Source organism: Vanessa atalanta, chromosome 10 (assembly GCF_905147765.1).
Source record: "Vanessa atalanta chromosome 10, ilVanAtal1.2, whole genome shotgun sequence".
NCBI lineage: Eukaryota > Metazoa > Arthropoda > Insecta > Lepidoptera > Nymphalidae > Vanessa > Vanessa atalanta.
This window is the reverse complement of record NC_061880.1, coordinates 1,136,938-2,290,370: the sequence shown is the minus strand read 5'-3', so window position 1 is coordinate 2,290,370 and position 1,153,433 is coordinate 1,136,938. Positions and strand designations below refer to the sequence as shown.

General features: G+C 32.8%; 35 protein-coding genes and 1 pseudogene across 63 annotated transcripts; 15 read left to right on the top strand and 21 right to left on the bottom strand.

Moving 5' to 3' along the window:
- Positions 1-30,223: 30,223 nt before the first annotated feature.
- LOC125067050 lies at positions 30,224-31,635 on the bottom strand. The gene is made up of 3 exons (XM_047675428.1): positions 30,986-31,635; positions 30,650-30,882; positions 30,224-30,267 (listed from the first exon to the last, which is right to left on the bottom strand). The coding sequence occupies exons 1-3, from the start codon at positions 31,633-31,635 to the stop codon at positions 30,224-30,226; spliced, it is 927 nt and encodes a 308-aa protein (XP_047531384.1).
- A 76,853-nt stretch (positions 31,636-108,488) lies between these two features.
- LOC125066746 (glutamate receptor ionotropic, kainate 3-like) lies at positions 108,489-125,656 on the top strand. Of its 2 annotated transcripts, none has more exons than XM_047674992.1 (17): positions 108,489-108,671; positions 109,231-109,376; positions 110,411-110,578; positions 111,189-111,346; positions 112,025-112,221; positions 114,839-115,080; positions 115,374-115,478; positions 115,551-115,664; positions 116,140-116,340; positions 117,058-117,219; positions 118,366-118,565; positions 119,554-119,752; positions 120,485-120,573; positions 120,760-120,890; positions 120,959-121,074; positions 124,692-124,838; positions 125,383-125,656. In XM_047674992.1, exons 1-17 carry the CDS (start codon positions 108,599-108,601, stop codon positions 125,647-125,649), a joined length of 2,715 nt encoding a protein of 904 aa, XP_047530948.1. In that variant the 5' UTR covers positions 108,489-108,598; the 3' UTR covers positions 125,650-125,656. The 2 variants fall into 2 exon arrangements, with proteins under 2 accessions (XP_047530948.1, XP_047530949.1); XM_047674993.1 differs by having other exon boundaries at positions 108,518-108,671; positions 109,247-109,376.
- Positions 125,657-129,132: 3,476 nt separating this feature from the next.
- LOC125066944 (glutamate receptor ionotropic, kainate 2-like) lies at positions 129,133-135,723 on the bottom strand. 2 transcript variants are annotated; one of them, XM_047675276.1, is made up of 17 exons: positions 135,358-135,723; positions 134,883-135,043; positions 134,643-134,810; positions 134,410-134,576; positions 134,141-134,337; positions 133,724-133,989; positions 133,417-133,521; positions 133,232-133,348; positions 132,958-133,164; positions 132,655-132,816; positions 132,120-132,319; positions 131,485-131,686; positions 131,310-131,401; positions 130,849-130,985; positions 130,642-130,757; positions 129,849-130,001; positions 129,133-129,512 (listed from the first exon to the last, which is right to left on the bottom strand). In XM_047675276.1, exons 1-17 carry the CDS (start codon positions 135,434-135,436, stop codon positions 129,213-129,215), a joined length of 2,829 nt encoding a protein of 942 aa, XP_047531232.1. In that variant the 5' UTR covers positions 135,437-135,723; the 3' UTR covers positions 129,133-129,212. The 2 variants fall into 2 exon arrangements, with proteins under 2 accessions (XP_047531232.1, XP_047531233.1); XM_047675277.1 differs by lacking the exon at positions 133,232-133,348.
- A 17,847-nt stretch (positions 135,724-153,570) lies between these two features.
- LOC125066812 (glutamate receptor ionotropic, kainate 2) lies at positions 153,571-180,989 on the top strand. 3 transcript variants are annotated; one of them, XM_047675092.1, is made up of 20 exons: positions 153,571-153,876; positions 160,885-160,961; positions 161,896-162,051; positions 162,511-162,695; positions 163,581-163,738; positions 164,406-164,547; positions 167,683-167,850; positions 167,924-167,944; positions 168,654-168,806; positions 169,328-169,546; positions 170,154-170,404; positions 172,697-172,876; positions 173,412-173,543; positions 173,814-173,951; positions 174,926-175,124; positions 175,774-176,005; positions 177,267-177,382; positions 179,349-179,504; positions 179,964-179,972; positions 180,043-180,989. In XM_047675092.1, the coding sequence occupies exons 2-20, from the start codon at positions 160,886-160,888 to the stop codon at positions 180,187-180,189; spliced, it is 2,838 nt and encodes a 945-aa protein (XP_047531048.1). In that variant the 5' UTR covers positions 153,571-153,876; position 160,885; the 3' UTR covers positions 180,190-180,989. The 3 variants fall into 3 exon arrangements, with proteins under 3 accessions (XP_047531048.1, XP_047531049.1, XP_047531050.1); XM_047675093.1 differs by lacking the exon at positions 173,412-173,543; XM_047675094.1 differs by lacking the exon at positions 173,814-173,951.
- A 48,562-nt stretch (positions 180,990-229,551) lies between these two features.
- LOC125066839 (glutamate receptor ionotropic, kainate 2-like) lies at positions 229,552-241,303 on the bottom strand. The gene is made up of 16 exons (XM_047675126.1): positions 241,163-241,303; positions 240,960-241,097; positions 240,041-240,144; positions 239,658-239,820; positions 239,217-239,431; positions 238,417-238,566; positions 236,947-237,147; positions 236,309-236,509; positions 235,867-236,100; positions 235,398-235,621; positions 234,955-235,092; positions 234,687-234,885; positions 233,621-233,849; positions 231,985-232,100; positions 231,546-231,695; positions 229,552-229,817 (listed from the first exon to the last, which is right to left on the bottom strand). The coding sequence occupies exons 1-16, from the start codon at positions 241,245-241,247 to the stop codon at positions 229,620-229,622; spliced, it is 2,745 nt and encodes a 914-aa protein (XP_047531082.1). The 5' UTR covers positions 241,248-241,303; the 3' UTR covers positions 229,552-229,619.
- A 133-nt stretch (positions 241,304-241,436) lies between these two features.
- On the top strand, positions 241,437-253,226 carry LOC125066785 (glutamate receptor ionotropic, kainate 2-like). Its single transcript, XM_047675054.1, has 17 exons — positions 241,437-241,758; positions 242,019-242,123; positions 242,753-242,824; positions 243,016-243,321; positions 244,858-244,949; positions 245,681-245,797; positions 246,757-246,948; positions 247,849-248,007; positions 248,118-248,309; positions 248,939-249,196; positions 249,407-249,630; positions 249,700-249,837; positions 250,175-250,373; positions 250,836-251,064; positions 251,785-251,900; positions 252,457-252,609; positions 252,843-253,226. Exons 1-17 carry the CDS (start codon positions 241,665-241,667, stop codon positions 253,026-253,028), a joined length of 2,832 nt encoding a protein of 943 aa, XP_047531010.1. The 5' UTR covers positions 241,437-241,664; the 3' UTR covers positions 253,029-253,226.
- A 4,227-nt stretch (positions 253,227-257,453) lies between these two features.
- LOC125066759 (PI-PLC X domain-containing protein 3) lies at positions 257,454-275,384 on the top strand. The gene is made up of 7 exons (XM_047675017.1): positions 257,454-257,819; positions 264,341-264,489; positions 266,508-266,752; positions 270,684-270,896; positions 272,193-272,280; positions 272,819-273,053; positions 274,123-275,384. The coding sequence occupies exons 1-7, from the start codon at positions 257,756-257,758 to the stop codon at positions 274,464-274,466; spliced, it is 1,338 nt and encodes a 445-aa protein (XP_047530973.1). The 5' UTR covers positions 257,454-257,755; the 3' UTR covers positions 274,467-275,384.
- Positions 274,883-298,075, bottom strand: LOC125066760 (palmitoleoyl-protein carboxylesterase NOTUM). Of its 2 annotated transcripts, XM_047675019.1 has the most exons (5): positions 298,037-298,075; positions 294,218-294,222; positions 280,557-280,683; positions 276,487-276,587; positions 274,883-276,125 (listed from the first exon to the last, which is right to left on the bottom strand). In XM_047675019.1, the coding sequence occupies exons 3-5, from the start codon at positions 280,611-280,613 to the stop codon at positions 274,982-274,984; spliced, it is 1,302 nt and encodes a 433-aa protein (XP_047530975.1). In that variant the 5' UTR covers positions 280,614-280,683; positions 294,218-294,222; positions 298,037-298,075; the 3' UTR covers positions 274,883-274,981. The 2 variants fall into 2 exon arrangements, with proteins under 2 accessions (XP_047530975.1, XP_047530974.1); XM_047675018.1 differs by lacking the exons at positions 294,218-294,222; positions 298,037-298,075 and having other exon boundaries at positions 280,557-281,078.
- On the bottom strand, positions 287,315-336,132 carry LOC125066756 (protein unc-13 homolog 4B). Of its 6 annotated transcripts, none has more exons than XM_047675009.1 (19): positions 335,156-336,132; positions 306,404-306,671; positions 299,963-300,309; positions 299,629-299,676; positions 299,395-299,554; positions 297,644-297,823; positions 296,998-297,199; positions 296,350-296,782; positions 296,019-296,276; positions 295,286-295,577; positions 294,418-294,668; positions 293,870-293,960; positions 293,231-293,440; positions 292,784-292,870; positions 292,559-292,633; positions 290,914-291,220; positions 290,147-290,270; positions 289,660-289,853; positions 287,315-288,342 (listed from the first exon to the last, which is right to left on the bottom strand). In XM_047675009.1, the coding sequence occupies exons 1-19, from the start codon at positions 336,028-336,030 to the stop codon at positions 288,230-288,232; spliced, it is 4,515 nt and encodes a 1,504-aa protein (XP_047530965.1). In that variant the 5' UTR covers positions 336,031-336,132; the 3' UTR covers positions 287,315-288,229. The 6 variants fall into 6 exon arrangements, with proteins under 6 accessions (XP_047530965.1, XP_047530969.1, XP_047530968.1 ...); XM_047675013.1 differs by lacking the exon at positions 335,156-336,132 and adding an exon at positions 319,140-319,234; XM_047675012.1 differs by lacking the exon at positions 335,156-336,132 and adding an exon at positions 313,319-313,725.
- LOC125066758 (succinate semialdehyde dehydrogenase) lies at positions 307,940-310,138 on the bottom strand. Its single transcript, XM_047675015.1, has one exon. It carries the CDS (start codon positions 309,874-309,876, stop codon positions 308,353-308,355), a length of 1,524 nt encoding a protein of 507 aa, XP_047530971.1. The 5' UTR covers positions 309,877-310,138; the 3' UTR covers positions 307,940-308,352.
- Positions 336,133-345,651: 9,519 nt separating the features above from the next.
- LOC125067049 lies at positions 345,652-348,671 on the bottom strand. Its single transcript, XM_047675427.1, has 3 exons — positions 347,864-348,671; positions 347,003-347,138; positions 345,652-345,706 (listed from the first exon to the last, which is right to left on the bottom strand). Exons 1-3 carry the CDS (start codon positions 348,669-348,671, stop codon positions 345,682-345,684), a joined length of 969 nt encoding a protein of 322 aa, XP_047531383.1. The 3' UTR covers positions 345,652-345,681.
- A 2,324-nt stretch (positions 348,672-350,995) lies between these two features.
- LOC125066848 (ribonuclease H2 subunit A) lies at positions 350,996-354,547 on the bottom strand. Of its 2 annotated transcripts, none has more exons than XM_047675136.1 (5): positions 354,310-354,547; positions 353,860-354,089; positions 352,595-352,738; positions 351,598-351,745; positions 350,996-351,310 (listed from the first exon to the last, which is right to left on the bottom strand). In XM_047675136.1, exons 1-5 carry the CDS (start codon positions 354,452-354,454, stop codon positions 351,042-351,044), a joined length of 936 nt encoding a protein of 311 aa, XP_047531092.1. In that variant the 5' UTR covers positions 354,455-354,547; the 3' UTR covers positions 350,996-351,041. The 2 variants fall into 2 exon arrangements, with proteins under 2 accessions (XP_047531092.1, XP_047531094.1); XM_047675138.1 differs by having other exon boundaries at positions 354,306-354,424.
- Positions 354,548-355,735: 1,188 nt separating this feature from the next.
- Positions 355,736-362,788, top strand: LOC125066864 (protein FRA10AC1 homolog). Of its 2 annotated transcripts, XM_047675162.1 has the most exons (5): positions 355,736-355,926; positions 358,650-358,934; positions 359,980-360,139; positions 361,330-361,560; positions 362,650-362,788. In XM_047675162.1, the coding sequence occupies exons 2-5, from the start codon at positions 358,662-358,664 to the stop codon at positions 362,718-362,720; spliced, it is 735 nt and encodes a 244-aa protein (XP_047531118.1). In that variant the 5' UTR covers positions 355,736-355,926; positions 358,650-358,661; the 3' UTR covers positions 362,721-362,788. The 2 variants fall into 2 exon arrangements, with proteins under 2 accessions (XP_047531118.1, XP_047531117.1); XM_047675161.1 differs by lacking the exons at positions 358,650-358,934; positions 359,980-360,139; positions 361,330-361,560; positions 362,650-362,788 and adding an exon at positions 356,003-358,592 and having other exon boundaries at positions 355,769-355,926.
- Positions 362,789-364,470: 1,682 nt separating this feature from the next.
- LOC125066860 (cytosolic purine 5'-nucleotidase) lies at positions 364,471-404,670 on the bottom strand. 5 transcript variants are annotated; one of them, XM_047675154.1, is made up of 14 exons: positions 404,506-404,670; positions 404,055-404,276; positions 382,955-383,028; positions 379,054-379,171; positions 377,678-377,773; positions 376,910-377,056; positions 375,493-375,769; positions 372,373-372,547; positions 369,953-370,175; positions 366,606-366,753; positions 366,290-366,444; positions 365,747-365,861; positions 365,175-365,283; positions 364,471-364,627 (listed from the first exon to the last, which is right to left on the bottom strand). In XM_047675154.1, the coding sequence occupies exons 2-13, from the start codon at positions 404,249-404,251 to the stop codon at positions 365,182-365,184; spliced, it is 1,827 nt and encodes a 608-aa protein (XP_047531110.1). In that variant the 5' UTR covers positions 404,252-404,276; positions 404,506-404,670; the 3' UTR covers positions 364,471-364,627; positions 365,175-365,181. The 5 variants fall into 5 exon arrangements, with proteins under 5 accessions (XP_047531110.1, XP_047531111.1, XP_047531113.1 ...); XM_047675155.1 differs by lacking the exons at positions 404,055-404,276; positions 404,506-404,670 and adding exons at positions 393,927-394,154; positions 395,108-395,234; XM_047675157.1 differs by lacking the exons at positions 404,055-404,276; positions 404,506-404,670 and adding exons at positions 393,927-394,154; positions 395,131-395,233.
- Positions 404,671-405,243: 573 nt separating this feature from the next.
- Positions 405,244-407,331, top strand: LOC125066863 (BRCA1-A complex subunit Abraxas 1-like). The gene is made up of 3 exons (XM_047675160.1): positions 405,244-405,479; positions 405,558-406,553; positions 406,821-407,331. The coding sequence occupies exons 1-3, from the start codon at positions 405,396-405,398 to the stop codon at positions 406,935-406,937; spliced, it is 1,197 nt and encodes a 398-aa protein (XP_047531116.1). The 5' UTR covers positions 405,244-405,395; the 3' UTR covers positions 406,938-407,331.
- A 1,683-nt stretch (positions 407,332-409,014) lies between these two features.
- On the bottom strand, positions 409,015-416,605 carry LOC125066861 (Hermansky-Pudlak syndrome 1 protein homolog). Of its 2 annotated transcripts, XM_047675158.1 has the most exons (11): positions 416,422-416,605; positions 415,953-416,099; positions 414,907-415,019; positions 414,390-414,611; positions 413,857-413,987; positions 412,621-412,756; positions 412,079-412,202; positions 410,506-410,786; positions 409,976-410,123; positions 409,407-409,606; positions 409,015-409,238 (listed from the first exon to the last, which is right to left on the bottom strand). In XM_047675158.1, exons 1-11 carry the CDS (start codon positions 416,515-416,517, stop codon positions 409,061-409,063), a joined length of 1,776 nt encoding a protein of 591 aa, XP_047531114.1. In that variant the 5' UTR covers positions 416,518-416,605; the 3' UTR covers positions 409,015-409,060. The 2 variants fall into 2 exon arrangements, with proteins under 2 accessions (XP_047531114.1, XP_047531115.1); XM_047675159.1 differs by lacking the exon at positions 409,407-409,606 and having other exon boundaries at positions 409,976-410,134; positions 410,511-410,786.
- A 2,562-nt stretch (positions 416,606-419,167) lies between these two features.
- On the top strand, positions 419,168-427,534 carry LOC125066794 (short/branched chain specific acyl-CoA dehydrogenase, mitochondrial). The gene is made up of 9 exons (XM_047675067.1): positions 419,168-419,317; positions 419,407-419,530; positions 423,300-423,400; positions 424,298-424,504; positions 424,929-425,099; positions 425,872-426,035; positions 426,163-426,307; positions 426,609-426,744; positions 426,884-427,534. The coding sequence occupies exons 1-9, from the start codon at positions 419,288-419,290 to the stop codon at positions 427,060-427,062; spliced, it is 1,257 nt and encodes a 418-aa protein (XP_047531023.1). The 5' UTR covers positions 419,168-419,287; the 3' UTR covers positions 427,063-427,534.
- On the bottom strand, positions 427,324-428,790 carry LOC125066795 (protein FMC1 homolog). Of its 2 annotated transcripts, XM_047675069.1 has the most exons (3): positions 428,648-428,720; positions 428,510-428,573; positions 427,324-427,876 (listed from the first exon to the last, which is right to left on the bottom strand). In XM_047675069.1, the coding sequence occupies exon 3, from the start codon at positions 427,866-427,868 to the stop codon at positions 427,545-427,547; it is 324 nt and encodes a 107-aa protein (XP_047531025.1). In that variant the 5' UTR covers positions 427,869-427,876; positions 428,510-428,573; positions 428,648-428,720; the 3' UTR covers positions 427,324-427,544. The 2 variants fall into 2 exon arrangements, with proteins under 2 accessions (XP_047531025.1, XP_047531024.1); XM_047675068.1 differs by having other exon boundaries at positions 427,750-428,573; positions 428,648-428,790.
- Positions 428,791-433,739: 4,949 nt separating this feature from the next.
- Positions 433,740-525,797, top strand: LOC125066654. 5 transcript variants are annotated; one of them, XM_047674848.1, is made up of 6 exons: positions 433,740-434,163; positions 519,469-521,923; positions 522,281-522,900; positions 523,231-523,543; positions 524,201-524,537; positions 524,771-525,797. In XM_047674848.1, the coding sequence occupies exons 1-6, from the start codon at positions 434,029-434,031 to the stop codon at positions 525,177-525,179; spliced, it is 4,269 nt and encodes a 1,422-aa protein (XP_047530804.1). In that variant the 5' UTR covers positions 433,740-434,028; the 3' UTR covers positions 525,180-525,797. The 5 variants fall into 5 exon arrangements, with proteins under 5 accessions (XP_047530804.1, XP_047530803.1, XP_047530805.1 ...); XM_047674847.1 differs by having other exon boundaries at positions 433,741-434,163; positions 522,278-522,900; XM_047674849.1 differs by lacking the exon at positions 433,740-434,163 and adding an exon at positions 440,520-440,691 and having other exon boundaries at positions 522,278-522,900.
- Positions 458,797-460,425, bottom strand: LOC125066656. Of its 2 annotated transcripts, XM_047674854.1 has the most exons (5): positions 460,135-460,425; positions 459,927-459,989; positions 459,582-459,714; positions 459,028-459,160; positions 458,797-458,944 (listed from the first exon to the last, which is right to left on the bottom strand). In XM_047674854.1, exons 2-5 carry the CDS (start codon positions 459,986-459,988, stop codon positions 458,799-458,801), a joined length of 474 nt encoding a protein of 157 aa, XP_047530810.1. In that variant the 5' UTR covers position 459,989; positions 460,135-460,425; the 3' UTR covers positions 458,797-458,798. The 2 variants fall into 2 exon arrangements, with proteins under 2 accessions (XP_047530810.1, XP_047530809.1); XM_047674853.1 differs by having other exon boundaries at positions 459,927-460,425.
- Positions 525,798-527,947: 2,150 nt separating the features above from the next.
- LOC125066948 (sideroflexin-2) lies at positions 527,948-536,019 on the bottom strand. The gene is made up of 9 exons (XM_047675283.1): positions 535,889-536,019; positions 534,515-534,675; positions 533,696-533,866; positions 531,832-532,033; positions 531,174-531,252; positions 530,291-530,378; positions 529,904-530,029; positions 529,623-529,670; positions 527,948-529,392 (listed from the first exon to the last, which is right to left on the bottom strand). Exons 2-9 carry the CDS (start codon positions 534,670-534,672, stop codon positions 529,281-529,283), a joined length of 984 nt encoding a protein of 327 aa, XP_047531239.1. The 5' UTR covers positions 534,673-534,675; positions 535,889-536,019; the 3' UTR covers positions 527,948-529,280.
- Positions 536,020-536,946: 927 nt separating this feature from the next.
- On the top strand, positions 536,947-542,767 carry LOC125066957 (PWWP domain-containing protein 2A-like). The gene is made up of 3 exons (XM_047675293.1): positions 536,947-537,099; positions 537,188-538,517; positions 540,983-542,767. The coding sequence occupies exons 1-3, from the start codon at positions 536,948-536,950 to the stop codon at positions 541,139-541,141; spliced, it is 1,641 nt and encodes a 546-aa protein (XP_047531249.1). The 5' UTR covers position 536,947; the 3' UTR covers positions 541,142-542,767.
- A 2,644-nt stretch (positions 542,768-545,411) lies between these two features.
- On the top strand, positions 545,412-556,854 carry LOC125066715. 2 transcript variants are annotated; one of them, XM_047674947.1, is made up of 12 exons: positions 545,412-545,819; positions 546,376-546,449; positions 546,530-548,506; positions 548,714-548,796; positions 548,871-548,928; positions 549,889-550,081; positions 550,831-551,007; positions 552,503-552,620; positions 553,796-554,008; positions 555,297-555,392; positions 555,909-556,123; positions 556,339-556,854. In XM_047674947.1, the coding sequence occupies exons 1-12, from the start codon at positions 545,443-545,445 to the stop codon at positions 556,538-556,540; spliced, it is 3,783 nt and encodes a 1,260-aa protein (XP_047530903.1). In that variant the 5' UTR covers positions 545,412-545,442; the 3' UTR covers positions 556,541-556,854. The 2 variants fall into 2 exon arrangements, with proteins under 2 accessions (XP_047530903.1, XP_047530904.1); XM_047674948.1 differs by having other exon boundaries at positions 545,413-545,819; positions 546,530-548,500.
- A 3,894-nt stretch (positions 556,855-560,748) lies between these two features.
- LOC125066771 lies at positions 560,749-567,423 on the top strand. The gene is made up of 8 exons (XM_047675034.1): positions 560,749-560,975; positions 561,054-561,172; positions 561,250-561,330; positions 562,245-562,353; positions 563,045-563,133; positions 563,827-563,974; positions 564,388-564,538; positions 566,240-567,423. Exons 1-8 carry the CDS (start codon positions 560,948-560,950, stop codon positions 566,259-566,261), a joined length of 747 nt encoding a protein of 248 aa, XP_047530990.1. The 5' UTR covers positions 560,749-560,947; the 3' UTR covers positions 566,262-567,423.
- A 360-nt stretch (positions 567,424-567,783) lies between these two features.
- LOC125066695 (max dimerization protein 4-like) lies at positions 567,784-841,570 on the bottom strand. 2 transcript variants are annotated; one of them, XM_047674917.1, is made up of 7 exons: positions 841,403-841,570; positions 841,179-841,287; positions 841,039-841,068; positions 615,110-615,224; positions 588,063-588,297; positions 571,338-571,498; positions 567,784-570,832 (listed from the first exon to the last, which is right to left on the bottom strand). In XM_047674917.1, the coding sequence occupies exons 1-6, from the start codon at positions 841,455-841,457 to the stop codon at positions 571,338-571,340; spliced, it is 705 nt and encodes a 234-aa protein (XP_047530873.1). In that variant the 5' UTR covers positions 841,458-841,570; the 3' UTR covers positions 567,784-570,832. The 2 variants fall into 2 exon arrangements, with proteins under 2 accessions (XP_047530873.1, XP_047530874.1); XM_047674918.1 differs by having other exon boundaries at positions 841,179-841,272.
- Positions 841,571-841,576: 6 nt separating this feature from the next.
- Positions 841,577-845,569, bottom strand: LOC125067048. The gene is made up of 6 exons (XM_047675426.1): positions 844,846-845,569; positions 844,292-844,476; positions 843,948-844,081; positions 843,014-843,184; positions 842,022-842,137; positions 841,577-841,697 (listed from the first exon to the last, which is right to left on the bottom strand). The coding sequence occupies exons 1-6, from the start codon at positions 845,487-845,489 to the stop codon at positions 841,577-841,579; spliced, it is 1,371 nt and encodes a 456-aa protein (XP_047531382.1). The 5' UTR covers positions 845,490-845,569.
- A 413-nt stretch (positions 845,570-845,982) lies between these two features.
- Positions 845,983-847,307, top strand: LOC125066697 (dnaJ homolog subfamily C member 25 homolog). Its single transcript, XM_047674921.1, has one exon. It carries the CDS (start codon positions 846,097-846,099, stop codon positions 847,114-847,116), a length of 1,020 nt encoding a protein of 339 aa, XP_047530877.1. The 5' UTR covers positions 845,983-846,096; the 3' UTR covers positions 847,117-847,307.
- LOC125066696 (blood vessel epicardial substance-like) lies at positions 847,226-906,508 on the bottom strand. 2 transcript variants are annotated; one of them, XM_047674919.1, is made up of 6 exons: positions 905,674-906,508; positions 878,766-878,923; positions 855,793-855,895; positions 855,474-855,614; positions 853,857-853,992; positions 847,226-849,748 (listed from the first exon to the last, which is right to left on the bottom strand). In XM_047674919.1, exons 1-6 carry the CDS (start codon positions 906,157-906,159, stop codon positions 849,684-849,686), a joined length of 1,089 nt encoding a protein of 362 aa, XP_047530875.1. In that variant the 5' UTR covers positions 906,160-906,508; the 3' UTR covers positions 847,226-849,683. The 2 variants fall into 2 exon arrangements, with proteins under 2 accessions (XP_047530875.1, XP_047530876.1); XM_047674920.1 differs by lacking the exon at positions 847,226-849,748 and adding an exon at positions 851,391-852,015.
- Positions 906,509-906,790: 282 nt separating this feature from the next.
- On the top strand, positions 906,791-908,522 carry LOC125066835 (ashwin-like). The gene is made up of 3 exons (XM_047675119.1): positions 906,791-906,929; positions 907,005-907,343; positions 907,700-908,522. The coding sequence occupies exons 1-3, from the start codon at positions 906,855-906,857 to the stop codon at positions 907,760-907,762; spliced, it is 477 nt and encodes a 158-aa protein (XP_047531075.1). The 5' UTR covers positions 906,791-906,854; the 3' UTR covers positions 907,763-908,522.
- Positions 908,523-910,916: 2,394 nt separating this feature from the next.
- LOC125066833 (cAMP and cAMP-inhibited cGMP 3',5'-cyclic phosphodiesterase 10A-like) lies at positions 910,917-919,184 on the top strand. The gene is made up of 15 exons (XM_047675117.1): positions 910,917-911,244; positions 911,751-911,849; positions 912,760-912,962; positions 913,817-913,990; positions 914,161-914,309; positions 914,594-914,763; positions 914,899-915,032; positions 915,243-915,361; positions 915,780-916,017; positions 916,438-916,593; positions 916,828-916,929; positions 917,470-917,547; positions 918,227-918,325; positions 918,557-918,726; positions 919,044-919,184. The coding sequence occupies exons 1-15, from the start codon at positions 910,917-910,919 to the stop codon at positions 919,156-919,158; spliced, it is 2,334 nt and encodes a 777-aa protein (XP_047531073.1). The 3' UTR covers positions 919,159-919,184.
- A 213-nt stretch (positions 919,185-919,397) lies between these two features.
- On the bottom strand, positions 919,398-923,268 carry LOC125066834 (sorting nexin-12). The gene is made up of 4 exons (XM_047675118.1): positions 922,956-923,268; positions 922,690-922,785; positions 922,308-922,410; positions 919,398-920,657 (listed from the first exon to the last, which is right to left on the bottom strand). Exons 1-4 carry the CDS (start codon positions 923,124-923,126, stop codon positions 920,530-920,532), a joined length of 498 nt encoding a protein of 165 aa, XP_047531074.1. The 5' UTR covers positions 923,127-923,268; the 3' UTR covers positions 919,398-920,529.
- Positions 923,269-923,785: 517 nt separating this feature from the next.
- On the bottom strand, positions 923,786-928,925 carry LOC125066887 (pre-mRNA-splicing factor Slu7). Of its 2 annotated transcripts, none has more exons than XM_047675197.1 (12): positions 928,610-928,925; positions 928,040-928,191; positions 927,633-927,725; positions 927,143-927,332; positions 926,644-926,726; positions 926,193-926,338; positions 925,774-925,957; positions 925,542-925,687; positions 925,291-925,396; positions 924,810-924,903; positions 924,470-924,651; positions 923,786-923,995 (listed from the first exon to the last, which is right to left on the bottom strand). In XM_047675197.1, the coding sequence occupies exons 1-12, from the start codon at positions 928,776-928,778 to the stop codon at positions 923,822-923,824; spliced, it is 1,719 nt and encodes a 572-aa protein (XP_047531153.1). In that variant the 5' UTR covers positions 928,779-928,925; the 3' UTR covers positions 923,786-923,821. The 2 variants fall into 2 exon arrangements, with proteins under 2 accessions (XP_047531153.1, XP_047531154.1); XM_047675198.1 differs by having other exon boundaries at positions 924,470-924,645.
- A 966-nt stretch (positions 928,926-929,891) lies between these two features.
- On the bottom strand, positions 929,892-937,626 carry LOC125066886 (kinesin-like protein KIF20B). Its single transcript, XM_047675196.1, has 14 exons — positions 937,177-937,626; positions 936,625-936,879; positions 936,210-936,338; positions 935,861-935,977; positions 935,625-935,775; positions 935,345-935,537; positions 934,640-934,788; positions 934,303-934,432; positions 933,830-933,974; positions 933,392-933,484; positions 933,142-933,177; positions 932,796-932,880; positions 930,478-932,455; positions 929,892-930,202 (listed from the first exon to the last, which is right to left on the bottom strand). The coding sequence occupies exons 1-14, from the start codon at positions 937,528-937,530 to the stop codon at positions 930,061-930,063; spliced, it is 3,957 nt and encodes a 1,318-aa protein (XP_047531152.1). The 5' UTR covers positions 937,531-937,626; the 3' UTR covers positions 929,892-930,060.
- A 325-nt stretch (positions 937,627-937,951) lies between these two features.
- On the top strand, positions 937,952-947,840 carry LOC125067037 (adhesion G protein-coupled receptor A3). The gene is made up of 9 exons (XM_047675414.1): positions 937,952-938,432; positions 938,636-938,701; positions 938,794-939,009; positions 939,608-940,485; positions 940,571-940,719; positions 940,974-941,153; positions 941,369-941,597; positions 941,678-941,809; positions 942,294-947,840. The coding sequence occupies exons 1-9, from the start codon at positions 938,203-938,205 to the stop codon at positions 945,116-945,118; spliced, it is 4,905 nt and encodes a 1,634-aa protein (XP_047531370.1). The 5' UTR covers positions 937,952-938,202; the 3' UTR covers positions 945,119-947,840.
- Positions 947,841-947,899: 59 nt separating this feature from the next.
- On the bottom strand, positions 947,900-953,652 carry LOC125067038 (epoxide hydrolase 4-like). Of its 2 annotated transcripts, none has more exons than XM_047675416.1 (6): positions 953,305-953,652; positions 952,763-953,073; positions 951,092-951,215; positions 950,277-950,385; positions 949,645-949,898; positions 947,900-949,261 (listed from the first exon to the last, which is right to left on the bottom strand). In XM_047675416.1, exons 1-5 carry the CDS (start codon positions 953,518-953,520, stop codon positions 949,663-949,665), a joined length of 996 nt encoding a protein of 331 aa, XP_047531372.1. In that variant the 5' UTR covers positions 953,521-953,652; the 3' UTR covers positions 947,900-949,261; positions 949,645-949,662. The 2 variants fall into 2 exon arrangements, with proteins under 2 accessions (XP_047531372.1, XP_047531371.1); XM_047675415.1 differs by having other exon boundaries at positions 949,645-949,833.
- Positions 953,653-1,128,788: 175,136 nt separating this feature from the next.
- Positions 1,128,789-1,130,373, bottom strand: LOC125067047 (annotated as a pseudogene).
- Between the last annotated feature and the right edge of the window lie 23,060 nt (positions 1,130,374-1,153,433).

Below are 1,153,433 nucleotides of genomic sequence, written 5' to 3'. Positions count from 1 at the left end.
CCATGATATTACTTCTGAACTTCTCAATTCGATACAAATTGATTGGAACAAATGTCTGTTTTAAATCCTTAGCATTATTTTTTATTTGCGAATTACATGAAATTAACTGTCCACAATGATCAGAACTTAACATATTTATAATACATTTATGATTAGGTACACAGTTGGTAAATATGTTGTCAATACATATTGCAGTGGATTCAGTGATTCTAGTAATTGTTTCAAGAAATCGGATATAAATGTGGAAGATTTTCATCCAACATATGCAGGTTACGAATCCTTCGTATCGCATTCATTTAATGTTGAAAAGCGACTTACAGGAATACGCTAATTTAATACCCCCTTTAAATTATACAAACATTGCAGTCAATATCTGACTTGTCTGAGAGTATGTGTTATTGACTTGACTATTGTGTTCTGTGGTGATTTTCTTGTTTGTTGTTCTCTATGCCGAGCACGAAATTAATTATAATCACAAATAAACCACATGGAAATATAATGTGCTTGATTTGAAGTCACGCTCTTCTTTTGATATTCAAGTGTACTATCCACTAGTCATCACGCCTTAAATTCAAATTTGATACACTAAAATGTTTTATAGAACATGGGGAGAATTTAAATAAAATATCATCTGAAATTAAAAGAGCTTGCTCTTTAGCACATTTAATATTAGTAAATTTATTTAGTAAAATAACATACGAATATGATGGACACCCATTTGCATTTATCGTTGTCTATTTTGTCTAAGAGTTGAAATTACTTTTTATTCGTATGGATGTTTTTCGGATATCTTTTTAAATACAATAATCTATTAATTTTCTCTTATTAAGGTATATATATAAATTATATACGTTAAATATAATAGGAAATAAATTATTCAAGTGACAAATCAACATAACATTCTGAGTGTTTTTTTTACATGATTATTGTAAAATGTCAAGGTCAAATTTTAATGCACCATTCCTGAAGCAATTTTGACTTCTATCATGTTCATGCTCTAAGTAGCACCTACTTTTATTTTTTCAAGCTAATAATAATTAATGCTACCTATCAAAATGTAAGGATCAAACCTTCCTACGAAATTGACCTTATAGTTCAAGCCATCGGAGCGAATGTGAATTAAAACCAATTCCAGGCAGGTATCGTAATCTTTAGGAATATTAGTTGTAACCGTAGGAAAGATAAATATAAATGAGCAGTGTTTTTGTATTAGAATAACAAAGATGATTAATTGATGAGGATTTTACTGTCGCTGTGTAAGAATTTGACGTGTGCAAAGACAACATATCATTGATAATATATTACTGCATGCTAAAAATATATGCAGGTCAATAGCTTATAGTCAAGGCAGATATATAGTACATCATACTAGCTTATAGTCGGTATACGAGTAAGACGTCTTAAATATGTTTTGTGAGGGAATTAGGAATCCTAGGCCATATACGATACGTCGATTGTACTGTGCAAGTAACCTTCACGCAAGTCTGTACACTATGAGGATGATTTTTTATAGCATAGGTAAGCAAATGGACCACCTGATGGTAAGTTATCACCAGCGTCGATAGATTTTGGCGTCCTAAGAACTGGTTACTATACCAGTCTCTACATCGCTAATACGTCGAGAATGGCCCAGTCCAATCATATTCAGAAGCAAACTTGAGCAAGCTCGTCTTGGTAAGTACCACCCACGCTTAATCTTAGAATATCTATTCGACCCCCAAATAGTAATACTTGGTATTTATTTGATCCCATATAGCGTAACTATACGGTAAATATCATCTTAGTTCCCAAGGTTGGTGGCGCCTTATTGACGTAAGGAAGTGGTTTATATTTCTTACTATTGTCTATGGACGGTGGTAACAACTTACAATCAGGTGGCCCATACACCCGTACGTCTACCTATATCATAAGAAAAAAAGCTATGGAATCGAGTAATCGGTTATTTTAACCAAAATAGTAAAAGTTCGTCACCAATGATTCTAAGCCAATATTGTTCGCACAGTGTTTGATAATGAGAGGAATTTCGAGACACATAAATCGCAGTTTCCTTTTTATGCATTTGCACGAACGCGGCTAGACAGACAAAGTCTGTCAATTTCAATTTAAATACATTAATAAACAATGGACGATAACTTGTTGTGATGATAATAAATCTAAAAGCAATTCATTTAGTATTGCGGATATTTAGATAGGTTCATGTATTGTACCTAAATAGTTTAAATGAATAAATATTAAATAAATATTGGACAACATCACATACATTACTCTGATCCCAATGTAAGTAGCTAAAGCACTTGTATTACGGAAAATCAGTAGTAACGACGGTACCACAAACACCTAGACCCAAGACAACATAGAAAACTAATGAACTTTTTCTACATCGACTCGGCCGGGAATCGAACCCGGGACCTCGGAGTGGCGTACCCATGGAAACTGGTGTACACACTACTCGACCACGGAGGTCGTCGAGTTTCATGTAATGCACTTAAATAGTTTTACATTACTTAAAATGTAACCTAATTATAACAAATATTCTTGTCTCCAGTTTAAGTATTCTAAGCTTCAGAATTAAGAAGGTCTGTTTTTGTAGCAATTATTTTATTTAAATTTCAAAGTTGTTATTGTAGCTTTATAAAAACATTAAACATGATGTTACTTATCTGAGACAGAGTTAGAGAGATTAGTCTTTGTGAGATGCTGAAATGAGAGACATTTTACAAAGTTCTAGTATATATGTTTTGCTGACGCTCTTCAGATAAGCGTTCGGACCGATCATTTTCGATCCGAACGCTTAACATAATACTTTCACGCCAGTCCTATTGTTGTTTACCTTCGAATCTTGAAACAACAAACTTTTTTTTTCATATTAATATAACTTAACAATTTAATACGGTTCCACTAAAATGTTTAATGTCAGTATTCTCATTTTGTTCAGTAAGTTATCGAAATTTTTTGGTCGACATTTTTGTGGAATGTATTTGACAAAATATGCATTTTTTGTAAAGATTCAACTTTAAAAGAAATGAAAATAATGAATAGATAAAAAAGTGCTTTGTTCAAAACACGTTTATATTTTATTCTACATTTAAATGGATAAAATGTATTAATAAGATTCTTGATGTACAACAACAAAAGTATGAATAACATTTCAGAACGTTCATTTGGGTGTTATAGCATTAAATGCAAGATTAGACAGACATACAGTTCAAGTTAAATAAAAGCTTGTAAAGTACAAAGTATTTATTTTTCTAACAATCCTGAAATTTTTTTTTACCATAAGAAATGTTAATTGTACAGCAAAATTACAGAAAGCTATAGTGACTTATTTAAATTTTTACACAATTCGAGTTAACGTAGCGTGTATAAGTCTTCTTCAGACTAAACAACTTGTTGCAGGCGTATGCTTGAAGGTCATTTACTTCAGCTTGGCAGCAATAAATTCTTAAAAGGTCTCATATTGCCCCTTAATACTACATAAATAAGCCTTTATTTCGGTAAATAAACTTCAAACGCCTAGACGAGGATTTGCATAAATTAACCAATTAATCGTTCTTAATTTGAATTACAATTTTAATCCACATATATATTTAATTCGACGTCCGAGAATAGAAATAGACATAAAAAAAAATTAATGATTTCTGTGAAATGTGAAGGAATGGCTCTTACATATAATATATAATGCGTATGTTTAAAATACTTAGCTAGCGACATATTCTGTATGCCTTTGAATCTATATTAAATTTTGGTCCTCTAAAAGGGCTTGACTCTGATCGCTTCTACGATTTCGTCAGTTAAAATAATAACTTAGATATGACGTTTGACGACTATCTTCTATTTTAGAATTAAGTGAAAAGAAATAAATAATTCCTGTAAATATTTTGGTTAAGACACACACATCCATGTCACTGGCCCGTCTCGGCTCTTTGTTAGCGCCCTGCAATTTTCGGAATCATAATTTATGTCTATGAGAGAGGCATTTAAAATAAATTATACAGAAAATTTTATTTATTAAAGGAATGATTTTTGTTTTTAAGATGTTAGTATAGAAAAACAAGTGAAGTCCGCATTTTAAACATTAACGAACTCAAGTTAAATAATGACATCTTGTTTTAGTATTTTAGGAAGCGGAGAACGTAGAGTATTTTGAATATTGTCTTACCGAATATATTTAATATTTATATTTGCAACGATACTTGAAATATTACAATGTGTCCGTTTTGGCATCGATTCAGAATATTTAAATATTGGCTCATTGGGTTTCATAAATATCATATTTTTAACCATAAAATGTTTAATTTAAAGATAGTTTTCGAAGATTTTAAATAACATGGCATAAATCCTTATAAAGCTGAGCTCAACTATAGCTAAAATTTAAGGACTCACTAAGCCTTACGGGTGATACGCTATTTTGATACGTGGGTCCTTTTAATGTTATAAATATTTAAATAAATTTCCCATATCACTTTCGGACATGTCACGATTCGAATTCGAATATTATAGAATAGTGTTACCTGATCCTTGAAAGATACACTTACACATTTAGTTTTACGATTATTTTTTTCAAACTCTGTTTTTTTTTATTTCATTAACTTTGAATATTATGTATTAATATAACTTTATAATATTTATGTAGCGTTAAGCTCTATCTTTTTTTCTTTCGTCTACATTACGATTGCTCGAAAGAGATCTGTCTTAGCGATAGCCGCCTCTACATCTTCCTTGATTGTATTCTATGTTTACGTTTTATTTGGAGTAAAAAATAATATTTATATTTATTAAAATATAAGATTATTAAAAACTCATCTCCTAAGATATTATTCCAAACAGATAAACTTTGAATAAATAGTCATCAATCATTAAATATTACAAATCATTATCTAAAGACAACCGAATCGATACAAAAGAAACTTCAGGCTCAACGACATTGTTAAAAGTTTGAACGTCAATATTAATCAAATTATTAATCACTTATTATTAATTTCTAGTAATGATTGAATTGCTTATAGCATTTATATAAAAATGACAAGCGAAATTTTGTAGTTGCATTTATTTTTGGGCTACTCTTTCTTGTTATGTTAAGTTCTTTGTTTTCTAATGACCTCTTCTAATCTCATTTATATTATAAATGCGAAAGTAACTCCGTCTATCTGTTGATCTTACACGGCCAAATCATTGAATCGAATTGTATAAAATTGGTGTGTAGTAAATTTGAACTCTAAAGAAGGACATAGGTCTTTTTAGTCCTAACACTTGAAGGCCAATCCCTACAAGGGGAAAAGGAAAACAGGGCCGAATCTATACATTAAAAGTTAAGTATAAGCACATACACTTGCATCGTATTGTACTTATATATCTATGCATCTAAGTAACGGTAGAAAACAATGAGGTTAAGAATAGGTTGGGAATATATATAAATATATTTCAATTTTTTTTTTTTTACATTAGCAGCCCGTAAATGTCCCACTGCTGGGATAAAGGCCTCTTCTCCCTTTGAGGAGAAGGTTGGGAGCATATTCCACCACGCTGCTCCAATGCGGGTTGGCGGAATACACATGTGGCAGAATTTCGTTGAAATTAGACACATGCAGGTTTCCTCACGATGTTTTCCTTCACCGCCGAGCAAGAGATGAATTATAAATACAAATTAAGCACATGAAATTTCAGTGGTGCCTGCCTGGGTTTGAACCCGAAATCATCGGTTAAGATGCACGTGTGAGATTTTATTAAATTAGAGCTATAAAAGGAAACTTTATTTACATAATATTAATAAGTTTTCTTACTCAAGCTGTTCATTTTAAGTAAAATCAAGCTATTTTTCTATAAAAACACAAAGACTTTAAAAATTATCTAAATCAAAAAACAAATGAAACAAATGACAAATGTTACATATTTCATATTTATGAAATATTCTGTTTATTGCAATTTTTAACACACAAAATAACATTATAGGGAAATATTAGTATCATTTTTATACACAAATATTTTAAAATAATAATTTACTAACACTAGCAAAAATAAAAATACATTACTTAACCTACGTATCTCGTAGATGTTGACACTTCAGATCGCCACCAAAAGAGAAGAGAGAGAGGTAAAATACTTACAAGGGGTATTTATACAAAAATTAAGTGTCAAAGTTGTCATATTACGTTTTTTAATTATGTTATTAAAAACTTTTTATCTTAAATAAATACTATACTGAAAATAATATAATTTTAATAATATTAAGTCACAATAATTAATTATATTGATAATTTTATACAACTATCTATCACACGCGTTCTAGCCACTGGGCCATCTCGGCTCAATATAAAATATTTCATATTTTTAACGCTTTTATATTTGTACTCATTCTCTCTATAAGTAAGTAGTTAGTAATATATGTGTTTTCGTTGGTAATAATTTTTCTCAAAATAAATAGTACTTATTTTTCAATTGAAATGGTGTCGTGCCAAATTTTACTATAGTAATTATGTATCTAATCAAGTAATTTTCACTTGATTTATTATCCATTGCGTTTTTGATACAATGCAATAAATGTACAGTATTTATTTTAACAAGCAATGTAAATTAACGTATTTGATACTATCGTGAGTTTAAATCTACACGCGGTACAGATGTTTTTTATCTGTTAACGCGGCAAATAGAGCTGTAAGTTATGGGGACTAGCACTTTCGAGTATCTAAAATTACTCTATGAAAGGTTGACGATGGATCAGAAACAGACGAAAGTTATTTTCCTAGAAGATGGTGTTCCATTGACTTCTTAATTTAATGTGTATATATGTATATATATAAAAAACGTCATTGTATAATAATGCTGTTGATATTCTCATTAAGATATCTAATATCTCATCTCATACTGAAAATAAATTGACATAAATAAAATAAAATACGACACAATCAGAAATGAGATTACGTTTTTAACAAAAAAGAGGAAGATATGATTGATATTTATTGATAAAGTCACATTGGTCAAGTGAGTATATCAAAATATAATAAACATAAATACGCTCATAAAAGCACTTTTGAATCACCATGGCACAGTGTTAAATTAAGTGTAAAGTGCTACTACTGGTTCGGAAAGTAGATTCTATTAAGAATTGGCAAGAAACTCAATAGTTACTCTTTTCTATCATTTTAACTACAGAGCATATCAGTATAGTACAATTAAACTTTTATATATACTGCCTAGAAGTCAACAAACACTCAGTCGAAGATTTTTATCATTAATATAATCTTCTCTTGAGAAAAATGTTTATCAATGTTTAATTTTTGACATGAGCTTTAAGTTTTTTAATAGGCCAAGTTAAAAATAACTGCGTAATCTTATTAAAGACGCGAATAACGTGCCCCAAAAACGATGCATTAACTTTGCGTTGTCGGAAACTTGGTGTTATAAATACTTTGATTATTAATATAAGCACACGCTTGATCAACAAAAAATTCGACGACCTCCGTAGTTGAGTAGTGTGTACACCGGTTTTCATGGGTACGCCACTCCGAGGTCCCGGTTTGGATTCCCGGCCGAGTCGATGTAGAAAAAGTTCATTAGTTTTCTACATTGTCTTGGGTCTGGGTGTTTGTGGTACCGTCGTTAATTCTGATTTTCCATAACACAGGTGCTTTAGCTATTTACATTGGGATCAGAGTAATGTATGTGATGTTGTCCAATATTTATTCTTCCATCACAGTAGGTACTAAAAAGTGGCATGCTTGTTTTTCTTACAAATTCATTCCAGATAGAATGTTATATCTATGTCCCGCGTTCATATTCATGTATAAAAGGAATCTATTTTACTCGCTGGTCCGTAAAATATTTTTAAGCCAAATTCATATTCATCCGCTACGACGTTGCTGTTCGAGAGAAATGCAACATAACCAACCAATAAGCACACTTTCGCTTTTGTAGTACAAATAACTAGTAGAGTTTATACTTCGTAACAAAATACAAAAAAAAAACATCCGTTTGGAACGAATGTTCACAATAAAATAAATTAACATCTTAAATTAATTTAATTACTATGACAAAATTTTAATAAAAATACGTGTGAATTAAAGAATTGACAAAAAAAAATGAATCATTTTATATAAAACTGTACACATATAAAAAATAAAGGAAAAAGAGAGGGATAGGTCGCCTGGAGGGACATCGCCTTTTCCTTGCGTGACCGTCTCTGCCAGTTCACACTACTGTAAGCCAAGTAAAAGAATAGCGTTCTCAGAATTTAACATAGTATATGTGTACTATATTTAAGTAACCTCTCGCAAGCTATAACGTATAATTAATTAAATTTAAATTTTGCCGCGGTACTACAAGAAATCTAAAAGTTCCTATTAAATTATTTTCTGACAATCAAAATAATATGTTGAATAAGTAGGTACGATACATTTTTTGAATATCCTGTAAGAAAAAAAACAAAATCCTAATTAAAAACACTCTCTCTATCTCTATCTGATCTATATAGTTTTTTTATAGAAGCAAACGCAACGCCCAAGATGGGATTGACTTTGGGAAGACGGAAACTTGGTGCTACAATACTCTTTACTTTTCGTTTTCATAGAATGTTCGTCAATGTCGTCAAAAGAAAAAAAACAAAAATGTTGTGGATGTATGTAATATAGGCAAGATAGAATAGACTTTTTAAAAAGAATTAAATGGGCAATGGAATAGATTTGTATGCCAGACATGTAATAAAGCATAAACCATTGAAATAATCTACTTCGCGGAGCGTGTTGTTCCTGGAGATTACTTTGTTAGCAGAAATTGTGTTCTGTGCAATATGACAATATTCTGTCGAACTATCGCAATGTCGTTAAAAACATCCTGAAGTTAGACAGCTTTTATAGCATCAGGTAACGGCCATCCCTGTCCATAGATATTGGAATTGGAAGAAATAAATTAATCACTTAGATCGCCATCGCCAATGTGGCGTCAACTTTTAGAACTAAGATTATATGTCCCGTGTGCCTGTAGTTACATTGACTCATAAACCCTTGAAATTGGAACACAACAAGAACACTAATTATATTAAGTAAAATATATAATAAGTGGTACCTTCCCAGGTGGGTTAAACAAGGCTCTAGGAACAGGTTAATTTAATTGACTCAATGTGTTATCAAAGTCATGTACTATTTATACAAAATAAATAGTTATTCGAAATTCAAAATCACGAACTTCGATTTTATATCAAAAACTTGATTAGAAATGTTACGTAACGTCACGAAGTCACGAAGTTAAATCAGTTAAGTATTAAGTCACGAAGTTAATGTATGCAATAAATATAATATTACACTGATGAAGTTAAGTATGTGAGATGATATAATTACTGACAGAAATTAATAAAAAGAAATTGGTCTGGGTTCAATTAAAGCCCACACGAGCCACTTCCCATTCAAAACCCTCAGAGACAGAATTCATTATATTAAATAGCAAAGACATAGTTATTTTCATTATTTTTAAACTGTTTTCATGTATATTTAAAAAAGACTGTTTACGTTTTAATTGATCCAGTAGTTTTAGAGACTAAAAATGGATAAAAAGTATAAAAATATATTGGATAAAAAGGTTTTTGGTTTGCAAATCATCCAAAAGACTCCGGGTAAAAATCCTCGCAAATACAGTTTTTTTTAACAGTTATTAATAATAGTTGACATAAAAATTATTCCAAAAAAGCCTATTTGTCTTTTAATAAGAATAAAAGAACACGGATATCGCGCTAGTCACGTCAATAGTCCAAATATTAAGGTGATGGAACTATGAAATAAACTGAATAATGAAAAATAAATCTTTATTTAAAACTCAGCCTTATAAAATCCATTGAAATTCTGCCCCCTTAACTAGAAAAGTCCGTCTTAAGGGCCAAACTGCGAAGTTATTTATATAACAATATTATATACTTTAGTATATAATATTGTCATATATGATAACTTCTCTGAATCGCGCTGCAACTTCTGATATTAGGTTTATGTATAACAATATATTATCAGCCTATAGATGTCCCACTGTTGGTCTAAGGCCTCTTCTCCCTTTGAGGAACAGATCTGGCGCTAATTCCACTATGCTTCAGTGAGTTAGTGAATAAACACGTGGATTATTTACGACACATTTAAATTCAGTATAGTTTGCCTGAGCTAGAACACTCAATCATCGGTTAAGATGCACGCGACTAATAGATCATCTCGTATTTTTGTCAGTTCATCATTATTCATTCTCCTGCCCTTATCCCAATTTTACTTGGGGCCGGCGCAGCATGTCTTCTTCTTCCATACTTCTCTGTCGAAAGTCATCCCACAAGTAACATTCTTTCTAACCATATCGTCTTTCACAGAATCCATCCATCGTTTCTTGGGTCGTACCCTACCTCTATATCCATCCACATCCATTCTCAAAACCTTTCTCACAACATGGTCTTCATTCCTCCGCATAACATGCCCATACCAAGACAGCCGGTTTCCAGATAGCTTTTCGGTTACCGGTGCCACATTTTTGTCAGTTAAGTAATATAAATCACCTCCTTTATTAGAAGGTATTTTTTAATTTCTTCATGTTTTCATAATTGCTGTATAGAGTATGGTATTTCATGCAATCGAATAACATTATGATATTTTTCTATATATATAAAACAACTATAAAACAACTATACATAAATAAAAGCTTTCATGAATTCGTGTAATTTATATTGTAATATAATTTCTTGTTAAACAGTAGTTTAGTTACAATTCAGAATCTATTTACAAAGACAAGTATACAATTTGTTTTGATTCGCACAAAATATATACCAAGTAATGTAATATACACAGCATAATAATATAGTCTAAAAATATATTGAAGGCGCCACGAGATATTGTAGAAGATGTCGAGAATGTGTCAATAAGATCGTGTTTAAGATTATATCTGCATGACGTGACACCAAGTCCCTATATAAGCAATTTATCTCCGATGTTCTATATTCAGATTTTTAAAATGAGATATATTTATTTAAAGTAAAATGTTACGAATTAAACTTTACTAGTAATATCGAAAAATATATTTGAATTTTAAAACAGATGCAATTTTTCTGAAAATTAAATAAAATTATCGAGGATTATTATTATTATTAGATTAACAGATTAATACTTATATAATTTAAAATATCAAGTTTATAATAAAAATCAGTGACATTTTATAACAATGTTCCCCCTCAAAAAATTTGTAATAAAACTTTATGTCCACTTTGCATAGCGTTACATTTTAATAAAAATATTTTAGACAAGGCAGGTCTCGCCTTCGAAATACATTCCTACCTATAGAATACAGAAATGATATATGGATTAAGATTTTCGAATAAAGAACTGCCTGTTTTGTCTTTTATATAATCTTTAAAATATCAATAAATCATTATTATTTATCACTATTATTGAGTTCTATGGCAGAATTTCGTTGAAATTAGACACATGCAATTTTCCTCACGATGTTTTCCTTCGCCACCGAGCTCGAGATGAATTATAAACACAAATTAAGCACATGAAAATTCAGTGGTGCTTGCCTGGGTTTGAACTCGAAATCATCGGTTAAGATGCACGCGTTCTAACCACTGGGCCATCTCGGCTTGAACGGTGTCCAGCTCTCCTCGGTAAGACGTAAATGCGTCTTAAGATGAAATTGTTAATGATAAGGTATTTCATTGTTATTAATACACGCCTCAATATCAAATAAATACGATACATCCGGCGTCATAAAGCTGAGTGGTAGTTCATATTATTTATTGCAATACACACTTGTTCCAATTTTCAAAGTGAAAATAACCCTTATAAATTACACGTCGTTAGCGGCAGGCAAATCGCTATTCCCGGGAGTACCGAATAAATCCGTAAATCAAAAAGTGCTGATAAGTAGGAGGCCCTGTTGTGTTTGCGAAATTAGAATTGTTATGTTTACTTATGTCGTGTTTGCTTCAACATAACAGCCTCGACGTTTATTAATATATGTCATGTGGTTATTTGGGGAAGAGCTTAAAATATATTAGTATCATACTCATATGAGTAACAGAAAATATTTGCCTATGTATCTTATATTTAAAGTAATTGTGGTATTCAACCATTAATGAAATATGTAACATTTAACCGTATATTATAAGGTTAATAAATATATGTTTCAATGGTTAAAAACTAAAAACGATCTAACTACTCGTTCATAGAAGATAAACAATATTTTTTTTAATCTATAAAGCAACACCCCCATATCAATAATACCCACACATACACATATATCACAAAAACACACAAGCACTTCACCGTCAATTTAAAAGTTCTTTTTTTGTCGATTTTAATTATACGCGCGAATTATAAGTGGACTATTGTATTGATATAAATATGATATGTATTAAGAAGAAAGAAAAGTGGAGGTTTTACCTTGAAATCCGGGCTCTTACTTTCGAAAACTCTTCTTCTTCCCTTGGCTTAGCACACTTGAAGAACACGAGCTAATATACGGGTGATATTTTTTGCAATAGTTCGTTACACTGGCTAACTTTTAAGCAAGGCGCACTTACGATACACAAGTCGCCGCGTTACACACGGAAGTACGTCATACGTCAAAACCAAACCGTTGACGATTATCAATGTTTCAATATATTAATTATCCTAAATGCACTACAATACATACAATCCGTAGACATTTTTAACTTTGCCGTTTCATAGATTCAAGTCAATTGTAAAAAATATATTGGTAAAGAAGGCATATTATTCGATACAAGATTATATTGATGATAAAAAGCGTGGAGTTAATGTTTGTTGACTTCCAGGCAGGAGACATGACATACTTATATAATTGTATTTAACTAACATGACTGTATTTTTCGATGTTGAAAAAGAATAACTACTGAGTTTTTTGCCGGTTCTTCTCAGTAGAATCTACATTCTTCATGGTGGTAGCTTTACTTTAAATAGTTTGTTAAATGACTATTCAAAAGTGCTTGTAAAAGCCTACTTGAATAAAGTATATTTTGATTTTGATTTTAACATACTATACTATGGAAGAGTTCACTCTGAAATGAGTAAGCCACTTAGACAAGACACCTTAAATATTCTATGTATAGTATGGAGAAAAATTATCACTTTAATTTTATTATTTGATATCTATTTAAGGTACTTCGACGATTATCCGATTACTATGTAAGATGTAGCAAAGATGCGCACATATATATTTCATAGCGGAGGTTATCGTACTCTGTTGTATAACGCTACTGAATATCATTGCACATCATATCAACACATCAATTTCATTACCGTTCGAACGACTACCATTATAATTCGTGCAGGCTATACGTTTGCTTGAAACTATAAAAGCTATTAATATTAACTGCTACTGGTGACCAATACTTGCAATTGTCACTGTATACGTGATTGACATGCAGTGATACATTGATCGTTTAACTCTATTTCAATTGAAGCCATTGTCAATATATCCGACGCATTGACAGCGAATGTCAAAAATTTGATCGATGGAAAAAAGATGTGACGTGCATTGACGTTCATGTGAAGTAACGTTCGTAAATTTTACATTAGTAGCCTGTAAATTTCCCACTGCTGGGCTAAGGCCTCCTCTCCCTTTGAGGAGAACGTTTGCAGCATATTCCACCACGCGGCTCCAATGCGGGTTGGTGAAATACACATGTGGCAGAATTTCGTTGAAATTACACACATGCAGGTGTCAAGATGTTTTCCTTCACCGCCGAGCACGAAAAGAATTATAAACAAAAATTATGCACATGAAAATTCGGCGCATACCTGGACTTGAATCCGAAATCATTGGTTAAGATGCACGCGTTCTAACTGGACCTTCTCGGCTCAAAGTAACATTAATTTATGACAAATGGAAATCATTTTCATAAGGATGTGTGTAAAATATATCTACTTGTCTAACTTTCGATAAATTTGGAATATATAATAGTGTTGATAACGCTGCATTGATTGGAAAAAAGAAAAAGGGACTTAGCCGATTATTTGAAAGAAATATTTAAGAATAAAAGCCTCATTTAACTCCGTGTTATTCGTACTGGAAGTTGACGAAATGGAACTAAAATGATAAAATAGTCAGTCGTAATCGTAGTCAATGCATGGCCAAAACAAGGATTTTCAGAAACTTCATACATTTTTTCCCGAAAAAAAAAACCACTGTTGTCAAATATATCATTATGGAGATATTCGTGATTAACGTAGCGTTCTGTGAACCGCTGTTCAACTCACAACTTTTACTCAGCCACAAATATCAAATTGCGTATTAATTTGATAAAAAATCGTAAATTATTAAACAAATTATTCTTTTCATTATAAATTATAAAATGCGAACAGAAATGACTGGGCATTGACTTTTCTACACGATAATTAACCTTAAAAAAAAGTAGATGTACTGTGGATTTGACCTTATATACATCCTTAAACACTACACTACTAAACGGACATATCCGAAAGCTAACAAGAAAATACTCCTATTTTTCAACTATGCAGAATCATTGATCTCGTAGCTCGAAGATTCGAGATTCACTGTTGTATCAAACGCAACGCAAATTAAGAAAGAAAATAGTAATCTATATTTACTAATATTATGAATATAATGTGTCTGTTTTTCTCTCTGTCCGTCTGTTGTTCTTTCACGGCAAAACTACTGAACCGAATTAAATTTGGTATTAATCAAGCTTGAACTCAAGTCAGGGATATAGGTTTTTTTTTATACGTAACATTTAATTGGTAAAGAATGATACATAATACATTGGTAAAGAAGGCATATTATTCGATACAAGATTATATAGATTATAAAAAAAGTGTTTGTAAAAGCCTACTTGTATAATATATATTTTGATTTGATTTGTTTTAATGACCAAACGCTACAAGGAGAACGAAGCCGCGGGCGTCGACTAATATTTAATACGTAGAAAGTACAAGTAGATGTAGTATGTGGAGATTCAATTAATAATTTAAAAAAAGCAGGCAACGAAGACAGGGTTTGCATTGTAACGGACTATACTATACTATTTACATAAATACGTGAGAATGAATTATTGTTATTTTAATACTTTTTTTTTTTTATATATAAAACATAACATCGGTCGCAGCGCCACCTACCGGGTCCAATATAAGCCGTCCGTAGACTTAGTTAAGCACATATTAAAATTTAATCAAAATTGGTCAAGTTGTTTTGGAGAGTTTACATACATGCATACATACATACATATATAGAATTATATGTCATATATAGAAACATAAAAACATACATACAAATAAATTCATGAGATTGCATAGTAAATGTATACATATACATGGAATAATAAAGGAATGACATTATATCAAGCTTACCTTTTTTCATACGTTTTTGGTGAAATCGTTCGTGTATTCATGGATATGTTCGTGTATTGGCGAAGAAAATGACGTGCCACTTTTTGATAAAAAATCTCGGCGCCAGCCTTTTTCCATACAAAATTCTATAGATTTAAGGCTGACCTGCGCCGAATGTCATACTCTCGTGAAAGCATATATAGGGGTATGATGCTTGGCAGCTCGGTTCAAATTGGACGCGTGGAGTGATGCGCTCGCCGCATCGGCCGCGTGCAATAATGCATATCAAATTACATAATAAGAAATGATACTAGGCGGTGCAGCTGTGCGGGTTATACTGCGAGGCTGCTAGCTATGGTTGATTATTCTAAAATATAGGAGTGGCGCAGATCCGTGTGTCGGTGTAGTGCCTACTCATATATCAATGGTGGATGCATGGCAAAATATAATTATAATGAGAATGTGCTTCGTGCACTTTACCTATAAATAATACAAATGATTATTACAAATGACGGTATGGCAGGCCGTCATATGAATGAGTGTTCTCAATGAGACATTATATTTATTATATAAAAGCGATATAAAGAAGGTCGGGGTTAACCTCGAATAAAATATAATAATGAAATTAATATGATATAGAAACGGTTTGATGGTAGCCGTCTTGCGATAATATCTAATTGCAAAAAAGTATGTACTGGGCGATGCATACTGATAGTAAAGGGTTACCACGGTGACTATTAATTATGAAATTTAAATCAAGTATATTAACAAATAGCAATAAGGCTATAAATAATGATTGAACTTCTTTCAATAATAATTAATTTGTAAAATAACTAAACATATTGCTTGTCAACTTTGTCTTCCATGTTGCAGATTCTTGTAAACCGTAAGCGGAGCAAGTTGTAGCGATATTATATTGTAAAACTGTGACGATCGACGGATGTAAGTTCGTATAGCGGTCGAAATCAATAATCTTCATGTAAAACTGTGACGATCGACGGATGTAAGTTCGTATAGCGGTCGAAATCAATAATCTTCATGTAAAACTATGACGATCGACGGATGTAAGTTCGTATAGCGGTCGAAATAAATACTCTTCATGTAAAACTGTGTCGATCGACGGACGTAAGTTCGTAAACCGGTCGTTCTAAAACTCCACAATTATTATCTGTAAACAGATCCAAGTTTGGTATAACTGTTTGATACGATCACGACGACAACGATCTAATGATGTTGATGTTTTAAGATTTTTATTGTTAAATAACAAAACCTTTATAATATATTTGTACTATGCACATGCAAAATGATCGCGCACGAGTACTGTACTGAATATACTCTGGTGGATTCTTGATGATTCGACGCGTGGTCTGAGGCTGTGTGGCTCGACCGAGAGTCGCTGCATTAGTGTCCCTCGTGGCGATGTCGTCTTGAATTTGCTTAGGTGATGCAGTTGCGAGGTGTGATGTTACTGTATAACGTCTTCGGCGATACGGTAGTGTCCCTCCTTCTGTTACCAATGAGGCTGCCTACGTGAGATAGTTTCGGGGTTTGAGGTTACTGTATAACGTCTTTTGCGATACGGTAATGTCCCTCACTCTGTCTTACCGGGTTACTAGAGTAGTGTATGTGCTATGTGGTACTGAGCTATGGCTGGTTGACGTTACGATGTCGTTATTGATGTCTCTCATCAATCGGTAGTACCAGAATCACGACCGAATGTTGCAGGGCGTTGCGGAGGCTGTAATAATGCTGAAGTGATACGTTCATGCAGTGAAGGACCCAAATAATGGATTTCATCCAGGCTGGCATCACTATACATATATGGCGCACTAATCGCTTTATACGAGAAGTGTCGTTTGTAGCAAAATGTTCGTCCTTTTAGGGACGCCTCCTTAGCCCAGTGTTAAGGATATTATAAGAAATATTGTAGTAGGACACCTAGTTTAGTAATAAGACTGCGTATATCTCTTTGAAGTTGATTATCACATGCAAATAATGATCTGAGTTCAAAGCTGGTTTAAGTAATCGATTGTAGGGTGTGTGCCTGTTGTAGAGTTAAGTATATCCACTGTATAGTTATAGATTTAAGTAAAACGTGATACGCGAAGCGTTTATAAGGTTTATAAGCTAGTTAAGAAAACGTTCGATTTAGTTTTAAGTCTTAGTTATAAGTCTTAGATGTAAGTCTTAGTTATAAGAAAGAATACGATTATACGTATATCATTTATATATTCATATTTTATAACCTACTACGGTAGAAAATATGACAAATTATGTTAAATCCACTTAAATGATTCCTACGCGGTAATCTATGAGTTTAATTGAATATTATTCCACTATGTTTGGAATTAATACGTATTATCTTACGATAAAACGACACTCTGCGACAGTGGATATAGCAACGAATAACGTTGTGCTTGCATTAGGCCGCCTGATGGTCGTGCACTTGAACTGGTATGAGAAACAGTGATTTAATGCAATGATAATCCAGGGTTAAACCCATTGACTACAGATTTCCTCAGCTATGACTGATTGACTATTTATGGGACTTTGATCCTTATTTTTATTATTATTGTTGTAGCATTGGCTACTTTATAAACACCGCAGTTACGACTGTGAAACCCACTGGACCACGGTCTAGTTTGTTGATTTATTTTTAAGTCTAATCGTCGATTTGAATAACATAGTTATTACTGTGCTATCCGCTAGACTACGGTCTTGATTTATTTATAAGACTATTAGTCTTTTATACACCTCAGTTACGGCTGTGATACCTGCTGGACTTTAGTTCTAGTTCATATATTATTTAACAAAGTGTTTGCACACTATAAAATCGCACTTCCCATGTTCGAGGAAGGTTCACCGATCTATGGTTGGAATCTACAGTTGATGGCGGGCGCGGGGCCATTTCAACCTCCTCCCCCTTTTATATTTTTCAAAACAGTTAAATATATAAAGATGGGTAGGAGCGACATCCTTCAGCTACTCGTAAGAGGTGTTAAAGGAAATGGGACCGGTATCTCATACATTCGATTATTATTATTCAAATTAATTAAACAAAATATTTATATTAAAAACGCATTTAAAAGATAAACCTGGTTTTATTTGACTCCTCTATAGTCGATTGAATTTATAATCTCTGACGCTCTAAAAGAACACGGTTATTACACAAAGTCAACGTTATATGGATCCTAACTAACTAGACGAAATCACGAGCCAAACCGATATTTAAATATAAGAAATTTAAATGTAAAATTATATTTTAAGTAAGATAGGCAGGGAATAGTCACAATTTGGTGCCGTGACCAGGATGGTCAAATCGGCTAATTCTTAATTTTAAAAGTAGGCGAAAGCCTACAATTTGTTGTCCGTGAATTGGAAAGAGTCTAAAGAGATTTATATGTTCAAATAGGCTTTATAACCTTTACAGTCTGGGGGTTGTAAAGTTTGAGGAGTCTGGGGGTTGTAATACTTTTCTTTTGTTTTAGGTGCATATCGAGTTTAATGAATATTCAGAGTAATAAGAATTAAAACTACTTGTGTATAGTGACAATTATTAGACTAAAAGTGTTAATAAAAGTGCAAAATACTTATATTGAACGTTACTAGAATAACAATATATTGTTATTGTTATTTAATTTTCTGACTAGCTTAACAACTATATAACAAAATGGTTAGAAAAAGGAATAGACAAAATGACAATGATGATATCAATCAACCACTTGCGCAACGTCGCAAACAAACCCAAGAAAGTGCAAATGATCGTAATTCAGAGAGAATAGAACCCACACAAAGCAGCAATGCTAGAACCATACGACCTTCCGTTGCAAGACGACAAAAACTTGTGACACTTTACAAGTTAATGAAACGTTCAACACGTGTAATGGAGATGAAAATTAATAATTTAGAACGGGAATTACAACAAAGAAATGAGAGGACTGTAGAGTCACAACAACCGGCGTCCTCTTCAAATATAGTAATTGAAAATACTCCTTACAATATTTTAAACATAGCTACAGAGAAACCAAAATTCGATAAAAATAAAAATCATCCCGTCACATTTTTAGAAGATTTAACCGCGTATCTTAGAAAAATTCCAAGTAAAGGAAAAGAATTAGATTTAATTTATGAATGTTTACAAGGTGAAACTAGAGATTGGGCGAGACTATACTCTCCTCAATGGAAGTCTCTAGAAGACTTTAAAACTGACTTTCTTCATACTTACTGGGGAGAGTCAGAACAAAATAAAATAAGAAGAGATATTGTATGTGCAAAATGGAATAAAGTACAACACCCCACCATGCTCGGTCACTTTTTAAGCCTAACTAGCCAAGTTCGAATGCTATCTTTCACCATACCAGAACAACAACTAGTTTCAGACATGATTAGGCATTATCCGAGACATATACAACAAATGTGGGCAATGTCAAAAGGAGATACAGTTATCGAATTAACTGATTTTTTGCGAAATCTCGATGACATCAATAAACAGGACGACGGGTTGACACCACAAAGTTCCAAACCAAAAATTATAAAAGATATGAGTAATAACAGAGAACGTTATATTAATAGAAATGATATTCAGCATCCATATAAAGATCGGCAGAAGCAAGATTACAATAAAAATTACCAGCGACAAATAAAAAATGTCTCAAAGTTTTTTTGAAGAGGGTTTTAGGTTTTTTTTTTTCACCAACGGGCGATGTGGGCAACACCGAAAGGTAAAGTTTTAAAAATGTCAAAGCGATGTGAAGCTAAATTAAAATTAATTCGATTTTTGATTTGATTTATTTAATATTTTGAAAGTATTAATAATTATCAGCATCATAAGCAATCCTTTAAAACATTATTAAATAACAATAATTGTAATGTTCACATGTAAAGTCGATCTACCAATTAAATTTTATATATCCTCATTCCCGCGCTTTTGCGATGTGTGTCAGTCGAGATGACAGATGCATAAATACACAGATAATATATATTTATATAAAATATAAATCTAATGCTAATAAATATATTATTATAGATCTGTGTACACTACAATAATTATTAAGATTATTACATAAATATTAATGGCAGATTTGAAGGGAGACTGATATAATATATTAAATTCATAAAATAACTTATAATTTTGATTGTAAAATCCAATTCCAAATCCACTTAGAGTTTGGGTTTATGTTTAATGATTAGTTTATTTTTGAACAATTTAAATGGTATCTGGTGAAAATTTAGATAATATGGATCTTAGGACGCCTTTAGAGTGGTATTTCTAAAGATTATCGTTTATTTTAATACTAGCGACCAGCCTCGGCTTCGTCCGGGTGCAATGCTGATACCAAATATACTACAGAATATTTTGATATACAACGTTTACAGCTTGTCACTAAACAATACAAACCGCTGCGTCCATGCATTTTAAACCTGTACTATCTTCATAATATTTATTAAATTCCATTTTGTAAAGGGTCTTATTGATATATATTAAATGCACAATGTATTTAAGGTACTTAATTGGATGAGGATTAATTCTATATTGCTTGAAATCGCTTCGAAAATAAGCTATAATTTCTTGTAAAAAGTAAAGGATAAGAAATGGTTGTCGTGGGCTATTCCTAAGAGATAGACATAATTATACCATCACGGACTTTTTTGAAGACTATTTTAAGGTTTACAATACTGTAGAACATTATTTAGATCTATCTCGTAGGGTTCAACCAGCGTTTGCAATGTCAGCGTGTTTATTTACGACATCACTTTAGAAACCTCTATTATTTTGTGCATGTATTATACATACAGACCTTCCTACTACTTCCTACTAAACAGAACCGCATCTAAATCCGTTGTGTAATTTTAAAGATCTAAGCATACACAGAGACAGACAGCGGTAATCGACTTTGTTTTATACTATGTAATGATGTCAGCTTGTCTTTTGTCAGTTTTTTTCTTTCCAATTTTTATTGAAGCTGAATTTGTTAGTAGAGTTAGCATTTAATAATTAGGTTTAGATATATCTGATTTATTACTGTAATTTGTTGGTGCCCTAAATAAATAAATATATTTTGATATAAGCAATATGTCAATTGAATAAACTGCTATAATCTGTACTAGTTATCCCATCAAAAACATAAATGTAAAAATGAGAGCCAAGTTAAATATTATGATATATACCTTGGTTGTTGTCTTCAACGACAAAAGAAGTGAGATCTAAATTTGTGCCAAGTTAAAAAGTCCTTTCTGAAATTTATTTATAACTACATAAAATATCATTTCTTCTTATAACTTGGGATAATATATTGTTGCCTAAGGTCTGACTTGGCTAGTTCTCATATACGAATTATATTATAGCCTTCGTAAGTTCTAAGCCTGTTACAAATGAATTATTAACACAAATTAGGCACGCAAATATTCAATGGTACTTGTCTGGATATGAACTCGCAATATCTGGTTAAGATTCATATTTTCTAGAGACTGGACCATCGCAGCTCTTAATGTACGTATACTAACTAAGCAATACTGACCTGTCCTCCATTCTTCTTAGATGTTCTGAGTTATAATTTGTTATTCTAAACACAAACTACAATTTGTGTTTATAAACATATAAGAACTAGCCAAGTCAGACCTTAGGCAACAATATATTACCCCAAGTTATAAGAAGAAATGATATTTTATGTAGTTATAAATAAATTTCAGAAAGGACTTTTTAACTTGGCACAAATTTAGATCTCACTTCTTTTGTCGTTGAAGACAACAACCAAGGTATATATCATAATATTTAACTTGGCTCTCATTTTTACATTTATGTTTTTGATGGGATATCACTACTTTTTGTATAAATTATTAGTAGGTACTTATTAATAACAAAATTAATACCAAATGGTTTTTGTTAAACTATTCTATTTTCCTATGTTTACGGGGTATAATTGTCTTTTTTTTGATACGTTCTTATTGTTCTTGTAGGTACCTCTGAAATGTTCGAGTGAATTGCCCACTCGGTGACCGGAATTTTTTTACGCGTTTTCTGTTTATACTTAATTTGCCCAAGTAGGGGTGGTATAACGTGCGCAAACGGTTGTACTCTACAATAGAGCTCTCTTGTGTCTTGATTTGACTTGGACCTAAATTGATAAGATGTACTCCATCTAAGTTTTTAACTCTAGAGAGGCCAACGTAAGCCTGCTCTTTACTTAATATAGAGGAGCCTATGTCGAAAAGAGCACCGTCAAGGCGAAGGCCTTATGATTTGTTTATAGTAGTAGAATATGCTAAGCAAATAGAGAATTGTTTCCTTTGAACATATATGTACAATACTTAATATCTGTAACTTGGTTTTGACTTCTAGTTCGCAAATTAAAGTATGTTTAAATTAAACTGTTATTTTACGTGCGCTATTGCTGTTATCGACGTCCCCAATGTATCTTCTCTATTTTTCCATTGAATCCATTCACCAGTCCTTTACTGACATCAGCATGCTTGCTCGATACTGTTCTTCCAAGCAATAAGGATCCCCGTTTGTAGCGCTAGAGTACAAACTTAAATCATTCCAGTTACGATATACATACTCTACTACAGTCTCACGAAACTTATTTTATTGTTGTATACTAGTATACTCAAACAAAAATATGCAGTCGAATAGACTAGGCAGCTTCCATCGGAAGGGATTGAAATAATTCTTATGAGCGCGGTTGCCACTCGCTCAGACACGTCCGCGTTAAGGTTTAATCGCAACGCTCCTATCCCGCTGCTCCGGCTGTGTACCGAAATGCCTATTATTATTTTATTTTTTTTAAGTATAATGATTTTGCGCCATTGATGTGCACTAAATGCTAGTTAATAACGTAATAAATACGAAAGTCGGCTATACTCATAAGTAATAAAACGGAAATATTTGGATTTAAAAAACTTAAGGGTGGTATTCAACTTGTTATATATTCACGTGAAGACCTTAAAATCCACATTAAGACCGGCTGTCATAAGTTTTGATTGCTGGTTCTTACATAATTTTTTTTATTACAGTTATTACAGGAACTAAATATATAAGTGTTCCTAATAGATCCAATAAAAAGAAAAATTATAATAATATGATAAAAAATTACCAGTTTCAGATTTTTTCCTTTATATTGGCGTAATTATCTACCTGCATGCCAAATTTCAACTTTCTAGGTCACCTGGAAGTAGGTTATAATTTTGATCTATAGGTCAGTCAGTGATAAAAATGACGATTTTTAGACGTTAATATCTAAATAACCATTTGAGATGCGTTTATGAAATTTGGAACACATATGTATCTCGCGAGTCTTAATATATGAGCCAAATTTGACACATTTATGTCAAATAGTTTTTGAGTTATGAGGAGGTCAAAAGTGGCTCCAAATGGTTCGTGTAATATTACACACGGTGCTGCACGCCAGTTCTGCTATACTAGAACTTGGCTGACACGCTTCCGCGTGTCTAGATTACTTGGTTATTACTAATTCTTAAGATTATTTATTCCTTTTAGCGCGTATTGCACTAGTTAGTCAGAATATTCTGGTAATGATTCTGTCGGAATGAAACGATTACCTCCAGGCTATTTTTGTCTCAAATACGAAATTGTAAATAATTATAATAGTAAAAAACAACAGAGTTTCTTTTATGGAATCTCCCTAAAGTCTCTCTTTTTAATGACTCTCAATTCCGAACTATTAGTTTATTTACTTGATTGTCGATTAGTGTGATGCATAAATATTAAATAATGAAATTTGAATTTAAAGGAATGATCGAAAAAAAACATAGAGAAAGCCTAATATTTTGAAAACTTTTATAACAAAATTTCCTCAAATATTAGATTTTAAATTTATTAGAAATATTAGTTTTCAAAACAATACATTTTATTTTAAGACTGACAATGGAATGTTAAAGAATAATATATTTAGGCTTTTTCCACGATACGAAATGCGTTACGTAAAGGTTTAAAATATTCGTCTATAATAATTCAAATGCTTAATGGCATTAATGTACAAGGCGTTGAAAATTCTTTTAAAATTTTCAATTTCGTATAATCCTTTATTTAAAATGGAGGACTGGTTCATAATTTATGCGTATATTTTTTATGGTTTGGTTTAATTTTTTTGACAAAGTACGGCTTTCAAATCAAATTAAAAAATTATATCAAAATTTAGTTTTACTACTTGAATGTAGATTCGAACGAGGGGAACCGGCAAGAAACTTTGTAGTTCTTTTTCGACTGTTAAATTACGTAGGTATGTTAACTAAATACAATACAATTAATGTTTATCCTGCGTGATAATCAACGAATCCCAACTCCAAGTTTTTTATCGACTGAAGCCTTTAAATTAAAAACCTATTAAATATACATTCTTCTCAAATAATTAATTTGTTCTCAAAATATCACTACTAACTAGTTGATTTGCCTAAAATATCTTTAAGCGTTATAAAGGTAAGATTTCAAGGTCATATTTTTTTTTTTCATATTTTTTTTTTATATATTGAGTAAATGATGTAAACACAGCTTAACTTTTATAAACTGAATATATTTGCCATCACTATAAGTTCTTAAATCGTTAACGTCTCTAGATATACAACATCCTTGTTTTATTTATTTTTATTGATTATTTGAAGGTTGCAAAGTTTATAACTCCTTCCCCGAAGAGGCAAAGACGAAATTTTCTTCCTAACATTTTACCGGTATTATATGCCAGGGTCTGCGTATAATTCAAATTCAGATCTGACAGGTTATATACAGGTTTTTTAGCGGCGCGATTAACATCTGACCTCAGCGAGCCTTTAAGGGGAGAACCAGTAACACAGGATTAGAATAATTCACTTACGAAGTTGACGACTTTTTGTAAGTTTTTTTACTTTTTTATAAATGTTATTGTTGTAACTTCTTTCTGACGCTTGATAGGGTGAACAGAAAAATATATATTAATTGTACAATATATTTATGAGACAATCAACGAATGCAAAATATTACGCAAATGGATTGGAGGGATATTCGACAGCGGACGTTGATGAGTACAATAATTAGTACAATGTTTGTGGTATATTTTCAACCAACATATGCAACAATCCTTGTATTAATCTACCCTCGCACTCACAATTCACTGACAATCCCTGGCAAACATCCGGGTAATACTTGGATAATATTGGCCAATATTGGCCCACTATGCCATAATATTGGTCCACTAAAACATTGCTAGATTGACAGAAATAGAAAGTGCTAATAAAGTGCTTACAGTCTAAGTAATACGAGTCTTCAGATTTCAAAGTCCTTGGTTCAAATACCAAGCCAAACCAACAAAAGTTATTGAGTTTTCCTTGAATGTATTTCTCAGTAATAGCCTCGAATTAAGAAGTTGATAATCTTTCAGTCCCATACCTCTGAGAGTACTTTGGTCTTATCTGTTTGTCTCTTAAATTTCCGCCTGCAGAGACAATATGGGTGACAAGCTGTTTATATAATAAGGAGTGCGAATATGTTTGCGTAATCGCTTGCTTGATTGTAATATCCCATGTACAAATTACTCTTGTGTTATCGTTCAGAAATAAACTATTTTATGTAACAATTATTGGCATAATAATTATTACATACTAGATAATATATATGATAACAAAAGGATGCAGCTGATACTTGTTGACTTTAAAGATGTATTAAATAAATTTAATTATATTTAACTGATTTTGTATTACAAATTGGGTTGGTTGGTTCTTTTCAGTAGAATCTACATTCTGAACCGTGTAGCTTTACATTAGCAGCCTGTAAATTTCCCACTGCTGGGCTAAGGCCTCCTCTCCCTTTGAGGAGAAGGCTTGGAGCATATTCCACCACGCTGCTCCAATGCGGGTTGGTGGAATACACATGTGGCAGAATTTCGTTGAAATTAGACACATGCAGGTTTCCTCACAATGTTTTCCTTCACCGCCGAGCACGAAATGAATTATATACACAAATTAGGGACATGAAAATGCAGTGGTGCCTGCCTGGGTTTGAACCCAAAATCATCGGTTAAGATGCACGTGTTCTAACCACTGGGCCATCTCGGCTGTAGCTTTATGTTTAATATAATCCTGTAAAACGATGATTCAAATGTGCTTGTCGAACCTGACTTGAATATTGGTTCGATTTGAAATCAATCGGTTAATTTAACATCTGCAACAGATAAATTATTACATCACATAAAGGTCACATGGAAACAAAGGCTGAAACTAGTTCAAAATAATTTACATTGCACTAACATGAGATATGTAAGGTTGTTTGTCAATGGTTTCCCCATTCCTGATGTTTTATGACTTCGATAAAATGCGATTTTGGCCCGAGCGTACCTTCGCATTTATATGTACAAACAGTAAATAAAGCAAGATAACACGTGATACTTCCGGTATAACATGTGAAATGTGTTTCAAATTTCTTTTAAAAATTATACATTATTTTCTCGTATTCTTTATGCCTTATTTGTTAAGACCTTATTAATATCTGCTAAGCTTATTTTTTATATAAAGTATATTAAAAGTGTTCGAAAATAAAATTAACTTATTTTATTTCATGATTCTAAATTTGAAATTATTCTTACCTATTTGTGATTTTTGGTTTGAATTTATATAAGTAAAAAATTTAGCTTGTCAAGCTGTTACAAAATCGATTGACAGGCGAGTATTTATCTCTTGTTTCATTTTAATTCGTAGTTCTTTATGTGGAATATTGAATATTCAATAGAGGTTTCCAATTTTGCCGAAAGTTATATAATATATAAATTTTTTTTTAACTATTATATAAGTTCTGAGAAGTAATGACACACGGCGAACAAAGAAATTTTAATAAACAAATTCAATTTTGTAAGTAATGTCTTTGATACATATTTTACCCAAACCTCGTTCGAAATTATGGTCAATTTTTTTTATAGCGCAGCGGGCGTGCTTTGCAAAATAACTTAACAAAAAATGTTCTAATTTCATTTTTTATTAAGGACGGTTAAAGATATTTAAAGAAAAAAATATGAACAATAAAAATCAGAACGTAAGTTTGTACGTAAATAATTCAGATGAACTCAAAACTTGATGTTAGCCAATGATGTTTTTTCAGTTATTACTCAAAAACTGCATCAAATTTGTCGCAAAAACGGCTTAAAATTCCTCTTTCAACATTCATATTTTTCTCTCAACCTAAGTCCATACGCTAATTCTGGGATTTGTATGCAGCTATCCAACGGCTTTGTACATTTTCATTTATTGGAAATCCGTGCAATATTGCACTTCATCGAAGGGGCTTACTTACAATACATTTTAGTCCACGTTTGTAAAACACGTTGAGGTCAATGACACCAACAAATCGTATTTTCATTTCGTTTCGTCGAAAAACAAATATATGAATGATTATTATTTAAAGTCATCATTTATCGAGGATCGCTCGAGATATTTCGAAAAGACTATATATTCCTCTATTATGAAACGGAAGCGACGGAAAGACATCACATCGCAAACTCCGAATATTTACAACTCATTTTGTAGTATAATATATGCAAGTTTAAATCTCTAGCGAAAGGAACTTGTATCCGACGTCGATTGCAATATCGACTGTATACGTAATACTTCCAACTGGAATCATAAAAGAAAAACCTTTTAAAAAAACAAAGCATTTACGTTAACTAGGCAAATATATATATTTTTAGAAAACTTTTTTATCGCATCACCAATCAACAAAAGAATGTGCAAAATTTCAGCTGGAATCGGTTCGAAATTCCATTCCAATGTTAGAACCTCACATACATAAAATCGTAAGTTAACACATGCTGGTAACGAGATGTGCAAATCCTTAAATTCATTTATTTGATTTATTAAATAGAAATAAAATTTAAAATTCGAATCAAAAAGAAAACTGTAACCTATCCAACCAAGTTATTCACTTTTTGAATATCTTAGAAAGAACTGTTGCGGATTGCGTAAAATTAATAAAATTAATTAACTGTCTAATTTTACATAATTATCTTGTTTATAACTAATCACCGTCGACGTTCCTGCTCTTACTGAGCCTCTTGGAATTCGTCGTGATAATGGTAAGACACCTGATGGACTGATATTGGTTCCCTGGAAACGAGGACGGGCCCTTGGGTGGGAACTCGTCTCATATCCGAGAAACAATGTTAAGAGCTGGTGCCGCTGCGGAAAAACTTCAACCAAAAAAAAACGATCCAAATATTCGTGTCTTATGTCAAATTATATTTTTGTCCTTTTTGCTGTCGAAACACTTGGCCCTTGGAGTAGTAGTGCAAAAAGCTTCATTAAAAATATAACACCTCGCCTTATTGTCTCTACTGGTGACATGGAGGGCTGGTTCGTTTTTTGCCCAGTGGATCGGAATTGCGATTCAACGGGGAAATGCCGCTTGCACTATTGCCACCTTGATCAAGATTTATACAGTAACTATTTTTAATTCATATTTGTATATATTTAAGGGCTTAATGTTAATAGTTCTTATGTCAATAAATAATTATATTATAACTTATTACATACATTTTAATAATGTATATGCATCTGGTTTATTAAATCAGGATATTTTTTATGTATTAGCTGCAATTATATAAAAAATAGAATATGCAAAGGTTTTATAGATAAGTGAATCAATATAGGAAAATCGTGTAATAAATTAAAAAATGGAAAATGAAAAATAATAAATAAGGAAAATCATTTACATCAACTCAAATATGAAAAAATAAATAAATGAAACAATCCCAAATACCTATACCCACACTTTGAACAATCAAATAAATATTTGCAGGTTTTATTACTTCCAACGTGGAACTTTATGCACAAAATCGGTGTATTTAATTACTATTAGTTACTACACCGTTGATTCTAAAAACAATTCATTTTCATCATCATTAGCAGCCCGTAAATGTTCCACTGCTGGGATAAAGGCCTCCTCTCCCTTTTGAGGAGAAGGTTTGGAGTATATTCCACGCTGCTCCAATGCGGGTTGGCGGAATACACATGTGGCAGAATTTCGTTGAAATTAGACACATGCAGGTTTCCTCACGATGTTTTCCTTCACCGCCGAGCACGAGATGAATTATAAACACAAATTAAGCACATGAAATTTCAGTGGTGCCTGTCTGGATTTGAACCCGAAATCATCGGTTAAGACGCACGCGTTCTAACCACTGGGCCATCTCGGCTCTTAATTAGATAATTATTTTTACGATATATTTCGAAAAAAACCTGCATAGTTAAATTTAATGTTACCATTGCAATAATTAACACAATGCTTAAAAACGACTGACAAAATACAGAGAATTTCGATAGTCGATATTTTATATCAATAAGTGCCAATAATCTTATATTTTAATTAAAGTTACATCTGGCAATAATGAATAACATAACTTGGATATGGAATAGTCTGTTAAACAATCACCTTTTACGATAAAATCAGTCAAACAAAAACACTTCTACAATAGCTCCTAGCTTGATGCACCTGAACCACTTTGTTATATTAAACGTCTAATATTATAAAATTGACCTAAATATTTGTACTTCCAGGAAAACACAAAGGTAATGGAAATCCATTATTGTATAAACTAAATTTACATTTCAACTGTTTGAACGAACAGTTCTTTTTTTAAATACAATTATTTTTTTTAATCTGTTAAAAAGTTTCGGAGTCTACGAGAACAAACAGTCAGCCCAATTACGTAAAACGCATAACAAAAATTGGTAAACGTATTTTCACCTTCCATTTTCAGAATATTCACATGCAATCAAGCAAATGGAATAATTCAAATTTGAGTGCAGATTAAATGAGTACGTGGAACTGCAGAGGGACATCTCTTAGTTTCCGACTCATTTTGCTCAATTAGTATAAATACTATCCCAGCCTGCTCTATTTCATTTCGTAATGGTGAAATGTTTAATAATGTGCCTTATGTGATAGTGATAGGATTTAAAATCCTTTTCGGAGACATATCTTGATAAATAAATGCAGTTTAATTTTATATCGGAATTCGTGCATGTACTGTTTGTATTTTCTTTTTCTATAGTGACGTATTTTGATTTGTTTTAGATAATTTAAATTTAACGGAAATATTGTTTGCAAAATAGTTCAGTGTATATAAATTCAAATCAAAATTTGAGCAAATTGCTTAATACTTAATTGTTTTGTATTTTTATTATTTTGATTTTATATTATTACGTTGATTTTATATTCTTAACAATGATTGAATAATTATTTAATCATATATCAACTAAAGCATGAAACATAGTACCGTGTTTACTATGTATTTCTTCTTATCTAAATTGGTATACAAGACAAGAAGTAAAATTACGTAACAAATAATTTAAATACTCACCGTACGTATAAAGCGGTGGAACGCGATATTTAACAGCCGCTGTACATGCTATCGCACCAGTGCCGCCGCCAAGTTGTAAACCATGCGATAAAATTTGAACAATTGTGCCAACGATGGTAATGGTCCATCCCCAACCTCCCTCCGGGTAGTAACGTCTCGCTAATGTAAGAGCAGCGCGGGCGCGTAGTGCTGCTGCCGTCTCAGCACCCACCGTTGCACCTGCGCTTGCGCACCTATTATATAACACGTTTAATAAAAAATACACTTTATCCACCTAAATATTTCAATGAACTGCAACTGATGGTTCATTTAACCTACATTCAACAAGGCACTAACCGGCGGAATTGAGTCACTTCACGTGCAGCCTCATATCCTACACTTTTGGAGCGTCCACGCTCTGCATATTTATTCAAATTGTTCGTGACAATTGGTTGAATAACACCACAAGTGCATAGCATATCATTTGGTTGTGTTTTCGGTACAGGGCGAAACTTCGATGAATATTTAACATTGCAATCGCAATCTGCAGTTTTCCAGGATAGAAGGCGATCGAGTAACGTCTTTCGTCGCACCGAATTAGCCTTCCTATCTGTCGGATATCTCTGAGCCACGTCCAGAGGACATGACGAGGTGCGATCAGCCTCCTGTGCACCGACCGCGATATGTCTGTTATCGTAAGTGATTTTTTTCCGTTCTCTGTTATAGCGCTTAGGTACCGGACTAAATTTGTGGGTAATGGATATTCTTTTATCCGTGCCATGGTCCGAAAGGTCATTCTTTGTAGGAAAACCATTTTTTATATTCTTGACGTCGGTGTGAAGGGATTTCCAAGTGGCGATAACTTCTTCTCGGGCGATATTTTCTTTTAAATTTGGGTCAGTGTTAGAATCGGGTATTTTATTCCTCAAAGGTTGGGTTACTTCGGGGTTAGCGATCGGCGCCTCCCTCAATTTCGCGGGGAGACTGTCACACCGACGGAGTGTCATTGTTATTCACTGATGATTGCATTTTTTTCTTAAAATTTTTCACACAACACTTTTCACATTATATTTTATGTATTTCTAAACACCTTATCTGAAACAAGAGAAATATTATATTAATACAAATCAAGCAACGGACGGACATAACACAGATAATATTTTAACCTAATTTAATTATTATTTTAGTAGATCATTAAGAAAAAATCGGTTTTTGAATTAACCTTGACCGTTAATCCGTACGGATAAGTATTATGTAAAACGTATATAGAAGCAAATTCTACCTGAATAATTCATAAGATCCGATACAAAATGGCTCTTATGTAAATTGAGATTTAAGGTAATTCGTACTATATAATTCCGTATCATAGATATGAATACGGAAATATTTAACTCGATACCAGGAGGGTATATGTTTTATTTAAATTTGGGAGTGAATTTTAAGAATTAAGTATATTAACTGTAAATATATTATATGTATATTAGTAAAGGTTTGCAATTGCACGGTTCTTTCTAAAAATCATGACGCATATTAATAATGAACACGTCGAACAATTATAACCTTCATCTCTTTTGTAGGACAATGTAGATTCGTTTACAATTGAATACATGAAAACATTCATTTTATTAATCCTATTAATATTATAATTGAGTTGAGATATGGTTTATTTTGATATTTATGACTAAATAACGCAACAACGGCCGGATGCATTTATGAAATTTCGAATAGAGATGGTAACCTATCCTATCCTTCTCTTCACATGTGGGAAAAGCCCTATATATTATGTACGTGTGTGTACTTGGGTGTTATGATATGATATCTCATTTATCAAAACTATAAAAAAATATGTCTAAAAGATAGCCTTTGTGTTTTTTCCAAGGTTATTCTTAATATTTAGAAAAAACGAATACAATATATTTTTCCATTCACACCAAATCAAAGAATCTTATGTAATTGAAATGAAGACTAGTATTGCGTGTGTTACTAATTCCCCCAAGTTCTGCACGAAACTCTTCCAATTAGTTGTGCACATGTATAAAATAGAATATATCTTTCTAACTATATAAGTCCTACTTATATAATTTAAAACAAGATACACAAGACTTTACGAATAAACAGGATAATTCCACGCGAAGACGGGATGATTTTTTTAAATAAAGAATATGATAATTTCAATGAGATCGATGCGCCCTTTCTGTGCTAATGTATAAGTACATTTATGGAGTCTCATCGTATATGTTTCGCTTAACGTCTCGTTGCAAATATATTGAAGCATGAAGCAAGAAATTCTATAATATTTATGAGTGAACGTTTATAATATTTTTTTCTTTCAGCGTTGGTTCCGTTCATTTATTAACGGACGAGCAAACCTACTACCTACCTACAGTTCATATTGTTTCTACTAATCAGTTACTTGAGTAGCCGTTCATATCTCAGAAGATTTGTCTTGGCTTGTTATGGCTTTAAAATGAAAATAGTTTTTTTTTTAATTTATTTCATTTTTAACATTTATTTGTTTCATTTTATTAAATAATGCTTACCAACTAGAGTACATACACAAATTGTATTACTAAAATAACATTAGGTATTTTTTTTAGTATTACTCTAACTTAAAGACAAGCACGATGTTTTCTAAGTAGGTATTTTGAAGGTTCGAATATTGAAAGGTATTTTTAGAAGATACGCTTTGCTACAGTGAAAGTATAAATATTAAAAAAATTGAATAACTTTTTTATATCCTATTACATATACATGTGTCATGTGTATATATATATATATTACATACATATATTATATATATATATATTTATTTACCTAATTGCATAATAGTTAATTTAATGCAAATGAACCAAGAAAGCCAAATTTTCGATATTACGTGGAGGGGACCTAAATTGTTGTCAAAAGCCTCGTGAAATTTCCGCCATCTTGAAAAAAGGGTAAAATTTCTATATTTCATAATATCTCGGTTCTCCGTTGATATATGTAAATTTTTGTAGAATACTTTTTAGTTGCTTTTTTACGATCTACAATTATGGTCCTTTGCATTTTCCACGTATCGTTATTAAGATATCGACGGAAAAAACCAAAAAATTGAGGATTGAAATTTCCGGACATATCTACGGGTACAAGCTTGGCTCGGATTTTTTAAAACCCTTAGGAATAGAGTTGGCGCCAGACTAATTACGGACTATTAAAAAGATAATATTATAATAATGAATTTACAAGTGATACATACTCGTCTGTAATACATAGATAATAATAATTCGTATAATATTATATATTAATTATTATAATTAAAACATTCGAATATTATTTTAATTTGATGTATAAATAAATATTAAGTGTTCTACACGTATTTTTTTCATACTGCGTTGCGTCACAGTTATAAATAGAAGGACAGACAGGAACATTAAATATTTGTTTAAATGTAATAGCGATATTTATTAAGTTGCAAATTAGGACACGTAGCTTATAACCAACAATATAAATGTAGATCTAAGAAAAGTTAGAGGCGATTGCATATTTTACCTCAGTCGAGTCGACAGTAACAGATTACCATTTCGAGTATCTATTACGAGATTTGAATTAAAATAAATAGTAAACGAATGAGAAAATTCGGTACGACTAGAAGTTTTCAGACGTCATTCCATTTCGCAGGCCATTCATACTAAGTAATAATTGACGTTGATTCTTTTCGTTCCCTCATTGCTTCGACAGAGATTGAATTTAAAATATTTCATTTTATATTCGGAGATAGTTATCTGACTAAGTTTTATTGCAGCGTTCTTCTCGATATTAACATTTAGCTGTTATTGCTTAATGTTTATTAATATTATGTCTGGACTACGTGGTACGGGCGCTATTTGAGCATGGATTTGTTGTTTCTGATGCGAAACAGACGAATTTTAATAACACCATGTTCTATTTAGTACGATGATATTTTTAGCTTCAAATACTTATGTTTTTGAATTGATTTTTTTTTTCAAATCACAGTATTTGTAATTTAAAGTATAATCATATTTAGTATATCATTGGTTTTGTAGTTAGTTCGCGTGCAGATAATCCCATCAAAACATAAATGTAAAAATGAGAGGCAAGTTAAATATTATGATATGATATGATATGATATATACCTTGGTTGTTGTCTTCAACGACAAAAGAAGTGAGATCTAAATTTGTGCCAAGTTTATTTATATCTTTGGGCTCCAGGACAGGCCCATAAAAGTCATTAGGTTTATCTGTCGAGAAATTCGTAGTAAGAACAATGTGCTATAAAGTTGCCAGAGAGACTCTTCCGTGCTTTGGAATGCAAGTAGAGCCATACAAGTCCATAGCCTGAAATGTTCCTGAAGTCAGAAATATGAGAGTTGATGTATTTAAGGTGCACTTTTATTTGCTCGCATATCTTAATGGTAAAAATCATTCTTGGGTTTAATCAAAGTATTTCAAATTAAGTCTATATAGTACTATATAAAATTCTTCTTAATATGGTACTTAGTACGACTTACGCTTGAATAATTGCTTTTAAATACGATTAACGTGTGTACGCTGTGGCGCATACCTGACACAATAATCCTATTAAAGATTAAGACAGCTGAGGCGAAGCGCTACATCGAACATTGCGATAATGTAAAACGTCTTTTACGATTAGCAACAGTGTATACGAAATGACGCCTTATAAAATGTATGTCGCGTCAGAGATGAAGGCGCCCGTCGTGATGATTTTCATACCTGTCAATCAGCGGGATGAAATCTATATTAAAGAGATTTACACCCGTGAAATGTTCTTGATTTAAAACGAATTTAAATTTCTGTTGGTTGTATAATAACAAAAAATGGAACTCATCGCAGAACATGATCGCGAATGTAATATGCGGGATTGATCATAATATATAATGAGCATAGTATCTAAGGGATATACGCATCAAAATAGCGAATTACTCTAAGTCGACTTACTACATTTTACGAGTGAGACGGCAGTTTTTAAAGAATAGAACTGCAGTAGTGATTGTAGTTTTTGTAACAATACTTTCTTACTTAAGTCTTTTAAACTAGATTATGATTTAAATGAAATATAAGTATTTTCATTTTCACACAATTCTTTACTTCGTGGTCTGTGTAAGTCAATCAACTCATCTACGTATATTCTGCAGGCAAAAAGCAATACTTCGTATTGTGTGTTGCATGAGTAGGCCACCTGATGGTAAGTAGTCAACGCATGCCATAGACATTGGTAGTCTAAGAAATAATAATCATTCCTCATACTAATAATGCGCCACCCACCATATGTCCTTGATCGTACTCGTATTTGCAGTTCTCACTCACCCTTCAAACTGGAACTTAGCAATACTAAGTTGTTTGATGGTAGAATATATGACAAGTAGGTGGTATGCACCTTGCTTGCAAAGAGCCCAAAAATTAAGTACTCCATCGGGTGGTAAATTTGATAGTCCACCTACCCATTTTCAATTACAAAAAGTCTTCAGCCTATCCTAATTCATGTTACTTCGTTTCTCCATTTCAAATATTTGGTGTTTGCTTGAAGCGAATTCAAGAGGACGTGTTTTGATCTTGCATAATCCATTAATCACATATACTAGACATCAATCATGTCTCTGGAATAGAAAGAGTAAATGTAATGAAACCGCCGCTAATTCGTCCGGAGCGGAGATGCTATTTATTATGTGAGTAAAATGGTCTATTTCCCGCAGCGACGGACCAACTGTGATTTATCTTTATAATCAAATAACATTAAGGATAATTTAATACTTTTCGTTCGTCTAAAACTTTGGGACTCTCTCAAATTAACGTAAATATAATGAGACTGAGCTGGTGTGATCGCAAATTCATTTTCTCGAAACATGGAGATGGAGGTTTCATAATAACCCTCGAGAACCCTTTTCATTCTAAATCACCTACAAAAGATTATTTTTTCGTCAAACCGAAAGAGAATTATTCTATAGTGATATCTCAGTATCATTTACTGATTAAAATTTGAGGAAACTGTTGCGTTAGAGAGTCAGTTTATAAAAAAAGGAATGGTGCCGCCTAGCGATTCAAAAAGATGATCGATCGAACGAAGAGGATCGTTCCTGACCCCTTGGGCTACTATCGTCCCCACTACTAAAACAAGTGATAAGGAGGGGTAAATAGGAATATTAGTAATTTCTTAATAAATTTGGGGCATAGCTTCTATTCTTTAATAAAAGAAGGGACATGTCGTCTTAGTTCCCAAGGGTGGTGGCGCATTGATAGTATAAAGAATGGAGAATATTTCTTACAGAGCCGAAATTATTGAACAGTGGTGATCTTTTGTGTACAGCGTACAAATTGACCAGGTAGTCAACGCGGGAAAATCCTCGCGGGCAGCTTCTAACGAATAATATCTTTAGAAAATAAATATCATAACTTTTTTTTTTATGTTAGAGGTGGCAAACGAACAGGAGGCTCACCTGATGGAAAGTGACTACCACCGCCGGACATCTGCAACACCGGGGGGCTTGCAGGTGCGTTGCCAAAATACTAAATTTAAAATTAAAGTTAGGGCCTTGAAATTTGGTAAGTAGGATAGTTTTATTGAGTAGACACCCACTAAGAAAGGAATTTTGGAAATTCAACCCCTATAAGGGTGAAATAAGTGTTAAAAGTTAGTTTGGAAGTCGGTCATTTTTTAAGGTAGAAACATGAATCTTTACAATTTATCTATTTATAATGTCTATAAAATGTTTATTCAAAACAAACATTAGAATATAATGTACTTTTAAAAAGAGATTAATTATAGAAACGTGCAATCACTTCACATTTGCCATGTTTTGTAGGCCGTATATATATAAACAGCCTCTAAATTTCACATGCAGGTTTCCTCACGACGTTTTCATTCACCGCCGAGCACGAGATGAATTATAAACACAAATTAAGCAAATAAAATTTCAGTGGTGCTTGCCTGGTCTTGAACCCGAAATCATCGGTTAAGATGCACGCCTTCTAACCACTGGGCCGTCTCGGCTCTGTGTGCGCTGTTACATGGATTTTATTAATAGACTTTATTGGAGTCGCGCTGTCTGAAGCACCTGGCATTTTTCACTTATATATACACTAGGGAATTTAGTGTTACTATTTCGATCGTGTAATATTCAAATTCACCGTCTCTTTTGTTATGTTTTGTGGCTATTACAATGTTATGTTATGATATATTATACATCCTACATATATATATATATATACTTATATACTTATGCACACACACTTATGCACTGTATATATATATATATACATACAGTGCATAAGTGTTGTGCAATTGTACAACAATGTGTCCAATTTATATTCTCTAATATAGAAATAATAATAATAAATGTTGGACAACTACTCTGATCTCTGACTCAAATTACTCTGATTCAAATGTAGCTACAGCCCTTGTAGTATGGAAAATCAGAAGTAACGACGGTACGAAATAAACCCAGACTCAAGACAACATAGAAAACTAATGAACTTTTTCTACATCGACTCGGCCGGGAATCGAACCCAGGACCTCGGAGTGGCGTATCCCTGAAAACCGGTGTGTACGCACTACTCGACCACGGAGGTCGTCAAAGTCAAAGTCCGATGATACGGTAATTAAAAACACAGCCAACTTACAAAACTATGGCAAAGTATTTTTTTACATTTATTAGAGCCGGGATTGAAATCTAGGACTTCAGGATCTGCGGCCTTACAATCAAGCACCAGATGTTCAACATGGTTTTTGAAAATATTATGTTCATTATCAACCTTGGGAGCTAAGATGTTATGTCCCTTGTGTCTGTAGTTACACTGGCTAACTCACTCTTCAAAATGGAACACAACTATACTAAGTATTGCTGTTTGGTGGTAGAATATCTGATGAGTATATTGGATAGCACCCATAACCATACGCATTGTTGCAGATGATAATTTATGGAGACGTGGAACATAACTGAGGTGGCATCAGTCTATTTTGACAGAAAATATCATACATACATACTTACATATAACTACTGGATTTAGGTATATATTGATGGAACATGTTTTTTTCAGTATAATTTATTTTCCATTTGTCTTGGTATTATAATGTAAGTAACTATAAACCACTTCCTTTAATCTAAACTAGATAATAATAATTGTTTATATGCTTGTGCGTCCAAATGTGTCCAAAACTATTCATACGGTTTTAATGACGCGTTAGTGTGGAGTTCTTTACCCTAAAGCTTCGCCGAAACGTTCTATATCTTCTGGTATAAGTTTCATGTGTATTGGTTCAGGAAGTTAGAAAGAAACTCCTTCATTTTATAATTAGTATAAATACAAATATGTAATTAAATAATATATATTTTTTTATGATATCGGTAGGCGGACGAACAAATGGTCCATCTGATGGTAAGTGGTCATCACCGCCCGTAGACAATGGCGTTGTAAGAAATATTAACCATTCCTTACATCGCCAATGCGCCACCAACCTTGGGAACTAAGATGTTACGTCCCTTGTGCCTGTAGTATGACATAAATATACAATGTAGACCCTTATTCTATCTGAGCGAAGGTGGAATTGGTAGGTAGTATTATATAAATAAAGTTAAAAATTAATTACTTTCCCAATTAACTTGTAATTAACAAGGGTCTCCTTCGGTACGTATAGCAAAATCTAGATTGGTAATATCGGAAGGCAGCCATTTCAACACGAATGAGTAAACTTAACATTTGACTTTAAATATTTATCTACTTTTAAAATACATATATCTCGAATTACTCATCCCAATTAACTGAAATATACTGATAAAAATGATTGACTATATATAGACAAAATTCGACTCATAGTTCAAAGTAGGTTAGATTAGGTTAGCTGATTGTCGGAGCGTTACTGTAGGAAGCGATCATGTGGTTTCCCACAAAGACGGAGAGCTACCGCTTGATTTTAATGGGTAGTCTACTACTCAGAATATATAGTAACTCAGAATGTAGGCCTACATACCTATCTCCAATCTTACGAAGGGGATGCGTAAAGAAAAAAAAAACACCGGGGACTAAGTTAGTTCGTTAGTATCTACTGTATAATATAACGAACCCATATTTGTGGTCTTGTTCTTTAAGATAATCTGATTTAAATTGTAAGAGCTATTGAAATGAGATCCGTTGATTTGTCATGAAAATAATGTTACTAAGGATTTATCTATCGTATCGAATTGTTATTATCGAGTTCGTTTTCTTTAAATTCCACCCACTGTTCGTATAGTTGTATTTTTAGATTTTGCCCTATTAGCGATGTGATACTACATTCACAGGAATTGGTTTGACTTGTGGAAGTGAACTCTAGTTACTAAACAATACTCATTAATATTTATAATTAGAAAAACCTCATAATAACCGACTCAATATTATTTCATTACTACCCATTTAACTTTAACTGAGACCTATTTTATTGAACACAAGTATTATATTTCGTGGTTAAAGGGATTCGGTTGTACAATTTATTAGGTTAAGTTAAGTAATATCTACAAGAGTTCGCAATAATTAAGTTGACTCTTTAAGATCAGAGAGAAACTGTCATTTTTTAAAAATAAGGCTATTCGAAATTTAGGCGTTTTTTAAAAAGTTTTCGGCCAAGCGACGTGAATAGGAAATGATAGATTTTGTGGAAGATCGTTTTTCTGACATTACAACATTTTTCAACATTAACAGCCTGTAAATTTCCCACTGCTGGGCTAAGGCCTCCTCTCCCTTTGAGGAGAAGGTTTGGAAGAATGCGGGTTGGTGGATACGCATGTGGCAGAATTTCATTGAAATTAGACTGCATGTGTCTAACTTCAACGATTTTTTTTCTTTACGTTGGTTTCCTTACGATGTTTTCCATAACCGCCCAGCACGCCGATGAATTCTAAACACAAATTAGGCAGATGAAAATTCAGTGGTTCTTGCCTGGGTTTGAACCCGCAATCATCGGTTAAGATGCACGCGTTCTAACCACTGGACCATCTCGGCTCTTGGGCCATCTCGGCTCTTTTTTCGTTTTTTTCTGAAGCTTTAGATTTCTTTTCGTAAATAATAGTAATTGTGTCAGTATGATTTGGAATATTTGTAATCCTTAACGGTGTTTTGTTGGGTTTTAGCGCTTTCTAGGTGGGTTGTCATTTTTGTATTTAAAAGAGGTTTATATTTTCCACAAACCTTTTTTATTTTTTATTTGTTTACACGGAACTTTAATAATAAAACTCGGAATGTTTCTAAGATGTTGCCGATGGGAAATCTCATCGCGCACACGGTTGTATACAATAAAATGTAGAAATTACTCTATAAGCGTAAACATATAATTTTATAAAGATATATATACATATATATACTATTGTAACAGAGAGCTGTTTTAATCGGCTTTTAGATGTCATATACACCACAACACATAAAAATGGCTTAGCTTAAAATTAGAAAATATTTGAGGTTTTTTCCCTAAAATAACACTTTAATTTAGCTTTATATTTAGGTGGAAAACCGTGTGGTGGCTTCACTAGATAGCATTATCAAGCTCGCTCGTCAAGATAGCAGCGACCCCGAATGTTGACATTCCGAAATGTTGCCAGCGACAACACTTATTTCTAAAATCAACAGGGACAATCAAATAAATGATCTCGTTGGGACGCAAATGAAGGTCTGAACGGTAATTTCAAATTAATTTGAGACTAATGAATAATGAATTTTTAAATGGTTGTAAAGTTGCACAACGCTTGTAATTTATTTGATCTTAGTTTTAATTATTATTATATAAAATGAAAAAAAAATATGGTTAAGTATAAGATGACTCAGTCAGAATAATTCTTTGATTCATTTTGATTTATAATTTAATATAAACTTAGTTAAAAATTGTTACTAGAAATAAAAAAAAATGTTTACTTAACCAACAGTTCTCATTAATTCTCTCATTCTTCAACTCGATCTCACTCTATATTAGCATTGATAGTCATAGCCATGACATTCGAAGGATATACGTATCAAAATTAAAATAAGGTTTGTATTCACCTAAATCGTGATCATGAGTTCTTACTTAAATTTGACAAAGAAGTTAATCTTGACATGACATTATCCGACTTGTGTCATGACGGACTATTTATTTTATTCCAAAATATACTACTTATTTTAAAATAAATGTATTCATATAAATTATTAAAATTGTTGATCCTTTATTCAGTATTTTTGTAATCTATACTAATATTAAAAATGCGAAAGTAGCTCTCTCTGTCTGTTTGTCTGTTACGCTTTTATGGATAAACATCTGACATCATCTTATGAAATTTGATACGAAACAAGTTAGGACCCCCGGTAGATTTTTCACCCAAAACCTACCAATATCATTGAATATCACACTCATAAAAGAACGACTATTACCTACTTAACATACAATCTTTGTTTAGTTCAACTATATAATGAATGGTTAATAATTTAATTGAATTATCAATCAATTTGACGAAGCAACTAAAACGCGCTTATCATATATTTAATGTAAAGCGTAGTGTAATACAAGGCAACATCGGAACCGATCCATCAATCAAATTGGTATTACTGCTTGGATTATTGGATGGCTCCCAAAGTCTGCGGGGCAACCCGCTTAAAATCATCTCAAGTGGTGTTCGTATGCACTTTCTAGTACAATATATGAATACATCGGCCATTTAAATGCGTAAAACATTGTTGCCTTGTCTTTTAGGTATTAACCGTTTATGGCTTTAAATCCGGATAATTCACACTCCTTTTTAGGGTTCCGTAGCCAAATGGCAAAAACCGAAACCCTTATAGATTCGTCATGTCTGTCTGTCTGTCTGTCTGTCCGTCCGCATGTCACAATTATTTTTTTCCGAAACTATAAGAACTATACTATTAAACCTTGGTAAGTAGATGTATTCTATGAACCGCATTAAGATTTTTACACAAAAATAGAAATAAAAACAATAAATTTTGGGGGCTCCCTATACTTAGAACAGAAACTCAAAAAAAAATTTTTCATCAATAACATACGTGTACATCTATGGATAGATTTTCAAAAATGGTATACAGGTTTCTAATATCATTATTTTCTTAATTGCCGCCGCTTTTTTAGGTATTTAAAGAACATTTCAGTCTAGAGATTAAAATAAAAATATCTCGAGGACACTTTAACGACTATAAGTTTATTGACCTTTTACCTAAATTCGGTATATGTATCTAATCCATCAACATACATTAGAACTGTGTGATAGAAAGACCTCTAATCATATTACTTGCTGGTAGGGCTTTGGGCTAGTCCGTCTGGGTAGGTTACTGGGTAGGAATACCCACTCAGATATTCTACAGTCAGACATTAATACTTACTATACTTGTGTTCAGAGCCGAGATGGCCCAGTGGTTAGAACGCGTGCATCTTAACCGATGATTTCGGGTTCAAACCCAGGCAGGCACCACTGAAATTTCATGTGCTTAATTTGTGTTTATTATAAACATCGTGAGGAAGCCTGCATGTGTCTAATTTCAACGAAATTCTGCCACATGTGTATTCCGCCAACCCGCATTGGAGCAGCGTGGTGGAATATGCTCCAAACCTTCTCCTCAAAGGGAGAGGAGGCCTTTATCCCAGCAGTGGGACATTTACGGGTTGCTACTGTACTGTATACTTGTGTTCTAGTTTGACGGGTGAGTGAGCCAGTGTAACTACAGGCAAGGTTGGTAGCGTGATATATGGAATGGTAATTATTTCTTACAGCGCCAACTTGACCACCTAACATTAGGTGGTCCATTTGCCCGTCCTATAAAAAAACCTATCATATAAAAATTAAAAAAATGTCCGTTAGATTTTTTATTCAATATACTTTTGTGTATTTCAAAACCATATATACATATATATAGCAAGTATGATTATGTGAGGTGTTTCGTTCAATAGATAATATATATTTATTTAAGTACATACGTGAGATAGGTTCAAGGCTAAGCAATATCAATCTGTATCGCCTCTTGACTCCTATTATGCCCATAAATTACCCACAACTAACTACGCAGTTTTATCGAACTAAAGCTATCAATCATAGAGTTACGTCGATGGTGATTTTGTCTAGTTTTTGTATTATAATTTTAGAGATAACAGACAAAAATGACAATATTATAGAACAATGTTTTATTACAAATTTATTACAATACAAATTTTTATTAAAAAAAGTTCTTGTTTTTTCTGAAGGAAAGTTGAATTTCTTGGCATTATAATATACATACTATGATCTTTCCTTTTTAATCAATCTCTTTAGTGATAAAAATCGCATAAATATGTTGTTGCAACCAGTGGCGTAGCTATCGTAGGGCCAGGTTTTGCACGAGGGCCCCGGAGCTCAGGGGCACCAACCTAAGCTTTGAAAAGAACGGGTCAGCCAACTCATCAGTTCCTGAAGCTAAAAAATCTCGACACTGCTCACAAGATTTTTTCCTATCTATATTTTTGAAGGCCAATATAAATTAAAATGGGGATGGAAAGAGGCGTAGGCGGTGAGGACCCGATTATTTTCCTATGCACTGAGGCCCTAGCCCACCTAGCTACGACACTGATTACAACAGATTTTTCATCAACTTTTGACCGTTAAAATTTTAAAAGCATTTTATTTAACGAGGTCTTCTTACATACATCATCCGATATTTTATAATTTCTTAATCATATACTTAATTGAGCTAATAATTTGAAGATGTTCTGCAAAATACCATCAGGCTCCATTATGATCCGGGCCATTAGTTCCTTTAAGACTAGATCTACAAAAATATGAGCAGACATACTAGAAGGTCATAATATTCAAAGTATTTAAGTAATTAAATTTTGATACTTTCATGTAAAAAAACGTTTTTACATCAAGATATCAAAATTGTTTAAATAATGTATGCCCAATACTGGCTCTAACAAACACGGCCTTAGGCAAATAAAAAAAATTGCGCTCCTTGAAATAATAAAAAAAAATCGAAACAAAAGTACATTGTGTTTAAATAATTCAAGACAAGAAAGGGACAGATAACATGTTTATTTACGGTGACATAAGAACGAATGCAAATTTTTTATCAACAAGAAAGCTGTGGCTTTATTTTTTAGCATTTATGCGGTTTCCGAGTTGCATAAATTAATTTACCTCTAATCCCCCCTAAACTTGAGCGCCTCAGGCCAATGCTTAAATTACGCATAGCTTATCTCTACTAATATTATAAAGTTGAGTGTTTGTACGTTTAACGATTTCTTAGTTTTTTCTTTTACAAAGCATCGGGACAAGCGACAGACTCGATTCTTCGTATTGAAAAATAGTTTATAAGTCGGAAAGAACCAAATTCAGAAAAAACAAAGACTGACTATCTATTTATTATCTAATCATTAATAATAAATTAAAGTCAGTTAGTTATCGAAAATTATAAAAAAAATCGTAGTATGTATGCTAAAAGACCATTTTTTTAACATTGCGTATTTATTTCATCATAGGAATCAGTTTTATTAAATATTTCTTGAAAAAGTTTTTATTCTGGATAACATCATCAATCATATCAATAAATAGTTTGAATAAACGAATTCTGTTCGTATAAAATGTAAATAAATACGTTAGTGAAATATTTCATCCACAAACTTTGAAAGATATCCGAAAACAAAAATAACTAAACTGCGAAATTTCTGAACTGTGAATAGAACTAATAACGGTGATGGAAACATTGACTCACGTGGATGTTATTGTATAAGAATATTCACTAAGATTGTTTTAATCAAAACAAATTGTTTTAACATATCTTATATCTAGAATATTTAAAATTGATTTCAATTTATTTATCAAAATATAAATAATCCACTGGGTTTATGTCATTTCGCGTTTTTAAGCTATCGGTTTAAAGCCTTTGCAAACATGCTGCTTAATATTGGTGGATTTTTCTCATGATATTTCTCTTAAGCGCACATGAAATTTCAGAGGTGATTGCCCTGGTTTGACGCGAAATCTTTGGTTGGCTTTCGACTTAATATAAATTTTTGGCGACAATTATACATTATTTTAATTTTTTAATTACTAATATTAATTGATTTTTATTTTCGTAATTAATTTTTATAAAAATTTAAATAACTATTCTAGTCCTTATTGCTTCTAATTTGTAATAGATATCAGTGGAAACTTGATTGATTCATGTATTATTTTATTGTTTTTTCATATTACAGATCTATTGTACTGTTTGTTTCCCGAAAATAAATAAATAAATTACAAGGCGGTAGGGCTTACTAAAGCCTCTCTATTTTTTGGACTACTCACTCATATCATCAAAAATCTCTACATCTCGGGCTTTGGAACATTATCCAATTCAATCACATATGTAAACCAGCTCCAACTCAGATGTTTATCTCGATTACTTATTTTTTAATTTTCTATATTTCTACGAGCTACTTTTGAATGATCACTTAATATTTAGTTTATATACTGTGTAACTGCTATTTCTGTTTTAGTTTGAATAATATATTTCTTATTCTTCTTCGGTTTTACATACAAAACATTGTAAAACGTATTTTTGGTCACTGCCGATTTGCTCATATATAATATTTTTTTCAAACATACGTATCAGGTAATAGTAGCCTGGAAACCGACTGATGGGAAAAGGGGCCTTCTGTTAAGGAAAATGATCCAGAATTTAATTCGCCATGTTCCATTTCTGGTTGGATGTACGTGACTCAGAATATCTTGGCAGTACACAGATTCACGATGTTCTCTTTGCAGATAAATTGTCCAAACGACATTTTTAGTTTACGTTATCTGTGGTTAAAAGAATCGTGAGGAGAATCCTTAGAACTCTTAGGTATGTACATAATTTACCTTACTTTTTATTAAAGTTTTTTTTAGGTCATTTAATGAAAGTAATTACACATAACAGCTTGACTATTATGAAATAAACATTAATAGATTATTTTTTGTACACATGAAGCAAAGTCTTGTAACCTCAAGACGAGGCAGATAGACCCTGCTTACATTAGGCCACTTGGATTAACTTTAGGGGCATGATATCATGTTTTTTGGGTTGACTTTCGGATACAGAGGCATCTTAGTATATATGAATAGATGCTAATGATGATAACTAAAACATATTAAGCTTGGAGTTAATACACGTTGATGTTTATATAGGATACATATATATTTATTTATATTTATTAAATGTAATGATATGTGTTATCAACACTCAGAGCCGATGATAAAATGTCAAAAGTGTTTGTAAGTAGTATGAAGTTTATTTTGTAACGAGTTAGTTATTTGATTTAACATAGCAAGAGTGACAAATATAAATATGTTTCCCGTTCTTTGTACAAGAATCTTTCATCTGAGGGGAATTCGTTCTTGATTTATCACAAGGACAGTCCTGTCTGTCAGAAACACGCGAACAAAATTCGGGTCGCCGTCGGCACTTATCAGCCTGTCTCGGGAAATGTAAAAGATTTTTCACATTGTCTAATTAATAGTGGTGTCATTCCGGATCTAATTTCTTGTCACTAATTTTTCTGGGTTTAATTGGATTTCGGTGTGTTACGCATTTCAATTTCTAGCGGCCATTTTGATTTTTATGAACCATGTTGAAGATGAAATGTTGTGTCAAATATTATTAACATTCCGCTCATTTATTTAAGTGTTTCTTATATGCCATTATGTCTTTAATGTCAGTTTTAAATTTCAAACGATAATTTTTTTTCTTTAAGAAATAGTCAGAACTAAACCTTTTCTACCTAAAATTATAAGAAAAAAAAGACATGTGTAGCCTAATAATTGAGGAGACTTTTTTCCTTCGCATTTATGCCTATGAAGTTGGCAAGACTATTGAGCGTAGCCGAAAAGCTGAAGAAAACATATTGTATATTATTAAATCATTAGTATTTTTTGTAATGCCTAACTAAAAAAACTACAACACCAATATCCGTAAAACGTGTACCAAAAGATACAGCGCGTTTTGCAGAAGCTTTCAGTATATAATGTTGTACGCGCGAGAGAAAAGTGGACTGTATTTTGGTATAAAAGGGTGTTACCTCAAAACTCTGGGCTCGGTGAAGACACGTTCTTCTTGGGAGCGCTCCCTTGGTCTTCATACACTCGAAGAACACAGCCAAAGGGATGGGTGATATTATAGGAGAAGGATAAGTCCGTTACACAAGCTAATTTCAAAAGCGCGGCGCACTCACATAACACACGTTACCGCGGCTCACACCAGAAGGGAAGAGAGAAAAGGAAGTACGTCATACGTCAAAATCATTCCATAGACAAAACATAGACGTTTCAACGTACGCATACACCTAAATACGCTACATACCGCCCGCCTTAGAGTCACTCACTCTAATATAAACACTCGGACGGCTTCTACACTACACTATAACTAAACTATACTATTATTGACTAAAATATAAAAATATATTATTCACTGTCCGGGAGCGGACACACTTTAACAACTGCACGCTTGCAAACACCTTGTGCAGTGCGCACAGAAACCACTCGAACCACACCATCCTTGCCGGGATGCGTATTCTCAATAACACCGAGACGCCATTGCAAGGGTGGTAAATTGTCCTCTTTGAGGACCACTAATGAGCCTATCTTAACATTGTTCCGTGACTCTGTCCACTTGGACCTTTGTTGTAACGTATGGAGATACTCTTGACTCCATCGTTGCCAATAATGCTGCACGATATTACAAAAAATATGCAAGACACTAAATTCACATACCATTTTACTCGCTTTCACAAAGTTTTGACCACAATCACAGTACACATCCGTACACACACCTCTACGGTTACAAAATCGTTTTAAAAACAGCAATAAAGGCTTCAGCTGTTAATTCTGACACTAACTATAAGTGGATTGCACGTACACACAAACAAACACACATAGGACTTATAAAGTTTGGCATTTCTATGAGTACCTAGTTTTATCATAAAATGCCCACAATAATCAACACCAACACGTAAAAAAGCACGACACCTATCCACTCGAAAAGAAGGCAAATTACCCATAAGCGATTGCACAGCTTTCGACTTATTCCTAAAACAAGTAATACACTGAAATACTCTTTGTCGAACAATACTACGAGCTGACAGTATCCAATACTTCTGTTGCAATAAATATTGTAATGTTTGTACACCAACATGTAAATAGATTTTATGGTAATAATCAATAATTAATTTTGTAAGATGATTTCTTTTAGGTAAGATAATTTGATTTTTTATATCATTATTCAACGAAGAATTAGACAACCGCCCGCCAACACGCAGTATGCCAGACCTATCTATAAAGGGTTTTAGCCTTTGTATACCAGTTGCACACGGTCTATTTTTTGATAAACAATTAAACACGTCGCTAAACTCATTTCTTTGAACTAACTTAATCAAATTCAATAACGCTAAATTGTACTCCGACCCAGTAATATAATTACACTTAGTTTTTTCAACATTTAAACAATTAACTTTAAACCGTTAACACCACGCCGTAACACACACTAGCTTAGAAAGATCTGAGTACTTATGTAGCAAATCAAAATCAATGTCATTCACACAAACAAAAGCTTTAATAACACGCCTTTCACTATTTATAATATTAACTTCACTATCCCCTATGTCATTAGTCATAGATACAGGCCACTGATCCCGTGACAAACGTAACCAAGGAGGCCCTTGCCACCAAAGGTTGTATGAAAGTAACTCTGAGGGTAACATTCCTCGTGAAGCACCGTCCGCGGGGTTATGAACCGAAGCAATATGAAACCAATTTTCAGGACTAACATTACACTGACACTCACTGGCTCGATTAGCCACAAAAGTTTTATATTGATGAGATGAACTCTTTATCCAGGACAAAGCTATAGTAGAATCAGTCCACGCAAAAACTCTATCGATTTTTATTCTATCTTCGAACACGTTCATAACATATTTTATCAAACGAGATAGAATTACTGCAGCACACAACTCCAACCGTGGTATACTAATCCTTTTAAGAGGTGCAACACGAGATTTCGACATAAGTAAATACGTCTCACTGCGTCCATTAGCAGCAGTAACCCGAAAGTAGACAACAGCAGCGTAACCACGCTCAGAACTATCTGAGAACCCATGAAGCTCAATCGAAGCTGCAGTCGTCGATACAAATCGATTTATTCTCACACTCGACAAGACTGAAAACTCCTTAGTATATTGTAACCACACCCTTTTAAGATCTGGTAAAGGTTCATCCCACGATAAACCACGCACCCACAATTGTTGCATCACACACTTAGCAAACAATGTGACTGGGCTTAACCACCCTAAGGGATCGTAACACTTAGCAATTTGAGATAACACTGCTCGTTTGGTACACTCACACGAATCGAGTCTAACATTATAGTGGAACACATCACTTTGTGGATTCCATTGCACACCCAACACCTTGATGACACTTTCATCTTCTGCTGCAATAAAATTCACACTAAGTTCCTTATCACATTCAGGAATATTAATCAACACAGAAGGAATGAATGAATGTGGAATGTAGTTAGGCCTTCAACGAACATCCAAATTATTTTTAACCAATTCCATGTGACCCGAATCCAAATAATCCTTCATAACATCACTATATGCCCTTTTCAATAATTCATTTTTGTTTAACCTTCCTTCCAAAGCTAATAAACGCCGCAAAGCGATATCCCGCGAATTACCTAAGTCCGGTCGATCAGTTTTAAAAGGCAGTCTAATTCTATATCTCCCATTCTTTTCACGAGTATGAGTTGAAACAAAATGATCTTCACAGCGCCTCTCCTCCAGGCTTAAAAAAGAACCAACAACTGGTTCTGATTCAATCTCCCAGAACCTTTTAAAAATTGAAAGGTTTTCATCAGATATAAAATTAGACATAGATACCTTCTGCAGGTTCTTTAGATTTTTATTTCTCACCTCTCTCATAACCAACCAACCAAACAGACTGTTGATAGCATGGGGACCCCCACACGCACCTACGACACGACCGTCTCTTATGATAGAGGGAAACACCTCAGCGCCCAACAAAATATCAACCTTAGATGGAATATTAAATTTTGAATCGGCAAGCTTTAATGGTTTTAAATGATCCCACTGTTCAATAGGAACATAAACATTAGGTATAAAGTTCGTAATTTTATTTAACACTAAACATGACACAATCTGAGAATTATCATCACTATTCTCAGGTAGTATCTCACACGACACGACACCATTCGCCTTACACACATTAGACATACTGAGACCACACACTGGCACACACACCTGCCGAATCGGTAAGCCTAATCGACGAATGAAACTAGAGGTTACGAACGACGACTGTGAACCGGGATCCAACAACACGCGAGCCACCTCGCAGGAGCCGTCACGTCGCCTCACTCGAACCACGGCAGTGGACAACAAAACTGTTCCCGAGCTCGCACACACAGAGCCTTTAAGGGACACCACAGCCTGTTCTCCGCTGGCATTCACACACTCGCCAGACACTCGCAGTACACCACTTTCGTTTTCACGAACACGAGAACACTCTTTCTCATTCACACTATCTTGTTTAAAGTGCAAGAGTTTATTATGTGACATTACACACTTGTCACATTTAAAGTTTGATTTACACTCAGAGGCAACATGATTACCTGATAAACACAAAAAACACAATTTATTTCGCTTTACCACTTTCGATCTATTATACGGAGACAGATGTAAAAACTTAGGACATTTATACAACTCATGATTAGAATAACACATTACACACTCATTATTATTTTTAAATCCGGTTGTAAAAGAAGAAACATACTTATTCCCGCTAGCACTCTTAACACTCAACACCCTACGCATCGAACCTTGACTCGACGCTTCACAAGCACGTATTTGCTTATCTAAAAAATCTAGAAGTTGAACATATGTCGGATATTCGCGATCATTTTCTAAGGACAATTCAAAGCGACGTCTCGACTCACTATCTAATTTTTTTAACACTAAGTGAAGCAACAAGAAACTCCATTCACCGGTAGGAAAACCTAAAGCCTTCAATGCACTTAAATTTTCTACCAAATTATTTCTTAAACGTTTCATACCTTCGACGTCTATGTCACTACGCAACGAAGTTAAATTCAACAATTCATCCATATATTTATTTGCGATACGACGTTTATCGGAGTATCTTTCTACAAGGGAATTCCAGGCTACAGAAAAATTATCGGATGTTAATGATAAACATTTAATTAAATTGTATGCTTCACCTTTTAAACTTCCACGTAAATATTGAAACTTTTGTATGTCCGATAAACTATTATTACCGATTATGGTTGAATTAAAGAAATCAAAATAACTACACCATTCTGAATACTCACCGGAAAACGTTAACAACGGCAGCTTAGGTAACCTAACACTTGTATTCGGAGCACTACACTTTCCACAATCAGATTTACGCTCAGAATTATTATCACTATCACTATGCTCAATAATTGACTTACGCTTTAAGAATTTATTATATTTCGCACGAATATCGATCACTTTGTCCATAAAATTATCACGGATTTCCTCCTGTTCGGATTCTACAAATAATTTTTGAGATATTAAAGTTGATTCGATTTTAGTCTGTGTTTCTTCAAACTGAGAACGAAGTAAGTCTAAATCACCATAACTCGCGTCGAACTCATCAACTAAATCCGAACTTTCGTAATGCAACATACGGTCTAATTGCTTAACGAGAAATTTTCTATGAAATAATAATTGATTTAAATCCATATTTAACACAATACAATTATTATTTTAAAAAACACGAGACTAGCTAAGGAATAAGATTTATATTCAATTCAAACTAAAAAACAAGTTGTCCTAAGTAAAGAAACACAATTATTATGACACTAAATAATATAATACTAAACCTTTTAACTCGACTGCGTTATAACACGACGCGTCCGGTCTATATTGTGCGGTTGCGCATCGACCGACAATATCACAAAATATGAAGGTACTTCGAAAAATAATCGACTAAATTATTTTTATGTAAAATTACACTTTTCTACAATGCAAATAATACGCAATTAATATAAATTACTTAATGTTGTAAAGCGAAATAAAAATTAACACTATTTTAAATTACACATTAGCTCCTAACGAAAGTATTATCCGTTTCTCCATGGAATGATTTTGAAGTATTAACACGCGATTTAAAACACACAAAATCGCCGATTTACACTAAATTTTAAATCTCAAATTTGGCTACGAAGGACCAAAATGTACGCGCGAGAGAAAAGTGGACTGTATTTTGGTATAAAAGGGTGTTACCTCAAAACTCTGGGCTCGGTGAAGACACGTTCTTCTTGGGAGCGCTCCCTTGGTCTTCATACACTCGAAGAACACAGCCAAAGGGATGGGTGATATTATAGGAGAAGGATAAGTCCGTTACACAAGCTAATTTCAAAAGCGCGGCGCACTCACATAACACACGTTACCGCGGCTCACACCAGAAGGGAAGAGAGAAAAGGAAGTACGTCATACGTCAAAATCATTCCATAGACAAAACATAGACGTTTCAACGTACGCATACACCTAAATACGCTACAAATGTGAATACATAAACAGATGTGCTTCTCAAGTTCACTAACTTTGTATTTAGACTATTGTCGTGTCAAGAGTAAATTCATGATATTTTTTAAGGTTTATTAATAAACATAACCCTAAAACTTTAAACTACTTTCGAGAATAAGATTATATTTATTTATTTAATTATAGCCTTAATACATTGTGACTAAAATATTTCTATGACGTATGTAATGCATTGTACAATAATTAAATTCCTGCATATTATTTATTAAAGCTACGGGACCGTCTTAGTACTTTACAAACACGTATGCATGAAGCTAAATTTAATACAAACATACGAGGTCTATATTGGTAGATATATATTCACTAACTTCAAATACTCTCGCAGTATTACCACCTTTAATATCCCTCGTGTGTTGGTGAAATTGATATGAACTATAATAAAAGCTAACAACTAGTAGAAGGATTTTGTAGAAGTATGTTAAAAATAGAAGGGTTTGGTAAATGCACAGTAAATGTTTTCTTTCACCGGAAAACAAAAGACGGTTGGGTCTTTTGCGTTTTTTTTTTTTAAGAATAATTATAGCTTGTTTTAACCTTATGAGCTGCAATGAGATCCGCGTGAATTGGTGATCCCAAACCCACAAATAAGCTAGCTTTGCCTCGGTATCATGCGCGTTAAATTTGTAACGCTTTCTTGATCCATTTTATTGTGAGTTTTAATTCACTCCTTAGAGACATAGCACAGAGTTAGTCATAAACTTGCTCAATAAACGGGCTATCTAAATAATAATTCAAATCAGTTTAGACCTGTCTTCAATCTCCAATCTTCAGCTTTATAAATAGATTGTAGCAGAACAAATTATCCCACAACACGAATCAAATAAATTAATGCGTACAATTAAAAATGAATACCATTAATTAAACGTTCTGTTTATTTGGTTTAATCTCTAAATGCTAATTAATTTAATCTGTTATCATACCAGAATAGGCATTTTCGTTTCCACGAAAATTCACGATTGAATCCGAAGTGACTTCAGCTTGGCCTCAATTATTTAAAGCTATCGTCTTAATAAAACCCAAGGGTAAGTGGAAATAATTATTATAAATACGAGAGCAGGCTCCAGTCGCAATTGTCATACTAATAATGAACTTAATGGAAGCGGAATGTCTGTAAAAACATTTCAAAACACTTCAGCTAACAATTCCTCTCTTCATAAACTTCGTGCCAGAATTTCGAATTGATTGTCAAAGTTTTCTATTGGACTTGAATTTTCTCTAATATAAGTCATTTAAAGGTAGTATTATTTCATTGGATTATAAATTCGTAAAGTTTGGAAACCAGAACAAGATCCGATACGATAGTTATTTCGACTATTTTTTATGTATTTTCATTTTTATTTTTAGACACTTAAGGCTAACGATTCATTGTAAATACTGCGCGTATTTTCAACCCTACGTATTTATCCTATGACGTAGTCTTAAATCTAATTAACTTTTGAAGTAACAGTAAATCGCGTTTTAGAATAAGAAAACAGTATTTACAAGTGTATATTTATATGTATTATCAGATTTGTTTAAGTATTTTTTGATTTAGTAAACTTTTAAGGTAATTTCAACTTAATGGCATTCGTATTTGATATCGTTAACTTTTTATCTTTGTTTATGGATTTCGAAAATTTGATCGTACTTTGATTGCTGATTACTTTAATATAATTGTTTTAATAATAATTTAAAAGTTTATTATCCTCATGTTCATTACGCAAGCTAAAATGTACTCTATTATCGACTTATCCATAGTACCACAAACAAACATTCTAACCAGATTTAAAGTTACTCAAAGAACGTTGTTTCCGACCATTGGAGCGCTGTTTGGAGCGAAGTAAAATTAAATTTACAGAGTTTTTCCATCAAACTTGACGTTGATCTTACACATCGGTCAACATACCGATCCCATGGCACGCGGACGTCTCGACTTTAAATATCTGGACCGTGGAATGAGCTCAATTCATATCGAGCTAGGAACAAACAAAGTGCTTACTTTTAATGAAGAAATACTTCGAATCTCATATCATTCTCATAAGCGTTGGACATTCTGGTGTCATAATTTTATTAAAATGATAATTGCGAGGGAACTTTTAACCGTAAAGAGCAATTTAAGGGTATATACGAGGATATATATCAGTGTATACACGACTCCTATAATGGTTGTAAGTTTTTTTAATAGTGTTCTAAATAAAAAAATATGAGTCAGAAATTTTTAACTCGAAATTATATACTTCAAGAAACTTTAATTGAAAATAGATTTATGTAATTATATAAGGTATTCTGTTATCGCTCTGAAAATTTCGTTAACTATTAATAATTATTATTTTGCTTTAGCTTAAATTGCATATAAAATATTTATACAAGCTTGTATAGCCTAGGCTTATGATGATTTGTATATAATTATTAAAGCCCTCGTTGTAAATAATTCTTACGTAAAATGCATTGCTTTTTGTTATTTTTTTTACGCGATTTAGAGTCTGAATTGCCAGAAATCCACATAAGGAAAAAGCGTTATGCCTACTCTTTCCTTTATCTATTTCTCTTTCTTTTATATACAATTTTATATAATATTTAAACCTATGTTATGTGTTATGTTCTATATCTGTCCTTATATATTGAAAATCGTTTAATTTTTTAACTAAACTAGCTAAACCTACCTAGCTTTAATCGCGCGAAATTTGTAAAACACCAACTTCCAAGACCCGTTTTACCACCCCCTTAGGGGTGGTTTCGTAAAATCCTTAGCAGATGTCTACGTCCTATAAGGAACCTATCTGCCAAATTAAATATGAAATCTAGGAATAGTATACAATTCCTAGGAAATGTATGTAACTCCTAAAATCGCACGGAAATGTGTAAAATAAATTATATTAGACACGTTTCCTAGGAAATCTAATTAATTAACATAACTTTAATTACTTAAATAACGGACTGATTACTTACCAAACGAAAGTTTGACTTTACAAGAATAATATAAGTCGATTTTGTGATAAATACCTACAATTTAAAAGTTACTAGTGATCGATTCTCGAAGCTTTAATTAGTAAGATAATATGAAGATTATTATATTTTACTATATGTCTATACTATATGTATTACCTGAATGTCGTTGTCTCAACGAGTGCTTTAATAAAAATTATTATTCTCATTTTAAAAACGTGTTTCATTACAGAAAGCATTATTTTATTTATTTCCTAATACGATATTGGATTTATATACAATTCCTAGGAATTGTACACATTTCCTAGGATTTGTATACAATTCCTAGATTTTATATATAAGTAGATTGTATAAATTTTCAATTACATCAACTGTAATTTAGTTTAACAAACGGGGAAACGACTATTATTAGATACGAACCGTAAAGCACATTTAAATATAATCGTATTTAAACTACGTACTGTTAGTAATTATTGGTATAAATTATACCTAGAATTAGAAACAATACAATATTGATAAAATTGCACGTGACTATGCAACACTGTATTGACAATTCGATGCGAATATATGATTACACATTTAAAATTATTTTGGTGGAATATCTATTTCAAAATAAATATACTTTATTCGAGTAGGCTTTTACAAGCAATTTGAATCGTAATTTAACAAACTATATTAAGTGAAGCTACCACCGGTTCGAAATCTAGATCTAGATCTAGATCTAGAGAATCTAGAGAGAAGAACCGGCAAGAAACTCAGTAGTTACTCTTTTTCAACGTTTAAAAATACAGTCATGTTAGTTAAATACAATTATAGATGTATGTAATAATAAATATGGAAGTCAACAACTATTTTTAATGGTATACAATTTATCTATTTGAGTAAATAATTTGTGGTAATCGTTTAAAAGCGTTCAGACCCAAAACCGAGGAGCAAATAGTGTATTCCGTTACAATAAACAAAAGAAAAAGGAAATTATATTTAAAAAAAAAAGAATTATATTTAAAATTTTAAAGTAACACATCCCTGATTCTGATTTCTTGTACGGCTGCAAAGCGTAATGCCCTTTATTGGTATCATTCGGGAAGCACAGAGATACATTGGTTTTGTACTTGATTTCAGAAAATGCTTGTACTATATATTGTATATACATACTTAAGTACTATAGATATATCCAACATAGATTCCCAAGATCTAATAAGGTCGCTGGTTCAAATCCGGGCAAGCACCTCTGAACTTTAACGCTGAATTTGCAATAACGATTCACATCGTGCTCGGCGCTGGAGGAAAACTGTAAATGTTGTCATCAGAGGAAAAATTATGGTCGATTAATTATGTATATTTTTAAATAATTATGTAATTATATTATTTCATTCAACCTTTTAAGTCTTTATATGTTAAGTTCATATTTTTGGTCAAGCTAAAAAAGAAAAAAAAAATTCAAGAGGTACTCAATTATACTTTCAATTGTTCCAGTTTTCGAAAATAAAGTTCAAGTTTAAAATAGGAAAATGTTTACGTCTGTGTCTGTTAAATATCGAGAGAACAACATCATCAAATTACATAAAGTAGATAATTAATGAAGTTCGATAAGTATTATTTAATGTGTGTATATATGTGTTTCAATATTCACATTTTTAATTATATTTAATATACATACCTATGTATATATAAGAAAAAAACCGATATACTGTTTACTTAAAACAGTACTTATTAAAATATAAACACAGAAAATAAAAATTACTTACATTAAGTCTTTAAATATATACAAATATGAATTGAAAATAGTTACTGTATAATTCATGACCGCGTGGAATGGTGGCAAGAATGCTAGCGGCATATCCCCGTTGAATCGCAATTCCGATCTGGGCAAAAAACGAACCAGCCCTCCTGTCACCGGTTGAGAAAATAAGGCGAGGTGTTACACTTTTAATGAAGAAATAAACTATAATGTCAAAAATAATTGAGCATCATTTTAAAAAACATGCTAGTCACGCCCTTGAGATACATATATAAACATTTGCTATAAAAATAACTCAAACTTTATTATGACATTTTATAATTTATAAATTATCATGATTGACTGGCAGAGAATGGCTACAGGCATTAAGTCCGCCTTTTATTCCATTTAGTTTGCGGTGGTCAATAAAGTGTTTAAATAAATACTTGAATGTACACACTGCAAATGAAGTCATAATCACATATAATTTATGTTTAATCTATTGACAAAAAATTGTTTATCTTAGTATAATTTTATCATTTTACTATTTTATAATTAACTAGTTACCTGCGGTTTCGCTCACGTTTTAATTAGTCGTTAGGTGTTAGACTTAAAAAAGTGAATACTTTTTATACTCTCGTCTTGGAGTTCAAGATTGGTACATACCAAAATTTCATCAAATTCGATTCAGTGGTTTGACCGTGAAAGAACAACAGACCGACAGACAGAAGGAGTTACTTCCGCATTGATAATATTGGTATAAATTTAACTGAATAGGTATGACCTACTTATCAGATATTCTATCGCCAAAAAGTAATACTTCGTCTTTATTTGCTCCGGTTTCAAGATTGATTGAGAAACAAGGATTAACGTTAGTGGCAGGTGGTGACCACCATCATTTTATAGTACGAAAATATACTGATGCTTACCTTTATTTTATTGCGAATATTGTTATACCACTTGTGTTGTTGGTGTTAGCAAATGAATAAGCAATTTTAATGTTACAAGACTAAAATAAAAAAGGCGACTGTAAAGGTAGAACCCATGAATAAATAATAAGCACGATGACTTTGGAACAGGCTTTGGAAGTTGTTTCTTGTAGTAACAAAACATCAATTTTCAACGATTTCGAGTTTATTTCCGGATAAACTCGAATACGTTGAAAATCGTTCGCTTCCGCTAAATATTTTTGTGTACTGTTTTCCAGGGTTCATTGTTCTCTATAATAGCTGAGATGGCCCAGTGGTTAGAACTGCATCTTAACCGATAATTGCGGGTTCAAACCAAGGCACTGAACTTTCATGTTTTGTGTTTATATTTTATATCGTGCTCGGCGGCGAAGAAAAACATCGTGAGGAAACTGGCATGTATCTAATTTCAATTAAATTCTGCCAAATTTGTATCTAACAAGCTGCATTGGAGCTTCGTGGTGGAATAAGATCCAAACCTTCTCCTCAAAGTGAGAGGGAGGCCTTAGACCAGCAGTGGGAAATTGACTACTATTATATTCTATTTTGCTGTTTTTGTATTGGGACACTGAATATTGTCTTTTATTTAATGATATTTTATAACCGTACAAAAATGTACAATATTTTTTATGGAAAAATATTTATATATCTCAACGTTTGAAACACTAAGTTTGAATTTTTGGTACTATTCATTTCCTTAGGGTCAAATTTAATGCAACTCGAAACTCGAACTCGAACTATTAGCGACCGCAGGTGAATATATACAAACAGAATTGTCCAACAATTTTGCATTGTAAAGTTAATACTTCCATTGTGACGTTATTAAATAACCAAGTTTGTATTAAATTCAACACTGTTGTTATAAAAATGCCTCGCCTTCCTTTATTGTAAGAGGAAATTCAGGAACAAATTATTCAGAAACTACATTTTCAACTTTAATCATATTTCATTTGTAAAAAAGAGTATTTACTGAGTTTTTTTCGATTTTTTTTAATAGAATCTGTATGTAGGTCGGTTTGCATTTAATTCATTCCTGTAAAGTGACGTGACGTGATCAAAAGTGCTTTAAAAATCCTTAAAAATGTTAATTTTCTTTACGGCTAAAATTTTTAAATAAAGAATATATTAACAGATTCAACATTAATTTTAACAGATTCAAGATTAAAGAATGGGTGTGTTGTGTCAGAGGTGATATAAGTAAAAAAGGAGCAACTGTACATTTGATAGCTGACCGGAAGTAATGGAGGTCGCGTACGTACTGCGCTGACCTCAAGTAAATTAGGAGAAGGTCAAGGGGTAATGACTATGATGCTACATACAAATGCTTTTAAAACTAAAGCTTAAACTAAATATTACCATTATATGTGAATGGGTCATGTTTAAATAATTGTAAATTTCAAAGTGCCAAAATAAGTCTTTTAAATTAAAGTGTCTTGTGGTACTTAATTTGTTTTGTATGTGTTTAAATTATATGTATATATATATTTTTTTACAAATAATAGTTTTTTTTATTCATTTTTGTATATATATTTAAGCACTTATTCACTTAATTACTGTTATCAATTCTTATATTTTGGTATATTTTTTTTAATTAACCGATAATGAATATGAATGATAATTATTTTTGCATAGTTACAAAATCACATTTTATCAATTAGACCAGAAAACAAGAATAAAGATACATAAACTTATAACAAGCTGATAATTAGTAAAGTTGTTAAAAATATAATTATAAATAAAATGATGAATTTCTCCACCATTCCTGTGTATGGATTTTTTTTATTCTAGGTCAAAGGTATAAAAGAGTGTATCGCCATTTTCAGCAAAACGATAAGTTTTTATCATAAAAATACTTCATACAAAAATTGTAGATCATAAAATTGGCTACAAAAAATGTATAAATACTTTTTTCCTACGTAAAGTACTTAAATCATAAGTATTTTAGTCTTTGTTTTTCTCTGAATTCTCGCAAGTTTAATCAAATTCGGTGCAGTAATCTGATCGTGAAAGAGCAACAGGCAGCCAGACAGACAGATTTCCTTTCGCATTTATAATATTAATACAGATTATAGATTACATTGAAATTTATTATGTCTGGTTCGATTTTTATAAATAGTAATTCAATGGAAACACTAATTAGACCAGATGTAATTGATACTCTAATCAAGGCATGTTTCGTATTTTAATATCACCTGTTTTTCTATGAAACTATTACCATATAACATACACATATATGTATGTGTTTCTGAGAACGTTTAATTACAAACCAATACGGAGCCGGCTACCGATCGATGACATATCAATGCGAGATATCAAAAGATAAGGCGTATTCCACAGTAATGTAGTTTACGGTGCAAAAAGTTGTCATTGTGTACATGGCCTACAGGATTTTATGACCATATTAAAACCAGTTAATACAACACAAGAGTTAGTAAAAAAATGTTTGGAGCGAGTTTAATTGCATTATTAAAGACGTATCCAATGTCGGGAGGGGAGCACCAAAATTGGAACGGAAGATGTTTTACGAAAAAATATATATCCAGCTGTTCTGAAATGATACTACAAGCTAAGTATTTTATCTTTTATTTTCATCTATTGTACGACAAAAAAAATTAAGGTCTGAAACTTTGGACAAGATTTATGGTGCTTATGACGAAGCGTATTCTTTATTCATGGTCATGTTCTATAAGCTAATCGAAATTCAAAATAATCAGCCGAAAGTATTTCAAGGGCTTTCAACTAATTGGTTCTTGTTAAGGCTTTAAATATGATGATATTTTCTAGTTATAGTTACGGTCATCAAAACACAAATACAGTTGACGACCAGAAAGAGTTCAGGAGAACAGCTGCTAATGAGGATATCGTCTGACAACAACCTCACGACTTTCCAGTAACTAAACATAAAAATACAGAATCTTAGGATGTCCAGCTTGACAAGTTATTAACCGAACAAACAAGGCCGTTAATATTTCCAAGTTTAAAAACGACCTAACGTTACATTTAAGTGCGATTAGTGAGTGTATTGTCTATATGTTGTATGAGCCGAGATGGCCCAGTGGTTAGAACACGTGCATCTTAACCGATAATTTCGGGCTCAAACCCAGGCAGGAACCACTGAATTTTCATGCGCTTAATTTGTGTTTATAATTCATCTCGTGCTCGGCGGTGAAGGAAAACATCGTGAGGAAACCTGATGTGTCTAATTTCGACGAAATTCAGCCACATGTGTATTTCGCCAAACCGCTTTGGAGCAGCGTGGTGGAATATGCTCCAAACCTTCTCCTCAAAGGGAGAGGAAGCCTTTAGCCCAGCAGTGGGAAAATTTACAGGCTGCTTATGCTTGTCTATATAATGTCATGTATTACAAAAAAACTTACTCCATTACGGTTGGACACGGGCCAACAGTAACCTGATACCGAAACCTTTTGTCGTATATAACAGTAACTACTGTAATGTGTCATGTATAAAAAATGGCTCATATGATTGTACTTGAAGCTGTTTGTGATTTTCTATGTTAAATTTGATATTTACTTACATTATCATAAAGTGAGGAGTAGCTTAGCAACGGTACAATAATCTTGCACAAAGATTTTATAAATTGAATAAATTTATTACCCCACACTCATCTGATATTTTATCGCCAGCAGTACTAAGTGTTGTTGTTAATAAAAAAAATGCTAATACATTATTATAAATTGTATTATTTAATAAAAGAGTTTCTAGCCGTGTCTTCTCACTAGACGCTGCTTTCCGAAACCGTGGTCGAGTTGAAATATTGACGATTCAAAAATGCTTTATTGTAAAGTTTACTTGAATAAAATACAATCAGATTTGATTTAAAACAGTTGAACTGCTTTCACTGGGGTGTAAGGTTTTGTTCAAGCCTATATGGGTAGATACTACGTGTTTTAGTGTTTCGGTTTGAAGAGTGAGTCAGTGTAACAGGCACAATATCCTAGTTCTCAATGTTAGTGACACATTGGCGATGTCTTACGGTGCCAATAACTATGAGCGGTGGTTTTAACTATGACCACCTATGACCTATTTTCCCAACTGCCGGTACAATAAAAAATACATATTAAACTTTCCACTGATTCAATAAAATAGGTATTTGTAAATCATCAAATTATTGCTATGTCAATTCACATGTGACACGATTTCAACTTAAATAATATGCAGGCTTAGTCACTCTGTGTTCTTGCACGAGATGAAATTAAATCAAGAAAACTCTTTCGAGCACTTCGTCATTTTATTTTTATAGGATTAATTTACATTTAAAGCTACCACTGATACGGAATGAAGATTATGCCCAAATAGTACTGATTTCTGAAAATCAGTTACATAGATTGTAAAGCTCAACAATTGAATTACTACTTAACCGGCACGGAAATCAACAAACGAACGTACTTTCTTTATAATCTTTTATCAATTGATACGCTTTATTAATAAAAGTTTTCATACCATACAATTAAATAAATGTATTAGTCAGCGAGCTAAAAGTATTTGATGGATTTTAACACAGAAGTGATAGTGAAGTGAAATGAAGAATGAATTTACTTCGCAAACGCTGAACCTGATGTTTCCAATTTTTTTTATTACTTCTCGAAAACACGTGCTGTTGCTAGTCTAAATTGGAAACCGAAATTCGAATTGAGTCACGTGATATACCACGTGATAGCCACTAGGCTATTGGGCTTAAAAACTAATAATAAAATGCAAAAAAACCTCATCGATTTTTTTTACAAAATACAGCTGATAATTTAATCGGCTATGATAAACTTAAGTGACTGAATTCAATTAATATCGTGCGTGTAACGCGTCAAATGCAACGAACGGGAGAGAAAAATTGTCCTCGAATTAAAATGAGAATTTAAAACGAAACACACAGATTAGTAGGTAGGTAGTGATAATTTTATTAAAGAAACCATTTTAACTTTACTTTTTGTTCGTTGAGAAAATTCTTTTACTATCAATGTGAAATGAATATAGTACATATTACAGATATATGATAAAAATATTTACACCAATATGTACTCCACACTATTTTTAAGGTATTCGGTTTCTATAATAAATTCCTCAGATGTTTTTAACTTTTCCAATTCATAAATAAAAATCATTTGTTAAATATATATTAATAGGGATATTAATTATTCAGCACAAGATTATAGAGATTATTAAAAGGTGTGGAGCTAATGCTGGATATACTGGATATATAGGTCAATATATAGGCCAGTCAATAAAGCCCGTGAAGGACAAGTAATTAGTATCATTATGATTTTTTGATGTGTGGTTTGGGACGTTAAAATAATAACAAATTAAAATTTTCAACCCTCTGGGGTGAACGTTAGGGGGTTGAGAGGGTGAAAAGCGTTTTTGCTTATAACTTTGTTAGGTGGTTGAAAAGTAGGTGTAAATAATTATAACTTACCTTGTATTAAAATTTCAACCTTTTTTGTTTTAGTGCAAAATTAGTTATTAACAAAAAAGAATGTTTTTTGAACGGTCTAAACCTTCCCCTCAAAGGGAGAGGAGGCCTTAGCCCAGCAGTGGGAAATTTACAGGCTGTTAATGTAAACAACACGTCAAATTACGCAAATAGTACAAATCATAGAATTATTTATTAAATATAACACTGTACTTATTAAATATAATACTGTCTAGCGAAGATTATTTTAATTGTTACTAATAATATTGATAGGAATATTTATACATATCGTACACCTATAACAATAGCCCGAATAACATAGTCAGACTTCTATTGATCTAATTCTAATGAAATAAACATTTATTTAATGCTTACGTTATGTCCGAAGTCAAAATAATTAACTCGGACAGTTAATGTCGCTGTAACTTCGAATCAGAATGGACTTATAATAAAATTAATTATTTGCTACTAACTTCCTTATAACAACGGTAAAACAGTCTATTGTCGAGATGGCTTTCTTCTCAAGTTATTATGTCGTATACATTGAAGTATCATTATTCGAATATACTATATTATATTACTTCTAGTTAGGTTAGTTATAAGGCCGAGATAGTCCACTAGTTTTAAACAGGTTTAAAATATGTCGTCTTTGTTCATTTTTTTTTTTTTTTATGTAATTATTCTGTTTTCAGATTTCATCTCGTGGTGGGCGAAGGAAGACTGAAAAGTTTGGATTGCAATGGGAAAACTCTCGACTTCGTTTTGGTGAATTTCATCTAAGAAGTGTGTCTGTAATAGCCGTAACTCTTTATCAACCAAGTTGGTATCATTAGTCCAATTTTTTTTTTTATAAAATATTTCAACTAAAACATACGCATGTCACGTTAGAAAATTTAATTTTTAATTAAAAATAAATAATCTGTTAACTTATTTCTCTCGAAACTTAATTTAATTTAAAATATACAATCACACTTTACAAGAAGGATATATCAATTCAGCAAAGGATATTACTTAGAATAGACAAAAAATCCTCTGAAATATTAAATCACAGAATACAGAAGCCGTGCTTAGTCAAAGCACGGCTGGCAACTGGCATGGTAATTGTATACCAAGGTTTGGTCAAAAGGATCAGAACACATTCTGACATGCCAGTGAAGCGATATGACAGTCCGAAACAAAGGCTGTTTGATACAAGGATTCCATATTTGGAAGCCTATATTGAGATAGTAACTACATTACACTAATACAGACATTTTTAACTTTGCCGTTTCATAAATTAAAATTATCATTTGTAAAAAAATACAAGTGAAGGGTGGTACCTATCCAGACGGGCTTGCACAGAGTCCTACGACCAAGAAAGTTAGTTTATTGGTATAAATACTTGAATAATAATTGATTTAAAGTTGTTTTAATAATGGAAGATGATCATCAGTAAAATTATTGTACTATGTGTGTATTGCTTGTACGATTGTTGTGCACACCGAACTCGTGTTCGATCTAGTGTGAAGTTGTGTTAGCGGAAAAGCAATACTCTCTGAAATCCTCTCATTTCTGGAGGCAACAATTTATTTAACTATAATATATTAAAGCAACCTTGTACAGAAATGAAAAAGTAATTATATTGATGACTAGCTGTGCCCGCGACTTCGTGCGCGTTTGAATTTAATAAAAAAGCGTGACTTTATTATTATTTTACATATAATTTTAAATTAAAGTAGCCTAAGTTACTCCTTATTACATCAGCTATCTGATTGTGAAAGTCCCGTCAAAATCGGTCCAGCCGTTCCAGAGATTAGCCGGAACAAACAGACAGACAGACAAAAATTGTAAAAAAAAATATTTGGGTATATGTACCGTGTATACATCCATATGCATTTAGTAAAACGCGGTTATTTTAATATTACAAACAGACACTTTTTTCAGCCAATTTTATTATATATATATATTTAATTTCCTTAATTTTATATTCCTATCTCGCGACTCTAATTTATTATTAGTAAAATGAGACTTAACATCAAAGACGCATAAGATGCTTTATCTGCTAAAAGGCGTATATGTCTTTATTAAATTTTATCGGAAATTATTTATTGGAAAATTTAGGCCTAATTGAATAAAACTTTATCACTATTAGAACCAAAAAAGGTTCTTGTAATTATGTAAAAATAGTTTTTATTTTTATGCAATAAATTAATTACAATAATATAAATATCTATTTAAAAAAATAAAAAAGTAGCAATAACCCAAACTAATTAAGGAATTACTAATACTCCAATTTACCCCTCCTTTGAAGCTTATCGCTTGTGTTAGGAGCGGGGACGACTATAGCCGAAGGGTTCAGGATCGATCCTGCGACTTTTGACATCGCTAGGCGGCCCGTAAACCATTGCGCTATTGACGCGTAAATAATAATTTCGTTATTGTGATATACGTAATTTCTTATCTTTTACCAACATTATAAAACATACAAATTAAAATATGTAATAAAATAAATATTGTTAAATAAGATGTTGCCTATTTCGTGCAACTTGATACTTAATTTGCGGTATAGCGAGCGACTTCATCGCGTTGTTTCACCTTGCACGCATCATAAAAATTTAATCTTATATATTTTTTTTCATAACATGCTATTTTTTTTTCTTTTTTATTCTGGCTTCTATTTGTGCCAAGAGGGCACAGATTATTTTCGCCAATGTCATAACACGGTAAAAAAAGTATAACTTCAAAACGGAAATGTCAAAAACACGTTTATGGTTTAAGTTTGACATTGAAAGTATAAGCTGTGAATCATGTTCAGCCCGTGTTAGTCCACTGCTGGACACAGGCCTCATCTTCAGCTCTTACTCCGTAACCGCTGCTTTACGCGCAAGCGCCCTACACCACGTTAACTCAGAAGGTTTTATTTAAATTGATCTATATTAATGTCATAAATGCGAAACTAGACAGAGTTAGTTCGTCTGTTGCTCTTTCCCGGTCCAGCTACTAAACCAAATTTGATGAGATTTAGTATGAAGCAAGCTTGAACTCCAAGAAAGGACATAAGTGCCAACTAGTATAATATATGTAACACATATATTTACACTTTATGTTATAACCACACCTTGTGCACAATATACATAATGCACTATAAAAGGGATGCATAGTTTTTTTTTCACGTATTAATATGTAGATTTTATAATATCCCTATGTAAATTAGTAAAAGATTAAAGTTATAATTATGACTTTATTCCTTAAAATCGAAATTAATTAGTCGAGTAGTATCTTAGTAATTAATTAAAATTTGGTATGTAAATTAGATTGAGAAAACATCTAAAAAGAAACTCAATAACTGCTCATTTCGACCAAACAAATTATATAGATATGTTAATTAAATTATCGTAAAAATCAATATAATAGTCTTTACTATCGACACCTGGTGTCGATTACTTGGTGGTAGGGCTTTGTGCTAGCCGGTCTGGGTAGGTACCATCCACTCATCAGATATTCTACCGCCAAATAACAGTACTCTGTATTGTTGTGTTCCGGCTAGAAGGGTGAGTGAGCCAGTGTAATCACAGGCACAAGGGACATAACATCTTAGTTCCCGAGGTTGGTGGCGCATAGGTGATGTAAGGAATGGTTAATATTTCTTACAGCGCCTTTGTCTATGGGCGGTGGTGACCACTTACCATCAGGTCGCCCATATGCTCGTCCGCCAACCAATGCCATTAAAAAAAAAACGTTGCTGCGGATGCTTCATATGTCGAATTATATCGTAATATAATATTTTGATAATAACCTTCACTGAAACGCTGAATATAATGGTACAAATATCATATCAAAATATTCAACGGGTTTATGTTTATTCGTGCGTAAAAACAGCGACCATTTTAAAAATAGAAGGAGATTTATTAATGATTTTATTTGTATTAATCGACAAAGCTAAGTATCTGCTGTGTTTTATAATAGAAGCGAACACGTCGCCCAAGGGAGGATGTATTGACTTTGCTGAGACGGAAACTTGGTGTAACATTTGTGTTTACTGTTCTCGCTCAAACAATATTTGTCACTGTTTCTATGAAAATATTCAATATTATTGTTTATATATATATATTGTTTTAATTATACTGTGACGTCACATACGCTAGAACTGCTTATCATTGTACATTGTACAATTTGTTTATTTGTCTTGTTTTATTGACAATTCTAAATTATTTCTTTCCCTCTTAGGCAAGCGGAAAGGAATCTCTTCAAGATATGTGTTTTATATTATATTATATATGTGTACAAACGTTTTAATAGCTTTTTTTTTTGTTTTTTTCTCTTTTGGTCATTTTTGCGTTTTTTCTTTTTTCACTTTTGTTGTTGTAGCAAGCAATTGTAATTAATAGTTTAAATTAGCATATAGTGTTTGCTTTTAAACGATTTTACATAATCTATGGATGTATATACCTAATTGTGTAAATATAAAATAAATAAATAAATTATTATCTTTGCTATTTTTTGGTACGTTTGCTGTCTGATACGTACCAAAAATTTTCAGTCTATTACAACTTTGTTAAAAACTCATTAACGGATTCAGATAAGTATTATCTCATACGCTGTTCAAGTTAGCTTGATATTTTAGAAAAAGTCTTAAATTTTTCGGATAACGCTTGAATCTTTAGGAACTTTTGTATTATATGTATTTTTGATATTTTTACAATTTTTAAAATCATTTAACTAAGATAATAAAATAATATACGTCATTGCAAAGTTATGTCGTTCAGAAAAATTACATCTGTCAAAAAGATCAAGCTATCTTGTACAGGGTATAATAAATGTAATATTCTTTTGGTATAGATACACGAATTTCTTTTTTTTATATTGTAAAGTACAAAAACCTAACCTTTTTTTTTTAATTAATAGCAATAATAAGTGTGGAATAAAACTAAGGTGTTAAGTTTTGTCAATAAAGTTCTATTTCAATTATGAACTATGTTGTTTTTGTATATTTAGAATAAATTACATTTACATACTATTTCCTTAACCTAAATAACTATATATGGTACAATTATGAGCTACTGATTAACATATTAAATAAAATTATAGTTGGTGGAACTTTAATAATAACTGTTTAAAATTCTTGGCATAAAAGTTATGTGTAGTATTTAATTGGAATAAGGGAAGTGTTGATTTTTCATGTCTCGTCAAAAAATATGTAAATAAGATAAAAATTAAATACGTTTCGAAGATAAAGCGTTGAAAGTTTTACCCTTATTTGTATAAATCTTTTAAATCAAACTTTTGTCCACAAATCTAAAGTTTTTTGGGCTAATTGTGATTAAGTGCCCTCATTATGTTTTGTTTTCTTTTACGTTCCAGGTTTTGCTATAATTTTCATGGCGATTTTATTTCAGCCAGTATTCGAAATTAAACACTCAACACAATTAAGTTTTGTTCCGGTTTGAAGATGAGGTGAGAGTGGGCCAGTGTAACAGAGACATAACAACTTAGCTCCCAAGGATGGTGGCGATGTAGGGTTAAAATTTTAGGGTTAAATGGTCGTGATCACTTTTCATAAGGATTACCGATAGCCGTTATTAAATATTTGAGGAAAATATGAATATAACGTATAATAACTACATTTTTGTCTACTTAAAAAACTGTATATTGTGATTTTTTTTAAAGAAAATGACATCAAAGGCCAAACAAAAAAAAAAGACAGTTGACAAGCAGAGAAGAAGAGGATTCTGTACCATTTTGTAATTATAAACATAAATATTTTAATAAGCAATCGTACTCGCTTGCAGCTCATCTTATGTTAGTTCTCTCTTAAGCTATTGCAGTTTATAAAAAATAATAATAATCATAATCAAAGTTTTTAAAACGCAAACTTTATTAAAATTTGGTAATGAGTGGTTTTTGTGTGTAGCTCGGACGGACAGGCGATTTACAATTTAATTATAATATAGATAGAAGAGGTAGGAAACTTTTTAATAACCAAAATATAATTAAAACTTTATAAATATCTATATTTAGCAACAAACCGTCAGTTAATACTGTTAAGTACGTAGGATGTTCTTTTGGATTATTTTTTAATTAATATAATTATTAAATTATCATATTTATTGTCTTTATTTGTCTACGATTATTCTACAAACAAAATCACTTACAATATAAAACTATAATTATTTAATTAAATTATTTCGTTCAAACTGAATACATTTATTAATAAAACCCCTCCAAGGATGGATATAGAATTATTTGTTTATATATTAGTCATTAACCTAAACTACAAAACTAGATCGCTTGGATGACTTTTTTGAATACTCACTCGGCTTGTAATAAAAATTCTCGCTATTTTAAAAATCTATATATGTAAAATAACTTACCATACAGTTTAAACATATACCAGTGCAATTGACCAATAAAATTTACATGTTGCAAAACGATTTAAACTTCGAATAAATATTATATGACAAAAAATATAACTTAGAACATTCAAAATACGCACTGTTTTTTTCACATTTATATTATAAACATACTCCGGTTCGTTTCATGTTTCGATGTCAACTTACCTCGTAAAGTTACGTTTTGTAAACGTCTTGCGAACGCGGCTCGACACGTTTGCACCGTGCCGCTAGCGGACCGATACTGTCTCAGTCCTGATAAACTGATAGCGCCTCGTGACATTTCAAACAGAAGTGTAGAGTATAAATAAGTTTTATACTTATTAGACTAAGATCAAACGAATTAAAGTATTCTATTTTTAAAATTATAAAAGTCTACATTCGATTCGAGTATCGATTTATATTTCCAATGCTAATACTTGGAATGTATTGATACTTTTCGAAATCAGTAAAATTAACGTAAGTCAGTAAAATTGAAGAATTTATGGTATGTATCTAAATTTTATTTGGAATTTGCGAACATAAAATCTCGTTATCAAATATAGATTCGTCTTTTAGTATCTCTATATCTTTTACTCAAACTAGTCATCTATCCCTACTTCACATGTTTATAATTAAGGCTATGTTTTACTAAATACACAAAACTAGAAAACTCTCAGGTACAACAAATATTAATACTTGTATATATTGTTTAAGAAATATTTTTTTCTGTTAAAGATATAATTTAACCAAAACGTAAGACAATGTTTATTTTAGGAAAAAGAAATAGGAGGTCATTTATTTTTATAAGGATAAAAATAGCATCACCCTGAAATTGTCCCACTATTGGGCCAATGAACCTTGTTCCGATTAACTCGTTAAGGAGTTTTTCCACGACATTGATTCGCGACGCGATCGCTATATTTTCCTTCATTCTCGAACCCGAAATTAACTTTAAAAACGGAACTCTCTAGTCCGGATTTGAATCCACAATTGAATTGATCCACGTGATCTCTGCTGTTAAGAAGCATTATAGGTCTACAATCTACTGTTTTTGTTTTTGGTTGGCACGTGTATACTTTACTTATTAATTCATTACATTGCCAATACGCCACCAATCATGGGAACTAAGATGTTATATGCCTGTAGTTACACGGCTGACTCTTCAAACCGCAATACAACAATTGTTAATACTAATCATTACTTCTTAGCGATGGATTATACGATGAGTGGGTGGTATCTACTAACTAAAGACGGTTGATTTGCTATTTTCGAACAACGATTGTATTGTAAAATATATATATTTTACATCTATATAAATATAAAAAATAACACAACAACGACATAGGAAATATTATTGTACAAACAAGTGGCAAACACAGATACTATCTATATTGTACAAAAAAGTGGCAAACATGGATCTATTCCCGTTTAGTGATTTATTTATAAAAGCACATTGGTAGCATGCACACAAAGCAATTACAAATGAACTACTAAAGCAATAATAAAATATCTATAAACATGTCAATTACAAGTGTACATAGTATTTTCTGATTTATAATTAAAACAAAAAACAATCAACAAATGGTGCGTAAAACCGGTTTTATCGTTTATAGCGAACCCTTACAGACTTTGGTGAAAGAAGTCTTGTTAGAGAACAGGTGAGAGCAAATATGAGAAAGGATATAATGACTATTACATAAGAATAGACACATGTATATTACGTTCAAATTTAGATTTTTTTAAAGAAGGGTTTAGTTTTTTTATTATAAATGTATAATGTAAATGTCTGTGGTGTATCACACTATAAAAGAACTTTTTACATTTACCCGATACATAATACGAATATAAGTAAACAAAAAAAAAAGTAAATTAAAATAATAGAAATCATTAAAAATATTGAATTAGATGGAAAGGAGGGAAAGAGTTTGCCAGTGTGATTTGACAAGGTTGGATAATCCTGTGCGTCAAAAATACGTATAGCTTTCGGTTTTACATAACGTGTACAGTCGTTTTAGATTGGCACCCCATCGGATTATGGGATTTAAGGAATTGAGACTGTAATTCCGTTTACGCACACACAGCACTAGATTTACACTAAGGGCACACATGAGAGAAAAACTTTCGTTGTGTTTTCGAAAATGCTTTCTGATCTTCCAAAAGATATAATTTTTTTTAATAAATAAAACAAAGTTTTATACATTTATTCACTTTAATATAATATCGTATGTATTTTGCGCAGTTGGCTTGTCCAAAATGCATTTAGGGTGAATTACGAAAAGTACACCTTAAGTGATTTAATTATTTTTACGCGAGTACAGAAAAATATACAAAAAAAAAACAAATAATACTGATAATTTTTATGAACGACACATAAAAGACATGTGTGTCAGTACAACATGGATGTGTGTACGGCAAGCGCTTTTTTATTTATTTATTGGAAAAGTTACACCATCAACTTATCACTTTAGTTGCCTCAAGACCGATTTTCAAATTTAGAATTAGAAAAATGACTTATTTCCTTTTTCAAAAAAAAAAAAAAGTAACAACTGTCTTTGACCTATTAACATAAAACTTATTATGCCTATCATAAGAAATGACGAATTTCCATGCAAAAATACATCCTCTTGTTTCATCCGCTTAGGGTATTAATATCAGAATATTTTCTTAGTTAACTACGTTACATAAGAAATTCCTATGCAAATTTTCATCTCGTTAGACCCACAAGATTAGGCTTTGCGTTTTATGTCAGTCAGACAATTTTATTAAGCCGATAATATTATGAAATCCAACGGATAGAAACTCAATATTTTTTGTGATCCTCGTAAATAATATATATATATATATATATATATTACAAATATTCACTTTGTACGTGTTTATGTCACTGAACTCTTCCTAAATGGTCGGACCGTTGATTCATGTTTTTATGTATTTTAAAATTTAGACTGAACCCGCTAAGCAGCGTTGCGATAGTTCCATTCCAACTCAGTCCTTTTTAACAAAATAAATAAAATTCTTATTCCGCTCCTACACAGTCGGGACGGGTAGCCAGTATTTTATAATAAACTACCCACGCGTTTAAGGAGAAAACACTCTTGAAGCATTCAAAATCCACCCTAGCGCAATATCTAGCCTTATACACATCAAAGCAAGCGATGGTGGGTGGGACTCTTGTGGAATGATGGATTTATAAACTCTAAGTTTAGTTGTATTTTCAAATAAGTATACAAGTAATATATAGGTCTTAGGTGGTAAGTTCAAAATTTATTAAAATCTTCAAATGACATATTGTTTTACGCTATTTTGACTCGCCTGATAAATTATATACAAACGTATCAAAATAGCATATTATTGTTAGTTGGTTTTCAATAGTTCAGTGTGAAAGTGAATGTTGATGGTAATACTTACGGAATACCACTGCTGTGATGATTATATTTATTTAGGATAATTGTCAGTCAATTGACGTCCATCTTCCTTAGCGCTATTTCTATTAACAATTAATCTCATTATCGCAATCGAAATGTAATCGTTCAGCTGTTTTCCTATTTTAACACAATGCTCTTACTTTAGCAGGCTATATATTTCCCACTGCTAGGCTGAGGCCTCCTCTCCCTTTAAGGAGAAGGTTTGGAGCATATTCCACCACGCTGCTCCAATACGTTTTGGTGGAATACACATGTGGTAGAATATCATTGAAATTAGACAGGTTTAGTGCAGGTTTCCTCACGATGTTTTTCTTCATCGCCGATTTTCATTCACGAGATTGAAGTGAATTATAAGCACAAATTAAGCACATGAAAATTCAATGGTTCTTGCCTGGGTTTGAACCCGTAATCATCGGTTGAGATGCACGCGTTTTAACCACCTCGGCTCTTGTTGTAGTTGTACAACACAATGCTCTAGGTGTAGTTTTATCGAAGATGGTATTTTATTCGGGATCGTATTATAACCGTTAAATGTCAGCAGAATTGTCCCTTTGGGAGTGCATTTGTTGTTATCGAAATAAAAATAAAGTAAATGTCTTACACATAGCCGAAATCAAAAAATCAAAATACACTTTATTCAAGTATGCTTTTACAAGCACCTTTTGAATCGTCATTTAACAAATTATACGAGTATAAGAGGAGCTACCACCGGTTCGGAATGCAGATTCTACCAAAATAAAAACGGCAAGTATCTCAGCATTTACTCTTTTTCGACATTTTAAAATACAAAGTCATGTTAGTTAAATACAATTACATATACATATAATACATTATTTTTTATCATCTATATAAACTTGTATTGTATAATATGCCTTGATGATTTAACAAATTATTTAAATTTGTGTACCGGCAAAGTTAAATAAAATGTATGTATATATATATATACACTTATTACATATATCCAACATAAGCTAATTTCCGATGTATCTCGCAACGTCCTTTCGACATTATTTATAAACATACAGATTGAGTACACGTAAAATGTTTACTCGTGCTTAAATCCTCGTTTAAGGTTTGCGTGCTCTAACCATCTCGGTTATTTACCTGGTGGCTTGCAGTTACATAACATATCCGTTACCGTGAATAATGTAGGTGTATATTTTTTATTACCGGTTGCAATTCACCCGCGTAGCAAAAATGCTCTTCAAAGTGGCAACGTTCTCTACGTAGGCGTCCTTCTGATCTCAGAGGGCGGAATGTTGGAGTAAGCATTGTACATTTTTCAAACCAATGCTGGACTTGGAAATAAAACAGAGTATTCAATACGATTTCTCTCACAACGAAATCCAATTTTATGCGCTATTCGCACCTACGGATTAAATGTCGAAGCTCAATAGCAATGATTCGAAATAAAAAATAGTTGATTCCCCTAAATTGCTAGGGGTGTTCGATATAAAGCTTGCTCCTAAATCCCTGAATAATCTGATCAATTGAGGGTAACGGCTTAATTTGAGCGAATCTAAAACCGTTGGGATGAATGAAAATTTAAGATATAGAATGGAACATAAACTGACCCCCGTTGGGGACAATTAAATATGCTATCTGAATAAAGCCTTAATATTCTATTAAAAGCATTTTTTTATTTATATTTTATACAGGTTGGACACTTTGGGCAGTTTGCGTATTTTTTTTTTAATTGTAAATTGGATAAGACAGACTATAGTAATATTTTTGATTCGTATGTGAATAAATGTAATACAATTATCCAATATATACGAATAAGGTAATTATCGCCCGCAACGACCGGCACTCCAAATGTACATAAGTGAAATTAATATATTTTTTATAACGCTGATAAACGGACGGCCGCATGCCACTTAATGGTAATTGGTTACCACTGCCAATATACATTGATGCCTTAAGCAATTTTGACCATTCCCTACATCCTCAATGCACCACTAACTTTGTGAACTAAAATGCAATGTCCCTTGTTTCTGTAGTTACACTGGCTTACTCACCTTTTAAACCAGAATACAACAATAATATGCAATGCTGCCTGGCGGTAGAATATTTAATGAATGTGGGACACTTACCAAGTCGGGCTTGAGAGAGGAGGAGCCTGCCTATCGCTGTCGTGTGCGTAAGAAAAAGGGAAGTCAGATTAGCGCCGTAACGCGTTACGTAACGAAACAGTTTACGCTCCCATAAGAAGTTATCACTTCGAAAATCGATTTATAATCATGTGATGAGATTAGGTTATTAGTTATATGTATATAGTTTTTATAATTCAACTGAAATTAATTTTATTAATTTCAATAGATTATAATCCACTATAAAATAATGCGTCGAATTGTTCCTAATAAGTATTGTGTTACATTTCACAATCTACCGACAACTTGAAATCTCGCGAGAGTTTATAATCTTACAGTATTTACAATTTTATGACGTTATATATATTTATTTTAGATTATATAGGTTTAATAATTTGAAAAAAAAATAATTATAATTCACTACATATTCTGCATAGTATAATTTCAATATTATAGACATTTAAATAAATGCAAAAGTAGAATTTGAATAAATACAAAATTAACACTTAAAACGAACATAATACACTTATACCGTAATATGATCCGGTTAATTTAAAATTTTATTGAAATGGTTTAAGTACACTGACCATAATTTACTTGTCAACGACGCTATGGTCCAGTTAATTGAAAATGTTTGTTAAAGCTCGCAATACGAGTATAATGCTTTATCATTATTAATTATCTTCATTAATTAATATGGAAATAAGCAGTGATTAATTTTGTAATAAGGTTTTTAACCGCAGTTACTTGCTGTCGTTTTAATGCAACTATTTTATCTTGATAAAATTATTTGTAAGTTTGCAACTCCTGCTATTCTTCAGAAAGTCACTGACAATTACAATGTTGCGTCATAATTGTTAGAAATTTAAGTTAATTAAAGTTTTTTGTTAGTAACGCGTGTTGTCAACACGAAAGTTTTCAAGTTGTCTTTGGTGAAAATGCAACTTTTTAAAACAGTTCATTTTATAATGGAGCCGAGATTAGCTCAGTGATTAGATTTAACCAACGATTTCGGGTTCAAACCCAGGCAAGCACCACTGAATTTGCATGTGCTTAATTTTTGTTTATAATTCATCTTGTGCTCGGCAGTGAAGGAAAACATCGTGAGTAAACCTGCATGTGTCTAATTTCAACGAAATTCTGCCACATGTGTATTCCACCAACCCGCATTGGAGCAACGTGGTGGAATATGCCCCAAACCTTCTCCTCAAAGGGAGAAGAGGCCTTTCCCAGCAGTGGGAAATTTACAGGTTGTTAATGTATGTATGTGTGTATTTTATAAAGTACGTCTACTGGAATTCAGTTGGTCTATTGTAAGATAGTAATTAAGTTGGAGATTTAATATTATTTCTGAGAAACACACATTCTCTTAGGAGGAATAGAGAAGGGAGGTAGATATGGATTATATTTAAAACACACAAATACAATTAACTGATTAAGATTAATTTATTATAAAACAACGTATTATTAAACAAGGAACAAAAATAGGTATATTTATATGTCGAATGCCTAATGAAAAATACAAACAGAAACATAATTTAGGATCACATGAAGATTACTCTCGAATAGTAATATGAATCGGAAATTAAAATAAATCATTTGATTTATGATCATTTCATGGAAACTATCTGAGGGAGTATGTTTAAGTGGTTAACACCCAGATACATCTCTTTATATTAAAGGTTAAGTGAGCCTTTGTACGTATGATAAATATCAAGAATATTCATAATAAAAGACAAATCGGAACATTTGGGATAACGAAACTTTCTTAAAACGTCCCTTGTGATTTTTATGTGGTATTACGTGACAAGTTGAGTTATGGGGTTGATCTTATAGTATCGCTGCTTTCACCAACATGCTCGTGGTCACCACCACATATAGACATCGGCACTGTAAGAATTATTAACCCATCCTTATATATTTATATCACTTGGTGGTAGGGCTATTTGCAACCCCATCTAGGTAGGTACCACCAGCTCAACATGTATTCTGCCGTCAAACAGCAATACTTAGAACTGTTGTGTTCAAATTTGGAATGTGAGTGAGTCAGTGTAACTACAGGCACAAGAGATATATTACCTTAGTTTTCAATGTTGATGGCGCATTGGCGAAGAAAGGAATGGTGAATATTATATACAGCGCCAATTTATATGGCTTGTTTTGCCCACTTACCTTCAGGTGGTCCATTTGCCCGTCCGTCTAACTATTAAATTAAAACCAACAACCACCAAATTTGACATCTAATTTCAAGTCAAATTTGAGAAGGTAAGCATGGTTTTCTCACCCTTCCACCCGGAACATAACAGTACTAAGTGGTGTTAACAGTAAAATAAGTGGGTACCTAACCAGAAGAGCATTAAGCTCTACCACCAAATAGAAGTCACCTAGTAAATATATAATTCATAGATTCAAGTCATTTGTAAAAAATATAAATAGTCAATAGTAAAGAAGGCATATTATTCGATACAAGATTATATTGATGATAAAAAAGCTTGGAGTTAATGCTTGTTGACTTCCAGGTAGGAGACATAACATACATATATAATTGTATTTAACTAACATGACCGTATTTTTATATGTTGAAAAAGAGTAACTACTGAGTTCCTTGCCAGTTCCTCTCGGTACAATCTACAATCCGAACCGGTGGTAGCTTTACTTTAAATAGTTTGTTTGATTTCATTTGATTTGATTTGATTTGATTATCTAGACCAATTTGAATGATAAATAACTGACAGCGGTTACTGCAAATTGAGACCAATGTAAAATATTAGTCTGCCGTTTTATCTCAGCCGAAAAATCTGTATAATCCTTCGCAATATCTTTGATTATTTGAAACTGCTACTAAAGTAGAATTTACAGTCATTTGTGACATCTGGTTGGGTCCCTTTGAAAGGGTTTAAATTGTACGATCGAATATCAAAAAAAGTATTCATGCTCTCAATAAAGAATGCTCGTGTAAATTGAGGATAAATTTAAGTTTTCCAGAGTCTATTTTGAATTGAATTCCCATAGATAAAATCTCACTTTTCATCTTAATATTATTATTAGGATTTTTAATTGCACCTTATTAATATCTGTAAATAAAATGGTGAAAAAGAGTAACTACTGAGTTTCTTTCCGATTTTTCTCGGTAGAATCTACTTAGAGGAGATAGATCGTTTGAAAATTTAGCAGAGAAAAAGGTAAGGTAACCAAAATTACCGTTGTACGAGTTGGTTAAGTACGAAAAAATTCCGTGTATTTATAAAATCACTAGAATAGTTTTAATATAACAGCTTTGTCAATAATCCTTGCCCGTTATAGTAACTATGGACGTGGATTTCACGGCTTCGCTGTATCACGGCTTCGCTGTTCAAACCCGAAGTGTATATATTTCGTACTGTAGGATTTTATATCTTTAATATTCTTAGCCAGCAGAGCATTATGGGTGTGAGGATAGCCTTTATAACTTTCAATATTATAATTTAATGTATATTTTCGGACAAATTAACAAATTATATTATTATATTAAGTAAATACTTTGTAATAAAATAAATGAACGTCATTAAATGTCGCTATTATTAAATAATATTTAAAAAAGGTACAATTAACAAACTTGGACTTTGTATCTATTGGATATGACCGTACTATATGTAATCTATTATACTTAAAATTATAATAATCAACACAACGAATTCATCCTTTGTTTTTACTAGATTATTTAAATTTAGCAAAGCAACCAAGCTGTAGGTACTTACTTTTACTCATTACTTTCTTTTTCTTAGACAATTTTACTCTAAATTCACATTTCATTAATCTGTCGAAGAAAACGTTGATGAATTTAAATATATATCATCAAGGTTTCTGTGTTTCAAGTTTAAGTATATAAAGTTAAAAATACTTCCAACTTAATCAGTTTCGTGACAGAGAAACGGAGTTCCGATTCAATGAGGAAATGCTATTAGCATCAAAACCGATTTAAATTAAATTTAAGTTAAGGAATATTCGGGAATGAACTTCCATAGAACAGCTGTTCTTTGTTCTAGATGAAGATAAGATGTATAGAGGCCTCATATAGGCTGGTGGTGGTAAATACCGATGATATCCTATAGGAAAGAAAAAAAATCTAAAACAATACAGTTATTAAAAGATTAACTCAGAGCTTAAAATTGATTTATTTTTCATAAGCAAAATGTAGTGACGCGCGTTAATCCAATGAATTACAAGCCATTTACGCTTTCGCGTAATTACGGCAAGTTATAATTCATTTAATTAAAAACACAAAATGAAATCAGACGTTTGTCGATATAATAAAAAATCGTTTACACCTTATCGGTCTAGTAGCTAACTTGTAGGTGCAAATTATGTGTTAATATCAAAAGGTTTTGAATCCGGGACGGACCAATAAAAACGTAGTAGATTTTTGACAGCAGTGGACTGAATGAGGCAGTCGATAGTGTTACTTTTAAAGTGAATTTTAAGACGGATATTAAAAACTGTTTAATCACGACACTTATAATAATGAAAAAAAAAGAAACAAGAAAAAGGTTTTTTTAAACGAGTCAATCACTGGTTCTATGTTAATAAAATTAAATTTAATAGCCAGATTTTTGAGGAAGGTTAAACGATTAAACATCACACTACGCCTACACGGACGGAACAGGAATTTTTGGCGGTGGTGACCATGCGTAGCTAGTCTTTTAAACACAAGTACTAATTAAGGAGTAATACTATTATCGACTAGTACTAGTAATAATAATATTATCGACTGTCACATTCTGTCAAACTTAAAGAAAATTAAACACAAACACAAAGAGTCAACTATACTAAGATAATATCTTTTTTTTATTTTTTTTTTGGCTTTTATTTGTGCTAAAAAGGCTCAGATTATTTCGCCAATGTCACGTGCGATGGACAAGAATAATAACTTATGTAAATCAAAGTTCGTTAAATCAAATAATATGCTAAGTGATTTATCCGGATTCGAGTACAGCGAATAAACTGTTGATAATCGTTTGTTATTCTTGATTTGCATTGTGTTTTGATAACAAATGCTGACGGGCAGTCGACGAAAACGGTTGTGGATATAAAGGTTGAATTATAGGATTTACGTGACAGGATTTGTGTAATTGACATGACAGATTGAAATTGTATTGAATTGAACGATAAAGTCAGTCCGTTTTATACATTATAGGTGTTTTCGGATTATTTTGCCCGACGTTTCGACTAAGTCGCATCTGTAAAGAACACGAAATGAATGACCTCTTGATAAAAAAATAATTTATGATAAAAATGCTTATGTCGGCTATAAAGTCCGAATATGTGGTCACCGTGGACAGAAACTTGATATTCAATGATAACAACTACGATTAGATATTGGCTCTTTCGCTTCCTAACAGCGCTGAAGCCCCACCAATTTCAGGAACAAAAATGTTATGTCCCTTGTTCCTGTGGTCACAATGCCTCACTATTCAAACTGGAACACAGCAATACCAAGTTTTGCTATTAGTCATACATTGTCAGCAATACCAAGTTTGTTTTGGTAATATATATTATGAGTTAATAGATCCAAATGGTCTTTTATCAAGCCTCACCAAGTAAAAACGACGTATAAACATAATATACATGTATACAGATTATATCAGGTATTTTTCATGTCATCTGTGATGACATGTGATGATTCAAATGGATCGACCGATTTTGACATTTTTTTGTATGTAAATGACTGACACAAACGTATTCTTCTTCATGTTCAATGAAAACCGATTCCGAACTCGTTTACAAAGAAATAAATAAATAAATAAATAGTTATTTGAAATGAAAGGTCCCCTTTGAAAGTCTTTGCTTTTATGACGTTACGTTTCCCATTACCCTGGTAACGTTACATAGCGATCCAATTTAACCTATTTTTTTAAAATGAATTAAGTTTTAGACAATGCACCTATCCAAATAAACGACGTACCTATCCAAACTACGAAACGGCAAAAAAACAGCCTAAGCTGAACCCTATTTAATATGCTCGACTACATCAATTAAAGCTCAAATTACATTGGAATTGCTGGTCATTTCAGAATCTCAGAAATTACATTTTTTTTAACTTTGTGTTCACGTTAATGTTTAATCATCAAGGTTTTATAAACTATAATAAACCAAAGTTTCAACCTTATAAAGTTAACTACATTTTCCAATATACATTTAGATGTTTTTTTTTTTTTATATTGACATATATTCATCATTTGTGAACGGATGTTAAACCAAGTTTGCTACAGTACATCAGTAAGGACCGTATTCCTAATCGGGTTGATTAGTTTCTGAGATTAAATATGTTCGTTTTTAGTAATGACGGTTGAATTTACAAACCAAACGATTTATATAAAATAATATATACATAATATCTTAGAAATAAAGGTAGCCAAAGTTTCACGGCTGGGTAAAGGACAGAGCGTACAAGTCTGGCATGATTTAATTCATCATATGCAAGTTTTCTCGCATTGCACGAGAACATGATGAATAATAAACAACTATTAAGTAAATACATGAGAACTTAATAATAATAACGTGAGTTTAAACCCCAATATTTGGTTAAGAATCACGTGGTCTAACTGTCATAGGTGACACTCAAACTTGATTTTGATTGATTGAACTTAAATAGCCTTTCAATTATCAGCCTAGCCTTTTTTTAAGCAACGCTGTCCAATCAGCGGTTAGCTAAAGTTCAATGTGCACTTATATACATTTTAAAACGCACTGAAGGATTATATTTTTGAATTATTTTTTAAATCAAATAATTATTTTTAACCTGATCGTATTGCACGTATGTACCATTCAATACATCATCATCATATATCAATACCGAATTAATGCGTTCTGAATGATATTCAGATAGATCGAAGCCGTTTAGTAAAATGGCTAGACTGTTAATTGAAGGGCTTACTAAAATAGTCGGCTGAATATAATACAAAAACATCGGCGGTTATTGTGGTTTCAATCCATACACAAACTATTCTATATATTAAAAATGTGACTCCGATGAATTAAATCCTTTATCTGCAATAGCTCTGACGTCAACAAAACACATAATCTACTCATTATAAGATTTTAAAAAAAAGTTATGTCTAAATAGTAATTATATTAGTTTAGTTTCAGAGTTTAATGACCTCTATATCGTAGAGGCTTTGTAAATTTATATTCAAATAGCTTCCTTACGTAGGCAGCAAACTAGAAAATTATAGCATCAATTTTCTGGTGTCAGGCAAACCAATCAATGAAGTAGCAATAGTTGTATGTATTAGTATAGTTTATAATATATAATCATTCATTATAACGTATTATGAATGTACCACAAGGAGAAGGATATAAAATAGTTCGATAAAGTGACTCTCTTCTCAGGATTAACTTATGAGTTCTGTGTATTCATTCGATTTGAGAGTCAGTACCGAATTCGTCCTTAACACTGACCCGGGCACAAAAAATGGGCCTCACCTATATCGAGATTTTCCAGAAAGTGTATACGTTACGCTATAGAATTTTGAAATACATAAAATAACACCACCCACCGTCAAACAACAGTACTCAGTATTGTTGTAATCCAGTTAGAAGGGTGAGTGAGCCAGTCTAACTACAGACACACGGTACGTAACATCTTAGTTTCCAAGGTTGATGGCGCATTGGTGATGCAAGGAATGATTAATTTTTTTTACAGCGCCATTGTCTACAGGCGGTAGTGACCACTTACCATCAGGTGGCCCATTTGATCGTCCACTTAACTATATCATAAATAATATGACTGTCTACAAGTTAATATAACCAAAACAAGCATAATTTTTATTTTTGTCTATCGGACTGTTTTTTAAAAAAAATATATTCTTATATCCTTGAGCACGGCACTCAGTTTACGTTTAACAATAATATTATATAAAAAAACTAAAGTTCTTATAAGAGCCTTCTTAACTAAAGTATACAATTCCTATGAATTTGAGTGTAATTGCTTTCACTATCACAATGTAAGTAACATTACGCAAATAATGTTAGTGTAATTGTGAACTTGTATGCAATTGTTAGTTCCGTAATGTTTTCCTCTAGTTTAACAATTTCATAGCTATATTCAGCGACGAGACAACAAGCTCGTTGCACCGTAGATTAAGACAATTGTAGACAAAGACATTTGAATTAATTAATATTATCCTTTGAACACAATAATAGCAATAAAAACTTTATTTTTTTGTCAACGTAAGATATTAATGTTTATGTACTCGTAAGGTTTATGACATAAAACTTTGAAACTACATATATCAATATTTATATATATAATTTAAATAAATAAATAAATATTGGACAACATCACAACATACTCTGATCCCAATGTAAGTAGCTAAAGCACTTGTGTTATAGGAATTATAAGTAACAACGGTACCACAAACACCCAGACCCAAGACAACATAGAAAACTAATGAACTTTTTCTACATCGACTCGGCCGGGAATCGAATCCACTACAATCGGATTCGAATCGGTACACACTCCTCGACAACGGAGGTCGTAAATTTTAAAACTTAATTATTATTTTTTTAAATAAAATATATTTTTTTTATTACTATATTATTTTCTTTATAAAATGATCTAATTTATAATAAATGTTAAATTCTGCTCAAAATAAACTTAAACGTATTTTTCTTTCGCACATAAAACAGAGAACTGTCACATCAACGAATACAATTTGACTTGAATTGTGTTGTATCTCATAAAACATGCGATTTATTTAACATACGAACGGGGCATTATAAAAATGATAAGAATTCTTCATGTAGGTACGTCTGAAAAAGTCATACATTGTTATGCATGGCGGTGTGACTAATGATTTATCGGTATGGTTTGTCGTCGGCTTACAAAGGAATTCGTTGCTTCGGAATTCGAGAAACTTCGCAGAAGTACTTTAAGGAAATTTTAGTACGCACGTTTATGTAAATATGAAATAGAATTGACGATTTATCGCACAATCTACTCGTAACAGTTTGTTTCTGGACTGAGTCACTTTCTACGAATTTTCGATATGGTTTAGGTACTTTATAATTTTGAAACATTTTGCCGGTTCTTAGATTTTGAAATCGGCAATACAAATCATTAGAGAGTTTTAGTGAAAACCTGTGATAGCTGTAGGTACCTGATGGTAGGTGGTCACCACCGCACATAGATATTAGCTCTATAAGAAATATTAAGCATTCCTTATTTGCGCCTCAAACTTAAAACCGAAGATGTTATGTCCTTTGTGCCTGTAGTTATACTGGCTCGCTCACCTTTCAAGCCATCACACAACAATACTAAATAATATTGTTTGATGGTCAGGGCCGGATCTAACATATGGCTTTTTGGGGTTCAGCCCAGGGCCACGTGGATTCAAGGGGGCCCCATCTAAGTCAAGTCAAAGTCAAATAATAGACGATAATGCAAAATAATCCATAATTGTATTAAATAAAACAGATCGTATGGTTTGCAGAATCCTTTCGAATTCTGCAATTAATCAAACCCATTCAATCAATTTAATTCAAGTCTACGTTCAGATATGTCTTAGATGGGCCCCTAAGTGGTGTTAGCCTAGGGCCCCCTAAAACTACACGGTAGCATGCGCAAGCGATCCAGTGGCGCCCGCCGAAAGATGGAGAGGGTAGCGCTGGTTTTTTTGTGGGTAAACCCGGCGTACCTGGGCGCACTCGGCGTCCAGGGCTCCGAGGAGTCCCACAACCCCCCCCCCCCCACTTTCCATCACGTGGGGGAAGCGCGTAACGCGTTCTTCCAGCGAGAAAAACAAAAAAAATAGTGCCCCCTAAACATAGGGTCCGGCCCTGTTGATGGTAGAATACATGATGAGTAGCTGGTATACACCACCAAGTGATACAAATAAAAAATCGAATTGCGTTATATTTCATTACTGTTCCCGTTAATTTTAAAGTCGTCTTTTGTTTTGATAGTGTTCACTAAATACTTTAGTATAGTTGAGTTCGTTTTAAAATAGTTTTGCCTTTGTTTTGAAATTACACCATTAATGAAGATAATATTTTGTGAAAACTCAAACAATTTTTGAATATTTTAACTCATATTAATGATCTGAATATTAATATCATTACATGTTAGCTGACAAGAAATTATGAAGTTCTTTGAAAGTTTTAAGTTAACATTTATAATAGCTACACGCTAAGTACAGCTATTCTGAAAGCACGAACTTAAAACTCACCGAAGAATATGGTCTCGAAATATCAGAGTGAGCATTCAAATCATACATAAAAGAAGCGTATCATTGACAGCCGTTGTCATATTTCACGAGTGAGATTCGTAGTGACTTCTTACATAATAACTGAGAGTATAATTATAACATAACAAGCACCTCGCCATAATTATGACTACACCATGTTTTATTTTATGAATGGTTTAAAAAAATATGTCTAAGTTGATGCATAATTTCTTATATATATTTTTTTATAATTTATTTATGATAAACATTTATTTTTAAGAAGTATTAAAATTAAGAAGCTTCTATAGGTTAAGATGTTGATTTGTTTTCTTAATGTGCATGCTGTTGTCTTTACTTTAAGTAATTGTGACACGTCGAAAATAAACCGTCGAACCCAAGCAAACTCGCTGAATTTTCATCTGCTTAATAAAAATAAGTTTGTAATTCAACTCGTGTTCTGTGTAGGTAAACATCTTCAGGTAGCTTGCATGTATAGGATGAAATTCTCATACATAGATCTATACTCAGCCGCATTGGGATCTTGGTGGAATAAGCTCTTTCTTCAGACAGGCTTTACCCCAGCCGAGGGTCATTTCTTTTCTCTTGTGTAAAATTAAGCGCCTGCAGGATAAAAACTTTTTTGTCGGAAACTTTCAATGTTGCAACAAAATTTGGCCTTGAAATTTTTATAATTTTTGCTCACAAAGAAGTTTCACTTAAAAAACATATATTCAATTGTATGAAGACTATATTTCTAACATGTCGTTTAAGCGGAATTAAGCCATTCCGCTTTATCAGCGTAACACGTCACGACAGTTTCGTGTCTAGCTTAATTACATCAAGTGGACGGCGCTTGATGTAATTAAGCTAGTGTCAGATAGTGATAAAAGCATTCTTGCTATCTTGATATTCGCTGAATACTATGACAACTATGATTTAATTAAAAAATATATAGCATTAGCATTAGCAGCCTGTAAATTTTCCCACAGTTAACCTCTCCCTTTGAGGAGAAGGTTTGGAGCATATTCCACCATGCTGCTCCAATGCGGGTTGGTGGAATAAACATGTGGCAGAATTTCGTTGAAATTAGACACATGCAGGTTTCCTCACGATATTTTCCTTCACCGCCGAGAAATCATATTTTCTTTTTTTTGGCATCTCGTTTTGCCCTTGTTAGCGAGTTGAGGCGCTTAGGCAAGTGTAGTGTAGGATGCCCTGTGGCGAGGAGGATCCATATACGTATGGACGCGGCTTAGCTAAGGTAGGCTTACGTCCAGCAGTGGACGGCAAAAGGAATTTAAAATATATCATAAATGATAAGTTTTAATAATATTTTAAGTTTTATTCTTAGGTATATATTATAATTTTGTTTAAGTAATTGCTGGGTCACGCCAAAACACTAAACCGATTTGATGAGCCATAAAGCGAGCTTGAAGTGCAAGGAAGGATAGGGGTTACTTTTTTCTGCTTTACATCTGACGGCCAAAGTCTATAACGCGAGCGAAGGTGCGGGCGACATGTTGCTTGTAATTTAAACTTACGTTACTGCAATGATTTGTAATTGCTTCATGTTTTATATTTCATAAAACTTTTATACTTTTGTTAGAATTTTTTGGTTTTAAAATAAATAAATACATAGAAGATATATATCTAAATTAGTTTGTAATTTATTTTTTGAGAAAGAATATCTATCAAGCTTATAAGTGGCATACATAAAAGTTCCACTGGTGGGCTAAGACCTCTTTTTGAGCAAAACTTTTTTGAAGCCACTTTTCACCACGCTGTTCCATTGTGAGATGGTGGATACACATACACATAACAGATTTTCACCCAAAACACAAATAAAGCACACGGTTCTTACTTGACTTGGACTTGAACCCATTTCGTTTAAGATTCACGTTCTCCTGCCTCTTTTATTTCGAATGCAATGTCGTACACAATCATTTTAATTACATATCACTATGTTAACAAGTATTTATTTCACAGTGAGGTCATAAACATGCGAACACCACGCTCATAATAATTATAAAAACCAATAATGGTAAATTTCGCTACGGAGGTCCCACGGTTCATTTTCCCGCATTCAAAATGTAATTATACTCGACCATTGATACGGTGCCGGATGCTCCTGATATGCCAATTACCTGTCATTGTGCTCAAATGTAGAGAACGAAAGCCTACCTACCCTATTTACTTCCAATTCACATTGAAACTATGATGTAACGATTCCTGATAAAACGAAGGTACTTTCGTTAAATGTAATTGTAGTACTGTTTGTTGTTTTTGTTATATTTTATTCTTATTATATATGTAATGTATGTTTGTATATCTTATTCAGGTTCATTTTTGATACTATTTGATTAGGGATATAACTTAGGTCATGTGCTTGGCATATATATAGCAGTGCCAGTAGTTATGTGTAAACGTGTTCACAATCAAGAATTGTATTCGTATTTATCCTCAGAAGGAATCAATCTTATATATTAATAGCGTAAGCCGATTTTTTCCCAGTGATTATGGGAGAATAGCTTATAAAAGCTAGCATATAAAAAATCGTCTATGGTTTCATTTTGAAGTCCCGTAGATGTACAGAAAAAAAATATGGCTGATTCTTGATTACAATTTACTACATTTTAGAGAGCGGAAGTTACCGGCCCGTTAGGGAGCGATAATACGCTGTATAAGAAAAAAAAATGTAAAACGTAAACCAATCCTGGGCTTAGAAACAGGTCATATTAAAAATAAAAACATAAGTCTTCGAAATCGAATCAATATGTAAAAATTTAAAAACCGTAAGATAATAGGAAATGGTTCTTATTCAGTGTGGCATATTTTTGAGCAAACTAACAAACATTATTAATTAAAAAATTAATAGCAAAAAATCTTGAAAAAAGTCAGTAAGCCGTGATTCTTATTATATGGCAACGTAAAGACTATTCGTTTGAAGTTATCATAAGGAAATGCCGATAACATTATAGCAACATTTACTATCATACCATAAAATTTAACGAGATTCAGACAACGTTTCCCTCTCAATTTCAAACAAATCCTGATCAGAACTAAACGGATGAAACGATTTTATAAAAAGCCCTTTATTTTCTTTTATTAAAATGTCTGATGAAACTTTTCGGAGTCATAAATTTTTTTTTTTTTTTTCGAACGATTATTTTAGCAATTAAATTTGACATTCGTATTATTTTATTATTTCTTATGAATATTATACAATTTTATTTTAAATTATTAATTTGTAGAAAATATGTATGAGTCCTCATTTAGTTACACACTTTTATATAAAAAGAATTGAACTTATGATATCGTGTACCGTTGACAAAATTTAATAATAATTCGAGGAGTGTCTCGACATCGATATCGTCCGCAATTTGTTCTACTATCACTTCACTTTCAATTTTTCTTGAATAATTCAACGCTCGTCGAAGGTTTTTCGATCTTATTGTTGAAATTGCACGCCTCGTCTGACGTGCGAATTTGACACGTCATGTAGACTGTGAAATGATTTGCGTCTGAATATCAACAAAAAATGCGATAACTACGTGGATTTATCGCTTTGATTTTTGTTAGAAAAGCCACTATATTTTTATAAAAACATTTTATCAGCATTCAATTATTTCATTTTCTTAGATAACATTGAGTTTTATTAGGCTTGAGGCTTAATTTGTGTTCATAGTAATTCTGTTCCCTGAAATTCTGTTTATAACCTTCAATGGGTCCACCATGACGAGTAAGCAACTTCCCTCTCAAGAATATACCGAGACATTTACAAATTTTGACTTTTTAGGTTAAGTAACGATATTATGCAACATAATTATATATCATCATATACTGATATTATAAATGAAAAAGTAACAGTTTGTTACCTCTTCACGCTTAAACGGCTGAACCGATTTAGATGAAATTTTGTATGAAAATAGTTCGACTCCCGTGGAAGGGATCTGACTACTTTTTTAATTTAACTCTCGAGGGGCTAAAATCGAGGGTCACATGTGTGCTATAGGTAAAGTTTTATAATTTTCGCACTCGTAAAACCGTAGGTTCAGCGAATAAATATATGCGCTACGGTGCTGATAGGCAAGGCAACATACATATTTCAATACTAGTCGTGAGCTAATTTATTCTCGGCAAGCTGGAAATGGTTTTAATCTATTTAAAATATATTATTTAACTAGTCTCTCCTTATAAAACCCTCTTGCAGAAACTATCGGATTTTCTAGTATTCTCAGTAGTCTCCTCGAACCGGTAAAGAACTTGGGTATCTTTCTGAAGATGTGCCTTTTACCATTACGTAAAGAAAAACAAAAATATGGTCATAGTTAATAAGAATCCAAGCTTCGGGTTGGTTAAACAAAGAGTTATTGAGTATTTATGGAAGAAACCTGAAATTTGATATTGTTCAAGCTGCTGTGTTTTTTTTTATGTTATCGGTAGGCGGACGAGAAAATGAGCCATCTGATGGTAAGTGGTCACCACCGCCCATAGACAATGGCGCTGTAAGAAATATTAACCATTCCTTACATCACCAATGCGCCACCAACCTTGGGAACTAAGATGTTATGTCCCTTGTGCCTGTAGTTACACTGGCTTACTCACCCTTCAAACCGGAACACAACAGTACTGCGTACTGCTGTATGGCGGTAGAATATCTGATGAGTGGGTGGTACCTACCCAGACGGGCTTGCACAAAGCCCTACCGCCAAGTAAGCTGTGTCTCGGAATGCACGTTATGCAGTCGACGATCCCACGTCAATCTCTCTTTCTCGCCGTGGCAGATTTACGGGCCCATCGAATCGTATTACAAGAGTAAATAAAGGAATATTAACTACAATTATATTTGTGTCTACGCATAAACTGAGATGGCCTAACGGTTAGTGAGCGGTTAGAACGCGTGCACCAACGAATATATCATACTTAACCAATGATTGGGTTCAAGCCCACGCAAGTACCACTGAATTTCCATGTGCTTAAAGTGTTTATAATTTACACAATCTGTGCTTAACTTGTGCTTATAATTTATCACGTGCTTGACGTCTTGCTTGTGGTCGAGTATTGTGTACACCGGTTTTCATGGGTACGCCACTCCGAGGTCCCGGGTTCCAATACCGGCCGAGTCGATGTAGAAAAAGTTCATTAGTTTTCTATGTTGTCTTGGGTATGGGTGTTTGTGGTACCGTCATTACTTCTGATTTTCCATAACACAAGTGCTTTAGCTACTTACATTAGGATCAGAGTAATGTAATGCAGTAATGTGATGTTGTCCAATACTTAAAAAAATATATATGAGGAAATCTGCATGTGTGTTATTTCAATGAAATTCTGCCACATGTGTGTGTGCGTATTATAAAAATAAACTTATTTTGACCTCCCTTTTTTCATAATTAATAAATAATAATAATATATATATCGGAGCGTGGTTACTTTGGTTGTTTTTTTTTTTTGGATTTGGATAATTAATGAATCGAGTAGTTGGCAATAATGTTTGATGGCTGATTTACTTTTAAGAGCGGGTCACCCCGAAAGGAGTTGTAAGTGTCATGGCAACGCGAGTCGTTATGTTTTGACAGGCGATTCGAATGCGATGGTTGCTTGCAAACCCATTTGCTCTTATTCGAGAAGAATTATTGTAATCCTTTGATATTATTGTGGTGTACGATTATTGAATCAATTAATACAGTGATTAGACGATATTAAATACGTTTTATTTTGTGAATATCTCCATTGCAAGGCCACATAGTCTTACAAATGTCGGATCAATCCCCGAACCCAACTGTTCGGCATCCTGCTCCTCCGACATATATATTACAAAACGTATTTTAAACATATATTTAGTATATTATGTAATCAAGAGTTAATTGAAATTATAATCTCTGACGCTATAAAATACTATGGTTATTATAAAAAGACGTAAAACGAGTCCGCACTAGACGAAATGTAACCCTTGTATATTGATTATCATAATTTTATATACCAAGTAGTTTGGAGATAGTCGAAAATTTAACAGCATTTTAAGTGGAATGACGCGTCTCGCAAACTAAATCATAAACCTCATAATAGATTATAAAGTGTCTGTCTGATATCTGCTTACGACATAAATTTAATCTTCTAGACATATATATGTTGTGTATCTGTGCATGTTGGTATATGTAATATGTAAAACTTATTGACTTTTTGATGATGACTTATTCTTTCAAAGATTTATTGCTTCATCATGACCACCACATAGATACCAACGCTATAATTTTTTTTTTCGCTCGAGCCAATCTATCTATGTAACCACACTCAGTTTTTAAACCGAATCACAACAAAAATAAGTAACAACTCGTAATCATTGCTGTTTGGCGGTAGAGTGTATGATGAGTGTGTGATACCTACTCATCAGGTTTACACAAAGTCCTACCACCAAGTCGAGACTCTCATAGCGTTCATTTTGTTGTAACTAGCCACTAGATGGCGTTACAGCACATTAACTTTATTTGTATGCTTCAGAACGAAGAATAACTTAGCTCAATTCCTAATAGATATGTTATTACGGTCGTCGGCCATTATCTAGTTATTAAATTGTGAATATTTACGTTTTAATTACTTTTACTTTACTAGTATCATGGTTATTACCCCCAAATCAGTTATTGTACAGCAAAATTTTATTACTTTGTATTAGTCTTTGCGAGTTAATCAGTGTAATTACAGTCACAAGTCTAGTAGTAATATGTAACTACCTTTTTTGTGCAACTATTGTTGGCACATTAATAGTTTAGGGAGTGGGTTATACTTATTAAAGATGCACTTGTGCACTAGAATATTCTGAGTTGTCCAATATTTCCATAATTGCTAAATGGTTATAGCACGTGAATAACCAATGATTATGGGATTCAAACCCGGGCAAGCACCTCTAAATTATCATGTGTATTAATACAACTACCACATGTATACCAACATGCATTGGAGCAGCGTGTTAAATTTAAGCCAGCGGTAGGACATAGCGCAGGCAATCTCAGAATTGCAAAGTTTGACCTCTTGATATTGACATTTTGTTGACATGACAGTTTTAGTTATCACGTGATCATCAATAATGATAACTGGAATTGTAGATAATTAAAAAAAATAACACATTAATAAATTAAGTTAAAAAAAAAGTTTAATGTTTAAACCGCACTGCAAGCATCGCGTGAGATGTTAGTTTAAGGATGATACATCTAGAGTCCAATCCATCAATGCATAAAAAGATAAAATCAAGTAATTTATTAAACAAAGTAAAAGTTTAATAAGCTCTGTCGCTGATAGTGTAGAAAAACCAAGATTCGCTTCCAATCCATTTAACAAAAGGTGTTTACCTCAAAGTTATAAAAAACTTTTCAGAGTCACGTTTGTTTGACTAGACAATGTTTGCTTAAGATCGATGGCGTATCATCAGGTTACCGTCTGCCAAACATCCATTCAACGAGAAAGGATCAAAGCGTTTACTCATCCCACTTAAAGTGCGTTTTACAATGATTTCGTTGTAAGTTTATTTCTGTAGATTTGAAGAACAAAAGACTTCTTAAAGGTCGCGATGACGTCTAGACTATGAATGTGTACCAATACTAAAAAGGTTAAATGAGTTAATTGAAATGGTATTTTTGAATCAATTGACCAATAAATTTGTTTCAATTTATTTATAAATTAATAAATACTTCTTGCAATTTAATTATTTTTTATGTGACCTATAGAGATTAATAAGCGGTCGCTTTTTTTAAACTTCAATTAATTTTATTACAGATTAAAGAATAATAAAAAAAGGCGGCCGAGTACGAGTCGGACTCGCCCATGAAGGGTTCCGTAGCAGGAAGTAACAAGGTTTATGTTTATGAAATTAAATGTTTTTTTTTTTTAATTTTGAGTTGACGTATTAAAAAAAGCAACTTACAAGATCTCCTTCAAACCAATTTTGGTGGATGTTTGATTGAAAATATATATCATATATTATTTTTAGTTTTTTTATCATTCTCTTACTTTAGAAGTTACAGGGGGGGACACAAATTTTACCGCTTTGAAAGTGTCTCTAGCTCAAACTTTTCAGTTTAGAAATAAATTATATTAGAAATCTCGATATCATTTTTGAAGGTCTTCAATCCATAGATACCCTACACGTATGGGTTCGATGAAAAAAATTTTTTTTGAGTTTTATTTCTAAGTAGGGGGAACTCCAAAATTTATTGTTTGTTTTTTTTCTATTTTTGTGTGAAAATCTTAATGCGGTTCACAGAATACATCTACTTACCGAGTTTCAACAGTATAGTTCTTATAGTTTCGGAAAAAAAGTGGCTGTGACATACGGACGGACAGACAGACATGACGAATCTATAAGGGTTCCGTTTTTGCCATTTGGCCACGGAACCCAAATGATACGTCACTGTAGATACAAACAATGTGATCATCTAACAAAGCGTAAAAAAAAACATCAGTGATATAAAAATTCAAAATACAATTTGAAGAGTTAAATTTGTTGTAATTATTTATGAAATTAAAACCTGTACGTTCAAAATCAATCCGATTATTTTAAATTTTGATTAAAAAGAAAAATGAACTGAACATTCTATCAATACTTGTTGTAAATGTTTTGGAAGTAAACAGACCGAATTAATATTAATATTATTTATTTTCAGTAGATATACTTATAGAGAACACCAGAAAACCAGGGCGTCCAAAGAGTAGATGGAGTGACGATATTCGTCTAACCCTGGGACCATTTTGGACTAGAGTCGCGGAGGATCGAGCTCAATGGAGAGAGCTGGAGGAGGCCTATGCCAAGAGGCACGCCGAACTGCATGACATACTATAAATAAATAAATATTGTATTGTTTGGTATTTGTACTGTGGCTCGGAATAAAAGGGCTTTAATAATAGATATACTTATTTAAATACTCTGCTCTTATACATATGGGTTATACATGCGACAAATTTTTTACTCACTTATCCTTTAAGCCGGAACACAACAATACCAAGGCAATGCTGCATGATGGTAATATATTAAATTGGGTGATATCTACCAAGACGGGCTTGCACAAAACCCTTCCCCCAAGTTAACAAAAATTTCATTCTTAACTAAGTTTTCCTGCACCTTCGTGCTCAAGATGAAAACGGACTTACATCTCGGCTTAATTTGAACAATATTTTTTTTATATTGGCTCAGTTCATCCTTTCATAACCGTGAGCAGATGCATCATAAAGTCGAGTGTGTAAGTAGAAATTTTAGGAGGTTAATAAATATAAATTATTTATGAGCGAGATTTATTTCACTTTTATTACACGGGGGTCACCGACTCTATCAAGCATCGATCAAAATGTATTTGCTTATAAATTTCTATTCTCCAACGCAACGTATCTATCGTAATATATTTAACATACAATTGATTTATCAATATCATATAAATTCTACAGGTTCGTAAAATGATTACGTGTTGAGAAAACGTTTCATTCGTGATATTGAAACGCTGAATTTTTGTTTTGTAGCAACACTAAAAGTTTTACTATTTTATATTATATTGATGTAACCTAACTAAGCAAAATATGCTATCTGTCACTTGTGATATAAAATATAAAAAGTGTTGCCATTTAAAAAACTTACAATGTCATGAGTTATGATATTTTCGTTTATAAATTGAAAGAGTAAAAATATTTATTGGTTTTAATTGAAAATGTTTTTGTAACTGACGTAAAAATAGGTGGTTATGTGGTCGGTGAGTATGTTTTATTTAGCTTTGTAATAGTAGGCAGTTCTATTTTGGACGCATTTTGTTTATTTTGTCTCGGAATGTACATTATTATGTTCAGTGATTTCTCAGAAATGTTTTGACTGATTAGAATGATAAAAAAACCATTATGTTGGTAGATCTCTTGATGGGCCTATACATTTTTCTTTGCTACCGATGAGAAAGTAATACACATATATTGTAATAACTTTTTATTTTTTTATGATCTGATTAGCAGCCTGTAAATTTCCTATTGCTGGGCTAAGGCCTCCTCTCCCTTTGAGCAGCAGGTTTGGAGCATATTCCACCACACTGCTCCAATGCAGGTTGATGGAATACACATGTGGCAGAATTTCGTTGAAATTAGACACATGCCGGTTTCCTCACAATGTTTTCCTTCACCACTGAGCACGAGATGAATTATAAACACAAATTAAGCACATTAAATTCAGTGGTGCTTGTCTGGGTTTGAACCCGAAATCATCGTTTAAGATGTACGCGTTCTAACCACTGGGGATCTAATAATAAAATGAAAATATACTTTATTCTAATGGGCTCTTGAGAGCACTTTTTACGTGATTAAACTAAATTGAAGGCTCAGAATGTAGATTCGGCTGAGAAGAACCGGAAAAAATTCTACAGTCACTCTTTTTCCACAATCAGTGACATAAAATATTAAATACAATAATTGAATTATTTTTTAATCTGCATTGAAATCAACAAATACCAACTTTAAACATTTTTTATCATCCACATAATCCTTTATCGAGTAATACGCCTTATTGGCCTATTTGGCAAAGGAAAAAGTATTCGAGGAATTTGATTATAGTAACGTACATCTTGCCTAACGAAGGATAAATTGACTTTGCGGAAACGGAAACCAGATACTACAAGGTTTTTTCTTCGATATTATTTCATAACATAAAATATTTTACCACCCACTTTCGATATCAATTATTAAAAATGATAATAATATTAAGATTTCTGAAAAATTATCTGATTCCGTTTATATGTTTATTTTTAAACGATACGAGCCTTGATACATGATACGTTATTTTAGTAACGTTCAGAATATAGATCGTAAAATTTTGGAATATATGTTGAAATAAAAATCATATTAATATAATTAGATTTTATTACTTTGGGATCTCTGTGTTCTGTGATTTGTCACTAGACTAAAGTGGTAGTCTATTTATTACCATGTTCGTGTAATATTTTGAATTATGTTCACATGTTTAATCATGATATTTTGTAACTATAACAGTTCCCTGTATTTATTCAACCTTTATAGAAACTTCAATAACATCAAGGATTAACGAACGGCTGCGTGGGCGGAACCTGCAGTGCACCTCTAATGAGGTAAGATTTCTTTAAAAATATTTTTAAAATGAAATGTACTCAGATTTTTTTTTTTTTTACTTAATGACGAAAACTTTACCGGTAAGATTTAAGCGCGAACCTACCTACTTTTTTTCGTTTTATGATTCTTACGACTGCCTTATTGAAAAAAAAAAAAAATTGTTCCAAAATATTTTGTAAGACAAGATAAAAATGTGCATACAATTAAAAACTTATGACAAGCGTGAAATCTGTTAACAGAAATATTGCACTCATGCGTAACGGAGTTGCACTGGAATTTAACCTCGACTAGAATAGACTTTTAGTTTTCCATATACCAGTTTCACATTAAGAATTTAAAACGTCTCACTGCTAGACATACTTTCTTATCTTCAGGGGAAGGTTTCGAGCTTATTTCACTGGTGTGTGGGATCTGGAGCTGGGAATACAAATGGCAATTATTCAGTCAACAAACGCAACTTTCCTAGCGTTATTTTCATCGCTGATACAAGATGAATTAGTAATACAGATGACACATGAACATTTGGTAATGCTCTGTAACCTATTTCAACCACAAGAGGACAAAAGCCAAATAAATAACATTGGCATATATGATATAATTGGTTCAGAACGTGAAAAATCCATGATACTCATTATGAATTTGCAAGTTGTATGCAATACATGAATCTACAGTTTGTTTATCAATATTTAATTTCGATTAATATAGGCTAGACACGAGAAGGAAAGGTAAACTAATACCTAGTTTCCGACTTCGCAAAACTAATACGTCCTTCCTGGAGTACGGTGCTCGTATCGTTTTCTGAGATTATATGAATGATAAAAAGCTTGGATTCAGTGTTTGTTGATTTGCAGACAAGATATGTATAAATTAAATTATACTTTATTGACGTACTCTGTAATTAAAATCGTGGAATGGAGTAACTCTTGAGTTCCTTTCCGGTTCTTCTCAGTAGAATCTACTGCCGAACCGGTGGTACCCTCATATTTAATTCGACACTGTAACATGACGATTCAAAAGTGCTTTTATGAGGTTACATGAATAAAGAAAATTTGGATTAGATTTGATAGAACTTGCCCAGTAGATAGAACGCGTACCTTAACCGATGATCAGGGGTTCAAGCCCAGGCAAGCACCACTGAATTTTCATGTGCTTAAATTGTGTTTATAATTAATAGCGGGGAAGGAAAACATCGTGGGGAAACCTGCATGTATCTAATTTCAATGAAATCCTACCACATGTCCTACACATGTATATTCATGTGTATTCGGCAAACAGCTTCGCTTCAATTTATCGATTCGTTTACTAAATATTATCATCACTTAATGTACTGCCATTTTAATGCTTGAGTTTCTTTTATCTATTTTTAATTATATTAAAAAGCATTTCCTTTCATACGTAGACTTCACGTGGAATTATGTGTGTTAGATTGAAGCGTTAAATATGTCAGACAGACTATGAGATGAGATCGTGAGCAGGATTATTTCAGCCGTAATTAACGTCGTCCATTCATTGCAGCGTTTAATTAAGTTGATGATTTACACTCAAATATTTTTTCCTCGTCCAATACTGTTGAGTATAAAACACATAAATTACGATGGGTTGACTATAAATCTAATTTAATTTAATTAAATGAAAAAATGCTCCGTAATTATTTAAGTAGATTAGCTGCAGACAGATATTTTTAACTTTGCCGTTTCATAAACTCAAATCATTTGTAAAAAATGCATCGGTAAAGAAGGCATATTATTCGATATCAGATTGTATAGATGATAAAAAAGCGTGGAGTTAATGCTTGTTGACTTCCAGGCAGGGGACATAACATACATATATAATTGTATTTAACTAACATGACTGTATTTTTAGATGCTGATAAAGAGTAACTACTGAGTTTCTTGCCGGTTCTTCTCGGTAGAATCTACATTCCGAACCGATGATAGCTTAATTAAAATAGTTTGTTAAATGAAGATTCAAAAGTGCTTGTAAAAACCTACTTGAATAAAGTATATTTTGATTGAAGTTTTTTTTTTGTAAAAAGACGGAACTCTTGTACGATTATTTTGGTGTTGTGTGAGTGACCACATGCATGTGTCTGTTTCTCACGGCGTTCTTCAAATCTTCTCGACAAAAATAGTTGACATTTTGGTAATCATATTAAATAAGTTTTCATTTTTAAAATTGAATTTGGGTCGCCTGTTAGAATTTATATTTATATTTTACAAATGTATTATAATACATATAAATTAGATATTAATTCAAATATTTATAATATATCCGCTATAAAGTAGTTCAGTCAATTGAGTTATATTCTCTGTAAGAGGCGAATATTTCTTTGCCCTATTGAACCAAAACGATAATACTTACTTATTGAGCGTTAGGGAGTCACTCTTTATTGCAAGCGTTCCAAAAACTTCTGTTTATTGAAATAAAACTAGTTTTTTAACGGATTTAATCGCGTATATTAATTATTTTATTTTAACATCCCGACGTTTCGAGCACTTTGCAGTGTTCGTGGTCACGGGCAGACCAGTTTTATTTCAATGTGTAATAATCGCGAAAATCTAAGACAACTTCTGTTTAAATATCCAAAATTGTCTTATATTAGCTGTATAAAGTACCAGAACTTGTAAACAGATAAATTGCAACAAGATTCTTTATATAAAATGACAATAATAGCTGCATCTTAGTACTAACGATGCTCTTACCTCTCGGAAGGTGTTCGTGTAAAATAAAATTGAACGGTCCCCGGCGGTCTCGAGTGGCTTGACCTTAATACGCGAACATTAATGCTACACACTGAAAAGCAACTCAATCACTACTTAAACAGGTTAAAGAATATAAAGAAAATATTTATAATACTTTTTTGGACTTTATAAGGACAATTAGGATGTGCGAAGCGTAATTATCGCTGCTAATTATCTTAACATCTTCTCGAAAAAACAAAACAGTTAGAGATGCAAAAACTATCGTACAGGAAAGCATTTCGCATTATTACGCGCAACCTGACTAATTATGGACAAATAAACGCTAGTAGCGAAATAAATGATTCGCCTATTGTGCACCGTTTAAAAGTTTGCACATTCATGCTCTGCCTTAGCTTGCCAGATAAACTCGCCTTTATTTCGTTAAGTTTTCTTCCTCTATCGAAAATCATTATATTGGAAGGACCGGAAAATGAACCATTAATTGATAAGTGTTCACATCGTTGAGAAATTTTAACCATTCCTTACATTCGAAAGCGCCACCGACCTTCGGAACTAAGTTGTTATGTTGAATCTGTTTCTACACTTGCTTATTCACCCTTCAAACAAGACTACGACAGTACCATTGCTACTTGATGGTATAATTTTGAACTTGCAATCTTCTGCTAAGATTCACATGCTTTAACCACTGAGCCATACCGGCTATCTAGTTTTATAGAGCAGTAGTTAAAACAATACGAATTTAAAATTATCATTCGAAATATGTGTCGTTCGTTTAATTTATGACAAGAATTTTCTTATTGCTAGAAGCCCTTGCCAAGTATGTAGAAACTTAATTTGTGGATGTGTTATTAATCTCTCTTGTGAATATGCCAACTCCAATAGCAAATCAACTTACTCCGGCTTACTTTCGAAACCTTGGTCGTAAACATTTTATAGCGTTTCATCAATTCGGCTATTGTAAATTTACATTTGCAGTCTATTTAGGGCGGACGTAAACGCAATACACGATTCACGTTATTGCCTCACTAAATTGAAGTAGACGTATACGTGTAGGAATACTCTTAATAACTTTATATGATATGTTTAAATCTATCGATTTTATTACCTTCTAGCTATTCGACCCGGCTTCACGCGAACAATAATGGTTATATACAAATCTTAGATGAAAAAACAAACATAAAATTCATTTTTGTTTTATCCGACTAAGTTGAAATTCTCAGCTTGTCTTGACTATAATATACTTAGTGTAAGATGTAATCCTTATTCTAGAATCACTCAATTTTTTCATGAGAACTGTATTAAAATCCGTTGCGTAGTTTTAAAGATCTAAGCGTACAGATGGAGGGGAGCGACTTTGTTTTATACTCAGTAGAGATGTACTTGTACAACAACTAACGATATACGCTAAATATATTTATATGTTGTATTTTAGAGGATAACATAAAGCTGAAAATTTTATTTTTATGATTAAAATATATATATATGGATTGTACGGTGAAGGAAAACATCGTGAGGAAACCTGCATGTGTCTAATTTCAACGAAATTCTGCCACATGTGTATTCCGCCAACCCGCATTGGAGCAGCGTGGTGGAATATGCTCCAAACCTTCTCCTCAAAGGGAGAGGAGGCCTTTATCCCAGCAGTGGGACATTTACGGGCTGCTAATGTAATGTATATGGATTGTATATAGTTGATGATACGATTGACAGTGGTGAAGCAATATTATTTAACGCGGGGGAAACCACAAGGCAGCTACTACTATAGAAATCTTCAGGTATTTTTGAATCGTATTTTGTAACAACATACATTTCGGTTATGCTCGATATAAATCGTAATAATAAGGATATTTATATGTGTAACGTATTATTAATATGTGTAACGTAAACGATAAATACTTTGGGTAGATTTAAAGATATAATCAAGCAATCAAGCAATAATTTTTGATTATCAAGTTATGTGTATTGTTTAAGTGTTATAATAACAATTATAGTCAATGTCGCTTACAACTTTCTAACAGTTGTGTTTCGCTTAGTTTTCGCATAGCTCTACAGACCGAAATTCGACTAGAACTACGCACATATAAAGTTCAAACACATGTGCTCTTTTTATTTCCTCACTTTGAAAATAAAAATATCAATCCGGACGTCGAGAGTTTTATCTCTCAACAGTCGGATTGATATTTTGTTGCTGTTAACACATACAAAAACCAAATATATATTACTAATTGTAATTGACTTATATTGGTTGAACACTTAATAAACTTTTCAAGGCACACTCAGAAACTACAAAAGACAACCGTTGCCCAACGAGCATTGCACTTTAAATAAGGTGTAAGTTTATATTGTCTGTTGTAACATTTATGTTTGATAAAATAACAATAATGTAACATTACATGAATAGATTAGATTATTTATCGTGACGTTTCATAGGGTCATCTTTTTCCACAACTGAACTGTTTGAAGCGCAATTTAAAAATATTTTTTACATGTTTGATTATTTTATTCTGTTATTTGGATGTATTTAATTTTTTGATTTAGTTTTTGGTACTTGTTTGCTTTTCGTGATGTTTCATTAACTTTATTGAGTAACATGCGTTATATTTTGCTTTGGAGAAAATAAATTTTAAAATTGAAACCTCAATATTTGTACATCAAGTCGATTGAATAGTATACATCGCAGAGTAAACACTTATTTATTAATACGGTATCTTACCCTATTTATTAAGTCATAAGTTGGTGTTCCAATTGTGCCAAGGATGTACTTTGACCCGACTGCCTCGTAACTGGTCACTCCTGGATTCAAGCTCAGGATTTTCTACGCCACAAAAACACTGTTTTGTCTTCAGAGAAAAATGAAATCAGTGATCTGTCTTTAGTCTACGATGTGTGTGTTGAATTCTCAGTACCATTCTAAAGCTAGAAAGTGAGTAGTATTACATTTTTTTGCCTTAGCAAACTGCCTTTCAATTGTCATCACTTCAGATTATAACAGTGAGAAATATAAAAATGCACTTATTAATATATTTTCGTCTTTAAATACTGTGAAGAAAAAAAATTTTTTTTTTAAATATTTATGAAGTCGCTAGTTTGCGGACGCCCTTTGTTGCGTAAAGCACGTACTTTGATTCAATACGTGTCCACTCCCTCGCATACCAATTATTTGCAATATTTACTTTTATATCACTCTCACTATATTCGTATCAAAAACTTAGAATGCATATGTCTTTCGGTTCCGGAATCAATAAAATAATAAAAGTAGTTTACACAATATTTTATACTAGCGAACCGCCCCTGTCGCAAGGCGCCATTTATAAATAGAGAAAAATATATAATTATAATTAATACCTTACATCACTAAGCAAGAATAAAGCATTTTCCTTTTAAAAAAAAGTGAGAATTGGTTCATTAGTTCCGGCGATAAGACCCACCTTTTCATATATATATATTCATACAAACATACAAATTTTACGCGTTTATATTATTAGTATAGATACTTACAAATATTACAGTAAGTTCTAAAAGCATTTGTATATATTTAAAATCATTTATTGTATATATCTATAATCTAAACATATTACCTTTCTGTTTCTGTCTGTATATCCACTAACTTTTTCTGAACCTCGCAGTAGATACACAGATTATAGACGTTTTACATAATAGAACTATTATGCTGTTGTATCCTAAAAAACTCTTAGCTTACGCTGGCTAAGCCTTAAGGGGACTGCATGAGCTAAATGCAAGTTTTATAATGCAAAAAAGTATATGATCCAATGCAGTAAACCAAATGAAAAAAATATATGATAATCTTCAGGATACATGCTAAGTATTTGTTATTTTGAAAACATGATGTAATTAATTTGGTACGATAGAAAAAAATCACAAAGTTACCTCTAAAAAGATCTTTTAATCAATAATAACTATACTTATATACGTTCCATAATTCTGATTTTTTGTCAGATTATTCTACAAGCAATATACTATTTAACCTGGGTGTCACTTTTTTAGTAAAATCAATAGATTTTTTTTAAATCCGATATTCTTATTTTCGAACAAAATGCGTACGCATGTGTGCGTAAACGCCGTGTACACTGTACAGACAATGCCGGCCGAGGCCTGATGCTATACAGACGTGTCGATCTTTTCGCCGCATCATTCATTACGTTACGAGATATTTTTTTGTAATTTTAATTGTAAATTCATTGTTTCATGTTTTCTTATAATAAATTTTATTCTTTCTTGTAAATAAATATATTAAGTTAAAATAGTGTAGTAGTAATTAGGCATTTGTTTTTTTATTATATTATTTGTTATAAATTTTAATTGTGTAAATATGGGAAATAAAGTGAAACGCGTGAGGAAAACTAAAAAACGTTTATATAAATCAAGCGCCGAACATACATATGAACGATATTAAAAGGTAAGAGTATTTAATTAGTAAACATATTTTTTTTTATAAATTATGAATATTGAAAACATCTATTAGAAAAATGTGCAATCAGTTCGCATATAATCAGATTTTTCGAGCCTTTGTTAATAATTACGATAGAGTATTTGGTCAAAGGAAGGAAAACATCGATTGACTTTCATGGGGATCAAGTGACTACGGTCGATCCCCATGAACTCGAAGCATTTTTTTTTCATTATAACTACTATGACATATTAAGATACATATTTTTTAAATACATAATTTTATAATTAATAAAAATGTAATTACTAACATATATTTATTTTTTACAGAATAAAGAAAGTCGAAAACAATAACACGGAAGCTATTTACATTGCGTAAGAGTTTAATTTTATCGATTGTTTATAATAAGAATTAAAGTTATGTATGAACTAATTTTAATAATAATAAAAAAAGTAAAGTCGTAACAAAAAAAATGTAATTGTTGTGAACCAGAGAACTAGAATATTTAGAAGTGTCATTTGTACTTAATTCATAAATTTAAATTTTTTTGTAACGTCCGCCATATTGGATTGAATATAGCAGCAATTCATGAATCGTGCATTGTCATCGAGATTAAATATGTGTGCCAACTTTCAGCTGAAAGTGGGTGTAATATTTATTCCAAGATTCGAGGACATATTATGTAATAACATTAATACATATAAGTGAAATTAAATAAAAAAAAATAAAAAAAAATTAACACTAAATGTTTTTTTTTGTAGTACTAAATATAAATAAAGATATTTTAAGTATAATTAAATCAGTTTTATTTTTTAATCATTTTCGAATAACAGTCAAAAGTAATACAAATAATTCTAATATCCTATCTATTTTTATGAGATTTATGATTAAACCTATTATGATTAACCTTTCATTCATCAATGATTCAACCAAATCGAATTGACAACATTTTTTCTAGTAAATATTTAGATTTTTTTTTTTTAAATTGAATATATATTTTTTCTTTATGAACCAATATTAATAAAACGAACAAATACTACGCTATATGTTACCCCACGGTCACTACACTACAGATTTCGAACACTTACGATTTTATTATATAAATAGATCATTAAGCTTTTATAAAATGTTAAAAATTGGTATGTTTCAATATTTAGTATAAAAACTAATTGTGGTATAATAATATAAATAATAGAAAAAAAAGGTTAAAACTAACTGTCTATTTTATTGTATACAAAATATAAATAAAAATATTGTAAGTTTAATTGAATCAGTTTTATTTTAAAATCATTTGTTAACTAACATCGAAAGAAATAAAAATATTTCTGTTGTCCTATCTATTTTTTATGAGATTTATGATTGATCTTACGTCGCTCGGTTTGGCGCCATCTATTAGAATATTTGGGCGTAATCTCGTTACCTCGCTTAACCCTTAGTACACGAGCTTGCCGTTTTTGTCGATTTTGTAAATGTGTGCGTGCGATTCTCAAGGGCACTTAGCTCTTGTAGTCCTCTTAATACATTAAAACAATGTACTAGACATTTATATGTAGATTCGTAAAAAAACTACTGGTTATTAACGAAGCGGTTTATTCGGATTAATTATTAATCCTTATTCAGATAAAAAGCGAGCTTGAGGATTTAACGTACTTTAAAATTGTTTTTCAAACTATTTAATTCGAATGAATACTAAATATCTGTTTTCAAATTATGTGCAACGATAAAATTCGTTCGCTGCGAACAGCTGGTGATAACTGTAACAATAAAATTTTGACCTTGGAAGTTAAAATTATCCAAATTTGAATTTTTAAACCGTAAATACATTTTCGTCAATGTTTCACAATAAAAAATATGATATATAATATTATTGTAGAACGAAAACTGAATGACGTGGTCAAGGAAGTGACGTCGCCTTTGAGACGTACTAAAAGAAATGGGTATCCATCTTGGGTTGTCATGGTGGTAATAAGTTTGTAACCGTCATTTGCATTCTTGATGAATTTCATAATATTTTGTTGATATATAACTTGAAACTTAGTTAATATCAGAGTCCTTCGACATTTATTTTGAATGTTTTAGTAAATGGTCGATTATAATGTATATTTTTTAATTTCTCCTTTACAAACTTATAAATAAATAAACGTTATTAAATAAATACCTACCTAAATATTTTATTATACTTTCTTTGTATTGATTTTTTTTTCTTTCTACACATTCATTTTTTTTTTATTGACTCGTGCAAATCCGGTTCGGCTAGTATCACTACACAGTATATAACAAAGTCGCTTGCCGCTGTCTGTCTGTCCTATTTCATGTCTATTTAAGCTTAGATCTTAAAAACTACGCAACGGAGTTTGATGCGTTTTTTTTTTAAAAGATGAGTATTTTTTATAGAGTGATTCGAGAGGAAGGTTTATGACACAAGCATAATATAGTAGAGAAACACTGATAATTTTAGAGGTTTCTGATGTGATGATGCATTAACCCTTATCCAAATACATTGTGCATTTAATATGGCCCTGAACTGACTGAAAACGCTGTGAGATTATATAAAGACATTATCTAGTATATTTAGTGTCAGCATTGCACTCATGCAAATCCGGGCAGGGTTGCTAGTAAAATGTAGTAACTAAAATGACAGATGGTGTACAATAATAAAAAACTCCATATTTTTATTGCCAGCAAAAATATAATATATTCAAAGATTTCATTAATTTATTACATTAATATTTGTTTAATATCAAATTAATCCACGATTTCTGACAGAGATCTCTTATCTAATTTTTATAATCTAAATAAAGTGTGATATGATAAAACAGTCTCTTTTCATTTAAAACGCTGTTACGATTTGGGATGGTGGAAACAAATGAGGCAGATTTCCATCTGACGCAGTTATACAGCAGTGATACATCGCCGACCTTGGGAACTAAGATGTTATGTCCCGTGTCCAGTGTGCACTGACTCACTTACCCTTCAAACCCGAACACAACAATACTGATATACACTACTGTTTGGCGGTAGAATTTCTGATGAGTTTGTGGTACCTACCCAGACGGTCTCTCACAAAGCCCTACCTCCAAGTAAATCTAATCTTAAAACTGTCAATCACTTCAGATTCACTTGCTCTAAGCACAGGAACATCTCAGCTAGACTAAGCATGTCTATATTTATTTAATAGCTTCTTATCATTAAACTACACAATATAAGATAGACGCCGTGCTCTTCCCTGTGGGGTTTTTTAAGGCAGACAATTCGTCGGGACATTCATTTGATTTATTTCTTATAGTTACGTCAGCGTAAGCCCTGAAGCGCCCTAAAGCGGTTTTAACGACTAGATTACAAAACATTTTTTTTATAATATATATTTTATACACATTACCATTCCAGCTGATATGCCTTTAATAGTTCGAAGATTGTGGGTTCAAATTCTGGGGTGTCATATGTTTAATTTGCGTTTATTACTCATCTAGTAGTTTACGGTGAAGGAATCATGAGGTACCTGTGTAGGATGAAACTATCTGTCACATGTGTGGCACCATCCCGCATTAGAACAGCATGGTGGAAAGCTCCATATCTTCTCCTCGAGAGAGTCTTAAACGTGGGACATATATTTCTGTTTTTATTAAACTTTATATTCTAAAAGTCAATCAATAATATTTTAATTGACACTACCATTTATTACTACTTTGTTTTATAATTTTTAATAGAGCAAAATAAAACTCGATGCATATTAAGTTCATAAGAATTTATCACAGTAAATGACATTTTAAACTGAGCAGACGGCATTCGAGTGAAGTATGTCGTTTGCGGGAAAACTTGTCCTAAATATAGTGTCGAGATTATTTCTGACTTCACGTGTCGCGCTATCCCAAAATCTAAACACATTACGACTATTCTGTATACGATTTGAACGTTTATTGTGTGAATCAAACGGTCCTTAACGAATTAATTACAATAATAATTAAACGAAGTAAAGAGTTTTAAAATGTATATAAAATCTTTTTTGTGCTGTGATAACTTTAATGTGATTTATATATGAATATAAAATGATTGATTTAAAAGTATTATTTACGGTGCTGATGATAGCACAATGTGCTTTATCAAATCAACCAAATGTGGGTAAGTACGTGGTACCAATACTAATCAATTAAGGAAATATATAGTTTTTTTTTACCTAAATACGACGTAGCCACAAGAAAACAGTCGAAGGTATTATATTAAATGTTTTCAGCAAAATGTTTTGGCTTAATAAATTGCTTGGTTGAGTGTAATCTGGCTATAAAAAGTTTCAGTAGAAATTCGTTGAAAAAGGACCATATGATCATATTATTGTTAATATTTGTATAAAATTCAATCTTATATAAATAAATAAATAAATAAATATTAGACAACATCACATACATATGTATGTTGTGTTGTAATTATTGATGACAAATGAATAAGTGAAATTTTGTTTTTATCGTATTTGTTTTTATTTGGCTAAGCTACAAACAACACATGCACGTGATACAATATCCGTGTGTTTTTAGACATTTTAAATACTATATTATTTATACGTTTATAAAAACAGATGTGTCAATTTTAATTAATTTATAACTGTGACATGATTTATTTATAAATTTTCAGTTATGATTTTTTCATTGCGTTAAGCTGCACTAAATACTAACTGAATTTTCAGGTGGTATTTTTTACAGTAACGATGAAGATCTAAAAGTCGCTATGAGTGTGAGCGCAAAATTATTTAACTTGACGGCTATCATAAAAGAGGTCAGCAAACGAGGGGACATCCTTGAGATAACTGGTCACGTCTGCGATCTAGCTGAAGTAAGACACGGTCTGCTATTCCATTTCTTGTATCTGTAAAATAAACATCTCGTTTTATACTTAACTTTGGAATTAAAAAGTATCTTTGAAAAGTAAACCCACTGGAAGACATTCTTAACAGAAGATTACAGTCCTGCCTTAAATCGGTTATATTTCCGACTTTGATGTAAATCAATTCGAGGAAACCTGCATGTGAACAGGAGAAAATGAGTTCGCCCAACATTGAGATATTTAAGGAATTTATTTTACTTTTATAATAACGAAAATTTTGCATCACTTTAATGTCCAATCCACCCAATCCTTAAGCATTATTAATAATATTGGTATATTTTTTTTCATAATTTTACTGTTATAACGTTAAATATACTACGGGCAGTACTTTGGTAAGTCTTTCTGCAAGCCCGTCAGGGTAGGTAGCATCAACGCACATTCCCAAGGTCAACGGCGCATTGGTGATGCGAGGAATGTTTATATGACGTGTCTATTAGTTTTTACAGTACTAAGTCTTTAGTCAATAATGGACACAGAAAGCCTATGATATAAAGAAAGAGACATTGAGAACCAATATTTAGAAATAGTATTCAAAAATCATATCGAGTATACAATAGTGAATCTCAAACATTGAACAATAACCAGCGTTCGCACCGATATTGAAAATTGTGAAAACTTTATTGTACGAAGTTGCACGCTTCGAACATTTTTTTTTGTCTACCCTTATACCAATTTTTTGTATTCATAAATGAACTGTTTTGTATTTGCTTGTTTATACATTTATAGATAACTAGTCTTTGTCCGCGACTTTATGTGCGGTTGAGAGTGGCCATCAAAGGTTTTAGTTGTAAAAAAGGTAACCTATGTCCTTCATTGGGGTTCAAACTTTATCAAATTAGATTCTGTGGGTTAGCTGTGATACCGTAACAAACAGACATAATTACTATTGCAATCAGTATGTTAGTATAGATAACGTAGGAATAGTTCATCGACATTTGGAAAAGATGCCAAAATATAAATCACATCTGGTTTGTTATTTGCAGAAAGGCGTTGTTGGAATTATTGATGGATTAGGTGGCAAAGCGACGGAACACTTACAGGGAATATGTGACATCTTGGAGCTTCCTCTTATTAATATTCAGCACAACGACTTATACGTGAAGAACTGGTCGCTCATCAATCTATACCCAAGCCCGGTAGCTTTCAATATGGTAAGAACATTATAGATCATAAAACTGATTACACATGGTACTTATTATTATTGTCAAGATATTATAATAGTTACAAAAGAATCTACTAGTTTTTATTAGAATTACTTGGTGGTAGGGCTTTATGCGAGCCCGTCTGGGTAGCTACCACTCACCCATCAGATATTCTGCCGCCAAGCGGTACTACTTGATATTGTCGTGTTCCGGTTTGAAAGGTGAGTGAGCCAGTGTAACTACCGACACAGGGGTCATAAAATCTTAATGCCCAAGATTAGTGGGGCATTTGTGAAGTAAGGGATGATCAATATTTCTAACAGTGCCAATGTTAAGTGGTTACCATAGGGGTGGTGGTGACCACTTAACATCAGTTGGCCCATTTGCTGGTTCGCTTACCTATTACATGATAAAAAAAGCAAAAGTCTGGTCTAGTGGCTAGATAAGAACCTGCACATCCAGAGGCCCTGTGGTTAATCACCAGGTCGTGCTGATAAAGCACGTCATGATGAATTTAACCATATTCATCCCTAATAAATATGTTGTCAAAGATATTATTTATATGACAACAAAACATAACTAAGTCGGTACCATAAAATTAATTGTTTTTGCTTTCCAGGCTTTAGAACAATTAATAATAAAAAAGGAGTGGTTAAACTTCACGTTGTTGTACGTTAAGGGCTACAGTCTGTCACAGGTTCAAAGTTTGATGAAAATGGGTCACCCTACCGAGCGGGTTACCGTCACGGTGCGGGAATTGAGTGGCAAGGACTACAGGTACTATTATTAACGCTTGAGATACAAATTGTAATTTGATGCCGTTGCCAATTTCCTTCTTTATTCGATAGTTCCTTTGAAAATTAACTTATCACTCTCTAATTTAATAAGACTCTAAAGAAAACTATAATGCATTTCGTTAACATTGACGTTTCCATTTAAACTATGGAATTGCTTTATTTTAAAGGCTTTATCAAAGTTGCAAACTGGAGGGATTTGTAAAAAAATATAATTAAAAAAGTTCTTTTTTTTTAAATTAGTATTTTTTTTTTTAAATTACTGTTTAAAACATATCTCCCATTCGCTTTATGTAATTTGATAGTGGAGGTAGGCTCAGTACTTAACTCATTAATTACTAGTCAATTATTTTCGGCTTCAGATTTTGATCCCAGGTTCGAATCCGTGATCAACAATAAAGTTATCAAGTTCTTCAGTCCAAAAATTGTTAATATTAGCCTAGAGATAGAATGTTTGTGGTACTGTCATCCTATGCCTCAGAAAATAAGTAAAAGCGTTGGTACTACGTTTTATCTTTCCGGCATATCAGCTGGCCCATCGGAATATTACAGTAAGGAAATTGGGACTGCACGTGTGTTTTGAATACACGTGTGCACTTTAATTGTTCCTACGTTGTTGGCTTTTTTTAGCGTCATAATTATAACCAAATATGTATTTAAGGGAAGTGTTAATAAACACGAAAAAGAGTGGCCACACAAACTTCGTCGTGGACTGCCCGTCAGGTCACTTGGAACAGATCCTGAGGCACGCGCAGCATGTCGGCCTAATGGCGGACGAACATTCATATGTCTTCGTGTCGCCCGATTTGTTTACTCTGGACTTGCATCGGTATAGATATGGTGGTGTTAACATGACAGGTATGAAACATACATTCAATAAACCAGCAACTAGGACAACAATTCCTATCACCGATAGACTTTCTACTTATTTACATAAGAAATAGAATATTTCTCTTTCGACAACGGAGACGTCGCGTCGTTAAAAATAGATTTATCTAGATATTACTTTAGATCTCAAATTTTCAGTATAGGAAGTAGTCCACGATCATAGGAAAGAACTTAATAAAATTATTTTTATTGCTCGATTATTTTGGATTTTTATTTCGATAGCCTCAAGATTATTGTCTTTATTCTAAAATAATCGTAAATTCTCAAACGACCATTATGGAATTTTGTATACACGCTATCAGGGATACAAAAAACCTCATAGGATACTAAATACCTAACCTTACTTTCTCACACGTGAGCGGATAATCATTATTGCAAATTTGAAGAAAACTTGTATTAAATCACGTGCATCGAAAATTTTATATTCTTCTCCTTTTTCTATTTTTTTTTTATTGGTCTACTAAAACTTGTCAATGGCTACCAAACAACAATAAGAAAATAGATTGTCAAACAGACGGGAAAATGTTCTGAACTGTTTTATATATAGATAAATAACAAATGGAACTTATTCTATAAATTTACTTGGCAGGGCTTCCTACAAGCCCTCTGGGTAGGTACCATCTAATAATTATTACTGTTATGTTCCGGTTTGAAAATATGTGATCCAATGTAACAGACACTAGGGACGTAACATCTTAGTTCTCAAGGTTGATGGCGCATTGGTGATGCAAGGAATGGTTAATATTTCTCTCAGCGCCAATATTTATAGGCGTTAGTAAACATTTACTGTCAGTTGGCATATTTGGCAGTCCGCTCTACCTATTACATAAAAAAGTTAAACGTTACAAATAAATAAATAATATTATAAATTAACTGTTGAGTCATTGGCGCATTGACCTTAAAACTGTTAGCAATTTTTATAGTTACCATTGCTTACAATTCCCTAAGAACTCATTAAGGACTAATGTGTCGACAAAAACATAACTTTTGCTTCTTAACAAAAGGATAACGGTCAAGTTTGTTGTCGGGAACACGCGTTTGTGATAAAACTTCCTGTAATTAACTTGAGCCGCAAACAAAAATGTACACATGTGTTAGGTAACTGTTAATTATTTTCTGAACAATCGTAATAGTTCCGAACAAATAATTTTCCAACTATTTTACTAAATATATTGTAAGTACTGAAAAAAATATCTAATAAAATAAAATAATACAATTTAATTTAATTTTATTTTATTTTATATCTAAACATTTTATGTAAATTATAACTGCGACCGTGCCTTAACGTTTTCACTGAGTCAAGTTAAAGTTGATATCGTTCGTGTCTTCTGATTGATAGAGGAGATGAATAATGTTTAGAATTTCCGCAGTGCTGAGTAGTTGGCCGTTGCAACTAAACTCTTGTGAGATTTTTTAACTTTGCCAATTAATCTCAGAAAACAAAACAAAAGGTTGGTTGAGGATATATTGCAATCATCAATTCAGAACTTAAAGGGAAGCAACAGAAGCAAATACAAACGACCGATGATTGCGGGTTCAATCCGAGGGTAGCACAACTGTTTTCATGTGCTTAATTTGTGTTTATAATTCATCTCGTGCTCGGCGGTGAAGGAAAACTTCACATGTGGCTAATTTTAACGAAATTCTATCACATGTGAATTCCACCAACCCGCATTGGAGCAGCGTGGTGGAATATGCTCCATACCTTCTCTTCAAAGGGAGAGGAGGCCTTAGCTCAGCAGTGGTAAATTTACAGGCTGTTAATGTAATATAATGTAAAAATAAATATATATATATATGATATTGAATTTATAGAAAAGATTAACTACCCAGTTTATAGCCAGTTTTTCTCGGTAGAATCTACACTCAGTAGTGACGATAGCTTTTATTTTATATTATATTCCTTAAATGATAATTCTACTGGAAGTTATAAAGAAGTTTGTATTCTATATGATACCTTAACAAAATAAATCTTTATTTGATCGAATCTCTTTCACATGTATCACATTATTGTGTGTTAATTTAATATAAGTTTTAATAAAATATGTACACATGTATGAATATTTTAATGTATTCAGCATTAGAAAGGAAGTCAATTTTAATTAATAATAGACAAAGTTAAAATTAAAATTATATATACCCAAATAATACATTTATAGACTCATAAATTTAGGAATTCTTAGTTATGCTTTTATTTATCCCACATACTATTACAGTTTTTGCACGTCATAAGATTCTGAAGACAATACTAATTCTACTAACGAATTGTCACCTTATCGCAATTGAAGTCGAGCGAACCTCGACAATCGAAACTTTTTCAGATAATTTTAACTTTGCACATTTTTTTAATCTTATGTACGTAAGAACTATAGAGACTCCTTCCCACCCCCTTGTAAGAAAACATAAGACATGGTCGACACCCGCCCCCACCCCTAAATCGTCTTACGTAATAAATGAATGGCCCCATATAAACAATCCAGTAGCGGTTCGGTTGAAATTGGCCCCCAGTAGCGTCAGCACCACCAACACTCAATCTACTTTTAAGAATAATAATATTTAAGTAAATAAATGCCATTGACATTTCCAGGGTTTCAGTTAGTTGATCTACTAAAGAATGAACAGTTAAATGAATTCATTTCATTCTACAATGAGGAGTCAGGGGAATCGTTAGCGCCAGAAAATTTGAAGATTAAGGTTGTACTTATTCACGATGCCATTTTTATGTTATATCAAGCAATGACAAAAGTGACTGTGGTACCGACGAGTCTTAGTTGTGACAGCTACGAATCCTGGACGTACGGCACTACTTTGCTTAACGTTATGAAAACGGTAAGTAAGATAAGTAAATGTAGGTAGATTAATGCTTAAAATATCCTGATAGCTCTTCGATAGATATCTTGGAGTCAACTAGTTTGATTTGAAAAACATATTTTTTTCTGCGTATAGCCCATTCGTTGACAAGAACACGAAATTTACGCTTGTCACATCAAAATTCTTAATTAAAAACGCAATGCAAACAATATATAATAAAGTTTTATATATGCTATAAGTTAGATTACAATAAAATGTTTCCATATATAGATGGAGACATTTTATTGTATATGTCATAAATTTGGTTCCAGAACAAAATTGAAGGTATTACTAGAAATATGATTTTCGATGGTTTCGGTCAAAGAAATAACGTTACAATGGACATATTGGAGTTAACACCGGCTGGTAATCAGACTGTAAGTCTATTTGTCGATTCATTTCTATATTTTGAATATCGAATTCAAATTTATTTATGTAATTTTCATCAGATAGGTACATGGAAATACGACGAGCTTATTATGTCAAGGCCATTCGTAACGGCCGCTGAAATCGCAGCGGAAACGATTATGAGGAATAAAACGTTTAAAGTGTTAATTTCTAAGGTAAATATAATTAAAATATTTTCTTAATGTGTTAGGCATTATTACAGGATGCTATCCTTTGCTTATTTAATTTTAAGTCAAGTAACGTACGACCTCTAAATGTTCCACGGCTGAGCTTTGGCTTCTAGCTTCTTCCGGCTTATTTGAAACTGCTCTATTACTGGTTCGTTCATGTAGATATGGGGCAGACTTTAATTCGCCAATTTGAATTGAACACATAAAACAATCAATTGTGCTTGCCCGGGTTTGAAACGATTCGATTTAAATTACCTTGTTCATCTCGGTTCATTTTGTATTGAATATATCAAATAAATCAAAATCAGAACGGCTACGTAATGTCCCCAAAATTCTGGCAACATTGCCTCGATGTAATTTCATTTCGAATTGTTCATTTGTTTTGTTGGCTGAGTAGGTCATGCTGTGGTATCACTTGGCTCGTTCAACCTTGTCAATATAACAAATATATCTCTTACAGACCGCACCATATGGTTACGAAAAAAAATCCTCCGATCATTTAGAAGGCAATGACAGATATGAAGGATTTACAATAGATCTGATTGAAAAAATCGCCGACATATTGGGTTTTAATTATGACTTTGAACTTGAAGATGACTACGGTGGCTTGAATCCGACTACTCATAAATGGACTGGCATGATAGCAAAGCTAAATGATGAAGTAAGAAAAATTGTCTAAGTATTTAACAAAAATAAATGAAACCTAATAAAAAATCTAACAAATATAGGCCTTGATTGGGAAGTCACTGGACCCTAATTTTTTTTAATGATATATGTAGGGGGATGATCAATTGGGCCACCTGATGGTAAGTGATCAGCGCCACCCATAGACAATGGCGCTGTAAGAAATAAAAATCATTCCTTCCATTGCCAATGCGCGTTATGTCCCTTGTAGGTACACTGGCTCACTTACGCTTCAAGCTGGAACACAAGGTAAAATATCTGATGAGTGAGTTGGTACCTACTTCAACGGGCTTGCATAAAGCCCTACTAGCACGTAATATTTACCACCAAGTAAATGAAAGACTTATTTGGTGGAGTTTCCTAGTTTACAGTTTGTACAGAGCATCTTTCATGTGTGTAACGTATCGTACATCAATAAATAGTGTTATTATATTTTATAAATAACTTGTATATTTTTAATGCAATCAATAGAATATTTACAGAGCTCATGTAAAATCGATAGTCTCAGTTTAGTCTGGCAGATTGGAATAAAGCCGATAGATGATTACAATATTTTTTTAACGCATTATACGCGTCCATCAATATCATTACCCGCTTAACGCCTCAAAGATCCGCATAGGGTCTGGAAACAAATTATTTCTTCGGATATTATATTTTTAAGTGATTTAAACGTAGTTGATTTTTTTTATTACAGAAAGCAGATTTCGCTATTTGTGACTTTACTATAACAGCAGAGAGACAGAGTGCAATTGACTTTTCTACGCCGTTCATGACATTGGGTATTGGTATACTTTATAAAGAACCAAGTAAACAGCCACCTGAAATGTTTTCTTTTATGGCCGTATTTTCTAAGGAGGTGAGGTATTTAAATCATGTCAATGACCTTTTATAATAATTTGTAAATGTGATAAAGCTTAAATTTTGTTGAGCAATTTGGAAGCAATTTATTTTGGGTTGGTTGATTGGACCACTCACGTGGTTAATTTCAATTTACGACACCTACATGCAAGCTCCTTCAAAGTTACTTAAACTAATGAGCGAGAGAGGCATTATAACAACAAGTAATATATTTAATCAAAATAGAGCGTTAAAAAAGAACATACATTCTGCATTTTAAGGTTTATTTTTAAATTTCGAATGTACTCGTATATATGAATGAATAAATTTTAAAAATCGGTACCAATCGTATACTATACCATTAAACCAAACAAAAAAAATGGTTTCTAATTTCGTTAACAAATGACGTAGCTCTGAGGTAACATTTAAAAAAATACCACTTATTTGAGAACCTCAGAAATGCGGTCTCCGGTTTAGACTACACGTTCTATTTACTGAGCATTCTCGGCTCAATTTCTTTCGTCTTGAACTTGTCAATAACTTTTATGATTAAAGACATATTTATCTAATTCATCGTTCAAATTTCTAAAGAAAAGTTTGTGAAAGATTTTGACGTATAGACTCCTTTTTATTATTGATGAGTTGGGTCCATAACTTTTGTATGTCATGTCATATTTAGTTTTGGATACACACTTATTTATAAGAAGGACCTTTATCGAAGTGAAATACTTAAGACAAACTACAAGATAACAAATTGCATTCCTCATTTCAATTCCACCAGAGACTTAACAGTTTATTGTTATTGTAAAAATCACCTAATAATAATTAGTCGCAACCAAATAATATAATTATGTATATATGTAAATCGCGGCAAGATAACCTTGTTGATAAGTTGGCTAGCTCATACTGCTTCAGATCTGGGTTTAAATTCCGATTTTCTGATAAGTATAGTAGTCAGTAGCTCTGATATAGTAAAATTGGCATATTAACATTCCGGTGCGTGACCCACAAAAACCTGTTGATCATTTCTGATTGTCTGATCTTTCCTGTCGTGATACCTGACCTATATGACCTTATAAGATCAAAGGAATAGTTTAGAACACAAATAAAAACGCGAAATAAAAAAAAAAAATTGTAACAAATTTATAACTTTTTATAATTTCAGGTGTGGTATTATATGATGTTCGTACAAATCGGCTTGGGGGTCATTATGATATTCGTGGGTCGGATCTCTAATAAGGAATGGCAGAATCCTGTACCTTGTATAGAACAGCCGGAGGAGTTAAGCAATCAGTTTAGTTTTGCGAACTCAGTGTGGCTTATCATTGGATCTGTTATGCAACAAGGTTCTGAAATCGCTCCCATGTAAGTATAGATTTTTTATGTACAATAAATTGAATAGTATACATTAGTATTTTCCCAGAAATTGTGACGTACATTCTATTATCACTAGGAACAAGAATAAACTTGTTACTCCAAGTACCCGATTACACAGGGTTAGTAACTCTTTTTTGGGGCAATGTATACGTTTTTACAACAGGATCCCAGAAAACGTTCAAAATTATTCAATTATAAAATTCAAAAGAATCGTTAAAGAGCGTTTGTGTTCTAAAGGATATTACAACACTAATGACTTTTCAGTTGAGTGCACACCTTGGAAATGAAATGATCGCCTCCAGGCTGTTTCAAATAACTAAAATATAATTATCATTGTACATACAAAATGGTTAAAAAAATATATATATATCCCGCTGAGTTTCTTCTCAGGTCCGAGGTGTTAAATTCCGAACCGGTGGTAGATTTTTGACAATCAATAAGCAAGTGTAAACACTTCTATATTGAATAAAGATTTTTGACTTTGACTTTGACTATGTACTGAGTTTTTTGTTCAGTTGAATCTTCACTTCTAATCAGTTTTAGATTAATAGTCATTTTAATATGTATAATAACGAATCGTATTTTATAATTACTTGAATGGGATTTTTTTTTTGTAATAGTAATACCGGCAAATGATCCTAATGTTAAGTGGTCAGCACCGCTCATAGACATTGGCACTATGAGAAATATTAACCATCCCTTAAGTCGCCAACACGGCAACAACCTTGGGAACTAAGATGATATGTCTCTTGTGCCTGTAGATACACTGGCTCACTCACCCTTCAAACCGGAACACAACAATACCAAGAATTTTGCTTGGCGGCCGAATATTTGATAAGTGACTGGTACCTAACCAGACAGGCTTGCTCAAAGTTCTACCACCAAGTAACAATATTGTAAAATTTATTTTCGTATAAATTCGTTATCAGTGTTACATAATAAATGACAATTTTACAATAATTGTTTTTTTTTCTAGCGCATTGGCTCCCCGTATAATAACAAGTGTATGGTGGTTCTTCACGATGGTTATGGTTGCTTCTTACGTAGGCACGCTCGTAGCTTTTCTTACCGTCGAAAAGAATGTACTGCCGTTTGAAAATGTTAAAGAACTTTACGAACACAAATCTATTTCCTACGGAGCTAAGAGCAAGGGATCTACAATATCATTTTTCAGGGTTTCGTATATTTTGTTTACCTATTTTTAAAAATATTTAACGAGTACTTATTATATATCACTAACAAATTATTATTTTCCTATAAGTAAACATAATATAGTATAATTGTTACCTCATACATGACTTCGAAACAAAACTTCAGATACTTTTGTTTCGAACGCTTTTTAATTACGCCTCGTAAGCCATTCTATCGCCAGCAAGTGAATCGTTTTTTTCTGGAAGTCATAAAATAAAGAAAAAAAAATCAAGCTTAACACTAAGGCCTGATCTGCGATTGAGGAGAAGGTTAGGAGTTAATTCCACAGCGCTGCTCCAATACGGTTTAATGGTTACACGAGGCAGATTTTCAACCAACTCATTCAGGTTTCCTCACGATTCGTTTTTTATAATACAGGTTGGCGGATATACATCACTAATGTGACACCAACCTTGGGAGCTAAGATTTTATGCCCCATATGGCTTTAGTTACACTGGCTCACTCACCCTTTAAACTGTAACGCAAACATACTATATATTGTTATCTACCTAGGCGGGTTTCCACAAAACTCTACGACCAAGTGGTATTTCTCTTATCGCCAAGCAAATAAATTATACATACAAATTAAGCACATGAATGGGGTGATTCGCCGGGGTTTAACAAATAACCATCGATTGAGATTCAGGAGTTCCATCAACCATATCTTTGTATGTAGTTATCGGACATAATCTTTCTAATTTAATGTAAATTTTAAGAACTCATCTGTTCCTGAGTATAAAAAAATGTACGAAAAAATGGAGAAAAACGGTTGGCTCGTGGCCGATAATGACATAGGAGTTAAATTGTAAGTAGTTTTTGTAATAACTATAAATTAATCATGTAATTTCAATATAAAATGTACACAGACGTGGCTTTCTTTGTATCTTGCCTGGTTATTATTATTTCAATTTTTTTAATTATTTTTATCTTAGCTTATTATTATCGTTATTTTGGAGATTTCATGGGCCATTTTGACTTTGTTATTTTACAGAGCAGAGACAAAGACATATGCATTCTTCATGGAATCTACTTCCATAGAATATACCACGCAGAGACACTGTGATCTACTCCAAGTGGGTGGATTGCTTGACTCCAAGAGTTATGGAATTGGTATGAAAAAAGGTAATAATAATTATTTTATAAAATTCAGTAAATATTTTAACAAGATTATGATAAGTAAATTATTTCAGGGTCCCCTTATAAAAAATACATTGACGAAGCTTTGTTGAAACTTAAAGAGAGCGGTGAGATTAAAAAGTTAAAGGATTTATGGTGGAAAGAAAAAATGGGAGGGGGGAAATGTAGTGTAAGTCCATATTGTCTAATACTAGTAACCCATCCCGGCTTCGCACGGGTGCAATGCTGATAATAAGTATACTACAGAATGTCTTTATAGACAACGTTTACCGGTTTTTCAGTCAGTTCAGGACCATATTGATCTATATTAAATGCACAATTTATTTAAGGTACTTATTTAGGATAAGGATTAATTCTGTATTGCTAAAAACGCTTCGTAAATAAGTCATTATTTTTCGTAAAAAGTAAAGTATAAAAATGTTTATCCCTAAGAGATAGACATATACCATCGCAGACGTTTTTGTAAGCCTTCAATATACCGTAAATACACTCCTGCTAGGCAACGATCTTGTCTCGTCTTCATGAGTACCACACATCTTTCACGCTAATTTCCTGACGACGTGTTACCTTCAATGAGAAGGGATGAATTATGCTTGGTTATTTCCTATTGGTGGCTTTAACATATCTTAAGAAATAGTGTAATTTGAATTTTTCCAACATAGACCAAGTTATACAGATACAAGTTGGATCGGCTTTTTTTTCAAAATATATCAAAGAAATCATAATACCGGGTATTATCTAGTAATATTGAGGGTGGTGGTGTTATAGAATTGGTAGGCGAGTAAATAGGCTACTTGATGGTACCATCGCCCAGAAACATTGGTGCTGTTAGAAGTATTAATCGACAAACATACATCGTCAATGTGCACTCAACCTTGGGAAACCATATATTGTTCCACGACCCATTTGTAATGAGTGGTTGGTACCTACCAAGACAAAGCCCTACCAGTGAAATATTTAGAACGTAATTTATTTTTATTATACACATTTAATCCTTGGATGAGTCAAAAGCAGATGGGATTTAATGACAATTCTCTACATATAAAAATATTTATTACTTTGCAATGTCGATTTTAAGGCTGATTGAAGTAGATGATGATAAATTATATTATTTTGTATATATTATTATGTATATGATGATATTATTTTGTAGAATACTTCTATAGTCATATATTAGTCTACGAAACCATATATCAGTTTACGTAAATCCAAAGTATTGGGGTCCATGAAGGGTTCATCGACCTTAAAAATATAGATTAAAAAAAAATCTACTGCTCATTATATAATTAACTTTAAGAGGACAGTCCTTGCGGAACGCTAAAATAGCGCTTACTATTTTCAAAATACCTTAAAACTGGATCATTGATTATGGATAAAAAAATACATTCAGTATGTGAATAGATATATCTCAAGTTTCACCGGATTATATATATAAAATATATATCAATAACTTAGTAAATTCATCGTCAACATCACTCCAAATACTGAAATCGCCTTTTCTATTAACATTTTTAAGCTATTTAGCGGCTAGTTTATACATGTATTTTTGGTTAAATGGGGACACAAAAGTGTAAATAATAAATTCACCATGTTCAATTTCTATTATATAACACAATATTATAGTAATTTTTATTTAAATATTGCTTACTTTTTGGCATTCGTCGTCCATACTATTTAGTATGAAGAAAATAATTTGACGGTTTTGACTTATTATTCGACATTTCTGTCAATAAATTTTCAGTCCCTCCCCAGAGCCCAAGGTACGGTAAGGAGAGCACGTCAGTTTTTATTTCGAGCTGAGTCTTATAATTACGCGAAACGTCTACGCACACATAGATAAGTTAGCATAAGGGTGGGTGTCGTTTGATGCAATTGTTAATTTTTACTTTTTATAATAGTTTTGGACTTTTTTGTAACAAACTATAATATATTTGTTACACTTAAGTACATAAACTAGGTAAATGCGATAATTAATCACATAGTAAGAAAAATCAAATCTAAAAAGTGTACGAAGGGTAACCTCTTTCCCCTAATGTCGAATTAAAAGTATAAAATTGTAAGAATAAACATAGTGAATACCTGAATATACCTGAATGTAATGTAATGTTTGCACTATCCTGCTTATTTTTTTCTCTAAATTCGAAATTTAAAACAAACGCCAATTCATACTATTACTCATGTCGCTTAGTTCGTCTGGTTAATTTCTAATTATTTAAATGCTTTATTAAAATAGTGCATAGTGCTAAGAAAAAACGGTTGATATACAGTCCATTGTGTATTGTCGCTATACTTAGTACCTTTCATGACCAGATACCGCCAACGGCCCACCCCCCTGATTTTTGTGTAATATAAAATAATTTTAATTGAATTTTTTCATAAAAATACGTAATTAAATTTTTAATAATAAAGACTTGTTTAACCAAGAAAAAGTATTTTGTCTTTAGTTTTTTGTTCGTTAAAAAAAATATTTGATTAATATTTACCTATTTTTATTTATAAAATTTACGTTCTTTACGCCCTAATTCGGTATACCTTCCAACCTTAAAATATCCAGAAAATATTAATTGTTTAGTTAGACAAATGCGGTTGAAACAATAAAAATCATAATGTATATTAAGCATCTTAATGCACTCTGACCGCACCCTATGCAAACAAATAATTTATAATTGTGTTTGTGACAACCTTATAGCTAATACATTTATTAGGATAGTATTTAATTACGAGTAATTAAATGTATTTTTATAAATCCTACGCTATGAACGCGCAATGAAAATTTAATTTATTCGTTGCACCTAAAACAAGCAACTAATTGTCTCCGGGAATGCGTACGATACACTACACAATGCAACTGTATTATTGGAAAGTACCTATGTGTGTGTTGTAAAATAAATTCCCACGCTTACAAACTACGCTTTTAAGTTGTTGATATGATTTTTATTATTCTACTGTTTTTGTTTTTGTTACTAGTTTTTTGTTTTTTTTTTCGTTTATTTTTTTCATAATTGACGTATTTATTATTTTTTACAAATATGTAGGTAATATGTGGAACGCATATGAACGATTTGAGAAATTTTGTAGGTATTTAAAATAGAAGGGTTATGACAATAAACTGGAAATTAATAATATGCTAGTTTATTTATTTAAACATAATATGCTTAGAATAGTTTATATCCGTACTCGTATACTTTAGCAGCCTGTAAATTTCCCACTGCTGGGCCAAGGCCTCCTCTCCCTTTAAGGAGAAGGTTTGGAGCATATTCCGTATATATTGTCGTATACTGAAAATAAACATATTCTAAAGTAATTAAATGTAAAAAAAATAATAATAGTAATTAACGGAGCACCAATTTTTTTTTAACAAAACACCCGAATAGATCATATTTTTAAATTATCTCATTTTTTGTACTGCCATTCGATCGTGTCTATTATAAAAACATGTTTGTGTGTGTGTGTACGCATACTCTTGAAGGTTATCTTCGTTTCGCATATTATGTGCGCAAATGTTACACATTCTAGTACACACTGTATCCTTAACTGATTTGAGAAAGATAAACCTATGGTATACTTTGAGAATAAATGTCACATCTTATTTAGTATCTTCTAATTTATTCCATTAGGACAGATTTTACGAAAAGTAACAAACGTTTATAATTTCCATCCATTTTAGTCTATTCTACAAGACGAATCGACAATCAAAATGAGACTTTATATAGATACACTGTAGGTATAAAATTATTAAAAAATATTTTTCGCTTATTTTTTTTTTTTTTAATTTTATTATTTCAGGAGAAACGAGACGAAGAACAGAAACAATTGGGAATGAAGAATATGTTAGGAGCATTCGTAGTCCTCGGTGTGGGCTGTTTGATTGGCATATTAATTTCAACACTCGATATGTTGTGGGGTGTGTTCAAGAGATCTGTTAAATATAACGTAAGTTTAAATACTGACAATATTTTATATTATAATTTGGGCTCAGTACATTTCAGTGGTACTGTGAAAAACAAAAGTGTTAAAAACGTTGCAAGTCTTCGGACTCAAGTTGGAAATCGATGCAAGGAGTTTTAATACTTTTACCATGAATTTCCAAATGCAAGTCTTTTTTTATCTTGGATTTATTTTTACGAAATTAATTTTAAAATTTCTTCTCTATATACCATATTACAACGTATTTATGTTTATTTTTACAATTGTGATTTCGAATCTTACAAAACATTTTAATGGGACGCTTCTGAATTACGCTTCATACATAATAATAATTTCTTTATATTATAGTAACTTGACGTATGTTTTTCTTCTCTCATTATCTCCTCACTTATAACATAGAATTCTGCAGATTACTAAATTTAAATTATAAATTGATCTATTATATATTACTATTATTATGAAATTAAAAAAAGGAAAAATTAGATCCTGTTATAACATTAAAGTATTAATAATTATGTTCTTTAAAATATTCTTATGTCTTTTTCTCCAGACGACGTTCAAGTATGAGCTGGTAGAAGAGTTAAAATTTGCTCTCAAGTTCAACGGAGACATCAAGCCACTCAAGCGACCGCCTAAGACTGGTAGCGGAAGCGCCGAAGCCCTAGCTGAATTAGAAGGAAAGGATGATATAACATCACTTCGGTCCCTTCGCTCAGCCAAATCCAGCGACTCACACAGGACTCACCATTCTCATAATTCGAAGCATTCCTCTGGAGGCCTGAGCGTAGCATTTGCTCGACGCAGAGATTATTCTTAAAATATAAATAAAGTATATAATAATAATAATTGTAGTAATACAGATATTAAATAATAAACATTTAAATAAGTATATACAAATAAAAATTACAAAAAACGATCATACAAATCTTGACTTTCGCAATTCTGATTTCCTACTGATGCTTTGCTTTGGGTGCCATTTTTTATATATTAAATTCACATTTTTTAATATTTTTTTTTTTATAATTCCACCACTAGCTTATACTTCATGTGCAAATTAACGAATTAATTATTTACTTTTTTTTTCCTGAAACATTTTAAATTTGTTCTTTCATTGCAAACCTATTGATCAATGATAAAATATTTAATAAAAATATATTTATTGCAAAACGAAAAAAAAACGTATTATATATTACGTTGGTTACTTAACTAGGATAATCCGTGACTTTGGGAGTCAAGAATCCATTAGCTGACAATCTGATCTGATTTCGGAGCATTAAAGGGTTTAGCTTCCTTCGGGTGTTTATTTATTAAATTTTATATATGTGTCAGTTTGTCATATATGAGAAATATAAATAATATAAAAATACTGATACGTACTTTGTTCACAGTTTTTGGAAAACCCGTGTAAAATATAACATAAATATATATATATGGATTACATTAAACGAAATAAAAACTTAACTACAAAAAAGTTAAAAAAAACTATTCTTAAATTACCGTCCAAGAATAACAACCTTTCAAGGAGACGTTCCGAAACAATGTAGATGTAGTCTGGAGTTCACGACTTCTTCAGCAGACATACATACATATATATTGCAAATAAATACCAAATATCGATAAAAAAATGTTTTGAAATTACTGTTCAATTACGACTTTTGTGTTATCCCAAGAATTAATCAACACTTGTATCAAATGTGGTCAAATTTCACTTATTTTTCACGTACACAGTAAATTTTCATTCCTATAAATAATTTTATAATAAATATTGTAAAATGTTCGGTAATTTTGTTTAATTTCGTATACAGACAGTTATATTCGCTGTTGTCCGCGACTTGGCTCGCGTATTAGAAGTTGAACGTCAGGTTTATTAGACATAAAAAGTAGCCTCTTAATTTCATAAAATTCAATAGTCAGACAGACAGACAAAAAAACTTTCGCTTTATAATATTAGTACAGATTTATACCTATAAGTTTACTAAATACGTTTCTAATATATTTTAATGGAAATACAAACCCCTGACCTTTATATGTAATGGAAATTTGTTATGAAAGCGTAGAAATGCTATTTGCACGTATAAATATACCTTAAAGGAAGTTTTACTTAACCTAGATAAACGTTTATTATTAAATTATAATTTCGTTTTAAATAAATACTCTTTGATTATCCTACCTCAGTTGTTATTTTAACTTTTTATGTGATTTATTGCTATTAAAAATACATTAGAGAACCATAACAACGGGCGCCATTTTAACAGGACTACAAATTGCTGTCATTGTAAAGTCATAATGATTTTTTAAGAAAGGAGAATAATAGTTTCGTTTTTTTTTTACATAAAAGCGAAATATATAATGAGTTAATTGGAATAAAACATACGAATACGTAATTATTAATAAAATTTGTGTGGTCACGAACATTTACAATGCTAAATTTCCAAGAAAAATAGTTTGTTTTATTAATTGATCTCACATAGATCTTTGTACTATTCTTCTCTTTTCATATTTTACTAAGTACTCCTATTCTCCTCTTAAGGAGATGATTTGGAGCTTTGCTCTGATTTTGGAGATTCTTCCACGCTACGCCAATTGGGACTATCACTATATATACATACCTCTAAATAATTAATACCTCTAAATTAAAACCACAAAACCTTCTCATCTAGGAGACAGGAGGTCTTAGTCTTGCAATGGAAAAATTAGAGGCTGGAACTTTATATGTTTGATTTAAAAAAGTAGGTAATTTAAAAAAGGGGCTAAAATGTAAGTTTATAAAATTAGACGTTTTTATTTAAAGACATTCTATAAATCTTCATACTTCATATTTAAATTATTTTTATCTCAGTAAGCTGAGATAGCCTTTCTTTAGTAGCATTCTATAAATCTGCATAGTATTGGATGATATATACGGTCATTATTTCAGTGTCGCCGCGAAATGGACACCGACCTCGCTGACCACGACCACGATCTTTCACCGAGCTTCCATTAGCAAAACAAATTGCTCCACAGACTTATTACATTATATCTCGTGTCCTTTTATAAAGCTTGTTAATTTTATTGCAGCTTTTCTGTTATTTGTAATATTCGCTCCGTTTTCACTTATAGTAGATATTTTTTTTTTATTTATTACCAGAATCACCAACGGAAATGACAATGGCAAAAATAAATCCTGTTTATTTATTACTTTTTATACGTAATCTCGTGCATCAGATATTACTTAGTAAAACTTATATATATATATAATTTAATTAAAAATAAGATATATTAATTATTATTATTGAAAGAAAAAAGAAATAGAATTAAACTTAAAATTTATTGTTAAAAAATTAAATTTACATTTTGATGCTGTCTGCCAATAAAATGCAATACATTAAAATAATCTTATTAAAAATATAAATATAGTATGACAGACTCACAGACAGCACATGTAGATAACGTAAAATAAATCTATAGACAAAATTAAATGATGTAATTGTTTCATTTGCACTTAAAAGGCTTATAGTTTGGAGCAACAGTGTAAAAACCTTCATTAAAAGTCTAACCTTACCTGGTGACAGGCTTCATTTTTAGCCCAAAGGATCATTTTGCCGCCTTTCCGCGCTATCATGATTTGTTCAGTAACTATTTTCAATTTTTATTAATATAGATTTATGACTTAAATGTAGACTACGATGATGATGATATCGTCCGGCCGATTTCGGTGCGCAAACACAGATGGACTCTCTATTCCGTCACTCTGATAATCCGACGGGACGACAAATCTGATACGACCGGAAAGAGTTCAAAAGCAGGACTAAAGGCTTTGTTCGTGTTCGTTATCCGTGTTCTACCTGACCTGGGGTTTGAACCTAGAAACTCGGAAATTTTGGCCATTTATCAAGCCACTAGACCAAGGAGGCAGGCTAGGCAGTCAATGAGTAGTTTCTATATCATGGATTAGTCATGGTTTCGACATCAAAACTGTAACGCTAATTTAAATGGTCTAGTGTCACGGTTAAAGGCGGGCACATAAATCTGTCATTTCATAGCAAATATAAATTGCAAAAAAAATCTTAAAACTTAACTTAGAATTACAAAAAATTGTTCAGCAGCGACTAATCGATCTATTAGAAATTACGTTCACATTTTATGGCATTTTATTTTACTTACTTTTCTTATTGGTCGTTAACATTAAGTTAATCCATAGAGTAACACTACAACTTCCATAAGTATCCCGGAATAATATAAATATACCTCAGTATCACTGTTTCTAATAGGAGATTATTTTGTAAATAAAACTTATTTTGGTTAAGTCACTAAGTCTATTTGTCTTTCAAAATTGTTACATGTTACAAAGGAACTAAGTGTAATAAATATACATATTTATTTATTTATTTGCTAAGTTTCTTATGTCATATTTGAAAATTGTCGGCTGTACTTGCGCATTTTCGCCATCTGGACTGCATTACTCTGCCGTCTACTGTGAGCTGTATGATGCGAGTGACTAGATCTTTCAGAATGCGGTGTTTGTGCATCAAGTCTATCATCGTCTCTAGTAGATTCGATATCGTCCTCTTCCTTATCATCATCTTTTTTAGAGCCTTTAGATCCGCTTCCTGTCGACTCTCGATGACGAACTGGCTTAACATCTCCACTGAAGCTGAATATGAACTTCAACTCTGCGATCAGTTCTTCTCTGAATGAAACCTAAAAATATCGCAATACACTAATAAAATTACACTTCTAATATTCTGATTTATTTTGACGATCAGTAAATAAATATAGAAATCATTACAAGTACGGTGAGACTAGACATAATTGACCATTGAAAATTTCGCTTATTCGATTTTCGCCATTATTTATGTATTATTTTTATCACTTGACCAACAGACAGCACTTGACGGACGATTAGTTTGGACAAAAGCGTTTCGACAATTAATTATGTCGAATGGACTTTAACCTAGTCCCTCTGGATTATATGTAGGACAATTCGAATCAAACGGATTGAAGTGTCAACACATAAATAAATTTTTATTTTCCCACCTTGACTTTGTGGGAGATCATCCATACATTGATAGTCATTTCTATGAAGGCACAAACGATAGCTAAACCAGAACCCGCTGCCAGGACAATGAACACTCCACCCACATTTGCTAACACCAATGGCTGAGCATCACCGCTGCTTGTATCGTCATCCTGGAAAATTTTATTTAAATTTGATTATTTAGCTTTGAATTGTGAACGCATTTTAGATGAGTCAAACGTCGAATACATTACAAGTATAGAAAGCTTTACCAATGTTTTATTAAAAAAGTATGTATTCGAAATTTAATACCAAAAGAGGCGAATCTATATGAAAACAGTGATCTAGATATATGGAATGATTTTTATTCTTGTGCGTCAATCACGTGAATACTGAACGTATCGGTAAGAGATTATGACCAAACGATGCAGATTCCTCTGTAGATGATTAAAGGCTTTTTATTCATTCCGTTAATCCTTTCCTTTCCTTATACTTAATACACAGCAAATCGAGCGAGTAATTAATAAATACGAGTATCTATACGACAACTATCATACAAGTATTTATACATAATTATGTACATCCATCCGAACTTAATTCGTCACGCTACTCCTTTGCCGTTTTATTAAATATAATATACGTTCTTCAATTTATTTAACCGGCACAAAGGTATCATTATAATATTTCCCTTTATCGCCGAGAACTAGATTAATTATAAATAATAATTAATTAAGTACAAGAAAACTCAGTGACGATGTCCCAAATTTGAGTTTGTAATATTCGTTTAAGATTGGAGTATTTTTATAATATTACCGCACAAGCACCACCCCCTCTTTTTTCCTTCCACCACTTATCCTTCATCCTCATGATCTTTCCTTGTTCCTGTAACTGCAATATTGATTCACTCATCGGTTGTCTATATGGAGAATCTGAAAATAAAAATGGAATAGTTATAAGATCACACATAAACATCATTAATAAATATTAAAAAACAATTAGGTATTAGATAGTTATTCATACTTTTCTTCATTGCAATGCCATATCCTTTGCTATCTAATAGCCCTCCCACTTGAGCAACGTCGCAATTTCTCTCTACCATATACTCGATCGATGTGGACTCCATTAGAAAGGCGTAGTTTTCGTCTTCAGATTTAACTCTAAAACATATATTTTAACGTAAATAATAACCTACTGACAGAATTACAGCCACAGTGGCAAATATCAAAAGCTAGACATAAGCGTAGTAGAAATTAAAGTACACATGTGTACGTAGCCACAGGTACACTTGATATTTCTTTACCCTCATAGTCCTGTTAGATAGTAATCGAATACGACCGGAAAGAGCAGTCCTAAACCAATACGATAAGATGTTTTCCAAGTCACTGTCAGCTGCTACAGAACCGCCGGAAGTTGTACTGCTAGCCCCTACCAAACGGCCGTCGAAGTATATAAAAAAATGTAAATTTATAAGGGTGACTTACCTCTCGAGTCCGATTTCATTCGTTTGTGTCATCAATTCAGGATGTGCGTCCATATACTGATACATTTTTTGATAAAGTATGTTATCTGACTCCTAAAATTATTCGAGAACTTTTATAATATCAACCAAATAGTCGCCCATAATTAAAAAAATATATATTAAGATCAATAAGTCACCTTGAAAAAACTAAAAGTAGCGCCTCCTTTCTTTGCCCCATAGGTTATGCCGTATGGATTGTTTGATAAATCGGATACACTTTTGATCGCATAAAACTTTGACTCAACGGTCAAAAATGCAGCGAGGTTAGCTGTATATGATGATACCATAATTAGAGTAAAGAACCACCACATACTGCCTGCCATCCTTGTCGATACTGCACTAAATAAAAAATCGTAATTAAAAAATTATAAAGTAACGTAAAAAAGATTGCATTTACTCTGTGACGTATATCATGTGATAAATATATAAAGTTATAAAAGAGAAATATTGTTTATTGGTAACCAAAAATATTATAATTTTCTGTCAATATCTGAAATTATCTAAGCAAATTGACAAATATTTCAGCGGAACCGCAACAAGAGACTTGGTGTCATATATTTTTTAACAACTTTTTGACAGTTGCTGACTGTCAATTAGGCCACCTGATGTTAAGTGGTCCCAACTGCCACTAAACATGGCACTGTAAGAAACATTAACCATTAATTACATCGTAAATGCGCCACCAAACTTGGGAACTAAGATTTTATATCCCTTGTACCTGTTGTTAGACTGCCTTATTAAATCATTTTATGATACACACAAAAGTATTTACATGGGTGCTATTTCGGATCCTTGTGTCAGCACACTTCCTAGGGTAAACCAAAATGAATTTGCTATTGTAAATTGATTATCCAAAGTTTCCGGCTCTGCTATACATGGGTATGGATTCTGCCATTCTTCCGGAGCAAATCGTCCAAGTATGAAGAGTAATACCGATACACCAACATACGCCCCAGCTAGCCAACCCCAAACCTTGAAACGGGAGTAATTAGTGACATCTTAATTCAGTAATATATATAATATTCAATCAGATATGGGTATATTATCGACAATAATATTTCCGCTCACGATTCAGGATAGGTTTTATAAGGCAGACTAGTAAAACTGCACTTGTGTGCTCAAGTGTGCGCAAACACAAATCAAACCAATCCATAAACAAAAACGATATTTTTTTTAATATCCCGTCCTAATATTCAAACCTTCTTGGGATCAGCCTACTGAGCAAGTCATTATACAAAATAAGGCATATATTATTATAAGATAGAATACATTTTAAGCTTTAATTTCTGGCTATTTATATAACTAACCTGGTATGAAAATGGGGATATGAAAGAGAACAGGTCAGGGGGTTGCTTCGTTGGTTTTTTATACAAGATAGTTATGCCTAAATTCATAAACGGACTGGTAAAATCTACCACTTTTTGACGCGCTGCTGTTATCGTCAAATCAGTTATTGCAAAATCTGCCCTCTGTAACAGAGAAGAAAATAAAATATATAAAAAAGAGAAACCGAATAATTTAATGCAATAACAATTATTTACCACGTATGACTTAAAATTATTAACATAGCTAAGTATATTTCAGATATTTAGGTAAAGAATCTTATTTACACCGTCCATTATCTTTTCCATCATTCCAGTCCATTTGCGAGTTTTAGAGTCATATGACCCGTAAACGCCGTCGGCTTGGATATCGAATGTATAGTTGAATTCATTCATCTTTGCTAGTTCTTCGATGATTTCTATACCAAAACCTTCGTAACGTTCGTTGCCCTCTAGCTTTTTAGAAGACTCCTTCAGCATTCCATAGGGCGCGCTCTGTAAAATTGTATACATTTTAATGGAGATTAATTTGGATAAGAGCTATTATTTAAGAGTTACGTACCAGCGCAGTTAGAACAATGAAGTGTTTGCCTTTCATGGATTCACTTCCTTCCTGTTCTACTCCTGGAATTATTTTTCTAGCTTCACTGAAACCATCTTCCGTAGTCCAAGTACCGATCTGTTGTTTATATAATAAAAAGTATTTTGGTGTTACAACGTTAAACAAAATATTAAGCATTTATATACCTTTTCAAAACCATGAGCCATGACCTCAAGAACATCAACCTCTATATCAGAACGGAAACCGTCGTCATCAAACTTAATAGTTCCTGTCAAACCATCAACTTCCATCTAAAAGTGTGATAAAAATTACCAATTATAAAAAAAATATATATATAACCAAATGAAATGTATTAAACATGCAATGATTTCCATAAAATCGTTTTTTGTAATCCAATTTTTTTTTTATTTTATTTATGATAAAAAGTATCTTGTTGACAAAAGTTGACAAAAGAAACAAATATTGTATGTAATGTAACAAAAGTTGCCTCACAGTTCTAAGGTGATTAATAATAGTAGAACCGAATGCCCAAGTCTCGCCGCTGTCGCACGTAAAATTTGCGCCTTCCTCCAAACCCATTGCCTTGATGGCCGACGTATACAAAATAACTGAATCATACACTAAAGCCAATTTAAAATTAAGATCACTTTGTTGTATATCATTTTCTATTTTTCCTTCTGAAAGCTCTTTTACTTTTTCATTCAAAGCAGATACGAAGTTTTCAATGTCTTTCAAATTTGAATCAAAAAATCTAATTCCTGCAAAATTTTATATGAACAATTACTTCATATTTATGATACAGCAATAATTTTCCGTTACAGTAAATTAGCTAAAAACGTTAGAAATAGTTAATCCACAATTTTTCTTTCTTTTTTTATGAGAAATATTATTTTTATAAAAATAAAATACCTGTAATATTAGAACCGCCATGTTTATAAGGATTAATGTCAATTGTTTGAAAATCGGGATCCATAATAATATAGCTATGTACATCAGACATTATGCCAACTTGTTGAGCTTGTTCTAAAAATTGAGGTAATTTATCTTTTCCACAACTGACTAAATAATTAACAGAACCAGAAGATTTGATTGTTTTCAATTGCGATCTAAAATATATAAATTTTATTTGCTATAATTAAGTCAACAGTTTCGTTAATTCTATTAACGTTCTCGTTTACCTGTAATCATCACCGTCTGGAAGTTGTACTATCGTCATTAATATGTCTTCCTCTGAATCTAAATCTTGTATTGTAACTATACCGTCCAAAACCGCTAAATGCTCAGAACCTTCGTATATTATTGTGAAATCTGTCCAACTTTTCATTTTAATGATATCAGCGAATATCTACAATTGCATTACATTACTTATTTCATTTTCTTAATCATTTTAAATGTATATTACTTGCAATACCTTTGAATAGGAAACATAATGAGGATATAAATTTATTGCAGACCAGTTTCGGTTTTGTGTTTCAATCGGTTCGACGATTATTTGTGGAATTTCTACAAAGTCCGCAATGCCCTGAATATGTTGTAATGCTATCCTTGTCGTAGGCCCAAATACCGCAAATGTAGAACTCTACAAGAAATTATAATATTTAAAAATTATTATTGGATTTTCAAAATCAAATCTGACAAATGTTGTTATAACCTCCATAAGTGAGCACATGGCATTTTCAGCTTCAAGTAAATCACCAGGCGATGTTTTTATCACATTGCCCACAAAGGGATTCTCTTCATTCTGAGATACTGCATCGATGGCAACGTTAAATGCAGCTTCGTAAAAAAAGCTTCCATCATCAAATATCGCTCCTAAAAAGTTTAAAACTGGTTAAGGCATTTATCGTGACTACCAAGGAGATATTTATATTGACAGACACTTATATTACATATCCTAAAACTTAAATTGTGATGCTGTCTGGTAAAAAATATCATATAGACTCACTATAATAACAATTGAAAACATAAATTTAATATAAGATATACCAAAGACACGTACAACACCTCTGTCGAGATACAAACGTATTAATTAAAAATATATATTTTAGTGTTAATGTTAATAAACAGCTACAGCATATTTAGAAAAGATAATTACCTCTAAGTGAAACAAAGGATACAAAACTTACCTAGAGTTCTTTCTCCTTGTACATAAAACGAACGATTTATTATTATTAAATATATGAACCATTTCAAATTGTTATACATTCTTACTCGCGTTCATTTGATCTAAAATATAATAACACGACGCGTTTACACTGTGTCCAGTTTCAATATATGTCTTAAATTCACATTGGCCATCTCGAATTAATTTACCAGACCATTATGTTATATAGGCTGATTATTTTTGGACCTATTCTACAGTTTGTAACGTACACCTAATTGTGTCACATTTCTAGTTAGTTGGCGTTTGCAGCGTTGGCTCGAAATAGCCAAACCGCCTATTACATTTGTGCATTCGTTGTGCCACAGTACAGCACTGCAGCTGCTGTTAGTTTAAATTTTATGACTAAATTACATGATGCTCAGTAATTATTACTGAAATAACAAAATAAGTTATTATTAGAATAACATACTTGAATTTCGGTATATTACTGTTCATATCTTCGAAATCGTGCAACACAAATAAAAGCATGAACGGATTTCAGGAAAATGATGTCGAGTTTTCCGTACAATAGTCCATCTAATACATACAAATTACGAAAATTTTGCATAGTTCAGCTTGCGTGTCTCCAGCTGATACAGCAATGGAGTTAAAATATTCTAGAACGGGAAAACTGTTAAATTATTTACTGCAATCTAGCTGTTCGGAAATAACAGACTCGAAACTCATCACCGAACACGATTACCAAATATCAAATAAGGACATGCGATATTTACTTTAATAATTATAACACAAGGATACACGCGTAAGTCTCGATAAGTCTAGTATCACATCACCGTGATACGTAAGCACTGATATAAATAATAAATTATTATTATATGAACAATTTTTATATTAATTTGTATATTTGAGCTATAATCTTTACAACTTGGTTAAATAAATTAAACACACGTTCAAAGATCACCTATACAATATACAGAAATGAATATTCATACACTCACACGCAACATATTGTTATGGGATTATTAAAATTAAGATCGCCTTGCAATGTTTTTTTTAATTACTTCCTAGTCAGGGTTGCATTATTAAGATTATCTCAATGTATATTTGCTCTTCCATTCATCTCTTCTAAATATTTGAGTCATAGACAAAAATACGAATAGAAAAATAAATTGTTAACATAAACTTTGTTTAATTATTTTAATATCTATAATTAAATTTACTAAAGAAAGTAATTGATTTTTAACTATTACAGAACAGGAGGTTAGTAAGTTTATTATTATGTCTTATTTTTTTCATTTATGTTCACCAATAATACACTTGGCTCCAACTAGACAATTTTGCAATAACTTTTAATAAAAGAGGATTGAGTTTTTATACAAAGTAACTTCGTTTACTTTTTTTTAATTGCGTATATATCTATGTATAATGTAATAATATCAAATTCATGACAACATTGTAAGTATTGTGTTTCATTGTAATCATTAGGTCAAGCAGTTTTTTTCATTAGCTCCAAAGTGGCATCTTTGTACGAAATCTATGAACTTCAAGCAATAAGGGTCTTCACGGAACTCCAGACTTATTTCTGTACCGCCTCGTTGTCTTTGTACAACAAGCGCCATCTAGCGTATTAAAGCAAAAATGCATTTATACGCTAGATGGCGCTTATTGTTTTTGGTACTAGGTCTTCAGAACATTTTAATTTAACCCGATAAAATAATATAATACAATTGTTTATCGTTTATTATTACAATTATTTTTAATGTAGGTTAAGTGAGCCAATGTAATTACAATGAAAAGGGACATTAACAACTAAAAAAAATTTTTAAAATTCGTTCGAGTTGAAAAATCCACTTTGTGGTGGTGACCACTACAATCACTTGTCCGATTTGATCGTCTGTCTTTCAATTTTTTCTATAATTTTTTGTCGGAAGGGTAAAAAGCTAACGGTAGAATATCTGATGCGTGGGTGATACCCAACCAGACCGGCTTGCACAAAGACCTACCACCAACTAAAGTGATCCCGCCACCCATAGTCATTAAGGTAACTGAAATGTTATCTCACTTGTGCCTGTAATTACAATCAACCTGCAAGCCGGAACGTAAGTGGGACCACGCGCTTATCAGTTTGTGTTCCGGCCATCTGATGGACTTGCACGAAGCCCTACCAATTTATTTTTTTATTAATATAAAAATATAGAAAACAAATCGTATATAATTTTCGAATGGGGTATGGATCACGGGAGTGTTAACACCGCAATATTTCAGACTCCGCACACCTCGTAAGAATTGGCAAACTGGGACAATTCTAGCAGTAGAACCTCGAGTTCGGCGGTCATGTAAGCTACTCGTAGCTATCAGTCTGCCATAGATAATAAATAAAGCACTTTGTATTGAAATTAATAATATTAATAAAATTCATAAAGGCCAACTTTAGACCATATATTAAAATCTTTGTGATCGAAATGGGTTTTATTTTAGCAATTTGATACGTCTGATTGCAGAAACACGAAGTTCAACTCTAATCTATAAATCAATACTTAATTTTGAACTTTAATGGACAACTGTTTCTATTTAAAAATGTTTTCGATCCCATGTTTGTGAGGATATATAAATTGATTGATATGACTATCAAATATGTGTATATGATTCGTGTACAGTGGAAACAATACATGGTGTACAATATACATTCCAAACCAGTGGCATTTTTTAATTGAATAACTCTTACAAAATATTACGAATTAAAATTGCTTTAGAAACCTACTTGCAAAAATATATTTTTTGATTTTCATTATAATGGCAACATATAACTATTATATTGATACTTTATCCAAATGTTTTGTATCCCACGGATTTTTATTTTACCGCTTAAAGATTTAATTAAAGCTACTATCGAAGAAATTCAACTCGTATTTACATTTTAAAAAATTAGGAAGGCAGTTGAGCAAGTGCTCGTGATGGTAAGTCGTCACTATTACTATGAACATAGGTACTGTAAGAAATTTTACACCAACCAAAAGCAGAAACATGATAGGTTTCTTGTGCTGTTACCTTTCATACTTAGTGTAACCATTTTCCACAGACATTGATTCTGTAAACCAAATAAACAACTGCCGTCAACACGCTGTCAACAAATATGACGGCGCATGGTGCGCCATCTTGTTTATTCATACTGGTTGGAGAAGAGTGTCAATGGGAGTTGAACGGCGCTCTAGTGAATCGTCGCGTCGATGGTAGCGTGGCAGCCATCTTGGATCGACAGTGAAATTCAAGATTTCCCGCACCCCACGTATGCGAGGAATCGCTTATTTCCAACATTATCTTTATTCTTTTATAATAGATTCAGTGATTTATGTGTGTTTCTGTATATGATTTATTATAGAATCGATATTGATAACTATTGTGAATATATCTGTGAGATTGATTTGTTTTTTTAAAAACTTACTGAATTAGTGGATCGTTCATATATAAAACCGTTTAAATATTCGCCCACTTATTTTTAATAATCCTGATATTGCCAATAAAATGTCTATAAATGTAATAACCAAACAATGGCCCTTGATTTTAATGCTAGGATAACTAGCTAGAAAATGGGGTCATCCGAATAAGAACCATTACCAAGTTATCGAGGTTACTTGCAAAATAGTAGTAGTAGTAGTAGTAGACTGAAGTGTCAGGAAAAAAAGGGAAAGTTTTTATTCTTATTTTGAACGAGATTACGTTATGAATTATAAACACAAATTAAGCACATGAAAATTCAGTATTGTTAGCCATCTTGGCTCTTGTTTCAGTGAACTTTTCATATATATTGAAGGGTTTTGATTGACGTTGGATTGATACTTGTTGAAGCAGGGCTGTACTTAAGTCGATACCATAGATCGGCAGATTATTCATAGGACACCACTATAGACGGGTTGCCTGATAACCTAGAGTCTGTGTAAAAACAGAATAAAATATGCAAAATAAAAGTATAATTAAATTAAATTTATTAATACATATTTTTTCAAATATAAAAATCATACAGTCGAAAATATAAAGAAAGAAAAATGTCTTAAAACTTTTAATTCGTAATATCTTGTAGTCTCAACAGCGTAATATTTTATAAGCGAGATTTCCAACGGTTGTTATTTTGACTCGGTGCTGAAAATAGGAAATGTTGTTTCCTCGTCACTACTAATCTCATATTTTCTGCTCGCTGTAATAATTATCTCGAGTTGGATGATCCTATAAAATCTTTCTGGCGAAAACATAAAAATGCTTTTAAGAAGTTAATTAATAGCGAAATATTTTCTTTTATAATCAAGTTTAATTAGTAAAGTAAAAACAAATAATTAAACTAAACTAAAGTACTACATTCACCGAACTGCATTCGAGTGGCATGAAGGAATCTACTCCGAACCTTTCCTTAAAATAAGATGCCTTTCTCCAGCTTTGATATATTTACAGGTGTTACTTTTTACTTTTTAATAAAGTAAAATAAAATAAAAACATCTTAGTACAAAGGTGTTGGGCAAAAATTCATATACAGACATTAAGCCGATTAAAACTTCAAAAAGTCCTGTGGCGATGGAGTGGTAATGGGGGAATTAGAGGTACGATGGACTCCGGTTCTAAGTTAGCATCTTGCACATAGCAGGTCAGGTGAAAGTGGTCGATCCTGTTTTGACTGAGGTGGGAAAACGGCTTCGGTAGCACATTTGATGCCTGGCCATATATCTGATTGCTCTGCTTACCTCTGCGGAGAGGAAGAGTCTATAAAATATGCCTTAAACGTAGCACATCTCACCCTCAACCCTGGTGGCAAACCACGGTCACTGGGCCCCATCAAATTGCGGTCGAAAATTGCATAGGTATTTTAGATTGTCTTTTAAGTTCACGACTTGGAATTTTAAAACTTAGATTCTCCTGGACAAAGATAGCAACTTATGCCCAAAACGTGAAATCGCTCTAATTGCATGGGAACTATTTAAGTACGATATCGGTGCCTTAAGTATGACTACGGTAAAAATGCAGAGAGTGTATGTTAGGATCGCGAAGACTAACTTTATTTCTGGTCTATGCTCCAACCATATTCAATAGTATTGGTGACAGCTTGAGTTTTATGATGACCTTAGTCAAGTTTTGAAAAGCGTGCCTTTCAGGGAAAAATTCGTTGCTATGGATATTATCAATGCTTTATCTCCGACCATGTATGACCATGACCATGACCATGTTTCATTCGGAAAGAAGCTGGCCGGCATGATGTTGGCAAGTGTATAACGTGTATAAGTGTATAACGGTGAACTGCTTTCGTCTTTGTATGGTAAATTCCACCTTTACATCAAGGGGATCAAGGAGGTGTCTCCTCTCGCACGGCGAACATTTTTTCTTAGCTTTTATAATAAACAATATTACTATTCCAAACAAAAAACTATAGGGAAAGCAATTTTCTTTTATTGTTGACTTGATTACTTTACCCGTATAGTGTTATACATACATGCATGTGTATTTACATAATTATAATTACATATATACATAATTATACGGAAAAAAAAAATATTTTGTAACAGGTATTTTTTTAGTGAACCTAAGGCGTTCTTGAAAATTTTATACCTAAATTATAAATTTAAAAAATAAGCTTTTGTTAACCTCAAATAAATTAGTGATAAAAAATGAATGATCTGCTCCTTCATCCTTAATAATTAACATTATCATACTTCGTATTGGCATTACATGGAATCCAATTTCCGAAATTTATTTTGTTGCGAGTAATACTTTGTTTTTTATTACTTGTTGTAGTAATATACTTGGGTCGCTTACACCGTCGTAAAGTGTGCGATCCCTTGAGAATAATCTCTTAGCGATTTAATAAAAGTTTTTCTAATAAAAATATCTATCAATTCCATTAAGTATTTCAATTTTTAAAAAAGTATAATTTATTATTTTTATTTATAAATAATTTACTTTAATAATTTAATAGAAATTATTTTCTATTTAAATGTTATTAAAATTCCTTATTTTTAATAAAAAGGGCAAAAGGTTATATACATATGTAGATGTCATAGACTATATTTGCTGAATAGAGAATTTTCAATACATCACGTTTTTGCAAACAATTTCATAATATTTACCTTTTGTTTCCGGCAGCAAATACAGCTACATGCTCTACGATGGCTTGATGATGGCTCATTTTATTCTAACGAAATCTACTAAACACATGTATCAATTAAAATAATGTACAAATTTTGTGACAGGCCTTTGTGTAACCCTAACATTTTAGTTCGCAAGGTTGGCGGAACTGATTAATATTTGACTAACCGTTAAATTACCCACTTGTCAGTCATGACAAAAAAAACTATTCCGAATGTCAATAAAAATCTAAGTATTCATTATTTAAGCAGACACATATAAGCACTTTTGTATCGTTACGTTAAAGTATTGAATTAAACGTATAACCCCCGGTTAGGTATCTAAATTCCACTTAAAAGAACCGACGGGAAATTTAATAGTTACTCTTTTTAACCAATTTACATAGTTAATTAAATAAATCAACGAATATAAACTTCACAGGATTTTATCGTTTATTTTTAGAATGTGATTTAAATTAATTATTAAACAAAGTAAAATACATTTGCCGAATCTTATTAAGGTTCATTGACCTCGCAAATGGTAGCTTGATGTAATAACTTTCATTTACTCTCCGCGGTTATCCATTACAAGGTACCTATTGTTTTTTATGAAAATTTACGTTGTAATTTTTATTTTATGGATAGAAGTGTAAAAAATAACGAAATAAAATTTATCATCTTCCAAAGCATATTCTTGAGCCGTGAATAAAATCTTATTTCGCTGCTGTAAAGCATTATAATATTCACTGCTCATGTCTTTTGCAACCATTCCCTAGAAAGCCATTTCATGTGAGTTATTTCAAGGAGCTCGAGAATTTCATATTATTCTTCAAATTATATCATACAAATTACAACACCTTAGGAAATGCCAGCGAAGGTCCTTATATTGTTTATTTCTCTATGTGTAATAAATGTTTAACTTGGTAGCAATTATATTGTATTTTCGTATGAAAAGACTTATATACTTGGTGGTAGGGCTTTGTGCAAGCCCGTCTTCGTAGGTACCACCCACTTATCAGATATTCTACCGCCAAACAACAGTACTCAGTATTGTTGTGTTCCGGCTTGAAGGGTGAGGCAGGTTCCGCTGCATTTTAGCGGTTTAGTTGGAGAGGTTAAAGTCTAATTATATTTTCTTTTAAAAGTTTTATTTACACTGACAAGCTAAAAACCGACCTAAAAGCTTTGGTTAGTGTTTGCTGGAGACTTGGACGGTACAGTTATTGATGACTATAGAAAATAAAATTTTAGAGACAATTTCAGATTTAGAACAAGAAATATATTATCTAATTTACTATAGCAAATTTAAGTTTTATGTTAAAATTTCATCATGCACGTATAACATTAAACCCGTAAGGTCAATCATCCGTATGTTTCCATTAGATCGTCGATTGTTGCGTGTATTTGGTTAAATTTTACAATTGGCTCCCAGCCTAACGCCAATCCACGTTTTAGTACATACTCTCATGTAAACGCACATCAAGCCCGCGGTATAAATTAACCCAAAAAATTAAACACCTATACTTTAAAAACAATTCCATCATTTTGTTTTATTTTTTAAATAGATATATAAAAATTGTTTTCGAGTGTTCGTATATATTTCGTGAAAATATTATATTTTTTATTCATTGTAATCTGGCTTCGCCGACCTGCAATTTATTCACTTTCATCCGACGTTAATGTTGATCGCAATGACGGAGCGATAAATTCCTTTTGTCGGCGTTTTGATTTTACTCATTCAATTTATTTTTTGAAAATATAAATAAGCCAAAAATGTTGCGGTATTCTTTATTTTCCATTAAGTATTATTTAATTTGCAAGGCCGATGGATACTATCCACTTACCAGTAATACAATCTAATAGTTTGACAGTCGATAAGCGAGCGATATGATATCGGTGGACGAGCAAACGGGTCACCTGATGGTCACCATCGCCCACAGACCATTACGCTGTAAGATATATTAATCACCTTACATCGCCAATACGGCACCAACCTTGGGAACTTAGATGTTATGTCCCTTGTGCCTGTAGTTACACTGGCTCACAACAATACTGAGTACTACTTTTTGGCGGTAGACAATCGTTTCTTTATTGAATAAATATTTTGACTTTGTCTTAAAAATAGGAATATCTTACAGCACTGTACGGCTTTTCCACGCATCCCCCTCTAGGTAAATGGTGACGGCGGTTTCTAGGACCATGCCCTACTGCTGTGTCCTGTTCGCCGTCTGCTACGTGATATAGCGCTGTAATCCGGTTTAAGGCTAAGGAGAGTAACGTAAACATCTTGTTTTTTCCCAGTACTGGGGTAATGCTCTTACTGATCCTATTCTTTTAAGGAGGAGTTTTGTAGCTCTTGTTCTAATCACCCATCAAAGCTCGAAGGTTGATTTTGAAGGTCAGTTTGCCATAATTTTTCCACAATGAAAATAATGCATTTTACGGACATGAAAAATGAGTTGGAACCAGTTGGTTTGCCAGACCATTTTATTACAATATCTGGAAAAGTGCATCAAAATCCATGTTTTTGTTCAAGTAGACTCTTAAAAGCTTGAGCCGAGATGGCCCAGTGGTTTGAACGCGTGCATCTTAACCGATGATTTCGGGTTCAAACCCAGGCAGGCACCACTGAATTTTCATGTGCTTAATTTGTGTTTATAATTCATCTCGTGCTCGGCGGTGAAGGAAAACATCGTGAGGAAACCTGCATGTGTCTAATTTCAACGAAATTCTGCCACATGTGTATTCCGCCAACCCGCATTGGAGCAGCGTGGTGGAATATGCTCCAAACCTTCTCCTCAAAGGAGAGGAGGCCTTTATCCCAGCAGTGGGACATTTACGGGCTGCTAATGCTTAAAAGCTTGGAATCTGATTTGCAACTGGTTGGGAATGCAGATTCCGCTCAATATTTTCTGAAATTATTTACTATATACAATTAAAATCAACGAATACGAACACATACATTTTAATTTAACCGTAATGAACGAAACATTAGAGATAAACTAACAGTACAATTAATGTGCAAGAATGAATTTAAATCCATTAACTCGTATAGTGTGACCACTTCATAATACAAAATGAATTTCTTGTTCACTTAAATAGTCATTCTGTAGAAGGCATGTATGGCGTTAACATTAACAAGATTACGCTTAACAAGTCGGTTCAGTTAAAAATAACGCTTATTCCAGGCATCTCGTAAGAAGGAACTCGAAACTCACCGCAGAACACCAACGTGAAATGTCAGAATTTGATGTTTGACATTGACTATAATAATTATTAAACATACCTTGTGCTAGTTGTTATACTAGCACTGATGGTTTAGGATCAACTTTGAAAATGTTCAGCTATAATTTGTATGAATAATTTTTAACGAATATATATGTATTTTCTATAAAATTCATATATATTCATTATAATATAAAAGCTGACATGATACAGTGTAACTACAGGCACAAGGGACGTGACATCTTAGTTCCCAAGGTTGGTGGCGCATTGGTGATGTAAGGAATGGTTAATATTTCTTACAACGCCATTGTCTATGGGCGGTGGTGACCACTTACCATCAGGTGGCCCATTTGCTCGTCTGCCTACCGATATCATAAAAACAAAAAGAAAAAAAAACATAATTGTGTATTTTTGTTTTTTTTTTTTTATACATATTAGTTGTGTATACGAGTTAAAAGAATAGTTTTTTTTTTGTCATACATTTAAATAGTCATTCCTCATATCGTTAATGTGCCATCAATATTGAGGAGAGAGATGTTATGTCCTTGGTGTCCTTTGTTCTAACTCACTCACCTTACAGATACGAACACAGTGATACTATTTATTGTTGTTTGGTAGTAGAATATACTATATAATAATAATATAAGTACCTACCCAGACATACTTGCAAAAAGCCCTACCCTTTAAACTAGTATTGGTGGTAAAGTTTTGTGTATGTCGTTGCCTATATAGTCTCATCATCATCATCAGCCCACATTCGTCCACAGCTGGACATAGGCCTCTCCAAATGCACGCCACTGTGGTCTTTCTTCGGCAACTCGCGTCCAGCTCCTACCAGCCGTCTTGCGCAAATCTTATGTTGAAAAGTTAAGATATACTTCTATAAATAAGAAGATAAATTGATCCCAAAAATGACTCAATCACGGTCTTCGGACGAATCGGTTATACTAAGTGCGCTCGGTAAAAAAGATAAAAAACACACACTTTATTTGTAACGATTATATCCGCGTTAGCATCTTTTCTATAGCTTTCATATAAGTAACGTTTATAAACAAAATATTACAACAAAAAAAAAAATGAAAAGAACCTGTATATCAATATGTATATAAATATATCTATAGTAACATTTTAAAGAGATACAATTTGTATGTTTTCATGTAAGAGTTTATCACCGGAATTAATGCACCAATTTAAAAAAAAAAAAAATTTTACTGGTAGAAAGAGATCTTGTTCTATAGTATATGTCTTGACCTAAAATAGTACCTTTTTTAAGGTTTCACATGGTATCCAGCAATAGTTGTGATAATAATTTATTGTGCGTTAAAATATTATTTCGCTACGTAATGAACAGTTGAACTGTTTCATACGGTTTTCTAAGCATTAAGAACAGGCAATAACGAAATAAAAAAAAAATAGTAGGAAGACATACAAAAATAGGAATCAGAGAACGTAATAATATACCAACCCTTGTGAACAAAGAAGTTGGTGGCGGGTCAAGCCCTCATTAATTACGAGAAGGGTGGCCTAATACCCGCATCTTGGAACCACGGAATGCCCGGCTTAACTATAGGGTTCACATTACTCCAGAGACAAATACTATCGATCATATTGTTACACGACTTATATGTAACTATATAAGATACAGAAACTTATAAGGCGTTTTAATATGGCAAGTAAAATAATCTTTTTTTTTCTTTTTTTATGATATAGGTAGGGGGGGACGAGCAAATGGGCCACCTGATGGTTAGTGGTCAACACCGCCCTTAGACAATGGCGCTGTACAAAATATTCGTCGTTGTATGGATTTCGATGATTTACAATATATTCGTCGTAAAATTAAAAAATCATCCAAAGACTCGGTCTTAAAAACTCCACCAGCAATTTCTGGTAAGAGAGTAAATCAAGGATTATCAGAAAAAAGATAGATATTTAAGTCCGTTTGATAGTTGTAAAATTATGAATCCTAATAAATAGTTTGGTCAGTAGAATTACATGGGTGGTATTATATATGTATAGATTTATATGGATGTCAAAGTGGTATTATAATACCAGCGAAAATAGAACTAGTACTAGACATTTATAATTTGTAGCATTACCATAATTAACTTTGATTCGGGTAAAGAAATAAAACGGAAATTTAGCATTTCGAAACGAAGCGGTCGCAGATTAAATATTGAACGATCTAATGGTAGCCGGGCTTGTTAGAATTATTAAACGAAGCTGAGAGACTTCAGAGATCCTTCGCAAAATATACAGACGTCACTAAAGCCGAGTCTACACTAGAAAAAAAAACCGCAATTATATATTTTAAGCTGTGATGCAAAAGGGATTTGTCATTATCTTAACCAATTAACATCAACAAAATTAACATTCCTTATAATGGTTGGTTACTGTAATTGCAGATATGGATAACTATTTCAATGGAAGATGCTCCTCCAAAGAAAATAAAAAAGTATTGAAAAATAATTTCCATTATATTGAGGATATTTAATAAAATAAATTTGATAGAGACTAATAAAACATATTAAGTTTATATTTTTGAACAATTAAAACACACATTTTGTTTCTCATTATCGATGTTCTATTAATCTTTAAGATAATCTAAGTTTATTCTTCTGCAGTTTAGCTCAGCGAAGCATTCTTGTTTTCAATTGTAAAAAATAACTATAATCAACTATCTTACACGTTATTTATGTTATTATAACCAAACAATAGGCACATTTGTAACTCCTTCTTTTTAAGATGCTACGTATTAATTAAAGATGGTGTCCAGGTTTGTTTGATTTTTCGAAGGGGCCTTGGATAGAAAGGCGGGATTACTATCGCTGTCTCCTGCGCCATAATCCGTTTATGGTGCCTTGGTGAAATTCGCATCTCCAATAGTCCCTACACTATCCCCTTTTTTCCGAAAACGATATCTATTATTCGTCCTACATTCTTGGTATTAAATAGCCCATTTATTGAGGAAGATAGATAGATAGACTATTATAATTACATCAAGGAAAGAACGTGAAACCGCGCGTAATATAAATCAGCAGGATAATATATAAAGCTAAAAACTTTTCGTTCATGTTGAACTATCAATCTGATTTAAATAATATTTTTGATTTGGATAGTCCTTTTCTTGAAGAATTTTTAATGTTGTATAGCTTATTGCTATATATATTTTTTATGTGACTGAATCCGTGAAACGTATTAGTTGAAATTAGAAGCACAGAAGCGTTACTGTTTTGGTCATCTGGGAATAAGCAAGACAGAATTAATTATCGATAACTCTGGTGTTGTAACTACCGAGTTTCTTCTAAGTAGAATCTGCATTCCAAACCTTTTCGGCGGTAGCTTCACTTAATATAGTTTGTTAAATGACGATTCAAAAGTGCTTGTAAAGGCCTACTTGAATAAAGCATATTTTGATTTTGGTGACCACTATCCCCTAATTTCACCCCATCAGATTTTTTTAAAGTAAACTGCATCAGACTTGTTTTATTAAAAGATGATATGAAAAATAAATTAGTAAATATATACTGGACTCGAGGTTTCTATCTAAATTATAAAAAATATATATTTAACCACAATAATGTATTAATAACTTTATTTTTATCATAAAATAATAAGCGAACAACATCCACATATAATAACCGAAATAAAATAAAAAGACTCCCTTTGAAACATAGTCGCTAGCTCGTTAAATCTCTTCAAAAACAAGGACTTATACTTGTATAGTATTTCTTTATTTGAATATAGAATGATTTTAATTAAATATAAAAAAGATCAATTAAAATAATAGATATAAATGTTGGAATGAGAAAAAAAGGCAATAAAGAATTTTGATTAACCAAAGCTGACCAAAAGTTTTCATTATATTTAATTTGATTTTTAATCTTTCACTACAGCTTCAAACAGACATTATTAAAATTGAGATCCATGATAGCCCAGTGGTTTATAGACGTGAATCTAAACCGTTGATTCCGAATTCAAACCCAGTTAAGTACCACTGAATTTTGTTGTGCTTAATTGTAGTCATTTCGTGTTCGACTGAGAAAGAAAACTTCGTTTGAGAACCAAAGAGAAGATATGTGTAACCAACATTAGAAAAACATGGTGCAATAGGGTCGAAAACTTCTCCTCAGAAAGAAACGAAGCATTAGCCTAGCAATGCGACATGTACAGGCTATTACTTGTTACTAAAGTTATTTTGTTATGTTTAATTATAAAATAATCGGCAGTCATCTCGTAGTTTAGAGTTTTCCTACGATTGGGTTTTCGCTTGAACAAGCACAGCTAACTCAATTTGCATTTATAATTCATCTCATGCTCGGTAATGGAAAACATTGTAAGGAAACCTACATCCTGCTTTCTGCATTCATATATGGATCCACTAACCCGCTTTAGACTATACTTCAAATCTCTCTCTGTAAGTCGAAAGGAAATGTTTGCTTAGAAGTGACACATTTGAACTTACAGTACTTTATAAACGTAATACAGTCTAGGTAAGTAACAGATTCTAGTTCTATTCCTAACCAGCGATTCTTAGTATTGTTGGGATTCAGTTTAAAAAGGGGAGTAAGTGAGTAGGGGGGGGGGGGTAAGTACAAGCATAATGGCAATACCATTAAATTTAGCCAATTTATAAGTGTTGGTCATGTACCATCAGGTCTTCCTTTTGCCAGTCAGTCTATCCATATGTCAAGAAAATGCCACTTGATTAATTTAAGAAACCAAACAAAAATATTGTTACACTATTTCAAACAACTTTTCTGGCATTTGAAGTTAAAGAAACGATTACTTTATAGAATTAGCTGATGTGAAATCTTTTGATTTCTGCATTTCATACTCCATTCTACAAATATTAACTGCATATGGAAACTGATCGCTTCAGAGTGCCCGAAAAATTGATGGCCCTGTATTTCAAGTACGTGTGTCGCGGCGAGCTCGAATTTTATCTGTTGGAGAAAGGCCAGCTCAGGATTGAGTTCAACTTACACAACTCTACTGGCATTTTTGCCACTGAAATTTTGTAAAGGAATACTTTTAAGACGTGCTATGTCTTGGCGCTTTAAAACTTCGAAGTTAGTCAAAGTTAGTCAATATATACAAATATATATGTTTATTATGAAATCTGTATATATTTCTTATATGATATTTAAGTCACCTTAACTTTTAAAGGCGTTATACCTTTCGACTGCCTCATTAATCTAGTAGCTAGATATGACGCGGATCCCAAGGTCTTTTGTTCGAGCCCCAAGTTGGTTCGATAAAAAATCTATCAATTTTATCTCAGTAGCAGCCCGGAGTTGGAAGTTGGAAGTGTTCTCACTCCCGTTCTTTGAAATGCATTTAAAGGCATTGGTCTTGTACCGAAATATTTCAAATCATGTCGGGTTTACTGTCCTGTTGGATTATGGGAGTAAGGAAATAGAGAGTCTACTTGTCTTCCTTAAGATTGGTCGCTGTGATCGAAATCGGTCAGGACTATATTATTAATATTATTACCTAGGTTGAATTAAAGAGTCAGCGATATATATAATTTTATAGTTGTTTTGAAGATAACAATAAAGGCACGATTATACTTTTAATACCTATATGAATATTGGCTTCGATTATATAAAGTCCGCAGACTCAAGGTCCGTCCAAACCTTGATTTGATTCGAACCCAGTCGGGTTGAGAATGGCCATCGAGACTAAAATAGGATCAGGCCTTTCCCATTTCCCACCATTTCACTTGCATGAATATAAAGTCATATGTTTATGCGTTCAAAATAAAATCTCCCCATAACAGTTTTTACGGTCGTTACCGTTTTTAACAGTCCAATACATAATTTTCATTTTAAAAACCCACAATATACACGCATAATAATTTGATGGGGTTAATAAATATCATTAAAATTTTGCTTATTGAGTTAATTTATATTCTAAAAGCAGTTTTAATACAATTTGAAATACATCTTCAATAAATAGACTATACTGGCCAACTCACGGACTTTCTTAAAGCAAATAAATTGAATTCATTTATCACCTGTCGCCACCACGTCTACAGCCAACACGGGGATGTATCTTTCAATCTCTACCGTGGAGCGAATTCTGTTAATCTCAACCGATACAGCGAAACAAATCTTGTTCATGTCGAGTTAGTCATAATTATTTATCCATTAGAAAATTAATCCCAACTGTAGAGTTCCTCAAACATAAATGCTTATGTTCTTTTTTGTTAAAACTGTTGATTCCACATTATTAACACATTCGTTTTAATTATCATTATAAAGTATTTACAAATTAAAAACAAAAAAAAAGCAGTTGCTAATACAAATACAACACAGAAAGTACAAATAATGAGCGTGCGAATTGGTCACAAGAATGCTAGCAGTTTGATACGAAATTTAGATTATCAGGACGAAAAATTAACCAACATGTTAGCCTAGTTAGTTAGTGGAAAACGCACCTCAGACCCATAACGGCGTATTTTAATACATTCATTTGTTTTTTATTTATTTAATTAGTTGGTGGATAGGATTCTGGGCCACCTGATAGTGAGTGGTAGCCATCGCCTAGTGGAGTATACTCTCTTCGGCCATAGATTATCCTCAAAAGGGCAGCATGGGTTTTACCCCAGTACTGGAAAATAGGAGGCTTACTCACTCTTAAACCGAATCACAGCACTATAAAATATTGTTGTTTTAAAGAGAAAATCTTTATTTAATAAAGAAATGTTATGCTTTTTTTATAAGATAGGTGGGACGAGCAAATGAGCTATCTGATACTAAGTGTTCATCACTGCCCATAGACACTGGCGTTGTAAGTTTTTTAACCATTCCCTCCCTACATTGCCAATGCGCCGCCAAACTTTGGTACTAAGATGCTATCTCTTGTGCTTGTAGTTACATTGGCTTACTCAGCTTTAATATCAGAATACAACAATAATAAGTATTATTATTTGGCGATAATATGTCAAATTATACATTGCCCTCCTACTAAATTTATATCTAGGATTTATGACTACAAAAATGATGTCACGGAAGAGCAAAATGTCTGAAGATAGGTGAAAAGTGAGAAATGGTAGATGCGCTGAAAGAACATACTAGAGAAAAAGAACATAATAAAAAGGAGGAAGACTAAGGGAAGACTATATTATTATAAGAGTAGATTATACAATTATACATATCCATTATGTTAATTTATATGGATTTGTGTATTTCTTGTATTGTTTTGCAACCGTATTGCAATTTCTCACCCTTTCGTGCCTTCCTTCTGCAAAGTCTAATATATACTCGTATTTGTTAAATGAAAATATATTTCATCGCTCACGAATAATGCTGTAAATCTCGTGTCTCGTTATTCAACGACTTCATTGAAAAATCCTTACTTCACCGAGATCATGTATACTAATATTATAAATGGGATTATATATCAGTCTGTCTGTTTAAACTAAAAACCACTGAACTTTTTTACCTTACATCTGACCAACCCCTAAAACGCGGGCGCAGCCGCTGGCGACAACTAGTTGTACTATAATTTCTCAAATCCTCCACTCGATATTGGTTTGTAAAACAACTCGTACCTATTGTTTACTGAACTCGAAATAGTTCCAAAACAAATCAGAACAAGTCTTCATTTCCATGTTGGATCTCGGCCAATTTAGTTTGTAGTGTTTTTAAAGAATTTAAAAATTTTCAACGTCTCCAATTTTTATTTCTTTGTAAATTATATTTATGTGTGTATCCTATATACATGTATACACACATAGTATTTTATTTTAATATTTGATCTGAACATTTGTAATTTTATATAATAACGAGCTTCCGATCCGTCTTCGTCCTGGTTAAATGAAATTTTTACTTGCTTTCCGATAGCAATGCCATATACTGGGTTCAATTTAAATCATTTAAAGACCCAAGAAAAACACACACAACATTTCATTGGAATCCGTCTAACCTAACGTCTAAGTGAATTCACCCTAAGTAGGAGGAGTTCACTTACTCCTCCCTGAACTAGCTGAAATTATATTCCAGTGTATAAAAATTATACATACTTTATTATTATTATTATATTTTAAACAAATTCGTGAAAAATATTTTATCTTTGATATAATCTTAATATCTATCTTTTCTCTATACAAAATGAATACGAGTTATGCGAAATGTTTTGATGTGTCATAAGTATTATTATTATTTAAATATCTACGCTTCGTATCACCCGCTTTGAATTTGGAACTTTTAAAATTTAGAAATTGATTTTATTTTGTTTTCATTGTTTTACATTTCGGAAAAGAACATAATTGTCCATCGAATTATCTTCACATCGGTTTGTTTATAATGTATATAGTAAATATCGTATATCATCTATTTATATTTCACGATCGTGTTATGTAGTGAGTTGTGAGTTTTTTTTTTATGGAATAGTCCTTCAGGTTATTCAATTTAGAAATCATTTGAAAATCGTTACAATTTCTCTACTTTTCCAAATGAATTTTTACTCTTTGTAGTCTTTGTTATATCCATCATTTCTCAGTTCTGTATTTCAAAGAGAATATAATCGTCCCATGAATAATGAAAGGACAATTAGCGAAGACAACGGTGGTTCAACGATTGAGTGCGTGAGACCGTCAGACAACACTCTCATAAGATCCATTTATCATCTCCATGATTGAAAATCCGTGAATTTTATCAAATACTATAAAAAAAACTTTCAACAAAAATAAAATTAATTAATTAAATTATTATCATAAATTTTATATTGAATTGCGATTTTTCATTTCAAATGTCTCATATCAAAAATGTTAAATATAATATAATTAAATAAACCCGAAATTCGGTTTTCGTGGATGGTGGTCGGGTAGGGTTCCGCGCATGCTCAGTGAGCTCCTTGCGCTCTACCCCGACGAAGCAGCCTGACGACGCCAAACGCGCGGGCGGCCGGTCGTATCGCGGCCTACACCTACCCTAAACCCCGATTCGATTCAAATATAAATCGATATCCATTCGAACAAATTATCAACAAATTAAATTCTAAAAACAAAATCAGTGTTCGATGTATTACAAAACCTGACGATACCCAATCGTTACTGCCATGATTATAACAACGAAGATTTATTTCTGTGATTCGTGTTTGTGAATTATGTTAACGTGTGCTTAATATAATTAGAGGATTTTTACGAAGACGATAGTTGATATGTTTTGCACTTATTTCTGAAGTCGTTAAACTACTATTATCATCAGGTAAGTATTAAATTATTGTTGAATAATAATATATATCATTGGATACAATGTGATCATCATATTAATATTTTGAACATAGACGTAACAAAATAGTAAAATAAATTTTATTTAATGGCTATCAAATTGGAGATTATTGCTCTGACTATTGCTTATTTATATAAAGGCAAATCAGAACAGTGATTAGACAAATACACAGTTTGAAACAGACTACGATGTCCTATTTAACGCAGTGTCAATAAAATGAGCAATAAAATATAAATTCAATTAATTTAATTGATAGTATTTATATAATAGCATTCTTAAAAGAAAAATAAATAGGCTTACTTCATTTTTAAAATTACTAAGCAATAATTAAAAATTATTAAGAATAGACCCGACAATACACTATTTACAAATAAAATGTTTTCTATTATATGGATATCGTTGACCTAATAGCTTACATGAGTATATATATATCCTTCAGATACTGTTTCCGGCCACGGTAGCGCGTAGAGTAGCTATGCAAGATATATGCAAAGTGCACAAGTGTTACCAAATACAGATAAAGTGCACCTGTATTTGGTATCTGTTTCCTATCTCATGGAACGATAAGCGGATAAGATCGGAGAGAGCTCAGACCAAAAGTTTAACTCGTTTTCCGAGGCACGCAGACCAATATTCAAACTATGCTACTTTTTATTTTTATTTGACGAACGATTTGAAGCTTTTTCAGCTAACGACCGAACTAGCGTAGAATTCATCGTATACATTACATATAAATTGCACATACAAACAGATTCATAGACCTATATCGGAGCTCAAACATAAATTGCCTTTATGTTTTTAAAAAACCTAATACTGGTAATAAATCGAATCAAAGATCAAAGGCAGTTACGCATCGGTATGATTTCAATACGCGATGTATTTTAATCATTAGAGTTGAACGGTTCATTAAGCGATACATTTGGAAGATGTCTTCTAATTGAAGATAACATATTTCATCTCTTGAAAAGTCGCTGTTCCACAAATAATTAATTATAAATAAAAAAAAAGTGATAATATGTGGCAATGAGAATAATTTAAATTTCAATTGGTGGTGGGGTTTTTCGCCCATCTGTAACGGTACCACCCACTCAAAAATTACCAGCTATATTCAATATTGTTGTGTTCCGATTTTAAGAGTGACTGATCCAGTGGCGGAGGCGGTGGCCAGAGGCACACGAGACATAACAGAAGTTACCAAGGTTGGTGCCACATTGGCACAGTGTGGTGTGGTGTTGTGGTGACCAGTAACCATCATTGGTGGCCTATTTCGTCGTTCATCTACCTATATTATAAGACTTATGTATAATGATTCTTTGTCGATAATATCTCGGTAGGTAGTTGTTATTCAAAGATCCTATCTCCGCCGTACAAAATATTTCTCTATAGCTTTATAATTTTTTATTGTTGTCATGTAAAAAAAACTCCACTAAATTGATTCTAAGTTGAATTAATATTAATGTATTTTCTTTTCTTTAACTTTTATTTTATTTGATTATACCATTGCACATAGCATTGGTACAAGGAACAAACACAAACTTGTTACTCCTGTTACTCGACTGCATAGTCAGTAACTCTTTTGCGGGGCAATGTATACGATTCTACAACAGGATCCCAGAAAGCGTTCAAAATGCTTCTGTTGCAAATTTAAAAAAAATGTTAAGGTACCCTTGAGTGCGGAAGTTTATTATACAATTAATGACCTTATGATGCACACCTTGGGAATGAAACGATCGCCTCCTGGCTATTTCTATTCATATTCAATATATGTATTTAATTAGTTTGACAAAAAAACCTGAGTTCTTCTCAGGTCAGGTCAGTTCTTTTTCCGAGCCGATGGTAGTATTTAATTTGACTATCAATAAGTAAATGTAATGCTTCTATATTGAATAAAGGAATTTGCGTTTGAATTGAGTTTGACCCAAAAACATTTTCTACTAATGGTCCATAGATGATAAAATGGATCAATAGTATGAACTGCTTCGTCAACAAAGAATATCGAAGATCAGATGGTATTGCCGGGAAGATACAAAAAGAAGGTTGATGTATTTTATTAAATTAGGCAACCAAGTCTTCTGAGCCCTTTTACCTCGATGATTTTTAGTTGATAGTGATTATACTACGGTTGGTTCTGCTCCTTAATTTTTTTCTCGCTGTAAACACACACGCGTCTCCCGTAATAATTTGGGGGGTATATGGGGCTCACCGGCGCTGAAGGCGTCGGAATACCCACAAAAAAACCAGCGGTACCCACTCCGTCTATTCGGGAGACGTCACGGGACTGCTTGCGCATACTACCGTGACGCCCTGACGATAGACCCAACTTTGCGGGCCTCCAATTACCTCCCTCCACCCCGGTGACACTTATGGCAGGAGGAGAAGGTGTCCATAGCGAAGACACCTTCTCCCCGGTCTTCTTCGGCGAAGCGGGTCGGCAGCACTGTTCTCATGCTCCCGCTCTGCAGGGTTGGTTCTGCTCCTAGACTTACTGCTGTTGTGTCGGATGGTTACTTCATCGAGTAAGGGAATCGAATGAGTACTTTTGTTTGCGCAAACATACCTATGCACTATAAATAACATTTTAATTCCCAAGGTTGGTGGTGATATGAGGAATGACTTATATTTCTTAAAGTACCCATATCTATGGGCAGTGGTGAACATTCACGCATAGTGGTCCATTTTCAAGACAGTTTTCTGGTTCTTCAAGTTCTCAACAAAAAAAAATTGTAATATTACGATTCAAAATTACCTGTTGAGTTTACTTAAATAGAATATTTCGAGTTTGATTTAATAAAAAAACCTGAGTAGCTATAAAATACCACTATACTACTAATATGGACTACCTTGTGAAATATATATATATCTAAATCAAATTAATAAAAACTAGTTTTTTGATATTACGACTCCTATAAAAATATTACTTTAGAATATATAAATAAATAATAATCTTGATATGACATAAGAATATAACGATTACAAATTTTATTTATTTTTTTCGAGTAGCTAACTCGCAAAATCTTAAAATAATCAGTATCAGAGATAAGACAAAAAGACAAGAGAAAAAAGGCGAAAGCTTGTCAACAAGGTCAGCCTAGAAAAGTTCAGACAAAGGTTAAGATCATCGTCTTATTTTATAAAAATAATAATTAGTATATAATAATAAATAAATAAACTGCTGGTCTAAGGCTCCTTAAAAATGTGGGTTGGATAGACATAATTATGGCATATTTTTATTATTTTTATCATCCGGTTTGGAGGGTGTCTGAACCAATCTAACTAAAGGAACAAAAACATGACATTTTATCACCAAGGTTGGTGAGGTACTGGTGATAGGAAGTGTTTAATATTTCTTCAAGCGGAAATTTCTATGGGCGGTGGGGCTCACTTGTCATCTGGTTCATCACAAAATATTTTTCTTCGCCGCTGATTACAAGATGATTTATAAACACAACTTCATCACTATCTACAACACATCTATCTTTTTTATTTCCTATTGATTTATTTTTACTATCAAATCACCACAGACGTCTCGTGTGTATTGTCTTGTGCCCTTGGTGGATTTCCCTACGATTTTGATAAAATTTTCTAGTGTCAAATGCCTGAATCTTTTTTATTTCCAGGCAGTATCAAAATCGAAATTTAAGTACAAATTAAATTTCCACCAGTACTTTTTTTCAGCGATTTATTTATTGATGTATTTCAATTGTTTCCTTGAAACAATAGGCACTGTTCAGCTGTAGAGTTACTACTTTTGAATCTGTGGTGCAACAAATTATCTCAAGCTGACCTTATTTTGTTAATTTTTGTCGTTCGGGATCACATTTTGGTAAAAATATTTTGAGACTATAAATATAATGTAATTCATTTCTTGCTCGGCGGTGACACATCGTTAAGAAACCTAACAAAGTTGAATGAAAATATGACACAGTCACATGTTCATCTATCATGATGTATGTCATGATTTATATAGTAACTATTTTAAATTAATATTAGTATATATATAAGGACTTAATGTCAATAATTTTCATAAATATAATTAATTTTAAAGGGTCAACGGCCGTTCAAAATTTACATATACATACATATATTTATCGTTTAATTATTCAAATGATTATCTGTGTGAAGATTCTAAAACTATCAAAGTTGTGCATGTGCACTGCTGGGCAAGTAATGTCCTCCTCTTAATTAAAATTGGAGTTTGTTTCACCGCGCTGCCTCAATGCGGATAGGTGTTCACCTATCACACATGTGTTCACATGTGTTCACATGACTGTGCCAGATTTCATCCAACTCAGGAAGTTTCTTTCTTGATATATCACCGAGTCAGAAATGAATCAACACAATATTTTAAAACATCTCTAGAATATAAAATCGTATGCACAAATGAGAAATATCATTTCCTACGATATTATAAATGTTGAAACGTGTTATATCAGACACGTATTTACTTTCTGAATATGGTATTTGCGTGTTTGCTTCCGTCGGGAATATCTTATTCGTGTTGACATCTGAGCACGAATCAGTCTTTATGAAGAAATGTAAATGTTTTGACATAACGATTTGTTTATTTAATGAGAAGAAGGTCAATTTGTTATTTGATGATCGATGATATCATCTTTGAGAAATGATTTGTATTTTTTTTTTAATAGAAAGATGATCAAAGAATCCATCTGATGGTAAATGGTCAGCACCGATCATAGACATCGGCACTGTGATAATTACTATTGACAATTAATACAAATTGAGCGAATCAAAAAAGTTTCTAAATTTAATTAAGATTTTCTTACTTAAATATTGGACAACATCACATACATTACTCTGATCCCAATGTAAGTAGCTAAAGCACTTGTGTTATGGAAATCAGAAGTAACGACGGTACCACAAACTCCCAGACCCAAGACAACATAGAAAACTAATGAACTTTTTCTACATCGACTCGGCCGGGAATCGAACCCGGGACCTCAGAGTGGCGTACCCATGAAAACCGGTGAACACACTACTCGACCACGGAGGTCGTCAAAACTTAAACTTTCGATTTTGTATTGGCCTCTAAAAATGGTAACTAAATTGTTCTTGTATTTGCTCACTCACCATCCAATGCATGTTACGTTATGATTTTCTCTAGTATAAATTAAAAAAAAAATGGATTGTATATGTTCAAACATACATTAATAATGTTCATATTAATAAACCACCGTTTTATGGATAACAATGAAAGCTGGCGCATGTATGCGTTTCCATGGATTTTTATTTTATCCACTTCGTTGTAACTTTTTCAACTTGCTTTTTCTAACGGCAAAGCGCTGTAGGCTGTAGCGCATTAACTCCTATAACGGTCGATCGAACGACATGACAATAGACATCAATTTTCGGAGAATACTCTAGAGGTACCCGTACCGGACAATAGTTAACAAACATTAGATACGTAATAGTTGCATGCTATTTAAAACATATAAAATAACGAAATATTAAATAGGGTTTGAAGTATAAGCTTGTTTTTAAATATAAGAAATAATTTTAGATATTAATCTGTAGGAACAATTTCTTTTATCTCACATACATCGCCAAATATTATCGGAATAATTAATCAAAGTAAGTAGTTTTTTGGTAACAATAATATTTGAGACATTATTTCAGGATCGGGTGTTGTTATATATGAGAAATAATTGGATCACGACTTGGTAATGGATGTTCTGATCTTCATCATATGCAATGACCACACAAAGTCTTAAGATTCATTGGATCACTCGGCATTAACATGGAGCGACAACAATATTTAAACTTAAAAATTATTCACTCATAATATATCTAAAAAAATCTGTTATTGTAAATAGGAGGAAAATGCTTTCGTGAAAAGTTTCTGAGATAGAGACATATACATATATACAGAGAGTCGTAGCGAAATTTATCAAATTTAATACATAACAAATATTTACATAATTATTAAGACACTGACTGGTCCATTATCATCATCCATGACATTTTCATCAAGCAATTATTTCTGGTAGAATGTAAAGGATAAAAACTGGTTATTGTGGGTTATCCTTAAGAGATAGACATATAACATTGTAAAATTTCTTGTAGAACTTTTTAATTTGTACAAAACTGTACTACATTATTTTGAGATATCTCGTAAAATTCGGCCAACGTTTGCAATATAAGCGCAAAATATGTGTTTATTTACGACACCACATTAGAAACCTCTAAAATTAAAAGAAACTGTATCAAAATCCGTAGCGTAGTTTTAAAGATCTCAATATATATAAGAACAGACAGACAGTCGGAATCGATGTTGTTTTATACTATTTAGTGATGCGGAATAAAATTATTCTCTTATTTTTTATTTTAAAACTAAAACTAAAATTATTTTTTATTAAAAAAAAAAATGTAGGAAAAACATTGTACAAAAAGGTTGATCGGTATTATTTTTCTCTTAGGGATAGAATATTTCCAACGTTATAGACAAATATTATCATAGCGTTAGCTCATGTACATAAAATATTCATAATTTACTAAGACCTCTTGAATCAAACCGTATTTTCATGAAAAACATAATTAAAATTCATAAAATAGTTCCTAAGATAAGCTCGTACATTCAACAGACATATTGTATTTTTCGGACGTCAGGTCTGCGAATATTAGTCTATTCAAGGAAATAAAAATAGTGTACACTCACAATCTAAAAAACCTCTTTCGTAATTCCGTTTCACACTTGATACCTCTACTAGAAACTGAAATAGAACAAAACGTTTTATAAATCCCAATTCTATATTTAAAAAGTCGAAACCCTATATACATCGGAGTAAACCAAACATAAGCGTGATTCAGAATTGTTTTCTAATTTTAGTATAAAAAAATACTATATTTTTTTACGATTTAACGAACAATACATTTAATTTAACAAGGTACACCTTATTGGATACCGACCGCTGGGTGAAAAAAAAAACCATTTCAAAGTTTAATGTAAATTGTTTTTCGTTGTTACAGGATGAGAGGAACAAATGCTGTCTGCCTCGTTTTATTGTTTGGTCATCTCTCCGCTTTACCAGATACGATACGAATAGGTAAGGAAGAAAAGAGGAATATTTTTTAAATTATGCGTATCTCGCTTTATTATTAATATAGAATATTATAATTAATATAGTTAATGTTAAATCACTTTCTGTTACTTCACGAGCGTGTTCTAAGGCTGGTTTCGAGTGTGTTCCTACAGAATAGCTCTACCGTATTCATACTACACCAATTATAATACATCAAAGGAAGCCGCGTAAAATGTGTACGAAATGCAGTAAAAGCGACGTTCGTTGAAAGAGTGTCTCTTTTACGAGACATTTGGGGCATCTTAGCCTAATAATTTTCGAGCGAGTTGCATTTCATGACATATTTTTTTGTAATCTATACTTGCTCATAAAATCGTTGGCCTCAACGTATACCCAAAACTATTTAAGGTGAAGCTCCAAAGATTCATTTTATAATTCACTAAGAAAGGATTTTTGGAAATTTCAAATGGGGGAAATTGTATATGTAAATTTGTATCTTGCTCGGCAAAGGTATTTAATAAATGTAATTATTATTGAAATTTCGTTCTATTTTGGAACGCAAAAAATCATGATCAATATTATGTGGTGACCATTATGCTCCACAAAAATATACCAAAGCTATTACCTCATAGAGTATGTTTTCAATCACCTGATTTTATCAGATCAGTTCATATACAATCTACGAAAAAAATCACAAAATTTTTTTTGGACACAATGCAACGCATTTAAATATACCAATTTAACATTATAAATGTAAAAAAACAGTTTCGTTTTGTTCCAAAATTAAATAAAGAACAAACTAATACAAATTCCGAATTCAATTTTATGAGAGAAATTACTCTGTCATCATTTAAATTGAATCATTTCGTTGTTTTGGTACTAATAAACTTTCATCTAAGGCGAACGTAAATATGAAATACTATTGTCTACTCGAGTTAAAATTTTCTCTGCACAACAGGGGGTCTTTTCCACCCCGAAGATGACAAACAAGAGGTCGCATTCCGTTACGCTGTGGAGAGGGTTAACGCAGACCGCGCAATACTGCCCCGAGCCAAGTTACTGGCGCAAGTTGAAACTATATCGCCACAAGACAGCTTCCATGCATCGAAACGAGGTTAGTTTCAGGCAGTCGAGATTGAATTCAATTTTGTTATGAACATTTGCTTAATCCTATCATAATTGTTTCGTAGCTCTAAACATATATTGTTTAACGAAGGGTTAGTTATAATATAATTGTCACATATCCTCTTGGGGAGAGGATTTTAGAGTTTATTCAACCACCCTGCTTCAATGCAGGATGGTCACACGTGCAATCCGACCCATACAAGTTTTCTTACGATGTTTTCCTCGTCCCCTAGCCTAACACGAGATAAATTATAAAAACAAATTCGACCCATGAAAAATAAGTAGTACTTGTCTGTGGGTTTGAACCCATATCGATTCAGATTTACGCGTTCTAAACAATATTCATTGATAAACGTTGATTTTATTAAATATTATATATTTAGATTAGTACCATACGATAAAATTTAAACATGATAAATGTTTTTTTATTTGATATCTCTTTGTATAGTATGCCATCTACTTCGAAGCGGCGTGGCAGCCATCTTTGGCCCACAATCGGCTCCTGCAGCGGCTCACGTGCAATCAATTTGCGATACAATGGAACTGCCACACTTAGAAACCAGGTGGGATTATCGTACACGACGAGAATCCTGTCTCGTCAACCTCTATCCCCATCCGGCGGCACTCAGTCGGGTAAGTAGATTGAAGTTAAATCTATTTACTGGGATACATTTCATAGATAATGTATCCCGTATACGCGTAACTGTATAATGGTCTATGCTCGTCTTAGTTCGCTAACGGATCAGTGAAATAGTTGACTGGCATAACAAGAGCTTCAGCAAGGTGATGTAGGAGCTACAAGCTATTTGTACTACCTTTTATATAATAGGAGAAAAGGATTTTATTCAGCGATGAGACGCGCATTCTTGAATCCTATTTTTGACATTAGTATTATATCTATAATCCGAAACATAAAAGATTTCTAAAAACCCAAAATCATTTTTTGACGTTTCACAATCAAAACAAGTGTTTCGTTTAATATTAATTGGAGGTAAGTAATTATAATTATTGTATGCTGCTCACTTTCTAGAACATATTGTTGTAAAAACAAAATTATTACAATGAATAATATACCTATACTTCTACGTAGTCGTTGTCAAGATCGTCCAATAGACCACGGTTAAGCATTAACTTAATTCTTCAGACAAAAAAATCTAATTTACGACATTCACGACGATTGGTCTAATTCTAACGAATTAGTTGATGATTAATTTTGTTTTGAAAGTGTATTAATTAAAATTAAATTTATTCTTAAAAGTGCAATATGTTGAGTTCTTGAAAATTTTGGACCATTTCATTAAACGCTAAAACAGGTAATCATGTAATTTAAAAAAATTACAGTTCCCGTTAAGCGGTGAGGCATTTATAAGGACGCAACGGAAATTGAAAAATAGTTTGAATATAAAACTAAATCACAAAACATCATATTATATATGTGTTGCAATTTATTCAATATACTCGATTGTAACAAAGGATCGTTTTAACGGCAAACGATCTAATACAAATATTTTATTACAGGCTTATGTAGACCTGGTGCGGGCTTGGGGGTGGAAATCGTTTACAATCGTGTACGAGAACAGCGATGGGTTAGTCCGCTTGCAGGAATTATTGAAAGCCCACGGTCCCTCCGAACTGCCCGTAGCTGTCAGACAACTGCCCGATTCACACGATTACAGGTTAAATTCTCATCACTTACATCCGTATCTTATAAATTACGAGCAATAAAGTCTATTTTATAAGGCGTCTGGGGATTTAATGAACGATTTATGACCTTCATATATTTATCGCTTAATAAACATTTCCGTTAGTGTACCTTAATACTAAATTTAAATTAAAACTAGAACATAATCAAGCATTTTGATGGATTAATTATAATAAGGATTTAAATCTAGTTTGGAAGGTTAGTGAAAATAGAAAAAGAAGTAAAGAAAATATCACAAGTAAGGAAAACATCATAAGGTAATGGATAAGTGTGTGATAAAAATTTGTCATGTGAATACCACCGAACGTGAGAACCTTCTCCTTCAAACCTTCGCAGGACTTTGCCCAGTAATAAAAGGATTTACATGCTGCTATTTACATCAAAGCCGATTAAATTTTCGAATAGTATAATGAATTGTTTTCGTCAAATTATTCTTAAACAAGCTTAAAAATAACTACTGAGTATCTTGCCGGTACTTTTCGATAGAATCAACTTTTTGAACCAGTAATAGCTACATTTCATACAATACTGTAACATGACGATTCCGAGCCTGAATAAGCCTGAATAATATATATTTTGATATTGATTTTAAGTACAGAAATGACAAAGAATCTCGTGTTTATATGAGGTGATATTTGCAGGCCGCTTTTAAAACAGATAAAGAACTCAGCAGAGTCTCACATAGTGCTCGACTGCGCCACAGAGAGGATTAGGGACGTTTTGCAGCAAGCGCAACAGATCGGTATGATGTCGGATTACCACAGCTACCTCGTGACATCTTTGGTAAGTCACTTGAACTCACCCAAGTAATAAATAATCTCAAAATTAAATAATAAGTAGTTGGTTTAAATAAGTATTGAAATTCAAAGTTTGAAGAATTAAATCATGATGTTGAAATGATTTGGATCTAAACTAGTTGTTCGATGAGAATTGAATTCGCCCAGTATTTCCAGTAGCTTACTTACTATTTTACACGTTAATTTACAATGAAAATAGATCGGAAACTAGAAGAACTCGGACTTGAAGCATTATTATATTATATTCATAACGTTTTGCAAATTGTAAATAGTATATAAACAGAAGTTCTCTATCTAGACATATTTATGTACTAATATACATATATACATATTTCTCTCTTCTGTTTCTCTTCTGGGAATTCTTAAGTTCACTGGAATACATATAAGTTTAAATATTTTGTTTTCATAAAATTCCCAAGACTCCTTCATGCATTTTTCGATATACTTGTAGCTTCAGACTAGATAGCAGTTTTTACTTTAACTTATTTGAATAGAGAATTTTAAATTCAGATTTGAAAATTACTATGGTGATGGCACACTTGAAAAATTCTTCCGGCATACACTACGTCGAGTTAGTCGTTAAAATATGTAAAGTCCACATGTGTGCTTTGACTATATTTTCCTCTCTCTCATTTCCCTCCACTCTCTTCCACGCGACAAATCTTTAAAGTATAACGTATGTCCTGACATGACCCTTTTAAATTTTTATTACATGAATAGAAGAAAAGTGCCATTCGTTGGATTTGTGTTACTGCAATAAATTCCTAACGTAATATCCCCGAAAATGTAAGTTTTTGGTCCACAAAAGATTTTAGCCTTTTGAAACGAGTTAATTATCCAAATACTCGCTATTTATCATCACTATAGTAAGATTTAAAATAATTTATAGCTACTAATCATAGTTATTAAAGGCTTCCGTTGAAACATGAAAAATATATGACGGCAATTTTCTCTTTGCTCGACTGCTCTCATTCAAATTATAATGCGTATTTACAAACCCAATTTAAATTGCCCTGAATGAAGAGCTTAAATTATTTAACCGCTATTTTGGCTGGGTTCATTGCTGATGAAAAAGCTACGTTAAGAAATATCTATGGCATAGTATACTTACTACTTGGTAGGGCTTTAGTATAGTTGTGTTCCGATTTGAAGGATGAGTAAGCCAAAATTACTACAGTCACAAGGGAAATAACATCTTAGCTCCCAAGATTAGTGGTGCCTTGGCGATGTAAGGAATGGTTAATAATTCTTACAGCGCCATTGTCTATTTCCCATTTACTTGTCCGCCACCCTCTACAATAAAAAAATATATTTTGTGGCATTTAATTTACATTTATTCTGAAATGACAGACTTACTAATTTCAGTAACCGAATGTTTATCAGCCGCTAACCGTGACCAATTACCATATGTTGGTCCATTTGTCCATCCGCAAAGCTTATATTATATACGTCTCTCAATAATTAGCCATTTGCACAAAACGAAAATATGTATGTACATACATAAATGAATTCACAAATACAATGACTGTTATTCTCTCAATTTTTAAATTTAGAGGAAAAATACCATCATGATACACGAGCAGTTTACACATGTCTCATTAACTTTGGGTTACTAATGTTTCGACGGAAATAGGTACTCAATAGCTTCTCGACTAAAGATTTGGACGCAGCTATTTAGGATTTCCCATCTTATAACCTATCCAATTACTAGTATTTATACATTTGTAGCAATAGATATTACTTAAATTTAGGAATCGGTCGAAAGGTTCCCCACGCGTGTCAGATTCCAACAATGTACTCGATTGCGCTACCGAGAGAATTAGGTACGTGCTCAGCATATTTTTGAATATCTATAGTTGTCGCAATATTTGTTACGAGCGCAATCGAAATAATGTATCGCATCTACATTTAAAGCTTGTAGAGCAGCTAGTAGCAGCTGCAAGCGAATAAATAATATCAATAAATATTTTTTTTATATGACGGCGTTCCGTCAGATGTCAGGTTGACAAGCCGTCAGCCTAGCTGTCAGCTGTCAATACCTAATTACTTAACGTCAACGTCGGGAAGATAAAAAGTAAATCGCACGTGACATTGGTGAAATAATCTGTGCTCTCTTGGCACAAATTATAGACTGAAAAAAAAGTAAATGTATATTTTTTTTCTCTCGCACGTGACCTTGGCGAAATAATCTGTGCCCTCTTGGAACAAATAAAAGATAAAAAAGAAAATTCTAAGACTGCTAATGATTGCGATTTATGAAAATAAAATATATATATATTTTTACTAAGTTTTTTTTAAACGATTATTAAATATATTAAAAACATATATTATGTTACAAAAATTAACCCTGTCATTTTCGATTACCATCACAGACTACACAATACTTTACACCACTTCTATTTTGGTCATCATGATTGCACGAGAACAACAGCTATTACAGGTTTTTTTGTAATAAAAATCAATTAAAACCGTCTGAAGAGCAATTCACTCCAGTGGCACAGTTAAACGGATTTGAAAGAAGAAAGAATGTATGGGTGTACACACACATATATATATATTGTGCGTAAAATGCTGACAGTTTGTGGGTCATGGAACGACAGCCAAGCCTCACTACTCAATATTTTTTACGTTGTAAGAAGCATACGAATTTACTTACAAACTGAATTTTTTATACATATTTAATTTGGCATCATAAAACTATTGTTAAACAACATTCACGATATGTACTAAATATAGTTTATACGGCACATAAAAGACAAAGGCAAACTCATAAAAAAATCGCTAGTGATGGATATTTGTGAAAAATGTAAATAAAAATCTGTATGATACGCTCTATATTTACAAGAAAACGTATTTAAATTTGTAATATTACAATTATTGGAATAGTCTTATTTGTCTTGCCTTAACTGTACTTTACTGACATATTCTGTAATTAAAATTGTGGAAAGAAGAGCCGGTTCTACTCGGTAGAAACTACTTTCGTCACCGGTAGTAGCTTTACATTAAATTCTACGCTGCAACAGATTCGATTCTAATGTTCTTTTATAAGCCGACTAGAATAAAGAATATTTTGCATTTGGTATAGATTTGTTCATAAATAAAACAGGGTTTCAATATATAGGACCTTCATAGCGTCGACTTGGAAGAATTCAAATACGGTGGAACAAATATAACGGCTTTGAGACTTCTTGATCCTGAACGAGCTGAAGTTCAGAGAGTCGTTCGAGACTGGGTGTACGATGAAGCGAGAAAGGGACGGAAGCTGCAACTAGGACACACTTCGGTAAAGGTAATCGAAATCCTATACGTCCTTTGGCTTCGACGTTTATGCATTAGCTGCTATACTGTGTTCTTTGTTTCAGGAGAATATGACTTTTATAAAGGTTCGTGACACAACAGACAAAATATGTCAAAACATTGTTTGTAGACATTTATATATTTTAAGTGATCAAACCTTCTATCACATTTGCAGTACTAATTAATAATTATAGCAAACTAAGTCTAATCTCTGTTTATTATTTTGTCAATAACACAATATACCACAACACACAATAAGCACTCGTCCCATACCATAAAATTTTACGTGTTTTCGGTTTTACGTGACCTCGTATTTGAAATTAAAATTTATTGCGCGTGAATAATATTCGATTGAACGTGATCGGCAGACGTGCTATACGTTGAATGTTGTTTTAATTATCTCGGTAATTACATTATTTGTTTCCACTTTATAAAAAAGCAATATATATCAAAACATACATATTAACAAAATATAAATCGCCTAACAATGTGAAAATCGAAGATTCGATTATGAATCAAATCCTAGTTCAATGAACTCGGCAAGATATTCTATAGAGAAAAGGCGATATTCGTTGTAATAATAATAAATATAATAATGAATATTGGACAACATCACATACGTTACTCTGATCCCACTGTAAGTAGATAAAGCACTTGTGTTATGGACCGGTATTGTGTTGTGTTGTAAACCGGTGTACACACAACTCGACCATTGAGGTCGTCAAAATAATCTCTCTATATTAATATATATACTATAATTAGTATCTCAGTTATAAAGGTTAAAAACCTCTGCAGACAGAAACCGCGTTGATGTATGACGCGGTACACTTATTTGCGAAAGCGTTACACGACCTTGACACTTCGCAACAAATCGATGTAAGACCGCTGTCATGCGAAGCCGAAGACACATGGCCCCACGGGTACAGCCTCATTAACTACATGAAAATTGTAAGTAAGATATTTCAGCCTTTGTTGTGTGTGAAACAAGAACTAATATACTGTATTAGTAGAGTAATTTCTCTTATAAATTTGTGCAAGAAAATAGACGAATATAATTGAAAATTAAAAGTTTAAATTGAGCGAATAAATTTACTTATAAAAGAATTGAATTTCTGTCCCAACATTAAAAAATAATATGATATATCAATTTCAGAAGCATAAAACAAGATTTATAAGTACACGCTTTATACATACACTTAAACTTTTAAAATTACCAAATAAATTAATTTCTACAATAAAACGAATTTATTTTCGTAGCAAAATAATTAAAACTTTGAACTCATCTTTTATAGAAGATAAATTACATATACTAAAAAGTTTGGTCTGTCTGGGTGATAAAAAATATCTTTTTACAGCACTGCTTATTACATTCTATAATTTAAAAATCGAATACCAAAATCTTAGCAAGTTTTCAGAAAACATTTCACCAAATACGTCTAAATATCAATTAATGCGGCTCAAATGAACAGGTCGAAATGAAGGGCTTAACGGGAGTTATAAAGTTTGATCATCAAGGATTCAGGAGTGACTTTACTCTCGATATCATCGAACTTACGAGAGAGGGTCTCCAGAAAGCGGGAACTTGGAATTCCTCAGAGGGTGTTAATTATACAAGATCGTATGGAGATAACCAAAAACAAATAGTTGAAATACTTCAGAACAAAACGCTCATCGTTACTACAATTTTGGTAAGTTGTTTCGAAATTCTAAAGAACAACACCCTAGCGAGTCATAGTAAGGAAATTAATAAGACCGTCGAATATATATTTTCCCGTGAAAGTGAACAGGGATTAATATACGTATAGTATGCGTAGAGACCTTTATTGCAAAGAAAATATTTTCCTTTCACAAAGAAAACGTTTAATTTAAACTAGCTATTGTCCGTTCGATCGCGTGGTTTTAATTTTTTTTTTTAAATGTTTGCATTTTTTTTGTCCATATACCAAGTTCTTTCAGTATAATGTACGTATAGAAAGGACTTAATTCGAAACAATTTGATAATTTAATACGATTTAAAAGTACTTGGATCGAGTAGAATGAAATTTATTTTGATTTTGTTTTCTTTTAATGTAACCATCAATATTGATTTTAAAATTTAAGATACGTACGATACGATAAGTACGTTTTATGTATCTATATAATTTTAATAACATACATTATTTTCCCAATGTAACTCATTAATATTCAAGTCATACTTCTATCTATTTTATCTAACCAATAAATTAAATTAGAAATTATAATTCCGGCTTTTAAAAAATTATTATTTTTAATTAAATTCTACCTCTGAACCCTTAGAGCGCGCCATACTGCATGCGTAAGGAGGCTAGCGAGAAATTAACAGGAAACGCACAATTCGAAGGCTATGCCATTGATCTCATACATGAAATATCAAAAATTCTCGGCTTCAATTATACGTTCAAACTTGCGCCTGACGGTCGATACGGGTCCTATAACCGAGAGACGAAAGAGTGGGATGGCATGATACGGGAACTGTTGGAGCAAAGAGCGGATGTGGCGATTGCGGACCTTACTATCACTTATGACAGGCAAGCAGTCTTTGTTTTTAATTCAAGACCATGTATGACAAACATCTAAATATTTACAGCCTAGACTTTTATATAAATACCTACTTTCAAATGTTTTTCGTCGTTTTTTAATAGCAATATATTTCCTTTAGTTTTGGTTTTAAAATATTTGATTTAATCCATAACAATATCTTAAATTCGTAACTTTACAGTATATTTAAAACAAATAATTAATTGTAATCACTCTAAGTTACTTTTTTTAAATAAAGGACCTGCATTATTAATAGTTAGTACTTCTACATTAATCGTTGTTGTAATTATATTTCATTATAAATTTATCCGTTATTATTATACTTGAAATATATTAACGAAGATTAATTAAAGATTATGGTTAGATACTCGGCGCAATTTCCCCCGAGATCGACGCCTACACTTTGACGAGGCTCAAGTCTAGTTTCTTCATGGTATCACGAAATTAAAACATATTTATGCAATAATCAAAGTCAAATTCTTCCTGGTTTTATAATATCTTTAATATTAATTAGCTAACATTTACCGCCAACTTTGCCTATTGTAATTAAAAAAAAATTACATAAACAGATGAGGCTTTTAACAAAATACTTCTTGTATTGTGTAAAAAACCAAATATAGATTATAAAATGTCGTGAAGTCGTTGTCTTGTATTCGTTGGTTTTCATATAATTTTATTCAATTCAACTACATAATGAAGCGTTTTTGACTCGTCGATATTTAAATACTACCACCGTTTCGGAAAGCAGCTTCCAGCGAAAAGAAACGGCATGAAACTCGCATAGTTGCTCTTTTCAAATAAACGGATTTACTAAAATATAATGCTGTTTTTTTCCAATAATGAGTGTCCTGTGATGGAACCGGAGCCTAAACGCCTGTGACTAAATTAATAAGTTTTATTTATTAATCTTGATATATATATAATCTTGATTTATAGTCTTGATAAACCTTTTAAATTTAGTAAATGGTAAATTGTTCATAGTTCCCGGTATCTAATTATATATGCGTATACTATTGCCCAAAAACGTTCTCTAGGAAAGTAACAAGTTTATTCTTATTTCTTGTATTAATAATATGTGTCTGTACTAGTCTATACTTATTTATACTAATATCATAATTGCGGAAGTAACTCTGTCTGTTGCCCTTTCACCGCCAAACTACTGAAACGAATTTGATGAAATTTTAGTATGAGGCAAGCCTAAGCGCCACGGAAGGACAGGCTTTTTACCCATAATACATGACGACCAACCACTAAGTAATAACTTATTGTATATCATTGACGATGTTTTGATTTGATAGAAAGGATATTGAGTTACGTGTCAATTCTCTGTAGAATCTACATTACGAAACTGGTAGGATTACATTCAATTGAATCCTGTATCATGAATATTCAGGGGTGTTTATGAGAGTCAAGTCAAGTCAACTTTAATAAATTACGATTTAGATTCATTTTTGTTATGATGCAAATTAGAAGATAAAAATATATTTGGTATTTGTTAATGACTCGAATCGAACTTATTTTGTATATTTTAAGTAACGATACACGGATAACATTAAGATAGTTCAAAGGATGATGAATTCGTGATGGCGCGAGGAAGGTACACTTTGATTTGACAAGATTCTACGCAATTTGATGAATAAAATCCAAATTATCTATAAAACGCGTACAATAGTGTATATATATAATACATCACATTTTGATTTTGTCGTTTTATGGCGCGTAAATGTTCTCGCTTTGCGCAAAATATTTAGTCATTGTAACGTATGACAAAGAAGACGCAAATATTTTGTTTCGTTTACGATAGCATTTTCTACGAGACTTAATTCATGAGCTTCCCATTAAATAACGCTTCGTTAGTTTTGAACTTGAATGTGACGATGACCATATAAATATTAAACAACCAAAAAAATCTCGTCACGTGATCTGACATAATGAGTGACTATACGTTACGGTAAACATGTACTGTTTGTAATTACAGCCTGGTTGACTTTTGCTATGATTGATGAAGAGAAAAACTGTATTGATATCGTAATCGTAACTTTTAACGTTCATGAAGAAACTAGACTGAACTGAAAAAGTATTTTGTTGATTTGTATGTACATTTAAAACAAAACAATAATAATATTGGCATCAGGTGATTTGATTTATTTTTAACTTCAACCAAATATAACAAACCCTACCCTATAAGAACGTAACTTAACAACCTTCAAATATCAATATCATAATGATAATTGAAATATTTCTTTAGCTGACAGATCAAAAATTAAATTATATTTATACAGGGAGCAGGTCGTGGACTTCACAATGCCTTTCATGAATCTTGGGATTTCGGTACTTTACCGTAAACCTATTAAGCAGCCGCCGAACCTGTTCTCCTTTTTGTCCCCCCTGTCTCTAGATGTATGGATTTATATGGCGACCGCATACTTGGGCGTATCGGTACTGCTCTTTATATTGGCCAGGTAAGTGAGTTTATCTTATTTATGTGGTTTTAACAGCACTAAAGTAGTAAAGCTAGGATTTTAAAAATAAACAATGTACTCTTTTAATTTTGTCATATTTATTAATGTTATATAGTTCATAATGTACAAGGTACATTATCAAGTTCTTTATTTAACTATAAAAAATATTTGATTAATTTTCAAATAATTATCTGTGTAATTTATACTTAAATCAACTATATAGAAGTCTTTAGCAGCTATTAATTCTTATTTCAAGCATATTAATATTTAAAAAACAAAAATACTGTTCTAAAAAATACAACAAAGTATGAAGTGGTCTCGAGTTACGATACTGCGTACATAGTACATTCTTTATTACTTAAACTTAAATTAACATTATAATTGTTATATATCTTATCTAAAAACATTTCAGAGGATCAAATAGATCAATTTCAGAGATCATTTTAGCTTTTAAATAACAGTCACGAAAGATTAAAGTATCAATTATTCAATAGCAATCTTTGAGTATACTATAAACCATCATAATATATGTCAGGTTTACACCATATGAATGGCATCAAACGCATACACCGGACGGTGAAAAATTGGAAAATATCTTCTCTCTATCAAACTGCTTGTGGTTTGCAATCGGATCCTTAATGCAACAAAGCTGTGACTTTCTACCCAAGTAAGATAGCTTGTAACATGTGCCTTCAAGTGTTATACAAATGTATCAGGATGTTAGTGAACTCAGCGAAGTCATTCATTGTAAAACGAGTGGGTAGACCGACAGTCTTGAATCTGTTGCCATCATCTGTAAATAAAGACACTGCAGAAACTTTAGATTTATGCAAAACCTTTGCATAGATTTAAAGTTTACGCCAATTGAATCTGAAATTCAGCAATTAATGGCAATAGTTGCGACGGAAAAAAATTAAATGGGCATATTTGGGCACAGGTTCAGCCCGTACGAGTGGGACAACCCCCGGAACTGTCTAGACGAGCCGCCGGTGCTGGAGAATCAGTTCACACTGTTGAACTCGCTGTGGTTCACTATCGGATCCTTGATGCAGCAAGGTTCGGATATCGCACCGAAGTAAGTCAAAATAACGACGATTATGAGCTCGATCATCAAAATTGCGAACAATTAGATATATCATAAATTCTCAAAGGACTACATATATTGGAAACGCTTAGTTTGTAAACGATTTTTCATATAATATATTAAATCATTGCTATCAATTGCGAAAATCACTTTGACTTCCTCTTGCTAATTAGTTTCAAAACGACCACAGCCCTTTGTGAATTTTAAGCTTCGGTAGTCGCCGGGAGCGACCAATCTAAATAGAAGCGTGTTTGGAATCTGAAATGGGTTCCATTATAGTTAGCTAAAAAGTTTGTGGTTTAGTTGCTAATTTGACATAAGAAAATGATTTTGACAATGCACGTAAAAATTTTGTGCTTTCATAGTATCCATAGCTTGCTGCATCAAGTTTTAAATTTGCGTAGAATTAAATTGAGATCGATTTTACATTGATATCATGCACGAACATGTTTAGTGCAATGTAAAATGGTTCTCTAGTTTCATATGTTTTACTCTGATTAATTAAATTATATTTATTTTAAGAATACGTTGAACGTTTCAACAGATGTGAAACATCTTTGTAAAATTGTATAAATGTTTTGAATGTAAGCAAATTAAATTAAATGTCTTCTTAGGGTGTCATACAATACGTCGTGTTGAAACGCGTTTTAAATGAAACAAAATAATGAATGTATTGCAGGAGATTTCATGTGACATAAACAGTAGCACTTAACGCGACATGCCGTACTTCTAATCAGAAACAACACGTCGAGTACGTGAGATGACTGGTTTCTGAAATAATTGTTCGTGTGTCCCTACAGATAAAGCTTTTGTTTTTGTTTTTGTATACACAATATAACGACATATTTGATAAAACAGTACAACTGAGAAGATTTTACGTCAACATGAAATCTTTTATAATTTGAAAAATAATGGAGAATTTGACATCAACATAATATAAATTTAATCAACGAAATATGATACAGAGCGGTGTCAACTCGGATGGTGGCAGGAATGTGGTGGTTTTTCACATTGATCATGATATCCTCGTACACTGCTAACTTAGCAGCATTCCTGACTGTGGAACGAATGGACTCGCCAATTGAAAGTGCTGAAGATTTGGCCAAACAGACTAAAATTAAATATGGCGCTTTAAAGGGTGGATCGACAGCGGCTTTCTTTAGGGTAACTTTTAAAATTAAATTCTTACCTGTACACTTTTATTTTAATTTCTCAGTAGATGTGTTAAGGTTTCGTGTACATGGCTCTTGCTTTATATAATATGAATAATAACCGCGTACAAAATGCTTGCGGAAATGCTACCACGATGTCAGAATTATTGTCCATTGACACTTGACCACTATTTAACTTTCGAACAATTTCTAAAAATTCTTACTAATATCTTAACTCTTCAAAAACAAACTTGACATTTGACATTATCTTCGGCGCAAGTTTTCACAAGATAGCCGATGTAATCTTTTACTTACCTCCTTTGTTTTTGACGTTGTTCGGACATAATATTAATAACTATTCCTGCTTAGGGTAAAATTGACATCATGCACGATAATTATTTATTGTTTGTTAAAAACAGATGTCGACACAATTAACTTTGCTGTGAGCTGGAATATAGGTAGTATATTTAATTTTTCTTTGTTTTTAGGTCCTTTTTTCAATAGGCAGATCGAAATATTGATAATATTGAGTTTCCACAAGAGCAGTAGCGTCATGTACACGAAGCTTATCTCAATTCTTATGTATCGCAATGTTTTGTAGACTAAGTTACATTTTAATGAATTCGTATCCGTTTTATATATGAAACATTATTGACATTCAGGATTCTAATTTCTCGACCTATCAACGCATGTGGTCCTTCATGGAATCGGCCCGGCCCTCTGTATTCACAAGTAGCAACAAGGAGGGGGAAGAGAGGGTAATGAGGGGCAAAGGAGCTTACGCGTACCTCATGGAGTCCACTACGATTGAATACGTTGTTGAACGGAACTGCGACCTCACGCAAGTGGGAGGAATGTTGGATTCTAAGGGATATGGAATTGCTATGCCGCCAAGTGAGTCTAATTTATTTTGAAAAAATAGTACAATTGCCCTTTTAAAATCGTTAATGTGGCGCCTAATATACTTTCTAAGAGGCGTATACATGAGTCAAACATTGGGCCCAACTACCGACAATTTTCACAAGATTTATTTTTGCAATAAATATTAGGCATCACCGTTTTTACAAACACGAACGACCTTTTGATGGTATTTAGAGTTGCTCTTAATAAATTGTCATAACGATTTTTTCGAAATAAGAATCAAAGAATACGCAAATTAAAATCTTACTTAAAAAACTGAACACGATAAAAGGTTTTTAACTGTCAGAGCAGTTATGGTTGGTTTTATGGAATATTATATGATTCCATAAAACGAAAAACCTATTCGTATATGACTTATTTATTTGCTACCTTGTCTCACTGCTTGCAACTGTTGCCGTTCTTAGAAACACTATTGCCAGTTTACATATTAAAAACGAAATGTAACAAAGATATTATACTATGATATTACTTTGAAAATAGGAAGCATTATAAGAAAATCTGAATATAATGGATACCTAAGTACTAATTACTACTAAAGTACTAAAGCGCCCGATTCGTTTCTAAGACATTATGTCCCCTGGGCCTATAACAAGACTGACTTACTGTATTTTAGATTCCAAAAACAATACAAGGTTTTGACGGTAGACACTTCTATAAATTCACATTTTTGTACCTCGTCGAACAGATATTGTGTTATATGTTTATAAATTTTAATTAATTCATTTAATATCAGTCTCAATATAAAATTAAAAGTTCTCGAAAAATCTAAATATGGTAAATAAATTTTCCGATACGAATCGCGCTCCTATTTTGCGTTAATCGTATTACACTATAAACTCTTCACGCAAGTTCCAACAACAATTGTGCAAACTTTTAACTCAATTGGATGAATAATAACAGATCGCGTATAGTACGAAAAAAACATTTCATTGTCATATCCATCGATCTTATTAATTTCTTGTATTCAGCTCTCATCTGAAAGTTTATTGGTCGCCGATTACGTCATCGTCTGCCACCGACCAATAACCATTCAGCTAATAAAACGAATTAGCTAATCAGCGTTTCAGAAACAAGAAGTTATTATGATATTTATGTTTTTTGTACTCCCATAAAATCAGGTTATAGTCACAGATTTAGACGGACAAAACATAAACTAAAATGTAATGCTAGGAAAAATTATATCACGTATTCACATTATTCCGGTCAGGGCTCTCTAACGTATGATCGTTTGTAGACTCACCATACCGTACTGCCATAAGCGGAGCTGTTTTAAAACTGCAAGAGGAAGGAAAATTACACATATTAAAAACGAAATGGTGGAAAGAAAAACGCGGCGGAGGATCCTGCAGAGTACGTAGATCTTTTTTTCCATTTTCATTGTTATTGTAAATATAATATTATAAATTCAGTTAAAGAAAATATAAAAGGACAACATTGCTACTTGAGCTAAATAATTGGAGCTCATTCTACAACCTTCAATCTTGAAGACACACGGGGCAGAATGTACTTTTAAAAATGTAGGTTTTCTAACGATGCTCTTTACCAATAAATTAAATTTAATAAAAAAATAATTCATAATTCTAATACTATTTACATAAACTCAACCTACATGTAAAATATCAGAAATTCGTTTAAAGATTGGTAATACAGTCAAAGACGGATTGATTGTCTTTGAAAGGTCTTTGGCTACAAAAAAAAAATCTTAAATTTCTTCAGATAGTTTAATAGTAATTTAGGAGATTGATACCTTGTCATATTAATCTTCAAATATCTTTTTAGTAATATGTTAATATTGTTTTTATGTTTGTAACATAAATATATGATAAAGATATGAATGAAAGTAAAAAAGTACGAGAACAAATGCACCGGAAACTATAAAAATAATAGAATTAAAAAAACTAAAAACCTAAAACTTAACTTGCTTATGTAATAGAAGCACATTATATATGTACATACATACCTACATGTAGACTTGTTTATTCGGACAAAATATTAATTTAATCCTTCTCGAGTTTTAAGTGTAATATGTTCTCATCTTTAAAATCTCGAAAGTGAGATTAAAGTGAGTTCTTAAAGATTAAAAATACAGTTTCAAAACAATGAAATAATAATTAGGTACCTACATTTGACAATCATACGGATGTTATAGGAAACTAGTTTATATACAAAAACGGAAAAACATCACCAAAGCAGATAAAAAGCGGAATAGAACTAATGTCTGCTTCAATATCCGGTAGGTGAGGGGGGCGGAGTACAGCGGCGTCAATGCTATGAACGCGTTCGCTTGTATGGCCTTATGGCTACATTCCAAAACATAAAAAATACGAATTACAAAAAATTGCAGCAACATCCGTACGTTGCTGCAACGCGTAATTTTTCGTTACGCGTTTGTATTTTGTATGATGTATGTTATTATCGTACACTTACATTCCAAACAGACCACACCTCCCCTTTTTTAATGAAACATATTAAGCTGATATCTCACGAGAAGCTTTATTTTGTCCAACTTTTCTCACAATTTTTCGATACATTTGACATTCGCACGTGACATTGGCGAAATAATCTGTGCCCTCTGGGCACAAATAAAGGCCAGAATAAAAAATAAAAAAATACATTTGACATGGAAGATACCGTTACGATAATTGTCTAAAATTTATCATGAACGGTTTGTTTTGCAATTTAATTTTGAAATAATTCAATTAAAGACAGTCAATAATTAATTATCTATACTAAAATAACTCAAGCAAATGCCTAAGGCGTATACGACCTTTGGTCTTGTTTTGAAAGCTACATTAAATCAATTGACGCTTTGAAAAAACAATTCGTTTGACTTGCAAATTTTATTTTACAATTATACGTTCCAGGTACAAAATTACTCAGCACAACATTCCGCCACAGAATGGCATACGAATTTCATTTCAATAATGTACACGGGACACTGCCACATTAAACGTGTTTACATTATATATTTACAATAAATTAATTATAATAAAATTTTATACTAACACTATAACTGGATTTATAGTATGTTATTTTAGTTTAAAGTTCTACTACACTCGTATACTGACGTAGTCCAATATAAACCTAAAAGACAAAGTTAGTGGTGTAACGCTCGTAATTGCTAAGATGTCAAGTTAAGCGTGTTAATATAATTTTAGTAAATTAAATTAATAAACTGAATTAGTAAGTAAGCTTTCAATAACACTTTTTGAACCAGGATGAAATACTTATGTCAAGCGCGTCTTTAATGATTTTAAAATATTTTTTTGTATGGCAATACTGTGTAGATAAATTTAAATAACATTTTTTGAACCAGGATGAAACATCGAAATCTTCATCAACCGCGAACGAATTGGGTTTGGCGAACGTGGGGGGCGTTTTTGTAGTATTGATGGGTGGCATGGGCGTCGCCTGCGTCATCGCCGTCTGCGAGTTCGTGTGGAAGTCGAGGAAAGTCGCGGTTGATGAACGGGTATGGAAATACATTGCACTTACCAAATATCATAACAAACAATTAAATGTCGAAATTTTCATTGTATTATTAAAGTTAATAAATTAAATTATTTAAAAAAAGTTACTCACTTTGTATACTTTGTTCTAGGTTTATTTCTAAAAGTTGGTAAAAATTTTTTTAACTCATAGTTTTTCTTAGACGCTAGATAGTAATATAGAAAAATTGCAACACCGCTAGAAAACGTAATTAATTAAAGGAAATTAATATTTTTTTAATTTAGATTTACGTTTAGGTACTAATTTTATTAATATTTTGTGCCAGAATGGTAGTCCCAGGAGCCGATTATCCCAAGACTTCAAAACATAAATGCTTATCTAATAATTGAACTGTGTGAGTAGGAGCTAGTTAATAAATAATTCAATACAAATGATAATTTTAGTAAAAAACATTGTCTTTTTCACCGCTGACGGATCTCAGAAGGAAGAGGTAAATATACCCGAAGCTTTCTTCGTCCTCGAGTGCTGTTTCATATTTTACAATTAATTTGTTTGTTCAGGCCTCGCTTTGTTCGGAAATGGCATCCGAGTTGCGTTCAGCGTTGAAGTGTCCGAGTGGAGGGAGCGGGGGTGCGGGTGGGCCGCGCGAGGGGGCGGACTCCCCGTACTTGCACTATGGGTTCAGTACAAAGAGTCAGCTGCACTAGCGCCCGGACACCGCCTCCTCGCCTCCGAGCGATGTGTAGGCAAAGACTCTACTAGATCTGAGTGTCTAACTCATTCATGTTCCCTTCCCGTCTATAAGGGTTTCTATGCCCCGTGTCTTTGTTATACTTTTGTGAAAATGTCTGTTAATGATGACCAATGAGACGTCGATTTGACAATGTTTTGAACAACGTTGAACTTCACGGTAAATTTCGCAGTTTTAACGTGTAATTAATTTTGTAACGAAGTACTTTTAGGGGCGGTTTCACTGAAATACTCGACAGTTTATTTGTAATTCAATAAGTCACTAACATTTTTAGTTAGTAGACTATTTCAGGTAAATACGAAAACTTTAAGTAACGCGAGTTTGCGATTTTTGTTAATAGAATAGAAGTTATGGTTAATGACGTTCTGAAGAGTTATTGGTACAGAAATTGCCAACTATTTCAGTAGTTGCCTCTCGACTTCATTGACACTATGTACTGACATGAGTCTAGCGTGTAAATACACCATATCGTGTAACGGTTTAAGATACAATAATATTGTTGTGAAAATTTCGTGTCTAAATTTTAGTAATTAATTTTAATTGATTCGCCAAATTGGATAAATGTGCCAATCGTGTGTTTTGTAAATATCTATACCGGTAGTGATATTCATGTTTCTGACTAACTTTTATAAGTAGCGAATTTGATATGTAAACTATTTATCGAAGTGTAAATATGTCATGTCCGTAGAACCGCCATATATTTTGAGGATTAAATGAAACAAAAGAGATTCTCAATACGTCGGTCAATTTTTTTATTCGGAGTATAGCTTTTCTGTAAGAAACTCGAAACTCACTTGCAGATCACGAGCGTGAAATGTACGAATGTGATATGCGACATGGACTTTAATAATTATAAAATTTATAGAATACATTTATCAAAATTGTGGTGATAACCTTCAAGTCGAATGTCAACATTTCACGAGTGAGATACGAAATGAATTCTTACAGAATCGCACTGCAGGTGATTTTTATGTATATTTTTGCGTTAAGTTCAACCTAAACGTTGAGCTCTAATATGATTCTATCTTGATTTCATTTTTATTAGACATTGTTAATTAAAGTTTTTATTTATAAATTTTGTAAGCCATTTTTTTATATTTTAATGTTAATGAAATAGTATGTGATGACGGTATAATTATATTCTCTAAATTAGGAAACATTCATTAAAAACAAAATTGTAATTTATTCTATTATTTATGCGCTAAATGACGCCATTACAAGGTTAATTTATTTTAAGAGTATAATATTTATTGCAATGTTAATAGTAATTATATTTGTTGTATATAGTAATAAATGTTTTTTTTAATTATTTTTATCGATTGAAGTGAAACTTCTTACGTTGCAATTAATCTAAGCACTACGTTTGTATCTGTAACGTTTCAAAGGCAAATAAACAAGAGGTGTAGTCGAACACCCGGTTAGAACGAAGTTTCTTCGTTATATTTAATTTATTAAAGAACAGTCACGATCAAATAAATTATGAACGTATGAGACTTCTATTATTTATATATCTAGACTGAATGACTACAAACTAACTAAAAAAAAAAAGAGTCAGTTATGTTGTTGTGACTGACAGCTAGGCTTGACACTTGTCAAATTTCATTACATTAATTGTGTGCGTGCACCAACTGTTAGCTACTTTTTTTTTGACACGCTCCTAACTTTGGGTGTCCATCTAAGCATATAAATAACAAATGTTTGTCAGTGATTACATGAAAAATATAATTATATATTAATTCGTGAAAACAAAACTTTGCGGACATTTTTAACCATATAGCGCGTACGAAGTGAGTGAGAATTTTGTCATTGGTAAAGTTTATGGAGAGAAGAGCACAGAAAACCACAATTTATACATCATATGTGTTACAAATGAATGAAATATAACCTTCATGGTTTAATATATATAATATGTAACTTAAAAAATCTGTGACCCGTTTTTTGACAACTTTGTTTTTTTTTTTTTAATTTGTGTAAATGACAAGGTATTCTGCTACTCAGCCTTTTATTAACCTTTGAATCAACGCACCTTATTTATTTATTAGTAATGAATTATCGAATTACAACCGATAAGCGACCACTAGTTTAAAGATAATACACATACTATAAAAGTTTTGCGACGATCGAAGTCTTTCCCGTATTTCGGCCTAGCTCTCCTTCGAAAACTATCTGAAGTATTACGTGTGACGAGGAAATGCATTTTAAAAAGTTTCACTTCTTTAACGATCTCTGACATTTATTTATTAAATTGGCGACTTTTTTTAACTACACTAAGATCACAGACAAACGGTCGTATCGTAATAATGGTTTTTAATATATTTATACAAAGGGACTTTTAGACTACGCCAACACCTTCTTAAATTCATTTTAGTATAATATCGCTGGTTCTCGTTTTTGGCTAGCGAAACGTGCCCTAATAGGGATATCTCATAATTATAGTTTGAAAGTCCCTTACGTCAAACTCAATATAGATATAGGTATAAATGTGTAGTGTTAAAATAACATAATAAATTAGTTAAGATACTCAACTAATTCAAATTGACCAGAAATTAGCAATCTTGTACTAAATGTTACCAAGGATAATATTTATATGGAAAACTAAAGCAATGTTGACGTCAGCTCAAAGTGTGCCAAATCTAATTACCCCTCTTTAAAATATTTTGTAAGTTTACATATAAAGGTGATTATAAAAATTACAAGTTGTTTTACTATTTTTTTTATTTTTTGTTTTTCTTCCCTTCCCTTTTAATATAAGCAAGATATACATGTAGAATATACGTTAGCCTACTTATATACTATGGGTTGAGCGACTGCAGATAACGGTCAGGTCCCGGGTTCGAATCCCGTATCGAGCCAAAAAAGTTTTCAGTAGAGTTTCGTAATTGAGAAAAAGTTTAAAATAAAATCAATTATTTCCTAAAGTATAATAAAATATTGCATAAAAAAATAATTAAGTCTGTCTTAGATGTAAACTTTTGAAAGATTGTGAACGCTGTGAAAGTATGAAATTTCGATAGTTTGCAACCTTTCGGTTAGCTTAGACCTTATTTTTATCATTTTAGTCGAAAAATATTGCGTCAAATTGTGAGCAGTATGTTACGTTTCACAATATTTCGACAGTTTACAATCTCGCGAGACCTAACAGTAACTACAATTTTACGGCGACAGTCAAACGTCCATCTCAAAAGTATATAACAACAACACATAAACTCATACACGACAAAAATACGACATGTCAAAAATTACACAGCAAAAAAAAAGCGAATATGAAAAATTTCATAAAAATTGTACGTATTTTATTTTTCTGTCAACAAAACGTCGGATTAATCTACTAAACCGCACGTGAATACCGCAATATAGCTGAGTGGTGTAATGTTGAACGCATTAAAACGCATATTTTTCTTATTACATAACGTCCGTGTTCAAAGCAAGCGACCAGTAATATGACCGCAGTTGGAAGTCACAATCCGAGGGCGACTGTACAAAATAGAATGAGCGTTGTTTTTAACCGGACGGGCTTGTAACGCTTAACTTTGTTTGTGTTATGCTTCCCCACGCTTTATATCAGCAACACGCCATTTTACTTTAATACGAATTGCACATTTCAACTATCAAGACTGCTTATCATGTCTGAACACACTAACATTATTTCTCTCTGCACACACATACATTTTTTAAAAATAAACAGTGCTATTATTTATATTTAAAATATTTCAACAAATCATCTGTCGACGTTATCAATGTACTATCAAATAGGAGTTTAGTTCTTGTATGTTTTTTATGGCATAAGTAGGATATATCTGCCATCTGGTGAGTGGTCACCAATAATCATAGATATTAACCGCACCGTACCGCAATTTTTTTTAACCATTCCTTACATCGCCAATGCACCGTCAACCTTGAGGACTAAGTTGTAATGTCCTTTGTGTCTGTTGTTACACTGGCTCACTGTCTTCAAACTGCAACACAATAATAGTAAGTATTGCTGTTTGGCGATGGAATATCTTGTGAGTGGATGGTACCTACCGGGCGTGTACAAGACCCTGCCATGAAGTAGATGGTATATGTAAGAAATAATCTGAAGACATGAGTCCAATGTCAATCATGTGGCATTGGACATTCGACACAGGTCGTGTAACTACTGGCACAAGGGATATAACAATTTAATTCCCAAGGTTACTTAATCGTGGTTACTGCTTACAATTGACGAGTTAATAAATCTTCCAAATTTAAATCATTGCAATCATCATTACATTTCTGAGGAATTAAACTTCAATTTCCACAAAGAAAAATCGTATTTTTTTTTACTTATTTTTTTGGGGAATTTTCCAAATCCATTGAGTATTAGAAACCATTAAAATTTTCCTTATTTTTTGCCTCGGTATAATTATTCCCGGAAATAGCGAAAAGGGATTTGCAAGAAATTTTAGCAATTGTTTTAGCAAAAACGTCAATAAAAACATCACACACATTTGACTGGTGTAGGGTGATAAACTGACAAATATCCTAATGGTAAGAGGTCGGTTACGTCTATTCATTTATGATGGTATTGTAACAAGGAAAAATGACTCCTGGCACCGTCAACGCGCCGTCAAACAGAGGTCGTCAGGGTTTAAATTATAATATATCATATAACTTTCAATTCAATACTGTTTAGTTTACTGGTAGAATAATGTTGGAATACGCCAATCAGACAGAGCTACAACTACAACTACAAAACTCCACTAGAACGTCAGATACGTTTAAATTGAAGAAGACGAAATCACACCTACCAAAGACCACACATAAAAATCCTATAAACCTTATGATATAATGTTTGTAGCAATTTTATTAGTGATCAATCATTCAATTCTGAAAAACAACTCAACAACCTAGAAATGTCATAGTACTGATCGAAGGATCCTTTCCAAGAAAATGTTTAGTTTCTTATCCGCCACGCTACTCCAGTACGGGTTTTTTCATACATATATGACGAAGACGTATCCAATGAAATTTCCTACAATGCTTTAGATCATTAAAGTAAGAATCAATTCAATAACCCGTAAATGTCTTAATGCTGGCCAAAGGTTCCTTTCAAAGAAAAAGTTTAAAAGTTAATAAATATGACAAATATTTCTGCCATAAAATTTCACTGTATTTTCTAAGCCTTTAAGAGTCTATGTGTTGATTTATTATTAACACTCTCCCTGATTTAAATACTCAGCTTTTAAGATCGTGGATTTTCTTTACACTGCACTATTTCGACTCGGCAATTAATTATTTATTACATTGGAAACCAACCATTTTATATACTCTCAATCATAATGAGTTAATGACGTCTCGATATATACCCTCAGGTAGAACAAAAGGCAGATAGAAACCGCAAAACTCTATAGCGAAGCAACAGAACAATCAAAAGTGCATTCGCTTTAATTATTGACATACTAGCTGAACGTGGCTTTATCCGCGCGAAATTTATATAACTACCATACGTTACTATAGCACACAAACAAACCACCATTTTAAACGCTCGAGGGGCGAATTAAAAATGTCTATCCCCGGGACTCAAACTCCATACCAAATTAATTCTTCATCAGTTCAACGGTTTAGCGTGATGAGGTAACAGACAGAGTTACTTTCGCATTTATAAAATTAGTATAGATCAACAAAAAGACGCTTTGTTTCGCACTATCATGAATTTCTATTCACTTTTGATGCTTCACTATAGTGTTCCGCATGCTTCATCTGTCTTTTGTTTTGTCTGAGGTGATACCATTAATTGTAAGCTCTGTAAGTCTCTAATAGAATCGCAAAAACTGTGACAAATATATACGTTATATAAAAATAAGGAAGTCAGATGAACAGAATCTGTGACAGAGTCTTTCAACAAATATTGGACTGGAATTGATTTATCCCACACAATACAGCGATGGAGGAGATCGACAGGGCAGTATTATCGACTTCAACCAAGCTTCAGGTAAGACAAAAATATTTAAAAAGTATAGTTTTTTTTATTCAGTTGGAAACTTTCCACGTTAGAGGTTACCACTGCCATTTGACATTGCCATGCCATTGGTACTGTAAGAAATATTAATCATTTCTCATACTATCACCAATGCACCACCAATATTGAAAACTAAGATGATCTTTCACCCTTAATACCAAAACACAACAATACAAGTAGTTATTTGGCGGTAAATATATTTTGATTCCGATGAACATCTTAACTTTTATATTCTGATACTTTATAGATTTGGGGCCTATTCTGTAACAACTCATTTCGTATCACACTCGCGAAATTTTGTTCGCCATCTTATGCTCAGATGATATTGATGCGTGTGTCCTTTTAATATAAAAAATATAATAATTACCATAAGTATAAAAGTCACAAATCGATTTTAGACGCTTCGTGATTTAGATTAGATTCGAATTAGTTTTTCCAAAATAGCTAGATTTTTTTCACGTCACGACCGCACTCAACCTCTTAAGAACTAAGTACAAGTAGTAAAGCAAAAAACCAAAACTTTTCTTTTTTTAATTTCAAAGCAAAAATAAAAAAAGTCTCATCTAAATATTATAAATAATAAATTCGCAGCTCTGACATTTTCCCGTCGCAAACTCGATCAAATTTCTTCTCAAGTCAAGATTATTTCACTTCTCGACACCAAAATAAAATCTAATTCGGGCAGTTTTTGATGTCAACATTTTCACATCGACTCATCACTGAAATATCAATTTTTAAATAAAAATTCTCAATTACTTTTCCCTTTGTGGTAGAAGTTCCACTGTACTGAATGAAAATCATCGTTTTAGCTCAAAGTGATTTCAGCCTTACGATTTGCATGATATGTAAGTAAACATTTGATTTTTTGAAAAACCACTCGTAAGTTCAGACTCTTATAGACCTTTGATGATCGTTAACAATAACGTCCGAGCCGATTTATTCCTACATTTAGTTATATACCTACATAATTAATTATGGCTGAACAAAATTCTAACTATCAACGACATTAAAATAAGAACCAATGTCATTTTAACCAGCGATTCTAGAAAGTGAAAAGTCAAGATGACCCAGTGGTTAGAACGCGTGCATCGTAACCAATGATTGCGGGTTCAAGCCCAGTGAATTTTCATGTGCTTAATTTGTGTTTATAATTCATCTCGTGCTCGGCAGTGAAAGAAAATATCGTGAGGAAACCTGCATGTATCTAATATCTATGAAATTCTGCTACATGTGTATCCACCGACCCGCATTGGAAGCAGTGTGGTGGAATATGCCCCAAACCTTTTCCTCAAAGGGAGAGGAGGCCTTAGCAGCAGTGGGAAATTTACAAGCTGTTAATGGTAAATTCACACAATAATTACTATAAAATGACAGATCTCATACATAAGTTAACAAGACGAATGTTAAGCTGGAGACAAGCTAAAATATCACAATGTAACGCAATGTGCGTGACCTCGTTGTGAGCACTGTGCTTACCTACCTTGCATGCTACCGTGCACCTGACGGTCGGCCCGCCTATGCAGGCCTCCAATTCCTAGAGGAGATTCCCAGAGTACTGAGAACCCTCCTAGTCACTGCGGCGCCTATTAAGACGGGCGGAGAAGGTCCCCAGTCGTCTTCGGCGGAGCGGGCAGCAGCATCCACTTCCCGCTCCCGCTACAGTGCTTAACCTTACTCCATTCATTATGAATAATTAATAAAATATATTCGATAGTAAATCTGAGTGATACGTATATGTGCTTCCAGTGACGCGTCAACTTATATTGACTTGACATGACATTTAGCGAGCGACTCGACGCGCTCGCTAAACCGATTAAACGAATGCTCACATTGTAACATGTTCTGTTTAAATAATAGGTACAGATCAGTCGCTAGCTTTAAACAATGTTTAGCTTTTCGTTTACACTACGTCGAAACTGTAATGTTATTCACAGTGCTAGCAAAATGCTATAACGGGAGGCACTTTAAATGCAAATCACGACTGAGTTAAACTCGCGCCGCATTGCAGCCTCGTTATACAGAATTTTAAAAACAACCGATTCACACCTCTGTGACTTTTAGTTTTGATGTTCTTTTAAAATCAGTGGTCTTTTTGTCATTTATGAATTGGTAACGAAATGACGAAAGAACAGAAATTACTATTACGAAGTATTTTACTATTTTACATACGAATTTGGCTCGTTTTTTGTATTCGTATTTTTGAGTCTTAATCTATTATCATCGGAATAAAAAGAATACTTCTTGGTGATTACAAATCAAATCAAAATACTCTTATATTTTACACCAATAAACACATGTAAGTCACATTGAAGAAAGATGCACAAGAGGCGGCCATATCGCTAAAAATCTTTTCTAGGTAAACTTAAAGTAGAGGAAAGAAAAAAAGGTATTAAGCGTTAGTAAACATAATACATAAATTGATCACACTAAAATAATAATATCTTTAAAATAAATTAATGTTACTAAATTAATGTACTTGATATATATATGCACACATATATGCTATTTCTTTGTTATATATATATATATATATTTAATTATAAGCATTAAAAAATAGATATATGTATGTACCAAACCGTTTAATGCACCGGTTCTATTCAAGTCACTATACATATATTTTTCCGAATCGCCTCAAAATATAAAAGTCAAATGCTTTTAATAATCAATTAAATAAATTTTATTATAAACAATGAGTAGGGTCATATGAATGAAGAAAAAAAAATATTGACCTATTGGATCTGTATTGAACAATTAAACTTTCTTTGGGTGTAATATTCAAACCTTATGTAATAAAATTTAAAAAGCAATAAATTCATAGATAAACTCATTGTATTCATAACATAGCCGTTAGAAACAATACCGGATTAGTCGCAAATAAATTACTATGCAGATAAATAGTTAATTATTCTAATGAGTATTAAGAGATGAAGCTCATACGTTCTATTGTAGGTAGATTTATTTGACACCAACGAAACTTGAACTCGCGTCTAGTTAAACAGTGAATAAAATAAAAGATGCTGAAGGTTCCAGATATTTTGGTTTTTCATATCGATTGAAGCTTTGCTCTAACCTAATTAGGATATATTGAGAATTTAAAACGCAAACCTAACTTAAACATCACTTTCTATAATGTATTTAACAAAAAAAAAAACATAATTTTGTTTCTTTCTAAAATAAATGGATCACGTTTTATTAATAAAGTTCTCACATGTTAGAAAAATGTCACTGAATGAGATATTATAATCAATCTTATTAAAATTTTCGTAAAAGTCTTTCGTTTTTCTTAATTTAAAAACTCAGAACGAAACGCCGAAATAGTTTATAATTGTATATATAAATTGTATAATAGTAACAGCCTGTAAATATCCCACTGCTGGGCTAAGGACACCTTTCACTTTGAGGAAAAGGCTTTCCACCACGCTGCTCCAATGCGGTTTGGTGGATTCAAATGTGGCAGAATTTCGTTGAAATCAGACACATCTCACAAACAACACAACACAAATTAAGCACATGAAAATCCAGTGGTGCTTGTACATATTTCATACTTATAAAAGTAATAGAAATCTCGAAATATTTTAAAAAGATTGAAAATAAGAAATTTAAGCGTGTAAAGATATTTATGTCCAGTTTTACGTTCACTAAGGGGTCGTGAGAACAAAAGTTAATCTCTCAGCCGGTGTCAGAGCGAAACATAAATCTTTTCGGACCATTACTTTAGCACAAACGATACCCCGTCACCGATGTCCCTCAACCCTTTGCTTAATAGTTAAAATAATAAGTTTGTACCGTTTCATTTAAACCAAATTAATGATATTTCTATAGCTAATAAACAACTGAACTCTAAATTCGATACAATAAACAGTTGGAGCGAGTTGAATTGTTTGTTAATGAACGCAACGAGTCTAAACCATCCGCCATAGGTGGTTTCAAACAATTTTTTCGTTAATGTTTCAAGTGCACCTGTAGTTATAATATAATAATAATATTTATTTATTTTCTCACTCAATGTAGACGTATCACATTATATAACATAGAGTTAAATGGCATAGGAAGGAAGACAGGAGTACATACTAAGTAAAACTTGTGATGAGTGGTTCCAAGCAAGTTTTACCCAGATTATAAAAAAAAAACAATACATATTAATCATGTATATGTATGTTGAGAACGTTTTAGAATAATGCATACGTGTGTTTTGAAGGTATTATAGTAAATGACCATGGACCAACTAAATATGTATAATGTACCTAGATGCTATATAACGGTGTTGGAAGAACGTTGCTAAGATTTTGCCATATTCGATGCTCTGGGATGAAATATTACCCATATGTACAAAGAATTATCTTACTGATTCCCTTCTTTTCCCACTTCAAGATTATTCTGAAACATGTTATTACTGCTGCTACCCATAGCTAACAAAACGAACTAAACGTAAGGTATAATAAAATGTACTTAAACAACATACATTCAAGTTAATAACACCAACTGAAATGGCATCATGATACGAAAAGTATACTTTAAGGAAAAGCTTATTTTATTAAGTTCACAATTTTGGAATATGAATTTGAAAGTTCGCGTGCACGGCTTCGAGAATCAAGGCACTTACAAATCTCTATGTTGATGGAAGTATGGAAGTGTCTCCTTACCTTAGTCTATATTATACCTATAATATACCTTAGTCTATATAGTGGAAATTATAAAAAAAATTGGAAAATCCAAAAGTGCAACTTCTAAAGTGCATAACCCTCAATGAATAAAATAAACGTTAGTTTGATTAAATGAATTTAAGATTTTAAATACTCATTAAAATTCACAAGAAAACAAAAAAATACAGACAAAATGAAAATGATGACAATTTGGAAGATTCGTCAATAGCAAATGGACCAACAGTTAATGAATGGAATTTATTTAAAAAATTCTCGATCGGTAATTGTTTTCGAAAGATACGTAGTGTTATCAAGTTACACACTTGATTGGCGGGAAAAACAAACCCGATATTTTTTTTTACGTTCGTATCACATTAAATCTATTTTTGAAATGATTTTCATTTGGGCTTATAATTCGTTTTTTCTGCGACAATTTTTATTTATTTTCTCTACAGACAAAACGCGTCTAAGACGTTTTGGTCTGTAATATTTATGTATCTATTTTAATCTATTTTAACTTATTTTTACTCATATAAATTTTTCTATAAAAAAATTAGGTTTTCTGTAAAAAAGGAGGTTGTCAATTCGATCATGTTTTTTTATGATTCGTAGCTGAACCAGTCATTCATTAGTAAATTTTTATCTACCCTTCATTTAAAAAAGAACTTGAGTGTCTTTGATCTTTGATGTTTGTTTTGTGTATTTATTTAGAGCCTTGGGCAATAGGCCTCATAAGAAGGCTCAAAGTCACCCAAAGGGGAATGGAGAGGGCTATGCACGGAGTTTCTCTGCGAGATCGAATCAGAAATGAGGAGATCCGCAGAAGAACTAAGGTCACCGACATAGCCCTAAGAATTGCCACACTTAAGTGGGCGGGGCATATTGCTCGAAGAACCGATGGCCGATGGGGCCGACGAGTTCTCGAATGACGACCATGGACCGGAAGACGCAGCGTGGGTAGCCCCCCCACAAGGTGGTCCGACGACCTGGTGAAGGTTGCGGGAAGCCGCTGGTTGCGGGCTGCACAGGACCGGTCATTGTGGCGATCTTTGGGGGAGGCCTATGTCCAGCAGTGGACGTCCTTCGGCTGACATGATGATGATGATGATTTATTTAGAAATTTATAATTTATTTGCCACTACTACGTACGTAATTTTTTTTTCTGTAGACTATAACTTTGGGAAAAATTGAAAATAGCTCAAAAAATAGTAAGCATCGTAAAAATTACGGTTACTTTGAGCGACAATCGGCTATTATATTTTATTCTGTGTTTATTTTTTTCAATATTAAGTATATTTATATCCAACATATTCTTATTATTTCGACAATTTATTAAGATTCGTATGTTATTTTATTTTCTACACAATTAAAAATAAAACTCATACAGAATATGGAATAAATGACGTTATAGTATCAAGATGCTTTACATCGATTGACTTAACTATAGTTATTGTGATTATACACACATCCGCAATCACCCACACATGCATATACATAAATGACAAAATTGAAAAGCATCAATTGGAATCAACGCACTTAAATATAAATAATTTGCATTCATAAAGATTATACAAATAAATATAATAAACCACAGGAGATAGATGTGTCTGTATCGAATAACTGTTTTCCTATCCTTGTTCTGATTCCAATCACCACTTTTATCTTTGTTCCAATGAGGAAAATAAGCTTATTTGGCGTATTAAGTATACCTAACCAATTCTATAGCGAGTCATTTATTGTCAAAGCTATAAAGATTTTTTGACCTTGCCATAATATCCGATAATCTTAATCCATAGAAAAGTACTATTATAATATGGTGCCATGTGGTTATTTTGTCTACCGTATATTATGTATTGTTTTACCCTTACTATCCCTCTACGTACCAGGCTGAATATAATCCACTACTGGGCTAACGCTTCCTGCACTAATGCATCCGACAAATGCAAGTTTCCTCACGATGTTTTCCTCTAAATTCGCAGGTACTTATCCGAGTTTCACATAATTATCTTCAATAAATAATGCCATCTTTATACAATCGTTTTAATGTCATTTCTTTCTATTTTTAATTCTTCTCATTATGTTTCTGCCATAAATTATGCCTGCAAGAGATTGCTACAAGTGCAAAGACAGACCTTGCACTTTTTTAAATATAATATCGTGTATTCTTTTCTATGACGTTTTGAGTTTGTTTGCGAAAGAAATATATGCTTTATTAGCAATTTTCACGGAACATTTAACCACAGAACATGTTTATATTATAACACTAGCTGACCCGCGCGAAATTTATAAAACACCTACTTCGAACCAACTTTTCACCCCCTTTGGGGTAGAGTTTCGTAAAATCAGTGAGTGGTATTTTGCTTTTATATACATATATTATATAATATAATCATTTTTTTTTATTTTTAGTGCAATAAGTCGTTAGTGAGTCGAGATGGCCCAGTGGTTAGAACGCGTGCATCTTAACCGATGATTTCGGGTTCAAACCCAGGCAGGCACAACTGAAATTTCATGTGCTTAATTTATGTTTATAATTCATCTCGTGCTCGGCGGTGAAGGAAAACATCGTGAGGAAACCTGCATGTGTCTAATTTCAACGAAATTCTGGCACATGTGTATTCCGCCAACCCGCATTGGAGCAGCGTGGTGGAATATGCTCCAAACCTTCTCCTCAAAGGAGAGGAGGCCTTTATCCCAGCAGTGGGACATTTACGGGCTAATGCTAATGCTAGTGCAATAAATTAATTATATTTGCTCACCGATAAATAATTATAACTTAACTTTTATACATAATAATAACAATTACCAAAAAAAACGTGGATTACGTAACTTTGAAATATCAAATATTATTTTTTGTTATATTTCTCGTGATTAAGAAGGACCTGCTGACTGTGTTCATTAAAATTAATCACGTTCCTTCCTACAAACTGTTTTTACGAACATATATTCCTCACTTGGTACTTTGAGAATTTGATTTATAAACATAAAACTAATTGCAATTTCAACTGGAGTAGACCTGAGATATTAATGACGCCAATAACTTTAAGATATATATTGTGGCTTGGTTTCCGAAAAAAATATGGCCGATGTTACACATGTGGACTTTTAAAATGATGCTTCAAAAGTGCTAGTAAGAGCTTACATGAGCAAAGGTTATTGTTATTTTAAGGATACTAGCTGACATCGTTTTTCATTAAAATTTTCTCAGACGTTTTCCCGTTTAGTTCGTGTCGGACGGGAATCATATTAAAAGTATTTTTATAAGATTTTCTTAATTAATTAATATTAATGTAGAATCTTAAGCCATTATCATATTATTATTAGACACCATTAGATCTGTGGTTTAAATTTGATTATCGTATGGATGAAATTCGACCAATTTTTTTGCCCAACTATGTCTTCGAGAATCTTTCAAATTTGTTCAATGGACTACAAATTTGTTTACAAAATTAAATATAAATCTGCTATAGATTTGTATGATTATTGTGTAACGACTGTTTTTGTGTCTTCTTCATTTCTTTTTAAGGTGATATTTTGGGTGGGGGAATAATTTGACCAAGATACATACTCGACAATATATGGTACTGCTAATATTTTAGAAGACTGTTTCTTAGGGCTTGGCAGTATAGCTTATACGGATTCCTTCTTTGTGACTTTCCGCATATCAAAAGATCTTACAAATGATTCAAATTGTCAAAGATCTCGCCGATGGCAAATCTAAGACGGCTGAGCAACGCTCCATTGACTTTACAACACTCTAACACAGCACGAATCTTTTCATGTTTCTGAAATTCTTGATATATCTTCTAACCCAAAGGTTGTCTGGAATAAATCCTTCGCAAGCGAAAAGATCGTCTTTTGTTTCGCAGGTACATATATCTGTATTCATTTATTGGCTGATATTTTTTGTCTTATGTAACACAGGATAGCATAAAATAAATTAGATAAATTATACGTTATAGAGAACGATCTTTAGTGTATATCTTCTTATGGAGTAATCGTTATTGATTTTAAGCATACTATTATTATGGTTATGCTGACATCATTTTTTTGTATAAATTTGTTGAACAAATGTATTATATACAATGGTAAATTACTTGTTGGTATGGCTTTGTTGAAGCCCGTCTGGGCACACTTACTCACCAGATATTCTAGCACGAAACAGCAATATTTGGTATTGTTGTATTCCTGTTTGAAGGGTGACCCCGCGTAAATACAGACTCAAGGACGTAACCTTTTATAACTCTCAAGGTTGCACATTAGTGCTGTAAGAAATGCTTAACATTTCTCACAACGCCATCGTCTTTGAGCCACCAGGTGGCCCAATTGACCGTCCTTACGCTATTATTATAAAAAAGAAATTAAAAATAAATTGGATTCTTGTAAAATAATGTAATAAAATCAAATAAATATCTGAAATTCCGTCTCTCCTTGGAGGCTCTCTGTCATTGTGTACTTTATAGTAGTCTCAATTTCTCATTACTGTTGGAATTTCATCCTCGTCTTCTGTTCCAAGTGTAAGCCGATAGCGATGATCTGACGTTGTAATAAAAAAGTATAAGTATATATATAAGTATATTTTTGCTTATATGTGTGATAGTGATGATATACCTTCACCCTTTTATTTCGTTTTCTTCCCTATATTCGTGTTGTATATCTATAAAACATATTTTTTTCTGTTTGGTCAATTTACCTTGACATATTAAACATATTTTAATGTATTATTCTATAAGCAGATCTTGAGATATCAGATTTTAATATTCCTTTATTATTTTTATTGCCTAAATATGTGCTTGTTTAAAGTCAAAACTTAAAAATTCGTTTCGCCTTTACATTGAAATTCTTAAAAAAAAATATGTCTCCAATTTTTATATAAGAATAGTAACAATTTTAATAGAAATTTCAAATTGAATTATAACACCTAATTATTTTCGTTCTATCGTTTTGATATTTGTTAAGCAAAGATTCAGTATTCGTTTAACGAAATGCAAGAACGTAGTGAAAAGATTTATCTAAGGGCTATCCACTTGATTTCCCTTTGACTTGGATACATGAAGATTGTATCGAAGACTTTCAAAGGCGAACGTAACATTGTTAGATCACCGTCTCTCATATTACATCCTCATCCATAACACGGATAAAATCTCAAAGATATATAGAATAAGATTTGTTGCTCTCTAATATCCTTTATATAACCTTACTGATATAAATTCTAGAAATTTATTTATTTCATATCTTTTAATTTAAGTGGCATTAAATTGTAAACTATAATTTAACTAACTTTGTGATTCTAAATTCAAATTCAAGGTTTCGAAAATGAATTAAAATCAAAATATACTTTGTTAAAGTAAGCTTTTATGAGCACTTTTGAATCGTTATTTTAAAAAAAACTATATGAAGTTGAAACTACCACTATTTCGGAATGTAGATTCTCCTCCGGATCCTTCCGGAAGTCAACAAGTATTAGATCCACGCCATTTTTATTATACATATTATGGATGCTTCTATTTGCTAACTAGTTAACTATTTAACTTCGTATATTTTTTTAGCTCTGAGAGATCTATTGGAACGACTTGAGTTGGGTAAGTTGAGCTCATATGCCGTGACGGCATATAGCATAACTCTCTCTTATGCCCCTCTCTACGGCCACTCTCTATTCCCTTGTCACGCAAACACGCGTTTACTATTTACTTCGTTGTATCGCATGTGTGCGTCTACCAACCCAAATTGGAGCAGCGTGATGAAATAAGCTCCAACCCTTCTCCTGAAAAGGAAAAAAGATCTTAGACCAGTTTTGGCCCACATTGTTAATTTACTCCACTTTTATATCACAGACGCTATACTGAAATGTCCAAGGAATTCTTCCCCGAACATTGCAGTATAAAATCTAATATATTACAATTAATTACTGTACAAATGTAAAGTTCTACTCGTTAGTCCAACGAGATTGTTATATTTGTTAACACCGACGACATTTAGCCAAAATTAATAGGACTTTATACGAGTTAAGCGGTTCCAGGTCAACAGTTTTCAAATATTTAGTATGAGTTATCGTTTTAATTAAATTCATTAAAAATAACATGCTCGTATATTGTTCTCATGATGAATAAAGCATTCTATTACGTATTCATTTATTTTTTAAATTGATAAAATAATTATACAATGTCAGTTTTAAAATCTGATCTTCCAATTAAGACGAATGATTGAGTTCCTTCGGCAAGGTTTTGCTTTAAAATTTGTGCATTTTTGACTGGCTTATAAGGTTTTCTTTTTTTTTTTGTTAATTTGCTCACGGTCATTTTTTTATGGTATCGGTAAGTGGACGAGCATATGGGCCACCTGATGGTAGCCACCGCCCATAGACAATGGTACTGTAAGAAATATTAATCATTCCTTACATCATCAACGCGCCCACAACGTTGGAAACTAAGATGTCATGTCCCTTGTGCCTGTAGTTACACTGGCTCACTCACCCTTCAAACCGGAATATAACAATACCCGAGTACTGCTGTTTGGATATATATTGAGTGGAATATCTGATGAGTGAGTGGTACCTACTCAGACGAGCTTGCACAAAGCCCTACCATTTGCATCTAAGACGAGACTTAACACGATTTAGTCCGATTTCTGTTTCAATGACTGTTGAGTAAATAAACCTCATTCACTATTTTGTCGGTGAATACTGGTTAGTGGATGTTACCCAATCAGACAGGTCTGTTAAGAGTCTTGTTCCCAGGTCTGCATAAAATCCTACCACTGGCAAGAACTAAAACACTAACTGATATATTAAAAAGAAAATTTAATTTTGGAAGCTAAAGTTAAAAACTTTTATTTATTGACGCAGTTAATATTATTTATTAGAATGGCAACGATAAAACTCACCATAAACACCTTGGGGATTGAATTCGAAAAGTTTGGCAGTTCCCGTTTTATTGGTTTTGATAACTTTCTTATGAAACAACTTTTATTTTGGTGTATTTACTTTTAAAATTTAAATCAGTTACGTATAAAATGTTTCCTATTAAACAAATACTTCCTGCTCGTCGTTTATCGTCTTCACTTTTATAACTTCAAATACACATAGACACATCACTTACAAAATTCGAGCTTTGAAAACAAGTATGGAAGAGCTGGGCATGAATGGAATTTTCTTGTGAAAAATGATTGACTTGATAGATATGTACGTCGTTGGGGTAATCACCACCCACTCATCATATATTCTATCTTCAAAAAGCAACACTTAGAGTATCATTGTTGCGTTTTGAAAGGTGGCACATTAACTATTAATATTTCTTACAGTACCAACGTCAAGTATGACTTACAATCATGTGGTCCATTTTCTAGTCTACCTATCTATATGACATAAACAAAAAAAAAATTACCTCTTAACCAATAACATAGTATTATTTTTATTTCAATTGTATTGGGCTCCTATAGCAGTAATATAGAAGGTGCAATGTAGTCATTAAATGTAATTATAATTCTAATAATTATACCTAACATGATCCCCAAACATCGCAGCTGTTAAATGTAAAATATCTAATTAGTTTAGTATAATTGGAGTGACGGAGCCACAAGCTTGAAAATTTGTAAGCGAAATAACCAGCGAAAATTGGACGTTATTCGTAATCAAACCGATCCTACAACTTTGCTTATTAATTGAATCAATACCTATGTGAAGAAATATTAAACTTTGTTACTAAATAGATTTCATTTAATTAAACTAACTACTGTGACAATTTAATTTCCAACTTTTGAGGTAGTTTAATACGTATTCTACCCTAAGTTTTCTTCCGCCAATCATAGATTATAATTTGTTGTGCTGTGCTCCAGTTTATCTGCCCGAAATGGCTCAACGGTTATAATACGTGAATCTTTACTGAGGATTGAGGATACCAAGCAAGAGCCATTGAAATGTCATGTGTGTGTGTTTATAATTCATCTCGTGAAGGAGAATATCGCTAGGAATGCATGTTTTTGTTGAGATTTCCATATATCCACCAGCTCGATTTGGAACTCGAACCGATTATCAAATTGCAAATAAATCAGATAGTTTGTCCAATATTTAATATAAAAATTCATTCTCAATAACGACTACTAAGAGTAAAGCAAAGATAATATACGCTTATCACGAAACAGCAAGGTGCTGTAAGGAAATGTATAAAGTTAGACGATCAATCAAAACTTACTCACCAAGTTTCCATCACAACGTCTCAGCGATCGTTTGAGTTAATTACAAGCAAATAAAACCAATTTAATCATGGATATATTATCCTTTCAAAAACATATTAAAACTAAGAGAATATATTATGATAACTCCTTAACGTTCACATCTTTAATTGTCTTCATTTATCTCAACCTAGATAAAATTTAATTCGATTTTAAATTTTCTTTTTATGTTGTACAAGCTTCCAAGCCTTGTTTTAATCCCCCTCCCCCCATAGAGTTTCGTAAAATCCGTTCTTAGTGGATGTCTAATCCTTATAAGGAACCTTCAAAATTTTGAGTTTGTAGATGTTAATGTTGAGTTTTCGTGATTATCAGGGAGTGGTATTTCGTTTTTATATATACATAGATTAATAAAATGTTCAGTATTCCGCTTTAAAACATTTCGAATTAAAGTGCAATTAATTTATCTAACCACGATTATTCATTAATATCACTTTTAAAATATTGACTAAATACTATGAATATGTCTAAAAAAATACTTTTACCTTTAATATTGCAGAAATATTAAAACAATCACTAATGGAATGGATTTCTTTTATATTCTCGTATAATGCACGAGTTTCCATTCACTAATACATTCATTCATTCAATTGCATTGATGGAATAAATATAAGCGAGCTTAAATAACAACAGGAAAACTTTTTATTATATCTAATGTACCTTGTTTAAGTATTACTTTGTCAATAGAAAGTATATTAAATAATATATTGAAGTCGAAATAGTCGCGGGCTTTTCAAATAACAATCTTGTTCAATAATACAATGATTGAATGATTCATTAAGACGTAAAACGGTTCCGTTTTCGTTCATTTTTCTCTTTCACTCAAAGTTACAGACGTCTAAACAGAACGATTGAAACAAAATTGACAAATGAACTCATTAGTAAAACGATCCAACAATGTTCCATATTGACATTTGAAATGAATATTCACGATGTCTGTGATCACCTTTAGTAAGACGTATACATTGTTATGACAACATTACTAAAATATAGTATTAAAATAATATTATTTTATCTGTAGATGAGAGTCCAATAGTTAGAACACGCGAATCTTATCTGACCATTTTGAGTTCAACCCCCGGCGAACACCACTGAACTATCATGTGCTTAAAGGAGATCATCGTGAGGAAACCTGTATGCCTTGGATAAGAATGTACTGCGTGTATTCACCAACCTGCATTTTAGCAGCGTGGTAGAGAATTCCAAATCTTATCTTAAAAAGAATAGCCACCCTCAATCAAGCAGTGGAATAATTGCAGCCTGTTTACTTTGCTTTTTATTTTGATCTGTGTAACTTAAAAAATACACGTCACAGTTGACAAGGGACAACTCTACCACAGCGGAATTAGATTGAGCTCTAGATTTTTTTAAATTTAAATATTATGTTTCGTACAACACAAAGAAAATGTATCTTAATCGTTATGATCATATAATTTTGGTTATTATTAGAGTTTAGTGTTATTTTAAAATAAAGGTTCCAAATAATGGGGCATAGTTCACGGGATCAGGTTTCCATTATATAGGACACAAAATCAATTTCTATGTGTGCAGTATATCCTTCGCCATAGAAATATGGGGCAGTTAAGAGTCTCCTTATATCTAAAAGATAACCTACGTACAAACATCTACAATCTATTATTAAACTTTCTAAACAATTAAAAATGGTTATTTAAAAAGTTAAAGATTATATATCACAAAAGAAAACTTGGAAGGCAAAATATATATCCGTAATAATTCTTGGAAGCCATTAACATTTATATTAAGCCTTAAATTTATGCGTTGGAGAATAAAAAGAAACCTTTAGGGTGATTGATGAACTTGATTGATATCCTAAAACCCTTTTTAACTTATTTGAGCACGTTAACGGGAAGTAAATATTGTAACGTTACGTTACGCGTTTTTTGCGAATGTGTTTGTAAATTATTTATTACATGAATATTATTTCAAATTACCACCACCGAATGTCATTCGAGTGTGAAACATGGAAAAAATCTCTAACTGTTTTTTTTTTCAAATAATACAATTTTAGAAAACAGAAGCTGAAATTATCCTAACGCTAACGTAATAAAGAAATACGACCGATGTGTACGCGACGGAGGCCCGGATCTAAGTGGGCGCCCGGCGGTCTACCTGCTCTTTTTATAAGCAGTTGTGAGGGTAGTCGTGTCATCGTTGGGGTAATTGCTGATAATATTTAAATTTATGAATAATTGTCACCTACTGCGAATTGCTTTCTTATTCAGTATTTGCTTGGTGGTAGAGCTCTGTGCAAGCAATTTTTTGTCCCATTTGACATCAAACACGAATATTTTGATCGTTCTCATGCCAATATTGCCATAGAACTGACTAAGATAAAGACTTCAACTTCTGTACTGTATTCTGTTCAATCCGTCCTCTCCTTCATATCTAAAAGAACGTTTTCAATTTCTCAGTTCTTCACATAGCCATAATCTTCGTTCTGAAGAGAATTTGGTGCTAAAAATACCTCCCCATACAACATATTTTTATAGTGACTCATTTACAGTCCATTCAATTCGTCTTTGGAACTCTCTTCCACTAGAAGCAAGACGTGCACCAACTATTACTTCTTTTAAAAAAATGATAAAAGAGCACTATCTTGCATGAAGAAATACTGCAATTCAATATTTTATTTATTATGTAAGTATCTATAGTATGTAAATGTATATATTTATAATGTATATGTATATTATATTGTTATATAATTATATATTTATGGAATATTTATTTATGTATCGTATATATACATATATATATATAGTATCTATTTTTTTTATGTATTAAATAATTTGTACACCCCTACCATCCTATCTCTCTCCTCTACCAAAGGTTGCCTGGAAGAGATCGCTGTTTTAGCGATAAGGCCGCCTATTGTACATTTTTCTTTTCTTTGTTTTTGTTGTACTCCTATTATTTTTGTCTATATTGGTGTGCAATAAAGAGTATATAAATAAAATAAAATAAATAAGATAGCCATTAAAACCAAAACCGACTGAGGGAATTTTCCATTTCTGCACTTTGATTGTATAGGACTAAAAGAGAAGTAAGATAACGCGACCGTTACTGAAATTACTAAACGATAAAAAGTAACAAATCAACTAAAAAAAAATATACTTAATTAAAGTAGACTTTTACAAGCACTTTTGAATCGTCATTTAACAAACTATTTAAAGTAAAGTTACCACCGGTTCGGAATGTAGATTCTACCGAGAAGAACCGGCAAGAAACTCAGTAGTTACTCTTTTTCAACATCTAAAAATACAGTCATGTTAGTTAAATACAATCATATATGTATATTATATCTCCTGCCTGGAAGTCAACAAGCATTAACTCCAAGCTTTTTTATCATCTATATAATCTTGTATCGATGAATATGCGTTCTTTAACAATGTATTTTTTACAAGTAGTTTGAATTTATGAAACAGCAAAGTTAAAAATGTCTGCGAAATTTTATTTTTATTCGTTATCCGTAATAAAAAAAATATATAATTCCTTTCATTATTAACACAAATTGATAAGTGCAACGCAAGTTTGCGTTTGAAGTGTTTTTAAAACGTTAACTTATGATTTAATTCCAAAAATAAAAGTTTTAGGAAACGAACTTTTAGCAGAACAGCGTTCTTCGACATACGGACAGGATTAACATATATTTTTCGTTTGAATAGACAGAGATAGATGCTAAAAATGTTTTTAAGAAGAAGCTTACTCGACTTTTATTGGCGTATTACGAATTCATAGCACTTTTTGTATCACTTCTTAGACACAAACGATTTAACGTCTTAAACACTAGTTCGTTGAGTGTATAAAAATTTACATATAAAAGGAAAATCTTTAGAATACGGAAATGAGTCGCCACGTTCTTGCGGAAACGTTTCAGACGGAGGAAATTGACTTCCATCAATTTATATGAAGCAAGAAATATGTATGAGATTTAAAAACATAAACTAACAATAACATTTTATCCGCGATAGACTGTACACCGTCTGTGTGTGTGTGTGTGTCATGGTTCAGCAGCAATACTTTGCAATGCTGTGTTCTGGTTAGTTATGAGCCAGTGTAATAACAGGAACAATGATCATTGCGTTGCTTAAAGGCCGGCAGCGCAGCTGGTGCAAATTTCCATGGGCGGTGGTAGTCACTTTCGATCAGGTGAGGCTCCTGCTGGTTAGCCAACTATGGCATAAAAAAGGTACATGGCGGCGTATCGATTGTGAAAATAATGGTTTATATTTATCTTGGAATGCAGTATCTATGGATGAAGACGATCACTTGAATCTAAAATCCTATCAAGTTGTGCTTTGCCAGATTCGGATATAAAATTCACTTTGATTTTATTTTAAACATGTGTACAAATACGTTGCACAAATATAAATATCACTAGAGTATATATATTACCATCGTAAGCTACAATACATCCATACCAATATTTTGAACAATGCGATATTTATCAAATTCGCATAACGATAGATTTTGTCATAAAAATATTTCGAAAATATTAAAAAGGTAATGATTTATTGCGCACTAGTTGGTCAGACGCCAGCGGTTGTTATTTCAATTCTATCCAACTTACTCAAATATATTATAATATTTAAGGTTTGTTATAAATGGATCGAGATTCCTCAAAAATCAAAATCAATCAAAATCAAAATATACCCTAACCTTAAAATAGTAACCCTAGCCTCCAATACGGTGTTATATCATTTGATTCCATACCATTAATTATATCAAATTATTAGTACATATTATGAATATAACAGAAACTATTATTTAATATAATTTACTTTATCATATATACAATTATTATTGTAATTAATTAATAAATAATTTGTAAAACTTTAACGAATATTATTTTATTTGGCATAACATTTAATACTGGCATATAACACTATTTCCTTTTTTTAAAAAGATTGAGATGTCACTAAAAAAAAACAATTGGATGATTGCGGGAAATTGAAAAAAATATATCAGAGATTGGAGCATTATTATCAAACGTGATTTTATTTTGTCATCTTAAACTACTGAAATTACAATAGTTTAATGTTTTTGCGCAAAAACAAAATCAATCTCTATTCCTTCTCTCATACTCCGACGGGATTGCAAAACCGACACGTCCGGAAACAGTTCAGACAAAGAAGCAAATAATGCACCTATATTTTATAAATATATTATCTAATACTAAGTATACTACGTAATACGTAATCGTTTTAACATTTCATGTTCTATGCCGAAGCGTATCTATTAAACTAAATCCTCTTTAACGAAAGAGCGTATCTGACATTTCGACCAAGTACATCTTGCAACAAATAAATGTTCATATTATAAATAGTACAGAGACCACGATAGCAATAATGATAAAATATTAAAAGCATTATTATTGCACCAAATGCACGATAACGGTTACGAGACTAGAACTCTCATTATTTTACAGCATCCACGAGTGATATTGTGGTAACCGTTTACCAAGTATTAAATGCGATAGATATAGTCATCGTTGTAATTGTCTCTGCTTTTATGAACATGCTTCAGGCTGTGTCACGCGGTTTCATGCGTGTTTTCTTTGATTTATATAATTGACATGTGTGTATCATTCCTGTATGCTCCGTTTTTTAGGATTATATTACATTACATTTTTTTACACTAACAGCCTGTAAATTTCCCACTGCTAGGCTAAGGCCTCCTCTCCCTTTAAGGAGAAGGTTTGCAGCATATTCCACCATGCTGCTCCAATGCTGGTTGGATACACATGTGACAGAATTTCGTTGAAATCAGATGCATGCAGGTTTCCTCATGATATATTCCTTCACCGCCGAGCACGAGATGAAGTATAGCCACAAATTAAGCACATGAAAATTCAGTGGTGCTTGCCTGGGTTCGAACCCGCAATCATCGGTTAAGATACACGCGTTCTAATCGCTGGGCCATCTCGGCTCTTAGCGTTACACTTACGGTTCAGAAAATCAAATGAGAAGAACCGGCGAAAGAAACTCAGCGGATTTTTTTTTTCAATATGTGATTTACATATGTATATTCAATTTCAAAAAAGAAATAGCCATAAGGCGCTCGTTTCATTTAATAACTTTTGTTAATTTCAATTATATAATAACCTTTCGCACACAAGCGTTCTAAAACATTTATTTTTAATTTGGCAACAGAGTCATTTTGTGTGCTTTCTGGGATCCAGTTGTAATCTATATACATAACAGCGAAATACCACCCACTGGTACCTACACCGTTCCTTTTAGGTTGTAGACATCTGCTAAGAATGGATTTAACGAAAATCGACCCCTAAGGGGGTAAAACGGAGTTCGAAGTTTGTATGATAGTCTTATATTTTTGAAATAAGAGACAAGAAATTTAAAATGTATGCTCTATAAATGATGATCTCATCATTCATCATCATCATAGAGGTGTACTAATAATTAATCTTTAGAAATCAACCCCCTTTTGGGATTAAAACAGAGGATGGTAGTTGGTACGAAAGTCCAATCTTATCGAAGTTAAAGTGATTTAAAGTGATGGCAGTAAGATTTTAAATTGTATTTAAGTATAAGACTTATTTAAAACAACTACTTACTATTTATTAAAAGAAGGGAGGTTTTATAATAACAATAAAAAGTATTTTAGCGTGAACCGTGCGGACCGAGTCGTACATAATAATATTACGAATAAAGATTTGTTTGCTTGTAATAGATAAAATCTGAATCCGTTGAACTGATTATTCAGCAATAATATTATATTTCAGTAACAATAAGACACTTACAGTTATAAACTGAAATAACGTCAGATAAATCTACGGGCACAGCTAGTTACCTATAAAGATATCCTCGAATTATCGACGATCAAGCCCTTTCCGATCTACTTGATCCTTTGGCTTTGCGTTGAGATGTTGGATCGCTCTGCATCTTCTACAGAATTTATCACGGGGAATGTTCCAAGGAATTGTTCGGATGAATTACACCTTAGGACATCCCGTCAAAATTCCAAATATCACCCGCACCACCTAGATGTCCGAAAATCCACAACAGCGCGATTTTTAAGACATTTTCTTCCTCGCTCAACCACTCTGTGGAACCAGCTTTCGCCGGCGGTTTTTCCGAACCGATACGACTTGGGAACCTTCAAGAAAAGAACGTACTCTTTCCTGAAAGGCCGGCAACGTACCTGCATGCCCCCCGGTCTTGCAGATATCCATGGGCGGTGGTAGTCACTTTCCATCAGATGAGCCACATGCTCGTTTGCCACCTTTGACAAAAAAAAAATGGACTATCTAGTACAGAAAGTATTATTGAAAACTGACTTTCGAGTTCTTGAAATTAGCTCTTTCAAACATACTCGCCAGCGTTGCAATATGATTAACGTTTGCTTACTTTGTCAGCAAAATGTATCAATTTTCAAATGATTTGCATCAATTATATAGAAATGACTCAATTTTGTTGCCAATTTTGTTAAAAGTTGAAATAACAGAGACATTAAAACTATAGGTTAGTTCTATTACATGTATTGACTGTATCATTGTTTTGGTGTCTAGATATGAGACCGCAGATCTCGGGGTCAGAGCTATTGACATAGGGGTCAGTAAAAAAAGTTATTGGGTTTTTCTATCCAAAAAATCTCAGTAACAGCTCCAAGTCTGGTAGTTGGAAGTGTGTACACTACCTTGTCTTGAAAATCACGTCAAGCCTGTTTCCGGTCGTGTCGAATTTGCCGTCTCATCGAATCATGAGTGATATAATTGAAAGGGATTCTCTTGCACTGATAATTGCAACTATAATATGTCCTGATTAGTTGGCTGGTCTCGTTGCAATGGGCTGTTGGTCAGGATAACCACTCCAACTACAGTCTGACCTTAAACGTAATCCTTCATATATCATAAATCCTATTAGCAAAATCAGAGTACCTATTAATTATTTAATATTTAAATACTTTACTGCACAACACTGTATAGCGCAATTGTGCATGAGAGAAACCAAAAATATTTGACAAATGGTGCGCCAAGGCGGTCTTATCAGTTATAGCGATCTTTCATGGATAATCTTTGGTGATAGAAGCTCAGAACGAAAACATGTAAATGCACATATATGTAGATAGAAAGAGGAGATAATAACTATAATATAAGAACATACATACTACAGTATAATAATAAACTACACACAACTACATTCCAATAATACACACATAATAATATAATATATTATATATCTGTGAGAGAACGGGTGACAAAATAAATAGTAAAACCAATTTATAAGTAAACAATGTATATTTAAAACGATAACAATAAATTATACTTATTCTTCAAGACTAATTACAATGAATTCGATATAATATATAAAATAATTGAGTTTAATTACAGAATAAGTACAAAGATACTCTCACCTGGTTTAATCACCAGATAACAGTTCAGAGCACCGATTGTGTCGTGTTCAACACTGAACCACTTCTGATCTGTTGACATTTGTCGAGCCTTTTTATAGCAAATTGTCCTTTTGAGTCAATAGCACAACCGTATTATAAGATCGGAACTTGATTAAAAATTATTATCTCCCACATATTTATTAATATTTTATTGCGCAATACATTTAAATCCTCTATTATCTAACTCTCCTACTAAATGCGTGATTTCACTAAAACTAATTAAAACCAATTCAATTGCTAGTTCCTAACTTGGATCGAGAGAAGAAAGTTTCTTAACGAGGCTGTTAAGAACATTCTAGAAGTCGTGAGCCGAACGGTCACAACAGTTCTATATTGAACAAACTTCAACTTTTTCAATAAAGATTTCTTCCGTACACAGTATAGTCGCAGAACGAACTACTCACGCTTGAAAGCGGGTTATGAAAATAATATTAAATACTTTAACGACACTGCTAGGAACTTTATATATTTTAAAATGGTTTCATTCTATAAATATATCCCACTCATCAGATATTCTACCGCCAAATAACAGTACACTGTATTGTTGTGTACCGGTTAGAAAGGTGAGTGAGCCAGTGTAATCACAGGCACAAGGGACATAACATCTTAATTCCCAAGGTTGGTGGCGCATAGGTGATGTAAGGAATGGTTAATAATTCTTACACCGCCTTTGTCTATGGGCGGTGGTGACCACTTACCATCAGGTGGCCCATATGCTCGTCCGCAAACCAATGCCATAAAAAAAATATATTTTATTCAGTCAATTTAAATTATCTTATCTGTATTATCTAATTCAGATTTTTAATACCAATTCCATATTTGTGAAGTAGCACCTTGTCAATGCCCATTGCCCAGTGCTGAGCAATGTACTCCTTTTGAGGAAAATTCTTGGAGCTTATTTCATCATATATCTTCAACACTCGTGGCAGCATTTTGTTAGAAACATGCAGGTTTCCTAACGATGTATATTTATCATCGTCGAAGACGAACTTTTCGAACCGTTGGTAGCTTTAAATTTAATTCAAAACTGTAACATGACGATTAGGAAGTGCTTTTATGAGCCTACTACAAAAATTTATTAACATAAGAATTGATAACATTAAGTCCTTAAAAATATACAAATATGAATTAAAAATAGTTAATGTATAAATCTTGACCGCGTCGAATGGAGGCAAGAATGCTGGCAGAATTTTCCCATTGAATCGCAATTCCGATCCTCTGGGCTAAAATCGAACCAGCCCTCCTGTCACCAGTGGAGGCAATAAGGCGAGGTATTATACTATATATGTTAGATATATATATATATATATATATATATATCTAACATATGCGGTGGTGGCTATTTCTCATCGGGTGGTCCTTTTACCGGTACCTATGTATATCATAAAAACATAGGAATTATTAAAAATAGTTCTGTACAAATCACGAACGCGTGGAACGGTGAATGAAAAATGCTTTATTTTTATTATATGTAAATGAACATAGCACCCGTGCGAAACCGGGGCGGGCCGTTAGTATTTCATAGATTAGTGAAATTAGAGTACGTACTTAGTTAATTGTTAGTTTAGAATTTATTTTCCGAACGAGTAGTTTTACATTCTTAGTGGAATTTATATTCGCAGCTTTACATTTAATTAAATCTTGTTAATTTACTTTTTGGATATAAATCCTGCTTACATACCGTTTTATCTACAATATCAGAGCGCTTAAAACTATCGTAGGACTCTGGTGAGTGTAATTGTACTTTAAATTATACTTACAATGAGACTGACGTACCTGTTTAGGACAAAAGTCCCAAAATTAAGAGGGGGCGTGGTCCTGGCGGTATCGCTGGATGTGACAAACGCCTTCCACGGACCTCCCTTTGGACTATAAAGGAAGGACTGCAATAGCATAGAGTGCCTTAGGAGGCTGGTGGGGCCATATCGACCATCGAGGGAATTGTCGTGAAAGAGGGGTTAGTCAGGGCTCTTGCCCAATTCGCCGTTCGGACGTCTTCGACTGAGGTCGTGTTGAATATTGCGATAAAAATTTACGATTTGATGAATTAAAACGACACCTGGCTTGTAAACCGGTTTTCGTTATCTCTGACGCGTAACATCTGGACTTTTTGCTTTGTATATGGACACTTGTTTTGTTTAAGGATTGGTTTTTGTTGTTTTGAATAGGTCTTTTTAGACCTTATATATATATTTTATTGTTTGGTTGTTTTTTTTTTTTTGTTTTGTATTGTTTGTTCTCGGCGATGGAAGTCGACACGGAGTTATCGTCCGACGCCCTAGTTCGCCGAAAGCGGCCATATGGGGGCCTCACTATTTTTAACTTTTGATTCTGACACGGAGACGGAGACGAGAATGGCTGCGAAAAGCAAGCCTGCTATTCGCGGCAAAACTGCCAAAGGTCGTGGCAGTGGCCTCGCTCGGGCTAAGGCTGAGCTGAAGGCTAAGACCAATGAGGCTAGAGAGGAGGCCTTTGAACGATCGCTTCGTAGTCGAGCGTTTCGAAAGGAACCTCCTCAGACTGTTTTGGACTCCGAGGAATCTTCCTCCTCGGATGTCCACGCCGAGGATCCTACGAAAATGGGCGCGGAGGAACTTCGTGCACAGGCGGGCCGAAGCGCAGCCCTCATTTTAGAGGTGGCACAAAAGTCCTCCAACCTAAAAGGAGGATTTGGCAAAAAACTGCGGGAGTCGGCGGCTGCACTACAGGCCATTGTAGATGCCTTAGCGTCTCGGACAGAAGCCGAGGAAACTCGAAAGCTCCGCGCTGATAATGGACGCCTGCGCAAAGAGGTGGACAGCCTTAAGGCTGAGGTGAAGGCTCACCGCCGCGAGTTCGCGGAGATGCGGACCAAGGTCGCTGTGGTAAATGACCAACGCGTCCACCAGCTCCACACAAGATGCTCTCATGGTGGATAATTTAAAGGCCTCCATTATGTCATCGATAGGCGTAATGCTCAACGCCCGATTTGCCGAATTAGAGGAGCGCCTCCCTCCTGCAAAAATACAGCGCCCTCCATTAGCTGCAGATAAGAGGCGGGAATCAGCGCAGCAAATTGTTGTGACCCACGCGCAGGCAGTTCATTCGGCTCCACCGCCGAAGTCCGTACCTATGCGGGTGCCACCAGCTGCTCCACCGGCACCCATCCCTGGCCCTTCAAGCGCCCCGATCGCGCCGGAGATGATTCCGCCACAGATGGCCCAAGAGATGTCCTGGTCCACTGTGGTTAAAAAAGGAAAGAAGGGGAAACAGGCTTCCCCTCCAGTTGGTCCAGCTGGAACCAACCGCCCGTATCGCGGTGTGCGCGGGAAGTTCCGCAACCAAGGCGCCCCCGTCACTGAGACGATGCCGCCGGAACTCCTCCTACGCCTGGTCGGGGAACTCTTCCCCCATCCAGGCGAGCATGTCCCTCCACAGATGGCCCGCTCCGGGATCGAAGACGCAGTGGCTCCACCACTGACCACGGAGCGGGAGATGGAGATGGCCCTCGGTCGCTTGAGGGCCAGGAACTCGGCGCCGGGTCCGGACGGGGTTCCAGGGCGTGTTCTGTGCGACGCCCTGGAATTCCTGGGTGCAAGGCTTCGGGAGCTGTTCGACGAGTGCCTGTGCAGCGGGCAGTTTCCGAAGCCTTGGAAAGAAGGGAAATTGGTCCTGTTTGTGTTTGTGTTTGAAGATCCTCGCAGCCCGTCTTGTTCAGCACCTCGAGGAGGTCGGTCCGGGTCTCTCAGAGGCTCAGTACGGGTTCAGGGCGGGCCGTTCGACGGTCGACGCTCTGAACGCCCTGAAGACTCGGACGACGGAAGCGGTAGCCCGGGGGCAAGTCATCCTGGCGGTGTCACTCGACGTGGCGAACACCTTCAACAGTCTCCCTTTCGAGACGATACGGGAGGCACTCCGATACTATAGGGTGCCGACCTATCTCAGGAGGCTACTGGAGGCGTATCTCCAGGACAGGGAGGTCCTCTGGGCGGGGGTCGATGGGCGGTTGGTCCGGCGTCGGGTAGGTTGCGGCGTTCCACAGGGGTCGGTTCTCGGCCCAATTTTGTGGAATGTCGGTTTCGACTGGCTCCTGCGAGCTCCCGTCCTTCCCGGGATGGGGGTGTTGTGTTACGCTGATGACACCCTCGTCACGGCGACTGGGCGGGACTTTCGGGAGGCAGCTCGCCTCGCCGAGGTCGGAACGGCTCTCACCGTGGACCGTATGGGAATTCTGGGCTTGAGGGTCTCCATAAATAAAACGGAGGCCCTTCTATTCCACGGTCCACGGAAAGGACCCCCACGAGGGGCGAGTATCACCGTCCGGGGGACGGTGATCAAGGTGCAGGCCCAGATGAAGTATCTGGGCCTCATCCTGGGCGGTCGATGGAGCTTCGGGCAGCATTTTGTCCATCTCGGCCCGAGGCTCATCAACGCCGCCGCCGCTCTCGGCCGCCTCCTTCCGAATGTGGGAGGACCGGGATCGCTATGCCGGCGTCTTTATTCCGGCGTAGTGAGATCGATGGCGCTGTACGGTGCTCCGATCTGGGTTGACGCCCTCACCGCTCACAATCGGGCCCTGCTGCGGAAGCCGCAGAGGGTCATAGCGGTGAGAGGCATCAGAGGGTACCGTACGGTGTCATGGACTGCGGCGACACTTCTCGCGGGCGATCCTCCCTGGGAGCTCCAGGCGGAGGTGCTCGCGGAGGTGTACCGGTTCCGGGTCGAATCGAGGAACCGTGGCGACCGTCCAGGGTCGGCGGAGGTCGAGCGGATCAGGGCTCTAGCCCAGAAAGCCCTGATCGTCCGATGGCAGGAGGATCTGGGGTCACCCACGGCGGGCCTGGCGACAGTGGACATCCGTCCCCACTTGAGTCGCTGGGTCGAGGGAAAGAAGGGCACACTCACCTTCAGGATGACACAGGTACTTACCGGGCACGGGTGCTTTGGTAAGTACCTGCACGGAATAGCGCGGCGGGAGGTGTCACCCTCCTGCCACGAGTGTGGTGCGCCAGTCGACACGTCGCACCACACCCTGAGTGAGTGTGTTGCGTGGGGGCCCCAGAGGCACACCCTGGCGGCGACTATGGGCGGAGACCTCTCGCTGCCGAGCATCGTCAACGAAATGCTCAGTAGCGAGACGTGCTGGTCGGAGATGCGCTCCTTCTGCGAAAACGTGATGTCGCAGAAGGAAGCCGCAGAGCGGGAGCGGGAAGAGGATGCCGCTGCAGACCCGCTCCGCCGAAGACGACCAGGGAGGAGGAAGAAGCGCTACGCGCACCTTCTCCCCCCGCCTCAATAGGCGTCGCAGGGACTAGGAGGGTCTCAGTACCCTGAGAACCCCTTCTAGGTGTTGGAGGCCGACCGTCAGGGCGTCACGGTAGCATGCGTAAGCGATCCCGTGGCGCTCGCCGAAAGACGGAGAGGGTACCGCTGGTTTTTTAGTGGGTAAACCCGGCGTACCTGGGCGCACTCCGCGTCCAGGGCTCCGGGGAGTCCCACACACCCCCCCACTTACCATCACGTGGAGGAAGCGCGTAAAGCGTTTTTCCAGCGAGAAAAAAAAAAAAAAAAGAAAGGGCTCTTGCCCAACGAGTCCTGATTCGCAGATAGGACGGAACCTGGAATCAGTATCAGAAAGCCTAATGACACTGCGATTGCCTCATATCGCCCTTCCCCACTTTAAGAGGGGGAAAAGCGTAAGAGCGTTTTTCCAGTTAAAAAATTAAAAAAAAATGTGGTACCTACCCAGCCAGATACTCTTGCACAAAACCAACCAACGTGTGAATTATCCGAATTATGAAAATTTACCGATGAATACGAAATGACTATTCAGTAATTAGCTAAAACTACGCGTTGCGCTAATAAGCAATTTATTTTGGATGGCCAGAAAATTTAATATTATTTATGTTTTTCAAAACCCATTCGTTGAAGCTAAGCCTTCCATGTGAATACAAAATGCAATCAAATCAAAACTCGTAAATTAATCTCTTTATTGAAAACCAAGCTTGTTACCAAATAGCAGACACTAACAATGGAATCATTAAACAAAATAACAATGTTTTTGTCGCATCGATCGTTGCCCGCCATACCGGATTAAACTTCCATTGATATTTATTACAATCCGAAACCCAACCAAGTTTCTTTTTTCATTTATTAATTACTAGTTGTCGCCCGTGGCGTCACTTGCATTTTAGGGTTGCTCGTCAATTGCTATGCAGAAAAGGCCTTTTTTCTTACTTGAGATTCAAACTTCATACAAAATTTCAACAACATGTCATAACAGACAGAGTTACTTTTGCATTTTTATAATATAATTTCGTTCACCTTTTGAAATCGCTATAAAACGCTTATACGTCTTTGAGAAAAACGATGTAAGTTGACTCGTTAATCCAACGTGAGGAACGATCGCAGCAATCTCGAAAGTCTTTAATATTTCCTTTTCATACTAGAAAGTGAATAAAATTTGATATGGAACAACGAACGGCGGAGATACAAGATGTACATTACTTATGTTTGCCCTTTTTGTACATTATTCATGAACTTCAGATACGGTCCGTCCTTTATTTTTGATACGACAAAAGGTATTCTAGTGACACATGGATAGATAAAAAAAAAATACTATGTCAATATTAAATTTCATTTATGAATAATTTTCTTTGTAAAATTCTGAAACAAAATTATAAGCACTTTCAAACGGTGAAAGTAAATACTTTTATCTTAAATGTAATACATACATACGAGTATATAAGCTCCAAATCCACCTCCGTAGTGGTTTGAACGAAGTTCCTTTCTCTATTTACGAATATATTTTGTATCATATAATGGCCATATTGAAATCAATAACGTTTGGGAGACACGCTATCACTATTATAGAAAAAATGCATAGTTTAGTGTCGTAACACACATACACACCAGTCTTACACTTATTTCGTAAATTAACTTCGGAAATTTAACAATTCATTACAAAACGTATTCAAGGCTGAAAAATATAATTATAATTACATTTATAAATTAATTGATCGAACACTGTTGACTTCCAGTCAGGAGACATAATATACATATATAATTGTATTTAACTAACATGACTGTATTTTTAGATGTTGAAAAAGAGTAACTACTGAGTTTCTTGCCAGTTCAAGAATCTACATTCCGAACCGGTGATAGCTTTACTTTAAATAGTTTGTTAAGTGACGATTCAAAAGTGCTTGTAAAAGCCTACTTGAATAAAGTATATTTCGATTAGATTTGAATATAAAAATGTCCCATTATATCTCTAACATTAATCTCTAAGTATATAATATTACCGTTTCTACTTGGGGGCACGGCTTTGTGAAATCTTTGGGTTGTGTATACATTTAAGAAGACGGAGGAACAAATAGGCCACTTGCACCACTGCTAGGCTAATGCATATTTCTTAAGAGAAAACCCCATTAACATCAATTTGCTCAACCCGGAATTCGACCCCAGAACCTCATTAACTGCGGCCATAAAAACTAACCACCGTCTAAGTGCCTCCAGTACCACTTGCTCTCTCACCCTTCAAAGCTGAACACAAAAATGATAATAGAATTAATATTCTTTGGCGGTAGGTTATATGATGAGTGGGTTGTACCTACCTAGACGGACTGGCACAAAGTCCTATCAATGAGAATTTTAATCTGTTACAATTGATTTTGACTTTAAAACTGATGTGCCCAAAATAACTCAAATAAAAATTGGTGCTTAAATTTAGTGAACTGAACACAAATTGAGAATACATAAATGAGCATTGAATGTTTGGTAAAAGAGGGTGTTGACAAAGTTGTTGTGAACGAGCGGATAATAGCTTATTATATCTCGATATTGTACGAAATATATAAAGTAAAATATGTATATGAAAAATATTTGTTTACACATATATGAAAAAACATATCTCGTGATAAAATTTCGGAAAACTCGTGAGACAAAATAGTGTTTTATTAAACAACATGTTGGTAATAATAACATATTATCAAGATTTTAGAAAATTGAGATGTATAATATTTATAGAAATTTAAGAAATTTATAAAAGAACAACCCTAATTACTCACTGTATGGCTCTCGACCCTATTAAGGAGTGTTTGATTTTATTCCACAACGCTACTAAATAAGTTGGTGAAAACACAAGTGTCATAATTTTGTCCGACACTTTTCGTCTTCACGATGTTCTTTTTCACCATCAACGAGATGAATTATAAAATCAAATTTAGAACACGGGGTAATATAGTGGTATTGCCGCAAATTCTACGCCACGATTTTTCCATTGAGATCTACCATGCCATCATGGTTTAAAAAACAATGCAATAACATTAAGCTTGCGAATAAAACAGGCGTTTTATTTCGATATATTTTACTGTGAGGCCAAAGTATGTTTCCTTGTGGTGTGGCTCTCGGGAAGCTTGAAGCTTTCAACGTTTTTTTTCTCTGCGGGATAACGACCACAAAAATGCTGCGGAGCCGAAACTGGGAATATATTTTGCTCGCAATTTTTTGTCTCTCCAAGTTTTAGTAAAACCTCAATAAAAGACGACTTTTCGCGTATTATAAATAATAGAAAAGAGACCATTATTTTCGACTATGATACCGAATATTGCTTTTACCGTTCTAAACATACCAGTTTCTTTATTATTATTAAAATTTCTCACAGCGTCAATTTCTATTAGCGTTGGTGAGCAATATACCATGAGGTGGCCATCAGGTTTGCCAATTGCCAAAATTTTACCCGAAAATCTTAATATTTTTTTTTACGCGAAAGGGCAAATGTGCAATTTAGATGATGACAATTATAGTAAAAAATATTTTTGGAGCTCAGCGAGTAAAGGGTTAAAAGTTTAAACCGATTTAAACATTTGACGTATCGTAGACCTGATAATAAGGATACCGTGGGGTAATTACCGATTAAAGAATTCGTTGGTTTTGGGAAAAATCGTTATACGTTAATATACTTTTTACAAATGACTTTCAATTTTCCGTAACTATCTCCAAGAATAAAAGCTAAAAATCCTTTCGACAGTTATCAAATACATTTCGCAGACGTCTGACGTCACCAGTATTTTTATAACCGTATAAAGTATTATAGAGCAATTTGTCAATATAGTAATTTTAATATTAAAGAGACAAAGACTATTTAAAGAACAATTGTGAGAATTTATTATATATAATAATATTTCTTACCAATAGATAGGCGAGCTTGCCCTATTGGCAACCCTATGATGACGTTTGTCGATAATGTTAAAAAAATCTTACCTACTGAAATCTTCTATAATTGATAAGAAATTAAAGCATGGTGATAATTCCTCTAAAATTGTACAAAAAAAGTCCATGACATATTTGGGCCATCTGACAACCTCCTTGGTCGAGAAGTGTGCCACCCCCAGGCCCGCGTTCGATTCCCGGCCGAGTCGATGTAGAAAAATTTCATTAGTTTTCTATGTTGTCTTGGGTCTGGGTGTTTGTAGTACCGTCGTCAGCTAAGCTACTTATATTGGGATCAGAGTAATGTATGTGATGTTGTCCAATATTTATTATATTATTATTATTATTATCTCGCCATAGAATCTTAATGCTATCAATTCGAAGCTTGGACTAATGCGAACTGACTGCAATATATTTAATTATTACCATTAAATGCTAAACGTATTCAAATAAATATTTAAAGGAGCCATGCCGTCCCAGTGACTAGAACAAACTTAAACGTTAACCGTAGATTTTAGATCAAATATTCCAAATAAAGCACCATCATGGAGTTCCGATATGCTTAATTTTTTTTAAATACATCATCAATTTTATGCCTGTTTTCGTCATATTTACAATAATGCTTACATTTGAATTTCGAACAGAACACTAGTTATTATAATGAATTTCGTAATAAAAAACGTAGTAATTTTATTGTTGTATTGTTATTCTTCAAATTTGTCACGCCCTTGTATTTTACGCTGCAAAATACTTTGAGCGTCCTTTTTTTTACGTTAGTCACATTATTTTTACGGAACCTTTCTAGAGAGACGTAATTAAAATGTTAATTAACGTGAGTGGAATGAATAAAAACGTACGGATATTACATACGGTCTTACTCGTATTGTAAAATGGTATTACATATCAATTAATATCATATCATATCATATCATATCATATCATATCATATCATATCATATCATATCATATCATATCATATCATATCATATCATATCATATCATATCATATCATATCATATCATATCATATCATATCATCATCATCATCAATATAATATGGAGTATAATAATTGTCAATTCAATGATTGCAAAGCTATCACAGTATAAGAATGTAAATTATATTGATAATAATCAACGAGAATCTCAGCAGTTATTAACACTACTTAATGACATCACCAATTATATATATCACTAGCTATCCGCCCGGTTTTACACGGGAATAAAACTCTATTGGTTTACGAGATCTATCCGCAGACATTTTTAATCTTGCCGTTTCATAAATTCAAATCATTTGTAAAAAATACATTGGTAAAGAAGGCATATTATTCGATACAAGATTATATAGATGATAAAGAAGCGTGGAGTTAATGCTTGTTGACTTCCAGGCAGGAGACATAACATACATATATAATTGTATTTAACTAACATTACTGTATTTTTAGATGTTGATAAAGAGTACTACTGAGTTTCTTGCCGGTTCTTCCCGGTAGAATCTACATTCCGAACCGATGATAGCTTAATTAAAATAGTTTGTTAAATGAAGAATCAAAAGTGCTTGTAAAAGCCTACTTGAATAAAGTATATTTTGAATTGATTTGACTTTTTTGATATTGTAAAGGTCCTAGTTGACATAATTTTTCCGCCATCTTAAGCAATCAAATAATACCTAAGCTTTACTGATGAATGCCTCCTTCCATTACTGAAAACCATGTGTCTTAAATCCGTTCCGTAGTTTTTGAGTTTATCGCATTCAGACAGGCAGACACACACACAAAGACGAGGAAGACATTATTTTATAATTTGTAGTGATGCAATCAAATCATCACATTTGAGGGCATCATCACAATTTATCATCCATACTAAAATATGAAATGTTACAATAAAAATAAATATTATCAAAGCAATTGTTTTTTTCCGGCAACATTTGTTTCAAAATGTCATTGTATAAAAAATTAGGTATGCTAATATTGAAAGCACTTTGTGCTAGATAGTTGGCCTGGATTCCTGCCAAATGCTCACATGACCGTGGCGCTGGCGAATTCAGCTCACCTGCTCGCGGTCTGTGAAAGTTTCATGTCAACTAAATACACGACAAACTAAAACTAACTTTATTACGATGTATTAAAATTTGTTTTCGTTTAACATTGATTTCTTTGACCATATCACTATTAGGATACATTCAACCTTAAATATTCATTTATGTTTTATTAAAATTCCGATCTTTTGTGCTGAGCGTAACCCATATTGGCACATCTATTACAAATGCGAAGGTAACGCTGTCTGCTACATCTACCCTACCCTACCCTACCTCACGCTCAAACGGCCGAACCGATTTTATTGAAATTTAGTGTGGATATAGTCTAAGTGCCGGGAAAATATGCTGCTTTTTTTAATTCACCCCTAAAGGGGATAAAATTGGCGTGACGGAATGTGTGCTATAGGTAAAGTTTTATAAACTTCGCGCGGGTACAGACGCAGGTTCAGCTCGTTAAATATATATTTATTTTCCTACGTCGTTATATCGTATTGTGTATAAGATTCGTTGTTAATTACACGACTCATGTGAAGCAACAAAGTGCTTCAGGATCGTAAAAAAAATTATCGCCTCTTTTCGGCGACTAGTTTTATTATTATTCTCTCGTTAGTTCACGGAATCAAAGTAGTTAATGGAGATCAATTATGTACTTTTCACTTACTCCTGGGGGTTGGCACAATATCTTGTAGGCACATGTGGCAGAATAACATGTATGTACCTCATATTTTCCTTAAATTGTTATGAGAATATGAGATGATGATTAACACAAGTTAAGCTCTAAGTTAAATTCAGTGGTTTTATGATCCAGTGGTGCAATGGTTGTGAGTTAAAAAATATTGACACGCGTTCTGACCACTGAACTATCTTGGCTCCTAGGATTTGTTTTAATGTGTCTATTTTTTTCCTTTAAATTTGAGATTCGGCAGTGAACAGAATTGTTCTTTATTCGATTCAGTGTGTGCACTTTTGAATTTTCTTTTTTTTTAATAATAATACCTGCTTGCCCGCCTTAAGTACATACATATATTCAATTATTTAAAAAAAGTAACTATTTTGTGTCTTGCTTGTTCTCGATAGAATACTTATTCTGATAGCAAGGATTGATTCATACTTCTAAAGATCTATTTAAATAAAAATATTTTAATTTATTAAACGTTACAATTCAGCCACCGTAACCACTTAGATGTTTGCCTATTTTTTCAATAAATTACCTTATTTAACGCAAATTTTATAACAAATCAATAAGATAATATAATAATAATGAGTCAATAATAAATAATCTGTACTATTTACTAATAAATTATTATTATAATTGCGAAAGTAACTCTGTCCGTTTGTCTGTTGATCTTTCGCGCCCAGAGCAACACTTGACGACCCCTAAAACGCGAGCGAAGCCAGAACCAGTTCATTATAAATAAATAATTAATCACTACATTTAGCTATTTTAATTTACATATAACTAAATAACTTAGTTAGTAAGCCTAGTAAATAAATAAGTTAATACGGAGCGTCCTACAAACAATGTATTTATTTATTATTGAAAAGTATTTTGATTGTTGAATAAAGTCATATGACTTTCCGTATTAATAATGAATTGGAACGTTCGGGATTATAAAATATACATAAATATAAAGATAGTTGTTGATTTGGATAATTGTTTAGTTTTCGAGTTAATTCTTTCATAATTGTGCAAAATGAAACCGTTAAGTGTTCAGTGGTCTTAAAAAACCGCAATCGCTTCCGGAACCTTTATTTGCATTTAAAAATATTTTAAATGCTTTGATGATACAAAAAATATAAACTAGGATTCTTGAAGTTTCCTTTAAGCTGTTTTAGAAAATCGATGTATGGGTGAAGAAACTTCGTACGATGGGAAAATGCAAAAAATTTGTAAAACCATCAGATTCTCACACTGTGACGTATTTAGTACTCATTTTTTATTGCTTCAGCATAAGAATAATTCATTGGTGATTGCTCAATATTTATTTAACCAAGTGTTTTAGGAATCAGGTATACTTACTGAACTAACAAAGAAAATAATATCTTATATATAATATGAGGTCAAATTGGGCTGTTACAGAGTTCCCATACGGCGGTTAATTTGTCGCGACGCCTTATCAACGACGGACCTCGCCGTTAACGATTACATGTGTGTTTTTTGTCTAAATATACTGTAACAACTATAACAATTACATCCCCGTACTGCAATTTTCGGTTATTACACCCGAACACGTGTATCGTATCATAATAATACGATACGCAAAGACAAAAAAGTTAAGTAACTTTTTGTTCTCTGTCTATCAAGCGATATATTATTTTTGTTTAGTGTATTGCTTTTATTAATAAAAAATATTGGAAACGAGTAAAGAAAAATCAATGTACGACTGTGAAAATTCATATGTTTTCTTTAAATAATAATAATGGTCGTATTTCGACCTACACTATAACTAGTTCCACGAATTTTATAAAAACAGTTGACTTTTTTACATTTCAAAAGCGATCCGTCAACTATTATTACGGAATATTCTACATTCAAATGGTTCAACCGTAGGAACCATTACAAGCAGACAAATAACACGACAGTCAGCGCTGAAATTCGTTGTGAATTCTGCGTTTTTATTCGGAAAAAAAAACTCGCTTTCAAAGAACATCATTTTATATCTTGAACACGGGTATCTTTGTAAGCTCGTATTGGCATGATAAAAAAGAACACTTCGCAATATTTATTTGAAACTAAATCAATTGTGCATATGCCTATGGGATTGGACTGAATACTGGTGTGCCTTTGCTGTCACACTAATATTTCGAAGGCAATATGACACAACTGAGGAGATGAGGCGCATGAAAGTCTTCCGTGCTGTCTAAAAGTAGTGAAGTAAAACGAACACTTTTAATGTTACCTGTGCATCTTCGAATGTAATCGACAAAGACATAATGTTATATAATCTTATGCTGTCATGTATGACTACGAGTAGCGTAACCTTGCTTTTTTTTTAAATAATATATTAGTATAATCATGAAAAGCTACGCGCGAATCCGTGAGTACATGACGGTACGCGTGCCCGCTTTATGAATAAATGCTCTTAAGTTTTTAAACGATTTACAGAGGTGACGTCAGACGCCGTCGTCAAAAATATCGTCAAAACAGTCAAGTAGAACTGCATCACCACCAGTTTCGAAGTTCACATTGTTAAGATTATATTAAATTAGTAAAAAGTAGTAAAATTGTCTACGTCTTAATCGCATTGCCTTTATTATATATATTATTTGATAGTGCGGCAGAATGCTATGTTAGAGTAGGATATGCCGAGGGACTGTAGTATCAGTATATATAGTAACTAAACAAGACTAAGAATTCGTTAGAAAGAAAGGACGGAAGAAAGAAAATGTTTATTTAGGACATGACACAATTGAAAAACGTAATAACATATATTGTCGGCGGAAAATCACATATTTAAGAAAACCATGTGCCCGAAAATAATTATTTTAATAATTGAAACATCAATCTATATATATAAAAATAAATTGCTGTTCGTTAGTCTCGCTAAAACTTGAGACCTGCTGGACCGATTTGGCTAATTTTGGTCTTGAATTATTTGTGGAAGTCCAGGGAAGGTTTAGAAGGTGAGTACGTATGATAATAATGCTAGGAATTTAATAAAAACAACTTTGTTTTTCCATAGAAATAGGGATGGTCGATGATGATGTTAGACAATAAAACATAGATGTTTTAAAATTGATTTTGGTTTATTTAAAACATGGTTACATCTATTTCTCAAATTTAATAATTTCTTCCCTTTAGGACGACGCAAAGTTTACAAAAGAACACCGTTGTCATCAATTAACATCGATGTTTAGTGCTCAATAAACATTGAGTATCAATGCTCGGTATCGATGTCATTATCGACGCCATAATCATATTTTTGCAACATGGTAACCAACAAACCAACCAACAAATAGATCGAACCTTTATTGTCGATTGATTCCTCTTATGACAAAGAGTGCATTCTGCATCCTTCTATCCCCCTATATATTATTATACTCTTTGCTTCTATCTTTGTGAGTGACGGTTACTACTACGTGCGCGAGAACTTTTTTTTACTTCGGTGATCTTTTGCGATGTGCTCTTTTTTTTACTTTTGTGATAATGACACTTTACCGCAAAGTGTGCGAGAAAATTTCTTACTTTGTTTACGATGCTGAGGAGAACATGAGCTGACTTAGGTCGTCGCAGTCAATCAAATATGCGAAGAGCTACTTCACGTGTTAACCGTACTAATGACCAGAAACAGATCGAGAAAATAGTCATATAAAATTAAATGTTAGTAACATAATGAAATTGAGAGATCTCGCAGACTCAGTGCTCCTGTCATTCTGAAACGATCCTGCATTCCACTGTGATCCAGCAATAGATTATTGTGAAGACCAATCGGTAAAAATTGGGGAAATGACAATAATTGGCAAATATTGTAAGATGTTACAATACAGTGGTGAATCTGCTGGAGGCAAAGTAAAATTGCCACAATTGGTCGCACCACCAGATCCCTTACGCTCTTTAGTTTCTGGGATGAGAAATGATTTGATTGATTGATTGACACTTCTTGGCCAACATTCCAAAATAAAACAGCTGTTTCCAGATGACATCACGCCCACTTTCAAGGTATTATACTATAATAGTTTTTTATAATATTCAAGTTGGAATTGTATTGGAATATGTATTAGAAATAATTATATACAAATCTTTAAAAATTACCGATACAAGGACAAGTTTATTCGCTTTCGGGGGCGCTATTACCACTACCAGATGCAGATCATCTATTTTTACAAATTTATTTTATGGGCAATTCAGATGCGGAAGTTGGTAAGCGTTGTGCTCACAATCCAACAGTGAAGAGAAACATTGTCCATGAATTACAATATTTTCTTCATCGGAACAACATTTAGTAAACATGTTCAAAATAGCATTGGATCGAATGCCATCCGAAAGCCATAATATTGTTGTTCGAGCTGATAAAATACCTGCCGATGAGCCGATGCCGATGAGGCCGATGACACACAAGGAGGTTTAATTCGCTCACCATTGACGAAGTGGATGTTGTCATTGTAGGAGAAAATTTACAATCTAGAGATATTGTGCTTCATCGTCGGAATAATGATTTAAAACATGAATCTGAAACACACAGGACTTATGATGTGTTACAATCTCCTTTGATCGTCTGGCAGGGGAAGATGGATGCCATTTTAATATAAAAATGGTTACACAAGTAACAGGCGCTGATGCCAAACAGGTGCCCACAAAAAGTTATTGCTATGAATTTCTATTCATAAAGACTCATGATCCGTGAAGGTGAATCTTATTATTATCATATTCTGAGGTGCTTTTCCATCAGTTTGCAGTTGAAATGCATGTCAAAATTGAGACTGAACGATTGACATACATCCGTTTGAACCAAAGACAGCTTCGATCAGAAAATTACATTAATTATAAATGCTATGTTGACCCAAAATTGCATGCAGTAGTTACCAAACACATGATACCCATGTATCTATCTGTATCTAAACTATAGATCTATACCTTGCAGAGTTTTCAACTGTATGGTCGATGGCAAGTGTTCCAAGTAATTCCCAAGAGACCTGAATGCTGAAACCATCACGGAAAATGATGGATACTCATTGTATGGTCGGCGATCAGTTGCGAACAATGGTCGATTGGTAGTTGTGAGGGTAAAAGGACAAAATGTTGACGTAGACAATCGTTGGATTGTGCCATACTCGCCAATATTGTCCAAAGCTTTTGAAACTCACATTAATGTAGAACATTGTAACTCTGTGAAGTCTAAAGGACATACGTAATGTTAGCGATAAAAATATGGCCGTCTTCGCTAAAACCGATGCAAATTATGAAGTGTCACAGTACCAGATGGGTCGCTATGTAGGTAGCAACAAAGCAATTTGGCGTATCTTTTCATTTGTGATCCATTAAAGACAAATACATTTGTCCAAAAATAAAATATAATAATTAATTATATATTAATTACATGTGTAATATATAATTACACATGTAATTAATTGAAAATAATAATAATAAAAACTCATTTATAACAAGCATTTTTTTTATTAATTACGAATTCCTATTGTTTGTTTGAAAATTTATTTTATACGAAAGTTTAGCTTTTTTATTTATCGATTATGGCAGTACGAAGTCTGCCGGGTCAGCTAGTTAATAATAATAATATCAATTAATAATATTTAGTCAATTTTAAGATGTTAAAATAGTCTGAAATATTTTACCGTCCATAAATAGTTGTTATATTGAGTGAATAGTGCCCCCACCTAATTTTGTTATAAAAGGCTGAACGCCGGCAGGCGTTATCGGGATCGTATCGGGAGGCTTGTTCGAGCCGCCGGAGCGATCGGACCTTCTAAGCTTGGAATAAATAAGAGAAGAATATTTCCTGAGTATAATTTCACACCTTCGAGGATGGATAGAAATCCAAACCCTGACATTCGTGACGTCAGCAATGCTGACGTCATGTTTTTTTAAAACAAGCCGGGACATGCTTCTCCGTCATATATATTAATTAATTTTTACTCATGTATAATAACATTTTTAAATATAAAATACAGAGGCCAACCAGTGGCGGGAACAGGGTCCAAGCCACCGGTGGTCAGGGCCCCAGAGAGAGGAATATAATATATATTAATAAAATAATAAATATATATATATTAATTAATATTATAAATGCAAAAGTAACTTTATTCGTCTATCCGTCTGTCTGTTAATCTTTAAGGACTACCACTGAAACAAATATGATAGAATTTGATGATGTTTAACCCTTAGGAAAAATAAAGGCTACTTTCTATACCAAAAACCAGCCAATCAAGTCGAGCGAAACAGCGGGCACCACCTAGTTCTTGATAATTATACACATATCTGCTAGGAATCCCACGACGACCACTTTTTTTAACACAACGTAATAGCATTTGTTATGAACTAAACGTAACATAAATTGCATGTAACATCGTACAAGCTGGTATTACACCTTTCCGGTGTATCCCCCCCTCGTCCCCCTATAATCCTTTCGGAACACACTGTGCATACTAAATGTTATAATAGTCGCTTATATCACGGCGGCGGTGATAGCGTACCGCTGAATTTGGTAGTGAGCGTGACAGAACATTGTATTGTTAAACATCTTTCTAAATATTAAAAAATAGCCTATTTAGGACAACGTATAAATGAAATTTTCTTGATCTAAAATTACCATAGTGCTTATGAATGGATTTTGGGAAAAAATTGCGTTTTGAATATCAAAGCACTTGGTATCGAAACTTTTTTTGTAAAATTATAATTGCTATAATCAGTAATGAATACTTATTTAAAATATTATTCCATTTAAGAGCTGTTTGTTGTGCATAATATAGCTTTTAATATATTTGTCTAATTACAACTATAACAGTCTGCAAATATCTAACTGCTGGCCTATGACCACACTACTCCAACGCAGGTCGGGGGATACACACGTGGCAATTTCGTTGGAATAAGACACATGCAGGTTTCCTCGCTAACACCGAGCACGAGATGAATTACTAACACAAATTAAGCACAGGGAAATTGAATGGTCTGAACTCAATCATCGACTAAAACGCACCACTGCGCCATCTTGGCTTCTAAGGTTTTCGTATCTTTACAATTGGATTGGAATGGGTTAAAAGTAAACATAGTTTTTAAATTATATTCTGTCTCAAGTATTCTGTACCTTCGATACTTTCACTTTACTTACATTCTGAATTTGATATAATAAAGAATATATTATTATTATTACGTCTTACTATTTTAAATATAACCTAAAAACCTTCGAACATTTTATAAATGTAACCGTCATTATTTTTATATTTGTTAGAACGTTTATTATTATTATTTAAAAATATTATTTGTTCTAAATACAAATAAATTATTATCAATAAATTGTAGTCCTACATGAAACATAAATAAAGAGAGGAATGCAATTTCAGGTAAAAGCCATCCAGTGACGCTGCAAGACTGATTACAGAGTACTCGGGGAGTGCGAAGAGAATTCAAAATAGAAGCGTAAAGGATTGGGCGAGACTCCACCCAGTGCAAAGTCGTTTTACTTTCGAGATCCATTTGTTAAGGACTACAGTATATTTGAGTCAGCGTTCGTAATTCTTTGTAAGAAATGAAAAAGTAACAACTTTAAATTTCCTGTTGGTGTAAGGCCGTTAAAGGAAAGGCTTATTCCACCAGCTTCTCCGATGTGAGGGTAAGTAAGACATGTGTCAAAAATTAATTCGACACATTTTAAACTAGACGCAAGTTTCGTCGCGTTGTTGTCATAATTTCATCAGTTAAATATAATATAATTTTACTTGTAGTAACTGAAACTAAAATTTTCTCGTATTCTGTCTATTGAAAATACTCATTTTTTTCATAATTTCATCTCATAATATAATATTATAAATGTGAACGTGAGTTTGTTTGGTTTCACTGTTTGTAAAGGAAAAAGGAACCCTATAAGATCACATCGTTATGCGTCTCTTTATTATTCCGAAAACATCATTTTATAAAGTTGGAATTAATACCAAATAATGAGCCCCGCAGACCCAGAGAGCTGTGAAAAGATTAAACTTCTAAGTCGACGCAAACAAAAGATATCACCGTTTATGTCAAATTTCCCGTACATTTGCAAAGAGAATCAAAATCTATACAGTGCCTCCAGTTGACGTGACATCTTGAAATTTAGCAAGAAGCATCTTGTAGCAAAAGTATAGGATAAAAACCCGACTCGCACTTGCCCGGTTTTTTTATTAGAACGGAGTTGTTCAGTGAACTGGCAGAAAGTGTCACGTAAGCAAAAAGCGTTATACTCCAGATGACCTTGCCTCTCTTTCTCTCAGTCTTTTTCTATTAAAGTTGTTTTATATAACATAATTTGAACTATTTCTATTTTGTTATTGTTTTAATTCAAACGGGATTCTTAATACTCGTAACAATTTTATTTATCGTCATTTGATTATTCTCAAAACTTTTTAAATTTATTTCATTGTGTCTGTTATTTTTAATACATAATAAATAGAGACAGGAACTTTGTTCCATCCGGGCGTGCCACGTTACGATCAATATGAATTTATACATTACACAAAATTTTGAATACGACACTTTCACCTCTCCAATACGCGGACGCAGCTGCAGGCGAAAACTAGGCTATTAATGCGATATATCTTACCTCTCGCTCTCGCACTCACAAGTGATTTCATGAAACGGGACGGAAGTGTGTAACAGGAAGTCGGGTGCGCGCGTGATGCTAGAGTTGCTTGTCAGATGGTTACCATTTTTGGAGAGCATATAACGTTACTATTGTTTATGACTAAGGAGAGAGGATAGATGTAATACGTGATATTATGCAAGATTTAGGGGAGGGCAACCAAGGCAACTGCCGTGGGGTCTCCACAAGCCAGAGGCCTCCACAATAGAGATTCCGACGAGGTAAAATTTTAATTTAGTATATTTGTAAATATCTAGTCATCGATAAAATATAATAATATTACTAAATACTATTTTAAGAGTTAATAAATTATGTCTTACAGACAAAAATGAAATAGTTCAAATTAATTGGTAAAACAATAATTAGGGCCTACACACCTTTGTGGCCACAGGGCCTCAAATCTGATCCTGATATTATACAACTAATGTAAGTCTCGCTCGTTAATATAAACAAACATAAAACTATTACTATATCACACTTTAATTTCTCAAATGAAATGAATACACAAAAAGTAAAAGGGCATAAATATAGACGGCACTGTCAGGGAGGACGAACGAACTTCAACGTTGAAATAATGGAGTAATCTAATAGCAATTTAACAGCATTGCAAAGTGGAGCGCCAACTCTGGCTTTGTTTATGAAAGCTAAATGAATCGTCAAATCTTTTAAAGAAAAATGGAAAACAGAACGCTCATCATATCTTCAAGTCTGATAGTTTATTGAAGATATCAAACATTGCGATCACGCTGTATACGAATAATATTATTATTTTAGTCGTTAAAGTGCTGCGTTTGAAAATATAACTTTTTTATCTGAGTTAAAATGTCAGAGTAGAAACCACTACTACGAATTCATACAATCAACGATTTAAATTATCATTCGGTCTTCGAAAGAAATTTTATATTTTTGGAATATCAATTTTACTTCACACATGTGATGTTAGGTGTAATTTTTTTTGTTTGGAACGTAATATTTGGTCAATAATAGACAAAACAATTCTTTAATTAGCTTTTTGTGAAAACAAGCATTAAAATCATCAAATACCATTGTGAATAGCCATAAAGTTATGCTACATTGATCATAATTACTACAAGTATATAAAGAGGGATATTTACCACGTTTTTTTTTTAATTTGGTGGAGCTCGATATTTCAACATTATCTACGAATGTCTTGTTCACGAGACTCGTTAAACAACATGATAAATATCCCGTTATATATAATTTTAGTAATAAAAATAACCGTGTTAATTTAAAATCTTATTGATCATAATAATTGTTGCATTTAGATGACACACACAACATAATAGCGTTCCATCGTGAGTCAGCTCTCAACAGCAGGAACTAAGTTCTTACAGTAGGTATCAATACTGGATTAAATATATCGGCCCATAGGCAATTCACATATTGCCCGTTGTCTAACTTCCTAGAATATTTACTATGTTTTTTACTGAATTACAAGACGTCAATAATTTCATTAACAATTCATTTTAGCGCGCGCCTTCGTGAATGTGTAGATAAACAAAATTGGTTAGTAAATATAATACCCATTTCTTTTAAAGACTATCGGTATGTGTGTATTTGTTTAATATTTTTAATAAATCTCATCAAAGTTGATAAATGATGAGGCAGCTCGAAGCACTGAGACGGCACGTGATTGCGAACGCTCTCGTTGCGGGGACGGTGTTGCGGTCGAGGGGGCAGCGGAGCGCGGGGGAGCGGCTGGTTTATGTAAAGCTCTCGGATTTAAGGACGCGCGCCATTCGCTCGCGAGCGCTTCTTTAAATGTCACCTGTAAAATGTTAAATAAAACACTTGTTGTTATTATTAATAATACTTAATATTTACGTTAATAATAATTGTAGAATAAGTTAATTTGGGTCAACATTAAATTATGTATTGAAGGATACAACAAATTGGTGTTGGTTTTTTTTTACTTCGCTGGCGTACATAAAATTCCTCGCCAAGTTTAATCACAAGTGGATGAATAGTTACAGAACTAGAGAATTTATTTTTTTATAAATTAAGAAGAAAATAATAAGTAACAGTCATAAATTTGTTGATTTTGTAATGAAATGTTTTTTTTGCCATAGTGAATATCCTGAGGGCCTAAAAACTGTTATGGGGAGATTTTATTTTGAACGCATGAATATAAGATTTGAAGTGAATGGTGGCCTGACCCGATTTCGGTCTCAAAGGCCATTCTCAACTGGACCGGAAAGCCTAAAAATGTTTATTTTGTCTGAATCAGGGTTTGATGGACCTTGGGTCTGCAGGCTTTATGCAATCATGCCAACGATTTATATATTAAAAGTATAATCGTAGCTTTGTTAACAACAATCTTATATACATATATTTGTATATATAATCTTATATACATATATTATATACATTATATATATTGCTGACTTTTAAATTCAAGGTAATAATAACAGTAATGTCATCCTGACCGATTTTGATCACAGCGACAAATGTCAAGGGAGACCAGACAACATTGCAGGACATATAGTACGCAAGTGTGTGCACAAACTTAGGTGCACTCTCTGTACCCTCTCTCATAATCTTGGGACAGCAAAATCGACAAGAACGGAAAGAGTTCAGGTGCTGGACCAATGGATTTACATGCTTTCCAAATTACGTGAGGTTACACACTCCCAACTTCCAGACTTCTTGCTGATACTGAAAAATTTTCGATAGAAGCCCCAATAACTTTTTATCAGCCCAACCTGGAGCCACTAGACCAACGCTGTCAACCTACGTATAAGAAGGTTATTTGAAGTCGGTATACAGCATGTTTTTCTACCGAACTTCATGATTTAATTGTTAAATTGTGTAACAAAAATAATTTAAAATGTTTAATTCAGATTAAAAGTTCAGACGAACTACCTAATTTTTTTATTTAATAATGATACATTACCGCTGGTCATAGTAAGGTCTACAATCGGCTTGTAAAATAGCCCAAACCTCAGGAAACCAGTAAAAGATACTATGTTCCATTTTGTACATAAAATCTTTTACATTTTTCAATATAAAAGTCTGCAGGGATGCAATGCAAAAATCTTCGTATTTCCAAGATTTTATCATATAAACTTAGTAATATTTCAAAACAACGCTTTATATGGAAAAAGTCCCTTAACATGATTTTTAAGCAACATCTAGCTTGAACATTTTCTGCGATTCTGTTCGAGAAACGTATACATTGCCCCAAAAAAATATTTACTCTTCGTAAAGTCATCGTAATTTCGTCTACAAAATGACCTATTTAAAGCCTATTTGGGTGCAACTTTTATTCCCGCTCATTTCAGCTTTGAAATTGTTATTGTAAACAGTATGTTGCCGTCCGTTTCGGTAAAACCAGTCGTGTCGGATGTCCGCACCTTTGAGTGCGAGGTGATAAAGATTCCACGTGTAATGGCACAATCGATTTTGAACTTTAATATACTTTTCGCAAATGGGTTTAACACGGAACTATTGACTATTAATACATTTGAATATTCCTTTTAAATTTAATAAGTCTTACCTTTTCTTTGACACAAATCTTCTTGGCGTGGAGAAGAAAGTCTATAATGGCCACGAAAAATCCAATGATACCACCCACACCAAGAACCAAAAATATACCGCTGGTGTTTTTCATTTGCAGCGAGTCATCGTCTTTTTCATTTTCAGTTGTCTGTTAATGATATTTTAAACGGTATAATTATTAAGCACTTCAAATAAATAAGGATTTCGGAAAACTAACAATTTTTTATAAATTTTATTTATTTTAAAGTAGTTTTCATGTATGGAAAATATTATAAGGTATGAAAATCTGCGTATTGTATGAAACTCCAGTACGTGACGTCAATTTACTAAGTATAATATCGGAATAAAGGACGTAGAACGTAATAAAAGTTACGCAAGCTTCAGCATAATTCCTTATCATTTTCGGTTCGTTATACTCTATGCTAATATCCTCATACCTTGCAAGTTTTCGAGTTAACTTCCTGCTCCCACCATTTCTTTTTCAATTCCGAAAGTTCTCCTGACTCTTGGAGTGCCAAAATCGCGCTATCGATTAGACTTTTGTAAGGTGAATCTGCGAATGATATTAATATTTTCAAATGTATGCAAAGGTAAACTTTTGTTATGAATTTAAAATGTGTTTTAGATTCTATCGATGGTATTAGCATACTCATTATTCTTCACTTTAATATTATCACATTTACCATAAGGCAATAACACAAGAAAAAGTCGTTCACGCGTACTCCAAATGATTCAGCTTTTTTATGGTATGGTTAAACTAACTAGTAAATAAACCTTATGATAAGTGGTCTGCCCCTAGATATTGACACTTTCAGAAGTCTTAATGATTCCCTACATCGCCAATGCACCAACAACCATAGGAACTGAGATGTGATGCCCTTGTGCAAGTAGTTACACTGACTCACTCATCCTTCGTTTGAAGGATAAGTCACAACAATCCTAAATATTATCCTACTCAGATGGGCTTACGCAAAGCCCTAACACCAAGTAAAAGCTAAGCTAAAATATCTTTAAATCAAAGATGAGTAATCTATGACATTCTGCTTCGTTTTGAAGTTTTGCTATAAATTGCTTTCGATAGATGTATAAGAGTGGCAATGTAAAAGAACAGCATAGAGTGCCATTTGAATAATAATATTATTTAATGCGGAGACGTAGTTTTAACAGAGGTAAACGATTAAATAGGCCAATTTATGTGAAATAGTAACCTCTGCCTAAGGAACGCTTTCAACTATGGGACGTAATGTCTTAAAACCAAAGCTGTATCTATTGTGCTCTCTTGAAACCGGAATACAGTAAATCCAGAGTATGGTTGTTCAGCGATAGAGTAATTGATCCGGTAGAGTGGATCTTTTTTAATACATTTACTATCAATCTTAAATCAATTTTATCCATTAAGCAATTTCCCAATCTTTTGTACCTTGTACCAGTTTCTAACGCATTTTATCTAAAAATTACGCAAACTTGTTTATCGTTTAGTTTATTTTACTATATAAGAAATATATTCTTAGTTTCAATTCACACATAACAATTTAAAGAGCTAATAATTGCATTAGCATTAACAGCCTGTAAATTTTCCCACTGCTGGGTTAAAGGCCGCCTCTCCCTTTGAGGAGAAGGTTTGGAGCATATTCTACCACGCTGCTCCAATGCGGGTTGGCGGAATACACATGTGGCAGAATTTCGTTGAAATTAGACACATGCAGGTTTCCTCACGATGTTTTTCTACACCGCCGAGCACGAGATGAATTATAAACATAAATTAGGCACATGAAAATTCAGTGGTGCCTGCCTAGGTTTGAACCCGAAATCATCGGTTAAGATGCACGCGTTCTAACCACTGGGCCATCTCGGCTCAGCTATAATTACTTAGCAAAAATCATCTGGTATACCGACTTATGCCTTTAATATTATGACTGTATACTTCTTGTAGCAAGGGAACAGAGAATGAAGCCGATATCTTGCACATATACTAGTCTTATTTTGGAAAATATCGTCCGAAATCCTTGCCGCATATAAAATATATATATCATACCAATAATAAATATCAAAACGCTTATCCATAATACTAACTCTTTGGCATTGCAATACCGTAGTCTTTCGAATCTAACTTCCCAATCATTTTGAGATCACAATATTTCTGCATATAATATTCAATGGAAGTGGATTCCATAAAAAAAGCATATTTTGATTTACTCCTCTGCACGCGATCTCGACCCTCGTCATTGCTGCGAGTAAAAACAGTCGGTTTTGTGGATTTCATTACACTCCACAGTTTTTTGTACAAAGTATCGTTTGAAGTCTGAAAAAGAAAATCGAATCAGTACAGATAGAATGTTTAATATTTTGTTATTGATATTCTATTATAGCAGTGAAATACATACTTAAATTCTACCTAGTAAAGAAAATAATGTTAATGTTTTTTAAAGTATCATCATTTTCCTTAAAACGGTATAATATATTTTACAAAGCTCCAACTTCTCAATTCCATTAAGATAAAAGTAATTAAGTAGTTTTTAAAGTACCGTAATCACGATGAAGGTTTTGTTGCGAAATAATTTCAAGAAAGAGAAACATAGCAATTTCACGAATTTGCCTCAAACTAAGGGTAAATTATAACAAATTGTTTATTGACTGTACATCGCTTCTTAATTCCATTTTTTAAGTGGATGTGTCACGGTAACTTTTTACGAAATTGTCTTTTATCTGTCTGTACCCTTAGGGTACGAGCCCACCTCCGATCTCATGACGGCTTTGATATGACAAAACCTAGTGTCCTTTGTTCTTTTTTCACTAACATTTTTTTAAATATAAGAAGTCTGTTTATGTGATGTTGAAAAACATTTTGATAATAACTTTGGTTCATGAGAGCTAAGTTGGTTAAAAAACGTGAAACTTTCCCGAAGATTGCGATTTCAATTTTCGGGAAAGTTTCGGCTGAATCGTGTTTATAATATAATAATATGTACTTAATGATCTCGTAGTCGGTGGAGAAAATGTCGTAAGAATGCGTATTGGAGTAGCGTAATGGAATAGTATCCAAGCCTTTTCCGCGATTAAGAATGGTGGCCGTAGCTCAGTAGTGGGATTTTTACAGACTATTCATTTAGTTTTTAAAAGATCGTACGCTCACGCTCACCTCAAAGAACTTGTAAGTAGATCCGTTATATAGTGTTCCATATGAGATACTGTTTTTGCCAGTGAGATCGTTTATATCCGTTATTTCATTGCTGCGTCTGTTTGCACTGAGAAAGGTGGACATGTTGGCCGTGTACGATGCCGTTACGATCAAAGCGAAGAACCACCACATTCCTGCTACCCAACGGGAACCTGCAGCTCTGTTGGCAACATATAAATAAATAAATATCTATACTGGCATATTTTCATCGAAAGCAGTACAAACTTACCTTGGAAGTATATCACATCCCTGAGTCATAATGGAGCCCATTGTTAACCACATACAATTATAAAGACTCCAGATATTTTGCAAATTTTCAGGGTTCTGGTTACATGGATGTGGATTAACCCAATCTCCTTGGCTCATTCTAAAATAAAATGATATCATCAGTTTGTTGTGTTATTAATAAGAATCCATGACTAAAGTTCGGTTACAGGGGCAAATCTCAGGACTGGACGACTGCTGATGAGAAACAGCACACAGATATGTATGTGCAATACATGCAGGGAGAATTTATTTACAAACAAACTGACCTGACCCAATTTGAAGTCGTAGGCTTAGATCAATTAACCTAAGATATCTACAATAAATAAATTATCAACCAAAAGTGTACTGATAAATTCAATTGACAAATTTTACAAAATTCAAGAGACTTGTATCAAAAATACTTACCGAGCGCAAATTAACAGTACAAAAGATACAATAATGTACGTAGTCGCCAAATACAACCACACGTCTAATGACAAAGGTTTAATAAACGAAAACATATTTGTTGCAACTGGTTCAGGTTCTTTAGTAAGCAAACTAATGCCTAATGACATGAAGGGCGTTGAAAAGTCCACGACGGCGTTACGTTCTGACGTGATCGTCAGATCGCATATTGCCAATTCAGCATTCTGTAAAGTAAACACGTCACATTAGTTAAACTAAACGATAAGTTTGCGTCTTGAATCAAAATATCTTTAGAGAGTTTTAATGTCTAGACATGTATATTTGTAAAATCGTTAATTTTTTAGGAAAAATTATGGAAATTGAAGTTTTTTTACCGTAATTTTTACCAATTGGTTAATGTATTTCAAAATTAGAATATGGTATATGAACGTGTACATTTAAAAAAATAACATAATAAGTCGTAACGTACATGTTCCAAAAGTTCTCCAATAACCCCATCCCATTTCCTGGTCCCAGCGATAGGATTACCATAACTGTCACCTTTTACTCTATAAAATTCATATAGAAATTCTTCTCGATTTTTCGATTTAGTCTGTATATGCTCAAATATTTTCTTCATTAATTCGACGACGTAACCACGTGGCGTCGCAGTTGAATTAGTTTCGTCCATTTCGAAGTAGGGCCTTTCGTTCCTTGATACGATCTGAATTATTAATTTTTTATTAATATTTAAAAAAAACTGAACTATTTTCTTATTTACTCTATGTTTAGGGCGGAAAAAGAAGTAAAATTCAAATGTTACATACTTACTATGCATGTGTATATGTATATATGTCCAAAATATATATAGTATTCGCTACTTATGTTAATTAATCTATGAAATAATTAATAAAATAATTATCGATTATTACCCGTATTACAGACTTCGCAGAGCGAGCGGAAGATCGTTCAGTGACATCATTTTGAGCAACTAACATGTCTGTTCTCGAATCCCAGTAGCCAACATAGTTAAATCGACTGTCGGTACTCAACTTCGAGTAATACAGCACGAAGTCCTTTCTCTTCCCGTATTTATCAAATGAAATGTTTCCAGTGAAGCCTGCAGAACTCGTCTGTTTATCAGGTAACAAATAAATAATATCATTAAGAAAATAAACACGAAATTGACAGTTAAGTATTAATAAACTACACAATTAACAGATTCAGACAATATAACATCTGCCTTTCAAAAATTCGATCAACATAATACAATTCGCGCAATTTTGTCGAATCATGTATGTATATTTTAAAGTAAAAATAATATTTTATGAATATCATTTGTTTGTTTTAATAACAGATCTATATATAACCATTCCTACTTCAAATATCCACAGAATCATATTACCTAACTAAGTTATTCTATCCAAAATATAATATCTAGTTCATTGACTACAATAAAACATATTAAAGCAAAACATAGTCAATTCGATAAAAAGAACTTGATCAATAAGAAAGAAAGAGATAAAATATATTTTGACTAATCTGTTAAAATACACGTATAAACAATTACCCTTATTAAAGCGTCCCTCAGCTTTGTTCCCAAAGGCCAAGCCACTGCTTCGTAATCCATCTTACTGTCTCGGAAGCACATCGATGGAGGATCGTCTATTACTAATTGTGATCTTCTCGAATCATCTATGGTATCTATTCCCAAGCTTCTGATAGCTCTCTCTAAATGGTATAAGGCATCGACCGCCAGTGCTGTTTCTAACTGAAATATTATTTTATTTAGGATTATGAGCATGCGAAACAGTAACCATTAAGATTAACATGTTTGAGTCTAAAGGTAACAGTTGAAAACAATTTGTAACCACGACATGAAAAAGATATACAAAATTACTTAAATAAAAATAAAATATAAATAAAACATTTTTTTTTTAATTTGTGTTTATAATTCATCTCGTGCTCGGCGGTGAAGGAAAACATCGTGAAGAAACCTGCATGTGTCTAATTTCAACGAAATTCTGCCACATGTGTGTTCCACCAACCAGAGAAAAAGAGCAGTGTGGTGGAATATGCTCCAAACCTTCTCCTCAAAGGGAGAGGAGGCCTTAGCCCAGCAGTGGGAAATTTACAGGCTGCTAATGTAATGTAATTAAATAGTACTTTCCTACATTTTTTAGTTAAGTCGTATACTTAGAAACGGTTTTATTGGTAAAGTTATCGTGTGAGATTTAAAAAATTGTAATTACGTTTCGGACATACAGAGTTCGGATTTGGAATGGTTATTTTCGTTTTTTTACCTTCCCACTTCGCTCTCACCGCTAAATTGGCAAACATGCGCCCAAAAACAGCTATTTTGTCAATATAGAAGATGCATGCGTATCTCCGACTCATAAGATGAAAATAACAAATGTAATAATAAAGTACAAAATTATTTTGCAATAAAATAAATCAGAGAAATTTTCCTCGAAATTACGTCTTATCATTTTTTTAGTAAAATAAATCATTTCAGCGTACGAGAGCCGCATACCAACACGCCATAAGCGTAAATCTTACTCGTACGTTAAAGAAAAATATTTTATTATGCAGTGACAACCCCACCTATTACAGCCAGTATGATGTGTCGCAAGTATATAAAGGGACGTATTCCCTTGGCCTTGAAACCCTTTCTATAGAATATCTAGCAAAAGTGTTACATATTTTATCTGTATCATGACTGTGTCTTTCAACAATGCCTATCTCCTTTTCACAGACGTGGATTTATGACTTATAAGGAAGTAACATGTTTTATTTATGAAAAATTAGTGAAACAAAGTAATGAGCGTGACAGAATTTTGTCAGAATTAGTTTTTTTGGTTTCTTAACAATGTTTCCATCATCCCCTAGCAGAAAATGAGTTACTGCTTTGGTAGGCAATCTTATACACAAATTAAACACGAAAAATCAGTGATAGTTATTTGGGATTGAACCCGCAATCTTCGGTCAGAATTTGACCGTTTTAAATATAATATTTAAGTAACGCAGTTTCTGAACATACCCGAACTGAATTGTCTTCTACATTCATATCTAAATCTTTCCAACCTTCGTCGTTGAGCTTAGTTAAGTGCATCGTGGACACGTTCGCCATGAGTTCGGGAATCGCTTTGAGATCCACAGTATAAGCATCAAGAGCGGTCAATATGAAACTCTAAAAATTTGTAAAACATTTATACTTTATGTGATAACGGCTGCCTTGTTAATCTATTGGCTAGTTAAAAATCCAGCATGTCCCGAAGTCCTGTATTCAAATTTCGGATCAGGCTGACGGTATTAGGATTTTTGTCAAGTTTGAAAGCTTGTTTGTGTTAATTGGAACTCTAATCAGTCATTCCATCGGAATATGAGAGTATAGTGATAGAAAGTGCAAGTGTATATGCTGTAAGCTGGTATTTCTTATTGCTGTAACTAAAATAATTCAAGAAGACTCAGCACTAGCCTTAATCTTTAAGATGTATAGTTTGAAAACTTGACATGACTTGAAAAATTGACGTTTTACAGAGAATTATTATGTAATTCATAATTTTTTCTTCATTGCAGTAACGTATCTTTTTCATTGCAGTAATCGTGAGGAAACCTGCATGTGTCTTATTTCAACGAAATCCTGCCACACGTGTATTCCACCAACCCGCATTGGAGCAGCGTGGTGGAATATGCTCCAAACCTTCTTCTCAAAGGGAGAGGAGGCCTTTAGCTCAGCAGTGGGAAAATTTACAGGCTGCTAATGCTAAAAAAAATGCCGTGACGTTTTAGCTAAGAAAGCACCAATAAAATGTATAAGTATTTAATTTTATAACCAACCTGGTATTGGGTTGAATTTTCAACTTTAACTATTTCTTCCATGTATTTGTGAATGTTTTTTACATCGCAATCTAGAACGTGGTAGCTCATGTGAACAACCTTAAATATGTATTTAAAGGTTTCCCGATTATCACCGAGTGGATCCAGTTTTCTAAACAATATCTGATCCTGGTTATATGGCCAGGAATTGATCACTTCTTGAAGACGAATGAAGCCTACAATCATATAGAGAGTCAGTATTTTTTATGGTAAAATTCCAAATCATATGATTAATATAAAAGATTTTGTAATTTTACTTGAATTCCTATACACGTGTATGGGATCAAATGTGGCCTTTTTTGAATGGCAATACCTTCCGAAAGATATAATCGACATCCCCTTCCTTCTACAAGAGAAAATAAAACAATATTCGAAACAAAACAAACGTTTTTATTAACTCACTGCCATCGTCCTCATAAAGAATCGTGAACTTGTCCCATTGGAGTTTTTTGATCAGTGTTGCGTAGGCTTTTGAGATTAACTCCGGTGGAGGGTGGTAGGAAAACGTAAATATATCCTGTTCTAAAGTCGCTGGCGGCTCCCATCCTAGTATCAAATGAGATATCTAAAAATAATAAAAATGAAGGTATTTTGATTTTAGTTTGGCTAAGTCTTATTTACTATTTGTGTAATTAATAGCAATGTCTAAGAAGTAAATAATTTGAATTCGAACTTTATATCAAAATATATTTGTAATGTTTTAGCTAACACCGATTACATCAAACCGAACAAAAAGTTCAAAATTCCTTCTATTTTAAGATCAGCTGAATGAATCTGCTACTTACATTGAGTCTGTTGCATATCAAGCATGTAATATCACAAATTCCATTCGTAGGTCGTGCATCAACAAGCGCCACAAAGCCTTTATTATCCGACGTGAGTGGACACACTGAAGAAAAAATATATATCTATATTTACATACATTAGCAGCCTGTAAATTTCCCACTACTGGACTAAGGCCTCCTCTCCCTTTGAGGAGAAGGTTTGGAGCATGGTTTCCACCACGGTGCTCCAATGCGAGTTGGTGGAATACACATGTGGCAGAATTTCGTTGAAATTAGACACATGCAAGTTTCCTCACGATGTTTTCCTTCACCGCCGAGCAAGAGATGAATTTTAAACACAAATTAAGCACATGGAAATTCAGTGGTACCTGCCTGGGTTTAAACCCGAAATCATCGGTTAAGATGCACGCGTTCTAACCACTGGGCCATCTCGGCTCTATATATATCTACAAGCGATTCTTAAATGTGTAATGTATAGTAAAACTAATATCCTGTAAATTTCCAATTGCTGAGCTTTTTTAGAAGTTTTGAAGCATATTCATCACGATGCTCCACTATTAATAAGATTTTTTTTTATGATATCGGTAGGCGGACGAGCAAATGGGCCATCTGATGGTTAGTGGTCACCGTTACACCGGCTCACTCACCCTTCAAACCGGAACACAACAATACTGAGTACGATACACGTGTGGCGATAGAATATCTGATGAGTGGGTGGTACCTACCCAGGCGGGCTTGCACAAAGCCCTACCACCAAGTAAGATGCGTAAGTTTTAAATATTGTTTAATCACCAGTTATTCACAGTGGTGCTTGCCTAGGTTTGAACCCGTAATCTTTATCTGATTCAAGTTTTCTAATCACTTTCCATCTTGTGTTAAATTACTATTCTTTATTGTTAACTTGTCATTTATTACTTACTTTCAAGAGCTGTTGAATAACTGTCCACAACTTGCGAGTGAATGGCTCTCCCGTGATATACTTTTGTAGTGCCCATATTGACAATGTTCTCGAAAGCTATCTCCGAATTCGGCAAAGTTTTAGAATTAAATAATCCTCCTAAAAAGTAAATAGAATTTCAACATGTTAACTTTTCGTATCAATAATTCTCTTTTGTAACTTACCAATTGGAAATAGTATATTGTGAGCCCCGTGTGTTTCCAGCGAATAAGATACGATTAATACTAAAAACAATTTCAAACTCGCCATGCTGGTCGTTTTGATAGTAAATACAGTCACAAATGTTTATATTATTTAGACGGGCAAGCGGCACGGAAGCCGCCTTCGGACCGTCTGATGTATTTTTGGAAAACAATTTTAGGTCACATCAGCTGCTGAAGGCGACGTAGCGACGAAATCGTCATTATTATCCGTTGATTCACGTTTTTAGCTCGCATTTCTGTAAAATTATTACGATCTCCAGACTAATATTCGAAAGTAATACATCTTAAATCATTATATTATAGTTTTGTTTATAATTAAACTTTTATGTGTATTCTGTAGATATGCGTTTTCAGTGGATTTAAGTAAAGGCCGCTTATCTCATACTAATAAACGTTTAAATGATGCGGTCCGATAAATGTTTTATGTGAATACTGCGTAATTTTATAAATAGTTGTAGACAAAATGTTTTGCCTAATATTTATATTTTGTTTTCTATCGCGAACGACATTTTCGCAAGTTATAGATAAGGAAACTTACACGGTTTTCTTTCAAATAGGTGAGTAGAATTTGAAACTATGTTTTTGAATAGAGTATTTTACCCCCTCCAGTAGTCACTTCCGCCCATAAATATGTTAGATTGTATAGTATTATAAGGAATATGCCCTTGTACGTGTAGTTCCTCTACCTTTTTGTAAGTTAGAGGAACTACACCCATTAAGCCAGACCATAGTTACACAAAGTATCAATGTTTGGAGATTGATAGCTATCCAAACAGGCTTGCATAAATTCCTACTAAACTTAAACGTTTGCTTTCAGCTGGAATTTTTGAAAAAGATTCCATTACGCAGAGACTTGCCTTCAAAGAGAGCATGCGTGATGCCAAATTGGGAATGGGACTAGAGTCTAGTCAGGGCGGAAAAGGTATAAACATTACTCGTAAACTTTAAACCGCATCGTTAATCTAACAACTAGCATATATGTACATTTATTTTATAGAATTATAAACAATTACCGTTTGTATAAATATAAATGTTTATTTATTTAAAATATTTAAATAAGTGCGAGGAAATGTAACCTTAAAACGTACGTATCGTTAAAAAGTATTACAGTATGGAGAGACGATATTGATTCACTCCATACTCATGTATTATATACTATAAATATATATTTACTTATCTTATGTACATATATTTTTGAGAGCCGAGATGGCCCAGAGGTTACGATAACGCGTGCTTCTTAACCAATGATTTCGGGTTCAAACCCAGGCAGGCACCACTGAATTTTGTGGGAAATTTACAGGCTGCTAATGTAATGTAATATATTTTTCACGTACGAAGCCTTGACGAACAACGCAATATTGTGTTTATAAGTTCCTTCTTTTTTCTAGCAGCGCAACGGAGCAAGGGTCGATGTGACGCTTGTGTAGAGATAATTAATGAGCCTGAGAATGACAAAGGCTTACTTTTATCTTGGAAACATTGACAAAATGTATATATATGTAACGTGACTATGAACATTTTTATATATTTTATATTGTATACATGTTCCAGCCCTGGATTGGCGACTGGAACCTGTTATTCTACAGCCCGATAGGACAGACAGTTATTCTGTATGGAAAAACTGTAAGTGATAATCTACTGTGTTGTACGTTAAATTTAGTAATTAAAAAAGCATTTAAACTTCTTGATCAAATAGCTTCACTCAAAAATGATTTAAACAAATCAACCCATGATAAATTAATTAAAATTTCGAAAGTTATACTAAAATATAATATCTTTTGTATAACTTTAGATTGTCTTATTTGTGATTGCAGTATGTTCTAATAAAACAATGCGTCCAATAGCCGTATTTGGTCCTCAAAACCCTATATCAGATGGAACAGTTCGAGACCAATGTGCCTTCGCGAAAATACCCCACATCCAAGCCACATGGAAACCGGTGGACACTGATTTAGGGATAAACGAAGAAGAAGAGCCCATAGAAGATACCGAAGAAATGACGTACAAAAAAATTTCCATTAACTTTTATCCGCGAGCTGAAGAAATTTTGCAAGCATATGCATCGCTGCTAAAGTACTACAAATGGGAAAACTTCGCTGTTCTTTACGAAGATGACTTCGGTAAGGGCTTTAGACAGGAAACTTTGACCATAGACTGTATTTAACACTTTGGAATTTGTTTTGTTTCGCATCTTGAATCTAAAGCAGTACACATACTCGTAAATCGTGTGTGTTCATAAAAATATACACTTAAAATGTTGAATATTTAAATTATTTATCGCACTTATTTAAGCTATATGTATACGTATATTCACGACCGGCATTATCTAGAAGCTAGTAGTTAAAAGATGACATATATTATATCTATATATTTTTAGCATTAGCAGCCCGTAAATGTCCCACTGCTGGGATAAAGGCCTCCTCTCCCTTTGAGGAGAAGGTTTGGAGCATAATTCCACCACGCTGCTCCAATGCGGGTTGGCGGAATACACATGTGGCAGAATTATCTTGTATTTGCCTATTTATATATTATCTATATATAAATAGGCAAATACCAGACGATTCAGTTTATTTTTTTTTCTGTTTTTTTATTTATTTTTTTTTATTTTTAGTTATAAACTAGGTTAGTGTTATTAATAATATAATAATGGGAAAAAAGTGCTATTATGTGTATCGATATGTGTAAACACTTCTATCATGGGCTGATAGGCTGTTACAGTACTGTACTGTATTGTCGGATATTGACAAATTATATTGTCCCGTTTCGGGATTGAATCCCGGTTCGGGTCAAAACATTGGGTTCAATTCATTGGGTTTTTCCATTTAAATTCTCAGTAGCAGCTCGAAGTTAGGAAGTATATCGTGTCTTATTCCCGTTCCTCAAATAGGACGATGGCGGTTGTTCTAGATTCTAAAATCTAAATATCCATTCAACTTTGGTGGCTAATATCAAAATATATTGGCAACGTAAGCTATAATTCCATCAGGTCATCAATTTTATTTATTATTTATAGCTTACCTCGCCTTAACAAAAGGTATAAGTATAAAGTTGAAATTTCCAAGCTCGAAGCACTACCTGGTTATAAACTAAAACTGACTAAAACAATCTAAAACTATATTACACTTTATAGATAGTTTACAAACTAAACCCTTATTTGTATGAGTCAAGTCTTGTTTATTTCATTTAAGCAGTATTAAAATGTAAGACTAAATATTCAAGTAATAACTTAGCTGACGACGATAATTGGTGTTTCATTGACGTAGAGAACGTAAGAGACGATAAAAAATGTCACGATGTCACAATCAAATGTAGAAAGCGACTTTTTATAACAGTAATGACAATAACAACGGCTATACATTGCGTCCCTTTAATCTGAAACACATTTGAAATGCTATTTCTTGATGACCCTTTAATGATGATAAGCCTATAATATGTTGCCGGAAAAGACAAATTACTGCTATCGATTGAATATTGTTTTTTTAAAACGTACAATGGATGTAATTTAATTGAATAAATCTTGAAATAATAGATGAAGATGTCTGAAATAGTTTTCGCTTTTTTCGCTTTTTGTATAATGTGATATCAGTTTTAATTAATTCTATATTCAATAATATTGTTATTTAAATAGTAATCAATTAATCTCTCCTTGTTTGTAGGTCTAATGAGAGTTCAAAAAATTCTGGCCGAGTTTACAGACCATTTTCCTGTTACCGTCAGGAAATTGGATCCTACAGAGGATAATGTTAAAGTAAGTAATCCTAAATGTAAAATGACAAGCGCATTAGATATATATCCAATGAGAAGTCTATGTAAATTCAATTATTCTCTTCGTCATTGGTTTATATGACCTTTTCGCTACATTTGCTTAACGACAAATATTTAAAAATAGTAAAAGCGGATTGTGTTCCTTGTTCAAATCTTTATTTTTCTTTTTTTGTTAGCTCATCGACAGCTATCTTAAATTAGATATATAGATGTGAACAAAGACAGGTGCTATGTGTAAACTTTTTACATTCTCATTTTGTATTTTATCTTTCACCCTTTTAGCATTTCCATAACAACTGCAAACAGACAATTTTTATTGGTCCTTTTAGTAGCTCAATGTGGAGTAAACTAACATGACCTCAACAATGTGTCATTTTTCTGATTTTCCTGATTTTCAGAAACAATTATATTTATATGAACGACAAATAATATATAGAGAATCACTCGATAACGTACTTACATAAATACAGTTTAAGCCATCCAAATTAACAACATTTCAATGATTGAGTTGAAAAGCAATTACATAGATTTATGTAATTGCTATTTTTATATGTAAGTAAATTTAATTTGGGACATGCATCTTAACTCCCAGGATCTTCCAAGTGGGGTGACATTGGGAATTATTTATATTTCTTATAACAAGAATATCTTTGGGCGGTGATTACCATTAACCATCTATAACCATAAATTAAAAATAAAAATTTATTTTTGCAGGTATTTAAAGACCTTAGTGCATATAAAGAAAGTCGTATAATTTTGGATTGTCACGAGGATCGTATCCTGAAATATTTAGAAGAGGCCCGCACTGTTAACATGTGTAATGAATATCAGGTAATTTTCCATATACGAGTACGTATATGTCACCTATGTTTGCGTTTTAAAACTATAATATATGATGTACAAGATCTATTTAGTTCATACAAAGACAAAGATACGATTTTTTGTTATTTGTATAATTATAAATATTTATATATATACAATAAAAATAGTATATTTATGTAAATATTTGGGTGACTACTTACTGTTTGGATTAAATGGAAACTTCAACAACTAATTGTATATAAATAAATTGACCAATAGTCACGGGTACTGTACCATTTCATTATAATTATTGTGCATGATTACACGTAAATCAAGATATTTTATTCAAGTTACGAGCACTTCGACGTACAAATAGTTAATTTATAAACGAATCCATCAAACCCTTATAATAAAATAAGCCCTCAATCCTGCTAGTAAAATCTTTCCTGACATGTCAATTTTGTCATCCATTAATTTATAGTTTCCTTGAGAATGGCCGTTTCTGTAACTAAAATCTGTCAGGGCAACAACTTCATTATATGTATAAGGACCCTCGAAAGGATTTTTTGTATTGCACATACATAAATATGTATATATATAGAGACGAGATGGCCCAGTGATTAGAACGCGTGCATCTTAACCGATGATTTCGGGTTCATGCCCAGGCAAGCACCACTGAATTTTCGTATGCTTAATTTGTATTTATAATTCATCTCGTGCTCGGCGGTGAAGGAAAACATCGTGAGGAAACCTGCATGTGTCTAATTTCTAAGAAAATCTGCCACATGTGAATTCCACCAACCCGCATTCGAGCAGCGTGGTGGAATATGCTCCAAGACCTTCTCCTCAAAGGGGGAGGAGGCCTTAGCCCAGCAGTGGGAAATTTACAGGCTATTAATGTAAATAAAACACATCGTAGTTAATAAACTTAAAGTCAAAATATTTTTGTTCATAAGGCTCAAATGTTATTTAAAACACGTCCTTTGCAGCATTATATTTTAATCAACATGGATACTTCAAAAGTTGCCGATAAATTAACCTATTTCCGCTCAAATATAACGTGGCTTAGTATAGCGGAGTACGATAAATTGCAAGACTCGAAACATTTCCTGGTCTCGAGGGTCGGACGATGGACTAGTGAAACACCGACTTCTTTATCTCCGCCAGTAACACTTTTTAAGGTATATTGTTTTTACATTTTATTTTAAACTTAATTAGTAATCATTAATTAATCAACAAACATAGACCAAACATCAATGACTATCACTATCAGCCATATCTTTGACAGCAGAATTTTAGAACGCGATACGTTTTTCCAATCCTAAAAATATAAATGAAACATTTTTTTTTTTATTGTGTGCTATATAGAATAATACTTTGACCAAATCGAATAGATGTAGTTCAAGCTTAAGAAGAGTAGAACCTCCTTTAAATAAAAATTTCATTAAAAGCTAAGATCATGGTTATCATAGTCTTTGCTGTGCATTGAGAGTTTTATCATACTAATCATAAATGTGAAATATGTGTATGTTTGGATGTTAATTACTCCGTCACGCAAAAACAGCTGGGCGGATTTGGATGAAATTTGTAATAAATACTGATAACTAGTTGTTGCTCGCGGCTTCGATCGCTTTTTAGTTAGGCTGATCGTTTTAGGCATAAAAACACTTGAGGTTGTCACTTGTCAAAGTCAAAGTCAAAAATCTTTATTCAATATAGATGTGTTTACACATGCTTATTGATTGTCAAAAATCTACCACCGGTTCGGAATTTAGCACCTCGGACCTGAGAAGAACCGAAAGAAACTCAGCGGTACATATATTATAATTTTTTTTTTTGCTACAATTTCATGAAATTTGATTCAATACTTTAGCTGACAGGCAGGGTTACTTTCGCATTTATAATTATTATTAGTATAGATAAAATATCAGCAATATGTATTCGTGACAATTCAAATTTCATGTGCGAAGTATAAACAAATTATATCGTAGATATCTACGATACGATATCTACTCTACGATCTTACTAATTCACAATAAGACATTCAACAAAACTATCCATACTTTTTTAATTAATTTCAGGTGGAAACACTTATTATGAACGACGTAGCAAACCATGTACTCAAAGCTTTAAAAGACCTTAAAGCAGATAACGACATAAAAAACCCCTATAACTTTTTGTGTGAATCCGATTCAGAACCATGGCCCTACGGCGCTTTACTGCAGGACAAAATACTTAAAGTAAGTAAATAGCCACAGAGCTAAATATATCCTTTATATCCTAGAAATGAATATTGAATACAATTAAAAGGGTATTGAAAATGATTAATCTAACATATTCCATCTTTCAGACAAAAACTACTGGAGTCACGGGTCAGGTTGAATTTAATGAAAAAGGCGAACGTGTTAATTACACGTTATACATTAATGAAATTCACGAATCAGAATTAGACACGATTGGCAAGTGGGATTCAACCAATGGCCCGGTTATTAAATCTGTATCAAAATCTATAGGATCACAAAAAAATAGTAAACATTTCATAGTAAGTCGCAAATTATATATTTTATATCATATTAGGTAGACAGTGGACACGCAAATCGTCTACTTGATATACCTGATGGTAAGTGGTCTCCACTATCTAATGTCATTGGCGCCATAGAAAAATATAAACCATGCCTTAAACCTCCAATTAGCCACAAACCTTGGGGATTAAGATATGTCTCTTGTGCCTGTAGTTACACTGGCTCACTGACTGTTCAAGCCGGAACACAACAATGCAATGTTGTTTGGCGGTAGAACATGTAATATCATAATATCAATTAAAATTGATATAATTATTTACTGTAGAAAAAAATATTAAATTCTCAAACTAAATTCGAATTAAATAAATAAAATAGTAATTGTAAATAATAGTCGTGCGTAGCAAAAAAGATCGGAACTTCGAAGATCGTTAGATGCTATCACTCTGACACTTAATAAAAATGGAAACTAAATTGGAATCATTGTTAATTTATTATTTTTATAATCTTGCAAGTATCTAGATAACATCATATCGAAAATCATAATGAGATTGTTTATGGTAGATATTATATAACGATATATTATTTTTATCATTATTTGAATAATTTTATCGATTTATTGAATGTAATCGTTATTCTTTTATGTTTTTAGATAATATCTAGGAAAGCAAAACCTTATTTCTATGACAAAATTAAATGCGAAGAAGGAAATAAAACCTGTGTCGAAGAACCTGCTGATGAAAAATACGAAGGTTTTGTAGTAGATCTGGTTGAAAAAATATTCACAACATTACGTAAATATAACTTCAATTACACATACACGTTTCTAGACAAAGAATATAAGGATTACGGTAGTTATGATCAAAAGACGAAAAAGTGGGATGGACTTATTGGTGATCTGTTAGATAAAGTAAGTACGCCTTCATTTTCAGTATAACTTTTCTAAAAGAACGAACTCGAAACTTAACCCAGAACACAAATGTCAATGTTTTTGACGATGATGACAATAATTATTATAAAGTTCAAAGGATACAAGCAACAAAATAAAGTATCGCTATCAGTTTTCAACATTTGACAAATGCTCTATATAGTATATTCGTATTGTATTTATTAATTCCAGAAAGCAGATCTAGCAGTATGCGATTTAACTATAACGGAAAAGAGGAAAAAGGTGGTAGATTTTTCAGTTCCCTTTATGACGCTGGGAATAAGTATTCTTTACACCAAAGAGAAGAAAGTAGCACCGGGGATGTTTTCTTTCTTAAAACCATATACGTTCGATGTATGGATGTACACGGCAACCGCTTATTGCGTCGTATCAATCGTTCTCTTTGTTTGTTCGAGGTGATTAAAAAACAATATTGCTACAATTATCGATTACAGATAATAAAGCAACAATCTATAATTTTTCAGGATATCGCCCGCAGATTGGGAAAATCCGCAACCGTGCGATAAAGATCCAGAAGAATTGGAAAATATTTGGAACTTTAAGAACTGCACTTGGTTGACAATGGGGTCGATTATGACGCAAGGATGTGACATTTTACCTAAGTAGAATACCGATTTATTTTTATGTTTTTTTACTCATTAATTAAAAGACTCATGCCCATTTTATGCGTTAAAATATTATTATCGAAAAGACAAATCTTAAGGAGTTTGTGTGCGTTAACGCATCAGCATTAATTATCTTCTTCATTCGAATGTCAAATTATTGGTGAGAGAAAGAGATGAATATAAATGCAATTATTCAACTGCCTTATTTGTTTTTTGCTCACGTAAAAACTTTCTTCCCTCCACTTCCTGTTTTTTCTTTGTTGTTTAATAGTATTTGTCCTGTTAAACGATACATATTTATTTTTGTTTTGTGTAATAAATAAATGTATTTTAGGGCTATTGGCTCTCGGTGGGTTTGCGCCATGTGGTGGTTTTTTGCGGTAATTGTTTGTCAGACATACATAGCTCAGCTATCAGCATCAATGACTTCAGCCTTGGAAAATGAACCAATCAACAACGTTGAAGATCTTGCAAAACAAACAAAGGTTTTGTATGGAGCTATAAGGACCGGCTCAACCATGGACTTCTTTAAGGTTAAAAACCATTGTTTTTCTAAGTCAAAATCTTTATACAATATATGAAACTTATACTTGCTTATTGATTGTCAAAATACTACCAACGTTTTAGAAATAAATACCTCAGACATTTGAGGAACCAGCGAAAACACAAACAAAACCTTTTAACTAATTGGAAAATTTAACTGTTATATTTAGATTTAGCAATTTAGTAAATAACCTTTTAAACTCTACCCAACGGATCTAATGCGGTTTTCATCAAGAAAGTTGATATGTATCATACATGGACATTATAATAGAGAAAACCGAGACTTTCAACTTTCATAGCCGGAAAATACATGAATTTTTCTTTTTATGTTTGTTCTTCAAACTAAATCTTGTATATAGAACCTTATTGTATCCGTCTGAACAGATACCTAATTAATCATATACATATCATATATATATATATATATATATATATATTTGATCTACTTTCAGTTATCTAAAGATAAAATGTACAGACAGATGTACGATAATATGATGGCCAATCCCGTAGTCCTGGTAAATAGCAACGATGAAGGTGAAAAGAGAGTCATTAATGGAAAAAACAAATACGCATTCTTCATGGAATCAACTTCAATAGAATATAAATTAAAAAGAAATTGTGAACTTAAAAAAGTGGGCGAAGAACTCGACTCTAAGGATTATGGTATAGCTATGCCCGCTAGTACGTATAATTTTTAGTTATTTATTTATCATACATATTACAACAACATATAAAGTTTATCTTCTTTAATAATCATATAAAAATACTCCGTTATTTTCTTTTACCAATCTTTGAAATATACATAATGTAACCCATGAGTATCACCATTCTAAATTAAAGTCTTAATTTAGAATGATGGTAAACCACTTAAAGACGCCTACTTGAAAACTGTATATTTTAATGTGTAGGCGTACGGGCCAATTACCTGATGGTAAATGGTCATTCCTACCCATGGATAAATTCACTCTGCAAAAATATTAACCATTCCTGTAGTTACACTGGCTCACTCACCGTTCAATGTTGTTCATTGATATTTTTATTTTATGATATAGGTTGACGGACAAGTAATTAAGCCACCTGATGGTAAGTAGTCACCACCGCCCATAGGCAATGGCGCTATAGAAATATTAACCATTCCTTACATCGCCAATGCGCCACCAAACTTAGGAACTAAAATGTTATGTCCCTAGTACCTGTAGTTAGACTGGCTCACTCACCCTTCAAACGGGAACACAACAATATCGGGTACTGCTGTTTGGCGGTAGAATATCGGATGAGTGGGCGGAATCAGACAAGCTTGCACAAAGCCCTTCGCCCTTCAAACATAAATACTAAATATTTCTGCTATTGATTTTAAATTATATCGAAAACATTATTGTAGTAATAGTAATTGCATTGCAGACTCTCCGTTCAGAACGCATATAAATAGAGCGATACTGGAATTAAAAGAATTGACGGTGTTGGATGAAGTGAAAAAGAAATGGTGGGAAGAGAAGAACGACGCAAAACAATGTGAAGTGAGTTATTATAACACTAAACATATTTGTATGATAATAAAATACCGTCTATAAAACAATTACTATATCTGCATAGTTAGGTATACACAACATTGAAATAGAGGTAATATTCCAATGACGCTAAGGTCACATATGTAGGTGTATTTTTACGACGATTTTTTCTAACTAATTTTAACTCAGAGATGGACTAGCAAGGATCTGATGACAAGTGTCCACTATCAATAATAATATATATTTAATATAGGCAAAATTAAAAGAAAATTCTTTTATAAACTTATGAAGTCATGGGAGGCCCGCGTTGCCCCTATTCTGAACAGCATGAAACCTTATGAAGAAAATAAAGTTTCAGTAGACCTCCTCCTCTTCCGGCTTCAGGGACATTTATCGTACATTTAAACTTATTGTTCTTATATTTCAACAATTCCACGGATTTCCTTTATTTTGAAATTGTTGGTTCAATTTGAAACATATTATCCAATAACAATGTTAGAATGTATTAAAATAACACGTACATAACTGCTGATATCGTGTCGTAAGCAAAGTCTTATTTCATTAGGACGAGAAAGATGAAAACGACGCAGAAGGTGACTTAGAAATGCAAAACTTAATGGGCGCGTTCATTGTACTTATAGTTGGTCTCGTGTTCAGCTTGTTCATTACCGCTGCGGAGTTTATGAACGAAGTGCGGAACATAGTTGTTCGTGAACAGGTAAATGACACCGGGATAATTAGAGAATCCATCATGCTTTCGAAATTTATGCATTATTACAGTATTATTTATTAAAGTTATGTACCTTTTTTAAATCAAAACTTAATATTACAAAAGTTGTATTTTTTGTGACCACTTTTAAGAAAAACGTTTCATTGAATGTAATAAATAATAATCAGTGTTTCCTTATAAAGAATTATTAATAATTACCAAGTGTCTTGCCTCTGTTCTAGGTATCTCATAAGGAAGTCTTTATCAAAGAACTTAAGTCGTCATTGAACTTCTTTCAAATGCAGAAACCTGTTTTACGTAATCCGAGCCGAGCTTCGTCAATAGCGTCTCCTGACATCAGCGAAAAGGATACCAAACGATTAAATGCGATGGAAAATTTTCTCGCATTTGAAAAAGAAGAACAATAAAAGTTTTATTTAAGAAGATTATCTATTAGCTGCTATAAATTTTAAGGGATAACGGTTTTTTAATATTTATTTATAAAACGAACTGGTTATCGCCCGCCGCTTTGCTCGCGTTTTACGGTTAGGTCTTCTTGTTAGTCATAAAAACGTATCCATTTCATACCCAATTTTATTTAATGGTTTGGTCGTGAAAGAGCAACAGACAGAGAGGCAGAAAAAGTTACTTTTTCATTTATAATATAAATAGAAATATATAAAAGATCGCACTATCTAAATGGACCGCCAGAAATTTGACACTAGTGGAATAACGGTATTTTGCATAGACAGTACAAAGTTTATTCTTTTTTATGCTTAAGAGTGTGAATAATATAAACTTCATCATCAGCATCTACAGTCAGACTGCTGATCTGCTGATATAGTCCTAGTGTGTGCCACTCATCATGGTCCTGCGCTAGTCTGAACCAGGTTCTGTTAACGACTTTTGTTAAGTCATCTTCCCATTTGTTAGAAGGCCGACGTTTCAATATCTAGTAAATAAATAAATAAATATTGGACAACATCACATACATTACTCTGATCCCAATGTAACTAGCTAAAGCACTTGTGTTATGGAAAATCAGAAGTAACGACGGTACCAAAAACACCCAGACCCAAAACAACATAGAAAACTAATGAACTTTTTCTACATCGACTCGACCGGGAATCGAACCCGGGACCTCGGAGTGGCTTACCCATGAAAACCGGTGTACACAATACTCGACCACGGAGGTGGTCGAATCCGGTTCGACACCATACACCTTGTTATATTTCCCCTGAGTCAGGTGTCCTGCTCAGCTACCTTCGTACCTTACCGTATCCGTACCTTAGTTCCTTTATGCGATGCCCAATACCATTTACTTTGGTTCAACGTCGTACCTCGACGTTGGAAGCACGGTATGAGCTTAATGTCAAACATGACACGCTACATTGTTCTCTAAGAAAGCCTCCTTATTTCCAGCACCATAAGTCAGACTGAGGTCATGAAATAGTACTTGTTTTATATAAACGATTTAATTTTGATTCTGTGCATCATCCATCTTAATATATAATATTTAAATCAATATCGTTGTGCCAATCTTTTATATTTTAAAATATGGCTTTACAAAGATTAGATAAAACAAAATGATAATTTTAACGACGTAAATAATAATCGTATTAAAGATAATGATTTGTCAAAATAATTATTATTTTATTTCGATCACGTATTATTAAGTAAGAAAAGAGAATAATATTAATACGGTAGCTAAAATTTCAGTTATATTTACAGATAGGCTTTAGATATGTTGAATACTGACTAATAAAACATTATTACCGTAAATAAATTCTTATGGCTAGAAGATGGCTTCTAATGTCAGTGCTTCAAAGAGCACGAAAAACCGTCCTGCGCCTTGAACTGTCATTGATCGCGTCGGATTATTTTATAGAATTATAAGAAAGTGAGTTCACTTGAACTACACACAATTATGCACTATAAAATGTCCTGTATAGTTAGCTACTCAAAATTTGCATTCCATCAGTTGGTCTCCTGTAAGTACAGCCTTTGTAATCGAAATCAGCCAATAGTATCATCTTGTATAAGACCTATTCCGAGGACATGTTTCAGCAATTTAGAAATCATAAAGGAGCTACATTTTCAAAGCACATCTTAAATTTGTTAAAACACCTCCTAATTTGACGACCTCCGTGGTCGAGTAGTGTGTACACCGGTTTTCATGGGTACGCCACTCCGAGGTCCCGGGTTCGATTCCCGGCCGAGTCGATGTAGAAAAAATTCATTAGTTTTCTATGTTGTCTTGGGTCTGGGTGTTTGTGGTACCGTCGTTACTTCTGATTTCCATAACACAAGTGCTTTAGCTACTTACATTGGGATCAGAGTAATGTATGTGTTGTTGTCCAATATATATTTATATATATTTATTTATATATATTTATATTTATATTTATATATTTATTTATCTCACTTCCTACTAATATTACAAATTGTCCAGTATTTTATTTGTTACTCAATCTCGCTCTGACCGGCCGCCTAACCTGACCGTCCAAAAGAAAAATTGTAGTAGATATAGTGGACATAGGTACTTTTAAACTAACTAAAATGTAATTTACGCCAAACGAAGCGGCTGCTAACTGCCCGTTTAATGTAATTAGTCTTGCAAATCTAATTAAAAAATTCTAAGGTACATTGTGTGGTAAATTTAACCATTTGTTAAAATTAAAAACTTAATATAACGGTGAACTTAATGGACGTTTTATTTGTTATTTATTATTATTGAAAGTTATTTTGGTAGTGCTTTAGTGTTTACTTGAAACCTCATTGGTGTTTTAGGTAGGTATGGCTATACCGTTGGTACCCGAGGTCATGGATTCAAGGCCTGGGTCTGATCATTATTAGGGTTTTCTGTAGAGACAATTTCAATAGGGAGTTTGGAAAGTGGCGGTGTTTACTCTCTCGTGGCTCGGAAAACACGTAATGCATTTGGTCCTGCGCCTGAAAACTTCTGGTCGTATCGGATTTGCCTTTCCATGAGATTGTGAGAATGAATGGAATAGAGAGTGCAGTTCTGTTTACGTAAATGCTTGTTCTCTTTATCTCGTGCAGTCGGCTGGTCTCCCTTGAGAATAGTTGCCCTGGAAAATCGGTCAGGGCATCTGTGTTCAAAGGTGTTTTTTGGGTCTAATCACACTTGGGCTATATATTTATTGGTGCTTACGTATTAACGTCAACGCACCAAAAAATACACCTATATAAATTAGGTTTGGTTTTATTTTTTACTATTTTTTATATATAATAAATAAATTAATAAAACCTAACCTAACCTTGACGGATATATAACTTGACGGATAAAATATTTCTGAAATTAATTTGCCGTTATACAAAATTAAAACCAGTTCCTGTTGTGTAAATAATTAGTACTAAATAACTAACATATTTATTTAAATATTATTGTTAAGTCTTGAAAATCGGTCAGGGCATCTGTGTTCAAAGGTGTTTTTTGGGTCTAATCACACTTGGGCTATATATTTATTGGTGCTTACGTATTAACGTCAACGCACCAAAAAATACACCTATTTAAATTAGTTTTGGTTTTATTTTTTACTATTTTTTATATATATTAAATAAATTAATAAAACCTAACCTAACCTTGACGGATATATAACTTGACGGATAAAATATTTCTGAAATTAATTTGCCGTTATACAAAATTAAAACCAGTTCCTGTTGTGTAAATAATTAGTACTAAATAACTAACATATTTATTTAAATATTATTGTTAAATCTTATTCAGCATTTATCACGATTAAATAATAAATATATATTTTTTATGATTTTTTTATTTTAATCATACACTTTATTCGCCATTTTAAAAATGTTGCCATTTCAATATAATTTTTACCCTTAAAATAAACAAAGAAAATAATAAACGGACGTGAATATTAAATTCATATCAGCTTATTCAGACTTATTATTAGTTTACGATTGCTGTCGACATTCACCTTATCAATATTTACATAATTATACAAAATCAGTTACTCATTAAGCAAAATTATTAGTAAATAAACTAGTTCAAGAGTTAATGTTTAGTCTGCCTGAGGTCTCAATACAATTCTGTGGTTCATTTTCTTTTAATAATTCAATAATCCTAAAAGTGATTAGTGATGTTTATTTTAGTTAAAATAAGGATATACGTATTTAATCTCAAATAATATATAAAGAGATATTCTATGAGAACAATGCAATGGATTAAATATAAAATCAACATATCTTTCAATACAAAAGTTTAATGGTATTTGTTTGCAATGTAGGAATATGTTTACTTAATAAAATATAAATATTTTTTGGGATTTCTCATAATGCACTGAGCGGTTTAATTCTAGAAGTCGAGCTTGTAGTCGTTTGAGTTGTCAAATCTCTCGTCACTATGATAGTTCACGTTCTTTAATGTATTTTCGTTATTGGACGCAAGTTTTCCAGGAAATCAACCATAAGTAAACAAATTACTTATAAAAAGCCCAGACCTCTTGGACTATGACATTCCCTTCTTAGCAGTAGCTTAAAAAAATAGGAAATATTCTGAAAAGTCGTCTGGGAATATAGTACATATACATAGTAGCAGCAATACGTAGTAGTTTTTGGTGGCGCACTGACGGTGATGGCAATAGTAAACATTTCTTACTCATCAGCGCCAATTTCTAAGGCCAGTGGTGATCTCTTGCCATCTGTGGCCCTATCGTCGTGGCACGTCGTCCTATCTATAATCTATAAAAAAAAATTACATAAAAATTTAACATTTTTAATTATTTCTCATATATTTGGTAAAGATTATTTGTAATATCAGTTAATTTATATATTTTAACAGACAAATAACATCCTTACACGTGGATCGCTCTAGTTCAGGTCGCGTGCGTCTCTACATCAGATCAAATCGGAAATGTGGGAACAATCGGAAGCCGCACAATCATTGCGTATAACCCCTAAATCATTTTAGCGGATATAAACATTTTCACAGCATACATTGAAAACTTAGTTTCACTTCCTCAGTCGAATAGAAAGTGTTAACAAGTAATGTACGATGTTCAGTTAGTCGGTTGCTCGATGATTACACAGTATCCTGCGCAACAATCAATTGTGTTTGTGGCGAAGGAATGCCAAATCAAGTCACAATTCAGTGGCGCGGGAGCCACCATCAGTGATGGCCGTCTCGTGGTACGCTGTTGCATTCCTCGCCGCTACGGCTCTTGGTGCCTCTATAGCACGTAAGTTTTCCTCTTTTTTTTTTAATTTGAACGAAGAAAGGCAACAGATTATTTTAGAAGTCACGATGATTACTGATAATTTAAAAAAACATTCATTAATATTTACTTGTGTTTTTTTTTTTTTATATTCAATTTTAGAAAGTCGTAAGTGTTTGTTAACATTTTATTTAAGTATAAATTTTACCTTTTTTTTATTTAGAATGAATTTCCGTTAACAACAGTGACGTAACCATTTACCTACATCCTTCGGAAAAATGCAGATATTTAATTTTTCCTTATTCGGTTATTTTATTGTGCGCAGTTTTGTACTCGTCAATTGAATATAGGAAAAAATTCATCACTTTTTTTAAGAATCATTTATTTATACGTTACGTTTGCCGTAAACAAATATTTACAACTAACTGTTTATATATTTGTACCCGTATATAATATACGTAAATTAAATAATTATTTACGCAGCATGAATTGATCTAATGTAATTAAATATCATTATTTCATTAAACTTAAGAAAAACTTGAATATTTCATCATTTTTATTTATTTTTTATTTTTTACCGACAAATCTTGTCGATAGCTTACTTACTTCATCGTGATGTCATCAATTTGTTATTATAGTATTTATTATATATTATAGCCCGTGGAAATTATCCCACAGCTGGGCTACAACTCATCAGTCACTCTCAACATCTATACTTATTTTAAAAATTTGAAAGTAACTCTGTCTATATGTCTGTTGCTCTTCCACGGCAAAAAAACGAAACCGTATTTGATAAAATTTAGTTTAGTTTTAAAATGCAAGCGTAAAATCCAAGGAAGGAAGTAGGCTTTTTATGGTTAACATTTGTAGTCCGATCCTCAAACACGAGAAAAGCCGCGGGCGACAACTAGTGGATGTCATAAAGTACCTACATATAATGTACTGTAATTTAGAACAATATATTTAAACTTTGACACTTAGCATTTAAAAGGCTTAGAAGAGTTTCTATCGCTTTCAAACGTATACAGAAGAAAGACTAACGATGTTATTAAATTAGAATAATTTAAACCATTCATCGAGTTTAAATTCAAATATCCTTTGGAATACAAAATTTAAATATATTTACATTCATGCTAAAAAATTAAAGGAATTTGTCTTTTCGTGACATCAATGTTAACCCCTAAAATACGACCTGAATGACCTTGATGATTGCATTGCAATCCATAGTTCCGTAAATTTACATCCCGGTAAGATGACCAGGCTTTTTTTTATGTCTTAATACTCTCGGAACTGCCTATTAAAGCATACATACATACATTTTTGCACAATTTTTATAAAACAAAAGTTGTTTTATTAAACTTTCTACGACCAGAAGAACCATGTTTTTAAGATATGTCACTTTTGCTTTCGATACGTAACATCTACGTCAAAATCACACGAAAACAATTCATTCCTGGCGCGTTAAAAACTGCAGCTAATTAGGTAGTAGTCGACTAATTAATTACGCTCTTAGAAACTGTTTTCCCCTCTAGCTAGGAAACCTAGATACGCAAATGTTTTTTTTTTAAATGTACAACAACATTGAATCTAGCAACCGAAATACTCCAGTGGTAAGAAGTCGTAAATCCTAATCGAAGAGCGGGTTCATACCCCGGCAAGCACCGCTATGTTTTTGTGTGCTTCATTCGTAATTAATCGTAGAATTCATGCGTGCTTGCCGGTCTCGTTTCTTACTACGAAGTAAGATGTTACAATATACCAAATGATAGTTTCGTAGGCTATTTTATTTTTAACTATAATATTTAGAGTTTTATACCCATATTATATTTATGTATAAATAAATATGTTTACTATATATGTATGACACGATTTGTAATTATTGATATAATCATAATTGATTATTTGATTATTATTTTTACACCTTATGCAATCGAAACGGATAAAAATTAAAAAAAAAACTTGGAGTTACTTATTTCATGCGCATAATAGCTGAGCTATATTGTGCACTGCAAACAGTTGTGATTTATAAATATTTATTTATTTTACAACACTATTCCATATAACTACTTATACTATATTTAATTTTTCCAAAGTAAAACAATAAACAACTATAACAGTTTCAACGACATTCAAAACGCCATTTTTTCACAAGTCACAAATTTTATTTAAGCTTTCGACCAATGATCAAATTATTAATTGTCTTTTGTTCTCTTGTCTTTGGAATGGACTAAATATACATATTTGAAATAAAACATTCATAGTTTACATTTTTTTTTTATATATAGTTTACATGATACGTACTGCAAATAACAATACACGTCATGTCAAAGTCAAAAATCAAAAACTTTTGACATTTGTTTTTTTAATGTGATAATGACAAGGTATAGTTCAGTTGAGCCTAAATTTATCAATCTTTTAAATCAATGTAACTTATATTTTTATTAACAATGTATGAGATCGCTCATCGATCAAATTTCGAGCAATTAGTGACTACTAGTTTATATTAATATGATGTTTTAATAATAATGATTATAATAGAAATATGTGGTAAAATCAAACATTGAGAGCAAAGTAAAACAAAGCCATAGAAATGAATGTAAACTTATTTCTTTCTAGTACAAGGATATTTTATATATTCTACAAGGTTCATTTATGTAATAGACATCCGACTATAAGGTGAATTTTCCTTCAAACTTGACATAAAGAACAATATATAGTATTGTCTGAAAAAGAAGCTAGTTTATTCTGAGTTAAAACAAACGACCTCTGGTTTTCTAACTAGTCGATTTATCTCAAACGAAATCAACAAAAAATTCACAATTCGAACGACAACAGATAAAGAATACAAGATAAATTATCCATGATATCACCAAATGCTATTGATAAGGGAAAAACAAAATAAAACTTTTAATAAAAAATTTACAATTTCATATTTAATTGGGGCCAAACGGGAAGTATTCCAAAAGAACATAATATACAATTTGGTTAAATTCAAATGACGGTGTGCTGTGGTAACTAACGTTTAAAAAAATACAAACGAATTTACAACCTCTTTATTTTTTCTGAAATTATTTATTCTGTCGGATATAAATGCCAAGTGATCAGTTATTCTACGAAACGGTCTAAATAAGTTGGTCAGTAATATATACATTTTACCAGAGGACGTCTGATCCAAAACATCAAGTACTTTTTTCTTAGAATAGCTAATAGAGTTATTCAAAATAAACTCGAGACTAATCGCAGAACACAATCGAGATATACGAGACATTGATAAGCGACATTGATTATAATAATTATGACAATAAATGAATTTAAGTACCAAAATAGCATATCACCTTAAACGTACTTAAGTTCTATACAAAGTGAGTTTTTACAAAATAGTGCTATTCGTTTTTTACATTTGCAAGTTGTTGAGAAGTTTTTATATATTTTTTTGGATCGACATCTCGGCGGTGAGGCACCTACACATTTGCCTTACGTACCGTGATCTGACTGAGCAGTTAACAAGCAGACAACCCATGATACCTACTTGTATAATTATTTCTAATTGGTTCTTAGACTGGTTTAGGCACTATATACTCATTTTTAATAGAGACCCCAAGCATAAATCCTACACTAACATAGCCTCCATGCGTTCAGTCTAATCTAATCCAAACAGAGACAATATGATTTAGACATAGATAATTTTACTATTTTTTCCTAATATATATTTCTGACATTAATTTAAATATATACTTATACAGACGGTCTTATTTCTGAGTTAAACTAGCAAACCTGCTCTCGTTTAACTAATCACCCTTGAGAAAAGTCTCCTTGGCTGAAATCATAAAGAAGATCATCAACAATTATTCTGGTATTAACAAAATAATAACACACACAAATTAATTGTTATAAATTTGTTAATACGTTTGTAAGCACAAACGCACACATTCAAAGGCCTAGCTCTCATCGCTGTCTTAAGTGTCACGAGCAATAAGGGACTTCGTTCTAAAAGTTTCTGGAATGTATAAAATTATTTAAATTATACAATACGCACGCAGTCAAACTAGCAATAATTAATCGGTGCCCTCGAATTAATCTATTATGTTATGACTTCGTTTCAATAGCTTCATTCTTCTTCATCATTAAAAAAAATATTAGAAACTGTTTAAAAAAAAAAGAAATGTATTTGATTTATTTAGGTCGAATAGTTAACATCCTTATCGTGAAGAGTACCTAAGTGTAACTTATGCAACAGCCGGCCCGCAAAAGGAGTCGCACGCGCATACTACCGTTACGATGTTATGTCATTAATGTTATATAATTTGGACCACAATGACAGTAATACTAGCACAAATTGCAATGTTTCCGAAAAGGCGCGCCTAAAATATTCATCGTGCCAAAATGATTCAATTATAGTTCCACGATTTTATTTCAAAAGTAGAATCGTTATAGAATAAATATATAAATACAATTTTTTTTTTTTTTCATTTTAACTTAATTCATTGAAATTAAAGTTTGTGTAAATTATAAACATATTAAACTTATTTTCGTTTAAAGTATTTCTTAGCATTAGATATAACTATAAAATCAGTGTGGGTGAAAGGCTGTTTAGCTCAGAGCTAGCAAGTCTGACATTCTTTTGAATTTCTGTCGTCTGTTATTCTCAGATCTGAGGTGTTTCTTTTCAAACCACAGTTGACAATCTATAAGGAAGTATATTGCTTCAATTTTTAACAAAGATTTTGCCCCAGAACATATAAAGCAACACTTCGTATTGTAATATGTGACGCAACCACGGTTGTCAAAAACAATGTATTGGTATTTTCATAACTACGGACTTCAAGATTATTCTGTAAGAAACTATTTTGGAAAAGAACAAAAAGAACTTATTATTATTATTACTTTCTTTTCACAATTAAGTCTTATAGTGAGTTTAGACTTTATTCTTTCAGAATAGGACGACTTCAAACAGGAGAATCGCCAGATCAATTTAGACCAAAAAAAAAATGTTCTTTATTCATGCATCATCCATCTTCATAACTTTTGAATCATATTACGGTGTTCAATTAAATGTAAAGCTACTAGCGTTTCGAAAAGTAGATTCCACCGGAAAGAACCGGCAAGAAACTCAGTAGTTACTGACCTTTAAAACGTTTTATATGATTATCACTTACTCCGACAGTAAACGCTTATAGACGTCAAATCAATTACTTAGTTATTGTGACTAGTGTATCCCCCGAGAGCGTTGACAATATAGTAATGTTTTTCTTTTTAATATTTACGTTCAAATGGGATGAAACCCTTTATATTAGACGTTATAAGCCCACGTCACTGTGTATTTCCAATTTGGGGCCAAAAAGTAATCGCGACTTCGCAAATTATATCGTTTCTTTGAAATATTTTGTTTTCTTATATATATTTTTAATTTTAATTAAATTTCTTTTATATATTAGATATATATTTATCGTAACTTTGTTACAAAACTATTTATGAAAATTTTTGCATTTTGTATATTTACGAAATATTTACTTCGTAAAATAAATAAAGTTATACTTTTATTCAAATTTTTATTTATTATTTTAATACTCTTTAATTAAACCTGTTTTGTGAGTTGGGCTGTATAGTTATAGCTCCTTTGTCTTGTTATCTGTAGTTTTGTCTGTTGTCTTGTCTTTATGTTGTTTTGTTTTCTTGTCATTTTCAGTATCATACATGCCATACCCGCTACGGACCCCTTCGTTGGACACGAATATAAAAATAAGCCGAATCATGCGACATTTGATACGTGTATGTACGTAGCAGGGGCTCGCAAGTACAGTCGTAAATAATAAAATTATTATTCACTTTAGATGCACAATTTATTTCCAATATTGTAATTATTTTTTTTATTCGGTGTTGGTAAAGAGTCACCTACGGATAATCGGAAACTTTTGTGTTGTCAACATGCGTCGGTAACAAAAGGATTGCGAACACAGTAATTGCCAACAATATCCATAGAAACGCATAACACATGGTCACCGTACTTAGAAATATCAATGAAAACCTTATTAATATTTCTAAATATTAGCGATTTTTTTATTTTGACTGTACATACGGTGTTGGTATTAACACGGATATTTTCTATGTCATTGTATAAGACTAGCGGGTGGAGGTTGTACATAGGCTACTTAAAGCACACCGCACTACAATAATAATCATTGAATTATCGCTCAAATTACACTGCAATACAAACAAAACACACACACACATCAAAACAAACTATAGCCATTAGTCCAGTTAACACATTAAAGACACAATACATAAATTTTAAGTTTCAGTAACTTTACGGTCTTATGTAACTATTAAATATTATAACATAAAATTATATTTACAATTATTATAAGTCATTTTATACGTTTAGTAATGATAAACTATTTGTATCTATATAATTTAATTATATTAAATTACAACAATAAATAATTCAAAACACGAACTGAACTTAAACAAATATAACTCACTATTTAAAATGAATTATGTATTATACTTAATGTACCAAGTCTTAAATATATTGCCGTAATTTTCAGCGAACCAACAAGTTTTTGAGAAGTCCGCATGTGGAAGGGTGTGGATAACGATACACTCGCCAAGTATTCGCACGTCGGGGGGCGGAAACCTATTGGATGCCATTGAACTTAACTGGGATTTCAGCACCTGTTCTAACGTACCCATGCAGGTACGTTATAAAGTTATTTGTGTATTAAATTACATATTACTGACTCGATCTAGGCTGGCTCGTAATGTGACTCTGTTGTCCTGGATTCAAAGGGTTCATTAAACGTTTCTAGGTTATTCAGTCAGAACATTCTCTGTAACAACCCGGAGTCTGGATATTGACAGCATTAAACCATGCCTCGACGAGCCCGTAAAACCACGTTTCCTTAGCCTGGGGGCTAATTCTACTAATTTATAACGATAGGTTTCCGATTCGACATCGACCGGACCGCGAGTGATTTGTTGTGTTCGTAGAAAAGGTAAACGCTTAAACGTCAACGTTTACGTTTTCGAATGCGATAAAGCAAAAATTAGAAGAATTGACCCCTAATTTCTTTCTGGTCTGGAATGTAAGTTGATGTATTGACATCCTTATCGTCATTCGTTGTACTCGTTCAGAGTAACCAGATTTCCGGTACAAACTCGGACTGATCGTTTTCTTTGTTCTTTGACCGATGAAAAATTCAAAATTCCTAACATTGTAAACACGGGGAAATTTTAAAGTAAATAAAGACATTTATAAGATTTGTTATGTTTATTTTAACTAATATAAGATTAAAAATGTGTAATTACAAAAATGCTTAATTTAAAAAAAGAACAATTTTTTTTTTTTTTAATGTTGAAACTAGATACAATACATTTTAAGGCAATGCCTTTTATATCATTGTACAATAAAACTTAATAGACGCAAAATAATATTTTAAACAATAGGAATATGATAATGATCTTACTTTTAACAAGAAATATATATTTACACCCGATTAGTAATAAATACAATTACTGGAGTTTTATCTAAAATAAATTAAATACACTAAAAATAATATTTTTTTCATTATTTAATTAGAAATTAATAATTCGCGATGACAAACTTACCGTTAAAACATTATTTTCAAACTCATACATTTTCTATCACCCTTCAAAGTGTCCGTTTCGTGTCCGGTTTTTTCAAGTACACCTGGCAACCCTGTACGTGCTTGTTGCGAAACCGATACTCTAACTCTTTTATTCAAACGTCCCGTCGCCTGACGATCGTCATTACAAGCCGTTGTGTGTAAAATTATTACACCGAACGGAAACACACGCATATTATACGTAACGATCGGCTTTATGAAGCAATTCAGTGATTCACATCAAGTATTTAACACATCCGAACTTTGATTGATTTATTTACAAACGATATTTACAGTGTTCAGTACGGGAAGTAGGGCTTGATGTCGATATTTCACGAATTTATAGCATAAATAATGTAAGCGGTTAATATCAAAGAACCAGCCAACTACGCAGAACATATTATGAGGCAGAAGTGTGTAAATAAATATGTACTTTCTGTCCCCCACTCTCATAATCCGATAAGGACCAGTACTTCAGACGCAGCACCAACTTCTTTACGTGTTCCCGAGGCACGAGAATGTACACACTTCCTACTTTTAGACTCCGGGCTATTACTTAGAATTTATGGGCTGAATAATCCAATAACTTTATATTGGCCCGACTCGGAGTTTAAACGCCACAGAACCTTCAGATCTGTTGCCTTATATCTGGCAAACAACGAGGCATATTTATAAGAGCTCGGTGGACTTACAAATAAGCCACTTGTAATTGATCACCACCGCCCATAGACATTGCCACAGTAAAAAAACATAACATCGCCACCAACTTGGGAACTAATATGTAATCAACTAGATAAAATGCCTATAATTATACCTACTGACTTACTAACTAAAATATACTCACTAAAATATAAAATAATACTGAGTAATATTGTTTAATGGTAGAGTAAGTGAGAAGTGGGCGACATCTACTCAGACGAACTTGTAAAAATCCATATAATGCTTATAAAAAAACATAATAATAATCGCAACATCGATAAATTTATTGCGATTAGTTTTTTTAGATATTATATCAAATAAGATACAACAGCACAATAGTCAACTCTCAAATATATACGTTTTACTTATATTATTTTTTATATATTTTCAGATAGGTCTGTTTGACAACAGGCCGCTATTATGGAACAATGCGATAGCGGTATTTTCCATTGACTCAGTAGAGGGTTTCGTTGTAACGAACGTATCGCTGGGCGAGGGCAAGTTGCCAGCTGGTTGGAATACTGGCACTGGTTTCAAAGGCCCTCATTGTCTTTGGCCGTGGGTCGGAGCTGGCGACAGTCACATCGTGGCATACAACTGCCTGAAAATTCAGCCAACATGGATGGAAGATAATTCGTAAGTATCATTACATAAAATAGTAAAATAAAGTCGCTTATCTTTATCTATCTGTCCCTGTGTTTGCTTAGATCTTTAACAATTGCACAACGAATTTTGATGCGGTTTTTTTTTTAATAGATAGAGTGATTCAAGAGTAAGGTTTATATGTATAATAATGTACAATACACAATATAGTAGAGAAACACTGATAATTTTAAAGGTATCTAATGTGATGTCGTAAATTAACACATTTTTTTGCGCTTACATTGCAAACGCTGACTGAACCCTACGAGATATAGATCAAAATAATGATACTCAAGTATTATACACCTTAAATAGATCTTCAAAAAAGTCCGCGATAGTATAATTATGTCTATTCTTAGGGAGAACCCACAATAACTATTTTTTATCCTTTACTTTTTACGAGATATAATGGCGACTTTAAACGATTTTAAGCAATACCGCATTACTTGGTTACAGCGGCTTGTATTGTCTATGACAAAAAGCTATGAACTTTGTATATAATGAAATTCGGTAGTATATTTAGTATCAGTATTGCACCCGTGTAAAATGGGGCGGGTCGCTAGTACAATAAAAAGTATATAATTTATTTTCATATTAGCAGCCTGTAAATTTCCCACTGCTGGGCTAAGGCTTCCTCTCCCTTTGAGGAGAAGGTTTGGAGCATATTCCAGCATGCTGCTCCAATACGGGTTCGTGGAATACACATGTTGCAGAATTTCTTCGAAATTAGACACATGCAGGTTTCCTCACGATGTTTTCCTTCACCACCGAGCACGAGACGAACTATAAACACAAATTAAGCACATGAAAATTCAGTGGTGCTATAAATACAATTTATAATACTACTGAATACAGTAAATCAACAAACCCCATATTCTTTGGAATTATAAGAAACATCAGCCTTACATCCATCAACCAACAATTTTAGGTACTAAGATGTTATGTCTCTCGTGCCTGTAGTTAGTAATTTTGTGCCCAAAATATTCAACTATAGTATGCGTTATAACTCAGCATGTGTGACACCTGCATAAAGCGAAACTAAATTACATTTCAACACTGTTTTGGTGTAGGTAAGCCTACAATTTAGGTGAGCAATTACAATATGTATTAGTGTTTGCAACACAATCCACAGTTTTAATTGTTCGATTACGATAAATTTGTACTGTTAAATTTTCTCTGCTATAATATCGTAGTTTATTTAATAGTAATATATTATATATGTTAATATAAAAGCTCAAACTACGGTAAATCTTAAGATTTTCCAGTAAAACCTAAGATTTACCAATTGCGAATGGTAAATGTCCATAAAACTTTGGGATTGGAACTTTTACCATCATTCACTTGGTTAAATTTGGATTTACATGTTAGGTTATGTTAGGTTGGAATGCTAAAAGTCCGATAAAGTCGTCCCTTTATAATAAATACTCACATTTACCAACTCATGTCGGTTTTACTGGAAAATCTTAAGATTTACCTTAGTTCGAGCTTTTACAGTAACATATATATCTAAATTGTGAAAATAATTATTATATAACACTCATATATAAATTGAACGAGATATTTCTTTTGTTCACAATCTTTTACAACTTTTAGTTTTCAATATCGATTTATAATAACTACGTCAGTAAGATGGTTTGTGTTTAAGTCTTCAAGCTCCGCGGTCTCTGACTCAAATTCCGAATCTTACTAATGGATCTGTCAAAGAATTCCCACTAGCCACTTCGAATTACAAAAATAATCTTCTTCTACGCAACTCTATTGAACCACATTATAAAGCGATTTATAATGTGGTTGGTGGACTTACTACTACCGCCATCTATTATCAAATACATAAAACTTTTAAAATGTAATAATATATTTTTTTACGAATTATTATGCAAGCGACTTAATAAACATCGTATCAAAGATTCGATCCGAAGAACATTATTTTAAAATATTTAAGATAAATATTCAACTATGCATATAAAATTTAATAAAAGCAAATAAATTATGAAACATATCTACATGCCAAGAATAGAAATCAAAATATTAAAATTACCAATTTCGAGCAATAAAAACATCGAAAGGAAACTCAATAAAATATCGTTTACAGTCCATAATCATTTATTAAGGCAATATCCATTATCTTATTTAGTACTTACGAAGAGAGATGAGTAACTTTTCTTTAGTGGTCAAGACAAAGATACAATAATATTCAATCTTTAATCAGAGGATAAGTTTACAAAGTGTCTTGTTACTTTCCTGCCTACGTATTTCCTCACGAGTTTATTGTACCCAACTAACTAACTAGACGGTATAATACTATTGTGTAATAACAAAGAAATTCTATTCTAACAATCCAATTAAATCAACGAATCGAAAAAAACTAATTGACGTTTACAATATATTATTGCAAAACTACTAGTATCTGATGCCGTTATTCATTGCATTTTGATCTTTAAGATGAAAACCAATGATAGCATCCGGATTCCGCCTATCCCTACTGTCCGTAAGCAAAACGCATCGTTATTTGAACAATAGTAACTGGTATTAGGTAATCACTTATATAATTAGTATTTTTATTATTTAAATATTCTATATTACATATATACTGTATATTACATATATAACAAAGAAATTCTATTCTAAATATATATATATATATATATATATATATATATATATATATATATATATAACGTAACTGTATATTCTTAATGCGTCAATATCGACAGTGACCACGTACCACCAGACCACGAATATTTTATTTAAATAAAATCTATAGGTATTTAAGCTATCACCAGTTCGAAATATAGATTCTACCGAGAACCGGCAAGGTATTATTTAGTTATTATTTTTTATCAATCAAAAATCATTCTTTAACCTTATATTTTATGAAAATTTTTTCAACGTTCAACGTGGAGTAAATATGAAATCACTTCTAAGCGTTTACACTCCATTTATCGAATAAATATTTATTTAGTTGTTCCTTCTTTGTACATTTTATATATTACATTATTTAATTTAAAAATGATATATAATGGTCCGATTCCTTCTCCTCAAAGTGAAAGGAGAGGAGAGAAGGACTTTGCCCAGCACTGGGAAATGTACAGGCTCTTACTTTTACTTCACTTTGTTATTCAGCTTCTTCTTGGTTGATTTTTTAATGCTGAAGGTCCTTCCTCTAATGCTATAAATTGTACTAATATCACCAATTTTAACTTCAAAATTTGCTATCATACTGTCTTCTTGTTTAGCTGTCGTGAAGATGGTATACTTCATCATACGTATTGGCGATTTGTTTATTTTAATAATACTTTCTAGTACGTAAAATGCAGCATCGCCTTTTGTATTGTTACTTTCCTCTTCAATTAGCGTAGCGCTAATGTTAGAAGTATATTCGACAGTATCCAAAAATATCGTCAAGATTTTGTCTGTCGCCACCAAACGGCCCATATACCATTCAGCTATTAAAACTTAAAACATAATGCATGTACCTATGTACAGTTGGCAACTAAGTATACAATATTATAAGATTCAAAAACGCTTCGTTGTGAAGTTTACTTGAATAAACTTGATTTGATTTGATTTGAATAATTATTTTTTCGACATCTAAGTTTACTTCTAGGTACTAGGTTTGTACTGGATTGTACAGTGAATGCTTTGCTAGTTCATATAAAGGAAAATCACATCCAGTCCCGTCTTGAGTACACGTACTTAATACTGCAACCTGTGTTCTAGTTAAGTACGCCCTTTCCGTCAAAAAAAATCTTTACATACATTCAGGGGCGCCTTATTTATGATCCAAGAATTGAACAATATGGATGAGGCGACCCATATACCCTGGATTAAGACGGACTTGATCACATCTAGCAAAATTAAACATAACTTTTAATGTAAATAAATTATGTTTAAATAATTAATTATTTTATGAATCCATCAACAGAGATAGAATCAACAAACTGCGAATCGGCGAGCTGGTGATTCCGGGCACGCATAACGCTGGCGCGTGGCGGTTTGACACGGAGATAAGCACCATTTCCAGAGATAGCTTCGTCCTCTGCCAGGACCGGTCCATCTGGGCCCAGCTGGTCCACGGCATCAGATACTTCGACTTCAGAATCGCCTATTATGACTTCTATCCACGGGAAGAAGACAGGTTATTACACTTTTCCAGTTTTTATCTTCATCGTAACAATAAAAACATCCCTATCTCTCCGACTCTGTGTAACTTTGTATAGCCGTAAAACTTCAGAGATAGTCCGAATCTTCTTTTAGTGTTATTTTTAGGGCTAAATAAAAAATCTTATCAACTCTGAACTAGCTAGTCATCTGCCGAAACTAAATATTATTCGATTATTTCATAACCGTCTCTATTGTATATACAATTATATATGCCTTTTTACCATCGTCTTAAAAACCTACTAGCATTTATATTATATCTGTATTTATATCTACAGTTCGTGTTCGTTTTGCTATTTGCTGGTAGAGCATACTCGTGCAATACATTTTGTTGTGTAATAAAGTATAAATAAATAAATCTTTATCGTAATTTTTTTTAGTAGTTAATTATAAAAGGCAGGAAATAAAACTTGTGTAATGTGATTAGTGTTGTCTTATGAAAAAATTATGAATTAAAAAAGGGGGTATTATCGATCAAGAGATCTATGGTCTATTCCAACCACAATGGGATAAAAGTCAAACAAACAACATTTGACAGCGAATTAGCACTGATATCATTTGTCGAGAACTTAAATAATTAATCTATAATATTGATTATGAATTTGCGAAAAAATTATAATCAAATTAATTGTGTAAACTTGTAGAATAAAAACTCTACATAGTGAACAATATAGCTGATCTATTTGCGAATCGCATGAATGACGTAAATTCTATAGTATATATTTTTTTTTTTTACGCGACCATGAAACTATTAAAACGACCTAATATTGATTATTATTATTGATTTTCAATTAAATATTTTGTTCATTTCTTTATGTTAACGTACCGATAATCATTTTAAAAATATAATGAATAATCCTCTAACAGAATTCGCTGTTACAGCAAATAATATAGAAGCAAGTGATTACGTGACTCGGTGATCAACGGTCGCGTTTCGCTTCCTCGATTAGCCAATGTAGTAACAAGACGTAACTTTAATTTACAACAACACTACGTCGTTTGCTTTACGCACGGCTTTGATTTTATCTAAAATTTATTAAAAAAAAAAAGAACAATGTTTATTTCGAAATTAAAAATTTTAATTTAAGATTATACAGATAATAAATAATTACGTTTCATACATAACATGTTACGAATAAAACAAAAATTTGATTTAAATTAATTTAGAAATCTTAATAGTTTGTTTGTTTATTTAAACGTTGAATCTAAGGATCGCAGTAATTTAAATGAAACAAACGTCAACATTTAAATGTACATATATTTTCTTTTCCAGATACTGGTTGAACCATAACTTGATTCGTGTGCGGCCTCTTCTACCACTCTTGAGAGAAATTCGAGCCTTCCTCGACAGTACTAAAGAGGTAAGGTGAAGATAACAATGAACTAGAAATACATTGTGAATTTAAACGAAATTTTAAAAAGTAAATACTCGATTAAACGATTAATATTATCAGAATGTAACTATTCTGATTCCTTTACACAAATGTCAGATAAATAAATATGGACGTTTTGGAAATTAAATTCACAATGTCACCCATTAACCTTTCTCGACTATATGTCTAAAAAGTCTCACAGTAACAGCCAGTAAATACCCCTCTACTGGGCTAAGGCTTCCTCTGCTTTTTGAGCAGAATATTTTTAGCTTTCTCCTTCAGGCCGTTCGGGTTCCAATCCGCATCGGAGCAGCCCATGTTGGCATTGATACACGTGGCAGATTCACATCCGTCAAGTGCAGGTTTCCTCATGATTTTTCCTTCACCACCGAGCACGAGATGAATTCACAAATTCAGAATTATTGGTTATGATTCGACTTTTCTGAGTACAGGGCCACAACGGTTCTTTTATCTATCTGCATAAATTCAGTCAAACGCTAACGACAAGTAACATTTCTTTTTTCAGGTAGTATTTCTCGATGCCCACCATTTCCCGTTGGGTTTTTATCACCAAAACGGCGCTCCTATCCAGGAGGTACATCTCGGCTTACTAAGACTCGTCCAGCTTGAATTAGGACCTCACATAGCCACGGCCTCACAATTCGCTACCGGTTCCGGCACGAGAGGACCAACCTTGCAAACTTTGGTGGACGCTGATAAACGACTTCTATTTAGCTATGTGGACAATAATATAGTCGCTGGTTAGTAAATAAATTTCTTACGAAAATCTTAGGAACTACATGAATCAAATTGAGTAGTATGAGTAGTTAATTTACTTGGTGGTAAGACTTTATTCAAACCCGTCTGGGTAACAACCCCCCTCAAACATTCTATCGCTAAACAACTATATTTTGTGACCCATTTACCCGTTTGCCTGCACATCAAAAAAATATAATAGATACTATCCAATAGTATTCTGATCGATCGCGTACTCCGTGTGTAGATAAAAAAAGCGTATAATTTTTTGCCATTTCTTACAGCGCCATTGTCTGGACAGTGCTGATCACTTACCATCAGATGGCCCATTTGCTCGTCCGCCTACCTATATCATAAAAAATATAATAATAATTAAGTACACGAAAACTTAGTAGTCCTCTTCTGGGTAATAATTTAATACAGTATCCGTATCATATTCTGTCTTTTTATCGGTTAAAAGTCACTTACAATATAAACAAACTACCACGGGACCATCTCGACTATCCGTATTATCAGGAAACTAAATAGATAAAAATACTCACAATTTCCAGTCGATAATAGCACTCGGATTTAGTCATTAAAGAAAATGCTTGAGTAAATTTTAATCGAACAGTTCCACCTCAAATGACCTCTCAGAGTGCTTAAATGCAGACGGCCTGCGTTTCATACAGTCCGACTAGTGTGTCTGGTATCTAATGTACTCGTTTAGCAGAATTAATGTGATCTCCAACCGGCTGTATAAGAATTACTGAGTGCTCTTCTAAAAATAAGGTACATCCAGAGAAAATAGCGTAAAGTAAAATACGAGCTAAATCATTGCTTGTTCTATAATTTATCGTTAGTTCTTCTTAATTTATCTATTCACACGTTAAATTATATTGAAAAGTTTGTATAACTTGAAATAATAATTATGCTAAAAAAATAATAGCGATTTAAACTCTAGAGCGTTGCTGCTAATGTTTTAACATTATACACAGGCGCTGTACCTTCTAGTGGAAGTTTTTTATTATTATTTTTTTCAGCAACCTAAGTAACAATTATTAAAATAAATAGATTTTCTTATTATTGTTTCAGGTAACCGGTGGTTATGGCCAATTTTACCCCATCTTTGGGCGAACACAAATAGCCCTTCAGATTTGTTCCACTACTTAGATCGGATGATCGACATCTCTCCTTTGCCCTCTGCTCGCTCCCCGCTGTTTTCTGCGATGGCTCAAACGACACCTACCGTCTTAGACATTCTCTTCCTCAGAGGCTCGCTTCGAGAAAATGCTGATTCCGTCAATCGTAACGTAACTGCACGTCTCATAAGTCGATGGCGACACAACGCAAACATAATCTCATCCGATTTTTTCCTTGCCAACGATGTAATCGATGTTTCAATAGCTCTTAGCGTCGAACGTTCTAATCGATTATGACAAAGTGGCGTTCGCCTCCGAAATGGCGGGATCATCGTTAACAAATCGTATCGCATTCCAGTGAAAGCCTACGGGCGACTTCCCTCTGGACTACCGCTAACCGAGTACCACCGAAACCGCTCCAAAACTCCTCGTTGATTCAAACTACTTAACCAATTTATTTAATATAATGATTCCCGTTACTGATCGGTCACATACTGTACAGGAATTCATTAAAACTAGTTGACCACAGTGAGATGTATTTAGGTATATTTATATATGTATTTTAAGTGTGAACTAGTCCATAATTACTTGTTAAGATACAATGTAGTTTACAAATGCCAAATAAAGTATATTATTGTATAACGACGACCAAATTTGATAAAATAAAAGAGGGTACATAATGTTTAATTTTTTGCTTATATTAATTTATTATACGTTACAATAAATAGTATGTAAATATTAATAATAATTGTACTTGCAACAAAACGAGGTAGATTAGCCGTGCACGGAGCACGTTACAGTCATATCTTATATCACGTGTGCGGAGCCAACAACGGCAATAGTTCCGCGCGACTCATCCGAGACAAAGCGCGGGCGTCGAGTCCCATCGCAGCCGCTGCGCCGCGGACGTCGAGACCAAAGCTCTGCAAGAGCGCAGCTAGCGCCACTTCCTCGCCGGTCCGAGGATCACGCAGTCGAGGGCAGGAACCGTTGCACTGCGGCCAGGAGCATCGTTCCACAAGCCTTCTTGGCGCGCATCGTGCACGCTCTTTCCTACTACCGTTGCTAAATCGCCTCTCCCAGCACGAGATTGCCCTCGGCAATGACACACCTGACACATTAATCGCCAACCACTCAGGTCGCGCGAGTGCTCCGTGAGCGATGCAAGCGGGTGCAAAAGTGGAACGTACGTTCTTAAGACTTGCCCGAATCGCCGAACCTGTCTCGTGAACGGCATCCCACTGCGCTCTTGTCCGCGGAGCTCGAACTCCCTCTGCGGTAAGTTGTGCAGAATCAAAAAGGTATTGAAAAACGAATAGAGGCGTTCGGATGTGGGGATAGAGCCGATATCCGAAATAACACAGCCACGGCTTATCACGATATTCTCGTACACATGACGTAGGCGGTGAACCTAACCATAGTGAATGACCTAGCCGGGCGATGTTATCAGCAGATGAGGCCCTTCGTGCCTTTTGCGGTCGATCCAGAAACCAGCCAGAATCAGCGATAGCTGCGACGCGAATACCATGAGCTCGAAGACTTCTTCTTGCGCCATCCGCGTGAAACATGACACCTGTTCCACCTGCACTAGAACCGACCAGCAAGAGCCGGCCAGCCAACCCTAGCTGCAGGAGTTCATCGAATACAGAACGTACGATCAGTCTGCCTGCGAAAGCAAAACTACTATTGGAGCGTCGAAGTGTACGTGTTCCCGTCCACATGTCACTGGAACAGTACGGCAGCAAGACGTGATTAGACGCATGCCAGAGTGGATTCGCTTGCGGGTCTGAAGACAGCAAGGCCGGAGCTCGGCGAGCTCGCGGCCATCGCGAGGACGACATGAGACCCGGCCTGCGTCGCCACCGCGCACCACACGACGCCGCATCCCAGCAGTACCCGCCACCCTCTAAATACACCACCCAATGGTGATTATTGTTTCCACGTCGTATATAATATCTGAAATATAAGAAACAAAATTGTTTTATAAATATAAAAGACAACAATTCAAATATAATAATATTGTTTACTACAGTCAAAACCTTTGCCATACTCATGAGTTTGATTTAATTGATTTTTTATCAAAGGCAAAGCTCAAACTCCAATATAATATTCAATAACGGTATCACAGTATAAGTAAATATTTATTTCATTAAAGTAAATACTATAAATAATTATTTTTGTTTTATTAAAAGTCTATATGTAGTATATAATTAATATTATTGTATATTAGACTGAATGTTATTTTTTGTTTTATGTGGAATGGAAACCAATCGTTGAACGACTGAACGATATATTGAACGTTCGTATCAAATCTTACCCCGCTCGTGAACCGTCATTGCACGTAAGCGATGTGTTCGACAACCACACAAGCTTCAAGCTGTCTGGAGTTGCACTCTCACAGGCCACAGTGATAATCACCTGAAAAAAAAAAAAAATAATTCAACAACATAAATAATGTTATAAAGAACACAATCAAAAATATACACTTCGCAGATTATAAAAACGACATACGGCACAATTTTTTTTTTTCATAATATTTATAATCGGACGGACAAATAGTACACCTGATGGTGGTGATGGTAAGTGGTCACCACCATTTGCCTATTGAAACTAGCGCTATAGAATATAACAATTCTAACTATTCTGTAAATGAAGTTCTTTAATTGCATTGTACCTATTCCTTAAATCGCCTTTGTGCCATTAAAAGTGACAGAACTTTTGACGTATTAACAAAAATACGCAATTTTGTATTCACTTTAGTTGCTCCATTGTAATGATCTAGGCACTCCACCAGCTTTGTTTTTTTAATCTAAGGTACACTAACATTTTTTTTTTTTATGTAGAACATTACAGTTTCCGGTTATAAAAAACAACTATCATAATAATATGATATTACGAAGTCTTGTCCATTTTGTAGTATATTTAGTATCAGCATTGCACCCGTGCGAAGCCAGGGTCGCTAGATAACAACCCTTTCTTACAACGCCTCATTGTGAAATGAAGAAATGTACTTTTATAAAGAAGGCTTTTACAAACTCTTTTAGATCGTCAACTTGCAGAACTGTATAGTTAAGCTACCACTGGTTCAAATTGTAGATTATACAGAACCGACGACAAACTCAGTAGTTACTCTTTTCCAACATTAGAAATACGAAGTCATGTCAATTAAAAACAATTAAATTTATGTAATGTATTTTTAAGTTTACAAGTATCAGCTCCACGATTTTTTATCATCTATGTAATCTTTAGTTAAATAAAATGTCTTATGATTTTATTTTTAAGAAAGATTTGACTTTACAAATCGGCAAAGTTAAAAATATATACGGAATATTTTTATAGAAAGGAATACCTTGCTCCGAGAAGGATTTATTGACTTTGCTGTGTCGGAAGCTTGGTGTTATAAGCTTAACCTTACTTCTCGTGTTTATACAATGATGCTATCTAAGTGATCAATATTATTGTGAATACATAACATCGTTCTAAATATAGTATATATACTGTAAGAGCCGAGATGGCCCAGTGGTTAGAACGCGTGCATCTTAACCGATGATTTCGGGTTCAAACCCAGGCAAGCACCACTGAATTTTCATGTGCTTAATTTGTGTTTATAATTCATCTCGTGCTCGGCGGTGAACGAAAACATCGTGAGGAAACCTGCATGTGTCTAATTTCAACGAAATTCTGCCACATGTGTATTCCACCAACCCGCATTGGAGCAGCGTGGTGGAATATGCTAGAAAACCTTCTCCTCAAAGGGAGAGGAGGCCTTTAGCCCAGCAGTGGGAAAATTAACAGGCTGCTAATGCTAATGTTCTAAATATATTGTGACGCAATATAAGTATTAATACTTTATTAAAAACATCCCAAAGACTAGCTCTAAGTTAGGGCATAAAACTGAATCCAGAGAACATACATATAAGACTACGCTAATAAAGTATTTTGAAATTGTAAACTTGTAACTTTGCAAGTATTTTACCCGTACGAAATCGGAACGAGATAATTAACAATAAAACTTATTAAAACTACCGGATAGTGACAAAATGACGATTTCATATTAAACTTAAATCTATAGCGTAATCTAAGCGTATGTGTCATTAAATACAGGAACATTGAAAGTACGAGCATAGGACCAATCTTGGTACTTGCAATGTGTTTATAGAAAAACAATTGAATGTTTAATTATTGTTGTAAAATAGCAAACAAGTTGTCAAACTTACATAGTTTATTCCAATCGTAGAAGCAATAATTATAAACAAACCTTAGATTTATATAAGCCACGAGATTTACTAATGATACTTTAATAACTTTTATTTAACTAACAATGAAACTTGATTGATATATCTTTATTTTTAATAATTATATTTAATTTTACTTCTAAGTTCCGATAACAGCTTCGTCGATTATCAAAACGCCATTTTTTTTGCAAATTCATAATGAATATCATAGATTAATTCAAGCTCTCGACCAATACGGCGTCAATTTGATGTAAAATCTTGTTTATGTTGCTATTTTTCTTTTGTAGTTAAAATAGACTATAGTTAGTCTGTAGTTCGAGCACAAAAAAAAAATTAAATAAAAAAAGTGTAAGTATACATATACTACCTACACTAATTTCGTAAAAAAAAACGTTTATCTTTAATCCAACAGTATCTGCAGTTGAATGGACCAAAGGACCTGATCTCAAGGAGAAGTTCTCACTACACGGTTCCAGTTCAGATTGGTGGATACACACGTGACAGAAACACAGCTTTCCTCGCCTTGTTTTCCTTTGCCGCACACACAAGGTTAATTGTAAACACAGGTTAAGCACATTGTCATTTTTAACACTGATAACCCATAGGTTTTTTGGTGGATTTAAATCCCTTATCTTCCCGGTTTCCCTACTCTATGCCATCACGGTTCATTATTACCGGCTCTTAAGTATGTTTATTAAAGTAATATGTACATTTAAAATATTTCAAAATATTCACGTGATATTCATATGTTTATTTTTCTTATATGTTGAGGGTTTACCTCATAATTACATAAACAATAAAAAAAAAACATTTCTTAGACGATAATGTAAAATAACCCGGAAATAAATGTTATCGACAAGAACATCACAAAAATGCTACACTAAAATATAATTACATTTTTAACTTTGCCGTTTCATAAATTCAAATCAAAATAAAAAGTATATTGGTAAAGAAGGCATATCATTCGATACAAGATTATATAGATGATAAAAAACCATGGAGTTAATGCTTGTTGACTTCCAGGCAGGATATATAACATACATAATATATAATTGTATTTAGCTAACATTACTGTATTTTTAGATGTTGAAAAAGAGTAACTACTGAGTTTTTTGCCGATTCTTCTCGGTAGAATCTACATTCCGAACCGGTGGTAGCTTCACTTAACTTATAGTATGTTAAATGACGATTCAAAAGTGCTTGTCTACTTGATTAAAGTATATTTTGATTTTGATTAAGTTATAGTGAATATTATTCGATTTAATAAATTTAATTTTAAATTACTAATTTCGATACCTGTTTTATTTTTTATTTTAAATATCACACCTATTATTTTGTTCATTGAGAGTGTATTATTGCTAAGTAAAATATAGATTGTTGTGACGAATACATATAGCAATTAACATATAAGTTCTAATTTATGATAAGTATTAAAAACGTGTGTCGCAAATGAAAAACAATTTTCCTGTCATCGAACCTAAATATTAAACTGAGAAAATTGTATAAAATCATCATATCAATGTGTAAAAAGTTCAATAATCAGAATTATTTAAAAATAAAAGTTGGAGACTTCCAGCATTTGCTTATCGCTTTTGTTGTCCTACTGGCTATAACTTACATGTAACTTTTAAATTAGAATGTAAAATTTGCATACCGTACGCCTTCCAAGTTTCTCAATAATAGAAATATTTTATTATTATACTCTGTATAGAAAATACAAAGTCTAAAGTCTAATAAGGTTACTAAAAAGTCCTTAATGCAACCAACCTCTTTGTAGGTATAAGTTAAGAATAATAAATTTTAAATAATCTGTACAATAAGTACAGAAGTGCACTATTCATTTAATTGTCCTAATATAATTGATAATGTCATTTTAAATATATTTTTCTCAATGTTTGACAAAGAGATTTAATCTTAAAATTCTGATACAATACTTTATAATGTTTGATTTGGTTCATTATGTTTCATTTGATATTTAACATAATATAGCGTATTAATAAAAAATCGAAATAAGAATAAATAAATTTACACCAAAACAAACACAAACTTAATTTATCAAAACAAAACACACGTTGCGCGAAATCGTCAAAAACATTCCAAAACAGTCAAAAGGTAACTGAGCCGTCGTGTATAAATAAATATGAATGCGTACACAGAAGGTCCATGTGAGCCAGTAGGAGCGGCAGTGCGGGCCGCGGCTGACACTCATCACTAACGGCTGGCAGCTGGCGGACAGCAGCGCGGCAGGCGACCGCGGCAAGCACACCCCATACTGGCCGCCGCTCGAGCACCACTGGCAGCCGAGCACCGTCGCCGCGGAGCCGGCGCGCGCTCACGGTAGCGCTAACGCTCCCTGTTTACAAAATAAAGCCTCTATTTAGAGCGAGGGCGAAGGGCCTCGTCGCGCGGCGTCGGACCGAATAAAGGTAAGAGGCGGGCGGCTCGTTTGTGAGACAGGGGCAGCGGGACCGGCTCCGGCGGCGAGATCAAACGCGCCGCAGATCAAAGGGGCCGCCGCGCGATCGGCATCCGTCATTATTATTATGCAAGCATTACCAAGCGCGCGTGACTCAGGCGAGTGGGCCACGCGAGCTGCGCGGGCGCCGCGCCGGCTCGCCCCTCCCCTCGCAACCCCAGTGTGCACCCCCCACGACCGCACCTGTCAATGCACCGCCCGTTCTACCCGCTCCGCTTGCTACGTACCGGACGAGCCCTCGGCGGTCGCGGTCCGCGTTCGCGCCTTTTCGCACAAGATTAGCTGCGCTATGTACACACGTGTTTCTTTTGAACATATTTTGCACCATATTTGATTTTATAACTCTCTTTCACGAGCATTCCCGTGAACAGGTGCGCGCCAAAACTCCAGAATTGTTTAATACTTCGAGAATTTATTTGATCTTATTTACTGCGCAGTTAAGACTACAAATTCTTGTATTTATCTCAGCCGCTACCTTTTTGTTTGGCTTTTAAATTGGTGATTGATTGATTAAATTATGTTATTTTTATCTCACAAGCTCCAAAGCTGCGTCGTTCCTCTTAACGACGTATTCTGTAATCATTAAATGTCCTATCTAAATATCTATTAACAAAATGGTCAATAATTTACATTCTCGCTCCATACCGACGTATCTCTAGTATCATATTCGTGGGAAAAAAATATATTTGATAACGATAGAAGTGTTTAAGGAGAGTGAGACTTATCCGTAGATCAGTTGAAGGAATGTGGACACAGAGCTAAGTAGAATATAATTGGCAGGCGGCTCGCCAAGCGCTCAAAGCCTGTACCTGCATGTAAAAATGCCATCATAAAGCAAAGCCGCCACAATGAGCCCTTTGACAGTTGGTACCAACCTTTATGATGCCGACTCTGATATACGACTGAGTCTCATTAAACTTATTTTATCGACTGCTGATACAGCATCTAGCAATCCGTATAATAAATCAGAACATCGAAAAGAAGTGCGCGCTACTACTCATACCGCAGAGCGGAAGAATAAAACATTTACATCATTCAAAATCCTTATGGTTTATTATTCAGCCCCATTATGACTTAGTCGGAACGTTCGTATAAAAGACCTTCAATATAGAAGACTATTATACAGTTCATTTTCCATAACAATGAGCTTAATAAAAAGCTTTTGTAAGCTCCTTTAATAGGGTCTTATTAATTTATTATAGGTAGTAAACAGGAAACTTTAGAATGAGTTACGATACCGCCTTTTGAGCAGCTTTTTCTATAATAAAGCACAAGTTTGTGTTGTATACAATAAAAACATCAACGAAAACGTACATATCTTTATTCCATGTTTAATCCTTTAAAATTACTTTACTATAATAAAGTTTAAACAATTATTATTTTTTACATTTCAAATTCGAAGCAACTTTGATTTAATTTTAAGTACGTCTGTTAATGTTTAAATCGATAGTCACCTTACATAAAGGTAGATAATAATTGTGTAGTTTTTACATAAACCCGCTACCGGAGCACCGGCTACCGGGCCGTGGTACAGCAAAAAACTTAATCGCCATTCTCCATAACGCTTAGACGTACAATCGCTTACATATAGTTGATGTATTCAATACACAATTACGATAATTAATTGATTCAATTTCGCAATGTTACACAAATCGATATTTTATTCTGTATGTTATTATACGACGCGTAATAACATTATTCATGCATTTTAATTGGTAATGATATTATTGTGCAAAACAACGAGAATAATATGAACTGCGCAATTCTCTATGATATTAGATTAATTTATTTTATGGTCTGCGAAAATAATATATCCAATAAAATAAAACTATTTGAGTGAAACGCAAGTTAGTTTTTCAACAGAATAAATTTATCGATTCGAGTTTTACAACGAAATATGTACATTAATTTATATTCCAATCTATTTCCCATTTTATCCGCTGATTTCCACTCGTACAACCGGTATCGAAAGTGGAGCAGATGACACGTGCGGGCTTGCCGCTAATTAGCGTCAGAACACTTTTGCCGGTGACAGTGCACACGCCGCGTGAATAAGCAAGCGAAATACGAATGAGCGAGTTCGAGTAACGTAGTAGTGCGATTCACGCTCAGTCTCCGAATCACAATAAATCTGAGCCGATAAGTAGTGAGGCGGATTGTCGGCGCGGCGCGATCAAAGCGAAGGGAGGCACATGAAAGGCGCCGCCGATGTTCGCTAAGATGTTTCATTTGATACCGCGTTTCCACCACCGCCCGGCACGTCTAATTGCCCTTTGTTCCGTGACATTTTAATTAATTCGAGTTTAAATTTCAAGTGACATGACATATGACAGTGGGATGATGTAGGTCGTTTGATTCGTTGGCTTATTAACTACGTGTTAGTTAATAAGCCAACTTCACTTGACTCGGGATGAAAAATGTGTATGATTAACTACGAGTATAAAGCAACTTACCTTTACGTAATATCTAATATTATTTATTTTAATTTAACAAATTATGTTGGCTGTATAAATTTTATCAGAGCTTTAAAACAGAAGTCAGTACATAAAATATAAATTTAAATAAAAAAGTTAGTTACATATAGATACTATCAACTCGAAATGAAACCCTTGTAGTTTATTTAAAATAAAATCATTAAAATGTATTTATAACGGACATACTTATACAATGAGATAAAATACCAGTAACTGTTGCGTATTGAGACAAGAATGTTTGTTCGTATACAGATCGTATGCAAATACATTAATTATTATGCAGGCAATAGTATAAAACTAGTTGTCATTGCATAGCTCTGATATCTAGTTTTTTTTTTTAATATAACTGCCTTGTTTGTATAAGCTGACAAATACTCAAAACTATTGAACTTTCTGAAAATAATGGATATAACATCGTAATGTTTTTAAAATTTTAAGTCAATTTAATGGAATGTTGACGTATCTTGTATTTTTAATAAAAATACATATACGTTTATATTGTAATACTGTCTGGGAGTGAAAATACCCGCAACGAAAAAAAACGTTAGTCAAAACAAAAGAAAAAATACATCAGAGACACGAACAACAACCTGAAAGAAAGAAAAAATAATTTCACAATATATCGAAAAAATATATAAATTAGTTCGTAATTCTAGGCATTTTAATACAGACAAAATATCCTAATCTTTTAATTATTACTAAAAAATAATAATAATAAAAATATGCGTTTCAAATAAATTTCGTAATACGAAAAAAAAATGCTTCAGGACGCCCGGCAGATGTAGAATGTCTAAATTGACGTTTACCGATAGAATTTACTATAAAAATAAAACAATAAATAAGCACAAACTGAAGTTACTAAAACCATACTAGCTTTAATAAAAAAAAATCGTAAAAAATATAATTTACTTTACACATGCGCGTGGAGAGGCACACGACAGATTTATACTGTTTCCCATCACGGCATACGAAACGGATGTTTGACATATAAAATATTATATAATATTCGTAGAAAGGAATAACGTACCTCGTACAATGGACACATATAATCTTACATAGGTTCAAAGTCGGTAGCAGTTATTATCGCTTTATATGCATGAAGTAATAACGCTGTACCTTTGAGAGACCGTCGGCTACCGCGGTACTGCGTCAGTGGCGTCGTTTAATTAATTTGCTATAAACGATGTCGACTTGCGTTTTCGGTATTATTTACTAAGTCATTTTTTCCAACGAGTTCACATCGAACGAAGTCGATCCTCTTGAATGGAATTACAAATAAAAATATACTGTGATCAGGGATAAGCTTTAAACGATATTTGTCACAGATCAGTGTAACTATTTTTAGATACTTAAAGTATAACTCAAAACTTTCATTTGGAATAGATTAAAGGAATATATAAATCTATACATATAATAAAATTGGAGTGTCTGTTTGTAATATTATAATAACCCATTTTTACTAAATGCATATGTATGTATACATGGTACATATACCTAAATAACATTTTTTACAATTTTGTCTGTCTGATCCGTCTAATTTCTGAACGGCTGAACCGATTTCGACGGGACTTTCAGATAGCGGATGTAATAAGGAGTAACTTAGGCTACTTTTATTTTAGAATTATATATAAAATAAAATAAAATCAAGCTACAATATCCAAATAACTTAAATTTAAACAACGCGTACGAAGTCGCGGGCACAGCTAGTCTAATATAAAACCTGTTAGTCGTGAACTCTTTGCGTGAGAAATTACGTACCAATACAGAGGTCGCGATTTTAATATTTAAAATTGTCATTTGTCATTATTCTCACTTGTTAAATTTATTATATTGAGTGAGAAATGGAATTATCACGTTATCAATTTGATTGATGAAGAGTATCTGTACTACACTACATTTGGGACTAGTGATAACATTAACATAATTGTAAGAGTTTATTCAAAATCCTTTTTTATTTCGATAAGAATAAGAATCGTAATCAAAAACAATATCATAATTATATATTTTTAATAAGAGGTATATGTTTAATAATCAAATTCAAGACACTATAATATATCAAACAACTATTATATATAAACATATGTACTTATATGAATGATAAAAAAAATAATACTAGTATTCCGGCGATTTTCTTTCTAGTAAATAAATTAAAATTGATAATAGATTAAAATTGACTACGATTACAAATTTGTCCGCACGTCTTAACATAGGCATTTAAAAAATACCTAGTTACCTCAGTAGGGGGCAGTGGGTCGCGGCAATTGTTTTTTTAAATGGGGTCGCGCTATGAAAAACGTTTAAAAACATTCGTCTCAGAGAAACAAGACTATGTTTTCAACATATATGTAGCTATTAATATAATTAGGTGATGTAAATTATACGGTAATTTGTAAGTAATTAACTACTGGATATAGTATGTAAATGTATGCTAACATAGTCAGTTTTAATATACAATTAAAACTTCAAAGGAAACAACGCATAACATCAAACATTTCCTTAGCTACTTTTGCTCCCTTTAAGTATGCGAACTTTATTTGATTACCATTAAATTATCTTACAAATTAGTTAATATTTGCATTAAAATAAAATCGGTATTTTTATGCTACAGGTGGCAAACGGACAGGAAACTCATCTGATGGAAAGTGACTACCACCGCACCAGGACATCTGCGAAACCGGGAGTCTTGCAGGTGCGTTGCCGGTTATTTATTTACTTTTTTACAACTTAAAAATGGTAATATATCTGAAATATATATCTCACCGGATTTGGGATTTTTACCCTTTAAAACTGACTGAGGCCTCTATATGCTTTGCGTTGCGTCGTTGCAACGGACGCACTGGGGCCACGCCTGCCATCACGCGTCGTCGTAACGCAAGACGGCAACGCACGCCATCGCAGCGCAGCATCTCAGTGTGGATTTAAATCGATATTTGACAAGCACTGACAGGGCATCCTTTGATCCGTGTGGTATGTCACAAAAAATAGATAAGTAATACTACGCAGCGTTGCCGCAGCGACGACGCAACGCAACGCACTAATGAAACCTTACTCTAACAGCCTCCCTGGATCGCTTGTAGCTCGACGGAACTAATCATCCTGCATCCAGATATATTTGTACTGTACCTTGTGTTATTTTGAAACCTTTATACGTCATATCAAGTCAATTTAAATAAAAAGTAACATTTCGTAGTGGTCACATGAAAAGTCATATGTAATCCAAGATTAATAAAAGTGTTTATGTTACGTATAAATATAATGTAGGTATAGGAAATGGAAAATTCGATGTTGGCACATACATTCGATTCGATTCAATTGCAAGTATGAAGTAGGTAACTGCGTATTTGCTTATGAGGTAATATATTTATATATATGTTAACGCTAACGCCCCACGCATTTTAAATTCAACCACACGCCATACTATGTGTTTCCTTCAATAAAATATACTAAATGTAATATCCCACACCACCACCGCTCTCATTTATCGAATCTAATTTACAATCAATACAGACCCAAAATTGCTGACTGGAAAATTTAAATTTGGAACATAGTTTTTTTCCATAAGAATGGATTTTTATATTATTTCATCTTTAATGAAACATGGAACTATAGTATAAATATTATGTCATTAAAAGTGGTATTTGTCTATGGGATTACCTTAATAACTATACTATATGGTGTGTATATTTGCCAATATGATTGCATATGTGTCAGTAGGCAGTATGTCTGATGTCCTGTCAATAATAAACATTTATACGGAGTATTAAGACATATCCGAGACCGCTTAGTGTGATAATAGCATGTCTTTTTTGATGGACAATTAAACATTCCTACTTTTTATTCAATAAAATTGCTCTATTGCAACTTAAGGAAACGATAAAACAGACGAATAATTATTCAAAACGTACACCATAAGCGTAACTAATTAAGGACATAAAAAATAATGACACACTTGTTTGCATTTAAAACGGCTTTATTGACACGAATAAATAAAAAAAAAAGTAAAGTATTCAACATTGACTAAAGTCTGACGAAACGAGCTAATTTTGAACAAAGACATATAATGTTAATATTTACATAAAATTCCGATAAGACAAAGGAATTAAACAATTTCAAAACACATGTTGTGCGCAAGTGTTATATGTAATATATAAGGCACATATCTTTATCACAGAATACAGCAACTACCGGACAATAACGCTATATATTCAAAACAATTATCTCCATAAAAGCACTAACATTCACACTTTACTTATCAATAAAACTTAACTATTGGCTTAAATACTAGATAGACAGAAACAGCTCACTTGCTTATTAATGTATCAGTATTTATTTTATTTAATAAATAAAAAAATAAACCAAATCGAAATTATTACGACGCGTTTTATATAACTGCTATAATCTCCTTTATAAATAATTATCTTTTGAGATCTTATTTTTAAAGATTTTTGCTCTTTAATAGAGATTCATAAATTAAAAAAAAAAAAAAGAAATATTCTAATATGTATATTCGTAAGAATATCTACACCTAGAAGCCACCTATCAGTCTATTTTTATTGCCAGTTATTAAACGTCAAATCGACATTATTGCCACTTTAAAAAAGTCCTCGAAAAAATTTCTAAGACTTTTAGAATTTTAGATATATATTTTTAAATATAAAAGTATTAATAATTTTCTTATAAGAGCTGGCGAATGCGATATTTCGATATACAATACATTATGAGCTTATTGCTAATAGTGAATTTAAATTACACAAATTTAGTAACGCCTTATTTTTTTACGAGTATATTTTAAAATGTATATTTAAGTAGTATCCTTTTGTACAAATTTTCAGTCGCCTGATTCAAAATTAGCAAGTAAAAATCGTATACAGTTATTCAACCAAGCGAGAAGAATTGTTTACTTGGCATTTTCTGTCTTTGTTTCTTGAGGAACTCACGTGCTTGCTTGTCGCCTTGTCTAGACTCTAAGGCTTTCATTGCATCGCCATCTGGAATAGAATCAAAACTGTGTATTTTATTTCGAAAACATTTACAAGCTTTTATTTAACTTTATCCTGTTTTTGTTTTCATATTGCAACTAAATTGTAAACTATTGCCAAAAAAAGAGCTAAAATTCAGTGTATTTGTGGCTGAAATGCCACAAATACACTGAATTTTATGTTGCATACATTAGAACCCAATTATATTTAATCTATTTATTAAATATAGATTATATAAAATAAAAAAAAACACATCAAATGCATGTTATGAAATTCAAAAATCGAACATGCAGGTAGCAAATCTACTGCGGTTTTCATTATTATCGCAAAAATTTACAAGATTGAAATAAAATATACCTGACATGTTACTTTTATTACAAGTTAAAAAGCCTTCATAGAATAGTAGAGCCTCGAGATTAGTAATTACTATAAATAGTTACTGGGTTGAATGACCTGTTCGTCGTTCAAAACATTATATAACGGTATGTAATTATTTAAAAAGAATCCAAACAATTATTCCGTCACGTCTGATTCTATTGTAGCAGATATTTTTGAATACATTCGTGAATTGTATTTGTGACCGTGTAATCCATCGTAAAAGAGAAGAGACGTGCCGACGGACTACTAAAAACATTTAACGTTTATAAATTGTATTTCTACTCTTTAATATACGACCAAACAGCTCGACGGAGGATCGCTGCGTTCCAGTATGAAGGGTGAGTGAGCTAGTGTAAGTCTTTAGTTTAGCACAAGAGACATAATATCCTAGTTCCTAAGATTTGGCGCATTAACGATGTTATCGATAGTTACTATTTTATACATCACCGATGTCTATGGGCGATAGTGACACTTACCATAGTCTAGTCTACTAGTCAGACCTTTTAAAATAAAAAATATTACTTTCGGTTTTACGAGCACATTTTTTTTAGCATTAGCAGCCCGTAAATGTCCCACCGCTGGGATAAAGGCCTCCTCTCCCTTTGAGGAGAAGGTTTGGAGCATATTCCACCACGCTGCTCCAATGCGGGTTGGCGGAATACACATGTGGCAGAATTTCTTTGAAATTAGACACATGCAGGTTTCCTCACGATGTTTTCCTTCACCGCAGAGCACGAGATGAATTATAAACACAAATTAAGCACATGAAAATTCAGTGGTGCCTGCCTGGGTTTGAACCCGAAATCATCGGTTAAGATGCACGCGTTCTAACCACTGGGCCATCTCGGCTCGACGAGCACGTCGGCTCCGAACCCTCCTCACTAGGCCAGCAAGGCCGGAATAGATCAGAACATCATCATAAACCATAAAAGTCCAAACAGCGGGTACCGATGTTGCTGGGCCGCGAGAGCGGCAGATGCAGCTGCGGCAGGCTGGAGATGGGCGCCGGCGTGGCGGGCACCTCGCTGAAGTGCAGGTAGGCCTCCCCCACGAACGTGTTGCTGACGCTGAACATGTCCTTGTCCTTCACCACGAGCTGCAGCAGCGCGTCCGCCGCGCGCCGCTGCTCGCCCGACAGCTGGCTGCCCACGCGTTACAAAAACATGCTATGACTTGAACGATTAACGAACCGGCAGCAGCGCAAAGTTACGGACCGTCTAGCGATGTAAAAAGTCGCAGGTTCGATCCTGACACCTTGGACTACTGTCGTCCAACTTCTTACACTAACTTTAAGCCTAATTGGAGGGGTAAATAGGAATATTAGTAACTCACTAAAATAAGGCATTTCTACTATAGTTTTCAAAAATATATATCATTCAATACTTGCGTTAACTGTTATTATATTATCTTAGCAAATTAACTTGATAACACTTACATTAGAAACATCTCATCATATAGAGGGAAGAGGTTCTTGCTGTGCGTTTGCGTTTTTGGCTTTTCAACATTAGCAAACGTATCCTCGGGTAGGAGACCCACACGTACGTAGGAATCGCATAGACCTTTAAATAATAAATGGAATTAAATATGTAAGTAATAATTATATATTTTAGTTTTTTATAACATAGGTTGGCAGACAAGCGCGCCATATTATAAAATTTTCAGGGATTTTTGGATATCATAATATGCTTTATTCACGATACTGAAATAAAAATAAACTTCTCTTAAATAGGCTTTTATAAGCACTTTAGTCGCTTTGAAATATTTCCGGCAATTGAATGACATTGGTAACTATTGCTTTTGGGTTACTTAATAGTACTATATTATAAATTAATAATTTTCGATTGATTTGTTGGATAGGGCACACATGACCCCTACCCGTCTACATATGTTTACAACGTCCTTGTTGAGCTAATAACTAAATTACAATGCTATAGATCCCAAAGACCCTAGTTCTAATCGGGCCAATAAAAATATTGATCATTTCTGCCAAAAACAAGGAAAAACTCCCATGCATTGAAGCGTAAAACTTTTTTTGGCTCCTACAGCTGATTTTTCTCCTTATCTTGTAGAATTACACATGCGAACTATGAGTGTTATAAAAAATAAAGTGCATCTGTATTTGCGCAATATTTTACTCGTTATGGAGGACATTTAGTTTGGGAGATATTATTAATATACTTTTATTTATACAAAGTAACTTACCATTTGAATCAGTGGGCATTAGATTCCTAGCGTTCATAATTTCAATTTTTAAATTATCTTCAATGAACTGCGCTCGAACTGTCAGTAGGCCCATCTTAGGTTCAGTGACAGCTTGCTGTTCCTGCCACCTCTCTAAATGATACTGATGGATCAACTCTCTCGTCTCCATTCCGTGGATTTTCAACAAATATTCGACACGTTTCAACGTTTCTGACTCATAAATATCTTTATTGTCTTGTCTGAACGAACGAATCATTATTTTCAGACACTCGTGAAGATTGGAAAAGAATGATGGCGGACGACGTTTCTGTAAAAAACCCATTTTGATGTCAGATATTTTTGTCTTTTGGAAGATATTTCCCATAACCACAATAAGATGATACCGTTACCGTGAATTCCAGTTATATAAATATATTTCATCAAAAAAGTTTTTCTTTTGTCGTATAAGAGTTAGAATAATGATGTCTATATATTTTTATAACTGGATATGTCACTGTTCATGCACATGTAGGCGAAATTATATCTAGATATTTCAATTCACAATATATCTATGGAACATAATATTTCCATGCAAATTTCAAGCCAATCTCTTATTTACGGTCTATCATTTATTTAAAGCTCTTTTACTTAAATAATCTAGGAAAATATGACCAAAATTTTTTTATATGAGCGTGAAAAGACCCGAAATATATGATGTAAGTACACTATGACAAAAAAGAAGACTTGCAATTTCGCTCATTTAAAAAAAAAAAGGTTTTATTTCTAAAAATGGTGGACGTTTGGACAAAAATGCAATTTAATTTTGAAAATCTGTCAGTCACTACGGCATTAACAATTATTGGAATATTGTAAACAATATTCAATATTATATAAGAAACTCATTAAAAAAAATACTTAATCGTAAAGTATTTAATATGCTTTAACAAATACTTTTCTTGTGTACATAATATAAACAAATAATAAAGCGGACGATATCGGCATACATACATAACATACAGTCAAATACACTTCGAAGCTCACATTACAGCATCCTGATGCACCATTTGGATACCAATAGCATTTTCCCTGACTATCTCAACTATAAAATGTTTATTTTTAGAAAGAAAAAACATATTTCGATGTTTTTTTGGTCGAATTATTAGTACCTACCATTTAGAAAGTATAGCCCCGGATCTAAGGTGCCATATTTAACAGGCTACCTGCCCCGAGTTAAGCCCCTAGCAATTTAAAAAATATATTCGATTTTTTTTTATTGATTTTTAATAAATGACCCAAAATTTTCGTCTCAATATATTTCTGTTTTGAGTTTATCATAATAATTATTTTTATATTTTGTAGGTATGCCCAAAAACCTGACCCCGACTCGGTGAGTTAGATCCGGGGCTAAAAAAGACAATGATTACAAAAATGCCCCTAAACTATATGTATCAAATAATTTGTAAGTGTTAAAAATGTAGTCTCTGTAACGCTATGTAAAATTACATTGTACAATTATTATTATTTCACAATGAATTTTATGTTGTTTATTAAAATGAATTATTCTATCGAATCCCGAAATAGTTTGAGGCAGGGTCCATGCTATGTCGAACAGGCTGTAGGGCACAAACAGTAACATACACAGTGCTTTATATAATCTGTGGTTTACCGCATCCAAGATGGCGGCGGCCGATTTTGTCATACGCCTCGGGTCGATATAGCGAGTTATCTTTGCCCTTCGGTGCTATTAAACAAACACTTCTATATTACCAGCGAAAATAAATAAAAAAAGTAAATATCAATCACAAAATAAAATATTTTAACAAAAATGTTGTGCTATCTCTACTCGTAATTGTATGCAAACTGCGTGCGACATATATGCATAGTTATTTACCCGAAAGAATAAAATGTTCGGAGATACTTTGTTTTTGCCAAAATATCTACGCCTAAAAAAGCGGATACGGGTAGCGATTTTTTCTTTCTACAAATTAAAGATTAATATGAGTTAGTTCAAATGATTATTAAAATACAGTTAATATAGAATTGAGGTCCAGTAAAGAAACTACAAAAAAAAACTGAAAAGTTAATATAATTACGTTTATTCACTTTAATTTATTTTTTATTTATTTAATCGACTAATTAAATGTATAGATATTTTTTTGGAAAAAGAAAATAAAATAACTTTATGGTCATGACATGTATGAAAAACTGTATGTATTGATTCCTTTCTGGACCTAGATAGATTATTATAAACAAAAAGTTAATAAATAATTAAATAATATCAATATACCAAGACTATTAGGTGTTAACATGAAATCCAGGATAAAGAAGCCATACATACCTCAAGATTAGCTTGTATTAGTTCATACAAAACTTCTCCAAGCTGTTCCCAAACTATATCCAAAGTTCTAGAGAAGTTTTCATTGTTCAAATGCTGATACAAGGTATCCAAATTGGCTTCCAGGTATCTCATCACTCGGTCCATGCTCGAACAGTCCTGGTGGAGTAACTCCGCACCTTCTATAAGGAAGCGCGTGATGGACGGCATCATCTGGAAAATTATTCATCGCTGTCAATTTTTAACACATTTAAGAATTTATATACCTATAAGTTGTAACGCTCGTTAAATCTAATGGACCATTGTTTGGTTAACGCGTTGAATTTTACTTGAATATTTACGTGCAAGTTATAGACATTTTAATATAATTTCTGCTAATTATTTATTTGCTCTTTTAAGTTAATATATTAAGTGTTTATCTTCGTCTAGTTCACCATAGAATTTTACATAAATAAGGAATTTAATTTTTATTACAAACACAAGGGGAGACTTCGAGGAATTGTTAATATTTTAACAGCTTCAATATTTATACTTTTGCCGTTAACATCCCCCCCCCCGCTTTTAGTTTTAAATGTTAATAGTAAGTAGTTAATAGTAGTAAGGAATTTGTGTATAACGATTAATGTTATAAATAAATTTTACCTTTTTAATCATAATCTCCAGCAAATCTACGATTTTATTCTTAACCGTATCGATCGCGTTCGCGATGACGTTCTCCAGTGTCTCCTTGCACCTGGATAATATTTTATTATTATATTCATGTGTCGAGTCGAGGTAGCCCATTGGTTAGAACACATGACTCCCAACCGGAGACTTATAACTCATCTCGTGCGTGGTTCGTTTGGAAAAACATAGTAAGGTATCCTGTATTTATCAGATGTAATTCTGCTGCTATGTGTATATGGAATGAATCATTACCAGCAAACAATACCAATGTTCTTTACAAAACAGGGAAAGAAAACAGTTCATTTATGCATATGAGGAATAGAAGAGATCTGAGAATTGATCATTTTTCTTAATTATATTGTTAAGAATATAGAAGTCAAAAGGCTTAGCATCGCTTATTCCATAGCGATATACTTTTGTGATCGGTTTTATGCTAAACATAATCGAAGACTTCCGATAAGTCACAGCAAATCCCTAACATCTTAGATAAGCGCATAACATAACATAACAGGAAGTCCTCGCACCTCTGCGCCTCGAGCGGCGAGCGCGCCTCGCACATGCGGCGAATGATGGCGTCCATGTCCAGCTCCTGCACGAAGGGCGGCAGGCTCTGGCGCACGTAGTCGATGTTGTTGATGGCCACGCACCACTCCGTCGTCACCTCGAAGCGCGACTCGAAGGGCGACCGCGCGCCCCCCGCGCCGCCCGCGCCGCCCGCGCCGCCCACGCGCGCCGACATGCGGTCCGAGTAGAACACGCAGCAGCGGCAGATGTCCTGCGCAGGCGGAACTCTTATATGGCCAACTCGAGGGGTAAGGTAATGACGTCCAGCAGATCACGTCTACGTGGATATTTATGTTACTTTCAACTTTAGGAATTATATCGTTCGATTGTAATTTAAAAATTTTACTTGTACACATTATACGAATTGAATAATAATCTTAGTACTAAAAAAAGTGTTTATACAGGGTTATTGGTAATTCGACGTATTCCCGTTAGGCAGTGATTGAGGTGACTATTTGCGATAATTTTAACCCCTATATGCATGATCCAAAAATAAACCATTTTGGAGTTATCCTTATCACGTTTTTAGATTATTTTTTTTTCAAAATTATTTTACACAACCATAATAACACGAGGGTTTACATGAGGTCACGCTATTAAATTATGTAACTTAATTTAAACTGCAGTTTTCCTCCAACGTTATAGATCTACCCAGGCAAAAAGACAAACTATCGGTGTGTATTATTATGAGTAAATGACGCTGGTCACCACCACTGGCACGACAAAACTAAGTATTACTGTTTGGTGACAGAATTATGAATGAGTGGTACCTACCCAAACGGGCTAGCAAAACCTTACTATCAAGTAAAATAGCCATACAATACTTACATCAATAATTTTAGCAACAAAAGTGTAACATCCCTCGACGTCCGGCCACGCCAGTTGCTGCCAGAATATCTTAATCTGGTAGAATATCGCTAAGGTGTCCACTCCAGAGCTGCTGTATTTTACATTAGAATCGACAGGCACTAAGTTATCCAATTCAACGGCTTTTTCAATACGAGTGAGAGCTTTGTACGCCGCTATATCCAGCCATTGAGCGACTCCTCCGAAAAACCAACCGTGAAATTTAGAAATGCTGTAGGAATTCCAGTCCGTCTCATTCAAACCTTGGCCCAACCTGCAAAGGATAATAATAACATATAAGTGATTTATTCAAACCTACGTTTTAAAATATTCTTTCACATAAATAATTTTAACTCTCATCTATTTCTATTAAATAAAGCCGAGGTGAAGTAGAAAACAATAATATTTGTTGGTTTAATCAAATATTGACATTTCAAATGTTATTTTATCCCAACTACCCACCCAAATCCCTACATCTAGTAATCTGTATATTTTTTTACTAATATTATACTTATATCAGAAACCTTTAATTAAAATTTAGATACTGTTAAACTAATCTAAAAACTGATTTCTATGAAGAATTTGTAAAACGATGCTCAATAAAGCTTTTGACACTTACTCCAAGTGTTTCAAGTTAAGTAAAATATTATTTGTCCTCTAATTGTAATTGATGTAATTTCATAGATCAAAAAATATTTATAAAATTTAAACTTACGTCAAAAATCTCTGCAACGCAAGATATAGTTCGAACAGCGTGGTTCCCATCGCCAACGGTTCGGTACCAACATCTGGTGTTCCCAAACCAGTTTCCCCATTAATGCCGCCGGCCAAATGTACGCTATTCGTTGAGCCTTCGCTATACCGTAATCGCTTTAAACTCTTGCAAACTTGTATCACTTCCGGTTCCACCAACGAAGCTATCTTATCTTCATAAACACCATATAGAGTTTTCGAATAGGGAAAACTCATGACTCTGTGAACGGAATAAAAATAAATTACACGTTTATCGGAAAATTTGGGCGAACTTTTTGGAAGAAGATACTTACTCAACAAAAACTCTGTCGAAGTATTCGACAGCTCTTTGGAGATCAGATCTGACCAACTGTATGACTCTGATCAGGTGCTGCAGCCTCGACTCTTCAGTCTTATCTTTGCATTCGTTGTTGTCCAGAATGTGAACGAACCAGTCTGACGCACCTTGTATAGCAGCCTGGTTCAATACTTCCTGAATCGTTAGCTTGCTCCCATCGTCTTTATCTCTCAACCAACCGTATAGATTCACGGGGAACAAATCTATAGACTCTGGCAAGTCTAACGCCGACAGCTTGTAAAGTATCTTCAAAACTTCCCGAAGAGTTTTCATGACGGTCTTATCGCCCGCAGTCTTCTTCCTCAATTTTCTGATATGGCTGAAACATGTCGGAAGCAACTTTTTTGCTCCATCCCAGAAGAGCTTAACATCCTCTTCGTTCACTAGACCTGAAAACATGAAGATACTAATATTACTACAAATCTTAGTGCATTCTAAAATATATAATCATCTTTAAGACAACTATGCAAAACAAAACAAATCAGGCCGGTAAGGATATTGCAAGCAATTTTAATTAAAAAAAAAAACAGTAAAAAGAATTTCTGGACTAAAATAAAAACACAAAAAACTATATACGTCTTATGTGATAAAAGAAAGTACCCACCAGATTGCAAGGGCTTGGTGAGTTTATCGAGCAGGCAGTTGAAGAGGGCGAAGCTCAGCGGATGGTCGGTGGTGACGGCGCAGAACACGGCCCACTGCGCCAGCTGGTTGTCGAGCTGCGTGAGGCCGCTCTGCGCGGCGTGCTGCGTGAGGACGCCCTCCGCCGCCGCGCTGAAGTTGCCGCACCACCAGTAGGGGGCGACCTGGCGGGGACCGACTCATCATTACACGGTTTAGAAATTCGTAATAATTAGCTCTAGTATTCATCTAAAAACTGTGTCGGTTGGGTAGTATAAAATCTACTCAAAACCTATCTGAAACCATGAGTGTCGTATTAGTCGACTAAGATTTTTAAACCCCACTCATCAATAGATCACGTTATCCCGATCCGTATTTTGAAAGGAAATTAACAAGCAAAAGCATTCTAAAGAAAAGTCAGCATAAGGCAGCAAGACTGACAGTTCGCCAAATCTACTTTCGTGCGATTCACACACCGTGCCTTCCCCGAGTATAAACAAGTTTCGATATAGTTCTCATGTTATAGGTTTAATTTTATTACCTTCCGATTCAGAACCACTATAAACATTCAATCGTACCAATAGTTTATTTTCGTGTACCAATTTATCTATTTAACAAAATAAACAAACCTTGGAGCTATCCAGCTCGTGAAGTAAGAGTATTCTTAATAGATGCCTGTGCTCTTGAGCTGCAACCTGCGAGTTCTTCTCTGACGAGAAATTAAAGCGCGCTTTCAATACTCCTTGACGACGTAGTTTGCTCTTTTTACTTAAATTTAACCACATGACCATTCCACCTGCAGGAATCGACTGAAACATAAACATAATTAAATTACGAAAAGTCCTAACCCAACTATGGCCACGGCGACCCACAAATGAGTCGCTCATTACGCAGGAATTATTATAGATCATAGGTGTATATCTCTCATCCCTTTACTCTCCTAATCCATTACGACAAGCCGACGTGAACAGACCCTTTTCAGGAGCACATCTTTATTTAGGGTTTACATACTTTGTGAAAACCGGAAGAGCAGCAATACGTATTTCCTAACTCCATTCATTTGGATTCAGGTCCTCTCAGTAATAAGTTACTTGCCTTTGTGCAAGCCCATCGAATGTGTACTATCAGATATTCTAACGCCAAACCACAATACTTAGTATTGTTGTGTTTCAATTTGAAGAGTAAGTGAACCAGAACTACATGGACAAGGGACATAACAAAGTAGCTCCCAAGGTTGGTGGCGTTTTGGCGATGTATGGAATAGTTAATACTTCTTGCAGCGCCCACCGACAGTATAAAAAAAATAACTACTACTCCAAATGAAGATATTATTTATTATTACTTGTGTTTTCAAAATTTAATTTAACAGCATCGAATTTAACATCCACTATTAACTTTAACTCTAGCTATAACGGTAAGAAGTTATTAAATTTCGCTAATGTTCACATTATATTCGTATATTTTAAACGTCATTCGGTTAGCAGCAACATCGAGTATGGCGAGATATTCAAACAGTTGTTTCAAAGCCTTTTGAAATAGCAACAGCGCGTGATCAAAATCAAAACAAATTATAATAATATTATAGCGATGTAATTTCTTATATTATGAAAAGAAACATCGTTAATTTAATCTTATCAAGTTGTATAAATCGAATTTCTAAAGTAATAACGGAATATGAACCATATAAATATAATATTCAAAACTTTATTACGAAGACGCGGGTTTTCCCAATTCGAAGCTTATGTTTTAGTATGTATTCAATTCAAAAGTAATTCCCAGCAGGTTTAATTAAGTTCAAGATCATTTTACAGAATAATGTCAGTTTTCAAACAGGGAAAATCCCTTGTTTGATTGTATTATGACTTTTACGCAAAACCTTATTAAATAACACAAACTTGCCACACATTTTTTTGCGCCAAACAAGAATAATTTGCGTTGTTACGTTACTTTTACAATAGTGTGTGTACTTAGTATTGCAATGAAATCTAGTTATTACAAGGAGTGTTTGATTATTTTGATGTAGATGATAATAAAGACCATTTTTATGACAGTAACCCTGGTAAGAGCTACTTGTAAAACAGACAGACTATACCAAGATGAAAGAAGAAGTCGCTCTATCCGCATGGTGTGCGTTAATGCTAGTTACAATTTCGTACTTGACGGAGACTGTAATGATTGTATTCGGCTATAATCGCAAAATATTCTTACGAGGTTTTTCTTAGATAAGGTTATAGAGCGACATGGATTGAAATGAACTATTGCAAAGTTTCAAGATAATAATGACGTCAATTTGGTGGTAAATTAAGGGAGAGGGGCGATAGACACACTCTGCTGACTCATTTAAATGTGTACTTTATATAATAAACACAAAAACACTTACTTTTAGCGGTATATTGGCCGTCCCAATCAGTTCGTTGTCATGTTTTCCCGTAGATGCTGTAATAGCTATTTCTTTCATAAGTTTCCGAAGACCTTTCACACCTTTGACTTCAAATATCTTGGTCATTTTCTCCTTAACTGTTTCCGCAGGATCAAAATCCCTAAAACAATCCATAAGTCTAGTAGTCATTCGATAGAAAATTATAGAAATAAAAAAAGCTATCAGAACACTTACCAAACTTCTAAGCAAAGTGAATCTTCCTGAAGGTTACCTGGAATAGGCCTGAAACATTCGGTAATATTTACCATTTTTTTTAAAATAAACCGTTTAAATAGGTGGTAATGATTCTGTGAACATACACTAACAAGATTAAACATATGAATATAGATCTATTCACACACAAAGGCGCTAAGAATTTTTACAGCAAAAGGAAATACAATTTCGATTATATTTATTAATGCACACCGATAATTTATATGTTCTTCTGTACATATAATGTATCGATAAAATACAATGTATCGATAAAATTAAATTTAAGGTTAGGTTTTAGTTATAATAAGATACTTACAATGAAAAATGTTCCTCCCAAACTGGATTAAGGGTGCCCGATTTGACAGACGTATTATATCTGTGAGAAGTGTTGGACATGAGGTAAATCGTAACAAAAGGATCGCTGAGACCACTTGGATCCTTTGAAACGAGATCCTTCCCTTCGATTACTTCTACGTTTAACATTAGTTCTGGCGGTTCTTTTGCTTCAGCTTGTGTTAGGAGTTCTGTGTGTTTATCGTTTGATATTTTGAACGCTTCTTGTACATAGGTCAGCATTGCTTGCTGACCCACTTCACAGCCTATGTCACATCCGCCGACATTGTGTAAAATCTCATAAAGGATCTCCAAATATAATTCATCAACCTGAAAAAAGATAATTTAAGCAATACTTAGTGACAATATTTGACTTTTTAAAACGTTCTATTTCTGCAATTAATCGTTGCTTTCATTTAGTTCATTATTTTCATTTCAAGGAACGAAATATACATTGAAGCTATCAAACAGATTCGTTAGAAATAAAACCGCCTGACCCAGTTTTGTAAATAAAACAATGCATCGATTTTCGACAGTGCTCTATTCATAGAACCGCTATACAAACTATTCCCTTTTACAAAAATGCATCCCTAGCAATGAACAAATATTGAGAAAAAAAAATCATGTTACAGTAAAAAGATTTTCAAAACCCATTTCCAACGGAATAAATGAAAATAATACCCATTTCTTAAATGTGAATAGTAAATTAATATCTTCAGATTTTAATGTATTTGCTTGATTTACATCGTGGATTAAAAAAAAAGCAATACAAATACATTGAGGGCCATAATTTCGTTTAAATAACATAATATATATATCAGTTTTACAGTAAACATACGGATGAGTCGTAGTAATATCGTAAGTTCATGAACTATTAAGGAACTGCGGTCAATTTATCCTTTTACAAAATCCCGTTTCGCACTCTACTCGATGAACCCACTGAATGAGCGCATTGTATGTCATTGTTCGTTACCAAGACACACGCGAACCAAAGTTTATGCGACCAAGTTCAAATGTCACCACGGCTGATACTACTACAATGTTTATCCTGTATTTACATAACGGTGGGGTTACTGCGCCGTCGTGGGAAATATATTGATTGATCTTGATTGAAAAAGCTCAGTGATGTTTTTGATTTACCGCATCGGTGGGTTATTACAAACTGTTTTTATTTTTATTTAAATGTGCAGAAAGAACGTGAAGGTTAGAATCGTAATTGGAGAACAAAGTTCGACTTAATAAAAAACATGTCAACTTTTGAGTTTAGTCGTGTTTTAATTTGTTTTTTTTTTTCTTGTATAAAAATAAAGTCAAAGGCCAAGTTAAATCGACCTTGTGAACGCATTATTTGACAGAAAAATCTCTATTTGAATTTGGCAAATATTTATACCAGATTGAGATAGTTACGTCTAGATTTTCACGAAAAGAAGATCAAAATAAATAAATTTCGACTCAATCAATTTTTGCCACTGAACACCTACCCAAAATTAAAACAGTTTTTATTTTTAACTCTGAAGTCATTTGCATGTCTTTCAATGTCTCAAAGACAAAAAAATTGTGACTAATACCATGGCAACTGACTTTAATTTCTTTAAAGTAACAAAAACCAAAACATATTTCTTTAGTCTAATAATTTACTCTAAAATATGTCATTGTATGACTTTAAAAGGAAAAAATTCAAATATCCTGTTGATACAAAATTAAAACGATACAATTTTCTTGTTGCGAATATATTATACTGTGATGACATTATATTGTGATGCAAATTTAAGCATTTCGACTTAAAACCATTAGGTTTAAATAAACGAATGTTTTCAACGTACTGTCATTGATTGTATAAGCATGCTCGTCTGACGGTCAAGCAGTTCTTTCTTCACGCCTCTGAACTTAGTTCGCAATGTACCCATTCCATTCATGTTCACTTACTATTCACTCACTCTAACATAATATAACGCTAACACATGTTACGGTTTAAGTAATATTTTAAATATACTAAAAACGTCCGAGATGAGTCCGATCGACTCGTAGCTACGCTCAAGTCCGGCCGGGACTCAGGAATCGAGCCGATCTGCCGCCAGATTCTATTTTCGCAAAGCGCTACCATCGGAGACGAATGTGAACTTAACTAAATAACAAAAATTGTAGACATTTTATTTTTAATTCATCGCAATAAGATACTCAAATAATTGTCGAACAATGGCAGTGACCTTTGGCACCGATTTCATTTTAAATTTATTTTTTGATGCCATATATAACGCTTGAGTATTTTTATTACATACTTATAATTATTAGAGGAATATAAAAGGCTTAGTTATCTTAATCTCCTGTCTAACTAATCAATTGAGCAGCCAGCAACATCCGGCTGTATAAACGTCTTATTACTTCGCAACATTATCACTGTGCTAATGGAGAATTAGATTTATGCTTCTGATCCATTACAAAATCTATAAAGCAGTACATTAGGCAAAGGTTTATGATGAATCTGGCAATAAAAATTACGAGCGCACTTGAAATTTTCAATCATAAAACTGTTTTTATATTTACAGAGCGTTTAAAAAGTTAAAAAGAACTGTTGCGGTTCCAAATTTTTCATCAGTGACCAAAGTATACATTATAAATACGTTTAAAAAAATCTTGAAAAATAACTCTTTGTCGAAGAACATTTCATCACTTTGAATTTTGACAAAAATAAATGCATAAAAACAAAAAAAAAACAAAAAAAATAAAATTGAAAATGTAAATAATTCCTTTGCCTCGTTATCTCTTTGGGTCTTTAAAAACTCACGTTCATCCGAACGTGATCCTTCGGCCTAAGTGGGTATAATAGAAGCATTTAGCAATCCATTTACTCGATTGACAGTATCATAGGTTTTCCCCGCAAGGAAATAAGGAAATATTTAGTGGTCTGGTTAATAGAAAAAATAAATATTCATACTTAATAAATCTATACTTTCTAACAAACGAGGAGAACTATTAAAGCAATATAGAACTTATACATATATTAAAATATTTCGGTGAAGGTTTTAATATATGGTATACATATATAAAGCACCCGATATAAATTGAGTTTTTTTTTTTATTTTGCTATTGACATATGAAACGTGAGTTAGATTTTCTTAAACTTTAGTATAATCCTAAAAACTAACGCAATAAGTTCTCTCCATTTAGACTTAAATTAACCCATTTTTAACGTTAATATTATTACTTAGTTTAACGTTTAGAAACATGTGTGAACTAATTATACATATACCTAATTAATATGTATGTGAAATTTATTATTAACAAGGAATCAAAGTTTCGATGTTTCAAAGCGCTGAGGCGAAATCTCCCGTCGAACGATTTATTTGTTATATAAACCATGCAGTTTACATTTACTAACGGAAATTACTGTGTTATGTTAACCAATGTAGTTATTAACAGATTTTTCGGTTTCCATGGCAACGGAATTGTTTAAAAACTTTGCTTTATATCTATATAAAAAATAAACTTCAGAAATTCACATGTACCTACCTAAGTACTAACTAACGAACTAAGCGTACATAATACCTTTTTTTAACTTTTTTTATTAATTTTTTTTTAAATGAATGTTTTAAATTTATGGGTTAATTTTTTTTCTTGAAGTTTGATCAGATAAAATTATTAAGTTTTTTAATCTACTTAAAAAACAAAAAATGTGAACAGTGAATCTAACTATCAAACTATTTAGATGATTTTATTTTAACGCAGTCATTCAAAAAATATTTTATACAAATAGCAAATACATCACTTAGTTTATTACTAAGAGCAAGACTCGACTTACAAAACGTTGAATGTTTTTTTGAAATTAAAACATTTTAAAGAATCAATACTAATATTGTCTCTCTTAAACCGCTGAACCGATTTAGATAAAATTTGGTATTGAGATAGTTTGAGTCTCGAGGAGAGACATCACATATAGGTAAATATTTATAAATTTCAAATCAATAAATGGATCAATAGTAGAAATAAGGTTCATCATAATCAGGTTGAGGACAACACATTCTGATATTCACGTTTCAAGCCTTTCACTGCTATCAAACAGAACATACAAAAAAACAAAAGTCGATTAGCAAACAGGGTAGATTTTCAATGCTACAAAACTATTACAAGATGTGGCTTTTGAAACTGTACAGAGTCTTCAGAGAATTTAACATGATAAAATCCAGACCGCTTATTATCTAGACATTTCCAGATCCAATTGAATATATAATACAATATTTACAACACACTGAACGCTTATCTCAACAGATGCAAATATTATTACATCCTAGACTAGAATAGACTACAATGCACGTATTACGTTTTATAATTTAATCAAAACGGAAAGTAAACTACCTTTGTCTAATTGTTACACAAAATAATGTACATGATATCGAGATGGACCAGTGATTAGTATACGTGAACAGAACCGATTATTTCGGGTTCAAACCCGCGTAAGAACAACTGAATGTGTTTCATCGTGTTTCTTTTTGTGTTATTACCATATATATGTATTCTCATGTAAGCGACTTATTTCTTTTTGAGAATAAATTGTCTATAAACCTAACCTAATCTTATCAGCGGTCAAGAAAACTATAGTGAAGAAAACTGCATTGCTATCCCGCTTTAACACATTTATGTGTGAAATGTATTGGGTAGTCTTTATAAAGGCTACCCAATACAGTTCACACGCGCCAATAATTTATTTAATTTAAAATAAATTAAATATAATATTGCTAAAATTGTTGCTTAGAAATATATTTTATTTTGTTGATATATTTCTTCATTTAATGATATACCTTTTTTAATATCACGTACCAGTCAAGTACAACTTCAATATTTAAGTCTTATCAGCAGACTGTAATCAATACTCGACCACATCATAAAATCTTGATACGTTATTTATATGAAATATTTCAACTATTAGTATATCAACGTACAATGTTAATTGCGACATAGTACTTTATGACATTACACAATTAAATCCTACGTCGAGTTTGAGTTTTGTTTTTTCGCAATAACTTCAAAGATGTAGAATTTTAAATGATAAAACTATTTATATCTTAACTATTTTATTTTAAAAACATTTTATCAATGAATATATATAAATGCATTCTTCAAAGAGGTTCATTGAAAGTAACCTTGGCGTTAAAGTTGACAAAATAAACCATGGATGAAAGAATTGGCTCGTTGCCACGAATGGGGCATTGTGCGTCTGTGCTCACACTGTCAGTATATGGAACACCTATCATGGCCACGAGTATATTTTTAAATGGGCAATGGGCGTCTGCACACATTTGTATACAGTCTACACTACCGCTGCATACAAAGAAAAAATACTAAATTTTGGTACTTATCATTCTAGAGTAACTGAAAATTGCTTTATAAACACGTTTAGTTTGACTATATTTTAATATGAGATGGAGTACTGTTGAATTATTGATACGATGATAGGATAAGTTCTCATTTAACACTTTCATTAATTATATAACTTAAACTATTAGACTTAGTCTAAATTATTTCTTAACAACACAAGTTATATGCTATATTTTATTTATAAAAGATTCTAATTGGAAATCTCAATATTTGCAAATCAAATTGAACGAAAAATTATATCTAATCCAAGTGAGTAAAACCGCGGGGCGCTACAAATAAATACTAAAACGGTTTCAAAAGTACATAGTTAAGTTCAATATAATGATAATATGTCTGGATACGTGCCAATATTTCACGTAACACACTTATGGCGAGATGCCTTATAATTTGAACCACGACATTCCTAATTATATTCCAATGTCTAGTTCAGATGAAAGTAAAACGATAAAAAATATCGACCGACATCCGCTCACCGAGAAATAAACAACATTCAACGATTGCTACACGCTCTTGATACTCTATAAAAGAAACACTGTTTTAAACACGCCGAGTTATTTAAACTATGTTTAGATATCCACCTTGAAAGTACGAATTAATTTAATACTTCGCTTCAGCCTCTTAACAAACACAAATATTTGTATCTATAAATAGACAAAGGCAAAATCAATTTAGTAACTTTTTCTCTGCTTTTTGTCTGTTCCAAACATGCAAATTAATTTAAGGTTTTTTATTGAAAATATAGGTTCAATAAATTCAAGATTTCGACAACTGAGCGAGCACTAGTAAAAAGCTAACAGTCTTAAATGTAAACATTTCTTGGCGGAAGTTTAGTTAAAATCTGACTTGATCCACTTTCAGGCGAAAAGGAACAGCATCGTGTAACTAATGCCCCTTAATAACCCTTTAGATTTATTTACTTCTCTATTTAAAATATTAATTTTTTTTGAGAACTACAACTCAAGGAATAAAATCAAGGTCGGATGTTAGTCACTGAAGACTCTCAAGTCTACATTCTTTATAAGACATACATAATTACTGCAATGGTACTCACATTCCAGCCAACAGCTTCAACGTAAAATTCTACTTTCTCCGGGTCTTCAGGCTCCGAGTCTGTGTCGAGTAAAGTTTCATTGCCGCTGTCCGAGTCACGTGTCACGCTTCGACTCTCAGATACTTCTGTGACGACTTTCTCTCCGTCTTGCTCCTCAACTTCTTTCAATGGAGCTAAAGGTGTAGATTCCTCGAGTGCTGCTTTTTGCGTCGCTTGCTTAAGGATTGAACCAAATTTTTCGAAGAAACTATCGTCCACTTCTTGTATTCTGAAATCAAAGGACATTTTTATTGAAGAACTTAGACATATTGAGGCAGAAACAATTTACTGCTTTAAATACTTTTTTTTTATTATTTTAGTACACCTAATATAATAATAAAAATATATGTCTTTTTTCTATCTTTATGAAGACTAAAAACTTGTTGCAAATTGTTTGTTCGATCCAGCAAAACTGACTTATATTTTAATTATGATACTAATATACATATCTGTAATTATTGTATCATATCACAACAATATTTTATTATCATATATCTACTATTGTTAATTCCACAAGAAATATCTGAGATCCGAATCCGAAAGAGTGCTTTCTGCCGAGGTATTTCCGCTAGTGGACAAAATTGATCACTATTTATCGTGCGTCATGTTTTAACTAAATAAACAATGACAATATTTCTATATTCATATCGTCTGCTATACAACGGACACCTATCCTCATGAAATTATTTATGACAGGACCTTCTGAGTTCACTAATTAGTTAAGTCCAATTCGTCGACTACATCGAAAAAAAAACTTCATAAAAAATGTATTGTATGCATGTAAAATGGTCACGAATTAATATGGTAAATCCTTGATTTATACAATTTCAACTACTATCTTTATTATTTATAACAATAATTCAAAACTTAATGTAAACAAACAAAACAATATTTCATTTAGTTTGGATATTATTTTAAATTAGAACGCGTGCATCTTAACCGATGATTTCGGGTCCAAACCCAGGCAGGCACCACTGAATTTTTATGTGCTTAATTTGTGTTTATAATTCATCTCGTGCTCGGCGGTGAAGGAAAATATCGTGAGGAAACCTGCATGTGTCTAATTTCAACGAAATTCTGCCACATGTGTATTCCGCCAACCCGCATTGGAGCAGCGTGGTGGAATATGCAGCTAATGCTAAAAAAAAAAAAATATTCAAACAAAAAAATGTGCAATAAGAATACTAATTACCTACTGCATTTATTATATTTCAATCAATACATGACTTATGCTACTGAATATTATCTATGATCAAACAATTGAATCATAAATCGTAAGTGTCTATATTAAGTGGATATTAGTGGTATAATAGTTAAGCACACATCTTATCGATACTCGAGTTCTTATCGAAACATGAGATTCAATCAAAAAGGAATTATAATCAAAAACAATTTCGCATATATATTTTATTGAATTTGTATACATTTGATGTACATAAAGTTGATTTTTGCAGAACAAATAATATTATTTAGGACATTTTATATATCAGACAAAGACTTATAAATATTAATATATAATAATTTTAGATACACAGTTGATATATTTTTGTTATGACTGCAACTTATAGGATTCAACCGTTTAAATGCAATTTATATTACAACTAGTATATATTTAGTACATAATGTACTAAAATGCTTATAAAACAGATCTTAATAAACCTATTCTAAAATCACATTTCCTGGAAGACTGGAATGATATAGTCTTATATTTATTAAATTAAAATTTTATATGTTTATTTTTGTCATTATATAATAATATAACTTATTTTTAAATATAAATTAAAATTTGTTTACGCTTAAAAAAAATTATGACTGTAGGAACGATTTAAGCAAAAAATAGTTCCACTTTTTTGGGGGGACTATTTCAAAGTCAAAAAGAGTCACTTTCATTAATGATGATAAAACTTCTTCTATTTGTCCAAAGCTGAAAACAGGGTATATTTTATGTCTGTGTATTCTTCGACACCATGTTTGCTGCCCTCTCTGCCGATTCCCGACTCCTTAATACCTCCAAAAGCAGGCTCAGCAGCGGACAATATTCCATCGTTGATAGCAACCATACCAAAATCTAACTGACGAGACATTCTGAATGCTTGACCGAGATCTTTTGTGAACACATAAGACCCAAGGCCGCTTCTAGTGCCATTGGCAATTGCGACCACCTCTTGCTCCGTTTCAAACTTATGGCATACTGCTACTGGACCAAAAATTTCTTCTGCATATATTTTCATCTCTGGCTTAACATCAGTTAGGATAGTCGACTCATAAAATTTACTTCCTATTTCAACTGCAGGTTTACCGCCAATAAGTGCCTTAGCACCCTTTGACAGTGCATCGTCTACTAGTCCCGTTACCTTTTTAGCTTGTTCTGTGTTAATTAAAGGTCCACAAGTCACACCTTCTTTAGTACCAGGACCCATTATACACCCTTTGGCAATTCTTTTCTTAAAAGCCTGCACAAATGTATCAAAAACATCTTTGTGTATTAAAAATCGATTGGCACCGACACATGCTTGTCCATTATTTCTAAATTTAGCAAGCATAGCATGTTCTGCTGCATGTTCAATGTCAGCACTTGGGAAAACAATAAATGGGGCATTGCCACCTAGCTCGAGGCTAACTCTCTTGATTCCTTTAGATGCCATTCCATATAGTATTTTACCAACATGCGTCGAACCAGTAAAAGATATGCATCCCACATTAGGATCCTCGCACAGAACTTTTCCTATAGCAGGAGCATTTTTTCTGCTTGACGTAACAACGTTGATAACACCTTTGGGTACTCCAGCTTCCTCTGCTAATTTAGCCGCAGCTAGAGCTGTCAAGGGTGTGTCCTCGGCCGGTTTAATAACACATGTACATCCCGCTGCCATTAAAGCACCCACCTTTCGAGTGATCATTGCAAACGGAAAGTTCCATGGTGTTATAACCGACACTACACCTAATGGCTGCCTTGTCAACATAATGGTCTTATTAGGCCAAGGGCTTGGAATAACTTCACCGTTAATGTGACGGGCAGTATCTGCAAACCATTCTAGAAATGAATTTCCATAAACTATTTCTCCTTTAGATTCAGCTAATGGCTTTCCTGATTCAGCAGTTATAATTTGTGCAAGGTGATCTGTATTTTTAGCACACATATCATACCATTTTCTTAATATATAAGATCTTTCTTTTGCTGTTGTATCTTTCCAAGTTTTAAAAGCACTTGAAGCAGCATCAACAGCTGCTTTAGCATCGGCAGCTTCCATATCAGGAACCTCGGTAATAACTTTGTCATCCGCCGGATTAATTACCGGAAATACTGCTTTGCTGCCGGCACTCACCCATTGTCCATTAATGTAAGCATTTTTATTTAATAAATGTAAGCGACGACTTCCTTTCAAAAATAAACTCGGCTTATTCAATAAACTAACAACACAAGAAGAAATCATTTTAAATTATATTCAATAAACTCTAGAACTCCGCAAAATGTCTTCTTAGTTCTTATCAATATAATGTTTATTTAACACAATCATCAATGTCACTTGATAAGATTTATAACTCAAATTACATCTCAAAAACTACTGATTTTAGATGTCGAATATAGTAGAATCTGAATATAGATTTTTAGAAATTGACAGCCGGAGAATTTTGACAAATCATAACACAGAATGAATTTAACGATGCGTTCAGTTCAGTATAACATATGAAGCACAGATAACACCCACAACGACGTTTCGATAAGCATTATATAGCAACCTGACAATGGAACGTAATAAAACGCAGACATTATTTGGTTATAAATGTAGATCATAAAGATATTAAATAGATATTTATTTATATGCATTTTTGCATGTAAAAACAATAATTATTGTACATCTTTGTACGACTAAAAATTCTGTTGTCTTCTGACTGACATTTTCTCAACTATACAAATTGAATGGAACTAAAAATAGGTAGGTTAAGTACCTACCTATTATCTTTTATTCTAATACTATGACTATTAAGAAACATAATTAAGGTAGTTGGAGCAAGCCAATCATGTAATCTCATTTATTCATGCAATTTGATTAAAATTTAATTAATAATGATGTCAAATCAAACACAGAATTCGCTACTTTTAAAAATATGTATATTTTATGTACCTACGTATCTATGGCTTATTTCTACGTTTGAAGATATATCGAGCGTATTAACGTATTACGAAGATTTAAGGGGACTACATGAGCTAAATGCAAGTTTTATAATGCAAAAAAGTATATGATCCAATGCAGTAAACCAAATGAAAAAAATATATGATAATCTTCAGGATACATGCTAAGTATTTGTTATTTTGAAAACATGATGTAATTAATTTGGTACGATAGAAAAAAATCACAAAGTTACCTCTAAAAAGATCTTTTAATCAATAATAACTATACTTATATACGTTCCATAATTTTGGTTTTTTGTCAGATTATTCTACAAGCAATATACTATTTAACCTGGGTGTCACTTTTTTAGTAAAATCAATAGATTTTTTTTAAATCCGATATTCTTATTTTCGAACAAAATGCGTACGCATGTGTGCGTAAACGCCGTGTACAGACAATGCCGGCCGAGGCCTGATGCTATATAGACGTGTCGATCTTTTCGCCGCATCATTCATTACGTTACGAGATATTTTTTTGTAATTTTAATTGTAAATTCATTGTTTCATGTTTTCTTATAATAAATTTTATTCTTTCTTGTAAATAAATATATTAAGTTAAAATAGTGTAGTAGTAATTAGGCATTTGTTTTTTTATTATATTATTTGTTATAAATTTTAATTGTGTAAATATGGGAAATAAAGTGAAACGCGTGAGGAAAACTAAAAAACGTTTATATAAATCAAGCGCCTAACATACACATGAACGATATTAAAAGGTAAGAGTATTTAATTAGTAAACATATTTTTTTTTTTATAAATTATGAATATTGAAAACATCTATTAGAAAAATGTGCAATCAGTTCGCATATAATCAGATTTTTCGAGCCATTCTTAATAATTACGATAGAGTATTTGGTCAAAGGAAGGAAAACATCAATTGACTTTCATGGGGATCAAGTGACTACATTCGATCCCCATGAACTCGAAGCATTTTTTTTTTCATTATAACTACTATGACATATTAAGATACATATTTTTTAAATACATAATTTTATAATCAATAAAAATGTAATTACTAACATATATTTATTTTTTACAGAATAAAGAAAGTCGAAAACAATAACACGGAAGCTATTTATATTGCGTAAGAGTTTAATTTTATCGATTGTTTATAATAAGAATTAAAGTTATGTATGAACTAATTTTAATAATAATACAAAAAAGTAAAGTCGTAACAAAAAAAATGTAATTGTTGTGAACCAGAGAACTAGAATATTTAGAAGTGTCATTTGTACGTAATTCATAAATTTAAATTTTTTTGTAACGTCCGCCATATTGGATTGAATATAGCAGCAATTCATGAATCGTGCATTGTCATCGAGATTAAATATGTGTGCAAACTTTCAGCTGAAAGTGGGTGTAATATTTATTCCAAGATTCCAGGACATATGTAATAACATTAATACATACAAGTGAAATTAAATAAAAAAATTTAAAAAAAAATTAACACTAAATGTTTTTTTTTTGTAGTACTAAATATAAATAAAAATATTTTAAGTTTAATTAAATCAGTTTTATTTTTTAATCATTTTCGAATAACAGTCAAAAGCACTACAAATAATTCTAATATCCTATCTATTTTTATGAGATTTATGATTAAACCTATTATGATTAACCTTTGATTCATCAATGATTCAACCAAATCGATTTGACAAAATTTTTTTCTAGTAAATATTTAGTTTTTTTTTTTTTAAATTGAATATATATTTTTTCTTTATGAACTAATATTAATAAAACGAACAAATACTACGCTATATGTTACCCCACGGTCACTACACTACAGATTTCGAACACTTACGATTTTATTATATAAATAGATCATTAAACTTTTATAAAATGTTAAAAATTGGTATGTTTCAATATTTAGTATAAGAACTAATTGTGGTATAATAGTATAAATAATAGAAAAAAAAAGGTTAAAACTAACTGTCTATTTTATTGTATTCAAAATATAAATAAAAATATTGTAAGTTTAATTGAATCAGTTTTATTTTATAATCATTTGTTAATTAACATCGAAAGTAATAAAAATAATTCTGTTGTCCTATCTATTTTTTATGAGATTTATGATTGATCTTACGTCGCTCGGTTTGGCGCCATCTATTAGAATATTTGGGCGTAATCTCGTCACCTCGCTTAACCCTTAGTACACGGGCTTGCCGTTTTTGTCGATTTTGTAAGTGTGTGCGTGCGATTCTCAAGGGCACTTAGCTCTTGTAGTCCTCTTAATCTTCACGTTCAGTCTGAATTGTTTTAAATTAATGTTACTTATATTTAATTTTATGTGAGTTTTAATTGAAAAGTTGTTTATCAACTTGCACAAATATACTCATATACTATTTCACATGGCAAGGTACAACAATAGCTATTAACTACAGCGCAGACTAAGGAAAAGGGCTGATACGCAGCTACGAAATGGTGTTTCGTAATAATCGTATTGAACATTACTTTGTTAAATTTTAAAACAACAATTACAATTACTTTTATAGTTAGATAAAAAATGTGAATATACCTTTCAACAAAGGGCTTATAATTTTAAATCAAAAATGAAATATACTGATACGAGAACATCAAAAATAGTTGTGCGTGGCGCGGAATAAACATATCATCCATCAAACTCAAAAGCTAGTTTTGAAAAAAGATTTTAGACCTCATTACACACTTAATAATCTTAATACGTAAAAATAAAAGTAGGTACGTACCGGCTATCATGCACTTTTTCTTCTACCGATTTTTGTTGTTGCAATTTTTCATAAAAACCTTTCCACATTGATTCTTCATCCATCTTGCTTATTTATTTACACTAATCTTTTTAATAAATACTGTTTCATTCACAAAACTTCAGCACGACCGACCTTACAGAAACTTTATATAGCCATAATAATATTCCGCTCTATCTGAATCACCAAAACGAACGAGTCATAATAATCTCAAAAGAAAATGACGTAAACACACAGTTAACTTGAGGTTATAAGATTGAATAACCATTAACCACGCAAAGAGAATAATTTTATTTCACTCCGTTCAACATCACAGACTCCAAAACTATTTACTTTCTAAATAACAAATAATATATGACGAATCCAAAAACAATTAATGATATGAGAGATTTCTTCTCAACTTTATCATTATAAACACACGATTTATTTGTTTTGTTTGATTCAAGTAGGCGTATAAAATAAAAGTGACGTAATCCAAGGCGAGGAAGTCGGAGTCACCGTCCAATGCTCAGTGCCGGTGCGCCATGCGGCAACAAAATGATCTACATTAACGCACGGACTGTTAACGACACATAATCAGTATGCAAATATAGTTAGATTATGAAATTTGCATGGCATTTTTTTTCTAAATTAATTACGTACATACGTGACTAATAAAATAACTATCTTACTTATCTCAAGTCAAATATGTAGGAATTGCACGTTTGTATACCTACCCGATTAATTAAAACCATCAATCTGTCATCAACAAGTCTGTACATAATGTTTTGTAATTACTTCGTTGTTTTAAATTTTTTTTATGACATAACCAAAGTAAAGATAAACTTTAACCGTCTAAAGTACCCTACAGAGATTAGGTACTAATTATTTTCTAATAATTTATTTAGTGTTGCATAAAATGTATGATAAATATATTTAGAGGTAATTTGTAGTTACCTACCTAATTACCAATGTAGTTTATACCTACCTTAATCATCAGGCGTAAACGATATTCCTAACAAAACTCGCCGCTATTTTTTTTAAATGTTTAAATTCTCGCTTCAAATTAATGGAAGTGTGATAAATAATTATGTGAAAATGTATAAAAATACATAATTATTTATTTTATGTTACGTTTTTCTGACACAAAATGCAAGGTATGAGGACAACTTGACAGACAAGGCCGCGCCGAGCATTATTTTGATTGTTATCAGCTTTTGTTCAGATTATAATTATTATTACTTGTAATTAAACAAATTACTTTAGTCTCAATACAAAAACAACACTACGCTAATTACCAAATGAATTCAGAATTATATTTTAAATCAATTTTAAGGAATAATTACTAAGTTGATTATTAAACAGGTATTCCATATATCTTATAAAAATTTTTATAAAATAATATGAAACTATAGGAAACCTAGAGGTATCAAGTGGGCACCACTGCCATATATATTGACCATTCCTTACATACGCCACCAACTTGGGAACTAAGATGTCATGATATACTAGCTTAGGTACTCATCGTTAAAATCGGAACAATACAATTAAAAATTGCTGTTTAGCCTGTTTTTAATGTGTGATAAATGATTATTTGTTTTAGCCTTATTCGTTAATATAACTTGCATAAAGCCCTACCACCTAGCCATGCACTTGCAATCTAAATAATGTGACAACTGCCAGTTGAGCTTCTATCTTAATTTTTTTTTCATTGGTGTTTAGAATATTAGGGTGCAATATTGCCGTGAGATATAACATTTTGTTGATACATTGCCTCAACCTTAAAAATAGCGATGTTTTTTCTTTAATTACTCATCAAGTCGCCTGAATAGAACAAAGAATTCGACCAAAGTGAGGCCATTTAAAGCAATTTAGTATTTTGCGCACTTTACTTCGACGCGGAGGCGACGAATAAGTACGGTTTTTTTTTGTATACATTGTGTTTATGAAAGTTTTTTTTATTGTATCTGTATTTATCTTAATAGACTTTTTGTCAAAATTTATCATATAAACCTATTGTGATAATATCCCAAATTAGATGTTTTGAACCACAGAAGTAATATCAGAATACAATAATGTCATTAGTAGTTGCCAGTTGGTAAGAGGTACCTGATTCTTGCAGACTAATGACTGTACACATTTAACACTAAACAGTGTGGTGTTTGACATATTGTACTATACGATAGTAGGTTAATTTTAATTTCAATTGTTGATTTCTCAATTTATTAAATATCGTGGAAACTAAAGAAAATATTGTCCTATTAAATTACTTTGTATAAATATCATTGTATTAGATTAGCTTATTATGTTTAATTTCTATAGTATTGAAATTTGAATTGAAGACCCTGTATGAGTAATGATGCACATTTTTCTAAATCCAAGAAAGTCGCAGAAGTATCTATTGATATTTGTAGAGCTAAAAATGACATTTTGGGCAGGTCTAATAGATAAGGTTAAATCTAAATGATTCATCATCAGCAGTTCATACTTGTCCACTGCTGGACTCTCCAATTGCACTCCACTGTGATCTTTGACTACTCGCATCATCACAATCCTTCAAATAATGCTTTCTCAGTGTGTCTCGAAATTTCGAGCCCTTATGTAAAAGGTATGTATCAATTTCAAAATACAATATATTATTATTTAAATATTTTAACGTTAAACTACGCAAGCTCAGGAAATGGTTTTTACGAAACGTATTATATATACTTAGAGCTACGGTATGTAAAGCTTAAAATATGCATTATCGATTGATTTTATGATTTTTAGACATTAGACAACTACATAAACCTTACATTTTTTTAATAAAATAGCTACTATCTAAATGTAGGTATGTTTTTATTTAAGATTGCATATCTTACATGTATCTTCAAAAACTACGTGACCCTGAAACGAAGTTAACTAATAGGAAACGTTACAACACTAGCTAAGTTGACCTTGATGTTACAGATTGAAACGAACGCCATGTCTGATACGCCTTACGTTTTTTACTCGTTTTTTCTTCTGGGAACGTATCTTAAAATATACAGCCATAAAATTATTTTTGAAGATGAATGATTTAAAGTAGAAGTAGTTTCTATATATTTAAATAATGCATGTTTTTATAATTATATTGATAAATATCATGTATAAATATTAATAATCTTATAGGTATGTATCGGACTAAATGCTACCGGTGTCAACCAGATCAGTCTAGACTAATACAGTTGTGCACTCAATATTTCCTACATCAACTAATAGACTAATCCAATGAAAGGAGGACAAAGATAAATAAACAACTTAGACCTGGATTTGATATTTTATTATTGGGCTAAATCGAGATTTATAGTAATCTGTGGTACTCATTATGGATTTGAAAATAATAATAATGGCTTTTTGAATGTCGGCGGATTTGCTATCAAAACTTTGGAAGTAAAATTAAAGTTGAAAGTTAAGTGCAATAATGTTGTATGATAAATAAATATATACATAAATGAAGAAGTTACACATAACGCATAGTATAATTGTCCAAAGGCAATCTTATGGAATATGTATCAAATAAAATAAAAATAAAATGGGCAAACGATTCGGAGTAAACCAATTCCAATTATAACCAGCCTGTGATTCTCCAAATTTCGATGGATTTTATCTATATCTTAATAACATTAACAGCCTGTAAATTTCCCACTACTGGGCTAAGGCCTCCTCTCCCTTTGGGGAAAAGTTTTTGGAACATATTCCACCTCGCAGCTCCAATGCAGGCTGGTGGATACACATGTGGCAGAATTTCGTTGAAATTAGACACATGCTGGTTTCCTCACGATGTTTTCCTTCACCGCCGAGCACGAGATGAATTATAAACACAACTCGAAAATAAAAATTCAGCCGTGCTTGCCTGCGTTTGAACTCGCAATGATCGGTTAAGATACACGCATCCTAACCGCTGGGCCATCTCGGCTCTTAATAAGTTGTTGTATAAATCATCAATGACCACACAACGATGATCATAATTTCGTTTCAGGGACTCCATTAGTACTAGCGAGGAATTAATGAAATTTGTCTCAGGATGTAAATAGACCACGTGTCTGTTTTACTATGTTTATGAGTTTACATTTTTAGTATATGTATGTACATATTATTTATGCTTTATCATTTAACTTATTCATAATATTGTCCAATTTTCCTCAAGAATCACCTTTTTCTAAAATGGACCCTTAAATAATTAACTCCTCATCTTTTCCTTACAGGAAAGTCCTGTCTCTATGAGGAACTGGCGATACTGATATTTAATTTTGTACAATAAATCCCTTATTTGTATTGAAGTACTCGACTGTTTGGGTCAATTTTTTGATCAAATAAATTGTACTAAAAGAGAGAAAATAATGGTGCAATATAGACGTTAATTTTAACATTGTAAGTTTACAATGTTAAAATTACACGAGTGAAGTGTAAATGATAGAAATAGGTGCTAATAAGGTATTTAATGCGTGTTATTTTAATTAATAAAACTCGTTATCTGTGTGTTTTTTCTTTGTTGAATTTAAATACTTTTCTTATTCCTTTTACTATCGATAAGTAAGAGAATTCCGACAAACAATTTTAGTAAATTTTTTTACAGCTTTTCTGATTTAACTTTACCAACATACAACATAAATGTCGTTGCTGTAGATTATACAAATACTATGAAACAAGAATGCACGAATGAATGGAAACAATAAATAGGGATTTCTATTGTTAATTTAAATAGACAATTGCACAAATGGACAAAGCCCAATGCTAACAAGTGATTATCTTGTTAAAGATCAATTTAGACCGTCAGATAAATACGGCGACAGATGAAAAAGTTCAGAATGCATAAGGAGTGTCATTGACACTACACGTAGGCGCTCTTGATACGGTTATAAATTGATAACTAAAATCCTATTGTAAGTGTGGGTGGTGAAAACAAAAAAGGAATCTATGTATAACTAACTTGTTATAAACATGATTTTATTCTTAATAATATCATTTTTTTATTATAAGAATAATTAGACTGTTTATAGACATCTAATTAATAAAAGTTTTAATTGTCTTTGGGGTTACCTTAATGGGTTTTTGATATGATAATAACTATATATTGATAGTTGGCTGTGTGAGTAGAGTCTATGCCGGATGACAGACAGGAGACAGTGTGGTATAATATAATAATACAAACATTAGCAAGAGTTAAAAATAAAATATGAACAATACATCTACAAGACAAGTTAATCCTTTTCTGACACGCAGTGCAAACAAGATTGCAATTATCTCTTAATCAGAAAGTAAACATAGGTGTTGTCACTTCTTTAAAACTAAACGCATTTTTAACAATGATATATGTCAAAAAAAATGGTCTGTGTTTAATTTATTCAGCCCACTCATTCGATTTCCTTATTTTTACTTTATAAAAAAATGTATACCTTCTAAAAACACTGACCAATTTTAATTTTTCAGAATTTATTTATTTATTTCAGTAAAGTTAAGTATGTAAAAAATAGTCTAATGTTTCTAAATTCTGGTCACAGGCCACGTTTGATGAACACGTTTTAAACACGAGACAAAGTTTAAAACACGGTGATTTTTTTTCAGCTTTTACTTGGTTAGTTCATTAAATAAGTTGTTGAAGCCGGAATAGATACTAATTATTAATGAAACTTTATCATTCGTAAGGTCATATAAGTACATACCTACATGAGCTACATGAGCAATAAAATTGACGAATTTCGACCACACGAGATAAAGAAACAGTAATATTATAACCAATTATCGTTCAGTATTTAAATTAAGATGACGTACGTTTACTTATAAATTATAACGGTATTCTTACTTGCGTTGACTAATAATTTCCTTTTCTTGTAACTTTTTGTACACAAATCCCCATGGATCATCACGAATTTTTTGTTCCATTTTTAAAATTCACTCACACCAATACTTCACTTATGTATAATAATGATTATATAGAACTAAAATTATTTTTATCTGCCCCGTTTGTTGCACGTTAGTAATAAAATTAACATACTCCGTGCAAATTTTCAGGCTTCACGTATCGCGAACGCGGAGTGCCAATGACTGGTTTGTGGCTAACGACACAGCCGACTCAGAGCTTTGTTTGTTGAGGTTTATTACCTACTCCAGTTTTTAGAGACCCAAGGCTGTCACTACTCAGTAGGAAAACCAACCATTGTTATAACAGTACAATCCACGGGAATATTGCCTTTACGCAATTAAAGATAATTGTCTTTAAAAAAAAAAAGTTCTTTCTGTTTTGCTCTGACATTTATTGTTTTACATATTTTTGAATATCGAATGTATACTTAAAAAAAGAATTAAATGATAAAAAAATATATTAAGTGTTAAATCAAGTGAGAATATAAAAAGTATTTGAGTTTTTTAATGTCGTGCACGAGATACATATAAAAAGAGTCGTGTCCGAGATTTTTTTCAATTAACTTGATTTGATAAATAGTATAAATAAAATAACTTAATCAGAATTGTTCATTGGAATAGCCTCGTGTTATTAGTGTATCTATATAAGTAAAAGGTTCCCTACGCGGTGTGCCTAAATCAAATTGCTAGTTTTGATTTTTTCTTTCAATATATTTATTTACAATATTTATTAATATATACTAACATAAAATAGTTTAATTTATACTTTATATTTAATACTTCTATTTTCAGTTAATGTCATAAATATTATTTAGTAAAAGAAATAATTGACATTAACATAACATAGATAAGAAATATAAATGTAAAAAGAAACAAAGTTTTGAAATAGCTAATTAAATATGTAACTTATTTATATGTATAAAAAACATCCAGAGAATGCGTATAATGCGTATTTTTCACAAAGTACAATTAATTGTACATTCTTAGATTTTATGTATACAATAAGCTACAAAAAATCCTATCATATATAGGATTATTGTATTTATAAGTACACGTATCTTATTTAAAAACCATAAATTCTCTTGTTCGTTCGAGCATCGCGCAATGCTAGACTGATTATGATGAAATGGTACATCGCTATGATGAGAGAATTCGGAGATATAAAATTGTTACCACATTTTTTGGCAACAGAAACAATCAATGTGCGGTGCGGTCAATTTTGGATGTCTCTTTCCGTGGAGAGTCAAAAAAACAAAAGAATACAATTGTGAAATAAAATTTTCGAAAGTCGAATGGTTTGAACGCGTGCCTCTTAATTTAAGATTGAAGGTTCAAACCCAGGCGAGCAGTAGTTTAAAATTCATCTTCTGCTCGACAGTAAAGGAAAACATCGTGAGGAAACCTGCATATGACTAATGTGTATTCGACAACCCGCATTGAAGCAGCGTATTGGAATAAGCTTCACACCTTCTCAAAGCGGGATCTTAGCCCAGCAGTGGGGAATTTATAGGCTGTTACTGTACTACACTTTCTACGGTGATGTTGACCTTGAAGGGTTTTCGGGATTGAAAAAATGCTTCTAAGTAATTTGAATCGCAGTGATTTATTTCGCTTACCTACTCTGTTCTAAGCTCCTCAATGTTTCTGTATAAGGGATACGATCCAAATACTTATGTCGTTTCTAACCACATAGGTATAAGAATGTGATCATTACCTTTTAGTACATGGAGTTTTTCTATTATATAAAATAGAATTAGGAAGTAACGATAGTTTTATATTTCAGTATAACATAAAGGCGTTTAGGCTCTAATGAATTTGAAACACAACATTTGAATTTATCGGGTGAAAATGAATCTTTAGCGTATGTTTTATATTGCAAGGTGTAGTCATGCGCGTGGGCAAAATGTGTGCATTGTAAATTGCAAGATGGTCATGACTGTCTCGTCATTGTTATGCTAATAAATAATCGTTGTCAGCACAGCAATTTCCAAGTAATCAAAGACGCATAATCAAGGTTATTTGTGGCTCAATTTTTTTCTATTACCTTGGTATTAGGTTCTACAAATCACCCGGTCGAATTTATTTATTTAAAAGCCCTATTGACTAAATGGTGGCTGAGTTTAATGAAATAGGCATTCCTAATCGTTAATTTTGAGCAAAACAAAAATTTTATGTATGTACAATATCCAACACAATAATTAAATAATTTTATTATGACATAATAGGACGAATATTTTGAGATACCTACTATATAATGTCTGATACTGTCCGAAATCGTATGAAATTGCAAAAATAACTTCCGTAGGACGTGAAAAGTGGCCTAAAAACAAAGTTATTTTTTTTGAACCTGATCAGTCTCCGGTCGTAGTGATAATGGCTGCCATAACAGGACATATGTTTTGTTTTAAGTTATTGAATGATGCGTATAAGAGTCATCATCATCATCCTCCTGACCTTATCCCAATTTTTACCAAATAATCATATATAACCGTCATTTATTTTCTGTAACAGCCCGTCTGGGTAGTATCCACCTATTATACCGCCAAGCAGCAATACTTAGTATCGTAGTGTTCCGGTTTGAAGGGTGACCCCGTGTAAATACAGGCACAAAGATGTACATCTAAGAACTCCCGAGGTTGGTGATGCATTGGCGAAGTAAGGGATGGTTAATATTTCTATTGGCGATGGTGACCACTTAGCACCAGGTGCAGGGCCGGACCGTAAGTTTAGGGGTCCTGGGCTAACAATACTTAGAGGCCCACCTAAGACATATCTGAAGGTAGACTTGAATTAAATTAATTGAATGGGTTTGATTAATTGCAGGACTCACAGGGCTACAAACCATTCGATCTATTTAATGTAATAAAGCTATGGATTCTTTCGCATTATCGTCTATTTTTGACTTTGCCTTGACTTAGAGGGGGGGCCTTGAATCCACGGGGCCCTGGACTGAAGCCCAAAAAGCCATATGGTAGGTCCGGCCCTGACCAGGTGGCTCATTCGCAAAAAAAGCAACTATATGACGTACCTACCGATGCATTTGTTATAAGTTATTTTTAATTTAAACTAGCCCCGGCCCGCAATACAGTCTTATGGCATTTTATTGAGATGACTCGCGCCATCTGTTCTAAATCAGTTGTACTAATTCAGAAACCTACGAGAGCGTGCGCACAACTCTTCAGATATTAACCACTATCAGTCTGATGTCTATCTGATGAGCAGTATCAGAACGTTTACGAGACAAGCAAATAAACATTCATTTTTAAATAATTACTAAAAGTCGGCTCTCGTATTCACTCGCGTTACAGCGCCCTCTGCTTGGACCAGTTTCTGTTATTATCTCTACGAATATAACATAAGGTAAATGTGAGTCATTTTGGTACATAAACATACAATTTGTTTATTTTAGCATAGCCATCGATTTTCTGGACATTGTTATACACATATAATATATAAAATATAATTGATAACACATAAATGATATAAATACCGTCCTTTATCTTTAGAGCTCCAGTTATCTGTAAACTCTGTTACCTTATTGCTGGCGTTGATGGTAGCGACTAGTAGAAGAAAGAAATCGTAGGACGAAGACTATCACCGGATATGACACCACATACTAACAACTACGCGGATAAGCCCACCTTGATATGATAGAAAGAGATAATCACTGGGTCAAATAAGACCCTAGCCTTATTAGCCTTGAAAAACGACGCGACACGCAAAATTGCCGACGGCGAATCGCCCGGGTAATGGGTGAAAATCTGAAGCCAAACTAGCTTAGGTCAGTCAGGAAGACTTCCACTACTAAACAAATAGATTGGTCACATATTTGCTAAACATTGATCAAATCGTATAGAAGTTAGATAATGTAGATTCTACCGAGAAAAACCGTCGAAAACCTCAATAGCAATTACCTACTCTTATCTCAAATGATATTCAGTCTAGTATATAGCGTAACTTGTTTTTGCATTTTTCCCAGCGTTACGTCAGGGTTGCACCTGTGTAGCCAAGACTGACGTCACAGTCAGCTTAGTCATGTTTTATTTTAAATAAGTGGGGTATATTCTGAATAAAGTTTGTAAACTTGGCTGTAGAAAGAAATTTCCGAAGCAACCCATTCGATTACAAAAATAGTTTATCAACAACATAACGAATACTCGAGATGGTCATGGGCTATATTACGGTTCTTCGTGGAAACCACTTGCACAACGTAAGTCGGCGAAAGTTTTTCTTACAAGTGGTAGGAAATGTATGAAGATTTACCGTAGGAAAGAAATAGAGCTTAAAAAATACCTCTATAATAGATTGCGACCACTTATATTCAAATATAACGATTTATTAACACAGTGATAAAACGTGACCAAAAGATATACTTATTTAAAATTAATTTCAATGATTTATTTCCAGATTTTAGGAGTTCTATAATAAAAAAGGTCTGAATACTAACTACTGAGTTTCTTGTCGGTTCTTCTCAATAGAAACTACACTCGGTAGTAGCTACTTGACTTTACTTTACTTTTAATATAGTTTTGATTTTGAAGAGAAATTAATCTATTCTAAATAAAGCGCGTATACAGACGCTTAGGACGTCAATCAAATATGCTAATTTTAAAATTGTATTTTTTTTGGTATCAGTAGGCAGACGAGCAAATGGGCCGACTGATGGTAAGTGGTCACCACCGCGCATAAACAATGGCACTGTAAGAAATATTAACCATTCCTTACATTACCAACGCGCCACCTACCTTGAGAACTATGATGTTATGTCCCTTGTGCCTGTTGTCACACTGGCTCACTCATCCTTCAAACCGGAACACAACAATACTGAGTACTGCTGTTTGGCGGTCGAATATCTGATGAGTGTGTGGTACCTATCCAGACGGGCTTGCACAAAGCCCTACCACCAAGTATGCTACCTAATTACTACCTTTCTACCTAATAATTGCAGAAGTATATTATACGTATATTTCCTGTCCGTACTTACTGTATCTCTATCATTAGCATTATATTGACAGGACAAGAAACGAACATCTTGCGTAATTTATAGTTGTCTAAGATACTGTTACTTCTGATGGACAGGAACAGTTAGTGGACTTCAAGCAAAACATAGTTACTAAGTACATGTACTTTTATGACGATTGACGAGCCTTTTTTAGCGCGTTAATTCATGATTGCCAGTACCTTGTGTTCGAAATTCAAGCAACTGTTTTTATCTGTGGCACCGCACATTTCGATTTGTATGAGATTCATTTCCCTTTAATCATACAACAACATTTTAAGTAACACAATAAACACAGATGTATTTTCAGTAAAATATAAGCGGTCCTCTACTCCTTATATCTGGAACTACTTAAAGTAAAATTTAAAAAATAAATACTGAAATAAAAGTAATATAAGTTTCTATATAACCACAGTAAACGAAATAGCCTAGTGCCCTCTCCACACAAGTCCGGCTCTCACGTTCGATTTAGTTTCGAGAGAAGATAAATTAATACTATTTATGTCGGATGAACCGTATTGATGTAATTTGTGTATTAGACATTATGCGGGTAGGAGTAATGTTCTCTATTTAGCACCATCTTTTTACATTTCCATTCAATTAGTTATACCGTTCCACTTTTAAAAATTGACACATTCTATCCAAACGTCAATACAACCAAAACTATTTTATTACTGGCCAATACCGGTCACATTATAGCCTCCATCGGCTAGACTCCGTCTTGACCAGAAGGCACTTGATTTTCGAGCCGCTCTTCGTTTCACATATACAGTAGAATTCTGCTTATTATTTTGTGGTAAGAGCCGGAACGCAATTGAATGTTCGTGTGCTTAACTAATCTCGTGCTTCACCGTAGTAAAAAACATCACTCCTCTTTCGAATATCTTGGAATAAGTTCCTAACCCTCGCCTAAGGAGAACAGAGGAGACCTAAGCCCAGCTTTGAATTATTTACACGCGAAAAATTTACTTTTTTTATAGATAACTACTAACAACGTAGACGTTAACGGAAATCCTTACATGGATTATTACGTAAAAACTCCTTTTTAATGATCTAATAGATTTTCCTATTAGATACGACAATAGCTATAAACATCGGTAATGACATGATGCAGTGTACGACCTCGGGTTTCTTATACTTATTATTGTTGCAAAGAATAATAATAAAAAGCGAGAGGTGTCGGGGGACACCCGGTTCGTACGAAGTTGCTCTCCCTATGTATTAAATAACACAAATAAATTAACGTTTCAAAGTAATTAGATAATCGTAGCAAAACTGTTATTAAAAATTCCGTGTTAATTAAAAACAATAACAAAATAAAATTGAAATGTCTTATCTCTTTTTCTTATAAAATACAATAGACTGAGAAAGAGACAAAAGAGGGAAAGACCTTCTGGAGGAGGCATAACGCTTTTACAGTACGTGACGATTTCTGCGAGATCACTCCATTATAAGCCGCGTAAAAAAAGTTCGTTCGTTCAAAAAGTACAAAAGAAAAAAGAGCAATAAGAAGTATTCTATTAAATATACAAAGTCATAACCAAATCCCGCCACGGTCGCCATTGTCATAGACAAGTAAACTACACAAGACATATCATTGACATGTAATATTATATAATAATCATCATATAGAAGGCTATTAATTTTTTTTATTTTTTATTTTTTAAAACGATGTTGATTAAATTACATATCATTCCTTTCCTTCGGCCTTGTCCTATTCAAATAATTAAAAAAAAACGACGCAAATCTAAAACATCGACCATCGAAAACATTCGACTATAGACGCTTTTATCTCGATAGTTATTAACATAAATTTTATAATTGCTTGTACCTTGGAAATGAAATGTCGTTAAGTATAATACTATTTGAGATTCGATGCCCGCAAGTTAGGCGATAAAACGACGATAAATGTAATTTCCTCTCACACGGATTATATAACGTCAGTAGGAAGTAAGAAACGCTAAAGCACTAAAGTAACTCTGTCTGTTTGTCTGAATATCATGAATTTTTGTACAAAACAAACTTGAACGTCAAAGGAAAACATAGACTTACTTTATATACCTACCACCCGATGACCAACCTCTCAAAGCGAGCTTAACCACGCAACAACTGGTATAAACATTTGTAACTGTGTTATTATCACTATAAAATTGTTGGTATTATTTAACTACTAATTACATTGTATATGTATAGCCATCTGGCTAACCGTTTTAATATAATAGAAACAAACTAATCAAAGACAATGAGAATTAGATGTATAAATAAGCCGATGAGTTTTCTGTGAAAATAACTACATTAGCAGTACCTAGTTAGAACATCCCGTTTGACGGGCCCGTGTCTCGGAAGGCACCTCAAGACATTGCTGCTGCACCTGATTCCTCTCTTGTGATGTTAGTTTGTGTCTCATCGAACTATGGGAGGTATTGCACCTGTGTTTGCACACACATTCGGCACTTAATTTAGCATTTAATGTCTCCTGCACAGTTGCCGCCATGACCCAGATCGCTCAGGGGGACATCCGGACGTAAAATGTATTTATAACATCTGATTAATTGTCATTTTAGTATACTGTGTATAATATAAGTTATACTTTTATTTAATTTATCTGTATAACATTGACCTATATTTTCTTATGTAAATGTATAATTTTCTCTTTAGATTTCGTTCTTTGTTTAATTTTTGTTTCTTTATCGTATAACACCTCGATATTAGTGTAACGTCACTATGGCGTTCTATGAGATAGTGGTAGTAAGTGCAACAAAGCGTGTCGTGTTATTTCAAAACACAATTAAGTCTTCTACTTACTAGTAACTCGTGGGTTAAATCGTTTTATTTAAATAGCTTACCAACTATTCAATTGTTTAACGTCTAATATATATTTGTATTTAACACATATAATATATGTATACAGTGATTTGCAGATAATAGCCGTGATCGAATGCAACTTCACCACGGGTTGCTTGTTCAAAAAAACATTTTGGGGTCAATTATTATTTGATAATATATTTACGTACATATATCATGTACGTAAATATATTATTAATGAAAAACCAAATTATGAAGTTTGAATCTGAACAATTATATTATTAAATTAAAGATTATATTATAGTTACATATATCAAGGCTCAAGATAAATTGTAACGCCATATATATCAAGCCTCTCTAAGACTTTTAACTAAGTATATTAAAATTAAAATTATTTCACATATACATATAAGGTCCGAAATAAGTGTAAATATTTAACAAATGATAATTTTCTATGGAATCGCCTTTGATGGTAAATGATATAATCTATATATATAAAAATAAATTGCTGTTCGTTAGTCTCGCTAAAACTCGAGACCTGCTGGACCGATTTGGCTAATTTTGGTCTTGAATTATTTGTGGAAGTCCAGGGAAGGTTTAGAAGGTGAGTACGTATGATAATAATGCTAGGAATTTAATAAAAACAACTTTGTTTTTCCATAGAAATAGGGATGGTCGATGATGATGTTAGACAATAAAACATAGATGTTTTAAAATTGATTTTGGTTTATTTAAAACATGGTTACATCTATTTCTCAAATTTAATAATTTCTTCCCTTTAGGACGACGCAAAGTTTACAAAAGAACACCGTTGTCATCAATTAACATCGATGTTTAGTGCTCAATAAACATTGAGTATCAATGCTCGGTATCGATGTCATTATCGACGCCATAATCATATTTTTGCAACATGGTAACCAACAAACCAACCAACAAATAGATCGAACCTTTATTGTCGATTGATTCCTCTTATGACAAAGAGTGCATTCTGCATCCTTCTATCCCCCTATATATTATTATACTCTTTGCTTCTATCTTTGTGAGTGACGGTTACTACTACGTGCGCGAGAACTTTTTTTTACTTCGGTGATCTTTTGCGATGTGCTCTTTTTTTAACTTTTGTGATAATGACACTTTACCGCAAAGTGTGCGAGAAAATTTCTTACTTTGTTTACGATGCTGAGGAGAACATGAGCTGACTTAGGTCGTCGCAGTCAATCAAATATGCGAAGAGCTACTTCACGTGTTAACCGTACTAATGACCAGAAACAGATCGAGAAAATAGTCATATAAAATTAAATGTTAGTAACATAATGAAATTGAGAGATCTCGCAGACTCAGTGCTCCTGTCATTCTGAAACGATCCTGCATTCCACTGTGATCCAGCAATAGATTATTGTGAAGACCAATCGGTAAAAATTGGGGAAATGACAATAATTGGCAAATATTGTAAGATGTTACAATACAGTGGTGAATCTGCTGGAGGCAAAGTAAAATTGCCACAATTGGTCGCACCACCAGATCCCTTACGCTCTTTAGTTTCTGGGATGAGAAATGATTTGATTGATTGATTGACACTTCTTGGCCAACATTCCAAAATAAAACAGCTGTTTCCAGATGACATCACGCCCACTTTCAAGGTATTATACTATAATAGTTTTTTATAATATTCAAGTTGGAATTGTATTGGAATATGTATTAGAAATAATTATATACAAATCTTTAAAAATTACCGATACAAGGACAAGTTTATTCGCTTTCGGGGGCGCTATTACCACTACCAGATGCAGATCATCTATTTTTACAAATTTATTTTATGGGCAATTCAGATGCGGAAGTTGGTAAGCGTTGTGCTCACAATCCAACAGTGAAGAGAAACATTGTCTATGAATTACAATATTTTCTTCATCGGAACAACATTTAGTAAACATGTTCAAAATAGCATTGGATCGAATGCCATCCGAAAGCCATAATATTGTTGTTCGAGCTGATAAAACACCTGCCGATGAGCCGATGCCGATGAGGCCGATGACACACAAGGAGGTTTAATTCGCTCACCATTGACGAAGTGGATGTTGTCATTGTAGGAGAAAATTTACAATCTAGAGATATTGTGCTTCATCGTCGGAATAATGATTTAAAACATGAATCTGAAACACACAGGACTTATGATGTGTTACAATCTCCTTTGATCGTCTGGCAGGGGAAGATGGATGCCATTTTAATATAAAAATGGTTACACAAGTAACAGGCGCTGATGCCAAACAGGTGCCCACAAAAAGTTATTGCTATGAATTTCTATTCATAAAGACTCATGATCCGTGAAGGTGAATCTTATTATTATCATATTCTGAGGTGCTTTTCCATCAGTTTGCAGTTGAAATGCATGTCAAAATTGAGACTGAACGATTGACATACATCCGTTTGAACCAAAGACAGCTTCGATCAGAAAAATACATTAATTATAAATGCTATGTTGACCCAAAATTGCATGCAGTAGTTACCAAACACATGATACCCATGTATCTATCTGTATCTAAACTATAGGTCTATACCTTGCAGAGTTTTCAACTGTATAGTCGATGGCAAGTGTTCCAAGTAATTCCCAAGAGACCTGAATGCTGAAACCATCACGGAAAATGATGGATACTCATTGTATGGTCGGCGATCAGTTGCGAACAATGGTCGATTGGTAGTTGTGAGGGTAAAAGGACAAAATGTTGACGTAGACAATCGTTGGATTGTGCCATACTCGCCAATATTGTCCAAAGCTTTTGAAACTCACATTAATGTAGAACATTGTAACTCTGTGAAGTCTAAAGGACATACGTAATGTTAGCGATAAAAATATGGCCGTCTTCGCTAAAACCGATGCAAATTATGAAGTATCACAGTACCAGATGGGTCGCTATGTAGGTAGCAACAAAGCAATTTGGCGTATCTTTTCATTTGTGATCCATTAAAGACAAATACATTAGTCCAAAAATAAAATATAATAATTAATTATATATTAATTACATGTGTAATATATAATTACACATGTAATTAATTGAAAATAATAATAATAAAAACTCATTTATAACAAGCATTTTTTTTATTAATTACGAATTCCTATTGTTTGTTTGAAAATTTATTTTATACGAAATTAACACGTGTACTTTCATAATATTATCATTATAAATAATTGTTTAAGGTGTCGAAATACATTTATAAAAATTATAATACCTAATGAATAGATATTAAGTAAGTAGGTTAAAATTCTGATTGCTACATTTTTTTTATGTATTGTTCATTCATTTCATTTCAAAAAATTTAGATCGACAGCCATATCTATGGACGGGATCGGACTGAGCCGAAAAGGTCCGGATGGCTCTAAAATAATTGTGCACAGAAATATTTTGAAAGCGTTATTCTCAAAATTAGCGAGAAGTTTTAAATATGGCCTCAGCACAGGGGCAAATATTTTTCAATATTTTCCGATTCATTTCCCTATAAGTATAATCTGGATTATTTTTCATGTAAGCACGGGTTGGCGACCCGTGCAGACTTGGGCCCAGCTGGCGAATACCACATAACACACAACAATAATTATCATTTACCTAGATTCTTACTTATATTCTTGTATTCTGATTTGACAGGCGACTGAGCCAGTGTAACAGACGTAAATGACGTCTGCGCACTAACGATGTAAGGGATGATTAAAATGTCTTACAATGTATGTATATACAGACGGTCACCACCATCCCCTATGCATTGCAATTAGATGGACCATGTGCCAGTTTATCTATACACTATTCCAACCATAACAGGAGAAAAGGCAAATAAACAACATTTGACAGAAAATAGACGCGATATCATTGGTCGAGAGCTTCCTTTATATGAATGATATTCACTATGGATTTGCAAAAATATTTGAACGTCGACGAAACTGTTATCGGAATTTTGGAAGTAAAATTAAAGTGAATATAAGTAGTTAGGTGTAATAGTGTTGTATTATAAATAAAGATATATTAATCATAAACTCTTAGTAGTGCACAATATAGCCGAGTTATTAGCAAATCGCATTAAATACGTAAGTCTAAGGTTTGTGTTAATCTTTATTCCTACCTTGTTTGGAAAAGGCTATACCTATGTTAAATATATGAACAGAAAATAAAACTAATAATGGGTACATCTGGGCTGAAGGTAAACTTGAGTCTTATAGTAACTTACCCTTTCAATAACTTTATGACATATTTGTAATAGCGTATGAATACAATAAAACATTACTTCACGAAGCTATTTAAAATTGTACAAACGAATGCTTCAATGGTTTAATGAATTACACATAATATTTCATTCCGCTTTAAATACTTAAACGATATGTTTCAATGTAGCAACAATTTCGTAACGTTGCCGGTTTGTTAATTGTTGCTTATTAAATATCAACGTTCGTTGAAAACATTATTTAACAAATTAGCGAAACGTATTTGTGTAACGGATGAAAATATAGAATTTTGGTAGCAAGGCTAGGTTACCTTAACGGCAGGACCGGACCGTAAGTTTAGGGGGCCCGGGCTATCACTACTTAGGGGCCCACCTAAGACATATCTGAACGTAGACTTGAATTAAGCAAAGCTGTAAACCATACGATCCGTTTAATTTAATAAATTTATGAATTATTTCGTACTATCGTATATTTTTGACTTTGACTTAACTTAGCTGGGGCTCCTTTGAATCCACGGAGCCCTGGGCTGAAGCACAAAAAGCCATATGGTAGATCCGGCTTACTTAACGGCTTTATTCGAATAGGTTCTAGCACTTTCGAATCAGTAATTTAACATTAAAATTAAAACTACTACCGGTTCACAATGCAGATTCCACTGAGAAGAACCGGCAAGTAATTCAACAGTTACTCGGTTCCGATAATCAGCTATCTATCATTAAATACAACTAATACAATTTATATAAGATTTTAAATTAACATGGTTATTTTTTATTACTATCAGTATTTAAAACTGTATATTTGTTAAATTGTATATTTATGAAGTACCTATTTTGACATAATTTAATTTACACAAGTTTAAATAAATAGTAATTTAAAAAAAAAAAAGTTACCACCGGTTCTTAATGTAGAATCTATCGAGACGAACCGAAAATTAACTCAATTGTTACTCTTTTTCATAAATCATATACATACATAGAATAAACTTACCCATATTCTGAACTTAGAATATTAATTAATCTAGATAGATTGACCCACTACAAAAGAACGAAAACGAACAAGCCAACTTTATTTTCTTGGTGTGCGTGACACGCTTGTTACTCGCCTAACACACACTATTATTATGTGTGTGTATTATTATATTACTTATTAATGCCAACAGTTGGCATTACCGTCTTTACCATAGGGCAGAGAACAGCAAAGCAAGAGCAAGAACTAACAATTTCCTTCACACATTTGTGCTCACGTTGACTGCTATTTATATCTTTGGAAGTGATATATTTGTAAGAAATAACTAACATATTTATCAAAAAAGGCTGTTGACTATAGTTGGTATTAAAAGTAGAAAGACGTGCTCCTCATGATAGATAATAGATATACTATAAAATAGCCATAAGGTTGTACAACCAAACCAACCTACGAATTTACGAAAATTACCGCACCGCACTGTTTATTTGAAACTATACTTAAGGTCTAGCCATAACTAAATTATTTGTATAGTAAATATCTACCAAAAGGGTACTTGGTGGTAGGGCTTGTGCAAGCCCGTCTGGGTAGGTACCACCCACTCATCAGATATTTTACCGCCAAATAACAGTACTCTGTATTATTGTGTTCCGGCTAGAAGGGTGAGTGAGCCAGTGTAATCACAGGCACAAGGGACATAACACCTTAGTTCCCAAGGTTGGGGGTGCATAGGTGATGTAAGGAATGGTTAATATTTCTTACAGCGCCTTTGTCTATGGGCGGTGGTGACCACTTACCATCAGGTGGCCCATATGCTCGTCCGCCAACCATTGCCATAAAAAAGGGTCCCAAATTCATGGGTGCCCCAGCGTAGCTTGAGACGGCTCTGACAGTTAGCCACAATTTTTTTCAACGCGTTCCTTCTTTTTTGACAGTCTGCTTAGACATATAAATAAATAAACGACATAAAAAAAATGCTAACTTTAGCGGTTTTCAACATCTATATCATATTTATTAATATGTTTTTAAACATGAGTTTGAAATGATAATTTATTGACTGGTAAATATTTAATTAAGCGCGGAAATTATCACTTCTAGTAATAATTACTCTAATTATAGGTTTAATAAAATATCAGCAATACTTACAAAATTAGGAAATGTAAATCATATAATTATATATGAAGTACACGTCATTAGATTATTATAAAATTAACATTTTTTTTTTCAATTTATGTTTTTATATTTTAAATTGTTTTTTTTTCTTCATTTTTAAAAGCCAATATCGAAGTAATTGCGTAGAAATATATTGTCATTTTTCCATAGAAATACGCAAGTAATAACTACCCCTTATTTTGTATGTGGTTTTTTTAATTAGTACTTTTTTTTTGACAGATACAATGTTTCCTGAAATTTTGTTCAAAGGGGCAGATTTCTGAATCGTACTATCGTTTGGATCTCCCCAATATATATAGGGTCTCGATTCTGATTTGACTAATGGGCCTCGCGGTTACAGACTTGACCGCCAGATGGTACTATCTCATTTTCGGAGAGCATACATATAATGATTATTTTGCTTATTACCAAGATCCCAAGATGTCACATGATACTCATAATTTACGAGTAGTGTAAACTGGTATTTTTTTTTAATATAGCCGATCCTCGACCAATAAATCCAGTGATGGATACAATCCAAAGTTATTGAATCAAAAAATCAAATACCAATTCATTAAAAAATTATAACACAGAGAAAATATTAATCTAAGTGCCTATACTGTAAATAAAAAAAGTTCCTACCTATGATACATATATCCTCCTATGATAACAAATATCCTGGTCACTTTAAAAAAAAACAGTACACCAAAGAGGTTTTAAATGAGCATTTAACATAGAGATATTCTATATCATCTACGCAGTATCTCAGACCTTAGTGTTAGACTTTAGATCAAACCGCTAGGTTATCTAAACACGCAGAACACGTTTTTCTTCATCATTATTAACATTTTATCACAAGTTAGAAGGAAATGAACATTCTTATTTTTTGCAAAAATCAGTACAGCGTAGTATTTAATATTTAAATGACCGCACTTATGAAGTTTGAATATAAAAGTATAATATTCTAATTTAAAACAAGTTTGTACATTCTTGTTTAATCTAATTAATGTGTTATAAATATTATAATTTATTTTAAAAAAAAGTAGTTATTTATACAGAAATATGCAATAATGAAATACTTGCCACTGTTCGTTTCAATGGTCTTACTAAAATTATTTCGTGTTAATGAACTTTGACTAAGTAATGATCGATTTGTAAAATAATAACAAATTATTCCAATCGGATTCTAAACTGAGGCCGACAATTAACAAATAAACAAAAGATCAAATTTCAAATTTATAAACAACTAGCTAACTTACATAAGTATCAGAAAATGCTTTCGAAGGACGAAAAACGTAAATGTTTTTTTTTTGGGCCTATGCTGTCCGTGGTTTACGCTTTCACTGGCCTATGCAGAACACATTGCCAAAGTCATTATAATCGTATAAATCATTTAGAAAAACAGAGTGGGAGATACCTACCCAAATGGGCTGGCACAAAGCCTTACCACGAAGTGTCATTCAACTTTCAATTTATTAAGAAGAAATAGACCAAACTGACATGTTATGACATGACGTCAATCTCCACCTCTTGTGTATGTATGGTATACGAGAAGTTTTCACGCAATTATCAACGACAACTCTACAGTACAAAGTTTCAAAATCAATCGGTTAATTGATGTGTGAACGCATAGAATAGGAACAAAAACATTATTCCATGTATAATTTATACACATATAATTAGTAGAATACATTTTATTTTCAATTTCGTTTGTGTTTTTCTAACCACACTTAGCGTAAGCCTAAGATTGGAAAATATCAACAATTTTAGACTTTAACGCTTAGAGATAGCGATTAATTTAGATGACATAATTAAATCACGACTTACTTACCTACTTTGATTAGATGGTGGTTTCTTTCCACGCCAACGTAATAAACAGTCAAACGTTCCTTTCCTAAACGGTGGTCTGATTAACTTCCACTTCTTCCGAAAGTCAAGAGTACTTCCTGATTCAACTGACTTCTTCCTAAGAATGTCAGGTTCCGAAGTACCTTTTTTTAAATCACCTTCATTTTTCACGCACCTTTCTAAATCGATCACTGACACTGAATCACCAGGGGGACATGTCTTTCTATTCGATAAGGGAGTCGAAGTAGCGAATTTATTTCTAAATCTAAAGTCAACACCACTGTCACTGAACTCGGATATGTCAGAAGTATCTTCACCAATAACGTGTAGCGTATGCCTCGCGTTTGGAATCGGTTTTGCATTCAAAATGCTATTTTCATCGAAGTTCTTGCTCTTCATAGTGTGGCTAATGTCAACGAATGCAGATATATCCTCACAACTCTTGTTGTTATACTTGGACAAGCTATAACGTGGTTGTTCCTCATTCTCTGCCGTGGGATCAGTAGTGTCCATGACACCGATGTTGACGAGATTGTCTTCACTTCTAGAAGCCTTTATATTGTTACGTAACCTTCTCAGTCTGACTGGACGCACTGGCGGTTCTTCGGGACACTTCTGTAAAGTGAATCGATGCTCATCCGTCCTCTTACTTGGCTTCGAGTACTTTGCGATAATTCTGTTTATTTCAGCGCTGTTTTTGCGTCTGTTTGTATGACGTTTGAAGTGAAGTGGCTGTTGATAAGAGTCCGCCACGCTCGTACCCGCGACCCGAGCTGACCTTTCGCGCCATTCGGTCACTTTGTTTTCGACGAGCCGCTGCAATTCCAGAGCTCGCATTATTGGACCTAATTCTGGCATTGCTTTATCTTCTATTCTTAAAATTGAAGTTGCGTTTTGATTTATCTCTTTAGCTTATGACCTAAGGTTTATATTGTTCTTAATTTAGAGCGCATCTGTCGTCCTCCTTGTGAGTAATAATTCTGGTAAGTCTGTCAGTTACTGAAAATTAAGAAACACGAACATTATTTTCATGAATCTAATTTTATTTATATTCAAATACAAGTTTCGTTCGTATTTTAAAGATATATTTTTTTTTATATTACAATTTATATAATTATTAGTTAAGGCGAGTATTAAACATAATTTGAATTTAACCAATTTGCCGTCAATTATTGGTCTGTCACAGGATGCATAACCGCGATTTCTACGAGGACCAATAAGCGTCCTTCCGAAAACACTTAATGCACGTCCGTATGTATAAACAACGATGCACATTACATACATACGTACCTTACTTCATGTATCAAATACAGAATTACAAACAAACAAAAGAAATATCGTAAACATGCTAAATATATTCCGCTTGGATCTATAATGAGTAAAGATTTTATCTGTGCCGATTTGTATATTTTATACCTTGACTATTTTAATATATAAGATTTAAAAAAAAAAAAAATATATATAATAATTGAATACAAAAGAAAGTATGTTAATATAAATTAAATGAATAAAACAAGAAAGCGCACCGCGGGAGTTACCAACACGGAGGGTTATGTCATCTATCATGGGACGGATACATTTACAAATTCCGTTAAATGAAATAACTTAATAATAATACATATAATTAATAATAAACTATATTATCACGTTCAAACTTGCACTTAAACTAACCACTCGTTTCAAGGTTAAGTTTCTAGAAAAACACTTATTAACTCCGACTAAAACGCACTTCAAACTGAAAACTACTCTAAAGAAAACATACTACAAGCCTTGCATGACAGATAAGATTGATAAACGCTTCATGAGATCAGATAACTTATATATTGCGAAATATATTTTTCACGAAAAATGATCAGATTGTAAACGATTGACAGAAATGAAACAAAAGTTTAGATTTTTTTATTTTATCGTAATTAGCTTCGTGTATATACCATATTAAAATCAATTTTAATTGACATATATATATATATATATATATATATATATATATATATATATATATATATATATATATATATATATATAAGTATCAAACTATATTTTTATATCAGACGTAATTTAAAATATATATATACAATTACATATAGGTAAAGTATCATACCATGATGGCAAGTGGTACCATAATCAGAGAGATCTGTACCGAATGTTACATAATATAGGAATCGCCTGACTGAATATTTAGGTCTTTACGAGTTTCGGAATAGAAATTTAAGCCATTATTCTTTTTCTCACACTAATAGACAATTTAAATCACTTAGAAAATAGGGTATCTATGTGTTGTAGAAAATGGTAGAAAATTCACGAGAAATTAAATATTCCATTCTTATTCCACAATCTTAGTCCACCCATCCGCGCAGGATATTTATTTCGTTTTAAAACTTTAGGTATTCCTGCCTATCATAGTAATTAATAATAAGTGTTACACTATGTTGCCATTGTTAATTAAATCTCTCTATATATATAAACACAGTCGCTTCCCGCCGTCTGTATGCTTAGATCTTTAAAACTGCGCAACGGATTTTGATGCGGCTTTCATCAATAAACAGTGATTCGAGAGGAAGGTTTACATGTATAACACATGTAATTTATTCTGTACTAGCCGGAAACAAACAAGAGTTTTCCTTTAATATTTTATATAGAACGTTAATGTACCCGTGCGAAGCCGGAACTGGCTACCAGCCCAGTAAGTTTAATATAAAAAATATATATAAATTTACGCACGTGTACGCAATCACAAGAGTAAGGGCACTCTCTAAGATCCAAGAAAGATACCGATGAGAGCGACAGCTTTATCATGTGGACTGAGCTGCGACGGTTTCTTTTTTTTTTTGGCTTAATCTCAAAAAACTTTTACCAGCCCTAACTTGGATTCGAACCCAGGAGATAGTCGTGTATGTTATAGCCACTATACTAATGAGGCAGTTATTATTTTAAAGGAAGTAACAATACTTATATGTACATAAGCTTAAATACCAACAAGGAATCTTTAGAATTAAATATGTAATAATAATCGTGATTATAGGAAAATTATTACTTTATCATTATTATAATCGTTCATCTTAACTTATTAAATTAACTATAACTTAGAATAAAAAGATAGATTACACTATGAAAATAAATTAAATCGACTATATCTATATAAATAAAAGAGATATATTTAAAAGCTTTACATTATATGATAATTTTATGTAATGATTATCGTACGATAGTTAAAATAAAAGTTTTAAAGGAAAATGATTCCAGCGATTTTCGTAAATAAAACAAGGAACTCCTTGGAACAATTCATACTACTGTATGTGATAAAACATAAAAATTATAAAAAAAATCCTATACAAAGGATAAGTGTGTAAATTAAAAGAGCCACTACTATAACGGGTATATATTTACGTCGATTTGCTTTTACATTGCTCTATGTACAGTTTTATTCGTAAATAATGTGTACTTCATTAAAAAAAAACTTTAACAAGCTGATATGAGGCGCGACCAGCTAAATATAAATTAGCTTAAGTGTTCGCGCCGCTAATTTGGCCTTCTTGTCACTCCAAGAGTTTGATATAGAAGTTTTATACCTAAAAATCTTATGTTAAACTAACAAAATTAAAAAGCAACGAGAGTTTATGACGATTCTTCTCTGTAGAGTCTACTTTCAAATCCGTTAGCTTTCAATTTGTCTTGTACAATGAAAATGAGCTTGTATTTAAGAATATTTTTTCAAGAACAAACAACAAAAGTTTAGTAAATACTCAAATGTTTTAGTATATGAAAAAAAATTAATTGTAAAAGTGTTATACTTACGTCTAATGAAAAAGTTGTTACATTTCCACAGTCAACAATAAATCCAAACACTAAACGCATCACGAAGAACTGTAAGACAGGTTCACTAGCCCATATAACGAGCTACAAGTAAGGACGTGTACACACTTGACACCCAGCCCTTGCGTAAAAGGTGCGTCAGGCCACACGTGTTGCGAGGCCACGTGCAGATTCCACAGTGAGCCATCCAACGTTCCAGGCGAGCGCTCCTGCACTTGACTCATACATACACCCAGCCCAACCTACTATTACTACAATGGACCAAATAGAGCACCGGTCAATCTGTTTACACGCAAAATCATCACGTTTATATAATTTTATTGTCCTATCGTGGTAGTTTTATCGGATTTATTTCACATTAATCGAAAATTATATCGTAATTGAATAATAATAAATATTAATTTCATTGTGTTTATATCTTTACAAAATACAGAGTCAATTTTCACTATCGTTTAGAGTTGTCAATATAATGCATGCCCTTAATTTTGTTTTTGTAAACAATATTTTTCAATTCAATGTGAATACTCTCTAACGATTTAGTTAAATGAATAGTTTAATCTCAGCTCTCTCGATGCACAATAGTCGAATTTATGCAATTGCAAAACGTAATCGTACATTACATCTACGAAAGCATGTCTGCATCACGTCTTGGGTATGTTGACCTCGAGTACTACTGAGCATAAATTACTTATTTCCGAAATCATTTTGTTTTCGTTGAACAACTGTATACTATCAATTATAAAACGTCCTTGTGCAATACCGAAATATTTCTGTATAAAAATCAATATTTTCACAGTCCTTATGTTTGTTAGGAATATCAATTTAGAAAAAAAAAATTCTTTGTCTAATTTTCTTTGTTCAAAACTCATTGTCTTTGATTAAATCGAATTCTAGTATCTATGATCTATAATTTGTATTTTACAATACGCCAGAAAGACTATGTTAGGATATGTGGAAGGATCCTTTAGTAATAAAAAATATTGTATAAATAACAACTAAACAAGACCAAAGAGTCTATGATATTATACAAAGTTAAGTTCGTAAACTATTTTTTTTTTTCTATTCCCATACTATTCCGGTTTTAGTGATCCACTTCCGAAGCTTGACAGTAATTAGTTTATTATCTATTTTGTTTGTACGAGGCACATTGTGCGGTAGTGCGGGCGTGACAATAGTTTCCGCCAAGTTCATTGTCGTCTGTCCTACATCGTCAAATGTACTTATAGCATGCGTAACCAGGAACTCGGCTTTAAATGTGTCAGTATAAAAATAAAAATTCTTTCTTTTTTTATTTAGAGTAGGTTAGCTGAACTTATAAATAGGCCAACTGATGATAAATAGTCACCAACGCCAATAGATATTGGTGCTGTCAGAAATTTTAACAATTCCTTATATCGCCAACACGGCACCAACCTTGGGGACTAAGAAGAGATGTCCTTTACTCCTGTAATTTAACTGTACATTTAACTTGCACGGGTTATTAATAAAGAAAATGATATTATACTTACAAAATTTACACCCTAAGTGCTATTGGGTACAATGAAATAAGGTAACTGTATACCAGTTTACAAATTTTGTAAGGTCATTAATTAATTAATTTAATTAGAACATTAGTTCCGGTCATTACCACCTACATACAAACAAACATTACCTTTTTATATTATTAGTATAGATATATATAATAAGGTATATATTCATAATTTTAGCTAAATTACTTTATAGCGCGTATTTATTTTACACCTATTGAAAACTAGCTGGTGCCCGCGACTCCGTTCGCCTGATTTTAAGCCTCAAAAGTGGGAGTATTATATGGTTGACATATCTGTGTATCTTGTGTTGAGACTGTCGTGGCGTTGTATTTCCCACAGTGTATATTGCACGATATTAAAGGTAGTGACATGACTTCAAATATGACATGTTAGGGTAAGGTTTAGATTTCAAGGGTGGGTTAATTAAATGGGATCAATTAGGCTCAATTACAACTATATTTATACCTATGATACCTAGTACCTAAGTTACTAACTCAACTAACTAAACACTATAAATACCTTCCTAATATTTATATTTACTTTAAAAAAGACAAAATAAAATTTATAAGGGCACAAAAAAATAACAATAATATTTTAAGCCTATTATAATAATTGTTATCGTCACATGTAATTAGATAATTGTTGGGTTTTAAACGTTATAAACTTTAGCTGTCCCCCAACGCGACGCCCGCTTAAAATATTATTTGTTAATTTTTTGTGTTTATTTTTGTGCCGGGTCTTATTAAAAATTTTATTTTTATTGTCAAATATCTTTCATGTACAGCTTTCGATCACCTACGATTTTATTATATGTATATAATAGATATAAATAGATATAGAAGAAGATTAAACTAAATGTTCACACATTTTTCTAGCAAACAAAGTAAAAATTTAGAAAGCCAATTCACCGACTAAACTTATTATTAAAATCGCAGATTTTAAGAAACAAATTAATAATGAAGTAAGTCTACTTAACTACCCGAGTTAACGAAATTAATACTTATATAAAAGGTTTTCAAACAGATAAAAATTCAAAAAATAAAAATTTGGGTGATTCTATTTCATTAATAAATACAGTACAGTACAATTTTTTTCTCAAATATCTTCTATGTAGTTACGATTTTATTATATGTATAGATAGATGAATTGAAAAAAACTCTAATTTTTTTTTAATATTAAGTAAATTAAAGTAAATGTTCACATTTATGGCCTAGTTTCCATCGTTCAGTTATGTGCCAAATTTGGATTAAAAAAAAAGTGATGCGTCACTTCCAGTATATAAAAATGAAACAAAAACGTTCGAAATACAAAATTTTACATTTAATTCGTACTCTGATTACGGATGAGAAAGCGGCTAGCCTTCCTTTGTTATGTTTTTTCTTTACGAAACAATTAAACTGTTGCATTATTTCCACGGTAACTATTCTAAATGTCTACACCCCTACTACTAAGTATATTGTTATTTATGAAATAAATTACCGCTTAAGCGCTTAAAAATATTTGCGGAAAGTTATTAAAATTAAAAATTAAATATTCTGTAGTAAAATAGGCTGATAAAAGCATTTTTGAATCGTTATGTTGTAGTGTAGATTTGGATGTTGAGCTATCACCGTTTCGGAAAGTAGTTTTTACCCAGAAGAACCGGTAAGAAACTCAGTAGTTGCATTTTCCATCAATATAGAAATGAAAACCATACAATACCAAACCATAGCATACTTTGTAATAATAATTTTATAATACTAATACAAATTTTCCGACATACTTAATTAATTACAATTTTAATTTGAATTATATCTATTTTATTTTTTAAGAAAAAGTAACCTTACGAAACTTAAACGAAATCTTAAAATATCAGTGTTACATTGTTCTTAATGGTTAGTGCCCTGTAGTACCGGCTCCCGCTTCAATTACTTAAATTGACTTAAATTATCCAATGGATGTACATATATAGGTATACTTAGAGGGTCCTCAATTGCAATGAGGATAATTCTAACACTTAAAAATTTACCTACTAGTATTCCAAGAAGTTTAGTTTTAAAATAGACTATATTAGAACACTGTATCACTACCGTTCTTATAAATACCCTTCTGCGTCCTGTCAAACGTAATAGAACTATTCAAAAACAATGAGATTATGTTATACATAATTTTAAATAATGATTTGATACATCTATACAAATATAGACTAATATAATAAATAGTAAAAAGTAATTAATATACGCGATTAAATCCGTTAAAAAACTAGTTTTATTTCAATGTGTAATAATCGCGAAAATCTAAGACAACATAATAAATGCGAAAGTAGCTCTGTCTGTCTGTCTGTTGTTCTCTCACGGCCAAACTACTGAACCAAACTTGAAGAAATTTGAAGTTCTCCTTCATTTGACGATAAACCCCTTGAACGCGAGCGAAGCCGCGGGCGGGTTAATCCTTAATAAATTCTTTGTCTGACATATTCTTTAAATGAAAATTAAAGTCAGTCGTTAAACGACGCACCGCACTGGATTATTCCATTTGACCAATTTTTAGCAGACACATGCAGGTTTCTTTATAATTGAAATCTCACTGTTATATCTTTGGTAATGATTAATATCTATTAATATCTCCACGTCTTGGCTCACCTATAACTATGGCACTTTCGATTATGAGACTTTTTGATGGATTTCATATCGAAAATTTTATTAAAATAAAAAACCTAAAAAAAAATAGATTCCAACGAATTGAGAACCTCCTCCGTTTCTTTAAATCGATTAAAATATAATATATATATTTTTTTTAAATTTAATTTACAACATCCACGTCTCGCAGTTGCCCGTGCCTTTTTGACATTTTAATTTTAGTAAATTTTGGCGTTATTTTATATTTTTACTGAACATCAGCAGATCTTCGAGCTTGTCGTCTTCTTAGAAGACATGGCCCACACTGACATTTTTTTTTCAATTTAAAATAATATTTAAATAATCCATAATAAATAATATATGATAATATATAATAAAATACAATATTACAATATGACGAGCGCATTAATATTTGTTGTAACGACGATGACCTCCTAACCGATATTGGTCGCGCCGGCCATTCTCAACGGGCCCATTGCAAATTAGATAGTGCACAAATTTTTTGCAAACACAGATACCCTCTCTATCCTACCTACCATCACTATCATATGGATAAGGCAGCGAATCGATGCAATTAGAGAGATCTCAAGTTCAAGGCAATCCTGTACTTTCCGATGGAAACTTCCTAACTCCGGGCAGATGCTAAAAAAATCCTTGAGAATAAAACCGGGATTGTAAGTGTCCTCGCTGATCCTACATTGTGATGTACTAGAGTGTACTAAGCTTGCGTTGTGACGCAAGCTTAGTACACTCTAGTGGATGATTTTGTACAATAAATGAATTTAAAAAAAGAATGATTATGACTAATGACTTCGAGAACTGCAGCGTGATAAGCTGGCGACTAAAGCTATAAAACAAATATATTGTCTATTTAAAACCTAAAAAGATTATGAAGGATATAATAACAGTATCTCGTTCCATAATACACAGCTGAGTCATGAAATTAGGAATGTATTTATCGCTTCATTTTCTAATTGAAAATCGTTTAAGTATTGATGTTGTTATTAGTATGCGCGAGGTGTACGTTACGGTACTGTGTGTAGCATTGTAGTGCGGACCTTTGGGCGACGATCCCGAACTTGATAGAGAAAGTTAATTTCACCGAAACATAAGTAACAAGTGAAAACCGTGGTATAAATCATTTTATTTGTGTATTCTCTAACGGCCTCGTATATATAAATATATTTTGGTGGTTGTTTTCGAGAAACGTTGATTTTCTCTGTCTAAAGTCATTGTTTTGACATTTGATAGAAGATTTAGGTTATAGTTGAGCTGTTATGTTTTATGAAAAACATATTTCATATTCTTCATTTTCATAATATTTTTTGTTTCACTGAAAATGGACCTCCTACTTTTTAAATCCGTAAAAAAATTAACTATCAATTTTCATGCTGGTTGTTTTTGACAGATACTACATTACAAACTGACTGTTTTTCGTAAAATTACGATTTAAAACTTCTTTTAAGAGTTTTATTATTATATTATATACGAATGTTGTTAATATACTAATGTAATTTATTACGGAGTCCATCGCCAAAGACTCTTAGATACTCTTGTAGCGTAATGTCAAAATTCAAATATAAATAGATACCAATCAGAGAGAATTAGACATAGACAATTTTCAAACTTATTTATAGAGTAAAAACAACAACAACTTACTTGTTTCATACGCTTTGCTATTGTCGTTAGTAATTACTGATGCGCTTCTTAAAACCGCAGCTTGAAATTTTATAGTAAAAAGATGACAAATCTACACACTATCCTACTTTACCATAATATAGTATTTATTTTAAAACAACTAAGTCTTTTAATTAAAGGTTCTTACTTTTTAATTAGTCTGATTTACACATAATGCAAATTTAATGCCCATTAGAAGTTAACCTTCGTGAACATTTTTTTAAAGCTAGACGAAATAGCAAATACTAAAACTTATTTCACAATTCCTATTACTCAACGTAATACATTAATAAGTAATATTGTAATTTATACATAGATAGTATTTAAACCTGTGTCTTGTCAACACTTTTCGGAGACTTGACGTTGTCAAAAAAAAACGTAATCTTTTAATTATGAGTAGTGACTTATTGAAGAATTACGGATAGTTGGACATAAAAACCCAAGGAAAATAAGCCCAATTGATCAAAATTTGCTAGTATGAATTATAGATGGTAAGTATCTCATCAAAGGTGAGACGTTGCGTTCCCGAAATCAGTAAAGTTGTTGTATCTTAATAGTCTGCACTGTAATTAAACTAAATTTTAACTATGTTAAATAATTGCATGAAATACTGTTAGTAGCGTCAACACAAAAAAAAAATACATTATTAAATTTTGTAAAAATTTTAACCAGTATATATGTAGGTAACTACTATATAACATCTCTTTTCGTTTGTCATGAAGAAACAAATAACAAAACCATATATTACATATCTTTTAATAGATTAACTTATTTACACTAATATAATAAATATTTCAATAAATAGTAGTGACTTCACGTTTACATCTAAATGCTTTAATGGCACGAATTACGCCTTTTCACCTTGCGATCGATTACGACTCTGCGTTGCCGTTGACTCTGAAAACAAAAGCAAATTAATTAATATAAAATTATCAACTTAAGCTTTCAGGACCCGATGACCTAGTGGATAGGTACAGACAAGCATCACAGAATTTTCGCATGCTTAATTTGTGTTTATATAATTCGCATGCTTAATTTGTGTTTATATCACCTGTAGTGTCTTATGTCAACAAAATTCTGTCACATGTGTATCCATCAACGTTTACAGGCACTTATTTTTAAAACTACATTAAAATTTAGCTATGCATTGATAAAAGTTGACACAAAAGACGAACGCTTTAACTACACTCAAAACATAGCGTAAAATGATTCTTGTACTGAAAATTGACCTTGATTTTTTTTTTACTTTCATCGCGTCCAAAATATTTTGATATATCAGCGATCGAATTTCGCTATACGTATAGTGATACACAGCAGAGTACCCAGAGGTTAATTTAATCATCATTACGGTTTCTACATTTAGAAAGTGGAATTTAATTTTATAAATTTCGCCGAGATTTTTACAGTATCTTTTTTATTATGACCGACGCATTTTCGGCTATAAAACGTTTGTTCCAAAACGTTCATTGTAATAAGTATATATATTTAACTTTATTGGAATTGATAACAGGAAATTGTACTTAAGTTTTCTAATTTAGCAAATAAATTACATTAATTAAAATGTTGAAGCTGCTATAAATCTTATAACAATATATATAATTACTTAATTTTTCCTAAAATTATTTGTTAGTTATCATAATATTGACATGCATGTTTCGTTTTTACATAAAAATAAAATAATTGCGAATAAGATTGCATGTTTGATGAACTGTTTATTATAATAATAAATGAAACCGTGTTTTGTAAAATTTTATATGAAATTGATCACAGAGGTAACTCGGGTCCTACATATATAAAAGCCTCCCGTAATAAATTCTATGGAGAAAACAAAAACAACTACAACAGGACAATGAGCAGAAGAGAACAGTTAGTCTAATATTATAAATGTGAAAGCAACTCTGTTATTCTATCTTTTGCTGTTTCACGGCCAAACCACCGAAACTAATTTGATGAAACTTTGTGTAAAGCAAGCTTGAAGTCCAACGAAGGACTTAGGCTATAGAGCGAAACCTCTAGCAACTACTTTAATATATAGATAAAAGTCTGAGTCAACTTTACATCATATTGCAAAAAGTTAAATACAAGATTAGCCAAACAAAAGCATATGCATCAGACATTATCACATCGAATGTTTTGTTTAATGTTCATAACCATAACACTGAAATAGAATAACAAAACTAGATTTTAACTCACCTGAAATAGGGTTGAAAGTCGTAAATGTCGTCAATGACGCTGCGCACGCGACACGTGAGGCCACAATCGGCGCGCTGTCGTCCATACACGTTCATAGCTCTCTCTAACAACTGTTGTGCTGAATTTAATTCCACCACTAAAAATTAAATTCATTAGTCAATAGTCAATTAAATCAAATTGGACTAAATTAAATCCAATATATTATTATATTATTTTGTGATTTAAGGGATGTGACAAAAATATATAAACATGAAATATCGCCTCGACCGAATTTCTCCCGTGTCAGAAAGTCTCAAATCTATTATCTATTATTATTAATTGGATATATAATATATAATTCGTAGCAAGCCCGTCTTAATCAAGGGTGCATGGGGTAGGAGAAACCCTGTCAGCGCATGTTTGGGGCGCCTCATCGATGATGTTCCATTCTTCGACTATCAGTAAGGCACCTCAAAAGATCTCTTAAAAATATTTTTTCTGAGAAAAGGGAGATCGCCTGAACACGGCACCCATATGCTTGTTGTGCTTAAGACAGGTCTGATGCTTAGATATATTTTATTAACAAATATTTATAATATGATGGAACAGCTTTTAAACACAATCGGTTAGAAATCAGACGATATTTTTTTCTGAAGCTCGAAAATTTTATATAACTTTGCCGTATTTCTAACTGAGCGCTCTTTCTGCAAATGACTTGCTAGAAATACACAACAACTTTTAATTACACCCTTATAAGCTAATTACCACTATAATAACGAGGCAAAAACAAAATGACACATTGATTTGCAAATTCAAACATAAAATATAATATAGCATAAATTCGAGAAACAAGCCTAGACGAAAATAATGCACTTAACTCACCATTACGACCACCAAATTTGCGTTCGTCCTCTTCAGTTCCGTCTTTATCTTTTTTGAAAGATATTAACTTGGGGATGACGAGCAACATGCACACCACAGCGATCATAGTGACGATTTTTTTAAATATAAGGAATTTCAGCATCAATTTTGCAATCGTCAAAATATCCAATTTCAATGACAATTTGTCAAAGAAACTTAGTCCTGGGGCTGTGTAAGGGACACCATAGGACGGTTTAAGAGGGGGCCCATAAACTGGGGCAAGTGGTGCAGGTTTGTGAATTGGAGGCCCGTAAACTGGAGCTGGTGGCCCATAAGAGTGCGCAGGAGGTCCGTAACTCTGAGCGGGAGGCCCGTAACTATGCGCTGGAGGTCCATAATTTGAAGCAGGTGGTCCATAAGTATTGGGTGGTGAAGTATACGTAACATCCGATTCAAATTTTACCGGCGGTCCATAACTTGACGGAGGTACATAGCTGTTCGAAGAACCAGAATAGCTAGAAGGTCCAGAATAACTCGGAGATCCAGATGAACTAAAGCTGTCGCTGCTTGAGTACGGAGGTGAATAATCATATCCGGAATTGTAGCTATCATCACGGTTAGATATTTTTTTCTCTCCATCCTTAGCCGTTACGATCACTACACCCTCTTTCGCTTTTTCGGCATCCACTCGAGATTTGGAATAGGCATCGAGGTAAGTGTCTGCTTTCGTTACAATAACAACTTTAGAACTATTCGCTGCTGGACCAACGATGGCCGAAACACACGCGAAAAAAGACAAAAACGCGAAACAGTATCGACAAAGAGCCATTATCGTTTTTCCTGAGCCACTGTGCCAAGGAAGTTATCTTCATCGATTGTGGCTGACGAATGACGAACGACGTCGAGTCCCATTCAGTTTTCACTTTTGAGTTACCGTAAAAGAGCCTAAATATGATAATGGAACACAATTAAATTCTCCAAGTGACCCCAGTGTTCCGCATTGCTCATGGTAAGTAGGCGGAGAGGCGTCCCGTGCATGCTAATGATACAACTAACCTTCTTGGATATACATATGACATACAGCCTTTCGTCGCAAAGTAATCTTTAATAGATCGCAATTTGCTCGAGAAAGTTATATAGTGAAACATATTATGGAGGCCTTACACAATTCATTACTTGAAATGGCTACTCTATGAGACTGTTGAATTCTTTAAATTGTTTAAAATGCAATTTATTCTTATATGGAAATGAGGCTATTGTAATAAAGACGAGGATCTTCTCCTCAAATCACGACTTCTGAACCACGCAAGCACTTAAAATATTGAGCATTACATTATAACAAATATTTGTACTATACGGGTTACTGTCGCTATAAAAAATGATTTCCTTTTTTAAATCTCAATAAAAGTTTTATTTGTTTCTCGTTGGGTTGGAACATTTATGCTCAACGCGTACAATTCATCTCAAGCTCGGAAGTTAAATAAATATCTTAAGGATATATAGCATGTGTCTAATTAATTTCTGTCTCAATTTTTAACCACCGATTTGACTGGAGCAGCATGCAAACTCAAAGAGGATAAAATACTAATGCTCATTGGTGGCACAGTTATGGGTTGTTACTATGAAAATGTGGTCACATTTAACTTGTAATACATAAAAAAGAGTATAAATTAAACGTCATTGAGCAACAAAAAATCCTATTTGGAAGTTTACCAAGATAAAAAATGTAAATACATTTATACAGTAACGGAAACAACAGCAGCATATATTGCATTTAAAGCTGATTTCTACTGCTCAATGCATTTTCACTTGTGAGCTAATCGATATCGGGAGTTAAAGCATGCTTCATTCGTGACGAATTTGTAATTTTAACGAATTTATTACATATTTCATTCACAGGCAGTGATGTATCCACAAGCCTGTATAATTTTCACTAATAAAATCCTAAGAACTAAAGTAACTAAACACAGCCTTCAATCAAAGACAATGAGATTTAGACATAGACAATTTTACAATTTTTTGCTAATATGATATATTCCTCGATGTAACTTTGAGCATACCCCACCATTTAATCATGTCGTACACTCATCGGTGATCAATATGAAGGCCCATAATTGCACTTCAGTCGAATTAAGATGTTAAAGCGCAAATCTTTAACGAGCTTGTCTGTGAGCTATAGACTGTAGCTGGACCATTTGTTGGTCTTAAAAAAGTGATTGCCGCTTCTTTAAGACTTCTCCTTACTCTTCGTACACTCATGTTTACTCCACGAAATTCTAACAGCTCTGGTTTGATGCTGGCAACCTCACTGGCGTGAGGAAATGATTTTGTAGGGAAGTTAAAACAATAAATCAATCGTTACGACAGGTGCTGGTTGGACTTTCGGTATACTCTTGTAATCTTAGACTGGTTTAAATTTAATTTCTAGCAATCGTTGCATGATCATCGATGGCACAATTTGTGCAGCTTGTTCGGATGAAGTATCCATATTTATGCCGTTGAAACTTTTGTTGAGCTTAAGACTAATAAGTAATCAATACTGTTGTTGACAATAATTTAAATCGCAATTGAAAAAAAAATCAACAAAAACATATTTCACACTTGACTCTAATAGCAGACTAATTTCAGATTATAGATAAATTTTATTTTCCCGGCTATATTTTTTCCTTTAACTGCAGTTTTTTTTTAATAATTAACACTCTCGCCTTTTTTTATTTAGTTTAATATGAATTTATCAGACGTGTATATATAATACAAATACATATACTTCTAGATCACTAATATATGTATATATAGGTGTATATTAGATAAATGGGCCACCTGATGGTAAGTGGTGATCGCCGTCCACAAGCTTTTGTACTGTAAGAAATATTAACCATTCCTTACATCTAACTAATATGTAATGGTTAGGAAAAAAACGATTTAAAAACTAGAGCCTTCGCAATAGCCTACTACTGGACCAATGAGGCAATTAAAATTTTAATAATACAATTTAACTGTTTATGTAATATCATTTCATATACTTCACTGAAGTATTAAAAATCTATTGTCATGAAAATATCCACAACTAGATTTTATTTTCGTTTTTATTTTAGTATAATATTTTAAACTAAAAGAAAGACTACACAAAATAAATTCAATAGTAAAACCAAATCGATATCACAATTATTTTATTTTTCATTTGTCAGAATCAAAAAAATTACTCAAAAACATTATTAATAGTCAGATATCTTTCTTCGAAAAATTTATGCCTTTTTCTTTTCTTTTCGTTTTTGGGTGAAAAAAATGTACTGATGGATTTTGTTCCCGCTGACTTCTTTGTTGTTGAATCATCAATTTCTTCAAATGTACATTTAGCGGCTTTCTCTTGAAGCATCAGCTCGGCCGTGGACCAACTAAACCTCACCAAGAGAGGGTATCCAAACACTCTGTCTATTTGATCTCGTATAAACTTCTTGGTTAATGGGTCTGAAAAAAAAGGACATTTTAAATGCAAATGTATAATATATTAAGCGTGAATTAAGAATTTAAATCCAGACAAGCAAATAATAAATGCCAGTGGCAGTTCGGACACAATTGTACCAGATATGTAACCAATGACATGCATGGATAGAATTAGTTTCAATTCTTCCTTAATACCAATGACCTCTTTAAAACAGTATACAATTACACAGGGCTTCTAATAATAATTGTTTATTTTATTTTGTCAATCTCGAAAGAGCTTCTATTTTTCAATTAATTTAACAAAGTTTTACCTCCAGGATAGCCACTGCCAAATTCTTTATGGTTCATTTCCAAGCCTTCGTGGAATTCCCAAACTTTGAGTGCATGATCTCTCGTAACTTTTGCCACAATACTCGCCGCTGATACGATTGGATAAATGGAATCAGCTTTTTTCGCCACCTTAAATTTAAAAAAATATTTTTATTAATTACAAAACTTTATTCTAGCAAATAAAATTAATATATAACATAAATTACTTATTGTAGAAAAAATTATCACTGATAAACATTAAAATTATTTAAGGATTGTGAACAACTAGCTCAGTCGATCCTAAGGATGCTCCACAACACTAACATTTTACTAACAAAACTATAAGTTGCCACTAGTAACCATATTTATTCAAAAAATTCCTAAGTGCTATATGCAAACAATTAGCGAATCTTGCCATGGCAATTTAGAATTGTCTACAATTTGACATAATGCCATCTAGTATTTATAAGTTGAAATATATATGCACATTAATTACGTATACAAATTGAGTTAAGAGTCCAGATGCACTGTGAGCAGAACATGTTGATACTAAAACCCAGGAAAACACTACTGAAATTTAATGTGCTTAATTTTTATTTACAATTCCTATATGAATTATCTATATTTATTGTTCTTCAAACCATTTTTATCATGTTCTAATGTCCAAGAAGAGCAATTAATTCTTTTTCATATATAACAACTATTGATAGTTCTGTCAAATGTTATGTTAAAGGAAACCATTGTTGGAAACATGCATGTATCATATGAAAATCTGCTACACTTATGTCCACCATCCCACATTGGAGCTGGTTGTGGAATAAGATCCAACTCATTTCCATATTAGGTCTACAGCCTGCAGAAGGGCTTTTACTGATCATTACTATTATAAATCAAATTAAAATCAAAAAAATAAAATATAAAATACTATTAATAATACTACAAAAAAAAATAAAATACAAAATACTATTATAAATATAAAAGTATTAAATATCATCTTACAGTAATTTTAATATCAGGGAAAATTTCACTCAGCTTAGCCTGATACTTCTCTGGTGGGCCGACTGTGTCAACATAAACTTCAGTAATATTAGCTCCAAGCTCTATAGCTCTTTTAATCAAACTTATTGCTGAATTCATTGAAACCTGAAATGTGTTAAGACAAATGTATGTTTATTAGATACCAGCCACAAAAAATAATTGCACAATTAAAATGGCAGTAGTGGCTGAAACTGGACAGCGATGAAAGTTTTTACTTGTTCCGGGAAAAGTGAATTAGAACAGAATTCCCTGAAAAACAGAGCCATATAGGCAATTTAAAGCAAAGTAAAGCATTAATTTCTCGCCAATTTACAATTATCATCATTAATATTTATTTTAAATAGTAAGGACTAATCTAATATGAAATAAATATTTTGATATATAAGTTAAACAAAGTATAGATTAGTACATAGAGATACAATAAGAAAAATTGGAAAAAGTAATTTTAAATACCAGTAAATAAATTTATTGCACAATGTAAATGTCATTAAACAGTGATTAATGGATATCTTATTTATTGTATTATGTAGGTATATAATAAGTGCAGGTGCAGGAAACTACTTAATGCATTTTTTTATTTTAATTGCAATAAAGGTTAATAATTAAATATACAATTGATGCGGAAAACACACAATTAATCTATTATTTAAATTATATAAAGAAGGGTTTTCTGTTTAATTGAATCACTATCATATGATCTTGTAATCTGATTTGAGATAACCTTTTTGCATAAGAAAATGCTTTTTACAAAGTAAGAATATACAGAACTTCACACAGCAAGCAGTAAAGTTTAAAATGGGGTAAATTCGCACAGTGCAGCAGTATATATATTCAATTATTATGATACTAATTAAAATATGTAATAAATAAATTTATTAATTTTCATACATTGTTTTACTTGTATTAACTAAATTATTAATATTATCTTTGCCAGCAACATAATTTTTTTTTTATTATGGTTACCTATAATAATATTATAAACACGAAAGAAACTGACCGTTTTGAAATTTAGTATGAAGCAAGCTTGAACCTCAAGGAAGGAAAGGCCTATAGGCCTTTTCTGCCCAACACAAAACCATGTGACATATATAATAACAATGAACATTTACTCCACAATTTAACAATATAACAAAGATTATTATTTTTACTACTAAGTTACAAGATTAAAACACACTTGTATGTAACAGAAACAAATGTAAAAATATATATTTAAAAATAATGATTACCTCATTAAGTGAATGTTTAGCTCGTCTGTACATTGAATTTGAAATGTAGTTTGGAGATATTACTTCGGCAATCCATCCAACATTGTTTAATGCTTCTTCTTCTGAAAACATTTTGAGGAGAATCTCATCTCGCTTCTCTTCTGTTAGCGCTTTTGAATCTGCACATCCTAAAGTTCGTAAAACTTCTTTTTGACTAATAGGGCAGTATGCTATTCCGTATACCATTGGCCCTGAAAGTAAAATATATATTATCAGACATTTTATTTAACTTTGAATAAACTTTATTTTTGTAATTCTTAATACAAATACTTGGGAATTACAAGATTTCTTTCTTCATACTCTGTCTTGTTCTGGCAAGTCTAAACTACACGTAGTAATACTTTACATTAATTAATTTCGTGTAGTGCATTCAAAATTATATATTATGTACATATTTTTTACCTTACCTACCTAAGACAGGACCACGGCCGGCTTCATCAACACCGAGCATGCATGGCTCAGATTTGCAAGTTTGCGGGACTTCGGAACTATTTACAAACTTCGTAAAATTGTTTTTTGATTTAATATAATCGTGCAAAGCTTCAAAAGATGACATTTTCAAAATATTAGAAAATTCTCCTAACTTCTAGTCTTATCTTAAACAGAAAAAAACAAATATCCCTCCAAAATTATATGAATAAAATGTATTTTTGACACTAACTCAAATTTGACAGACACTAAAATGCATTCATGTATTCTGAACAATAATAAATAACGTATAATATGATATATAGATTGTAATTATGATGTATACTGTAAAAGTGTATACTGTTTATTGTTTTTAATTAGTAATTATTATAAAAGTTAGTAGTATTGTACGCCTACTTACTAGTAATACTAAGTCTACTACTACACCCATAGAAACAGTTGGTTGATACTATTTGTAGTTACTAATAAATAATAATCTAAAAACTATTTAAAGAAACCAATTATATTTTTACTTTTAGTTGTAAATAACAATTTTTATATTAAATATAGACTTTGCTTGCGTTTTAAGACTAATTTTCAACTCTTAGTAGTCGTTTATTTCCTTCTAAAGTACAAGGCTGTCCGCCTTCATGATATACTATTATTTAAAACAAATTTAAATTAAAATCAATTTACAATTGACGAAAATATCTATCAATTAATATACACGTAGAATTCCAACTTGTTATAATAAATAACACTAGACATATATATAAGCAAGTTAAAAAAATCTACACGCGAAACAAGTGAAACTTCTTAAACATAGAGCTCCTTTTCTCTTCGTCATCTTTCTTCTCTCTCTTGTAGTGAAATGTTTTTGAGTGAAGAGTGAAGCGTCTTTAAAATTCCCACCTATCGATTTTTGAATTATTGCCTAAGAATTTTCACAAAAAAACAATAAGTACACAATCGACAAATATATCGATACTTTCTTGTAATCGGTAATATTTTTGATAGCTGCTAAAAACTGGTTACAGCAATGTTGTGAATACCAATATGTTTTTCTAACTGGAAAAGTTATTTTTGATTAATATATTAGAAAACGATAATACTTTATTTCATACAAAAGTATAATTAAAATTGAAATACAATTTATGAATAAGAACAATTAGCTAATGACCTGCAGTTAGTTTTACTTGATTTGTTATTAATTTAGTTATTGTAAATAAGTAGCTAATGCTTATTAAGAGTATTAGGATGTTTATCAGTTAATCCAAGCTTAGCTTAATAGTTTAATTACATTTACATACCCTTATGTCAATAAATTAATAAACCATACCATACTATTACATTAAATGATAAAGAAAAACAGATGAAGTATGAACAGAGAGAACATCGTACAATTCATTCATGTGTGAAGCAACGCACACAATAATTGGTTGGTTTTTGCGCTTAACTAAAGCGCTGACACCGCTTCATTATTAGTTGAGTTTCAATTCCATTTCAAACTCAATGACAAAGACGCATCCATATACAGAAGTGCAGTGATAGCATAATATTTTTAGATGTAGAATATAAGTGTCATCTGCTTATTTATTTTCAAAATCGTGCACGTAACAGGTAATTGTTGTTATTTATTTAATAGATTTTTTAGCTTAATATGTTCCTCTTGTAATACTTAAACGCTCGTTTGTAGGTTAGATTAGTGCGATTTAATATGCAGAACAACCCCCAGGAGCTTTCATGGCAGGCGATTCAGGCTATTGTGGGGGTTAAACTTCCACCAAATGTGTTGCGTTTCGATGATATCGGATTCCATTTAGTGAATAATTCCGTTTCGAGTGCTGAAGATTCAGATTCAGATGTAGAAATAGTAGAAAATGGCTGGGAATCAGACAACAACGTATCCTCCAAACCAGAACATTCAGATAACGAGAAGACGACATCGGACCGTGACCAAAGCGTATCGCCCGTTTTACGACTCGTAGAACCAGACAATAATAATTCAGGTAAAGAAATATTAGATTATAGAAATTTCGTAGTTAAAATGGATACCAAAGACATAACAGATAATGATAACGATCAAGTGCCTCAAATTAATAACGACGATGCTGATAGCTCAAATGGAAATGTAATGTCAATAGAAAATTATTTGGAGGTAACTCTATCAACCGATTCAGAGGCTAGTCATATATGTAGCCAGTGTAACCAAATGTTTCCCAGTGAGCAACAGTTGTCTTCACATCAGTGTAGTGCTAAACCCACCGAAGAAAAGAAATATCCTTGTCATGTTTGTGCAGAGAAATTTCCAAGCTATTGGGAATTAAGAAAACATATAAACAGCCATTTCCCTGGTATGTTAGACTCGAAATCCAGTTTCTGTCATCTCTGTCAAAAAGATTATACCAAAACAGGATTTATGAATCACTTGCGAAAACACACTGGAGAACGTCCTTTCGTTTGTGAGCTCTGCCACAAAGCATTCTCACAGTCAAGTTCATTGTCAATACATATGAAGTTCCACCTGAACGTTCGTAAACACGCTTGCACAGTTTGTGAGAAAAAATTTGTAACTAAGAGTGAACTGTCCCGTCACATGACTGTCCACACCAAGCAAAAGTCATATTACTGTGGTGTTTGTGACAAAGCCTTCACTCGATCTGACAATATGAAGAAACATGAGAAGACACATGGATAGTACCAGGCATAGTCTGAGTCGTGTAAAGCGTCACAAACATTGTTAATATAGAAAGTGTTACTACTTTATCTCGAGTTGTTGAGGAATGTTTGTGAAATGTTTTACACAAATACTTTTTTCCAATTCTCTATTTGCCAAAAATTTTAGTCATACGATTGTTAAATAAAATTATGCATTGTTTTATACCAAATTGAAAAATTCACATTCTAGTTCATAATTTAGTCATATTGGTGTGTTATTGTGAGTGTCTCCACTCTTGGTGTGCTGTTGTAGTTGCTTTTGAATAAGGTTTTATATATGCAATTATAAATGCATGTTCGGGATTCTATAGGATATAAAATATATGCCTTCTTAGGTGCTTTAATACAGTGTCACATATCTTGATCCAAAGTTGCCTTTTTAGATATGACAAAGTGATATTTTAAAATGTGGATATAGGTCATGTCCAATAATTTTATGATAGCTACATACGTTGTAGTGTTTGTATAAGATAAAATGAACTAATACTTTAAATTTGAGGCCTTTTACATACTCTGAATTTGTCACAAAACTATTAATAATTGTTCCTGCTTCACTCTAAGAGCTTTAAACAAATATATATTTTTGTAACCCTTTACTATGAAGGTATATTATACCGTATGTAAAGTGTATCTTTGCCAAATTTTAGATAAGTATTTGAAGTGATTTTTATTAAACTGTGTTGTAACCAAAGCAATATTGTCTAATGTGCCTATTCTAATTTATTTAAGTAATAAATATCAAACCAAATATTCTTTAGATATTATAAAGTTCATGGGGAAAGATAAGAAATATACCAAATTTGTATTTATAGCATTTCATATTCATTTTTGTATATGATTCTAATGAGGCATTATTGAAATAAAATTCCTGTTATTTTGGTCTCAGTTTCATAATTTAGTTAAGCCATTGTGAACAATTAGCATTATAATAGATAAGTATATTGTATTTTTAGCTTAATTGAAAAATTATTGGAACAAACATCACAAATGTTAAACAGTGAAGATATATTTAACGAAATAAGGTGTTTATCTTTCTATAAGAGATGACTAAGTCAGATATATTTAAATATATTTGTTTTCTGTATGGAATAGTCAACTTTGTAACTTTTAATTAATTCCAAAGATATAATTGGCTAATAAACCAAAGCTATTTAATTTTTCAATTGTGCCACTCTTACTATTTTTACTGATTGTCAATAGCGTATAAAATAATTATTGACATTTTTTTTTTATATTTAGATTAAGGCAATAATTACATTTTAATATATTTATTGTATTTAATAATTAGAGTTTTAGATGCATGAATAGTTCATAGAGTTAAGAATTTAGATTGAGCCAAATAAAATACACAAAAATCTACAAGACTGACAATAATATTCAGAGTAGATATTAACTTGTGCACAAATGTATCATTATTTATTGACGCCTAACAGCAATTATTAAATATTTATCTAAAATGCACCTTGTTATAACTCAACATGACAATTAGACTAAGATCAGTTTTATGGATTATGAACTGTTTTATAGGAAATGTAATAATTGTCGATTTTATTAAAGAGTTGTTTGTTGCAAATCATGTTTTATTTATTATCTAAATTAAATAGGTCATTTTCCCTCTGTTCTAGGTTACGCTAGCGATGTCGGCAAGGTTACGTAATCTTAATCCGTTTGAGTTACATAAGTATCTAGTTAATGTTTATTGTTTGAATGCCAAGGGTTCCTCTGCATTACTGAAACGAGACACTTCTAGAGATAGAACTGACCTTGACGTTATAAGAGAAAACCACAAGTTTCTCTGGGAGGACGACGAAGTTGCGGATACTTGGGAGAAGCAACTGGCAAAAAAATATTACGATAAGCTTTTTAAAGAATACTGTATATGCGATCTGAGCAGATACAAAGAAAACAAAGTAAGTTGTATATTTAATTGGAGATTACAAGTTTTAGTCGTAACTGTTAAACCGTTGAAGTGAAATATTGTATCAGTTGTATTTGTATAAGCTAACGGTTTTAAAGGCAACATTGATGATAATTTATGTGCATTACTCTCCCCTAAGTATTAAGGATGAGATGGGGACGATCCCCTGTGGAACTCAATTGCCTTTTTTTGCCCCAGAGACCTTCCTTTGTGTGATGTATCGGGGAGCACAACAATAGCCATAGTGCCTTTTCGTAGGCTAAATATAGCACGCCATGGCATTCTCCCGCGCCGGTGCACGGTAGCGCACATCTGCTCGCCACTCCTTGTTTCCCAAATGCATGAATGATACAGATTTTTTTGAAATCGGTTGATTTATTTTGGTCTATTTTAAGTTTCCTTGTTTATAAATGTTATTAGTATAATAAGTACAGATGGAGAATTATCAAAAGTAATTTCTATGAACCTGTCTACTTTTACATTTCATACTTGAGTATTTAAGATTAATTTATCGGACGGTTATCTATAAATGTACACGCTCATGTATATTTTGATACCCAGTGTAAGTTCGACGAAATTTTTGATCGCAATCTACTTCTAAATAAGTAGGTAGTATAAAATAAAATAGCTTCGCGTTGGTCCGTTTGTTTTGTTTACAGTTTTTTTATTTAATTATATATTCAAATTTAAGTAATAATAGTAGCAATTTTTTTAGCTATTATTAACTACTTTTAGGGCGCTAACAATACTTATTGTGAATGTACCATACGACTTAGTATATATATGGTGAAAAAGATGACAAAAATTAAAAAAAAAAAATTTGTTCGATTTATTTGCCACGCAATATTAACCCTTATTATAACATACCGTATTAATTTGAACCGTTTTTTGGTTATCATTAAAAATGTCGCTTATATAATGCAATTGTTAAAATGTATTTTAATTAAATATTTTTTTCAAAGATTTTATTTTCTAAGATTTAATTATGTTTGACCAATAGGCTATTAAAGTATGTAATAAATGTTTAATCTATAAAGGTCGCGTTAAGATGGCGCGTTGAAAGAGAGGTCGTTTTGGGGAAAGGACAATTTCAGTGTGGCGAGAAAACTTGTCACAACGATCGAGATCTCAAATCTTGGGAAGTTAATTTCGCATATTTAGAAGATAATGAAAAGAAGAATGCTCTTGTCAAATTACGTAAGTATTTCTTTCAAGCTTAAATATTTTTAAATACAAGCACAATATCTCAACATAATTATTATTGGTTTTTAAACATTGTAGTTTTTAGTGGTTGATCGCCAATAATCGACTAAAATTGTTCAATTAATATATAAACCAATAGATGGCACGTATATTGACTTGTACGGTGTTCGTGGACCAGTGGTTAGAACGCGTACATATAAATATAAATAAATAAATATTTGACACCATCACATACATTACTCTGATCCCAATGTAAGTAGCTAAAGCACTTGTGTATAACCGATATATTAACCGATGATTGCGGGTTCAAACCCAGGCAAGCATCACTGAATTTTCATTTGCCTAATTTGTGTTTTTAATACATCTCGTGCTCGGCGGTGAAGGAAAACATCGTGAGGAAACCTGCAGCTGTCTAATTTCAACGTAATTCTGCCAACCCTCTCCTCAAAAGCAGAAGAGACCTTAAATTAAAAGTATTTACAGTATTTTACTATTACTCAAAAACCATTCCAGTTTCCACAAATTATAAAAAAACAAATAGAAGTATTCGTGGACTAAAATCAACACCCCACTAAAACGGCCTCTCTTAAGAAGACCAAACATATAGCTGTCTATCCGATACGAACATGATTTCTTACGATGTTTTCATTGCCCTAAACTAGTAGAACTATTGAAACGAATTAAGCACATTTAAAATCCCGGTTTCAACGCCGCGACCTTTAGTTAAGATTGTCGCGTTCTATTCACTAACGGCTTGGCTCTATTTAAATATTCTATTCATTATATTGATGTAAATTTGTACCCCGAGGGGCTTTATAAAATGTCTGCCTCCGTCTTATCGACTCAGAAATGGAATGAAAAATTGTGTGAAGTTCTTATAAGCTGCTTTATGGATTAATGATGTACAACTTAATTAAATTTAAAAAAGGCGGTTAGTAAAAAAAGTTACGATACGCCTGTAAATATCCCTTTGTTGGGTAAATTCGCCGTCTCCATTTGAGGAGTTTGTATCTTGTTTCACCACGCTTCTCCAGGTCTACTGGATACAGATCTGAAATATGCAGGTTACCTCGCAAGAATTTTCTTCGCCGCCGACTACGAAATGAATTATAAATAATAATTAAACACGTTAAGGTGCTAGCCTAGATTAACAAGAAATTTAATAGTACAATGTTTTGTTATAGGTCTTTGTCCAGAATGTTCAAATAAGTTAAATTACAAATCTAAAAAACGTGAAATAAAAAGAATTAAAAAGAACCAAAAGAAAAAGAGAAAACGAACAGATAAGTACGAAGATGACAGTGAAAATGAAGAAGACGAAACAGGCCCGTCTGAATCCGTGGTAGAAGAACCATCTACTTCCGCACAGACGGCTGAGAAGATTGATAATATTGAAGATTCATTATGGAAAAAAGGTAACGAATGCCGTAGGAAATTCATATACAATCCTCTTACTAAAAAGTGTCCCTCTCACCTTCTTTCAAATGTCAAATTAGTTATTACAGAAAGAGATAAAAAAGTAGTACCTATTCGCAATGTTTTATTTTGTGATAAATACGTTTGAAATTACTACCTTGACTTCGTAACTTAACGAACGATAACCATCAATATTAGAACATATATTTTTATGGAGGTTGTTTACTGGACATGACTTCTGTGTCTTTCAACCGATCGTCATCAGTACATTGTTGTACATTGAGTACAAGTTGTTAAATCTTTATTTATATATATTGTTTTTATGTATAACTATCACGTATGCTACCACCTCGGCTTCGCACGGATAGAATGAGGGTTTACATAAAACCTTTTCATTGGTCGGCATTTTTTTCCGACACCTTCAACGATCTTCAATTTCAGCCGATTTACATCAAATCTTAAATTAATATACTTTCACCTAAACCTAATGCATTCATAAAAAACGAATCCCGAAATCCATTAGTAAAAACCGAATAAAAATCCGTTTGGTAATTATTGAGTTTATCGCGGACAGACGCGGCGGGAGGACTTTATTTTATATCTAGTGATAGGATTAATAATCATGTAAAATAGTTTTGACCTTTAATTATTACTAATCTATATATTTTTTTACTATAAATCTAATGTAACATACCTTAACTGTTCTTATTGTATACTCTAATGGCAAGAGGAGTAAATATAATAAACCTTAGATTTAAATATTCGATACGACTTTAGATGGAAACATATTCCGATCAATTCAAACATTTTTTTTTTTATATTGAATACCACGATTTATTTCGACCAGTAATGTCAAGTTAATTTAAAGTCAAAGTGGTTTAATTTTATTTACTTCTCCTGCCATTGGAATCGACTGTAGGAGGTAAAAAAGCTCAGGCACGCCGCAGCCACTCTTAATGGGACAATAAGAGGGAAGTAAAATCGCAGGTCGAGCATAACAATTATGAATTTTCGTGTTTCGAGGCGAGGTCTTGTCTTGTTTTTTTAGTAAAAAAATAGCTTAATAATCAAGTTCTGTCGGTTTTCAGGTGTTCAGGAAGTTGAGGAAAAAACAAGAGAAGAAGAATTTGAAGATTACTTAACAGATCTGCTGCTGTAAAACACTGCTGGACCTGACCGTTGAATATATATAATGCTTAAATGGATTAAGATTAAAAAGATTTTTTCGTTAAATTTTATTTTATTTCATGGCTACATTCCTTTTTGTGTTTGGGTAAAAATTCATAAAAAAATTACTACATTATCAATTACATTTCAATGATTTAAACAATACAAACACATACACATCGAATTAAATCGTATACAGTACTTTGTACCTATAGTCCGTTCTACGAGTCGAACTCCTAGCGAACAAAATACTCGCACCTCATTGGTCAATGGCATCTAACAATGGTTTGGCCGATGGAGGTCACACGCATTAACCAATGAGCGCACAGAAGCAATTTTCTTTGGTAGTTCGATTCATGGAATGGACTTTATATTCCTACATACATAATAGAACTAAAGAACTTCAGTAATTATGCCAACATTATATATTACTAATGCATATAAAATATCAAAACTACCACTTTAACTATTTTGTGAGAATTATAATGTAAAAATAAACATTTTTTTTAAACTAATTATAATTGATACACATTTTCTAATTAATTTTAAATGATTTCACTTCTCTGGAGTAACATTAATGTGGATTAAAGTTATTTAAATCATAAACATTTCAATTGATAACAAAATTAATGAACGTTTACGTTAATCATACATATGGATATAAAATTAACAAAGTGATATGAATCTACGCAAAAATGTTCCACTGCCGTTGGCAATTTCTGTGTTAGCAACTGTTTGCAAGATAGTAAATTGTTAGTATAATGATATATTATCACAACACAATCAATATTTGTTGGTATCTTAGGTTACTTAGAGAAAGTTTTTACCAACAATTAACGTGTTGACAACACAAAAGTTTCCAATTTATATTTAATGGAAACGCAGTCTTACAATAACAACGATAATATCACGTTTTTGATCAGCCTCAAAAGGATGTTCTAACTTGATTTATATAACAACATTTTTCAATTATCTTAACCATCATATAAAAACAATTGCATTTTTGTAATTATTATAATTAATTTAATTTTTACACCCTATATATTACTAGACTAGAGAATAATTGTTATGAATCTCGTTATTTCTGTGTATCTCTCAAATTTAATCGTCAAATCTTTAAAAAAAGGCGATTCAACTTTTTGAGTTTTTAAATTATATTTTTGACTATTAAAATTTGAGCTATGGCAACATTTTAACGTTCCTTATGTTATTAAGAATATTTGTTGACTATAGTAACACTTTAGCTAGAAAACAAATAAATCGTGTTCACAAACTGAATACAAAAATATAATAAGTGTGAAATTGATGTAAAAATTTAAAACGTTATTGCTTTAATATTAAAGACTATTTTAAGTCTCAGAGTTTCCGCTAAGTTCTTTTCTAATACACGATTCACTTAACAATCGATTCATATCTAAAGCAAAATAAATTTTAGTAACTGCAATAAATAAATATAATATGAATATCGTTCTACATTATTCATGATTGTTGTGTCTATGAAGCACTTATACTAATCGCACAGACATACAGACACGCACTGGCACAAACAAAACATTAGTTGATAACAGTACATTCAATGCGATGTCCAGCCTGGTCCGTATATGTGCGTAACGCAACGCGAACATTTAAAATATAATATTTTAATCTGTGGTTGCAAATATCTGTAGATATGAACCCCGCTATGCTTATACAAAACCTTCATAAACAAAAGAAAAGAAATATGTATCAATAATAAATTCAACTTCAACAATAATAGCTTTATTAAAACCAGCGATCGAATTAATTTCTACATTTCAAATACATAATTTGTTAGAACCATCTTCGTAACATTACAAGAACAATGAATTGACCATACATACAGATCGTGTAATAATATACAGATATACAGCCTCATTAAACCTGAAAAGAAAAAAAAGCATATTATAATGATAAATATTTTTTTTTACAAAATTGGGGGGACTGGCAAATGATGGTAAGTGCCACCTGATGGTAAGTGGTCGCAACCGTCATAGACTAGATTGGCGCTGTAAGAAATATTAACCATTCCTTAAGTCGCGTATGCACCATCAACTATCGAAACTAAGAGGTTACGTCCCTTGTGCCTGTAGATACACTGACTCACTCACCCTTCAAACCGGAACACAAAAATACTAAGTTTTGACATGTAAGATATTTGTTTATGAATTAATGTAGAATGTTAAGGGGGGCAAACACATTTTTTTTGGATGCTGATCTCTTTGTCATATTTATATATTTAGTTCTGAAAGAACATTGCGTGGGAAGAAGAGATTGTTTCACTCGAGAGAGAGATTTGAATTAGATACATCGTAAATAATGTTATGAAAATAAGGAACTCTTGTAACATGAGTAATCAAAGTATAAGAGCGTGTTCAGACAAAGTACATTCGGAAAGGAAGTTTGGGGGGGGGGGCGTGGCTGTCTATACCTGCGGTCTACTTGTGCTTGAGGTCGTCGTCGTCGGAGCAGTCCTCGTCGTGCGTGTGCGTGAGGCGCTGCGGCGTCTCGGGCCGCACGTGCGGCACGGAGCGCTCGCCCTGCGGGGGACTCACTACAGACTCCGCGCTACACACTCCCCACACTCGCTACTCACGGGTGCGCGTTACTCATATCGACCACTTTGCTGTTTATTACTATTTTATTTTTGAAATGCTACATTTAAAGAGAGCGACTAATTGTTAAGGCTATTTGTTTATTGGTATTATTATACCTAAAACCAAATACTAACAAATAAGGTCAAATGATCACCTTGTAATTTTATAATTAACAATTTCCAAATTATCGAATATTCGTATCTAAAACTATCCGAAACCGTCGGATAATCCGAAATAATTTCATACCCATAAACGTATTTAAAACTCAAACAATTTTAGTCATATCCAGATACGAAATTATACATCCATAACATGCCTGTAATCTGGGTCTATTGCAGCCCATGACGTGGGCTGAACCATTGTTTCTGAAGAAGAGCTACGTGCGGCAAGTAGAGTGGACACATACCTTGAGGTCGGCGGCGTCGGGCGGGCCCACCGCCTCGTCGGACGACATCTCGGCCACGCACGCCGCGCTCAGCGCGCGCTCGGCGAACGCGCGCTGCGTGCTCGAGTGCCGCGACCTGCGGTTGTCGTGGACCTCTTACTTAACACTCATGAGGGCGCAAATGCAGGAGCAATCTCTATTTCCTTACTCTCATAATCCGGCAGATCCTCCTCGGCCGGAGAGAGTTCCGGCTTTAAGTGTGCACCGTGGTACGGGAGTGTACACACTTCCGACTTTAAACTCTGGGCTGTCACTGAGGAGCTTTCGATTGAAAAACCCAGTGACCGTTATCGGGCCGACCTGGGGTTCGAACCCAGAACCTCGAGATCTGTGGCCTCATATCGAGTCACCTGGACCAGCGAGGCGGTCGGTTCTCATAAGGACACATATATATACATACTGTATAGACAGTAAAACTAGATCCTTACAATGGAACGGCTACAAGTAATTGAGTGTGATACCAAGTTTTCGATGTTTTTTTTTTGCTCGGTGGGGGGTACTCACCGGTCGATGGTGGGCGTGTCGACGGTGAACCGCTGCTCGTGCGCGACGGTGGACTCGTGCGGCATGAGCATGGCCGGCGCGCGGAACATGTAGCAGAACGGGTAGTACATCAGGTTGAGGAACGACGCCGCGTACAGGTCCGCGTACCTCACCACCTGCGGACCACGGTCTCACACATTACGGACTCTGTCAAGAATCCTTGTAACGGTACTTCAGCGCCGGTGGTCAATCTCGTTTGACTACGAGCCGAGCCGGAGTTGAAGCTTGGGACTTTGAGATCAACGAGACATGAGATCAGTTACACTTGTAATATTACCTGCGAAGAGAAGAAAGTTTGTCGGGACCCGGAGCGGAACAGCGAGCCGAGCATGCCGTACGCGAGGTCCATCTTGTGCGTCACGTCACGTATCGCGTTGCGGAGCTTCGATATGTCGGGTTTCTCCTTAGTGCTCGAGTCCAGATCTCTGCGAACAAATGATGAATACGATTATCACTGAGCTTTAGCATTAACAACGTAGAATTTAAATATGAAAAAGTCTATTTAATACAACATAATTTTACAAATAAAAAACATGAATAAAATAACAAAAATTCACTATAAAGGGGCAAATCATTATTAAAGCTACAATGACTGGAGTCGTGTCCCAAATAAGCGTACCATTCTACTCCCAATTCAGGTTTTTAAACCTTACACAGATTTTAAATGATACTCTTTGTAGTTGTGACACTTTAGTACATTATATTTTAAAATAGTCCATATTGTATAGAGTACCTTCACAATCAATAACTCAACAGTTATTCAATCACCAGAATAATTTGCGTTGGGATGGATTTGAAGGGTGAGTCATCAAGTGTAATTAAGAGGTGTAAATAACAGTCAGCAGGGTAAATCTGTACTGCAGGATATTTCTAAACAAGCGTTTTCACGCCAACAATGGACAATTTAAACTTCTTATCGGTCTCGATCCTTAACTTTATTAATATAAACCATGTTTTAGTGAATTCCATAAACGGCTTTCTTCTTACGTATTATGATTTGAGCGAAATTTATATAAATTAATAAATTGTATAATATTGAACTAAATAATGTGTATATGTATATATATATTTGTATTGTTATACTCTGGTTTGAAGGGTGAGTGAGCCGGTGTAACTATAAGCACAAGGGGCATAACTTAGTTCCAATGTTTGTGGCCCATTGGAGATGTAAAGAATGAATAAAACTTCTTTTGGCGCCAATGTCTATAGAACTACTGTGATTAAATGACGCACAAACCGGTCCGCCCACTTATATCATTAAAAAAATTATGTATCTTTTCTAATATAATATACGACGGCGACAGCGATGGCTGAGCGTTAAGCTTGTCCTTTTCTGTGTTCGATGGTACGGGGTCCATCACGATGTATCAAATAAACTCGTAGGTATTAGCAAGGATTTATTACTACGAATTACAAATTAGTTCTAAAGAGCCGAGATGGCCCAGTGGTTAGAACGCGTGCATCTTAATTGTGTGCATTGTTTCGGGTTCAAACCCAGGCAGGCACCACTGAAACTTCATGTGCTTAATTTGTGTTTATAATTCATCTCATGCTCGGCGGTGAAGGAAAGCATCGTGAGGAAACCTGCATGTGTCTAATTTCAACGAAATTTTGCCACATGTGTATTCCACCAACCCGCATTGGAGCAACGTGGTGTATTCCACCACTCCTTTTGGTGTGCTCCAAACCTTCTCCTCAAAGGGAGAGGAGGACAGTTTCGCCTTGGAGGTGTGGGCTGATCGGTTACTTAAACGCGAGTGTCCGTTATACAGTTCACTTACACTCCACGACTCTGTCCACGTGACTACAGCAACAAATGACGTCACCGCGTTTACCCGTTACTACTACGATCATATCAGTGACTTTTAATTACAATTATTCGCTTTCCACGACACATAATAAATCTTTAACAATAAGCATATATTTTGATAGAGGCATAGTTTTTGACCTTTCTATGGAATATAATTTCTATTACAATGAAGTCGTTAAACGTGTAAATAAAATATTTACGGTATCGTAAAATATGAATTTTACGAGCGTTCTTGATTCGTTAATTGCAAAAATAGCAATAAACGTAATGGTTTGTAAACGGTAGTAATGTTTCCTTAAATAAATATTATAACCCTTTAAGTATTGTCTCTAACGTAAATGATAAGGTCAAGTCGAGCTTCTATGAATTGGAGACATATATTTTTGCGTACGATTGTATGTAACTTCTAAACCATTGGACTGATTTCGATGAATTTTGTATGTGTATTTGAATGGATGCTCTGGATCGGACGCGGTTGGTGGCGCTGCGATCGGGGAGTACTTAAATAATCTTAATTCACGCTAGTATCTTTATGTATTTATATATATACGTGTGTATGCCATTGAACTCTTAACTTTATTTATTTTTGCATGTGTTTAAATAGTCATGCTGTAACCGGAATTTTTAAAGAAAATAATCTAGATATGAATATATAATTAATAGAATTTTAACGACATCTAAATCGTTACCCCTTATTGTTATTTTAAATATTTTCTAGTCTGTTATTTTGATAGTAATTGACGTCATTTAATATCTTAGATAACCGTTCCATATTTAAATACCAATCTCAACTGATTTTACTTAACATAGATAGGTAGGATGTGCCTGCAATCGAATTTCCTAGTAAATAATAACCACCCTTGCCCCTATCAACGTGCACGCTTTCATTTAATACACGAGCGAAATTTAATTTGGTCCGCTCACTTGTCAACTCGCGAAATAAATTACATTTTACGTCAGCGGCATTCTATTCATGGAATGAAATTGATGTAATGTGATTCGAATTTAGATCTGTGTGGGCGTTAAAAAAGGATAGCAGGACGTAGAAGCACATTTTACAGAGTCTGTCTGTGTGTACAAGCGCATCACCGATACTACAGAATTTTGTTATATTGAAAGATGTTATCGTTATTTAAAGTAAAAGGGGTGCGTTATAGATGTATCTATCACGCAGAAGAAAGTCGCTCGGGTCAGTTAGTACATAGAATAATTAAGAATATAATATACACACAAACTAGCATATAGTTATGCCGGGACTTCCCGCTACATTTTTTTTTTTTAACTTTAATACGTTGTCAGCGAATGGGCCACGTAATTGTAAGTGGTTACCACCGGCCACATACAATGGCGCTGCAAGAAATATTAACCATTCCTTACATCTCAAAAATGTGGTCCGTGGTCGTAGATTTTAGGTATGAAAACGTAACGTAACGAAAGTTACAGATAGGTAAATTCCGGGTCTGTTTACACGGATACGATTTTTTTCTGGATAGTTTTATTTATGAATATTAGGTTATTTTGATATTGTTAAAGCCAAATCACAAGGTTACAATTTGACTTTATTTGAAGGCTATTTATTATAATATTATAATCACAGAAAAAAAACAGAGTCTTAACAATCAATTAGCCCATAGCCAATCTCTTTAAGTATTCATCATTATTTTTATCAGATTCGGTTGAGTTCTCAGATAGATTTAGATTTCGGATGCCCGGTGGTTTTGGTTACAGAGCTCCACATCTCTTTTAGACTGCGGTTGGGAGATATTTTTTTAATGATTAAGAAAAATAAATATGAATAATTGTTGATTACTCACTTGTACATATCCCCGAGTTGTATGTCCAGGTTCTGTAGTTGAGCGAACAGCTGACACTTGTCGGTCCACACGTGTAGCTCCTGAACTAGTTCCGGCACTATGAGGAAGGTCCGCCAGCCGCCGATCTTCTTTGACTTAAGGATATCACCGAAGATATGGTCGCCGATGTAGAGCACGTCTTTACCCTTTGCCCCTATGAGCTCGGTGAAGACATCGCACGAACCTTGAAGTAGAAGAAAAATAAAATAATGACTTTCTGTGGTTTGAGGAATGTGGATATTAGTGTGATTATTTTGATCAAATTTTAAAATTATTCAATAAGGATTTAAAAGTGTTCGATATCGCACCCTAACCTTACTACACTTTGTTATAGAGTTCACAATTCAATACTTGTACTTCAACCTGCACCTTTATTACTCTATATACAAAAAAAAATAATTAAAATTGTTAGTGCCATCTAGTATTTAATTTATATAAATAAACATATCAACATTGATACACATGCAGGTTTCCTTACGATGTTTTCCTTCACCGCCGAGCACGAGATGAATTATAAACACAAGTCAAGCACAGTAATGCTTGGCTGGGTTTGGACCCGAAATCATCGGTTAAGATGCACGCGTTCTAACCACTGGGCCATCTCTACTTATTTTCCATAATTTCCGTAAGAAGAATATTGCGCTTTTATTGAATAAATATACATTAATCAAGAACTATTTATAGTGTACAATAGCTGAATTATAAGCAAATTGCATGGAATTCGTTAATCTAAGGAGATTTGTTTATCGACGCCTTCTGCAATTGGACTCAAGGTAGTTCCAGCGACTTGATGGTATGCACACTGACATGTAATCTTTTCCTATAAACAATTACATTGATATATTTATCGTATTTGCCGAAACGGAAGTTTCCGTAATGCTGAGGCTGTAAAGATAAGCGATGAATAAGAATAGTGTACTGATAAATGAAATAATTCCACGTATCGAGTGTTATCTTTTCGTAAACGTCATACAAGCTGTTCTTAATGGGCAATAATGAGATATTGGCCAACATCTTGAGTGACACTTTTATATATATTATTGTTGAACGAAAACTGAGTGACGTCACCTTTTACACATGGAAAAATTGATTTGTCAGTTGTGTTCGTGATGAGTTTTAAATTTTGTTGGTATATAATTAAAACTTAGTTAATCGGTTTCTGTCAATATTTATTTTAAATGTTTTAGTAAATGGTCGATTATAAAATATAGCCTATTCCAATGGAAGTAGGAAAAAAGATAAACAAACCTTAGATTCACGTATTTCATGCGATTTGGTTATAATATAGCTATATTGTACACTAATAAGAGTTTATGATTAATATATCTTTATTTTTAATACAACACTATTACAATTAACTACTTAGTTCCGCTTTAATTTTACTTCAAAAATTCCGATAACAGTTTCGTCGACGTTCAAAACGCCCTTTTCGAATCCATAGAGAATATCACGGATAAATGAAGCTCTCGACCAATGACATCGCTTCAATTTGCTATCAAATGTTGTTTATTTGGCTTTTCTCCTCTTATGGTTGGATATATTTTATTGAGTCTCGGTGCGCGGTTAAACTATTTCCGATCGAGTCGGATTTGCCGTCTCATCGGATTTTGAGAGGTCTATAGAAAACGCACGTGTGTTTGTGCACACACTTGTGCACCCCTCCCTTGTCAACGACATATATTTTCATGTTGATACTTATTTTATGTGATAAAACTTATCTCTTTTGGGTATCGTGAAATGATTCAGAAATAACTGATTAACTTTTGAATCATTGAGAAAAATATTTACATTTTAAATTATGATCTTATGTCTTAATCACCATTTTTAAAATAAAAGGCAAATTTTGAGTTAGGTTGATTTCTATTTACGGAGTAATCGTTTCCGGAAAAATATAATAAATTAACCCGACAGCATTTCTTCGTTTCAAAAATAATTAAATACAATTAGAAGTCATTGAATTAAATATTTAGACTACCTTCTGATTTCGTTATTATTCGTTTTTCTTAAGCTATCAGAAGTTCAAAATTAGATGAACCTGCGGCTTTACCCGCGCGAAAGACAAACTTCCAACTCCCGTTTTACCCCCCCCCCCAGGAGTGAATTCGTAACACCTGCCATATTTCAAGTTCGTAGGTTTGATAGTTTCCGAGATTTTGTGATTAATCAGTGAAGTGAGATTTCACTTTTATTTAGATTTAAATCGGCTTATTTTTTTTTCAACTATTTTAATATACGTCGAGACTCTCTGCTACCTGATAAGTGCAGGACGAGACGTGCAAAACGGATCATTGACACTTTTCTCCACAATTACATGGCACAGGTATTTATCGGTAGCACCCAATTGAGCACCTGTTAGTTAGAATAATGTTTAAAAACCATACCTCCAGAATATACAAGTCCCTCGTGCAAGGGTCCGACATGGTGGCCCATTTTCAAAGCACCCGTGCGTGTGTCCACTTGGCGTAGTGTCGTGCCCTCGCCGAAGAACAGTGGTTTCTTTGCGTCAACTACTATCCAATCGAAGTATGTTTTCCAGTTTCTATGGGGCTCGCCGGGCTAGAAATAATAGTTTTTTTAAGAATCTAGACATTGATGCGCCGATTTACCTAGAACTCTGTGCACCTGAAAGGTGGCTTTAAAGCTTATTTTGCGCTTAAGATTTACTTCGTATTATGGCCTCTTTTGGTTTTTCTATACCAAGGAACTTTATAAATATTCAACGCCGTTTTACGCTTAACAAGCGCCCGGTTATATTTTAAGAACCCTTCTGGGGCAGCTCACATATAGTCTCAAACTTGACCATTATCTTTTTATTATATATGTGTAAGCGGATTGGTGAATGGATCACCTGATGAGAGCCCCTCTTAAGCGAGGGTGCAATAAAACTTAGACCGCGACTCTAGGGGCCTTTTCGATACATCCATTTTACTTGGTGATAGGTCTTTGTGCTGGCTCGTCTGGGTAGGTACCACCCTCTCATCAGATATTCTGCCCGCAAGCAACGATACTTGGTATTGTTGTGTTCCGGTTTGAAGGGTGACTGAGCCAGTGTAACTACAGGCACATGGGACATAACATCTTAGTTCCCAAGGTTGGTGGCGCATTGGTGATGTAAGGGATGGTTAATATTTCTTAAAGCGCCAATGTTAATGGGCGATGGTGAGCACTTAGCATCAGGTGGCCCATTTGGCGGTCCGCCTAACTATTACACAATAAGTACTAAGTACTGTTTGGCTATAGAATTTATGACGAGTGGGTGGTACAGAGATACACTGCTCGGTGTTTTTGCACCCTGCCTTAAGACAGTTCTGAATTAGACACAGTATGTATTAAAAATCAGTGATACAGAATCGGACGTCTTAATATAAGTTTTCTTTTGCACAAAATACACCTATACACGTAAAATTGACAAATCTACATATAAAACTTAACAACATTGAACTATAAATAGTATTTACATATGAAATACGATTATGATGTAATGTAGGCGAGATGTAAACACTATTGGCACAGATCTTTGATTTCAAGGACATCGCTCAACGCTTCGTTCCATGAACGTAATTTTTTCGCCTTCATTATAAAAAGCCGATGTGATGTGGACGTGCTATATTTCGATTTATTGAAAGGTTAATCTTTTTTATATGAAACGTCATAGTCGTGGGTTTAGGAATAGATATCACCTATCGCCATTTAATCTACAACACCAACTGACGTAACCGGGTATAAACCTCCCGTACTATACATTACGGTTACGATTTTATAGTCGACGATTTGAACCGAGAGAAACTAAAACTGTATCCCACCATTTTAATTATTTTTGTAATTAAATTGATTGATAACAATGGTAACCTATTTTATATATAAGACTCCCTCGGCTGAAAACCCGAGGTATTGGGTTCAATCCCAGGTCGCGCCGATAAAAACATTATCGAGTTTGTCAAAAAATATCAGCAACAGCCGTTACGACATCATCACCTACATAATAAATATGTAAGTATGTATGTATACATTAATATGTCCACGTCAAAATCTACCCACGTATTTATCGCACATTCATAACTTGCATTTCGTAATTAAATTGAATTCCATGTCCTAGTTAGACGGACTGGCGAATGTGCCACCTGATGGTAAGTGACACCACCCATAGACATTGGTACTGCAAGAAGTACTAATCATTCCTGTATCGCCAATGCACTGCCAACCGTGGTAACTAATATGTTATGTCCCTTATGCCCGAAGTTATACTGGCTCACTTTAAAGAGGAATACAAAAATTGAAATCCTTCAATTGTAATCTAAGTATTACTATTACCGATCCAGATTGTTTGCTCTAAACCCCACCACCATGTAATATTTTTTACATTACATTAGCAGCCTGTAAATTTCCCACTGCAGGGCTAAGGCCCCCTCTCCCTTTGAGGAGAAGGTTTGGAGCATATTCCACCACGCTGCTCCAATGCCGGTAATGCAATGTAATCATTATTATATTGAATACTTTACAATCGACCAGCGATTTTAACAAAATAGTTTTGATGCGCAAAAAAATACGTAGAGTCGGTTGGCAAATGTTAAGAACGGGTTAGCATCCTTATTTACCCGAACGACATTGGGTAGGTATTTATATATTAACGAATGAAATTAACGCAACCTTCGGTGTTTGATAAACAAACTATCGAGAGGTTTTTGTTAAAATAACGCTACTCCGTGACATCGTACCATGCTCGTGTCATTCCTACATAGTATACACGAGGTTTAAATAGCAATGTTGCCAACTTAAAAACAATACTTATATTAACACATATATTGACCATTTGACGAAGCAAAGTTATTATTACGTAAATGTTAGTTAAGATTTCTCTTCGTCGATTTTGAATAATAATATGTCCTCATTACATACCGTTATATCGTACATTCTCAATACGTATACGAGCTTCCCGTCCCGACTTCGCGTGGGTAAAATTATACACACCAATTGATCATGTTTAAAAAACTCATAATATTTACTGCGATAAATTTTATGCATTTTAGGCCATACTTAAAAATATTAATTTCATATTTTTTTTGCAATTGACTCACAAATACAAATAAAAATTTGAAACATATCACCATGTGTACACCATACAATATATAATTAATAAATATATACATAATACGTATATACATTTACTTATAATGTCCCCGTGTCGAGCAATACTTAGTAATATTGAGTTCTGGTTTAAAGGGCAAGTAAGCTACAGGCACAAGGGACATAACATCTTAGAACCCAAGTTCATCATCATTGGTTGTCTCATAGACAAGTTTATCTATTTCATATAAACATAATAATAATATTGATAGAATGGCAACACAACACGACCGAACATAAGGCGCAAGACGAACGCGTTTTCTGACATTGACAACTTCTAGAAAAACTAAATACCTACTTTCATTTGAACACAGAGCATGATTTAAAAATCTTATAAGCGAGACTTTATTAAAACTATAAAGCTAGTATGAACTTACCTTCGCGCCGTATGGAAAATCGAAGAGATAGTTCATAATCTTGTCCGTGAAATTGTAGTCGCTGTTCGTGAGAATGAACAGTTTCGCGCCACTCTCCCTTATCCGCGACAGGAACATTGGTAGTCTGTCGTCTTTCTTCAGGTAGAGATCCAGATTCTCCGTTGTCTTCTTCTTTAGGTCGCCGTGTATGTGCACGTAGTCGACTGCGTTCCTCACATCTTGGAATATAGATTTGAATGACATTGCGAGGTCGCCGCATCTTACGCCTGTCTTTTCTCTGAAATTTTATATGATTCACAAGCCGATCCATATTTCGATGCGGTAGAATATAATCCTTGTCAATGTAACAATATAATACTTTTAGTTGACATATTACATCTCTACAGACAGACAGTTGTGTGCGTGCCGATGCTGTATGATATCTTATATATTAATATGTAGCTTATATATAATTAAGGTCTCATTTTGAAGAGCTCCAGCCGTAGATGTGCGGAAAATTAAAGAAAAATTTTGATTGCAAATTACTAATTTGTAACAATTTAACAAAGAAATAATTTAAGAGAACGGAAAAAGTTACTGGCCGTTTCATTTCATTCCATCTGAACTAATGTATACTATTTGATATAAAAAATTACATCTAAAACAGTTTTCATAATTTTGGCGCCAAATGTGACTAGCAAGTTACAATGAAATGAAATCAGAACAAAACCTGTCTTTGTTTTCGAAATTCTTAAAACATCTCTTGAATAAAAATTCATAATTTTTATTTTATTTATTCTAACATAAAAGCTACGAGCAATTTTCACCTAGTGAATTTTAAAATACAAACGGCCTATATGTTAACCCTGTCAAAGATACGTATACACTTGGATGAGCACAAGGTAGATAAAGATTCAGAATTCATAGTATATACCAAAACACAATATTTCACTAGTTCGCACTAGTGTAACGTAATGAAATAACCTCTAAAACTTTTGCGTCTAAATAAAAACAAGGCTTTAGCCCAGCAGTGGGCCATTTACAGTCAGTTACTTTTTATAACATAATATCTACATATATACTGGTAACCTTCATTTAAAATCACCACTTAAAATTACTGTTAGCCTTCATTCTGAACTTAAGCAACAGTTGTATTAACTCAATAGATATTTTAGAAATTTCAACATAAAATGAATTCAATTAACATGAATGTAATATTTAACTCGACTCGACTCGATTTAATAATAACAATGATTACTATAAATATTTGAAACGGGATATTTACCATACTTTTTATTTTTATTTGGTGGAGCTCGATATTTCGACATGACTCTCCACGAAATAAAAAAAAAAATGGTAAATATCCCGTTTCATAAAGTTATAGTAATAAAAATAGCCATGTTAATTTAAAATCTTAAATAACAATAATCTCTCTCACCTGGCGTACTGCGGGCTGTTTGTGAAGAAGTCTATGAGGCAAGCTATCAGATACGTCTCCGGTAAATTAAATAATGTGTTCAACACATACACTCTTGATTCGTCGAGTGTTAAAAATTTATTTGGATATAATTCATATACCTGTGAGCTGAAAATGGAGACATTATTAACACAGACGTCAAAAGATTAGAAAAACTATAGGTTAATAGGTTTCATAATATTTAATAATGGTCTCCTGATCGATTTAAGCCACGTCATTGGACAAATTTGTGCGAAAAGTGCACCCTCTCGTCTCTAGTTCCCAGAACCCGGTGATACGGCATTCTTCAAAGTGACTGATAATTAGTATTGCCCAAAGGAAATCATATTAGGTTACTATTGGCCGGCCCCAGTTTGAACTCGGGACCTTGGATCCTTATAAGCTAACTAGAGATCAGCGAGGCGCTCATTATGAATCACCTTTTATGCGTTTCCCTCACCGGCTCAAACACATTGAAAAACTACCCGTTCCGTCTTTTAGGGAGACATTATCGTCAGAGGATTGCTTGAGAATACTACCATGCCACTCCTAATTATGAATAAAACTAAATCTATTATGTCGAAAATGTTACTTTAAAAAAGTATTATGTAAATGAAGAAACTAGTAAAAGTCAGTGTAATATCTGAGAGTGTAAAGAATTAGTGTACTTTAATGCGGCGACGTGTTCATTTAAACGAATAACCAAAACTGTAAAGTATAATTTAATTGACACAGATTAAAAATACTTACTGCTTTAAAAATTCAAATCCATGTACGCAGACTAGAATGTTACCATATGCATCTACTTTCAATAAATTACCGTACAGCGTATCGAACCATAGGCCTCTGAAAAAAGAAAACAAAATTAAAAATCATAGTTACGACATCACAGAAAAATATAGATAAAAAATAAAAATGTAATAAATTCAGCATGCATTATCAAATGTTTAATTTAAAATAATAATAATAGAATAGTCCAAAGAATATTATTTATTCATACACAACACTTTTATTTTTAATTTGTTGTACAGCAGAGTTTGGTGAAATTTACTAACTAGGTGCTTCGGTCTACATTCCTACTTCGGTTACGAAATCACTATGATAATTTTATGCTCAACGTGAACATTATCAGAGCCTACCTATAAACTACGCATAAATATAGACGGTTTTTAATTTTTATAAAGTTTTATTTATATTATCTTCAAACAAATCAACTTAGACATTTTATGTTTCCACCAACGAAACTATACAGGAACTAACTCAACAAAAAAATAATACTTATGAAGTAAATAATTTACAACGGTATAATAACAGTGTATAAAAATGTAAACTTATATTAGAAATAGGTAAAATTTGTTTGTTTGTATGTAAGGAATCCGGATAATGACGAAATTTTATATATTTTTTCACTGGAGTTTATAAGTATTTCCTTTATAAATTAAATTTTATATTATATAATATTTTAAATGTATAACATTATCTTTATTATTAAATTTCAAATTGAAGCTGAGGTACAAATTATTCATGATTAAAATTTAAAAATAAATTCTAACCAGCGCACTCCTTGCATAAAAAGCTTTCAAAAGAAAATGTATTTATAATTATATTTGCAAACAGAATGTTGTGTTATATTTTAATGTCATAGGCAACCTTGCCATGTCTCGTACAAGTTGTTGCTACGCTAGATAAATTAATTCAAGGTGAATTATATATACTTTAAAAGATTAACGACTTTGTCTTACATTGTGTCAATACGTTAATTATTATATGTAAAATTAATTGCAACAAAAAATTCACAAAACATAATTATATCTAAAACAAAAACAATAAAATTTTATAACAAATAATCCGTATTCTTGTGGCAGAGCAAAATAGAGCCATGTCACGTCCCGTGCGACTCGTGTATCGTATTATACGAATAAGGAAATCAAGCATTTAAGCGCTTTAATTGTGGCTGGAAATTAATCTATCAAGCACACATTTGATACTCGAGACTTAAGTCAGGCAGAAGACGAATGTAATACTTCTCAGATAATAATTAGTGTAAGCGCAAACAAATGCTAGAAATAAACTATAAATTAAAAAAAAAAGATTATATAATATTTTAGTATTGCAACATCACTCACCTGACAGGGAAGGAGGGATCATATTCGAATTCTAATATTTCCTGTGGGTATCCTTTGTGAACCAACCTTTCTTTAGTTAAATTAAAACCTAAGTTTTCATATTGAGGCGATTTATATTCTGAAAATGAATAATCGTATTTAATATTAGACAAAATAACACAGTCGAATTATATTACCTATTTTTAAATTGACTTCAAAATGAGGTTCGATATTCAAAACGTATTTTTTTCCAAATAGGTCGTATTTAATAGGTTTAACCCGACGTAAGACAGTTCAAATAGGTTTTTTATATTCAATGACCTTGATCTCGTGTTTTATAAAGTTGCTGCGGTTGAGAACCGCGATAACATGATCCTATGTAGTCAAGAGGTGACGAAGCTTTCTTTGTACAAAAGATAACAATGTCGTCAGTGACTACCGAGTAAGTATATATCTAACCTACGGTTTTAAATTTTCATACTTTTGAACGGTAGAAGTAGTGCTGCTGTCATACATGTCACATAAAAGCTTGCCGTTTCTAATTTTATAGATAAAAAAGATCATTCCGAGTGTACCGGATGTTGGCTATAACCAAAATCCAAAAATACTCTTAATATTTACATACACTCTTAGATTTTTTTTTAATTCAAACATGTCACTAAAAGCAGGTCAATGTATCTTGTTTACGTTTCTTAATAGACCTCCTAAATTAGCTGACCGTTTAAATTAACTGTCAGTCTTAATTATGATATTTATTATACTATATAATTATTTAACTACTAGAATTTCGGACATTGACCTTTTTAACTACAGGCAGGGGGTACCCAATTTTAAGGTATTTTTAGTAACAGTGTGAATTTCAATATATTGCGCAATGGTAATATAAATAATAGTAGTTGTCGCCCGCGGCTTTGCTCGCGTTTTAGGAGTTCATCTCGAGTAGGTCGTCTTTACCTACTATATTAAGTTTTATCAAATTCGATTCAGTGGATTAGCCGCAAAAAAGCAACAGACAGATCATTCTAATTTCGAGTTACTTCTCATTTATACTATAGAAATGAAATTACGCCATAAAATTTTTCTTTTTCAGTTTTAACGAAGTATAAATCAATTATCAGTTCCTATGTGAGTGACGTGACCCTGAAGTTGATACCCGAAGCCTTCCGGCGTTTACTTCGCCGTGTGTAGGTGCTTTAGAAGTTTAGAAAAATATAAGTAATTGTCGTATCTTTTTTTAAATTTCTATGTTTTTTTTTAATTTTCTTTCCTTTATAGGCTTAAAACTACATGATTTAAAAAATTGAAATATGTATGTCGTCCAGAAGTAGATGATTCGTGAGTGAGTAAGGGGGTAAATAATTAAATTAGTGAACCGTGACTTTTGATAATTATAAAACTTTTCGTTTAAATATTACATGATTCGTAATTTAATACGTTCTCGCGAAATTCAGCCTTCTAGCTTTGTCTGTTATACATTCACAAGTTCACTCAAATTAATCTACATCATGTCCTCCATCCCGCATCAATCACGCAACCTCAAACACGCTTATGACTCACGATAAACATGATCGGAATTTTACCAGACGAATACATCAAAACAAAAAATCTAAATCACACGATTTTTAACAACAAATACATAACTATACCAGCAGTGACCTATATATCATAGCCTATTTTTATGACTATAATGGTCGTGGATAAATTAGCTCTCTAATGGTGAAAGAATTATGATAATCGATTCGGCGTATCCAGAGTTTATCGCTTACAAATGTTAACGTTGAAAGTTGACATGCATTTTTTATTTATTAATTGAATGAAACTTAATCGAAAGGAAAATCGATCGACCTTATCGAATGAAAAAAAAAACAATGGACAAATTTCATATACTTGTATAAAATAATACAAAACGGTATAGGTTGTTATTATTGGCAAATTGGTTCCGTTACTGTTTATCCAAAAAAATATGTCTGTACTCTTATTTATTTCCGGACTCTTGACGCTGTCTGACCGAACTGTTTTCTAGTGGGCTATAGATGTGTCCTAACTAATATTTAAATGTAAAAGTAGGTTAGGTTGTTACGATTTCACGCCTTAGATACTCGACTGATCATTATAATATTTTTGGACACCCGTCCAAACCCTCACACGCAGGATACTTGTTCAATATATAAAGTTATCGGATTCGCGTGAGTTTTAGGGTTTGATCCGTCAGTTGTTAGGGATAAAAATAGTAGCTCATGTCCGTCCTTTGAGTTCAAGCTTGCTTCAGAATAAACTTCATCGATTCCATTAAGTGATTTGGCCGTAAACAAGCAACAGACAGACAGATTCAATTTCACATTTATAATATTAGAATAGACATATGTATAGTCATTAATAATAATATACAAAATTATAGATTACAAAAACCGTACGACGTTATCCCAGGGTAATATATCCCCAATAGGTACCCAGTCAAAATATACCAAATGGAAATGAGCCAAAACTGGAGGGTTTTCATTCTCGTAAAGAACATCCACGCTCCACGATAAATTATTGGCGTGCATTGGTACGAGTGACGCTCGTGCATACAAAACATGTTAGTGTGCGTGAGATGACTAATTTAAGAATAGAGTCAGCAAAAAAATACAAATGAGATTATATTATTTGTTAGTGCACGCTGATTATTTTACGTGGAGGTATACCTTCGGAACTACCTTCGGATGAAAATTTAATTACAAAGTCGATACCACAAAAACATTATTTCTAGACTAATTTACATAACGACATTATTGGTTACACACACGTGTAGCTAACTTGTAAGCAATACGTATATATAATTAAGTACTGTTTGATCGATTTAAGATTTCATAAACGCACGATAAATAAAACCGAATTCGTTACATTATTTTTGGTTCTCAGTACTACAGAACCCGGCATCGATCGATTAAAAGGTATTGAAGTTGATGTGTTGCAGCTTCATTTAGAAGTATGTTACAAGTGCATAGTATTAAATAATTTATACAGTCCACGGTGATGAAGTTTACCATAATCCAGTTAAACATCTACGTAGTCTAAAACAAACTCGCTTCTCGCCGTCTGTACGCTTAGATCTTCTAAACTACGCAACTGAATTTTATGAAGGTTTCGTCAATAAAAAGAGTGATTCAAGAGGAAGGTTAATATGTATATTACTTGTATGTATATTACAGCAGAGGAATACCGATAAATTTAACCTTCCTAGCCGGACGAAAAACAATTTGATTTCTATGTTCTTCAATATATTTTTTTTATATATAACATTATTGGACCCGTGTGAAGAACTAAGATTTTTTTAAAGACAATGGACCTACACAGAATGTATAGTTATTATTTAATGTAAAGTTTAACCCGCAACGGTGTGAAGGAAAAAGTTCCAAAGCTTTTTCTGAGTACGTTCAGGAGTTCATAACCCAGTAGTAGTGGGTTTTTTTACTTGATGACCAAGTAAAAAAATTGATAAAATCTAGTTACTATTGAGTAAATTATAAATAATTATTGTCATTTCGTCTCGGTGGGAAAAGCATGATCGATGATAGCTTTAAATTTATTTACAATTACGACTCAAGATTTGTAAGTGTGTATTTGGATAAAGTATATTTATGATTTTGATACGTCTTCAAAAATATACAATAATATCAAATAGCAGTACCGAACTCGTTCGTATATATATATACATATACGTATGTATGTATTTTTGCGTGTTCGGATATTTACATTTATAAACAATACCTTTATTGGCGTGAGATTCAGTATTGATCCAAGGTGATGCCATTTCATTTGTAAAGAAAAAGAATTAATTTGAAGCATATATTCCGGAAAATTTTGAAGTCAGTTTATTATCTATGTATTTTTTATTTTTATTTTTTACTAATCTTTTATAACGAAATAAAATAATACTCACCCGCCAATGTATAATCCATATCGAATCCATAAAACTTAACATTTTCTAAATGTAGTGATCTGTTCACGAAAATTCTGTAACAAAAATAAAAATGATTAGTATCGAAATAACGAATTCCAGAGTTGTTAGATCAGCAACATGTACTTATAGAATAAAATAACTACGCAGGTCACCTCCCTATAATTATTATAAACAAAATATATCGTGCGCACTTCGCTCGGACGACTCTTGAACGTCACAAGCTCAGGATAATTTTATTACATAATGCATGAAATAAATAAACCAAATTTATGTTAATCGAAACGAAACGTAATCGTTGCCGTTTAACCGATTCTGTAATAAAATTCCGCAGATATTTTTAACTATGCCGATTCAAAAATTTAAATAATTTGTGAAAAATACATTATTAACAAAAAAACATACTATTCAATACAAGATGCATTGAATATGCATTAGCAGCCCGTAAATGTCCCACTGCTGGGATAAAGGCCTCCTCTCCCTTTGAAAGAAGGTTTGGAGCATATTCCACCACGCTGCTCCAATGCGGGTTGGCGGAATACACATGTGACAGAATTTCGTTGAAATTAGACACATGCAGGTTTCCTCACGATGTTTTCCTTCACCGCCGAGCACGAGATGAATTATAAACACAAATTAAGCACATGAAATTTCAGTGGTGCCTGCCTGGGTTTGAACCCGAAATCATCGGTTAAGATGCACGCGTTCTAACCACTGGGCCATTTCGGCTATATATGCATATATATAATTGTATTCAACTAACACTCCTTTGTATTTTATATGTTGAAAAATAGTAACTACTGAGTTTCTTGCCGGTTCTTCTCTGCAGAAACTACATTCCAAACCGGTGGTAGTTTCACCTAATATAGTTTATAAAATGACGCTTGTAAAATTCTACTTCAATAAAGTAATTTTGATTTTGTTTTTTACCTTTATCCAATTCTACTAAAACATGATCCAGTTGAGATTCGATGGAATCGTATTAGAAGAGGGAATCTATCGTGACCGTTAAACTTATTAAAATGGCACTCTGTTTGGAATAAAATTCTACCGGGTGAAATATACTTCAAAATTTCTCAACAGAACTGAAGGTTTTGATTCAGAATTTAAAAATTTACAGACTATTAATTTAAACTCAGTATAAAATAAAAAAAAGGTTTCATATAATTATAGCCTTTAAAGAATAACAGACATAAAAATAACCACACGTTTTTCAACTTGTTTAAAAAAATCCTACAACGAATCAATATAAATTAAAAGTAGAGCATAATTATTTTTAAAGTATGAAAAGTGAGCACCCGTGCAGAGAGACTCGAAACTCAAAACCGCAAATCACCAACGTGAAATAGAATGTGAGATGCGACATTGACTATACTAATTATAAAATTAACATGACGCACGCATCAAAATGCCGTATCACCGTATAAGTCGATTGTCAACATTTCACGAGTGAGATACCGAGTTAGTTCTTACAGAATCGCACTGCTGTTCTCACATCGTCACAGTCGGCCTTTGTCCGGATGAAGTATAAACACGACACGTACACATAATATTACCCGCGATCCAAATAACTGTCACGTCTTCGTGTACAAACGGTTCGAGAAAAACATATGAACACAAGTGTTTTCCCTTTTCCACCTGTGTTTTGTATTCGCTATCTCTTTCTTAACAAACAGATGTACTCTACGTCTGTAAATATTTATGTTGAGATTTCGAAGTATTTTTTGTTATTATTGAGTCGAATGGACTATATATGTCAATTTACTTTTATACGAATTTTAGGATTTAAAAAAGCAATATTATACTTGGCGGTAGCGCTGTGTAAGCTCGTCTGGGTAGGTACCACTCATCAGATATATTTCGGTTCGACATAACATCAGGCACAAGGAATATAAAATCTTAGCTCCCAAGGTTGGCGGCGCATCGGTGTGATGTAAGGAATATTTATTATTTTTTACAGCACCAATGTCTATGGTTGGTGATCACGACCAACCATCAGGTGGCCTAAATGCCCGTGCAACAATTACATGAAGAAAAAAAAACTTTTATCTGCCCTATATTTCAAAATTGTAAAATAAATAATTTAAAACAACGTTGTATGATTCTACATATACACTATCTAGAGGTACTTCCGTACTACAAATGAGAGAGTAGCTCTGTCGGTCCATCTATCTGTCTGATGCTCTTTCACGGCCAAACTACTAAACCGAATTTGATAAAATTTTGAACCCCACAAGTATAGGCTACTTTTTTTCTTTACACCTAACAACCAACACTTAAAACGCGAGCGAAGGAGCGAAATCTAGTATATTATTAATGTAAAAGTTTGTATGTTTGTAACTCGATCACACTAAAACGGTGGACCGGATTAGGATGAAAGTAATACAAACAGCTTATAATAATGTACTCCCACTGGGGGATTAACCGTTAGGCAGATTTGACGGAAGAATCAAATAAACCTTTATTTGTTTTTTTTACTGAGGCAACCCTAACATCAATTAAGAAATCTGTAAAAGAGATTTCTGATATCTCGCAGAACAGAGAAACCTTTGAAGACAGTTATTGATTGTGATTTTTCCTTCTATCCTGCTATTGTAAATTTGGGACACATACAAACATTTTGCGAAATATTAAACGACACTAATTATGCAGCCTATAGAAAATGTGCTCACCACTGTGCACTCCCTAGGAATAAATCAGGGCGACTTAACATCTGACATACCCTCTAACAAGCGGCAGAAGCGACGAAGAAGCTAAAATGAAAATATTTCTTGGTTAATATTTTCATAGTATCGTTTTATAATTTGAGGTGACACTTCAGAAGTTTAAATATAGAACATTCATTCTAAATTAAAAACTATTTCGGTCATTCACCTTCAGAGTTTTGTTAACAAATTTTGTTTATTTACGATGGCAACAGTAATCAATACTAATATTATCAAAGCGAAAGTAGCTCTTTCTCTCTGTTGCTCTTTGACAACCAAACCTCACAAGCGAATTTTATGAAATTTGATATAAATCAAACTTGAAATCCAAGGAACAACATTATAGGTTACCTTATAACACAAAAGTGTTAAATACCCGATGACCATCGTCTTAAACGCGAGCGAAGTCGCGGACGACAACTATTATTAAATATTTTGATAGAAACAGTGACAAACATTATATAAACACGAGAAGTAAATACGAACTTGTAACAGCAACTTTCGGTCTTAAAGTCAAACACCCTTCCTCGGGCGAGGTTTTCGCTTATATTAAAATTCCGCATACTTTTAGCTTTGCAAATTAATAACTTTTAATAAAAAAAGACATTGATAAATATGGCGTATTACTTAGATAAAAAATATATTTAAGAAAAAAAAAAGCGTGGAGTTATTCGTTGATTTTCATACAGGATATAAATTTATGATATGTAATTAATTAAAATATGTACACATGACATTTAATTAGTGGATAAAATAACTACAGAGTTTCTTGCTGGTTCTTCTCGACACAATTTACATACCAATAGAATGGCAAATTTAAATTAAGTATATTTTAGGAGCGTACTTGAATAAAGTTTTATTGGTTGGAGACGAAAATACGCGTACAGGATCGAACCTTCGACTTTTTAAAACACTAGGCGGCCCTTTAAATTTTGTGATATTGACGTTATTATTGTCAGAGCCTGGCGGAATCGTATAGGTAACCTTTGTCCCTACTGATTACTCAATCATCCTTGACACAGGAAAACACCAATCAAAACAAATGACACTTGAATGCTAATTTAATAAATCCGAAAGTATGTTTCTTTGTTACACCTTCACGTCTTCTACTCAACCTATCATCATGAGTTTGAATATACATTTATATATTTTCATACAATCACGCCACAGAAAAAGACATAGAGTCCCTAATATCTGCCGTGTCTCTCTAACAGCGGGCGGATTTAAGTTTAGATACCTGTCTATACTTATATTATAAATGCGAAGGTAACTTTGTATGTCTGTCTGGGCAAATCACTGAATCGAATTTGATAAAATTTGGTAGGAAGCAAGCATGAATCACAAGAAAGGACAGAGGCTACTTTTGTAAACCTAACACCTGATGTCTAAACCCTAAAACGCGCGAAAACCTGTGGGCGACTAATATAATATTATAAATAATAATTACATACATACATTAGCAGCCTGTAAATTTCCCACTACTGGGCTAAGGCCTGCTCTCCCTTTGAGGAGAAGGTTTGGAGCATATTCCACCACGCTGCTCCAATGCGGGATGGTGGAATACACATGTGGCAGAATTTCGTTGAAATTAAGACACAAGCAGGTTTCCTCACGATGTTTTCTTTCACCGCTGAGCATGAGATGTACATGATGAACACAAATTAAGCACATGAAACTTCAGTGGTGCCTGCCTGGGTTTGAACCCGAAATCATCGGTTAAGATGCACGTGTTCTAACCACTGGGCCATCTCGGCTCTTATAATGTATGCAAAACTTAATCAGATTTATGGATTGATTTCTTAACATGACGTTCGATATTTACTTTCATAACGACGCAAGATTGTATGTAACACTAGGGACGTATTTACCGTCGCGTTGCACTTCAGATATCTATGGTTACACTTTACGGTTAAGCCCATGGGAAAGAACGTACTTGAAAATGAATCATTATCGGCATTGTGTCAGGTGTGATTTTATATTATTTAACTATACTAGCACAAATAATACGCAATAGAAATTATATTTTTTTATGAGCAAATAGTCCACACGATTTTAAGCTGTCACCATGGCCTAGACAATGGCGTTGTAAGAAATATTAACCAACCTTTATATTGCCATAGGCCTGTAGTTACACTGGCTCACTCACCCTTCAATCAGGAATATAACAATACTGAGTAGTGCTGTTTGGCGGTAGAACATCTGAAGAGCCGTGATATTCAGCCAGACGACCAAGACCCAGTAAAACTATATATTTATTAATCGAAAATCTTAAGTTCCAGTTCAGATATGAACTACTGAGTTTTCGTGATTTGTATTTGTTATATCTATCTCGTATGTAAACTGTTTTGATTCTGCTTATTTATATTAATAAATAAGCAGAATCAAAACAGTTTAAAACAGGCTTAAGAATTAGGGATATAAGGGAAAATAAATAATAAAAGAATACAAAGGAAAGTGTTCGCAATGTGCAAGCTTATACCTTTCATCAAGGGCTTATTTTTGAAAACATTGTAGCATTATTGGAGAACTGAATTAAAAAAGTTTTCTACGAAGTGTTAGTGATATAAAAAGTAGTAAAAATGTCGAAGTCTTGCCTTTGGATAATATGTACCTATAACTAGCGACCCGCCCCAGCTTTGCACGGGTGCAATGCTAATACTAAATATACAACGTTCACAGTTTTTCAGTCATAAGACAATACAAAACGCGTTTGCAATAGAAGCGCAAAAAAAGGGTTTATTTACGACATCACTTCAGAAACCTCTAAAATTATTTGTGATTCTCTACTATATTGTGCATGTATTATACATATAAACTTGAATCAATCAATCTATAACAAAAAATCGTATCAAACTCCCTTGTGTACTTTTAAAGATCTAAGCATACATAGGGACAGACAGCGGTAAGGGACTTTGTTTTATACGATGTAATGATATTTGACAGCACGACAGAAGACTTTGTAACGGATGTCGGATGACTGTGTAATAATAATGAGTATATAGTGTAATTAATAATTAAACAACATCTTACTTAATAATGATAACAATACAGGAAGCATTTCTGAACATTTAAAAAGAGTATAGACAGGAAAAAAACATAGTCAAATTCTTATGATTGCCATTTATCTGCTATAATTCTAATCGGTATTTAACCGATTATAACGATATTCGATGATGAAACGATCAATCTGTTATAGAACGGCTTATCGTAAGCCAAAATCGGTTATAATTGCCATGGCACCTGTTTATCACTTTATGACACTACATCGAATAATAATTTATTATGTAAATAATTATTTATCCAAGTTGATAAGTCATAAGGTATTTATGCCACCAAACAGCAAAACGTCGTATTGTTGTGTTCCGGTTTAAATGGTGAGTGAAACAGTGTAACTAGTACAAGGGAAATAATATCTTAGGTATCAAAGTTGGTGGCGCAATGGATATCTACGGAATGGTTAATTTTCTTACAGCGACAATGTCTATAAGCGGTAATGACCACTTACCATCAGGTCAACTTGATTCACCGATTACTTATATTATAAAAAAGAACTCAACAAAACAGCGTATATAAAATATTAGTTTCGGTTTTTAAAAAGTACAAAAATTATAATAATGAACAAAATCCTGACCTATTTTGGTGCCGGCGACCGTTCTTAAGAGACTCCAAATACGAAGGACTTATCAGTGTGGTGGCTTACCTGGAGCATTCGTGTAACAGTTCAGATTCGAACATAGAGAATGAGAAGAACTGATCATTACACTTGGAGAAAATCTGAGTATTACACAGATTCGTCCGACATTTTAAAAAACAACTGACTTGACTCCGTGTTCGAGTAGAGTGTGCACCGGTTTTTATGGGTACGCCACTCCGAGGTCCCGGGTTCGATTCCCGGCCGAATCGATGTAGAAAAAGTTCCAAAACACAAGTGCTTTAGCTACATACATTGAGGTCAGAGTAATGTATGTGATGTTGTCCAATATTTGTTTAAAAAATATTTATTTATTTCACTGCATGCGAATGCTTTAATTCAATCTTAGATCGTTACAGGCGAATACTCAATATGGAATCTTAGTGATACATCACGCACGAGTTTTGCCATTGAAGTACCGTCCTAATATTGCAAAATTGTGTGCGCAAACACTACTCTCATAATCTGATGGGACGAGAAATCCGAAAACATTTAGGGCGCAGGACAAACTTCATCTGCTTTTTTGAGGCACAGGAACGTAAACACTGCCCATTCCCTGATTCTAGCTTGTTACTGAGTATTTAATGGCCTAGAGGCCGTCCCAGAAATTGAAAGGACCAAGATCTCGGGCTCCACGACGTTATCTGCTAGTTACTAGAGTTAGTCAAATGTGATATAAAACTAGTAAAAGGTCAACATATCTAAAAATAGTACTGAAAAAATAACTCTATTGTCATCATAGTAGTACTCCACATTTTATACAATGAGTATGAGTGCTGGTTCAAGAACCCTAGGGAAATCTACGGAAAGAAAAAATAAATATCATATTAGAAAACTTCTTTCGTTTGCGATATTCAAAAGTTTGGATTGTCTACTGGAGCTTCTCCTTCTTTTGTGTCACGTGTCAATACTATCGATAGTATTGCAAAAACCATTACTTTTAACCTAAACTATCGATAGTGTCAATAGTATCGTTACTACCAATAGTATTGCTTACAGAGAGCTAGCGATATTATCGATAGTATAGCCGTAATCAATAGTATTGCTCACGGAGAGCTATCGATACTATCGAAAGTATTGATCAAAACGATGCTATCGATAGTACTATCGATAGTTCTGCAACGCTGGTTAATAATAGCTACTGAGTTCATCTTTAATTCACCGCTTTATATCATTCATTATAAATAAAAACGACGCGATTATATATTATTGAGCAATATTACGCAATTTCGACATCATTTACATCTAAAGAGTAATTAAGTTTTAATGCAGGGGTTCCCAATCTTTGTATAGTTAAGAACACTACACCACTATACACTATAATAGCACAGAACACGTACGTTATAAGATTTGATTTCGAATCGCTGACAAGGGGATAAATTCTACTAACTTATAACGTATACTTTTCCGATTCTATCCCGATTCAAATCCGGCTATGATAACCGCCAAACGGAAAGTATGAATAATTCATAAACAAAAAAAAAACCATATTTATTCATAAATGACAGAGTTCTGAGGTAACAAACATAAAAAGAAATAAGGAATGATGACCTCCTTCTCTATATGAAGTCGGTTAAAAGGGTTGACTACGACTAAAGTTAAGTTAATAAAAAGATAACTCATATAGTTTCGTGATTTCCACGCGGAAAAAATTAAAGTGTTCCACGGATTGAGAGCCACTGCCCTAGTGAGCAATTGCCACGTCCGCGCCGCGTCGGAACTCCGTTATCACGATCGCTTCTATCACTACTGACTCGGTTAACGAGAATGATCACGCAACACGAAACGTTGCATATCGCATCACAACCACACAAATAACGATTCCAGCTAATTTTGCACATATAAACAACGGCTAATCTGAAAATCATTAAATATAATTTAATGATTTGAATAAAAAGATAAAATATCATTTATCATTCATTCAACGTAATGATTGATAAATTATATTTTATTCGATAATTCATAATATTTTCCACGTAATATTAAATTATTGCAAATACGCCATTGTACCGCGATTATAACGACATAATCGGAAAACAGTTCAATTAAACTGAAAAAAAAGCAAAATATTTTTTATTCAAGTAGGCTTATATATTTATAAAGCACCTTTGAATCTTCATGTTACAGTGTTAAATTATATGTAAAACTACCACAGCACCGGTTCGAAAAGTAGATTCTACCCAGAAGAACCGGCAAGAAATTTAATAGTTACTCTATTTCACCATTTTAATAACAGAGTATGTCAATAAAGTACAATTAAACTATTTATTTCTATTTATTTATAATTAAAGGAAACCGAAATAAGAGAATAAGTTACTTTGGAAGGACATCTTTAAAGTATGTTAGTTAGGCAGTCATCAATTAAAAGTTGAGTCCCCATACATTACTGATACAACCGCGCACAAAATTTACCGAACAGCGAAATATGTAAATACAATCCGTTCTGACCTGAATACAACGCAGTAGGCGTACGACTCCAATAACAAATTCTATAGCACAAAGTTTCACTTTAATATTAACTTCAGGTTCAAATAGATATATATATATATATATTGTCGCGGATAAACCGGATATCGTATCTGAATATATGTTTAAAAAAAACTGTCTCAATATTAAAATCAGCATATAAAAGTGTATTTTGTTTTTGAAATTGATGAGTTCTTTATATCGTAGACTGGGAAATGAACTATCTGATACTAAGTGGTCGACGCTGTCCATAGACGTTGGTACTGTAAATATTATTCATTCCTCATATCACCAATGCACCATCCACCTTGGTAACGATGTTATGTTCCTCGTGACTGTATATACTTAGCTCACTCGCCCTTCAAACCAGAACACAACAATATTTATATTGGTATTGCTATTTGGCGGTAGAATATAAGATGAGTAGGTTGTACCTACACAAAGAACTACCACCAAGGATCCAAGATTAATAAATTTAAATTAAAACATCGGTTCGGTGTGTAAATTCTACAGAGAAGAGTCGGCAATGAACTCAGTAGTTACTCTAGTATACAACGCGGATTAAACAAAAATTAATTATGCTTACAAATACACTCTGAAGTCACATCCCGTATGAAATCAACGAATACAAAATTCACGTCTGTTTTGATACCAATGTATTTATGTTGTTTGTTGTTGTATTGTTGTCAAGCGTTTCGCTCATTACACGACGATGAAATAACAAAACGAAAATGGATCGTATAAGACGATCACGGATATAATTGTATTTATATTTGTGTATTGATTTCTTGTTGTAATACTCCGTATATGTATTTATGTGTCGCCAAAAGTCCCTCTTTTTGAAAAAGAATGCATCGTATTCATTTAACTATGTATATGAATAAATCTATGTATATCGAAACCAGAATGTATAAATATCCATTCTTATACTTATCAATAAACTGAAAAATCATCTTTCTATCTTTACACTTTAAGATATCCTGCCCTGGTATTTGCTCATCCCTTACAACTTCATATAACAACTATATTTATTTACTTCATGTCCAAGAATTACCTATATTAATAATAAACAAAATATTATCGTTTCATTTCCGAATAGCCGACACAATAGCTAAACAATAAGCATATATCATATGATTCATATGTGATACTCGGGACAGAGAAAGGGTTAAGACAAGTGAGTCATATAATATTCCTAACAATCTTTATCTTTGCCGATAATAAATAAAATATATCGACGTTGATGTGAAGAAGAATCGTTTATAATAAATGTATGTTTAAATAAACGTTGACCCAAAATCGTCAAATATTTACATTGACTCCAATAAGATAACGCATTAAAGGAAAAACAGATATTTTGGTCTTGACATGAAAATTATTTCTGAATTGGAACACAACATTGCCATGTCATTGGAAGTGCAAGGCAAGTCAGGTGATAATACGAATATAAACGTTGGCGCTAGTAGGTGTAATGTCCCGATTAATAAATAATCTTTAGGAAGATGACAGCCCCGACGTATGTCCATTTCGTATCTAAATACTCGTTTCCTGTACTGAATGTTAGATCATAATCTTGAGGCAAATCAAGTAGGAATAGCAATGTGTCTTCAGCGATCTTTGCTTTCCAGTAATCTTAAAATACTTTCGTCTGGAACGTCAAACTTCGATAAAATATCACAGGCTAATGTGACTGTGTCTTATTTATACACGCGTATATAAATCGTTTTTGATAGTTATTTAAGAAAGAATTTGAATTGAATTGATTCTTTAGGCATGATCAGTCTTACTTCAAGGTGGAATTGAATGCAAAATTTTCATGTAAACTTTTAAAATGAAACTTCTTGGACGAAACAAACTCACTTTTGTCACGCTTTCTTTTAATAACTTAATATAAACACAATTCTTAGACTACGAGTACGAGTAAAAAATTGCCGTTCAATTAAAGCTATATCGATAAAATACTAATCGTGGACCATCGCTAAAACATTTGATTTACACCGCATCGTGTTTTGGCTATGTCCACTTACCGCCGAAAATATCGTGACTTAAGACAAACAAATATTCCAAGAACAAAAATAGACATCTAACTCACTCATTAGGAGCCGCAGTGTATCTATCTCCTTTGCCATATGATGAGCCATTCGTGATCGCAGAGTTGGGAAACAAATCCGACGTTCCATTCGGCATAACTCCCTGGTACCTCATCCTCACTGCACTCACTGTTTTTATTACAAATCCAATTTCGTTCGAAGCGTTTATATATTTAGCAATTCTGATTTATTAATCCGTTTTCCAACATGCACTTCATATACGGTAGATTCTAAATTAGATTGCACAACTAACTATCATTACACAGTTCGATTGTAACATACAGGAAGCGTTTGAGTAGATAGATATCCTTGATTACATTAAAGTTTAAAAGATTTACTCCGACAAAGGCATCCGTATGTCATGCGGGTATTGCGTGTAAGTACATTTTCGTTAAATTTTAACAAGTGCCAATAAAAATGAGGTTAACGACTGTGTTATATATTAATGTCACACGAAAAAACTACAAGGTATGTAGAGTGATGATATATCTATAGATATCGGTATGGATAACGAACTTAGAGAGCGGATGCAGGACCACTGGGGGAATCTGCCAGGAGACGCAGTAATCAATATAAATTCGCCAGACGGTATTACTCAGTTCCAAGTAATTACTCAGAAAATCGTCGATATCCTTGATTTAGATTTTTAACTATGTCTCATAATATGAAGAAAATTAATAACAGATATTATTAATGTGTGGTATTTCCCTAATAGAATGAAATACTCGTCTCACCATTAAGTCGCTAAGTTAACAAAGTTTTAAATACGGACAAGATTAATAGTTTCCTTTGTTTTCACTCGAGTTTTCAAGAACAATTAATGCAACGTCTACGAGTGAGTCATGAGTGTCAAAGTTTTATTATTCAACATACAAAACGAGACATTTTTATTCAAGTAAAAGAGAAATGAAAACTAAATAATTCGTATTTAAAACTTATAAACAAAGCAACAATCAGAAACAGGCGGAACTTGTTAAAATCTTTCACAAAAAACAAAAATGACCTTGACAAAATTACGTATCAGCTTTTGTAATGGCAAAAATCAGATTGATATGTTGAATTTGTTAATCAGCTCAATTAATGCGTTTAGAATTCGCAACATTCGTACGTACGGTCAAACAGATTCATATATAAGTAACTAATTTAACACTTAGAAATCTTTCTATCACTAAAACGTAATCACCATTAAACACACGGCATACATACACTTAACGTTCAAGATCGCGATAAGGAATGTGATAATCAATTGGAATACGAAACAACGGTGTGACGCGACAAGCGTGTTCGCGTATACTGACGCCGTTCACGCCAGCGTCGACCATAGCCCCCACAACAACGATTTCCCCGCGACCGCGCGATGTAACAGCTGATTCACAAGTCAGCCTCAAACAATTGATAAATAATAGCATGTACCGACTAAAACAATATAATCGCTGTAAACGTGCTCTTGTATACATTTTAATTCAAATTTTCCGTTATTTATTGAGCAATTAATTATAATTAAAAAAATAAAAAACAGAGCTTAAATTAAAATTAAGTACAACCGATAATATTCTTATTACAATATATAAAAAGTTACTGTTTAAAATATGTTGAAGTGATTTTTTATGATTAAATTGGCAGTTCGGTATGATAATTTATTTGGCCAGACAGTAATTTGTCAGCTTGTTTGAGTTGTCCTTGAAGGTCCTCCCACCAGTCTCGCCGAGCACACCGTATATTTTCAAAAACATATTTTAGATGTAGGTAATACAAATAATAGAACATTTTTGCTGGTTTACCCAACGCCGTTGCAAAAGTCGTTTTGCGATTGACATTTTTCAATAATAAACAAATAGAGTTTATAAGCGTTATAAATTAGGGTTGCCAATCTTGTTGAGAACTGATACGGGACTTATTAGTGGCAAATAAATAAAAATTCACTCCAATCGTGATAAATTAATCGAAAACCAGTTCAATTTCCGTTGAGAAGAAAAACCAGAAAGAGGTTTCTGTTTCTTCGCCCAGTCGTTCATATACGATGAAAACCGAAAATACGCGCAAAAATGCAAAGTTAAAATTTTGTGAATGTTTACTTGATTTAATGCTAGCAGAATAAGAATACACACTTGTCGCATTTTCCGTAGTATTTCCTTTTTAGATTTTTAATTTAAATTATAGTTATGTATTTTTAAATAATTATAGGAACGCGGAAAAAGACAGCCAGCTAGGTGGACCGATGACCTTAAGAAACATGTCCTTTTCATCATCGCCCCAACCTTTGATCCACCTAAGAATGGCACAGAAAAAACTCATCATTATGTCATTTATAAATATCTAAATGTGAGTAAAGTTTTTAATAAAGAAAATTCCGTATTATACTTAAACTGTTCGAATATTCTTCGATATACTTTAAGGGAGTATAATTTGTACGATACAAGTAATCAACTAATCAGACGTCAAAATATTTTATGCTCATATCACTATAACCTTCGGCTTTACCGGCGGAAAGTTTATAAAGCTATACCTATAGGACACAAATCATCACCCCGCATTTTACCCCTACACCCCTGCACCCCTGTGCATTAAAAATGCAGCCTGTGTCCTTTCCGGAACTGCGGTTCTTTGGTTTAAGCGTGAAGATGTAGCAGAAAGAGTTCCTTTGGCATTTAAAATATTAGTATAGATAATTGGCAACATAAGTGCGGCTACGTTAACCAAAATATATTTTTCAGTATTATTATTACTCTAAGCTAAACTATCCTTGTTAAATTCGATACATTTCTTTGAAAGAAGTAATTATATTAAATCAGTAGGTTTTTTTATGTAACGGGATGGGCGAATGGGCACCCGACCGTAAGTGGTGATCCCCACTGCCCTTACAAATTGACGCTGTAAGAAATAATAACCATTCTTTACATTACACCAATGCGCCACCAACCTTGGGAACTAAGATGTTATGTTCCTTGTGGCTCTAGTAACACGGGCTCACTCACCCTTTAAACCGGAACACAACACTACCAAGTCTTGCTGTTTGGCGGTAGAATATCTTATGAGTGGGTGGTACCTTGCCAGACGGGCTTGCACAAAGGTTTTCCACTAAGTAAAAGGTTATTAAAATACCTAATTTAAATACAATGTAATTGACTGTGTCAAATCGTTAGTGTGTTTTATATTTTACGTATAAAAGAAACTGTTCAATATAACATTTATTATTTTTAACTATTTTAGCACTTAGATAGTAAGCAATTTTAGTGAGGTTTTTATCACTCGATATCTACATATATCTAATTGAATCTTAATGATACGATTCGATAAAATAACTAGAGGTATGTTGTCGTTTGGATTAGTTCTCAGAAACTAATCCAAATGACATAAAAATAACACGAAAGAAAATCATAAACCAACAGGAAAACGTATTACGTGCTGATAAATATGAAAGTATTTATAAAAAAGGACAATAATCTAACATTAATTAGCTTAGGAGTTGAACATTACCAAAAGTATATGATGTTCAACACCTAGTTTGACGGTGATGTCCTCCTGATCGATTCCTAAGGGACTACATACTAGCCAACTACGCAAGTTATGTTATCCATTCTCCATTTCCCCTTTGATGGAACAGGGTAATTTCCGTAGTGGAAAATAAATTAAGAAATTTGATAAAAATTAAAATATATGTATTAATATGTATATGTATATAGTTAAATATTTTGATTTTATTGAAATTAAAAGTAGTAATTTTTAGTCTGTATATCACGTGACCACACGAGCTGCCATGTCAATTTCAATATCACCTGGTATTTTGAGAAACAACTTTGCTGGAGCTTTAATGCTAGTATTTGCACATTACACTCCAATGATAGTGATTGTAATTCATTATTATACAAAAAACACCAAATATTTATAGCTGTTAACGTTGAATTAATGCCAGTCGTACATACAAAACTGTTGTTTTTATCAGTGTGACGTCACCAAAACGACAGCGTTTTTGTGGGAATAAAAGAGGTTTAAAATTTAAATTAAATTTATGTCAAGAAAACGTGTTTATTTTACCTAATTATATTTTTTTATTAGAAAAATCAACATTTTGTACTTTATCAAACATAGTAGAATACCCTACTACGATCAGGTGGAGAAGCAACGAGTGCCTGATATCCAGGGGGCGAGAGAGTGCAACACTGTTAACTTCCTCATCCCGTGCCGCTATTAAGAACTTCTTTACAGAAAAACCCAATGGCATATATTGGCTAGATCCAGCATATTGCAATTTTATTTTCTTTTCCTCGTTATAAAATTAATAAGTCATTTTGATTTAATTTGCAGATTTAAGTAAAACAAGTGTGGATTTCCTATCTTACCAAAACTTTGTCCTGTATGTATTTATATTGTTGAATCAAATACTTCCGAGATTGGTTTGATTCTTCAATATCGTGACGGGTGACAGATCTTAATCTTTGGCAATTAGAATTTGGACTCATGGATAGATTGATATCAAACGCCAACTTTCCTGTTCAGTGTTGCAAATGTTGAAATTCAAACTTTCCAATTGTTCATTGAGGGATTTAAAAATGTATATATATTGTATACATAATAAGTATAATCATTGTAACTCAGTAATGTTGTCTTACAATTAACATTCTAAGCGAAACTGTGGTCAATTATAGGTATTTTTTAAAAACCCAACGTAGTGTATTTAATATAATTACGCGAATTTTCATCCTTAATAAATCACAAGAAACTGGACGATCATTGAGACTTCAAGAACAGTCTTGAAAATAATATCTACAAAAGACATACACGGAGACTTGCGAGAAAAAACTGACGGGTCCCACTAATCGTATTCCATAATTGCGCACTTGCCCTAAGGCGTTAAAGCTGGCCCATAAAGTAACCTGTAAATTTTTTAGAGCCTTCTTTTTTCTTGAAGAGAAGATTTGCGAGATTGATTTTTAATTGAGCTTAATTACACCGCAGCTACTCCTAAAATTATCTTGATAACCAAATCACAATATAAAAACTGACAAAATATTGGGAAATATTGAGTTGATAAGTAACAATCAGATATGCCATGGATCGAACATAAAAAATTTCATGGACGGGTTCTATAAACTGCATATGAAAACGGTATCCGTCCGTTAAATGTTGAAAACGTTAACTAAGAACCAAAATAGTTAAAACATTAAATTCCTAAACGGAAGCAAACTACGAGAATAAGGCCTATTTAATCAAGATAATGTACTAAGCTTAACTTGCGATGTCTAACAGTCAAAAGGTCAAACAAACTACTTGAACTCCCACCCTGTAGTCCAGATGTTTAACCCAGTTTGTGATGTTTAACCACTAACTTTACTTCGGCTTAAGAAATATTAGACAGCGATACGATTGCATTTTTTTTAAAGCAATAATTCATGAATATAAAGAGATATTTTTTTACATACAACCATTGTTTTAACTTCGTGTATAAAATTCCACCACAATTTGATATTCGAGTTGAAACCGTCCATTCTATATTAAAAACATTGACATGCTGGTAATAAATATTTAATATTATTACAGATATCGTCAAACCGTTTTTAGTTACTTAAAAGTATAACAAGTTACTTAAAGAAAATTACGAACAACGTGACTCTCACGTAAAACCTGAAAATAGAGCTTCTAAAAAGCTTTAAGAGTTTAAGTAAGTAGATTTTGAATAAGTTGATGAAAGCACCTTTATTCTGTATTCGAACTTATTATACTTAAATTTTATTTTAAATTACTTTTACTTCAGACGCAAATATAAGATCACGTTTTATATTTTTATTTTTCAATTATATTTGTGAAAGTGACAGTTGATTTTTGTTTCGTGTTTCTTTTATTGTATCAATTTTAGATAACTCAAAATTCTACGCAAGTAAACTCCTGGCTTACTCGTGACTTTTGTTTATAGTTTGGCGATGGAATATTGATATGCCATACCATACACTAAAAATTACAATTAAAATGAACGCAACCTTTTGGTAATTTTTTAAATTATTTGATTTTATGTTAATACCTATTTTATGATAACAAATCAAAGCATATATTAAGTACTGAGTTATATATAAAGAAACATATTGTTGACACTTACGGCTAAATAATAATTTTATTGAAATTCTTAATTAAAAAATATCATATCATATTGTGTTATATAATATATCTATATCCTAGTAACTATTTAAACTAGATCTACAATGCCATAAATAAATTCAATTAGACCTGTACATTTAAATTAGCAGACATTTTAATAGAAACAATATTGGCAGACAGACCTATTGCACGAGAAATAGGCAGGCGTTCGTGTTATAAAAAAATATTATTATGCGTAAATTAAAAAGAAAAAAAAAAAAACAAAAGACGACCATTCGATATTTTAAAAACGTACGCGTTATAATAATTATAATATTCAATATAAAAATGATAATTGCGATTAGACCTGTATCAACAACAAAGTTGGATTATTATCTACAGTACCAACTACGTCAATCTCATAGCATGTTGTTATGCTATGTATTGCTACATTGCCATATCTACTTCATTATATAAATTACATTATTATAATAATACATGTACAATCACAATAAATACAAAAATATTTAAAGAATCATTGTTATTGCAAATGTAAGATGGCTTGTTATTTATTTATAACTGGCCATCTCAATTATATCTTTGATACCAATACACCAAACCCATCAACAAATTTTTGGTTGTCGTTTATTTTGTAGTTTAATTCATAAGATCAGCGATCAGCAGCTTTTTAGGCAGGGTCGTATCTATCATAGAGAACGGCGGTTGCGTGCATTAAGGGCTTTATGGTGATAGAATCCTAACATATTAAACATAAAAAAAACTCTCATGACAAATTTGGGAAATACGCTATTCGTCATTTGTTTTGATGTGTTTGCTTGCACAAACGTGTAAGAAACTGTGTATAACTTCTTATACATCTAATAAATATTATATCTTAGAAATTTCAAACAAGGACCCGATGTATCTCAATACGCAATTTTATCCGGAACTTATTCGACTTGCTACGACTATGCCACTGTCTGGAGGTACTGAATTTAAGCACCGTGTTGGGTTATTAAAATGTTATTGAATTTTACAGACAAGAAATTCTCAGTAACTGTGTAAATTTTAAAAGTTGCCAGAGTTGACATTTCCCATGGTTCAGAATGAACGTAAAGTCGTCTCAACTCGCTTCGGTCGTGTCGGATTTCTATTTCTAGGATTATGTTAGTAACGACATAAAGGGCGAATTACACACACACATTTGTGCACATTACACGCACACACAATCGAATGAGACGATTGGCCGATGTCTCTTGAGAATGACCGCCGTTGAGAAAATCGGTCAGGAGCGCACCATCATCATACCAATAAAGTTACAATATTGAATACTATTCACTCATACAGTGTAAATAACATTTGCCTATCGCCTGCTGCTATTCTACTGTATATTGACAGATTATAGCCTCACAGCCACTTACCATGGATTAGCTTATCTAGTTTCATGGCTAGTTTAACAACAGCTCAGAAAACGGCTCAGTCACATAAGCTGATACGCTAATGGGTCGATACCCGTTCAACACGAATGTTAGGAATTGATAATTGTATATAGTGTTAGGAAATTATAATAGTGAATAATAATAATTTTATATTATTATAATAGTATCCTACTACGTACATAGTATTCATTTATAATAACCATTGGGCTGTGCGTGATTGCGGACGTCCGAAATAGTTTGAATATGTTAGTGGTAACGATGTATGAGAACTTTAATCTTATAATCTTTAGGTATAGTATTTTATCGGACATCTTCATTCTAAAACACTAAATAATATTTCAAAGCGACAGTGGTAGTATATTTTTGCGCTCAACTTTATTTGATAAAAAGATACACCCCAGAAAAGACAAGGAAAAATAAAAAAGGAATTATCTAGGGAAACCCGGTTAGAGCGAAATTTATTTCGCTTTATATTAAATAACAGACTGTTGACAATAATTAAATGACAAAAAATAAACTTGTTATTAATAATCGCGTGTAAATTAAAACACTATTTTTTTTAAATATAAAAAACTTATCTTTGTTAGATAAAGAGAGGGAAAAGTCGCCTGGAGGGGATATAAGTTAAAACGCTGTTTCCACACGCGAGGATTTCTGCCAGTTCACTCTACTATAGGCCACTTCAACGTTACAAATATATTTAAAAAAAAACAACATTTTAACATTAAAAAACACAATTATGCCCTTACAAAAAATGTTCTAAATGTATTGACTGAGATACATAATACACACCTATGCTGCAGTTCCCTTTTATCAAACCATGTACTTTGTATCGTTGTCAGAGATTCAGCGAACGTATCCAACTCCGCTTCAGTTCGGTCACTTCTCATCAAGGGTTTGTCAATGCCAACAACAGATTTATCAGGTATTTCAACAGCAACATCGCCGGCGAGGAACGTCACCGGTTTACGCTTCGTTGACGAATTGGCGCGCGCGCGTATATCTTGCGGGCTCAGTGACGGTGACAGGGGATAAGCTATTTCAAATGCATCCGGCATTTTAATAACAATTTACAAAATAACGATGCGCAATACGAAATCAACCGAACGCCGTTAACGTTCAGCAGTTACTGTGGAACAATTCACCAAACAAGTAAATTGTTATTCATCCTAAACGATAACATTTTGACGGGTCACGGTTCGAATCTGATGTAAATGTTTTTAATAATCATTATCGCGGACAGTTAAAATTACAATACGTATTATAATTTAAATTACGAATTGATATACAGTTTGGGTTAAGATATTCCTTTTTATTCCTATATCAAATCTCTGTTTTGAAATATGTTAAATACCTATTTAACAGCGATGTATTGTATCACTAGTAAGTAGTACTGCAATGCAGAGATCTATGAAATATTCAGTGTGACAGGTCATTACAAGTCTGGTAGTGTGAAAGTGGATTTACTACTCCAAAATTTAAATATATATAACAAAATACCATTAAACTGTAATATAAAACATATTTAAAAAAAGAATGATTATTTATATTTTTTTGTTAAATATTATTATTAATTTCCAGTAAATTAGTTATTGTACGGTGTATAGAACTTATGATAATGCTCATACCGTATTTGACATTTTACAACATACAAAAGATATCTATCCATTCATCAATCTACTTTTTACAGCAGAATGTCGAAAACTTTCATGTCATGCAATGTCATTGCTCCTATATTTGTAAAACTCCAGCTATCAAAAATGCACAGCCTTGAAAATGCCCTCATCATTACACAGAAGTAGAAAGCGATTGTCTAAACATCCAGTTAATTTAGCTTTAAATAAATTGACTAAAACTCAGTAAAGCCTTTAGTTAGTATTGTAAATAAAATTTATTTATTGAATCATTAAAGTCATTAAAAAAACTTAACATAAACTTTGGACTATATTTAATTTAATGATGAAATCTCATTCTGTTAAGTCCAGACTCACAAATCCTAACTGAACACAAATATAATTTAAACATGGCAGTTTTATCTAAAACTAATTTAAAGTAATTTTAGATAATATTTTGATGCTAAATGGTATTATAATTTTATAAATTTCAAATTTGTTATTGTATTTTTTTTAGAGCTAAAATTACTAAAGTCAAAATGCAATACAAAATATTTCGTAGGAACTTTTCGTGTTGTGTCGGCAATGTAATTTGAATTCTATATTTCCAGTTTACTAAAACATATTGAGAAACAATACCAAGGTACTCTTTGATTTAAAAAGGTGCCACCTTTCTTTTTTCTAAACCTTTTAAAACATATTATGCTTTAATAAATGGGCTGTTTGATTTTAATATCAGCATTTTATTATGGTAAGCAATAAAATACTTATATAAAATTTTAAAAATAAACTATATAAACTTTAAGCTTGTTAATAACATCTATAAAGATAAATAATACGCAATCCAAGATTGAGTACATTTAGAATCATTATGTATACAATTGGTTATAAAAATACTTTTGAACCACACTTCTATAAGAGAAAGATATAATATTATTATGTTAAAAGAGGCATACAGCTCTTGTACTATTTAGCTATATCAATATTAGTAACTATGCAATTTTCTTACCTATGTTCAGCTCGTCGGTAATATTTCTTTGATAACAATTTATCTTGGCTAGTTAAGCATTCCTTATTTTTACAACTATCCATATTGAGCAAATTAGATGTTTTATTACGAATATAAAACTTGTTTACTTTGTTATTAAATGTAAAAAAATCTTGATTTTTAATTTTTTTCACATTGAGACCTATTCCCCTCAACATAAAACTTTATTGTGATATCCGTGAGCTGTAACAAATTAAAATCATATTAAAATGATAAATTCTAATAACGTTGCCTTATCTTAAGAATGTATACATAAATACTAAAGGCATAACATTCTTATTTATTTTTAATTCTCGACAAATATTCAGAGATTTATTAGGTTTTAAATCTGAATATATTCTCACGACATTATTAATATAATTTAAAATATAGAAATAATAAACCAAAATATAATAATAGAAAAAGCACTTACTGTAATATTTATATCCAATATATTGCAATTACATCTCAATAAAGAAAAAAAGCGGTTTGCCGCCACTAGTACTACGATCCCACTTGTATATATTATAGTTATATATTTAACTGTTACATTCAATCAAATTCTATTGTTAAATTCGCATGACGAAACAACCATGATACTACCAAAATACTGAAATTTTCAGGATCGGACGTCGCATAGCATAGACAATCACAGACGATAAGTACGATAATAATATAGTTAAGGGTGGGCAAATATATTTTGTGTTGTGTGTGTGTTTGTTGGCTCACCAAAAATATATAAATTAGGTACTTTCGTATGTTATATTATTTTCGGAGTAATAATGAAAATTTTTAAGTACGTAGTTTTATTTACCTTGAACATTTTTTCTATTAACATTATAAAATGACCACCTTTTTTGATAAAAAGGACAGAAATATATTGAGAAATTGTTTAAAATTATACAATTATAAATTATCATATAAAAAAAATATATGTATTAATACTGATTGAATTCTCCTATTTATTTTTATCTTCTCGCTCCTAATTACCTTTTTTTTTGTCAGAAAATATAAATAAACGTTAATAAATCGTAGCATATAAAATATAATTAAAAAATATCAATAGGTTTTAAAACAATTTCAAAGAAATTGCTAAAATTTGGTAAGCTGTGTATATTTAGATAAGGCAATCTGATCATTCCTTTCATTTTATAATAATTTTAGATAGGTATCTGTTTTCTCTAATGTCATTAAGTAATAAGAATAACTAATAAGTATAAACTTGCGACTCAAAAATTAAATATCAAGATCAGAATTACAATACTCATAAAATTATGTTAAAATATTGTTAATTAAAAATTCATGAGCATATTTTAATATCAAATGGCTTACACGGAAAAGGTGTCGCTAAATGGCACCGCTCTCTCGTTTTTATTATACGAATGTATGAATTCCGTGAATAGTCAGGTATGTTCATATATTTAACATAAATTACTTAGTTTATGGTTATAAAATTTATTTAATCAACGTTATAATTTTTTGCAGGAGGGCTTTCTCATAGGTGATGTGACTTCTCAGATTACTAACCATATATCTGACTCTCAAAACGATAATGCCAGACTGGACACTCAAATAGTGATAAGAACTGTTCTACCTTTACCTTCGGTATCATTATTTTATTTACCTACCGGAACAATAAAAGAAGATGTGCTCTCTGAACTGTTGTCCAATGTAGCAACCGAAGTTGTGGGATGGTACAAATACAGAAAAAATAGTAGCATTAAGCCTACTTTCCGGGACAAGTTAATATCGAAGGGATTGCAGAAATACTTTGAAAAGTATCATGGACGAAAAACATTTGTTTCTTGCAATTTATCTATTAAAACATCATCGATCAGCTCAACACATACAGTAATATATCGATTCGGTAAAATTAACTGTTTTGATATGTACGAACATGTTGAAGATGTTACGGCAAATTTGGGTGAAAAACTTGCAGGCTATAAAAAACCTACTAAAGTGTCTCCACATTGCATATTCCATAAAATTGTCAAAGAGAGTAATGTTCAGAGTAGTAATGCTATATTGGTTATACAAGAGGCAATTGATGTGAGACTTATTAAAGAAGCAAAAATTGCTGCTAAAAATGAATGCACCATTAGAGAACTTGAGGCGGAAATAAAACAAATGAGTAACATTTTAGCTGATAAACAAGTGGTTGACCTAGAAGGCGCATACAATAAAATACTGAATGAAAAATTTGTAAACAGAGATGTTGAGATGGCCCAAGCCTGTATTGAGGCATTAAAGACACCTGCGACTGTTGATATTCTCAGCATTCCAAATGTTATTTTAAATAGGAAAAGTACTATTACATCAGATAGTGCCAATTCTGGAGTTCAAGTTGAAATTAAAAGTAGAGGCATTAGCCCAGAGTTAACACCTTCAAGTTCAACAAAACCTCAAACCTTAAATTATGCAGCTGTGCTTAAGAAAAGTACAGATTCTGCTTCTACTAGTGCAAGTGCTCCAAAAGATAATGTAAGTATTACTATAATTGTCTATGCCCATTATAAATGTCTATTTTTACCTTGCTAAATAAATGTCGAGAAACCTCTGTCAATACAGTTTTATTGTTTTTGTTGAAAATATATTTATTTACATGCATTAAAATAAGATATATATTGTTATGTTCTTTTGTTGTTATTTGAGACCTTTAGTATATTGTAAAGCAAGTAGTTATCTAAGCTTTTTAAAAGAAAAACATCATAAATGTATGTCTATTCATTAGCATTTTGTTGATTACAGAAAACCAAAAACTATGATGAAGATTTAATAAGTTTTGATGTTGAAGAGAAACATAATCAAAAACCCATCGTTATCAGTGATAATCTCAGTGTCGGTGGTAGCTCGCCCGAGTATTAGGAGTGCCTTAATTTTGATTAATTATAAAGTTACCATAAATGATTTTAATATCAGTTTTTGTTATTGACCAATCACTAACATTATCTTAAATCGACATGTTTTTAAATATTTCTAAGAGTTGCTGTACAGTTCATTGTTTTAAAATGTCTGAACATTTTATTAAGTATTTAATATATGTTTTCTATTTACAATTTGTTTAATCACTAAATGTCATCTAATATTTCAGAAGCTAAGGTATATAGTTAATCTCTTATCCTTACATAAATTAATCTACGACATTGAGAACTACTTAATTTTTATTGTAATGTGTATAAATAAGCTGATTGTGAAGGGTAATGATGTAAATAACAATAACCTAGTTTAAATACAAATTACTCTGATTTGTGGTTATTAGTTAATTGTTCAAAATATGTCTCTTAGAAGAGTATTTTTGTAATAAATATCATCATGTAATTTTAATTGTTTTATTGAAATACTTTAATTTTTTCATAATTTCCAGAGTTGATTGTAAAGGCTGGTATGACCTTCATCATATACTTTCAAATAAGACATTTTTTTATTTAAGCACAGATAAAAATACAGCTTTATTTGCGAATTATTAATAATTTATTCGTTTTGAAGACCACACATTACATGTCTGCATCAATTACTGAAGAAAATTTGGATAGCAAAATTATGGCCTAATAAAAAAACAGGGAGACAGTTGTTATTTATGGCAATCTTAGAATAGAAATACGATTTTGGGCTTATTGCAAGATTACGCACAAACAACACAGTCGCAATCGTATAAATGCACAAACCAAATTATTTCGAATTAGTAATGAATTTTATTTGTGGTTTGTTAATGCTGATGAAACTACAGGAAAACTAATCGAGTAGATCACGCTCACCATCCCCAGAAGAAACCAGTGGCGTTAGGATTCTGGGATTCAAAGGTTCAAATTCCGTTACTTTATGTTTGATTATTTATCCAAGGGAGTTCCTTTATATCTACTCGTTATTGCATGCTGTTTTGCTGTTACCACGGTGTGTTATAGAATCAAGAAAAATCATCTAGCAATTTAGAAGAAAACAAGACAAGACAAGTATTCAGATAGAAAACTTTAAACGAAGGGTTTGAAGCAGCCGTTACTAGTTATTTCGAAGGCCAATAATAATTTGTCAAACATTTTCTTTAAATGAAAAATGTTCTTGAACACCAAGCCAAGTGCATAGAAAAATTTTCTTATGTCGGAAAATAAATCCTTATCAATTGATCTTAGTAAGATATATTAAATAAAATATTTTTTATTTATACACTATTTAATTCATAAACAAATGGAATGGTACAATACTTAAAAATAGTATTAAATTATATATTACTTATATAGAAATTATAAAAACATTTTCTTATGGAATTCAATTGTTCTACATCATATTTACTGACTAGAATAAAAATTAGGTACTGCAAATTCACATGCTTATGGTAAGTTTTTTTTTAAAGGAAGTAAATGATGATGCCCACGGCTGGGCGCGGACCATCTCTCCTATTCAGCTTATGAGCTTATTTTACTACGTTACTTCCGAGTGGGTTGATGTATACAAATGTGGCAGAATGTATTTCGACACATGCAGGTTTTCTCATTTTTTTTCCTTCGCCTCTGAGCTTATGATGAGTAACAATAAAAAAAAATATATCATGAAATCTCATTGATTATTATCGTCATTATCGGCAAGATCGGCAATCGGCAGAGGCTTTATGTGAATCGTAAAGTTCAAAAAATATTTATTTCGATTTTAATGATATGATAGATCAATCAAAGCTACAGTTTATTATTGATAGACTATTCTCAATATGGTACATTTTAATCGTTATATTAAAACACTACTTAAACTTACATTAGTATCTTGATAATTGAAACTGAGAAAAAAATAACTTTTTTCCAACTTCACAAAGATAGATACATCTTTGTAAAGTTGGAAATAAAGACATACAACAATTTCTAATCTATTTAAGTGTCCTTAGATTAAATGTACCGGTAGTAAATTATCACGAACGACTACAAAAAATTGTATTCGTCAAAAAAAAATTTACTAATTTTACGGGCTTTTGGAAGAAAATGTTGTTATAATTAAAGTAAAATTTAAAGTAAATCGGAAGCAAATGTCATGTTTTCCCCGGTCAGCTCGTAGACGGAATGCGCCAGTCGGCGCGCTTGCTGCACGGCGGTGGAGGCCGGCAGCAGGCCCAGGTGGATGCAGATCAGCTCCTTAACGCTCACTCCTTGGCTGTCATTTGGGAACGCTAATTCTGTCAATTGTCTGGAAAGTAAAAATTTTATATACGTGAGTGTTTAAATCGTCCAAGGTCTATTAGTTAAGAGGCTAGCTAGCAATTGTATATAGTTTCGATGAGGTGGCGGACAATATTATTAGAAGCGAAAATTTTACGAAATGAGGCGGGGAGGCGGGGAGGCGGGGGGTATGCACCTGTAGAAGACGCCGCGGATGTCGGCGGGCGGCGGCAGCGCGCGCACGGCGGCGGGGTGCGGCGGCGCGGGGGGGCGCAGCGCGGCGCCGCGCCGCTCGAACCAGCGCACCGCGCACACGTGCAGCGCGCCGCAGCGCCACACCGCCGCGCCGTAGCCCTCGCGCAGCGCGCGCGTCGCGTGCGACACCGTGGCGCGCACCTGCCGCAACGTTAAGGTGGACCGATGCTATCGATAGTCTATCGATATTATAGTCACGTGTCGATATTATCGATAGTTCTACAACACTAAAGTGAAGGAATTCAACAATGGAGGTTTCTAATTCTTGCAATATCTAAATTTATTGGGTCATGTTTCGTATTTCCGCCGCCTTTCTGAACTATTTTTAAAAACGGCTACAATTTGGCAGTTCTTTTACGACCTGTCGTCACCACCTCTCCGTTGGAATGCTTTTTGTTAATCGATTATCTGTTACTAGTTGACGTGCTCGAATGATAGTGCGCTCAACGAAGTTCAGTCGGCTGTTCCCAGCGTCGGACCCCGCAAGTGCCCCCGTTTCCCTGGGCTTACCGTGTGGGGAGTGAGCATGTCGACGCAGTCGGCCATGTCGGGCGCCAGGCAGCGCGCGGCGAGGCGGTCCACGTACACGAAGTGCACGAGGCCGGGGAACTCCTCCACGTACTTGTGCGTGAGGGAGCCGCCCGGGACCGTCTCCCCAGTGAGTGCATGCTAAGCGGAATTATTGTTTGTATAGATTTAAGATTTAAATTAAAAGAGGAAAATAGTATGAAACATAACAGATTTTTTAAATTTAAATTTTTAAGTTTTCATAGTAGGTACGCTCTGACAATACAGATCTAAAGAAGATTGTATTTACAAGTAAGCAGCTACGTCACGTTTCCCGTACATTGCGTTCATAATAATAATAATTCGGAATATCTACGCTACGAGTAACCGTGCTAGTCTCGAATGGCAGATAATACATGGAATTGACATTATACATGTACGTACTACGTATGTATATAATATTACTAAAATAAATTTAAAAACGACACGACAATGTACATTACGTAAATAAAAATATTTTATGAAAAGGATATGATACCAAGCTGAAGTATCGCGTCGCTTTAGCGCGGAGGAACTCGATGTACGGAGATAGGAGGTTCTTCAGTTCTTTCAATGACGGTTCCAGTCTTAGACTCGGTATATCCGGTTTGAGTTGTTCTACGACTGCTTCGAGGGCTGTGTGCATGGCGATGGCGGTCGTTTCCGGTGTAAGAGGAGTCGTGGTGGTGCACGACTTGCGCAGTTCCAACATTCGGCTCGTAACTCGAGCGCACAGTGTGGCATTGGTTTTATTTTTACGCAGAGCGTCCGTTGTCTGTAAATTTTAAATTCATATTTGCTAAAATTAATATTTATTTGTCGTTAAATAAACAATAACATTTTCATATACCGAATTTCATTTAAAAACAGTCGGTACAAAGGGAAAAACGCTTAAGTGCTAAAACGGTGATTTGTAAAAATCATTATTCAAAAGCAGTACATTAGTGCTTTAGCACTAAAGTGTATCTTTACCAAAGATAATATATTTTATCATCCGTTCAATGGAAAATAGTATTTTTCAATCTAAACATTCATATTATTTATGAATATTAAGGCCTTTAACTTCGTGAAATTTTCTTTATTAAGAAACCATTCGTTTTACGTTTGTATACTCTATTCCAACCATAACAGGAAAAAAGCTAAACAAACAACATTTGACTCTTAGGTTTGGTCTAACTCATTTCTATTGTTTTAAAAGATTGTACAAACATTTAATTTTTTGTAATGGAAGCGCGGGTCATCCTAACACAAGTACTAGTCCATACTAGTAACTAGGTTTTCGTTCTTAACTTGTTATATATTAAGTTTTGTATATAACACAATAAACATTTTTATATTTTTATTTGCCAGCAAATTGACGCGATATCATTGGCCGAGAGCTTCATTCATTAATCTATGATATTCACTATGGATTTGCGAAGAAATTGCATTTTAAACATCGACGAAAGTGATATGCGAATTTTGGATGAAAAATGAAAGTTGAAATAAGTAGTTAAGTGTAATAGTGTTGTATTATAAATAAAGATATATTAATCATAAACTCTCAGTAGTGCACAATATAGCCAAGTTATTAGCGAATCGCATGAAATACGTAAATCTAAGGTTTGTTTATCTTTTTTCCTACTTCGATTGGAATAGGCTAAATGTGTGATGTATCATTAAAAGCAATAATATCCTGTTTGTTTCAAATATAGAGTAAGCCTTATAAATGTGAAAAAAGTAATGGACCTAAAATAGATTCATGTGGGAGCGCACCTGCCACTCCAAAATGATCTCTACATTTAAGTGCTTAGATACGAAATCAGAAATACGGGCGTGACAACTTTGATGTAATTTCTGTTAATAAAAGACCAGTAGCAATCTGGAGTTAGTAAGTGTGTCTTTACACCCCCTTGTATCAAAAAGCATATGAAGCCGTTGGTCTTGTGCCTGGTCTCGAGGACAATAGAACATGCACCTACATTTGTATAAATATTTGGGCAATATTGGCTCGTTTGATTCTCTACTGATATTATTATATTATGATTTTATTGTAGTGAATAGGTATGCAATAGGAATTTTATTTACCTTTTTTAGTGCAACTTCCAATGAATCAAGTGTACTTGGTAAAACTTCTAAGTTTCTCTGCAATAACAGTCTTCGCAAGTTTGATAAAATATGACAAGACAAGTGGACTGAAATACCAATGTCTCTGTAAAGAAATATTAACTTCATCAACGGCATCAATAGTTTTACTTACACAGATACTTGAAATTTGGAGATGATATTTATTTCGTAAGGAAATCATTAAATCAACCCCCTCATAATTACATATTTTTTGCACTCCAAGACGATATTATATAGGACGGAAATTAGTACAGGCATATACATAATTTTTTATATAGGTAGGCAGACTGACCAATGGACCACCGAATGGTAAAAATAAAATATAATCCACCCCTTACATCTCCAATGCACCAACCTTGGGAATTTAGTTCTATATTTCCCCTGTGTCACAAAAATGTTTATATTAGTGGAATAGTGGGTTACACTTTATATATACACTATTTATTTTTTTATGAATTCACATGCAAAGTCACTGCGGCTAATGTTAGTGACTAATTAAATACCTTAACTCCATATCAATGAGAACAGCAAATATAATTCTGGGTGCAATTTCAGCGAGATGTAGGGAGTGCGGAGCGCAAGGAGACCCAGTCGAACCCGCGCAGAGATTCACTATAGCACTGTTCTCCTCGGATAGCCCTTAAACAAATATAATAACATTAGTCTTTTAGTAATAGTACATTATTTGCAATTACATATAATTAGTTTTTGAGAACTTTGTGTATCTAATATATTTATCGTAGTATTATAAAGGGGTAAAATTTGTCTGTATGTAAGGAGTAATCTCCAGAGCTAATGACAGAATGCTACAAAAAAACACTAGTAGAAGTGAGCCTTATTCGTGCTTTAGAGTATAAATTATTTTATTTTTTTTAGCATTAGCAGCCCGTAAATGTCCCACTGCTGGGATAAAGGCCTCCTCTCCCTTTGAGGAGAAGGTTTGGAGCATATTCCACCACGTTGTTCCAATGCGGGTTGGCGGAATACACATGTGGCTGAATTTCGTTGAAATTAGACACATGCAGGTTTCCTCACGATGTTTTCCTTCACCGCCGAGCACGAGATGAATTATAAGCACAAATTAAGCACATGAAATTTCAGTGGTGCCTGCCTGGGTTTGAACCCGAAATCATCGGTTAAGATGCACGCGTTCTAGCCACTGGGCCATCTCGGCTCTTATATATATAATATATTTAAATATAAAATATTATCTCCTTATTAATGTTCTATTAACGTACCTCCAAAACTATTTAATATAGTGAGCTAAAATCTGACGCAGGTTTATTTACCTATTATGTAAGGATTTTTGGAAATTTCAACTTTAAAGAGGGTTGTATAACTTTGTACGAATTTTACCCATTCAAAGTATTCATGTTAATTATGTTTAGTGAGTTTCATGACGACGATGGTCGAGTAGTGTGTACACCAGTTTTCATGGGTACGCCACTCTGAGGTCCCGGGTTCGATTCTCGGCCGAGTCGATGTAGAAAAAAGTTCATTAGTTTTCTATGTTGTCTTGGGTCTGGGTGTCTGTGGTACCGTCGTTACTTCTGATTTCCATAACACAAGTGCTTTAGCTACTTACATTGGGATCAGAGTAATGTATGTGATGTTGTCCAATATTTACAAAAAAAAAAAAGAAAGTCGGGCTGGACAGCCAGTGGATATGTAATTGGATCGAAGCATAGTTATGACAAACAGTTTCTAAACAAATTATGTACATTCAATATTATACTCACAAGGTATATGAGCATTTTCACAATGATCACCATCATTAATGTCCCTTAATTCCTGCCAATATTCCTGAGCTGCTATGCACTGGATACTCAGAAGTATCACATCTGGTGGCATAAGATCTTCACAACCACGGCTAAAACATTGCATCTTTTTAGTAACTATATATATATATATATATATTTTTATAGTTTTGGTTGGCGGACGAGCATTTGGGCCACCTGATGGTAAGTGGTCACCACCGCCCATAGACAAAGGCGCTGTAAGAAATATTAACCATTCCTTACATAACCTATGCGCCACCAACCTTGGGAACTAAGATGTTATGTCCCTTGTGCCTGTGATTACACTGGCTCACTCACCCTTCTAACCGGAACACAACAATACAGTGTACTGTTATTTGGCGGTAGAATATCTGATGAGTGGGTGGTACCTACCCAGACGGGCTTGCACAAAGCCCTACCACCAAGTGAATAAATATGTAGTATATAAATAATATATGTTTAAAACATATAAAAATAATATGAAAGAAGTCTACCTTGAGTACAACGCTAACATCTTATCGCCCACAAACAACATCAGATGATAGTGTTGATTTGGGGAACATTTGATATCTTTTGAAACAGATTTCAAAGCATTAAGAGCCGCTCCCGTTGCACCAGATTCACCAATCACACCACTTGCACCAGGAATCGAGTCACCTTTCCCACGGCTTTCTAGAAGTACTGATAACCAATCCTGGTATATAGAGGAATGTAAACTGTAAGGTTAATAAATTTAAATTTGATAACATCTTTGAATAAGATTTTAAATTAACATGGTTATTTTTATTACTAACAGTATTTAAAATTTATTTACTATGTTTCTTAATTTTATTTTGTGGAGCTCGATATTTCGACATTATCTACGAATGTCTTGTTCACGAGAACTCGAGTCTCGTGAACAAGACATTCGAAATATCGATATTTCAAAAACACTCCACAAAATAAAATCTTTGAATCTAAGTCTTGACTTATACTAGTATTAAGGTAAAATTATCTCATATTAACACTTACAGGTTAATGTTCTGTCCGCAGATATGCTGCACAAGAGTTTTACAATCGAGTAGTTCTTGGTGTGAATCATCAACATCATCCTCACTGATGATCATGAACACATGGTCCAACCACTGCAATTTATTAATAAAGTTGTAACATTATTGATTTAATGGTAATCTATCTGGCTATATTATTAATACATATTATAAATATAGTTAAGGTAATAGGTAATATTTGTTTGTTTTTATGTAAGGGGTAATCTCTAGAACTAATAATCTAATTGCAGATTTTTTACTGGGAGAAAGTGTTATTATTCCCGGAGTTCTATAGGTACACCGTACAACCATTCAGATCATTAGTATTTTATACCTAAAATATCAATAAATAGCTCACTATTCTACTGTGTATTAAAAATATTTCTATGGCAGGAGAATTAAAAGATGAACAAACCATGCCATATGACAATAGCTCCACATACATAGATATATAATAACAGTTAACAATATATACTTAAAATTAAAATATTCTCTATCAAGTAATAAAAGCACTTTTAAATCTGATATTACTATGCTGAATTAAATAGAATCTTCCATTGGGTCGAAAAGTATTATCTACCAAGAAGAACTCTTTTCGACCATTTTAATTAGATATGTCAGTAAGGTAAAATTAAATTTTTATATATCCAATTACTAAACCCATGCTTTTTTAACTTTTATATTATATTTTATTGAGTGATATGCCTTATTTATCAATGTTTTTTTGATATTAACTTTAAATTCATTTTAATTTGACTTCCAAAATAACAATAACAACTTTACCAAGAATAAAAATATTTTTCATGAATCTATAACAAATACCATAGCTACCATATTGGAACACAACAAATTATGACCTGTCCGTTAATATATTTATTTATAATAAATTATTAAATTATAAAACGTGAGTATTAATCTAACACAAGCATATTATAAATGATGAGAGACTGAGGAACATAAAGGAATATTAAAAAAATAAAAATATCCAAAAAGTTCATATATTGAAAAAAAATTTTTTTCGGTACAAACCTCATCGAAAACAATTGTGGTGTTATCCTTACATTGCATAGAAGTATATGTGTTACTGAATTGAGCTGCCATCACACGTTGTGATGTAATAATTGGAGACAGCAACTGTGATACATGATGACTATCACTGATGTTTACATCTTTTTCCTAAAACAAAAATTCAAATTCACATTTAATAATAATTAAGTTACTTAATGCTAATGACTAAATAATTTAGATTCTATCATTATATTAAATAATCGTTTTACTCTTTACGATGTTTTTTGTGGAAATGTGTAGAACATTTAGAATTAACCTTTTCAAACTGGTATTAGAAAAAATAAAGTTTAAATACCTATAATATGGAACCTGCAACGAGGTGCAAGTTAAACGTAAAGGAGTTGAGTTTATATTAAATTAAGAAGCTAACCATAAACCTGTAGTAATTTTAATGCTTTGATGGAATGAAAAATAATATTAATTAACTTACCTGACCATTAAAAGATTTCATTCGAAGTATAAAGTCGTCATCCCATTTTGAAAAGAGTAAATCGTTTACAGTATCAAAAATCAAAACAGCCTTCATGGCTGTTAGTTAATAAGATTTTAAGCTGTTAAATAATTTATTAATTTAATTTTACCAACACAAGTACATAACATACAAGGACAAACAACTTCCAGACTGCCAGTGGAATCTGTCAGATTTGACAATTGTCAAATTGACTGACATATTTACTATTTCAATTTCAATTTGATGTTGCCATTAGTTGTAAGCGAACTGCTTAATGTAATTATGAGTACCTATTTATTTTACCGTTTTAATTTCCTTGATTCGGCGTAGTTCTAGTCAATATTTGATACACATTCTTAGCAGAAGTATATAGTTAACAGCGGTACGTATTATTTTATTAGTGGTGGTGACTGGTGCCGCTGCATACCTTTGGGTAGCAGCCGAATGCAGAATGGGGGCGGCCAAATTTGTTACTCGCCGGACGATTCAAACGATGTTGCTGATTCTGTCACCGATGAGGTGCTTCAGGCACTTCACATCGATCCATCACCTACACATCGCCTACAAGGCGAAAATTTTGCCTCACATTGACTGCTGCGCTCAACTCTGTCCGGGACCTCCTGAGTACCAGTTTCTACCATTAGCCCGTATATAACACGTTATTGACGATCAAGCTCTTTCCGACCTTCTTGATCCTTTGGGTTTGCGTAGAGATGTTGTATCAGTCTGCATCTTCGATGAATTGTTTGGATTAATCTTGGCTGCTGAATTTCACCTTCAGACATCGCATCAGAATTCGAAGTTTCATCCGCACCATTTAAATTTCCGAAAATCCAGAACAGCATATTAAAGGAATTTTCTGCCTAGCACAACCACATTGTGGAACCAGCTTTCGCCGGTGGTTTTTCCGAACCGATACGACTTGAGAACCTTTAATAAAACAGCCAGCCATTTCGTCGTCAGATTTGCTATCTCATCGGATTATGAGAGTGATGGAATAGGAAATACAACTGTGTTTGCGCACACACTTGGTGGTAGGGCTTTGTGCAAGCCCGTCTGGGTAGGTACCACCCACTCATCAGATATACTACCGCCAAATAACAGTACACTGTATTGTCGTGTTCCGGTTAGAAGGGTGAGTGAGCCAGTGTAATCACAGGCACAAGGGACATAACATCTTAGTCCCCAAGGTTGGTGGCGCATAGGTGATGTAAGGAATGGTTAATATTTCTTACAGCGCCTTTGTCTATGGGCGGTGGTGACCACTTACCATCAGGTGGCCCATATGCTCGTCCGCCAAACAATGCCATAAAAAAAAAAGACACTTGCGGACTACTACACTACTTAGTTGAGTAGCCTCTTTTGAGAAAAGTCACCGTTGCTAAAAATCGATCAGGGGAACATCAGATAACTACTATAACCGTTCAATGCCCCTGAGTGAAAGGAATACGAATTCATCAATTGTATATGTACCATTGAATAATAATGATACCTACACTTATCTCGTAAGTATTAACTTCAAATAATTTGCAAATTCTTTGAAAAATAGTAAATGTAAGTAGTTTTAGGGGTCATGAAATTACTGCACTTATTTAACACAGTTTTTTTGATAGTTTGTGTCATTAAGGCTTTGATAAATGATTTCAACAAGAAAACCTCGTCAGAAAGTTGCGTCCATAAAACACTACAATCGTCGCTGTTAACCTACCTTGAAGAGTTCACACAAAGTCCTAGCGAAAGTAAGTATGTTCTTTTGGTCCATATATATCTTCATTATCTAAATATATGACTCACTTTTAATTAACTTAAAAACATATATAACTTAGAAAATGAATATACCTACTAAGCACCATTAATTATCTAGAATAGAAAATTAGCTTATAAATATTCCAAGAGCAAAAGAGAAGAGGTCTCCTAAGGCGCCAGGGCGCCGGCGCCACGCGTTGCGGTGCACTTCGCCGATGATCATCGGTGAAGTATCCCAAGGGGTGTTCAAAATCTATTGAGCTGAGCTTATTGTACTAAAAACAGGGCTCATTATATCCAAAAAACAATTTTATTTTAACAATCAGACAGATTTGTATCCAGAACCTAAGGATCTTTGGCCTTATATCTAGTTACTAAACAACGAGACCGATAATTCTGATCTATATTACATTCTTGTAAAAAGCTTTGTATTAATATGGTTTATTCGGTCATTTGAAATAGACAGTTTATCTCGTCTTCAGTGCTTTGTACGGAAGGCGAAAGCAGAAAGACAGACAGATTTATCCTATCAAGCGAGTCTACGTTAGTATAGTATAGGTTTTTAATGAAATAAGGGCTGTTACTCACTTTGCTTTGTGTAATATTGAAAATAATTGTAATATATTTGTCATTCATTAAATTTACTTCCTAAATATTCATAATTATCATAATGTACATGTTATATTTATTATTTATTCCTTCTTATCTTATAGAATAAAGTGCCTAGCATTATATGAACAAATAAAAGAGGGTGATCTGGACCAAATTCAACAATGTGTGACGTAAATTTATACTAAGTATTTGCAAACTAACATTTGCCGAAGAAATATCACTCTTAAAACAATGTATATAAAGCTTACACGATACCATCAACACATTTTACACCGATCTTAGTGTCATTTGTGTCGTTAAAAATAAAAAGAGTATTAAATTAATTCCATTCAACAAACTGTGAACAAAAACAATTAGGTAGAACTTGTTATCTTTGTATGAGTGAGATAACTGACAACCAATATGAAATCAACCAGTTTGTATTCCGGCTCGGTTCGCGCTGAGCACGCACGCACATATCGCAAAAATAAATATAAAGAACATAACGATGTTCCCATTGCGTCGCGTTGGCAGTAAGGTGTGTTTTATGAATCGATTAAAAATGTTTGTGCTCTTATAAGTGTCTAAAAAATATATTTTTGAATTTGGAATGTCCTGATGTTGCAGATCCTGGAGCAATGGCGCACGCCGGTCGCAGTTGTTGCGAAGCCGCAAAGGAATTTCAGCTCAGAGGCGCCTCCGCGACCACTATCAATGTTGACAGAAGATGAATTAGCCATGAAGGACACAAGTAACAATGAATTCATTATTTTTATTTTACGTTATTGATAGATTGATAGGTGAACATTATAGTTGAAATTTGATACGACAGGAGTACACGGGCTGAATGAACGAGTACCTAGTTATTTTTTTCTTAATTTGTATTATTAATACAATGTAGGTATAACTACGTAAGGCATAAATTACAACCTTTTATTTTAAACTATAAAAAATAACATATTTTATTCTTCCGCTTTAATTTTATTTTTTATTTCTATTATAATAAAAAAAATGTTGACATAGAACTTTAAAATCTACTGTTTTGAATAAATAGTTTGGAAAAATTCCACTTTTAGTCTCAGTATACATACTGTGACGTATTGAATAGAACAAACGATTTAAAAGACAAATAAATATTAGAAGTTGTTATCGCTATTTTTGTAATAAATGTAATTACATTGCTCAAGTAATTCTTATGTAACATTAAAATCAAGTTAAAATGTACATCGAGTGATTTATGAAAAGGAAAATAAAATTCACATTTTTTATTACATAGCTATAAAATACAATATGTCAATTATAGAAAAAAAAAAAACATTGTTACGTGCAAGGAGTTTGACCTTGTTTTAAACATTTTAATTTAATTTGTATAAATCAACAGATAAAAAACTAAACAATATTTTCTTCAAATAAATAAATTCGATTAATGATTGAATGAAAATCAGCTTTAGAAATGTACGATTACGGAAGTTTTGATTAGTCCACACTCCACAGTCAAACTCCTATTTAACATCTTTGTTTCTTAAAAAATGCTCGATTGTGTGATATATATATATATATATATAGGAAGTAGGCAAGTTGATTTTTATTAGTAGTCAAAAAACTATTGCTACGAACACGTATACATATACATACACACAATCACACACATGACCTTCTAATGTCAACGAACTTTTTTGACCTCAAAATGTATGCTTTGCAAAACTAAATGTAAATATCTATGTATCTTACATAAGTTTTATAATAATACCCTACTTTATTGCGATACGGAAATTATTTGGAGTAAGCGTTATCATTTATGTATTTGCTTTGTCGCTATTGACCTTGACCGATAATATTCGAAGTATAGTTTTAGAAACGTTTAGTAAATTATAATAGTTAGAAATAAACGCTATAGTATCTAGTAACAAAAAAAGCCGCAATAGCTTAGTGGTTAGATTATGACACGAATGTTAATCGAAAAATACGACTTCACACCCCATGCAAGCCCATCTAATTTTTATTTCTTAATTTGTGCTTATAATTAATTTTATGCTCGGCGGTGAAGGAAAGTATTCTCCATATATCGGACGAAGGTCTGCCACCAAGCCAGCGAAGTTGAATATGCTGCAAATCTTCCCTCAAAAGTAGAGTATAGGCCTTAGCACAGATACGAAAGTAAATATCAAATAAAAATATTGATAATAATTTAAATTTTACGTATCACTAAATATTGTATCACGAATATTGATATCTGTAGTGTAGTGTGATATCGATTATATTAAAATATCGATAGTTTTACGACGGCAAGTTACAACACTTAATTTGTTACAACTAAAAAATACAACGCAATATAGAAAATTCTACGATATTTCTTTATTATCAAGGAAGCGGAAAATAGTTAAGTAGAAATTTGAAATATTTACAGACCTTTTTACAGAACAATTTTGTAATAATTTGCTTCTCACGTTGCTATATGACCGTACCATTTATCCAATTTCTCAATTGCTATTGCCGCGGTAGGTATCTCAGTTACATACGTCACTAACAATGAATTAACATACGGAGGTAAAACCGATAACTTCACAGATACAAAATTATTGGTATTTAAAAGGTGGCAAAACTGACCAATCGGTGGTTAGTGAAAACAGTTATTTAAGGGGGACCAAAGTAATTAGATCTCTACATAATGTAAAACAAAGTCAAAACGACGTTATAAATCTTAGCTTTGATCTTTTTAACTTCGTAAACGATTCTAATGCGGTTTTTTATTAATAAACAGAGTGATTAAGATGAAGGTACTTATACTTATATTTATACACGCTTATTATAATAGAGAAAAGCCGAAAATTTCACTTTCCTAGCCGGAAAAAACCATTTTTCATTACATTAATAGCCTGTTAATTTCCCACTGCTGGGCTAAAGCCTCCTCTCCTTTGAGAAAAAGGTTTGGAGCATACTCCACCACGCTGCTCCAATGCGGGTTGGTAGAATACACATGTGGCAGAATTTCGTTGAAATTAGACACATGCAGGTTTCTTCATGATGTTTTCCTTCACCGCCGAGCACGATATTAATTATAAACACAAATTAAGCACATGAAAATACAGTGGTGCTTGCCTGGGTTTGAACCCGAAATCATCGGTTAAGATGTATGCGTTCTAACCACTGGGCCATCTCGGTTCTTAAAACCTTTAAAATACAACTTTCTTTACCTTCTTAGTTACCTATTAGATAAAATAAAACGTATATACACACACACATACATGCACTAATGAACATCTACCATATATATACTTATGTACGTATGTCAACATAACAAGCTTTATTGAATTGGACTATCTGTATAGTAACATGATCTCTATAGTTAAATAAGTTCCTTTTGACATTTGTTATCTTAATAAATTCGCTGATAACAACGATAAATAGAGAACAAAAATACGAGTTGTTTATAAATGATTATAAAATGATAAGCTATCTTATAAAAATCGCATGCTTACTTCAAAGTAGGTATTTAATGTAATACTTGGATCATTTTAGATAATGGTGCTGATAATTTTGTTCAAAATGTCTGCACAAGTTTGACAGGACTAGAAAATATTGCTATCTCGTTCTCTGCCGGTCGAGTAGAACGAGAGGATTAGATCTAAGCGCTGTGTAGGGAAAAATATTAACGACAAATTAAAATCTGTAATCGAGCGATAACATTGTACACACGGCTTGGCGACTGTAATTACAATGGCATGACCGTTCCTGTTATGAGATAGTTTCTAAACGCAGTCATAAATAGAAATGATTGAGACGTGTATGTTTTGGGGGGGTCAAGGTTTTAATAATGGCAATAATGATCGACACAAAATGTTACCGAAAACAATCACATTGTACTAAAAGGCTAATGTTGGTCATCTTTTTTATATGTGATCATGAAAACCATAGTAAGTCTTATAGTCATGTCAAATATCTAAATGATTATCCAAAAAAGTAGATATATAATTCCTTTAACTTATTAGGATGACTGATGAGGGAATCCATTATCAAAATATCCTTTGTTTTATTATAATACCTTGGTCCTTGCTCGCTTAAACTTAATGGTACTTAATAAAACTTTTCTTCTCTTCGTAGAAATTTGCTAAAACTGCTCCGGAAAACGTATTAATATTTAAAAGTTCTATGAAAATTGGCCTTGTTCTATTACAATGTATTGTCTTTTAAATCCTGTAAATGTCTTTAGAATTTGTGTCAATAAGACTGCTCATTGAATACATGTAAGATATTTTGTATCGCATCCAATAATCTATTCAAGTGATAGTAGTAAGTATATGGTAGTAGACACTAAGGAATTAGGATTCTCGTGTTGCGTCTTGTCTTTCGTTACGTGGTCTGTTTAAGTCACAACGCGTTTCGGCTGACTTAAACATGAATAACGGATTCCGAATTACTTAAAGATGCCACAACTCATTGTGAAACCCTGGTGTTTTTGTTAGTCTTTTGAACGTCATACACAAAAGTAAGGTCTCTACAATCTTCGTTTTGTCTTACAGTTAGAAAATTGGCGACGGAACAAATAGCACCACTAGTTAAGAAGATGGAAGACGAACACAAAATTGACGAAAGTATCCGGCAGATGCTGTTTGATAATGGTGTAAGTTTTAACTTTAAATCGTAATATATTTTAAACAAATCAAATAAAATGTATTTTATACAAGTAAACTTCACGGTGAAGCATTTTTGAATCGTCAATATTTAAACACTACCACCGTTTCGGAAAGCAGTCAAGAATGGCAAGACACTCACATAGTTGCTCTTTTCAAATAAACAGTTTTACAATGCTGTTATTCTTAATTAGTGTTCAATTAGTCAGTTTTATGTGCCTAGGAAACTGTATGAGGTAAGTTAGTAGAAGGGACTACTGTCCTCTGTGTGAATGTCGTAATTTAATTGTCTTCCAATTTTAGTATAAGCCTAATACGAAGTCGGAAGGAAACCCGAAAATGTACAAGTAGTCTTAACCCACAAAACTCCAGTGCATTTTTGAAATATAAATAGCTCATAATCTATAGATCACTACTATCAAATTGACCGGTTACTCTCTTGCGTAAAAGGTCAGGCGTCTTTTGTATTAATAATATTATTTGGTATATCTTGGAAATTTGCACGTAAATAACTCTATGAACAATCACTTAAAACCCATTATTATCGACAGGTTATTTTAAGGCTTCTAGCTTAAAATTATTTTTACTATATAGTTAGTGTGTTTGTTTGTGTACTAAAACCGTCACGTAATAAGTTATATTGAAATAAACTTTAATGGTAATAATGACCAATATTCAGTCCAATATAAAAAAAAAAAAAAACAATTATTTCATCGGACACTATTTCATGAAAAGAATTGGACAAAAATTGTCACTTTGAATTGATTATAAACTTTATTAGTCAAAATTACCATTAACATTTTTAGTAGATACAGATTAATAGCTTCAAAACACATTAGGAATACTTTGAATTTATGAATTAGTATATTTGATATGTTTTTTAACAGTTAATGGGCATCGAAACCCCGACAGAATACAGCGGTTCGGGTTGTGGATTTCTTACCATGATGTTGGTGGTGGAGGAACTGTCCAGGGTCGACCCTGCAGTTGCAGCGTACGTGGATATTCACAATACACTGGTGAACTCGCTGTTTATGAAGTTAGGAACCGAGGAGCAGAAAAAAAAGTATTTGACTAAATTATGCACAGAATACGTAAGTTACTTTTTATATATACTTATATGACCAAACAGTATGTAACGCCCAATTTTTGTACGTCGTTTTGGAAAAAAAAGAAAATATAACACATTAATTATATAACTCTTTAACAGAATAAAAATTATAGTGCGTATTTTGTACGTTATCATTTAAATTGTACTAAAAAATAAAAATTTTGTAAGTAAACAAGTGCTAATCTAATGTATGTTAGTTACATAATATGTATTAACTAAAATCAACATTTGACGATCTACGCAATGTTTAAATATTATTTCATGAAAACAGTTAAGGTTTCCTTTTACAGGGGACATAATATAGGTTCCCAAGGTTGCAAAACGCATTGGCGATGTAATGGATGATTAATGGTTCTTACACATTTGCCAATCATTGCCAAATATACAAAATTCAATATATATTTCAGGCTGGTAGTTTCTGTTTAACTGAGCCCACATCTGGTTCCGACGCGTTTTCCTTGAAAACTGTGGCAAAGAAAGAAGGAAAAGACTATATCATCAACGGTTCCAAGATGTGGATTTCGAACTCCGATGTCGCTGGAGTCTTCCTTGTTATGGCTAATGCTGATCCTTCAAAGGTAACTTACCAGAAAAACGTTAAAAATAAGAAGCAACAAAGTAAACAAAGATATATTCGTTATAATCTAACTTTTTTTCTATTAATAATAACACCAATTAAATATAAGATAATATATTTACTTGATGGTAGGGCTTTTAGCAAAGCCGTCTGGGTATGTACCATCCACTCATCAGATATTATACCGCCAAACAACAGTACCTACTCAGTATGGTTATGTTCCGGTTTGAAGGGTGGGTGAGCCAGTGTAACTACAGGCACAAGGGACATAACATCTGGGTTCGCCACGCTATGCCATAAAAAATATATAGACGTTAAGTTATTGGACGTAAGTAAACGTACCGTAGGCAACATTGGAATATAATGTTGATCCCCATTTAAATATTAGCGCAATATTTCTCAGCTATCAGTTGAGCGGTACTGACCCATCTTTATCAAAATGATGATGCAATGAATTAATCGCACAATAACGTAATGTAAATATTATATTATGGAATGATATTACGTAAAGTTTACCATTGAGAAACATTTTCTATCTAAATCTATCGTTAAAGACGTAAAATAAATGACGTATATAAAAATGTGTCTGATAAGAATGGAATTATACTGTATTTTTACCATATACCATTAATTTTATTACCTTACTTAGCTCTATGAGCTTGTATATCAGAACATTGTTGCAGAATTGATTAAGATTAGACATTTTTCATGTTCCTTTCCTTGTAAAGAAAATTTAAGATACCGTTTTAATTTTAGATTATTATTTTTTCCAGGGTTACCGAGGCATCACGTGTTTCATAGTAGAACGGGACACCCCCGGTCTTAGTGTTGCCAAACCGGAAAACAAACTCGGAATTCGCGCGTCTGGCACTTGTATGGTGCACTTTGACAACGTTAGGGTACCGGAAGAGAATATTCTTGGAGAATATGGAAAAGGGTTAGTTGTATTGTTTTAACTCCTCTGATCTGATCTCTTTCATCGGATAAGTGATCTGCCTAAGGTCACGTGTTCACAATCATCAACCGAAAGAAAAATCACTAAAATATAAGTTTAATTCCTTTAGATACAAGTATGCAGCCGGTTTCTTAAACGAGGGTCGCATCGGTATCGCCGCGCAAATGATCGGTCTCTGTCAGGGATGTATGGACGCCACTATCCCTTACACGTTAGAGAGGAAGCAGTTTGGCAACAAGATTTATTCTTATCAGGTATTTGAAATACTATATAACGAAACATCTGGCCGAATTTCAGACACGCCTGTTACTAGACAACTGTGTACTTATAATACATCCTGCTCAGCTGGTCAGACTCCGATGAAAATTGAAGGAGTGGCTCATATTGGCCAACATAACTTATTTGAAGTTTGATATAATGAATTAATCGATAATTTTATAACATATTTGGGTGGGATCCGACACCAGGCAACACTCCGGAGCTATTTGAATTGGTAAGACATATTAACCTTACAAAAAAAACAAACTAGATAATTTACGTGGTCTGCTATTTCAGGGTATCAGCTATCAAATAGCTCACCTTCAAACACAGTTAGAGGCGGCGCGTCTGCTCGCTTATAACGCAGCGCGTCTCAAAGAGAACGGGCAAGACTTCGTCAAGGAAGCCGCTATGGCTAAATATTTCGCTTCAGGTAGAGGATAAATACTTTTTTCTTTCTTCTGACTATCCTATTTCAAGAAGGCTAAAGAAATTATAATTGGCTTAAAACTTTGTATGTGAAGCGCGGTATGAGCTGTTCTAAGTTTAAAAATTTGGTTTTTGTTTTTCAGAAATCGCTCAAACTTTGACCTCAAAATGTATTGACTTTATGGGTGGCGTTGGTTTCACCCGTGACTTCCCTCAAGAGAAATTCTTCCGAGATGCTAAAATAGGAACCATCTATGAAGGAACCAGTAACATGCAATTACAGACCATAGCAAAATACATAGAAAAGGAATACACACAGTAAAATAAAAAAATAATATCTGGCAACACTGATTTTAAGCATTTAAAGTTCCTCGAAAAATTTAACCATGTTTAATTTTTAAGGAACCCAGCTCCTATTTACCATGTACAACACAACTATTTCCATTTATTTTTAATGAAAAATATATTCATTTATTGTTTTTTTTTGTTAAGAAAGTCATACTGCATCATACCAAGATTTAAGGGCCAACATTGAAAACAATTGATAATTACGTAGATATTTGAAATAAATAAAACATTTATATATTTCTATTATACATAATATAATATTATCTACAATTTACATAAGCTAATTATGAACTACATACAAACAAAAAAATGTTGACAAAATATATACAGAACATAATATCTAAACTTTTATATTTTTGTAATAAGATATTTTAATTACAAGTTGAATTTTGTTTAATGACATTTATTTTGTATATATAAAAGCTAATAAAAATTTTCCAAACTGATTTATTTCTTTTACTTTGGATCATGTGGTAATTTAAAACCAACCATTCTAGCTGTTTCTTCAACGCTTCTCTCTCCTTTTCCTTTGAATTCAGAATTTATTTCCTTATATTTTCTAGTAAAGTGTAAGTATTCAAAATATGTTTTAGCCTTATAGTGCATCTCATCTGCCGCTTTGCAGAGCTGCTGATCAGTGGTCTGATGCTTTCTATATTGATTTAAAACATATCTAGCCATTTGGTTTTCAGCTAGTTTTTTTGTAGAACCTTGCTTCCGTAATTCGGAGAGCACTTGTCTCAATGTAACAAGAGCGGGTTTTGTTGTTATCGATGCCATTGCCAGACCTTCAAACAAATTCAGATTGTCAACTTTTCTATCATTAATGTAGTTATAAATTCTTCAGTATTCTCGTATTTAGGTTTATCTTGTTTGTCCCAAAAACTTTTAGGTATTAGTTTTAGCTTATCACTAGGAAAGTGGTGTAATGATGAATCATTAAATATGTCCTTATATGTGAAACAATTTTCTAACGGTACTTCGTGAACAAATGGATATATTTTATAAATGAATGGAACAGTTTCGTTAACAACTCTATTTATACTATTTTCTATGAGAGATGTAAAACTGTTACATAGAAGAATGCAATTTTCTAAATTCTCTGTCCAATTGCTCCAAAGAAAGTTATTGGTGAGTTGTTTTGGGCAATGTGGTAGATAAACTAAGGTGACCCCATGCCTGTTTATTATGTAACTTCCTTCCGTGTTCTCTTCAATAACATTTAATTCGAATTTTTTAAGAATTTCACATTCATCAAGGTAAAATATCGGATCGTGTATGAATATTTTTTCAGGTTTAAAAGTGTTCTTTAAGCACAGCAGTAATGCTAACTGATATCGCGAAATATTACATTCGCCTATATGCCCGAGCCCAAAACATACTATTTCTACAATTTTTTTATGTTCTAAAGTGCTACTCACAGCTTTAGTCACGTTTTTCCAATATTCCGAGACCTCTAGATCTTTTACGCAGGTTTGAATACGCCTAAAAATAAATATGGATTAAAAAACATTTGTATAACCTCAAATATATTGCCGTTATTTGAAAAATGAATTTACCTATATGATTTATCGATGTCTATTTTATTTTCTTGCTTTTCGAAATGTATATTCTTACAAGGTACTTTTGTTGATTTATTTTTTAGACCTTTTTTAATTTTAACAATTTGAAAACCATCACTGTCAAATTTCGGTTCTGACATTTTTGAGACTGAGTAGTGGGCTTAAAAAATAGTGGTGAACTTAGTGGATCATTATTTGTTTTCTCAAAATTTATTTTTATTAATTATTTTATTAAATTTAATCTTTCATCAATTTATGAAAGTATTTTTTTGAATATGTTTAACTTGTGTATCACAAAAGCAAACAATAAAACTGGATTCTGACAAGTGACAAGTGGCAACACTCTTCATTGAATAAAGTTAGGTCTGTCGTTTCGTTCGCCGCCCTTTAATTTATTTTCATTGGCACAACTAAAAGCCATTAAACTAAGAATTGAATAGAATTTATGTTTATTAAACTTTTAGTTTTTATTTTAAATAAATGTATGTCAAACGTTTCTTCAATACGAACTTCAATACGAAAAAAAATAAGTTCAATATCTTAGACAACGTTAAAGCGTAGGAAAGTTTTCTTTCCTAGTGAAAATATATTGAATTTTTTTTTTTTTATAAATCACCATCCGAAATTCTATCCACTGCAAAATTGTTATCTCAAGTTTTTCGCTGAAAGTTTATGGGCAAAAAGTTACAGTGTAGAAGAAGAGGAAAGAGAATGATTTTTTGATGTTGAGAAAAAACACTTGGAAGTTGAATCTACTTTTTGACAGATTATTTTTTTTTAAAGTTTTTTCAGTATGTTTAATGTTATGTTAAAATGCAAATTAAACATCTATCCGGAACGTGAGCCTTGCTGTGATCTGCCTCGAATTGGGCCATATTTGATGACTGTTTATCAAATTGTACTACCTTGTCCTGTACAAGATAGTCATTGACTAATCCCCTTTGGGTGGCAAAGGACACGTAGCATCAGAAACGATTTTGACGAAGGTTACACAGGCATCGGGGCTGCTGGTGGTGGCTTGTGGTGTGTTTAATTTGCCAAGACACTGAAGCGATTTTGACAATATTTGGTATAAAGCAAGTTTCAACTCTAAGAAAGGGCATAGGTTTTTATGTGTAATACCTGATAAAAATGGTAACGAAGCCGCGGGCGATAGCTCGTATAAAACGAGTTATTATTTTTATTATTATTGTGTAATAGTCTCATTTCCATGATAATACGTCATTTTTCCAGCAACTATTATTTTCACTTTATCCAAATTTTCAATAATGAATTCACGTTACATCTTTAAATGTCAATGTGTTAATGCTTTTCGTCTAATTTGAATGCAATTTGGAATAGTCTTTGCGTTAGATTTAATCAAAATATTTTAAACTGATGCCCGAAAATTTGAACTTGAAGTACCTACTCAATATTTCTCTATATTCATTTCTCTATATATATCTCCTATTGTGTAAAAATTGTCCGTGTTAGGTAAATCAAAGTTTTTTATCACCTCGTCCCAGTAAATCTTTCATTTTATATGTGATGATTTTTATTTTATTTAGACATTTAATCGTTATTATTTTTCATAGGCTATGCTAGAATATGAAAAAAAATATTAACCGTAAGTTATAGGTACATAGTAAGTACCTGAGTAGGTATTCCTTATTCAGGCCTATTATAGTCTTAGTTACTTATATATATCCCATGACTCTGCTTTGCTTATAACTCTGCTATATATTAGTGCACTGCAAAGAGTTCTTGATTTATATACCTTTAGATATAATGCGTCACTATTCCATAGGTACTTCCGTGTCAACCGTTCTGGCGTGATTAAGTAACACACATGTATCCATCCCAATATTTGCTTTTACCTATAATACTGAGCCTCGTGGAATTAGTCGTGATGATGGTAAGAGACCTGATGGATTAACATTGGTTCCCTGGGAACATGGAGGGGCCCTTGTGTGGGACGCTACATGCTTTGACACGTTGGCCCCGTCTCATATCCAAGAAACAATGTTAAGAGCCGGTGCTGCTGCGGAAAAAGCTTAAGCAAAAAATAGATCTAAATATTCGTGTCTTACGTCAAAATACTTTTTAGTCCCATTTACTGTCGAAACACTTGGCCCTTGGAGTAGTGGTGCAAAAAGCTTCAACAAAAGTATAACACCTCGCCTTATTGCCTCCACTGATGACAGGAGGGCTGGATCGTTTTTAGCACAGAGGATCGGAATTGCGATTCAACGGGGAAATGCTGCTAGCATTCTTGCCACCATTCTACGCGATCAAGATTTATACAGTAACTATTTTTAATTCATATTTGTATATATTTAAGCACTTAATGTTATTAATTCTTAAGTTAATACCTATAATATTCGAAAAATATGTTTGATTTATACTGGGTTATGATGTAGGTAGACGAACCGATAAATGGCCCATCTGATGGTAAGTGGTCACAACCGTCATAGCCACTAGCGATTTAAAAATATTAACCATTCCTTACACCGTCTATGCGCTACCAACCTTGGCAACTAAGACGTTACGTCCCTTGTGCCTGTAGTTGCACTGGCTCACTCATCCTGTAAATAAGAATACAATAATACTAAGTATTGCCGTTTGGAGTTAGAATATCTGATGAGTAGGTGACATTTACGCAGATGGGAGTACCAAGTAAAAGATAATAATTGTCCGTGTTGTTTAATCTATCTTAATATTATATTTAGAATTTTTCGATTTCCGATAATGGTTTCTACAGTTTTATTATACGAGACAAATGTAGAAGATATCTTTACAAAAACAATGAGTATTTTTTCAAATATTCTTCATAAAAAATATAGAACACATAAAAACTCAGTCAGAGCTTTTTATATTTTGTGCCCCATATATATGTACTGAAGAGCCGAGATGGCCCAGTGGTTAGAACGCGTGCATCTTAACCGATGATTTCGGGTTGAAACTCAGGCAGGCACCACTGAAATTTCATGTGCTTAATTTGTGTTTATAATTCATCTCGTGCTCGGCGGTGAAGGAAAACATCGTGAGGAAACCTGCATGTGTCTAATTTCAACGAAATTCTGCCACATGTGTATTCCGCCAACCCGCATTGGAGCAGCGTGGTGGAATATGCTCCAAACCTTCTCCTCAAAGGGAGAGGAGGCCTTTATCCCAGCAGTGGGACATTTACGGGCTGCTAATGCTAAAAAAAAAATCTATGTACTTACGTGAATTCGATGCGCCTACATGGTGCGTTCTACTTATAATATAATATATGTCAACTGTTATAATAATCAATCAAGTTATCAAAGTTTTATCTAACCTTGATAAAGTAAGAGCGTAACATGGTGCGGCAGTATAAGCAATTGGGCTAATTGGCCAGTTGTGAGAAAAATAAACAAGTTTCACTAGAAATATTTTATATACGAGAGTGAACACGATGCGTGAAATCAAGGACACGTAAAAGATTTATTAAAAAACAAAAAGCAATTAATATCATTTTTACGAATATTTCCTTATAGTCCATCATCATGTTCTTGCCTTAATCTCATTTATTTGGGGTCTGCGATCGTGGGAAAGCTTTTGCTATTGGACTGATTCTTCGCCCCAGGACCGCTGTGCGATTCTGTAAAAATTCACTTCGTATCTCGAACATGAAATGTTGACAACTGACTTACGGTATTACGCCTTTTGGATACCTGTATTCCGCATGTGACATTGGCGAAATAATCTGTGCCTTTTTGTGCACAGATAAAAGCCACAAAAAATACATGTATTTTTATCATTATTATAGACAATATCGCATATCATATTCTCAAATTTCACGCTAGTATTCTTCGGTGGATTTCGAATTTTTTCCTTACAGATTACGTAAACTTTCTACAGGTTAAGTCGTGAACGTATTTGACTGATGAATGAACACAAAAAAACTTCTGTATACGGCTGTTACAACACAGAATTTTATGTGATGTGGCGTGAGATGTGGTGACCACTCTGCCGAATCCATAAATAAGGCTTACTGTTAGGAATGTATGAAATTAGTAAAGAGTAGTAAAATAGTCTAAATATCATTGCCTTGGATCAGTATTTATTTAAGTTTGACAGCCGGTAGGCTCTGTATAAGTAAGGTCTTTGCCGTACTCTATAATAATAATTACAAAGTATATAGTATAATTGAGTCCTTAACTATATTCAAATAAGAATTAAAAATAGTAATATGATAGCAGCATTTCACCATTGAATCGCAACTTCGATACAAAAATTACAATGATTGTCAACTGGTCTAGCCTAATATATGTATATAATACATATATATATATATATATATATATATATATATATATATAGATATATAGTATGCTTTGCTATACACTGGGATTACCTTGTAATGCTTTTTTAATCGATTGAATAGGATCGGTTGTCGCCGTATGTTTGTTTGTGCTTGGTTTCTTTAGAAATTATACTTCCTACGCCTATGATTCATTCGCTTCACAACCCAAACTAAACTCTATAGCTCACAATCAACATAGGAAGCACTTAAGTATATTTATTGTATCAATCCAGTTATAAAGTTATAGCAACTTTAAATTAGGTAGCAATTTTTTTTTTAAATTATAAATGAACCAACACATTGAAGGCAGCGTAAATAGTGCCGGTTAATGCCATTGCAATCACCGATAACTTAAAAGTTTTTAAATAAATATTTCTACAGTTGTAAATACACAAATATGCAGTTAATGTTCGACACATGAACTGCATTAAAAATTTATTTTAACCCATAACATAAAGAAAGTTCTCATTTTAGGTCATATAATTTGAAGTCATGGCCAAACATGTACATATTATCTATTCTCACACAAAATACGTCCTTGATCAAGTATTTAGGTTAGGAAAATTACCTACTAACATGGAAGGCAAACCGATGCGACGCATATTGAGCGTCTATTGTCCGATTTATATGGTGCGACAATCAAAAACTATGTACACAGCATTCAAATCACGCCTGTATTCGTTCCAACATACCGTAACACGAATAAGGCTCAAACTCAAAGTAACCGACTAATGTTATTGTTCGTGCACTTTCGGTCACAGGACGTCGCCTCCTGGGAATTGTACGCGCGAATTTCAAATTTGGAACTTTAATTTCTATATCATAGACAAACTTTCTAAAATCAGTAATAGAATCAAAACATTCTAGTCGTAAATGTTATCGTAATAGTAAATTATTCAGATAGACATAATTAATTCATGTGCCGCGTTTTTTTTATATAACATTTTAGTGTGCTACGGTGTTCATGATTTGTTTTTCTTAATGCATTTAGTTTTAGCACGTCTGTGAAACGCACGTATCGTCTTTTATTTCGTAGTGTTGTAAATTGTTCGGTTAATTTGTGTAAACTATGGAACGCTATGTAGTTAACCGGCATTCGAAACGTCGGAAGAGCAATGATGGACTCTTGGCAAGGTGGAGAAGGAAATATGTTTGGAATATCCTGAGTAAACACAAATGGCTTGGCAGCGGATATGATTTAAATGTAAGTCTTTATAAACATATTTATTTTTCACATTGATTATATCAAAAGTCAAAGTCAAGTCAAAGTCAAAAATCTTTATTCAATATAGAAGTGTTTGCACTTGCTTATTGATTGTCAAAAATCTACCACCGGTTCGGAATTTAGCACCTCGGACCTGAGAAGAACCGGCGAAAGAAACTCAGCGGGATATATTTTTTTTTCATTTTTTTTAACCATTTTCCATGTAGGTACAATGATAAGTATATATTAGTTGTTTGAAACAGCCTGGAGGCGATCATTTCATTCCCAAGGTGTGCAGTCAACTAAAAAGTCATTAGTGTTGTAATATCCTTTAGCACACAAACGCTCTTTAACGACTCTTTTGAATTTTATAATTGAATAATTTTGAACGTTTTCTGGGATCCTGTTGTAAAAACGTATACATTGCCCCAAAAAAGAGTTACTAACCCTGTGTAATCGGGTACTTGGAGTAACAAGTTTATTCTTGTTCCTAGTGTTAATAGAATGTACGTCACAATTTCTGGGAAAATCATTTATGTTTTTGCGTACATACATAACATTATCAAAAACAAATTGAGAAGCGACAGTCATTATTTTAATTTCTTTAAATTTACCTCTTAACGAATCTTTTGGGACCAGGTTAATCAAAAACATCACTCACACACACCTAAGAACCCAGGCAAATTATAATCATGTTTTTTTTTTAATTGGAAAACACAGCGCTTGTTGTGTCTTTATTAGAAAATTCTGTATGTGATTAATTGCGATCGTAAATAAACAAAAACAAGTTCTGAGCTACTAACTACTAACTTTTTCTATAAGTCACACGATTCAACACACATTACGTAATGAAAATCTTTCTTTTTCAACTAATAAAACCTGTTGTCGACATAATGTTTTATTAACACAAAAAAATAAGAATTGTATATTTGATTTGTTCCTATGTATTTGATGGCCGTTGACGAATGCCAATTTTTTTAAACATTTTAACTTGTCCACATGTATATATTAGTGCTACTTATGTGCATGGAGCACATCCTGCTTTACTGAGTGACTAAATATACATGAGTTGGATAATTTCATTCAATACATGCAGTTTTCTTTATCGCCGTTCACGATACCAATTTTACCTATAAACAAAATTCTGAATCTCTTTAGATTTAATTGCGTGTCTGGATTTTAAAATCCATTCTTTGGTTAAGATCCGCCTGTTCTGTGACTCTCATGATCAAACAGTTTTTTTGCTCGACACGGACGTATCGACAGAGTTGCACCCGACGTGATCACACGACCACAGTCAATCTGATACGTCATAAATGTATACGTAAACAGATGTAATAGATTACATTCGACATGTGGAAAATTTCTAACGATTAAGAGTAAAATCATTATTGAATAAAGTTTCTGACTTGGACTTCAACTGCGAAACGTTTTAACCTTGAATTATCCTGTTTGTGATCACAATCCTGAGTTCCTTTTCTTTGTAGTCTATTATTGGATATGGTACTGTTTAGTACGCTATACAGTGTAATGATATGATATCATCGTTTATGGAAGGACGCCACATTAGAATGAGTAAGCGATTACCTACTGCAAATATCAGATTGATATAATAAAATAATATATTGAAGACTGCTCTGCCATAAATGGATATGAATGTGTCAACATGCAAAATTACTCTGCACTGCAACACCCTTCAAATCGTCACTTCAAACTTCAACACATAAATATTAAGTGTTGCCGCTTGGTACCACCCACTTATCATATGTTCTACATTTTCTAATTAATATATGATAAGTGGGTGGTACCTCCCCAGACGGACTTGCACAAAACCCTACCATCAGTTATTGTGATGTTTGCTTTATACATTTTTTTATGGCATTACTAATAGAGTCCTGGAATTAGGTGACGTATGTTCGGATGTAATAAACCAAAAGAACTTTTGACTATATTTTTGGACGCGGAATAGAGGTCGACCATTACAAGCATAGGATTTTTTTTAAAAATAGTTTTTAAGTAAACTACTCGGCTTCTAAAGTTATGAATAACAAATTACTGTTTATATAATGTTGACTATTTTTATCGATATCGATATTGATTTCAGTCACGCGGGCAATTATTAATAAAGAAAAATACACTTTAAGCTTATGGATGTAGACGCTATATGATCTAACTCTCCTGATCTGCGTAGACGGTAATCCGCAATGACCAAAGAGTTTTCAGGTGCAGAGCCGACGCTTTTGAGTCACTGACATGTTAATACTGGCAACATCCAATCTTCGAAATCTGCTCATACTTTAATGACAGAAAACACAAATATTATTTTTTAAGCTGACATAGGATTTTTTTCCTTGTCCCGGCATCTGGCTTCCAACGAGACTGTCATATCAACATTAGTTAATCAAAAGTCCAACATAAATATAATAATAATAATTAATTAATAGAATATGTTCTCGTATTAATTCAGAGATGGTATTAATAAAAGGGAAGCTTAATTAACCAATTTGAAAAACGATTGAGTAATTAAATTTCATTATTGGTTATTCATAGTAACTTAAAAATTAAAAGATTTATCATGGCTCATGTTTGAGCTTATTCCATCACGGTACTACATCGCCGGTCGGTATACACATGTGCCGGAATGTCATCAGACGCAGGTTAGTCCGTAAAAGTCTGAAGTTAGCTTACCGATGTTGCCCGGATTGGAATCCTTTACATTAATTTAAGATCCACGCGATCTATTCAATTCAATGTGCAATATTATATTATTAAATTAGCAAATTATTTAGTCCGAACCTCTTATCAACTTTCATCTGAAATGTTTTTATTTACATAAATATCACCATTGTTAATTTAAAACTCGCATTTAATTATAATTTTTGTATTCTTGCGAGGCTTCGCTTTCACCCATTACTAACGATTCGTCCGAATTTGGTTTACATACACATTTTCAGCGCGTCGACGCGTAACAAAACACTTCCTTATTTAACGTATTTGCATACTTACGACAATAGAAATGTATTTGTATGGAACGGAGAACTTTAATTCAATAAATAACTTGTTTACCACATATTACGTGTCTTAAATCGCTCCAGCTTCAAATGAGATGAGTACTATTTATAGTTATCATTAGTCGTTTTTATTAAAGGCATTGTAGGTAAAGTGCGGGGAAAGGATTTTGCAAGTCTTTCAAACCGTTTGCCGGTGTGATACTAACGCTTGATGGGAATGATTTACCTGGTGGGATGCCTGCTAATAAACGTCCAGTTAAGGCGCTTGCTTTCTCAGTGGGATTTGCTTAACAATCAACTTCGAACGATCTCTTCAAATTAGGGGTTATATTAATCTCCTCTACTTCAATCACCATAATAAAAGGTTAAATATATTATTAATCGTCCCTAGGTATTGAATATTCGTAGACTTGTCAATTTACATTTTTATTTACACACAGTGATGATATAACCTATTATCATCGTGATTCTCTATTATAAGTGAATATATATGTATATTTATAAACGCCTGATACCACAACAAAAGACAAGATCTTTCCGGTCATGCATAAGTGCATGCATGCGTATTAGGTAGTGGTAAATTTCCATTTCATCAAACGTTCCTGTATGTACCAGTTTTGTGTAAGTAAGAAATACAAACATCAATCACGACAACACCTGTAACATTTAAGTTATGATGTATTGTATGATATTCCAAACTGAAAATGTTTCTAGCGCCTCGTGGACAAGAATTTACTAGATAGCAAAACTAACCGCAAAGCATTCTTCTATAAAAGGTATACAGTTAGAATAATTGCTAGTAAATGTTTTAGTTAGAAGTATTTTAGTGGTACTGCAGTTCGCTAGTGTTTGTATATCAGTAAGTATATCCCAAGATCATTGCATAATACTAGACGAGTTTGGCTATCCACGTTGATGATGTCCACTGGACTAAATTTCGGCCACAGTTATTATCACCGAATAAGCCAATAGAATGTCTCTATAGTTGAAATTGGGGCCAGAGCAGATTTGCATCTATATAAAATAGCCACTAAACCACCTTAAATGTTATATAAACAAGAAGTCATAACTTACGTAAGGCAGATGAATTGATAGCCATGAGAACTAAGTTATTATTCCCTTGAACTGTTCAAGTTCATATTAGTTCCCACTAGTTCTCTCGCCGTTTAAACTAAATCGAAAATGATTTGCTGATAAGAGCTATAGAAATTTCTAAATGGAAGGTGCCTACCTTAGTTACACGTCTAATTTCATAAGGTACCAGTAAGAGTTGGCAGATGTTATCCTACCCGTGTGTGCATAGTACGTATATATCAGTATGTCATGGCATTTGTGATTGGTCATTGGCTTAGAATCTAACGCTATCTAATGTGCTGCAGCAGTTTCACTTCTATACCGATCAAATCAAATGCTTTTTTCAATATGGAATCATAACACATATTTATTTATTGTTAAATTAAAATATAACACCGATTCGGAAAAAGAAAATACGGCAAAAGAAACTTATTAATTTACTATTTATTAACTTTATTATTGTAAATAAATCATCATAATAATTGGCTTGATCAACACAGGCAGAACAACTTCTTTCTGGTTTTTTCCTACCTTCTGCTGATCTAAGTCTTCCTCTTCTTTTAAGAAGGTTCTTGGAGCTTATTCAGTCACGCTGTTTAAATGTGGCTTGGTGGACACATACACCGCTGCGCACGCGATGAATTATAAAAACAAATTAAGTGCTTGCCTGAGTTTGAAACCGAAACCATCGGTTAAGATTCAATTGTTCGTTGGACCAACTCAGCTGTCCAGGTTTTGGTGGTTTAAATATCGAATTAGTTTTGTTAAATAAGTTCTAGTTTTAATTACTTCGTGAATAGTAGTTTACGCAATATTCATGTAGTTATTTATTATGTCAATTAATATTCTTATTTAGTACCACAGTTGGTATAGGTGATTACTTAAACTAACTGTGGGTAACAAAAGTTATGTTTCCGACGGCACTTAATTATCATCGAACATGCGTAATCTGAACATAAGAAGTATATATGCCGAGTGCAGTGCAGTGCGTGTTTTTGTTCACGTAATATTGCTTGAAAATGATTGATTTGACACAAAATAGCATCATTGGAAAGTTTTATTATAAGATAAAATCAATGTTATAGAAGTATGTTATTCATCGTTAAAGTATTTTTCACTCGTCTGTCAGTGCTGTCTAGAAAGAGATACATTTTAATATCATTTATTGATCTGAAATATAAATGAAGGAAAGGCTGTTTTAATCAGGATATATTACAGACAATTTACCTACTGCGAATAATAGAGAACTATCTAGGTACTTATTTGAAATTTGGGTTCCTTATTCGGAGATTTAATTAATACAGGATAATACTATGATGTATATGCAATCATTGCATATATGCATTATAAAAATAATCCTATAAAAAAAATAATCAAAAGACTTTTTCGCTCAAAGGCTAACTAACAATACCAGAGTAGAGGCCTCAAGGCAGTGCACGATTTCTGGTCCGTCTCCCCTTAAATAGGTAGTATAGATTTGTGGCATTTAAACCAAATAGGTACAAACACTACAGTTTAATACCTTGGCACTAATAAAATACCTACCACTCTGGAAACAATGTAAAACTGTATTTATGAAATTGTATGTCAGTCTTGGTAAACAAATACCTAACTTTAAGTCAGTTTTGCCACACCTAAGCGGGGCCAGTCTTGTAGACGTTGCCTATATTATGGTTAAGTCGGAACTGATGCCAGAAATAATAACAAAACCATGATCATAACTAGAACTTATTAGATTTTATGCATTAATTATATTATTAACAGAGTTTATATTTTAAAAATATATTTTTTTTTATAGAAAAATGCATTTGTGGTATAAACTAAATTAATCATGATTGGATCTTGTATCGTTTAGGTGTATTGCACTGTACGTAGTTAAAATGGTAATCAATGTTAGTTTTGCAATAGACATGCAGTTTTGAACCTTATTGCTCTTACAATAATGGTACATGAAGTAGAAGGAATTCGCGTATTGCAACAGCTAGTTCTCGAGCAAGTCAATGTTTCATACTTATAAACATTATATACTTGTTTGGTGGCTTAGTTGACTACTAAGTGTTAGGAGGCAAAGTTCTGTATCTATTTTAATAAAAAACGCGAACTTTGTTGCAAACAAATACTCTCTCAATAAATCAAAATTTTAATAAATAATAAAACAATCCATGTAACGAGTGTAATTATCTGTGAATATATTAACAGTAAATAAGTTAAATTACGCGCCAAAAAAACTGTCATATTAAAAAAAAATAAGTGTCCGTGACATTGTTGCACTTCTGCCTAAAATGTTTTTGATTGAGTCATAAAAAATGTGAAGTGATTTAGAAATACTCCATAGCGGATTTTTAATTTTAAGTTGTTCCATCGGAGTGAGGTCAAAGGTGACAATATGCCCCAGATTTTCTTCAAAAAAGTAATGGTGGTGCGGGACCGTGGCGATTTCGAGGTAAGTAACTTTCACTTTCAACGTAACAGCTTTAATGCACAGATTAAACAAAACCATAATGTCTTTGTTATTGATAAAGATTATTACGTAACTTTTTTTTTTAATTTGTTACAATTGTTTTCGTTATATTTTCTTTGTTTTTATGTAGCTAATAAATGATGAAGTCGCGTATATTCTAATTAATTTGTTTATAGAAGCGCGAATGCATTTGCAATTTGAGAAAACCGGTTTCTATGAAATAAAGCAGAAACTTTGCAAATATTTGATATGCAAAGAGGATGTCATTAATTCATTATAAAGATTAAAATACTGTTACCTAAATAAAGGATATTTTATTAAAAATACAAAACAAGTTGTCAGTAATAACGAATACAATTAAAACATAAATAAAATTAATTTAAATGTACAAAAATTAAAATCAAACATTAAGTTTAATTTCTGTAAATACATGTACATAATTAAAAATAAATATACACTAATTTATTATTATTACTATATAATAAAGCTCTCGGAAAAGAGAGTTCAACGTGTGACATAAGTCGAAAGTCTTCGAAATCAATGTGTTACGTAATACAAGTGGCTTGTTATCAATAAGTAACCGTAAAACAAACAATTTCACACAAAATTACTTACCTAATCTTAAATCACAACTAAGACTAGTGGGTTTTGTCGAGTTTTTAAACGTGATTATAAAAAAAAATAATTAAGATGACAGTGACATAATGTGTTCCTATCTTAAACAGACAAACTTCAATGTAGTTTTACACTGTAACTCTGTAGTTACAATGTGCACTAGGGACATCTTAGTTCCCAAGGTTGGTGGCGATGGCGGTTGGTCGAAATTTATTTCGGCGTCAATATCTATTTGCAGTAATGACCACAAACCATCAGATGGTGGTCCACGATTTTCCCTTTCTCATCAATAAAACCATTAAAGGAAAAAAATTGTAATATAAGAATAAAATTCCAGCTAAAATTGTTTGATTAAAATTAAGTTTCAAAAGATTTTAACGATGTGTACCACTAGTAAGAAGAGGTTTCTGGAAATCGCTTGAGAAATAGCTTTTAAGTTATTTTAACACGAGCGCAATTGCAAGTAAATCAAATATTTTAATTAAGTTACATATTTGATAAATATTTAGTAACATCCTGTATTTACTGTTTCGTATGTCATTGATGTTGTAAGTTGAATTCCTGTATAAACATTCTATATCATTGGGTCTATGGTCGTTTGATTATTTTCTTCAGATCTTTCTTTTTTATTATATTTTTCTTTTAAATAGCCAGGTAGACTAGCAAACGTCACTTGGTAATTGGTCATAACTGTCTAGAAATTGGCGCTCAAAATGAATATAACAATAATAATTAATAATTTTTAATAATAATAATATTTTTTTTGTATATTCACAAAATATACATAAAAATATTAACTAATATAGGGATAGTGTGATACACCATTATAGCCATTTACAATAATGTACATATGTATGTAAGTACGCTCTTACGAAAGTTACGAGTATCTACTGTAACAAATATTAACCATCCCTTACAGAGCGAATTCGCTACCGTCCTTGAGAATTCAGATATTATGTCCCTTGTGCCTGTAGTGACACTGATTCATCTTTCTCAAACTCGATGTGTTCCCGTTACAATACTAAGTATTGCTTATCGGCGGTAGATAAAGATTGGGTAGTATCAGTGGTATGTCGGCGGTTTTTTCGTACCGATACGCCTTCAAGAAATATCCTACTCATTTCTTAAAGGCCGGCAGGTGCTAGGTAACTCACTTGCAAGCCATCAGGTGTTGCAGATGTCTTGTGCAAAGCATGAAATGATGATATTATTTATTTACATAGCAAGTATGTGAGTATGTATAGTTACGTCTTTTCGCTTTAGACAATTATTAAAATAGTTTATAAACTATCGAATCTCAAAGGTTGACTGGAGACTAGCCCTTATAAAATTTATGTATACAAGACTTTAAAACATTGTGTCACTTATAAAAATCAATACATAATTTAAACCTAAATCGATGTTCAGAACATTTTGAAAATTAAATTCCAAAATTAGACTCACACGTGCAAACAGCAGAAATTAAATACGATATCTGTAAAAAAAAGACAAGATATATTGGTTCCTTTATCGTAAAACAATAAACTAGAGTACAATCATGATTAGGCATAGTGCAACAAATGTTGCGTGTGAATTCTATTGCCTCACGTCGGCCTCGTATTGCCTATCATGGGCCTATAGATTTAACCATAACTCGATTCGTATCACGCATTCCCGTTTCAATGACGAAATTATCATTAAAAATCATTAAACGTCAACATTCTCGTAACTTATTTGTGTTCTTACATAGTTAAGAATAGTCTGGGTCGTAGTTAGGTGGGGAATTTGGACGACGAGCCGATTTGATGCAAAATTAATGTTTAAAACAACACGGTTTTACTGAATCGCTTACTAAATTGTCGATGTTATTAATAAAGAGTGAACATAGACTCATAGGTTATACTTCTCCCTGCTATCCACCCTACTGAGTATATTTGTTTTGTGAGTTATTTTTGAACAATGATTCTCAAATACTGAAGGGAAGCATCCAATGTCAAGTTTTTGCTCCGTCTGGGCAAAATCGTCAATCTTGTATTTTTTTTCAAGAGATTATGTTCCGAAATAGAAACAGTTTGTATTTTTCTCAGTTTTTTCGTCTGTTTATTTTTTGCCACTAAAGCAAAGTCTAAAACGTTAGATATGGATATATTTAAAGGTGAGTGGTGACCAGACACGTCTTAACCCGGTCAAGAAACACGGGCGCTGCGCGTTGGTGTCGCCTTGCCGATGGTGGTCAAGTTTTGGAACATCTGTTACGAGCCCCAGAAAATTATAATTTTTTTGGGGGAATATATCTTAATGTCGTGCTTAAGACGGGCTGGTAATGAATTGGATTATTTGGCAACTAAAGCGAGTAAAATAATATCTTTACTTAGTTTATTGACTTTTATTTCAGTCATATATAATAAGTTTAATTTTGTTACATTTCAATAACCATTATATTAATAGTAGAACACTTTCCATTGAAGAGTAGTCGGTGTTAGTATTATTTAAAATCAATAAATATTGTTTTAAATTTCGGTTTTTACTTTCTATTCTAGTTGCTAACACTATAAAGCGAAGTTAGTCATAATTAAAAAAATTACGATTATTTTTGCAGTAGATAATCAAGTTACTAAATATGATATATAATTAAACTAGCACAAGCAAGCGGTAATAACCTAGAACAGCGGTGTATCATTCGGTATTCATGTATACAGACAAACAGACCGCGTCGGCCCCGTTGCGTAACTGCACACGACCGTTTCTGTGACATTTTATTTGTAAAAGGAAATCGTTTTTATTTTATCTGCGTGTGTCTTTCAATGTGTTCTGGGAATTGATATTTAAGTTAAATATTTATCCTATGTTGATGTAAAAAGTTCGCTTGCCTATAGTAAGTAGGCTTAAGTAAATCAAATTTTGGCGAAATGTAGAACATTTGATTTCGAATAAAAGATTACCTCTGCAGCATATGTTTAAAATTGTTCATCTTAAATTAATAAAAAAATATTTAGTTTATTTATAAGTAAACATAAAATGTATATTTTATGTTATAAAACCATTCTTAGTGAAAAAAAAATCGAAAATCAAGACATTCAGATTTTATAGTAATTATTAATTTATGTAGAAATAAAAACAACTAACATTACTATAAAAACACTTTTAAAGAACAACGTAGTGTGACATCGCGATAACAGATGGCGCTACTTGTTAGTTGTTATACGCTTGCGCGAGCGCGTGACAATGTTTTGAAACTGACATTTTAATGTGACCTTTGGTAAATGTTCTTTGTTTTTGTGGTCAGACCTAAGCTATGAAGATGGAATGTAAACAAATTATTCAAATAAAAGTTTGTTTGAACATATATTTTATTTTGTTATTTTTTAAAATATTATTTTTGTATTTTTTAAATTATATATCTACGCAATTAAAATCGAATCGGAATGTATTGTTTTGCTTTTAAAAAAAAATACATTATTCATGATTATGGTTACATTTTAGTGACCTTTTCTAAATGTCTTTGTGGTCAAAACAGAGCTGTATTATAAAGGTATTGTTCGAATAAGTTTCTGTACATAGTGACATTAAACCAAACATAAATGCATTCAAATTATTAAGGTCATATTTGCTTATTAACATTAGAATATGCTAAATATACAAAATGCGCTTAGCCTACGAATGTAAACAGTTATTGCAAACAGTGAGAAGTTTAAGTTTTTTCCTCTCTAAACATTTCATTTTAAAAAGCCAGCACATTAAAAATTGTGCATTATGAAAGATGAGTAATTGGGTTCTTTAGTTGAAGTATCGTGACTGAGGTGACAACTTACGCAATGGATTTTGAGGCGTTTTAAGTAACGAAACCTGAGCATGTTTCAGAATGACGAGTGATTCTTATTCTACGAATATTACAAAAAGTAATATAAATTTCTATTGTATATCTAAGCACTTGTTTTATATACGGCTTTATGTATAAAACTGACTGCCTCATTGGTCTAGTGGCTAGATATATGAGGTAACGGATGCCGAGGTCCGGAGTTCGAACCCCAGGTCGGACCGATAAAAAGTTATTGGGTGTTAAAAAAAACTCAGTTCTGCCCGGACTTTGGAAGTTTTCGGATTTTTACGGATTAGCCGTTTTGTCAGATTATGTCGGGGAACAGAGAGTGCACCTGTGTTAGCGCACACTTATGTGCACTATAATATGTCCTGTGTAGTTCACTAACCGTCACCGTGACTAAAATCAGCCAGAAGGACATGATTATCATATTATGTATTTATATGTCTGTGGTGAGTGGTTAGAACGCGTGCGTCTTAACTGATGATTTTGGGTTCAAACCCAGGCAGGCATCACTGGATTTTCATGTGCTAAATATGTGTATATAATTCATCTCGTGCTCGGCGGTGAACGAAATTTTGCCGCAAGTGTATTCCACCAACCCGCATTGGAGCAGCGTGGTGGAATAAGCTCCAAATCTTCTCCTCAAAGGGAGAGGAGACCTTAGCCCAGCACTGGGAAATTTACAAGCTGCTAATGAAAAAAAATATGTATTAATGATGTAATAATTAGATCTTTTTTCCTGTGCGTAGACGTAACATATCATCTGTCATAGCATCCGTGCTCGCTCCCGCTTCAGTCTATAGCTTATACCACTTAATGATAGGTTCAATACTATGACGTTCGTATATAGTAGGTAGCTAATACGTAGGTAGGTTTCTCTTTTCAAAAGGTAGGTGACTAAACAAAATTCGGTATTGTCTCTTTAATAACACTTTCCCTCTCGGTGCTATAACCATAATTTTATGAAACGTGCTTTGAAGTTGTGATTTGGTAAATGAAAATAAAAGTTGACAAGATCGATATTATAAATTATATTTACAGTGTCCGGGGTTTAAAATCCGATGTACGATAACAATAATGTTTCAATTACATACGTCGTACATATTTTACTTTTTTTACAAATATCAACAAAGCATACTTATCGTCGGAATGGAAAGTGAATTACTTTTTCTTTGTCAAGATTATTGTTAACTTTTTATGATATGTTCGCAAAAAGGTAGCTTTAGCTTTTTTGGTTAGCTTGTTATAAATTAATTCAGCTGTATTGTGCGCTACTAAGAAAGTATGATTAATATATCTTTATTTGTAACAGAACACTAGTTCATTTAACAACTTATTTTCACTTTAATTTTACTTTCAAAATTCCGATAACAGTTTCGTCGACGTTTAAAACGCCATTTTTTCGCAAATCCATAGAATATCATAGATTAATCAAGCTCTCGACCAAAGATATAGCGTCAATTTGCTGTCAAATGATGTTTATTTTCATTTCTCCTCTTGTGGTTGGAATCCAGTATATATAGTCTATTCCCACTGGTGGTAAAAACAAATAAACAACATTGGTCGAAATCTTGAATAATTGCGACAAAATTGTGATTTTAATATTGGCGTTGTCGGAGCTTTGGAAACAAAATTAAAGTGCATGTGATTAGTTAAGTGGACTAGTGTTCTATTATAAATAAAGATATTCTTAATCAAGAACTGTTTGGAATGTATAATATAGCAGAGCTATTAACAAATGTCATGGAATATATGTAAAAGGTAAATCAAGGTTTATTGTTGTCTATTGCTGTCCGCATCGTAGTGTAATAAACTCGTGAACTCTCGCGGTTACGTCGAAAGTAGTCAAATCAGTTTCGTGTGCAACCAACTGCGTAATTTTATAGATTTTAAATATAATATATATTAACCAATTTCTGTATATATTAATTAGTAATAAAGAAGATTATTTACAAACCAATATGTGATTAAAAACATAACGTGTGTATAGCTCTTAACTAAAGAAGTTATTACTAACTCAGTGTAGATTAAGAAGTCACAACAAACAGCCAGTGACTTTAGCATTTTTAATATTAACTAATGTGAATTAATACGCATGCGAAGTTAAATTAAGACGAGTACAGACCATTTAATAAAGAGATAATACTTTCACTAAATTGTTTTAAGTGACTGATCCGTTCTTTGGAATGCAATGATTGAGCCTACGTTAAAATAATTAAAAAAAATAACTTAATTTTCTTTAAGTGTTTTGGTGTGGTTATTGAACCGTTCAAGTAGAGCAGAATCAATCGTTGAATTGAAGCGCCATGTTTTTTTTTATAGTCCAAAATAAACTATTTTAGTTCGACTGTCTTAATTAATATACTTTGTCTTAATAATATAATTTTATAGGACAATTAATAAAATTGGAAAATTCATTAAAAAAAGTTTATTTTTCTCCAGCAATGAGTCCAAAACCATATTAGGACTATATAACGTAACTGCGTGAATACCTAAAATTTAGTGTACTCGTAAAAACGTATATATAGTTATAATATTGATAAAAAGTAAAATGAATAACTAAATAATTTTATATTAATTAAATAGTAAACAATAGACAGGAGTTTGACGAAATCAATGTGCTTCGTATTTGACCACGGAGCCTAAAAATAAGTTTTCAACGGTTGTTAAATTAAACAAACCATGAAATTTAAACAAAATGTTGAAAATTAATTCAGACAACAAATTAATATTCATGATTTAAATGTTTGTATAATATTTTTGATTATTAAATAAACTTCGTTACGTGAAATGGCTAAAAACTTTCATTTGTAGAATCGGCCCGCTGGTAACATTTTCGCAATCAATAATGGATCTATTTTTATCGAAGCTATTAAAAAAAAAAAACAACAACAAACATACTCTTCACAATATTTAAATACATCCTTATTACTTGTAGTCTTGAACTTAAATTAAAATCTTGGTGTACAAAACATAATAAAAGCATTTAATTACTCTATTAGAACATCGTGTGAAAGCGTCAAAAGTAAAAATTAATTAATTTATCGAATCAATCTCCCGTCCTGTTTTATCGTGTGATCGTTTAATAAGCCCATCTCTTTCTATAAACAGCGTTACGAAATCAACAAAAGCTATTTTTTGGTTATAAAAATAAAGCGTATACTTGCTACTTTTACTAGACATATTTGTCTTGATCATCGTGTTATATTTTAATTGTCTATGAAAAATTGTCTATAATATAACAATCACTTAGCAAAACATGTTTTTTCTTTTTAATTTTATTCACATCTGATGGTGATTGTATTTTCTTAACCGAAATTGCGACGGTCATTCTCAACGTTTAGTCTTCCAACTAACGACTCAGGACATAAAATAGAGCATAAGCGTGGCTGTGCAAAGTTATGTCAAAGGACCGATGGGTTTATAACCTTTGCAGCATGGGAGTATATAAACACTGCCGACTGCTATAATTCTGCACTTGAGAATTTATTGACAAAAAAATAAACTTTAATTGGCCTGAACCGGAGTTTGGGTTCCTCTGATGTGTGTGTAAGTTGCTAAAGAACTGTTTTACATCATATTGTAAAACGAGATATATTTTTAATAAATGTTAATCTATCATAATATATAAATACGAAAGTAAGTCTGTCTGTCTATTTGTCAGCCAAACCACTGAACGGAATTTGATTAAATTTGGTATGAAGCAAACTTTAACCACAAGGAAAGACAAACGCTATTTTGATTGTCATAACACCTGACGTTTAATCCCTAAAACGAGTTATATACACAACTAGTATTATATAGGTACAATATATGATCTATTTCCAAGCTATATTACACTTACAAAAAGTCAATTGTTTAATGTTGTTTTAAAAATTAAATTTCAGTTTTTGGTTACTTCTCTGATCTCACATTTGATTACGTATTTAAATACATTTCTTAATATGTAATATTCATTAAAAAACTCACTGAATTTTTTCCACATTAGAAGTAAACCATAATATGTACGTTGTAAGATCTATAGTAATGAACTGACATTTATTAAACATGCAATACGTATCCGTTTTTTTTTTTTTGCGATGTTGGAAATTAAGAATTACCTTCTTTAAAACAATAAAATCTATATTCAAAATATATTTATTAAAAAAATGTTCTAATGTCACCCTATCGACATAAAACAGATTTATATCACTTCAATTTAAAATTCGAATCGATGTTAAAACTGCAAAAATGAGGTCGTACGCGCATCCGTTGTTGTTACGCAATCCATTGGAACTTGGTAGAGATCACGAAATTCCTAACTGTGCTTGTGTTTTACTTACGTATAAGTACATTTACTTCACGCCATATATTCTCAAACTTTATCAATGATATAAAGATCCCTCGATATCAATCGTTATGCAGCATCAATAAATATAACTACCAAAAAAACTAGATTGAACCAGATATAAAAATAGTGAGTATAAAATTAATACGTATTTCCTCAAAAATATCACCAGTGACTAAAATAACCGTTATATTGGATGACGTCATATAGTTAATGACACGTGATATTTCTTTGAATCAAATGAAAATAATTTGTGGATAAAATGTTGAGTACTTTATACTTCGAACCCAGGACGTAATCTGGAAGTCAAAGATTACTTGTGTAACTCGTGATAGAAATGAGTATTTTATTTATTTGTAAAAAAAGTAACGATTTAAAGATTTACTTGGTGGCAACTGGCAGCGCTTTGTGCTAGCCGGTCTGGGTAGGCACCATACACTTATAATAATATATTCTACCGCCAATCAGAAATATTTAGTATTGTTTTCTTCCGGTTTAAAGGTTAAGCATGTCAGTGCAACTACAAACATAAGGGATCTATCATCTTAGTTTTCAGTTGGTTGTGTATTGGCTATTAATTTTTGTTACCGTTCAAGGTCTATATATACACTTACAATCAGATGGTCCACGTATCTATCTAAATTAATACAAAAAAAGTGTAGTTAACCAATTTAAAATATATTTAATGTACAAAGTAATTTAAAAATCAAAGTAAATGTATTTCTCGACTGAGGAACTCTAAAAGAGGTTGAATAGCTTTGCTCTTTGCAACGTCACGCCCAGGTCGCCCGTCACTGCACCCGGTCTCTCGCAGACCTTGATTTGTTTCCTATACAACCTCGTTGATATACATTAACATTATCTGTAGCGAATAGTTTGAATGGAAAAATGAAAGGATTTCTGATTAACAGTTGTCAATGTAATCAACTTAACGGGTGACCTAGAATGTCTCATGTTTACTCAATACTAATAAATATAAAGATAGATAGATAGAATTTACAAACACAATCAGTTACGGATATACAAATATACCAGATAATTAAAGAGAGAAAAACCCAATCATATATATTATTGCCTATTGAATAATAAGAAAGGAAGAAAAATGGTGTCCGTAAAATAGTGTGAGTTTGCAAATAATCGATCACTTGGGATATTTTGTTGGTTCCACAATTTTAAACATTATGACTATGTCAGTCAGTCAGTTCAGTAAAGAAAAAGACAACATTCTGTATATATATATTGCAGTCCAGTTATTGTATGTTTAGTCTCTTCCAATCGAAAAAGGTGTAAAGATAAATACCTTAAGATTAAAAACCTTGGATTCACATATTACCTGCAATTAATTTATATTTTAGTTCTGCTTCTTGATAAATATATGTATATTTGTTTATAATAATTCTAATAACGAATTAGTATCTATTTTAATTTTACTTTCAAATTTCGGAGAACAACTTGACAATCGCTGACAATCATAAAGCCATTTTATCACGTATCCAAAATTAATTGCATAGATTATTATTAACGTTCTCGACCAATGATATCATATCAATTCAATGTCAAAATAGTTTATTTCTTCTGCTGTTTTTACTCGTCCCTTTGGGATAGGGAATACATATTTTATATAAATGGTAGCGGATGTTTTTTTACATCTGGTAACATTATGGATGCAGCGAGTCGGGTGCGAGATAACTAGAACCTTTAGGAAGTAAATGTGATTGAATTAGAAAGTGATCTATAATAAGGATTAATTTCCTAGGTCTCGTGAAACTCTTACTTTACCTAGAATAGATACTCGATAGTAAATGTTGTATTGCATTTGCAATTTATGTTTTGGTAAAACGACTTTATCCGTTATAGACGTGGCATTTGGACATGGTTTTCATGGACAAGATTATTATTCTGTGGCTTTAAAATATAGCTATTAAATTCCAACATTTAAAAAAGGGATCACTTTTCTCTTATATTATATACTGTTTAATATTTATATTATGTAAATGAACTGCTTTTTTGAATGCAAATGATAAAAGTACATTGCTATTTTACCGAATACTAACCTAACCTTCAACTGAGTTTTTTTGCTGTTTTTAATATCGGGTCACACTTTTTATCTTTTTACCCGATACTGTATTTTATTATAATATAATTAATTTGTCCGTTTCAATACCATGATCAGGCTAATTTGACAATTTGTCACGGCTGTCCAGCAAAGAGGAACCTTGGCATTTCAAGGCGCAAGTTGCAAAACGCATCTCGGGTTACCGACCTTTTTATTGTCTATAAAAATAATAACACTATCCACATGCATTTCCTATGGCACTTGGCAGGCTGTTTTCTGCAAGCCTTAGGTTTAACTCCGACTCAGTATTTCTTCGCGCGCCAACGGAGCGCGACGTTTTGCTCAGCGGCCATTTTAAAAAAGTTTGATACATTTTTTACGGTCCCGAAACCGCGTTAAGAAATTTTCAAATCGTCGTCACACGTTACGAATTGAAATAAAAACAGTGAGAGTTGCTATTGTGCTGTGTTATACATATTTGGATGTCTTCTGGATGATTATTAAAGACAATTGAAAATAATACAAAACAGGTAAAGTTTGATGTGTTAAAGAAAAACATTTCTGTTTGTGTAAACATTTAATGTAATCGTTATTCGTTATATACACCAAACAATATATATGGATATAGACCGTACGTTCTAATGTAATGAGATAATTAACATGTATGTTTTAATTTAATATATTATCCGTATATAAAATTGCATTATGATTCACAGCTTTGTATATATAATGCATTTCATACTAGTGGTCATTTGTAATAACTTCGTTATGTTTTTCCTTAATGGTCTAAAATCTATATTATACGCGCTTAACCTACTGGTTATCCTTCAGAATATTCGCACACATTTCAATAAGTTAGAATTCTAATACAATTTTACACGTTGTAAAACTCAATACATAAGAAACTAAAAATATTAGCTGTAAGATTGATAGTGGGGGGGGGGTCGTTCTTTAAAATTTTTATCGTGCTATATGTGCGTCCATTTCTCTACGATTTTGAGATAGATCTACTTCAGTAGATTAAGGACAGCCTCGTTAGATACGATATGACTGACGTTTAGATTTTTGTAAAACTCTTGGATTATTATTTACAAATTAATGAGATTCTATGGGTTTGCAAATCGTTACGTTACTGTTTTACATTTAGCGTTGACAGTTGCATGATGGTATTTGGCATAGTGATGTGCGAGTCTTAGTAGATAAATGTTTACAAAGAACAAAAAACACTAGAACGCTTGTCGACTATTAGCTTGTTTTCAGAAATTATGCTACATATAAAGGTTGACATTCACGCTTGTCGCCAAATCTATAGTCTAATTTCAAGCAGGTGATACTGCGAATGGAAACTATTTATATCATATCCATATAAATACTTACTAAGACATCCCAAACTTGCTGCTTTTTCTAGTATAAGTACAATTAGGCGTTAAAAAAATAACCTGTCCTCATGTATTTTTATATATAATAATAAATAAATAAATATTGGACAACATCACATACATTACTCTGATCCCAATGTAAGTAGCTAAAGCACTTGTGTTATGGAAATCAGAAGTAACGACGGTACCACAAACACCCAGACCCAAGACAATATAGTAAACTAATGAACTTTTTCTACATCGACTCGGCCGGGAATCGAACCCGGGACCACGGAGGTCGTCATCATTCATTTTTATATATGACAATGACATACATTGTGGTAGGTGAATGTTATGTTAAAAGCCGAGTGATTATTTTATGTCTATAAAGAAAGGCGAACGGTGACTTTAACTGGTTCCGTATTTGGGTCCACACACTAATAACCGTCAAACATCAATACCTTGTATTGCTATGTTTCGAATTTTATGGGCCAGTTTAATTACAATACAGAAAAAATCTTCGATTCCATGGTCGGTCGTGCATTGACAATGTAACTGGTACGTACTTATTCTATTGTCAGATTCTATGGGTGAAGGGCGCCTAGCAAAGAAAATAAAAACAAAAGATATAGACGGCTAATGTGAGGATGATTTGTTCTAGAAGGAAATTACGAAGAATTGGTTGTCGCTTCTCGTTTTAGGGATTGGGTGTCAGGAGTTTGGTATAGAAAAGTAGCCATATCCTTCCTTGATACCAAATTTCACCAAATTCGGGTCAGTAGCTAAGCCGTGAAAGCATAACAGACAGACAGACAGAGTTACTTTCGCATTTTTAATATTAGTATAGATAGCTTTGACTGCCTGGTTGGTTAGTGGCCAGCTTATAAGTTCGCAGATCCTGAGATTGTAGGAACGACCCTCGGGTCGGACCTATAAAACTTTATTGCCTACCTCGAAGCTACGAGATGAAGTAATGTTTTTTTATGGTATAGGTTAACAATACTGAGTACTGTTGTTTGACGGTAGAATATTTGATGGGTGGGTAGTACATAGCCAGACGGGCTTGCGAAAAGCCGTGCGTAACCAAGTTAATGTAAATGTACTCTTGTCCAATTTCAGATCAAAGCTTTTCTCTAAACTCTATAGGTTTGTGATTTACTATCACAAACCTAACCTAACCTAACCTAACCTAACTTTTATTAATATAGTTTCAATGCAATTTTACTAAAATTATTTTGTATATTGTAAGCATTAAAGTGTGAACATTACACATGAAATACTCAGGTACCTACTCAAACTGTAGGTACGTAATTGATTAATTTGATATCACAGGAAATTATTTAATAAGAAAGTTGATCGTGTAATTTTTTGATATTCATCGCTTGAAATTATGGGAAATTCAATCACGTCAGATTCTTGGTTAGTGTTTAATAATAGTAATTATGTTTTCTTCACATAACAGCTTGTATAAGATAAGTATGTTGTTCCTGTAACGATTACTAATGAAAGATAAGATTATTAAATAATAACATTAAAATTTTGAAATAGATTTATCGTCAGTCGAAAGTAAGAAAGGCTTAATCGCCAAAATTGTGTTTTTGGTAAATTAGGTCCAAAGTTTAGTTAACAAAAATCCTTTTCTAAAAGTATCATTTTGGAGTATTAAGTATCACTTTCTTTCTTTCCGCTGACGTAATATTATTTTTAAAAATATTTTGTTTATCAGTTTCAAATAAAAATACATTTGGCTATTTTCTGTCAAGCAATGTTCAGCAGCAGCCCTAAGTTGGAATTTCACAGGTTTACCACCCTCGATATTAGCCGCTGTGACCAAAAACGCCTGAAAGAACACAATTATCGTATAATGGACAGCAATATTGATACAATGTACTTTTTTCAAACAAACACTAGCATTATGCGCAAGCCCCTCTTAAACCACGATGCAGGAGGTGCAATAAAACACGGCGTTCGCGTGTTGGAGGCGCCGATGAAGGTCAGTCTTGGGTCATCGGTAAAGCGCCCCAGAATTTTTTTCTGGGATGAGATCGCTGGAACACTGCTTGCATTTTTCGCTTGTTATACTAACGGCAGGTAACGTAACTGTGTAAAAAGCAATGTTTTCTTTAACATCCATGTCTTTTAATCAAGCATGAAACTTTAAATGCTATTGGGCGACAAATAGCTCAATCGGTGTAGATGAACCTGGAATTTTAATATCTTTTGAAATAGATTCACTTAAAAAAAGTTAGAACTAACATTTGAGATCATAACATTGTCAATAGGGGCAACTTTAGAAACTAATTATTTATAAAACTTCTCAAGCAGTTGTTTAGTTGAGCACTCTTCTCTCTTTCTGATATCATTGATTTGACATTCGAGAGAAAGAGACCAAGCAGTGTTTAACGAATCTCCACCAAATCAACATTTACAGATCAAGCCTAAGAGATTATACAAAAAATATAGTATATTCGTGTAGATATGACATGACAAAACTTTGATAAGATGTTCTCCGCGAAGAAGGACCTGTCCAACTTTGTGTTTAACAGTCTTATAAGAACAAAAACCATTAATTAAAAATATAATCTTCAAATTTGGTGAATTACAAAATATCCCCGATGCATAATTATGAATACGTAAACTTATCCAGCCCAGGGTCACGTTGCGACAGCAACTGAGTCTTCAGTTGGATAAAACATGCACTATTGCACATCACTGGTTTAGTTAATACAATGACTCCTCTATATAATAGTACCTTACAGTCAGATAATTTGTGTGCGTTTTTTGTACGTGTGTGCGTTACAGTGATGAGTAATTATTTATACGTTTATTATCAATGTTTGCGTTATTTATATCAATAGCATTTATAAAAAAAATATTGAATATAAATTATGTGTACATACTGTGTGTGTGTGTATGTGTGTGTGTATATATATTTTGTGTTATATAAACATTGTATAAAATTGAGTTGGAAATACCGTGAAATCCGATTGTTCTGTTGAACTACGGCAATACGTTATTAGTGATAATTGTACTTTACTAACCTCTAATGATACCTACATGAAAATTCATGATCTGTATTTTAGACACATGTATTATATGCTATTTAAAATGTAACGGTCCATTTAAAGTTCCATGTGTAGGTACAATGTAAGCACTGTCAAGTGATCGCATCTGTGATAAATGGTCAATATCGCCCATAGATATTTGCGGTATAAGAAATATTAAACATTTCTTATATCGCCAATGCACAATCAACCTAGTGGACGAGCAAGAAGTTATGTTCTATGTGCTTATATTGTAATTACACTGGTTCACTCACCTTTAAATTTGAAACATAACATTGCGACCTACACAACGTAATATGTACTTATTATATATAAAACACATATATTCCTCTTTTTTGTTTTATACAGCGTCGTTAATACAGCCGTAGATCTGCTTCTACCCGTATTTATACGTAAGTCACTTTCGTCATGTGTTTATAAATTAGCAACCTATTGCAAAACGTGATCTAGTTTTGTATTGAACAACATCTGATAATTTGATATATTTTTTTAAATTTCCACTAACCTAACGTGCCATTGTGTTTGGACTTTGTTTTGGAGATGCCATCCGCATTAATATTTTAAATGGTGAAGTAACACTGTTTTCCTGTCTGTTACGCTTTCAGTGCCGAATCGCTGAACCGATTTTGATTAAATTTGATACGGAGTAAGCGTGAACTCCAAGAAAGGACAGGCTACTTTTTTTATTGCACCCTTCGCATATTTTCTGATGAATGTTTGTGTGGTAATTTTAACTATTATAGTTTAAATTTAGTTAAATGAACAAATGTATATGTAGAAGCATCAAAAAGGTTCATTAGGATTTATTTATTTTTTACCGTACATGCTGGCAACGTCAGTATGACGTATAAAAACACCTGACAACCGAAAAGTATCATAGTTGATGTGAATATCGAAAATATATTACTAACGTGAAGGATTACACTTACATTTTTGAATATCATCATGTCTGAGGGCTTAGCCAAGTTGACATTCTACAATCGTAATCGCTAATAGAAAACTAAACAAATGTATGGGCATGACGTCATCTCAACGCTAAGTCACGTGATCAAAACAAACGAATAGAAAAGTCGTAGACAAGTTGACAATCGTTTAAAGTGATAGAATTGAATATAATCGTTTCTACAACGATAATCGCTAACTCCATACAAAATGGTAGCCAAGTTACAGTTTTGACAAGCGCTGACGAAACGATGTCGAAGTTTTTTATCGATAACTAAGCGATCTTAGAGACTCAATAGTTAACGCTAAAAAAATGGCGTCTTATTTGGTGATCGACAAGTGTTTTGTTTGTTAAACTTATTTTTTTCTATTATTACCTTTTAAAATGCATACTTTAAATATGTTGTGGTGTGCTCATAATGAAGAAGTGTGGCTTAGGCGGCAAAAAAGAGACAAAAATCGTCAGTGCATGGAAAACATACGCGAAATGCCGGCAACATTATTTGTGCAGCAATTTCGGCTAGACAAAACAATCTTTGAAACTCTTTGTCGTGAACTCCGACACAAGACTTCGTTAAAAGGAACCGAAGAGATTCCCCTCAATGTTAAGGTAAGTGCTTAATAATCTTATTGATAATTTATTTATTTATTAAGGACATACCACATGTCATAATAAAAACATATTCAGAATTAACATAAAGTGTGTGACTCTTCAAGACAGCCACAACAGTTATTTACGTTACAGTTATATAATAATAACATAAACAATATTTTTACAATAATAAAAATTACTCACAATAGAATATTGTATTTGATATTTATTTTTTAATGTAACTATGATAAATTTCATTTCCTTAATTGTTGTGTGTTTGTATTGTGACTAACCAAATTTTAAAATAATTTTCAGGTGACTCTGGATATCCACAACATCCTTGGCTTATGACACCTATCCTCAATGCAGGTGAAGTTTTTAGGGAAGACCAATACACTCGATTGCATGTGCAAGCCCCTAACTGCATTGAGCGATGTTTTGGATTAGTCAAAGCAAGGTGGAGATGTTTGCTTAGAGACAGGGTTCTTCACTATCATCCTCATGTAGCTAGCAAAATTACAATGGCATGTTGTGTATTACACAATATAGCTTTGCAAGCTGGGCTGCCACCACCACAACCACTTCCTGCTGCACATGACAATGGGGATGATACAATGATGCAAGATCCCACATCCACTGTGTTTGTAGGTAGCCAGAGTGAAGTAATCCAAGGAAGAGCCATGCTGAGTTGTTTATTGAATAGGATATAGTAAGATTATTTTAAGATTTAATATGAATCTATTTTATATTTCTTAATTATAAATTAAACTTTTATACTCTATACTTAATTTATCTTCTGTAAATATTAATAAGTTGATTGTATTGTGAACAAGTCTAGGTAATTTTACTTTAAATGTAATTTATTTAATAATAAAACAGATTTATTCTTACAACAAAATTTTTATTAAAACACTAACATTTATAATCAAATAAAAGACGTTAAAATATAATATAAATAATTTAGTATTATTGTGTAGGTAAGAACAAAAAAAAAAACATTTAGGTAAAATCAGGTTTCTTAAATGCTACAACAAAATTAAAGTAATCAAAATAAAATTATTCTTATTTAAGTAGACTTTTGAAACATTATTTTACAAAACTATATTAAGTGGCTACCACCGGTTCTACACAGAAGAACTGGCAAGAACCTCAATAGTTAATCTTTTCAAACATTTAAAATACAAACGAATATGAATGTATGAATTAACAAAATTAAAAATAGCTGTAGAATTTTATTATACAAATGGATACTTTGCACCAAGAATTTACTAGCTTTGCGGAGTCAAAAACTTAAAAAAAAAACGACGCTGAAGACGACAGATTTGCCTGATGTCACTGCCGTTGAGGAGCACCCCGTGACGTGGAAGCGGCAGGCGTCGTCGCTGACGGCACCGGCGAGGACGTAGTGCCGGGCGGCGGCGTTAGCACTGGTGGTGGATGTTGTTGTGATGAGGTAGCAGTAAAGGCTGATGTTGTTGCTAATAAAATAAAAAACTATATTTTAAATTGGGCACAAATAAATTTATTCAAGCAAAACATTGTATCTTTAAAAAAAAGGTACCTTGTATAGAGCATGAAGGAATAAAATCCAACATAATTTCATCCGTGGCTGTGGTAGAAATTTGGGGTGGACAGACCGTACAATTAGAATCTCTGGTCGGGGATGGTTGAGTGTTTCTCAGTGATGGTTGAGCCTGAAAATATGAACAACTTGATAATTTTTATTTAAAGAAGAAAATACACTAATAAGCCAAGACCCCAAGCAAAAAAAAAAACTAGCATCAAAGCCTGTCTCTATAATTCCAGCTTGACCAATAACAGCAGTCAAACCCATTATACACAACACCCTCTCTTCTGAAGCAGTGAGAGTTTGTCTGCTGCTTGGACCACCACCAGCATCAGAAGCCTCACAACGTATTGCTAAAGCTTTTTTCTTAGTTTTAGCTTTCCAGTCTGCCCACACCTGGACATTATTTGTTAATTTTTGTCATTAATATTTTCATCAATTATTTTATAATTTTTGAAATAAGCTGATTGATAATATTTAAGTGAATGAATGATAATTATAGAAAACTATAAAATAATATTTTTAGGGGGGTTTTATTAGAACCATACTTTTTTCCACTTGTCCCTTGGTTTTACTACTCCTCCACCTATGGAGTTTAATAACTCTTCTAATTGCTGCCACAGTCGGTCAGCTTTAATTCGGCCTTGTGGCCCTTGCTGGGGTCTCGTTATATCGCCATAACTAGAAAATGTTAAAACTATTTCAGAGAAACAAAGGGTCTATTGATTAAGTAAAGAATCAAACACAATTATTGTTTGTTTCGTAAGTGGTAATATTAGTTCCTATCGCATATCGCGTCATTGTTTATGTTTTAAACTTTCAAGTGCTACAGTATGATAGATTTTCAAATAACAAAGGAATATATTTACGAAATAAGTAATAATTTTACGTACCTTTCCATAAATTCCAGTAAAGTTGCAAACTGTTCTGGGCTTGCTCGAGATTTATATTTCATTCTATAAAAGTTATCACATCATTTAAGGTATCGGTCATACTTAAGCAGGATAATAAAATAAAATTTCGAGTCACAAGTAATGTTTCAATTTACATTCGGCACTGTGATATTGTTATAAACCAATTACAAGGAGAATGTATACCCACCCTATTTAATTTACTTATTTTTTAACACTTCAAATAAATATTCTTCAAACTTCAATTCAAAACAAGAGTTGATCCCGCGCTCAAAGTACACAACTGCGACTTTGACGTTGGTTTGACGTTTTAAAGATCGCTCACCATAGACTGAAGTGTAGGTTTTTTCTAAGTTCATTGTAGAATGAGCGATCGAATCACTCGTGTCAATATGGCTAGCTACTTATCGTTTTCTATAATCGCTTACGCCGAAGCGTTAACGATTGTAGAAAGAGATTCGATATGAAACGAATGTAACTTGGCTAGGCCCTCTGATAACGAGTTGACGCCTAACCCCTTCTATATATAACACCTATATATTAGTCATAACAATATTCATAAACTTCTCATCTTCAAGACCACCTCAGATATTCAGGTTCAATAAAGATGTTTTATTCATCTAAAACCAGTAATAATTAGCAACGAATACGGATATAATGTCACAAAGTTAGAGGTGCGTGCGTGGGATCGATTATTTGCGTCGCAGTCTAAGCTAAACAATCGCTGCTAACTATTTTTTTTATATATATTATTATTTAAACATTTTAGATAGATAGATAGATAGATAAAAACTTTATTGCACTCAATATCATAAAAAAAAAAAAATAACAGTACATGGTAAAATGGTTAATTAAGGAAAGTTGAAGGCAAGGGCGGCCTTATCACTAAAAGCGATCTCTTTTTATTTCTTTAATTTAAAATTATTCAATCAAAAATGCCTGAATAAGGACGCCGCGTGTCCAGCGAGTATTAATAAGGAAAATAGAGCACGCGCAATCCAGTAGGCCACTGCACAAATCGAAACAGGGCGATACTTCAAAGCCGCCATAATTAGCCGCTAAATACCTAACACGCTTGAGTTACGAACCTCGGGTCGAAAATTGGCTTGTTTTAAGTAATAATGCTAAATAATTTGCATTGATTTCTTGTAAGATTGTTGTCGTTTGTGCTAAATTAATTCTTATTTTAAAGAAATCAATAGATCAACTACTCGTGAGCATTCTATACGAAATATGTCACCAATGTTTCTAATATTGTTAATTTTTTATTTCATCAAACATTTATGATGTCTTGACACGAGTTTCGCATCCTATTTCCCATCTTGTTTAAATTCAACGTAATAATATTTTAAATTAAATAAAAACATTATTTTCACGTGATGTGCGATAAAAATCAGGCCATTTGACGTCATACCACAACAAACTGCCGACCGGACATTATTCTCTGATCGCAACCCAATTGACCGATGCTGGTGTTGCTTTATTAATAAATAGATTACATTATATACTTAAAAAACCTATTTTTTTTAAACTATTCAATGATGTTATCTACTATTGTGTAACAGCTATTACAGAGTAATAGGAATATTTAAAAATACCAGTAAAATTACTACGAAAATAAGTCTTACAACAGAAACAATTTCTTCTATGCAATTGTCCGTCATGGGAATCGGCCGTCGTTATCAGAGCTATCAGATGTAGATAGATGAAAATACCAGGTATATTCGTACTGTAATTTTATAGATAATAAAAATATTGTGTTCTGAAACGTTACCTAATATATATTTTTTTTACGAAATGATATTCGATTAGTAGTAGAATAACGCCCAACGTGTTCCTTCATTACTAGACACTGTATTTTAGTTGAAGGATTAAAAAAAAAAAGAAAAACGCTTTGTATCGAATTTCAACCACTACGGGTAATCTCCATAATCCGAATATACAGCAATATGACACGACCGAATACAATACAGCCATAAACACCCTACACACTGTTTGTATGTGACGATCTTGCCATATTGGAAGGTACACGTGGTACCTTCCAATATGGCAAGATCGTCACATACAAACGCGTTTATAAAATTCGTCTATCTAAGCGTTATTCTTAAAATAACCGATTGTGTAATCATTTTAAATTTTGCATAAAAAGAAATTCGTGAAATTAATAATTAAAGTCACAAGTTTGTCCTGCGAGGTTACTAATGTTTTTCAGATAACAGAGACTCCTAACGTACATTGCTAAGCCTATTTCTAGCAGATACATATTTCTTGTCTGAGATTTAGGTCGGGCAATTGGGCCACCTGAACCATTCCCTTGTACCTGTACTACTCACCACTGGCTAACTCACCTTTCAAACCGGAACACAAAAATATGAACTATTTCTGTCTGGTGCTAGAATATCCGGTTAAAAATATTAAATGATACTGAAATAAATTTGTTTATCACAAAGCATTTGCAATTGTACTTGTATCATCTCTTATTTGATTCTTAGTTCTATCTTATCAACCTTTGGACGTTATCATTCATACAAGTCATTGTGAAATGCGTGTGAAAGCACCATTTATATTAAAACTTACGTCATTCTGATAATGTCGATATTCTTGCGAAATTGAGACGGATTGGATTCTCAATAAAAAAAAATAATAATTATAAAACGGGACAATGTTGCTAGTGTGTTGAGTTCCTTATTTTAACGTTGATGTCAGTTATTATTTTAGTCTATATTATAAAAACACAACATATGATAAAAGATATACTGATCTATATTGAAAAATATCTATATACATAATTATGTACTTACATCACTACTCTAAGAATTTAAGAATTTGCCTTTTGTGTTACAATTTCGATTCTTTTGACTACTATTTCTTACTACAATAAATAAAACTGAAGAGGTTTTTTGTTTTGGTTCTATGATCTAACAATCCGATTTATAAAAAAAAACGGTTCTATTAGATAGGCCATTTATTGAGAAAGGTTCTGAACTATATTACATCATGTTACGAACCACGGGAGCGGATCAGTGAAACTACGGAAAGCAGTATTACGCCCTTGATACATTTTTGAACATACTGAAACTAAATCTTTCCAAGCAAGAAATAAAATAATAATTACTTAGATAATTTAATTTCATAATCAGTTGATAAATTTCTTCAATAGCACAATGGTTTACTGGTTGCCCAGCGATGTAAAAAGTCGCGGGTTCATTTACTCTTGGAGCAAGCATATTGGACGACCAAATAAGAATATTAGTAATTCCTTAAAATGGAGAACTGTTAATATTCAATACACAGGTGAAACTACTGAGTCTGGAAAGCTGATTTTTTTTACATAACCATAAAAATGTAAGCAAGCAAAGAAAGGTTTTTCGATGAATTAAACAACTATAAGGACGAAAATAGACGGACAAATTTTGAGCAAATTTTACGTTTTATTTACCGTACGAAGTCGAGACGGCAGGTAGAGTAACAATAATACGCCAAAGTTACTTCACACGTTAATTGTTAATAAAAAATATAATTAAAAAATAAATGCATCTAGCTTAGGTGATAAATTTTAAGTTACTGATGGTACTCTACCTACATGCACGCTTAGAATAAAAAAAAACTGAAGTCCGTGGCCTAAATAACGAAGGCGATTCACAAAAACCAACAATACACGTCGATTACTTAGACAAAGAGTTGTATTTGCGTTATTGCACCCACGAATATGTTTGACCTTTAAGTGATCATCAACCATCTGCTATAGAAGCCTTTTTTAAATTAATTATTTTTTTTGTTTATACATATATTTTCTTTGAATCTCTATAGACTCTCCACTTATGTTCTTGCTTAAGTTAATTGGCCAACCTATTTAATTATTTCCTTACATACACAAAATGAACTATTAATTACTTGCGTAGATGCATTACATGGGGAATTTAAATGTTCAAATTCGCTTCGCCCCGCTGGAGTCGGCTGGGCCTTACTGGCAATTACTGGTATTGGGTCATTTTACTTGTTCTTTTGTGGATTTAATTCTTGAATTCTTTCAAGAGATAACTGGAGGTGTTTGTCTTGCTTTTTAATGAACTGATGGTAAGTAGCCATCTTTACTTTTGGTTATATCAGATACTGTACTATATAATAAATACCACCCATACCACATATTGATGTTCAGTGCTGTGCTGAAACTATTGTCTAGATGTATTAACACGACCTTGCACAGATTCGGTGTTAGTACAAAAAAAACTGTCTTCAATTTCTGAAATCACTAGAAATCTATATACCTACATAAAATTTTATTTATCTTGTGATTGTGATTCTTTTACAATTATCTAACTAAACAAAATAAATTTAAGAATAATTTACGCTTTTACTTAAAATTTTGTTTGTTTTTTTTTTTATAAAAATAATATTAGACGATAGGCTTACGTCGACTGATAATCAAAAAACAATGTAACATTTTCCTCGCAGAAACTAAAAATAAAAAAAGTTACACCAAACATATTATGGAATAAAATCTTTTTAATTAATCAAAAGTTTTATGTTTATGATGTAAAACATAAAAATACACTATCGCATACTAATGCATCAGGATCTAATTTAAATAGTGAACGGCGAAGGCTGAGACTTCTGAGAAATACACTTCAAATGCCTTCAGTATGTTATTAATTAATTATATTCATTTAAGTATGTCAATATTATATATAATTAATACAAACCTATTTATTAAATAAGTGTAATATTTTGTTTTCTGATTTTTTTAAAATCAAACTAGTTACTCGTTGCGACTTCGTACGAGTGAAATAAGATTAAATTATTTATATACTTTAAAAAGTCCTATTATCCGATCGTCAATCTCAACTATCCAGGGGCTATTATATATTAGCTATTACATACACACACAGAAGCATTAAATATGTAAAGATTATTCAAATGATTTCTTTTTTTAAGCGGGATGACATAATATTATATAAATTTTATATGGCTTTAATATTATTAAATTAATTAAATATTGAAAAAAAAAAATCTCGCTTACGCAACTTTTATAGACAGCGCTGCCTTGAATTTATACAAATTGTAAATATGTTTTGTATTTTATCGATTTTAAATCGTTTTAATCGATTACGAAACAGCACGTTAATATCGAATAGTCGCGTAATTATAATTTAAATTTGTTACGAGTGTGCTTGTATCGCCCACTTGATTACTTAAATTGTAGGCACAGGTTATTAATGTGGCGCCATCAATGAGTAATTTAGATTTAAGCATATGACACAGTACTTGTCTTAGTAAGACAGGTGTATATATGTTGATCATAAGTTTTAAATTTAATTCACAAACACGATTATTTTTCCATCGTGTACCGTTGGCTTTATTATAATATTAAAAAAGGTATAATCTTACATATGTGTGTGTATAAATATATTCTTAGAAAATACAATTGCATTACGTATACATTAAAAACCATTGCCAGTAATATTTCCCTTGAATACATTCTAGATGGGCCTTTACTTCCAATTAGGGGGAAGTCTGACAACCTTCATTAAAAAGATCTATTTTGAAGATAAAACTCCACAACTAAATTAATACCTTCAAATGAAAACAGTCCATGTTATATTGGTTTAGATATCAAAATTCATTAAAATTATTGTTCTTTGAAGATCTATACGTAAAGTACCTATAAGTAAGGCGTACTACTAAGTGATAGATGTTTAAGAATAGCAATAAATCAGTCTGATTTAATTTTGGTGTAACTGAGTCTTGTCTGTACTCGGTCATTGTACAGACTAAAAACTAAAGCTTATTTATAGCGAGTATTAGAGCGAGCGTTGGATAGAGATGCTGGAATTTAAACTCGATTTCCAACGCAGGACTAATCAAGAACAGTAATTGTACCAACCTCAATATAAATCTGGTTTTTGCAACTATGAGAGTTTCTCGCCGTTTCTTCTCGCTGGAAGCTTCTTTAGTAGAATTGAAATAATGACGATTAAAAAACAATTACGTGTGAGTCTCGGGACGCCCGACAGAAGTGATAACTTAATCTGGCCAAAATACGGCTAGCATTGTGAGGTAGAGCAAGAGAGGAGGAGCCTGACTACCTCTGCCGTATGCGTGAGAGAAAGGGAAATCAGACAGATAGGCATCGTAACGTGTTACGTAACGTAACGGTTTACCCCCCACCCCTCCATAAGTTCTCGCTTCATAATGCTTTATTGTAAAGTTTACTTGAATGCGATATATTGGATTCAGATTTGGATTTCTGTAAAACCATCTTGATAACGTCCAATTATCAATTATTCAAAGTCAAAGAGTTATATAAAGTAAAAAACCTAGGTAAATAGGATAGACTGAAGCTTCCTATTCTTCTGAGAACAACGTTTGGAGTATATTCCACCACGCTGCTCAAATATGATGTATGCGAATGTAGCAGATTATCATCATGTGACCACTTACCACTGATGTGGGATTTTAATCTTCTGCTTCCTTTTTGCATATAAAAGATAAATTAAAAAAAAATGTATATTCAAAACAAACCTATATTTAATACATGTACGTACTAAGACGAATAGAACATTCTGGAATATTTACCAAGAGCGCCAAAAGTGTGTGCAAAATTCGAACTCAATTCGTTGAGCGAACTGCTTTAAAATTCAATTGCAAGATTTAACCCACATTGATCAACAGGCAAAGTTAAATAAAAGCTTACTCCTTACTCTATTCTATATATGAATTGTGTTAGATGCCCTTAATTAGACGCCCGTCCCGACATCGTCCGGGTAAAATTCATAGAAAGATCTACATTATATTTATAATTTCCAAAAATAATTTCTTAGCGGATGTTTACGTTATAAAATTAACCTATGGGTTTTATTTGAACTTATAAATTATTAATTATTGTAACAGTTCTCCGCTAGAGAACATATAGTATATTCCAATGGAAGTAGGAATAAAGATAAACGAACCTTAGATTTATGTATTCCCCAAATCCATAGTTATTCACTATGGATAGGTTAATCAAGCTCTCGACCAATGATATCGCGTCAATTTGCTGTCAAATGTTGTTTATTGGGCTTTTCGCCTCTTATGGTTGGAATAGAGTATACTCCTCAATAGCCTATTATCAAAGACAATGAGGTTTAGATATAGACAATATTAATAATTTTCATATAATTCTAACACTATTTCAACTTTCTAGGCTTTATAGTTTGGCTGTACATCGATAGTCAGTCAAGACAAACTATTTTATAAATATAGATAACAAGCTATTGACCGCGGTTTCATTTACGTTAAAGATAAAAGTACAGTTTTTTTGTTTTCAAGCTTGTTTCATACCGAATTTCATCAAATTCGGTTTAGTTGTTTGGCCGTGAAAGAGCAACAGACTGACAGAGTTACTTTCGCCATTATTTTATTTATAGATACGTTTTCAATTATCCTTTTAATATTTCAAAGTATCAGTACAACATTACGTTATGAAGATTTCGCGCTAAATCATTTTAGGGGCTACATAAAACGAACTCTCAGAAACATAAACGTCTAAAAATATTAAACTTCTGTTTATGGAGTTTCGTCTTACGAAGATCCGAATTAAGTGTTCTTAAAAATAGGTCTAACGATGGCTCGATGGCCGTGAATGATTTGAAAGAAAACAGATGGCGAGTAACAAAAGCAAGGAAGTTACTAATTAACTTTATGATTGTTGAATGAAACCGACACGGTGTGTAAATCTATATACGTCTATGTACATACATAGTAAAGATTACCGAACACCACAAACGTGAAATTTATCATTGTTCGTAATTTTTATTTTAATGTGTGTGCGATCTTTTATTTTATATAATTATAAATAAAATATTTAAAAAACAAATTTGCTTTTATTCCCCAAGATTTTTTTAACTTAAACTAAACATTATAACAAGTTACCCCAAAGGCACGAACAATATTTCTGTGGAGACATAAATATAATAATTAAAAAAAAACCTGATATATTTAATATTGGCAATCGATAACTTGACAAATAAATACAACATAAAAAAAACCGTTCTTTATATTTTTTATATTGTGATTAAATACCTAGATTTAAGTTTTTGTTGGAATGCTACCGGATACGCTCGATTAAGTTCGTCGGCTTCAACGCAGCTGAGAAGTTGTATAAAAGAATGTTATTAAAAAAACGCTTAAGGTTTAAAAGTAGATTTCATGGCGTGCGTGATGCGTCTCTCCATTTAGAGAATAAAAACATATCATTAAAGGATATTTAGACAGAGTTGTCACGCTGTAAATTTATCGTTGATGAACTCAATTAAAAGCCATAGAAAAATTGAGTTTCCTTTATGTTGGTTAATATTCTCTATATTTTCTATAAAAATAGGACTACTATTTATTTAATTTTAACTTATTTCATATAACATTACAATAATAGAAAAAAATGTATGAGAGGAAAATGGTGCCCAACGTAAGTCTCATCGTTTATAGAAATCTCTCACTAGATAACGTTTGTTAAGGGAACGGGTTAAGATCAATTAAAGTATTAAACCGAACGAACAGGGCCGGCTTCACACGCAAAGAAAATGTGATATAAATATATTTCATACCCTTTAGCACTCAGGAATAGCATTATTTACCTAGAATTGAATAATTAGTTCCGGAGAATACATACACTACATACAAACAAACATATTATATCTCTTTATAATATAAATATAGATAAATCAATAAACAATCCATTAATATATCTGATCATCCCAATTATAAACACATGCAGGTACGCCATATACAAATACTATGTTACCCTACTTTAGATTTGAACGCCGAGGACAATCACCAAGCCCCTGACATTGCTGGTGTGCGGCCAACCGTGTGACCTGCGGCGGTCATCATGTCCCTTGTACGAGATCATTGGATCACTGGACAAAAAGCGTTAAGTTGAGGTTTAGCTGTGGAGCAGTTACCTTTGAAACTCAACAAGGTCGACTGGAAACTCAATCTGCTATTAGGCAACAGAAGATAATAATTAGGGAATATAAGTTGTATTTAAATTTAAATATATATAATAAAATTGTTATTTAGTTGCGTCAGTAAATTTAATAGATTTTTTGGATACATTGTCAAAATATAGATACAATTTTTTAATTTTTATGTCTCTCTCTGAACTGATCACGCCGAACCAATTGAAAGGTTTTAGTGTAATTCGGTCAATACATACATATATTCGGGAAAAATCGCGCTGAAACGATAAACTTTATTCGCCTTTCTTACTTTACTTAGCGGTAGGGCTTTGTGCAAGCACGTCTAAGTAGGTACCGCCCATTTATAATGTATTTCACCGCCAAACAGGAATACTCAGCGTTGTTCTTTGTCGGTATAAAGGGTGACACAAGTTGTCACTACAGGCACAATGGACAAAACATCTTAGCTTTCAAGGTTGGTGGTGCATGGGTGATGCAAGGAATGGTTGATATTTCTAGCAGCGCCAATGTCCATGGGCGGTGGTGACCATTTACCATCAGGCACATTTGTTCATTCACCTACATATAAATAAATAAAAAAACATTTACATAAGTTAGATTTTAGGATTAATTAATTAATATTCAATATTCCATTCCATTATAATATTTCTGAGCCGAGATGGCCCAGTACTTAGAATGCGTGCATTTTAACCGATGATTTCGGGTTCAAACTCAGTCAAGCACCATTGAATTTTCATGTGCTTAATTTGTGTTTATAATTCATCTCGTGCTCGGCGGTGAAGGGAAACATCGTGAGGAAACCTGCATGTGTCTAATTTCAACGAAATTCTGCCACATGTGTATTCCACCATCCCGCATTGGAGCAGCGTGGTGGAATATGCTCCAAACCTTCTCCTCAAAGGTAGAGGAGGCCTTAGCTCAGCAGTGAGAAATTTACAGGTTGTAAAAATATATATTTATATATTTGAACGTGGGTAAACCTGCGGCACAGTTATAAGAGTATTGTCTTGTTTGATCTTTACGTTCAAAGACGGATGAACATTTCCCAACTAACTATACTGTTAATTGAATGTGTCTCGGACGGGAAGTGCGTTCAGTTTACTTACGGTGCTTATTAATAGCACCTGATTATTTACACGAGTAAGATTATTTAGATCTTGTACTTTAAATAGCTTATACGTAACTTGATTTACGACCTCCTTGCTCGAGTAGTGTGTACACCGGTTTTCATGGGTACGCTACTTCCAGGTCCCGGGTTCGATTCCCGGCCGAGTCGATGTAGAAAGAGTTCATTAGTTTTCTATGTTGTCTTGAGTCTGGGTGTTTGTGGTACCGTCGTTAGTTCTGATTTCCATAACACAAGTGCTTTAGCCACTTACATTAGGATCAGAGTAATGTATGTGATGTTGCCCAATATTTATTTATTTATTATTTGATTGAAAAATGCTTACAGTAAAGTAAGTAAGTAATAAGTTTGATTTTGTTGCTACGATATTTCAGGGTCATTATTATTAGTATTGAAGAAACTTCAGTAACGGTTTTTAATTAAATAAATAAGTTTAGTTACATTACTTTAAATGTCAATAGACACTATGTAAAACTAATATATAAATCTTATGTGTTGTGTATGTAACTTTATTCCCTCTAAACCAACCGGTTGAAGCGATCTTGATTAAATTATTTGTGTCTTTAATGGGTGGTTTGGGTTTTCGGACCTGGTAGATGGCGCTGAGATCAGAAAGTAAATAAAAAGTAATTTTTTCACCTGAATGAAGTCGTAAAAGGCAGCTAGTAACATGTTATCTTATGTTGAAGATAACGGAGTTGGAAAAGAATATTAGTATATTTTTAGAATTATTGAAAATGTACAGTACGTAATTATCTCAGTTATTTAGTAATACCTATTAGTTTAATATAAATTGCACCTATTTATTAATATAAATACATAGTAAGCTAATCGACCTGACTCCGTACGGGTAAAATTCATACAAAAGTTCGATCTCCCATTTTCCACTTAAAAGTTAAAAAATCCTAAACTTCCAATAATCATTTCTTATCGGATTTATACATTATAAAACACATCTATATTCCAAATTTCAAAGTTCACTAGCCTTACAGTCTTGTCTGTACAGATAGAATCAGTTGAAACTAACGATTTTACAAGATTTTATCATCCAATAAATAAATAGAAGGTGATAGAAAACGTGCACCTAAATAACCGAATCCCACTAAGTCATCCATAAAAAGATAGCAAAGTAATTGCCGTGAGCTCAGGAACAGACGAATACACCGTAATTCCGTATAAAAACAAGGAGCGGTGTCCGCCAGTCCGTGACGTCTTACACGTGAAGAGCGCTCCCACGCCCACCGCCATCCGGACCCCGTACAGTTCGACACTCACTTAGCCTATATTAATAAGATAATAAAACAAGAGCTACTTACAAACGATAACTCCATCAAATGAAACTGATAGATGAATAGGTACATATGATTCGATTAACAATTTTATTTATATATGTGTATAAATAAAATTGTTAATCGAATTGAAATTGTTATTGTAAATGTGAAAGTAACTCTGTCTGTCTGTTTGTGGCTCTTTCACTGCCAAACCAATGAACCGAATTTGACGAAATTTGGGTATGAAGCAAACTTGAACTCCAAGGAAGGACATACTTTTTTGGGCAACCCCTAAAACGCGAGAGAAGCCGCGGGCGACAACTAGTTTTATATAAGTGAAAAAAAACGTAGCCATTGCTTTTATCCCAGTTATTCTAGTACAACATTTAATTATAAATACTTGATTATAAATGTATCGATGATTTGTATTACACGTATATTATGATTAACAGTTTCTTACCGGTTCTTCTCGGTAAAATCTATGTTCCGGACGGTGGTTGTGAATTTAATGTATACTATAAAGTCACTAATTTTACTATTTACCTTTAAGTTATACCTACTATTGATTTTAGCCCGCCTGTGTTATTTTAATTAAAATATTTAATTTATTAAAAATGTATGTCTTTAATTAATTAATTATTATTATTAATTTTATTTGTACTTCATTCGGATATATTATATAATAAGAAATTAATGGCCCGGTTTTATATACTTATTTAATTTGTGTTTTATCATTAGGATTATTATAAAAGGTTTATTTCTATAGGTTACTTTAATAAATAAGTATTCAGGAGTAAGGTCGAGCGCAGGACCAAGGAATTTAAGTTCTTTCTGAGGAACGGGTTACGCTCCCGTTCTTCAGCAAGCACTTAAATCCGTTGGTTACTCACACACACACACACAATAATGCTGGTAGCATCGGGCTGCTACTAAATAAATAATCATTAGCAAAACTCTAACATTTTTACTGGCCCGACCTTAGATTCAGACCTTGATAGTAACAGTCTCATAAAATAACCACTTCACCAATAAAGCGGATAAAACTATATAAAGGCATGATGTGATAATAAAATGAGCTAAAAGAACAAACGGTTCAGAGTGAAACAGCATCCGCGGGTAAATGACCGCGTACCTGTCAAACCGGCAGTGATCTTGCATCAATAGACCATAAAATATAAGAAGACATAGTTTCGTAAGACCTAATGTTTATTAAATTATTTATAGTTACAATTTGAGAGTTGGAGCGATGAGCGATGTCGTGCTAAGTCTGAATTTCAAACTTTCGAATAAAACACAAGTGTTGCACGTGTGTGAACATACACCTACACATATAATAATAATAATAATGCCTTGTTTATTCCTAAATAAATATGACATAAATTATTAATATAATTCGAGAAATTAATATAGTTAAATTTAATTAACAATAGTAAGAAATCAACATGAAATAATATTTATAAAATACAAAAAAGAAAAACAAGAATTTTAAGCAAAACAAATTACTATTATGAAGGACCTCTCTACAAAGTAAAGGACTCGACCATTTTTCTCCACTTATCTCTATGTCAAATAGAAATAACAATATTTCCTATATAAATATAATATATATAAACAATACATAAATGCTTATTTTTTGCTGATAAATAATAAGAATAAACATTATTTAATGTTAGAGATTCTATTTGTAATTTATTTCACATTTCGTTTTTATTTTATTTCACTTTTATTTAAAAAGTATATATGGTGTCAATAATTTAATAAAATAAAACCAACAGTTTGGTCTATTAAACTAGCAAGATTTCGTGTCAATGATATACTTTATTTATTTTTATATTCACTTAAATACATTACAAGTATTTGCTGTTAATAGCTACTTACTAACGCAGGTACTAACATAGACTACGTAATAGCATCGACTTTCCGTTGATTTCCAATCCCAAGAGGAAATCAAAGAACGTGTTAACGGTGGCGGCTATAAAATATGGATTTTCAAGTGATAACTTCTTATGGGAGGGTAAACCGCTTCGTTACGTAACGCGTTACGGCGCCAGTCTGTCTGGCTTCCCTTTTTCTTACGTATACGGCGCACACCACGACCGAAATTTAACCGTAGAAAACTTAGGCAAGAAAAAAAAAATGTTTTATTTTGAAAAAATATGATAATTACAGAAATGGATTCTACTGTCAAATATTATATGTCGAATATTATAGTGTTCTATGACTTTTAAGACTTACCTATTACATTTTAATGCTATGAATATTTAAAAATTTTTATTGTATGAAGAAAAACATAAATTCATGAAAATTTCGCAATTCTCCACTTAACCCCCAGCGCTAGCCGTATTTCGAACATTTGCAGTTATCATTTCTGTCGTGCGTCCCAAGACGCACACGTATTTTTATGCACTATTTAGGATCCATCAGTTTCATCTACAACATCAGAAATAATTATGTAAATTCCAAATCATATTACGTATTTGTAATATTCGATATTGTAAAATTATTTTTTTCTTCAACTTGTACCAAGCCCCAATTCTCAAAGCAGCCGTGAATGCTTATTCAACAAGAGTTCCGGGTCCCTTGTATAATATTATTTTACAAAGTCCGTAAACACTATTATTATATGCGTCTGATGGGCGTATACCTTGCGGATACAAGTAATAACTATTCAGTTGCGATATCACGAAGGAACCAATGGAAAAAAAAACTTTGGAATAGACCCTTTTGACCTGACATGACCATGTTCATGACAACGATGTAATATATATATATGTTAGTACGTTTGGAAAATATTACTTTGGTTTAGTAACATCAGTTTAGCCCTCATTTCGCAACGGTACCATTTCACTGACTACATACAGTCAACTCTAGACTTTCTAGAGTCTTTGACTCTCGTTAATTTTAATTTATTTCCCATTTTCCTAAAAATAACTCGATAAATTGAATACAATCAATGATGATTGGACAATTTGAAGTTGAATGAATAGTATCTTTGCTCGCCAACATAGAATAATTTGTAGTCCGGGCTGTTCTACTGTCTATGATTTGAAGCGCTTATAATCAAAAAGAACAAATGTTTAATTTTTTTTAAAACTATAGTGAAATAAACTAATTTATATCTATTGATCAAATTATTGTTAACTTGATTTTATTTTCTATGGTCCCTTGATTGTCAAATTATTGGCAGTCACCTGTATATAAAATGTTACAACGTGTTAATGTTCCTCTACTGGGCTAAAGGCTTCTTCCTTTTAATAAGATTTGGAGTTTATTCAACCACATATCTCCGATGTGGGTTGTATTATACACATATAGGGTATTTAAACGACATATTCGGGTTCAATCACGATATATTTTTATCGCCGAATACAAAGTGAATTATGAACATAAATAAGTACGTAAAAATTAATTGCTGACTAGCTTTGAGTCCATGATCTTTGAGTTATCTCGGCAGTTCATATATGTGAACTACGATTGGTCAGCTTTATGTTTGGCATGAGCTTTAAGTCTATGTTAATCGAACGATATTATTATAATAAAATTATTGTTTATAATATATATTTTTAATTATAAATATTTTTCATAATAAGCAATAAATATTTGACTACACTGGATATTCAATTATTTATTAAAATTTCTGTTATTAATTAATATTAATATAATAATAAATGATAAAATACTACTAACGATAGTAAAATATACTCATAAAGTTGAATAACATATCATAAGGTATAAACTACACATGTTTCCTTACACGATGGATGTTTCAATACGGCATTAAAATTCATGTCAAAGTCTGTTCGTTGCTTTATATTCTTAACGCAAACTCTTAACTATATAACGTACATTATTAAACATTAAAAGCCTCTTAAAAGAAAGTATCACTTATTAAATGTCTGTATGTTCAATTAAATAATCCATTTTTATTTTGTTACAGGTAAGGATACGTGGAAACTAAACACTGATATTATAAGGTTTGACAAATGATATAAATATGTACATAATAAATATATCTATACTAATATTATAAATACGAAAACAAATCTGTCTGTCTGTTGCTCTTTCACGACCAAAATACTGAAACGAATGATACACTGATATTATAAGGTTTGACAAATGAGATGAATATGTACATACTAAATATATCTATACTAATATTATAAATACGCTAATATTATAATATTATAATTCTGCGCTTGAACCACACCGAAGGACATAGGTTACTCTTTACGTTATACAAATACTACAATAATAAATAAACATAAACATTGGACAACATCACATACATTATTCTGATCCCAATGTAAGTAGCTAAAGCACTTGTGTTATGGAAAATCAGAAACGATGGTACCACAAACACCCAAAGCAAATATAGGAAACTAATGAACTTTTTCTACATCGACTCGGCCGGCAATCGAAACCGGGACCTCGGAGTGGCGTACCCATGAAAACCGGTGTACACATTACTCGACCACAGAGGTCGAATATAATTAAACGTAAAATCATTGATGAATAGTATAGAAGTGCACCAGAATGAATTATAATTCCTTCTTATAAATAGAGTCACGTGCAGATCTTAAGCGAATGGTAAAAAAAAATGGTACTATAGTATTATTATCAATATTTAGTTACTGCTCTTATCTAATTATATTTTCATGATATACGTATTAATTATTACTGAGTCATTCACACACCCTACACAGCCTGACGTACTGTCAAATAAAATACATACTAATCAATTAAATTTAGACAAAGACAATTTTACTACATAGTTATGATATAGTCCTAACAAAAACAAACGAATCTCGTCGCAGGACACGATCGTGATATGTCGGAAAGTGATAATAATCGCCTGTCAATATATTGACTTAAACAATTGCGAATCACCCTGATTCGCTTTTGAACATTTTACAAAATGAGTTCTCACAGAATAGGATTGCTGGCTATTCACATAAACGAAACCTAAAAAAAAAAAACAATAAAAGTCCATATAATCGTTTCTACTTTGTATTAAACACGCACTTCGGTCGACTGAACAGACACAAATTACCAAGTATAATTTATTTACGCAATTCAATGAAGATCTCTATGTAATTTATCAACTATTACATAACCTTGTTCAACACTATTAATTATATTTTTAAAATCTACGATCGATAAAGCAGGTTTTGATGCGATTTCTATGATTATATAAATTAAATATAAATTCAGAATTTATTATTGATTCGATGTTATGTTATATAACAGAAATTTTAACATAAAAAGAAGACCGGCATTACGTCATATGAATTATATTTTATTTAAATGAAGTAACCTTAAATGTTGCCATAAAAATGCAAAGGATATTAGAATGTATAATTAATTCAAATTCATTTTGATATTCATATCGTTTTTTTTTTTTATAATAACACTTAATTGACACTATGAAATTTGAATTAAAATATTTAAGTATTTGCGCCCACGTTTGTCATTCAATATGTTAATAAACAAAAAATATAGTATATGTTATATTATGATGCAAAATCAAATTTGATATTTCATGTATATAGCAGATTTGACCTAGTGATTGGAACATCTGCATTTTAAGCGAATATTGTGAGTTCAAATTCGAACAGGAACTACTGAATTTTCACATGCTTCTCCATCCCGCATAAACGCAATCTGGTGGAATAATCACAATTTACAAGCTGGATATCATTACTATTTGTGTCTTACGAAAGCTCACTACTCTATGGTAAATACATTCAACGAGTCTGTTTTAGATTTTGACATTATACAAATAATTTAAATAAAAGTGATTATTATTTTAATGCAAAATAAGAACCTTGGGACAGAGTACACACATTAAAATTAAATACAAATATAATCTTACACGTTTACAAATGTCATTAGTATGAACATGAGTCCTGTGTAGTTTTAAATAAGGCGGCTGCCTTTCTTTGACTCGCGATAATATAGAGAAAAAGGCCATATTCAGGCTCTCGTGCTAGTGGCTTTAACTAACTTTAACAAATGGAATGCTTAGCCCATTCTGGGGCCCTAGGGCACAAGGTAAATATAACAGTGACCCTGATCAATGCTAAAAAAGGTAAAACACAGATAAACATGGATATCGCATAGGAAAACATAGACTATAGCAGCGAATATCGGCTTTCTGCACCCCCTGATAATGAGGCCCCTCTGCCCGAGTCCCGTCTGCCCGTATAATAAAGACGGTACAAGTTTCTACCGTTAAATTTCTAGGATCTTAATTATACTATCTTACGTCATGTATATTATATTCCAAATTTAAATATTTGGTGATCATTATCAAAAATTACATAACCGAATTCTTTCAAATAAAGAATACATTAGTAATTTAGTTTTTTTGATTTTGAAAGGCTTTTCCCAGTCGATATTTAACATACAGAACACCTGCTTACATTACCATATGTGACGTTGCCTCCATAAGTTCATGTCATTTCTATAAATCTCTGTTCATTTAAAGGATTTTTATTAAATGTTGTTTAATTCATAAGAAATTAATTATGAATCATAAATATTTAACAAAAATTGTCGACTACAGAGAAAGTTCATTATGACGATTCCGTGTAACTTTTTAAATAGCTATTCATTCAAGACATTGCTTACATTCATAACTCATAGAGTATTTTATGGGTATAAATTAAAACCACTAAAATTACAGCCTGTAGACTGCAAGCCTTTGCTCTCTTTGACGAGACGGCTTGAGCTTACTCTACCACGTTTGATAGAATATATTATTTATTGACATAAAAACATTTGCTCAAAGCGAACCGGCAACGAACTAACTGCTATTTATAACCAATAAAAGAACGTTTTTTTTTAAAGTAGCGACCCTTTTAAAAAACGCTTGTTTTTTAAATATGTTACTATTTTTGAAAATTAAAAAACAGACACAATTGTTTTTTTTTTTTCAATTTTATATTTTGTATGTTTCGTTCTCTAGTCTATGTTTTAAAATGATATCATAAACAAGGCGTGCTCAATTAAATTAATATATGTATGTATAATGTACACGCTTAAATAACTTCTAATTCGAGCTGATGAACCGGACGATGTAGACGACTTGCGTTATTACCAAATCACTGTCTTTCTTTGAGAGCCGAGATGGCCCAGTGGTTAGAACGCGTGCATCTTAACCGATGATTTCGGGTTCAAACCCAGGCAGGCACCACTGAATTTTCATGTGCTTAATTTGTGTTTATAATTCATCTCATGTTCGGCGGTGAAGGAAAACATCGTGAGGAAACCTGCATGTGTCTAATTTCAACGCAATTCTGCCACATGTGTATTCCACCAACCCGCATTGGAGCAACGTGTTGGAATATGCTATAAACCTTCTTCTCAAAGGGAGAGGAGGCCTTAGCCCAGCAGTGGGAAATTTAAAGGCAGCTAATGTAATGTAATGTCTTTCTTTCTTTTTTTGTGTAAGTGTGTGTGGGGGGGGGATGTATTTCGTTACGCATATTTAAAAACAAATTAAACTACTTATTGGTAGGTAATGCAAAGGTACCCAATTATCTATATTTAATGATATCCAGCGTAATGTTGCGTACTTATTGGCGGAGCTTGTACAAAATAAAACGTATATAGGCGCATACATATATCTAGGTTATGACATAAAGTAGCTCGCGTCACATCGACTCATTAACCACGTCAGTCGTTGATGTAAGTTGTTTTTGCTGCACTTTCTCCTAACCGCATTGTTTAATGATCCTCCTCATTGTGCTGTTACTCTGGACAAAAAACCATACTATACGATCACGTCAAGACTCCATAAATATTTCGTGTCTTATGATTCTGGTAGTGACCTAAATAATTTTGATCTTATATATAACTTATATATAAGATCAAAATTATTTAGTAGCAGAGCCGGATTTAGAGATCTAGAGGCCCTGGAGTGGAGGCCCCTAATTATTTTCCCAGATAATTTATTTCACTCATGTTTTACTATACTTTATTAAAGGAATAATTTAATTATTTAAAAAATATTATGTGATGCTTACTTTGTTTATTTTTATGTATAGATAGACTGTCAAATCTGAGAACGTAATAAGTAAAGCAGTAGCTATCACGCCCACCAAGTTAAAAAGTTGGTTCGTCCCAAGCTCCTCCATCCCATACGACGTTCTCCCTCCTAAAGTTCCTCGTCCTATTAATAAATATCGACCGTACCGTTCCATCTCCATCGTATCTTCTCCATCGCACGTGACATTGGCGAAATAATCTGTGCCCTCTCGGCACAAACAAAAGCCAAAAATAAAAAAAAATAATAATAATAAAAAAAGTTGTTTCGTTTGTGTTAGTTCTTTTTTAGTGTGACACTCAATCTTAAAATATATAGAAATGAATAATCTAAGGATACTTATATATATAGGACTGACGGGTAACTACCACTTGAAGGGGTCACTTCAAGCAGGCGACTTTAAATAATAAACAGTAATTATAATTATCTGCAACGAACCTAACGATTTTAACAAATACAAACAAACGATTAATTATCTAGAGTCTTCTAATTACAATTGAAAGTGTACAAGTGTTTGTAAGTTTGGACGCTCTAACACCCGAACTAGTCTGATTCAAAAAATAATTTATAGGATAAAGAACTTCAAGTAGCGACTTATTTAAGGCCCTACTGACTCTACCGGAGTTATCGGTTGAGTGCTAAGACTCAATCAAGGTGTTAGATGGCTCAGAATACGCACGTCAAGAGTAAGCCTATGTCTGTTAGCACTGGCAAGCGTGCCCCCATTTTTCCGTTCAACCTTGATCAATTATCTGTGATTGTAACATATAATTGTAACGTAAAGCACTATCCTTATTCCTCATTTCGTACTATAAATCGCTAAGACAAATTAAAATGAAACGAACGACAATTGGTACACGCAAAATGTAATTACTGATTATATATTCAAATTGATCTTATTATTCTTTTTTTTTATGGCGTTGGTTGGCGGACGAGCATATGGGCCGGGCCACCTGATGGTAAGTGGTCACCACGGTCCATAGCCATAGACAAAGGCGCTGTAAGAAATATTAACCATTCCTTACATCTGTGCGCCACCAACCTTGGTTACTAAGATGTTATGTCCCTTGTGTCTGTGATTACACTGGCTAATTCAATCATTTGTAATATAAAAAAACATCTTTATAAGTATATAGTGTTAATTAAAGTAAAATATATGTCTGCTAAGTAAGGAATTTGAAAGGACACAAATGCGTCCAATACAATTCAATATTATTAGGTTTTATTTATCTGCAACGTATTGTTTAAGTTTATTTAAGAGCCGAGATGGCCCAATGGTTAGAACGCGCGCATTTTAACCGAGAATTTCGGGTTCAAACCCAGGCAAGCACCACTGAACTTTTATGTGCTTAAATTGTATTTATAATTCATCTCGTGCTCGGTGGTGAAGGATAACATCTTGATGAAACTTGCATGTGTGGTTATATAATATGCTCCAAACCTTCTCCTCAAAGGGAGAGGAGGCCTTAGCCCAGCAGATGCATTTTACAGGCTGTTAATGTAATGTACATGTATTGTTATTCTTTGTGCACGGGTCTATTTATATGAGCCGAGATGGCCCAGTGGCTAGAACGCGTGCATCTTAATCGGTGATTTCGGGTTCAAACCCAGGCAGGCACCACTGAAATTTCATGTGCTTAATTTGTGTTTATAATTCATCTCGTGCTCGGCGGTGAAGGAAAACATCGTGAGGAAACCTGCATGTGTCTAATTTCAACGAAATTCTGCCACGCATTGGAGCAGCGTGGTGGAATATGCTCCAAACCTTCTCCTCAAAGGGAGAGGAGGCCTTTATCCCAGCAGTGGGACATTTACGGGCTGCTAATGCTAATGCTATTTATATATTATGTAATCTAGCTTATAAAGCTACATGTACCGAGAACTTAGGTAGGATTCGTTCGCATAAAAAAATAAAATATATTATAGTGAATTAATGATCATAGTATTAAAATTTGATATTAATAAGGCGTACATTTGCTAATAGAGTATTCGAAATACGATTCGGATCGAAATTCGAAGGGTTAATGAGGCATCAGAATTACAGGCACAAGAAACTCGACGTTTTTTTATTTCTTTAAAGTATCTAATCTCATTTATGAACAATTCAATAGTTGCGTTACAAAATATCATTAAATAATGCGCCTTCTGCTACAGGCCCTTGTCTTGAACACTTAACCTGACTGTAGTAACGCTTACAATATCAAATATGTCTCATAAAACACATATATTGTCGTCGCCAAACGGACGTCAAATATTGAACGCCTAAAGATAAAATAAACAAATATTGTACGGTAACTATTTTTAATTATATTTAACGAAGACATTATTATAAATATTCCTTATCTAAATGGGTGAGAGCTTTTATATCATAGATAAACATACTTATATCTCAGTAAATATTTTTTGGTTTAATTCAACTATTCAAAATCCATATATGTAGTTTATCATATCGTCATTTTAGGGTTCCATACCCAAAAGGTAAAACGGGACCCTATTACTAAGACTCCGCTGTGTATCCGTCACCAGGCTGTATGTCATAAACCGTGATCGTTAGACAGTTGATATTTTCACAGAATCTTGAGTTGTATTATTTCGCTTTAAAAACAGATAATTAAATTAAAATAAAATTAATATTTTAGTGGGGCTCCGATACAACAGACATGATTATTTTGCCGTTTGTACAGGTACAATAATAATAATTGCAATGGTACGGATCCCTTCGTGTGCGAGTTTAACTCGCATTCGTTTATTTATTTTTGTAAAAGTCCTTTATGTCATATGGATTTAATTAATTTAATAGTTTCATCTTCGAGGTGATTTAAGGAGGAATGTAGTTATTTTGTCCTAATTTATACTATTTTCATAGTTTACAAGTTCCTGTTATTTCTATGTCATTCAATGAATCAGTTTGTATTTGGAATCGTTCCAAGTAGTGCTTTGGTTTTACTCATTCACCTTAGAGAGGCCAGTGCTCGATAATAACATTTCGTTGGACAAAAGATTAATTTAAATATAATTGTTTGCATAATTAATTGCTTGATTGAAAGCTATAGTTTGTTTCACACTTGTAACAGTCACGTATTTCGAAAGTACGTTGTCGAAATTAAAATCAATATACATTCATTTACTTAATGATAACTTTAGTAATTTTTTTTTCGATTGCATCGTGCAGAATTTTTTTGGATGAAAATCTGTCGAATATGTACCCACCAATCCGCCCAATAACTCATCTTCTCTAATGCCAGAAGTGAAATATTTTCTTTACTTTTGTAATTTAAAGAACAAATTAATTAACAAAAATATTTATAAAATTCTGCAACTGTTGACCAATCAACAAGAACCTTCAAGATAAAATAACATCACTCTGATAAATCAATTGCATACAAACATATAATAATATATAACAATTTACCTATATTTCAAACACTAGTTCTTAGTAATATGCAAAATTATATGAAATTATTCACAAACAAGTATTAGTATGAAGTTTCAATGTTAAAATTATTATTTTATTACCTGATCACGACGGCCTATTATCGAATCGCTATCACGATCCTGCCCAAACCTGCCCTTCCATATAAGGGACAATGGAATGGTCGTAAGGATATCTGGAGAGATAGGCGGTCATTCAATATATATTACAATAAATTATATTGATAAGTTGAATAATTCGAATTCTTCAAGCTGGGTCATAAGACCATTTGATAGTGACAGTGTTACTGTAAATATTATATTACTTATGAAGTAATACTTAACAGTAGTTACAGAACATTAAATTTGTTTATTTCTTTTATAATTAAGACCTAGATAGCCGAGTGGCTGCAAGACGTGATTCCTAACCGAAGGCTTATCAAACCCAGGCAAGCGACACTGAGTTTTCGTGTCCTAAATTTCTCTTCCGAGCTGTTGTTACATTACAACTTACATAATGATTGATATAGAACCTTTTTTTTTATTGAGCTGTTACTCCTATATATAACAAAGTTCCGTTCAATTCTGTAGGTATCTGGTACAACAAATGAAATCGATATATTTAGAACGAATTATTTCCAAATTATTCACATGCGGGTCCACCGTGTAATAGTATTCGTGTTTCCCGTTACTCAGATTCTACAAGAGCTAAATACTAAATATATAACGTCCGGTGATTGAACTCGCGACCGATTTCGCTTAATCTAACGAGTTTTCGATAATAATTTGCTAAATTTGTTAGAGTCATGCTTGAAAATGCTTTTTCATGCCATATGATCATCTTATTAAAACAAACAATGGGGCCATAAATTTAAAATAAAAAAATGCTGAGGCACACTGTGTGTAATGTGTTAACAATAACAATCGAAAGTCCTAACTAAAGATTGCGGATCAAATACGCTATATATGGTATACTAGCTGTGCCCGTGACTTCGTACGCGTTGAATTTAACAAAAAAGCTTAACTTTATTATTTTATATATAATTCCAATATAAAAGTGCCTGTGAAAGTCCAGTCAAATTCCAGAGATCAGCCGAAACAAACAGACAGACAAAAATTGTAAAAAATAACAATTTTGATATAATATGTACTGTGTGTATACATATGCATTTGGTAAAAGTAGTTTATTTTAATGTTACAAGAAAACACTCCAATTTTATTATATGTATGTATATAAGATGACCGATGAGGCGCCATCAAATATCAATTTCATTCGTATTTATCATTTTGTCTCGAATGAAAACATATTGTGTATGTCTTTTAATCGTCATCAAAAAGAACCTAATTCTCAATTACTCTGCGTATATATTTTTTATTTGCGTTCAGATAAACCTTTTTTAGTTATGAACCTGCTTAAATTATTCATTCTGAATTGGTTTCAGTATTTCTAAAAGCTGATTCCATTTCAAATTCATTAACATTAGACATTAAAAAGTTTTTAAGATAGCTCTTTTTTATTTTCCTCCAAAAAAATATAAAATAAAAAAATACTGAGAATGCTTATGTATTCGTGTGTGAAATATTTCCACCATTATTGATTAACCTCCATTGATAATTATCGTGAATTAAATCGGTTAAAAGGACAACATTATCACCATTATACCAAAGCTAATAAGACAAGTACGATACCTAAGAAGAGCTACTAATTATTATAGATAAATATTTAAGATGAGATGGCCCAGTAGCCGCAATAAAATCAAATCCAGGCAAGCACCACTGAATTTTCGTGTGCTTAATTTGTCTTTATAATTCATCTCGTGCTCGGTGAGGAAACCTGCTTGTGTCTAATTCCAATGAAACTATACCACTTATACTTATATATACGAACTTGCATTGGAGCAACGTGGTGAAATAAGCTACAAACCTTCTTCTCAAAGGGAATGAGGCTTAGATCTAACCGTGGGACTTTTACTATTAAAGATTGTTAATACTCATATATCTTAGATATAGTAAACTATTTCAGTCCTTGATAATTTCCTAGGAATCCCTTTCATCATTCACAATAAGTATCTTCTTGACTCGGGGTGTATCCCGTGCCAAGTTTAAATGAAATTCGTCGAATCATTTCCGGATAATAAAAGATAGACAACTGTTTTATTTATTAATAGAATCTAAGTCATCTTTAAACCACTACACTCGTAATACTCGTAAACATGAACACGTATCTATTAAATTTTCGCTATAGGATTATATTTCTCAACGTATAAAACAAAGTAACTTCCCGTCGTCTGTACGCTTAGATCTTTTTAACCAAGCAACGGATTTCAACGCGGTATACGTCAATAAAAAGAGCGATTCAAGAAGGTTTAAATGTATAATACTTACATATAATTGCAGAAAAAAAATCAACTTTACAAGACTTTTTTTAATTTATCTTCTGTTTATTCTTCAATCTAAAATTTTGTATATATATACCCTTATTGTAACCGGGTGAAGCACTATCGGATAGCTAGGAAGAGAAAAACTTTTTTGATTGAACAAATTATTTTAATTTCCTTCAAGATAATTATCGCTCAAACATTTTCAAGGTCACACGACGAAAAATACTAACCCTTGTTATGGTTCGTGTACAACGTATTATTCTATGGTAGATAATTTAAAGTTAAACGTTTTATAATCACTATTATTTATAAGTAGTAACAACGTATATGCTTCTCATTGTAAGGGCTTCATCTACTTTTTAAGAGACACCTCTACTTATTATTCCACGTATTATCGTCTAGCCATATCAATTCTATCACAATTATTAATCTTTTGAATATCCAGGATGCAAATGCAATTAATATACCGAAGTGTCGCAATAAGTGCGGTGAATAGTTGAATTTATTTTTTCCCAGCATTTGTCGCGGTCAATGTTATGCAATCATAATAGACTCGATATGACTTCCTTTATTATTTGACAACCTTGCGTTCACGGTTCGTGCAAAAGAGACAACCAAATAGCCTTCTTTAACGTTTTTTTGGTAAAAACGTTTCGTGTTAACTTTTTCGTTTGAGTGGTTTGTGTAGTAGTAGTTTTTTGTAATGGCAACATTTAGTTAAATATCATTTATTTATTATGTAGCTACTCTCTGCTGACATGGTATATATCTTTGTGCATTTTTTTCGAATCCGCTTGGTATTATAGCATGAAAAACACAAAATGTGAAATTTTTACAATAGCACTGTATCAATACACTTTTTATCCATATTATGTATCATAAAAAAATTACGTAATAATTAATTATCAATTAATATTATACAAGCTTATAATTTTAATGATTTTTCATACAATTACAATAATCATACATTCGTTTTTGACAATCACAATTCCAAACTATAAATTGTATCGCTACAAGAACTCCAAAAAAAAATAAACGAAACATATAATCTCGAAACAATTACATATATTTACGACAGTGGTGGACTAAGCCCGTCAGAGGCCCGGGGCGGCAAAGCTGAATGATTGATCTTGATGGAATTATGTAGGTACTAAGCACATTTTTAAAATCTTGTTTAGGATTTGTGGATGAATTTTTGGGCTCCCCGAGATTGGAGGCCCGGGGCGAGCCGCCCCTTCCGCCCACTGTTAGTCCGCCACTGATTTACGACTTAAAAAAACTAATAGTTAATTAAAAAAATGTACTACAAAAGATAAATTAAATTGTACGTCTCATTTAGCTGCAACATAATAAGCAAGTCAACGGTACATCTTCCATACAATTCTAATAAATTAATACACACCACCTGATAAAAAGACTATACACAAACAAAAATCGGTACATTGAGAACTAGATTTACGAGGCGGTTATGATAAAAGCTACATTAGAACCGCAGCTAACAGTGGTTTAACGGTTACCATTTAACACGACCTAGTTAACCAATATAATGTAATGGCACTAATTCTCAAAATTGCTTTGAAAAACTCGGCGTTCGATCTCTCGCATTCCTAATGGAAATAAATACATTTGTTTTATTTATGACTCCATTTTTTTTTCTGATATGTTCAAAAATAGAAATTACTTACTTGATTCAAAAGTAAATTTGCTCGCTTTAATAGATAAATAGCTTTATTATAAGCAACACCCTTAGTCCCAGAGACGCATAAACTTTTTTTTTTATTATTATGTAGGTGGACGTCCAATGGGCTTCCAGATGGTAAGTGCCACCATCGACCACAGACATTGACGCCGTAAGAAATATTAACCATTCCTTGGGAACTAAGCTGTCCTTTGTGCATTTTGTTACACTGGCTCACTAACCATTCAAACAGAAATAACAATACTAAGCTGCTTGGCGTGTCTGAATTTCTGATCAGTAGGAGCCCAGTCACCACGAAAATTTGAACTGGGTGAAAGAAAACAATTTAATATATATAGGTATATATACAATTGTACCTAAGCCTAAAGTATTGTTTAAAGAAAAGAAAAGAAAACGGGTCAGCACAATCGCGTGGCATTGAAAAGAATGATCACGTAGCATATTTTGTTGGTTTCGAGAAAATATTTTACCGACATTAATGTTTTCGACGATAATTGAATAAAAATAATTTATTGCTATTTTAAACCGGAGTTCGTGGTAAACTTTAAATCCTACTGATAAACGTATAGGTAACAAAAATGGGAAGGATCTTTAGGAGAAGTTTTTTGTTGTACTCGAAGAGCCAATAAAACAAATATGTATTTATTTCGATTTTGAAGTTAGATAGAGAGTCTTTAGTATGATTTCAAGCAAAATTTGGAGTTTTTTTTTATGATATCGGTAGGCGGACGAGCATATGGGCCACCTGATGGTAAGTGGTCACCAGCGCCCATAGACAATGGCGTTGTAAGAAATATAAACCATTCCTTACATCACCAATGCGCCACCAACCTTGGGAACTAAGATGTTACGTCCCTTGTGCCTGTAGTTACACTGGCTCACTCACCCTTCAAACCGGAACACAACAATACTGAGTACTGCTGTTTGGCGGTAGAATACCTGATGAGTGGTTGGTACCTACCCAGACGGGCTTGCACAAAGCCCTACCACCAAGAAAGAAGTTATATTTTATGTACCTACTTACTAAATTTTGTTAACGGTCATTGATGTAAGTGCATACATTTCTAATTTGTATTATTTTACGAGGCATATTTCGGAAAGAACATAAAGGATGTTAAGGTTCATTGAATAGTAGATTTCGACCTTTTCAAAGACAAACCATTTTGAACGTGTCGATCCTTTCGTAACTTATCCAGTAATTTATTTGGCTTGGCACATAATTGTACATAACGAAATAGCGACGCTAACCGTTACCAGTGATCAAAAATATTACCAAGTTAAGGAGGTGTTTTGAATAGTAGGTCTTTCTCCGTTTTGATATTACACTTACAAATAATTGAATAACATCTTGTAATAAAATATAAGAGCTCCTCAGTTTTAATACAGAAAACTTTTTTGTTAAAAACGACTATGTCCGCGTGAAATTCACCAATAGACACAACTTGTGTTTTGAAGTTTCATCTCATTTTTTCGATCATTTTTTTGCTATTAAAGCTTACGAAAGCTCACTGCTAACTGGTTTTGACATATCAGATGATCGAATTTCTTGCGGTGACGTCACGACATATCTAATAAAACAGACAGGCTTTTTATACGTCTACGAAAACTTTAATCGATATTTTATATCGTTAAACGAGTTCACTAACCCCTGACTATGAAGATAATATCATAAGTAATCATGCAAGTAAACTTATAGTCAATAAATGTAATCTCCATCAAATAACAGTGCAGACGTAATTCTGAGTACTAGCAATGGAAAGGTCATTCACGTCCGTCAATTGTTTAATTTATAGGAACCGAAGGGAACCCGCAGTGAGACAAATTACTTTGTAACCCTGCGCGCCATGTTAATTGATATAACTTTAGCAGCGCGCCTCGCCTGCGAAACAATATAGCTGAATATGCCATTAAAAATAATTGACGACGTTTTCACATCGCATATAAGAAAAATTGAATGTTATTTCACTGCTTAGTGTTATAATTTTAACGTAAACTCTTATGTATGTAGAAAGTATGTAAAGCGGGTTATGTACTATTTATTTTTGTGATAAAACCAATTTATTTTCGGAAATTTTGTTGGTCTCCTTGGTCAAATTTGATAAAAAAAAACTTTTAATTTATTTTGTTGTTAATAGATGGCGTTAATAGTTTTTTAAATCGCGCTATAATTGTCTTAAGTTATTATTATAAATATATCGTCATTCAAAATAGTAATTAAGGTTTTCTGGACCAATAGTTCGTTTCATTCGTCGTCTAACTCTTACTCTTAGATGCAGTGTTCTGATGATATGAGTTTAAAAATTGTTTGTTAAAAATCAAAATATACTTTATTCCAAAAGCATTTCTGAATCGTCGTGTTATAGGATTAAATTTAAATGTCTAAATATCGACTACACCAGTACAACAATCTGAACCTACTACATGTAACAGTATAATAAAGTAACAGTCTGTCAGTCCCTCTGGTGACTTTCTGGCGAGTTCTTTCTCGGTTGAATCTACATTCCGAAACAGTGACTCAAAAGTACTTGTTAAAGGTTACTTTCTATACATTGGGCTCATTAATTTCGGCTCTGTTCGGTTTCTCATTGTTTAAGCTATAAGTTTTAAAAGATTCAGAATGAAGATCAATGTGTATATATATTTAGATCATAAACATAGTTTAGATACTAAAAATGTTATATACCTTGTGCTTGTAAATACCACAGTAATTACACTAAGTATTGACGCTTTGCGGTAGAATATGATACCCAGACGGGCTTCAGCCAAGTTTCCTTTTTATTTGCAATCAGCCCTAAAGTTCAAGTAAAGCAAATCTGTTCTGTGATGCTGTCATGCGGAGTGGCTTCTTATTGGAGGCACTACATCTGTTGTTCAGAGCTACTGCCGGTCTTCTAACTCTAAAATATGATGACGTTTCGTCGTCTCACCATCATATCGGTTCATGGTGAGTTGGCGAGCGAGTTCGTTAGGGTGATGAATTAACCGCTCTTTGTATTGAGTTGTGCCCAGTACATATAAATAATATAACAGTATTCATTACCATTCGCAGATTTATTCAATGTAAACAAATCGGTTACGCTCTGTTACGAACGACGGTGTCAGATTTTATGCTGTTTCGTTGAAAGCTGTACAAATATTCAGTGAAACCCGACACGCCCCCGGTGTGAGTGAGCATGTTTGGCGAATCGTGTCCGAAGCCCGTTGCCTGTTATGACTTGAAACGAGACTTTTTTTTTTAAACATGACTTCATATTTTGATGAATGTTTTACTATTGCAGTTTATGTGGTACACTTTTCACATTCTCATTGATACTACTGTTTATTTTGTCTGAATTTAAATGTGTTTTAGATATTATTATTTTTTTATTAAGTAACTTTTTGATTATTAACTAACTATATATATTTCTTTAAAAACTTTTATTAACTTTATCTGTTATAATATATTCTAAGGTTAAAAATATTACATTTTGGACAAACTTTTGGTACCTACTTGAATAAAGTATATTTTTAATGTTGATTTTTATTAAATTGTATTTATATAGTAGTTCATATCTTAAATAAACTATTACTTTTTAATGTCTAACATTTTCATTTATTACAAAAAATAATGAGAAATGATTCAACACCAATGAAAGTTTTTATGCAATTAATTTAGTTATAAAAATTATTTTTATTTAGCAACTGTCTCAACATAAATGAATGTCTTTCATTGAGTCAATTAAACGAGTGCGGTCTCTTCAACCGGAAGTGTATGATTTTAAAAAAACTTACTGTAATACAAATACATACATATGTACCTACATACTTTTTAAAAGAATTAATTGTACAAAATCGATTTAAAGGAATCCTTTCCTATGTAGTATAAAGTATTTTTTTAAGCAGTTGTTCTAATATAATATTTATTTAAAATACATTTCTTATAAAATATACTTATCGTAGTCTAAATAGATATATATATTAACACGATTAATGCACTTACTTTATTTATAACGTTACTCGAATTAATTCATAAAGTAATAAACTTTTTCTTGTTCGTAACAGTCTAGACATTTATAATCATAATTATTATTAACATTTCCGCTACGATTCAGGTTATTTTGTCAAGGAATGCCCGACATGTATCGGGAAGTAGTTTGTCCGTCATCACGTCGCCGGTATCTCGATAAAAAACCGTTAGTGAAATCGAATTATAAATTATCATCTCACAGTACTTAGTCGTCAGATGAATAATGTTTTTGTTAGTCGAACTAATTGTTTTTCGTAAACCAAAAACGATTGCAGAGTCCATATCCCCTAAGAGACCGTCAGGGCATTGTTCGTACACATCTGTTAAGCAATGCCTCGCAACTTCCTCCAGTTGTCTTCAACGTGTGAGATTAACATCGATGACGTCTGAAACGGAATAATATATGACTCGTCGGAATTACGAATACGAACATCGTTTTAATATGTTACCATTTAAACACCATGCATTATGGGTAACGATAAATTTGATGTCCTGTATCTAATTATATAATTTTTTATATTTTATTGGTATGTCATTTTTTGTATTGTTTCCACAATATGATACTAAAAATTTATTTAATATACTTTAAAAATTATAACCGTATTTGCCTATGGTATATTTAAAGCGGTGACCTTCGCATGTGCAATGTTATGTCTATACATTGCTAACCACGGAAAAACATGTGCTTGTAATAACTCTGAAGTTTTGCTTTTTGGCGACCAGACAAGGCCCGAAAAGAGGCCGAAAAAAATATACCAAAGATTTTGATTAAAAAGTACATAATATTTATTTACGTAATTAATTAAAAGACTATTAACATTTAGACTTTTTTCCAGACTTACCAAAAATTCAAACTAGAAAAAATTCGTGGTAGCCCTAATATTTAGTTATCTATATTTTAAACGATATAACTGTCAAATAACTTTTGAAAGTTACTTAATAATTTCTTTCAACTATTTCGTTATAAAATGACGTTCAAACAAAACAATAACGATATAAGATTAAAACAGCATTTCTTGTGCAAACTCCTCGTGTAGCAATATAACGGTAAGAAGAACGTGACTTCTGTTTAAGATGCTATCTCATTCAGCAAACGGCCCAATACGAAGGTAATTACTATTGAAGATAAAAATGTCCGCCTAAAGCGATATTCTAACGTTTGTTCTCATTATTATGTTATGAGTTTAGGCTAAGAAGGATTAGCGTTATTCTTTTGCCTTGCCACTGGAACGTTTTAAAATAGAAAACAGGAAAGGTACATTCGAATAATTATATAATCATATTTTGATTATAAAATACAGAGCACGAATCGCATGAAATAACCTTAACTTCGTGGATAAAGAACTCGCTACATCATGGCTTGGAACGGCGCTGTTCTTCCACTGAACAAATTTTTTTTTACACGATTTGTCTGACGAGTTCTGTTAGTGATATAAAAAGGGCTCTTGCTGATTCGAATGTCTTCGACTGAGCCTTCTGGGATTAGTCGTTAAGATGGGAAGAGACCTAATGGTCTGACACTGGTTCTATGGAAGCAGAGACGGGCGGCCCTATTTTGAGACACACTGGACTGATAAAGTAATCGGATTGAAAAAAATCCCATAACTGTAAACTTTAAACTACCTACCTACATATATAAATATTTACCCTTATTACAATACCTAGTAGGTACACCTTAATTTAAAAGTTCCACAATCAGAAGAATCATATGTATTATATTTATTCCAGAGCAATGAGAGAAATAGAATTTAATTTAATTCCTACCAATCCAATAAAATTGCTTCTTTAATAAGATACTTTTTATGATATTCTTTGTGCTCACTGCTCACCACATAAAAACCGCGCTTATTTAAATGAACGTTGTTGTCAATTCCAGTTTCAAAATAATAAAAGTAGAACACAGCATCCTCCTTGTTGATACTATAAAGATTTTCTAAGCAAAAAATGGATCAATGTTGTCGCTAAGATATTTTAATATATTTGTGTGTTACGTCTTAAACAAACTTTATTATAAATTTATTTAACATAAAACAAACATCATTTTTATAGTATTTAATATGTTTAGTATTATGTTGACTTTAAAATTAATATTATTGGATAATAATTTTAGGCATAACAATAATAAGTCCGGAACAAAGATAGTAATTTTTATTTTTATTAAAACAATACTTTTAGAGGTAAACTTTGAAAACAATTTATCGCTCCCTTGCAATATCCCCAAGTAAACGGTGAACCTTTGACCGAGCAAAAACAGACAAATAAATCCATGAGTATTGAGAACAACTCCATAACATAACCTCAGTCATTCATAAGTGTGAGGGAGCGAGATGGAAGCGGAGAAAACATATGCGTGTTCGACAGAGCAAGGGAGATTGCATTCCGACGGGCGCGACGCCGCGTTGCGCCCGCACATCAAATGTTGCTACATATTACAATTTAAGGATTCCCATTTTTATTGTAATAAAGCGTTTCACAAATTTGAATTAAAAAAATATATGAAACGAAATTAAAAAATTGCTCCATGCAGGAAATCTTAACATTTTGATTACGCATATTTTACAACTAAATTTATCTTAAGTCTTGGCATATTTATCATTAATAAGTGTTCCGGTTCCACTTATAATATTTATCGAGAAATACTTAACATAATAAGTATATTTACATTAATAAGCAAAAGATGCTTGCTTAATTAAAGTGTGAGCTGTTATTTGTTTTTAGAGAAATAAATAACTCCTGAAAGGGACTCTTGCTCGTGACTGGTATTATTTTGTCTCAGCTGCTCCGGCTCCGCACCGCCAGTCGCCACTCACTTGCGTATGCGCATCGTAACGAGTCGGATGTTCGTACTCGCGCGTCAGTGATAAAACCATCGGTCTCGTGACGATCACCATTGTACTCGACAATTAACCGATTAATGAGAAATTGTAACCAGTGACGTCACAAGCCGAAACGAACTGTGTTCTGGTGAACCCGTGTATATAAGTGCAGTGTTGTGTTTTGTGTGCGTAACTCGAAGAAACGCCGAGGGTACTTTCACTGGACTGAAAGTTTTTAAATATTCATTCGGAGCTTCTTATTATTATAAGGATGTGTCAGGAATGCGAACAGCAATAAGGTGAATATTAAAATCTAATTTGATATTTCAAACCATAACGCGAACACTTAGAATAATGGCACACTATACAAATTGTAAAGCTTGAAAAGTATTACACACAAAACTGACTTAAAATTAATATTTAAATTAATCGTTGCTAATGCTAAAGATATCAATCTTTGATTTATAGACACAGAGGTATTTTAATTGAAATAAATGTAATAAATTTTATTGATACAGTAACTTTAGTTATTTACGAACGCCGTTTATTATTATTTTTATTAGATTTTAACTTAAATAATATATGTATTGGTTGTAGAATGCATTGAATGAAAACGAATAAAGAAATTTTGTTGACAATTGTCTTAGAGCATCACGTAAATCGTTTTTGTTCACAATATCTTACGTATATCATTATCTAAAGGCATTCTATCACGGTATCTTGATCTATTTGCTCCCATATATCACAGATATAAAAAACTTATCTGATTTTATTTTGACATAATCTTGACCGAAGTACCTACACTACGGAGTTAATTTTTACTTTCGCAAAGTTTGAATATAAATTTCATACAACTATTTAGTAGCAAGAAAATGTCCCTCCGCATGGTAAAGGACTACTCACCCCTTTTTGGAGACGGTTTGGAGATTATTCCACCATGCTGCTCCAATAAGTGTTAATTGATACGCTTGTGGTAAATTTTCGTCTGACATATGCATCCTAACGATGCTTACTTCCGCCGATCAGGAGAGGAACTGTAGTCTATTCCGACCACAAAAGCACAAAATCCAAATAAACAACATTTTACAGTGAATTGATGCGATATCATTGGTCGAGAGCTTGTTTAATCTATGATTATCATTATGAATTTGCGAAAAAATAGCGTCTTGTATTTGGACAAACCTTTTATCGGAACTATGGAAGTAGTATATAAGTAGTTAAGTATAATAGTGTTATATTATGAATCAAGATATATTAATCAAAAACTCTTAGTAGTGCACAATATAACTGAGCTATTAACAAACCGCATGAAATAGGTAAATCTTTGTTGAACAAGGTACGTTTATCTTTATTCCTACTTTGATTGGGATAGGCTCTAGATATAAATATAATGAGTTATATGAAAATTACTTTTGCTAAGATACACGTGTTCTCGCCACTGGGCCATCACGACATTAAAAATATAATTACATTTTATAAACAAATGTTTACAAACATTAGAATTCGAAACGGCCGTTACAGATGAAACAATACTTTCATTAACAGATAGAAAAAGTTATGATATCCACTGAAACATATCATATAAATTTTATTACGTATTTGTAATAACGAGAGTCCAATAGATCTTGAATAAATGAATAATGTAATCGTAATGAAATCATCTCTGTAAGAAATATGTTCGTGAGTCACGTAGTAGATTCATCTGATTGTTCAAGTAAATTTGCATCTATTACATTATTTAAATTTAAAAAAAAAAAACATATTCCTAAAGAAATATAGAAATATAATTCCTAAATAACATTCTTTAAGCCATCCCCAATCCCAAACTGTGGACGTCGAGAGGGCTGATTTATGTGTTATTTTAAGCACAAACTAAAAACAAACTAAAACTCTATCTTGGACGTAATACTCCTAAGTAGTTTTAACTGTAGTTTTTTTTTTTTTAAATCAAATCGTAAGTAAATAACTTTTGTTGTATACCTCCTTTCTTATTTGTCACCTAAAACATTGTGAGTAAAAAGGTCAATTTAATTTACGATATTTTAACGAATTACATCGTTATATAATCTGAAAATCAATTATAATTTTCGCGCCCTTTTTTAAATTTAGAACTAGGTAATATATACAAATAGTTTATAAACTTTTATGTAATCGCAACTAATTCAAACATAACTTAAAAAGTTAAAATGGTTAAATTTTATTTAATTTATCATTTTACATCATAACGACTTCATTGCTTTCCAACGTCAAACATTTCGCTTACTTCGACAACGCACGAAGCGCTTTTTTTTAAATTTAACATCAATCAAAATTTATCGCTGTAAAGGAAATATCATCAATTGTCTTTTTGATTTTATTGGCTTTTATTTACTTGTTCCGCACAAACAGCTTCGTAATGTAACAAAATTAATATACATATTACGACATCGACAGACACTTGTACTGTTTGATAACAGCGAACTGTTGGTTCGTTTCGATCAATTAAACTGTTTATTTATCGTGATAGCCAGTTTTATTTTTAAATAATTTAAAACAAATATAACAATATTTTTCGTCTTGGAATTATGATCGAGAAAATTAACGATTCGGACAGGGCTTGAAAAAAATAATTTTATTAAAATACTTTTAATTAATTTTTCTTTTACATAACATTTTGATTATAAAATCTGGAATAACTCCAGTCACTTTGTTACTTAGTAAGATTTTTTTTGTTTTTTTTTTCTTTTTTTTGGGGCGGTAAGTTGTACCTACTTTTTAGCATAATTTATTAAGTCTAGTAAAAATGTTTGTGTTTCTAATTGATTTAAGAGTATATATTTACCTTTTTTAAATTCGTATACCTATTTTCTAGTTGCTTCGTGTTGAAGTAAAAAAAAATCAAAGAAAACGAAACCAATCCATCAAAAAAGGAACGTTAATTTCCGAGATAAGAGGTTACATACAAACTACAAATAATAATTTTACATAGTTAAATAGATGTAGATGATTTAACAAACATTATAAATAACTATTCTCAATAAATAACACTTCCACGTCGTTATCGTAAACAATTACAATAAATAAACAAAAACGCTTAAACAGTACTAAAAACCATTAAAGAAAAACAATGTGTGAACTTAACACTTGAACAACGATAAATTAACCCTTAATATATTTTTATCTTGCTGGGAACTGTAACATATGGAAGAAATTCATCAAAGAGCGGTGACAGATGAATGGTCGCAGTGTGAAAAGATGGTCCCTTCCTTATCTAATTTAGACATAAACTATTTTAATACCTTTATCTTTACTTCTATTATAAATGAGAAAGTTACTCTGTTCATCACTGAACGGCATTTGGTGAAATTCGGTTACAAGCAACCTTGAACTCCAATACCTAACAAACATAAATGCGAGCAAAGCCGCGGGCGACCACGAAAGTTTTTTTTTTGGGCAAATTAGGTTTTCGTTTAGTCGAAACGTTTTGGACATACTGTACACATATTTCATTTATATATTCCCATGCATTGTCCGAAGCCCTATTGTCCGATTTAACAAGGCCCTATTGACGGGACAAAATCATTGTCTTCTACGTGCTCGGACACACTTCAGTTGATTTATTATTTAAAACAAAGTTCAAGTTCGTCGCATTAAGTTGCAACTTGCAAGAATCGTAAAAAAAAGTGGAACTTGCACGCAGACGGACAAATGGTAGTTAAGTGGTTCGCTGCAGGAGCTGTATGTAACAATTTTCAAAAAATAAGTTTTGTAACTAAAGCCTGAGTAGAAAATAATTATATAATCAAGACCTTAAAGACACGAATCAAGAAAATATTCCAAAGGTAAAATATCCAAAGATTTTATCTACCATGTTATTCAATTTATCATAATTTAGATACATTTTATATTTACTATTATTGTAACGTCACATACCTTATAGATAGATGACAATCTGAACGCCGCCATGTTGAATTTAGTGTGACGTCATATACTCAACCGGAGACCAAACTTAACAAGCCCTTTAGCAATATTTCATGTGTTAAATTATGAATTTTGGTTTGATCTCTTATTTGTCAAATTAGATAGTTTAAATGTGTTCGGGACCAAATGAACATACATATGTATATAATGTATATATGCTAAAAACTTAACCCTCTTATTGCCTTCGTCGTAGTGGCGTAAAAAATAAACGAGCTTTGAACGAGCATGGTCATTCCTATAGTTAAGATCAGGTGCTATTCATAATAGCCGTAACTAAATACCGAACGTGCTTCCGTTAAAGTCATCCAATTAACTGTCTAGTTAGGCAGACGTTGTCGATGTTATCCGTCTCCGAGAACCATAAATATCAGCCAAGAATGGTTACACTGGCTGTAGACCACCCGCTTCGCTTACGTAATTTAAACTTTATTTATATAAAAAATTGTCCATCTATTCCACGATATTATAGACTTCTACGTCTATTTTATGAAACACCGTTCATGATTGAATTCGTATTATTTTAAAGTTAGATTCGCGTAAAAATTAGGCATCGGTTTTAAATGTAATATATAATACCTGCAAATAAGCCACGTGATATTCTTTGGGCCATCGATAATTGTACTTTTTTTTTGTTTTTGGAACAAATACAGTTATTTTTTATTTTATTAGCACTGAGAAAAGTGTAAACATAAAAGTTTATTTATACTTTGGACAGAGGAAGTTCTATCCATGGAATTTTAATAGCCAATTGCTAGTCTGTGATCTGCCTATGAATTAAAAAAAGATAAAGCCACGGAGATACGAGGGAAACTGTGCATATTTAATCCCCATTCCTCACAATACTTACGTTTAATTTAACGATATTTATAAACTCAAACGGACTTCAGACATTTATAGACATTACTGTCATTAAAACGAAACGTAAATACGAAATGCAACGTAACATAATGCCACGTAAAACTCAATACTGTTGATTTAGTAGTTCGGTGTTGGATGGGGTCAATAACTTTTATCTAATAATAGTCTAAATGTAGGTATTTATAAATAGATACTCTGCAATTTGGGTGTGTGCATAGGGCTGCCAACTCTAACTGGAACTATGTGATTGGGAAATACTAATAAGGAAAATAGGGTTGTCAATTCGTTGTTTAAAAATATATATTTATGGACGTTATGTTTGTGGTTTTTTTTTTAAATATTTAAAATGATTTAATTTCTTCGTTCATAATCTGGATCCTCTTGGCTCGAAAACGATATCATATCATTATGTAGTTCTTTTAAAAACGGTAAGCTGATATACGGGTATTTTAATATGTTTAAATAAATATTAAAAGTAAAAGATTTAGTATTTATTTATTTATTTAATGTATCATAACTGATAACAATTCACCATATCATTGACTGTCGTCGTATATTTGATAAAATGATATTATTAGTAATATTTGTTTGTAATGATTAAATCTAATCAAATTAATATCGGAATACATATTTCTGATTTTGAGTCATTAATATCAACATCAACGCCATATTTTTTTATATGTGATTTTTCTAATATGTATTGACTTTGTATAACAATTTTATATTATATTCATTTGTAATCTTAAAAACACCTACTTTTAATAAAGCACTTCAAAATATGAATAAAAAAAATATGTATATTGATAATGCTTCTTTTTACACCGGGCCAAAAAACTCCTAAGCTAAAATATGGAATCAATTTGCAACTACACTTCGGGAATTATTAAAATGCTTATTTACGATTTTATAATATTATATATTTAATATTTATAAATGTTTTGTTATTGTGACGGATTTAATAAACGTGAAATCGATTTAGAACGTTATATTTATTCCAACCTCAGAATCATTGTTAAATTATTTTTTTAAATAGTTACAATAGACGTGCAGTCATTTTATCATGTCATAAATAAAAAATAAAAAAGACCGTTATTTTTACAGCCAAAAGATTTACATCTAACACACCATTGCGTGCATAAGTTTAAATAAAAATATAATTTAAACATGTATACATAACAATTAATACATTATATAATATTACACGCCACTTTTTTTACGATTTAACGTGTAAGCCTATCTTCTTGACCTTACAGTAAGGATCAATACCTTAATTAAGAAAAAAAAAAAAACAATAAGAATGGAACTGCAGAATGATAATATGTGATCTCTGTAATAACGCCAAGACATGAATCTAATCACGATTAAATCATAATAGCTTAGTACAGAACAACGTGTCATTTTCAAAGAAATATATTGTGAAGTAACAGTGATTCATGCTTAGAAATCACCGATAGAACGGTAATATGTTTATCATTATCGAGGACAATTCTTCACGTGCATACCTACTGTGTTTTTAATTAAAGAAATTTTAAATAAAACTCCTTGGTCGAAATTCTTTCAGCCAGCTTATCATTGTTGTAAGCCGATTGTTATATAAAAAAAAATGTTATGTGTGATTAATATCGAGCAGTGATTAATTATGCTTTTTAAGAACTGTTTTGGATATGACAATGTAAGTTACGTTCCTAATTTAAATAGTAATGTTTTAATGATAAATTCAAAAATACTGTTTTTCTCATTAGTTTTCAATTTTATTAAATAACAAAATCATAGTGGCCATTAAATTGAACTTTTATTTTCTTTATTATTAAAATCAATCACTTCACTTCATCAATCACTTAAACATAGTCTCCTCACTCAAAATATATTATATTAAGAAAAATGCAAGAAATTAATTGGTTTTTTAACTTTACATTTAATGTTAAGTTAAAATGTAGTTTAAGTTTTGATATTCAAAAGTAATTGTTAAAGTTTATTTAAATTAAAATATTATAATTTTATGTTATCAATTACAACAATTTATTGTTATGGCAACACTCATTTTAATTATGTAAAGTGGCATTATTATGATCAATAAATATTGAAACAAGCTAATAATCAAACAAGCGTCAGATCGACGAGTCGCTGCACGGGCGCATGTGAATCGTAACCAAATAGGTCGTAACAACCAGTTTTTAGTTGCCGTTATCGTCTCACGACTCTTTGTAACGCGATCTGGCTAGATTTTATATCATAGTCAACGATTGCTTTACATCAAAACCAGTTATTCTTCTTTTCAGAAATATCTTGATGATATATTTGTGTTGTCGGATGAAAATTAATTGGAATGATTTTATTAGTGATACCCTCTTGTTTCGTGAAGGCTAATGTTTTCTTAATCATGCATCGAAATCACGTTACCGATACAGTACATCTCGTCAAGTGAAACGGGAACTAATAATAATGGTTCATTTACTAAACATAGCTTAGAAGTCTTAGAACTTTCGAAAGGTCACCTTTCAAACAAAACTCATCGTATTGCTATGTTCCGGTTTGAAGGGACAGTCTGGCGGCGCATTGTCAATGAAAAGAGGTTAAAATTTCTTACTACGTCAGTGTCTATGGACAGAGGTGACCACTTATCGCCGTGTGGTCCACTTAACAGTACGCCTACCAATTATATTTAAAAAAAAACTAAATCAAATTGGTCTTTCCGTTTAGGAGCTATAATACCACAACAAACACACTAATACACACATACCTATAATCTAGTATAATATTTTATTTGAATTATTGATTTATTTATTTTATTAATTGAAAAAGTTACACCATAAACTTATCACTAAGCACTTAAAATTATTATCTGATGTGGGTAACATTCAAAGTGATACGTCTTTAAAAATGTAGATAATATAGTCAAATAAAAATATACATATAATCTAGTATAATATATAGTTTAAATAATAGCAAAATCATATCCGCATACCGTTCTCAAATAGAATCTAAAAATAATTTCTTCATCAATTCAAACTAATGTAAATAAAAAAAACAATTTATTGAACAAAACATTTGACAATAGCTTAAAAACACGAAGAAAAATATGTTAAAATACGAATGTTTATATATATATATAAACATTCAACAGAAAAAAACATTCCTAGAAACCAAAAAAATCCTTCAGAATTTCTGACAGCGGCGACTTTTATTGTTATCGGAAATAACCAACGGCGTAGAACATTGTAGTGTTTGCGCTAACTTGTGCACTAATCTATCACTAATAGTCCAATGGGGTAATATGACTCAACCGGAGAGGTCGCAGGACCAATCAGATATTTATGCAGTTTAACTTTTAGAAGGATATTATATAACTTATAAAAAATAAATTAAGACTGATTTTTAAATGTGAATTCCCAGAGAGCGCTACTCCTAAAAATGGCTCATCAACAAAGTTAAACTCCTCTAAATTTTGATACGGCTTTAATCCATTGCTACCCAACACAATATATACGTATTTACCAGGGCTCGCAATCACGCAGGAGACACGATAAAATCTACGAAACATAAATATTAAATATCGTTTCGAGTTCTACCTGAACAGATTATGGATACTAAAAAGTGCGCCGACCTTGTTTACCTCAAGTTTTTACACCATGATGTCACTAAATGCATGACTTGGTTAAATAACGCATTCGTTGGTTGCTTAAATTCAACTCCAAAAGTTTTTACTGTAAAGCTTGGTGGAGAATTAATTTGTTAGTATAAATTTACAACGGTTCAGACAAAAATTACATAAATATATTTTCCGACCAATATCATAAATGCAAAAAGGTCTTGGTCTGTTATTCTTTTAGGAAGCAACGAAACAACACATATGTATAGTGTTTCGATCCGGAGAGAATCATAGACTACTTTTTAATCCAAAATATCCCTAGAGGAGCACAGATACAAAACCACAAGTTATTATGTAACCATAACATCTGTTTCTTTAATCTTTGAGAAATTTCAAATTTGTCACTAAATAATAATTGTTACAGTGATTGTAATTTTAGTCAAGAAATTCAATGTTCGAATGGCCAGTTTATATATTCTAGTCCATTTGGCAGTTGACAAAAAAAATTATTATAGATACTGTCTGGGTAGGTACCACCCACTCATCAGATATTCTACCGCCAAATAACAGTACTCTATATTGTTGTGTTCCGGTTAGAAGGGTGAGTGAGCCAGTGTAATCACAGGCACAAGGGACATAACATCTTAGTTCCCAAGTTTGGTGGCGCATAGGTGATGTAAGGAATGGTTAATATTTCTTACAGCGCCTTTGTCTATGGGCGGTGGTGACCACTTAACATCAGGTGGCCCATATGCTCGTCCACCAACCAATACCATAAAAAAAGACATTTTAACTAGTTTAATTTATTACTTTAGCCATTACGTCGTTAAATTAGGCCGAAATTATTAATATAGTTGAGAAGTTATTTTTAAATACGATATTTCCAAGATGGCGGCGCGAGCGCGGCAATTGAAATCTATAAAAGTACTAATTGTGAAAGCTCTCACAAAGATTTGTATATGACCCTCGTTTTGAGCAAAAAATGAATGTATTACCTGCTTAGTCTGTGTACTGATTTAAATTATTTTTAATACTATGTAAACCATTTCCAAAAAATAATCAACTTATTAGTTCTAACATTACTTATACCTACCACCAATATTTAAATTAAAAGGCTTATGTTATATAAAATAACCGACATATATATGTTTAATGTTTTTATTCAGATTACCAAAAGTATTTATATTGGCCCTTAGCATCAAGCCGCAAATTAATTATATACTAGTATATTATTGCATATTATTTCATTCCTTGGGGGTTCGAGCTTGCTTTGTACTAAGTTTCATCAAATTCTGTTTAGTGGTTCAACAGTGAAAGCGTAACAAACAGACAGACAGTAAAAAAAAACATTCGAATTTGGAATAATAGATTGCACGCGATACATTACGGTTTTAATAAAAACAAAAAAACAACAAATTACCTCGCGACATTGATTACGAATTTTATTTAGCTAAAAAATATATATATAATTATATTTGTTTTTTTAGGTGACCAAAGTCAATAAATTAAAGACCTGTCTCAGACCTTGATCTGAATATTTTAAAGTTTTATATTTATAACATTAAATCGCTGATAGTTTTTAGAAATATAAAATGAACGAACACCTTGTAAAATTTTAAAATTATTAATAATTAATTTAAACATTTTTACGTTATCGTACTGAGTATTATTCAAATAAATTTTAATATGTTTAAATACCCAAAGACAACATGTCTCATTACATTTTTGTATTGTTTTCGTCTGTCACATATTGACAGGTCTCACAATAAAAAAATAAAAAATAAAGAGTTTAAAAAATATAGTTCAAATGCAATGCAAATGCACGTTTTCTTTAAAATTTCAATGATGATTATAATTGAATTTCAATCGCGGACACACTAGTATTAATTAAACAACTCAGAAGTAGTATCCCGTTAACACACTGTGAGGCAAAGGCCTCATTTCCGCTCCATCGAAGAGATAGAGCTTATACACTTAGCTTCACCACAGCTGATTAGATAGATATACACGTGGCGGACTTGTGTCCAATATATGCATCTTACTTCAAGATATATTTTTTTAAAGCTGTCAGCAAGATGGATGGATCTATACTTATATTATAAATGCGAAGTTAACTCTGTCTGTCTGTATATTGTTATTTCACGGCCAAACCATTGAACCGAATTTTAATGTAATTTGTTATGAAGCAAACTAGAATATTTACTTTTTAGGCCTAAAACCTGACGACCAACTCCGAAAACGCGAGCGAAGCCGAGAGCGACGAGTTACAACTTTAAATTATTAACACAAATTAGCCATTCAATCGTTCTAATCCGGGTGGACATTTAATCCGATGGGCCTGTAGTGTACACAGATATGTAAAAATATATTAATTAATATTAAATAAATATTTTATATATTATCTGTACATTTATCCATCTGTCATATCGAGTGACGTACGTTGCGAAGCGCGGGAAAATTAAATATATGAATACGCTGTATGTGCACAGCGAGCTGATATTTAAAAAATTATATATTTTATCCAATTTGTAAGCCGATCGTACATCGCGCATTAAAAGGTGAACATCACAGAGCCATCCAAAATAACAAAAACTAGATTAAATAAACTAGCATTTATGTAGAAATGTATATACATTAATTCGTCAAATAATCCCTACTCAAAAAATTTTACCGTGTGACAGATGCTTTATTCGAAGTCGAGTTTTTTTTTAATCAAATTTGACATTAAGTATACAGAATAACTTGCTTGTCTGCAGCGAATTTAGAGGTCAATATGAAACAAAAAAAAAAAACTACTGGCTATGAACGGATAACACAAAGTTAAATTCTCTAATTTTATTTAATGAATATTATAATATCTTGCTTATATTAATAAATATTTAGTCTAACGATGCTATAAATTATTTGATTGAGTATTAAAGAATGTTTTACAATATTTGTGAAAGTTTTTTAAAAGTCATGGTAAACATTATTTATAATATATTCTAGTATATTTTATTTTTTTATGCAATATAATAGAGTTATATTTATATCATATTAAATTTAAAACATATTTAATAGTCTGAATTCTAAGGTGTGTTAGTCATGTCCGGTTCAGTGTTTTTTTTTTTAATATTTATTATGCAATGAACGTAGTAGAAATGTACTTATGTCATGATACGTGTTGCGAAAATATTTTAAAACATCACTATTTTCTTCTAAATTAATTTCAAAGAATCTTTATTTTCGTTACTAAATTCCTTATTTAAAAAAATTAAAGATGGCCGATTTTAAATACATCATATAATGCATTCAAAATACGAATGAAATTGTAATACTGTTGATTATCAAAATTAAAAAACACTGATAAAATCTCATCACGGTCAAGAGCAAAAGTCAAAATAATCCTTTTTATCCGTGGACAAAAAATGTACATATATAATTGATATCTGTCAGCAGCGGATATCAAGTGTGTCAAAATTTCAGCTCCATTGGTTAAGTGAAACAGGTTTAAAATAAACTGCAAGATTAAAACTCCACATACTAATAGGTGAAATTGAATAAGAGATTAAAAATAGCAACATATATTTAAAATACAATTTGTTAATTAATGTTACACGCAAATAAGAATTTATATATATATTATGAAATAATCTGAAAAATTTAATCGTGAATTTGTTAAATACTTTTTAGTATGTAATTTATTACTCTCTTATTTATAATATTTTTTACGTACACAAATGAACCGAATAAACAAATCCATTCGATTTCGTTCATTCAACGTTTCAAATCTGACGTATTTTTTATTCGTTTAGTTAGTTTGACTTGTAAACAAAAGAACACAATTGCGTAGGCGAGCCAAATGTTCAATACGAAATCCATTGTATTCAAACCCTATGTTACCTACTGGCAATCAATAACTTACAAGTACTATTTGAATTAAAAAATAAATTATACATCGTTTAGTTAGTTTATACACGTGTAATCATTTTTTTTAATAACTACGATTAAATTAGAAAACAATTAATTCTTAATCAATCCTTACACAACTATCCTCGCTCTGGATTACAATAAGTTTTATTCATTTTGTCAAAGCATAATAATCAAATAAATAGGCATATTTGGCAAAAAGCTAAAATAAATACTTGTTTAAAATTATCTTTATTATTAATAAAAATTATTGTGCAGGAATTTAAGTGGCACAGTCCTGCGGTTAGTTAATCTCCCTTGAAAATGGCTGCCGCGTCCGAAATCTTTTAAAAGGAATCAATGGTTAATGAATGATTTAACGGTTAATGTTCACTCATAAACTTGATTTTATCGGTTTCATTACAAGTTTTTATGATTCTTACGTTTGGTGAAACTAAGTACTTTATAATTATGTCAAAGATTGTAAAGATCGTTAAGTAGTAATTACTAATTTTAATTTCGTAATTGAAAAACATAATTAAAAGCGAAATGCAACATCTGCTCTCAGAACCTGTATGTAAAAGTATAAATAAATAATTGAATTTTAATTCTTATCACTAATTATCGCTTATGTTGTTAAGATTAAAGGTGATATTGAGCATGTACAACAAAAAACACAAGTTTATGAAGAAAAAACGAAAATTACTAGTAAATTCTATATTTGAATTTCGATATTGATGTATTGAAGTATTTTTTATGTGTCTGAATACATATTTTTCGCAAAAAATCAAGCCCTAATAAGACTTTATTTTTTTACAATTACATATAAACATTTACAAAAAAACCTAATCAATATTTAATGCTTAACAAAGTAAAGATAAAAAAATAATAATCATGCAACAGAGTAGTATTTAAGCCATAGACTAAAAATAAACAAAAATTATGGGAGTTTTTGTTGGACAGTCCACTAACCGTATTTAAGCGAACGAATAAAGAATGTTTTATGGAAACTGTGACTGGAATCAAATCCCAACGCTTATATTATGCATAGGATAAATTCCCCTTTTAAAATAGCAAAACTCGTAAACGTCATTTGTGTGTCATATAAAATGCAACATGAATTTTAATGTTGCCATTAAAAATACAGTTATTTTTTTTAATCCATGATATATAACCAAAGTTTGTACAAACTTTATCGGTATGTTGTGAACTTAATCATCATTATGTTACAAAACTTAATTAGTTCTTTTAGTTTTTGATGTAAATAGTAATAGGTATATCTGGTTTTTGAAAACAACATTTACGAAATTGAGCAAATGTAATAACATATAATAACCGCCGGATACGGCGCCTACAGATTAAACTAAACAACTGACAGGTGACATTTAAAATATTACATAATGCCTGAGTCATATCTGATTCATAGATTAAATCTCCAATAAACGATTGAGGGCGAGGCATTTAACAAGTGATTAACCACAAATCCTTAAATAGACGATAAAATCTCGAACAAGATCCTACGATTAGTTTTAACTTAATTCAACTATAAAGTTTTGTTTAGAATTCTAAAATAAAAAACAAAAGAATAATTGTATTCAATTTAAATAATATTTATTAAATTAAACAAAAAATATTTAAAGAAAAAATATACTAAATTTTCATTTAATATATCTAAAATATATATTATACGGGTAATGCTAATGGGCTTAAAAAAAAAAATTGATAAAAACATAACATCAAAAACAAAAATAATTAGTGGTGCTAAAACTAAAAAACTAAATTTAGCCTTTAATGAGTCATCGTGCACGCCTTACGCCGGTTTTTTGAATAAAATAAAATACCAAATCGCCATTTTCGAGCAGGTGAAATGATATCATCTTTAATGTCAGAGGTTCATGGCTTTTGCACAATGTTGTACATTATAAAAACTAAAAAGAAGTATGTTCATCAAAATATTTTTATTTATTTTTAGCTTACCTAAACTTACTAATGGGTTGCCTGAAAATAAATGATCATCATCGCCCATAGACAAAGGTAATCCGGTTTTATGGTAATCAGGCACACGATGTTGTAGTCTGTTCATCTCAAAAAGATATACTGAATATTTATATACATATTTTATTAGTTTAGTATTTATTGAATACATATTTTTTATCTGGGTCGTGATGACAGATGTAAAAAAAAAAAATCAACGACAATATTCGATGTTCACGTTATAATATCTGTGAGCTCTAAGATATGTCTCAGACATATATTATTTATTTACATGATATCAGATCTTTACATAGATCGTTTTAATGCATGCCATATAAACGCCAATAACGCTATTCATATAATAAATTGTCCGTCAAACTGTCAGTTGCGTAAAAACTATTAATCATCAGCACCATCATTCATTTTAAGGATATACCAATTTTTATATAAACAGGTAGGCGGACGGCTAATCAGCTGGCCCGATGGTAAATAGTCACCACCGCCCATGGACATGACCTTGGGAGCTAAGATATTATATCCTGTAGTTAAACTTGCTCACCCACAACCTATAAACCGAAATATAAAGCTGTTTAGCGGTAGAATATTTCATAACTGCGTGGTACATACCGGTAGATGGGCTGGCACAAAATCCTTATGCCAAGTGAACACACTGTACACGAAAGCTCCCAGTTATCTGCCTTCCGCATCACATCTTAACCGCAACATTCTTCAGATCACCTGAACACCTGATTGGCGTACATGGTTGTACCATGTTAGGGAAAAACCAGAAATACAAACTTCCTCTTTTACGACTTTTTATTTAACTTCACCTGTCAGAGTATATATTATTATATGCTTGTATACGACATTCAATTTTGGAGTGTAGCGTATTTGACTGCACTCAAACATTGCACATGTATTTAACAACAATGACACGCAACTGTTTGTGGTAAAAACTTGCGTACAATTTAAGTTTCGGTGACGATACAATCTACTTAAAAGTTAGATATGTGTACAGAAATAATAAATAGGGAATCTTAACATATTTTCTAGACGACTAGAGTAGAAACGGAAATATTAACAGATTTTAAAGACCACTATTGAACCGTGTTGTGCAGAAAGGTTCCAAGCAGGAAAAAGAGAAAATCGATAATATTAAATAAAAAAATGTCTTTAAATTAATATACATAATATCACTAGCCATAACATCTTTGTTTCCAAAGTTGGTGACGCATTGGCGATGTAAGGAATGGTTAAAATTACTTAATACGGCGCCAATGTCTGCGCAGCACTTACCATCAGAAATTCAATTTGCTCGGTTACCTATCTGTGACACCATAAAAAAAAAACATTTATTTAGTTTTATTAGTATATGATAGTAACAATAATCCAATGATATCATATTGATTTTTTTCTTTTATATCTTTATATAGTCCAGTTGTGGTTTTGAGTATCTAGTCTAAAATTCAATTACTCGTATATAAATTACTAACATCATTGTTTTAGTTACCAGGGTACTTGAGTGTGATGAGTAACAATAACTGAGAGAATAAGAGAAGAGAATATATAATTCGCGAAAGTTCTTAAAAAGTTCACGTAGGTTTAATATTATCACGTTAAATTTACACCTTCGTTTATTTAATAAATAAAAAAAATATATACACGTTATATAACGCCATGTTTATTTTAGATTTTTCGAATTCCTTGTGTACGTTTAAAATTCAATGGCTCTTATCGCCTTTCTCTTTACATAACCGTATGTACATATGTACATAAAGGATTTATGTGAAAGGCATTTTAATGAGAAATGTGTATTGCGTACGCGTATTTTTATATTGAATAGAAAAAATAATAATACTAGAATTCATTTCTTGAATATTAGTATTCATTGTATTCTTCAAAACGATACACGTAGATCTCAACCAAGGTTTAGAAAGTTGTACTTCTTGAGCTTAACTTGTTTTGCTCTTATAAATCATCCTGTGCTCTAATGAGGAATTATCCTTTTTGAATAAGTTTTGGATAACATTCTGTCGCAAGTATTAGTATTAATATCCAGTAGCTTACTGAGGTACTTGATGGCTGGCTATTGTTCAAGTCCGTCTGGATTGGTATCAGCCACTCATCAGATATTCTACTCCAAGCCAAGCAGCAATACTTTTTATTGCTGTGTATGTATGTATGTATGTGCAGGCACAAGGGATATAATAACTTATATCCTAAGGATGGTGGTGCATTGGCAATGTAAGGAATGGTCAATATTCCTAAGCGATGATGACTTACCATCACGTTCATCAGAATTTATCCAACTATTTAAGAGAAGTTCAGTGACATACGTTGGCGTGAACCCAAACCGGGTGGGTTACCTAATCAAAAAGAAGCTGCAAGAACCGTAATGTTTTTATCAGAACCAATGCTTGAGTTCAGGTACTCTATTCATCATCCAAGTCATTAAAAATTAGTTATACAGAGTAAGCCGTAAACATACAAGTAAACCGATTTTTATGCAGTATAACTGTTCTAATGGCGATAAATCACTTGGCATACAGAACAACTACTATAATTCGCGCGAAATTCAGGGCACATTGTTGTTTTAATTGTAGACTCGTTAAATTACAGAATGTGTATGAATCATAAATTAACTGAAACCAAAATTGTGTTAGTCTTTGTAACTGTTTTTAGTTGTAATTTAAATAGTAGATAAGTGATAATTTATGTATGAGCTTCAAGGCAGATGTGAATTAATTCAGTCACATGCCAGACCGCGACATTTAACGTCCCGAACTTTAGCAAAAAATGTTTTTGTAATATTAACACTGTTCCACTTAACTATTTATATCCACTTTAATTTTACTTTCAATATTCCGACGATTACTTCGCCGTCATTTAAAACGCATTTTTATTCAAGAATTCAAAGAAGATACCATCGCTACAGTACAAAACAAGTCGCTTTCCGCCGTTTGTACGCTTAGATCTTTGTAACTACGCGACCGATTTTAATGCGTTTTTCATCAACAAACAGTGTAATTCAAGAGGAAGGTTTTATGTATAATACATACTTATTAAAGTAAAGAATGCAATACAATAAATATGTTTAATTATAATTACCACAGCCATATATTATTGAGAAATAATATGGTATCTTAATAAACCGTCACGCTACGAACCACTGGGCGAAGCAGTAACGAGTGCCGTGGGTGTAACAGTAGTTAGTTCATAATCTGTCTTTAATGTATGAAATCTTTATCATCACACTGATTACATTATTCTTACCTCACAGTTACCTGCATTGTCTAACAAAACAAACCTTGAACATTAAAATACCACAGAATTTAACGCATTAAGAATCATGCAATTATCTCTATAATTTCATAGCTCGTGAGAATGAAAGCGGATTCTTGAGTGAATATTATTTATTATGAGAAATGAATTTCGCCCTTTCACATGAAAAAAAAGTTAACGACCTACGAAGGAAACATAAAATTTAATGGATATTTTTAAGAGCAATCTGGTGAGATAGAGATACAACCGTTACGTACGATGGTTTTAATAATAATAGTCATTACGTAATTTATCCAAATGCCTTATGTATCCTTAATTTTAATAATAATAACGTATATTTGTGTGTGTAGAAATAATCTTAGCGCCATTGGCGATCTGATACGATCAACAAAAATGACGCGGTACTTTTCAATTCTACAACATTTTATAAATTTACTTTTTATGTAGGTATATATATATTTATATTTATAAATAGCCTTATTAACATGAGTTTTATATGGTCCATTACATTATATAGTCTATTTATCTCATTCTATTATAGCTTATCGCATTTTAATAAGTTAATATATTTTTTAGTTTAATTATAATTTAGGAAACAAATAGTGCAATGCACTGTAAATTAAATGAATACCATTTTGAATCAAACTGAACTGAACTGAACAAAATGAATTTATAGATTTTGATCATCTTGTGAAATCTACAGATTAAAATTAAAACAAAAAAAATCACAACATACGACTTAGACATTGAGAAACAACAAATGATAAAACAATTTAAAATATTTTTCTATTTAATATTAAAAACCATTCATTTAAGTTTTGAAATTATTAAATAAAAAAATAAACAATGTATAACTATATAACCTCTTTTACAACGTTAAATAAAATATATACCTATTTTATAATGAGGTTATACTAAAACATTTAGTGCCTAATGTATTTCTCATTCTGTTATATGAAATATTAATTACGTAAGTAGTAGAACATTAATAAGCCGCGGGTGGTCCCTTTCATATTACGAGAAAGCATCACAACGTAAAATAATAGAAGTCTTATCTCACGTCTGACATTAACTTTAAAACCACAACTCAAGACTCAAAGACTACGATGTAAACAATTATAAAAATAAAAATATTACATAAACTTTTAATTCTCATCCTTTCACTGTATCTGCTTTTCTTGGGTAGAAAATATCAACCAGATTCTCAGAGAATATCGACCAGTTCTTCAAATAAACAACTGGTCTTAGAAATGGAATGTTACTAAAAACAAGATATTCTAGGGAAAGCGTTATGTGGTCAACATTGTAGGGACAAAAATGAAGCGGTCACGCCTTATGTGGTGAATTTATATACCATTTTCACATATTCGATCGTAAAGTAACTTGTTTTCTTTCTTGGAATTATTAACGTTATATATTCATGCCCGCTTTCATACGCGTTGGTACTCTCATGTCTGTTAATATATTTTAAAATTTCTCTCATTAATAAATACTTGAGCCGAGATGGTCCAATGGTAACGCGTGAATCTTAACCAAATACTGCAGGTTCTGATCCGGAGGAATACTACTGACTTTTTAGGTTGTGTTGTTTGTTGTTTATGATTTCTCGGTCTCCGCGGTGAAGACATCGTGAGATGTCCTGGGGGCGATTCTACTAATAAAATGATATAATTTTATCGCAATATAATCGTTGCTCTTTAGCTGTTTTTCTATTCTATTAAGTGGGATCGGAATTGATTCTATTAACTATTATTTATAGATATAGCAACAGCCTGTAAATTTTCCACTGCTAGGCTAACGCCTCTTCTCCTTTTGAGGAGAAGGTTTGGAGCATATTCTACCAATGCAACCCGCATTGGGTACACATGCAGGTTTCCTCACGATGTTTTCCTTCACCGCCGAGCACGAGATGAATTATAAACTGGGTTTGAACCCGCAATCATCGGTTAAGATGTACGCGTTCTAACCACTGGACCATCTCGGCTTTTGTAACCATTATAAACTAGTAATTAGAAATAGTAGTATTGGTCCTTAATTAGGATTCAGCTGAGAATTATTTCTGAGAAGTATAATCGAAATTGGAGCGGAATAGAATTGTAATCGTTATAACTTAGTAAAATTGCCGCCTGGATGTGTCCGACGCACTTTAATTAAAACAAAATATGTAGTAATAAAGTCAGTTGTTTATTTTATTCGGAACTTAAAGGAACGAATTATACTATACTCATTAATCATAGTACAAATAGAGCCGCGAGGGCAAAGTCTACAAAATTTCCACGTTTTATATACAAACATCGTAGTTATCATTCTGAACTAGATTAATAAAATAAATTATTTATTCATTCTTCTGAAATTAACCCCTTCACAATTCGTTTTAGTAATTTACTTTTGAATGTTATTATTTTACATTCTATACGATATTATTATTATAAAAAACATAGAATTTTGGTATCGTACATATCAACATTTTATAATTATACAATTTATGAAAATAAAACTAAAAGTATTATTAAACATAAAACTAAAAGTATTCTTTTAAGAATTAAACTAAACAAGTAAAACATGTAGTATGTATACATAAGCACGCTGACATTTTACCAGGAAGTTTAGCGCTATTACTCCCCTGTATTTCACTTTATTTCATCATTACAAAAGATATTTTTAATATTTAATGTATAGGTCTTAATAAATATTATGAGTGTATTTTACTCTGCCTTCATTTTGGCTGTATGGCTCGGACGCTTACCTCAATTGTCAATACACTTTCGACGAGAAAATCGAGGGGTACACGTTCAACTTCCGTTATGTCACAATTTGTTTATATAATTTCGAAACTTAAATTTGGCTTTCTTGAATGAGAGATGTTAATAAATACAAAACTAGCCTCATTCATCAATATCGACGGACAATACTACGTCGTAGTCCTTATATGATTTGACTTATTGACCCCCATAGAACTCGAAGAAATGATTATATAATTTGTTAATAAATTCAATTATAAAATCTTTGGTAGTTGTTTGGTTGGTCATAGAATTTATGACATAAGGAAAAATATGTGCCGTCTGGTGTTAAAGTGACCAAAGTAAATTAAAAAAAAAGTCACGTTACAGTGTAGAACTAAATTTAAAGCTACCATCAGAAAGTAGATTCTACAGAAAAGAACCGTCAAGAAACTCAGTATTTGGTACTCTTATAAAAGGTTTTTAACCTCATATTATGTTAGTATGAATACCTTGTATCATAACTTAAAACACTTCTATACAACCAATTTTACACACACTTAATTCTGGTGACAATAAAAGAGAATAGACAATTAAATTATTATAGAACATGGATTAAAACTCGTATTACGTTTAATAGTGTACTTGTTACTGTATTTACATTATTAATTATAAAAAAAAACCTTCAAGCCGATATTCTTATTTAAATCTAAATATTTAGTTTCAAAATTCCCAATAGATATTATTCAAATTGGCATATTTACATAATATGTATAGTTTGACCTCACAATGTTTTATCATTGCTTTAGTTAAAGTTTTGGGTTGGAAGTATTCCAAACAGCTTAACTATAATGGACAGAAGCGAAAACTCTTGGCGCTAATATTATAAAAAAAAACTTTTAATTACTTTACAAAAATAAATTGTATGTCAAATTTTATTATGTCATTTAAGACAATTTAGTTTAGTCTTAACGCAAATAGTACGTAGACCTTGTTTTAATTTCTAAACCATCATGGTTCAATACATAACAATGACATAATTTTGTGTAAACGCTATTTTAATAATTACCAGCGAAACAGCTGATCCAACTATCGCCAACATACCCAACAACATAACCAACAAGTGTTACCCAATCAAAATAAAAACGCAGTAAATTTTTATTGACATTGTATTCAAACAATTCGTGATCTACTTAAATCTATTCATAAATGTAGGTCTCACACCAGCGCCATGTGTTCTGTGTTGGTTCGTGACGCCTCAATTTCACCGTACCGGTTCCCAGGTGTGACGACCCAAATACCTATACAATTGCCTAGAGCTTTAGCACCTGTGTATATATAAGGATATAATAATAAAGACCGTTTGACCACGTTCGCCAACGTTTGGCCAACAGTGCTTGATATTCAAGTTAGTGATCGGTTGGCGATTGTGGAATTAAAAATATATTTTCATTTTAAATACATTTAATCGTTTCAAGTGCTCGACTGGCTGCAGTTCATCTCATACTTATTAATGAATAAAATTAAAATAACATTAGTTGGTGAAGTGTTGCGAGATAAAGCTGAATCCTGTGGTCAATAAATTAGTGCTCAACGGAATCTACATCTAATTACTGGTTACAATTAACTTTTTTTCTATACAATTGTTTCCTATACTGCATAGGCTACTAGGTAACTCTTATTATTATACCTGAGGCATTATACAGGATGCAGGAATAATGCATTTTCTTTAGTGTCCGTCAATGTGCGATGGTGCCCACTTATCATCAAGTGGACCATTAGCTAACGTGCTGTATTATATATATGTAGAAATAAATATAATTGTGAATGAAAATAAAGGCCATCTGCTCTCGCCATTAAAACAGCGCTGTTATTTTTATTATTTTTATATATTATTGGTTACTTTATTATCATTTTGGTCATTATTATATTTTTTTTTTTTTTTTTATTGAAAACGTAATGGCGATTCTAAATTAAAAAAAAAAAAAGATTCTTTATTTGAACTGAGCAGTGGGTCATGTATAGCTTACTTTATTTTTATATTCTGTAGTTATATTACTGTAATATTTGTTCTCATCTTTCGTAATTGTCTGTTATTTGCAATGTAATGACCTCCGTTAGTGTTAATAAAAAACGCAATATGAGAACTATTGCTCTAACCGATAATGTGAACATAAATTTAACAAGGAAAATGATATAAAGTTTGAATATAATAAATCTAAAATTGAATCTGTTATTGAATATTTAGTCCGTTTTTTTTTTGTTTTGGTCCTACGAATATATTTTAAGTAATTCAATCATTTGTAAATGTCACGAGTTTCCAAATATTAGATATATCTATGTTAGCTATAAAAATGTATACATATAATATTATGAGGTGATGAGGACTGGTATTATAATTATCCGAGGTGTTCATTATACCGTTGGCTTCCTAATAAAAAAATATCTCTTTAAACAATAAACAACATAGTATTTCCAGTGTAATCGATATGTTCAAAACATCAGTTCTCACTTAAACTAACAGTGTTTCTACATCTCTGCATTTTTATAAGAAAGTAACTGTCAAATATTTGTTTACGTCTTTACGCTTGTTTAACGCTTTCTTGTAACACATAAGGTTGGCGAAGCTGAGGAACTTGTAACTTATTGTGATTTAAATAAAATATTGGGCATGAATATTTCTTGAATGGTAAAAATACGTGTACGTGCTTTATTTCGTCCTCGGCGGTGAAGAAAAAAAAATGTCGAATAATTATAAATTATATTATTATTTTAATTAGAACACTGAAAGTAACTGGAAAGTGATTTATTAATAAATAGAAACAATGCTAACATTAAAATTAAGTACACAAAAAAGCACACGTGAAGCCTATTCCTACCAAAAACGTTAAATAAACTTCGAAGTGACGATATCATTTTGAGACCGCTTGAATAATCTATAATATTCATAGAGGATTTGCGAAAAAATGTCGTTTCGACGACGCAGCTGTTAGCGGAACTTTGGAAGTAAAATTAAAGCGGTATTTTAAACAAATATATATTAATCAGAAACTGTTTTCGCTGAGTTATCAGCAAATTACATGGTATTCATAAATCTAAGGTTTGTTTATCTTTATTCTTTGATTCACTTTCATTAAAATAATTCGTTACCGATATTCAAAAAAATGTTAATAATGAGTATTCTGCATTGAGAAAAGAAATGAAAAAGCGACAATGAAATATATTTTTTTAACATATAGATAAAAAATTACAAAGTTGCTAATTAGTAATACCAAGATGAATTTCTCTTATCTCATACAACGTCTGTTTGAATATTTTATAAGTAAACCAGTGGCCTAACAGAGAAAGTTGGTACGCGTTGAGGACATATGTATGTCCATGCGATTTAATTATGTACATAATTATTCATACACGTAAAATAAATGTAATTTTTTTTTGTTATTTCCATTTTCTTTTGTTTTATATAATTATAATCTATATTAATAATTTTGTGCAGGTCTACGATAGACCCGATCGAAACCTATCCATAATTATAAATCGTTAAAAAATTAAATTTTTGTAGAAAACATATATCCGCAATTTTCGATATTAAATCCATAAAAGTCAATGACATGGCAGTTCAAAGGGCGGCCATTTTCGACGTTTACGGGTGCGTTCAGAAAGTGTGTTCCAAATAATAATATCGTACGATATACTCGATAGTAACTTACCCACAGTAAATTATAGATCAACAATCAATCAAATATAGTTTATAAAAAAGTTAGACGTTATATGAAAAAGGATAAACCGTATTTGTATAGTTTTATTTATTTCACCCGAGCGAAGTTTATAATAATTAAAAATTAATTTGTTTTAGAAATTAGATTATTTGACTACTGTGCTACTTTGTCATTAAATTGTCACCATAGGCTTTGCTCGCGTTTTTGGGGATGGTCGTTATAACAGGTACTATGTATAAAAAAAGCCTTTGTTCCTCTTTTGGGTTTAAGCTTGCTTCATATTTCATAAAAAATCATAAAATTTGGTTCAATGGTTCGGCGTGAAAGCGTTACAAACAGACAGACAGAATAACTTTCACATTTATAATATGATATAGATAAGTAAATTTTATAATGAAGATTAGTTAATATTCATATAATTTAATTATGTAGTAAGGTTTAAGCTCATTTGACAGGAGTTGAAGGTAAACAATCTATGTTTAAAAAAAAAACACACACACATTTGAACAAAAGAAGAAATTACACTTAATTTAAAATTTTATCAATATCGTAAAAACATTCAATCGCGAATACGTCTAAGAAAGGCATTAAACTCAAATGTTACTCTTTATTTCTCTTAAATATGCATATTTAAGCTACTAGCTTTGAATATATCTATTTTAAAACTTAATTTAAATATTTATTGGCAAATTAAACAAGTTTGTTATTGTATTGTATAAGTAATTGACCCCGAGAAAGGTGTATTGACGTTGGTTTCTTTAACTCAGTGGAAAATATACGGTTATGGCGTAAAAGCAACACAAACCCACTCATGTTCCCATTTCTATTAGTGATAAGGATAACCTGCTCTAAATGTCCTACTGCTGGGCTGAAGCCCTTTGGGGATTATTCCACCACGCTGCTCCAATATGAATGAGTGAATTTTATTAAAATAATACTCATGCATATATCCACGAACTTTTCCTTCAACGTTGAGCACGAGATGAATTATAAATAAATATTAAGCACATGAAAATTAATTGTGTCTTGCCTGGGTTTAAACACGCTATCTTTAGCTTATATGCACACGTTCTACCACTGTTGGTACCACAAACGGTCCGTCTCGGCTTCCGTGATAAGAATATATATCAAACATTATCAATAGTTCCCGCTAACTAACCAAAAGTGATTATAACATACATATATGTTACTGTAAAAGCTCGAACTACGGTAAATCTTAAGATTTTCCAGTAAAACCTAAGATTTACCGATTATGAATGGTAAATGTCCATAAAACTTTGGAATTCAAACTTTTACCATCATTTAAAAGTCCGAAAAAGTCGTCCCTTTGTATTAAATACTTACATTTACCAACTCATGTCGGTAAATCTGAGTTTTACTAAAATATCTTAAGATTTACCTTAGTACGAGCTTTTACAGTAACACATACATCATAATACCGTTAGCTTGATCAATTTATTTGATTGCTTGCAGTTATTCGCCTTAGATGATGCGACTTGCGTGTTGGTAACGAATTCAATTTAAAACAATAGCTGTTAGTTAATAATTGCACCAAAAAAAATGTAAGTTTCATTAACACAGTAACAATTTATGTAAGATTTTATTGAAATACACGCAAGTCGCGAAAATATATCTTAGTCTTTCTTATACATATACGTATATATTCTTAAATAGACTAATAATATGCAATACTTATTTTTTATTAAAAATTAAAAATAATAATAATATCATTATATCTTAATTAAATTAAAATATACACAGATAAAAAAAAAATTAAGTGTATTTAAAAAGTTTTGACCAATTTTTTTTTTCTTTTACAGAATGCCAGTTATGTAATCAACAGACGCTATACGAAGAGCAAAATGTCACCGGTATGCCACAACTTCGTACAGAACGCGTGGAAAAAAGATTTCTGCTCAAACTGTTTCAAGTCACGCGAAGAACACTCTAAGCAGGATCGATCTACAGATAGTAGTAAATATTTAGCGACTCCATTCCAAAATAGAAGCACTTTCTTCAAGAAAACACCTCCCAGTATTCTCAAGATACATCCAAAGAAAAAGGGTAAACGTAATGTCCGTTTCCCGGAAGAGGTGAGCAGTGTTATTGGATACGGAGGCGATGATTGGTCCGACGAAGAAGAATTCGAAGTTTCAGAAGATAACGACGAAGATGACACGTTCCCAGATACAGAAGAAGAGAGAGAGCTTCACAGAATAACAAAATCTAACACTGATTTTAACACAGTAAAAGCTAATTTACTTGGAGACTCCGTTGCAAAGACTTACACTTCATTGTTATTGGGCAAAGTTCAAACTGATTCTGATGGTAAGAAGAAAACGTTGATGGTTTCGGTTACACCATTCGGTCAAGAAAATAAGAGTCCTAACGTTAAAACGCACACTCGCAAACCCGCCGTTTTAAATTTAGCTGACCAATCTGAAGAATCTGCAAATGGATACAAAACTAATATTATTCTTTCAAGTTATATGAAAGAGTCGGAGACTATAATTACAACTGAAGGCACGAAGTCGTCTGAGGGTATATTATGTACAGAAAAATCGTTACTTGAAGAAATTTCTGAAACACTGCACCAAAATAGAATAGGTGGACATGACCTTAATTTAATTCAAACAGAGTGCAGCAAACCATCTATTGTTGAAGGTAAAATTAAACAAAGTATGCAAGATGACTGTGAAAAAAAAGAAATGACAGAAACAAAAAAAAACAGTATTGTTAGAAAGTCGCCATTAAATAAGAAACAAGAAAGACCAAAAGTAAATCTTAGTCGATCAGAATTCAAATTTTGTAAAATTAATATAGAGAATAGTAGTGTCGACTCTGCTGTTGGCACACTTAATTCAACCGCAAATAACTCCTTAACTTCCGATGATGAAAGTTTTAGTGGACGCACAGATTCTGACAATGATGATAGTGGTCATTTCTCCGAATCACACAAAATAGAAGAAACTGTTAAAATTAAAGTATATAATGAAGATAAAAATATAAAAATGTCACCGATCGATCAGCTACGAAAAGTGGACGGACAAGCTAGTGGCTATTCAACATTCCAAAGTCCGATCATTGACATGCCGTCTATCATACCTAAACAAACGGAAGCCGTTTTCTCCGCGGAAGCCAGTCGCGAATTAGCAGGTGAACCGGATGGCAGAGCAGATCCAGATGATACGAGTGAAGCCCCAGCTTTACCTAATAGTCCTATGCCGACTATGGACCCGCGCCCATCGTTCTTACACGGTATGATAAGTGACATAATGCCAGGTAAACCGGTCCCACCAGAAAAACCTAAGCTACCTGTCAAACCAGTCATTAAACAAAGCAAAAAAAGTGTTACCTCAACGCAACAAGTTGTTATGCACGTCCAAACAAAAAAAGATGAGGAAGAAAATATTATTAAATATGTGAGTGATCAAAATTGCGAGACTATCGAAGAAAAGTCGGACTCTGTTTATTACGCTAAGCCAGTGCTAACAAAACAAGATAGCGACACGTCCTTGAGTAGCCTGTGCAAACGTAAAGCACCAACGCCTCCCTTATCACCTACCGAGGAATACTCTAGTAGCCTGTACCAAAGAAATCCAAACGGGTTTATGAAATCTGACTCTCCCGTCGTGAGAGAAATGGAAAAACGAGAAAGGGCTGTGATGTCTTCGTTGCCAAAATTAAGAAGTTCGGATGATGAGACGAAAAAAACAGAGCATACACCAGAGCCAGCGCCGAGAAGGAACATTTCACTATCACACGATAATTTACTAATAGACGAAAAACGTAAGGGCAAATATAAATTCTCTATTAAAAAATTACTTCGCATCGGGTCATCAAAGGACTTGGACAAGAAAGAACTAAGCGTTGCAACAGTAACGAAATTATCGCCAAAAACCGAGGAGATTTATGATTTGACCCCGAAACCAAAACCGCGGCTCGTCATTATACATCCTTTGGATATCAACGGGTCGACTGTTGAGGTTGTGAAATCGAATTGTGAAATTTCGGAAAGCTTACGCCGACTGAGTCATGACGACGTTTCGTCAATATACAGCGGAAGTAGTTCTGCGACGGATGATACACCACCAAGGGTCGTGAATAAACCACCTCCCCCACCCAGGATATCTAGCGAGGATTATAAAACTGTATCCAATGTACCAAAACCTGCAAGACCGCCGCCACCAAAATCTATAGCTTTGCAAAAGAAACAAAAACAACAAACCTGGGCATCCACTCCGAAACAGGATGATAACATTTATGCTAATTTAGGTAAGATATATTTAAACCTCTTTTTAAAATAGTTGCACGAACACTAACGGACGCTTCATGACTATACTTATACGTATAAAGATATAACATAAAGAGTTTGTCAGCTTTTTATTTGAAACATTTTTTAGTAGGCAACTTATTATCTTTAAAAACTAGTATTTACTATGAAACATATTTAGTTATATATATTTTGGTAATAAGTGCCTAAATACTTTTTTTAAAATATATTATTAATCATTTTATATACATTTTCCCTATTGATTTTATTATTATAATGCTGTAATATACTTTCACAAGATCTATTTAATTGTTAAGAAAATAAATAAATTTTAGATTATGTTAAATTGTTTTCAGGAGAGATCAGATCAGCATTGGCGCCAAGAAAACCCGAACGTACAGCGAGTATGAGAGAACGAGAATCGCACTTGGAACTTGTAAAACGCCGGTCACCTTTGGACGACGATAAGGATGAATCAGACGAACCGCAGGAACTTGTTCAAGCGACTAACGACACAGTGATACACAACTACGACGACGTGTACAACACAGCTAAATATGACGAGGAAAATTGTGATTCAGCCAAAAACAGCGACAGCGACTATGAATACGTTCACCACGCGCGCTCCAGTTCGCCGGAGTGTGACTCTGCGATTAAAACGAGAGAAGTAGAACGCGCTGAACGAAAGACTGGAGATACGACTGAATTCCCCAAATACTCCAACGGTTTTCGTTCGTCTTTACCGTACTGTGGCAGCGAAACAGAATCTGAGATTTATTCGCCGTACAGTTTTTACAGTTCAAACGATAATATGGACAGTCCGTCGAATGACGATTATCAAAGTGAAATGACTCCAAAGAATACAACGAACAAATTGCGGGTTAGGAAGGGAAGGAGCGTCGTTCACAAGACTCTTGAAGATAATTACGGTGCGGTCGTTATCGCAAATCACGAAGCGCTGGCGCAAGTTTTAGAACAGGTAATTTAGTCGAACGTGCCCTCGGGCTCACTTAACAAATCAGTTCTCTAGATTAATTTGACCAACCTAACTTTATTAAATTAACATTTATATAGCGTTGTTATATTTTAACGCTTTTAAAATCGATTTTGACGAGAAAGCGTTTCTAAATTATTGAAACGAACGTAATTATTTATTTAATACTTTAGTTACTAAATGCTTTGGTGTACCTAACTGAAGAATATTTAGATCAACTTTCATTTCAAAATCTTTTACCACAATTTGGCTCGCTTAATTCTTCGTACATTATCGTTCGAGGTTATTTTATTAACAGGGTTTCTTCAATTTCAGGTCCAACAAAGTGCGACCATGCAATCGTCGCTCCGAGGCCTGAAAGCTTGTACCAATTTGCGATGGAACGATTTCACAATCCAGCAAAATAAGAACTTCACAAAAGCGGGCAAGAGATTCTTTTACCCTGCGTGTTGGAACTCCAACCAAGGACCCGTTAATGTGACTCTGATGCTGTACAAGGAGCAGATGGCTTCGCAAATGGTCTGTCAGTCGGTACAGCCCTCGACGTTGTGTCTGAACGCCATCACGGAATTCTGTGACTTGGTACCTTTGCAACAGTTTGGGGAAGATGGGGATGATTTGGTACAAGGTAATTGTATGAATTATGATATCTAAAGATATATTAATTGTTTATTAAGAACTATATAATATAGCAGAGAAATTTAAGTTTGTATATCTTAACTTCGTCGTCGATTGGAATAGGGTAGAGTTGGCTTGGTAAAATACTAAATACTGAGTTTAACGTGCATATATTTTGATGAAATAAATTATCTTTGGAAAACCTGCATGTATTGGTTGGACTTTTGATTGTTAAGTATCTACCAATCGTTGAAATAAACTCCATATCTTATATATTAACTACCACAATACTATATTTATACTTACAAATACTATTCAGAAATCAAAGATTTTGTATAAAACTAAACCATTATTTCTTCTGACATGTGTCACAGGCGACTTAATCTAATACCAATTATTTCGAATCGTAAGTAATCGTTGCTATTTTACGAGCACAGCAATCCAGGTGCGGTTCGCTCGAAGTTTGATCGAATTAGAATCGTAACCGTTATAAATTAGCAGATGACTTCAGTTACGATTTAGTCGAGACTTTTTCGTGAAGATTAGAAGTAATTATTAATAATGATACGCTCCCGATTGTGTCAATTCCAAAGATTCGTATGTTTGCATCAAAATAAAAGAATATAAATATGTCGAAATAATATTAAATCAAAATATTACATTTCAGCCACGATCGTCGTGCTAGCAAACGCACAAGTCGACACCATAAGCTCCTACGGCGAACACCTGCACGCCGCAGAGGGCAGCACTAAAGATCACCAGCTCGTCCAAACCGACCAGATCCACGAGTCCATATTCATAATGCTCCAACTCATCAACGGGCTCAAGTGTCTCCAAGCGAGGGGGGTGGAGGAGATCCCCGAGTCTCTCACGTCCTTCATCGTGCTGAAGGAAACTCAAACTGGGAGCCATGGAGGCACCAACCTCCCCTCACCGGACGACAGGTTGAGCTCGCTGTCGGCGCCCAAGACCAATTCATACGGCAGATTGTGCATACTACAAGGGTAATTTTATTAATCTATATTGTACAGAGATAAATAATTGTATGGGAAGTCCCCAATATACCTGGTACTTTGTCTGGATCTACAGAACGGAGTCTAAAATTATTCATGTAATGTGATCATAGTAATGTGTGTACAGTTTTAAAATAATTTTAAAATGTTACCAAACTCTAATTATTTTATTTTAAGAAAATAAAGTTTAAAAGACAACTATTAATATGTTTTTGTTGCGACAGATTGACCGACGACATGAACTGCAGTAAATCCACCGACGAAGACCTCTGCTCGCTCTGCAAGTGCGCGTTGAAAGCGATCGAAACACTCCTCCCCGGAGAGAAACTAACTCCACTTTTAAAAGAAGTAATACAAGAAGAAAGAGCCGTCTCCTTGAATCACGCAAAATCGGTCCTCGAATTCATGCTCTGGGGTCCCTTGGACGTGGTGCAGGGCGTTCCGGTCGAAGAAAGGGAACTCTCCCTCCAAAGATGGCTCGACTTGGAGAGGGCGACGGTGTTACACGGCTTGGTGCGAACGAGAGTGCAGTTGAACGTGTTCGAGCAGCTCCACCTGATGTTCTTAGTGCGCTCCACCGCCAAGGCCATGTGCGACGCCTCCGTCCTCCTCGAGAAAGCCAATGTTTATTAACCGTCTGCGGTGCTCTATAGTATAGCGTTACCTGTCATATATTTAAATAAAATAGTCTACGGTGTTACATTTGTTTAAGATTCACTCGAATGATGTTTGTTGTTGATGCGTGTGTGTTAAATTACAAATATATTGATTAGTTATTGTAATCAAATATCCATATAGTTTAAAGTTTATTGTTTTTTGATTTTTTTCTTCTAAAAAAACAAATTTTATTTAGAGCACATACGCAAAATATACGTCTCTAATTTTTAAGATTTTAATTAAGTTAGGCACCGTTGTCGTATCAAGACAACGTAATGTTATTATTTTAAATCAGATTTATATTGTTTGGCGTAATAAAATTTTTATAATATTTTTGAAATGAATTCATTATTAAAAAAAAACAAAAACAAAATTCTTGCCAGTGTAAAAAACTTATTTAACTGGTGCCAATGGATTCAGAACTGAAAACTTTATACTCAAATATCGGTGCCTTATGTATTATACACTAACAATGCTGTAAATTAACACATGTAATTTATGTTCTAGATATATTTAGCTCTGTAAGCAGCGCTACAGTTCAAATGTTTAATTTTCTTTTTATAAGTATACCATTCATCGAATACAAATAAACAAATTACTGATTATTTATTGTTTTATTCTGTTTTACTTGTAAGACACAGAAGGAGATGTTTTTACTATAAAAACTCTGAAAGATACATTAAAAAAAAAAACACTTTTTTCTAAATTAAGGGTATTAGAGGTTATAAAATATATAAAATTCTGCCTTGAATGATCCATAGAGTGTTATATGAGAATGATTTTATTCCAAATCACATGACCTTGTAAATAAATCAAGTTTTATCAGTCTTATCAGAGCCTAATAGCAAAACGATAAATCAAGAATAGATTCCCTGGTATAAACAATATAAATAAAACACACATTTATGGAACTACACTTTATTGTCTTTTTTAAAGCAATAACAATACAGAAGAATTAACATCCGAATTATTTCCATAGAAATAATAACTACACTGTTATTTGTATCGTCTAATATATTCATACTTAAAAACAAATATCAATAAATCTTAGAACGCCGATGTTTCTAGTAAAATCTAATAAAAAAATCAAACTTAACCTCGTACACAAAATAAAAAAGTACACAATAAAACGTAAGTAAATTTTAATTTTTAATGGCTTTTTATTATCACAAAAAAGTGTGTTAAACTTATTCAATAGAAAGTTCAACACAAACACTTATAGCTTAAATTTATTCGCAATAAAAAAAAAATAAGCAAACAATCCTAAAATTAGTGGAGTTAGCGATCGTTAACTTAAAAACAATGAAGCAAATTATAGGCCCCACATTGCTCAGGGGCCTCGCAATTCGTACTACAATGCATATAATTGGAGCAAGATCTTTATTTTTGTATTAAAGTTATTGTTAAGGTTAATAATTCATAATGTTATTTATTATTTAATCATATTCATTGCATTGAGTGAAAGTTATTTTGTAAGCGGAGATGCCCAAGGCGAGAATAGTATTGCCAGGGGCCTTTGCGTGATTTAATGCTGTATTTAATGTAAGAAAAGATACATACATACACACGCTTCATAAAAAACCAATGCAAAAAATATATTTAATTATTAAACCCATTTTTTAAGAATAAATACAAAATATTAGAAAATTATGGAATGTAATTATAGTAAATGACAAAAAAAAATTGTAAGTACGAAATTACAAATGACGTATTCCAAATATAAATTTTATATAAAAAAGAAAATATAAGAAAAAAGCTTATGAAACACACACACACACACACACTAATTTTGTTTTTATTTAGTACAATATTGAAATATCTCTTCAAAACAAAATAAAAAAAAATTGTCCATAATATAACCTTAAAATCAAAATATATATTTATAAATATAATATTTTATTTAAAAAAAAAAGAACGATTATTTGTTGTAATAAAACAAACAACAGTTAACTTTTTTGCTCAGAGACATTTGACGGTTACTACTTAGCTACTTAGAGAGACTTACTTAAAGTAGTAAACGTTAAATGTCTCTGAGTATCTGTTTAATAAATTACTAATAGTGAGTCAACTCGGCGTCTAGACGGACCAACGCAAGGGTCGCTATGAAAAGAACGCAATGACATAACGAGACGTCTGAAGTAGTCCCAGTCGGTTCCGCTTCCGCGCCGGTACTATTGTTTAAGTCATGTCACGCACCCGACTTTAGTGTTCCTGCTACAATACGATATTAATATATTTTTTGACTAAGCGTTCAATTCATTGCTTTCTATCTAATTTTGTATTGATTTGTTAAATGTTAACGTTTTTTAGTAATTTCAATTTTTGTGACGACCCTTGCATATATTAAGCGACTAGCAAGACAGCTCAGTAGGTATTTCGCGAAAGAACAACGGAGTGGACACATTATTAGTAATTTATCGCACAAACTCTCCGAGTGTGACGAATAGAATCTTTATTTTTGCAGAAATTGAATTTAATTTATTTGTATACTTTTAGATACGATATAACTAAAAACTTTGTAACGTAAAAAAGATATCCATATAATACCCATAAAAAAAAATCTATAATTTAATGTAAATAACACTTACATTAATGAGTATATATTCCAACATTTCTATAAATTCAAACTTATATATAATACTGTTAAATTAAAAAGTACATGAAATTTGGATTTCACAATATATTTTTAAATACAATATAAATTGCTTTCATAATATTATATCGATACTAACATGGAATAATATTGTGTGCGTAATTATTATTTTTTATATTATAGTATTTGATTTCAAACTAATAAAAAATAATGAAGAAAATATTTTAATCTAATATTCTGAAAAATTAGAGTCGAACTGAGCACACTTTAATTATTAATTAATAATTATTAAGATATTTTTTTATTCATTCGCAATCGTTTTAAATCATGACTAAATCATTATTTTTGTGAATTAGATATCATAAGTCAATATATCTGTCAGTATAAAAGTCGTAGTAGAGTTGTGGAAGCTCCGATTTTATTTAGTCAATTACAATAATCTTATGTCAGCCATGTTCAGGATGAAACATTTACAATTCAGATCTCAATTAAGTTCATTAATAAGTTTTTCAATTGTTTATTGATACATATATAATAACATAAATATATACGCTTGCTTCTATAGATTCTGTATTTTGTATTTAAATCGATTCTGTTAATCGAGAATCGTTTAAATGCCCATGACATAAATGCTATTGCTTTGTAACTGAAATTGAAGCACCAACTAATATCAGTAGTGAACAACCGTTGGTTTATACATCACATCATTGGCGCAGCGAGGTAAGGACATGGGGGGGCTCTCCAAAGAAAACTTGGTGCAAAAAAAGGCTTAAGTACTTTAGGCAACAAATTAACGAAATCCCCCCTCCTTCTTGTTGCAAAAACCTTTGCTACGCCTATGATATACTGCATAGATATTTTTTTATGGTCTATATTTATTGTCTATGGATTCATTTATAAAAGTATTGTTAGTTCTCTCTACACACAATTCCCTCAGCAAATTAGTTATTACTTTTAGTGTTAATGTAATATAATAAAAAATATATATTTGTACAATTTACATTCCGTAAGAACGTGTACGTTCTGTAAAACTCATAAAAAGATCGTGACGTGTCAACGAAAAGCGTAAGCGCCATGAAATTAAAGGCACTTACGTCGTTTTGGTTGTGATATAATATTCTCTATAAGCGATCTAGCGCTGTATGTTTTAATAGTTTGATAAGATAATGAAGATAAATCGCTGCAGCGTACTTTTGTTCAAACCTTTACCAGTATTTGAACAAATTGTTTACATTTCTTGGCTATCGTAGCCCGTACAATCGTCGAACTTACTTATCACTCAGTGAGATGCGAAGTGAGTTCTTACAGAATAGTACTGTCATCCAGTTTAAGAAGTGTCAACCACATTTCATATAATGATAAGTAGCAATAACTAAATAATAATTGACAATTTAACTATTTCAAACGATTACCGCGTGTACGCAACTAGCTTATCCTACTGATTTTCGACTAATCTATATGATTATTACTTATATAACAACTATTTACAGACCCTTATTGAAGTAAACGTACTGAGGCGGCTTGCCGTCCGTATTCTTTAAAATTTCCTCATATCTCTCTTTTTCGTAACGCTTCATTGTATCCACGGAGAGTTTACTGAAAAATAAATATAATAATAGAATCTACTTTAAAAAAATCTGAATGTAATTTTTTTGCTAACTGTACACCACTTGGTAGGGTTTGTAGGCGAGCTCGTCTGAGTCGGTACCACCTACTCATTAAAACATCTAGCCTTAAAACAAGAGGCATATCATCTTACTTCCTAAGGTTTAGGGCGAATTTAGTTATAAGTTATTATAAATTACCATTATATAAGTATCACTTACCATTTCTGTGGAAATATTGCACACGCAGTTGGCACCATGAACGTTAAGCTGAAACACGATAAAATATAAAAAGTTAAAAATACTTACAGTAAAATAAAAATAGATATTTATTCAATTTTACCAGTTTCTTATAAAAAACAGTTTGGAAAAGAAAATACCCTGATTTGAGAAGAATTGGTAAATGAAAAGCGTTCAATGTGTTTTATTTAAATTGTTTACAATTTTCAATATTATAAAAAAAATGCAATAACATAAATTATAAACGTAAAAAGTATACTCACAACAAACCAACAATGCCTGTCTGGATACCGATGTGAGCCCACCTGATCCTCTTCATCCAGGCCTTGGGCTCCAGTCTCTCCATGATCACAGGCAGCAGCAACATACCCGGAGCACACATTATTATCCTAAAAATAAAAATTTGTTATGAAGTTATATACTTTTAAATAACATAAAACAGTCAGGCGGAGCTAAATGAAAAAAAAATTGATATAATGAATTTCATTACAATTAGGTGGACTGGCAATTGGGCCATCTGGTGGTAAGTGGTCACCACCGCCCATAGATATTGGGTAGGTGATACCCACCCATATGAATAGCTTGCACAGAGCAGACCTTTGAAATTATCAATCAAATAAAAAGTATTCATCTGCAATGTGTATTCATACCTGGACGTTACAACTTGGGATATTCCTTTAACGGGAGCTATCTGTGATTTTCCTATAATTTTTCCATTTTCATCCGTTACATCTAGACCTATAACAATGTAAAATTAAAAATTAGTAACTGATAACATACTTGGATTATATACCGATACCGTGGATTGGACGATTTTGGTAAATATTTAATTAAATATTACAAATATACCAACACACACAATAAATTGATAATCATAATTTCTTATCTAAACTACTCACGACTAACATCACAATCATTACGTTACATTATCGAAGTGCGTTAGTGCGTGTGACGCTCGTGCTTATAAGATGTCTTAGTGTGCGTGAGACGACTAAGAGTACAGACAGCAAAAACATACAAATTTGATTATAATTTTCAAGTGTATTTTATTAAAAATTAATTGTGAATAGATCTATACGAGTTTTACATCTGCTTCAAAAATTTAAAATAAAATTCTTAATTAAATTATCTTTAAAACAACTTCATTATTTTTTCGTTTTCCTTATATTTTAAGATTAGTTTATATTACAATTTGTAAATATTATGTATATTTTATTTGAATTATATAAATAAAAATCGGTGCGTGTCACTCAGTAATTATTGTTATTAGTGTAAAAATTTGTTGTAAATGTACCTTTTTAAAGAAATAAATAAAATATACTACCCGTTCGAAAAGAGTTCCTAGAGTTAATAGTTATTGTATTTTTTATATAGTTTTAAAAGTTATATTTATTAAATAAATAACTATCATATTTACTGTTAGTGAAATAAGCCGGACTTGATTTTTTTCTTCCTGTTAAAGGCTAAGGTTTCGTAACATACAGCCAACAATGGTTTTTACACGTAATTTTTTAAATTAAAATTACTACTAACCTAGAAGGATTTCATTCTGCCTCATTAATGGAATGTTGACCCAGTTAGCAGCCGCCACGGCAAAGAACGGAACGAATCTCTGAAAATATTTTATTAACTATAAGTTACGTGTGAGTGGGAAATTTCTAGATTGCACAGATTAAAAAAAACAGAAACTACAATTACGACAAAGACGAGATGGTGGCATAGCAGTCTGATAAACTCTTGTCTTTCTACATATAAATAGTTGATACCTATTTAGAAAAATGATCATTTTAAATAATGCCTATAACGGAGGACATGGTGGAGGATGGCGGCATGCCCTCTTAACAAAAATTGAAAGTTACCTCCCTATATTATAAGGTAGATAATTCACAATAATTAACACCTTTGCATAAATTATTGATAACAAATAATATGATGTCAATTATAAATTATTGTAGCGAGTAACGCAAAGTTTGGTGCGGGTGTTGGAGAGGAGGCGAGGGATACATGCAGTGTTTAAGAGTTATTAATTAAATACCGGAAAAGCCAATAACCAACTAAGAAGTTAAAGATTACTTTCCAAAAAAAAAAAAATCTGATCCACCAACCCGCATTGAGGCAGCGTGGCGCGAGGCCTTAGCCCAGCAGTGGAACATTTACAGGCCGTTAATGTTATGTTAAAGATTATACTCACAGCTAAAATGGGATTAGTTGCGCGTTTTTGTATGACGAACTTGAACGTCAACGCCGTCGCCATGGCGGCCGACGTCGCCGACACGTACGCGACGCCCATCTGAGTCGTGGTCAACGGCGAGTTCGCGTTACGGTTCGTGTAGTTAACCAGAGCGTTGAAGGACTGGTTCACCCATTGCCAGAAAACAACGGCCGTTGCTGTTCTGCAACACGAATCAATAATCAAAACCAATCAATATTGCCAGCTGTAGTTCTCAAGTTTATAGGTCTAAGCTTTTTTTTTAGGAAATAATCAGGCGAACAGGCAAATGGAGCACCTGATGGTAAGTGGCCACCACAACCCACAAACATTGGCACCGTATGAAATTTTAATCATTCGTTACATTTCCAATGCGCCACCAATCCTGGGAACTAAGTTATTATTAAGTGTACCCCTTGTACCTGAAGTTACACCGGCTCATTTACCATTCAAACCGAAACCGAAACACGACAATAGAAAATTATTGCTGCTTGGCGGTAAAATATATTCTGATGAGTGGGTGGTATTTGTCAAAGAATTATCAGAAACAGCCTGGACTTAAACAATGTTCCTTCCGTGCTTCGACTCGACAAGAACGAAAAGTCGTTATCCTCCGTCAGTATTACCTCCAGTCGTTTCAGATAACCGTCCAATGGAATTAAAAAAGACTTCAATTTGATTGGCGCAATGGACGACTCACAGAGTGCACGTATATAATTAGTCCAATCAGGATCTAGTTTCGCTTTTTTAACTCTATATTTCATTATATTTTAGCTACAAACTTTAATTTATAACATTCGTTTGAATTTCAATGGCAGCACATTACTTGGTGTTCGCAAGGTAGGATAAATTTTTCGAACACCTAATGCAGATTCCAGACTATCTGCTTGATTGTATTTGCTTAATTAGTACAAATATCGCAAACAACGCAATCTAACAAGAACCGGCCAAGTGCGAGTCGAACTCGCGCACGAAGGGTAACGTATCATTGACTAGGTAAACAACAGTAGTTAAATACACAAATTTCATATTGAGTACGGAACCCTAAAAAGAGCACAACGCTGAAACAAAGCGAAACTGTTGTCGGAACTTTGGAAGTAAAATTAAATCGGAGTAGTTAAGTATATTAGTGTTTTATTATAAATAAAGAATATTAATCAAAAACCGTTAGTCAATTGTTTGAAATACGAAAATCAAAGGTTTGTTTATTTAATACTCAGTGGAGGCGATCGTGGCTTAATACGACTTTTACATAAAGGAACCCTAACATAAACAGAGAACATTCTTAAAAAAACTCATTAAAATTTTCCTCTCAAGCGCTAACATTTAATCTCTGCCGTCCAATCCTGACCTTGACAATAAAGATAGCGAAACAACACGTTTAAAACAACGTAACAAAATGGGTGTGTCGAAATTATTATTAGCGATATTTACATAAGTGCCGGTTACGTTTTAAACAAATAACCGACGAACGAGGCACTTCATTTTAAATGGTTAACAAACACATTGAAGACTACGATTATTACTGTACAATATGAGCATTAAAAAGCTAATATGATAAAAAATAATTTTGAGTGAACTTTATTATTATTTTATTTATAAAATAATTTAACTCAACTAGAAGCTACATACAAACTTGTAACAAATGATACGAGAAGAGTCCCAGGGCCAGAGAGGAGTCCTAACAATAGAAATTTGTAAAAAAATATTCTAGTGTTTTATTGTATCAAAATATGACCTTGACTAAACATTCGTAAGAAATTTTTGCACGGAAAAGTGTCAATCATACTTAATACAGGGTAAACAGCAACTACTTTGAGAATAGTAAAAAAATTAATTATCTTACCTATACCATTGCAGCATAGCACCCGTCACGAGACAACCTCCAGGCATTTGAAAGGACATCCTACCAAACACATTCTGCAGTTCACCACTGTCTGGGTGGAAGGCTGATTCATACAGCTGTTTGGCTCTGACCACTTGAGACATAGTTGTACCAGCTGGCTCTTGGCCCTGCCTAAAATTTTACAATTTTATTACACACACACATTTGTAATCCTAAAGCTGAACACCTTATTTCTTCTTCTTCTTTTGTGTTTTTGTTGCGGTCAAAGACCTGCACATGATATTTAACTAAGTATGCAAAAGATATTATATATATTGACATAGAATTGAAACAATGTCATTGGTCAAGAGAATTAAATAATTTATGACATTCACTATGGATTCACAAATATATGCATTTTGTATGCAGACACAATTGTTATGGATACTTTTATGTGTTGTAGTATAAATAAAGCTACATTAATCAAGAACAATTTGTAGTGTATAATATAGATGAGCTATAGGTATGAGCAAATTACATGGAATAGGTAGATCTAAGATTTGTTATATTGATACATATTGTTTAAATACTGTTATAAGTTTGATTATTTCTTGTATGTCATTCAAATAATCAAAAGGTATAATAGTAGGGAGGATTAGTGGTTGTTGTCTTTGTGTTGTATCTGAACATAATTATGAACAAAAAAAATACAAGACACTATAAATTCCAAGCATTATTTATTTTTGCACATGTTTTCTACTCTTTCGAATCTATTAAACATTACAAATAATGATAACATTATCTGTATTAAAATAATAGATTAACTTATTAAATACTTACTTATATTTGAAATAGAGTTCTTTGGCCTGATGAAGTTCTTTTTCGGGTACCAATGATAGTAGGGGATTTGAAATGAAGGCAAAGTGCCTGAATCTGCCTGTAAAGGTACTTTGATCCCATAGTGGCTGAGTAATGTCTATTCTTTTTTCGGTTGTCATTGTCTGAAAATAAAATGATAACAACTATTGTCTATGTTTCAAATGATTTCAGACTAGAGTTATGTTTTAAAAATTTAATTTTGTTTTATTTTCTATTTTTAGTAAAAATTAATTATTATTTTCATATTATCCTCTTATAATCAAATTGTAGTGTTTTTTCTTTTTCTTATTTACTATGACAATGTATAATTACTCACTAGATTACTTGTCTAAATAAAGTAAAAATATAAAACAACATATTTATCTAACACAAATATATTACCACAAAACTATAGTTTAACTTTAGTTAGTATACATTTAACAGATCATTTTATCTTATTATTTATTTAAACAGTTGTATAATAAAATTGCAAACATAAAATAACTTCAAAACTATAACTTTTTTTTATATGGCAGATTATGTAATATGTTTACTGAGGCATTATGTAATAAATATACTGATGAAATATGAATTATAAATCAATATTATTTAGTTGAATTTTTTTGATTTATTGTGTAGACGTTTGGGCAAATGGGCCATCTGATGATAAGTGGTCACCACCACCCACAGACATTGCCACTGTAAGAAATATTAACCATTCCTTACATTAGTTGAATACTACTACCAAACAGCAATACTAAATATTACTGTTTGATAGTAGAATATAAGATGAATGGGTGGAACCTACCCAGATGGGCTTTAACAAAGCCCTACCAACAAATATTAAGTAAGATATTTTTAACTTTAATGTATTTTTTTTTTTTATATATTAGTGTATATTTTAATAGTTTGAATGAAGAGGTTTTCCTAGCTAACAGTAAGTAAATCCTATTAGATTAATAAATTTCTTATCTTAGTATAATTGAAGAAATTGTTTTATTGTTAAAGTATACATACAATTTAAATATTTTACGTATATTTTACAATAATTAATTCAAGTTGAATACTATTACAAACAGCAATACAATAATTCTAAACAAGTGAAATCTGATAATACGTGGTATAATTAATTAAAGTAATTAAATCAACTCGAAGTAAAATATTAATTTTCTTTTTTGTTTATTCTTTTTTTTAGTTCGCGTTGTGAGCAAGTTTGTACTATTACGTCCTTGAATCTTGAGCTTTTTCATGTAGACGAGAATTATTTGTCCGTAATAGATTATGTAAGTTACTTAAATGTACATTACTTAAAAATCTAAATTGAAATCAAGATAAGTAAAAAAACTTCATACTTACAGTTACTGCGCCAAAACCTTAAATAGAATTAATCGCAAATATAATTTCTTTATTATAAATCAACAATATGATAATCGCATACACACACACATTCACATTTCACATACACCGGCAAGTGACACCTGACAACGACAAGGGAATGTGATAATAGTGATATGGTGATTGGTGTCACTGTCACTCAGCAACTGACGTCTGACAACCATTTAGCTCCTACGTGACATTGGCGAAATAATCTGTGCCCTAAGGCACAACTAAAAGCCATTAAACTAAGAATTGAATTGAATTGAACCATTTAGCTCCTAGAACACACAGACGCAGAGTACGTACATACAGACAGTCTATTCTAGAATTACTAATATTTAGGTTGTGCTGTGTCATATATGCCGCAGCCAACTGGTTAAATTAGCCTTTTGATTAACAGACTAACTAACGGAATGGAAGATTTATTTGGCTGATGTCTTTTAGGCCAGAGATTGAACGGTGCCGCTTATAGGTTTAGAGATCTTTATTTCCAAAAAAGACACAAAGTCACTTACATGGAAACAACAAATTCAAGTAATATTAAATGTTGTTCTTAAGATATTATTACAATAACGAGTTGTTTTACTCATTTAATGTATTCAATTTTCAAGTGGGTAGTTTTATATAATATATTCCCAGAGTTTAGTTTTGAATACATTAAATGAGTTTACAGATTTTAAAGTAGACGGCAATTTATTATAATACTGTGCGGCCTCATATGTAAAAATTTTTTTGCCCAGTTTTGTTCTAGTCTTGGGTAAAATTAAGAAACTAGCGCGGCGCGAGCGCAGCGTACGTTTAGTCGTGTTCTTTAGCATCGTAAATGATAAGCTAGTATGGAGTGAGCTATTTAAATTTTTTCTGACAAGAATGCATATATTAAATATATATAATTGTTTTATGGTCATCCGTAAATGAATCAAATTACATATTTTTATTGATTGACATTAATTTATATGAAATCAAAGACAAAGATAATGTTCAAAAATGTGTAAATTTTTACGTTTATAATATTTAGTCTATGAAACAGTAAAGAATATGGCGGCTGTCGCTGCAACAGCCGATATGACGATTCAAAAGAATTCTCAGATTCTAGTGAACGTGGAAGAAGCGCTTGAAGATTTAATTGTTGTATCATATAGTAGTGAAGATAAAAAATTTCAAGGTGTACTTCTTGACTCTAATAAGAGGTTTGTATAGTTGTATTGGTATGGAAATGTTGTTATCGATTGATTTTTCATGATTCCGTTTATTGCTATATTATTAATTTATTTCCAGTAATTTACCATTTGGTGTATATAGTCTTCACCCAGCTTTTACAAAGCAAGTCGAAAATGTCGAGAACAAAGACGACAAACTACATTCCGTTAGTCAAAGGTTTACTTATCAAGAACCTCAGTACGCAACTGAAGATGTGCAAAAATCTAAAAAACCAAACGCAAAGTCGAAATCTCAGCCTAGACAAAAGATGACAGTCCGCTTAAGACCAAGAAAGGTATTGTGTTCAAATTGCCAAGGGATTTGCAATGAAAATAGTGAAAATGTAGACGTGTCCAAGAAGCGGAAATTAGATTCGGATGACGATTCGCCCAAGGATGGTTCTGAGTCATCGAAATTAGAAAAAAAATATCTGATGGGTAGCATGCTTATACCCAAACTATCCAGGTTACAACCAAATGAAATAACGAGTGCTATAAAAACAAAAAATATCTCAAAACCTGGTGAGAAAAATAGACATGTAAAAAATGTGAAATCTGGTGATGAAAGTGACCAAACAACTAGAGAGTTGGCTTTCGTTAGTGTTTCTGATAACAGTGATATGTGTGATAAAGAAGATGGTAAAGATAGTGATAATTCATTTAGTAACTTATTTTCGAATGCCAGGACACTTAAAATTAGTTTTGGTGAAGGTGAGGGAACTGTTGTAAAAATACCTCCATTAGGTGGTGATTTTAATGAAGATTCTGGTGTTTCCTGTGATATGTCTAAGCCGTCTAAACCAGATTCAAAGGCTGTAAAAAAAGCACTTAAAAAAGCTAAAAAACAAGCAAAGAAAAATAGTGATTCTGTAAAAGCAGTTGATCTATGGATAGAACAATCCCCAAAACACATTGGGGCATTGTCACCACGCAACAATGTTTCGAATAGTCCACCTTTAGACCCATTAGAAAAGAAACACAAGCATAAAGTTAAACACAAAAAAAAACATAAAGTACAGAAAAAACGTGATGAGAACTCAAGCAAATGTGACGATGACTCTATGGACTACTTCAGTAACATTAAGGATTGTCTGAATCAGAAGTTGTCCATCAGTTTGCGTAGATTAAGCAGTAATTCTTATGAACGTAGAGATGATGATGTGTCAGATGATGGGGAAAGTGAAACTGTGCCAGACTTTCCTGCTAACAGCACAGAGGGTGTCGGTGGACAATTATTACGTGTATCTCCTGGTGATATTGTCTGGGGTAAAGTTGTTGGATTTCCATGGTGGCCAGGGAGGGTACTGAGTGTCACCCCAACAGCTCGAGCTCATGTAGCTTGGTATGCTTCAACAACATCATCCCTGATGCCATGTGATAGCCTAAGTCCATTCCTAGAAGATTATAAGGTAATAATTTTATTTAATTGCTATTGTTATTGTGCTAAACCATTTAATACCATGATATAAATTAAGTCATATTATTATGTTTGAAATGATTTTATTCTTCAATATAAATTTAAAATATTAATATTAATCTAATGATATAAGCAAAGAGATAATTATAGAATAGAATTGTTACATTGGCATGCCCTCATCTAGCACAAGATTTAGGCTTAATTTGAGGGGTAAATAGGCATATTGGTAATTCCTTAAAATTAGACACTGTTACACTTATCTTTATAAAAAAAAATAGAACATTATCAAAGTTAAGTATAGTATTTTGGATATTGAAATATGAGAAACAAAAATAAGTAATTACGAACAAAATTATTATTAACAGTTTATGAGTCATGATAACAATACAGATGTAACATAAAATAATCTTATGGTAGATATTATTATTACAGTCCGTGTATGTTCATACAGTATTTTTATTTAATAAATTAAATAATTTTTACATTTCAATACATAAGATATCTAAATATAACAATCAGCCTCACATGTTTGTCTAGCTGGTGTCAACCATTTGTCTCGACCTTTTTTTGTATCTAAATCCTAAGTCGCACCCATGAAAGGTTTCATTTATTTCTATTAAGTAAATTTTAGTAAGTCTGCAGCTAGAAAATTGACACTCCCATGCTCGGAAAGTACATACAAGTTCTTCTGATCTTATTGGATTGTTCTCCTATTGAGTTGTGAGAATGATGGACATGAGAATAAAACTGTTTGCACACACTGTTCTGCACAATGTAATATAATGAAAAAGAAACAGCAAATCTACCATTCCAGTAAAAATAGTTAAAATTAGTGATTGCTAAAAAACCAAATTTCATAAATTGTAATAATATTGCAAAGTTATCTATACATAATGAATCAACTGATTGTTATAAGTATATCTTAATAATAATGTAATATGTATTATTAAGATATACAGTGAAGATTAATAATGTAGTATGTAATGAAATGGTAAGAGAAAAGAAAAAAGCATTATATGTTATGTAATAATTATTAAGAACCAATTATGTAATATTTTTTTAAATAGAAGTTAATAGTTAGTACTCACTACATTTACATGAATAAAAATGTTTAGAACTAAATTAGACAAGCAAAACACATACATTTTAAGGTTTGTCTACCTCTCTCTGTATTTGGCAGTATTCAAAATTAAAAAACAGCACTTGTTCCTCCAATTGTTCTTAGCCCTTAGATCTTTCAAAAAAGACAGATTTTTTTTACAAATTAAATTAAATTCGACGACCTCCGTGGTCGAGTAGCGTGTACACCGGTTTTCATGGGTACGCCACTCCGAGGTCCCGGGTTCGATTCCCGGCCGAGTCGATGTAGAAAAAGTTCATTAGTTTTCTATATTGTCTTGGGTCTGGGTGTTTGTGGTACCGTCGTTACTTCTGATTTCCATAACACAAGTGCTTTAGCTACTTACATTGGGATCAGAGTAATGTATGTGATGTTGTCCAATATTTTAATTTTTTTTTATTTTAAATGTTTTTATTTGTTTTAGATAAACAACTAAGTATTTTTGTATAAAATTCCCAATACATTTATTTATCTTCTATAATATGGGATACCATATTTTACATTTTACATTGATCTATCTATACCTGATTTGATACCAACTACATTGGAATTAGTGTTGCATATTGATATTCCACTATCGATAGTCCCCATGAGCAACACTATTGATACTATCGATAGTATCGCAAAAACCATTACTTTTAACCTAAAGAAAATAACTATAGATAGTACAAAACTATCGATATTATCGATAGCGTCAATAGCATCGCTGTTACCAATAGTATTGCTTACAGAGAGCTAACGATAGTATCGCCGTTATCAATAGTATTGATCAAAGATTCAGAATATCGATAGTACTATCGATATTCTGAATAGTTTTCGAGGTCAACTATCGATAGTTTGACTATCGACAGTTCTACAATACAGATTGGAATAAATGTATTTTGTGTGTCTGATTCCAAAAGATCAAACATTTGCATAGTTATTTGCCAGTTCTTGGATGAATTTACTTTCCAAACAAATTCAAAAGAGCTTGTAAACTCATATAAAGCAAATTTTGATTTGATATTTTAATTTTTTTGGGAATTTATCATTTCATTTGTTGAAGACTTTTTGGGGAAAATTAATATACTAGAAACACTCGTACGCGCTAATATCTGTGAATGACATTACGCAAACGTTAATTAGTTTTGGCTTCAATAATGAGCGGAAATTTAAATTTAAAAACTTTCACTATGTTAATACATAATACTCCTAAGATACCTACTAAAAATGTTACTTGTCAAATTAAAGTTATTTCAATAAAATGTTACCATTGAAAAATCATTGATTAGTTATCTAGATCTAATCTGAGGTATATTGTAACTTATTTTAATTAACTAATACATTGATCATTTCAGATAAGATTCAACAAAAAGAAAAGGGGTCCATATAAAGAGGCCGTAAAGCAAGCAACTATTGAAGCAAGGCAAATTGAATCTCACGTAGATCCACTAGCGAGTCCGACTCAGGCTAACCTTGCAACCGCTTCACCGCGACCTATTGATGTGTTCTCATAATTGTGATTAAGGTATACTGCCGAATTTAAAAAATAATGTGATATTCTGTCTGCACAAACTCATTGACCATTAGTTGTAAGTTAAAGGTTAACTGTTGACATTAAGTGTAACAATTTAAAATTAGTGGTGCAAGTTTGACGTCGTTCAACAATATTGGTACTGATTCTAGTGCACACAATCTTCAACCTTCTTTAACATACCATAATAATCTCTCTATTCTTTTTAATTCCATATATTAGAAAGATAGAGCAATATTTGTATTGGCGTCAATTTAGTAACAATAATATCACCACTATTGTTTATTTTAATTTGATTGGTGGTTAATATTTTTGTACAAAATCATGTTTAAGTTTCTCATACATATGCGATGTATTGTCTACTGTATTTGGCAGCTCGGAATTTTATAAAATAGAATATTATTATAAAATTTATGAAGTAGGTTTGATTTTTTTTTTAAATCAATGTGCAATACCTTCATTTGAAATAAAAACTGCCCTTTAAGACTTAATTATTAATATTATAATAATAATAAGAACTGCTGATTTACTTTTAATTTTACTGTTTATTGCATATACAAGTTATATTGGTGTTGTTCAAGTGATAACTCCTAAAATAATTTGGCAGGACTAAAAGTATTGTTATGTCGTCATTCCTACATGTGTGCGATGAAAAGACATAATAAATCTTTCTTTCCTGTCAAATTAATTTAGGTATTAAGTATGTACAACAGAATTATCATTGTTGCTGTTAGTGTAAAAGATCATATGTATAAATACATAGTTAAATGTTATATTAATATATTTTGTCCCTCCACTATCTCTATGGTAACTAATGATTAATGTAACTTCTATAACCATGATGTAAGACTTCCTCTGGGTAGTAGTGCTTCGTGGAAGTCCTTCTAGGTAGTACCACATATTCACGTTAGGTCAGTGGGGCTATTACGGTTAGAGCATAGCAACTGTTGCTATCAAATATTTGTTGTGAATTGATAAATGTTACAATCGATAAATACGTATTATGGAGCATAATATGCTAGTGCATAGTTCGATAATACTGATATTTGATTTGTAATCAATCCGCACAAATATTCGATAGCAACAGGTCACATCTACTGCCAAACAGCATCATGACTTTAGGTTGTGAGCATTATTGTTACCCGGTTGAAAGATGAATGAGTCAGTGTGATAAGAGATAATTAATATATCTTCAATTGTCAATGTCTATGGGCGTTGGAAATCACTTACCATCAAATGGCGCATTTGCCAGTCTACATACCTATATTAAATATTTAAAAAAAATAACCTATATTGTATATATGGACTTTTGTACTAACAGTTATGCATTGTAGCTTTATTTGAGTTCAACTCATTGAAAGTTTAATTTTTTTGCCAGAGTTATTACAAAGCATATATTACTTTTGATATTTTAAACATGTTTAGTTTGTTATTTTACATTGATATTTATTTTATCTGTTTTATATTATATTATCTATGTACCTATCACAGATAATGTTATTTTTGTATATTAATTTTTAGATTAAATAAAATGTGTTATTGCCATTCCTTTGTCATGGTTTTGAATTGAAAAAATATCGGAAAAAAAATTGTTTGAATTAATTCTTTTTTCAAAACCAAATGGTTAGGTTATATTTGTTATTTATTTTTAAGATTTTAAAATGGTTTAAAAAAACACTAGTAAATCATTTATTTTGTTGAAATGTGTTTAGTAAATTTCCTTTTTAAATTTTATTTTGAATTAGAATACAAAAAAAAAGTATGTATGACAAACTTTAAAATTATGTTATGAATAATTTACTTAATTGCTCTATTTCATCTTAATACCAGACGAAAATATTGTATATCTAAATGTACTTAGTGTCCGAATCTTATCAAATACACATTCCCTAGGGGTCATTTTCCAGATTTCGAAATTATTATGAAATACTAATGGTTACAAGGTAATGAAACTTCGAATTTAAAGGGACAAGATTTCAAATATATGTAAAATTATTCAAAACCATACTCTACTTTTAAATGTCTATTACTGTAATGTACATATATATCATAACTATGTAACTTTCTCTTGTAATTTATAAAATAAAGATATATGTGCTGTTGTCTCTTTCGAGCAAATGATTAATTGCTATCTGAGAGAGAGACACAAAATCTATTATCCACATTAAGTAATACAGCATTTTTGTTGCAAATTAAATTATGATTATTGTTTTAGTGCCAACTTTGTAATAAATTTAAAGAATTTTTATTAGACGACACTTAAATGCTCCAATGTTTTCGCATATGATTGATGAAAATATTTAGTGCTTAAAAACAGTTATGCCAAAGATTAATGATCTTTGTCGTAATTATAAAAAAAAGAAAACTATAGTAAATATGATTAAATTAACATAAGCTGGTACATTCTAACGTGTATTTCACTACAGGAATTGTATTTTAAAAATAAAAGTAAGTTGTACAGGAAACATATTTTTATTTGTTTCTATTGGGTAAATTTTTAATTTCAAGTGCATAATATTTTTCTTGTCACCTCGAAATGTTTTTTTTTTGAGTAACTCTACCTCTTCAACTATAGGATCGTACTCAGTAGCTCTCACGTTATTTTTCATTAAAACAGGTCCTGGATTTAACATCCAAGAAGGAAATGATTCGCCGTTTGAATTTATTCGGGCATGGTTGAACATTCTTTCGGTAGGAGTTACTAGTACATAAAAGTGACCTGATGTAGTGTAAAGCCACTGGTAAAGCTTTTTCCCAATCTGATATCTTTAGATCGGAGGTATAATTGTATGTTTCTCCAAAGAGTTCCATCTCCATCTCCAAGTCTTTCAACTTGTTCGTTCCACTGGGGATTATATGGTGTTGTTCGACTACAAGCTATCGAAAGAGAAATTGCTTCAATTGTTCAGACATAAATATCGCTCCTCTGAGTAAACATAAAGCGGAGTGCCAAACATAAAGAAAAGATCCTTTAAACATTTAATTACAGTCGTTGCAGTCATATCTTTGCAGGGATAAGCGAATGGAAATCGGCTGTATTCATCAATAATCGCTAACATATATTTATTTTGCGTATTGAACGGTAAGGGTCCCTTAAAATCGATGTTCAATCGTTCAAATGGAGAAGTAGTTTTAATGAGTTGATTTTTATTTTTATTTAAACGAGGCTTGATTTCAGCATACACAGGAAGTAGTTATAAGTTTTATGTCATTGATAGAGTATGGAAGGTTTTTCGTTCTTACCCAATGCGCTAATCTTGTTACACCGGGGTGACAAAGAAGTTCATGAATTTCTTTCAACTTACTGTTATCAAAATTACTATGAGCACTTACTCTAGACAGAGAGTCAGCAACCGTATTACCCTTACCAGGTCCATAAATAATTTCAAATTGAAAACTGAAAAGTTCAAGCCTCCATCTTTTAATTTTTTCATTTTTTATTTTGCTTGAATGTTTATTATTGAACATGAATACTACAGACTGTAGATCAGTTAAAAGCAAGAAATGTCTACCCATTAAATAATGCCGCCATGTCATATATTGTCTTTTCAAATGTGCCTAATTTTATTCGTAATAAAACCATAATTCAATGGTGTTTCTTATTTATTTATATCACTGTGATCTGATGATCAATAATATATAGGAAACTAGCTGAGCCTGTTGATTTCCAGTGGCGTAGCTATGCCAATTCAGTCACATATTGACTGCATTGGCATAGCTACTTCACATGGAGCCTCCTAATTCAAGGGGTACCCCTTGAATCAGGAGGCCATAGATTCTTTTATTTCAAGATACTTTTTCGAGGGGGACCATATAAAAGTTAAAAAAACCCGCAAGCAAAAGAATGCGTGAGTTTTTTTAAATTTAAACTGAAACCGAGGAATTGGACCGCACCATTGTTATAAAAAATATCGAATTGTACTCTAAGCTCATCGCTTTTTAATAAATTTTACCCTTCCCGCTCTTGGTTCTTCCGTGAGAGTAAAATGTTTCGAGATTTTAGATTATTTTTGCTTTCTTTATCAAAATATCTAAAGCTAGTTACGCCACACTGCTTTCTCCGCATAAAATTTATAAAACTACCTATACCGCACAAACCATTACCATCCTAAAATATTTTTTTCCGTATACGCTACTTTAATAGTTATCTGTTTACTGAAAATATACTTTTTGTTTTATCTGTTAAACAATGAATGACAGACCAGGCGACAGTTTGTCTTAACGTTTGTTTTTAAAAGTGGAATTGGTGTTATACGATAGTTTGTTATTTAATTTAATTACAAAATGAGGAGAACTTATAGGTCGAAAAAAGAAAACGGAGGCTGTTTAGATCCTCGAGATGTTATACTTGCAATGGACTCTAAGAGCTCTGTATTTGATGCTTTTTACATCAATAATATTAAACAAACCAAACGAGACCTATCCATAGGCCCATCAGTACAATTTGCAGCATCAAATAGAGTTCGTAAACGGAAATATGTGAAAAGACTTAAAGAACAAGAACCTGTAATAAGAGAATCGGGTTCAACAACTGCGTTTCTAACCCCGGATAAATCTTTTCGTGTCAATAAAGCACCAGATTTATTTGACCAACTTTTGAACTCAACCATTGAAGGACCAAAAGTGGAAACAGTAAAACATATTTCCAATGGGAGCATACCGTGAGTACTTCAAACTTAATTTATATCTTACAGTGGAAAATACGACAGCTTTTTTTATCTAGATATTATTTATACTAGTAAGCTAGCTTTAAGCTAAGCTAATAAGCTTCGAAATTAAATATATTCGAAACTAGCTATTTGAATTACATGGGACAAATGGCTCTAATTTACACTAAGTCTAGATTGAATTGAATTTGCTTCAGAAAGTTTCTTTTTTTTTTTAATTTTTTTAAGTAATGAATTTCTTTATCAAATCTTAGAACTACAGTCTAAGATCACTTCTTAGTTGTATATATATCACTTCATAGATCTTAGTTGTAAAGAAACTGTTTGAAAAGCTTACTAAACATTAGTTTGTTGTTTTTAATCCTGTCTAGATAGTTGGATGTTAGTATGACCAAGATCCAATAAGTGGAGCTCCATGTCTTATAATAAAAATGAGTCCTGTTAAAAAAAATACAGTATTAAATATCCTTAAAGATTTCTTCATCTCAATTAATATGTCAAAGGCAATGTAATGATCAAAATAATTAACTAAACTAAATTATATTTTAAGGAAAGGAAGAACATATTGCAAACACAAATCATTAAAAAAGCAAAAAATTAATTACTCTAGTGGTGACAGCACAGGTATAATATGTTACACTATATCAATTTCAATAATTCTGTAAACATATAAATCTCTACTAATATGTATATGTATTTTTTAGACTCTGAAAAAGAAAACTCTGCGAGTAGCATAAAATATAACACAACACAAAATACTTCAGATGTTCTAAGTCATAAATTATTAATAGAAAAAGAGTATGAAAAAAGCCTACATTGTGATGAATCAATAGCAGAAATAGTCAATAACCTATCTTTATTTAAGGAATCCAAAGATAATATCTCCACAAGCCCTAGATGTCTATCTACAAAATCGAGACATTCTTGTGTAGTTGAAATTGCACAGAATTCTCCTTTATGTAGTACTCCATTTGTTGAGAAATATAGAGGCAAATCTATTTATAATTTTTCACCTATATCTATAAATCTTAATGATAGTCCTAATAGTATAAATATAACGAAAGAACATCTTGAAAAAAATAAAGAAGATAGTAGTGTTATTCTTGTAAAAGATGAATTAGTACCTGAATTTGAAAATGTTGAAGAAATTAAACAATATACCTTTAATGCAAACAAACAAAAGTCTATTAATGATAATAATGTATCGCATGAATTGCAATCTTCTCAACCAGCTAAAACTGCTACATTTAATACTTCTAAATCATGTCATAATTCTTTAGCTGAACAAAATGATTTACTGGAAACAACAGAATTAGAACCATTTTTGGGATTTTCAAACAGTGAAATTCCTAACAGTATGAAACTAAAATCAATCTCAAGCAAATGTAATCAATTTGAAAAAGATATTTCAATCTTAAATCCACCTATTGAAGTAGGCAACAATTCTAGCTCAAGTTTAAATGAAACTAAAACAGAAACAAGTAGTGTTAGAGAAATTGAAAATAATACAAGCACTGAAAAAATTAGTCCTTCTAATTCCAATTTGGAAAGTGATGAAAATGGATCTCTTTATGATACATGTAATAGTGAAGACTTTGATGATGATGAGGAGACATATAATAAACAAGCTTTAGTTATGATTGAAAGACTGAATGATTCCATTTTTAAAAAATATTATCATAAAATGCCATTTTTTTCTGATCATAGTATAAATGAAACAAATACTAGTCTGTCTGATGATCCTTTTAGTGATGAATATGCCAGTCTAGATGAAAATAAATCAGAAAGTGATAATGATATATCTAAACGAAAAAACATTTTACAGGAAGACAGTTTAAATAAAGGAATGGATGAGCAAGGCTTAGATAGTGACAACAGCTCAGATAGTAATAAACCTGAAGAGGAAGTTTTTATGAGTTTTGTAACAACAAGAAGACGTAATGAAGTAACAAATGATTCATTTATATTCAGCTTAGATAATTCTATGACAAGTGGTAGCAGTGGTGATATAGATAAGACTGTATTAAGTAAAGACAATGTCATTGAATGTGTTCAAAATAATGATGAAACTCTTATGGAAAATGGGCCAGTAGAAACAAATGTAGAATTTCAAAATGTTTCTAGTAATAATTTAACTGCAAAGGAAGAAATTGATGTTATTGAAAAGTATACAGAAACTGAATTCATACATTCACCAAAAGCAAAGAATAATTGCATATCAATAACAAATGGCAGTGTTAGTAGGCCATCTTTTAAAACAAGGAAAAGCTCATATTCAACAACTATTAAACCAAGGGTATCTCTCAAAGCAAATGTAAATATTGATTCTGGTTTAATCGATAAAAAAATTATGACAAGAAGAAGTTCGAGGTTGAATAGAGGAAGTTTTGATGTAAGAAAATCCTCTTTGAAGCCGGAATCAATATCTCCTAAGAATAGAACAGAATCAAGATCAAGAGACTTAACATTAAGTAATGTTACCATGATTGATCCGAAACAAGGAATAGTCTTACAACCAGGGAAGAGATGGGAAAGATCTTTAAGTATATACAGAAGAATGACCACCATGGCTGATCATTTTGATCACTCAATATTGGATGATGAACCTTTGAATACTAAAGGCAGGAAATATCGTCAAAGTGTGATCAGTACTATGGAAATGCAGGATCTAACAGGTAACTGTATGTAGATTCAATTATATTTTATAAAAGTTAATTGCTGTAAAAACAGGTTTTAATCTTTATTTGTTAAAAAAAAAATACAATGATTTGACATCATCAGTCAAAGTTTCAGTGTAATGTCAGGTTCATATTTTTATCTCATGTTTAATTAATATTTTCCTTTGATTTATTGATTTTTTTTATAATTACTTCAATATTAAATTACAGGTTCACTACACAATGAATCAATTAATAGTCGCAGAAGCACATTTGTGTCTAAACCTAGTAGATCTACTATTAGGATTGTAAGGGTAAGAATGTTTTTATTTTTTTTATTTTAGTAGGTATTTTATTGTTGTTTTTAAATAAAATAATTTTCTTTTAGGATTCCGATACTTCCAGGGCAAGCTTAGGCTCCACCTCCGTTTTTGAAGAATCACAAGGTATTCAAACTAAATTTGAATCTATTGGCGTAATCAATAAACTTTTAAAGACGATAAGTGTATACCTACTTTTATATTTTTTCTATAAGTTACCTTAGGGTAATCGAAAAAACATGTTTGACTTTTCTTATGTAACAGAAAGAATAGAATCCTTCTAAATACTGTTACTTCGATTATGACGACTTTCATTATTGTTCTTTTACAAATCGCAAAATTTTTTTTTTCGAAAGCTAACGGTCATAATGATTATTTATTTTAAATAAATTATAATTACCATTGATAACATATATTTCATGGTCACGTATCTATGTCACAAAGTAGTACGGATCAAATATATTAATTTATCTCTATGTCAATTACACATATAATGTATTTAGTTAACCCCGATTAATATAATTACGTAAATTGCAAATTATATTCATAAAAAATATGTAGTAGAAATTTTTAGATATACGGGCAACACTGACACAAAAATTAAATATAAGTTGTAGCATCTGGTTTTTGTCGTCTGTGCTAAATTCATTCACGGAAGCAGACGCTATAGTAGTGTCGCTGCCATTGTAATTCATTTTTATTTTTTGTTATTAACAAGTTAACGCTGTAAATTAACTTTAAGCAGTGATTTTAATAGCTACTATTGAGAATCAATAGTAGGACATTTTCATAAAGTGCTAATTTTTGACTCGGACATTTTGACTGCCATTTGTTATCCCTAACGGGATAATAGCTTGGTTCTGCGCCTTTGTTCATCTAAAGTGTCGAAAGCAGAGTGCATGCATCTTTCTCTGCAATACACAGGTTTGATATTTCATTAAATTAAGTTTTTAAGACATGTTATTGTTCGCTTGCGTGGTTTCACCGATTCTACGTAACGCGATTACTCATAGGGAAAGTTCGTCATTCACTTCCTAGTATGTCATTACGGAGAATCGAATGCATCCATGTTGTTTGTTATTTCAGGATTTTTGACCGAAGACTGTGATGATACGATTGTTGAGTTATCAAAACTCTCGATTGCCGACTCGGAACACGAGGTCACGGTATTAGAAAAATTTCATGATACGTCGAATCGTTTTGCGACCGCGCGCGATTACGTCTTGCGACGCTGCAATCAAACAGACGTTATACTGTTTGATGAATGCTATCCAGATACGTGAGTACTCTCCTTTGTTTATTTAATTACCATATTAATTGTGCATGTATGTAGCACTATATTATTGTGAGAAACGTTTATATTACACGGTTTACTAGGTCAAGTCGAAAGCAAGATGGTGGATTTAGTAGGAACACATGTTATTTTTCTTTACAATTATTACAAAATGTTTTTGTATATTTTCTTTTGTTTTACTTACTAAAACATAATATATATATTTTAAAAGTCTTATATATATAATAAATCATACAATTAGTTAAATATTGCTTAATGTGTTATTAGGATTGATTAATTAGCTTTTGTTACAGAATTGCAAATACCCTCAGTACCTAATTAGTCTTTAAATTTTAACAATAAATAATTGTTTTAATGTAAATAACAAAGTCTGTTGTTTTTCGTATTGTTTACGCCCAACTTAATTCTTGTGTTTGCTTACCGAAATAATATTATAAAGATTCCATTGATAAAAAAACAGATGTAATTCTATCATCTGTGTGTCTGCATTTTACTCTGTATCTAGTGTAATTATTGTCTTAGTCTTAACAGAACACTATAGTTATTGATAGTTAATTTGTGGGAGTGCATATATATATATATATATATATAAAGGAATCAAAATTTAAATAGTATGTATTGTTAAACAACCTTATTTTTTTGTTATGTTGATTCATAATATTTATGTAATCGAAAACTAGGTAACTTATAACTACAAAAAATAATGTAGTCAATTGTGTTTTTTTCTTTCGCAGAGTCCTGAAGAATTGCCGCAAGATCGGCGAGGGTGTATATGGGGAGGTATTCCTGTGGCGAGCGGGAGATGGCAGAGCTCGTGTTCTAAAAATTGTTCCTATAGCTGGCAACATCAAGGTCAATGGAGAAAATCAAAAGGACTACCACGAAATTATATCTGAGATTGTGATTGCTATGTAAGTAATATTTGCTTAAATTGCTTATACTAACTTACACATTACTCATTGCAAAGTAATTAATTATGAAACATGAAGATGAACACACTCCATACGTTCTTAATAAATTTTATTGTTTATAGACTGAATATTTTATAAAAGGGAAAACATGTTGTTTTTCAATATACAAAACAATATAATATACATCCCATAACAAAACAAAATAGTTAAAAGGTTTTTGTTTTGATATTATTATTTATTATTATTTCACTTTATGTGTTTGTCTAATAATATTGCAATAGTTTTCTAGTTCTAGAATTATTCTGACACAACAATTCTATTTATTGGTCTTTAAATTGAAGCAGAATTGGTTAGTATTGATTATCATTTGAGATGTAGTGAATATAGCTAAGACAGAGGTGAAAGGTGTTTGTTAAATTCTGACCTCTCTTACTGTTATCATCCCTGCTCCTAACACAATTTATGCTTTACTGTATAGCCTATTCCAATTGAAGTAGGAATAAAGATTTAGACTTGGATTTTCATATTTCATGAGACTAATTTAATTTTGATTAATATACTTTATTTATGATGTTGCTCTATACTACTACGCTTAACTACTCCAATTTAATTATACTTACATGTTCTGATAAGTTTCCTCAACATTCAAAATGCTATTTGTCACAATTCCATACTGTATATCACATATTAACAAGCCCTCGACCAATGATATAGCATCAATTGTTGTTTTTGGTATTTTATCCTCTTGTGGTTGGAATAGACTTTAGGTAAAAATAGGTATACTAGTTATCTAAAACAGGCACCCTAGTATTAGGGCGTTACATAAGCTATGTATTTGACCCTTATTCAAATTTTTATAGTTATCAAGACTTTTACTACTGAGATAAATTAAATTATTTCTTACAACAGCATTTATTTAAGATAGACATTGCTGCAAATGTTGTTATCTCTCATATAAAAAATGTTTATCTTTATTTCATTACAAACAGATGGTAATCTACTCTTAAAAGAACAAAGAATTCCATAACATGGTCATTCAACCTGATCACTCGTCTGTCTCTGGCAAATGTCCCAAATTTAACTACAAATATTGTAATGTATATCTTGTGTTAAGCATCTTCCTATCGAAATTACCAACTGATCTTTCCCACCAATCTGTAGAAAATTTATTAGAATAAATTCAAACCCTTCTATTAATATATCTGTTGATTCTCTTGTTTGCAAATTATAAATAAAATTGAGAGGTCTTGAAATATTGCTGTCTCTTTTTAATGTGAGGAGTTAAAATAGGAATAGCATAGGAAGTCTTAGTTTTATCTAATAATATTTAGTTAATGTACTTTGGCAACAGTTTTGTTTCTTACTTTGATGGTTTACAACCGTATCTTTGTAACCAAAACAAATTGGAAAGCATCCAAATTATTATATCAACATGGTAACATTGAAATATTTGAGTAATATTATACTAATCTAATAACATCTCTTATATTTCTAGGGAATTGAGCGGACTGCGCGCTCCTATAGCAGAAATTGAAAAACATTTTAATGAGGGGAAGAGTGTCGAAACTTTGGATTTACATTCTGTAGAGAATGCTACAGATGTTTTTAATGAGGTCAGCATATATTTCTATATATTTGTTTAATCAATCCATGTCATATTTTACAGAAAGATATTACTTAATTTTCGAGTCATAACATATTATTATTATTTTATCTATAAATCGTGATCAAATATTAATTTGTCATCTTTATTATGATAATAGGATATCATTTATAACAACTGGTATCTTTACCTGTTATAACAAGATTGAACTGATATTTAAATGTTTTGTGATGAAAAAACGTTAATAATATACAACAAACAAAACCAGCACAAATATAGTTAACATGCATTATAATGAATCATTCATTCACATTGCTATCTACTGATTGTCAGCATATTAAAATTATTATATGATAAGAAATATAGGGCAGACAGATCACAACACCTTATCTATACAAATTTGCAAATTTAATTTATGACAATTATATTTCTACATACTCAAGGTAAAATTTATATTATGATTCTTAATGCAGATATATTTGCAGTCATAAAATTGTCTGGTTGAACTGCTTGATTTATTATTATTAGGGTTATTAGTGGATTGAAGTGATATAAAGGTTACCAAATTTTAAGTGGATTTAGTTACTGTTTTATTTTTTTTTGCACACTATGTTGCTTATATTATTAAACTAAGCATAGCAGGTGAATAATTACATATGTATTATCTAAATTATGATTTGAACATAGAACACAAAGCATTGCATCAAAAGCCCACCCTTTATACAAGACTCATACACCCATTATTAATAATATTAAAAGTTACAGTGCATAGTTGTCCCATTGTTGAAGATAAGATGCATTACTGTTAAGTAGAAGAATTTCAATGTCTTTTTTAAACACAATGAAATAAATCTTAAATTTATTAAATAGTAAAGAATTGCATTTATCATGCATATTAATGTTGTTTATAATAAAAAAAATATATAATAAATAGATTCAATGAAATTCTTAAGTTTTAAAAGTGATTTAATTCTAACAATTTCTATCAAGTTTTAAAGTAGTAAGACACACATTTCGATTGTTTCAGATCGGAATTTGTCTGAATTGATAAGTGGATTCTGTTTTTTTTTTCTAGGTTATCTATCTTAGCTTATCTTTTCAATAGTCTGATTTGTGTTTTTGTTTAAGATCTAAGCTATATGTACATTACATTAGTCAGATGAAAATAAGTTAATAATTTTCCAGGTTTTAGCAGTGCGTTGTGTTTACGGTAGCTATCCATCCCGTCTTCTTGACCTTTGGGATCTGTATGACGAGTGCAAGGGGTCAGAGAACGACAACCCAGCCATCTTGCCGGTTGACCAGCAATATATTGTACTAGAGTTGGCCAACGCTGGTCAAGACTTGGAGAGCTATCAATTCACCAACGCTGAACAGGCATATGCACTATTTAAACAGGTTAGCAATAATTATTCTTTTAGTTTGCTTGTCTTAGCTTTACCTGTTTTTTTTTCTATATTGTATTTTTTGTTTAATCATATTAAATAAAATCAATAGTCTAAGAAAGTCTTAACACAATTATTTGTGAGTTGTACAAATTAATTAATTTAAAATTAACAATGAAAAGAGATTCAGTGATTTGTTTTTTGCTAAAATGCATATAAAAATGCTTCAAATTATCATTTACTAATCCTATTATAACAAATAAGTGTATATTTTGGTTTATTGAAACTGTTTTAGCTCTTTTAATGTTTTTAATTAATTAAAATTGTTGTAAATTATTATTATTTTTTAAAAAGTTCGTCGAGTTTATTTAATAACTCAAAATATGATTAAAGAAATTGACATATAAAAATCATTTTCAGTTATCATTAACTGACTAGTTTATAATATATAAAAATTTAATGTATAAGAAAAAGAAATCTATATCTGTTCCAATCACAAGGGGAGAAGAAAAGAAAATAAACAATTTTGACATTGAATAGATATAAGCATTGCTCAAGATCTTGAATAAGCTTTGGTATTTTGTGTTATTTATGTAGCCGAAGTTGTTATCGGAAATTTGGAAGTAAGATTAAAGTAGAAATAAATAGTCAAGTGGAATAGTTTTGTGTCACATTTAAAGATATATCAATCAAGAACTGTCTTTAGTGCATAATATAATATAGCATTGTTAACATGTAATATCTTACTATGTATCTTTACTCCTTCTTTGATTGGAATACAATACAAGTTTATGGATATGTCAAAAAAGTAAATGTACGATGTATTGTTCATTTTTTTTTTATTAGTCTTGTGTTTGTTTTTGTATGTTGTTTCTTTTTTTTTTTTCAGCATTATTGTCTGCATGAAGTTTTTAGTGAGGACTTCTTCGGATGATGAGTGATTATCTAGTGTCAAGTTTCATATCCTTGACTAGATTTTCACTTATCCTCTGCGGTTGTCGCGCCTGCTTTTTTGTTGCGAGTTTTAATTATTTTTTTTTATTATACGTATTGACAATGTTGCATGATCTTCTTAATGTATTATTATAATTCTATTTTAATATGATTTATTTCTTTATTGTAACATTTAAGTGTAATAGATTAGTAAAATAATATGATCACTTTTTTTTTTTTAATTTATTAAGAATAATTTCATAAATTGTTTAGGTTATTATTTTCTGTGATAGTATGTATAATTAGAAAGTAAATTAGTGATAACTAAAAAAAATATATAATCAAACTATATTAATGTTATTTTCTAGGTCGCATTCGGTCTAGCAGTTGCCGAGGAGGCTTATCAATTCGAACACCGCGATTTGCACTGGGGTAACGTGCTCATATCACCTACTGATCAGAAGGTAATCATTGCATTAATTTAATTATTAGGTAATTCAATTTTGGTTGTTTTATTCATAAATAATCACTCGTCATATTATTATTTATTGATTATAAAATTAATGAAGTGATCATGTCGGTAGACAGACATTGCTTGATTGTTTCAATATGAGTCGTTAATCAAAATAACTCGTATAATATATTTGAGTCACGAATATGAGTGATAAAATTTACAATATATATTCTCGTGGAGGAATGAGGAGTGTCGAAAGAGTTCTGAAATACTATTAAGGTTATATTAAACAAATAATATAGTGATAAAATATAATTTTAATCATATTTTAATCATACGATCAGTTTCAAGACTGCACACGTCGGGGATTAAAAGAGGTACGGTAGTTGGCTTTTGAATATTCCATTTGCAATGAACGAATGTAAAGTTACCCTCACGGGACACATAACATAAGTATTGAGTATGAGTAATACGAGAGCCGCCCGAGCCAGTAGTACGACTAAGAGTGGTGCCCGTGCCGTTGCAGTTCGCGACGTTCGTGGTGCGCGGGCGCGCGTTCCGCGTGGCGCGGCGCGGCGTGGCGGGCGCCGTCATCGACTACTCGCTGTCGCGCGCGGCGCTGCGGCTGCCGGCCGGCGGGCGCGCCGAGCTCTACAACGACCTGGCCGCGGACGACGGGCTCTTCGACGCCGTGGGCGACTACCAGTTCGAGGTCTACCGCCTCATGAGGGAGAAGCTCGGGTTCGTGTCGCCGGGCTGCATACCACTGGCCCGTTTGCTATATGATGTTTTTATTAACCCCGATGACCCCGATGCTAAATTATTAAAACAATACCATTTATTCATATTTCTTGTACTATGTTTCTTTTTTCCCTACCGGTTGTGTATAAAGCTTGATTCACCATTTTTTCGTGGTTGAAAACTGCCCGATATTTATCGTACTCTCTCTGTTACAGTAACGATTGGAAGAACTTTGAACCGTACACAAACATCCTCTGGCTGCATTACACTGTGGATAAAATGATAACGTCCCTTCGTTACACGAGGACTAACACTAAGATACATAAACACTACATTGCCAAGCTGAAGGAAATAAAGAATCGAATCTTGGACTACGGCAGTGCGGTCCAGTACGTTCTCACCGACAACGAATTGTAAAACGAATTATATTATTCTAGATGAACGAAATTAACCTCATTCGTAATTTAAATGTATTTTTCATGTTTAATAATTCAAAATGGGTGACATTACACTAAGCACTATTTGCAATTGTTATAAAAATATTCCTGACATAAAGAATTGCATTATTATTAATGTATATAGAAATATTTGCTTTGATAAATTTGTTGATGTAGTTGACATTAAAGGGGTTATTTATGAGATTGTTATCGCATTCATACACATTCAGCAGAGAGGGGCCTTCTTAAATAAGGTAGTGCCTTTCAAACATAAATACATATACTATATACTAACTTGTTGTTTTATTTCTAAATCGAAACTGTTACACTATTTAAATGGAACTGTAAACACAAATGTTAATTAGACGATAATGCGTCCTGCTTTTAATTAAAAATGGATATACAAGATATTGTTACGAGACTAGCCCTAGCCTCCAATACGGTGCTACGTCATAGGATATCATAATTAATAATATCATTAATAATGTCACATTATTATTATTATTACAATTATTATTGTAATTAATTGATCAATAATTTGTACAACTTTAGTTGATATTATTTTATAACATTTAATACTGGCATGTATCAAACACTATTTCTTATTTTAAAAGTGATTGAGCTGTCATAAGGAAAAACAATTGGATGATTGTGGGCATTGTAAAAATATAGAGAGAGATTGAAACATAATGGTACAACATAATATTATTTTGCCATCCCGAACTACTGAAACTACAATATATATATTCTGAAACTATAAATGAGCATAATATAATATTAACTTGTGTGTAAGGGCACAAGGCACATTAAGGTGCAGTAATTTGTGCTGTGCAACGCACCGCGCATTACAGCATTACGAGGCCTTGGGTCTTAACATGTTGACTAAAAATTTAAATTTTCACTATCTTCAAAGCTTCGTATATTTGAGAAAAGTAGTTCAGGATTCAAGACCTTAAGTTTAGTTTGTTCCAACTATAAGAGAATTAAATCAAAGATATTGATTGATCTTTAATAATTATTATGTATTCGGATGAAATGGCTTTTTGATTGCCGGTGAAGCTTTTATTAGTTACAGTAAAATTAAAGTGGAATAGTGTTATACTATAAATAATGATATATTAATCAAAAGGCGTAATTGTAGTGAACGATATGACGCAGCTATGAGTTAGTTTCATGTAATATGTAAATCTAAGTTTTGTTTATCTTTAACCCTTCGATTGGAATAGAATATTAATAGCAATAAAATACCGAGAATCTTATAAATCTATTTGCTCAGGCGCGCCCTTGCACATTAAATATTATCCAAATCATATGACAAATATGATTTAATTTATATTGTTTTGCATTTCTTACATCTGTCACTATCGTATAGGCATGAACTTCATCGATTTATGATATCGGATGTGAAATGGATATTTAGATTAAATATCGATGTTGACAACCGATTTTACACGTTGCCCTGTCTTTGTTTAACTTTTCATTGTACGGTTTGTGGGAAAGAGATGAAATTAAAACCGATTACGATATCAGATTCGTCTCATCTCTCTCACAGACTGGTTACCGTAAAGTTACACAACAAGACGAATGTTTCATGCATTTAATGTTATCCTACTTTGAATGCATTGACGTATCAGAAATATATTCATTGTTTTTTAGGTGTGGTGAAAACGGTTACCTGTCAAAATAGAATCGATGAAATCTGATATTCCGACGACATTCGATTTTAGATGTGTATCGAACAGATGCGCTGTATCGTAGAACATCTTACAACCACGAGAGGAACTCATACTAATTAAGCTTGTAAATTAGCTGGGAGGGTCACGCCTAGGGTAAATGGATCTATGATACGACCCATAACAAAGAGAAGAGGTACGATCTACGTCCTACTACTCCCAGTAATGCTCACGAGTCGACCGCTACAGAAATACGACGCTGTTTACGTGCTCTGGCCTAAATATATCTTATGTTTGGCTTAACTACTATCTACACGATTAAATAATAGACATATATTTATTAGAATGAGAACTATCTGTCCGTTCCTGTTAATTCTCCAACAAACTACACGTTACTAAAACGCAGTGATTGTATACTCGTCACACTCAACTGATATGAATATTTTTTATAAACCAAGTCAATACGGCGTCGCTTATCTATTCTTTCTCACTCACATCCTATTGCTATCTTTTTGTTATGGAATTGGTAGGTGGACGGGCAAATGGACCATTTGATGGTAAGTGGTGATCACCGCCTATAGACTTTGACGCTCCTAGAAATATTAACCATTCCTTACACCGTCAATGCCCCACCAATCTTAAGAACTAAGATGTTAAGAGGGCTTATTCCATTTGCCGCCTGTCGATTCCTGTAATCTTTAAGCCTGTTGCGTAAGCGTATATAATCACAACTGCTATAGTCAAGCCAATCGATAAAACATCGTGATGCTGTTCTTTTATTTATTCCATATTTTTTTCTATATATTATTATATTATTTCGAATTATATAGAAAAAAAATTACATACAAATCATAATAAATTACTGAAATAGTAACCGTAAATTTATATAATACTATTTTTGTACTGCAGAAGAGGGCTATTCGTGCAATTTATAACCTGGGCCCAAAAGATTCGTTAAGAGGTAAATTTAAAGAAATTAAAATAATGACTGTCGCTTCTCAATTTGTTTTTGATAATGTTATGTATGTACGCAAAAACATAAATGATTTTCCCAGAAATTGTGACGTACATTCTATTAACACTAGGAACAAGAATAAACTTGTTACTCCAAGTACCCGATTACACAGGGTTAGTAACTCTTTTTAGGGGCAATGTATACGTTTTTACAACAGGATCCCAGAAAACGTTCAAAATTATTCAATTATAAAATTCAAAAGAGTCGTTAAAGAGCGTTTGTGTGCTACAGGATATTACAACACTAATGACTTTTTAGTTGACTGCACACCTTGGGAATGAAATGATCGCCTCCAGGCTGTTTTAAATAACTAAAATTGTAAATGGAAAATGGTTAAAAAAAAAAAAAGAAAAATATATATATCCCGCTGAGTTTCTTTCGCCCGTTCTTCTCAGGTCCGAGGTGCTAAATTCCGAACCGGTGGTAGATTTTTGACAGTCAATAAGCAAGTGTAAACACTTCTATATTGAATAAAGATTTTTGACTTTGACTTTGATTTTTACTCTTTGAGTATTTTAATTTTCAAATTTTGCTGTAAAACTTTTAGTCCTACTTTTGTACGATACGCCATTTCTACAAAAAAAACTTATTGTCCTATCCTTGACAGACATTGGTACTCTAATTATAAATGGCAACTAAATTATGAGTATGTCCTTGAATAACTCAGACTATAAAATATATATTAGTAGCAATACCAACGCTTTACTCAAATTTCAAAGGTATGTCACAATTCCAATCCCACCTAACAATGTTCTCTAAGAATGCCTCGTATGTATATTAATAATTTAATATACCTCTAAGTATGTCTATATTACAATTTTAACAAGCGTAACTTTCATTCCATTTAAATGTTATCGTGTAAGACATGTTTTACACAAGCCGAAGAAAAAAAAAAGTTTTTTTCGTCGTCGTTCTGTTCTGGTTTTTAGAGTAGTTTTAATTTTACGTAAGTAAAGTGTGTAAATTTCCCCCTGCTGGGCTAAGCAATCTGCTCCTCAAGTGAATGCATCAAAAGCTTATTGCACGCATACCGTGTATCATAAGTTGGATATGACAGATTACATACATATGACAGATTTGTATCCAAACCATACAGGTTAATTCATTATATTTTATTTTATGCTAGATACATAACGATCGTATTACAAATAAAATAAGCCCATAAAATATTAATGGTGCTACCCTGGGCTTGAACCTACAATCTTCAATTTAGATTCCCATCCACTGGACCGTAGTATATTGATGGTATTATAAAAAAATTACTGTTCAGTAATTAAGAATATTATATTTATGCAAACGAGCCTTTATATGTCACATATTTGAGAAATGCTAAGAATTGTGAGTTTTGTATTGTATGTGTATTTCTCCATGCTATGATTTTAGTGTCCATTTTAATCTGTTACAATTAATACCATTGCCTCACTATGAAAATCTCTTTAAAAAAAACTAGTGTCAAATTATTACACGAAATTATCAATCGTTTTCGCACATTATTTGCCAAATGCTAGTTTACTTATAATAATATACATTTAGAATAAGAGCGACAAGACGACGCTTTTATTTGTTATAATAACGGTTAATGATTTATGTTTTAACTGTGTCTTAGTGTTATACACAACTATAATTTAAAAAAAAAAAACTTATAGTGGACGAAATTTTATGCATTTCCCATTTTTTTATTTCACTTGATATATTTAAAATGCAGGCTAGCAACGATTCACTATCAGGTATGTAATAATATGGACATTATGAGGAAATATAATTTCAAAGACACTGCCTTTTTTGTATCGTATTGTTTGTTTTAGTTCTTACACCAAATATAAGTGGATCGCCAGCTGTTTTATTAACTCCTGGACGTACAAGAAACATCGCTCAAGATATGGAAGCGTTAAGGCTTTCTAGACAAGACAATCCATATTTACAGGTATTCTATAAACCATACATAATGGTATAAAAGTTACTTATTTTAACATGTTATAACTGTTTATGTAACAATTACAGCAAGTTATGGCTAGCAGAGAGAGTTTAATTGAAAGCCATGCGGAAGAATGTGAATCAGACGATACAATACTAATGTCACAGGTAAATTTGATTTATTTAAAATTCATAGAAAACTGTGGAACTAAAGTCCCAACTGCAATGAGTAAACTTATGAACGATATATGTAATGTAACAATTATATACTATGTTTGGTTACTTTTTATTGCTCATCTTTCTCATTTTAATAAAGAGAAAATATATAAATAGATAGTTTATATGATGAAAAATAAAAATAGATTACAATTTACAATGAAAAAAAAAGCACTAGCTAGTTTTACAGTATTTGCATAAGAATAGTGTTGGGAAATGGGTTGACAACATGGTCAAAACAAAAAGTGTGCGTCCCTGGCTTAATGTAAATTTCTTAATGAATGAGTTTATACAACATCCATTCTCCTGCCCTGATCGCAATTTTACTTGGGGTTGGTGCAGCATGTCTTCTTTTTCCATATTTCTCTGTCAGACATCATCTCACAAGTAACATTCTTTCTAACCATATTGTCTTTCACACAATCCATCCATCGTTTCTTGGGTCGTACCCTACCTCTATATCCATCCACATCCATTCTCAAAACCTTTCTCACAACATGGTCCTCATTCCCCCGCATAACATGCCCATACTAAGACAGCCAGTTGAATGAGTGTAATAATTATGATATATATTTTTTGATGAAAAGTCATGAATTTTAATTGTAGTTATATAAGTTCTGGAGTGTGTATATATATAAATAAGTATCTTTGCTTCATACTTTATATGAAGTTTATCGATGTGATCACAAAAAAATGAACAACACTGCTGTGCTATGACCACTTTTTGTTAAGAATTCTTGGAGTTAATTCACTTAAATATAATTAAAGTCACTTTAAATATCTCATTATATGGAAGATGTTATAATATATAATATAATAGCAGAAATTATTAAATTTACTAGAAATTATTTTTGTGATAATTTCAGGAGTTTGGCAGTGCAGCTTTAGATTTCGTCGAAGATGATCCCATGACCCTTAAGGAGGTCCACGAACACTTAATACGATCACCACCACCGACAAGTTGTTGGCCACACGGTATGAAAGCTATTTTAATTATTTAAGATAAAGTTAATTTAATAAATACTTTTTCAAAACCTTGCATCATTTTATTGCTTTTTATTACATTTTTTATGCCAGTGTTAACATGTTTTACTATAATGCAAGACTAATCATAATTATTATTTAGACGAAAATCCTTTTAATATATAGACATATTAATACTAGTTAATCTTAATAATGAAAATAACAATTATACATATAATGTATTTTAATTTTGGTCTGGTGCTGAAAGAGCAGAGCCTTTACTTTTGTAAATCTGTATAGAAACAATGAACATAGGTTTAATATATATTTAATATGGTTATATATTAATAATTATATATATATTTACATGTGCCTTGGCCCTTTTAGTACCAGGTCGCAGAAATAAATTTAACAATTATAAAAAATTTAATTAAAACAATTAATTTGCTAGTATTTTCTTGTATTTCCAGTGAAGTTAAGTGTTAAGTGAAGTTAAGATTTATAGTCAGTAAAAAACTAATTGCGATTAACATTTTGAAATGAAAGTAGAGATATGGCGATATAAGCATTAAGGGGTAGGATATTGTAGCATTTAAATGACTTCCAGCTTTTGTTTTTAATGTTGCTAACTTTCAACTTTCTTCACAATGTAACTGTATAAAATGTATTAACAAATTAACTTGTTCCCGCTGCTTGGATGAAGACTCACTGTCGTACCGCGCATCCAGTGCGTTCGACTTCGCAGACACACCCGTCTCGTATAGTGCTTACTCGGTCAATTCCCAGGAAAAGGTTACTAACTTATTACGTGCCATCCAGTGATGTTCGCAATTGTCTTGTTTGCAGCTTTGCATGTTTGGTGTTGGTTGACTGTTGTTAGTTAAATGTGCGTAGTTTATTTTATGTCATTATGTATATAGTGTGTGTGTTTTTTTTTTAATTATTTTGATAAAAATACAATAGTTAACATTTTAAATTTTAGATAAAACTTTACAATTGATGGATAGATCATAGAACTCTTTTTACTATTATTACATTTTTTTTTTTTTCAGAAAATATGGAAAAATTTTCTTTGTATGACAGTAGACTTAGTTTATTGTTTTAGTGTAATTAAAAAAAAAAAGAAGTCAATGACAATAGTTTTTTTCTAAATGTAATATATAAACACTGCACAGTTTATTTTTAAAAAAAATATACTTTAAATATAATAACACAATTATTAATAAATTCTTGAAATCTGTAGGATACATCGTTAAATTACAGTTACTTATAAAGATTATATTATATAATGTACACATGGTAGCACTCAGGGAGAATGTAGCTTTCTTTCTAGCAATATTTTTTTTATAATTGCATCATTACTTTCGGCGTTTAATCTTTTTATACAAACAAACAAATTTTTTTACCTTTTTATAGTATTAGTATAGATAACACACTATCGATAATTTTCTCTTATTTATTGTGTATTAAAATATTTTTATTTAGGAGTTGTTACCGTCACGTTCTCCACGCCGCGGTACCAGGAGTGAAGAATCGAAGAACAATAACACACCGAGTCGACCTCGGTCTTCTAGATCGGTTTCTCCTAGGTCACATGACCTGACCTTGTGTGGCCGTCCTTTGTCATTACCGGGTGGGTAGTACTAACAATATATCTGTTGCCTTGCGTATGACCTGTCACGTTTGGTCAGCCATAAAATCATACCAAATAAAAAAAAAATTGTTGGTATGATATCGCGCCTATTTGTTGTAAAATGTTGTTTATTTGGCTTTTTTCCTGTTATGGTTGGAATAGAGCATATATAAACATATAACGTCTAACGTCTTTCTTATTCTATTCTGAAGGTTCTTTATAGTTGCCCAGATCTCCCGTCCAGTCACTGGCAGCACTGATATGAGATAAAGTAACATTTCTGTCATTGCCTAACAATCAATTTTTTCTTGTGAAAATTTTAGTGCATAATTTTTTCAGTTATTTTATTTTAAATTAGTTTTATAATAAAAACAATTTTCGAAATAAACGTCAAAATTGAACTTATATTTCAGGTGAAAGTCATCTCCGTACTGCACTCAGTAAAAAACCAAATGCGCCACAGACGGACAGGTTTTCCATATTACAACATCCAAGACCTCTGCGACGGCCCCACACTAACCGCCGAGACGAGGACAGCGTTAAATTAGTCCAAGATTGCGACAAGTAAGGCAAATCATATAATTAAAAAAAAAAACAGGATGATTTTAGCTGTGCAACTATCTTGTGAACCACCTTGCTGTTTTATATAAGCAAGTTCCGTTGGAATACAACAGCAATGCAAGAGCTTGTAACATTTACGTGGAAATCCTTGCGGGGTGCAATGGCCTTGATTAAGGATTGTTGGGTAAAAATTGCAAGATGGAATTTATGCTCGATACATTTGTGTAAGAAAATACGACCCTCTATGCATTATTCTCGCAATAAATCATTTACCATCGCGTACATTATTGTGACGAATATCGTGGAGTTCGTGTGATGAACCTTCGTTTTATTATGTCGGTTGATAAATTTGTAGATGCTTGCTTTTAATGGTGCCCTTATTTTGTAAAGAAGTTACGTTGGAATTTAAGTAAATTTTTATTATACTAACTTATAAACATTTATTTTTATCTTTTGTTAAATATAAAATTAAAATTATAACGTTTAATATTATTAAGTATTATTTCTGAAAAAGTTTAGGCGCATTAATTATATGTAATTCCATTAAATATCGAGAGAGAATTAAATGATAATTAAGTATTAACATAAATATATTAAATTAATTTATTCAAACAAAAAATAAAATAAAAATACGTGATATTAAATTAAAGAAAGCTTGTAGAAAAGTAGACAATCTATTTTATTTGTTATGGCAACTTTTTGGCATTTTAGTATGCTGCGTCATTGAGATCTTTACTTATAGAGAAAAAAAAAAGTGGTATGTGTTACATAGATAACGAAAAAATCTTCAATAGTAATTACGCCCTGTGTTCAATATTACCTTTGACATGTTATTTTTTTAATTAAGAAAACGATAGTGTGAAAATTCACCCAAAGTTTGACGTTAATTGAAGTACAAACAGGTACACACTTATTTAATTTAAAAGCTTCAAAAATCGAATACCAGTGAATATTATGTTTATAATATGGTTTTTAAGAAAGTCATTCCCACAAAATTCGAACATAACAGTATTATAATAGTGAAATGGCTGAACCACGATCTTTTAAATAGAAGGAATTGATAATCATTTTAAGAATTGTATAAAACTATAAAAAAACATAAGTATTTTTAATTAATATTAGTATTGTCATAATTATTACATGTATATTATTATGTATTACTGAAAATATGTTTCAATATTGTATTGTTTTAAATATCTAACGGATTGGAAGCCAAAGGATTAGTGTATTTAATGTTACAAACACATTCCTAAATGCTCATCCTAGTATTAATTCCTAATGTAGTCAATGCGTAGATAATATTCGATATTCGAGTAATTTTGTCTTAGTGTTGCCAGATTTTTATAGCAAGAAATATATTTACTAGTGATGCGATACTGGTATCGATATTTTTCAAAAGTAAATATCTTATTAACTTATTTTCAATTTATAATAATATATCAATTACGTTTAGTCAATTATTTCACAATTTTTTTTTTTAATTATTGTCAATAGAGCAATAGCTTTGCTAGCTATTGCTTTGTTGACAATAAGTATCGGTATCAGATTCGATGACATTTCTTGTTTTTACAGACTCGAATGTTGCCCATTAAAAATTCAAGATGTAATCATTGAATATATTTAAAATATTTTAGTTTATAAAGAAGCGTATTTTCTTTTATAGTATATCTTTTTATATTATTGTTTATTATTTTTGTGTCTTAGGGCGGTTCCTCACCGGCATTAGTGATTACACCGCTTCATCCAACAACTGACTCGACTGCAGGCGAATGCTCAAAATCAAATTTTAGATTATTACAGCAAGTGCTGCCGGTGAGGGACCTGGGTTTTCCTGTGATTATTATTTATAATACGTATACTTAAATGTTTGAAAGATTTTAATATTATGGATTTGTTTATTAATTTGTTGTAATAAAAAAAAAACTTTTGTGTTATTTGTTAAAGATAAAAATCGGATAAATATTTTTATTTAAAATATAATATATATTCTTTTACATTTTCCCTTAATTTAATAAGGTTGAATATATAGTTTACTTCGTACATTATGTATAATTGTTTCTTTACAAACGTTCAATATTCGTGCTAATAGTGATAAGGCTAAAAGATTATTCCGTTTTGTAAATTAAATATGTATAAGGTAGTTTTAAAACTTACTTATATATTACATAAAGAGACCATTAAATATGTATAATATTTAAAAAAAAAATCTTACATTATATAAATAATAATAGGTGTTGCCATTTATTTTAATTTTATAAATTTTGTTTTTACGCACATCTAAACATTCCAAAGTAATTACAAATTTACCCTAATAGTAGTTATATTTGTCATTTTTTTGTGAATTATTGAGTAACTTCAATTTATTAAGGTGTTTCTGAGTTGTAATTATGGGAATATTTTGAAGTAAAACTTCTTTGGACGCGATTAGTAAATTTTCATGTTCGACGATTGCAACGTTTTCGTAAGTGTCGTATTGACGTAATAAAGGTTTCAGTGTTCACGTGTACTGAGTTGCACGCGCTTTATTTTATTTTTTTAAATTAAACTATAGTTAAAGACCACAGACAACCTATAGGGTGATCACGCGAGCTTACATGCGCAGAGACGCTGAGAATGTTGTGTTGTTTTATCTTTATAAATGTTAAGTTGATTTAAATACTCATTAGCGTTAAGAAAGTCGGTGTAGGATATTCGTAGATTAAAAATGGAAGCACAAATATATTGTAGTTGACACTAAAATTTAAAAAAAGGACCGTGGATTTATAATGCATTATATTTTGAATGAGTTTTTGATAAGTTTAGTCCAATTTGTTAATTAAAAATAATGACGATTTTAATAATAACCAAATAAAATAAAAATTAAATTCTAAAATTATGTAGTTTTTCCAGCCTCCAGATTTTTTGTATTTTTTTTGTTGTTTGTTTCAATTTTACATCGTTAAAATCGTGTATTGTTCCATCGCTGGTCGATGTTTTAATAATATTGATATTTGATTGTGTATGGAAATAAAATATAAACTGGATATATTGTTGTTTTTTTTTTATCCATTATTTGGTTACTCTGCTGAGAAGCGCTTTCTTCGTTTTTAATTATTGTTATATAATTCAAACCACTAATAATATTACTGAATTTAAGTATTCTAAGCAAAAATAAAAATTTCTTAACTTTGTTTCGGGATAGGAAAATGAATAGACAATAATATTTATTTATAATTTTATTAAATTAATTCTATAACTTTTTACATATAGTAAATTATATGTGCTTTCGTCAATTACATAGAATAATGCTGCCAAGTCACATCAGCAGTAGTCACAATAGTACCTAATGTTTGCCTCTACGATCAGACAACGAATGACTGCGTGCCGCCATCTTGGATAACGAATACTGGGAGGTCTCGTTTGAAGCGCTCGCATCGCACGAACGCAATAGATTACTAATTCGACGTTCGTGACAATTGAAACGTCAAACCGAATAATGGCGCTCCGCCGACGTAACGAGCGCTCCGTGGCGTCGCCCACGCAGTCGCCGCCCCCGCCGCCGCTCCGCCGTCAACTTGGTCCAAGAATATATCTATTTAATAATTTGTATAAAAATTTTGGCTCCAAATATTTACAAATCGGTGATATTTTTACAACGCCGGACTAATTTTAATTTACAGCGACTAAGTTGGGTTGTATCGCGGAGCGGCGGCGGAGGGCGACTTTTTTATTGCAATTTGTTTCTAATAACACTTTTCTTATCTAATGAGATGCGCACGTACAGAGCACGCACCGCTTCTAATACCCTATCGTTACAGTGGTACACCTGTATATAAGGCGCTCTACGCGCTCGATACGTCTACGAGAAGAAGGGTACAGTCGGAAGATATCGCAAATCAAACTCACTGTAGCAATAGGATACCGACATTCAGTTAAGGAAGAGACAACATCAAAGGCAGAGCTGCACCGTAGGCTACGACCGTCGCCCGCGCGCTTAAACACTATTCGTACTCTGACGATACCTTCTCCCTGTTTCGTGATTAAAATTAACGTTTAGAATTAACACTCAAGTAGGGGCTTATACAGAATTTGTACTCTTAGAGCGTCCCGTCGCCGCTTCTACCCATTTACACTCGGTTGCAAATGAAACGTGAATGAGATATCGCAAAGGTCTTCCGTGAAATATTCAGGTGTCTCCTATCGATCGACAGGCATGCGAGTTGAAGCGAAACACTGGTACGGTATAAATTAAATCGACAGAGCACTGCCTTATAAATAAATAAAATTTGTGATATATTAATTTCCAAAAGATAAATATTTTTTTTTCTTCTTTCGACATATTTGAGGCAGGATATGACAGACGCAGCTAAGGCTATCGATTATTGAACCCTTCGGACGTGTTGCGTGACCATTATTGTTACTGGCCATATACTTAAAATATTCTTTGTAACATTGCAATAAAAATTCTCTCCGCAAGAAATCGCAACCGTCTAAAGAGTTAATTCTCTAAAAGCCGCAGCTTTCGTAAAGCTGATGCAAGCATCGGGCACAGATAATATTACGTTTGAAATACGCGCCAAAATGTAACCGTAAAATTCATTTGAGTTGTTTTTTTTTAATGTACATATTTTACTATCGACTAGACATACTCGTTGATTCAATTAAATAAAATAACTTTAATTAATTTTTGATTTTCAAAAATAACAAACATTTTTTGAGACTTTGACAAAGTAATTAATGTACATTCTGGCGGGAACTTCAATCGTGACATTAAAGGTTTTTCAGAGTGAGAGGCACCCGACGGACACACGCGGCTCAGCCGCTAACCGATAACGCATTATGTTAAGAGATCAGACTGTCATTTCAATAATTATACGTTTATAACTATACTTATTATAACATCCATACCTAAAACAATTTACAATAAATTTATGAATTCAAAAAAAAAATCTAACATTCTGCAGGACCAAGGAAGCAATTGAGATTTGAATCGAGCGAAGGTCCATTGAACATATTGTCGTTGAAAAATACCTTTAAACAATACAATCAAACCAGCCATACATAGTAAAATGAATTAACAATTTAATATTATAAGATACAATAGTCATAACAAAAATATATCGTTTAATATAGATGTCTCCTAGCAAAGGTTTCATTTTATCAACACAGTGTATTGTCCAGCTTTTCATTCAATATAATATTAGTTTTGGTATGTGTGTCCACATAAATTAAAAACCATGCGAGCAATTGTGTCAAACGATAAATTTGGTCATATTCGTTATCTATAATGCGTAAATAAATCTAATTTAACTGGCCGCGATTTAATATATAATGAAAATTAATATATAGAAACACATTACTCGCACAGGCCTGTGACAATGAAGTGAGATCATAAACATTCTATATTAATACTTAACAATGTTAGCGATTTTGCAAACGTGTCTTTCTCTAACGAAACGTTGTCCGCCATTTTGAAAAATCGAATGTAATGTCATTTATAAATAGCGGGCGCGATGTGAGAGACAGCGACACGAATTGCAAATGAGGTACGGAAAGTAAGCGATCTATGCGAAATTACATTAAAATCTCATAGCCGCACTATTAGTACCTTCTCGTTAATGTTTTTTCGTTAGAACTTAAATATTTTTTGGTGGCCTGTCATGTAAGATGACAGGCCAAATAATTTCGCAGCGGTTAGATCGTCCAACACGCACAGATCTAAAATCTATTTGATTAAATTATACAAGAAAAAATAAAATTATATACAAAATATAAAATTGATATCTAAAAAACATTCGCTCACGCGACATCATTTCTGGATATCAATAACAATAAGTACCTAAGGAATTAAAACGCACTTTCCAAAGAATAAACATGTAATTTATAAATATATTAAGAAATAATGAAATAAAAATGTGATAAATATTTTTCATGTTCGGGGCAAACTATATCTCGAAAACAGCATTTGAGCCCCATTTGTGATGAAGTGAAGCGGGTGATTTACAATAGTCCAAGTTTAAACACCAAAGAGTAGAAGAGAGAGAAATTAACTTGTTTATACATTTTTTTTTGGCAATTTTGTACTCGGTAATGTATCGCGGAGGTGTGTGTGTCGAGTAGTGTGTGTGTGTGTGCGGCGCGGGCGCAGACAATCTCCGGCGAGTCACTCCCGGGACGGGGTCCCCACTCAGTCACGAACAACATTCGCCTCAGTACATGTACCAACAAAATGTCCTACGATTGTTTTGTTAACACGAAGACAGTCGCTTGGTGGCGGAGACGCGCACACCGCACCGCGCTCGCGCCGCGCGCGCTCACCTGGAATAACAACCCAACATTGTAATATTCACTCCCACCTGGCCTTTTCAAAATATACAACTATACTTCGATAGATTTCTTGACTTTGATTTACTAATAACCATAAAATAGTGTAGTGTTAATAAATAAAAATAGAAAAATGGGTGGGGGCACTATTCACTCAATATAACACATATTTATGGACGGTGAAATATTTCAAACTAATTTAACATCACAAAAATTCACTAAATATTATTAATTTAATAATCAAACAGATTTCAATTATTAATAATAATTAAAACAATACTTTCCGGGCACGTTTTTCTTAAATACGTGATTTTCCGCCGACATATATATATATACACATTATTTTCTGTGAATATATTCACATATAAAAGGTACCAAAGTATGAAGAAGCGTGAATAAAAATCTCATTTAAATTTTAATTTGCATTTCTTTTGAAGTTAAGAGTTATAAACTGAAATCTTTGGAAATCATATATCATTTCAATGAATAGTCGCCTTACCTACACCCTGGTGTATCGCGTGACACGGTGCGCGCGCGCAGGCTTGCTACGTCGCGAGCGTCGCCCGCGCGCCACTCCAACCCCACTGTCGCCGCTGTGCCCCGACACTAGCGACTCACTATCACTCTGGTTCGACGTGTAGCCAATCACGTCAACTTCATCTGAAAAAAGATAAAAAAAAAATGTACCAGAATTCACATTATATGAATATATAAACAGCTGTTTGTACGAATTTCTGGAAAATATGTTTAAGTTTTAGGTGTAAGATTTAGAGCCTGTTTTGATATTTATTGTTATTAAATAGTCATCGTACATAAATAAATTTTATTTTGTCAATTTTGATTTTCGTTATATAATTTTATCTGTATATGACACTACCAATTATTATCTAATTGCTCCTTGTATCAGCAATTACATGTGCTTAATTTCACGACAAACTTTGCTAATACCTTTAAAAAGTTTGCCTTTTGGCCTTAGAATGACCAACATGTCGGATCAGTAGACAGACAAATCCCCACCTGTAGCAGCAACTTATTGAATTCCATTTATTTGAATCTGTTTAGAAAATATGCAGGTCTTAAGAGTCAGTATATATAATATTATATCCCAAATCAATCTAAGCCCAGAAGCGGTCGATACCAGTGCCGTAGGTCGACAGTAACACGCGCTTAACGAAAGATTCTCAGCGTATTGTCACCATGAATTACAAATTCATAGAGCAATAACTTAAGTCTTGGTCGGATCGATCTTACGTAAATGTTGGGTCTGCGTCTAGATTATCTACATAAATCCATGCTACAACGTTAAGGTGCCGCCCACATACTTCTCGACATGATAGAATCGATAACTTAATCCCTAGGGAGTATAAGCATGTCTGTGTGAGTAATCTCTGAGATGATTCGATTCTGCTGAGATCAAAATACTGGCTTAGCGAATCTGATATATGTAAATCTATTCCTAGCGGGCTTTGCTTCATAAACTGTTATAATTTATGCATCTTCAAAGTTACATAATTAATCAATGTTGGATGACATACTTTAAAAGTCGTCTACGAAAATTAATGAATTGCTCAAAAGCAATTTCATTACAACGATTTTCATTGTCTCCGATTTGTAGTTCATTTTAATAGAATGTTATTATTGAACGTAAACAAAGAAACAATTATCGGTGTTCTATTCGATGAACAATATTCAGATATATATTGGTATGCCTTCATGATTTTATGTTTAAAATTGCAATTTATTATCAACTACAATAGAATAAAATTTTATTCAATAAAATGGATAGTAAATGCAAAAATTTATTCTATATTGCAATTTTGTTTTCACTGGTTTTAAGTATGTTATAACTTACTACGAGCTCCATTAAATCGAAGCTTTATTTGAACAATCGTCCATAATTTGAAGCATATAAAGTCAATGCACTAGAGGAGTTCGAGTGGGATCTGTTTGACCTCCCCCGATAGTCAAACTACGAAATTGTGTTGACCCATTTAACCCGTGGTCCGTGAAACCGGCGACACCACGTCTTGTCCAAGATGCATAAATTTTATCTTCAAATGCAGCGTGCATGACTTGCGCGCAAGTCGACGGTGAAAATTGTCCAACGTAATATTATATTCTAGCAAAGCTATTTTGGTAACTGCATCTATAATTTTAACTTTAATTCCGACGTTCCGTTGAATATAGTGTTTACGGTTTACGTTTAAGTATTTTATGATTAGGAATTGCTTTCGACGGCAATATTTGATTAAATTTTTGGGATTGTCTTAATTGAATTCCGTCTCCGTAAACACGATCTCTTTGTTCTTACTGTCGCTATTTTATTGAGTTGGTCTCAAGTTGCGATCATTCTCATGAAAAGTTAAATTAAATTGACTGCTTTGTAGGCATTTTACGAAATGATGACTATGAAATAAATTATAGTATCTCCTGCGATCACATCCAATATCCCGTTTAATCTCCGAGGCACGGCGGATGATATCTCTTTTTTTATTTGAACTAGCTTAAATCGTATTGCACACTTGTCATACAGTGAGCACGTATGGTGTGCATTTTTATTCCATAATAGCTTCTACGTTTACGCCTTAGGAATTAAATTACTATACGCGAACTGAGATATATATCTTCTGTACCATTCTTAGGTAAGCTGTGATGGAGATCTGATTTGAAAATGAATATCCATTATTTTATTTACGAAGGGTAAAGAGAAAACGAACGGAATAATTTGAGAAAAAGTTTGATAATTTTAGGATGTTCATTAAAATATATTGGCACATAATTTGTTGATTCAATCACCAAAGTTAACCAGTCCATAATAAGAAAAGAAAAAGTACTGAAGTTTCATTTACAAGGCAATTTGGAAAAACTTTTCCGATTTGAATAAACATGAAAAATAATGAAAACGATCGCCATACGTTAATTCAGATCCCCCAAAACTATCCGTTGTTTGTGAGGGAATTCGGAGCGCTAGGGTTGTAGGCAATCGAGAAGTAGTTCCTCTCGATTGGGTTCGTTGGGAAAAAGTTGAGTGAGTTGTTTGGGACTAACTTATAGCGTATGCCATTTACAACGACCGAATAATGCGTGTCTGCCTTCCCACGGCCTACGAAACTTTGTCGTTGATCTAGAAAGTTCGAACCAGTACATGTTACGTAGTTTTGACTTTCAGCGAGTAAATTTCAATAGGAATGTGCCCATTTATGTCAATTTCATTCGACTTTGCGACATATACATACATACATACATGACGAGGTAATTGCTATTCCTATAACATATTATGTTTAATAATAATATATTATCAACAAAAACTTTTATTTTTATTTAACTTTATTTTATTGTAGTATTATTAGGATTTAATCAATTTGCTCAAACAAGTATAATTTACCTTTATTATTTGTTTTATCTAACTTGTAAGTGTGTATTCGTTACGTTAAAAATTATTATATAAATTTATTTTTTTTGTATTGTATTTTAAAAAGATCGCAAGATGATAGAAATATGAAAAAGGAGTATTTGTTTGCTAGTTGAATATTCCTCAATAAAAAGATTCCTAATACAAAAGACAGATATTAAAAATAAAATCATACTTATTATTGCTAAAGTCAGCTTGGCCACACACAACTGTGTGGTTTCCGTTTTGTATTTTTCCATCAGCAAATATCGCTTCTCGAAACATAATACCTTAATATACTAGAAGCGGAGGCGTGCGGCGCTGCTCTTATATTCAATTTCTAGTGGAAATAAATTTCTGGTGAAATATTTGAAAAACTGTAAACTGGTAAAGTTTTTAAAGCGAAATGCTTGGAAAAGGAATACTTTATTGGGTAGTGTACGCTCAAAGCAGTAATGAATAGAGATTTTATTTTATTTATATAATGTTTGATATTCTTTTTCAAAAATACTATTGATACATCTAGAGAAATATAGTAATATCACATATCAAGTTTAAAAATACTTTTTTTTCTGAAGTCCCACGTCGGGTGCCAATCGGGTTATGTAATGCTTGATAACAAAATTTCATACTTAGTTTACTGGATATTGTTTGGAAAACTACTTAGAAGTCTTTCCCCAAGTTAAGTCACTATCTCCATAATCCTGCCCTTACTTTAAAAGTTCCACTGACTTTCACAGTATAAAATTTCGACCTAATCTTTCTGATAAAATAACATAGTTATTAGCGTTTGCGTCATTACACTTCAATCACTTTTGCCATCAATTTTTAGAACCAACTTAGATCCGGTTATTTAGGGTTGTCACATAACATAAACACAAATTCAAAGTAAGCATTAAATATGAATTTATTTTAGTCATAAAAATATTGAATAAAATCATTATTTGCAAAATATTAAACTAGTTTGAAACGTTAAAAGATTTTAATTTGTACGAGGCAGTAAATTTAATATTTGAAATAGCATTCACGAAAACATCATTTCCTTTCTTAGCTTGCTTATAATTGTAATTACAATTAATCAACAAAATCCAATAATTTAGTCTTGCAATACCATTGCATGTCAGATTAAATTATAATCGCATTTCATAGGTATGAAATGTGCGGACAATTGAATTGCAGCCCTAACGGATGGGGTTGGGAGGAAGAGGGTTCGATTGGCGGCCATTTAACATGTATTGCAGGAAATTGGCGCGAACGTCGCCATTGCGTTCCGTAGCTGCAGTTTGTGTAATAATTAGTCTGAGGGTAGTTTCCATGTGTTGGAGTGTACGGAATTATGTTGTGTCTTTGACAGCGAAGTTCGTTGGTATAAATACACCGACATGGGATTCGAATTGATCTCGAACGAACTGACTGAACCAAACCAGATATTGGAATTGAGATGCACGCTTTCAGTGTGTTTGTGTTTTCGAATCAAAGCCGTGTTTTGTTCCGTAATAAACATATCGATAATGATGTTCACATCGGCTGTTATTACAATTCTCTGATCACCAGTTACTCGATTTTACTTTATTTACGGGAGGTATCGAGATTTTATCGCGCTATTTTTAGTTACCATTGTTCTGCTCTATAGCGTGGAATATAACGGGAAAAATCTTTTGTCTTTGAAATTTTCATTAAAATTCATACTTTTCAATAGGAACGAGTATTTGTCGAAAACAATTGAAGAAGATTTTTGAGATTATTGCAAGTATTATATATAACATTGTATCGCAATTGAACTAGCAATATGTTTTTATTATTTAATTAGATGTAATTTTATCAGTACTTTTTTCCCGAGCACTTTTATTTACAACTAATTGTCGTCTGGTGTTAGGCACAAAGTTCAGCGGTTTGGCTGTGAAACTGTTCAACTGACAGACAGACAGAGTTACTTTGGCACTAGACAGTATAGAGATTATGAATTTTACATAGACGGTATGAATCAACTATCTTATGAAATAGAAATATATGGGCTGACGTAAGCTAGACGATAATTCACTTGCAATATGCGAACTATATTAAAATATACGGTACCATTTCTAATCCTGAGAGCCCAAACAGTTCTTGCATTGACAAGTTTCTCTGAAAGCAATCGTCGCTTGAAATTTAATAACTACGCTATATGAATTTGTATTTTAATATATATTTTATTTACCTGACTTATTTTTTTGACAGCCCTAAGCAAATACGTCAGTATTATTATGTAATACAGACTAATGAGCTGGGAAAATGGTATTCTGATTAATTCCTTCCCATTTTTATTAATGTGTTCGCCTGTTACATCATGAAGTAATTCGATTTGTAATTGTTTACGTAAACTTGTAACAGTTATTGATTGTTCCTCGATGACAAAATGTTCTTTAATTTCTATTTTACATTATATTTGAAGTTACATTTCTTGTTTACCATAAATACGATTGATTATCTTAAGAGTGGCAAAACGGCCTTTAAATTGTCTATTCATAAATCTTAAATTATTAATATTTCATTAACAATTAAAGCGTTTCTAATCACCGAGGCAAATGTAACTCATTTAGAATTGATAGAATCGGCAAGACCTTGGGTTTTGCGAAGTAGGCGAAGTGAAATTTGATAGCGTCATTAATAAATCTCCTCCTATTAAGAAAATACAATTATTTAATACTATTTCGGATTTACGAAGACCAAATACAAATAAAATCAGCAAAGTAACAGCCTGTGTATTGTCAACTGTTGGGCTAAGGCATATCTTGAGGGTTTGGAAATAAGTCCATCACGTTGTTCCCATACACCTGTCATTTCAACGGGTACCATCGAGCACGAGGTGCATTATAAATATATTCGTAATATTTTAGTCAATATGATAATCTCATATGATCATTTATTATTGATACAATGTGTCATATTTTTTCAACTTGCACATGTTTTACCACGACAGTGGTAGACGTTTCGGCACACTCATCGTCGATGATATTAGGTAATGATTGATTGGGTAACGAATTAAATAACAAAAAATTATGACCTACTAAAATAGCTAAAGACATTTGAATCCGAATAGCAATGTTTATCTGATAAAGTGCTAAATTTTCTTATTCATAATAATAATAAGAGCTTCAATTCTAGAAAGATCGGATTTTTTTTTCTCGTCCAATATTTATTTATTCATTCTTGCGGAAAACCGATTGGTATTATTCCACGAAAAAACTCACCTGTAAGATTTAGACGAGACATTATTAAGTAATGTGGAACAATGCCGAGATAAATATTCTATGAAAAAAATCATTCGTATACTGACTGTTGTTATTGATTAACAATTGTTCTTCAAAGACCTTCGATGCTTGCATTTCATTAATAATCGCATCACAACTGTCTATTATTGATTCAGCTTGCTTTCCGATAACGAATTCAATTATTTTTCTATTCAAATTAATTTCATCAGCAATTGAATCGCCTCAGTAACTGGCGTCTAGCTTCCAGACGAGATGTAAAATATTTACGACTGGCTGTGAATTATTTATGGTCCACTTTTACACGGTGGTAGCGGGAAGCGACGCCACCTGACTTGGAAAAGGTCTAATAAATCTCGACCTGATAATTTAGAACTTCCACGCATTTAAGTCTCTGATTGATTTAACAAATATTTACGTTTGATAAAGGTAATGATTTATCGTCGAACGACTTTTGACTGAATATTCTCTTAATAGAGTTCAACATTAATGACTTTCATTTTTACACTATCAGCTTGATAGTTTCACTTGTGTTTATACATGATTGCCTAATAAATCTCACTCATGCTGACGTCTTTGGGCCCTTGTTGTGTATCACCTTCTTACACTTAATCTCCACATAAAACTCCCTTATTTATTTGTTTTCCTCATACAAATTATCTGAGTGTGAGAGAAATTATTATCTGCTATTATGGCCAATAATTTATGTTGATAGCTTGTATTTAGGATGGTGTCGTATTTGTATTTATTTTTATCTTCTTAACTTTTTCAAATTCATGTTAATTTATTGTTTCACTAAGAGTGCCTTTGGAAGAATCTATTTGATATCTCATCATTAGCACTTACACACTGCTAGTAGGTTTTCATTTAAGATATTTTTTCTTATATACAGCCTCCATCAATTCTAACGCTATCCTGAATTGTAAGCATTTTTTGTTACATCTTGTGGATTTATGCGAGACCACCACCGCCTGGCCCCTGGCACACTTTTGGCAAATGCCAGATCCTAAGATTTATTAGTCTGGCAAAACAATAGCCTGTCTGAGTGAAGCGTTATTGATTGTAAACAGGCTGCCGTCGAAAGACCTCTTTGGCTTTTATTACGGTTCAATAGACAAGAAAGCCTTACGATTCATTTTTAATGTAATGGCTCATTTATTCTCAGTGTAGACGGTGTAATAATTGTAGTTCATTATGAATTACATAATTGGGCCATAATTAAGACGATTGATCCTAGGCAGACGATTGTACTAAACGAGTGATTATAGGTTATGTTTATTTTCTGTATTATTCCTTTCCTTTGTTAAATAACTGAAATAATTAATTATTAATGAATTAATGTTTTCTTAAAATTTTAATTTTAAAATTCAATGAAGCTTAGATATTTTAATAATTTCTCAAAGCTAAGTGACCTTACGAAATGTGTCAGGCACCTTTGTTCCCTCAGATATAATTTGAAAAGCGACTATACGCAAAATGAATTTGTCACCTGATAGAAAAAGTTAGATCAGGTAATTGTTATTACTGTCATTGATAGGAAATCGAAAAAAGCAGAAGGTAATTTCGCTAAAATTCAAATCTTATAAGACATTTGACGCGTGAAGAAATTCAATTCCGTTGAAATTGGGAGGCAAATTAGATTCTCTATTGGTAACCGTTACGAGGTAACGAACGATAGTGAAAATAGGAAAAAACGTCAGAATACGTTTGCCGATTTCCTTTTAGCTTTTTTGTATTATTACCCTGTCTTTCGGCGTGAAAATCCTTATAACATTACAAATTGTGAGACTTGTTGAACTGACTCGAAAAGAGTTGAGTTAGATGAAAATAAAATAACTGCTTCAAACTCAACGGTACCAAGGAAAAAATATCATTTTTAACAAATAATTTTTCCTATTTCTGAGTTTTCCGTAAATGATTTGGAGATCTACACGTCTCTTATAGTTTTTGTGTACCTGTTTATAGTGTTTTTGGATTGATTGGTTGGAGCGCTTAGATCGACAATTTTTTCTTCGAATAAGATTAACACAACACAATATTTTTTAGTTTATAAAATTATAAACATTCTAATGCGAATATTGCTATCAATGTCAAACGTAAACTGCATACTTGGTCCAAAGAGTATTTAGGAAAAAAGGGAGTCGTTTGTTTTTATGATACTGCGCGCTCTTAAATTTTAATGTACATATTTAAATTTTTCTATTATAACTTTGAAGGGGATGATGCATCGTCTGACGCTGTTGTCAGCAGAATTTTGCGCCTAAAAATGGTTATTATGCAAAGTGGCAGACTGCTTGCTCATCGTTTTAAATACTTAAGACCTAATTTATGACATGTAAGATTTTAAATAGATCTTTTACCTTCGCCATTTGAATGATAATCTGGTCAAGGAAAAATGTGCTAAATCCATCTCACTTATGTGTCATTAAAAACTCAAAAGTTCAAGTTCAATTTTAACATTGGAATTTTCCACGAGCGATATTTCTAGTTTTCCATTGTAATAAATATTTAAAAAACAGTTTCCGTGAATCGTTAATCTACATTATTCCTGTAAGCGTACTTATCACATACCCAAAAGTTTAAACGAAAACTAGAAGATAAATATCAAATTATTTTTGTATAAGAATAGTAACATTTTAAAAACAATTAAACTCCCAGTACATATAAATAGTTATTACACCAAGCCCAATCAGTGGTCAGACAAAGTTATATTCCATGTTTTCCAATAACTTGTATTTTCTTTAACAACAATTTATGAGACAAATTACGCATCTAATTTTAAAAGTTAATAAAACTTAGTCAATCAAATACATCATTACGGCTGTATAATACAATAGTCTGATGCCGCGTGGCTCGTTAATTAAAGTTGGATAGTTGCAGTAATTAGCGGTCCACCCCCTCTCCCCACCGCACCCGACCTCCTGATAACAGCGGAACACGGAAGGCTTATCACCGCAACTCGCCGTAATCTATAAACAATGTAATCTTTATGCTTTTCGTGAACACTGAATTTCAGTTCGTTGGTAATTCGTGCTCGAATTATTTTGGTCGAAGAAATAGGTCGCTTTGATTAACAATAAATATCACCCTCAATTGTTAAATGGATTACGGCATATGTTGCTGTTTCGTCCATTAGCTCCATTAAGGGTTGCTGGGGTGAGACAGAAATAGTTGTGTGCAGTTACTTATCCGATACAGGATAAGGAATCAAATAGAACCTTGTTTGAGTAAAAAAATTGTTTTTAATAATTTCCATAAGTTAGAGTGCAAAGTGAGACATGTATTCATGACCAAAGTACATATTACAAAGGTACATAGTATATATAGGATAGTATGATCTCGGGAAATGATTTCATATTTACTCTCAGGGAAAACAGTATACCCAAATACGTAGTCAACGTACACAAAGTAGCGACCACGAATTCGTATGCAATAAATTCATACATTTCTTACAAACAGGACCATTCTCATGTAATATTTTCCGTGTAACGGAAAATTTAATTTAAGGATCTATTGTAAGAGCTTGCTCCTTTATTATAAAATATTCTTTGTTTGCAATGTAAAACGAAACGTATCTGATGTGAAATCGTTTTGCTTCTGCCGCATATACTGAGTTGTAATTGCATCATTTTGATAATAAAACTTTAATAATAATAAATAATAAATATTAGACAACATCTCAAAAAATACTCTGATCCCAATGTAAGTAGCTAAAGCACTTGTGTTATGGAAAATCAGAAGTAACGACGGCACCACAAACACCCAGACCCAAGACTCGACCGGGAATCGAACCCGTGACCGCGGAGTGGAGCGGATGAAAACCGGTGTACACGCAACTCGACCACGGAGGTCGTCGTTTACTTAACAATTTTTGTATTAGGAATATGTCAAATCAATTTAAAATTGTAAAATTGTCTCTGCCTTAATGTCATCGTCTTTGATTAGATTTATACTAATATTATAAATGCGAAAGTAACTGTCTGTCTGTTACGCTTTTAAGGCTAACCCACTGAACCGAATTTCATGAAATAATGTATGAAGCAAGTTTGAATTCCAAGGAAGGACAGGCTAATATTTATACCTAAAATCTATGATAGCAATTTATCGCCCCCCCCACTTCACGGGCGAATTCTAGTCTATTAAATTTGAGGGTACGCTATATAAGAGTAGTGTCTATGCCGAATAACTAATACGTACAGTCCATTAGTAGTTAAATAAGACTACTATATTAGAAGTGATAATAATACGGATCTAAGCATATAAGACATCCAATTTGAGTTCTATTAATATTCATAAAGTGTTATTAAAAACTTTAGTACAGATTCGCGTGATCTAGAAACCCGCTGAGGTCGTTTCGCCAGTGGTAGACGTTTGACAGCCGAAATTTAGTTTTAAGCTAAACTACACAAACATTATTAATAAGTATATGTATATAAACATCTCGTCTATCGTAGTCGGGCAGTCGGGATAATTAATAAACTTGAGGTGCGAATACGAGGCCATCGTAAATCACCCGCTAACGCCGTGCTTTAACTGAACATGTTATTGATTTTTATAACAGAAGAGCGTCAGTGCACGTGACAGAAGTTAAACTTCTACTTGAGTCAGAAATATTTAACCTCTTGCTTGTTAACATCGTTTGCCTACTTTGTATGTGGATTATATGGTGCCACAGATTATAATACAGGCAAGTGACGTCACCGACCCCATTGCAGCGCCATATTGTCAAAGTAGCGTCTTCGCGCGCTATTTAAATATGGAATTTACATAGCATACTAGAATTGAAAAAAACAACTTTTACTGGGTTCCTTAACCTCTCCTAAATAATATAAAATGGATTTTAAAAACCATTCAAATAGCCTATTCTAAATAACGACATCGAAAATCAAATCGAGTCGAAAGCTTTAAAATCGACCTTGAAACTGAGTTCCCTAAACGACTCTACTAAAACTAAAATATATTTTTTTTATCACGATCTAGTTAATGCCTAGCGTGGCAATGCCTCTTAAATTTTAAACTATTATCCAATACGTTTCGCGTGTACGTTTCACGTCTGTGTGGGTATGCCAGGAACCTTCACACACGTGCCAGTAACAACTATATTAAGTTTCACCTCATGTAATCGATTACAAATGTAAATAGTATTGGCGAAATTGAATTGAAAAATTATGAATTTTATATAATTTAGAAATCAAAATAGCTTATCAAGCTTAGTTGATATTATCGAATATATTCGTAGTATGTACTTTTCGTATGAAATATATTATGTTAGACACCTTCCTCGATGCATCAGTTCTGTAGTGACTTTACGCAGTAGCGTGTCAAGCGTTCATGCGATTAAAAGGGTTGAAACCCAGTCTAACCTTCAATTAAACCGCTATAAAGATGAGAACACACCTAAGTGATGTTATTAAATGAGCAAAATAAAATGATTACATATTTGTCATTTCACTAAAATTATTAAGCAAAATAATAATTTTCGATCGATCGAATCTTATTCGAAGATTGTACTTCTATACGTATGTATAGAAGTTTGAAATTAGTATGATTCTTTATATAATTTTTATGTCACAGGAACATGAAAATCAAGCTTGTGACGTCAATAATCTAAATTGAAGTATATATATATACTATCATTGTTTAATCAATAAGACGTGTGTAATGTACTGAGGCTGCAAAAGCTTTGATTTTCCTTGTACTATTGATTGATTTGAATTTAATTCTTAAACTCAAGTATATAAAAAGTTTTTTTTTTTTTTCATTACTTACTCATATTTAAAACGTTTAACTCTAGCGAGCCGCTATGATATGATACAAATATAATTTATACCGGCAATCAGATATAATTTAGCTTTGTACCAGTGCATTTTTTTTAGAATTGGCCGTTTTGTTACTTACAACCGATTTTATATCAAACTAATTTTACCGCTTTATAAAATAAGTTTAGATAAACGAAAAAGTGCATATGTGTGTCGGAGCCTTAAAACATTGTTATAAATCGCGTGGAGCTACACGATATTGATTTAATCCTTATCTCCAGCGCCATACTACCGATAATTCAACGCGGCGTTTGATTGATGACGTTTTTAAAGCGTTTACCGCGCTTCATTTGCGACGGTAATGCGGTTAATAGTTTGTACCACGTAATTTGGTAATATTTCGAAATGCAGTTAGGCTATAATCTATTTGTTGATCGACGGAATTGAATTACGTTCCGTTCTGGTTGTAATTTTATTGTAAGCGACTTTGCGTTGAATTAAGGCAAGGATATTTTTATCTGTAGCGTAAAAACGCTTTTTGGGTCTGGATATATTGTTGGATATGCCTCGGAGCATTAGCAGCCCGTAAATGTCCCACTGCTGGGATAAAGGCCTCCTCTCCCTTTGAGGAGAAGGTAAAGTGATGTACGCCTCGGAGCAGCATATAACCATTTAGACATTTTCAAATGAAATTTACAAAAAGACAGACCAATAAAAACCAAACAATTAGCGTAATATTTATAAATATATTAATAATTATTAATTAACAATGAATTATAATTCATTGTTTTAGAAATATATTTATGTGTAGAGGTGTCTCGTTTTTATTATATTATTCAGAAGTTGTTTTGGGTGTGACCGCTTTTGGATATAAGATACTACGTAAAGACAACAACGAAGTAAATTGAAAAAAAAACAAATGGATAAACGTTCTCTGAAATAAAACCTCTTTTGGTTTTTATTGATAACTTGATATGAACCGTTACAGACGGAAAAAGATTTCTCTTCTGTCTGCCTAAAGAAAAGTATCTATATGAAATGAAATATTGGCCTACATTCTGTTTGAACATTTCTTAGGTCTTTAATCCAATCGAATACCTAAAAAATAAACTCAAGATTTTTTTCTTAATTATACCTATTCTTTAATTATTAATTTTATTAATCATCAATCAACATAGAGAACGTTGAACGAACAATTATATTTTTTGGGATACATTGTTGAAATTATTTTAATAAAACTCTGATATATGATAATCACGGACGCAAAGAATGATCAAGGTATAGTAAGAATGTCCACAAATTCGCAAACAATGTAACTATGAAGAAAGCGGATTTATTCCATAATAGAACGGAACCAAACAAAAATATTTACAGAGCCATGTAACAACGGTATAAAAGAAATGTTAAAGTTTTGGGCTGTCCGTGCGTCTGACAGTTAAATTGCGAAAGTTAATGCATAAATAAATGGTAACAATATAGGCTCTGTAGGGTCAGGGCGGCTGTGAGCTCTGTAACAATGGCGTCTGTTCAACGCCCGTCAGATTAAGGGTTCGTTTCCAGGGATATATTGTAGCAAAAACGATAAAATATGGTCGTATCAATTTTTTAGTAGAACATATAACGGCCTTCACAAACGAACAGGGTTTTATGGCTGCCTGCCTGACGCTAACTCGCCCTGGGTATGTTTTACTGGTAGGTTGAATCTCGTCACAATACGAACGGTTGTGACACTTACGTGCTACACATCTTACTTGGGACTATTTTTGTTAAACGCATTATATTCTACACTGCCGGAAGCACCCCGCTTTGTATATCTATTTTCTTATGTTAAATAAACGATGAATTTATAGCTTTACATTTCAAGTAGATTTTATAGTTTATAGGTTGTTAATAGCATCCGCTGAACTGGAAAAACGACTTTAATCACCGCTGCAGAAAGTAACGTCAAATAATACTTGTTGTTGACGTGTGACTGGAAGGACCTCTCGAGGGAACCGAGGAATGTTCGCGAGAAGAAAACGCTACATTTGTTTCTGAAATTATTTATATGAAGGGAGGTAGATAAAACCTGAGAAATTTTCGGCAATTTTTTTATAAAGCGTTATGTTTTGTCGTGTTCATAGTTTTTAACCCATTTATTTGTCAGAACATTTGACAGTGTTGTGTCAATAAATCGCCACCAATCCAATTGATATCAATATTTTTTTAAAACAAGGATCAATTAACTTATACAACTATTATCTTGGAATCAAAATAGGCAAAGGTCAAGATGTTTTTGCCTTAACTGCTTGGGTGTTAAAAAAAAAAACAAAACCTTCATTCCTCTCTGACGAGTCCACTACTATCTCATAATACGTATCGACTACTATGAGACCCAGAACACAATATATTTTTTGTTCCATATTGTTTTTCCCTCCATTATATGCAAACTACGTAATAATAGCGAAAAAAAAATCCTTTTGAAAACGCGATGCGGTAATTTCGTACGATACGCTGATAGGGCACTTACAATTCGAGCTCCTGAAACTATTATCCAATTTGCTTACAGAAGTGTCCAACGCAAAGGACTTGAACAATTGCAGCCTATCCATTATCCCTGGATGCCAGGGCCTAAACAATACGGACAATGGCGCAGACCCGCCTCGTTGATACGGGAATTACATTATTGCCATCAGCCCATGTAGCATTTGCGTGTGGACATTGTTTTGATGTCTTAGCTTGTCAGTGGCAGCTAAAATAATGTCTCGACGTATTAAATTGTCAGAGCGTTTGAACCTGGATCGAATTTGAAGTTCCTTTCATCAAACGGATACAAGTAGTGAAGCCATAATAAGTATCGTTTAAACTTAAGTACTAAACGATATTAGCAATATAACCCGGACTGGTTGAAGTCAAGTCAAAGTCAAAGTCAAAAATCTTTATTCAATATAGAAGTGTTTGCACTTGCTTATTGATTGTCAAAAATCTACCACCGGTTCGGAATTTAGCACCTCGGACCTGAGAAGAACCGGCGAAAGAAACTCAGCGGGATATATTTTTTTTCATTTTTTTTAACCATTTTCCATGTAGGTACAATGATAAGTATATTTTAACTGTCTCATGATGTGAAGTCGGGACTTTCACATCATGAGACAAACTGTAAGTCAACTCGAAAATAAACGAAAAGAGTATAGTGGTTGAGTGGTTGAGTGGTTGAGTGGTTGAGTGATAATAAAGTCCACGACCAATTGATCATCTATAAAATGTTCGTCGTATAGATCATCTTTAACAATAACTTAGTTTACTGGAGCTATTACTGGATCTTTTATAATACAAGATACTTGATGCCTAAGCAGCTTACAGCTGGACTAAGGGCCCACGCGAGTCGGTGGTAGTATTTAAGGAATACTGGACCTCATTTTGAATAAAAAAGAAAAAAGTTTCAATTGAATACGTGATATTCACTAACTCCTCATTAACGTTTGGTATTATAGAACAGTTGTTACGATATAAATTTGAAAATGAATTGAATAAAGTTCGTGTGAGCGTGCTTTGGAACACGTGATCAAAACTCACTATTCACAAGCCACAGATAAGACAAATTGTTTTAATTGGAAAAACTCCTGAGGCCGATGATCAAACCATATCGTGAAGATGATGACAATTATGATAGCGCCCTGGTTGATTTTAGGCTTATTTTCTCCATGGAAACTGTGTGAAATGACTCAATCTCTCTACACTCTTAAAATACGATGCTACTTCAGGCGCAGGCAAAAGACTTTCCGTGCTTTCCGAGACACGAGATATTAATCCAAACTCCGGCCTTCTGAGGATTTCCGGACGGAGAAACCCGATATGTAAGATATCGTAAATTAACCCGACGAAGTACAATTATCGCTAATAATATTCGCCAAATGAAAAAAATCATGCAAATTAGTTGCTCACCAGCTCCCTATCAGCTGCGACTAAAATTAAATATTTATTGTGATTACGACTTTGTTTGTCAATTAGCGAGCAAGTCTTCGCTTTCAATAATCCCATTAGTAGCCGCGTCGTGTGTGCTCTTCGGAATGCCTAATTACACATCATTCATAGCTCATGAATACGGGCAATTGCTTCCTTCAGATACGCATTGAGATAATGAAGAGTTCGATAGAGGTAATGTCTCGACTCGATGGAGTTGTTTTCCGTTCGAAGCTATTTATTTTCCAGTATTGGAATGTACCACAGCCAAGAACGCTCAGTGGTAAGAACTCAGACTTAATCAATGATTGCGGGCCCAAACCCAGGCAAGCACCCCTGAATTCTCATGCGCTTAATTAGTGTTATTCATAATCGTTCATCTCGTAATCAGCGGTGAAAGAAAACTTTGTGAGGAAACCTACAAACCTGTCTCAAACGTGAGTTGTCACCACTGCTCAAAGACATTGGTACTTTAAGACATATTACTCATACTCTATATTACCAATGCGCCACCAAACTTGGGAACTAAGATATATGTCCCTTGTGCGTATCGTTAAACTGGCTCACTCACCCATCAAACCGGAACTTAAAGATACTATATACGCCTATCGATGCAGTAGTTTGGCGATATATTTGTATTCTTCTCCTCAAAAAGAGGGGAGGTCTTAGCTCATTCGCACTTATAGGCTTCTTTTCATTGGACTATAATAATATAATATAATTCATAATACAATAGCTTCCAGCGATATTAAGACGGACGTAAGTACTAACATGAATTTGGCATTGCGTAGTAAGCCGTGTTATCTATCAAATTTACACAGCGTAATGGAAAATCGTTTTTTATCACAAATTCTGAATATAAGTCATAAATGTGTGGTACTTACCACTCTCGGAGACGGATGAGGGCGACCGCTCGGCCGTGGAGACGCCGGAGGAGGATTCTAACGATGAGAGGGAGTCCGCTCTCGTCGCGTGTGCGTGCATCATCGAGCTCTCGGAGAGTGAACGCGTCACATCTCGACTCGCCCTCAGCTGTGCTAGTCGCCGCCGCAAGTAGCGCTGTTCCCTTGCTAACTGTTCTTTGTGACTTGAATGCCTTTTTTCCCGTTCTTCCAGGCTCTGTAACAAGAGAACCATATCTTTATCTCGTTCTCATACGTCAGTCTTATGTAACCCATATTGGTATAAATGGTATATTGTTTTAGTAGATGTTTACATGTTTTTTAATGTATATTAGAAAGGTAAATGAGATAATGATAGTGGACTGTTGAGTAACTTAAGAAATAAAAACTACTTTTTAACTCATAAATCCAATGCCATGAGACTTATATCGCATGTATCTACTGGTTCGCCTCCATGTAGTCAACCTTCTAAATTACAGTACAACCTGAACTGTGTTCTAGAAGTAGAAGGTTGACTAATGATTAAACTCCCGTTAACTTTGATTATTGACAGTATATTTTAAATACAATAAGTAAATACAAATTATAATTGATGAATATTAAAGAATATGATCACGGCCAAGATAATTTTTTGATACTAGACAAGATTCCGGAACCAAAGGTTTCACGGTACCTACCCAGATAAAGCCGGGTACTCAATAGACAGTCCTAATTGTAATCGTTGCATGTACTGTTTCCAAAAATCATTGTGTGTACGTGATTCGCAAACCTGCCGATACTAAGGTATTCATTCTGTAAGTGAAAACGATTTTATCTCGTTACTGTATCATAGAGGTTACAGTTACAGAACGCTAATGAGTACCCGGCTTTACTTGCATAAATTCGTTGCGTTTCGTTCATTATTGGTTGGGTGGTCGAGGCGTGAAAGTGGAACGAACACGTTTTATGTTCGTATTAATTAATAAGACGAATAACTGAGGATTATTAATAATAAATATTACAAGAGTTTCATTTATTTATTGCACTGTGAAGTGCGTTTAGCTCGAAGCTTGAACTTCATTAATGACTATAAGGATTATAAGGCTTACCAGTCAGCTTGGTAAATAGCCTTTAAATATACCACTGGTGGGTAAAGGTCTCCGTCTCATCTAGAGAAGTTTTGCCGTACTCACCACACTGCTCACATGCGAATTGATGGTATACATACCAAAATTTCATACGATGCTTGCAGTTTTATCCAAATGACGTTTTCCTAAACCGAATACGTAATGAATTAAAAACTCAGCAATGATTTCGAACCTGAAATCTTCGGTTCACGAGTTCTCTGATCCGTAAGGTCAAGTTTAATCACCATTTTTGAATTTCGAATTAGGTTTGATTACAAAGGCAGTTGTTGCCTTAATAAATATAACAAATCGAGCGGAATACAATTCTAATCTAGAATTACACGCCGGCTTCAAACACCGTGTAATTTCACGTATTTACGTAAGACTTTTGGTGTTAATATTTCGTGTTTATTTATGAGCAATTAATTAATTAGTATTTATCAATATATTAATTTACTTAAACACTCGGCTAGTTATCCGGATCATCGATTACGGTTATTTACTTTCTAAGTCGAATAAATGATTTATCGATTGAATAATATAAACGTAATTTTTTTAGTTTATTTATATAGATAATAAATTATGGATTAAAAAAATTCAAAATCCCAAGTAATATTACCACAAAATATATCAGTACAGACTGACTCTCCGTTTTTTTACGTTTTCACGACTAAATGAGTAAATTTGATACTACCTGATACTCTATGGTATATATACGGTAACTTTATTATTGTAAAACATCCACCAAATAAAATAGTTATGACGGGTAACGCGGAAAACGAATCTGATACGAACGTGAAAACGTCACATTCTATTAAATAATGTTCGAAATGTAGGTACTTAGGCGTCAGTGAGATTATAAGGTTCATTTCTTTTTTTAATGGCGTAACTGTATTGTTTCGATTTTATTACGCAGGCACAGTTAAAGGCGTGACGCGGTTGGATATAAATCAAATAAAACAAGAGACAGCTACCGGGATCGCGTTTTGTTATAAATCATTGCTAGCTTTAAGCTTAGTTTAATATTTGCCTGTCTGAGCAACATCCGCCCAACAGATACCCCAACACCTCTATGCTTCGTATACGCAGACACACAAACGGCTTGTACAGAGATTAGAAGATTAAAAATTGAAAGTCTTGCCCATATTTTATTTTATATAGTTGACTATTCGTATAAATTTTATTTCAAAACATTTTTTTTTCATTGCAAAGTACGTAGTTACGATCCTATGAATAAGCTGGAAATATTTTTTTCCACTTGTTTTCATATCGAGAACATGTTTTTATACACAGACAACGCGTATCGAGTTTTTATTTAATATTCCGCGATAAAAATTCGACGGTAGACGATGTATTTATATGCAAAAAAGCGAAAAATGAAGCGTCGATGGCACCCATCACACGAGGAGATTAAATACATTTTTTTTCCACGCGACCGACGGCCGATGACTTCGGGATAAGGGCGTGAAATACAATTATAAATGTTTGTTGGTAAAAAGCACCCAAGTTTAGCCGGCTAGTACGATTTGGTAATCCCGAAACTCATTCGCGTTTAGCCGGTTAAATCGGTCGGTATGTGTTATTCGGTGAGGATTAGGTCGGATTTGTTAATCAAAAGGAGAAAATCTGGTGAAATTAGTTGTAGCCGTGAAACGTTGTTCGATGCAGACATTTATTTCCAAGGTTTGATATACTTAAGGCGTTGTTATTGTAAAATAAAATAGTATTTATTAAAAGTTAGCAACCGCTATACGCTCTATGAAGAGCAAATTAGATTATTATGACATTTGAAAAAGAAAAAGTTGCTAAACATAATTATTATGATTGGCTGTCATTTCATAAACAATATACCTATAAATTATTTTATCGATAAGACAGACAAATCACGTAACTCATAAACTCTGAGATTTGAAATCTAGTTATAAATCTAGTGCTTAATTTGTTCTCGATGCTGAAGTTAGACATTGACTTCTGAATCACTTTTGAATTGTAATTTTTCAAATTAGATTTCAACTGGCATTGATACCGAATGTAGTAGATTAAACAACAGGTTAATACAATAAAGAAGTAAATCCTTATTCATAAGTGAATTGAAGATAATTGTTTACCAAAACAATTACAGGGAATCATTGGATTATAAAGAAAAACAGTTACCATAGGAATTTCGTCTAGATACCAAACGCTCATTAGTTATTCTACTATCGAATCACGAAACTTAGTATTGTTGAGTCCAAGTTTTAAGGACGAATGAGCGCAACGGACAGAACACCTTCAAGTCCACGTGTGCTAATGCATTGACTGTGTACGACAATTCAATTAATTATATTTTAAGTTTACGCTTATGATCAAGGAATATGGATACCATACGGCGGGAAATCTCAAGGGGCAAACTACTCAAGACATATCATTGTGCACAATTATGTGAACAAACACATGTGCACTCTCTATTCCATCACTCTATAATCCAATGGGAAGGCCGGAAGGAACGACCGGAAAGAGTTTAAGGAAAGGACTCCGAGTTGGAACTGAAAAAATTTCGACGGAAAAATCAGAAACTTTTTATCGATTCGATTAGAGGTTTGAACCGAACACCTCGGGATCTGCGACTTTATATCTAATAGACCGACGAGGCACTCCATACGCCAATGTCAATGAATTTACCATCAGACGACTCACTTGAACGTCTGCCTTCCTTTTATAAATAAAAATTACATATTGACAAAAAACAGACTGACATGTGCTTAGATGTTTATATCCCATTAATTCAACAAAACACAGTCAACATGTTTTTCTCAATAAAAATGATAAAAGCAGGTAGGGCAGTCGGCTGTTTCCTCAATCTTTCAGCGCATCGAAGCGCTTGATATATTGTTAATGCGCTAGACGATTTGATAGAATATGTTATATATAGGGCAATTTGGTTGAGACACACTATTTGCCCGAACATTACAGAAAAAATGGCGTTAATACATTTTGAGGTATTAAGTTGAAAATCGTTGTCTGTTTAATCAATTTTAAACATATTTATATATTTCTTTAGAATTCAGCGGATGTATCTGCAAGTAATATATGGATACAAGAATTACAAGCCTATGTTACATGTACATGTTGTAAAAAAATGGCGAATATAATATCATATTAAAATTGTCAACAGAATATTGTCGCATAAATCTGCAGCGCGATTCTCTAAAATTTCACTTCACACAGTACATGTATAATGTATATATTATATATCATTTTATATTTTTTCATTGTATAATTGATTAATATATGTTAATAATCTCGTTACAATAGTATTTTACCTATGTTAAAAATAACTTAAACGCTTAAAAAATATGTAAAAGTCTTCCAATTATTTTTCTAGTGCTGATTATATTACACTTAAATTCAAGCGCTTATCAAACGAAAAACGACACTAAACTATAACAAATAGATATAGACATTAACTACGCCATATATAAACCTTTGAAGTATTTTATTGAAGACAAATCATCTCGAATTCAAAGGTCAACGAATCAACGAACAGGAATGACGAATCGATAACGCATCAATGCAAAAAGTATCTCGTGTGCAATCGCCCTAGAGGGTGGGGGCCGAGGGGGGATGGGGTGGTCACATCACGATATCGCCGGGGGTCCACAGATGAAATATCCTCTCATAAATCTGCCACGGCTCACCGCCACGGCCTATCCTCTGTCTCTATTTTGTCCTACTTCGAAAATTATATCGAGGCAGCCATGAAAAAATAATGTGCTACATCTATCATCTAATGGTCACATATATTCACATATATATCATAATAATATCAGAGGAATCACTGAATATAGGATATGATTAATGCGTTAAAAGGAATTGATTCGGCCATTAAGATTACCCCATGTGACGTCATATCCGATATATTCGTACGCCCATCATCTTTTTACAATTTAATGCAATATATATAGAATAAAAATTGTAACAAGATATTTAATTGTTCTGATTGTAAATTAATAGGTTCTTAAAGTGTCGTAATCAGTTAAGATTTAAGTAATTAATTATTAATTAGAAATAAACTATATATTTTTTGAATTCCGTAAAAGCATTACTTCTAAATTTATTAGCGAATAGAATGGTTTAGAGTTATCAATTTATTTTAGACGAGAATTTACACGTATGTAAAATGTCTGAAGAGGGAGAATCTGTGGAGTTACTTATGTAGTTACTAATATTATCTACTAAAACCTTCTTTGAAACGTACTGCACCTATTGGTGGTAAGGCTTTGTGCAAGTCCGTCTGGGTAGGTACCAACCAATCATCAGATGTTCTACCACCAAGTACTCCGTATTGTTGTGTTCCTGTTTGAAGGATGAGTCTGCCAGTATAACTACATGGGATATAAAGTCTTAGTTTTCAAGGTTGGTGGCGCATTGGCAATTTAAGAAACGCGACATTATCTATGGCAATGGTGACCACTTACCATCAGGTGGCCTATATGTTGCATCTTCTAATACGTTTATTGGTTTGGTAGTTTTGATTCAGTTAGACATGACAAAAACAGCGAGTCCTCATTTGTTAGAATAGTCATGACAGACAGACAGACATTCGAGCAATTAATAATTATAATTAAAAAAAAATTAAAAGTAATGCAATGATACAAAACACATCCCCCCCCCAAAGCGTGCCAATAGATGCTTCAGATCGAAACACTTTGAACCAACAACTTTGTTATTGAAATCAAACAAGTTACAATCATATGGAAATTGGTGATGAATTTTAAACAGCCTGTTTCAGGATCGTGGTTTAATTGGTTATGAAGTTTTTAATTTGCATCGGAAATGTCTTCTGGTCTCGTTGAAGTTGAAGTTGAAGGAACGGCGTTTCATTTGTTTCAATGTTTTTCAATCAGATGATTTGTTAAAATATAAATGATACTATTTAAATTTTTTTGAATGAGTTAAAAATATATCAGGTACAGTGGCATTATATATAGGTGTAGTGTTTTTTTACGTAATTAAACGTTAATTATTATTAAATTAATGGTAAATGTTTTAAATATATTATACTTTTTTTTAATCATGGTTATTCAGTGGAATAGGGACAATATTTTTGAATTGAAAGAAGTATGTTGATATTTTAGCAGTTCATGTTAGCATCACTTTAAATTATCATTAAAATAATTAATATTTTATAATTGAATACCATAATACCTTTATGTATATCGCGCCGCCATATATATCGTGTGTGTGTGTGTATTTTATAGAAAATCGCTGTTATTCGGTTTGCAGCGATTGAGATAACCTTCAATTAGACTCCAATTATTTTGCTATAATTTTTAAAGGAGACCAGTTCTCATAATAGCAAACACAGTAAGGCGATAGAATTTTAAACATTATCATGCTGAATACGTACGTTACGGACGAGTGGCTTGGTACATAGATATATATATATATATATATAAAAATAAATATCCTGGAGTACGAGGCAGACGAGCAAATGGATCGATTGGTGGAATGTGGCTATTGCCATGGGTATGCATTGTGTTTTAACATAAGCTATCCCTTATGCTTGGAAGTACACCTTCAATATAATGAAAACTTTGTAAATCTTACCACATTTGCACATTTCCGCTCAAGCTATTCGAAGAATAGTTTTTTGGTGGTAGAAAAACTGATCAGTGAGTGGCACATGCCCGTGGTTAAAACCTCTACCACTAGCATGTACAACTCGGGTCAAACCGGATAAATGCCATCGTCATAAATATAATTCTACCAAAATAAAATCTTTGGCACGAAATATTTGAAATATAGGCATCAGTGGGCCGCGTAAATGGATTTCCGCACGAGAAGAGACACGAGCATAACTTAATAATAGTCTGACACGTTCTAGAATTTTCCATTCTACTATTAACTATACTGAAATTGATAGAACTTCATAAGTGACATTTCAACTTATGTAAGACACAAAATTACCAAACGACTCGCAATTGGCTCGTTACGTATTTTTACTGAAGACATACTGGTTTTATCTTTGTGTTCAATGTGTATCTCTATAATAAAATATATAAACAGTGTATTACCAATCAGCTGAGATTTGTACCAAAGGCTTTTGCCCAGTTGTGGGGAACATAGATGGTTACACTTTTAAATACGTTGCATATTGATTTAGTGTTAAGACGAGTGACGATTATTACTGGCACATATAAACAAATATTTCAAATACTAGTACAATATATTTTAATTTTAAAATTTAATCTACAAAATGTGTTCCAGTTTTCGTTTAGATATAAATATAAATAAATGCACTACACATAACGGGATAAATTACTCAAAAACACAAACAAATGTTGCAATTTTCCAAAACATCCAGCAGTAGCGCGGGCTGCGGACGTCGTTACGTTTTTATGGGCGATAACTTTTGTTCGGACCCTCAGAACTGAGAGTATGATGAAAATACCATGTGTGAATTTGGCGTGACATATATTCAATGATTTACATTTAAAAACGATTCGGTGCAGCGGCGGTTCGGTGTAATTTTGACGTATATTTTCTTGAAAAATGTGCCTTCTAGTACATAGATTACATGAACTACTTCAGTAATAATTTTAGTTGATAGTCATATATACCATTTCTATTGAATATATATCTCAATGGTTAACACTTATTTCGAGCTATACGTGAAAACAAAAATATATTTCGCATGGAAACACGTCACATCATATCACGTGATGGCTTCGAAAAATGACCTTTTGGAAATGAAGCTAGTGTTTGCTTATTTACTACTCATGAACATTATTAAGCGGGTGTTTAATTTAATACTCATTTTTCTCTTTCTCTCACTAATGATTTGTCATTCGAAAGAAGCAGTCAGCAGTTCATTAATCACTATCTAAAAATACGTATAAGTAATGCGAATTTTAGGGAATATTTATTCACTAGCCGTTCAATTGGGAAATTTCTCGATTGAAAAACTTAATACTTCATATGCCGAATACCGGACGCCCCTTAAGCGCGAGCGAAGCCGCGGCAGAAAACTAGTAAAGAGATAAATCTTTAGCGTCATTCCATCCCCAGCGACATTTCCTAGTTTGTTTGTAATAAAAAAGTTATCGCGTTAAAAACTTACTAACGAATCTTAAACAACATTTCGATGGGTAATTCAAACTTGTTTGTTTTATAGCTGCTTGAAATTCTATTATTCGTAATTCAAACTTCGCGAGACAAACCACAGATAAGAAATTGTTACAAGATAAAAATAATTTGATACAATGATTATTATTATTTTTGCTTTAGAAAAAAACAAATATGGATAAATACGTATAGTACAGTAGAACGTACAGATAATATAGACAAATAAGTTAAATTGAAAAAAAAAATATCTTTTCAATAAAAAGCTTTCCATGCACTTAAGTAATTTAAAAAAAAAAAAATTACGATACTAGATTTTTTAGTCGGCAGCTCCAACTTTTAAAAAAAAAAAAAATTTAATCGATTTGGAAGACATTGTATAAAGTACTGAAGATTTGACCCACTTTATACTAAACAATGTAATTGAATAAATGATCGTAAAGATAGGTTCAGTCTACTCAAATTCAAGTTGAAGATGTAAATTGGAGCTAGAAACTTGGTGGTAGGACTTTGTGCAAGCCATCTGGGGAGCTACCACCCACTTATCTGATATTCTACCGCCAAACAGCAATACTTTGTAATGTCGTCTTCTAGTTTAAATATACGCCTAAGGGACATTGGGTTTCAGTTCCCAAGGTTGATGGTGGTTTTGCAAGAAATAAAAATTTCATATGACATAAAGATCTATGGGTAGTGGTGACCACTTACCACCAAGTCCTAATATAGTAACAATTGGATCCAATTTGTAAATGCATAACAGAATACGAACTGTTTGTTTTAAAACTAGAAACAAATCGAAAACCATCAGCCGACTCGCGCAAACTTCACTCGATAGAATTTTCTGTTTATTCAGCTAACGAAAATCATTTACGACATCCCATCTCTTCAAAACATTCTGGGGCTATTTGCATGCACAATTCGAGCGGCACAATGCAGCTGGAAAACGGAATGGATTGCCAATAGGAATCAACGTCTCAGAGCTGTCGACGATCGAAATTGACGCGACACTGTGCAATTTGTGCAAATTTTGTAGTGTTTTATACGAGAGATAAGATAATATCATATAGTTCTGACGTTAGCGTTGTATGCTATCAATTTTATATATATTTAAAATAATGTGATTATAAAGAAAAGACATTTCTATGTTTATAAACGATAAATTCTAAAATTATTTAGCCGTTTTAAAATAATTATTTGATGATTCTAAAGGTGCTAAAAAGCTGTAAGCTAGAGGAATTAGCTATCCGTGCAGTTCCCACAGTTCACCGATCGTATATTATATTTGAAATATCACACTTTTTTAATAATAAAATTAGATTGACATTCCGACAATGCACGAGACGTGGTTAAAAGTTGATATTTCCCATCTCGTACTTTAAGAAGTGAAGATGTTGTATAATCCTGAAAACGTTTTCTGTTTAATTTCTTACAAACCCAACAATAAAATTAATGATAACGTTTCGTATTTTACTCTTAATTAATTAGAGTATTATTGCTGACATGAATATTAAACAAACATCGATAGTAATAGATAAATCTTTATAGTTTCGTAACTGTTGGCGGTTATTCTAAGGAACGACACTAAACCGATTCACGCCTCATCTAACGAGCGGGTCCAAAATTTATTATCTACTTCGCGAATCGTCATAAATTCTCACGGATAGCTATCGGACGCACATCGTAAACATTCTACGGACCTATTCTGGTTACTATCGATTAAAATCGATATTTTACGATTGATTGATAATCGATATTTTAAGATTAGGATTGATCTTATTCCGTTATATTTAGAGTACTCCAAATAATTTTGACGTCAGAGAAATCTAGTCAAAAATACTTTCATTATATATTTACCAATTAACGGCTAAGCTTTCTAGAGATGATAGAGTTTGAAGAGATAATGTCATATAAACATAAATGGCGGTTAAAAAAACTTTGAGAATTCATCTTCGATTCTTAAGCAAATGGTAATTAAGTTAAAAGATTCTACCGTCCCGGCAATTTATTGGAAGAATCAGTAAGCACTGTGAGTAATGACCGTACAATATAAGACTCATCAGATGTTTGTGATAAATTGTAACTAATGGCTTGTACATGGAATGCAGACAAAGGCAATATCGACGAAACATTTGTTGACAAATCTGTATACATAATCAAACATTTTATCAAGGACGGGAGAAGTTTGCGTAATCTACGAACTCTAGAGCTATTATGTTAAAACTCGTAACTAACTGATGTGTATCAGAAACGTTATATACTAATCTATATTGATTTCAACGTCACAAGTCAACAACATTTGTTCTTAATCGACTTAACAATTTAATGTAAATTTTGTTCTTCATAGAACAATGTCTGCGTAACTACCAGTCCAACGAGGCATAGAAGAGTTTTGAAAATAGTTGAATGTGACTACTATTTCAAATATATGTGTGGCAAATGTCTTTCATTTATAATTGAATTGAATATAAATAATTATTTACTCGTAACTAATTGTTCCTTTCCTTCTAAATCTTTTTGGAAAATTATTTAATTCTCAGATCTTTGTTTCTTTTTCTTTCCGAATCGGTGGACGATTTTTCGCAATCAATACACGAGACATGACAAATGCTTCTATTTGGTTTTAGATTTTTGTTTGCGTTACTTTTTTTTTTATTTGGGTGGTACTGCTTCTCAACTCCTCAAGGGTAAGCACAACCTACTCATCACATATTCTACCGCAAAACAACTATACTCAGTATTTTAAATGTCGGAAAAGATTAACTACTGAGTTTCTTGTCGATTCATCTAAGTAGAATCTACATTCCGAACCTGTGGTAGCTTCGAATCGTCAAAATGACAATTCAAAATTGCTTGTAAACGCCTACTTGACTAAAGTAATTATTCTTCTAATTTTATTACTTATATTAAATTTTCCAAATTTTTGGTGTAATATATTATAACATCATAATTTATTTCAATTAATTACAATGTTTGTTTTAACATTTTCTGTGACATAAGCGACTATAAACATCATAGCAATTACTAAACTAACGTCTACCGTCACTGAAACTGTTAGTTTAAAGATCTAGGTCAAAGTATTATAAGCCCTTGTAAAGTTTGAAGAATGTTAGATAGAACATTCTTATGTTAAACTAACCCTATTGTCAACAAAGACACCAATTATCACTACGAACTGACACTCGGCTTGTATTTATGCCGACGAACGCGTAACTCTAGTTCGCAGCTCGAAATAGGCCTTCGGGGCTGCCTTTTAATAATTCATACAAGACCCCAAGAATAGAATCACCATATACAACTGGATTGGACCACAAACGCATTTCTAGTTCCACATTGAATCTTATGTGTCAAGACTTAAGATATGTTTTACAATGAAAGTGTATTGAAGTAAATTTATGTATTGATATATTCCCTGTATGATCGTAGAAGTTGTCACTATCGGTAATAGGATTATTGCGGGCGATAGAAAACGAAGTGCATTTGAAATCATAATTCTGTGATGTTTATTTATACGGACGTGACTTCGAGTGGAAGGGAATATGTGTCAAAATTTGTGATATTTCTTTGGATTACCACCATATAGCCTGGTACAACGCTTCCTTTAAGTGGCTCTTGGTCTGAAAATATATAAACAACAAGTAGGCTTACATATTACTAGCGAACCGCCCCGGCGTCGCGCGGGTGTTGTTTATTAATAAACAAAATTGTATGACATAAATAAAATTTTAAAATTTGTTCTCTATAGCACTCAGGAACAATATAGCTTTCTACCAATGAATAAAAAAATAGAATTGAATCATTAAGTTCCGGAGATTACTCCCTACATGCAGACAAACAAATTTAACCTCTTTAATAACGATGTTTTTTTTTAAAGATAGTAAAATGTCACTCATATTTATATAAAGCAAATCAAATCAAATTCCTTTATTCAAAATCAAAATATACTTTATTCAAGTAGGCTTTAACAAAAGCCATTTGATTTGATTGCACTTTTGAATCGTAACTTTAGAAACCACATTAAGTGAAGCTACCATCAGTTCGAAATTTAGATTCTACCGAGAAGAACCGGCAAGAAATTCAGCAGTTATTCTCTTTAATATTTAAAATACATAGTTATGTTCGTTAAATACAATGATATATGTATATAATATATCCCACCTGGAGGTCAACAAGTATAAGCTCCACGCTTTTTTATCCCTTACTTATTGATTGTCAAATTAAATACTACCACCGGGTCGGAAAAGAAACTTCCCTGATCTGAGACGAACCGGCGAAAGATTATCCACAGGTATTTTTTGTTGTTTTTTAGAAGTATTAGTTTTAATATTATTTAAGTGCAGAAATGATCCAGTTATTTTAAGATTGTGGTTCAAATACATTTTAATCTTCAATAAAAAGAATATATAAAAAAAAAACGTGACCAAAAAATACAAAGAAGATACAAATTGAAGTAAAAATACTATGCTACGGTGATTATGTATTGTTATTTATGGACTCAATTGTATTTTTGTCTCGTTCGTACGCATGCGGTCTGAAAGGGACGCCAGATACCATCGATTGATTTTGAATGGGCCTTGATTACAGTAATTTTTACACGTGGAGCAATTTTGTACGCAAAATCTCAAGCGAAACATCAGCCTCGCCTTATCTCCGTTTGATTTTTGAATTTATTACTTATTTATTGCTTTCATTCGCTTATAAATGAGAATAATCTTGAAACGTTATATGTGAATATATATTTTAATAGGATTTCTGATAAAAATGGGTGTCACTTTGTATTGATAATTTCATTCTGTGATCAAAAAGATGTTTATTATATAAAAAATATTGGAACGTAATCGTTATATATAACTAAAGCCTGTTCCAATCAAAAAGAGACGAAAATCAGAGTAGATTTACAAATTCCATGCGATTTCCTAATAACTCTGATATATTGCACTACAAAAGGTTCTCGGGTAACATAATTTTATTTATAATAGAACAATATCCCATAACATATATTATATATATACATTTATTTATTTGACAAACAGTCCAAGTTCGCGAATCCATAATGAATGTATACGATGATTGTTAAAGATCTCTATTTATATCGCGTCCATACATATCAAAATTTTTCTCTACTAGTCGAAATATGTTTTAACGCTAAAACATTATTTAACTTTTATAACTGCGGTATTAATTATGCATTTGATTATCGATCAAATTATTTAAAAGATCACAACATCGAGTCTATTTAAGATACACACATAGATATTTTCAAACGAAGAATTAACTTTGATTATTTAAAAAAAAAGAAAGATTTATAACTTCAAACTGATTAATCCAACTCGCATACTAGAATAAAATGTCTGTAGACTCATTTTTTTTTTTTTAAATGAAATATCTATATTTTGCGTTGAATGAGGTTTTCTAATAATATCTACTCCGACGATGATTCCAATTTTCTCTATTCCATAGTGCTGGTATTCCATCGCTGGTTTTCTATACGATCCAATCAATACCTTCCATCAATAGACATATCAATTGGCTGGTCGTTCGCACCCCATAGAAACGTTTATGCACTTTGATAATAATTACTATGAATTCATGTCTTCTACAAAACCATAATTACATCCAATTTAAAATTCTTCGATGTATTAAACACTGTACACGTAAGAGAACTTGAGTGTAAAGTATATTTTGATAATAGGTTTCCCAAAATTACTGCATTTATGTACCGCGATTTAATCCGAGTTAAATTTGTAATATAGGTACTCGGATATAAGAATAATCTTTAAACCTAACAATTTAAAAGTAAGCAAAACAACAATATTGGAAAATAGTTACTAAAAGGTACTTTGCAAGACAAGCCATTAGCATACAAGTTTCTATATATCATAATATTTACATTTGAACCTTCTACTTGTTTTGTAGATTGTCCCGGACAAACAGACCGACAGACACCAGAAATAAAATTAATGTATTTGGCTTTGATAGGTTCAAAATATACATATTAACAAAAAAGGTTTCATTTTGAAATAACAGACAGATACTTAAATGTTATACATTTGTGAACATCGAGATTGTTTTCAGTACCCATTCATAATCATACTGAAATCCACTGGTTCCTAATGGTATCTTTCACCTCTGCAGTCAAGCCAAGCCCTCTTATTAATCACTGGCATAATTAACCTTCAGATCCTCTCGTGTATAGTTACCCGACCTCCGGCCGCAATAAATATCATCCCTTACTAATTAGAAGGAAAAAGTAACGATTTTTCATTGGCACTCGGTTGGCCTCGGATTTTCTACATTTTTCTACGATGCGGTTCAGCGTTATTAATTAGTGGCGACTTTGGAGGTACGTTCGGGTACAGAGACGTATGGGTAGATTAGTTTATGGGGTTACGGGATATAGGGACGGCAAAAAAATCCGAATTTGAACATTTCAATATACTAGATGTTGGAATAACAATATAAAAAGTATCTTAGGAAACATTAAATTTAAAACGAAAAAAAAAAGCAACAATTTAGAACAAAAGGATTAAATATAGTTATTATTTCGGACACTTTTAAAATTAAACAAATAATAGCAAAAAAAAGTTAATAAATCTTTTAATAATACTTGTATATTTAGTGCGTAATTAATGCCGTTTATACAAAGACGCCATATAGTAAAAAAAATATATTATTCTGGCATCGTTCAATAAAATATTTAGATTTATATGTATGTAAGTTAACGAATGATTATATAGTCAGGACAGGAGAACGAATCAACTAAACAATTTAACTTAAAAGAACCAGCCTTAAGTTGTAATACCAAAATCTTCTATCAGGTAGTTAAACTACAGCCATTTCTTTATGTTTCAGTATAAAGGTCGTACGAGTCTGTACCGAATCGGAATTACTTATATAACGAAGTATGTTATCGTTGATACGAATGCGCTAAAACGCATAGCTCGATCCCGACTGGAAATGTCGCGATCAATTAGACGTGGATATCCTACCCGCCGTGACGTATTGAATTTCAGCTGAAAACCCGACCGGACATCTGAACCGCCTGCCCGGATGAGTTCTCATTAGTCTAATGAACGATGGTTTATACGATTTGTTCATGGTATTCTATAAATAATATGCTTTCCTGTTACAATTGACAAAAATACTTTGAATTGTATTACATACATACATTACATTAGCAGCCTGTAAATTTCCCACTGCTGGGCTAAAGGCCTCCTCTCCCTTTGAGGAGAAGGTTTGGAGCATATTCCACCACGCTGCTCCAATGCGGGTTACACATACACATATGGCTGAATTTTGTTGAAATTAGACACATGCATTCATCACGATGTTTTTCCTTCACCGTCGAGCACGAGATGACTTATAAACACAAAGTAAACACATGAAAATTCCTGCCTGGGTTTGAACCCGAAATCATCGGTTCAAATTGAATTGAATTGTATAACTCATATACATAAATCTACGAATTCTACTATATATGTGAAAGTAACTCTGTCTGTCTGTACACAGAAAAACTAGGAAACTCGATTTGATTAAAATTAAAATGAAGCAACTTTACGTTACTTTTTTATACCCAAAACCTTTGACCCCGATAACGCGCTGGCAAAAGCTAGTTTTCATTATAAATTGATTAATTGTGATGCAAAAATTGTGATACTATATAACTAATATAATATCAGATATAGAATTATGTCGTTACTTATGATAATGCTATACGTCTAAGAAATTTTATTAAATTACCAAATATATCTGGATTTTTAATTTAGGACTTTGGCCTATGATTTTGAAATGTAAGGATCTTATTGCAAAGAAATAAATGAAGTATCTCCTACTCTACTCTATACTAGATATGTACATATGTTTTTATTATTATTGCTTGATTATCGAGCTTGGTGTGCCCTATTACTTGGCAAAATCCTCTTCCCTTCCTGTTTTGTCGTCCAAGAGCAGTTCTTTTGGAGTCCAGCTCCCACCATCGACGTCGAGACCTTTACTGCTGCCTTTTGGCATTTCGGGACGGATCGCATTTATGTGCACCCATTTCTATTTTAGCGACGCTTTCCAAGTAACATAAACGATACCGATCTTGAACAGTTTTCTCTCGGTATTTCCGAACCCTGCTCGGTAATTCCAAGAAATAAAATTTTCCCTAAAAGTGAAACGGCTTATTAACTTCTCCCTATTTGTAACTGAATTAGTTTATCTTATAAATAAATATTTATACTTTTTTGGTTCTGTGTGTAATGAGTTTAATTCCAACATTCGATTGAAGAACCGAAATTTTATGTTTGTACTATTGGTACTTACGTAATCATGCAATACGTGGAGGGTTTCTTATCACACAAATTAGAGTGCCAATTAACACAGAGATATTGTAACGCACAATTGTGTTATTAAAGGCAAGGAAAATAACGTCTTAGTGCTCAAGGTTGGTGGTGCATTGGTGAAGTTTGGCATAGCTCATATTTGTTATAATGCAAGGAAAGTAATATCTTAGTGCCCAAGGTTGGGGGTGCATTGGTCAAGTTTGGCATGGGTCACATTTGTTATAATGCAAGGAAAATAACACCTTAGTGCCCAAGTTTGGTGGATCATTGGCGATGTATGGGAACGTTAACATTTGTTTTAATGCCAATGGTAGTCAATTTGCCACATTGATATAAAATAAGTGCTAGATTAGAGGTTAATTTTTCCATTTATTATTAACATTTTATATAAGATTTTGTATGACTGAACTTAAGTACTGTTTACATTTTATCTTTCGTGGGTGGAAGAAGTCTCCTCAGGTCGATAAGCATGTAATTTACACTAAGTTAAATAAATAGATTTAATCTACTTGGTTACTTATTGTATTATTAATTTTCTTCGCGGATGTTCGGCTAACAAAAATAATTATAAATGTCAGCCCTTTAGCTGTAATGGCTAATAAATTCCAACAGAAGCAAGATTTACAATTTCCGATCTCCGATGCAGTGCCCCGGTCGAGGGGAGGTAGTGTTGATCGAAAAATTAAATGTACTAACATACTATGCGAGAATTTAAGGCTCGTTTTTAATCATTCGAAAAAAAAACGGAACACGTTAAGGTTAAATCTGAGATGGTCTATTTGTATTATTAAACGACTTCGAAAAGAGGTTACTAATTTAGCTTTATTTTATGTGTGTGTATTGGAAACCAAAGGAAGTGTAGCTAATTCTGATATTATTCAAATATTTTAGCATTACAATAGACGAACATACCTTCATTTGCATTTATAATGGGCAGTTCTACACGACGTACTTAGTTGCCGTTATCTGATATGATAATAACTGTTTAATTCGTGTATATTTCATCCAAATATGAATTCACAATCCATTATACCATAGTTACGAACCACGATGGTAGTATTTTTTTCATTAATTCATTCATGTAGTTTTCTTCGCTGCGCGTAAAATAAGATTTACTGCATTTTTTATGAATAATTAATGTGTGCCATATATTCAACGATGAGATTACTTGGTGGTAGGGTCTTATGCAAGCCAGTTTGGGTTACCACCCACTTATCAGATATTCTACCGCCGAACAAAAGTGAGGTGAGGAGGAAGGTGAGTGAGCCAGTGTAACTACAGGTACAAGAGACGTGTTAGTTCCCAAAGTTGGTGGCGCATTGGCGATCTAAGGTATGATTAATATTTCTTACAACACTGCAATGTCTAAGGGCAGTGGTGACTAGTTACCATCAGGCTAAGTTGCCTGTCAGTCCACCTACCTATATCATAAAAAAAAACAACAGTTTGATATCACAAATCAAGCAGGAAACGGAACGAAATAAAATTCCATTAAATTAAAAATTAACTGATTATATATTTTCTTTAACACGCAAACATAAAACATTTTGCGTGACGGTTCCTTTAAATTCCGACATAGAAATATTAGTAAAAAAAAAAATGTCTTCATAAATGCGAAATAAATTATTAATTAACTTGAATACGAAGTCACGATGCATCATCTGATCTGATAATAATACGCTCATTAGCTGCTTTAAAAGTAATTATTCGGACGCGTTTTATTGCATGATGGTGTACGCCATTCATCAAGTTTAATCTATGGAGATGGTAGGTGGTAGGCACGCGACTGTGACCACGCGATTAGTCCTTTTCAATAGTGTTTTTTCTATGCAAAATTCTTTGCATAAATACTTTATGCATATATTCAATCGTGTTTGTTGTATCCGGTTTTATGCAAGAACTTCGATTGATATGTAAAATTTAAAAAAGGATAATCAAAATAGAATATATTCAAATTCAGAGAAAGTATTGAATCTACATTCAACAAGGTACCAAATATAAAACGATCAACGGTTCTAAAATGTCGATTCTACCGTGATCAATCTGTAAATAGGTCAGTAGTCATTTATGTAATAAGTAAAATAAATTCTATTCGTTTATAGTTAGAACGGACTTTATTTACGTTTGTAAGTATATTACATATTCATTGGTATATAATGTACCTTACAACCTTGTAACGTCAACATAGTCGCTCCGGGCGATTTCTAAGCAAGCGCTGCGAAATAACAGATACAAGAGACTCTGTACGTAAGGATTGTAGAATGTAGATATTTTAAAAGAAAAGGTCACAATACGATATATATTTATTTGAAATATAATTTAAGGTTATAATATATTTCAAAAAAAAAAAAACAAAATAAAAAACGAAATCTGTAATTTATTCAATTCTTAAAGTAAATACTATATTCGATTAAAGTCTTTCCGGACGTTTTGTAATTTGTATCAGCATTTATTTTATTTTATTTTATTTAAACAAGCACACTTACAACATACATATTAAACATTTACAGCAAAAGCGACTATATTAAAATATCAGATATGTACGTCAATGACAAGTGCACATAACATATACAAATTACAAACAGTGTACAATTAAAATGTCCACACATTAATTCAAAAATAAAACAAAAACATTACGCAAAAATCACAAAATAAAAACAAAAAACATCACTACATAAACTTAGGAAAACTAATTAACTTAGAGAAGAAAAAAACAAATAGTCGACAACTTTTCGTTTGAATACATGAAACGAATCACAAAATGGGTCCAGACCTGGCAACTTTTTGGAAATTTCATTACAAAATCTTGCCAATTGCACCACGGGAGACTGGGATCCAAGATTAGTTTTAACGCGCGGGATGTGAAATGTGTTCGGAATAGAATTCCTTGGGCATTTATAAGGAACATTTAGAAGGAAGCGTTCGACTAGGCCACTGTACTGAATATCACCATTAAGTATTTTATGTAAGAAGCAAAGACTCTGCACGCATCGTCTGTCACGAAGAGACAGCATTTTGAAATGCAGAAGCCTTTGAACATATGGTTGTCTATGCGAGAACTCATTTGAATGGAAGGCAAGATGCCTAGTGAAGTTACGCTGAATACTCTCAACACGTTGAGAATGAATAGTATAAATGGGATTCCACACAATACAAGCATATTCCAATTGACTACGCACAAAAGCATTGTACAGCAAGATCTTGGTAGTCACGGAAAATCCTTTTGTGTTACGTTTGATAAAACCTAATGTTTTAGATGCTTTACCAATAATACTGGTAATATTAGAAACAAACTTTAATTGGCTATCCACCATGACACCAAGATCCATAATCTCAGTTATTTTTTGCAATTGTGCGCCGCCAATAGAATAACCTGACACAAGTGGTTTTTTTTTTCGAGAAAATCTGACATGAAAACATTTATTGATGTTGAGAGTCATAAAATTTGTTTTGCACCATTTATAAATTCTATCTACATCGTCCTGAATTATCTTAACATCTGACTGGCTGGCATTTACTTGCATATACAAATATTGTTTAATAAAAATGGGGTAATTGTTAATTTTTCCCCGTTGACTACGTGGAGAGTTGGTACTAGAAGCTGGTATATTAAATTCAGGTTTAACTGTAATCATACCTTTTATTATTTCGTTCGACGTTTCGACAGACTTGCAACTTTAATACGAACTGACTGATACACTACCACGTGACCACGACGGTTGAAACTCTGTCGAAACATCGAGAAGGAAAATGAAAAGTAAGGCAGCTTCCGTACGTATTTAAAACTTTTAACTCAATTTACTGATATTCTTAAAACAACGATTTCGTTATTTATGTATTATATTGAAAGAATAACAATACTATTTAATAATATTCAACATATTATATGTAGCTTTTAGTAAATAGTGTCTTGTTATATGATGCATATATGTACATATGTTCTACCTACGGATATAGTACTTCAATTGTTTTGAATTACAAATTAACATCTACCATTATATGTATGATATAACAAAAAATTAATTACATATAACAAAATTAATAAGCATGTTTATTTTATCGAATAACAAAGCATGATCTAAATTTACACGAATCAAAATTTACAATTAAAATTAATTACTGCACAACTCATTACTGTAAAGTATGACTGCAGGAATGCAAGCTGTATTCCACCGTTAAATTGAATTCCGATTTAGAATTAACAGAATACATTTAACATAATTTAGCAATAAAATAACTTTAGTTATATATCAACATGCATTTACAACCTGTAATTTTTCCATTGCTGGGCTTTTGAGGAGAAGGTTAGGAGCATATTCCACCACGATGGTCCAGCAATTCGGTTTCGATTCGAAATCATCGGTTAAGATGCACGCGTTCTAACCACTGGGCCATCTCGGCTATAATTACATAACACGTCGTAATCCTTACGAACCATTAGGGAGTTACATAAAAACGCATATCGAAATAATAACACAACACGACTGAGGCTCACACGGAACAGTAAATCATAACGACCATTAGGGTGTAACATACACCAGTAATTACGGTGCCGTGTTCGAGTATAGAACCCACGACCCACCGGCATGACGTAGCCATGAATGACCATTGGGGAAATGGACAGTCATGTCTTACAAGGGCGATTACAGAGGTAAGACTTTACCTATATATATATATTTTAAGTTTAGTATTCGTTGTTTTTCATCAAGGAAAAAATCTTGATTGTATTTAATGGACTATGTACTATTGGTGGAAAAGAGTAACCACTGATTTTCTTGTCAGTTCTTTACAGTTTGCATTTATTTTAAGTGATTTTTGAAATTAGAAAAAAAATAATTGATTTCAAAAATAAGTAATTATCGTTTATTAAAATATATCATTAATTACATACAAAAGGTAAAAAATATTGAAAACCATTTTTTAGTTGTTACGGTTTATGTATTGCTGAACCGATGATGATAGAGTTCAGTTCAGTATTGTTTTCATTTTTTGACAGAAATACAGAACTGTTTCAAAGGCCCGATTGTAAGGGCTCACACCATCCAACATATATTGGCAACAAGTGTTAATTCTGTACACCATTATCTATATGGTGTTTATTTATTTATTTATTTATTTATTTTAAATAAATAAACACCAATATCTATACCGTCAATCCTATAATTTTAAATATAAAGCCACGCTTTTACACTCTCTTTCCTTACTTTGTTTTACCATTAGTGGATGGTACCTAAACAGATTCTTTCATTATTTCATTCATTAGCAGCCTGTAAATTTCCCATTGCTGGACTAAAGGCCTCCTCTCCCTTTGAGGAGAAGGTTTGGAGCATATTCCACCACGCTGCTCCAATGCGGGTTGGCGGAATACACATGTGGAACAGAATTTCGTTGAAATTAGACACATGCAGGTTTCCTCACGATGTTTTCCTTCACCGCCGAGCACGAGATGAATTATAAACACAAATTAAGCACATGAAAATTCAGTGGTGCCTGCCTGGGTTTGAACCCGAAATCATCGGTTAAGATGCACACGTTCTAACCACTGGGCCATCTCGGCTCTCAACAGATTCTTAGCTAAACATTGAACAATGTCTGCGCACACCCTAACTGACGCTCGTCGAAATAATTAAAAGCATCGACTGCTAAGGTAAACTCGCTGTAACTTGGCAAAGGATAGTTACGACTGTGGTTCCGTTAAGTTTAAGCAACTCTCAACATCTCTTTCTAACTTGTTTTTGTCATTGACTTTGTTTCGTCATTAAGGTCTGTTGTTTTTTAATATATATTTATTTTTATTTTAAGATAAAAGTAGGCGGACGGGCAAATGGGCCGTCTGATGGTAAGTGGTCACCAATGTCCATAGAAATTGGCACTTTAAGAAATATTAAGGAATCCTTACATCGTCAATGCGACACCAACCATTGTAACTAATATGTCTAATGTCCCTTGTGCCTGTAATTATACTGGCTCACTCACCTTTGAACTTAAACTCAACAATACAAAGTATTACGGTTTGGCGATGGAATATATGATGAGTACCTACATAAGTATATATGAATATGTATGTATATTCTTGATTCATATAATATATCCATAGTATGAACTAATAGTTTAACATTTGCAATATTTTTACGAGTTAAATCGGCACCTTTAACGCTTCATTTTGGCGGATACGTTATTCTTGGTTTATGTAAGAACGTAACGTTCAATTTTCACCGTGAGAAGCGAGTAATTTTGATACTTAAAATACATGGACATAGCCACTGTATATATATACGTAGTATGTATATGCGATGTACGTAGTGGATATGTCCACTGTGATAATGCGGCTTCAGACATATGAAACCAAAAATCAGTATAATATTATATTTCGTCTTAAAGTTATGGATAGCCGTATAATTTATTTAAATGCCGAAGTTAAAGATTAAAAAAATTCATAATATGCTTTTTCGAATAGGTTCATATGACCTTTGAATCGTGACGATAATGTTCATAAACATAACATAAACAACATATAACACACACAAACATACAAACACTTTTATAATATTTAGTCACATGTTTAGTAGGTGTAGTATACTAGTTATATTTCGGTCAAATTTTTTTCTTAGAGAATTGTCAGTCTGATACATAATTCACACAACACGAGGCAGCTTCGGAAACTACGCGAAACCTTTTTCATTTGGCCCTTACTTCTTGCATACAAATACAGCCTTGACGCTCAACATAAAGCACATACTTAAAAAGGTAAATACAAGAATACACCAACGTTTGAGATGCTTAAAGAACGAAAGTTGTATAGCAATGTCGCCTTAAAGCATGAGGAATAAGAGTTAGAATACGTTGAAGGGTTTCTAGTGTGGCTGGCCATACAGCCGTGATGCCGGTTCGCTCAGCTCACAAAACAGTGACGAATGCCGCCGTATCCTGTGTCCGGTCATCATTCATCCCACGGACTCGCTCCGACGGTTTATTTTGTTGTACATTTGGTGGACTTTATGAATATTACGGGACTCGATATATCGTACTCTATACTCTGAATGTGTTAGTCCTTTAACTAAACTGTTATATAACAGATGTGTTATGTACATGTGTTTATTCAATGTTGAAGAATTATTCTTATTCTCTCAAAAGGGCAAAGTAGAAACTATCATTATAGGATACCCTGACCTGAGAAGAAACGGCGAAAGGAACTCTGCGGTGTTTATGGATGTCATTCTTAAATTAAGCATTAATTTATTTTTCATTTTAATAAAGCGTTTTTAGTTTGAGTTTGAGTATGGAATGTCAATGGAAGGTATTTATTTATTTTATTTATTTAAATACTTTATTGTACACCACAGATTAGCCTTATAGTAAGTTTATATAAAGAAACGATGGTACAACCGGCGGTCTTATCGCTTTAAAGCGATTTCTTCCAGACAACCGAGGTGATATGGAGTAGTAGCCAACAGAGAGATGGTAGGTGGTGTAAAATAGACTACATACATAGATACAAATAATATAATACATACATAAACTACTACATACATATAGCTAAGTACATAAATACATTTATACATACATATATAACATAAAGTCATACATAAATACATACAAATATACAGATATATACAAATAACAAATAGTATCTAGTCGCCATTCAGTGTGAGAGTGTGAGGTAATAATTAGTGACTTTAGTTTTAAATAATGTTAAAGAGGTTGCAGATTTGATATTAAGCGGGAGGGCATTCCACAATCGAGTAGCCTCAGCCGTAAAAGATTTTTTGAAAAAAAAAGGTAATTTCGATCATAGAAAATATACAGCTATGAAGCCGCGCGTACGACTCGTCTTGTAGCTTTACATTTAACTGAATCCCGTAACGTGACGCAAAACTGACTTCGATATGAATAACATTATTACGTACGTATTCGAATAAATATTTATTGTGAGCTATTTTCAAATCATTTAGATATACAATTTGAGTTTATATTTGCAACGAAAATATGAATTTTTTTAGCATTAGCAGCCCGTAAATGTCCCACTGCTGGGATAAAGGCCTCCTCTCCCTTTGAGGAGAAGGTTTGGAGCATATTCCACCACGCTGCTCCAATGCGGGTTGGCGGAATACACATGTGGCAGAATTTCGTTGAAATTAAACACATGCAGGTTTCCTCACGATGTTTTCCTTCACCGCCGAGCACGAGATGAATTATAAACACAAATTAAGCACATGAAATTTCAGTGGTGCCTGCCTGGGTTTGAACTCGAAATCATCGGTTAAGATGCACGCGTTCTAGCCACTGGGCCATCTCGGCTCTCATGAATTTTAATATTTGAATATTTCGAAATTATGAAAATATGACATTTAATTTTCGCATCCAAGTTATGTCAAAAATATATTACGCTATATTAATGCTTATGTATATTAAATATCATACATGTGCAAAGTCGCATTATAGAGTTCGCTATAGATATAATGATCAAATATAGTGAGGTAATTTAAGACTAACGTTGATACTAATGTGATGCGTCTTTCTTTTAAATGTAATTACAATATATATAATGTTACATAATATGTTGCAAAGTACTTTCTAACATTTGGTGATTATAGTATATTTGTTTTATCCGTAAAAGAGAATATCCTTTGACTTGGGGGGTCATGTAATATGTATTTAATAACCTAAAGCCCTCTACGCCACTCTAATCATAATAATTAAAGTACACTCAAGCCGTAAAAACGTAAAGTTTTATTAGAAGGTTTCTAGAACATTAATATAATGTTAATATTCCAATTCAATCACTTTAATCTATCTATTAATAAATGAGAGAATCTGTAAACTTGAAAAAGATACTTAACTAATATAAAACTTGTACTAGAAAAAGCATCGAGTCTCGGAACAGGTTTTAGTATAGGATATTATATTATTGTTATTTTATATAAAAGATGTTACGCTTCGCAGTTTCATCCGTTTAAATTTAAGACTGTTGACAAGTGTGAATAACATTTCTGTATGTTTATAAATGCAATTTCTGTCATGAAAATACAGTTGATTGCAAACAGCAAAATTATATTTTAATTACGTTATTTCTCATCACCCTTAGGTAGAAAGTGAAGTCGGTATACCCTTGTATCCTGCCGGGGGAAGTGGGGGTGGAATGAGCGGTGGGAGGGAGCGAAGTGGGCCGGAAACGGCGCCGGCCGGAAACGCAGGAACCCTTTGGCGAGCTTTGTTTGCCGAAGGTTTCTCAAAACTATTACGTGACTACGGTTGACGAATTCGCGGTATTGTCTTTTTAACGAACATTTCTTTGTAGGCACATTTTATTGTCTCTTGATGAATTCGGGTTGACGGTATGTGTTTATATCAAAAAAAGTGTCTTGTTGTTACATGTAAACTCCAGAAAATGTATATAACAATCAGAAAAAACATTTAAGAGATGTTAAACTGTTTCTATTTCAAAGTCTTTTCAGAAACAGCGAGTTAGATGTTCAAAAGAAGACAAAGGAATATTATCAGGACAATTATATACGAAATATAATTTAATTCCAGCCAGGATGAGCGATCAAAGCCTAGACATCTGCGTAGAGTTACAGCCGACAAGTGTACGCTTACACAGGTGCACTTTCTATGCCCTCACTCTCGTAATCCGATCGCAATCCGACAGGCGCAGGACCATCGGCTTTACGACGAGAGTGTAACTTCAATAAGTATAATCAGTAACCGTATAAGATAACCACTACACGAGAATCTAAAACGTAACTTGTCATACGTAAACAATGAATGATATAATGAAATATAATGAAAGCCTATGCAGTAACGGTTTCATGAGGGTGGCATTTTCTTACAGAAAAAACCCTCTTTAAAATAAATGATAAAAAAAAAAAACGACGGTTGTATTCCGGTTTGAAAGGTCAGTATGCCAATGTTTCAGTTAGACATGACAAAAACGGCGTGTCATTATTTGATAGAATAATAATTTTGAAATACATGCCCCCCCCAAGCGTGCCAATATATGCTTCAGATCTTAAGACTTTGCCAGTGTAACTACAGGCACGAGGGACATAACATCTTAGCTCCCAACGAGGCAATCATAATGAGAAAAACTGCTATAAAATCTTTAAATTAAACACCACCACTTACTACTTACGTATAACACAACGACCAACCCTTAAAACGCAAAGCCGCGGGCAACATATATGTTACATATATATTTATTGTAATAGTTCTTATTAAATAAATGTATCACATAATTGTTAATAGCAAACTTATTGTGTATGTAATGCGTGTTTCACTAATATTAAAATCTTATTTATTCTTAAAGACAACGCCCAAATAGTCTTTGTTGACATTCTAATATTGAAAAAAATACCTAATCCTTGAATTGATTAAGGAACAAACTTGTTATAACATAATGAGTTTTCCGTGTGTGGCGATAAGTGATATTGTATAACATTAAGTAGAGGAATGTTTGAATAATTGAAATATTAAACACGTCCCGTTAAATACTTACCTTTATAAACCTTTTTGCTTTTGTTAATAATCCTAATGTTGTGTGTCTTGAGGCTTCGGGGCCTAGGGGTACCATGTCCTTGAGTTTTTCCAAGCAAGTCCTGAGGTGAGCTCTTCTGTAACAAGATAAAATAAGTCAGTGATTAAAAGTTCTTATAAAACAAACATGTTTAGGAGCACTTTTAACGGTAATATTTTCCCTGAATTTTATTTATACAAAATATAAATCAAACTTGATTATTATCATTTCCTAATAAGAAGGATAATTATACTTTATATTGCCACGGTATATTATAGCAGACAAGAGGCTCAGGTCAAAGTAACTACAACAAAATATGTATGTTGTCTTTCTGAACACGATAAATATATATATTTATTATTGAAATGATATCATAAAGATAATTGAAACGTTGTTTGTGATCAACTGTTCAAATATAATAACAAATACCATATGTAAAAAAAAATATATAAAAAATATGTTTGGAACTATTTCATAAACTTTCCAATAAATAAGACTTCAAGCTGGAGAGAAAGTAATACATGCGAAATAAAAATAAAAATTTTTATTTAATCGAGTCGAGGTCGAGTCGTCATTGAGTTACTTACATTTTATTTACATTTTATTTTGTAAGATATCTATCTATCTATTCAAAAGTGCTTCCTAAGAGCTTTATTAAATAAAGTATAATGTTCACGGTTAATTACAAATATATTATTATTCAAAGAAAAACCTCTGTTTTCAAGCTACGCTGATAGCAAATGTGGACATGTGGCTGGATAAGGAGTTTCCGCGTAAAGGACTTTATAGTCTGCTCACTTTCACATATAATAATATAGACCTCCTTTTCTGTTGAGAAGGTTTGGTACTCCAGATGTATGTATAATATTATCCCTCAGAGATTCCCTCATGACGTTTTCCTGCACTGCAGAGCACGGGGTGAATTATAAAAAACAAATTAAGCACATAAAAACTTAGTGGTGCTTGCCCGGGTCCGAACCCGCAATTAAGTTACGATCCCCGTGTTCAAGTCACATCTCGTCATAATACTTATGTGAATATACAAATTCTATTGAAGCGGGGAATAAATATAAGTTACATTAACTGGAATGGTGCATACGGAGGTATAATTTAGCCACTAAACGGTATTATGTTTCTGTCGGCGTTGTTGTAACAGCTCAAACGAAACGCGTTCCAACGCCGCGCGCCGGCGAGACCCTACCACGATTTCTCTCCTTTAATTTTATTATATGTGAAATTTAAAATAAAAAATATTTTCAAATAATCTTTGAAAAATACATTATTGCGTACAGTCTATTTTCAAGCTCCAAATTAAGCGTAACCTTTTTAATGTAACGTTCGTTTAAAAATTATTTTACGTTTTGCACAAGCTTTTATTTTTATAAAATATACCTATATCAATATTTTTTTATTTAATATGTAAAAATAGAAATAAATATGTGTCACCATTAAAAAAAAAAAATGCATTAAAATTCTAGATGACTTTAAGGATAAACAGCATCTGTAGCATAAATCATGAAATTATTGCGTCCCTCCCATTTTTCACTTAAAACTTACAATATAAATATTATATATAAAAAATACCTATATATGTAAATTTTACTGTACATATTTACCTTTATTCGTTCAGTTAATTTCCTTCTTAATGTAAGTATCTATACATATAGTAAAAGTACCAGACTATTAAATACATAAAGGGATTTAATTCCATTACGTTATCGCTTTATTTTGTGATGTGTGTATACATGTAGCATAATCTCACGATAATTTCACCCCACGAATTAAATTATAATCATATGAAAATACCGTGGTGCTTATTGATTTGCTTACTTTAGGTCCCCGTGACTTATCCACTGTCGACTCACTTATGTTATCGTTTCGAGAAACACTGGTAGTGGTGTAATAAGCTTTGTTAGTGAGCAATATTACTTCAGTTAGACGGCTTACATGGCACTTCACTGAGGAGTAATTTACACTACATTTCTTAGCTTAGAAATTTCAGAAATATAACGGACTGGACTAACTACCAGCTACTCGGCACTCAGTGACTACTCCCTCGAGTGGAAACGTAAAACAATGGAAATAAATTAAAACAGTATGTTTTTAATTGCTAAATAACTTAAAAATAAAACGCAATTGCGATCAATAGGTCCAGAGACACAGAATTTTAATTTACGTGGTCAATTTAAATAGCATACTTGCAAACACACCGACCTTAAATTATCTTTCCAACGCTATACAAACTATCTTTATTCCGCGATCTCATGAGACTATAAAAATAGTTGCTGAAATAAGGCGAAAACAATTAATCGATTTTAAACTTGAAATAAAACTAGTTTTTTAACGGATTTAATCGCGTATATTAATTATTTTATTTTAACATCCCGACGTTTCGAGCACTTTGCAGTGTTCGTGACCACGAATCCGTTAAAAAACTAGTTTTATTTCAATGTGTAATAATCGCGAAAATCTAAGACAACATTACGATTTTACACTCTCTGATGGTTCTGAATCAATGGAACAATAAACACTCACGTTTCTTTTTTTATTTAATAATTTTGGTACTCTATAAAATGAACTAAACTAAACAAAACGAGCGTATAATCGTAATTCTCGTACTATTTTATCATGCTCAGCAGTTATTAAGAACCCACTTCAGTCGTTAAACTTCGACAACGGTTACGGCAAACGGTTTTTGTATTGTAATAAAATATGACTTGGTGACATTCTACGATCGATGGTAGGGCAGGTAGAGACCCACGCATCAGATATTCTACCACTAAACACCAGTACTTAGTATTATTGTGCTTCCGTTTTGAAGGGTAGGTGAGCCAGTGTATATATCTTAGTTTCCAAAGTTGGTGGCGCATTGTAAGAAATGATAAATATTTCTTACAGCGCCTATTTTTGTGTGACCACTCACCATCATCTGGCCCCATTTGTTCGTCCGCCTACCTGTATAATAAAAATAATAAAATAAAAGAAAAAAAAATGTATTCCTACAGAATAGATGTACAGCAAATGCTACTTTAGAAATGTATATATTTAACGCAGATCGTTAGTTTATTGCGGTGTTATTCCGCCGGGACTCGAAAGGGAGATAATAATCCGAGGGAAAAATTAAAAAGAATCCAGTACAAGCTAGGTAAGCTGGCAGACGGCGTACAGTGAGACAAAAAAAATCCTCTCCCGTTATAAAAAGTAAATAAACAAAATGAAGTATGACCGTATTTCGTATTTTTATAAAGGTGCTTTGAAAAATTGAATTAATAAACGAATGTACCGCTAATTGGTTGAACAAAACGAGTCTTGTTGATTATATACGGTCTGGGGTTGGGGTGTATTTCAGTTCTGTGTGAGGATTTTGTGTGACAATTCCTAATGATATCATTAATTTCGAAGTTTATTTTTTTCCCTTTGACGCGACTACTGCCAGGGCCGGACCGTAAGCTTAAGGGGCCCTGGGCTAACACTACCTAGGGGCCCACCTAAGACATATCTGAACGTAGACTTGAATTAAATTGATTGAATCGGTTTTATTAATTGCAGGACTCAAGTAGAATTTTTAAAATAATTCTGTACTAATAAAGTTGAACAGTTCGTCTGTTTGAACGAGCTTTTTTTATTATGATATCGGTATGCGGACGAGCAAATAGGTCACCTGATGGCAAGTGGTTACTACCGCCCATATACAATGGCGCTGTAAGAAATATTAACCATTTCTTACATCACCCATGCACCACCAACCTCGGGAACTATGACGTTATATCCCTTGTGCCTGTAGTTACACTGGCTTACTCACTCTTCAAACCGTAACACAACAATACTGAGTACTGCTGTTGGGTGGTAGAATATCTGATGAGTGGGTGGTATCTACCCAGACGGTTTTGCACAAAGCCCTACCCACCAAGAATTTAACACCACTATTAAAAATAAACATAATTACACTTACACACTTAAATGTTACGTTAGGTAACAGATTTATTGAGAAACGGATTACATTTTATAATATCATTAAAAAAATAATAAAAATAAAATAACTAACCTAACATAACCTAACCTATTTAAATTATTTTCATTTCTGATATTATTTTATAAAACGTTATGACATGATTTTTTTCAACGTTTACCGCACCTTAAATGTAAATCCTAAGATTTACTAAGTGAATGGTGGCAAAAGTCCGAATCGCAAACCTTTTTAGTTTTACTGGAAAATCTTAGGATTTACCATAGTTCGAGCTTTTACAGTAACATAGACATTACAAAGGTATCCTCATATGTCATAATTACTATTACACTAATAAGCTGTGTTTTTGTTTTATAATATGAATCAGTTATGAGGAATTATATTATTAAGAGCTGGGACGGCCCAGTGGTTAGGACGCGTACGTCTTAATCGATGAATGCGGGTTCAAATCCAGGCGAGCACCACATTTTTATGTGCTTAATTTGTGTTTATTATTAATCTCGTGCTCGGCGGTGAAGGAAACCATCGAGGAAACCTTCATGTGGGTATTTTCAACGAAATTCTGCCACATGTGAATTTCACCAACCAGCATTGGAGCAGCGTCGTGGAATATGCTCCTAACCTACTCCTCAAAAGTAGAGGAGGCCTTATCTTAGTGGGCAATTTACAGGCTGTACATTTGTATGAGGAGTTATAAAATTAGATACGAATTAAATTTACAATGAAACAGTAGCACAGTGACAAAAGTTAACCTTACTAACATATTTCTCTTAACGAACTCTTTGTTTATACACCTAATTCAGAAGTGACTCGGTATCAAATAACTTGTAATATAACACGAAATAACGTCTCTAAAACAAGAAAATAAATTACATTTCATAACCGCCGTGTAATGGAGTGAAAATTTGATACGTCGCCGTCACCTAGAGTTACGATATACAAATAAATTCATTTCGTAATGTCCTGACGTCAGAGTATACGAGAGATATCAGTTACACTATTTGTAATCGTATAATCATTTTAGGCACATTCAATTTCAAAGTATTCTTTATACAAGTGAGATCTTACTAGCAAAATGAAAAGAGTCACGCATAGTTTGTAGTTCAATATGAAACTTCTACATTTTAAACAATGTAAGGTAATAATTTCTTTTAAAGTGAGTAATGCTTTTTATACAGGGTGATACAAATAATAAATAGAATATACATACATATAATTGTATACGATGATAAAGATAACTACTGAGTTTCTTGTCGGTTTTTCTGGAATCTATATTCTATAATCTAGAATCTATATTAGGAATATATTGGGACTAAAGATTCTAGATTCTATATTAAAAATATAGATCTTAGATTCTATATTAGATATACAGATTCTAGATTATAGATAGGCCGCTTTATCTTAAAATTAACCTTGTGAACTGACCATTCGAAAGTACTTGTTTTCAAGATAGTCAATATATCCCATGACAAGGTATTGGACGTCATAATAAAACTTTCATGACATTATTTTAATTTGACGAAAATAAAAAAGCCTAAATGTAATTAAATTAAGAAAATTATTCGTCATGTAAATTAGATGAAAGTTTTAACTTTAATGATGATTAATTTTAATTAACATACATTGGATTCGAATTTATAAAGTGTTTTACAAGTTTAGGTAACTCATTAGTCTTAGTGCATTTTAATTCACACACACACATATACCTATATACACTATTATTATTATTATTATTTTTCATTTAGGTCAGCAGACAGGTAAATGGGCTCCATGATAGTTAATGGTCACCACTGCCTGGTTACCATTTAGCATATGTAAAATAAAAAAAAAAAAACAATTGATATTTTTTATGAACAGTGGTGACATTTATTTATTTAGATCAATCAAATACTTCTATTCTTTAGCGCATTATAAATTTATTCAGTGACATTTAACGGTACAAATAACAGCAATATTTTAATCGAGCGAAGAGGTCGCGAAATGTTTCCAACAATTCGAATCACGTATTTTATTACGTTAACGAATGACGATACTGAACAAAAAATAAAAAATCTTTACATTTAAGAATTTTAGTTAGTTCCGGGAAAAATCCAGCAGAGCCCCGGCCTCCGCCCTAATAAACACAAAGGACCAAAATAATGACACAACTTCCAGCCTATCCGAGTATTAAAAAAATTCTATTTCTTCCCGACTTCGCGCTAATGCTGATATAAAAATGAAATTTACTGAACGTACAAACGGGGGCGAATGAAGTTTTATTTCGCTATTTGCTTTTATCAAGTCTTAAACAAGCTTTTCTTGTATGCAGAAGAACTTTATAATGTAAAGTAAAGGTACATCTTAGAATATTTTGCATATTTTTTATAGACAGCCGAATTTAAACATCACGACTCAATACAATACAATTGTTTTTAAATTGGCAATGTCTACAATAATAGTTGAGAATCGAATTAGTGTAGGCCTACTACGTAGATCTCTTATAGTATAAAAAAGTTACTTTTCGCCATCAGTACGTTTAGATCTTTTAAACTTTCATCAAAAAAGAGATTTATTCAAGAAGAAGGTTTATATTTTAACATTCCAAGCCGGAAATCAAATGATTTACTTTTTCAGGTTTGTACTTCAATCTAAATTGATATATTGTCATTGAACCTGCGTGAAGCTGGTCTGGTAGCTAGTTTAAAATTATAATAATTACGAAAAATCCTTTAAATATACATTTGAGTTGAACATTTGTTTTTTGACGTTTCAAATGTCACATTGACGTTGTCATTTCCGTTGTCGTGGATGTTTTATTTTGAATTTTTAAATAACATTTCGTTCGCGAAATAATCTGTGCCATATTGGAACCAATGAAAGCCATTAAAAAAATAAAAGAAAATATATCTTAACAAAACATAAGGTACATTTGAAGTCTTCGCGATAGTAATATGTTACTTCGCAATTGAGCTGCAAGAGAAACTGGAGAAATGTTTAAAAGTTCCGCGGAGAGATAAAGCTATAAGTTAAGAGGCGAACGTCTAGATATTCTGTAATATTCTAGACACATACAAAGTACTGAACGCCTTTATCCACTGGCAGATAAGTCGTACTCGGGAAGTAGTTGGTGGAAACATTTGTCAAGGTTCTCCCGTAACGCTAATTCGAAATTGTTTCAGCGTTATATCATTTAAAATAAATATATTGTATCCAAAAGCGGATACTATTCAAATAAGATTTCCTTCTATAAATAAGAACATTTGTCTGATGACATGGTGATCACGATAGATGATTAATGGGGTCGGTATATAAAAGGTGAGGTATCCCAAAAGAGGATTTATGGGAGTGAATATGATGATGAGAATGATGAAATACAGATCAATTATCATTAAGGGACAGTTGATGATAAATGAAAATAATAAATCATTAAAGTAAATGCATATTTAACAGAGAATACATGCGTAAATAATATGATGATAGTAAAATTACTTAAACACTCAACACACACACACACACCGCCATAAGCCTTTAAGCCCCGCTACAAAATTACATTACATCGGTAACAAAATTTCTCCAACTTTCGTTCTCACACAAATTTTAAACTGAATACTGAGATAGGAAAACTTTAGGTATTTTACACGACGTAACTCCAGCACAATAAACGTCTTGCCGAGATGTGTTCTCTAATGTACGGCTTAATATTCAAAACAAGTGTTACCGCTTAAAGTTTCCGTGAAAGATGGTAACAGTGTAGCTGTTTCAATGCAGTTTACATTCTGTTCGGAACTGTGTTATATATTGTGATCGTTGAAATTATCTTTTGTGGAATTATTAAACGAATCGAACGGTATAAAAGAATGGTTATGAGGCAAGAGTGTATGAAGGATGAAATATGTGAGATGATGTGATTCACATAGGGATGATGAAAGGGTATTTGACGATGATGAAGAATTGATGTTAGATGTGTATTTAATCACAAATTTTATTATTATTATTTATCGAAATTCCAATCAAACGAAATTGACGAGAAAGTTGACCTGGCATAATTCAGACAAGTACCTACAAGAATCAATGAAATTGCACGTATCAATTTTCTACTAAGATTGAGATGAATGAAAGGTTCGTTTCACGGAAGCCTCACAAGATGAAACCGAAAAAAGTTCAAATTTAATTCTTATTTTGTTATCAAAAGACCATTCCATAAAAGAAACTAATTGCGATAGAATTTAACGTGAACCTGAATCGAATAAAGAACAATTTAGTATTTTTACAATTCGAAAAACTACTGTAAATTATTCGAACCTGAAAGATCCTGTTAAAACTTGATCAATAGCTTTCGCAAATCCCGTTTAGACAAAAATAAAGCGATTCCTTCTCTCCAAGGCTGAGAGAGAAAGCCGTCTCGACTATTTATCACTTCTTTGCCCACGAGCGAAACGGTTTCGCTAAAAACTAGGGAATTTAATGTGAATTTTAGATTTTAGGTATTGCCATTATAAATCTAGGATATTTTATTTTCACTTTATTAAAAATGTTAGGTGTTTGTTCAAACTATTCGCATTTATGAACTGATTATTATCAAATGGTTTTCCCAACGCCTTTGCCATTGGTAGATCACTTATTACATAGTCCAAGGCAAACTCTGGAATAATTCAATCAATGTTAGTGAAATAGGTACGCAGAGTCGTACTTATACAATTTTAAGAAATAGAGATATAAAACCTTCTTTAAGAATCTACGTACAAAAGTTTCATAAAAAGGTCTAATATATTTCGTGCCTTATCACCATCTCCGATAAGTTACCTTTTGACATTTATTGAACACTAAAGTTGGGTGATTTACGATTTCTTAACAAATAGTTCACTTGAGTGATAAACAATTTTATACAATGGACTGTATTTATGTATCCTTAGAATCGTATACTGTTAAACTAAAATTCGTTAAAGTCAAAGGATGGATTGTTCAAATGAAAATATAACCAAGCGCAACGAATTTTGGCAAAATATACCATAATATTTTATTAATGGTGTTGAGTTATAATTGTTTTAGTCAGCATTAATTTCGGGAAGTTTAATGCAAAATGTACATATGTAACAATTGCTTATATAACAGCAGCACACACATCGCGAGTAATAAATATATAATATAACTTTAAAGGAAATTAATTCGATTTGCTCTCACAGCTGCAAATATGAATGTTAATGGAAAAATTTAAATGTAAGAGTACCTCTAGATACCTCAAAGTAAGAGGTTTGGACGCAAATTATGACGTAGTAGCGAGAATGTATCATAGATTATCCGCCAGAATCGAATATTTCTTCACGGGTCTATAATGTCTATGTTTAAGCGAAACAGTAGCACAAAGTTAGCAGACATAATAATTGAGTCACTGCGCCCATCGGCTTAAGATATAAACTTGTAATGATTGTTTCAATTTTGGAATTTAAAACGTTCACGAATGAACGTTAATGTATTTCCATCAGCGTAATTTGGATTATTTTAAATAGAATTTTATATTATAACGTAAACGAGTACGTTGAATATTTTGTGTAAGATAAATTTTATTACGACATTTAATTCTATATGTCAGGTAAATTCGACAGCAGGGTTTGGGCGAACGATAGACAAAATAGCAGAGTACATTGTTATCAGAACCGCAGAGTTTACGGCCTCGTAAATTACGATCACTGCAAAACTCGTAAAAAAGTCATCAAACAGGATTGGGCGTTTCACTAGCATTATATGGACAATCGGTGTAATTACGCGCTACCAGCTAAAGTGCCTTTCCGGGTTACTTACTTTAACATAGACTTCTGGAAATATTTTCAACGTTTTTGTCTTTAGCGTTTTATGACGAGAGATTAAGCTTATTATAATAAATAAAATAATGTAAAAATCATGACATTGTGGAATATTGGAAATATGAATATAAATAATGGCAATATTATTAAATGTAAATTTTTTTTAAAATTATTTTATATAATTTTAGGAATAAAAGCAAAATTCCTTTGCCTAAGGCACTGATATTGTAAGTCGTATTGAGCAATACTTAGAATGCAACACTAACCACGTGATCTAAGTGGTTATGTCTCTTGTAGCCTTTACATTAGCTCCTTTACCTTTCAAGTCGAAAACCGGTAACCAGTGGTACATTCAGACAGCCCTACTTTGTGTAGGGCTGTCTGAACTTACCACCAGTTACAACTCTAAGGAAACGTGACTACGGCGCCTGAGTACATACATATAAAATAAACGCAAGATAAACACATTGATAGTGAATATAGTTGACTTTCAGTTTGTTTCATATTCAATACTAGTCGTCACGCGCAGTTTCACTTGCGTTTGATGTTAGGTATAAAAAAGTCTACATCGTTCCTCGGGGTTCAAATTTGCTTCATACCAAAATTTCATGGTTTCGGGTCAGTTATTTCGCCGTGAAAACACAACAGACGGACAGACGGATTTACTTTTGAATTTATATTATTAGAATAGATAAGTATTATAATTATTACGAAACTTTAAATTTACGATCCTGTGTTTATTTTACTTATTTTCTTTGTTTTATAAGCTTGATTTATGTTTGTACTTCTCACGACAAATATCTTTTTACACTTTTATGTTTACACGGGTTAAAAAAAATCTTACGATATAAATATAATTTATACCCATAGCACGAATGAATCATATCGCATTTTAAAAGTGAAGAAAAAGTTAATGGGATAATTAGTTCCGGATATAACCGATACATACAGACAAACACATTTTACCTCTTTGTAATATTAGACTATATATTAAGAACGATTAAGTGTTAAGACATATTGTTATATTTATGCTATTTGTTCCTGAATAAATGTACAGGAAAGTCTGCCGGCCTGATGCCCATAAAATAAGCTTTATTATTAATATTAATTCCGTAGTCAGCTGAAATGCGCAAATAAGACCAATCGTATCAAAAACTATACAATCACAATGTGAATCTCGAAATAGCATATTGTGTGGGCGGCAGCGCTCCGTGAATAGCTGTAGTGAATGAAATTGCTAATTGCGATACGCGGCGTTACGTGACACGTGAAAGCGTGTCAAAATCGTAAATAAACTGGTCTATATTCGATTTAATAGTTATTTTATTTAACACTGCTATCTTTGTTGAATGTGACCTTTTGACTTTAGGTAGGCAGACTGACCTTCCGGTGGAGAGTACTACAGATAAACACTTTCTTCCATCGCGAATGCTCTCCCAACGTTGGAAGTAAGTTGTTATGTCCCTTGTCACACTGGCTCACTCACCCTATTATATATATTAATATTATAAGTGTGAAATTAACTCTGTATGTCTTTCTGTCTGTCGCTCTTTCACTGCCAAACCAATGAACCAAATTTGACGAGACTTGGTATGAAGCAAACTTGAACTCCAAGGGAGAAGATAAGCCAAATAGACCATAGGCTAACATATGACAACCAACCCATAAAAAGCGAGCGAAACCGCGGGCGACAACTAGTATTAAAATATGTGAGATATGAGTGATACCAACCCAGACAAGCTTGCACAAAAAAAACTCTGAGTAAATTTTGCTTTTATGTAGGTATGTTTGTTATCAATACGTATGTATAACGAAACATATATTTTCTTATTAATGAATTAACTCTACCGATATACGTAAAATATTATTAGATATATTAAAAAAAAAGGTATGTACGATATAAATATTATGCTAAGTAGTAAGGGACGTGTATGTTAGGCTTTATTTCCTCAACAAAGAGGTCATTAATTTTAACGCAAGTTTTTTATTTGTTATTATCACAGTCTTGTTATAGTGTGTGTGAGTCGTAAATAAGATTCTTACAAAAGTTGGCGATCACGATAACGACCACTTACAACGTAACGACTACGACACGGATACTACAAATGGGATTTACGATTTGATGGGTGCGTTTGTTACGAATTAAAGCTGTAATTATGTTCGTAAGGGAATAAAAAAATGTGCTATATCGATAGCTATAACATAAAAAAGAGAAAAAAAAATTAACAAAAAGGTTTTTATTTACAAAGGAATAGTAAAGGTGCCGAAGGTCTTACTTTGTCTTTATGTTAAGCTTAGTTTAGATGAGGTGAATTCGAAGATGACTGAAAATCATCACTTTTCTTTTGTATATTTAAAAATATGACCTTTATGAACAATATTATAACGAATTATGAGTGTATTATTTGGTTAAACAGTTATATGTAGTTGTTGTAATTGAATAAAAAATAGGTTTTTGCTTTGAGAGCCAACATGGACCAGTGGTTTGAAGGCGTGCATCTTAACCGATGATTACGAGTTCACAGCCAGATAAGCAACACTGAATTTTCATGTGCTTCTATTGCATTTGTGTTTATAATTCATCTCGTGCTCGATAAACATAATTGGAGGAAACTTGCATGAGTCTAATTTCAACGAAATTCTGCCACATGTGTATCCACCAACCAGCATTGGAGCAGCGTGGTGGAATAAGCTCTAAATCTTCTCAAAGGTAAAGAAGGTGTTTGCCCAGTGATTCAACATACAATGAAATGTATGTGTAAATTTACTTTGATTGATTATAATTTCCGAAACCGAAAAAAATGCGACTAATTTTAACCAGCCGAATGACAATCTTTTTTATAGTTTACAATCTCGCGAAATATATTATAATCTAACGGTATTTACAAAATTAACGTTGACACACATATATATCAATTAAGCTTGTTGATTTCGAGTTGATTCCGTTAAGTTTTGACGTACGTTTGTGAGGCTGTTCCGGGCCGTGGGTGAGAGCTGAGGTATGATTAGCATACAAATTGATACACCGGCTGCGAGGCAGTATCCCTCGTGCATGCAGAAAATTGCTAATATTATAACTGTTGCAACTTTGGAAAACATACGTATTATATCTCGTTATCGTATCTCATTTTCGTTCTCACTCACGAAGATAAACCAGTCTTATAAATATTCCGTGATTAAGTACACAATGGTTCCAGATATTAAAATATAAGTAAATAAATTAGTTTTTCTAATATCCAACAATTAATATGTGTATATACAATTAATTTATTATTAGTTGTCGCCCGCGGCTTTGAGGGCGTTTTATAGGTTGATCATCGGTATTAAGGATAAAAAGACGATATCCTTCCTGGAGTTCATGCTTAATACTAAAATTCATCAAATTCGGTTTAGTGAATTGCTTAATAAACAGTCAGACATTTATAATATTTGTATAGATATGTAAATAAATATACTTGTAAAGTCTCGAAGTTAATAAGTAATGTGATTTATTAGAAAAATTACTAAGCCTTAAGAAATGAGCGAACGCTTTCCATGACCTTTTACAGTCCACAAGCTTTACGTCCATTAAGGGGGAAAATATTTTTATCAAAACAAGATTAATAGGATATTTTTATCTCTTAAGAAAATCAAAGATAGATAAAGTATTTGTTTTATTCGAACCTCGTCATAGGGCAGACTACATAAGTAAGTATGTATTCAAAACCGACAAAAAAACATTGTAAAATATAAATACATGGTTCGGGATTGATAAATTGTTACTGGCAGATATTCTGTCAATCCACAGTTGAGAGAAGAGGTTCGGCGGTTTATACGGACTTTTTACGGATAATAATTATTTCGATAAAAGGATATTCTACTTTATAGATGAACCCTCCAGGCTGTTTTTAAAAATAAATAATTGATCATTGTAAACAAAAAAATCTGACTTTAAAAAAATGCCGCTGAGTTTTTTTCGCCGTTTCATGTCCGATGTGTTTATTTCCGAACCGGTCGGAGAATTTACAATCAATGAAAAAGTGTATTACTTATAAGTTGAATAATTGATATTTGAATTTGTGCAAACAATACGTAGTTGTCAAAATAATGAACAAAGACAGGTCTTGTCGCTAAGAGAACGATGCCTCGTTGACAAACTTTAGAAAAATGAAATTGAATTAACTGTAATGAAATGAGAAGTCGGTTTCCTGAGGACGCTAGGGCTGTCTAAACATTGTAGAAATAAAAAATATAACCTAATATAGGTTATAATTTAAAATCCTCCAGGACTTAGGAATATTTCAATAAAAATCAATTCATTCCCGTGTATCCGATTAAGATAAAAGTTCGGTGATGTGTTTTTGTATGTTCGTTCTTCAAAGTCGACTTTCATTCTACCCGTGATCTGCCGGAACCGGGAATCTAGTAAAGTATAAAGAGTTAATTGATTAAAAACATTTACATAAAGTTGGAATTACAGTAGTCTTAATTCTGTCAGAGCTATTGTTACAAAGGATAATCAAATTTGAATATATTTTTATAAAATGTTGTATACGTTTTTAAATTAAAACGTTTTGAATTTATTACACTCTAATGTACCTAGCGATTTATCATTTACATTTTATTTTATTTTTATGTTTAAACTATTAAAATATATGCAAATGAACTGCATATTTAACGAATATCTCACGTTAGTGAACAGTTAAATTTGAATGTGAAATTTAGTGGCCATTCCGTGCTTTAGGTGAAACTGGAAATAAAATACAAGTACACAAAAGATGTGTGAAACGGTAGTTACAAAATAAGTTATATTAAATGAAATCACTTTTATTACGTCTGTTTATTTTGTACCACAATTTGTGTCTCAAATATTTTGTAAATTGTATAATATGTGTTTTATGTAATATGTTTCACATGAATATAGCATAGGCGGCAATAATATAAATAAAATAGTTTAAAAAACTAAAAAACACGCTTTTAGCACGCACTAGTAATTATAAATGGAGCGTTTTGTCCTAAAATATCGTAATCCAGACAGCGAACCCTTTCATTTGATACCCATATCATGGGAATGAATTTCAAACAGCCAGTTCGCCATTTTGGGTAGGTTGCCATATTGGATTTGTAACGACGTTTCGTAGCTAGTCATGTTTTGTCATCAGAACTCTTAGTGTGTGCAAAATTTTATCCTAATCGAAGACCGGGAAGTGGGTCAAATTAGGATTCCAAGATTTTCTTATTATACACAGTTATAAGCGTGTTAAAAAGGGCAGAGAAACGGGCTACCTAATGGTAAGTGGTTTTGTAGTTACACTGGCTCAGGCCTTTAAACCCGAACATAATATTACTAAGTATAGATTGGTACCAGATGAGTGTGAGGTACCCAGACTTGCACAAAGCCTCGCCACCAAGTAAATCAAAGTTTATATTTCTGGGCAGCACAATAAATGTTTCGACTAACTGGCTGACTGTCTGTGGGTAATAATGAATCGTTATTTTAAGCGACTCTTACAAGTAATACCACCCGATTTGGAACGTGAAAACATAACGGGAATATATCATTCTTAAATTTTCTCACTGCTGGGCTAAAGGCCTCCTCTCCCTTTGAGGAGAAGGTTTGGAGCATATTCCACCACGCTGCTCCAATGCGGGTTGGCGGAATACACATTTGACAGAATTTCGTTGAAATTAGACACATGCAGGTTTCCTCACGATGTTTTCCTTCTCCGCCGAGCACGAGATAAATTATAAACACAAATTAAGCACATGAAAATTCAGTGGTGCCTGCCTGGGTTTGAACCCCAAATAATCGGTTAAGATGCACGCGTTCTAACCACTGGGCCATCTCGGCTCTTTTTTTTTTTAATCATCAGATTTTTTCAAATCTTTCTTAAAGTACATTATTATATTAGTTATTTACAATCCAATATACTTTAACTGTTTTTCTAAACTACCTTTATCTAGTCATCTGAAAGTTTTTTCAAATATGCTTCGGTGGCTGCTTTACATAATATAATTGAAATAAATATTAAATATAAATAAATATTATGGTAGACGGAATATTTATTCCATCAAAAACAAATATATCAAAATGTAACCGCACATTTAGCTGGAGAGAATTATCCGCTGTGGTCACAAGCCCGCACACTTATGACTGATGGTACAGTCGCTTTACCTACGTGCGTTGCGGCCTAAGGGGGTTTGTGGTGGCTTGTGGAGGGGGTATGATATCTCCCGTGGGTCGTTTTGCATACAGATTGAGTTGACCACGCATAGATATGTACGTGTTTCGTAAGCTGTCTCCTATTTATACCTACGATAAATTTGTAAATCGACGGCCAGAGGAATTCTCATGTAATGGCCAATTTCAAATGGAACAGATTTTTTGGCTTATTCCACTATTCAAATGCAATTACAGCATCGACATATTAAATGGAAAACTTTATTTTAGGAATACATTTTTAATACCAACTCAATTTTTAATATATATACCTACCTATATATAGTAATATTAATACTAATAATATGATTTTAATGATAATAAAATATATTTCTCAATCGAAAATTGTTATTTGATAATTACATAGATTATTTGTTACATAATATGTACGACAGCGAAGATGTAAAGGCCGACTTGTAAAAAGTCAATTATTTATCAAGGAAAAACATAAAAAAATGTGTATATCTCTTAAAATTGAATATTTGAAATCTGAACAACCATGGATTCATTGTTGAATTAAATATTAAACTGGGAACCAATATTTTTCCAATTTCTTTTCTGTACTATGACTGCATGTTCGATTCTCATTAAATTTCTTATTTAAATCGGTAAAGTTGTTTAAAAAAAAGTGTAAAAAAGTCCATTAAAGTGTATTTCCGATAATTTAGCTAGGCAACCTATTTACTATTAATAAATGTACATATTATATGTTATATAAATAAAATATAAGGGTATATATGTATTTTTAAAACCGTATCTTGTACTACTACAATTGACTTCTCAATCGCATTTTATAACATCTTGACTCATGATGGAGTCAAAACATGCATGTTATATTTATTATTAAATAAAAAATATGTTTTAATTTTTACAATTAACGATATTTTGAATTGAAAACTAAAATAAAACGTTACGTCATTTTAAACATTTGTAAGTTTGATCATATAAAAAGGTGATGTAGATGTAGTTGCGTTGCTACGATGTGCTACGATAACCGTAGCAGTGTCTATGTTGTTGGCAGGCTAAATATAATCATTAGGAAAACGTAACTTTAATTGTAATTTCACTTAATGAATCATGTTCATTATGATTAATACTTTTAAAATCCAATATTTTTAATCATCAAACCAAAATAAACTTATCCAAACAGTAATTTACAAACTTTAAGATTTTTCAAATCAGAGATGACGCTTCTAAAAGGGGGAGGTTCTAATTGATAACATATTTTTTTCTTTGGATCTGTACTTCTCTAATGGAGTCACAACTTTATTCGTATTTGACATTTTTAAGATTTTATTTGAAGGATTGTTTGAAAGGTGTACGAGCCTGCGTAAGTACATTCACAAGGGGCATAACGTCTTAGCTTCCAATGTCATTGGCGCAATGGTGATATGAGGAATGGTTAATATTTCTTACTATGCCATTGTCTAGCGCTTCTTCTCATTAGGTGGCCGGTTCATTGACCTATCTTATAAAAAAAACTGTCATTCATAATGAGTTTTACAACGACATTGTTATTTACACAAAACATATGTATTATACTATGTATATTAATAAACAATATAAACATAGACGTCGTTCTTTTGATATAATGGATTTATAGTGACATAAAATGGCGTTTAACTTAATTAATTATAAAACTTTGTTAACATGCAAAGTTAAATTCGCAGCCGAAATTGGACCGATTTAATTTCAACATTAAACGAATCGAGTGAAGTTTCCACCGTTTGTGATAAGCCCTTGGTGTTTCGAGTAAACGCGACGTGCCGAAACGGCTAAGGGGCTCTCAGAAACTGAAACCGTTCGGCTTAAGTAGATACAGGTTTAAATTTTTTAATTTCACTCTAAAATTATTTTAATAAACCGTTTACGTAACTGTTAAATTTGTTTTAATTGAACTGTGAAATTTTTACACGATTTTTTATTAAACGTGACGCGCTGGAATAAGAACCCACTTCTCTAAGGCTTTTAAAAACTTAATAAATGCGCTGTAAAAATATAAAGATAATAAGAGCTTAGCTTACTAAAGTACACTTGAAATTATAATTTGAAAGAGCGATATATCACATACGCGTCGCGAATTAATCATTACTTTTAACTGTAAGATGTGCATAAGGGGTTTCTAGCATAATATATAACTTCGTGACTAAAGATGTTGTGTCCCTTATGCTTATAACGCTGGCTGACTCACACTGCCGGCCACGGTAGCGGTATAGTAACTCTACTGGTCTGACACCGGATTTAACAAAGATGTATGTTATATTTAATTCTTTATTCTTGTTTAGATGACCAAAAATATATACTTAATAGATATTTAGATATGGTAGCACATATCACGTATCAAATAGTACAATAAAAAATTAAGTAACAGCCTTACAATGTAACTAACTCTCATTTCGAGGAGAAGAATCGGAGATTTCTCGGGATGTCCGCTCTTAAGCGGGTTGCCATCATCCAATGCAGGTGTCGTCACGATCGGCGGAGCCAACCATCTTATCCGCCGCAGGGTGTCAGCTTCGTTGACACCTAGCCTCCAGTGGCGGATTTGGGGGAGTTCGTCACATTCCGACATGGAGGATGAGGGGGAATGCGCGCACTAGGCGCGCGTTCCATGTATTTAGCCGCGGCCGCGGGCCGCGGTTGCATGCCATTGGCTATCCCGTTGTCTCACCACTCAGGGGCACGGTGAAAACCCGAGGATTGTTTTAATGGGTAGGACAGGGCATTAGCGTGCCCTGGCACGGGGCATTAGGCCCCGGTTGAGACCCGTCTCGGTCCCCCGACCGTGCGGCATGCGTAAATGCATTTCCTTCTCGTAAAACAAACAAAAGGTGTCCTCACGGTTTTTATTTATTCGCATCTCCGTTTAAAATTTACGTTTACTCCACAAGTCATAACGGCACTTTTATCCAAATAGGATTGAAAATAGGTGTTTAAAACTAAAGTCTTAAGGCTGAAAAATGATAGTGTCTCTATGGTACGCCTCTCAAATACATTCATCTTAAACCCTCGCTCTTTCATATAAAATAATTATTGTGAGTACAAACTTGGGCAACCATCACAATCAAATGAAAAAAAATCTTTTATAATTTATTTCGAGCTGAGAGGATAAAATACATCTTGAGAAAATTAGCACGTGGTTAAAAATCTGCCAACCCGGATTAGAGCAGCGTGATGAAATCCACTCCAAACCTCCTCAAAAAAAGAGTCCTTAGCCCAGCGGTGGGAAAATAACAGCTTGTCAATTTTCATAATTATAATAAATATGAACGTAAACATAAAGAGAAACTCGTACAACAATCTGCTCATATCAAACCTCAAACACGCGTAAGCAAATTCATTTATTATTAACGTTCAGCGCGAAGTGAAGTGAACGTTTGTCTAAATGTTTACGTTTACGCAGTAAAATAAACAGAGAGCACTCAGCGCTTAAACGACGTATTGATTTTGTGGCGCGAAGGCGTTATTATATCTTTATATTAGTGTTTATCGTTTTTAATGTAAAAATATTCATCATTTGTATTTTTAATAATAAAATTCACGTTCAGTTTAGCAATTTGTTTCGAATATACATTTTAATACAAGTAGTTCGCAAGCGACTTTGCTTCCTTGGTCTTCAGGCATAGTCATAGGTTCACGATACATGTGAATAGACCACGTGAACAAGCTGCTAACAAATCAAGCAGACGTCGCATCATGTATATACAATGTATATACATATATATATATAACAATTCTGATGATGATTGGTTGAGCGACGAGTTATTTTTTATTTTATAGACAGGTGGAAGGCAAAATGTACCAACTGATATTACACTGCCTATAAACATTGGCGCTGTAAGAAATATTAACTATTCCCAACATCGCCAATGCGCCACCAACCTTGGAAGCTAAAACGTTATGTCCCTGCAGTCACACTATGCTGCTCCAAACCAGAACACAACGATACAAAGTATTGCTGTTGGCGGTATATCTGATGTAAGATTCTCCATATAAAAAACGAATAGCGCATTTATTTTATGGCAATCGGTCAAACTTTATGAAAATTTATTAATTACAAATTGATATACAAACATCAATTTTTATATAAAATACAATGTCTAGATTTCAAAGACAAATACAATGAATACGAAATAAAAGAGTACATTAACGGACAGATCTAGAAAATATTTAATTTCAGCTCCAACCAAGTTTCATAATTAAAGAAGCAAAAAGAAATTTACAGAAAGTAATTCCAACGTCACTTCTGTTAATTAAAGTTAATAATAGCGAGATAGACGTCTGCCGGCCACGGTTTCCGTTTTTTACAACCCCCCCCCCACCTTTTCTCCTCTATAACCCTAATATTTCAATTTGTTTGACTCGTTGGCACTGAAACCAATTTCCTATAAAGTTAAATTAACTAAGGCGTGTCGTTTTGACCTTAGCGACGTTGGACTTTAGTTGTTCGTACGAGGCGGAAAATTGTAGACGGAAAAGTGTTGACTGAAAAAAAAAAAAACTTCTTACAGAGTAGAAAGATCAGCTTCTCGTAAAAGAAATGTGCGATAATTTCTTTATCAGATTAGTATAAGATCATTATTATTTACTTTTGATGTGAGATCTAGTGGCACGCCGTCGGGATAAGGTAGACTCATATGGCGTGACAAACGGCAGCCCCCGCTCCTGATCTTTACTGGTTTTATACTATATAGTATAAACGCCTCGCATAGTACCTCGCCTCGGTAGTATTTAGGCCCCATTTTTTATTGATTAATGTTTATGTAAACATAATTTACTATCTTAATAGGTTAAGCAGCAAGATAAGCGTAGTAAAGATAATATTAATTATATTAATATCAAAATAAATTATTCTTCAACTTAACATTCTCAATAATCCCTAAGATAAAATACATTGATTCTATTCTATCTATTATACACTTTGTGATTTATTTAAAAATAAATATAATATCGTTTCTTATCTGTGGTTACGAGGAAATGAGTTCCGATAACCGAAAAACACAAAAGGACTATTCTACTTGTTATTGGTACTCATTGGTAGGTCTTTGTGCAAGCCCGTCATAGCGGGTTCTACTTACTCACTAATTATTCCATTGTCAAACATCATTACTCTGTGTTGATGTGATGAATCTGAAGGGTCCCGAGCCAGTGTTACTTGCACAATGGATCCCAAACTTAGACCTCATGGTTGATGACGCATTGACGTTATCAGGAGTATTTTATTCTTGCAAAGTCTATAAGTGGATGTAATAATAGTGTAGACATCCCCTCAGAACGGAATTTACGAAACTCCACTAAGAGGGTAAAACGTAAGTTTGTGTTTTATAAATTTCACGCGGGTAAAGACGCAGGTTCGGCAAGTAGCTGTATAAAATCGGGCGCTTGACAAATGATTAGGGAGCATACAACGCCGTGAGTATGAATCGATTTCCATTTGCCCCAAAAAAGAATCGCAAACACTTAGTAGGGAAGACTTAATTATGGGGTAAATACGCTCACAATTCGAGCACCTCTCGACGTGGTGAAAATTAAATGAAAAATTTTCAAGACCATTAAAGATTTACACCGGTCCATTTTATATAGAAGATTTATTTTAATGCTTTAATGACACTAGATTTGTTTTCAAACCTGATATAAAGCAATGACTCGGTTAGAATACATGAATCTTAATCGAAGATCATTTCTGTGTTATCATCCGCCAAATTTGTGAGGAAACAATAGAGCCTGTATTTTAGATTTACGATTACCATTAAGTCATCATATAAACGATATTACGTTTTTTTAATAAAAAATCCTCCCCAATAAATGAAATAGTTTAAAAGTTTATAATTAAAAACACTCAACGTAATATGAACGCCCGTAAAGACACTTGGCTTATAGCTAAGACTTTTTTTTTTTATTCGTCTGATGTCTCAAGATGGCGCGATTTACTTTAGAACTCTTTTCAGTGTCGGCTCGAAATGCAGATTTTATGGCGCGAACGTTGAATTTACTGCCCGAAGTTTCAAGATCGAAATGTGGTTCGTCTTATGTCTTAATATGATTTCTTTTCGACCGGAAACTTACTTACTGCAGTATTTACTTCAGTAGTTTTGGAGAAGTTTAGAAATACTAGCGATCGCCCACTGGTCGAAATTTGAACGTAATTCATTGCTAATAAAATATTTTCGATTCGTTGATTCGAAAGATACGTAGGAAAGATTAAGCTCAACTGGACGATACCTTGTCCGTTCTATAAAAAAAAAAAATTTTAAAATGTAAAACAAATGTCATTGATTTTCATCTTTGACATGACGTGTGATGTCATTGGCAGTATATATGTAGATAAACGTATATGTGTTAAATGTATCGTAGTGTGTGTAATATTATTTTAATTATTTGATTATATTTCAAATGAATATTTTTTTGGCATATTATCTTTCTGTTCTCCTTCTACGTCTATTTAGTAAAAAAGGAGTACAAAGTAATTGCTTTACGTATTAATCAGATCAGACTTCACACATATGCATACTAGATTTGTAAAAAAGAAAAAGAAAAAGTCTTAACTGTACAAAAACAGTTAAATTAAAATAAACTTTAAGTTAGACTGCATAAAGTTGAATTTAAAGTTTTTAGTATACGTCTAACTTATCATCCATCTCTTACATACATATGTACCTATACATACATAAATAATGAACATAGCAAATCAATATGTAATACTTGTTTAAGAAGACTCATTCCATAGTTGCGACGTTGATAATTTCACTCGACTCGCCATTTCAGCGAAGTGACAGACATACAGCAGTAAACAATACATAGAATGTATTTACAGAGAATAGCCAACTCAACTTTCAAGTTTCCAGCTGAAAAGGCTTTGCTCGAGTTGAGGTAACTCCGGTGACTTACCTTTCGCCACGTTCAAGTTTAAATTCAATCTAGCAATCTAGATTGTTGGAAAACTCTATGTAAGGGTCTAGACACGCTGCGCACGAGACCGCCCACGGCGAGTCCGTGAATTAAGAACGCAAGACTATCGCTGAAACGAATGATTCTCTTGACTCGTGAATTTTACTATTGTAGCGGAATCTTTTTTGAACGATTTACTGAATTAGATTCTAATATAAAACCTTGTTATTCGAAGAAATGAGGTCTGTTATCCGACTTATATAAAAGTCGTCCTTTATACGCAGTAATGTAACATTCTGAACTGTGAAATATTGTCCAAGCAACCCTTTTTATAATATTGGTTGGGACCGATTGGACCACCTGATGGTTCACACACACACACACACATAGGAGTTGTAAGAAATATTAAGCATTCCTTATATAGCCAATGCGCCAACCTTATGTATTCTCAATTATGTAATAGTTGTATCTTGTATGTTATGTAGACAGTCTGGCATATAAGTTTTTCGACGGTTATATATATTTCAAAGTACGTCTCAAATGTGTGCTAGCCTTTATATCGCCGTGCTGAGTTCAAATTCAATCTAGCCGTTAGAAAATTCCCTGTACACACAGAGTAGCTCAGTTCCTACTAGACTAGACACTTGATTATGTTATTTCTTGTAATTTTACTGTGACTTTGAAACAAAACGTATCTATGTAAAATGTCACTCTGGGTTGAAAGTAATCTCTCATAAAGTCCTTTGTAACAATTTTTTTTTTATATTTAATATTCTTAAGACAATGATAAGTACAATAAAATTTCATTTAACTTAACAAGCAGTTAAATAATTCATATACAAAATAGTGTTTGAGCTGTTATTGTTTTCATTGAAAGTAAGAGATTTATTAAAATTGTTTAGCGGATGTGTAGAGTTTATACTCTTGATTATTTCTTTAAGTCATTATTGTTTTGCCATGCAACTAAACATCGACAGACAACAGTTATTTTTAAAGCATTTATATAAAAACAAATATAATTTACTATAAACAATTTTAAAGATAGAATCATTTTGAGCTTTACTGTTGAAAAGTATAAAGGCCAAGTTGAGCCTGTCATTAAGTTAGTTCTAAAACATGAATCGTAAACACGAATTAAACACACGTAGAATTAGTTTGCTCGGTTTAGAATCCGATATATTAAAATGTGATTCCATTCAAATAAAGCTCGAATGTAATATTGAATACATATAATATAAATAGGGACGTGTTTAACGATGAAACACGATAAAAAAAAATCGAACTGATAAATATAAAAGCACCGAGAAAAAAATCATGCGTGTATTGTTATGGTTTATAAATGCCATTTCCTATTACGTTTGATATTTGCACGTAATTTTCTTGAATCCTATATTTGAGCCTTTTGAAGAGTTCGGTCATTCGAAAGTCGCTCTTATTCATATGTAGATAGATATGAGAGTGCTCTACACTCGATGTCGACGCCCCCTGTACACATGTCAATCATAATAAGACAACGGTTGTAGGTATTGGAATTGTTAAGTATTTTTGATGTAATTTCGCAAAGTGTTTTCTATTATTGGATTTTTAAGACCTTGTTTTAGAATAGATCATCTCAGTATATGTATATATATGTATAGTTAACTTAGCAACGAAATAATCCTCATATACGTGGGTGACATTGTCCGTCGGTAAACCGAAAAATCTGGATAAGCTAATCGATGCGGGTAAGGGAGTACGACTAAGACCTCGTGATCGATCAAGCCGGATACCCTCAGACCAAGCGAAGATTAACTTAAAAAGCAATGCTACAAAAACATTTAAAAAAGTCGATTTTCAGAAATTTTGACATGACACGATTTGAAATAAGAAAAAAGTAATGTATAAGTTATAAATAACTGCGGAAATAAGCCTTAACTTTGCCAATGAATATTTTTTATAATGAAAATACTTTGATAAAAAAGGCATCTCTCAATACGATAAAATTAAAATACCTCATCGAAGCGTTAGAATCTGCTTTCCGAATCGTTTTTTACATCTAGTTCAATATATAAAAAAATACTTTCAATGATATATAAAATATAATAAAGCATGTGTGAGTTGCATTATTTCGAATTATAAATATAACTTTGTCATAATAAGATTGGTTCGTAGTTGGGCTATCATATGACACATTTTTTCTATCACCTACACCTTAAAATTGAAATTTGTATAAATATATATCTTTGTAAAATATATTGACGACCTTCTTGGTCGAGTAGTGTGTACACAGTAGTAGTTCATGGGTACGCCACTCCCGGGTTCGATTCAGAAAAAGTTCGGTATTTATCTATGTTGTCTTGCTTCTGATTTTCAATAACACAAGTGCTTTAGCTACTTACATTGGGATCAGAGTAATGTATGTGATGTTGTCCAATATTTATTTATTCATATCATAAATATTATGTAAGTATTTAACTAAACTTTAAAACATTTGGAGCGATATCGATGAATTTATTGTGTGTATTTGAGTACCTGGAGAAACTGGAGAGGCAGATGGCGCTGTGTTCAGGAAGAAAATAAAATTCGTATATCACCAGAATAAGTCGGGGCGGATAGTTAGTATACATCTATAAATACCCTCCAAAAGCCTATCAAACACTTTCGATATTTTATACTTAATAAATTCCCAAGTTATAAAACTCGATTGAGTCTACAGACTCAACAAAGCATGTGGAATAATGTCTCCCGCGACCAGCTGCGGCGTGTTTTACGCCGTTTTATTGAAACAAATGCTAGTGGAGGATCTGAACACACGAGTACCCAGACTACTATCGTATACGATGGAGATAAACATCTCGGAATTACAAGACTCGGCTATTTAAGTTCACTAGCGGATACGAAGATCGAGAAATAATATTGTAACAAATGATTATATTTACAAATTCACTCACACATTAAAACATTGTCTATGTATGTATGTATGTATGTGTGTTTCAAGTACACCATTATTATGTTACATATATATTGTACATATGTTCACTTATTACTCGGAAATAGCTGGAGCCTTGGTAATTACTGAGAGGATAAGAATTTATCGATGAACCATTCGAAGCATTGGTTGGATTATTTTGAAAAAATCTAAAAAATGCGATAACTCAAAAATAGTTCACTTTTGCATCATGCATATGGGGGTTAAAATTATCGCAAATAATCACCCCTATCGCATCCTAACGGGAATACGTCGAATTACCAATAACCCTAGATATCATAAATACTTTTATGCGATTATACTGTATATACCTTATTTTAAAATAAAATGAAAACAAGAAACAATAATTTCTATATACATATATGAACTAAATACTTTTAACAATTTACTTTCAATATAAATAATTCTTACGTTACGAGTTATTCGTTTTGGAAAACTTAATCCTGAACGAATTCGTTATTGATAAAATAACAATAATAAATCCTTTATCTCTCGTATAAATGATATTATGGTTTAAGCATAATATACACCGTATCGTAACCTAACGTTAGGTACAATACAGACATAAATGATACCAAGTAATGTATATAGAACACAGTTCAATACCAAACTTCTGCAACAAACATCCAGCGTTCGAGAACACTCGAAACATAACAAGTGTTTCGGCCGGGAATCGAAGTCACGTACAGCCAGCGAACTGCGTAACGACCACTCGCAGCCAGTGTTCTTATATTAGCATCTAAATTGGTTTCTCTGAGTCAGGATTGCTTTTTAAAGGCTTTTGATAGGAACAATAATTGCGTATTCGTTGTTACAATCTGTACTATTTATAAAGCGATTACAACATAATAGTTTTATATTTTTTTTATATATATATTAAAGAAGGCGAGCGCAGGAAGCGCAAATAAGCCATCTGATGGTAAGTGGTCACGACAGCAAAAAGACTGTATTGTTGTTTAACGGTAGTATATGTGAGTATGTAGGAGTAGTAACTATCTGGTTTGCACAAAGCCCTACACCAAATAGCAAATTTAAAATTAGTATGTCAGTTTTATGAACTTATTGAAGTCAGATATTTCTTCTTAAAAGGAGTAGACCTACTCTAGCCTCTAGGTTCGCAACTAAAACCTATTGTATGATTTGATTATTCTTTATTCGAATTCAAACCAAATCCGAAAGCCACGACGGCTCGGACGGTGGACAGAACACGTGTACTTAATGGAAGATAGCGCTTTAAAGTCAGCGTAAGCACGGCTCAGTTTTTACGTGCCTGTACTGTGTACTACATCTATATTAATATCATAAATGTGAAAGTAAATCTGTCTGTCTGTCTGTCTGACGCTCTTTCACGGCCAAACCAATTTGAACCGAATTTGACGAAATTTGGTATGAAGCAAACATGAACTCCAAGGAAGGACAAAGGCTACTTTTTTGCCTAACACAACACGATAACCAACCCCTTAACCGCGAGCGAAACTGCGGGCGACAACTAGTATAGTATATTGTGAACATCATTAGTAAATAAAATAACGAAAATCTGAATAATAAATTGAAATTATCATAAAGATCGAAATGCAGAATATAAGCTTAAGATATTGCCTTAACAAGAGTCCTTTCAACCGTGATATGTGTCTCTTAACGCCGAATATTCATAGACGAACGCTAACAGTGATTATATTAAATAACAAGTTGACTCCAAATGGCAGTTAACCGAAGTTAAGCGTGCACATTACCATAAAATTAAAATATCCACACTACATTACAAACATTCACTCCCATATATAACCTTAAGCGGCTATCCGCTTAAAATGCAGTAAAGACCGTAATCCTGTGAATGGTGACCTTTGGAGACCATAAATATGGTATTACCGACACAAAAGAGGCGATCTGGACTATGATTATATTTTCGAATAGATTAAATTGATGTACGGCAGTCTGGAACTCCTTAACAATAAAACATAGGAAGTTATATTTGGTTTTAAAATGTTTTTAACTTTTGTTTGTAATTGGAACAACTGCGATCCCAGTTCAGGAAGGAATTTAGTGCTGTCAACTTTTCCTGCCTCCTAAAACGCGTAAATTCATTGGTACTGTGGCTAAACTGCTTCCGATCATGTCGGGTGGCTATCAAATCTTCAAACAAAATTGTTTTATTAATAGTTTTAGTTAATGCTTGCAACATACTAACATTCGCTGTTAATTTGCCTCAAAACAAAAATTAACTTGACAATGTTAAACAAGATTTATTAAAAAATATTAAAGTAACTTTTTAACTTCAACATTATATTATTTTACTTCGATCCATAATTGAAAGTACTTTACAAAGTTAAATCAATGAAAAATACTAATTGGTCCATAACACGGTACACTGACAGCGTGAAATCGCACAAGGGAAGGTCCGTCCGAAATAGCGTATTCGTGAAATGATCAAAGCTATGAAAATAGGACAAGAGTTCGGGCTACAGGGCGCCCGTCCGGAGCGCCAGGAATGTCGCAGGGCTAGGAAATTTAAACGTATAAAAAATATATTAGGGTAAGTGATACGATAGTTGAATTACTAATGCGGCCATATGCCGTCCAATTTCGTATCTCATTTAAATGACGTATTTTTGCTCTATGGGGTCATAAATAACTTAAGATAATATCCTTAAAGGTTCACAACGCTGGGTTACTGTCGTTGTCTTGTCTGGCATTCATACCAATTGCCTTGGCGATTGGTTAAGGGAACGATGGTTTGCTGTAGTACTATAGTATAAAACATCTTCCATGAAACAAGAGTACAACCCCTAGTTGCATCAAAATTGCTTTCTGTGTAAATATATATTACACAATGGAATTGATTAACAATGCTTAAAAATAATTAAATGACACGAAATAAAAATTGATATTTGAAATCCCGTGTGAAATAAAACAATAACAAAAAATAAGTTTTATAGTATTATATAGAAACGTATATAATAAAAAGATTTAGATTTAGATTAAGATTAAGATACATATAATGCTGTTTCCATACATGTCGTTTGCTGCCAGTTGACTTTACTGTGAGCCGCGTAAAAGAACTACGTTCAAAATGTATAAATATTATTATAAATAAATATATATATATTTTGTTAGTCACAAAAATTACTACTACTTATTAATTTTACCTGGGTTTCGCCAGAGTACGCTCTGAGATCTAAATCAGCCCGTGTTCACGACGGGTAAAACATTAAAAAAGCTATGTTCGACATTTGAATGTTTAAAGGCGAACGTAATAAATAAATTAATAGATATTGCTCAATTATCAAAGGCAGTACAGACAACCTCGCCAACCACGTGTTACAGACACGTGGGTAATCTGAAGGTCAATTTAATTTCTAAATCCGATCAAGCGTGTCGAATCGAGCGCAATTGAAAGAATATTCAACAATTATTTTTATTGTGCGATGGTTACAATGGTTACTAATTAATTTTCTCACTGACATAATCCGATAAGAAAGGGTTCAGGTGTACGATCAACGGCTTTACGCGCATCCGAAGCGCGAGTGTCAACACCGCCTCTGCTAAATTTCGGTCTGCTATTGAAAATCCCTGACAAAACAGTTCAGCAAACTGAACAGCTTTTTAGTAGCTCTATCCGAAGTCCAAATCCAGAACCCCTTAAGACACTATTAGACCAAAGAGGCATTAAATTTTCCAGTTAACGAAGTTTTCTAGTGTTGATTTTCTTCATGTTCAAAATCCAAGGGAACAGAGCCGAGCGGTCAATTTATATTTGAATATAGTTTATTGCAATCTCAGTACACGATCCGGTAACAATACACGCGAGTAAGATACGAATATCCGACTATCTTAGATTTAAAGGGAAATCCCTACAGAGATGTTAAGAAAAACATTAAGGCGTCTGTTACACCGAATTAAGTTTCGAGCAACTTGTAGTCTCATATAAATACTTTACAGATAGATATATACTCTATCTATATATATATCGATAGGGTTTAAATAATTACATTTCATGTTAAGAGATAATTTTACTTTTGAATGAGATTGAACGATCAGTTACCCGATACAGGATCGGTCTACTTTCAATGGCTTGTACAAAAGGACACCAGAAATCAAAAATCCTCAAAAATGGTGCCTTGGTAAGCCAATAATGACTTTAGCCTAATGGTGAAAATTATTTTTATAGTTGGGTTAAAAAATAAAATTTTGCTGCGATGGAGGTGTTTCTTTGCACGTTACAGAACATTTCTATATTGAATAAAGATTTTGACTGTTGAATTTATTTTTTTAGTTTTAATTTATAAAGATTTTGACCTTTCAGATCATTTGGATCATTCATTTATACACGTACCTGAAACTTTTGGAATTATCTACAAAAGACCAAAATACTTTTTGATATGCATTCCTGTATTGACCTTGAAATTTTTGGCAGTTAAAAATGACCCTTTGCGAATTAGACGCGGGTATCGTGCCAAGATCTTAATACGAGTATGCAGAAAACATTTTTCATTTTTACGCAAACGTATGTCAGATACGTGACTGATAGTGACTGTAACAGAAATGTCAAAAATAATTGCATTGAACATTTTTTTAATATAATTGTTACGTAACGGTCTGACAGATGAGCGGAAATCCCTTGGATGCTGAACATTAATTAAGATAACTCGGACGAGGAACTAAATTTGTTTTAACAAATTGCTCCGACGGCCTTGAGAGATAAATCTGAAATGCGCTAATCATTTTTAGTATTCTCAATTTCTTTTTAACATTTTTGTTTTTTTTTTTGTTTCTGTAACGAACTGTCTGCGGACCAAATTGGTTGGTTAATTAAGAATTCCTCGACTTCTTCTCGAACGTCGTACTGGAATTAATAAGATACTCGTACTTTTATACTGATTCTTGAATTACATAATTTGTTTACATTTCGTTATTCTTCGTGAATTTTTCTTGTACATATCTCAAAAGATATTAACATACTGGGACGAGCGTGGCTTGCGGGCTTAGACACAACGATTGAAGGCTTCGTTTGTAGAAAACATAAAAATGTATAGAATGAACGCAAGTGTTTGGCATGTCACGTGACTAAATATATAGATATAGGAATGTGATAGAAATGACTTTAAGTCGAATCGAATGTAATTAGTCAATTATTACAAATGTATTTGAAAATTAAAAAAAAAAAACCATTTAAATTATGCACAATACCTACATCACAATTCTTTTTGCTATTGGTTTGCAAAAAGTTTTTTCCATCAAATGAAAAATCTTTATCCTTGTTTAGCAATGACTGATGGACATACTATAAGAATATCGAGTAGACGGAATAGGAAATAGGGTCCTTCTTCCTCACACGTAGGCAAAGCCACGGGCAGAGATTGTAAAATATTTTAATAAGTTAGTTATAAGATGTTTTAATGAATTTTCTCATCAAGAATATATGGAATTTTTTAATGTCCTAGTTCGTCTCCCCTACTAATATACATATATACCCATTGATTTTATAGTAATAATAAAATTAATCCGTAAAACCTTCGTTAATTTAGAATATATGTGTACTGGTACAAGGGTTTTGCCCTTCATTTTTCCACCTCTCTAAGTTTAATGACCCCTTTTAAATTAACTAATAAAACTACGTGTAAAGCAAGCATCGTGTCGAAACATTTCAACACAAACAGGTGAATGACCTGACAGTAATTCACACCGCTATAAGAACAATCAACGAGAACATTTAATTCACAAACAATGAGAACCATTCAATACATCAAACATTACATTGAAATATAGACTTTATTCAAATGTATTAAGAATGTATATCGTATGCAATGAATGTAATGGTAGTCGAAAAAAGACATAAATCAGGGTAAATTAAATTATGCAATGGTTGGGCGATACATATAAAATCGCTTGAAACGGATGAATTATAGGGCGTGGTGACATTATCAGCGGATATAAAATAGAAAAGTTTTTTACCTTCCATTATAATATTATATATATTTAAAAAAGTGAGGAGCTATATAAATATTGATACATTTTTATGAAAATAATGTTAAAGTCAAAATATGTATGTAAAATTAAAGATATCAGAATATTGGGGTGTATTGGATTTTTAGCGTCTAATTCAGCCAGTCGACCCTACGTGGTAGCTGTATTATTTAAATTCGTTGAAATCCAAAAATCTCTCGCCAGTGGCTCCAAGAAGCTGTCCTGCATGCAGCGGCCACACCCTGGAAACCACGTCGACTCGTGGGCGAAACCTGGCAGAGGGGGCTTGGATGCCTCGGCATCCTAGCTGGCGGTCATCCCCCGCCCAGTGCAATGAAGTCTATGTTGGCCTATCGGCAGTCCACTTTCGGTGGCAATATAGCAAGGCATCGTGAAAGGCTCAAGGAGGCGATAAGGGTTCGATTTTCGTCTCCTAGACACTGCATCCTGACTCTTCTCAGATCGTAGCGGCCATCCGTTCCATCCGAAAAAGAAGACGAAGGACGAGAGGGTGCATCTGCGAATGCGCGTACGCTTAGGCACCATAATATATCCTGCGCAACAGACTGTTTCTGGATAATGGTTCTCGAGACAAAGTTCCTGTGGCGATGGACTGAAGTAGAGAGGTCTGACCTTGCAAGTTGGGCTTTGTCTGAAGTCTGCACACAGGCGATACAGGGAGAGTGGTCGTTTTTACGTTGCATCGGAACAACAACGTAAATTGGGCAGCACCCTGTGTGCCAAAGCAGCCCTATTTAGGGAGGCACTGCTTTCCTCGCTCAGCCGAGGAGGGAGCTAGAAAAGGTGCTCTAAAAATTGCTTGTTCCAATCTTTTCGGGGGGCAGTAACCACGGCTGCTCGCGCAACCCATTTGACGTGGTCGAAAGCCCAAAAAAGTAAATAAAATCAATACATCTTCCTATCTTAAAATCGGTACGTGGAACATACGTACCCTTCTTGACCGCGATGTTAACTTATGCCCAGAGCGAAAGACAGCTGTAGTGGCAAGAGAACTACGCCGCTATAATATCGATATAGCTGCTCTCAGCGAAACACATCTTGCTGAGCAAGGTCAGCTCGTAGAACATGGGGGTGGTTACACCTTTTTCTGGAAGGGTACCCCAGCATGCGAGCCACGGCGCTCGGGCGTTGGCTTTGCGGTCAAGACGGAAATTGCTAAACAGCTTGAGGAATTTCCAATCTACATATCGGATCGTATTATAACGCTTAAGCTACATCTTGATAATAAAAACTTTTTAAATTTAATAAGCGTTTACGCACCTACTTTGGATAGCTCTGATGACATTAAAACTAAATTTTATGAAGAATTGACCCATGTCCTTTCAAAAATCCGACCACGTGAGCAGATCCTTTTGTTAGGCGACTTTAATGCTAGAGTAGGGCGAGATTTTGAGGCTTGGCCGAATGTAATCGGCAGACATGGTATAGGTAACATGAATAGCAATGGACATCTCTTGCTCAGTTTATGTGCTCAGTTTGGTCTGTCGATCTCAAACACATATTTTCGACTACCGGCCAAGTATAAAACCACGTGGATGCACCCAAGATCGAAGCATTGGCATCTCATCGATTACGCGATTGTGCGCAGAAGGGATATTGGACAGGTGAAAATAACGCGCGTCATGCGCGGTGCACACTGTTGGACCGACCATCGTCTTGTAGTAACGAAACTTAAGTTAAATCTTCGTCTTCCTTGTAGAAGAAATTTCGTTAAAACCCCGCGCACAAACGTCGATGACCTTCAACATATGCCAACGAGTGCGGCCTACATACAAGCTCTAGATGATGCACTGGAATCGTTGGACATTGAAAATGGTGACCTTAAGACCATCTGGCAAACGCTGTCAACAAAGCTCGTGGCAATCAGTACTCAAGTTTTGGGTCTCAAAACATACAAGTACGAAGACTGGTTCGATGAGCATGACGCTGAATTTATGGATGCTTTTAGAGAACATAGAAAACTTCTCAACGAGTTTGATAATCACCATCAAGATGAAATATTAGAGAAAATTAAGATCAGTAACTCTTGCCTTAGAAAAATGACCAGAGCAGCTAAAGACAAGTGGTGGCAAGAAAAGTCACTCTACCTGCAGATGTTATCTGATACCAACCAACTTGGTGCTTTCTATGACGAGATCAGAAAGCTCACGCGGCCGGCAAATCACAGCTCAGTACCATTGAAATCAGCTGACGGTATTCCACTCACCAATAGAGATGATGTGATGAATCGCTGGGCAGAGCACTTCAAACAACTCCTTAACGTCGATCGTTCTCCTGACTTAAATTACATAAATTCTCTTCCTAAAAACCCGTTAAATGATGAACTTCTAAGACCGCCATCATTAGAAGAAACTGTCCTGGCAATAAAACAACAACGGAACAAGAGAGTAGCAGGCATTGATAACATCAGCGGAGAAATTCTCAAATATGGAGGTGAGAATTTGCATATTACTCTCTGGAAATTATTTATGCGCATGTGGGAGGAGGAACAGGTACCGGAGTGTTTCAGGGTTTCTCGCATATGCTCTCTGTACAAGAATAAGGGTGATCGCACCGACTGCAATTCTTACAGAGGCATATCACTTTTATCTACCCCAGGTAAAATTTTTGCGAGAATAGTCCTGAACCGCTTGTTACCTGTATCCGAATCAATTCTTCCAGAGACCCAGTTTGGTTTCCGACCAACAAGAGGGACATGCGAAGCCATCTTCTCAGTACGTCAACTTGCTGAGAAGAGTAGAGAACAGGGTCGACAAATGTTTCTGTGCTTTGTTGACCTTGAAAAAGCGTTTGACAGTGTTCCCCGAGACGCTCTTTGGATAGTGCTGTCTAAACTGGGATGTCCGGATAAATTTGTCAGGCTTTTACGACTACTACACGATAATATGACATGTTGCGTTACAGCAAACGGAGTGCAATCAGAATATTTCTCTGTCAACTGTGGTGTTAAGCAAGGATGCGTTCTGGCACCAACCCTGTTTGCATTATACTTCGCAGTTGTAGTTCGTGAAGCTCTCAAACATTTGTCCGAGGGGATTCGCATTCGATTCCGCACAACGGGTGGGCTCTTTAACTTGTCTCGACTCAAAGCCTCCACCAAAGTCTCTTTTACCGTCATCTCAGAGATTATGTACGCCGACGATCTCTGCTTCGTAGCTGACACTACTGCGGGCCTGCAAAACCTTATTACAGGCCTGGACAACGCTTGCACTAAATTTGGTCTTAAAATTAATGTCAAGAAGACAGAAGTGATGACCATGGGTGCTCATATATCACCAAGTGTATCGATTGGGGCAGAGGGTTTAAAGCATGTTGATAAATTCAAATACCTTGGTAGTACAATAACATCAAAATGTGACCTGGATGCAGAAATAAATAACAGGATTGGCGCTGCAGCTGCAGCTTATGGTAAATTACGTACCAGGGTATTTCGATCACATGATTTGAAGCTTATGACTAAAATCGGTGTCTATATGTCTGTAGTGTTGCCTAACCTACTATACTCGTGTGAAACCTGGGTACTATACCGCAAGCACATTCGTACACTCGACAGATTTCACCTCAAGTGCCTCCGGGACATCATGAACATCAGATGGTCAGATTGTGTAAGGAACACAAATGTGCTAAGGAAAGCAAATGTCGGAGGTATTGAGATGTATCTGATGAGGCGACAGCTCCGTTGGTGCGGACATGTATCGCGTATGCCGGAAAGTAGGGTGGCGAAACGCATCCTCTACTCAGAACTCCAGTACGGTAAACGTAAACGTGGTGGCCAGTACCTTAGATACAAGGATGTTCTGAAAAGACATATGAAACGGTGCAAAATAGAGCCATCTGAGTGGGAAGATAAAGCAGCTGAACGTACAGAGTGGAGGCGGCAAGTTAACGTTCAAGTGAATAAATTCGAGGTTGAACGTTGCCTAGACCTTAACAAGAAGAGAGATGAGTTAAAGGCCCGACCACCAGCTGCCATAGTCTTTAACTACGTTGACGGGGTTTTAACATGCCCGAAATGCGGTCGTACCCTTATTAACAAGATTGGGTACATAAGTCATATTAGAGCGCATCAGAGAGCAGAACAACGGAGCTCTCACATTACATAAAGTAACTTTTACTTTTATGTAATTTCTTACTATATTTGTCTAGAATAACAGTCGCTGTAGCCGAAACCGGCCAGGAGACACACACACACACATATAAAATCGCTTGAAACGGATGAATTATAGGGCGTGGTGACATTATCAGCGGATATAAAATAGAAAAGTTTTTTACCTTCCATTATAATATTATATATATTTAAAAAAGTGAGGAGCTATATAAATATTGATACATTTTTATGAAAATAATGTTAAAGTCAAAATATGTATGTAAAATTAAAGATATCAGAATAGATTCCGATGTTATATTAACTTACTAATTTGTTTTATGTATAATCAATTCACCTTCAATATAATTTGTGTTCTAAACGTTACGTTTGAAGCAATTAAGTTAACACTTTAGAACTTAACGGATTACAATTAATCAATCAATTAGTGGTAAGATACCGCATACCGCAAAGAGTATTTCACTGTACCTATGACGTATTTGACAACATTATTATATAATTTACATAATATAGGAATGATAAAAAAGATTTAATGTATTATATAGATAGTCTAAGACTGATACGAGTCCACACAAAAATGATTTACAAATAACGCGGTCACTGTGGACGAACCCTAATGTTCGCGTGATAGCACCTAATAAATACATTATAGTGAATAAAGTTACGTGCATTTCCCCTTTTTTTGGCGCTAATCAGCCACCGTCGTGTGAACGTGACCACCGTCTACCACTCGTTTCATTTTATTGACCATTAATTATAAACTCTTTATCAGGAAATTGTAACCACTGGTTCATTACACTACTACTACAGGCACAAAGAATATAATATCTTGGTTCCGAAGGTTGGTAATACATTGGCGATGTAAGGAATGGCTACAATTGCTTACAACGCCGCAGTCTGTGGGCGGTATTGACCACCATCAGGTGGCCCATCTTCTCGTCCGCCTACATAATTCTTAAAAAAAATAATATAGAAAAAGACTTAACGCTTTTTAACCGAACATATATTTATAGCCGTACAATTTGAAGCAGGACATTTCGAACAAACCTGTACTATAGTATTAATAATATTTTTTAAACAAACAAAAAGATAATTAATAAAAAAATGTGTCTGGCTACGAAAACGCTACAAGGCTAAATGAAAAGCAATAAAAGTCAGTTTTCCCTGTAATTTGCGGGTCTAGTAATTACAGAGGCCATCATAATTCTAAGGCCGGGCCAAGTAATGAGTGCCGGTTAAGAACTAATATAAAATCAGTCATATAAAAGGAATGCTACGTGACTGAAATTCAACATGAAATTGACGATTAAACTCAAAAACTAATTTCGAATTTCTGACAGTGTTGAATTTTAAAGATTTCAATGGTGTCCGCTCTAAACGAAACTTAAATATATACCAAGTTTAAAATCTTTATTACGTAAATCGCTTCATTATTGATTGTCAAAAATCTATTACCGATTCGAAAAGATCTCATACCTAGAAGAGCTGTCGAACTGATAGAAGTAGGTGAGATATTCCTTTTTTTTCAATTGTTTTTGTTTAACATACATACATATATAAAAAAACTGGAATATAAAAATCTCGATTATTTCATTCTGCGATTTATAATTGACGATGATGAAACTGGGAATACCCAATAACTTTCATCGGCCCGACCTGGGGTTTGAACCCAGACATCGAGATCTGTGAACTCATATCAAGCCACTAGACCAACGAGGCAGTCATTTAACTTTATCAACAACAGTACGTAAAACATATACCGAAACCATTTCACCACATATTTGGACCTTCAAATAAATACGCTTAAATTGGCAGCCTGTAAATTTCCCACTGCTGAGCTAAGGCCTCCACTCCTTTTGAGGAGGAGGTTTGGAGCATCAACAAGGCTGCTCCAATGCGGGTTGGTGAATATACATGTGGCAGAATTTCGTTGAAATTAGACACATGCAGGTTTCCTCCCGATGTTTTCCTTCAGCGTCGAGCACGAGATGAATTATGAACATAAATTAAGCACATAAAAATCTAACGGGCCTGCCTGGGTTTGAACCCGAAATCATCGGTTAAGATGCACGCGTTCTAACCACTTTACCATCTCGGGTCTTCCAACGGAAACCTACCAACGAAACGTATAGTCGTATAACTAAAAGGCAAATCTAGTTGTCGTAATTAAAAACCACGAAATCAACTTCGTCCAAAAAAATTGGAACCACGAAAAGTACTCAAGGTGTCGCTATTTTTTAAAAATTTATCCTAAAGACGTCCGTGTTACGGGTTCATTCGGGGAGTCGACTCCGACGCGACGAACTAAGTGATTAAAATTGTGACGCTGCGCTTAAACAAAGCCAGCGAAATGTACCGATGAATTTAAATGGGAGAGGGGATGAGGAGGAGCGATGCAGCGTCTTGTCGGGACGTGTGTATAATGGGAATGGTCTTGCATAATACTTAACTCTTTCTTGCGGTTTCTTGCGGTTCCTTGCATGTATCAAACGTTTTCCGTAAGACAATAGATGTTCTTATATCGAAGCTCTCCTTTTAGTGTTAATATTTTTTAACACATTCGTTCAAAATACAGAAACTCATAAAGAGCGAGTAAATAATTTAGAAAGTATTAAAAACCTTTTTTTTATTCCAATATTTATCCAGCCTTCAGGAATAGTATCAGTAAGTATTTTCATTGTATTTTGTATTTGGAGAGCCGATAGAGCAGAGTGGTTGGAATCTGTCATTTTAAGCGCAGACTGTGTGTTCATAACTGGGCAAGCGTCATTAAATTTGCGTGTTTTATTTGTGTATGTGTATGTTTTTGGATATTTACAGATTTGTAAATCTTGTCTAATCTTATATGATAAAAAATATATATCTCTAATTTATTTTAGATGTATATCGTTATGTGATTCAATTTTGTTTGGAGTTTACTTTTTTCCGGAATTACAATTTTAACGTGAAATATCAATCAATCAAATCAAATCAAACTTGCAATTTTATTGGAATATTGTTTAGTAAAGTTATATTGGCATCGCGAGGCTTGACACTTGCCACTGGACGTAAATAACGAAAATAATTACTTAAAAAATCTTAATCATTGACTTATATTAACTTTAAGAACTCATCTTGTTTATTCTAAAACCACAATAAAAGTTTTTTAAAATAACAACAACATTACAGACTGTTAAGCCTGTAAATTTCCGACTGCTGGGAGGGAAGGCCTCCTCTTCCTTTGGGGAGAAGGTTTAGAGCATATTCCACCACGCCACTCCAATGCGGGTTGGAGAATACACATGTGGCAGAATTTCGTTGAAATTAGACACATGCAGGTATCCTTAGGATGTTTTCCTTCGCCGTAGAGCAAGAGACGAATTATAAACACAAATTAAGCACATGAAAATTCATTGGTCCCTGCCTGGGTTTGAACCCGATTAAGATGCATTCAATTAAGATGCACGCGTTCTAACCATTGGAACATCTCGGCTCTCACTCAAATAACAATATACTACAAATTTAAACTAAAATGCTAAATATAGCGTTTGCCAAACGTCAAATGCAGTATGTTTGCACTTGATAATTGCTGACGTCATAAGGGCTTCATAGCAAATGTGAAAATCAGAACGAAGGCGACGATTGTCATAATTTTCTATCTTGAACTTAAACCGCCGATTTAAGCTGTTTATTCGCGAGTGATTTTAATAAATTGTTCCATTGCTAGTCCAATAAATTCAATCAGGAACGAAAGTTATTGTAAGATTATCTCTGTCCTATAGATATGCAAGGAATTCCGAAGATATATTTAAATTTAAATGTAAAAGTGAATTCTTATATAAGAAATATTAATAAATAAGATGTAGTATGAAGTATTACTGCTGTGCATAAATTTTACTGTATTTTTTTTATGGCATGGGTTGGCGGACGAGCGTATGGGCCACCTGATGGTAAGTGGTCACCACCGCCCATAGACAAAGAGAAGAAATATTAACCATTCTTTACATCACCTATGCGCCACCAACCTTGGGAACTAAGATGTTATATCCCTTGTGCCTGTGATTGCACTGGCTCACTCACCCATCTAACCGGAACACAATAATACAGTGTACTGTTGTTTGGCGGTAGAATTTCTGATGAGTGGGTGGTACCTACCCAGATGGGCTTGCAGAAAGCCCTATCAACATGTAAATTTTAATAATTTTAATAGTAGAACAGAGTACAAAGAACAGAGAACGCCTGAGTTTCTTACCGGTTCTTCTCGGTTGCATCTACAATCCGAACCGGTAGCAAAATAGAAAATTTTATAGTAACAACATACGTTAATTGATTCAATTATATAAAAGCGGTTCTATAGTTAAATTATCCTATTCCTTCTTTCTAATGTGAAATTACTGATGAGAGAAATAGAGCTATCGATATGTCTCTATAAAACTTTTGTTAAAAAAACCGCATCTTATAGAGCTGTTATAAGAAGTTAAAATATATAATTAAGCATAATCTGGAATTAACGGAATCCGATTAATACTATAAATATTCATTACTAGCTGTGCCCGCAACTTCGTGTGCGTTTGAATTTAATAAAAAAGCGTGACTTTATTATTATTTTACATATAATTCTAAAATAAAAGTAGCCTAAATTACTCCTTATTACATCAGCTATCTGCCAGTGAAAGTCCCATCAAAATCGGTCCAGCCGTTCCAGATATTAGACAGACAATAATTGTAAAAAATGTTATTTAGGTATTTGTATCGTGTATACATTATGCATTTAGTAAAACGCGGTTATTTTAATATTACAAACAGACACTCCAATTTTATTATTTGTATAGATTATAATTAAAGACCAGTTCCGATTGATATTCATTTTAATAAAATATTTAATTCCAAATTTGCAGGAAAGGAACAATTTTTAGTAAAAAAATTTATCTACAAATATAACTGTATCCTTTCATGAAAAAAATTAACGGTTACGTTGGCTTTAGTAAGTGTTCTCTATTGTTTAATATTACCTAACTAGTTAATGCCAGTTTCATTTTATATGCTAATAAGAGCAGTGTTTTAAATGACACCAATGTGCACGCAACTCAACGAGGTCGCCCTCCCTCGACGCGACCTTTTCATCGCGACAGGAAATTTTACAATGAGCGTCGAGCTCTCTGAGACTAGCTAGTTACAGATGATCTGCTGTACTTAATCTTTTGAACGTTTTACAACATCGTAACATTAATAGCCTGTAAATTTCCCACTGCTGGGCTAAGGCATCTCCCTTTGAGGAGGTTTGGAGCACATTCAACCAGGCTGCTCCAATGCGGGTTGGTGGATATGTGGTAGAATTTCGTTAAATTAGAGATATGCAGGTTTTCTAACGATGTTTTCTTCCACCGCCGAGCACGAGATGAATTATAAACACAAACAAAGTACATGAAAATTCATTGGTGCTTGCCTGGGTTTAAACCCGCAATCATCGGTTAAGAAGCACGCGTTCTTACTTCTTGCGTACGATATTAAATCTGCTTGAGAATATTATACATAAAAAAAATTATAATATTTAAACTATTCAGTTATAAGTTAGCTATTATTCCCCCATTTTGATAGTGAGTTCGAAGTATGAAAATTTATTTTTAAATACAAATTAAGCTATCTTGATAACTGCCAGGGTATTTTTAACGGGTTCAAATTCAGGAGAGCACATTTATAATTTACATCGCAGTCGACATTAAAAGAAAAATTCTGAGGAAACTTACTTAAGCCGGATGAAATTTTATCACACTATTAACCTGTATTATAGAAGCGTTATGGAATAAACTCTATGCCTCAAGACAGAGTCGCTCTATTCTTTGAACCATTTCTATTAAGAAACAAATTTTTACAAAATTGTTGTCCGTGTGTATTTTCTATTTTTAAGTTAGATTTACAAGCTATTACTTGCTCTGTAAGGGCAAAGGCAGTATCGATAAAAATATAAAAGTAGATATATACGCATAATAGATACACAGATATATTGTGTTGTCAAGAAACAGAGGCACTTGTTACACAATGTTCGCAATGCACTCGAGCGACAACTCGGTGTGTACATAGATGTTCCACATATACGATTATCTATAATTTTATTGACCGTAATTTTAACCCAAGCAATGTATGTCAAGATTTTACTATCTATCTATGTTGTACATCTACTTATTTACACATATCAATAAATATAATTAATGGTGTAGTGTATTTAGGTTTATGCATACATTGAAACGTCAATGGTTTCATCCATGGTATGATTTTGACGTACGACGTACTTTTCGCGTGGGCCGCGTTAACGTGTGCATTGTGAGTGCGTCGCGCCTCAAAATTAGCGTAAAGGATAGTCCTTTTATCTAGTACTATTATCCTTCTCCTGTAACATCACCCATCCCTTGGCTGTGTTATTCGAGTATGTGAAGACCAAGGGAGCGGTCCCAAGAATAACGTGTCGTCAAAAGTAAGAGCCCAGATTTTAAGGTAACAACTCCCCTTTTTTACTCAACTACAGTCCACTTATCTCTGCGTACAAATATAAAATTCGGTTTAGATGCAATAGAAGAATGTTAGTAGTGTGGTCGATCTGTTTAAATCGTTAAGCTAGTTTTAAAAGCGTCCGCGAGAATGACACGATCTCCCGAAACTGAAAAAAATCCCGCCAAGTTTAATTTATCGATTCTTCTCACAGCTGAGGTGTTTGTTAACGAACTAGACAGACTAGAACAGTCAATAAGCAAGTGTTACGCCTTTATATTGAATAAAGAATTCTACTCTGACGGGGGTAGTGTTTGTTGTGGCCAACATGTAATATACATGTATATAAAAGATTTTTTTTACAATTTATTCTAACCGTAGTGATTAGTTATCAGTTCAATTGAAATGCGTAATACGAAATTGCCCGCTTGTAAGACCTAACAAGTGACCGAGCTCAGAGGAATGCTAGATTTCAAAGCCGTCCTTGATACCCAGCAATGTCCCAAATTAATTAAGGAATTACTAATATTCCCATTTACCCCTCCTTTTAAGCTTAAAGCTTGTGTTCGGTGTAGGGTCAGTATCGATCCTGCGACTTTTTAAATCGCTAGGCGATCCCAAACCAATGCGCTATTGACACTTCAAAATAAGCAGCATTATCTAAACCGTCTTATTCCATACAAAAATATACCACTGAATCGTCAGAGAATATTTAATAGTATGTTAATATATCGTATGGTTTATGAGACATACTATTATGACAACGTCGCCAAGTAGAATATATTTCATCTAGCGAGATAATTATATTTGTACAAGCTGATACTAAATATATATTGTTTAGTGTCGTAAGTGTAACACGAGGATTTCGATCAAGGTTTCATATTTTTATTTTTTTATGATATAAGTAGACGAGCAAATGTGCCACCTGATGGTAAGTGGTCATCGTCGCCCATAGACAATGGCGCGGTAAGAAACATTAACAATTCTTTAAATCGCCATTGCCCCATGCCATGGGAAATTACGTATTGTGGATGTTATGTCCCTTGTGAATGTGAAACATTTCGAGCACTTCGAGGGTAAGAGCGACTTGCATGGCGTGACGTGCCATATATACATATGTAGTTTTATTTAACTAACATGACTTTGTATTTTTAAATATTGAAAAAGGGTAACTCCGATACGGTGGTACCTTCACTTAATATACTTTGTTGAATGACGATTCAAAAGCGCTTGTAAAATCCTACTTGAATAAAGTTTATTTTATGCAACCTACTTACATTATAAATTATATAACTTGTGCACTTTTGCACATCTTAAATCGTTTATATTTACATAAAAAGACGAAGGACTTCTTACGTTTTGTTTCCATTCTAATTGGATTTAGAGTTACTTGAAATGCGTTCTAATTGCGTAATTTTGTTTGAGAGATTATTATGCGCTTGCGGGGGAAGAGAAATAGAAAAGGTCTGAGCTATTTAGAAATAAATTACACTTGCCAATCGAGGTTCCATTGAAACTTTCTTTGGTTCCTTATGATATAATGATTTATTTGATTCGTGTAAATCTATGTTTAAATAAACACGTAAGATTGTTTTTTTAATAATTACGTAGGTTTAAACTTTCAAAGATTTATTGATATTTGAGCCTAGATAGCCTGGTGGTTAGAACGCGTGCACCTTAACCGATGATTGTGGCCTCAAACCCAGGCCACTGAATTACCATGTGTTTAAATCGTGTTTATGATTCATCTCGTGTTCGGCGGTAAAAATCGTGAGTAAACTTGCATAGGTCCAATTTCAATGAAATTCTGTATCCACCAAGCCAGTATTGGTATAACGTGGATTAAGATACTCACGTAGATAATTTGTTTTATTTTTCCCTTTAATATATTCAGACACCAGTTTATACAGCCAAAAATCCTTACATATAAAACAATGCTTAGTTTAGTATAATTTGAAAATTCAAGGTCATTGAAATGTCGATCCGTTTTCAGCACACGCCGCGGAACCCTAATCAAAAGGGGTATAATTACGCTTAGGCCGCGATTGTGGTGTAAAACATTTAATGAGTGAGTCGTGTGCTGAGAGCGAGCAAAATGGTGCATAGTTCATAACGATGTCGTAACATACGTATACACATAATGCTATGTGCTATGTGTAGGGGGTTGTTTGTATGTCGTGACAAATACATAGCAGTTGTATTCATATATTACTATCGTGAAATAATTACAATTAAGTTTTAAAGGTGCAAAGTCTCGTGTAATATCGTTCGCGAAACAATGGCATTAATTAATTATGTTAACCAGCGTTGCTTTGTGTCTTGACATAAATGAGTTATTTCATTAGAGTACGTCACTATCATCTGTCAGTCTTGTTACATCACTAACGACATCTGCCAGTCATGTTTTTACACAGCAATAAGCCATCACTAATGAACCCGCAACGATATTATGTGAATGAAAGCTATAGCTTTTATTAATGTTAGAGTACTTCCACAATAGAAGCGTTCAAACGCGGCGTTTAAGCTTTTTGCGTTATTTTTTTTTAAATTACCTAACATTGCGGTGTGTCTATAACATGTTTTAAGATATAATATATTGTTTTGATGCTTTTTTCTTGTACACAATACATCAACAAGAAAAAATAAAAATGTTTTATTGTCCGTTTCATTACAATTCATACTAATATTATAAATGCGAAAATAACTTTGTCTGTCTGTACTTCTGTACACTTTCACGGTCAAACTAATGAACCTTATTTATTGAAATTTGATATGAAGTTAGCTTGAACACCAAGGAAGGACATAGGTTACTTTTTAATACTTACCACTTGACTGCCAACCTCTAGCGAAACCGACTAGTTTCAGATAAAAAATAATACATACAATGCATTTTTATACCTTATTATATAAAGATCAGATATTCCCATTACATATTTAATATTTTGATTTTTAGCGATATACTGGTTTCTAGTAACGTTACAGAGGTTTTCAAATGCATAAAAGTAATACTCCTGTCCTGTTGAGTACATTAAGCATACTGGATTACTAAGTAAGATAATTTTGCCTTGCCATGTAAAAGTCGTGTAATAAATGATATATCATTTATTTAACTTCAAGAAATAACGTTATATTACTAACGATATCTGTCAGTCATGTTTTTACGGAGCAATAAGCCGTCGCTAATGAACTCGCAATGATATTCTATGAATGAGATCTTCAACTTTTATGAACGTAAAGGATAATTCACACTTAGAGGCCAGACGCTACGTTTTTAAAAATGTTTAATTTAACCCTTAATTGCGCCATATTTTAATTTCGATTATAATCAATAAATAATTATAATGTACTAAAACCAAGTTATTCTAAATATTTGCTTGACTGTTTATTCTTCAAAGAAAACGTCTTGGAAAGTTTATCTGACATAAAACCCTTACAATATAACATTCTGAAGCTAAGAATCTAGTTCATCCATAACATCGTAAATAGTTCATATCTGTACATCTGTCAGAAGCAAAACTTATATGCGTTAGAACGTGGAAATAAATCGCACCCTAGGAAGCATTTCATTTTAAAAACAGCGTTAACGCAATCAATCTGAAGCAGCCTCGCTGAGTTTCATTAGTGGTCGTCCGCTCTTACGGCGCGTGTTTTAACGCGTACACTAATATCGTGTTTAATGAGGAGCCCGTTCCGTATACATTTCGTATTATGACGGTATAAACAATTTGACGTTGCCTCATGAAGACATTACAGATGGCTTAACCTAGTTAAATGGCGGGAATTAATTGTATACGAGCAACGGTTCTAGAACTAGACGTATCTATTAAATAATCTTAGTCATACTATTAATTTGCGTTTACGAATTTGGATGCTTCGATGAATCTCACTCAAACGGACGGACGGATTATATTTATATAAATTTCCGCCTGCGGTTTTACCCGAGTATGAGGGAAGGGGGAAAGGAACATAGAGTACCTAACACCTTTCGCATTCATAAAATTAGTTAAGATATTGATTGGTATTTTAGTTCATTATTGGACTTAAGCGCCATTTGGCCGATTACCATTACGATTACCGAGTGGTACATATTTTGTGGAAATCGTTTTTATAATATAAATTCTCTCCTCTAGATGGCGCTGTATAACAAGTTCTAAGCGGTTCCACAATTGGCACACATGCATACAGCATACTTAACGTCTTCCGTGTGTTACCAGTATGATAAATTGTTAAATATGATATAGGCTTTTAATTTTTTTTAATAATTCTTAAAAAAATATATTACAATTTAATTTTCAACAAGCAAGGACTATCAAAATGTTTCTGTTAATCTATTCGCAACGCTTATCATCCTTTATATTATTTTAGAATTGATTTTTATATCATTAATGATGATAAAATAAATTGCATGTGCACACAATAAACGCAATGCGATAAAGAATTTTAATAAACAATAAACTATGAAACAAACATTTGTATAAATATTTAATAATATTTTAAGTTGACTGACGAAACAATTCCACTATGAAACAAAACTTTTTCAAATAACCTTTTTAAACAAATTTGTTATATACCACGTTTTACCTAAGTGATATAATGACTACCTTGTTGATCTAGTCACTGTGCTACAACGTACTAGTACGTTTGAATAAAATACTCAGCTGTATGAAAAGAAAAAACGGATTACCCTAGGGGAACAAAGATAATACTTGTATACAATGTATCCCGGACACCAAACGCTCATTAATCGCATTTTATGGCAAAAAATAATTAATGGACTGATCAATTACAGTATTGGAGTTAAATATCTTATCAATCAAAATCAAAATTTACTTTATTTACTTTTGAACCGTCGTTTAACAAACTATATTCAGTGAAGCTAGGAATGTAGATTCTACCGAAAAGAACCGGCAAGAAACTCAGTAGTTACTCTTGTTCAACATCTATATATATATGTTATATATCCTGCCTGGAAGTCAATGAGCATAAACTCCACGCTTTTTTATCATCTATATAATCTTGTATCTATAATATCTATCTTGTATATATAATAATATGTCTTCTTATGCATAATTACCACAAAAATCCCTGTTCTATAATTTTTTTCTTTTTAAAATTCGATCAAGTCTTTTTTTTAATTTAACTAAAACACCTAGAACGCATCGGGCGAATTTAATCGCGTAAACGCACGGGCTTCGACGCAAGCCGATTGTATTATATTATCGCGCTAAGTTTCATTGACTGTGATCACCCAGTTTAATGTGACGCTATTGTATGGGCTCCCTTTAAAACTATTTACATTTGAATTTGTTGTAAAGGAACGATTCCTTATTACATTTTTACAACAGCGCGATTTTTAAGGCATTTTCTGCCTCGCACAACCATTCCGTGGAACCAGCTTTTGCTGAGGATTTAACCGAGCCGATACGACTTGGGAAGCATCAAGAAAAATCCCAGACATTCCTTAAAGTCCAGCAAGGCCCCGGTGTTTGAGATGTCTATATGCTGTGTTATTCACTTTCCACCAGGTGACCTTTTTGCTCGCTTGCCAAATATATCATAAAAAAAAAATCAGATAACATCCCACTGTCATTAGGTACTTAAGAAATGAAAAAAACTTCACTACAAACTTATAATCATTACATGTTGTATTATCTTATTGTATTAATATCTGCCGGTACAAGTGATTAAGGAATTGTGTCTGTTGTTGAAACAAAACATAAAGACCGTGAACAGTACTTGCATCTTCAATAATGAACCTGACCAGTACATCGTTAGGATTTCATTGAAAATCGAATCGCTCCTTAGTATTGTGAGTATGAATGGAGTCGCAAGTATGAAACTAATTCAGTATATAATATTAAATCATATACTTACCGACTAACGTACGAATTTGATCAAACGAATCACCATGTTATATGTTACCTGAAATAGATAAACATGATAATTAATATATATATCATTGTATGAGCAACTTTTATGTGAATGAATGTCTTCAGACTATTCTGGCAAACTCATATTGTATTACATCCTAACGCTAACGGTATACTTTAAGTGTTTTTTTTAAAATATAGGTGGGCGGATGAGCAAATAGGCCATCTGATGCTAAGTGGTCACCACCGCCCATAGACAATGGCGCTAATGAGAAAAATTAACCATTCCTTACATCACCAATGCGCTACCAACCTTGGGACCTAAGAAGATACCTTGTGCCTGTAGTTATATTGTCTCACTCACCCTTCAAACTGGAACACAATAATGAGTACTGCTGTTTGGCGGTAGAATATCTGATGATTGGGTGGTACCTACCCAGATGGGCTTGCACAAAGCCGAAACAGAAAACATACACATGATTACAGACAGTGTCGCAGTTTCTGTCATTTTATATTGTGTTCTATCGAGGTATTCTGTTAGAAGAAGTTCGTAATCACCGTAAGTCGGTTGTCAACATTTCACAGGTGAGATTAAATGAAATTTTATTTCGTATCAAATTGCTGGCTATCTTTTTGGCTTATGCACTTATTACTTAAAAACGGTTGGCTTCCTTTAACATGAACTAATGATTGTTTCATATTTTAATAGACAAGCGTATGAGCAGTTGGTATCATTGACTCGGCCCAGAAACCGCAGAGTTGATTCGCGAGAACGTGTAAATCGCTGGGCGTCGCATCCGCGAAGCCCTTGCTTTTATCCACCGATACCAATACTCCGGTTTAATTTCGAACGTTGAAGCCGCAAAAATGTCGGACGAACAGCAATTGGCGTGGTCCTTTTGATCGCGATATGATTCGCATTTAAAATGCTTTGCGTGATCCGATTAGAACTGCAGTATGGTATTAGCGTTAAGACGACTTAGAACTCTTAGAAGTTAGAATTACTAAATATATCTGAATGTTTTGTTATAAGTTATGAAATGGAAAAGAATACCTATGTAGTAATAATAGTTTTAATAAATACTTTCTGTAGTAGGTATTAATTGAAGAGGGGGGGGGGGGGGGTTAAAAAAGCCACAATTTTCAATTCAATAATAATAACGTTTGAAAGTATTTAATTTACATCTAATTTATTGTAATTGTGAAGCGGGACGTTTAAATTTAAATAACGTCAAACGTAGTGAATCGACTGCAAGATTATGGTCTTAATTTTCCCCTAACAAGTCTCCCGAGAAAAATGGGTGAATAATTTAAAACATTATAAAAGGGTAAAAGTAAAACAAGTGTATATATATATAGTAGAAGAAATAACCGCTGTGATGTAGGCCGAGTGCTCGACCGAGTATTTAATTTGAACACGCTGACACTCGGACCGCGCACTGCGCTTAATTTCAAATACCGGGTGCTCATAAACTCTCATGAAACGGGTAGTTTATATAAGTTCCAACAGTTTATGGGGATAGTGTGGCTATTTTTTAATTTAATTTGAAAATACTGGAAGCTATATACTGTCACAAATTATACGCAACTTTAAATCACGGCTTATCTGTACTAATATTTTAAATGCGGACAAACCAACTAAGCAAACTTAACTAAGCATTATAAGTTTTGTAGAACCATCGAATTTTGAATAATAAATAATTTATCCTGGGCTTAGCGATGGAGGAAAATATCTGGTAGGTCTAATTATAATGAAATTATCAGCACACATTGGAAAAGCGGTGACTAAGTCCAAGCCATCAAAGGAGAGGGGGCCCAGCATTTTTCAGGCGGGATGGGTGTTATTTTACTTTTTATTTTCGTCATAATCGCTTGCACTGTCGCCTTACACTGGCATCAAATTGAAATAGCGAGTGCTTATAATCCGAGTAAGATAGGAGTTAGGTTTAAAGGCATGCTGGCTTCACGGATAATGTGCGGTTTTTGGTAGCGGAGGTGGAATGCCTAAATTAAGTTTCTATTTAGTGAGTTTCTTTCGAGTGTTATTTTAATAGCATGTTCGTTTGTTCAGCTACCTTTGTTAAGTCTTTTTTCTCATTTTCTTAAAGTCAACTCAAAGAGAAACCTCATTTCGAGTTTCGATTGTAGAATTGCATGACAATGAGGGAAAACATCGTAAGGAAACATGCTTTTGTCGAATGAAACTTTGTCACTTGTAAACATACCGTACAGCAGACTATCTTGAAGACATGTCCATAAAACTCTTAGCTCAACATCAGAGCCCGGGTGCGAGCAGTTTTCTGTTGATGTGCTCTCCCCTAAAAATGTTAAGAGACCGTCTGTGGCGCCTCAACGATGATCCAAGACGACCATCATCAGCATGGCGCTCCACAATGTACGGAGCTACTTAGCGTCGGGCTTACATTTACGGGCTAACACCATCATTTTCTTATTTCGTATACATATCGTATCCCATTTCATTTTTTCATTTATCGTTCATTTAATTTCATATCCCAATCGAAAATCGAGCGCAAAACACGAGATTTTCTCTCATTACAATAATAAGTATGATTATATTTATAGGCATAATTATTTTTTAGGTTATTTAATTGCTCGTCCGATTTCGAAGCTACAAATTAAAAGTATACAAATACAAAATTGTTCGGAGTTCCGTTGGGTTATTTTTCCGTCGGGTTTCGTATCGAAACTTCGAGTGTTATTCAACACTTGGGATGCAGCGCCTTCTTGGAATAACAAAATCCGATCACGCTACTGAGTTTATTTTCTTTGAATAAACATTATAACATAAAACTAGATATATATAAAAATATATATATTGTTAAATAGGTCGCTATCATTAAATAATAAGTCACGCTGCAATGTCCTAATACTGTCCAGTACACTACACCACTCCACTGAACGAAGCCGCGGGCACAGCTAGTTTTAAATAAAATGGAGCATTTCTTACATCGTATACATCGCAGACACATTTGTGAACTAATTCTTAACAAAACTAATATCTATGTCTGTAATAATAATTCTATGTAACAAATTACACCTTTTTATCCTGTACTTTGATTAATTTATGTCACGTTGCGAATTTGTTAGAGGAATTTCAACTCTACATCATTGACATAAGATCGAGGTTGATTGGAATTCAAATGTCTTCAGATTAAAAGTCAATGGCTTTTTAGTCGGCTTGAAATGTATAGAGTCGAACATTGGTCATAATACAATAAATGAATGGAGTTGCTTTATATTAATTATTGTTTTCGGTCACGTTCGTGTATCCGGTGTTGGCGGGATTATTTTGTTTGAGAATCGTTGAGATCTTGTCTTGGGAAATTAAATTAGTACAAGTGTTAAATCAAGTCGCTAGACGTTTGTCTCATAGAAAAAAATATATAATAACTTTAAATTACACTGTATGATAAATATTAGCATATATATTATCTTTTAAAACGGCGTATCTTCGCAAGTTTTCACAATTGAGATACATAGCATCTATACTAATATCATAAATGCTAAAGTAACTCTGTCTGTCTGTTTGTTGTTCTTGCACGGCCAAAGCGCTGAGCCGAATTTGATGAAATTTCGTATAAAGCAAGCTTGAACTCCAAGGACATAGGCTTGTTATGACTTATAGCTGCCGATCAAGTCCTTTTAATTATATTAACTTTCCAACTGTTTTCTATCGACCATCGATATCGAAATTACAAACCTGTCTTAATCCTAATACATATATAAAACATGACGTATCTATCGCCATAATATATAGAACGTATCAAGTTTAACTAAATAATGTATATTATAGTTTATATTTTATTTAATACAGGTAAAAATATAAATTAACAGACAAAGTCGCGCTCTATGAGTTACATCAAAACAATTTAAAATAGCAACGCGGGCTAAAAATAAACCCAGAAATGGTGCTGAAAATGCGAACGAACACACACCTTTATTAATTTACAACCGCACATTCGCGCATTTTCGCGTGTTGCGCGTACATTACACGCCGCGAACAACTCACACCCGCACATTAGTACCGAACCGGCGATGTATACATGTTCACGCCATTTACCCGTAACTCGGATAATCGCGTTGAGTCGCGGGGTAATGGGCCGTTAAGGAGATAGCATCGACCCGTACACCCAGCGTCCCCCTCCAACCCCATACGAATGAGCGAGCGAGCAATCGTAATTAGTAAAGTTTGATATCGATAGGCTAAGTTCCTAAGATCGATACCATTATCGAGTTTGTTCAAGTGTTTTTTGAGGTAATAAGAAAATGAAAGCATACGAAGTACTTTTTTCCCTTTTGAAATTATCACCCTTTTGTAACTAATAATAAAAAAAAAACGATAAAAAAGTTTAACAGGCACGGGTCTGAATAGATACGGTTCGTAGTGTATTTATCACAGTTCTGTTCTCTCTGTTTAGTTACGACGCGCACTATAGATCTATTCATTCACATTTTTTTTAAATAAAATACGACTTGTAGTCTTACACACCCGAAGACATTTTGTAAGTACACACGCACTCATTCAAACACACACCAATAATAATTTAACGTGAAGGACCGCATCTTTGTGTGTGAATAGATCTATATCATTTAGTACTATCTAGAATAGTTTTGCAATTCATCAATATACACCAAAATCTTGGGAAAACCTGTAATGAGCCTGAGATAACAATGAAAAAATTTTAATATACTTTATGGTACACCACAAACAAAAGTATAGATATCTTAATATAGGATTAAACAAAAAAAAAAAAAAGAAAACAAAAATAGAAATAATACTCAAACCAAATATAACCAATTATTTTATGTGTGTACAATGGTCGGACTTATATGGTAATTAGCCATCTCTTCCAGACAACCCAATCTGAGAGACATTTTTTAAAACCATCGGAGTAGGCGGTAGTCGTAAACTTACATACAAATATTTACACACTAATACTTAATAAATTATGAAATGAGATAAAATCAAAACACAAATGACATTCAAATATGAAACGCAAAAACAGAACTCATAATTCTACAAAAAATATTAAAAAAAAATGTTTTCAGCAGATTAACAAATGATCCACTCGATGGTAAGTATCAAAGGTCATTATGGAACATATTCATTGGCGCCGTAAGAAATATTAAACACCTCACATCTTAGCCACAAACCTTGGGCAACCTTAGGGGCTATGTTGTTACGGGCCTTGTGTCTTTAGTTACTAGCTCACTCATCCTTCAAACTGGATCACAACAATACTAATTGCTACTCGGCGGTAGATTACATGAGATATATATATCATAAATACTTGTTGAATTCCAGGCAGGATATATTATATAAATATTATAATTGTATTTAACTTTGTATTTTATATGTTGAAAAAGAATTACTGCTCTATTTCCTGCCAATTCTTCAACAGAAGCTACATTTGAACCGGTTACTTAATATAGTTTGTATAATGACGATTCAAAATCGCTTGTAAAGCCTACCTGAATAAAGTATATTTTGATTTGATTGGATTTAATAATAAATAATTTCGATATACAAAATGAAAGCACGCAAGTGATTTTTTTCATTTGAACGAATCGTACAGCGACACAATCAGCGGAGTGTGAACGGACATGAGCTGAACTATAAATAAAAAATCTCAAAAACAACGCCTAACAACCCGTATTTGTGAACCGAGGGCTACACGGACCGACTAACCACTCGAAATGCACTTTTATCCTGTACCCTGATTGTACATGGGTTAGTTTCGCTTTGAGTGCGTTTGAGGATATAGTTAGGGTTGCCATGATCGTGATTGTTAAGTCAGGACAAGAATATTTTATTTTTTATTATCATACATTATTCGTTTTACTGTTTTTCCATACATTTAATTTTTCAGATACATATTATATTTTGGATATATTTAATATTGAAATAGTTGTAATAAAATTTCGGACGTTTAATTAAAATTCGTAAAAAGTGCGATATTATGCATCTTTTATCGATATACATCTGAGTTTATGCTAGTAACTAATATCTAAAGGGTTGCTAATGTATATATAGCTACATATATAATATAAAATAACTAAATAATAGACTTCAAAAACTTCTTCGAATTTAAACTTAATATCCCAAATACTATAAAAAAAATTTTCTAAATCGGTCCAATAATGACGAAGTACATATATAACAAACATAAAATAATGCAGACAAGTTGATAACTTCTTTCTTTTTTTGAAGTTATGACTTTTCATGTATGTTCTTCTAAACAACGATAAAATACAATGAATACTCATTATCACTCTTAAAGTTTTTCAAACATATACAATGCTGCCTACATTTTCCGGTTCCAGGAAGAATCCGGGAAACCTCGAACGAATGGAATCTCTACCGTGGTTGAATATTTTGTGCAAACAATATCAAGTTCAGCCATCGATAAATTCGATTCATTCAGTTTGAATTGAATTTTATCTTTATATCGATGTGTTAATTGTATTCAATGCTGGAAATATGTTTTTCACTGCATTAACTATAAATAAAAAATCTTTTATATTGTGTTGTTATAAGCTCTGAACTTTTTTTATCGATGACAGAATGGCAAAGAACATGTTATATTGTGCCAGTTGCAGCCTTTTCCACCGCGCTCCAATGCGATTCAGTGCTGACGAATTTGTGCCGGTATTTCATCCTAAACGTGCAGCTTTATTGGTTTTTTTTTGTCTCACCGATAGAAGATACAACATCTTACATTATTACAAAAATATTAATATCTTGAGATTTACTCGTTCATTCAAAACTTCAAGCTGTATGTATAAAAAGTATACATTATTAATAATACCATCCTCTGAGGTCGTAATTTTGCGTCAAAATATGATTTTAGGGTTGTTTTACACCAATGAAGGCTTAACCACCTACTTAAAGTTGCTTCGAAGACGTTACGATTAGTGCCGGAGAATTTAAGATCCGGACCGAAGCGAAATATCTCGGTACGTTTATACATTAAAATTTGGTAAAGAAAGCCACGGAACATTACCCGTGTTTTCGTTTGTACGAAATTAGGAGCCGAGTGGTGTGACGCATGTCGCTTTGCATACATAATGTGTTTGTAAATCTTAGTCTTATTTATAGTGGAATCTGTTGGACGTTGAAGTTAATTCATATTATTCGTATTAGTGGACCGTAACAGACCCTCTGCTTGACAAAGGTTAGCCCAAAGGCAAACTTTAGAGCTTATTCTACCACGCTGTTCCATTGTCGGTTCATCACAAGCTTGACATATTGAGTTTCAGAGCAGTGGTTCAATGGATTTGTTGAGGATAAATCCTAACGCAATACAAGTGTAGCCCGGTTAAGACTCGCAATCAATGGACAAGTAAAGCCTTCTGCAACGTGAAGTACTATTGAATAAATATTCTGCACCACGCCAATATGTCCAATGGTGACAAAAAGAATATTTTTTCCAACCAGGGGATCAAAATTGTACAATTGTCAACAACGTAACAAGATCTGGATCTCCTTCATGATGATTATTTATAATTCTTCATGTATATATTTTTTTACCAAGTAAATTCTACTCAACCATCTGGCTGAAATTTTAATAAATATATTGAATTTAATTAATTAGACATGAAATACATAAATTTTATAGAAACTAGTTTACGTAAAAAGTATTTTTTTACTTAAAAATGAAGTCGTAACTTTATTCGTTTTAATGAACGAATGATGTTATTAGGTTAAAGTTTCCAAGTAAGGTCCACGAGTTAAGTATCAAAAGTTTTGATAACTTGCTACTTATTTAAGTTTCAGAAAAAATATGTTAGCCAACACGTAAAAGTTTCCAGCGACCTCCGTTTTACTATAGACATAACTCCTGTACATAGTACATACAGAATATATTAATATTCGTCGCTTTTAAAATCTTCCTTTGAATAAAAATTTTAAATGAAATGTTTAATTGCTTGATGAATTTTTGCAGTACTCAATAACCGATCACTGCAGTTTCGTTCTGAATTACAGACCGGTTTCGTATTTCGAGCGAAAAATGTTCCATCAGAATTTTATATTACACATAAGTCCACTTCGAAAAATTCGCGATCTGCACTCGAATTCGATGGCAATGATTTATTTATTTATCGCTCCGCTTAAGCACCCGCCCGAGCGTCCGCTCCGCACGCAGCGAGCCTGCAGCGAGCCCGCAGCGCTGCACGTATCGTTAGTTTCATTAATGAAGTCAATAATAAAAGTAATATTTGTATTTCCTTCACTATATCAATTTGTGTATATATTTGTTAAAGAAAAATCAATTTACAGGTTGTTATTATATGTTATCATCAAAGTTTCGTCTTTTTAGCCGGCTCCAAACTAGAAGGTCAGAACTCTTTGTACTTTTTGGGAAGATAAAATTCGTACTTATTCCCATTTAAATCTGAGAAAAAAGTGGTAAAATTGATTGCAATTTTTTATGGGTTCGAATTTATTTATAATTTAATTTCTTAGAGTATTACTTAAGGTCGCTTTTTTTTATAAAATCTTTGTATTATTAAAAAGTTTCAACGTTGTGATACGTCTTCGACTTTAACCAAAGTAACAGGTTCATATCCAGGCTAGCACTTTATACAATAACATTTAATAAGCAAGCAACGAGGAGGATGATCTGACGAGGGTGGTAGGATTCGTCTGGATGCGAACTATTGCAACGTGTGAGAGGAATATGACCAGCAGTGGACTACGATTGGTTGAATTATAATTATAATAAATAAATAATAAATATTGGACAACATCACATACATTAATATGACCCCAATGTAAGTAGCTAAAGCACTTGTGTTATTGAAAATCAGAATTAACGACGGCACCACAAACAACCAGACCCAAAACAACATAGAAAACTAATAAACTTTTTCTACACCGACTCGGAAGGGAATCGAACCCACGACCTTGGAGTGGCGTACTCATGAAAACCGGTGTACACGCTACTCGTCATATAATGATGATGCATCATGATCAGCTGATAAAGCAGCCAACTACAACTGTTGCTGTAGCTCGTACTGATTCAATCGTAAGCTTGTTTGTTGTCGTGATATCGGTATTTATGTTCAAGTTGAGCGCGGTTCCAAACACAATACCTATTAGGTTATAAGCAAAGGTAACGTTAACTACCCGTTACCCTATTATTATAGTTAAATTATTAGTATTTTTTATGAATAATTAAAATAGTAACATATGTCTGTTTCACGACTTAATCGAATTCCAAATTATTTTATTAGAACCCCCATTTGAATTTTGTTATTTATAGAGCAACGTACGCCCTAATACGGGCGTATGTTGTATATTATTAAGACTATTATTACTTAATCGAAAAACCGACTTCGCCGACTCAATATGTTCCTGGGGCATGGTAATCGTTTCTATTTCATATATCTATAAGTATACATAAAATATATTCTCCATATTATACCGCCAAAGAGCAATAATGATTATTATTGTTCTGTTCAGGTTTGAGTGGTGAGTGAGGTACTGTAACTAAACATCTCAGTTCCCAGGGCCGGATCTACCTTATGGTTTTTTGAGCATCAGCCCAGGGCCCCGTGAATTTAAGGGGGCCCCAGCTAAGTTAAATTAAAGTCAAAAATAGACGATAATGCGAAAGAATCTATAACTTTATTAAATTAAACAGATCGAATGGTTCAATTAATTTAATTCAAGTCTACGTTCAGATATGTCTTAGGTGGGCCCCTAAGTAGTGTTAGCCCAGGATCCCCTAAACTTACGGTCCGGCACTGTCAGTTTCCAAGGTTGGTTTCGGATTGGCGTTTATGGGATGGTTGCTACTACTTGCAGTCCCAATGTCTATAGGCAATGATGACCGGCTCCAGACTGGCTTCCTATTTGAAATATATATCTTTGCCTAAATATAAATGTTATATTAAAAATAATAGATAAGGTTTATTTCACATTACGAATATAACTGTATGATAAGACAGTACGGACTTTGTGTTCGTTAATTTCCATAAAAGACATATACATTTAAGAATAACAACTGAGTTTTACTAGAATCTACATTCCGAACCGTTTTTATCTTTATATTATATAATCTTGAGACATGACGATTTAAAAGTACAAAGTAAATCTCCAATGGCTGGTTTAAGGTATTTTCTCTTAAGGAGAAGGTCAGAATCTTGTATCAAAACGCTTCCACAGCGAGGGTCAATGGATATATATGATGCTATCAATATATTGGCAGAATATCATCGGTAAGGTTTTGCTTCACATCATTCGTGATAAATTATAAATACAAATAAGGCGAATGAAATCTAAGCGCCGTGAATTGAGCCGACGTTTCAGACATTCTTGCTTTTTCAATACGTATTTATTGATATTTAGTGTTAGGTAATAAAAACGCGTCCGAAAAAACGTAACGTAATGTATAATCGACTTAGTTATATAAAAACAATTTCCTCCCCCTTCCCCGTTTCGGGTCGTAAATTCACGATATCAATCGTCGCATATCCGTCACATAATAACCGTTGAAAATTCGTATTTCTGTGGCGATGGTGGATTTTATTAAATTCCACGTTTTCGCAACTGATTCGCGGGGGCGCGCGCTACGAATATTTGCGGTAAAAATGCACCGGCTTCAATTCTAACTTTAAAATCGATGACAGAAATGTTCATTTTGTGTGAAATTTAAATTATTTCAACGATTCTAATAAGTTGTGAATAGCAAACGATTTAATTGATGTCATTTTTTTTTCATACTCTTAAAAGACATACTGTTTTCCGTTTTCGGAGAAATTCGATCAGCCATTTAAACAGAGACTTGGCATAAACGCAGCAGTAAGCGGTCAAGTTTGTGAGCACAACATCGGTCCACCCACTATTTCCTCCCCGTGTAGTAATAAGAAGATAAGTCAGTAACAACTTTTTATTCAACCCCGTATGTACATTTCTTGAGATCTGCATTGTAAGTTGCAAGACCAAGGACGCAGTTATACATAAATGTATTGATAACTTTAATTTAATTCTAGTATGGTTTAAATTAAAACAAATAATAAAAATATTTAATATCAAAAACCGAGATCCCACAACACAACCGAGGCACCACAGAATTTTCTGAACTGCTGAATTTGTGTAAGTGAGGAAACTTTCATGTGGCTAATTTCAATGAAATTCAGTTACATGTGTATCCACCAACCCGCACTGGAGCAGCGTGGTAGAGTAAGCTCCAAACCTTCTCTTTATCGCGAGAGGACATCATATCATACATATATATATATATATATATATATATATGTTGCAATAGTGGTTTGTGTAATTCACCTACGTAGCCTAGCGAGAAGCCCACTGGGAGCAAACCTGAGCTAAGTCTACACAGGTCAAACCACACGAAGTAAAATAGTTCAACGTTACTTAATATAATAACAAACATCACTTTAAACAAAATCTTTGCCTTCCGGTCATCATAATGAATGGCGGAATGAAGTTGTGCAACCGTCCGATCGAAATAATATATTTATAACGGACATAAAATAAAAATACGAACTGATATTGCAATATCGATGTAATTCCGGATACGATCGGAACGTTTCACAATTAGTGATGTGCGTCGTCGGGATAATACCACGATAATCCCGGGATATCGTCCTGAGAACACTTCTCCGAATTGATTTGATCGGCTGAATCTTGTAAGCTCACGATTCCGTTGAGGAAAACGTAAGATAATACTAGTTTATGTTGTGTCACGTAAGCGCGTAGTTTTTCCACGATTGGTTTCCCTTTATGTCAGCAATTTCATAAATAAAATTATATTTTCAAAGCAAATATTTTTTTATATATATAATTCTTCAGTGTTATGTTTTTTTTATATATAACCAAATATCATAAGCGGACCTTGTGATGTTTGGTTTGTGTGTGTTTGAATGGGTCTCCGGATGGTTTAGAGTGATACTAAGTAGTTGACCCACTGATCTATTCAATGTCTTTTTATAAATATCTGGATCAATCAACAATCAAAAGTAAATATTCTGTTTTTCCCAAATGAAGTCGGAACGGGCGGCTAAGTTTAATATTAAACTTTTTTTGATAGAAATTTATGTTAAGTTAAAGATTCGATTTATAAAGTAGTACATTTTATATTCATAAAAACTGACTCGAAAATCGTTGAATATATTTTTATGAAACAGTCATATCGATGCCAAGATATTTATATCGAGGCCATTAATGTAACTGCATCGAACCGGTTTTGGTTAGTTCGAAAACTATGTAAAACTGGTCTAATGCAGTAAAACCGCTTCCGATAAATTCATCTAGCGAAGTTTCACACTCGCCCGGCGGCCGTCTGTCACCGCAGGCTCGTAAATTAGGCCCTCAGCGCACCGCAGTACACCGAATTAACATAATAAAAAGGGCGCGCATTCATACCCCGGCCGTAAATAAAGTTTTATAGTCGACGCTCTAATGCGTCTAAAAATGTCGCAGGGGGACTACCGCTGACTTTGTTCGGTATTTCACACTAGTCTTTGTGCGTTGCGTAATGATACGTGCGACAATGATAGGTCAGTACAATGGCTGGGTCAATCCCGGGCCGGGATCCCGACCCCCCGGGATGGGATTGAAGGGTGCGGCACCTCGAATATAATATTTTTACGACAATAGATTAAAGCATCTTGCGCTTATGTAAATGTGACAAAGAAAAAGTGAAAAAAATATGTAGCATGTACTCATTATAACATTATTTACAAAACATTGAGTCTCCAGTCAATAAGACCATTCGAAGAGATCATCAACTGTTCGTCAATACGTCTATAACTCTCTGTTAAGACATTACTACAAATAGATTCGATAAGACTCTACTAATTGCCTCAATTATTAAACGACAGTTGATTCGTTAAACTACAGTTGACCATCGATAAGGAACATATGACAAACACACGAACTACATATATACACAAGAACAAGACTCGAGCGACTGTTATCAGTGCTTAAATATATAGGATGTTTTACAAACAACGAATACATACACATTTTAAAGAAGGGGTTACAAGATGTACTACTCCGAAATCTTTAACCGTAAACCTCCATAAAGCGTGGCGCGGCTCTTTGCAGGGGCTCACAGATAAAGGCTCACTTTGTACTACCGTTAATATAAATTGCGCCATAAATGTCTGATGTACAATCGCCGGACGAAGACTATCATTACGGAACAACATTTTTACAAATAGACATAAATTTTTATCACCATATATGTGTTAGTAAAAAACTCTCTTGTATATAATAATTTAATTTACATTTATTCAATCAATGTAAATATCTAAATATACTTTATATAGAATTGTGTAAGTGATAATTAAAACAACTTAATAATCATAAATAATTTATTAGTTACTAGTTTTCGCCAGCGGCTTCGCTCGCGTTTTAGGGTTAGGTTGTCAAGTATTATTTACACAATATCTTTATAAATAGCCTATGAGTTATTCTGATGTGTAAGCTATATTATTGTAAAGTTAATTTAAAATCCATTCAGTAGTTTTTGCGTGGTATAGTAACAAACATCCATACATACAAACTTTCGCTTTTGTAATATTAGTAAGGATTATTATTTAGCATAAAATATATTAAATAACACTTAATTGTTAATGTTATACATTATACAGTTTTGTTAGATTTAATTAATTTTAATTAATGCTTTCGACACTACGGTAGAGCGTGCTGTGATCTCCAGTAACCGCGGATAAATTTAAATACTTTGCATAAGGCTCGTATTTATTATTAAGCTACTACCAGTCCCGGCTTCGCTCAGATAGAATAAAGGCAATTACTGGTTAAACTGTATAAAAATCTATTTGTCAGTTTTTGAGTTTATCGCGTACAGACGCGACGGGAGTACTTTATTTTATGATAAATAAAAAAATACTATTTTAAGACTAATTAAATCAAAAACTTCTACAACTAGTAATTATCATAGGTTTAGTAATTCGAAATTTCTAAGATCTATACTAATAGATATAACAAACGCGAGGCAGAAATTAAAAAAAAATAATTATCCCGCTAAGTTTCTTTCGCCGGTTCTTTTCAGGTCCGTGGTGTTAAGTATAATCACTTCCATATTGAATAAAGATTTAACTTTGAAACTAACATTGTATGTTACATATTCACGTTTAAACCGCATAACTTATTTAGATGAAACTTGGTTTGGAGATGGTTTGCGTGCCTGGGAAAAGCATAGGTTACTTTTTTAATTCGCTTTTCGAGCGTATAAAATAGTTGTGTCATAGGTTATGTTTTATTAAGCCGCAGAGTCATTTACGAAATTAAATATATAAATTAATATAAAAAAAAATCTTTTGTTAATTAATTAAGACCTTTTTAGTATAGTTTCTTATGGTTCAATTTTAAATACAACAAAATAATTAAGTAATTAATACAAATAATCTGTATGCTGAATAGTGTTTGTATTTAATATTATTGGACGTAATGCGGTAATGTAGCCGAGATGGCCCAGTGGTTAGAACGCGTGCAACTCAACCGATGATTTCGTGTTCGAACCTAGACAAGCACCACTGAATTTCATGTGCTTAATTTGTGTTTATAATTCATCTCGTGCTCGGCGGCGAAAGAAAACATCGTGAGGAAACCTGCATGTGTCTAATTTCAACGAAATTTTGCCACATATGTATTCCACCAACCCGCATTGGAGCAGCGTGGTGGAATATACTCCAAACCTTCTCCTCAAAGGGAGAGGATGCCTTAGCCCAGCAGTGGGAAATTTACAGGCTATTAATGTAACGTAATGTAATGCGGTTAAACCACATACCTCGATATTGCTGATTATGACCGAACGTAAACAAATTCAGTAGAATCAAGGTGGATTTGTATTATAATTATTATTAAATAAAAGCCTGAAATAAATTATATAAAAACATTGCATATAAATATTTGTAAAAACAAGTATACATGCATATTATGAACGTTAAATGTAGAGGAAAGTAAATAACTTATTAGTTACATAAAACGTTATAGAAATGTTGCATGCAATGTCGACCTTGATATTATACTCTTTGAACATTTTAAAGAGTTGACGTTAAAATTGTAACATAAAACATTTATGCATAAATTGAAAAATATTATTTGCATATGTATTGAAATGTTACTTAACCAGATTCGACTGATAAAGGAACATCGTAAGATTGAAGGATGTGTGTAGTGGGCTTAGCCCAAAATATTCTCTTCAAAATTATAGTTAACTGCACAGAAAATAACTATCCACACACAAATCTACACTAATATTATAAATGATAAAGTAGCTCTGTCTATCTGCTACGTAGTACGGTCAAAACACTGAGCCGAATTTGATGAAATTTGTTATGAAGTAAGTTTAAACAATAAAGAAAGACATAGAGTACATTTCTTATTTTTCTAACAGTGGACCAACCAACCGACGCTGTCGATAACTGGCTGTAAATAACTCTATCGTTAAAAACATTCTAAATACAAATCTAAAGTTATTTTTTTTTTGTATACATACGTATCGTAACAATAACGTTCTATATTTAAACGTTATAAAATAACTCACGTACATAAATTGCAAACGAAACAAAACTATATATTAAACAAATTCTATCAGCGTTATTCAAACACAGCGTTCCAAGGGTACAAGATAAAAGCCAGTTTCGGCCGTACATTAATATGAATTGCACCATAAAAGTCAGGCGGACAATCGTCCCGGATTTCAACAGTTGCCACCGAATGCATTCGTATAGAAATACGATTATTTATAGTTATTTTTGTGCTGTTACAGTAATAATTAAACATTACTGCAGTCGATTCAAATTTGATCCGAAGATTAAATGTTGCATTTGTTGGGTTCATCTATTCGAAAAAAAAAAAACTATTTGAAAGATTTATTTGTGTTATTTTTCGGATAGGAACCGGATGTAAGACGTCATTTAGGAGCCCTATGACAGAAGTGAATTAATATAAAAATCGGGTACTTTTTTAAAAGGGACAGGCATGATATGGTTTTAAGAAATTGTTTCACTAATAATACACACAAGTTTATACTTAATACTATTACAATTTTATTTTTGAACGAAGTGAGATATGCGATAGAGTGGTGAGAAGAAAAAAGTTTGCCGGTTTTTTTGTGAGATTTCATGTGATTATGTCGTTTAATTCATCTTGCACTCAGCAATGAAGAAATCATATTAATGAAACTTGCCAGTGCCATATAAAATTTTGCCTCATAAGAATCCATTGGAGCAGTGTTGTGGTCATTTCAATCTTCTTCTTAAGAGTAGAGAAGATATTTACCACCTGATGTTATTTACTTTTATTTGGTGGTAGGGTTTATGCAAGCCCTGCTTAGGTACCATACACTCAACAGATATCCTACCGCTAAACAGCAATAATATTGTTGTATTCCGGTACTCACTCCGTTTCCGTTTCCGTTATCCGTTACTCAGGCACAACATCTTAGTTGCAAATTTTATGGCACATTGGCGATGTAAGGAATGGTTAATTTTTCTTACAGCCGCAATGTATATGAGCGGTGGTGACATATTTACCATCAGGTGACCCATTAACCCATCCGCATACCTATGCCATAAATAATAATTATACATACATACATATATAATACATACCGCCCCAATTGATATTCACAATTTTATCTATTTATTTTTGTACGTGTAATATATTCAATATTAATTACATAATAGTTCTCTATTCAACTCATGTTGAACACCGTACTAGTTCACCATTTCCTACCCTTCAAAGCTGTAGTAACGAAGCAGGCCCATGGCGATTGGAAGCATTGTGATTCAACATCGGCCATTTTGCATGCGATTATCGTACTTATTGCATTCGTCGAGGCGCTAGAATAGTTTGCGCTAATCTGAACTATGCAAGCCTTGTGATCAGAGTACTCGAGGCTGGAATTCGACTAAGAACAGGGTTGCCACAATTATTTTTGTTACAGTCTAAGATTCGATTTTGAATAATCGCGTGCAGTCGAGTCAGTTATTAAAATGTCGGACTAATTGTATCAAAAAAATTTCGTACTCTCATGATGTGTATGACTTATGTAATGCTCTGATCTGAACTGCCACAATACAGGCGTATGCTCCCAGCGTGCAACGGACAAAAGGTCAAAACATTACAATTGCTTAAGTACATTAAATATTTTGTGATAAAAAATTCTCTTGTTCGACGCTAGAAAAAAACACAAGTAGAAAACCAAATGGGATGAAACTGCCAACTTTGTGTATCAACCCACACTCGAGTATCGAGTACATGAAACATTCTTATAGGAGGAGGGCATTTTTGATATTTCTAATGGAATGTTTCATTTACTACATTTAAATCAATTATTACAACAATTTACTACAAGAGCTGGAACAACAACCTTCAACAACAACCTGGATCATGTATGTTATATTTTAGATACTTATAAACTATTAATAATTATTTTTAAGGCTAAAGGTTCACATAATGAATCGATGTCAAATTATTTCCTAACTTTGGACAGAGCTTAAGGCTTGAGTCCTCTGACAAAAAGATTGATCGACCTTTAAGATTAGGTCTTCGAACACAATGATTTTCCTTTTAATAATTCGTTTCATAATCGAAGGAGTTTTTAATTTAATATTTTTTTTTTTACTTCAAAGTTTTAACATTTTATTAAAAATTTATATATTCTACAGAATAAATATTTTTTGTTTTTTAATATTGGAATAGACACGAAGAGTTGAGATAAAAAGATTTTACGTTGTGTAAATTAGCAGGGAGTCATAAATATACAAAGTCGATATTTTGTTTTGTGTCGGACTTACAAGATTATTATTATATAACAGAGCAAATCTATCCCTAAGTGACAAATTATTCGTATGACATTTTCCACGAACTCATTTCCTTATCTGAGCCTGATTACTTAAAAAAAAACGTCTTAAACTAACCGGGCTTTATAGTATCAGCAAAATTACAAGACATTTTATTGCATATAAAAAATATCCCAAAACATACATCACTGTAAGTTTCGAAAGCAAATAATCACGATGTTTTGTTAAATCTAAAACTACTTATTTCGTTCAAGTTTTCAGCTGCGCGTGAGCCAAGTTCTGACGTCAGAGATTTATGGAGTTGACTTACATTGGAGATTTGGTCACGCAATGCATCCTCGAATTTCCGAATTATGTGTTCGTTGTACTCGTATCGTGCCAACATTCACGATTCGTTTAAGCCGAGCGCAATGTCAGAATGGGGTTTAAATGTGTAGCGTTTTATTTCCTTTTAATTTGTTAGTACATTGTTATTTTTTTGAAAGGTTCGAACCGCATTGTGAATCAAAGCCTGTTTCAAATTATGGTTTTAGATTAAAAATCAATAAAAACAATTGTTAACTTTTATTCGACAAAATTATAATTTTTTTAAAAAAAAATCTGAATAAAGACGACATCAGAGAACGTTTCACAGAGTCAAGATAAATTAAATACAGTATCACATTTCGGTATTACAAGCGATGCTTTTAGAAATGCACATTGGAACAATACAATCTCTCCTAAGCCCGTATTGAACTGACGTTTAAAAAAAATAAAATATAATGTGACAGTCGACAGCCCTGATACGAGCACAATACGTTTCTTCACACAATTTGCGGAATTTCCACATCCGAACAATTCCCTGGCGGAGCTGTAAAGGTCCAACGGTGTACTATACTCGATGTATAGGTTCAGGATATATAACGTCTTAATACTTTGTAAATATTGCATTTTATTTTAAAATTTGACGGAATTTTTCGAATTATTGTTTTATTCGGATTAGTGTTTAATTGATTTGAATACTTACGTCCTTTCTAATATACATTGTATACCCCCTACGACAACATCAAAATTAATAGAATAAAGTTTGTATTTTTTGGTATGTTTTTATGAGCTCCCAATGTAATTTTTTTTATTATTAAAATAAATGAGTAAAAAGCCTAAAATTACACATATTTACATGTATATATCGAAACTTTTTTATTCCAAAATAAAGTAAAAGCAACAACCGATTAGTGTCTCAAGCACAAGCTTACAGATAGATAGACAGCCGAGGTATATACGCCAGGATATAACATAATTATAATTAATGAAGTTAATATTAAAGATAAAACGAGCCTAATTAAGACGGAGACATCTGTGCCGTCCACTGGAAACTTGGAGAAGAAAGAATATTTCTTAAAGACATTTTTAATATTCCGCATTATATCGAAGATTCCGAAAATAATTGGACGAGGAAATATTTCATCAGAGACAGCACAAACAAAGGTTTTGACACTTATTTAAAAAAATATGCTATTAAGAGTAAGTATATAATTAATATCTCTACATATATATGTATGTACACCAACCATGAAATCATTGATGTTATAACATCAACATTAGCACAGAGACTTAATGTAATGGTTTTGGAACATTACAATAGATAAATTTGAACGTAAATGATTTTGACAACGTTTGATAAGACAAAGGAAATTGGACTACAATTGGGCACATCAAGCATACGCTGGATTACTATTAAAATAATTTATTATTCATTAAAAGAATACTTTTTAGGAAAAAAAACCTACATTTAGGCTCGGGTACCATCACAGGACTGATTGAGTACTAATTGTGTAATAACAAACACAACTTTTCAAATAAACAGCATTGTAAATCTGTATATTTGAAAAGAGCAACTATGCGAGTTTCTTGCCGTTTCTTCTCGCTGGAGGCTGCTTTCCGAAACGGTAGTGTTTAAATATTGATGATTCAAAAACGCTTTATCGTGAAGTTTACTTGAATGGATTAGATTTTATTATTATGAGAATATCTATATATAGGTACACAGTTAGGACCGAGGATATTTAGGCATTTAGGACTAATGACCAGCGGTAGACTGTGATTGGCCTGATTTTTATGACGGCGACACAAGTAAGAATTTTGCCGAGTTTAGAGAATAATCATTTTTCTTCCAACTTTCTGTTCCTTACGCTAAATATGTTTTTATTAAAACTCGTCTTGTTGATAAATTGTAATTATTTTTTAACTACTGTAATTTTTTTTTTGTATGTGTATTATTAAATATAAATTACAATTTTGATATATAACCTTAGCTTAACTATTACCTTTGGCACGTTATTTTTAAAAAAAGTAAATAAAGTTGATAGAATAATATTCAGAAGATAACAAAGATACAGTGTAAGGTTATCAAAATATCAATCGTACAATATCGTCCTGACTTATTATAACTATAGATAAATGTTCAAGATTAACGATTAGGGTGAAACTTTTAGGGTTGTTTGTTCCAAAACGGCTCAGGCTATTAATTCACGATGACTTCGTAAAACATTACGAACTTGTCGGACTCACGCCTTCAGAAACACTCATATAATTGATGGTGCAGACTTACCGACTGAATCCGAATTTGAACTTTACATTAAATTAGGACAAATTATTTCTTATAGATTTTAATAATTGTTTAAAAGCAATAATAAGATATACAAAATTTTATAGCTAAAAACTAGGGCAGGATTAGATCGTAAATGTTTCCCACATGTGGGTAAATATATTTTATTTAACTTTTACTTATAAGGAGAACCTTATAACTGTTAAAATACCGGTTTAAAAATATGTATATTTATTTGTGGCCGCTTTTCATTAGAAATCTACAATTATTGTAATTGAGATGATTTTCTTCAACAAAACCATTTAAGCTAAAAAATGATATAGTAACGATAAATTTCGAGACGACCTCCGTGGTCGAGTAGTGTGTACGCCGGTTTTCATGGGTACGCCACTCCGAGGTCACGGGTTTGATTCCCGGCCGAGTCGACGTAGAAAAAGTTCATTAGTTGTCTATGTTGTCTTGGCTCTGGGTGTTTGTGGTACCGTCGTTACTTCTGGTTTTCCATAACACAAGTGCTTTAACTACTTACATTGGGATCAGAGTAATGTATGTGATGTTGTCCAATATTTATTTATTTCGAATGTTACCGTTTGTTTTTGCATTTGTACAACGTTGCCTCGGTAATTTGTCTGTTCGTGGGAACTGTGACGAAGCAGAATGATGTTTGAGAGGTCGACGATCACCTTCCTATTATTTTCTATGAGCACATTTCGACAGTCATGCTGTCGGTAATGCCGAAGTGCAGGGTTGGGCAAAGAGGAATAATTACGGAAATTACGGTCTTTATCATTACGACATGGGACAGATATAATCAATATATCCTTCCTGGGAAAAGGTATTCAATTCTACCAATTTTTTGAAGGTGAAGGTGTGTATCGTTGGCCAGCCTGCTTAACTAGTTTCAATTTATAAGAAATACTTTCCTTTCTTAACTCCTCAACCGATCGTAAAGTTTTTCATTCGCGTTATCAAGGGTTAAAGGATATAAAGGTTACCCAACTCCAGCCCCTCCAGCCAGGGGTGGGGTCCCAACGCTTACGAGCGAAGTCGCGTTCGAAAACTAGTATATTAATAATTAAATGTCGGCAACCCTAACTCTATTTTTTCTCGAGTGACTTGCGAACGGTTTGCATTTGTTTAGAACTGTAACGAAATATTAACTTACGTTTACGCGCGTACTAAGCGGCAGTTATATGGTGTAAGATTATTATTGACTTCAGATTTTTATTTTATATTTTTACTAGCGGCCCGGCTTCGCACGGTGCAATGTGATTTGATCTATCTCGTGGGGTTCAGCCAGCCTTTGCAATGTAAACTAAAAAAATGTGTTCATATACGACATCTCTTCAGAAACCTCTAAAATTTTCATATATCCACTAAATTTTTGTTGACTCTGTTTTATACTATGTAATGATTTAACATAGGTAGGCAGACTGACGAATGGACCACTTGAAGTAATAACTACCCACATAGTCACTGAAACTAATATTAACAATCCTTTACATCACCAATACGCTTCTATCTTGGTAACTAAGATGTCTGTGGATATGTTTAGTGGCGCACATCATTACTATCGAAATTAAGAAGTGACAGGTAACACTAACGAAGCAGTCCTTACATAAACTCCCCTTAAAACGATAATTATGTATATCTTCTAATTATATTACGAAGGGGTTACGAACAATTACATGACTTGTATTTTATCCAAACTATGCGGTTGGTTGAAACGCATAGCGTCTACCACTAGAGCAAATAATTACAGCACCAATATATGAGAATGACTTTTAATGTTTCTTACGAAAGGGTGAACAATTAAAAACACCCTTAACGTTCAACTGTACTGCCTACCTGCCTGTCTGGTGTAGCGTCACAGGAATGGAATCGAATCGTACCATTTAATTTATTTTCGTACATTTTATAGATGTACAGCTAATTGAAGGAACACATAAAAAATTAACTAAGTAAAAAACGGTTAAAGAAAAAATACTACCCTTTGAGGCATTATTGTGTAGGCGTATTGAATATTATCTACGTGGGTTCTACGATAAAAATCTCACGTCCACGAAGATCGAATACTTTAATTGACATTTATATACAAAAAAAAAAAACTAACTTTTTTCAATTAAATCGGCGATCAAATAATTTAAGAAAATATAATTTATGTGCACTTAATAAATCATAGCATTACGTGTCAACATCATATATACACTGCGTACGCGTTAGAAAGTTAATAATATATAAGAGGAAACATAAATAAAAAAAAAAACTTAAAATACAACCAAGTAATTTCACTTACAAAATAAAAAATAAAAAAAGTGCTCAATTCTTATTACTGTCAAAAAAAATTACGTGTTTAGCTTTTTACGTTAAATTTATAAGAATACTGTTTGATTCTGTAGGTTGACTGATAAGATCAATCACACGCGCCTCTAATGATATATAAATCGTAGTTTAAATTGTCTTAACTATTTTTTGTACCTATTGCATTGTTAAAAAAGTCATATTCCTCATAATACAATTAATAAAACAAAAATATAATTGTGCAATTATTCTAATAAACTTAACATTAATCGAATTATTCAAATATACGCTTTCCAATACAAATTGACGTTTAGATTATGTCATAATAAATTGCATTTAGCGAATTTTACAAAGTGTAATAATGTTACGTCGATTGAAAATATTACATTAAAATGCAGCATCGGTACTGAATGTTGCAAGTGTATGACCTTCCTCGTCAAATGCGAAGGTTTATCTCATTGTGGGTCAATGACACTTCGTGAGTCGACAGATTCAACGCTCATACAATATTTAATCTGTGTATATACTCGTATAAATATATATATTCACGAAAGCCGCTCCACGTTAAATTCGTACATTTTAATAAAATAAACTTACCAAATATAATCTAACTTGTTTTGTTTTGCTATCTGTACATAGTCGTCGCACGCACACTAAGACATCTTATAAGCACGGGCGTCACTAACTCATACTAATGCACGTCGATAGTAAAATTTTACGTGGAAGGGCGCGCCTTCGTGAATGAACGGATCTACAATTTACTCTGAATTTATTTAGGGCAATGCCCACTGGACCAGATGGCTACAAAACAGATGTCTAACTATATTAACCAAGAGTGAATATTAACCGAAGATTACATAACTTAAATTGAGCTTTCATGTGCTTCATTTGTAAATATAATTAATCTCGTACTCGCGACGAATGTCAGCATCGGGAGAAAACCCGTAGTCGATTGCAATTCTGCCTCATTTGTAACCAACCCCTATTGGAGCAGCGTGTCGGAATAATCTCGGAGTCTCCTCAAGAGAAGACAGAAAAAATTGTATTGTTTTTATTATTATAATTAATAAATTAATGAATACACAGACAGACAGATTAAACAGTACATTATGATTTAACATTTACCACAAGCTAACTGACAGTCACAAGGTCTAAAAACAATTCATAGAGGTCATAATAAAATGTACAAAAATATCTATCGAGACATTGAAAGATATTCAGAAATATCGAATCGCTATACGATTTGGCTCGTTTGAAAAATACAAATTGCATACCGTTATTTTGGTTATATGTCATTACTAGCTGTGTCATACGGCTTTATTCGCTAAATTATAATTCAATAATTATGTCTTAAGTGAAAAAACTAACTTTGGTGCAACCTTTACTTGGTGGTAGGGCTTTGTGCAAGCCCGCTTGGATAGGTACCACCTACTCATCAGATATTCTACCACCAAACGGAAGTACACAGTATTGTTGTGTTCCGGTTTGAAGGGTGACTGTGCCAGTGTAACTACATACAAAGGCCTTAACATCTTGGTTCCCGAGGTTGGTGGCGCATTGGTGATGTAGGGAATATTTAATATTTCAGCGCCATTGTCTATGGGCGTTGGGGACCACTTACCCTCAAGTGGCCCATTTGCTCGTCCGCCTACCGATATCATAAAAAAAACCCGAAGTTTTAAGCTAGCATTTTTTCCAAATTGTTCTTAATTGATATTTACTTGACTCTATAGATGTCGTATATATATATAGTATAAAACAAAGTCGATTACCGCTGCCTGTCTGTTCCTGTGTATGCTTAGATCTTTAAAATTATGTGGCTGATTTTGATGCGGGTTTGTTTAATAGATAGAGCGATTAGAGTGGAAGGTTTTTGTGTATACATACATAATATACTAGAGAAACGTTGATAATTTTACAGGTTTCTATTGATGTCGTAAATAAACACATTTTTTGCGCTTACATTGCAAACACTGGCTGAACCCTACGAGATAGATCAAAATAATGTACTACAGTATTGTACACCTTAAAAAAAATCGACAAAAAAGTCCGCGATCTCTTAGGAATAACCCACAATAACCATTTTTTATACTTTACTTTTTACGAGAAATAATGGCTTATTTACGTAGCAATTTTAAGCAATTGGTACAGCATTATTCCTTATCCAATTAGCTTACATACATTGTGCATTTAATATGGGTCAATATGGCCCTTTATATATTACATATTTCAAATGCAGAACATAGCATTTTGTATTGTCTAATGACAAAAATCTGTAAACGTTGAGTATTAAGACATTTTGTAGTATATTTAGTATCAGCATTGCTCTCGTGCGAAGCCGGGGCGGGTCGCTAGTTTACATTTCTTTTCGGTTTATATACTGATTTCTATTCGGTGCAATTTATGTCAGTATTATAGTAACACTATCGTAATAGTGAATGAACTGAATAATAAATCCGAAATTCTGCATTATGTAGCCATCGGGTTAACGTCCGTTGTTTTGTACGAAACGAATTCAGATCGATGGCAAGCGCAGTGGTCTGTCAATTCGATATGTAGTTTATTCACAGATAACATACGAATTATTGTATAACACTACTCTGTAAGAATGTACTCGATCACGATATGTCAGAGTTTTATATACGATATTGGTCATAATCATTATATCATTTAAAGGATACACATATAGCGTTTCACCGTAAGTCGGTTTCCGACGTTTTACGAGTGAGATAGAAGGTTACAGGAAATAATAATATAATATGTATGGATGTATAAACAAACAAAAGCATCGGCAGACTATACTCACCTTGATCATATATTATATACAAAACCTTCTCGTAAACGCGTTGCAATTTTGGTATAAGTTTTATGTTTATTGGTTTAGTAGTTAATAAGGTAGACATTCCACAAAAATCGTCTTATCTATCTAGCCTAACCGAGAGATTATACAATCTACCAAAATTTTATAGATAGATAGTTATCTATCGGAATCTACAATTTAGCGGTGACCGTAAAATTGTAAATACCGTTACATTATAATCTATTTCGCGACGTTATATTTTTATTTAAATCACCGTTCACTATATATCGGCAGTTTACAATCTCGCGAGATAGTAAACAATCTAACGATATTTGCAATTATACGGTGATATATTTAGACAAAATTTGGCTTACAAGGAATCATAGTAATCATATACTATGATAAATGTTATATTAAAAGGCGCGATCTAAATGACGAGAGAACGCTATACGGTGATACTGAGGAGGCGATGGAAGCTGAGAATTGTCAAATGGTTCGGACGAGATATGTGAAAGATACGGTCCGGTCTTCGTGGAGGCTGCTCGGTGTCTCTCTGATTTATGGTTTCTTTACTTTCTCAGCTTTAAACAATTGACGCAATCATGAAAAAAAATTGAGATTGAATTTTTATGATGCGCGTACTGCTTCACATGAAAACTACATGACAACGTTGCTCGCTTAACCGCCAATTAGATGTCAAGTTCCTCGAAATAGACAACTCACCGCCGTATATTATTTAGCAATGTTTATTTTATAAGAGATATATATTGCGAATGTTTAGATTTGTGAGTAAGTGTTGTATTATTACTAATAAGTACATCATTAATATTTTAGTGAAATTAATTATTTGCATGCAATTAAAAACTATTTTTTTTTTTAAATAAACTTCTAGAACTTCTCGTGTGTCTTTTTTTTTAATTAAGCATGTTACTTAATTTAATGTTAGTGTGACTTTAGAGTTCACGTTGTAATTCATGATCATCATCCCTATCGCTAGAACAAAAAACGAAGAAGAGGACGTTTATCCTCTTCCATCGCCTTCCGTATGCGATCGGTTATCGACACTTTCTTCAAGACATAAGTCAGAAGGTTAATACTTTACTGAATATATAAATTCAAATTTAAACGATACACACTTTGCTTCATACACATTTCAATCGTAGAAAACAACGGTCTAAGATTAAAACAAATAATTTGTTTATAAAAGTCGTAATAAAACATTAAATCAGCGACTGCAGCTGCATCACTGGCAACTGACTTCGTTTAGGGTCTATGACGTCACGACACATGATACCGAACAGTTGTTGAAACGAGCCAGATTAATTCGTATCAAGACGTCTCTATCGTGTATGTGAGCAAATCGCTAATCCCCTAATACGTTATTCAACGTCTCCGCTTTGATCTTACAAAAGATTATCTCTGCTATCTTAGACTTATTTTAATTACACGAGAACTTTAATTACTAAATGATTATACCAAAAAGCCTACTGTTCAATGTTTTATCTGTTAGTAATAAAAAAATATTTGTATTTCGAATCGGTGATGTATTTACTTTGACTATGAATAAGTAACGGTAAGACTTATAAATTAAATTAAGGATTTTGATTCTATTTGATTTCATTTAGTTATTATTTTTACATTAGCAGCCTGTAAATTTCCCACTGCTGAGCTTGATGCCTCCTCACCCTTTGAGGAGAAGGTTTGGCGCATATTCCACTACGCTTCTCCAATGCGGGTTGGTGGAATACACATGTTCGACGACCTCCGTGGTCGAGTAGTGTGTACACCGGTTTTCATGGGTACGCCACTCTGAGGTCCCGGGTTCGATTCCCGGCCGAGTCGATGTAGAAAAAGTTCATTAGTTTTCTATGTTGTCTTGGGTCTGGGTGTTTGTGGTACCGTCGTTACTTCTGATTTCCATAACACAAGTGCTTTAGCTACTTACATTGGGATCAGAGTAATGTATGTGATGTTGTCCAATATTTATTTTATTTATTTTTACATGTGGGTTCGAACCCGAAATCATCGGTTAAGATGCACCGCGTTCTAACCACTGGCCCATCTCGGCTCTTAATCTAGTTATTATTATAGAAATGTTCAATTGATAAATCAATTACCTATAAAGAAACAAAATTGATCCCTGTCATAAGTATTGTCAAAATTAAAATATGATAATAGTAAATTAATAATTGAAAACGTGTCTCTCTTTTAAGGTTATTTTTTAAATAATCGATAATTTTAATCATTGCATCGCTTAGTACTTTGTTATATTCCTTAGTCAATCTACTTTTATTGACAATGATTTGTTAATATTTCATTATTTATCAAATTTATTAATAAAGACTTTTTTTTTTAGCACTAGCCGCCCGTAAATGTCCCACTGCTGGGATAAAGGCCTCCTCTCCCTTTGAGGAGAAGGTTTGGAGCATATTCCACCACGCTGCTCCAATGCGGGTTGGCGGAATACACATGTGGCAGAATTTAGTTGAAATTAGACACATGCAGGTTTCCTCACGATGTTTTCCTTCACCGCCGAGCACGAGATGAATTATAAACACAAATTAAGCACATGAAATTTCAGTGGTGCCTGCCTGGGTTTGAACCCGAAATCATCGGTTAAGATGCACGCGTTCTAACCACTGGGCCATCTCGGCTCAATAAAGACTAAAAGTAAATAAATCAAATCAAATCAAAATATACTTTATTCAAGTAGGCTTTTACAAGCACTTTTGAATCGTCATTTAACAAACTATTTAAAGTAAAGCTACCACCGGTTCGGAATGTAGATTCTACCGAGAAGAACCGGCAAGAAACTCAGTAGTTACTCTTTTACAACATCTAAAAATACAGTCATGTCAATACGTTATTATGTGAGAATATATCTTATCCAACAATACGTACGTTACAATAAAATATATTAAGTTTTTATACGTATATATTTTCAAAAACTCATCTAGAAGCCAGTTGTTTTTTTTTTTTTAATGAATTCGTGAGCCAGATAAGGAACGGCAGTGGTAAACTATCAGGTGCTCAATTCTCCGATGACCCGACCTTCATCATAAGAAATGTAGACGAGATACTGTTTATATTTATGTAAATATAACATTCAATTTCAAAACAACCCGTATGAAATGTAATCGAAAACAAGATTTAAAAAAACAATCAACCCTAACCAATTACACTCGTATTGTGTTAGGGAATTCTAACTTAGTTAATATTATCTCGAAGTTTCTAAAAAAGCAAAATTTCCAAATTTAAATATTTAACGAACAAACATTAAACGATGAATACGTTTTATTATATTTTATAAATGTTTTATAATTTTATATGATTTATATACAAATAGATTTTAATAATAAAAACAGAGCCGAGATGGCTCAGTGGTTAGAACGAGTGCATCAAACCCAATCCAAACCCAGGCAGGCACCACTGAATTTTCATGTGCTTAATTTGTGTTTATAACTCATCTCGTGCTCGACGGCGAACGGAAACATCGTGAGGAAACCTGCATGTGTCTAATTTCAACGAAATTCTGCCACATGTGTATTCCACCAACCCGCATTGGAGCAGCGTGGTGAAATATGCTCCAAACCTTCTCCTCAAAGGGAGAGGAGGCCTTTAGCCCAGCAGTGGGAAAGTTACAGGATGCTAATGCTAATGCTAAATGTGTAGCCGATAGACACAGTTTTAACAATTCACGCGCACACAATATAAAACTAGCAATAAATTATACGAGATCTCTCATTAAGATGGACGCCGAGATATAAAGCTATTCTGTAGTTTGATTTCAGTTTTATCGCATAACGAATTTCCAGATTATGTATTTTTAATTCAGGTCACTAACTTGGCAGGACCGAAGCAAACCTTTTAGCCCTAAAGTTCGAATATTCAGTGCCAAGTTTTAAGGGAAACAAAAGGAGCAGTGAAGGAAATTAGCTGTCTGTCCGTCGCTCGCTTTTTTTCAACATTTATTTCATTCTGCAAATTTTTCACTGAATTATAATCGTTTTATTTAGTTTTTATTATATATTAAGGACTATTTTAGATAGGTTGTTGAAATTATCTATATTATTTTGATGCGGAGGTAACTGTTTGTATGTTGCACTATCACAGCATAACCACTGAACGGAATTAGATGAAATTTTGTATGAAGCAAGCTTGAACTCCAAGGAAGACTTTTTTATACCTAATACCTAACGACGATCCATTTAAACGCAAACGAACTCGTGGTCGACAACTAGTTATTTATAAAACTCTCTCGTAATATAATTTGTGCACTGATTTTTATTTCCAAAAAACGGGCCATCTGATGGTAAATGTTCAGAGCTAATAAATAATACCTTCTCTCCTTTTAAGGGCAAGATTTGGAGTGTATTCGGCAAGCCGCTCCATTAGGGTTCGGTTCAAGATACAAATATGGCAGATTTTCAACCAACACATGTAGGTTTCATTATGATGTTCACAGCCATTTTTCTTAATCCAGGAAAAGAAGGTTGGAAGCATTAATATAAGTTTTACTAAATATGGGCTCCTGTCTTTATTCCTAATCCACTTTACTGTATATAATATAAAATAATACGTGTATTTTATATATTTTATTACGTTATTAGATGTGTCGTGTTACACCCGATTGGAACGAAGTTGCTTTTGCTTTATCTTATGTTTAAAATAGTTAATAAAAATCCCGTGTGTATTTGAACAACAAAAACATAAGGGTCATTTTTTTTATATTAAACCGCATATATAATAGTAAAAGAGAGAAAGAGAAAGAGATAGGAAGGTCGCCTGGAGGGCGCCTAATCTTTTTTCCTTATGTGACGATATCTGTTAGTTCAGTCTACTGTAAGACACATATAAAAATTACGTTCCGAAACTTCGTTCCTCAAATACCTTGTGAGTGTAATATAAGGTCACACGATTTTCAAAATGGCCGTTTGCCCTTAAAATTAATTTGAAGAATCCCAAATCGTTCAGGAGAATATATCAATGTATTCCTTCAAAATAACTAATAAACATTTATATCGCTACGCAAATCAGTCGCTTTGGCTCATTCGACGGCGTGTTCGATTTTTGATTAATTAAATGTTTTGCTTCAATTAAAAAGATAAATTAGTTATCTATTACTAAAATTCAACTATTTGGGTAAAATTAGCTTAAAGTACTTTTATTCGAACCTAATATATTATTAATCATCTACTATATATAAATCTACTAACTTTTTAAACTGGAATAAAATTTGGCTGTATAAAGTTTGAATCCATCTTCGTCTCACTCGTCACATAAGGGACATACCTGTAACAAAAAGAGAAAAAAATTAAGATTTAACTTCAGCAATCACGTTTGACCTTGATAGGAGTCATATGAGGTTTTGGCTGACCGGTAAATGGGCCACCTGATGGTGGTTAGCACTGCTCATAAACCTTGGTACCTACTGTAAGAATTATTAATTATTCCTCATATCACCAATGCGCCACCAACCTTGGTAACTAAGATGTTATGTACATAGTGCCTGTAGATACACTGGTTCACTCACCCTTTAAGAAATAATACAAATGATTTCTGCTTGGTGGTAGAATATTTGATGAGTGGGTGGTACCCAGACGGGCTAACACAATGTCCTACCACCAAGTTAAAATAAGGAAACTTTAAAACTATTATAATAGTCTGTTAATTTGTGGAACCTCTTTGCGTGATATACTATATATAACTATACTATTTTATAAATATACTCAAAACATATTTATTAATTTTCTCATATATATATTTTAACGTAATCGTATTGAATTAAAGATATATCACTCGTCAAGTATTATACAGTACGAAAGCGATTTGCGGTATTTAAGCGGGTCAGATCGCCTAGTCGAGCACCCGACCCAGTTGAAGTACACACGTGCGAAAGTTTATCGATCCCGTACGATATGCAATCTGTATGACAAGCATGTGCCAAGGAGCGCGAATTGTGCAATAAAACTAACAGTTCGTCTGAGGTGCGACTGAACGCTGACACGAGGCGTGTGTCACACCGACAGCTTTAAACACGATCTTACCTACTTTCCACGAGTCTAAATTCTAAGGAACAAAATACTCGCAATATTCTTTGACTCCGCTAGAATTAGCGAAGACGAATCCGCCATGAAAGACGAAAAAACTATTGTGCTAAAGTCAAGTTTACTTGGTGGTAGGGCTTTGTGCAATCCCGTCTGGGTAGGTACCACCCACTCATCAGATATTCTAGCGCTCAAAACAGTACTCAGTATTGTTGTGTTCCGGTTTGAAGGGCGAGTGAGCCAGTGTAACTACAGGCACAAGGTACATAACATTTAGTTCCCAAGATTGGTGGCGCATTGGCGATGTAAGGAATGGTTAATATTTCTTACAGCGCCATTGTCAATGGGCGGTGGTGACCACTTACCATCAGGTGGTCCACATGCTCGTCCGCCAAATTATATCATAAAAAAAAAACGTATTAACCAATGAGCGCAAGGGCAATTGACTTTGGGTTTTAACTACTCGTCCGGTGAAATGAATTATTACAGTGTGGCATATAAGGCTCGCAGATTCCGAGGTTCAAATATCAGATCGAGTCTATGAAAAGTTTTTTGAGTTTTTAATTGGCAGTGCATTCCCTCTGTAGTACGGAACCCTCGACGGTCGTGTCGAATTGCAGAATTTTACCAATATTTTTTGAGTGAAAATTAATACTATTTTGTGCGCAACGAGAGTAACATTGTGGTCGAATTAGAATGTAACCTTCAATTTACAATTGATTATTTATTTATTATTGAGCATTACGTTTCTCATCCAAGTTCGACTTCTAAAAATAGGCGCTTGCCTTGAATAGGCGCTTACCTTTATTTATGTTGTTATATAATAAAGATATAAGTATTAATCTGTTATGCGTATGTAATATACAGTGGATACGACATATTAATTTATACTTCTAATAAGGCTTCATCCAAACCTTTTGTATTTTTTGTTTGTTTGTGTCTTTGCTTTATGTATTTTTGTCATGAAATACGGTGGACTCCGGATAAATAAATAACGAATCTTCATTCAATTCCTCTACAGCCAATAAATTCCTCGTGTTTTTTAATAAAAATTCTACTCATAAATAACAATAAATTAACTTCAAACTGATAAAACTATACATGTATATGTATGTACCTAATATTTTTTAAGTAAGCATATATTTAAGAGCTTTGTTTACTTTTGCTGACAAGGGGGTAGTTAGGGTTAATAATTACTAGATATAATTTGTATATTTTTTGGCAAGATTTCGCCCAAGCTCGCCTGGGTAGATACCACTCACATACATAGATAGGTGAAGATTCACCCAAAGTGCAATACTTAGTATTCTTGTGTTCCGGTTTGCAGTGAGTGAGCCGGTGTAACTACAGGAACAAGGGACATAACATCTTAGCTTTTGTGGCGCACTGGCGATGGTTTGAACGTTTAATATTTATTACAAAGAGAGATTCAGAGAGACAGGACACAACGACACCATCTTTTATTTTAAGTCGGTTAACATAAACAAACAACGTAACTGACTGTGCTTTCAACTCGATTTCCTTGTATATTAAAGGAGGTACCGTTTTCGATGAGGAATGAACGCTTTATACGAAAAACATTTAAGTTAACTGTCTGAAAGCGATCTCAGAAAACGACTGAACGGTTGATTGATTGATACAGAGGAACGTCGACTACATTCCACCCCACTCTCCCCTGCACAAAAAATATCTAACGTAAGTCAAAAAGGATTACTTCCAGCTAATGGATACGTATTTGAATTTAGTAAGTACTGTATTATATAATGCATGCATTGTTTATTTCTCCTACGCGAGTTGATATTTAATAAAACTAAGTTTATATAAATCATCTCTGCACTGAGACGAATAAGAATAAGAAATGTTTGTTTGTAATTATATATATAGGGGGTAAACTCCGGAACTAATAAGCCGATTCTAAAAAAAAAACACGGATGCAAGCTATATTAATCCTATATACTATGGGGTATAAATTATATAACATATTATGTATTGTCAACTAGGTATATACACTGGGCTTTAATAACAGAAGCCCCAAAATTGACCGACACATATTTTAAGAAATAGATGTATTTGAAATCAAATAAAAAAATTAACAAAAGAACACAATTTGTTATTATATACTCAATCTTTTCTCAATCCTTTCCGAGCAGTACGAATCTATTTATAAACTGCCCCTTGAATAATACACGGAAACAAATACATCCATCGTCGTTTAATAAATTACCTAAAATTTAGTCGCCTTCATTACAACGTCAATATTAGTCCCGTACAAGATAAATGGAAAAATAGCGTTACGTAAAAAATCAATCTACACACATCAAGTTAAGCTTTCAATAATGGCAAGAGTTTGATGAAAACAAATATTGACAATAATGTACCCTACCGTGCTGCTGCAGGCTACGAGTCACGCTGACGTGACGTTTCACTATACGCCTTTAATGTTACGGAATACGTGCAATTGTATCAGGTTTCACACCGGATCAGTCCTTAGCGCGTTGATTTAAGATTCAAAATGCTATAAATATTAATGCCATCTTGGTACAGGGTACGGTGTTTGTGATGTTTAACGTAAAGAGGATAATCAAAACAGTTGCTTATCTATGTGATTTATATGTTTTACGAAGATATATAAATATATAACTATAACTTGAAAAAGGTTCAATTCACCGAATAATTATTTATGGACAATATATTTCAAATATATTTTTATTCGATTTTTTTTTTTATGGAAACATTTCTTTTTTGAACGTAAACCGTCATAACTTTGATGTGGACGAACACTGTAAATAAAAAAATAAAACAACGAACGCTCACAATATTTGTTATAATATATTAAACACAAATTACATTGATTTTTGACAACTGCCCACAGTCACACAATATATATAAATATAAAACAATTTAACACATTAAAATTTCTTTAGCAGTCATCGAGTAAGGATGACGGTGTAACAGGAGGCCGGACGGGTCTTAGCCGATAAGGCTGTAAAACGACTGGCAAGACTTGCAACGACATCTGCCCAAATCTATACTAATATTATAAAGCTGAAGAGTTTGTTTGTTTGTTTGTTTGTTTGAACGCACTAATCTCGGGAACTATTGGACCGATTTGAAAAATTCTTTCAATGTTGGATAGCTTATTTATCGGAGACGGTTATAGGCTATATCACTTTACACCCGCGACTTCACTCGCGTAGTAAACGCGGGCGAAGCCGCGCGCACCGGCTAGTTATTTATATAAACACTACAGATAACTGTACGCTACCGTTTATATGTCTGCCGTTTTTATCCTAACTTAATTGTTAAAATAGACGCATTTTTATTGTAATTATGGTTGTAAGCCAATAACATAGTAATTATAAAAAATACTTTTAAAATCTTTTTTTTTTTTAATTTAGTAGACAGGCAAGTGTATGAAATTTCAACTATTTCTTACATAACCAATGCGCTCCCAAACTTTGGAACTGAGATGGCAAACCATCATCCAGTGTAAAACAGTAACTACAGGCCTTGACTACACCCTTGTGCCTGTAGTTACTGTTCGATAATGTCTACTATTAAATAAAAATCTGCGCAGACGTATGTGGCTGCCTTTTTTTTTATTACCAGACAACTTAACAATTTAACGAAAGAAGTTTGCATTGTATTCTTCAATAACCGGGAATTTGTCTTGTTTCGTTATCTTCTTTGATGTTAGTGGTTTTTGTGGGATTCTGGATTCCTCAGCTGACCTGCTGGTATTCGGCGAATGGGTCCATGATCCGGTCATCATTTTCATGGATCTCCATTTTTAGATTTACCCCAGAACCTCCGGAGATAGAGAAGAAAGTTTCATCAATTTCAGTATTGTTATTAATGGTTATATTTATAAGTAGGTACTTAATGTAGATTTAATAAAACAGACCGCGAAAAATAAGGATATATAAGCTAGGTCATATATTATAATTATGTAACGTGCGTCTAACAATTTTTTTTACACAGAACAAAATAATGTTTTAAAAATGCCATCATTCTTGTTATTGCTGCCTGACCTTCAACTTGTCTTCGTCTTAAAGGATTCCACGGTATCAAATTCCAGACAATCACTAGTGATTTCACATGCTTATTGGTTTATAATTCATCTCGTGCTCAGCGATTAAGAAAACTTTGATAGGATATCAGTACGTATTGTACGTATTGTGTAAGTATGTCTGTCGTGAAGTTACATCCATGAAACGCAGTGCAGAAGAGTTGTTGAATAAACTCCAAATCTCCTTTAGAAGAAGAAGAAAGAAGACGGTTTAAGCTCCTCCTTAAGTTTTAGTAATTAAATAACCACTAATGTAAAGTTAGGACCGGTTCGAATTGTAAATTCTACCGATAAAATCTTCAAATTAAATATTTACTAAAACTACTATTTTTTTTAATTAAACTTATATAGTCTACTACATACCTACATACAATTGTAATTATATATGTGTACATATAACACAAATTTTAAGCTTTTTTATCATACGAATCGAATTTCGAACAACTGTTCACACACCTAAAACATTTGCACAAATATAATTGTCGTACAATTGAAAACGTAGTTCTTCGACTCGACTTTTTGTTCTAAGACATTAAATATTCACTTTGCACCGCACTGCATTGCATTTCAATGACGGACATGACAACAATGGCCCCTGTGTGCTAGGAAACATAATAAATAACACCGCCATTTACTAAGGAAAGCGTGTAAATATTGATATCAATTTTGCACGCATTTAATATTCCTTTTGTCTTTGTTCAAACCTCATTTGAAAGCCAAAAAAATCAATAGGAATGTTTTATTTATTTGTGTTACATACAAACTGCAGCTCGATGCTATGTCTTATAATATACTAGCGACCCGCCGCGACTACGCACGGGTGCAATGCTGATTCTAAATATACTACAGAATGTCTTATAACATTCACAGTTTTTCAGTCATTAGACAATACAAACCGCTATGTCCCTGCGTTTTAAATCTGTAATGTCGAATATAAGCCATTATTGCTCGTAAAAAGTAAAGGATAAAGTATGTTTATTGTGGGTTATCCCTAAGAGATAGACGTATACCATCGCGAACTTTTTTGAAGACTTCTTTAAGGTGTACAATACTGTAGTACATTATTTTGTTCTATCTCGTAGGGTTCAGCCAGCGTTTGCAATGTAAGCGAAAAAAATGTGTTTATTTAAGACATCACTTCAGAGACCTAATATTATCAGTGTTTCTCTACTATATTGTGCATGTATTATACATATAAACTTTCCTCTTGAATAAATCTATCTATTATAAAAAACCGCATCAAAATCCGTTCTGTAATTTTAAAGATCTAAGCATACATGAGGACAGACAGCGGTAAGAGACTTTGTTTTATACTATATAATTATATAACTACATACTACAAAATAAGTGTATGTCTGTCTGCTATGCTTTCTTAAATCATTCAACCAATAACGTGACAATTATGAATCTTACGTGATTTTTTCAACGTATGCCCCAAATATTCCTAGACAAAAATATAGCAAACGAATCCGCGAATGACCACTAGGGTCATTCGCGGATTCGTTTGCCTTTTAGGAGTTTAAGCTTGCTTCGTTAATTTATTAGAATATTATATGGAATAAAATTTTTTGAGCGCAATAAAATTATGACGTCAGATCGAATTGAAAAAAAAAAAAACTTACTGAATCAAAAAGGTTTCACTTGTACCGATTTGTATGCGGTTATTTAAACTCTGATTCCTAAATATAGTATTATTTATTATATAAGGAAAAATCTAAACCTGCCTGGTTGTAGGTAAATGTTTTAACGCAGACGTTTCTGATTTTAGTTTTTTTTTTTTTAAATATTAATGCGACTACAGGAAGTATGAAAGCCTAATAATTATTAAGAATAATTGTAAGCTGCCAAGTATAGTGAATATACAAGTATAGGTGAGAACACTATAAAGAAACTATTTCTCAAAATTATTAATAAATATGGGTGCACTTAGAACTGTATCTTAATACTTAGACATAAAGTATAATTTCGTTTATTCCAGATCGGATAGTGCAGAGCTACATTATTTAATTGCTTTTCGCCTGTCACGAATGTTTCGCGTATCCGAACGAAATACTTCTTTAAGGATAAATTACGATTGTTTATAGTTTCAGAATAAAAATAAAACAAAACGGGAAACGTTTTATAATTTTTAAAATTTTAAATTTCGATTACCTTCTATTCTATACGCTTTAACATTTAGTTATCTGTTATGATAACATGAAAACTAAATTAATTTAAAATTAAAGACAAACGGATTTAAAAAAAAATACAGATTTAAAAAAAAAATTGTAACTAAACTCACACTTTTAAATTTCGAATTTGTACATATAATTATCCACACAAATATTTAGATAAGTATAGTATGATGAAATAAATATTAAATTAAGTCATAGTCAAAGTTTCATAACAGAAAAAAATCCCTTATAATATATTAATAAAAAAAAAAATTCAAATATCTATTCTGATATATACTATAATGAAACGATTATTTTATAAATTCCGAATATATATAATAGATGGCGCCACTGCACTATTTACGACCATTAAACTAATGTGAATTACATGTCGGGTACGTTTATAACGACATAAGAATGAATTGAAATATATAACATATCAGTAAAATAGTTTTATATAACGCACCGTGATACCAAACGTAGAATATAAAAAAAAGAACAAAAGTAATGTCCCTTTTTGAGTGAGGAATGTTTAGAGTTTTCGCCACCATGTTATTTCAATGCTGACGCATTTAACCTTCCTCACGATGTGTTCCTTTACCGCTGAGCAATAGAGTAATTAGTAACATAAATTAGGACAAAAAAAATTACATTGATGCATCTGGATTTGAACTCGCAATCATCGGTTAATATTAACCTTTTTAAAACTACTGAAACAAATTTTATTTACCATGTAAATAGAAGGAACATTATGAAAATTATTCTAATTAAATATAATCAAGAATGCTTGGTGGTAGATTTGTACAAGCCCGTCTGGGTACCATACACTCAGCAGATAATCTACCGCAAAACAGAAATATCTAGTATTGTTGTGTTACGGTTTTAAGGGCTAATTAGGTTCCTTGTAACAGTCACTGTATAACATCTTAGTACCCACGGTTGGGAGCTATTGGAATGGTTAATATTTCTTACAAAACCAATGTCCCTGGTGACAACCTACCATCATGTGACCCATTTGTTAGTACGTCTAAGTATTTATAATATGCCATAACAGTAACTATTAACTATGTTTTAAATTTAATACAAAGGCGTAAAGATGAACTCTATTATAGCAATTAATTTAAAGTGAAAAAATTACTCGTTTATAAACAGGAAGGGGTCTATAGGACCGCAAGAGGATTGGAAAGATAGCTTAATCTATACGGGGAAGTTTACGTGATTTAAGCGTCTGCGTGCTGTCTGTACGAGTTGGGTAAGTTGGGGATAAGTTAGAGTAAGTGTGGGTGAGCCGGGGGAAGTTTGTGAGGATTATTTGCAATTTAATGTTTGCACTTGGTACGAGCGCTGGGACTGATACGTGCTACATTTTATTTTGGTTAATACTGAGTTGCATATTTATGAATGCTAAATAGTTTTGAGACTAGTATCTCTTCCCCCTCTTAAGTGTAACAATAATACGATAATACATACCATTAATGACGTAATATATTAACCTAAAATGATATACTTAAAGTATCATATTCTAAATACAGTGAGCATACAATCGCTTCGAAAGCATACAAACTACGGGCAGGATAAAACTCGCTACCTCAGATAAAACGCGCGACACGTTTGCTCAAATAATGCTTGAGTCAACATCTTCGCGTTATCCGGGTAAAAGATTTGGGGACATTTACGCCGCCGGCCCCCTCGAATCGGTGACATAGAACACCGACGACAACGAAAATAATATTCATATTTAATATTGTTATATCAGAATAACTAGATTTGTTTGTTGTGATATAGATACCGCCTTTAAATTTATATATAAATAAGCAGAGGATATGTCCTCCTTAACAAGGAGGATTATATGTAAAACGTCTAATGTAGAGATTGAAGTTTTCTTTTGCTGTATGTATTTAAAGTGACGTTAAGAAAAAAGATTCTATTTTATCATAGATAGAAAAATGAACGGTTTTTTTTTTGTTTTTAAATTAAAACCTCTATTGCCTTCAATAGTAGTATGGTTATACTCGTATAATATTCCTACGTGTCATTTCCAATCGACTCTCAGATCTGTTATATCAATAAACAATGTGTTGTCGTGAGGGTTTGCACGATAATGGGGCGTGAAAGGAAATATTTAAGCTAAAAAATATTTTTTAAATTCTAAAAGATTATATTGACTTTTAAAAGTTAAAGTTTTAAGTGAATTTACTTTCATACAAGATGAATTACAGACTCCGGACTGAATTGCTTTGAAACTATTCCGTTACATAGTATAAAAAGCAATCGTCGTTTTAAGATAATCTAAAATTTAGAATTACTGCAAAGAAGACAGGGTTATGTATCAATAAAAAGCTCGTGAACGACGAACCTAAGAGTCCGGATGAAAGAACGAACGAGCGATCACTTAGCCGGTCTGAGTGAATGATCAATCACAAACGACGCGATTTCGCAGTACTCAAGGAAATGGAATAACAATTTGACGTAAAAATAAGAATGCCGTAACAACGAGTTATTTTAGCGTAACGTAAATGGATTAGACGAGGATAATGGCGGGACAAAGAGGGCGGGCACTCGCGAACATGCTTCGAGTTTGGGGTCGGTTTCATTCGAACTACGATTAATTTTATTTCGAATTTTAAAATACTCAATGTTGCCAATTTCAGAGACAGTACAATAAGGTACAAAAGATAAGAAATTGTCTGTAGGCGCCAACCGTCCCAGAAACAGTTAAGAAATAGTAACTACACGTACAATAATATTGAAAAATTCACGATATAAATATAACTGGAAAACCTCATTTAAATAAACTACATTCAGATTTCAATTGGCATAATTAGTAAAATTAATTTTACCTAATTTAAAAAAAATCAATATCTACCGTATAATACATAAAAAAAAAACGTGTTATATAAGTAAAGTGAAACAGCATTTGTTTACCGCGTGTCTTGAGATACAGTAGTCGTACAAAGCAAACGCATTCACAGAGATCGTAATAAGACCAGCTCAACACTGACTGCTGTACCACAATAAACTTCAAAAGAATTTCATAATAAGAGGCAACGCCATTTGCACCTGCAAAAGTGTTTTCGAACTCCGCTTTTATTATTAAGACGATTGTTGCCCGAGGCTCCTGTGTCGACGCTATACTAGTCACTGTGTGCTACTGTGTCTGAAAACTAAATACGTTAAAATAATAACGTGAAAAAAGTATGTTAGTGAAATGTTAGTTAGTATGTATTTTGTGTTTGTATAAAATCTCGTGTTCGGTTGTGTAGGGTACCTATGTGTGTGTGTGAAATTCTGCCGTGTTACCAACTGTCATTGGATCAGTGGTAGAATAAGCTCCAAGAGTAGCAGTCTCGAAATAAAGATAACTTAGCCCAGCAGTGGGAAATTAACAGGCTGTCATTTTATCTTTGATTCCCGTTGATAGTATGATTAAGTATGTTGATTAAAACATTCAAATACTATACATTTGTCACGCAATATAAATCCGCGATAAAAACTATATTACACAATTTTATTACAGCTCTATATCGGCAGCTCGAAGAAAAACAAGTTAGCGATGTCACAGCGTACGTAAACAAAGCTATTTCGAAATAAATCAATCTGCGAGGCGATATCATGGGAATGACGAATTTAGGCGGTGACCAGCACGATAACAGTACACGGTGCGATTTTCCTTATCGTTGCGGTTTTGTAAACGCAACTACGGACATTGTAATTGAAATCGTTCGATTTTTAAAATATTCTTTTAGCACGATTGCGTTTAAAACGTCATTTAGTTCATTAAACAGCATTGTATAATTCATATTTATATAGCAAAAACATTATAGCGGAGAAAAAACGGCCAAAGCGTGCCGGTGCGGGCAAAAAACCGCACAGTGTGTCCTTGGCGTTACGGATACGTGACGGGCAGATGAATGAGATGTAGGCAAAAGTTGTACAATTGTATTCTTTCATAGCATAAGTCTTTTTATGGCTTAATTTGTCTAATGTAATGAATACTTACACCGACATAGGGACCCGACTGTTTGTACATGTCGTTTGCCTTTCAGTTTTGTAGGTTTTTTATCGACTAAGTTTAAGTATGTTATTGTCGGGGGACGACGCGAGGTTTCTATTTATTCAATATATAAGAAAATTTCATTTATATCAAATTCGTAATAAATATTCAATTATATAATTAATCGATTGTATTGAAACAAATACTAAAAGGCACTTGTAAGACTGGGTTTGAGGATAAGATGACCCAGATCATCATGTCTCAACCCCAGTATAGAGCGTATAGTATAGACGTATACAGCGTCATAGTCATTTGTGTGACCAAGCTCTTTAAATAAAGGAAGAAAAAATACTAGAAGGAAACTTTTTCTATACAATGGAATTATATTATGAATATTTTGTTATAAACTTGTACAATAAATATTACATTTACACTCCTACAATTTCTTTGCTAAAATCTTAAACAATAAGATCTACACGTCATTAAACGTCTAATATTAGACATTCAAAATTTACAAGAATAAACGACGACATTTCAAATGCGTTATATTAAAATCATTTCCATTGCGGTCTATTCGAGCGAGGCAACGACGCATCTCCAAGTTAGCGAATTATTTTTAATAATAACGTCGATATAAAGGGAATACTTCGGGGTATCGCAGATGTGTCCGGATTACAGTGCCTCGCTAAATTAATTTGCCGGTAATAAATTCGGTACGGGAATTATGAAGGCAATATAAATTACCGAGCACCGCTTTGTTCAAGGTGAGCTTAAGTGCGAGTCGAATGAGTTATGGGGTCCGGTGACTTTTATTAGCTTACGTCACGTTTATAGCGTTATGCTTATAGAAAGAAATTATATTAAATTCTGCAACGCGACAGGGCTAATACACTATAAGTCCTGTGGTGTTGCAGTGTGCGTTGCCGGCCTCTCACGAAAAAGATTTAACTATTATTAATAATAAGTGATAAAAAAGGTAGGATTTTCTTAAAGACAGACACTGTCTCATATAAAAACTCCCATACTCCAAACCTAATCGCCCAATTGGTCCAACACGCGATTTGAACATAGGACACCAAGATCATGCAGATCATAATGTAGCTACTAGACTGAGGTGGAAGGATACTGAGTAGCCCTGCTAGTAACACCACATCCCCAGTACATAAGATAAGTAAATAGTTCTGCAAGATCTCTTAATCTTAAACAATAAAACAAGCTACTATTCGTCGGTAATTATAAAAGAAATTGTTTTGTTACCAGGAGGACAAGTTTGCTAGCAAATTGTCACGTTATCCTCATTTAACAGATTTCTTATTTTATTAAAACAATGATCTAGTCGCGGTACGGTTGAAGTTGGATAGAAACCGAATCGGGAACACATGGTAACCGCTACCTTTTGTAGCCGTTAACCTAATTTATTGGCAGAATTACTCCAGTTACGATTACTTAAAGTAACTATTGAGTTTCTTGGCGGTTCTCCTCGATAGGACCTACTTTCCGAACCGGTGGTAACTTCAAATTTAATTCAACAAACTCAAAACTCAAACTCAAATTTCTTTATAAAACATAGAAGCATTACACTTACTTATTGATGGTCAAATTAAACACTACCACCGGTTCGGAAAAAGGAACACTGTAACATGTCGACTTAAAAGTACTTTTATGAGCCTATCTGAATAAATAATATTTTATATAAGATTTTAAATTAACATGGTTATTTTTATTACCAACAGTATTTAAAACGGGATATTTTCACTATATTTGTCTTGTTTATATAATATCTTGTTCACGACAGTCTCGTGAACTAGACATTCGTAGATAATATCGAAATATCGAGCTCCACCAAATAAAAATAAAAAATATGGTAAATATCCCGTTTTAAATACTGTTAGAAATAATATTTTGTTTTTTTTTTTAATGATTATTTTGTGCGCAACATTTTATCCAGCATTATTTATACTGTATCAAATTTTATCTCAATAGCGTTTGGTTTGAAATTCACTTGAAAGATTTGACCTACACGTGCCAACACTCGAAGTTAAGTAATAGTTTGTAATAGTGAATCGTTGTTATTCATTCAAGTTTTCTGATATTATTAACGCACGTTTACATTGACTTATCTATGCAATATAAAATCGCACGAAGTAAAAGAAACAGAACTTTTTCTTTAAAGAATTACGCTTCAGAGATGTGTTGCGCTTCTCTAGTACAACTTTTCTTTGATGTGAATTAACGTTATTAGCCGACTAAAAGAAGGAGGTTATGAATTGCCTCAGAGATCCGATCCTCATATTTTTTGGTCACACTTAAATTTAGACAAAACATACGGGAGGATATTTTTTATAAGTACGATTTTATTTATTTTATAAGAGTATTATTTGAAATCTTTTATGTTTTATATTCTAAAGTGCCTGCACGTTTTTATTACGACACATCATTACAATCTAAATTAGAACACATGCTTTCCCTAACGATGATTTCCTTCACCACCGACCACGAGAAAAATTATAAACACACATACCCTTTACAATCAACGTTTGACCAAGTTCAAAAATAACAATCTTCGTCTAAAATTAAGGTGTTCTTCAGACTTTGGGGCTCTGACCTCGAAGAGTCGCTAATTAAAAGACTAAGCTGTTGATGATAACGATGTCGCCCTGACCGATTTCAGCCACAGCCGTCAAACTTTAGGGGGGACGAGTCAACTACTCTTTGCGTATTATAGTTAACAAGTGACTGCACAAACATAGGTACGACAGGCAAATGACCGAAAAGAGTTCGGAGTGTAAGAAGTTTCAACTTCAAAATCCCAATAACTTTGTATTTGATGACCTGAAGTTTGAACCCATGACCTCGGGAACTGCGGCCTTATGTCTAGGCACTGGAGCAACGATGCAGTCAAGGCTAATCTAAACAATTAACCAAAGCAAAGTAAGCCTTAATATAGTTAAGCTCATAGCGGCGTCAAAAGATCTGAGAGAGTCGAGTTATTTCTATAAAGTCCCACAAGGTCAGGTTATCGTCGTAAATACCTAGCGCAGACTGCACGTACTACGTTTATTGCGTCACTGTTACGAATTACGACGTGCGCTCGTTTCATAAACCTCAAACCTTATATGATTTGTACAATATAAAGCACTTAGCTACCGGTCCCGACTTTGCATTGTAATGATAAAGAAATATCTCTATCGCTATATACACAACTCCGTCCTCATCGAATTTATACATATTTATCCAGTTCCCAAGCTACATTTACGTTTAATTTAATTGCGATCGGTTCAGTAATTTGTCCGTAACGATGTAACAGCCAGACAGATTAACTTTTGTTCTTATTAAGATGTATTTTAATTTAAAAAAAGTAATAAGAAATATTAAATAGTTAGAGTAAATGATAACTGAAATGGTGTTTTAATTTCGTATTATTATTAGATAATTTAACCTAACAACGTCCAGTACACGGTCGATGTCGTCAGCCGTCTAAACGCGACAACGGCATGGGAGGACGATGTAATGATTTTTGATACATGTAATAAAAACCGACAAGATTAATCGTTTGGACACTATTCGATACAGAAAATAAACTAGAAAAATCAAAAAATGGTTCGTAAAGACGAACCAGTAGGAAACTCAATAGCTACCCATTTACCCAAGAATAAATATATAATTACCTTTAATTATCTTTACATAGTATAAAACAAATCGCTTTCCGCCGTCTGTACGCTAAAAACCAATTATTAAATTAAAATCTGTTGCGTAATTTAAAAGATCTAACACGTTTATACTACGAGAGAGTAGCGTATGTTAAGAAATAATTTTTGAAAATTGCAATTTTAATACGAAATGGGAGGGATGAAACTCGGGACGACCTGCAAGTATTGACATAAAAATGAATACATTTCTCCTTTGAGACGGAAAATTCTAAACACTTCTTCACTTTGGGAACACTATCCAATTCCGCAATGCAATCTCGAAACGCGACATGTGTTACCAAGGCTCTACAGATATAAAAACTTGAATATCGTACTGGAGCTGGAGACGTCTTTACGTCCGACGACAATATTCACAAGTTTTTTTAACCTTTAGAAATTGATTTTAAAAATAAACTGCTCACAGAAAAATGATTACAATTATACAGTAGTTGAGTATACGGAGCAACAACGATGTTAAATATTGAGATAAAATGTCAATATATAGAAAACCGAATCAACGGACGTATGTATATTGAAAATAAAGTTTACAATTATATTATTGGTTTTTATAAAAATATATTTAAATGTTTAAATTTATTTTACTTCTAAACTATTATTAATCGTATTTCTAAAGATTTAACCCCATCTTTATTAAACAAAGTTTTCTAGTTTAAATTCGCCGTGCAATGATAAACGAATCTAAATCTAATTTCAAATGCAATATGTATGAATATTTAAAAACGACAAGTACGAAATGACAAAGAAATTCATCAGAACACGTAACTCACGACCTTCGTTTCATAATGAAAATACACCGACCATAACTATGGAAACATAAGTCGATGGTGATTTAGTGAAGCAAATATTTACTGGAGAGAAATTTCTACGGAGTGAAGGTTCAAGGTCGAAATGTATTGCAACGTTTTATGCGTAACGTTTGAGTGAAACTTTTCTAGGGGACAAAATTATTGAGTCTTCATCTGAAAAAAAAAATGCCGGCTAAAATTTTGTTTTATTTTATAGTTAATTTTAATATAAAAAATTAAAAACCTGTGATGTTACTTTTGTTTTAGTGTAATATAATTCTATCAGGTAGACTTGGAATTACATATATAGCATAAATATAATAAAAATGTTGACACTAAAAAATTTCAACATATACGTATATCGTAGTGGTGGATACTGGCCTCTTCTATTTTACAAGACAATATTGTAGCTTATATCACCACGCTGCTCTAATGTAGTTAGGTATATACACGATAAAACCTAACCATTTTACATCGGCCCTGGGATTTGAACCCAGGATCTTCTGCGTTATATCTATCTACTAGACCAACGAGGCAGGCGGATAACATTATCAACATAGTAATTATAACATGTTATTACAACATTAACATTTTAAAGTGAATGGTAGTTGAGTTAAATGATTTAAAAAAGGGTAGTGACACTTACAAAAATCAATGTCGAGGCCAAAACTAGAAACATCTGTTCGAGTGACGTGATAGCCTGCACGTCCACTATACGTAGCGTATCATTGCTATACCTTGCTATATCGTAGCATTTTATATCAACTAGCGGCGCGTAAATTTCATTCCAAAAATTGTTTCTTAGTAGATGCTTACGTCATTAAATAAGCCTTTGTTTAAAATTTAAGTTTTCCAGATTCCAGAGAAGAAGTTTAAGTGAGTAACTTCAGAAACGTTTCTGACGCCAAAAAATGTTACGTAGGTAAGTATATCACAAGTTGCACCCAACTTTTATATATGTATGTTGTAACTATGCATCATCTTAAATTCAGATTTTTACGTAACAAGTGTATATTTATATATATGTAATGAAAATAATTAATTAATTTATAGTATTATTATAGTGCTTTATGCAGAGGACGGTCAGCTTTACACGAAATTAATATTTATCATCATTTCGTGATAAAGAAACACGTATGACAGCTGACCTTAATGTATAATAAATATATTAAACCGGTTATTATGTCATTTATTTAACATATATAATTAATATTCAACAATGATTAAATCTCTTTACATTTGTTGATATTAAAAAGATCTCTTGATATAGATTAAAAGAAGAGTTCACCATTATAGATACTAAGTTTTATAAAAATGACATTTTAAAGAACGTACACACATAAACATTTACGCACACAAATAAACACAGCATACGTATGTGCTTAAATCCATTCTGTTTTTATTTTTTCACTTTATCTGTATGTCTTTAGCTTTTATTTGAATTTGGAATGTTAGTTCCATATCTAAATATAATATCAGAGACAACCGTTAATAACTACAAATACTCAACTAAATTTATTTGTAGTTTTTTTATATAATATTATTATAAATAAATATTTATTTATTTTAATAGTATTTTAAACTAGATTATTTATTTATATACTATGCATGATGATGGATGCGTTTGACTATTTTTAAATAAAGATCGATAAAAAATAGCTTTATAAAAAAAGTGAATTACATATGTATGTAAATAACACACGGTAAAAGTACCATTTAATGTTGTTTTTATTGTCTTTTTGTGACATTGTTTGATTTCATCGAATTTTAAATCACAACGAAACTAAACACATATATAAAAAAATGAACAATTCTTTGTTCAAATATGATGTAAACATATATTGAAATATAAATAGTAACAATATATAAACACGAGCCGTACGTATCGCGTATGTCGACTGCATTTTTTAAACTAGTTTACTTTGAGCTCAGCGCTGTAAAAGTCACAAAGGCAAAACTGAAAATCCGTCTGACTTTTTATTATTTGAGGACGCTGATACAATTTTTTTTTAGACATGCTCATATCAGCGAAACCGCAGACAAGTCTTTTGATACGAAATTATTAAAATAAACGCCGGTAATGTTATGAAATCTATGTATATTTAACATAAATTGGACTGAAATTAAAGCACTTGCCCTCAGTACTCAATGAGTTTATTGCCGTTTATATGTAGAATCTAGATATAAATATATAATATTGTACATTTAAATTATTTTGTAATATGATTACTCACTAACATAATTTACGGAATTATTTATTTTTGATGTGTAACATCTTTCCTCTAGCTCTTCTGCAGTGCGATTCTGTAAGAATTCACTTCGTATCTCACTCGTGAAATGTTGACAACTGACTTACAGTGATACGCCATTTTGATACGTGTATCATATACATTTTTTAATTATTATATTGCTTATTCATCGGATGTTATATGTAGCACGTCATATGCGAATTCTGTAAGAATCGTTTTATTCATTTCATATTTAGGATGGCACCACTATACATTCATCATAATTGCCACCTCATGGTAGGCGGTCACCACTGCCCCTAGACATTCGCACTATATCTTTAAACATGGTTAGATCAGCTGCTGGGATCCAAGTTTTGGCTTTAAGCCGAAACACATCACGCTCCGTTCAGACATGACGTTCCGAGATGTGTATATAGTCTTGATCACGTCAAAGAAACGCTTAAACGACATTCTAGTTGTAAACAACTCCATGTTAAATGTACAAACATAAATAAAGATAACATTTTATCTATATATATGTTACAAAGATACCGAGCTTGTACATTTGTATGCGCTATTATTAGATACTAACACTGAATAGTACAATATCAATTGCGTTAGATTGATCGCTCATTGATAAAGGTTTTAAACCACATCATTTATTTTCACTGGAAAAACGCGTTCCACTCTCAAGACGTCACGTCCTAGTACACCGGAATTCCCACTAAAATATCAGCGGTCTCACTGGCGGGCGTCACGGTAAATCACAAATAACCAGATCTCAACGACACTGTATGAAATGGTAACCATTCTTATATGCGCCAATGCGCCACCGACTTTAAGAACTAAGATGGTATACCCCTTGAACCTGTAGTAACAACGGCTCACTCAATCCTAAAACCGGAACAAAACTGCTTGGCGGTAAAATGATGAGTGGTACCTGACCAGACACGCTGGCTCAAAGCCCTACCAAGTGACCGATCAAGAAGATCATTATATATGAAAAAGTCGTCTATTGTACGTAGTCAATGTAAAAATACGGGTAAAACCGCAAAGCAAATCTAGTTATTTAGACAATTCATTGTCTTGTATAGAACGGAAACGTCTCGTACGATGCTAAATACGAATGATGAGTAACGTTGTCAAGTGATAGTGTAAACATATTATACAAAGAACTTGTAGTCAAGTGTATTGATTCGGACGAGTAACATATTACAATACTTATTGTCGCCTGCGGCTTCGCTCGCGTTTAAGGTATTAGGCATAAAAAATAAAGGAGTTATATCCTTCCTTGGAGTTCATCATCAACAGCCTGTAAATTTCCCACTGCTGGGCTAAGGCCTCCTCTCCCTATGAGGGGAAGGTTTTTTTTGGAGCATATTCCACCACGCTGCTCCAATGCGTGGCAGAATTTCGTTGAAATTAGACACATGCAGGTTTCCTCACGATGTTTTTCTTCACCCCCGAGCACGAGGTGAATTATAAACACAAATTAAGCACATGAAAATTCTGTGGTCCTTACCTGGGTTTGAACCCGAAATCATGAAGATGCACGCGTTCTCACCACTGGGCCATCGCAGCTCATTGGAGTTCAAGCTTGCTTTATGTCTAATTTCATCAAATTCGGATTGGTCGTGAAAGTGCAACAGACAGAGAGATATACATACATACATACATACATACATACATACATACATACATACATTCATACATACATTCATTCATACATATATACTTTGTATATATTCTGTATATATTCATATATACTTTGGTATTTATAGTATTAGTATAAATATATCAAGATTTTCCTTCTAATACTAATATTTAAAGTGAAACTAAAGTAACACGATGTAAATTAATCTCTGCTTAACTAAAGTAAACTTCTACCTTTGATGTTTAGAGCCTATTCCACCACACTCTTCCGATGTGGAAAAAACATATGGCATACAGAATCTTACTGAAATTATACGCATTCCTCACGATGTTTTCTTTCACAGCCGAGCACGTGATGAGTTTTAAATTTAGCCCGAAATTAGGCATTTGAAAATTCAGTGGTGCTTGCCCGGGCTTGAACCCGCAATCATCGGTTAATTTACACGCTTTCTAACCACTGGACCGTTTCGGCATGGCTTATTCCAGATTTGACTGCTTATATATTTTATCGTTTTATAATGGGAGATATAGATTAGACTTATTTACGAAGTCGAAAATGGTAGAGCTATTCTGTATCAATGAATTCGAAATTCAAAACGTTTGTGAAATGTGAGAAAGTGATTTACGACATTCAAAAGAAACAGCCATCAAAATAGTGTAAGTAAGTCTTCACCATTTCGCGAGTGAGTTACGAAGTGAGTTCTTAAAGAATGCCACTACTGTGATCCAGTAATTTTTGTTTATGAATTCAATGATCGGGCAAATGGGCCTGGTGATAAGTGGTCACCACCCATAGACATTGGATGGTAAGAAACTTTGGGTCACCAACCTCGGGACTTAGGATACGTCACTTAGCATTGCAGTTTAGTGGTATATAATGTACTGTAGTCCGGCGGTCTCGTACACACCTCTTCGAAACTATTATCTCTTAGTAGTAAAATAAAATAAAATGTTATTATAAAAAAAAAGAAACTTATAAACGTACATCTTTTTTTTTAGCATTAGCAGCCTGTAAATTTTCCCACTGCTGGGCTAAAGGCCTCCTCTCCCTTTGAGAAGAAGGTTTGGAGCATATTCCACCACGCTACTCCAATGCGGGTTGGCGGAATACACTTGTGGCAGAATTTCGTTGAAATTAGACACATGCAGGTTTCATCACGATGTTTTCCTTCACCGCCGAGCACGAGATGAATTATAAACACAAATTAAGCACATGAAAATTCAGTGGTGCCTGCCTGGGTTTGAACCCGAAATCATCGGTTAAGATGCACGCGTTCTAGCCACTGGGCCATCTCAGCTCTTAAACGTACATCTTAATGTAATTTAATTTTAATAACATTTTAACTACGTTAGATACATATTAAGAACACTATACGTATGTTTAAAGTACAAGATTTGCAGTAACTACAAATAAACGGAAAATACCATGAGCCATCTTCGAGTTTAATAAATGATTGTTATACAACGAACGATAATTACGAACTAATTATACAGTCAAACTAAACAGCCACTGTCGAGCTGCAGTTGCTATGCAATGTCGCCGTCCGTACCTGCAGCGTGACGTCACACGACCTTGATTTCACTTTGAGGTTATTATGAAATTCTCCCGTACGTTGAAGCTATGACTAAACGATATTATAAAATGTATGGAAAAATGAGCCGAGATGGCCCAGCTGTAAGAAATATTAACCATTTCTTACATCACCAATGCACCACCAACCTCGGGAACTAAGATGTTATGTCCCTCGTGCCTGTTATTACACTGGCTCACTCACCCTTCAAACCGGAACACAAAAATACTGCTGTTTGGCGGTAAAACATCTGATGAGTGGGTGGTACCTACCCAGACGGGCTTACAACTTTGTGCACTACCACATACCACCAAGTAAAGTATGATTTTTATAATAATTTATTTTTAATAGTATATTCTGTCGAGTTTACAAAACAATTACAATGCGAAATGCATGATGCAACGATGTTTACTTTACTAGCAAAATTGCGTCAGAACATAAATGTACCTGTTCGAATTTTAGTACATAAATAAATATGTTCCAAAGTTATATAAATACTAGGTATCGCCCGCGTATTTGCTCGCGCTTTAGGTATTCGTTGTCACGTATTAGGCTAATAAAGCCTCTGTCCTTCCTTGTAGTTTAAGCTTGCTTAATACTAAATCTCATCAAATTCGGTTCAGTGATTTGGCCGTAAAAGAGCAGCATACATACAGACAGACAGAGTTATTTTCACAGTTATAATATTAGTAATAAAGTTATTAAGAAGTATATTATTCACTTTTTCAATCTGTGCTAATATTATAAATGTGAAAGTAACTCTCTGTCGCTGAAGGACATAGGCTACTTTGTTTCTGTAACACATGACAACCAACCCCCTATAACGAAAACGAAACCACAGGCAACAACTAGTTATTATATAATAAAGAAAGACACAAGAAGTTAAACGCATGGATCTCCATCACGTTACTCCGCTAACAGTTGCGTTACATTTTCTTATTTAAAACATAAATTGTATTGTAGTCGTTTTGAAATATGACGCGGGTTACTATAATAACGAATGGAGGTTCGAAAACGAAGTGTCATTAATTATTTTTAAATGTAAAAACACTTCTGAAGAACAATCACTAAATTTCTTAACGTCTTTTCCCAGGTAACTTCCAGCAATAAATCAAAATCAAAATATACTTTATTCAAGTAGGCTTTTACAAGCACTTTTGAATCGTCATTTAACAAACTATTTAAAGTAAAGCTACCACCGATTCGGAATGTAGATTCTACCGAGAAGAACCGGCTAGAAGCTCAGTAGTTACTCTTTTTTGACATCTAAAAATACAGTCATGTTAGTTAAATACAATTATATATGTATGTTATGTCTCCTGCCTGGAAATCAACAAGCATTAACTCGACGCTTGGTTAGCGTCGAGTTAATGCTTGTTGACAATAAGTTATACTTAATGTAAAATAACAATTATTTAATGACGGTTTTATAAAACCTCCATGGTGTTAATTCTTTGTGCATGCCCGTCTAATAGATACCACCTCACTGATATTCTACCAACAAACAGCAATATTTAGTATTATCGTGTTAGATTACAAGGAACATAACACACTAATCTCTTAAACTATACATATTTAAAAAAAAAAAAAATATCAATAAAGTATATTTGAAATTGGAATTTAAGTCTGAAAGTGATCTTTAGCTTACGTCATCCATTTCATCTACGTCACTAAATCGATAAAATAAAAAATATGACGCAATCCGACCTACCTCTTAAGTCGTGATGTTCGAATCATAAAAACGTGATGACCTGTTAATTACATTTTTTATTATCACACTGCAGTTTATATTCGACGTGACTGCAGCGTGACGTCAGATGACCTTGACGCTGGTTTGTAATCAACTTTTTTGTGTGTAATTTCAATTTTATACTAACCTGTTTAGTATATTTTATTAAAGACGAAACATTTAAATTAAGTATCAACTTGCAGAGGTCTCTTTGAGAACGTTTGGAGCTTACACCACGACGCTGCTCCAATGCGAATGGTTGATTACACACGTGGCACTCATTCCGACCGATGATCCTCTACCGCCGAACACGAGATAAAAACTCATAACTAACCACTAAACCACCTCATCTTAAACTAAAGTCGATGCATACGATAAATATATACATTATACAATATTATTTATTTAAAATTTTGTTTCGCTCATTGATATTAATATAATTTATACCGCATATCACTCAGGTATGATGTAGCTTTCACTGAAAAAATCATTAGAATTGGATCATTAGTTCCGAAAATAATTCCTCACATACAAACAAATGTTACCTCTTCTTAATATAATACTATAGATTAGCGCATGTAAGGAGCCACCTTAAAATATACTTCTGCTTTGACGTTTATTAACCCTATTTACTTTCAGCTGTGTTAGGTTCGTTATAATGGTATCAAAATTACATAAAAGTAACTTATAATACTGTTACTAGCTGGTTTAGCACTCCGTCCCGGCTTCGCACGGGTAAAAAGTTTTCATGTTTTTACTTCATAGAACCTTAAGATCATTTTAACTTCCAATAGTTTCTTAGCGGATGCTTACGTTACAAAAAAACGCTATAAAAGTTCGTAAACACATATAACGTTTGAAATTGTAAAAATCATATATAAACGCAGAGTCATCGTGAGACCACAGAAGGTACTTCCAATACGTACTTGGTTAGTTATTGTGATGTAACAATTCGTGACTAATCTGGCCAACCCACGTGTACTCAGCGATAACATTACTAAAACACCCCGACACCTCAACGGCGAATCGCAAAACGTATCCGAAGATTGCGGGGTCAAATCCAGGCAAGCACTACTTATTACCGTCATACTTGTTTATTGATTTCATTTGATAGAACCTCAGACAATTTCGTTTAGAACAAAATAAATTACTATTATATATTTTTAGTTGAAAGGAACCGCCTGGTATTGCATTCCCAAGGTGTTAACTCGTAAAGTTTCCAGTTTTGAATATCCCTTAGCACAGAACCGTACTGGATCGATACGTTATAAATTTTACAATGGTTTTTTTTAACATTATCTCAGTTACTTCTTGTTCCTAACGCTGTGTAATCGGGTACCAGAGGTTTCGAGTTTATGCTTGTTCCTTGTGACAATAGTAGGTACGTCACAATTTTTGTAAAACAATCATATTCTTAATAATATTATTTTTCCTTAGATATCATTCTCAATGAAGCTATAGGGTTCGGGTTATTATTAAATTTAGTACGCGAATAGTCATCTTCTGCGGGACTGTCGACTTAAATAGCTAAATTTTCAATCAAATTGTCGTGCGATTGTAATAACAACACAAACATATTAATACACAAACTCTTAAAATTTACTATTATGAAGATTATATTATTACATTGGATAGATAAAACTATAAGATACATTTATTTATTCAGCGACAACAGGTCACAATCAATCTAAATCACTCACAAAGGTTGATTGTAAACTTACTGCAACCGCAGTTTTTATAAGACACGCGAGATTCAACAGCTGCATGCAACCTTGACTCTAGTTTCAAGAAAGAAAACAATTGATGTCGATGCAATATTCTCATTATTCGATGATTGCGGGCATGTAATAGGCCGCGATGACGCAACGACCTTGGTACTTGACGGCTCTGTGTTGCCAGCCGTTTCGATTTGAATCGCATTTTCCGAGTTAAGAGACATTCTAATTGGGGGAAATATCGTAGCTCACAGTTGTTGTCCGAGAGTATTTCGTTCTTTATATTGAAATATATTCTTCTAACGTTCACTTCTATTAAAATAGAGTAAAAAATCAGATCAAACTTTTATACTCATTGATGAGGTTCATCAATTCTAATCCAACATGATTATTGACTGGCATTGTGACTGTTAAAATTAAATTAAAAAAAAAAAAAAACATTTTTGAATTTAGAACATACATGGCCATTAGAAAGGATCGACCTGATGACTCTTAAAATAAGAAAATGAAACACTTAACTTTGGGAACGCACTAGCTAAACGATGTGAAATAAAAAGATTTAAATTTGGAATGACTGACATGACCAATATTGAGGCAGAGCACTAACACGAAGGAGGAACATTGCATGTAATAATTTCTAATTTTCCGTGAAATCTTGTTTTTGCGTTGAAAGGCAACTCTTGGCAATTACAAGTCCTTGTGTTAGGTCATCTGTAAATATTCCACTGCTTGTAGCGTTGCAAATCTGATAAAAACAGATGCATTAGTCGCCAGTCATTTGGATATGTGTTGGTAGATCATTGCCCCTGATTTTGCATGAACACTGGTACTGCAACAAGTTTAAGCAACTTAAGGAACCTTACACAGTAAATGCGCAGAAAGCCTTAGGCCCCAAGATTTAATATCCTTTAAGCCTGATGACACCGGAACACAGTCTTGTGTGGCGTTGGATTATTGGTGGTTAGTATCCACCAAGATAAGTATAATGAGGGACACGATTTATATTTCCATTTTTGCAATATTTATATCGTAATCTATGTTAAAGAACAATATTATGAGTGTTTAAAAAAAAGTCATATCAATATTATATAAGGTAAAAATTCCACGTGCTCCTATCTTATCGGAGATTTCCGTATCAGTTAGTTTGTTCGATCACCTTTCGACCTCCAACGACTTTCACTAATCTCGTAATAAAATTATAAATCGTTTTTGTTATAAAGCCCTATTGATGTATGGGCAGAGCGATTTGTTTTTGGATGCGTTTGATTTCTAGCGACTAACGAGGGCACCTTGACAGATATAATCTAACTAGCCGAACCTATGTTTTTACCCGAGCAAATTTTTTAACCCAAACCGTAACCCACCATTCTACCCCCACAAATTAAAAAAATGGCTTTCTTCTCCGGGTCGCAAACTATCTCGAGATAACAGGCAGAGTTACTTTCGTATTTATAATATTAAGTAAGTATAGTATATGTTTGCTGACTTTACTCTTACGTTAATCATCTCACGCACACGAAGGCATCTTGTGAGTACGAGAGTCACACATACTAAAGCTTATTATTAAACGTGGAGGGGCGCGCCTCCGTGAGTGAATATATTATAATTTACACGATTAAATACTTTTTAATCTTGACGTTAATTTGCTTTCTTATCATATTTAAAAAGTAAATTAAATAAAAAAAAACTTGAATTTAAAATCGATATGCGTTTTTTATATTTAGAATAAAATACGAAAAATGTTAATTGTTTAAGTACAATAAGACTGACAGCCGTTTTGTATTATATTTTTTTGATAGGTAGACCGATGCATATTATGTAAAAAAATCTTTCATGATTTCTTGAAACCCGACAATATATGGTATTATGTAACGATGACGTCGCTTCTCATATTATCGTTGGATAAATAGCATTATTTACTTTCTCGTCGGCAAGCGCCGATAAATATTATCGATCAATAGATGAACATCGAGACTGGCAATTTCCATTAAACAATACAGGACCTTTACAATCAAATTTGAAAGCAAATTTATGTTCGAATTAATACGTAACCATTACAATTATCTGTAATTTGTGTTCTTAAAACAATAATAAAAATAATTATTTATTAATTACGAAATGGCAAATGGGCCAACTAATGAAGAAGGCATATTATTCGATACAAGATTATATTGATGCTAAAAAAGCGTGGAGTTAATGCTTGTTGACTTCCAGACAGGAGACATAACATACATATATAATTGTAGTTAACTAACATTACTCTAGTTTAAAATGTTGAAAAAGAGTAACTACTGAGTTTCTTGCCTGTTCTTCTCGGTAGAATCTACATTCCGAACCGGTGGTAGCTTTACTTTAAATAGTTTGTTAAATGACGATTCAAAAGTGCTTGTAAAAGCCTATTTGAATAAAGTATATTTTGATTTTGATTTTTTTGATTTTGAATGGTGGTCGGTACTCACCACCACCATTGGTGCTCTTAGAAATATTAACCGTTCCATAAATAAAACCAATGCGCCACCAACCTTGGGGGCTAAGATGTCATATCCCTTGTGCCTGTAGTTGCTCTGGACCACTTACCCTTGTTAGTAAAATACATGATGAGTGGATGATACCAGAAATGGTAGGAAATTCTTGAAATTAATAGAATTTGTATATTAATTATATTTTTATTTGACTCATAAATCGTTCAATACAATTTACACAAACGACAGCATTCAATGTGATATTTGTATTAGTATTAAAGTGTGAATTATTTGTTAAAACATCACACGTTAACTACTTGACCGATATTGATGAAATTTTCCGTTTAACAACTTACAAACTTGTGCGTACTCTATTTAGGATGACGGAATCGGATGTACGAATTTACGACTCACTGAACATTATCATGCCGCCATTTTCCTATATTCAGGCCTCCACATCATTATGCCCGCGTACTTAGTGTAGGGTTCCGTTTCGAAAGGTGAGTGAGCCAGTGTAACTACAAACTTCTTAAGGTTAGCGCATTTGCGATTTAAGTATAGTTCATATTTGTTAACCGGTTACGCAGTGCGTGTACTTATTTTAATAAAAAAAATATATATTCGGAGCCGTAATCTTTTCAAGGCATTTAAAAAAATCGATAAATATCGTAAATGAAATCGAATTATGGAATAATGATAATATTGTGAATATACTAACAGATAATTAAAGACCAAAATATTTTACCGACAACTTTTTTAATTTTATATTTTGATTTAAAAAAAATAACACTAATAATAGTACAAAGAGTCATGTCGTCAGTCATAAACCGTGCAGATTTATAAAACAAGAACCCAGCAGTAAGCACCTATACAATTTGTTTCAGTAACTGCCTGTAAATGCTTTACTGTTTGGTAAAGTCTTACCCTTTGAGGAGGATATATATTTTGTAGCCGTCTAAGAATAATATTTAAATTTCACTTAACAGAAAATAATTGGAATTTTGTTTAATTCTTGCTTCCTTTATTCTTTAATCAATTATTTAAAGTTTAAACTGACATTGCAACAAGATGTAAATCGCAAACAAATATTTTTATACGAGCCGTGCCTTCGTCTACAAAAATAAACCATTTATAAAACAGGTTCAAAATATTCTTTATAAAAGCATTTAATCTTCATGTTGCAACATAACGCATAACAATATAACGAAAGTAGATTCTACCGAGAAGAACCGGGAATAAATTCAGTACCTCCACCATTATAATTAGAGAATTTCTGTCAATAATATCCTGCCTACAAATCTATACAATATGCGCTTTTTTAACAATAAAATATATTGTATTGAATAATATCAATTTAATTTTAATATAATGTTAAAGAAATAATACAAGGCCAAGTTAAAAAATGATCCGAGATGGCCCAGTTGTTAGAAAGCGTGCATCTTAACCGATGATTTCGGTTTCATACCCAGGCAAGCGCCACTGAATTTTCATGTGCTTAATTTGTGTTTATAATTCATCTCGTGCTCGGCGGTGAAGGAAAACATCGTGAGGAAACCTGCATGTGTCTAATTTCAACGAAATTCTGCCACATTTGTATCCACCAACCCGCATTGGAGCAGCGGGGTGGAATATGCTCCAAACCTTCTCCTCAAAGGGAGAGGAGGCCTTAGCTGAGCAGTGGAAAATTTACAGGCTGTTAATGTAAAAAATAAATAAATTTAAAAATATTATAGAAAATATACGTTACTGCTCTTCCTATATTTAACAACTCAAATCCACTATATTAATCTCTAAAAAAACATTCAAACATCGCATACGAACATAGCTATATGTTATATATATATTTGTATATGAAACATATCTTAGAACAAACATTACAAGCACAGCGTTACATAAAAGGCAACAAAGTACCTAACGTATACTATTTCCCAGCGATTCGTACAATGTAATATATACCGAGCTCTATAAATTCAACTTCTTAGGCGCATCGCAGACGTTGAAATAGAAAAGACCGCAATAAATTGGTCCGGCCGTAATTGGGAGGCGGGTCTCGTGGTCATTGTGTACATGTGCTCAGATACCTACATTACCTCTAACAGCGGGAAATGAACACCAGTCAAGCGTGAATCGTGTATATCCCATGCTATTTAATTATGTTTTTTCTCGTGACAACAGTTGTAAGGCTCCGGACAATAATACGGGCGGGGACGGGTAAATGTACCACCATGTGTAGGTGGTAAGTGGTAACCGAACGACACATTAGCGCTGTTAGAAATATTAACGATTCTACATCGTCAATATGCCATCGACATTGGATACTAAGATGTTATGATTCTTGTGAAATTCAGATCAAGAATAACTTCAATTACAATTTCTAGTAATGTAACGGAATCTGTATTCCACTAGTGGGCTAAAGCCACGTCTTCTTTTGAGAATGTTTGAAAGTAATTCTAAAATGGGGATTGATGGATAAATATTTGTCATAAGCGGGTTTCTTCACGATATTTTTCTTTAAAATTATATGAAAATGTATAACACAAATTAGGTATACTAAGTGGATTTGAACCCGCAGTCAAATATTTAAGATTCACGTTTCAACCAGTCGGCCACTTTGGCTTCAAAATATCATATTAATCACGTTACTAAAATACAATAAATATAATTTTATACATTTCTGGTATTAAAAAAAAAATACAATTAAAACATTTTTATTAACATTGTAAATGTTGTCGGTAATTAGGTATATAGCATATAAATAAGTCTATAAAATTATGTGAGTTTACATTTCCGTCCGCTATAATATACTCGCATATGCCGACAAACAAAACAAAAGGCTACAAAAGGCTAAAAGTGCGACATAATTTCCAAGTAACATGAAATAAGAAAATGTCGAGACACCGACGGTTATTTTCTGTGAAACATAAATGTACCTTTCACGGTGAAGTCTCAAGAATTCCTGCCAATTAATTAACTACTAGTAGACTAGATGTATCCAAGCCGCTCGCTCTTGTGCCCACGCATGTAGCCCCCCCCCCCTTATTTCCCCCTACATCGCGCACTCAATTATTTCTGTCCACTCAACTGAAATAATGCGATATTTTCAATTTTTTCCACGTTACATTGATTTAACAGTCTGTTAATTTGGTTCCATTTAGAGAAAAATGTTATAAGAAAAATATTCGTTTGATATTGGAAAAGTAACGATAAGAGTCTCTTCTCACATATAGATACCTATAATGTATCTACAGGTATTGATATAATCGTTGTCAGTTATGTGGAACGAGTATATATTTTTAAATAAGTAGGCAACTGAAATATGTTCCAAGTGATGATGGAAATGGGTATCACTACCATCAGGAAGCAGTGGGCCTATTACGGTTAGATCATAGCAACTGTTGCTTTCAAATATTTGTCGCGAAATGACATCAAATCAAAAAAATATAAATCAGTATTATGGACGTATGCAGTAGCATAATACTCCATAGTACTGACTTATCGACTGCAACATTTATCAATCCACAACAAATATTTGATAGCAACAGTTTCTATGCTCTAACCGTAATAGACCCCCCCCCCCTCTAGCTAGCGTAAGAAATTATGTTTTGCCAGTCTCACAACAAAATTTCAATATTTAAAAAATAATAAGATCAAATGTGTATAGTTTTAGCTTAATATTTAAAATTCAAAAAACGAACAAAACTATTTTAATTTTTTTTTTTTTTATGAATAATTAAAGGTAACACTTATCCAATTAGAAGCCTTATAAAAAGGTTTTCCGCACACGTTTCAATTATTCAAATTTTATTTCACGTCAGAACTATGGTTTCGTGCCAAGTCACAGCTGCTAATGTCGCTATACGATATATTCATGAGCCGTGTAGACATAAGACTGGATTGTGTTGCGACAAAAACTAGATCATTTTTATTAATTAGAGACGAAACTTCTCAGAACTCCATGAACTCACGGTATTAGGTCCATGGTACAAGTAGAGAGAGGACAAATCCAAGCAGTTCCCAGGACTTGCAAACCGGGTGAAGGTTTTAGGGGAGCCTTTGCAATGCACATCAACGCTCACCGTAAGAGCAGTTACTACCTGGCCAAATTTGGTAAGAATCTTTTAGCTTAGCTTTGGATATTCGTTCTAAAACAATACTTACTGCATATCTCGTCAATTCAAGATCTTTAGGTTATAGAGAGATTTTGCTGGTAACCTTCAACCCGCATATGTGTCCTAATTGATAACCCGTAAAGGTCCCACAATTAGGCAGAGACAGCTTCTCTCGTTAAGGAAAATATTAGAAGGTTATTTCAAACGGCTACTCTGAGTTTTGTTAGATATATTTGTGGCAGAATTGTATCTCATTGATGATATATATATACACTCAGCAGAAAATAAACAGAAGGTCTATCCTTCCTAATTTAAATACACGATTTCATTCCACGGTTTTATATCGACTGGGTATCTCAGTTATATATACAAAAGACTATATATATACACACGCTACAAGTTAAACTTTATAAGTATTTTTGTTTGTAATTTTTCTTGGCGCGTTTTCGCTTCAACGAATCAAATCACAACGATTATAAAACAGTTTAATTACCTAAAAATTTAAGAGAAATATAATTCATGTGTATTGCTTGTTGCAAACCCATAGTTCAAAAGCAGATACAGCACAACTTAAAAGTGGATATTTATTTCCTAATTTATCTCTTTCTTTCATAACTGATTTAACATTCGAAAGAAAAAGAAAGCATTGTTTAATGCTGTCTTCTTTAAAAATGTTAGATAAAGCCGATAGTTTTAGCAAACTTATGAAATGACACATTTGTTTGAGATGATAAATTATTATTTAAAAAAAAAATGAATACACGATGAGAATTCTTTCAGAAACTGTCTCGTGTCTACGTTAACGAGTAAACAAAGGGCTCGGGTGTTCCGTACGTTATTTGCCTATCAATATGGGCAACATTTTTATACAAATTAATGCAGGAATAAATTAAGCGACGTAATTGTATCCAGCGCTACAACCCACACGATACAGCCGCTATGTACCTACTACCTATATGAATACGTCGAAATACGGGGCGATAGTTTAAGCGCTTTCGAGCTGCCGTTATGGGTATTTTTTATTTTATTTTTCCGAACGACATTTATAAGCATACAAGTAGATATATAAATTTATAAACTATTCCGGCTTTGCTTACGTTATCTATCGAGGATTGCTCGATTGCATTTTTTCAAATATACTGCGGACCATCAAAATAGTTAAAGCCTCATTCTTATACTATATATATAAACAAGAAACATGACGTATTGCGAATATTAGCAAGAGCACAAATATCTTGTTTTTTTTTTGAAAGTTTCGCCATAGAAACAGTTTAATAAATAATCACCGTAAAATATAACATCCAATACATTAAAATTATTCTACTTAACTTTTATTTTTATATATTTGGATATTATTTTGTAACGTGACGAAAGCGCCTGTAAAAGCATATTCAATAAAGTATTAAAAATATCACTGTAAAATTGTAAATAGGATCTAACGAGACTATAATCTATCTCGCCAGATAAACTACTGTAACATACTGCTTTCAATTTAGCATATTATTAATATATCCGATTGAATTTTAATTCAATTATAAATGCTCTAACTTAACAGAAAAATTGTAAATTATCAAAGATTAAACGTTTTATTTTAGGTCGAATCACCGACACAATCATCACAATCTATCGACAGTCGACAATCTCGCGAGATAGATTATAATCTAACGGCATTTACAATATTATAGCGGTATCTATATTTAGTAGTAGATTTTCCAAGCAATTACGCTATCCTCAGTATTATACTATTATCACTAATCACAGATTACAGCTCGTATCATAAAAATAAAGTAGATTGTATAAAAATGCGTCGAACCGGCGAGGGAAACGACAATTATGCAAATGCATTACCCACGATTGTCTTTAGCACGTGAACTAGAACATGCCAATAACTGACCATTGTGATAATCCTTATTGCTTACGAAATAAAGGTCATATTGTTCTAAAAGTTAGCTCGTATATGTTCATAGAATCGTTTATATGTACGTTTGTGTTCTTTTTTTAAATATTAGTTCGTTTTCGATGACACAATCTGATTATTGTTATTGTTAAGGACTTTTTTATATTCTTACAGGGTGAGATTTTAACAGCGTCACCTGTAACTAATTTCATAAGATGAAGATTCAAAATGCTTGTTAAGGCTTATGTTATTTTAATTGAATATATTAACATTTTCACATAGTGTATCTAATATTAAAAGATGTGAAATGATCTCTTAAATGTATATGTTGATAATAAAGTAATTAAATATAAATTATAATATATTTTTAGTTACGTTCCACTGGATCTGGTAAACATACCTGAAACAAAAACAACATATATTTAGTATATAAATATTAAATATATACAATTACATAACGAGTACGGCCATCCTGCATGATCGAAAAACATTCAGGCGCAGGACTAGCGGTTTTACTAGTTTTAAATGTTGCCAACTTCTAAATACCACAAACAATTTTAACCTACGCCCTCTGTATCTGCAACCCTAACCAAGACTACAAGGAGAACATAAAACATAAATAAAAAATAAAAAAATTATGAACAGACTTGCCGAGTACCATCCAGACTGACTAATGAATCATTCCGAGTCAATAAAGATGACGTCTGGAATCTATTAGTTCCAATGCACTCATCTTTTTTTATAAAATACTTAAGCGTACCAGGTACGTAACCAGGGGGGTTAGGCCGAAATAGGAAAATGCCGGGGTTATCGATCGAAAAATTCGCATTTACAGCCCGGTGTCTGAGAGTTAGAAGTGAGTACACTTCCGTGCCTCGGAAAGCACGTCAATCCTTTGGTCCTGTGCCTAAACTCCTTCCTATCGAATAGAATATATCTTTCAAGCCAAAAACTACGCCGGATGTAGACAGTCTTGTGCACTATGTCCTGCGGCTAGGAATAAATCAGAGATACGATATCTCTGATAAAACTGAAACTTAAGTTGTTGCCTAGTAACAAAACCTGTTGACACATTGAAATAACATAGTTATATATGTATATAAAAGAACACACGCAATATAATCGAACGAAATTTAAGCTACAAACACATAGTATGTAGTCATTGTTAAAATTAGAATAATAACTTATCTAAGTAAATAATAGTTGGTAATTAGAACGATATGTTCACGTGCAATGTGAAATGCATGTATAAACGTTTGTTACACGCTAAACTAGAAATCCATTTACATAAAGTAATTGCAGTTCGGGAAATTATCTGACGTCCAGTCCAGGCATTGTTTAAAAAATGTAATTATTAACTTGTATTTTTGACTATTTCTAAACGTTGATAAAGACTTGAGTCTCGATATGATGATTAATTCATTTGTTTTTCATTTTTACTAGATAATCTATAGTAATACTATAAATGTGAAAGTAACTCTGTCTGTCTGTCTGTCTGTCTGTCGCTCTTTCACTGCCAAACCAATGAACCGAATTTGACGAAATTTGGTATGAAGCAAACTTGAATTCCATGGAAGGACATAGGCTACTTTTTTGCCTAACACATGACAACCAACCCCTAAAACGCGAGCGAAGCCGCGGGCGGGTAACTAGTTGTAGTTATTCGTATATTTTCGATAATCGTATAATATTTTCGTTGTATATTATCGATAATAATGATGACTCATAAATTGGAAAATAAAAAATACGGTCGTCACGGGACGCCCGGTCGATATGCCCGGAACATAATACTTTTCGATTACTGAATGAATTTATAGTAAATATATATATATTCTTTATTGCACTTAAAAAGACATTACAGAAAATAACAAAATAGAGAAAACATAAGCAAAGGCGGACTTATCTCTAAAAGAGATCTCTTCCAGTCAACCTATGGAGGTGAGTGATAAGAGTCAATCAGCGGGCAATGTAGTGCATCATTACTTATAAAAAAATATTTATATAAATACACATTCATACACATATATAAATACACATTCATACACATATATATATAAATATATAATATACATAGATACACACATATTAATATCAAAGTTTATGATGAAGGGTAAACTTGTGTCAGGAAATGCTGTCTTAATCGTTTTTTAAACATATCAATTGTAGTACTGTCCTGTATGTATTTAGGAAGTTTGTTCCATAGTAGCGGAGCTCGTACTGTGAACGACTGAAGTCGAAATTTGCTGTTACTCCGAGGCACATCGAGCATCGTAGTGATGCAAGAACGCCTGGAGCGGGTTGAAGGAGGAAGCAGGTTGAGGCGGGAGCTGAGGTATTCAGGAATATTAGGGTTTGTGAGAATATTGAAAAGGACCGAAAGGATGTGCATATCACGGCGAAATCGGATAGGTAGCCATTTAAGTTGAGCGCGGAAAAGAGACACATGGTCGTACTTACGTAGCCCGAAAATAAAGCGAATAGCAAGATTTTGTAAGCGCTCTAACTTATTAAGCTGTTCCTCTGTCACATCCAGAAAGCAAACATCAGCGTAGTCGAGAATAGGGAGAAGAAGAGATTGAGCGAGCATAATTTTGGTGTTGAAAGGAAGAAAATATTGGAGACGTTTGAGAGAGTGAAACGTGAAATGCATACGTTTACTAACATCGTTGAGATGAGACGTCCAAGACATGTTGCAGTCAATGATCAGGCCCAAGTTTTTTACATTTTCATGATAGGCTATTGGAACCCCAGCATACTTGATACAGGGCACAGATGGCCAGTCAATTTTACTTCTTAGCCTACTGCTACCAATGATCATTGCTTGTGATTTGGCAGGGTTAACCAGTAAGCCAAAAGATTTGGCCCATAACTGAACAGCCAAAAGGTCTTCGTTTAGGCAGTCAACAGTCTCAGACAACTCACTCAACTGACAATGACGATACAGCTGTAAGTCATCTGCATACAGATGAAAGGGAGAAGAGATGACACGTGAAATGTTATTAATGAAAACAGAAAAGAGAAGTGGAGAGAGTATGCCGCCTTGAGGAATAATAATAATTTGTTCGTTATAAATAAAAAAAATATATAAAATAAATAAATATCTATACGAATGTTATAAATGCGAAAGTAACTCTCTGAAATTTTTGAGGAACAATACCGATCAACTTAGTTTGTGCGTTATTTAATTAAATTCCAGTCAAATTCATGACAAAAATGTTAAAAGTATTATCTAATTCATTTTCTGTAGTCAAGTAATTAAATACACAGTAAAACGGTACACTTACAACGTAGTTCATAATAGTAAATACCTCGAAATATTTGTTGTAACGCACCACTCCGGTATCACACGAAAATATGCGCACGAAAGCTAAAAAATTAAGCAAACTTGCATTTCCGCTTAAAGCGCATTCAGCGAGCGAGTTAAGCGAGCCCAGTTAAAGAGCAATGAAATGTTCGCTCGGTATTTATTCCACGCTTTGCATAACATTAAACATTCGTTTCGTAGGGTGCGACATTGTGTATAAGCGATAGCGGAAAAGTCAGCTATGAACGAACTCAAACATATTTAAATTATTTGACTATTGGCAACAATTAACATAAAAGCATTTCTATATTAAATTTGAATATTTTATTTAATAAATATATCGCACAAAGTGATTAACTCTCGTTATACTCTAGTGACTGACCGTAACAGAGGTGACTAGTTAATGTTTATTCCTTGTTTTCATAGAATATCGAAAAGCATTTGTCGACAGTAATCTCATTAGATATTAAATAGAAAATCAACTTATGAAGAACGAATAATTAATTCAGCTAAACTAACTAACGCAACAGTTTTACAATTACTAGATACGTGTTCTTCAAAGTATTCATTATGTTTACAAATATTAAACTAAACAATATATCCGCGATCGCTAACGCCTCTATTGTGTCACTGCACTTATATTCCGGAAGGCGAAGGAAACACGTAGTAAGAAGTTGTATAAATATTTTCACCACAATACCTGAAACGAGTACGGCTTGTTCCTTGTTAGTTGCGCGATTTGAATCGACCACAATTTATTATTTAGTTGGAGCACGCTTACGAGACTGGCACTCTTCCCTTTAGTGTTATTTTGTGTTATTGCTTGCTTCTCATTAAAAAGGAAAATAAATAAGTAAAAAGAATTTGTTATTCATGATTGGTAGGTTTTGAAGTGGGAGTATTAGTTCGATTTTAATGTTGTCTACTCAATAGAATTTTGAAGTTGGCAATGTTGACAATATATGCTTCAGACACAGACCCGTTGGTTTTGCACCTGAACATACTATCGAATTATGAGAGCGGGGAAAAAGAAAAAAGACGCTATTTTTGAGGTAATTTAAATTTGAGGTTTACTTGTAATCCTAGTACGGTTAATGTGTCAGACTGACAGAATTACCTTCAAACCCAAACGCAGCATTGTAAAAGATTTCTGGTTGTTGGTAAAATAGTGAATTGGTGCCATCAGTAAAATATGTTAGTTACGGTAGTGTGTGTAAAGTTTAAAGATGTATATTTGTGATTAGTAAGTAAGTAATATATATATATATATATATATATATATATATATATATATATATATATATATATATATATTATAAAAAAGAAAAACAAATAAACCATTTCAATACCAACGTCTTGTATTTCCGCGTAAAGAAGTAATACATTCTACAGAAGTAAATTTATTTCATGACAAAAATAGCAATTTTAGTCATTATTTAATTTGCGCTCAGCAAAGTATTAATAGTGACGAATTCTAAATATAATTGTCACGTATCAATTAAGTACAATTTAAAACTGGATGGTTGGGGGGATTTCAATAATAGGGGATGGGAATAATGGGGAATATCCTTTAAAAATCATGGTATTGAAAAATCTGAAGTGCCATCGAAATAAAAATATTCACTAGTTTTTAAAGCAACAATGGCAAACTGAAATGACTTAGTTGTATAATTGAATATTTTTTAAAGTGAAATAACAGCCAGGTTTTCCATTGCTGGGCAAATATACCCATACCCATGAGGCAGTCTTAACGTACAAGTTTCCTCATGTCCTCTCTAGACCTAGCACAAGATAAAATATAATTTCAATCTGTCAGATTAAAGGAAGAAAAGCTAAAGTATCTAAATTGTACTTTTAGGAAATGAGGCTTTAAGTATTTACTTTAAATAACATTTTGCAACGAAAACTAAGTGGCGCTTGTCTGTTTTTAAACTCACAATCTATGTTTTATAGTACATTACCCAAGAGGAATATCTCTTCAGGAGTTCCTTCATTTCTGAATGGTCCTGTTGTTGCAGTCGCCTTCATCGGTTTCCATTATGGACAACCTTGCGAGTGTTTGCTCAGCCGTACAAATGATATCTTTAGGCTATTGTTTATATACAATAATCTTCAAGTCACTAGTAACATTGTATTGGGTTACTAGGGTTTATAAGGATAATCTCAATTAATCTTGAAGTAACATCGTATTATGGTATTATTAGAAGACTCGTGTCTCAGGGATTACATTATATTTAACTAATGAAGCATGTCTTTATCTTTATCTTATGATGATATGTTTTATTGTATAAATAAACATTAAAATTTTAAATAACAAGGTAGACTGTATTTGATTCGTAACAAGCGCCAAAAAAATTATTACTTTTTTAACGAAATTAATGGAGTGTGTTTCTTTTAAAATTTGCAAGAAGTAATCCACACTTATAAACCAATGTTGTATCTAGATAGGAGGTAGCCAACTGCGCAGGGGATATTACGCCCAAACCAAGCAATGGGAGTATACAAACTTTCAAACTGCTAGTTGCTAATAAAAAAAAACGACGGATAATCCCATTTCCTTTTTATTGGATCTACCCGGGCATACATCAACGACTTTTGAATCTGCAGCACCATAAACTACAAGACCAACGAGACATTTTGCTAACTTAAAGATGAGCCAAAAAAAACATTTTCATTATGATAAAGGTACTAAGTATTTCATCTCTATTTAAATGTATTTACTATGTTAATACCATAGAATGAACGAGAGTTTTAAATAACAATGTCCTACTAATATTATACGTATAATACGCTCTTACGACTAAACGGATTGTAATAAGGCACACATGTAAATAATACCGTGTAATAACTTAGAGAATTTTGAAATTATATACAAAAAACCTTTGCCAAAAAGTTATGACAAAAAAAAAACTAAATTACACATCTAAATTATTATAGGCTTTACAAAAAAAAAGTCGAATGACGATACAAAAAAGGCAACGCAATTAATCTATTCAACTGAGAACTGAGAGTACACGACTACGGCCCAGTGGGTCATACCGCGACCTTGGCCGCACCACAGAGTATACAAACAGCGAAAGAAAAATTACTAATTAAAAAAAAAATCACTGCGTCGGGGAAAACATTTTTAAGAAACTAATTGCAACTGTCGCATAGAATCTGTAAAGCTTTCAGTAGGATCATTATTTAACACGATCGTGAAATGTCAGAGTGATAATCGACATTGACTAATTATTTTAACATTTAAAGGATACACGCACCAAAATAGCGCAATAATATTCGAAGTGAGTTTTACAGAAAAGCACTGTTGTCACGCGTACTTTATTGTACACGCTTATATTTATTTAATAAATCTATTTATTATTCTACAAATTAAGGCGTACTACTAAACTATACACTATACATATATATATAAATATATATATATCTTATCAATTTGACTTTGAACGATCTCCCCTCCCGGATTCCCTCAGCGTTACAATCCATTTTTAAGTCAAGCGTGAGAATTTCCGATCAGGCCCATTGCCTTGGTTGTGCCCCTAGCACTGCGGACGCTCATGGACGACGGTGACCACTTACCAATATGTGGCACAATGCGTGGTAAAATGTAACACAATCGTAGGCACAATTGTTGTATGTCTACTTTATAAAATAAATGTATATATATGTATATATATATCACTAGATAAGACTGAAAAGCTCTTCTTACCGATTACCGATAACCTCATATATAGTTTAAGTGCTACTTAAAACGAAACGTACTAAACTAAAGTTACTTAAAGGAAACTAACATCGCATACCAAAATATATTTTTTACATATTTTTTTAACACGAACCTTTCCCAAACGCTCGGTTAAGTATATTTTATCACAAATGTAACCTATGCTCGTAAAAAAACTTTGAATATCGATCGATACTCTGCCTGCATTTACACTGTGTGCGAGTGGGAGGTGCGCGGGAGTCGCTCAACGGACCGTGACGTCGACCGTCAATGTCAAGGTCGCCGTTGGCTCAGAAATAGCTAATCTAAAATAGTACGGCTAAATCTAGCGTGATTCGATGCGCTATGTTCGTGTTATAAGAGAATTCATTTTGTTTGTGAAGTTTAAATAGTTTTAGTTGTGACTAAGATGTAGTATTTATCAGTTATTTGTGTTGCATGTTTGTTTTTCTTTACTTTAATATTGATTTTATCGGGGCGTTCAGAATTCAACTAAAATTACAATAATTCTCTAACGAAGGTTACACAACAACTTTATATCGGCCAAACATTAATAGTTATTCGTCATTGATGTAGAAAAAACGAAGAAAGAAAATTTCCAATTATACCATGAGTGTAATAAAATAATTTCATGGCAAAAAAGTGTACATTCACTACTAGTTTAACCGCGTGTCATACATACGTCATACATCTATAACCTTTCTCAATGTATTGGCTTTCTAACGCAAAACGCTTTTTTCGTACAAATCTGACTGACTAAGCTTGGAATTAACAAAAATGGAGACGAACAATATCTTCATCTTCTCAGTATACTTACGTATAGAATATAGATCTATTTCCAGAAACACGTATATCATTAAATTTCGTTATATCTTTTGATGAACTGATTTTAATTATGTCAGTAAGTTTCTTTCATCAAATTTGTCTGACTTTAACGGTTTTCTATCTTATTAATATTCATTGCTAGCTTAAAGGTCGTTTCAGATTTCCCCTGTGGTTTGTATATGAACATCAATATGTTTGATGCAGCGCAGTATGTTTAACATATCATATATATTATCCTTATATACCTACAGGTCATTGTTTAGTAATACGTCGCAACAGTTAATAGGTATGAGCATGTAGTTCCAAGTATTATAACGGTTTTGAGGAATGTTTTCTGAATTTTTGGTCAGAAAATTAAACTTTTGTGTTTCGACCTTCAATGTACAACATAGTTCACATTTCAGCTAAAAATATCGTTGATTTATGAGTTCGGATACATGTAGCGTCGTTATTTGTAATATATTGTGTTTCTAATATGAATTCCTTCGAGAATGTTATCGTAGGTAAGTTTGTTCATAGTAAAATACCTAACTATTTTGAAAAGTTTTTCATTCTTTATTCATTTAAATTACCCATTTCGAAATAACAAGGCTGACAGAATATCAAAGTCAAAGATAAAAGCGAAGTATTCTATTAAACAGAAAAGATTCGAGTAAATTTTTACATTTCAACCCTATACCAATAAACGTATTCCAATAAAAAAATCTCATAGAACATTGCAAACAAAAGCATTGTAACGAAAAATCGAAAGCAAACAAAAATATAACGGTGCGAAATATAAAGGTAACAATTTCCCTACATCTGTCGCTGACAAAGACATCTCCGCTCCCGAACACGGTATAGTCGAAACAGTAAAATCTATAGCTTAGTCAGCAAACGTGGCACCAGGTTTGAATGAGAAACGCAGACAGGACGCGACCCTCGGGCTGACACATCGTAAAAACGGTCTCCAAAAACGGCCGTAAAACACGCGTAGATACATCAAGTAGTCGCCATCAAGGCAGGGCTATTTTAATTTGATCGATATCTTCCCCGGAAACTAGAATCTCGTAAAAAAATATTGCTTAACGTAATCATAATTCTATCCTAACTCACAGTTATTAATATAGATATTTCTACTTTATCGTCTATAAATGGTATAGGATTTGGGGTCACCTCAAATCGGTGCTAAAATTTTATCTCATCCAACTTTCACGCTTCATTTGATATTTTTGTTATTTATTGTTACAGAATTTTATTATTTCTCCGTTATTTTGTTTCTTTTAAATAACCTTAATTCGAATTTTCGATGTAATTTATATTCGCCCTATAAAGCCACTTTAATTCATCATTTTAATCCGACGAAAGCTAAGAGAATGTTAATAAAATTATGAGTAGCCCGACGAGCAATCCAAAAGAATTTTAGACAATTATTTGGGAATATTTCCCTTTTTGAATTTAAGTCGTTAATAGCCTGGTACAAATTGATTAACGAATTTGTTTTTCGCTTGAGAGGCATTCGATCACATTTATATATCTAAAGACAAGTGAATATTCAGTTTCATTTGAGATAAGAGGATGGTATCGAGTTGAATGTAAACTCTTTGGCGAGGGGCGGTTTTCGAGCTCCACCTCAGTCATCACTTTGCGAACGATACGCGATAACATCTGCCATTACACTCTTGTATCTCTTTCTAATCTTGTTAACGTTGAAGGGACGCTTCAAGATGCTCTTGATAGTTCCAATTATTTTATCATCCCTTTAACTTGTAGCGAATTTATTTTCTATATTATTTTCATTTAGAACTTTAATAAATAAACTTGAATACGAATCTAACATTTATTATGGATATATTTTATTGACTTCTTCGTAATTGAAACGAAGACTATCTCGTTTTCTTGAAGGACAAAGGAAATCGATCTAATTTTCTACAGCTAACAATAAAATGAAAACATGTCATGGAGCTATCAAAGCGTATCAAAGATTATTATTTCGATTTAATAAATCATTTATTGTTAACTTCTCCTCAGTCGTTGCAGACCGGGTAAGGAAATAGGTACTATTTGAACAGTCGATTTAAATTTAAAAATATCTATTTTTCTTAAATGTCAACTTTCAAAAGCATAAACAACATAAGATTGCTTCAGCTGACATTTAGATAAAACCGGTAACCGTTTCAACGTACGTTCTTTGTGATTACAATTTTCTTTGACGGCACAATACAAGTCCTACCTAAATTCAAGTACTGGGATTGACTCGATCCAAGATATTAGAATTGACATTGAGAACAATATCAAACGAGATTTCTTTAACCACTTTCGTAGCGAGCGAAATAGAAAAGACTATATGGATGAAAACGGAATATTATTTTCAATAGAGAAAGTTCGTTTTCTATTAGTCCATCTCGTCATATATTCAAGTTATTCACGTATGAGTTCATATCACACTGATCATTACTACCTTACCGTTCAGCAATGAAATTAAGACAAAATAAGATTTTATCGTTGTAATTAAAAGTTTTAAGGCAAACAAGGAATAGGTTGAGCTACTAATTAAAGTTGCTTATCGTCTGTAGCCAGGATAAGTGTGAAGGCGTAACAATGTAACTCCAAAGTCTGCTTACAAGCAGTTTATTGTAACTTAAATTAAGAGTTCAAAAGTATTCTAAAAGATTGCCTTAACAAAATTTTGTGTATAAAATATTGAAATAAAACGATACTAACATAGGAAGTGAGTATTTATCATTAACTTTGAGTCGAGTATTATTTTAAATCTTTCATATAAAAAAGAGGTCAATAATTTCCAACAATGCACTAATTTCGACCGTACGCGACTAGTTCTCTCATCAATCTGTTTTGATTATTACATTGTCACCATTCTCTCCTTTATGTTCAGTATATGTACACATTTAACGTATAATAAATTCTAAATCTACATTTTCAGTAAATACAAACTAATCAGTACTTTTACTGTATCAACCGATTCGATAGTTATTTACGGCTCGCATAATGAGAATTTCATTGGATCGTAAACATTTTATATTGGTTGGGATTGTTATGAGATCTTGATTTGTCATTTCGCGTTACGAAAGGATATTGTGACCGGTAACAGCACAGTAAAAACGCTATAATAGCTGAAGATAGTCGATTTAGCGTGTTCATACAGTGTCGGTTGACGCACACTCTCGTAAAGTTGTTAGGTGACGGCAATAATTATATTATCGTCTCTTTGACGAGCCACGTGTCGGAGTTTCTTAATGAGTGTTTCATCTTCACGATGAATGAATATCGGGTTTCATTTCTTTCGTTTTAACCGATTTCGAGCGAATAGAACACGAGGACCTTCACTAAGCAGTCGGTAATACGATCTCAGATTTCTATGTTTTTTTTTTTGTGTGTATAATTTACTTAATGTGGTAGATAAAACCGTAAGGATAAAGGGATTGTGGTAACTTTAAGAATTTTCGGTTCAACGATAAATGAAATAAGTTTCCTTATACAAAATAGTCTCAATGTTTGTAAAGTTTAAAGACGGATACGACTAAAGGTCCTCCAAATCTGTGCATTTTAATGATGAGTTAAATAAATATGTCTTTTGGATGATGATCATAAGTATTGTCTGGTTTATAACATGAAAATATGTCTTTGATAATTCTGACAAAGTTACCATAATTGGTAAAAAGCTTATATAATGTATGCCAAAAGTAGCTTATTAATATAAAAGCAGTACTCGTTCGTTTATCTCTTTGATTAAGCAAGCGAAACCTTTATTCCTCAGCTCGGCTACAATAAAATCTTTTTTACCACAGCTAAATTCTAAATAAAACAAAGGATACACTTATTTATTCATGACTTCCGAAATCACACAGTTGTATATGAACAGAGTCAGAAAAGTAAACACAAGTAAACGAGAGATGAATAAGGAAGCATTACATAAGACCCCTCTTCTCCCCACCCTAATCATAAATCCGCGCTTCCATAACATTTACGACTCAAAACTCATCTTGAAAGTTCTCAACTCGACGCAATGTTACGCCATTTGCTACCAGATAGACTTTCGTGTGTTGATATGTTTCGCCATCTAATTAGAAACGAAGTGCGAGTATCTACAATATATTTACTCAAACAGAGATTTAATTTCCGAGAGAAAAGTTATTTCCAAAAACAAATTCCAAGTCATGTGATTTTTTTTTAATGAAGTACATTTCATTTATAATAATAATTAATTCCGTCTTTCTAATATTCTCATTTCTTTTATTTGAAACATACTTGAAATCTATAACCAAATTTACTAATCTACCTGATACTTTGTTAACGTAAGCGCTGGATTCAAAGAAATAACTATTAAACTAATTTATGGAGATTTTAACAGTTTTAATATTCACGGTCATACAGGGTGACATATTATATAATATGTGAATACTTATACGAATCCATAAAAATACCATTAAATATTTCATTCCGTTCAAATATCATATTTAATTTATTTTCAGTCTTTCGTATATCAGTATTTAAATCAGTAGTCACCTAATACTTTATATCCAGAGACAGTTCCCCGTTAATTTAATACACAACTCTTATTCCGAGCGTTAGTTCCTTCGCGAATTCGCGGAACGTATCACAACCGTTCTCAGAAGCGAGTTGATGTGCTTAAATTTCTTAAAAACGACCATTAGTCAAGTCGACTTATTAAGAAGCCCGCGTTACAATCTGCAAGAGCCGTAATTTTAAAGGAGCCACTATATCTTACTTTTCCGACGATCACCTTTCTTTCGTAAATAAAGTTTTTGATCCGTTAATAGCGAATAAATTTAATGCTCTTACATGAATGTGGTAATTCTAAAGTGCTTTTAGTTTTTACTTAAAATCCAACGGCGCAATGTTTATCGTAAAAAGAAGCTTGAAATTTGTGATTATCTAATTCGCGTTGATTATTAATGACCTACGTTTTATTAACTTACATGAACTGTACTAATATATTTATAAATTTGTGATTCATTCATTGATAAAGGTCCTAGCGTCGGGCAACGACCTCTCCTGTTAGGTAAAATGTGTTAATATTATTATAGCTTACTCTATCTAGTTGTTTCCCGTGTTAGAAATCTTTGGCAGAATTTCATCTGGAATTTACTTGTTTGGTAAATAATTCGAGTCCAGAATTAAGTAAATAAAAATTTAGTACGTGAATAATTTGATACGATGAATTAAAAAGTTCGGAATTGGCAGAGCGATAGCCCACGTGTGGCCGAAGGTCGCGGGTTCAGCCGGGCAAGCGCCTTTTACATTTTTTTTTTATTTTATTATTATTTTGTTCTACGATATAACACTGCGAAGAAATACATAATATAAGTTAATACAGACGTTCATCATAATTTTACTATTAAGTTATGTTATAAATATATTCGAATCGCACTAATGATGTTTAGATTGTATGATTAAATGCCGAACATCGCATCAACAACATCTAAAGGCATAATTACTAATCACATCAATAATTTAAACAAAGAACAAAAGTCTAGAGATAATATTATAAACATTAAAGTTTGGATGTATGTTGTTTAATTAGGCAAAAACGGCTGAACTAATTAAACAATAGAGTGTTCATCCTCTGATTATGTAAAGTAACAGCTTGAAATGTCCCACTAGTGTGAGTGAGTGGGATAAGGTCTTCCTCCTTTTTTGAAAAGCTTCCTCTTATAGATGAGCGAGTTGATGAATAAATGAGATTAATATCCGTTACCTACAGATTTCCTCACGATGTTTTCCTTCATCGCGTCAGAAAATTAAAAGCAATTCAAAATTCTGCGATGCTTGACCGTGTTTGAACTCGGAATCATAGTTTAAGATTCACATCTCCTAACCTCTAGGCTATCACGGCTCCTGTGCGAGACTAAATCAGGCCATAATCATAACGAAACTTGTAACCATCAAGTCTATATGTGGCCCATCAATTTTGGCAAAGAGAAACTTCTTAGTTTCTTGCCTTATTCTGAACCGGGCTTTACGTTTAATACAAATCTTTAAAATAACGACTCAAATGTACTTGCAAAAGTCTACTTGTAAAAGGTATATTTGTATATGTATTTAACTTTAAAGGTAAAGACATACTATGATTTAAGTGTGCAACTAATCTTATCACGCTATTATTTAATTTATATATCTACTTATTAAAGTCACAAGTGACGTAATAAACATAAAAGTTTAGTTCATAGTAAACTTAAATATTCGTACTATTTTGTAACGCCAGAAATAATGAAATATGGAAAAATGTCAAGAGATATATTTTTTTAATTTGTCTGTATTATATAAACATTATATAACAAAAATCTGAGTTGTGACCCGCGTCCGGGGTCAACGGCCGGCGAACAATAGTATCAGCTAGTAATTTACTTGAAGCACGTTAATTCGAACAAAATTAGATACTCACAACTGGATTTGTTACCTATAGTTGGGGTTCAACTTCGGTCAGACAACCGGTCGGTAACGATCAATGGTTATACAAATAACGTAGGGAGTTTACTTTTGTAAAGTTAAGAGAATTATTATTTTTTAAATAGACCCTAAGATTGATATTTTTAAGGTTTTGAAGTATTGTGATTACCCACACATGGAAGATTAGAGAACGCGCTGATCGTAATCAAAAAAGGTTAAGTAACAAACAACAATTGCTTTCAATATATTTGTTTGTTTGTGTGTGTAGCGTATATTATTAATAATAGGTTACGTACTCTGAGCGTCGAATCGAAGTTATCTTACCTGTAAATAAAATAAGGATTTTTAATTTATTTATTTAACACATAAATAGAACTAATTATAAAAGGAATGCTTAATTGTTTATCTCTTAAATATATAAATTCACACACTAGGAAAAATAAAGTAAGACACGTACAGTTTTATATATAACTTAAATAACAATACAGACTACGGAAACTATTCCATTACCAATTATATTTGGAAAAAAAATGTTAATTAAATATTCAGGCCATTTCTGGACTTCTAATTCGTTAAAGTTCAATAAAATTATTTTATACTCCTAGTAGTGTACACAAAAGCGGTAAGCTAAGGCAAAGGTGCTATGTAACAAGGTAAAGGAACACTAGGGTCGACACATTGAAGCAGCAATAAAGACTTCAGACTAGTGATCAATTTTCAGACTGTATTTCAACTTATCAACAAATGTAATTTAAGTTTTTTTTTTGTTAAAGAAAAATATTTAGCATCATTATAAACGAGAGGACAAAAACAAACTTTAAACAACAAACTTCCTCGTATTTGAAACACAAAATGAAATGAAAAAAAAAACAGTAAAATGGTCCGAAGGTCCTTCACAAAATTACAATAATATGTTAAAGAAAATTTACGTGATTTTTGAGGCAGGTGTAAGACGGATTTAGTTGAATCTAGTCAATATCGCGCCAGTTGATTCAATTCTATAAAATATTTTCATATCGAAATGAGAATAGGCGCTAGCCGATGGTGAACCATTCGTTTTGTTTTTGCAGGACACATTCCGATTTCCCTTTTTTTTCCGTAATATTAATGTCATACACAATTATTGAGATCAAAGATGACTTTAACGGTCAATTTCAACATTAAAAATACCCATGAAAATTATTGAACCCACTATTTTTAAATATAAAAATGAACGTTGAAATTTGGTTATTTACATGATGTTTCCATTTGCGTTTAGGAGAGTTTTAATCATGACTTATCCCAATTTCTTACTGACCCAGATGGTAGCCCTACTTGTCTGGTCTGAGTGCTAGTTTTATCGTAGAACGTGCCTATTTGCCTTAAAGGCATTCGCACTTTGTATTCCCATTCGAGTTCGTATTTGATTAAAATACGACCCCTGTTACCATTTCTTCATTTTTATTTATGACTACACTATTTATGGCTTAAGAATGTGTTGCGACAATATTGTATGATATTTACGCACATATAATTTAATATAATGTCTATGTTTATTAATTATTTTGAATAGATTACTTTTTTATAGTTAAGTTTACGGACGGGCAAATAGGCCACCTGATGGTAAGTAATCACTAACGCCCATAGACAGTAGCGCTGTTAAATATTAAACATTTCTTATCAGTACCATGCACCACCAACTTTGGGAGATAAGATTGGACATCTTATCTCCCAAAGTTGGTGGTGCATACACAAGCGCTCTCACCTTTCAAATATTCATTGATTGCTGTTTAGTGGTAGAACATCTGACGCCTACCACCAAGTACATTAAACGTCAAGGTTCTTACTTTAAACATTAAAACAAAGTAATCCGATACCACACAATAAGATTCAACTTAAAAATGAAATTTTAAATAAAAATTATGATCGATAGAGATCATTACGATGATAAATATATTTTAAACACGTAAGAAAAGGGTTAACTTTCAATATAACACACATAAATGCATACAGCAAACATAAGTGTTATAATAATAAGCCGTTGACCTCCGCACGAACGCGTTTGATAAAGACAATCACAATCAAACTTGACTGACTGGCATATCATCGCACCCGCTAAATAGACAAAAATCGAAACCAAAATCAAATCAATATATGACTCTCGACCGATACAAATAAATCATTTATAAATGCAAAAAAAAAAGAAAATATGTTTTAACGACCTAAGTGACCTTGCTTGCAAACACGTTTCCTAAAATTTAAATACATTGTTTTGAAGTCTTTTCTCTATAATTTATAAATTTTAATCTAGCCTATTTTCCCCTCTAATTAAACGAAAAGCTTGTATTAAAAATGGGGACTACAATAGGTTGCAGAAGCGGACCTCTGACTTGATCATTGTTATGCAGCGCGTATACCGTTAAGCCATTGAAGCTTTAAATTGATGCATGACATGTTCAAATTGACGAAATGCAACCAGCATAGAATTTTGCAGTCGCAACAAGATGCCCCAACTGAAAATAAAATAAAGTCTCGAATTTTTTAATTCAAAGTTTAAAAAAAAAAATTCGAAAGTTACAGATATTGCTGCAAGCAACTGATCTTCTTGTTTCGTTACTTAACTTTAGCTTCATCTCAATATTGATATCATTATCACGAACTTGGTCAGTCCTGAAACATAATGACACTTGAAATAATCTATTTGCTAATGAGCCTGATTTTGGTGTACGAGTTCTATAAACAACCAAAAAGTGTCAATCTTTCTCTTTTCAACTGAATTCATGAGCTAGTTTTGTTTATAATTTATCTCGTGCTGTGTCGTGAAAACATCTTGAGGAAACCTACAATATCATGGATGAGAAATTGCCACCGAATTGGAGCAGATTAGTGGAGAAAGATTAAAACCTACTCCTCTAAAGTTAGAAGAGGTCCCTGCCCAGCTATGGGCAGCTAGATTGTTAATTTTGTTTTTTCTCATGATAGAAAGTTTTGATTCTACTATATTTTTATAAGATATTTGGCGTAAGAAACGAAAAATATCGTATCGACTATTTTAACCCGAAATTAACATAACATATGTAACTATTGTCCTTCCATACTTACTTCAATTACCATTACTGCTGGACATAGGCTTCTTTCAATAGGCACCAAAGTTCTAGTTGAATGTAAGATACCATTTCATACTTTAGGTCCCAGGTTACCTCGATGTTAAATTTAATTAGGATCGGTTCAGTGGTTAAGTCGTGATCAGGTTAATCAGGTTAGGTCGGACAGATTTATTTTCGCATTTATAATATTAGCAAAGATGCATTACAGACACAATATTTACTTCGTTGATTGAAGGTGTAGATCCTAACTAACCTGTAGTTTATCCGATACAAATATCTTGATAAAGTACAACAATTTACTAAGCTAATGAAGATCATTAACATTTAGGTTCGCGAAGTTTCGACTTCGTTAAACCTCTTGCTATAAAGATGTCAAAATATGTTCTAAATTTGAAAATCCCTTGTATCCCGAACAGACTTCCTCCGTTGGAAACTGCCTAACTTTTAAACGTTAGTCAAACCTCGGGGGTTTACCCAACGAATATACTAGCTCTTTGTTTTGTGTTCACAATCGGAAAATTCTTTAACCGTAAACAAGTTTTATTTAGAAACTACTTTCTATTTCTTAAAAGTTTGGTCTACATCTCTTGGGTACACCAGGTTCCTTGAAAAATAGCGCCGTCGTTTCCACCAGACTTACACATGAATATTGAGGCTTAATGTGGAGTTTAAGCAGAACACGTAACCGACGTTATATCTTTGGGTATTTCGGGCTAAAAATTTAGCTGTAGGATTTTTTCTATCCCTGAATTATAATATGAGATGATACATGTATAATTTATTACAGTTCAGTAAAAATGTCGGTTATAAATGTTATTAACTAAGAAATTCTAAATACGTATAAACAAAAAAATACGAAAATAAAACGAAGTTTGTAATACAATTAAAATATATTTATTTAAGAACGTCTAGAAGCAGTTGTGATACTCAAAATCTTAAGTCAGCTTAATGACAGATAACTTGGGCGCCATCCACAAAGTGAGAGTACAAATTTCTACTGACTGAATTTTTTAGTAATAATATATGGAGACCATTAGCAGAAATTACAAAACGAATTTGCCTATTTCTAGTATCCGTAATGAAAGAACCGTCTGGCCTTCACCGGTTCACGCTTCACATAATTCCACTTACAATATGTCTACAATAAACTAAGAGAATATTTCACCGAAATCACTTTCCTGAATTATGAAAATGGTTTGGATGGTCTCACGATGGATATAAATCTTTTTTAAGACCTAACTTCACTTGGCACAACCTAAAGAATTGAATGCCGTTTATCTCTGTTACTTTGTAAACATGAAATATGTTTTAAATATTAGTATTAACGTTTGACTCGAAAATAATTCGCAGACGCGAGCCGACGATGAACTTCTCTTACGATAATGAAACAAGCGGTAGAACGGTGAAGTTAATCTAAATATTTTTAGTAATGAATTGATATATATTTCAATGTGGTGCAAAAGAAAGAAACGTTGATTCATCTATTAACAGTGTATGACGATGTAAAAATTCATTTAAATTAAATTAGACAATGTAACCCTACGCATCACCGTTTGTTCCTAATCACATGTTTTGTAATTCGGACCCTATCTTAGACCCTTTGAGAGATATTACAAGATCTTTGAATAAACTCATGATTTATTTTTATGGCATTGGTTGGCGGACGAGCATATGGGCCACCTGATGGTAAGGGGTCACCACCGCCCATAGACAAATGCGCTGTAAGAAATATTAACCATTCCTTACATCACCTATGCCACCAACCTTAGGAACTAAGATGTTATGTCCCTTGTGCCTGTGATTACACTGGCTCACTCACCCTTCTAACCGGAATACAAAAATACTGTTCGAGTACTGTTATTTGGCGGTAGAATATCTGATGAGTGGGTGGTATCTACCCAAACGGGCTTGCACAAAGCCCTATCCAGTAATTTTTAGATACTGATTATATCATAATATTTTTTACATCTAATAATTTTATAAATATAATCGATGAACCTATAATTTATCCGCGAACGGAAAGAAAATTTGATGTAATCCTTATATTTTAAAATGACTCCAAAACTGGACGTAACAGCTTACCTGATTATATTTTTCGGTTTTTATTTTTTTTTCTTTTGAAGAGATGACCAGTTTCATACTTTCCATTAGTTTACCATATAGTTGAATGATAGTCATTATGGTTATTACTATCATTCAAGTATATGGTATACCAGTAATCTAAAAAAACTACTTTTCGTAATTTATCTAAACAGAAAGTAAACCTGATCTTTTTGCATCAATAAAAAAACGATATCCCAAAAAATTAAGCATTCGTGTCCCAATTTTAAATATTTAAGAAATATTTAATTACCTCTCCCTATCCTTTTCCATTAAGAGAATATTAAAGAGAAATCTGGAAAAGGTCGGCATAAATAATTCTTAATGTCTTCGACTGCTGGAAAGAAGGTTTATAATTAATGTTATTGGAATCGGGATTTGAACTTTTTTAAATATTAACATTTTAGACCACGAATCTTTAACATTATTTTGTGTAGTATCGAAATCTGTACTCTTAATGAGAAGACATTTATTTGTTAATCTAACTGAAAAACTATTAAACCAATTTGACGACCTCCGTGGTCGAGTAGTGTGTACACCGGTTTTCATGGGTACGCCACTCCGAGGTCCCGGGTTCGATTCCCGGCCGAGTCGATGTAGAAAAAGTTCATTAGTTTTCTATGTTGTCTTGGGTCTGGGTGTTTGTGGTACCGTCGTTACTTCTGATTTCCATAACACAAGTGCTTTAGCTACTTACATTGGGATCAGCGTAATGTATGTGATGTTGTCCAATATTTATTTATTTAAAATTAACTTAAAACTCATACCAATAGATTAATGGCGTTTTGGAGAAGGTTTTAATAGATATATAAATATAGAAATAAAATACTATAAATTTAAGTGCACTTTACTGAAATGCTCTGTAATTAAAACGGTGGAAAATAGTATCTACTGGTTTTCTTGCTGGTTGTACGCGGTAGAATCTGCTTTCCGGGCCGGTAGTAGCTTTCCATTTATTTAATACTGCTTTTATGAGATTACTTGAATAAATATATTTTGATTTTGATACATATAAGTATATAATACGCCTGTACTTCGCAGTTTCTCCCGCTTAAAATGTGATAATTGTGAGTTTCGTGTTCAATATTATTATTACAAGACAATATTTTTGTGTTCAACATTCTGTGTTTGATTTCGTCTAACCTTTGTCATCAACTTTTATTGTCATCTTTGCAAACAATTTAATCTCTTTATAAACTTTTCATCCTTGGTAAAATATATTGATGACGTCATCCTGACGATCATTTTGATCCAGTGGCAATTTTTAATGGAATTGAACCAACAACATAGGAAATACTATAGTGTACAGGCGTGTCAAGAAATTCCATTAACATCCGATATGTGGTCATAAGTGTCTTTTCTTCAAATTTAGTTTAAACTATTATAAATATAAGTATTCCTCTATTTCTATACTGACTGATTAATAAATTCTCGTTCAACTTTCTCGCTCTCTAGTTAAATAGACCGTAAATTTAATTAAATGTAAACAATTATTTTGTATTACTCTCTTCGATAGTCGAAACAAACATCGAGAAAAAATCTCAGTATGTTATGGAACTGTTTTGTTTCGGTGGATAAACGCATTACGCGTTTCCCCCACATGATGTGGTGGGGTATGTGGGATTCGCCGGCGCTGAAACTGCTGGAATACCCACTAAAAAAACCAGCGGCACCCACTAGTATGTTATGGAACAGCCTAACCTTACCAACTGGCTTGATTGGAAGGAATTTTAAACTCTGACCTTATTAATGAAAGATTTCTTTACCAAATGTTTGGACATCACAGACCATAATTAACTGGTCACATGAAGATTACTTGGGCTTTGTGCAAGCCCTGTGCCACCCATTCATCCCACATTCTAGCGGCTATGAGGAAATTTTATAAAAGAAATTCAATGCAACAACAATAAAAGTGTTTAAGCAGATCGCAGCATCACTTGACCCATTCTCCACTAACCACGTACACGACATAGGAAATGCTGACAATACTATTTTACGTTTGTAAAAAAATCACGAGAAACTTTTTATCGGAACCAATTTAACCGTCTGGCTGTGCGATAAGGTTTTTATAAAGAGGGCGTTGAGTGCAACGCGCTATCAGCTCAGAATACAACGGGGACTTATAATATTATGTAAAAATCGATATTATTTAGACGACGTCGAGACGAACTGGGTTATTTTTACCAGCCTTTATTTAACTAACAATGTTAGTTTAGGTCAAATCTTGTAAGCGAAATTAGAACTTACTCTCATTTAACGATTAGTTTTGATGACGATGAATACATGAACTGATCGACTCCTCATGAAGGAACTCCTCAACGGGCAACAGTATAGATACAATTTTAGTATTAATTTTTTTGAATATATATATTTATAATGAGGAACGTATTATTCAGTTACCAATAGTAATAATTAAATACACGGATGAATTTCCACGAGTTTAAATATTGAAAACGATTTTTAGCCGACTTCAAATAGGAGGAGGTTATCAATTCGTCTGTATTTTTTTTGTTATCTTTTTAGAATTAGAATTTCTAAAAAAATATATTTCTTGAAGTATTATTTTTGCTAGGTACATATATTGTAGTGTTTCATTGCCTGACACCGACTCCAAAACTAACAATAATTGTAACTACATTATATCATCGTAAATCGACTTTTAAGTATTCTAATATTTTTCATTTCATTTTACTTAGGAGAACTCTAAAAAATACTTTGATCATTGTTTGTTATTCATAGGTATGTGTTGGGTTAGATTTAAAGTGGGTAGGTGGGTACCTACCTACTTCAAATCTAACTGAGTTTACCACGCCAGAAGATAGGTGGGTACCTATCTTATAATGTTGTCTTAGATTTTCGCGATTATTACACATTGAAATAAAACTAGTTTTTAACGGATTTAATCGCGTATATTAATTATTTTAACATCCCGACGTTTCGAGCACTTTGCAGTGTTCGTGGTCACGGGCAGACTGCAAAGTGTTCGAAACGTCGGGATGTTAAAATAATTAATATACGCGATTAAATCCGTTAAAAACTAGTTTTATTTCAATGGGTACCTATCTTCTCGCGTGGTAAACTCATAGATCGTACCTACATATTGATGAGTAGAAAAAGTAACTTGATTATTAAGTTGTAGAAGAATTACGCAACTATTATTTTTTTCCTCTTTAGTGATGATTAATTTGTTTTAGAATAGTGTGTTATTTGAAGTCGTTATTTTTTTTGTTAAAATTTTTACAAATTTTCCCAATAACTTTCTTATATTAAAAGCTATCGTGATTATGATGATATCCACCGATTGATATCAGTCACGTCAGTTCTTAAGTATGCGTAAATGCGTAAACACAGTTGCATTTAATATTCCTGCAGTAATCCACTGGGACTACGATTCGACACGACCGGATACAGTTCGGGCGCATAACCAGAGGCTTTTCGATGCGAGGCAGTATAAACAGAGCATCTTAAACTATGCTATTGAGAATATCTTAACGGAAAACTCGAAAAATATTTAAAGGTACGATTCGAACATTGAACCCAAATATCAATATTAGAAAAAGGTTATTTTTCTATGATTATTTTTTTCATTTTTTAATTCACTCAAAAACTTGTGGGTATCTTTTATATTAGAATTCAATATAACTACGTTGCATATGTTTGAGATAGTTTATAATGACCTGCGGTTTTTAAAAAGACGTTGCTATAAATATAACTGATACAGGAAAACGTTGTCTAAAATATAAGGCGAAAATTCCCTGTAAATTATTTACGGTAATATATTTCCTTCATAAATCACTTTTTTTAATGGGAAAATTAAACAATTGCCGTTTTAGTTCAATTTAATATTCCGACAATATTAATTAGGCAGTATTAAGGCTGACTTAAAATAAATAAAATTTTAACTTGAATTTTCTGTTCACAGAAATTACTTCGTTTGTCAAGCGTTTTTCAAACATCTTGACAAAAACACTTGGGTCTTGCGTTATATGTATCTATTGGCACAATATCGCTTGGTTTTGATATACTTACACCTTATTACAAATGAACATTGAAATAAATGTTATAAATATATAGACTAGTTAATAATAAGACTAATAATTTTAATTTGTTTACAATTTTTTCATATAATTTTAACATATTTATAAACTACATTTATGTAAGGTTCAACCTTGCCCCACTTTCAGCATTCCAGGCGCAGAATCGATTGAATTCAGTCGACGACCTTCACAACAAAATCCTCAAATTACACTACAACTATGCTTATGCAACAGTTTTATGTAATTTAGTTCTGAATAATATATTTCTCATACTAAACAAGAGTTTCATTTACAATGAGACATATATTTTTTTTATAGGTGCGATTCATAGAGTTTAGTTTTAAAAATAAATTAAATCAAGATATCAATTTCAATGTATAAGACAAAACGCAATTAATGGGGAAAAAAGGGAACAGTAATTACTTGGTGGTCTTTTTGAAAGTCCGTTTTGGGTACCACCCACTTATCAGATATTCTACCGCCATTGTTGTGTTCCGGTTTGCAGGGTGATTGAGCCAGTGTAACTACAGGCACAAATTACATGAAATAAGTTGGTGATATGAACATATGCGTAGCAATCTATACTTCTACACTAATATAATATTATAAATGTGAAAGTAAATCTTTCTGTCTGTCTGTCGCTCTTTCACTAACCAATGACCCTTTGGTATAAAGCAAACTTGAACTCCAAGGAAAGACATAGGCTTATTTTTTGCCTAACACATGACAACCAGCCCCTAAAACGCGAGCTATGCCGCGGGCGACAACTAGTAGTTAATATATCTTACAGTGCCAGTGTTCATGAGCAGTGGTGACCAGTTACCACACGTGTCCCGCTGCGCGTCCGCCTACCTATACAATAATAAACAAGACTGAATGTCATATGTAGTGTTACAATCTAGACAGTAATGTCTTATAATTTGAGACTATTTCAATAATTGGCCTTAAGTCTCATTAAGCATTATTAACTATAATTGATGTCATTACTAGAGATTGCGTAATTAAACCTCATTCAAAACACCACTAAAATAACTCATTAATATAAGGCATATAATTAATTAGTTAGAATAATGAATTTATTAATAATTTACAAACGCAGAGAAGAATATACTAAGTTTGATCTATACTAATTTTATATGCGAAAGTAAATCTGTCTGTTGCTAACAACTGACGACCAACCCCTAAAACACAAGCGAAGCCACAGGCGACAACTAGTACTACACACATACATATATAATACATATTAGTATTATATATGTATAATAACAGTTTCTTCGGTGGCATTCAAAATCAAAAAGAGGGGTAAGAGATCGTATTATCGTCAGCCGTCACGGCATATTATGTCGGTAGTACCCTCAAAGCGTACCAATAGGTATTTTACATTCAAAAAGAACCATTTTTTTTACATTACATTAGCAGCCCGTAAATTTCTCACTGCTGGTCTAAGGCCTTCTCTCCCATTGAGGAGAAGGTTTGGAGCATATTCCACCACGCTGCTCCAATGCGGGTTGGTGGAATACACATGTGGCTGAATTTTGTTGAAATTAAACACATGCCGGTTTCCTCACGATGTTTTCCTTCGCCGCCGAGCACGAGATGAATTATAAACACAAATTAAGCACAAGAAATTCAGTGGTGCTTGCCTGGGTTTGAACCCGAAATCATCGGTTAAGATGCACGCATTGTAACCCTTGGGCCAGCTCGGCTCTCTTTTTGTTTAACATCTTAATATTTTAAATATTATTTGCTTTATTTTTATGCAAATGTACCAAAGTCACAACATAGTATTTAAACTGAATCACCGACTGCGCTAATGGACTTCGAACGCGTTATTAACACATAAAACATATGCCAATATTCATAAATTATAAATGTCAATAACATTATAATATATTCAGTAAATCATATCGAAGTTAATAAAATTATCGATAGGAGTTATGAAACGGCAGCAAGGTAAAACCGGAAGACATTATATATATCTATATATATATAACACCTCAACCAACAGCACGGTTCACGGATCCACGGTTTAAAAAAAAACTGCTTTGTTATTCTTAGCTGTATGATTGGTTGTTGACTTTAATAAAAGAAAACAATGATTCGTATATGGAACAAATAAATTTGATTGGAAATTGGTCAGACCTATTCCTAGTCGTGTGCCCAAAAACTGGGAACACGAATGAGATAATTAACCAAATAAAATATGAAGATCTTATCCGAAAAATTATGAGTTCAAATCAACGAAAAATTTCCCTCATATTCAATTCTAACGGCAATCAGACACGACCGGCGAGGTCATAGCAATTCATCGCTTTACATGCTTTCAAAGCACGGGACTAATACACTGACAATTGTCTAACTACACTCCAGTATTGATTACTAGAAAGATCCAATAATATTTAATGGTTAATCTGCAGCAGTATAAGTGAACAGTCAGACAAGAACAAGAAAATAAAATACGCACTTAACTTCAAACAAAGTAATACTTACGTCTTGAGTGTGGCGTATTATTGCGCCAGTATCGACTCAACATACTAATAGTAATTTACGCGGATATGCAAGGTAACATTGTCGGCTCTCACGCTGAAGTGATCAGTCAGCGCGCCGCCACAAATTGAATCGCGCTGTAATATTCAACGCAGCACTCGCTACCCTCGCAAATTACACTACATACCCCCGGAGTATGTGTTATGCAACATCAAATAGATGTTAGATAACAATTTTTAACTTGTATTTTTAAATTGACGCTCTGAATCGTTATTAAATTATAATCGAGTTCTTGATACAATTTTTACATCTATCATCTGAAAATGTGCTTTTCTCGGAATACTGCGATTTATATTTATGAATATTATTTTTAAATAATCAGACAAACGGACAAATAGGCGGCCATATTGTAAGTGGTTACCAAACTTGATTGCCTATCTATATTGGCACAGATTATGAAACATATAGACCGTCAAAGCGTCGGAAAACCATCGACAATAAGTCTCCTGTGTCCCGTAAATTATTCTGACTGATTGTATCTAATTATTCTGTTTTTTAAGTTTGAAGAGTTATCCCGTTTTATTTTCTGCTTATTATAATAATGGACGAATGTCATTATTAAAGTAAAATAGATTATTTACGTACGAGTACAGAAATGGCAATGTTAATTAATTACAACGTCTCGAGCCCGTCACTCAAAACGATAATTCATCCCAACTCGAGAGGTTAATACAGGGTAAAGGTTTGCTTAGGTCAAATTATGTCGAAAAGTTGGACAGGACCAAACATAAGATATTAATGAAGTGAGATAATCGATTTGTCTTCTACATCTGACGTTTAATAACTCAACACACATCTTGCGCTATGTGCTCCCAGTCATGGGATCATAATATATCCTACGTGAATAGCATCGGCCCAGTCCATATTGAAACACAGTACCCAATACAGGGTATTAATATTTGGCGGTAGAACTGTTAGATAAATGTGTGATAGTTTAACATGCATGTAATCCCAGAGCTGGGCTTAGACCTCCTCTCCTTTTTGAAATGTTTTGGAACGTACTCAACCACATTGCTCCGACTGATGAATACACGTGACAGATTTTCATCCCACGATATTTTCCTTCACCGCCGAACACGATATGAACACAAAATGAGCATATGTAAATTCAGTAGTCGTCCGCGTTTTAAATCGGTTCTATCGCTTAAGACTGACGTCATCAACCACTGGACCATAACGGTATTCAGTATTTAAACCTAAACTAATATTTATAAAAAAAAAATGCATGCCAAATACTGACACATCTAGTCTTATAGAACGACTATGTATGGATTATAGAATGTATCAGCAAATAAATAAATAAATTGATTGATACCTCATCAGACGGTATATTATATCAGACGAGCCTGTGCTCAGGCCCACCACAACGTGGAAATTATTCATGAACATTATTGTACACCAATAAACACACACATAAATCACATTCAAGATGCACAAGAGGCCGCCTTATCGGTAAAACAGCGATCTCTTTCAGGCAACGTTAAGGTAGAGGAAAGAAAAATATCATAACAATAATTCTTCATAACGTTTCGTGTAAAAATACCTACTTTTATGTAGATACTTATAATGAACACGTATTTTCAACGAATTTAAACAAAAATAAAATGGTGTGAGTGTTTTAAATGAATCTATACTTAATATTATAAATGTGAAAGTCACTCTGTCTGTCTGTCGTTCTTTCAATACCAAACCAATGAAGAGAAATAGATAAAATTTGGTATGAAGCAAACTTGATCTCCAAGGAAGGACATAGGCTACTTTTTTGCTTAACACACGACAACCATTCCCTAAAACGCGAGCGAACCCGTGGGCGACAACTAGTAATCTATAAGAAAAGATTCAAAAAGACAGTCCACGTCAAGTTCTTCTGAAAGTCGTAGGATAAATAAAAATGATAAATACCAAAATAAAACACCTTAATTAGAATAAGCGAAAACATTTTCTCCTTCGCTGGATCATTAACGTTCAGCTAGTTGGTTAAACTTCAAAGTGTTATTATCCCTTGAAGGGATAAGGGCGTCCCTAATGAGAGGACACTATGACCCGAAATATATTCATGTTGATTATGCTTTAGACTTGGTTACAAATCTAGCATAAAAGTTAATGTGAGCATCTTTATATTAGACAGAGATATGAGATCGTCAAAGTCAGGATATTCGGTCAATCGTATAGGTAGGGCTTTGTGTCCTTCTAGGGAGGTACTTCTTATCAGATGTTCTACCGAAAAATAGCACTACTTAGTATTTCTATACTATACTTAGTGCAGTGGCAATGTCTACGTGCTGTGGTGACAAATCGATGTAAATATCCTTCGAACTTAAGATAGATAACTTAAATAAATAAGGGGATACCTGAAATATAGATTGCTACCGTATTGCTGTCAACTAATATATAATAATAAATTATACCATATTATACATATTTTTTTTAACCAATAATCGTATATGTAGTGTAGTGTATATAGTGTATATATAACCGAGAAACTGTCTGGAAACCGGCTGTCTTGGTATGGACATGTTATGCGGAGGAATGAGGTCCATGTTGTGAGAAAAGATTTGAGAATGGATGTGGATGGATATACAGGTAGGGGACGACCCAAGAAACGATGGATGGATTGTGTGAAAGACGATATGGTTAGTTACTTGTGAGATGACGTCTGACAGAGAAGTATGGAATAAGAAGACATGCTGCGCCGACCCCAAGTAAAATTGGGATAAGGGCAGGAGGATGATGAATCGTATATGTAGATAGAATGTACCTTATCAATTAAAAAGTAAATATTTATTTACCTACTCGGTGATAGACCGTTGGGTAAGTTTTTAGCTTAGGTACCATCCACTCAACACATATTCTATCGCCAAACAATATTTAGTATTTTTGAGTTGCCAAGGTTGGTGGTGGATTGGCGATGTAAGAAACGGTCAAATATTATACCATTAACTTCTAGAGCTTACGTCTAACCTAACCATCTAATATCCGGTAGCTCATTTCATAAAAAAAACCTTCATAATGTTTCAAATTTAGTTAAACATTCTTTCTCTACATCATGCGTGTGAAACTTGACTTGTGATCTCATAGCTTATGACGTCAATAAAACATATGTACCATAATCCGAAATAGTCGAGCGTATTAAACACGTACATACGGTTGGTTCAAATTTATTATTAATAATAATCAAATTAAATCAAATCAAATGTGTGTTATTAAAGCAAACTTTACAATAAATCATTTTTGAATCGTTAATATTTTAACTGTACCGCCTTTCGGAATGCAGCCTCCAACGAGAAGAAACCTCAAGAAATTGGCATACTCGTAGTTGCTCTTTTAAAATAAACCAGATTAACAGTGAGTATTCACAATTATTGTTCTTAATTAATCCGATCCTTAATCATAATATTTAATGAGTAATAAGATTAATTAATTAAACGTTTCTTTATAAAATTTTACGTTAATTCAACAACGGTCGGCGGTAAAGAAAAATACAACGAAAGCTATATCGTGAGTCCGTCAACCGGGTTTGAAGCAGCGTGGTGGTGTAAGCCTTAACCTTTTACTTCCAAATAGAAGGATCACATTAGGCTGTACTGCACTATGTGTTTAAGAAGGTTTATGAAAATAGTTTTAATTATATCAACGAATATGAAAGAAAACAATTACATATAAAACATAGCTTTTGTGTGCTAAAGGATATTACAACACTAATGACTTTTTAGTTGACTGCACACCTTGGGAATGAAATGATCGCCTCCAGGCTGTTTCAAATAACTAAAATATAATTATCATTGGACATGGAAAATGATTAAAAAAATATATATATATCCCGCTGAGTTTCTTTCGCCGGTTCTTCTCAGGTCCGAGGTGCAAAATTCCGAACCGGTGGTAGATTTTTGACTATCAATAAGCAAGTGTAAACACTTCTATATTGAATAAAGATTTTTGACTTTGACTTTGATAAATAAATACATAGACAGACACGGACGACATTTTAAAATAAAAAACGTATTTCATAATTAAATTTAAAAAAAAAACACATTCACACATTGTATTACAGGTTTTAATCTTATTGTATACTAGTTATAAACTGCGGTTTGTGCCTGCCTGTCAGAGATGTAAGTATTAGGTACCCTTAGTATTTCCGTAACTCTGACAGCGAGTATGCAAAATATCATGGTAAGTAACACGTAACAAACAAACAGATTTACTTTCACGTTTATAATATTAAGATATATATATATAGTACGTGAGTTTAATGTACATCCAAGTAAATTTCTTTATTTTGTGAAGTATCGTATACGTTTTTCAACATATTTTCCGAAACAGCCGTGATTTATTGAAGGGTATAATAACATCGGTGTCGAAGCGCACCAACCCAGGTGTTTGAGTAATTGGCGAACGCCTCGTCATGACAGACGGTTCGACGACAACCGATTGGTGTGGACAGGATGTGTTAGTTGATGCAGTAACATGATTTATACGTGTGCTCTTTAAAGATTTTTGTTTTTTTTTTTTTTTTTGTTTTTATGGCAACGATTACTGAATATTCGTGTTCGAGATTTGTTATTAAAACCAAAACCAAAGAGATCAAAATAAAAAGACGAATTTTACTACAGCGTCTGTGTAACGTTTGTTTAAAACGTTTCTGACGTTAAGTTTTATATAATTATAATAAATGTTTATCGCTTAAAAAAGGACATCATCAATTTTTATACTTTTTTTTAATTATAATATAATTAGTACATACGACCTTTTGCTTTAAGAATAATGATCGGCTTAAGATGATTACACGGTATGTCAATTTTTTTTTCTATGTATCTATTTTATAAAGCTTATTGAATAGTATACAATTTATATCTTTTAGATTTCCAGCATTTTATAAATAATCCGTCTAACTTGATAGCACAAGAAAGGAAACTGATTGATTCATAAAAATAGGCAATTATATTCATTGAATATAACTGATTTACATTAACAATAAAGCAATAATCGAATGAAAATTCGATTAATATACCCAACTGAATATTCGAATTATTATTTTATACGGATTCGAATACTAATTATAAAACCCTTTGAATAACCAAAATATGTTCGATTACAGTCACAAGAGCAAACTTAATTGAACTAATTTAATTCGTCCCAAACCTCATTACAGAATATTTCATGAATGTCCGATTCAACGACTACTACGGCTTCGACTCGATATAATATCTCACCCACGCACGTTGAAATTACCTTTGATTACGAAATTAATTAATTATTATTTACTATTCAACGATATTCAACCGATTAATATAATCACGCATTTTAAAAGGATACTTTATAAAATAAAATATGGTACAAATTTTGGCCTGTGTTTTTGTGATTTCCATACAATTTGCAAGGATCTTTGTCAAATCAATATAATCTAAAAAAGAATCCCCATTTCCATGGTCACGCCATAAACTCGAGAACGTCTTTACCGGTTTCATTCTTTTTTTTTTAAGTTTTCTTTTGTCTTTTGTCTAAGGTTCTTACGGAGAGAAAATTCAAGTAAATTCGTAGAAAATTGGAAACGTTCAGAAAACTCAAGAGCGTTCATGACATATTTAGAATTTATAAGGGTTCTCTTTTTTATTTCAGTTCAAATTGTATATTCATAGCTAAGGCAGGACAAGGTACGACAGGTCAGCCAGTATTAAAATAAAAAAAAACGCATGTCAACGTGGTTTAAGTTGCAGCGATATTATACTTTTATAGATAAATGTTGTACAGAGACATTGTATTAAGAAAACAACTCACATAAGAAGCCAATTAATTATTTCCTTCCTCGCACGAAATAAATTTTCTATTCTTACACGAAAAATAAGTAACAAACTATGTCCACCATTTTGTTTTCAATTTAATCTAAAATGGCGGACGACGTGCGGAAATGCAGCGTGAGTAAACAGCGACATTTCAGCTCTACTCTCACGATGATTGAAGATGATTGAATGGTTGAAAATATCTTGTAAATAAACTACAGGATGTGCAATAAAGTGTATATTTCAAATACAAACATTGAGAGTAAACAACACGATATTTCTTAACACGAATTTCTAGAAAATACGCGAATAGCACCACTTGTCACGTGGACGATGCAATATACATACGTAGATGAATGTAGGTAGTAGTATTCATGCATTTTGCAAGTATGTATTTACTTAAAATAACTTGGTATGAAAAAGTGTTTAAAGTCCATACAAACATAAAGGTTAAAGCAATAAAAAAGTAATTATTATCTTTGTATTATCACTAACCAGATTCAATGTAATATTTTTTTTATATTAAAAAGGCTAAGAACGAAGACTGGTTTGATTTATTTCTTATTTTGCAAAAAGTTTTAATATCCACATTGAAAACTTTCATTCATTATATAATTCTGTAATTTTTGTTTCAAGAATAGGACATGAAATGGCAGCTCGTTAAGTTATAGAATCCCGGGTGGTAATTGTTCTAATGTTTAAGTTACCTAACACGTTTCCCAAATCCGTTCAAGTATAACAACACAACGATCAAGTTGATACTTAACTTTGTTCAATGAAATATTTTGTGTATAATTGTTGATTATTAACTTCAGTCCGTTCGTTAAAGTTGTAGAGTTGTATTTCAACTCACGTAATCGGATGAATTTCGAACCAGGGGACTTTAGCTTGACAGGTGGATGTATGTACAGCGCTATGAAGTCCCACGAGAATACACTTAGATCCTTCGTTTATTTTTTACAATAGTATTTGCCGGTGATTCGACGATAAAAATATTAATATTTTTTTATAGATGCCAATTCAAACTTTAAACCTTAATAAAAACATAAGACAGAATTAAAGGCTCTTTAATCCACCAACCGTCAATCACGGGATCTTAAAGCATATGTCACTTTTGCAATATCGACAAAGTATGGGGTTGAATGACTGGTTGAAATGGTACCTCATATGAGGCCAAACAAAGCATCGCCGTGGTTCACATCGTGTTATAATTAGGATTAATACATAAATAAGGCTCAAACCATTTTAGGAGACAATCGATTTAAAAACCTTTCGATCATAAAACGTGCGTTAAATGTTTGAAAAAATTTCATTTCCCGGTTTTGATTTCCATAAATATATCCCATGAAAAAAATATATAGTCCCGGAGCTAAATGTCATCTAACATCAGTTCACAATTCTCCCATTTGAACAAATGATTCAAACGTTCGAAATCTCTTAAATCTGGTATCTACATCAGGGTTCCACGTCGTAAATCACAGTGTACGGAACACCATATTAATGGTCCGAACATTTTATTGCACCCAAGAACGTTCTGCAACGATAAACGTTTAATCGCTACCGGCTCAGCTTTTTAATAACGGAGCGATTAAACTAATATACGGCCGGAGTTAATATACTGTCCAAATATACGAATATCGATGCATTTGTTTGCTCAAATAACAAACTTTCGGGTGGATTTTATACGAATAGTAAAGAACGAGACAGGCCATTTTGAACCTTATTGTAAGGGCAGAAAGCTGAAAAGGCCTTGTGCATGCTAATGTCCAGGTAAATTGTTTTGGTCACGTAGGTTTAATAAAAAATTAGAATGTAATTGAAGTAAATTGTTGTTTAGACTCGAAGGGATTTCAAGAACCAAGTAATTTCGTCAATAAATATTTGATTACGAAGTAAATAAGACTTCGAGGAGACAAAAGTAAGCTAACCAAATTTGAGCACGATATAGTCGTACTATGACGAATCAAATGACAGTATTTAATTTACACTTCTATATATTTGGAAGAAAAATAAAAATAAACACTCGATGAATTGGATATATATCTAATGAGATCGCCAGTTATTTTTTCGATACGAAAACTTTAAACTAGTTAAACACTACGCGTCGTTCAACATATTTATAAAAAAATATTGTTTTAGTCGAGATTTGTGACTTTCTTAACGTTTTAAAGGCATTGGGATAAAAGTAATATAGTGCAATTTTAGTCGCCCATATGCCACTGATAAGCCGGTGCCGTCATGGCAAATAGCTTTGAAAAAAATATAATCTTAGATGGTCGCTATAAATTCCTTTTTCCTTATTTTTTGGGAGACGGCTCCAACCTTCTAAGACGTTATATTCCTTGTGCGTTCACGCGTCACTTACCGTGCCCCGGAAATCGGTAAACTTACACTCACAAAAAATACTCTGTTGAGCAGAATAATTAACCAGGGGGTGGTTACCCACCCCGACGAGCCACCGACAAAGATAAGAAACAAATCTATCAAGATAGTCACGACAAGTAATCTAATCTGAGAACATAATGTCAAAGTCAAAAATTTTATTCAATATGAAAGTCTTTAACAGACTGTTGGACACAGAAGTATGGAAAACGAGGACATGCTGCGCCGACCCCAAGTAAAATTGGGATAAGGGCAGGAGGATGATGATGATGAAAGCCTTTAACACTATTTGTTAAACACTTTCATATTGATGATTTACTTGGTGGTACGGTTTTCGGCACAAGGGACATGTCATCTTAATTTCCAAGGTTGGTTAATATTTCTTACCGCGTTGTGACCACTTACCACCACGTAGCCCATATGCTCGTCCTACCTATATCGTAAAAACTAATCTACTATGATTTCCGAAAGAAATACTTTATATCTGAGTTAAGACCAGAAAATGATTCCGAATAATCTTCGTTAAGCCAAAGCGGATTGCAATTTTTTTTCTTTTCTCTTAATAAAAATGTAGTACAAATATTTTATAAATAAAAGCGACGACATTCAAAGACATACAATTATATAAGTGATGGTGAAAATGTTACGTGAAATTGCGATCAAACAGAATAATATACATTGTTTCGAGTAATGAATAATTAAATCCGCATCAAAAAATAATAATATACTCACTAAACGCCGTAGAGCGATATATTTTTATTTTCAATGAACAATAGATTCGTCGAGAAGGAATTATTTTTTTATTGCTAAGCTGTGTCGAGAGGCCGTGGGCGGATTTTGTTGTGAAAAATGTTCAATATAAATTTTATAATAACAGATTTATTTTAAGTATACCTTAAGGATGCTTGGAAGATTATTACTTATAAATAATAAGGATATTTTTTAAACTAATAATGGAAATGATAAAATAATATCGCTTTGTTATTATAAATATATATATATATATATAAAGGTAATTGCTCAATAAAAGATTGGATGGAATTCATATTTGTTGAAATTTAGAAAGGAGTCTTTTATTAAATTTTATTATAGCTAGGTTTTATGTTTGTCGGTAAAACGACTATAATGTACTTGTCTTAAATAAAGTACATTTTAGTTAATACTAGCGACCCACCCGACTTCGCACGGGTGCAATGCTGATACTAAACATACTATAGAATGTCTTACAATGTTCACATTTTCAATCATTAGACGATATAAACCGCTATGTAAGGATTAATGCTGTATTGCTTAAAATCGCTTCGAAAATAAGCCATTATTTCTTTTAAAAAGTATAGAATAAAAAATGGCTATTGTGGGTTATCTCTAAGCGATAGACATATACTATAGCGAACTTTTTTTATGACCTTTTTAAGGTTTACAATACTGTAGTACATTATTTTGATCTGTCTCGTAGGTTTCAACCAGCGTTTGCAATGTAAGTGTTCAAAATGTGTTTATTTACATCACTTGAGAAACCTCTAAAATTATCAGTGTTTCTCTACAATATTATGCATGCTTTATACATATAAACCTTCCTCTTGAATCAATCTATCAATTAAAAAAATCGCATCAAAATCCGTTGTGTTATTTTAAAAATTGAAGCAAACATGGGGACAGACAGCGGTGAGCGACTTTGTTTTATACTATGTGATGATACTTAAGTTAAAACTTCATACAGTTACATCAATGTACGACATATGGCGCGCAAAATGTTTTACAAAAAATATAGACCTTAGCAATAGACAACTAAATAATAAATAAAATATTGTTTTTGTCATTTAAGTTTTAATAATAAGTTGTTTCAAGAAGAAACATTGGATATAGTAAAGTAAAAACGAAAATATACAATGCTATACTATTACTACCGATCCGATAATTGCGCCACAATTTATTAATAAAGAAAATGATTTAATGAGACATATAATATACACCCCCTATAGCAGATAGGAATAACAGTTTCTACCAGTTAACATTGTTATCATTATTATCAAAGATTACCCCCCCCAACATACAAACAAATAAAACTATATCTCTATAATATTAGTAAAGATAATCCAACGCATTTAAGAGGGTATGAAATGTTAAATAAAGCATGAAGGAAACATTTTAAAATGTCTGCAAAAAAAAAATGACGAGATAAAATACCGTGTTATACGGCAATGTAAATAACGTCACCGACCTTTTAACTCAGTGCATGGAAAGATTACGAACACAAAGGGATGGAATCGTGATTCGCCCTACGTGCCCGTGCGGGTCCTTACCTGAAACAAAGCGAAATATTTTATAAGTTACGTGAAGGCAATTGCCACAGAACATAAATATATCTAGAAGTGGATCGTGTGATTAATCTATATATAAAAGCGAAATACCAGTCACTAATTAATCACGAAATCTCAGAAACTATAACACACTTGAAATTTGGCAGGTAGGTTTCTTAATCGGTGTAGACATTCGCTAAGAATTTTACGAAATTCCACCCCTGAGAGGGTACAATTTCGCGCAGTTTCAGGTAGGTACCTTATAAAGCCTGTAAATGTCTCGAAACCCTACCACCAAGTACGTAAGAAAGCATAAAATAAATTGAAAATATTATTTATGGCATTTCTAACATACATATTCTATGGTACTATACGGGTACAGATGGAAATGCCGTCACGTGGTCTAACAATGTATGGCAATCGGATGTGGCTATTTCAGACGCGATGTGCGCTATTTGTTTCTTAAAATAGTGATGTATCGGTTAGTAAGGGGAATCAGATATCTATGTATGGAAACAAGAGATAGACATAGTATACCTAAAGTGATTAACCAACTCTATATCTGTATTATTCCATGTATCTTACTATGATAATTAAAGCAGTTACTGACTAAGTATATATACATTTGTATTCAAAGTATATTATATATAACTATTAAATACACAGAACATAATATAATTACAATAATTTTCAGTACAAAATTACACTGTAAAGCTATTTTATCTTGGAGTTAGCAATTAAAACCGCACGTGTCGATTCTACGCTCGCGTGCTCCCGAATCGGGTCAATAATTGCCTATTACTTAGAACAAAGTTAAACAGAAATGGCATACACATACTGCGTTAAAACAATTAATCTCATATAATAATCACGCTACCTATTGTCATAAATTATTAAAGACATAATTAACACAAATCAAGAAAGATTCGCATATCATTTTAATATAGTCACTGTTCTAAGGACCTTTACATAAGTATTAAAACAAAGATTTCGTAAACAGGGACATATTCAGTACGCAAATGGCGCCCAATGGCCGTTTAATATTTAATGCGCGACGGGGGTACTTTAAGAGTGCATTATGGAAAAAATACACGTTGCATGTGAGGAACTTCCATCGAATACAGCGCTAAACAGCGCTATCAAATCGCTTGATACCCAAATCCATCACCCAACTAGATAACACTATAAAATTAAACACCACTAAAGCACTTAAGGGCTCAGGATATAATCGCTCAGCATTAATCTCGAGAGTAATTAGATTTTAAAATACCTTAGTAACTTCGTAAGTACAAAAAATTAGAATTTTAAATAAGTAGATCGTCGCTAATACCTTTGTGCCAGTAGAATCTACAAACGCGTAATCAAGAGCTTAACTTGGCAACATTTTTATTTTAATAATATAAATTCTGATATCCTGCACTAAAAAGACGAGACGGTGAGGGAAAATTCAAAATGGCCAAATATAAAGACTACACGGCTCACGACACACGATCGTAGGTTCAAATCTGTGCAAGGATCGCTGAGATTTAATGTGCTTATTATGTGTGGTTAAGTATAATATCAAGAATTATATTTCGAACGATATTAACTTAGTGGTAGGGCTTTGTGCAAGCCCGTTTGGGTAGATACGATCGTATGTATCAGTTCCATATATGACATGGATAAAGATTTTACCGGGCTGATCATAGAGTATTTATTTTATGATACAATTTTACTTGAGATACAGTTTAATAGAAGAACTTAAAATTCACGCGTGTTGTCACGTCACGTCTAAATTTAAAACGAGCGTAACGTAGCATATCTACTTTATATATATTAAATGCTATATACTAAAACATTTTTTGAAACCCGCTGCGCCTTTGGTACAAATTTCATGTAGGAATGGTTAAGATCTTTTTTTTAATTAGGCTTTACAGAACCACATATCAGATTTTAATTTAATATCCATAGGCATACTATCGATACTTCTTACCCAAAATAATACATTAAAAAAAAAGTAAGACATATTTGGATATTAAAAAAAATATTATATCTCGTCGTAGCTCTGTGTGTGGGGTGGATAATGAACATAAAGGCTGGTCGATTCAACCGGGTAGTTATCGTGAGTGGGTTTGAGAGTTGACGGGCGCGAATTGCACTGTAAACACAACGCTCAAGCTCTACGGTTTATAGGCGCTTGGTAACCGAGAAATGGCGTTCGAATTTTAAATTATATTCGTGTAATTAAATTTTATAAAAAACGTTCGCTTAGTTAATTACCGATTTTGTTTTGATGTTTTTGTAATTAATTAAATAATTATTACATTTATTTTCGCTTAATAGAATTTGTGTGTCTGTGACAGATTTTGAAAGGACGCTGAAATATAGGAATTTAATATAAATTGCTTCTACTTTAGGACATTTATGTAAATAAAATTTGTTTTTCCATCTAAACTACTGTAAAGTGTTTTCATATAGTTCAAATAAGTAGTCGGGTATTTTATATTATAACGATATCAATAAACAATTAAAACCTTATAATAATCCAATCAAATACACCACGAATTCTAAATTTTTTAAACCAACCAATCAATTGTCTGGAGCAATTATCATAACCAATCACCGTTAACCACACAAAAAAATCCTATAAAGTTGATTTCATCTTGGAATTATAACAAGTACAAAAAAAAATCAACACTAAATTTTAGAAGATTTTTATTATGTATAGCACATGTCTTCAACATTACCAGCTAGCAATCAGTTGAAATCATTACTTGGAGACCTTGGCATTGAAAAATGAAATTGATAAATCCCTAATAATAATCCAATCAGATACATTATCAACAACAGTCGAAATCGTAATAAGATAAGATTCTGTCAAGTCCAAACACACTTTGTTTGGACTTGTTTATACATAAAGCTATTAAGTGAAGAAAATATTTATCGGCAAAATATAAAACGTTTAAGAGACAGAGACCCTTAACAAACAAACTTGGATGTTATCATAAAAGAAAATATAGTATATTAGACATTTCATAGCTGTGTTCTGTTTTAGAAACTTTCTTCACAATTCTAGAAAGTTCTAGCAGGATTTTGAGTGATCACACAACCTCGGACTTGATAACGCGTTCGTTGATCATGCCTTGCTAATCGTTGGGACGTTCTGGATTAGCGTTTCATAACTACAAATCATTTTAAAATAATATATTGGTAAAGATTAAGATAAAATATGCCTTATATTATTCGATACAAGATTATACAGATGATAAAAAAGCGTAGAGTTATACTTGTTGACTTCCAGGCAGGATATATTACATACATATATAATAGTATTTAACTAAAATGTAATAACATTTTTTGAGTTTCTTGCCGGTTCTTCTCGGTAGAGTCTTCTTCAATGAATATAGTTTGTTAAATGACGATTCAAAAGCCTACTTGAATAAAGTATATTTTGATATTGATTTTGAATTGATCACCTATAAATTAATCAATTCTTGAAATGAATTGACAAGTACAGCTCATTAGCACGTGGATGTGTTAGTATGTCGTCCGTGCCCTTTGTGCGGGCGGCGCAGGGCGCAGGACGCCGATCGATAACAATCACGGCTAGCTCTTTGTTCTCACACACCCTGTATTTACTTTCCGTTCAACGTTCACTGTTCACTTCGCTTTATACTTACTGTTTATATCACTTCAGAGAAAGTCTGCTGTGAACTATTGTCCGCGTCGGTTGGGTCAAAGCGTTCTGTGCGTTCCGAGTGGAGAATTTATTAGTATCTTGAAGGGTAAACTTCTGCATTTTATTCTGAACACTTGTATGAACTTGCAGTATTCCTTTGTTACACTTAACTTAGGTCAATTTTCCTTATTCGTTAATTGGTTAATAGTTTTAATAAGAAACTGGGTCGACTGTGCGCAAAACTGTACAAGGATTATTATTCAGACGAAAATGTATTCCATGATACGGAACTACTAAAAAACAATAATGTACTATCCAAATCTGATCAATAGATTTTACGTACGTTTATTTAAGAAAAAAATATCCGAAATTTAAGACATTGTTAAAATTATTGAGATTTAGCGAAGAACTAATAAGTCAAACCGTTAATGGCACTTAAGCTAAAACCATACGATTCCGTAAACTCGGATAATTCTTAGAGTTAACTTTCTATTTGAACAAGTTAATCGCTTAGTACAATTACTGTATTTTGACTAACCAAACAGTACAAGACGCGAGCTCGAAATCAAACAAAAGACACACAGTCAAGTCGAAACTAAGTATTTGCCAAGCAATTATAGTTCTAATTGCTTGAGAATACCAAATAGTTGGACAACATATCCACTAAGAATGGGGTTGTTGTTTATATTGATTTAAATTCTTTCCAAATGAGTCATATTTACTATTTGACTTAAACCAGCTTTTCTTTATAATTCTGTTCACGTTAAATCAGTTGTTTTGTTGTACAGCAATGTTATAAACATTTAAAACGTCAATGACTAGACATTAGTGCCAAAAAAAGCTAAGAAGATCAGTGAAAACTAATTTAATTATCGCTTGCGTTTGTGGAAAGACCGAAATTTATGCAAATATGTTTTTTTTTAAATATATATTTTTTTAATATATAGGTAGGCGGACGAGCACATGGGCCACCTGATGCTAAGCGGTCACCACCGCCAATAATAGACAATGGCGCTATAAGAAATTTTAAGCATTCCTTATGTGCCCTTGTGCCTGTAGTTACACTGGCTCACTCACCCTTCAAACTGGAATACAACAATACTGAGTACTGCTGTTTGGCGGTAGAATATATGATAAGTGGGTGGTAGACGGACTTGCACATAGCCCTTCTGTACCCCCACCAAGTATGTGTTCGACATATCACGTGATCAGGAACATTATTGTATTGAATTATTTAGACGTAAGACAAGTTCGATATCGTTCGGACAGTTGTCGAATGCACTTTGTGTAGCACCCCTGATTATACGTCGATTGCTACGTCACTGCGATTGACCACTTAGTGATGAAACGACGTCAGGCAGCATGGCAGGAGGGGGAAATGGATTACAAATAACGGACTTCAAGGAGTTTGATGGACACTGTGCATTATATTTATAATATAAAACGACTACCTTTAACCAGTTAGTATTTTGAGGTATCCTATCGTAATATTTTAAATCGATACTCGGAGTTGTATTGTGTGAGTGGAATTGTTCGCTTATTAACTAATGTGCAACAACCTGCTCTAATTAATAATTAAACTAAATCCAATCTAGTTATTTAAAAATAAAAAATATATATATAAAAACGCATTAAAAATTATAATTGCCTTACTTTTTATCTAAATTAAATATTCATAACGAAATATATATATTTTTTTATCTCGAAACAAAAAACGAACGTAATTACTCACAAGCTCATATAACAACACTAGAAATACTCGGAAATAAAACAAAAGAGCCGCTATACCTCCGCGTAACGACAACGTTACAGATATAAATAATGAAGCATTTTCAGTGCTGAAAGTGTGATAAATTGACCGGTTTCAATTTATGAGACCAAATTAAAAAGCTCTTAATCTTGGCACTGTTACACCGGACGTTGGTGTAACGGTGCGCACAAACACTGCCATTACATAAGGTACGTGTTTACTCTGGATGTTTCATTTGTGTTTTGTTACTGAAAGTACCTTTGAATTATTGATAATTAATTATTCTTACTAATATTATGTATTAAAATGATGGATAACACATACAATGTTCTTATTTTTATTGTTAATGTTGTCGTCTTCACCGATTTCAGCCATGTCAGTCAAACTCAGGAGACCAGCCAACTCTGCAGGAGATACTGCAACTGTGTGTGCTTTTATAGCGAATCCGACATAACCACAATAACTTTTTATCGGTTTGAATCCAGGACTTGGTTACTATGGCCATATTTATAGTCACAAGATCAGCGACGCAGTTTTATTTATAGTATGGACTGGCACAATTGCCAAACCACCTATGGGTTACTTGATAGTAGTCACTAACGCCCATAGACATAATCTATACGCCTCCAATATTGTGTACTAAGATGTTGTGTCCCGAGTGGCTGTAGCTACATATATTAATCTCAATTTTCACGCAACGTCAAAACTCGTTTGTAAAATTCATAGAGCCAGCCGTAATTTATCTTAGTAACAATACTTACATAAGCTTGTACAGCATCAATTAACGATATAATGTTATTTTTGGCAAGCGAGTGAAACGAATTTACGGTTCGCGGTTAAAACGAAACACTCGTACCCCACGTGAAACAGCGGCCTTAGTAACATGTAATAGGCTAGTTGACTGGTTTTTAAAATGCATTTCATATTATTTAGTAGAGGTTAAGGAAACCAGTAAAAATTTTGATAAAATAAAAAATCCATATTTAAATAGCGCGCGAAAACGCTCTGACAATATGGCGCTGCAATGGTATCGGTGACGTCACTTGCCTGTATTGTAATCTGTGCCACATATAATCCACATACAGTAGGCAAACGAGGTTAATAAGCAAGTGACGTCATCATAAGCCCGACCAATCGGGAGCGTTTTGTGTCACGTGACAAAAGTTTAAAAAAAAAATGCATTTTTATTTATGGATTTTTGAATAAATTAATTATTATTTTCTACTTTCGTTGACAAACAACCATTTTTAAACTCATAATTATACTGATTACAATAATTGACACTTTATTTTCGCATTGTCAAATCGCATGATCAAGATCGGCTGCAGCGTACACATGTTTCAGTTTTCCAAAAACGTTTTCTCGTTTAAGCGAGAACGTTACCGCTCTGACACGTGTCCTGAATTGCACATTGCATGCACTTTCGATGTTAAATTTAAACTTAGCTAGCTTCCACTCGCGGTTTCACCGGTGTGATATCTATACTTATTACAAATGCGAAAGTAACTGTCTATCTGTTGCCCTTTCACGGCTAAACCTAATTTTATGAAACTTGTAATGAAGCAAGCGTGAACTTCAAATAAGGACCGACCAACACCTAAAACGCGGGCGACGCCTATTTTTTCATATTTTATTTATTATTCGTATTTGATTTATGAAATGTGGATTAATAATCGACTCACGAAGTCGACACACTCTCATTAGTAACAATTTGCTGGTCACTCGAATCATACTGTGTGGTAACACATGTAGACCTAACAATTACTACGAAACTATCTAGTAATTGTTAAGAATTTTAAAACAATTATCTCAACTAGATATATATATGTAAATAGAGTCGACGATAAATTTAAAAAACTTGATGTACATATTTCATTTGAAAATAGAATTATTTGGTTTCTTGTCGGTTCTTCCCGGTAGAATCTACATTCCGAAGCGGTGATAGCTTTATATACAATTTAGTCCTGTAACACGACGATTCAAACATATATATATATTAAAAACCTACTCGAATTTAGTATATTTAATATTATTTTTTTAACAATAGAGGTTAGTACGTGTCAATTTTACCAAAGATAGCGGGTTCAAACCCGAGCAATCTTAATATCTCTAATTTGTGTTTATCATCTCATTCTAGCATTCTACATGTTTCAGGTGATATTCTGCCACATGTGCAATCTCCTTTTATTACAAAGGAGAGGTGGAGTTTGCCCAGCAATTGGATACATACTGGCTCTAAGTTTATTGCATCAGAAACTCGAGTCGTTACCCTCTCATTAGTCGCTATTTGTGGTGTGTTCAGACTATACAGCATTACAAATTGAGATAGAAAAATAACATCACGATCGAACATCACAGGTTAACTTTGTTATTATACAGTAATGTTACATAAATTTTTTATGCCTTCAGCGTTTACTGAACATACCTAACCTCTCATTTTATAACAAACCAACTTATTCAATGGATAAACGCCGTCTTCTGAAGTTGTGACAAATTTGTCTGGAATTGGAAGTAATGATCACAATATACTCCTGACCATTTTTTGGTCGCAACTACCGATCTTCTCAGCGATTACATACACAAATATATGTGTGTGTGATACACAGATGTTATATCTACCGGAGAGAAGAAGAACCAATCACAGTACGCAATATCACTGGTTATCCCAAATAAAGTATCGTGGATTCCTGCCAGTCTTAACATGGGAAAAGATCTGCGCATTTAAGAATCATCAGCCGTATATAACGACTTCTGAAGACGTTAGCAATAAGCATATTAGTTAAAAACTGAGGAACGGTATTATTGTTGTTACATATATAAAAGTGAGTGTTTTCATTTACCGGCACAATGGACATAATAGCTCAGATTTCCCTCGCAGCACGCTCGTCTGCTAGGCTTATCGTCAGTTATTCTACCGTCAAACAATCACTCTTTGTGTTGCGCGGTATGCCAGGCGAACATGGTAAGCCATTGTAATTAGATACACAGGGAACATTAACTAAGATTAAATTATAATGTTGATCTAAGTTACGTTGCCTACCACACTAGTTAATGTAGCCATTTATTCCACCATCTGATCGGTGTGGTGGATCATATGATACACTAACTTCTACTTATAGGTATTATCAGTATAATAAAGGAACATACAATGTATGTTTCAATCGGGGACGAAGGAGTCTCTTCTTAAGAAGAAAATTATGAACTTGAAGTTTTGGGTGGTGGTAACTTTTAAAGCATTTCATTCGTGTGAACGTCACACGTGCAGGTTTCCTCACGATCTTCACACCATCAATCAGAGTCAATCCAATCCAAACAAATCTTAAGACAGTCCATTAAAATTTGAATGAAAACTGCTGCTATTTATGGTGGGATTCACATTCCAAGCTGGTAATTATACCATCGTACTACAATAATCTAACCGAAATGGGTATGACAATATCTCAAACCTTATGCAATACCTTGCACCGGGAAGGATACTCAAACTTTTAAGACTCGGAAACACGATGGTTGTCTAGTGTATGTAATTTTAATCAAAAGCGTATAAATATATAAAACAAAGCAAAGAAATAAAACACTTTTCCATTTATAAAAACATTGTACTATCAATTATTCGGCACAAACGTCTGGCCGGAACTTAAGTCGTTAGGCGGTCATTAGTTGCGGATTGCGACCCGACAATCAATTTCATAGTATTTACCAAAATGGTTTTACTTAGTTGGCATATATCTTATATATTGCTGAACTACCTGCTATACAATACGATATTAATTCAATTTATAAATAACATTCAAATTACTTGGTGGTAGGGCTTCGTGGCTCGTGGGGTAGGTAGCATTCACTCATCATAGATGCAAACAGCTACATTTTATATCGTTATGTTCCGATTTGAAGGATGAGTGAGCCAGTGTAACTACAGAGACAAGGGAGATAACATCATAGTCCCCAAGTTTCCAAGGTTGGTAGAGCATTGGTCGTGTAAGTAATGATGAATATTTCTTTTAGCAGCAGTGTTGACCGCTTAAAATTAGCGGCACCTTACACGATAACTAAGAATATAGAAAAAAAAACATTGTTGAAATTTAAATATAATGGAATAAAAAAAGAAACTTAATTGCTTTTAAAGAGCGTGGGATGTTTGATATTGTCTCCTCGTCGCTATCCATTCGTCAGGTTAGAGTCGCGAAAGTGTAAGTAATGTCGATTAAACAGATATGTATCGGATATAATCACACAGAGAATCGACTTCTTCAACGTAATCTATTTTCTGAATATTTATGGCATTAGTAAAATTAAAGGTATTTATGACTTTTTTATGTACATAGCTTTTATTTAGGCACATATAGTATTTTTATATTTAACTCGGAGCATAATTTATATGCAACATATTATCATATAAATAAAAACAGCAATGCATTAAATATAATAATCTCACATCGGGTATATTTAACAGTAAAATTATAATTCTAAGCATTACAAATAAATATATCCCCATATCTTAAATAACTATTGTTACGAGACTAGCCCTAACCTCCAATACGGTGCTACGTCATAGGATATCATAATTAATAATATCATTAATGATGTCACATTATTATTATTACATATTATTACAATTATTATTGTAATTAATTGATCAATAATTTGTACAACTTTAGTTGATATTATTTTATAACATTTAATACTGGCATGTAACACTATTTCTTATTTTAAAAGTGATTGAGCTGTCATAAGGAAAACAATTGGATGATTGGGGCATTGTAAAAATATAGAGAGAGATTGAAACATCATGGTACAACATAATTTTATTTTGCCATCCCGAACTACTGAAATTACACTATTGATATTATACATAAACCTTGATAATAGGTTTATACTACAGTTGTTAAGATCTACTTACTCACTAAGGCGCGCCCCTCCACGATAAATATTATCTGCGTGCATTACTTGATTGACGTACGTGCTTATAAGATGTCCTTATATGCGTGAGATGACTAATAAATAATAAAAATTAGACTATATTTGTAAATACACGCCGACAATTTAATATAATTATTTAATTATTTTTATAATTAACGTCGTCTATAAACACGTAATCTGGCTTCAAAGAATACCAGCGTTGCGTCCTGATACATCCCGCACACATATGTTGAGAGATGACCATTTTGGGGAGCGAGTCTTAAGTCATATTTCATATGTATGTATATTTGTATATAACTTTACCTATTTCATACTTTTTTATACTTAGTTATTATTTTTTGTTTTCCCAAATAAAGGATTCCTTCTTTCACAAGAAGCGATTATTATTAATCATTTAATTTATTATTTACGACTAAATACTTAGTATGAAACAATATAATATTCTTAAAAAATATTTAAAATAAAATAATAGCCATAAATATAGCTCGGCGGTGAAGGAAAACATCGTGAGGAAACCTGCATGTGTCTAATTTCAACGAAATTCTGCCACATGTGTATTCCGCCAACCCGCATTGGAGCAGCGTGGTGGAATATGCTCCAAACCTTCTCCTCAAAGGGAGAGGAGGCCTTTAACTCACACTGACACGGGACACTTACGGGCTGCTAATGCTAAAAAAATAATAATAAAAAAAAAATACTATCTATTATAACTCGGTTTTGATAAAATTATAAGCTAGTGTTGTAATTAACGAACGTTTGTTCTCACAAAATACCCTTCAAAGGCAGTCGACGACTTATGTTTAACTGTATTAAAATCTGTCGAAAGCGCGTAACGGTACAAGTAACATTCGTTGTTATCGTAAACTTTATCACGTTCAAATTGAGTTTATTTTCCAACAAAATATAAGGCACACTTACGTCAATAGGAAAATCTCATCGAGGATTTTTGAACGGCCGGAATGAGTAAGGGTTTGTCGAAGGAATATTGAATCTTTGTAATACTGTGTTAGGCATTGTAGGATGGGATGAAAGCGCTAAACCTATCCATTGAAATAGGTTCTTTATTGAAACCGGCGCTCCACTTTGACGTCTTTATCTAAAAGGAATTGTATTGATATTGGGCTTCTTTTGGGCACTCGTGTCTTAGTCAATGTGTTAACATATTGTTTAATTATCGTCTTACATTTACAAAAAGTACGACTAAGGTAACTTCAGAACGGATAAAAACACCAATTGGCTCTGGTTGAGCCAGTTTTCTGTTAAGCTCAACGCGTTCTATCAACTGGGCTAACTAGACTCTAAACATTGATATGGTTGTAAAATTAACAAGACCTAATGTGTCACCAGGTCACCCTTGACACGACGACTCGCCCTGACGTAATCGTCAGCGTGACCTACACGATCCTTACATATAATACTAATATGAATATTAATGTAAATAAAAAAAAAAACAAAAGAAAAACATACTTTATTAAAGTATAGTCTACTTTAATTTAATATGTTTTGCTTTTGTATATACAGGCTTTTACTTTCAGCTTCGATAGTAAGCTCGATAATCGACATTTTATGAGATTAATGTATATTTAAAGTTACTACCCGTTCAGAGAGAAAATTTCTTCAGATAATAATAGAAACTCGGTAGTTCCGACAGTTAAAGTACATTAATAAACATATATATATATATATATATATATATATATATATATATATATATGAACAAGTCTTCGAAAACACACGCGAAATTTCTATAAGACCTATGAAGTGCGTACTCTTATAGTGGGAAGTTATTAAATGAGAAGGGAAATCCGGCATAATAGTTAAGTAAAAATAAAAAGTTCAAGTAAAAATACATTTTTGAAACCCGATGAACACAGAGCCTTGGGATCTGTAGCCGTTTTAGCTGGCCACTAGACCAACGACCACACTTTTTTTTTTCTCGCTGGAAAGAGCTGGTAAGTGGGGGGGGACTCCCCGGAGCCCTGGAAGCCGAGTGCGCCCAGGTACGCCGGTTTTACCCACTAAAAAACCAGCGGTACCCTCTCCGTCTTTCGGCGGGCGCCACGGGATCGCTTACGCATGCTACCGTGACGCCCTGACGGTCAGCCCGCCTGTGCGGGCCTCTAACAGCTAGAGAGGGTTCTCAGGGTACTAAGACCCCCTAGTCCCTGCGACAACTATTGAGGCGGGGGGAGAAGGTGCGCGTACCGCTTCTTCCTCCTCCCCGGTCGTCTTCGGCGGAGCGGGTCTGCAGCGGCATTCTCTTCAGAAGGAGCGCATCTCCGACCAGCACGTCTCGCTACCGAGCATTTCAGACCAACGACTACATAGAATATTACAGATATAATTGTTAATTATACTCCTTCTAAAATCGTATATGATACAAAAAACAACTCGGCGACAAACAGACACATGAACAACAAATTTACGGTTTCAGATATTTCCCTACACTTGTGCGACAAGGTATAGCTTCTTGCCAAAAATCACGATTCTAGGTAAACAGGAAGTACACTCTACAGGTTTCGATTCCCTTTGCGAAAAATAGGAAATGCGTTATAAACGGCCATATCTTTTGATTGCGTACTTCGAGGTTTGATTTTTTACAGCTCCAGACTTCAAACCTCAATATTTGATATTAATTTCAACTTGATACCTCACCGGGTTCCTGAGATATAGGGTATTGACGGACAGGTATAGATACAGGCAGACGAAGTAATCTCATAAGGGTTCCTATCCTTCATAGGTACGGAACCCTATAAAAAGATTTGATGAGTTTTGATGATTACTATATAATATTTTTCATCAACCTTGCCTACCTCAATTAATGACATAAATCCTAAATGAGTTTGTTTATTTTTCGCACCTCGACCACTCACAGAATCGCTATGAAAAGCGCGCTAAGATAATCCACTCAGACGACGCCTCGGGTTACGCTACACAAATAAAAACCTATCCTTAAAAAAAGTCTATCACAATTTGTAAAAGTAAATAATTCCAGGCTCATAAAAAAATATAAATAATAAAGAACACTGTACTTTTGTAATAATTATTTTGTTTTCTTTTTATTATTATTAAAATATTTTCACGTGTTTCACGTTAAAATTCCGATGTTGCGATTTTGCGCTGGAATTCTGAAACGTTCGTTGATTACGTCAAGCGAAAGTACGCCCTCCTATTGAGCATGAAGGACGAAAATACTATGGATATTTGAACGATTATATTTTTAACACGTTTTTAAGATTCGAATTCCGACTCCGGGATTTTTAGATGAAGTATTTGTGCGATTTCGGGACTCGTGATATTTACGAGCGGATGTGAGGCCTATACCTCATAACTCGAGACTGACAGGCGCGCTAACACGAAAATAATTAGGGTGATTACAAACATTCGTGACACTTATGAACTTATTTCTAATTAAATTGAATTCATAGATATACATATGCACGTAAAATTCATAAATAAACTGTCTCGAAGAGACAGTGGCCAGTAAATACCGCAGCAAAGCTTTAAAACGATGACAGATTTGTATCTTGTTCGAATAATACCAATGGCGTTACGAGTTAGGAAGTTGAAAATGTTTTTAAATCATATAGGAAGGTGATGGTAAGTTACGCTGTCAGAAATATTAACCATCCTTACATCGTCAATGCACCACCAACCTTGGGAACTAAGATGATGTGACCCTTGTGCATGTGATTACACTGGCTCACTTACTTTGAAAACCAGAACAGAACATTACTACATAATATTGTTGTTCAGTACTACTTAGTATCTATTGCCACCAAGTAAGTTAAACAACAGCATCAACTGCTTAGGCTATAACTATAGGTAGCCAAGGTTTGAGAAAGTGAGTATATCTTTTTTGCGTAAAAATTTTAGCTATATTACTTATTATGTAGTTGGGGTAACTTTGTATCAATTTTACATTCACAACGTATATCTACATATTATAACAAATATACGATACTTAGTCTGTTTATTATCTCGAGATAACTATATCTCGAGATACAATGTATATGTGTATTTTCAATTCGAGCGAATGACACTGTCCTGGAAAAAATTACCTGCATAAAGTCAGAGAAAAGAACCATCCCGAGAAATGTTAAGATATAATAACACTTCTATGTAAAACATGAGACTATATTGAGATTCTTCATTGAGAGAATAATGTCAAACTGTCAAATATGTGTGTATGTGTCTTAGTGCGACTGTCGTCGTCGTCGGTCTGTGCGAGTCCTAAATTAACTGCGCGAAGGTCAGCTGTTATTTTCGTTAAAACGTTGATGCGGTCCGTACAAGCAATCTAGATGATTCTCATAAACTTTTTTATATTTAGCCCGCATCGTTTCACCTCTGTGACACAGTGAAAGTCAAATCAGAAATAGGCTTGTGCGTTACAGACAGACGGTATGGTCGTGTGCAGACAGTGCATCGTTACGTGTATTGAAACGGGACTTTCTGTCATGAGAATTATTATTTCGAATATGAATTATAAGTATATTTTATTTAATAAATAAATATTTTTACTTCTGTACGTTTGTATGTATTTGTAAACGTTAGAGTTTCAAAAATACATAATATATTTTTTTTTATATTTTCGAGTAAGTTTTTTATATTGAATTTTTGTTTTTACTATTATATACATGTATATATAAATATATTTATTCTGTATAATTAAAATTATAATCTTAAGTTATTATACATATTAATGAAAAATGTTAAAAACAAATTAAAAACACATATAGGTAAGTATACTTTTTAAAACTTTCTTTTATAATTGATAAGATGGTTGTTTTTTGTATGTCGCACGTGTTATAATACCTAATTCATTAGTAATGTTAATATTAATAACGTGGATAGATACTGTAAGTATGCTCGAGCATCGAATAGGTTTTTAAGAGACCGTTTCTCTAATCCTAATAAAGCCTAGGCACCGTTAGCTGTCAAAGCATATATGTTCCCTCCATAAGGCGCCAACGTGTCAACGACCCCGCGAATCTTGTCGCCCATAAGAGACAGGTTTTTTATTTTATATTTATACTAGCGAACCGCCTGACTCCGCATTCGCACAAGTAAATAGGCATACAGGGACTAGGAAATTTTTCCTTTGAACTTTTAAAGAGGAATTATCATTATTTTTAACCATTACTGCTCTTAGTAAATACATATATATATTTTATTTTAGTGAATTATTGCACAAGATGTTTTTGAGATTGATTCGAACATACAAACATCGTAGCTTTATTTTATACATTACAATGATGACAGAGTGTCGAAAATATCCTCGTGTAGAGTAGAGAAGCAACTGGAAATAGTCGGTTTATGAATATGTGAGGATTGGTGATGTCAATGATCACAATGCTGGTATTACTGTAGATTACTTTATCATTGCACTTCAACTATCGACTGATAAAATATTCCTGGTAATACAATTATTTATCTATTTTTTACACGAAATACATATTCTCTTTATAAAATTGGTAATTCTTTTCATTGTCATTATATTGTTGAATTTATGTACATATACATAAGCTTTATTTCTGTTGCTTTAACGTAAAATTAGATGGATTTATTAGATGTATGTGGCTGACTTTCATCCGTCAAGTTTAGCCGTGTTATCTTCTTTCACCATTGAGTAAAAAATTAATTATAAACATATTAAACTATATATATGTGTAAATTCAGTGGTGCTAACCCGGGTTTGAACTCGAATTCATCGGTTAATACTAACAATTTCTAACCTCTAGGCCACCACGGCTCACAGCAGCATTGTAACATTCTAATAAGTACCTATATATTAAAGTAATCGGTCGGGTTCAATAACCTCATTACGTAACGTTTTACGTAAACCGCGTTCGCGAAACTCAGACTAACCATTTACATTACGTTCGGCTAGTTTCGAAATCGCCTTTGTGCCTTACTCGAGAACCTTCTGTCCCGGCGAATAGCGTTCCAGCGACGCCACCCGTAAAACGGGACGTCGCCGGGACGCGGTGGGATCGCATTAACTACATCCTTTGTAAGCGCGTATCGCTCTTTCACTGGCGTTTTACTGGCATCGCTGTGCGCTCAGATAACAACGAACAAAGCGTTCCCGACAACCGAATGCCGATTCGGAACATGCTCAGTCATCCTTATGAGCTACTATCGGCATTTTCATTGAACACGCTGAAGGCTGACATCTGTTACCCGGGACAGGTCCCGCATCAAATATATTTAAAGTCGTCACTCGAAACGCGTCCCGGCAATTCCGCATTGTTTCCATTATTACAAATGTTTTATCGCAAAATTAGCTAAGTAAAATATGTTCGTAAATAAAATATAACATCAAATGATATAAATATTCGATAAGCATTACACAAAACAACTATTAAATAAGCAAATAGTGAAGAAAAGTAAAGTTATCTAAAACTCTGTCTAGTTGGCATAATGCGTGGCGCTGTAGAAACGCACTAACCGCGGCTTTCAGTTGAGATAGGAGCGGGTGTTGACCCCTGCGCACGCGCACCGCTCGACACAAACATGGCTAAAAATAACGGTGACGTCACGTGTTTATCATCATACGCAAGGTTACGCAGCGACCACGAGAACGGCACGCCGCGATTTACGAACCGAACGCCGTCAGCCCGACACTTTACTGCGCCGACGCGGCGCGGCAGCGTACCCGTGAGAACTTTTTTTGCTTAGAAATATTGCGATTACAATAAAATTATTAACATTTTAATACGCGTTTCCAGAATGGTCTGTAATAAGTCCTAACGAAGAAATACATAAAAAGAAAAAGTATAAATTACTAGTATAATTAACGAGAAATATCAATGATTACAGCTAGCTTGGTAAGTACTATTACTTGTCCGACAAGACTACGAAAGCATTTGGTAATCTGACTCGTATATATCTACCATTAATTCCCCATGAGTAGAAAAACTATAATTAAAATCTACTGGATAATATCATATCATAAAATCGATGTATTTGTTCAGAACTTCCATAATATGTGAATTTATTTATTCACTATGTTCTAACATACATATTCCTACATTTACGGCTTATATTGCAAGACGAAGCGTACCATCGTTTTAAGATTATACTCATAGTGACAAACGCCTTTACTGCCGGTGCTCTGAATTTCTGATTTAAATCACAATCTGTCTAGGATATGAATAAGAAACAACAAAAGACGCATTTCGGTAAAAATAGTTTCAAACTAAACCCTTGTAGTTTACACATAAAAAAAATTCTGACATTTCAGTTTTCTTAAGTATAAATAAAAAAAAGACCTAATAATTTTGAAAACATCATCATCATCAGCCCACATTCGTCCACTGCTGGACATAGGCCTCTCCAAATGCACGCTGTGGTCTATCTTCGGCATCTCGCACCCAGCTTCTGACATCCGTCTTGCGCAAATCGTAACTCCACCGTGCCTGAGGATGTCCTAAACTACACTTGCCGAGACGCGGTCTCCACTCTAAAAACATATTACTTGCATTCACCCGCGACGTTATACGCATGGAATTAATTTAACCGTATACTTAGAACTTAATTTATAAAAAAAATAATCATAAAACAACATTTCCTTTCCCACAGTAAAAGCTATTTCATCAACAAAGTTAGTCATAATCGGTTCAGTGATTTCGTATACAAGTCGTGAAAACATAAGACATAGACGTTGTTGCTCTCCGATATATATTATAAGTATTAATGTCCTATAATATGAACATATACACTCGTATGAGACTGCTTCTATATAATAAGAAAAAAAATCACTAAGTATGATAAGCTAGCTATAGTTATTAATCTATTGTAGTTATTAATTCGCCCAAATAGACCATAAACGCTACAAATATTCACTAAATATAAGATAACCGATCTGATAGAACCTTAGAAGAAATATAAATATAATTTATGTGATAAAATCTGGATAGGGCCAGCGGACGGAAGTTAAAATAGCAACAATTTAAAATGACATCAAAAACGCGACTACATAATATAACTAACGACAGGATTCTGGCAAAAAACACCCTATTTCGAAATACAGCCAGGTTTCGGGTTTGATGAATGGTATCCTGCAAATAATTGTCCTTTAAGGGGCCGGGAAGGGGCGGGAGGGAGAAGGGCGTGGTGGTAGTGACGTCACAAGCGGTCGACGCCCGAGAACAGCTGAGCAGGCTTCGCTGGGCGAACAAGTCCCGACACGTGCCATAAAAATGACCTGATTATTGTGACAGGCAGTTTTCGATTGTATTTCGAACGTTTAAGTGAAATTAGCACGTGTCTGTGTACGTGTAAATAATGTTACACACTTATTCATTATATTCTGAAATGTGTACAGTAAGTATTCTGAAAGTTATACAAGCGAGTATCGGTGCTAGAATACGACACGAGCGACAATTGATATCGGAATCTGACTCGACATGAGGGATGTTACAGTCGACATTCATTATATAATAATTCGGAAAATGGGTCACCTTGCTGTGACGAGCGGTAAATTGAATGAAACACTTTATGTTTCGCCACGTGTTCAATTGAATTACAAATTTACAATGAATTTCGAGGCTTTGCAATGTTTGATGGTTATTTACATAAATTATAATTACATCAATTTCATGTATTAAGCTAAAATAAGCCAAAAGGGAACAGATCGTAAATGTCTCGTTGATGGCAACAATCACCTTTCCTCTCGAGTGGAAAGTAGGTGGACTGGCAAATAGGCCGCTTAATGGTAGGCAGCACCACCCAGAGACATTTACGCTGTTAAAAAATATTAAGAATTCCTTAGATCGCCAATGCGCCACCAACCTTGGGAACTACGACGTTGTCCCTTGTGCCAGTAGTTGCATACACCCTTTTAACCGGAAAACAAAAATACTGAGTATTGCTGCTTGGCGGTAGAATTTCTGATGAGTGGCTGTACTCACTACTCTACTCAGACGGCATGCACAAAACCCTACCACGACATAAGAAATGTACAGCCGTATAAACTAACCGAGATACCGAAACGTTAAGTAATAATGTAATAAAGCCGAGCCGAGATGGCCCAGTGGTTAGAACGCGTGCATCTTAACCGATGATTTCGGGTTCAAACCCAGGCAGGCACCACTGAAGTTTCATGTGCTTAATTTGTGTTTATAATTCATCTCGTGCTCGGCGGTGAAGGAAAACATCGTGAGGATACCTGCATGTGTCTAATTTCAACGAAATTCTGCCACATGTGTACTCCACCAACCCGCATTGGAGCAGCGTGGTGGAATATGCTCCAAACCTTCTCCTCAAGGGAGAGGAGGCCTTTAGCCCAGCAGTGGGAAATTTACAGGCTGTTAATGATAATGTTATAAAATCCCTACAAATTAAAAAAAGGTAACAGTATAGTAACTTTAAAAAATATATATGATTAAAATAATTGAATTTATCAGTAAAATTCGCGAAGTAACAAAATATCTCTGCATTATGAAGTTTTCGTTTAACGGCTCTCGTTTTAAATGAAAAGCCATCTTAGTGCAAAGTTATTAAGCCTAGACGAAGAACACTTCGAACAATCTTACAAAAACTGTTTAATATTATTAGTTAACGATTTCAATCCTAAGTTTCAAAACTCTAAAATGTATATATTTTGTAATAATTTGTTTTGTTACAAACAAGTTTAAGTACAAAGTTTATGACGTATTTAAATCTTTTGAAAATTTAACATTAAATTTGATTGCAACGTTTGAATGAAACGTTTCTGACGTTTAAATGTTCAAATCTGCCACGTGTCCTAAGTTACACGCGCTGTTATTCAATTTACATACAAAAGATCGTTTACTTGACTAACATCTAGCGTAATCGTAAGTAACTGGGCGACCGAGATTCACGCGTACCTAATAATTAGTTATAAAAAAAATGCTTATTTTTTGTGAAAAATTGCAGTTCTTTAGAGAGCACCTACATAGATAAACTTTAAAATAAATATTAATATTTATATCAATAATTACTTATTTATATTTTTTAATAAGTTTGCCATAAAGAGTTGGTGGAAGAATGACAGTTCAATGATCCATCACAACGGGATTCCAGTATTAGGCGGACAGGTTGCTTAAAAAAATTACAAATTATTACAGTAACAAGAACTTTAAGTATTATAATTTTAATAATAATATTTATTTTAATGTCACAAGTACGATATCACAAAATTGAGAGAAATAAATTCACTAGAATTACGGTTATTCCCTTTTAGTTGCCATATTTGCCATGTTAATGAGGATGATTATAGTTTCAACGATAGAAGATAAATACAGTTAGAAATTTCTCGCATCATCCTTGACTATAATACTATGCACACGCCTAGCCTTGAACTCGCAACCTTCATTTACGTTCCACGTGTTCTATCTACTACGCCATCGTGGATCTAGATTCAAGTTACTCGCAATTATAACGATATATTCTCAACTCTCATTCAGTTTCAAAAGGCATTTTCATCGCCATTATCTATAACTGTTTATACGAATGAAATCAGTAATCCTCTTGGTCGGAAACCGGCGCTGGATGTTTCGTTAGCAAATAAAGTCTGCGTTTAGATAGAGCGAGCAAATGCGAATGCTATTACCACAAACGAAACCTTACGAACTTACGCGAGATAAGTTTACTTAATGGTAGCTGCTATTATTATTATGCAATTAAGCTGCATATCAGTACGATTAGAGTTGAGATGGCCCTGTGGTTAGAAAGCGTGAATCTTAACCAATGATTACTGGTTCAAACCCAGGCAGATAAATTCTGCAACATGTGTATCCACCGACCCATATTAGCACAGCATTGTGGAATAAGCTCTAAAACCGTAACCTTAAAGGGAGAGGAGGCCTTGGACCAGCAGTGGGATATTATCAGGCCGTCTAGTGTTAATAGCTTCCTCGGAGATACTACAGTTAACATTATAATTAGTTTGGTTTTAAAACGTGCATCGAATGCGGTTTTTCTCATAAAAATAACATAAACCATTACAAAGATAGTTGCGTCGAACAGAAACCGCAGCGCAGAATTATGTTACACTCACGTAACATCCAATTATCCCAGATAATAATAAAGAATATTGTATGATACAAAAATACAATGTATTTTTTCGCATAATTGGATGTTCATTATACTCGTATATAACCTATATTTATATACCAACTAATATTGTACATGCGAAAGTGAGTTTGTACATTTGTTACGCTTTTATGCCGTAACTGAATCGATCATCATGAAATTTTACACATAAAAAACAGATCATGAGGGTACCTTACACCTGCAATATTCGATAATATTAATTTAGTATTATATTTATTTTAATTTTCCAAATAAATCGAGCTTACCTTGAATATTTTCCTACGCCTAGAATTAAGCGCATGGATTTGTATAATATTTTATCATTGATTTACACAGAAGTAAATACTCTAATTATTTTAAGACCCTTATTAATATACTATACTATTATTATAAATGCAAAAATAATACTTTCTATTCACGCCCAACAACTCACGACCAACCCCTAAAACGCGAGCGAAGCCACGCACGGCGACAACAGATTAAATATGAAAATAAAAAGTTTTATATAAAAAATAAATAAAATATAATATTAAAATGATGTCACCTCTAACTTTAAATAAGTCTACATTTTTTCATATCAATTTATTTATTCGGTAACGTTTGTTGATTCTTGTAATATACATAAACAAACAAAAAAACAAACACTATATGTTACACGTATGTATATATAAAATAATAACGAAAAACGACCGTCCCTACCCAACCTTTGTGTGTCAAGCTTAAAAACAAACAATAGAATTATATGGGACCACACACATTATTGGACGAGAGGCTCTCGGGCAAACATACCGTTTATGATAATCCTCTTGTCTTATATTAAGCAACTGGTACAATAATAGAACAAGAGATAAAGGTCACTTCACACGAGCGACGGTTAATTTAGCGAGCGGGGTGGAACAGCGTGGCATTACCCTTATTGTTATCAAAATGTCAACAAACCTTTGCGCAATGGTTCTATTAATAACATACTACGTTGCATTTGTACTGTAACAGTTTAAAGTTTTTAAATCGAATAAACGCACTGATATTGCTTAGTAGCCTAAGTAACTCACGGGAGCAAATTTTGGAGACATAAAAAATTCTAAAGTTTATTATGTCTCCGAATACATATCTTTGTATATATAACAATTCTTCTGTAAGTGTATATTTTATTGAATTCCTCCTAAACGACTGGAACGATTTTGATGTTTTTTTTTGTGTGTGTAAGTCACTGGATAGTTCAAATTAGATCAGTTTCCAGAACTTTATTTTAAACAACAAATATAAATAGAGCTCTTATTTCAGCGATGAGCGGCTAACTAAGCAAAGCTTTTATAACATTTTTATTCTTTATTAAATTACATTTTTAGTTTTTGTACGAATGCGGAGCACTTAATATTTAGAAGAGCAAAGTGAAACAACCACAGTCGTAATATCAAATTGAGAATCTTAGAGAAATAACATTTAATAAAAAAAATCAGGTTATCTCAGCTCCCTCGATCGTTCAAAGACACTTTCACCGACTAATATAAATACAAATTTTATATAACATAACAAGGCAGAATTTCCCGCGTATGTAACTCGCAACAAAATATCACTGAAACCGCTAACAATAAATAATGTTATGGGTTAAGAAAAGTATTTTAGCTTTTATTAAACCTTTTCTCGGGGACTGAGCAATAAGCAATATCTGTCACGTGCAGCTCACACGAGTCAATGGACGAAGCAGATAAAGTAACCGAACACAACAATGGACGAAGTTTAATAAGATTTTCATTTCACAGCCGATGGCAATCAGAGCGACGGAGTTAAACCGCTTAACGTATATGTTAAGCATTGTGGTTCCGAATGGGAACGTACTTTGAAATATGGGTATGATTCGCAGTCAGGGTTCGGATGAGAGGATTATATCTAAATATCTAAAGTTTGAAAATCGGATAAGTATTTTATCTATTACTGAAACAACACGCTTGTGTGACATGTAAAAATTTGTATTTATTTATATTATAAATGTTTTGTTTTCAAACGTTACATAAAGCAACGCTCTACATTAAAACGTTTTTTAAATTTTACTTTTCCGCTTAAAGAAGATAATTTTACTTCGAATATGACATCAATCTCGATACGCTAAGTACACTGTATTACTTTTCATAAAATAATACAATAATTATAATTGTTGACAATACCATCCAAAATCTCAAAAGGGAGTTTCACCTTACTCAAATGTAGGGATGTAGGTGCTGTTAAAGTTCAGACCCTTTGAATATATAATATTAATTTTCATTTCCTTACCAATAATAATTAATTCATAGTATTTATAATTACATACATAATTGTTACACATATGGAATAACGTCAGTGAAATTGACATATGCAGGTATCCTCGCGATTTCCCTCACAATTATATAATAAAATTAAACACATGTCAATTCAGTGGTACTACCGACGATTGCGAGTTCAAACCCAGGTAGGATTTGGAAGCGCTATCATCGGTTAAGATATATGCGTTCTAACCACTGGCCCATTGTGTCATCAATTATTGGGAAAACGAAAACCTTGGTAAGTTATAGTAAGGGCTGATGTAATCTTACATGAAGCATGATTGGATAGTGGAGGTATATCTCTTTATTTCTATCTCATAATATCATCTAAATTAATAGGATTTCAACACTATCGGAGCGAGTTCAAGCACAGAGCGTTCCAAGGTACGAGTGTATAATATAACTAAACAAACCCCTATATGCTACTGAGATAATTGACAGAAACCCCAAAATGTTAAGGTCTGATCCGGGAATTGAAGTATGATCTCCATCATCTGCAGCCTGACAAGTCAGTCACTATACCAACGTTGCAGTATAAACATAATATCAAGAAACAAAAAAAAAATTGAAGCAAACAAATTCACGATAAAGAAACGAAGCGAAACAAAAATGCCTCAATTCAATCAGATAGTGGCGTCCCGAGGGGCTAACAGTGGAAACAGCATTATTGCGGGACAGCGATTCTAATCAAATAACATTCTAAATAAAGCGTAATATAAACAAAACGAGAAGAATACATTTTTGCAGTATCATCAGCTCGTCGCTGGCATCGCTTGTAAGGGAAGCCTTCAGCTCATACCTAAATCCTAGTCTGTTTTCGAATTCTATATCGCTTCAACAAAATATTAATAACACGACAAGAATTACTTATTTCATACTAGCTTAATCTACGGCTTTACCAGCGTGAAATTTATAAAACTTGACCTTTAGCACGCAAATCGTCACACCCATTCACCCCTTCAAATGGACATAAGCATCTCCACAACAAATTTCATCTAAATCAGTTCAGTTGTTTAAGCGTGAAGAGGTAACAGACAGACTTTCGCATTTATAATATTAGTATAGATACTCATACACTTGTTTTTCAAGTCAACATATACCGTAAAACACGTAACTTTTTCGAATAAAAACTACGCATGATAAATGACAACCGCATTATCGGGACACCTGCTTTTATTAAAATTGAAAACATGTAAAAAAAATACTAATAAATGTATACGAACACGAATCAAGAGACAAAGCGTGACAAAAAGGCCTCAATCCAATCAGATAATGATATCCCGGGAGGGTTACAGTGGTAACAGCATTATAACGGGACGACCTCTAATCAAATAGCACGTTAAAAATGTGCGGGTTTTGTTTACGTGAGCCTGTTACGTGCGTCCCGAGATTCTGGTGAGTGGATTGATGTGATGTTTGCTAGAGGCTAGAATTTAACGACTTTACACCTGTTTTTGCATTTAGAATATTTTTATGACGTCAGAGTTATTTTCAAAACTATCGCGATATGCTCCCAAACACAAATCTTGAGCATGATTTATTAATTATAAAAAAAAAAAAACACGAATATATATAGACAACGCTTACGCTATATATGCATGAAAAAGTCTACTTTACACGTGTTTTTTATTTTAACACATTATGTTTCTAAGTTTCTAAATATTCTTTAATTTAGTATAGTTTGTGGTTGCAAAAATACAAACTATAATAATATATGATAAAAAACTTGTAAGAAATAATATTTTTTTAATATATTCACTTCAAAGTCACTTAACATTAAAATAACTTTGTTTAAAAGTATCAAAATTAATGATCGAATATCCGACCAAGCGAAAGCGTCCTCGGTGCGAAATCAATTGTAAAACGACGGCCACACCTTTGCATCTACCAAGTCTCTTTGTTGTAATTACCTCGCTTCACCGCGCATGTGTGTTCAAGCCCTAAATATATAATGCATACTCATTTTTAATAAAATATGTGTAAAATTATAAAGATAATCTCTTTATAAAATACATAAATACTCACTTCATTTCTTTAGTGTGTTTTATTTCAAATGGAGCATAAGTACCTGGAACCAATAATATTTATAATTTAAGTTTGGCGGTCGAATATATGATGAGTGGGTGCTATCTATACAGACAGGCTTGCATAAATTCCAACTACATATATCTATATATATTGAATACAGTAAACAAAAATATTGAGAATTGAATTTTAGTGTGCGTTGCTCTTTTGGCTAACTAGCTATTTCGTTCAGATAACCAACTCGAGAGGAAGATTTTAACATTAAATTCGATTCAAAGTCAAAGGTCTATTCAGATGAAGAAATACATTTGCTTTTTGATTAATATGAACCACCGATTCGAAACTAAACCCTTCGGAATATTATCTTATAGTATGTGATGAAGATCACGGATGTTGTGGACGTGATTTTGGATCTGGATATGTACACGGATATATGAATAATATTTGACCGGTCTCAGATACGGTTACGGATACGAAATTATGTCGGAATATCCGATAGTGTCAGTCATGAATATTACATTGTTGAGAAACAATAAAAGAGAAAATTACAAGGTTATAATTTGACTTTAATTTGTAGGCTATTATATTGTTATACAAATAACCAAACAGAATTATAATAAATATTTTTTCGCAATCGGTTGCAGTTACGTATAGAGTTATGGAGCTCCGTAACATCCCTGGTGTAGTAATTGATTTAAATAAAAAAAACCAATGAATAAAGATGTGATTATCTGTAACGCGAGGCTTAAACATTGAATGTCAAACAAATTTTATTTACGTTTCTTTTAACAATTTCTACCAATTATCTAGCTCGGAAATTGTTTATAAATATGAATAAGATACGTTCAATACGAACACAAACAATTATTATGATTCAACAGAATTTGAATCTACATATGTAAGAATGGAGCGAGTAAATGACCAAAACACAATCGATATAATTAGGATCATACAGATATAAAATCTTGCTAAGCAATTTTTCTTAAAAATAATTAATTATATGTGTAGGTGATAGTCTATTTAACAAATACACATAAAACGCGTTATATATTACGCGCTATAATTGGCTCAGAGACTAACACTACCTTAGACGTTTCACACGAGTATAATGAGTAACTTTTTATCACAATAGCATGAGCAATATTCACGCAATAATACAAAGCAACTTTTTTCCGCGACACCTTTCGTATAATAAGTAAAAGGTTATACAAATCACTTAAAAACTTAGTTGTCCCTTCGCACTCCCTCGAAAACACCCCCAGATTTATTATTAAAATACTATTAAGACTTTGTATCAATGTTTAAGATTTGAATTTCTCGACGGTTTCTCGGTAAAGTGTACGTTACAGACGGGTGATAGCTTCCCATTAAATGTAATCCTGTCAAACGATTAAATGTGCTAATAAATGAGTCTACTTAATTCTATTTTATTTTATATCCGTTTTATATACCAATTTCCAACCTCATTTTACTCCCTCAGGGTGCTATTTTAAAAAACTTTAAAATACATATTAATTACATTGAAGAATTATATATCTTTATTCAAATAAGCGTATATATTTTACCCCCTAAAGGGAGTTATTTGTTATTTGTTTTAGGTTACAATTAATGTAAATCGCTTAAACTGGGCGTTGTCCGTCAGAAACGCAACGGTCGTTTATATATAGATACGAATTCCTTTTTGCATGGTTGGATAAGATGTTTTTATGAAAGTGTAACATTATTCACGACGCAGGTTTCAAGTATATCACAATCACATAAATTAATTAACATTTCGATATAAATATTCAATTCTCGGAAATGTAAATAAGCTACATTTCCGAGAGTTATGCCGCTACATGTACTAATGAAATTTAATTTTAGCACTTGCTATCAGATTTTCGCAATACACAAACCTTTATAGACATACATACATTCACACATATGTAAAATAACTAGATTGTTATAATTTTTTTTTTTTTAATTTTAAACCTTATTCAAGTTCTGTTCGCATGGTTGAATTTAATGTAAATCTAACATCGGTTCACAATGTAGATTCTACCGAGAAGAACCGGTAAGAAACTCAGTAGTTACTATTAATATAAAATAAAATTAATATATATCGTATGATATCAACGAATTGAGTGTAGTCTAATCTTCAACATTAAAACAGGTTTATACATTTTTAACACGAGTTTTAATGTAATAAACAAAAACACGTTTGTGACCTAACGTATGACATACATACATTCAAACATGGTTCATTCACACAATGTAAAGGGTTATATTGTACCGGTACATTTTTATCAACAAATACAAATAGATACTACTTTATAACTCAACTGTATAAATGATTAATTATTCTATTCACAATAAATACAATAATTCATCTCGAATGTATGTTGTATTGTTTTAAATATCTTGTGAATCTTCCACAATTTTTTTCCATACATAAATATTCATACAGTTTTATAAATTAAACGGTATCCGTTCAATATTCATGACGGTAGTTATTAATTGTTATATTGTATTTGTATTTCAAGATAATTTACATTCCGAACACGTGGTAGATTCAAGTAGAACTAATATTACTGATTCGAAATTTAAAAATTACAATTCGATAAGTGTAAGGAGCAAACAGTTTAATTTAATGGAGGAAAGACATCCCTTCGTGATCATTTTATACATTCGTATGTATGATTTGGTCCAGTAACTAGAAAACGTAAGTGTGAGGCAAGCACTACTGACTTTTCACGTTCTCAATTTTTGTCGTTCTGTCCTCACTCCTCGACAATCGTTTAGATTTCACCTGATTGATGTTGACTGGCAGATGATAATTCTAGCATTCATTATGTTGACAAGTAAATTTTTTATGTTGTATAAAGAAAATAAATTCTGTGGCATTATAAAAAAATTGCATACTGTAGATGTCCACTGCTATATTTTGAGATTTGTGGCTCATTTAGCATCAGGTGAAGTATTATCCGAGAGAAACAGGTTCAGATACGATGACTTCCTTCCAGAGCTGGCCTTAAGCATATAGGGGCCTCGACCTGGATATGCGATACCCTATAAAATTTGATCAGGGTTAGACTGGGAAAGTTAAAGACGGCCCTTAGAAAAAATTGGTGATCTTTTTTTCGTATGTAGCAAGCGTAAATGCTAAGTGATGGACCAGCGACGAGTCTATCGATATACGGATAGCACAGCACGGGAGCTCTACTACTCCAGACCCTGGCGCCCCCCCAAATTTGGGCCCCAGGGTCGTTGCTCGATCGCCTTCCCTTAACACCGGCACAACTTCCTTCACCGTTGAATTTTAAACACAAACGAGGAATTTAAAAAAAACACTGTTTCCCGAATAAAAAGATTAATCCTTGTTTAAAATTCCTCCATTCCAACCACTGGGCTGTCGAAGCAAAGTTGGGTCGTATACGGAGCATGAAAACCATCTGAGCAAATGATAAACGTATAGACAAACCCACGGGCGTTACCTGTTTGTATAATAGTATTATACAAGTAATGAAGCGCTTGATTACAACACTCCGATTAGGCAAGGCGTGGCGGGAAATGGTTTGCGCATCGCAGTTACGAAACGAGTGTAGCGTAACATATCACTCATGAATGATTTGACAGGAATATTATTAAAAAAAAAAAGAGAATTAAAATATCCTCTATTCATTCATTCATTTTGAACACAATCACACGTCACAAAATCGTTTCAGAAATGTTATTTTTTAACGTTAAGTAACTATGAAGCCCGGCTAGATTATTGCTGAGAAAATCTGGCAAGAGACTCCGGACTCATACGGCGACTCGTACGTTAATTAATAACATACAATGTATTTATTAATATCATGCTTGAATATTAACGAAAACTGTGGAATTAGTTTTCGTTATTATCATATCATATTTTTTCAAAACTAAATTGTAATACTCGTGAAGCCCAACCAAGATGATACATGAAAACACGTGGAATTCAACCAAAGACCTCTTCTTCTAGGATTTTGTTCCACCCACTCATCATAGATGTACCGCCAAAGAGCAATACTTAGAATTGTTGTATTCCGGTTTGAATAATAAGTAAGGCAAAGGAACTACAGGCAATAAACATAACATCAGAGTTGCCAATTATGAGTTGATTAGTAGATTTTTTTACAGTACTAACTTCATTTGGCGGTGGTGACTATTTAGAATCAGGTAGCCCGATTGCCAGCTCGCCAACAACCTACCACTTAAAAGGAATTTGCCCAGCGGTGGAACAATTGTTACGCAACGTCTTGGAGAGCATTAATATCGACAAAGTTGCGCGTAATATAGTCTCATAACGTGTTTAATTATACGTAGCGTTTCAATGACGATAACAATATTGGCAACTATGTATCAGACTAAATGTAAATACGTGTTGTGTTTTTGTTTATAGCTCACTCGGAATCGTGTAACCCTAGGTCAGTATCTAGGTATTCATTATATATGTACATAGCAGCTGATTAATTAGACATTCGATATTGCATGGACTCTATCGGAGTGAATCGTAACCTCTGAACGTTATTCTAGCTATCCGAGGGTCAAATTTAACGATAATCGATCGAGGATTTAATATGTTACCAATTTAAAAATGATCTTCTATATTTTTCCGGTATAGTTTAGCGGACGAGCATGTGAGTCACCTGATAGTAAGTAGACACCAGCGCTCATAGACAAACCTTACATCGCCAATGCGCCACCAATCTTGGGAACTAAGATGTTATGTCCCTTGTGCCTTTAGTTACACCGACTTACTCACCCTTCAAATCAGAACACAACAATACTGAGTACTGTTGTTTGACGGTAGAATATCTGAGGAGTGGGTGGTACCAACACAGACGGGCTTACACAAAGCATGGTAGTGCTCTGTGTAAGCCCGTCTGGGTTGGTTAAAAGTAACTACTTTATTTTACTAGTGTAAAATATTCAATACAATATACGAGTACAATTCATTGAGTGCTCGGCGGTGAGATAAATCGTAAGGAAAACGTCGGATTATGTGTATCTAAATGTCCCAAATCGCAGTGGAGTCTGAACTGAGAAATGACTGAACTGTTTCATCCAAAATAATGACTTCGTAAACTAAAACGTACTTATTTTAGTTACATATAGATAATTATAGTGTATGTTGTTGAATAGGTAAGGGATAATTGAATTATTTGGTGATAAAGCTTTGTGCATGCCCGTCTGAGTAGTTACCACCGACTCATACATCTACCTCCAAACAGTTACCTACCTCCAAAGGTAAGTGGCGCATTGGTAATACGAGAAACTATTAAAATTACAATACTTGTGATGACCACTTACCATCAGGTGGCAGACTAGGCGATCCACTTACATAAATATAAATAAAAACACAGGACTGAAAATAAAATAATTATATTCATTTCACACAAACATAAATATTTAAATTACGTTCGTTATATAAGAGATACAAAAAGGTCGGTACAAATAGAGTACTTTACAAGTACTGTGTGTATAGTGATTATTTCCTGTTTTATTATTATAATATTCACAGTTCCCCTGTTCTGTTATCGTGGTAACTAATGTACACATCTATTTCGTATATGGCACTCTGACCGTTGTTTAATATCGTCAATTTGACAAACTACGGAAAAGAGAAAGAAGACTACTAAAAAGAGTAGCGATTGAATTAAAAAGATTATCGCGGATATTAGTGAAATTTAAAATGATAATTTTTAATTGAAGCATTGTTAAGAAATTGAATGGCTTAAGATAACAAATTTTAAACAATTCATACATTAAATAACATTTACAAGAGTTAGTATTTAAAATTGGAACGTAATTATTTACATTCGACACGTTGATCTTACAAACATATAAGCTTAATTCACTGTAACATAGATATTTCTTCATTCATTACATACGACGAAATTACACAGTCAACGGCTGACTTTACTCAGCCTAAAAAAAAACATTAATATATTTTTTCAATTTTTCATCGCAATATCGTATCCAAACTGCATATTATATTTAGTATTATATATTGATTGGATGAAGTGAAATAAAGAGGCTGTGCTATCAAAATTATTTATTAGAGCGTCTCTACATTACGAAACGAAGACTTCTCACAATTTTTTTGTCTCTCTTAGATATGTTATGTTAGATATGCTCGAGGTAGTCAACCATTCCAGAACACGAGTGTTTCCGTTTCGAAAGTCATTTTTCTATTAAAAATATTATTTCTATTAAATATATATTTCGTTTTATTTTCAATAAAAATTTGATTTTTTTATAAATATAGTGCGCTGGATCATCTTTGCCGGTTTTTTTTTCTTTCAAAGAAAAATCTAAGAAATGCTTTATATCCCATATATCATAGATTTTGTTAGATATATCTATACTAATAAGATATATATATATATATATAAACATACGACTATAAAATTCCATTAGTGCTATTTGTTGAACATGTGAAAATACAAATCCTAGATCCCGAATCCGACCCATCGGTTCAACAACATATCTCCGAAAGGTTCAAAGTAAACAATTACGTTATCACTGTTCAGCGGTCGTCGACCCCGCGATTTGAACGAACATTTCAAACGCTGCTATTTGCATCTCCACAACCACCTATCACAAGTCATTCATTCGGCATTGATGAGTAGAGTAACCACCACGTTGCTCCAATGCGAGCTGGCGGCACACATATGACAGTTTTATATATTACATATATTATATGCATGTTTCCTCAAGACGTTTTTCTTCACCGCCGAACACGAGATGAATCATTAACACAAATTAAGAACAAATTCAGAGGTGTTTGCTCGGATTTGAATCCGCAACATCAGTCAAGATTCACGTGCAACTAGCCATTGGGACACCACGAGTGTTAGTTGGTATGTTTTAAGAAACCTGGGTCTTCTTGGATTGAAGTATTCAAATTCATTGTTCAATGTAAATAATAAGGATTACTCGAACGGTCGTTCACCCGGTCTGATACCGTACTGCTCGCGTGATATGCCATTTGCATTTTTAATACCAGTATCGCAATTTGTATCACTTGCATACTTATGACATTATTAGACTATATACGAAACACACTTGAACGCTTAGTGTTATTCTGTAACTCGCTTCGTACCTCACTCATAGAATTCCCAAAACCGACTTACAGTGAAACATGGAAAGAACTGTGTATATATCACGCAATCATCGCAATGCCAGACAACAATAGTGGTGAGAGAGCCAGTGTAACATACTAAAATTGCCTATTATTCCGCCAAACAGCAATACTTGGTACTGTTGGTACTGTTGGTCAGAAAGGTGAGTGAGCCATTATAACTATAGGCACAAGGGACAAATAACATTAGTTTCCAATGTTCATGGCGGTTTGATGATTGGTTAATATTATCAACAGTGCCAACGTCTAAAAGCGAAGAAGCTTAGTGAATGAGTTTCAAGATTTTTCATACAGAATAACTCCACAGATCGCCAACAAACGATTTATGTTACTAGATATAGCTTATTCGTGATAGTAGAGTAGACGTTGACACTGGAAAACATTTGTGAGGACTTTTGGCTATCAGACGTGGTTTCCTTTTCACTTGGACGGTTTCCAGGATGTAGTAGCCTCGCTATTAATAACTTATTTGTTTTATATAAATATTTATATATTTCTATATATATAACAAAGCACAATAAACGTTGCCAAAATCATATACCTTTTATAATTAAATTAATGGTATTAAAGTTTGTATAAATTATATATTTTTTTACAAATATATTTTCGAGAATAATGTTTTGGTGATTGGGCTACTACAAGTAGCCCGTCCGGGCTGTGACTGTGACCACATAATTTTAACTGGGTCAAAACACTATGGTGGGAGACATGGTAACCTAGGAATCCATGGCCTTATATCTATCCACTAGATTAACATAGCTAACTGTAACTTCTATTCTATAAGTTGAGGTAATAGAATAGAAGAATAACGTATCATCTCGTATTATTAGGATGGATATGTATCTAGTCACTTTCGGTAATCCTGATAGAACGGTCATTGACACCGTGACCGCACTATTGCCGTTGCTATTACCAAACGCCGCTCGCGTGCCTCACCATTTGCATACTTAATGCGAACCTCGCTACGTACTAACCGACTAGTAAAACTAAATGGTCATTTGTAGGCCCTGACTGAAATATCTTAGAATATTTCGTACAAAACAACTAAGATGCATCAATATTTGTGAATAAGTAAATTTTTGAAAATTAAATTATTCAACGAGACATTGTAATTTTTTCCGTTGCAAGACCGACTTACAAACAGACCGCCTGATGGCGATCAACGATCCGCTATAATGAAGGAACAGAAGTCCGGGTAAATTACATTGAGGAGTTGGCTTGTCTAATATTATATTATTGGTCAGCTTTTATATTAAGGTATGGCACGGAAGAAATAAGAAAATTCGACCTAGAAATTTGCCCTTTGATAACCAATATTGCCTCAGTCTTCATATTAGTGATAAGGTTATTATAACATTATCAATATTTTAGCCGAAATTCATCAATATTCAATCAATCGCGTGATTAATTCTAATTTACGTCAGCAAACGTAACCAAATTTTACGATGAAACGCGGTCAATGAACTCTCGAAGGTTAAGTGATAATTATACAATAATTATTTAACAGCTAACCATAATTGAAAAGACAAAGGATTAATCTATTAGTTATCCAAATATATCAGGATAATATTTGCTCATTATCTTTACTTAGGCTGTACGATGACTGCGCCGGCGCCGATAGTGACGCATTTAAGTAACTTTGATTTGATAGTTTACTATTCAATATAGTAAAAGAACGAGCAAGCCTTACAGTGGACGCAGTTAACATCTTGTAAATTCTAACATCTCACCTTATTAATAATAATATTATTATTATATCCTCTCGGAAAATAGCTTGGTACGATTTGACGGCCCATTCTTGCAACACGCGCACTCATTGGTCAAATCAAATAGCGCGCGCTTCGCTGACTTCCCGTTACATATTTCCGTCCCTTTTCACGAAATCAATCACATATTACAAAAAAGCGATGTGAAATATATTACACATTAAAAATAAGCGTAAAATATTACACGTGACTCAACTTTTTGCATCAGAATCATTTAGTTACAAGTAGTAAATTTACTATCAAATTCGACCTTGAAATACTTTCACCGTACTCGAATAAGTCTTACATCAAAAGTGTGATAACATTTTTTTTATCTTCATACGTGTGTAACTGTGATTAATATCACATGTCAATAATACAGTAAAAACTTCTTGGCTTTATTTTTGAGGTTGCACGTTTACGTTCCGGGCAGCATATATTAGAAAGAATACAGATTAGTTTGCGGGTGTCTGGGTCCGGTTTGTTAAAAGATGGTAGCCGTATTTGGTATGACCGTTAGTGATATTGACCCAGTCACAAGGAACCTAGCACCCGATATATATATGTTTACCGTCAACAACGTAATTTCACGGCAGTGAGAAGAGAAGTGGGCAGCTCGAGTATGTAAACAATCACTACCTTCGTTACGAAACACCAGCGACAAAATAAATTTGGGATGTAAATATGCTCGGGGAGTGAGTGAATGAAATGAATGAAATGAAAAACGTGTCTTTAGGATATATCATTATTTATAAATGAGCCAACTTGATCGAGTGAATAGAACAGCATCGCTCTTAATTGAAGATTCCATTTGACTTTGCGTATAATTATTATTGTCTCCTTATACTCGACGGTGCACTTTTCATTATAATTTAAGCAGGTTGACGGGCAAATGAGCCATCTGATGGTAAGTGGTCACCTGCCCACAAATATTAGCGCTGAAAGTAACATTACACATTTCTTACAGCGTCAATGCGCCAGCCTTAAAGGTGGGATGTTATATCGCTTGTTATATCTGTAGTGCCACTGGCTCACTCACAATTTAAACCGTAATACAACAATTCTAAGTATTACTGTTATCTAAGAATATCTAGTTAGTGGGCCTTGTAGATGGGCAGCAAACTGGAATAAACTCTCAGCCTGAGAGTGGAACGTATTTGTTAGTAAAAGAACTATTGGCATATTCATTTATACAAGTGTATATTCCTTTGTTGTTGTTGTTACTGCTGCAAATAGAAAAGTGTTAAGAGATGATTCTTACGGAGACACTATCGTATTTAGATACGAAACTACGATGTCTTAATTGGTAATATGATTAAATTGTCTAGAGATATCGAATGACATTATATCACACCATACTTAGAAACGACTTTTAACCGTACTATCTGCATCAAGTAATAAAATAGGTCGAAAGATCAAATTTAATTCTTAATATCGGATATAAACGCTTACGCATATTTCACTGGAAACGCCTTGTTGACACGTTATTAATTTAAAAAAGAAAAGTATCGTGGTGAATATTTTTGGAATCCCTTATTCTGAATGCTTTTATTGGATTTGGAATAACAGTTACCTTTATATTTTATAAAACATTAAAATGATCAAATGTTCTAAAATGCTACAAAATTATTAATAGTCTTAAAATATTAACCTCGATTTTCGAACCACATTACTTTTAAAAACTTGTTAAGAAGGTCACTGGAAGTGACAAAAAATACAACACAACATGGACAAGAATGGACGCAAGCCTAAGTCTACACGACGTCTAAAGAGTAAAACTAGGTATAATCTAAAGTACTATGTTCAGGGTATACAAGACGAGCTGTGTCGGACAGTGTCAATGTTTGCGCAACTCACACAAACGTTTGAACTTTCGAGTTTAACACGTGACGCATTTCTGATTAGGGAGCGATACTTGGTGGTCAAGGAACACGAGAAAAATCAGTCAAACTAAAGGCTCCGATTATTCTAACGCAAACGATTATAACAAATATCATGCTTCATATAACCATGCTCTAGTTTTTATTCTTAATATATAAACGCATTTAAATAGATCGCGACAACGAAACGACAATCCAAAATTGGTTCAAACAGTTTTGCTAGCTTTGTTTTCATAGTGTCTTGTGGTTAAATACACAAGTAATATAAAGCGTATTTAAAATATAATCAATTCTGTGTTCTGAGACGTCTTACCAACTGGTGAGACTTCGAAATGTCGATTATTAAATTAATAAATAATCGCTCTGATATTTATTTGTTGCTATCTAAGGCCAGACGTGCGTTGCAGAGGTTGCAGCCTGTTTATAGTGTATGTGCAAAGTGTATTATCAACAACGTCCGCTAAAATATTCTTCGAGCTCAAGTGTATGCTAATTGTTAAAGCGATTGGTTGAACGGTTCTGAAGATGTGCTGCAGCTCCATCTAGTAACGAATTACAACTAAGTGTTTCTTAGTATTCTCTATAAAAAATAATGTAGTAATTATAAGTATAAAACTTAAAAATTAATTAAAAAGTACAAATTTTTGGCAAATCATGGCAATTGGTCGAATAGTTCGACGTCGTATTTTATATTATACAGATTTAACTAAATTAGAACCGAGATGGCCCAGTGGTTAGAACTCGTACATCTTAACCGATGATTTCGGGTTCAAACCCAGGCAAGCACCACTGAATTTTCATGTGCTTAATTTGTGTTTATAATTCATCTCGTGCTCGGCGGTGAAGGAAAACATCGTGAGGAAACCTGCATGTGTCTAATTTCAACGAAATTCTGCCACATGTGTATTCCACCAACCCATTGGAGCAGCGTAGTGGAATATGCTCCAAAACCTTCTCCTCAAAGGGAGAGGAGACCTTAGCCCAGCAGTGGAAAATTTACAGGCTGTTGATGTATGATGATGTTACTAAATACGAACACAATAACGTCCCATTTAAATTATACTAAATACACTTTACAAACGATATAAGTATTCGTGATGTACTTGGTAGCGTAATGAACTAATTGTTTTTAACAGCGGAGAAGCCTTATAGCTTGAGGACATTTACAGGTTAAGTAAACTATTACATGAAGCAAGTGTCTAGAAAACCTAACAGCTAGTCTATTAACACATTAAAAATTAATTAAAAAATCAGGAGAAGTTATTTTGTAATGACTAGCTCAAAAAACTAATAAACCTATACAAATAAACTTATACCCGAAGATGCAGTGCCTTTCAGAGTGTGGTTTGTTGACGGAAATAAAAATAAGTACCGAAACATGTACTTTTATTATTCTGCCCAACGCGCGACAAACAATATCAATAATAAAATCAAATCAAAATATACTTTATTCAAGTAGGCTTTTACAAACTATATTAAGTAAAGCTATCACCGGTTCGGAATGTAGATTCTACCGAGAAGAACCGGCAAGAAACTCAGTAGTTTTCAACATATTCTTTTTTCAACATATAAAAATACAGTCATGTTAGTTAAATACAAGTATATACGTATATTATGCCCCAGCAATTAAATATTTCAATAGTTATTATTACATTGCTCTCTAGAATTGGTTGATTTTCAAAATGCCCGGATATTATGTATGTCCAATTAATCACTTTATCGATAAATAACATATATATGAGAAAAGCACAAACTCCGTATAAGTGATGTACATCAAGGAGTCGATCGAAGTGTCGTCTCGCCACCAACTACTAGCTCTGTTAGAAAGTATCAAACGCAATGTGTCGGTCGGTGCGTGCATGCGTCATGAATAGAAATCGCTTGATTCTTTATATGGGTGTGGTGTGTGTGATAGCGGACGAACTTTTATATGTTTAATTTATTTAGAAGCCTTCCTTAAATAAATGAACACGTCCCTCGTGTACCCACTTATAGTAACTGCTCAACAATGCACATAGACCACTGTTTTTCAGTAAAAACAGTTGGCAGTTCCATGCAAACTACATACTTTGTATGTATTTATAATATTATATACGTATAATTTTCAATTGTTCACTAAATTCAACTGAAGCATAGAAATAACATACTACTAATATATCCCACCCAGGCGAGATTACATTAAGCCAAAACAAGGTAGTTGATTAATAAATATGTTAAAAATAAGATTACAGTGTTTTCCATTTGGGAGGTTTCCAGATCAATTTTTTCCCCATTTTTTGAGTTCTGTTAATTCATGAGTATTTTAATTGTATATAAATTTTCCGAGATAAAAAATCTTTTAAAGGATCAAATCTTAATATTGTACGTTACCGACTACACCGCAATCGAACATCATAATTTAACGTCAAAACCTTAACAAGATAGTACCTACTTTCACCACAGGCAGTATATTAACAGACGGTAACATCAATTATATTAGCAAATACATCATTATAATTGATAACGTTTCCCACTTACCTGGTTTCGAGATACCCTGAGGGTCGAAAGCATATGCATAACACGACTAGCCAAACAAACACCTAATATATATGGCTTTACGTACAAACATCTAATAAAAGCGGGGTTCGAACCCCCGACTTTTGCAAAACTCAATTACGCTGACCGCTGTTCTGTTGAATTATTTCTTTTGGTAATAAACCTCACTTTGATTTGACTGTGTTACCAGTATTAAAATTTAATTACGCGTATTTTAATAAAATATTTGCATTTTTTAATTAAGGCAATAAGCTACCACAATAGACTAAATTTAATATGATCTTACCAAAAATATTTAAATATATATAGTTTCAATGGGTTTGTCTGTTTTAGTATTTTTTTTTTATCTATGAGTCAACGGCCAATTTGGTAACTGAGATGTTGTGTTACTACAAACAGGAATTCAAAAATATTGCTGTTTGGCGGTAGAATAACTGATGAGTGGGGAATAACCAGACTTTCACAAAGCTCTACCACCAAGTGGATTCAATTTCTGACTAAAAATATAGAGCAACAAAGGACGAATTTAACGAGACCAACTGTTTAAAATCTTTAAACTATTTACAATAACTTTCAAAGTAAACTAAAAACGAATTTCCTTTTATCACTCGGATCAAACTGAAATGTCATGTAGGGACAGTTTTCCTTCAGCCGCGTAATAGGACGGTAATGGCGGTTCGATGAGGCAAGGCATCCACTTCTGATCCTTGAACCGATCTAAATATATCTAGTAAGTTTCGTACTTTGCATTTTAGGGGCGCACGTCACGTGTTTATATAGAGTATATAGGAATAATAAATGAAAACCTTACCTACTAGGCAAGAATAAATAAGTTTTCTAAAAAAAATATTTGTTTTTCTTAATCTTAGAACAAAAAGGTTGTACTAAACTATTATTTTATATATATTTTTAATGTCAATTTGTCGATGCTTTTTGGCAGTGGGATATTAACAGCCTGTTAATATCCCACTGCTGGGCGAAGGGCTCCTCTCCCTTTTTAAGGAGAAGGTTTGGAGCTTACTCCACTACGATGACGGTAAACGTGACAGATTATAATCTACCGTGTGCAGGTTACCTCACTATGTTTTCCTTCACAGCTGAGCATGTGATGAATTATAAATACAAATTAAGCACATGAATTCAATGGTGCTAACCTGGGCTTGAACTCAAAATCATCGATTGAGAATCACGTATTGTAACCGCTGGGCTTTTTGTTAAAAGTGACAAATTTCGATCAGGTAGGCATAATCTCATTAACATTGCTAAAGGCTTAAAAACATACAACCTTACCTCGAAATATTTAATATATCACCAATATTAAGCAAAATATCACATGATAACTTTATATTTGAACAAATAAATATACCCAATGTTTACTAGAGAGTAAATAATTTGTATACCTACATGTGTTCGTGATACCAGTAGGGTGTGCGTCACATACAAGGTCGATTCATGGATTTAAATACAGTAGGTTTATTCCTTAACGAGGAACTCGAATCTCATCTCAGAGCACAAAAGTGAAATGTTAGAATTATAGGTCACCTATTTAATTGAGTTTAATAATTATAAAAAATATAGGGCACACATATCAAAATAGCGTATCACTTTTTTTTTCACGAGTGAGAAGTGAATTCTTACTAATCGCACTGCAGATCATGGTGATATAATTATCACTACGCATGAAAATACTTGGTGAAAATTTTTTTCGTGGTGGTAGGGCTTTATACAAGCCCGTCTGGGTAAGTACCAGCCACTCGTCAGATATGCTACCACCAAACAGCAGTACTCAGTATTGTTGTGTTCTGGTTTGAATGTAGAGTCAACCAGTGTAATCACAGACACAAGGGACATAACGTCTTAGTTACCTAGGTTGGTGGCGGATTGGCGATGTAAGGAATGGTTAATATTTCTTACAGTGTCATTGCCTATTTTCGCGTCTGCCAATCTTTATCATACCAAAATAATATTAAAAATAATTGACATCGATGTTTGATCTATTAAATTGTCTTACTATTAGTTCTTTCTTTTTTTTGAATTTCTTTGAATTTTGAAGAATGGTATAAATATTAATAAATAAACTCCAAAAATTTTCATCCAAATATTTCTTATTTATATCGCCAAGGGAATTGTATAAAGTTTGTATCTTTCGTAACGTGCTCCGCCATACATAAAAATTAACGAAATTCGACCACGCATGCTACCAGCAAAAATGTCACCTTATGTTTTACTAGTCGGACAATGAAGAGACGTCATATATCATTAATTTAGTGATATATTCCGTTATAAATCCATTAATTTCGGGCCCACACAAACATTCCAATTAGTGAGCGGGACTCGACTCGTAAATAGGTTATTGAACTCAATTTCAAGTAGGTATTACTAGGTATACTCTTATATAGAGTTGTATTTGTTCTGTGCTAATATATAAAACGTATGTATCGATTTTGACGTGTATTTGCGAATATAAAGCGATACTACTTACAACAAGACGCGAGTAAATATTCCAAGATTGTATTTGATTGTAAGTATTTTTATTTAATTAGACAATAACAATGTTTGAACTCTATATTTAATTTCTATAAATGTAACTTGTTTACGAAACGATAATTTTCTATTATTTCTAATCTTTGCCTCGATTGGACATTTAATAAATGTTGTGTACCTATATACCTACATAAAGTGAACGTAATCAACTAGTGTAACAAATTGAATAATATTACGTATTTTCGTATTCCGTTATTCCCGACGTATTCCCGTTAGGAGGTGATAGGGATGATTATATGCGATAATTTTAACCCCCATATGCATGATGCAAAAGTAAACCATTTTTGAGTTATCACGTTTTTTAGATTTTTTCAAAATAAGTCAAAAATGCAACTGCAAAAATTTATTAAAAAAAAAAAGTATCAATTAAAATCTATATTTTTCTTCTCATTTATAAAAACGAATAAACACTGGTTATTGGCCTAGCCGTGCCTGGCTTTTGACGAGTGATATACGCACGTACAGAAGACATAAATAAAAAGACAAAAAAAATATTTCTCTTTAAATTATTCATATTATTTGTTTTTTAAACATCGAGATGGAAAAACAGAGAAACGAAAACACTCATACTAGTTGAGATCACGAATTTTTTGACAACATCTATTCGAACGTCTCGAGATAAGAACGTGACTACACATACCATCAAGATGTCTTAGCTTCTAAGCTCCAGTACAAAGCTGCATCTGGGGCAGCTTTGTACAAGCTTTTATTTAGCTTCACCTATAAGTAGGTATATGCGGGTCTTGAGCTGCAGCTGACTTGTAAACTAATTTCGTAAACACTAGGTGTTCAAACATTTTGACGCACTCAATAAATACATTCAAGTGTTATGTTAAAAAAAAAAGTTTTTAACATTCGAATTCGAAAGTGAAATTTCGAAATATAAAGGAATAGCTATTTGATTTATGAGAGTTAACTTCAGAACCAGGGATACCATGTAAGCGAATTTAATTTTCCGTAATCGGATTACACTTGTAACTTCAATCACATAAGATTCTTTTTTACGATTTATTTATTCAATCCGAAGATCGTAAGTAACATCCTTCGGCCTCCTTATAACCGTTATTACTTATCATTGGGAATTAACTGTCTCTATATTCGTAACGTCCAAGCAGAGAGGGTCCAACGTGTATCGCAGCTTTTTATTAGTTAACGAATGACGAGTTTATGTGGTTAATTTGTTTGTTTGTAAAGCTTTGTCCCATGTATCATATCAAAATCAAAATGCTTTTACAAGTATTTTCGAATCGTCAAAACAAACTATATTAAGTGAATCTACCACCGGTTCGGAATGCAGATTCTAGCGACAAGAACCGGCTGGAAGCTCAGTAGCTACTCTTTTTCAACATTTAAAAGTACAAAGTCATGTTAGGTTCATAGGTTCTACCGCCAAGCAGCAACAACTGGTTGTTGTTGAAGGGTGAGTGAGCTAGTGTAACAAGGGAACATCTCAGTACCCAAGGTTGCTAGATATCGCATTGGGGATGTAAGGGATGCTTATTTCTCATACCGCCACGGGCGGTGATGACCGCTTAAAACAAAACAAACAAACATGTAGTACTCGATAAGAAAAATGGCGTAAGATTGTATGTGAATGATGTAATTCATTTATATATTAGCCGTAGCAATAGAACACAGAAATATTTATCGTTAAACCAAAGAACATATACATATTTGCCAATCATTAAGGCATTTATTATAAAACATATATTTTGTAGAGATTTGTAGATAATTAATTTATTAGTCTTAAGCTATAAAATAATTAAAAATTGTTAATTTTTTTTCGAACAAAGTCTATACAAATTATTAATTTTAACACGTATTATAGAATAAATCAGTTTTTAGTTTGCGTTTAACGTCGTTTAAACTTACTATTATTAGCACTAAATCAGGCTCGGGGTATAAAAAAGGTCACTGAACCTCGTGTACAAGGTAACGCCTACAACAGCGATGGTACTATATTTTGTTAGTCACGCGTATCATTATATTTCATAATCCACGTTTAAAGTAGGTAGGTAGGTAAGGCCTTACGTAATGGCCTCTAAAGGGTTACTCACGTATTCATACCGAAAATAAACAACAGATAAAAATTTAAACTTTTTTTATTACAAATATGTTCGTAGATAGGTAAACGGCCTACCTAATGGTAAGTGGTCATCGCCCATAAATATTGTCGCTCTGATCAACTTAACAACCTTGGTAACTAAGATGCTATGTCCCTACAAACCGGAACCCAACAATACAAAATATTGTGAAGGTGGTATTTGATTATTGATGCCTACCCAGGCGGGCTTGCATAAAATAGTACCACCAAGTATAGTACATTTTGTCTTCGGAATAAATGGTGGGGCTATCCTTTACCACGCAGTTTTTCATACTGCACATAATGTTTTTTTTTTAAATCTTTTAACTCAAAGCCGAGCACAAAATATTTACAGACAAATTAAGCACATGAAAACTCAATGATACTCTGAATTTGATTCTAGAATCATCGATTGAGATTCAGGTCTTCGAGTGACTGGGCCAGCTGTGAAATTGCAATTTGTTTAGTTACGATAAAACTTTAGTATTCATATTAACAATATTATATTAAAGAGGAAATATTTATTTATAAAATCTGATAAATAATGGCACTTATTACTTTACTATAAAATTAACCTAGTGTTATTTATATATTATATACATTATAAAGCAAGTTTTTTTCTGTTAGTGTGTCAAGGGACAGATTCGCACGTGTTCGCTGATAATGCGGGCATATTTATATTTCTGGACAAAAAAGTACAGAATATAGTCGTTTTAAGAATTTAAAACACAAGTATATGAAGAAAACGATTCTATAAAATGATAGTATTAGTAAATATATACACATATATACTGAAGGATACAATTAGAAAAAACCAAGTGTTAGAAATTATTCAGGGAGTCTACTTATGTCATGTGTGACGAGACCTTATAACATAAACATGAGGACGAAAGCCTCAAGAGGCTTGGAGCTTGTGCCACCAGGCTGCTTTAATTTTAGTTGTTAGAAACACCATTTTTTTCGTAACATTCATATAAGAGGCCATAATTTTCGGCTCAGATTTACACATTCTAAGCACAGGGCCACCGCTTCTTGTATTATTTAAAATTGTTTTTATATAGTCGTATGTATTTATGATATATACAAGAAAAGTTTTCACCTATTTTTACAAAACAGTTTATTGAAGCCCAAAATTAAACATAAATAACAGTTTAAAATACAACTCACATCGCCAGACTAAATTCCAAATATTTCTAATTAAAAAAAAAAACTGCATAGACGTAATATGTACTATTTAGAGCTTCGTTACGCAATGCACACGCGCACCGCGATCGCCATTAGACAGCACGACGACCACGAAGGCCGGCACGTGCACACGTACAATAAAGTGGAATAATTAATAAACAAAATACACTCTATAGTTGATCTTATTGCATACACGCAGGGGATAGAATCGCGTGATCGTATCTAACCTCTTACTAGTGGTTCTTGATTACAAACTTCAATTGTCCAACGAAATCCATTCAATTTAGTGGCCTTTGCTCCTATTTTGAGTTACGGACAGTTGAAACAGCGTGTTTATTTATATGGAAGTGCTTCTTCGCATTTGAAATTATTTATCCTAACTAATATTATAAATGCATAAGTTTGTTTCTTACGCTTGCCTGTCTCAACTATCCAATTGATCGTTATGAAATTTTGCATACATGTTTTCGGTACAGAAAAGGGCAAACAAATACTTAATACCCGCCCGCCCTTATCGAACGAAGTCGCGGGCCAAAAACTAGTCTATAATTATTGTTTCCACTTACCCAGAGTTCATAGTTGTAGAAAGCTTGTATGACCTAATTATGAGTACCTCATTTGAAACTGAGTAATTAAATACGACTTTAATTTACTTACTTTTTCGTCACATCCATTCATATTAACATAGCAAATTGATCGCTAATTTATTGTATTTAAGATCTAAATCCGCTTGACTAGATATTAAATAACAGAACCGTGCGGTACATTCACTGTTCGTGGTCATTCGGTGATATCTTTCCGTCATGCGCCGGGATTGTTTACGTGTTACGTGTTCACTACGTGATAATGACAACCTGTGCTGTGTGTGGATATTTACGTTACGTTTGTCTCATGAACTCGTGACCGAAGACATAAATAAAAAAAAAGTATCTGATTCTAATCATAAGATGGAGCAACTAGGCCTCGGTTTCTATATCTATTACTGTATAAAAAGTAGGAATTTAAACATATCCTATTTAAATTAATATATTTGTTTTTTTTTTTTTGTATTTACGACATTTTTAGTTTTGACTTTCAATGTTTGCGTCAAATCTTGCAATTGGAACTTCTTCTCGCGCCAGCGCTGTGGGAACATCAAGCAACAACTGAATTTGGTTTAGACGTATCATTTGTAACTATATCAGTAAAAATACACATCATAGCAATGATAATATTTCATAATAAAATAGACATAGGTACATGGAAGGGGACAAAATGATAAAAGAAAATCATGAAACAAAAACGCAAACGACACCCAAAATTGTTGCATTGATTGAACACTTCAGCGAAGCAATAATACTTTGTTGAGAAAGCCAGTGCTATTACAGGCGCGATAACATGCTACTAGCTGTGATAATTGCAGCGTATTGCCCATGCCAGGAAGTTGCCAAATGACACGAGTATGAGCATCGCCGCAGTGTTATTGCTAATAGTGCAAAAATGACCATCTGCTTTCCTATTGCATTATAATAAACAAAATTACATCTCAGTATGAATGCAATCCGACCCAACAATATTTACAATATGGCAGTTAAACAATAGTCACAGCTGTATTTCTTAAAATGGCTATAAAACATTCATAATATGTTTTATTGCTGATATACGTGATATTATTAACATTAAAGTAACCTACAGTTTTATCAGAGCTTATCAGTACGCAACGAAATCTCGTGTCATTGACCGATTATCAGTTCATTTGGTAGAACAATAAAAGATACCCTGCGAAATATTATCCAATGTTTATTATATCAAAGCGTTAAATAAATCAACAGTACTTATTCTATAAAACTTTTTCTTCGAAACTCGTGAAATGTTGAAAATCGATTTACGATTGCTATTTTGATGAGTATCCTTCACATTTTATAATTACTATCGACAATGATTGATTTACATAATCTCTCTGACATTGCACGATCTCGTACTGCAGGTTAGTTTTTAGTTTGTTCATCCACAATAGCTCTACTGAGTCCACTCTCCGATTTCCGAATGAAATGTAGAATGTGTCACTATTTATCAATTTTATCTACTGACAGTTTTGGAATATATTCGTTTTAGAGGAGTGTTATTTTATTTTAAATGGCCGATGTCGATGGCGGCGATTGTTTTGACTAGTGATTTAGGACGATTTGACACATTTCCGAGGTGGAAAGATTTATGCGAGTTTTTAAAGTATATATCATTGCAGTTACAGTGAATCATGTAGATAGATAAATTAACGTGAAATTCTATAAGGCCCTTTAAAATGTTCAAGGAAGCCTTTTCCATCGATTTAATAACAATAGAACCTAAATGAATATTAAGTTTAGAATTATCATTTTCCCTTTAAACAATAAGTTCGTCGAACTAGTTTATATTTCGAAAAACACCGTCGACATTTAACCCCAAAACAATTAATTTGGAAAGCAGCAAAATGACAGATAGGGCGTCGCTCCTGTTTTCCATGGAACTTTATGAATGTCTGAAACGAATGCAAATGTTTTGATAGTCGCGTCAAAAAAGGAGATGAGCCATTGACGAGTCCCATTATTCAAGGCGACCTAATTGAATTAAACTCCACAGCGAGCATCGCAACCCCTTAGTTTGATTGCTTCCATATAAATTCATTCCCTGTAATTCGTATTCAGCTAAATGAATTTCATGTCCGGCGGCACCCGACCGCAGGACATCCGAACTTTATAAATTATTATTGAGTGAACAACAACCCACAAATACGAACTACACCAAACGTTCCAATTGAATTGTAAAAGTTCGAATGCTATGGACAATCCCGATATACGGTATTTGTATATTTGCGTCCGACCCTTTCCGTGCTCGAGCATGTTTTTGACCGCTGATGACAATCGAAAATAAATCTCCTTAAATTATTCAGTCCTGGGTATAATTAAACGGAGGCCCGTCGCAAATTGAACTTAAAATCGTACAAACACCGCGGCCGCAATTAATCGCGCGACCCGCACATCATAACATTTTCATAGCTAACATTACTCGAAACATTTCGCTTCTCGCTGCCGCGCAATTTGTGGCCATTTGCGCGCAAGGAACAGAATTGCTCGACAGCCCGGCGACCTCCGACTGTCACCCTTTGCAACAGTCAAGGAAAGATATCCATAGCGTCACAAGTAATTAAGAAGCGAGCCACGCTTTGTGCCGACAGTCCCTCGGGACAACTCGGGGTGAGGTTCCCGCTTACATAATTTCTCCTAACTGCATAATCGATAGCAGCGTGTCGCTCTCGTCTCGTCTAGACGTTGACACCGTAATTCAGTCTTCTGCATCGGATTGCGTTTCAAGAGGCTCGCGGCCGACGCAACGCTTGTTGCCTATCCGCCCTCGAGGAGCGCTCGAGTGTTTTCAGCGTCTCGTCTCCGAGCGTCACACACACTGCAATCTCGACTTTTGTGAGCGTCCTCTGGAATCAACGGAGCGTGAACGAATCTCTTACAGATATTTCCAATTGGAACGCAAAAGTTCAGCCGTCCGTGATCTGTTCCGTGGCAGCGTCGAGCGTTTAATTGACAATGAATGTGACAGTGTACGCACGAGAGAGGGTTGCCAGTCGGGAGCCAAACGGATCGCGTCTCCGTTAATGGGGTCAACGAAATTGAGAAAAGTGAAACGGTGGAGTGGGCCGGGCGGGTATTTATTACAGGCCGGACCTCACCGACGACCCTCATCCGCTCCGATTCGGACATGTCGATACGAGTGAAGAGACGAGGCGCATTCTAAGTGACCGGTGAATAGAGAGAGCACTAGATCGGTCTATCAATCGGCGGAGGACATTTCCTCCCTATCCCTAAATCGGACTCGTAAGCCCGGAATTAATAAGGATATTTGTATTCTCGTGTGTGTTTGTCGTGCAATCCAAAATGTCTTATAAATGCATAATTTATACCATTTATGAATCTTTGCTACTAACCGCAAATCTGAACCGATGTTACGGTCGTGAACGCTTCATTTATAAGAACTATAAATAATTAATTAGCCGTGCCGAGCCTCCCGGGGGGACGTCGCTCGTTCAGTTTACCCACATCAAGCCTGTGACATTTTAATGGCCTTTTAAACGCACAACTAAGCGAACGTGCCTTTGTATAAGCTGAATGCGTGCTAAATATGAGCACGATAAAGGAGATAGGGTAATTATTTCCGCCTTCAATACTCGCATTCGTATGCACGAAGCAACAAAGACGCCGTCTGTTACGGAGTAAATAGCCGGCGGTCGCGTTTCCTTGCAACGTAAATCAGCGCATCCAATCACGACGCAAGCTCGGGCGGCGCCAGAGCTCCAGATAGGGACTTGGAAATCAGTTGCCACTATTGAATTATACGAGCTGAAGCCGGGATGTCATACGCCAAAGTTTAATCTCTCGGAGCGGCTTATTATTCAAATAGTCGGCAAGTCTCCCGGTCATCTCGCAGTCACGTATGTCGTGGCACGTCCCAGGGCCGAGTTACATCGCCGGCGCTCCTCCGAAAACTTCGTCACACAAATGTTTACACACAAACGTTTAAATAAAGACGTTTCGATTCGCAAAGATAATTTAGGAACATTTCCCATGCGAAGAAAATGGATTTGATGGAGGTTAAAATCATTGGACTATCAAAGTAGACATCAATTTATTGCCAGCGAATAAAGTCGGAGTGAAATTCAAAATGAAGAAGTTGTCGCGACGAAATCGTTAGGAGGGAGGGCGAATCTAACTCTTTCTACAGATCCGACCCCAACGAGCGTTAATTAAGCGAAAATCGAAACGTCAAAGCTCGACTCGGCTTTATGCAAATTCGGCAAAATTGACTTTCGTGTCGACAGAGTTAATTTTTTAACCGCTTTCGAGGCGATTGTTTGAATAGGGTAATTAGGAGGCTAGAGTCACGTGGTGCGAAACTTTCTAGAAGCGCTCAACTTGACTTTCGAGTAAACTTGCGTCTATATAATTTGCTTTTACGCTTAAAACTGTTTATGCTAATGACAGTTTTCTACTCGTTATTTACGTACATTAGGAATATAAAACTGGGTGATTAAAATTTAAGCCTATTAAAAGCGTTTGAATATCTTTACAACCTAGACCTCTAGATTCGAATATGTAAAATTAAAGGCTAAGTATCCCGTTAATTACGAACTTCGTTCGTATTTATACACTTAAAATATTTTTAAGCAATTGCTAGACATACACTTGCTTTATAGATAGCGGATAAGGTAACATAATCTTCCTCATCTATCTACACCAAATAGTATAGAATTCCTATGAAAAACATATAAATACCAAAATCTGAGGCCTTAAAAGGCATTAATCCTACAAATCGTGTTTGGTTAGACATGCCTAGTCGAGTGGTAACCACGCAACAGGACGGTACCGCTGCGTACCGTTAGAACGAACTGTAACCGCAGCCCTGGACAAACAAACTGCCTACCTACATTATATATTAAATCTACTTAATCTGTATCCGCCCATTTGACATTATTGCTATTTAATGTATTAAAAAACTTAATAAAAAACACAGAACATTAAGAATATCTTTTAACGATTGCTTTCATTTTCGTCGATAACTTTTTTACAATTGTTTTTATATAACAAGTTATGTATATTGGTACATCTGCAAGAATGTATTTTAATTTGTGAGTTGCTTATTATTTACCAAAGTTTTCAATAGTCGAGATGTTATATTTCGAGTTCCGATCCGGGCAAGCACTTCAAAGTTATGATATCCTTAAATAATGGCGGAATAAGCTCCAATCTAACAGAGTTTCTTAAGAGAACAGTTCTTTCCCCAGCAGTAGGTTATTTACGAGATATCCCTTTATTTTACAAGTCCAAAGCAGGCTAAAAAAAAATGAAACAAAAGATCACAAAACTGGGAAAATTTAAAAGAATCTCATTAAATGAATGAATAACCACAAAAACATAATAATGTACGTTAACAGTCAACGCAATGTTCATTAAATTAATATAAATTGTGATATATATTTAATTAGATAGCGTGACGTTATTATAGTGATCACTACTATAAAATATCTTTGTCGTTTAGTCTGAATTAGAGTCGTTCGCGTTATTGAGCGTGAAGGCATTGGAGACGGAGAAAATTGGCGAATTTCGAGTAAAAATCTATCTAGCGTTTTTCTGGCTCATTATCGTTTTTATTCCTCTTCTGAACATAAGCATTGTTCGTAAAAGCTATAATACTTTTATATGTCGAAGGAAAACACAGCCCGAAACAATTTTTATACTCACGAAATATAAGACGTTTCGAAATATTCTTATTTTGTACCATTTTATCGATAATTTATTGAACACTAGTTGCCGGCCAATGCTTGGCTTGTGGTTATGGTTGATATTGAATACTTGACATATTAGGCATAAAAATTCATCTTCGGAGTTCAAGCTTGTTGCTTCATACCAATTTTCATCAAATTCGGTTCAGTAGTCGTCGGTCGTAAACGAGCAACAAACAGACAGGCAGAGTTTCGTATTCATAATATTAGTATAGTTTGTTCTATTAGTACTTTTCATATATTAGACTTAAACTTAATGTCGGATTTAAATTTGAGGCATTGTGTTATTTTATGTCCTAGTCAAAATTTAATCATACCCTTTTCATCAGAAGCTTCTATACAGCTATCAATTGAAAATCGTAATCAATAATGTATCAAAACATTCGTGGTTACAAAATTATATTCATTATATATAATACAGAGCTGAACAGCACAAACAACTGTATCTTCTTCAAAATGTTTACTGGTAACACAATGACAAAATTCAATATGGAATTTCCAAACCCCATATTGTATAACTCTTAGCTCGTATGACAGTTATCGACATCACAGGAACGCCCTTTTCGAATACTATTAACAATGAACGATTTCGAATTCAAAACACGAACATTGATCTCAATACATAACCAAAACATTTCTGGAAGTCATGAGTTGCTTTAAGTGATTTAGTGGAAATTATCTTCATATTACCGTGAGGCCTGGATTGTACAGGTGACAATTTGTCATATATAAAGCATAATCTACATTTTATCGACTTATTTAACACCAAGCCCAACTAGGCCTTGTTCCTATAACCATAAGACACAAACTCATACGTAAGTTTTTCAGATAAATATATGAAGTTATGTGGGTATTGTCGCGTTTCTGGCGTAATGGACAAATAATGTGCACGTCGCCCATTATAATGTTATTTGGCGGCAAGCAATAATTACTGAGGTGGATTGTTTTCAACCGTACTCAGTTGCCAGGCGACTTCCAGACGTTCAGACCGACACGAATAGCCTTTCATTCTTAAATAAAGAGATGTTTTGAACATAATTCTCACTTCGATCGACACTTGCGATTGAAAATCTGGTACTGACTATCGAAAAAGTTCTTTTGATTTCGTCTGCACGGTATTTTACGAACTGAACTCAAATATGACCTGAAAAATCCTTCAAATCACGATGATACGACAAATAGAAAAAAAAAAACACTTTTGTATATTTACGTTGTATTACACCTTATAATATATATTTATTTTTTCATTACATAACAATACATTGTTCCGATATGATGTAGTATTATTATTTAATTATTTAATGATTACAATATTATCGAGCTAATTTTGTAATTTTGGCAACTCGAACATTGGCGATGATTAAGTGGGTCGACGTAATTGCAGTTTATTATCTGAGAGCTATAGCTGTCACTACGAAAATGATACGTCCAGTACGATACGTCAAATACTCAGAGAAAATCTAAAGACAATTTTTTTTAAGATTTGACGGCTAAACGATTTATCAGACATTTTTTGCTGATGATCAATGACGATAGTTCGACGAAAAAATTGGGAGCATTAAACGTATTAAAGGAGATATCGATGGACTGATCTCAACGTAGCGTTATTCTAGGAATTAACACGAAACTCACAGCACTACAGGATCGTAAAATGTGACACAGTGAAATGTTATAATGGTTGTTATAATTTAAATTAATTAAATTAAATATTGGACAACATCACATACATTACTCTGATCCCAATGTAAGTAGCTTAAGCACTTGTGTTATGGAAAATCAGAAGTAACGACGGTACCACATACACCCAGACCCAAGACAACATAGAAAACTAATGAACTTTTTCTACATCGACTCGGCCGGGAATCGAACCCGGGACCTCGGAGTGGCGTACCCATGAAAAACGGTGTACACACTACTCGACCACGGAGGTCGTCAAATAATTATAACATTTATGGAAAACACGTATCCAAAATAGCGTATTACCGAATCGCCAGTTTTCATAATTTTGTTAGTGTGTTTTGAAGAGAAGTCTTATAGAATATCGGTGCTGGACTGTAGCCCAAACGATACGAAATTTGATATTTTCAACAAATATTTTCAGTCGATACTACGTTTACTACAATAAAGATTGCAATAGGGTATAAAATCAACAACTATCTATGAAAGTATCTACAGATATTTTTGTCCGAGTGTATTTTCCAGTTGCGAAATGCAGTATCTCTTACAAAAAAGAATTAAAAAATAAAAACAGTTGTTTTCGAAGAAGCACGACCAAACAACATAAAAAATTATACTAGTATTTTCTTTTCTTTTGTAAATTCTCATATTTTATCACTTTATATATAGACTTCATCGCTCAAAGATTGCAGTGTGTTGGAATAATGAAAACCTAAGAAAATATTCGTGTGAATCATTTACGTTCGTTCCAATTCTTGATAAATACTCGGAGGATTTCAAATACATTTGATAGTAATAGCATGTAACGTAAATTATTTATTTTCCAACTTATACATTGTACATACAAAATTGGCAAGAAACATTGTGGGCAAAGCTCAAACGTCGTCCAATTATTTAAAGAATGATACGCTGTCACCAATTGGCACGGGTCTTGAAAATAGTGGTACAATATTCTAGTACTACGATTTCAAGCCGCATCTTGATTTAAATCGTACTCGCTGCAGGGATATAAACTTTAAAGAAGCGACAAGCACTTGTATAGTCGATAACGTTTCAAATGTTGATAATGCTGACAAAATTGAGCCTTTGCTTCTCAAATTTACCGATTTAAAAAACCTAAATATTTTGTGATTAAAAGAAAAAAACTGATTTGGAAATTGAGCAAGCATAGTAGCGCGCTGTGATAAAGTTCAAAAGATGAGAGTAAATTATACGTATCTAAGATTTATTCCCGTCTAATCGTACGTCAGCTAACATCTTTCAAGTAACCTCTTGTTGTTTCCTCGGGTTGTAATTAAGCTTGCAAATTAATGACTATAATTATGAAATAACATACTATGGCCTCACAAATTGACGCCATTTCATATAACGCCATACATTAGAGCATACAAGTTATAATTACTTCAAACAGACGCTTTAAACCCTAACAAAATATAGATCCTGAACATTCACGACATAATTCAGTTCATATTCAGAAATAAAATCACGCGTGGCTCTAGGGTAAAAAATAAAATTGTCAGCGAAATACGACTTGAAACTTGCACGCACCGACTTTAACTTCCGTTCATGCGACGCCACGAGTCGAAACAATATAGATTACCCGAGGTATGTATAAGAAGTCTAATTACACAAGTCGAGGCAAGACGAAAGCCGTCGGCTGCGAGTAACAATTATAAATTCAGCAAAGTTCCGTGCACACTCGACGACGTGCCTTTGAAAACGAACGACTATTTTGCAGCTAGCAACGTTGGAGAGCGTCTCGCTTTTTTCACAACGCTTTTTATTTGTTCTCAGAGTTGCATTTAGGGTGTCGGGAGATGGAAATATCAGAGGCTTATTACGTCGCTTTCGCTTATTGGGAAGGGGATTTAGGAGCATGTCTTCACATGGGGTATTAAAAATGGAAAACGAGTCTACATTCCCTCGCCTAACACACGGTTTTAGAACTGATGTTTTCGTTTATATCGCAATTTTTCAATCGCAAATTTTACCTTCATCAAAAAAGAGTTGGGGCTCAAGGCAATTTTGTACCGGTAGCAATATTGTAATAGGTAAATAAATCCGGTTCTTCGATTACAAAAAGCGAAGAACGATCGAACCGCCTACGGGCATAAAGTTATTTTTACGTGTGAAGTTGAATGTTAGCGCCTACGTAAATAACCGCAGGTGCTTTAAACATTTTATGAAGCAATAAATAATACCGCTTACCCTTACGCATCTAACTATCGCGTAAAGGAACGTAATCTAACACGTAAGTGTTTTGAATCCACAAGTCGGTTCAAATTGAGTATCCGTTACTGAAACACTGACGTATTCGACTATAAAAGAGAAACGGTTCTGCTTGATTTTACGATATTCCATCCATACACTTTACGTTTAAAACGTTAGATCAAACGCTAAAGTGTATATATAATACGTGTATATCGAGTATTTCATTTCGCCTGAAATATTATTATAAGAATTACGTTGAAACTAAAACAAAATCTTTCAAGTATTCTACTAAAATATATTTCTTAATCGGAATGCAAAATCAATCAAATTTAGAGAAGAAAACAAAAGAATCAAAATCGTTGGCGTAAGGGCGTAAAAAAATGATGCATCCAAGTTTAGCGTAAAAATTTAACCAAAATGATAAATAACTTAAACCTTTATAATTCGCGTGTTCAAAGTTCACCTTCCAACCTGTACCAGCTAACGTTTATACACAAGTAAAAACAAGTGAAAACGAAGAAGCAACAAAACACATTTGTTACCGTCGGAAACCATCCACGAGCGCTCGGTATTTAATCATACTTGTAAACGTTGAGTCACTCTCCTCGAACATTGGACGTTGGCGATGTTGGGGCAAATGCTATCCTTTAGAAGCAAATTTGTTTAGTTTAGTAACATATACAACATTTGTTATACACGTGAGTTTAGAAGTCTATTTTATAAAATACCTAACAGTTTTATAATCGACTTACGGGCAAATCAATGAATCATATTTTCATCTCATGATTTGATTAATTACAAGAAAAATAATTGCCAGTCGAATTTTAATTTATTTGTGAAGCTATTTATTGGATAATAATAATTTTATTTGTCAGCTTAGTTTCAAACGTCATAAAAATATATAAGTCAAACTTGAATCGAGTGTTTGCTAAAAGATATATTTTCCCATTAAGCTATTTATCAACTGAATGTTTTCTGTAAGGTTTTTTCTTTATATATTAAATATAAATTGTCTTATTGTTAGTACATTTGTCATATATTTATTGTTAAACATCAGTGACCTTTTGACTTAATACAAGACAAGCCAATCAGTTTCATTTACTAAAATTGTACACACTGATTTGTATCGTATAAAACCGCAGTGAAGACACATCGTGTAATTATTTCCGTATTTTCTTCTTAAGATTGGAAGATATCTTTGCAAGACAGTTACTGGTATTTAAGTATCTTTTAAACCGGTTTTAGTATACATTTTTACAACAGAGCCCTAGAATAAAAGTGTACATTTACTTAAAGTCAAGCTAAGCTAAGCAAGGTATTATCCAGTTAGTTCTTGTACTTATGATCATATACTTTGAACATAAGACGACTACTTCGTGGTTTATTTGTAAACTAGCGACCCGCTCCGGCTTCGCACGGGTGCAATGCTGATACTAAATATACTACTATCTTACAATCTTCACAGCTTTTTTTGTCAATAGACAATAGCCTAACAAACCGCTGCCTCTGCATTCAAATCTGTAATATCTTCGAAAATATTCATTTATATTAAGGCCACAATATATTTAAGGCTTTTAATTTATGCTTGATTGGATAAGGATTAATGCTGTATTGCTTAAAATCGCTTCGAAAATAAGCCATTATTTCTCGTAAAACGTAAAGTATAAAAAATGGTTATTGTGGGTTATCCCTAAGAGAGAGACATATACCATCGCGAACTTTTTTGAAGACCCTTTTAAGGTGCACAATACTGTAATACATTATTTTGATCTATCTCGTATTATTTTCGTAGGATTCAGCCAGCGTTTGCAATGTAAGCGCAAAAAAATGTGTTTATTACATCACTTTGAAACCTCTAAAATAATAATAATCAGTATTTCTCTACATTATTGTGCATGTACTATACATATAAAAATTATTTTTGAATCATCAAAATCCGTTATATGTGTAATTTTAAAGATAAAAGCATGTACACCGGGATAGACGGCGGTAAGCGACTTTGTTTTATACTATGCCACCATAGAACGCTGTACAAGAAAACATACACAGTACACAGAAAACCCTCAAAATATCTATAAACGGCTTTATCAGGATAAAATATCTATAAACGGCTTTATCAGGACAAAAATATCTATAAACGGCTTTATCAGGACAAAATATCTATAAACGGCTTTATCAGGATAAATTGTCTTTGAATAAATTCCAAATATGTAATGCTTAAATAAATATTTTGTACGACACTGGTATTATGCAAGGCGTTCACCGCGCACGACGTGACCCCAGCGGTGTGCTTTTTAGACATTTCGCTAAGGTTAAGCGATATCCATTGCGGTATTGTGAAACAAAACGATATTAACTTAGCTGCAATGTATTTTGTTCAATCGGTACATTATGTGCCCAAATACCGTTTGCGAATCGTGCAAGTAATCGTTTTATAATTTCTATGAAGCGCCCATGAAATGTCTTTGCTTTTAAATTTTTTATTTATAATTTCAAACAATGCTTATTTTGATTTAATTCCTTCATTGTTTTAGAACGCTTACGTTTGTTAATGAGGTCGTACTTACTGAAATTAAAGCATTCGTTATATTTTATTTATTTTATTTTGACTTAACGTCGTGATAACATTATACCGTAATATTTCGGTAACAATAACGCAATTTGTATTCCTTGAAAATTTGATGTTAACATCGGAGTACCGTGAAAGGGGTCTACGACCGTATGACGATTCATATATCATTTCAGCACTTCGTCATGATGGAAATATATTTTTCCCATGGGTATCGTTATCCTTGAATTTATTATTTAATTCATTATAGTACCGGGCACTGTCTGTCGTAATATACGGCAGTCGGCTTGCTTGATCCGAGTATTAATTGGCAACCTTTCTGAAAATCTTTATATGTACATAATATGTAAAACTCTTGTTTGATATATTAGAGTAAGTCAAGGGAAAACCTACCATTTAAACAGTATCTTATGTGACGTGCACACATCGATGTTTTAAAAGGGACCAAACTTCGAATTTAATAATATAACCTAAGTCAAATTCTATATAACATTACATATATCTTTGAACATTAATTAATTAAAAATAAGAGAAGCCAAGCTACAGTCAATAGTAGTCATTTACATATCACAAGCAAATAACCAGTCCCTTAAGTATCACGCAAAATGTTTTCCTACGAAACGATACAAATTAATTACCTTAATTGACGTTAATTTTCTATTCAATTTTATCAAAATACGCCGGTTCCTAGTCTAAACAAAACCAAAAAAAGGATAATTAAAAAAACGAAATAGGAAACACAACACATTAGAATTGTTATCAGAAATCTTTTAAACCATTGATTATTCGTTAGCTGGGAATCCGTGTGACATACATCCCTACTTAGCGGGGTTACATAATCCGAGGAAGCGGCGCCCTGAGCTAAACAAAATAAGTAACATCGCGTGCGTAACCGTTCAAGTAGTTCGAGTCTTATTTTTAAGTACAAGCCCGTTCATAATTCGACCACTCGGACCCGGTTTCATCCTGTTTATAGCTCGGACCTTTCCATTTATTACACATTGCTTATTTACCTTGAATAACACCGGCCAAGTGGTATTAAGCGAGAAGCAACATAAATTCCATAATCTACTGAGCTTACGTGATCTCTAAACTGAGAGATCAAACTATCGAACAGATGCTGCCAACTAAATGTCTTTCATCAAATTTAAACAACTACCCCGAATTCCATTTTAACATAACACTCATTATAATGTAAAATTTCAATTATAAATTGGATAAGAGTAATTATATTTGAAGAAAAGATTGACTACTGAGTTTTATCGTTCGGTTCGTGAACTCTAAAGCCTAGACCGAAGACTTAACATTAAATTGAATCCTTTAAAATTACATGTTTGATCAATTCATGGTTGATCTAGGACAATAAGTCTCAGCGTATTATAACATAGTCATCAAACGAAACACAGATCAAGTACTGGCTATCCTAGCTAGGCTAATTAAATAACCTAATTAAGTATCAGTCCTCTCCCCGAAAGTTGAAATAATTGAAATACATTAGAAATAACGCCTATGTAATTACTAAACATATCTTATGTAAAGTAAAAAAAAAGTGTATTATTGTAAGTATAGTAATAGTAAAGTAAAGTAAAAAGCGGTACAGGTATATTGATTTTAATTAAATGTTCATATCGAGTACCAAACTCCAATCATATCCCAAAATTGATGTTTATCTCCGTATTAAATCTACATAATGTTACGTGTTTCCTGATCTAAAGTCATAAGATCATTTATACCCTATCGAAACAACGCTCTGATTTCCTCCAGCACGTAACCATTGATTCAGAAGGTTCATCAGTTGGTAATTTAGCCGCCGCAACCATATTGATTGATTACCGCGGCTCCGCTACGTGTTCTCTCTGTTTATATGTTATTAGCGACCCATCCCGGCTTCGCGCGCAATATATATATATATATATATATATATATATATATATATATACAATATATTAATACCGAAAATTATATTAAATAAATATAACCTATAAACTATAGCACTTAGAAATTATGTAGTTCTCTACCAATGATACGATGAGACGTTTTTGGAATTGGATTAGTTCCGGGGATTACCCTCTAAATTCAAACAAATTTAACCTCTTTATATTTCGTATAGATGTTGGACTTGCTTCCTTTACTTGATTGGGAAGACAAAAAGTTTAACTTTAGTTGAGCGTAACAAGTTTCTAGGTGAGATGGTCGTCAAAAAAACGTTGTTGTAAAGACTGCTGACAGAAGTGAACATTTAAAATAATGAAATATCAAATTTTAACAATATTAATTTTCAAATTACGTATAAAATATCAATCTTAAATTTGACCAAGAGCAATACGTCACACTCATAACAAATGTACTGTTGGTACTGCGAACCCACAACATTTTCCCCTAACAAAAATCGCACAACGCGCCTAAATAAATTTGAAAACATTTGTCAGGCGAAGAGACAATATAATTATTTGAATCTTCAACCGAAACCGTAAAAGGAAATACCTTCAATAAACAACAATACTTTTTGAACCGCCGGCATTATATTATTTGGTTTTACATTAGTATGCAATAAATTAGCTCTCAATTGTGCTATAAAAATATCGTAATCTAGCCTATTAAATATTTTTCATCGATTTAATAGCCAAAATTTGATAAATTCGTCGTCCATATTCGTCCATACGTCGTACATATTTAAGACTCGGAATAGCACCGCGGAAGGCATATTCATAAGAATAAGTTTCTGTAATTGGTATATTTAATAAAAAAAATTAACAACAAACCCCAAACGATTTAATTTTTTACAAAAGAGACCCAAACGGGAAGTGTAGTCAAACAAAGTAAGGAAACAATCAAATCATTTTATAAATGACAGAGTTATGAAGTATGAAATTTAAATAAAAGAAAAACGTAGATATCAAATTAACAATCACCTTATTTCGAAGTCGGTTAAGAATATAATAATACTAAGTAATACAAATTGATATCATATTAAAGTCAATACACGTTTGACATATAGACACGAACGTTATAATCTAGCTTCAAAAACCTCATAAACATTTAATACGGCGATAACTTTAATACAGGTTTCTGCTTAAAATGTAATTATTACGAAAACCTTTCTATTCAAAGCTTAACGACGCGAGTGTATACCTAATGGCTACATTTAAATTCAGGATTTAGCCTAATGTCCAAACTAATTGACACAATAAAAGATATTTCAGCGTTTTCGTGTGAGATCAGCGTTTACTTTAATTTTTATCATTTCCACGTATAATAGTAAAAAAGAATGTGTTGTTTTATTCATTGATTTCGAATACATTTTATGGTACACCTTATTTAGCCACGTAGAAATTCAACTTTGAAAATATGCAATGACACAAACGAAAAGTATAAAAATTAATGGTCAACAATTCGTAGAGGTAATTGTGACACTACAAACTAAAACCAATCTAAATTGAATGTTAATCTCAAAACATAAATATTAATACAACATTAACGACGCGGAGTAACCGTGACATCATTGAAAAATAATTTCTCAAACATAAATAACTTAGATAAAATTGTTTTAGAACCTAAATATTCACGGACGCGTATACGATATAACGTATATAGCCGACCGAATAATGCTCAGTGAGCCTTATATAATGAATGCAGCGCAGCCCACCGAACACTCAATCATCAGCCCCGGTAGGGTTGGCCCCGGATCTTCCGGAACCTCCCGCTTCCAAGCCCTTAATGGGTAACTACTTACGGTACGAGATTTCCCCCGAAAATCACTAGATGAATCTTACGGTAGACAGTCTAATGTACGGAGGTGTACATACACATAACGAAAATGATTTGCTAGGAAATTTACGTTTAATAATAACTTACAATCACATACAAATTACCAAGTCGACGTAATCGTTAATACATTTCGTATAACAGTTCCGTCATAAACGAAACAAAGTGTTTTAAGTTTATTAACATTACGTCTACTTAAATCTCAGCTCTATTCCTTTTAAAGTTAAAATTTCATAAAAATAAACTGCTTTCATATGTGTATGTAATTCGATAGTTTTGGTTACAGAGAACATTTTAGGTTTTAAACGGCGGTGATAGTAGAAGAGAGTATGACACTGCATTTGCGGTCTGGCGAAGAGATGATATAACACCGAGCCATCTCGGAAAATCAAGCAAGTGAGTATAATACAGGAACGGTCTCCCAACTTGTAAATATATACATATAAATCTGTACATCATTTTAAATACTAACTTTATTGGTTATATAATATTTAATAGAATAAAATATGTATTAGCAATAAGTAAACATTCATTGCAATGAGAAATAAAATGTTCAATTATTGGTAGACATTGTGTAATTCTGACAGTCCTTTGTATAATTTTGCTTTTCTTTTCCAGTTCCAACAAAATCACTAATATTTCTATCGAATCGTTTTCTTACGTTCTAAAAACCAATAAGGGGTCATTTACCGAACGTGGTAATAGCCCTAAAACGGCCAAGGTTTTGACGAATGATGTTGTGATCAATAAAAACAGTCATTATGGCTTCCGTTATGGCACAAAGCGTCAGGTTTTCATTATTTCCTTCGACGCTATTGATAAAAAAAAAATATTCGTTATGTTATCTACAATTAGCGCCAAACCTTTCTCACAAAGGGCGAGGAGGTTATAGTTAGTTATGTTATTATTAGGAGGAAATGAAGGAAAACAAGATTTCGAATTCATACTAATTAAAATAAATGAAATGATTCAAATACATACAATATAAAATATTCGATGTTCCTAATAGCTACGATGCAGACGGTGAAAAAGAGTTAAAAATTGGATACATCCTAATTTGAAAACAACAATCCTCTCAGGGCGATTTTTAGGTTCCTCCAATTAACAGCGGAAGACGGGACAAAAGCACTAGTAAAGGAACGCGGATTTTGAAGACAATGGCAGTAATCAAGACGGGCATGTCTCCCCCTGTCCCTTTTGTACTCCTCCGCACCGCTGCGGAATTTATAAGCTTATGATAAACAAGTTTCAAACAATGTACCAGACACTGGAACTAGTAATATTGGACAAGCAGGCGGGTAAAGGCTTTGTTATAAAAATGCGCATGAATAGGATCAGGTAGCGCTTTGGCCCCAAGGAATTACTCATAATATTTTCGTGCTATTTTTAGAAAGTACCGTGTGGATATGTTTCATCGTTCGTACACAACAAAAACATTGCTGAGATATTTATTTTTAAATAATTAGTCGTATTTTTTACTTGGACTCGTTTTTATTTTCATTAGGACTTATAATTTAATGTAAATAGTGCATCCGCTACACGTTAGTCGATGATAAAACTATTAATGTTAGCGCTCACTGTCTTCATACTTTATTACTTTATACTTTTTTATTTTTAAAAAAAGCAAGCCAGTATTTTACACGCATTAAACTGAAGTATAAACAACGTCCAGTCAGATAAAAGTAAACAAATAAGCTATTATGATAAAAGCATCATTAATATTATGCAGCCGTCTGGTCATCATCAACGAATAAACAAACATTATCAATTTTCCTGATATATTTTAAACGTAAAATTTCGTTCGTTATAAACACAGAGAAAGTACGACACGATAGAAAAATTGGCAAATATTTCCGTTGGCAACTATAGAAAACAATTTACACGATCACTTCACTGAATTACGTCATCAGGTTGCCGAATATTGTAATGAGAAAAAAACGTCGACAAGGCCGCCAGTCGATGCAGTCCGTTCACTTGCGTTTTCGACTATTCGGGACTGTCGAGTGTCGATGTGAGCAATACGAGCAATCACGGCGTTCGATTTGCGCGCCAAAAGTCAAGGTGAACCAGTGCCGTTTCTAGAGATCGCATCGATATTTCGTAAACACCGACATCGTGCTGGGTGCACTCCATCCTAAACCGAACTAATCTTGAATCGATATTACCGCAGCGTGTCGTCAGATAGTAAAGTATTACGTGTAATTGTAAATTGGCGTCGCCGCCGTTGAAATCGATGCGTCAATTAGTCATAGACACGTGGTGGTTCGCAGCGGAATAATAGTACGGCTGTGACAATTCGATCGCCTAGCACGACCGCAAACGAGGTCGGAGAAACTGGGCGTAGAATTTTCTTCGCAGTAAGCAGACAGCTGTCTGCCGAGTCAGTTTTCACAACAATAAAGTTTGAGTCAACAATAAGCCGTACGCAATCAGTGGTAAACCAGGCGAACAGCTCTTTCCTATTCGCCGAATAAGATATGAAACGTGTCTTTCTGAGCTATAATAATTTTAAAGACGTAGACGAAAAAAATTGTTAATTTTTGAATGTTTAATGTATTTACTAAATTCGTTCGTTAAAGAGACGTTAATAAATTATACGTAGCCGAGGATAGTAATAAAATTAAAAAAGAAAACGTACAACCGTGAGAAACCGGCACAACCGACAAACACAAATGGACTTAGATGATGTGTACTCAAATATAACGGGCGTAATGTATGATGTACTTTTCTAAGTAGACCGTGCCTCGAAAGCAGTGAACGTGCGTGGAGCTTGGCATGACAAATATGGAGACCGTAATCCTCTGGCGAGACAGTTTCACAGAACCTTATTAACAATAAAAACACGCGTATAACGAATGCCAAAATAGGTAGCCATAAATATTTTATTCATTTTTTAAGGGTGTCCTAATTGATATTAAATTGTTATTCTACACACAATAGAGACAGGCTTATTAATTAAAATGCTTTTATCATAACAACCAAATTATTTTGGCACAATATTTAAGAACTTGTTTATTAAAAACATAAAATGATCTGTATAAATATTCATGAGATCGTTACATTATATTAAATATCTTCAATTACTCACATAAATATTATAATAAGCGTTGTCTTTGCATTCTACTTTCGCTCCATTTAGATAGCTAACAAAGCTTATTTAGAAAAATTCAAAGTTCAAAAAGTACAAAGAGAAAAACTTGAGATGACAAAAATATGATACAAGAGTTCACCAAGTTGTAATAAGTTAGAACACGGCCTCCGTAAGAGTTCTTTTTTAACTTGTAAAAGGCGACGTTCGGATGGCAAAAAATCTTAACTTGGCGAAACATCAACGCGCTCCGTCGTCAACGGTGAAAGTTGGAGCCGAGGGTACAATCAAACAAAAAACTTTGAAGCGCTCATATTAAATTATACGAGACTACTTGCGTTGCCTCACAATTAAACTTAGATAAAACAACCAGATATCGCGTAATATCATTTGATATTTAATTTAAAACCATTTCTAAATCATCTGAGTAATTATCAGCCATCACGATCATCGAAACTTTATTTGCTGATTATTATTTAAATTTCTCCATCACGTGGCTATTTTTACCGCAATGCTAAATCTCTCAATCCATTAAAAACCTGTATCTAGAATTTACCTTGTAAGGACACTCGGCGTATCGAGTAATAACATCAGTCGGAACCAGTCGCGGCTCGACTACGAATGGTGGAAACAAGTTATTTCAACATTTCTGTTCGTTTGTTAAGGGATTCTCGGTGGGTAATAGACTCATACGAAGTTGATCATTTAGCGTAGGATGCGCTGCACGTGGGCGCTTCGACTCTCTTTTGTCGAGAGCTTATGTCTTCCATTTCGAGTGCCGACTTCGACTCAATTCTATATTGACGTCCTTATATCGTAAGTCGTTTCTTTGCTGACATTTTAAAGAAACAAATCTAAAATGCTAGATTTTCTTAAAGTAAAAGTAACTCCGAAGGAAAATATGTAAATTAAACATAAAAGAAACGGTAGGGCATTAAGTAATCTTAAGTGGTTTTTATCTATGCAAACAAGTACAGATAGCTACACATTAAGGGCAATGGATTCTAAAACTATAACCTACACACTTTTAGCGGATAAAGCGATCTTGTTAGCATTTTTATCATTTAGCTAATTGTAGGATGTGAAGTGAAGCGATGGTTAGACAAAGCGTCGTAATGACACGATAATGTTACGGTGTTGTTCAGTGAATTGTACCACTTTATTATTCATCATTACTATGTAGGTTACACGCAGCGCAGAGACCACTGTCCAATGAGTAGTTAAATTTGCGACGCGCTCGCTTACGGTCGACGGTACGCTCACTCTTGAGACAATATATTTAATTTATTAAATAACCGATTCTGTTACGTTTATTGATTCATTAAAAATTGTAAATTTTTACTTTATTCTCGAGTTCTCTGTAAGACACAGTATATCTACAAAGCATCTTCGGTTAACAGAATTAATGAAACAATGTCTCTGAATGGATAATTGTCTTTATTACATTTTTCAACATCGTCTGTGTCTCTGGAATTTTTTCATTACTTTCTTCGATGCTAAATATGAAACCTAAATACTTTTGCGATTCTTAAAGTCTAGGACTAAATATATTATATCTTTCGCTCTTGTTTCTGATTACATTACAACAAAGTGTACGCTGGTCGGAACGATGCTGCAATTCAAGCAAATATAATATGTATACGATGCCAGATCTGTTTGTATTAAAGGAGCCGGTATTGTATTCATGTAAATTCTGAAATAGTATGCGCCAATTTAATACTTATATCATCTATTTTGGACGGAAGCCAAATTCACCTGCAACGAGTTAGCGCGAGCAGGTTGTATAATAAATAATACGCCAGGAGATCTGCCAAATAGTAAATTATAAAACATAAGATTTTGTATAAATTAATGTAAAATAATACATTTTAACATTCAATATAACAAATCGAAGATTTGAACAATTTAATATTTATAACGAGTTTTTACATATATAGACTATATTAATAACAGTAAACATTTATTCACTTTCTAATACTATAAACAGCATAAACAGCATAAACATTTTTAAAGCACTCCAATTAAAAATCTTTATATAAGAAATTTAAACACAAATACTCGTGAATACTCATTACGTGAAGTACTCATTTGAGAATCTTAATACTATTCTTGGTGAGTCCGTTAATTTACTTAACACATAAAAATATAAACTCTAAAATGATTTTAAAATCTCTGACTAAGTTTTATTTGAAAAAGTGCAAATATAAATCTACGATAAATCCAATGCATTTCAATTGCAATGCAATTCGCAAGAGAAAATCAAGAAGAGTACTCCGTTAAGAAATTGGTAACTCGAAATTCGAATTCAAAATTGTCTCCAAGGCTGAATATCAATAAACCTTATCTAGCGCCGTGTGCTGGCGAGGGGCAGATCTGAGGCCAATAGATCGCTATCTTGATGGCTGTCACGTGCTCGTAATTATACCGGAGGAGACGATTTAAGTACCGACGGCTTTCTTGTCCATTGAACAGTACATTGACGTATATAAGTACTCTATGTTTAATTTCCATATTGTATTTAGTCCTGAAGAAATTAAAATACATTTAAAATAAAAGTACAAGTATATTAATAAACAAAGGAAATATTGGAAAAGTAGCATATTATCTAAGATTTAGGATATAATGTCATTTAAGATCAAACGTGTTCGGCACATTATAACTCATTTAAAATGTGAACATAATAGTTGGTGATATTTTCATAATATTTCAATAGATAAAGTTCAGACTGTCCTAAATTCATCTCCGTAATTGCTTAAGCCATTGAAAACCTCTAGAAACTTTTGGCACAAGGGTCCAGTTACTTTCAGTGATGCTGCTAATAAGAGAGATCTGTCGTCTCTTGAGAACCTACTAATTGTGAAGTTTCAATAGGATTCCAGCGACAAAGGCCAAGGTCGGACTACAATGTTGCAAAAGCATAGAAATTTGTATCTTATAAATATTTTATTAGAATTCCATTTCGTGTGCAAACATAATACATATAAATTGTTTTTGTAAGTTAAACTAGTATTAAGACTTCAGTATTAACAGGCTCGAATAATACGTGTTATTGTTTTCACATTTCAATTAATTTAAGCATTTCAGAAGATGAACAGCGTTAGTCATGTCCAAATATATTTTGGATCACATTGGATGGGGAAAAGTTATACGTTCTAGTCTGCTTGATATTATACAATAATCTGGTTCCGTAGAATATACTAAATTTATTCTTATGCATCTTATGAATATTATGAGAAAGTTTTCAAAGCAACAATAATATATTTTATAGAATAACATTTGATTTTAAAAAGAGATTTTATCGAATATCATAAAAAAATATATTAAAAGCAATCAAAATGTCAGTTTCGTGTTAAAGCATGTTTTATATGTTAAAGCTATTTGGTATAAAATCAAACATAAAATTTGAGTTAATCTATCAGGATCAGATCAGAGTTCAGTATCAGAACGAGAACCAGTTAGTTTCACGTGCTCACAAAGGCTTAAGAGCGTAAAAATTCCATTTAAATCCTACTTCCGAGCTGTTACATAAAACTCAAAAACATTTTACTTGCTACCCGTGATTTGAAGCCAGGACCTGTAGCTGTGAACGAGCCAATAGACCTAAAGGCCCCGAAACCAGATTCGACACCACTAAAAGTTTTTGGAGTTTATTACCCTCTTTCTCAAATGTGTGGTTATATAAAGAAGTCTGAGAATATAGACATATGTAATAATATTTGTAATGCTTTATAAAATAACCATTAACATGTTTTGAATTGAATGATACAGTTGTCCAATTGCATCAGAAAACGTAAAAATATTACGATGCAAAGCTAAGTTTCTCATAAAACAATTATTTATGAATAAATTTGAACTAGAAATATTTTAATTGTAAAGTTTATTTGTTGCATAATAAATCATTTACCAAAAAAATATTGAATTCTAGTGATATTACGTCGTGGAAAAGGGGACGTCGACTTATTTAATGTATAGTATATTGAATTTACGCCTGACGATAGCAGTATTGCATACGTATCAAGTGTATTTTTAAAACGATCCTTTTAAAGAATAATATAATAGCATTGGGAATGACTCACCGTTTCCAGTAGCACAATATACCTAACTCGAACCGTCTACGCGGCTCGCATCACGTAGTTAAACGACTTTATTTATTTACGATTAAAATATGAATAAACGACTTTGACTGCCGATCTCAATTAGTTTAATTGATCATCTGTTTATTATGAACAGGGTGTCGGCCGGGACTGAATCGATTTTGACGGTCGTTTAGACTATTCGCATGAAAACTATTCGTTCGACATATCATAATCATTTTGGCTAGCTCATTCGATATAAGAAGAAAAAATCGGTTGGCAGTGTTGGTTACGTTACTACCAACTTCTCGATTATTCTATTTACATCCAATACTTTACATTGTACAGTTCCAGTAGCTTATTATGTATATTTTTTTAATTATATTGTACCATCTTGAACCCGAAGGTTGATACCTTTGACTATGGAAGGAGTTGAATTTAACAACTTTTATCTTAGTATTAAAAATGACGTAACTACAACCTATTCCAACCACAAGAGGACAAAAGTCAAATAAACAACATTTAACATCAAATTGACGCGATATCATTGGTCGAGAGCCTGAATACACTACGATTTTAATTATGGATTTACAAAAAGTTACGTTTTGAACGATGACAAATCTGTTATTGGAACTTTGGTAGAAAATTAAAGTGGATATAAGTAGTTAAGTGTAAAAGTGTTATACGAATCAATACGTCGGTATCTAAGGTTTTTTTTTTATATTCTATCCTTCGATCGGAATATGCCATACGTGGAAGTATATCTAAGGATCGTAACTATTGGGATTATAATCACTCCAACATTCGATACCGGCCTAAGGGCTTAGTTAAGCTCATTGCTTGTTACGATCTTTAAACATGGATTAGAATTTCAAGACCGACCAGAGATAATTGTTTTTTTTTTATGATCTTTACATGCAAAGGTGAACTACATAGTATTTTTAAATTAGTGTTATGGTATCTTATTAGCAACACACATAAAACTATAAGTAGACTTACCATCGCCTGTTTTTGCCTTATCTGTCCTCGTGTAGATAAAACAGTATTTACTTTGTGGTACTCAAAACTAAAATCTACTTTAGCCTTTTCCATTGCAAGTAGGAATAAAGATAAACAAACCTTAGATTTACATATTTCATATATATTCTGCACTATTAAGAGTTTATGATGAATATATCTTTATTCATAATATAACTTAGCAACTTAATTCCACTGTAATTTCACTTAAAAATTCTGATAACAGTTTCATCGACGTTCAAAACGCCAATTTATCGCAAATCCATAGTGAATATCATAGATTAATCAAACTCTCGACCAAAGATAGCGCGACAATTTGCTATCAAATGTTGTTTATTTGGCTTTTCTCCTCTTAAGGTTGGAATAGAGAATACACAAACATTTTGTTTACTTAAAAATTATAATATTCTAATAAAAATAATAGGTATTAGTATTATGAAACCATTCATAAAAATTATCATCAAAATGCATTGTAACTAAAGTGTGTCACGAAACAGTTGATGTCATGTTTCCGACAAGCAGTCTCACATGGATTACGGAAAAATAGCCTCTAAGACTAACGCTTAGGATGGCTAATTGTTTGTACACTAAGAAACTCTGCTACTTTGTATGAACACAACTGCAAGAGAAGCGAACTTTACAATGTAAGAGGAACGAAAGTTATATTGTGAATATATATTTAGCTGGCGTGAAATACACACGGACAGACAATAAGAAAATATCTATTACAGTTAATTTCATTATCAACGGTGACTAGCCAACTGCGCAGGAGACATTATAGTTAACTTGGAGGTGACTTCGTGCAAACCCATCTGGGTTGTGCCTACACACTTGTGTTCCAGTTTGACGGGTGAATGGACCAGCCTAACTACAGGCACAAGGGATATAACATCATAATTATAAGCCTGGTGGTGCATTGGTATCCTAATGAAGTATGTTGTTTAATATTTCTCTTATAATCTAATGGAAGAGCGATCCGATAAGACCGGATAAATCAACTTCAAACCAACGGCTTCAAGTGAATTCCGAGGATATTAACACCGCCAAACTCTGGGCTTTTACTGGCAATTTCTTGACGAAAAGACCCAATAACTCATCGAGCCGACCCAATTTTAACTCACAAACTCATGTTCAAAGTCTAAACCACCGATTCGGAAGGAAATACCTCAGATTTGAGCCGAACCGGCAAAAGCAACTGTATGTATATTCCACAATTAAAACAGGTTTATACCAGATCGTTTCATCTGTAAAATATGTAACGATATAAAGTTACTTTTAAAGTAAACTTTAGAACAAACATTCTTTCACTACCTACTTTTTAACAATACTTTTAATTACTTATTACTTTGTTTCATTTCACTAAGTTCGTGTGTCTGTCAATCAAAGTTAAACAACTGAACGAATTTTATTAAATTTCGACGTTATATAATAAATTAGGAGTTAGGTCTTTTTAAGTTATAACAAGAAAACGGTCCTACAGTACATATTTACTTAAATTTGATTTTACCAAGCGGGGGTATGACCGCTACTTAATGTAGTTATAAATTTGAATGCTAAACATTTTTTTTTATGTTTTCAACACAAATGTCATTGACTTTGACTATACACTGTAGATACCTATACTTAATTTATTTTATTGTTAATTATTTGTTATATTTTTAAGACTATAAAAATTAAACTCAATCATTTTCTTATCGGGAAATATAGTCATTGAGACATTAAGCGCCTGATTGTACACAGTTTTAGTGTTAGATCTAATAAGTAATTCGCTCCCTAAGAATCTACTTCACGCCTTTATTCTATAGCAACAAGTAACACAAAATTGCGTATATAATTAATTAAATTTATTCCCTTTTAATATAGGTAAACCTTCAAATAAGACCTCTAACCAGCAATACTGGAACTTATTTCGTCTTTCCATCGCTACCCGATCAAGTTCCCAGTACACGAAACGAATATATACAAATTAGGCACATCAAACTTTAGTGGTGCTTACCCGGAACTGAACCTCGGAATTATCGATTAAGATTCAGGAGTCACAAAGGTTTCGATATACCGTAAATATAAACAAAGATGAAATTATTTGTACGAATAACGATTAAAGGAATTTAATGTTATGAGATTAAGTAAAACATGAACAATACCGTTTGTATAAAATATTTAAATATTTAATTTTAAATGTGACTACTGCGTTTCTTACCGGTTCTTTCTGGACTACTTGAATAGGGAATATTAAGATTTAGTCACATGTGATTCATGCACCTGATCTAACTCGTAATCATAATGTGTTAACAAAAAAGTCAGTTCAGGATTTCAGTTATTTATTCATTTTAACTCGATAATATAAATATAATTTGTGAATCTATTTAATTTTTTTTCACAGCAATAAAATATACAGCGGTTATATTTTCATTCGTTTCTAAATTACAAATGGTTATTGAACATAGAACGCGCTAAATAGATAGTTTTAATTATTATTGTTTTTTAATTGAGTTTTAAGTTCAGATCGTTTGAGACGATTATTTGGTGCAAAATGTATTTAGAAAAACTATTTCATTTCACTGACAGTAAATATCAGGCTCAGATCTCATCTCCTTTCGTCTTGGAAGTTTCTTTATTGATAAAGCTTCAAATGTTCATGTTTTGAGCCCATTCACTCTATCTATATGTATGAGCGTTTTATATTCGTTCGTGTAATACGAAAAAAGGTTGTTTATAAACATTTATTTTGTTGAAAATAATAATAATAAGTAGATTGGGTTGAGTTGAAGATGGAAGATGTAGCAAGATATAATACTAAAATGACAATCCTTAAAATGATTACATTGTGACTTGTGATCGTTTAGTATTGAACACTTCAGAATGGTCACGAATTACAGAATTAATTTTGTCATTACTTTTTTTAATTTGCTCCATGGACGTTTAATTAGGAAACGAAATAAACGCAGACAATACACATATGGACAGACACATTAACTTTTATTTATTTTATTAGTTACTTATTTATTCAATTATCGTCGACAGAATTTATTTATTACAAGCGAAAATATACAACATAATTGTTAGACGACTAAATTCGAATGTCACATAATCTCTTTATGCTGCGATAAATAATTGCCCCATCGCGTGTATTACATAACTTAGTATCATTACGTCGGCTTGGCATTGTGAATTCATATGCCCTCAGAACTGAACCTATTGGATGTAGCAGTATGTCTCAATAAAAAAGAATATTATTTTACTATTTTAATCATCCAACCAACCAGCTATGTAACTTATTTCACCCTTCCATTGTTTTCCCGCCATGTTTCCAGGACACGAGATGAATATATACAAATTAAGCACATCAACTTTAGTGATGCTTGCCCGGGATTAAACCCCGCAATTATCGATTAAGATTCGTGACTCACAGAGTAAAAAAACGATTACAGGAATTTCAATTTAAGCTAATAAGAAACAACGTGAAGTTAGTATTCGTTGATACTACCATACAGGTTATAGTATGGTTACAGTATAACTACTAATCTACTTGATATGGAAATTTAATATTATGACAGTTTATAGCTTCAAGAGTCTTCTTGGCGCTATAAAATACTGTGCAAAATATGTTGCATATGTATTAATTATTTCATGAAGAGAAAAATAACAATTTCCGTTTAAGACGTTGACACTTAAGCAGATACACGAAGTATTTCTATGATTTTTTTGTAAATCTCCAAAATTTCTACAAAACTCTACACAATATATAAAACAGAATAAAAAAAAAATCTTAATTCAATTTATTTGTTTAACAGTATTACTAAATAACAGATTAAATTTATTTAAGTTTTGTAACTTCAAGTTGCCGTTTACGTATTACAATATGGTGTGTGACGTATTGTTTTAAAAATTATGTATTTATCATTATTTTAATAATGATAACATACATATCGAAGTAGTTAAAATAAATTATGTATTGTCAATAAACATAATAAAAAAATTTAACTCGATTTCATCGCGCGGAATATTCTAAGAATATTATTTATTTATTATTAATATATTACTTCTAAATTTACAGTTTCAATATAGGCATATTTTTTAATAAATGTTCACAGTCCAGACACGTAATTCGCAGTACTATTCCTATTGCTACTAAAATGTCACCTCTACACGAAACAATCTGTTATTTTAGACATGAATTCGTCAACAGATAATAAAAATGAGTCAGACAAGTCAAACGGAGGTTACTCTTGACCTTGTTAAGGTTGAACATTCTCTAAAAAGCCTATTCGTTTATCGGTAACTATTAATGTGAAGCCTCGCCTTTAATATAAAGTAATTTAAATCCATCATAAGCTAAGCCTATTATCCCAATAAAACGTGAACTGACACCAAAGGAATACTCATATATAACTATAGTCTTAATATAAGGATATACATTGAAAAAATAAATGTTTCGTTGGGTTGCCAGTATTTTAACATTATAAATATTGTATAATACACTCAAAATAACTTGACTGACTGACATTGAGCTGACTTTTGGAATCTTGGGTATAGTAAAACTTGAACCTAATACGTTACTATGCGTTTGTTTTAATGCAGTGGATTATATTCAGATATTAGTATCGTCAACTCTTCAATTTACATGACACTCGTTTTCTTTGTTACGAAAAATAATATAGATTCACTAACTTTAGTATTGTTTTTAAGTAAAGTTTTTATATTGTTACCTACGTTTAAAACTTGCATGCGCGTAAAATTTTTATCTTAATATGGCTAACCCAATCTGACCCGTGTTACCGTGTGCCCGAGTATGTTGACATATTTTTAAACATGACAGGCGGGTAAACACGTTTATGGTAATAAGCAAATGTGACCACTAAGTTTATTAGTTATTTTTAAATTTAGAATTTTGTTTGTGGAAATCTTTCATATCGTTGTAGGCTAAAACTTTTTAAATCCAATAATAGTTGAGGTCAAGGAATCATCATAGTGCCTAATACTACCCGGAAACTATTGGTTAAATATTGAAGTCCCAATACAAACTGACTGGAAGATATCAAGATACTATCTGATATCTGATTTTATAAATCGTTATCATTCTTATAATTAAATTTCACCAGAAAAATAATATTGTTCAATAAATATTATATTTTTGGGACATTTACCTAAATTGTACATTTTTGACACTTGACCGATTTTGATCTGACCTTTGCGACCCTTAAAGGGTGAAACGGGTTGCGTATTATATAATTAATCTAGGAGTTTACGGTTTATAATACGTACGACCAATAACAACAACGGTTTTAGTTTCAAGTTGGTTAATTTAGTTCGCATTTAAAATTAAATATAAGGAAACATTAACAACAATAACAAAGACTATGTAAACATCCAGATTAAACGAATGACATATCCGAATCTACGGAACGGATTTCCTTGCAGTTTAAAAAGACAATCTACCTAATCATAGAGAAACATATAAGCTTAGTTTCATTGAAATCGAACGACGGCGAAATAAGTTATCGTTATTTAAATATAGAAGGCTACGTAATAAAATCAAGGTTCACAAAAAGGAATTAAACATATTTCTTGATGTATTCATGTTCATATCTATTCTTGTGGTATTGTCACCGATTGCAATATTTACCTTCAGATGAAGACTGAAGTAAAATAAAAACTTTTTAAAATAGTCATACACACATCTAATATAAAGCAAAAACATATCTTGAAATAGTAACATAGCGTAAGTAAATATGACGCAATATTTTATTAATCGTAAATTCAATTTTAACGTTGTTTTTGACCTATCGCTTGTAGCCCGCTCGAATCTCATCAATCTTAAAAAAAAGTATAGTAACGATCCATTTCCGGTTTATTGTTCGGATAAAATACAGATTATAAATACTTACATAACTTGTATCACGTTACATTCATAATATAAATGGAATCTATTTTTTTGATATGTTTTTTATATAACGAACTTTTACGAACACATTTGAAGTATTCATTCACTGCACACCTACTCGATATCGTAATTTGCAATAGCAACGATAAACAAGACTATAACAAAACAACTTGTATTTACAAAAGCTACATATTCTAACGTTAATAGCATACGAAACTAGAATATCGGATATGTATATAATTCAATTGTAATGAACTTTAGTATAAAAGTCGATTCATGTCGTGGAATATGACATATTAATTTTCTTAAGTTCAATTTAAAAAAAAAACATATTTGACATCTAAAGACAGAGCCGCGTATTATTTTGTTAACACATATTTCATCTACACTCAATGTATGGACATACTAGAAATAGTATTCAGCAATGAGCGCCTCAAATAAACTTATCTTTGGTTCTTTATACATTTAACACTATGTAACAATTTCTTCTCTACATAGTTTAATATTTGCTTACACTAAAATCGAAGTATGTCGCATCCAAACATCCTATGTTTTAAACAGACAATTGTTCCTCTAAAAATACACATCAAACACTCAGAATAAAATAATTATGACTGTGTCGAGTATTTAATGTTTAATAATTAAAATATACTGCAAATACTAAGACTTATTATATGTTATGTTTAATATAGAGCAGACACGCTTGATATATCAGGATTTCTAAGATAATAATTATATTATTACATTTTTGTATCTGTATTTATGTGTCATACGGAAACCATTAGATAATAAGGTAACGATGTATTTAAACTATTATATAAAACTCTTATAAATAAAAATTAATAATTTTAATATTTCTCCTACATATATCTGTCACGGTCGTAAAATACATAATATACAATAAATGAAAATAGTCACTAAATCATTCCACTTTCGTATTGATTATAAATAAATATCACAGATACAAAAATATCGGAAAACAAAATTATATAAAAAAATAAATTGTGTGTGTTCACATGTCTACATCGTTTTAAATACGCCTTAACGATTTTGATGGTTACCTGACGCTAATCGGGGAACGTAATTAACAAATTATTAGTTATTACGTAAATTACAATATCATATCTATATTCGGACCATCCCTTTGTATGACATCTGATTACTAGTAGTTATTTACCCAATAATAATATCATATATACGATAACTTGTCTGATTTTTTATTGACCATACACTGGACTAACATATTCCAATTAGATTTGGCATAAAAGTAAATTATATTATCAAATAGAACACATTAAGGTGTTTTATAATTAATAACTAAGTTAATAAAAGAACTTCGATTTCTAATATCAACTTAAAACGAATTATTATGTAATATATAAGAATTATATTATGTAATTGTATTCACGTAAATATCATATGATTATCTGTATAAATAAGTATTATTTATCTGTAACGACAGCTTTCCATCAACCATTAAATGTAGACAAAACAACACTATCAATGAATCATTATTATAACTACAATTAAATCGTGGATTTAATTACTTTCACAACGCATTTTATAAATAAAAACTAACTATACTGTTATTAATCGAACATTTTTCGTTTTTTATCATAGCATCATATATCATATCAAACAATAACAATTTAATTGAACGTAAATTAGATTAGCTTAGATTGAAAACCGGGATTTCCAAATACATATGAAAACTAAAAGGGAAGACTTGTATATAAATATATTATGAATGATAAGAAAAAGTTACTGAGAATTTTTCCTCATCGTTAATTCCCTCGCCGCCTAGCAGTCTAGAATAATCTAAATATGATTATCGACACATTTTATAACACAAAATCCTTCATAATATTTGTTTACATTCTACGGTTTATGTATGGTTTCTTGGTGATAACAGATAACATGTCGTAAGTGACGTAACCCAACTCCGAGCTGCCAAATAGGTTACAACTAGGCGTCATCTACGTTAGAGGCTAGTATGATTACAGTCTGCACTGTAAACTCTTTCCCTTCACGGCTAGCATTTGCCAAGGTCAACCGCGCCACGATGCAGACCGGCTTGTACCAAATACATTACTAACACTATATACTAAGCTATAAAAACAAACAAACGACTCACCTGTTCTTTTCCAACTCGTTATGAGTGGTCCTGGAACAGAAAACAAACAATTTGTAACCGGCCACCGACACTTCACAATTAACACTTTACACCACGATTCACTTAATTCACTACACTTCCAGTTCGCGGGCGACACTCACCTGCTGCCCTGCGATTTTTTCGTCTTCGGCCGCCTTCCACCAGCACGAGTCTCCTCGTACGCCGGCAAACTCGACGCGTACCCGTGTTCCGACTCTGCAACAAAGAAAACTGCAATTCCGTCAAAATCAGCTGATTATGGCGAGGCAAAAATAGACGGGAGCCATGTTGACGTGTGCGAGTAGTGCACTCGATTGACAATTCAAACAAAGAAAATCCAATTCACCTCTGTCTCGCCTTTCGATGTATTCAGCAGCTTGGATCAGGTCAGCAATACTCATATTTATAAAATCCCGGTTTGACACAGGTGTTCACAAACGTCACACGACTTTATTCGATTAAAAACTATAAATAAAAGTATCTTTATTCGCTCCGAAGTTCACGACTGCGTTTACCGATGTCAAAAACACACTAGGCGAGTCGGGACGCGCGACCGTGTACAGCGCTTCGTAATTTGTCGGCTGCGCTCGTGCAGCGCTCGGTCGGCCAATCGCGCGCGAGCATTGTCCACAATAAAATACCTGGGTCAATCACGTGAACTTTGTGTTTCCAAACAAAACATTTTTTTTTACACGCTTCAAGTAGGGTTCGCAATATTCAACATGATTCACTTATTTTGTACATTTTATACAAAAACTGAGAATAATTTAGGTATAAAATTGCATTGCCTTTAATAACTAAATAAAAATTTTCTAACGAAATTCAATGCTTACGTATTGTTATGTTCATCATATCATACAATTTATCTTTAGGTCACACTTAAGATTAGGAAACTATGTAATACTTATGTCAGAAATTTATTGAAATTTACAAAGGATTGGGGAAATAAAATGAGTGTCCTATACATTTGTGAAACGCTTTTAATATTTAATATTCTTAGACAAATTTTTAGTGTATTATTTATTGTAATTATTAAGTGAATACGTGCAAACATGACTGGCAGCAGATGCTTTCGCGGTTCCTTGAACAAAACAAAATATTATCTTAATTTAAGTATGAAGACGACCATCTCTGAACAAAATTCATATAAATAAGTATTTACAATTTGGGTAATGGACATCGAATAAATTACCCAAAGCATCTGTTTCTAGTTGGTATTTTCTAATTAAAAAATTAACACATCTAGTTGGATATTGAGGGAAGCTATTTTTATATTAGTGCTTTTTCAAAAACTTCAGAAGTACAAACTTCAGAAGTAAAAGTAAAGATATTAATTTCAATATTAGTTATTGAAACACAACTAAACTTAGATTTTTACTTAAGACTAAGACATGAATTTGAAATTGTATATGTAAAGGAATAAATTATCGTTTATTTATTTTAAAATGGGTATTAGGTATATAAATTGGGTTGTTTAACATAAGCTATGATATTACAGTACAATTATATAACAGTAAATAACAGCCTGTAAACATCCCAGTGCTGGGCAGAAGATTTTATATATTTCTTTAAATTATCAGACTTAATTTTTTTACTTATTTCGATTTGTTTTTAATAATTCCATAATTCTGGCTTTTTTTAAATCAACTGTTCACCTACAATCACTAAAAAATAGGGAAAGATTAGGTTTAATACAACATAAAATTATTCTTAAATTTATAGTGACCATACATCAAAATAAAATATTTTTCGTATGTGTTTTAGATAGGCTAGTAGTTTCTGATTTATTGTCGCCATCACACCAGATCAATTATTGCATTTTATGATATGCAACATAAAATGCAATAATTTATTCTATTCATTTTCCATTTATTTATATACTTTTGCATACATAATTTTCCACACATCAATTGTAGTATTTTGTAGTATCAAAATTATATTAAAATGAAATACTTACAGTTAAAATCCTGACTCTTCTGTAGTATTGACTTAGTATTTTGACCATACTGCTTAGAAAATTACATATCAAATGTGGTCGAAATTCACATTTTTCTTCATTAATTTCAACACTGCTTTTTAACAGTGACGGAAGACCCATGACATAATTAAATACAAGATTCCATTCATCCTGTAAATATATTGCAATTTTATTCATAAATCAAAATAAAACTTATTTGAGTAGGGTCATCTTGTGAGCACTTTGATTTGCCGTTCTTCATATTATCATTGGTTTGAGTAATTTACTCATACATGATATCAATTGATTTAACCCAATTAAACTTTTGTATACAGCTGACTTCTTGATTCTAAAAAAAGTGAGCTTACTAAAAGAATGCACAAATTTTCAATTTTGTTTGTTAACAACTGAGTTTCTCACAGGATCTTTTAGATAGAATCTACATTCCAAAACCAGTGGTAACTTTACGTTTGATACAATTAAGTAAGAGATACTTTAAAAGTGGTTATATTAGCGTCTTTGAACAAAGTATATGATGATTTTGATTGTTAAAAATTATTGTTAGATTAATTTACTCTACTAAAACAGAACACAAGCACATTCAACTTTTTAAATTAAATATAAACCAACTATCAAATCATATTGATATAAATTAATCTTTGTTATTAACAAGCCTAACTATTATTTGCAGTTACTCCATTAACTGTAATAACAGTAATCTCAACATATCAATATCTGTTATTACTATTTAACAAATAAAAGGACAAAACAGAAGTTAGAATAAACCTAGCAATAGTATTTTTAGAATAATATTCTTTTTAATTAGAGGAACTATGTTATCATGCCAGATTTTATTTTAATACTATAATCAAATCTTTCATAATTTAAACAGAAAAACATGCTAGAAATAATAGACTGTAGTGTTAATTTTTACCTCATCAGCTAGCAAGGATAAGTTTGCATTCTCTATGGGAGGTAATTGTGGGTAAGTCCCTTCATTTACTTTTTCATTAAAAGTCTTAATAATAGTTTCCAATCTTGCACAATTGTACAAGATAAATGCAGCACCTGTAAAACAAACATTGTTTTATCTTACTACAATAACATAATATAAATATATTTGTTTTACTAATTATTTTTTGTCTGAATAATCTTTTAATCTCTTCATGTTTAAATAGGAGAAAACAATTAAAGGAGGGACTAAATTAGTTTATCGAAGGAAACTAAAACAAGTATTTTATTTTTCTTATAGTTTTTTCTTTTAATTAGCTTTTATACCTTTGCTAGATCCTCCTGAGGCATCAAATTGTATTTTAACAGGGCTGGTACATTTTGTTTGCATTAATTCGAATGCAACTGCTGATTCTCCTAGACTTGCTATAAATTCTTTCCATTTTGCTTCTGTGGACACTCGCACTCCATACTTATGTTGTGCAATTAAAGTTAATTCATCTTGCCTTATTCTGAAAACCAAAATAATCCATTTTACATTTTTTACCTAAATACATACATATATTTTTTTTCTTGAAAATTAGTTTGGCATATTATTTGAATAAAAAGCCAAAATTAATATTATGTAATAAATCAATAATTATATTCTGTGTTATCAAGTCAACAGAGGTGTATCAAGTGATGTGAGAGGAGGAGAAGAGAGGAGAGGAGGGAGTTGTTGAAATTATATTTGAATTGTGATCTTGTAAGCTATGGTGACAGTTATTTATGAAAAAAAAAGTGAAATACTATAAAAACTAATTGCCAATATATTGCATAGTTAACACTAAGGCTTTTTAGGGTAAATAGGAAAGCCTTTATCTACAGTTATAAATACATACCTTATATATTCCTCGGCAGTTATAGTATTCTCCTTAGTTCCTGTTTTTGCATTCAAAACTGTACCACAGAAAATTGATTTATTATAATTAACATCAGACTTAGACTTCAATGTTACAATTATATCTGTACTTTCAGGACATACATTAAGTAAATATAAATTTCTAATAACATCAGTTAAAATTTTAATTCGTAAATATGATATACAGTTCGTTTTTTTGCAACTGGGATCTAACTTAACAAGATTTGTATTTCCCTGTATTCTTTGTAATATAAATTCATTGTTGATCGATGCATTATGAAAACAGACCTGAATCGCTTTGAATCGGTCGATAAACAAATGTATTCGTTCGTTTAGCTCTGTAGCTTTCACTACCGGTATGTCCCAATTCTGTGACGTTTCAATTAGATTTGTAAGATCTTTGTTAATATATTTCAACAAAGAAACTTGGTTCAAGCTGTTTTGTAATTGAACAGAGTCCAAAAATTCTTGCCACGATTTCACATTGTTTGGGAAACTAAAATCGCCCAGTTGTTGCAAGTTTCCAGAATGCTTTTTCACCAAAAGTCCACGTATATACTTCTCCTCTCCCAATAAATACTTGTACAAATTAGATATAATAGTTTGTGTGTCATCTTGTAACATCTTATTATTGGTTATGAATTTAATGTTTTTATTTTTATATCAAATTCAAAATCACATGTTGAATATGATATGACACTATGGTGACTATGACAGGATAAATGACATATGATGACATCTTCACATATTGCAATTTGCAACCTGCGAGTTGGTCGATAATAAAAGTGTTTCAAATAAAATATAATTAAAAACCATTTTTATTTCATAAAATATCAAATTACCTTAAGTCGAGTTTATTTAATGTATACAATACAAAAAAAAATAATTTAAACCACTACTAAAATTTTGAGAAGATAAAAATATTTTATAATAAAAGAGTACAAATTTATTTCAATAACTATTTAACAAAGTAAATTCTGTTGCTTTAAAAACTGCAATTCTTTTAAACTTTCATCAAGAGGATTTCAACATTATTTCGGTACGGCTATATGATCAAATAAATGAGCTGACGTCGATATGACGTTGACATTCGCGTTGTCAAGTAGTGACTGACGGATTGGTCTGGTAGGGTATCGACTATCGAGGTTAATGAATTATTTTTTAATAAATTATTTATTTTACTAGTCATATTTACAGCATTTAATAAAATAGAATATGATATAAATTAAAAATGATATATTCTTATAAAGGTGTTATATTTATTATATTAGTATGTCACATAACGTTGGCATTCACAGCCGATCACCTACTCGAAGGTATATATTGCGGTAAAGAAAACTGCTATGAAGTTTTGGGTGTCACCAGAGAAGCCACTAAGAACGAGATTGGCAGAGCTTACAGACAATTAGCGAAAAGGTTTCACCCAGACTTGCATAGAGGTGAGAAAGAAAAGAAAGAGGCTGAAGAAAAATTCAAACAAATAGCAACCGCTTACGAAATCCTTCGAGATGACGAAGAAAGAACAGATTATGACTACATGTTGGATAACCCTCAGTCGTACTATGCTCATTATTACAGATATTACCGTCGCCGATTGGCACCTAAAGTAGACGTGAGAATTGTTCTGGCTGTAACAATAACTATTATATCCATAATACAATATTACAGTGCGTGGTCAAAGTATGATACAGCCATAAAATACTTTATGACAATTCCCAAGTACAGAAATCGTGCATTAGATATTGCTAAAGCTGAAGCAAAAGAGTTACAGGTAAAAAATAAAGGCCCAAAGAAATCTAAGGCAGAATTAAAAGAAGAACAGGACAGAATAATAAGACGTGTAATAGAAGAGAATATGGACATAAAAGGGGCATATGCTAAACCCGAAATTATGGACATACTTTGGATACAAATAATAATATTACCATACACAATATCATATTATATTTACTGGTATTTAAGATGGTTCTGGAAATTTACTATTCTTAAGCAACCATATGGAACTGAAGAGAAGTTGTATATAATCAGAAAATATATGAAACTGGGCCTCCACCAGTTCAATGCCTTAGAGGATGAAGAGAAACAAGAGTACTTAGATGAAGAATTGTGGATAAAGGATAATTTTACAATATGGAAAGAAAAGAAAGATGAAGAAACGAAAAAGTCATTAGCAGAGAACAACAAGTATAAGCAATATAGGAGGTATATCAAACAACATGGAGTAGGACGGATGACCTTCGACGACTCATGATATTTGATTGTTATTATTAAATTTATCTTAACAATATTCAAGAAGGTAGTAGATAAGAAATTGTGGATTATTTATATAAAATGAGAATCAATGCACTGGATTGTTGAATAATTTATTTATACTGTTTCCCAAATCTGTTTGTTACAGTCCAATAACATAATGGACATAAATAAAACCAACTTTTTACACAATTCAGTATTTTATTTTTTATCTCTATTCATTTCAACATGTACTACAATGATATAATCACACATTCAAAATTTACAAACATCACAAATGGCAATTCGGTAAGGCATTCTAAAGCTCACAAAAGCTCAGCACGAATCATCCATGCCTTGCTTTGTGTAGCAATCAACGCAAACACTCCGGGTGTTTATACATTCTCCAAGGCAAGTAACAAATCTGTAATAACATTTGTTCGTTCAGAAGCAACCAGTAAAATAAGAAGTCACTTCACGAGCTTCAATTCCATTTAAATAGCAAGATATCCACAAACAGCAAAGACAAATAATATCTAGATTAAAATAAAAATAAATGTACTTCTATTATTTGAAAGTTGGAAGTGAATTTTCATTATAAACGTTTAAAATATTCGAAGCCTGGATGGGGATGTATATATGACATAACAAATATTTATTACAGATAAGTAAACATATTAAAGTTACATCGAGATCCTTATTTTCATGTTATTATACGATCACTTATGTACTTATTATTTAACTTTTCACAAATTAAATTTTAATCTATATTTCGCAATGGCAGTGCATTTATAATTTTACATGAAATCACTCTTAGGTCGATTCGGAAAAACATATTTTTAAAAATATATATAAAAAATAAGGTATGATTGAATTTAATTGATTATGACTCGTCGGAATAACAGAATTTTCATTACTTGTTACTTCGTTTATATATAATAAATGATTGAATTATTTCCAATCTAATCTTTCAGTCATTTCTGTTTATATTTACAATTCATACCAATTATTAAAGTTACTCATAAATGGAATGTGAGTCAAATTTAATTACTATAGTCTGTTATAATTATAAGTCATAGTTTTGTCGTCTTTTCAATTTAAATTACTACTTTAAAAAAAATCGTTTACTATTTAATTAAACGGTACAAAATAAACCAAAAAATGAAATCTCATTTCAAATTTGAAAACAATTTCAATGTACTAATATAAAACCAAATATAATATTCATTTGCATTGTCTTGAATCTATTCTGTACAAATATTACTATCCTAATTTAGGAATTTAAAGTTTCTTACTATATATGATATTTAAGTTTTGTTTTCATAATCATATGCATATCGTGATCATGTGTAAATCAGCAATTCTCTTTTTGTGCGTTCAAATGGAAATTATTTTATTCATGGTTATTAGTTTACTTCTATTTTTTTAGACTGGCAATTTTGATAAATACATGTTATTTTTTAACTGGCTTAAATTCCTTACAATTTAAGCTAGAGTCGATTTACTTTGTACACATAGTTTCCATTTACTTTTATTTACAGTAATTCAGATACACCATTTATAAGCACATAACAAGACACACTGCGATTAAGTTCTTTAATGATATTTGTTTTTATAAGTGCAGACACTAATACTAATATTTCATTCCGTAAGCTACTGTTTAAAAAAAAATCTATAGTAAAGAGATTCGGGAAATGAGGTCTAATATATGAAGTTTTTAAGTTTTGAAAGACGGATACAGAGACTGCACTTATAAAACGCAACTGAAGAAACTCTCGTCATCGATTAGTTAGTTTCTATCTACATAAATATTATACACAAAATAATTCTGGTTTATTTGTGACCGTCCGTATTGCTACTATACTAATATCGCAAAAAATATCTTTATAATATACGTACACTGTAACACTAACGGGTCTAGTAAATATTCTCAATATATTTTTAATAATTATTTCTTATTTGGTTCTGCACTTTATCGACAGCAGCCTGACAGTATTTTTGACGCAAAATATTTTAAAATTTTATTTTCTTATTTCAGTAAATTTAGAGCTTTCGTCATTATTGCCTGTTAAAATGTCAGTTGTCAGTTTACAGTACTTTCTTAGCAAAATAGTCGACTTTCGTGAAAAATTAAAACACGTAAGACAAAGTCATGCTTTTTTCGATCAAAATATGAGTGTCCATTATAAAAGTTAACTAGGAAATTTAAACTTTAGTTTTATCCTATCCTTAGTTTATTTTAAGATTTTATTTTAATTTGCCGCTTAAAATAGTCCCCGCGTCTTAAGCGACAAACTTAATATTGCAATAAATTTTACCACTAGTTAGTTATTGTGATAAATATTCTAGCAGGTTGCCCAGCTTCATTCTTTCAATGGACACCCTTAAGCCCTTCGAAAAAAACAGACATTTTGAACCTTACGATCTTCTTAATCGTATGACACAGTTCATGTTCGCACGTCATTCATCTTCCACATATGGCAACATTCTCGAAGCATCAGTTCGATTGGACCACAGGTCCTTGTAATGGCATAGAATGCACTAGCGGTCGCGTTTTCTCGGACGCACCGCTAGATGCAATGCTTGCCCTCAAACGGGCGTCTCGTGGTCAGTTTCGTCGATTCTCCCGAGACGCCAAGCGTTTGGATCCGTGGCTGGAAACGAAAAAAAAAATTTAAGATTTTTAAATAAACTGAAAACATTCCGCAGTGAAAAAGGAATGGAAAGGAAGGCGCTTAAAGGGATAAATTAACGATCTATCTAAAAATAAAAAAAGCTTAAAACAAAAAATATAATCAGGATATTGTTAGTAAAAAAAATTATATCCTACCAGTAAATTCATTTTTTTAGAGCTACAGACGTCTTGATTATTTCAACTTGCTTTTTGTTCAAAACAAGACTTATTATTAAAATATTACTATATCCATAACTGGAGTAATAATAATAATAATATATTAAACTTATAATAAAACCAATTATTATAATTAATAAAACCTGTTTTTATTTATTGTGCACTTATAATTTAATTATATATTAGGTAGGTATATTTTAAATTATATTCAACAAAAAAGCGCAATTTTGAAAAAAACTAAAAAAATTATATCAAGAAATTATAAATTACCTGATAATTCTTGGTCTTCCAAACATGCTATGGGATTTTGGAACTTAGGATAAGGACTATAAGGATATCAATTAAAATATTATTCATGTTATAAAGCTTCATAATTATTATGGTTATAATAATTATATAACCCTAATTTATATTTGAAGTGAAGGTAACAGATTATTAAAGCATCGTGGTGTCAGGTCAAGATATACGAAACTTTTTCAGTCATTTTATATTAACATAACATAATACTTTTTTTATATTTAAATTAATTGACTATTTATAATCTGTTCTAAAAACCAAAAAGCAAGTTGAATTTTTTCGTTTATCTATGGTTGTGAAGCTGTGTCGTATCGTTTAATATTATGCGAGTGACTTGCGCTAGGTGCAGGGAAAACCACAACATCGATTGACAATAGCATCTATTAACAATGACTAGGCAAAGCATGTTTATCTCGACCCTTCAAAAATATACATATGTATTTTTATAGACACACAGTTAATACCTAAACACATAGAACTATCCTAGACCGATATCATAAATACATGCGGAGTTGGATTCCAGGAAAATATTCTTTTGCTTTTGTCTTGTATTGAATTGCAAAAGTTATATATTTATCTGAAATCCATAGTAATGTCGTGTAAAAGCTGTCTATATGATTATAGCATAATAAAAACAATACTCATCGGTAATATTACAATATGCAAATAAATTGTACTTTGTTATTTTCAACAGAATATAAAAAGTCGCAAGACACGACCGAATTTTTTTTTTACAGTAATGTTTGCGACCTTAATTTTTTTAGAGAAATTAACATTAATATGACACAATGATTTATATAAAAGGTACTTGTGAATTTTTATAAAAATATACAAACTACAGGAAGATAAAGCAAATCACGATGTAAAATTGAGCAATAAAATACTATTTATTAATAAATCTAAAAAAAAATATTATGGTGAGTCCTAAATCTAAGCACGAAAAACTATTTACACTTTTTACTTCGTGATCATAGTATGATGAGCCAAAGGACGGAATGAATGTTTAAATTGACAATCGTCATTACTCAATAAAAAATTCGCGATTTTTTGGTTATAAAATACTACGATAAAAGACACTAATTTTTATTTTTACTTAATTAATTAATTCGTATTAATACTAAAATAACGACTGTCAAAACATGTTAGTGCAATTGCTAAAAAAGCCTAAGAGTTGTTACTTTTTTTTTTTTAATTCCATTTTTTTTCCATTGTGCAATTGCAGTAACTATTCAAAAAATACAAACCTTATTAATAAACGTTATCTATTTAAAATATATTGCTACAAACTATGTACTGTTTATTCTAATTAAATTAAATAAAAAATACTGTTACAGTAAGTCATGAATTGCTGTCATTTTTATTAACGAATTAACGTTTATCAATAAGTCAGGCTTACTGTCAAACACACTCGCGATCACGAAATTATTCACAAATATTCAGTTTGACAGTTGTCATATTGCAATTATTTATCGTCTTCTCTAACTAATTTACCAAGACCAAGAGTATTGCTATATAGCTCACACACGAGAAAGAGATAGCATTATTTTTTAGTCATGTCAAATTAGTATAGTTTATTACTTATTTAATCAGGAAATTACGTTTGCGGGCGTGCGTGTTTGAGTAAAATAGCCTTCTGAATTAAGCAGGATTATATTTAAAAATGAAAATTATTTAGCAAGAGTGATGTAGGGTAAGGATGGGGGATAATGAAGGTAAATCCCGTCGTTCAGCAGGCGTGGGAGGGCGTCGGCCGCAGCAACGGCGCGTGCTCGCCTGTAGTAGCGACACGTTACGACAACAAGCATAGATTAAACAACGCATTGATGTATTGAATTGATGACGTTTAAATATGAACTAGTTAAACAAACTAATAATTTATAAAATGATCTATAAATTATAATATCGACCTATATTTCAGGTAAATGACATACACATTACACACGTATGTCAGTAAAGAAAGACTGATTTGATTGTTTTTAAACGAAGGTGTCAAACTTCTCTTTAAACTAAATTCAATACAACGATGAATTTTATTATCAAATCAGTCCCCAAATTCGTACTAAAAAAATTCGTATGAGTTTCTATATTATGCGTTGAAATATGTATACCGGATGCAGATCACATGCTTGAAATATTTCCTAATAAAGCCAACGAGCTACGATACATTTTTGATTTTCCAACATAGATCTATGGCACTATGGGGATGCATGTTATTCTAATCTACGCCTGGCTAGTGTCTATACCGAGCTGTCACGATGCAACATATCCTTCAGAACCTCGTCATATTAACCAGTAAGAAAATAAAAAAATATATCATTACTATTTTCTCCACGACATTTTATAGTCTTTATAACAAAAAATACAAACTCTGATATTTCTATATTTATGTATGTATCACGTAACGTAATTTAGAACACATGCAAAGCATATGTTACGGCACATCTTGTCCATTGGAGACGATTAATAAATTTAAAGAAATTAATGCAATTAAATAAGCCACTTGTCTTACGTCGGTTAGGGCGTTTTTTCAATTGTATATGGAATCAATTTATAATTGCAAATAAATAAGAAAATATAGGAAATAATCTGGGCCCGGGTAAGCAATTTATTAACTTGAAAAAGATTTTTCTTTATCTACTTCAGCCTTTGCCATTTTCATACGTTCTGTAAGTACCTGTTACAAAAAGTACCGACCACATTGTTAAAAAAATACATATATATTTAAGCGAGACTACAGAAAAATCATGCACATTCCAATTTTCATTTAAATAAATTATATCCTCATTTGACGACAATTATATGAAATTAACGTTATTGCGAATACGTATAACGTTATTAAAAATAGTGATAACGTTATTACGGAAACGGATTCAATGTTTATAAAATAAGTAATGTTATATTATAAAATATACTTAATTAATTTAAACTAGCGCTATACTAAATATTGAAAATATATATAGAATCGAATATGATTTCAGTCGTATGTTTGCCTATATTCAAACTAAAAAAAAAGTTACAGTAATTTAACTACAACTTATTAACACATCTAAAACCACACTACTACACAAAAACATGTTTAACTATGTACAAAATTCTATCAATATATCTCTTTACGCTGGTTTCATTAGCTGTAGACATCAAAAACAGACTAACATTTAGTACAGCTGTAGGCGTATTCATGCGAGTCTTGCTTTTATTGTATAATACCCAGTTTATATTACCTGCAGTGACGTACGAACCATAGGACATAAGCCGTTTATTACCCAACGTAAACATATAATGCAATTCGTCGTCTACTCTATTCAGTTAATCTCACTCTCTTTAAAACACTATACACGACACTGACGTTGGACTAACGATTCAATTTATCCTGTTTCAAATATTAATGCAAAAAGTTTACACATGTCATTATTAATATTCGTTCGACCGGTTAGATTCATTGATATGTAAAATAAAAATCTCTTATAAAATAATACTTTAGTTTATACCACGGGATTTGACTGAGCTAGATAATCTGTGCCATAGATAACAAAAATCTCCCATTATGTATACTAACGAAAATAACACATGCATAACGCAAATTACATTCGAATTTCAAAGAAAAACGGTTTTACCTTGCAACTGTCGATTCAACAGTGCAGTGATCCCAGGACCATCACCAGCCTTCTTCACCACGAGCATTGGCTTGTCCTCCCCCTCCTCATAACTGTTCGGAAGGTGACCATTGCTCACTGACATTGTTTCGCTCACCTGTAATGTTAGATTATTCTAGAAGAATTTGGTAAATTACGTTATATACGAACCATGTCTATGGCTTAATAAAACTATTAACTTTTTACTAAACGGTTAACTATTTTGAGGATGTTGTGCTGATTACGCTGATGTGATCCTTTAAAATAATAATAAAGAATCGTTGGTATTTCTCATGGTAGTTTCGATTGTGTGAATACCATTCACTCATCAATTATTCTACCGCCAAACACCAGTATTCAATATTGTGTCCGGTTTGAAGGGTGAGTGAGCTAGTGTAACTACAGGCACAAGGGACATGACATCCAAGATGTTTCCCAAGGTTGGTGGCGCATTGGCGATGTAAGGAATGGGTTATATTTCTTGCGCCAGTGCCATTGTCTATGGGCGGCGGTGACCACTTACCGTCAGATGGCCCATATAAACTTCCAATTAATGCGTTCCGATTTGAAAAATGTTCCAGAATAATTACATGTAAATGGAACATGCTAGAAAAATCAAATGCAACAACAACAACAACCATGTGACCACAAGTGTCTTCCTCATCTAATCTCATCTCTCAGCTGAAGGACGTCCACTGTTGCACATAGGCCTCCCCCATAGATAATTAATAACTATAATATTATAATCATTAGTAGCAATTAAGTATCGCTTTTGTGGAAATTTTGACTAATTTACGAGTGTGCCAATAAATATTTGACAACACTATATTATTTAAGCTCGTGACTAGTTACCACACGATATTAACAGTATGCAAAGAGCCTTTCAAGGCGTTTCGTATGTGGGCCGCGACACAAATAAATAATTGCTTTATTGGATACGATCAATGTAAGTGACAAATGAGAAAAACGAAAGTACTAATTCACCCAATCATGCTGAATCGAATCGTCTTGAAAACTGTTGGATAAGAAATAATTATTCAATATTCTACGAAGATAATTGATTATGTGTGTTCAATCGTATCTAAACATGCAACTTCCTTTACATTTTTTGCCAATAGGAAGTCTAGAAAGCGTTCCAAAATCATCGATAAAGTATGACAAGAGAATTAGCCATCAAAACAGCAGCTAGCTCCAAAAATATCAAATCCGAACGTTTTTGTCAGTCAAAATAAACATACTAGACGTGTCCAAAAGTTTGTGAAGTCTTTCTTTCGAAATAGCCTCCTAGTGTACACGTTAACTATGACGTCATAGGGTTGAAACGCAGAATATAAAGTTTTAATATTTTTCTTAATTACAATGACACATCCTATCTCAACCTTTTCCCTTCATTAACTGAAATTAAGACCACCCTCGAAATTCATACAAAACATTAGAAAAAAACTACTAATGATAATATTAGTAGTTTTATCTAATTATACTATTAATTAAAATATAATACTATTAATTAAATATTTTACTATTAAATGGCTTATTATTTACAATGCGCATACTAAATCATTTGAGTACTTTTTGAAACATTTTCATCAAATAACTAACCTGCATCAGTTTATGAACGACGTCTCGACCGAGTATGTGATCGAAGACCGCCTGCAGGAAGGCGTCTGACATGATAGAAAGCTTGAGTTTGTCGCGATGCCACACTAGGACTCGTGATTCTTCCATTGCCATTATTGATACCTGAAAATATTACACATTTTGTCCATTGGTAAAGAGACCAGTAATTTTCGCCTAATTCCATTTTACACTACCAATTATATTTAGAGAAACGTAAATAAATCCGGAATATTTTACAACGTTCTCATCATGTGCATCGTATAAAAAAAACTGATATTAAATACGAATCCGTAATAAATACCTGGAAGTACTCATCCGTCGAGACACCGAACCACTCCGGCGAGTCCAGAAAGTGGTGAGGAAAGACAATGTGAAGAGCGCGCTGATTCTGCGACACTACAAGCCTGGAAAATAATAATAAACAAATGAAACACTTCTTCACTTCCAAGAAATAATCAGTGACGATAGATCTAACGTAAGACTTAAGCACTAATACAATAAACATTTTATCAAAACTATGGAACGAAAAATAAAACTAATCCCAATATTCGTTTTTAAAATTTTTATTTAACGCGTCCATTTTATTATAGTGTTTATACGTGTCCAAACAGCCATTTATTATATACAGCATTATTCGGACGTCTTAGTACTACTATTAAGAAAAATGTAGCCAAGTCCATTAAGTTTGAAGTTCACACATGCAACGAAGAACACATCTTGGACAAAACATTAAATCCCTTTCACGATGTAGGCTAAAGGGTGAACCAACAATGGAGCAAACAAAACGAGAACAAACTAGTGTAAAGTTTAATAAACGCGGTAAGACTGGGTTAATTAGAACAAGCACGGGACAAAACGAAAGGTCGCGGAAATAAGAACAAAAAAAATTAATTTCTAACATAACCTTTTAAATGGTACGCGATTATTTATATAGGATTTTCAGAACTTGTTTTTTATTTGGTCTAGTGAATATATCGCGAGGTCAATGTGTCGCTTTGAATACATTCTGCTGCAGTGGTTACACTTTGGTTTTATACTTGTATCAGACGAATGATTTAATCAAAACCTCATGAACATTTGCGATATATTCTAGATAGGAACAATTTAAATAATTAATGCTATACTAAATTGTAGATTTAGTTTAGTAGTTTACACTTAGGTAAACCTATAGCGAGACTAAAGACGTCAAAGTCGATTGTATTTTTCCATTTACAACGGTCACGTGTATAAGGTTGTAGTCGTGTCAAATAACAGGGTTTAGATGCATCATTAACTCCCGTATCGTATTATCATAACCTTTACTCATCTATTGTAAGCTGCGATCGTGAAGGTTACGCCCTAATGGATTCCCAAGGCTCGTAACCTAAAACGTTTACATCTTGAAAGCTTTTAAAAGAAAGTGAGCCACTTGGATTCGAAAACGTTCGTACATTATTTGAAGCGTAACAAAATAATGACGTGACTTACGTAAAAACAGAATTTATAAGTGAATCAATCAATTTCGGCGAAAGTTTCGAGATGAAAACGAATACTTAATTTTATAGGAAACAGATACAATTGCCGAGTTTGATCGGACGTCTCGTGACGCGAAATGAAGTTTATTTTAGTCCAAAACACGCTATACAGAAACAAGGCGTTTTTTTTATTATATTCTATTTTTTGATTAAATTTGTGAAATCATTCAATTCAGCAAATGATAAATGATAGACGATGCGAAAATACTAAATTCAAACATCGGTTTAACTTTATGAAGGAAAGTCGGAAAACGATATTAAGTTAGAATTAGTAAAAGGAATAAGAATAACTTCGGCGATTCATTATCATTACAAAAATAATGGTGTAAATCACTCGTTCGAAAATTGTTTGTATTCGTCGACCAACGTTCCACAACACTGATTTTAAATTAACCTCATACTTTTAGTGAAATAACACTTAGTTACGGATAAAACACATAAACATTAATTATACATAATATCTTTAAAGATAAATGAGAACTGTTGGACGGCAAAATCTCGCGGAAAAAGAAACTCTGGCAACCTGTCAAATCTAGCCTAGCGTGTAACAAAAGACCTTGGCCCAGGCGACAAACTGCTGGAAAAGAGGCAATTTGTGCATTACATAAAACGTTTCATAACAAATTCATGTAAATTTATGTATATAGGTGACTACGTATTTCATTCGAGAAGAATGACGAAGAATAATATGAGGAGAATACATTCCGAACCGTTGATAGCTTTACATTCAATTCAATCTCGTAACAGGATGATTGTAAATTCTTTATAAGAATCTAATTTATTAATTAATAATTTAAAAACCGTTTAATGAAATTATTATGAATAATTATATCTTATTAACAAGACTACGGCAAGCAAATTGACCACCTGATGTAGAGAGGTCACCTCTACCCTTGACATTGCTAGGGCATATAGGGCATATGATCCGGACTTAGGTCATACATTGCAACTTAAAAACGTGAGATTCAAAATGAATAATAACATTACAAAAGGTAAATTTCAGATAAATTGTGTTAGCAGCACTTAACCTTTTCTAATGAGAATAAATTTAATCTACGTTTCGTCTTAAATATCAACATTATTTAGGGGGATGCCTATTCATCTTTCAAATGTCAAATTAATGATATCAGAGAGTAATTAAATACTAAACAGGCATTGAATAATTTTAATAAGGTAGGCCAATTGGTAGTCTGTATATCTTGTTCAACAATCGTAATAATTTTCTATATTTTTTGTTGTATCATTTTATATTTTTCGATTGTTTATATCTTTAACCTGATATCTGTTCTGTCTAGACCTATCAAAGCTGATTAAGCGGCTTCTCACGTATTTGTTACGCGTTTTATTTCTAAGGTTTCATTAAAATTGAAAGCGATAATGTTCCCTTATTTTGTATCGACTTGTTTTTGCGTTTATAAAAATTATTCTATATAAAATGTTCCTTTCAATTTACGTAGCTTTATCATTACGTTAAATGAATTTATTTTACCATCGAAGGTAATCAAAATGTTTAAATTAAAGGTTGAGTTATTAAGTGTATATTTATTGTTATAAAATAAATTATATGTCGTGTTACAAAAAGGTAACCAAGCAATTTAATGTAGTATTTTCTTTTAGTTAAGACCTAAAATATTTACCTGTAATTTGTTTTAGTCAGGTAACGCGTGCTTTATATATCATGTTAATCTATAATCTTATTTTTCTTTTATTAATAATAATGACCTCGTGGCCGGGTTTACGGCTAGCCACTTGCGAATATTCACATTTCATAGTCCGACGGGACAGAAACTAGAAACGATCCGAGACCGATCGTAATTTACGTGTTTTCCAAAGAACGTCAGTAATACTGTCAGCTTCCTAACAGGTTCCTATCGAAAATTTCTGGGCAGAAAAACCCAATAACACTTATTGAACTGGAAGTTGAAAATATAACTTGGGATCTGTATATCAGGGAATACGGGGTACTTACCGAGTTGAACTAAATATTGATATATTATAGGTTAACACCGGAATCATAGAAAGAGCTCGTGATCGATATTATCCTTATTACCTTCATTTTCATACAATCTTCATAATTCAATCTTGTTGTTTGTAAATTTTATTTAAATAATGACCTCATACTTTCAGTTAAGTTAAGGTTCGTCGTTGTTTCCTTACAATTACGTTTATCATTGTGATATTTTAAAATATTAACGTAGCATTCTTAATTAGAGAATTGACCTGAGTACATATATTATATTCACACATTAAGTTATCGTAACTGAAATTATAAATACGAAAGTGAGTTTGTTCGTATGTTAGATACAGTTTCTCTTCCTAAATAATCGAACGATTATGGTGAAATTTTACATATAAAAGCCTAGCACGCGGGTAAAACCGCGGGCGAGCTTGTAGTCTACATAACTTCAAGTTACAATCAACTTCAATCATCTGATAAAACACATGAAACAGGCCCGTTATATAATCCGAATTTAACTTGATGAAACCGCACAACTCTTCTAGTTATTTAATATTTAGAAAAAAAAACAACTAGGCTACAATTGTTGTATCCTAATCGACTTCAGCGAGTGAATCATCAGTCGCTTCGAATAGAGTGAGCGACGCACACGTCACTTTCGCAATGAAAACTAATTGAACGCATTTACTATTCCATTAGAGCTATTCTGTAAAAACATAGTCGACACTCACCGTAGATCGTGATCGTGAAATGTCAAAAACGAATATGTAACATTAATTATTATAATTAAAACTTTTATCCACGGTTTTCTATATTTAACGAATCGTTATTGTAGATTAGTAACTGTTCTTTATGAGTTACGAGTATACGTCATACATATGACTTCCAAATGTACCATGGGTTTTTAATTTTTTTATTCTTCCACCCGCCTTAGATTGCTATTTAGAGTATACAACGGTTACCATGTGCATATTGTAACCGTATTCCAACCATCAGTGGAGAAAATCCAAATAAACAACATTTGCCAGCAATTGACGCAATATCATTGGCCGAGAGCTTGATGATTCTATAATATTCACTATGGATTTGCGAAAACATGGCGTTTGAACGTCGACGAAACTATTATTGAAATTTTCGAAGTAAAATTAAAGCTCCACTTTAATTTTATAGACGCCAATGATAATTTAAAGTAGAGGGGCGCGCTTTCGTGTTATAAAATGATTTATAACAGTTTTGTAGCTTGAAGTCCTATAGATGGCGACACGACATCTGTGATTCGTCAAGCATAAGTTAATAGTGTTATTAACAATTTGAAATATTGTTAAATAATTTAACTTTCGTTTCGTACATTTTAAGGACTGATACTTTTGACATCCGCGTATGAACGGATAACTAATAAATCTTTTATCATAGGCGCGAAGTGCGACAAATTTATGCCACCAATGGCAAAGCGTTGTCGACGTATTATATTACAACCAGGCATATATAAAGTACCTACTTACTATTTTTATTACAATGTTGAATAATAGGCTATTTGACTGGTTTTTTAAATTCATTTTATAGTATTTAGGTTAAGGAACCCAGTAAAACATGTTTTTTTTTAATTATAGTACATATTTGCTGAAAATATCAAATTAAAAATTCCATATTTAAATAGCGCGCGAAAACGCTACATTGACAATATGGCGTTGCAATGGGGTTGGTGACGTCACTTGCCTGTATTGTAATCTGTTGCACATATAATCCACATACAGTAGGCAAACAAGGTTAACGAGGAAGTGACGTCACCATACGCCCGACCAATCAGGAGCGTTTTGTGTCACGTGACAAACCTTTAAATAAAAAAATGAATTTTTATTAATGGAATTTTGGTAAAAATAATTATTATTTTCAACTTTCATTAATAAATAACCATTTTAAACTCATAATATACACTGATTACAATAATTAGACACTTTATTTTTCGCATTGTCAAATAGCCTTTACTTTTAAATGCGTCTCAAAACATTTTTTATGTGAAACATCTATCAGCACGTCAAAAAAATCGGTTTAAATTTTCCGTCATAAAAAATTAAAAATCTTAATAAACTTTATTTCACAATAATGTTTCTGTTGTTATTTAGTTAAATGTTATTCTGTTAAATTAGTATTGTTATCAAGCTTACTGCTTGGAAACTTTGTTGAATTGTGAAGGACCTACATTGTTATGTTTACGTATTGTTTTATGTTTGTTTCCTAATAAATACTATCAGTTTCGATGTTCACGTCTGCTGGGCTTCCCCATAGCGATATATCTTTTCCATAATTCCTGTTTATTTAATAATAATTATAGTAGCGTTATAAATAAAATACACTTTTATTTAAAGTCATCACGAAAGAGATTAATTTAAATTACGATTATATTTACAGTAGGTAACACCGAGTAATGAGATAACGCAATAATTATCATAAAGGTGAGGCCAAAGACATTTCAGGTCAAATGTTTGTTAGGTGAGAATACTCACGTTACGTCACTTTATTCGCATTAATAGGTAAATATGTTAAGTTAGTATATTATTATTTTTTTATGTTGTTATTTTTTTTTATTGTCACACAAATATACCGGACAAAGACCGTGTCATCGTATCTAATAGCAAAAACCTTGTTAGTCTGAATCCGATTCACATGTTCGTCATTATTTCAGGTCATTAGGCATAATTTCAGATTACTATGTCGGGTGGTGTATCATTATATCACAATCATCGCTAATAACTAAATGTCACAAGCGACTGAGAATTGAAACAATCAGATATTCATTGCCAAGTTATTCCGAATGGAATCCTCATAAAGACGCCTACAAATGAGCAATTACTTACAGAACGTTTGCCTTAAAGATCGAAGATTAGGGGAGACCGGTTCGTTTTAGCTAAAATTGGAGTGAATCTGTTTCATAGAATGTTTTATTACATTTTATCTATATTTGGATTAAACTTGTAACTTGAATTAGTTAATCGAGAGAAGTAAAAGAGAGGCGATAAGCTGATCATAATTGTAATCTGTTTTAATTTTGTGTTGTATGCAGTAATTGATTCAAATAATAAATAAAATAAAATTTCGACCGCCTCATTGATCTACTTACAACTTACAGTTCAAAACCCAGCTTGAACCAAAATGAAGTTATTAGGTCAACCTTTTTGATAGTAACCTCGGAGTTTTAAAGTTAATAGCATTTACACCTCTGCTTCGGAAGCACATAAATCCGTTGGTAAGCATATAGTCCCTGAAGTAACTCCGGTCGTTGCGGACTTCTGTCCCATCGGAAAATATATGTGAGGGAATAGAGAAAACATAGTTGTTTACTCTAGGACCCCCTTGCGCCGTTGGTTAGTCAAAAGTCTTCCTTGAAAATGGCCACTGTGTCGAAATTGAAGAAGGACCTAAGGAGTTAAAAAAAAAAATCCAAACCTACATTTATTAATTTTATTAAAAAACATGTCGTACGTATTGGAATTCGAGAAACAGAAATTACTAAGCCTTTTGAACAAATGTATTTCCTTTTAAAAGCACTCCCCAAACAATCGACTCGTTCGCAGGTCTAATAAAAAGATCAAAAGCTTCGTAGAGTTCATTAGAGAGGCTAAAAGGAAAAGGTGCGGTCGAATTGCACCAAAAACGAGTGTCAATATCCAAGGTGATAGAATGTACGCGGTATTGAATATGACTGCATATTGAATTAAAACGTATCAGTCACAGAGAGCTGATAAATTAAAGTTTATTTATTCACGTCACGACATTAGTTTAATGTCAGGATTACGAAATAATTTTGTAATCCTGCATAGCTCACAAGGATTCCCTGTACCGACATACCTGCGTCCTTGACTTTGTGTTTTGTTTTTGTGTGCTTTACAAACTATGTATATAATCATTCACACGATAGTAAGAAACGAATTGAATTCGAAATCGAATAAGAATAGTAATATTATATATATAATCGTAGAAAAATATACTTTCGTTCGAATCTCAGGCAGGTACTTTGCGGTTGTTTTTTTTATTTTAAATTGTCTTGTATTTTGTACTCCATTTATCTTCAACATCATACATCAACTCATCATTAATTTTTTTAAACTAAACAGTTTACATTAATTTTTAATAGCATTAGTTTATTTGAATATTGCATTACAACAACAAAGAATTTCGTTGTCTTCTCCGCAAAAAAATAGAAGTAATAGAAATAAACATGCAATGAACCCACAAAATTTGTTATTATTAGCTTTTTATTCTTAGGCTATCTATACCAAGATTTTTTATTTACATTGTATTATCAAGCAACACAATACTAAGGGAACCTTCAGCTTATTTTTGTAAAATTTCAAATTCAACCAGTTCGGGACAAGACGTTGTGCTGTAATACAGGGCAAAGATTTCAGCTTGGCATACTTATCGGTAACGTCCAATCGAGCATAGTCATGTCACATCATTAGTCACAGGTCATCGACGTATATCCACCTCTTAAGATACCTATACTAAACATTAAACTCTTTATCTTTAAATGTAGTTCAGGGAGCACTTAGTGGTAGGGCTTTGTGCTCTACCCATACATATTACATACATTTACATTAACAGTCTGTCATTTTCCCACTGCTGGGCTAAGGCCTTCTCTCCCTTTAAGGAGAAGGTTTTGGAGCATATTTCACCACGCTGCTCCAATGCGGGTTGGTGGAATACACATGTGTGAGAATTGTATTAAATTTTACAATTCATAAAAATATACATCCCATAAAAATTACACGAACCAATAATTTTTCATAAAAAAATATATCATCAAAACACATTTAAAATCGAGAAACTATTTCAAAACTTACATTGATTTAAGCCAATGAATTATTTTAATTACCGTCATGAAACGACTTAAGCTAGTCGTTGGTGCGTTAGATTTTAGTCTCAGATCATAAACAAAGCTATTCAAAAGCAATGATTCGCCTTAAAATGTTATGAATATCTCGACTTTTTCATTCAATTAATCCAAATGTTTCTAACTCGATTAAATTTGCAATAATATATTCCTAAATTCTCCAAAAATCATTAACTAAAGTAACTAATATCTTACAGAGCTCAACTGATCTCTTCGTTTGAGAGGATGGGTGTGGAAAGATAAATTTAAAACATTTTATTATATTTACAACCTAGAGGAAACAGTTGACTATGATTCAATAAAAACAGTTCTTGACCATGAAGGTACATTATGTGGTTTTAGGTAATAGTTTGAATACATTGACTATTTTAAAGAGTGTTAAATTAGCCGACTGAAACGGGACTGGCAGCGAGCTGGTCACGTATGGCTGTTAGAGTAAACGACTCATAAAATGGAACAGGATACGCAGCGTACGATGTCCTTCAGCCATCTCGTCCAATCATCTGAAGATGGCGCGACCTTACTGGGTGCGGAAAGAACCTGGTTTCACCGTTTCAGGATCCAGAAGAGTCTCGCTTTGACCCAATTTGGTAAAAGCCTATGTTGAGCAGTGAAATGCGATTGGCTGATGACGTTGATGACAAATTCTAATATTAATATTTTTTTATTCTATAAAAATAAGCTAACTAATAAAGTAACATCTTATGACAATTAGCATTTGAAGATCGTAATGAATTTAAACTTAAAGATTATCAAAGACACATAAAAACAACATAATAAACACGGACCCTTTAAAAATCAACATTTAACAAAACAACCAAAAAGACTTATGAATTCAAGATCTGACCTAATTTTTAAAGTGATCAAAAACACAGCTTCCATTTCAAGTAATATGAGAACATTCTTCATTAAGACTTCAAATGTCACTTCTACGCTGTTACAAAGACATCTTTTAAGATGAGTGCTTTAACGGCCTCTCATTTATAGACATGCAACTTTAGCTATTTCATCACGACCATTGCTTTGTAGTGGAGCTATTTATATCAGCTGATGTTTATAAATGTCATAATTTATTTAAATCAAAGCGAAAAAATTCAGTACCACTATATCACCAAAGGTAAAACAGAAAACAGTAAATCGTCAGTCAATGTCAAGAAATCATACTTGATATGTAAATTAAGTTTACTTTGCCTTTGATATAAATTCGTTAGAGAAAGAAGTTCTGTATTTAACACGCCCTAATATACAAAATAATGTACTCACTTAATTTGTACACGTAGGTATTATGTGTCTGTTGACGAATAATTAAACAATGTTTACAATTTTTAAAAAAAGATAATAATATTCCATGATAAATTTAGAAACCAACTTCAAACATATTCTTAAATAAGCAATCTCTGATCAATTAAAAAATAACATTAATGTAACTTCAATTACATACGTCAAAACCATTGCGAGGTGCTTGATATGAATGGTTCTGATTTATTACTCACTTTTCATTAAATTACTAAATTCACTTAAATTTAAATATTTAACCTTCTTTTAAATAAATAAAATAATTCATAATCAATAAATATAATATGTTAAGTAACAATTTTCTTAAGTAAGCAAAGCGACTTAAATAGAGACAACATTTAAGTTAATATTATAATGAAATGTCATTGGATGAAACTTAAAAAAATCAATTTTTTTGTTTTCGACTTCACTGCATGCTCTTGACATAATTATTAAAAACATGTTTTCATGTCCGATATAATATATAATTGTATATATCAAATACAAGTCTGTCAATTTTATCTTTTCGTTATGTGTTTACCTTTCGAAAAGCAACTTCACCGTTTTAATGACTCTTCTATTTCTATCGATCTGAGAATTGGGGGGGGGCATAATTAATTTCAAATTCCACTTACAACCGCTCTTTGGATACGTCTAGGAATTAATTATGCAAATTCAACCTACAACATGGATTTTAATGAGAGGAAATCACCGATGCACTTCTCGGTGCTACAAAAATTTACTGATATCGGCTACAAATAACGATCAACCTTTTTAATTAACTTTAATTAGTTATGCCGATGTCTCCGAATCATAATACTTTTAATATTGCAAATTAATCATTAATTATTTGTTTATTTAAAAACCTTATTGACCTCATCAACACATTGCACATTTGGAACTTAAGGCGAATTATTCTCTACGAGTCAACCTTTAGGCTATCACAAAAGTTAACTTGACTTCTAAAGGTACGTAACTACAAGCGTTACTTTTAAAATATTATAATACTTCAAAGTATTGTAAGTAAAGTATTAATACCATTATTTTTGGTTCAAAAATCTCAAAGATTTTTTTTTGTCAGAGTACAGTTACGTTCATTTATGAGTTGAGTGAGTTGTCTGTCCATGAATTAATTAACCATGACCTTATTACATTTACGTTTTACTTAACCTCAAAATACAATACAAATTTTCTTATGTATATAATAAACTTTTTAATTTATTTACATTCAGTAGGTGGACTGGCAAATGAGCCACCTTAGGGTAAGTGGCTACTACCGTCCGTAAACATTAGCGCTGTAGGAAATATCAACCATTCCTTACATCGCCAATACGATACCAACCTTGAGAACTAAGAATTTCTCTTATTATATATGCCTATAATTACGTTGGCTTACTCGCCCTTCAAACTGGAACACAATAATACTAAGCAATTTAATATTACATAAGCTATATCTGTAATAATATTAATAATCTTTATTTGGAATTTTCCATTTTACTACTCAAGAAATTAAGTTACGAGTACATCAAAGCACATCAACTATAGAGATAACATCAAATTTTAGTAGATTACTTCGCAGTAATAACAATAAAACTAGAATTTAGTAAATTTAAAGATGTAGGTAGGTAGGTATGGCATCCAACTACAACACTGAAAAGTTTTGACATTAGGTTAATCACAAGGCACTGCTTAGTCTTAGGTCGAGACACTGTCATACTATGTATATCTGTATGTTATGGTTATGGTTCTATTAACGTCAATATGATGTCTTTCCTGATTTCAAAGCATATAATACGATCATATAAGACGATATAAGCAATAAGTACGATCAACTTATAACCCTCTGGCTGCTACTATAAGTTATCAGAAAACGGAAATAACTTTTTTTCTGTGTTCAAGCCCAGGAAGTCTTATACACTAACCAATAGACGAACGAAGCAAGGCGTAAATATAGAATTTATGTATGTATAGACAAATGACAGAATATACAGATAGAAAAATGACATATATGATGCCCACATAATGTTGTAGTCTGGTTATAAAAACAACTCGATCGCAACACAAGGTCCCTGTAACGAGCCGGTCCTTACGTAATGCAGCCTACGAGTACGAGTTACACAGAAGGCGCGTTACTTTTGCTTTCAACTGGATTTCATTCACAAAAACTTGCGCAGCGTCTTTTTCACTTAGCGGGAGTGTTTATAAAGTAATTATTACGAAACGAAGAACATATTTTTTAAGGTAATCATTTGTTGTTTACAAAACAAATATTTTTTCCAAGTTAATATTAGTTTTTACGAAATTAAAAAGACTTGTTTTTTTATGTTTTTTATTAGTTATAATTAGGAAATTAATCGACGTAAGACTTGATATGCTCTTTCGTTGAAGAATTAAAAACTAGCTTTAATTTAAGATATGTGCAAAAGCGAACAGTGAACTACGTCGTCAAACGCTAGACATTGGACTACTTGTCAAGACAAATCAATAAACTCAAATATGAAGGAAATATGTTGAGGAGTTCCTTGGGCCACCTCACGGTCCCATCAGGTGCCCTTTTATGAATTATTGCATTGTCGCTGAATTTACATATGTATCCCAAACAGCTCAATCCGTTGGTGGGAACTGGTACAAAAATCCATTACAAGGTTTAACTAGATACAAACAAATGTGACTTAATTATTTTGATAATTTAATAAAAGACAAATAAATATTTAAACACAAGAAACATGAAGAACTACATCTAAGTGCAAATAACCAATAAATCTGTCAATCATCACATAGCGGTTCCGCTGGTGGGTCTTAAACGTTAAACAAGATCGATGTACCGTTAATTGGTATAACACGACAACTTGACAGGCAAAAATACTGCAACCAACATTAATCATGGGAAGTATCCCTTATAAGTGAAATGCACCGTTTTAACGAGCGAACGAGCGCAGTTCCTGATCTTCCTGCAACGGAGTCGGTGATATAAAAGTTTTTGTGTTCGTTCAGACTTCAGACATTTATGAGTTACAGATGCGTTCTGTTAACAGTTGTACAAATAAAAAGGATAACCGTTTTATTTGTTTTGTTAACGACGATTTTCCGTTCGACAAACTGTCTCCGTTTAGTATAATTTTTTTGTTATTTTTGCTTTGTTTTAGATATTGGTTACAGGAGACAGACTAATTGATCTTTGTTAATGACTAAATATTTTTAATAGCAAATGTAAAAAAAAAAACAAAAAACTTTTTAAAACTTCGTATAATAAATTAACCCAGCCCGTGATACTTTGGAGATTCCACCACGATGCTCCATAGCGGGTTGGTACACGAGTAGCAGTTACTGTCAATTATGAGATGAATTATTATTAAACACAAAAGCTTATGAAAACTCAGGATTGCTTGTAGGCTTTAAGATTCAGCCATGGCTATGTCGACTCTAAAGTGAAAATTAGTTCCAATTCTCGAGGCATGTTTGAGCCAATTAGAACAATCCTCGATGATAACCAACTGCATCAGTTATATAGAAGGACATCATAACAGAGACGGAATATATATTATATTGATTGCATTTTGTCATTTGAACGTGACGATAAAATTTCATATACAAAAAATAATACTTGTTGTTATTTTTTGTATATGAAATTTTATCGTTTGTTCGTATTCGCATTCACGCATCGTTCGTCCGATTGGGAAACTTGGTACAGTTGTTGGCAATACGTGAAAATTTCAGGCTTAGTAAGTTATATACACGTAGAAAAATGGTGCATTTGTTTATACAAATAATCGTCAACATAATTCTTCATACATAAATCACTACAAAGTTTTAGCATTAACTTGTAATTTGTAAGATCACCAGTGTAAAAAGTCTGTAACATATAACGTCATCTCCCTGATAGTTAAACAGGAAGAGTAAACATCATCTTATCTTCAAACAAATTAAATTATGCACACATTCGCCATTTTAGGTCAATGACATCATAGCAATCTTTACCGAGTCTGAGTGCGAACTTATTCCCTGCTCTAGCGCGTCCGATCAATTCAACCTAATTTAATTATTGCAGGCAATTTATGTCAAAAGTCTAATTGAGACGTTTGTATTTTATTATACACTAGCAACTCCGCTTGACTTTATTCGCGTCAAGCTTAACTGCTCTGGTTCGTAGTGTCATTTTTCAGTCTAAATTTTACTCCGAAAATATGTCACGCAAAAAACAATTAATCAGATAAAAAATATCCTGCGATTAGCGCGATCAAACAAAAACATTTTCAACTTATTAGTACAGGTAAGGTAAATAGCAATAAGCATATTATTCTTTTGTGGCATGGCATTTACCCCAGGATCACAGACGCAAACGTTTAGATCACAAAAAAAGTTAAGGGCTAAACGATATTGTCTGTAAATTAGTTGAAAATATGCTATTTTTTATATATCTTGAGAGATAATTTTGGGTAAACTTGTCATCCTTTAGCCTGTTTTCATATGATATCTTTTGGGAATAGAACGATCATCAACAGTGGCAAAATATAATACCGGAGTAAACTTATCGTTACTTTCCAAGTCAGAGTGTAATTCTTCTAAATTGTATAAAGATTTTGCTTTAATATTTGACTTTACTTTGACTTTTTTATAAAAGTGCTAGTTTGAATACAATGACTTTTTTGTTTTTGTTGTTGCTTATCCGTTTCGACAAAAACGTAATTTATTATTTAGTACCTAAAATTAACATTTAACAAAATAATATATTAACTCTTCACAAGTACCAAGATATTTTAAGACGATGGTATTTGATAAAGTATGGAACGATCCGAGTTGAGCTCACATGAGCGAAAGGGTTTATTTGCAAGTGATCGACACTCACTCCCAGATGTTGTTCTTAGAAACGTGAATCAGACGCAAACTGCGTGCTCTCAGCTCAGTTAATTGGAAACGATAAGAATTCGAATGATTTATCATTGTACAAGAAAACTGTATGAGTAACAATGATCGGCTACATATTTTTAAATTGTTTCTTTGTTTGTTACTTATCTTTTAAATATATTGATAAATATTCCCACGTGTTTTAATTTTAGAAATTGTTTTCGCGTCGTCATTAAATGTTATTGATGATAACTCCTACTTTCCATCACGACGGCTTTTTCACAGAAATGAGCAATTACCTAACAAATTATATTCCCTCATAAATTTCAAAAGAAGGGCAATCTAAGACGAAAGTCATGGTACAAAATGCACATTTTCAGGCTTCGCTTAGTTTTCGAGACACAGGGTTATTAAAACTGACAAATTCCAAAGTCAGGCTTGTCACAATAACTTTTATTGGCCCTAGAGATCTTCAGTCTAATAACCTAAAGAAAAAGGGATTTACTTGGTAGTAGGGCTTTGTGCTAGTCTATCTGGGTAGATGCCACCCGGTCATCGTATATTCTAACGCCAAGCAGCGATACGATGCATTATTGTATTTCAGTTTGAAGTTACATGGTAACAAAGGACTTAAATCTTGGTTCTCAACGTTGGTGACGCATTGGCCACAAAAGTGCTCGTGGAAGCCTATTTGAATGAAATATATTTTGATTTGATTGGCGATGTAATAAATGATTAATATTTCTCATAGCGCCAATGTCTATGAATGGTATGATGATCACTTATCTACTACCTATACCATAAAAAATATCATAATCATCATTCAATGCCCTCGTTCCATTTATTTTGAGGGTCAGCGAATTGTAAACTGCTAGAACAAAGGATAAGTAAATTCATAATATCGTTATTGATTCCAGTTATAATAACGGGGGAAAAAATCCGGACACTCTTCGATAATAAACTTAAGTGAAACCGGAATAGCTAATAATAATAATAATAATAACCCCATCGTCGTATCTCTACGTTGCCGACGTGATGGGGCTTGCGCGCTTCAATGATTCTTAGGGCTATACCGATAGAGTTACTCATGTCGGATTGGCCTAAGATGAGAAGACAGACCAAGAGAGATACAACCCAAGCCAAGGTGGAACAGCATACGCCGAGGGCTCCATGGCTAAGGGGGTGCTTAGTCGTAAGTATGCGAACTTTAGAGACAAGGGGACCTCTAATTTAATTTACCCTTATCACAGTGAACGCGGGGCTCTGCTGTGATTGACCGTTAGGTCCCCAGCTACTCGTGGGAATAATATGATAACTAGGTCCAAAATAAAGAAAAATATACAGGCAAATATGCCGTCGGTAGAAGAAGAGACCTCACAGACTTCTTACTCATCCTCTATATCTCTATTCCCATCAATTCCATCTTCAGCGCCATTTTTGTGTGCGTCTTCGTCACACTCATCATCAAACGGTGCACAACTGGCGGATGTTGCACAGGAGACAATATTTGTCAAAGAACCCGTGCCCATCACCAGTAACTTTAAAAAACGTAAAAAATGGAGTCCAGAAATGAATAAGTTTATCCTGCGTACCTACCTTTATCTTACAAATTTAGAAACAGACACAAACTCATATCTTTCTTCATTACATATCAAATTTATAGACAAATATCCACATATGGAAGTAAGCAGACAGAGAATTGGCGACCAGCGTAGAGCTATTATACAAAAAAAATTATTAGCACAAGAAACAATAGATCAGATTTACGATGAAGTTAAAGCAGAATTACAAGTTATCCAAACCCAAGTTCAACAACACTCTACAAATCTTCAAACTTCCAATAAGACACTATCAGGAAAACGCATGAAATGGACAAACGAATGGAATGAAACAATTATTAAAATATATTTCAGAGTCACACATTTAGAGACCAATAAGACTGCTTATAGGACACGTTTACACGAAGAGTTTATAAATTTACACCCAGAGCTTGCACACATTACAGAGCAAAGATTAGCAGATCAAAGAAGAGCCATAATAAATAACAAATATATAAAAGAGAATAGATTAACTCTAATTAAACAACAAGTAGCTGATGAATTACGTTTAACACATACACTAGCCGAAAACATAGATAATGAACAGGTACAAACAAGAGAACAAAGTAACATTGAACACATCAATTCACCCAACTATACACTAAAATCCAACTTAGAAATCAACTTGCAATCTAGAAATATTCAAAACACTACAGTTACATGCACTAATTCTACTACAGCAACACCTATCGATGATGAAACTACAGACGGTATCAACTTTATTAACGATATGGAACGACTCAACAGCACTCAATCTATACTCGATACTACCTTAGAAGTAAACATTGAAATAGAGAATACATTCTTACGTGCTCAAGAACATTTTTCTAGTACAGAACCAACTAGCAGACCATACATTCCTAAGCAAAAGACATCTAAAAAGTTTAGTTTTATTACAAAATACATAAATACAAGGATACTAACAAAATTTGTAAACACTGATACTGATTTTAATACTCTACAAACAATAATTTACTCGGCAGCATGGACTGCAGCTAAATGTAATGGGGCCAGAATGTCATTCTCAACCCAAAGCAACCTAAACAGCAATCAAAATAAATCATTTCGAAAACCTAGTTGGCAAAGAAGAATAGAAAATAAGATAGGGAAATTACGAGCCAACATAGGCAGATTAACACAATATATTAGGGGAAATAGAAACCGAAAAGTAGTAACTGCAGTAGAAGTCATAAAAACACAATACCAATTACACGCACAACATGAAAACACAAACACACAACTAGAACACTTCTTAGATACTTTGAAACAGAAACTCAATGCAACAGCAAGCAGGCTGAAGAGGTATTTGACATGTACAGCCCGTAAAGAACAAAACAATAAATTTGCTAACAACGAAAAAAATTTTTATAGAAATTTAATATCGACGGATAAAGATATTGACCAAAATCTAGAAATACCTCCTTTAGAAATATTTCGTGAATTCTGGGCTAACAGATGGGAAAACCCCGTACATCATAATGAACACATAGACTGGGTTAATGAAACGACTACACATATTCCAGAGATGCAGTTTGAATTCATACCAATAGATACATTCATAGAAGTCATTACACGAACACACAATTGGAAATCTGCAGGCTCAGACAATATTCATAACTATTGGTACAAGAAATTTACTAGCACACACTCATACTTACACAAGTATTTAAACATATTTATTCAATCACCACATTTACTACCGAAATACATAACACAAGGAATCACATACTTAATACCTAAAGACAAATACGATACTACAAATCCAGATAAATACCGTCCAATAACTTGTTTGCAAACCATATATAAAATTCTATCAGCTTGCATAAGTGAAGAAATACATAAACACTTAACTAAATACAATATTTTAGCCGAACAACAAAAGGGGTGTCGAAAAAATAGTCAAGGTTGTAAAGAGCAACTTACTATTGATGCAATCATTTTAAATAGTGCCGCTAAATCAAAAACAGACATTCATACTATGTTTATAGATTATCAAAAAGCATTTGATTCGGTTCCACATAGCTGGTTAATATATGTTTTAAAACTGTACAGAATAAACCCAACATTAATATCCTTTCTTCAAAATTCCATGCAACACTGGCAAACTGTACTGAGAATAAAACAATCTTCCATGAAATCTCTAACTTCTGAACCAATCCGCATCCAACGTGGAATTTTTCAGGGGGACGCTCTTAGCCCCTTGTGGTTTTGCTTGGCCCTCAATCCTCTTTCACAATTATTGAATGAAACCAAGGAAGGATTTACACTTTACAGTAATAACTCCCAGTATACCTTATCGCACCTAATGTACTTGGATGACATAAAACTTTATTCAACCGAAAAAAACACCTTGTTTAAGTTAGCAAAAATTACTGAACAGTTTTCAAAAGATATTCAAATGAAATTTGGAGTCGATAAGTGCAAAATTCTGTCAATTTTGAAAGGAAAATTTACTAACAACAACTACCTACTTGAAACCGGTGAACAAATTGAGCCAATGAATGAACAAGATACATACAAATACCTTGGTTTTAAACAATCTAGGCAAATTTTACAAACGACAATAAAAAAAGAACTGCTTAAAAAATTCTCTCACCGACTAAATCTCGTATTAAAGACACATCTCAACTCGAAAAACACAATAAAAGCTATTAACACATATGCAATACCATTACTTACTTACTCTTTTGGAATAATACACTGGACAAAAAGCGACATCAAAAAACTGCAACGCACAATAAATACAAATTTAACCAAAAATAGGAAACATCATCCAAAATCTTGTATCCAGAGGCTCACACTACCTCGCCAAGAAGGAGGAAGAGGATTGATAGACGTACAAAATTTACACAATAAGCAGATCTTATCACTCAGAGCATATTTCCATGTTAAATCCGAACACTCACCTCTACATAAACACGCAACAGAAATAGATAAAAAACTTACACCACTAAACTTACATGACAAAAACACTCATTTAACTGAAAACGTCATAAGTATACAACAACAAATGTCGGCATGGGCCGGAAAAACACTACATGGAAGGCACCTAGCCGATTTGAACCAACCCTACGTCGACAAAGATAAGTCGAACGAATGGCTCAAACGAGGTGAACTGTTTCCTGAGACCGAAGGTTTTATGCTCGCTATTCAAGATCAAATAATAGCAACTCGTAATTATAGGAAGTACATCATGAAAGATCGCAATCAACCAAGTGACTTATGCCGACATTGTAACACAGCCTCTGAAACTATTCAGCATATAACGGGGGCTTGCAAATCTCTCGCACAAACCGATTATAAGCATAGACATGATCAAGTGGCCGCAATCATACACCAACACTTAGCATTCAAATATAAACTTATAACAGAAATTAAACCATACTACAAATATAAACCACTAAGTGTATTAGACAACAGAAACCATAAAATCTACTGGGATAGAACAATAATTACTGACAAAACCATCCATTATAATAGGCCAGATATCACCATTCACGATAAAACCAATAGAGTTGTTTATCTGATTGACATAGCTGTTCCTAATTCACATAACATACAAACCACAATATCAGAAAAACTAAGTAAATATCAAGATCTTGCCATAGAAATTAAAACACAATGGAAAGCACAAATAGTACACATAGTCCCAATAGTCCTTTCATCGACAGGTATCGTACCAAAATCCCTGACAAAAAGTCTGAACACCTTACAAATGCCAACATATATACTCCACATGCTCCAGAAAGCCACAATCCTTAACACCTGCCGTATCACCCGAAAGTTTATAACATCTTCAACTACATCGACCACATTCTTAATATAAACACTTCTTAACGCTTGGCTGTGGCCCGCGTTTTAAGTTTTAACCCCCTCGAAAGAGGAGAAACATTAAATGTTGAAAATTAAAATAATAATAATAATGTTACCTATGAATATTAAAACAACCAACATTCTTGTACACAAATACTTTTTATTATATTTACATAGAATGTCTCTATCAGACAATTATACGCATTTTATGGGCTAATTAATCCGGTTTCAATTTTAATTACGAATTTATTGGATTAATGATTGCATGCCTCGACACCCTTTTTGGTGTTAAAATGTTTTCAATGTAACACTATATTTTAATTGTAGTTTAAATCGTAAAGTAACACATGTTTTTACAAGACTTGAAAGTTCGATTTCATTACGTTCTTAATTCGAATCAATTTCGTCAGTGGAAAAAAAGTCAAATAAAAACTCAAAATAGAATTTTTGAAAATGTGATCAACAGCAAAAAATATAAATTTCATTTTCGAAAATTCGCCTTAGCTTAGCTTGAGCGTTTCTTCCTTTCCACTGATGACTAATGACGATGATGCCCTCTTGACCGATTTTGGCCGCGGCGGTCATTCTCTCATGATCCGATGAAACAGCAAATCGATATACATTCTGAAGCACGCAAGTGTTAATACTGCTAAGTTCCAAACTCTAAACTGTTACCGAGAATTTTCCAACTGAAAATTCCAATAAGTTTTACTACTTACATGAAGAACTTAAAAACCCTAGTGGAAAGTGGACCTCTTACTATAAGCGTCGAGGATGGAAACTTGAGTAGTAATATCCGTAAATATACAATTAACAAGAGAACTTTACACTAAACAATAGGAAAGTAAAATTCTCGAAGTAGTACTTCATGAACCTTTCTATTGTGCTTGGAACTTAGAGGGTCCTTAGTCTATTGTGTGTGATTTAATAATGGCGAAACTGTCTAGGTGGGGACCAGTCCTTTATTTGTTTACCTCATATTAATACTTTTTGTTGCTGTTTTGAAGATTAATTGGTGATCAGATAACCAATTTTTAAATATCTCAGTGATTACCAAAGATTTCCTTTCATTTTGTGAAGGTTTGGAGCTTAATTTACCGCGTTTCTCTAAAGTGGGTAAGTGGATATAAATGTGGCATGATTTCAGTGACATTCAGAACATACCGACTTCCTCTGGATGTCTATCTGCCGATCTATTTGCCGATCACGAGATGAATTACATACACATATTAATTACATAAAATGAGGTGAATTTTGCACGTTTTTAACCACTGATCTATCTCGGCTCAAGGGTGAGCCAATATCTACAGACACAAGAGATGTCATATTTTCGATTACGCATAAAATATGTGAAAATATATTTGTATTTCTTATAAGAAGTGCCTGTATCTATAGGCGAAGATAACCACTTACTATCAAGTCGACTGCCTTTCGTCGGCCTTCGGAGAAGTAATTTAAAAAAACACATGCTATCAGTTGTTTGCGGTAATAACGAAAATTTATTGACTTCATGGATTATGCAGCATTAGTTTAAGCCCAATTTCGTTTAATACTTCAACCAGAATCACACTCAACATATACAACGGCTTCGTAATATGTATCTTTGACAATATACTTGCACCGATCACGCCACTGAACGCATCACATGATCTCCATGCGTAACATCTTTAAGGGTTATAAAAGGAACCTGCTGGCGCAAGTCTAGTAGTCCATTAATTGCCAGGTGAGTTGGAAAGGCCAGTAGTAGGGCTATTATAAAATACTCCCACTACAAACAATAATAGGTATATTAAAAAAAGTCTTTATTGATATAAGGCTGTTATAAATGTTTGGTAATTAATATATATTGACACCTAATTAGTAAATTGTATAAATAAAATGATACAATAAAACTTACTAAGCCAGAATTTCATTATTATATCTGACCTACTTTTAAGAAACATATCAAGTAGCTCTGTAGGGAAATTACTAGTACCTACTACATTTACTTAGAATAGATATAATTGCATATAGCAATAGTACATGATCAAGTTGCATGTCCTGCAGAACTTAGAAGCCAATACATATATCATGAAGATGATTCAAAAATCAAAATATACTTTATTCAAGTAGTATTTTACAAGCACTTTTCGTACCATCAGTTCGGAATGTAGATTCTACCGAGAAGAACCGGCAAGAAGCTCAGTAGTTACTTTTTTTCAACATTTAAAAATACGGTCATGTTAGTTAAATACAATTATATACGTATATAATATATCCTGCCTGGAAGTCAACAAGTATTAACTCCACGCTTTTTTATTATCTGTATTATCTTGTATTTAATAATATGCCTTCTTTACCAATGTATTTTTTTACGGCAAAGTTAAAAATGTCTGCGGAATTTTATTATAGAAACGAATACCTTGCCCCAAGATGGATTTATTAGCGTTATAAGCTTATCCTTATTTCCTGTGCACATACAACGATTACCATTGATTTTATCAAAGTGATCATGTTACTGTGAATATACATAATATTATTGTAAATATATTGTGACACAACAGTGAGTATTCCTACTTTGTTAAAAACATCCCGAAGAGTTTCTAGCTCCAAGGTTATAAATAGACCGGATTGCTCTCTTTTGTAAAATAAAAACAGATTCAATATCTGCAGTGTTACCCCAAAGTAATATGCCATATGACATAATACTGTGAAAATAACCAAAGTATTCTAGGCAAGCGGTATCAATATCAGTTAGTTGTCTAACTTTTCTAACCGCGTTTGCTGCGGAGCTGTGTCTTCCTGTCAGGGACGATAAATGAGCACTCCACTGAAGTTTGGAATCCAATGCTATTCCTAAAAACACCGTAGTATCGGCTACAACAAAACGGCCACCGTTTAAAGATATATTATAATTTTGCTTTTTAGCATTGGGTAGGGTAATAACTACAAATTTTGTTTATAAGCATTCAAAACTAATTTTTTTATAGTAATAGTCAGTTTTTTCTGATTTTTAAGGTCGACACCTTAAAAATCAGTGAAGTATCGTCAGCAAGCAACACTATATTATAAATACCTACAACATAGAAAGGAAGATCACTTATATACTAGAAATAGAAAAGGACGCAAAATTGATCCTTGTGGAACAACCATTTTTAACGATTTTGGGTCAATACTAGTAATCCGTAAATAACATGAAATAGCGAATATTCAAATTACTCCTTATAATTATAGTTACACCTTAAGCAATTTTATAGCTGATGACTAACGGCCTTAAATTTTGTTTAACGGGTACTTGGTTAAACATTAATTTCTCTCTTTTTGTCATGATGATTTAAAATTCAAAGGAAGAAGACAAAGCATTGTTTAATACCCGCTCCCTTAATAGTAAAATTTACTTACTTTCCAGACAGCACTAAAGATAGGCTGTCCACCTTCGTGACCTTCTCGTGCGCGTACAGCTCGTGGCACTTCAGATGCCTCACGTTGCGCATACACATCAAGACGCGCCTGAACTGACGTCTGGACACCCGCAGTGGTTTGAACAATGCTATGTACACCTGGAGACGAAAAGCGATAATTAGTTACAAAGATATATTATTACGTTTTGGGTAGTGTCTGGGAAGGTAGAGTTTTGTAGCTAACTGCCCGATGAGTTAATTTTTGCATTTTATTTTTATCAAAAGGTATGTTTATTTCAGGATTGACCTAACTACTATACTAAAGTAACTCAAGATCATTTTCCACCCAATAAGCACCTATTACCTAAACTGACGGTCACTTGTCATGTTCGACTTGTATGATATTGATAAGCTGTCTATGGTGTTATTTAATGCCCAAAAATTATGCATGAAGAGGAGGGTGTATCTGATGATATATAGGGTTCGCCGTCATATATTTACTATAAACAAAATGTAAGCTGCAACTGCACGCAGAACAGGCTTTGCGTAGTGTTGGCTTATTGGATGGTTAATCAATAAAGTTTTTGTTTTTTTTTTGTATGATAAATGACAGTGAAAGAAAATGAAAAAAAAACGATACAGGAATATTATGTTATCTTTTAAAAATATGTTTAGATTAGGAAACTGGTCATCAAGCGACGATTTTATTATCGCCTGCTTAGATAAGTTAGACACGAACTAACGATGTGATTATATTTAACGAAGAAAATACTTATATTGAAGAAAATTGTTTCTTTAGTTCTGTTTCTGTTCTGAATAAAATTAAATTATTGCATATCTATAACTACTCATCTCTGTTACGTTTCACGGCAAAACCACTGAGCCAAATTTGATTAAAATCGGTATGAAGCTTGAACTCCAAGGAAGGACATAGCCAACTTCGCCCGTGTTAGTTTGGCTGTAAAAGAGCAACAGACAGGCAAGCATAGTTACTTTGAATTTATAACATTAGTTTATATGATAAAACCCACTAATATTATAATCTTTGTCCATTTTATTAGATTTCTCATAATAATTTTAAAAAAGTAAACGATAACTTAAGTTCCATTTGTATGTTACTCACTATTCATCCTAATAAAAATAAATATCATATTAACTTTTAACTTTATCTGTGCAAAAAAGTACAGTTTACACTTTGAAATTTGAAAAAGGAACGCTTCGAGATACAAGATATTTATACAAACGCATGACAAACACGTCGGACGTGCGGTACGATCAGCATGGCATAGCATGTACAATTTTACAGGCGAAAAGACTCATTAACTTGTGTTTGTTATATGTTAAAAATTAGATTACATTGTAAAAACTAAAAATATTAGCCGTGTGACGGACGAATATTCAAATACTTATTATCGGCATTAACCTTATTCTATTTGGTATTTAAATAAATTTAGCATAAGATCCGAGAAAAACCGGTTAAGGAAAGTCAACGGAATTATATATTTTTTAACAATTTACAACTTTTTTACATTTTTATTTTAAATTGCCAGACGATCATTGAATTCCCAAGATATACCAGCATATTTCTCTATTATAGATATTTTTATTAACATTTATTGTTTACTCAAACTTTGTAGGTCAAAGCCACAATGAAGGTATGATATAGGTGCAGAACGTTCTGGATACATTCCAAAACTTTGGCAGATTTGTAAGATTTGTTATTCAATCATTGATCAATTCCTATTTGGTGAGGCAATGCGGCAAAATGAATTAAATCAATTAAAGTAAGTCTATAAATATACCACAGCTGGGATTAGTCCTTCTAAACGTTTTAGGAGAAGACTTGACGAGTAGGTAAATACAGATGTGGCAGATTTTTATCAACCATTTTCAGATTTGGTCGTGATGTTTTGACTTGACAAGTTTAGTTACCGACTTAAACAAACGTTTATCAAGCTCATTAAGCTAATGCAAATAGTCGACACTGGTATACGCTGCTTAAATTAATAAAAATAATATAAAAAATAATATTTACGCTGCTTAACGGAAGACTATTTATTAAATATAGTTAAGAAAATTCTGTGGAGTGTGTCCTGATCTGTACACGAAATTTTCGTTTAAACCACTAAGTCATCTCAGATCAATATAGTTCGTTATGATTTTAATCAATTAAATATACGAAACACTAACAGATATTTATTTAAAATTTGAGTAAACTACTTTATGCAAACTAGTCTATGTAGCCCACTTATCATTTATACCAAACAGCTGTATTTAGTATTGTTGTGTTCCAGTTTGAAGAGCGAGTGAGCCACTGTAACTACAGGCACATGTGGTATAAAATTTTAGTTCCCAAGGTTGGTGGCGCATTGGTGATTAACGCAACGATTAATACTTCTTAAAGTACCAATATATATGGGCAATGATGAACCCTTCCCTTAAGCTGTCCGTTTACCAGTCCGACTACCTGTATGACATAAAAAAGCAAACGTTTCACAATGAATTGGGCAGTAAATATGCCAAGGTTGATGACAAATAGCGCATTCGTGACCGTAACGAAACTTAGACGTATCGACCATAAAACATAAGTAAAGTTTCTTACGAGGCGATAATGAGAGAAACAAATCGCTTGACGAATAATTACATAATAGACAAAGTAAATTTGTTTCCCAGCAGCGGCTTCCTCCACATATGAGAGAGGGAGGAGGAGGCATATGTTAGGCACTTTTATATGTATAGTTAACGCGTGAAAACATATCAAACATACTAACTTTATAACCGTATTTATAATATTAGTTAACATAATTAAATATTAGTTATATAATTAACTTAGGATTTGACATTTATTTGAAACTAAAATTTTTTAACAGATCTGCTTTTTTATAAGAGTTGCATGTTAACTTAAATAAACATTTCAATAAGACGATCTGTAAGGGATTGCCTTAAACGTGTCATTCGTTACCTATCGACCAGGATGCTGACGGTTCATTAAGAACTTTTTTAATAAACAGTACAGAAACTTTAAAGGCAATAAGGGAGCTTTGTAGTTAAGACATAAGCCGTTTTAGTTACAAGTAAACTTCCGTTTATTTTTAATATTAATTTAAGCATTTCAAAAGATATTTTGATTTATTACAGTTTTTCTGTAACTTCTGTCCGTAATATCCTTATTCCCTTTTATAAAACGAGAATGATTGACGTTAAAGAATATAACAAATATTACAGTGAATACAACAGACATATACGAACTTAACCATATTTAGTTCTATACCAAATAAACAATTACAGTTAATATGTACTGGTATTTTATAAACACGATAACTCGTCTCGACTTCGTACGCGTAAATTGAAGAATTTAAGAGATTAGCAAGTAATTATTTAAATATATATACTTATCGAGAGAGTCTTAGCTAAAAATAACAAAATATTTACAAGTGACAAATCAAAACTAAGTAAATTTGGATGGTAAGTAGTCAGGTGATAAGTAAAGTATTTTAAGAGAGCAATGAAAGAAGATACAAAATATAATTATTTAAATATTATATAAGTCGAAATACACTTGTTATTCAATAGTAACAATAGTAACTCATTGACTTGACAAGTTTAGTTACCGACTTGAACAAATGTTTATCAAGCTCAATAAACCGATGCAAATAGTCGACACTGGTTTAAATCTAAAGACAGTGACTTGGAATCATCCATGAATCTCATCAGTAAGTCAATTGGTACAAGTAATGATTACACATTCAAAGACATCGATACCGTATAATGAGTACCTGATTGCGTTATTCACGTATATAGCAGTACATATACTGAATCATTTAGCGTTACTATCGTCAATAAGTCCTTTATAAATATAATTCATAATAGTTTCTGACTAATGTGGTTATTGTTATATACAGGCTATAAAACTTCATTAAAAACCGGCGATGTATATTTAAAAAAACAACCTTCACATAATGTTTATTAATCTTATAAATTAATTATTAATATAAAAAGGAAGATCGTTTCATTATCTTTATCGTACTTGTAAATTACAAATACAATATAATTAATTAGATTCTACAAATGTTTTTATTTCTTTATCTACGATCAATTTATTACATCTAAATATTACAAGGATATCTTATATAAACTTAACACTATTTTAAGTAATAATTCATTAGCCATGCATAATTTGCCCAAAATAAAATAGTACCGATCTCACTGAATTGCGGTCACGACGGTCAAATAATAATCGACTAAGTATGTGTTAAATTTTGCACAAGTTTGTCTAAACGAAGGCGTACCATCCATTTCTTTACTCTTATAATCCGACGTGACAGCAATTAAAGTAGACCGGAGAACGATCAGACGAAGAACCGCTACCACTAAACCAACAAGATTTTTATACGACTGCCCAAAAAAGGGTTAAGGTTACATGTCACATGTATGTATGTGTGTGAGTTTCTTTATTCCATCATAAATTTTACACGCCTAAACAAATTTGGATATGTATTGTTAGAATTCTTACATCATCCTGGGTGACACTGGCTTTAAATTAACTAATTATTTGAGGGCACTCGTGCTTTTTTTTCATTTTTAAGGTAATATTGTTTTATTAATAACGAACGCATAAATAAAATACCTATTATAAAACAAAGTAATGAAATAATCAATTCAAAAGCAATCAGAACAAAACTCCCATCGCAGATTGGGTAAGCATTAAAAGTAATGGCGTCAACTGTAATTTCAAACTTTAAACAATGGATCACTTTTTTTAAGAGCACCCATATTGTTCGTCTCCTCGTCGCTGTACGTAACAAACGTACAAATTCACAATTGGAGCGGACAATTCCAATATTTATGTTAAAAACTATACGATACCTTTTACCGTGCTCTAGTTTCGCCGGAACGTGCTGGGAGCATTGTGCGCTACTGAAGGTATCCGCAAATATTCATTCTCGGAATGGCTCTGTTTTGCTCGGATCCACAAAAACATCTAGGTTTTATGTTTAATATATTTTAAAAGTAATCGTATTAAATTTCAACCGATTGCATGTCATTCAACTCTTTCACTACGGACATCATAAATTAGTTGTTGATTAAACCAAATAATGCGTCGTTCCTCATAAATTTAAGAATTTCGTAATTTTCTTAAGGATACTATTACCAAATCTTGACCAAATTTTGTACAGACCTCTGGGTACGAATCATTGATATCGGATAAAATGCTTAAAATATTTTCGGTAAACATACATAAATCAAATATGTAGTCCAACAAATTGAGAACCTCCATTTTTTGAACTCATCCAAAAATATAAAAAAGGTTAATTGTATAAAGATTAGCATTAACAGCCTTTAAATTTCCCACTGCTGGGCTAAAGGCCTCATCTCCCTTTGAGGAGAAGGTTTGGAGCATATTCCACCACGCTGCTACAATGCGGGTTGACGAAATACACATGTGGGAGAATTTCGTTGAAATTAGACACATGCAGGTTTCCTCGCGATGTTTTCCTTCACCGCCAAGCACGAGATGAATTATAAACACAAATTAAGCACATGAAAATTCAGTGGTGCCTGCCGAAGTTTGAACCCGAAATCATCGGTTAAGATGTACGCGTTCTAACCACTGGTCCATCTCGGCCCAAAAACGGCTCGGTATAAAGATTCCTGGTCCAAAAAGACAATGAAAAATATTGATAAATAAGAAAGATACGAGTACTGGCAGCTGGACACATAAGCCTCAGTTATATTTTATTAAAGCTATTACATAAGTCTTGTTTATTCTGGCTTATGTACGATATATGTCCTGAAATGATAAACACATTTATATAATACCTTTGTCCAATTTAAAACTACGTACGTAATTGCGTAACCTAGAAGAACGTCAGAATAATTAGAATGATTTTAAATATATTTATAATTATTAAATTCCGTTAAATTTCGTCTAACGATAATGTTATATCTTACATACATATATTATTTTGTATTTGTTATTTTTGACGGCAATAATAGTCATATTTTTCGTATTATAATTTGTATGTATGCTGATTCGCACGTGACATTGGCGAAATAATCTGTGCCCTCTTGGCATAAATAAAAGCCAAAATTAAAAAAAAAAAAAAAATGTATGCTGATTCTGTCTTGTCATTTATCTTTCCTCTCTTTCTATAAGAGTTGGGGCAGTATTTCCAACGATGCTCCTCCATCATCCGTGTCCTTGACAGAATTTATCCTGACACATGCAGGTTTCCTCGCGTTGCTTATTTTTATATTACTATTAATGATAGTGACTGCGTTATCATATTTGCTTCATATTACTTTGGATTAACGCAAGTATTTTCATTCGGTTTAGACTAACTATTATTATATTTGCGAAAAATACTCTTATCTGTCTGTCACTCTCTTATGGTCAAACAATTGAACCAAGTTTTATGAAACTAGAATGAACCAAACTTGCACTCAAAGGAAAGACATAGGTTATTTTTTATGCCTAAAAACTGACCAACACAAATAAACAGCGGCGAGCGAATCTGTTGACAAATTCTAGTAAAAATAAAATTATCCAAAATAAAAGCTTATTTTAAACAATTGTTAAATACTAAATTTCTTATGTTGTCTGTGAAATATTCAGTAATAAATATTGAGGTAATCTCTGTATCCATATGTCGTGGGGATAATGGCGAGAGATCATATTTCAAGCAAACAAGTACATAAATTTACAATAAAGCTGGACGCGGATTGTCAGACACAGTGTGCACACTTGAAACATTTTTATTCATTCATAAAAAAAAATACTAATAATCGATGTATTTTTTTAAATACCTATTCAATGCCAAAGGCGTAAAGAGCATGTGAGTTTCTAGCCGGTTATTGTGTGGTAGCTTGATATTTAATAAATTTCTGTAACATGACAGATTGATACATTTTGTTGATTTCTTTTACTTGGTGTGCAAGTTCGTCTTGATAGATAGGTACCATCTTATATATCTTAAAGTTGTAATTTGTCTTCAAGATTATATTTATAAATGGATAAAAAATCTTACCTATTTTAGTAGCTAAATATACTTTTTATTTAATATTAATACATTTTATTGAAGAATATACGTTATTTTTTATTCATTCCAATTGACTTTGATCAAGATTTTCAATAAATCCGAAAGTTTTCTTCTACTCAATCTATTTTGATATTATTATTTATTTGTTAACGATTCTAAAGAATCGCCTTTGATATTCAGGTAACAAGACGAATCCCTCTGTTAAACTTTTTTTTCAGTTAAAATGTTGTTGAGAACGTTATTGATAGAAAAAAAGACTACCTGCTCTTGTTGGTACACCCATAATGACTAATAAAATATTTAAACAAGGAAAAGGAATGGATTGCCTTACATTTTTATTTAAACAGAAGACCAATAACTTTTTTACCACTAAATTATGGTGAAATAACACTTAAGTGAGTTACCGACTTCATTCTGCTGCCGAAATATTATTTTTTCGCTTTTGTAGACCGACGTGCTTGGCGTGCTAGAACCTTTGCAAACGCCTGTCAACCGCATACGTTAACAGTTACCGGTGATACATAATCATCATGTTCTTTTGCGAAACTAGATTTAAGACATCAAGTCAGATAACAAACAGTACAAACCTACGCTATAACCTAATTCTACTTTTAAGCTTAAGGTCCCAATTTCTTTCGAGTTCCATTTATGCGAAAAAGGGAACATTGAGCAATTTAAATCTATTATCAAAATTGTAATATAAGTAAATTAGAAAGTCTTATAAAATCCATTTGATTTCCTCCCGCCTACACTGATTGACATAAACACACGTAAATTCGTCCCTAGAGATCTTTATCTTAACAGTGCTTATGTAAACATTTATTATATAACAAGGTACTCTCGAAGTCTCGACTGTTTCAGACACTTCAGACACGAGGACAAATAGATAATCTTTATTGCATTATTCAAATAAGACATTCTAACGTTTAAATAAGAACAGACGGCATGTTTCAAGGCTGTTTTGCAGCTGTATGACATCTTCATCCACCTTAACCGCACCATTATTTTGTTTTGATAACCTAATGTATAATTATTTACCTCTGTCGATGTACGACATGAACTTCAAAAACACTGGAGTGCTACTTTGTTAAAACTCACTTCGTATGTCACTCTGAGATCAAATTTGCCCAAAACACGGTAATTAGTTACGTTTATCATTTAAATGTTAGTTATTACAGTCGCATATTCATTTCTGACATTTCAGAATCGTTTTCTTTGATGAGTTTCGAGTTTGTTCTTACAGAATAGCTCTACTGGACTTTTAGAAAAGTTTTAATAAAGATTTGATTTCAAAAGTACTTTTCTTAATCACAAATTCTTCAACATCAAAAAAGAAAAATGATTATCACATAGTATAAAACAAAGTCGCTTACCGCTGTCTGTCTGTCCCTATGTATGCTTAGATCTTAAAAATTACACTACGGGTTTTGATGCGGTTTTTTTACTAGATAGTGATTCAAGAGTTAGGTTTACAATGTAGTAGACAAACACTGATAATTTTAGAGGTTTCTAATGTGATGTCGTAAATAAACACATTTTTTTTAGCTTAGATTGCACACGCTGGCTGAAGAATACTACAAGATAGATTAAAATAATGTATTACAGTATTGTACACCTTAAAAAGTTCTCCAATAAAGTCTGGGATGGTATATGTCTCTTAGGGATAACCCACAATAACCATCTTTTATCCTTAACTTTTTACGAGAAAAAATGCCTTATTTTCGAAGTGATTTCAAGCAATACAGCATTAATCCTTATCCAATAAAATACCTTAAATACATGTGATTTTAATATAGATCAATACGGCCCTCTACAGCATGTAATTTAAACAGATATTTTCGAAGATATTACAGATATAAAATGCAGGGACATAGCGGTTTGTACTGACATAAAGACATTCATTTAGTATCATTATTGCACCCGTGCGAAGCCGGGGCGGGTCGCTAGTAGTGTTATAAAATAACAATCAATGGAATGGGAAAGCCGTATGCCGTTGTCAATTGAACGGAAACCGCTTTGTTTCTTGCGATCACGTACTATCACACAAAGCTTTGACTTCACAATGGAACATTTTAATTCATAAGTGCCAATAACCGTTCATCAGCAATTACGACAACAATCATGAGATTGTGTTGAAAGATGCGAATCATTGAAAAGCGGTGATAAGGTAACACAAATGTACATATTATCTTTGAAATCGTTTTTTTTTTATTATTTGTCAACTAAAAGAGGCACCTTTTCGACAGTGGTCACCTGCATCCATATACATTAGCACTGTAAGAAATATTAACTGCTTACAATGCACCACTAATCCTGGGAACTATGAAATTATATCCCTTGTGCCTATAATTACACTGGCTCAGCCTTCAAACCGGAACACATCAATACTAAGTGCTGTTTAGCGGTTGAATAAGTGATGAGGAAAATATTTTATACATTTCATTTCACAACCTAGTCCCGCCAAATACGCCATTGGTTGAAAGAAAACCAGACACTGTGTATAGAGGCCTGTTCTTCCAAGCAAACTCAATTATAACAATTCTATCCGTTTGTGATACAATAATCTTTTATACATATTATGAGAGCCATGGTATTTTTTCTTTTGAATGCTAAAGATAATCGAGTTCTGCTGACCAATTAGTGCGGTCGACCACGAGACTATTTCATATTAATTGGGGGACCCTTTGTGTTGGTTTTCGCTCACAATTCATCCGGAATACGGCAATAGGTCCATTTTAGTCTCGCTTTAGGTGAGCATTCAAAATTGTAAACATTTTTTTTGTACAGAACTTATAATTTATATGTTAAGATTTTTTTATTACAATAAACTTATGCTAAAAGTTTATTGTAATAAAATATGTTAGATCAAATAGAAATATTAAAAAAATATATATTAAAAGAAGAAAAATGAGCCGAATCTAATATAAAGCTAGTTGCTATTACTGAATTCGTCCGGGTAACAAACTTTTTTGACTTCCCAATCGCAGTGACACCTATCGGGTCTAAACCATCTAGGGCCCCACTTAAATACGCACAAAATATATATTTTTTTATGATATAGATAGGCGGACGAGCAAATTGGCCACCTGATGGTAAGAGGTCACCACGGCCTATAAACAATGGCGCTGTAACAAATATTAAACATTCCTTACATCACCTATGCGCCACCAACCTTGGGAACTAAGATGTGTTCCCTTGTGCCTGTAGTTACACTGGCTCTCTCATCCTTCAAACCCGAACACAACAATACTGAGTACCACTGTTTGGCGATAGAAAATCTGATGAGTGGGCGGTACCTACCGAGACGGGCACGCACAAAGCCTTACCACCTAATTCATCGAAAACGCTCCGTCCGTTTAGTTGGAGTCTAATTACATACAAACGAACGATTTATGTAATATATAAACACTTTTAGTGTTATAATGGGATCTTAATGCTCTTTGCTCTACTTAATTTACATTAGTCGTAGATTAAGATCTCTTAGGCAAACTTTCATCTTTTTTTACAATTAAGGTTACATTTCTAAATAAAAATCCAACTTACTTTGTTATGTAATATATCACAAATAAAATCATTTATAATAAAACCAAATTTTGTCACGTTAAATCACGTAGCGACGCTTCTCGTCTAATCATCGTCCAACTATCAGAAAAGAAATCACACTGAGTCATCAACGCATAATGGGTAAGACTATAAATAGTTTGTTTACAATATACTTTTTTGCTTTTTTTATAATTTCAATACATCAAAGTAATGACTGAGGTGAAAAACGAAAGGCTCAAGTTTCTTTGTTGTATATCTTGGTCGCAGGTGTGGCTGTAGTTTTACATACCAGCAATCGCGCTTGCTACACTTGGTGATTCATTATATCATTTTACTTTTTATAGTAATCAGACTGCATTAATGTTCCAGACTATGGCTTTAAGGATGCTTTTAAGTTCTTCAGCTGTCTAAGTGTCAACGAAACGCAAAATACAAATCGCATGTTCTAACAACCAAATCAAATGTATATTTCTCGAAAAAAGTTCCCACATATTTACGGATTAATTCAAGGAATGACAGGAAAAGATTTAGAAATTGAGTTATTCATAAACAGTAATGCCATTGATATTTTATGTATAACAGAACATTGGCTTGTAAATTATCAGTTTATGTTTAACTTTAGTGGTCACCAGATGGCTAGTATGTTCAATAGAAAAAAAGCTATACGTGGTGGCTCATTAATACTTATTAACAAAAATCTAAAATTTAAAGAACGTAAGGATGTTGTGAGCCTTTCTATTGAGCAGACTATTGAAATAGCCTGTGCAGAGCTTGAGCATGTCATTGTTGTATGCGTATACAGACCTCCTAGCGGGTTATATGAAGCATTTGAGAAAATATTGGAAAGTGCATTATTGAAATTATCTGGATCAAGTAAATATATTTTTATTTGTGGTGACTTCAACATAAATTTATTAGAAAACTGTAGCACAAGTATTAGATTCAGATCATTATTATATTCATATAACCTCATTAACTTATTCTTAGAGCCAACTAGAATCACTGAATCCACTGGAACATGTATTGACAACATATTTACCAACTGTGTACCTAATCATAAATGTATTATAAATATGTTAAGTTCTGATCATTGTGGACAGTTGGCTTCATTTAATTCGCAAATAAATAACAATGCTAAGGATTTAAAACAGACATTTGTTCCAATCAATTTGTATCGAATTGAGAAGTTCAGAAGTAATATCATGGCAAAGCTCTCATATTTACAATTAAATGATAATTCTAATGAGCTTTATAACATTTTTTTTAAATTAATTAAAACAGAATTTAATGCCATATTTACTTCCAAGACAGTCTATTCTAGGAATTTTCTTAAATTTAATGATTGGGCGACTGTCGGAATTCACAAGAGTAGGCAGAGGTTGTATGAACTTTATAGTGAAAGATCATACAACCGGTCTTTTTCATTTATCAGTTATGTTAGTGCCTACTCTAAACTATTCAAACGTGTATGTCATACAGCTAAATCATTGCATATAAAAAAAAAAATTATTGAGGCACCTGATAAAATTAAAATGACATGGAAAATTATTAATTGTGAAACTGGAAGAGTCAAAAATAACATCTCCGACTTTAGCTTATCTATTGACAACAATTTATTTTCCTCAGATCGGGATGTTGCAACTGTTTTTGAAAATTTTTTTGCTGACATTCCATTTTCGACAACTAACTCATTAAATTCCTCTCCTACCGTTGCTGAATCATTATTAAAAAACCATGTGGAAGAATGTAATATTAGCTTTAAATTTAATACAGTAAGTGTAAGTGATGTAATAAGTTCCTTCAGATCACTAGATATTAAGAAAACGGCCGATCTGTGGGGGATCTCTGTCAAGGTAGTCAATTCAATAATTGATGTAATCGCACCCTACCTTGTCACTATATTTAATAAATGTGTCCTTAGTGGCGTGTTTCCTGACCTCATGAAACATAGTAGAGTATTACCAATATTTAAATCAGGTAGTACATCAGACCCCAACAACTATAGGCCCATCTCTGTACTACCAACTCTTAGCAAGATCTTTGAAAAGTTATTACTAAATCAAATGCTAGTACATTTTAACAATAACAAGTTGCTACACAAGAAACAATTTGGATTTACAAGGGGTCGCTCGACAACTGACGCTGGTGTTGAGCTCGTTAAAAATATTTACAGGGCCTGGGAGGAGTCACAGGATGCCTTAGGGATATTTTGTGATTTATCTAAGGCCTTTGATTGTGTGCAACACGAAACTATGGTCAGGAAGCTACGTCATTATGGAATTAGGGACACTGCACTCAGTCTTCTGATTTCGTATCTGAGCAATCGCATTCAGAGGGTTGATGTAAATGGAAAGAGATCTCCCGGGTCTCCAGTTACTGTGGGGGTCCCTCAAGGATCAATTCTTGGACCATTTCTCTTCCTTGTTTATATAAATGACCTGCCACATCTCCTAGGTGATAAACTCGAGATAGTATTGTTTGCTGATGATACTTCTTTAATTTTTAAAATAAAAAGACGTCTTTCAATATATGACGATGTGAACAATACTCTCTCTGAAATAGTAAATTGGTTTAGTGTTAATAATTTAATGTTAAATAGTAAAAAGACTAAATGTATTAAATTCACTACCCCCAATGTAAGATGTGTCAAAACGAGTGTACGTTTAAACGGGGAAGCATTAGATGTTTTAGAATCAACAGAGTTCCTTGGTATGACAATAGACTCTAAGCTCCAATGGGGCCCCCATATAAATAAATTGGCGAATAGACTTAGCTCTGCAGCCTATGCGGTAAAAAAAATTAGACTTTTGACTGATGTGGATACGGCACGCCTTGTGTACTTCAGTTATTTCCATAGTATAATGTCGTATGGCATCCTACTCTGGGGTAATGCAGCTGACATTAATACTATTTTTGTACTGCAGAAGAGGGCTATTCGTGCAATTTATAACCTGGTCCCAAAAGATTCGTTAAGAGGTAAATTTAAAGAAATTAAAATAATGACTGTCGCTTCTCAATTTGTTTTTGATAATGTTATGTATGTACGCAAAAACATAAATGATTTTCCCAGAAATTGTGACGTACATTCTATTAACACTAGGAACAAGAATAAACTTGTTACTCCAAGTACCCGATTACACAGGGTTAGTAACTCTTTTTTGGGGCAATGTATACGTTTTTACAACAGGATCCCAGAAAACGTTCAAAATTATTCAATTATAAAATTCAAAAGAGTCGTTAAAGAGCGTTTGTGTGCTAAAGGATATTACAACACTAATGACTTTTTAGTTGACTGCACACCTTGGGAATGAAATGATCGCCTCCAGGCTGTTTCAAACAACTAATATATACTTATCATTGTACCTACATGGAAAATGGTTAAAAAAAATGAAAAAAAAATATATCCCGCTGAGTTTCTTTCGCCGGTTCTTCTCAGGTCCGAGGTGCTAAATTCCGAACCGGTGGTAGATTTTTGACAATCAATAAGCAAGTGCAAACACTTCTATATTGAATAAAGATTTTTGACTTTGACTTTGATTATAAAATATAAAAAAAAAAAAAAAAAATTTAAAATATTATGATAGAATTTTTTTTTTATATTATCTCAAATAAAAAACAATTGCCTGTAATTAACAGCAAAATTGTCCAAAAAAAATCGTTAATTTAAAAATTAAAAAATACACAGATAATGCAATATTTGTGTTTTCATTAAGAAGAACGAATAGTGGTTCAGCGTAGTTTCATTAATTGAATATTAAAATTCTTTGAACGTCCAGTTGGCTGAGATCAGAAATTCCTACATTATCATTTAACCGGACAGATTCCGATCATGGATCACTTTGATCTTTGAACGATTATTTTGTTTTTTTATAATTATTAAAGGGATCGTGAAAATACTGCCGCTGGTAGATTCATCATAGAACATTACACCTGTCAATGTGACACTTTTCACATTGACTGGTGCTTAACATGAGCGTCATTCGAGCCTAAAGGACTGGAACTTTTACTCAGGCCCTATTAAGGCTGATTGTTAATTAAAAGCGTTCTACAAGCGTTAAATATAATATAGAAGAACATTTAGTTGGTAGAGAAATATTGCCTTCCGTGTTCCAATTAAAAAGGGAAAAGGGCATAAAGTGTAATACGATTTAAATCTATATCTACCTACATTAATAAATCAGGAGACAATACTTTTATAAGCCTATCTGAAGCTACTAAGTCAATATGTACATAAAAATATACCTGAAGACACAGAGCCCTTTGGAGGTCTTAGTAGATAATATTATCCCATAACTAGCTGTTCACCCGCTTTAAATTAAGATTGTTGACGTCACATGGTGATGAGCGTGAAATTTATGTTCCTCTAATTACGTCAATGCCTACTACCTACCAGATGATAACTAACTACTATCAACACTACGTGTAAATTATAATACTACGTGTAAATTATATTGCCACGCAAAAAAATGATTTGCACATACACAGGAAACAAATACAACAAGCAGACCGCAAGCTTATAATAATTGATTAACACATCTGACTGACTTCTTTATCGTAGTGCCCTAGAATCTATATGTGTCCTGCATAGAACTCGAGCCTTGTCTACAATATATTCCTCATAAATCTATTATTATTATCATCTTCACAAGCGCGTGTAATTAAAACAAAGTCACTTTGAAAAAATAAACAAACAAACCGTTACAAAATTAACTGAATATTACAATTTACAAATTACGAATTGGAGTTAGTAACTGAAATTAAATCAGTAGATACTCACTGAAAATTCTTGACGTGTATCATTGATTGAATTTCTATACCAAGCCAGTAGTATCTACGGCTAAAAACTACGGCTTTAAAATTATATTTGTGTCAATTTGTATTAGATCAAAGAAGAACGTACGAAGTACTTAATTAGTATGACGTTATGTAACAAAAGAGACACAACAATTTATCGTAACTCGACTTACGATGAAGCTCTGTGTCAATCTGAATATACTATTTATTGAACAAAGACATTAACAAGAACTATACTTGATAAAAAGTAGATGAGTAACAGAATAGTCTTGTTAGACTTGCATTAATCTCTCTTTCTGTCCAAGAAATGGCGCAAATTCAGGAAAATTCGACGTTCCATTTATTGCCACTGCGCTGCCAGCCGTGAGATCTAAATGGTTATGTTCATTTCGACTTTAACAACACTAGCTAACTTACACTTTACGACGAAACACATAAACAAAGCGTTGTCTCTTGCGATAAAATGTCTGCAGAGTGGGTGGATCCTCCTAAAAGGACGTCAGAGAAACCTGAGGAGGTTTATTAATACATTTGAAATTACACAACGGCTTTTGTTTTCGTTTAATAATAAAATTATTAAGGTAACAATGTCGCAAATATATTTTAGGTCAAGTTGCCAATTAATGTTTTAAAAACTTACAAATAGTTTAAACGAGTTGTCGCCTGCGGCTCTGCTCGCGTTTTAGACGTTGGCCGTCAGATATAAAGGCATAAAAAAATTTCCTATGTCCTTCCTTGGAATTCAAGCTTAATATATATATTAAATTTTATCAAATCCGGTGAAGTGTTTGGCAGTGAAAGAGCAACAAACAGACAGAGAGTTCCTTTTGCATTTATGATGTTAGTATAGTAAAAATTTAAAGGGAGCATGATATTTAAAAATGATATTTCAACGCAGGTGAAACAGGCCACCGACTCGACGAACTACCGACGTGATTTAATTAAATTAAAATACTAGAATCGATATGCATAGCATTTTATGTATCATTATCACTATATCTTTAGAGACAATAATCATCAGATTACATTTACGTACCAAAATAATGTTACTGTCCAGTAAAATCTATCTTGAAATTCAGATCTTTAACATAAGGATTTAAGGTCCACTTAAAGTCAAGTTTGGTCAAGTCAAGCCATTTTACATTTTAAATAAAAGATGTTTTTGCCTTCCTTTGCATGCAGTAACCTTCACAATTTTCCTTAAAAACATATACAAACGTTCACTGGTTTTATATGATACCGAATAAAATTATTTGATACTTTATCTATAAAATAGCGACCAAAACATTAAGAGGTACACATAAAAACACTGTTATTACCAAATATAATATGTTATTTAAGTAACATTTAACATATTCATCTAGAACAGACCATAGAGTAAAAAATGGTTATGAAAGCAGAGAAAATCAATCGCAGCTAAATAACAGAGGTTAACTGGATCAGACCGCTTGCAATATTGGGGCATCGCGTTTGGGGTGCAACACCTTGCATAGATCAATACCTGCCACAAACAACCATTGCGTGCAGACTTTATTACGAATTTGATATTTCTAGAAAGTTCTTTTCGATAAAAAATAATCTTGTTCATGAGTTCATCTTGTTTTTTTTCTTAATACGAATTATTTGCATGGATTTATGGTCAAACTGATTCAAAACTAAAAATTAGATCAATACTTCTTCAATGTATCAAATGATATGTTTTGTATAAGTCAGGTAAAAGGAACGTAATAAAACCTTCTTCTTTAACTTTATCAGGTCAAACTCTCTAGGCAACACTGATGACAGAATCAGGTACAATAACAGTACAGGCTCAAATATCCTTGAAATAAGCTCAAAAGTTAAGTCTGAAGCCACACTGGACACCGCTTTAAACTTTGTTCCCAGCATAAATCAGAGCACATTTAGTTTGAATTTTGCAGAGCGAAATTGTAAAATACGTTTGGTTAAAAACATGCTAAACAATCTTCCAAGTGATATAACATTACTTAAACATGGATATGATACAAAACCCTTTAATAAATAACTAAATTGTGATAAATCCATCATTTATGCTTATTAAGATCCAAAATAGAACCATGTTAATATCAATTAATAAATCCATTAATAAAAATGCAGAATTACATCACACGCACGCCCCTATTGACGTCAGTGGGGGCGTTCACCCTGCCCCACTAACCCAGACTGAAATCAAATGTAAAAAGACTCCTTATAAGACCAACAGAGATCTTTGCCTGAACACTACTACTTATTTGCAATGAGAAATAGAAGCAAACAAGTTGTTCCTGTTTCTCGTCGCATATAAGATACTTCAATATTGTTCTGAAATGTAGCTTCATTTGTTTAAGTTACTGGAACTGGAACTATTGATATAATTAGAAAGCCTATAAATAAATCTTATAGGCAATAAATGGTATATTTTAGTTCGTTAAACTAAGGTAATTCACTTAACTACTACAAATAAACTAAATAAGGAATTTTAAGTATATTCATTACAAATAAGCGAGAAAAATTAACATATTTTACACAATTAAATATAATCGGAAGATAATAAATGATAAATAATAAGAGGTAAATATTAAAAATACATTTGCGTTTTTCTCGTTACGCTCTGTTTTTTTCATTTACTTTAGTTTATTTGTAAAATAAATTTCTGCGAATATAAGGCAACTAGAAATTTTCAGAGCAAATGAAATTCGAGAAAAAAGTACCAGAGACACGAAATTACGGCACAGCGTACGTAATAATTTCATAGACATAAATTAGAGTCTTTCATGACGAGCAGTTAGAGGGATGCGTATCTTGAAAATAAAATACGACATACCACTACGACATTCATATAAGACATTTTTTTTCTAATACAGAAAAGTATAATTCTGCAGAAATAAAATTAAACTGTACCAGTAAAATTTGATCCTAAAGAAAATAACAAACACCAAATATTTTCATACAGAAATATTCAAATTCTAAGTTGTATCAAAGGCTAAGAAAGAAAAAGACCAAATATAAAAATAAAAACTCAGAGATATTTAAAGATTCCATTTGAACTAAAAGGTCGAAGGGATAACACCGATAAATACGTTACTAAGTGACGTAAAATACACTACATTTAGAAAATATTATTCACTATGAGTAACGTACTACGTGACGAGAGTAATGAGCCGACCGGAAACTTTAATACGAGAATTTATATCCAAAACAAAACATAAACACTTGAAATGGAAGATATACTACAAATATGAGAAAATAATAGCGACGCAGTAGTTTTATGTGCAAATGTAAAAATTATATTTTAAAACTGCCTGCTATAATTTCTGGAATGTAAAATCCGTCAAGTGGCACTTGAAAAAACAGCAATTGGTTTTACGAATACGCAAAGTTTTAAGTTTTTTTTTGGGACCCACTTAAATTAGGTACTTTTTAAGGGAAAAAATTAAATATTATTGGATGGATATGAGATTATGCATAAATATTTAGTCGAAATATAATAATTTAAAATTCATTCGTTTATAAATTGGTTATCGTTTCATATTCCTTTAACGCTTCAAGCTTTAAACGAATACATTTCATTTTTTCTACATATCTTCTCTCTCTGAAGAAGAGGGTACCAATAATATGTTTATAAATGGGATTTTAAAAGTTCCCCGAGAATAAAGCGGACAAAAACGCAAACCAAACATTCTCTTCTTCTTTACAGATAAAGCATTTTCTATTTTTTTCGAGACAAAGACAAAAATATAAATCAGTTCATTATAAAGTAGACGCCTCACTTATTCCAACGCGCTGCTCAGATTTGGTTTGATGCATACACATGTACTTCACGTATTGACAAATTATGAAAATAAACGATCCATGGTATGTACATGGCTTGATTTTAACCGGTGATTATCGATTAAGATTTAATCAACTTTTTTTTATGCAGTTTTAACCTTCATAAAGGTGGACATTGGATCCTAAGGACATTGGGTTATGTGGGATTCTTACCCATTAATACCACTGTCATGTCTGTCTTAGGTATGGTTTGGAGAGGCTGCGATATAAGACACCCCGCCGGCTATCGCGAAGTAATCGCTCCCCACAATCCTCATTAGTGCGTACAGCAGCGAAAAGGACACGTGTGACCTCCATCTTTTAAACCCCAGGCGTCCGAGATGTAAGTATCAATCCGTTGGTCTATCTAAACTCTGTTTATTGGAAAGTTCATTCATTAAGAATATTTTATCAAAGCCATTAATCAGGATTTTTTTATAACATAAACCTTGCGATACATATCCATAATTCAACTACTAAAGAAGTGACTCATGGAATCGATACTATACATTCTATTGTATAGAACACTTATAGTTCTTTGAAATATTTTACGAAAGTTAAGTTAGGTAGCTGAAGGCAAATCCTCCTTTTTTATAGGAAAATGCCAACCAAACAACAAACTTGGATATTTTTAGTACAAAATTTATCGTGATATATTGAATATATTGCGAAGATAACCATCGCTTAGACCATTAGCACGATTAGAAGCTATGAAAGCCACTGTCAAAAAAATAAATATAAATTTTACTTGAATTTACTGTCTGTAACATTGGCATTAAAGCGAATACGCCTTGACTTGCTTAAAGATGCTTACTGACTGCAATGGTAATCAGTGATGTTTAGTTATAGAACAAGTAAATATCACCATTGTGGTACCAAGCTGGGATAGCACTAAGTGGTATCTCAAAAATAGCTAGCAAAAAATTGGCTAAATTTTCGCAGGCCCATAGGTTTTGGATTTGAACCCCAGTTCGGGCCAGTAAAAAGTTACTGAATTTTCTGTCCAGAAAATCTCATCCGCAGCCGGAGTGGATAAATTGGCAGTTTTAAAACTGTTGCCTCAGAAAGCACGTGAAACCTACGTGATACTACGCTTGAACTCTTTTCGATCGTTTCGGATTTCCCATCCTTATGTGTAAGGAACCCGAGAATGCGTTTATGTTTACGCATGAACTTTTACAATATTATATATACCGCGCAGATGGCTAGTGTCACTTTAGGGTTCGCCTTGGCCGAAATCGGTCTAGAGGCCATCATCAAATGACACAAATTTTTATCAGACATCTACCGGACATTAACGTAGTAAAACTAATATTAAAATTACAATACTACATTTGATTACATGGGAAAATTCACACGTTCACAATATCATAATTATCCGAAAATACAGTGTGTCGAACTGCCATTCATTTAAACAAAACAGAATAGTATCAGCTTGTTATCGTGACATTAATTAGCGTAATTGTTTTTATCAAAGGCCTATTTAATCATAAATTTATAATTAAGTTAATAAAGAATAAATACATACAATTATACGGTTTTGTAACTATAACTATCGAGAAGTTGTATTTTAGTTTGTGGAAGTACAAAACTATTAATTAGTTATGTCCTGTGTACCTGACAATTCAATAGAAATTGACGCTGTAAAAATATTAACCATTCCTTATATCGCCAATGCACGGTCAATCTTGGTAACTAAGATGTTACGCCGCTTGTGTCTATAGATACACTGGCTTCTCTTACTCTTCAATCCAGAACACAACGATATCCCTAAACTCCTACCCCATAACAGCAAAACTTAGTGTATTGCTGTTGACGGGCTTGCACCAAGCCCTATCAAGACACTATTTTTTCAACAAAAAACTTCAATTTCAACTAGAAATTACTGTTCGTAGTTAAAACGAATTGTAATTTGAATATTAACGATATTAATATTAATATCTATAATTTATTAATACCGTATGCAATTATAGATAGGATCAATGAAATATACGACTTTATCTCATTTCGATAAAAATATAAATAGACGTAATTATAATAACATATTATCAGAAAGATCTCTGTTGAAACATTTGTATAATTTAACCAAATTTACATTTTCGGTGCAACGACGATCTTCACTAACCGTACTTTTATTGGAACTGTGCAATCTACAAAACTAGTTTTTTTATCTAACCAGTGAAGGCTTTTCTCAGAAGCTAGTACATTTTGGAAGTTTTTGATGATACCAAATGACATTTAATCAATAAAGGCTAAATCAGATACGGGAGTGATCCAATTAAATATCTAATAGGTATTTGAAATATCACTTTGCTAAATAGTTTATTCGATTTTACACCAAATAGGCTGACGAAGTTATCGCCCCAGATAAAATGACTATGAATTTAAATCTAAAATTAGTAAATATTTCCAATTGCGCTGGTACTTGAAACGAATGGATATAAAAAGGCAGACGTACAAAAGGGTCACATAATCGTAAATGGTTACCACTACCGCCACGAAAAACAACTTTCGGCACTATTAATTATATTGAACATTACGTTCCTTATGGCTTTAAACCCAGGCTCAATCTTCAAACCGCAACACCGCAATACAAATAATTTCTGTTTGTTGGTACCCAGACAGGTTCACAAAGCCTTACCACTGAGTATATTTCTGCTATTTTAAGTAGATTAAATCCAGGCGTTTTCAATGTTAAGGTATTAATATTATTAATATATTTATACTTTACAGTAAAAGATTTAAAAAAATAGATGCCAGTTATAAGTATTTTATTGTATGCCCTTTATAATAAATATAATCATTGCCCTGTTTGTGCACATTAAAACCAGTAATAAAAGTTTAAATTGAATTATATTCGACACGATTAGAAAACACCAATAAAATAATTAATTAATTCTACTAATGACAACATTCATAGATGAAACCGTACCAAGGCGTTGCTAGATTGGAACTTAAATCCTTCTAAGACGCTAGGATGATCGATCTTGCTCATGTTGTCTGTACTTGAACGTTACACAATGAAGTTTAGAACCTTTCGCCGGCGGATTTGCCATTTCCTTACTAAGATATAGTTTATTTCCTGCAGTAAACGAGTTTACGGTCAGGGGGTGGTATTTTGTTGAGATTCGATTCGAATATATGAACGTACTAGATATTTCAATAGCATTAGCATTAGCAGCCCGTAAACGTCCCACTGCTGGGATAAAGGCCTCCTCTCCCTTTGAGGAGAAGGTTTGGAGCATATTCCACCACGCTGCTCCAATGCGGGTTGGCGGAATACACATGTGGCAGAATTTCGTTGAAATTAGACACATGCAGGTTTCCTCACGATGTTTTCCTTCACCGCCGAGCACGAGATGAATTATAAACACAAATTAAGCACATTAAATTTCAGTGGTGCCTGCCTGGGTTTGAACCCGAAATCATCGGTTAAGATGCACGCGTTCTAACCACTGGGCCATCTGGGCCATTTCAATAGATCATGGTCAATTTTGACGTCAAATTCGTCTTCTTTTGTTTTCAATAGATTTATTTTAATTGTGATACGATTTGTTTTTTCTTTAAATTAAGCAGCGAAATTATATCCGCGATTGAAACACAGATTTGTTTTAAACTCGTTATTTCAAATCAAATTTTAAAGCAACTCTGTATATTCATTGAATTACAAAATCAATTAGTTACTAAGCGAGAGAGCATTAGGAAGAAACAAATTAGTTACGTACGACAACAATATTTGTCTCAACTCAGGCAATAACTTAAATGCGACGACTAAACTTACAAGGTAGAAGGTTTAAGCGGATGCAAGTCGAAATATATGTTCTATTGAACTAGAAAAATTGAATCTAGTATGACGGTTAAGGACTTTTGAATCCTCATGTTATAGGATTAAATTAAATGTAAAGATAAAACCGATTCGGAACGTACATTCTATCGGGTGAAGAGTTAAACTTTTCCACAAAATTAATAACATAATTATTTTAATTAATATTTATCCTGCGTAAAAATCAATCGATAAAAACTTTTGTGACGACATGAGACAATTTGTGTGCTATTTTTATACTATATTGGAATCTGAAATGTAGCATATATATTTAACTGTATAATTCTCATCGCATAGACCCAATGCACGCTGGAAGGCCTCTATTGCGCGCCGTATATCCCTTCCATATCTATTGGCTTTCGAAACCAATATGATTCATTGTTGAGCAAAACGTTTGTTGACTTGCCAAATATTGTGATGTCGAACTAAGTTTTTTTGACCTAGTTCTAAGGCACTAGGTTGTTTTGAAAATGATTAAAAAAATATGATTTACAATGATACATTAGATCAACTTTAGGCTCATTATAATTATCAAACTGATAATGCATTACTTTTTTTTTTACATTAGCAGCCTGTAAATTGCCCACTGCTGGGTTAAGGCCTCCTCTCCCTTGAGAAGAAGGTTTGGAGCATATTCCACCACGCTGCTCCAATGCGGGTTGGTGGAATACACATGTGGCAGAATTTCGTTGAAATTAGACACATGCAGGTTTCCTCACGATGTTTTCCTTCACCGCCAAGCACGAGATGAATTATAAACACAAATTAAGCACATGAAAATACAGTGGTGCCTGTCGGATTTGAACCCGAAATCATCGGTTAAGATGTACGCGTTCTAACCACTGGGCCATCTCGGCCCAGTATTTAAAATTTTTATTTTAATGATATAAAGTAGGGTGATAGTTACTAGTGTTGAAGGTTGTTTGATTATTATAATAATGTCAGTGATAAAATTGAGTTTCGAAATAAATGCTTTTATTAATAATACTACAGTGTTCAATTATGATATTATAAAATTCTAAATTAATGTTAATTTTATTTGTTTGATATGTTTTACACGTCGGGTTTGATCTGTGTTTTGTGATGGACTAACTCTAAATTTATTAACACGAGCCACGTGTGGTGCTAGTTGCTGAGTCAGGGGTTCGGTGGACATTGCACCTACAAAATCCTAACATATAATATATATTATACATTACCGCTAATGTCTATACGTTTGGTAAGTGGGCCAAATAAATTGCACTACTCTGACAGTTACGACCATCTCAACACCAAAAGCACTTCAAAGTTAATAGTGATTGCTTTGTCAATAAAACCTTTACAAGATACAAAGTATACGAGGGCCAACTTATTGTACACTATATAGCTCTCTTATCAAGACAACAATTGACGACATTTATAAGCAATGCTGAAAATTTATTATTTTCAGGTAGAATTTTCTAGAAAAGGTAAGACATTCACAAACTGTAGTTTTCGTTTACGTTATATAATAAACATCAAAACTATATATGAAATGAAAGTGGTTGGTCTATAAATAGAAACGTTGGCAATTTGCCAGGAACTTAATGGTTTAAATTTTAATTCAAGTTTAAATTACAACGTGCCAAGTTCTGATATTGTTAGATGGTAATCTTTGAGATTAAAGGTCACGATTAGTAAGATTAAATGGTGCAGAAATAAGTGTATATAACTATCTTATACTTGGCCCTTATCTGATGTTGACGAAGCGTTTCTCTACAATTCATCTCAATCTCTGTTTCATATTACTCTCTTCTTTCACATCTCACACCTAACACATAACACCACTCATCTTTTCGGTCTTACCTTATAAATACATTCATACATAATTCTCTTCTTGGTGACATCCATACCACGACAATCGGTGCCCTTTATGCCTATCTTCTAGTTCTCCTCGTCAAACTAGTCTTTTAGGTACGGGTTTATAGCAACACCGATTTTTTAATTGGTCATACTGTCAATACTTTAGATCTAGTTTTTGAACTAGCTCGCCAAAAAATGAGGACATATTTTGTCTTTTGTTTTTCGCTTTTCGTTAATAATTTCAATGTCTAATATTCATGGCTGACCGTAAGTTATTATTCCAGTTCAGTTAGGTATAGTGGTAATTGATTGGTTACGTAAGTTTGTTCGTTTAAGCTGTAAAGAAGTAGATCGGAAAATCTGTAGTAAATACAGAATATATAGTTTAAAAATAGTAAAAAAATTGAGAATACAAATTTATAACTGAATATATCAGTTTCCGGTTTTTTTATTGAAGATCGAAAAGATGCTCCGGATTTCTTTGCCAACTAAAAGTCAGGTTAGTGCCAGTAACAAGTACGTCAAAAGCTCAGAGTCAAGTTGGAACTTGCGTTGACTTGGATTTTTTTATCGCGACCCATATCCCGTTTTGTTACATCAAATTTTGCATAAAACTTTTCATGTTTATACATTATTGAATGCTGCAGGTTTTTTAAGGCGGTAAAAGAATGTAGGTACTCTCTAGTTCGGTCTTTTTCGTGTCTCGGATGAAATTTACATCAAATTTATAGTCGAAATTTCAAGCTATATAACAAAGTCGCCACTTCTGTCTGTCTGAACCCGGTAAACTCTAAAACTACCGAAAAGATTTTCATACTGTGGACAATCAACCAATGGACAGAGTAATTCATGAGGAAAGATTAGGTACATAATTAGGGTTTTGTGAAAATTGGCTGAAATATGGCGATGTTTGTTCAAGCTTACCTGAAGTGCCCTACATAAACCAGTAGAGTTACACAATATTACGATATAACAGCTTTAAGTATATCCTTATTCTACCCGCGCAATCTTTGTTTTTTTTTCTCGCTGGTAAAACGCGCTACGCGCTTCCCCCACGGCTGGAAGTGGGGGCGGGGGGTATGTGGGACTCACTGTTTGCCCTGGTTGCCGAGTGCGCCCCGGAAAACCAGAATACCCACTAAAAAACCACGGTACTCTCTCCGTCTTTCGGCAGGCGCCACGGGATCGCTTACGCATGATACCGTGACAGACCCGTGCAAACCTAGTTCAATATATAAAAATACTATATTACTGATTTTCAAAAATCTAACAAAGATTAACAAAGCAATAGTTTTTTTGGACACCCTACTCCATACATTGACTGCAGAAATTATAATTAAAAAGTGACATTACGTAAATTAATTAACATAAATCAGACAATTGACAATGCATGAAAATTTAAAAGTGATAAAAACATACATTATTATTAAGCAGGTATTTCTATAAATTTTATGTCTTTACAGTCTATCAATAAAATGAGTAATTTTCATAAAAATGAATGGTAAATCATTATCACAACTGAGATGCTGCTTTTAATATATAATTTTAAGAGAAATACTAATTAATTTTATCCTTTTATCTTAGATTTTATAATGCATTATGTAATGAACAAGAGCAATAAGAGCCTTGAGTGCTTGCTGAAAAGTAAAGAGTTATTTTACAATCACCTAAATAAATAATATTAAAACTGTATGCAAAAGTTATAATTTTAGGAATTGATAAAGTCACAAGTACATATAACTAACAGCATCTGATAAGATAAATTGAATCAACATTTCATATAACAATCATGTTATTAACGGGAGAGTAATAAATTTGCATTAGTTATAAATCTTGATAAGTGTGGATGACAAAACACATTCTATCCAGACCAAATATTGCATATATAATAATATATTATGTATAAAATCAAAAACATAATTTAGTAAGATAAATAATACTCTTTAAAAATAATATGATAATTATTTATGATTTATGTTTATATAAATTGCATGCAGGAGAATATATAACAGGGTTATGGAATGTGAATGTATTTTCTTTAAAATAAAATAAATTATTACATTATTTATAAGGAGACTTACCTCTTCAATATCCTTATGAAATTTAATCGGCCTCATCAAATAAAATTGCACAGCAAAGTACACAAAGTTAATAATTATAAATGCACTGTTCCACACCACAGCATCTAGGTAGCACTCTATACTCCAAGCCCAAAGGCCTGAAAAGGCACAGCCAAGTACCAGAGCCACTCTCAGCCAAATCAGCCCGGTGGGTGTATGTGGGGCCAGGAAGGATAACAGGAAGAACACATTGGCTGCTTGAAAAAATATATGATTTATCGGACGCCACTTGGGGCAGTGGTTAAGATATAAGTCCCACATCGATGTACGCTCTTGGATAGTCACGTTTACGAAGTCGTTCCCGGCTGACGATTTCGTCGTCTCTAGCAACCCCATGCCGTCCGTTACCGCCGTCGTCCCTACGTCACTTTCCGCAGTCGGCACCTCCGTGGTGACATTTTGCAAGCCAGTAATCATTCCGATGGCTAAGGCACTGAGAAACAACATAGTCCCACCAAATAAAACTCTTCCGATCCACTTTAAGCATCGACGTTTTCCCGGCGACGTTTGGCATTGGCGCGCTATTTTTTTAGCTCAATTAAGCACAGCTGTTCTTAAAAAAATATTTAGTAACATGAAGGTATTTACACTATTGGCGAACTGTTTTTTTTATTTTTTTAATAAATGAATAGAACTGCAATAACACAAAGATACTATTTCAGGAAAATCATAACTTTCATACCACGGAAATTATTAAACAAAACGCGGGACAACAAATGCAGTCAAGAGTCCAAAATAAATATTAGAAAAACAGTGAAGCAAACAATCGAAGCTTGCGGAATGACAGTCAGCAATAGCGCTTGACATAACAAATGACAGAACTTCCATGTTACCATATTCTGTTTTATTATATTCTTACGGTTATTTTGATTGAGAATAAGATTATTATTTAAAAACAATTATATATACAACAGAATTTAACCTTAAATAATATTTGTTGGACTTAAATGATGAATGTCTTTGATCATCGACAATTCAATATACCGAAAAGTGCTAAAAGCCACATTCTCAACTGTCATAACATATTGTGCACTTCATGTTGACATTTACAGGTTTTTCTTTCTGGCGCCTATTGTTTGTTGTAGAGCGAGTATTTTGCGTAATATATTAATCTTAAAATATGTATGAAATTATGAATAAAAATGGCTGTACCTTTTGATATGTTGTTACATCCAGAATTATTGTCAAATGAGCAGTTAATACAAGTCATTCGAGAGGTAAAACAGGGCTCTAAAAATACACCGACAAATTTGTAATTTTTGACGTATTTAACTATGAACTGTTTATTTTAGAGGCATTTACGAATAAATAATTTACAAATAAAGGCAAGAGACGAGCTTTTAGATCTATTTCATCAATTTTGTGTTCCGTATGGGCAAAGAAAATATCGTGATTCGGGTCGAGGTAAAATTTTGAACGAAGTCCGTATGTCGAACGCTGAGTCAGCCAAGAACTTGGATGCGATAAATAACAATTATATTAATAACAGAAAAAAGTCATATTCAAACACTGAAAGATTAAAACCTTCATCTGATATGCTCTCTGGTCAGATGAAAAGGATTAAGCTAGACGGCAATAATATCGCTTTTAATAATAGCCATAACAACAAGAGGAAGATGTCCATTGATGCTGTAAGTTTTTTATCAATATAAGGTCTCATTAAACAATCCTGAAGTTAATGATACCTTTCTTAAGAAAACATATAATACATCTCATAATCCCATAGAACAATACAAATCCAATGCAACGGGAAAGTCATCAGCTGCTTTATAGGCTCTAAGGAATGGTAGTATTAACTCAACTCTCTGATTTTGGACTGTTACCGAGATCCCTGGTCCTGTGAACCCAGGACCTCAAGATTTATAGCCTTTTAAGCTAGCCACTAACCTTACGAGGCAATCATCAATCAAAACCATATTGTATATAATCACTATTTTATTTAAAGTGTTATAGTATGAACAAAACTCAAATTAATTTAATTTTTTAGGTAAACTCTCCCACTGGCAGTCCACCAATAAAAAAAGAAAGAAAACCAATAACATGGCCGTAATTGCTCAAGGGTATATAAACTATAAAAATCATGTAATATAATTTTAAATTTTAACCTTTACAATGAAGGTAAACATTATCTATATAACAAATGAACCTGTAATTTAAGTTATATGTATGTCACAATGGATTCTCAAATCCCTAGCAATCTGTACTACTGTAAAATATATGGAACTGTTGTATCATTTTACATGAAATCAAGTTTGTAAGAATATTACCAGTGTTATTTTAAAGTACTACTAAACTAGAATGTGCCTACAAATCAAAATGAACATATTCTTTATGTGATCTGTGGTCTCTAAAAAATTTTTTTTAATCATTATAACTGTTTAAAACAAAAACACCATTACATTTTGTGTGAATTTAATATGAAGATTTTTAAATTGTCTCATCTAAATGTCTTGCACACCTGGATGTACAACTTTTAAATAATATAATAATATTCTGATAATCAAGTTTTATCCACATCTATATGTTGTTTGTTACTTACAATTTTTACATCTATATCATAATAATGTATGACATTTTGAATAGTCATTTGCCCTATATATATATATATCCTGTCAAAAGTAATGATGCTACAGTGGTGGATGGTAACTCATGGGTATGATTATAATTGCTTTTCAGATGCTGTAATTATTTTTTTCTGATCGTCCAAAAAAGAAATGGGAAGATGTACATAGAAAATTAATTATGCAATAAGACAGAGTGAAATGTATTTTTGGTGATGAAAATAAATGATTTAACCAATTTTGGTGCAAATAATGCAAAATTAGCATTTTATATGTCTGCCACAGAGCTTCTATTTGCTCAAGACCTATAGATTATCTATAGAATATCTTTTACAGAATTTCAATCATAATTAAACTTTGACAAGAGATAAAAATCTTGCTATTTTTAACAATATGCTTGTTATTTTATTTGTGTAATAGTAATACTATCAATAGATTATTAATTGAGTCGCAAAATCTATTTAATACAGTTTTAAAATCTCAATGTTTATAGTTTAGGGTTAAATTTAAATAAATTAACTAATAAATTATCTATATTGCCTTAGTACTAAAATATATATTTTTTTTATTTTGTGTAAATGTTTTTTTTTACTATTGTAAGAATAAATGTTAGAAAAAGTAGTTTAATGCATTTCAGGGTTTAGAAGTAGATTGTAAATCCTTATCTCGTACTTACAAAGTCAAATTATACATTATTTTATATTTTATTCATAGGATAAAATTAAGGTCAAGCTCTGCATTGTGTTACAGCTTTACTGTTTGTGTAAAATGTCGTATGGTGAAATTGAATCCTAATTCATTACTGCAAACAGTCCTAAGTTAAGCCCTGTTTTATGATTTAACTCCATAACATTGGTTTATATTGGAACAAGCAATGAGGAAAAGTTGACCTGATATTAATCCAATATAAAGAAATAATCACTTGTATTCTGTGATGAAATTTGCACACAGTAATACATACGACTTTATGCACTAACAGTAATAATATGTAGTAATGAGAAATTAATTATTTTTTAAAAAAGTATCCATTAAGTATGTATGTAAGGTATTTTTTAATTAATAATAAATTAACTTTATTATTTTACTCATGAGATGCTGAGTGTCTATAAAATAAAGCTATATTATTGTTTTTGTAAATTTATAACATGTTTAAGTAAAATTATGAAGGTGATGTATTGTTACGTATCCGGCTCGAAGGACCAAGTATAATGCCCGATACCTGAAACGCACAAAAGCCCAGTTTAGTGTTAAGAAAAATAATCTGGGAGACCAACTATTTACCTAAATTATAATTGCAAATACTCTTCATAAATTTACTTATTCAATTTGATTTTATTAAATAATTATTTTACAACTTTTATTAATCTGTTAAGTTAACTTGTGTCATTTAAAAAGGCATTATTTATTACTGCGGAACTCTCATTATTTTACAAAATTTATACGTATGTGGACTGGTAATAAATTGTATAATAATTTTTTTTTTTAATCTGTTTTAAGTTTTAACTTTTTTTCGCAAGCAGGCATACAAACGTATTAATAATAATAATAGCCTTTATTTCAGACAGTATTTCATTTACAGTATTTATCTTCTGTCCTATATCTAACATTTCTTATATTTTCGCTTAACTCAATGCAACGACAACTCTGTCTGTATGCTCTTAAACTTCCTTCATTCCTCTCTATCGTTAATCACCCTAATCCATGTGCCTCCTGCTACAGTTTGATATCGTCCACCCATCTTCTAAGTGGTCTACCTCTTTTTCTTTTATTGTGACCAGTAAACCAATTCATTATTGATTTTAACCATTTTTTTTCCTCTCATTGTATGTACTGTCCATTTCCATTTTATTACTGTTTTTATTTTCGTTTGTTTCTTTATGGTCTCATTTCTTATTTTGTGAGATAGTCTTTTCTCTATCTCACTCCTTTCCATGCAGTTTTGGCAGCCGTAAGTTAGTAGCCGTGAGTAAGCTGCCAAACCAGCATTCTACCTATAGGTTACTACCTATGCTAGTTTGGCAGCAGTTTTCTTCTGTGAAAAGCTTCGGCGAAAGTGGATTGCCCTGACGTACGCCTCTTATTAATTCACGCCTCTATTTAAATCACTTCACTCTCTCTCAAGTTTTATTTTGGCTGTGCTTCTATCATAAATGATTTTTATTATTCGGATATATTTATTTTCGATACCTTGGGTTTTAAGTGCCTGCTATATTTTTCCATGTTCTATCATATCGAAAGCTTTGCTATTATCCAAAAAGCAGAAGTAAAAGGTTACATTATATTAATTTCCTTTTTCGAACAATTACTTGATAACATTAATGTGGTCCAAAGTCGAATACCCGCTCCTAAAAACAGCTCCCTTGGTTGATCCTCATCCAGCCTATTAATTTTTCTACACACATTACTACACAATTAAATTAGTATGGTAATGAAACGGAATGGTATTTATAACATAACTTATGTTGAAGCGACATGTAAACACTGTACTATATCGTAAAAAAATAAATCGTGTTGGTCGTAATTTTATAAAACGAAAACTAATTTGACATAAAACGTCATCAAATTGACTTACACAACTATATTTTTTTATAATAGTAGAATCGTTTTATTTTCTTCAATACAGTGTTTAGCAAACACTTAAAAATGACCGACCCAGTGCCTCGAAGCGCAAAGTCAGTCAAAAGTCGCCTTGACACGATCCATCAGACAGATGACTCCGGCAAGAAATTGCCTAATCTCTCCAAAGTGCAGTCTCACTTTCTAGTCCCATCAGACAAGCTAGATAAAGTAACAAGGCGCGTCATAGCTCCTTATGCCCAGATAGAAAGAAAGGGCCTAAAAGAAGACGAGACTAAAGAAGGAACATATTTAGACATTAATAGATTTAATATATTTTTGGAGGATACAATCGACCTTGATTCTTTATTTTATGAAACGGCTAATGTGCTTAAGGCGGTAACTAATAGCTCAGGTAAGGTTGCATTGTTGTTCATGAATTAGTAGCGTTGTTGCTTTTTTTCTAATCAATGTCTATAGATATGGACGCTGTAAGTAATATTACCCATTACATCGTCAATGCGCCTCCAATCTTAGGACTAAGATGTCATATCACTTGTTTCTGTAGTTACAATGTCTTACTCACCAGTTAAACCAGATCACAACGATACTAAGTATTGCTTGTAAGTGGCAGATTATGGCAGTGGACCCTCGACGGGTTTGCACAAGCCCTTTCCACCTTGTAAATTATGATTGATGGGTTTTAAATGTATCGTATATTTTTACTATCCGTTTTATTGAAGTTGGTTTCTTATATATAACTTTCGTAATTTCTTTGGTACTTCTGAAGGTAGGATAGTTGAATCCCATATATTTTTATTAAATTGTTCAATTTGGTAAAATTTTTGGGTTTCACCTTTCAAGTAGCAATACTAAAAGTATTATAGATGTAGCTATACTATATTCTAATTGGACTTTCAGGTGTTTTCGTGTACATAGTAAACAAAGTAAATAATGAAATCGTGCTCATGTCTCCAACCACCAAGAATCCTGAACGTTACGAAATCAACATACCTATTGGTAAAACTTAGTTGAGTTACATGAAGCCATGTGTAATAAACATGGACTATGCATATGTATACAGCCTTACTTTAAGATGTTTAGCGGGTGTTTTTTGATGATGTTAAGTGTATGTATACCATCACTCATAGACATTGCCACTGTTATATATTAACCATTTCTTAAAACACCAATGCGATACTCACCTTCGAAACTAAGATGTAATGACTTGTAGCTAAGTAATCCTTCAAACCGGAGGATAACAATACTGATTATTGCTATTTGGCGGTAGAATAAGAGATGAGTGCGTGATACTTGAAATAAAGGCAAAGTCGTAATTATTTTTATGAATTCTTGCCTTAAGGCGTATCAAGTTATGCGTTTCAGTTAGCTTGCTGTGTTCTGTTTTCAAAGCTATCTAAATGTATATAATTTATCATTTAGTTTGAAATTTATATACTTTATACACTAGTTAATAATAACAATTTAAAGGTTATTAAATTTTTTTTATAACAAAATATCTATTGAAATGGAAGTACCATCAACATTTACCCAAGGGAAAAACATAGCTTCAAAGTGTCAACTGAATTCGGATCAAAGAAAAGTAACAAAGAAACATTAATCTTTTTTATATATATAATCCTAATTAAGGTCACCACCGCCCATAGACAATGGCGCTATTAGAAATATTAACCATCCTTACATCGTCAATGCACCACCAACCATGGGAACTATGATGTTATATCCCTTGTGCCTGTACTTACACTGGCTCACTCACCATTCTAACCAGAACACAACAATTCTAGGTACTACTGTTTAACGGTAAAATATCTGATGAGTGGGTGGTACCTACCCAGACAGGCTAGCACAAAGCCACCACCAAGAAATATAATATTAAAATTTTTCCTTTTTTTTCTGTTTGTATATTTAGGAGAGGGTAAAATAGCAGCAGCACACGTGGCAGCAACGAAAGAATATTTGCTCATTGAGGATGTACAACGTGACAGACGTTTCGCTGAAGGTCTGAAGTGGGTGGACGCGAAGGTAGCCCTCTGCATGCCCGTGATAAAACCGGATGGCGACTGCTATGCTGTACTTGAGCTGTACCGGTGTCATGCTGAACCTTATGATCAAGTACGTTGATAATTTATATACATTTTAATGTAAACTGAGTAATATCCATTTTCGTGTCAGACTTTTGTTTTTATTTTTTATTTACGCGTCACTTACTTTACGTTGATGCCAATACACCTCATGAAAGCAAAGTTTCCACTCAAACAAATATGAGTGAACGCATAAAATTCTACCAAATCTTTAATTAAGCTTTAATCCATGTAGATAAATATCGGTTTCATGGTGACAATCTAATGACGAGAGGACACTTTATGCTTTTAGAAGAATGTGCTTGACAGAATCCTTAAAAATACTAATAAAAAAAAGAAATAAAAGATAGCCTTAGCAGCCTGTAAATTTTCCCACTGCTGGGCTAAAGGCCTCCTCTCCCTTTGAGGAGAAGGTTTGGAGCATATTCCACCACGCAGCTCCAATGCGGGTTGGCGGAATACACATGTGGCAGAATCTCGTTGAAATTAGACACATGCAGGTTTCCTCACGATGTTTTCCTTCACTGCCGAGCACGAGATGAATTATAAACACAAATTACAGCACATGAAAATTCAGTGGTGCCTGCCTGGGTTTGAACCCGAAATCATCGGTTAAAACGCACGCGTTCTAACCACTGGGCCATATCGGTTAAGATAATTATCAAAGATAATTATCATGAAAAGGAGTGATCTATCCACCTGGCACCTGTATCCATTATAAGTCCTACAGATTTATCAGTCTATGTCTGTCAATGTTAAAGGTAGGAATGAAAATATTAAAATATACGTAAATCAAAGAATATGACGTCATAGTTTTACGAGCTTTCACAATACACATAATAAAAACGTAATTTACCGATTTAAATTTTACACTCTCGTCTACAGAATATAGTGTACACAGTGGTAAGTGTAGCTTGCTGGGCAGGCGCCGCGGTCCACCAGGCACAAGCTCGCATCACCTTACAGCGTACAGCTCATCTCAATCAGGAGTTACGGTCGCTCCTGCAGAACTACTTCTGCGACCTTGCTTCTATTGACACTATGCTCACTGATATGCTGGTACGTGATATTCAGTTTTACTTACAATATTTATTAATATATGAAAAATAGTACAAAGAATAAACACCCTACATTGCCGAATTATTATACTTACCGTGCTTGTTTCATTATATTATGAATGAATACACGAGTAATGAATACTAAAATTATATAAAAGTGTTATACATTAGGCAGTAGTGAAATCTTTTATCGGTGCTATGCGGAGCAGTTTCTTCATAATAGATAAAGACAATGTTGGCGAACATCTGTTAGCTGATATGTGGGACGATGGATGGAGTTCTGAAAAATCTTCAATACCAAAAAAGAAAATAAAAGTTAAGTTAGTATGCAACTTATTTTAACTTAATCACTTTCTTAAACACAGTTTGTTGTTCAACATTTTATTTGTGTTTGTTGTTTATTTGTTTTGTAACAAATATTCATTGAGCGACTGACTGAAGTGTACACTGTACACTGCTAAGAATCGAAATGGAGATATAACCTAAATTTTACAATGAATCCTTTAAGATTTTAACAATAAGGGTTTGGATTATTATTTAGTAAAAGTATAAAGCGAATAAAGCTGCATCGTTTCATTTAATTTTTTAAATGTTTCAAATGAAGTCTCAGCCAAGAACAGACTCCAGCAGGTCTGGTTGCCAAAACCGGGGAATCATTGAACATTAGAGATGCATACAAAGATCCGAGGTTTTCGAAAGAAATCGATCCAACCACTGGCGTTGTTGTCAGATCTTGTTTGGTTTCACCAATCGTTGACAAGAATGGTGTTATAGGTTAGTTTGTTTTCAATTACAAATTTAAAATTTACTAAAACTCCCAAATACATGAATTGAAATTTGACGAAAAGTAGCCAATATCCAATGTCAAATTTACCAACTGCCAACAGAATTTTCATTTAAATTTTATAGGGGTTGTCCAACTTACAAACAAAACAAACGCACAGCCATTCGACTCGGAAGACGAAGTTATATTTCAAGTGTTTATCAACTATTGCTCGCTCATAGTGCACTTCTATAACATGCAGCAGTACAAAATATTTCACGTAATAATATTGTACATACTTTCTTCTATTTTAACAACCTTTGTTATTGTATTTAAGTAAGTACTTAATAATAAGTAATTTAAAGCTATTGACTTTATTCCATTGAATGGCGGAAGGCCAAGGCAAATTTGTCATATTTTTGTTGAATATGGATATTGTATATTAACCTTAAAAATAAATGGAAATATCAACTACTTTATTTAATTTCAGGAAAACCTAAATAAAGTATTCCGTGATTTGATGAAACTGCATCTAGCACCGTGTCGTCATGACATAGATGAGATCATGGAAACAAACGGTATGGTGTTACCGCCCCATAATTTTAAAAGGTACTGTCATAAATCAATACGAAAGATTTTTTAAGATACAGATTTGGTCGAAATATATTTTTTTAAATTGATAGGTACGCGTAGTAAGTTGTCACCACCGCCCATAAACATTAGCGCTGTAAGAAATATTAACCATTCCTTACATCGCCAATGCGCCACCAACATCGGGAACGATGTTATGTCCCTTGTGCCTGCACTTACATTGGCTCACTCACCCTTCAAACACGACAATTCAAGTATTGCTGCTTGGCGTTAGAATATATAAAGTGGTGGGTGGTATCTACCCAGGCGGGCTTGCACAAAACCTAACCAAGCCACTGGAAATTGTTTGAAAATGTGTGTCGACAATGTTTATTTTTCAAAGTTCTTCTAAAACATCCTTTGTTTCAAATTAATTTACCTAAAAAATTTCAAACAGTTATAACTACCACATCAGCGAAGGTAGCAAGGAAGATATGCCGGGACTGATTTGCTACATGTACGTCGAAACATTCGCGGACAGACAGTTTGAAAGGCAGAACTTAGCTGATTTCTCTTTGACAATCTTGCGATGTTACAGAAGCAATCCTTATCACAACGCGGAACACGCGTTTTGTTTTACGCATACCATGTATTTAATATTGATAAATAATCCTGGATACTTCGATTTTGTTGAGGTGAGAGTAACGTTATTAAAAAAGGAACATCTTTTATAAATAATCTGTTGAAGTTTACCTCGTATCTGTATGATTGAAAATAATCAGTGATCAAGCAAAGGTTTGCCAAATATGGTTTTTCTAGTAACGTCTATGGTGATAATAATAATGATTATGTCGTGTATGAGACTAAATGGATAGAAGATACTATAGTTTATATAGATTACGCTGGCACAAGTGCACTCTATCTGCGGGGTCAGTAAATTCGACACAATCGGGAAGAACTAAAGGTTTTACAAACGTTCCAAAGCTTACTTTTTGTTTTGGGGTTTTTTCCAGGATTTCGAGATTGGCCCTATATAATAAAACATATCTTCTTTACCAACGTGTCGATCTTTGTTGATGAGGTACATTTTAAAAAAAAAATTAACTTAATTCTAGACAGCAGCACTAATGCTGGCAGGGCTTTGCCATGATCTCGACCACCCTGGATACAACAATAATTTCCTATCGTTGTGTAAACACCCGTTGGCTCAAATGTACAAATCTTCAATGTTGGAATACCACCACTATTTCCTGGCTAAGAAAATCGTTGAGGTAATAATCATTAACCTTTATATCAGCTATAACACCTAAAAGAATATAATATCAATGTATATCATTGTTTTATTTCAAAAGTACAATTTATTATCTTAACAGATAATCTTGTATACTTATATAAAAATATATATAAATAAATCTTCAATCCAGAAAAAATTAAAAAAAAAATCAATTAAAACTATATATGAAATTATTAAGTCTTATGCTTGGTCAAGGAATAAAAATTTTCAGGATAAAAACTTGCTAAGTATGTTGTCGATAGCCGACCGAGACCGGATCATGCAAGAGATGAAATATGATATCCTATGCACCGACCTAGCCGTCTATTTTCAAGTATTGCAATCATTTTTTTTATTACATATGATCTATAAATATACATAGCTTAGAAGGAAATTATTAGCACAAGTTAAATATTACGTGTAATGTATTTCAATGTATTTTGAAATACATTACACGTAAGTATACTCAATAAATATTCAAAATATTTTTTATAATAGGTAAGCAAACTGGCAAAAATGAAACCGTATGAGAAGTGGAATTTACCGCCCATAGACATCGGCACTGTACGAATGATTAAAAATTTAGCATTTTTAAACGGCCGTCAATTTAAATTTGCTGTGTTTTCTCATGTTGAAATTTTACGTTACCAGTTTTTTTTATGCCTAAAAATTATAATGATACCTACTGTTCTCGAAATTAATTTCGTTATATTAATAATAATTAATCCAATAAAGAATCCGATGTCGTAATAGTAGTACTTACTAAGTTTTACAATATTCCAAATATTGTAAAACTTAGTAAGCACTACTATAAGCTTTAATGAAGTAATGACGTCACATTCTAGAATTTAAAATAATAGACCACGTTCTTTAGGTAAGGGCGCAGCTCACTCCGTTGTTAGCCGAACGTTCATTCGACTGGGCTGATAATTCGCACCGAAAATTGTTAAAGGTAGGTAACTTGCTGATTTACGAATAGGCCGCCTCTAGGCTTAATAAAGTAAAAAAATAATAATAACAATATTATGTTAAAATAATGCGAAAGTTATGCCAACTTAACTTAGGTATGCGAAAAAAGGTATTTAAATTACGACAGGTGATATTCTTGTCAGCCTATATTTTTTTTTTAATATACAAAATCCACGGGCTCACAGTTGCCCGTGCCTTTTTTATAAAAATAAAATGTATATTTTTATAAATTGTGGCGTTATTTTATATTTTTACTAAACATCAGCAGATCTTCGCTGGACTTCGCGAGCTTGTCGTCTTCTTGGAAGACGTGGCCCACACTGACATTCTTTTTTTTTCAGTTTAAAATAATATATAAATAATATATGATAATATATAAAAATACTGTATATAGTAGTTTTTATTTTTATTTTTTATCCGAATTACTGTAATCCAGCGGGCCCTGCTCCGTGCTCGATCAGAGAGAGCACAGCCTCGGCATAGATGGCCTATATTTAGAACTGGCAAAACTTAAACAATAATAAACGAAAGAAGCATTCGTTGCGAATTTTTGCTGCGGGGAACTCCTTCCCTGAATATCATTTAAAAGTTAACATTGAGTATTTACTTGCTGGATTCCTTATCTTATAAACCTATATACACACGAGTTTGTAACATTGTAGGGCATTTTAATGACGACTAGCGATTTATCGGGCTGTTGTAAGCCCTTCGGCGTGGCAAAAGCAATTGCAGAGGCAGTTTACGAAGAGTTTTATAATCAGGTACATTGTAAAGATTATAAATTAATTGTATAATAAAAAAACAACAGAAACCTTTCTATATTACCTTTGTTAGGTACCACATAAAAAAAATGTAGTTAATACACAGATTATACCTAATAATATATTTTTGATAAAAAAAAAACAATATTTCATAGACAATAATTTGGTATTTAAACAAATAATAATTTTAGTGTCTCGTGTAACCTAACTGCACGTTGCCAATTGCTTCAGGGCGACCAAGAACGTGAGATGGGCTACACGCCCCTCAGTATGATGGACAGACGGCGCAGTGTCAACCAGCCGGCGGAACAGATACAGTTCCTGTCGGTCGTTGTGGTGCCATGTCTGTTGTTGTTGCAAAATATATTCCCTAACACGAGCCCACTCACAGATAATTGCAGGTTTGTTTATTGAACATTGACCCATAGTCACTTATCTATCCGATGTTTTAATACCACTGAACCGAATTTGATAAAATTTGGTTTGAAAGATGAAACCCCAAGAAAGGCTCATTTCTTTGCCTAACACCTGCTGACTAAACTCTAAAAGACGAGAGAGGCCGCGGACCGCGACTAGTTTATGATCATTTTAATTAGTTTCGCATAAGGCCACAAAATTGGGGATATTTTGGCAGTTGAAACAGAAATTATATCATTACCAATAAATATGAAACAAAATAGACGAGACATATATGAACTTTACTTTTATTTTATCTTAGAAAAACTCAGGAAGCTTGGCACGAAGAAATAGAAATACGCGGTCAAAAGTTATGGAGACAAGACGAAGCCATTCCCAGGACGAGAAGCCGACCCTTCTTGAAGGTCACTGATTAATTAAAAATGTATATCGAACAAATAAAACGAAATTAGTATTCATTCTATTATTGAACAATTATTTACTCCGTTACGAATCTTTACACGCATTTAATACACACAAGCAAATTTCTGACAGTGAATTTGGTATTTTATATAATTTCGATAGAAACCTTTTTGGTAAAAAAATCGTATAATAATCAATTAATAAATAAGTAATACCACATTAGCGTGAGAATTTGCGAAATGAAAAGACGTTATGATTTTCAATTATTTTTAATTAGGAATATTTATTACTTGCATAGTGATATTGTAACATCGGCCCAAGTCATCAGTTTACCGTTTAATAAACTCTGCGCATCATAATAACTTCATTCCGGCTTTATACAAAATAAAACTAAAACTAATTTACATCTATATATTTCATTATAGATTTCTCGAACTCGTCTGCGTCGCTACACATTACATTGTCTTATTGATGGCAACATTATCCTTGGTATAGAGTATAAAATAAATCATAAACAAAGTAAAAAAAATAACTTAAGTTTAAAAAAGGACAAACTATTAAATAAAATTCTACGAATAGATGGACAAAATTTAAATATTCGATAAATTATACAAGCATAATGTCACCATGTTTGAACGCTAATGTGAAGCACCTTAATCTATCCATTGAGTAATAATAATACACAATAAATATGTTTAATTTCAAAACTTACAATGATTAAAACAATGAGATTTATAAAGCATAAATATATTAACGCGTTACCGCGAAATGATACCATAAACAAGTTCAACTTTTACTTCAAAAGTATTCGCAACAATATCGCAAAATGGCAAATTTTATTATGATTATAATTTACGAATAAACAATTATAGTTTTTTTTTTATAATATTGCTTAATTTAAAACAATAACTTTCTTACCGTCTTTGTTTAACAAAATTTACATAATGCCTCTACGTTTTTTATTTGATATTTTTGTCCATTTTTATAAATTGTCTATCAGTGGAATGAAGTATGTACTTGAATGTATTGCGATTTGTGATTTTATTAAAAAATATTACTTTTTTTATCGCTTCTCCATTAGTTACTGCAATTTATTTAACAATTTGAACTTTAAAACGATCCTCTTAAAAATTCGAATACTCGCCGAATAACACACTTTTTAAACATTTAATTAGTTTTTTTTTTTCGGTGTAAATGATCAATGATACTAAACCGTATGATTGAAAGATTATATATATGGCTTTTTATCAGCCTACACAATAATTATATTACTTGTAAAGCACTATTGTCACCAGACAATACAAAACAGTTCCTTAAACGTCAACGTTCAGTTGATTTGATAATGGCGAGGGAGAGTCGTCTTAAAGTTCGAAGTGGGGGGGCGGTTATGTGTTCCGTATTTTTCCGGGTACATAGTTCTTGTCGATGGTAGGCTCCTGTAAGAACATGTGCAGACATCTTTCGTTCTGCGCTAATGGATGGCCGGCTATCTTGTTGATAAATACTTCGAGACCTGAAAAAGATATATGCATGTTTGTATTATACCAGTGTATTTTGATGGAATGTAATACTATTAAATTTTTTTTATCGATTAAACTTACAATTAAATATTAAATTATGTATATAAACCGTATTTATATATTGATATATAGGTATATATAAATAAAACATTTTATTTTTTATTAATTTCAAAAGGTGTTCAAACTGATTTTGCTGACCGTAACGAGTACGACCTTAACGGGAGTAGTAAAATGCCACATACAAAGTAAATTATTAACTAGAGATATATATATATGCAAGAATGACCTCGTGACAATTTTAGTCAACTGTATAACAAGTGTAAGCAAACACAAGTGCATCTTTATTCTCTCACACTAATAAACCGATGACAAACACGGCATATACAGACAGCAGCAATTTTTCGACAAAAAAATCCAATAACTGATAAATTAAAGAAGCATGGTTTACCATCCATGACCCCGAGAGTGTAGTAAACATGATTTTAATGCTGCTTCATTCACATTTCATTGTTTAACTTTATATCTTAGAATCGTCCTCAAGTAAAAAAGTCGTGTCATAAGCTCATGTTATGTAAAACTTCAATGAAAAGATCAATAGCCCTCGTCATTGGCGTATATTTTTGAGGCCAGTATGTACGTGACCTTGTGATAATGAATAGAGTAAATGTCCAAACAATAATAATCTCTTTATAAAATATTGAAACTGAAATAGTAACACTGCCATAATGACATGCCAAAAGTAAATTTTAGTCTTCATAAAAAAATATAAATTAACATTAAACATACTTCATAAATATTATAAAACATTTCATATATATTGGCAGGTGAACTGACAAATGGGCTATCGGATCTATAATATATATAAGTACTTTAAGATATGTTAATCATTGCTTTTATTACCAATGCACCACCATCCTTGAGGACTAAAATATAACATCTTAGTTCCCAAGGGTTGTGCCTGTAGTTACATAGACTCACTCAACTGTCAAACTGGTAAACAACAAAGCTAGGTATTGCTGTTATATATATGATGATTGCTGTTTGCTACCCAAAATTGCACAAAGCCCTACTACCAATTGTATATTAACATACTCTGTGACACTTTTTTTTAAATACCTAATATTTTTAAATACAAGCAGGTAGCTGTAGTAACTTGTAGTCGTACAATTCATACACAGTTACCCTTCCCGTTTCCCTGTCTGATTTCAATTCTAACCAATGTTTTAATGATCTTGTGATTTTACGTATATGAGTATATATATAAATTTCCAAGTTATACTTTAATCTAAAAGGCACAATTTTTATCATATTATTTAATAGGTATTTCTACAATTCATATTCATATTCTAGCCAGCAATAAACCTGATAATTAGATTATTAATGTGCAACTTTATACAAGGTAGACGAGTTACTTGCATAATAAACATAATCTTTATTCTAGAAATACATTACAAATAAGATGTTTGAAATAATCCTGTTTGTTATATACTCTTTTTTTTAAATTTGTAAATAAATTGAAAGAAATTACATCAATAGAATGAAAGTAGATGACACTTCTCTACCCTTAGTTATTGTTTTTTAAATACAGCTTAAAACAATATTTATTAGTTAATAAGAGAAAATACAGCTTCACAAAGAGTTACCTTTTCTGCGGTCTTCAATAAATTCTTCTTCGAAAATGCCATCATCTCCTCGGAACGGTAGCTGTCTTTTTAATGCTTTACCGGGTAAGGGAGGAACTACAATCTATAAACATTAGAAATATTTCATTATGTTAAAATAACTAACTTTGTAAGACATTCATCAGACTTTAATCCAATAAGAATACTGCTCATTTATATTTTTCAACTTGAACAAAGAATAAAGACACTGTTTTTAAAATAAGAGTACTAACAGATTCTGAATGACATTCGAACTTTAGTATTCAACTAAAAACTCAATAAATTAATTGCTAAGATAATATATGAATCATACATAAATGTTTTTGTTCATTTGATAACAAAAATTCTTATTATCAGTACTCACTTTACTATCTCTTTCTAGTTCTGTTCTTAACCATTCAAAGTCACTGTATCGTCGTCTCACACTCGACTCTTTCACTTTGAACACTGGGAGGTTGGTCTGGATACAGGAAACAGAATTATATTAGATCAATTATCGGCAATCGGCTATCGCGAGCACGTAGTCGTAACGTTTATACGCCCACAAATATTGACTCGAGAACATCGACATTGACCGTGTTTAATCCAATTACCGTTTTAAGGTATTGTCTGCATCCTGCAGCTACTTACCCTCATGCGAACTTCGTAATCAGTATAGCGTTTTTTCCCAACTCCCATTGTAACTGGATTTACCACGTCGATTTCTAAGAAGTTGGCCGGTGCAGCGTATGCATCGTCTAGAGTCTGTTTCTTAACATTTAAGCGCCTAGTTGCATCGGCTGTCGTATCCTCAGCCATCATAGCGCTTTTTAAACAAACAATCACAAAGTACTAAAGACGGTTCACTAATCAAAAAGCAAATGAATTTGACATGAATGCAACATAATTTGACGTTTAGCTGAAAATATGGCCATGACACGTTCGGTAACATAAAAATCTACTAATGTTCTAAAATAATAAACAACACATCCTCATTACTTCCAATCATTAATTGAAATCTTATAATAAAAATAGTAGTTAAATAAGGTGCGATACTCTTACACTATTTTTTCAAAAGTAGTTTATTTTGTATAATTGAGCAATAGTGTTGAGTAATGGTAATATTCAAAGAAAACTACTATTTTAGTAGGATCTTGCTTTTTTAAATAAAGCTAAATAAAGTAGGCGTTTTTATTACTCGGTATTTAGTGACGGAACAAAGATATGACTACACAAGCAATGTATGGTATTTTTAATGACGTTATCAGCTAGATTATGAGTCACATCATGACGATACTGGTTTTTAAGAATGCTGATACACTGTTATAGCGACGACTGTTATTGTACTTTTAATTTACTTAAAAGAGAAAATAGTAAATAAATATGTAACTCGTATAATATCTATTTATTAATTTGTTATCTACAAATATAAAATAAAGATGAATATATTATTTGTCTCCGATTTAAATGAAAAGCAAACGTAGATTCACACATAATATTTATTGCATCAAATTATTTCACAAAAACTGACTCATAGGGTCTTCTTCTCGTCGCCTCTTCATCATATAGGCCTCCATTTCCTCCTCCGTGGGCTCCTTGACTTCCATCATGCTGTTGTACGGACGTTTCCTTTCATCTACAGATAATAGATACTCGGCATGTTTCTGTTTTCGCTCCTCCATCTCTAAGGCCTGTAAAATAAACATTGCTTTTAGAATGACGTCGTACGGTCAACGTCCAAGTTACACTTTCCCAAATTTATTTTACCCCACGAAAATAATATTTATCCTATCCCAGACTTATTACAATTTTTAATCACGAGAGGCAGAATTATATTGCCTATGATATATTTTTAACGGTCCCTAATAAGCCGAAAACCATATACACTGATTTGTGCAAAATCATATTTAAATATTTTTTCGTTATCCTATGGATGCCCACTGAGATTGTTTGTTTAAATTGCTTAAATTTGGTTTATTTCGAAATGGAGAGTGAAATTAATAATATTTTACAATATATTATAATCATTTTCTATCTTTCCATAAAAAATAACTTCATCTTTATACAACTCATAATGATGGTATACAATATTAATGCCAATTTTAAAACAATAATAATATTAAAATGTGCTTTTAAAATGTATTAAGTAAGTTTTCACGTCAAACCTTTTTCAATTTATCTTCTTGCTTATCTTTCTTTTGATCCTTCTTTTTCTTCTTCTTAGACTTTTTCTTATTTTTCTTTTTCTTGCTTGTTTTTTCCGTCTTTGATCTTTTATCTTTTTCTGATTCAGAACCACTATCGGAACTGGGCTCGGAGGACGATGCTTTTTCAGATTTTTCTGTAACTAAAATTAATATTTTATTTAAATAATTATATTATATGCAAAATATTCTCTACCTGCATACAATCAAATGAACTATTTTTTGAAATCAGTTTTCCTTAGATCAGTTTGAGGAACGAAATATTTATTAAAAATTTTATAATGATTAACATTTTTCTTACCTTCTTCCTTTTCAACATTTTGAAGGATTTCCTTGCTAGTATCAGGTACTTCCAAGACCATTGACTTTCCAGCCTCCCCGACACAGTATGACATCTGAAATTACATTAACCACTCATATATTATATCAATGGACGTCTTTAATAGTAAAGGATAAACAGTTGATCAGTTATAACTAAGCAATATCTATGTTTCTTATACTTAATATAATTATATTCTTAAGCAGACAGATAAATTGATAGGTCTCTGATGGTAAGTAGTTCACAACGGCCTTTAGACACTGGCAATGTCAGAAATATATCACTTTTTACACCATCAATGAGCTGCCAAACGCCATTCATAAATTTGCATTGTTACATTCTCATTTGAAAGGAGAGTAAGCCAGTGTAAAAACAGGTATAGAAGAAATGATAGGTGTTAAATGTTTCTGAGTGATTGAAACAATCTGATATGGAGACTTGTTATTAAATAAAAATATCAAACCTTTATAAAAGAGTGACAACACTTGAAGCCCCACTGGCCATCCTTCCAGAACGAGCCCCACACTGATGTGTGGTTGTTGATCATCACATCCTCCTCATATTTACTCCTGAAATGTGTTCAAAGAAGTTTTAATTCACATTTTTTAATGTAGTCGGTTAATACAACAATTAGCTGGTTTAGTTCTGAAGAACAAATTTCAATTGATACGAAAAGTATCTCAAAAGCAACAAGCGAATCGTGTGTGCGGTCACTTGGCGAGCTGCTTCTCCGCGTTGGCGGCGCGCGAGCCGTCCCGGTTGTAGCGCACGAACACCTCGCTCTGCGCCAGCAGCAGCTCGCGGGGCGGCGCGTGCAGGTGCTCCTCCCCCCCGTACTTGTCCAGCACCGACTGCTTCACCTGCACACGCACCGTTGCATCTCAATGTGTCCGTTGAACATTTATTGCTCCAAAGACAGTTACAGAAACACAAAGGATATACATACCTGCGTCTTGAACTGGTCCCGCTTGTCCTCGTACTGCTTCTGCAGCAGCTGCAGCTTGGTGGGCTCGGCCAGCAGATGCACGTCGAGCCCCTTGGCGTGCGCCTCCCACGCGAACAGCTGCGCCTCCGCGTGCGCGCGCGTGTCGCCCGAGAAGCGCGACAGGTTCTCGCCGCCGTACTCGAAGCTGCAGGTGGGGGGAGTTATTTAAAGAGTAGTACTCGTGTGTATTCTGTCTGTGCGTTGATATCTGTGTGTCTCTAGATATATTAATATGTATTGATGATGTTGTATCTGTGTGCGAATCGTGCTTTTAGAGAAATGTATTCACAAACATAAGGATATTACATCTCAGTGGTCGAGGGTTGAGGCACAGGTGTCACGTGGGCACAGACTTTCGCCGATACTGAAAAATAACTCACTCAGAGGCCTCAGGTATTGGATTGTCCCTCATGGAGCGCGTCTTAGGATCGTAGTATGCGGAGTTGAGATCCAAGTTGCGGAGGTACTTGGCGGTGTCCTCTCTGATACGCAAGTTTCGGACCGTGATACGTTGTTTGGAATCCACCTGGAAAATTAAAATGAGCAAAATGTGTTTTAACATCAAGACATTGTCATTGTAGTTATATATATGTCGTAAGACAAACTTACATAGACTATATATAGCACTATTTTTTGTTTACTTGTAACAATAGTAAAACACATAAAAAAATTAACCCATCAAATTTTATACCTATGTATCTTAAGCGTAAGAGATTATTGGTAGAATATTTAAACATTATGAGTATTTTTATAGACTTGGCTTTGTGCAAGCTCTTGTTATGTTTTGGTTTGGAGGCACCTACCTATCACATATTTAAAAAAAAAACTCACTTTGGTTCCCGGCATGTCCACTTCATCCACATATTTGTCTTCATCCTCTCCTTCTCTGTCGTCTTCTTCGGTGGCCGTTGGATCTAAGAAAATTACAGTTAAATAGTGAGTTTAAGTGGTAGTTGAGAAAAAGTTTCTCTAATAATTCTCCACAGATATGTTGTCTGTGCTTTCGGTCTATCTTTTATTATTATTTTACGAATAGTTACTGATGGCTGATTGTGTTTTATGTTTCTTATTAAACAAAATATTGATTTGTGTTCTATCTAAGTACATAAAATTTTCACTGTCAACGACTAACTGAATTTATTTTTTTAATACATATATTTTCATAATACGAATACAAAAGCATATAATAGTTGTTTTGTTGTCTATTATCTCAAACATAAGTTTCTTGAATATGTAATTATATTATATATGTATTTATGAATTTATGAATATGTAATTATATTATATATGTATTTATAATTATGTCAGGAAACAAATTTGATTAACATACCTTGTTCTAGTTTCTGAGCTCGTAGTTCCCTCTTAGCCTCTTCTACTTTTTGGTACTCCTCAATGATAGCCTTGTGTTGTTCTGGGTTATAGCCATTCCAACGATCACGCTTGCCATCATAACTTAGGTTTAGATTTGGCTGATTAAACTCATCAGGAGCTATGCCCGCATTTGTGAATTTTGCTCCAATCTGCAATGGAAAATAACATTAACTACATCTTATTTAATTTTATAAAAAAATAAACACATCTCAAATAACAAATAAAACTGCTGAAACTTGTATAGGCTTGTATAGATTTGTATATACTTACCAATAAGAAATGCTTAGTCTTAAAGATAAATCAAATTATACATTTTAGATAAATATATACATATATTACAATGCCAGTAGCCATATTCATTAAATTCATTAAACAATCAAAAAAAAATATAGTAACAAACTAAATAGTTAGTAAAAATACATTAGTTTTTATGAATCAATGATTCTTACTTTTCTAGGTCTCTCTAAGCAATCTTTCTTCTTGTGTGTCATCGCCCCACAATTCTCACAGGCTCCTTTTCTAAACTTTATAGATACACTCCCCTGAAAATGACAAACATTTGAAGCATAAACAAAAAAAAAACCTTTTATTGGTGACCAAAGTAATTTAAGCACAGATTAGCCAAGACATGTACATCAGCCTTGTCATTAAGATGGAAATTTTCCTATTACCATTTTTAAATAACTAGCATTGTTAATATATAACATTAAACACTTATATGTCAATTTATATGTTGTTTCTTACACATTTGCTTTAGAATTCATACATGCTCATATATTCAAACAAAAAAAAAAACTCATTTTAAGTTAAAATTCTACATTTAGTTTGTTATAAAACATGAAAAGACTGTACTCACTGTAACACCTTTATTATAATAAGTGTCTAGTCTGGTGAACTGCCCCTCTCTGTCTTCTTGTGGCCGTTGGTGTTTTAGCGTAGGTCCAGATGTACCATAGTACCATGGGGCCGATGATATATATTGTGGTATGTGAGGATTTATATCTTTTCCTATAATATAAATATACATAAGCAACATTATTATACATACAACTTGTTGCACAATATATTCTTCTTACAATTTCTTAAAAATAAAATCTTGAACGCCTCTTTGAAAAGTTTAATTGGCTATAAAATTATTCAGACAATACTTTAAGGTTCAATGCAGTTAATTAAAATTTAGAAGTAACAAGCATATTTTTAACATTGGTATGAATGTGAATTGTACTTGATACTAAACAGGTATCATTTGTTAAGTACAATAAAAGCATAAAAATATCAATGAGATAAGTTATACTTCAAATAGATTCTGAAACTTATCTTTACAGACATTATTAGGATTACATCTTATTTTGGGGCACTTTTCTATTTGATTTACGTCATTATTTTAACACAAAAAAAGTGTATTAGAGTAAAATTCGAGACTTACCTGTTTCGTCAACAGCAGCCGGTGCAGTACCAGCTTTACGGGCCTCTTCTAACTCTTTCGCCTTCCTCCAGTCCTCACGGGACTTCTTTTTAGGTTCATCTTCTTCATCAGCAGTTTCATCCTTATTGCGAAGTATTTGTGACACAGCCACTCGCGCATTGGTAGTCATTTTTTATATAAATTTTAAAGTAAAGATTATTATTTATAACTTACCTAATAAACTTGTAATAGTAATTTATGTTTTTTTTATTATTACTGATTGTTACATTATTTCCTTTAGAAATTCAATAATCCAACAAAACACAAATAAAGTGTTTTGACAGTGTCAATTTGACAAGAATCGCATATTCATATTGACATCCTAGTGCTGCCAACTGTGCGTTTAACAGAAACGTAGAATTTATGAAAAAATATTGTTTTGTTTTTTCAAGATTATGTTGTGTTTTATATTTTTAATACGGTATAATTACCTGTTTTTTCCAACAACATAAAAGCTAAAATTAAAAGCAATGACATCCGCTAAGAATTTTACGAAACTCCAACCCTAATGGGGTAAAACGGGTTTGGAAGTTTGTTTTATAAATTTCGCGCGGGTAAAACCGCAGTTTCAGCTAGTATTTTATATTTATGTTATAGTTAGGACATACTTAAACGTATGGAAACTGGATTTTTTTTCCTTCCAGTTCCATTGCACCGTAAGTAATATTTAAGCTTCTTCCATATTAAATATCCTATCAGGTAATTCACAAAAATTGAGTACTGAAAATATATTTAAATTAAATAAATATTTTTGTTTGTCGATTTATATAATGAATAAGGACTAGTCGCTTCCATTTTTAGGAAGTATTAATATTCCTACTTATTCATCCAATTATGCATAAAGCTCGTTCTGGGTGTGACTTTTACATTGCGCTATGGACTTGCTATTAATTAATTACAAATTTGTATTGATTTTTTATAAAATATATATAATATACGATGATGTTTTAAGTAGTGACTGGGTGATAAGTGTATAAAAATATATTGATATTTATTATTGTGATTTTTATTAAATAACTGACCCAATTCGTTTCGATGCAGGCACAATGTATTTATATGTATTTTGTTTAGGAAATATGCTGTAATTTAGTAAACAATGTCAACAAACTCTGATTTTTAAGTTATATGTAATGCATTATATAATATGCTATATTAAGGCGATGACGGCTAAAGTATTGAATTCAACGGATTAAACCCTATTAATTATTCAACTAGAATTGCATAAAATAAAAACAGTTTAGTGGTATAATTTTATTAATTAAATTAAATACATTGAATGATTCATTTTTGTACCTCAATGCGACTTGATTTATTAACTATGGAATTTACTATTGCAGTCATGTGAAATCATTGAGTATTAAAAGAAAAGCTTTTATTTTTTTAATAATATAATAAACATCAAGTCATTTGACTTAAAGCTTGCGACGAGCTCTGGGTCGGTGGTAAGAGGGTCGCGGAACGTATACTCGTTCGTTGCTGTCTCCTGTTTGATTCAAGCTCTCTTCGAGGGGTTCCGCCCGCGGTGTGAACAGCTTTCTACGGCTTCTTGTAATGCTGGGATAAAAATAAAAATATTACATAACTCGTAAGAAATAAGCAGTAATATTTCTATAAAGTTTATAAGGTTATATAATTATAAATATAATATAATTCAGTGTTTTTACATATTATTGATTAAACATAAAATTCTGATACATTATATTTGTAATCATTGTATCAATCTTTTTGGTCTTGCTTTATTATTACTGTAATAATGACCATTATTTTACAAAAAAAAACTATTTATTCAAAATATTAAAATTGATAAGATTAATATTACATCTGATTACCTTTTAGATGGACAGCTCTGTATGCCAAACATAGGTGGTTGATTTTCGTCATCCGCCATTCTTTCGGGCGAAGGTATATCTTTACTTTGTTTTATTGCAGCTGGAATGTCCATTGTAACATCGGAAAATTCAGTCTGAAGATTAACTATATCTTTTAATTTATTTTCTTTCTGCAAATCAGCTTCTTCTTCGGAAGCATTCTTACGTCTGCGTAATCTTAAATTTCTTTTCGTCGGCTTTGGTTTACTTTCACACTTTGAAAGGCTTTCCATGATTACCTCTTCGTCGGTATTCTTATTTTTTCCCCTTTTGTTCTCATTCTTGGGTTTTTCGATTTTAGATTTATGCCGCAAATTATACTTAAGTTCATCTGCTTCAGATGTTTCATCATTATTAGTGTTAGTATCCGCAGTAGTGTCCTGAACATTTTGGGATATAAGTAAATCAAATTCTGTATCACGTGGTGCTGAAACATCTTTGTAAATATTCTCAAATTCTTCAATTGTGTTATCTACTTTTGTTTCGTTTATTTGTAATTGAGATTCATCATTTACTACAAATCCAGGTGCGTTTTCTTTTGAAACGATTTTGTCATCTACTTCAGTAATATCAGAAGAAGCTTCTTGCACTTTTAGTTTTTCTGGCAATGTTTCAATAATTTCATCTACAAGTGATGGTTCAGATATTGCTGCTTCTTCTTTTATTTCAGTTTCTGATTTTCTCTCAACTTTAATTTGAGTTTCTGCCTTCAGAGGAGCTTTATCGTCCATTACATGATCCTCGACAGGGTTTTTAATATTTTTAACAGTTTCCTTGTTTTTTACTTCATTAAAAGCTTGTGGTGAATCAAGACCTTCAAACATGTCAATAGAGTCATATTTTTTTGTTAGTCTTAATTTATGTACAGAACTCATACCTTCAGCTTGTCTAGCGATACTTTCTCCTAGTAATTTCTTTATCATAGTTGGTTCAAAATCATTAGTCACTTCGTCTTTTACAATTGGCGGTGACCGGTAATCGTCAGTTTGATTTTTACCTTCAATGTCGATATGTTTTTTATTTGAGCGGATAATGTCAATGTTATTGAAGTATATTTTCTTATCTTTCGATTTGACTACAGTAGCTGGTGTTTTCGGTGATAAATTTGTAGATTCTTCGTCAAAGTAATTTCTTTTTTCGTTTACAACTTTAAAGTCAGAATAATACCTATCATCTACATTTTGTTCCGCGTCAGAATTAAATGCATTTGCAGCTAACTCCAAGCTTTCGAATTGAGCTAAAGAGTTGTTACCATCACACGATTTCTTATTACAGCTTATAATTTTATTTATAAATATACCCGATTTTTTATTAAGTTCAAGAGCATCATCAGGTACTGTTTCTAATAAAATCTCATCAGATTTTGTAAGTTTATCTGATCCAAGCGATTTTTTAACGTCATCTTGATCATCAGAATCTCTACTGCACTCAGAAACACTATTATCTGCACTGCTGATTGAAAAAGTAGCTCTGCTGAAAGAACTGGCTCTTGAGGGAATATCTTTCATATCATTTACTTTATCTTCAATAAAATATGTACCTCTGGATGACTTCTTAACCTCCTGCAATTCTTTGCTATCGGGTAACGTATCACTGCTCTCACTCATAGGGTCGTTAATGCATCCACTGTCTGCTCTATTCACACTTATATCTTTACTAGTCTCATAAGTACAATCATTATCATGACTTTCATTGCCTTCATCTTCCTCCTTCAGAGTATCTCCGGTTTTATCTAAATCACTGACCTCTTCTGAATGTTCGCTATTGAAACTTGTATGATTAACAAAACTTTGTCTTAACATTCTAGAACGATTTATGTCCTCCTTCCTAAATGTCGGTTCTAGACTTTCGTTACACGGATCTTCTTCTTCATCAGTGTTATCACTATCAGTCACTGACATAACATCTTCATTAGAGGGATTTTGATCATCAGCTTTTTCTAAAAAAATAATAATAATATTCAAGTAAACTAAAAATTAAATTTATTTTTTACTGATACTTTGGCATAAATAATAACGACAATATTTATTTTATGAAACAACCAAATAGATAAAGGTGAATATAAGAAATTAAAAAACTGAGCTTCCATCTCTTAGTGCTTGTGTGCTAGTAGAACATTTATGCATGAATTGTAATAAACTAATTTCCGACAATTATTCGACATTTAAAACATCTTTCAAATGTCGAATTAAGATTTGTGTAACAATGATAATGTGAGAGGAATAATCAATTAATTTGGTAATCGTAGAGACATAAGTGTGGGACATAATTAAACTCACCATCTCTTTCATCAATACATGCACGCAGATGTTGAACTTCCTCTTCTGCCCTTGCGCGAGCCAAGCGTTCAGCGGTTAAATTCTCCTAAAAAGAGACAAATTTGTTTAATACTTATGATAACAGAAAAGGCTAGGTAGAAAGTCAATTGTCAAATTATAATGGTTTTAAAAATGCTCAATTATTTATTGTAGTGTTGAGTGAGTTGAGCTTTGATTCTTGTGTAAATATCTACAATAATAGTCTGAATAGATCGCATTTTTACTCAAGCTATAAAGAACATTTTTGCTTTATATCAATATATATGAGCAAAAATGTAATTAGCACTAATATCCTTTTGAAGCCTACCTCTAATATTGCAATTTCGGTCATCAGCTGTGTTATCTGAAAAAAGAAACATTGATAATTTTTAAATGAACAAATGTATCAGTTAAAATTTACCTAGATAGACAGAAATGGATAAAAATTGGATAATTACTGGCTCAATGTGTGGAAGCTATGTCAATTATTACCAAAATGAATTATACCTTAGGGAACTGGATAACAAAAGCACGCAAAATTATATAAAATATTTTTTTATACAACAATTGTTTCATACCTTGTTTTGCAATATTTTAGATGGAGTGTCACTGCTGGAAGTATGTTTAACTGAACTAAGTTTATTCTCATATTCTTCGGCCATTTCGTCCATCTGTAAAATTCATAGATTTTTATAAACAAAATTAAAAAATATTTAAGGTAGTATAGTATATTTTATTAAGATTTCACTAAAATAGATTGTATTTTTTTTATAAATTGTTCTAAGTAATTTATATTTGATGCAATTAGGTTTATATAAAAAAATTGAGGTGCATTTAGAAAATTGTTCTGCCCCTGCCGGGAAAAATGAAGTTTACATAAATATAATGCAACAGAAATATAGATAGTGTGTATGTATTCAATTAATGTTAATATACATTATTGTACACCACAAAATGCTCATTATCCTACACTATACTACCCAAACAGTTAATTCCATTAATGTGGTTTATATAACCTCGACTCGCAATGCCTGCATCTGTTCCTCATAATATTGCCTAGAGATCTCCTTTGCTTCCTCCACAAGCTCGCGCATGGTGTCTGCGGCTGAAGCCTGACGTTGCTCCATATTCGCAGAAAGCTCTCTGTTACGAGCTTGAGCCCTGGACAAAGGATTTTTTTAAGTAATGTGCGACATTAAGATTGACAAATTAAACATTTGGTTTGTGATTTTAGTAAAACCAGAATACACCAATATACAAAGTAAAACTGTTTGGGGGTAGAATAATTGGCGAATAAGCTGTACAAGGCAAGTGCGCGTTGTGTTCTACCATTGGTTAAATTTTCAACTGTTTATCAAAAAAATATAAAGAATGACCAAATTCGTTATTTCTGAATTCACAATTAAATTTCGATTTATTCTAGTTTTTAGACAGAAACAATTTGTTTTTTTTTTTTTTGTATTTTTTAACTTAGTTTTCTCTTTCTTACTGGACTAATTCAAAGTGTAGGCGTTCATTTTCAGTTCGCAGTTTGATCACTTCTGAATTGTAGTTGAAACTGCTGTCCTGTGTGCTGCTCTCCAAGGTGCTGGGATAATCGGATAAGGTATTGTTGATCTCTGTTAACGAAATAAATAAATTACAGCTAGAACAAGCATTCACAATGTCAACAGATTTTGCATTATATCAACCACAACCATTGTGAGTAAAACTATTTGTTTAGTTTAACAAAAGCTTTCTTTCTGACTGAATTTCTAAATTTAAAACTTTTACAAGTGTATAGACTGACCAGCTATATCATAACATTAACATTTGTTTATGCTTACGTATGTCTCGGGCGACGGCCGCGAGTTGCAGCACGTGCCGAGTCTCGTGCGCGTACTCCCGCGACGGGTTGAGCGTCACCACCATGCTCACCGCCTCCCCGCGAGCTCCCGACAGCCCGGCGCCCAGCAGCCGCGTCAGTTTAGACTCCCTGTTTATTATTATATATACTCATGAGTATGTAAAAGACTAGATCAATGTCACCCCTGAGTCAGAGAAACTAAATATAAAATGAATATCATGGTGTATATAGTCATAACGCGCAGAAGTTTTGGGGCAGGGAAAAATGTTTAGTATGGGGAAAGACATGCGTAACTGAATATATTGATACAACTTACAATTGGGTAAAGAACTTAAATAATATTCTAGTTATCATTAAAATACAAGGTGATCAGGTGTATGTGTCGAAACCCTGGCTAGTGGCAAACAGAACCAGAAATATTTGAGTTTTTAAAATAACAAACCATATTCAATAATAAGTCCATGATTTTTTTCTATATCATCATAATTTTAAAATTGAGATATTTGAATATAAAATTTTGAACACCTCGTCAAACACTCCCAAGTCTATTATGGTATTATTTTGCTAGACAGAAAAATAGTGTCAAAAAGACTGAAAATATACCAAGTAGTGTTATAGAAGATCTGGCACAGACTACTTTCTTTTCATAGGTATATATATCATTGATACCAGAGGCCAGACTCACCGGTAGGGCACGAGCGCGGCGCGGGCGGTGCCGCGCTTGCGGCGCAGCGTGCGCAGACAGCGCTCCAGCACGTGCAGCGACGAGTTGATGGCGCGCGACTCGTGCATGCGCGCGCCCGTGTTGCGCGTGCGCGCCGCGCGCTCGCAGCCCGCCAGGTCGCACAGCCGCACGCACGCGCCCCCCACGCCCTCCGCTGCGACACGCAACGTCCCATCATCACACACTGATTTTAACTTATTTCATTGAAACATTTTTTTTAAATATATTACATTATTCTTACGTGTTTCAGTGAGCATAGTGATGGTGAAAATGCAATGTGACCGTGAAGATTGTGCATGTATTCCCGTAGCGGCCACTTGCAAGTTGTGTTTACCAGCTACCATTATGTCATAAGCTTCTTCACCCGACCTAACGAATGTTTGAGTTGCTCCCTGAGGACAGTTACATTCAGAGATGTTAATTTAATTTATATATGAGGTTAAATTCTGTTCATCAAAAGTGTTTAAAAAAACTTACCTTAACATACACATTGCCACTTGAGTCTTCTCTGATAGCCAACTTCGGAGCATTTCTTCTGTCACCAGGGGCCAATAAATCATAGATCCCTTCATTATAAATTTCTATAAATGAGACCTGCAAGAGGATTGTCATTTTAACACAATGTAATATTTAATCTTTTCATGCCATAAAATAAGCATTGATTTTATTTTAAATCATGTTTATGGAATAAGGTCCCTCTTAAGATTATTCTTGTGTTTATTACAATATATGATAAATTGATTATGTACTATTATTGTTATTTTTTTTTACATAATTGTGTGTTACAAAAATAAAATTAGATAAACTATTATTTACTTTTACTCACCCATAAATAGTGCCTGTTTCTATTAGAGAGGTTTAGATTACTATATGTGAGGTCACCAAATAGCTGAGCACTCATTCGCCGATATTTGTCTCTAGAGGGAGCAGAAACCTGCCTCAGTCTCTTTACCCACTGAAAATAAATCATTTAATTTTTTTATAGGCACTTTGTGACAGTAAAAGAGTTTATATCTGCATTTACAGTGAGTATAATTCCTTTTTTTAAATATGTAGAAATGTTTAAAATTCCTTTTTATGTCAATAATATACAGTATGAGATATTACAGTAATTTAATTATATTTAAATAAATGACAGATATACTGTTGTTTCTATCTTGAGCCTAAGTATAGTAAACATTTTAAATATATAAGCTTATAGTTACAAAATTATAATAGTAAGCTATGAAAAACTAAAAAACCTGCAATTCATATTCCTGCTCAGCATGACTCAGTTTATCAGCACCAGATTCAGAAGGCTTGAACAATGGTCTTTGTGCTGCTTCAACAATTTTAAACACATATTCTAATGATCTCGGCACCAGGCCCGGAGATGCAACTGTGCCCATAAGTGTATATGTCTTCCCTGAACCAGATGCTCCATATGTGAGGAGAGTAAAGCTATTACCTTCAGGTAGCTTCTGTAGATTCTCCTTCACGACATGCTCGAATATTTCCTAAAAGTATAATAAAAACGTTATTCTTATCCAATATGTTAATTTTGTAATGTTCAAACGCAATATATAATAATAATAATTTATTTATTCACACACTCAAGAAAAGTACACAATTTTTATGCTTAGTAACCTAGGGCTTTCACATTATCACCAAAAATAGTGGGCCTCTGACCCCGAAACTAATGTAAATTGTCATATCAGAGTCAGCGATTCCTCAACAATTCATTGCACACTAGATTTCTAAATAGGATATATAAATTCATTGTAATCATTAATCTGAATTTATATTTATCTTACCTTTTGACTCGAATCTGCTCCAAAAATGTGCGAAAACGTATACATTTTCGAAACATTGTGCTGAGTTCGTCTTCCATGACCTGCTGTGGTGGTATCCAAAGATGTTATCAAACAGCGATCGGATCGAACTTCGTAAAGATTACTGGCTGTATTGCACGGTTTTAATCTAAGATACACTTGCACTAACTCAGGCTCTTCACAATCAGAATCCTCTTCAAATAATTCTAATAAATTCGTTCCCTTCTGAGGTCTAGGTCTCATGAATGGGTTCGATATCAAAGGGGGACGAGGTTCAATAAAAGAAGGTATGTCTCTCCTCGATACTTCATTTTCAGAACACCTTGAATCGAACATGATATAATAAATATTACTCTATAAAAACATTTATAACAACAAACATTCAGCGAAAACCAACGGTTCACCCTTTTTAATTTTTAAATTTGTGATATTTTTTTTATCTGCCAGAAGTAAAATAGCATTAGCTTCCAGCTTTTTGCTACATATCCATAGATTATCAAGCTAGTGCTACACATAGGTTAAATGTTGCTTTAAAGCTTAAGCGACGAAATGTTATGATGATCTGACTCAAATTATGCTTACATTTCTAAGATATGAATAGAAACTAAAATGTTAATATTCGACAGTTATTCTAATTCTACGAGCTGGGTTCTTAAAGCTTTCTTCAGATAGAGTTTATTATCTTTGAGTTAATGTCAGATTTTTCATTCGTTCCCTGGCTTTTAAAGATTCAGTTCAATCACTCAATCACCGTTCACCCAATCAGTCATTTCTAATGATGTCGGATCAGTGCTTGTATTTCATCGTATTATTGTTTATTTTTCTATTTACTAATAATTAAACCAGTGCCAAAACCGAGATGAACCGTAAACAGTTTTTTTTTCTATAAGTTATTAATAGAGTGACCGGTGTTTGTGATTACTTAATTGTAACATTGACGTAGTGAGGAATTTATTAAGATGTGATTATTTTTCGGATTTGGCTTTGTGCCATCGATTTTATTTGAAAATGGGCAAAATGAAGCTTTTCTCGATAGTCGTACTATTCCTGCTCGTGAAGGGGTCGCTAGGCTTCTGTCCGTCGCTCTGTTCGTGTAAAGGAAACAGATCGAGCGATGGTGTCACTTTGGACCCGCAGCCCGGAGAACTATTGAAGTTAAAATGTGGCGGGAGCCCTGCACAAATCACTGAACTCAAAGAAATAGATCTAAGCAAACTCTCGACAGTTGTTGTAAGCTTGTAAGTCATCATTTGTTTTAATTACAATCAATGGTATGGTTTTAAACCAACAAACATTCTGAAGAACAGGTGGCAACTATCAGTTAGTGTAAACAAAAACAGAATATGTTACAATTAATACATAAATAAATGAAATAAATAGTAAACAAATTTGTAAGTGATATGTATTATTTCTACAAAGTAAACACAAACTTTTTTTTTAGGAATCTATCAGGAAATGCCATTTCAACATTATCGAGAGATCTTCATCTGCCCAACTTACAAAAGCTGTAAGTATCTTTAATAACATGTAATAAATTGAATTGTTGATTATTTTATACATTTTTATATTGATGAATATAACCCTTAACATTTTTTACAGAGACCTTAGTAGAAACCAAATATCATTGATAGAATCGGATGCATTCTATAATATGACATCACTACAAAGATTAGATCTCTCGCATAATCAGATCAGTAATGTTTATAAGGAAATCTTTAAAGGGCTTGTAAATCTAGAGAGACTCATTTTATCGCAAAACCATATCTCAGTTCTGAGTATGGGAACATTTGATTATCTTGTTGGGTTGAAACAAATGTAAGTATTTTCTTATTATTTTACCAATGAATTTAAAGATACATTAACAATACATAGAACAACCACCAGGGAACTATGATTTTAAATCCCATGCACTGGTAACTTGTCACTCACCCTTTAAATTCAAACCGAGTAATAATATATATTTAAATATTTTACAATATACTAAAGTTTTTTTAAAAACAACTGACTGAGCTTCACTAAAGATAAATTAAGACAGTTTTAGTTAGTAGTAAAAAAATTATAAATTCTATAAAATAATTCTGACTTTAATATAAGTTCATTAAAATTTTAATGTAATAAATAAAAACATTAATTGAAGGAATAATATCTATATAAAGATAATTTACTTTTCATAATGTTAGATAGATTATATACTTATTAATTTAATTCACTTTTTACAAAAGAGACTGTTTAAAATTAACTTAATAGAAGAACAATCGAAACATTTATTGACTCAAAGAAATCTTTGAATATCTTTTATTTGAAGTAACAGTTTTATTTATACTTTCTACTTTCAATGTTTTTTTATCATTATATTCCACAACTTCTATTGAAATGACCAATAATATTTATATATTTTTAATTATTTTTTCAGAGACATAACAGATAATCCTTTGATATGTGACTGTGAACTACTTTGGGTAGGAGACTGGTCCAGAAATACGAGTGTAAAACTAGTTGGTAACCCGAAATGTGCATTTCCTGATAACATGGTCAATAAAACAGTTAGGAAATTAAAAATATTCCTTGACCTATCTGTCTGTGGAAGTGTGCTCCCGTCTAATACTCTGATAGTGAAGCCGAGTCATGACCAAGTAGTATTTGAAGGCGATACCTTAGTTTTAACCTGTAATGCCCCATTTGCATCTGTCATAGCAAAGTATGAACTGAAATGGATACATCCAATGTTAGAAATATGTGACGTAAATGTAACGAGTACTGATATGCAAGAGGAAGGCTTAGCAGAAACAACTATATATTTTCCGAACATTACAAACCATCATACCGGTAATTGGACGTGTATGTACAATGACCAAAACCACATACGGCACAATTATACAGTTCAAGTTCTTGTGTTGTCGAATCAAACTCAGTATTGTCTGACTAATTATACTATAAACAATAAAGGATTGTATTCCTGGCCTCAGTTACTGTTGAATCATACAGCTACTATCCCTTGTCGCAATGGTGACGGGGTTGCTTATAGAACTTGTAATGAAAATTCAAGTTGGGGTCCAGCTAACACCTCGGAATGTTCATACATTAGTAATATAACAAAATTGCTACAGCAGTTTGCATTATTGAATGTCAGTCTTGTGCAGTATTCCGCACTGAATGCTACAGAGCGATTAGCGATGTTGATCCAAGAGAAGACATACCCTTTGGTAGAGATTTTAGATCCTGATGATGTTATGTTTATCGCCCAAGCGATCAGAAACTATATGCAGTATATATCTGAGGAGAGGGACTTAGGTATGTGTTTATAATAATGTTTTTTATGCATGATCGTTTTTGTAGAGGAAATGTATTATTAATAAGCTTATAACATTAATTTCAGGCTCTACACTCTTAGATGTGATAAGTTCGGTTATGAATATTTCCACTTCAGTCATGTCACAAGCAGAGACACAGTACGGCTCATGTACAGATATGGTTAGAGCCGCAGAAGAGATATCAGCTTTTACCAGCAATGTACAGGGACACAAGGTTTGTTTATTTTTATTATATGGTTTTTCCGTTTAATGAAAAAATGATATATTATTTCAACAAACTATGATTTTCACTTGTGGACTGAGTCTTTTTGGTTAAATTACCTATATATTATTCTAACATTAGAACAGAAAAACAGTAAATTCTTGTCTATAGCTAGAGGTAAGTTTCCAGCCACGGGTGAGCACCCTGTAGTTCTACTGTATCGATCCGTGTTAAGTTCCGGTCAAGAAAGGTCCTTGGTATTCCAGGTGAACTTAGCGGTGGAACGCTTCCCGGTGGGCGAGGGGTTCAGCGGCGTGACGTGCGTGTGGTACAGCGCGCGGCGAGGCGACCCGCCGCGCCTGCACTGCTCCACCACCAACCGCACCGTCGCGCACCGCAGCGCCCTCACGCGCGCCTCCGACGCGCTCATACACGCCAGCGTGCAGGTGACCTCGCCTGTCGCCCTCCCGCCGCGCCTAGCGCCCCGCCTTAGCGGTGTTTCGATACCGATTTCGGCGGCAATGCTTTCTTGCGCCGTTGTCTATCCTTTGATGTTTTTCATAACCGATCAGTGAATTGTGAAACTATATAAAAGTTTCAATTCAAACATACAAATAAAAATTTATGAATCTGTTTAGGAGATCGCATTTATCGATTTCAGATCCCGCAGTCCCTCCTCTACAGCACGACGGACTGCGGAACGCTTCTGCACACGAAGACTCACGATCTCGTGATAGCCATGTACGAGGACGCCTCGATGTTCCCGCTGCTACCCGAGATGGAAGACGGGCACTCCCCCGGACACCGGTCGAAGGACTACTACGGAAGGAGCACCAAGCGGGAGGACATGAACATGGAAATCACGTCGCCCGTTATCGGGTTTCGACTGAGTCAGTAGCCCAACGACCTCGGCGAAGTGTGATATCGTCCGTACCCACAAACGAATAAGGTGTAACTCTTTGTCGGCCAGTGAACGTGTCCCTGCAAGGCGAGCTGCTGGAGCCCGTGATCGCGACGGTGCGCGCGCGCTCGGTGGGCGGCGTGGACGGGCGCGCCGCCACGTGGGACCCGCTCGCCAGGCGCTGGACGGACAACACCTCAGGTGCGGGACGCGGCCCCACCTGTCGCGAGAGAAACATTTGGGATCATTTTCTTTTTTACATTAGCGGCCTGTAAATTTCCCACTGCTCGGCCGAGGCCTCCTCTCCCTTTGAGGAGAAAATTTAGAGCATATTGGGTTGGTGGAATACACATGTGGCAGAATTTCGTTGAAATTAGACACAACAGACACGGAGGTTTCCTCAAGATGTTTTCCTTCACCGCTGAGCACGAGATGAATTACAAACACAAATTAAGCACATGAAATTCAGTGGTGCTTGCCTTCGTTTGAACCCGAAATCATCCGTTAAGATGCACGTGTTCTACCCACTGGGCCATCTCGGCTCATATTTGTGATCAGATTATTTTAATAATACTGATAACATAAGCACAATTATTTTTGTTGAGCATCATTTTCCTAGTGCAGTTTTAATTTTTGTACAACTTTTACAATTTATATTAAAATAATTGTTTAAAATTTATTTCAGATTGCAAAGTCTCACACGTAGTTTCCGAAATGATAATCATCACTTGCACGAGACTGGCCTACGTCGGCCTCCTGCAGAACGTCGAAACCGGAATATACGGAGCCAGAACCGACGGGGCGAGGTTCAAAGTGTCCCACCCGGCGGTGTATGTCGGGAGCCTCATCCTCATCGGCTGCGTGAGTTGCGCCACGCTCACCTACATCATGTGCTACCCGGCCATACAAATGGCCAAGAAGACGAAACACGCCCTGATCAACACCTGGATAGCGATCGGCTTGCTCTGCTTCATGTATACTCTGGGTATATACCAGACCGAAGACGTCAAGCTGTGTCAAATATTGGGACTTTTAATACATTACCTGTCCCTCTCTTGTCTGCTGTGGATGTGTGTGTCGGCTAGCAACATGTACAAATGGGTGACAAAGACACACAATCCAGTAAGGACGCCCGAGGATGATATTCCACCGGATGTGCCGATTCAGAAACCGATTTTAGGATTATATTTGGTTGGTTGGGGCATAGCTCTCATCGTATGTGGAATTTCAGGAGCTGTAAATTTGAAAGACTACGCCGGTTACTCCCAATGTTTCCTGAGTACAGCGCCCGCTTTGAGCGCTTTATTTATACCGGGCGGGATATTGTTAATATTTCTGCTAATTCTATTTCTTTTGATTCGGTGTACGATAAGAAATATGAACGTCCAGCTATCGGAAGGTACCCAAGCCACCGAAAATGTGGATTTAGAAATGTGGGAGCCGAACCAAGCCAACGAGGGTGCCGAAAGACGAAGTATAAAATCAGTAGTCGATTCAGAAATAGATGATATCGAACATACGCCGATCATTCAGCTCAGGGCTCAGGTTATTGTGCTGTGCTTATATATGTCCGTTTGGACGTGTGGAGCGATAGCGGTGTACAGACCTCTGCCGGCCTACCTTCCTTACCAAGAAGATATTTGCAGTATAATTTACGCGGTCTGTTCTACTGTCTTGGGAACATTTATACTATTCTTTTATGGGATCGCCAGAAGTGATGTACGAGCGCAGTGGTCACTGATGCACTGCTACTTACAATCCAGTAAGCAATGCTGTAGGAACAGAAGCGTTTTCGATTCGAATCAACAAAATCTACCCGGTAATCAAACATCTACAACTTCGCCACAACACATACCGAACGATAACAGATCACGGTCAGGAAGTCGAAGTTCAAATCGAACTAACACAAAAACGAATAACAGCGGAACTTTTAAAGCCGGAGCAGAATTGAACGGGCAAACGTTGTCCAAAGATGTTAAAAATACTAACGGCAAAACCCCTAACATAAATCTAGTCGTGTTACACAGACAGCAGTATAGGTCGAATAACTCCATGATGACATACCCGGAATCGGGAACAATAGGTCCGGAAGTGTTTTACAATCCGAATCAAATGAATGTAGCAAAGAAATTCTTTAAGAAACAAAGGCAGAACATGAAAAGAAATTGCCTAGAACTGCCGCTGAGACGAGATTGTGACGACGATTCCCACATCTCGCTACCACTTCCCAGTAAGGAAGCCTATAATGGTTTGGCTAGTTTCATTAACGCTGGCAATAAAGTCAACAACACAAATCAACACGTTGAAAGATCGAATAACGGAATCAAGGAACTCCGTAATACCGTAAATCCAAATCTGCTAGAAGACGATTCGAAGGACAATTTCAAAAGCTACTCAACTGATCGGAAATCTTGGAACAAAAACGAGGATCCTAAACACGGCAGAGGGCAAATAATAAACATTTACACGAACGTCCCAGAAACTCAAGTTCCACAACATCAAATTGTTAAAGCTAATGTACAGAAAAATTTAAATGGTCAAAGAAATAGTGTTTCAGAAGAATGTTTGCAGAGTCACGCCAGCGAGCATCCTGAAATGAGGACGATATCGCAACAATGTAGTTTGGAATACAGTTCTGCGTCCGAGATAGCGATGCCCCATACATGTTCTGACCAAACGCTAAACACACATTCGGAAATGACGTCTTGTCAAGATACCCATAGTGCTTTATGTTCCACGAACGAAATAACTGACACCGAGAGCTTCGGTCAATATATCGACTACTTACAACCCAGCAAGGTCTATGAAAATAAAGATCAGATCGATAAATCTTTACAGGACATATCGGAAGAATGTACCATGAACAGCGACGAAGTCAACCGGTCCAGCACCCCGCATAATTTAGAAGCTGGTTTGACAGAGATCGATCACCTACTCGAAAACCCCGACATGGACATTGAAGGTTCTAAAGAGAAAATGGACGATGATAAGGATACGTTCTTTATGGCAAAGACGACATACGATTTCGAAACTTGTAGCACGAATGCAAGTGAACAAGGTTTCGAAAACGAAAGCGACATCTATTGTCCAAACTATCAAATGTCCGAAGTTAGTATACGAAGCCACGGGTTGTACGCTCCATCCCCATCGTCTATGTGCCCAAATGAAATCAGCTTCAGCAATGAGGACGTTTCGACTCTAGAGAGTCAGTATGTTAATTACGATCCGGGATGGCGTAAAACTATAAAGAATAATGCAAAATTAGGGAAATATGTGCCGACACCTGCATTGAGTTGTCCCGAAGTGAATCGTGACAGTAGTCCCATATCGTTTTCGAGTGAGCTGGACGAACTCTACACTCAGATAACGAGTAGGGACAAAGATAGGACGCCGCGCAAAGAGCACCTCGACGTGACCGTGAACAGTGACGTCACGCTGAAGCCGGACAGTGACAGTTGTGTTAGTGAAGCGATCTCCGAAATTGAAGGAAAAGGCGAAACGACGGTCTAAAACATTCATCGTTTGAAGTTTATGTTCGTTCAATATTCATGTATATATTCTTCTTTTAGATACTATTATCGTTTATGACGGTTTGTAACTCAAGATTATAATATATTTATTAAAATATATTGTAATCTATAATAATAATGATGTAAGAAGATATATAAATATTCTCTTTTCGAATACTGCCATTTTGTACTTTAATGAATCAATATCAAGGCGAAATTTGTGCCATTAATTTTAGGTTGTATAATTCTAGTACTAAGTTGTAATTTATCCGTAAAGTTATTTATTTTATATATATATACACATTTTGTAAATGGAGCTGACTCACGGCTTTGACACGGCTTACTCTGAATAATCGAAAAAATGTTTAGTTAGTTAAATTATGACACAAAAGATAAAAAACATTACTGTCAGTATTGCGGTCATCAATGAAGCAGCAGACTCGTGTGGTACCGACTACACTAGATCACATACTACAAAATATATATTGAAGCAAAACATTTGGATTATCTGAGAAATAAGACTGGCACTGCATTGCCAACAGCATTTATTATTATTGCGAACACATTGCAAACTTCTACTGTAACTCGAAACAATGGCTAGAGATGAGCTAGCTCCAAGTAACCGATAGACTCTGCAACAATTGACTATAAAATTAACAAATTATTCCAAATTTTAGAAAATCGAAGAAATCTTGTTTAGATAACTTTATTTTAATAAGTAATGGAGTAAACTAAGCAATATTATAGTACATATTGATCTCTAACATTTTCTATTGTAAATATGTGTAATGTTTTTTATATTTACATTTTTATTAAAACTATAATGACTGTATTTTTAAGTAATATTTAGTTAAAGAAAATTTTGACAAAATTTACTATGAAAAGTAAAATTCTTTGTGGGTTATTCAGTGGTAGGCTCGATAAATGGTAGTAGATATGAAAGTTTTGATAAGGACGATGTGACGTGCCAAAATATTTAACGGAATGTTGTATTAATGTTTTTTAATAAACTCGATATTTTGAGTGTTTATATTGGATTCGAGTGAATTCACAGCCCGCCTAAAGTCTAGTCCAATTATTTGGCTCGCTTCTGTAGCTACATGTTATTGTAGTCAGTTTTCGGTAGACTTTCATCGTTTTAGTTCTGCTTGATTGAAATTAGGATAATGTTTTTACAACTCCGACGACTTTGTATGAAAAGTATTTCTTTGTGTTTTCGGAATATTTTTTTCGATTGAATCGAAAGTAGTGCGACGTGTGCCTCATTGATGTTTGTATATATTTTTAATCTATACTGTTTAAAAGTCTTTTATACATGATGACTATAGATTTGTTTGCGGTGACAGCAAAGTTTACTCTTCAAAGTGTACAGTGTGTAAAATATTGTTGCAGTATATAAAATGTTATGTCATAGACAATATTTTTATTATTAAGAGTCACCATAAAACATGACATTTGTATTTTTCTCTTTCATTGTGTGTAAAATGACCTCCCTCCCTCTCTCATCCCATTCACCTCTGTCAGTGTAAGTGGTATTCGTAGGATTGTTGCCAATTATCTTTGCTTTAAGTTATAGGGTCGTTTGTAAAATCTTTATATTGGTATTTAATGTCTACAAACGTATTTTTTCGTTTACAGTGTTATATTGTACATCTTTTCACTGATTTGGAAGGTTAAAAATATATTATCCGCACATGTCTCGTTTTTTGTGTGGACATAAGAAAGAGACAGGTTCGGATAAAGAGAGTTAAAAATAAATCTTGTTTGTCAAATTATTCTAACAGTAGTTGCGTTATCTTAAAAATTAACGTTTCCACTTTTGAGCGATTGGTCACTCGGTTTAATCACTGAGCATGAAGCAAAAAGAGTAATAACCCCTAAAATTGTATAGTTTCCAGCGCATTGATGTTTGGCCCTGCAGCTCATCCGCTACACGAATGTCCAGATTCACAATGAAAGAAAAAAAAAATACGATGTCTTTGTCATACCCACTTTATGTACTTAATAGCATCATTCTTTGTATATTGTTTTATACTAGAAAATGTTAAAATAAGAGCTAATGTGATATAAAATTCTTTTAAGGAGCGTTCCCATTGCGACAGATATAAAAATGTATCAAGTAAATTTTCTCTTTTCAATATAAAATAATAAATGAAACATCATCTTAGCATTGAACACAATCTGTTGTGTTACTAAGATGTAAAAAAAAAACATTTAAGAACATTTTGTTAAATACTTTTGAAAAAAAGTTTGTGTTTTAGATTTCATTTGTGTTGGTAACTAAATACGTTTGCTTAAAATCCAGTTTTAAGAGTAAGGTTGAGGTTATGGTTTAGAACTGATTCGTTAAATAAAGAAGATAACCATAAATATTTATTTCAATTCATCTTTTGAGGGTAATAAAGAGACGTACGTAGATTCTGTATCTTTCAGACTGCTTTTGAGAAAATCAATGATTTGTATTATATTTTCTGATTTATTTAAATAAAAAATTAACATTTTTTAACTTTTAGAATTAAATTTCATAAAATATTTATACGAACACGTTCTCAAAAGATGGTGTTAGTTTGTTTGACTGGTTTTAACATCCTTTGGCCTTTGATAAAATTCCTCCCTTATTTATGGTAAATTTGTCGCAATGTGATTGTTACTACTGTGCATCGAGCGCACAATTTATTGTAGATGTGGTTTTTAACATATACTGTGAATATTATATGAATAGTGAAAATTTATAAACGGTTAGCTTTTTGTGGGCATATTGCGTAATAAAAGGGCATTTGCACTTTCCTATGTGGTTTTATTTTTTTAATAATATAGAAAATTCTTTGGCCTTAACGCTAAACAAGTCTTTGATTCTGATATGTACCACTAAATAGATAAAAATGCATTTGAACAATAACATTTTTAAACCATTACATAATTAAGTGCTGGCAATATAATCTGACTAATTTAAAAGGATAGTATAGTAATTATATTTAAATTTTTTAATATAAATAAATATATACCTATATAGCTGCAATATTTATTGCAATTTTTCGAAATATTTTAAAACATTAATGACTCTTTAAAAGACAAACTAAATATGGATGAATTTATAATTGATTAAAATGAACAACATTATTTATAGTCTTGATTTTACAAAAAATTGTTAGGAACTAAAAAAGTGTGTTCGTAATGCATTCCAAGCTTAATCCATAAACAATGGTTTTGTTTTTAAAATTTATGGTTTCATTATAGAGTGAAGAGTAATATGTCTGGCACATTCCTTTTTATATATAGACTTCTAAGTTAATAGATTTTGGATATAACAAAAAAAAAAAACAAGTAACCACATCATACTTAAGACGAGTAGGAACTTTAAAATATCACAATTCTGTGGTCTGCTGCTAAAAATATCAACAACCTTTAATTTTCCTAATCATAATAAAATCATTTAACAGTATTTGATAGTTGTAATATATTATATAATAATTTATTCACATTTTTTATTATGATTTGGAAAATGACAAAATTGTGGTTTAAATTTTACTCAAAGATATGTTTTATTGTTTTAGCACCAAACTACAGAATTTATAATAACGTCATGAAATATTCACTTAAATAACATTAAATGATTCCTCTGAACGATATTTACTTTAACAGTTATTTATCTCGTTTTAAACAATATTTTTATCAATGCATTTCACATCCTCTGTGACCTTTTATCAGACGTTAAGACATGTCACGTGATCGCAAACTAATAAATGCAGGGAAATTGATTAAATATGTTTACGAGTTCTGAGCACTTTATGTATGTATGTATATACGAATGTTACTGATAAATAGCAATCCATTTGAACTTTACTGCAATAAAATCTACTTTTTTTTATTTACAATATTATTCTACATCTTAAATAAAATTAAATTGCCATATATTTAAATTTAAAAAATATTAATCTTAGCTATAACAAAAATAGATGCCATTACAATTTTAAACACATTTTTGCTATATAAATAATTCCAAGGTTCTTGGAGACCAAATTCGTACGTCACGCGTTCGCTGGTAACGCTAAGCGGGCAGTGAGTTCTCGTCCCCGGTCGGCGACCGCCCCTAGAACTCTGCCCATTAACCCCTTGGAAACTTCCTCTGTTGGTTTCTGTTTACCTGAAGATAAGTTGTGCATGTATATATTATTTTTATGACATAATCAAATTCAATTCAAATTTTTAACATATCCAATTTTTTAACCTGGAATTCAAAATATTCGAGCTATCTTTGTACATTCTACATAAATTACTCATTTTTACAATTAAATAACATTATTATTCAAAACGAACCCTGGCAAGAAATATATTGAATAGTTGAACCGCCAAACCCCCATAGGAGGCATCTCACTCTAAGATTTGACGTCTCATAAAATTATAATAATATTAAGCAGAAAACTGACTGACGGCTATCAGTCCACCTGGCCTAGCGTTCACCAGCAGCTGAGCTGTCTCAAGTGTTACCATTTACTAATATAATATGAACATTTCGGTCGGACTCACCCACGAGGAAGTCGAGGATCAGAGCGGGCAAGTCCTTGTCCCTGGGGCTGGGGTCGGCCAGCAGGCGCAGCGCGGGGTGCGCGCAGAACTGCGCGCTCGCCACGAGCTGCGCCGCGCTGTCGCGCGCGCCCGCCAGCAGCCCGCGCGCCGCCACCCTGTGCTCGCCCGCGATGCGGTACCACGCCGCGCCTGCGACACGCCGCTCATGTCTCGGATCACCGGTTCACAATAAAAACCCTTCTGTCGAGCAGCGCCTTACGTGATCACATGTAGTGCATCGATCGAAACAGAAAGGGAAAACTTTGGAAAGTCGTAGACAAAATTTATAGTTGAAATTGATTTATAAAATTCTTCGATTGAATTCAAAAAAGAGTGTATGATGATTTGCATGTATAGATAACATATCTATGAAATCTGATTATGTGATGGAACCTGGCAGGTCAAGATCATCGCTAGACTCGGTATAGATTCTAGCACTATTTTCGATAAATAAATGAACTGGGGGACATCCAACAGTCGATGGACCAATTCAAAGAAAACAGTGACAAAAATGTAGTAAAAACCATATTGATTCTGACCTTGTAACTACAGATGCTGACAATGATCGTATAGAATATTAATATATTACGTACTTCTGACGTAGTTCAGGGCGCCACTCCAGTCCCTTGCACGAGAGCTGGCCCACTGGCTACCTTCCTGCATGGCACCTTCAGCTAGCCACTTTTCCGGGAAATATGGCCACTGTAATACCAATAAAATTTAAGTCATGGACATTTATTTAAATGAAGTATTACGGTTTCGGACAAGTTGTAAGCTGTAAAACGGTTTTAAAAATGCTAATGCATATTTCACATAAGGATTTATAATTATCCTTAACATACGTAAACCTCGAATCCTGGAAATCTCGTCCAATTATTGTATAGAATCATTTGTTTTCGCTATTACTATTGAGATGAACATAAGTCATTATTTTCGGAGCCTTACCACCTGAGCTTTCTGCAGGCCCATATAGGTGCTTTAAAAGATTTATTTGGTCGGTTAATTAGGTACAGAGTACATACACATACGGGATATATAACAAATTAACTTCGATCCTGTGGTTGGTTCAGTGCATTGATAGCGTAGTAAAACTGCCTATAAATGATCCACTGTTGGGCAATAGTCTCCTCTTGAGTATAAGGTATTTTACTAGGTAAGATATTGTACTTATAAATAGTTCTAATATTTATGGACGTATTGTCTGTATTCCCAGCACAGCATACTATAAAATAAATTCCTGCCGCCGCGTCTGTATGCGATAAAATAAAAAAAGACTAAACGGATTTTATATATGGTTTTCACTAATGGACGATGTGGCTGAAATTTGACTGTCGGAAAAAAGTATGCCGATAAATAGAGAGGTACATACAAACAGTAAATTAACAATAGTTATAACGTACTTATTTACCTGTATAAAATGTAAAGACCGATGGCAAAACGCTGCAGGTGGGTGTTGCCAGTAGAGATTCGGATGCGGTGCCGCGATCACCGCGAATTTGCTCACCAAGGATCCTTCGCAATGAACCAGATACCTTCAAACAAATATTTTATAGTGTTTATCGGAATACGACCAAGACAATGGCATTCATATATTCTTCATTTACACATATTTATGAGGAAATGAGGTTTTACTGCATTTTTTTTTTCAGTTTTTAAACTTTAAGTAGTTACTCGATGTCTTACAAAAACTTTAATACAGCACACTACAGTAGTCAATACTAAGTAAACATTTCATGAATTTTTGTATCTTCTCTGACGGTTATAAAATGTTGTAAGCTCGTAGGAATTTGTTTGTTCTGAGGGTTACAAAGATTACATTACGCGATGCCATTATAAACTAAAAAAAAACAATTTTAAAGTAATATCATTCTCATTTTTTCTACTGACTGCAATTTTATTTACATAACGCATCTGCAGCCTCTTCCATGTGCTCTGCTTGTGGTTCAGACCACTTGAGCTTCCGTCAAGAGGCGAAGATGATCTTACTCCCCCTCCCTCACCCCCCGTATTCCTAGCTTCCTAACACTATGAGCTATCCTAATTGGGGCCGTCTGAAACGGGACTTGTAAGGACTCCGTCTTAAGTGGCCACGGCATTAGGGTGAGGTGCCTATTTTTTAAGCAGACGGACGTTGGGAGGGCCTAGACGACGCCTTCATCGTCTCCGCCGAGCAAGATTGGTCCTTCCCATTCCCTCACACCCTCTCCTTTTGAATCATTACGGTTTCCAGGAGATCACGGTCCTCCACGCTCTTCTGCTCTCCGCAATTCACGCATTTCACATCCGATTTTATATGCCAATCATTATGCGTATGTCGGAAGGTGATTTAACGTTTTCATTTGATCCTCACGATAACTGCTTCCGTTTGAGATAATTTCAAGTGTCTACTTCAACTAACATAAATCGTTAGGACAATGTTATGATAAATAAATATCATAACGTGCGCGTCGGTGTTTCTGCGCGAGATTTTGGTCTAACCTTTGTCTTATGCGTCTTTTAATTTGAGAATAAAAAGAAAAGCCATGTATGTAGCTACATAGGCTAGACAAGAGAAGACAATAGATGAAGTGGAGGTCCACAATTTCGCACTCAAAAAATTCACTAGTAATTTGTTGTGTACATATTTATTGTGTCATTATTTTATGGATATATTTTAATATCTCTTACACTGTAGATACAATATTTTAATTATATCTATGTGACATACATAATGTTTATCACATGATCAGTATGTGGTCTGAGAACTTTGAATTACTAATTGATAAGAGTACTATATTTTTTAATATCAATTACTGATAGATATGGTATAAGGCCAGGGTCAATGAACTATTGATTTAGCAATATCAATTAAATAAATTAATGAGTGTTTTCCACATGTAGTTATAAATAATTAAAATTTTGGATGAGTCAGTTTTAAATGATACATGACATTCATTAGAAACTTGATGACTCCATTTATAAGAAGAAATATATTCATGATGATAATTAATTATCAGAAAAACATAATGAAGAATACTAAATTGACTGTTTCAGTTAAGTAAATGAACACAGATAATTAATAGTGTCATAGTGAACTTACCAAGTGAGCATACCTCCAATTCCAAAGCCGATGACCACTGCAGGATCACTTTCTGACACACCAAGGGCTATCAATAAAGATTTCAACTCTTCAACAGCCCGTGGTGGAGACAAGTCAATCCTATCCCCTGGTTCACTAGCTCCATTACCTCTAAGGTCTAGGGTTATGACATGATGACCAAGTTCAGCTAAACGCCTGACTACTGATGACCAGCTTGGAACCCAAAGATCTCCATTGTCAGGTGCATCGCCAAGAATGAGTACTATCTGACCATTTTTTGGACCAGTTTCAACATAATGATATTTTACACCCTGAAATAAATATAAAATTATTATTTATTTACATTAATATGTAGCTATAATATTTTTATAATCTTATTAATTAAAATGATCTTCTCATAAGATGATGTAAATTACCAATGTTATGTTTTTTAAGCTTACCTACATATGAAGAAACTTAATAATATATTATTTATATTAAAAATACTTTGAAAATTAAAAAAAAATAGCAATCTTGAAACATAATATAATATATTTACTTACCATAATTTTAATGTAGCAATGTATACCAATAGAAGAGTCTACGGTTAGTTCGACAGGTGGAGAGTTCTTGGATAATTTCCTCCTGTGCCCTTTCCATAACCTTCGAACTGAAAGTTGTATCATTTGCCACAAACCCACAAAAACACATTTTAATATTAACTCCACAGATTCCCACCCAGACACAACATCTAACACTTGCTTCCTTTTAACACCCATTTAATAAATATGTTTTTAAAATAAAATCAGTCTTTAGCCTTTCAGTGTACGCGATCTATAGTTTACGACCCATTCTTATCAGTAGTTATCAGAGTTGATTCGAATAAAACGGATGTCGGTAAGATTATGAAGTTTAAAGAGTGGAAGTTGAACTGTCAATGTCAATATTTTAGATAGGCTGGAATGTGTTCAAATATATTTCAGTAGGAATAATTAATATCGTCATATAGTAATACTAATACGCCGAGTATTATACATGCAGCATACTCAAACCTGATCACGACATAATAACAATGCAATTCAAAATATTAAAAATAAATGTTTTATCTTAATAAAATATGTCTACTCCCAAGGATATGAAAACAAATTAAGGTTGCGAGACAGGGCACTCAAAGCGTAAGACCATAATGACAAACGTTGAAAGGGCAAGTCACGGTGGCTAACGATGGGCTAACGAGTGTCCAGTCACTAAAGTTTAAATCTGCTCAGTTGTCCGGTCAAACGCCTACGGTAATGTAAAAGCAATAAGAATATTTCACTGTTGAAAAATTGCCTTGTGAATGACGAAGTGCTTTGTATCCAATGGAATTCACATTGCACATACATATTTTATGGGTGATTACTGTTGCAGATTCTAGATGGCGCTACTTGTTTATTATAAACGAAGTCGTTTCGTTACATTAATAAACGATTTAATATATTAAAAAAGTTTGGTATTGTTGCTAGGTCTGTAAGGGTATTTTTTTTTAAGCAAGGTATAGGATTCCCAATTTTGATACTGCGCAATAAGAAACTCATTCGGAATTAATATTCATAGATCCAAAAGAAAAGGAAATTATAAATCAACAGACACAAATTTATATTTATTTATTTCCAAGAAACACTAGCTATCAAATACCTGAACACTCTGACTATACTTATGATGTCATAAGACATCATAAGTATAATACCATTAACCATACTCTGATTATCATAAAGTTAAACATCAATCCTATACGATCGGAGAGAGTTAATAAACTTGTGATTATTTTTAAACCTTACTTTCGGACGTGCGATGTTATTTTTTGAAAATATTGATATCGTTCTAGCTCGTTCTTTTACCTACAAAAATCAATTATTGATTATATTTTCAGGTAACAGTATTCTTATTATAACTTATGCGTTGTTCACGTAAAACAATTTTGATATTTAAATAATAATAAAGTATTATTGTTAGTTTAGAAACATATAATACAATTAGGTACATAACTAAAACGTTTCTGTCTAAATATAAGCATATACGTACATTAGTAAAACATCTGTTAAAAATTAATATCGAAAGTATATTTTATTCATTGATGAGTCGCGTTTTGTAAATTTCGATGTTCTTTGTGAATTCTTATCCTCTACTCACATATTTTTTGTTGTGATCAAATAATTCTTTAAGTAATTCAAGATCACTTTGGGCTTTCAAATCGATGTCATGTAGGGAATGAACGCAGGAATTGCGTGTAATATCAAGCACTCTGATAATTTTACATTCATAATGTTATGGATGGAAAAAGGATCCTAACAACCTTGAGTGCCAAATGGATCAAGCTGAAGATTATATTTTGGGAGTTTTGGGAAACAATTTGATTATTAGCTAACAGTATCAATTGAAAGAAATTAAATTACCAAATATTTATTTTAATGTAACGACATATATCAAAAGCCTTTTTTAAGGCATCTGTAATACAAATGTGATCGTGATCACTATTTTTTTATGATTATTTATATAAAGAGTAGATACTTAAGCAATTCTGTCTACTAGGTAGGTACATGTTCACTTCTTTTTTGAATCCAAGCAGATAGTCAGACTGGCAACCTAAATATTATTTAAACCGTTAAAAATAGTAGTTATTCGTATATATTACTTTATAAAAGTAATTAATGTATATACTTATTATATTAAGCAAAAGTGATAACTACTCTTTCATGATGGTTCTTGTTGGTAGAATTCAGATTCAATGTAAGTTATAGCTTTTCGTTCAATTTATCCTATGACATTTCTATCACAACCGACATCCGTTAAATCACAAACATAAAACAAATTCACTTTATAATATTGGTAAGAAAATCTCAGGCGATAATCAAATTTATTTTGCTTAATATACAACGTTCTCGCGAAAGAAAGGAGGTACCTACACAATAATATATTATAGTTACACTTCGATACAGATCTTTATCAAATCTTACTTGTACCAAGTGTTTTCAGAGAGTTGGAACGTGCCTCAGCATCACTAGACACTTCTATTCACGCTCCCTCGTAGATAAAAGGTAGGATATAATCGCTTTTCAACTTACTGATGTAGATGTTGTATCTTACAATGAAAATTGAATAAACATCATATAATATAAGAGCAACGTACATGTAGTATTCATGATACATTAATGTACTTACAATCAAACATATACGGTATAATATATATATTTTTTTTAATTTAAATGGAATCTACTTACAATTTAGATTAGAAAGCATTTAAGTATTTTAACACTGTATTATTAATTTATTTGTAAAATACTGTACAGCCACGGTATATTCTAAGCCAAGCCAAGCCAATGCTATGCCACGATAAAAGATGAATATTAAAAAATATATAACGTAATAGTTGTTATTGCCTTCCGTTTCCATACATTTATAATAAATTAAGTATATTATTTTATTAATTGAGTATATTATTATTAACAAAATAAAAAAAAATCGTAGTTGTTTTAAATCTGAGTAAAGCAGTTTATTTTTGATATGTGTGAATGAGATGAATAGTGTTGGATCTTTCAAACAGTAAGCCATTTAAAAAATGTGCCTCTATATTTACTTGGTGGTAGTAGCCCGTCTGGGTTGGTACCACCCACTCATCATATATTCTACCGCCAAGCAGCAATACTTTATTGTGTTCCGGTTTAAAGGGTTTGAAGCTTGAGTGAGCCAGTGTAAATAGTACAAGTAACAAGGGACATAATAACTTAGTTCTCAAGGTTGGCGGCGTATTGGAGATGTAAGTAATGACTAAAATTTTTTATGGCTCAATATCTTGGGCGGTGGTAACCACTTACCGTTTACAAATACTTATTAATGTGCATTTATTTCAATTTGCGACATTAAAATATACATATGTAGATATATATATACGTTACAACAATCAAACCGATCTTAATAAATTGAAAATCATGGACAAAATATTCAAAATGTCGCATATGCAATGTAAAGCTAGCGATATCTACCAGGAGTACATAAGCCCGAGGGATGCGATTGTCATGTAAATGGCGCGACGGGGCGACACGGACACGACAGTCCACGCCCCATCGGCTTTCGTGAGATGATTAATAATCACGTGCGGGGACTCTGTGCTGGGTGATTGAAAGATGATTCTTTTAAGTTACTATTATGACTGTATTTCGTTCATTCGAATGCTTTAATTTTTGTTTAACGAATATACCTATTTAAGTCGGGCTTATTTCGCACGAAAAAGAAAAAAGAAGTCAATTCTTATTTTTTTCAGCCGGCCATGGCTAAGGAACACGAAGAATCAATAACTAAAAGAGGCATTATATCTAAAAATCTTAAATTATATAAATGTCGGTTGTAACACCGCAAACCCACATCTGAATTCAACGCCTTGCCGCTTTTGACGCGTCTCACAAAATTATATTTGAAAGCGTTCGTTAATCTCATAAAAGCTTTGAATTTCAAACCGTAATGGAGATATTTATCAAATTATTCGATATAATGCGCCAGGTATGCGGTGTCGCGTTGCCGTCTATTTTGTAACGCGAAACTTGCCCGGTCGCATGGTACAAATTTTATTTGATCTCTATTTGTTAATTCGAAAATCGACTTTGTTGTATTATCTGTTGAACGTGATACAATTGCATTAAACCAATATCGTGCTGTGTTTTTTCGAAGATTTTTTTCTAGTTGTATAAAATATAAATGTAAAAATATACTTATGAATATTTAGCGATATTACATTTAAATTTACGCCTACTTTTATATTTCGTTGTATTAAATAAAATGATAAAAAAAGGAGTAGCACATAAATTTTACACCGTAAAATTCCGCCACATGAATCTGAGCATATTCAAAAAAGAGAAAATCCACCAACTCAGTTTACTGACGGAGCGCTCTGGACAGTTGACTTTTTACTTTTTTTTCGGACGTGGCATTAGCATGCGTCCCGGCGACCGGTAACCACGTTACGTTACGACTGCATTACACGTAGGGCACAATAGAGGCCACTCGTTACCTACTTGACTGTGTAACTTCGTTTGTGCTCGTACCCTCGTCGGGTGCTGTACTATGGAGCGAAGAGGACTTTTATGAGCGCACTTTATTAACTTTCATTTTGCATGACGGTTTATAGCTTATTTAAGTTAAAAGGTATTTTATATGGAACATTTTCAAATAAAAGTTTCTCCATGCTATAGTTATACTTACTGCTAGTTACCGATTTTGTTGCGTTGAGTTTTTTTCTCCATTTCGTCTTTATTTATTTTCTAGTTAAATTGTTTCATCAACATATTTTATTTTAGCCTATGGCTCAGTGGACTCAGAATATTTAAATTTCTACCGATGATTAGTAATCGTTCAAAAAGTTGTATTTGTATTTAATTCCTTTTCTTTCAGTAATATTTATGTTTACAGTTGCGCACGTTCATGTTTGGCGTTTAAGAAGTACATTGTTTACGAACAAATTCCGTCACATGTAGGTATAATTCAACAAAAAGCCGCGGCGTAATGGAATAAACTCCAAACTCTCTTTTAAATATGAATCTGCTCAGTAGTAGGAGACATTTATAAAATAAATAAAAATAATAGAAAAGTGTGTAACTTGTGTATCTGTTTAATAAAACTAAATAATTGGGAATCTTTAATCCATTTTCATCAAGTTATTTAAGAGATAACTCAATAAAAAAATAATATCAACCTAAGTTTAATACCTTATTTTGATTGATTAATATTGAGTAAGTAAAGTATAATATTTTTGTAACTATTAATTGTTTTAATTTTCATATATATTTTATTCTTTTGTTTATATTGTATTTTACTTATAATATCTATAAAGAGCGTCCAATTTCCTCCGATGTCAAAACCAAAATTTTGATTTCAACCGAGAGGGTGCGTCACGCGTAGCGAGAGCTCGCAATACCTATTATCGCGCCCCTACGAAAAGATTCATTTAAAATGTTATTTTACACCCAGCTTCTATGTACTTCTTTTGTGACGACGCTATTATGTGAAAATGAAATTGTAATAAATTACAAAAAGCTTTTTGTAGGATTTTGAACTTTGTGCCTTTGGCAATGCAAAAAAAAATGTTGTCTATAACAATTATGGCGGTTGATACGACGCCATTTTGTTCAATTTTAGGGTGCATTGCATGTGATTGTTATTGAGTCACATTATTAAGTTACATTAAAAGCTAACAATGGAAAAAAAATGTTTTAGAATTATAGCTCTCTCTCAATAATAATAATAATATTAAGGCTATATTTATTCCACATCCTTTTTTTACAGTACAAAACATCAGATGAAATAAACTTAGTTTAATATTTATCACAGTTCCAAAACGACATAGACTATAGAGCATGTGGTGAGCAAAGTAAATTATGCGTTTTAGTTTTTTTGCCTTATAACTACTGAACATAAAAAATACCCGGAAAATATGAGCACATTTCGGTAGTTACGCTCGTCCGTTCGGAACCGTAACGAAGTCAATTTGCGAGTCAGTAATGAAGTGAGTACGGACCAACTTCACTTCGTCCGGCAATTAATTCGCTCCATTTTTATCATTACGAATATTGTATCAGAATATATCTAATTAAATTGGATTGTTAATTATGCTTTTGAGTTTTAGCAATGATTGAGAGATACTTAAAGATTAAAGATTATATTTTTAATTAGTCATATAATTTTGTTTTAGGTAAGTACTTCATTTAACAACAGATCTTTTAAAAATTTAAAATATTACAATAGAAATAATTCATTTCTAGAATAACTGGGTTTCTCAGCCATATTATCAAATAACAACAAATAACTCGTTAAGGAATAAAAAAATATACTTATATCAATTATTAGTTAGCTTCGGTTTATTTTTTTTAGAACGTCAAATTATATAGATACATGAGGTACCTTCTAGTTGTTAGGTACCAGACATCTGGTGTTATTTCAATATAATATTTATTATATTAAATAAGTAAATATACATATATGTATATAAATTACTCCTATCAAATTTTACGTCATAGCTTAATTATGTACTTACAGCCCGTTAAGTAAAAAAATCCTACCGTATAAAGTATCTCATTTACAATATTAGCAATATAATTAACAAATGAAAAACATAGAATATTTTCAAGAGTACAAAATATATTAAATTATTCATCATAAAAGAGATTCTCGTCAAAATTCGTAATAAGTAAACATCTTGTGACAATATGAAGCAGATGCACGATGACGGGCAGGTGCCCGTCTCAAGAGTGGCTTCGTTAAGCTCAAAACTGCAGACAATTATACCGAGTCGAGTAGGCACCCGAGTGTCTCGGTGCGCTAAACTTATGTACTCATTTTTATGTTGCCTGTGCAGTAATTATTTGTGTACAAGCAACCTACCTACCTTTATGAAATTTAATGGATTCTGTTGTAATTGTTTACTATAAGGACTATACTTAATCATTACATGCTCACGAATATTTGTTGTTAAATCTTTGATAACTTTAATATATCTAATGATACTTACGTATCAATTTTTTTAACAATCATTCACGTTAAAAACTTTAAGGTAAAATTAATAATAAGTTTATTTTCTACTACAATGCTCTTTCTTTTTAAATATTTATTTTATTTTAATTACTTATATTTGTTGTTTTGCGGTGTTGATAGCTCGATCAATTTAATAGTGATAATTATGTTGTTATAGGTATTACTTTGGGTTACAACTGCGATTATTAAATCTAATTGACATTCTATTTTAGCTTACTAATTAGATAATAATAGAAGCCGAGACTTTCGAGATGAATCCGGCATATACACATAACGTTGTTTTACGGATGAAGATATAAACTTATTGGAAATAATAGACTGTGTAGAGCTCATTAAATAAAATGTTTGTTATAGAAAATATATATCCGAGTTTACCCTTATCATTGATAAAATATAAATCGCCCACGTTTTAAAAATGATATTTTTTAACGAATAAATAAATAAATAAAAAACAATCCCATAGGCATTGACACCTTATAAAATTATAAAAAATCTTGAACATCTCAAAAAAAAAAAGATTGATCTTACTCTTATATAACTTATTAAAGTTAAAGTGGAGCTTATAAAAGTTATTTTAAAGAAATAAGTGGTAATGTCTACTCTATTATAAAGAATAAAACTGCTTTTATAATTACGAGGTAACGGCTCTAGGTTGCGAACTAAAAAATCTGATAAAGTAATTTTACGTACAAAAAGGTATGTTTGCTTTATAAAAAGTATACGATATACGATAGTTTACTTCAAGTCTTCAAGATCCCTAAATCCGTGATATTAACGAACTCTATTGAAACTAGAATAATGAAGATAAAAAATTTACATTCTTAGTTCCAATTCCAACTGCAAATTATATTGTCTGTATCGTAATAAGAAATATGTGACAAAAATTGACAATCTCAACTAGTTAGGTTTATTTAATTACTTCATATTTGTAGTACTTGTACTATTATTCCTTATGATAATGACACATAATGTAGACCCCGCCTTACTCGCCGTAACCAATACTAATTGTATTATAATATAATTTAATTATACAGATGATAATACGTGATAAGTTAAGCATTAACTTTTAAAGGAATACAAGTGACACCAAATTACCCGGTTTGAATTTTAATCTTAAAATTATTGAATGGTCAGTTTTATAATTAAGCTTAAACTATGTGTAGTAAAGATACGAAATAAATAAAAAGAGATGTCTATATTAAACTCGCTGTAATCATCTCTTTCGTATTTATAATGATGTCAGATGTTCGAAATGGTCAGTAGTATGACGTTACTGCTTGGACAATATTCCATTGTCTGTGGTCACGTACGTCTTTTATTATCTGTATTCTTTTTAGTCTACATTCAGGGGACGCTGTCAAAGCAAACGGATGCTGTGTGTTTTTACAACTGGACCGTTTGATTGCGTCGAGATGACGCATTGAATATTTAATTGGGGTACTCGGGAAAAATTGTTTGTTAAGAGATGGGCTATTGTATAATATTTTACTATTAACATGACTATGTTTTTTTAAGTTCGCGTTATGATAATATTTATTTTAGAGTAATATAATAAGCGATACATTTTAGTTTAGTATTCTTACATTACTATAGTTATAAAAATCTCTTTGAATATTTTATCATTTTAAATAAATACTAATAAAAAAATGCTGGATACAATAATTGAAAGTCACAGTACGGATATTAAGAATTAGGCATTTTTAAGAAAAATAATTGAGTTCTATATAAAATACTAAGAGAAATGTCCTTATCTATGTGTAAATAAATTCTATGCCAATGATTCTCAATCCGTGTCCCGCTACACATTTTAGTATTGGATTTTCTTGTAATTTTTTACTCTTACAAATAAATTTCACTATTGAATAATGACGCTTATTTTATCGTTGTTGTAACAAAACTGTTTGTAGACGTTTATATAACTATATCGTCAAGGAACATTTTATTGAATCTTCTAGAATTATTGAACTGTCTTTTCTACGTTTCTGCGTGAGAAACTAAAAATTTGCTTTATAGTTTTGGTAGATACGGCCTATTCTATTGGCAGTAAAGATAATAAATAAAGTTTCGCTTAACTTGATCGGACATCACTAATCGAGATCTAAATATTTTATGGTGTTTGTCATTTCGAACGTCAGCATAGTCGTTCGGAACTGTGGAAGTAAAATTAAATTGGATTTATTTTAAATAAAAAAAAATATTATTTGATCACGAGTAATATATAAATCTAAGGTTTGTTATGGGAATATAATATAGGTACAAAAACAAGTTTATTATTAAAATATTCAGTATTTAAGAGAAATTACCTGACCAGAATGATCTTACATAACGTAAATATTGGTTAGGTTTAGTATAATATTTACTAACGACAATAGCCTTATTCACGTGGGTGTATGTAGGTAATACCGGGGCGGGGTCGCTACCAGCCAATCCTGTAACTGACACCACATTTCTTCTCAAAATAATACAATCTAAAATACACTCTAATATTATACGCTAGCGTTGAAAATCCCTCTACAGTTTAAACGACTTTTGTAACCGATACCCCTAGTTCTTCCATCACGGAACAGAGGAAAATAAACTCTTTATTTGAAGAATTAGGGTATATATTTGTTGTGTTGGGATCTGTAATTGATACGATTGGATTCAATTGTTGTTAGTGTTAGATGGTATATGTATGTTTTATGTGCTGTGACATAGATCCTGTGTTATGTACCTACAGATAAAATACGATCATGTTTTTATGTTGACAGTTTTTTTTATTTATCGATATTTTTCTTTTCTTTTTTTAAACTTTATATACTTGATTATATTTAGGGTATGCAATAATTGTTTCTATACGAATAAAATATTAGAAATTTAATATTAATAATATTTAAAAAAAACGCAGTTATTAGTTATATTTCATATGTAGTAGTATAATGAAAATATTTACAGTTATAAATGTATTTATGTGAATAATAAATTATATAACATCATATATATTCATATGTAACCATTCGTTAAAAGCAATTTTTAAAATAAAGTAACAATCGCGAACATTTTTCATCAACCTTAAACAAATCAACAAAAAACGTAGAAAGGACATGGCGCACCTGACGCCGGAAGTCATTAGTAAATAGATGGACACACAACGGTCGATAACGCCCCACTCTCCCTTAAATTACTTGCAACAAAATCACATTGAAAACTGTGAAAAAATTTCAAACCCTTATCCTACTAGCGTAGAGCTCAAAATACCCTAGAAAAAAATTATCTTAATGCATGGATAAATTGTTGGTTTGTATTAAAAAAGGACTGACGACACCCCTATTGAACTGTATCTTTTGTTACGATCTCCCCGAGATGGCTTTTGAGTATTCAAAATGTCTACGATAAGGATTTTTTTGTCGTCTAATATTTGGCTTAGACTAAGTAATTTCCGGTAAAGGTTATACGCTTTCCTAAATATTTTAATCTTACTTTTGAGTTGGGTGGTATTATTACGAGACAAAAGCCTTTATATCATATAATGTATAGTAAAATAAATCTCTAGAAATAATAGAGTCATTATTTCTGATCCATCGAAAGACACGATATAATTAATTATTTTGGTAATAAAATAATAGGTAATATGGTAATAAGTTTACACCATTTCTATGGAATATATTTATTATTCCATCAAAATACCATATTATGTCAGAGAATGCCGTAGGCCTTTTAATTCGAGTAGACATTAACAATAGACGTGACAGTTAACCCTTTGTATGCAGTGTGCCTCTTAGGCCCGCGTCAAATTTTCGCGGGGGCTTCTACCCGTTCCCGCTTATTAACTTACCAAAACCAACAATCGTGATTAAATCGCGCGTGAACTAATAAAATAATAAGACTCGTTCGTTGTCTAACTTTATTTTCGATTTGGGTTACATACAGTTTCGATAAAGGAGATGCTATGGAAAATAACACATTTTAAAGAAAAAAATATCTCATTATAAAAAAGCCTGAGTTTGTTTTTAATGGGAATCTTATAAGTAGATTAAGACAAAATTAATCGTAGATGTTATTCATTAGAATAATACTTTTCGGGTAAAGGCTCCTGGATTTAGGCTCGGGCTCAGGACTGATTTACTTTGATTTTATCTGTTTATTTAAAAGAGCAACTATGAGAGTTTCTTGCCGTTTCTTCTCGCTGGCTGCTTTCCGAAACGGTAGAGTTGAAATATTGACTCAGATTCAGATATCCAGATATTGATTCAGATATCCTTTTTTGTATAGTTTACATATATAAAGTACATTTCATACATTGTCGATACGATTACGATTATATATGATTTTAATACAATTAGGTATATTCACTAAGCGTGATTTTGTTGGATTTAATTTGTGTGAAAGAAATAATATTAACGTGTATTGTTTATTTAAAAATATTAATAACAATTACGATATTTGAAAAAACATACATCGATTAATTCTCTTTTGTTCCAGATCTCTTTAATAGCTAAATATAGTATTTACAGTGATTAGGTAATGTGTACGATGTAAAGATGTTTTTTTAACAAACCTATAGATAGATGTAATTTTAATAAAATAGTTAGATATCTAGCAGATTTCTTTACATATATTTACAGTAATATTTAATAATAAAATTTAATTTTTATTATAAGTTAAATTTACCTAAATACTATTTTCTTTTACAACATTTTCATTTTGAACTAGATATTTATGGCATACAAAGTGATTTTTTTATTTGTATTCCATAGTCACAATTTACATGAAAATCCAAATCTGACTAGATTTTGATTTTCCTAAAACACATGTAAGCCTCTCTCAAACACCAGAGGCACGGGGAGGGGGGCATAAATTTCATTACAATTAGCTGTCGCAGTATATGAATAATTCAACGACGGGGCCGCAGCGACCCGCGCAAACATCGAAGGGTTCACCAGATGACCAGTTTTGGGGCCTGTTTGCTAGAATTACTCCACCGGTAATTTGGACCGTTCATTAGCATTGACGGGTTTAGATTTGCGCAAGCAAATATAATTAAATCGTCAAATCGTTACTGTTAAGCGAACGTTTTGTGTGAAATTACAAAGTTAATGTTTCCGCGCCGAATTAGGCTCATTTTATATTTCTACGTGCGTTATCTATCATTAGCGCCGTTAGTTTTAATGCTACGGGTTTTGTTGTACTCTTATTAAGGTCAATCTTATAATTTATCAAATCTAAGCATGAACATGCTTATATTTCTTTATGCTATATTAAAATATTAAAATGTTCGTAAATTATTATACCTATTATATTTAGTGTGTACACCGGATTTGACGAACTTCGTGGTCTAGTAGTGTATACATCGGTTTTCATGGGTCGGTCACTCCGAGGTCGCGGGTTCGATTCCCAGCCGAGTCGACGTAGGAAAAGTTTATTAGTTTTCTTCGTTGTCTTGGATCTGGGTGTTTGTGGTACCGTCGTTACTTCTGATTTTCCATAACACAAGTGCTTTAGCTACTTACATTGGGATCAGAGTTATGTATGTGATGTTGTCCAATATTTATTATATTTATTTATTTATTATACCTAAGTAAAATATGAAACTGCTTATTTTCTCCTGCTTTGTTCATAGCATGGACTTTTTTATGAACATTAAAAGTATTTATGTAACATTACTATGCATATAGTATATACATAAATACAGTTTAACCGTGCTTTAGTTTAATATAAGAAAGCACTTAATATTTTGACATTTATAAAAAAAAAAAACCAAAGGCATAGGTACATGTTTCTTTGTATATTTTAATTGTTTAAATATAAATCAGACTAAAATTATACTTTTATAGTTATATCAATACAAATTAAAAATCATTTAACATAAAAATGTAAATATATAACAAATATTGTTATTATTGTAGCATTTATTATCGTAGCATTATTCAATAATAATGTTAATTATTGAATAAATAGACTGAAAAACGTTGAGTTAACTAATACAATATATAAGGATAAGAAAAGGTAATTATGATTACAACTTCGGTAACATACAGTTAATAACATAACATATCTCTTCAGTGAAAAACGCTGAAAAAGCTAGCACTGAATTAATTCGTTCTTGAAATCAAAATGGCCGTTTTACATTCGAGACTGATCGAAGATCGCATCTTAGAGCACTTTATAATTAAACGATTAATAAAAGAACAAAGCACATAATTTTATACTTGCGTGTTATAATTAGCAACAAACAAACACCTATACTGGTGGAGCATCTTTGTACAAATAAACTTGAAACTCGACGTAAAACTCTATCATCAATTTCTTAATAATTATAATGCCTCGTTTTCCTTTGTTGATCAATCCATTTTTTCGTTCCGTAGCTATAAACGAGCGTTAGTGCTAACAATTAAAACATTTTGGTAATACGTGTAAAATACATATGTTTTCTCGAATTATCAATAAATATTACGGACTAATTTCGACCTCTAAGCTAACTGTTAAATATTGATATGTTTCAAACTCGTTACTTAGAGAAGACATTGTTGATCTATAAAAACTAACCTCAAATTATTTTTAGTACTTATAACTCAATATTTGGTAACCACATTCCGAATGTTTATATTTACATTAGTGACGTGTCGACAACGCGTTTAGTTCATTTCAAATGACAGTGACTTCAGACATGCGATCACCTCCCGACCTCGCTGATTAAGTTTCAGTTGATGTGTGTCGCAAGTGACACGTGCTAGCGATTATCTATAATGGAAATTAAATCGCACAGAGATAGTAACAACAGAGACAGAGATAATAACAAAACGCGACACAAAGATTTTTTTAAAACTTACGTCCACAAGGCAATGTTGCTTTATTTAATGTTGGCAACTTCGTCAACGCCATCTTGGAGGGAGTGACTGGTTAGTGCTGTCATTGTTTCTCTTCTATGGTCGAGTTTACAATATTGATCAAGAAAGTGGATAAAAAAATTATAATTTCCATAAGCTTATAAAAATGATTTAAGAGAAATATTTTTCAATCAATTTTTGAACCGCTTCATTTTAAAACTTACGCGCTATATTTCAGCGCGCCATGTTCTGACAAGTGCCAACTGGCGGCGGCGCCGGCGCATCCGCTTTTATCTGTAACATAATGCCGATTTACACTTACCTATCAAGAAAATCAATGCAGCTCCTTAAATAGTTACGATTTTAATAAACGTATGCATAACACATTTTCAGATAAAAAATCTGTAAGCTTCTAAATAAGAAATTATAACTCTGAAGACGATTTTTTTGACAATATACGAAATATTTAACTTAAAAAAAATGAATAAAACAAACATAATAAAAATCATACACCAAGCTGCAATTCAAGACAAAAAATTAAATAAAAATGTAACACCATAATTAGGTATTTCTATTAAATTATTGGAGAATGTGTTTTTATAACAAAAAAAATTGAATACCTGACATGTTGCCAGGTATTATAAGTATAAATGGAGCCCTAGGCTATGAGATATTTGATGTACAGTTAACTTTCTCTATTTACAACAAAAACATTCGCCCCGGTCAATGATATTTGGGAGTAGATGACTAAATATTTTTCTCCATTACAAGTTGAGCCTAAACTAACACAGAGACACTTCCTCTATGCCACAAAAACCATGCAAAAACTTCTAAAGTATAGCATTACGGTATCCATTTAAATGTTTTCATAATACAAAGTTCCCATGCGCCGGCGCCAATTTTTTTTAAATAATATCGTGGATTTACATTGTGGTCGTTTTAATAAAAATAATTTATAAAAAAATTAAAATAACTATATGGAATAACATAATAATTATAACTAAGTATACGTTTGTACGTATAGTTATGATTATTACTACCTCCATCGGTCCAGTAATTTCAGAGATAGTATGGTAGTTGTCTACCTACCTATATTTTCTTACGAGTAATTTACCTATATCTCTGAAATTACTGGACCGATTTTAATGAAACTTACACCGTTTGCTAAGTTGAAGTGTACCTAATGATATAATAATATGATTTTTAATTATTATACAGTTCCGAAATTAAGAATACGTGCTTGGAAGCCTAAATGGATCATCATACTCAAATATTATTCAATGCTAACAATGTTACATACATTCGTATCGAATTGATAACCTCCTTTTTTTGAAGTCAGCTCAAATATATAATATTTTATTTATCTATATATCTGTAAACTTAACTTAATAAAATTGTGAAAACATGTGTGAGTATCAAGGTAGCATCTGTATGTATATCTATATAGCATCCCAAGGGCGAATGAGCCAATATATACTGATATTATAAAGAGGTAATTTTTTTTTGTGTGGTTGTATGGAGTGATCTCGGACACTAATTTTGTTCACTGGTAGAAAGCAACATTGTTCCTGAGTGCTATATATCATGTCATTTTCTTGATTAATAAATTATAAACTATATGTCATGTCAATTTCTTTATTAATAAATTAAACCGCTAGAATGTCAGCAAAGGGGCAAGGGTCTCAACGTTCTGAATTCCTTGATTAGAAAACATTACCTATACCCGATTTCAGTAATGTTTTATATTTCTTATTCTTGTGGAAAGTTAGTGCCAACGTCTATGGACGGAGGTGAGCGCTCGCTATCAGCGGGCCCAGTAGCTCATCAGTATTCTTGTTATAGAATATGATTTTTTTTTTAAATAACAATTCTTTGAATATAAATCATTAAGACCCAGCATGAGTTAAATTATAAAACTTCATCAGAATTATAGTAATTAAGTTAAAGTCGACAAATGTCTCGCTGTTAGGCAAATGTCTGTCCTGTTAAGGAGAAATATATGGAGCGTGTAGTTCTCATTAATCGGAGTTTTATAATTATATTACTTATGTAAACTGCAGTGCTGTAGGTATTACTTCAGCTTAGTATGTTGTATGTAAATAGTTTATTTATTAGCGAATACGAAACTACTAACTGTTAAATGCTTTAGTAAAAACTAAGTGTTTGTTGGGAGAAGTACGGTGGTTGGAACGCGTGAATCTTAAACGATAATTGCGGGTACAAATACAGGAGTGCGTTACTGAATTTTAATTGTGGTATAAAAATCTGACACATGACCTTTGACCCACATTGGAGCGGCGTGGTGGGTTAAGCTGCAACCCTTGTGCTCAATATGGTTTTAGTCCAGCTGTAGGTTATTTACAAGTTTCACTTTACTTTTGCTCTAAGTTTTTTGTACCACTGGGATATTTTTATTTTCTCGTGATAATGAAAATATCTGCCCAATTTATATATATTCTTTATGTATATATGTGTAGTTACATATTAACTTAATCAATCAATCTCTGTTAACACCATAAAATGTATGTCTGGAAGTGGAGGAGAGAAACTACTGATTTTCTTGCTGTATATGTTCGCTAGACTCTATAGAGCTGTGTTTGCTTTGTAAATAATTTAATCTTCTTGAAAGCTTACTTTATTCAAGATAAAGTGAACGTTGAGTTTGGTTTAAGTAATGTTGTCTGTAAATATACATTTATAACGGTTAAAAATTCGACTCTCCCCCCGGATAGAGTCATCATGACGTCGACAAGTTTGCATTCGCAAAAAAGTTAATCTGTATTTAATTAAAAGGAAGTGATGGAATGAAGTCATATCGTATAATTACATATTTGACAGGGGGGTTAATGAATGCGCGCTTCGCACCTGCCAGTGAAAAGTCCAATTTAATCCAATTCGTGTGTATTACAATAACAAATAAATATGCTAACAAATTATATTAATATATACATACACATCTACATATTACAATCTAAATATATAATTTTGTCATATGGCAATTATTGCGTAGTAATAGTTATGCAAAATAAAAAATGTTTTATGCTTTTATAAACACAACACGTTGGGGCTTTGCCCGTGTGCATTAAAATAAAATATATTTGTGCGTTTCAGCGGGACACGAGTGCCTTATCTCAAAAACGTACGTATATGGCAACATTTATTTGTCTAGGTGCGCTGTGAAGTTCTTTATGTTTAAATTAATTGGTGACATGTATAAATTAACCGGCTTGAATAAAATTAATATATAAATATGGTATGTTTATTACACTATAACGAGGATATGTCTGCAGGGGTCCTTTTTTACCGATTGACAATGGTCTACAAATGTTTTCAATTACGTAGTGACACTAACAATTTTTTTAAATGAATTGTAAATACAGTTTAGTCATAAAAATATTGTTGTTTTCGTAAATTAGTAGCTGTTAATTTTATTTTTATCGTTTTTTTTTTCTTTTTCTGTTGTATATTTACGCTTGTTGAGCGCAAAATATTCTGCCAAGATTATATTAATAAAAATCATGGGGCTCAGAAGGTGCGATAAAAGTAAATCTTGTCAGAATTTAATTTTAAAACTTTATATAAGACGACGCTGCATCTAAATTTGAGCAACACGTGGACAAGTGATGAGACGGTGTTTGATGTAGTTGATGTTATAGAAATGGAACTTTCATATCAATAAAATTCTTAATTAAATTTTTAAAAATATTTATTGATATTTTGATTAATTTTAGTTGATCATAGTGTATTTTTTTGACTTGCATTACATTTTTTTTTGACTAGTTGCATTATTATTAATTGTACGGATTACCAGCTGCTGAATTTCAGACATCGCCCATAATTCCAAGTTTCATCCGCATAGATGACGAAAATGATGATCATTAGAATCTGCAAAGACGTGTTGTCTGTGGTTTTGGTGTATCTGTCTACTATTATAATTGAGTTTTATTTTTTATCTGTAACCATGTTTTATTTTGAGACAGCAACGTAATCGAAAATTCAGGATTACAAATGTAATCGCCTCCAATCCACTATTCAGGCACATTGAGCGATTTAATTACACTAATAACATTATTTATGTAATCTTCATTCAATTTTTTATAGGCGTGTTAATTTATTGTCGCACGTGTCTGCAACTGTCTTCTTGATGGATTTTTTTTTTAAGAAATGTAAGAAACAGATAGTCGTCGTATAGAAAAATGCCTACATGAATGTAATACTAATTTAATTGTATTTAATTAACACATATTTAGTGTGAAAAAAATTAAGCTTCTTTCCGTTTTTTTTTTCGATAGAATTCATTATACGTTCCGTAAACAAAAATTTAAGAGATAGATCTGAATTGAAAATTACTTGTAAAAGCTTGAATAATGTATGGAGTTCAGCACTTAGTTATGAACGTAACGCGTACATATAAAACGCGTTACATCTGTAATAACCGTATGGTTAACGAATGCATATAATCGTTAAAATTCATAATAATAAAAAGATATAGCTTAATTATGCAACCTAAGTGTTTTATATATACATATATTATATGTTTATAAATGTCACATTCGATAATAAAGTTTAACGTATCTTATCATAAACAAATAAAAAACGGTACAAGTAATCTAAGGTATTTTGGCAATTGTAATGTTTGTGCGAGACGGTTTTACCGCGTGCGATGGTCTTCAGTGAAGTAATTGACTTGCAAAAGGAATTCATGTTCCAGCATCTCTCGCTTTTGAGTAAAGGCATCAAAGGTCGCCAGGGCATAGCCCAGTGGCTCGCGACAGTTTTAGCCAAAATCAGGCTAATCTATTTCAAACTATGGAAATCGTAAGCCGAATATTCGACTACGGATTTTTAGGCGCAGGCATTAATTAAGTAAACTTATTGGAGACTCTACTAGTAAAAGCAATTAAATAGACGTCAGGTAAGTAGGTGGATTGTTATAAAATACTGCGAAACACTCTCGAGGCATCTTACACACTACCAAAACACTAAATTAATGGGGTTGAGGCAAGTGGCAAACATTTTGGTTAGACTAAAGAATTAAATCCGAGATTGAGCGGATTATCTACGAAAAAATGTGTTTGAATTTCAATAAATGTAAATTTGTGACATAAGTCCCACTGTCTTCTCAAGAAGAAGGGAAAGGGCTCGCAAAGCTGATTAAGTATGGAAACGAAAGCACAAAATTCGAGACAAATCTCTAACAACACATAACATACACATATTTTGGGTCATTCTATTTTGTCATTCGTAAAAAACATTTTTTGATATAAAACTGATACTGTAATATAGGTTTGTATTGTATGTATATAATGTTATATAAAACACTTAAACTGGCTTCACCGCGCACTCGTGTTTCACGAATCACAGATTGAGAATCACTGATAGAAGATAATTCCCGATTAGTTCACTGCCTATGAGCTATGAGCAATTCTTTGTACCGCCAATTCCTCGTCCAACAAAAAGGGTGTTCTTGCTATAAATCAAAAGGTACACAGCACTCTTAAGTTGAACTAATCTTTGAGCAACGGAATATCATCACATTTCTGCTATATTATATTCCTTATGTATTATTCTTGTATATAAATCGGTAATTAATAACTCGGCTATTAAGAACAGCTCACACTTATATGGGCATGGAAGTAATAGACGGTACACACGAACAATATCGTGTTATCATGAACGTAGATGTATATTAATAATAGTTAATTAGTTAGTATAATATTAGGTGTATAGTTGGTATAAGATTATGGAAAAGAGGATCATTTTTGTTTTTTGACTTGATGTTTACCAAAGTGATCGAATCACAGATCTTTTGCATTTTTTAATTATTCTATGAGTTTATTTTTCATGTCGTCTTCAGTGAAGAACAACGCACATGGAGTTACTAAGTTTTGTACCATTTAGATGAGAGGAAGCATTTGTCCAGTTGTGGGACGTTTAGCCGTTAGCTAACAAAATCGGTTACGCAATAAGTTAACTTCTGCTCAAAGGCCTCGGTGATACCTTAATTTATAAATTTGTAAGTTTTTTTTATGAAATCGGTAAGTAGACCATCAGGTAGCATATCTAATGCTACCTGATGGTAGCGGTCGTTATCACTTCAAGACATTGACAAAACAAATTGTCCGTAATAAACTTTACAAGTCCTTTCATAAGGACATACCTAGTGCCTGTAGTTGCAGTCGCTCAGTCATGGAACTACTACATTATATGAGGAGTGGGTGGTGGACGCATATGGGATTCCACAAAGCCCTACCAAAATATTTGTTGGCTAAATATACCGACTCACTCAAGGCTCAACAATGAATTATCATATCAAATAAATGTTTGAAGTTATAATAAAGTCACAGATGTCGAGTCTAAATAGTGGTTACGAAGGGTCAAAACTATCATCGTGTATAAACGGTTTTTGTTCATATTTTTGTTTTGTTTTCTTCAATGGCGAGTAGTTTTGTTTGCGAGGACTGTTTGTTCGAAGGCGCCTCCGCCGGGAAACGAATATTGTTTTAAAATCGATCCCGTAACTCGAGCTGGTTCATATTTACTCAGTTTTAAAGACACGTTGACATGTTTCCGTGTTAGGGCTGTCAATAAAAGAAACTGTCATGTAGTTTCTTTTTTTGTATAAAAGTGATTACACGTCATTGGTTACTAAAGTAATTTGACCACGGTTTATCAATTTTTGGCGTTATCCGTTCGACAACTTTAAAAGTGCCTTTCCGACAACGCAATTTATTTTAAGCGTGTGTTTATTTAACCGACCAATCTGACTGAAATCAATCCAATAAAACTCATATTGGAAGATATTGAGACGAATAACAAATTTCTGCCCATTTGTGTTGTCACTGGGGATTTTATAATATCAATAATTTAATAACAATCATTTGACATAAAGATATTGTATACATTATATATATTATTCAAACATATATTAATTTTATATGTGCGTCGAGTTGGCCAGTGATTAGAAAACACATATCTTAACAGTAGATTATGGGTTCAAATCAAACCACCGCCGAGTGTTTAATGTGTGTTTAATCCTGTTAACGATGAAGGAAAACATGGTGAAAAAACCTTCATGTATGGGAGCTTACCTCCTGTTTAACCACTAACCCGCATTGAAGCGTGATGCGGTATACTCCAAACCCTTTCCTTAAGAGAGAGGGTTTCAACAGCAGTAAGACATTTACTACTACTTTTATAAACGGGTGGTAAAAAATATGAGGTGCGTAAAATTATTAATTAAAAAAAACTTTATTCATTTGATACGTTAGCAATATATTGATTTATTAATATTATAAAGTGTTTTATATATCGAGAAAGCACTGTATAGTTAATGCAATTTTTATTTTTATTTGACAACCCTCACCAATAATATAGGAACGCGATATGAGTAGTTGTTTAAAAACATCTCGAGTACAAACACTCAGACATCGTCATCTCCACATGTCTGTCTTCAATTTCGCTTCGATTACTTTAAAATATATATATATATATAACATATTAGTAATTCCCATTGCGGTTTCGTCCAGAAAAAAAATACATTGGTGCGTTCTCTATGCGACATTTTAGCTCAGTTCAAAAAAATTACACAAAATAATACTCATCTTCGTGAGTTGAAAACAATGACAGTGACTTCGACTTTATCGGGTCGATTAGGCAATATGAAATGGTCTACATTACGACACTAAGTTCTTAAGAATTTTCAAGGACAGCAGCTGAGACAATGTTATTATGTTTACGATTTAATATTAAGTATCTACGACATTTTACTTGGTGGTAGGGCTTTGTTCGAGCCTGTTTGGGCAGGTACCATCCACTCAACATATATTCTACAGCCATGTTGCAACATTTTGTATTGTTATAGGTATTCCGAAATAATATTAATTACCTACGACATTTCATTATTACGACAAAGTGATAAGGCTTAGTGTAAGCTTATGTGGGTAGGTACCATCCACTAATAATCATTCTACCGTCAATATACATAATATGGGTTTGAGAAAGCCCATTGTAACTACAGACACAAGGGACATAATAACTTAGTTTCCGAGGTTGATGGCGCATTGGAGATGTAAGGAACGATTAAAATTTCTTACGGCACCAATATTTATGGACGGTGGTGGTACCACCGCCTTCATAATTCATGAAAAAAATCTCGATTTTTAAATTTTACTCGATGTGTATCCAGCAAGGCATCCATTATAATACGGTGTAAATAGTTTATCATATTCTTTAACGGTAAAGAATATTATACAAACTATCACAATTATAGGATTATATTAAAAACGTGTACACGAAGATTGATAACTATAGGTTATTACGTCTCATCACTATTACGATTACATCGTGGTTTGTATTCGAACTGAAAAAACTACGGTAGTGCTATTACGATAACAAAAACAGAAGTCGTCGGGAAACCAATCAAAAGGCGCCGCGGTCGAGATCAGAAACGCCGACTCGCGACAATTACTCCCCTGTACGCGAGGAAACTCATTTTCCAAAGACGCAAGGACTTATTACACTCGTGCAAACTTAAAAATACACTATACTCGGATCTAATGAACTTTATATTCTTAATAATAAGACTTAAAATCGCGCGGTACAAGTAAGTCAATCGATTTAAGCCAATTGCAACTTCATATAGATACAAATCTAAAACTTCATTTGTAAATATTTGTTATACAGATCTGTGTGTCTTATTGCATTGTGATTAGGTATGTTTTCGCATGAATGCCGAATTATGGAGGCAATTTTAAACTTGTAACATAATCCGCGCCGCGAATCGCACGTCAATCATCGCGCGATTGAGCACTGACAAAGGAAAAATCCCTTTTAGATCGCAAAATACCTCGCGACTGATCAAAGTGTTCGTTTGTCACCTACTACTAACTCCCGTTGAGTTAATTTCGCTTTGACTGAAACTGAGTAGGTGTATTTTATATAAAAATCCTATAAAGGGAAATTTACTCATAATAAAATAATAATTATACATTTTAATTATTGTTAGTTAATTTATTAATCACTAGATGGCGTTGGGTAGGGAGGGAGTGCTTTAGTAAAATCTGATAATTATTCTGGTAATAATTCTACAACACACATAGAGACACATAGATACTTCTTCAAGTTGAATTAACAAGTATTGGTATTCACATTTTGTGTATCAATTATTATATATGTAGTTGTACGTATATTATATTCACATGGGAAATATTTTAATATGTTAATATACAATATCCTAATAAGGTGAGAGCAAACAAAGTCTTAAAAAAAGTAAGTGAAAACTATGAGTTTTATTGTTAAATATTCGTCGCATAAGTTTCCAAGTTAAAAGCTTAGTTCTCGCGAGGCGCAGCGGCAAGCGAGCCCTGCAAGCTAATTGATAAAACACGCCGGATACACCAAGTGTCACCGCCCGCCGGTCTGAATGCGTCCCCAAATGAGCATATAATACCAGCGGTGATTGCTCAATAAAATACCAAAGAAAAAGGCTAAAATAATGGCTCTATTGTGCAAAGGAAACGGAGCAAGGAAACGTAGTATTGTATAGTCTCAAAGGCGACCGATTTCTATGACGGTATTTCTGCGAAAGATGATCTGCGAATTTCGAGGTGAAATTAGTAGGAAGGTTTCTCGCTCCTTTGCCCATTGATTTGAGGGTTATCGCGTTTCGAGGACCGCACGAAGGGAAAGTGAATGGCTTGCTTTCTGTTCACAACTTTTGAACAACCAGACATTGAAATGGTGGTTCGGTAGGGTTAAGGGTCTGCTTTATACGTGCTTATACGGCGGTGATATAACACTGTAGCATGCAACGTTGCAGCTTAACATATTTATAAACAATAGTTGTTGAATAACGACTAAAGATTTCTCTAAAAAAAGCAATCCTTTAAAATCTAATATTATTTGCTTTATGTTTAATCAATTATTGGCGACTTGTACTTCTGTTATGAAAATACCTGTATCAGTAGTTTAATGTAGTTTTAGAACTCGTAGTTCTGTTCGAATCCCGTAGTTTTCTGTCTAGAAAGTCTTAATGGTGGAATAAGGGCAATAGTGTTTTACTATACATAGAAATGTATCTCTTACGGAGAGTGTCGGTCTTTGAGATTTGATGCGTTGGTTAAAATTAGCAAAAATTAAATATTCTACGAAAAAAAAGTGACAACTACATTTGTATATTCTCTGTATTGATATCACATTTCGTTTTAATCTAATTTATTAATTTATCCTATTACATTAATCTATGGTAATTCGGTAACAGTACATTGATACTACCCCATCCCGCGGGGTTGAATAACTTGCTAAGTATAGCGTCGACGCACGTGGCCCGTCATCAGGCGCCTTTGTGTAATGTCGTCGACGCTAAACGGGGTTCTCGATTGAGTTTAGCGAAAAGTGAATATCGTTAGCGAATCGCTTTCTATCAACGAGTGATTTTCCAAAAACTCAACCGCTGCTAAATAAAAAACTATTTTGTTTACAGTGAAACAATATATTTGTGTCAATCCAAATGATGACTTGCTCTGAGACGATCTCTACAAGGCAGGCAGGGTCTCTAGCTGGTTACAACTATTTATAATTTAACTATATTGTAATTATAATACTTCGTTTAAAATTTTGTTACAATTTGCAATATTTAATGTAATAATAATTAATTATTCGATAAAAAATATTAATATTAAATTTCGATCGCTGCGAAATTCGCCAAGGTCCATTTATCGCGCGTCGGTCCCCGTCAGACGCGGTATAATTGTCAAATTAGCGAGGTGCCGTGATCAAAGGATTCGGCGATTTGTTGCTTTTTGATAATGTGATAAGTTACGCGCACCATTACATTGGGGGAGTTCAAATGCTTAAAACGGGTAACGGGAAAATGACGCTCTGGGAGAGAATTTTAAATTACTAAAAGGAATCAAGTGAGGACTTACTTCCAAAAAGTCAATGTATAATAAAACATATACAGCTAATTTCTGTGCATTAAATCTAAGTAAGTAAAATCATAATTATAGTCAACATATTAGTTTGACATAGCTTTTCTTTTTTAGTCTTTATATCTTGATATAATTGTGTCATAATTAAACATATTTTTTGTTATACAAATAATCACGTAGGTTATATATGATAAGATGTAATCTAGATCCGATTACTTGAACTATACACTATTTATTACTACATGTATTGAATACGGAATATTTATCATGTTTTTTATTTTTATTTGGTGGAGCTCGATATTTCGACATTATCTACGAATGTGTTGATCACGAGACACCACCAAATAAAAATAAAAAAAACATGGTAAATTTCTCGTATTAAATACTTGTAATAATAAAAACATCCATGTTCATTTTAAATCTTATATACACTATTTAGTTTCATATTCAATTTGTCGATTGATTTTGCTTAAGCTATAATTTGTCCTCCACTCAGAACTCACTTGAGCTTTAAATTTCGGGACGGACAGATAGCAGCTGCTCGAAAGTGCAAGAACGCGTCGAGGGGACCGTGATTCTATCAAAGCACCATAAAAGTGAGAATCGCCTTAATTTTGCTCCAATAATACGAAAATGTTTGATAATTGATTTGGTATTGCATGATAAAGAAAGTATGATTAAAGCGTTAAATTCTCATAAGGTTCCATTTCTTTTTTACTATTTGTCGCCCGCGGCTTTGCTTGCGGTTAGGGGTTGATCGTCCAGTGTTAGCCATGAAAAGTATGTCTGTGTCCTTCCTTGGGGTTCAAGGTTGCTTCGCAACAAATTTCGTCAAATTCGATTCACTTTGGCTGTGAAAGACAGACAGACAGACTGAATTACTTTCACGTTTTACTATTAGTATTGATTATAAAATTGGTAGATCACAATTGTCTATTCGACATAGAATGTTTGTAAAATAAACATTATGTTGTCTGCTATGTTTCACTACTTAAACTATATATATGAAATCTTAAAAAAAAGTTTTTATATATAAGACTTGTACAAAGACGAAGAAAAGAGTCCCAAATGCAGCTAAGTTATATTAGGTTTTATCAGGAAGCGCTTAACACCATGAGATCACCCTAATTGTACCATGCCATTCGATAGCAACTGTTACATATATATTCCTACATTCAAATCAATCTCTTGGAGGAAACTGGTATAAAATTAAATTGTAAGATTTAACTACGTGAACTTAAAAGTTTATTAATAAGTCAATATTCAGTGTTTTTATTATACTGGGATGGCAGCGAGCGAGGCAATTATATTGTAACATGCCCTTTTAGATACTACACAGTAGTTTGTGTTATGAATATTTTTATTGAATTTTAAAATTAATAATTAAAATATCTATATGTTTTTTTGCAATTTATGAATGACTTATGTTTAGTGTTATACGTTTATTGAATTAATAATTATATTTTTACCCTAAAGGTGGTCGAGTCCGTCTTAACATATTGTGTACAAGTTAAAACAAACATTGTATTTACTTATATTACAAAATAAGGCTCGTTTAATGCATATTTTTCAAAAACGTTACAAATGTTTTATAGACGATGTGTGGCTTGGTTTTTGTATTGTGATGATACTTTTTTTCATAACAAAATGTTTATTTACGTCCGTGTTGTTTATAACAAAAAAAATTAAATAGCAAGAATAAAATACCATCTCAGTCTATTATTAATATAACTTATATAAAAATAAATAAACAAATATTTTTTGAAGAAAAAATATTCAATATTAAACGGTCCAAATGTCCAAATTTATAAAAATGAATTTAATGTTGTTTTTTACATATATACTTTTTACATATTACAAATTAATACTATGTTGGTCTATAATCTAAATCGTAAAGAGTGAGGTATATTCATGCGTATCCGTTTAAAGTTTGTACAAATCCCTTTGTAACGAACATGTCGCTCTTAGTTCGATCCGTTCCGTTCCGTTCACACGTCAGTAGGCAGTTCAAATAACAAGCCACAATAATTGCTCCCTAACATATTAATGTTTATTTAATTAACGAAAAAACTCAACCGTTTCTCATCCATTCCGTGGCCGCCTAACAATTAGGTAACGATCCGCTTAGTGGCACTGGCGTAAATAAATATAAAATAAACAGTCGAACGGAAGCTTCTTAAATTGTTTTCTAAACAGGCCGGTCGTTAGTATTTTGAGAAGTCAACGGTGATGAGACAACAATGAGCCGATGGCTACCGACGCGCGACGATTATTTCTTTTTATTGAAGAATGGTTTTATTTATTTGAGGCGCATTTGGGCCTATTATGTATGTATTCAGCCCTGACAGGCCCTGACGGGGATGAGCAGTTAGTTTCGTGGTCGCGTATCATGTTTTGTTAACGATAACAGTTTGTATGATGGTAGTTTAATATTACAGGATTAATTTAAATCTATTATTGATTTGGATTCACGTTTAATTATTCAACGTTATACTATTACAGATTAATAATACTGACAAATTAGTTTCCCAAGATTATATTCAGATCAGCGAGTTAGAATAATAAGTACATTAGCGGGGGCTATGTTGTTTTAGGTTATTTTCAATGGCTGGTGTGGTTTTATACAATAACGTCGTTGGCACCGTCGTTGGTAGTGGTAATACTCAACAGAGGCTAGTTAGCTATGGGTATATGATAATATACATGTAACCAAACATACATATAATAATAACAGACGAAAAGCCAAATAAACAACATTTGACAGCAAATTGACGCGATATCATTGATGGAGCTTGATTAATCCATGATATTCACTATGGCTTTGCGAAAAAAATGGCGTTTTGAAATTCGACAAAACTATTATCGGAATTTTGGAAGTAAAACTAAAATGGAAATAAGTAGTTAAGTGTTATAGAGTTGTATTATAAATAAAGATAATATTAATTATAAACTCTCAATAGTGCACAATATATAGTTATTAGCGAATCGCATGAAATACGTAAATCTAAGATTTGTTTATCTTTTTTCCGACTTCCATCGGAAAAGGCTATAGATGTTCTCTGTATTTACTCATCCTCATAATTCGATGGAAATGCAAATCCGTCACGAACGAAAATAATTCAGACCCAAAACTAATCAATACGTGGTTTTCCAGAGGGGTTTAATAAATTTCAATTTCTTAACTCTGAGCTAAGTTCTTTTTACAGAAAAACCATACCAATACCAATAAAATAGTAACTCAGGACCTCTGGATCTGTAAATTTAAAAGCGAGCGCCAATCCAACGATGCACATATATAAATTCTAAAAAATTCATTTTAATTAATATGATTGATTGTAATTATATAACAGTTGGTTTATGTACACTTTTCAATCACTATACTTGTTTAGTCGTATCCCCACTCAGGTGTTGGGCAAATATTGATCAAACGTCGGCGGCTAATTGTCTGCGGAAGGCGAGCCTTGTTGAACCGGCACAATCGCTCAATGGATTTACGACCTGTTTCGTTTAGATTGGAGATTGATTGGTCGCTGCTCAACCTAAAGAAGTTTGTATATTTGCAGATTTAACACTGATTTTTGAATCAAATTAAGCAGAAAAAATCAATCAGGGAGAAAGGATATATTTAGATTGGATTTATAATCTAAAATCCAATAGAATTGTTTCGATTTTCACTTATTAATATATTTTATTCTAATATTGATAAATTAAAAGAATAATTAATTATAACAAAACATGATTCAACTTCTCTTATATTTTATTTGAACCTGTTATCTTTGACACATGAATCCGACGAGTTTTCCAACTGGACAAAATCTAGTAAAATTCACGAGTCAAGCAAAAATTTTCCAAACGAGACGAGCGAGAAACGTCCCTACGGTTGCTGTAATATTTTATTTAATGTTATTAATAGCTTGGAAATATTTATTTAATGAAATCCTTAAACAAACACATGTAATCTCTTTTAAAACTCCTCTTATTGAGAAGGAAAATTAGAGATACATTAAAATTGTGCTTGCGTGGATTTAACATATAACATATTGTTGACATCTTGGAATTATTTTTAAATAATTTTTTATTCCAGTAGTATTTTTGCTAAATGGAGTTTTGCCTTTTTAGAGAGGCAATTCTTCTTCTCCCTTGCAACTCTTTTACTAAGTAAGTTATGATCTACGACCATAAATAATATTTAATTATATCCAAGTATTTCTCATGACTCAATACTGTTTTATCAGCTCATGATCTACAAAAAGAAAATCAGAACGAGTAAAGATATGGCAATATCGAATAGAGATTATCTGCCTCGATGAGAAACTTGAAATCCCCGGTAGCGGACTGATTCACCGGGACTCTTCGTACCGGTCGTCTTTAACAAATAAATAAATATTACATTATATTAGTGGTGGTTTGATAACACTCTTAATTAGCTTCAACACAATTATCAGTTATGCTAGCATTAAACATCACTAAATTGTATTCCTATAAGGAAGTTACTGGGTGGTAGGGTTTTGTGCAAACCCGTCGGGTAGGTACCACCCATTCATCAGATATTCTACCCCTAAACAACAGTATTCAGTATTGTTGTGTTCCGGTTAATATTACTTACAGCACCATTGTCTATGGGCGTGGTGACCACTTACCATCAGGTGGCCCATATGCTCGTTCGCTAACCAATGACATAAAAACAAAAAACAAAGTGAGTTAGGAAATTTATCGGAACTTAAAGTTTTAGACACAAGTAGGTATGAATACAAGATTGTCTTGCTATTATTTTGTCTATGGGCGAAGGAGATTTTATTCTAGCACTGAAATCGCTTTCAAATTGTAGTATAAAAATCACTACACACAGACATATTATATAAATATTTTCTAGTCACGATTGAATTGAAAGACAAAATAGTATATATGTATTTATTTGGATTGTATTTAATTCGATCACCAGTCATGATATCTTATCACAAGACAAACACCAATAATTTGAAATTATCATAGTAAGTATAAGCGTTTCTATTATATTGTCAGTTGCCTTGGTAGATATAATCCAGTAATAAAGATTGACGCGACAGTGCTCCTCGTCCGCCAATAGCTGAGCATCCTCATTCCGGGACAGGATACCGGCAATCTGCAACCGCCCATCGGATCACTAATGGCTCTATAAATAGGCGTGTAGATATTACTGGTAATATTATGGATGTGGGAAGAATCGTCATTTTTTGTTGTTATTGTTATAAAAACTTTTTGGTAAATCTAGTAGGTACGCTGGTAGTTATTGCTTAAAAATAATTTATTAAAATGAACTTGAATAATTTTTAATTTTAACTGCCAACATCTTAATATTATAACATCGTTTATAATATTAAGATATGATATTTTTTTAGTCATGATTAATATTATTTAGTTAATTAATCTGTAAAGTAATCTGTGTAGGTAACAGATTTTAGACGTTCTACAAAAATAAAAATAAAAATATTTTTTATTTAAGTAGGCTCGTAAAAGAACTTTTGAATCGTAATATTACAGTGTTGAATTAAATGTGAAAATACCACCGGTTCGGAAAGTAGATTCTAACGAGAAAAACCGGCAAGAAACCCAGTAGTTCGTTCCAATTTCGATTTTAAAAGATTATATTTTACTGCAACTTGATTGGTTGGTTTTTATTTTATCTGTATCTATTCGAGCGCGCAGTTTGAATACGGAATAAAAAAGTGTTGCTAGAAAGAAAAACACGACATGTATGGCCGCATGAATTGATGTTGTTTCACAACAACATAAAGATAACATCCCCATTCTGTCAAACCCAATTATGAAATACCTTGTTCTATATTATTGTTCTGATGGTACTAGTTTTTAAAGTTGTTATTTAACTTAACATGTTAGTATTTTGTGAATTCATAACTAGCAACTGTCTTTAACCCGCTCCACCGAATCGAACGAATTGAATTTTTTGTACAAAGTTTTGGTAACGGTGACATAACAGAATACGATAGTCTCACCGCAGAAAATGTAAATGCGAGCGTGAAATGTCAGAATATGATATCCGACATTGACAATGAATGATTGTAATCATTATAAAATTTATAGAATACACGTATTAAAAGTAGCCGAAGATAGATCACAGTGCAATTGGAGAGGCCTATGTCCAGCAGTGGACAAGTATGGGCTGCTGATGGAAAAACGTATCAAAATGACGTATCACTGTAAGTCGGTTGTCAATATTTCACGAATAGGGATACGAAGTGATTTCTTAAAGAATCGCACTTCAGGCACGTTCAATTAGTTTTAGTAGGAATTATGAAAATAACTTATTTTTTATAAAATTTATATATTTCGAAAAGGGGTTATAAAAATTATTTAATCATAAATTTAAAAAAGAAAAAAACTTATGTTATATGCTAAGCGAAGCAAAATTATGAATTGTGTGTCCAAGAAAACTATGAATATGAATATATGATGGTTCCCGAAGTTAAAACTAGCTTCATTCATATAGAAATATAAATTATAATATAAGTGAATTTATAAATGTTTGTGTAATACATTTTTATCAGTAAAGGACTTACATGTCAAATCAAAACTGGTCTATAACTTGTATCGCTAAGATAAATACCTTGAAAACCTTAATCACGTATATTTTAGTAAAAAAGTGGACGGCATATATATGAATATTAAGAGTTGTTATTGCATTGAAATGCTTGTAATTTATCAGTAAGTTCATCTCGAATCAACTTTCTTGTGATCGCTACAAAGAGCATCCAATCAACACGCGTATCGGAACGCTGTAAATATTTTAACAAGACGGGAAGTCAAATTATTTAAAAGAAAGAAAAAACAATTTAAGCTGACAGAAGCTCATTGAACAGCGAAACGTATTCAAATATCTGAAATTGTTGACAAATTAAGTTCCCTACCCGGACTTGAACTCCCTAACCACTTGAGAGCGCGACTCCAAAATTGTGTTAACGTCAAATTTATAATAACTCCCCTTTTATTGAATTAAGCCTCTATTCGAACGTGTTAAGACACATATTGCAATGACAATACGTTTCGAAACAGCATAGATTATGTTGTCTCAATATGCGAAGGGACGGGACGGAGATGTTCGTTTTACTAGTTACTCAATTAGGCCCTTTGTATTTGTTTATCTGAGTTTGTATAGCATCAGAGCGGGATGGAAATTGAATTTACAATGAGATAGAAAAGGAGAGGACATGCGAAGTAATTTGAGACAGTTCTTTTCACGGTTAATACGTTCCTATTTTGAATAGCAACACGAACTGGCGGGAAATGCATTTAAATTTTGTTCTTTTTTTTTCTAATCGGTAATGGCTGCTGTAGATTTTCTTTGAGTCGTATAGTAAAGCTAGTGGTAATACAATAGTTAGACTATTAATTGGATTTTAGTTACTTTTATGTCTTATAAATAGTTTGTCTGATTTTAAATGTTACTTTTATTATTTAATTAATCCTTTTAAGTTGTTATTAGTTCCTGTCATTATTTTTTACTTATAAAGCGGGTTCACACGAGTCGATTTAGGGCGAGTTACATTGAAAGCGATTAATATGCCTAAAGAAATTGAAGCTATAAGAATGGATTCAAGAAAAGTTAACTGTAAAATACAACTTTGGTTAGTATTATTATTTTTAAGAAAACTAATATTGATCAACTTACATCCCGCTTGAACGCGTTTTTACTATCAGATTAAACGTGATTATTTATTATAGAGTAGATTTTTTGAGTATGTATTTTGTGCTCATTATTGATTGTGTCGGTATGGCTCAGTGGCTAGAATACGTGAATCTTTACCGAAAATTGCGAGATCATATCCGCATAAGTAATATTAAGATATCCGTAGTTAATTTGTATTTATAATTCATATCATGGTTGTCGGTAGAGGAAAATGATGAGGAAATTTGTACGTGTTGGTTGAAACTGTGTCACGTGTGTATCAACTAATTCGTATTGGAGCAACATGGTAGCTGCAAACCTTCTCAAAATGAAAGAAGATCTAAGCCGAATGGGACATTTAAAATACGTTATCGATAATTCTTATATTTATGTGGAAGTCACAGAAATATTGAGACACAATTTATGATTAATTTAGCTATCTTTAGTAACATTGAGTTAACATTTGGATGAAATCGGCAGAGGGTTGATGAAGATGTCAGTGAAGCAGCCTCTAATGGTTCATTTATAGATTGATGATGAGATGGTAATGTTAGTGGACGGAAGGGGGGTTCGAACAAAGTGTAAACACTCTGTGCTGTCTGTGCTTCTTAAGCTGTTAAATTGTAATTGCATAAATAAAACTACACAGCTGTGTTTAATGTGTTTATTTTAGTTAACTGACGTCCTTCGGAGGGATCCAACTTAAAGAATCCCCACAACAAATCTTCGACAAATTGTAAAAAGCATTACGAGTTAGATATTCCTCTCTTAGCCGACGGAGATATATGATTACGAAAATCAAAATATCAATGTAAAGTTCGTGCTTAATCGAGCAAAAAATACTAAAGCATATCGTTTGTATTCATCGTGCAATAGTAGAAGTTGCTAAGTTGTTCGCCCCTGAGCCGTGATTGAGCAAATACGAGGTGACTGCGATCGGCGACCGATGGCGCATAAAACATCGTATCAAACGAAACTGGATGGTTTCATACGAAAAACACAAAGTTAAAAATAACAAATAAACATGGAACCTGTTGATTGTATATATGTAAAAAAAATTGAGATATCGCGGGACCCCCTTTAAATAACACTAAATAAGACACAACGAAATTGATTAACAACGTTTGAAAATAATGAAATAGCAAGAAATAGAATTGTTACTTAAAAGAGATAAATAGAAGGAGAGCAAAACGTCGCCTGGAAGCGGTAAAAAGCTTTTACGTTACGTAACGATTTCTGCCGAAGTATGCGCGCTACACGTAAATGGGGCGTAAGAGAGCGCCGTGCCGTGTGTTGTCACGGCATAAATAATATTAATTATAATAAATACATTCTTCTATAAATATATCTATCTATCTATATATCTTCTATAAATATACAACAGAATTTAAAATAAAAATGATTTATTATCTTCAAGAAAATTCTATAATTGACAAAATATCAATATTTATCCTATATGATAGGTACTATTCAGCTACTATTGGAGCCAGTCGAGTCAATCAAAACATGACTAAACATGGTTTCTAGCGTTATAGTTGATATATTAAATATTTAAATCGTAAATTAAATAAATACATTATATTGTTTTTTTTTTATAAATCTTATTATCACATAATCTATTAATCACATTTACAATAAAATAAACATTAATAAATATTTGGCAAATTAATTTAAAGCATTTTAAAAAAGATCAACATACACAAAAATCATTCTATATAAAAAATAAAGAAAGTATAAAATGTGACAAGATTTTATATTGAATAAAATAGGACCGCATTACACTGTCACTTTACGCACAACCCCTCGATAAGACCAGTTCCTCACGCAGGGCGCAGTAATGAACTCTTTTAAACTATGGAGACTTGACGGGGCTTGGCTGAATCCCTTTACGCTGTTGACTTTAAAATCATACGAGGGAAAAATTTGTATTTGATTTGTCGAGTTGCAAATTTTGAAAATCGATATGTCATAGGAATGTTTTGGTTGTTTCGTTTCTGTATTCACGAAAATGAATAATTCAATTGAAAGGAAATGTTCAGACTAAATATTATAGCTATAAGTTATATTTATAAGATGGATATAGAGTATCTATTAATACGTTATGTATTAAGATATTGAACATGACAACATAACAATAAAATTCCTTTTTTTTTCATAAATAGCCATTACATGTTAAAGAATATTTACAAGGCGTATTACTCGATAAATGATTATGTAGATGTTATCATTATTAACTTTTATAACTGTGGAATTAACGTTTCGATTTCCATGCATGATAAATAATTATTTAATTATTGTATTTTATAATATATGTGACTGATCTGGAAATTAGTAACTACTGAGGTTCATGTCGGTTCTTCTGAGTAGAATCTACATTCTGAACTGGTGGTAGCTTAAATTAAATCTAATCATCGTAAATGACGAAAGTGTTCTCAAGAGCCTGCTTGAACAAAGTATATTTTGGTTTTGATTTGAGTTATTTTTTTTTTTAAAAGAAATTTATAATTCAAGTATGAGTCCAAATGCACAATGGCGAACTTAAAACAAACCTATAAAAAGCCAGAATATTATAACTAGGTTTGGTGTCCGTTAATTTAAATTACATTACTTAATAACTAACACATATAAATATATGTTCTCCTTTTTTTGTCTGTTAATAAGGTAAAAATCAATAATAAAATCAGAAATGTATTTTTCTATTTACACTTGCTAACTTATTACTGAATGTAGATATAAAAAGTATCGGTAATTACAGCTGGCCGCTACACCACTAGAAAACTGTTAAAAAAGCTAGAAACATATCTACCCTATATAGGTTTTTATTCTGTGTTAAATTTTGTGTCAAACTTTATTGCGAAAATAAAGGAATAGCACATACAATTTTTCTGTGGTTCGTTTTAAATCAAAATTAATATATACGTTATTCAGGTAGGCTTTTACTAACACATTTGGATCTTCATTTAACAGAATTGTGTTAAACGTAAAGTTAAACATAGATTCACTAGTTGTTACTTTCCAATATTTGAAATAAAAATGTAACTTTCTTTCGTTATTGTTCGTTAATAATATCGACATCTGAATACTTAACAATATTAACCAGTTTCCTATTGCCTCTGTAACATCTCTGATTTGGACTGAATTTGATTTTAAAATTTGTGGACAAAGACCTGTAACGCTGAGTATAAAAGCGAGAAAGGCCGGAACCCAAAAGTTGAAATTTTCCTCACACTGGCAAGAGTTAGTTTGGGTTCAGGAATATTCATCAAAAGAGAAATTTCGAATAGAATTTTCTCTAAAGTACCTCGAATGTTAACGGGGACAGGTACGAAATTTTAAAACGGGCTCTTGCGTATACCCTCTATTATATTTTTTCATGTAAATACAGTGTTTCTCCTGCTATTAAGTGGTATTTGAAAGTTTAAGATGCCCAATTAGTGGATATTCCTCACAAATAATTATAATTAAATAAATAATTTGTAATTTAATCCTAAAAATTGCCTTTATTCACACTCCGTTAAAAATAGTACAATAAGAATGCAAAGTGCATTATTATCAAGAATTTCAAATTCATCCTCCTCTCTCAAGTAGACACATAATACTTGCTCTAATGCGGGACGTTTCGTAAACATGTATTAGAATTGTGTCCAACGCGATACGATGTACGAATACGTCTCGTCAAGGTTAAAACTTTGATCGAAATGAAAACGTCGTCAATTATTTGATAAAACATTGTATTATTATTTTTTAATTATCGAGCATGATAATTAAATGTACTTCAAAAATACACAATTAGACATTATGAATGCCACATTAATTTCCCACGTGAAATCCGCGCAGTAATTATAAAACTGAAACAAAATAAATGTTAACTCGAGAGCAAAGCGTTTACTTGACCCGAGTATCGGAGGGTTGTTTGCAAAATAAAGTTTAATGGGGGTCCTTTGTCTTTGAGGGCATTTAAGGCCCCTTGATTAGTCAAGGACTGTGGTGAATTATAAAATAGTTACTTACTGTTTCGGTGGGAAGTATTTGACTTGTAATTTTGACTTGTTGACGAGTGACGCTTAGTTTTGAGCGCTCTTTTGATTTATATTCATAAAGTGTGTTTAATTATAACGCGTTGGTTTGTTGCTTCATACTTATAAGAACTATGTGACGGTTATTTAAAGCTTAGAAATAAATTGTGTGAGAAAAAATTGAGTGAATTTTGCAAGTAGGTAATGTGATTGTTTTGTTAAATATTTCGTCAAAGGATTGGTAGGCATTATTTTTATCGAATTAGTTTAAACGTTTTAAGAAATAATGTATATAAGAAAAGACTGTTTTAATTTAAGATCGTTGAAATTATATTTTATATATAATTATATTGTAATACTTGTTGTTTGTTCTTGCAGTAATTTTACTTTTTAAATATAAAATAATATGTTTCAAATAAAATTAAACGCCAAATTTTGACATTTATAAAATTTTACAATTTGTAAAGTGACGTTTGTTTGTTACGGTGGTTTATAAAACTAAAGGCTGTCGTTGATACACCTTGCATTTATGAATGCCTTCAGGCTGTTTCAAATATGTTTTCAAAATGTTAGGTAATTTGTAATTATAAAAAAAATAATACCATTTAATTAATTATTTTAAATATTTTTAAAGCCTGCTGACTTAATACTTCAAACTATCTCCTTGATAAGTAAATAGTTTTTTTTATCCAACAGGCACGTTTCCAGTCTTTTTAGATGACATGACATTACGTTAAGTGTTCATAAAGATGACATTGTTAAAATATATGGCATAGCTATAATAAGCAAATGTGTAAACATAATTCATAGTTTAAGTGTGATTATATTGACAAATTTCGTAGATATTAAAATTAAATTCAGTGTCGACTGGTCGTCAGGAATAGACAATTTATTTTTTCGAGCCGATGATAGATTTTGACAGTGAAAAAGTAGAAAAGTGCAACGCTTCTGAAGATGATTAACAGCAAAACAATTTTTTTTGTATATTATGATTAAAGCGCCGTCAGCTGCAGTTATTTAAAAAAAAAAAGTCATTTTATGCGTGTTTAGTGGTTCGCGCACATAATAAAAGTATATCTCTTAAAGATATGGTTTTGTTGTTTTGGATAACCAGATGCGTTGTTAAACAGATAACACAAAACAAATAATAAAATGAAAATCATAATTACAGATCTAGCTCAAATAAAATAACTCAATTTTTTATCGTGTTACTTTATTTTTTATTCGATTTAAAATATATATATATATATATATATATAATAAAACGAAACTAGTTTGTAAATTCCGTTAAGATAGCATCTGTGTTGCCATACTATGCTTCATAAATCGCAACGCATGTGGTCACAGAACGTTATGTAAATAAGAGAAAATTAAATTGCATTCTTAACTCTAAACTGGATATTTTGCACCTTTTTATTACGTCTTATAATAATTTGCATTAAAACGTTGGTAATAATGAAGACGACAAATATGGTAACATATGATTTACACCCGATTAAACTGATTGATGGCAATGCGAAAGTTAATTGAGCCGTTAAAACATACAATTGCATATAAGATGCAGCTTTCATTGAAAGTAAAAAACGTTATTACAATGTTGAGAAAAAATTAAATTTCGAAGTAACATCGTGGTGAAGTTAAACTAGCAAATTCCGTCAGCTATGTTTATTGTATTTTGAATGAATGAAAATCTAAATTCTTTGTTCAAGTACGTTCTTAAGACCGATTTTGAATCGTTTTATATCTGTTTTTGGATATCAATGGACACGCAAAAAGTAATATCTCGTTTTACTAATTAATATATAATATATATTATGATGAAATTTCTTTCTAAAATATTATATCATGATTGCCTTGTTTGGACTCAAGAATTTTAGTACTATTCGAGCGTTTATCTGAGTGAATACTATAACAACAGGGGGGCTGTTTACAGCCATCCCCAGTAGATGGTGGTTAAAAGAGGACAACACGGACATTTATAAGAGGTGGAAAAACATTTCAATTAAGTATTCCTAACCAGTGGAGGCAATAAGAGCGTGTGTTAAAAGAGATTTTATTTCTTGACCGATTTAAATAAGGAGTAGGTTATACAGACATTTTAAAGTTAGGTACATGTTTACCACACATGTTTTGTCTTTTTTCATCTTGGCTTATTTACCACTCTTCAAGTTATGTCTTTTCCATACATTTATATTTAAATCTGGGAACTTAGGCAATGGGAGACTTAACTACCTTTATAAGTTATAGTGATGGGTGTTTAATATTAAATAAAATAGCACTTAATATTAGATCATTTGAAAAGCTCAATTAAAAACGAAAATTCGAAAGTATTTGAAATAACGAAATATGCATAAAATTTACTCTTCATGATTTTTAAATTCAAATTCTTTGTTTGTATTGTAGTTTTGTTTTGAATTATTTGCTAATTTTAACACATTAAGATTTAATTATTTATTTTATTATAATATACGTATGTAGGATATTTTAATTAATAACGATTAATTAAAATTTTTATTATTTCTATATTTTAATCATATTTATTTACAATAAAAATAAGAATAATATTCCAGACATAATATAAACATACATAAAGGTAGGTTTTATAATTTAAGTTTATTTATATATACCTAATGAAATACAAAAAATCAAACATAAAACAAAAAAATTAATGAAAAAATAAAACAATAACTGCAATCGGGTTTCAAATAGGTTTACATTGAAGATGCCTCCACAATCTAAGTATAATTTCTCATTATTATGACTAATAATAACCAATTATATAAAAGATGACACCGATAATGAAATTAATATAATTAAAAACAAAAGAAAAACAATATAATAAATATGAAAATCTTAGATAAATCTGACATTTATATAAACGATTAATTTAAAAACAAACAAAATAAATGTTATAATATATTCGACTTTCGAGAATTAAATGAAATGCAATTTGGAATAAAGTTGAAGGATATTAATATTGAGATATGAGCTAATAGAATAATATTCAAGAAACAACCCCCAGAGAAACTGGATATCCAATCCCAACACAATTAGACGGTTTGCCCTGGATGAGCTGAGAATGTAATGTGCACGATGCGCCCGCTGGAGTGAATTATTAACGGAGCCGTAGCTGGGATTACCAAAGTGGGTTATTGGGATTACTAATTTACATTTATAATTTACATTTTCAACAACAACATTTTCTTTAAATATAACATGATCTTTAATTGATTTTATTATAAAATATGAATAAAATGTTTACGCCTGAATTAGACTGTCTTTTTGCTTTGATAAATGTAGTTAAGTTTATTATAGTTGGTAATTTAGATTTGTTATTTGCTCGGAGTTGCAGCCTATTGGCTCGCCGAGGGAGACGATTAACCATTCACCAATTAGTATTTCTAAACTAACATTCGATAATATTTGCGAATTAAATTATGAGATAAATATGTCATAATAATTTATTTTTTTAATGAGATCAGTAGTTCAATCAACACCAACAAAAGTCAAAACTTACAGATTATGTTTATATCTTTTATGCCCTTTATTACTATTTAATTTTCTTTTAAAGAACGATATAATGTATCAAATGAAATCATTAATGCGTGAAATTTTCAAAGTAGATGACTGGAATTATTTTTTTAAAACATTTTGTTCAAGTATCGAATAATATGTTTTAAAGTAAAACGAACAATTGTCGTTACGTTTCACTGCATCCGAGACATAGATTATTTCGTAAATCGAATCAGAAACAATCCCGAGGACATATTGTTTGATGATCCCCAAAGCAATCTTCAATCCGTTTGATTCTCGTCTCGGGGAGACTTCTATATATTTGTATAAATATACGAATAAAAAACGAAAATGCATTTACAGCATACTATTTAGAAGTATTAACAAGTGAGTACAGAGTCGTGGTTGAATAAAAGAGATTTTAAACTGCATCATTTCCGAATTCATAATTATGTTGTTAAATCCATTTTAAACCGGAAACTAACAATACTAAGTATTGCTGTTTAGCGGAAGTATATCTCGTGAGTGGGTGGTACCTACCCAGACGGGTTTGCGCAAAAACTCTACCATAAAGTCATGACACAGACTCCAAAATTACAGAGGCTTACTAATTGGTTGTGAAATTAAAAACATCATGAAGAAATCTTCATGTTTTGGATGAAAATTTGCAACATTTCCACCAAACCACATTAAAGCAGCACGGTGGAATAAGCTCAAAACATTATCTTGTTTGGAACTAGCGGGAAGATCTTGGACATACTGCCGTCAAAATATATAATCATACGTTGGTTGGCTTAGCCAGCACTTCCCTTAGCTTAATTTATGTACTACACAAAAAAAAGTATTGTACCAGAATCGAAAGAATCTGTATAAGTTCAGCTCAATCGCTTTAATGAAACTGGTTAAAATTCAATTGCAAGACATACTTACATAAGTTAAATTAAATTCGTAAATTAGTAGCAGTTCCTGCTATAATGTAAACTGTAGGTATTCTATAATAAGGTTTGACGGAATGCGGGTGAATTTTTTTTACGGTTTTTAAATATTTATATTGTTAATCCATATATGTCGTGTTTTTTCTTTATGGTAACACCTTTTTCTCTTACGTTTTAATTCGAACTACACGCTCGAATAGGTACAGATAAAATAAAAACCATGAAGAGTTCAAACCGTGAAAGAAATTCTACAAGTCGGAATACTGATGTATGAAAAAAACTAGAGAATTTAATCTACCTACTAAACGAACCATAACCTTACCAAACTAAAATTAACATTAAATTCTAGTTATTCTACTATTATTGTTTCGTGTCAATGAACCTTAGTTTTTTTTCGATTTATAATGTATATTTAATTATTTATTTTATTGAAGTTTCCAATGAAGTATCAGAACATCACGGACAATAATAATCTTAAGAGTTACATATCAGCAGACTCCTTCAACTATAGGAAGCACAATAATATTCATCTTATATAATTAAGTGTTACCAACAAAACAAAAAAAATGGTCTTCTAAAACATTATTTGATAATTAAAATAACTGAACGGTATAATGAATTATAATATGGTATTATTTTAATTTTGGTTTTATTTTAGGGTATTTCTATTAAATATTTAGATCGTACAATAATAATCAAACCGTTCCCTTGACATAATTTATTCTACGCGAATGCTTGTAGTAAAATCAGAGTATCAAAAATGGAATAAGCAATGCGAGCTGGGGAGGCAGTTCCGGGAAGCGGAATAATGTGATAATGAAGACTCTATCAACATAGCAATTAAAATTAGTCGTATTTTTGACGAAACTCGCGCCTAACGAAATTTCCCGCGCTGATGCACGCTGCCCGCGCTCTATTGTTATTTTTTTATATTTTGATTATATTTTATTGAACATGCAAATATTTTATCCTGTCCTTTTTAAGTTAAAATCATACTAATATAATGTAGAGGTATGTAATTGTATTAACTTGTTTGATTTCGGTTTATGCATAAACTACAAATCCGCTTAATATAGAACATGTAAGCCATGATAACTTTTATCGTAAGCCTCTTAAAACGGACATAATTAACATAATTATCTGTATATTATTTTTAAAGATGTCTGCTGTAAGCATTTTATCAATGAAGGTTTATCTCAAAATCAGTTTAGCAATTATACGTTACAAACAATGAAATATTTCTATTTTTGTGTCGAGAGAAGTGTTTCACGAATCATTTTAAAAAATTAAGCTGTAGATGAAATGACGCAGTTTCGTTTCAATTTTTATATGCTCATATAACTTGCAGTAGTTAGATTATGTAACAATTTTGACCCGTTTTAAAACTAATGGCCGCTTAAGCTTTGGCCGCGATGCATTGTTAAACGCTCGAGTACCTTGTTAAAGGTGTTACATGAGCATTTTGGCTGAATACTAAAATGAAACTGATTTTAGCGTTCGAAAAATTCGAGATTATACTTGTGAAATTGCCAGCATAGGTCATGTTTCTGTGAAAGAGTTTACGATGCTCTTGTTTTGTCGACGTTCGAATGCAATTAATTGAAAAAAGTCACTTTTTTGGCTTATGTATCTTGATTATCTGTTTTATTTTTTTATGTCATTGAATATATATATACAACCAAAGGAAAACAATATTCTTTATTGTTTCTTTATTGTTATTTATTACGAAGTTATATATTTTACAATAAAAATCCTTAAATAGTCATCAAATGTTGAGCATATTATATTTTTAAATAAATTCATATCCTATCCATACGATTTTTGCACATTCTTTTTTTTATTTTTGGGCAGTTCCAAAAAATAAGTCAAATTTTATAAAAGAGTTCACGAGTTTCTTTTTTCAATCATAACTTTAAACTTTTTTTAAAATGATAAGAGTGTGTGGTCTCGTAAGAATTCTTACATAATTACGAGAGAATATTTATTTGATAAATTCTATAAGGCAAGGATTATAATTTACAAATTCTAGTTAATTTGATTGATACTGCTTTTAAAATCATCAGCATAAAAAAAACTATATTGACTATCATAGTCTCTCGAGTAACAAACATTAAGAAAATTTCAAAATTGACCCTTTTGTTTTCCTAATACAATGCCCTCAACAACTTATCTGATTTAAAAAAAAAAACCCTGCAATATGACCTTGTCACACATATAGGTTTACATAAGATTGCGGTTTCATCGCAGAAACATCGAGTCCTATTGATTTTTCTCCGTCTGACACACAAAGTATGTCAAAGCAGACTTGTAACAGAGTCACGAGCCGCGGGCTACGTTGTACCCGACTCATCTTGTTACGTCCCCTATTGTCAGGTTTATCACATCAGGGCATATAATGACGAAGCTTATTGCGGGACGAACTGCTTTAATCGTATTGAGAATTAATTTATTCGGGTATTTATGGGGGTATAATTGATATTTCCGATGCAGTCTTTATTATTTAAAAAATAGTATTGACATCGCCTAAGATAGAAATCCGTGTAACTACAAATGTATTTTAAGTAGTAATTTAAGTTATCATGGTGTTTTTCTATACCTAATTATGTATTTTTAGAGCACAACTGCTAGCAAAAGTAATGTGAAGTAACTTCTTCAGTAGAAGATCTTATTCCATTACAGTATAACGGAGGATTTTAAATATAGGAGGATAAGCTTCTAACATTTCCAATCTTGTTTAGTCTTGTATGAGGTGTTCAGTGATGACGCAGTCCTTCGGTCGAAATGCTCTTCATAGAAAAGCAAACACAATGGCGTTAAACGACCGATGAGTCGCGCCTCGGACTAATTCAACTTTGTGTGATTAGTACTGGTTAGGATGTAATTGTGTTTGATTGACTTGTTGGTTTATATACAAGACCACAGATCCGAGGTTCTGGGTTCAAACCCTAGGTCGGGTCGATAAAATTTTGGATCTTGTCGAATAATTCTCAGCAACAGCCTAGAGTCTGGAAGTTAGAAGTGTGTATCATCAAGTGTGTGTGTGTGTATGATCATCATTGATTACATCTACTCTGTAATTGGTCTATATAAGATTACTACACAAATTTTATAGTCTTGCGAAAATGCATTCAAACAAATCTTTAATTCTTGTATATCTTCCTCTTAGGTGAAACTGATTTTCCTAAATTGTTTCATCCATTACTTCTGTTTATTTTTTTGGTTTCAACAACCTTTCTAAGTAAGTTGTGGTCGTTATTGATTAACTTCAAGTCTATCATAAAAGGTAATTAATTTGACTGCAACATAGATATTAAGCTTAACCGCAGTAGCTTTACAGTTCAAAAATCGAGTTAGCGACGTTTTCAGGAAGGAGCCGACACAGAGACGCTTTGGGATATAATTGTTATCCTCAGGCGTAGATGCTATCTAATTGTTATTTAAACGTCCATAATAACGTCTGGCTCACAAAGGATTCATTTACGTGATAGTCGACGATATTTGGGTCGTGAATAATGAGATTCTGTAATGTTGCTTAAATTGAAAACTGAGGTAATTGTCAAGAAAATGGGAATTTGTATGCACTGTTTCAAAATAACTAAACGATAATAGCTATTATAAGAACAAATTATGTTATATGGAATGCCATAAGTTATAAGGTAGATGTATGACACTCTTTTCATAATGAACGATTTTTGCTACCAACATAATTATTATATATTAACTGAAGACAATCCGACATTTGCATTAAATATATATACTTTAGTAGATGCTGATAATTATGATATCGATGATAATTTGTGTATATAATTCATCTCGTGCTCGGCGGTGTAGGAAAACATCGTGGAGAAACCTACATGTGTCTAATTTCAACGAAATTCTGCCACATGTGAATTCCACCAACCCGCATTGGAGCAGCGTGGTTGAATATGCTCCAAACCTTCTCCTCAAAGGGAGAGGAGGCCTTAGCCCAGCAGTGGGAAATTTACAGGCTGTTAATGTAATTTAATGTAAAGTAGATGCTGATATCTGCGATGATTCAACTCTCTCTCTCCGGAAGGTCGAAACTTCAAGCAACGGCTTAAAACTTTTAACTTAATAAAAAAGAAAATAAACTAAAACGAGAAATATCGCGGCGTTTGTGGAACTGGCAAAATTTTAGGTTGTGACTTCTAACGCAGCATCGTTTTTATGGTTACATTATTAATACACAAACATGTCATTACGATTATTAAATAGTATTGCAGAGTTGTATATAAATTAATTTTAATGGTATACTATTTATTAGATTAATAATAAGAGTATAACGGGCCCGTAACAAACGAACGAACTCAAACGGGCACGCACAATAGTCTGTGTGGAAAAAAAACGGCATATTTATATTCCAATATTTCATTGAAAGGACATAGCGATATATATTTAAAAAAATGAATAAAAGTGAAAGGGAAATAAAGTATTTAAACAATTACAATGTTAAATGATGTTTAGTTTACAGACGTTTTTATTAAAAATAAGGCAATAAGTTTTTATTGACTATAGATTTAAAAGGAAGTATAATTATATATTTTATAAGGAGTTCTGATGAGAAAATTAGTTGAAACTTCACAGTATTGCAAAAAGTTGCGGTGTTGTTATAAGTATTTTACTTGTCGATTCTAAATGATTACGTTCGTTTATAAGGTACTTCTTAAATTAAAAATCCATTTGGTTCTATGGAACAACAGTTAATGCACGGCACGCGTTGCAATGCCTCTATAATTTGTTTCTTAACAATTAGTATTGTAGCCCTTGCCGGTATATAAAAAAAAATCGTCCAGTTAATTCTAATACCAATGAGCTCTTTAAAGACGTTTTGCGTCACCCCCTTCAAATGTTTCCCCTGGAAAAAGTTATCCAAATTCCGAAAACACTGTTGGAGCATGACTTGGTGAGTTTGGTGGGTTACTGAGAGTTTCCAGTCGTAACTCGTGTAGTTTTGAGATGATCCCTTGTGTGATGTGTTGATGAGCATTCTGGTGAAGTGTGAACTAGAGGAATGAACAAGGTACTGGTTACAGTATATTTTATAATACTATATTTCGCTATATGTGCACGTATTATATAATATTATAGTCTAGCTTTATTTTTAGTTTGCCAAATAAATAAATAGTTATAACCCTCTGCGCTTATGGCTACGCCAATTCTACTGATTAATCATGATTTGATTAATCAGTAGAATAGATCAGTAGAATAGAAGTAGAATAAATTCAACCAATATCTAACTTTAACAAATGTTTTCTCGTGTTAGAGGTCATTAATTACTAATTAAAGATCTCAAGTAAACTGTATCTGAGTACGTTGTACGATAATAAAAGAACATCAAGCGGATTTGGATGATCGATTATTTAATTAGTATTTCTGAGTCGTCGTTTAATACGTTGACGAGATAAAGTATCATAAATGAAAATAGAATTGGAAAATTAAACTATGCTTAAGTAGGTACTCATTTACTATTGATATTATCAAATAAATACCTACGTAACTTTTATTAATAATAGTTTGAGTGGAGAGGCTTCCCTACTATTATGTTACTAGTTTTTTATATAAGAAATATTCAGTCATCTAAGTGACATATTTTTATCGATTAATTACATATGTATAAAAAATTATGATTAAAGTAGCAGCGAAATTGCCAGTTTCTTAATATTAGAATTGCTAGAGTAAAAAATAAAACAAGAAAAAAAAAATTAGCTCAGCAAAATATAACATAAATTATATAAATAGTAAATCTTCCGAGATAAAAAAATATAAAAAATGTTGCATAAAATGAGCTTGATGAGGATGTGTTAAGTGCCATTAATAAATTGTAAGAGCTAATCGTTGACCCGAGACAGTAACAAATTGCCGTCCAGTGACGATTGACCGGCATTTTCTTTACACGCCAATTAGTTGTAAAGATGCGTTCATAAAAACGGGCAATTTAAAAAATAACATAAATATTTCTCATTTATTTCCTTTTCAAAAGTGAGTAACCATTCGTATATTACATATTTACAAAAGTAGTTTTCGATAAATATTAAAACATTTTTGGCTTTCATTAATTATACTTGGTGGCAGGGCTCTGCGCAAGCCCGTCTGGGTAGTTACCATCAACTCATCAGATATTCTACCGCTAAACAGCAGTACCTACTCATATTTTTTTGTTTCAGTTTGAATGGTGAGTTAGCAAGTGTAACTACAGGCACAAGGTCATAACATCTTAGTTCCCAAGTTTGGTGGCGCATTAATAACGTTACGAATGGTTAGTATTTCTAACAGTACCATTGTCTATAGGTAGTGGTGATCATTACCAATACCATCAGTTGGTACATTTGCTCGTCTGGCTCCTTGTATCATACAATTAAGTATAATTATTTAAAGTTACAATTAGCAATACAGGCTATAACACATTCGTTTAGATAAAGTATGGAAAAAAATATCATTATCCATACAGAATACACCATAAACGAATAAAAAGTTTTACATTTATCAACCCGATAATGTGCTACGGCTAGGCAAAGATGATTTTTCCTAATAAGGTTGTAAGATAAATTGCATGACAGCACATGAACTACTCGGTCTGCCGTCCACGTTATATTGTTTTAGAGTCGAAAAAAAAAAATTGCAATTGATAGCAAAAACGATATCGTTGTTTTTATCTTTATTTAAAAATTTTTTCTCAATAGGCACTGATATAAATTTTCCATGTCACAATCATTAAGTAGAAAATATTTATATTTAAATGATTATTTTGTTATAATTATTATTTAGTAGTGAGCGGTTTTTTATTTTGTTTGTGTATCAACATAGCCAACTGTATGTTGACTGATTGCATCTTGTTTACTGCCTAATTAAACTTAAAGTAACGTCCACACGTGTCGACCAACACTGTCATTAGTTACAACACTATTCTTATCAACCTATTATTTTTAATTGCACGCATCCCTGTGGTTATATCCTCCTTAGGCGTACTCATATATTATGAAACTATTAATTATTCAAAAACGAAAAAATAATTGCAAATTGTATAATTTAAAAAAAAACTATGTTTTTATAATTATTTTGTCAATTATTATTGTTTCTGGCAGTATTCAAAGTACATTGTGTAAATTAGGAATGCATCAGTTTCATCTATTTCAAATACAATTTGCTTTTTAAATAGTTAATTGTATAAATTATAAAATGTTTACATTTCGTTATTCATGCACTTAGCTATTTAAATCTAAAGATACTGAGTTCATAAATATGTCTGTAACTTTTATAAATAACGCATTTGTGAGGTCTTAAATAAGAAATTACTGACAAACTTAACATCAGATCACTTTATCAAAAGGTATGAATATTTATTTCAGAAAAACAAACGAAACCGAATGTCATTTGAAACCAATTAAGTAACCTTACAAATTAAATTTTATTTCAAACGATCCCAATTTATTATGTGACTTACTATTGAGCGTAATTAAAAAATAATTTAATAAAGTATTTCGGACCAAACCCTACAACAAGTTTTTCTAAATGCAAAAAATGTTAATTGTTGTAAATATGTTTGTTTTTTTCTCTACAAAATGTTAAGTTAAATTATTTGTACTTCTTTTCAATAATGGAAGCCTTGAGTTTGTTAGATCGACAGTACTATTAACTTATTTTTAAGCCGTAACAAACTCCACCTGAAATGTTTTATATATTATTGAATTAAAAAAAAAATAGTAATTTCAAACTAATGCGAAAACAGTTTTCGAATAATTTTACTACCTGAATCTTTGCAATCAAGCCATACGTGCTTGTGCTCACGATCTTCTATGCAATGCTCCCTTCTGCTGTATGAACTAATAAAAAATATTTTATAAAAAAAAATAGTCTATTATTCACTCTTCAATTTTCTTTATTTTCTATAATTTATAAATTTACAAAATTTAAGAAAATTATAATGGTAATAAAAAAACTAAACTACATAAAAAAATTAAACTATACAGCCTATACATATTAATGATAGAAAAACACACCATCCAAAAGATTCCTGTTGCATTGTATCCAGAAATCTGGCACTATTACCTCTCTGAATCGCAAGGCTCAGTCTTTAAGCTAAGTGAGCACCAGCTCGTGGGTCACCGAGAGTGGACCAGTTTCATAGAAAGGTCTTTTATTACTTTTTTAGTATTCGATGACTTAATGTCTCAAAACTCAGGCCCGCAAATTTATACCTGCATGAATTATTGATCGAGTATTTGTATCGCTGAGTATTTGAGCAGCTTTAGCATTTATAGATTATTAATAGCGTTAAAAATAAATTCAACCAATTTTGAATAAAGTATATTTTTGTATATAAAGTTTCTTAAAAACTTCAAAATGCTTAGACATTATAATACATTAACTAATTTACTATACAAATGTATTTTAAAATAAGAAAAACTTTACTAACGTCACTGTCAAGTGTCACAGAAATAGTTTTTTAACCACTAACATTAGCCTTTTAAGGTAGTGAGTTAACACGCCGAACACTTATGGCATTTTAATGTTATATCTAGAAGTTTCGTGTGTATTCAGCTCTGGCGCTTTTGTTGGAATTTTATGTAATAAAATGTTTGGTAATGTTTGTCTGTTGTTTAATTGTCATTGTAGACACGTAACATTACATTCCATTCGCAATTTATTGTTAACAGTTGTTTATTAGTTTTGTAAATAAAAAAAAATTCAATAAATGTTTCATTAGATCTTTAGGTACTAACCTATATCAGAATATAGTCAGTGAAATAAACGTTAAATTTAAGAAGTACTTATTTAACGTGCTTTAATTTAAATGTGAGTTTTATAATAAATAATTACCAAGCTGGTCCACTGACTCTGTTCTGATGATTGCAGGTTCAAGCCTAGGCAAGCATCACTATTTATTTTTCATGTGCTTAACTTGTGTTTGTAATTTATCTCGTGCTCGACGGTGAAGGAATACAGTGTGAGGAAACCTGCATATGTCAGATGTGAATCTGCCACTTGAATATACACCAACTCGCATTGGAGCGTGGTGGTATTAATTCCTAACCTTCTCCTCAAATGGAGAAGAGACCTTATCCCGGCAATGAAGCATTTACAGGCTGTTACACTAATTTTTTTTTTAAATATTTCCGTCTGTTTTATTATTAAAAATGCTCAAACGTTTAAAGAGGTACCAATGTACGAAGGTTTTACTTACGCGTCATTAATTCCACCAAACGTCAATGGTTTGTATTGATGCGTAAAATGTATACAGAGCGAAAAAAAAAACTATGATATTTACACAAAACATTAGGTAGGTAAGTGAAAGTATAATGGGAAAACAATTCCTTCACTTTAGACAGTCTCAAAGAATACTGTTTTTATATATAACTACTGTTTTTAATTTCGTTTTAATGTTTTAAAAAAGCAATAATGATCTATTATTTTTATATTTAAATATGTCATAGCCTGTTTTAATTGTATACATTATTTCGCTTCGTAAACATCTATTATATCTGTTAAAAATAATTTAATTGTGATTACATTAGTCATTAAAACTTCAACTGAACAATATACAGAAGTACATTTTTTATGAGTAGGTATTCCATATTCAGTTTACAAATTAACTAATAATAGATGAATACATAAGTGTATTACAATTTAATTAACGATTTCCAATTACATCAATGGCCGCATCAATGTAGTGGGTAATTTTATAGGTATATAGATCTCGAATTCTCTTATGAATTTCCCTGGTCGGGTTAAGTTTTTATTTTAAGAAAGTCTCAGTAGCAGCAGAAGTTTTGAAGCTTGCAATGATTTAAATTTTTTATCTCGGAGAGCACATAAAGTGTTGGTCCTAGTTTAAATCTCTGGATTGCCATCCTACCGGATTATGAGGGAGGGGGAATTCTCTTGTGTTTGCATATCCTTGTGCAGTATGAAATCTCCGCTGCACTGTCTATCGGAGCCGAGATGGACCAGTAGTTAGAACGCGTGCATCTTAACCGATGATTACGGGTTTAAATCCAGGCAAGCACTACTGAATTTGATTTTATAATTCGTCGTGAGGAAACCTGTATGTATCAAATTTCAGCGAAATTATTTCTTTTATTCTGTCAGTAAGCATACTTACAATCATATATACATATTTGTTAGGTATTTTCAGCCCTAATTGATTGAAAGAGGATTAATACGTAGGTAAAAGTAAATCATTTTTTTTATTATCGAATAGAAAATCAAATATTAAATTGTACTATTGTACTGCTAACAAATCGATAAAACATTTATTTTGCAAAAGAACACACTAGTTTTTACTAATAGGGTCAGTAATTACACACGAGGGTATAATTAGGTCCCATGTTTGGTTAAAAACCCTAACAATGTCGTTGTCATGAGCAGAAGTGATCATTAAACACTTAATCGTTAATTTACTTGTATTTATTTTTTTAATTATAAAAGCTGCACTTTACTATTTTGACACTGTCACGTACCTTATAAGTACTTTTTTTATGTAATGTACGTTTGCTCATACTCTATCTAAATAAAGAATTTTAATTTACATTGTTAACAGAAGAAAGCTCTAAATAGCGGAATTTGTATAATAAGAAGCGTCACAGAATCTTTTTTTTTTTTTTCGATTTATGTTCGAGTGAATTCGCCATTGTGCCAGTAATTAATTACGAATTTTACACTATTTGTTTATAAAACTAATGTCAAAAATCATATGAAACCTCATCTATATATCCATCTCACTTTGACTGGTATTGTTTAAACGGGATAACATGATTAATATCGACAGTTTAAACACCGTCTTTACGTAATAATGTTGTATCGCAGCCGACGGCAATTAAACGAGAAATTCCATACATTTGAATATCAACCTGTAATTTAAGCTGCTAAGGTGTTAATATAGACGTAACTTGAGCTCCGGGCTGTAAATCGTTTAATTTTTCGGTATAAATATCGATTTGTATCTTACTGACTCCATAAATTAAGTTCGAATGAGAAACAGTCGGTACGATGTCTTTGGTTGATTTTTTTTTTCGTTTTTAAATGTAAATATTTAGTTGAAAATAAAACGGTTTTGTATTATTATTTTGTTATTTCTCATTATAAAAAAGTTATGGTTTTTATTATTTCAGGAAAGTAAAATGCATAATAGATGGTATATTATGTTTAGTAAGTAATAACATGACATACAAATAAGTATATAAAAAATCATCTAAATAATTACATTAAATGTATCATATTATTAAGTTTAGCAATTTAATTTAAAAGGTGTAAAAGAAGTTTAATTATAAACGATAAAAAATATAATAAGTATATAAATATCAATAACATACCTAACAATTAATTACTTCAGTTTTTAAATCTTCTTGTCAATGACCTATTTTACTGAGTAAAAACTATTATTATAATTTATCTTAAAAAAGTAATAGTTTTTGTATAACGTAAATATAATATCAATAAAACGTATAATGTATTTTGGTATAACATTTACCTACTTACGTGTTTTTATTAATTTTAACGTACGAACTGAACGGAACACATTCTGCGAATATTTACCGTACTCCCAAAATTGTCGTCTCTGCCTCGTAACGTCTGAAAAACTATTACCTGCGTTGCATGCGACATGATTGTCTTTAAAGTTTTAATACAAGTCAATAATATATTAATTCATTTAGGACAAGGTTTAGGACCTTAAATTCCGAATGTAAATACATATAATATACGATACATTAACATTTATTCGTAAAGTTCTATTCATTGTGTAAAAACAAAATTTGGCTTTCATTAATAACTAATTTTGGTACAATAATATTTTAATTGTCATACTGTTGTATAACTTAAATCAAAACTTACGTTCATATATTACAGTTAGGTATTTTGATTCAGAAAATGATTTTTATTGTATTAGTAATTATATTTTATTTTCATTAGAATTATGTACGTTGAAGTTTTAATAATATGAAATCAAAAATATCTATATTTTTAACAGTTTACTGGTCACCGAACATATTTAATTTTATGACAATATTTTTTGTCTTAATATTCAGAGGCATTGTTAGCAACATTAAATATGTTATAAGTTGTTAAAAAAAATTGTGCAACTAAGGAAGTGCATGTGTTTGTTTGTAGTCTCCCAGGTGAATGAAACCAAACTGGAGCAGCCTCGTTAGCTTAGCTCCTAGCCTTATTGTCAGTATTTAAAGGTCAGTTTACTGTAACTATAATGTACCGAAAAAATAATTTAATCATGGAGACGGTGCTTACCGTGGTTCAGTAGTCACAAAAATTTGATCTTTACGAAAGCAAGCACCACTGAGTTATTATTTTTTTATCTGTAGCTGTCCATCCTGACTTCGTACGGGTAAAACTATATAAAGTTGCCCCTCACATTTCCCCTTGATGTTGATGTTTAAATTCCAAAAAAAGGGTGGGTTTAAGTTTACATATATAGACTCATATTGAATTGAAATGCGAATGAAAGTTGAAAGTGTAAAAAAAAATGACACGTTCTATTGTACTGCATTTTATTAATTATAAAACGACCTACAATCCTACTTCTTATGAGAAAAGTGTCACTGTTATATTTACTATAAGAGGTATTTGATTTTTCGTATAATGTATTTTATTTTAGATGCTTACTGTATAATTTTAAGTAGATTTTTTTTATTTATTTTGTTTTTGTAATTTATGTGTTCTTCAATAAGCACAGTAGTATTTTTTGTCTGTTTCTTTACTTTTTTTTGTGGGATGTACGTCACTCTTACAGGCTAACATGATGAGTTAGCCTGTAAGAGTGACGTACATGGTAATATTTTTTTAGACTGGATGTATATGTAGAATAAGAAACTAAATAAATAAAAAGTAAGTAGTCCTGGTCAAGCTAACCTAACCTAACGCAAGTAATGAGAAAGTGTTATGATAGATAACATAAATAAGACAACACGAAACAGAGTCATTACAATAAAATAAATGTTGTACAAGTCAAAGTTTGAAACGGTTATCGTGAAGAGCTCTCGCGTCCGATAATTACTGCGCCATTAAAATCGTCCCGCCCAATCTGATGATACACAACCTTGAATTATGCGATCTCTTTATAAAAGACGTAATATATTATAGCCGATGTAATGGATAGCTGTTGGTCGTGATCTAAGGCACCTGTGGTATTTTGTGTCCGTTTTTTTGTACGCGTTACCGACCACGGCGGAACAGAAGATATGAATCGTATAAATGTCTTATGAAATTATTTTTATGTGTATCAATTATCAAGGCTATAATGGTTGAAAAAATTTACGAAAATATCATATTAATGAAAATAATATAATATTATGCAAAATTATTAAACTAGCTACGTCGGGTGGTTTCAATCGCGTTCAACGTTAGTGCTCTGAGTTCGAGGACTGTAGCGTCATCTATATATCATAGACCCACGAGTGCGTTAACTACAATTATGTGACTCTGTTAATTTTGTAACGATAACTTTATTAACATACCTACTCCTTTATTAATTGCATTATATCATGCATAAAATCGTCTTATTTTTGTCATTTTTTTATGATATAGGTCGTCCTAGTTGGACGGGCAAATGGGCTGCAGAAATATTAACCATTCTTTAGATCGCCAATGTGCCGCCAATCTTGGGAACTAAAATGATATGTCCCTTGTGACAGAAATTACACTGACTAATAAGCCCTTCAAATCTCAACACATTGATACTAAGTATTGCTGTTTGGCGGTAGATTTTCTGATCAGTGGGTGGTACCTACACAGACGGATTGGTACAAAGCCCTACCACCGAGTAAGTTACACATCATTTAGTCTGCATCTTCATATTAAAAATTATAAATTAAAAAATAACATTGATGCCAATTTATTGTAATGAATCGGTAAATTTATTATTTATATTATTTAGAATAACACCACACCTTATTGCCTCCACTGGTGACAGGAGGCCTTGTAAAATTAGGTGAACACTAAGAAAAGTTTTTTAAAATTAATCACATAAGATAGATAATTTATCCCAAATTGGGGATGAAATTATTCGTAATTTCTGTTGTTAGAAATGTGGAAAATGGTATTTAGGCTTCTGTTTATTAGTTAAAGACAGCTGCTCATGCGTTTTTCATTCGCGTTGTTCATCACCCCACAGGGTGAAATTGGGGATGAAAGTTTGTATAGAATTCTAAGAGAGTTCACCTTTTTAAATGCTTGAAATATGGAAATTGGGATTTAGGATTGCGTTTCTGAATAAAGGTCTATTCAAATGTTCTCCAAAATTCATCCCCTAAGGAGTTAATAAATTGGGGATGGAAATCGGGGGATAATTTCGTTGTTCATAAATATAAAACCAACGTTACAGTTTTCTCCGATTGGGTTATCGGGCACAGTACATGGCTGGTTAAGATATAAGTTATGTTTGGGTGAAATAATACAAAAGTAAAACAATTTTACTTCTGTCACGAGTCGCCGTTGAGTATCTCATGTTATTTTTTATACAGATAAAATAGTAATAGTGACTACAGGGTCAATACAATTTCATTTTGTTTAATCTTTGTTAACTGCAAAACGTTCCCCTTAAGTGGGTATGAATGTTTGATACGGTGTGTTGTATCGATTCCAGAGGTTACGCGGCCGGGGGGTATGAACACCGCAGGCGAGACGTTTATTTATTGAAGACGAGATAACATAAATATCTTTATTAGTAAGTGTTAGTGTGGAAATTTTATGGCAATTTGTGGAAATATTAAAATAGTAAATATGGTGCTTTGTGAAGCAATCATAATGCGAATGGGCAGTTTTTCACTATTCCAATCGAGGTAGGAATAAAGATAAACAAACCTTTTACATTACATTTACGTATTTTAATGCGATTTGCTAATAACTCAGCTGTATTGTGCACTACGAAGAGTTTTCGATTAATATATCTTTATATATAATGTAACAGTATTACTCTTAATTGCTTATAAGCACTTTAAATGTACTTTCAAAACTCCGATAGATATAACGCCAGCTTTCGCAAATCCATAGTGAATATCAGTAATCAACCTCTCGACCAATGATACCGCGTCAATTTGCTGTCAAATGTTGTTTATTCGGTTTTTCTCCTCTTATGGTTGGAATAGAGTATAGCTCCTTTAAGGAGCCGGGCCAAGTCTATCATTATATAACTTGTATAAATGCTTTCTTTTCATTTCATAACTTTAAATTTTCAGGGTTTTCCTCAAATGTTATGGTTCTCTTTTTCTTTTATTTTATATTTGCGATTTTGATAAAACAAAATATGTTAAGTGTGGACATTGCCACGGGTAGCATTACCTGTGCTGGCTATTTCATTGGTACATGGTTTAATATCAATAAAGATTTTAGCACATGCTACATTCAGTTGGTTTTTTTTTTTGGATAGGCAGGCGGACGGGCTCGTGAGCCACCTCGTGAGGGCAAGTGGTTATACGGGGTCACTCACCCTCCAAACTGGAACGCAACAATACTAAGCATTGCTGTTTGGCGATAGAATATCTGACAAGTAGCTGGTCAACCCAGATGGACTTGCACAAAGCTCTACCACCAATTAAATATGAACGAAATTATAATTCACCATTTTCTCACTATTTTTTGTGGATAAAGTAATACATTTAGGTACATTTTTACCGAAGAGTGAAAATTTGAGTGTAATAGACATAAATAAATTACGAGTTATGCAGAAATTGAATAAATTGTTAATAACCGTTTTAATTTCATTGAAGTGTTTTCAGAATAGATGAGATAGATTTTGAAATTACCACAGATAACCAACAAACATATCACCAGGATGTGATATAGTAAGTTGTACATATGAAATAATTTACGAGCCTCAGACGTGCGATGTCCACTTACAGGAACGTTTAACACGCTTCGTATTCGGTAAAATGTCGTTCTCATTTTCTGTGATAATTACTAGGTAATTTGGTGATATAATTTCTGGCTCACGTAAGCAATTATTGCATTGCTGTTTCAACTGGCCAGCTGTAAGAATGAGGTTGGAATCGTTGTAATTACACAGATACAATTAATGTTTAATTTATTTACAAGGGGATAATTGGGAATAAAATGACTTCATTTATTTTATTTGTTTTAAAAATATATATTTTTTTAAATGTATCTTACTAGATCGCTTACTAGATCCCTTTTAATTTATATTAAAAGTAAACGCAAAATTTTATTTATTTTAATAACAGCTTATTACGATTTTTTTTTTCTTGATATGAGTTTGCGCAAGCTCATCGTAGGTGCCATTCGTCAGTTATTCTACTGTCAAACTGCAATACTTTGTGTTGTTCTGTTCTAGTTTTAGTAGGTTTTCTTAATTTCCACAGTCGCTGTACTATCGGGGTAAGGACGTCGACTACCGTACAATTTAGAATACCTATATATCCCCACCTAAAAATAGATATACCTATTATTAATATATATACTTATCATAAGTATATAATGTCTACAAATATTAAAATTACAAAGGGCTGAGTGATATATTTATTTTTTGAAAGTCGAGTATCGCGTGTTATATGATATACAGTCATTAAGTTGACGCCATTATCCCACGATATCTCTCTTATTATTGTTAATAGCATGTAGTTATGCGAGAGTGAGTGAGTAATTATACCGAACAGCACTTCGTTAACGACGAATCTGGAGCGATTAGCACTTCTTAACTTTTTACCCGCTAACCAATCGCGGCCGCCATTTTGCGTAATTACGATACACGAGTAAGATGGCGGCGAAACATGGCTGAGTTTATTCACGGGTTCTTATGATGATTTTTTTCAGGCGTAATATATGGTGTGCTTGAATATACCGTTATAACGTTATATCAAAACATGTACCTAACTGTTTATTTATTAATAATGACGGTTAATAATAACTGTATAAAAAATAATAGATGTTTTAATAAGTAGGTAAAATCTAAATAAAAAAAATAAAGCAAATAAATAGTTTTTACAAGCTTACTTAAATACACACTCTATTTTTATAAGGAAGATGTGTCTTTATTTTTATGCAAAAGCAGAACTTTTCTAAGATTCATAAAATAACATACAAATGTCAAATATATGTCTTTCAATCCGCCGTCGATTTCCCCTTAAAGGGTATGTTTACGAGAGAAACGAACGCGTACCTTTAATCTTTGGGATGTCGAATTCGTCTCACGATTTTCAAAGTAATGTCGGCGACGCTGTGAACCACAATACTTTCATATTGTACTAATATGATTAAACTTTTAGGTTTGTTCGTTGAATATTTAAAGACGTTTCATAAATAATCATATTTTTATAATAATCTTTTTAAATAATTTCCTATTTTGCTCGCGTTTCAATGTTATTTTATACGTTCATCAAAAGCTATATAAGTGTATAAGTGTTAAGAATATATCTTCATTCAAACCTTTTTTATGAATATATAATATCTACTCTTATAATTAAAACTTTTTACGTATTAGGAATATGTCAAAATGACATAAGCTAGGTATATTTTAAAATCGACTCATATTTGAATGCAAGTTATTTTTCAGCTGAATCAAAGGCGAACTATATTTTACGTGCAAGCATGAGTACAGTCACGGTCAAAAGATAGATATAAATAAAAATGCATTGGTATCGACAATACAAAAAGCGGTACGACAAACCGAGGTCCCGATTATGTCATTACACGAGGGTATCGTAAAAAATTTAATGGTATTTCAGTATGCGATGATACAGTGCAATTAAATGTGAAAAAGATGGCTCTGTAGACGGCGCGGGCGCATTGCGAGCATAACCTCTTTGCTGACTACCGCCGATTGAATGTTCGGCTGTGATTTTTTTGCGTTAATTGGACATCAGTTTCTTTAGAGTGATCTGACCGGCTTCGCTTTATCAGGTTTATTGAAAATTATTAAATTGCAAGGAGATATTAATTAAAAGTCTAAACCTAAAATACAACAAAAACAACGTACCTAACTATTATGATTAGCTGATATTCTGGTTTTGCGATCCTTATATTGTACCAGAACAATAAATCTGTCCAAGTAATTTTACCGGCGTATTAATGTATACCGATAACCTTTTTTAAATGTATTAATTATTCATTAACACTTATGATTAGTTCTAATTACTTAGTTTATGGATGAAATTATTAACACTCTTTTCTTTTCTTGGATTTGTCTTTGAAAGTGAAAAAGTTGTCATGAAAAATAAGAAAAACTTCGTTCATGACTATTGCAGTGAACTAAAGCGTATAGAATGCTTCACTAATGAAATATAATTAAAAAAAAAAAAACAAAAACAAGAATATTCTACGCTTCAGGTAAAAAGAAACTAATTGAAAATATTTTGTACATAACATTGATGAACAAAGAAATTTTATACTGTTTTTATTTTCCACAGATAATAATAAAATATTGAAATCGAGTACTTTATATTCTTGTCATAATAACCGTTAAAAATAACGTATTCGGCGTTAAATTGCGACATTATTAGAACGTATGCTTCGCTGTAAAACATTGTAGTCTTTTTTTCATCGAATTTGCATTTATGTCTTGATAACGAATGTGCTTACAAGAAATCTATAAATTATTCACGCCTTAACACGTTAAAACAACATTTTGTTCTTTAAGGAATATTAAAAATAGTCAATAGTAAATATAAAACAAGAAAATTATTTCTTTTTATAATTGATTAAATATCATTTATAATTCTTTGCATGACGAAGTTCATATTTTACATCAAATTTAATTCGCTTGCGATACGCATGAAGAATTTATTAGCTTTTCATTTCGAAGTGATATTGACTTTTTAACTAAAATAATATGGAGGAATTCTATTTTGCATACTGAGCAAGTAATTAAGCGCCATATCCCAAACAATGCATATATTAATGTACACAATTAATAGCTGCTTATGGCTGTATCAGATTTTTACACTTTTATATTTATTATACTAATATTACTAATTGCTCCGTCAAGTTAATATTACAGAAACAGATAAAAACACATTCACAACTCATTAAAAACCAGATAATTATCAAAATACAAAGTTATTCGAAATATTCTTGTTAGTAAGTATTAGGTGTATTTAAGACTGATAGATTATAGCTATTATGCCCTAAACAAATAATCCGATAATGCAGTGGCATTATTTCAATCGCTCACGAAGGATAAATAAGCCGTCTTTAATAAGTATTGATTGTAAAAACTAAACTTTCTGCAGAATAATGTAAATTCTACATGTTAGTTAATACATAAATGACATTCTTAAAGTCAATAATTATATAAATGCGCCTTAAAAACCAACTGTTGACGCCTTTGACATATGTCATTTAAAAAAAAAAATGACAGCTAGGTGTCATTTTAAAGGCGCGAAAATTAATTAATTAGTCTTAATCTGAAACTACTTACTATAAGACGGGCTATTAATTAATAGTTATACGTCTTGTAAGCAACTTCTTATATTTTGGATACATTGAGATTATTTAAAAAAAAATTTTGGTTGTTTATAGGAGGTTTTATGTTGTTTATTATTACAGCATTTGTTTGTATGAAACTTCAACTTAGTAGCAACTGAATGTAGATATGGCGTCGTGAGGCCAAATCCAACTGTTAAGGAGGAGGTTAAATGTGGCAGAATTTTAATACAATTCGTAAGCTACTAGACACGATATAAATTGTAAATAAATTAAGCAGGTGAAGTACAGAGGTACTTCCATAGATTTTGAAACCGCGATCGTCGGTTGGGATCCCCACTTCTAATCTTTTGTACTATCGTGGCATTATTTGTTTAATATAATTTTTGACATCTGCAATTATTTTAAAGATTTAATTTTATTAAATTGAAAAAAACATATATTTTTAAAATTGTATTATTAAGGAAATAAATGTCTTTAAATAAATCAACAGCAGTAAACAGTTGTGATTAAAGATGCGTAAAAATAACTTAAAAATACAGGTTGACACAAAGTACGTCCACTATTTAAAAAAAAAGTAAATAAAAGGTCAAGTATATTTTGAAATGTATAACTATAAAGTTTTTTTCATATAACAAAATTGATGCGCCCTTTATTACAAATATGTGCATTTGAAAGCATGATTTTTAGTAACGTTTATTGAGCTACTCCTCTCGCTTATATTAGCTCTACTTTGTTCATGCTTCTTTACAGTAACTCTCCCTTTTAGATAACCTAAAAAATTCTTTAGTTTTTTGACTTTAGATCGGCAACTTAAATAAGACACTAATATGTCGGATTTAATATTTTTATTTTATTTCAATTTTTTAAAGTCACACTGGCCAACTTAAATTGGATGTGTTGTAAAATTAATTGTCTTTAATGTAGAGGTAATTATTACAGTTATGTATCTGAGACTATGTGTGTGCCATGGATTATAACCAAAGCTTGGTTTTATAAGTAAAAGATAAAAAATCTAATGGAGTTTACAATTAAATATTTTATTAGAAGAACTGCAACATGAAAACTTCTTGAATAATGTTTAAGTTTTTTTTAATGGAGTAGCCTTGCATATATGTACATGTGTCATTCCAGTTCGTATCTAAAAAGTCTCCATTCCAAGCTGATGGAGGTTTAACGTTTTAATCTAATTCATATACACATCACATTTTTTACCTCTTAGCAGTACTTTGTTTCGTTGTGATCCGATTTGAAGGATGAGTGAGCCAGTGTAGCTATAGTAAAAGGGATATAGAATCTCAGTTCCCAGGGTTGGCAGTGCATTAGCGATACATGTAGGGCTGGTTAAAATTAGGTTCATAATTAAAGTAATTTAACCAATAATTATTTATTAAAGTAATTATTGTTTTTAATAGTAACTAAACATCAGTTGGCCCATTTGCCAATCTTTTCAATTTAAAATAATAATAAAAAAATTTAAGTTTTAATTTTGACTTTATTTTGTTTTAAATAATATTAATAATCACACGATAATGTTCTTTAATAGTTTCCTTTCTATATTTCTTATCCGTCATTGTAGAATTGAGATAAAATCCTTTTTGGTTTTCTTAATACTATAAGTATTAAGAAAACCAAGGGAAACCAAAAAAAAACAATCCAAGTTTGCACAATGGTGAAATGTCATAAAGTGATAAGTGACAATAGCCGTAATAATAATATCACCAGTGGGTCGCCCTTCGCGTTTATTCAAACGATTTTTTCGGAATTTCGAGAACCTATAACAGGTTTTGTTTTTATTTCATTTAATTATAAACTACAAGTTACTCATCTAACTAATAAAACCTTATTGAAATGAAATTTTTAATGTCAAATAGTATACATAGTTCAGTTAGAATTGGAGTTTGTCGATAACAATTTACTTAAATTTTGCTTACGTTTTTTTTTTCCTTATAGAGCCGTAGTAGTACCGCTGTCTAACCGGCTAACAAGTCTTTTTCGATCTTTAAAATGAATTCTAATAAATTTAGTAAATTGCAATCACTGAGGCAAAAATCGGGTTACGCTATTAATATATAACATTTACAGGATACACGCTTCAAAATAAAGTCTCACTCTAAGTCGGTTTTCAATAATTAACGAGTGAGATACAATGTAAGTTCTAATAAAATAGCACCGCAGTTATCATTTGTGTACAGGCGATAATGACGAGGTCGCCAATAATTAAAACAGCGAGGTTTTAATGACATACAATAGTGCATAAAGCGCGCAATTACCTCGCAACGAATGCTCACCTGCGCTCCTCTCGACACGTCTTGCCTCGATTAATCAAGCCTGCGATTCTTGTGAATGACAGTTAATATCGCTTACTGTCCGACGTAAATGACAAGCGGCAGCGTGTTTATGTGACTTATTGTGTCTGAGCTATGGAAAGTAAAAAAAATGTGCCTTATGGCGATGCAATATAAAGATAAAGTATTGTGAAACCAATCGAATATTTAAAAAAAAATCCTTAGTTAATCTTAGTCACATATAGCGACCCCGAGAACCCCCTAGGAATTGGAGGCCCGCAGGGGTGGGCCTACCTTCCGGACGTCACGGTAATATGAACAAGCGATCTCGTGACGGCCCCCGAAAAGACAGAGTGGATACCGCTGGTTTATTTGTGGGTTTTCCAGCAAACGCGTAAGTCGTTATTCCAGCGGAAAAAAGGTCACATATACCGATAGCAGTATCTATAATATTATACAAGATCTAATCTTGCTTAGCAATAAATTCACATTACATGTAATATGTTTATAATATGATATTAATTTAAAAACGAATAGTGTTTATTCCAGCAATGTAAGTCAAAACTATCCTCTCAAAATCTGATGGTAGTGGTTGATAGGATTATATAATTATGTCTCTATCGCAAGGCAGTCCTTTTATAACATACAAAATCTATATGTAAACCAACTTTGTATTATATAAAGTGCTCGTAACATCCTATAGAAAACTTCACTTAGATATAAAGGCAATCGTTCGTAACATAAACCATGCCTCTCATTATAGTGTAGCCGTTTCGCGAAATCTCGAATCGGTGTTTTGAATAGCTACCCAGGTGGCGCTGTGGTCTCAGCTCCGACTGAAAGGCTTGAATGACACCACTACCAATTCGATGTCTAGGCGATAGAGACTTCGTTAAATCCATAGTGAATAACCCGAGACGTCTATAGATGTCATGAACGATAAATTGAGATGAATATATTTCTATGGCATAAATATCGAATTGAAAATACTTTACTCATAATAAAATAATACCCTATTTATAAATTGTTATAATGTTTCGTTTCGTTTTCTTATTATTAATTATCACAATTATTATTTTTGTAGGTATTGATGATTCTAATCTTAAAATTTTCTTGTAAATTTCCTACTGCTGGGCTAAGGCCTCCTTTCCCTTTGAGGAGAGGGTTTTGGAGCATATTCCACCATGTTGCTCCAATGCCGGTTGATGGAATACAGATGTGGCATAATTTTCTTCACCGCAGAGTACGAGATCAATTATAAACACAAATTAGCACATGAAAATTCAGTTGTGCCTGTCTGAGTTTTAACCCGAAATCACCGGTTAAGATGCACGCGTTCTAACCATTGGGCCATTAACCACACTTTACTAAAATAAATTGTAATTTTATACCATACCGACGTAATAAAATCATGATACCTGTATTTAGATATTAAAACAATATTCATAGGTTTCTATCTAATCTTTTTAACTGTTCAACTAAATCATTTGATTACATATTTCTATGTAATTATCTAGCCGTGTGTCACACCCGTAAGTAAGTAAGAAAATATTGTTTGCAAATCAATACTGAACATGGCATTATAGTGATTGATAATAATTGTCTCTGTGATCCGCATCTGCCGGCATAGGAAGGCTTACGGCATAATACATACAGTTTTTTAGTTCTCACAACCGGTCGAGCATAAATGGTCACAAATATGCTTATCATCATTTGTATGTGTGTACGTTTGACATGATGCATTTTAGTCTTGTATTTTAAATATGTTTTTGGTTAAAAAATACTCAACTAAATTTGCAAGTTCATTGCCAATTTAGAGGTTATGTTTCTAACATTTTATTGAAAAACAGTCACGTCTGTGCACTTTACTTCTGATCGTAGCCTTATATGCTAGTCAGAAGACTAATATGGCAATTATTGTATAGTTGAATAAGTTAAGAAAGTTATTGTGTCGGTAAGATATTTTAATTAAGTCTGCGTATGACCGTTGGTTATGTACGTTGTATTTAACGAGAACATGGACGTTTAGACATTTTAAACAAAGTATAAAACCGAGATGGCCCATTGGTTAGAACGCGTGCATCTTAACCGATGATTTCGGGTTCAAACCCAGGCAGGCACCACTGAATTTTCATGTGCTTAATTTGTGTTTATAATTCATCTCGTGCTCGGCGGTGAAGGAAAACATCGTGAGGAAACCTGCATGTGTCTAATTTCAACGAAATTCTGCCACATGTGTATTCCGCCAACCCGCATTGGAGCAGCGTGGTGGAATATGCTCCATACCTTCTTCTCTGAGGGAGAGGAGGCCTTTAGGCCAGCAGTGGGAAAATTTACAGGCTGCTAATGCTAAAAAAAAATAAAACGTTGAGTATAAAACGAATTCTTATTAAAGTGATTGACACAGCAAGAGATAAGTTAAAGATTGGGTAAGGGTTCCTGTTTCTAGTTTCAAATACAGATTCCAATTTTCCAATATTAATTTATAACATAAAAATACAATGAGATGTTTATCTGCAAATAATATTTCGTATTTTATTTCTGTTTGTTGATAAAGATCGTTTAATTATTATATTTGAATACAACAGTGACAGATTACCCAACTGCTCCAACCACAGATTTAGAGTACGCTAGATACCAGACATCGTCCGGGCAAGCGTGCCCGAAGTTTTTATATTAACTACCATAGGTTTGATATGGTGCTCAGATAGCTGTGATTAATTTTAACTATAACTATAAACTATACATAAATATATATAATAAAACAAACACTCTGTTTGTAACATTAAAATAACCGCTTTTTCCTAAATGCATTTGTATATTTATACACCGTACATATACCACAATAACATTTTTTTTTTCAATTTTTGTCTGTCTCTCTGTTTATCTTTCTGTTTAGCTAATCTCTAGAACGGCTGTACCGATTTTGACGGGACTTTCACTGGTAGAAAGCTGATACAATAAGGAGTAACTTGGGCTACAACAAAAACTTTTTTATTTAATTCAAACGCGCATGAAGTCGTGGGCACAGCTAGTGAATAATAAAATAATCTTACATCGCACCAATGCGTCACTGACCTTGGGAGCTAAGATGTTCCTTGTGCCTATAGTTACACTGGCTCACTCACTCTTCAAATCGGAACACAATAATACTAAGTATTGCTGTTTGGCGGTGAAATATCGAAGTATAAGGAATAATGAAGTATAAGTCTTAGTTTGTAAATCTGTATGTAAGTTTATGTCACCAACACCACCCAGATTATATTTTTAAATTCTCTCTCAGGTTGGGTTAGATGGAGAGCCATAGGTCCTTCCTTTGTACAACATATTTAGTTTTATGTTTTTTGTACAATAAATTATACCTATAATATAATTTGACTTAGTTATGTCAGGCAGGTTAAATCTTCCACCTGATGGTTGAGTGGTGACCACTGCCCGTAGACTTGTATTTCCCTTAACGATACATAAGTAATAGTTCAATTATGTTATATTATTATGTCTGGCAAAAAGTGACACTTTCCTGCAGTATGTCATCTATGAAAAATGTAAGGAATGTCACGACCGCGGAGGAGTTTTTTAAGCACCTACAATTAAGCGTGTAAAGGGATGCAAGCTCAGTGAGTATTTTTCCCTTTACGAGCGAGAACAGACGGAAAAAATTAATCATCAATTATAATGGAATGAAGTTTTGACTATTTTATTCATGTGAGAATTTGCCATCTGTAATTATAAATTGAATGTAATGATAACAAAACGGTTCGTTGGATTGTACACGAGTTGTTGTTTTTATTATTAATTCTGCGTATTTAAACTTTATAAGTAAATTGCGGTTAAATAATAGTATAATAAGTACCAGGAGAGAGCGGAGTAGTTAAGTCCTTCTACCAGAAATATTTTTGACATCTAATGTTGACAGAATTGTTTCACACATAATATCATTATCAAGCTAGTATATAAAACTAGCTACTCCTTACTTCGCTTGACAAAAATAAGAGTCTTTATTAAACGTTTGATAATGAATATGAATAATTATATGAATAAACATACAAAGAAAAGTCCGACGTATGCAAAATGTCAAAGTGGTAGGGCTTTATGTAATCCCTTCTGGACAGATAGCTATCTATGATATTGTTGGGCGGACGGGCAAGCGGGCCGCCCGATGGAAAGTAGTCACCACCAACACTTACGCTGTAAGAAACATTAACAACAACATAACAGTTGCTTGAGCCTGGCTCTGCCTACACTGCCTCACTCAACCTTCAAACCGGACACAAAAATGAGTACTGCTATTTGGCGGTGAAATATCTGATGAATGGATGGTACCCACCCAGACAGACTTGTACAAAGCCCCCCGACCATGTAAAAGCTCCTACTCATAATATATTTTACCGCCAATCAGGAAAACTTAGTATTTGTGTCTTCCGATTTGAAAATTGTCGTAACGTAACCTAAATGCGATGTGTACTGACTTTATCACTAGATCAGTGGGATGAAACTATAGGAATATGTTTCAATTATTCCTTCTCAGCCGGATGGGACACATTCGTCAAGCAATGCAAGCTTACGGTACTTTACTAGTAAATAAAATTGAAATCTGGTGACCCGTTAAAATCACTACAAACGATTTCGCCGCAACAATTGTCGAGAAATCGATTAATCGCTTGTGTTCATGGTTAATTCTACGACCCTTCGCCCTCCCTCGTACCACGTTTCCTTACAAATGCAATGCGAAAATATTATCATTGTCCTGTACAGCTCTAATCTATGGAAAAGGAAAGAGAGGTTAGATGTACGTCGCTTTTGGTGCTCGTGATTCATTTTATTGGTAGGAGATTTTTTACCCTACCCTTTTACATGTTTGAACATAGGGCGCGATTCTTTTAGCACTCCGTCATGGATTAGTGTTTCGTATTTGCCGGAAGTGACGTTCAACTGATTGACCTTTAGTAGATTGTAAACACAATATGTAGCGATATTAGTAGGTTAATCGACGTTTGTATTGATTTTATTGGACATTTCATATGAAATGTATATAAATTCAAATCCTTTGAGGTGAAAATGTTGAATACTTACCCTAAAGGAATGGCTTACCTCTTTATTAGGCTTAAAATGAAATAAATAGTTTATATCATATTCTATCAGACTCTACATTTGTAAGAAAATCTTTCTGCAGTTATGGCAACATCCATCCAAATAACAAACGACAATCGCAGCTTTTGCAGCTGTAAGATTCCTAAGCTTTAAGATAGATTGATAGCTTACTGGATATATAGATATTTATATGTAGATATATAAAATACACTCAATTATTGTATTTATTTTTATTTGGTGGGAAAGCGTAGTACTCAATGCGGGACTTTGTACCTACTTCCTGTTGCAAGTTCTAACTAAAATCCCTTGAGTTATTGTAATTTCACTGACAACAGAAACACGAGTTATTCCTGGAATACCCAGTTGTTCCTAGGACAAACATAAAACATTAATATACGATACTTTTTGATTATACACAGTCGGATAAGAGGTAAAACATTAAGTAAGTATTTACATAACACTTATGCGTCAAAAGCGCAACAAAGGAAGAGATCTCCATTACGACGAGTGCTAAGACAATGGCCCTTCAGGACCCTCGCTGTTGACATTCCTACTATAAATTAATACGTACAAGAATTGTGTCTGTACGAGTGGATTTTTAAAAGAGTAATCATGCATATTGTTTTTAATAATTAGAGACGAAGAAAATGGAATATTAAATATAATTGATTGGCTCTATCGTATGAATCATCACGATTATATATGTCGATCAAAGAATTTCTAACTTTAACGGTCAAGTTTCCTATCATCATGTAGGATTTAGATTAAGAGCCGAGATGGCCCAGTGGTTAGAACGCGTGCATCTTAACCGATGATTTCGGGTTCAAGCCCAGGCAGGCACCACTGAATTTTCATGTGCTTAATTTGAGCTTATAATTCATCTCGTGCTCGGCGGTGAAGGAAAACATCGTGAGGAAACCTGCATGTGTCTAATTTCAACGAAATTCTGCCACATGTGTATTCCGCCAACCCGCATTGAAGCAGCGTGGTGGGATATGCTCCAAACCTTCTCCTCAAAGGGAGAGGAGGCCTTTATCCCAGCAGTGGGACATTTACGGGCTGCTAATGCTACTGTAGGATTTATAAAAAAATATTTCTTGATATTGACTTGATGATAGGGCTTTGTTGTCAGCTTATCTGAGTAGTTACCACACACTCATTATCGTTAAGTAACAATACTTAGCGTTCCCGTTGATGGGCGAGGAAACCAGTGCAACATTAGGCGAGAGAGATATAACATCTTAGTTCCCAAGGCTGACAGTGCGATGTAAGGATAAAGATAATGATTTCTTATAGTTGCAATTTCTATGGGTAGTGATGACCACTTACTATTAGATAATACGTAAATAAAGACTGGGAATATCCAACCCCCCTTTTGTATCGGAGACGAAAAAGACAAGGGATAGTTTGAGTTTATCTTCATGTTTACAATTCACGTGAGCAAACTTGTCCTTGTAACATTTTGCGATCAACATTGAATAATGATTTGGCTCACCGCACGCCACACGATATTGGTTTCTTATATAAACGAAATACATCACGAGATCACCGAAACTATAGATCAAATTGACTTGAACTTTGAAGCAAATTCCATTCGCGAAAAAAACGCAAACACTAAGAAACGGTGTTTGGTAATTTTAACTTTTAGGATGGAAATGGATGCGTAGGTTTGAATTGATTTTTCCTGACAGGTACTTGTTCCGACTTCGTAAGCCTACCGCCAATTAGTACATAGTCCTAATGGCAAAATCTGAATGGTAATTTTGTAGAAAAAAATTGGAATGAATGTCTATTGGAAAAAATGGAATATACGTCATAAACGTTTTTTACGTCTGTTGTAATAATTTTATACCTATAATAATTAGTCTGGTCCATAAACATTTTTGGGACCTACAAATCCTTCATACAAAGTTTTTGTGTATCTGTTGTCAATCCTTGCGATTTGACAGCATTTCCTTAAAAAGCGTTTCGGCGAGCCTCTCTTAAATATCTCAAAAAATGTATATTAATGTATGTATATTATAGCATAAAATAAACTAAAATAATGTAAAACTTCTAATCGGATTAGTAGTTCCGTGATATCGAAACAACGACTTATCGCTTTATACTATAGTATAATTTATTTTTTCAATCGTTGCTCGAGTGAAATTATCTTTTTGACGTCAACAGAAAACAATCAATAAACAGGAGGATAATACAAATAACAATATAATATAATAGTCAGGTCTGGTAGCTAGTGTTGTACTGTTGCGTAATCTATAAATAATGTCATGTGTTTGTTATTTTCACATGTATAAAATTTATAATTTAAACTCAAAATATATTTGTTATGTTATTTCACTAAACACAATTGCGTTCTGTAGAAATGTATTAAAGATTCTAGCGAGGAGAATTGACTCAAAATCAAAAGAAAGTAGGTATAGGTAGGTGGGTATGTAGTAGAAATATAAAATTTGTTTAGAGTTCAAATCTTATTATTCCTAATATTGGTATTGGTACTTTTTTAAATATATAATTTTTAAGTAGTTAAGGTATTAATAAAAATAATCTTAATAGATAAAAAAATATGTTTGTATGCTTGACCTATTTGTGTTCATAAACCATTTCTCCGTGTTTGTTTGATGGTTTCATTTTTATATGTAAGTCCTTCAATATAAGGGCTTATAAAGATCCTTATTCTACCCGCGTGCAGCCGGGCGCCTATTTTTGTTATAAAACTCATTATATATCTGTTTCCACAGATTACCAGTTTTGAGTAAATTAAATATTAAAAGCGTGAAAATCCTCAAAGTAGCAAATATCAAGACTAAATAGCACATTAACTTTTCAAAAGAAACGTCCACTCGACCCTTCTTGATCCTTTCGCTCACCGGGATTTCTTTAGGAAAATGTTGTTCCATCTCGTTTGAGCGAATTACATTACAACGAGTGAAAAAGGGATAGCAGATAGGTCTTTATGGACATGAAAATTGTATGCGTAGTTTGTCTGTTGTAGATAAAATTGAATATTCAAAGAGGTGTTGCCGAAATCTCAGTTATCCGGTTGCTGATGGACGGCTCGCTTTCCTTATTACGTGTAACGATAGACATTCATACTTATTTGTTAGCAATACAACTTGTATAAGTTTGTAAAAATATTATTATTCTTTATGTTATAAATTTTTCTTTTGTAATTCAATTCATAATTATTTTCAAGTTACAATATCTACAGATTAAAATTTATCATATTTCAAGGAAATAATAAAAAAATCATGATCGCGTTTTAAACCTGAAGGAAATATATATGATTATATATATATATATGTCGCGAAAGTTATAGTATAGTGTCTCTTTTTACTATTAAACTCGAAAACGTCATAGAGAGCGGCATTCGTTTTTGTTATATCCATAAACAAACAAGTATGCTGCTCCTGAGAGCCGAGTTGGCTTAGTGGTTAGAACGCGTGCATGTTGAGTAATCATCATGTGTCTAATTTCAACAAAATTCTGCCACATACAATAATACAATACATAAATCTGAAAATTGTACACCCACCGCACTGGAGCAGCGTGGTAGAATATTCTCCAAACCTTCCCCTCAAAGGGAGAGGAGGCCTTAGCCCAGCAGTGGGAATATGTCAGGCTGTTGCTGTTTTATGCTGCTACTACATAAATACCGAATTATTAATTTATTATCTAAGAAAGTATAAATTTTTATATTGCTGTTATTCCCGCTAAAGTCCGTATTTTTTATAACGATACGTACTTGGTTCCTCTTTAAGCTCTCTGCAAGAGAATTATGTTTCTCTCCACTGAGGATGACAGCCCTCGTACTCTTTTGACGCGGCGACCGCTTGGACCTACCGAGATCACTCATCCTTGTTGCTACTTTCATATTAGATTTAAGTAGCAATGAATAATATATTTACTGAGAATGATTACATTTGAAAATCTGATGTTATTATTCTAGGTTAATCATTTAAATTTGCTTATCTCCTGTTTATTTAGAAGATTGCCCAGCACGTTGATTTGTTAGAAAGATATCACCTCAGGATCGACTTCCTATTCCTGTGATTTTGCAGTTTGATGACGGATACAACATATATACGATAACAAGATTCAATATGTGTGCCAGCCTGTCATGCACATGCAGAATTATTGATTCATCGTTTTGTACCACAAAATCAGTACTTTGTACTGTTGTATTACAGTTTGAAGTCAGTGTAATTAAAGTCACAAGGGCGATACCATCTTAGAGTTACCTCCTGGAGAAAATCCCTACGAATAGCAGCGCGTTGACGTTGTAAACGTGATTTACTTACGTGATCTAATTCTTGCAGGAGGAGGAATTCGTGTCAATATGAGGTATTATGATGTACTGCAGCGCAAGCGTGAAAATCTATTGTACTTACCTGGATTTGGGTCCACGTGTTCAAGCTTATCGTATATGATAAACAATTTCGGTTCAATTAAAGGTTACCTTCTCACTAGAAATATAACATTATAGTCGTAACTGTACAATAATGCCCAAACTTTAACCTCACACAAAATATATCACTCCGGTTGTCCGAAGTCCGAGATCTCTATCAGCGACGCCCCGCTGTGATTCTGACGTAAATTGAAGCGGGTCGGCTCAAATAAATTGAATCCTATCGAAATTGGGGTGGACATGACGAGGTGAAGTGACGTCATGTTTTCTTTACATGTAAACACCGAGACAAAACGAGGCAAGTAGGTTTACAAGCGATTTATAGAAAGTCGTACAAAATTTATTGAAGGGGCTTTTGAGTAAAAATAAAATTGATGGGCGTCGTAAATAAATTTCATTTCTTAGCAGTTCTATGAGTACTCACTTAGTACGACACTGCATAAGATTTTTTAAATATGTTCTAATTTGAATTCATAATTTTTGACGGTTAAAGTTTTATGATTAACATAAAATTATGAATAACCTTTCGAAGTTTTTACATCAAAACCTATTACACTACCAATTTCAATTGTATAGTTTAAAAATGTTAATATAATGGAGAAATTGTTGAAAAATTATCTATAGAAATTATGATAATTATCATTGTTGATGATCAAATAATAAGCTTTTAACATACAATAATAATCCTGTAATGAGCAGAATAATTAATTAATTATACCTTAGAGAAATTATTCGAATTGTATATGGTTAAAATGTTTATTTAATTAATAATTTCTTTTCATTATTATTGTTCGAGTGATGAAATCGAGCTGAGCCTTCCGTTAGAGTGCGATTCCACTGAAATAGTTGACAATTTCTGTCTTTGAAATTGTATGCATTAATCAATCTGAAAATCAAAAACCCGTGAACCCGTCGGGATTAAAACCATCATCAGAATTGTTGTCTGTTGTTTAAAGGGTGAATGAAACTACCGACTCAATGGGCATAACCTCTTAGTTCCTAAGATAGGCGGCGCTTTGTAAAAATAAGGGATGATTAATATTTCTTACAAAACCGATGCTTAAGGCTGGTGGTTACTAACTACTATTAAGTGCCTCATTTGCCAGTCTGCCTGCCAATTAGAAAAAAAAAAACAATAATAGGTAATTCGATAACTGCTAATGAGCAGAATAATAATTAATGATACCTTGGAGAAATTACTACAATTGTACAGTTATAATGTTTATTCAATAATATTTTTTTTATCATTTGTAATCAAACGGTTAATTAATAATTATTATTTAATTTAAAATTAATTTACCATGTAACATTATTATGGTAGGGGTATTACCAATATACTATAATGGGTTTCTTTTAATTTAAATAAATGAGTACAGACGAATGCCAAAAGAACATCATGTCTAAATGAGCCAACAAAACCTCAACACTATTGACTATTTAATATCAATAATCAATGTATTTAGATTCACGATACATATTTATGAGGACCGTTGTATAATAATTCTTAACAATACTTTGTAAAATCGTATTATTAATTTGTGTCTCGCGGGAACATTCTCGAAGCGTGCCGGTACACGCTTGGCTACATGCTATTAGATTCATCGCTTGATCAGACACTATAAAACTTTATAAAGCAAACATTTCGCAGCTTACTAAGCCAATTGTATCACATGAATACGGATAATGCATGTCGGGTGGGTTGGTACCTACTTGAGAGAATTTGAAGGTGAGCTAGGATGTTTAAAAACAAGAGGTTCGTTGGTTATGGTTAGTGGTGTTAGAAATGGTTTATTTTTATGGTGACTGCCCATTTGCTAATCTGTATTCTTGTTGTAAATTGTTAGAAGGATAGAACTTGGTATAATATATGTATTTATAATTCTTGGTAGCAAATACCTAATAGGCTAGGGGGCATAGAAGAAAGAGATGATAAGGTTATATTCGTAGCGGGGACAACAGTGTTAAAACGTCACAGCTCTGAGCTCATCTTTACGGAGAAGTTCTACTTGTATGGATGAAATATGAATAATTTTTGCACCAATATTTTAAAGTCTGAGAGTAAGTATGCGTCTTCATTCCTCGGTCAATAAAGTAACAACGTGCGTTCGGTTTTACTGGCGTTTGTTTTAGTATTATTTCCATATTTTTATAACAGGATATTTTATGTGAAAATTTAATTTAAATGATATTCTGATTATTTATTTATAAAGTCGTTTAAAAAAATTGATGAACAATATTGAAACTAATTAGTATAGCTACTCTTTGCGAACAAATTGGAAACTCACACTAGAAAACCATCGTAAAATGTCAGAAATGGTAATAATTATAACATTTAAAGGATCACACACTTCAAAATAAAGTATCATCGTAAAAAGTTTGTAACAAACCACGAGTGGCAGAATAGCAGATACTGAACGGAAACGGAAGCTTTATATCATCAATATGGTTTTACAGGCTTTTCATGTATAATAAAAACTATATTAACTGTTATCCTTTTTTATAAATTAAAGTAATAGTTCAACTAGGTTAAATTAAGTCCAACAATTCAGGAGAAGGCTTAGAGCTTATTCCAACACGCTGTTCGAATACAGATTGAAAGCTACACGATCGTGATCGAACATGTCTTGATTATCACTGTTTTACATAGACACAGTCGGTTTCCGCAATAACGCTCAGTTTTTGTGGAGTATCTTAGCGTGCCAATTAGTGTTCTCTCCTACTCACATTATTTAACGGAACCGCGTGTAGGGTGACCATATCGAGAATTTAATAACCCAATTGTATAAGAGCCGTATATATTAGGCATACTGTATTTTGTTTTAAATTTAGCTATATATATAATTATTATAATTATGAATTTTAGACTAATCGTCTTAAATTGAAGTTGTACTTCTATAATATTTCATTTTTATTAGAAATATCATGACTGTATCTGCATGTTTTTTTTTATAAATAATAAAGGACCTGGTTGGGGGTAGGTTCAAGCTTGTTTTTATAAATATCCGGCGTGTAGATTCTACTTAGTAGAAACGACAATTAAGTAGTTATCTTTTTGTCTCAAAATAAATTAGATATTTCGACTTAATACCATTCAATTTATAAATTGCATATATCTCTTACATTTTTCAAACATAAATGTATATTTATCAAATCTATCAATTTTTTTTTATGGAATCAAACAAATTTAAATAAAACAATATGTTATTTCTAAGAAATTAAATATAAATATTTAAATAAGCATATTACATTGTTACATTTTATTTTTACGTTCTGGTAACCCTAGTTTCAAGACAAAAAAACTGCCTGACGTACGACCGTACGGTGGTTTGTGCGCACTGTGGAGTTAATTGCTAACCGCGTAAGAATTTAAATTTATATACAATGCATTCTTTATTCTTAGTAATAATTGAAACACTTGCATTTTGCATTGAAATATTTATTTTCTGTTTAATATTAGCTCCTTTTACAATAGCCCAAATTCATAATATCAGTTGACATTTATTACTTTTTAAGTATAGATTATAGATGTATAAGCAAAGACGTTCTTCAACACAGCATTTACATTTAAATAAATATCAAAAAAATCTTTTACATTTATTTTAATAATTATTCTACTTTTTAAAAATAATTGAAATCGTATCAACTTTTAATAATGCTGTTTTTTTCAAACTTCAAAAACTAGAATGCATAACATTCGAAGAGCGGAACGGTTGATGAGCGCTCTATTCAAAATGTTGATCTTTTCGAAAGTGCTTTTGAATTTATTGTTATTTGATTGATTGACAACGCGACAAGTAAATATGCAATATAATACCTTGTGCTTTATGTCGCTCCCGTTACTTACCACTTCATTAATTTCTTAAAAAACATAAGCTAACCATATCCTAATATTAGAACGGAATACTTGTCTATGATTTATCATGATTCCTGCAGTGAGAAAAGATGACTTTGTCTATGAATTTATAGAATATAATGCATCAACGATAATTGTAGCTAATTATTGTGCACAGAGCCAAGTCCCACAAAGTCATCGATCGGTAATGAGATACGAATAAGCGACTCAATTGAATTTTTGCTCGTCGTATCAGCATTATATACCGCTGTGGTGCTTTCTTGTTTGATAATCATTATATTTACATTAGTTCTCATGATTAGTAACCATACACTTCTCTGTATGCATTTTTTACACATTAATATTCATACATGTAATCGAAATGGCTCATTGATTAGAGGTAGATTTTAACATCAGCGCGGGTTCTAATTCGAACAATAACTATAAAAAAGTATTTAGCGGTGAAGTGTTACATTGTTAGGAAATGGTGTTGAAAATAATTAAATCACCCAACGAGTCAATTATTATTATTAAATATATTAACCATTCCTTCTATAATCAATACGTTTCTAAATGTAACACACACACTTGTGTTTGTAGTAGCACATACTCACTCACCTTTAAACAATAACAGTATCATAACTATAAAGTTTGAGACATCCACAGAGGTAGGTAGAGGTAGAACTACCATCAGTAAATTAGCATGGTGGATTTAGAATTCAAGATTTTAGCTACAGAAAGCTACATAGTTTTTATCTGGTATTGATTAAATGACTCTCAGACTTTATTCTTATCATTGTTTATAGTATAAGTAGACGGACGGCCAAATCGACTACGCTATCACCACGACGTCAGTAGTATTCATTATTGCTTTTTGTCGGTAGAATATGTCTCGGATGAATGTGTCTTATCTACCTTACCCGTCTTTGCTGTTTATTATGTTATGTTTAGTCTAATGACTAGCTTAAAAGACTACAGGTTCGAGGAAGGAGTCTTAAGTACTAAAATAGACACGTTACAAATAAAGATGTCGAGATGGATTAGAAAATTACCCTAATCAAAGAAGGTGGCATCATCTCCATATGCTTATAGCTTCTACTATTGGTTCTTCTTGGGTAAGAAAAATGGTAAGGAGCATGTGTTGGAAGAAAATGTGTCCATCTAAGTAGGCCAATTACTTACTTTAAGTTCTAACGAGAAACCATTTTTTTATATATGAGGCCTAATTTTCTGTAGATCTATTGATCAAGTTATCCCCTAGTTATTAATACATCACGCTGTATAGACCAGTGACGTTAATCTTAGTTTAACTAAACTGTAGATTTCTCCGTTTTCGTTTCATTTGCTCGCTTGAAACTAATTAATAACTACAATTAGCAATTGTTTTATTATAATTGTAAGTAATTGTTTGGTTTTGTAATGAATATGCGGTCCTGTTGTATGTCGTCCTCGTACACTGGGAGAGATAAACTTAACGAAGTATAATGTCGTTTATATTCTTTACTTTATAAGTAAACTAATGAATCATGGGGCAGGTTCGCTATCGCGGTAACTCTTTGACACGTTGTAAGCCGCAACATGCGCCTAACAAAGTGAATATCTGATGGCAGTCCCGTAAACTGAACGTTTTACTGCCTTTGCTTTCGTTACACACGGTTTGAACTTACAGCGTTTTCTTTATTATTATTTAAATTTAGAATACGATTTTCTTAATATAATTTAAACAATTGTTCGATTTGCGTACGCGTGTTTGAGTGTGTTTAAGTTAGAGTGCGTTCTTTTGTGTATACAATCTAAAAAAGGTATCGGATTTGTTTCTCAGGCCGGGCAAATTTCTGATTTTAAGCTTTTCTCTCAGTAGCTTTCTCAAGTTGATGTTGTCACAGTCTCATAGCTCAACACGTAAAGCCATTGGTCTTGTGTTTTACCAAATAATTTCTTCCCGTTGAACTTTGAGTGAGTGACTGATAGTGTAATGTTGTGTAGTGACTTACATTCTTATTGTTAATAAATTAATTCAGATGCCTGCAATATGTATATGTAATTGCAGTTAGCTATGTTAGGGTTATTAAACAGTATGATTCGTTTATTCTGAGGTATGTTACGCGAGTCTTCCCATTCGTGTGTCGCGGACCGAGCGTGCACGTAGCTAGTTAAGTATTAACGTTTTCTCGACCCGATCATCTAGCAAGATCCCCGCTCTAGTATTGTGGAAACACTTAATTACATTGCGGCGCCTTTAAAGGTCCTCTACACCTTGTGTGTCACGGGAATGGAGGCCGGCCTTGTGTGCTATATGTATAGATCTATTCACTCACGAAGGTGCGTCCTTCCTCGTTAAATTCTTATAGGAATGCTTTAGTATGAGTGGGTGACGCTCGTGCTTTTATTGTCTTAGAGTGCGTGATACGACTAAGTGTACAGACAACAAATTTACAAATTAGATTATACTTAGAAGGTTATTTAATTCGTTTTCTTTTAATTTAAAGTCTAATTTAATGCGCCTTCGCAAGTTAACAGATCTATCTAAACACATAATCTGTCCAAAATTTGTTTTTTTTAGCAAATCTAATAATAATAGACTGTTTATAACAATTTTTATCTATTAATTAGGGCTTCAAAGTGTTGTTTTAAGTGTCTTATTTTATGAATTTTACCAGGTAACACTAATGTGGATAATGTTTAGCGCGAGTTTTATGGAATATTTGTATACAGGAATCATTAATTGAAAAAGCATTGCAACACATTACAGGAATTAGCCAGTCTCCTATAAATAACATTGGGCTACTTTTTCCCTTTCTGATACTTTTTTCATGCATATATCTTTCAAATTTCTAACTTTCACCCGATTTGGTCGAACGACTTGGATTCGAGTGAGCTACATTTATTTTTTTGTGTACTAAAGTATTTATCCGGCCTTATATATGTAATGCTAACTACAAATGAGTAAATACTAAACAAACCTATGTATATATATTTTCGTAATTATACTATAAAGTATGAATGTAGCGATAGCAGATAACGTCTGAACGATATTAAATTCGTTTTTATACATAACACTGCAAGCAGACAGACACTCGTCTCCCCGTACCTAAGCCTGTTATCAAAATACCTGTGCTATCGGGTTATCGTATACGTCACGCATAGTTAACCTTCATATTAATCGATTATTTCCTGAATTACTTTCTCTCTGTCGTTTGTACGCCAAGGAAGGGTTAAGAAGACCTCACACGGCGCCAGCACTTATACTTCAAATGTCAACATTAATTTATTTGTTTCCCATGTTTTAAACTCTCTGCGATAAAAGTTTATTTAATTGAATATTTAAATAGTGCTGCTACATTTTTTACTTTAAGGCTTTTAATTTAAATGGCTTAAGGTATGTGCCAATCATGTATTGCTTCTTTTGTGTCTTTATATTTAATCGAGTGGGGAAGCTTTGGGGACAGCAGTGGACTGTGATAGGCTTCGCAGTAAATCTGTCTTGGCACACTAACAGAATAGACTGAGACCATTCCAGGCAAAAGCCTATTTACTTGTTTTAAAAAGATTTGAGATTAATGCGCTTCACTGCTCCGGTGTGTGTTGGTAGGTGTACATACGTATACAAAGGAAGATTCAAAATAAATACTGTTAGGCTCACGATATTTTCTTTCAGCGTTGTACTCAGCGCGATACATTAAAGAAAAATTAAGTGAAATTCAGTAGTGTTGCTTGAACTTTTAACCATTTCAGCGTAAGACTGTCACCGGATTGGTGTGTAGATTCAACCGATCATGAACCGGAAAACTTGAAGGTTATTGAACTCATTGTTTTAAACCAAAACCTATTCGAATTTTGAGATTTTTTATGTGTAAAGAAGACAGAAATATTTACATTGATTATCCTAATTATTCTATGCTCATTAACATACAAATTTCACAAGATTATAGTTACTATATCATAGATACAGATATATTTATAGATAAAGCTGGAATAAACAGAGTTAAAATTTGATAGAATTAGTTGAAGACATAATGATTGATCTGAGCGTTGATCTATTCAGTAAACTCTACCTGCAATGATACACGGCCAACCAGCACCGTTACCGTATATAGGTAGATATAGAAGTAAGTTTCATATTTATGTCTCCACAGACATGTTGTACGTGCTTTTGGTGTACATTTTATTTGTAGCTTTTTTAATATGGCACATGCAGTGTGCCAAACGTCACCATCGAAGTCAGCTATTATGGTTCACAGACTATCTCTGAATTAATATTAGGCAGTTTAGATATGGACGGCGATAAAAAAAGTTAAGAAATAAAAAGTTATGCTTACATTGGCGTGGCATAGTCAAACATAAATATCAAACCAAGGATAAGATATTATATAATTAAGTATTGTATTTTTTTAAAATAGTTTTCTTGTCAAGTATTTTGTTTATTTATTGATTTCAGTATATTTCTTTTTAAGTAAAGGTTAAGCTCAAAATGCTATGAGTACTACAGCACTAATGGGCAAGATTAACTCTATCTACTACAATTTTTTTTTATAATTTGTGTTTTTTCCAGTTTTTTCTGTAATTTGTGTAATTGTGCTTTGTTAGACCCGAAGACTGATAATTGACATTAAGTAAAAAATAAACGAATTAATTGTGAAAGTTAAATTTCGATATACTTATAATACATTATGCTTTTGGACATGTATACTACACAAAAAAAGGATTATAGCGATGTATTGTCTATATATCTCGCGATAAGTTGAGTGTACGGCAGTCTTAACATTTATTGTCTCGAAAAGCGCGTTTTTTTGTATTTCACGTCGAAGCTGAGTTGGTTGTCATAAACGAAAGGTGTTGGATATTTGTTTTTTAATCTCCTTAAGACAAAGGTCAAAGATTTGATAATTCACGTTAGTTTTTTTTACTGTATTTCTACGATTGATTGTAATTGTTTTAAGTTTGAATATTATAATTTTTTTTATAGCATAACGAAATTTTTTGAGAGGTAGTTATTTTTTATTTATATTAAATTAAAAAACTCGAATTATAACAAAAAAAAAATATATATTTATGATTCGAAAGAAAATTATGAGTATTATTTTTTTTAATACGTTTTGGTAAAAATAGTCTTAAGTAAGTCTCTATGTACCAAATAAAAAGGTAACAATGCATTTTGTTTACATTTAAAATAATACAAATATACTTAAATAAGATAATAAACTTATTTAAAAATATCGCAACAATGGAAAAGTTATACCGTAGGTAGAAACAAGTCGGAACAGATTTAAGTATTTGAGGAATAAAGCTATAAGTATGATTTTATAACACATCGTCATTGCGGTGTCATTTTCGATATTTATTGAGAATTAATCGACAATTTTCAGGAAGAGTACGGCTTACAATTTAAATAAACGCCCGACTCCGTAATTTTCCTTAAATACGTCGAGCATTCCTTTGATAAATAACGTAAATACAAATATTTATGAGCCGAGATGGCCCAGTGGTCTATCTATATCTGAATCTTAACAACAGATTGTGGGTTCGAACCGAGCTAGCATCGCTTAATTTACATTTTCCTTAGTTGTGATTAGAATCCACTTCGTGGTCGGGGATGAACGAAATCATAGTGAATCTGTATGTGCCAGATTTTCACCTGTCGGCAATTATGTTATGAGCTTACTTGATACAATACTACATTTTGAATTAATATCAAGTTATTATACACATAATTAATCCACATACGTTTATAAATAAATATAAGATTCACAGATACGGGAAAACTTGTTCAATTTCTCAATGGACGCAGGTTTGAATCCGGCATTGAATGCGGTTCTTGGTTATTGATTCGTAACAACAAAAACAAACACACAACTAAATGGAAGCGTTGTGCAGATTAAGTTGTTCTCTCGTTGCACGATTGGCTCAAGTTAAAAGAGGTTTGGGGACGGTTTTTACGGAATATACTGTATACTTATAAACAGATGAATCGACCTGTCTGAATTTGTATTATGTTTTAATATTTATATCTAAAGTATGTATCAAATATAGATTAATTTATCGTATAGATTCAATGTATTAAGGTGTGGGTTTTAAGTATGTTATGCGGCATATTCGAAGGCATTCGGCTGTGGAAGTAAATATAATCATTTTTTTTTTTCATGTATTAACTTGTTGTTTTTTTTTTTTTTTTAAACTTTTTTAATGATTTTCATTCCAATATTTTGGGTATAAGGTATACCTATATAGTTTCCCCCCAATGTGAAATAAAGGATAATACACTTTTACTTTTTAAACTGTTTCCAAATATGATACAAACTCGTATCTGGGCAGTGATAGAAATGGCTTGGTAAGTTTTTGACTTAAGCAGTCGGCCGACGTCGGCTAGCAGCCGCGCGATATATCATCGGTGTGCGTAACGGCGGCGCCTGGGCACGCCAATTTATGGCCGCCGTAACGTTTAATTTCGACATAATTTAATTTGAACACGCCGCCATGCGCCTTAATTATGATATCTCGAGATACCGCTCAGCCCCGTGTTCGTTTCGCAACGCTGTGATTAATAAATTGTTTATCGTAGCGACATCGACACCTATTTCAATAATAAAATATATCCAAACTATAAAGTATCGTTGTGAAATTTATTTTGTTTCTCGTTATGTTTCTTGAATCGTATATAATAATAATAAATATATTTTTTTAAGGAAATAAATAAGGATGATTATTTAGGGAAATTCCAATTTTGAATGTCACATGAAATATTGACAAAAAATATATAAAATGTTCCCACAGTGTTTTTTTTTTTTCTTTTTGTGCGAAGGAATTATATCCAGCATACAACCTGCGTGCGAAATCACGAGTCAATTTATCATACGCAATTGCAGATACGATTTTACGAAACGATATGTTATATTGCGTGAAAAATTCGTAATCAAGTAATGTTGTTATCTGAACAGCCAATTTTCAAATTAGTATTGAATTATTTTTCATCAATTCAAGAGCAGTGAGAGTCCAGTGGATGGCAAGACGACTTGCAATGGAGGATCTCTTGTTCAAATCTTACAAGCCCGTTCCGAATTCTATTGAATTTATGAAATGCAGCATCATATCTGTTATTCTAATCAGCGCAGTAAGTAACTGCATATAATATATTTTTTTATTTAAAATAATTATATGTATGCAGTGCATGCAAAAATTTTAAAAATAAAAATTTATTAATAAATAAATGGTGGAATATGCTCTAAACCTTCTCAAAGAGAGAGGAGGCCTTAGCCCAGCAGTGGGAATTTTTCAGGCAGTTATGTAATGTAATAAATAAATAATAAGCGAAAATAAATAACTAATGCATACTAAACAAAAAAAAATCAACTATTTTTCTTAAAATGTGAAATTAAATTTTGGAACAATGTTGAATAAACCCAAACATCGAACTAATAGAATTATTCAATAGACATACAGAGCATCCCATAACGAAAAAAGCACATAAGCAAATAAGCAGTGGTACTTGCAAGAGAGTAAGATATACATAACTTTAACAGATAAAATCAACTTCGCCGACCATTGAATTATATCTTACAATTAAAAGCAAGTATCCATATGAACCTGTTCCAATATTAAATAACTCCATTTGGTCCGATACGTGATAAACATTCGATTTGGACATGAGTAATTATTTCTGGTAAATTGGGGCTACAATTATCTGAATGTGTCTTTTGTATTTCTTTGCATACCTATATGGCAAGATGTAGGTCGATGACTGCAAGGGTACCTTCATCGAACTATCTTTGTACATACTTATAGTAATTCTGTACAAGTTTGTCTGTACATTAAGCAATTTAAGTTGGAGAAAAAACAGCAATTTTATTCTTAGAACGGTAAGTGGTCCCGGGCTCGCCTGCGTATCGAAGATTCGTGTTTCGTCGATCATGACCATATATAATTCATATTTTCTACCTTATAAGTTTTGGAAATTGCACTTGAAATACAAATTAAAAGGAAATTAATTAAGTGAAATTTGGTAGTTTTGAGCAAATCGTGGCAATGTATCCGCTGATTCACTGGTCATTGCTCTCAGTGATCAAGGCTGTTATTGTGATTGTCACCAATCAAAATTTAACTAATAATAATAGTAAGTAAGTAGTAGTAATATATGTATGTTCAATAGAGATTTTCTTTAAGGTCCGAAAGATCCATGCGCAAGAAAACGAGTTAAATTTTTTCGATGTTACTTAAAGACGTGTTCAGATCGCAATCGTGAAAGCGCGTTCGACTTAACCGCCGTTCAAACACAATTCAGCGGTGCACATTAATTAATTAACAGCCCATTATCTCGCTTCTTATTATCTCTTAAGGATTTCGCGTCTTTTCTTAACACCGCTCATTGTTATCATTGACCATCGCAAAAAGTCGTATCGCGCCGACAAAAGCCGATACACTAACATTGCTGGCCAGGAATCTGAAGGAACCCGCGCTCATTAACGCTTCTCATGCGCGACTCTGACACTCAATCCCGGATGGCCTAACTCCAAGTTACAAATTCACTTAAAATTCAACCTTAATGATACGCTTCAGGGTGTCTTTTCCAGTTCTAGATTATAAGCCGTCTTTGGTAGAATAATGTCATATTTTATATAGATTCAAAAGCTACTCAATTTCCATTCAAAAAAGGTCATTCTGGATTCATAAAAAGCAAGAGATTAAAGACATTATGGTGACAATTTCGAAGAAGTGGATGAACAAAAGTATCGTAGGAGTCTCGAAAAGTTTTTCAAAAATAAATCTAATTTTACAGGATTAAGGTTCGTTTTTGCTGCGTAGGGGAAGGAATATGGTGTTATTTTAAAGAAGATGCGACAAACGATGTGCGATTAGTGTTTTTGCGTCGGCGGCGTAATTAGGGGCTATCGGCGGTGCGTATGAAGACATAAATAAAAGGAGCACTCCTGAATTAGCTGCAGATGGTACGGCGGACAACATGGCTTGAACCATTGTGATACTTAAAATCCATGCAATAAGGATCTTCAGTATCCCAGCCCATATCGCCCTGTGTACGAGAAATTTCGATGGATCGTTCAGATATTTCTATCTCCGGTGAATGTCGGGAAAGTCGAGATTTTTCCTTTAATCTTTAAACAATATAGATCATAAGAATGTCTTCGATCCTTAGCGCTAATAAATTCATTACAAAAACGTTAATACTCGACCATAATTATTAACCACGTAATTAAAACCCAAAGAAATAATTCAAATACGATGTAGAAAGGACGTCTATTTTATAGTAATCGCGTGTCCAAGCCTGAGGTAATTGTGGAGGAAACCTCCGTGTCACTTGACATTCTGCCCTGTACAAACCAGCCCACTGGAGCTGGGTGGTGAAATGTCTTTAACACTTTCTCGACTGTCGACTATTGACTTTATTGTTGATATTAGAAAATAATGAATAAATAAATAATTATTGTCATGAAATATTGAACATGTGTAATGTTATATTTATTATTGTAGCGAGTGAACTATCATTTTCTAATTTAACATTATTCATGAGGCGATTTACTGGTTCTGCTTACAGTACAATTGCTAAACAGCCACTAAATGTGTTGTCCAAGCTGAATTTCACAAGAAACTGTATAATTACTTAGCATTCAGTGTTGCGTCCGTGCATATTATCTACATATCACTGGGTGACCATGTAATTTGAAATATATGAAACTTACTTATTACATCATATCCTTAATACCACAGATATAGAGTAACAGTTTGTAAATGATAGACTAAGGCTTCCTCTTCCTTTGAGAAGAAGATCGAAGCTTAATTCACTACGCTGCTCCAATGTGGGTTGGTGGATATAACACAGATATACATACACGCAATTACAAACAAACAATATTTATCTTGTCTTTGCAATACAAGTCTGCTTTTTTAATTGAAAATTATACTATAAAATATTTTAGATTCGTGCCAGCTGAACAACAATCTACTTTTTGTCTAAAATAATACTAAACATTTATATATAAAGTTTATATAATACCATACTATATCGATCATAGGAACGACTGTTATGGCTTACAAATATATTAAAACAAATCGCGGTCACCCTTTTCGCTGTTACTTCTTATAAGCCGACATGCAAATCGCGTGACTTCTAAGATTTCATCGATATTGCCTTACAATATTATCGTCACGCCAATTGATTCTTGTTACCCGATTTATCTTTTTTTTTTCTATACTATTGAACATTTGAATAAATAACGTCCTCATTGAACCCACAATTACTGTACTGTTTTACAATGTAACGAGATATTTTTAGTTATTCCGTAACTTACTCGTGAAATGAAAAGAAAAAAATCCGCTATTTTTTTTTTAAATTATAATTATTGTTTCATATGAATTTCCGATTGTACTGTGGTGTACATATATCTTTTATACTTATTTTTTTGGTAATACACTGACACGATTGGAAACACATTTGTTGGACTTTGTTGTAAGTTATTTTCAAACAAGTATTCCTTAAATATAAGTAACAATTCAATGGGTTGTCAATAACAAAATATTCTGATTTTTTTTTTAATTTAATTATCGACCATAAAAAGATATATATACACGTACATATTAATGTTTTGCTTTGCCAATGTGCCGCCAACTTTGGGAACAGAGAAGATATGTGTGTGTCTGTTACATTGATATTACCATTTAGTGGTAATAAAAGACGTGTGGGTGGTACCTACCCAGAAGGGTTTGTATTGAGCCCTACCATCAACCTCATAACATAACTTTCTGACGTTACAGGATTTTCTAATAATTTAACCTCTTTTACTATTAACTATTACAGTAACCGATATTTAATAGTTCCAATTAAATTTTACTACATATTACGTTTTTTTTTTGTAATAATACTGATAAAATTCAGTTTAAGAAATAGCCTCTATTGGTGCGGAACGATCGAGGTGTAATTGCTAATTACGGATCGTAATTCATCCAATAGCAATTAATACGAGCTGCGCCCGCGTAGTTGCTTCGCTGCTTATTTAACTAATTATAAAACCTTTTCATAAAAATTGCATTTTTGTAACAGTTCCGAGGCGTGGAATTGCTAGAGATGTTGCAACTACGAACTGGAGTAGTTTGCAGATATTATAATTGTCTTCATTACGGTTATGTTACAAAAATAAATGTCTAAAGTTCTAACTGAGATAATCAGTTTTCATCGCCTATGAACTGTTAAAAATAAAATTTACTTTATATACCTTTTCTGCCTTTATAAAATTTAATACTTTTTTGAGACTACTTTCGCGAACTTTAGAATGCAAACTAAGACGCAATTTCCATTATTTACCAAAAATATATTAATAAATTAAAACTTTGTAAGAAATATTCAATGTGAAATAGTATTCTGGTGTGACCACGAAGAGATCAGGAAGGTGTCTCGATGTTACGCATTAAAAATTCTCACAAATTGATTCAACGTAATAATTATATAATTTTATGTGACGTACATAAAAAAATATTTTGTACCTACTACGTATGCAGTGCAATAATACACTACAAATGATTATACATTATACAGCAATGAACTTGGACATAAATACAAACGTGAAAGATTGACAAGAGACGGTATTGTTAGACATATATCTCTTAAAATCTTATACAGATGTTCGTTCAATGAATTACACGATGCTTAAATAACTGATATATGGTATTCGCTTATAAGATTTATCATAACTTATTGTTTTAAAGTTACTATCAACTCCGTACATGTCCATTCGGCCGGCGATGTAGCGATGCGCCGCGCCGTTACGACTGGTCTGGTTAGTTTTTGTCAGTTAGTGTGTGTCCTGCATTACGTCCGGAAGCGGGAATAGGCTCATCGTTTATCAACTTATTAATAAACATTGAATTATTTATCGAAATTTTAGTCATTTATTATATTTTAATGTGAAAACGTTTTCTTCTTTAATATAATATATTTTTTCCTTAAATTTTCTTATACTAACTTATTACTAGAATCAGAGAGTGTGAAATGACGTGTATATTTGTTAATATGTCATAAGTGCTGTTACTTTGATTATATGTATAGCTGACGTATTAACAATGAACAAATTAATAATTACTGCACACACTATCGGATTTGCATTCATTTTTGATTTTGTATTCGCTTTTGTTGACTATAACGTTACTCGCGCCCCACCTGCCTCTTATTTCACAAGATGAGGATGATGAAATATTTCCTATGGATAATATTTACCTTAGTTACCAGTTGGTTTTAAGCACGTTAGTATTGTAGGTTGAATATATTGTATTAAAATACTTACAATTAATATAACACATCGCACGGTTTTTGTCAACGCTGTACTAGTATATTTATCTAATCTTATGAACCTCCACCTCCTTTTTTGGGTTGAATTATGAAATCAAAATGTTATTCAATAAGTCATGTTACTATTGAATTAATAACAAAGGTTCCACCGGTTCGGAAAATAAATTCTACTAAGAAGAACCGGCAACTCAGTAGTTAACTCAACAATAACTCAACTCTTTTCCATTTTAATTACATAGTTTATGTAAAAAGGATACAATTACACACATATATATATATATATATATATATATATATATATATATATATATATATATATATATATATATAAAACGTTTTCATAGACGGGATGGCCCATTGGTCTAATCTTAATCTGAAGGTTGCAAGTTCAAGCCCGGGCAAGCACTATTGATTTTCCATGTAATTATTTAGTGTTAAAACTCGTGCTCAGCGGTAAAGGGAGTTATCAAGTAGACACCTGTATGATTCGAATGAAAACCTGTTACACGTGTATCGACCAACATTGGAGTAGCCTAGTGTAACAAGCTCCATTCTTCTCTGAAGGAGAGAGGGCTAAGCTCAGAAATGGGACCTTGACAAGCAGTAACTTTACTTTTTAATGAAAACAATAGTATATATTTTTTTATACAAAGTCGAGATGGCCCAGTGGTTAGAACGCGTGCATCTTAACCGATGACTTCGGGTTCAAACCCAGGCAGGCACCAGGGAATTTTCATGGGCTTAATTTGTGTTTATAATTCATCTCATGCTCGGCGGTGCAAGAAAACATTGTGAGGAAACCTGCATGTGTCTAAATTCAACGAAATTCTGCCACATGTGTATTCCACCAACCCGCATTAGAGCAGCGTGATGGAATATGCATCAAACCTTCTCCTCAAAGGGAGAGGAGGCCTTAGCCCAGCAGTGGGAAATTTACAGGCTGCTAATGTATACAAAGTAGTTAGTCGGACGTGCAAATGGGAAAATTGGGGGCCGCTACATTGGGATCTAGGATGTTATGGCCCCTGAGCATCTTACTCACCTGGCTCACTCGTTTTTCAATCTGGAAAACATAAATACTTATTATTGCTGCTTGGCGGTTGAATAAGAGAAGACTGAGAGGTAGAGTAAGACGACCTCCGTGGTCGAGTAGTGCGTACAACGGTTGTCATGGGTAGCGTCACTCTGATGTCCAGGGTTCGATTCCCGGCCGAATCAATGTAGAAAAAGTTCAATAGTTTTCTATGTTGTCTTGGGTCTGGGTGTTTGTGGTATCGTCGTTACTTCTGATTTTCCATAACAAAAGTGCTTTAGCTACTTACATTGGGATCAGAGTAATGTATGTGATGTTGTCCAATATTTCTTTATTTATCTCTTATTCGTTACCATCATCGTCTACCCGCCTGGGTGAGGCGGGCTTGCACGATGATTTACCACCAAGTGATGCAATTATACGAATGTAAATATCGACCTCGACTCTTATAGATTACGCCAGATCGGTTTGTATGTTTTTGCTAATTAACATTTAATTATAATACTATATTATTCAGTATTCGTCTCATTCAATACTCGATCTTATTATGTACTCGTTTTCACCAACGGGTATCATGCTCGTTATCTTTTTTTTTTGAAGCAGTCATCTGTGAACGTGTAGACGTTGATTTGTGCTATGGATTCGGATTTATTAGGCTGAATATATTTGGATGTTAGTCTCTGTAAGCTTTTTTAATTGTTATTCATATGTCAATGAATCGCCGCTAATTTTATTTGGAAAATAATGTAAGATAATCTGTGATATTCTGTGTTTCTGATATATATGTGTCTATGTATGTATAACAAGATACAAACAGGCAAAGATACAGAAGAAGCGATATCAAATCCAACCTTATTCCGAATGAGTGCTTATATAAATTAATTTCAAGATGTAGCCGACGGCAAAGTTACCGAAGAGGTTTTTTTTGGTAATAGGTAGGCGGACGGTTAAATGAGTCATCTGGTGGTAAGTGGTCACCTCTATCCCTTGTGCCTGCAGTTACACTGACTCACTCTTAGTATCTCCACTCATAGTTACTCTAACTCTCCGAGCAGTACTTATAGAGAAAAGTTTATTAACCCTTTAGAACATACAAGTTATATATTTAATTATATATTTAAGCTACTATCTCACGGCTAAACAGCATACATAATAGTATAGCATAATAAATATCTACATGTTTTTTCGCCCCCTATCAACATTCCAAAGAACGCGTCCGACATTTTGAAACATTTTTTAAAAATATTTTGACAGACGTCCATTAGCGTATAATGCTATGTTATTTATCGTTACACAAACAAATATCGACATAGTGACGTTTGTTTTAAACACTTTACTTATAATTAACGACGCTGTTCTGTAATAACCTGACACTCGAGTCGGACATCATGTTAAAGATCTATAACCAGATCCTATGTGATATTGTTGAATTAATTTGCTCCGTTAGAGAAATCTTTTTGACAATACAATTTTATGTTCGCATAAAAACGAAACTGATGTTTATAAGAAAAAAATCGAATTAATAATTATTACGTAAACAAAACATATGAGTCCCTTAAAATATAACGCGTACATTTTAACCGATGATTGCGGGTTCAAGCCCAGGCAAGCATCACTGAATTTACACGCTGAGCTCGAGCTTGGTGGTAAAGGAAAACATCGCCTAACCTTCTTCTTAAACGGAGAGGAGGATTTAGCTCAGCACTGGGAAATTTACAGGCTGTTACTATTATGCAATTGGTAGGGGAAGGTGGAGTAAAATGGGGCTTTTAAGGTATTTCATTAAAACACCTATCATTTTTAATTGCACAAAACATAACCACTTTTTTTCGACCACAACATTCGTAATAAAATCTTCTTCGAAATGTCACAATATAGCGTTACAAGTATAATAATAGATACAAATCTATTATAATATTTATAATGTATCTCGTGAAACACCACATTTATATCGATTATATCGTACATTTTACTGCCTATCGAGGGTCTCAGACCTACTACCAGATATACCTACTAATATATAATTTTGACACATAATGTTTCTTTTATTAACTATGTAACATACACAACGCTACCTATTATTATATAACTTAGATCAAAATTGTGCTAAAAACTATGGAATTATTTAAAAAAACGAACTAATTTGCAAGAAGCCGTATTAAAATTAAATTTTGAAATCACAACAGACACTTCAATTTTGTTTATCTGTATATAAGTGTTGATGAAATCCCACGTAACTATTATCATGACAGCTCTGCCACCCGCGTATTTAGCAATGAGGCCAACAGTCGCCATCACTACTTACTGAGAACGAATTACACATTAACTCTCGTATCTTTGGAACACATTAATAAGCATTAACTTTAAACTAGCACAGAACAAAACAGCCTCACGTATTCAGGGTTCTGTAGTAAGCTTAGGAAAGATTTAAAGTAAATAAGGTTTTACCTGGATTATCACGTGTCAGTACTATCGATAGTATCGATAGTATCGATAGTATCGATATTACTTTTAACCTAAACTATCGATAGTAGGTACTATCGATATCCTGAATAGTTTTCGAGGTCAATAGATAGTCAAACTATCGATAGTTCTGCAACGCTGCCTGGACGTACCTTAATCTGCCACCAAATAGCAATACCTACTATTGTTGTAATGTACGTTATCAAAATGTTGATGTGAATTCTGGCTTTACAGGTACTTTTAAACCTTAGTCGGAGTTTTAGTGGCTTGTTAAAATCTAATTTTGTACTATTTTTATGTAATATATTTTTAATCGACACCATTTTTGAGTTCATAATATTTAACAATATCACAAAAATAGGAAACATCACAACAAAAACGAAAGTATTAAAATGGTCACACAGATCGTGGTCATACAAGTGCTATTTTAGTAGGACAGCGGACGTGGTCAGAAAACGAACTTAATATTTGTATGTGAGTCTTTTACTCCACCACCTACCCAGTCTATATGACGAAATCTGCCTTTTAATTGGCTGTTTGGAAGAAATGACTAAGCAACAGTAAACTTTGTAATACACAATAATTAGATCTAAGAATTTTCAGTACAATATAAATTTACGAGTATTGTAAAATATAAAAATCTGTTAATATATATCAAATCTGTTCCCTAACTGAAAGAAAGATTTTTTTTTTTATATGTTCGAACTTGAAACTTAAAAAGACAGTAAGTTTTAGAAAAGTTTGACGGATCTCTAAATTAGAACCAATCCATCAACGTCAAAGGTAAAAGAAAGGTTCGGATCATTTCCGTTCTAAAGACGCTGAGCGACATTTGATAGCGTCGTAGCTTAACGCTCTACGTATTCAAAATTCAATTAATTCGTCACAACAATATATCGTGGTTGGTCTAAACGATCTCATTTAGTGCGCTTTAATTGCTTGTGTGAAATCTTATTTAATCGTTTGATTATATATAGTATGTTTTAATATGGAAATTAGCAGCAATTCTAAAAACAGATATACTCAACATAAAATTACTTACACTATTTTATAGACTATATAACTAAAAAAAAACTAGCTCGAATTTGTAGTTTTTCCGTCTATATTAGAATTACTACAATTTCTTTTATTTTTATAGAATTCGATTTATTATAAAGATACTGTCATTATTTCGATTTTTTAAATTGATATCTGTTAATTATTTTATTATCTGTGAAGATTGCGTTGAAATCGATTTTGTAATTAAGTAACTGACTTGGGCCAATCAGTACCCGGGTCATCTTTTCCCCATTGAAATATCAATTATTTCTGGTAACGTTAAACGACTCAACACTCGTACTAATTATTTTATTTACCCAGCTCACCCCTTTTGTTTCGGCTGAATGCCCGTGATCTTCATTCACTCGATGAATGAACGGTTTCATGTGAACGAATGAAACTCGATACGGGAATAATGCCAGCTAATGTGCAAATACTCTTGCGAAATGTGACACTCGAACGGGTCATGATTGTTCATTAGTCTTTTCATTTTTTTTATATATTTTTTTACACAGGTGTATTTAATGCTCAACCGTGAAGGGCTAACACATTTTTCCGTTCATTGTATTATGTATTTAGATTTTATGCAAACATTGAGCTTTTTATTTTGATTTATAATATTTTTAAATAAGGCTAAGATTTTGAATCTCAAATTATTTGAATATATAGTGTTAGTTACAATCCTTAAACGTCCCATTGTAGAGCAAAGGCTGTGGAGCTGCGTATCCCTAACCCCACTGTAATATTGTATACGTGTGACGACGGCATTTTATATAAAACATACAGCTTTCACCATTGCTTAGGACGAAGCTCTGTTTGCCGACAGACATATTTTGCTAAAATACAGATATTCTGTCCACTGAGCTATCTTGACTCAAAAAGTATTATAGATGTCATTTGAATAAAGTATTTATTTAGGCTATTTTTTAATTATTTCTGAAATTTATAATCAGTCTAATAAAAATACACATCTAACCAGCCTCACGTAATTGGTCCCTTTCAATACAAATCAATAGACATTGTTGTTCCTTATTCCGAACAATTTGTCTCATCTTTCTGATTTCTCGCCCAATTAGTAAGAAAAACAGTGGGCGATACACACTAGACAAAACATGACACTGACGCATTATTTCGATTTAGCCTCCAAAATAATATGACAGTGCTCATAGATTTGACAACCTAACTAGAACTTTACTAAGACTTACCCTTCGTTGCAGAAAAATCGACCTTATGATAAATTAACAAAAGCACAAATCAGCTTAAGATACTTTGTCGTTTGAGACATTTTAACATCAAAAGTATCGGAGTCCGCTATATCTTATTCTACACATCCTCCTTTTTATTTCCTAGCAAATTAAAATGTGATCTTTGTCTTTGTCTATAAAGCTTAAAATCGTTTGTGATTTATTGTCACTTATAATATTATTTTATACGATCGTGGTGTTAACAGTAGGAGGCTTATTACTGTAAAGAAAGGTCCGTGAGAAGAAAGAGTGTGTTTGACAATCGTCTGACCACAGCTTTGTCCGAATGATTGACCGATGGATATTATGATTGCCAGCTATAATAAATTGGAGGAAAATAATAATATAAAGGTTCGTGAATGGAAAAATAAATCTATTCTTATAAAGAAATAATTGAAACCATTCGTTTCGGCAGTCCACAGGGCTTACTTTGGTGGAAGTAAATATTACCATGAAAAGTTTTCACAGCTGGGCAAAGGAATCCCCACCAGTTACGAAGACTTGGTTATTTCTATCTGCTGGTCTTTTGCGGACGCTTGCACATTTACTTACGATGTTTCATTCCATCAAGCATGAGATTCATTATAAGCCTTATTCTACTAATATTATGAATCCGACAATAACTCCATCTATAAAGTCCGTTTGCCTGTCTGTTACCCTTTCATGGCCCAATAATTGCACAGATTTGATGAAATTTGGTATGAAGGAACCCCTAGGAAGGCCATAGGCTACTTTTTATGCGTTACACCTGACCAATCGCTTAAACAAGAGCGAAGCTGCAGTAATTAGATTGGGTAAGATTAGCGCGTCCAAGTAGTCTTCAGCTTTATAGCGTTATATAACAGTTCAATCTCGGGCCTCATCGAAATATATTCAGTTTTTAATATGGCTACAAGATAATCTCATTTTATGAGTAATTTTATCTTATTATATTTATATTTTAATTAATTTGTAAACATGAAATATATGAATAAAATCAATAGTCGTTTTTTTTAAATTAAAAGCATCTATATCTGTATCTATACATATAATGAAATCGGAGTGTCTGTTTGTAATATTAAAATAACCGCCTTTCATTAACTTAGGCTACTTTTATTTGAGAATTATATATTAGTATAATAATAATAAACTCACGCTGCAATGTCCAAATATATTATATTATATTATTATACAAAAGCTGCCTAATACAGAATTAATACGTTATAGTAAAAAAAAACAAAAACTGAAAAAATCGCTTTTTTGTTAAATTCAACTCAATTAGTTATAAATATATTTTTCATATACTATTGATATTAATTAGTCAAATGTTATATAATCCCACTTAAAGGAATGACCCAATCCTCGAATATATGTATATAAGAAAATATACAAATGTAATGATGTGAAAAATGTTGACGTAAAGCTTCGCCATGTTGCGGAAATCATATGGAAATTGGTTGGATGTTTCAGGAGATATTCCAACAAATATATTGTAAGGAGCTATTTTCCGCAATATTGGAGTTAAAATTACTATTTTATTTCGAAATGTCAAGAGATACAATTTAGAATGGTGGCTGTAATGTAATGGTGAAGATAGGCGAACTGGAAAATGGGCCACCTGGTGTTAAGTGGGCACCACCCACAGACATTCGCGCTGGAAGAAATATTAACCATTCCTCATATTGCCAGAGCGTTACCAACATTAAAAGCTAAAATGTCATGTCCATTTTACCTGTTGTTACACAAGCTCGCTCGCCATTTAAGCCGGAACACAACAATCTTAAGATGTATAATATAATAATAATACGGTACATTAATTACCGATTACAGATGTGTACATGACCTAACGTAACTTATTGTGTAGTTACTTATCAAAGCAGAATATTGCAATTTTAATTTAAAATAGCAAAACAATAATCACTATATTCTAGATAAATGTTTATGAATATGACTGTAACACTATCTAATATTATCATAAAATGTACCCTTCAATATCTTTATTGATGTTCAGCAATAGTATGACGGGCGAGTGGCGGCATACCACCAGTAAATAAGTTATTGAAAGCGGGAGCTCTTAATTAAGATGAAACAATGTGAGTTACTCGTGAGAGGATCTTATGAAACATCAATGAAGGCAGGTCGAATAAGTCAAAGCGTCAAATTCATTGTAACGTCAAAGAACACCGACGAACCGGAATAGCTGGTCCAAGTAATGGCCAACGTGATAACTCAAATAAAACTACCTTAATTACTATTCTATGTTTTTTTTTATATTCTACCCACACTATTGTTTGGTACTTTTTATACAAGTAAAGGTTAAATTCTCTGAAAACTTGCTATTGCTAGGAAGATATAACTCACCATTTAATTATTCCAGTCTCTTGTAATCAGACTGAAGTCCATTATAATCAACACTGAAAAAAAATAAAATAGTTTTTTATGTTTTTTTAAAAACGCCATGTCTTATGGTTTAAGACACAATAAACTTCAATTAAAATGATTTGTGAATGTGTCACATATCACCAACTTTACGAACCAATATGAGGACTGTAACCTTATATAAAATTAATTACCAACAATACAATGCTTGCGTTTATTAGTTTACAGGACTGCAAATCTTTTTCTTGTGTTAAGTTAAATTAATAGCAAATAATTTTATGCCGTCAACTTTGCTTAGATTCTACACTTTCTCCTGAGGATTCGTTATATCGTTACGATAAGTCTCTGCAATTTGAGTAAACATATTCACGAAACAAAATCTACAATTTAAAAGAACCTTTAACATTTATCTAAAACAATCTTTTATATGTCTTATGTGCAACACATTTGCCATTTTTTAATTTATTTTGACCGATTTATAATTAAGGATGGCGGTAAGTTTAAATATGACGTGAGAAATGGCTATTAAACGTACTAAAAACCAACATGTATACAACATTGTTACATATCTGCAATATTATACAGAATATCTGCAATATTAAAATTAAAGGGTCACGGTTCTTTTATTTTACTAGCAACAATAAATTAATTCACAGATTAAAAAAACATTTTACATACTGACATAACTTATTGAAAAAAAAAACAACATCAAAGATGTAATATTTAATTATTGTAATTGATTTTTTTGTTCAATTAATATTGTTATATCCTTAAGCTATAACTTTACATGTTTCTATCATAAGTTTTAATTGCTGGCAATTATATAAGACATCTTTGAAACATAAAAAAATAATTAAACGTTACCTCCGTCCAATACTGTGACAGTTACATATTATATTGAATTATAATTCCGCTTGTAATTGATAATGAATTAATGGAAATTATAATTAATTACTCGATAAAATGGTATTATTACAGAACTTGTATAATATTTGAAAATTTTAAATTGAAATAGTTTATTATGTATGAATGTCTGTAATGAGTAATAAAAATATCCGAAAGTTTTTTTTTATTATTAAAAGGTTCATTATTAAACATTTAAGTTTTCACTATGGCAATTCTAGCTACATCAAAAGGTCGAAGGTCAAAATTCAAAAATAAATGAAATTATATAATTATGTAAAGTACAACTAGATTTATAATTCGACTGCAACGGAATGGATTGTGGATTTAAATCTGCAAACCTCGATGCGTTGCGTGGTAAAATTGTGTTCTAATACAACTCATACCCGGAAAGTGGCATATTTATAAGAAAATTCTGGTCTTGTGTGTCCAAAAATTCACTGAGCCCAAAAGTGGGATTTGTCCAAAAGTGGGACATTTACTTGCTGTTATTTTATACTTTGCTCTAAATGTCGAAATCGTTTTTAACAATAATATAAAAATGTTGCTTTGAATACATTCACAGTTATCCATATACTCTCCCATACCGAATATGTTACAGTACATATAACATAACACTTAATTGAATCAAAAATGATATGAAAAATAACTCCGGCGCAGTCGAAGAAAAACCTTGTTATAGATAAAATTCACTATGTTTTTAGACAGCTATTATACCGAGTGAGCTGACTCGAGTTACAAGACCAATAAATCATCTTCATCCGTCGACCGCCCCCTGATTTAATATTGTCATAATAATAAGAAACGTTAGCGCGTCTCTCTCATATACTAAACTGTTGGTAGATGCAACGTTTTCATAACTTACGGCCTCTTAAACGTTACTTAGCGGGTGTTCAGTTAAACATTTATGTTTTATCTGTCATTTAATGATATTACACACGGAACCATAAATTAACAATATTATAGTATACTAGTTACGAACGCGGTTTCACCCGCATCTGTGTTTGCAGGTTTTAGGTAAGAAATTCATACGGGGACCGTTCATTTTTCCGTTAGACTATAATTTAATTCAGGTTCGTTTTGCAGTTCTGGCGTGTTTGAGTAACAAACATTCATCGATCCAAGTTTAAGTATTTAGAATATTAGTAAGATTAATGATGTTTGTCTATTCTCCCAAAAATATCCAACATTAAGGCAAACAAGCCAATTCAATAGTTTTTCAGTCAGGCTAAAAGCCAAACCAACAAACTAAAAATATACTTTATTCAAATAGGCTTTTAAGCACTTTTAAATCCTCATTTAACAAACTATATTAAGTGAAACGACCACCGATTCAGAATGCAGATTCTACCGAGAAGAACCGGCAAAAAACTCAGTAGTTACTCTTTTTCAACATTTCAAAATACAACGCTAGGGCTATTTCATTTTACGATCTAAATTTGTCAACGTTTTTCCAGTCCTCCCATTAAGAAGATCAGGAAGAATCGAGGAAGTAAACTCCACCAGGTACTCTGTTCACACCTTCTATCAAAAAAAAAATACTTTTACTTATATGTCAGTGTTATATAATAAAATTAATTAAGAATGTTTAATATTACGTTACAAAGCGTATTGACAAACTACAGCCTGGCTACTTGAGCTTGTACTATTAATGTCAATAATTTAAAGACTAAGCCCTGGGCGTGTTTTAAACGTCAGTATATAATTATTATAATCAACAAAGATTACATTAATGTCAAAGGAGTATTACAAAAGGTAGACGTAAAAACCAAAAATAGTGGTAGTCAGTATTGAACACGACTTCCATCGCATCGTGTCGTATCTGGCCGACTTAATCTATGACGGAGATCCCGGACGTTTTATGCCTGATGACCTTTTTTGTAGCATTCGGTGTACCTTTTGACACCTGCAAGTTTAATTTGCCGCGGGTGGTGACCGCGGTAAAACATTAATAACACTTAGTGTCGCCGCGGCGGTCTCTCCGACCGGTAATTACATACAATTGATACGTTAAGGGCTCATTTACATTAGTCGTATACGATTTCGCAAGTTTTTTTTATAATAATGAAAATATTTTAATGGAACTTTCATTATTTTCCCGTTAGCCTTTTGGGAAAGTATTTTCCATTAATTTTACCTAACTAAAATAAAAGATGTATACTTCAACCAGTTTTTTATTAGTGGTGGGAGACTTGTGACCCTTAATTGCAGTTTTAATATGTATTACCTTTATATTACATTAAAGTTCCTAGACGAGCCTCCTAATAAGTTTTAGGTATATGACCCTTTTTTGAGAAAAAATCCAGGAATAATATATGTATATACACTTAGATATTAATCTGAGCAAATTCAGTTCAATTTCCGAGACTTACGAAATTTTATTTACATACATAATTTGTCTTTAAATTTTATTAGATATATTTGTATATGTGTAAAAATATATATAAATCTGCGTACATATAATTTAATTTATTATATATATAATAAATTAAATTTATTTGGAATTATACCTGCCACTCATACATAGAATATATAATATAGAATATATATAAACACACTAACATAAATATTAACGATGGAACTATGTATAACATTTAACATTATGTTATATTTTATGCTCGCTTGGGCTTAAACCCGCAATCATCGGTTAAGCTTCACGTGTCCTAACCACTGGGACATCGGTTCATGTTATTATACTGTATATATATTAGTAAAGTAAAAACAAAATAAAAAACGAAAATGATCCTTAAGCACATGAGACTCGAAGATGATATCGTTTAAAATTACCGATTTCAATTTAGATTATAAGAATTGGTTGTCGCTTTACTAGATTAAGACGTTCGGGCTTCTCTTAATAAGTTTAAACAAAAAGGTGTAATATTAAATTGGAGTTATAAAAATAGCTGCTTATTAGGTTTCGCTTGTACTGGGTTCTGTATACTTTGCACCGTTAGTCTCGTGTTTCGTAGCTTAGTTGACCTTTTCATTCTGACATGGAAAATAAATATTAAGGGGTCGGCAACTTTGTATACTTGACAAAAATATAATATTACTGCTTCATAAATGTTACACTTGTAAGTTATATACACATAACGTAAATTAGATCTTGATCTTGTAGTCGCACAAAAAATGCATCGCACGACACCGAGTTTATGTCTCCACGATTCCTGGAGCCGATTCCGTTTCTTATATAAACATAACCTATGAATAATTTTAATGTTAAAAACATTGGTAAATAAGGCTAATTGCTCGATAAAAGACTGATAGAAGTGACAAAAAAGCGTGGACAAAGTATTCCTTGCTTTTCATGCAAGATATGTGATAATTTAATTGTATTTAATTAACATGCCATTGAATTTAATTGGTGAAGGGTATCACTACTGAGTTTACAGTTTATATAGTCAAATTTTTAAAATGTCCGTCAAAGTCTGCTCAAATAAATACTGTTTTTCATTTTGTTTCTAATCCAAAATACGTATATGTTACCAGTGTTATCTAATAAGCTTTTACTTGCTTATTGTTGTAAAATAAAACTCTGTGTACGACTTAGAACATAGAAGTAAAGCAGCTATTGGCACACCTTATTTGTAAGATCTCTTATTCCATGATTCCCCTCCTCGCCGCCTTTGTCTAATCCCTTGTGTTACACGTGAGGAGTACACATTATTAGGATAATAAGAAAAATATAATTATTTTTATAAACAATTTACTTTTTGTTTATTTAAATTATAAATTTTAATGGTAATGTTTGACATCTGCCAGTAATCCCGAGACGGGACAATTTATTATTATTATTATTAAATTGTTGATATTCCCTAGCTGGCCATAACGATTGAATGTAGTTATTTAGTTTAATAATCTTAGCGAAGTTAAATTCGCCGACATTGAATATCGACGAAAAAGATTAACAGAAATAAAAGGCTCGACCCTTTGATATCAAAGATGAAATAAAGCAATACGTGTATCAAATCATTACATCTGTATTAAGACCTCGGGACGTTCGCAAGACATCAATCAGAACCGTCTGAATCGGATATCATCTATAAAAATTATGAGCGGTCCATTTGTGTGTTTCGGAATGCGAGGGGAATGCCGCGCTCGACAACATGTATCAAATTTGATACACTCGTTACGGTAAAAACTTGGGATGACTTTTCAAGATCTGTCTAAGCTGCAGGCTGAGCGATTAAAGATTTTCCTCGTAACTTGTACTTAAGCTTTGAGCGAAAGCTTACAGAGTTATGGTATTGTTCATTGCTCATTGAGGTTAATCGGATCGTTTCTTATAGTGCCACATTCCATGGTTAGGCGCTATGGTGTATCTTCTATTCGTTAGACGAGATAACTATCTTGTTCTAGGTAGTATCTATCTTTACGTTTATTTATTTTGTTTACTTTTAAATACAATTATAAAGAAAATATTTAATTTTTCTTTAAATACATGCTTATGTTCTTATCAAACTAACTTACTTAAAATTAAAAATATACTTAAAATAGGGTATTATGCGCACCTTCTAACCGTCATTTTACAAGACAAATAAAATTGAAATATAGCACTCATCTACACACAAATATGTATGTAATAAGAAGAATAAACATTCTTATTATTACATTATTTGTAAAGAACTTATATTTATTTTGAAAATGATATCACCGTGGGATTCCCCTCAAAATTACACCACATCTCTTATACTTTAAGCCAAGACCCAACACTAATGATGAGTTTGGGAAAAACGTTTAAATCGACGTCTGCGTCACTAATTCGCGACGGTGTGGTGACTAAACTCAGAGATGGGTTTCGTAAGTGATTATCATTTTGAAAATAGGTAATCATAGATGGTAGGGTGTGGCACTAAATGGATATGAATAAACAAAAATATATTACCTAATTATTTAAGAAGAGTTTTAACTTGATTGACGACATTAAGGATAGAATGTACTTATTCTTTGTTACTTAGAAATAATATCTTGAGAATGATTTACCAAAAGATATTTAGTTTAATTTATGCTAAATAAATGAAATGAAATCTGCCTTTTAAGCTAGTCACAGAAAACCAATGGTTAAACTGCCTAGTTTTAATATTAATCTTTATAATTAATAAATATAAATGTTTGTATGTTCTACGCACTACAAAATTATTTATGCGATCGCTATACATAGACGTTAGACTTTGGTGAGGTGTCGCGTGTACGCCACCGAAGGTCCAATAAGCAACAATTTTTCTTCGTATATTTGTCCTTCAATATAAACAAATGATGGACACCGTTATGCTACACGTAAAGGTAAGCTAGTATGATTATAATAATATATATAATATACTTATGTCATATTCTGCTACCCTCCCAAAAATTCCTGTATATATCATTGAAATAATATACTAGTCGCGTTTAATGGGCACGCCTAGACAAATAAACGCCATGTCTACTAGCTGGAAAACATAATTATCATTGAATAGCCGTGTGATGAACATTCGCAATGAATTTTGAATGTCTGTGCACGACGCGCACGTAATGATCTCAGAGTTATTTCCGACTCTAATTAGTGGTCACCATTGTGTAAGGTACCTAAACGCTTATGAGATATTAAATACCACCATTGTATTCTGTTTCCAGCAGAGGCGGTCGAAACCAGGACGTTTTGTCAAACGACATCGGCGGATGGTCATTTACACAAAAGAATAACATAAACTGTGTTCCGCTATAATCAGTTAGATTCGCTTCAAATATCTTATTTTCCTATACTAATATTATAAATGCAAAAGTAATTCTGTCTGTCTGTTGCTGTCACAGCCAAACCAGTGAAACCGCGAGCGACATTTAGTTTTTTCCAAATATAAACTTACGAAATATATTCATTGACACAATAACTATCTCGTGTAATTAGAAATGTGCCCAAAAATAAAATAGCTTTTTTTTTCTATATAGTGTATGTATGTATGTGTTATTTATTGGGCCAAATTATTTTTTTCTGTGGTGGGTGGTGGTTGGTTGTGGGTGTGGTGGAGGAAATTAATTTAACGGAGAAGTATGTATATTATCAATAATATTTTTTTAATATATTCTCTCATCCTTTTTCTACCTCAAACAACCATATTGTGTTTTGATTAATAAGAACAATTAACATTAAGGTACATAACATAATTTTTATTTTGGCAATAATGTCAATATTAATTGATCCATTTGCCTACCTTCCAATTAACCTTTATTAAAAAAGAAACAAAACAAAGCCAGATGTAATAAGAGAAAAGGAATACCGATACAACCGAAGACTGCATAATATGATCCAATGAAATCCGATCTTAGGAACCTTTGTGATCGCCGAATTGAGATGTATCTAATTAATGACTACCCGCGGTCGTGCGGTCGTCGCTTCTGTAATTATCTTACACATTCATGTCAAGGTAATCCGTTATTATAATTAACTATTTTTCTAGTTCAGTAAACAAAAGATTCTATGCCATTAATTATAGTATTGATCGCGGTGCATAAGATAATTTTATCTGAAAATAGATTACTTACATTAATTAAGTACCTACTGATAATACTGGGATCTATTTCCACTAAGTTGACATTATTCAAGGATGATGTTTAAAACTATTTTCACAAGTCGCTTATTTGCGGATTGGTCGCAGTGCGCAGGTTTCTTCACGGTTGTTTCCATCTCCACCGAACACTGAATTCACGTATGACTTCTTGATCACAATAATTACAAAATACTTTGTTACTTAAAAGTTACTTTAATTAATTTATGAGTACGTCAGCTACGTCATGTTTATATGAAGCCAAGACGAATATGAATGGCGTATTATTTTTAATTTCTCTTGACATTTCTAATACATCCTTACCAGATATCACCAGATATTCCATCACTACACATCGATGCCTTATATTACTATGTTCCGGTGTCAACGGTTAGTCGGCCGGATTTGTTACAGGCTCTAGGTATAGTGCGATATTCCCATTGACTTTATTTTAAAAATAAAAAGTATATATGAGTGCGTGTAAGGTTTCAGGTGTTTCTATTTGCAGGCTGCATATATTTGACTTTTTTTATGTTATATTTTTTTTTCATATTTAATACATTACACGGAGTTGCAGATAGAGCGAGATAGTGCCAAATATTATAAAACTTTTATAATACCGCTTTACAAACAAAAAAGTCCACCTGGCTATATATATATATATAGCAAAAATGCTTTCTAATTTAGTATGTGGCCCCTGACCTGACTGGTCTTTGGGAATGCCGTTCCTTATTAACTATTATTTATCGTGGACAATAATCAACATTGTTTTTCATATTATATACCTTATACTAGTATAATATTACTAGTATTAACTATTTTACAAAATTTCCGCCCTAAATGATATCTTCAAAAACCACCTTCAAAATGTTATCTTGAATTAAATATTTGATGTGTCAAAATGAGGTCGCAAAAATATCATCGTCGTGACTGATTTCAGACACGGTAACGTAACGGATATTTCGTGAGGTTCGTAAGGTATAACAAGTAATATCGAAGGATTAATTAATTAAAATAAAGCAATTATCATACTTCATAATTTTCTTTTTATTGAATTGCGTGTTAATATTCCAAGATGAAACAAGATAGTTTAATTTTATGAATTATTGTCGATACATACGCGGATATGCAGAAACGGCTTATAAAGTAGATTGCGATCTTTACGCTTGTGTAAAAGTAATTATATTTTTAAGCGTATGCATATGGGGAGTTTATTTACATTATTTACTTACAACATTACTAGCTTTTTATTTTGTTTAAATACTTTCTCGCAAGTTTTAGATTTTTTTTCATCTGTCATAGGGTTGAACCAAAAAATTAATTGTGTCATCATTTTGGGTTGCCAGTTTAAATAATCTAGTGCTGTTACGGTTACCATGACAAAAAAATAAAAATATAAAATCCAAATACAACAAAGGTACCTATTTTATATTCGTAAAGTTATAATATATACTGAACTTCTTTTAATTACAATATATAATAAGATACGATAAACAACAAACAAAATTAAACAAAACCTGTTCAAATTATTTTTTTAATTTGTGGTCGTATATTGTGTAAACCTGTCTGGGTACCACCTACTCATCACTTATTCTACCGCTGAACAATACTACTAACGTTATGTTCCAGTTTGAAGGGTGATAGAGCCAGTATAGTTGCCGGCCAAAACTTCTTAGTTCCCATGTTTGTGGTGCATTGAATATAAAAACATTTTGACGACCTCCATATCGAGTAGTGTGTACACCGGTTTTCGTGGGTCAGATACTCCGAGGTCCCGGATTCGATTCCTGGCCGAGTCGAGAGCCGTGAGAGTTTTCTATGTTGTCTTGGGTCTGGGTGTATTTCGTACCGTCGTCACTTCTGATTTTCCAAAACCCAAATTCTTTAGCTACTTACATTGGGTTCAGAGTAATGTATGTGATATTGTCCAATATTTATTTATTATTTATTAAAAACATTTTAACCACATACCGTCAAATGATCAGGTGGCCCATTTGCCAGTCCGCCTGCCTAATATACTCGTATATTAAAAAAGTAACTTGAATTTTTCTAGCTTAATCATGTGCTAAGACAGGAATAAATATCTATACAAATATTATAAATGCGAAAGTAACTCCAAGGGAGGATATAGTGTACTTATTTACACCTGAAACCTGATAACCAGCCCCTAAAGCGACAGCGAAGCCGCGGGCGTCAACTAGTGTGATAAATTTTACAAGTACCAAGAATTATTGTTAACATACTCATGCATAGATGGAGAAATGCTTCATAAGAAAATAATTACATGCTTAAACACCTGTAACAATTCGCTGAATTTTAATTACTTGAAATAGTTTTATATAATTAGTTGTAATATGGTATAAAACTGCCACCTCTAGTAGTTCTAATCTAGACTAAAGTAACTAATCTCATCAATTAACAGTTTAACAAAACAATTAACCGGACAGTTCACCTGCCGGTTATATAAGATTATCACACAGCTCATTAACAGATACGAGTGTGGCGAACGCATACGCACGCATTTGTCTATTTGATGCTTTTAATTAATAATTATTATAATTCTGCAAATTAATTCATTTAAAAGTAATGTAGCTCCATTGCTGGACTGTGGTGTGGTGGTATGGCGTTGCATTTAGAAAAAATCTTTGTCCAAAATTTATTGATGTATTGTGTTCGTCTGGGTAGGTGCCAGGCACTCCTCATATATTCCAACACCAAGCAGCAGCTAGGTAAGCCTGCTTGGCATGGCTGATTGTTGTATTCTGGTTTGAAGGGGAGTGAGGCTGTGTAACGGCAGGCTCAAGGATCGTAACATCTTAGCTCCCAAGGGTGGTGGCGCATTGGCGAAATAAAGAATGGTTAATATTTCTTACAGGTCCAACGTCTATGGGCGGTGGGGACCACACCATCAGGGCGGATCACCTGTCAATATTATAAAGTAATAATAACTGTAAGAAACAGTACGGTCTATACGCAAAAAGGGTATTTCGATAGTAATTCATGTGTTAGAATTTACCTCACAGTTTAGTCTGTTTTAATTTTTTTTTGTCTACGTTTTTTTAAATGCCCGTCGTACGATTGAATGCATTCAGCCAGCTTATAACTTGTCATTTCAAGGTTATATATGAATAACCAATATTTATTTCAATTTACATGAAAACCAGAATTCATTTTATTTATACTAAATTTGAACCTCGAAATACATATTCGAAATTGATTATAGTTATCATATCCATGCTGATCGAGTCAAAATAGGTAAGTTACAAGGAAAAGAGCGTATAATTTTTTTTTTAAACAAATCAACTATTAAATTCTGTGACAAATTAAATATTTATTGCTATATATCAAAAAATCTTGTCCGAGTATCCGATCTGGCAAACATAAGCCTTTTTTTAATCTATTTCAGACGAGAACATTAACTTGAGTGGTTCTTTATAAGTGTTTTTTTTTTATCGTTGTAGTAAATAGTGGTGTAATTAAGCGTTGCAATTAATTCAAAAATAAATTAATAGCAATAATATGTTTATTTCGCTATCGTCGATCATGTGATGGCAAATATTAAACGTTTTTTAAAAGGTCGGTGAAATTCCTGGCAGAACTATAATGCTAAGTTTTTAACATGTGCGTTGTCTAGAATTTAATTACGTTGTTCAATTTTTATGCTCGAAATTAATGTCCGTTTGAGTGATCGTCATACTTATTAATATACTGCGTTTCTATTACATTGAACATTTGATATACAGTTATAATGTCACTTTTGACTTTGATATTATGATTAAATTTAAATTAACAAACAAAGTGCCATACGCAACGAATTCTATAAGTAAAAGTAACAGCTTATTGTGTTTAATATAATGCCACACTAGTGAAGGACTTAAACATAGGTTTCCAGCTGCCTGCATTATTATAAAAACAAACTTAGCAATTGAAAATCTGTAATATTGCTCGGATTTAAGACCGCAATCATATGAAGCTATATGCAGAGTGTTCTGCACACTGATATCTCGATTGCTAACATAAAGCTATTATTTGTATAAATATTATACAGTGGTCAAACTCCTTTGACTTCTGATGGCAAGTACTCACCATCGTCCACAGACATCGTCTCTATCAAATATTAAACATTCCTTACAGTGCCAATACGTCACCAACCTTGGGTACTAATATGTCATCTCTATCCCCCTGGTAACACTGGTTTAATCGCTGTTTAAACCTGATAACAACAATACTAAATATTGTTGTTTAGTGGTAGTCAATTTGATGACTGTGTGGTACCTACCTAGACGAGCTTGCACAAATCTCTACAATGTAATCAATTCGTTTATTAGGTAGATCGCAGTACTTGAGGTCCGGGACATTGAGCCCTCAGATCATTATAAGATTATCGGATTTTTCGAAATATTCTGGTTTCTATGTCTTCTTTCGTGTCTGAAAGTAGACAGTGTTTTTCTGTTGTGCCTCGGAAAGAACGTAAAGCCTGAATTCTTGCCAGTTAATATCACTTACAAACGTTGTTATTTAGCGAGTGTATAATTAAACACTGATTTGTCTCTCTCCGTCATCATTTATTTGACATTCGAAAGAAGAAGACAGCATTCTTTATCTAATCAACGCCTAAACATTTATAGATAAAGCTGTTACTCAATAGGAACTTTAATGAATAAGCAAAGTGATATTCAAAAAATCCTGACTATTAAAAAACCCGCAAAACTAAAGTTCCGTATAATTAAAATGTTAATTTTATGAATACATTAATGCAATGTGAGTTTGTCCGTAGAATCGCCTGTTTATTGCAAATGTGATCACAATGTAAGTTCGTTTACCTACACAGAAGTCGGAGAACACAATATATAATATTACATGAACGTATTTTATTAACTACTAGTTGTCAACCGCGGCTTCGGTCACGTTTTTGGGTAGGTAGTCAAGTGTTAGGCATACAAAAGTATTCTTATGTATTTACTTGGAGTTTGCTCCATACAAAATTTTATCAACTTTGGTTGAGTGGTTTAGCCGTGAAACAGACGGACAGAGTTCCTTTCGCATTTATAATATAAGAATATATTTTATTATTAACGATAACATCCAAAAACGGTTTTGAAATACTTGGAGATAGGGTTTTGTGCAAGCCCATCTGGTTTAGTAGCACCCACTCATCGGTATCTATCGCAAAACAGCAGTACTCAGTATTGTTGTGTTCCGGTTTGAAAGGTGAGTTAGCCAGTGTAACTACAGACAGAAGGGACATAACATCTTAGTCTTTCTTATAGTTAAAGTTATATAGTGATAAACATTTATTCTATACCTTAATAATATATCATTGTATCTCTTCAATATAAACGTTTTAACTATGTAGTCCGTTATTCTACTCGTGCAAAGTCAGGACGAGTAACCACTATAGAATAAATGTAATTAACTAATAATAATAAACATGATTGGATCAATTAATGCAATATTGATGTCATGTTGTGAATCACGAGATCATGCCATAATTATTCATGCGTCATGTTACATTTATTGGTACAGTAAGTACAGCCTACATGCGTTCGCCTACAAATATTTTTTTTAATTTTTGTATGTAGTTTTACGTGGATGGTCGGTTACCTTAGAAAAAATCTAAATTGATTATTACAATAAAAATTAATAAATAATAATTTTATCTGTACTGCTACCCCGAACATAGCAACCAGTTAAACACTTTTTGACATTATATCATACATCATTTGCTTTACGTCTTAAGGCAAATGTCACAAAGGTTACGGATTGCATAAACGTTAATCTTAAAATGAGTGTTAATAAATTATGTAGACTGCCGCTCCTTTTTTAATTGTCTTATTTATGACTTTTTGCATACATTTTATTACCGAGAATGAATTAGTTTTTTTTTATAACACAATAATTGTGATGCGTCATAAATATAGTTACATTCTATGACACTCAGTGACGTGATCGAATGTATTCGCTGCGAATGAATTAATCGAAAATAATCGTTTTTAAGTGAATCGTTATAGAAAAATATTTTACATCTACTCAAATATAAATAAAATGCATGAATTGAATAATCCTAAATACTATACTATATATTTAGAAATTTAACAACATAATAAATATTTATCGGTTTTATTACAATAATAGTAAAACAAAATAAATTTAATATAGTATTTTAGTAAAATAACCTTAATTTATTATTCTTAGTCTACCTACAGTGAACTTTTGTCGGATGACGAGTTTTTTTTATTTCGATATTTTAAAAGTTTCATTAAATGTCAAGCACAAAAGAACCATGTTTTAATATTTAGTATATTTATGTTTACTCTACTACATAATTGATACGACAAAGAAGTTGATGATTTTTTTTACGATATTATATGCAATAAAAACAAGCAAAATTGAATTTAAAAGTTAACATAGCTGCAATTTTTTCTATTTAATAGTATACATTGTATAGAAACCGAACAAAAGAAACCTTTTTTTTCAGTTAAACAAGAATAATTGTATTCAACGGTAAAAATCGATAAACGATACTACAAATCAATTAGTGTCAATAATCGAATCGATAATAATAAAAATGTTACGTTGTTGCTATCACAAGGTTCATCTGTCAAAAAGTGAATAACTATTGAGCAAGGAGAAAATTTAAACAAGATTTTCAAATTAATTAATTGTATTGAAGCTCGTAAATAAACTTAGGAAATAAATATTCAGATAAAACTGGAAAAAAAAAAGATTGTTTTAACGCGATAATATCAGGATCAATCCAATTGAAACACCTGTTAGCAGCTACTTCTTTTAACATAAGATTATTGTCATATTATTCATTATCCTATCTACAGATATATATATACATAATATATATCTTAGACATCTCGAATGTTTGTATGATAATAAAATCTTTTGAAGATTATTATTTTTTAATATTTATATTCCGAATGCCTGTATATAAATATTCTGTTACGGTAGCGATTGTGACAGAGATTCCTAGAGAAAAATGGACCATACACATTCGATTGGTAACCTTTTTTATTTTTATACTTTTTATATTTTAATCGGATGAGCAAATGGGCCACATGATGGTAAATTGGCGATTTTAGAAATATTATCTATTCTGTACATCGCCTATGCGTCACTAACCTTGGGACCTCAAATGTTAGGGTATCAGTGAGTCTTTAGTTACACTGGGTCACTCATCCTTTAAGCCGGAACAAAATAGTATTAATTATTGCTATTTGGCGGTATAATATCTGATGAGTTGGTGGTACCTACCTAGACGGGCTTCCAGAGAGCCGTATCACCGAGTAAATGTGATCCACGACTGGTAATTACACAATTATACAAGTTTAGTCTTGGTATTCGTGTGGAATGTAAGCAATACATTATTAGAATTTCTTTGATAATCGCTTCTTTTCAAGCAACAGTTTGTATTGTTTAAAGCTTTATCGGGAAACATAAATTCAAATAACCATATTTAGATTATCAGTGATCTTAACTATTATCGTTTAAAGGAAGTCTTTTATATATTTTAATTACATCACCGACATATAGTCCGACAAAAACAAGTATTTATAGATAAAATAATTCAAATATCATTGTCTACGCGGACGTACATGAGTTTTTTTTTAAATAATCGCATTGAACTTTTCGCTGGTCACGTGCTGGCTATAAAATAGGTACGTGGACGGCGCTGTCAGGAACCTTCGCGGGCGCGTGCTGGGTTCATCGTAATCAAATGACTGTTACAGGAGCATATAGAATAAAATGTACACGATAATTGCTGTATTAAAGTCCTTATTTATATTAAATAAAGGGCAGACGGTCCACGTGACGGTAAGTGGTTACCGTCATGAACATAGCATTACAACTATAAGAATACACTCCTTATAAGCATTGTTTAAACCGTTAATGCATGACCTAAGACTCACTGATCCTATGCGCGGCATCACAGAAACATAAAATGGTCATATTTGAGGTAGAATAGTGAGAGGATTGTTAGAAAAATAACAGTGGGAGCAGACTCTAACAATAATATACTTATTTTCTAATTTAACTGAGATGTGTTGAATAATCGACAATTAATTATAATATTATTCTAAATATAGAAATTACTCTAGAAGGTCGGTGACACTTCAAATGTGAATTTCACGTCAGAGCTCTACCAAATACTTGATAATTTTGTAAATCAAATCGGGATGTACATATGTACGTAAAAAACATTATCCTACGATTTCATATTAACACCTTAACACCCTGTAAATTTCCCACTGCTGGGCTAAAGCCTCTTCTCCCTTTGAGGAGAAGGTTTGGAGCACCAAAGTTATTCCACCACGCTGCTCCAACGCAGTTTGGTGGATCATCCTACGATTTAACGTGTGTTACAATTGAGTAACATTTGACTGTTTTATAAACTTTCCTTCATTTCCACTCTTTCGAGTAATAGCGTTTAACATTTCACGATATGACTATGTGAACTATCTAACACAACAAGTATTATTCAAATCGTACTAGTAATCAAAAGATAAATGCCTCAAACCCACCAACCACCCCCTCTAACTTCATAATAAAGATGTAGACTTAACTCTTTGTATGATTCTGATATATGAATTAGTATTCACGCAAAACCAACACTATTATGGCTCCCCATGAAATAGTTGAGCTCGATTATTCGAGGCATTTTTTCCTATTTAATGGAGCAATTTATTTAAAGGTCATCGCGCTATTATTTTTATTCCTTAACCTCCAGTCTCGACGGCGTTATGGATCGTAGTGTTGTTTTTTCTTTTACTTCTTCAGGCACAGGTTTAGCGTGTTCTGCCATGGCGTATTTCTACTTCAGGTTAACATTTATATATCATCAAAAATAAAACAATATTCAATATTCTTAATGTATAATTGTTCATTGTTTAACTTGAACAATCAACTTGAAAAAAAAAATTAAACTAGATAAACTGCTGGACTAGATAAACTTCTTTAGCAATACCAAAAAGCAAAACGTTTTGACGAACGACGCCACGGGCTATTGCTAGTAAATAAGCTATTATCAGTTATCTTTATTTTATTTTATTTAGTAAAAGTTAGTTTATTTTTTAGTTTCTTATATAACACGTGATTTTATGGAAGAGTGGGTCTCTTTGACACGAGTATGTATCATGCTCACTAGAGAGACCCAACCTTAAATATGCTATGTATACTGTGGCAAGAAATAAATAAAAAAATATATATTTAATATAAAGTTTTAATATCTTATTTCGTAACAAATTGAGCGTTAATTTCAGTACAAAATAGCCACTTATTAGCCGATTAACCGGTACATTAGCAGCGGTCAAATTCGCAACCAGGTGGTCGGAGCGACCGACCGTCGACACGTGTCGGGTTACAAGCCTACCTGCCTTACGTCTGACATACTGAGGACTTCATTTTGAGGTTAAAACGAAATCTTTATCTCCTTTACGCAACTACGGTGCAGCGAATCGTAAAGCGTTTACAAGTTTTGTGTATTACAAACCTACCTTTTATTCGAATTTTTTGAAATATCGAAGGAATCTACATCATCAGCGGCCTCAGAACCCTATTTTTCGAACGTGGCTTCCATTGCGAGCAGGCGTGTCGGCAGGTAATCGACCTGGAGAGCCGTAACCTCCTTCTTTGAGACTGTCGTTGTCCAAAAGGAGACGGTGGAGTGACTTTATTCGATAAATTTCAAAAAATATGGAAAGAAGCCTGGTTAGAAGTTGTCATCAGCTACTCCCAAGAAACGGAAACACGGTAAGTACGCCTATCATGGCCCTCTGTCATTGCGAGTCAATTTGTTCTTACATCAAGTTTTAAGAGAGAGTGCGTTAACAATGGCCGTCGTCTCGTATGAAAATTACCGAATACCAAATCCACAACTTTTTTTCCAGATTTTGTGTTCTAAATACGTTTTATCTGTCAATTATTTATTTATTTATTACAACTACAAAAAATATTGTAGGCACACAAGTGGCAAACCTTAGCCTCTTAAAAAATGTTGATTCATTTTAAAAAAACTTAAAAACAAAAATGAAAGTACATTCACAGTACATTTAAAGATCAGAAACGACACATACTCTGCGAACAATCCTATAATTTACGTGATACTCGTATTTATGTTTGTATAGAACAATATTTTGTCCGTGAAGTACATCCCCTATAGCTCCTAAAGACCCTCGAGTTAAGAAGGCGGTGGGCTTATAAAGCCTGAATTAATATTGAATGAAATTCTGCGTTCATTCAGGCGGCTGTCTATCGCAAAAAGAAAACATCATATCAGGTTACTGAAAGTACCAAAAACCCTGATTCTACGTACAATGAGCTTGCCGTTTCGCGGTAAAACATTTTATGGGTGTGGTTTAATTGACGCGCGGGAGCAAATTATATTCTATTGAATTTTATAGCAGAACTACGACTTAGTTAACCTCAATTATTAAATTTTAATAGGTACTTATTATCTCAGAAATTGACATCTTAAATTGTCATATCGTCTAATATATATATATATATATATTTCCTATTAAGTATAATACTAGTTTCTACACGCAGTATCACCCGCAGGAGGCAGATGTCAGGTACACTATATCTATTCCTGTACCTATGCAGCATTTCGTGATGAGCGGTTAAGTGAATTACGCGAAAACCTTACAAACAAACTCATTTTCGTTATTATAATATTAGTTAAAAAGAACGAAATGTAAAATAAAACGTAACATAGATTTAAGTCGCCGGACTATTTTAAAGAGACCTGCACCAACTGTTCCTTACCCGATGTAAACTAAAGTAAAAAAACATATCACTTTTTTCTACTGCAAAATAAATAAAAACAATGTAGTCCTAACCACAAGGATTACTAGGATATTTGTATAAGATCAAACGAGTGCGCTTTTAACTTGCACCGCCGTAACCCAATCTGTCTTAGTACCCTAATTTTTCAGCTCATTAGCTACTCGTCCTTGCAATAACCGATGGTCCGCTGGTCTCGATCTCATTGTGTCCGCGTAGCGTTAACATATCAGTTACTGTAATTATAATATTGCTTACACGTTTAAAAACCGCTTCGAAAACGCCTGATTGAATTACAACGCGAATTATCTGCGCCCTACACGCTGCCACTTTTTTAGGGTATTGTGGATTTGGCAGATGCATCGATTATTATTAAATAAAGAATCTGCATTTTGGTAGTAGGAAAAATTAACCTGGTGTTATGTGGATCTATTTATGTTTTAATACATTGTTAGGAGCGAAGAGAATTTCTGATAATGGCAATAATTTTAACCTCAAAGTAAATTTTTTCATAGTCTTAGTTGTTCAATCTTTTGTACCCAAAGCATTGTCTTCACAATTCATACTGGAATACACCTGGATTAAGAACTAATTGATGATGTTTTACAAAGATGAATCTGTATAGTATACTTGTTAACACTGAAAGTTTTATTTATGTAATGGGTAGGACGGACTAATGGATTGATGGTTAATAATCACCACAGCCTACAGATATTGGCGCTTTTAGAAACAATCCCTATTACTTACCTCTACCTATAGTAACTCCGGCTCACTCAATCTTAAAGCTGGAACACAACAATAAAAAGTATTGTTGTGTAACGGTACACTATATGATGAGAGGATGCTAAACGGGCTTGCACAAAGGCCTCAACATGGTGTTATAGTCTGTTCCAGACCTGAGCAAGTACATCAGGTCTAAAGTTAAGTAGTTTATATTTTTATTGAGTCCCTCTTTATTTGCAAAAACACCGTTTTAAGAAACATTTGACAGCTCATGCACTTGAATATATGTAACGGGGCGAGATTACTTTGATTGTTGATTTGGATAATTAATGAATATTTGGCAATAATGTTTGATGGCTGATTTACGTTTAAGAGCGGGTCACCTCGAATGGAGTTGTAAGTGTCATGGTAACGCGAGTCGTTATGTTTTGACAAGCGACTCGAATGCGATGGTTGCTTGCAAACCCATTTGCTCTTAATCGAGATGAATTATTGTAATCCTTTGATATTATTATGATTCTTCCAAAATGTCGGATCAATCCCCGAACCCAACTGTTCGGCATCCTGCTCCTCCGACGTATGTAATAATTATTATAGAGTATGATTTTTTATATACTAATATTATAAATGTGTAAGAAACTCTGTCTGTCTGTCGCTCTTTCACGGCCGAACTGCTAAACCGAATTTGATGAAATTTTGGTAGGAAACGTACTTGAAACTCAGTAGTTACTCTTTTTCAACATTTAAAAATAGTCATGTTTTAGTTAAATTCAATTATATATTTATGATGCACGTGTTCAAACCACTGGGCCATCTCGTACAATACTATATGTATGTATGTATCCTGCCTGGAAGTCAACAAGTATCAGTACAAAATAAACTAGTTTATTTAAACTTACACAATAGTAATAGTTTATTTTATCTATTGTTGTTGCTTAGAGGAATCAGCGCATTAAATATCTAATAACAATATGAGGAGCGTTACTGTGTTATAGACACGTTAGAGATATTTTTCCAATTAAATGCACCTCGTGAAGATCTTTAAAAAATATATATCATGTTACTTTTGTATAATGGAAGTATGAATGGCGTCATGATGGTCTAGTTTTAAATACAAGATTTTTTTCTATTGTAAGATTTTTTTTTTAATATGTATCAATAAGCACGCTTTTATTATAAAAAAGGTTTTGGTTTTGAGGTTATATTATTTACGGTGATAAATACAAACGAATCTTAGGTTCAGATGCTATTTATTCAATCGACTTTTATCTTTGTGTTAAGTACACAAATAGAGATAAAAGTATATATTTAAAAAAATAAAACTGAATTTGAGTCGAATTCATAATTTGCTTAAGCTAGGTACAATTACAATCAAACACATACAAAACTCACATTAATTATATTTAGAGACTTAAAAACATAGTCATCTCAATAATGTGTCCATTAAAATAAAATGTAAGTAAATAAAAATGTCTACCACAAAAACAGTACCACACACTCAGATTTATTTATAGATTCCTGACCCAATACCATTTAAAAAAGGGTCCAGTTGCAAATAATTAATTAGGCGTAAGACAGTGTAACCCATACTTCGTAATACCACCGGGTACCGGAAATACTATACGTACAGCGAAAGACAAAAATAATATATAACACGATGAAAAAGATTTAAAATCTACTTCGAGATTATTATGAATAAAATATATAATAGTGTTCAAAGTTTCAAAGTTTTATCTATTAAAAACGCTTAACGGTTAAAACGCAAAAAATCTTCACTAGTAAAAATCACCGAAATAAAAGATTGGTATAAGAATCTACTACTTGGCGGTAGGGCTTTGTGAAAGCCCGACTAGGTAGGTACCACACAATCATCAGATATTCTACCGCCAAACAGCAGTACTCGGTATTGTTGTGTTCCGGTTTAAAGGGTGAGTGAGCCAGTGTAACAGGCACAAGGGACATAACATCTTAGTCCCCAAGGTTGGTAGAGCATTGACGATGTAAGGAATGTTAATATTTTTAACAGCGCTATAGTCTATGGGCGATGGTGTCCATGTACCTATTATCCCAAAAAAAATCCACCAGTTTTAATCGAATCCATGGTTTGTATACTTCATGAATTTTGTATTCGTTCTGTTATTAATTATGAATCTGTGAGTTCTGATTATGACGTGCCACGAGGTCAACTAAATCGTATCACTCAATTGTTAGTGTAAAAAATGGATTTTATCACCTTAATTAAATCACTCTATTGCGAAGTGAACCAATGTCACCGAGAATACCATATTTAGAGATTGATCAGTCAGAACAATCGCATTGTTAGCAGTCACGGGGTGAGAGATTTTTTGGTACATTAGGAAAAATACTTGTATTGTGTGGTGTAATTTACTATTGAATTGACATAAATAAAAAATAAAAAAAATCAGATCAGACAGAAAAATCATTTCACTCATTTAGGTCAACTTTATGATTTTATTTTCATCGCGCCCAAAAGTATAAATGTACTTTACCTGGTGATAGGATAGGAGAGGATTCGTGTAAACCCTGGTAGGTACTCCCACTCATCATATTTTCTCTACAGCCAAGCAGTAATATTGTTGTTTTCCGGTTTGAAGAGCGAAGGAGCTCCTGTAACTACAAGCGAGGCAGTTTATAAGGTTGTTAGCGCATTCTCGATATAAGGCATGATTAACAATACTTACGTCATCAATGTATGGGCAGTGGTAACCACATACCATCATTCGGCTCATCTGCTCGTCCGCCTACATATATTATAAAAACTCGATCGTTTGATTATCTATACATAAAATTGCAAGTAAGTGTAACGTAATGAAGCAAATATAACGCAAGGAACAAACTACAAATCCGTACGGTAGGTATCGCTTTGCATAATGTTAAAGTTACCAACCGATACATGAAATACGATATATATTTCATCCTATTTTTTGGTCTTGAATTTCTTGGAACGATTATAATTTAACAGATTAATACATTAACGGATCATTTTTTATCTGTGTTATTAAGGCTTAATGTTTTGACTAGATTATGTTACGGACTTGTCATAGACAATCTGTCAATCTAAGTAGGTATATCTAATTATATTGTATCGTATTAAGAAGTGAGATTTATAAGTTTGCATGTCGAATCTTTAAAACTACATACATATAATATATAATTATATTTCACAAATATTTAGATTAAGCCTTCAAGATAGCTAATTGTGCAGAAAAAATGCAAAAATGCTTGACATTTATTTTTATATTTGTATCTCCGCCATCTGCCTCGTTAGTCTAGCTTTGTGTTCAAGCCCAAAATCGATAAAAAGTTATTGAGTTTTCTGTCAAAAAATTATCAGTTACAGCCCGTAGTACAGAAGTTGGAAGTTCCTACATACGAGTATAAATCTGAGGGAACACAGTGAACCTGTGTTTGTGCACTAAAATATGTGAGATTGGCCACGTTGCCCAAAATTAGTAAGGATGTCATGATCTTTTTACGATCAAACAGTATTTTCAGTCCCTTATAACTAATACAATACTGTATTACGGTTCAACAGTTGAAAAGGACAAAGTCTTAAAAAAAACAGGCGCAAGTCAATACCGTAAGTACTTACGGTTGTAGCAATTTCTTGTATGAGGAATGGTTGACTAAATAAAGCCTATTCTGAAAAGTATACACCGTTATTTACCCGAATACGGCGATGCAAAAAACGGGTTATGATTTTGGCCTGTATGTTTTATAGGCAATTTCACATTTAGTATTCAAAGAACAATTATGATACGGTTCAATAAATAGTTAATAGTTTTATTGACAAAGGAACAGCGTTACATTGATCGTAACGCGTGACACGGCCATTATGTATACGAATTAATGTCAATACAAACAAATCGTTCGGACAATCCCATTGAAGGAATTATCCACAAGTATACGACGCCGCACGCAATTACTACAGTGTGGATTGAAAATAACACCACAGAGTAAAAAAATACGCTCAAAAGTACGTACATTATTAGGTCGTTACTGGTACATGAAAATCGACTTTTTAATCTTTTAGATCGAAGTCTATGGGATCTTGATACTCGTATATTTATCGAAATTCAAATTAATCTTAGTACAGTAGTAGTAAAATCTTACTGCATGGTAAGTTATATGTATAATGTAAAGTTCGTTATAGTTTATATTAAGTATATAAATATGGAAAAAACGTAGTACCCAATATATAATGTAGTTTTATAGTATATACCTATAAACTAATATATAGCCGAATATTAATCTACTCGTACAAAACTTTTCGAAGAATTATCTGTGCCACATTTATATAAAAAAATATGAATATAAAGAAGGATAGAATTATTGTAATTATAAATAAAAAGTTAATACATACTAACATAAAAAAAAAAAAACATATATCATCTGAACTGCATCCTTATTTATTAGATCCTTATTATACGTATTGTATTTATACAATATATTTAATATAAAAATATATACCCGGTATTTCCTCCTTTAGGGTATCAGTATGTGAAATTTCCTGACCCAAAGAAAAAATGTTTATGAACCCAACAAAATAAATTTACAAAATTACCCATTTTTGTAATAATTATGAAATCCCAAAAAAACATTAGAAAACTAGACACATGTAACGTAAACAAATATACTTATACAAAATATTACCATAACATAGTACCCAGAAGGATCGTAATATACTGCCATGCCTTGAACAATATAAAGAATTTTAATTTAACAATTAAACAATATTTTTAATACTGAATATAACTTTAAATAAATTATGTATAGTATTTGCTTACTTATTTTAAAAATTTAAACTAATAAACAGTAAATTATAAATAAATATTAAACACTGGCACATAACACGCACGCATGCATTACATAAATAAAAAATGTATTTTAATAAATTTGTAATTCGAATAAACGCTTGAAACAGATCTAAAACGAACAGAAGCCAAAATGGCGGTGCTGTGTTAACTATTGTGTTTTTTATTAAATTTAAAAAGTCCAATAAATAATAATGCTGTGAGATGTGTAAAAAATCAAAGCCGGGTGAGTTTAGATTAATTATTATTATTAATTTTGTAACCAAGTAAACACCAGTTAATGATAATATGACTTATTTTTAACAAACACGAAGTACCTACTTACAATTTTTATTACGATTAAATTATTTAAGCGCTTACCCAATTCCCACCAATTTATCAGTCATTCCTCTTAGTCACTCTTTTTTTTTTTTTAATTCATAGTATAAAACTAGTTAGACAATGAATACAATTTAAAGTAACATTTTATAAAAATAACATAATTATTAAAATTGTTTTAGTAGGTATCTGTTGTTATTTGATTATTAAACATTACAAGATTGAAATCATTTTCATTTAAACACGATAAATATGACAAGTGCGTGTAGTAACTATGATATGTTTTGAATAAGGTGCACTTATGTTTCTTTTTTAAATGTAAACAATAAGAATAAGTTATAAGTATTCAAGTTGTTTTTTATAATCTGTTTCAACAATTCCGTGCCGTCAGTATCTTGTATACAAACGAGTAATTCAATATTTCTGTCAGTAACGCCATAACATAACGTAAATATATTATTTTATACTAATTAAACGCCGTCTGTGTATAGAATATAATAAAAAGTGACTTAATTCACGTTCGCAAGAAACTTAGTAAACAAATGCGCTCATGTTAAATAATTGTATTAATATTAATAAACGTAGAAACATGAACATATTATGTTTATATGAATAAATTAGTTTAATAAGTCCATATAGTTATGTAGAAATATTAGTTAATACAAAAGAAAGTTAAATAAACCTTATTACTATTAACTAACATGTATTAATAAATTAACGTCAATTGGAACGTATTGTGCAGTATTGTTCAAATCTATTAAGATTAAAAAAAAAAAAGTGAAAAAAATCTATTAATTAGAATGACATATTATTAGTATTTTAAGAATATATTTTATAATTTATTGGTTGATTATTTTTCCACTTATTAAATTGATACTTAAATATACCATACCAAGTTGAAAGAATAATATCAAAGATATATTATTTTATATTGCGAGTATTGTTTAAATCTTTGATTATTTATTTGTCTAGATAGACTGTCAAAGCTCAGAACGTGTGGAAAAAAATAGTGGCCAACAATTACTAAGTACAAATACACATACTAGTAAAGTCGTATGAAGTTTGGCGAACGTCAAGCGTAGCTACGCACACCAAGATAATAAAGTTTGCTCGTTTATTTAAGTTATTTTGTAGTGCATCACTATAGATATATAAATAATGTCAGGCTTAAACAATGATAAGAACTTGCCCTATATTATATTTTTATAAATTATTTTTACGTTGATTAGGATATAGCTTTAATTAGTTCTAGTAGTAGTAAAATTATATTAATCTTTATGCATTTACATCATCACGATTATCATAATTTTCATAATTTTTAATTTCGTTTCGTTTAAGTGTATCATTACGAGATAAGAATATGTTTAAATAAGTTTTATTACGTTTCATTCGATACAGAAACATCATAACTCCTCTATCGTTATTAACATTTATAATTAATTATATCCATTTTGTTTTATTTATTAATTTATTACTTAATAATTATATTTTTTATTCTCGTATAAAAAGTAATCTGCTAAGTTCCATTCATAAGTATTTAAATAGATATATCAAATCTCAATATTTTTATTATCTCCGAGGACTTTTAGTCAGTAAAAAAATCTTGTCAGCACTACTGATATTTTCAATCTGTGTCATATTTAACAAACTGTCGCCTCGGACAAACTAATTAAACGGGCGCGCATCGGGAGCCCAAATATAAACATAGTTGTTTATATTGACAGATTGAGATGCGCCAAGCTTACGCCCCACAAATCGCGTTTTAATTTTTTAAACTGACATCACTCGTGTGATCCTGAGAGTAATATGTTTTAGAAATGATATCTATAAAATTGATACCAGTACTTTTTGACAGACGTGTCATAATGCGGTAATAAAAAATGCGGTTATTTTTTTTTAAATATAGTACGTGTTTTCCTTTATACGATACATACGGATGGTTCTGTGCCGGTCAATACTTTCTGATCATGTTGAATATACTGTCCCATCTGATTGATGTGAAAGTGGAAGAAAATATCGCAAAGTTAAATATCCCTGTATTTACGCACATACTTGTGCACAATATCTACTGCGTACTTGGATAGGTTTCATTGAATGTCCGATGTGTTCAAAACCATTCAAGAAAACATCATCATCAACCTGATCATCATAATGACATGACTTATATATTACATCGGTTTCGTTTTAATTTTTGTACTGTACACAAAATTTGTAATTATTTTTAGCTTTTGAATGGTGGGTATAGTAAGTCAAGTTTTAGAAGAAGGGAACAACTGCCAAATATAATTAATATGTTGAACACGAGAAAAAGATCGAAGAGATTTACCTAAAGTATTCGCACACGATGTGTAACATCTGACATTTCTCCTTAGTAATAATAACATTAATACTATATCTTCTCGAAAAATGTGTTGGTACCATATGCCAATGCGTCCAACTCTAGCAAGGCGCGTATTAGTCAAATCAAATAGCGCGCTTCCTCGGCCGGTTACACATTTCCGTCCCTTTGCACGAAATCAATCCTACGCTTTTCAGGAAAGCTAAATATGTTACATATAAAAAAAGTGTATAAATCACAGTAGCACATAAGTAACTTACGGACGCTATTACATCATATCGCCAGAGGAAAGAAAGAAAAGCTAAAGTGATAAAATGATACAATTGGGGATTCAAGTTTAAAGTTAAGTTAGTAGATCTCATTTTTCACAACAGCACAATTTTGGCATTTTAGCATTTCTCCCTCTCCACTGACGATATCTAATCAGGAACGCATGTCACCTTTAATGCGATCGCTGTTCCGTGGCCACTAAGTTAAGGCACCAATGAGAAACACGGGGATGCGCGCGTCATTTATTTTAATTTGTCCCCATGTTTTGATGCACGTCAAACTGACGTCTATTCGACGTTTACGGACCCTTGTTAATTGAAGTTGGAGATTACTGAGTGGTTTACATACTCTTTCATTAGTGCTTTGTTTTGAATCGTTTTAAAAATCCCTAAGAACTTATTTAAATATACATATATAATAATAGATATTAACGAAAAATAATTATTCCTAAAAAATCTTAATCTAAAATCAATAATCGATTTATTTATTGACTATACAATAATTAAGAGTAATTAATTGATGAAAACAAATTAACATATGCCATCTCGAGTCTCATTTTTTTATAATGTAGAAAGTGTAAACGAAAGGCAAAATGGGCAACCCGGTCAACACAGCCCACAAACTGGCGCCGTAAGAATGTTTAACTATTTCTAACATCGCCAATGCGTTACCAACCTTGAGAAGTAAAACGAAACTCAACAATACTACGTATTGCTGCTTTACGGTGGAGTATGTGATAAGTTATTAGTAACTCACCAGGCGGGTTTGCAAAAAGCTGTACCACCCAAAAAATTCATATAAAACACCGAAGTTATATACTCAAATACAGTATATAAGTTTAAGTAAGTTGGGTTGAATAAAGTAAGACTATTTACTCTTATTGTCTTAGCTCCAATTTTTCAAAAACCTGCTTCGATTTTTTTATAGTTAACGCATTTTTAAATAATGGCACTCAATATATTTTAAAGATAAACCCTTTTTATTAGTCTTAAAATGCCTACAACTCACCCCTCCTGTTAGTTTTTGAAGAGGTACTTACGAAACTCGATCGTTTTGTGCGTTAAAATCGCGTAAGACACCCACAACTGATGTTTCAATCCGGCAAGCCTTTGGTTGTAAAGGTACGTCAAAGTACGAGCGACTTCAAACACTAATAACAATTATATTATTTTCTTTTTAATGTTATCGAAACATTTGTAACTCAATTCCAGATTGGATTGATTCTTACTATGTAGTTAGTTTAATATTAATAAGCTTTTTAACATACAGATATTATTTAGATTATACGCAACTTTTATTTTTATTTTGTAATGAATACTGTCTTTTATTTCACATTATCGTTTGTTTTGAGATAATGTGCAACATGTATGTATTTTATCTTTGAACATCAAAGATAAAATACATACAGTATAAGTGCTTTGCTAGTTAAAAAAAATACCAATAAAATCAGCATGTTGAAAATGTTAGTATTATATAAACGCACGTACCATAAGTATATGATTTATTTATTAAATACTAGCAGATAATTTCAAGTGAGATAAATATAACTATAGTGACACTTGCCGCGCGTAAATATGTTTCGATAGATTTAACTGGTAAATGATGTTAAAAGTCTTGCCACCATTCAACTATATTTCACATTCAGCTACACTTTATAATTTGCATGTATTGTATTTACCTCAGAAATAAAATATTTAAAAAAAACAACCTATGATTCCCGCTATAAGTTGGGCCAGCGACCAAGCGTAGTGGATAGCGATACAGACGGTGCTTCGTACGTCCGCAGTGGTTATTAACGCTTTGTTTCATCCACTCCGGTGGGGTTGAAAGCGTCCGATTCGCCATTTGAAGGTTATCTTTAGTGTTAGGAAGGATTTTAAGGTCATTGCAATTTTTTTATAGACTCAAAATAACAATTCAATGTTTTGGATACATGATTCCACCATTATTATATTAATATCACAGAGAGCTTAGTCAGTTTTTCTGCCTCGTTTGTCTATCTAATATATTGTAATGATTGTTGATTTTTACAACAAATTCCAAAAGGAGATCGTATTTGTATAACTAACTCTGTGTATGCAAACAATTGTACATTATTTCTGCTTATGTTTTAATTTGTATTTCCAATGGAAATGACAGCCGTAAAAAAACATCAAATGGGGAGCGCGCGAGTCGTGTTCGATAATTGCTAACAAAATAATTTAAAAGACAATGCACCGCGTGCTATCATATTGTGTTTTAATCAACGCTTGTTATCTATTTAATCTTAAACTAATAGTTATAGGCTCATCCATTTGTACACAAAAATGGTGGCCATTGAGCTGAATCTTTTATTCGACCAAACAAAAGGCGACACTTTGGCGTACCATTATTTTTTTCAAAATCATAATTTATATTATTTATTTTTATAGGAAATTTCGATAAGCACACTGGCGAAGAAGTTATCTGGTAAGTGGTCACCACAGCTCATAGACTTTGACTTTGCATCCTTAGGAAATAAAATAATATTATATCCCTTGAGTTTGACTTTACACCATCAAAATAATGTATAATATGTATATATGTATTAATGTTTGGTCGTAGAATATATTATATAATGGCTGCAGGGCTCACACAATGCACAAAAAATCGATGTGTACTCGCTACAAAACATTAAAAAATTAAACAAAATATTACAACGTTAAAAAACTTAATATCTTGTAACCAAGTAAAGATACTTTTCAAACGCAAAAAAAAATATAACAAAAGTAGCATCCTTTCATCAATAACACTTTATATACAAAACACCATCATTATAGATCACTGCAAAGTTACTAAAGGCACTTGAAAAGGAACATCCATTGAAAACCGCAAACAGCAAAACAAAATCCGTCGGTATAGGCCACCGTCTTTTGTACCTCGAGTGCTTTCAAAAAGGGTTGAAAATATAATAATATGAAATAAATTATACACATAGCTCTCATTCATGGAGCAGCTGAGTCACTTTTTAATATGCCAAATGAATTAAACTCATTAAACTAATATATTTTCAGAATAATTCGACTGAAGTTTTAGATTAAAATGGAATGTTTTTTATTTACATTAACATAATATTTCTTAAGTTCGTAACCAATGAAATGCCTAGTAGAAAATACACGAGATTTAATATTTAAATAAAGATACTACAATAGTCATATTAAAACTTACCGCGATCGCTTATTACCATAATTACGTTCTATCCTAACGTAATTACAATATATAATTATTCTCTCAAAAAGCTATAAGAAATAAAGGAAGGATTTTAAAACACCGAGAAGACATTATAATACTGCCAACATTAAAAAGGCTGGCTAATTTCTTAACAGACATAAACTTTTTATAAAGCAAACCCGGAAAAATCTTTTAAGCCAGGACCCCGCAATCTTTAGATCTTGTGTAGTTAATTTATATACTCACAGTGCACGGTCTAGACAAAATCCGTAACATTGAAGTCACTATGAACATGCCGTCTTTGGGCTGTGTAACTCAATTTCATTTATTGCTGTATAATGATTTTATATCACATTTTTTGCAGCTCAAGAACACTTATATTTTTAAAAAATATAGTTATTGTACAGATTTATAAAGAAAATACTGCTTCAATGAGTTTAGGAGATAAATGCTCAAGATTTTTTGTGATATAAACAGCAGTAAACTTTTACGTTTGAGGATGCTTAAAGATATTCAAGTAAAAATTATTTTTAAAAAAGTTATTGATGCCATTCCATATACGTATAATGGTATGGTATGTAGGTATTATTATATATTTTTAGATTTAAATAGATATTATAAAACAATGTAACAATAATATAAAACAAGCGATCTGTCCGCCCGTACCTTCTGTGCTAAAATACATGTCTTACTAGTCGCCCGAAGTATACTATATAAAATAATATATATAAAAAAATATATTATAAAATTTTATATTCAAACTGCTATGTATAAACAGTTATTATATATATAAATTGTATATATTTTTAACAGAAAACGCAATGTCAAGCGTTAATTTTTTCACTTCAACATTCACATTCTTTTCAAAAATTTGAATTATAATCTTCGTTCATTTTCTTACAAAATGGACTAAATGAAAAAATATCCACATCGATTTATAAACGACGGAGTTTTGAGGTAACAAATATAAAGATATAAAAATGCAACCGAACGATAACCTCCTCTTTTTGAAATGATATATAAATAAATAATTTATATTTTCGTGTCCATCGCCTCGGTTGATCACGTAGGTGTGTTCGATACCTTAGCCTTTCCAAACCTGCCAGTCATCGCCACCATGTGGCAGTCAAAATTGAAACGTTAGTTTGTTTTTTGATCAGTCATTAGCTTATTTATAACAGATAGACAGTTTTAACCGATTACGGACGAAGCCTAACATTTAAATAGGAACTTTTAAAGGATCTTTTTTTACCGTATTATTTTAAATCTTATGAATAATTTAAATGTAAAAGTTTGTAGAACCTTAAAATATGGATGCAAACACGGACAAGAACCACTGAGTTATATGTGCTTATATACGTACCGGCTACGTATCGTGACAATGTTATGCATGGGTCGAATGAGATTCAGCACCATGCTTAACAACCACACAGGTTCTTAGGTTTGAGGTTATTTTAGTATGCTTCTAATTTTTTTTGACGGTCAATAAGTAAGTGTAATGTTTCTGTTATAAATAAACTTTTAAAGCCCCTAGTTTTCTCGTGAATAGAAAATTTACAGGGCTATTTGCATACTTTATAAAATTTTTAATGTTTGTTAATAAATAATATTTTATTAAAGAGATAATTGCGGTGTATAGGAGATCAGATACAACTATGTACTTATTACTTGCCCACTAAAAATGTGTAATACAAACGTTTAAGATTATTGATTTGTGTTACTTTTATTCTAACTCTCATTAATAGATTTATGATTTAATGAGATTGGACTTTATTGAGTTTAGTTATAATCTTAACATTTCTAATTATTTGTATTGGTTGGAAATATAGATTTGAAATGATATTGTAGTCAAATCATTCATCATTCAATCATTCGAATTGTTAAAAAAATAATTGTGCCTTGTTTTCTATTCTAATTTTTTTTTTAAAATGTTTCAATGACTCATAACCCTTCATTACTGAAAGTATAAATAAAATATTCTCATCATATCAATGTTGTTGCTTAAAGCGTGACAAACGGACAAACGTTAATACTCGTATCAACTACCAATTCGATTGTCCCAATAGCATTATACATTCTAAATGACATTCAAAACAGACATAATCCAGTCCAATCCATTCACGTCCGATCTGACACGTCCAATAAAAAAAAAACAATCATTTTTTATCGAACAAGGCTTTATATGGAAATCGATATTAAAACACTGGCCGAAAACGACCGAATCATCGTGATCTGTTTGAAAAAAAAAAGAAATGAAACGCAGCATGGCGTAATTACGCTCTTAATAATTACAATGGCCCGCAGGAATCAATCGGTCCTCCGCTGACGTTTCAATCAACATAGCATTGTTTGTATTATATGTTTAATATCCATAGATTGTGTTACCGATATACGCTTTTTTGTGGCGCTGAGATGACGGGCGATTTCTGTCGATCCATCTTCTCGTCTCTTATTAAGATGTTTTTATTATTTGTTATCGAGAACGCCTTAGATCGGTCAGCTGAATTGAAATACGACTTTTTAGTGATGGTTGGCGAAGTTTTTTGCCTCTACATTGATTCAATCGTTAAAAAACTATAATCTATAGTTGTAATGTCTAATAATATAACGGTTATTTCGCTCAATTAACGTTGGTGGGAACTATCTAGACTGTGACGTGTTTGGCCTCTTCAAACTAAACGTTACATCTCCACGTATAGCCTCAATAAGACAACGGTACAAATAACTATGGGAAATAACCAGGTTCAATTTTAATCTATTATATTATTACACTTTTAATTTAAAGTCAACAAAATATAAGCAATACCTTGATTTGAAAATTGTTATTATATAAAAAAAAAACAAAACTCAAATATTAAAATGTGTATTCATTTTAAAACTTTTACTTTAAATATATGTTTATACCAATATACCAATGTTAATTCTGTATATGTATATATAACATTTTTAATTTCATTACTGTACTACGAAGATTAACCGCAAGTCATTTTTGGTTTTGAATATCATACTTTAAAGTATCTTTGTTATTTATTTATTTTATTCGGGAGTGATTTATAATAAAAAACAAGTCGACGAACACAGGAAACTAAATCTAAAAATAATTTTCACTAGGAAATATAAATAGTAAAAAAAGACTTCTGAAGGGTGAATTGTGAATACAATCAAAGTATTTTTTTACAAATCGAATTCATAGCGAAAGAAAAATACAAACCAATCAAACGTATGTTTAATTCAACAGCAGATAAATATGGATACACTTACATAAACGGTTTCAGCAACTCGTCTGATTATCTTTAATCGCCGCACCAAGTGAGTTTTCAAGCAAGGAGAACAATCAACATTCTTAACACTTTATACTGCTACTTTACAAATGAATTCAAACAATATTAGGTTTAACATCAATTAACTGAAAAAAAGAAGTTTATAAAGGTAAGTTTGTATCTCATCCAGGCGACATTTATAAAATTATTTAAACTTATTTCAGTGATTAGTTATTGTTTTTATTCACGTGAAATTTCTACTAACTATTTTATTTCTTTTCGTTAAACTATTCTCAAACATTGTTTCTGTTATTATTATAATTTTTTTAATTTAAAAAGTATACTTGCAATGCCCCAAATTAAATAAGGAATTACTAATTTAGCCCTCCTTTTAAGCTTATCACTTATGTCAGGAGTGGGTACGACAATAGCCCAAGGGGTCAGGATCGATCCTGCGACTTTTACATCGCTAGGCGGCCCGTAAACCATTGCGCTATTGACGCTGTTATTTAATACATTATATATAGCGAAAACGACGTCATTCCAACTTGGTGTCCCAGGACACCTCTCATTTTTATTACTACGTTTTGTAATATTCGTTTTACTGGATCCAGAGACACTTATTATTAATAGTAATTTAGCGCTAAACATTATTATTGTGCATATATTTGTTTTTGTTCTGATGGGTGAGTGTGTCATGCAATTACACCTTCTCAGAATATACACTAAAAACTCACCCTTTACAAACTAAACAGTCGATTCGTACTTCGTATAGAAATAAAAACCATTTATTAATTACAGTTGTTTAATTTTTTACATAATTTCTCGTTCGGCGAGCGGTGCCGATTTCGTCCAAACAGTTATAATTACTGTATAAGGAAATGCCGGTTTTTCAGCTGAACCGACCGCAGACCTTATAAATTAACTGCGATTACATCAACTATTGCACATAAATAATCCCACTTATCTTATGCCTTATTGGTGATGTGATGGATAAATTGTCGGTTCTTATGGTAATATAGTAAAAACTAGCGAGGTCATTTCGAAATTAATTAACTCTAAACAGAAATCAATTTATTAGACGGGCTATTTTATCCGGTTTTAAGGTGGCGTTTTGTTTACGGTTGACGTTAATAATTTTTTATTTCATTGTTCACATCAAATTTTGTAGTAAATTAATTGTTATTTAAATATTTTGATAATTTCCTTTTTTTTTTATTTTGTAAAGATGAATTCGTCAATAATAAAAGCCCTAAGAAAAGGTCTTGCCTTGCGTCCTTTTGAATTTAAGAAGCTTTAAAATTTAAATGGATCGCCTTTTATAGACGGATTATACTAAATTGGTAGAAAAAATAATAATTAGTTATTGTCGATTCAATCTACTTAGTGGTAAAACTTTGTGACCATCTGCTGGATATGTACCAGCTTTTAACATACTCTACCGTCAAACAGCAACAAACTTAAGTATTGTTGTATTCCGGGTTGAAAGGTGAATGATCCAGTATAACTACAGGCAAAACGGACGTAACTTAGTCTCCAAGGTTGGCGGCGCATTGGTGATATAAGATTATATATAATTATTTCTAAGAGCGCCAATATCTGGGCCATTGAGACTACTTACTATCAGACGACCTATTCACCAGACCACATATCACTTTTATAAGTAAGTTTAAATATGAAAAAAAATTATCCTGCAAAATTACGAATTCTGAGCCCTTATCGACCCCACTCTAAGAAATTAAGTATATTGTCATTTGTGCTTATTTAATTTGATTTATTGCTTCACTTCACTTATTGCAGGTTATAACTTTAATAATTGCTGCAATTTTCTGTTCTAATTACATTGATTTTACTAGTTATTCTAAATAATTGTATACCATTAACATTTAGAGTCATAGAAACGGTTTATTAAAACGTCTAACCACGTAAAGTTTAACCCAAACTTTACTTGGTTTTTTGCAACCCAGTCTGGACAGGCATTTATCCTACAGCCAAACAGCACGACGTAGTATTGTTGTGTTAAAGGGTTTGTAGGATGAAGGAACCAGTCTAATAACAGGCACAAGGAACATAACTTATTAGTTCCCAAGGTTGATGACGAATTGGCGATAATAGAGAAATTGTGAATATGTATATATAATATATAATATGTCTATAGATGGTGATGAACAATTGATAGATATATATATATAATTCAATAGATGGTCCATTTGCCAGTTCCTACCTATTACCGATCTGGGGTGCGACCCGGTTTGAAATCAGACACAAATATTACGTAGAAATGTTATAAACATAGTATAAGGTTTTATAGTCTCCTGTGAGTTATGATATTAATAGAGATTATTATGTGTACTTTTACGCTTAAGACAAGCAGAAGTTCTTGTCGGTTCTTTTCGGTTCAATTCACATTCAAAGCTGACAGTTTTCCGTTCACACTAGTGTTCAAAGAAATAATCAAATAATAAATAAGTAAAAATGTTTTAACAATTTTATTTTACATAAAATTTTATTATTCCTAAAATGTTCAGTGCATATTATTTTATTGTTACTATAAGGACGACAATGATAAACATTTGTAACGTTCTCAATTAAACAAACAATGTATTTTGTAATCAAAATAACCCAATAATAAAAACAAAACGATGCATCAATATCTTTACATATCTAATTCAATGTATCTCTCGATCAGTATTTATGTTTGGCGTCATCGACGTCATGACCTGCGTTACGACCGGCGTCATGACCGGCGTCAGCGGCCATGACAGCTAAGAAATATTCTGGTGTTTGATCTTTGATAATCACTTAATGTCAAACTTTAGATTGACTTATAGTAAAATTTATACAAAGTTTTTTTAGAGACATCAATACATTATTATAGGCATTTTTCTATGCAGCCGTACAAAATCCATGTTATATAAATAATATTCATTTTCTTCTGATATCACTCAGTATTCGTATAAAATAAAAAAAAAATATATAAGTTTATTTTTTCAAAATGAATAGAAAAACGTCAATAAACAAAGGAGATGTCTATTAATCAATATAGAGTTACCATTTCACCACTTGCCGTCACAGTAACAGTCGGATCAGCACTCGGAGCAGATAGCATCTCGCCGCGTGACCCGACCCGACGGATCGAGTCGGGGCTACACGTTCTTTAATCAGAACTTGATGGATAACGTCTTATTTGGATTGTCTGAATTTTTGATCACGAATTTGTATCGTTTTGCTTATACGTAGATTTTTAATTGAGTATATTATATATACATTTTATTTAATAGTAAATTCATATAATTATATGAAATTAAGGAAAGCTAAACGTTAACTCAAACGTTAAGTATAAGTTAAGTGTTAGTAAACAAACATGTGCTTTAGAAAACGTTTAAAAGATGTCACATTTCGAATCCCAGACGATTGTTTTATTGACTGAGTGTTGTAGTTATTAATAGTAATTAATAAAATAAACCAACAAAGCATTTCCAACTATAACGTCGTTTGATATTGACAGATATTCTAGTAGCAGATAAGAAATGTATACAGTAAAAGTTTATTGGCAAAACAGCAATGTCTTCCTTTGTATAGAGGATAGATACCTTATTAATGATTGTAACGGAAGGAAATTGATTAAAATGTTCACATTCCGAAACGGTAAAACGATAATCCAGTAAGTTCCAGCACATTCTAGAACTTTCCCTGACGCTAACAAGTGTTAATGGTGAGAATGTACGGTGGGAATGTCCTAAGCAATCACCGAATACCAGCGGAGCGCCGGCGCCGGTGCATACTGCAGCGTCACCGTCGCCGGCGCGGGCGCACACTTACCAGCCACGTTCGATATTCATTTTTAGAGGCTTGAAAACTTAATTAGGAACTCGACAGGTTTATAAAATTGTGTTGTTTTAACTTTATGATATACTTATATATAATCATTGTAGAATTTTCATATTTTTGCCTACAGCATCAAATAAATCAATAATACAATAATATGGAATAATATGCGTTTATTAAGATAGCGTGCAAGTAATAAATAATATAAAATGCTGCGAAAATAATTTGTCTAATTGACAAAATATTTTGTAAAAAAATATATATATGTTATATTAATATTTTTTTATCATTCGCGCCACAATCCAAAACTTCTCACTTTCGTACGTAAAATGGAATGTTTTTGTAGCATTTGTTTAATCCCCTTGTTTTAACCAAAACTCTTAATTTTTAATACAAAGTTTCAAAACTCGGTCGGCTTTCAACGAGCAACTGACGATTTCGCACGCTTTTTTTCATCTTCACAAAGCGCCTGTGAGAATAAAAAACAAGATGTCCGATCACAAACTTTATTATGAAATGACATTGAATTAACGCATGAGGCCACCTTGCGGCTCTCATTAACACAAATGGATTCGAAGTCGAATGGACAATAAAAATCGCATTTACACAGAAAAAAGTAAGTTGATTAATGATACGATGTAGTTTGCTATACAACGCGAGCAATGCCCACATTTACACACTGCTCTTGAGAACATACTATTATTTTAAACGAGGGACTCATTTTTGCTGAGCTCGTATCAGAACTGATAACACTATCAGACAGTGAATTGACTCGTGTCAACTGGGACGATTCTTAAAATATACGGTCACTGTTACTTTTTTCATGCAAATTTTATGAAGAAATCAATAATTTCTTAAGTTTTATTGCAATATTATTTGGTTATTTTTATGGAGGTTCCATTGATTTATTTGTAATTAATTATATTATTGAGTATAACTGTGTAACTTATGAGTTTGATATTATTTAATTATGTATTTGTAACACACGCGTGTATGATTCTGATGATACTCGGTTTTGTGTTTGATTTTATTATTATTAATAAAACTTATGTGCATTGAAAATTACCGCCTACTAGATAAGTTGAAAAATTGTTATCAACTTTTAATTTTTTAAGTAATTATAATTACTGTTATTTACTAGAAACAGGTTTCCTAGTTATTTTTATACAGTACGTAGGGAAATGGATTTATACAATAAGCATATTTAAAAGTAAATATAAAATAACGCGCAATAATAATTTCCGTTGGGCTCAGCCGTGTGTCACAGCATATCAGTAGTTCTAGTCAATGTATTACGATACGAACGTTATATTCAAGTCATTTCTCGATGGCACGATAAATGTGCACCTACTTCCGATAAATACTGAAATTATTTTGAAAGCCATTCGATCGTTACATGTTACAGAGTACATTCGAATATTATTTATTTTTATGTAACTCAATATATTTTTTTATTCGTCTACGTTTTATGTGCATGTTATCTGACGTATATATTAGAGTTTATGTCAAATTACGTATTAACTTAGAAGCATTACGCTTATCGATTTATAAACGGGTGCAATCGTCTCGAAATAGAATTGCATCAAATCTTTAGTATGGCGGTTTTTTTTATCGATTTCGATAAATCGCCACCTGCTACAAATAACATTACATTACATAGAATTAATATTCTAACAATTACATAATTGTATAATAAAATTATGTCGTATTTGATTACATTTTTTTAAACAACAGACCATTTTAAATATTAAATTAAAAATGATAACAATGCGTGGGGTTAGTATTCATTGATTACAGGATAAACAATATTTGCTTGTATTTATTTAACATTCATATAGAATTTAATTAGTGGATAAGAGTGACTAATTAATTTAATTACCAGTTATTCTGTAGAATCTACATTCCGGACCGTCCTATAAAGTGACGATTCAGACGTGCTTAGAAAATAATACTTTAATAAATAATATTTTTATTTTGAGATTATTTTTTGCAACAGTTGTAATCTTTGTTAATAATTTCTCGTTGCTTAATTCAAAGTCAAATTCTCAATGAAAGTATTGTAACTTGTTACTGTAATGTTAGGGTAATAATCTTAGTAGATTTACTTATATTTAAATGGCGCACGATAACTGTCAATGAAAATGTCAAATGAATGAGTTTGTTAATAACTTATATTCATAGATAAGTTTATCACAAATACTAATCAAAATGAAAATAAACTTGAATCAAGTAGGTTCTATAATGGCAGGTGTTAGGGACCCTTGATCCTTTTCTGTGTCGAGTAGTTAGATGTAAAATCATAAGAAACATATACATCAAATCATTTTCACACCAACATATAATAAATATACATATATACATTTGATTGTTATATTGTTTGGTGTATCTATCTTTAATTTGGATTTTTTTTTAATGTTTTATTTTATTACTTTTTTATTTCAATTTTAGAATTATACCTTGGTTAAGTACCTAATATAATTAACATATTATATAACTATTGATTGCAACAATAAGACATTACGTATACAAATAAAATTATAATGTTTAAAATCGTTTGTATATTCACTCGTAGGTATAATTATATAATGATTAGTATAACTACATCATCATTGAAACTGATTACTACGGAAAGGTAAATTCAATAAGCAATTTAAATATAGTATACATTTTTTATCAAGTAATTGATAAACAAAGGTCCTTTAAAGTATTATTTTCGCGTTGCTCCTACATTAAATACTCTTTATAAATGTGTAGAATATTCTTTAAACACCTTCTTGTATCACCACCTATGTCGTGTATGGTCACGAGACCTGCTGATCGATTTTCAGGTGCTCACGGTACTCAATCTCAAGAAATGGGTATGAGCGCAGAATTAAAGTAGTGTTTGTGCAAGAACAGAGTTCACCTGTTATTAATTCAGTTCTACTACTACAGTCTTACTTACAAACTATAGACTGCTACTGAGGATTCGTTAACAGAAAATCTCAATTACTTTTTATTAGTCTTGCCTAAGATTCGAATCTTTGACCTCACCAGTAGCAGACAAATAAACGATATACTAGATCAATGAAACAATTATTCCACGTATATCCACCGGAGTATCAACTAGTTGTTAATGTTTTGTGGAAATGACTCTTTAATTATTATTTTTTGTAACAATTATATGATGCACCGCGTACTTAGTACGTGGAGGGCATTCATTAAAAAATAATAGGGATTGTAAAAATACTAACAACACAAATCATCATCGCTTAGAATACCAAAGCATATCCCGTTAAATCGCCATTCTAATTTCCTGGGGATAAATCCTAAATATACCTACTTAATAATTTTATTAGTAAAAAAAACACATATTTATATTATTAATTCTGGATCCAAATTAAAAATAATATATCTACATTTTGAATCCCGTAAATAGTGCAACAATTTTAATAAAATTTGAAAAATTATATTGAAAAATTATACAATGATTATTGTTTTATATAAAAAAATAAAATAATGAATATTTAAATAATCAACTGAAACTATTATCCAGCCAGCCAGGTGTAGAAAAACATTGTGAACATTCTGCCACGTGTATCCACCAACTTCCATTGGAGTAATGTGGTGTAATAAAGTCCAAGCCTCTTCCTTGTAAAGAAGAGGATACCTTAGCCCAGCAGTGGGACCAATAGGTACCTAAAGGCTGTTACTTTACTTTATTTATTCTGATAAGGATTAAGATTGTGACAAAATTACCATTTACTTAGTCACCGTGGTCTGTGACTATTGTAAACTTTTCTGAAGGCATTTTTAAGAACTACAATATATGTGTACTACATTACATATATATTCATTTGATACTTCTCTTCAAGTTAAGTTAGCCTATGCTCTTTTTTACCATTTAACATCTTATATAGATAATATTAACTTTCTATTGTATCTAAATAAGGATAAAGAAATCACTTACTAAAATATTCCTTAAAAAATATATTATATATACCTAATGGTGAAAACTGCTTAAAAATTCAACGTTTAGTTTAGGAAATGTTAGTCAAGATACGAAAAATGACTGTATTTTACACTACTTAAAGGAGATGTAATATTGATTGATTGATGAAATATAAGACAATTTGTTTCTCGTTCACACCCCTATTGATTCGCCAATTGCTCCAAATACAGAAGTAAAAAAATGTTTTTTTTATAATGCAGCAATTACCTGTAAAAAAATTTGCACGATCGAAGCCGATGGCTTAAGCTACTATATTCATAACTTTATTGTAACAAAATAAAAAAGAAATAAATAAAAAACATAACATTGAAAATAATCACTGACTGATTCCGTTTCGAGTTCATCGATTATAATAATTGGTTTTGACATTCTAAAATAGTCTAGACTGTTATTGGGTGGGCGCCTCCGCCATCTCACCATCATCGCCGTCTCAACGACATAATGATGGGTTCCGCACTGCTTCTGTATAATGGTCAACTTTTTTTACCACTAAGGACACTATCTCGCTCTAAAGATCGCCTGACTCGCTTTAACGTGAGACTTTTGGGTCACGCGAGGTCTTACATCCAATTGAAGTATAATTTAATTCTTAGCTAATAAATATAGGTATTTTGTTGTAACAGTAATTTTGAAAGTTACAAGTAAGTTACTAAAACTCTATTAAATATTATCCGAATAATATTTAATACTCAATTAAATTTTATTCGGTATTATGTATAATTTAATTAAAAAAAAATTATAACTAACGACCACGTAAAATAACTTTCATTTGCATATTCGCTGTTCATGAAAATTTTAATTCAGATATCATATTATAACAACTAGTGTTATATTATATAATATTTATATATATATAATATTTTCCAGTGGAATATATGGTTTTCAAAGCACTGCTAATATTATTGTCTAGTAGCTAGTACCCCGATATCCTGGATTCAAACGCCAGATCGTTTATAAAAGCAATTGGTCTTTTTATAATAATCTCTCAGTATATGCTGGAAGTTTAACAAATGACAGTGTTAGCACTCCCGTGCCTCGCACGCACGTAGACTTCCTGAACTCTATCGAGTCGTTTCGGATTGTCATCGCTTCGGGTTATGAGTGTGCAGAAATAGTGAGTAAACCTTTGTGTGCTACACTCAAGTACAGTAATCACTATTACTATGTTATATAGTTTATACGGATAACAAAAATATATTAAAAGCTGTTAATGCATTTTTTATTTTTCCTAAAATAATTGTAACTATATATTTAAGAAATATAAAATGCTAAGATGTACGTAGGTATGCTTTATAATGCAAGAGTTTCAAACAAATATAGCATAGCAATATTTCAGAATATGAGGTGCAAATAAGTTGATAACCATCAATTCAGATCCAATACAAGCGTCCCACAAATCGAATCAATAAAACGCGGGACGAGGCCTCCCCCGGGACAGCGGGACGGGGCCCCCGTTATTGTTTCACCTTAACTTTATAAGAATTGAAAAAGTTGCACCCTCATTTATGTTAAGAAAATGATGAAATATATATAAATATATATGAAACACGATTCAACATAAACATAACTACTGACCACCCGTACACCAATCTGCCGTCTCAAAGAACTGCCTCGATTGTAAATTAGATAATCAAATTGTACCAACTACCAGCAAACCCAACCCAGTCTAGTGATTATAAAACATAATGATATAGTATTATTCACATTTTAGCTATTATTTAAATCGTTTGTTAGGTAATAAATTACATAAGACCTATTACGTGGAGCTGTGTTGATTTTTAATGCAGGATGTATAAAATTTTTGCTTCGAATAAAAATGAAACATTGAAAAATGAACATTCAATGGTGCTTGTAAGACCCTACTTCAATATAGTAAGTGTTTTTATTTTGATTATGGGGATGAGACGAAGTGTAAGTCTTAGAGTAATTCACATAAATTTATATAGTTTAGGTTCTTATAACAAAAATATTAAACTTATTTTATTAAGCAGAATTTCATCATGTATGTAAGCATTATCCCAATTAAATAAATTGCCGTAAGTTTATTACTTTTGTCTTCGTCTATTAAATTGTTAAAAGGTTTATCTATCTTTTTATTTATCTGTGTAGTCAGTAGTACGAATTAAATAAATTGCTTTTTCGTGTGTATTTAGAATTGTGACCTTCTAACGCTTCTAACGCTCATTATGTTTTATTATGTCACCTTGAAAATATTGTGGTTAAATTGTTATTACAATTCGGTGTTTAATGTGGCTTCTAAATGATAGTGTGAAGGTTCCGTCTTGCAGTATTTCTAAACTCATGCTTCGACGATCACTGGTGATTCATGACGACAATCCAAATGATCCGCGAGGAAATTAAGTATAGAATTACAAAGTACAAAAATAAAACGCTACATTTTATTAAGAGGTACATTTAAAGGAATAAAGGTGCTATATTTATCATAAAATTTACACTTTAAATCAGGATAACCATCGCGCCTGCGATGCGACGCGAGCTTTTACTTTTCCGTGTATTTGCGAAGAATCTACTTTTTTTCATGCGTTCATTTCATTAAGGTTGGTGACCTCTGTTTTAAAGTTTACAATGTATCGTAAATGTGACATGCGAAGACATACATATATCAAAAGTTTAGTGTTGTCTGACATCAAAGATCGAGGACCGTAGTTGGTAAAATAGATATAGATAGATAGAAACACGATTATTAGTAACTAAGGTAGCAAAGGTGAGAGCGAGCGAGCCAGCTTACGCCATCACATGGTCATAATATCACAGGTTGCCAGTCGATTGACAGTGGTTTCTTTTTTGTTATATCAGACATCATACCTTTGGTGTATCTTTTGTATAATTTGTATTTTTTAATAATTACCGGACAGCCGCACTGTATAAGTTTTAGTATTTTTGTAAATCTAAATAATGTATTAATATGCATATAAATATAGATAATATGAATCTGAGTAGTAAGTAATTTGTCTGCATTACGATAACTATTTACAGTGTAACATGCATCAGCTGATTTAACATAGATTTTTAGAAAACTTTAATTGCGTAGTAGCGGTAATACTAAATAGTGTAAAATAAATAATAAAAAACATTTTACTTGGTAGTGTGGCTTTGTGTGAGCCCATCCGGGTAGGTTACTATAACGCATAATACAGAGCCAGTATAACATTACAGGCACACTGGACATAAATCTTAGTTCCCAAGGTTGATGTTGGACCAAGACGCACCAAGGATGTTAATATTTCTTACAGTGGCAATGTCCAAGGGCGGGTGTTAACTATTTACCACAAGTTGGCGTCCATTTTGCCGTTTTGCCATCCTGCATATCTTTTTTAAATAAGACAAACAAACAAACCAACAGGATACAAAGCCACCGTCGAGTATTAAAAATATCACTAAAAATGTTATAAATAGTTATAGTCGTGTCGACAATGTCGAGTCGTGAAATAATCAATTCTACTCGTGAAGTCGACTCTACTAGTAGTTCACCCCGGAGCCGCTCGCTTCGTTTCCGCGCGCAGGAAGGAACGCCGGCGCCGGAAATACTAGAGATTGGACAAAAATTGACACTCGCGACGATCAACCTATTACCCCTAACCTCTTAACTGTGACGTCAATCGATAATACCGTTTCCCTTTTTATTCAATTATGTTAGTTCGAATTTATATAAAAAAACGATGCATTATACTTTCAAACTAAAAACAGAACTTTGACTCGCAGCTCTATCTTGCTTCTATTTAGATCATTCGATATGAATCTAAAGTTTCATTATATGTTACTTAAGGACTCCCCTAGAGTTTGCCAGAATAGATCATTTTATAATTAATTCTCCTTAAACTTAAATTATATATTTATATAACTGTGGTCCCAATAAATGTACTAACGAAAAGTTTATTTTTCGCATCAATCTGTCCACCTTTCTAAATACTAGTACCATAGTTCCATTGATTTATCCAGCTTTTAAGTTATTTGATTAATGGTCTAGGGACTGTTCAACAACTCGACGCACTCCATCGGATCATCGCAAACAAATTGGTTTCAATGAAGATACGAATACTTTTCACAAGTCTAATGATAGGGGTCTCCGTAACATAACATAACATAAGCAGCCCGTAATGTCCCACTGCTGGGATAAAGGCCTCCTCTCCCTTTGAGGAGAAGGTTTGGAGCATATTCCACCACGCTGCTCCAATGCGGGTTGGCGGAATACACATGTGGCTGAATTTCGTTGAAATTAGACACATGCAGGTTTCCTCACGATGTTTTCCTTCACCGCCGAGCACGAGATGAATTATAAACACAAATTAAGCACATGAAATTTCAGTGGTGCCTGCCTGGGTTTGAACCCGAAATCATCGGTTAAGATGCACGCGTTCTAACCACTGGGCCATCTCGGCTCACGGTCTTATATGCTTTAGCTTACGGTCTCCGTGAGCTAAAGCATATATATTCTTTATACCTTAGGTGCACGAGCAAGTGATAGTAAGAACTGCCATAGACATCTGCACCGTGAGAATAACCATTTACAATGCAAATGCACCGCTAACCTTGAAAATTAAGGTATTGTCCTTTGTGCCTGTAGGTACACTAACTCACGCACTCTTTCAACTGGACTACGGCAAATTTTGTTATTATAACTTTTAAAAAAATGTCAGCTGTATTGAAGTTTGGGAAATATGGAGTACTATACTTTGCAGTGTCAGTGTCTTACCTTCTAAAAACAGATACTCTTACACTATATTAATACTATTAAACTTAAAAGAGCTAAGCATGTTGATGATGGATCTGAGAATTATAAAAAAGATATTAAATGTCTGTATTGTCGTGGTTGTATTGTGACTCTAAAGTGGAATACAGTGGAGTCAGATTTGTGGTAATTAGGACTGTAGTTGTGCCGGTGAAGAAAAGCATATTTACCAAAGTACCCACAACTACCTGGCACAAAGGGAGCAAAATGGGGAATTTTATGTTTTTTTTTTTCAAATTGAAATTTCTAGAAGACTTGTAATTTCTTTTTTGTTGTGACTGATTATAACTTAAATGTAGTAAGACTAATAATTTACTTCTTCCCATATTGGGCAATTAAAAATGAAGGGGTTTCTTTATGAAAAACCCCAAAGAACCCATCTTATCCCACCTTTCCCTACATATCGCCGATTCGTTTCTTACATTAAAATGTTCCGTGTGCCGTGAAGTAAAGAAGGAACCTAGTTGCCAAAAAACATTACCGAGTTATAAGTAATATATGTATTTATAAATAGCTCGTTCGATTTGCATACATTTATTCTCATCTGACATTTATGATAATAAGAAAATTATCGGTTCGTCCGTACATCCTGTCCGGTATTAAGTCATAAGTGATAAAAACTCGCTTATTAAATTCAACAAGTTATTATAAAGTGGGGATGCGACCTTTTCCGTGAATAATTTCACAATTAAAAAGGAAAATAACAAAAACGACGCCGATTACTGGTGCATTGTTCGCTATAATTCAGTGGTATAAGTAGAGTTTTTTATAGCGATTTTTTTAGTATAGAAAAAAGTGTGTGACGATTTTACGGTTAGTGTATCTTTAGAAATAAATATGGAAGAAAGTGGTCGTTTGTTTTTTATAAAAAAATACTTTATAGCACGACGTGTACATTGGTGTGTCTGTTAGTGATCGTGTAACTTGTGAACGAATTTCTGATTGCTGTCACATTTATGTGACCTTAATTATATTTTATTATGACTATTTGAAACAAATGTTTGGGTTCTTTGTTTCTGTGGTATGCGTGCCTATATATATATATATATATTTTAAATTTAGTTCCTCCATATTATCAATATTTCTATGCAATTTAGATGGCAGAAAATAGTTAAGTACTGAATTTCATTAATTTACGTTTCAAAAGTAGGTACATTAAGTACATGTAAGAGCTTACATTACCTGTATAAATGTATTTTGGTTTCAGATTTAGATTTGGAATATTCATTCGATTGAGTTGAAATTGTGTAGAGCTGCATATAAGTCATATGGCATATGCATCAACGCATATTAGTGTCAAACGAGAGAGTTATAGACGATAATTGTTTAAAAAAAAATCGAGATGCATTGCAATGCATATCCCGAGCATTAGCGAGTTATATATTTATTTTAAACACGGTAGCGAGTTTCCAGAAACTTTTAGTATGACGTTGAATTATTATAAAAAAACAATTAAATTGCTGTTTTGCCTGCATTATTTAATCATATATTTACTACATACATTTACCAGGAATTTGGAAATTGGATAAGAGAGAAGATAACTTATCTATATAGATACAAAATGGATATCACGGGGCCTTTTTTACATGGTGATATTAAAGAAAACGTATATGTAAGCTTAACTGAGGGGCCTATTCAGGAGAAAATAATTTTGTTAAGTTAAATAAGTTATTCTACGGGTTAAAAAGTTCGCCTAAATCCTGAAATATTAAAGTTATTTCTGTAATAACTCGAGAAGACTCTATAAGGTCTAAATGTGATCCATGCTTATATTAAAAGTACAGTGGTCAAGAAAAATATTTGTGTTAATATATGTATACGATTTACTATCTTTGGAACTAATGAAAATGAGTTCACTAACATAAAAACAATATTAAACAAAGAATTTAAAATGAAAGATTTAGGGTTAATTTTAGACTTTTTAGGAATATAGGTGAAACGATACTTAGGGAAAGTTGTAAAAACATTATAACAAAGAAATTACTTAGAAAATGTACTAAAAAGATTTAATATGAAAAATTGCAAATCTATGTTCACGCCCTGGATATAAACTTTAATTCTAAAATATTTGATATAAATACTGATTGTGATTAGGTCTCAGTCAAACATCTTAAACGTGTTGATATTAGATATCACTTCATTATATATTTAATTCAAAATAATATAATTCATATTCAGTACATAAGTACATGTGAACAACTGGCAGACATGCTAACAAAGTCATTAAGTAAGGATTCATGAACTAAGTTTATAACACAGTGCAATTGTAAGCTAAGAGGGAGAGATGTTTAACCGGCAATGTTTCAGCCATATGATATAATTTAGATTAGTTTGTTTAAAATGCATAACCATTGACAAGGGATGTTATTAATATGGCAATGCTTATTCAAATGACAATTTTTATAAATTCCTGTCTATCTCTCTAGAAAATATGTACGCGTTGTATCACATTTTTTCAAGTCATCAATTCTATTAACATATTAAACTCACTTGAACACTGCATGTGCTTAATCATCAACGTTAAGCGGACCTAGACTTGTCCGAATTAAGGTTGGAATTTATGACGTGATTTTTCACGAAGTATAAATTAAAACATGTCTATCCACTCTTGTAATCACTTTTCCCAACTTGGTTCAATTTAGTTGGACTAATAAGGTTGGACGTTAAATGATTTACAACTACGCTTACATAAAAAATAGGCACTAAAATATGATAATCACGGCGCGTGTGTAGATGCGTTTGACCTCTAGACCCGCGGCTCCCAAATCCCAAATCTTTTGACTCAGTTTGTAGATATCAATAATAATAAAAACTCGGAATACATAAATGCGCGAAGATCATCGATATTCACATTGGCGCTTTTTTTTTAGGTTGGTCGTCAGATTTCAAGAAAAGAGAATAAATAAATAAATGCCGGCAACGGCTCTGCAACCCTGGTGTTGCAGATGTCCATGGGCGGTGGTAGACACTTGTGAGCCTCCAACTGTTTTGCCACCTATCACATAAAAAAACTAACCTACCAATAAGTTAGACCAGTACCTATTGCCTCACATTAATCACTCAAAGGATTTCCCTTATCACAACACAGGAATAACAATATTTATTTTATTTTGGTGTGTTTCGAAATTGAAACTTCTGATCTTGTTTCCAATACATATTACAAGAACTTCACGGGTAATCTCACTCTAAAATACTTAATAAATGACAATATTGTAGTCTTATAAATATATATACAAAAACTTTAGAGTCGCGCTCTGAACAAAAAATGGTATTTCTGACAGCTGTTTTGTACTTGGTAATCATTATGGAAATACAAGGATTTTTTTAATGACTAGTATCTCAATTATTAAGTTTTATATCAACAGGTCTTTATTATTTCAGTTCATTCAAAATTTTCACTTCATAAATTAAACATCCGCTGTCAATTAGATACAAATGACGTAAATATATAAATATTTCAATAGCTGCCTGTTCATTATACCTTATAATAGTAAATAATAACAGCCAGTAAATGTTCATTTGTGAGACGTTCTGAGGAAGCCTTTTGATGAAAAGGTTTTAGTCCAGTTTTCGTGATGCTGCTCCCGTGCGGATTAGTGAATTATCAGACATAAATTACTTTACAATAATATTTAAATTCCTTTTTAATAGGATATATAGCTAAATAGTATTTAATGCAATTCATATATTTAACATAGTTGCAGCATTTTTCATTAGAAATGATGTACTCAAATTCGATCATGGAGTAATAGAACAAGCGAAATGATTAAAGAGTTTTTACTTAAACTCAACCTTTAACGCGGCTTTCTAGTTACTGTCATGCTTATGAATTGCACAAAAAAGTATTTGTTCTCACATTTATTTAATTCTTATGAAATATTACGATACTTTGTCAGCTTTTTTTTCCGAGTTATTTTTTAGGTTGGCAGCTGTAGTATAATCTAAGTATATTTTAGATTCAAGGAGACTTTTTTTTTCAATTTGTTGCGTGTATTTGTGTAATATACTATACAAAATAATGATGGTACAAAGCTTAAAACTGAAATTTTGAGTACTATCGTATCGTATATAGTATTTTTTTAATATTTTTTAATTACTACTATACACAGTATTCATTATAAAATATTATAATAATATACAAAAAAATATAACCGTTATTTTACAAACTTTTATTTACCCTCATCTGTGAATATGTGTCGATATATTTTTTTATTTTATTTAATTTTCGTTTGTATTATGGTAAGCCTATTTAACTACGAGAGAACAAATGCCAAATAAAAACATTAGACATCGATGCCGAGAGCTTGAATAATCTATGATTTTGTTTATGGATATGCAAAATAATTTAGTTTTGAGCATCGTAGAAGAATTTATTGGAACATTGTAGTAGTACTTAGTAGTAGGAAGTAAAATTAAAGTATAATTATTCCTTAATTATGTATTCGCCAAGCAAGTAAGCTCAGCTATTTTGTGCACTACTGCACATGATAAGCAAACATTGCAAGCTGTTGCAATTGTTTTGTTTAACTTAATTCCTTCTTCGATAGCAATAAGCTATAATTTAACTGATTAATTTTAAATTATAAATCATCAACACTTTAATTAATTTGGTTATCATTATGTGAGTCCGGAAAATCAACTCGATGTTAACACATTCATTTATATAAAAAGAAATCCGAAAGCACGCAGGGATTTTTTCTTAATTACCATATTTGCTTTGGTTGTGAACAAAACATTCAGCCAATGTCTTATCTGATGAAGAATCGACGTAGGTTTTTTAGAGTTACGACCGTATTTGCATATTATTACCATAAACGTTTTCATCACGTACTCTGTCAGAAACATCCAATAGTCTTTTAATTTACGTCGTTAATCATTTTAATAACCTTTCAATCGTTATTTTTTGCAACATTAACAATGAATGCGTCTTGCTAATGCTTCTTGTGGCTTATCTTACCATAATTTAAAAAAAAAACATGCATGTATATTTTACAAATATGTAGGTACAAGCGAATTGTTTTCGATTTAGTCTAACGATAGTCGGTTTAATAATGTTATAAAGAGGCCAGCATTTTTGTTACTAATAATCTCATGGATATGGAACTTTTACATCATAGTTTGTAGTTTCAGAGCGGATATTTTAAGTTTAAATCATATATGTTGGTTGGAATATGTCTGATTATATAAATGAAGTGAATATTAAAGGACACTTGTTGAACTTGAAAATTGTCGACATATAATCTTTCTGTATGGTTAAGTCACAATAACTACTTGAATCTATAATTATTAAATTGCTTTAGAGTTTTCTAGAACGCTATTTGCTCAGAAATTTCATCGTAGTTCATCATCGCCTGATGTTATATTCATGTTAAACAAGCATATCGCGTGGAATCATCATGCAGTGCGGTAGAAACTACTTCGTGAATTTGCTGGGAAGGACAGAATTTGGCAACCTTCGTCAAGTCCTTACATTTCGTATACCGCAATGTTTGAAAACGTTTTCAACCAATTCGTCTTATCTGCGATTACTTACGGCGCCAAACACTGGTAGCAGTACTTGTAGTTTAATTTATTTGTCACGCACAATCAGTCCTTGTCTAAATTATATATATATATATATATATATAAGTTTGATCATTACTATTTACATTTACAATGTTTTGTCCAGAGGAACGGAATTGCGATTCTAAGGGGACACGCTGCTAGCATTCTTGTCTCCATTCCATATTTTGTACAGTAAACATTTTTAATTATTATTTGTATATAGTTTACGCTTTAATGTTAATAGTTCTGATGGAAATAAAGATTACTTTTAGAAGAAACACGTAATATTTCAATTGTCATGTATAAGATTGAATTTGGTTTGTTAAAAATATCTGCGGTATCAATTGATTTTTTCGCTACTAATATGTAGCATTGAATACCTTGCCCCGGGAAGAATGTTACTATAAACCGCACAATTCGTAATGTAAGGTACATTACCTGCCAATGCAATGCCAATAATAGAGAAAAATAAATAAATTAAGAATGTAAATAACCAATGGGAAACCACCTTAAATGAGATAGCTTAAAAATAATTCATGGTTTATGTCAGAAATAGATTATGTAGCCCATTTACGCTTGAAAAACGCTTTGTTTTTTTTTTATCAAAAAAGGCCTGGTGTAATGTTTTTACGACGTGTTTGCTTGTGAGCTTAATATGTAATAATTAGTGTGGCATTTATTAAAACTACACTTATAACTGGAATAATGTAACCGTTCTTGATTCTTTAAGTCACTGAGACGAATCTATAATAATGTTTTGTGAATAAAAATACATGAAACACGTTGGGTTTTAAAACGGGTTTATGTTAATAAGTTTCTTTACGAAAAACGCATCGGAACAAAGATGTGTTACTTGATCGAATGTATGGATCTTAAGCGGCGGTAGTGGGTTCAAATCCTGATCAACGAGTGTTTTTCATGTATAATTTGTGTTTATAGTTAGTCTCATACTTGGTGATGAAGAGAAACATCATGATGAAAACTTAATAATGAATATTTTTAATTAAAACCGTAAAATCTATGTCGTTTTTGTAATGACTAGAAAATTTATAGATATCATTTTAATAAACTATTGTAACAGTGTTGAATGACTTCTTGGTAATGGATTATATTTAAATTTTTATCAATGAAATATGAATAAATAATATATATTTACATCCAACGGAATCAAATATATGTCATGTGCTGGAAAAGAGATAAATATATAATTAGGAATAAGTCCTTATCTCCTCTTTAGAAGTACACCAATATTAGACATATATTTGGCGCAATTTCATGTATGTTGGTTTTCTTTCGAGTAAGATTTTAATAATAAACACAAATTAAGCACAGAAAAATTAAGTGATTGTTGACTGATGACTGACTGAAGATACACTGTATTCAAATCTTTTAACCATCTATGCTCTTAGATAATATTATATTGTATTTATTTACTTCTATCATAAAGAAAAACTTAAAATATTCCTTTAGTATAGAAAAGTCGCTGTTCTTTTGTAACCGGATAACAATGGTTTTGCTTAAACGTTGTCTTCGAAGAATTCTCTAAAAAAAGCGCGCCATAGAAAAATATATACTTATAAAATTATGTAACATTTAAACATTTGTAACGCTTTATTTTATATTAACAAACCTTCCGAATCTCGCACGGGTAAAACATACATATTCTGGTAAATCGGTCATATTTCTTCATATTTTGATAATTAAATTTACTTTACATATGAGCAGTAATTACCTTGGTCATTAGAATTATATATTTTCATAATATCTACGATAGCATGTCAATTGCTGATAAATTACAAAATTCCTGCATAATAAAGGGTTACATGTATGGCATAGAAAATGGGTCACCCACTGTCATCAAGCCGGTGGCGCTTTTAGATCCTGCACCAGAGGGCTACTCAAACTATGTCAGATAGCGTGAAATACAATTTATGTTTTAATTACAAAAAAATACTTTTTTGTATCATTACGGGTTAATATCCATGTGAAGGAATGCTGGCGGAAAATGTAAATAGGTGAGTTGTTATGGAACGAGTAAAAATTAATATTGAAACTTTTTTCAAATCAAATCAGTTTGACAGATCTTCGACCTATAAATCCTATATGACGCGATACATTACATGAACTTCACAATTGTCTCGTCGAATGGCGTGTCTATTGGTTTAGTATAAACTAAGTTTTTTATTTTAGTTCGTGTAGGTAGACTTGATTTTGCCCTTAATTATATTGTTTTTTATAAATCCAAGTTTGTGTCAGAAAATATCTTGTGGAGCAATTTGTAATAAATTTGTATAGTTTTAGTTGGTATGATAAAACTTTACTAGTTAAAACACACCTCACGCGACTTCAGATATAACCTAACCAAATAAAATTATTCACTATAAAAAATTAGGCCTCTTCAAAAAGCTCGTCAGAGAAAGTGCTCCTTTTTAATAAAAACACTGGAAAAGAAGGATTTGAAGATTATATAAGAAGAAAAATATAAAAAAACCAGATGATACCTAAGTAAAACAAAGGAAAGTGAAAATTAGAAAAAAGCGGGGGAGAAGGTACTCATAGCGCCGTGGCTTTCTCCCCGGTCCGCTTTGACGGACCGAGACAGACACACATGGTACAGGTACTTACCAACTATATAGTAACATGGAGCTTACCACTCCGGCATATAGGCATATTGGCATCAACATGGCGATTCCGATGTTCCCACGACGGGTACGAGGCGGCCGAATGCGGCAGCAGAATTGATGAGCTTCGGGCCCAATTGGACAAAGTGCTACCCAAAGCTCCGTTTTCTATCCAAGTTCAGGCCCAGATACCTCATTTGAGGCTATCGTATCGATGGTTGCTAACATAATATAAATAGATAAAGTGGCAGAAATTATAACAAGAAGACTGATTTAATATTCTGCAACATGATTTATTTTTAATTTATAAAAAGGCAGACGGGGGAATGGGCCTCCTCCCATACACATTGAATTCTTAAAAGCGCCACCAACCTTGGATGCTAATATGTCATATTCCTTTTGTCTGTTCACTGACTTACACACCATTTAAACCGGAATACATAAATACTAAGCCAATAAAACCTGCACAAAGCGTTATTTTTACCAGTGGGTCGCACGCGAAACGCTTCGCTTTTATTCAACAGATTTTACAAATTTCGAAAACTATTACAGGTTTTGTTTTCATTTAATTTCATTCTAAGCTGACGACGTATGTTCGCACGTTTTGCTTAATGGAGAACCTCCTAGAATTTTGAGCTATTTGATAAGTAACTAAAAACAGTTAATATAGTTTCAACTAGCGTTCAAAAACCCCATATTGAAATGCAGTACCTGCTAAATATACGGCAACCCCCTTTCCTCTATGAACTTCAACCTCACCTCCGTTCCCTCCCCACCGAAAGCCCGCGGCACAGGATATTGCAGTCATTACTATCCCCATTAATATGTCATTTGCAGAATTTTCTCACTCGTTGTGGATATTGACACCGCAAATAATACTTGTAATATCACCGTCATATACATATATATATTTATATATTTCAGTGAATCGTTTCTACGAATTTGTGAAACGTGTCTGGCGTATACAGTTTCCTTTTTTTCTATAACTAACTTATGTATATTTTTTATAATAATAGATAATTTTACGATCAACTAGTTATTTAAAAAAATAAAATTTAGACAGATTGATGATCCTGGTTACTGATTGTAGAGTAAATTTAATTGTCAAAATTTTAAGAAATATGACCGATTTATCTCCAGTCTCTGAAATGTCATCACAGTCAATCGAATGACCTTTCAATGTTAAGTCACATTTGCTAATCTGAGCAGACATCTAACTGATCAGGGTTTCAGAATATGTAGGTCAAACGACAGAAACGGGTATTATTTCTGTATGAAATTAAACATTAAATATAAAATTAAAATACAGGTTGTCCCAAAAGTCGACGTCAAGCCGAAATTTCCTGACAGGTAATGCTACACCAGTTATCAGAAAAATTAAAAAAAAAATTTAAGTCATGTATTTTTGAAGTTATAGAAATTTTTCTTTTATTCCAGAAAATGTACACCATGTGACCGTTTTTTCATTCCTGTTGTTACAAATATTTACTTTACAAATATATATATATAGCAAACAAATATAAAAATATATAAACAAATATAAATAGCAAACATAAAATGTAATGTATTAAATAATATTTGTATATAAAATAGTATAATCTATTTATAAACACAATAACATCACCTAAAATTAAAAAAATAAATAGTATCATTGTGTACCGATCGAACGTGGAGCCAGTCTAATAAGAGTCGCAACTCTTCAGGGACATAAGATCTTAGATAAGTTGGTTGGAAGCGAATTGATTATAGAGAATGATTTATATTTCTTTCAGTATTAAATAACGTACTCCTAAAGGTACCAAGGTATTAATTGATAAAGTGAAATATTATTTCGCTTTAATGGAATAAATACAGAAATAATCAGCTTCCTTCTTATTTCACGCGACTGAAAACCTTCTTGGGTCAAACGCCACATAATAGAAACGTCAAATTCGACCTTGAAATTATCCTCTTATCAAGTTTAAAGTTTAATTTAAAAAATAACATAATTCCGAATATTCCGTACGTATACATATGAGATTTCGTTTCTGTACTTCAATTTGTGACCGAGGCAGTCCCCTCGCAGACTCAATCGAGATTATTGAGTTGTCTCGACAGAAAACAGCCCTAAATCACTTTGCCACAATGCAGGGTCGTTGTCACATCTTACGGTTTAATTTATATTTTTTGTACATCATTTTGTACTGATACAGTGTTTACTGTAACACCAGACGCAATTTTCGTTTATTCTATATGTTATACTGGGTTGTAAACGAGGATTTTTTTATTTTCCAAACATTTCGATGGAGGTTAGTAGTAAGAAGCAACAGCGTGTAAATTAACTTCTGTTAGCTGTGTTGTCATCTGCCTTTTGAGGAGAAGGTTTGAAACTTACTCCACCACGCAGCTCCAATGAAGATGGTGTTGTGGTGAAAACATATAAGGAAAATTTTCATCCGGCATATGCAACATTGTTCCCATTATCATGCACATATAAAGTTACGTGTCATTATAATATCCATATTGACCTTTAAAGGCTAGTGCTTATACCAAATTTCTTTCACAAAAACTGAGATTGTACTGTGGCTAGTAAACATGCATCTTAACCGATGATTGTGGGTTTAATCCCAGGCAAGCACTACTGAAGTTCCATTTGCTTAATTTGTGTTCATAACTCATGTAATTAAGGGAAATATAGCGAGAGGCGAGCTTCATGTATCTTATTTAAATAATTCTGCCACACGTGTTTCCAACAACCCGCATTGGAACAGCTACATAGAATTAGATACGACCCCTCTCTTCACAGGGAGGGGGGTTCATGCCTTAGCCCAGCAGTTACAGGTTACCTTTACTGTTTAATTACTTTAAGGTTGGTCATGATATATCGCTACAAGCAATGTAACCGCCGTTGAACACAATTTGTCTTTCTTATTTCTACAACAATCGTGATTCGTGATATTATATTGGACCAGCTTTTGGATGACATTTCATGAGTTTGTTCTAACAAAATTGCTACACTGTGTTGTAATTTTACAGTAAATAAACAATTAAAAATATAAAAAGATCTACAATTGATTATTAGAACAATTAAAAATACATGAAACACGAAACATACCCGTCAAGTCACATTTATCACGAATGACACGACGAAGACGATCACGTAATGACAATGGACAATTGTTAGTTTTAATTCATTTTAAATTGATATTTTTAGGGTTCCGTATCGATACTATACACTCTTCTACATTGCTTAACTTTAAAACTTTTAATCATCTGAAATTTGAAAATAATAACTCTTATAAGAATCCGTTACTAAAATGTTTTTATAACAATTCAAAAATAAAATGCAGTGCTTATGGTGACCATAACCACTGCATTTCATAGCATATTTATTTCAACTGAAGGAGAAAAGGTAAATAAACAACTATAACCTTGAATTGGTATGACATTCGTGTTTAACTAGTAAGAGAAGTAAGTCTTTCAAAGTCAAAGTCAAAAATCTTTATTCAATATAGAAGTGTTTACACTTGCTCATTGATTGTCAAAAATCTACCACCGGTTCGGAATTTAGCACCTCGGACCTGAGAAGAACCGGCGAAAGAAACTCAGCGGGATATATATATATATATTTTTAACCATTTTCCATGTACAATGATAATTATATTTTAGTTATTTGAAACAGCCTGGAGGCGATCATTTCATTCCCAAGGTGTTCATTTCCAATTCATTTTAAACTTCATTCGCCTTCCTCTTTGATTTGATTCTAACAGTTAGCTTACAAGTATCTAAGTAGCAGCTTAGAATTGGTAGGTAGGCAGCATCGGAAAATCAAAAATCAAAATATACTTTATTCAAGTAGGCTTTTACAAGCACTTTTGAATCGTCATTTAACAAACTATATTAAGTGAAGGTACCACCGGTTCGGAATATAGATTCTACCGAGAAGAGCCGGCAAGAAACTCAAGCGACAAGCGCTTAAACTCGTTTGACTTGCGCCTGATCACTCTTCAGTCAAGTCGAATTATTTTCCCATATGAGAGTACAAGAATAGATACACCTCCATTGCACACAGACTTATGCATCATGATATCTTGTGCATCTATCGAGTCATTGAGAATGTATTCCAGTACATCTAGAATAATAAAAAATCAGAATTAAAACATTATTAAAGAGGCTCATATTAGCACTTTTAAAGTCATGTTACAATGTTGAATTCAAATTTAAAGTTACCACCTGCCCGAAATTATAGTGCCTATTGCAATTAATAAGATAACTATTTTACCTTATTTAACTAATAAAATATATAATCCAAAATGATGTTACGAGTTCCATTTTAAATTATTGACAGTAAAATCTACGGTTTTATAATATCGTTATAAAATCATATATACGGAACCCTCCCTTGATCTTCACAGACTTGACCAATATTTACTAATCCAGGTCAACATAAAACGGCCATCTCTTAACGAATGATAATTATAAATTTGATTGATAGATTGATAGCTTTTGTAAAATCCAACACGATAGCATAATTCTTAAATTAATATAACTACTTTAATCCTTAAAAAATATTTAATTATTTAATTAACTAGGATCATTTGGATAATCTTGGTCCAAATTGTAAAGTAACATAATATTAGTGTCATTTACAGTTTATGAAAACGTCAACAGCTGTTAATGACAATTCAACAAAATTAATGAATTTCACTTTGATGTTTTCAGATATTTTCAGTAATTCAAAAATATATTTAAATGTTGTTAAACTTTTACTGTCGACATTAAAAGTTTTTAACAATATTAATCCGTTTACTAAAATTTATAAGTATTATTTAGTAAAAAAAACTGATTAAATAAATATAAACATTTTATTATCACGATGAAACTACCATGCAGGAACTATCAAGTTTTCTTCAGCTAATAACTAAGTAAACTTGAAATAACTAATAATAATACTACGAACACTTTCCTTTACATTTGTAGTTTTCATAGTTATTTATTTTTAATGATTTTTTTTTCTTCTATATATTCTCATGAACAGACACGTCAGAAACTTTTCACTCAAACGTTACAAACACTTACTTACGACCTTAAACATTTCCAAACAAGATTGACTTTAAAAAAATATACTTTTCTATTACTAATGTTAAATTCACGAAGTTCTCATAGTTATCTTACTTATAATCAGCTATTAAATAATTAAAACTTTTATAACAAATGCGAGATTATTATTTTATTCGTAAAGATAAGTCACAGGCACACACACATGTATAATTCTTGCCGGTTTATTGGCTGAATCCACATTTCGAGCCGGTGTGACAGCTTAACCTTTAATCTTGTTAATTGATTTCTAAACACTTGTAAAAACCTTCTAATACCGATTTTGATTATATAACATTTATTATATGCTCGATTACCATCACAATGAATGTATATTATTTTATATTATGTAATATTTTTAGTTGACTATGAATAATTATTACTAATCAGTTAGTAGACTAATCAGTCGTATTTAACAGCTTAGTCACAATATACTTATTCATATTGCAGAGTGCTCCGGCTTAGACCCAACTCTAACACAGGCCTCTGGCGTATTAATTAATATATATAATATATGTACTATGTATATAATACATATATTATATATATATGTATGTAATTTGACTAATGTTTACAAATTGTTATATTCCTAACATACTATAGTCGTGATTTGAATATGACAACAGATTACTACTAACAAGAAACCGTTGAAATGTTTCACGAGGACGGGCTTAGCAAGTAAGGAAGCATTGTGGTGAATGAATTTAACTTATCTTAAAGATAGTTAAAGTATTTACACTATCTACCTTCCGGCTTAACTTCGCCAAGTGTAATCGGTTTTAGCTTTAACAAAACGACACTGACAGAATACTCAGGTGGTTCAATAATACTTAATACTTTTTAAAGTTTCTTAATATATAGGTATTACTCATTGCTTGCTTCGCTTAGTAAATTAATTAATTATTATTGTTTTTTTATACGGTTTTATTATAGGCGGGCCGACCGTCAGGCCGTCACGGTAGCTTGCAAAAGCGATCCCGTGTTGTCCACAGAGAGGGTACCCCTGGTTTTTTAGTGGGTATTTCGTTGGTTCCGGTATGTAGGGCGCAATAGGCGTCCGGGGCTTCAACGAGCCCCACATATCCCCATTTCACGTGGGGCAAACGCGTAATGCGTTTTCCAGCAAGACCAAAAAATGTTTGAAGCTCGTTGCATCACGCTCCAATGGGGTCGTGGATTCACATGTCGCGGAGTTACTCCCAACATGTGTAATTTCTTTATGATGATTATATGAACAATAAACGATGACAAATAACTTACATTGCTATACAAATAAACCAAAGAAATTTATATTGAAAAGATGCGTTTTTGTCAAATTTGTTAGATGAGAAGTCAATTATTAGTGATACATATCAGCTATCATTGTAATCACATGTAATTCTATATGAAAATGTGTGCCAAATTATCTAAATTGGTAACAACGTAACGCTAAACCCGCAACCCGACGCGCCCTGTCCCGCCCTGTCCCGCGGGACGACGTCCTATCAACTGTGAAAATACGCTAAACGTCTCTGCCTTCCGACTCTTTGACAAATAGCGGTTAATTGAAAACGGACTGAGTGTGGTTTGAGTAATAAGCGAATATTTTTCACATTATTATTATGACAAAGCAAAGCGAAGCGAATCTCAGAACACGTAACAGAAGCGAAGCCTTGATATTAAATTTTTACTAAAAAATCGACGTGAAAATAGTTTTATCCTTTTTTTTTGAACAACGTAAATGACAATTATATGAAAAACTAACATTTTTTTTCATTGCTGTAAAATTAAATATACCTCATAATATACGTACTAAATAATATAAATATATAAAACGCATGTATTGAATTATTTAAAAAATAACAATATTATTACACCTTCGTTGCATGGAAAACAAATCGTCGTTCATAACATAGACTAAATGACAATAATGTCACGTCTACACGGAGGGCCTCGAGTGTTGCCTTTAATAACAACTTTATAGCTCCCACCCCTGGATTGACAACGCTAACCACTTGGACAAAACACTACACGCTTAACCTAAATGTTTTTATAATACAGTGGTTATTAAGAATTGGCACTTGGAACAAACACTTGTGCATTTAAAAATTGAGAACATTTTCTGAAATATTAATTCGTTCATTTCGCCATTATTTCTGCAGAGAGGTCCGTCGTTTATTTAAAAGGAGAGTAGTTTACGCCGAGCAGCAACACTTAGTATTTATGTTCTCGTTTGAAGGATAACTAGACGCACATATTAATATTTCTAAAGTTCCAATGTCTATGGGAATTGGTGACCATTTCTTAGCCCATTTGCATGGCCACAAAAAATAATGGCTACAAAAAATAAACAAAATCACATCCACAAACAAAATTATGTTTTACTATTACAGGCTTTATAATTATTTTTAAATTACTTGCCAAGAATGAACGCCATAATCAAACATTTAATATAGAAAATAAAATAACACAATCAATTAAATAATAAGAACAGTTTCTCAATTTAAATATTTACCTTAACTAGCGATTAAAGGAATATTCTTAATTCATAAAAAAAAATTAAATACATTGTTTGCAATAGCATATTTTTAAATGAACGGTTCAAAGGCACATCTCAAATATACTTTCTTGTAAGTATTATAAAGAAAAAAATATGTTTGATTTTGATTTCAACACTTGGATTACAAATATAAAATTATACAAGGCTAAATACACTTTACAAATTCTATAGTAACAAAAAAATATATTTCTCACAATATATTCATTAGTTTCGTCTACACCACATGAACATAGTGTCAATAATGCTAAGCTAGCAACTTTCACTGCTCAATGATAACTACGCCATTAGATATTAAAAACATATCGTATTACAACCTGTTCAACATCACAGATTGAAAAGTGTTTTAAACTCTTAAAAATTTGAAACCAATAATCTCATATGTGTCATCTCTTTTACACGAGGCATTGGCAGAATATTTGCGGTCAACTTGAGCAGATACACGCCAGAAAATACAAGAGAAAAAAAAAAACGAAGTGTCAAAACACTGACATTTGTTTGTACACACTCTTATAAATATATTATTGTCTATGTTCAAGCACTTTTAGAATATTAGATAATATTTTCGCGTGTCGGTCTTACACAATGATGGATCGTCGAATAATACTATTAATCACAAGCCTAGGGCCGTCCGGAAACTAATTACCTCAAATTATATTTCGAGGGGCGCTTTGTGAAACCCGTGTTTTGTGTCCACTCGATTCAATAAAAAATAAATATAGTCAGCTGTCATAACTGAAATAATAAGAAAAGAAACACTGTGGAGTAAACGATTCTTACACTTTACACGGACGTATCTACTTAATGTTTCAAGTCATATGTTGAAAATTTCAAGTCATATCTTTTACATATAACATCAATCATACCTGTTTTACATATATCATCTACCTACAAGTAAACTTTTCCTTTCACTGGTGATAGGGATTTTTTTTCGCCCGGAATTGAAATTATGATTTATTTATTTATTTATTTGGATAACCAACAAAAGTAAACATTATTACATGCGTTATGTTATAAAGACTATATAATAAAAATGACTTAAATGTCCTTTTAATTATAGGTTATCACATCATGCAAAACATTAATATTGTAGTGTATCAAAAATTAAATTAAGAAACAATAATGATTAAAAATACAATAAATCTCTTACATTATTCAATAAAACAATTACATTACATAATAATTAAACATTAACATTTGATAATATTATAATATCTATACAATTACCACGAAATTAAACACTATATTTTGATTATTATATTATTTTGATTATTACATTAAATGTGGCTTAAATTTAAATTTTAAATTAACTAGGAAATAAATCTATACCTAAATTCATAAATATACATATACTTTAAGGAAAATATAGTATATATGCATATTTATAGAAAGAGTCTTTAATTTGAGATCCAAGTTTAACTTAATTTTAATAGTGCATGCATTCATGATTTGAAAAGTAGGTCAAAATTTTTTGTCTAAACTGTACCTGTTTATCATGACATATGTCCAAATTATTAATTTCTTTAGCGATTTGATTATATAATGTCGCCATTCTGGGAATTGATGAATTTTTACCTAACTGAGTCCTGTATGTTGCAACTTGAAATAGTTTGCAAGGATATCGTGGAACTTTTGATGGAACTCGAAATAGAAATCTATTTAAGAGATCTGGACAGTCAATTTTGTTGTTTAAAAGTTTAAAAAGAAACATTAAACATAGGGTTTTCCTTCTCATTTCAAGACTAAATATTTTAAAGTACTTTAAGCTGTCATTATAATTCTTAAATTTTAGTTTAAACTTATATGATATTTGCCTCAAGAAACGTTTTTGAATATTTTCAATCCTTGTGGTATGGAGTTTTTTATAAGGTGACCAAATAATATTACAGTATTCCAGTTTACCACGGACAAGACTAATAAAGATCTTAAAAATTGTTGCAGTATTCTTGAATCCTTTAGTGCTGCGCATAACAAAACCAAGAGATCTGTTCGCTAGTTCCAGGCTACGATCAATGTGGGGAATAAAACTAAGACGACTGTCCATGATGACACCGAGATCTCTAATATTATTCGTTTCGGATAATACTCTTCCATTGATGAAATATTTGGACGGAAAAATATTTTTTTGCGTGTAAATTTTATATGGACACATTTCTCGACATTGAGATACATTTTGTTCGTCCTACACCATTTAGTTAGCCTATTGAGATCTTCCTGTAAAATATGTTGATCCCTTACATCCTTTATGACTCGCATCAATTTTAAGTCATCCGCAAACAGACTCATACCACTATTATTGGATATGTTCACTATGTCGTTTATGAAAATGTTAAAAAATAAAGGACCCAAGTTCGATCCCTGAGGGACACCAGAATAATTAGCAAAAGGGTCAGATTGATATCCATCGAGTACCACAATAGAAGATCGTCCTAACAGATATGATTTGCACCAATTTAGTAATGGATTTGATATTCCATATGCTAAGAGTTTTTGTAATAGTAAAGTGTGGTTTACTTTATCGAAAGCTTTAGAAAAATCTGTATAGATAGCATCCACCTGATGGCCATGATCAACATTTTCGACAATACCTGTTACATAAATTAGCAAATTCGTACTCGTAGACCGTTTCACCATAAATCCATGTTGTTTTTCGCTTAGAGAAAATTTGATTGATATATGATTCGCAATCATGATGTAAACAGTAGCCATCTTTAATATAGATTTTTATATTACTTAAAACCTTAACGTAAATAATTCATATGCAAGCAAATGTTTATATATTTAACGTAGATTTACGAGAGTTAATGAATTTGTTTATGTAAGATATTATCCCCAGAAACTTTAAATTTAACCTAAATAGAACATGTTTCCACTTCAAATGTTATCACAGTCGCTTCGCAGCGAAAATTTTATTGCAGTTACAAGCTTAATTGAAATACTTTGGATCATACATTTAGACATATCCAAGTAGTCGTTTAAATTTCTTTCATTATTTATTAACTTAACCGTTATTTTATCAATTTAAGAATTATATTAATCTCTGTGATCAGTTAGAAAACACACGCCATTTTTTTTAAAATAGGTAACCTGAAAATCTTTTTCTTTCACATTTTTAATTATAATATTAAATGATTATAATTCGCTTACAATATGAATATACTCCTTCTTCTTATAATACAATAGTTGACGCCCGCGGCTTCGCTCGCGTTTTAAGGTTTCGGTTAGGAAGGAAGGACTTAAGGAAGTCCTTCCGAATTCAATCTTGCTTCATACTAAATTTTATCAAATTCGGTTCAGTCGTTTAGCCGTTAAAGAGTAACAAACAGATAGACAAAGTTACTTTCATATATATAATGTTAAGTATTGATTGTTATAGTTGTTAAAAAATCTATTTATATTTATATAGAGATAAAAATTATAATGGAAATATAAATAAAATAACGATAGGAATATTGTTTAATAAAATTATATTCCTATGTTCAAATACCCAATGTTATAAAATACAATTAACATTTATCATAAAGTAAAATAAAAATAAAACACGGCAAATGTCACACTCACTCCGAGCGTTTGATGAAAAACGAGTAACTTTTTGTAGGGCTAACCCGGATTTATACCTCCGGAAGTGATCTCGGTATCTGGAGGTTTTAAATCTGGCCTTGAAGGTAGACGAGGCAATATATTCAATAAATTATTATGTCCTTAGTTAGTGGGATTCCTTTATGAGATTTTCTCAAAATAATATATAGTCAAATCTATTGATTTCGTTTTATTTTACACAGTGATAAACTTCTCGTAAGAACCTATTATAATCCAAGTCGATAATAGACCCCTAAACGCCTAATCTATCATTTAGATGCAGTAACAAGAAAATATTTTAAACTAAATATTATAATGATTGACGCCTTAAGGAAATTGTAGGCTTTCTCACTGTTTTCTTTATCACATGACGTGAATTATAAAACATAAATATGAGTTAACTGATGTCTACACGATTGAACCTACATTCATTCGTTGAGAGATCTGCTCACCGAATCATCTCGATTCCCTAAATGATTCAATTATAAATAAAATCCCCTTTTCAACAAACTGGGAACACTTTTTTGCTTAATTTAATTAATCTAAATAATAATTCGCACATGTGTGTCCTATATAATAATTAAATTGATAAAAACATTTAATTTTAATACATATCATTTTTATAATAATAAAATAAATTACTATGCTATTATTACATCTAATATCTTTTAAAAATTAAAACTGAATATATATTTACATTAGAAATCTATAAGGCGCCTATTTAAGACAGCTGTCAACACATAGAAATAAATATTCGAACTGTCTAACTGATTTAATCTTGTATATCTCCAAAGAGGTCGTCGTCCAATAGAAATAAAAAGAGATGGCTGAATAGAGTAAGTTTTAAACAAAAAAAAATTATAAGCTGTCACACAGTGTGACAGCGGCGGCGGGAACTCGATACGTTACGTCAATAGGCCTACAGGTAAAATATTATGTGGGTAACAATAATGTAACATTATAAATTTGAAAATTAAAAAACTATAAAAATAATTTAACTACAGCGAAGTAGGTACATTCTCAAAATAGTAGTAGTAGAAGTACTTACCTATGCAATTTTTTGAAGGATTAATAAATAAGAAACGTATGTTTATAAGTATATGTTTATGAATGTGTACTTTATTAATATTAAATATATAATTTTCTCCTACTTACTAACGAATTAATATAATATTTTAGCCTGGCTGATAGAAAATGCATAGTAGCGTTTATTAATAATAAATAATTATAGTACATAGTTACTTATGAAGTAATATTATACAATTATAGCTTAAGAACAATTGGATTGTTTCCTATTAAAAATAAAAACGTGGAATCTAAACGCTCTAAACCGTAAAAACTAATAATACTTCTTGTATTATACTCTTCTAAATAATTATATTGTCATAACAAAATTTGGCTAAATAAACACATTTAAAATAACAAGCACAAGCTCGCTAGACTCATTAACTACCGATACGTCCGTTAATTTGTTTGAGTTGCAATTAACTTGGCTGTTCGAGGCCCAGCCTTAGTTTTTGTATTAGTAAAAAAAACTGTACAGATTTGACAGCACATTTACCAACTTAATATTGATCAACTTTTTTTCAACTGTTTGATTATTATATACATTATTATATATTATCACATTATACAACATACTCCCCCCGGTCCGCCTGTCTATCTATCTGAACGCGAAATACTAAAATACTACCGATAGGATTTTTAAACGATTTTCACCAATAGACGGAGTAATTCATGAGAAAGGTTTAGGCGTACGATTCAATTAAGTTCCATGTAGATTGGATGAAATGATTTTAAAATATGCAGATTTTGGAAATAAAAGTCATGAAATAATGCATTATGTTAAAGTCTAGAAGTGAAATAAAAAAAAATAAACTTACACACCAAAATAAACATATAGTTATGAATTTTATTCCAGAAAAACTCATCATCAGGATTTTCTGGCAGAGTAGAATAGACTCAATCCATCTCAATCTGTCGGTGTCGTAAAAGCTGACTGATTATTGCTATCGCATCCATAAACACCAACGACCCTCGAGTATAGGAGCGTAAAACGAAACCATCCGCAAAAGTATTCCCAAAAAGCCTGGCATCAAGCAGGCAACCCGTCGTCGTCTGATAAATTCTTGTTTATAGCTATATCATACTGCGCTAACCCTGAATGACTTCAGAGAAAAACATAGAATGAGAAAAGGCATATTATGATGTGAAAGCGGTAATGAAAGGAGCATGAGATAGTAGTATATTTTAAATATCTTTTAGCAGTAATTTTGTTGTCAATGAAATGCCCGTTCTCGTCTAAATCGTTGCAGATCAATAATAATTAGATAGGAAATCCATACATCATTTTAATTTAAATACTCAAGGATGGGGTATTTTTTTTTTAATATTTATGTTTGTTTGTTTGCTTGTGATAATGACACAATTTATCTAAACACTTTTATAGTAAAACACGGATAAATATTATAGTCTCTATGATACAAAATCTTTGGATTTTCAATTGAAAATTATAAAATTACTTTTTTTATATATTTTTAAATGTTTAGTAAACAAATCATTTCTTAAACATTTATCTTATATAAGAACTCTTAATATAAGTCTCACTTCAAGTAGATTTATTGAACAGCTTGGATCACTGGCTGCTTTTTTCTACGAGACGTAAATTATGACAAGAATTTGTACTTAGTGTAGATTAACGTCTAATTAGTCTAGCCTTTTTAAGTAAACTTAGAAACTGATCTTTAAGATTTATCTATAGAAATTAAAAAACTTTGCTTAAAAATGTTTAACTTATAGATATATTTTTTTTTAATATTTCTTATTTGGTAAATAAAAATTAATAATTTCATAAGCCGGGAAGAAACATTTTGAATTCATCTTGGATTATTTACCTAATACATTACAATAATATACGTATCTATATACCTGTATATACCATCAAATAAATACAATTCAAGAATACTTTAATTTTTTCATAAATTATTATTTACATTTTCTAATCTATATATTTTAATTTATTTTCAAACAACAAACTAAAACAAAGCTTTACACTTTGACAGCTACGCTAATTGTTTTTTTATTCTAAAACGCAAGCAAAGGCGGAAAGGATTACTAGTTTTTGTTAAATAATTGAAACCCGTCTTGCAAATGCAAATAAGAGATTACAGTTTTTCATAAAAACCGTTCAACGCCATCGTAATTAGCGTTAACATCGCACATCCTGCGACTCTGTCTGTTTTTATAAGTTATAATCATGTTCTAAAACTCTCACAAACACTCACTGTCAAAATTCTTTGAAGGGTGAATAAATGTATAAGGATGAAACAAAAAACAGTATCAGGAAGTCCATTCAAACCCGGCAAGTACTTAATTTAACTTAGTTTATAAGAATGCATTTCGTGTGCTTAAGAAAAAAAGACGATATAGCTAACTTACATGTGTTAAAAAATATACAATTTAAAATAGAAACACAATATTATTAGTATTTATACTGGATTCTCTATACTATTAAATGTTACGTTACTCTAAATGCAACTGAAAAATTAAGTTACAGACATTTTTTAATTTTATATCTTGAATGCGGCGATAGGAAACAAAAAATTTAGGAAACATGTATAAGTGTTTAAATGCTTTATGTAAAGTAAATAATTTTCACATCCGATCTTTTGCACTAAGAATTAATATAAGTACAATCTCGTTAGATTTTAAGGAGAATAATACTATGATAAAAGAACGGCTTTTTGGTGTCAATAACCTTTACAATAATTATTAGAATCATTTGGTGTACCAAGACGTACCTTGCAATTATATATGTAGGACATTTTGAATTAATTAAAATGAAATCGTTTACATAAAACAATTGACCATTTGTTCGATGAATAATTCATTGAACTCGATTCGTTTATGTTTTTATTAATGTTTTGTCATCACTAGTTTATAAAAACGGATATTTTATTTTTTTAAGTTTATATAATTTATATTATTTGTCGTTTTTACTATAAAATAAATTTGGCCGTTATGGAATGCCCGGCTGAAGTGAAAATTCGAAATTGTTAGTTATTGAAGAATTAATAATAATTAAAGAAAATGTAAACATCAATATTTAGGTAAATAAAACATAGTTTCGCTAATAGAATACACATACTTTCTTGTAAATTCAAATTATTAAAAACTAAGGTATAAATAATACGATTTCGTATTCGCTACGTTTTTCTCGAGGAATGTTTGACAAGTCACGACTAAGGCCTTAGTTCCCATTAGCTTTTGATATTTATTCATACTTAGACACTAATATTATTGTTCAATATACTTACTATAAAGCCTCCTTCATGTTATGTACACTTTTATCCACAAATGCTACATTTCCCTTAATATCTTTATATTTAAAAAAACAGATCTTAAATACTATTAGGACCTTACTAATAATGTCTTTATTCGATTCAGTTCATAGAATTATAAAAAAGTCATTTCAAAAGCAAAGACAAGTATCGAGTTTTTAAATGTTTTAAAAGTGATAATCATGCTTATATAAGTTTAAAGTATAAAGACGGACAAATCTTAATAATCCGATATGTAAGTTAGAAGCGTAATTACGGCGACATATCCACTGATCTCCTTAAATGTACAAATACTAAGAACTCATTATTCATTTAGGAATACTTGAATGTGAGTAGGCCATATATGTGGAGGTACTTGGAACATCGTCCGACCGCATTTCTGGCGTATGCCTAACAAATGAAGCTGGTAGCTGGATAAGTGTATGTTTTAAAAGGGATTTTACGCTTAATATTCTAATTCCAACTATTTTAGTCTGATTTAGTCCTTAAATATAACTAACTAATTCGAGAATATAATTGTTTAATGTTTTAAAGAATAACTTTAGTACCTCAGCTACTTAAATAGCATTTAATATGAAAATAAAATAAAATATTTCTAGTAGTCCTTGTAAAATAAATTTCCTAAAAACAATATAAAGTAATTATTGTTATTAAAAGCTACATAAATAGTGATATTTTTATTTGTAACCACTTCAGTTTGATTGTACGGGTAAGTACTGATTTTAGACTCATTATAAAAATTTTGCATGTTTTTTTTTATTGTTATATGATACGTATATTTCGTAAGAGTTAAAATGTAAAAAGTGTTTGGGTGTGGTTATAGTCGATTAAAATTTATATTATGGTTTATACATACATACATATAACGTATCTTTTTTTTTATTATTAAATCATTTTTTTTGTTAATGGTCAAACATATTTGAAATGAAATGACATTGAAAACATTGACTATTTATACTTTAGTTTTATTCGTCGTAGATAAAAATTGATAGTGTAGTCAATTTGTTTTGTCCTTTTTTGTAGCATTAATTATCTGTGAGAACACCATTGTTCTTGTTACTTAAAAATATTTTTCGTCTAGTAGGTAACACACAACGTTAAACAGTAAAGAGGTTTTAACAAAATAATACAATGTGTTTGTTTATGAATATAATTTTATTAACAATTTTACTTTAATGACTGTACTGTATTCGATATCATATTTACATTTTACGTTAATTTATTTTACATTTTTACAAATCTCTCACGAGTCTATGCCTAGTCTATACATAACATCGTTCCAGCAATATGCACAAAATTATATTATAATAAAAAATGAAAAAATTGCTAATTTATATAAAACTATGGATGTTTAAAAGGTAATCGTCTCTGTAACGCCATATAATTGTTCATAAATATTAATAAGAAATGCTGTAATAGAATTTTTAGTATCAACCTTATAATATTATAGTCAAAGTCATTAAAAAAGTTGTAGTAAACGGTGACCGCACTACCGCAATTTTGTTCGTACATGTACACGTTGAAGACAAAATTGCAACCATCCCGTGAAATGTCATTAAAGGCGCGAATTAATTGTGTTAAAGAAAAACTTAACGTGTATAAAAGGTCAGTAAGTGGTATAATTTCGCTTAGAATTAAATTAGTTTATTTATTGTTAACATATTAATATTATGACATATATTTTCATTTTCAATAAAAACAGTTTTTATTAGGCTCCATTTTAAGTGATCTTGTACCATTGTAAACACATTTCTTATTCGAAACAAAATTTAAGTTGTTTCATTATATTATGTAAGTATTCGATATTCGATTTTTATTAATTAACGCTGCTTAAATATATTTTAATCAACAAAATATAAATAAAATTGTGCTAAGTATATTTCGTTATTGCCAGCAAAACTTTAAAAAAGTCTGCTATGACGCTCCGAGGTAATAATATTTTTATTTTGAAAGGTATATGTAATAGAATTTTCATAATAAAATCGAAATAAAATAACAAAGTGATTATTAATTCAATAATGTTGTGTTCCTCTCAAATTAATAATTTATCCATAAATAAAATCTTTTTTTGAAAGATATTTAAAATAAACCCGCTTGTGAATTATTGATATACTATGAAATAGGTCGTTAATTTAAATTAAAAATCATTGATTGATTATTATTATGTGAACGCATAGACTATTTGATGTTATTGACAATTGACTTTTGATCATTTCATATAAAAGGCAACGAATTCGATCCAATTATATTATACGTATGTTTCATACAGATTGTTATATTATTTGACATTTACGATTACTGCTCACCAATGATATCGTAACGTCTAACATACAGCTTTCCGACGGACGCAAAGGCGCAAAAATAATGATTTAAATCCAAATCCCCGAAAGTTTTGAAACAAAGATTATATCTAAAGTTAATTTAAATACGAACAAAACGGCTAATAACTCTAATTCCTGTATAATAAATTAAAAATTTTAGACGCTTTAATATTCAGTGTGTTTTTACAAAAATAAATTCGATAAATAATCGATATGACGGATACACGATTCCGTTTTTTGAAAGAAGTTACGAAGATACAAGAAGGTTTGTTTCGAAATTAACTTCGTATCGGTTTAAATGATATTCGATTGTGTTAATAAATGTGTCTGGTTTCCTATTTGCGATCGGTCGACCATTAACCGTTTAAACACAGCCCGTAACATGTTTACACGCATTATTGAATTGTTTTCTAATCAAGAACATTTTGAATTAGGAAATTGATAAAAGTGCAATTTATTACATATCGCTTATTGTTGAGTCAAAACGAGTCAAGGTAGACCAACCAAAGACCACGTGTCGCTGAAGCAATGTGTCGAGGAATTTTCATGTGCTTATATGAGGAAACCTGCATGTGTCGGATGAGAATTTAATAAACCTTCAGTTTCTTGAAAAGCGATCTTGATCAGCTCTTCCAAATAGAACTAGCATTACTTTTAATAAAACCTGGTGCTTGTGATATTATACATGATTAAAGAATACTTTATATAGATTAATTTATTTGGAATTATTCGTTATTTAAAAACTGTTCTATAGATACTAGATATGTACATATTTTTAAATAATCTGAATTATTTTTAAGCACAAAACGAGCGCCATTTCTTATTTAGATTGATAATATTCCGTATGTCTGTTATTTTATTTAATCATACACATCAGCAAAGTGTCAAAAAATGGCGTAAAGTTTAGTGTTGTAATTCTTTCAGTACCTAAGAACATAAACTATTTAAATACATAAATGTCAACTCAAATATGTTGGGAATATATGTTTTTTATTAATTGAATTATATTTTATTCAAACAACATATAGATTTATTATTATATACGACTTCTATTCTTATCGTTTTTAAATTAAAACACCAGAAGCACAGTGTTAACGTCAATTGTCATGTCAAAAGAGTTTTCATATAACAGTTAATGTATACATATTTAATCTGTGATATTTTTTATTATAAAATATCGACTGGAAGGTGTTATTTTTTTATATATATAATAATTATATACAACATCTAGAATGAAGCAAAAACAAATAATGAATTCCATAATTAAATTTAAACGTTTGACAAATAACAATGAATAGACAATTAAATAATTTATTGTAAAACAATTAAAACTTTTGAATTTTAATGTCACAACATTTTATTAATTAATAATTAATTAATATCATTTTACTTAATTATGTCTTTCCATTCAATTATATGAACAAACCGTGACATGATGACTTTTTGCGCCTTATTTAAAATTTATATTGGCCTTTTAATTTTATTAATTATTTATAATCTGACCTACAAACAATGGATGACAAAAAGTTTAACGTAATGGGATTATTTGTAGTAACCAATGGGTGCCGTGTATTCACCGGTACGTGAAGTTTTTTTTTATTCGGTTTGCGAAAGGTTAAAAAAATAAATAATAATAAAAAATACATTTAAGCTAAATTTTATTTATATTATATTTTTGTTTCTAATTGAAGGTTAACAGTTAAATAAATGTAATTTTGTCATTATGGTGTGTAACGACGCAAACTACGTATCTACTACTATATAATATGGTCGATGAATCTAAAATCAGCGCTAATTTGATTATAATTGACTTATCTTTTAAATTAAAATGTTTATAAATTAATTTATTTAAATACTTTTATATATTTAATAATACAAAGCGCCGCTGCTTATATTATGTCTCATAGTTATATTACTGACGACTTAGCTCCCAAATGGCCTTATTACTGTAACATTTTTTTTTCAAATTAGCAATTTAAAAGCATCCATTTTCAAATTAATTTGTAGTAAGCACGGAATTGTCAAATTAATCACTTTTATGTATCTTTTATTTATCAGATCTGGCTGTGGCTTTACAAATCCCGCCGTCGTATTGTTATCGAGTTATGGGTTGATTGTTGCTTGCAAATCTTTTATTAAGAAAGTAACTTTACAATAGCTGTGATTTAGACAAGATGCATTCGCAGATACTAATAAATTATTAAAAATAATTAATTGTTCCCTGGTATAGTTGGGATCACTTTACCTACTTCTGTTAAATGAAAATTGACTAAAAAGATATAAATTTTAGAACAATATTTATTTAGATACTATAGAACAATAAAAAACATTATCGAATTGCATATTAGTATAATGGCGAATATGTTTAACTGTTTTTTTTATTTATTATCGTCAATAATTAGGTCATGTAATTAATTTGGCAATTCTAAATAGATACTTAAGAAAATAAAAAAATATGATTTTGTTAGATAGAGAAAATTATACTAAGCTTTAAAGCTACACCTATATCGATCACATGCAGAGATCAAATGAATCTATTCTCAGTAACGACAACGAAACAAATTTTAAACATATTTTATATATCATGAAAAGCACATGAAAAGTCGAACCTGCGACGTTCGGTTAAGATCTCCGTGATTTTATACGCTGAGCCACCTCGGCTATCTTCTAGTACGTATTCGACAAATTAGCATCTAATAGTTGTCTATTTATTTTTCAGATAAAAAAAGAATAGATAGATGCTATTCAAAGTTCACAGGAGCAGTGTAATTGAGTACCCACTGTAAGTATTTAGAAAGTCTGACATTATTGCGAATTCTTAACGGTTTTGAAAAAACGGTGCTAACTTCTTCAGTATTCGAAGAAACTGAATTAAAGCGATCGAAGGCAATTTTAATACATTTGATTTTCTTTTTGAATGTCCTCGATGGTGGGGCCAGTGCGAGACTATCTTGATAGGTACCAGTTATCACGAGCTATACCGCCAAACAGCAATACTTTGCCGTTCTACTACTACGTATATACTGAAGTTTGAGTAAGTTTAATTAAAAGCAAAAAAGACGTCATATCTTTGAGCCGGTGACAGCTGGCGCGTTACCGTTGTAATTAGCGGTTCAAACTCCAAACAGAGTCGATGTCTACTTGACCACTTATTTTACACAACGAATTAGACATTCTACATACAATAGGCGCTCTGCAAGTTGCTCATAAATTTAACTCAAGTGGCGGCCAAGATATAGTTTTGAGAACACAGGGATTAATGTTGTCGGTAGCGTCGGAACGAACACCTTTATTGCTTGGTTACAATTATATATGACTTGGATAAGGGTTAATTATAGTTATTTTTGTGTTGTCCCTATGTTCCTATGGTATGTAGGGAATTAATTATATTATTTTTAGTGGTCACATACTATCAGGTAAACGATTTGCTTGTCTGCCTTCTTTAACGAATCTGGTTATATTTATGCAGAGTTTAAGTGAAATAATAGAATTCCCTATATTACTTCTCTTTATAATTTACAGATGACGTGGCGTGATAAAACCTAATAAACAGTAATTAATAATGGTGCGAATTCCTTTATAAAGCTATTTTAACAGACCGGAAATATTTATTAATCTTTCTCTTGTGTGATGTTAAAAATGGTAGCAGGATTAGTAAAGATAAACCTACTACGCGACCAATATAATGGATGAATTAAATGAGTTCTGAATGAATGAGGAATGATACCTACCAACATCATTTTGATCGGAAGTAGTTAAAAATATTATTTGCATATTAATTTATATAATAATGATTATGGTAGGTATTGAATATCGCATATCAAATTTCAATCGCACAGATTGTGCGTAGTTCATATGTATTTATTAATTAATACATGTGTACATTACGCACAATCTACGCTACGCACTAATGAGACAATCAAGCGTGTAAAACAGTAAAAAATAATGATAATTAATTATTTAGGTAATCGTAACACGCAGCATGATCGCGCCTACACGACCGGGTACCGGGTGCCGGGTGAGTTCTGAGAAAGTATATCTGCAGATACTTTCGACTAATTTATATTCGGTCAAATTACACAACGTCTATTGTAATAAGTCTCTAATTCGTTATTGGAATATATAAATATAACTAGTAATACCTTAACAGACAGGTAGAGACACAGTAAGCAGTTTGAACTACTCCTACCTCATCAATTTGCCTCCATTCGACGAGTCTAAAATGTTATGTCCTTTGAAACGCAACATTTAACGGTAATATAACTGATGAGCCGGTGGTACCTAGACGATCTGACACAATGCCCTGCCACCTGTTAAATGTTATTTAAAGTTTTCAAGATGTCATTATTTGTAATTATCATTTTATTTTTCTATTTAACAAAAGTTCTACTAATAGGTAACCTTATGTTAAAATTATAAACATCATTTTAACAGAAAATAAATTTATATAGAGACGATTGCTATTTTGCTCGGAGTGTAAATACCTACTGTTGCTCCTGCTAACTTTGACAGCGTGTTGGGAAGGCGAGTAATGAGACACAATCCAGATGTTGGGAGTCTACTTAAGGGCTTAGGAGACGCTCGTCCAAAAGGGTGCCCCATGAGGGCCTCGGCTTATAAAATTGTCGTAGATATATTTTGTATTTACCTATTTCGCACCGATTTTTGTTTGTTAGTTTGCTTCACCGGCATTATTTTTTTGTAATAATTGGTAAATCTTATCTTATCTATTGTAATTATTTTTTAAAAAATCAATGCATAAAGAATCAATTATTCAAAAAAAAAATCTATAACATTTCTATATTTTGAAGAGATTAATCAGAATAATTTTGTGTTATTTTTTATCCTTGCAACGATTATCCTAAAAATATACCCATTTAAAATAATTATTGTTCTGTTGTTTAATATAGTTAGGTGTATTTGCAGCTACGATGATTTTATTAAATATTAAAAGCTTGTTTAATTTACCATACTAAGCCACCTTTAGACACAAATTCCAAACCGAAACGTAATTAATTCCAGTAGAATTATTATTAAGAAAGCATTAACTAAACGGTTACAGCGATCACCGCAATATTCAAAACGTCAGGATGTTAAAAAAAAACCGAAGCACGATGTAAATATATTTGCAACAGTATTATACGTTATTTACTAATTGTGAAACGCACGCAAATTATATTTTTGCCGTTGTATGAATGTCAGAAAATACAGAAACCTTACAGGCTGAAGACAAAATGTGATGAAAAAAATACTGTTTTCCAATTTCTTAATAATCTTATTTCGTTTCACACTATCAGGAACAAAGTACACTAAGCACAATAGGTAAGCAACTGATTTGAAGTCTAAAGGTGTTTACTCTCAGTATCACTCATGTTATTTTGGCACGGTAATCTATTTTACCTACCTATGTTTTCTATTTCAATGCTATAACAAAATATAAAAATTTAACTCAGGTTATGTTGAAAATAACCATGATCATGTTCACCAACAATAGTTATCTGATTCAGTTTTGCTCTACATTTTTTATACTATGTATCTATAAAAACAAAACGTGTCAGTTGTCTGTGCGTTAAATACTTTCTATCAAAAGATTAAATGACTAATCCCATATTGACGGGAAGTTAAAACATGATTGAAATTTATCTTTTCATCTATATTTTTTATACTAACAAGAGTTGTGTGATGAGCCATGAGTAGTTATTTTAGGCATAAAAATGGACCACTAAAAAAGAAAAAGTTTTTTTTTTAAATACATTTAACCATAGACAATAATTTATAATGTCCATAATTAGGTATTATATTGTTAAATCGTATGCTATAATGAGTCATTAAGAATGACACGTGACATTATTTTTTAAACACCAATTCACAGTGTTGTCAATTAACTTTTTACAACACTAATCAAATTACCGGAAACTGACTAAATCTATTTTCATTAAAAAAAAATGACGCCAGCTTTAACAGATTGAGACATTACAGCAATAAGGAAAATTACTCGAGAAAAATATAACAACTACCGCTATAGTTAACCACAATTAACAGTCATTAATACCCAGGTAGAATGGATATAGTTATTAGCGTCTTTGTAAAATTTATCACTCGCCATGATAACATAAATAATTGATTTATTATTAAAAAAAAAGCTATATAATGTCCTGTTTTTAATGAGTGATATATTTTATTACTGGAACAAATAGTATTCAACACTAAATGCACTTAGGTATGTAAGAATAATGCCTGATTTATGGCAAAATTATCATTGCTTGGATTAAATGCTTTAAAAGTTCCTTATGAAAATTAGTTACCATGGAAACAGAATCTATTATTCGCTTTCCTATAAAGTACCTACCTACACAGAGTTACCTACGATATTTTCCAAACACAGTAGCAATAAATTAACTTTACTATGAAGTTTTTAATATGTAAACGGAATGACCGTTTCCTCCTTCCCGTGCCTAAGTCACAAGATAATATTAAAAAGTTGAGGGCAATGATCGCAGAAAATAAATCTTAGTATTTATATGTACATATTTACGTATCTATTGTATTTTATATGGACTTGTATTATTTGATTTTTTTTTTAATTAAATTCCACGTGATTATTGTGCTATATCATTCTTATTATGAATTTAAATAGAAGTATTGTTACTTATTAATACCAAACCTATTGGAGCGTCAAAGGGTTTGAGAGTAAAGTGTTACTTGGTCTTATAATGGGAAATATTTTTATCGGCACGCGGTTCAAGTTATATAGGTTTGTTAAATCTAACGAGGCAAGCGTTCAACCTGAACATTATGTTTTTTATAATAAAAAAACCGTAGCCTTTATATGATTATGATAAGAATTGGTTAACTAACCCTTGGTTAACGGTTTAATAATCATAAATGAATAAGTTAAACATTTATGTGTTAATTTAATAACTTGTATTTCTTATAAATAAAAATTGTATTTATTGATAAGCCACATAAAATGGAGAAAAAAATAAATAAAATCTCGTTGTTGTATGAAATGAGTTACTTTTTTAATTACGACTTTGACTATAATAAATAAGAGTATAAAATTCACAGCCTAGAGACAATCCGCTAAAACTATCCGTTAGGCCTATTGAATGTTGCACTTCTAGTCGTATCAACAAGACTCTAAGAAGTATATTACAGCATTTCTTGTTACAACGTACAATTAGAACCTAGCCGTCTATTAAATCGAAGTCAAATACGTCAGGTACAAGCCTTCTATAGCAATACATACTATATACCACGAAATTATCTACAGATTAATAATATATTACAAGTAAAACGTATTTTGATAAATAAATTCTCTTCGTTAATACAAAATGGTAGCGAATAAAAATTTGGATAAATGCCTCAGACGATATCGATATTATCTAAGATAAATAAATTGTGGATTATTTAATAAATAAACTATTTACTGACCCTCGGGGTGGGTGAGAACTCGCCACCGAAATAAAATCTATAAATCAACCCTGTCTTATCCTCATTGAAGTTCATCACGAACGGAACTCTACGTCATCGAGACGATCTCTGAATTCACTGAACTTGTACATACCTGATGCTGAAATGCCGACATAGCTTCAAGCACTCGCTCAACACACAACGACAATAATACCTAGTGAACTTTACATCGCCTCAACATCACATACTTCACGGAACCCGTGACTAGCTGCTCGAGACAGGTCCATGCCGAAACCGCACTGAGACGTCCGCCGGCGCGACCGAGCCGTCACCGGTTATATTTACACTATCAGTCTGTGAACTGGCTAACTCGCTACTCCTCGTCCACGTTGATCTCCGAGTCAGCCGAGTCCTCGTCGTAGGTGGAGGACGACGCGAACCCTCTGCCGAGCACTGCGGAGCGGTTCTTGGCGGCGGCCGCGCGGTCTCGCTGTCGTCGGTTCTTGAACCAGTTGCCCACCTGAGTTGGTGTCAGTCCTGTAGCCGCTGCGAGTTCACGTTTTTTCGTTGGATTTGGATAAGGATCTTGTAAATACCACTCCCGCAGGAGCGACCTCGTTCGCTCCTTGAAACAGTGAGTCTTCTGCTCGCCGTCCCAAATAGTCCTCGGAAGAGGAAACTTCTTCCGCACCCGGTACTTGTCGACAGGCCCGAGCGGGCGACCGCGAAGTCGCTCCGCTTCCTGGTAGTGCGCTTCCAGCCACAGCGCCTGAAGCTTCGCGTGGCTCGAGCGCTGGAACCGGTGTCGTTCGAGAATAGAGTAGAGCTCGCGATGTCGTCCCGCATGGAAGGCGACAACTGCCCGCGCCCGAAGCACGGCCTCACAGCGTTCCAGCTCGGCGACGTTGGGGTGTGCGACCGGGAGCGACCACAGGAAACGCGCCAGCCGCTCCACGTCGCCGCTCTCCTCTAGCGTCTCGCAGACGGTGGCCACCTGAGCGGCGCTGAAGGAGAGCGTGGGCAGCGGCAGCAATGGTGTCGGAGCAGCCAGCTCGAGCGAGCCGAGCGTAAGCGGTGCAGGCGGGTCGGCGCAAGCTGCGGGCTCGGCGGCGCGATCGGCCGCGGCGGGCCCGCGATGCGCCTCCAGGATGCGCGCGTGCAGCGCCGCCGTCGTGGACTCGTCCCAGGAGCCGCGCATCGGTGCGAGTGTGCGCGCCGGAGTCGCGCGCCGTTTGAGCCGGCGACCGAGCGCGCGCCGGGATCGGCCGGGGGGGCGTGCTCGGGGCCGCGAGCGATTGGCTATCGGTTACGGTGCGCTCGACGCGGCGGCCAATCGCGCGCGCCTCCCGCCCGGGGGCCGGATAGCTTTCAACCGCGCCGCGGCGCGTATCCGGCGGGCGCGTTTAACGAGGGCGGCGGGGCGCGGCCCCCCCGCGCCGCCATGATCCGTCACGCACACCGCGCGCCCCCGCCGCTCGCCCCGCGCCACACACCCCGCGCACGTCGCCCGACGCGCCCTGAGCCCGCGCCGCCACCGCCGCCACCGCCGCCGCCGCTACGCCGCTTCGATAGATTACCTGCGAGCCTGCAATTAATAGCCTCCATATATTCATCCGGGTGGATTACGAGCTTTTATTTGCCCGATGTGCCGCTACCGATCGATAAATTATATCGGTTAATCCGCTTCGCATTCCCGCCTACTTAATTAACGTCCAGGTGATCGTTAAAACATTTCAAATTATTTTTCAATTACTATATAATTTACCAACATAATTACCGGTGAAATTGTTGTAAAACGCGCATCGCCACGGCCGAGTCCCGCATAGCTTCACGGTGCTCGAAAGGGCTGGGGATCATTTAGAACATTAAGTGTAACTGAAATGTAGAGATGTCGATACGATAACGCGCAGAATGCACGCGCCGGGGTCACGTTACTACCGGGTTATACAAATACTTTTCGCTTGTAGTTACGCGTTGACGAGTCAACATTAATAATAAAACCATAACCATCATTATCAATTCTATTTAATGCATTGAACTGATTCGTAAACATTTGAAGTTTCGGGTAGAGTCACTTCAATAAGCTCAAAGCAATATTCCCAAGTTTCAAGACAGCCCCGCCACGCTACAGCGCGAGATTTCACCGTGAAAGCCTTTCCACAGTATTAAGTTATTGAACGGCAAACCACACCCCGCTGTAACTCACCCCCACCCCCGGGGGGGTCGCTGGTACAGATTACGGGAACGATATAGATTTTCACTGCAAATATAGAATTTTTTGCCGTCGAATGGATTAGGTTTCGATTGATGTTCATATAATTGTTGAGTTCAGTTCTTTGAAATGTTTATGGTCCATTGATTTTGTTTTTTGCGTACCACGAATATGGACGTTTGTTTATTTGTATTAAAAAATATATATACAGACAAATTAACTTTCGTACGCTTTATAGATTTTCCAACTAAACCAATATATAATCGATTTAGAATAGTACCTAATTTGTCTGTACTTGAATAACTAATATTTTAAAATAAATTTTAAATTTGGAAGACATCATTAATTAGACTACAATAACTGAACGCTATATAAGTCGACTAACAATTCGAAGTTTGCAAATTCGAAGTTTTCCCGAAGTTATTGTCACACGATATCACAAGTTTTACAGTGGCTATGTTGGAAGGAAAAAGTAAAGTTATCGTTTAGTCCGCAAGTATTATTAAGGACTACAAATTAATTTCAGATTTCGGTCGAGAGATGGCGTTGCACATCATTCAAAATTTTATGTCTACACGTTTAGTCGATCGCTAATTGCTCTGAATCGGATCTGTAGGTATTTTAATCAGAATTAGTTATTTATTCCATAAGATTAACCCTATATCTTAAGTTTTTAAATAATATTAAACTATATCTCACCAAGAATATATATTGCCCAGCTATGAGATATATCTAGATAGTTATTTATATATGAATTCCACTAAAAATTCCCACTTCTGTACCGAAGCTACGGAGTGCTATTGTGTTAAATTCAGATCTATTCAGAGTGATTTCGTTACTTCATCAATTTGCAAATCTACTTAAGAGCTTCCCTGAGATTAATTCGACTAACAATGAACTTCTGTTTATTGGGGCTTGAATTATATGGAGATTTAATATGTATATTACATATACATACTGCATATAAGTAGGTGGTATATGTGTAGGTATATCATATAATTTATGGAATTTACGATTTCAATAGAAAAAAATTGTTTTTATATTTTTTAGAATTTTTTAGATTATTATTGTAATAAAACAAATCACCTTATATTAAGGCATAGCGACCGTCATAACGTCCGCTTGCCCGATGTGCAGGTGCAGTCTATATCTCATTCTTATAATCCGATCCGGTCAGCAATCCGACACGGCCGGAGAGAGTTCAGATCGATGCCTTTACTGCTTTCTCAGGCACAGGATAAAAAACAATTGCCAATATCCAAATTTCTAGTTTTTTTGACATAAAAAGGTCAATAATTTTTAATTGGTACGAACGGGCTTTGAACTAAGACCTCGGGATAGACAGCCTAGTACTTCGAAACTTAAAAAAAACAATTGGATTCCAATTTTATGGATAGTAGGACTTTATGCGGGCCCTCTGTGTTGCCACCCACTGATCATCGATTATTATCCACCATCAAAATCAATTAGCCAATTTAATAAGAGACACAGAAACTCACGCAGGCATAGACCCCATGGTTGTGTATTGACAGAGATATGAGAAAAAAGCATAACTACTTACTTGACCACTTACTATCGCTTTAAAAGGTCAAGTCACATTAGTCGGATCGGAAAAATTATTGGCTATGACATGATTAGGTATACGAAATTATATGATGTTCATTTAAAAGTATATCTTATATCTAAACACGGATGGACTAGTTATATTGGTTTAAGATTATTAGACTTCCATACTATTTGAGCGATAAACATGAAACATGTGGTATTTGCTTTCAATGATTTTCACGAAACAAATGTCTATCAGGTTTGCCCATTTCGTAGTCCTAGGGCACTCTAGAATATGAGGCATCATCAGATCAGATCATCAGTCATCATTTGGTTTAAAAAAAAATTACAGTTTAAGCGACCATTAGTTACCGTAACTATGTACATCTATTTGAAACAAGTGAGATACTTGTCTGAAATGCTTAGCTTACTAATCGAATGTAATATGAACCACTTGGTAACTATTGTTAGTCGTTCTGGGTCCTAAAACAGAATATATCAAATAAAACAAACGGATCCAGCGGAATTTCCGGGTAAGATAATTAAATAATTTTAAGTAATTATGATTTGTTTTAAATATATGTATAACATATTACGAGACTAAATGGTAAGCATCTCTCTATCTTAGAGGTAGGTAAATTTGACATCCGAACTCTCAAACCGCTACTTTGTGTGTCGTGTACAACATTCGATAAGGTGTAGGTACATTGACTCGTGTCGTCATAATGCGAGCAGCTGTCATGGGCACACGCATCACATGTTAACCCGCTATGACGTAACGCGTAGATGTAACCGTTTTGTATAAAAATGTAATATTCTTTGATAAAATCTTGATAATGAAGTCCTTAATTGTATTTCACATATATAAATACAAATTTAATGGATTATTAATTCCATATATATCTTGTTTACGTTCGGAGACAAACAAACCCGCCGACATAAAATAAAATATATTTATCTCACTCTGGTATTTATTAATATTTTATATTAACAAAAACATGTTCATATCTCAAAATAATCGTTAATAAAGTACAATAATTGCTTGAAGGAATTTTGAATTATGAACTACACTTTTTGTACTAAATAAGTCATACTTGTGGTCAACCTGTCGCGGGTCTCGGTTAGTCACTCGCCTTATTCTCACCGAATACATTAACATCTTGCAATGCGATACATTGGTTTAGAACTAAGTGAGCCAGTGTACCAACAACAACACTTCTATCGAGCTTGACAACAGAATATACCTAACAGTTTATACTTGTTCCAAGGTAGATACACTTGTGAAATATTTGTAAAGGACTTATTAAAAAATAGTTATCAGCTGGTCTTGAGTCTGTCTTTCTTGGGTCCAAGTTGCAAATGAGTGTCATCGTTATCGATGCAAAGCATTCATGAGGCGAACAAATATAAAAAAAATATTTATTTTAATTACCGTCAAGAAACTTATATCGTGACAAAGTATTCGTATATTTGGTAGGTACTTAAATGGGCGACTTTCACCAATTTACTAATTAATCTATCTAACTGTCTAATAAAACGCCCTCCTCCTATTCAACCCCCCTAATGTTCTTATATTTTAATGACAAAAAATATATTTTAAATATCTTTTCTTATGAAATAGGTAAACGTATAGTGAAATGGACCATCTGATAGTAAGTGGTCACCACCGCCGACATTGGAGCCGTAAGGAATGTTAACCATTCCTTACGGCTCCAATGCTTCACTAAACTTGGGAACTTAGTTATTATGCTTCTTATGCCTGTAGATACACTGGCTGAATTGGCTCACTCACTTTTCAAACCGGAATACAACAATAGAAACGACTGCTGCTTGACGATAGAATATATTATGAGTGAGTATCTATCCAGATTCCATTAATCATGAACAAATTATAATGAAACTAAATATTAATACCAAATTGTATTTTATATAGGTGTCATAATCGTTGTTACGAACAACACAGTTAGCGAAGAACGAGCCACAAGCCTGCGCTAAAGATCATGGGATATAGGTACTCACAGCTCCTCTGACCACGACAGACAAACGGATGGTCTTTTCATCTTGTTCAAGGAATATATCTATGTAGTTTTATTTCGACAATTTACCACATAACATTGGTCTTAGAATGATCCACCGGCAAGCTTTGACGAGTGACCAGAATCGCTATAAAGATCGGCCATTACACTAATTATATCTAAAGTTATATCTTCGTCCCTAAACATAATGTCATATATAAAGACAGTAGTTTAATTACGTTTCGTATAGTAAAATGAGAAAAATTCTATATTTGGCGATGAAAAAGTACTTTACATCCATTTGCATCCTGTAAATTTCCCACTGCTGGGCTAAGGCCTCCTCTCCCTTTGAGGAGAAGATTTGGAGCATATTCCACCACGCTGCTCCAATGCTGGTTCGTGGAATACACATGTGGCAGAATTTCATTGAAATTAGACACATGCAGGTTTCCTCACGATGTTTTCCTTCACCGCCGAGCACGAGATGAATTATAAACACAAATTAAGCATATGAAGTTCAGTGGTGCTTGCCTGGGTTTGAACCCGAAATCATCGGTTAAGATGCACGCGTTCTAACCATTGGGCGATCTGGGCTCAAAAAGCTACAACCTACGCCAATTTCTTAAGAACCTATCAAAAATAGTCGTTTACTTAAAAAAACACTTTAAGGTTTATTTATAATTTATTATACTTGTATTCGAATAACCAAATTCTGCCAAATGATTGCGAAAGTTAAAAAGTCTCTCCATCAAATTGAATGCTATCATTAATAATTCACTCAAAACTTGAGGTCTTGGGCTAAATGTTAAAACCGAAGTTTCGTTGAAGATTTCTGCGTATCGATTTGTCGCAGCGACGTTGCAGCGAGTTAAACATACGCATTATATTAAATCAAACAAGTCTGGCTTCGACTTGAAACTAAAACCTTTTTTTCAAATAGACTCTTTAGTGCAAAGCAATTTTGAATGTCATTTTGAGATTAAAAATGTAAATATATTCTCTCTCTCAGTTCGAAATGTAAAGAATTGTCGTTATAATTTTTTTATTAAATAAAATTCCACAAGCAATTACATACAAATTATATTAACATTACTGTAATGGAGCATACCTATGCTATGGAAATTAGCGTATAATAAGTCCACGCTTTTTTTCAAAGTATAATCTTCTAGTGAATTTTTTTTTTAATTTTTTTTTTTAAATATGATTAATTTTATAATCTGGCATAGATAAAGTATTATTGAAACCTCTTTCTTAACCCAGAATATACTATATGTAGGAATGGATGTAAGAAGTATTAATTGTAGCGCCATTGCGCCGCCAACCTTTAGATGTGATGTCCCTTGTGTCTGTAGTTACAGTTATCTGCTGTGATGAAATTATTAATGTCTATATTTCGAACATTTTTGTTTAGAATGTAAATTATTTATAATTTATTTTATTACTACCACATGACCCGAATAAATGATTCCTAACCGAAGACTGGTTCGAACCTTGTCAAGCACCATAACTTTGACAATAAAAATCCAAGTCAACGTTATATTGATGCGAATCACCAACTTTAAAAAAAAATTAATAATATTTTTTTTTTAAATTAATACATTTCTGCGAGTTAGATATTCATGTAAAAAAAAAAGAAATATTGTTCAAAATTTGTCAGTTTAATTTTCATTTTTACCTACTATAAAAAATACTCGCACTAAAAGTCATATTAAAACTTTGGTTAAATACAGTTTGCGAATATTACCTATTTTACATATGTATATGTATATACAAAAACTTTTCATACAATATTGAAAGGACCGTACTCGTAATATACTTCATAAGTGGCTACTGTGAAGAGTCTCCTGGTGTTATGAACGGATCGTATCAGGCCTTCTGTTCAGCTCCCCGAGGGGTGGGAGGGTGGATCGATAGAGGGTGGAAGGGTGTATCTTTGTTTGGATATAAAATCTTAGGGGTGTGGTCTATAACCGGGATTCAATGATTTATGATGTTGGAATATACTTTGCTATTGTTGAGATGGCAACTTCATAAATCATACAATGTAGATAATAAATTAATCCTAATCTTGTTTCTTATAAGTTTTAACACAAATTTATCAATAAAGTGGTTGGAATCGGTGAAACTCGTTGATCTGAAACTATCCCGAGGTCCTGAGTTCAAACCCCAGGCTCGGCCGATAAAACTTTTTAATTTTTATGTGGAAAATTAGAAGTATGTACATTCCGAAAGCTCGTAAGCCTTCTTGCATTCGTGTTGGATTGACAGTATCATAGTCCCATGACAGCAGCAAATCAGTTAATCTGCATTGAGTTTAGACGCCGTGCCTGAAATCAATGGATCATCACCGTCATGGTATCGGTAAAAGCTTTCATGTAAACTTAAAGTGGAAGTCGAAACATCGCAAAACTCTGTCCGTATCGGAAAAATCTAAAACACGCACTATCTTTGTGGCAGAATGAGTTTGATATTGTGTCAAAAGATTATTGGGAGGTATTTTTCCAACAGAGGGATGGTTACGAAATGTTACTAATTATATTAGCCCCTACTTTAGTGGAGAAACCTTTGAGAGCCAAGTAGTTATACTTAGTTAATATTTAAATCAAAGTTATTATTTCTTTTTTCTTTGTTTTTATTTAATTTGTTTTGTTTTTCATATAGACAAAGACAGAAACAGTTTGTTAACTTTATTTGCCTATTTTAACTACACCTATTTAGTGTTATCAATTAAAAAAAATAAGAGAAAAAAATTAAAAAAGAAAATTAATAGTGAATTTGAACCAATGGGCGAACATGATTTAAGTTTCAACCAACTCTCACAGACCCTGCAACGATCGTGCACCCTAAATGCACTAATATACTTCGAGTACCTATGCTATATAAAGTTATAACACTAAGTTTCCGACTCTATAAAGTCAATAAATAATTTCTGGGGTGATATATCCGTATACAAAATAATTTCGCTGTTACCTTCACTTTGGCAAGAGTTGTATTTTAAAACAAAATATTTTTTTCTTAAAAAACAGAGATAGATGTGAACACATTAGAGTTATACTGAACCCTACACAATCGGTTTTATATAAAAAAACTTATAATTAAACCTATGAAGGAACTTCACGTTGGTTCATTGCCTAACTTAACAAGACAAGGCTCAAATTTGACTTCGCTTTAGAGTAAGTGTTTACCTTCGCGGGAGCTCCACACTAGCGAGTTCTTCTATTTGAACGTATTCAAAGTATCTCCATTTTTCAAGTCGGATAAAATTATTACAAATAAAAAAGATATAAACACATCAAGAACACAAAATTATATAGCTGGTAAAAAAACGTGGCTTTAGTATTATTCAGAACTAGTTGTCGCACGTGGCTCAGCTTGCATTTAACGAGTTGATCGTCGTGTATTCTCCTGAAAAAAGTAATGTCCTGAAAGTAAGGACCTTGGAGGTCGATATTTTAAATACCAGTACCGGCACCGGTCATATTATCCTATGAAATATAAAGAAAAACATTTTCAAATTAAAAATGAATAGTTCTCATCGATCTAAAAAAAAACACATAGGTATAGTTAGTTATATCGCACTCTAGAGGTTTCGCAAATATATATGTCCTAAAACTTCCGCGCGCTTCCAATTCTCTAAGTAGGCAACATATTTAGAAAACATTTATCTCCGAAAACTGAAATTCTTTAGATGAACCTCGTCTTACAAATACAATCAGTATAATATAATAATTATATCCAGAACAGACTGACATCAAAAGTATTGCCGTAACAATATTCTTGATCGATTTGTTTTTTTGTCGCCGTAAAAGGCGATAGATGATACGTTTGCAGGAATACAATTGCTATAAATTATTCAATAAACTTAATATGGAATATCATTTAAATTAAAAAATAAATGTACTGCATTACTTTTAAAATTTTAAACAGAATTATTTTATTTTTCAATAAATATAAAAATTATATTGATTAACGTCTTGGTAAAACGCAACCATACATGTATCAAAAAAAAAATTAACAATGGTAAAATAAGTGTATTAATAATAAACTTATTATGAATACACTTAAAATGAATTTATCTATTTCATTTATATTAGAATTACTAATCCACTTGATACATTTTTAAAATAACTTACTGACTCGACGCTCATCCTAAACCGAGGGATCCAACAAGGTGAAAATTTGCACAATAATTATTATTCTATACAGGAACGTAAATGAGCACCACGGAAAGATATCACCAAAATTAATCTCCTGAGGGGGTTAAAGAATTTGTATGGAAATTAGTCATATCTGATATTAAATATAGACAAATGTAAAAGCTTTTTCGAAAATTCATCACCTTAAAGGTGAAATGAAATTGGAGGTAAAAATATTTCCGGATGTTTTTTTGTTATAAATATGAAAATAGTTATTTATGGAATTGGTTATAGGTAATAGACACCTATTACGGCGGTTTTAAAACATCAAACTAGTTCTACATATTTGTAGATATATATATCCTGATTTTATGAGTAAATAAATGGATCATCATACTCAAATATAATGTAATGCTAACAATGTTACATACATACATACATACATACATGCGGAATTGATAATTTCCTTTTTTGAAAGTCGTTTAAAAAACAATGTTTTTAAAAATAAATCTCTTAAGAGGATTGAAATGTCGAAGTAGGTTATGATGATAAGAAATTCATCATTTTAACAATCCAAATATGAAAATTAGTTTAAAAGTAAGGCAACCAAAACCTCTAATAATTATTTGAGTAAATCCTGTGATATTCCATCGACTACTATACCTGACGAATCAAGGCACTCCACGGAAGACGTTATAGTGGCCAATGTGTATGCGGAACCCACCCGCCTGGAACGTACATTATGGATCCGTGGCAAGAAACTCAGTACACTCATTCCAGAGAATTAAATTACCTACAATTAATTACTTAATTTAATATCCGGCATAAAAATCAACGAATGGATAAGTAATATGCGGTTTGAATCAATATTTTTTTACATAAGATAATAATTTAATTATTAGTAAAGCTAAAAGTATTTGATGAATTTCATTATAGAAAAGAACCCCTTGGAATGATGAAGGCTGCTGTTTGAAGTATTTCTTTACCTTCGTGTTTATACAATATTATCATTACTGTTATAAATTTATTGCTCAAATACTACTTGTATTGAGACTGTTAACTTCTTTAAAACATCCCAGGGAATCATATCGGGAGCATATTCCGAACTCGTGGTTAATTTAAATTAATGAAGTCTTGTATAATGACAAATTAAAACATTTTAAAGCTTATTCAAATAAATCTAATTTCGACTTTGCCGAAGGTAGTACTTTCTTTGTGTTATTTAGTGCAGGTTTTTTCCCGACTGACCTAAAAGTTACGCTTAAGGGCGCGGTTAAGGGCCTCGAGAATTTTCCCCTTAACTCGGCTTTTTATCACCAGGCCAAAGTCAAACTTAGCCCAGTAGCTGTCACAACCGGATGAGGTGTCTAATCCGGTGGTATGTAAATTCCGTATGTATTTCATACTAATCTTAGCTGCCATCGATGCTTGCAATGGGGCAGATGCTAGGCAACAGTAGGAGTCCCCGAAACAGAGTTCTAGTGGTCGAACATGCAGCGATAATATGCCGTCGAGATGTCCTCACACATTGCCTGCAGCGAACATCGTGCGTGCGTTGCGCACGAATGGTGACGAACGTTGGTGGCGAACGAATTCCTCCGCACGCAAGTTCTGGTGTCAAAGTTCAATACGAATTGTTTTTTGAACTCCACATTTACCGACTTTACTTTACAAATTTACCATATCATCGTCTTTAGATAACACATGAATTCTAGTTTTTACCTTCCATTAAGGCTTATTAATCCCTTCAAACAGATTCCAATTATAAATTTATAACTAGTTGTCGTCCGCCGCTTCTCTCGCGTTGGTTGTCAGGTGTTAGGCTCAAAAAGCCGTGGCACGTAGCCCATGTCGCTGGGGTTCAAACTTGCTTCATACCAATTCTCATCAAATTCGGCTCAGTAGTCTCGCCGTGATAGGGCAACAGACAGACAGAGTTACTCTTCCATTTATAATATTTATATTAATGAATGAGATATTTATAATAAGGATTTAAAAAAGTAAATTTTTGTAGAATTTATTTATGTTACGATTACGTACATGTATAAGATATTAGTACAATTGTGTACATTTCTCGTATATTTATTGAGTTTAGCTTGGATCTAATTGGAAATCATACGCCCGGCATTCTGACCGATACGATACGTCATTATTTGTCATGACAATGTGTCAACGAACATCGGGTCTTCACCATCACCCCAACTAATTCCAGAGGATTCAGTACAACGCCTAATAAGAGAACCGTGACGGAAAAGCCTATCTAAACTACTTGGACTAGAAAAACCCTCTTCTCCTTTCCACGCACGGGCATCTGTGCTCGAAGCACAGCGGTGTTCCCAGTCGGAGACCTATTGTTATGCGATTGTATTAATTATGTAATTTCTTATACAGCACGTTGATTGCTTTAACTCATAGCTGTGAATAATATATCTGAGATATATTAAGTTCAAAAGGAGCTCAGGTCCCACGGTTGTCGCGCAGTTACAATGTAAATAAAATAATTTATATCGTTTACAATGATACTAAACATAAGTAAAAATAAACTAAACTTAAAACTCGTTAATTGCTTACAGAAACATCAAAACAATATTTCAAAAAACGACTAATATGACGCTGTCTGTTACCATTGTATAATATGCACATATATTAAGCGTGTATTTATATATTTTATATAAATATTTAATATCTGCTCATCATATTAACATTCACGCAAAACTAAGCCTATTGATATGGAAAATATTAATTAGTATACAATTTCAAAACCGACATAGACTAATTAGGGCGTTTATATGCAACGTTTTTTTTGGGATTATGTCAACATAGTTGTCGATGGGAGTTAAGGACGTTAACGGTAACGTTAAGTAACAATATATGAAACTTTGTATGAAAATAAATCCGAAATTCCGAAAATTGATTAGGAGTTCCAAATCTCTGAACGCAATGAATCAGCCCCTCTGTAACCACATGATATGTTTTAGAGATGTTCTTGCACTATTATTCCAAGTTCTTTATTTATCTACAACAGCTAGCAACCATATCAAAAAGTAGTTAATTTTAATTAATTCTTATCATACCATAAATATTCTGATGTTTTAGTTAACAAATTGCATTAGCAGTAAGAATACCGTGATGGGTCAGTGGCTACACATGTAAATTTTAAGCGAATAATTCGTTTATATGTTTTGAATATGTGATATATATAGGCATATATCCACACATCGTGAGGATATATACTTGCTAATGCCGGATGAAATTGTAGCAGCGTGGAATAAACTTCAAACCCAAAACGGAGATGCTCATCAAAGGTACATTCACGGGGAGTTTACTTTTTATTACTAGTAACTGATACGGTGACACTAGGAATAGCTAGAATTTTTCAGCATGTATTTGAATACATCAGTCATTCCTGAATACATACTTCCATATAAAAATATGGAAATGACATGTTTGTAAATATAATTACATATTTCTAAGTAGTAATTTGTCTACTTAAGAACACAACGACTTAACGCGCTCAGTTAACATTTCAAGAGATAATTAGTTTACGTTTAAAGGAAATTCATAACAAAATTAAGTTAATAGATATAAATTTCCTTAATAGTCTCAACAAAAAAACCGCTTGTATGAATGATAATATTTTTCTTTATAAGTTAATCAATATTAATTTAAAAAATACCGAAAGCCTTATTAAACATCTAGACGTTGAGCCGTCTTACATTTGAAATGTCTTTCAAAACAGGTGAAGCGTTTGAAAACGCAGTATTTTTTTAAACGTTTTTAAATACACTGTAAGTGTATTTAGTAAGAAAGCTAATTATATAATAAATAAACTTTCTAACAAACGAACAACATTTCAACTGTTTTTATTTCGAAGGAACTTCAATATAAAAACACAACCAAATCAACAGCCTCTTCATTTTATACAGTCTTCATGTAGCCATGCTCAGTTCCGTATTAACCCAGGTTGCACGGTTAGGGGCCGCCTCGCTAATGATGGTGAAGTTTTGTACCGTAGATGAAGCGCCCTAGAAGGTCTCTTAAGACATTTTGAGGGGCGAGAAAATTGCAATACTAAATAATAAAGTTACAGAATTCTCACAGAAGAGGTGACAAATTCACTAATTATCTACCTTATTCGGTTAAAAAACTGTTCACAGTCGGAAAATCTATGGAACAAACCCCCCAAAAACGATGGAATTAATAACTTCCTTTTAGATTCCGAATAGATTACTATGTATGATTGAGTTATAATGTATGAAAAGTATAGTAAAAGTAACTGCCTGTTGCCGTCCTACAGCTGGGCAAATGCTTCCTCCCCCTTTTTAAAGAGGGTTGGTGGATAACATTTGTAGCATCTTATAGTCAATACGCCTTCTGGTAGACTTATAAGCACGAACGGCGATTAAACGTTTTTTATTTACAATTTATTGTTTATAATTTTCAAGAAGACATATTACTAATCTTGAATAAAAAATAAACACCAAGTAAGTTTTATTAAATCGCATGTAAAGACTTGATATTTATTTTAAAAATAATTTCAGAATCGAGACTTCTTTGAGCACGATGGGAGTACAATTTCGAAATCTAATTTAAATGCTACGTTTGTTATATACACCGTCACACGCACATAAACACTTGGTCTTTATTTGGAGAAAATATTTTCAAGTAAGTGAACGATGAGTTCCCTGAGACGTCTAACAAAAGACCATTCTGATGTTTCGATATTCCGAAGAATGAAGAGTTCGAATCTAACGTACGAAATAAAAGGCGACAGCTACCGAATACAATATGCCGTTTATATTTGTAAATTTAAAAGACACTTTGACGCACAATTGCAACATAGTAACATTGCCATTCATACAGATTACGAAACGCTAAGGAAAAATCAACTTTAGTCGGAGGATGCAACCGGTGAACTGGCTGTGTGGGCCTTTACGACCCGCGTGCGTAAATTTGTTCTGAAACAATGAGCCATACGTCAAGCGTTACTTTTTACTGCCGCCAGATATCGCTAGCCGTTTGACACACGTTTAGCAAAAATCATTTGTAAAATATTATAGTGTTTCTTAGTTTGGTTTTGTATTACGTTGTTATGATGTCGGCTTTGGAGCCAAACTCTATAATACACTGATATATTTTGTATTTGCATTTTTAATCTGTATGCATACTTTCCAATGTTATGTAATTGGTAGAGAATGCAGTAGCGTTAAACTAACCTTTTGTGCAATTATTTTTCTCGCATCATAAATAAATAAATAAGTCGTTTTTACAGTCGGTAATTCGCATGTTTTTTTATTGTGGAATGCCTTCAAACTGATATTTACCTAGTTATGGTTTTTTAATTATTTTAAAATAAAAATATTTTTTAAATTCCTTTACATTATTAAATTTGCTTTATAAATATCATCATTCCGAGCTCCAAATGACAATCTTGACCATGCTCAATTGACATTCAAAGTCAATTTTAGATCATTTCAGCTACCCTAATATTTGGATATAGATGTAACCCTATCTGCAACCACAATCAAAAGACTATCAACCGCCCGACTGCATAACAAGAATACCAAAAATGAAACCGAAATGATGACAGAGAATGTAACCCTTCAACACGGTTAGTTAGCTGCGTCCGACGGTCGATCCGACCGAACCGGTGCGGGGTGAGGTCTGACAGAGGACATAAACATCGCTTTAATATTATTGCTTGAGTAACTGTCATATATTATTTGGTGATTAAATTAAAGCGAAATACATGCAAATTGATCTTTGTTGTGATGTATGATAATTTAATATGTATATTTATTTACTGAAAAGTTACACCATCAACTTGTCACTAAGCACTTAAAATTAATACCTGATGTAGGTAACATTCAAAGAGACACGTCTTTAAAGGTGTAAACAACATTGACCTACAAAAATATAAACCAAACTAACCTATTTAAAATCAAATTTTAAAACTAAATAATAATTGAAATTAAGATATACTGTACTGAGGAATATAAAAGCCAATTAGAAAATTAAAAAAAACGAGACTTAAACCAGCCGAGATGGCTCAGTGGTTAGAACGCGCACATGACAATGCGCAGCCGATGATTACGGTCTCAAACCCAGGCAAGCAGCACTGAATTTTCATGTGCTTAATTTGTGTTTATAGTTCATCTCGTGCTCGGCGGTGAAGGAAAAGGCCGTGAGGAAAGCTGCATGCGACTGATTTAAACGTGCCACTTGGTGTATTCCACCAACCTACATTGGAGCAGCGTGGTGGAATATGCTTCAAACCTTCTCCTCAAAGGGAGAGGAGGCCTTAGCCCAGCAATGGGAAAATTTACCATCTGTTAATGTGTGTATGTATGTAACGATTTGTATATTACAAACTATCTTACTATGTTATCTGTTATTAAATTGTTGCGACATTTCAATTAGATATTTCTTAAACACTTCGCATAGGTCAATAACATTAATTATAATATAATCATTTAAACGCTGCACTCGAATAGTTTAAACGAAGCTGCAAAAATCATTTAAACACAATTTACTAACATGGAATTAAGTGATTGCTGTCAGTTCATATTCAGTCATATTTTTGTTTCCTTCAACCAGCGGTTCTTTCCTCAGATGCAATCGTATAACCAAAAACGTTACGTCCTCCGATATTATATAATATATACATGTAATAGCTTTCAGATCGCATCAGCATCGCTAACTATCGAACAATAACTTTAGATGTAATCGTACGTGAAATAACGCTAAATGCATTTCAATAGACCATCGGACATCAAAGTTGTATGGACCATATTTTGCTCAATATTTACATGTAGGTATTTGATACACCATGACAATTTTGTTATTGTTTTGATATCTATCAAAATTTTAGTAAACCATGACCAGGTGGTCAATGAGTCTTACCGTCTACTCCTTCACTCTCTTAACACGCTGAGACAACAACTCAATAGCAAGTGTAAGAGAAGATGAGGACCAGTAGATTAGCGTGCTTTTCGATATTCTGCAAATCAGCGTTAACTGGCCTAAGAGCAAACCGACCACCTTTTAGTGAGTGGTCACCACGGCACATACACATTGGCGCCGTAAGAAATTTTAACAATTCTTTACCCTGCAAATACGCCACTAACCGTAACTTATCCTTCGAATCAGACAACGACAATACTAAATAAAGGTAATTTGCAGTAGAGAATATGATGAGTGGGTGGTACCTACCCAAACAGACTTTTACAAAGCCCTACCATAAAGTACAAACCCCTACTACCAAGTACCAAAATCCGAATCGCAACTAAAATATTTTTTAATGGTCTAACCTTGGGATTGAAACAAGGTCTACGGAATATAGGATACACCTTATAAGCTAGCCTGTTGACGAGTTAGTCATATATATATTATATGACAAAAACCTTTACGTTTATATACATTTCTGATTGCAACATGCAACTTTAACTCGGAGATAAAGAAATTCTTTCAAACAGCGAGTGGCTAAAAATCATAAAATTCAACAAGTACATATCGTTCATAAAACCTCACATTGCATAGAGTCGCTCACGTCATGGTGTTGGAACGAAGTACCACTCCATTGTGATGGAACACCCACAAAGGCCACTCTGCGATGGTAGGCCTTCCGCTGTTACGCGATGTTTTGTTATCACCGTCCTTTATTAAGGTTTAAGAGGTGAGTGATGGCGGTTGTTAAAGCGTTAACGATTTTGGTGGAGCAAAGTATTTATCCCACTTCAATCATAAAACTTAGTCGATTGGTTCAAGATTAAGTATTTAATTGTAAAAATGAAAAATGTTTAAATAATAGATTTCAACGGCGACATACAAATTATTCTAAATGAAAGTTCGACACATAGGGGTATAATCGAGCGCGGTCGATATGTGACTGACAATGACTGTTAGTTTATATAATATTAGAATTTGTTACATTTTAACGAAATAGTTGTTGTATACTATAGTATAAATGCATCAAATTCATCGCTATTAATCAATGGTAAATACATTAGTCGTATTTCGAATGAACCTAATTTATCTTCACAGCTCATTTCGTTGGGTGGTCACAATTTCATTTTCGATGGGTGCTCGAAGATTTTTCTTCACTCTTTCAAAGAATAGGGGAGAACTTTGGGGCTGGTGGCACTTTTGAAAGGACTTCATCAATTTCGAGCAGGTTTCTTAGCAATTGTCACCGCATGGAGCGCTTAATAGGAGAGTAAAGCCTATACCCAGCAGTAGGATATTTTAAAAGAAATCAGCAGTTCATAATTTGGACCAAACACTAACACCATACAATTCGTAGTGCCCTTTGTTCCGCGGCAGTTTAGCGAAAGCTATTTCGTGTTTAATACCGACCCCGCGCCCGCGCTCCCACCGACTGTGGATGTGAACGATCACTATTGAAAACCACGTGTTAAAGATTTGTTCTAGAATGTTTACTACCATTTAACACTAGATTATATATTACTATATAGTTTATATACTAGCAGGAGTTGAGTTTATTGCAAGTTCTTCTCGGGTCTGAGGTATGTTTATCTGAATCGGAAGTTGATTATCAACAATCAATAAGCTAGTGTAATAAAAAATGTATAATTCAATACTAAATAAAGATTTTAATTTTTAATTTTGAAAATGTGTTTCATATTCTAGAGTATGCCCAAAATATGTGCTAAATCATTAAAGTGAAACTACCTCCAAATTCAGTGCCAAGACCCCCACACATACTAACAGTTGAAGATAAATAAAATCGACGTTGGATTGAAAACATAGTACATTTTATACCACTAATGCTTATAAAACCGGCAATAAATAAACCAGCCCTTCTGAAATTGGTGGAATTATAATGAATTAATTAATTAACTTCCAACTGAGATGACCCAGCAATTCAAACACATTTTGTGCTCTCACTGAGAGCTGTGCATTTCAATAGGTAAACATCACCAAGTTTTTATGGTCTAAATTTGTTTATGATTCATCTCGAAGTGTCGGTAGAAATTTACAGAAAAGTCGCACATGCCTGTACTTCTATTATTTTGTATAGAATAGTTTGGCGTACTAGCACGCCAACGATGGGCCACCTGATGGTAAGTGGTCACCGCCGCCCATAGACATAGGTGCTGTAAGAAATATTAACAATTCCTTACATCGCCAATGCGCCACCAAACTTGGGAACCGAGATGTTATGTCCCTTGTGCCTGCAGTTACACTGGCTCACTCACCCTTCAAACCGGAACACAACAATACTGAGCACTGTTGTTTAGCGGTAGACGAATATCTGATATCTGGGTGGTACGTTCCCAGACGGGCTTGCGCAAAGCCCTACCGCCAAGTATTACATTACTTCAGTCTTTTACAACACGGACTTATTCACCCTTCAAGATGTAAACGGCAAAATAAGTCAAAGCCATTTCTCATTAATAAAAAAATAAATTAGATTGTAACATGTTACAATAGATTTAACTTTAGTATTGTATTGCTAACTAAGAACACAGATTTACTGGAAAAAGAAGTTACTCATTCAATAGGTTTCAAAAAAGATTGCATTTTCATAATAAAAATGTTTAAAATACTACTACAGCTACTTAAAAAACTCATAAAGGTAATATTACCTAACCTCGTTTATAAAAGTGCGTGACCGCAACACACAAAGGGTGCTTGCGCGGGCGCAGCTATCAGAGCACGTCGTCGTATATCAACCAGCGATTAGTTTATGTGACACTGTTTCACTGGCCGGCTTTTGCGCGTTACGAACATTTAGACACGGCTACATGAATTAATAGCTTTCTTCCGAACTGTCTAAAATGACTTTATTTTAAGTTCAAGTCTAACAATGTTTAAGCTATGTTATAAAAAATTACGTATCCTTAATTATTATTTATGTTGGTATTTAAAGAATTAATTAAGAGCTAACCCATTAACGCCGGCTGTTATAAAAAATCTCAGTCCGGATACTTTCCCGTCGAAATCTAAGTTCGTTTAAAATAAGTATTGAATTACTTTAACACTATTCGATTGTAACAAGTGGTTTCAGATATATTAATTGAATGTTATTATTTAAAATTTACATCGAATGCTTTTAATAAACATATGCAAAACATTGGGATTATGATAAGTAAACCTATAGGCAGAAAACGGATCGATAGATTGTTTGGTACGATACTAATTAATATATTAAACAGATAGAGTTAAACGTAATTTGTTAACACTTTACCAAAAAAATTATTAGACTTAGCATTTCATTTGAAAACGCATAATTGCTAAGTTTCTTGCAGATTCGGTTTAATCTACACACCGAAAAGGTGTAGCTTTATATTCAATTCAATTAACTGTAAATAAAATGTTGATAAGAGCTTCCTTGAACATAGATTTTTTTTTTATTTATTAAATTTATTCGAGCCGCAAAATTTTTCATCCATAAAAATATTTTACGATTGAATTATCTAAACATACTCTGATCTATGCACCCTTTCTAACAGTCACATAAAACTTGTATTATCTCTCCGTACACATGAATCATGAAGTAACATCGTGGTTTCAGCTGTACGGCGTGTGTCGGCGAAGCGACTAGACTTTATGATATGGCCCTTATTGTGACTGCGTTAATAGCCTTGTCAGTCTGTCACATTGACAGTCCAAACCGCCCATCAGTTCAGCTAGAAAATCACGGCTAAATAATAGAAAATCTCAGGAAAGTATAATGCAGCTGTATGCGTTAGTGGATGTCAGATTGATTTATCGTTATAAAACAATTCATATTAAAAGCACTTTTATGTTTTGGACTTATTGGTAAATGAGGCACATAATCAGTGGCGTAGCTATCGTAGAGCCAGGTGGTGCGGTGCACCAGGCCTCCGGAGCTCAACGGGCCCTCTAACCTAAGCTTTGAAAAGAGCAGGTCAGCCAACTCGCCAGCTCCTGAAGCTAGAAAACCTCGAACCTGCTCATAAGATATTTTTTGTCCTATCTATAATTTTGACGGTCAAATCAAATCAAATCGGCTTCTATTGTTAAATAAAAGTAAAAAAAATAATAATAACTTTTCTGCAAAATAGCATACAATACATGTTAGCATAACATAACTAAAGAATAAATCAATGGCTTTTTTTAAAAGTACGAGATAGAAAATAAAAACTCGATAAATTTCATTCTACCACCAAATAACAATACTTTGTCAATACAAACATAGCAATAGGAATTTCGGTTCGAGTGAGCCAGTGTAATTAGAAGCAATACCCCATAAATTATTAAAATGTCGTGTTAGTGTTTGTTTGGGCGCTTAATGCAAATTCAAAATGACTTGTTTGACCACTTGTACTAATCCGTGAAAGTCCCGCCGCTCAGCAAAAGCAACACTACAACAAAAAACTTTTATTAAAATACAAATGAAACTAATTTACAACTGAGAAGACCTCTTGTGGCTTTTGCTATTCCTTTACAAATCTATTCTAAATTTATAAATGCGAAAGTAACTCTGTCCGTTACGCTTTCGCGGCTAAAGCACAAGGACGGACATAGGGTAAAATCTACATCCCCCAAAAACATGTGTTCGAAAACTAGAAACTAGTTAATGAATATAATATCTATGATATCATGTATATTACACGGACCCGAACAATATTCATGGTTAATTATTTATTTATTAAAAACCTCTAACCGTCAAATTCCCACTGCCAGAGGATCGGAGGGGGTGTAATTATTTACATCTATCCGCATTAGCTAAGTGCATTAACAGTAAATACAATACCGAGATATTTGACGCCCAGAGTTAATCTCGGGACTGTTTTCCATTACACGATTGGCGCCCAGAGTCATAAAAACATTACAGTTTTTAAAATTTACTAAAAACACAGTGAATAATTTCTGATTATAATTTACTCTGGCTCAATTGGTCTTCAAACAAAAACAATTTCAAACAATACAAAATGTCAATATAACAAGATTCACTAAAGATGATCATCTTTATCATATCCTTGATGACGGAGTCGTTCCTAAAATATTTTAGTAAGACCAACGTTGAAGTTTTTTTTCCGTTAAATTGTTAAATATAAGAAAAAAATTAAGAGAAATTAAAAATATCTTTTTTACCACTCCAAGGAGCCAAAATCGAATCAATAAAATACTGGCAATATTTCTAGTCAAACAAACTGCTTTTAATAATTATATCCCCAATTATACTAAACTGTTTATATATAAAATAAAAAAATTGAAGGTAAAAAACTATACTTTGGGTATCGTATCGTTCGTGATAATGGATCCGCAGCCATCTATCCTGCGACGGTAACATTTGCTTGGGGCATTAGCATTCAATAAGCTGTAATCCCACATTATTGCAAAGTTTTACTTTCCAGTCCCAGCATCCCACATGATAATGAAATAAAAACATTCCATGAAGGGAAAATCATAGCATGCCTATTTAAACTGAATAATTATTTGCACGCCTATAGAATAGTTTATTATGTATTCTAGATTTAAATATATTCGATAAGATTTACTTAATTCAACTAAGTTTTTATTTCTAAAGTTCGAAACACAGACATCACCCGTATTCAGTCTAATATAGAATCTTCAGTATAATTGTGCGAGACTGTATTGTGTGAAATATAATTGTGTGAATCATCAGCTTTTAGCGCAACGGAAAATAACCACTACTGCCACCAATTAACAAAATTGAACTCTTCGATCCTCATAGCATCGAAACTAACCAATTAACGATCAGGTTAAGGCACTTTACTGTTGTTGTTCTTGGGCGAATGGTGAGTGGACCAGTGTTATTACAAAATTAGTCTCATCAATTAATGGTCAGCATAAAGAGTTGTTTATACTTCCTACAGTGTTGTAATTGCTCGTCGTCCATCCTGTAGTTCAATTTTAAACAGTCATCCTCTCCCATGGCACTGGTAATTACACTGGCACCTACGGCAGCTAGAAAAGAAAGCTCTATTCAGTGAAAATAATTTAAAAGCGATATATTATCGACATTATTTCTTATTGTTTCTATATCGCAGTGTGAAGGGGCGTTAAGCTATAGCAACTGAGGTTAGCGTCAGCTGTCAACTGTCACTCAGCAGGCGGATTTGCTCACCCTTGTCTCCCGTCCCTCTCTTAGCCTCTGCGTTGGAAGGAGATGCGAAAAACTTGGTAATACATGCGGTAGCAATCTCGTGGTGTTTTGTTTAAAAAATCTTGTTACAGTTTAGGGTTCCGTGCTTCTAAAGGGATTGAAGCCAGTGTTACGATAGGATTGAATGTAGATATATACATATAAGTTTGTTACAAATAATAAGAAATTGTTTCGAACTGCCTACATTGATTATTATCTCGCTAATCAGTATGTTTCGTCGCCTTATTGAATTATTTTATTTTTACATTACGAAAAACATATTAATAAAATTGAAAAGTTGTTAAGGAAGATAATTTATTTAATTTTTTATCATGCTTCAGTAGTTCTGGCTGCAGCGTGTTCAGATAGAAATTCGGTTGTCTGGTGAGCGAGTCGGTCTGGGTGAAGCTAGTAGGCAATGGCCAGACCTTTAATTACAAGCACAAGGGACTTAGAGCAGCATGGTAAATATTTAGACTAGCCTTAAGGTATTTGCAGGCACACTACACAACAAACACTTGTAAATTATTGATTAAATTAAAATTAACACACATATAAACACTTGTAAATTAACATCGTTTTTGAAAATAACTTTTTCACCTTTGTCAAGAATCGTAACATATTAAAACAACAATGCCCATTTATTTAATAACGCTTTGCTCTATCAGATGTCCAAAGATATCTCTTTACCAATAAACTCTAATCACAAATCCCAAAAAATCATCATACCCATAAATTATTCACCCCATCACCACCAAGTTTACAAATTAATCACCAAATAATGGAGTCGATATAAAGGAGATTTCATAGTATCGCATTATTCTGAGCATGACAAACCAAATTCAACCTTAACATCAAGTAATAAAGATAGCATTCTAACAAGTGCTAGTAAAGAAAACAGCAAGCCTACATATGAAGTCACTAAAATAGAATCGACTAATAATAACCCTTATACCATTGTAATAAAGACCTAAATACACAACATGATATACAAATATATTATTGTTGGTCGTACAATGTCAATCAAAGGGTAAAATAGATAGTCCTTATATCAATAGCGCTAAGGTATAAATTAGCGTCACATATTCAACGAGTTGTATGGTAAAGATTATACAGGGGTTCAGCTAATCGCTTGTGGGAGCTTTCGTGCTAAGCTCATCGGGTTACTAAAATAATGTTTATGTTTACTTAAAGCTTATATTTGGTAGAGGGAATTAAAACTATATGTCTATGGGATTTTCATGACCCCATGACGGTGTTGTAACACCCCTGTACATGATAATGGAAGTCGTGTTAGTGTTGTACGTACTGATTAGATTATTAATTTATAGTGAGGTTACATTTCTATGAAATATACTGCAATGAACTTTATAAGTGCTCCTTGCCTTTGCCCAATGCCCTTAACATTATAAAGGTGGATAAATGGATACAGAAATAGGTTCATAAGCTCAATAAATTAAACAGAGTGAATGGTTTATAGCAATAGATTAAAAAAAACTGTTTCCTTCACTTTTTGTCAGTGCGCGAATACATTCAGGCATTTGCCTAACTGCCTAAGGAACGGAAGCCTACAAACCCCGCGATCCAACACAAAATAATACAACCGAGAGTTCAAAGAATTATATTTTCAATTAAAAATGTCTTTGCTTAGCTTTCGTAAGAGAAT

Coding starts and splice junctions, on each gene's coding strand:
- LOC125066860 (XM_047675153.1), bottom strand. CDS start 402,490: ATGCCGGATGCATTTGAAATAGCTTATCCCCTGTCACCGTCACTGAGC. Junction 379,172..382,954: donor TATGGATTATACATTGGCGG/GTGAGTATTATT, acceptor ATTCATTTTCAG/AATATAAATCGCCTCAATAT. Junction 377,774..379,053: donor GATCCCTCCTTCCCTGTCAG/GTGAGTGATGTT, acceptor TTCTTTTTTCAG/AGGCCTATGGTTCGATACGC.
- LOC125066957 (XM_047675293.1), top strand. CDS start 536,948: ATGGCGGCTGTCGCTGCAACAGCCGATATGACGATTCAAAAGAATTCT. Junction 537,100..537,187: donor CTTCTTGACTCTAATAAGAG/GTTTGTATAGTT, acceptor ATTTATTTCCAG/TAATTTACCATTTGGTGTAT. Junction 538,518..540,982: donor CATTCCTAGAAGATTATAAG/GTAATAATTTTA, acceptor TGATCATTTCAG/ATAAGATTCAACAAAAAGAA.
- LOC125066759 (XM_047675017.1), top strand. CDS start 257,756: ATGGCCGTCTCGTGGTACGCTGTTGCATTCCTCGCCGCTACGGCTCTT. Junction 257,820..264,340: donor TCTTGGTGCCTCTATAGCAC/GTAAGTTTTCCT, acceptor CGTAATTTTCAG/CGAACCAACAAGTTTTTGAG. Junction 270,897..272,192: donor TATCCACGGGAAGAAGACAG/GTTATTACACTT, acceptor TTTCTTTTCCAG/ATACTGGTTGAACCATAACT.
- LOC125066656 (XM_047674853.1), bottom strand. CDS start 459,988: ATGAAATATAAATCTCGAGCAAGCCCAGAACAGTTTGCAACTTTACTG. Junction 459,715..459,926: donor TTACTGGAATTTATGGAAAG/GTACGTAAAATT, acceptor AACATTTTCTAG/TTATGGCGATATAACGAGAC. Junction 459,161..459,581: donor CAAGGGACAAGTGGAAAAAA/GTATGGTTCTAA, acceptor TCATATTTTCAG/GCTCAACCATCACTGAGAAA.
- LOC125066833 (XM_047675117.1), top strand. CDS start 910,917: ATGACCGACCCAGTGCCTCGAAGCGCAAAGTCAGTCAAAAGTCGCCTT. Junction 916,018..916,437: donor GATACTTCGATTTTGTTGAG/GTGAGAGTAACG, acceptor ACTTAATTCTAG/ACAGCAGCACTAATGCTGGC. Junction 918,727..919,043: donor CCACTCACAGATAATTGCAG/GTTTGTTTATTG, acceptor ATTTTATCTTAG/AAAAACTCAGGAAGCTTGGC.
- LOC125066886 (XM_047675196.1), bottom strand. CDS start 937,530: ATGTTCGATTCAAGGTGTTCTGAAAATGAAGTATCGAGGAGAGACATA. Junction 935,978..936,209: donor GAAACAGGCACTATTTATGG/GTGAGTAAAAGT, acceptor ATCCTCTTGCAG/GTCTCATTTATAGAAATTTA. Junction 930,203..930,477: donor CAGAGCTGTCCATCTAAAAG/GTAATCAGATGT, acceptor TTTTTATCCCAG/CATTACAAGAAGCCGTAGAA.
- LOC125066758 (XM_047675015.1), bottom strand. CDS start 309,876: ATGATTTCTTCTTGTGTTGTTAGTTTATTGAATAAGCCGAGTTTATTT.
- LOC125066887 (XM_047675197.1), bottom strand. CDS start 928,778: ATGACTACCAATGCGCGAGTGGCTGTGTCACAAATACTTCGCAATAAG. Junction 927,726..928,039: donor ATTATAATAAAGGTGTTACA/GTGAGTACAGTC, acceptor TGTCATTTTCAG/GGGAGTGTATCTATAAAGTT. Junction 924,652..924,809: donor AAATGTTGAAAAGGAAGAAG/GTAAGAAAAATG, acceptor TATTAATTTTAG/TTACAGAAAAATCTGAAAAA.
- LOC125066695 (XM_047674917.1), bottom strand. CDS start 841,457: ATGAGTATTGCTGACCTGATCCAAGCTGCTGAATACATCGAAAGGCGA. Junction 841,288..841,402: donor CATCGAAAGGCGAGACAGAG/GTGAATTGGATT, acceptor ACGGAATTGCAG/TTTTCTTTGTTGCAGAGTCG. Junction 841,069..841,178: donor AAAAAATCGCAGGGCAGCAG/GTGAGTGTCGCC, acceptor TTTCTGTTCCAG/GACCACTCATAACGAGTTGG.
- LOC125066864 (XM_047675161.1), top strand. CDS start 356,024: ATGCAGAACAACCCCCAGGAGCTTTCATGGCAGGCGATTCAGGCTATT.
- LOC125066715 (XM_047674947.1), top strand. CDS start 545,443: ATGAGGAGAACTTATAGGTCGAAAAAAGAAAACGGAGGCTGTTTAGAT. Junction 548,929..549,888: donor CGTTTTTGAAGAATCACAAG/GTATTCAAACTA, acceptor TTGTTATTTCAG/GATTTTTGACCGAAGACTGT. Junction 551,008..552,502: donor TCTGAGATTGTGATTGCTAT/GTAAGTAATATT, acceptor TTATATTTCTAG/GGAATTGAGCGGACTGCGCG.
- LOC125066785 (XM_047675054.1), top strand. CDS start 241,665: ATGTTTTGCCTAATATTTATATTTTGTTTTCTATCGCGAACGACATTT. Junction 246,949..247,848: donor CGCCAGTAACACTTTTTAAG/GTATATTGTTTT, acceptor AATTAATTTCAG/GTGGAAACACTTATTATGAA. Junction 251,065..251,784: donor TGGTATAGCTATGCCCGCTA/GTACGTATAATT, acceptor ATTGCATTGCAG/ACTCTCCGTTCAGAACGCAT.
- LOC125066795 (XM_047675068.1), bottom strand. CDS start 428,790: ATGTCAGAACCGAAATTTGACAGTGATGGTTTTCAAATTGTTAAAATT. Junction 428,574..428,647: donor GACATCGATAAATCATATAG/GTAAATTCATTT, acceptor ATTTATTTTTAG/GCGTATTCAAACCTGCGTAA.
- LOC125066794 (XM_047675067.1), top strand. CDS start 419,288: ATGTTCCCATTGCGTCGCGTTGGCAGTAAG. Junction 423,401..424,297: donor AGATGCTGTTTGATAATGGT/GTAAGTTTTAAC, acceptor GTTTTTTAACAG/TTAATGGGCATCGAAACCCC. Junction 426,745..426,883: donor GGCTAAATATTTCGCTTCAG/GTAGAGGATAAA, acceptor TTTGTTTTTCAG/AAATCGCTCAAACTTTGACC.
- LOC125066697 (XM_047674921.1), top strand. CDS start 846,097: ATGATATATTCTTATAAAGGTGTTATATTTATTATATTAGTATGTCAC.
- LOC125066948 (XM_047675283.1), bottom strand. CDS start 534,672: ATGACAACCGAAAAAAGAATAGACATTACTCAGCCACTATGGGATCAA. Junction 532,034..533,695: donor GCTATGCTGCAATGGTATAG/GTAAGATAATTA, acceptor TTCGTGTTGCAG/AACAGCAACGGCCGTTGTTT. Junction 529,393..529,622: donor GCAATATTTCCACAGAAATG/GTAAGTGATACT, acceptor TTTATTTTTCAG/TAAACTCTCCGTGGATACAA.
- LOC125066760 (XM_047675019.1), bottom strand. CDS start 280,613: ATGAGTGTCAGCCGCGGCCCGCACTGCCGCTCCTACTGGCTCACATGG. Junction 276,588..280,556: donor GGCTCACATGGACCTTCTGT/GTACGCATTCAT, acceptor TTTTTTTTTCAG/GTGATTATCACTGTGGCCTG. Junction 276,126..276,486: donor AATGACGGTTCACGAGCGGG/GTAAGATTTGAT, acceptor CTTATATTTCAG/ATATTATATACGACGTGGAA.
- LOC125067037 (XM_047675414.1), top strand. CDS start 938,203: ATGGGCAAAATGAAGCTTTTCTCGATAGTCGTACTATTCCTGCTCGTG. Junction 938,433..938,635: donor TCGACAGTTGTTGTAAGCTT/GTAAGTCATCAT, acceptor CTTTTTTTTTAG/GAATCTATCAGGAAATGCCA. Junction 941,598..941,677: donor CGTTATCGGGTTTCGACTGA/GTCAGTAGCCCA, acceptor TTTGTCGGCCAG/TGAACGTGTCCCTGCAAGGC.
- LOC125066848 (XM_047675136.1), bottom strand. CDS start 354,454: ATGTCATCTTTTGAAGCTTTGCACGATTATATTAAATCAAAAAACAAT. Junction 354,090..354,309: donor CGGCCGTGGTCCTGTCTTAG/GTAGGTAAGGTA, acceptor TTTTACTTTCAG/GGCCAATGGTATACGGAATA. Junction 351,311..351,597: donor TGGCAGTGGCTATCCTGGAG/GTAAAACTTTGT, acceptor CTTTTTTTTCAG/ACCCATTAACCAAGAAGTTT.
- LOC125066654 (XM_047674847.1), top strand. CDS start 434,029: ATGGAACGCTATGTAGTTAACCGGCATTCGAAACGTCGGAAGAGCAAT. Junction 434,164..519,468: donor GCAGCGGATATGATTTAAAT/GTAAGTCTTTAT, acceptor TTTCTTTTACAG/AATGCCAGTTATGTAATCAA. Junction 523,544..524,200: donor TGGGGATGATTTGGTACAAG/GTAATTGTATGA, acceptor ATTACATTTCAG/CCACGATCGTCGTGCTAGCA.
- LOC125066863 (XM_047675160.1), top strand. CDS start 405,396: ATGGCTTACACGGAAAAGGTGTCGCTAAATGGCACCGCTCTCTCGTTT. Junction 405,480..405,557: donor TGAATTCCGTGAATAGTCAG/GTATGTTCATAT, acceptor AATTTTTTGCAG/GAGGGCTTTCTCATAGGTGA. Junction 406,554..406,820: donor CAAGTGCTCCAAAAGATAAT/GTAAGTATTACT, acceptor TGTTGATTACAG/AAAACCAAAAACTATGATGA.
- LOC125066756 (XM_047675009.1), bottom strand. CDS start 336,030: ATGCCAGAATTAGGTCCAATAATGCGAGCTCTGGAATTGCAGCGGCTC. Junction 296,783..296,997: donor CACCAAGCCCTTGCAATCTG/GTGGGTACTTTC, acceptor TCATGTTTTCAG/GTCTAGTGAACGAAGAGGAT. Junction 292,634..292,783: donor CGAACATTTTATTCTTTCGG/GTAAATAACTAT, acceptor TTTGTTTAATAG/CACCGAAGGGCAAAGATAAC.
- LOC125066839 (XM_047675126.1), bottom strand. CDS start 241,247: ATGGCGAGTTTGAAATTGTTTTTAGTATTAATCGTATCTTATTCGCTG. Junction 236,101..236,308: donor CTGCGAAGTCTGTAATACGG/GTAATAATCGAT, acceptor TTAATAATTCAG/ATCGTATCAAGGAACGAAAG. Junction 235,093..235,397: donor GTACTGTTAATTTGCGCTCG/GTAAGTATTTTT, acceptor ATTTTATTTTAG/AATGAGCCAAGGAGATTGGG.
- LOC125066944 (XM_047675276.1), bottom strand. CDS start 135,436: ATGTATAACAATTTGAAATGGTTCATATATTTAATAATAATAAATCGT. Junction 131,687..132,119: donor GGATCCGAAATAGCACCCAT/GTAAATACTTTT, acceptor TTTTTTATTTAG/TGCAGTATCGACAAGGATGG. Junction 130,002..130,641: donor GAGGGGGTGGTGCTTGTGCG/GTAATATTATAA, acceptor AAAATTTTCCAG/GATGACGATACAAGCAGCGG.
- LOC125066834 (XM_047675118.1), bottom strand. CDS start 923,126: ATGATGGCTGAGGATACGACAGCCGATGCAACTAGGCGCTTAAATGTT. Junction 922,411..922,689: donor AACTAGAAAGAGATAGTAAA/GTGAGTACTGAT, acceptor TAATGTTTATAG/ATTGTAGTTCCTCCCTTACC. Junction 920,658..922,307: donor TATTGAAGACCGCAGAAAAG/GTAACTCTTTGT, acceptor TATCTTTTTCAG/GTCTCGAAGTATTTATCAAC.
- LOC125067048 (XM_047675426.1), bottom strand. CDS start 845,489: ATGTTACAAGATGACACACAAACTATTATATCTAATTTGTACAAGTAT. Junction 842,138..843,013: donor GAAGAGTCAGGATTTTAACT/GTAAGTATTTCA, acceptor GTTTTGTTCAAG/GAACCGCGAAAGCATCTGCT. Junction 841,698..842,021: donor ATTAAAAGCGTTTCACAAAT/GTATAGGACACT, acceptor TGATTGACCCAG/GTATTTTATTGTGGACAATG.
- LOC125066861 (XM_047675158.1), bottom strand. CDS start 416,517: ATGAAGGCTGTTTTGATTTTTGATACTGTAAACGATTTACTCTTTTCA. Junction 415,020..415,952: donor CCACAATTGTTTTCGATGAG/GTTTGTACCGAA, acceptor AATAAATTGCAG/TGGTTGGACCATGTGTTCAT. Junction 412,203..412,620: donor CTCATTGATATGGAGTTAAG/GTATTTAATTAG, acceptor ATTTCTTTACAG/AGACATTGGTATTTCAGTCC.
- LOC125066835 (XM_047675119.1), top strand. CDS start 906,855: ATGGCTGTACCTTTTGATATGTTGTTACATCCAGAATTATTGTCAAAT. Junction 906,930..907,004: donor TAATACAAGTCATTCGAGAG/GTAAAACAGGGC, acceptor TGTTTATTTTAG/AGGCATTTACGAATAAATAA. Junction 907,344..907,699: donor GGAAGATGTCCATTGATGCT/GTAAGTTTTTTA, acceptor TTAATTTTTTAG/GTAAACTCTCCCACTGGCAG.
- LOC125066812 (XM_047675092.1), top strand. CDS start 160,886: ATGAGAGGAACAAATGCTGTCTGCCTCGTTTTATTGTTTGGTCATCTC. Junction 160,962..161,895: donor ACCAGATACGATACGAATAG/GTAAGGAAGAAA, acceptor TCTGCACAACAG/GGGGTCTTTTCCACCCCGAA. Junction 173,544..173,813: donor AGCTGTGACTTTCTACCCAA/GTAAGATAGCTT, acceptor ATTTGGGCACAG/GTTCAGCCCGTACGAGTGGG.
- LOC125067049 (XM_047675427.1), bottom strand. CDS start 348,671: ATGGCTCTTTGTCGATACTGTTTCGCGTTTTTGTCTTTTTTCGCGTGT. Junction 347,139..347,863: donor CAAATTTGGTGGTCGTAATG/GTGAGTTAAGTG, acceptor TTTAATTTTTAG/TGGTGGAATTAAATTCAGCA. Junction 345,707..347,002: donor GACTTTCAACCCTATTTCAG/GTGAGTTAAAAT, acceptor TTTTGTTTTCAG/AGTCAACGGCAACGCAGAGT.
- LOC125066746 (XM_047674992.1), top strand. CDS start 108,599: ATGATTGATTTAAAAGTATTATTTACGGTGCTGATGATAGCACAATGT. Junction 112,222..114,838: donor TGGTGGTGTTAACATGACAG/GTATGAAACATA, acceptor TGACATTTCCAG/GGTTTCAGTTAGTTGATCTA. Junction 119,753..120,484: donor CTACAATATCATTTTTCAGG/GTTTCGTATATT, acceptor GTAAATTTTAAG/AACTCATCTGTTCCTGAGTA.
- LOC125066696 (XM_047674919.1), bottom strand. CDS start 906,159: ATGTTGTTTCTCAGTGCCTTAGCCATCGGAATGATTACTGGCTTGCAA. Junction 855,615..855,792: donor CGACGGATGAGTACTTCCAG/GTATTTATTACG, acceptor TAATATTTTCAG/GTATCAATAATGGCAATGGA. Junction 849,749..853,856: donor GTTGAATCGACAGTTGCAAG/GTAAAACCGTTT, acceptor TTTCGTTTCCAG/CCACGGATCCAAACGCTTGG.
- LOC125067050 (XM_047675428.1), bottom strand. CDS start 31,635: ATGACACTCCGTCGGTGTGACAGTCTCCCCGCGAAATTGAGGGAGGCG. Junction 30,883..30,985: donor GAAGTGACTCAATTCCGCCG/GTTAGTGCCTTG, acceptor GTTATATAATAG/GTGCGCAAGCGCAGGTGCAA. Junction 30,268..30,649: donor TCCACCGCTTTATACGTACG/GTGAGTATTTAA, acceptor TTATTTATCAAG/ATATGTCTCCGAAAAGGATT.
- LOC125067038 (XM_047675415.1), bottom strand. CDS start 953,520: ATGGGTGTTAAAAGGAAGCAAGTGTTAGATGTTGTGTCTGGGTGGGAA. Junction 950,386..951,091: donor GGTCTTTACATTTTATACAG/GTAAATAAGTAC, acceptor TTGGTATTACAG/TGGCCATATTTCCCGGAAAA. Junction 949,834..950,276: donor CGCCCTGAACTACGTCAGAA/GTACGTAATATA, acceptor GGCGTGTCGCAG/GCGCGGCGTGGTACCGCATC.
- LOC125066771 (XM_047675034.1), top strand. CDS start 560,948: ATGCAGGCTAGCAACGATTCACTATCAG. Junction 563,975..564,387: donor CCGTCCTTTGTCATTACCGG/GTGGGTAGTACT, acceptor CTTATATTTCAG/GTGAAAGTCATCTCCGTACT. Junction 564,539..566,239: donor TTAGTCCAAGATTGCGACAA/GTAAGGCAAATC, acceptor TTTGTGTCTTAG/GGCGGTTCCTCACCGGCATT.